At 38.0% G+C, this 1,018,144-nt stretch overlaps 5 protein-coding genes and 1 pseudogene across 16 annotated transcripts in view; 3 read left to right on the top strand and 3 right to left on the bottom strand.

Moving 5' to 3' along the window:
- Positions 1–152,741: 152,741 nt before the first annotated feature.
- On the bottom strand, positions 152,742–173,972 carry PUS7L (pseudouridine synthase 7 like). Of its 4 annotated transcripts, none has more exons than XM_043447108.1 (9): positions 173,834–173,972; positions 169,273–170,198; positions 166,472–166,631; positions 164,671–164,863; positions 161,916–162,014; positions 160,966–161,047; positions 159,172–159,452; positions 154,893–154,946; positions 152,742–153,722 (listed from the first exon to the last, which is right to left on the bottom strand). In XM_043447108.1, the coding sequence occupies exons 2-9, from the start codon at positions 170,183–170,185 to the stop codon at positions 153,396–153,398; spliced, it is 2,109 nt and encodes a 702-aa protein (XP_043303043.1). In that variant the 5' UTR covers positions 170,186–170,198; positions 173,834–173,972; the 3' UTR covers positions 152,742–153,395. The 4 variants fall into 4 exon arrangements, with proteins under 4 accessions (XP_043303043.1, XP_043303042.1, XP_043303044.1 ...); XM_043447107.1 differs by having other exon boundaries at positions 173,732–173,855; XM_043447109.1 differs by lacking the exon at positions 173,834–173,972 and adding an exon at positions 171,413–172,396.
- An 82-nt stretch (positions 173,973–174,054) lies between these two features.
- On the top strand, positions 174,055–199,540 carry IRAK4 (interleukin 1 receptor associated kinase 4). 3 transcript variants are annotated; one of them, XM_043447041.1, is made up of 12 exons: positions 174,055–174,152; positions 179,681–179,850; positions 182,231–182,376; positions 183,035–183,217; positions 183,630–183,790; positions 184,974–185,038; positions 188,601–188,715; positions 189,152–189,261; positions 192,607–192,790; positions 193,909–193,971; positions 198,119–198,277; positions 198,393–199,540. In XM_043447041.1, the coding sequence occupies exons 2-12, from the start codon at positions 179,690–179,692 to the stop codon at positions 198,426–198,428; spliced, it is 1,383 nt and encodes a 460-aa protein (XP_043302976.1). In that variant the 5' UTR covers positions 174,055–174,152; positions 179,681–179,689; the 3' UTR covers positions 198,429–199,540. The 3 variants fall into 3 exon arrangements, with proteins under 3 accessions (XP_043302976.1, XP_043302978.1, XP_043302975.1); XM_043447040.1 differs by having other exon boundaries at positions 174,125–174,268; XM_043447043.1 differs by lacking the exons at positions 179,681–179,850; positions 182,231–182,376 and having other exon boundaries at positions 174,073–174,152.
- Positions 199,541–213,794: 14,254 nt separating this feature from the next.
- Positions 213,795–226,804, bottom strand: TWF1 (twinfilin actin binding protein 1). The gene is made up of 9 exons (XM_043446527.1): positions 226,579–226,804; positions 224,658–224,735; positions 222,462–222,640; positions 220,885–220,980; positions 219,661–219,765; positions 217,886–218,011; positions 217,489–217,639; positions 217,189–217,310; positions 213,795–215,896 (listed from the first exon to the last, which is right to left on the bottom strand). The coding sequence occupies exons 1-9, from the start codon at positions 226,703–226,705 to the stop codon at positions 215,726–215,728; spliced, it is 1,155 nt and encodes a 384-aa protein (XP_043302462.1). The 5' UTR covers positions 226,706–226,804; the 3' UTR covers positions 213,795–215,725.
- A 22,047-nt stretch (positions 226,805–248,851) lies between these two features.
- Positions 248,852–818,029, top strand: TMEM117 (transmembrane protein 117). Of its 4 annotated transcripts, XM_043446530.1 has the most exons (9): positions 248,852–248,996; positions 252,800–252,960; positions 272,144–272,448; positions 364,213–364,345; positions 548,699–548,798; positions 625,785–625,882; positions 708,372–708,531; positions 802,313–802,442; positions 816,275–818,029. In XM_043446530.1, the coding sequence occupies exons 3-9, from the start codon at positions 272,172–272,174 to the stop codon at positions 816,919–816,921; spliced, it is 1,545 nt and encodes a 514-aa protein (XP_043302465.1). In that variant the 5' UTR covers positions 248,852–248,996; positions 252,800–252,960; positions 272,144–272,171; the 3' UTR covers positions 816,922–818,029. The 4 variants fall into 4 exon arrangements, with proteins under 4 accessions (XP_043302465.1, XP_043302464.1, XP_043302466.1 ...); XM_043446529.1 differs by lacking the exons at positions 248,852–248,996; positions 252,800–252,960 and adding an exon at positions 262,610–262,917; XM_043446531.1 differs by lacking the exons at positions 248,852–248,996; positions 252,800–252,960; positions 272,144–272,448 and adding an exon at positions 366,110–366,210 and having other exon boundaries at positions 364,212–364,345.
- Positions 818,030–921,753: 103,724 nt separating this feature from the next.
- Positions 921,754–922,100, top strand: LOC122427747 (annotated as a pseudogene).
- Positions 922,101–951,246: 29,146 nt separating this feature from the next.
- NELL2 (neural EGFL like 2) overlaps positions 951,247–1,018,144 on the bottom strand; it is a 438,955-nt gene continuing 372,057 nt past the window's right edge. For all 4 annotated transcript variants that reach the window (XM_043447184.1, XM_043447185.1, XM_043447186.1 and 1 more), the window contains 5 exons: positions 976,345–976,485; positions 965,197–965,390; positions 963,112–963,288; positions 961,460–961,684; positions 951,247–951,963 (listed from right to left, as the gene is read on the bottom strand). In XM_043447184.1, coding sequence (XP_043303119.1) covers positions 951,913–951,963; positions 961,460–961,684; positions 963,112–963,288; positions 965,197–965,390; positions 976,345–976,485 — 788 coding nt within the window. In that variant the 3' untranslated portion in view covers positions 951,247–951,912. The remainder of the gene's footprint in view (positions 951,964–961,459; positions 961,685–963,111; positions 963,289–965,196; positions 965,391–976,344; positions 976,486–1,018,144) is intronic.

A 1,018,144-nucleotide genomic window follows, 5' to 3' on the forward strand; every position in this document is an offset into this window, starting at 1 on the left:
CCCAGCAATACCACTCTGGGCATATACACTGAGGAAACCAGATCTGAAAGAGACACGTGCGCCCCAATGCTCATCGCAGCACTGTTTATAATAGCCAGGACATGGAAGCAAACCTAGATGCCCATCAGCAGGTGAATGGATAAGGAAGCTGTGGTACATATACACCATGGAATATTACTCAGCCATTAAAAAGAGATGGATGAAACTGGAGCCCTTATACAGAGTGAAGTAAGCCAGAAAGATAAAGAACATTACAGCATACTAACACATATATATGGAATTTAGAAAGATGGTAACGATAACCCTATATGCAAAACAGAAAAAGAGACACAGAAATACAGAACAGACTTTTGAACTCTGTGGGAGAAGGTGAGGGTGGGATGTTCCAAAAGAACAGCATGTAATACTATCTAATGGGTGAAACAGATTCACCAGCCGTCAGGATGGGATGCATGAGACAAGTGCGTCCGGGCCTGGTGCACTGGGAAGACCCAGAGGAATCGGGTGGAGAGGGAGGTGGGAGGAGGGATCGGGATGGGGAATAAGTGTAAATCTATGGCTGATTCATATCAATGTATGACAAAACCCACTGAAATGTTGTGAAGTAATTAGCCTCCAACTAATAAAAAAAATAAAAAAATAAAAAAAAGGATAATGGTAACTCCAAGCTTATAGAACAGTTACTACAAACAAATAAATAAAGAAAAGGAATAAATAACACATTCACAAAGGAAAAAGAAGGCTTGGCAGGCACTGATATCAAGTAATATGAGGGGAAAATACACTTTCTCAAGATGAGTATTCGCCCTGTTTTTTGAAAGTTATAGACTTTGTGTGAAACACTGAAAGTTGAGTATGTGAGCAGGTTCATCAGCAGGAGTTCTCCTAGACCATGTTTTATGAAGACAAGCAGAGGAACCGGGCTATGCAGACAATAAAAAGGAAGCCAGAGCTATAGGAAGCTTTGTGATGAGACAGAAAGAAAGTAACTGGAAAGCTACTGCACCTCTCAACCCCAACAAGTAAGTAGCTGAGCTAGTCCAAAAAATTCAGTTAGCTCAAAGATGGCTTTTCTTTGTAAGGATTGCCCACAATAAATGCAAATATACTCTAAGAAGCAAGCTGGGAAAGAGGATCAAAATTTACCTACCACTGGAAAAAAGAATGTCAGAGAAACCTGATTATGGAGCAGATAGAAATTGTGACCAAATATTTTAGAATTAAGTATAAAACAATGAAGAGTTTTCTTTTGAAATTAGACCTCAAATCTACAGGATTTGAGAAATACAGGAAATCAGGGACAGTATAGAAAGATAAAAGGAAGAAATCAAATATATTCTAGCAAAACTTAGAAAAGAAGTGGGGGGAGAATCACAACTGAAACAAAACTGAAAACAGTTTAAGAGAAAATTGAGGGAAGTGACCATGTTGAAATGGAAATTGTGGCAGGAAAGAAAAGAAGGAAAGAATAATAGATAGATTAGGGAGGAAAAGATAAAAAGATATGTATTAGAAATCAACATGCATGTATTTTGAGTCATCCCTGAAGACAAAAAAAAAAAAAAAGAACAGAAAAAAAGTTGTTAAAGTCATGATTCAAGGGACCTTTTGTTGAAATAGAACACCTGAATCAATGTATCTAGAAAGACACACTGGCTATAAAGAAAATGACAAAAAACGATCAACATCAAGACAATTCCTAATGAAGTTATTGGGCTTTAAAACAAAAAGAAATTTTTTTACCCAATCAGATAAAATAAATATTATTTATGAGAATAAAATAAATAGGTTATATTCACATTCTCCACAGTAACATTCAACATCTCAAGACAGTGGAATGATATCCTTAATATACATACTTGAGGAAAAAAAAGCGAGCCAAGGATTGTATCCACCCAAATTATCCTTTAAGTACAGACAATAGACAAACAATTTTGAATACAGAAGAACTCAGAGAATATTTTTCTGGCATCCAAAATGCAAAGAGAGGATAGGTAAATGATGGCAAAATGAATGAGAGTTTTGAATAATTTTAAGTTGAAGCTAAACTGAAACAAATGTTGAGTAACAGAACAAAATGAAAATTGTATCGAGTAAGATGATTTTGAACTGTGATGTTGGAGAAGACTCTTTGAGAGTCTCTTGGACTGTAAGGAGATCAAACCAGTCAATCCTAAAGGAAATCAACACTGAATATTCATTGGAAGGACTGATGCTGAAGCTGAAGCTCCAGTACTTGGGCCGCCTGATGCGAAGAGCTGACTCACTGGAAAAGACCCTGATGCTGGGAAAAATTGAGGGCAGCAGGAGAAGGGGACGACAGAGAATGCGATGGTTGGTGGCATCACCAACTCAATGGACATGAGTTTGAGCAAGCTCCGGGAGCTAGTGAAAGACAGGGAAGCCTTACATGCTGCAATCCATGGGGTCGCAAACAGTTGGACATAACTAAGCAACTGAACAACAAAGATGAAAAATAAAATACAAATACATCACAACTTTAAATATAAAACCATATTGCATAGAAACAATCACCACATAGTAGAAATTGAATTAAAAGGAGATACAAGAAAGAACAGATTAATTTCAGGAGTTTTTAAAACACATCCATCAGTTCATGACATAGCAGAGGGCAAGAACATAAGTGAGAATAGAGAAGACCTAAATAACATAAGTAATAAAATAGTTGTATCTTGAAATATGACTTTTGTATAAGCAGGTAACATGCATAAATTCCAATAAATAAAAATAGTTCTGACAGCAACAGCATTCTCTGATCACAGTCTAATAAAATAAAAAAATAACAAAAGCAGGAAAATTAAAGGTGCTTTTAGAGAGAGTTTTAAAATAATTCTTAGGTCAAATAGAAAACATGTACTAAAGATTTCTAGAAGATTGTTTTAGAAAATCAGCAATAATAAAAAGCTGAACATAGGGATAAAGTAAAACAAGACTCAAAAGAAATTCATTTTATAATTTTAAAATTTCAGATAAAATTTCATTTTATAAATTTTAAAATTTCCTTTATTAAAAAATAAAGGAAAAATTAATTTAGCAAGTAACTCAAATATTGTTTTAAAATTAAAGGAAAACAGAATGAAGAAATTAATAAAGATGCAAGCAGAATAAAATACTAGAAAACAAACTGTAGGCTCTTAAATTATACTAAAGATAATGTGTCTAAATGACTGCTGGAAGAAAATTGCCACAAAAGGAGAACTCAAAAGTCTCCTTGAGAAGTTAGTCTGTAAACATGTGTAGCTTAAATATGTGTAGTTACATTATCCTAGTGACAAACTTTTTTTGATTTGTTTTGTTTTTTGTCATGGGGGATAAGGGAGAGGTTCCAAGAAAGAGAAAAACAAAAAACAAAAAACTAAACATCTTATTTCTGGTTCATAAATAACAGGGAAAAAATAATAATAATTTTACAACAATATCACTAAGTAATAAAACTAAGAAATGATAGCAAAAGAAGTATGTGGAAAGATACACACTAGTGTCAGTGATGGTATTGTTGGATGGTAGAGCATAATTAATATGTATTCTTAACTTTAGCTGCAAAGGGCATGTATCCCTTAAATAGTAATAATTAAAAGAGGATCCTCTATCTCACAGCAGACCCAAAATCAATTCCAGATTTACTGCATATCTAAATGTGAAAGATAAAGCAGTAGACTTTTAAAGAAAACATGATATATATGTGACCTTGGGATCAGCAAAACTTTCTTTAAAAGGATTCCACATATATGTGTTAATATAGAATATTTGTTTTTCTCTTTCTGACTTACTTCACTTTGTCTGACAGCCTCTAGTTCCATCCACATCTCTACAAATGACCCAATTTTGTTCCCTTTTATGGCTGAATAGTATTCCATTATATACATGTACCACATATTCTTTGTTCCTCTGTTGATGAATATTTAGGTTGCTTCCTTGTCCTGGTTACTATAAATAGTGCTGCAAAGAACCCTGGGGTGTATGTGTTTTTCTGAATCATGGCTTTCCCAGGGTATAAGCCCAGTAATGGGATTGCTGGGTCCTATGGTAGTTCTATTTTTAGTTTTTTAAGGAACCTCCATACTGTCCTCCATAGTGATTGTATCAATTTACATTCCTACTAACAGTGCAGTAGGTATCCCTTTTCTCCACATCCTCTCTAGCATTTATGGTTTGTAAATTTTTTGATGATGGCCATTCTGACTGGGGTGAGGTGATATCACACTGTAATTTTTATTTGCATTTCTCTAATAATTAGTGATATTGAGCATCTTTTCATGTGCCTCTTGACCATCTGTATGTCTTCTCTGGAGAAATGTCTATTTAGATCTTCAACCCATTTTTGGATTGGGTGCTTTGTTTTTTAATATTGAACTGCATGAACTGTTTGTATATTTTGGTGCTTAATCCCTTGTCATTTGTTTCATTTGCAAATACTTTCTCCCATTCTGAGGGTTGTCTTTTCATCTTGTTTATTGTTTCCTTTGCTGTGAAAAATCTTTTAAGTTTAATTAGGTCCCATTTGTTTATTTTTTGTTTTTATTTCCATTACTCTAGGAGATGGGTCAAAAAAATTTTTGTTGTGATTTATGTCAAAGAGTATTCTTCCCATGTGGAATCTAGAAAAATGGCACAGATGAACCTATTTGCAGGCAGGAATAGACACACAGATGTAGAGAACAGACATGTGGACACGACAGAGGTAGTGGGATGAGTTGGAAGATTGGAGTTGACACCAGGCTCCTCTGTCCATGGGATTCTCCAGATAAGAATACTGAAGTGGGTTGCCATTTCCTTCTCCAGGGAATCTTCCCGACCCAGGGATCGAACCCAGGTCTCCTGCATTGCAGGCAGGCGCTTTAACCTCTGAGCCACCAGGGAAGCCCACATATACACTACTATGTGTGAAATAGATAACTAGTGGGAAGCTGTTGTATAGCACAGGGAACTCAGCTTAGTGCTCTGTGATGACCTAAAAGGGTGGGGCTGGGGTGGTGGGTGGGAAGTCCAAGAAGGAGGGGATAGTGGTAGTGTTAGTCACTCAGTCATGTCTGACTCTTTGTGACCCCATGTACTGTAGCCCGCCTCTGTGGGCTACAGAATCTTCTGTCCATGGGATTCTCCAGGCAAGAATACCAGAGTGGATTTGTCATTACCTTCTCCAGGGGATCTTCCCAACCCAGGGATTGAACCCAGGTCTCCTGCATTGCTAGCAGATTCTTTACTATCTGAGCTACAGGGAAGATGCATACTTTGCAGAGTGACATCCAAATCATTTGGAAAGCTAATCTGATTTATATGTCTCATTATCACCAGGCAATTGTTCTGACTTTTGAGGAAAACACACACTGCTTCTAAGAGCCTCCTCTGTTCTTTTCTTTCTTCATCCTCCTAACACAGTCTGTAGATCTTGTCAAGAAAAATTTACAGTAAGCAGGGTCTGTTGCATAAGACTGTATTGATAATAATATTTGTCTTTCAGAAAATACTGTTTCTTTCACTTAGCTTGTTTGAAACTGAGACAGGTCTGAAAAGGTGGTTGAGGTATAAGACAAAGTCATCCTAGGTGTCCATAAGTTTCCCAGATGTTTTTTGAGAATAGGGAAGGGAGTGAAACAAGAAAGGAAGGTGATCATAAAAGAATCACTGAGAGGAAAATGAAGAGTGGGATATATGTGTATATATAGCTGATTCACATCGCTATACAGCAGAAACTAACACAAAATTGTAAGCAACTATACCCCAACTTTTTTTTTTACAAAGGATTCAAAAGTGTCAATCAAAAATGACTGTAGTAAAGATACCATTAGAAAAATAAAGAATGTGGAAGACATGCTTTGCAAATCACGTGTGTGACAAAGGACTTGTTCTAAATATATACAGGTAAAAATTTTGCTTGGAATTACAATAAAATTAAGAATTCCTGTTGGAGACACTATTAAGAGAATGAAAAGTATGGAAGAAATGATTTATAGTACATTTATCTGGCAAAAATTTGTAACCAGAATATATTAGAAAAACTTGATATAAAAAAAGACAACCAAATCTAAAAATAATCAAAATATTTTAAAAATATTTGGTTAAACAGTATATCAAAATAGCCAATAAATGTAGGAAAATGTGCTCAACGTCATTAGTCACCAACAAAATACAGATTAAAAGAGAAAAACACACAATTTTAAAATTACACATTTTATCACATACCCACAGAATGGAAAGATGGAAAGATGAAAAGATGAAAAGTACCAAATGGTGATAATGACTTGATATACTCAGACACTGCTGGGGGTGCAAAGCCCTATGACCATTTTAGAAAGTTCTGAACATATGCATAGTATATAACTCTTGAGTATATTCTCACAAGAAATGCATTAGTGAGTTCAAGAAGAGACATAAAAGACATGTACAAGAATGTTCACAACAGCACTATTTTTGCAATAGCCAAAAATGATAAAATACCACAAAATCAATCAACAGTAAAATAGATCAACAGATTGTGATATATGTGCCTAGTGGAATGCTAGACAGAATGAGGATGTATAATCTACAACTACATGCAATAACACAAATGAATTTCACCAAAAAAATATTATTTAAAGAAAGACTTAGAGCCCCCTACTCCCAAAAAATAGTGCATACAAAATTATTCAATCTATTTGCAATATACAAAAGCAGACAAACTAGTCAATTTTATGAGAAGTGGCTAATTTTCAGGATGGGGAGAATAAAGATTGAAGTAAAGATGCATGAGGTTCTAAGATGATGGTGCCTTTTTATTTCTTGATCTTTGTTCTAGTTGTACAGGTAGTTTGTGAAATTTCATATATCTGCAATCTTGTGTATTTTCATATCATAATGACATGTATCATTTTTCTGTGTATATGTGATGCAATACATTCTATATAGACATTTTTAGAGTAACATGTTACTATAAAGAAACTTCACTATTTTTTTGCTATCTGGAAAAACATTTGAAAGAAGTTCAGGTAATTAAATATTAAAATAATCTTTTAAGATAAATATTTAATTCCAGACACAGTGTAATCCAAAACTAAAGTCATAACTAGAAATCTCACAAGTCAAAATTGTCAGGAAAATCTGATAAAAATAACTTCTGTTGGTTGTATAAACATTATCGGATTATTTGATAGAAGTATTTTGGACACAATGGGTTCATATTGAATACATTAACTGTGTTTCTATAGAGACAAATAATAATAGTCCATGAAAAATGGAATATAATTGGAAGCATCAACTGCTTTAAAAGGATGTAAGTTTTTCAAAACAATTACACAATTGTTTCTGTTTAAATGGCCTTTATAATTGGAATTCTGCAAAGTATTATGAATTGATGTGTCTTGCTCATGAAAGTTGGTCTTTTGGTCGAAAATTATTGAATGCAAGTTCTTGATTGTTTATAGTATAAAGATACATATAAGCAAAATGCTTCCTTCTGGACTTAAGTAATATATTGTTCATTTCATTTTGCTAATGAGACAAAATTCGAGCAATCTATTAGGGATAGAAAACGTCAGGAAAAATTATTTTCACTAAGCTTTATTTAAAATCCTGCAGTAGAGAGCAAAGATATACTACATTTAGAAAAAGTAAAAATAGCTTTCCTCTAAGGCGGTGTTAAATTGGAAATGAGCACTGTGGCATACAACCAGTAGTTTTTCGCCAGGGAAAATAATGGCAGAAGATCAGAAAACACAGGAGCCATTCTTGAAGTTTACCCTGGTAACATGATTGAACGCCAAAGAAGCTGAAATGCCACCCAGATGGAGTGAAAATAAAGCAAGGAACCTTCAGCAAACCAATGAAGGAAAGGATGTTATCTTCCCAAGGGCAGAAGAAGAAAGAGTGCTCTTACCCAGCCCACCTTGAATTACAAAACTCTGGAAGCAAGGGAGGAGCTAATAATACAACTCCGTTCTAGCTGGGGAGGTGCCTGGAAACCCATCAGGCTAACAAGATGATGATCGAGTGTTTAAATATAAGACTCTACCAGTGTGTTTGCAAAAAGCCAAGTACAAGCCTTCACTCAGGAGAAAATGACTCTGAGCAAAAATCCATCTAGGCATTTCATTTCAACATACATTGTCACATTTTTCAAAAATTATAACCATTTATTTTATAAAAATGTGGACTAGTTAGACAGATACTCAAGAACAATGTCACAAAAAAAGAGCAAACATGTCAAATCTCTTTACTTAGCCTTTTGAGGTCTCTGTGTATTTTCTTATCAATAAATTATGAAGACAGGACTGGATAATTTTGGTGACCATTTACAAGCCTAACATTTTATGTCTCTGTAATTTTATGACTTAAAATAAAATATAAAAAACACACAATCACCAGGGAGTGAAAGAGTTTGTGGGCTAAAATAGGTCAATATGGATATTAGATCTTCATTTTAAAGGAAGGGTAGCAAAAATGGACAGTGCATTTGGGGATATAATACAGGAACTTGAAGAAATTCTTTACTCCTTTGTGAAACAAAATATGGTGGGAACCAAAAGCTAAAACCAATATTTCACCACCCAGTGCAGTTCTGTGCAGCTCAGATGAATTACATGTAGTCAACCAAGTTTCACAAACTCATTGAAGTGAAAAGAATGTATTTCACAACCATTTTTGAGATGTTTTATAGAAATAAGATTCCTGCACACTGATTTTTTTAGTTCCATCCTTTTACACTGCACACAAATATAGAAAGAGCTCCTTTAACTATAAGGGTAATAAAAACTGAAACAGACTCAACAGAAATGCAGGATCTCTGTTACTTCATATACTCATCTGTGTAAACTGAGACAGAAAATGTATTTCATGTAAAAGCATGACGTTTTTACAGAAAAGTTAAGAAAAACGTTATGAAGCAAGTATAATTCTATATTATTTTCTGGTTGTTTGCTTTTTCCTAATTTTGTCTGCAAGTGCCGGAAAAATGCTTGGAAAATGTACGTTTCAGAGCCCAGTTATGAGTCATATAAGAAAATCACTTTACCTGTTTTATTGCTACATACATTTTATTAACCCATTGCCCAAGTTACATATTTTACCAGACTTACTCCCAGTTGAGTAGTGAATGTATTGGAAATTCAAATACATGTTATGGCCTCCATTGGGGACCTTAAAATTTCTTTTGTAGTGGCTCCAAGAAAAATTCTTTAAAAATTATTTCAATCTGTTTTAAGAAACAGTAATAGTCCCTATCACATAGTGCAGTAAAAGCAAATATGTTTTGTTTAATATTTTAGGTGAAAATATTCTTATTTTTAGAACTGTGAGCATAACCTATCTATCTATCTACCACATAATCTGCTTGACCAAAATTATCCAATGTATATAATTAAAAGATAAAACCATCTTCTGTCAAGCACAGCTAAATTAAATGAACTCTTAGAAATCACTTTGAACATATATCTTCCTAAGCGATTCTTTATATAGCTTTTTTTCGCTTATGTGACTTTAGATAAATACAAATAGGTGCTATTCTAATTTTCCATTACCTTTGAGGTAATGCTGAGAACACACACAGTTTGTAGTATCCAGAACAGAAATGCTGCTGAAACACAAACCAGATATCATCTCTTACCATCGTATTCTCCCTTCTTCCAGAAGTAAACAAGTTTTCCAACATGCCTGCTGAGCTTGAGCCATATGAAGTTGGAAATTTGGAAAATACCTAAACCCCTATTTCCTTGGATGAATACAAAGTAAGGAATAGTAAGCTAAGTTACATATTTTTGACAGTGGTTTTCCACAATCTGGATCAGAGCTTAAAGCACTGAAATGTTTGTTAATTATTCTTGATAGTGCTTTGTCTCATTTAATGTAAGCCAGAATGAAGATAGGAGGAGCAGGGTGATGAGCTCTGCCTAGCTGTGAAATCACCATGGAAACCACATCTATGACTAATCAGTGAGAACAGGCAGGCATGATTCTGCACTTATTATTACAAAGCCCCACATGTGAACTTATTTGAATTCCCTCTCACTTTGTCTCTCTTTTGAGTTAAAACAATACTCAGGGTTTTATTTTTTCCAGAGTAGTGTCTGAGCGCCATGTAACCAGAGATCCCCAGCAACCTCTTCTCCCAAAATCTGGCCCAACATTTCTCAAAGCATATTGAAAACATCTATCACCTCTCACCCTCTGTCTCTCTTTCCCTCTCCCAGTCTCTTTCTTTCACTCTGCTCTGCCACCATATCTTTTTTTTAAATATAGTAACAAGCATAGAGATATGCCCACCTCGGCATGTTTGGTTCATCACAGTTGGAATTGGAATAAAGAGCTGTTGGGATGGTTCAAACTGCTGTCTTAAACATTACAGCATACTAACACATATATATGGAATTTAGAAAGATGGTTATCATTAGATAACCCTATATGCAAAACAGAAAAAGAGACACAGATGTACAGAACAGACTTTTGGACTCTGTGGGAGAAGGCGAGGGTGGGATGTTTCAAGAGAACAGCATCGAAACATGTATATTATCTATAGTGAAACAGATCACCAGCCCAGGTGGGATGCATGAGACAAGTGCTCGGGCCTGGTGCACTGGGAAGACCCAGAGGAATCGGGTGGAGAGGGAGGTGGGAGGGGGGATCGGGATGGGGAATACATGTAACTCCATGGCTGATTCATGTCAATGTATGACAAAACCCACTACAATATTGTAAAGTAATTAGCCTCCAACTAATAAAAATAAATGGAAAAAAAAAATCAGGACAGAATGTTGAAATATGATTCAAAATTAGATTGCTTAAGAACCCAAGTATTTCCAGAAGGACAGGTGTAGTCAAGGAAGAAGGTCAACTAAAATGAGGAGTGATAAATATCTATTGGATTTCACAGAAAGGAAATCATCGACGACCTTCATGGAGTCACTGATGTAAGACTGGAGTGGGATTAATGTGGAGGAGGGGTGAGGAGGTGCAGACAGTGAGTGCAGAATGAAGTTCAAATAACTTCTTTGCAAAGAGAGAATGGCATCTGAGAGATGTATGCTTGAAAAGGGCTTTGTTTTCTAAACATTTTAAAGGCAGAAGTGTCTTGAGTAAGTTCAAACACTAACAGGGTGGAGCTAGTAGAGAGCAAACAGTTGAAGACAGAGAAGTCAGAGGCGGGAGGGGATAGTATCCTGGGAAGAAGCAAATGGACTGGCCGTGGGCAGAAAGAGACACCCAGCTGGTAAAGGGTAGGTTTTAACCCAAATTAACATCTCAGTGTGGTGGCAGGAAGTTAAGGGAATTCTACATTCAGACCTAGACTTTCACCCTAAGGTAAGTAACCAAGTCACCTTCTGAAAAGGATGGTCAGGAAGCAGATGAGAGGTGTCAGGTAAGTTGAGAAAGTCTGAAAGGTTTTGGTCCTAATGAGGGCACAGAAAGAGAATCTGGGGGAGATATTCAAGGATGGCCAAGAAGCACCAAGAAGCCACCTAAGGCTGGAGAGGAGTCTATGGTGGCATCAAACCCATGTTTAGGCCACTTTCTTCAGCAGGACCTGGTCACCTAGTAGAAAAAAATATTGGGTGGGTGCTAAGTCGCTTCAGTCGTGTCCAACTCTGTGCGACCCTATGGACTATAGCCCACCAGACTGTTCTCCATGGGATTCTCCAGGCAAGAATACTGGAGTGGGGTTGCCATGCCCTCCTCCAGGGAATCTTCCCAGCCCAGGGATCGAACCTGTGTCTGTTACGTCTCCTGAATTGGCAGGTGGGTTCTTAACCACTAGAACCAATTGAGGAAAAGTAAAGTGGCCTTCTAAAATAGTCCTAAGATTATATCGCCTCTTGGAAATTATTTTTACCAGCCTTAAAGACCTATTTAAATACATGCATACACAACCTTTTGGAAGGCACACCAAATTTCTCATATTTCTAGGAATTAATCACTGCAAGTCTATTTGAGGCCAGAGCTATGCCTTTCTGACACTGTGCCCCAGGATCTAACAGGGCCAAGCACATAGCAGACAATAAATGTTGTTAAATATTTATTTAAATCACTGCTATGGGTTTTGCTATGAGATGGGTTTCTTCAATATACTGTGAAAACAAAACACTAGTCACTTGCCTTCAAGACCAAAAGAAATCAGTATAAAGTATCAATGTAAAAAGATCAGTATAAAATATCAGTGTAAAGTGCCTTCCCTGGTAGCTCAGACGGTAAAGAATCTACCTGCAATGTGGGAGACCTGGGTTTGATCCCTGGGTTGGGATGATCCCCTGGAGGAGGGCATGGCAACCCACTCCAGTATACTTGCCTGGAGAATCCCATGGACAGAGAAGCCTGGCAGGCTACAGTCCATGGGGTTGCAAAGAGTCAGACACAACTGAACGACTAAGCATGCACACATATCAGTGTAAAGTAAAAGAAGGGTAGGTTACTTACTGGCAAATTGCATGTGGAAAGACATACATGTACTTTTAGTTATTACTAAAGAACATGATTTAAAAGAGATCCAGGTACATTTGCTAAAAGGAGATCATCATATTTAACTATTGTGTCAGGAGAAAGTAGGAGACAGTAGCCAAATGACAGAGGGCTGACCTCAGGGAATGCAATCAGTACAGATACAAATTTCACATCCTCAGTTGATGATCCATGGACTTAATCATGAAACCAGAAATAACAGTAGTTAGTCATTATTAAAATAACATTCTGGGTTATGTATTATGTGCCATGTTCTGGGCTCAGCACTTTAGATGAACTCTCTAATCTTTACAACAACCATGGGAGACAGGCACAATTAGCACCCTCTTTTTGTACAAAGGGAACTATACTTAGAGAGATAAAATAACTTGCTAATGAGTACAGATTTGGTAAGGGTCAGGGTTCATATTGGTTTAGCTCCTTCTGTCACCGGAGTCTACTCTCTTCCCCATGCTGTCTTCTTGTCTAGTACAACCTTTCATTTGTCTAATGTGGAAACCAAGGCCTGGGGAATAAAGTGAGTTGTCTGTATTCACACACTTTGTTAATCATAGACCCATGAATAGAACTCAGGTCTCTTCATCCCTAGCCCAGCAATCTCTTTTCCATTCTTGAAAGCCATAAACCCTGATACATTAATTCCATATTAATGTAATTTCATTAATTCAAAATACCATAATTTCAAATACCGCCTCATTCCAATTCATTGACTCAATGAACAAAATTCACCCTTAGCTAAGTGACTGGATCCATTTTTTATCTTAACAATTTTGACCAAACTGAAATGGATCTAGTGTAATTCATAACTTAGGAACATATTTTTAACTCAGTTGAGAGAAATTCTGTCATGATAATCTTTGCTATTATTCCATTATTGTAATGTGAGAGCAGCCAGAAACAAAGACCACTATAAGAAGAATGTGGGAGAATATAAAAAATAGAAAAAAGCAACAGTAGGTCCTAGCACTTCATAGCAAATAGGAGGAAAAGTGGAAGCCGTGACAGATTTTGTTTTCTTGGATTCCAAAATCACTGGAGTCTGCTATCACAGTGGCTGTAGCCATGATGCTTGCTTTTTATAAGGGAAGTTATGACAAACAGTGTATTAAAAAGCAGAGACATCACTTTGCTGACAAAGGTCTGTGTAGTCAAAGCTATGACTTATCCTGTAGTCATGTACAGATATGAGAGTTGGATGATAAAGAAGGCTGAGTGCCAAAGGATTGATGCTGTCGAACTGTAGTGCTGGAGAAGACTCTTGAGAGTCCCTTGGACAGCCAGGAGATCAAACCAGTCAATCCTAAAGGAATTCAACCCTGAATATTCTTCAGAAGGACTGATGCTGAACCTCAAATACTTTGGCCACTTGATGCAAAGAGCTGACTCATTGGTAAAGACCCTTATGCTGGGAAAGATTATAGGCAAAAGGAGAAGGGGGTGGCAGAGGATGAGATGGTTAGATAGCATCACTGACTCAATGGACACAAATTTGAGCAAACTGTGGGAGATAGTGAAGGACTGGGAAGCCTGGCATGCTGCAGTCCATGAGGTCACAAAGAGTGGGACACGACTTAGCAACTAAACGACAATAGTAGCTAATATTACTATGGTCAAGCAATAACCTAAGCTCTTTAAATTTATTATTCATTTATTTATTTTTTATTTTATTTATTTATTCATTTTTTACATGACTTTGATATGTAGTTTCAAGCCAATTACTCAGAGAGAAATTAGGAGAAATGGCTGAGAACTCATCTTGAATATATCCATTCTAAATTTAGAATGGTTTTTAGGATGTAGGAAAGAATAACAGGAATGCAGAAATAATAAAAACATTCATAAAAGTAACTCTGAATATGTGTGCCTTGGGTCTTCAGAGTAGAAGAGAATTAAGAATACTCTGATATAAATATATATATATATATATATATATATAAAACCCTAACCCTAACCATATATATATATATATATATATATATATATATATAAAATCTCACAATATTGTCTCACAGAAGATGGGAAAAAATAGCACTCCATTTTTCAGTTCAAGGAAGTGAAGTACTGGGTGTTCCTGTCATGTATCTAAGAAACGGCAGACTCTGAATTTGGACCTTGCCTCTCTGGCTCCAGAGCCCACACTCTGGAGAACATCTCACTCATATTCATATTTAGGCATGTGCTGATTATGCTTGTTCACTCAGTCGTGTCCAACTCTATGTGACCTCATGGACTGTAGCCTGCCAGGCTCCTCTGTCCATGGGATTCTCTAGGCAAGTTTACTGGAGTGTGTTGCCATTTCCTTCTCCAACATAATGTGCTTATTTTCCTATAAACATAATTTAGGCATATATTTAGTTACATAAAAGAGTAGTAAATAAGCCTTCTACAGCATTCTTGAGTCTTCATCTGAGGTCCCAAATCTGAGGTCAATGGATAAAAAGTACTATGCCTCTGATCTAAAGGACTCAACATAACAGGACTTACCATAGCTATTCTGGAAGTCATCACTTCTAAAAATCTATGGAAGATCAGGATAGAGTTTCATTAGAAATTCCCTAGGGGTTTTAGCAAGATGAATTCCTAGCAATGGGAGCAAAGAGCAATCATTAGATAGATGCCACCTGATGGAGGTGGCATCAGTTCAGTTCAGTCTCTCAGTCGTGTCCAACTCTTTGCAACCCCATGGACTGCAGCACTCCAGGCTTCCCTGTCCATCACCAACTCCAGAGCTTACCTAACCTCATGTCCATCAAGTTGGTGATTCCCTCCAACCATGTCATCCTCTGTCATATCCTTCTCTTCCCGCCTTCAATCATTCCCAGCATCAGGGTCTTTTCCAATGAGTCAGTTCTTCACATCAGGTGGCCAAAGTATTGGAGTTTTAGCTTCAGCATCAGTCCTTCCAATGAATATTCAGAACTGATTTCCTTTAGGATTGACTGGTTGGATCTCCTTGCAATCCAAGGGACTCTCAAGAGTCTTCTCCAACACCATAGTTCAAAAGCATCAATTCTTCAGTTCTCACATCCATACATGACTACTGGAAAAACCATAACTTTGAGTAGATGGACCTTTGTTGGCAAAGTAATGTCTCTGCTTTTTAATAAGCTGTCTAGGTTGGTCATAGCTTTTCTGCCAAGGAGCAAGTATCTTTTAATTTCATGGCTGCAGTCACCATCTGCAGTGATTTTGGAGCCCCCAAAAAATACAGTCTATCAGTGTTTCCATGGCTTTCCCATCTATTTGCCATGAAGTGATGGGATCTGATGTCATGATCTTAGTTTTCTGAATGCTGTTTTAAGCCAACTTTTTCACTCTCCTCTTTCACTTTCATCAAGAGGCTCTCTAGTTCTTCTTCGCTTTCTGCCATAAGGCTGGTGTCATCTGCATATCTGAGGTTATTGATATTTCTCCCAACAGTCTTGATTCCAGCTTGTGCTTCCTCCAGCCTGGCATTTCACATGATGTACTCTGCATATAAGTTAAATATGTAGGGTGACAACATACAGCCTCAACCTCCTCCTCCTTTCTCAATTTGGAACCAGTCCATTGTTCCATGTCCAGTTCTAGCCGTTGCTTCTTGACCTGCATACAGATTTCTCAGGAAGCAGGTCAGGTGGTCTAGTATTCCCATCTCTTGAAGAATTTTCCACAGTTTTCTGTGAGCCACACAGTCAAAGGCTTTGGCATAGTCAATAAAGCAGAAGTAGATGTTTTTTCTGGAACTCTCTTGCTTTTTCAATGATTCAACGGATGTTGGCAGTCTGATCTCTTGTTCCTATGCCTTTTCTAAATCCAGCTTGAATATCTGGACATTCATGGTTCACATACTGTAGAACCTGGCTTGGAGAATTTTGAGCATTACTTTGCTAGCATGTGCGATGAGTGTGGTAGTTTGAACATTCTTTGGAGGTGGCATACTCATAAGTAAAGGTAAACGGACATCTCATTCTCCCATTGTATGCCTCTTTCTAAGTGGATAAACCCCTTAATTCATCCTGGTATAATACAAGAGTGAAGTAGAAGAGTCCTTGAGAGAACCTAGTGAATCTCTGGAGTTCAGAGGGCAGAGAGCCTAGGTATGAGATGTACCCCTGGAGCAATGTAGCAGTGGTATCTGGTGCAGTGGCCTTTGGCAGCTAGCTGAGTAGAGAGAAGAGGGTGGAGTAGTAGGAAAGACCAACTTGTGTTTCCAGAGTTTGGTAGAACCTGGATGCAGAGCCCAGCTCTGGTGGACCAAACAAATGTCACTGAAGTAAGCCAGATCCTAGCCTAAGAGAGTTGTCTGGTTAGGGCGTAGGAGTCCAGCAGAGAAAGACTATGTCAGCTCTGCCTCCAGGACAGAGCTTGAAAAGCTGAAAGTTGCCCTGAAAGATAAGCTGGAGAAAGTATCACCCATGACAGGGGATGTTACAATATGGAGATCCTGAGACCATTGGGGGTGGGTCTCAGAGGAGCCACAAAAGAGCCTCCAAGAGAGGAAAAGAAGCATTCAGGCATCTCCTATAGAAGCCCAGGTCTTTTCCCCACTTTTTGATTGGGTTGTTTGTTTTTCTGGCATTGAATTGTATGAGCTGCTTGTATATTTTGGAAGTTAATCCTTCGTCAAGTGTTTCATTTGCTATTATTTTCTCCCATTCTGAGAGTTGTCTTTTCACCTTGCTTATAGTTTCCTTTGCTGTGCAAAAGCTTTTAAGTTTAACCAGGTCCCACTTGTTTACTTTTGTTTTTATTTCCGTTACTCTAGGAGGTGGGTCATAGAAGATCTTGCTTTGATTTATGTCATCGAGTGTTCTGCCTATGTTTTCCTCTAAGAGTTTTATAGTTTCTGGTCTTACATTTAGGTCTTTAACCCATTTTGAGTTTATCTTTATGCATGATGTTAGGAAGTGTTCTAATTCCACTCTCTGGAACATAGCTGTCCAGTTTTCCCAGCACCATTTATGGAAGAGGCTGTCTTTGCCCCATTGTATAATCTTGCCTCCTTTGTCAAAAATAAGGTACCCATAGGTGTATGGGTTTATTTCTGTTCTTTCTATTTTGTTCCATTGGTCTATAATTCTCTTTTTGTGCCAGTCCCATACTGTCTTGATGACTTGTAGTATAATTTGAAGTCAGGAAGACTAATTCCTCCAGCTCCATTCTTCCTTCTCAAGACTGCTTTGACTATTCAGGGTCTTTCGTGTTTCCATAAGAATTGTGTAATTTTTTGTTCTAGTTCTGTGGAAAATGCCATTGGTAATTTGATAGGGGTTGCACTGAATCTGTAGATTGCATTTGGTAATATAGTCATTTTCACAATATTGATTTTTCCTACCCAGGGACATGGAATATCTCTTCATTTTGTCATCTTTGATTTCTTTCATCAGTGTCTTATAACTTTTGTGTACAGTTCTTTTGTTCCTTAGGTAAGTTTATCCCTAGATATTTAATTCTTTTTGTTGCAATGGTGAATAGAATTGATTCCTTAATTTCTCTTTCTGATTTTTCATTGTTAGTATATAGAAATGCAGTTGATTTCTGTGTGTTGATTTTGTATCCTGAAACTTTGCTAAATTCACTGATTGACTCTAGTAATTTTCCAATACTATCTTTAGGGTTTTCTATGTACAGTATCATGTCATCTGCAAACAGTGAGAGCTTTACTTCTTTTCTGATCCGGATTCCTTTTATTTGTCTTCTCTGATTGCTATAACTAGGACTTCCAGAACTATGTTGAATAATAGTGGTGAAAGTGGACACCCTTGTCTTATTCCTGATTCTGAGGGGGAATGTTTTCAGATTTTCACCATTAAAAATAATGTTTGCTGTAGGCTTATCATATATGGCCTTTACTGTGTTGAGGTAGGTTCCTTCTATGCCCATTTTTTGAAGAGTTTTAATCTTAAATGGGTGGTGAATTTTGTCAAAGGGTTTTTCTGCATATATTGAGATTATCATATGGTTTTTATCTTTTAATTTGTTAATATAGTATATCACATTGATTGATTTGTGTATATTGAAGAATCCTTGCATTCCTGGAATAAATCCAACTTGATCATGGTGTATGAGCTTTTTGGTGTGTTGCTGAATTTTGTTTGCTAAAATTTTGTTGAGGATTTTTGCGTCTATGTTCATTGGTGATATTGGCCTGTAGTTTTCTTTTTTTGTATTGTCTTTGTCTGGTTTTGGTATCAGCGTGATGGTGGCCTCGTAGAATGAGTTTGGAAGTGTTCCTTCCTCTGCAATTTTTTTGAGATAGTTTTAGGAGGATATGCATTAGCTCTTCTCTAAATGTTTGATAGAATTCTCCTGTGAAGCCGTCTGGTTCTGGGCTTTTGTTTTTCGGGAGATTTATGATCACAGCTTCAATTTCAGTGCTTATAAGTGGGTTGTTCATAATTTCTATTTCTTCCTGGTTCTGGTTCAGTCTTAGAAGATTCAACTTTCCTAAGAATCTGTCCGTTTCTTCCAGGTTATCTATTTTATTGCCATATAGTTGATAATAATAGTCTCTTATAATCCTTTGCATTTCTGCATTGTCTGTTGTAACCTCTCCTTTTTCATTTCTAATTTTGTTGATTTGTTTCTTCTCTCTTTTTTTCTTGACGAGTCTGGCTAAAGACTTGTAAATTTTGTTTATCTTCTCAAAGAACCAGCTTTTAGTTTTATTAATCTTTACTATTGTTTCTTTCATTTCTTTTTCATTTGTTTCTGCTCAGGTATTTATGATTTCTTTCCTTCTACTAATGTTGGGGGTTTTTGTTCTTCTTTTTCCAGTTTTTTTAAGTGTAAGCTAGATTGTCTGTTTGACCTTTTTCTTGTTTCTTGAGATATGATTGCATTGTCTGGCCTGCGGAGTTTTTGCTGAAAGATCAACTGTTAAGCATATGGGATTTCCCTTGTATGTTACTTGTTGCTTTTCCCTTACTGCTTTTAGTATTCTTCCTTTGTGTTTAGTCTTTGTTAGTTTGATTAGTATGTGTCTTAGTGTGTTTTTCCTTGAGTTTATCCTGTATGGGACTCTTTGTGCCTCTTGGACTTGATTGACTATTTCCTTTTCCATGTTGGGGAAATTTTCAACTGTAATCTCTTAAAAAATTTTCTCATACCCTTCCTTTTTCTCTTCTTCTTCTGGGACCCCTATAATGTGAATGTTGGTGCATTTGGTATTGTCCCAGAGGTCTCTGAGACTATCTTCAGTTATTTTCATTCTTTTTACTTTGTTGTGCTCTTCTGAACTTATTTCCACCATTTTATTTTCCAGCTCACTGATTCGTTCTTCTGCTTCAGATATTCTGATATTGATGCCTTCTAGAGTATTTTTAATTTCAGTAATTGTGTTGTCTGTATGTTTATTCCTTAATTCTTCTATGTCTTTGTTAATTGATCCTTGCATTTTCTCCATTTTGTTTTCAAGGATTTTGATCATCTTTACTGTTCTTATTCTGAATTCTTTTTCAAGTAGTTTGCCTGTTTCCTCTTCATTTATTTGGACTTTTGTGTTTCTAGTTTGTTCCTTCATTTGTGTACTATTTGTCTGCCTTTTGCGACAGCGCACAAGTGTGGGCAGCTGTGATGGCACACAAGTGCAGCCAAGAGGAGCTACCACACGTCCGAGGTAAGGAGCAGCTGAACTTTGCTGGACCAGCCGTGAAGAGATAACCCACATCCAAGGTAAGAGAAAACCAAGTAAGACCGTAGGCACTGGGAGAGGGCATCAGAGGGCAGACAGACTGAAACCACAATCACAAATAGCCAATCTGATCACATGGACCACAGACTCATCTAACTCAATGAAACTAGGCCATGCCATGTGGGGCCACCCAAGATGGACGGGTCATGGTGGAGAGGTCTGACAGAATGTGGTCCACTGGAGAAGGGAATGGAAAGCCACTTCAGTATTCTTGGCTTGAGAACTCCATGAACAGTATGAAACGGCAAAAGGATAGGACACTGAAAGATGAACTCCCCAGTTCGGTAGGTGCCCAGTATGCTACTGAAGATCAGTGGAAAAATAACTCCAGAAAGAATGAAGGGATGGAGCCAAAGCAAAAACAACACCCAGATGTGGATGGGACTGGTGATAGAAGCAAGGTCTGATGCTGTAAAAAGCAATATTGCATAGCAACCTGGAATGTTAGGTCCGTGAATCAAGGCAAATTGGAAGTGGTCAAACAGGAGATGACAAGAGTGAACATTGACATTCTAGAAATCAGCGAACCAAGATGGACTGGAATGGGTGAATTTAATGCAGATGACCATTATATCTACTACTGTGGGCAAGAATCACTTAGAAGAAATGGAGTAGCCATCATAATCAACAAAAGAGTCCGAAATGCAGTACTTCAATGTAATCTCAAAAACAACAGAATGATCTCTGTTTGTTTTCAAGGCAAACCATTCAATATCACAGTAATCCAAGTCTATGCCCCAACCAGTAACGCTGAAGAAGCTGAAGTTGAACAATTCTATGAAGACCTACAACACTTTCCAGCACTAACACCCAAAAAAGATGTCCTTTTCATTATAGGGGACTGGAATGCAAAAGTAGGAAGTCAAGAATCACCTGGAGTAACAGGCAAATTTGGCCTTGGAGCATGGAATGAAGCAGGGCAAAGGTTAATAGAGCTCTGCCAAGAAAACGCACTGGTCATAGCAAATACCCTCTTCCAACAATACAAGAGAAGACTCTACACATGGACATCACCAGATGGTCAACACCGAAATCAGATTGATTACATTCTTTGCGGCCAAAGATGGAGTAGCTCTATACAGTCAGCAAAAACAAGACCGGGTGCTGACTGTTGCTCAGATCAAGAACTCCTATTGCCAAACTCAGTCTGAAATTGAAGAAAGTGGAGAAAACCACTAGACCATTCAGCTATGACCTAAATAAAATCCCTTATGACTATACAGTGGATGTGAGAAATAGATTTAAGGGACTAGATCTGATAGACAGAGTACCTGATGAACTATGGACAAAGGTTCGTGGCATTGTACAGGAGACAGGAATCAAGACCATCCCCAAGAAAAAGAAATGCAAAAAAGCAAAAGGGCTGTCTGAAGAGGCCTTACAAATAGCTGTGAGATGAAGGGAGGCTAAAAGTAAAGGGGAAAAGGAAAGATATTCCCATTTGAATGCAGAGTTCCAAAGAATAGCAAGGAGAGATAAGAAAGCCATCCTCAGCGATCAATGCAAACAAATGGAGGAAAACAATAGAATGGGAAAGACTAGAGATCTCTTCAAGAAAATTAGAGATACCAAGGGAACATTTTATGCAAAGATGGGCTCAATGAAGGACAGAAATGGTAGGGACCTAACAGAAGCAGAAGATATTAAGAAGAGGTAGCAAGAATATACAGAACTGTACAAAAAAGATCTTCACGACCCAGATAATCACGATGGTGTGATCACTCACCTAGAGCCAGACATCCTGGAATGTGAAGTCAAGTGGACCTTAGAAAACATCAATATGAACAAAACTAGTGGAGGTGATAGAATTCCAGTTGAGTTATTTCAAAGCTTGAAAGATGATGCAGTGAAAATGCTGCACTCAATATGTCAGCAAATTTGGAAAACTCAGCAGTGGCCACAGGACTGGAAAAGGTCAGTTTTCATTCCAACCCAAAGAAAGGCAATCCCAAAGAATGCTCAAACTACTGCACAATTTGCACTCATCTCACACACTAGTAAAGTAATGCTCAAAATTCTCCAAGCCAGGCTTCAGCAATATATGAACCGTAAATTTCCAGATGTTCAAGCTGGTTTTAGAAAAGGCAGAGGAACCAGAGATCAAATTGCCAATATCTGCTGGATCATCAAAAAAGCAAGAGAGTTCCAGAAAAACATCTATTTCTGCTTTATTGTCTATGCCAAAGCCTTTGACTGTGTGGATCACAATAAACTGTGGAAAATTCTGAAAGAGATGGGAATACCAGACCACCTGACCTGCCTCTTGAGAAAGCTGTATGCAGGTCAGGAAGCAACAATTAGAACTGGACATGGAACAACAGACTGGTTCCATATAGGAAAAGGAGTACGTCAAGGCTGTATATTGTCACCCTGCTTATTTAACTTATGTGCAGAGTACATCATGAGAAACGCTGGGCTGGAGGAAGCACAAGCTGGAATCAAGATTGCCGGGAGAAATATCAATAACCTCAGATATGCAGATGACACAACCCTTATGGCAGAAAGTGAAGAGGAACTAAAAAGCCTCTTGATGAAAGTGAAAGAGAGTGAAAAATTTGGCTTAAAACTCAACATTCAGAAAACGAAGATCATGGCATCTGGTCCCATTACTTCAGGAGAAACAGATGGGGAAACAGTGTCAGACTTTATTTTTTTGGGCTCCAAAATCACTGCAGATGGTGACTGCAGCCATGAAATTAAAAGATGCTTACCCCTTGGAAGGAAAGTTATGACCAACCTAGACAGCATATTAAAAAGCAGAGATATTACTTTGCCAACAAAGGTCCGTCTAGTCAAGGCTATGGTTTTTCCAGTGGTCATGTATGGATGTGAGAGTTGGACTGTGAAGAAAGCTGAGCACTGAAGAATTGATGCTTTTGAACTGTGGTGTTGGGGAAGACTCTTGAGAGTCCCTTGAACTGCAAGGAGATCCAACCAGTCCATCCTAAAGGAGATCAGTCCTGGGTGTTCACTGAAAGGACTGATGCTGAAGCTGAAACTCCAATACATTGGCCACCTCATGTGTAGAGTTGACTCATTGCAAAAACCCTGATGCTGGGAAAGATTGAGGGCAGGAGGAGAAGGGGACGACAGAGGATGAGATGGTTGGATGGCATCACCGACTCAATGGACATGAGTTTGGGTAAGCTCCAGGAGTTGGTGATGGACAGGGAGGCCTGGCCGTGCTGCAATTCATTGGGTTGCAGAGAGTCAGACGCGACTGAGCGACTGAACTGACTGACTGACTGAGCATTAGTTCCTTGGTTGTCTAGGATCTTGGAGCCAGTGCTCCCACTACAAAGGTCAGGGCCTGATCTCTCTCCAAAGATCAGCCTAGGTCCAATCTACCAAGAGGAATTTCACCTGAAATGAAAGGGCCTTTACTTGAGTTCCAGAAGCCAGTGTACAAGAACATGACAGAGATATTTGATTCAGCGTAAACTTGGTATTCCTGCCACATGGACAGGCCTCGTTGGACTGCAACAGATGACTAGAGGGTTTCCCTGTAGTTTCTTAACTGGTCACCTTATCTTCAGTCTAGCAGTTCTTTATCCAACATTTACATTGCTTTCAAAAATACTTTTCCAAAAGAAATATTACTTCCTTGCTCTGACCCTTTTTTTAATGCTTGCTCCCTCCCAGTTAAGATTGAATTCTTCAGTATTCATGGAAGGGATTCAAAAATCTATTTTCTGTATTCATTTTCCAACATATAAGTATTTTGACGTGTATTTGGACCCACTATGAAGAGGAAAATTTTAATAGATCTCTAAGAATACATTTTGGCCCCACAAAGTTCTGTGGATCTGGACTTCTATTTCGCCAAACTTAGGAATGTCACAACTCTGTCTCTCAAGCTGAAATGCTTCCATAACCCTAATCAAAATCCAACCACTCTTCAAAGTTCAGCTCAAATATCACCTTTTCTTAAATGTTACCTGATTCCCCCAGTTGGAATCAGTTAGTCCCTGGTCTGTATTCTCCTGACCTTTTCTGTATTCTTTTCATTTTGATCTTGTTTCATTCTGTTTCATATTATAGTTAGCCATGTAGAAAGGGTGCAAGACAAAAGCCCCAAATGTACATTCACTCCCAATTTTCAATTTATCAGGAAATAAAAAGATGAATTTATCAGATTCCAGTTACAAGAAGATTCAAAGAGTCTGCTTGAACGAGCAGTGACTGAGACCTTTGAACAAGTCCAGGGTCAAGCGAACCCTAGTTACCTATGAGGAGTGTGGCCTGCAGATGAACCTGAGTGAACAGTGTGGAGGTGGTAAGACTCACTCATGAAGTACCAGCAGACATGCACCAGGGACAAATCCGAAAGATCCATAATAAATGGCACCAGTTCCCAACACCTGGGTTTAGAAACCTCAGGAGAAGAATTTAAGAAATTGAACTTATGAAAGGATTTTTATCTCCAGAGCACTGCAATGATGCTATTTTGGAACCAGTTAAGAGTTTTTTCATATGGTTTCCACGGGGGGAAGTATAGGGGAAGGGATAGTTAGGGAGTTTGGGATTGACATGTACAGACTGCTGTATTTTAAATGGATAACCAATATGGATCTACTGGAGAGGACATCGAACTCTGCTTAATGTTATCTGGTAGCCTGGATGGGAGGGAAGTTTGGGGAAGAATGGATACATGTATATGTATAGCTGAGGTCCTTTGCTGTCCATCTGAAACTATCACAATTGTTACTTGGCTATACTCCAACATAAAATGAAAAGTTTTTAAAAATTATTTCATTGGAGGGAAGAAAGTTATTTCTTATTTCAGCTGAAGGTAAGAGTGATCGGGGACAAAAAGAAAGTACTGAAAAGCATGAGGATATGGGCATGATATCCGAGGGAAGATGACAAACCCTGAATTGTGATTTGGTCTTTCCGTTAAGGTTGCCATGAGAGGCCGAGCAGCAAGTGTGTGGGCTCAGTGTGTGAACAGGCACAGAGGAAAGGGCGTCAACAGACCACACGTGACTGTGATACCATGACAAATCAGTAGCGGCGGCCTGACAAATTAAAGAATTACTTTGGAATTAGAGAAACAACGTCTTATGGCTATAGGGTGTCACCCTAATGTGACAAGACGCTTGAGTAAGTCACTCCACCAGGGAAAGGGATTTGCATTTGAGTTTCACCTACTGCTCACTCCTATATTCCAAGACAGGAGAAACTGAATGTCAAGGATTACAGTTGGAGACACTTAATAAATATCCATTAAATAAATAATAAGGATGTTGTCATGTCTGTGGAAGATCTCATTATCAGTTCTTGCAAAACAGTGTGTCTGGCAATTCTCTTTGTATCCTTAATTTTCTGTAGAGGGCTTCCCCTCTACAGAATGACTCAGATAATGACTCAGACAGTAAAGAATCCACCCGCAATGCAGGAGACCTGGGTATGATCCCTGAGTTGGGGAGATCCCCTGGAGAATGGAACGGCAACCCACTCCAGTATTCTTACCTGGAAAATTTCATGGACAGAGGAGCCTTGCAGATTATAGTCCGCGGGGTCACAAAGAGTCGAACTTGACTGAATGACTAACACTTTTAACCACTGGTGGTCCAGTGATTAAGACTCCACACTTCCACTGCAGGGGAGACAGGTTATATCCCTGGTTGGGGAACAAAGATCCCATATGCCTCATGGTGCAACCAAAAAAATAATTAAATTTGGTATTTTGGGTTTCCCTGGTGGCTCAGATGGTGAAGAATCTGCCTGCAGTGTAGGAGACCTGGGTTCAATCCCTCAGTCTGGAAGATCCCCTGGAGAAGGGAATGGCTATCCACTCCAGTATTCTTGCCTGGAGAGCCCCATGGACAGAGGAGCCTGGTGGGCTATGTTTATGGAATCTCAAAGAGTCAGATATGACTGAGCAACTGACACTTTCACTCTCACTTTCAGCCACCTGTATCTTTACCTGCTGAACATGCCCTTTTCCCCTTCCTCAAGTAAATGCAGTTCTTCTTTGATGGACCTGATCCTCCTTGCTCTAAGTTTTGACATTAGTGAGGCTGCCAGTCGTGGGCACATGAACCAGGCTTGCCATTCAAATGGTTCCATTGTTTTAGCAACAGGGACTGGTAAGAAGAATTGACACAAGACTCAAATTTTGGTGAATCAGCATTTTTCTATAGAAATGTCATATGCAGAAGCAGGGACCCTATCTTTCCCCACAGTAACAAAGCTACCATGTTAACAACATTGGAGCTGCAGCTCCCAGCCATGTTCACGATCATGTGGAGAAAAAGCCAGCATGGAGGAGAAGAGAATGAAGGCCAGCAAAGATAAGCACAGAGATGTGTGTGTGTGTGTGTGTGTGTGTGTGTGTGTGTGTGTGTGTGTGTGTCTAAGAGAGAGAGAGACTGAGACAGTAGAGAAAATTTTTATTAAGAAAATAGCAATTATATTTTCAGTGTACATTTTCTTCATTAAACATTTTCCTGCTGTTTAAACAAAAATTATTTTTTGAAGTCAGAAGAAAACACAAACGTATATAATAAAACACATATTGGGAGGACACATGTGAATGTTTATCATCCTTTAGCTGATCTAGCCTCTCCAGACTTGCCTGTTTTAGACTGTTTATTTCCACTCTGTCACCATGTGTGACAGTAATGAAGATTCTGGCTTCATAGTCCATATGCTAGAAGCTGCATTGTTTTTGGTAACACTCTGGGACCCCACTATAAATATTTAAAGCATGTCAAGCTTGTTATCTACAAAGGAGATTCCGGGTAAGAACTGAGCTCTAAAGCTCTCCTAGAACATTAGCATGGGTTGAGAGAGTCATTATAAATCCATAAAGCTTTGTAAAATTCAGGCTGACTTCTTATTTTAGAAGTTGTCTTTGATTTTTCTCATATATCTTTCTTTGTATATCCTGTTTCTGACTCAATAGCCTTGCTTAATATTTATAAAGGAGATCATCACACTGATTCTTAAAATCAAAGAACTTAAGGAAGAGGAATTTAAAAAAACCAACAACAGGGGATGAAAACTAAGCATAAAATTAAAATGCTAGGGAAAAGTAAATCAAAATTGTCATGAACCACCAACAGACTTGAAATTTGAATTATTTAAAGCGGCACATTTTCTGGATTCCAGCTCTATGCTGCAAGAATTGGAAACAGAAAACAGGGGCATTGTTATATACTTTTCACTGCCAGCCTTCTACTGCCACCACAAAGCACCCCAGTTCCTGTCCTGACTGCCAGTCGGCAAGAACCTTGCATGGAAATTAACAAGCAGAGTCCCTGGTTTTGTTTTTAAGTGATACAGATTCACATTTAGATTTCTTCAGAAAGCCTACTCCATCCAAAATTTTACCAAGCAAATTTGTCTAATAATCTATCAGGGAAGATTTGCTTTAATCATTTGCTTTAACATGGGGCACAATTGCAAATATAAAGACTGGATATAATAAAGCAGTTAATTTCCAAAAGGTGGATACAGATCCTATCATTTCTGTCCAACTTGTGATCTTTAAATTGACATTGCAGCATTTATCCTAAGATCATATAAGTAATAGACCATCTCCAACTTTCTTACAAATTTGCTGCCTCCCAACTCCATATGTTTTTTGATAAGACTTCAGCAAAACACTGCAGTCATTCTTTTTCTTCTTCCCTTCTTTTCAAATAAACTTTAAAAAAAATTTTTTTTTTTTTACCTTCACTTCCATAGGACTATTCATGGGATTTATTTCTTCATGAAAGCAGAGTAGTCTCTGTGTGGTTTGAAGAGCCTTGCCCACAATACTTTTTTTTTTCTCTTCTCAGACTACTTTTTGTTAATTCCTGAAATCTCTGGGAAGCCACAGTAAGGCTGTTGAACAATGCCTGAAAGGAAAAGAGGAAGAGAGAAAGCTGGAGTGGGTTAGTCACTGTCTTAGAAGGGCAGGCTCAAAAAGGGAGTGTCATGGTGATGTCCAGCAAAGGAACACCTGAAAAGATGTAGCAAAGGAGAGGTGAATTTTGTTGCAGACAGGTGAAGTTTTAAGTCAACTTTTTCACTCTCCTCTTTCACTTTCATCAAGAGGCTCTAGTTCTTCTTCGCTTTCTGCCATAAGGGTGGTGTCATCTGCATATCTGAGGTTATTGATATTTCTCCTGGCAATCTTGATACCAGCTTTTTCATCCAGTCCTGCATTTCTCAAGATGTACTCTGCATATAAGTTAAATAAGCAGGGTGACAATATACAGCCTTGATGTACTCCTTTCCAATTTGGAACCAGTCTGTTGTTCCATGTCCAGTTCTAACTTTTGCTTCTTGACCTGCATACAGATTTCTCAGGAGGCAGGTCAGGTGGTCTGGTATTCCCATCTCTTGAAGAATTTTCCATCATTTGTGGTGATCCACACAAAGGCTTTGGCATAGTCAATAAAGCAAAAGTAGATGTTTTTCTGGAACTCTCTTGCTTTTTCAATGATCCAATGGATGTTGGCAATTTGATCTCTGGTTCCTCTGCCTTTTCTAATCCACCTTGAACATCTGGAAGTTCATGGTTCACGTACTGTTGAAGCCTAGTTTGGAGAATTTTGAGCATTACTTTGCTAGAGTGTGAGATGAGTGCAGTTGTGCAGTAGTTTGAGCATTCTCTGGGATTGCCTTTCTTTGGGATTGGAATGAAAACTGACCTTTTCCAGTCCTGTGGCCACTGCTGAGTTTCCCAAATTTGATGCTTTTGAACTGTGGTTTTGGAGAAGACTCTTGAAAGACCCTTGGACTGCAAGGAGATCCAACCAGTCCATCCTAAAGGAAATCAGCCCTGAATATTCACTGGAAGGACTGATGCTGAAGCTGAAACTCCAATACTTTGGCCACCTGATGCGGAGAGCTGACTCATTGGAAAAGACCCTGATGCTGGGAAAGATCGAAGGCTTTAGGAGAAGGGGATAACAGAGGATGAGATGGTTGGATGGCATCACCGACTCAATGGACATGAGTTTGAGTAAACTCTGGGAGTTGGTGATGGACAGGGAGGCCTGGCGTGCTGCAGCCCATGGGGTCACAAAGAGTCGGACACGACTGAGCAACTGAACTGAGCTGAACTGAACTAGGTGATGTAGGGATTCCCGGTAGTTCAACTGGTAAAGAAAGTGAAAGTCGCTCAGTGGTGTCTGACTCTTTGTGACCCCATGGACTATACAGTCCTTGGAATTCTCCAGGCCAGAATACTGGAGTGGGTAGCCTTTCCCTTCTCCAGGGGATCTTCCCAACCCAAGGATCAAACCCAGGTCACCCACATTGCAGGCAGATTCTTTACCAGCTGAGCCACAAGAGAAACCCAAGAGTACTGGAGTGGGTAGCCTTTCCCTTCTCCGGGGGAACTTCTCCACCCAGGAATTGAACAGGGGTCTTTTGCATTGTAGGCAGATTCTTTACCAACTGAGCTATGAGGGAAGCCGAAACTGGTAAAGAATCTGCCTGCAGTGCAGGACACCCCAGTTTGATTCCTAGGCTGGGAAGATCCCCCAGAGAAGAGCTACCTTTTCCGGTATTCTGGCCTGGAGGATTCCACCGACTGTATAGTTCATGGGGTCATAAAGAGTCAGACACAACTGAGCAACTTCCCCTTCACTAGATGATTTAGCCTAGGAGAAAGCATTACTACACAGCTTGGCAGAAAGAGCTTTTGTATAGTGTCCCTTTTTCTGCCCTTATTCCTGGCTGTCCATGTAACGGAGAACTAGCCCGATGGGGGACATAGCCAAGATCCACCCCCTCAAAAGACTAAATGTCCACGTTTCCAGTTTCCAACAGATCAGACGTAAGCTAACTCAGTACTATGCTTGTCCTAAATAATGCATGTCTAATGAAACAAGTTTGGAAGGACTAAAAGTTCCCACTCTATCTCTCAGCTAAAATTGCATACAGATGCTGCTCCGTGCCTGTATTAACTTGTAACTGTGAACAAATTATAAGGTTTTAAGATCACAGAAAAGTTTTTGAAGTTGAAAATAACCACCATTACAGACAAAATAACCTGTCACTTCTTTTAGAGTTCAGGGAAATAAAATGTTGGTAAGAAAATAAAACATTCTGGCTCCATGCCAGAACATAACATTGTACTCTCATGCACTTCTAAAGTGCTTATCTTAAGTGTCAGCAAGTGGTTGTTTGTTGAAATCCATATTCCTTAAGCATATTTAAGATCTTTTTGATTGACAACACTGAGTGTCTGTTATACATAAGATTATATGTTAACTTTGCTCTAAAGAAATAACATCCAAACCTTTATTTCATCTGATTCAAACTTATATTTATTTCAAAACCATCCACAAATCACAGAAAGACAAATATTTAATATATTTCATGAAAGAAATAACTGTATTTCAACTCTGTAATGTCATTATCGTTTCCTAGTTTTGATTATTTGAAGCAAATAATACATACAGTTTAGAATCTGGCTAGGAAAATTTTATATTTCTGCCTGGATACTAAATCTAATAATAAGAATAAGGTTTTAAGACGTGTAAGTTTGTAAAAATGAGGCTTAATTATAATTTTATGCTGTGGTTTTGATGGTTTAATCATAGTGGTTAATCATAATGGTTTAATCATAAAGAATAAATAACCAATATGAAATTTAAAGGGAAGTGGTTTTTACCAACACTCTGGTTAATCAGAAAATGTGCAATGTTAGGTCTCAAAAAGGAGAAAACCCTGTTCTCTCGAGACTTCTCTTCTGCAGCTGTATTATACAGAGGTCTAAAAATCACTGAACTGAATTGCCCCAAGGCTCAATCCAAGCTTTTTGTTTGAAGGGCACACTGAGGGTAAATTTTTGAGCCTAATTATTATGCCACTTCTAATACACTCCTCCAGTGGGATCAGTGGAACAGAGCCATCCACACACAGGTTGAGCATCTCAAACGTCTATCCTTCTGACCCTTTTTAGCTCCTCTTCCTGCAAGCCGAGCTATTCTGGCTTTTATTTTCTTTATTCATCTTTCCTACACTCAAAGAGAAAAAATGAATGTGAAAGGAACTGAGCCACAGTACCAAGTTCTTGGGCATATAATATATAAGCAGGTAGATAGACTCTCTCATACTGAAATTTTTAAACTCTGTGTGTAGTTTGTTTCAAATCAGGGAAATAACTTTTCACTTTCAGTAGCAATATAGGGCCTATATGACATGTCATACATGCCAGGGAATTCAGTGTCTGACAGCACCTTCTGAACAGTAGAATCGATACATCAGACCATTTATCAGACATGTTATAATTTAATTCTGCCTTTATGTTCATAGGTGTAATGTTTTTGGCTAATTTGGTATTAACTGGTCTAAAGGTCAGGAATTCTAGATTCTACCCTGCCTTTAGAACTCTTTGTTACCTTGAGAAATTCATGTAAATGACCTGTTCTAAATCATTTGTTCCCTCATCTGTGAAGTAAGGAAGTTGTATCAAGTTAGTTTCTAACCTGTGGGTCAAAAACTTATTAAGGGCAATGAAGTTACTAAAAAGATTCAGAAAAATCAAATGTACAACTGAATAAACCCTGCTATCACACTAACACATGTATTATTAATGTTTCAAATGTATGCATATACTGTTGCTTTTAGTAGAATATAAATTTATTTAAAAGGCTTACCGAATTCAGAAAAGCATTTTGTTATTTTGCATTTTGTATTAATCATCTGACAGTAAAATTACAACTGAAATTATGTGAGAGGTCCTACTAAAGTATCTGGTGAAATCTGAGATTGTGCCAACTCTGAAATGTTAAAAATCCTTGAAAAAAATTCCATGGAAAATTCTTAGGCTGCTCTTTGGAAGGGCTATAGTAATGTAAAAATAGAGCTATTGGGCACCTCTTTATCCTGTTTTCTGCCTCACTATTAAGGTGACTCTTTCTGTGTATATGGCTGTCGATTCTAACCACAGTGTCTTCAGATTCCAGCTTAAACGAGGAATACCAAAGACTGGAAACATGTCTATTTCTTTTTTTCCAGGAAGATAATCTAGCCTGTAACAACTGCAACATTCTTCTTTGAACACAAAGCTTAGGCTGTGAAATTCCATATTAGAAAATAGTTTTGAGACTTGACATGAGAAAAATGAAATAATTCCTTCAGAATAAAAAAAAGAGATAACATACTTTGTTGGAGAGATAATATACCACAGAAACAGGAAAAACTGTATACTATATTCATTGTAATGCTTTGGACATAATACACGTATTATATAAACATAGTTTTTTTTTTTTCCTTTTGTTTTCTTTCATTAGTCTTATAATATATGTATCTAAAACTGAAAGTGAGCTGAAGTTCTTACTAGGGATACCAACTGATCAGTTGTCAAGATAATCAGAGTAAATCTTTCCTTCTTTAGTTGATTCTTCCATACTCTTTATCTCTGTTGCCTATATACCCTCACAATCCTTTTAATGGAATTTTCTGTTGTTCACATCTTGCAAATATCAGAGCACGGGGATTCCTCTCAGCATCAGTCAGAAAGTTGGTGCTTACCTACTGTCTACACTCTGATTTCCCACAGGTAGAGTTCACTTTGTCCCAGTGAAACCGCAAATTCCTACTCCTGATTGATTCCAGGTCACTTCCTACACAAGTCTGTTCTGCTCTGCCATCAAAATTGTTTTTCTGAAATAGATTTGCTTATATTAACAGCTGCACCCAAGTTTTGAAACCCCATTATCATAAAGAGACATTCTGCCCTACTTAATCTAGCCTACAAAGTTTCACAATCCGGATGTGAACCTCCTTTTTAGCCACATCTTGAACCAGCTAAATCTTACTATTACACTATGATTTTTGTAACTCATTGTATTTACTATTATACTTAGTGGATCTAAATTATTCTCTTTCTAAAGTCTCCCCGATCCTATGTCCCTACCTGTCAAGCTTTTATTCTTCAATATCCAGAGTAAATATCCACTTCTTTGCAGCTTTGTGTTACTCCTTTCCCCTTGGGAGAATGAACTGAACCCTTTGTGCAATAGTAACTGAACATCTATGTGTGATATCATACCAGATACTTTGGGTACCAATGTTTATAATGAGAAAAACTCTTGCCTTCAGTGGGCTTTCAGACTAGTAAGGGATACAGTTCTGAAAGAAAGAAATGCCACTTAGTGCATCAGTTCTATGACAAAAATCTATACTCAGAATGGTTGAACACAAAGAAGAAGGTGATCAGTTCTAGAAGGGGGTAAAGGAGGTAAGGAGGAATAGGTCCAGAAAAACATCATAGAGAAGATAGTTCCTGAGCTGAATCTTGAAAACATCAATGGGCATACAACAGGGGATAAATAATAATCAAGAGGAAAGGGAGAGTCTATACATGCAGTCATTCAGTTGTTCATTCAGCCATTTATTGAGTGACCATGATATGTCAAGCACTATACTAAGGGTTGAAAACATAAAAATAAATTAAAATACATTCTTATCTTGTAAAAGGCAAGCAAGTAAAATAAGCAATCATATGATAATGGATACAGTAGACAGCCTCTAAAATAGCCTCATGGAACAAGGAATCTGACTTCAATTTCATTTTGCTCTTTGATTCCTGACACCTCTCATGTCCTATTCTCCCCCTTTCCCTTCCACCCATATCAGAGCAAGACAGTGAGAAAGCCTTGGGGCTCCATCCACTGGTTCCGGTGGAAAAGTTTAAACTATCCAAACTCCTTTCCCGTGGGAACCCTGACCAAGGCCCCACCTCCTCACTATAATAAAAACTAAAGCCACTGTCTTCTCTCTTCTCTCAAGACATTCCAGACTGGCTTTTATGCCTGCCCTACTTTCTTCAGAAAGACCCCATTATGTAAGAAATAAACATTTTTGTACCATCTTGGTGCATATGTGGTGTCATCAGTCTGGACATGACAACCAATTATGGGTGGGATTTATTTATTGCTGTCACAGGACAATCACAGAACATCTACAATGATCCCGGCCTGGGTGTTCCAGGTCTTGTATAATCCCCTCCATTTGAATGTGGGCTGAGCCTAGTGACTTGTTTCTAACAGGTGTATCCTATCACTTTAAAGAAGTTGTACGCCTCTGTGCTAAGCCGTGTCTGACACTATGACTTTGCGACCCCAAGGACAATATCCCACCAGGCTCTTCTGTCCTTGGGATTTTCCAGGCAAGAATACTGGAGTAGGTTGTTGTTTCCTCCTCCAGGGGATCTTCCCAACCAGGGGACTGAACCCTCATCTCCTGCATTGGCAGATGGATTCTTTACCACTGAGCCACTTGAGAAGTCCCTTTAAAGAAGTTAAAGTAATCCTCTGTGATTAGAATGCAAGACTTGTCTGCCCCTGCTCATCCTCTCCTGCTGTCTTCCTCAGTGTGATGGAGACCAGTTACCATGCTGTGAGTTACCTATGAGGTCCACATAACGGAGAACTGAAGGAGGCCGGTGTCGGAAGCCAATGGAGAACTGAGGCCCTCAGTCCCTCAGCCTATGTGGAACTGAACTGGCCAAGAGCAAGGTCAGTGAGCTTCAAAGTGGATCTTCCCCTAATTGAACCTTCATGTGTGATCACTGCTCTGATCAACACCTCTTACAACCTTGTAAGAGACCCTGGATAAAGAACCCAGCCAAGCCATGACCAGATTCCTGACCCACAGAAATTATGGTCCAGTAAGTCGCCTACATACGAGCCTTCAAGTTGTGAACCTTCAAAGATGGAAGCACGCTTTCCATCAAAGTCAGGTGTGAGTGAAATTGCAGTTTGCCCTCCATCTTCAATTGCTGACAGTCCTTCAGCCCTACCATCTCCTACCTCCTCTCCTTTCTCCAGTCAGTAGCTCTTCTTGCCTTTTCATTTGATGCCAGCTCCTGTGTGCCAGCTTTTGTACCATACTACTGTCCTTTTCAAGGTACTGTGTGGGAGATTAAAAATTTTGTGTGTGTGTATGTTTGTTTTTTATATATTGATGTTATTTGTGTGAAAAGTATTATAAACCTATTACAGTATGGTACTATATAGTCAATTGTGTTTGTTGGGAACTTAGTTGGACTTACAAATAAATTGGACTTAAGAATGCATTCTTGGATCAGAACTCATTCATATGTAAGGGACCTACTATATAATAAATATTCATTGTTTTAAGTCACTAGGTTTGGAGATGATTTACTAAACCTCAATAGGTAACTCATACAAAAGACTATTACAGTGGTGAAAATACATAAAGAAAATATGCTACTTCGGGGCATAAGGGGTAAAGCATGCAGACATGAGAAGCTTGGCAAATGTATGAAATGTGTTGCTTAAAGTAATTCAGCATCACTAGACTAGAGAGTCTGGAGAAGGCAATGGCAGCCCACTCCAGTACTCTTGCCTGGAAAATCCCATGGTCAGAGGAGCCTGGTAGGCTGCAGTCCATGGGGTCGCTAGGAGTCGGACATGACTGAGCGATTTCACTTTCACTTTTCACTTTCATGCATTGGAGAAGGCAATGGCAACCCACTCCAGTGTTCTTGCCTGGAGAATCCCAGGGACGGGGGAGCCTGGTGGGCTGCCGTCTATGGGGTCGCACAGAGTTGGACACGACTGAAGTGACTTAGCAGCAGCAGCAGCAGCAGACTAGAGAGTCAGGGTAGGGTTTGTCTCCAGCTGACCCAGAGAGATGTACTAAACCCCTATAGGAGAGTGCACTGTGAGGTCATGGAAAGTGGAGAGAAAAGAGGCATTGAAGAATTCTAAACAGCAGGACAACACGATCATATTTATGTAACTTGAGCCTGTGCTGTTTTCTTCCTCAGATTCAGATATGTCTGGACAGGTTTTTGAGGGTTAAGTGGTGCAGACCCTCAGCAGTCTGTTTGCATGAGTGATCAAGAAACATCCTGGAAAATAAGTCAATCTATAAGAAGCAAGAGTTCCTAGGACTCTTAAGAGTCAGTGACAAAAGAGCAGTGCTTAAAGCTTAGCAACGCAATGTCTGCAGCTCTGATTATCCTTAATTCCTATCCCTGTAGATTGATGCTTGAGGTTCAAGAAGAAAGAACTGTAGTGACCAGCGAGGAATCTATAAAACTATTTCAGGAACTTCCCTGGTGGTCCAGTGGTTAGGACTCCAGGCTTCTACTGTAGAGGGAATGGGTTCCAACTCGGCCTAGGGGGAAGATCCCACATGCTGTGTGGAGTGGGGGGAGAAAAAAACTACAATTAAAAATAAAATAAATACACTTTAAATTTTTTCAAAAAAATAAACAAAAGGACTCTTTCACAAGATTCCCATGAGAATCTCAGATCCCAAGACAATACCATCAAATCAACAGCAGTGGAGTCAGTAGATTTGGCAGGACGAAAGGTACTGGCTGCTTTGCAAGGACATTGGAGCCTTAAACTTTGGACACCATCATTGGCATCAGTGCCCTGGCGAGGACTCCAGATCTTTCAGCAGAAAACATTATTCTCTTTTTTCTTTAGGAGGTAGAACCAGGGAGAAGGAAAATAATGGATGACCAAAAGACCACATACTTCAGAGTATACACGGAATGCCACCAGTCCCCCACCAGGCTCCCACATTTGGAGAACAATTTGAGAGATCTAGAGGTTTCTCAATGGGGAGGAGTCAGTGAAATATAGAGAGGAATACTATTTTTTATTAATAAACTTTATTCTTCATAACAGTTTAAATTTATAGAAAAATTGAGCATATAGTAGAGAGTTTTCACTGCTTTCCCCTATTATTAACATCTTACATCAATACAGTACATATATTATAATTAATTAACCAATACTGATATATGATTATTAACAAAAGCCCAAGTTTATTCAGATTTCCTTAGTAGCTACTGTATGTCCTTTTTCTGGTCTATGATCTTATCCAGAATACCATCTAGAATTACATTTAGTTGTCACATATCCTTAGGCTCCTCTGAGCTGTGACATTTTGTCAAACTTTCCTTTTTTCAATGACCTTAACAGTTTTGAGGAGGACTAGCCAGGTAGATTATAGGACTCTCCTTTATTGGAATTTTCCTGATATTTTCACATGATTAGACTGAATTTTGGGGAGGAGAAAAACTATTTTGATATTGATGTTGTGCATATATTTATCTCTACCGCTTTGCCTGGGAAATGTAAAATGTTATCATATTTGTATTTCAAAAAATCACTACTATAGAAGCAGCATGGAGTAGGGTCAAGAAACTAAACAGTATGACCAATTTGAAGACTATTGCAATGATTCAGATAAAATACAATAAGGATCTGGGCCAAGGAAACTTTGTAGGAAAAGAGAAGAAGGGAAAGATATGAGATGTGTACAGAATCTTGAAATGGCAGAATTCCTCTAGCCAACTGTATATGAATAGGAGGATCCTGCAAAAGGGACTGAGAAGAAATGGTTCAAAATGGTACAAAGAACCAGAAAGAGCAGAGTGCAAAAGTCAAAGAAAGAAAGTTTCAGGAAAGATGTAGTAAGTCAAATTAAAGAGGACTGATTTGATATTTGAACTTGAAAATTAATAGGGTTTTTGAAGTCAAGGCAGCAGCATGGTTGAAAGGGCTCAAGTGAAATGAAACTGAAAGTGAAAGTCACTCAGTCATGTCTGGCTCTTTGTGACCCCATGGACTATACAGTCCGTGGAATTCTCCAGGCCAGAATACCGGAGTGGTTAGCCTAGCCCTTCTCCAGGGGATCTTCCCAACCCAGAAATGGAACCGGGGTCTCCTGCATTGCAGGAGGATTCTTTACCAACTAAGCTATCAGGGAAGCCCTGAATTGAATATAAGGAAATAAAAAAATAGTGTCAACATTCTAAGTGTTCTGATCCTAAAGGAAAGGAGAATGACCAGAGTAGAAGCTAGAGAGATACATAGAATGGAGGACATTTATTGATAAATGAGACAGGAGCATTTATTTGTAGACTGTATAGGGTAGAAGGAACAAATAAAAAAGATCAAAAATATAGCAAAATGAAAAACTGGTCTTATAGCAGATGAAAAGATGGGGTCGTTCATGATAATAACAACTATACGTACTGAGTATTTACCTAACCATTCCAGGCACTAGGGTAGGGCTTCAAAGCATTTTTTGTATTAACCTTAACAACACTCCTAAGAGGTAAATGTTGTGATTATCCTCATTTTCTGGATGAAAACACTTAAGCAGACAGCAGTGTGAGTCAAGACTTGAACTCAGGCAGATTAACTCCACCCGCTGCTGTCCATGGGGTCACACAAAGTTGGACACGACTGAAGCGCCTTAGCATGCATGCATGCGTTGGAAAAGGAAATGGAAACCCACTCCAGTATTCTTGCCTGGAGAATCCCAGGGACAGAGGAGCCTCTGATGGACTGCCATCCATGGGGTCACACAGAGTCGGACACGACTGAAGAGACTTAGCAGCAGCAGCAGCCTAATCACTCTTATATACTGCATCCCCAAAGCCAAGGTGGTAGTCTGAAACAGCAGAAGAGGTATCTGTACCCTGGGGGAAAGCAGCATATGTGGGTGGCATATGGTGGTTGCATAATAAATATTTGTAGAATGAATGGAAGAATAACAGAGTGCAAATATAAATAACATAGCTATCAGGGCAGGAAGTTGATGGGGGTCACACTTTATAATGTTGATTACATCAGCATTGATTAATCTGTAACACTTCATACATAAACAGTATAGCACTTGTTTCATTATATTACAAATCTGTATTTCACCTCTGTGTCCTCACTTACCTAAATCACACCTCCTCAGCAAGAGAGTGGGTGGGGCTGATCTATCCCTTGAATTCCCTAGGGCAGAACTGGAAAAGGCTTCAGAAGATGTCAGAGGCAAGGAAGAAGCAGAGCACAATGAGAAATTGAAATCCAATGAGTTGAAAATCAGCGGTCTCCAAACAGATGGGAGGAGCAGAAGCAGGTTTGGAATCCAAGAGTGTGTCACTAGGGATTTGGAATCCTGGGAGTCAAGAGCCAGAGCGGAGGCCTGGAAAAATGATTTCAACAGATGTGGGCTTTCTTTCAGTCTTAGTTTCAGCTGTCAGTCACAGTAATGAATGCCCAAATTGGCTAGTTTAATGGGCTATGTCTTTGTTAAGCATAATTATGTCCCTTGCATACAGTGCCTGGCGTAGTGAATGTGGTTTGAGGCTGATAGGATATGTGGAGGGACTGATCAGGAACTAGGAGAACTAGAACTTAATTGATAATTATTGTTGATGCATGTCAGTATTTCTCAATCTCTTCCTATTTCTGGACATACAGAATGATTATCTCTTGAACTTAATCAAAGTTATCTGACTTGCTTTGATCAGTAAAATAGGAGTGGTAGCACTTAAAAAAAAACTGAATGGGATGGAACATTAATCATCTGTAAGTTTAAGCTAGAAATTTTAGCTGGAGCTCCTAGTGAATATTTAAATAAGCATATTTGAATTTGAATTTAATAATTATGCTGTAATGTCACTTGGATTTTCAGTATGTCCCTGGCTTATCCTTGGACACTATTGACATATAATATATAGTCCTATTTAAAATGATAAATGATTACCCTTCAAAGGGAATGATAATAGAACTGTGATTCCTAAGTGTATTAATCATTCTCTCTAATTGCAGGTATTCACAGTATTTCCAAACATTTTTATTGAGAACATATGCAACCCAGATGCCTCTCTCTAGTCTTCAGGTTTCCTCAAGCGTATCAGTTAGCATTTGATCAGGGAAGTGAAAATGCTATAACTGACATAGAATAAGGGATTTTTTTAAACTAGGGATTGGTCCTTAAGAAATTGTGGGAGCTGATGAAGAATTTAATGGAAGATACTTGTGCATCTGATGATGGGTCTGAAGTGCCAGCAGGTCAACAGTGCCCAGAGTCTGGGTGTGAAATGGGAATATATGTGAGGGCAAAATGGGCAAAAGGACAAACTGGAAGCCACAAGTACAAAGTAGATCCCACATCTGTCTCCCAATGTCTGCAAGCTTGAGATGTGGATGACCTGAAGAAAGGGCTCGTCGCCTTCTCCATGGCGCTGCACACCCTCCTGGCCCAGGACGCTAAGAAGCTAAAGGGAGAGTTGGGGCGAGCTGCGGGGCTGCAGGCCAGTGGTGGCCCGACACCAGCACCTTGGGCCCACAGATCAGCAACAATGAACTGACACCCTCCACTGACCAGAGCGTGGTCGCCGCTGCTTCACGAGTGCCTTCCAGTTTCTCCCTGGCCAATCCTAACCTCAAAACATGCTGAGAAGGAGTTCTTGGGAACGTTATTTTATAGAAGCTGAGTTGATACAACAGAGAATCACCACATTAAGCAATGCTAGTGTGTTCTGCAAATCTGTGTCTCCCCTCACACAGGACCTCCCCTGCTCCAGAGCTTTGCAGGTCACCTCCTTTTGCCTCCCAAGTATTCTGCGAGGTTGTTCTCTTAGTATCCTGTTCCCTCTCTCGGGTAGGCACGGCTAAGTCACTACTGAAATTATCGATACCCTAGAGTAATGGAAGTATGTGTGACCCAACACTAGAAGTGGCCGAGGCCACCATGCTTCCTTTTATTTCCACCCAGCAATGAGAAACTAGATGTCAACATCACCCCTGGTTCCTAGATTAACCACCCTGAGTACTAGACGAAGGAAGAAGAGTTCAAATTCCAAACTCCACATGGCTCACACGCAGCTTCTGTTTCTGCCTTGGCCTCCCCCTCCCTCAAAGCTCCCATGGGTACATAAGAGTGAGAACACACACTTCTTCAGGGAGAAACCCCCTCCTGCACTCACCCAGTGTGCTAGGGCCCCGTGGCCCGGAGAAGGGAACAACAGCGGGCACCCCAGCAGGGTTCTCAAAGACAGCGAAATCCGCCTTTAAAAACACTCTGTGTGGGATACCAAAGTGAAGCTAGGTTAGGGTCTTTCCCTGCACAAAGAGGAAGAAATCAGGTCTGTACTTTTCTGCTACAGTCTAGTCTTATGGACCTTGTAACAGCAATGTTTAGGCAAGAAGAAAATTCTCTCTCTCTCTCTCTCTTCCCCCAAGAATTATCAGTATTTTTAGGCATTTGGAAACTTAAAAGCAGATTTGGTGGGAGGGAGGAGAGATTCTGTCTTCAAAGTGGAATGGTCCTGCTGAAAGTGTCAAGTGTTTAGTACTGAATAGAACCCCTGACATCTCAGTGGAAGCATTATCTTTCAAGTTCATGGTTGGGTCACCATTTCTTCCCAGGAACATTAGGGGATATTTGTCTTATACTTGTGTAAGTTAAGCTTGGCTTCTGGTGGTTCCCATAACCTCCACCACCAAATCAAAATCTCTTCCACTGGTGAATTGACAGCTCCACCTCCAGATGGAGAAAATTGTGAACAACGTGTAAAGAATTCTTTCCTAGTTAAAAAAATTAAAAGTTCAGATATTCCATTGCCTTTTCAATGCACCTCCCAAAGGAGGAGATCTCTTAGCCTCGATTTATGGAATACTTTTCTTGAAGGAGAATTATAAGAAATAAATGAGACGTTGTCTCTTAGCAAAACTTTCCATATAATAAGTATTATATTAGTATTATAAGTATTAGTATTACATATTACTCATAATATTCAATTCATATGCACGTATGTATACAAACATATATGTGTATATATGAATACATATCCTTATATATCATTGCTTACATATATCAGGAAGAAATAATTAGTTTACATATTGAGCACATATGTAAAAAGGAAAGAAATTCATCTCTCCAGGGAGTGGGAAGAAGAATGGAAAAGATAAAGAACTATTGAGTGAGGAAAATTTCAGTGAAATAAAACAGACACTCTATAAATTAACTGTAGCAAAATCTCATTTATATTCCAATTTTGGATCTACCAACAGACATCCTTGAATAGTCTATATTATCTCAAATAAACTGAAATAAACATCCCTTGACCTTTATTCCTACTGTAAAAATTACTAAAACTTTTGAGGACAATGAGTTCTACCAGTTTTCCAAGGTTTTTCATAAGAATAGATGGTTGTGTGTTAATTTTTCAACTTATTTTGAGCTATTAAATCATAGCATGTGTTTATTATGCTTAAATGTGCAAAGTTGAAACAATGTTAATTTTTTCTTGGCATTTTATATGCTTCAAATGTATTTATTGTTTTCCTAAATAAGACTATTTCAGTCATATGGAGGAATCTCTGTATTTACCAGGTTTTTCGCATTTAGCAAATTAATACAGATAATAAATCATTTGCTTCATGTCGCTAATGAATTCCTTCATGTACCCATGACTCACTGATCAATTTTTGAGATCATACTGAGTGCCAGGTACTGTTCTAGACCCTGAAGAAACAGAAACAAATCTTAGTTTCTGATTCAAACAGATTTATTGAGTCTGTTACCAGTGTAGACAATTTTTTCAATCACTACACAAGGTAATCAGAGGTAAATGTAAAATACTGTATGGTAAGGAAGTAACAAGTGTTCTGTGGAGAAGAGAGAGAAGTTAGAAAATAATGATACGATAGAGGTGATACTTTAAATGGGTATTAAAAGAGAGGTTTACACAGAAATAGTGGAAGACAGTTTTAAGCAGAGAATAAAACACAGTAAGTGTCAGGGAGAGTGGAAAAATCACGTGAGCTGCTGGGTTATGGCAAACAAGGCCCAGGGGAGAGAATGAGTTGCAGAGTGAAAGCAACCCCGCAGGTACCTTTGGAAAGGCATTCTGAAGAATTTTCACTTGGTCCTGTCAGCACAAGGCCCCTTAAGGACTGACATAGTTCAAATATTCAAAAAGTGAAAATCAAAGAAAATGATATAGAACTGATATTTTCCTTGGTATTTCTTATTGAATTTTAATTTGGACATCATATTATACTAGGTTTCCAATCAGTTTGGAAAAGGTCTGTTAATAAACTATATGACAAAGTTTCAAAATCAAGAAAGTTTAACTGATGTGAGTCTGGGAGAAAGCTCAGAATAGGATGCTACTTCCAGGTGAAAGTTCTCTCTGTACTTACAGTGTGGAAAGTCTTAGTCCTTATACTGTGGAAAGAATTTGACCTGAAATATTCCCTTACCTCCTGGAGTATTCAGGAGACTTTCTTCCAGTTTACCTATCATCAGTGATCGTAAGCTATCTGTAAAAATATATTTATAATGACTCATTGCTATAAAAATGTAAATTAATATTTTAAAAAGTGTAAGAGCAATATTCTTCTTTGGGGGATGGTATCTGCATAGGAAAGATAGAAGAAATAACAGACAGGATTTCAAGGAGACTGACTTATCAGAAGACATGAGAAGTTTTGTGTGTGGACATTTATATTGTGATACACAGTCTTTGAATAAATAACAAATAACTCCAAGCAATGTTTAAATTAATACCAGAAGCTAACACTATCTAAAAAGAAGCAAGAAGCAGAATTTCTAAGAGCTAAAATAAGAATGATCCTTTATTAATTTTAATTTTATAGAAAAAGTCAAATCTATTTCAACTTATAACCATTTACAGCCATTGGCTCTTATTAATTGGCATAGATATGGTGCACATAGTTGTTATTAGACAACAACTAATTGTTATTATTAGACAGTATACTCAAATTTGTATCTTCATTCACCAGTTCTTTGTATATGTATATTCGTACACAGTAGTCTAATTACTGTAATGTATTATAATTAGGATCTCTACTTGAACCAATTGGACAAGTAATTTCTACCATTTCCATCTAAAAAATCACCACCATTCATGATCAAGTTCAATTGCATTTGAAAGTACACTAGACCAGGAATTAAGAAACCATATTTTAGTACCCACTGTACTGTTGATAATCCCAAGTAGATTGCTACAAGCTATTTCATCTTCTTCAAACTCCATTTTTCCAGCTATTAAATAAAACAGTTAGAAGGAAGGTGTAGGTATCTTCCAGACCCCAGATGCAGATCCTGATATATAGTATTCATTCATTCATTTATTAATTTATTTATCCATTCAACTGATATTTACTGGGTATCTTGTCTGTGTCAGTGTTGGAGATATAGCACCTGGGATACAGCAATGTGAAAGACCATCAGAAGTCCTTACTCTCCTGGAATTTACATATTCATGATAGGAGATAAAAAATAAATCAACAAGTAAATGCAGTAATTTCAGATAGTTATAAATGCTGGTAATATGTTTAAGAATATCTGATGAGGAGCAAGGATTTGGTTTAGGTACTGTGTACAAATTGATGTACAATGCGTAATGTACCTTACCCCATACTACTTCATATTTGAATAACAAAGTTTCTTGCAATTAAATTTTTGTACCCAGTGGTATAAATAGCAAAAATAGCTTATCGACATCTTATATATTGTTCTTTGTAGATTAGCTGCCGAATTTAGTTTTATGCTCAGTCGTGTTCAACTCTTTGTGATCCCATGGAGAGTAGCCCACCAGATAGTAGCCCTCTGTACATGGAATTCTCCAGGCAAGAATACTGGAGTGGGTTGCTATTCCCTTTGACCCCTTTTGACACAGGGATCAAAACCGAGTTTCTTGCATTGCAGGCAGATTCTTCACCTGCTGAGCCACCAAAAGTCTCTTTTAAAACATGATTATAATCTGAAGCATTTAGATAGATATTAACATGGAAGTAAAAAGATATTAAAGTGAAAAGGATATGAGAAGAAGGTCATTCAGTTGTTCATCCTTGGGGCACCATGATAGATCAGAAGGTGGTTAATATTTTCCATGTCCAGAAGGGCAGCGCAAAGCTAGAATCAATACAACTGTGAGTATCAGGCTTATTGATATGATTTTGCATGGATTATGCACTCTTATGTTTCCATTTTTCTTTTATTAAATGACAAAAATATCTCCCTTTCTATTTTATACAGGAGACATAAAGACAAATTTATCATTTCCTTTCATTTGAAATGCTGCTTGCTACCATGTGTATATTGAGGTCACAAAAAATATGTTCATCACTGAAGGAATCAGTATGTGCAGTAACAGTCAAGTAGAGCTTTGTTAGGGTGGGTTTTGAAAGCATTCATAATGTCACTACACAGTGATTGTTGTTTTTTTTTTAATTCAAGTCTATGCTTTAAGTCATAAATAATCCTTAGAGTTGTTTTTCTCTTAGCTGATTTGGTGAACACATTCTGTATTTTCCAAACAGGTCATGTATAAACTACTACAAATGGTACTCTGCAAAATGGAACAGAATTGCAAAATAATGGACCAGTAAGTCAAACTATGGATAATGAAAGATACTGATGTATTTGTTCACATAAAAGATTTGGAAAACAATGTTAAATATGCCCCAGAATTCCAGAGAGGAGTGGATGAGGACCTTCCCTTTACACAGACATCACATCCAATGTAAAAAAATTAATAGGTCAAATTGTACCTCCTTTAAAACAAAGATGGATAAGACTCAGAATGCTAATCACATCAATTTCTCAGCAGAACATCTGCTGCCTGAAGATGTTCTGCGCAGTGCAGTAAGACAGGAGGAATAAGCTGGAATTGGCCAGAGAACTATAGCAATGTAACAGCAGGGGGAAAAAAAAACCACTCAGTTTCCAAAAGTGACAGAATACTTTGAGAAAGTACCTCAAAGTAAAGTCAGAGTTGAAGATACTACCCCTACTTATTTAGACCTAAAATTTCTCTTTCACAGTATGAAAATAACATAGAACACATTCAAAGCATTTTAGATTAGACTGATTTACTTGTGCAAAGAGTTTTTAATCTCAAGATACATATTTTTCAATCTGTTTAAAACAGTACATAATGACCCACTGCAGTCCATGGGGTCTCAAAGATTCAGATACGACTGAGCAACTGAACTGAACTGCACAGGGAAGACTATCAATCTTTGAAACAATTATTTGGTAATTATAAGTGCTATGAAAATAAAAGAAAATGTACTGTAAGGTAAAAGCTTCCAGTCATACTAGGTATCCTGAGATATAACAGGAAAACTTATTCCAACGTAAAAAAATATATGTGACACTCAGAATTGTCACACTGGCTAAGTTATTAGAAACGCATCTAAGAGCATTGTTCCGGGTGCCATTGTCCACATAGCCTCATGAGAGGTTTGGTGTAACTGTGTTGTGACATCCCAGCTTTAAAACAAGACATTTGTGAGCAAGTGTTTCTTTTCTTTCAGTCCTTCGCTCTTTGCTCGAGGTACACAAGCCCAGCTGTCACAGCACAAAGCTGTAGACAGGAAAATGGCCTGGATAACGTCAAGTCAACCATGCTGTGACCAAAGATGGGGGAAGAGCTGTCCAGGCACAGAGGCCTTGTGACTTGACTATGATCCTTTTCAGACTGATGCTGAAGCTGAAGCTCCAGTACTTTGGACACCTGATGGAAGAACTGACTCATGAGAAAAGATTCTGATGCTGGGAAAGACTGAAGGCAGGAGAAGAAGCGGACGACAGAGGATGAGATGGTTGGTTGGCATCACTGACTCGATGGACATAAGTTTAGCAAGCTCCAGGAGTTGGTGATGGACAGGGAAGCCTGGTGTGCTGCAATTCATGGGGTCACAAACAGTCAGACACGACTGGGCAACCAACTGAACTGACAATCCTTTTCCCCCTTGGATCAAGAGTCAATTTGTATCTTGTTTTTTAGATTAAGTATGGAGTATGAATTTATTCAGTGGACACACCACTTCTGCTTCCAATCTGAGAGAATGCATTTTGCTCTAGTGGTTCGGTGAGCCTTCAAATTGATGTGAATGGCTATAATTCTGTGCACAGCAGTGATCCTCAGTATATGGCAATAAGAGGCTACAGTGTATTCTTCCCCAAAAGTGGATGTAAAATAAACAAACTGTCCTTCTAATCTTAAAATAACATCCTGTTTCACTGGCATGCAATAGCAGATTAGCAGAGACAATAGCAGAGACCTGACCTCTAACTGCATTAAATCTACAGAGCAAACAGAACACTTAAAATATTTCTAAAATATGAGAGAAATATGTCTTAACTCTCAGGGTATAGACAAATAATGCTTGATGGTTGACATAGTGCAACTTTACTTACTCTTTTTTCTTTTAATTTACTCCCACTGTCTTACCCCTCTTACCCATTATCTTTTTTAAAGTATTCTAAACAAAGTGTTCACAGGGATCTAACAGTGACTCAGCTTATATGCTTCCTTAAAAACAGCATAATTGCTTTTAACTCATAGCAACCCTTATTACTTTTAAATCTGTTGCTGCAGGTCAATGAATGTCTTGTAATTGCTACATGTCCTTGAAATATTTTTTGTTAAGTGTTCAAAGACAGAGCACCAATAAAGAATGAAAGAAGGAAGAATGAAGCCATGTGCTTGGGTGAAGAATGCCAGTTGTGTGGAAGTCCAGAATCAGCTTGCCTGATTGCTGCTTTGACACCTGCTGTAGAGACATCACTAGTCTAAAGAGATAAGAGTCCACATACACATGCCACCAACTTGGGGTAGGAGGCATTCGGCATCCACTCTGTCTAGCCACGAGAGCTTTGACTTTGTTGTTTATGATGCTGCTGCTGAATATACTTATAGGAAGGGAGTCATTTGATACTTACTGAAATATATATTAGTTTTAAAAGAATCGAAGTATGGGGGACCAAACAGTGTATTGAGCTAATTATACAGTATAGCTGCTGCTGCTGCTGCTAAGTCACTTCACTCATGTCCGACTCTGTGCGACCCCAGAGACAGCAGCCCATCAGGCTCCCCCGTCCCTGGGATTCTCCAGGCAAGAACACTGGAGTGGGTTGCCATTTCCTTCTCCAATGCATGAAAGTGAAAAGTGAAAGTGAAGTCGCTCAGTCGTGTCCGACTCTTAGCGACCCCATGGACTGCAGCCTACTGGCTCCTCCATCCATGGGATTTTCCAGGCAAGAGTACCGGAGTGGAGTGCCATTGCCTTCTCCGACAGTATAGCTACTATTTTGTTATTCAACAGGTAAAAATTTGTCACCATAGGTCTTATTGATGGCTAAACCTAGGATAGGCAAAGCTCGAGTGGGGAAGCTGGAAAACATCTGAGGAGCCACAGGAACTGCTGCTGCTGCTGCTAAGTCACTTCAGTTGTGTCCAACTCTGTGCGACCCCATAGACGGCAGCCCACCAGGCTCCCCCATCCTTGGGATTCTCCAGGCAAGAACACTGGAGTGGGTTGCCATTTCCTTCTCCAATGCATGAAAGGAAAAGTGAAAGTGAAGTCCCTCAGTCGTGTCCGACTCTTAGCGACCCCATGGACTGCAGCCCACCAGGCTCCTCCGTCCGTGGGATTTTCCAGGCAAGAGTACTGGAGTGGGGTGCCATTGCCTTCTCCAATAGGAACTGCAGACATGCTTTATTCTCTAATGGCTGCTACTGCCGCAGCAGCAAGCGATTTTCAGGTGGTGCTTATAAAGGTATACAGAACAAAGCGGGCATGTGGCCAAGCAAGTACATCATGGCGCCGATGGGCATTGCTCTAAATGATCTCAGCATAACCATGCAAAGTCATTGTTTACAGACTGTGGGGTGACAGCGAGAGGACATGGGGAGAGAACCTGACCACCACCATCTCAGCTAATTGCTATTCCTCTATATGGTAGAAGTCAAATGTGCATTTTCTGAGGATCTCATTAATGCAGGTGTTCTCCCAATGTCAGCCTTCAGTCCTCATTAATTCTCAACTTCATACTCCCCATGGGGAGTAGCTTCTGTTCTCATTGCTTCAGTTGTATCACTAAACTCACAATCCCCAAATCTTCTATTCAACCCAGTCCTCTCGCTTGGACTTCTAACCCATGTATGAAGCTACCTTCCAAATCTCCCGCATTTGTCCTACTTTTCGTCTCCAAATCCAAATGAGTTCTTCCCCCTGTGCTCCTTTATTCAATGTATTTTGTCCATTGAATGTCATCATCATTCATTCAGTTATCAAGGTCTAGACTGCAGATTCTGACTTCATCGCTGCTCCTTCCCTGATATAATTATTCCCTGATATAATCAATCCTGGTAGTTTTTTCTGTTTCTTTAATATTGCATCTATATGAGATGATGGATGGCACTAAACCTATTGTGATAATCCTTTCATAATATATGTAATCCAAATCAATATATTTATACCTTAAACTTAAACAGTGCTGTATGTCAATTATATCTCAGTAAAATATATAAATATATCAAAAATTTAAAAACACAATACCAGCACAACCTACTTTTCCATTATTATACAGTGATTCCAGAAGCTATCGCTCTATTCATCATGGATGACAACATTTTATCTATACAACACTGAAGTTTCAAGGACACTAAAGTAGGAAATTTATACCTGTGGCTGATTCATGTTGATGTTTGGCAGAAACCAACACACGTCTGTAAAGCAATTATCCTTTGATTAAAAATAAATAAATTAAAATTTTTTAAAAAAGAAAAAAGTTACAAATAAATAGGGCTTCCCTGGCAGCCCAGTGTTTAAAAATCTACCTGCCAGTGCACTGGGTTCAATCCCTGGTCTGGGACAATTACGTGCAGCAGGGCAACTAAGCGTGTGCAATACAGTTACTGAACCCTCACGTTCTAGAGCCTGTGAGCTACAACTTCTGAAGCCTGGGCGCCCCAGAGCCTGTGCTCTGCAACAAGATTAACCACTGCGGTGAGAAGTCCATGCACCGCAACTAGAGAAAGTAGCCCCCACTCCCCTCAACTAGAGAAAGCTCGTGCCCAGTAATGAAGACCCGACATAACCAAAAACAATAAATAAATAAAATTTTTAAAAATTACAAAGAAATAGACAAATAAATAAATAAAAAGAATTCATGTGTTTCATTCTACCTATGCTAAAGCAGTAGAGGAACAAGGAAATCCTAAACCCACTTGTGACCAGAAGACACTGATGCACCAGATAGGGAAATTTCTGGCTATGGTTAAAGCTCATGAGTTTTCTATTCACTTTATTTGGTTATTATTATCTTAGAAAAACCCTAACTCCAATTTCTCTATCCTTATGGACTCAAGAAGAGCTCATTTAATAACCTAATGAAAATTCATTTTAATGCTGAGTTCCTTTGTTAGTCTGGACAAATTTGGTATGGCTCTATCAGCTTATAGAACTTGTCATTTTGGCCATATCCAGGTTAGGAAAAACTCAAACCTGTAACAATTAATGGTATTCAGACTTTTTTTTTTCCCATGAGTTTTGTCTTTCTTGTTTTTTTTTTTCTTTCTTCTTTCATTCCCTCCTATTTTCCTCCCAATTACTTCTAAACTGTTAATATAGTATCTGTTTGTTTAGAACCATTGTGCAATCTACACACTGAGGAGGTATAATATCAGAAGTTCCTTTGTACATTCTTCAAGACTGGTGACCAATATCCTAAGAAAAGATGACTCTAATTTTCCTTGTATCTGATGAAATGAGTTGGGACTAATGAATGTCAAAGGGTAAGGATCAAGGGACAGAATATCCATTTGCCAGAATCATTGTAGGAGTTTTCAAAGGGCAAATCTTTGTGTTGGACCCAACATCCATTCATAAGAAACAGTAGACATCTTTTTTGTTGCTGTTGATGATGATCTAATGGTGGAAATTCCCTGCATACTTGCCAACAGTGAAGAAATGTTGCTTCAAGCAGGATTACTGATGCCATTCCATTATAACACATAAGACTGCCAATGTAAAAACTTAGCTCAAATTTCCTCACCCCCCAAAGAGGAGAGATCATGAATCTTGAGAGCAAGTAAGGAAAGACAGAAAGAGCATTAACTACAAGCTGGGGACTCAGAAAGCTAGTTCTGGGCTCTGCAACTAGCTTCATGTCCCGAACCCTCATTTCTTCAACTGTGAAGTGAGAATATTGGATTAGATGATCCTTAAAGCCCCTTCTGAGGCAGCATGGCAACCCACTCCAGTATTCTTGCCTGGAGAATCCCATGAACAGAGAAGCCTCAGTTCAGTTCAGTCACTCAGTCGTGTCCAACTCTTTGCGACCCCATGAATCGCAGCACATCAGGCCTCCCTGTCCATCACCAACTCCCGGAGTTTACTCAAACTCATGTCCATCGAGTCAGTGATGTCATCCAGCCATCTCTTCCTCTGTCGTAGTGGGCTACAATCCATGCGGTCACAAATAGTTGGACATAACTGAAGTGACTTAACAAACCCCTTACACCTCTAACACCCTTTGTTCCATAATTCATCATGAAAACGATTTCAAAGAAAAAAATAACAGTGGGGTTTAAATAAAATAAATGAATAAAACAATGAGGAATATGAAGGATAGAGTGAAGAGTATGATGAAATAGCTCCAAACTCCTTGACTGAATAAATACAGTCTTTTAAAAAATGAGTAAATGAGATCGATTTAACTGACAGATTCCTGCAATGCTTATATTCTACGAGTGTTCTAAGTAAGGAGGTATTTTCCCACTGCAGATCAGAACCTCCTCTGGTAATGAGGCTGAATTTCAGCAGTGAACTTGAGACTCCACAGAACATAAAGGATGTGTTTTAGGGAGATTACATGGACTCCTAGGAGGACTTGCTAGAGAAGCAAATATTCCCTGTTCTGTTTCACAGAAGCGGCTTGGCACCAAATCCACAGGCCCTAAGCTTACCACTTGCTTTTCCTCATACTCTCTCCATGAATGAAGGGAGCCAAAGAAATAGAAAGTACCAGTGAGAGAGTTCTGTTACTCACCCCAAACTAGAGGCTTATAGCTTGATAGAAAAATGTAGTTTTTAATTTTATAATCTCATTCCTTGAGTCTCAGGGAAACGAAAATTGAATGGGAAGGGTGTTTCTTCTCATTTTTTTCTTTCAGTGTAATCATTTTAGGAAAGTTACTTTGCAATGCCAATTTTAAAACTTTCCCACTTAACTGTTCTTTCATTTCTGCAGTGCCTAAGCAACTCCCAAAGTTCAAAGATCACAGTCCTTTACAAGGCAGCTCAGTATAACGATTATGTTCACACAGAGCAATGAACTGCAGTATTTCACGCTCTTTCAGAGTGGTAACTGTTGGCAGGGCAAAACTATTGGTAATCCTTTCCACAGCTGCAAAATCGCCTCTGTGTATCATATCACTAGATCTAATGGCAATCAAAATGCACACTACCTTAACAAATCAATGTTAAATTGTATTGAGACTCAAAAATTCAAGATGACTGAAATTTTACATCCTAACATCAAAAGATGTTTATTTATTTATAGTGGGTGTTAAATTTGTTTGCAACCTTGCATGAAATATGCATTAAATTTAACTAATTTCATCTGACAGTAGTTTATTTGGCTAGGATGCACAGTACGATGTATGTGCCAGGAAGATTGCTATTTAATAAGTGGAAAAAAAATGGAGCTCATAAATGTTTGTGGAGGACTGGAATGTTCTACACTAAGACTAAATTTCAGTGATGCATTATTTAAAAATTATAACAGCACTTTGGAATTTGAAGTGTCTGATGTACTGTGTAATATAAAACTGTGTACAAATACCCTCTGTTTCGAGACAAATCCATTAGCTTCAGCCTCTCCACTGCCACCCAGAGGAGTTAAAAATCAACAAACAACAGGAAACATTTCTCCTGAGTCAGTTAGGAGGAGAAACCGAGTTTCTTCAGGAGTTTGTTTTTGGAGAACATCAGCCAAAAGATAACAACAACAACAAAACTTTAGGGGAAGATTTCAAGTGACCAAGAGATCATCAACTGGAATTCAGACTTAACAAATGTGCAGGGGCATAGGGTTTCAAGTCACAGCCCGACACAGGTTTTCCTGGTGGAGGGCAGAAAATAGAGCATCTCTAAGCATGACCCATTACTTAAATGCATAAAAGCACTGACTGGAACAGCTGAGTTTTTTCAAAGCTTTTACCCTTCAGTTAGTCTGGATAAAGTAACTTGTTTTAAAGTTAATTGTAGGTTACTTTTAAATACAGTGTGAGGGGTCTCCAATTTATGATTCTCCTTTTCATTTATTGCAAAGATAAAAGTGGAGTGTGTGCGTGTGTGTGCATTTCAGTTGAAAGGCTTTATAAATTTATGTCCTGAGAGTACCGTGATGGTCTTCTTAGCAGAGATATATTTTTGTTTTATTGATACATTTCTGGGTAATTTTCCATTCTTTCTTCATCTTAATATGTTTTATGCATTTTTGGTCTTTTTGACACTCTTCAGTAGATCTTAAATAGGAAAGGTGGGATAAACTGCCCCAACTTTTTTAGTCTAATAAAAGATGCTTTCATAAAAAGGCATTAAAATTCCATTACTATCTCTGTTCCAGGTCAATGGAAGACAGAGACACAAATGTTATGGTTAATTCTTACCTTCCATGAAGCTTGTGACTTAATGTATACAATAAATATTAAATATGTATTTCTTTATATACATGCTATATGTATTTAGTATACTTCCCTAAAATTAATATTTTAACATCAAATTCTAGTTTTGTTTTTTTTTAAGGAGAAACAAGTTTTGCTTTTGTTTGTTATAGAGTTACAGGGAATGTCCACTGATATTGTTTCATTTTATAATTAAGGTATATAAGTGAGGTAAATCTTCATATTTTTAAAGTCTATAGTTTGATTAGTTTTGACATAGTAACTGGCTCCATGGTAAAGAATCTGCCTGCCACTGCTGGAAGTGCCAGAGACGTGTGTTTGATCCCTGGGTCAGGAAGATGCCCTGGAGAAGGAAATGGCAACCCGCTCCAGTATTCTTGCCTGGCAAATCCCATGGAGAAAGGAGCCTGGTGGGCTACAGTCCATAGGATCACAAAGAGTCAGACACAACTGAGTGAGCACACACGCACATATACCTGTGAACACCACGATCAAAAAGAAAAAAATTTCCATCACCTCCAAAAGTTATCATGTGACCCTTGGTAATCCATCCCTCCCTTCACGCAGTCTCCAAGCAATCATTGATCTTTCTGTCCCTATAAATGAGTTTGCATTTTCTAGGGTATTATACAAGTGGAATTATAGACCATGTGCACTCTTTTATCCAGATTTCTTTCACGCAGCATAACCATTTTGTGATTCACTATTTATGTGTATTGATAATATCTTCCCATTTTATAATTTTATTTATTTACTTTTGGTTGTGCTGGATCTTCTTTGCCTTGTGCAGGCTTTCTCTAGGTGCCGTGAGTGGGGGCTACTCTTCCTTGCAGTGCATGGGCTTCTTGTTGCGGTGGCTTCTCTTGTTGCAGAGCATAGGCTCTAGGCACAAATAGTTGTGACACGTGGGCTCAGCAGCTGTGGTCCCCGGGCTCTAGAGCACAAGCAAAGGCTCAGTAGTTGTGGCAGCATGCGGGACAACTTAGTTGCTTTGCAGCATGTGGGATATTCTCGGGCCAGGGATTGAACCCGTGCCCCCTGCATTGGCAGGCAGATTCTTTACCACTGAGCCACCAAGGAAGCCCAAAAATATCTTCCTTTTTACTGATGAATAGTATTCATTGTCTGACTATACAAAAACTTCTGGATTTATTCTTTGGATCGGCGTTTGGCTTGGTTCCAGTTTGGGTCAGTTCTTCAAATCTTAGACATTATTTTGTGTGAGTTCTCATTGTGGTTTTAATTTGTATGTATTTCCCTGATGATTAACAACTTTGAGCATATCATTTTCCATTAAAATGTTTGTCTATTGCTTACTTGAAACAGTTCTCTATATATTCTGGATACAGGTTAATGTTTTCATCTACATTTTCTTATAGAAATTTTATCATTTTAGATTAGATCATTTAGATTGTTTTTAAACTAATGTTTATATATGGTGTATAGTAAGGGTTGATTATTTTTCCCATTCAAATTCTTGTTTTGTTCTGCTTGTGAATGTGTCTATTTTATCATCAATAGCAAACTAACTACAGTAAGTCTAGAAATTTACTAGAGTAGATCCTCTAACTTTCTTCTTTTTTATAGCTTTGTTTATTCTAGATCCTTTGCATTTCCATGAAAGTTCTATGAAAATGTGTTTTTACAAAAAAATTAAAAACTTGAATTTTGATTGGGATTGCATTGATTTTATAAATCAGTTTGTGGATCTTAAGAATATTTGCCATCTGAAGATATTTTCTTGAAGATTTTTTAAAGTATTCATCAATGACATTGGCCTGTCATTTTGGTGGGGGGGGGGGGTTGGCGTGTCTTTGTCTGGGTTTGGTATCAGGATAATAGTGGCCTAATAGAATGAATTTGGGAGTGTTCCAACCTCTGCAATATTTTGGAATTGTTTGAGAAAGATAGGTATTAGTTCTTCTTTATATGTTTGGTAGAATTCCCCTGTGAAGCTCCTCTTAACTTTCTCTGCCTCTATGAATTTGGGTGAAATGTTGCCTATTTCAGTTCTTAAAGGGATGTCTTCCCATGGGAGTGTTCTACAGGCTGTGTGTGCTCAATGGGTGGGAGGCCTGGATTTGATGAGGACACCAGTTATGTCTTTTCTCCAATTTCTGCAGGCAGCTATCACGGTGGGGTGTGGCTGGGGTAGTGGGGCTAGTCCTTGTGCTGGGTGTGAAGCCGGACTTCCTCTCTGCTTATCGGCCATCACCACCCTCCAGGGGTGGAGTCTGAGCCCAGTTGTTGGAGCAGAAGCCCTGAGTGTCAGGCTTGAGCTAGCTTTGTTCCCTTTAAGTTTGGGTTTTCCCTTTCTCCATACCAGGACCTTTGCCCCAGGCGAGGGGAGTGCTGAAGCCAGTGCCCCCCGCCCCCCACAGACAGAGGTCCAGTGTACTTCTTGTGTAGGCGTCTGGAGCTCCATTCATATGCAGCCTCGGGTATAAGCCTCTTTTGTCTCCCATCGCTGCTGGTCACTGCCCCTGCCTCTGCCACCCCCACCCTTTTGTGAAAGTGCCTCGCAGGGCTGGCAGGGACCCGCGTGAAATCTCAGCCTGTGTCAGGAGGTTAGCTGTGGGAGAATGGCTGCCATCAGGGATTTTGGCAGCTTCTGTGGTGCTCCGTAAGCACCAAAAATGGCGGCTGCTCTACCCCAACTCCATCCCGGGGGCCAGGTCGCCTCTGCAGCCCACAGTCAAGTCTTTGCCCTGGTTCTAGCCCCAGATCTAGTGCCACACTGTGGCTTGGAGAGAGTGGGATTCGCTCCGCTGGAGCTAAGGTGTGCAGAGTGGTAGTCACAGGAAGCCCAGCAACTGCTGTGGAAGACCTCTCTCCTAGGAGCAGAGTCCAGTTTTCTCCAGCCTTTCTACTGACCCAGCAGTCCTTCAACCAGACAAGGGGACTTGTTCCTAGACATTGGACCCCAGGATTAGGATGCCCAGACTGTGGTTCAACTCAGCCACTCCCCATAATGGGTGTCTGCTCATGCAGTCTCCATTTTCCTACCAGGGGCCTAGGTCCCTATCTGATTACTTTTCTTCCCTTCAGACACAATTTTGTGAGCATCTTTCTTTCTTTATTTCTTTGTAGTTTTTACTTATTTATTTATGGCTGGCTGTGCTGGGTCTTTGTTGCTGATCCTGGGCTTTGTCTAATTCAGGTGAGCGGGGGATACTCTTCACTGTGGTTCAGGGGCTTCTCTCGTTGAAAGCGCAGAGAAGGGCTTCAGTAGTTGTAGCTCATGGGCTCTAGAGTGCTAGCACAATAGTTGTGATGCACAGGTTTAGTAGTTCTGCAATATGTAGGATCCTCCTGGACCAGGGATGGAACCCATGTCCCCTACATTGCCCAGTGGATTCTTTAACCCTGAGCCAACAGGAAAGCCCAGGTGTATCATTCTTAAAGCCTTGGTTGTGTAAGAGGTCTGCCAGTTTGGGGTTGGTTTGCAGTGAGAATTGTTCCACCTGGAGATACATTTGTGATATGTTTGTGTGGGAAGGTGAACTCTACATCTTATTCTGCCAGCTTAATGTCCACTTTTCCATATTTGTAATCACAGTATTTTCTTTATCGGATGTTTCTTTTGCAAATAGTTTCTCCCAGTCCCAGGCCTGTCATCTAATTATCTTTATATCATTTTATGCAGAGCAGAAGATTTTATTTTCAGTGAGTTCAATTGATCAATTATTTCTTTCATGAATTATGTCTTTGGTATTGTATCATAAAAGATCATCTAGAAATTCTCCTATATTATCTTCTAGAAGTTGTGTAGTTTCGCATTTTGCATTTAGGTCTATGATCCATTTTGAGCTAATTTTCATGAAGTGTGTAATGTTTGTATCTAGATTGACTTTTTGTATGTGGATGTTCAGAAGTTCCAGTACCATTTGTTGAAGGACTATTTTCCTTCCTTTTTTTTTTTACCTTTGCTCCTGTGTCAGATCTCAGTTGACTATATTTAAAGAAGTCTGTTTCTGTGTTCTCTGTTCTCTTCCATAGATCTATTTGCTTATCCTTTTGCCAACACAACACTATCCTGATTACTGTAACTTTATTGTAAGTTTTGAAGTTTCATAGTGGCAGATCTCTAACTTTGATCTGCTTCAAAACTGAGTTGACTATCCTGGATTTTTGCCTCTCCATGCAGACTTTTAGAATCAGTATGTATATATCCACAAAATAACTGGCTGGAATTTTGACTGGGAAAATGTTGAATTTATAGCTCAACTTAGTTAGAACTGACATCTTGACAGTAGTATGTTTTACTATCCATGACCGTGGAATATCCCTCCATTTATTTAAGTTTTTCTTTGATATATTTCATCAGCTTTATAGTCTTCCTCATATAGATCTTATACATATTTTGTTAGGTTTATACCTAAATTATCATTTGGGGGAAAGCTAATGTAAACAGTAATGTGTTTTTAATCCAAAATTACACTTGTTCATCACTGATATATAGAAAACTGGTTGACTTTTGTACATTAACCTTTTATCCACACCTTTGCTATAATCACTTATTCCAGCATTTTTTTTAATGTTCCAGCATGTTTTTAATAATTTCTTTTGGATTTTCTACATAAACAGTCATTTCATCTACAAAGACAGTTTTATTTCTTCCTTCCCATTCTGTATAGCTTTGTTGTCTTTTTTTTGGTAACTTATTGCATTAGCTAGGACTTCCAGTGTGATATTGAAATGCAGTGATGATAGGGAACCCCCTTGCTTTTCTCTTAATCTTAGCAGGAAAGACACATTTCTCCCAGTTAAATGTGATGTTAGCTATAGGGGAATTTTGTAGGTATTCTTTTTAAGGTAGAAGTTTTCCTCTATTCCTATTTTGTTAAAAGTTTGTTTGTTTGTTTGTTTTTACCATAAATGGTTGTCAGATTTTACTGCTTTTTCTGCATCTATTCCACAAAATCCTGTGATTTTTCTTTTTTAGTCAGTTATATGATGAATTTCTTTTCAAATGTTAAACTAAACTTGCATACCTGGGATAAATCCCCCTTGTTTGTGATGTATAATCCTTTTAATATGTTAGATTAATCTGTTAATGTTCTTGAGGGCTTTGAACTACTATTGGGTTACTGTCAATTTCTTTCTTCATGTTTGTGAATATTTACTTTATGTATTTAGGTGTCTTTATGTTGGTTGCATATATGTTGTAGTCTTTGTTTTCAAGTCTATTTTATCTGATATAAGTAACACTACCTTTGCTTTGTTTTTATTTTCATCCGCATAGAATACCCTTTTCTATCCCCTCACTTTCAGTCTGTATCCATTCAGCTATCTTTTGATTGGAGCACTTAGTCCATTAACATTTAATATAGCTATTGGTACATATTCACATGTTTCCACTTTGTTAATTGTTTGTGGGTTGTTGTTATAGTTCTTTTTTTGTTCATTTCTTCTGTTGCTCTCTTCTTGTGATTTGATGACTCTCTTTCTGTTTGGATTCCTTTCTCTTCCTTGTGTGTATATCTGTTACAGATTTTTGGTTTGTGGTTACCATGAAGGGTGTGAGTGTGTGTGTGCGTATGTCTTAAGTTTGAAAGTATTCTAACAACCCTGAATTTTCCTCCCCTTCCATTTACTGTTTTTCACATCATATTTTGCATATTTTCATTTTGTACATCCTTTAACTACTTATTGTGGATAGATATGATTTTATTCCTTTTGTCTTTTAACCTTCCTAGTAACTTTACTACTGGTTGGTCTATGGCTTTTACAATATGTTCACCTTTACCAGTGAGATTTTTCTTTTGCAATTTTAATATTCCTATGTCTGTGATTTCTTCTGTTTATACAAGTCCTTTTAACATTGTTATAAAGCAGGGTTTGTGTTATTGAAGTCAGTTAGCTTTTGCTTGTCTATAAAACTTTTGATCTCTTCTTCAAATCTGAATAACAGTCTTACCAGGTAGAGTATTCTTGGTTGTGAGTTTTTCCCTTTCATTAATTTAAATATATCATGCCACTCCATTGTGACCTACAGAGTTTCTGCTGAAATGTCAGTTGATAGCCTTATGGAGGTTCCCTTGTATGTAATTTGTTGTTTTCCCTCTCTGTATTTAATTTTGTCATTTTAGTTGCAATATATCTTGATGTGATTTTCTTTGGGTTCTTTCTGTTTGGGACTCTCTGTACATCTTGAACCAGGATGTCTATTTTCTTTCCTAGGTTAGGGAATTTTTCAGCTATTATGTCTTAAAATAAGTTCTCTGCCCCCTTTTCTCTATCTTCTCCTTCTGGGACCCATATAATGTAAATGTCAGTACTCTTGATGCTGTCCCTAAGGCCTCTTAAAGTATCTTCAATTTTTAAAATTTTTTTTCTATTCAGATGCAGTGATTTCCACTACTCTGTCTTCCAGTTTGCTGATCTGTTCCTCTGTATCATCTAAATCTATTGCTGATTCCTTCTAGTGTATTTTTATTTCAGCTATTATATCTTCAGCTCTATTTGGTTCCTTATATTTTCTCTTTGTTAAACTTCTCACTTTTTGTGAGTGGTAGTTCAAATCTTGGTTCAGTTCTAAAAAATACATTCTATGCTTGTTTGAGCCTGTCTACAGTAAAAAAAAAAAAAAAAAGAGCCCAAGATATCTGCAAATTTATACACAGAGTTAAAGTATCTCTTCTCTGGCTCTCTCTGCTTTGAGACTATCTCCTCATTCTCCAGTCCCCAGAGCCTCTTTTGCTAGTTTTTCTGATTATAAGGATGGGCTTTCTATTGAAGATTTAGCCACTCATGTATCCACTCCATTATATGCTGCTCTGTGACTGGGATCTACCCTTGCAAAGCATAGGAGAAAAAAAAGTGGGAAATATACCTTGTGTCTTTAGTTTTTAATCCATTCCTCAAAAAATAAACTTTCAGAGTTCTCAGATAGTATTTTTTTCCCTGATATTTTAGTTGTAATTAGTAGAAAATATGGCTATAGTTGGCTTACATAATCATGCTGGACACAGAAATTCCATCCTTATTGTTAAAATCAATGTTTCTCAAATTGTGGATCATGACCACTTGTCGGTCATATACTAACTTTAGTGGATGTTGATTCACATTTTAAAAATTAAGTGTGTTAGCAACTTGTCTAGATTATATCAGATTGCATCACATGTAGTAAAAACTAACTTATCTCATAAAATTTTTCTTGCTTTTTATTCAACAAGAGTTTATTGAACACCGGCTAAGTGTCAAAAACTGTTTTTGATCACAGGGAGTACAGTAGTGAACATAATGCACAGATATGCATTTTTAAAATTTTTTATTTATTAGATTGGGCTGGGTCTTCATTGCTGTGCATTGGCTTTCTCCAGTTGTGGCGAGAGGGGGCTGCTCTCTAATTGTGATGCATGGGTTTCTCTTTGCTGTCGCTTCTCCTGTTGTGGAGCATGGGCTCTAGAGAACATGGACTTTCATAGCTGTGACTCCTGGGCTCAGCAGTTGTGGAGCACAGGCTTAGCTGCTCTGTGGCATGTGGAATCATCCCAGACTAGGGATCAAACCTGTGTCCCCTGCATCTGCAGGTGGATCCTTAACCACTGAACCATCAGGGAAGTCCCAATGCATACTTATTTTTCAATGGATTTGAGGAAAAAATATTTCTTAAAAGTTAGTTCACTCTATAGTAGTTAGACAAATAAAAGAAAAAAGTCCACCTTACCTGTCTAGTCTTGTCTGAAGGAATTCTTTGGGGAAAGTGGAAATTGTACCCTATCACAAGAAACAGAAATCTAAGCTTCCTAGGAGGTGATCTGCAATAATGTGGACCAGATAAGGCCTAAGAGCAATTTTACGATCGCTACAGTATAGGGTTTTGTGGGCTTGGTTTTTTTTAACAGAGCTTACGTAAACAAGCGTCTTTTCCTCCAAAATGTTTACGCTGATTGTTTTACATTGTTTGTTTATGAACATAAAGATAAAAGAGCTTACATTATGTCATAGAATGGAAACCTAGAACCATTGTTGTTAAAAATTCTACTGCCCCAGAATCAGGAATCCCCTATTGACTACATTTAAGTTGCAGGCCCCAACATGGTGCTTGATCTCTCTCTTTCCTCTCTCCCGTATTATCTTCTCTGCTACTCACCATCATCACATTCCTGCTTATTTCTTATACAGAACGGTGTCAATTTTCCTTTCTTTAACTTCTTGTCTTCAACTTCTTGCCTCAGATCTGATAGTATGTCAACCTCAGGACTACCCTCCTTAAGCTAGAAAGGCTATTTTTCCTTTGCATCTGGAGTCTTGTTATATTATTAGGAGTTTTATTTTGGATCTGTACTTGGGAATGGAGCAACAGAAGGCTCTATTGTCCTCATATCCAAATAGTCCCCTTGAGTGAAAGTAAGAGAATGAGAGAATGCCTTTCCCACTTCAAAAGCCTCTGGTAACTTATTGGAGAGTATATATCAATACATAGAGTCATACATGCTTTATCCTATTCAAATTTTGTTTGTTACAAACATGTTTGTTTTTAGTAGAAATGTTCTCTATCTATTTCTGATATGGCATTAATATTGGGGTGGGAGGCATAGCACCCATTTCATACGTACAGCAGAGATCACTAAGGAACAGTTTCCTATATCCCACTTCCTTCATTCTTAATTTTTTTCTCGAAACAGCCCTAAGTCAGCCACTGCCGATCAAACCATATTGAAACAGGAGATAAATTATATAGTCCCTCTCTTCTTTTGTTCTGTTCATTTGTGTCCGACTCTTTGCAACCTCATGGACCACAGCATGCCAGGCTTCCCTGTCCTTTCCTATCTCCCGGAGTTTGCCCAAACTCATAACAACAACAAAAAAAACTTTCCCAGAAAGTTGTGTTTTTGCCAATTTTCACAAATAAATTTGCATTCCTGTAAGGAAATTGGAGAGAGCAATGTCCATTCTAACTTGTTCCAGTTTCTCTAGGCACCATTTTCAACCAAAAGAAAATTAACTGAGCATACATAGCTAAAGAAAATGCACATTTAGACAAACACAGTGATTCTTTTTAAAGAACAAATATTTCTTTCTAGTCTGCTTCTTAAAATAAAAAAGTGCAGATCTGGAAGCAATTTGGTAAATTTACTGCATGTAAATTATAATTAGCTTTAGACAGAAATCATTTGTTTTCCTGAAAAGAGGTAGATAAACTCAAGGACAAGGAGATCAGGTTCAAATCTTAATCCCAGAGTTAAGTGAGGCAGAAAGAGACCCAATGTACAATGTCAACTATAAATATATGCTAGGCTCTTTGAATTACTATGTTACTGTCTACAGTGTTGCATTACTATTTTGCTATAATGAAATCTTACACATTTATGGCTTTGACTACACAGAGACTTTGTGAATATGATTACTTTAGTTCAATATGCTTGCATATAAAATTAGAATGAATTAGAGGTTATATACCATAAGCACCAAGCCTGAAAATGCAATATCAAAGTTGGTTAATTTGAGTGTTAGTGAATTTAAAAAGGACACTGTTCAAGGAGTAAAATAAATGAGTTGAAGCAGATATTTAAATTCTGCTTTACAAAAACGGTGCTGTGGAATGTCTATTCTATCAGACTCTCCCCAGGAGGATCTTCTGTCTCTCACAGCTTTTACCGGGTAAACAATGGACCATATGCTTTTAACTCTTCACACCACAGAAAGCTAGATAGGTGTCAGCAAGTAACACTAAGGTAATCCAACATTAAGTCCACCGAAGTCTATAACATGATTTGGTATGAAAGACTACACAGGAAAAGTAGAGCTAAGTCAATCAGATTTACTGTGTCAAGCTGAAAACAACAGATATGGAAGAAAATGCCAGTTGGTGGTGAGCTGTGAAGCTGGAAGGTTAAGTAGACTCAAGACTAGAATGTGCATTTGGACAATGAAAAATAACCAAAGTTAAATTTTGAGAGGAGGAAAGAGAGGGAAAAGAAGAAGAAAAGCATAGAGAAAAGCAGATAATTGAGCAACACTTAAAATAGAAAAACTAGTTGTGCCCCCTCTGTCCATCAAGGAGTCTGAGATATTGACTTTTCCTGGAGACATCCCTCAAGGATGAGGGTTTGAAAATTGTATCTGTATTAAAACATACCTGAGCTGGGCAGTGGATAAGGTTCAAAGAAGTTGTTGCCACTGGCTACACATCAGCCTGGGAGTTAGGTGCTCTGAGGAGGTGACCACAGCCACCCATGGAACCATCATCCTGCCCAAGATTTCCACTGTTCCCTTTTCTACCGTATTTTCATATATTCATTTCATAAATACAGCACTTTGCTTGGAGAAGGCCCAAAGTACCTCTTTCCTCCTATTCTGGGACCCACTCCCTTGTGTCCCCTTAGACCTAATTGCCTTATCAGATATGCAGCTCTTCACTCTTTTCACTCAGCCTAAATATCAGTATATCACCAAATCTCTCATCTTAGCTCTGCATCAGCACTGCGTCTTCATAAAGCTAAGACTTGTCTTTTCCCTTCCTTTCTCAGTTAAGCATTTTGAAAGCCTAGAGATGGATCTATACTTCACACTTTTCATTAACCCCTCAGCCTACTGTGAGCTGGCTTCTCAAATTGCCAAATATAATCATCTTTTTTAAAACCTGAGAGGAATATTCTTTACCCCAGCAGATTTACTCTCCACTCTTTCCCAATTTGGTTGTTGCTCAGGGAAGCTGACCTGGATGAACCTCCTCCACTGCGCTTCTTTTTTCTTTTGGCAACCCGTTGAGTTTTGTCAGTGAGAGTCCTGTAGGAGACCAGAATATGTGTGGGAGGTCTATGTCAGGGGGTTCTTTTCTACAGCACAATCTCTCCATCTCTCTCTCTCAGACACACACATACATACTTGGTAATTACCCCATTTGATGGAGCCAGTTGTCTCCTGGTGAAACTCTGACTGATTCAAGTCCTAAAAGTCTTTGTCAAAATTGTCTTACAATGGAATTTGGTACTCTTAAACATCTCTTCCTTCTAGATAAGCTCCAATTTTTGAATTCTTAATTTTTGACTGCTCATTCTCAACCCACTTTATCCATTCCTCTCTCTATGCTGCTCTGCTGTGGCTGCTAAGTCGCTTCAGTCGTGTCTGACCCTGTGCGACCCCATAGACGGCAGCCCACCAGGCTCCCCCGTCCCTGGGATTCTCAAGGCAAGAACACTGGAGTGGTTGCCATTTCCTTCTCCAATGCATGAAAGTGAAAAGTGAAAGTGAAGTCGCTCAGTCGTGTCCGACTCTTAGTGACCCCATGGATGGCAGCCAACCAGGCTCCTCCACCCATGGGATTTTCCAGGCAAGAGTGCTGGAGTGGGGTGCCATTGCCTTCTCCAGCTCTCTATGCTACTCTTTTTATATTGGTGTTTCCCAGAGCCCATTATATTTATTTCACATTTTCACTAGGATAACCCAATCCAATCCCCTACCTTTAATACTCACCAAAACACAGTGTTTGGTTTCTAGTAGGCACCCAATACATATTTGCTATGTGAGCGACTGAACATGTACAATGATGACTACCAGATCTTATCTCTACTCCTGATCTCTCCCTTAATCTTCTTAATATGTATTATTAGTCTCTACTAATTGTCACAGTTTGGATACCTTCACAAACATCAAAAACTCAACATGTTCAAAACAGGATTAATTATCTTTACCTACAAATCTTAGTTTTTGTGTCCCCTATCTTATTTAATGCAAACCTATCCACCCAATTGCTCAATTCATAGATATAGGTGTCATCTAAATAACCATCTAATTCCACACTTTGCTCCCTAAATCTAGTCAGTTCTACCATATTAAGTCCTCTCTTCTTCATACTTTGTTCTCCATCTGCTACAATTTTCATCAAGGACTTCATGGTCTCTCATCTGACTAGTGCAATGTTCTCTTATCTGTGTCTCCTTGATTCCTGCTTTATTCCTTTCCAAGTTATCCTGGAAACAGCCTTCAAGGTGATTCTTTTATGTTACTTGTCTACTTAAAGTGATTCAGTGGTTCTCATTTGCATGACCTTCTTGGTCATGGTAGGTTTCCTATCTAATTTTCAAGCTTTTTATCTTTTACTTCCAACATGTACTTTACATTAAACAAGTTGACAATACTCAAAATAACTCTTATTGTTCTTTTGGTTAGAATTTTCTCCTCAATTTTATCTTTTAAGCATCTTCATATCATCTAAAACGTAAAGTGATCTCCTCACTGATGCCTTTCTTTATTCTTCATTCTTTTTACCTCTCTCTTCTTCTTGTCTTAATTAATTCTTTGAAAAGTATTATTATAGCTCTGAATAAATTGTGTTGTCATTACCTATCTATCTGTCTCATCCAAGAGACTGTAAGACCCTTGAAGATATATCTTTACTTAGTTTGATGTATTGAATATAAGGCTTTCTTAAATTAAAAAATGCAAAAAGATAAAGGAAAACAATGAATTGGAAAGACTAGAGATCTTTTCAGAAAAATTGGAGATATCAAGGGAACATTTCTGCAAAGATGACATGATCAAGGACAGAAAAGTCAAGGACCAAACAGAAGCAGAAGAAATTAAGAAGAGGTGGCAATCGCTTCTTGGCCTTTTGGCTTAGATCATGTGAAGAAGAGGTGACAAGAATACACAGAATAACTACATAAGAAAGGTCTTAATGACCAGGATAACCATGATGGTGTGGTCACTCACCTCAAGCCAGATATCCTGGAGTGTGAAGTCAAGCAGGCCTTAAGAAACATTACTAAGAACAAAACTAATAGAGATGTTAGAATTCCAGCTGAGCTCTTTAAAATCCTAAAAGATGATGCTGTTAAAGTGTTATATTCAATAAGTCAGCAAATTTGGAAAATTCAGCAGTGGCCACAAGACTGGAAAAGTCATTTTTTCATTCTAGTTGCAAAGAAGAGTAATGTTAAAAAATGTTTAACCTACTGTATAATTGCATGCTCATCTCACATGCTAGCAAGGTTATGCTCAAAATCCTTCAAGTGAGCTTTCAGCAGTACATGAACTGAGAACTTCAAGATGTACAAGCTGGGTTTCAAAGAGGCAGAAGAACCAGAGATCAAATTGCCAGCATCCATTGGATCATGGAGAAAGTAAAGAAGCTCCAGGAAAACATCTCTTTCTGCTTCATTGACTATGCTAAAGCCTTTGACAGTGTGGATCACAGAAAACTGTGCAAAATTCTTAAACAGATAGTCCACCTTACCTGCCTCCTGAGAAACCTGTATAAAGGTCAAGAAGCAACAGTTAGAATCATACATGGAACAATTGACAGGTTCAAAATTGGTAAAAGGGTATGTCAAGGCTGAATATTGTCACCCTGATTATTTAACATATGCAGAGTATATCCTGGGAAATGCTAGGCCGGAGAAATCACAAGCCAGAATCAAGATTGCTGGGAGAAATATTAACAACCTCAGATATGTAGATGATACCACTCTAATGGCAGAAAGTAAAGGGGAACTAAACAGCTTCTTGATGAGGGTAAAAGAGGAAAATGGAAAAAGCTGGCTTAAATTCAACATTCAAAACACTGAGATCATGACACGTGGTCCCATCATTACATGGCAAATAGAAGGAGAAAAAGTGGAAGCAAAGACAGATTTTATTTTCCTGGGCTAAAAAATCATTGCGAATGGTGACTGAAGCGGTGAAATTAAAAGATGCTTGCTCCTTGGAAGGAAAGTGATGAAAAACTAGACAGCACATTAAAAAGCAAAGACATCACTTTGCTGACAAAGTTTCATATTGTCAAAGCTATGTTTTTCCAGTAGTCACGTACAGAAGTGAGAGTTGGACCACAAAGAAGGCTGAGTGCTGAAGATGCTTTTTAATTGTGGTGCCAGAGAAGACTCTTGAGAGTTCCATGGACAGCAAGGAGATTAAACAAGTCAATCCTAAAGGAAATCAACCCTGATAATTCATTGGAAGGACTGATGCTGAAGCTGAAGCTCCAATAATTTGTCCACCTGATTTTAAGAGCCAGCTCATTGGAAAACAGCTTGTTGCTGGGAAAGATTGACTGCATAGGAGAAAAGGGTGGCAGATGATGAGATGATTAGATAGCATCACCAACTCAATGGACATGAATTTGAGCAAATTCCAGGAGATAGTGGAGGACAGAGGAGCCTCGTGTGCTACAGTCCATGAGATTGTAGAGAGTGGGATATGACTTAGCAACTGAACAACAGCAACAATATGAATGGAATTCAATAATAAAATTCAATGAATTCTTCTTTCAATTTCTGCTATTCTTATCCAAGGTTTTCACAGAAATTGTCTTATGGGTTAAATGGTTTCCCCATCAAAATACCTAATCCCCAGAACTTTAGAATGTGACCTTATTGGGAAACTGAGCCTTTACATAGGTAATCAAGTTAAAATGAGATCATTAGTATGGGTACTAGTCCATAAGACTCAGTTCATTAGCGCAGTCAAGTCCGACTCTTTGCGGCCACATGGACTGCAGCACACCAGGCCTCCCTGTCCATCACCAACACCCAGAGTCTACTCAAACTTATGCCCATTGAGTCCATAATGCCACCCAGTCATCTCATCCTCTGTCGTCCCCTTCTCATCATGCCCTCCATCTTTCCCAGCATCAAGGTCTTTTCAAATGAGTCAGCTCTTCACATCAGGTGGCCAAAGTATTGGAGTTTCAGCTTCAGCATCAGTCCCTCCAGTGAATATTCAGGACTGATTTCCTTTAGGATGGACTGGTTGGATCTCCTTGCAGTCCAAGGGACTCTCAAGAGTCTTCTCCAACACCACAGTTCAAAGGCATCAATTCTTTGGTGCTCAGCTTTCTTCATAGTCCAACTCTCACATCCATACATGACCACTGGAAAAACCACAGCTTTGACTAGATGGACCTTAGTAGGCTTTTTAATATGCTGTCTAGATTGGTCATAACTTTTCTTCAAGGAGTGAGCGTCTTTTAATTTCATGGCTGCAGTCACCATCTGCAGTGATTTTGGAGCCCCAAAAAATAAAGTCTGCCACTGTTTCCACTCTTTCTCCATTTATTTGCCATGCAGTGATAGGATAGGATGCCATGATCTTAGCTTTCTGAATGTTGAGCTTTAAGTCAACTTTTTCACTCTCCTCGTTCACTTTCATCAGGAAGCTCTTTAGTTCTTAGTCACTTTCTGACAAAAGCATTAGCGTAGTAAATAAAGCAAAAGTAGATGTCTTTCTGGAACTCTCTTGCTTTTTTGATGATCCAATGGATGTTGGCAATTTGATCTCTGAGACCTCTGCCTTTGCTAAATCCAACTTGAACTTCACATTTCACATACTGTTGAAGCCTGGCTTGGAGAATTTTGAGCTTTGCTAGTGTGTGAGATGAGTGCAATTGTGCAGTAGTTTGAACATTCTTTGGCATTGCCTTTCTTTGAGATAGGAATGAAAACAGAACTCTTCCAGTTCTGTGGCCACTGCTGAGTTTTCCAGATGTTCTGGCATATTGAGTGCAGCACTTTCACAGCATCATGTTTTAGGATTTGAAATAGCTCAACTGGAATTCCATCACCTTCACTAGCTTTGTTTGTAGTGATGCTTCCTAAGGCCCACTTGACTTCACATTCCAGGGTGTCTGGCTCTAGGTGAGTGATCACACCATTGTGGTTATCTGGGTCATGAAGATCTTTATTGTATAGTTCTTCTGTGTATTCTTGCCACCTCTTCTTAATATCTTCTGCTTCTGTTAGGTCCATACCATTTCTGTCCTTTATTGTGCTCATCTTTGTATGAAATGTTCCCTTGGTACCTGTAATGTTCTTGAAGAAATCTCTAGTCTTTCCCAATCTATTGTTTTCCTCTATTTCTTTGCATTGATTGCTGAAGAAGGCTTTCTTATCTCTCCTTGCTATTCTTTGGAATTCTGCATTCAAATGGGTATATATTTCCTTTTCTCCTTTGCCTTTAGCTTCTATTCTTTTCTCAGCTATTTGTAAAACCTTGTCAGGCAACCATTTTGCCTTTCTTTTTCTTGGGGATGTTCTTGATCACTGCCTCCTGTACAATGTCATGAGCCTCCGTCCATAGTTTTTCAGGCTCTCTGTCTATCAGATCTAATCCCTTGAATCTATTTGTCACTTCCACTGTATAATCACAAGGGATTTGATTTAGGTCATACCTGAATGGTCTAGTGGTTTTCCATACTTTCTTCAATTTAACTCTGAATTTGGCAATAAGGAGTTCATGATCTGAGCCACAGTCAGCTCCTGGTCTTGTTTTTGCTGACTGTGTAGAGTTTCTCCATCTTTGGCTGCAAAGAATATAATCAATCTGATTTTGGTGTTGACCATTTGGTGATGTCCATGTGTAGAGTCTTCTTTTGTGTTGTTGGAAGAGGGTATTTGCTATGACCAGTGCATTCTTTTGTCAAAACTCTGTTCGTGTTTGATCTGCTTCATTTTGTACCCCAAAGCCTAATTTGCCTGTTACTCCAGGTAGCTCTTGACTTCCTACTTTTGCATTCCAGTCCCCTGTAATGAAGAGGACATCTTTTTTGGGTGTTAGTTCTAGCTAGAAGTTCTTGTAGGTCTTCACAGAACCATTCAACTTCAGCTTCTTTCACATTAGTGGTTGGGGCATAGACTTGGATTACCATGATATTGAATGATTTGCCTTGGTATCAAACAGAGATCATTCTGTCGTTTTTGAAACTGCATCCAAGTACTGCATTTTGGACTCTTTTGTTGACTATGGTGGCTACTCCATTTCTTCTAAGGGATTCCTGCCCACAGTAGTAGATATAGTGGTCATCTGAGTTAAATTCACCCATTCCAGTCCATTTTTAGTTCACTGATTCCTAAAATATCAGTGTTCACTCTTGCCATCTCCTGTTTGACCACTTCCAACTTGCCTTGATTCATGGACCTACCATTTAAGGTTCCTATGCTATATTGCTCTTTACAACATTGGACTTTACTTCCATCACCAGTCACATCCATAACTGGGTGTTGTTTTTTTCTTTGGCTCCATCTCTTCATTCTTTCTGGAGTTATTTTTCCACTCTTCTCCAGTGGCATATCGGGCACCTGCTGACTTGGGGAGTTCATCTTCCAGTGTCATACCTTTTTGCCTTTTCATACTTTTTATGGGGTTCTCAAGGCAAGAATACCAATAAGACTAGTGCTGTCATAAAAAGAGAAATTTTGGATACAGATACACAGATGGCCGAAAGATGAAGTGAAGAGAAGATGGCTAACTACAAACAAAGAAGAGAGGCCTGGGCACATCCTTCCTCACTGCCTTCAGAAGGTACCCACCCTGCCAGCACCCAGACTTTGGACACAGTAAATCTGTTGTCTCAGCCACCTAGTCTGTGGTTCTTTGTTATGACAGCCATAGCAAACTAATACACATTGCAATTCAGCAGTTATTTCTATGCAAGTTTGTCTATATGTTTTTAATTTGCCACTTCTATTCAATCTTTAATACCATTGCTGGATGCTGAGCAATTTTCACTGAGCTTGGAGTTGGCAGTGTTTTCATTATTAAATGTTAATGGTATTCAGTTAACTGAATATCTTTTTAACTTAGCGAGTTAAAATGCAACTACTAACGTATTCTTGTTATGTGGTGGTGGTTTGGTCACTAAGTCATGTCCAACTCTTATGACCCAACGGGCTGTAGTTTGCCAGGTTCTTCTGTCCGTGGAAGCATATCTCTTGTTATACTTCTCCTATCAAACTTCCAATGGATCTTGAAAATATTTCATTGCATTTAAATTCATAACTATATTACCTGAAGTTTATTTTGCATTGCTCTGGCTCTACTAGTTTTTTCACCATATAGTACTTTCCTCTTAGATGTTTCCCCTCAAGTTAACCAGTAGATGTATACCATATAACTCCTGTCTCTGAAACCATATTATTGACTCATTTCTCAGATGCTAACTGAGACCTTAAACGTTTCAACAAATTGTCCAAAGTACTGAGGGTGGTAGAAGAATAGGGCAAAACAAGGGGGTAGAGGGAGTGGGAAAGGGATGGATTGGGAGTTTGGGGTCAGTGGATGCAAAATATTATATGTAGGATGTATAGAAAATAAGGTCTTACTGTATAGGACAGAGAACTATGTTCAATATCCTATAATAAACCATAATGGAAAAGAATACATGTACTACTATAAACTAAATTTTAAAAAATAAATAAAATTTAGATAGTAAAACAAAAAAAAGAAGAATAGAGCCATCAAATGAAGCCCTGACTACAAAAAGCATGCAAACTAGTATGAAGGACAAAATAAATAAAATAGATCTTGAAATTATTACACATGTGCCCAAAGACATTTGCTATCTCCAAATACCAGCATATAATTTCATTAGTGACTCCTAGCTAAAATTGATATAATGATACAAGAATTGCAGGGTTGTTTTGACAATTAAATGAAATAAGATATCACAGAGAGCAGTACTGTTGCCCGAAGTCTGCAGATTCTGCGTGTCTGTCTAGACTTTCTTACCTGCTCTATGACTCATGCTCGCACATCAGCCTTGAAGCACTCACAATTCAAAATGATACCTCAGCAAATATGTGTCACAGACTTCTGTTTTCTTAAACTTGCTCAGATGCTAAGAGTTTGCCCTATTCAAATGGCCACCATTTAAGCAACAAAGAGGGATTCAGAGGAAGGAGAAATCAAACCTGATTGCATTAGAAGATCCTGGGTTAAATAAAATAAAATAGCTATTCATACAGGAATTTCATAAGTTTTAATGCATGAATGTGAATTATTAATACTTCAGAAGGGTTAAGTATTATAGAATTTTCCCAATGTATATGATCACTAAAGAGTTGGACATGACTTAGCAACTAAACAACAAACAACAAATATGATCACAAAGACCCTTTTCATGGAAGAAAACATGGTAAACTATTGCTCATAGAACTCCAGCCTGGCAATTTTGGCTTATAAAATAAATCTGAAATTCCTGAGCATAAAAATCTTTTCAATATTGCTCAATTCTGTCTTTTTATTATTGTCTCAGTATCTTATTTTGATTCTCTTCACTCTAGGTTTGTAACCCTCTCTGCATTTCCACAACTTTTTTTTCTACACTGTACAGCTCCTGGGATCTTTGTTCTCTGACTAGGGATCAAACCTGGGCCCATGGCAATGAAAGCATTGAGTCCTAACTACTGGACCACCAAGGGATTCCGTCTATACTTTATGTTCTTATTCATGAAGCTCAGCCTGCCTTTCCTTATCTCTGCACACCCTCAATCTTTGGAGCACATGAGAAAATATTTCTTATCAGTCAAGACATTGGGAAAAAAATCATACTTCTTTTTTTCTCTGAAAACTTCCTACTTCCTGTACACTCAGCAGAATTATTTTTGCTCTTTATGTTTTTGTTGTTCAGTTGCTAAGTCATGCCCAACTCTGCAACCCCACTGACTGCAGCACACCAGGCTCCCCTGTCCTTCACTGTCTCCTGGAGTTTGCTCAATTCATGTCCACTGAGTCAGTGATGCTATCTAACATCTCATGCTCTGCCCCCCTTCTCCTTTTGCCTTCAGTCTTTCCCAGCATCAGGGTCCTTTCCAACAAGCCAGCTCTTTGCAGCAGGTGGCCAAAGTATTAGGGCTTTAGCTTCAGCATCAGTCCTTCCAATGAATATTCAGAGTTGATTTCCTTTAAGATTCACTGGTTTGATCTTGCAGTCCAAGGAGCTCTCAAGAGTCTTCTCCAACACCACAATTCAAAAGCATCAATTTTTCAGTGCTCAACCTTCTTTATGGCCCAACTGTCACATCTGTACATAACTACTGGAAAAACCATAGCTTTGACTATTGAAATTTCCTACATTCCAGCATATTTCATGGGTAGAAAATTATTTGCTTGTGACTATTTTTCCTTATTAGGTTGCTACCTCCTTAGAGACAAGAACTGAATTGAATTCCTCTTTCCATAGCTAGGACTCAGCACAGTTGCTGGCCCATGTAGTATCTCCTCAATCCTTACAAATGAAACAATTAGATAATTGAAGCTAAATAATACAAGTGCATAGAATTCATCAGTCAGGTTTTGACTATCAATAATTACCACCTAGCAAGTGGAAACTAAAAAAAGGGAAAGTTAAGATCTGAGTGGGAATTGTAGAGAAGTTGTAAATGTCTGACTGAAATAGTTGGCCATAGGAAGCAATCTATAAAAAGAAAGATGGAATTAAAGAGATGATGAAATGAGAGAATTAAGGGAAGCCAAAGGATTCAAGAATCAATGGGTACTCAATGCAGGTTCAGTACTGTCAGAAAGTACTTTATCAGAAAGATAAAGCATTTCAAGTCAGAAACGTTATTTTTAGAGCTTAAGATTTAGAAATGAAGATAGAAATGCAACCAAATGCTTGCCTCTTTACAGAATGTGTAAAAGTTTGAAGAAGCTGCAAAAGTTAGGATTGATCAGTGAAAATTACAGTAGCAGCAATTTCCAACATCACTGTAAGTTGCCAACGAAGAATTATTCAAGCAAGAATTATTCAAGCTTTGTGTAGTAAAACAGTAAAACACTGGAGACGGTGAGATGCCAATGTAATATATATAAAATGAAGATAAGTACACTGTGATCTAACTACTTATGAAAGAAAAGAGGTTGTCCTAGAAGTTAATAGATGGTGTTATAGACAATATGAAAGTGAAAGTCGCTCAGTCCAACTATTTACGACTCTCTTGGGCTGTATTGTCCATGGAACTCTCCAGGGCAGAATACTGGAATGGGTAACCTTTCCCTTCTCCAAGGGATCTTCCCACCCCAGAAATTGAAACGGGGTCTCCTGCATTGCAGGTGGATTCTTTACCAGCTGAGCCACCAGAGAAGCCCAAGAATACTGGAGTGGGTAATCTATCCCTTCTCCAATGGATCTTACCAACCCAGGAATCAAACTAGGGTCTCCTGCATCTCAGGCAAACTCTTTACCAGCTGAGCTACCAGGGAAGCCCATCTATATGAAGACAATAATAAAAGAAAATGGTATAAACCTCAAAAAAAGAGAAAGACTGTTTATTGATAGTGGCAAAGAGAATGTTGTTTTCTTCTTCAGGCCTAAAGAATTACATGGAAGAGGAAAATAATTCAGTTCAAGGGTCAAGGGCAAAAGAAGCTTATTAATGAGGCTTCTCTGAGGAAGTGAGAATTGTCAGTGGAAAGAAAACATGCAAATATACATAGCAAAATATTAGCAGGTTTGTGTGCATTGACAATGGCAGATTTACTTAGGTGAAGCTGGAAATATTTTGTTACTGTGTATTAGAATGAAGAACTTGGAAGTGAATTTTTGCCTGTAAATGTACAGTGCAAAATATCAGAAAAAGTATTCAAATACTTAATAGTAAACTTTAATAGTTTTTGTTTATAAGTTACCTTTTGGTGTCTTGTTTTAAAGTCAAAGTAGCTAGATCCCTTAAAATATCTGAGGTTATCCAAAAATCTGTTATAAAAGCATTTATCATAAATTTAGAAGGGACACTGACAAACTGGAAAGTGTTTCTGGTAAATGTGACTAGGTTGAAAGGATCCAGGAATCAATGCTACATGAAAAATGATTTTGAAGTATCAATGCATAATCTAGAAAAGTCTGAAGCAGAGGCATAATATGTCCCTTCATACTCTTAGAGGACCTTTCTTGGAGAGAGAGTAGACATCTGTAGACTCTCAGAAGATAGAAAAAATATTGATCTGTAGTAGTATCATTCCTATAGGCAGATGGAACTTGAAGAGAAAACAAATTAACTAAAATTTTTTAATTTTTTTTAAAAAGAAAAACTAGAAAGTAGCCAATAACAAATTGGCTATCTTGTAGGGTAACTGGCTTCCTGAAGGGAGAATTGTCCAACAAAAAAGCCAAAACATGAGGATTACATTACTATATATTATTACATGGTTCTTGCATTGGAAGACAGTTAGATTAGATGACGGCTGGAGATTCATGACATTGTACAGGAGACAGGAATTAAGACCATCCCCAAGAAAAGGAAATGCAAAAAAGCAAAATGGCTGTCTGAAGAAGCCTTACAAATAGCTTGGAAGAGAAGAGAAGCAAAAATCAAAGGAGAAAAGCAAAGATAGACCCACTTGAATGCAGAGTTTCAAAGAATAGCAAGGAGAGATAAGAAAGCCTTCCTTAGTGATCAATGCAAAGAAATAGAGGAAAAGAATAGAATAGGAAAGACTAGAGATCTCTTCAAGAAAATTAGAGATACCAAAGGAATATTTCATGCCAAGATGGGCTCAATAAAGGAAAGAAATGGTATGGACCTAACAGAAACAGAAGATATTAAGAAGAGGTGGCAAGAATACACAGAAGAACTGTACAAAAAAGATCTTCATGACCCAGATAATCACGTGGTGTGATCACTCACACTCACCTAGAGCCAGACATCCTGGAATGTGAAGTCAAGTAGGCTTTAGGAAGCATCACTACAAACAAAGCTAGTGGAGGTGATGAAATTCCAGTTGAGCTATTTCAAATCCTAAAAGATGATGCTGTGAAAGTGCTGCACTCAATATGCCAGAACATCTGGAAAACTCAGCAGTGGCCACAGGACTGGAAAAGGTCCATTTTCATTCCTATCCCAAAGAAAGGCAATGCCAAAGAATGTTCAAACTATTACACATTTGCACTCATCTCACACACTAGCAAAGCTCAAAATTCTCCAAGCCAGACTTCAGCAATACATGAACCATGAACTTCCAGATGTTCAAGCTGGTCTTAGGAAAGGCAGAGGAATCAGAGATCAAATTGCCAACATCCATTGGATCATAGAAAAAACAAGAGAGTTCCAGAAAAACATCTATTTCTGCTTTATTGACTATGCCAAAGCCTTTGACTGTGTGGATCACAATAAACTGTGGAAAGTTCTGAAGGAGATGGGAATACCAGACCACCTGACCTGCCTCTTGAGAAACCTGTATGCAGGTCAGGAAGCAACAGTTAGAACTGCACATGGAACAACAGACTGGTTCCAAATAGGAAAAGGAGTACGTCAAGGCTGTATATTATCACCCTGCTTATTTAATACATATGCAGAGTACATCATGAGAAACACTGGGCTGGAGGAAGCACAAGCCGGAATCAAGATTGCCGGGAGAAATATCAATAACCTCAGATATGCAGATGATACCATCCTTATGGCAGAAAGTGAAGAACTAAAGAGCCTCTTGATGAAAGTGAAAGAGGAGAGTGAAAAAGTTGGCTTAAAACTCAACATTCAGAAAACTATGATCATGGCATCCGGTCCCATCACTTCATGGCAAATAGATGGGGAAACAGGGGCTGACTTTATTTTTTTAGGCTCCAAATCACTGCAGATGGTGACTGTAGCCATGAAATTAAAAGATGCTCACTCCTTGGAAGAAAAGTTCTGACCAGCCTAGACAGCATATTAAAAAGCAGAGACATTATTTTGTCAACAAAGGTCCATCTAGTCAAGGCTATGGTCTTTCCAGTAGTAACGTATGGATGTGAGAGTTGAACTATAAGGAAAGCTGAGCACCGAAGAATTGGTGCTTTTGAACTGTGGTGTTAGAGAAGACTCTTGAGAGTCCTTTGGACTGCAAGAAGATCCCACTGGTCCATCCTAAAGGATCTCAGTCCTGGGTGTTCATTGGAAGGACTGATGTTGAAGCTGAAACCCCAATACTTTGGCCACCTGATGCTGATTCATTTGAAAATACCCTGATGCTGGGAAAGATGGAGGGCATGATGAGAAGGGGACGACAGTGGATGAGATGGTTGGATGGCATCACCTACTCGATGGACATTGGTTTGGGTAGACTCTGGCAGCTGGTGATGGACAAGGAGGCCTGGCACGCTACAGTTCATAGGGTTGCAAAGAGTCGAACTCAACTGAGTGAATGAACTGAACTGAACAGAACTGAAAGTTCCTTTTAAGCTCAACTTCCCAGTTCAATAGTACTATATGTTTAGAAATCTATTTTACATTTTAAGCAAAATTAAATTAAGTCAAGAACCTTACGGAACCAAGTACATATTTTACAAGCTCCATTTTACTTTAGTGAAATATTTAAGCAGGTTGAAATATAAATAAGTGTTTTTAAAACACACTTGGTTTTTAAAAGAATAGTTTTTCACCCATGACTGTTTAGTAAAAGAAGGAAAAATGTTAGTGACTTATGTTTATTAAATGGATTTGAAGGACAGTAACTCATGATTCACTTAAATGAATTCAAAGAGGTTGACAAATGTTTTTATACTTTCTGTCTAGACTAGAAGCTTAAAAAACACACCTGTGACTCCCCAAGCCTCTGCTAAATTATGTCTGGTAAGACAGTTTTGTAAGAAGAAGAAAAACTCTTCACCCACAATACCCACAAGTATGAATCTATAGATGGGAAGCCGAGAGTCATCATTGCATGTGACTTCAGCAGAGCTTCCCAAAAGCTTTTGGCCTTTGTGCAAATATGCAGAATGAATATTCCAGCAAGAGCTTAGGGAGGGCTGATTGTAGGAAGGAAAAAAAGTGTGAACCATCTGTTAGTTTCCACTCCATAAATTCTCACCACCCTTCTTCATAAATCAATTCCAGGGGCCTTGAGTCTTTCTCTCCCCTGACACTCCCAACGCTTGAGGGTCTCTCTTTCTCCCAGTTTAACATCTGAGAAAGACTGGTGTTCAATCAATAATGCTGAGTGTATTCATTGTGTTTTAAGCTAAAATGCAATAGATTTCTTTTATTTTATCTGATTGGATAACTACTGATTTATTAATCATTGGAAACTATTGGTTCCAAGATTGCCACATGATAGAAATGAGTAAAATAATCCTTTCAGTCATTAAAAATATTGGTAGCAGTTTTTCAGCTTTGGTCTTCAGAGGCTGAACAGTTATATCCAAGAAATTATACTGGTTCTTCCCAGCTACAACTGTAAAAGGGGTCTGAAGTCCACTTACACCACTTACCTTTAAATCACCCATTAGTTCCAGAGGCATCTCTGTGACTTAATAAATGAGGCAGACATGCAAATAACTAATACAATAGAAGACAATACAATAAAATCTATTGGGAGTATTTGAACAAATATCACAAAGAATTAGCATTTGCATTGTACGTTAAAATCAAACAGGGTTTTGGCAGAAAATGTGAAAGGAAAAGGAGGGCAAGAAGGTAAGTGAAGGAAAAGTTGAAAGAAAATTCACAGAACCTTAGAAGTAGAAACATGTTTTAAGAACAAGTCCCAGAATGTAGACTCTTTGTTCTTGGTTTCCTACAAGTTTTTTTGTTTCTCTCTCCCTCAGGAATTGTTCAGCTAGGATGGACACAGCATTGCACAGAATAGGTCTGCAGGATCTAGAAAAGGCTTTTCCTCTGCTATAAATAAGCTTGTCATCCAAAGGGGAGCATGAGACAAGGGTATCAAGTATCATCAATGTTAATATAGATATCTGAGCACTTACCACTGATTCCAAGAGTCATTCAGAGGTAGCAAGCTTCCTCAGTTTGGTTTGCTCATTCTTCTTTTACCATTTATACTCTCCTAGTCCCTGAAATTTTCTCAAATTGATAAGTTCAGAGGGAACAAAAGATATAATCAGATCACAGTATACTGGAGCTTTTTTTGCCTCTCAAGTGAAATGAAGGGGTTGGCATAGAAGGTCATGAACACTCTTTCAGGTTGTAATGCTGTTGGATGCTACAAGTACAAATGTAGTCAGCACTTAATCCATCTCTCTCCTTTCCTCCCTCCTATTCTCTCTTTCTTTCTCCGTCATAGATGTTTATTTTGTACAATAAAAATGACATACATTTTTGACAACAATGATTTTTAAAAACTACTTAATCTTTAGGCTAGTCTGACATTTTTATACAGAGGCATTTTATCCCTAAGTGAATATTCTTATAGTATATTTACATATTTAGCCTACTAATCAATATAAAAATATATGTCATGTATATATGTGTATGTGTATCATGGTACACATATAAATGGGTTGTGAAGAGAGCCTATATAAAAAAGTGAAAGTGAAACTCGCTTAGTCATGTCCGACTCTTCACAACCCCATGGACTATAGAGTCCATGCAATTCTCCAGGCCAGAATACTCGAGTGGGTAGCCTTTCCTTTCTCCAGGGGATCTTCCCAACCCAGGGGTCGAACCCAGGTCTCCAGCATTGCATGTGCATTCTTTACCAGTTGAGCCACTGGGGAAGTCCCTAATACAAAATGGCTAATGTCAAATGTGATCAACATCCCCATTCAACCCAGAAAGAATATGAGAGTTTGCTCTGAGAAAGGAAAGTCTAATAGTTAATCATTTCAGTAGCGTTCCTAAGGCTCATCAGAGCTCTTCTTGCCTCCAGGACTGTGATTTAGAGCAGTAGTTAGATCAAATGTAGGGATTTTATTCTAATGGACACTGATCGTTAGACTGACACTGACCATTAGACTAATACTTTAACATAACACTTCCTCAGTCTTCACAGAAAAATTAAATAAATTTTTAGCACCCTTGAAGAAGTGGCAATCCTGAATCCAGAGTCCACAAGGGCTCCATGAAACTTTCAGAACTGGTTTCAGCAGGGTTGAGATATGTAAGTATAGTATAAACCCAGGCCCAGGCACTCTACTTCCACTTAGAAGTCCAAATACTCACTTCTGGGAGGTTGGACTCCACACTCTCAAAAGAATTCTGATTTGTGCTGCTTCTTAAATGCTGAATGTTTGGAAGGAAGGTGAGAATTGAACTATGCAAAAGTGAATATGCTGATCTAGCCCATTAAGTAGAAACACCCTGGAAGGTTGGGAAAGCACAGGCAATAATCAGTTAAACAGGTCATACAAAATTAATCTCAAATAATTTTTTATTTCATACAAGTAAGGACATTTCTCTCAATCATGTTAAATGTAATCAAGAGTACTGGAGTGGGTTGCATTCCCTTCTCCAGGGGATCTTCCCAAACCAGGGATCGAACCTGGGTCTCCCGCACTACGGGCAAACGCTTTACTGTCTGAGCCACCAGGGAAGCCCTGTTAAATGTAACTAACTCATTAAAACTATTTGGATAATATGGTGAGAATATTTGGATAATATGAGAATTAATAGCAGCAGACTAGACTGTAACAAAATGAACCCTTACAAAAAGGTACAGGATAATCTGTTTATAGGAAATTTCATAATCTGCAAGAAAGATTTATTTAGCAATGTCTGTACCACTGTAGAAAAAATCATATGGAAATCCCCATTCAGCAAATCTCAGTAGTCCAAATACTTGTAGATATATTAAATTTTCTGTCTCTTTCAGAGTTTTAACAAACTTTGCCTTACATTCTAACATCTTGTATGTAGGTTAATAATATATATTCCTGGAGGAGATATTTAATTTTCACTAGAGCACAGCGAAAAATGATTTTCTAATCAAACAAACCACACTATAAACATACCCTTGAAATTAAACTGAGCAAATTTTATAGACTTATCGAATTAGACAAGCCTTTAATTATAACAGAACTATTACTTCTCTGATGGTTAAATTATGAGTTGTCAGCATTTCCTTACATTTAGTAATTAATAACTTGATCAGGAAATTTTACTTTCAGCTAAGGCTTGAAAAGGAAAGGCCATAATTTAATCATAACAGCAGTAACAACAACTTCATCGAAGATGCAACCAAAATTCCTAGAATTTTCCAGGAATTCAGTTTTTATACCTTTTTCAATGTTATCCATTTCAGGCTCATATTGGTTAATTTTAGGTTGTTAGTACTTGATACAGGCTTCTCCAGCACTTCTGTGGCACTAAAGAAGCCAAATTCAACACACTAAATGCAGGAGACTTCAGTCTGATCCCTAGGTCGGGAAGATCTCCTGGAGGGAGGGCATGGCAACCCATTCCAGTATTTTTGTCTGGAGAATCCCATGGACAGAGGAGCCTGATGGGCTATAGTCCACAGGGTCTCCAAGAGTGAGACACGACTGCAACAGCTGAGTATAAGCGCACAGAACATAATTCAAGCTGTGCTCATATGTCATTAATATTAAAAATCAACTTTAATACAACTTCAAAAATAAGATTTTTATGTTTCCATTAACATTCTGTACACAGAAATGGTTAATAGTGACAAAGTAAAAGTAGTAAAACTATATTATACATACAGTGATTATAGAAAATAATAGATTATCAATTTGGTATTTCAAAGTCACAACCAACGTACTGTTTCCATCTGTTGGATCGTTTATTTGATGAAACAATTGGCTTTTGAGCTTTTGTTTTAAAAAAAAAGCATAATCATATGACAAAGTCAACATGATATTTGGAACACATTACTGTAATTTTTAAGGCAAGACTAATTTTAAACTTTAAATTACAAAATTATTTCAAACCATTTGAATTTCTAGGAAATATATTTTTTTAATTGCTTGTGAGTATGTGATAAATTACATATTCTCCCAGAGAACAACTGAAGTATTAGCTACATGTTTTAAACTAGTTTTCATAAGGATCAGATTAAACACTGAATAATAGAGGAAGGACTTCCCTGGTAGCTCAGCCGGTAAAGCATCTGTCTACAATGTGGGAGACCTGGGTTCAATCGCTGGGTTGGGAAGGTCTCCTGGAGAAGGAAATGGCAACCCACTCTAGGATTCTTGCCTGGAAAATCCTATAGACAGAGGAGCCTGGTAGGCTACAGTCCATGGGGTTGCAAAGAGTTAGACACAACTAAGCGACTTCACTTTCACTTTCAATAGAAGAATGATTTTATGTCCAAAGGTAAGGAAAATTATTTTTCAACTTCTCTCCTTTAATACCATAGTGAAAGTGAGTGTCTTAAATATTATTAAGTACTGTCTTACAGAAATATTAGCTGTCTTACAGTCATATTTATTCTGTCCCACAGTTACTTTAAGAGGGTTTTCCAGGCTGCTCAGTGGTAAAAGAATCCACCTCCCAGGGCAGGAGATGTAGGAGATGCCAGTTCAATCCCTGAGTTGGGCAGATCCTCTGTAGGAGGAAGTGGCAACCCACTCCAGCATTCTTGCCTGGAGAATCCTGTGAACAGAGGAGCCTGGCGGGCTATAGTCCATAGGGTTACAAAGTGTCGGACACGACTGAGCGACTGGACACGCACAGATGATAACTCCAAGATGGTGACTTAAATATCTAAATCTTAAAAGTTTGTGGTTAAAATTTAAATATGGTTGCCCTAAATTCTGAAACTATAGTTATTTCAGACAATTGAGTGAATTGCCCCAAATCAGTCATTGAATGGTCCCATGTATATGGAAATGAGATACAGAATTCATGCTCTCTTCCCAAAGTTTGCAAATGTTTCTTGATGACGTAATTCAATTACTTAGCAATTTGGAGGATTAAGATGGTAAAGAGAAAGCCCCAGGAAGATACTTAAAAATATCCCATGCTAAAAAGATTATGTGCTTTAGGCTTGACAAATGTGAAGTGACATCTGCCGACCCTTTTGTAGAAAAAGATAAAGGAACTGGTTCATCAAGGAAAAAAGAGAATTCTTACCAGGAACCAGTGAGAGGAATGACGCATCATCAAAAAGAAGCAGGGCTAAGCAAGTGATACTGCTTTAGGAGATGAAAGGCAATGGTTTTTAATGGTTTTTAATTCATTTTATTAATACGTAGACCACAGATAAAGAATCTTCTAGATCAAAGCCTAGAGACATAATGGAAACTAGTTGAATACAACTAGATCTAAAAACATCTGTCAATGGCTTAATGTGGAAAAATGAAATACTTTGGTTCTACTAGATGATCTTTAAAAACTCTTTCAGCTCTATTGTCATATAATATTATATTATGAAACAAAAACCAAGAAGACATGTATCCTTTCATGCTAATACTTTTTAATGTTGGGAAAAGAAAGTGTGCCTTGCTTAGCCATGAAAAACTGGGCTCTGGCAAATGGCTGTAGTATAAGAACTTTAAATTACACAAGATTTTTGAATGCTGTTCCATTTTCAGGCAAGACTGCCTAAATTTTAACATTCAAATGTGACAATTATCAGAGAAAATGTTCACTACTTTAATATTAATTGGATCATTGATCATCTATTAAAATTTGTCAACTAACTTAAAACTACCAGGCTCATATCTCTGTAATACTTTTTTCTCTGTGTTAAAATTGTTTTACACATATAGCAAAGAATCCTATTAGTGGTTGTTACCCACCACAGAATGAATAGGTAACTTCCTTTAGTGAAGACTCACTTAAGTGTGGGAGCCATGGTCCCCATTATTTTATCCAAAGGATAAGTTACTTGAAAGAGATAGACCTTCCTTATTCTGTGGAGAATCACTTACACCATCTCCCTTAGTTATGTAAATGTTTGCTTAGCCATGGTCCTGTCAGAAATATATGATAAAAGCATTTTTGGCTCTGAGGAGTTTTCTTAAAAGCATGAACGTGTGCTAAGTCACTTCAGTTGTGTTCGACTCTCTGTGACTCTATCGACTGTAGCCCACCAGGCTACTCTGTCCATGGGATTCTCCAGGCAAGAATACTGGAGTGGGTTGCCGTTCCCTCTTCCAGGGAATCTTCCCCACCCAGGGACTGAACCTTTGTCTTTTACGTCTCCTGCATCGACAGGCAGGTTCTTTACCACTATTGCCACCTGGGAAAAACTGCCCCACTCAAGTGTGGGAACAAGTTAGTTATTTGGGGAGATCTGGCCTTCAAGGAGGCCCAGGATACTTGTAGAACCAGAAGACTCCAGAACTATGCTAAGAAGGAACTGGAGCCTTGGAGAGGGAAAGATTGATCCTTTGCACTTCCTTCTTAAAGGAGCTAAAATACTACAGCCTGGGGATAGGCTGGAGAACGTTCTTTATAGCTCAGGAGGAGCAGAGTATGTATGACAAGCTCGGAGCCCTAGGGATGCTAGATGTGTATATGACCTGAGTGATGAGCACTGGGCAGCCTATCTATATACAAACGGGCAGATGCTGATTTTTGCCAGAGGAAGTGTTTTCACTGAGAATTGTCAGCCTTTCTGATTTTTTTCAGAAAACCCAGGAATATTCGTGTGAAAACTCTGTTTCCAAATGAAGCCAATGAATTTATGATTTTATTAAAACATTGTGAAGGGCCATACAAAGCAAGTCTACAGGTGGATTCAACTCTGAGTGGGGGCAGGGTGGAGGGGGTTGGTCTCTAATGAAATCAAGTCAAAACAAGTAAGAACAGAGCCACTGAGAGTGTGGCCTGAAAACAGCCACATTTATGTGGAAAGCTTTAGCTTAAAAAATTGCCTCCCCTGAGATCATTTCCACTTCCAAGGTCAGTCCACATGATCTTAGTCGCTGCTGCTGCTAAGTCACTTCAGTCGTGTCTGACTCTGTGCGACCCCGTAGACGGCAGCTCACTAGGCTCCACCATCCCTGGGATTCTCCAGGCCAGAACACTGGAGTGGGTTGCCATTTCCTTCTCCAGTGCATGAAAGTGAAAAGTGAAAGTGAAGTCGCTCAGTCATGGTGTGACTCTTAGCAACCCCATGGAATGCAGCCTACAAGGTTCCTCTGTCCATGGGATTTTCCAGGCAAGAGTACTGGAGTGGGGTGCCATTTCTTACTCCAGGGGGTCTTCCCAATCCAGGGATTGAACCTGAGTCTCTTGCCTCCATTAGCAGGCAGATTCTTTACCACTAGTGCCACCTGGGAAGCCCCACAGTCAGTTCACATCCAATGACTAATCTACAAAGAATATAAAGATCTAGCCTCCTTGTGCCAACCCCGGATAATCTGAAGGACCACTTCAGTTCCAGAGCCTCCCTTGAGACTATCACTGGGGCCATAACATAGCTCAACTTGTTTCTCTGCTCACTTCTGCTTCTGTCACCTCCTTTTTCCCTAGAAGAATACTCCCTAATACTTATCCCATATACTAATCTCTTTTGAGTTCCTAGGGAACCCATTCTGAGATATAGATAGAAATAAGAATGATTAATTTTTGTGGATTTCATGGGCTCTTTTTTTTTACATTCCTGAGAAAATACTACTTAGGGAAAATTTTATAATACAAGTTAAGATGACAATTTTAGAAATTGGTTTTGGAGTCTGAAGACTATTTGGTTTAGATTTAAATGATTCTAAAAGGAATTTTGGAAGATAAAAACAATTAGATTATTGTTTTCAATAATTCTAGATATAGAATACTGAGTTCGATTCCTGGGACAGGAAGATCTCCTGGAGAAGGGAGATCTCCCCACTCCAGTATTCTTCTCTGGGTAATCCCAGGGACAGAGGAGGCTGGTGGGCTATAGTCTACTGGGTCCCAAAGAATTGGACACAATTTGAGCGACTAAGCATGGACAAAGACATTGGTATAAGAGTATAAGGTTGACTTTTCAAAGGACACATTACAAATTTGAGGTTATGTCATAGAGCAATTTTGTCTAATGTACCAAGGAAAGGAAGAAATTTGCCTAGCCTTTTTATTTCCAATAATCTGTAATTTTACAAATAGACTTAATTGTATAAACTTATAATTGGACACACTTCTTGGATTTATGTTTAATTGGAGTTTTATAGGAGAAACTGATAATTAGGCAACTTAAATATAATTTCCTGAAATACTTTAAGTTTGTTTTTGCATCCTGGCAGTTTGAATGACCTTTGGTCAGATGGTATTTTCCTCAGGAACTTCCCAGAAATACTTTCTTTGAAAGAAATTGAATCTGTCTACTAATTGTGTCATTTAAATTTATTTCTTAATTTGTGGAAACAGTTTTTGAAATTTTATGAAATGATGTTCACTTCCATAGCTCCTAGAAATGCATACTTTTTTTCTAAAATGTTAAGTTCTGTCTGCAATATACATTTAAAAATGCAAAAAAAAAAAAAAATGCCCTTAAAATCATGTCTGCATTATCAGTTTAATGTTGATTTTAATTGTAATGCCTAATCATGCATCCATTCTTCTAATTAAAATAATGATTAAAACATGTTCTGAAAAATATATTTTTGTACTTTGGTTTAGAGCAGTAAAGGTATGACTTTCTTAAAATATGGTGATTGAACTCTTGGACTATTTACATATTTGTAATATTTATGAATAATTAATTCAGATGAGAGTGAATAATAAAATGAACTCCACAGTGGAGTTAAATTTTTATCACAACGTTGGATATACCATCCCATAAAAGAGTGAGACTGCTGGTGTGTCATGGAGAACACATGGATTTCACTACTTAATAGCTTTCTGAATGTGGGCAATTTACTTCAGTTCTAAACCTCAACTTCTTTATACAGAGACTGTAGCTCACAATGTGATGGTGAGATTAATTGGGATAATATTGATATAAGGAAAACGGTTAGCACATAGAAAATACCTGGCCCATAGTCAAGATTTTAAAAATTATAACAATCATTAACATTTGCATCAGAACACCTAGATTCCTGTCTCTATCATTAGCTATGAGTCCTAAATCCTCTAACTTGGATTTTTGTCATGAGGAATATGAGGAATTAATACTACCCGGCCTTCTGTACAAGGTTGTCTTGAGGATTAAATGAGATAGTAGATGTGAAAGGGAAATGTTAATCACAATGATTCTAATTTTTCAGATGAGGAAACTAAAGGCTAATTATTGGAAGCAAACTGTCAAAGGCTACATTGCTAGCAATTATTAGAGCACAGATTTGAAACCAAACCTTCAGTCCCTGAACCCAGGTCTTGGTTCAGTTCATTTTATCACACAGCTGCTTCTCATAAAGTTTTCTTGCACTTTCTTTGCATAGGCCAGATTATTCCCAGTGCCTGGGGTAGGATTAAGCCAAAAAAAGAAGTGAAAGAGCCTCAGCTGCTGGGGTGAAAGGGCACAGGAGTGGAGGGTAGGGACAGCTAATATACTAACCATTCTGTTAATAGTCAGTTCTATTAATAATAGAACTAATAATAGTTCTCCCAGTATCCTGAATTCAATGCTCTGAAGTCAATCTTTGACTTTCCCTTCATCACCCACAGTTGTGTTTCTAAATCCAGCCATTTCTTCTTTTAAAATGATTCTATTATCCATCTTTTTCTCCCCATTTCCACTGCTACCATTTCTACATATTGCTTTATGCCTAGATACAACAAACAGCCAGATAACTTCCTCTGCCAAATTACCCTCAGCAATATTGCTAGACAACTCTTACAAAGACTTCACATTTAAGAATTGTGAAAACTGGGATTATACAGGGACGGGCTGGAGCTGGCACACACCAGCTGGCAAGACCAGACTGTGCACATTTCAATTCTGAATTCAGTGTGAGTAGCTTGAAGCTGGCTATGGTGGGGGTATTTATGCCACAGAAGTCAGTGAATATTATTAATCAGGGCCCATTTCCCCCCAGACAGCCAGTTGTTAAGCATTTAGCAGGCCTGACTACATCTGACATATCCACTCCTTATAGACCCTCTGCAAAGTACTAATAAATACATATACTAAAGAAATTAAGGGCTTCCTTGGTGGCTCAGACAGTAAAGAATCTGCCTGCAATGTGGGAGACCCAGGTTTGATCCCTGGGTCAGGAAGATCCCTTGAAGAAGGAAAAGGCTACCCACTCCAATATTTTTGCCTGGAGAATTCCATGGACGGAGGAGCCTGGCGGGCTACAGTCCAAGGAATCACAAAGAGTCAGACATGACTGAGCAACTAACACACAAATAAATTAAGTAAAATCACTCAGCTCCTCAAAAATATATACATGTTCATTCCTCACAGTCCATAGTCTAACTCTGCTGCCTAACTTTCTAGACCTGTTTGATTTGGTTCTTTCTTACATGGCTAACATTTTTTATTCTTCTGTAAGACCCAAGCCCCCACTGGCATTGGCATAATCTATGATGAGCCCAATCCTTGGTGCCAGTACTCATGCTCTGACTCCCACATAGAAAGATTTCTCTTTCTCCTACTTTTCCAACTTTCTGTTATTCTCAAACCTTTTGATCTCTATAGAGTTTGTCCATTTATTTGGCATGTATTTCCTTTGTATTCTTTCACTCCTGCTAGTTTTATTTCTGGAGCTATACCACAAATGGTTTGCAAGCAGTGTCTATGTGGTTGTTTGTATTTCCAGAATCAGGTAACTTGTAGTCCAACTCAAGCTCAGCTAGCCCAGTGGTTTCCAAACACTTTTCCGTGGTCTGATATTATTGTTCTGGTTCAAAACATTCTTCCAAGATAAATGCTGGGCTTCTCATTTTTGAAGCAGTTGGTGGCCCCATCGCACTCACAGTCCTCATGTGAAGAGAACCAGTGAACCCCCTTCCTGCAGCCCTCACTGGCCAGTCACCCCAGCATGTAACTAAAAGTATGGTGTGGACTGCCTCAGTTTTTCCAGAATATTCCTAATAAAGTAAAATTGATTTTTTTCTAATTTTGGTCAGTGTTCTCATGTGAAATAATATTTTCTAAGTTTAACTATGAAAAAACCACATAATATGGGAAAAAGATTGGAAGAATAAGTTCTACTTCGTTAATACATAATAAAAAATAGATTCCCAAATTGACAGCTGTTCAAAAAATAATTACACATAGGAATGCCTTATATATGTTATTATATTATATATTTACCCATTTTAATAACATTTGCCCTTTGTGTGCCACATATACAATGTGAGTGACACCTCCTGATTCAATTCAGGGCAATATGAGGTTTACAAGAAAGGACTAGTAATTCATCTGCAAATAAGATTCTATTTAGACTGTAAATGGTTGAATGCTTACAGTGTGGTTTGCTAAAATCTCAGAGGATACAAAGATATTGGTTTGACCAAAAAGTTTGTTTGCGTTTTTCCATAATGTCTTACAGAAAAACCCAAATGAACTTTTTGGCTAACCTAATAGATCAGATAATGTTCTTTCCTCACATGTTTTACCATCTAATGAGGGGGACAGGCCAGGAGGCTACACGCTAACTGTAAAGCGAAGAGCTTGCTATAAGTTCAGATTCACCAGGCCATCTTTTTTTTTTTTCTCACTCAAAATAATCAATAAACTCACCATCATTTATGGAGATGGAGCACAATTAGGCAGTTAGGAACACAGATGGAAGAGCTGGAATGTCAGCTCCATTGCTAGAGGGTTTGTGAACTTTGCCAAGTTTTCTCAGCCTCTCAAATACCTACATTTCCTCCTGCAGAAACTGTTGGAAATAATAACAGTATCTACCTCGTAGGGGTGTTTGTTGTTGTTATTCAGTCCTAGGAGTGTTAGGAGGTTCTAAATAAGTTAACATTCGAAAACGTTTAGCACAAGGCCTGACACATGGTAAGTGCTAGATAAATGTTGATTAAGTACCTATTGTGGTGCTTAGAGATTTTTTTTTTTTTTGTCCTGTTTGGTTTATCATTCTTAACATATTTCATCAATTTGAAGAGTTTAGTCAGTTTATGTTGATTTGGGTTCATTTGGGGATAGGACAAAAGAACATAGAGGAGGGAAAAGCATCTATATTTGTGTCATTGCTTTTCTTCACTATCAGTAGAATGAAAATGTAGTTTCTGGTTCTGGAAAAAGTGTAACAGACACTGGAGGCCCGTCACTTCCTAAAAACAACCACGTGCAAACATTTTTTTAATTGAAATGAAAATGAAATCATTTCAGTCATGAAATTAAAAATTCTTAACCAACAGGTGAGGAAATCAAAGTCAAATTTAAAGCTAGGTGAGAAAAGGCTTGAATTATTTTCCAAATTCCATTTGCTTCTACTGGATTAGATGATTTACAACAAAAACTGGAAATTTCAGTGGCTCGTAAACAACACAAAATCAAGGTTTCAGTGTATCTCATAATTATCTTCTGCAGTCCAAACACATTGACAGAATCAGTTCAGTTCAGTTCAGTCACTCAGCTGTGTCCGACTCTTTGCGACCGCATGAATTGCAGCATGCCAGGCCTCCCTATCCATCACAAACTCCCGGAGTTTACTCAAACTCATGTCCATCAAGTAGGTGATGCCATCCAGTCATCTCATCCTCTGTCGTCCCCTTCTCCTCCTGCCCCCAATCCCTCCCACCATCAGGGTCTTTCCCAATGAGTCAACTCTTCGCATGAGGTGGCCAACGTATTGGAGTTTCAGCTTCAGCATCAGTCCTTCCAATGAACACCCAGGACGGATCTCCTTCAGGATGGACTGGTTGGATCTCCTTGCAGTCCAAGGGACTCTCAAGAGTCTTCTCCAACACCACAGCATCAATTCTTCGGTGCTCAGCTTTCTTTATAGTCCAACTCTCACATCCATGCATGACCACTGGAAAAACCATAGCCTTGACTAGACGGACCTTTGTTGGCAAAGTAATGTCTCTGCTTTTTAATATTCTATCTAGGTTGGTCATAACTTTCCTGCCAAGGAGTAAGCGTCTTTTAATTTCATGGCTGCAATCACCATCTGAAGTGATTTTGGAGCCCAAAAAAATAACATCTGACACTGTTTCCCCATCTATTTGCCATGAAGTGATGGGACCAGATTCCATGATATTAGTTTTCTGAATGTTGAGTTTTAAGCCAACTTTTTCACTCTCCTCTTTCACTTTCAAATAGATAGGTACAAATACTTTTAGAAATTGCCCAGAGTCTAATGGGAAAATGTATTGGAACAATAACAAAAAAGACTTTGGTGTTTGCTGCATTGTCCTTATACTAAGAGAGAAAACAAGAACCAAGATACACAATAATTATGTACCCACCTCTGACATATTTAAAGGAACAACTGACCCTTTATATGTTGAGATAGGCACATGCACATTATTCCATAATTATTTATTCAGGCATAACATAATGGTTATTTTGACTTCTTTTTTGTTTACTTTTTTATCCTATTGATTTGAGGCAGACTTTTCCTATAAGAGGAATGCTAATCTTGAGTCGTTGACAACAATCAAGCAGTTATAATCTCTCACTTTCAAGATTAAATCTGCATATTTAACTTCTGCCACAACTCCCTACCTGTTAGAAATGATTCTTTTGAAATGTGATCCAAAAAATAACTTTCATTGATTTCATGTGAAGGTACTAGATAATGCTGTAATAAACTGTCTAAAATAACTTCTCAGAAACTCTGAGCAAAATAGACAGTTTTATTTTTACAAAAGCCATTTTAAAATACAGGAAAAAGAAAAAGTGATTCCATGGAAGTACCTGAGGTATAAAGTGAATCTATCTCTCATGCTTTTGCTTCTTACCTGCTGAGATTTTTTTTTTTAATGAAATAATAGCAATTACATAATTAACCCTAAAGAAAGAAGAAAGGGCTAATAAATACAGGAAAATAAATAAAAATATATTTAAGTGAAATATACCAATAATTAACAATGTAAAAGAACTAAATACTGCAATTATAACTCAAAAATCACTAGAATGAATTAAATAACAACTAATGGTTCCAGAATCATTGTGAATGGTGACTGCAGCCACGAAGTCAAAGATGCTTGCTCCTTGGAAGTAAAACTCTGACAAATCTGACAGTGTATTAGAAAACAGAGACATCACTTTGCAATGAACAACAACATATGCTTACAAGAGAAACATCAAAAAACACATAAACATCCAAAAATATTGTTTTTAAGTAGATAATATTATACACACAAATATAAACTGTAAGAAGCAGTATACTTGCATTGCTATACTTATGTAGCTGAATCAGACAGAATAAACTTTAAGGCAGAACCTTTACTAGAAATAGAGACATTTCATTATGGTCGAAGTGTAAGTCCACCAACAAAAAATGTAAAATTCAAATTTTTTTATGCACATAGTAACATAGCCTCAAAGTATATAAAGCAAAATTTGACAAAAATTAAAAGAACAAACAGACAAATATGTAATCACAAGGATAGATTTTAATACACTTAGCAACTGATGAACAAGGACATACACAGTGAAGTCATAGACAGTTTGAATAAGACATTTATCAAATTGACCTAATTAGCATAACACCTCACCTCAAACTTCAGAATATGCATTATTTTTAAGTGTATATAAAACATTGACCAGAACTGACAATATGCTAAGTAACAAAGCAAATCACAACAAATTTAAAATAATTGAGTTCTATAGGACTAAGCTGGAAATCAATACCAAAAATACCATTTTTAAAACCCCAGATACCTTGCACTTGGGAATACACTTCTAAATAGCCCATGGGTTGAACATGAAATATACAAATTTAAAAAATATTTTGAGCTGAATCATAATGAATGTATGATATTTCAAATCTTGTGTTATGCAAGTAGTTGTGAGTGCTCAGTCGCTCGACTCTGCCACGGTATGGGCTGTAGCCTGCCAGGCTCCTCTGTCCGTGGGATTCTCCAGGCAAGAATATAGGAGTGGGTCGCCATGCCCTCCTCCAACCCAGGGATCAAACCCAGATCTCTTGGGGCTCACGCATTGACAGGCAGGTTCTTGACCACTACCGCCACCTGGGAAGCCCCATTAGGCAAGTAGTGCTGTGCCTCAAGGAAAGTTTGTTGTTAAGTGCTTATATTAGAAAAAAGACTAAAATAGATTATCTAAGTATCTGTCTTAGGAAGTTAGGAAAAGGAATAACAAATTAAACCCAAAGAAAGTAGAAGAAAAGAAATAATAAAAATAAGAGCAGAAATCAATGAAATATAATAAGCAAAACCAAAAGTTTATTTTTTGAAAAGACTAATAAAATTTGTAAATCTCTGAGAAGATTGACCAAGGAAAAAGAGAAAAAGATACAAATTGCCAATAACAGGAATGATTTCTATTTCCTACCAATATTTGAAGACAATAAAAATCATCAAAATATTTATGCCGATTAACTTGAAATTTTAAATGAAATAGAAAATTTCTAGAAAAACACAACTTATCAACACTGACAAAGAAGTAGAAACTTAGAGTCCTATATTTCTAAATATACGTATTTCTACATCATTACATGAATTGAATAATAATAAAAATCCTCTCACAAAGAAAAAGGAGGGAGAAGTGAACTGGTGAACTGGTGAATTTTACTAAACATTCAAGAAATATTAAACTTATCCAAGGGCTTCCCTGGTGGCTCAGTTGGTAAAGAATCTCCCTGCGATACAGGAGACCCAGGTTCAATCTCTGGGTCTGGAAGATCCCTTGGAGAAGGAAATGGCAACCCACTCTACTATTCCTGCCTAGAAAATCCCATGGACAGAGTAACCTGGTGGGCTATATAGTACATGGCATCACAAGAGTCAGATACAACTTGGCAAATAAACCACTACCAACAAAAACTTTATCCAAACTCTTCTCCAAAATAGGAAATAGGAAACACTTCCCAACTAAATGAAATTTGATTAAAAAAAAAAAAAAGAATGATGATAAGATTTAAAAAATAGCTTAGGAAAGTATGCATCTTCAATAAACTTTAGATATAAATACACTTTTATGATTTTTAGAAATTCTTTTTCCTTGTCCTAATTTTGAATTTTAAACAGTTCAAAAAGAAACTGCTTCTTGGTGTAACTCCATTTGTCTTAATGGAATAAAGGAATTTGGGTCTTCTAAGTATTTATTTTTTATTTCAATACTTCAATAAGTATTTATTTTTATTATTTATCTCCTTTCTTTTTACCTTCCCTCCTGAAGGTGGGCTTTTCTCGCCTGTGTACAAAACACTCAGTTACTTTCATCCCTAAAATTCCCCCTCAGCCCTATAAATTCCTGGTTCCCTAGCCTGCCTTTAACCAACTAGATTTGAAAAATGAACCTAATCGTCCATCTCTAATTTTTCATATTCCATTTTGTCTTTCAGCCTCAGCAACCTGATTTCCAACTGCACCATTCCACTCAAATTGCTTTCAGAAAACTCACCAATAAACTCCAAATTGCTGAATGAAATGTAATCTTTCTGTCTTCATTTTTTTCTGGATCTTTCTGCTTCATTAACTCTGCTCACTTCCACAGCTTCTCCAGACTTTTCTCCCTTGACAATAACCGCTTCTGGCTTTCTAATCACTATGTTTCTTTGGCGCCTTCCTCCTCTGACAATATATTTCTAAATAGATGCTTTGTTCCACTTTTTAACATATGCAATACCCTTATTTATCAAAATAATTTGCATATCCACAATTGCTGTGCTAAAGCTTTAAAGAAACATTGTATTTTTTAAATTGGTTGAATATTGCCTACTATTTTTACTGCAAATGTTCTTATTACCAAAAATTTAAATAGTCTGTAAAGCTAATGTATGTTAATATGTTATCACAAATTCTAATTCAGTGAATTTACCTGAAAATGAATTAATTAAAATTGCTGCCAACTCCACCTTCCATTAAGTTGAAACATTCTAAGTAATTTTGATGCATCTTAATGAGTTGTGTTTTGAAAGCAGAAATAGCTACAAATTTAAAGCCTATCTTGCTCATCTTTTAAAAATGCAGGATCACCTTTTTGCCTTCAAGATAAATCACAATTTTCAGATTTTAGAAAATGAGTGACAAGGCTAGTAAGCTATCTGTTACTTTCTCTCAAACCCATGAAGAGAAACTTGCTAATCACTACAGCTTCAACCTCATATACAACATAGAGACTGGGATAGCTTCTTTCTAGAAAAAATTCACAATTGGCCCTTTCTACCCCAATAAGAACAAGACAGTAATCTTCGCCTAATAGCCCAAAGCCTGTCCTTTGTAGTCACTTTGGTCTGAATTAAACAACATATGAATATACAAATCAATAATTGGAGCTTGAGTACCACGAGAGTCCTGAAAGATGGTAGAAAATTAGGGCTTTTCTACAGGAAAGTATTTAAATTAACTTGTCCCTTTGGGTCAAAAAGTTGAGGAGCAGTTTTTGCATTTGTCAAACACTTGTCTTGGATTACAGTGAGCTATTCACCTCATTGTAAACTGTCAGTACATTTTAAAGTCCAAATGTATTCTCAGATTAAGAAGAAAATGTAATATGCTAATTACCACCTGTTACCAAACCAAACTTGGGTTTACTTGCTCAACTTGCAGCAAAGCCAGTTTACTGATCCTAGGTTGTAATGAAGGAAAGTACAACATTTATTGTAAATTCAAACAAGGAGAACAGGCAGCTAATGCTCAGAATACTCAAACTCCTAGATGGCTTTCAGGGAAAGCTTTATAAAGGCAAGGTGAGGAAGTGCATCCCAGGGTACCTGATCAGTCCGTGGACATTCTTCTGATTGGTTGGTAGTGAGGTAACAGGGTGGTATTTTGGGAGTCAGTCCTCGACTCCAGTCAGTCTGGTTTTATGTATTCATTGTCATCATGCAGTTAGCTTATTCCACCTGGTATGATTTAAATATCTGCAAAACAACCCAAGGATTTGGCTCAGGACATTGCCTATAGCCCTTCTTGAGGAGGAACCAAAGGTCCTTGATTTTGTTTTATGGCTGAACTATTACTGTTTTGTCTTTCTTGTCTGCTTTCCCTTGTTTCTTCATTTCCCACTTCTGTGATTAAATTTGCTCTTTGGAGCTTGGAGACAGCCTAGGAGTCTAAAGCCTTTCTGCAAACAAGATACAGAGGACACAAAGGTTTGCCCCCATGAAGGTCCCCCAGGGTCCTGCTCTGGTAAATTCCCTAAAATCATCATTTACAATCAAACTGTAGAAATTTACAAAATAGTAATACACATGTTGAATTAACCCAAATAAATCATTTCAATTACTATTTGTCTTTGTCTATGAATTATAATCCCACAGGGGCTTTCATTGACTCATCCCATAATTTGCAGCCTAGTGGTTAATGATCTAGTCTATAAAATCAGAGAACACCAACCATTAAAATATAGAATACTTGTTTTAAATTATCAAATCTTTCTAAAAATAATTTAAAGATGTTGTCTAATGAAAAAATATATTCTTTAATCTTTAGCTGAATTTATCTCTAATTCTTATATAATCCTATCATTGAGTGAATATAAATCATTAAGGTATGGAAATTTTCTAAGTAGGAAAGAAGTCATGAATGAAAAAGAATTTGTGTGGAAAAGTTATTCTACTTGCAAAGGTAAAGTTAAGCTTTTAAATAAAACTTACTGTTTTAAAGGACCTATTATTAAATTGAAATAGAATCTGTAATTCCTTCATTGCATTTCAATTTAGATAAAATTTATTCACCAAATATGAGGTCTTTTAATTCTCTCTCCCTATGTAAAATACCCAGCAGCCGCTTAAGCCCTTTAAGTCACTGTAAAAAAATGGATCTATGAGTCCAAATTCGATGCATGAAACAGGGCACTCAAAGCCAGTGCACTGGGACAACCCAGAGGGATGGGATGGGGAGGGAGGTGTGGGGGGGTTCGGAATGGGGACACATGTACGCCTGTGGCTGATTCATGTCAATGTATAGCAAAAACTGCCACAATAGTGTAAAGTAATTAGCCTTCAATTAAAATAAATAAATTGGTTTAGAGAAAAGAAAGGGAAAAACAAACAAAAAAGAATGGGTCTGTGAAGGGCAAATACATGCAGTGGCACATAACCAGATCCTAGGAAGGAACTCAGTAATTCCAATTCAGATAAGTCTTAGTAGAATAAAGCATGTTTTAAAAATGCTGTTGCCTTTTGAAAGGTCCACATCTCATAAGATAAAGATAGAATAAAGGATGCCATAACAGTGCATACGATGTCTGCCTAAGGTAGATTTGAGCATTTACAAGAGGCTTTTGGACTATCTGCTTCCCATTAGTGATAGAGCAAAGCCCAAGAGGCGTACCACCTCTGCCTCCCTACCCACTGCAGCTCACCCCTGTCAATCTTCTCTGCAACACATCGCTCTCCTAACTGACATGAACAGGAGGGCTCCACTATGAAACCCTATCTTTTGACAATGGCTTTCTGCAAATCAAGCAGAACCAGGATAAGATGAATGAGGCAGGAAAGAAAATTGAATCAGAGTATCATTTTGCTAACCCTAGCCTTGCCTTCTTTCCAACCCAGGTTTCTTGTCTGGCCCTGAGCACAGAAGAGAAGGGGCTATATGTGTCTAGGGTTTCTTTTCATACCCTTTCAACTCCCACATTCTTCTCTCTCCCCATCTTACTAGTCACCACACCACATCTCCCTTCAAGGCAAATCCCTGTTTCCCATTAAAAAAGACTTTCTCAGGTTTTGACTACTAACAAACTCTGAATTCTTCCAAAATGGCTAAATTGAAGTAATAACTGTAATAAATTAATCCATTCTAATGGAAATGGATAGAAAAGCCTGAAATCGCCTTCCATCCTCCTCAAATAAACACATTTTAGTAATAATTTGGAATAGTAAAAGATACTTTCTGGTCAAATAAAGAAGGAAAAGATCAGGGAATTACATGGAACATGAATATCTTCTCCCCTTTTCTCCTCTTATAATATAACTTACATCTTTTCTGTTAAGGTAGGCATGCTATTGTAGAGAAGCTAAATACCAGAATTTTTTTTCTTTTTTTCATTTATTTTCATTAGTTGGATAGAGAAGCTAAATACTAGATTTTGAAACCCTCTCTGTACTCACAAAGTATATTTCCTAGAACAAGTCCTTATTCTTAAAACTTAAGTTCATCAACTATAAGTGGAGTTTAAAAATTATTTAATCATAGAATTGTGTGGATCAGGTTGGTTTTATGTAAATCTAACAAATCTTATAAAAACTTTTCTTTTGTAATTTAAATAGTCTTATCAGAAACCCCACTGGTGCCATTATCTGTGTCTGACTTATGGGACATAAGGATATTTTTTCTAGTTTTAACCAGTAAGCAATAAGATTCTTCGCTGCCACATTTTAAAATTTATTACAGTTTTCACTCTTTACAACTGAAAACATTTCCCTAATGACTACATGTGATACATGGTTTATAATAAATAACCAGGCAAGAATAACTAAAAGCAAAATCTTGACATGTGGCCAAGCTGTCATCATTGAAACTGGGTTTAGCTTATGTGAAGAGAAATGGTTGAATTTCCAGACAGTCCAAGAGCAGATATACATTGTCCATATGCCAGGCAGGCAGCAAAGAAATTAAAGCTTAGTAATAATATACCTGCAACCTCTGGCATAACTGTGGAAAACATGGACGAAATAGAGCAGATGCACTAATTCCAGGAAAGCTATTAGAAAAGAAGAGGTTAACACTAAATAAAATGTTGGAAAGTCGTAATGTGGAAACATAAAATCATGAATAGTGAGTGATCAAATCTCTCAGCAGTCACAGTAGTGGCCCATGGTTAACACTTGACATGTAGCTACTATGAAAGGCATACAGGCATAAGCTGACCAATACAGCAAGGCTTACTAAGTATAATTACCTATTTTATTTTAAAGTCTCTGGCAATCATTTCTTCTCACAGATTATTAATCTAAATAGTTTCTTAGGCAAGAAAAAAGAAGTACAATGGCTGGTTAGCTCAAGGGAACACAATCCTAAAAAAAACAACTAAGAAACAGATATCTTGTAACCATTTTTGATATTGCTAAAAGAGATAAGGATAATTGTATCCCCTTCAAACATCTTTCTTGTTTGGAACACATTCTTCACATTAATTTAAACATCTGTAATCATGTTAGATGCTGACCTCTGGCTTAAAAAAAAATCTATTATAGAAAAACATGATTCCATTCAAATGTTAAAGTAGATGAAAATTTATTTTTGAAATAGGATCTCCTTCACTATCTCTTATTTCCATGGTAAAATCACTTATCTTGAAAGGTCATGAACTCTTTTTTTAAGAAAAAAGTTCATGAGGATTCATGTCATCATCTGTGACCCATTATCTTTCTGAAAACATACTGACAACTTTGCTTTGACTATGAGAGATCATTTCAACTATTGTGAAAGGATAAAAACTATAAGGCTAGATTAATGAAAATGTGTGTGTAAAAAAGTTTCTTATAGCCCTTTTATAAAAATCAGATTGTGTTTAGATAATATAAATCTTACTTTTATATCTTATATCCAACAACTCCAATGTTAAAAATTATTGATTTTTTTTTTCCTTCTTATTTCTTCAGATGGAACATGCTTTTACCTGAGGCCAAAGGATCTCTTCCATGCTTATTTCTGCTCTTTGAGCTATGAATACTGTCATACTTATTGTGGGAAATGGTTGTGTTCTTCTACTGTGAAATTTTAGGTTAATTACTTGAGTGCATTAAAAAACTAATGATTTACCAAAAATAGTGATTTTCTCCCAATACATAAGAAATACATCTCTTCAAATCTTGAAAATATACAATAAATTTGCAGATGTCTCAGGGAAAGAGAAAAGCTGACCTGGTGGATTATAAAGCAGAACATCTATGAGATTTGGATAGGATGATAGAGTTTTAAAAAATAGAATTAAGAAATAAGAAAATGAATAATGACACCACATCAAGTAAATATGCATTATTCAAAAATTCCTAGGATATTAGAACAGGGCAAATGTGGCCAAATAAAAAGCCAGTGGTCATCAAACACTCTCTTCCAACAACACAAGAGAAGACTCTACACATGGACATCACCAGATGGTCAATACCAAAATCAGATTGATTATATTCTTTGCAGTCAAGGAAGGAGAGGCTCTGTACAGTCAGCAAAAATAAAGCCTGGAGCTGACTGTGTCTCAGATCATGGACTCCTTATTGCCAAATTCAGATTTTAATTGAAGACCATTAAACCATTCGGGTATGACCTAAATCAAATCCCTCACAATTATACAGTGGAAGTGACAAACAGATTCAAGGGATTAGACCTGATAGACAGAGAGCCTGAAGAACTATGGACGGAGGTTCATGACATTGCACAGGAGGCAGTGATCAAGAACATCCCCCCAAAAAAGAAAAGCAAAATGGTTGTCTGATGAGGGCTTACAAATAGCTGAGAAAAGAAGAGAAGCTAAAGGCAAAGGAGAAAAGGAAAGCTATACCCATTTGAATGCAGAGTTCCAAAGAATAGCAAGGAGAGATAAGAAAGCCTTCCTCCGTGTTCAATGCAAAGAAACAGAGAAAAACAATAGAATGGGAAAGACTAGAGATTTCTTCAAGAAAATTAGAGGTACCAAGGGAACATTTCATGCAAAGATGGGCACAATAAAGGACAGAAATGGTATGGACCTAACAGAAGCCGAAGATATTAAGAAGAGGTGGCAAGAATACACAGAAGAAGTATACAAAAAAGATCTTCATGACCCAGATAACCACGATGGTGTGATCACTCACCTAGAGCCAGACACCCTGGAATGCGAAGTCAAGTGGGCCTTAGGAAACATCACTACAAAGAAAGCTAGTGGAGGTGATGGAATTCCAGTAGAGCTATTTCAAATCCTAAAACATGATGCTGTGAAAGTGCTGCACTCAATATGCCAGAAGATCTGGAAAACTCCGCAGTGGGCACAGGACTGGAAAAGATCAGTTTTCATTCCAATCCCAAAAAAACGGCAATGCAAAAGAATGTTTAAACTACTGCACAACTGCATTCATCTCAAATGCTAGCAAAGTAATGCTCAAAATTCTCCACACCAGGCTTCAACAGCATGTGAACAGAAACTTTCAGATGTTCAAGCTAAATTTAGTAAAAGCAGAGGAACCAGAGATCAAATTGCCAACATCCATTGGATCACCAAAAAAGCAAGAGAGTTCCAGAAAAACATCTACTTCTGCTTTATTGACTAAGCCAAAGTCTTTGACTATGTGGATCACAACAAACTATGGAAAATTCTTCAAGAGTTGGGAATACCAGACCACCTGACCTGCCTCCTGAGAAATCTGTATGCAGGTCAAGAAGCAACAGTTAAAACTGGACATGGAACAACAGACTCGTTCCAAATTGGGAAAGGAGTATGTCAAGGCTGTATATTGTCACCCTGCTTATTTAACTTATATGCAGAGTACATCATGCAAAATGCTGGACTGAATGAAGTTCAAGCTGGAATCAAGATTGCTGGGAGAAGTACCAATAACCTCGGATATGCAAATGACACCACCCTTATGACAGAAAGTGAAGAAGATCTAAAGAGCCTCTTGATGAAAGTGAAAAAGGAGAGTGAAAAAGTTGGCTTAAAACTCAACATTCAGAAAACTAAGATCATGGCATCTGGTCCCATTACTTCATGGGAAATAGATGGGGAAATAATGGAAACAGTGAGAGACTTAATTTTGGGGGCTCCAAAATCACTGCAGATGGTGACTGCAGCCATGAAATTAATAGACACTTGCTCCTTGGAAGAAAAACTATGACCAACCTAGGCAGCATATTAAATAGCAGAGACATTACTTTACCAATAAAGGTCTGTCTAGTCAAAGCTATGGTTTTTCCAGTATTCATGTATGGATGTGAGAGTTGGACTATAAAGAAAGCTGAGTGCCAAAGAATTGATGCTTTTGAGCTATGGTGTTGGAGAAGACTCTTGAGAGTCCCTTGGAAATGCAAGGAGATCCAATCAGTCCATCCTAAAAGAAATCAGCCCTGAATATTAATTGAAAGGACTGATGCTGAAGCTGAAACTCCAATACTTAGGCCACCTGATGTGAAGAACCAACTCATTTGAAAAGACCCTGATGCTGGGAAAGATTGAAGGCGGGAGGAGAAGGGTACGACAGAGGATGAGATGTTTGGATGGCATTACGGACGCGATGGACATGAGTTTGAGTAGGCTCCGGGAGCTGGTGCAGGATGGGAAGCCCGGTGTGCTGCAGTCCAATGGGGTTGCAAAGAGTCAGATAGGACTTAGCGATTGAACTGAACTGAACTGAGAATGTAGTAAACCTTTTGTCTTTTTAGGAAGGTCAGATTAAAAATATATCTAAGGCCAAAAAAATATCACAAATTACAATTACACTCTACATTGTTAAAGGAGATTTATCCTGATATGTCCTTACCTTTGTGACACTGATATTAAAAACTGTCAAGACTATGTGGCAGAGGAGATCCAACACAGAAATTTCTAAATGCATTTTAATGGAAGCTGTTATATCATAATTATGATATTAGAGGTAACTTGTTATAGGTTAATAGAGCATTTTTTGGCAGTCAATAGATATACGAGTTTTAAATCTTAAAAATAAAAATCTGATAGATATTACAGTCAAGAAGTATGAAATGTCCAAGATTTTACCCTACCTGAAGCTAATAAATCAGTCTGTCACATTTTCCTGGATGCTTGTGGAAGACAGGAGTCTCTGGAGTAAAAGACGAAGTTCGCTGCTAACAGCAATAGCAGCGGGCTATATATCAGCCTTTTTCCTGTGTCCTTGAGCCCCATCTACGTAGGGTGATGTACAGAGAGCCAGTGATGTCTGCACATGTGGTAGGTTACATTACAGGACTGAAATCCTGAGCTTAGGGAATTCAAATCTATCATAATGGGCAGGAAGCCTGTCTGACCTTCTACCAAAGAATAACATATTTTTACATCGACAACAAAGAAATCTGCCTTTGCTTTAAGGGAGATACTATTTCTATCTCCAAGGCTATTTGCGATACTAGGTGTCAGCAAATTTTTTTTGTAAAGAAAACGGGTAGTAAATATGTTAGGCTTTGCAGACCATCTGGTCTCTGTTGCAATTACTCTACTGTTGTTATTATAGTATGAAAGCAGAAATAGACAATATGTAAGTAAATTGATGTGAGTTATAATAAAACTTTATTTACAACAACAGATGGTGGACCAAATTGATCCATGGGCCACATCTGGTGTAAAAGCATCCTTCAAAATTAAACAAAGTCCAATCATATTAAACAAAGGCCAATCAGTGTCTCTGCTCACAAGTTATACAAAAAAACTGGAAGCCTCCCAATGTTATGAAGCAGTTCTCAGCTCTAGTTTAAGGCTAGATATTTTAACTATAATAATTCCCCTACATACAAACCTTCAGGTTGCAAACTTTAAAAGATGTGGACATGTATACCAGCCCTTGCATGCCATACTGTTGTACGGTACTACTATACTTTTCAAGTAACTGTATCACAAGATTAAAAATGTTTTCTTTATTTTTTGTGATTTTATGTACGTATTATTTGTGTGTAACGTATTATAAACCTATTATGGTACTATTAGCTGATTGTGTTAGTTGGGTACCTAGGCTAACTTGTTGGACTTACGAACAAATTGGATTTACAAATGCATTCACAGAATGGAACTCATTCACAAGTAGGAGATTTACTATATTTAAATATCTTGTGATACACACACACACAAAGATAATGATATATCAGAGAAAATATCACTGAAAATGACTGTATTAGCTGACCAGTCAAACAAATGTATTCAGTAACCATATACTGAGCATCTACTATGTGCCAGATTTTATTCTATGTGCTGAGATGCAAATGTGAACAAATCAATAGAATTTCTATTATAATTGCAGGAAAGAGGTTTTGAACAAGTGAGCAATTTAAGTGTAAACAAGTGCTCTGGAGAAGGCACTTAACGTGTAGAATGACTTAATATAAAATTTATCTCACTATATAGAATTAAGACAAAATAAACAGACTTATGCATATAAAATAAACTGCTACATGACAGAAGAAACAAATGGAGAAAGTGTGGCAGAGTTAATATGCAGCACTTGAAAACTGGCAAACAAAATGGAAAATAAAACTAATTTTACCTCAGTAATATATATGTCTAGATTAATAATCTCAAAAAAATGTAAGATATCTGAGAACATGAAGTATATACGTCAGGTTGTAGGGAAAGCTCTTCTTTCATACATTATTCAGTAGTATATGTCCATACTGAAGGATGTCTGTATGAAGATATTGTATATAGCAGCAAAAATTAGAAATAAGTTAAACATCCATAAATAATAGGATAGATAAAATGTGGTACATATTAAAGGTGAAATGCTGTAATTTAAGAAAATAGTGTTTTAAAATTATATCAATGCAACTTCATCCCAAAAAATTTTTAGTAAAAATAAGCCAAGTTGAAAAAATGATCAGACTAGCTTTTTAACATTTTGGGGATTACACACAAAAATGTCCTACATTTTCTATGGATGTATTTGTATTGAAAGGTAAAAGGTTCTTAAAAGGAAAACAAACTAAACATGGTTGACGTCTAAGGGAATGTAGAAAGAGCTGGAATTGGGAGCAAATATCACATGGGATTTTAACTTTATCAACAACATCCTAAATTTTAACTTAAATGGTCTATATACTCATATGGTCATAGGTTGAACATGCCCCCCAACCAAAGATATGAGATTTTAATCCCAGAACCTATAAATATTCTCTTATATGAAAAGATACTGAAGGTGTGAATTAACTGAAAATTTTGAGATGAAAAGATTATCTTGGATTATCTGGATGAGTTCTAAATGCAATTGTAAGTGTGTTTATAGGAACTTTCCTGACAGTACAGTAGATAAGAATCCACCTGCCAATGCAGGGGACGCAGGTTCAATCCCTGGTCCAGGAAGATTCCACAGCCACAGAACAACGAAGCCTATGAGCCCGCATGCTGCAACTACTGAAGCCCATGTTCCTAGCGCCCATGCTCCTCAACAAAAGAAGCCATCACAGTTAGAAGCCCACACACCACAACTAGAGAGCAGCCCTCACTCTCCACAAGTAGAGAAAGCCTGCGGGCAGCAATGACCCCGCACAACCACAAACAAAATTAATTAATTAATTTTTAAGTGGCTAGACCATTTTATTTAAAAAAAGAAAAGCATGTTTATGACAAAGAGGTAGAAGAGATTTAACACAGACACCCAAAGATGGAGGTAATAAGAAGATAGAACAGAGGTTTGAAGATGCTGACTTTGAAGACTGGAGAGACACAGCCACAAGCCAAGCAATAGCAGCCGCTACCAGAAACTAGAAGAGACAAGGAATGGATTGTCACCAAGAACATCCAAAGGGAACATAGACCTGAAACTATCTTGTGTTTTTGGCCTGGTGGAACATGTTTCAGACATAGGTTCTGGAGAACTAAGATAGAATAAATTTCTGTCATTTTAATTCACCCACTTTCTGCTGATTTGTTACAGGAGCCACGGGAAACTAAAACTAAATACACAAAGGGAAAAGACCAAAAAGAAAAAGAAAAAAATCCCCAAAAGCCAAAATGTTAACGGCTATCAGTTCTGGGTCATAGGTTAAGAGTAATTATTCATTTCTTCCTTCTCTGAATTTTTAAAACTAAAAAAAGATACTGATAAATATCAAGACAAGGAAAATGCAAATCAACTCACTCTACGAAACTGTCAGAGGATTAGAGCATTTAGAAAATTTTACTTTGGAGCCAAATTTTTCAATTAGGGTATTACCTGTAGAAAATCAGTTTAAAGATTACAAAAATGAATTAATGTCACTCAATCTATGGCATAGCCTCTAAATTAATGTAGTTCATTCACAATTTCAAAGCCTCTGGTATACCTCAAAGAAAATCTAGGTTCTCTGGAATATTCTCCAGGTCTCTTGGTTATTTCCAGATACCCTCAAGTTAGCATTCTGCAGGCAACAAGCTCAGTCTAACAGAGAGCCTGAGGTTTGAGCTAAGCTTATACCTCTGTATGCACTACCTATGCTGGAGGCTGCTGTCACTCCTTGGCTCATAGCATCATCACTGCAGTCTTCATAGATATATTTTAAATAATTGGTTACAAAAGGACTCCACAATGTCTCAAGACTCTACCTGAGAAAGTGCCTTTCATAAAAAGGCAAGTTTTTTCTTGCCCATAGCCCCTTTCATCATAGCCATTTTCCTCTTTATAAGGGAAAACATAATTCTTATCCATCCTGAGTCTTATTATAGTATATTGTTTCAGGAAATACACTTAGCATGGATAATCATCTATGGACACAAACTAATTAGTAGAGCTAGCAAAATTTCCATCTCATTAAGAGATACATTACCAATAAAAGTTTATTTTTGTATTTACCATTCATTATCAAAACATATGTACTTTATCAGTTTTGTATTCATAATAATCCTAATGAAAACTTAAACTATTTTTACTTAAAAGTTGTATGGTCACAGGACATAAAAATCTAAATTCCAATATATATACATATTTTTATGGCAAATAAGTATGAGAGGGAAGTGTTAGTTTGGGTCTACAAACCAGGAGCTTGAAGAAACCAGAAGCTTTTATTGTTGTTTAGTCACTCAGTTGTGTCCAACTCTTTATGACACCACAGACTGTAGCCCACCATGTCCATGGAATTTTCCAGGCAAGATTACTGGAGTGGGTTGCCATTTTGTTCCCCAGGGGATCTTTCTGACTGAGGGATCAAACCTGAGTTTCCATGTCTTCTGCATTTCAGGTGGATTCTTTAACACTGAGCTACTCTGGAAGCTCATAAAACTTGGCATTTATTTATAAAAATTAGTTGCATTCACAGAGAAAAATCCAAACTTTATAAGCTTGATGTAAAATGTTACTCGCTTTTCTTATTTGAGAAAAACAGATCAAATCAAAAAGGTCTCATTTTCATAATACCCTCATCAGTTCAGTTCAGTTCAGTTCAGTCGCTCAGTCATGTCCGACTCTTTGCGACACCATGAATCACAGCACACCAGGCCTCCCTGTTCATCACCAACTCCCAGAGTTTACTCAAACTCATGTCCATCAAGTAGGTGATGCCATCCAGCCATCTCATCCTCTGTTATCCCCTTCTCCTCCTGCCCCCAATCCCTCCCAGCATCAGGGTTTTTGCAATGAGTCAACTCTTCACATGAGGTGGCCAAAGTATTGGAGTTTCAGCTTCAGCATCAGTCCCTCCAGTGAATATTCAGGACTGATTTCCTTTAGGATGGACTGGTTGGATCTCCTTGCAGTCCAAGGGACTCTCAAGAGTCTTCTCCAACACCACAGTTCAAAAGCATTAATTTTTCGGCACTCAGCTTTCCTCACAGTCCAACTCTCACATCCATACGTGACCAATACAAACCTTTGTTGGCACATTAATGTCTCTGCTTTTTAATATGCTATCTAGGTTGGTCATAACTTTCCTTCCAAGAGGTAAGCATCTTTTAATTTCATGGCTGCAATCACCATCTGCAGTGATTTTGGAGCCCAAAAATATAAAGTCTGACATTGCTTACACTGTTTCCCCATCTATTTGCCATGAAGTGATGGGACCAGATGCCATGATCTTAGTTTTCTGAATGTTGAGCTTTAAGCCAACTTTTTCACTCTCCTCTTTTACTTTCATCAAAAGGCTTTTTAGTTCCTCTTCACTTTCTGCCATAAGGGTGGTGTCATCTGCATATCTGAGGTTATTGATATTTCTCCCAGCAATCTTGATTCCAGCTTGTGCTTCTTCCAGCCTAGCGTTTCTCATAATACACTCTGCATATAAGTTAAATAAGCAGGGTGACAATATACAACCTTGACGTACTCCTTTTCCTATTTGGAACCAGTCTGTTATACACAACAAATTATTGGACACATCTGTACATATGGGTACACTATACTCTTAGAATATTTTTACAAGTAACTTAAAATCTGATTTGGCAAATCATTCAACTGAAAAGTATAGAAGAGCTATAATTCCATATGATTGTAATTATTCTTCATATATTCTAAATATTTACCACTTCTCTTACCTGCTGGTGATTTAGTCACTAAGTCATGTCTGACTCTTGTGACCCCATGGAATGTAACCTGCCAGGCTCCACTGTCCATGGGATTTCCCAGACAAGAACACTGGAGTGGATTGCCATTTCCTTCCCAACCAGGGGATCTTCCCAACCCAGGAATTGAAACTGGATCTCCTGCATTGCAGGCGGACTCCTGTGCCACAGGCAGACTTTACCAACTGAGCTATAAGGGAAGCCCTTATCTTACATAGGATTTACAAATATTTTCTATCATTCCATAGGTTACCTTTCAATCTGTTGATTGTGTCATTTGATGAACACATGTTTTGAAATATTGATATATTCCCATTTGTCTATTTTTATCAAATAAAATCAGTCACCGGTGATGACAAAGATTTTTTTTTTTAAATTTGGCACTAAAAGCAAAAGCAACAATAGTGAAAAGAAACAAAAGGGACCATTTAAACTAAAAAGCAGAAGATTTTCACAGCAAGGGAAACCATCAAACAATGTAAAATCAACCTGGAGAAATGTTTATGAATCTGTTTTCTGATATGGGCTTACTACCCAAAATATATCAGTACCTCATGCAACTCAATAGCCAAAACACAAAAAGATTAAAAACTGGATGGTGGAGCTGAACAGACACTTTCCCAAAGACACACAAATGGCCAACAGGAATATGAAAATATGCTTTAACAAGGACTAAAAATCCAAATTATTGGGAGAAAAAGAAGAAAGAGGGAGAGAAGGAGAATGAGAAAGGGGCAGGAGGGCTGGATTGGTTGTGCCCAATCCCGAGAAGACACAGGATCGGTTCAGTTCCGCTCAATCGCTCAGTCATGTCTGACTCTCTGTGACCCCATAGACTGCAGCATGCCACGCCTCCCTGTCCATCACCAACTCCTGGAGCTTGCCCAGACGCATGTCCGTTGAGTCATGATGCCATCCAACCATCTCACCCTGTCGTCCCCTTCTCCTCCTGTCTTCAATCTTTTCAAGCATCAGGGTCTTTTCTAAAGAGTAAGTTCTTCGCATCAGGTAGCCAAAGTATTGGAGCTTCAGCTTCAGCATCAGTCCTTCCAATGAATATTCAGGACTGCTTTTTGGAATCTCAGGAGTAGTTTGATCTCCTGGCAGTCCAAGGGACTCTCAAGAGTCTTCTCCAACACCACAGTTCTAAAGTATCAGTTCTTCGGCACTCACCTTCTTTATGGTACAACTCTCACATTCATACATGACTGCTGGAAAAACCATAGCTTTGACCAAATGGACCTTTGTCGGCAAAGCAATGTCTCTACATATTTAATATGCTGTCTAGGTTTGCCATAGCTTTTCTTCTAATGAGTAAGCATCTTTTAATTTCTTGGCTGCACTCACCATTTGCAGTGATTTTTGGATCCCCCAAAAGTAGAGTCTCTCACTGTTTACATTGTTTCCCCATCTATTTGCCATGAAGTGATGGGACCAGATGCCATGATCTTAGTTTTCTGAATGTTGAGTTTTAAACCAACTTTTCCACTCTCTTCTTTCACTTTCATGAAGAGGCGCTTTAGTTCTTCTCCGCTTTCTGTTCTAAGGGTGGTGTCATCTGCCTATCTGAGGTTATTGGTATTTCTCCTGGCAATCCTGATTCCAGCTTGTGCTTCATCCATCCTGGCATTTCGCAAGATGTACTATGCATATAAGTTAAATAAGCAGGGTGACAATATACAGCCTTGATGTATTCCTTTCCCAATTTGGAACCAGTCCTTTGTTCCATGTCCGGTTCTAACTGTTGCTTCTTGACCTGCATACAGATTTCTCAGGAGGCAGGTGAGGTGGTCTGGTATTTCCATCTCTTGAAGAACTTTCCACAGTTTCTTGTGATCCACACAAAGGCTTTAGCATAGTCAATGAAGCAAAAGTAGATGTTTTTGGAATTCACTTGCTTTTTCTATGATTCAACGGATGTTGGCTCTTTGGTCTCTCTCTGGTTCTTCTGCCTTTTCTAAATCTAGCTTGAACATCTGGAAGTTCTTGGTTCACATACTGTTGAAGCCTGTCTTGGAGAATTTTGAGCATTACTTCGCTAGCGTGTGAGATGAGTGCAATGTGTGGTAGTTTGAACATTCTTTGGCATTGCCTTTCTTTGGGATTGGAATGAAAACTGACCTTCTCCAATCCTGTGGCTACTGCTGGTTTTCCAAATTTGCTGGCATATTAATTCAACAACCTTGGCTATATGAAAGCAAAACTGTACATGTACTGGCAAAAGGGCTGAGTTCTCCCAGCATCAAGAGAACTGACCTTAGATTTTTTAGCTATTCATTTCAATTTTCTGTTGCTTAAGCACACAGGTCTCTCTGTTTGCCTTTCTTATTTGATGTATTTGCTATTCTAAAAAAAAAAAATCTCAGAAAAGAAATGTAGATCTAGTTTTAATTTTGCTCTTGCAAAATAGTTCATCCTCCAGACTTTATACTTTGATACTATAGTCAAACTTCTCTGTCTTTAGGAGAACAAACAAACCAAATTTACAGCCTTATGGATGTTTAAGGCTTTAGGAATACTGAGTGTTTCATTAATCCTAAACACTGCATTCAAGTATCCAAACATCTTGAATTATAAAGGGCATTTTAACAGGAAGACAAATAATTACATTAACTTTAGTCTGGGCATTTGATCAAGAAGTTTCCTGTCACATTTAGGCAGGAATTTCTATTTAGATTACTAGTCAGATAGATGCCCTATCATCTTTTTAATCAAGCTAACAACTCTTCAATCAAGGTTTCAATGAAATCAAAACACATATAGGAACACACATTTTATAAATAGGAAAAATGCAGGTCATGACACAGTACAATTAACTGTTTGCTCTTAGGGGAAAGGCTCTCATTGTTTCTTTAATAAAATTTAAAAAGTAAATTAAAAACCACTATAATTCATTTCAGGTATATCTTTCAGGCATACAGCAACACGGTACTAGTCTATAAAGTAATTCACAATCTATGCATATTTGATAAAAAAGCTTCCTAAGTACTCTTGTGTGTTTTTTTAAATGATACCCTCTCATTTTTCTTTAGCTACATGGATTCTCTTTTTTTTCCCAAAGTGCTCCATCTATGAAATTTTATACTCAAAGTCAGATTACGTAAATCATGTATTTCTAGCAGTAACTAGTCAGAATATAGCTAATCTTTTAGCTCTCCCACTGCTAGACCATGGCAATACTGATTAAAAAAATTATATAAAATAAAGGCCTTCCCTTTTTGAAGATTGTCCCTAGCTTCACAGATGCTGAACTGGGAGTTTGAGGCAGAAGTGCTTGCAGGTAAATGGAAGAGTGAAATAATGCTAATTTTGGTGTTTCTCTAAATATATCAACACTCTCGCATCAAGACATAGCCCAGAGTGTGTTTCCCTACCTCTTAACCCTTAACTAATTCTTAGCGCCAAGGATCCTGTGGCCTGGTTTCTATTGAAAAGTTGTTTAAAAATCCAGAGAGATGAAGTGTTTTCTTTTCTGGATAAAATGTTTAAATTTTTATTTAAAAAAATATTATTATTCTCTAATTTAAGTAAACACTCAGGTAATTCTTAATTTTGAAAAGAAATTTAATTATCAAGGACAAAAGCTCCCTCTTTTTGTTGAAAAGCTGAACAAGTTTTCTACTGTTTCTTTTTAAGTGGAGGCCTCTCATAATGTTCCACCCTCAATAAGAAAACTCTGGGGTGGACCCATCAGCTCTGAGGACATCATTATTTTTCAGGATGATTGGTGATTAACAAATGCATTATATCATCAACTTGCATTTATTAAGTGCCCAAATGAACATAATGTTATGCTGCATGCTGTATGAGGCAAGTTAAATACACAGTCTCTACCCTCTAGAAGGAAATTATTTCTATTTATCAGATAGCAGCATGATGTAATCCATGGAGCATTGAATGAGAGCAGATTTTATTCATGAGAGTATCACTAACTGAAATATATCCTTTAGCTACTCCTTAGGCAAAAGAATGAAGAACTAGAAGAATTACTCCTGTTTTTTGTCTAGGTGTTCTAATAATGACTCTAAATCTCTGCTTCATATCACAAAGGGATAACCTAGCTACCTTAAAATAAAATTTAGGAAAATTTCTATTTTATCCAGTAAATTAAGGTGGTTATAGCAGAGATTCCCAAAGAGTAGCAAACTTGTCATTGTCTAAAAATAATTTTAGGGAGTACAAAAAAAAAACATTTTAATAATAATAAATTTATAGTAATACATATTAGAAGTGATTTATGTATTTGTTCCCTAAATCTTTGATATAAAATTTCCTTTTAGATAAATTTATTTAAGTTTAAAAAATGGTTATATTTTTAAAAATATGTTAAATGCCATGGAGATATGACAAGTCATGAAGGCAAAAAGGAAGATGATGAAGTTTGGGATACATTGGGTTAAAGTATGAACTTAGCATGTAAGTAGCAACAGAACAATACCAAAATAGTCTGTCTGGACTTTCACATAAAATTGTCTTGTTCAAAGTTGTGATGTCATTTTTTTTCATAGAAGCATAACAGCTAAAATATCATGCAATACAAACCCATCAAAACTGTTCATCAAATAATTCACAATTAACACACTGAGAAAATAAATACCATTCCAACTACAATATTATAAAAATTATAAAATATTTAGGATAAAAAATAACAAAGGAAAAGCAAGAGGTGTTCTGAAAACCAGAAAACACCATTGAGACATACTAAAGACCTAAAAAAATAGAAAGGTACCCATTGTTCATAGATTGGAAGACTTGATATTGTCAAGATGCAATATGCCCCAAATTGATCTATAGATTCAATGTAATTTTGGGAAATTCCCCAGTTGGCTCTAGGGAATAAGTAGACAAGCTAATTCTACATGAAAATTAGAAATTAGAAAATTTACATGGAAATTTTAGAGACCCGGGATAGTTAAAACAATCTTGGAAAAGAAGAAACAAGTTGGAGAACTCACATTTCTTGACTAAAATTACTACAAATTTACAGTGATCAAGACAATGTGGTGTTGGCATAGCTAGATGTATACCATTGGAATAGAATGCAGAGTCCAGAAATAAACCCTTACATGGACTGATTTTTGGCAAAGGTGCCACGAAAACTCAGTGGCAAAAGAGTAGTCTTTTCAAAAAGTTTTGCTGGGACAAATGCAAATCCACATGTAAAAGAAGGAAGTTAGACCCACCTCATGGTGGTGGTGGTGGTTTAGTCGGTAAGTTGTGTCCGACTCTTGCAACCCCACGGACTGTAGCCTGCCAGGCTCCTCTGTCCATGGGATTCTCCAGGCAAGAATACTAGAGCAGGTTGCCACTTCTGACCCACTTCATATCATATTCAAAAATTAACTCAAAATTCACCAAAGAACCAAATGTAAGCACTAAAACTATAAACCTCTTAGGAGAAAACATAAGCACAAATCATTGTGACCTTGATTTAGGCACTGGCTATTTAGATATGACAGGCTTCCCTGGTAGCTCAGCTGGTTAAGAACCCACCTGCAATGCAGGAGACCCCAGTCCAATTCCTGGGTTGGGAAGACCCACTAGAGAAGTGATAGGCTACCCACTATAGTATTCTTGGGCTTCCCTGGTGGCTCAGCTGGTAAAGAATCTGCCTGCAATGCGAGAGACCTAGTTTTGATCCCTGGGTTGGGAAGATCTCCTGGAGAAGGGAATGGCTACCCACTCCAGTATCCTGGCCTGGAGCATTCCACGGACTCTATAGTCCATGGGGTCGCAAAGAGTCAGACACAACTGTGACTTTTACTTTCACTTTTAGATAAGACACCAAAAGCACAAGCAACAAAAGAAAAACAAAGATATATTAGACTTCACCAAAGTTAAAAACTTTTACACTAAAAAAAAAAAAAAGTTAAAAGACGACCCATAGAATGAAAGAAAATATTTGTAAAGCGTATATCTGATAAGAAATTTGCATCTAGAATATAAAGAATACTTACACTTCAAAAATAAAAAGACAAACCACCCAATAAAAAAAATAATAGCCAAGTAATTTGAATAGACATTTCACTAAAGAAAATATATAAATGACCAACAAGTAGATGGAATACTGGTCAATGTCATTAATCATAAGAGAAATGCAAATTGGAACCACAATGAAATGCCACATCATACTATAGAAAAGCTATCAAATAGAGAGATAATAAGTATTTGCAAAGATGCAGAGAAATCAAACCCTCATACATTGCTAGTGGAAATATGAAATGATGCAGTTACTTTAGAAAAGTTTCACATTTATTCAGAAACTTAAATATCGAGTTACCATATGCTCCAGCAACTCCAATCTTAAGTATACAACCAAGAGAAATGAAATAATATGTCCACATAAAAACTTACAGATGAATGTTATAGAACCTAATAACCAAATAGTATAACTAATCCAAGTGTTCGTCAGCTGATGAAGGAATAAACAAAATGTGGTATATCTATACAATGAAATATTATTCAACCACAAAAAGAGGTGAATTATGAAACTGAAATACACTACATGTTTAAATACGTTGAAACCTTGAAAGCATTATGCTAAGTGAAAGAAGCCAGAGACAAAAATACACATATTGCTTGACTCAATATATCAAATGTTTGAAAAGGCAAATTCATACAGGCAAAAAGTAGACTAGTGATTGCCAAGGGTTGGGATAAGGGACTGATTGGGAGTGATGGCTAATGGGAATATGGTTTGTGTGGGCAAAGATGATGATGATAATATTCTGGAATTTGATAGTGGTAACGGTTCTATAACTTTTTTAATATATGTAACAAAGTATATTTTGTATTTTATATTTTAAAAGAGTGAATTTTATGGTATATGAATTATCAGTTCAATTCAGTTCAGTTGCTTAGTCATGTCTGACTCTTTGTGACCCCACGGACTGCAGCATGCCTCTTTAAACAGTATATATTACTAAACTAGTAGCATTAGTTTCCATTTTTAAAAATATGCATTAGCTTTGTTTCTTGTTTCCCTAGAATGTTGTTCAAAGAATAAAAATAAGCCAGAGTCAAGTACCATGAATATATAACTAGTAATTATTAGTTTCTTACAGCTGCTATAACAAATCACCAGAAACTTTATGGCTTAAGATAGTAAAAATTTATTCTCTCATAGTTCCAGAGCCTAGGATTTCTAAATGAACATTTTAGGGAGACCATATTCCCTCAGGAAGCTCTAGGGGAGAATCCTTTCCCTTTTGCAGTATCTGGTGACTGACTATGCTCCTTGACTTGTGGCCAAATAATTCTAATCTTTGCCTCCAGGGCCACACTGCTTTCTCCTCTTCTGTGTCTAAGATTCTTCCGCCTCTCTCTTACTGGTCACTTGTGATGACATTTAGAGCCTATCAAGATAAAGCAGGATAACCTCCCTATCTCCCTTTTTCCATAGAAGGCAACACTCACAGGTTCCAGGCCTTAGCACATGATATGTTTGGGAGAAATTATTCCATTCATTCTACCTCCAGTACATTGCAGCATTGATAAGTTTTAGTACATGAATCTGACCAAACTCCAGGAGATGGTCAAGCACAGGGAAGCCTGGTGTGCTGCAGTCCATAGGGTCACAAAGAGTCAGACATGACTTAGCTACTGAACAACAACAATAATATAATCTCCCTGCTGTTGTGCTATATGAGAGTATTACTTTAAAAATTCATCCTTTTTGGAATCTAGACTGCAAAAGAAGTAAACCTCTCATTGTTTGCAGATGACGTGATACTATACATAGAAAACCCTAAAGATGCCGCTAGAAAATTACTAGAGCCAATCAATTAACTTAGTAAAGTTGCAGGATATAAAATTAATACATAGAAATTCCTGGCATTCCTGTATACTAACAGTGAAAAATCAGAAAGAGAAATTAGGGAAACAATCCCATTCACCATTGCAACAAAAAGAATAAAATATCTAGGAATAAACCTACTTAAGGAGACAAAAGACCTGTACACAGAAAACTATAAGACACTGCTGAAAGAGATTAAAGATGACACAAACAGATGGAGGGATATATCGTGTTCTTGGATTGGAAGAATTAAATTGTGAAAATGACTATACTACCCAAAGAAACCTACAGATCCAATGCAATCCCTGCCAAATTGCCAGTGGCATTTTTTCACATAACTAGAACAAAAAAATTCACAATTTGTATGGAAAGGCAAACGATCTCAAATAACCAAAGCAATTTTGAGAAAGAAGAATGGAGCTGGAGGAATCAACCTTCCTGGCTTCAGACTATACTTCAAAGCTACAGTCATCAAGACAGTATGGCACTGGTACAAAAACAGAAATATAGATCAGTGGAACAAGATAAAAACCCCAGCGATAAACCCACACATATGGGCACCTTATCTTTGACAGAGGAGGCAAGAACATACAGTGAAGAAAAGACAACCTCTTCAATAGGTGATGCTGGGAAAACTGGACAGCTATGTATAAAAGAATGAAATTAGAACACTTCTTAACACCATACACAAAAATAAACTCAAAGTGGATTAAAGGCCTACATGTAAGGCCAGATACTATAAAACAGAGGAAAAAACAGGCAAAACACACTTTGATAAAAATCACAGCAGTAGCCTCTTTGACCCACCTCCTAGAGTAATGCAAATAAAAACAAAAATAAGCAAGTGGGACATATTTAAACTCAAACGCCTTTTCACAGCAAAGGGAACTATAAACAAGATGAAAAGATAACCCTCAGAATCAGAGAAAATAATTGCAGATGAAGCAACTAATGATTAATTTTCATAATATGTAAGCAGTTCATGCAGCTCAATACCAGAAAAGCAAACAACTCAATCAAAAAGTGGGCAGAAGATCTAAACAGACATTTCTCCAAAGAAGACATAGAGATAGAAAACAAACCCATGAAAAAATGCTCAGCATCACTTGTTATTAGAGAAATGCAAATCAAAACTACAATGAAGTATCACCTCACACTGGTCAGAATGGCCATTATCAAAAAACTACCAATAATAAATGCTGGAGAGCATGTGGAGAAAAGGGCACTCTCTTGCACTGTTGGTGGAAACTGATACAGTCACTATGGAGAACAGTATGGAGAGTCCTTAAAAAATTAGTAATAAAACTATCATATGACACAGTAATCCCACTAGTTGGCATATACCCTGAGAAAACCATAGTTGAAAAAAGACACATGTACCCCAATATTCATTGCAGCACTATTTACAATAGCTAGGACGTGGAAGCAACCTAGATGTCCATCAACAGATGAATGGATAAAGTTGTAGTACATATATACAATGGAATATTACTCAGCCATATAAAGGAATACCTTTGGGTAAGTTCTAGTGAGATGGATGAACCTAGAGCCTGTTAAACAGTGTAAATAAGTCAGAAAGAAAAAACAAATTTCATATATTAATGCATATATATGGAATCTAGAAAATAGTACTGATGAACCTATTTGCAGGGCAGAAATAGAGATAGACACAGAGAACAGACTTTGGACACAGAAGGGGAAGGAGAGGGTGGGACAAATTGAGAGAGTAGCACTGAAACATATACATTCAGTTCAGTTTAGTTGCTCAGTTGTGTCTGACTCTGTGACCCCATGGACGGCAGCATGCCAGGCTTCCCTGTCCAACACCAACTCCCGGAGCTTGCTTAAATTCAAGTCCATCAAGTCGGTGATGCCATCCAACCACCTCATCCTCTGTCTTCCCCTTCTCCTCCCGCCTTCAATCTTTCCCAGCATCAGAGTCTTTTCAAATGAGTCAGTTCTTCACATCAGGTGGCCAAAGTACTGGAGTTTCAGCTTCAACATCAGTCCTTTCAATGAATATTCAGGACTGATTTCTTTTAGGATGGACTGATTGGATCTCCTTGTGGTCCAAGGGACTCTCAAGAGTCTTTGCAACACCACAGTTCAAAAGCATCCATTCTTCAGCACTCAGCTTTCTTCATAGTCCAACTCTCACAACCATACATGACTACTGGAAAAACCATAGCTTTGACTAGACAGACCTTTGTCAGCAAAGTAATGTCTCTGCTTTTTAATATGCTGTCTAGGTTGGTCATAGTTTTTCTTCTAAGGAGCAAGTGTCTTTTAATTTCATGGCTGCAGTCACCATCTGCAGTGATTTTGGAGCCCAAAAAAATAAAATTTCTCACTGTTTCCATTGTTTCCCCATCTATTTGCCATGAAGTGATGGGACCAGATGCCATGATCTTAGTTTTCTGAATATTGAGTTGTAGCCAACTTTCTGACTCTCCTCTTTCCCTTTCATGAAAAGACTCTTTAGTTCTTCTTCACTTTCTGCCATAAGGTTGGTGTCATCTGCATATCTAAGGTTATTGATATTTTTCCCAACAATCTTGATTCCAGCTTGTCCTTCATCCAGGCTGGCATTTCACATGATGTACTCTGCATATAGGTTAAATAAATAGGATGACAATATACATTACCATATGTAAAATAGATAGCTAATGGGAAGTTGCTATATAACACTGGGAGCTCAACCTGGCACTCTGTGACAACCTAGAGGGGTGGGATGAGGTGGGAGGTTGGGAGGAAGGCTCAAGAGGGAGGGGACATATGTATATTTATAACTGATTCACATTGATGTATGGCAGAAGCCAATACAATATTGTAAAGCAATTATCCTCCAATTAAAAAAAATTTTTTTAAATCCTTTTTAACAGCCATAGCAACAAAAGCTGTCTTCGTAAAAGTGGTCCTCTTGGAGCAAGTACACTCATTACCACTCTACTGGTCTCGGTCACTGTATTTTGGGACCATTTCTTGGGAATGTCTTTAGGACCACTTTATAAGTCACCAGGAAAATCAACCTGACTATTGTATAAAATTACACTCAGTATAGCATTATCTGCCTTATCCATACTACTTACCCCTAGATAACTTCCAGCTCTTTAAAAATATTAAATTTCTCTGATATTGTATAGCTCTGTTGATTTTACATATTCATAGCAGAAAAAAAATTTAAGGAAAATTATTTCTCATCCTAGTCAAAAATGAGCTGCTTGGTATATTACATATCCACACATTTTTCTATGCAAGAATATATAAAAATATTATCAGTCACACATAGTCTTCTGTCACAAATAGGACAAACTATTTAAGTGTAAGTTATCATTATTATTGCTAATTGAATTATAACTTACTTTTTAATTTAAATATGAACATGTTTCCATGCTAATATTAATATACTAATATATAAAAATATTAATGCAAATTAATATTAGTGGTTGCTTAATTTCCATTCTTGATTTTACCACAATTTATTTAATCAGTGCCTTGTTAGAAATTTGTGTGGTCCAGATTTTCTTCTACTGTTATCACTATGAGGTAATAAGCCACCTCAATTGTAAATCTTTATGAAATTATGCAGTTATTTCTTTTAAAATACTTGTGGAATCTAAAGAACAATACAAATAAACTTATCTACAAAACAGAAGAAACTTCAGAGATGTAGAAAACAAATTTATGATTACAAAGGGGAAGAGAAGGAGGAATAAAGTAGGAGTTTGGGATTAATAGATACACATTACCATATAGGAAATAGACACATATATAAACAAAGATTTCTTGTATAGCACAAGGAAATATATTTAATATATTTATATTAATATCATTAATATAATATATTAATATTATGATATATTAATATCATAATATCTTATCAGGGCTTCCCTGGTGGCTCAAGAATCTGCTTGCAATGTGGGAGACCTGGGTTAGATCCCTGGGTTGGGAAGATCCCCTGGAGGAGAGCATGGTAATCCACTCCAGTATTCTTGCCTGGAGAATTCCCATGAATAGAGCAGCCTGGCAGGCTACAGTCCAAGGGGTTGTAAAGAGTCGGACTCAACTAGGCAACCAAGGACAGCACAACATTGCAATATTCTATCATGAAAAAGAATCAAATATATATAAAACTAAATTACTTTGTTCTTCACCTGAAAGAATACTTTGTTCTTCCCCTAACTCAATATTATAAATGAACTACAACAACAAAAAAATGTTGTTAAGTATGTAGAAAAGTAATTGCTGAGACAAAGTTTGAAATTTTAATACATCTTCCCAAATGGCCATCTATATTTATCTCTGAAATACTGAGTGCCAAGCATGTCCCTAGCTCTAGAAATAGTGTTCTAAGAATGTATGTGTTGCATATGGTATGATAAAGTCAGTGTAGCCACAAGAAGAAACAAAATGAGGCTTGGAAGGAAGTTTATTATATTCACAGAGAGCGGAGTTACCATATGCCTCTAGAGTCACAGGAGGAAGTACCAGTGTCAGTCAGGACAGGGGTCCCCAACCCCTGAGCCATGGACTGATACCATCTGGGCCACACAGCAGGAGGCAAGTGGTGGGTGAGTGAGCAAAGCTTCATCTGTATTTACAGCTCCTCCCCATTGTTTGTATTATAGACTGAGCTCCGCCCCCTATCAGGCCAGTGGCCACATTAGATTCTTATAGGAGTGCAAACTCTACAGTGAACTACATATGTGAGGAATCTAGGTTGTGAGCTCCTTAAGAGAATCTAATGCCTGATTATCTGATTCTTCATTATGTTGAATTGTGTAATTATTTCATTATGTATCACAATGCAATAATACTAGAAATGAAGTGCACAATAAACATAATGCAGTTGAATCATCCCCAAACAATCCCCACTGACCAGTCTGTGGAAAAACTGTCTTTCACAAACCTTGTCCCTGGTGCCCGAAAGTTTGGGGACCACTGGGTCAGGAAACAAAAAGCACAAAAGGAAGTGCTGGCTAGAGCCTTTATTGGGATTTTCTTGGGACAGGCAAGATGTGTACAAGATTGCCAAGATGACTGTACTCAGATAATTTACCCTCTGTTAGAATGGATACACTCTAGACAAATAAATAAAAGTATGATTAGTGTTTAAGAGAGGAAGTACAGGGTGTTTTGGTTGCCTAGAAAAGGAGGCTCTCACCATCTAGGGTTTCCAGGAATGCCCCACTGAAAGGTGTTTATTTTTTTTTTTTTTGAAAGGTGTTTAAATTAAGACCTTGAATAGTAAGGATTATGCAGGAAGATTGGAAATGATACAGTTGATGAAACAGGGGCAAAGTAGGAAATAATTGGATTTTCATTTTGTAGGAAACAAATGGATTTGAATAAGACTATTGTATATATATCAAATAAAGGTTAATATCTTTAATATGGGTAGAATTCTTACAAATAAATAAGCAAAGCTGACCATATCAGGGGGATCAGGCAATTTACCAAAAAAGAAACTGAAATGTGAAATATTTTAGAAATAATCAGTAAATAAAGATTGCAATTTAAAAAGTGAAAAAAATCTTAAAAATTATTTTGCATGTTGTACTAGAAATGCTTTAAAATAACTAGGATTTATAATTGGAAAGGGGTACTGTGGGTAATTTGCAACCCGCTCCAGTGTTCTTGCCTGGAGAATCTCATGGACAGAGGAGCCTGGCAGGCTACAGACCACAGGGTCACAAGGAGTCAGACATGACTGAGTGACTGAGCACAGATACCCGCACTCACTGTGGGTGATGATGCACCGTGCCTAGAAGCTTGGGCTGGGAGCTATATTGCCTGGGTTCAAAACTCACCTCTCACTTATCACCTGTATGATCTTTGGCAAGTTTAATCTCTCTTAGTTTCAACCTATAAAAATAATTCCAGTACAACCTCATGAGGTTATTGTGAGGTGAGGATTAAATATTAAATAATATGTATCAAGTGATTAAAGCAGCAGCTGGTGCCCAGTAAATTGCTGTTGTTATTTTGTGACCCTGCCCAGTGATTTTATGTGGTACTGAATCCAAATACTGAATCGTCACAGATATCTGGGCTCATTTTCCATCAACTTGTCTAGTCTTACACCATACAATAGCACTTAATTTCATAATGCATATTCATATAATACATGTTAATTGCTGAAGACTTATGTTAATATGTTAAAATATATGCTAATGATAGGATAAATTCTCTGGTTATCATTCTAATTTTGAAGACTTTCCTGGCTATTTTTGCATGATTTTTTTTTCCTAAATGTCCTTTAAAATCTTTTAAAATTTTTCAAATTCCAAAGTAAAATGCTCCAAAAACAAGGCATGGAATGAACTTAATTATAGATGAATGTGGAGAGAGAGTCCTCCTATCTATGTATGTGCTATTTTTCTTTATTTTACTCTTTCATCTTCCCACATGAATACAACCACGATAGTATGATTTTGTACATTTTTTCACATAGTCAAAGAAACAAAGCTCTATGTGCATGCATGTGTGTTTGTGTATATGTATATATACATATATATTTATACACAAACACAATGTATTTATAAATAAAATTCTATAGGAAATTCCAAAACAAGTATTTCTATAATGTAGGAATAAGCATATCACTTCCAAAAATAACTCCATTAAAGGATAAAAGTATTTATTTTAAAGTAAGAATCTATTTATCTAAAAATTAATCCCATTTCTTTATAATTAAACTGTATTTCAATAACCAATATGTATAAAGTGTTAAGAAATTCTGTTTTTGAGTGAAAAGCCCTGCCAGTTAATCTGACAAAATTATCATATATATCCACACACATCAACACACCCAACTTTGTATTTCTTAATCCAGCTATGAGTGCTCACATGTTGTACATGGTTATAGTCATTACATTTCATGGCATTTGAATTTCTATATACTTGAAATATTCTGTTTAATCAATACATACAGAATGAAGGGACACAATTACGATGGTTCTTTACAATGGGAAAATTATCCATTAATCATTCTCCTTCCAAAAAATCAAAGTCAAAAACACCTTACAATCTCTTATTATAGAGAAAACAAAAGGGCAATTTCTAGATTCCAGGACATGGACCAAAACAGGCTCTTTAGCAAGAGTCCTAAGCCTGGGCCAGACTGTGAACTTCTATTCTGCGAAATAACAAATTCAACACTTAGCCCAAAAAGTTCATTAAGTCAAATAGAGGACCAGGTGAGGTATAACACAAATCAGTGGCAAAAACAGCACAAAGTATAATACATACTATAAACAGCCCTGTGGACAAGCAAAGGCAAACTTACCACAAAGCTAAAGACACTTCAGGGCCTTGCCCTTGCACTGGCCACCTCCAAGACCCCAGAAGCTGCCGAATCAATGTGGTCATATGTTCACTTGTTTTATTTATGTTTTTTACACTTTTTATTTATATTTTTAAACTTTTAATTATTTCTTTAATTTTCTTTTTGACTGTGCTAGGTCTTCGTTGCTGCACATTTGGGCTTTTCTACAGCTGTGGTGTGCAGGCTTCTCATTGCGGTGGCTTCTCTCGTTGCAGGGCATGGGCTCTAGAGTGTGTGGGCATCCGTAGTTGTGGCACGTGGGCCCTAGAGCACGTGGCATGGGCTTCGTTGCCCCATGGCATTGGGAAATCTTCCCAAGCCAGAAATCAAACCCATGTCCCCTGCATTGGCAGGCAGATTCTTAACTACTGGACCACCAAGAAAATCCTATTCACTTGTTTTAAACTTATAAAGGTATTTTGCCTTCTGATTCTTAAAGAACCCCCTCCTTCCCATATTGACTATCCATTTTAGGGAATTCCCTGGCGGTCCAGAGATTAAGACGCTTTGTAACAACATGCAAACTCCAGTATTCTTGCCTGGAGAATTCAATGGACAGAGGAGACTGGTGGGCTACAGTCCGTGGGGTCGCAAATGGTCAGACATGACTGAGCAACTAACAGCCTTAATTTAGGGAATTCCCAGGCGGTCCAGTGATTAGGGCTTGGTACTTTTTCACTGAGGAAGGCCTGGGTTCAATTCCTGTTGGGGAACTAAGATCCCACAAGTCTATATATATATATGTATTCTTATATATATTCTTTTTATTTATTTATTTATTTTGGAGACTCTTCTCCCCTAAGTGTAGAGGGCCTTCACTCTCTTGGCTTTGTTAACACCTCATCACTCTTGGACACATGCATCCTGTCCCCTCCAACCCCAGTACCCAAACAAAAGGAGAAGTGAAGGATAAATTACTTTTAACTCATTTAAACTTCTGCTCAAAAAGGAATAGTTTGGAGAGAAGCGAATTTTAGTACACAAAACGTTAGTGACCAACAAATAACACTTGTGTACTACAAAACACATATCGACTTTTTAAATTCCTACCGACGGTAGAGAAAGAGACCAAGAAAGCCCTCTTTGTATTATCGTCCCCTCCTTGTTTTAAGACAAGGATGCTTCCAGAGGCAAAGAAAGGAAAGGAATGGGCAGTAGATGCTTCAAACTGTCCATAAAGTTTTATTTTGGTTACATTTTCATTGCAGGACAGATGAGAAAAATGTTAAGATTAATAAGGAAACATATCATTTAATAAATGACATCTGTTGGAAAATAGCCTTTGAAAATTCAGTCTTTTCAAGTGAAAAAACATTAAAAATCCTCTAAGCTTCCCTCCCCAGAGTAAAATATAAATTGAGCAGAGCATTTCTGGGGGGAAAAGGTGTAGCACATTTTTCATATTTTGCAAATGCAAGTGCAAAAGTAAAAGAAGACTGCGGAAAACAGGGTACTAATAATGAAGTAAGAGGTCACCAAAGTTGAAACATTCTTGAATTAATATTCTCTTTACACGTAGAACATAAGTTACTCGACATTTCTTCCTCATTTCATAATTTATTCATCAAAATATGCAAATATCAAAGAAATGCAAAATCTAACATTGTTACAGTCAGTGTTTGTTGTAAATATTTGTCTGCAACAAATTTACATCTTCCTAATTCTTTGAGTTTTTTCAATTGAGGTATAGTTGATTCACAATTATTAGTTTCAGGTGTACAACACAGTGACTCAACATTTTTATAGATTAAATTCCACTTAAAGTTTTTATAAAGTATTGGCTATATTCCCTGTGCTGTACAATATATACTTGTAGCTTATTTATTTTGTACGTAGTAGTCTTCACTCTTAATCCCTTACCCCTATCTTGCCCCTTCTTGCCTTCTTCTCACCACTGATAATCATTAATTTGCTCTTTATATCTCTGAGTCAGTTTCTTTTTTGTTATATTCACTAGATGGTTTTATTTTTTAGATTCCACATGTAAGTAATGACATACAATATTTTTTTTTCTCTGTCTGATTTATTTCACTAAGCATAAAACCCTCCAGGGTCACCCATACAGGTACAAAGGGCAAATTTTCATTTTTAATGACTGAATAAGTATTTCACTGTACATATATATATACCATGCTTCTGATTCTCTTTGATGCTAGCCCACTAGCCCCTAGCTTCTGTTAAATGGTGTTCATCTGAATTTGCTTCATCTGATCTGCTTCAAGCAACTGTTTGTTCTCTTCATTTTCCCCCATACTCAAAGCAATAATGTAGAAATATAAAATTACTAAAATGTTACTGTACTATGAAGTTTTATTTTAACTTCAGATAACTTTGAGCAGTTCTTTATACTTGACCTAGTTTGGTATACTAACAATTAGAAGTTCTAGCTAATGTTACTCTTTTCACTTATTTTTTGTGTGTTTAATTCCAAGTATATTTCAATTGCAAAATTGACATAATGCATAGTAGGTTATAATATATAGCCTTATTGTGATTTTTATATGAAAATTTTATGACTTATTTGCAATAATCCCTAAATGACTAATCAAAGAAATTAAATATTTCAATTTTTATTGTTTCCAGAGAACCCTTAACCTAAAGTAACTCATACATGGTGGCAGAGATTCCTCCTTGCCTATTTACTCTCCTCTCCTCGTTGTTCAGTTGATAAATCGTGTCCAACTCTTGCAAACTCATGGACTGCAGCATGCCAGGCTTCCCTCTCCTTCACTATCTCTCAGAGTTTGCTCAAACTTACGTACATTGAGTTGATGATGCCATACAACTGTCTCATCCTCTGTCACCACTTTCTCCTCCTGTCCTCAATCTTTCCCCAAATCAGGGTCTTTTCCAATGAGTTGGCTCTCTGCCTTAGGTAGCCAAAGTATTGGAGCTTCAGTTTCAGCATCAATCCTTCCAATGAATATTCAGTGTTTATTTCCTTTATTGGCTAGTTTGATCTCCTTTCTGCGCAAGGGACTCTCCCAAAAGTCTTCTCCAGCACCACAGTTCAAAAGCACAAATGCTTTAGCTCTCAGCCTTCTTTATGGTCCAACTCTCACATCTGTTTATGACTATTGGAAAAGCCATTGCTTTGACTATATGAACCTTTGTCAGCAAAGTGATGTCTCTGCTTTTTAATACACAGTCTAGTTTTGTCATAGCTTTCCTTCCAAGGAGCAAGTGTCTTTTAACTTCATGGCTGCAGTCACTGTCTGCAGTGATTTTGGAGCCCAAGAAAAGAAAATCTGTCACTACTTCCACTTTTCCTGCTTCTACTTGCCATGAAGTGATAGGACTAGATTCCATGATCTTAGTTTTTTGAATGTTGAGTTTTATGCCAGCGTTTTTACTCTCCTCTTTCACCTTCATCAAGAGGCTCTTTAGTTCCTCCTCACTTTCTGCCATTAGAGTGGTATCAACTGCATATCTGAGGTTGTTCATATGGTTCATGTACTGCTGAAGCCTAGCTTGAAGAATTTTGAGCATTACCTTGCTGCCTGTGAACTGAGAGCAATTGTGTGTTAGTTTGAACATTCTTTGGCATTGCCTTCTTTGGGACTGGAATGAAAACTGACCTTTTCCTGTGGCCACTGCTTAGTTTTCCAAATTTGCTTGAATATTGAGTGCAGCACTTTAACAGCATCATCTTTTAGGATTTGAAATAGCTCAGCTGGAATTCCATCATCTCTACTAGCTTTGTTCTTAGTAATGCTTTCTAAGGCCCACTTGGCTTCACACTCCAGGATGTCTGGCTTTATGTGGGTGATCACACCATTGTGGTTATCTGGGTCATTAAGGCTTTTTTTTTTTTTCCAATGATTCTCCTGTGTATTCTTGCCACTTCTTCTTAATTTCTTCTGCTTATTTTGGGTTCTTGCTGTATCGGTCCTTTTTGTGCCATCTTTGCATGAAATTTTCCCTTTGTATGAAAAATCTCCAATTTTCTTGAAGAGACCTCTAGTCTTTCCCATTCTATTGTTTTCCTCTATTTACTCATATTGCTCACTTATGCTTTCTTATCTCTCCTTGCTATTGTCTGGAAATCTGCATTCAGTTGGGTTTATCTTTCCCTTTCTCCCTTGCCTTTTGCTTCTCTTCTTTCTGCACCTATTTGTAAAGCCTCCTCAGACAACTGCTTTGCCTTCTTGCATTTCTTTTTCTTTGGGATGGTTTTGGTCATTGCCTCCTGTTCAGTGTTTTGAACCTCCGTCCATAGTTGTTCAGGCATACTACCTATCATATCTAATCCCTTGAATCTATTCATCACCTCCACTATATAATCATAAGGGATTTAATTTAGGTCATACCTGACTGGCTTAGTGGTTCTCTCTATTTTCTTCAATTTAAACCTGAGTTTTGTAGTTCGGAGCTCATGATCTGAGCCAAAGTCAGCTCCAGGTCTTATCTTTGCAGAATATGTAGAGCTTTTCCATCTTCGTCTGCAACGAGTATAATCAATCTGATTTCAGTACTGACCATCATCTGGTGATGTCCATGTGTAGCGTCATCTCTTGTGTTTTTGGAAGAGGATGTTTGGTATGACCGGCGTGCTCTCTTGGCAAAATTCTGTTACTCTTTTCCCTGCTTCATTTTGTACTCCAAGGCCAAATTTGCCCGTTATTCCAGGTAACCTTTGACTTTCTATTTTTGCATCCCAGTCCCCTATGATGAAAAGACATCTTTTTTGGTGTTAGTTCTAAAACGTCTTGTAGGTCTTCATAGAACTGTTCAGCTTCCACAGCATTAATCACTGGGGCATAGATTTGGATTACTGTGATATTGAATTGTTTGCCTTGGAAACAAACAGAGATCGTTATGTTGTATTTGAGATTGCACCCAAGTACTGCATTTTGGACTCTTTCGTTGACTGTGAGGGCTACTTCACTTCTTCTGAGGAATTCTTGCCACAGTAGTAGATATAATGGTCATCTGAATTAAATTCTCCCATTCCAGTCCATTTTAGTTCACTGATTCCAAAACTGTTGATATTCACTCTTGCCATCTCCTGCTTTCCCAGGTACAATTTACCTTGATTCACGAACCTAACATTTCAGGTTCCTACGCAATATTGTTCTTTACAGCATCAGACTTTACTTTTACCACCAGACACAAGCACAACTGAGCTTCATTTCTCCTTTGGCTCAGCCTCTTCATTCTTTCCGGAGCTATTTCTCCACTATTCCGCAGTAGCATATTGGACATACAGACCTGGAGGCTCATCTTTGGTGTCATATCTTTTTGCCTCTTCATATTGTTCATGGAGTCTTCTCCTTCTCCATAACTAAAGAGCTTTTGACATTTTTGGTTGGACTTATGGATGTCCAGAATATGAACCATATTTCCTGGTCTCAGTTGCTCAATGGGCAAGTGACTGAATTCTAGCTAATAACACGTAAGTTTCTTTAAAAATATTAGGCCATACCTTTTGATCCTCTCTTGGTCCTTTTTTCCCTTTCTGCCTTGAAAACATTTGTATAGCAGCCAATTTGGATAATAAGAAAACCTTGGGAATGGAAATCTGTGTATTACAAAGCAAGATAGAAGGCATCTCGTTCCCAAACACCTTGCAAGATAAATCTCTTCTACAGCATTGCACTGCCCATTTTAGAAATTTACTTGAGAAGTAAATTAATTACTTTCTTATTTAAACCATTGTTATTTGGGTTTTCTGTTACTGGCAACTGCACATTACCATATCCGACATTGGCTATTGCACCAACTAATTTTCTTGGATATTAGTGTTAAGTACTGAGATCTCTCTCTACCATGTATGGGCTATTAAAAATATCAGTGCAAGGTGCTAAGTCATCTTGAGAGGGACAGCATTTCTCCTCACACATAATGTGCAAGTTGTAGAATGACTAACTGGAGTACTTAGCCACAGTTTAGATAGAAATAAAAAAGGTGGAGTTTGCAGAGACAGAACTAGAAATGTGGTCGTAAGAGTCATCAAGACTGTGACTAAAGAAGATCTAAGCAGGCAAAGATCCAGGTCAACAAAATTAGCAAAGGTAGACTGGAGTTGGCAAGTACTAGGACCCTGATCAGAAATCAGTAGATCAGGAATATGTGAGGATTTGAAAACACACTAGAAGAATGACACCTAAGATTAGAGATTCTGGGCCATAGAAGATCAGAGGCTCACGTCAAAGAGCTTAGCACAGTGGGCTTTGTTGTTGTTGTTTAGTTGCTAAATCATGTCCAACTCTTTTGCAACAGCATGGTCTGTGGCCTCCCAGGCTCCTCTGTCCATGAGATTTCCCAGGCAAGAATGCTGGAGGGGGTTGCCATTTCCTTCTCCCTAAAGGGCTTAGGTTTCCATTAGAAGGCTTTAAGCAAACAGTCACGGATAATCAACAGTAAAAATGAGGTCTATTATTGAGCTGAGGAGTCTGTAATTTTAGGGCTCCCCATATGTTTAACACAGGGCTAGAATTTATCTCATAACAAGTGACTGATCTGAAACTTCAGATACCCTTGGCTGGGAAGAAGGTATAAAAGAATTAAAGAATAAAGATATTCTTGATACAGGGATCCAAACTCCAGGTATGTTAGATTTTCTTGAGCTAATTTATGAGCATGATAGGATTTTATGAAATACAAGATCACAATAGTTGTCATGAAAATGTAGCCTCTCAATCATGTCTGACTACTTATGACACCATGCATTGTAGCCTGCCAGGCTCCTCTGTAGCCATGCTCCGGGCAATACTGGAGTGGGTAGCCATTCTCCTCTAGGGCATCATCCCGACCCATGTATCAAAGTCCGGTCTCTTACATTGCAGGAAGATTCTTTATTGTTTGAGCCATCAGGGAATAGGATCCCTTAAAGTCAAGAGATAAGCCAATTTAGTGAAGACCATGGTGTGACACTCTCACTCTGGTAGAATTAAGTATTACTGATTAGTCTTGCATTTTCTCAAGCATAATGCATAAACTATATATATCCTACATGGGAGCATGAAATAAGACAATTTGGTTTCATATATAAGAATGTGAAGTTTGTTTGTTTGTTTGTTTGTTTTCCTTTTTGGCTCTAGGCCTGATAACTAAACACTGAAACTGGAATAATCTAAGAAAGAGGTCGAGGCAACTTGGATCATCACATCCACCATGTTTTCATGCTGCTATGAGAAAAAAAAGCAATCAACACACAGAGATAGGCAATATCCTGATTTTCCTACAGAGATGAAGAGACAGACAGAGATAGAGAGTGACCAGCAGAGAAAGAGAGGCTCAAATCTTTAACAGATACTGAGCCCCACATTTATACCAAAATCAGCTTATTTATTTTGATGCAATCTACCCAAGTCTTCACAGAAATTTCTATCTTACCCAAATTTTACCTACTCCTGAAATTCTATCATATTTAAAACAGAATAAAATCCTAGTTTTTAAACTTTAGATTGATAAAAAATGAAGAGGCAGAGACAGGGTTATTTTTCAATCCGTATAGTTAGAAAGTGAACTCTAATTAACAATATGTGTGTGATTAACAGATAAATTTCAACTCGTTCTGCTACAGTGAGAAGAGAAAAATAGTAAAATTTGAACAAACAGTAGATATAGAGATAATACTATAAGAAAATCAACAGAACAAGATTCCTAAAGAGAAAAAAGAGAAAGAGAGAAGAAATCTAAAGTAAAGGGGTAAAATTACAAATGGGCTTTCAGACAAGCTGTAAGTACTCCAGGCAATGAAGGATGATTGAAGACTGGAATTAAAAACAGATTCAAACAACAAGAAACATATTTTGTACAGAGGGACATATGTAATGGCTCAAGGGGAAGAAAGGAAGTAAGCGATGGAGCAGTGAACATGAAAGAGTGATTCACTCTGCAGTCACAGCAAGGTGATCAAGGGATGAGGTTAGAAAGCACAAAATGACTTTTCAAGTCAAGCAGGAAATTTCAAATTAATTTCAGGGTCCGATTAGACATAGTGAAATGGTAGCTGATACAAAATTAATCCTCTCCTGTTCTTGAAAGTCTTAAAGTAGGAAAAAGGGAAGTTTGTAGGGAAATGAATAGGGAGAAGTTCAAAGATATTAACAGCTATTTATATGTAAATGCCCAAGTAGGAAAAAATTTTTAGCAAGAGACAACTCATCAATCACCTAATTTAATACTATCAGTATGCAAAGTACTGTGGTCCAGATGAATGCCCTAAGGTTCAAGGCTTGGTTCCACCTCTTACATTATCATCTTATGCAACATCCTTGTTTCTTTGAATGAAAGGATCTTTGTCTATAAAATGAGGATAATAATGTATATTTAATAGAATATTATCAAGATTAAATCCAATAAATTGTGCTCAAATGCTATGTAAATAGTACATATTATTGAAAAATAGAAGTGGACATTTACCTTACAGTGGTTTTAAGCAGCAGAAGAAACAACTTAGAGAAGCTGTCTTTTGCTGGCAGGGAAATAGAGTGCAGGGATTCACTCAAAGCAATGTAACTAAAAAGTCTGTAATCCTAAAATACTTAGCTTTACTGCCTCAGTCCCGGATCTCAGGGACTCTGCAATCTAGTTGAGGGGGAAATATGTGGAATGTTAAATAATGAGACAACAGAAAAACAGCTATCACAAAGAAACCCATAATTCATATTAGATGAGTGTTAGAGATACAGAGGTTTATACTGGAACATTCTTAGAAGAACTTCCTGGAAGAGAAAAGACTTGAGCCACGCTTTTAGAATGATTGGAATTGACTGATCAAATGAGGAATAAGACAAGAAGAAAATGGCAAAATAATAAGGCTAGAAATATAAAGCATAGATAGTCAGGTTACTTAGCCAGTCTATGTTAGAGAAAGAGGTAAAAAATTTAAATGTAATAGAAATGTTAAATGTTGCTTACATATTGAAACAGAGGAAAATAGCTGCAAATAATAATTTAACTCCAATATATAGAAATGTTAGATATAGAACATATAGAATAATATAAAATAATTTTCTATTAATTATTAATTAATAATTAGTTAATAATAATTAACAAATAATTAATTCTATAATTATATTAAAATAAATGTCTATGGGAGGAAAAGGGGATGACAGAGGATGAGATGGTTGGATGGCATCACTGACTCAACGGACATGAGTTTGAGTAAGCCTTGGAAGATGGTGAAGGACAGGGAAGCCTGCATGCTGCAGTCCATGGGGTCGTAGAGTCGGACATGACTGAGCGACTGAACCACAAGAAGAGGATATACTAAACAGAAACCAAAAAACAATAAAAAAAAAATGTAAGCCAAAATGAACACAACCATAATCTTGATAAGGCTGTATTTATTTAGACAAAATTTATTGATTTAGGCAAAATAATACTATAACACTAAAAAATAACCTTATTTTAAAATATTACTTCCGGATTTTAATGCTTATTTCAGATTTAAGGTTTAACAAATTACGTCCAGTTTCATAAATGCTTGTTGTCATTGGCCTTAAAAAAAGAGAAGTTAGAAAGAGAAAAATTGAATCTTAGGACTTTTTTTATATATTATTGAAAAAATTGATTAAATCTTACCGCAACATGGTCTTACAAACTATAAAAACTGCATTGAGTCATCAATTCATTTTGAAAGCTCTAAGTTGAAATTCAAAAAGTAGAAACACAAATGTAACATATGTGAGAGAAAAGGAAAATGTGCTTAAGTTACAAGGTGCTTCTAGGGAGCATGGAACTTAGAACAATTCCTGCTATCTTCATCTCTCTTCATCCCTCTTCTTCACCCTTTTGGCTCCTGCTGAAACTGTCACAGGGAATGCTGTTGCGTTAGAAATGTGAGCAACACTGTTTAAGTGGTCCCTGGGCAACTTTGGGGTGAAACATTACCACATTGTTACCAAAACATTTTTTCCACTAAAGCATTTCTTATGAAAATGCAAACAGTCTCTGGCGGGAGTAATACATTCCACTATTAAAACTGTGATGAGCATTTCATTAGCAGCTTGGCTATCTGTTTTTCTAGTAGGACTTGTAGTCCTAGAGGATTTATTTGCAGGAATGGGAAGTGAGGAAGACCTTGGCATGGCTTGTGTATTATTTAGGATTCTTTAGTAACAAGCAACAGAAACCAAACCTGGCTAAATTAAGTCAAAAGAAAATAATGATATGAGTAGCATACATACCCTTAGGGAAAGCTGAACAAGGTCGGAAAAGTGGAACCAGACCACCCCAGAAGGTCTTCCCAATCCCGTGTGACCATAAATGCTCAAACATAAACAAGTTTTTTCTATCTCTCATTACCTCACTCAAGTACTCTGTTCCCTGGACAGCAACTGATTAGTCGTATTAAGACGCTTACCTTACTCTTGACACTACTGGGGAAGGTTAGAGGAAGTGTTTGGCAGGAACAGTCAATGAACTTCTTTGTTTTCTGTAGGAACTAATCAAGCACTTGGGTTTCCATCATGGCAATACTTCACACAACAAAAGGTGGCTAATGTGAAAAGAGCAAATCAGAGTGCTATTAGGAAAGGGTAATAGAGTCTGGCAGCCAAAAAAAAAGAAAGAATCAAATAGTGAGTGGCTACAACAGAAAATTTCTGTGGAGGTTTTTCAAGTGAAGCAACCCTATAAACTAAATGGTCTAGAAAGAAATAACAGCTTCAAATGCATGTTCACTCAATACATAGAAAATAAGCTATTAAAACAACTCAATAATTGCTATTTGAGTATTGGCAAAAATGATTGAATATAGAAAACACTTAGAAAACAAAACCCAGTAAAAATGGAATGCCAAATAAAGATAAAAGCTAACTAAAAAGAAGTTTAATGGATACTCTATACTTTAAAAAAAAATACTACCTGTAAACACAAACTCTGGAACTAGCCTGATTTTATGACTCTGAAGGAGCTACTGTATCTCAAATAAATTGTATAACTTTGTATGCCACAAATTGTTTTGATCCCACAGACAATCCAAAATTCTAGTGGCATATGTAACATTTACAAATTGCCATGTAGACTTAGGGTACCTGCATGGGGTCACTTCTCCTGTATTTTTCAATTAATTCCTTAAGCCCATATCTGCCTCTTCAGTAGTGCAGCATCTCTCTTTGGGATCCTCCTTTCCCCTGAACTCTCCAAAAAACCCTGGCTTTACCCAGTAAAAAAGGGTATCTTCCACTCTGAAGCAGAGAGCCGGTTCTGCTCTTGTTTCTTTATGCTACCTGGTGCTACTGTTGAAATCTAGTGCAATAGACAGACTGTGTTCATATGACGCACACCCCTGTTCAGGTAGCCTCAGGTCAGGAAAAATGTATGAGCTTTTCACCCAGGAAAACCCCACAAAGTTTGCCCCACACTTGATTCCTGAGTCACACAGGGCTGTTTCCATTCTTTATCACATAAAGGACCAGAATCACTCTCCTTTTTCTTTTCCTTAAGATGTTGGGGTATTTTGCTTTTAAATTCTACAAACTCAAAAACTCTTATTATGTCCTATTCCTCCTGACAAGAAGTCTTCTCAAAAATTGTCCTAAGGACAGAAAAAGAGACACAGATGTATAGAACAGACTTCTGGACTCTATGGGAGAAGGTGAGGGTGGGATGATCTGAGAGAACAGCATCAAAATATGTATATTATCAAGTGTGAAACAGATCGCCAGTCCAGGTTGGATGCATGAGACAAGTGCTCGGGGCTGGTGCACTGGGATGACCCAGAGGGATGGGATGGGGAGGGAGGTGGGAGGGGGGATCGGGATGGGGAACACATGTAAATCCATGGCTGATTCATGTCAATGTATGGCAAAAACCACTACAATATTGTAAAGTAATTAGCCTCCAACTAATAAAAATAATTGGGGAAAAAATAATAAAAAAGATTAAAAGAGCATAAAAAAAAAAAAATTGTCCTAAGGAATGATATGCTCAGGTCTCCGGGGCATTTCCACCCCTTCCCCTAGCCCCACCCCACCCACCCCACCCACACACACACACACACACACACACATACACACACACAGTTCTGAAGGAGACTACTTTTAATGTCTGCAAAGCAATTCATCAACCTAAGGGAAACTACCCAGCTGATTATAATCACTTTCAGCTTCTCTATTGAGTCTATGTTTTCTTTGAAATCAGATTTAACCACAATTTCCTTACTTTATATTTGCTAAGAAATCTTCAACTGTGAATACCCATGCTAAGTTAGTTATATGAATTCCCATTAACTGAATTCTCAATGCATGCAGAATAGATCCATGGTCTGTAGGGCCTTATATGATCTGACTCATATCATCCTGAATCTTAACTCATACCATGTAACCCATAGCCCCAGTAACATTAGCGTTTTTTTCCCCTTGAATATGCTAAGCTCATTCATATCCTGCTCAATGCCTTCCATTCCGCCTTTCCTATGAAGGCTTTCTTTTCCATGACTCTTCAAATGTCCTGTCTAACTCCTACCTTCTTAATTTCAGTGTCACTGCCTCAGAGAGTCCTCTCCTGAAGTTCCTCTGTTCACTGATTCCACCACTGGATCATTTCTTATCATTGTAAAGTTATTAAAATTTGCTTTTTTACTTCTCTATTGTTTGCAACCTCCCAACTAGAAGTGTCCTTCTCTGTCTTGTTTATTGCATTTCCAGACCCTAGAAAAGTTCCTGAAATACAGTAGGCATTCAATAAATATTTTTTAAATAAAATGAACTAATTTACATGAAACATAACTTTTTTATAGCTGTTCCTTTATTTGTGAAATGGAGATGACATCTGTGCTTTGAGGACTGAATAAGAAAAGAGCTTATGAGTGCTGGTATAGTACTGCTACAAATACATATTAGAGTTGTGCATAAAATATTAGAAAGGGAATTGAGAATTTCTTAAGCAGTTACCTACCAGGTTGTGGGCTCCTCAAGGGCAGGAATTCTATCTATTCCTGCTATCACTGTATATTTCATGCTTAGCATAGTGTTTGCCAACTAAAGAAATATTTGTTGAATGAAGAGATGACTCAATTAAGTGAGCACAGCTTCTCTCTGTTTCCAGAAAGACTTGCATCCAGAAGGAATAAAGTTAGCTGTAATCCTTCAGAAGGAGTTATGCCAATATTACTGTACTCTGTTCTTCATTTGTTCCTTCATAAGAATCATTGAGGACCTACCATGTGCCGCACACTGTGTGTAAGATATGAAGGATACAATGATACAAGTAAGCCAACCAATCAACCAAAAAATGTTGCTCCTGCCCTCATAGATGCCATTATATGATGAGACATTCATCAAATAATCACAGAAATAAATTTATAGTTTCTTTTTTTTTTTTTTTTTATTAGTTGGAGGCTAATTACTTCACAACATTTCAGTGGGTTTTGTCATACATTGATATGAATCAGCCATAGATTTACACTTATTCCCCATCCCGATCCCCCCTCCCACCTCCCTCTCCACCCGATTCCTCTGGGTCTTCCCAGTGCACCAGGCCCCGAGCACTTGTCTCATGCATCCAACCTGGGCTGGTGATCTGTTTTCACCATAGATAATATACATGCTGTTCTTTTGAAACATCCCACCCTCACCTTCTCCCACAGAGTTCAAAAGTCTGTTCTGTACTTCTGTTTTGCATATAGGGTTATCATTACCATCTTTATAAATTCCATATATATGTGTTAGTATGCTGTAATGTTCTTTATCTTTCTGGCTTACTTCAGTCTGTATAAGGGGCTCCAGTTTCATCCATCTCATTAGAACTGATTCAAATGAATTCTTTTTAACGGCTGAGTAATATTCCATGGTATATATGTACCACAGCTTCCTTATCCATTCATCTGCTGATGGGCATCTAGGTTTCAAATGAGATAAATGCCGGGAGTGGACTTGAGTTACTTTGGAAATATGCATAGCTATTTAAAACAGATGTTACAAAAGTTTCTCAGACAGAATATATATTTTGGATATTAAAGAAGATAACTTTTTGAAGAGAGAGCTGGATCCAAGAATATACAATGTAAATTAAAATTTTTGTCTCATCTACAAAGTTTACTAAATTGACTATAGAATGATTTGCATGTTCAAATATTTGTTTACAAGGAAAATTTCACCTAACTCTCTTCATCCTTGAGTTTGTCAGTTGCCTTTAAAAATTACCTTCATCCAGAATGCCTCCTTGTGCTGTAAAAATGAAAATTTCCTCTTCTTAATGTTTTGAATGCCTAACTTGATATTAAGATTATGACTTCAATTTGATATCAAAATCATGACTTCTTCTTTCTGTTTGCATTTGCCTTTGTTCACAACTTTATATTCAACCATTAAAAATATTTGTTTTAGGTGAGCCTGTTGCATATAGCATAAAAGCACAAAGAGTGATATCTTTCCAAAAAAACTTTTCTGGGATTAAGCCAATATAAATGTACTGATAAATGTTTTGGGCCTCATTTCTACTCCAGATTACTGTTTAATTGAAAGTTTGTGTCCAAAACCAAGATGGAGTTAGACATGCAAGAGATGACCAAGGATACTGTCTCTGAAAGCTAGGGTGAGAGGAAACAGAAATAGACTGGAAAAGCTTTTAGACCATGGTACAGGTCAGAAAATTGAGAAAAGAGGAGAAAGGAGGGACAGCTGGTTAGGAAAGAGCCTCAGGCTAACGCAGCTCCCTGAAAACATTATGACCAGTCCAGAGAGAGTCTTCAGAGAGACTGCCCATTGAGGGGTCTCTGCTATCCATGTCATCCAAGCCACTGGCTGCAGTTGCAGACAGAACATGTCAGCTCCAGTGCGTCAGCACATTCTGAAGATGCTGCAGCTGGAGGTGACAGGCTAATAGCTTGTCACATGGCAGGGTCACTTTTGAAGGGATAGCTGAGTGAAAGAGTTCAGTGACTGCCACAGACATGCTATTTTACTCAAATGTAAAATACTCATACTTAAATGTAATCCACATACTTAAATCTTAAATGTATACAGTCTAATGAGTTTTAACAAATTTATAAATCCCATTTATCCCATCCCAAATAAGATGTAGAAGCTTTCCTTTACACAAAAATATTCTCTCCTGGCCTTAGATCCAACCTCCCTCCCTTCTGCCCCCACCGCACACACATACACACCGAAACACCAACTGTTCTGAGTTTTATTACCACAGTTTATTTTGCATTCTTTGAACTTCATATACATGGAATCACAGCACATGTTCTCTTTGTTCCTGGCTTCCCCCATGCAATACAATACTTTTGATATTCATAAATGCCTTTGCATGTATCCTAAAGTTTTCCTTTTATTGTCTGAATACACCACCATTTCTTTATCCATTTTCCTTGTATAGATGTTTGGGTTGTTCCCAATTGCTGATTATTACAAACAAAGTCACTGTGAACATTTTTGTACAACATTTTGTAAAATTTTGTGGATGTATATTTTCATTAATCTTTGATAAATATTTAGGAACTGGACTGCTGACTCATATGATAGGATATGTTTAAATATATGAAAAATTGCCATATAGGACTCCAAATTATTTGTGCCATTTTTTACACAGTTGGCTGTGTTTCGATTATTATTTCATTAAATGTACACACCAATTTGGGATGATCTGACTTCTCAACAAAATTGAGTCTTCCACTCAATGAATATCATATCTATCTTCATTTTCTTAGTTTTTTTCCTCTCAGAAATATTCTCTTGTTAATGATATAGAGGACATGGAAGCATTTGTTAAACATATTCCTAAATATTTCATGTTTTCATGCTATTGTAAATAGTGTTGTTTCTAAAATACCACTGCTCAATTATTTATCACTATTATATGGAAAAAATTTTGACTTTTGTACATTGAGTTTATGGTTTGTGAACCGGCTAAAATCATTTATTAGTTCCAGTTATTTCTTTTGTTCCTGTAGATTTCTTTGTATTTTCTTGTATGAAATCATATTGCCTTCCAAAGATAAAAATTTAATTTTTCCTTTCCAAACTTTATGCATATCTCTTCCTTGCTTTATCCATCCATTGCTAGGATGTCTAGTAGAACAAAAGTGATGAGTGTAGATATATTACCATTTTTTTCTGATCTTAAGAGAAACTATAATATTTCACCACTAAGTTTATTCTTAATTATGACTCATATTTTCTGGCTTCATTGACTGTTTTATTTTTTAAAATTTCATCACCAGTGTTAAGTATAAAGGATCATCAGTATTTTTTAGATAATTTCCCAAACAGTATAAGTTCCTTCCTAATTTGGCTGTTGGAAAGAAAGGCTGTTTATTCTGAATCTTCCTGGGGCTTGAGTTGTTCTGAGGATAGCCCACAGTTTAATTAGAGTGGGTTTACTTACCCTCAGATATGGAAATAACATGGCTCTCTACTATCTTTAAGAACTCATCTCACCCCAGTACTAAGTCCATCACACTTCCTGGCATACAGAACTCTTTCATAATTCCCTAGAAAAGCATAATTTTTATTTTGTCCCAGATTTCCTTGTCATCACAAACACAAAGGTTTTGGGCATCTTAACCACTAATATTTTGTCATTTCTGTGTGTACGTAAGTCTTTGAATATTTAGGAGAGTTCAATTTCGTTCTCCTTACCTTTTTTATCCCTTATATTCTTCTACTTGTCTACTGGTTTTGATACTTGCTTCAATTGCATCTTCATTTCTCTGGTGGTTTTGTTTTTGTCTTCTGCACCTTTTTTGAAATCTGCTGTCTCGGGTTTCTTCTCATCCTCCATTTATCATGTTTTCTGTTTCCAATGTTCTTTTCTGTCTTCTTCCATTTCTTTTAATTTTTTGGCCACACCACATTGCATGTGGATTCTTAAGTTTCCCAACTAGGAATTGAACCAGCACCCCCTGCACTGTAAGTATGAAGTCTTAACCACTGACAGGGAAGTTCCTTACATCTCTTTTTTGTCTTCTTTCATAGAAGTGATTGCTTTACCAAAAAATAAAAGTATGTGTCACAGTTTTTATCTTCTTTAAGGTCACTCTTTTGCAGGCTGTTAGTAAATTTTGCTTCTCTTTTCTACACGTTTATCTTTTCCCCCCACATATTCATCTTTGTATTGAGACTGACAGTTTTCTTTGTTACTCAGTATTGAATGACTTGAATTTTCCTGGGCCAGTTATTTGCAGGAGGTTCTTGGTTAGGAGGGTAAGGCCAGGATAATCTTCCATGATTTATGACTCAAAGATTCTCTCTTCTGCTTCCTACAAATACTGATACAGCAACATTATTTGAGACGAATTTTTTAGCCTCAAACCAGGTTTGGCAGTATTTTTGCCACCAGCCTACCTACTGAATTTTTCTCTCTAGGGTACACCCCTTATGTTTAGAAAAAGCATTTCTTGCTGTTTTTGAGATCTGCTGTTACTGAACTCTCTTGTCACTTTTCCCCCCCACTTCCTACCGTGCAACTTTTTTCAGGTCTGCTGCTCTTGGCAGTATTTACATGCACTTTAAATTTACTTATCATATTGTTTGCTGATTTTAAAAAATGCTATTTTCCTTATTGCATATTGCTATGATTTCCATTCAGGAGAAGGGTGAAAAAGCCCAGTTACACAACCACATTCATATCACAAGTCACCTGAAGGTGTTTTGGCAGAGACTTAATGACTTATAAGACTTAATGTCTCTTGGATGACATTAAACCCAATTATAAAAACAGTAACTGAGGATTTAACTGTTAAGTTCTCTAATTTGCCATATTAAACACATGTGAAATATTTCCTAATAGCTCCAACTAGGAGAAATTCTATTCCACTGCAATTACTAGAGCAATTAAGCTGATTATCAAATTGCTTTACTTGATTTGTCACCTAGAAAGTGACTGCATGATAAAAGTAAACATTCTAACACTTCAGAAACAGGCAGAGAAAATTCTGAAATAGTCCCCAGCTTTCCTTAGAGCACTGAAACACAGAGAATACTCAGTAGAGTTAGATGAGTGACGAAGGGGTTATAAGTACTAGGATATATTTCACTGTGAAATTAGAGCAGGCATTGAAGTTGAAGGCTGTCTCCTACTGAGTTTTCTTCTGGGAATACTAAGAAACCATCAGTACAAAGGTCACAGAAGTATCTTATGAAGCCAACAACATGACTTTTTGTGGCTATGGAACTGATCAAGTCAGTTGTCAAATGTAGACTGAGAGCATGGGGGCATGAACCAAAGAGAAAGAAAAGTAAAGGAGAAACACAAGGAAATAACTATGAGTAGTCATATTTATAGACATATATTTTCTAATATTTTTTGTTTTTAACATAGCCATTAAAAGGCAGAATCATCATACACTCCTCCACTTTCTCTGGCTCTATATAATATAGTGTTACCAGTCTCTTCTTTCATATGTAGAAAATATTTGTATCACACTAAAGTAGGCTAGAAAGAATTCAAGAGTATGAATTAATGAAAAAAATTATTCTCTTTATATAAATATAAGAAAAATAAAATACACATACTATGGAAGACAGTAAGTATTTAAAATATATAAAGGTTAAAATATTTTCAAAATTTTAATAAAGAATTTGAGCTTGCTTCTCTAATCATGTCTTAATCATGGATTTTGTGTGTGAAATAGCAACATCCACACACTTCCTGGTCAAACTTATGATTAAGAGAATAATAAGTGACAGTGTATAGAAATAGTAAATACTAGATATATATATATATATATATATATATATATATATACATTTTGTGGGAAAACTTTTAATATTTTTAAATCTTTTACAATCATTCAAACTTTCAGTTCAGTCCAGTCACTCAGTCGTGTCCAACTCTTTGCAACCCCATGGACGGCAGCATGACAGGCTTCCCAATCTATCACCAACTCCCGGAGCTTGCTCAAACTCACGTCCATCGAGTCAGTGATGCCATCCAACCATCTCATCCTCTGTCATCCCATTCTCCTCCCGCCTTTAATCTTTCCCTGAATCAGGGTCTTTTTCAATGAGTCAGTTCTTCACATCAGGTGGCCAAAGTATTGGAGTTTCAGCTTCAGCATCAGTCCTTCCAGTGAATATTCAGGGCTGATTTCCTTTAGGATGGACTGCTTGGATCTCCTTGCAGTCCAAGGGACTCTCAAGAGTCTTCTCCAACACCACAGTTCAAAAGCATCAATTCGGTGCTCAGCTTTCTTTATGGTCCAACTCTCACATCCATACATGACTACTGGAAAAACCATAGCTTTGACTAGATGGACATTTGTCAGCAAAGTAATGTCTCTGTTTTTTAATATGCTGTCTAGGTTGGTCATAGCTTTTCTTCCAAGGAGCAAGCGTCTTTTAATTTAATGGCTTCAGTCACCATCTGCAGTGATTTTGGAGCCCCCAAAAATAAAGTCTGACACTGTTTCCACTGTTTCCCCATCTATTTGAAGTGAAGTGATGGGACCAGATGCCATGATCTTAGTTTTCTGAATGTTGAGTTTTAAGCCAACTTTTTCACTCTCTTCTTTCGCTTTCATCAAGAGGCTTTTTAGTTCCTCTTCACTTTCTGCCATAAGGGTGGCATCAACTGCATATCTGAGGTTATTGATATTTATCCTGGCAATCTTGATTCCAGCTTGTGCTTCATCTAGTCCAGCATGATGTACTCTGATATAAGTTAAATAAGCAAGGTGACAATATACAGCCTTGATATACTCCTTTCCCAATTTGGAACCAGTCCATTGTTCCATCATATATTCAAAGTTTAAAATGCTTGAAATCATTTTTGAAGGAATTAACTCTTCCTATTTTTCTTAAAAAATTCAATGTTAAAATTTTTCATGACAATAGAAATGATTCTTGAATCTAATCCAATGTCTCTTATCAATTAATCACACAGCTCTAATCTGAGGAGCACACATCGTTGGAGCAGTCCTCCAGCACCTAGTCTGGATGTTATGACTGTTTTTTATTCTTCTAGTGATCATCATAAACATTATACCACATCTTTCCAATTCATCAAAAATTAAAGTCAATCAATATATTTATCCATTTTTACAGATAAACTTACACTGTTGGTACATTTTAGTTACCTCCCAGGTGATATGTTTTAATTTATCATCTTTTTTAACCTCGAAGATATTATAGACATCAGCATTTTATCAAGTCAATGCTTGGTTTTATTTAACTACATATTTACCACATTTTTTGTTCATCACTTGTTGCTCTACCTTAGGCTTTTCATTTGGGATCTTCTATCTTCTGCTTGAGGATTATTTTTAATTTCTTCTGGTGATAAGCTTTCTGAGTTATTTCAATATATTTCATCACTACTATGGAGTTAGCTATCATACCCTGAGAATAATCTTTACCTGGATGTTTTTAAGATTTCTTTTTATTACTGATATACTACATATTAACTATTATATATCTCAAAGTGGCTTTATTTTTACTATTTGGGATTTATTGGACTTCTTAAATCTGTATTTTACTGTCACATTAGCTCCAGACATTTCTCAGTCACTATCTGTTGAAGTGTTGTCTTTACCTTATTCTTTCTTTTTTTCAGATTCAACTCCTTCAGATTCCAATTAAATGCATTTTGATTTTCTCACTGTAACCTTCATGTCTTATCTCTGCACTTTTTTGTTGTTGTTGTTAACCCCATTGTTCCATTCTGGATTTCTTTAGGCCTATATTTCAGTTTACTTTGTTATTTCATATCCTAAAGATGAGCTATGAAAGTTGCACTCAATATGCCAGCAAATTTGGAAAACTCAGCAGTGGCCACAGGACTGGAAAAGGTCAGTTTTCATTCCAATCCCAAAGAAAGGCAATGAAAAAGAATGTTCAAACTACCACCCATTACACTTATCTCACACGCCAGCAAAGTAATGCTCAAAGTTCTCCAAGCCAGGCTTCAGCAATACATGAACCATGAACTTCCAGATGTTCAAGTTAGATTTAGAAAAGGCAGAGGAACCAGAGATCAAATTGCCATCATCCATTGGATCCTAGAAAAAGCAAGGGAATTCCAGGAAAAAAACTACTTCTGCTTCATTGACTACGCTAAAGCCTTTGACTGTGTGGATCATAACAAACTGTGGAAAATTCTTAGAGATGGAAACACCAGACCACCTTACCTGCCTCCTGAGAAATCTGTATGCGGGTCAAGATGCAACAGTTAGAACCAGACACAGAATAACAGACTGGTTCCAAATTGGGAAAGGAGTACATCAAGGCTATATATTGTCATCCTGTTTATTTAACTTATGTGCAGAGTACATCTTGCAAAATGCTAGGGTGGATGAAGCACAAACTGGAATCAAGATTGCCAGGAGAAAAATCAATAACCTCAGATATGCAGATTATACCACCCTTATGGCAGAAAGTGAAGGGGAACTAAAGAGCCTCTTGATGAAAGTGAAAGAGGAGAGTGAAAAAGTTGGCTTAAAACTCAACATTCAGAAAACAAAGATCATGGCATCTGGTCCCATCACTTCATGGCAAATAGATGGGGAAACAATGGAAACAGTGAGAGACTTTATCTTCTTGGGCTCCAAAATCACTGCAGATGGTGACTGCAGCCATGAAATTAAAAGACGCTTGCTCCTTGGAAGAAAAGGTATGACCAATCTAGACAGCATATTAAAAAGCAGAGCCATTACTTTACCAGCAAAGGTCTGTCTAGTCAAAGCTGTTTTTTCCACTAGTCACATATGGATGTGAGAGCTGGACTATAAAGAAAGCTAAGCGCTGAAGAATTGATGCTTTTGAACTGTGGTGTTGGAGAAGACTCTTGAGAGTCCTTTGGACTGCAAGGAGATCAAATCAGTCAATCCTAAAGGAAATCAGCCCTGAGGATTCATTGGAAGGACTGATGCTAAAGCTGAAACTCCAATACTTTGGCCACCTGATGGGAAGAATTTACTCATTTGAAAAGATTCTTTTGCTAGGAAAGATTGAAGGCGGGAGAAGAGGATAAGAGAGGATGAGATGGTTGGATGGCATCACCAACTTGATGGACATGAGTTTGAGTTTGAGCAGGCTCCAGGATTTGGTGATGGACAGGGAATCCTGGCATGCTGCAGTCCATGGGGTCGCAAAGAGTCAGACATGACTGAATGACTGAACTAACTGAACTGATTTTGCTTTCGATTTTGTGTAGCTATTAAACTCATTTTATTACATTTTTCACTTCTAGAAAGTATATTAGTTCTTTTTCAAATATGCTAGATAGTATTTTAGTTTTCTTGTTTCCTGCCTATTTTCAAGCTTGATTCTTACTTCTTTAAAAGTAGCCAACATGAAGCCCACATCCAGAATTTTGAAGGTCTATTTATACCATCTTTTGCTTCTGCTGACACTCATGCATGATGTATTGCTTCTTCTTCTTTTTTTTTTCTGTGCTGCTTAGTGTCTGAACATAAATGGGAAACCTGGGATAAGTTTCTTCAAGAGAACATTTGTGCTAGCTTCTAGGACATGGAGTCACTATCACTTAAGTTCAAACCAAGTTCATGGCTTAAGAGTCTCTGGATTCTATAAGAAAAAGTATCTGGGCTTCAGCTTTGGCTCCATGTTTTACCCTTCTCAAGTTTCTTAATTGCACTCTATCTCTGTGCCCTCATCTATAAAATAAAAATAACAGTACTTAACCCACAGGTAAGCACTTACTGGTAAGATGTAAAATGTTAAACACATAGTGCTCAATGATTAAAATCCCATTATCATTATGTTCCCCCAGCTTGCTTTAATGTCATAAAGCATTAGAAATATGCATGCAAATTCAGAAATGGGAAGAAATCAATCACTAGTCAATAAGCAAAGTACACTGAGGCACTTAGCACTAGGAACCAGCAGAGCAAAGTACTCATCACCACGGGCTTGAAAACAAGGAGAGCCAGAGTAAATCTTCTTTGAAAACTAGGGTAAGTTACTTAACCTCTTCAAGCCCTAGAATCTTCACTTGTAAAATGAGAATGGTTACATTCCCTGAGAGCTGGTTCTGAGTTGTAAGCAAAATTCTGCAAGGCATTTAATATTTAAATCAAAAGTGGTTATTTTATAGGTAGTGATGACAAAGATGAAGAGATTAAAATTATTTTGGCAATTCACGCAGAAGTGGAAAGTCATTATAAGGAGTTTCAATCCTAATACTCTAAATTTTCTGTGAGGATAAAAGACTATTTTAGAATTTTCCTGAGACACATATACTTACCAAGTAAATTTACCTAGGTGTAAATTTTTAAGCCTGCTTCATATGAGGCATGGATGGGTACCTGAGGTATAAAAATGAATGCCCTTGAAGATTTAGTATAGATGACCAGATATTCACTCAAATAAGTATAACATGGTGTAGGACTGTTGTAACGACACAGATTTCACAGATGAGACATTTATTTAGCCTAAGCAGAGAGGAATGGGGAGGTTGAGAGGCAAAACATGAGAAAACTTGCTATATTTAGCAAGGAACAAACAGAACTTAACCAAAAGGTATGTTTCACAGAACAGGAGGCAGATGACACTTGAAAGATAATCTGAAGCCATACTGTGCAGGTCTACATGTGCTGTCTTTAGGAATATGGATTTTCATTCCATTAATACTGGGAAGCCACAGAAATGTTATATGGTCTCAACACAATGACAGGATCAGATTTCTACTTTTCAGGCGGGGGAGGAGGGTAACTGACATTAGTATACAAAGATAGACCAGTTAGAGTGAAGAATGGGGGCAGTCAGTTAGAAAATTATAACAACAATCAAAACGAGAGACAATATGTACATTAAAAACACAAATCATCAAATGCTTCATATGAAATTAGTTTTCTCTTTCAATGCCTTGGAAGAATGCTCTTAGAATCAGAATAGCTGCTTCTGTTTGTCCATTGGTTTCTAAATGTAAAAAGTGCATTGTTATTATTTACATATCATAAAATCTATTAATTTCTCTTAAGATATTTCATGGAAAAACTAGTTTCCTTTTGAAAATCATATGCAAAAAGCCCAGCACATTTTATCATAGCCTAAGGAAATTATAAAGTTTCTGTTAATAGAAAGAGTCTTAACCTTCCCTTTTCAGAAACAAACACTAGCCTTTTATGATCAGGGGTGGGGGTGGAAACAGTAAATCAGCTAGGATTAAAACCCTATTGTAGTGAAAAATTCAGAATTCTGACTTAAAGAGTCTAAGAAAATGCCAGTAAGGCTTACCAGAAAAGGGTGACTTGGAATCAAAGCAGAAAGAATCGAGTTCCTAACCCTCTCCACTCCCCACTCATCTTGTTGCTCAAACACTCTCAGCTGAGGAGTGACCAGTTCTTTGTTCTCTTCCCCCTAAAAACAACCAAATGGTTCTTGTTTTGACTCCATGATTAAATTTCTCCTTTGTAACAGAAAATATCAGTAATTGAGTTGAGTATTTAGTAAGGACACTGATAAAGGAAAGGCAATTTAATGTTTCTTTTATTTTGCCCTATTTTCCAATGTCTAAATATAAATAATTTCATGGGTATCGTGACTTTTCTCCATAAGTAAAATTTTCCTTTAGTAAGATAGGGTCTGTGTACACAGGCAGAGTAAATTAGCTCCTGCCTCCCAGTTGCTGAGAAAATGAATTGCTTAAGAAGATTAGAGTCATTTTCTTTACTTAAAGGTATTCCTGATAGCCCACACTGAAATTACACAAGATTAACTCCATTAAGAGAGTTATTACACAAGATTAACTCCATTAAGAGAGTTATCTCCATATTTTAAGAGAGGATCTCACAATGCTCAGAAATGCTAATACAAGTATCATTTAAGGATTCAGAAAGTGGTGCTGAGAGGTCAAGAAGCCTATCATTGGTCCTACAGTGAGCCGGAAGTGATATGCAGACACCGTTTGTTTCTCTCTTCGCCATCTAGTGGTGTGCATACTCTTTTTGCAGATGGCATTTCAAATCAAATGATATTGTCAAGGATATCCTTGAAAGGCAGGGATATTACTGATTTGTCTTTCCCCATTGCATCTTACAGAGTGCTGTGAATTTAGGGGCATGTTTTGTGGCCTGTCAAAAATAGGCAAAGGGAGAAGGGCTTAGGAAACTAGATTAAAACAGTACCATGAGACATCAAGCTATCCTTAAGAATCTCTCTGAATCTGAAAGCAAAATCTATAGCACAGGTACTACATTTTAAACTATTTGTATTGGGAATTCCCTGGCAGTCCAGTAGTTGGGATTTCACGATCTCACTGCCGAGGGCCTGGGCTTGATCCCTGACCCAGGAACTAAGATTCCCACAAGCCATATGGCATGGCCAAATAAATAACTAAATAGATAAATTAATTAATAAACTATTTACATTAACCACCATTAGTATTGTGAAAATGTACAATGCATAAATTTCTGTCTCTCTAGTGATATGTTGGTTTGAGCAACCAGATCATTCTGAAAAAATGCAATCATAATCCCTCAATTTCCTCACCTTACACTTGCTGAAATTTCAGTACTCTTTAAGTATTCTTCAATTTCAGAAGTAAATAAAGAACAAATATGACAAGTCCTATTTTTCTTCCTCTCCATATCTCCCCCCGACCTCCTCTCCTATCCCAATATTAATGGAAGAAAGTTTTCCATTGTTATATGCAGCTTCATTTCTTCTTTGTCTCTTAAGGGTAGTTCTCAGGTGGAAAATATTGAAGAACACTGACCCAGATAGTTCTTAAAGATCTAAATTTGAAGGAACTGCTGAATTCCCAGATTTAGAAATATGTAATTCTTTCTACTTATAAAAAATAAATAAATGTAAACGTGTGTTGAATTATAATCACTTTATGCTAAAACAGAGTCAGATCAGATCTCAAGGGAAATTCATTAGCCATTCAATTATAAAACTTTCAACAGAGAGCCCAGTAATGTAATATTAACTAAAATAACACTAGTTATATTTATCAAGAATTTGCTAGGTGCTAGACACTGTTCTTAGTGTTTCATAAGATTTTCTAAAAGAAAATCCCTATCAGTACAATTTTAAGATACGACATGTAATCATTAGTACTTGTGCTTATAATATATTGAATTTGTGTATTTTTCATTATTTTGTTTGATGCTATACTGTCCTGGACTGGGAAATGATTACTAACATTACTTCACATCTGACATCACAACAGAGAAATTCAGTGGGTTACTAAAGTTACCACACTAACACAGTGACAGGCCCTCTCTGAGTTCAGGTACTCTATTTCCCAAATTTCAATCATTCATGTATTGCTGTTTTAATTACTGCTATATCTATACTAGTAGTTGCTTATTACCTTTACATTGATTTCCTCTTTTTAAAATTAAACTTATTTTTCAAAGAAACATCAAAAAAGTGGAAAACCAATATTATTTGCCATAAAAAAATATGTACCTAGAAAAATAAAGTCAATAAAACACAGCAGTATTATGAAATTCTCATTAGATATTATGGCCTAGTGGTACTCCTGGGCCTAGGGCCTGTACTTGCTCTGTTAAAAAGGTAAACCCAGCAAGTGAGATGTAAATGTGAAACAGTCACCTTTCTCCTTGTCTTAAACAGAACGGTTGATGAAAAGGTTGGAAGAGTACTGAGAAAACAAAGCAATTTTCTCACTGTACTTTTTATGAAATGTAATATTGTACCAGGTATCATCTAAAGAAACTTTCAATAGCCTATAATGGTGTTGCCTATCATTCAGATACAAGTCCCCAAATATTCTAGAAAACACCCCAAAATGATTTGGAAGTTCCCTAAATGGTCTCTGGGGTTGCACAGAGTCGGACACGACTGAAGCGACTTAGCAGCAGCAAATGATCTCCTATTACTTTTATTTTGTTCTCAGAATCTCAAAAGTAATTTTCTTTCTCTCAAGACATGCCCCAATATGCCTATTAATCAATATCAAGAAATATTAAGTTGGTAGAAATAGAAATTATTATTAACCAAAAACTTGTTTTCAGAAGGCAAATATTAAGGGGATGAAGGCAGTACTGATCTAGAAGCATAATAAAGTTCAATCAAATACCATCTTGCTTGAACTTGAACAGGTCAGTAAACCACTCAGATATTTTCTCACTTGCTAAAACAGGGAAAACACTACCCACCTACAGGTTGGAAACATGGATTACAACAAGAGGAGTGGAAGTGCCTGTCACAACACTCAGCAAATGTTACTTGGATCAAAGTTGCATATGACTTTATTATAACTTAAAAAAATCTAAGTGTTTTTATCTTAATAAAAGACCTAAATTTGTTTTACCTTAGTAAGCCTGAGTCACTATTGCTGTTTCAAATATTACATTGAAAATTAAAGCAAGTCCGAAGATTCTTCTGAGAGCCTAAAATGCTCCAGAAAAACTGCAAAACCCTATGTGACTACTCTTCATTTGATCCAAAGTCTATTCAAGTCCTTACTGGGAAAAAAAAAAATAGAAATTAACATGGAAAATATTATAATATATTAAATAATTTTCCACTTGAACATTATCTGAATACATTTTATGGTAACTTGAAATAAGTTTAGTGATCTTTTCTTTACACAGGGCCAAAGTGCTTAAATAGATAGCTAAAATTATAGTGCCACCTAGAGGCAAAGAAAATACTGTCAATGATGGCACACTTAATGCTTTCATATTTTCTAATTGCTACCCAATGTTTAAAAGAAAATTGGGATTTAATTATTTAGCAATTCACTTTCAGATTATATTTACAAGATATAATTTATCATATAAAAGTTCAAACATTATTTCTAATTTTTTTTTACTACTTAATACAGCATCATTTCATTTTCAATGAACATTAGGTAATAAAGGTAATTTTGAAAATCCACAGTACAACAATCTGCAATTTTTGTGTCCTGAATTTATTAATTATTAAAATATATAAAGACAAAACAGGAACCTTCTAGTATTAAAAAAATCCCAAACATTCTATGATCTTAACAGAATGACCTTTTCATTTCTTTCTGTTCCCTTCCAAACTTGGATTTGTGGACATTTATTTAACAGCAACTAAGTGCTAGGCACTTTTCTAAGCTGCTTTACATACATTAACTCAGAAAATCGTCACAATAATCCTAAGAGGTATGTTTATTACCATCCCTGTTTTTATAGAAGTTGGAACTGAAACACAGAAACTCATAAGGCCATACTGCTGTAAGTAGCAGAGCCAAGCTTCAAACCAGAGGAGTTTGTCTCCAGTATCCATGTTTTTAATCACTATTCAGAAGTGCCCCCGCTGTGTAAAAGCTGCATTTAGTGTATACACTCCATTTGTGTTTTACATATACTTTTGAGGGGCAATATTTTCTCACATACATAAAACCTTCATTTTTAATACCTACATGTTTTGCAATCAAACTGTTCCACCTCATTTTACTTTAGGTTAGCTAATGCTGGACTTTAAAACTGATTCTTTCTATATATAAAAATGTGACACTAAGCAAACTCACATTGCATATAGTTTTTTTCTTCTTTTGAATTTTATTTCCTTATGTTAATATATCCAAAATGGTTTGACTGACTTAAATATGTAAAAGTACCACATTACTAACATATAATACTTTCTACAGTATTTTAAATTTAAATCATTATGTAATGCTACCAGCAATAAAAGAATGCTCAGATTTTTCCAATCAGTACATTCCATTTCCTCCCCAATTCAACTGATATAAAGTGGTTAAAGAGATTTGTGACATGGAATAGTTAAACTAACAAATATTTAGAATTGAAAAAGACACAGTACCCCAATGTTCATTGCAGCACTATTTACAATAGCTAGGACATGGAATCAACCTAGATGTCCATCGGCAGATGAATGGATAAGGCAGTTGTGGTACATACACACATGGAGTATTACTCAGCTATAAAAAAGAATGCACTGGAGTCAGTTCTAGTGAGGTGGATGAAACTGGATCCTATTATACAGTGAGGTAAGTCAGAAAGAGAAACACAAAGACAGTATATTAACGTACATATATGGAATTTAGAAAGATGGTGATGATGACCCTATATGCGAGACAGGGAAAGAGACACAGATGTAAAGAAAAGACTTTTGGACTCTGTGGGAGAAGGCGAGGGTGGGATGATCTGAGAGAACAGCATTGAAACATGTATATTACCATATGTAAAACAGATGACCAGTGCAAGTTCATTGCATGAAGCAGGGCACCCAAAGCCAGTGCTGTGGGACAATCCAGAGGGATGAAGTGAGGAGGGAGGGGGGAGGGGGTTCAAGATGGGGGGACACATGTACACCTATGGCTGATTCATGTCAATGTGTGGCAAAAACTATCACAATATTGTAAAGTAATTATCCTCCAATTAAAATATATAAATGAATACAGTTAAGACATACTTAAATTTCAGAATGGGTAAAATGTTTTCTTCCTCTAGAAACATTAAAAAGGTGGAGATAATTCTATTAGGTGTTGTTTATGAGGTTGGTGCCATCTTGATTCCTTAAATGAGCCTCAAAAAGAATCAATAACACTCAGTCACTAGTAAGTGTCAGAGCTGGAGTCTGAGCACAGATCTGACTCTAAAAATTTATGTTCTAGATGACAGAACAAAAATTACAAAAAAGTGGGGGGTCAGTATATGTCAAAATAAAGAAACTGTATAAAAATGTATTTCAATGTTCATTAAAGATCATTTATTTCATAAAGGGGATATCATACTAATACTACCCTGGAATCAGTTCAGTTTAGTTCAGTCACTCAGTCGTGTCCAACTCTTTGTGACCCCATGAACCGCAGCACACCAGGCCTCCCTGTCCATCACCAACTCTGAGAGTCCACCCAAACCCATGTCCATTGAGTTGGTGATGCCATCCAACCATCTCATCCTCTGTCGTCCCCTTCTCCTCCTGCCGTCAGTCTTTCCCAGCATCAGGGTCTTTTCAAATGAGTCAGCTCTTCGCATTAGGTGGCCAAAGTACTGGAGTTTCAGCTTCACCATCAGTTCTTCCAATGAACACCCAGGACAGATCTCCTTTAGGATGGACTGGTTGGATCTCCTTGCATATCATATTAATAAATAGAGAGATAACATTTTCCTGAAGTACTATTCTCATCAATACTTTCAAAAATAGAAAAGAATGGCACTAATTAACAAAATGCTTCATCTTTCTCTCCAACCATATGTTTTCATTACAACTTAGTTTAATCTACATTTTAAGCAAGGAGTCTGGGGATATAAACATTACGCCAAAAGCTTTTCTTTAATGTTTCCTTCTATAATGTTATCTTGCAGTATGCTCCTAATAGTCCAGAAAGATTTTAACTTTTATAGCACAGAATAAAGGTCATCGAGACATTAGATAATAGAAAACAACAAAGGCTTTGGAGTCTTAAGTTCAGATTTTGCCACTTACTAGCTATATGTCCTCTTCAATGTGAGTATCAAATTCCTACTTCATTGGGATGGTGTGTAATTAAAGGAGATAACAATGATAAAGCTCCTAGAACATGGTAGACACTCAAGAAGTTTTAGCTCCCTTTTCACTTTCCTTTAAAAAGTGGCACACACATGACTATATCAAGTGTATCAGTTTTAAAAGTCATGCTTCATTATTTCCCTCAGACAAACTGTAGCATAACACGAAGCATCAAGATCAAAAGAGATCAAAAGGGATAAAGTTGCTTCATCAATGTGGGAACCTTCCTTCTTGACATCAATACCATGGTCTTCCATCAGCTGGTATGAGAGATTACAGGGATGTTTCAAAATCTTCCTATAGCACCCTGGAACATTCAGTTTCAGGGTAGGTATTTTAAATTTACATGTCTGTAGTCCATCTCTGCTGAGTACTTCCTGGTACCACTGCCCTAATTTGTTTTTAGGGTACTGAATGTTGTATCCAAGAACTGGAAGAACCACCTATGCAAGGGAAAGGGGAAAAAAAGGTTCATGAAACAGCCTTCAGAAAAATATATGATCATTTCTCTTTTTTTTGGCCACCCTGCACAGCACATGGGATCTTACTTCCTTAACAAAGGATTGAACCCGCACCCCCTGCAGTGGAAGTATGGAGTCTTGAACACTGGACTGCCAGGGAAGTCCATATGCAATCACATTTTAAATTTACTTCTATGACTGGGACTTGACTATGTAAAAACACACTCAGAATACAAACATTACAATCGGTCTAAAACAGGCTACTGAATACTATACTATTTTGATTCTTTTTAATGCTGCCAGGCAAAAAGAAGAGCTAACTGAAATCAAGAAGGACTCTTAGTTAACAAGGTAACCAACTCAAGTCAGATATTATTTGACAAATTGCTGCTAAGGTATAAGAAATGGAACAAGAAGTTGAGGTACATCTAATTACCCAACAGATTTAATCTTTGTGCAGTCACACAATGCTAAAAGCATATTCTTTCTGGAACAAAAAGAATAATCCATACTGCTCCATCACATAAAACTTGACAATTTTACATTTTCCTTGCTTACTTATTAATAAAAACATGAAAGTGCACAAGAAGCTGCAAGATTAATTTCTATTTTTCTCAGCTGCTCATGAGTAAATTTTGTGGAGGTTTCCTCCTTTGCTGATGACTTCTAGATATTTTTCCTTTAACTAGAACCAACATGTAGTCAGGAAAAGGCACAAGATAAAAAACTCAAATATACACAACATGAAAATTTCAAATTCATTATGCTCATTGGAAGAAGCCAGACACAAAAAATCACATATACTTTATGAATCCATTTCTATGGCATTCTTTCAAAGGCAAAACTGTAGGACAGAAAATAGCTGAGTTGGGGCTGGGGCAGGGGTGAGAGAGGACTACAAAGGGGCACAGGAAGTTTGAGGGAGACAGGAAACTTCTTTATCTTGATTCTTGTGGTGGTCATATGATTGTCTACATTTATCAAAACTCATAGAACTATAAACTAAGAAGTGAATTTTACTATATATAAAGTATATCTGAATAAAAAGTGGTAGAAAAAAGGAGACGGGGAGGAGAAATGGTTAGTATACTATCTTTTCAGCACAATGTCTACATTTAAATCTAAATGATACTAATTTTTAAGCAAGTTTACCTGATGTATCGCATATGTGTTAGCTGATTCCTCTTCTTTGGTTACTAGATGAACCTATTTTTAAAAACATGATGAAAATACAGATGATTCTCAAATGTTCCAAATTCCCTCAACTTTTCCTAACTCTGTTATGTATAACACAACTTCTTAACTGAATATACTCATACTCAAATAAGATCTTTTCACAGCTTGTTTCTATAGGAGCAGACTACTTAAAAATGAGAATGATTGCTTTAACCCGATAACTGCAGGGGAAACAGACTGGGGCAGCTTATCACTCTGAAGCAACACCTTCACCTCAGTTACCAATCATCTTTTTCTAAATCGCAAAGTATTTTTTTTTTTATTACATTGAATCAAAAATCTGTTTCCATGAAATCCCTCTCCAACCTCTGTCCCCAACAGGTATCATAATACTCTACGAGAACTAGTGCTTCTCAAAATGTGTTTCATAGACTAGTAATAATTGTCACACGTACACGAGAAAAAAAAAGAAGTGAATGACAAGTTTGAGAAATGTTGCCCTAGGACGCAGAATAAATAATTTTGATTTCTCTGAGACACGAAAGCTCAAAAGTATAAAGGCAGATACCATCGCTCCATGAGGATCAACACAGTCTCATTTTCCTAAAGCATTCACCATATAATGCCTAGATCTTCTCTAAACTTGCTTGCTTTCCCAATTCTCCCTACTCAGATCAATAATATCCCTCCATTTTGGTTTTTCATTTTGGGTTTATTTGTTTGTTTACATGTTAATTACCCATTTTAACTGCTGAATTCAGAAATGGACGTAATACTCTAGATGTGATCTGACCAAAATACATGGGGCTATGATCTCTCTTGCATCATCAATTCCAGCTCTTTGCCTTTCACAAAGTCATAACCATTCCTAAAATACTACAATTTAAGCAATTTGTGAAAACACTGAACAAACATTTTCAAGTACAAAACACTGTAGCTCTCTTTAAAGAGCTCCCTCCATGCTGACATCAACTGATGAATTAACCATTCTTTTGTCATATGGCAGCTCCACAAAGATGAATTCACCTGATTTTCTCATTGTATAATTCACATTTCTCCATCTTACTCACAAAAAAATTATGAGAATCTGCCAAGTCACCTGAAATTAAGCTACATCTGTAGGCCTAGTACTCTTGCCTGGAAAATCCCATGGACGGAGGAGCCTGGTAGGCTGCAGTCCATGGGGTCGCTAAGAGTTGGACAAGACTGAGCGACTTCACTTTCACTTTTCACTTTCATGCATTGGAGAAGGAAATGGCAACCCACTCCAGTGTTCTTGCCTGGAGAATCCCAGGGACGGGAGAGCCTGGTGGGCTGCCGTCTATGGGGTTGCACAGAGTCAGACACGACTGAAGTGACTTAGCAGCAGCAGCAGCAGTAGGCCTAGTAATTCTATCAAAAAGGGACTCAGATTAGTTTCCTATAGTTTCCTACAATTTTTAATGTAGATGCACAACATGAAATATTCTACAAATATTAATTTGTCTTTTCCTTTTCTGTATTTTCCATATTTTATGTCCTGAGCCTCCAATTCTTGCCTTTTCTTTTCTCAGTGCTAATTAATAAAGTATAAATAATCGATTTAAAAAATACAGATACCTTTTACTGCTAATAAAAGGAAACTCTGTAAAATGTGAAAGAGAAAATGTTTTCTCTTCTCCTATATCTCCTGAAGGAAAAGCAGACAAAATCCTGATCACAAAAATATCCTTGCAAATGTTATCTGGAACAAAGTCTTATCAGACACATGCATTATGAGACACATAGATTATTGCTATATCTTGTCAAAGTAAACTTGAACTTATGAAAATCTGAATTAGAAATGGCTGACTTACTAAATAATGTGTTGCCAAGAAATTAAAAGGACATGTTTTCTGAAAAGTATTAAAAATGGAATCAACTGACATAGCTCTTCTTCCATTTATATGAGGTAAAATAAAACCTAAGCTGCTGCTAGATTTCTTTTTATGCAGTTTCAGAATCTGTGTCTCAGTTAAATGACCATTCTTAATGAAGCTCCTAGTGATCACTTTTTTTTTCTCTTAATTTTTCTTAGATTTTATTGTTTGACTGTGCCGGGTCTTACTTACGGCACGCCAAGATCTTCGATCTTGTTGCAGCGAGCAGGATCTTTATTGTGGCATGAGAACTGCTAGTTGCGGTATGTGGAATCTAATTCCCTGACCAGGGATGGAACCCAGGCCCCTGCCTTGGGAGCACAGAGTCTTAGACCCTGGATCACCAGGGAAGTCCCTCACTTTCTTATCTAAATATTCACAAGCCATTCATTTAATAGAATAGTAAAGCAGATCTCTTTGTTCTGGCTCACTCATCACTCAGCCTTGACTCCTTTTCTGATAGTGTATCTGCAATTTCCTGGGAGCTTCCCTCCCAGTTCTTGATTGTGGTTTGGGTGGGATGGTTGCAGGAAGGAGGTCTTGGAACAGAGGCTTTGCCAGTCACACACAGCAGTCCACAGTAACTGGTCTGGGGACATGGAATACAAACTAAGCCATTCTGAGACTCAATTCCATGGCTTTGACTGAAACTGTTAGGAAATAAAGGACTTCTTTTCTGAAGAAGAAACAGAATGGATCCAACAGAGGGGAAAGCAGAGCTGAAAGATGAAGAAAATGAGATGGATGATTTAGGACACTGTTTTAGCCCCTTGATACAGCTGTACCTGAATCAATCATGGACTTTCAGTTATGAGGGCCAAGAAATTCTTGTCTGCTTTCCTTAAGTTAGTCTGAGGTAGGCTTCTATCACTTGAAACAAACAAACAACAACAACAAAAAATCCTAACTTACACATCTAAAACTCTGCCGTTAATTTAGATAAATCATCCTTTATGGTAAATTCAGAGTCTATTTTTTCTCCATTTTTGAGAAATAGGACCATGCCCTATCTCCACATGTTGATACTTTTCTATACCCCATGATTTCTCTAGTAGAGACCAAGCTGGGCTAGGAATCAGATAACTAGGTCTTCTGAATTCTGCTACCTACACCACTTAACCTGTCTACTCTCCAGCCTGGGTCTCAATTTTCATTTCTATGAAATGGGAATTAGAAAAGAAGTGTCTAAAATATTTTTCTCCCCTTAAGTTCAATGATTTTATGATGTTATATACAAAAGCACTACTCAAATCCCTTCATTAATTTTTAAAATATATTTTTGAGATATAATTAAGATAATGATGAATAGTCTCCTCTTTTGGCATTACAATGTTATGAAATGAATTTCTTTATGTGATTTATGGAATTCAATTTCATTATTTAGGTCAAATCCACAGAGATTAAAATACCATAAAAATACTAGTTGGAAATACCAATATCCAAAATATCCAAAATACCATGGAGGAAATGAAAGGATCAATTTTATAAGACAAATTATATTTCATTAATATAAATGTCTCTAAGATACTGTTAAGAGAGAAAAAAACAAATTGTAAAACCACACTTATATAAAAGAAATGACACTTCATATCCTATATAGCATTATTATAGAAATTTTATTCTTTTTCCTTTTCATAGTTTGACTTTCGAGTCTCAAAATTCTGTATGTTTTCTTCATTGTTAACGAACAATAAAAATCCACTTTCTGTGGATATTTATGGGAAAGCATAGAAAATGGTCTAGAAGGAAATATGCCAAAAGAGATTGATTTTCTGACAGTGGCAGAGGAAATCACAATAAAGTGGTGGCAGGAATGACATCTCCATCTGCACTGTTTTGATTTTTAAGGAGCCTGTTCCATGCATTGGGTGGGTGCTCAGTTGCTCAGTCTTATCTGACTCTTTGCAACCCCACCTTCTGTAGCCCACCAGGCTCCTCTGTCCATGCGATTCTCCAGGCAAGAATACTGGAGTGGGCTGCCATTTCTTCCTCCAGGGGATCTTCCCAGCCTGGGGATGGAAACTGTGTCTACTGCATCTCCTGCATTGGCAGACAGATGCTTTTACCAATGAGCCACTTGGGAAGCCTGATTCAAGAACTGCTTGTGTAGTTTTCTAAAGAACGTGTTCTTTTAAGGAAGGCTTACTATCTTTATAACTCTCACTTCATACCACTGACCATTTTTGTACTTCTATTTAATGACATGTTAAGTGTCAGCTGTCAGCAGAGTAGAAGCCGATGAGCAGATACAAGTTTTAAAAAAAAAAGCATGTTTAGTTTTAAATTTTTTCTAAAATAAGAGTTTCTGAAAATAAGTGCTCCTTGTACATAACTACTCTTGATGAAATGATACTTACTTTACTACTTGGTAACTGCTCATTGTCAGTATCTTCATCCAAACAGACCAAGTCACCCTCCACAACTCTTGAGCCATAAGTTGCAAGTCTGTAAGATACTGCCTCATTCCAGATCTTGCTGCTGTATGCATGAACGTAGAATATGCGCATAGAATGGGGGAAGGAGAACCACGCCTGGATGCAGCCCTCCTCTGTCACGCCAAAGCGGTGCAGTGACTCTAGCAGTGCTCTCTCCCGAACTTTGAATTCGGGCATCAGTGAAAGTGTGCCTTTAGCATCCTCTGAAACAAAGAGATCAATCAGTTCCTTTTATTCAAAGGCCAGTTATTAAGAGCTTTACCACACTCTCTAAATGAATTGAGCTATCCTGGGAACCTGAATATGAAGATGAGGCTCAGCACCACCTATAAACCAGAGCTACATTTGAAGAGGTTTTTTGTTTGTTAAAAATCATTACTCTTAGTTCATTCACTTTCCCTGCTTTAAAAAGAGCACATTAGTAACTCCAAATTCAAGATGGAGATGAACTAATTTGCAGTTATTTAGAACATTTTTTTAAAAGCATTATATTAGTCCCTGAGCTGAGATTTTAAAGAGCTATTATGGACATTTTACAGAATTTTTTGAATAAGAAAGGGTTGACATCTGGATCCTTCAAGTATACCATTCAGTCATTCTACTATTCAGCATGCTTTTTAAAATTAGATTACTGGACTCCATGGCAAAGCTGCTTATTCAGGTAGGGCCTTGGAGTAAGCGCTTTAACAAATGCACCGGGTTTCTTGCACACACTGAAGTTTAACAATCAATGCCATAAGGAAATTATTTTCTCAGGACCCACAATAGATGTAATTTTGAACTTTGTTTTAGTATTACTTAGATTATTCATAACAATGTGAAATGCTCATATGGTTTACAGATTTGGGTGTGGCACAAAAATATTTTTCACCTATTAAGTATTATATATATAATATGTACATAATTAAAGATAATGGAGATATTAGAAACTGATGTCCTTTATTTCTATGCAAGTGAAATTTAATATGCACGTATATGTTGATCATATATTTAATGAATCTAAAATTTTATGGTTGCTGTTACTACTTACATACACATAATATTTACTAGGTATTCAGAATAATCCAGGCACTATTTTAAGAGCATTAAATCTATTATTTTATTTAAATATTAACAGTCTTTTAGGTATCATCATTATTAGCTTCAATTTGCAGGTGAAGAAACTAAAGCAATGAGGCTAAATTACTTGCATGAGACTATATGCTGGGAAGTACTAAAGTTGATTATTAAACCCATGTAGACTGACTCTAGAACCACACTCATAACAAATTTTTTTTAGTGCTTCTCATTAAGTATTCTACATATACTGAGCTAAAGTTTTCAAAATTAGCAATCAGGGCTAAATGGAGACTAAATCAAAAACAATGCACAAAGTACCAGATGTAACAAATATACTTTTATTTAGTTTCTTTTTCAGTCTCCTGAGTGCAGGGAATTATACTTCTATCCATGCCAGTTTAGAATTGGGAATTCTGTCTTTTTTGAGGATTTAGGCCAAGAAAAACTCATAAAAACCCCTCACCCAACCCCGAAGCAAGAGTTATACAAAAGTCCCATAAAAATGGAGTACCTAGGGCACATAATAAAAATGCTTAAATATACAATATATTACAGTCTATTTCTTATCACATTTATGTTGTAATGAATGCTATCCTGATGACATAACACTTATATATCTGCCTAGCTATATATGAGGTAAAGAAACTTTTAAAGTACCAGTCTGAAGAAAATATTTCTTTGCTCTATTTACAGGATCATCCAAATCTTCTGGTGTAAAAAACAATTTTACAGCCTTCACCTTTAAAGACCAAACAAGCAAATATGCATTAGATGAAAGTGACAAATTACTTACTTAAAAAAAAAAAAAGGTACATCTTGATAGAATAGGCATTTAACATGATATTTGACATGACAATTCTATCTTTAAGCATTCTTAAGCTAAACAATTTAGAATTAACCTCCAGTGCAAGGCAACCTAATACACAGATTTAAAATCTTATGAACTGGAAAAGTGGACACACACCCATAGATCTTATTCTGTCATTTTTTGCCTCTATTATAGAAGTAAGAACACAGTATTAAGTGATGACATAAAACTCAGGCTTATCCAACACACACAACAAAAAAAGGGGATAGAACAAGCATAGGCAAGTGGCAAGTCACTAATTTCATTTGCGTTCTCAAGTTTCAGAACTCTTTGTCTTTGGTCTTAAAAATAAATTTTTAAAAAAATAAATGTAAATAAAAGTTTTTAAAATTCCCAACTTTAATGTTTTCTTTTAAAACATAAACAGATTAAAAGATGTTCCTTTAAAAAAGATATCTACTAGTTCCTGTATTTTATCACTGTCTCCAGTACTACAACTTATTTCTAAGTATGCATCTTAGAGTAGGAAAGGATCTTAAAACAGGGCATTCAATCTAGCCTCCAATTCATTCTTCTTTTACAGTATTCATTCATTCAAACAAATATTATTCAGCATCTGCTTTGCTAAAAAGTGATATCATGAACATAGTGGCTGCTCAATAAACATGATGTAATGTACAGTACATATATATGGGGGTATACATGCATTTATATGCTGGGTTAAGAAAGCAATGAGCTGGCTCATGTAGTAAGTTCATCTGACAAAACAGTTAAGTTCATATCTTTTCAGAATCCATACCGTTTCACTCTTCAGCAAAGCCAATCCAATTTGGTCTGTGTGAACTTTCCTTCCCATCCCAAATCTCTGTGGTCCATAGTAATTCACAAACCCTTTATTCTATAAACACATAAAAAATCAGTTAACTAAAAATATATTACTATAGACTCAAGTCTGTGTCCTCCCAAAAGTCACATGTTGAAACCCTAACCTCCAGTGTGATGGTATCTGGAGGTGGGGACTTGAAGAGATAATTAGATCATAGGATAGCAGCTTCATGAATAGGATAAGAACTCTTTATAAGAAAAGGTGGCAGAGCTAGCCAACTCTCTTTCTACCACATGTGAATACAATAGGAAGACCAGGCAGGTATCCTGATCTCGGGCTTCTAGCCTCCAAAATTATGCTAAGTATTTTTCTCTTGTTTAAAAATCACCTTGCCTATGGTTCTTTGTTACAGTCTCAAACTAAGATAAATAAATACAATTATTGTGTCAAAATATGTAACCAAGTCTTTGTCTTTATTGTAATAAAAGAACCCTGTAATTGGCAATACACACATGGATACCAAGTGGGCTGAGAAACACTATATGGTTAAAGAATACAAAGGAAAAAAAATAAATGATTGAAAATTAGAAAATAAGTGAAGAAACTTTAAAAATATGTGACTTTTCATTCCCATTACTGAGGCATTTTCTGGCATGTGGGACTCTTGGTGCTAAAATCAGGAAAATTCTGGGAAAACTGGGATGAACTGGTTACCTAGTACTGCATCTGTTCTGATCCCTGAAGCTCCTTCTGATTTCAGGGATTCGGCTGTCTGCAGATGCTTGAAATATGAAGCAGATTTATTTTCAAACCCAGCAAGTCCTGGCTTTTTTGTGTATAATGGTTGGTTTTTTGATTATCTCAGTTTCTGAAAGTCTGGGCCAAGACAATGGCACATCATCACTTCAGTAGGAACAGAAAATTGATATTTACTACTGCAACCATTGAGAACAATGGTCGGTGGTTAAACATGTCCTCACAAAGCAAACAGGCCCATATGGTTTCCTGAAAGACAAAAGAGCTCTCTACACTCACTCTATGGGGGGAATATATTAATATATTCATTCAATGATGATTATCGAGCACCAACTTCAGGACTGTTCAATAAAAGATGCAAATAAAAGATAATCTGTAATCAGCATGCTACACAAGGAATTGCATCTTGACCTCATGCCACTAAGATCAACTGCAGATAGAATAAGTACCCCCTGTATTAAGTCTCACAGTTAAATACTTTTAACTATTTCAAATTTGGAAAAATAACATTAGACAATATCCTAAAAACACCAGAAGAGTTTTAAGTACCCCTGCCAAGTTATTCAGGGTTGATTACAATAAAATGTTTATAGCAATCCGAGTTATAACCCTTTAAAATAAAACTCCAAAGACTTCTTATGTTCAGGACTTCTCAGGTGGCTTCCCCTCATCATGAGAACTAAAGGACAGTTGGCTAAATCTAAGATTATTCCTATGGAGATTTAAAAATGTATATGAATAGGTACCAAATGAAAGATGGGCAATAAATGACATCAGAGTTCAGAAAGCCCCACTCCCTTTTATAAGAGACATCTTTCTAATAGTTTAACAGGGGGAAAAGAAAAAAAAAAAAAAAAGAATCTTAGGTAGGTCTAGAGAAAAGGAAAAAATAACTATATGAGGATTTTAAATATCTTTGGGGAAAATATTTTCCTGACTGTTAGGTACAATAGTGATTAAAATCTGGTTTCTGTTTGTTTTCCTGTTGGAGAGGCATAAAATTGTATGAAAAGGTCTTTGTGGTCAGAAACGTGCAGCAGAGTTTCTCAATGTTAGTTGTGGAGTAGAATCACTTAGGGAGATTTTTTAAAATGCTAATGCCTAAGCTACATCCCCAAATTTTCTTATTCAATTAGTCTGGGAGAAAAAACAGATTGAGAATTTCTCGTCCAGATCAGGAGTTGGCAAGCTATTTAACTGGCCCACAAATCAAATCTGGCCTTGTAACCACTGTTTTTGTATATAAAGTTTTATTGGAAGATGACCATGCTCATTCATTTGTGTATAGTTCATGGATGCTTCCACACAATAGCACTAAAGGAGCTGCAACAGAGATCATTTGTCTACAAAACACGAACATTTCTTTTCTGGCCCTTCACAGAGAAAAGTTTGCTGGCCCACAGTCTATATAATCAGAATGAAGGCTATGGCTATATGTGCACATTTAGATGCCCAGCAAATATGATTTTAAAACTTACAGTAAGTAATTTTTTTACTGTATGAATGATAAAATGTATATGATCTGCCATTGGCATACATTGAAACAAAATTCAAAATTAGATTGAAAAGAAAAAACATTCTGAAAAGTAATATAAAAACTATTTACCAAAGATTTCTGAAAAGAAACGCTGAACAAAGTCTCCCCCCAAATTAATCTCTTTGCCTGTAATACTACTCTAAATGGCAGACGCTTAAAAAAAAAAACAATCTGTCCTTTTAAATAGATAGATTTTACCCTTCCAACTGGGGGAGTCTATACAATATTTTAATTACACTAAAGTTTTCTTTTTTTCAATACAAAGATACATACTAAGAAGAAAAATTAAAAATAAGTAAAATGGACCCAATTATCATTTTTTAAAAATAATTATACATACACATAAAAAGAAAATATACAAAAGAAAAAATTTCCCTTCATATCTCAATGTAAATAAAGATTTTCCTAAAATACTCTACAGTGCAGTTTTCTTACCTTAACATTTTCTATTGCCTCCAAAATTCTCTCTCTCAGGTTTGCAGAATCATTTATTTGATTTTTCAAATTTCTGATGACAATATCAAAGTGATTTCCTTTGAGCTGACCAAGTCTAAGGGAATCCTCTACAGACCGGATGTTAAACACATTCATTCTTTTCTTTTCAACTTCTTTTTCAATATTTTTCAACCTATAAATGATAAATCATGTATCATTTAGATTCAGTTAACTCTTACATTTAAAAAATGGTTTGTGTTTAAACTAATGTTAAAAATTATTAATATGTTCAAATGTTAAAAATGTCAAAAATTGATTTAAAATAAAGTTTAAATGACAGATGGCAGACAACCACTTATACTGGAATACTGAAAACCTGGGGGGATTATTTCAAAAACACATCTTTCATTTACTTCAACAAATGTGCACTAAAAACCCTTTATCATAGAATTATATTAACAGAGTTATTCTAAGAACTGGAACACATATTCCTAATGCTATCACTCTATGTAGCCTTCTGACTTCTCCTTAGTTCAAGTGATAGAACCTCTTAGCTGTTCTTTGCTCTTCTGTCCTTAGACTTTGCTCTTTTCCTCCTCAGTTTTTCTCCAATGTTACCAAAAAACCACAAGCGCCAGAGGACTTTCCTATAATTCTGTTCTGAACACTTCTTTACTCAAATTTTCAGTTCTTCACCAATATTAGATTCCAATTGTCTTATCCTAACTTTTAAGATCCTATAAGAGCCGATGTAAATTTTTCTTTACATCTATATTTTCTGTAGTCCTTAAAGGAACCATCTGCTTTATCAGGCAGACTGTTCAGCTTACAGGCCCTCCAAAATATCTTCAGATTTTCTGCATCTGCTAAAGTCTTACAATTGGTAAAGGGTAATTAAAATTCCATACCAATAAGCCAAATCAAACTACTCTTTCCTCCTAGAAACTAATAAAATATTTTGTCTTTGGTAGTAAAAAACAGTTTTTAACATCTAAATACCTTTCAACATCTAAAGTCATTCCTTCTTAGTACAGTACACTTCTTGACCACAAAGACAAAATCATAAACATTTTTCTGCCCCTCATATAAGAACTTAAAAATATCTACCAGAAAATAGGACTTAAATATCTGATGACTAAAGATTAATATATTTTGAATATGTCAAGTTAGGCAGAATTTTAGTCCAATGATTCAACTTTTTTGAACTTTACCTTAAGGAAAGCATCCACAAGGCACAGATTTAAGTGTAATAAAATTAATCACAGTAGTATTTATAGTGAAAAATTGGGACAAATTTCTATATCCCAAAATAGGGGAAAGTTAAACAAATTAATCCATATAATGAACATGACTTTGAAATATTTCATGACATAAATTTTCATTAAAAATACTATTTTATTTTTATAAGTAAAATACAAATTCCATATACAGTATGATTTTCACATATATAAAAAAGGCCTCTGTAGCATCTGCATATATCATAGTCTCTAAAAAATGTCTGAAACAGACCAAAATGTTTTTGTGGTTATTTCTGTGTAAGAGAAATTTTAGTGACATTTAATATATTTTTATATTTTTCTAAATCTTCTACAATAAACATGTATTACTTTTACAATAATAAAAGTCTATTTAGAAGATAACTATACTATTAATGCAGAATATGCTGATCAATAAGCGAATGATCAATTACTATTGATAGTGAGGTTAATATGCTCCCAGCATTATTCTCAGTTTTTAATCTAGTATTTATTTATTTGATGCAATAAGAAAATAAAATTCTATCCTTTAAACATCTTATTACCTCTCTGGTGTTACTTTTCTAACCACCATCGTTTGATAAGTGATGGCTTTCTTGTCTTTAAGTCCTGCATAACTAAAATCCGAAGGAATCACGCCAAGTTTGATAGCTAAAAAATCAACTGCTTCAAACATTTCTAGATTTTCTTTTCGTAGGGTAAAAGCTGAAACAAACAAAAAATCCTCAATTACAAAAAAAGGCAGCTAAATACATCATTTACATTCTTAGCAAACTGAGAGATCATTATAATGAATCAAATCATTAATTTAGATGAGTATTTTTTAATCAAAATAGAATCAGTAAAATACAAACCTCACAGATTTCAGCTCTCATTTTTAAAATGCTAGTTGGTTCACTAAAGGCTTACAGAAAAAAAAATCCACATTCCCTGATTAGGCATTCATATTGGCCCTAATCCATCCCTCCAGTCTGCACTTGGGTTATCTTATATATCCTATAATTGTAACCCAGAGAACTTGTCACAATCCTTGGATGAACTGCTGTGGACTTGTGTGCATTGAGGTCCTTTGTCTAAAACACACACTCCCTCCATTTATTATTTGCCACATTTCTTTTCATGCTTCAAGATCCAAGGGCCACAGCAATTTTCCCTCAAATTCCTTCCAGGTCCTCAAGGCTGAATGCTCCCAAAGTAGTGATCATGTTTGTTTTATTGACCATTACACCCTCAGGCTAACACATAGTAAGTATTCAAATATTTGTTGAATAGATGAAAACACGCACGTTACAAGGAGTTGATTACTTAAACCTACATGTCTTCACAAGCTGTCATTATCTACATCATGACACTGAACTCCATGTCATAATTTCTCTCTGTAAGTTTATGTACCCCGTAGACTGGGAGTTCCAGGCCAGGAACTCAGCAAATAAAACAGAGCTTGTTGCCTCATGGTAGATCCTTCAAATGTCTATGAGATGAGAAGGTGAGAATGAGATCGCAAAAGTGGAAGGAGGAACAAGCCCAGTAACAATTACCACCAAGCACTACCCCCCACCCCCACCAACTTGTTGGCCTATATAACCTGCCAACATTGACAGTAAGAGAATATCTCAGTCCTCAGTGCACCATATAAGACACTTCAAAGGACTGCCCTCTTCCCTCAGATCATGGAAAGGAAATTCAAAGTATTCTGCAGAATAATCTCTATTTTGTTCAACTCCTGTAACCATCATCAGGAGCTACAAGAGTCTCTCTGAAGAGCACTCTAAGAAAAATGAACGTTTAACATAAGCCTGACTCACGAAGTAGAAGGGTGTGAAATCTATCTCTGAATAAATGAAATAGCTAAACAAAAGCTTATAATATCTGTTCTTTAGAAATCATGTTTAAAACAAAAGAAAAGAAAGATCTATATGTTCTTTATATCTCTCTATGAAGAATCTCTAAAAACATGGAAACAGCAAGTTTCAAAAATATGCAGGGTGTATATTATTTATGAAAAGTTTTAAAAATCTGCAATAATGATTTGATATTTGAACATATTATAAAATGACCACCACAATAAGTCTAGTCAACATTTATCACCACACATAATTACAAATTTTTTTCCTGTGATGACAACTTTTAAGATCTATTTTCTGCAACTTTCAAATATACAATACAATATCATTGACTATAGTCACCATGCTATACAGGCTTCCTGATGGCTCGCTGGTAAAGAATCCAAAGGTTTGATTCCTGGGTCGGGAAGATCCCCTGGGGAAGGAAATGGCAACCCACTCCAGTATTCCTGCCTGGGAAATCCCATGGACAGAGGAGTCTGGCGGGCCATAGCCCATGGGGTCCCAAGGAGTCGGACACGACTTAGCAGGGCACAGCCAGACGGATTGCAGAGTTGGAAACGACTTAGAGACAAAACAATAACAATCATGCTGTCTGTACACTATATTCCAGGACTTATTTATTTTATAACTGGGAGTGTGTACCTTTTGACCACCTTCATCGATAAACATAAATTCATATTTTTAAAAATTCATTTTAAATTGCCAATAAGTTAAACATAATTACAACATAAGCAAAACCTGTTTGAGATCCATAATAATTTACAAGAACTATCCTAGTCCTGGAGCCCAAACTTTGAGTATCAATTAGCAATAATGTGAAAAAAAAAACTAATAGTATTTTAAATATACCAAATCTATGGAAATAGACAGATATCACTAAAATATAAGTTTAGGAAGAGCCTGGCTAGGAATTGCAAACTGTGAAAAACAGACCAAGAAAGTGTATTACATAGAGTAAAAATCAGAAATTGATATCAGGGCTTAGAAATCTCTCAAAGGCTCTTTTGATGATAATAATGAATGCAAAATTTCAAGAATCTCTTCTTTAAAAGATGGACAGTGTCAAACAAAGGAACTCCCTGAAAGTCTGCAGGATTCTTTCCATCGGCTATGAAGTCCGGCTGTTCTAGATTACAAGGTATTTTCTTCACTTCCCCAAGTACAGCAAACATATTTTCCTTCTCTCCAAATACTTAAGGTAAGTTTCAAAATACAAAATCAAGATTCACCCCCGTGAGATTTATTGAACAAAGTAATTCTTTAACTTTATACATTTGTGACTACATTAACTATAAACATGTGTTAATCACACTTCCATCAATAAGGTTAATATTTTACAACTAGTATATTTTGAAAGGCTTATCTTCCACTTAAAAAAGGACCCATATATTGTTTTCAGTATCCCTCTGGACATGTCTATTTAATTCATTTGAAATTATACAGATTTCACGCAATTTTATCTAAGTTTACCTAAGAAAATGGTAGTGATATTAAGTTACCTGTGTATATATCTTTTCTTCCCTGGCATTCATGAAGAGACCTCTTCCAGTGTTTGTGTGCTTTTACCCGAAATCTTACAGTTATCACTACATTTGGATTATCAGCACTGTAATTCAGTTCAGGAAAGGATTTGGTTTCCACTAGATTTCCAAACTTTTTGTTGACAAAATGGTGGACAGCTTTCCTGTGTTCTTTGTTTGTATCAGGTTTAAAGGTAAATTTGGAATTTTCTTTCTTTGCATCCAAATATTTAAAAAAGTCAAATGCTTCCTCTTCAGATACCAAGTGACAAAGTTCTTTATACTCAAGATTTGGTCTTACAACAATTTCACTGTTTTTTCCTACAGTTATTAAAAAAGGAAATTTCTGCCTAATAGCACTATGCAAGGTAGCCCTCTGGTTCTTGTCAAGGATTCTGCCTAATGAGAATTCAGGAGATGGTCCAATTAGCTCAGTTTGAGAGTCCCACTTCTCTTTTATATCACAGGCAAACTGATTCAGTAATTCATTAGTTTTTTCATCTAACAAGGAGCCTAATACATCAACATTTTCTTCTTCACCTTTGGAAGTTCTATCTCTGACAGTATCTTCCTTTTCTGAACAAGGCACAAAATTGTGGTCATCACTGGAGCTCCCAGCCAAAGTACTGACTACTTGATTGCTTGTCTCTTCAAAAGATAAAATCTGAAGATCTAGTTTTGCTTTTTTAGCTAAATTATTTGGCTCAGGTAGTACTTTACTAACATTGTAAACAGGTTTGTCACTGGCTTTATTAACTAACTCTCCCTGTTCATCAATCTCAATAACAATGAAGTCACTTGGTGAGCTTTTTATGGTGCCATGAAAACCAACATGATCAGTTATGAAACACAAAGAACTAAATCTGATTCTGAAATCTGTATCCTCTTCCATTCTTGAACAATGCCTACAAAAGAAACAGAGGTGATCAATTACCAGGAAGAAAAAAAATCTGGATAACAAAAAAAGAAATAGGTTTGCAGGATTTATTTAATTCTGCTTCTCTCTCTCCCTTCCAATTCTGAGTCCCCTTAAATAACATTACTAATTTATTTCTATATATCATGTGTATTTTGACTCTCCTATACCAAGATGGCATGTCTGGTGATTTGCATCTTGACTCTTCGCCCACTCCAGGCTTTATAAATTAAAATTCCAGGATTAAAATGGGTTAGTTTCAAGTTCACTTTTAAAATATCATTGGTAGACCAACAAAGAAGAGACTAGAACATACATTTTTTTTTACAATGATTTGTCTGAACTCCATCCCTGAAACCTAAAATTTCCAGTTAATTTCAGAGAATCTGTGACTAGCTACTTATATAAGGAGGGATAGGGGTAGGGGAAAGGCTGAGGAGAAGACAGGAAAAAAAACAGTCCACACTGACATATAATGAAGTTCTAAAAACAATCTGCAGGATTTCCATGGTTGTCCAGTGGTTAAGACTCCAAGCTTTCAATGCAGCGGGCACAGGCTTGACCCCTGGTCAGGGAACTAAGATCTGCTGGGCATGATTCCGAGGCACATGGCCAAAAAAAATAATTAAATAAAACCGACATGCAATGTGATTAGGCTTCAAGGAAGGCTTATGTTAACCTTGGACCTTAAACCTTCATGAAAGCTCAGATACAAACTTTTTCAGTTGACCCGTAAGAAAATTACAACCATCTCTCTCTGGCATCAGAGAGAAGACACATTTACAGAGCTTCTTGAAATAACCTTCACTCTTCGCACAACCCATGGCTACCACATGGAGTTTCAGGAAAGATAAAATGCCCAAGGAACTGGTACTGCTCCATTCTTTGTGTTCATCACACTCTCCAGGTAATACATCATCTGGACCTGCATCCCATTTCTACAGTGTATTCTATTCATCTGAACCAATTTAGAAAACCACTTCTACTCCATCCTTTCTGTCACGTGGAACTCACAGAAGTTTCTTAATATTCTACTTTCCTAGGAAATAAATAGGATATATTTATTTTTCCTCATCTCTTAATTTCCTACAGTTTCTACACAGACTCCTCAGTTTCTTGCCTGAACTGAAACCTGGCTATTTCCCTTGGGCTGCTTCTTCCATAGTCCTTCTACGTGACAGCTATTTTTCCTTTCATACCCACCTGGGGACCTGGAGGTTGTAAATATTTTCCTTGTTTGCCACTGCTCCTTCCAAACCACTTCTTCCTCCTCTACCTCCTCAAATCCCATTTCCTTTGAAGTTCATGCCATCAGGCTGTACTGTTTTGCTGCCACCCTCTCTCTGGTCCCAGGACAATTCTTCTTCACTCACTAATGACTTTAATACCTAGCTTAAAACCTACTATCCAGCATCACCTCCACGACCATCCACATGGATGATCCATTTAACATCACCGTCCCTCAGTTCCTTAATCTCAACCTCAAACCTTCCACTTTGTCTCAATCTTAGCTTTGATTTTCTCATCACCAGAAGTTGCATTACCTTTAAGCATCTGGCTCTCTGATTACTCCTACTGCCCTTTCAACACCTCTATTTTAATACATCCATTCCAGAAATTCTTATACACTGTGAAGGCCTCTAATCTCTGCTTCTATTAGTAGTCCACCATAGTCAATTTTCCACATGGTAGCCAGAATGATGATTTTAAAAGGTAAATTAAATCATATCACAACCCCATTTAAACCCTTTAATCACATTTATAATAAAATCCAAATTACCTACCCTGGCTTCCAAAGACTTCTAAGATTCTGAACTCTGTTCTCCAAATTTATCCTGTACCCTTTCCCCATTATCCACTATACTCCAGCTACACTGGTCTTCTTCAGTTCCTTTATGCCAACTGTTCCTGTTGATTAAATCAGTCCCTCTTCAATAATATCCTTAAAGAGATCTTCCTTGACCAATAATCAGAAGAAACCAGCAAGTCACTATTTTTCATAAAATCTTATTTAATTTTCTGCATATAATTTCTATTTAATCATTTTACTTCACTACTTACTATATACCTACTCCAACCAGAATGTTTGCTCTATGAAAGCAAGAACCCTGTCTGCCTTATTCACTGATTATCTCACAATTAGAACAGAATCAAGCACATAGTAGGCACACAATCAAAACTGATTATTGAGAATTTAGAAAGATGGTAATGATAACCCTATATGCAAAACAGAAAAAAAGACACAGATGTACAGAACAGACTTTTGGACTCTGTGGGAGAAGGCGAGGGTGGGATGTTTCGAGAGAACAGCATCGAAACATGTATATTATCTAGGGTGAAACAGATCACCAACCCAGGTTGGATGCATGAAACAAGTGCTCGGGCCTGGTGCACTGGGAAGACCCAGAGGGATCGGTGGAGAGGGAGGTGGGAGGGGGATCGGGATGGGGAATACATGTAAATCCATGGCTGATTCATGTCAATGTATGACAAAAACCACTACAATATTGTAAAGTAATTAGCCTCCAACTAATAAAAATAAATGAAAAAAAATAAAAAAATAAAAGGTCAATCAACCAAAAAAAACTGATTATTGAATAAATAAATTGACTAGTACAAAATAAGAGCAGTAAGAGTGAAGAAGAAGAAAGAGGGGATCACTTTTGCCTAGAATAATCAGTAAAGCATAATGCAAGAAGTGGCCACATTTTCAAAACAGTTCAGGAGACAGAAACGAGGCAAAGGCATAAGCAAACTATGCAACGTGTTAAGAAAAAACTGAACAGCCCAGATACAGAGCAGGAGGACAGTTTTCTAGCACAGTTCTGGAAAATATGGCCGGATTAGTGCCGAACTAGGTAAAACACTTAATGCCCTGTCAGGGGCTTAGAATCCATTCAGTGGTTAATCGACGGCCACTGGAGGTGTCTGAGCAGAAAAATAACACAATCCTAAAAGATGTTTTAGTAAGATGACTGATAGTACTGAGCAGGATGAATCTAGTTGAACAGTTAGAGGAGATCGAAAGCAGCAAGACGTGATCAAGAGCTCAGCTGTAGGAAGAAGATATGAAAACATTTTGAGCTAGTGGCATAGGAGAACAATTTGAGAATACAACGATGGGGGAATTACAACCAAGCATCTTAGTAAGAGTGGAACCGTGCTGAAGGGCAGCAAGGAATCCACACAGAGCTGAGTTCCCATGCAACAGATGTGTCGGTAAGCCTGCCGGGCGCACATGGAGAAGGCAGTTTGGCTGACCCAAGGCTTGGGAATTCGGGTTGTGGCTAAGGGCAGATCTAGGAAGATGTTAAAAAAGGACAGTAGCTCCTCCTGCTCCTTCCACCGCCAAAGCTCCACCTAATTCACTCCTACTTCCTACTTCTGCCACCAACCGGCAGGACTGTCTCCTGCAGCACAGACTTGAGGCGCTTTCAAAAGCACCCCCGACACAGCCATTGGCTCCACGGGCGTCTTCTCCTCCCCCATCCCCGCCTAACTCAAGGCGCGATACTAGCTCACATCGCGCTCCTCTTGGGGACAGAGGGTCAGGGTCTCAATGCCAATGCTGTCATCGCCCCCAGCAAAAGCCCGCGTGGCGCCAAGAAGCTCAGCCCGCTCTACCTCAAGTCCGGCTGAAGGGTTTCCTCCGCACCTCGCCGTGCGCATGCCCGGAAGCCATAAACTAGCTAGTCTCCGACAGAGAGTATTTAAAGGGACAGGCTCCCACTTAAAGAAGCGCCTTTCTGGGATTTTTCACGCAGTGGAGCGGCCAGGAGGAGGCACTAAGAGGAAGGGGGCGGAGCGGGGGCGGGGCATGGGCTTGGGGCGGGGCATGGGCAGGAGGGGGAGGGACCTGACGGATTGGGCACGCCCCGGCCCTTCGTAATACCTGGGTCCTGAGGTCGCTGGCTCAGCCCCACGGCGCCTCGCGCCGGGACAGGTAAGGGGTTCCGGACTTGCGGGCCACCTTCTCCGCGAAGTGTCCGAGGTCTGCGCCCTGGCCTCAGGGTTGTGGAGGGACTGCTCGGAAGGAAAATCGACTTCTCTTCGGCCCAAGTGAGAAAAGTTAGAGGGGAAGTAGGTTGCATGGGCAGCGCCTCCTCCAGGATAAAGACTTGGGAGGGTCCCTAGGGATTAAGAAAATTGGTGGGACCCGTGGAGGACCGTGGGGCGAAGAGAGACGTCACTCGGTGGCTCTGTCGGACCTCGCCTCGAGTTTCTCAACTCCCGGGCTATGTGTTCCGAGAACCCCGTTTACGAAATGAAATCTCTTTTCCTGAGAACCAGGAAGTAGGACCAGCAACCAGCAAAGATGCTGTCCGCGTGGAAAGCATTCTGAACCCCCACAAGATTCTAAATAGCTGGTTTCTCAGGCTTCCAGGAAATTAGACAACGGAGCGGCATTGTCAGCACGTTATCTGATGGGGAAAGTGTACCGACAGCCTGGAAACAGAGGGAAAACGGGATGAAAAGCAACCTCAGAAAGCATTTTAGCCATTTAGGATGGGATGCTGGGAAAGATTGAAAGCAAAAGAAGGGGTGGCAGAGGAAGAGATGATTGGATAGCATCACCGACTCAGTGGACATGAATTTGAGCAAATTCCCAGAGATAGTGGAGGATAGAGGAGCCTGGTGGGCTATTTGGGGTCGCAAAGAGTGGGACGGGACTTAGCAACTGAACAAGTGCCTCTAAAACGTCTCTGCCTAAAGAGCTGAGAGCAGAGAATATTCAGATTTGCCTTTTCCCTTTCTGGGGGTAATCCTTGAAGAGACCTGTCAGAAAGTTAAGATTTCTTTTTTCTTTTGTTTGCATGCTAAACGTTCATTTGACGTTTGCTTACCCCTGTCCAAACAAATCCTGAACTTTCAGGCTAAACATGCTCCTTTCACAGTCTTCTCCATCTTATTGTAAAGGTCAGGAAGCTTGTTCAAGCCAAAAACCTTGGTGCCAACTTCTCACCCTTCATAGCAGCATGCAGGATTCTGTGTGACTTCTGAGGTTTCTACCTCAGAAAATATCCATCATCCTAGGAAGTCTGTCTTCTTTGCTACCACTCTGATAGAAGCCACAAGCACCTCCCACCTGGATTATTGATGTACTGACTTAATTGATCTCTTCCTGCTTTTCTGCCCTCATTTTAATATATAGTTTATTCAACAATAATTTAAACAGGGATTAAACAACAATTTTCAGCAGCAGTCCCCAATGTCCTTTTAAGACATGAGTATAGCGCATGTCTGTCCTCTTCTGAAAATCTCCCCTGTCTTCTCATCTCCCTCAGAAGATAAAAATGAAGTAGGACCTTAGGGGACCTGGCCCCATTACCCCTCTCTTCTATTCTGCCTTCCTGCTCCCTATTCTCCAGTCTTACTGTCTCCTTGTGGTTCCTCAGTGATCCCATTCCAGACCCTGACATTCTCTATTCCTTTTGCCCAGAAACTTTTACCACAGATATCCCAGTGGCTAGCTTTCTCATTCCCTTAAACCTTTAATCCCATGGCACCTTATTGAGGCCTACTCTGAGTACTCTATTTACAATTAAAACCCCTTCTCAGTTATTTTTTTTTTTCCTTTTCATTTGGCATCATATAAAGACTTCCCAGTGGCGCTAGTGGTAAAGGACCCACCTGCTAATGCAGGAGACATAAGAGACTTGGGTTCTATCCCTGGGTCGGGAAGATCCCCTGGAGAAGGAAATGGCAATCCACTTCAGTATCCTTGCCTGGAATATCCTATGGACAGAGGAGCCTGGTGGGCTACAGTCCATGGGGTCACAAAAGAGTCAGACAAGACTATAGCGACTTAACAGGGCACAATGTACTGTACAGTAAATGCTTATTACCCATCTTCATCTATTAGAATACAAGTTCCATGAATTCAGTTAATTTTTTTTCTTATTTTCCTAATGCTTTATCTCCAGGGACCTGGATCAATATCCAGCACAAAATAGAGATTCAGTAAATATTCATAAATGAATAATATTTTGGTTTTTAAAAAATATATCCAAAATGTTTCAGATTACTTACCATTAAGTTAGATTGATTTTTGAGGATGATGTTAATATATTATGTTTAATTTATGGCGTATTAGCAAACATCCCAATTTGAGAAGGGCAGCCCTGTATAACTTATTAGGTCTAGAAGGTATCACAGGCTTTTGTTCATAATGATGGTGTTGGGTTGTCCAAAAACGGACAACCACTTTTGAGCTAGGTAAATGGTTATCTACAATACTTTACTGAAGAAAGCATGGGAGTGAATAATGTATTTTGGGAAGATTATAAGCATATTAAGGATACTATGCTTAGTAACATGACTGTCACCATGAAAAGCTTAGCTGTGTTCTCAGACCTCTTATTTCCACTTCCTCTCCTTCAGTTGCCTTTCACTGCTGTTTTGAAATTGAGCTTAAATAAAACGCTGCATGTTTCTTTTTTTTAAATGTGACATAAGAATAACTTCTGCCTTGCAATAATCATCACTACATTTTCTTTGATCACTTATTATTGCTAGGATTAGGCATCTTTTGATTTTTAATCTATACAGAAATTATTAGATGTGACCATCTCTGGATTTCAGATGAAGAAGCCGAAGTCCAGAGAAATTGAGTTATTGACACTAGTCACAGTTGGCTTGTGGAAGAGCTACATTAGAACCCAGAGTCTTCTTGGGAAATGTATTTCTACCATGCACTCATTGCACCACCAAAACTGTTCTTAAGTCACCCAGAGGCCTTTTGGTTTCCAAATTGAGTACACCATCAGTATTTATCTGATCTCTCAGGGACTTTTATACCAATCTATACCCCATTCTAGAAATCTCTGGTATGCTACTCTCCTGGTTTTCTTAACTTCCATGATTTATCAATACTTTTTTTAAAGTTTCTTTTTTTTCCTCTTCATTCCTCACAGTCTTTATATTCCTAATAGGCAGGCCCATATTTCTTGATGCTTCAGCCAACTATTCATACATGAATATGTGAGAATGCTCATACGTGAGGATTCATTACCAAAACTTCTACCCTAATCTCCAGACTGTATATTTAGCTACTTAGTGCCAGCTTCCCCAGATGGTGCTAGAGGTAGATATTTCACATTTAATGTTGACCAGAACTGAACACGGGGCAACACACTCCAGTATTCTTGCCAGAAAAATCCCATGGACAGAGGAGCCTGGCAGGCTATAGTCTGTAGGGTTGCAAACTTCTGAGCGAGCACGCATGCAGAACTGGACACATTATTTCCTTTATCATCTATATAATTACCCAAGCCAAAAAAGTTAGGAATCAGCTTCTTTTCCTCAGTCTCCTATCTTTCTAATGTTGTGATTTTCCTCCAAGATTTTTGAAGCTGTTTCTTCTTCATTCCCTGACTGAATGCTTTTTAAGACTTTCATTTCTAGATTATTGTAAAGTTTTCAAACTGGTCTTTTTCCTTAATATGCACCCCTTCAAGTTTTACCCAGAGGAATCCAGTTAACCGAATAAGATCACTTCCCATCTTTCCTTAAATCATGCAGTGGCTCCCCTATACCTTTTAGTATGAAGTTTAAATCTCCCATTGTAGTATATGAGGGGCATGATGACTTGGCCCTGCCTACCTCTCCAACTTCATATTTTACTACTTAATGACATGTATCCTAGGGTCCAGCCATAGCGAACTCCTGGCCTTAGCTTAACTGGCGCTTTCCCATGCTAATCCTGCTGCCTGGAATTCCCTTTGGGGTTTATCCTCATTCCTTCCAACTACCTACCCACCCAAATCTGTCTTCAGACTTCAGACTCTTTAGACTTCCTTCAATTGATGCTTCTCCTCTGGGCCCCATTAACACTGCTCACACTTCTTGTAACATTTATACGGAGTGTAAATAGTTATATCCCCCATTAGACTGCGAAGCTTGAAAACAAAGGTTTTCTCTTCTCTGTAGCTCCTGTCACTTAGTGCAAAGCCTGATATATATCTTTATTAAGTGTATGAATGAATGAAAGGAAATGACTGGTCTTTCTAGAAAAGAGAATGACATGAACAATGAATTGAATTAGAGAAACAGGGATATATGACATGAATTTGGAGTCAGACATGGGTTTAAGAACTAACTTTCACTTATTACTTTCATGAAATAGAGATGCCAACCCTGCCTTAGTCACTGTGAAGATCAAGTGAAATATATAAGTCACCTAACATGGGCAAGAATTCATTCATTTGTAATACTGAATACCAATTTCTGGGGTATGCTAGTAATTAGTTATATATCAGTGAATAAAATGAACATTACCTCTGAATTCATGGAGCTTATAGTGTAATGGCAGAGACCATTATAAGCAGCTAAACAAATAAATATATGATTACAAACACATTGTGCAGGGATGAAACATAATTAGGTTGAGAGTAGGTGGACCTACCTAGATGTGATCAAAGAAGGCCGCAGAGAAGAGACTGCCAATATAGAGCCTAAGACATAGGAGGACTTCTTTCTTCTTACCCTTTTGTAGCATCTGAATTTCATACCACATGAATCTAGTGTTTACTCCCAAATTAATTATATTGCACTTTTAAAATAAAAATATGTAAGGGAGCAGGAGAGTAATTGATAGGAGAATATTTAAATCTCCTTGTTTTGATTCATTAGAAGGAAAGACCACTGGTCTGCTGAGAATGAGTGAGGTAGAAATCAAATAAATTATGGGGAGAGCTAAAGGTGTGAAATAGTCACTCAGGAGGATGAGCAAAGGCAAGTGAAAGGATAAACAGCAGTGTTGAAAAGGGGTCCCCTAAATTTGTATTCACACCAGTCTGCTCAGTTACTGGGTTCTCCACAGCTACATTCAGCAATGCTGGTATACAAGAAAAATTGTGAGGTTTGTCCCTAGCTACAGCTCTCCAGGATGGAGTAGAAGAATAGGGGACTGAGCAAATAAAGAGTAGTTAGGTGGTAAACCACAGGGTTCACCTTAGTAGGGAATGAATTATAATCAGGCAAGTCTGATGAACTCAAAAATTATGGCAGAGTCAAGGAAGAACATGTTACATAAAAAGGTAGTGAATAGACCATCTTTGAATGCAATACAAATTATTTCAGGACTTTTTTTTTTTTTTACTTCTACCAAAGAATGTTGCATAAATATTTACTAGTAAATAAATACCGAAATATTTTAAATTGAAAAATATTTTTCATAATACATTTGATTCCTGAATATGTTTACATGAATTTTTATGAAAAAGTATACTTTTTGCACCTTTTTGTAAATTTCACTTAGAAAATATCAATGTCAGAAAAAAATAATCCTGTAATTTTTAATTAATATTTAGAAGTGGAGAAAGACTAAAATATCAATGTCTTGACCTTGGAGTTTTCCTTTATTACACTGTAATAAGTTGCCAGCATTTCCTATGTTAGAGCAAAGTGTGATGTATAAGCTTATACATGTCATCACTAAAGCTACTGTAAAGAGAATTTTCCATATTTTAGGAATAAAAGATGAACAAACCCATAACAGCATCAACATATGTGCGCTACCTCAGTCTTGGACTAATTAGAAAGCTGTCCGATTTTATTGATCCTCAAGAAGGATGGAAGAAGTTAGCAGTCGCTATTAAAAAACCATCTGGTGATGATAGATACAATCAGTTTCACATAAGGTAACATAAAAATCTTTCTCTTTTTAAAGTCTTACATCACAATTTAGAATGATTAATAGGTACAAATACTGTCTAATGCTGCAGTTCAGAAAATAAACCTCTCTCTAGGGGAGGTAATGGTAATAAATCCCCCCTCTTTTTTTGTGTGTGTGACTTTTGCTTCACTTTCCAATATATCAGCCAGGTCAATGCTGTGATCTTGCAAGTAAGTTTTTACGGTTAAATTCATGTATGAGTCTCTAATGCACTTAAATGACATATTTGGGAAATTCTTCAAATTGATGATTTAAAGTTGCTTGTACATGTATACATCTGTAAATCGACTTCTTAGTTCTTACCCTGGATTTTTCAACACTATCTTCAGAAAAATTCCATTCTATTTGTCTCTACTTGATTCAGTGTGAGATATAAGTACAAATTTTGTTTTTGTCAGTTATTCCAGCCCAAACTTATGTCAAAATATGTCTCTGGAAGCAAAGGGAAATACATTTATTTGTGACTTTCAGCATTAACCTGAAAAAAATCTGAAACTTTAGTTTTCATTATTAGTCCATCCAGGAAATGTTTTCTCATGTGAAGGATGAGCATCTTAAATTATTTGGAGGAAGCTTAAGTTTAAACCTCAAAAACCATTTTTATAGACAGTTTGTTGATATTAACTATTAAAGACCTTGGGAGAAGGGACTTCCTTGGTGGTCCAGTGGTTAAGAATCTGCCTTCCAAAGCAGGGGACGTGAGTTTGATCCCTGGTCGGGGAGCTAAGGTCACACATAGCAGGCATGGGGTAGTTAAGCACGCGTTCAGCAACTACTAAGCTCATGTGCTCTAGAGCCTGTTCATTGCACCTGGAGAAGCCTGAGCACCGTGATACAGCACAGCCAAAAAACAAACAAAAAAAAACATTGAGAGCATAGTTGAGGGAATGAGGAGAAAAGATTCTTCTTTACAGAATAATGGCAGCAAATACTGAAAGAATGAGAGAACTAAAAAATTACCAGTTTACAAGTACCAGTGAGTAATTGATGATGGAGGGCTCATTAGTGAGTGCTGAAACACCATGGCAAAAGGGTGTTGATGAACAAGATACCCACATGATTTCAAAGTGTATTCCACAGATGATTTATGAATTGCAAAGGGGAAAGGTGCTTTTGCAGAGAAAAAATCTACAGTACACCTCCTTAACCAAGTAATCCGACTGGTGTCATCAGCATTGGTACAGACTGCCGTTTTGTGCCCCCGGATGTGATGCAGTCTAAAGGACACATTGTCATCTATGCAATGTTCTTACCAACAGTTTTTCATCTGAATTTAAAAATGAGAGAGTCATCAGACAAACCTAGACTGTGACAGTTCTACTACACGTCTGGTCTAAGTTCTGTAAAGTGAGCACCCAGACAGAGATGAAGAGGGAGAGGGTGAAGCACAAACACGGTTAAACGTTACCTGGTCGTTCGGTGAATCTAGATGGTTGCTCATGGTATTATCCTTTCAACTTTTCTGTAGGTTTCAAATTTTTTGAAATAAATGAATTTTCAGGAAAAAACAGGGAGAGCTAAGTTGTTTAGGTTTTTAAATATTACTTTCAAAACTATTGATAGTTATTTTCTTTTTTATGTTTTTTTAATTTTTACAGTGTTGTGTTGGTTTCTGCCATACAACACAAATCAGTCATAATTATACATATATCCCCTCCCTCTTGGGCCTCCCTTCCTTTCCCCCATCCCTCCTCTCTAGGTCATCACAGAGTGCCAGACTGGTCTCCCTATGTTATGCAGCAACTTCTCACCAACTGTTTAAAGACATTTTTCATGAAAAACTGATCTGTTTTTCCCTCAGTTGAAATGGAATATAGTTAAGATCCAAGGAATAATTCTCCAAGTGTATGTATTTTCTATTTCTTTAAGCAGCCTGCTTTATTAAAAATCACATGGCTAACAGTGTTAATAAGTCATGTAGGGAACTAGTATAGCTTAGCATGTTGAGAGTTCACCTGTGTATTCAGTGAGATAGCAATTTGAATCTATCTATTATATACAGGTTTATTGGCTGTGTGACTGTGGACTGCTTATCTCTCATGCTTTCTCTTTAGTACATTAGCATGATATTCACAGTGTCTTTGAGAATTATATGAGTTCATGTTTTGCATCCTGTAGCCCACTGTAAGTACTGAGTATCTGTCAACTTATCATCACCTTCAGCATCTTTTCTTCCTTCTGCCCGAATTTCCTGTTCTCTAATTCTTGCTGACTCTCTTTCTGCCCCTTTCTTTTTTTAATCATAGGAAGTGCTGTGGACAAGAGGGGGACTGAGGGGAATAATACCTACTTATGTGTTAACTCTGCTTACATACTCATCTTATTTCTCTGTTACTTGCTTTAAGGAGATTTGAAGCATTACTACAAACTGGAAAAAGCCCCACATGTGAATTACTGTTTGACTGGGGCACCACAAATTGCACAGTTGGCGATCTTGTGGATATTTTGGTCCAAAATGAGTTTTTTGCCCCTGCAAGTCTTTTGCTACCAGGTAAATGGAATACGTCTACAGAATCAGTGGCTAGGATGGAAAGACAAGTGACAGAAATAGGAATGTTTCTTCTCTTACTTTTTTATCAGAGTAGATGAACCTTACCTTTAAGAGTCTTCATTCTTTCAACTCTCCCCAACTCTTTAACAAGCACCCCAGATGCTGCAAACTTGCTGCTGAGAAAATCCTGAAGCTGGTAAGACTTCAGGATTCAGTCTAAATGTGCAGTTAAAGTCAGGTAGTTTTATGCCAATAGGAAGTTTGCTTTTTCCCTTTGATGCTATTTACACCAGTAGTTCTCACCCTTCAGAGGGCATAAGAATCACCTGGAGTTCTTGATAAACATGTAACTTCCCAGGCTTTACTCCAGACCTCATTATCAGAATTCTTGAATTAAGTTCAAGATCAGTATGTTAAAACAGGTACTTCAGTGCTTCTGCTGCAGGTGGCTTATAGGCCACTATTTGGAAACACTGCCTTGCCCATCCTTATCGAAATTTACAAATTCTTACTAGGTAAGTTCTTATGAGTGCTATGAAAGTATGGGGCTAATGGGTAGCAACTAGAATGATGTTAAGTAAATTGAGTTCCTAATTTAACTTTTTCACAAACACTTTTTCTTATGTAACAACAACTTGTATCTTATTTCACTTGTTAGATGCTGTACCCAAAAATGTTAATACACTGCCTTCTAAAGTCACTGTAACAGTTCAGCAGAAACCAAAGCCCCTCTCTGGCAAAGACAGGACATCTGTGATATCTGATGAGAATCTTGAACAAAACTATGTGCTACCTGACTCCTCAAGTCCAGAAAATACAAGTTTAGAATTTAGTGATACACGTAAGTAATATTTACCATGCTTTCTGCTAGTGAGTTTGTCATAAGACCATCACTGCTTTAAAATAAAGCTCTTCTTTTGTCTATATACTCTGGCAATAGCTCTTCTGTGGTCTTGTTTTCCTCCTAATTTATTAGGCAGCGTCTTCATTGTTTTAGTGTTATAGGTGAGTAGATGTAATAGGACATTTACATATGAACAACCACAGAAGCTGTGAAAAAAAAAATATTGACATAGTTTGAAAGGATCATTTTATAAAGAAAATAAGTGACTAGAGTTTAAATATTTGCATAGGTAGTAGAGTTTAAATATTTGCATAGGTATGAGATATCCAAATTGAGAAAATACTGGAATTACGAAAACCAATTTCTTTTTTAATGAAGCACTCTTTTTCTTATTCTATTGACATTACAGGTTTTCACAGTTTTTCATTTTTTGAATTGAAGGATGTCACAAATAACTTTGATGAGCGGCCCATTTCTGTCGGTGGCAACAAAATGGGAGAAGGAGGGTTTGGAGTTGTGTATAAAGGCTACGTGAACAACAGGACTGTAGCAGTGAAGAAGCTTGCAGCAGTAAGTTATATTTTCTGGAAGAGAAAAAATTACAGGAACAGTTGTTTCCTAGTGTGCTGTATGTGAGTGCATGAAAGTTGCTCAGTCTTGTCCGACTATACAGTCCATGGAATTCTCTAGGCCAGGATACTGGAGTAGGTAGCCTTTCCCTTCTCCAGGGGATCTTCCCAACCCAGGGATCGAACCCAGGTCTCCTGCACTGCAGGCAGATTCTTTCCCAGCTGAGCCACAAGGGAAGCCCAAGAATACTAGAGTGGGTAACCTATCCCTTCTCCAGCGGATCTTCCCGACCCAGGAATCAAACAAGGGTTTCCTGCATTGCAGGCAGATTCTTTACCAACTAAGCTATGAGGGAATAATAAATATTAAATTAATCTTTAGGAAACATATTATTTCAGTGTGTATTTTCTCTCAGTAAACATCATTCTAAATTGGCTGTTCTTAACATTTAAAACCTTGTTGAAAGCTACAGACACTCTCTACAAGAATGTAGTTATATTCACGTACATATAATTATACACATAATTTGGAGAGATTCATAAAATAAAGAAGCCAAACTCTACACAATGCTCCATGTATAATCAATATTAAAACACTAAGATTCTAAGAAAATTCTATAAAAATATCTTCCTTACTTACTTTTCTCATTTAAAAATAAAGTTTAGAAAATATTGCAATAAAAATTTTAAAAAATTCTCATCTGCACCCTTTGTTCACATTTCTATTAGAATATCTTATATTTTAAATCTATTATTATTCTAAAATATCAATACAATGCATTTTTTTAATAATAAAGATTCCTTTGTCATATATGTTGCAAATACTTTTACACGTTCTGTTTTTCTTTTTGCCTTCAAAATTGCTTGTGTTTTCTGACACTGAATTTTTTTTCAGAATGTTTATACAGTAAAGTCTCATTATTTCATTTTGTTCCCACAATGACTCACTGAAGTATATATAGTTACGTGAGTTATATGGTTTTCTTCCTTCCACTTAACCAGCCATGAGACCTTGAGCAAATCACTCATATTTCTAGTTCTCAGTTGCTTATAAAATGGGGAAAATGATGACTTACATATTTTAAAAAAGCAGGATCTGCCAGATGATCTCTTGTACCCTTCTAGCTTTAGGAGCCTCTGGGTTATTGTATGGTATTATATTGTATATTATTTTATATTTTTAGATGGTTGACATTAGTACTGAAGAACTGAAACAACAATTTGATCAAGAAATAAAAGTAATGGCAAAGTAAGTTACTTTGGCAATATGGTACCATGGAAGAGAGCAGGACGAGAACGGACCTATTTCTTTCCCAGAGTGTGCCATGAACTGGTGATATTTTCAAATATAGTCTAAAATAGTTTAATAAACTTGACAGAACTTTGACTCTACAATTCTATGGCTACATATACTCACTCATATGTGTGTAGATTAAATAGCAGCCGTTATTCTAAATCATGGCAAAATTATATGGAATTTTCACTATCTGGATAGTTGATAATGGAACTATCATTCCATTATCATGTTTTCTGTTCCCCAAATTTATGAGCGGTAAATGATAGTATATTATATATACACGTGTGTATAAATACATATTTATATATTAATATATACATGGCAAATAGTCCATTTGATATGTTAACACCATAAACCAGGGAAGTGTTATATGCAAGAATATTTAGAAGCCATGGACTCAGTATGTTTGAAAATTGTCAGAAAGAGAAGGAAAAACAAATTGGGAAATTTATCCTAATAATTATAGTGATTGATACTTGAGTATAAGTTGTTCAGTCACCAAATCGTGTCTGACTCTCTGACCCAATGAACTGCAGCACACCAGGCTTCCCTGTCCTTCACTATCTCCCTGAATTTGCTCAAACTCATGTGTATTGTGTCAGTGATGCCATCCAACCATCTCAACCTCTTGCCCTCTTCTCCTCTTGCCCCTAATCTTTCCTAGATCAGGGTCTTTTCCAGTGAGTCAGCTCTTCACATCAGGTGGCCAAATATTGGAGCTTCAGCTTCAGCATCAGTCCTTCCAATGAACATTCAGAGTTCATTTCCTTTAGGATGGACTGGCTTGATCTCCTTGCTTGATCTCCCTCAGGGGACTTTCAAGAGTCTTCTCCAACACCACAGTTTGAAAGCATTGATTCTTCAGCACTCAGCCTTCTTTATAGTTCAATTCTCACCTCCATACATGATTACTGGAAAAACCATAGCTTTGACTATATAGATCTTTGTCGGCAAAGTGATGTCTCTGCTTTTTAATATGCTGTCTAGGTTTGTCATAGATTTCCTTCCAAGAAGCAAGCATCTTTTAATTTCATGGCTGCAGTCACCGTCCACAGTGATTTTGGAGCCCAAGAAAATGAAGTCTGTCACTGTTTCCATTGTTTCCCCATCTATTTGCCATGAAGTGATGGGACCAGATGCCATAATCTTAGTTTTTTTAATATTGAGTTTTAAGCCAGCTTTTTTACTCTCCTCTTTTTCACCTTCTATACAATAGACCAAAAACTGTAATGCATTAACCAAGTGTTATAATCACAATTGTTGTAACCACCCCCAATACACACACTTTTTTTTTCCCACTGAGATACAGAAACATTATATAACTTTATCCAAGGTCACTTGAATATGTAGGTTTCAAATCCAGATCTGTCTGACTCCAGAACTTGCATTTTTGAAATAAATAGGATTTACCAATTTATTTTCATTAGACCTATTGTTATAAATCGCCAACTCTAGTTGCTTAACTTCAAGAAAGAAAGAATAGATTGGAATTAATTTTTTCAGTAAAACTAATGTACACTGAAAAAAATAAAAAGACTGTTCCGGATTTGTTCTTTCTACCCCTACCTCCACTCTCCAGTCCTAAAAGTAACTTGTTCAAGATAGATAATCTGGAAAATACAGGAAAATATTCATCCCTTGAATCTATCACTCAGAGATAACCACTGCTAGTATTTTGATGTGCTTGCTTCATGATGAGTGTGTGGTATTTTTTCTGTGTTGAAACATTTTAAATTATTGCATAACATTCTAGCATATATACAAATTATGTTTTATTTAATCATTACCCTTCCATATGTGTTTCTAATTTTCAGTATTACAAATTAAAACACCTTTAAATCTCTTTGTACATAAATATTTAAGCACAAATCTGCTTTTTTCATCAGGAGACAGTCCTGGAAGAATTACTGGTTCTGAATGCATGAACTTTTTAAAGACTTTCTGAGTATTTGTCTAAATGACTTTGTAGTTGTTATAATAATTTGGTGGTTCAGATGGTAAAGAATCTGCCTGCAATGCAGGAGACCCAGGTTCAGTCCCAGGGTCTGGAAGATCTCCTGGAGAAGGGCATGGCAATCCCCTCCAGTATTCTTGCCTGGAGAATTCTAATGGACAGAGCAACCTGGTGAACTACAGTCCATGGGGTCACAAAGAGTCAGACATGACTGAGTGACTTTCACTTCACATACTTCTACCAGCAGTTTATTGCAATTTCACAACTGCTACCACACTACCATTAAATATTATTGCTGTTTTTAAAATGAATATCAATCTCTAGCCCTTACTAGCAGAATGACCTCAGCAAAGTTTCTTAGTTGTCTGTTTTCTCATCTGTAAAATGGGATAATTATTTTAATAATGAAATGTTTCATTAAGTTATTTTAAGGGTTAAGTAAAACAAAGCAGGTAAATCTAGTACCACATGCCTTGTTAGTATAAACTCAGCAAATGCCATCTACTCATTTTTAAAGTGTGCCAATTTGGTGGAAAACGGAATACTTGCTTTTTTAATTTGCACTTCATAGACTATATTCTGGGCTCTCATATTTGTTACTGTTTAGTCACTAAGTCTTATCTGACTCTTCTGTGACCCTCATAGACTGTAGCCTACCAGGCTCCTTTGTCCATGGGATTCTCCAGGCAAAAATAACTGGAGTGGGTTGATGTTTGCTTCTTCAGGGGATCTTCCTGGCCTAGGGATCGAACCTGCATCTCCTGCTTGGCAGGCTGATTCTTTACCACTGAGCCACCAGGGAAGCCAGAGGGCTCTCATATATATTTGCTCATTTAATTCTCACAGCATGTATGTTACATAATAGGCATTGTTACCCACATTTACCAGGGAAAGTTGCTGAGGCTCAGCGAGGCTGTTAACTTGTGAAAGGTCATATTTCCAGGAGGTGGCAGAGCTGTACTTTAAACTTAGGACTCTGAGCCCAGATTTCTTTGTATTTACTGTCCCATAGATGCCTGCAGTTTTGTTATACTTCACCTTATTTAGTCTTATTACTCTCAAGTATATAAAGAAACTCAAATTAGGTTATAAATAACCAGATACTAGTAAAGATCAAAAATGTATAAATTAGATGTAATTGAAAATCAGATATCTGTAAATCAGTGCTTTGAATGTGTTTGAGAATTCTTGAAAGGGTTGTCGTACACATTTCAACACACTTCTTGAAATCTTGTTTGCACTATCTTTAAAAATTATGTGAAACAAAGGTAAACACCTACCTAGTTCTTAACCAAACTATTATATGTGAATTATTGAGCTTTAATTTTAAAATTATGCTGATTAATATTGACTCAAAGGGAACTGTTTACAGAAAATTATAAACAGTTGTAATAAACATATATAAAGATTTAGAAACATACCTATCACATTGCAATAATGTATAGCATATAATTATTTCTTTCTCTTTTTTCTTTCAAAGCTCTAAATTGAATAACATAACCTTCAGGTAAATATGTGTATATATCATAATAATTTTGGATGGAAAATTATTTGCCACAGGTGTCAACATGAAAACTTAGTAGAACTACTTGGTTTCTCAAGTGATGGAGATGATCTCTGCTTAGTATATGTTTACATGCCCAATGGTTCATTGCTGGACAGACTGTCTTGCTTGGTAAGATGTTTTTTTATTATATTGTTTGGCTTCTTGTTTCTGTGTTGGAATTCTAATATTTTCTCTGTGACAGAATCTTTTAAACTGTATTAGTATCCTACTTTGTGAAAACTATAGAGTTGTCATGTAAACAATTGGAATTCCCTTTCTATCAGATGATAATCTAAAATGTAAAATTATCAGTCAAGGCTAGACTTTGAAGATGCTCTTATATATTTTAATTGTTTGATAAGAAATGCTAATTTCCATTTGATCTTATTTAGCAGCAGCGGCGATTATTGTTTAACAACTTAAAAAGTGGTAGTTCTAAATTCTTAGGAATGTAATAATGTGGTCAGTGGCTGCTTAGAAGAAATGTTCTGTTATATATTTTCTATAGATTTTTTTTTTTATTCTCCACTTTTATTTTTAATTGGTTTGTTTCTTACTTCGTAAGGATGGTACTCCCCCACTCTCTTGGTACATGAGATGCAAGATTGCCCAGGGTGCAGCTAATGGCCTCAGTTATTTACATGAAAACCATCATATTCATAGAGATATTAAAAGGTAAATGCTGCCTTTAAAAAAGCTTTTGGAGAACTGTCTTTAAAGAGTAATTTTCTCTCTTTCTATTCACAATTGACATGAACTTCTTAACCTGGAACATGCCATGAAAGCTTGTCTCACTAAGGAAATCTATAATCTCCCTTATTTCAAACCCAGTGACCTATTTCTAGTACTCATCCTAAGTAACCTGTGTTTTTTTTGTTTGTTTTTCACAGTATGTTATTATGTTCTTCTTGTCAGAATTATTTTCTGGATCATCACTCTTTTTTGAATCACTTTCGTTCTTCATGAGTACATTTCAGTTATCTTCCTTGTTATGTATTTATTTAGTTAACAAATATTAATTGAGCATCCACTATACAACAGGTACTATGGATGATATAGTTAGCAAAAGTAGCATTTGCAGCATCTGTCAGCAATCAGATAATCACAAAATAATAGTAGAACTTTAGTGTATAGTCTATAGGATTAATATAAAAAAGAGTTTCCTGAGAAAATTATACTTAAGCAGAGATCCGAAGAATGAACAGGACATAAGTGAGTACAATTTGAGGACAGCTGTAGAATATGGGGAAAGAGTATTCTAGGAATAAAGGAAACACATTTGTGAGACCAGTGTTCAGAGGGAGCATGATGGGTTACAGGAGGTTAGATAAATGACTGAAGTGCAGAAATTGAAGGAGTGATTGATAGATAAATAGGATAAAATTATAAAATAGGCAGAGAGCTAAGCCCTGTGTAGAACCTAATAGACCAAGATAAGAGCTTTAATTTTATCATAAGTATAATCAAATGCCATTGAATAATTATAAGGAGGAATGTGGCATCATAGTTAAGTTTTGAGAAGATCACTTTGGCTTGAGAATAGAGACTCATTTGTAGGAAAGGGTAGCTTGGATCCTGTCATAGAAGATTTGGTGGTAACAGTTTATATGAAGAAATGTGAACAGATTCTTGCTTATTCTTGGCTGCAGGGTGGGTGGGTGGCATTCAGGGAGAGAGACACGTCAGGAATGACAGCAGGATTTATGGCTTCCAGAACCTCATTCTGGAATCATGGTGGCATGATTCACTTACAGAGAAAGCAATGAAAGAGGACAAGGTTGGGAGTGGAATATGTGAGTTCTCTTTTGTACATGTTGTGTTAGAGGTTCCTTTAAGATACAGAAGTGAGTAGAGATATTAATCAGTGTGGCGTACATGTTGGAGCTGAAAGAAGTCTGAGCTGAAGATATCTATTTGTGTGTGACTTATGTATAGGTGTTAATTGAAGAGCTAGCATATAGTTGTCTTAACTTTAAGAAAGATATAGATTAAGAAAAGATTCCAAGATTTGTCCTGAGGAACTTTAAGACTTAATGGCCAAGTAGAACAAAATGAGTCTAAAAAGTAATCTAAGGAAGTATGCAAGGAAGCTGAAAACCAGGAGAGTGTGGTATCCCTGAGAACAAGGAAAGAGAGTTGCCTGAGAAGAATTAGTCAAAATTTTCAGTTGCTTTTTAGAAGTCAGAATGAAGGCTGAAAAATGACCCATTTAAAAAAATATTTAAATGAGGCATTTGATTAGTGCCATGAAGGTCATTAGTGACTTTCAGGAGATCTGTTTCAATGTCGTAATTGGGTCAGAATTCAGGTGGTAGTGAGGAGAAAGTGAAATGTGAGTATAGACAAGTCTGGTGAGACACTTATTTAGCCCATGAAGGGGGATAGCTGGAAATCAATGTGTCATTCAGCAGACTTTCTTTTTTTTTTAAGATGGCAGAGACCAAAGCATGCTTTTATGCCTGTGGGAAGAGGAACGTGATAGAACAGAAGAGAAAAGTGAGATAGTTTATAGAATAAGGTTCCTGGGAATGTAGAAAGGAGTCCAAGTAGAGGGATCGGGCTTAGGAAAGAGAAGGTACACCCTCTCCCATCCATTACTCGTTGGTGTATTCTAACTGATGTGTATTCTAATTGAATCCTACCTCATTGTCGCTTCTGTTAATCCTGCATGTTCTTGCTGAGGGATATGTTGACTTCAACTGTTACCTCCGTGTGGGTGACTCAGACCTGTATCATTAGCCTCCAGTCCTATATTTTCAGTGTCTCTAGACCAAATCACCCTACTACAATGCTCCATAGCAGTTCCTAAGTCAACATGTTGAAAGTCAAATTCATTTCTCTTCCAACCCAAATTCTTCCCTCTGTGTTTCTTTCCTGATCAAGCGAAGTCAGTATTCATCCTGTCTTCCAAGCTAAAGACTTCCTCATTCCCCATACCATACAAATTACAAGGTTCTATTGAGTGTACCTCAAAATTTGCACCTCCTTTTCTCCCCAGCCTTTATTTACACTTTCACTATCTCTTATTTGCTTTTTTACAAACTTCCCTTGTCATCCTTTAACTGGTCTGTGCCAGTTCTTGTCTATGCTCTAATATACTGCCAGGTTGTGCTTCTAAAAATCAAGTTTGAGAACATCAATTCCCCACTATGAAACATTTAGCTGGCGTCCTGTTGCTCCCAGGATAAAGTTCAAGTTCCCCTCACGTTCTATTGACACCAGTTACTTCAAATTGATCATATGTGTTTTTGTTTTCATCACTGTGTCCATGCTGTTCCATTTGCCTGAAATGCATTTCTTTGCCTCAGTAACCTCAACTTCTAATAATCCTTCAAGACTACACCCACTTTTCACCTTCTCCTTGGAGTTTTCTGCAGTTCTTCTGCACACACAGTTGTTCTCTCAGCATTTTGTACCTAATATCACCATTAGGGATTTTTAAAAATTATTTCTATACCTTTATCACAGACAAGATTCTAAGATTGTCCCCATGCCCAGCACTGAGCTTAAATACTGTAACACGTTGTGGGTCTTCAATAAAGTTTTGTTGGATGAAAGTATGATTGTATGAGCAAATGCATAAAATAAATGAATTAAGATCTTTTAGCCATGTTCTTTCCTCTTCAAAAGATTTCAGAGAGAGTACCCCCTAAGAAATGATACAGTTGAGATACTCTGGTTGGAAGTTTGTTTTTAAATGAACTGAGAAATTTTAGGGGAGGAATTAAGAAGGGTGCTTTAGCATACTTTGAGGGAAGGTACCCCATAATAAATTATTTGTAATAAAAATATCACTAATGTGAAGAGTCTTACTTCACTTTTTTTTTCAAATTTTCCTTAAAGAAACAAAAAGGAAGACAGTTTTATTCTTCTTTAGCGATAATCCTTAATCCAGATTTATTTACATAAATTCAAGCTTTTATGATGTGTATTATAAAATGGTTACTCTGTAAATACATACAGTGATACACCTTCCTAAGGAACTGTTTGATTTGTTTAAAAAGAAAAACTGTTTTTCAGTGCAAATATCTTACTAGATGAAGACTTTACAGCCAAAATATCTGACTTTGGGCTTGCACGGGCTTCTGAGAAGTTTGCACAGACAGTCATGACTAGCAGAATTGTGGGAACAACAGCTTATATGGCACCTGAAGCTTTGCGAGGAGAAATTACACCCAAATCTGACATCTACAGCTTTGGGGTGGTAAGTTTCATATAAATGTATTTATGTATACATGTAATGGGCTTCCCAGGTGGTACTAGTGGTAAAGAACCTGCCTGCCAATGCAGGAGGTATGAGATACGGGTTTGATCCTTGAGTCAGGAAGATTCCCTGGAGGAGGATATGGCAACTCACTCCAATGTTCTTGTCTGGAGAATCCCATGGACAGAGGAGCCTGGTGGGCTACAGTCCATGGGGTCGCAAAGAGTCAGACATGACTGAAGCAACTTAGCATGCATGCACACACACTTGTAATATGCTATATTTTACTATATATATAATTAGTAACAATAATCATTTTGGTTGTACTTGTGAAATTGAAATAGAATATTTTGAATACACCTATGTTGCTTAGCTCTCATATGTAAAGATGTAAATTGCTCACTTTAACCTCTAGTTAAAAGAGAAAGTGATAACTTCTCTGAATTTGTAAGGCTTTTAAATTGATTTATGAAATTACTGTAAGAAATAATTTTTTTGCCACATGAATTAGCATGAAACTTAGTATATAAATTGTGTCCTACAGTATGCATTTTAGTGTCATATTTTAAAGAGGAAATTTTTGAAGGAAAGATGTTGTGGCATTTTCCGATCTATCAGTTTGATAATAACCTTTTATGATGGCATAAGGAGTGGGGTGGGAGTGGTTGAGAATTGGAAAATCCTTTATCTTTTACGCTCATATGTGTTTCCTTTATGGATGTCTACTGTCATAACACTGTGAAGTTAAGGCATAAGTTCCTAGGATATGCCTGAGGTTTAGAAAATAGTATTCTCCTAAAAGCCAGAGAAAGTTATACTTGTGAAGTATCTTCTGCAAGGCAGAAAAAGAGTATGTCCAGAACACATATTTAGGGGGCTGATTGTTTAGTAAGTTGCCAGGATTAAAGAACCGCGTGTGGAGTTGGGTGGGTTCTGAGGTGTCAGGGAAGAAAGGGTGGTAAGAAATGACCACAGCCTGTATTCTTTCCACTGTCATGCCTAAAAGGCATAATGCAGTGTGTGGAAATGGTTCATCAGATTTCATAATCAAGTGCCATGTTCCTTCCAGTTTCTATATGTTGTCTTGAGTCTTACTTTGAGCTTTACTTTCTTCTTAGGTTTTACTAGAAATAATAACCGGACTTCCAGCTGTGGATGAACACCGTGAACCTCAGTTACTGGTAATCGAAAGATTTCACTTTTCTAGTTCTTGTCTCTTTCCTTTATAATCTAAATTTATGTAGATAAATTTGGCATCTGGAAATGTCATTTTCTATTGGCAATCTTTCTGTTGGCAATTACATAGTGGCATATGGAAAAAGCATCAATTATTTCTAATCTCAGCTCTGCCATGAAATATTTGTGAAGCTTGGAAAAGACACTGATATATTCTATGTTCTAGTTTCTTTGTAGCTAAAATCACAATGAAGCTGTATGATTTCTGAGATCTCCTCTAGTGTATTTTTATTTTGTTACTTTCATGGTGATTACTAACACCATTTTCAGCTTAGAGAGGAAAAACAACATTGCTTCCTTTGAAATTTGTGTCAGACTAGAATTGCTAATAAAATTCTTTCTCCATCGCTCTTGTGGAATATTTTTTAATGAAGTTATTATAGAAAATTTTACCTGTGTATTATATAGGGATTCATTGACAATTATATAAATAGACTAACTGAATGCTGTAACTACAGGAAAGTTATGCCATGCCTCGTTTTCCTGTATAATAAATTTTAAAAACTTACAGGGTCTTATAAAATAAAAAACTTACATAAATACTACCACCTATGTTTTTCATAAAATTATTCAAATACCTCAATTCAGTTCAGTCACTCAGTCATGTCCAACTCCTTGCAACCCCATGGACTGCAGCACTCCAGGCTTCCCTGTCCATCACCAATTCCAGGAGCCTACTCAAACTCATGCCCATCACATCGGTGATGCCATCCAACCATCTCATCCTCTGTTGTCCGCTTTTCCTCCTGCCTTCAACCTTTCCCACCATCAGGTTCTTTTCCAATGAGTCAGTTCTTCACATCAGGTGGCCAAAATATTGGAGGTGAAGCTTCAGCATCAGTCCTTCCAATGAACACCCAGGACTGATCTCCTTTAGGATGGACTGGTTGGATCTCCTTGCAGTCCAAGGGACTCTCAAGAGTCTTCTCCAGCACCACAGTTCAGAAGCATCAATTCTTCGGTGCTCAGCTTTCTTTATAGTCCAACTCTCACATCCATACATGACCACTGGAAAAACCATAGCTTTGGCCAGATGGACCTTTGTTGGTAAAGTAATGTCTCTGCTTTTTAATATGCTGTCTAGGTTGGCCATAGCTTTTCTTCCAAGGAGCAAGCATCTTTTAATTTCATGGCTGCAGTCACCATCTGCAGTGGTTTTGATGCTCAAGAAAATAAAGTCCCTCACTGTTTCCATTGTTTCCCCATCTATTTGCCATGAAGTGATGGGACTGGATGCCATGACCTTAGTTTTCTGAATGTTGAGCTTGCAGCCAACTTTTTCACTCTCCTCTTTCACTTTCATCAAGAGGCTCTTTAGTCTTTTGTCACTTTCTGCCAAAAGCTTTAGTGTAGTCAATAAAGCAAAAGTAGATGTCTTTCTGGAACTCTCTTGCTTTTTCAGTGATCCAGCGAATGTTGGCAATTTGATCTCTGGTTCCTCTGCCTTTTCTAAATCCATCTTGAACATCTGGAAGTTCACAGTGCACGTTCTGTTGAAGCCTGGCTTGGAGAATTTTGAGCATTACTTTGCTAGCGTGTGAGATGACTGCAGTTGTGCAGTAGTTTGAACATTCTTTGGCATTGCCTTTCTTTGGGATTGGAATGAAAACTGACCTTTTCCAGTCCTGTGACCACTGGTGAGTTTTCCAGATTTTCTGGCATATTGAGTGCAGCACTTTCACAGCGTCATCTTTCAGTATTTAAAATAGCTCAACTGGAATTCCATCACCTCCACTAACTTTGTTCGTAGTGATACTTCCTAAGGCCCACCTGACTTCGCATTCCAGGATGTCTGGCTCTAGGTGAGTGATCACACCATTGCGGTTATCTGGGTCATGAAGATCTGTTTTGTATAGTTCTGTGTATTCTTGCCACCTCTTCTTAATATCTTCTGCTTCTGTTAGGTCCATACCATTCCTGTCCTTAATTGTGCCCATCTTTGCATGAAATGTTCCCTTGGTATCTCTGATTTTCTTGAAAAGATCTCTGGTCTTCCCCATTCAATTGGTTTCCTCTATTTCTTTGCATTGATTGCTGAGGAAGGCTTTCTTATCTCTCCTTGCTATTCTTTGGAACTCTACATTCAAATAGGTATATCTTTCCTTTTCTCCTTTGCCTTTAGTTTCTCTACTTTTCTCATCTATTTGTAAGGTCTACACTGACTTTATTCTAATTTCTGTGTTCTAATGGGACAAACCACTCTGACAAATTCAGACTTGTGTATACCAGATTATTTCCCTAGAACAAGGATTAGAAAGTCAAAAGGTATAATATATTTTCTCTAAGGCTTCATGCCATATTTTTAAGAAAAACCATTAATGTAATATCTCTATATTATAATATTGCTACAGATGTCCCTTATATAAGTATATATTATAAAGCTTTCCATCGGTTCTTGGATATGTATAATGAATATTGAAAAGTGAAAGTGAAAGTCGCTCTGGCATGTCCACCTCTGCAACCCCATGAAGTATATGGTCCATGAAATTCTCCAGGCCAGAATACTAGAGGAGGCAGCCTTTCCCTTCTCTAGGGGATCGTCCCAACCCAGGGATCGAACCCAGGTCTCCCACATTGCAAGCAGATTCTTTATCAGCTGAGCCACAAGGGAAGCCTAAGAATACAGGAGTGGGTAGCCTATCTCTTCTCCAGTGAATCTTCCCAACCCAGGAATCGAATTGAGGTCTCCTGCATTGCAGGCGGATTCTTTACCAGTTGAATATTACATGGTATCTAATATTTTACAGTAAAGTATATATATAAAGCCTCCAATTATTGTGAGAAGTTAATATTTTCATAATATTTTATACACTGTGAGTACATGCTCAGTCATGTCTAACTCTTTGCAACATCATGGACTGTTAACCCACCAGGCTTCTCTGTAGCACGTAGTGAAATTTTGTCTTTATCAAAGAAATAAATCCTCTGTTCCATTGGTTATTGGAGGTCAGGAAAGAAGCCTGGGCTGGAGTTACAGTTTTTGAGCCATTCATGTAAAGGCATACATAAAGCTTTGGATGTTGATTGTATTATACAGAGAAAGTGTATAGATTAAAAATATAGGAGGGAAAAAGATTACCACCACAAAAATAGGACTTTCAATGACAGGTTTACTCTCTCATAGTTCTGGAAACCAGAAGTTGAAATCAAAGTTTTGTCCAGGCACCATACCCTCTGGATACTCTAGGGGACAGTCTTCCCTTGCCTCTTCCAGCTTCCAGTGGCTGTTGACATTCCTTGACCTGTAGCCACATCCCTCCAGTGTCTGCCCCTGTGATCACATTGTCTTCCCCGCTGCGTGTATGTGTGTGTGTGTGTGTGTGTGTGTGTGTATGTCCGTGTTTCTTTCTTACACAGATGTTTATCATTGGATTTAGGGCCTCCCTGGGTAATCCAGGATGATCTCATCTCAAATTGCTTAACATAATTACATCTGCAAAGACCTTTTTCTCCAAATATAGTTACAGTCACAGGTTCTGGGGATCAGGACTTGGACATTTCTTTTGCGGGACCACCGCTCAATCACTACAGCATTCTCGTTCTCCACCTCTCTCCTTATGCGTTACCTTTTCATCATGGCCTTGCCCCCTTTTTCCTCCTCCCTCTTTGTCTTGATTCAGCAATCTGAGTACCCATAGAGCAGTGTGCTTGTGCAGAGAGGAGGATCTACATTCAGAATTGGAAGTGCGCCATTGGGAGCGCAGCAGAGGAGCAGACCTCACTGGGCCGGAAGGCTGGTAAGGGCTGCCAGTGAGCATGTGAGAGGAATACACAGAAACGCAAAAGTCAGGAGGCAGATGGCTGAACGTTTCTAGGAAGGAGATATGTATAGATGTATTAATATAAGTAAGTAAGTAAGTAGAATTTGTCCTAGATGCCCTCAGTTCTTAATAAGGTTACAACAGCATTCAGTAAATATGAGTAAATGTTATTATAATGTAGATTAAATAATTAAAATGTATTATTTTATAGCATAGTAATATTAATTCATTATACATATAATTTATATTTACTTACAAATACATTTATGAATTTACCTGATTTGTTTCTCTTTTATTTGAAGCTTTTAAAGTTTTAACTTTTGCCTTAAAGCTAGATATTAAAGAAGAAATTGAAGATGAAGAAAAGACAATTGAAGATTATATTGATAAGAAGATGAATGACATCGATTCCGCTTCCATTGAAACTATGTACTCTGTTGCCAGTCAATGTCTGCATGAAAAGAAAAATAAGAGACCAGACATTAAGAAGGTATTAATTTTTACATGTATTTAAAAAGTGAAGGAGGTGGGGTTTGTCATTTTTTCCCACGTGTACATTTCCAATCAATTATTTAATGCATTTGTTTTCTCTTTCTTTATAAAAGGTTCAACAGCTGCTAGAAGAAATGACAGTTTCTTAAAACTTTACTGGAATAGACTCTTGGATTTTTGTATACAGTTATCTAAATCATTTTTTAAACTAAAGTTTTTTTTTTTGTAAGTATTCTTTATCTTTTATAAGGCAGCATGGTGAAATGCAGTGGTTATTAAAGCTTTTGTAGAACTCACATATAGAGGACAAACAGTAGTAGAACCACTTTTGCAACACTTAACCCAACTTTCTTAGAGTCACTCTGAGTTCTTACAGTAATCCCTGAGATAACTCCTCGGAATCTCAGCAAACACGGTTTGAAAACTCAGAATTAGCTAAACAGAGGATAGGACTATAGGGTGAAAAGACCCTGGGCTGAAGGCTGACTCTACTGCTAATTTTCTGTAAAGATTTGGGAAATGTCTTAGCTGCTTTGAACCTTATTTTTTTCACCTATACTGTTGAATTAATATCTACTGTGCCTCTCTGACAGGTAGTCATGATGCGGAGTATGTATAAGCACTTTGTAACTTGTAAAGGGATATAAAATTTAATGTTTATATAAATAATTATAAAATCCTATTATAGTTTTCATTTGTTTATAGGGTCATGTTCACAGTGTGCTATTAGCAATCATTCATCATAAGCCAATTGTGCCCTGATGATACTCCCATGATAATGTGGCCATTATTAGAATATGTTATGTAGCAAATTTGAAAGTGTTTTGAGATGCAGTTAAGGTCCCTCATCTGCTGACTTTTGAGTATCAACAAGAAGATACTGTTTTGGGGGCCTGACCTAATAAGGTTAGCTCTTACAAGAAGTCTGAGCGATCCTCCTGTGGTGTGGATCTTGAGGTAAGCTATCATGTTGTAGGAAGGCCACATTGGCTATAATCTACTGGTAGCCTCTAGGAGATGAGAGCTACCTTCCAGCTATCAGTCAGCAAGAAAAATCTGGAACCTTGGTTGTGTAACACCAAGAAACTCAATTTTCCAAAAACCTGAATTAGCTTAGAAGAGTACTTCAAATTTCAGATATTACCATAGCCCCTGTTGACACCTAAATTTCAGCCTTGTGAGACCCACAGTAGCAAACATGGATTTCTGTGCCTGGACTTGTGACATACAAAATTGTGAGATAATAAATGAGTTGCTATAAGCTACTAAGTCTGTGATATTTTTTTTTTTAAGTCTGTGATTTTTTTTATGCAGCAATAGAAAATGAATATAGATATCCCCATGATTCTCCCATGGGGACATTCCACCATGTTCATAGGTTATGTCCACAATACCAGGTTATCTGCAATTACTCATTCATTCAGTAATCTTGATATCATTAGTTCTTTCATTAACCCTCTCAAAAGAAGAATGGGCAGAGTGAGCTATAGTACAAGATGATTTTCCTCTATATTATTTAGACTTTCCTAAATGCTTTCTTGAGAAACAAAGATAGTACACTTTTCAAATCACCTTTATAAACTAAGCATTTAAGCAAAAAGAAATGTTTGCTAGTGGAAAAGGAAAATAAATAAAATCACTTCATAACAGTCTCACTGGGAACCCACATAATTTGAGGTACAGTATGGCTTATAACTGAAAATTATGCTGTTTGAAAATATAATGAGAATTTAACTATTTCTTGAAATAAAAAGGTAAACGAGGAGCCAGGTTTCAAACCCACTCTCATATTTAAGTCTATGCTGTTAACCCCTCAGCTTTCTCTCTTTCTCCTCACCCTTCCCCCACCTCTCAACTAACTTATCTCATGGTTATTGGGATCCCAATGGTGCAATCAGTTTTCCTCCTAACTATACAGATCCTTTCTCACACTGATTTTTTTCATGATTGCTTTTTTACACAATTGAGTCTATTCTTAACTGAATTAGTTGGTCATCTTTTGCTGGTAACTTTAATTTTTATTCATGTCGTCATACCAAGCTGGCTTGGTATCATTTTGGATAATATCTTCCCTAACATCAAGCTTCTGTGCAGCAGTCGCATTTGGCCTTTGTTTAACCACCTCATGCACTCTTGAGTGGATTTTCCTCTGTATCTTTGACAGTTTATGGATAAACAAAGATGTAAAAGAGACAGGATGTGTCTGAGTTTATTTATCCTGCCTTTGGCAAAGGAGTCTTTGTCTGCACAATGAAAGTGGTTAGAAAGCAAAAATAGGATTTAAAAAAAAAAAAGGATGCCTACAGTATAGATGTAGCAAGCTCTGTGTTGTATGCAGTTGAGATTTCCCACACCATTGGGACCTTAAGGACTGTGAGATAGGTTGTTTGAGAGGTGGGGGAGGCGTGGGAAGGAAAGACAGAAAATGATGCTCTACCCTTCAATTTCACCATAAAGAAATTGTCCATTAAACCTGGGATCTGGGTTGTTCGCTAACCACCTCTCCAAAGCATGAATTTGCTCAGGAAATGGGCTTTCAGAGAGAAGAGAAGGATGTGCATTATTAGCTAAGACCCTGTCTCTCCCCAGGGAAAGAGCCAAAAGGTAGCAGAAATGATGTTCTTAGTTTCATAAGATTGCACAGGGTACCTGATCTGCTCCGTCACACTCAATCTCTTTTAAGTTGGCTTCCTCCACTGTGTTCTCTGAAAGCTCTCGTGTGGCAGGTTACCTTTCCTTTACCCTCTTTATCAGTCAAATAATTTCATAAGCATCTACTTTGTACTCAGCATTTTCTTATATACAGGCCAGTTGCCTGATGTGGCTTGGCTGATGTTTCAGGAAGTTTTCTTTGTTGTTGACACTGTGCTTAATGCTCTCCCTGGATGATCTGCTTCCATATCCAGAACAGTCTTACAAGAAAGAGTCTATTAACTGTGATTTACAAAAGAAAAAGCAGGCAGAGAGAGGAGAAATGACTTGTTAAAAAACACACAACTAATCAAGGGGCAGAGCGGGGATGCTCACCCCACTTCCTCAAATTCTAAAGCCTGTACATTTTATGACTATCAAATAGCAGAAAAGTGAATAGGAACTCCTCCGCCACTGTTCTTCCCATGAACAAAGTGGATTCTGTTGAGGAAAGGTAAACAAAGAAGAAAATTGCTTGGTCAAATAAAAACGAATGTCATTGCTTGGTTAAATAAAGACAAATGATATTACTAATCAGGTGAGCAGGATCTCCAATGCTGCTGGGGGAAAAAAAAGTCAGGAAATCATTTATTTTCAGAAAAACACTAACTACACAAATATAAATTCTTCTGAGTAAAAATGCCAAGAACACTAATGTTGTCTTCATCTTAAATAGGCCTTTTCTAGTTTGGCTGGCATTGAAATATTAGAATTTGATCTTTAGTCCTCCAGAAAAAACAAACGAACAAAAAAAAGCATATGTATAAAATAGCATGTATGTAGTTGTTATGGACTGTGTCCAAACTATATTAAAAAATTTTAAATGAGTAACCCATTTCACTGATTTTGAAATTTTCACGGTATAATTTGGTAGATATTTCTGTTCCATTAAATGGAATTGATATCAGACTTACAGAATTAGATATGGCTTGTCTTTCAGGATACGACTGTATCTTAACTATTTTGAAAGCAGCAGTGTAGTAAATCCAAGATTTCAAAGCAAGATTCCACACTGTTTCGTGGCCGATGGTTATGTGCTGTATGATGGACCCCTGAGTTTGTGTGACTCTTAGCTCTGGGAATGAATGACAGAGAGGTTGCCCTCAACTTGCAGCTGAACAGGACTTGACTAAAGTTCTGAGAAGAACAATGTAATGTATGAGCTCTTTTAACTGTTTCCTCAAGGCAGAATTTAATGGCCTGTAGTGACATCTAGTCGAAGCATTTTATTAACTGCCTTTGGAATATGCTTCCCCCTAATCTTTTATAGAAACAAAAAATCAGACAGATTTTTCAAAGAACTGTTTGGTGGAGACTTTGATGTGAACTTTTCATGTTGCCTCCAACAACTGGTTGTGCAAACCAATAAGTAATGAGAGCAGGGTTGAGAACCAGTGGCCTGCCCCATTACCAGAAAGAAAAATTGCTTTTTTCTCTGTATTTTTGACCCATTGAATTTTGCCAACTAGCCAACTAAATTTTTAATTCTAAATTCCTCTAGGTTCTATGAGGAACAAGCAGATAATAGAAAAAAATAGTCAATGTTTTTCTTTACTTTTCCTGACATATAATTAAGACCAATTTAAGACATTCTGAAGTATTTACTCGACTTCCCTGGTGGCTCAGTTGGTAAAGATCTACCTGCAATGCAGGAAACCTAGGTTCGATCCCTGGGTTGGGAAGATCCCCTGGAGGAGGGAAAGGCTACCCACACCAGGCAGTATCCTTGCCTGGAGAATCCCAGGGACAGAGGACCCTGGCGGACTGTAGTCCATGTCGTCGCAAAAGTCAGACCCAGCTGACTGACTAAGCAAACACAAAGCATTTATTGCTCTGTTCACCTTTTGGTTCTATAGCTATATAAAATGACTATAGGTCCCAGCTATCTATAATTCCTTTTTTCACTTTCAAAATAAGCATCAGTTCAGTTCAGTCACTCAGTCGTGTCTGACTCTTTGCAACCCCACGGACTGCAGCACTCCAGGCTTCCCTGTCCATCACCAATTCCCAGAGCTTATTCAAACTCATGTCCATTGAGTTGGTGATGCCATCCAACCATCTCATCCTCTGTCATTCCCTTCTCCTCCTGCCCTCAATCTTTCCCAGTATCAGGGTCTTTTCCAATGAGTCAACTCTTCACATGAGGTGGCCAAAGTATTGGAGTTTCAGCTTCAACATCAGTCCTTCCAATGAACACCCAGGACTGATCTCTTTTAGGATGGACTGGTTGGATCTTTTTGCAGTCCAAGGGACTCTCAAGAGTCTTCTCCGACACCACAGTTCAGAAGCATCAATCTTCGGCTCTCAGCTTTCTTTATAGTCCAACTCTCACATCCATACATGACTACTGGAAAAACCATAGCCTTGACTAGACGGACCATTGTTGGCAAAGTAATGTCTCTGCTTTTTAATATGCTGTCTAGGTTGGTCATAGCTTTTCGTCCAAGGATCAAGCGTCTTTTCATTTCATGGCTGTAGTCACCATCTGCAATGATTTTGAAGCCCAAGAAAATAAAGTCTCTCACTTTGTTTCCCCATCTATTTGCCATGAAGTGATGGGTCTGATGGCATGATCTTAGTTTTCTGAGTGTTGAGTTTTATGCCAACTTAAATAAGCAACAAAATAAGCATATGTTCTATTTTTTTTCCAACTTTATGGCAGTATAGTTGAAAAAATTGTGTATACTTAAGGTGTTCAACATGATGCTTTGATATACAGCCCTCAGTATCCCCAAGGCATTGGTCCCATGGCCCCATGGATACCAAAATCCATAGATTCTCAAGTCCTTTCTATAAAATGACATAATATTTGCATATAACCTATATACATCCTCCTGTATACTCTAAATTGTCTTTAGATTACTTATAACATCTAGTACAATGTAAACATGATGTAAATAGTTGTAAATACAACGTAAATAGGTAGGTAGTTGCCAGTGTGGCAAATTCAATTTTGCTTTTTTGACACTTCTGGAATTTTTTTTTCCCCAAATATTTTCACTTCATAGATGCAAAACCCATGGATAGAGGGGCCCAACTGTTCATTTTGAAATGAGAACCACAGTCAAGCTAATTAACACATCCACCACCTCACATGGTAACCTTTTTAGTTATTTTTGTGTGGTGAGAATAATTCAGATCTAATATTTTAGCAAATTTCAAGTATATAATGCAGTATTACTAACTTTAGTCACCATGCTGTACTTTAGAGCCCCCAGACTTACTTATTTTATAATCAAAACTTTAACCCTTTGACCAACCTCTCCCCATACTCCTTCTAAAGTTTGTATTATCCCACTACAAGAATGGACACAGATAGGATTGGCTTTTTAATCACTCAAATTCTAGTCTCAAAAATAGTATGGAGGCAACTGTAATGAATCTCCAAAATGAATGCTCAGATTAAATTAGGAAAACATGAAATATTCTCACCTAAAACAAAAATCATTAAATTCAACAAGTATTGATTGTTTTCTGTGGTACAGGCACTTAAAAAAGCAATGTATATATCCAAAGTCCTTGTTCTCAAGAGAAACTTTTTGTTCAGATAATGATAACATACAAGTAAATAAATAAAACAGCATCAGGTAATGAGAACTGTTAAGAAAACATTAACACTATGGGTTGTCATAGACTCCCTTCACAAGGAACATTTAACAACACCCAAACTAAAAAAAAAAAAAAAAAGGAAAGAAAGAAAGGAGGCTACCAGTAACTTTAAAAAAGATAATTAAAAAACCTAAACTGAATCAGTTTTTTTTTTTTTTTTTTTTACGTTACTCTGTTATCAGAGACCTCTGGGTCTCAGTGAGCCAAGAAGACTTTGTTATAAAGTTTCTACTACTAATACTATCCTGGGGAAAGGAATACTGTGTTTCAGATTATGTCAGATGTTTTCCTCTACTGGCTATTTATGCATCAAGGTAATTTGGAGGAGATAGTGGTTAAGGTCATCTAATCTGTATGCCTGTGTGCTCAGTTGTTCAGTTATGTCCGAGTCTTTGCAATCCCGTGGTCTGTAGCCTGCCAGGCTCCTCTGTCTATGGGATTTTCTCGGCAAGAAATACTGAAGTGGATTGTCATTTCCTCCCCCAGGGGACCTTCTTGACCCAGGGATTGAACCCATGTCTCCTGCATCTCCTGCACTGGCAGGAGAATTCTTTACCATTGAGCCACCAGGGAATCCTTCGCTTTGCACGAATGCCATGTTTATCTGGCAGCCTTTGATTTTGATTTTTTGGTCTGGGTTCACCTTTTGGAAGATAATGTACAGTGACAAAGACTGCTGTAATCTACATATGTTTCTACTGTGGAATGACTTTCTTTAAAATTTCGTTTGTTTATTTATTTTGGTTGCACTGGGTCTCTGTTGCTGTGAGCCGCCCTTCTCTAGTTGCGGTGAGCGGGGGCTCCTCTTTGTATTGGTGCACTGGCTTCTCAGTGCAATGGCTTCTCTGATTGCAGAGCACAAGCTGTAAGCACACGGGCTTCAGTAGTTGCAGCATGTGGGTTCAGTAGTTGTGGAACACAGGCTTAGTTGCTCTGTGGCACATAGAATCTTACCGGAACCGGGATCAAACCTGTGTCCCCTGCATTGACAAATGGATTCCTATCTATTGTGCCACCAGGGATGTCCAGAATGTATTTTTATGATTAGGAAAATCACATTCTAGTTTATAATGAAGTGTTTTGAAAATGTAGGTAGTATGAATTAAATCTTCAGAGACTGATCATCTCAGGCTATTCCACAATACTGATATCTAAACTCTAGATTGTGACAGGCCCCTTCTTCTGCTACTGACATTCTAACAGCCAGATAGTGTCTTTACCTCTTTTAAGAATTAGAAAGGAGCTAGCAGTATGGTGGTAATCATTTTGCAAGATGTAAGTGTATCAAATCACCATGTTATACACCTTAAACTTACACAATGTTATGTGCCAACTTTATCTCAGTAAACCAGGAAAATAAAAGAATTAAAAAGTTAAATGGAGACCTCATTCTTAGCCCATCCTCTCCTTTATAAAATGTGTTAATAATGATAGAACTTTTATTGTCAAGAAATCATATCCCATTATATATTTTAGACAAAGACTAACATCCTTTATAACCATAATAGAGTTTGACTATTATAATTTAATATTGACCTTAAAAATATTGACATGCTAACCAATATCTGTTTAAAAATAATATCACTTCCATTGTTGGCATTCATTGGTCACATATTCTTAAATCAATTCGTAAGTTAGTGAAGGGAACATGCCATTACTTACTCTGTTAAGCGTATTAGGAAGCCCTGCCATACCAACATTATTCTTTTGCCAAGAAAGATTAATAATAGCATCAGCCCTTGAATATTCAGGCCTAGAAAATGACAAAGGAGCTTTAAAAATTCTTCTCCTCGTAGAAAAAATAAAGGCCAGCAAAAATTGTCAGAATTGACTTTTTCAGAACTGGAAATTAATGAAAGGCTTGCAGCAGCCCCATGAGCAGTTATTCAAGGAAAACAGCTGAATCTCAATAAAGACAACAAACTTTGTGGCATTTTAATTTACCCTACTCCCATCCCCTGCTTCCTAGCTCAGCAGTAACTTTATAAAAAAAAATAGCCCACATTTTTGGTACCAGAGGGAACAGAACAGAACTGGAGTTCTTCACAGCCTGATTCTGAAAGAACTACAATTGTTTAACGTGTCTGGCGGTTCCCTGGAAGGCTCTCTTCAAAGGTTCATCTCTATTTGATGTGACTAAAGCTAACATATCACTAAAAGCGTTTATGTGGAGTCATTGTCAGTACCATTTATTGGGAAATTTATATATCAATGTAGTATAATTTATTTATTTTTTTGGAATGTAATTGCTTTACAATGTTGTATTAGTTTCTGCTCTACAACATCGTGAATCAGCAATATCATATGCCCTGTCTGTTAAGCCTCTCTTCCGCCTTCCCATTCTGCCCCTCTAGGTCATCACAGAACATCAAAATGAGCTCCCTGGACTATACAGCAGTTACAGGGGAGGAAGGGGGTGGGGGTGAATTGAGGGAGTAGCATTGATTGATATATGTATATAGTTTAGTTGCTAAGTTTAGTTTGCAACTAAGTCGTGTCTGACTCTTGCAACCCCGTGGACTATAGCCTGCCAGGCTCCTTTGTCTAAATCGGGTAGCTGGCAAATGTTTTAATCACAGCTGCCTGAAGTGATGAATAACCACTGGTGCAAACAATAGGCTAAATGCTTGAAAGGAAAAACTGAGGGAGAAGACCTCCATTATGGCTTTGAAAGGTCTTCGACACATTCTTAGGGACGCAGAAAGCCATGCACGTGTGTAAAGGCCACGTGCATGCTCAAAACATCTGTGATGGCCTAAGCTCTAACCTCTGGCTGACCTTCAGGCTCTGGACAAGCAGGAAGTGAAAACTAAAGCAGAGTCTAAACTGCCTGGCTGAGTGTGGATGACGTGTCTCAAGGTGCACACGGAGCCTGTGGCAAAAACTGGGGGATTTATCAGTGTCAGACATTAAGCAGTCTTTATCCATTCATCAGCTGATGACTAAGCTGAGTTGAGATTTCGGTGGCCACATATCATGAAGAATACAAACTTTGCAAAATTAACTCATAAAGTCACTAAATAAACAACAACTCAAACAATTAGCAACAGCAACAAAACCTTGGGGAGTAGGCAATGTCCAGAGTTTCCACATTATATTATATTAAATTCCCAGCTTTCAATAAAAGTATACTAGACATGCAAGGAAACAGCAAAGTATGATTCATATCTGGGGAAAAAAAGGTCACTCAAAACTGTACCTAAGGAAGCCTAGATATTGTGCTTACTAGACAAAGATTTTAAATCAGCTATTTTAAATATGTTCAAGAGCTACAGGAAACTGTGTATAATGAATTAAAGGAGAATGTGAGAACAATGTCCTACCAAATACATAACATCAGTGAAGAGATATAAATTATGAAAAGAAGGCAAAGAGACATCCCAAAGTTGAAAAGTACAATAACTGGAATGACAAATCCATGAAAGGGCCTAACTAGATTTGAGCAGGCAAAAAACAAAGAATCATCAATCTTGAAGAGAAATCAGTTGAGGAACAGAAAGAAAAAGGATGAAGAAAAATGAGCAGATCCTCATAAATCTGTGGGGCAGCTTCAAGGTGACCAAAGTATGTATAGTGAGAGTTCCAGAAGGAGAGGTGTGAAAGTGCTACAAAGAATATTGGAAGAAAGAATGGTTAAAAACTTACTAAACTTGATGAAAAACGTTAGGCCACTCAACCAAGAAAGTAAGAACTGCAAGTAGGATCAACTCAAAGAGATCTTACTCCCAGATGTATCATAATAAAGACAATCGTGAGAGCTGCAAGAAGCAAGATATTTAGCAGATATAAGGGATCCTCAAAAAGATCATTATCTAATTCTTCAGCGGAAAACACAGACATTCAAGGACTGAAAGAAAGAGTGTCAACCAGTAATTCTAACAAAACAATTCTAAAGTCCTGAAGAAAATAAGACATTGATAGATAAATGTTGAGAGAATTTATCAGAAGAAAATCTGCCCTTTGAGAAAAGAAGAAATCCTTCAAGTTGAAATGAGAGAATGCTAGAGACTAACTACAATCCACAGGAAATAAATAGAAATAAAAACACCAGTAAAGGCATTATACACATAAATGTAAGAGGCATCACAAATGTATTGTGTGTGTGACTAAACCAAATGATTATAAATGTCATAAAGCAATAATTATAAATCTGTGTTGGTAGACACACAGTGCATAAAGATGTAATTTATATGACAATAATAGTTCAAAGAAGGGGGCTGGTACAGATCTACACAGGAACAAAGTTTCTGTATATTATTGAAATCAGGTTTATATTACTTGAAACTAGATTTTTGTGTAAGTTAAGATGTTAATTGTAATCCCCAGGATACCACTAAGAGAATAACTTAAAAAATATGCTAAAAGAAATGACAAGGAAATTAAAATATTATCCAGGATATACATAAATATGTGTGTGTATATGTGTATATAGTCCTTCAGTTCCTCCACTAATGCTTTTGTGTTAAATATATATTTATATATAGGATAATATATAGTAATGTTAATATTATGTTGATATATAATAGTCACAATAAATATATATTATCCCTAATATTATATTATGATACATAATAAGTATATGCTTTCCGGGTGGCTCAGTGGTAAACAATCTGACTGTCAGTGCAGGAGACTTGGGTTCGCTCTCTGGTTGGGAAGATCCCCTGGAAAAGGAAATGGCAGCCCACTCCAGTATCCTTGCCTGGAAAATCTCATGGACAGAGAAGCCTGGTGGGTTACAGTCTGTGGGGTCGCAAAGAGTCAGACAGGACTGAGTGACTTCACTTTCACTTGAGCAACTAAACAACAACAACAATCCTCATAACAATCCTATAAATTTGATAATATTATCCACATTTTATAAATGAGGGGATTGAAGTAAAGTAACTTGCCCAATATTACACAGCTAGTAAATTGCAGAGCTGGAATTTTAACTCAGACATCTGACATTGTTCTGTGCACTTTCCTATGCTGTCTGTCATCATATTGATCATAACCATCTTCCCTGTCATTTGTTGAGAGCTAACTGTTGTGCCAACATCCGTTGGATCATTGAAAAAGACAGAGAGTTCCAGAAAAATATCCATTTCTGCTTTATTGACTATGCCAAATCGTTTGACTGTGGGATCACAACAAACTGTGGAAAATTCTTAAAGAAATGGGAATACCAGACCACCTGACCTGCCTCTTGAGAAATCTGTATTCAGGTCAAGAAGCAACAGTTAGAACTGGACATGGAACAACAGACTGGTTCCAAGTAGGAAAAGGAGTATGTCAAGGCTGTATATTGTCACCCTGCTTACTTAACTTATATGCAGAGTACATCATGCTAAATGCTGGGCTGGATGAAGCATAAGCTGGAATCAAGATTGCCGGGAGAAATATCAATAACCTCAGATATGCAGATGACACCACCCTTATGGCAGAGAGTGAAGAAGAGCTAAAGAGCCTCTCTTGATGACAGTGAAAGAGGAGAGTGAAAAAGCTGGCTTAAAACTCAACATTCAGAAACTAAGATCATGGCATCTGGTCCCATCTGCTAAGTCACTTCAGTCGTGTCCGACTCTGTGCGACCCCATCCCTGGGATTCTCCAGGCAAGAACACGAGTGGGTTGCCATTTCCTTCTCCAATACATAGAAGTGAAAAGTGAAAGTGAAGTTGCTCAGTCATGTCCGACCCTTTGTGACCCCATGGACTGCAGCCTACCAGGCTCCTCCGTCCATGGGATTTTCCAGGCAAGAGTGCTGGAGTGGGGTGCCATTGCCTTCTCTGTCTGGTCCCATCACTTCATGGTAAATAGATGGGGAGACAGTGACAGACTTTATTTTTGGGGGCTCCAAAATCACTGTAAATGGTGACTGCAGCCATGATATTAAAGGACGCTTACTCCTTGGAAGGAGAGTTTTGACCAACCTAGACAGCATATTAAAAAGCAGAGACATTACTTTGTCAACAAACATCCGTCTAGTCAAAGCTATGGTTTTTCCAGTAGTCATGTATGGATGTGAGAGTTGGACTATAAAGAAAGCTGAGCACCGAAGATGCTTTTGAACTGTGGTGTTGGAGAAGACTCTTGAGAGTCCCTTGGACTGCAAGGACATCCAACCAGTCAATCCTAAAGGAGATCAGTCCTGAGTATTCATTGGAAGGACTGATGCTGAAGCTGAAACTCCAACATTTTGGCCATCTAATGTGAAGAACTGACTCATTGGAAAAGACCCTGATGCTGGAAAAGATTGAAGGCAGGAGGAGAATGGGATGACAGAGGATGAGATGGTTGGATGGCATTACCGACTCAATGGACATGAGTTTGAGTAAACTCTGGGAGTTGGTGATGGACAGGGAGGCCTGGCATGCTGCACTTCGTGGGGTTGCAAAGAGTTGGATACAACTGAGTGACTGAACTGAACTGAACTATTATGCCAAGCATTATGTCTACAGCAGGATCACATTTAATAGCTCTATAATGTAGGTCTATTTTTTTTTCTTATTGAGAAAATTGATGCCCCCAAGTTTAAGTAATTTCTCACTCATTTTCATTGTGTTAGACAGCAATTCTGCACTCTTCCCTAGACCCACGCCCTTTGCAATATACTTCTGTAATTCTTCCCATCAAGAGGTGAATTTCATGTCTCCAGTCCTCGGATTCAGAATGGCCTTGTAACTTGCTGTGGCCAATAGACTGTGGACAAAGTGATGTATTCCTGGGTCTCCAGAGCCCCTGTGCCCTACTTTTCTCTTCTGTCTCTTGAATCGTTGTCTGCTGCCATGAGAACAAGCCAGGGCTAACAGGCTGCTGCTGAGACCGTACTGAGCAAAGACATCTCAGATGACATCATTCTAGACCAGCCAACCTGCAGCAGACCCCAGCTGTGAGAGAGGTGAGCCAACCAGGAGACTTGTGGAAAATAACTGCTATTTTAAACCACTCCATCTGGGGGTAGTTGTAGCTACCGTTAGTATGGTAGCAATACATAACTGATGCAGTCATGTAGCCAGAATGTGACAGCATCTCCCTCTCTCACACAAATACACACACAAAGACATGACCTGTGTGCTCTGATCCACGCAGCTGGATAATAGGAGACTAAGAAATTAATTTAACCCACCTCCATTCATGAAGCCATGAATGTGGAGGGGGCACAAGGAGACCCCCTGCCCTAGCATCAGATTTGGCCGAGTAAAAAAAAGAAAGAATTGGTCGAGTAGGAGGGAAGAGAAGGGGAGGGGCCTCAGAGAACTTTCCAGCCTCTTCAAACTAAGAGGCATCTCTGTTTCCCCGTCTCAGTTCCTTTCTTAAGAGACCCACCCCTCAGCCTGCCCCCCTTCCTTCCCCTCTCCCTCACCCAGACCTGGCGGATCCTTCAGACCTCTTCCTCTTTCACTTTGCTGGTGCGGGTGCTATTTGTATGTGGAGAGCAGATCTTTGAAGTTCCTGTTCTTTTCCTTCCCAAGTCTCTGGGAATGGAAAGGTGGAAGGGATACCAGTTAACAGATTTTTAAAATATAAATAAAGGTTTTTAAGATACTACAGTCTGACTGAATTCTAGCAAACACAGATGTAATGGATCAGCACTAGCTGTTGAGTAGAAATTGGTCTTTGGTCTTCACAGAGCAGTCCACTCAGGAATGGGTCAATACTGGTTTCCTGGGGTAGAAACCATGGTCTTCTGAAGGCAAGAGGCCGGGTCAGTGCTAGTGACATTTGCCCTGCCCAGAAATACAGCAGTGGAGGCCAGTGCCCCCGTGCTGAACCTATCACTGCTTCAATTGCTCCTTTCCCCACTGTCCAAGGAAAGGCAAAATCTCATTTTATTTATTCAACAAATGAAGTGTCCACTATGTCCTAGACACTGTTCCAGGTGCTGAGGATGTATCAGTGTAAAACCCATCAAACTTGTATTTTAGTGGAGACAAGCAACATAGATACATATTTCTTAAGTGCTTTGAGGAAAAATAAAGCAGGATTAAGGTGTGAGGACAGGAAGTACAGTCAGACTTGGGAGGTCAGGGAAGACCTTTCTAGACAGGTGACACTTGAGCAGAGGCCTGCATTAAATGAGGGAGGAAGGCACATAGATCCTGGGAGAGAGAGGGTGAGGAACAGCCGTTTTCCTGAGGCAGCAGCCACGCGCTTGGTCCTTCGGCGGTCCTGCCAGCAGCTGAGTCGATGCGACTGATCAAGGGATGTGGAGAGAGCCATGGGCCAATTATCACCATTAATCATAACCACTATAGACCAACAGGTAGGAATATTTTGTGGACTGGAGGGAAACATTCAACTTATATCATTTAAGGCAAACTGTATCCTGGTCATGGCTACCCATGAATCATTTGTGGAACTGTGATTCCTGGGCCCACCTACTCTTTATCAAAATCTCTGGAGATGAAGCCCTAGAATCAGTGTTTTGTTTTTTTTAAAAGAAACAAAACCCCTCCAATCTTTCTAATGTATGCTCGTATATGCAAAGAAAACACGTGAAAGGATGTATATACCAAGCTACAGTATAGGAACCTCAGGCATAAATGAGCAGAAATGCCTTTAAGAATTTAACTTTTTAAAACAGTTCTCAAAATTAGCCCTTTTAATGAAATTCTGTCTTGGTAAAACTGCTACCAAAGACATCCAGTTTGTAATATAGCCCTAATAAAAAGGACCAATTTGATCCTTTATTGCAAACCAGAATGCACTCAGTATTTGTTGGATGAATGTCTCATAACAGCTTACTGTCAAGTCTGTTGGTCACCTTACCCTACTGGGTTGCTGCTATCACAGTAGAAACTAATAATGGCATTTATTATTGCTGCAGTAGTGGGAAAGTTCTCATCTATTAAGCACTCTATTGATACAACCTGCTTAGGTTTCAAACTAGTTAAAATCCTTTTTGATTTAGATAGGTTAATTAACAAACAGATGAATGGATTTCTAACCCATCAACAGGTATCGCATTATTTGAGTGAAAGTTGCTCACTCATGTCCGACTCTTTGCAACTCCGTGGACTATACAGTCCATGGAATTCTCCAGGCCAGAATGCTGGAGTGGGTAGCCATTCCCTTCTCCAGGGGCTCTTCCCAACCCAGGGATCAAACCCAGGTCTCCCGCATTGCAGGTGGATTCGTTACCACCCGAGCTACCAGGGAAGCCAATTGCATTATGTAGACTTATCCAAACATTAAAAAAGAAAGGTTATACTAGAAAACCAACTTAGGACGCAATTTAAAGAGAAAAATTTTATTGCAATATAAAACGCACTTATAAAATGTCCACAGAAGGCATTCTTCACTGCTATATAAATTTACTGGGAATACTTTATTCACTTTCTATTGTGATGACATCACCTAAAACATAAACGATGAGTTATACTCTATAACAAATGCATCATTGATTTTCAACAATCATTGGTTTAATAATTAGTTTAAGATTATATAATCACATCTATATTCTGGAATGTCCACTTTCATGTAGTGTAATAGAGTTTAAGAGTGTAATTGCACAGGGATGGTATAGAAAAACATTCACTACTAAATTATTTTATACCATTATGACAGGTTAACATTCTTCCTGACCGAAAATAAGAGCTTCAGCAGCTTGGTCTATAGTCAGCACAGTTCCAGGATTCTCAATGCAGTAGTGTGCATGTGTTTGTGTGTGTGTGCACCCACCGAAAAACTTAACTCTTTTGTGAAAAAGTGCAACATTACCGTCAATTATTTTGCATGTTTAAATATGCAAATATTATTTGTAAACAAACAAAACCCCACACAAATACTCTTAATTCTAGGAAAAAAAAAAATCTGTCAACTCATAATTATTCTAACATGCTTTAGTTGAACACACATTGGATTTCTGAAAGGTGCATATATTACCTTAGATAATAAAGTGTAAAAATGACTTTACTTCATACTATGAAATGTGGATGTCTGATATTTGCTTTATGCAGCATTAAGTTTAGATCAAGAAATTCTAAATCCTGGATCCCCACAATTCACTTAGAAAAGTCCTCAAAATTATGGCTCTTGCAGCAGGTTTATCAGATTACACACAATGAAGTGTTCTAGCTCCCTCTATTTCAAGTATTGAAGAAAATGAGGCTCAAAATCTCTGGAGGTTGTAACTAAAAATGTAAAGCTTTAGAAAACAGTTAAATGTTTTTGAAATAAATATAAATTGAAACAATTTATCTGTGTTAGGCTGATGAGTACTAGGACTTTAAAATAATTTTATTAAATCTGAACATTCACTCAAAAATGATAAACAACACAATTTGCCTATTAGTGTATGGTTTTAGAGAAATCAATCATGATGTTTAAAATGTTTTCAATATTGTTGACATCAGTTTTGTTTCCTTTTGAATATTAACTTGATATTCAATTAAACATAAATATTTTGCCTCACACTACATATAATGAAATGACTTACTTTTGAAATAGAAAAGATTTTATAGCACTAGAATGAGAATTTAACTAAAGTTATTTAAACATGTCTTTCAACATCATCAGAAGTCCTACAGTATAGAAAATATCTAGTACCCTTAAGGTTTCAGAGTGAGCTGATCTTCTGCAATTTTAAAGCCATTTAAAAAACCAGAAAGTCAAATAGAAAAGACTGCTGCAATAAAGCACTGTTTCTAAACATTGCAGATATGACCCCATGGTCTGAGTGAGCACTGCTCTTCAGAGCAAGCAACTTTCCACTTTTCCCTAGGCACATGAAGTTTTCAGCTTAGAAAATAACCTAACCTGGTCCTTAACATATTCATTAAGTGGAATGAATATTTTAAGGTCTTTCTCCCTTTAAAAAAAAAAAAGTATCACCAAACAGTAATAAGACTTGCATCTTACTTTTAGACATTAGCCTTTTCTGGAATTGGCCCAACTGTATAAAATTTTAACAATTATATGAAAAGTGTGGAATAGTCACTCTATGAAAACTGTGATGAAATTAAACATCATTATATTGAACTCTTTTCTAGATTTAACTCAGAAATCATAAGTCTTCTTTAACATTAATATTATAAACATACAGAAGTGAAAAGTGCTAATTTTCAAAAAGTACAATTTTCCCCTCTACTATATATCAACATGGAATGATTTCAGTTCTCCTGTACTAAAAGCTGGACTTTTAAAAAACTAGTGTTATAATAATTTTAATCAGTAGTAGCTTCAGTTTCAGCTGGACCCCTAATTATTCTTCGAATTCCTCTTTTTCCTGAAGGGCCTTTTGGTTTTGCAAAACTTTGTTTATGTGCATGCTGCTTGGGATGTACTTCTTCATAAAGGAAGTCTGCAGTCAACTCATCCCCATTGTCTATCTCGATCTGTAAGAGGTGAAATTAGCAAAGTGTGATGCAGTATGAAAAAACACAACATTCAAAACCTAATACAAACAACGTTTGCAGGTGTGAATGCTCACAGATAAATACATAATACCCATTCCAGCAAGAACGAACCCAGGACCATATGAAAATAGTTCACTTGAATCTTTTTTGGGGGGAGGAGGTGGGCGCTAAATGGAATTGCCTGAATATATAATCCACTATATTTATTTTCTATTTGGTTCTTTCTTCTCCAGTTTAACGTTTAAAAGTAGTATAGTAGGAATCATCACTCAAGCTGTTCTGCTTTAGTACACTATATATTTTCCAGAAACATTACTAATGGCCCCTTCATCACTTGGGTCACTTGAAATCACTCTGTTACACAGTTGGCAAACTGTGGCCTGCAGGACAAATCTAGTTCAAGTTACGAGTGTGTTTTGTATTTCTAAAGGGTTGTAAAAAACAAATAAAATGATAAAACAAAAATATATGACAAAGACCATATGTGGCCTGGAAAAGCCTAAATACTTACTATCTGGTCCTCTGGTAGAAAAACTCAGCCAGCCCCTGCTATAGAAGGTGATTCCTAAGAACTTTAAAAGCTCTTAAAATGCTCAGTACCTAAAACACTGGTAATTTGTAAGGACCTGTGTTTTAAGAGTTGAAGGGCTCAAGAATAAACCATATCTCACCTGCATTTAAGAAAACTTGTAACTTAGTTCCCCAAATTTATGTTATGCCCATTCTCTCCTTTCCCAACAACTGGAAAGATTCTCAACATCCCATGACTTAGTCATAAATGAAGACTGTGGTTTCTTACTAATAAAGTCTTGAGAAGATCAGAAATATGCAGCTTTAGTAGCACTGTCCAACAGAATTTCCTGCAATGTGGACTTATTCTCGAAATTCGGCGCCAAATACAGTGCCACCAGCCACATGTAGCTAAAATGAGCACCTGAAATGGGGCTAGTGTTTCTAAGGAACTGAAATTTAAATTTCATTTAATTTTTATTTATATTTAAATAGCCACATGTACCTTGTGGCTAAACATTAGATCTACAGGGAGGCTGGGATCATAATAGACCATCCCCAAGGACTTAAGAGGATTTCCTAAGGATTCATGATGAGAACAAGAAAAGAAAAAAAAAAACACTTTTCATTTACAAATTACATCATGAATTACATGAAAAACAATAAAAATGTAATAAAAATTGAAGAATTTTAAATAGGTATTAAATATATCAATAAGATAAACTAGGTAAAATAAATTAGATAAATAATTAGGTAATTACCTTTCTGATGACATCCATTTGTAGTTGTCTTTCTACAATCTCTAGCAGAGGGCTCTTGCAGCTAGAATACAGCATTCGTTCTCTTATACTGCATGTGTATCCAGGCATTGAATAAATAAAAACTGTAAATTAAAATAATAATAAACCAATTAGCAGCATATCAATTAAAGCAAATACTAAATCTTGTAAAACTACAACTAAGCCCTCTGGCCAAGAAATAAGAAAAAATATAGTGACGAAATGACAATCAGCAAACAAAAAGCAACATGTTAAAAAAAAAAAAAAAAAAGTGCCATATACCTATAGACTCCAAATAGTCTCCTTCATGGGAATGTTTATACAGAAAGAAATGATAACGTGCTGCATCTTTGGGAATCCTCTTTGGCAAATCTTTTAGTTCTGTATTTATTGTGTTGGCCAAAATTATAATTTCATTTTTTATATCTATTTCCTGTCAACAAAAACAAAATACTTATTAAAATAGATACATAGAAATTTAAAATTTATAATTAAAAAAACAAGGAGATAAGGAGAAAGTCAATAATTTCACTTTTTCCAATGAAGATATTTGCTTTTGTAAGTTTAAAAACAATGAATAAAAAATAAAGATTTAAAATCCATTAAAAACAAACCTTATATTAATATAAGCCAAAGGTACCAAAGAGAGAAGCCACTTCATAATAATCATGTCTCTTACCAATTGCACATAGTTCAGCTGTCTGTTATTCAATTTTTCCAAAGCTTGAAAAGCTTCTCGAGAAATAGGAAATGCTACTCCTTGTAGTGTTTGATGCTTAGTGTCCACACTCACGTCACTCTGTACCTAGTATGACAGATTCAATTTACTGATGAATTTTAGCATTAAGCAGTGTCATATGGCAAAGAAAACCTAAACTCTACAGAGTGAGGCCATTCCACCCTTTTAATAGAATTAATTCTGCCCATTTTAATATAATGAAAAGTAACACTTAAAACACTATGAACTTAAAAGGGCAAACTGTTCACATTTGTTTCAGGTTCTGCTAGCACTGTGTCAACATGCAGAGTGTATGCCACATTTTGATGAAAATGCCAAAAGTCAACATTTGAGTGAGTGTGCAATGTTAGCAGGGCTCTGTTTATATGTTTGGTTTGGCACAACTGCCACGAGCTATACAAGCTCTTTGAAGTATCTTCAGATTATACTTTTAATTATGACATTTTACTTGATAAAACTTATGACCACTGTGATATAAATACAGTATGTGTAAACTTTGTTCTGCTAGACATAAAGTGCAACACAAACGCCATGCAGAGTTGCAAGGAGTACAAACAATATACAAAGACACAACATAGCTCAACAGTTGTACTACTGCAGAAGTTCCAGACTTAAGAGCTTTCATTCCTAAGAACGTGGTGTGCACGTATTGGAAGAAGAGTACTTCAAGAAAGCTTTCAATGCACATATTTAAGACTTTCATACTCAATAAATGACATTTTAGTATAGGGTCTCATTTGTAGTGTTGCAACAAAGTCAAAATTGAAAGTTTACTCAAAAAAAAAACATGAATGGAGATTCTACAGCATAAATGGCATTGGATAATGAAAACATTATAGAACATATGCAAATGCATACCCCAATAAGATCCTCTGGGTTCTGATTGCAAGGAATAAAACAAACTATCAAACTTGTTAAAAAAAAAAATCATGTAAAAATCCATACTCCAATAACTTGAGTTAAAATAATGATGATAGATCCTTGCTATCAGGTCAATATAAATAATATTCATTTTCCATGATTCTTATTAGTCTGTTACTCAGACAAGTGAACAGTAGTTTCTGCTACTTGTTCTCTTCTGTAAAATTCCAGTAGAACTACAGTAGCTATTCTAACTTAAAATTGCTGCAGTAAACACATTAAAATGATAAATTATAATATGGATAAAATTTATTGACTCATATGCCAAACAAGTACTCCTATAACCATCTCCCATATGTATATATATGTGCACACACCCATCCAGGCAGTGCCCATAGACAACTTACAGAGCCTCTAGAAATCCTAAACACACTATAGCATATGTATTTTACTCTCTTTAGTCATTAGTATTCTCTGAAATAACAAAACAAACCTTCCTCAGGTAACCTTATTAGATATTATATCCCTCACACTATGTAAGTAACATATACTTTTCCCATTTATTTAGTATTCAAAGTATAAAATTAAGGAGAGCTGTACTTCTAAAAGGAGGATTACTAATCTAACCCATACGTTATAAAGACAGGAGAAAGCTATTTATGAAACTGACAAGAAATTTAATATTCACTTCCAACTTTTTCTAAAAACACATTGAACACAGTCTTGTCTCTAAACGGAACAGAATGTTAGCTATTCAACTTATTTATTCTCTAGTTACCTCTTCATCTAGTAATTAAAAATTACAATAGTTTTAAGCACTTAAAATCTTGCAAGATTTCAAAATGGTAACATACCTCATTAATTTTAATCTGTCGTAATTCTTCTTCAGCTGCAGTCAGCGGGGCAGGAGAAGACTGTGACAGCAAGTATTTTTTATACCCATGTAATGATACATCTTCCTGTAAGCACAGAAATTGTTACTAGCTGTGAGGCTACTTTAGGAAAAACAAAATTATTAATTTAACAAAAAAATATTTTAATTGACAATAAATGGTAACAAGAATCTTACTACTCTACTTTTAAAAATACTCTATTCTACAGTTTTCAGAAAGTTTTAAGGGGAGTAGCTATGCTTCATTTCCTAAAGCTTTGTAATTACTACTTTTTTGTATGTGTAGTGGTGGAGACACATGATGAACCTGATCATGCTTCAAGTCTACAGGACAATTACTACTAACCTTCTGGGGAAGCCTTCCCCATAATTATTTAATAATCAACATCCTCAGATTATGAATTCTGTACTGTAATGACATATAATTATTTATAGAAAATAATTATAGTTCTTATTTAAAAGAAAAATTACTTCAAATAAATTTACTTCTCATCAACATTTTGTGGTTTGGAAGAAACTAGAATTGAGAAACCAGACCACTGCACAATTAATGTGAATAAGGAAGCATTCCCAGCTAGTCTTGTGCTCTAACCATTAGAATGTATTACTCACTGAATCACAATAAAAGCTCTGAATAACAACAAAAAATTTTTTCAAAAAATATACTGTAATTTTCTTAATTTGGGGGTATATGTAAAAATACATGTATTTACCATACAAATTTTAAAATGAAATAAATTCTTAATCATAACATATATATTAATCAACAATTACCCCAATCATCAATTTACCTCTCAATATTCTAGTTTAAATAATAGTTATTGCTTCCATATTATGAGTATTAATGTCCAAAATACCTAAAAACTACATTTCTTTTAAGTAGTCTCTCATTTTTCTGAGCCTATTACCTTGTCCTTAAAATGAAAAGGCTGAACTAAATGAGGGGTTGAACTAAACGATCTCTAAGAGACAATCTAGCCTTTGAAGACTGAGATGTCAACATATTTTAAAAGGGTATTGTATGATGTCTCAGTTAATGTGTACATCATATGAAACAATGTTTTCTCTTATTCTTATGTTTACAGATTTACCAGTCAGAATTCACATTAATTAACCTATTACCTAGAAGTTCTTTAAGCATTTTAACTGCAGCACACAGACTCCATATAAAATATAAGTTTTGTACCTTTACTGTTCCAAACACTTCATCTTTAATGTGGCCACCTCCAAACTCCTTTTTCAGAGTTGCTCTTGTTGCTGCATACAACATTTTTTGACGAACCTGGTAATTGTGAAAGTTTACTTGTAACTTTACAGGTGAAAACTATCATTACAAAAATAGCATTTAATGAATGTATTGAAACCGTCAAGCACATTAAAAATAAACTGTGACAATGTCCATCAAGTGTAACATGCTAAAACGTGTGTATACAGATAGGCATCATTACTTTGGCATCTAAAACATCAATAGCTACTAAGGTAGATATCAACTTATAAGTCATCTTTCAAAAAGTAGAAAAAGCTAAATTTTACAAAATCCTTCATTTTTTCAAAGTATAAAATGAGTTCAAGAATTAAAAGAAGCTATTTAAAACACTACTTTAAAGTCATTGAGATAAAGTAATCTTGATAGTGACATTTTACTCAAAGCAAGTCTAGGTGAGATATTACTAATTAAAAATCAAATATTCACGGCATAACTATGGCATAAAACATTCTATGAAGGACAAAGATGAAAAGAATTACAAAATATACTATTATTAACGAGTCTGATATTTATAGCATCTATGGGAAACTACTAAAGATAACTGCCAACCAATAGAAATCATTTCATAATTCTGCACTGTCAAATCCAATATTTCTTTCAGACAAGATATACAGAGTTAAATAGGAGGGGATGACTTTTGAGAATGATATCTACAAAACTTTAAAAATTATTGTTTTTCTATAAGAAGAGAGAATTAAGTCTTTAAAATATTGGGCTGTATCCATATATTAATTTTTTTGTTCTATCACTTAAGGGCTTCCCACATAGCTCTCCTGCCTGCAGTGCAGGAGACCTGGGTTCGATCCCTGGGTCGGGAAGATCCCCTGGAGAAGGAAATGGCAAACCACTCCAGTATTCTTGCCTAGAGACAAGAATAGACATAGGAGCCTGGCAGGCTATAGTCAATGGGATTGCAAGAGTTCAAGAGTCGGACATGACTTAGTGACTAAACCACCATCACTCAATTTTCCTAAAAGAAATACTTATCTGTATGTATGCTCATCACCTGAATGGTAGCTATTAAGAATTTCATATAATGTTCAGTTAGTTCTGTAAAAATTATATGTTATTATGCTCAGAGCAAAATAGTAACCTTTATTCTTCAGAGGTCCAGAGAGTCATTTATAATAGCCACAAATTTTTTAATTTAAAATCAATAATAATTCTTCTGATTTCAATCAAGGTCAAGATTTCTGAATCTCAGTAAATTATCCCTGGTTCTACATTACCAACCCAGGGATTTTTTTCCATCGTCATTCCTTTCTATGAGAAAGACTATTGCTTCTTAACTCTTTCTTGGCCTAGGAATATTTCAGAAAAAATTTTTCTAGCTTTTAATGTTGAAGTGAAAGTGAAGTCACTCAGTCGTCTCCGACTCTTTGAGACCCCATGGACTGGGCTCCTCTGTCCGTGGGGTTTTCCAGGCATGAATACTGGAGTGGGTTGCCATTTCCTTCTCCATTTAATGTTAAACAAGTTACCAAAAAATTACTTACATGAGAATGATCAGGAGACCACGCAATGAATATCCATTCATATCCTTGGGCATTCTGAGAATCTAACCTGAATAATACATAGCATGGTTGTTTGTCCTCCAACAGGGGTAAAACAAAGGAATCATAATCCTGATCCCAGGAGTCTGAAGGCTCCCTACACGACCCAATCACAAGTTTCTCTGTGAAGAACAATTTTTAAGACACATAAATGGTTTGAAATACCAAATGGTAGAATAATGAAAAATAGAAGAATAAATTAATATGTAATTAATTATTAATTGCTCTAGTCACATCAATATATGAAAAGGACCTTGGCTGTAACAATACAATATATAGTAGTATATAATACAACAGTAGTATATATGAAAATATAATATAAAGTAGTATTAAAAACATGTAAAAATTATGACCAGCACAGGTAAAAGAATGTTATGAAAAACACAAGAAAGGAACACACAAAAATGATTATAAATAGCTGAGTTGGATAGTTGAAGAAAGGGTAGTTATAGTCTACTTTCCAAATGTTTGTTATAAAGTATCAACAGAATGTATTTAACTAGCATCCTACCACTCAAAGGTGTAATATCTGAAATTAACATTGAATTCCACAGTTAAGAAATACTAAATAAAAACAGGTTTAGCTCCTACTTGTCCACAGTATTACAAATTTAAAAATCTGTCCACAAGAATAAATTGGTACAGTCACCTTGAGACATTATTGGGAGAATCAAGACTGTACTCTGCATTGAGAATCTCTTGCACATATACAAAGGTATTCACTGCAGCACTATAAAATAACAGTGGAAACTGAAAATAGCCCATATGTTCATCAGTAAGAGAATGGACATAAAATATGTGGCAGTCATAAGATAAAATTCTATTCATATTTAAAAAGAATTAATGAGCCTCTATAAAACTAATTATAAAAATAATATTTATAGAAAAAGAAAAAAAATAATAATAATATTTACAGAAAAAGGAATGATGCAGAAAAAGACATCAGTTCATGTGAACTTAAAAACTCAAACACAGCACTATATGTTATTTAGGGATTGCACACACAAAAAAAGTTCCTAATATAGTTTCCTCAGAAGGTTGGAAAGTACAGTTGTTTAAACATCAAATTACAAAGAGTTTGAAGCAAATATGATAAAATGTTAGCAGTTATTAATTTAAGAAGAGATGGAAGTATTTGTCATTTATTCTTCATAATTTCCTTAAAATTTTTTCTCAAAAAAAACCCAGAGAAGTGACAGACAAAATATTGTCATTTTTCTGTTGTAGAGATGTGAGTTATATCAACTTTTCCATTTTACTTACTTAAGTAAGTCAATTAGAAAGTGGCAACACTTAAAAAATTTTAGTTCAATAGTTCTAAAACAGGCTACTTTACAGTATATGTTTATTCTCATTGCCTGTATTAACATATGTAGAACTGCATATTTTTCAAACTATTTTAGTATTTTTAACATATAAGAGAAACTGGAAACCAAATTAGATTTACTTCCAGTTTATGAAAGAACAAGGTATTTTTCCAAAGCAAAATATTTCAAGGTAATTAAGAAATTAGGCCAATGGGATGTTTTATCATATTCATTTGAGATTAAGTAATTACAATTTAATTATTCACATTCAAACCAGCCCAATTAAAAGACTGTCCCACCCAATTAATTTCCCTGCTTACAGCTTTATTTTGAAAGGATCAATTTACAGTTTATTATATTCTCAGAACTTTTTCCCATAACGAGAAAAGGGAATCATTTCTACAGCACACATTACAATCAAGTTGAGAAAACAGGCAGTTTAAAACCCTTTCTTTCTACTCAAACTAACTTTATTGAAAAATAATTCACAAATAACTGTTTATTTTTCAGATAATTGGCTGTTACTGATTTTCATTCCAGAGATGCAAGCACTGACATTAGATACAGAGCAATACAGAAAGTGAGACACAAAAAAGTGAAAGAGGAAGATGTCACACCAAAACCAACATCTTTTTGTTTCTCTGATGGTCAACTACAGAATTCAGAAGGTAAGCAGGGGCCTTCAGGAAATGCCCAAAATATAGAGGATCCAGGTTAACCAAAGGCAAGCTCTGAACCTGCTTCATATTTATTAACAGGCCAAATCACTGACAATGATTTAGCTTTAAAACATAACACCCAATAATTCAAGAACAAAAAATGTTTAACTAACCATTTTCAATAGATATCTTCAGAAGTCTGTATTTTCCATTTCTTGCTCTGGCAAAGATATCTTTAACATCTTCAGTTGCTGTGCAAAAAGATACAGAAAAGTAATATTTATGCATTAATACTTTCTAATGCTACAATAATAATGCCAGTTGAATAAGGAAAACATGAAATACAAAGAAAACATCTTGAGTATGCAATATTTTCTTATTAACAGTTATTTAAATTATAAAACTTAAAAGGTATACCAGACACTGAACACGGCTTTTGTTGTTGCTATTGTTGTTCGGTCGCTAAGTCACGCATGTCTAACTCTTCTGCGATCTCCTGTTCCGTAGCCCGCCAGGCACCTCTGTCCACGAGATTTTCCAAGCACCATACCAGAGTGGGTTGCCATTCCCTTCTCCAGGGGATCTTCCCTTTCCAGGGATCAAACCTGCATCTCCTGCACTGGCAGATCGGTTCTTTACCACTGAGCCACCAGGGAAGCCCCATATACAGCTAAGAGACATAAGTATGTTTTAAAAGTATATTAATTCTAACCTGTTCTAGCTATGTTAGAATTGGGAATGAATATATTAAAGTTTCTCAAACCCAATAATGAACAAATTACAAATCTGAGAAATACCTTATTGACTTTGAAAAATGCTGAAAATCTTCTTTCATTCTCTTCTGGTCCAATTTCAAGTTTATGATAAATAAAAACACCTTCTTCATCAATTCATTTTCTACATTTTCATGTTTAAAGATGACAATAAACGTCAAATGCCCCATCCTAATTGGAGTCAATAAAATTCTTTGAAGTTTATACTTCTGGTCACACTTTTCTGACTCGTATTTCTCAAAAAGCTGGAGTAATCTCACTGAGCAAAGGTATACTTAATAAGCTATCCCTTGTGCTATTAAAACTTCAATTTCGTTCTGACTTTGTTCTTGGGGTGTATATTGACAGCAAGAACCACATTTAATAGTGCTTGCTATTAGACTCAAGCATCAAAGTCAATAATTAGATATCCATGCATCAGAACTAACGCAAATGAAAGAGTGCTTTTAGATTTGAGACTATTTTGCTTTTCTTTGTGTGTGCAGGAGGAGGTATGGGGTGGTGTCAAAGACTCACGAACAAAACACAACTAGATGTTCATCTGGGGAAAAGATTCGTTGTCTATTAACAGGAAGACCTTGCGTTTATACTAGAACTCGTTAAGTGATCGCGAGTAACCCCGGGACATATTATTTGATTCTGATGAGGTGAGAGCTTTCAGACTGCCCATTTGCAAACCAGGAAATAACACAGGTCAATTAAAATTGCACATTCAACTGCGTGAATGGGATAATTACACGATGCCACACAGATCAGACTTTTCAGTTCCCTGAGGAGTACCTAACAACGACCGAGACGCCTCCTACTCAGGATACATACAACGGTGCGGATGTTCCCATTTTGGAAGAAAGCGCGGAAGAGTTTGGGAAGCATTCTTAGTAGAAATGAAAAAGATTCCCGCATCTTTCTTTTTATAGTTCAAATCCTGTAACAACTCTTCTGGACCGTGAAAAAGAAAACTCGCCTGTCACTCGACAATAAAAGGACCCCAGTGGCCTCCACGGCTCCAGGTCTTCCCAACCCGTAAAGTTGGGTTAAGGTCGGCTGCTGCTGCAGGCACGCCCCCTTCACCCCGGCCGCCGCCGGACCCACGTCCTTCGCTCGGCGAATTTCGGGTCGGTCCGCAACGTGGCGGCGGCCGGGCCCCGGCAGGGAGGGAGGCAGGCCGAGAGCGCCCGGGACACGGGAGCGCAGAGAGACTCAGAGGCCCGGCTCGCCCCCGACACCTATTCCCAGTGCTTCGGGCCCGACTCCGGCCCCGCCCGGCCTGCCCGAGGCCTCCGGGGAGCCCCTTCCCCAAAGGCAGCGCCGGCGCCGTTACCTTGGATGCCGGTCTGGTGGGACATGGCGGCGGCCGCGGGCTCCCGGCTCCAGCGCTGAGTGCAGCGAGCGGCCCCGGCCGGCGGCTCCAGGAAGTGGCCGCTCCTCCGCCGGCCCCGGCGCGTCATCGGCCTGCGACCCACCGCCGCCCCGCCCCGCTAGGCCCTCGGCGTCCTCGCGCGCCCCCGGCGCTCCCGCCGCCTCCGGTCACCCGGCCGGTCTCCCAGCTGCGGGACTGCAGGTCCACGCCTTCGGCCCTCAACTCCCGCTACTCCAGCCTTCTGCCGGGGGTCACTGTTTCCGGGGTCTGCCGCCGCTTCTCCGGCTCCACCACCGTGAAGCACCACAGGACTGGCAAGATAGCTTTCCCTTGTGGGGTCTACCCTGCCAGCGCCTTTCTCTGGTTCCTCAAAAGGATGCTCAAAAACGGAAACGAACGTTTTACTGAACACATGTTTTCAGCTTTAAAAAGATGTGCAAGATATCCTTCTTGGTTTACGCTTTTGCTATGTGTACAATTTAATGTAAAGGGTCCCGCTCCTCCCCATTTTTAAAAAAGAATTAATAGGCAGTTTCCCATCAAAATTTGAAAGGCTCTTAAATTAATTTCAGACTTACCCTTTCTTTCTTTAGTTGGGCACATTTAGAGACAAGGTTTTCCTTTCTCTTCATTCCAAAAAGAAACAGCCAGTGAGAGTAAAAAGATGAGCTGACTTGAGTACTCCTCTGTGGTCAGGTCCATCATTCCAAACTAATACTGCTCTGCTTTCTATTGGTCCTTTATTAAGGTGACTATTCAAGATTTATTTGGGAGGATAAAGTTGTAGCATATTATTAAAAACTATTTCCATTCTGTGCTTTTATGAGCATGTGTTTCCATTTCTAAGGATAATTTATTTATTTTTTAAATTCCTGGCTGTACTGGGTCTTTGTTGCTGCCCATGGGCTTTCTCTAGCTGTGGTGAGCAGGGGCGGCGGGGGCTACGCGTAGCTTCGTTGGGGTGCACAGACTTCTCATTGTGTTGGCTTCTCTTGCTGTGAAGCACAGGCTCTAAGGCGCATGAGCTTCAGTAGTTGCAGCATGCAGGCTCTAGGGTGCTCAGGCCCCAGTAGCTGTGGCTCGTGGGCTCTAGATTGTGAGCTCAGTAGTTGTGATGTGCAAGCTATAGTTGCCCACAGCATGTGGAACCTTGCTGGACAGGGATCGAACCCCTTTCACCAGCACTGGCAGACAGATTCTTATCCACTGTACCACCAGGGAAGTCCCTTTAAGGATCATCTTTGTAGTTACTTTTGTACTACTTTTCTAGGACTCCTGAATTGTAATTTTCTAGGTAGCAAGCTAGGTCTTTTATTTTTAGGGCCTTGAACTGACAAGTATAAAAACGTACAATCTGATTATCAACAAATACTTTGACCAGACCAATAATATAAGTACAAGTTAACAAAATCACTATTGAAATGTGACATATTTTTAATTAGCAGGTAGGTAATTGCTTTGCTTAATGGGGTTCACAGCAAGAAAAGATTGCTGTGTTCTGTTCCTTGTTTTTAGGCTCTATTTCTCAAACACATCTTCATATTTTGGAATAAGCAAAATTTAATCTGAGTGTTATAACTTGTTTGGATTTAAGAAATGTAAGGAGGAGTTCCATTCTAACCAAATCCTTCCTGACACTACAGTTCACCCTGATTTACCAGTTTTCATAGCATTGTTGAACACAGAGAGTGCCTCTGCAATTTTCTGACTCATGTTCTGGCGAATAGGGAAAATTGCTTAAGGAGGTTGACATTACTCAAATGTACAGATGAGAAAAATTAATTTTCCCATATTGATCCTTAGAAAAGATCCCTGTATGTTTAACCCTGAAGAGGAGGAAAGTTCAGGTAGGTTGGATAAGACCACCACAGCATCTGCCAGATAATGCTTTCTTTCCTACCAGTACAGTAGTTTGAGTTAAAACTGCAAGGAACTTGTCTGCATTGTTTATTAAACAACAAAGTTCCTCTAGCAAAACAGGAAATCTGAGGAGGGAAGATGTTAAGATGTGAACAGCATGGCCAAAATGATTTTTTGTTTTTAACTGTCCATCAGTGTTCCTGCATGTAGTCAGATAATTTCCTTAGCAAATGGATTCTTGATGCCTTCATTGAATGTTGTTTTATGAAAATGTTTCTGGTCAATATTGACAGTACACTTAAATTTCATAATTTATTATGTCTCATGTTCATTTCAGGTTAGGTTATTGTACTAACTTTAGAGGAATGGTTTATTGAGTATGTAGAGTGCTAATGGTACTTGTAGTTTACCTATTTAAGAGATTAGATTATGATAGAAATCTTGTTTGGTTAATCTCTCTTGCTTGCATCTTTAATGTGATACCAATTACATGACTTCTCATCTTTTTTAAAAAATTGTGATAAAATACACATAAAATTTACCATCTTAACGATTTTTAAATGTTCAATTCAGTCATGTTAAATACAGTCGCCTGTTATGCAACCAATCTCCAAAATTCTTTGCCTGTTGCAAAATTAAAACTTTATATCAACATTAAATAACTTCCCATTCCAACTCAACCTCCAGGCTCTGGCTTACATCATTCTATGTCTGTCTCTATGAATTTGATTGTTCTTACTACCTCATATAATTGGAATCATACAGTAGCTGTCTTTTTGTGATTGGCTTATTTCACTTACCAAACTGTCCTCAAGTTTCATCCATGTGTAGCATATAGAATTCCTTCCTTTTAAAGGCTAGATAATACTTTAGTGTGTGTATATACCATGTTTTGTTTATCCATTCATCCATTATGTCTTCTTGTTAGCAAAATCAATTGTATTATTCTCAGATATTTTTATCAGTTTCCTGTAGTTACTAATTAACAAATTAGCACAAAGTAGATGGCCTTACACAACAGAAATTTATCCTGCCACAGTTTTAAAGGCCAGAAATCCAAAATCATAGTTGCCGTCCCTCTTGAGGCTCTAGGGGAGAATCTTTCCTTACTTCCTCCAGCTTCTGGTGGCTGGTGGCATTTTTGTGGCCCCATCACTCTAATCTCTGCCTCTGTGGTCACATTGATTTCCTCCTCATATGGGGTATCAAATCTTCCCCTGCTTTAGTTTCATAAAGACACCTGCCATTGGATTTAAGACCCACTCAGATACTCTTGCCTGGAAAATCCCATGGACAGAGGAGTCTGGTAGGCTGCAGTCCATGAGGTTGCTAAGAGTTGGACATGACTGAGTGACTTCACTTTCACTTTTCACTTTCATGCGCTGGAGAAGGAAATGGCACCCCACTCCAGTGTTCTTGCCTGGAAAATCCCTTGGATGGAGGAGCCTGGTAGGCTGCAGTCCATGGGGTCGCTAAGAGTTGGTCATGACTGAGCGACTTCACTTTCACTTTTCACTTGCATGCATTGGAGAAGGAAATGGCAACCCACTCCAGTATTCTTGCCTGGAAAATCCCAGGGACAGAGGAGCGTAGTGGGCTGCCGTCTATGGGGTTGCACAGAGTTGGACACGACTGAAGTGACTTAGCAGCAGCAGATAATCCAGGATGATTTCTTCATTTCAATAAACTTAATTGCTGCATCTGCAAAGATCCCTTTTCCAAATAAAGTAACGTTCACAGGTTCCAAAATTAGGATGTGGACATATATTTTGGAGTGTTGTTATTCAGCCATCAGTCCACTATAGATCCCTGAGGCTTCTGATACCCTTGATGATTGCTTCTTCTTGATATACTCCTTTTTCTCTTCTTTGACCCTGCACTTAACTGATCTTAACTTGGCTGGGCCACAGTATCCAGAGTATTATTGTCATACTTTAGTCTGTATGTTACTGTGAGGATGTTTTGGGGATGAGATTAACATTTAAGAAGATAGACTTTGATAAAGCTGATAGTCTTTCGTAATGTGATGGGCCTCATCCAATGAGTTGAAGACCTTATTATAACAAATACTGAACTCTAGAGCAAGAAGAATTTCTGCCAATCTGACTGCCTTTGGACTTGTATGGAAACTTCCCCCTGAATCTCCAGTCTGTGGGATTACCTCATCAGAAATTTTTGTACTCGTCAAGTCTCCACCATTGCCTAAGCCGTTGGCTTAAAATAAATATCTCCTTTCGTGTATACATACATCCTGTTGATTCTGTTTCTCTGGAGAACCCTGATACCCTTTAACTCTTCTGTCTTCTTTACCTCCTTTGTCAATATTTGTGAAAAATGAATTAATTATATCTTTATCAAACTAGCCCTACTCTAGACTTCAGTACTTCTCAGTGTGATATCATCACTTAAAAGCAGGTCCTTCTAACCTGCCACACAGCTGCCTCCAGACCTTGGAGACCTTGCTTATAATAATCACATCACAGGTATCACACACAAAATTAACATAGTTGTTATTTAGTCCCTAAGTCATGTCCGACTCTTGTGACCCTGTGGACTGGAGCCTCCCAGGCTCCTCTGTCCATGGAATTTCTCAGGCAAGCATACTGGAGTGGGTAGTCATTTCCTGCTCCAGGGGATCTTCCTGACCCAGGGACTGAACCCAGGTCTCCTGCATTGTAGGCAGATTCTTTACCAACTGAACCATCAGGGAATCCCTCACTTATACGTCTTTCAACTTGTCACATCCAATTATCTTCCAGTTCTTACAGACTCAGCTGGTTTTGCTCCTGAAAGCAGAACCCATTTTTAGGTTCCCTTTTTGTTTGTTTGGATTCCTTTTTTGTGTCTCGTTGCTCTACTCTTCTTACCTTCCCTTATTTTCTATATTGGCCCTATATGAACAAATCCACGCTCAATTGTCAAGTTCATTTCCTGAAGTGCTTTTCTGACTGGTCAGTCTCCCACATGCTGATTTTCATTGCCTCTCACTGCTTACAGAACATGGTCCAAACTCCTCATCTTGGCACCCAAGGCTCTCTGCAGTGTCTTTCCTAACAGTGTCCTATGGCCCACATTACATGTTGTCTTCTGCTGTTTTACTAATCTGGAAGACAACCCCTCACTCTCTAGCTATACGCCCAGTTTCCGCTGTCTCTACGTTTTAATAATTAAAAGTTAACCCGCCCTTTGGAGTCCTATCAACCTCCATGAAGCCGTTTTTCAATCTCTAATATGTAAGAAGTCTTGTGTCTTCAAATACCTTTAGCATTTCATGTGTCTTTTCTAGCACCTCTCTTACTCTTCCATGTAGTCACAGATGTATGTGAACTGACCCAGTCTTCCTATTAGACCATGTAGTCCAAGGACTTTATCTTGCTGCTTTTTGCATCTCACATGTATCTATTATTCATTCATTCAATTGTCCTTTCATTCACTACATTGTTTCTGAAATTGGGGATGTAATCATGATCACTGTGTTCTGTAAACATTTCTGGAATTTAAAATATCGTGATGATTTTCATTTTACATGTGGAAATGAATGTTGCTAAGTCACTGATCCTCAGTGGAATTGCAAAATGTGAGTGCTGAGCAGTTTCTCAGGGATGTTCTTTTAGGTTATCAAATCATGTGATTCTTTGGTAATTAAAATGATTGTATATCTACTCAGTAAAACAACTGTTTGGAGACAGTTCCACTTAGTTCATGCAATTTAATGAAATTTCTTTTGAGAAATCTGTATTGTAATATTTTTCTTTTAAAAACCTTTATTTTTATGGTAATTATGTTTTCAGCAGTGACTACTCAGACAGAAAAATTGCATACTCTAATGCTACCTCTTTCTTTAGAAACTAACTGATATAAAACAGTGGCACCTTATTGTTGGCCCTGTCAAATTATGTGTTCTTATTATTTATAAATATGAATCCTCTGCTCTAACCATGAATATTTTCCCACTTTTTCTCATCTATTTTGTCTCCAGTTGTTTAACATTTATCAGAACTGTCATGATACTAGTCCCTTAGATTTGTAGAACGGTTTAAAGTTTTAAGGGGCTTCCCTGGTGCCTCAGACAGTAAAGAATCTTCATGCAATGCAGGAGACCCAGGTTCGATCCTGGGGTTGAGAAGGGATCCCTTCACCCCTGGAGAAGGGAATGGCAACCCACTTCAGTATTCCTGTCTTAAGAATTCCATGAACAGAGGAGCCTGGCGGACTACAGTCCGTGGGGTTGCAGAGTCGGACACGACTGAGCAACTAACACTTTGACACTTAAAGTTTTGAAAGAAAACAAATAGCCTTGTTTGAGCACTGAAATAATCCTGTCTGACAGGCTGAATGATGTATTCTCAGGTTTTATTTTTTAACTTTCAGAGATTTGAAAATTGAAGCATAGAGAGAGGAAGTCAGCAGCTTTCAAGATGAGGGCAAATGTTTCTAAGAGACAGAAACCATTTAAGACAATGTATGCAAATAACAAGATTTATTATAAGGATACAGGGCCTGGCTTCATTTCTGCTTCTCTCTTTTTCTCTCTCTTTCCTAACGGGATCTCTCTATGCACTCAATGATAGAGTATGGCCACCTTACCCTTTCCAATTGACAGTCACAGTTCTAGCCACATGCAGAGATTAAATAGTTGTTTCTAAGTTCCAGATTCCTAGGGGAGCATATGATTAAGCCTGCTTGGCTCAGGCATCAAATCATCCTGGGCCAAGTTGGCTAGTTTAGCCAATACACACTGTTCCATGAATGAAATGCAATTACTATAAGAGGGGAGATGCATCTTGGATTTGACAGTCTTAGAATTTCTGCTTTTTAAAATTTGGTGGAGCTGGTGCTTAGAACCTCAGTTAGAAGTCACCAACTCACAGCATCCCAAGGACAGTTAAATAACATAAATGAACAAAACTGACAGACGGAGGCTGCAGGACCCAGATGGGGCACAGGATCCATTGAAAGGGAGCTGCAACTGCTCAGTTTCAACTGACTGATGCTCCATGGGAGTCTGGGCCCAGATAACCAATCTTCTGATTTTCAAGTAAACTCGGAAATTGGGATTTTATATAAAGTTCCTGTTTAAATTTTTTAAATCCCAAATGAGTGAGAAAACAAAAGCAAACCAAAATCCATGACTGCGGCTCATGGCTGACCTATCTGCCGGTAGTTTAGGACTTCTGACCTGGATCTGTCTGGTCAGTTGTCACATAATGACGTATAAGTTCTCACATCCTCCATGAAGTTTTTATGCAATGAAAGAGAAAACAATGTGTGCATCATTAATGTGTATAGTCCACGCATTTGTGTATGCTGGGTATACAAATAAAGCATAAAGCATCATTCATCTACCTTGTCTCTGAATGAGAAACTTGATGAAAGCATATCTTCTTCACTTTGTGAGATAATTTATTATAAGAGCTACACTATTTGCTTTAGGCTTTCCTAAAAAAAAGATGATGCTGTGAAAGTGCTGCACTCAACAGGCCAGCAAATTTGGAAAACACAGCAGTGGTCACAGGACTGGAAAAGGTCAGTTTTCATTCCAGTCCCAAAGAAAGGCAATGCTAAAGAATGCTCAAAGTACCGCACAATTGCACTCACCTCTATGCTAGCAAAGTAATACTCAAAATTCTCCAAGCCAGGATTCAACAGTCTGTGAACTGTGACCTTCCAGATGTTCAAGCTGGTTTTAGAAAAGACAGAGGAACCAGAGGTCAAATTGTCAACATCCATTGGATTATTGAAAAAGCAAGAGACTTCCAGAAAAACATCTACTCTGCTTTATTGACTATGCCAAAGCCTTTGACTGTGTGGATCACCACAAACTGTGGAAAATTCTGAAAGAGATGGGAATACCAGACCACTTGACATGCCTCTTGAGAAACCTGTATGCAGGTCAGGAAGGAACAGTTGGAACTGTACATGGAACAACAGACTGGTTTCAAATCGGGAAAGGAGTATGTCAAGGCTGTATATTGTCACCCTGCTTATTTAACTTACATGCGGAGTACATCATGAGAAATGCCGTGCTGGATGAAGTGCAAGCTGGAATCAAGATTGCCGGGAGAAATATCAATAACCTCAGATTTGCAGATGACACTACCCTTATGGCAGAAAGTGAAGAAGAACTAAAGAGCCTCTTCATGAAAATGAAAGGGAAGAGTGACAAAGTTGGTTTAAAGCTCAACATTCAGAAAACTAAGATCATGGCATCTGGTCCCATCACTTCATGGCAAATAGATGGGGAAGCAATGGAAATAGTGAGAGACTATTTTTTGGGCTCCAAAATCACTGCAGATGGTGATTGTAGCCATGAAATTAGAAGACGCTTACTTCTTGGAAGGGAAGTTATGACCAACCTAGACAGCATGTTAAAAAGCAGAGGCATTACTTTACCAACAAAGGTCTGTTTAGTCAAGGCTATGGTTTTTCCAGTAGTCATGTATGGATGTGAGACTTGGACTATAAGGAAAGCTGAGCACCGAAGAATTGATGCTTTTGAACTGTGGTGTTGGAGAAGACTCTTGAGAGTTCCTTGGACTGCAAGGAGATCCAGCCAGTCCATCCTAAAGGAGATCAGTCCTGGGTGTTCATTGGAAGGACTGATGCTGAAGCTGAAACTCCAATGCTTTGGCCACCTCATGTGAAGAGCTGACTCATTGGAAAAGTTCCTGATTTTGGAAAAGATTGAAGACGGGAGGAGAAGGGGACAACAGAGGATGATATGGTTGCAGGCCTCACCGACTCAATGGACATAAGTTTGAGTAAGCTCCGGGAGTTGGTGATGGACAGGGAGGCCTGGCGTGCTGTAGTCCATGGGGTTGCAAAGAGTTGGACACGACTGAGCAACTGAACTGAACTTCCTAGAGAGCAAACCTTGTTTTAGGAGAAAAAAGCCATGCAGAATCTATATGTCCCTGAACAAAATTTTTAACTTGAACCTCATTTTTCTCTTATGCCAATATCAATGTCTCATGATTGTCATGGATATATGCTTTTATAAAGCTTTTGACATATTAGGTGCTCAACATATGTTAGGCTTCATATCTGCTAGTTGGAATTAAGTTCAACACAGTACTTATTTTTAAAGCATACAGTATGAAACATGCAGTATGTTTCAAAATAATGTGATTAAAAACTGGGCAAGTAAAGTTATAGTGAATTTTCAAACATCAGAAGCACTGACCCAATGTCGGTTTCTTATGAGCGCTGCTCAGTCACTTCAGTCATGTCTGACTCTTTGTAACGCTATGGACTTAGTCTGTCAGGCTTCTCTGTCCATGGCATTCTCCAGGTAAGAATACTGGAGTGGGTTGCCGTGCCCTCCTCCTGGGGATCTTCCCAACACAAGGATTGAACCTGTGTCCCCTGCACTGCAGGTGGTTTCTTTACCCACTGATCCACCGTGTTTTCTTATACAGGTCCATAAAACCACAGTATCCCTAACTGCTTTGTCTTATTTATATTTCCTTAGAGTTATACAGCATCAAATAAGAAAAAGAAAAACTTATAAAAGAAAAATAAGGGTTAGGCATTAAGCAACTTTTTCATGCATGTAATTATAACCCCCTACAATCTGTAATAAATACCTGGCAAGATTGCTAGAACTTTGAACACAATAGAGTATATTACAGAAGATTCTTCCATTTCAGTGGGGCTCTGTGTTTGAATGAGTCACCAAGGAAACAGAATAGTTTGGGTTAAAGATCAGTTCAAGCAAATAATATCTCTTTGTCAGTCTCCCTGAGTGAAATCTAGGCTGAAGTAATCTTACGCACTTTGTAAGGAAAGAAACAGTGAACACTCAGGTCCAAAAGAGCTGTTTATAATGATAAGGATCCATATTGGAATCAAAGTTCAGGAAAGCACAGAGCATCCAGCTTTTTAATGCATTATTTATAGTGGGATTTTCACCCCGGTTTGAAGAAGTGCCTTAGCAACGGGATCTTGAACCTCATTCTCATTATCTCTAATGTCTTTATGTGGGTAGGACGGTTTAAATGGCTAATGGGAGTATTTGCAGACTCCTTTGAAAATAAAGTGCTCTCTCTTTCTTTCCCTGTTTCTCTGTCTTTTCTAGTGATTCTAATTAACCCCTAAAAGCTCGTCTAACATTTAGCTTTCTAACATGAGAAATCCTGTCTAATACTAATTCCAAGATGGGGGACAACCATCTATGTCCTTCTAAGTACTTTAGTAGTCTCAACAAGAAGCAACTTCAACATTTCCATAGTAGAGGAATTTAGGGCTGGAATCTGCAGTCTGGCTGGAAAGCAGTGCAAGGCATTGTGAAGTTGAGCTTACTTAGCAGTCGGTTTTATGCTTGTGTATGTTTATCTGTGTGTGAAATAAATTTGAGAAAACTGTTCATATCAAGTAATTGGGGGAAGGGTGGAGGTGGAGCTGAGCAAGATTAGGGGAGAATTAAGGCCTCTTCACCCACATCCTTAACTACCCTTTGGAGGTGTGTGAAAACCATAGTTTCCTGGTTGGAATCCAAAATGGATTAACCTTTTACTAAGTACAGTTGCATAACAAAGACTTTATACTAAAGCTTCAGTGCATCTTTTTAGTGGTAGACTAAGTCCCATGTGGTGGCTTTATTTAGGGATGTTAGGGCATTAACTAACATTTTATATGTTAATGATGGGAACAGTCATACAATGACTTCCAGGAAAGGGATTGTTCAAAAGTCATTAAAAGAATTATATTGGATCATATGTATTTTTAATGCGTCAATAATATATTTTGGTGAGACTGATGGGTATTAGACAATATTCTTCCTTAAAAGAAAGTTCAAATTTTATTGACATGGCTAGGTACCCAGATAAAATTTGCATTTCCATCTCCCTTGCAGCTTGATGTGACTTTGTGATTAAATTCTGGCCAATGAGATAGAAAAGCTATTGGGTGAGTCTTGACAGGCTTCTTAAACCAAAGCTAAATAGCTGGTGATAACCCTTTTTAATTTCCCACTTCCTCCTGTTTCCTGCTAGAATAAGAATATGATAACTGAAGTTTTAGCTGCTGTATTGGACCTGAGGTAAACTTGATGAGAAAAGCCACAGATTTGGAGAGCTGAAAAGAAAGAGAGGAGCCTGGGTTCCTGTTGACTGCGGCTTTCTCGTATCAGACCTAGAAAGCATACCTTCAGACTTCCTTTACGTGTAAGAATATTTAAGCCACTGTTATTGCCAGTCTTCATTATTAGCAGCCAAATATATTTCATAAGTGAGACAGTTTGCTTCACCAAAACTATTTCGTTTAGTTCTCTGAGACTCAGGATAGCAGGTCTGTAAAGTGAGAGGTGTTGTTATCCAAATTCCTTTGGTTCCTGAATTTTGGATAACAATTAGTGAGAATTTGGAAAGCAAGGGATACAGGTAGTTTTAAACTGATATTATCACTCGTTGGTGTTTTACATGCTCTGTAACCACAAGATGTGTCTGTGTGTTAATCATTCAGTCTTGTCCAACTCTTTGCAACCCCATGAACTGTAGCTCGCCAGGCTCCTCTGTCCATTGGATTCTCCAGCCAAGAATACCAGAGTGGGTAGCCATTCCCTTCTCCAGCCAGGGGAGTCTTCCTGACCCATGGATTGAACCTGGGTCTCCTGCATTGCAGGCAGAATTGAGTGGAATGGGACCAAGGACTCCTCAGAGACATGAGGATTCATCCTTTTTCTTTCTCTTTACTCACTGCCATGCAGCACATTTGAATACAAGTCAGGTGTACCTTGGATTTAATACAGTAAAAGGAAAGTGAAGGGTAGATTGGTATACCAGAGGTATACCAGCTATACTTCCTCTGGTATACCAGAGAAAGAAATGGCAAGTTCTTACTTTTGTGCTTGCTATTCAATTATTAGGTTGACCAAGGTCTCACTGGTTACTAGATCCTTCCATGTACTTCTCATTCCTACCTGCCAGTCCATCACTAGCCCTTTTACTTTTTTGTGGTTTTTTTGACTACGCTGTGCAGCTTGTGGGATCTTAGTTCCCCGATCAGGGATTGAGCCCTTGGCAGTGAGAGCGTGGAGTACTAACCTTTGGACTGCCAGGAGATTCCCTGATGAATCTTATTTAAATTGGTTTACTTTGATCCTAGGGCTGGGCTGGTCTCCCATTAAGAAGAAGCTGACTCTGCCACTTGGTTCCCAGGTCATTCAGCTTCGCTGTAGAACTGTTCTACTTGGAGTCACATGAGTCACTGGCTCAATGTCCATCCCTGAGCCGACACAATAATACTTTTACCAGCCTTCCCGACGATGCTGGGTTTCATTCAGGCTTTCTGAACTGGTTTTCCTTCTCACCTTTCATATCCTGAATTTTTTTTTTCCTGCCTCAGAAATAACATCCCAGCTTATTTCTTCATACTGTAGCCCTTTGCTGTTGCAGCTCATATGAGCCCACAGCAGTCCCATTTCTCCTGTCAGGGTTCATTAGGCTCCCTCTCAGAGAGGCTCATTTCACAGCCCTTATTCACTAGCTGTTGTTTCTTCCTGAACCATTCTTTCACAGGATGACAGGACAGGTCCAGTTAAGTCACAGTTCACTTTCCCTGTCTCTAGACACAGTAACCTCCAACCCACTTTAACTTTGATCCTGTTCATTTTTTAAAGTTGTTTTTCCTCCCTCCTTCTAGCCTTTTACCCCATCTGCCTTCCTTCCCTTACTTCCTCGTACAGCCGTTTTCAGTGCCCTGATGTTTTCATGTCACTATCCTAGCTTGTTAACAGTGAAGAGAAATAGAGATTCCCCAGTGGATCCCCTGGTAGATTCTTATTGTCGTGGCACATCTTAGATGTTTATTATGGTGCTAGAATAAGCGTTGTGCACTGCAAGCCCCATACTTGCTCAGCCTGAAGACTGAAGGGCCTAGACTCTGAAAGAGCCAAGTTTCACGAGTAGCGGGAGCTTATGTGTTAGAGGTGAGGTCCTGGAGTAACATCTACCATGGACAGCAGGCAGGATATGCTGGCAGTCTTTGCTACCAGGGAGGGATGAAGTTATGGGGGAACTGACATCAAGTTGACTCTTCAGTTACCAGGAAAACCAGTGGAGGAGCAGGCCCCTCACCCCCGCCTTTGATAAGCTATCATGGTGGAGACGTTCTGATCTAAAGATAGAAATACCTCTAGCTGGGGCCAAGAGCAAGTATGTTAGCATGTACTAATTAGGCTTTATAGTTAAAGAGGAAAGGTCATCCCTGTGAGTAGGGTGTAGGTGAGGTAAGGTCTGGTCAAGCAGGAATGTACAAAAAGCAAGAAAACAGCCACCGTGGGTAACCTAATTATATGGTGTTCAAGAGGATATAGATCTTTCTGTTCTACGATTCAAGTCCAGAAGAGAAATACATTGAGATAATGGTAATGGGCATGAGAAAAATACAGCTCAAAGTGAGGTAAATTGCATTTTTAGAATTTAAAGTCTGAATGTGCATATGGGAGGCTGTATTTCCCAGAGGGGAAAGCTCTGCTTTTAAGCTCTCATCCATGACTGCCTCACTGTGTGATGGCAGTGAGACGCTGAAGCTGCTCAAGGCATTGAGAAAGTGAGACATCGAAGCAGGTAAGGAAGGGTGATCGCCCTGTAGTAAGCTTTGAGCTACAACAGAGCCCCAAGTTGTTTTGTACTTTCTTATTTTTGCTGGTTTTTTTTTTTTTCCTTTCTGTTCTCACTGCCATCCTCTAACATTGCAGTAATTTTGTGATTCTCCCCTGGTTTCTCTGGAGGGTGTCTCATGCGCGCCTACTGGTGCTGGGCCCTCTGCTCTGGACCGCACCACTCCTTCCTCCTAGCCGGCGAATTTGTCCAGGCTGTCACTTGTTCACAATACTTGCCAGGTAACCGGAAGCCAGTCCGGTAAAGTAATTCACAGCAAGGTACTCGTTCACAGATTCATTAAACATTTACAGAGCGGTCCAGCTCCTGGGCTCAGCGTGAATGACTGACCAGGGCTGTTCAGCTGCATTATCAATGTATCCTGTGGCAAGCTTGGGCTTTGGATCAATCAGTCCTGGGTTTGAATCACATCCTGTCACTTGCTAGATATCATCCTGAAAAAATTTACTTAGCCCTTCTGGAAGTCTCACTTTCCTCATCTGTATAATGGATACAAGACTATGATAACTCCTTGCAGGAGTTTTGGGGTTTTAAGGACAACTATATACAGTGGCTAGCTCAGAGTAGATTTTAAAGAAATAGTGACTTTAATGACATTATTGGTTATCCTTTCCAGATATCATTTATGGGGACCTTTAACACTTTAAGTTTGGATGTAAATTGCCAGTGCCTTAGCAATAATGAGAATTATAAGTCATACATATAACAGGTTGTGAGAGACATTTAGGGAGTCAGAAGTGTTTCCCCACCTCCCACCCACACCAGTTGTCTCAGTTCTGACACTAGAATACCCAAGTATCAGCTGTCTGAGGAACTGAAGTGGAGTGGATTGCTGAAGACAGGAGAGGTGTTATAAGGATACACAGAGGTATGTTTTCTAATGAGGCAGCCTGGCTCTAAAATGCCCGGAAACAGCAACAGCAGATGATGAAGTGAAAAATAGGTCACTTGTTTGGAGTCAAGGTGTCAGGTAGCATGCAAGGTGAAGAGCCCAAAGCCATAAACAGTAACAGGCTGTGAAAATTGCTGCCGCAGCCGTAAACCAAATGGCTGCCTTCCCACATACACCCGATGGGTAGAACTGCTGGTCATGCAGTGTCTTTTTGCCACACTTGCACACATGCAAAACAACACCATCAGCCATCCGCAGCATCATTTTGAACAGAGGACAATGCTAAATCAAGAGACCAGACAGCTGGTTATGCAAAAGGGCAGGAGGGCAGAGCAAAAGAAAGTGGGAGTAAAGCTCTCCATTTATTTGGTTTGCCACCTAAATGTGTGTTGTACTTTTTAACTGTTTATGGCTTCAAGCTATAGTGTGTCAAATTTCAGGGTGCCTAAATGAGACATCTGCTTGTTTGCAGATTCTTAATACATTGAGTAAGCCTTCTACTGTGGTAGGATGCTTCTGTGTTGTGAAAAAAATTTATAAATACTTACTCTGCATGCAGGTTGTAAAGGATTTTAAACTCAAAGCTGGGGGCTGCCACTTCAGATGGCATTTGAGCAGTCATCCGGGATTGTCAGCTTTGGGGGAAGGGAGGAGGTAAACAAAATGCTGTTTGGATGGTGAGGGATAACAGTGGGCTGTGCGTTCTGCCCCATTACATGCACCGTCATCCCACAGTTCTCTCTTCTACAGTATTCACCTCCTGCGCATTACCCATGACAGCCTAAAACTCTGGGGAGATGACTGAGATAGGAGTAGCTGAGGGAACAGCGATTTTGGTGAACCCTGGATTTAGAAGCTAGTTGCAAAGAAAGAAAAGACTTAGCTATCACATGGCTAGTGTCTTGCAAATTCTCCAAATTTCTTAAGCTTCTGAAACTAGCTACATTATGATTCTTACTTTTTAAAAGTGACTTACCTATCATGAACTAAAGAGTTATTTAAAGTAACATATTAATATTGTTGAGCTTGTGCCTCAGCCATGTCTGACTCTTTGCAACCCTTTGGACGGTAGCCCACCAGGCTCCTTTGTCCATGGATTTTTCAGGCAAGAATATTTGGAATAGGTTGCCATTTCCTCCTCCAGGATAATGTTGCTGAAATTACTGAAAATAAATTTTCTGAAACCCAAACTGTGGTATGATGTTAGGATTATTTTCTCTGACGTCTGATATATATTAATATTAATTTTATTGCAAAAAGGGTATAACTGAAATTTCACAAAACCTAAATTCATGAAGAGTTTAAAATAAATTGAAGTTATCTAGAAGCTAGGGACTGTGAAAGGATACAGAAATATCCTAGCTTCCCTAACCCTTTCAGTTGTCAAGGAGCACACTGGATTCTGGAGCATTTGAGCAGATAAAGGGCCTTTGAAAAGTCAATAAGTAAATGAATATAAATATTGGTTCAGATATGCTCTTTAAAAATAAGACTAATTGATTCAATTGAATAAAAATTCATATAACTTTAAGTTGCTGGAAAAAGCAGTTTGTGTAGACAGTGTAACTGTTAACCTACTCTCAGCAAGTAATTTTAATGGATCTCTATCAAAGGCATTGGCTTTACCTGAAAGGATAACAAGCTGATAAGGGAAATATATTCCTGTTAGAGTTATGTTTAAAAAGTAAGTATTGAATAAAAATTCTTCTTGGAAGAAGAATCAAGAGTGGTTTAGGAGATACTCCCTTTGTTGTATGATAGAGAAGAATATGTACATGTGTTTATTTCCTTTTGAAGTCCTGACTTGACAAGGGCAAAAGTTGAGTGTATGGTCTTAAAGGACTGGAATGGGCTTAGGATTTTTCATGAATTTAGACAGCAACTAAGGAAGGCTTCCACTCCTCCTGAAGGCAATGGAAACTATTTTAATAATTTAGAGTCAATGAACAAGGACTACACCATTCTTTTGAGCTTTTTTAAAAGTTATTTTTCAGACTATAAATTATGTTAGTATATGAACACATTTGTCTTGGGGTATTTTGGATGGAACACTCATTAAATTGTTTGATTCTGCTTAGCACCAGTGCAGAATTTATAAAAGCACAGTTTTTCCTAAACTCAGGCTGAATGTTGAATTATTTCTTTATTTCCAATTAGCATAAAATTTACTTATATCAGCGATATTAATGCAAACATAAGAGTTTTATTCTTCAGAGAGGTTAGTTTTGTGATCTAAATTTAGAGCTGCTTCTCAGTTTATCTCATGAGTGATGATGTTATTTAAAAAAACATAGAAGCAAAGAAACTTTATGGCCACTTTGCCTTATCTTCTTAAAGATGTGTACTTAGAGAACAGGTATATGCTTGCATTTAATTATCAGCTCAAAAATACGGGACAAGAAGGTCTTGCTTTTCAAAGATGCCTCTTTAATGAATTTGTAGAATCTGAAGTCCACCTTAAGAGTGCACTTAGGACTTAGATTTTTTCCTTACTTGCATTTTAAAACTTGCAGATAAGGTTATACAAATAGATTCTCACTTCTACCCATTTATGCATGATTAGTTCTAGATATTTGAGTGAATCAAAATTTCTGTGGGGAATAAAAGTACATAAAAGTATGTGCTGACATTTTTAAACATTACATAATGAAAAAAAAAAATGAGCTTTTAAACAAATGTTTTCTAATTTATAAGGAATCTACGCTCCCTCCTCTCCACCTTCAGTTCAGTTCAGTTCAGTTGCTCAGTCGTGTCTGACTCTACGACGCCATGAATCGCAGCACGCCAGGCCTCCCTGTCCATCACCAACTCCCGGAGCTTACTCAAACTCATGCCCATCGAGTCAGTGATGCCATCCAGCCATCTCATCCTCTGTTGTACCCTTCTCCTCCTGCCCCCAATCCCTCCCAGCATCAGGGTCTTTTCCAATGAGTCAACTCTTCGCATGAGGTGGCCAACGTATTGGAGTTTCAGCTTCAGCATCAGTCCTTCCAATGAACACCCAGGACTGATCTCCTTTAGGATTGACTAGTTGGATCTCCTTGCAGTCCAAGGGACTCTGAAGAGTCTTCTCCAACACCATAATTCAAAAGCATCCATTTTTCGGCACTCAGCTTTCCTCATAGTCCAACTCTCACATCCATACATGACCACTGGAAACACCATAGCCTTGACCAGACGGATTTTTGTTGGCAAAGTAATGTCTCTGCTTTTTAATATGCTATCTAGGTTGGTCATAACTTTCCTTCCAAGGAGTAAGCGTTTTTTAATTTCATGGCTGCAATCACCATCTGCAGTGATTTTGGAGCCCCCAAAAATAAAGTCTGACACTGTTTCCACTGTTTCCCCATCTATTTGCCATGAAGTGATGGGACCAGATGCCATGATCTTAGTTTTCTGAATGTTGAGCTTTAAGCCAACTTTTTCACTCTCCTCTTTCACTTTCATCAAGAGGCTTTTTAGTTCCTCTTCACTTTCTGCCATAAGGGTAGTGTCATCTGCATATCTGAGGTTACTGATATTTCTCCTGGCAATCTTGATTCCAGCTTGTGCTTCTTCCAGCCCAGCGTTTCTCATGATGTACTCTGCATATAAGTTAAATAAGCTGGGTGACAATATACAGCCTTGACGTACTCCTTTTCCTATTTGGAACCAGTCTGTTGGTTAGCCTTCTCTTTTTAATTTTTTATCAGTTCTCTTAATCTTAACATTTTAATACCACCTTGGTGGGCTCAGTTCAGATTTTGATTTATTTTTTAATGGAGTGAGAAATAGAAATCAGAGGGATGTATATGTCCATGATATTTTAAAGAACTACATATCTTCATAATATCTCTCCATTCTTGATTTTTTTTCATCACTTTCCCTTTCCTGCCTTGTCATTTGTTCTTTCAACTTGAATTACCTCTCAGTATGAGGTTTCCTTAATTCCCCATAATGAACCACATACATTGAGAACACAAGGGTAACACTAAGCCAAAGACTGAAATGTAGGGGGAGAGGCAGCACTAGGTCACGGCCACTGATTAAGTCACTAAACAAGTTGGGGGAGGAGTCTTTGTTGAACCAGTTTGTTGACCTAATCATTCACTTTCTATGAAGTGGTGTAGACACAGTCTATGCCATGCTTTTACTTGTTTTTTTCTTAACTTTAGTGAAGGAAAAAAAGAATACGGGCCTCTACCTGTCTCTGAGTCTCTATCTACTGCATGCAGGTTTTTCTGATTTTCAATTCTAAAGCTTGATTGGTGGCAGACTCCACTGTAAGACGAACTTCCCTATCTTGTTTCTTGGAACAGTGTTGCATTTCCCCTTATGATATTTCAGAAGGCATGTTTGATCCAACAGCATTGATTTTCTCTATTATCCTAGTTGTGACTAGGTGGTTAAATTGAAATATGCATCATTACAGCACATAACTCTTTAGGCTGATGGGGACTTCTAGAAAGAGTAGTATTGTCATTCTAATCATTTTGTGGTCCTTTTCTATATGGAAGCGATCTAAGCTTATGTTTCCCAGATAAAGGCAGTTGCATAAATATAGTAAGATAAAATTAGAAAAAGAAGAAAAAGCCTATGTTTATCCATTGCATATTTTTCAGATATTCCAGCTCTCTGGTTCTTATGAGCATGTAATTAAAGGAATCAATGTAGAATCAGTGCATTGCTGTAGAAAAATAAGGAACAAGCATTCTTTATTTTGCAGATGTGCAATTTCATGCATCTTGCCCATGTTATTGTCCTCATAATCAAAAATCACTGGGAGGAAGAGCACTGCTCTCCCATAAATATAAGACAAATTAACCTCAAATACACAGAGACAAATAAATGATTTAAATCTTTACAAACCTGTCTATCTATGAGAGGTTTAAAAAAACAAAATGAATAAAATTTGCATTTATTACCACTTGGTATAAATTATTTAGAACTATAGAATCTTACAGATTAAATAAGCTCAATTGTCTGTGTGTCCAATACCCCTATTGTTCACATGAAGAAATCTTGTGTATGTATGTTAGTAAAAGTGCACATAAGTACATGGAATTCCAAACCTGGGTGCCGTGAGGTCCTAAGGAACAGAGATTTATGAATTTATCCATGGTGATATAGATTGGCAGATCTGTATTGGCAGAGCTGACTAAACCCACCTTTCTTGGCTCCCTTCCTTTCTTTTTATTTTTTTTAAAGGGATGTATCTTAAAAAAATTTTTTTTTGTTTATTTTATTTATTTGGCTGCACTGGGTCTTAGTTGCTACATGTGGGATATTTAATTGTGGTTTGTGGGATCTAGTTCTCTGGTAAGGGATTGAACCCAGACCCCCTGCATCACAAGGAAAGTCCCCTGACTCCCCTTTTAATTCTCCTTTGTCATACTTCAAATGTGATTATTTGCAAGACTACTGAATTATTAAATCACTGTGTTTCATTAGTGGGGAAGGACAGGAATTTGGACCTCCTCAAGGAAAATAAATTTTTCTAGTAATTTATTTTGTGTATTTCTTAAATGTCAGCCATGAGGTTATAGAAGAAGACCATGGTGGGTGAACTAGATGTGGGTGTCCCCATGTGGGTGTGGGCTTAGCATGATTCTGTTTGTCTCTTTCATGGGGACAACTACAAAGAAGTAAAAGATGATGAGCCTCATAAAGTTCCATAAACTTTAAGAGAGCTGGGCATTTGTGGATATGGAACTGATACTCAAGAATTCAAGACTTCTCTCTGAGCACACAAGATTCAGCCCACATGCTTATGTGTATCTTGGTTGTTGTTTAGTCACTAAGTTATGTTCAACTCTTTTGAGACCCCATAGACTGTAACCCGCTAGCCTCCTCTATCCATGGGATTTCACAGCCAAGAATACTGGAGTGGGTTGCCATTTTTTCCTCCAGGGAATCTTTGCAAGCCAGGGATTGAACCTGTGTCTCCTCCTTTGGTAGGCGGATTCTTTACCACTGAGCAACCAGGGAAGCCCCATGTGTATCTTTACGAAGGGACAAATGTGAACTGATTTCTATGAGAGGCCAGCTGTGGAAAGACAGCCACATAGCTGTCTGGGTTGTGTGAACCCAGATAATCACCCACACTCACATTAAAACAAGATTTTTCTTTTCTTGCTCTTAAGTCCTACAGAGAAATTCATATGAAGTAATAAAAACTTTGGTTTTGTAGATTCAGGTAAATTCATGATTACTGCTTGTTCAGTAGTGATAATATTGTAACATAAGCCAGTTACATGATAAAACTGACTTTAATAATTTTAAAAATGGCTATAATTAATATTTATAAAATTCTTAAAGGTCTAAAGAGCACTGTAACATTTTTTTATTATGTTTAACAAATATGAAAAAGTTATATGGTATGATATTTTGGAAATAGAATCTTTTTTATAAGTTCCCTGGATTTACCTCTCTTAAATGCAGTAAATCTATTTAGGGACAAGGCATTCATACACAAAGCAACCTATGGGTTCACAGAAAAGAAAACAAATTAATATAAAATAATGTACAAGTAAAATATTATTAAAATATTCTTTATTTGTAAGGATAAAATTCTTTGCATAGTAATCTTGTACTGTCACCTGTTACTACTGTGAGTCCTATGTCTCTAGGCAAAGCTAGCGGTTCATAGACTACTCATTCCTCAGGTTCTATGTTGTAATAGAATGATAATAATACTGGTCTTTTTCTTTGAAAGATGAGCTTATATAATACATCTTATGTAAGATAATGCTATCTTAGTTGTTTCTACAGTACACAGTAAATGCTTGCTAGAAGAATGAATTAAAATATTGTTTGAAGTGGTGATCCATTGAAATTTGACAATCTATTTATGTACAGAGAATTCTATTCAATAGTGGTAATTATAACAATATTAGACCTATTGTACAAATTGAACCCATAAAATATATTAGAGAAACTGAGTGAAAGTCATGGACCCCAAGGGGTTGATGAACTTTTTCACTAAAATTTTGGTGAGATATTCATATAGGAATTTTATTGTAAAAATGTGAGACCTTTCATGAGATCTGTTATCCCTAGAAATGAAACTTATAAAGAAAATAATGGATGTACCAGAATATGCCAGATATTTTATTATTTTGTTTAGTTCACTGTGTTCCATAACTTACACATTATTAGCTAAATATTTTAGATAAGAATATCTGTTTTAGATAGAGTATATAGCAAAAATAAGATTTGAACTCAGGCCTGTCTATCTATTAATAACTCCAAAACCTCTACTAATCTTTTCTTCATTATACCTGTTTACTCAAGGTAGGAGATGAGATGGTCAAAAACACTCTTTTGAGTAAGGCAGAAAACTATCTCAAACAAAATTGTATGAGTAAGTTTTATTTTGAAAAATAAATATTTAAAACAAAATTTATTTTTTGTGTACTGATAACAAAATAGTTGAAACACTTTCCACATCAGCTTAAATGCTAATTTTCAAGTTTTTCCCTGTTATTGCAGATAGAAAACACTTTGTGCCAGCTTAGCAGTTTTAAGTGACAAATTAATTATATTAATGTATATATCCTCCCAGCACTAAAACACTAAAAATTATATGCAGATGTCCAGTATTGCTATTTTCAAAAATAATGGCTAATCCATTAGCTGGTGTTTGTATATTTAAGGGAAACAAGAGATTTGAGGAAGTTCATTATCACAGAGTAGGCCCTGCTTCTCAAATTTCTCTTACCGAATCCAGCCTTCCAGGGACCTAAGGAAGCTTTCTGGTTCCAAACCAGCGCTGCTCCATCCCAAAGAAGAGTGATTTACTGAGGGGAGGGTTCATTCCGGGGAACCCAGATGTCGCTGATTTGCGGTGGCAAGGAGCCTGGCCTTGCTGTAGAAGGCAGTGGTATCAATGTCGGTGTCAGACTTCACCTTGGCCTGAGGTGCGTGCTGCTCCCAGGACAGCTGCCCCACTTCTCTCCATGTGACCTGAGATGTTGGTGACTCCAGCTCCAGGAAGTGGCCTGTGCAGCAGAGGATAAAACCAGAAGGTGAGGCAGGGCCTGTTTTATGTGATTTTCCTCTCTCTGTGCCATGCTCAGGGGGACTGGGGTCAGTGACAAGAGGTACTTGGAATTCGAGGGGACTGGTATGCAGAGGGTGGGGAAAACTGAGAGGATAAAGCCCCTTGATAGAGTTTATTATAGGACTCAAAATGACTTCAGAGGTCAGGGGTCCAGGCAGGTAACTCAAATGACTAGAGAAGGCCATTTTGGAGCAGCTGTTTTGCCATTTAAGAATATAGGTGCAGCAAGGCCAGTTCTTCTGACAAGTTTTCTGACAAGCTAGGCATTCACTTTTTAAAATGTGAAATCTATTTGTTTTTAAATATTTGCAACTAAGTTAGAATTTTTTGTTTTTTTGACCTCGTTATGTGGCATGCAGGATCTTAGTTCCCTGACTAGGGATGAATCTGTGCCCTATGCTGATGGAACCACAGGGTCCTAGTTGCTGGACCCCAAGTTAGAGTTTTAGAGTAGTGTGAGGTCAAACGAAATAATTTAACAGGCCTAATTGTTTACCAATTTGCAAGCTTTGATATAGGGCAACCATTTGGGACTCTGGAGGGAAAGGACCTGCCACATTCCCTCTGATAGAGGGATTTCATTGGTCTGGGATGAGTCCCAAGCATCAGGTTACCCAAATGTGAAGTTGAGGTTGAGCCCTACTCACTTAATAGGTGGCATGAAGTGATGGAATTCCAGGTGCTGCAAGGCTGTATCAACAAGGCTTCCCTGGCTGCCTTTTCTCCTGCATTCTCTTATGCAACTTCATCAACAGAGCTATAACTTCAATAATTCCCTCTATCTATGTTTCTCCAACTTCAATTGTATATAAGAATCACTCAGGAGCTTATTAAAATAGAGATTACTAAACACACTGCAGGAGATTCTGATTCAGTAGGTGGGTTCTGGAATTTGCTCTTAACACTCACATTAGTTTACTGTAACACAGATGGTCTGGAGACCACACTTTAGAAACACTGACTCATAATGGATACTGTTGGCTGGCACATCTGTTATTTCAGTCTGAGTTTCTTGCCTAAGTTATAGGTCTGCATACACAACTGCCTGCTGGAAATCATCATCTTTATCTGGATGTCTCAAACTTATTGTCTGAATCCAAATGTATTATTTTTCTAAAGCTTGCATGCACATTTATTTTTTTATTTCCTAAAATGTGTCATCATCAACATAGTTGCCCAAGCTAGAAATCTGCATTTGTACCTTTGGTGGGTAGGGACTAGCATTCAGGATGCAAGGGTATATGGTGGGCAACGGCATGCCCCCCAATCAGCTGCTTTCCTATCCAGTTCTCTGCCTTGTCTGCTAACTATCCTCCTGTGGCTTTCTAAGTGTAACCTAGCTCTTCTGGGACAAGCCAATAATAATAACAACTTTATTTATTGAGGTTTACTCTGTGCCAAGCACTATTCTAAGTGTTTCATATGTATTAACTCAATCTTTTCTTGAAGCCACTGAATTCTGTCTAGTGTTTGGCAGCTCCATAACGCCATGAGGCTAAATCTGCTCCCCATCTAACCAGTTGCCAACTGGGATCTTCTGCTTCAAAATAGATATTGTCATCTTCTTCCCACAATCATACCACTCACCTAACTACAGATCCCAGGATCTAGGATCCCTGCTAGGGATCCCCCTAGGATCTAGGATCCCAGGGATATTGATGGCTGCCTGAATTGAAATCATTTTTAACTATGGTGTAGTAAATCAGGTTGCCATGTCCTCTAAAACAGTGCAGTGCTAGAGTCGGAAGGGCATTCAGAGATTGTCCAGTGCAATTTCCTTATATTACAGACTTGGAAACTGAGGCTTAGGAGCTTGTAGTGGCTTTCTAAGGGTAAGAAAGATGTAGGAGAGCTGGAGATCAAACCCCAGGTTTCCGTTTCTGTGTCGAACGATAGAATGCAAGTTCCCATCATTCTAGGGGAGTTACATGATACAGGGGAGTTTTGCTGTCTATTATCTGTATCTGCCTACATGTAGAATAGTGCCTGGAACAGTGCAGTGATTGCAAATATATACACCACAGATGTATTGATCTATGCTAGGTTGGCAACACAGAAAACCCCTTTGACATGAAGGACTGTCACTATGTTGCAGGAATATTATGTTTAATGTAGTATGTGGATTACTTAGCACCTCTAGCAAAAATGCAATGTAGGAAATAGACAGAAGGTTGTGGCAGCAAGGACCTACCTTGATTATTCTGCACAAATGTCCCTCAAGAGAAATCTGCCCTGGCCACCCTTTCTAAAATTTCCATATCTTTCTCCATGCTCTGATTCTGCCTGTCTTTCTTTTTTTTTTTCCATTGAAGTGTAGTGGACTTACAATATTGTATTAGTTTCTGATGTACAGCGCTGTGATTCAGTATGTTTATGGATTATACTCCATTAAAAGTTATTGCCAAGATAATGGCTATAATTCCTTGTGCTATGCAGTTATCTTCTTGTTGCTTATCTATTTTATATACAGTAGTTTGTATCTCTCAATCCCATACCCCTAATTTGGCCCTCCCACCACTACCTACTTTTCTTAATAGCATTTCTCACTACCTGAAGTTGTATCATTATGCCTTTTGTGTTTACCACCTATACACGCACTAAAACAAGCTATATGAGAGCATTAGCTTTGTTTTTTTTCACCACCACATCAACAGAAGTATCTGACACAGCAGAATTTCCTGAAAATGATGGTTTTACATTTTGGAATGGAAACTTAAATAACATTCAGCACTTTGGCACTTAGAGGCATAATGCTGCTAAGTCGCTTCAGTCGTGTCCGACTCTATGCGACCCCATAGACGGCAGCCCACCAGGCTCCGCTGTCCCTGGGATTCTCCAGGTAAGAACACTGGAGTGGGTTGCCATTTCCTTCTCCAATGCATGAAAGTGAAAAGTGAAAGTGAAGTCACTCAGTTGTGTCCGACTCTTAGAACCCCATGGACTGCAGCCTACCAGGCTCCTCCATCCATGGGATTTTCCAGACAAGAGTACTGGAGTGGGGTGCCATTGCCTTCTCCGAGAGGCATAATATACCTCTCCAAATAGAAGCAAAAAAGACGCAGGGCTGTACAATGCTGGAGTCGTAATGTGAGAGATTGGATAACATTATTCAGAGGGATATTTACAAAAAATACTTTATCATTAAGTAAATGACTTCTCCCATGTATTTTTACCCTATATTGGAGGAATAACCCAGTACTGCAAGTAAAACCATGACATTTGGACAGGGGATACTTACTTATTTGTGAATACAAACATAATAGGTTGAATTCCTCCAAGATTCAGATTCACTTGGTAACTCAGAAGTGATTATATTTGAAACTAAGGTATTTATAGTTGTAATTAGTTAAGGATCTTGAAATGAAACCATGCTGGATTTGGGGCAGGTCCTAAATTCAATGACTGTATCTGATTTATTTATTTATATTTTTAAAAGTTTTTCATCTTATATTGGAGTATAGCTGATTAACAATGTTGTGATAGTTTCAGGTGAATAACAAAGGGTCTCAGCTATATATATGTATATATATATGTATGTATACATGTATGCATTCTCCCCCAAACCCTCCTGCCATCTGGGCTGCCACATAACATTGAGCAGAGTTTCATGTACTATTCAGTAGGACCCCATTGGTTATCCATATCATGGAAAACATATATACATGTTGATCCCCTATCGCTCCCCCCAGCAACCGTAAGTTCATTTTCCAACCCTGTGAGTCTGTTTCTGTTTTGTAAATAAGTTCATTTTGTATCATTTCTTTTTAGATTTCACTTATAAGGATCCAATGACTGTATCTTTATAAGAGAAAAGAGAGGAAGATTTAGACACAAAGACACAGAAGAGAAGATGCCATGAAGATGGAGGCAGAGATCAGAGTAATAGAGCTGACAAGCTGAGGGACACCGGGAACCACTAGAAGTTTCAGGTAAGAAAACATTCTCTCCTAGAGTCTTTGGAGAGAGAAGACCCTGATGGCACCTTGACTTCAGAGTGCTGGGCCCTAGAACTGTGAGAAAATAAGTATCTGTTGTTTTAAACCACCATTTGTGGTAATTTGTCACAGCAGCCTAAGAAACGAATACAATGAAGACAGGAGATAATTTGCTTACTTGTAGATAGAAGAATGTGGATTGTACCATATAAATTAGTCTACAATATTTTGAAGTTAAGTATCATAATACCTAATTCACTAAGTGAAGAAATCTCTCTGTGAGACTTATCCTTTTTAAAAAAATTAATTAACTTTTATTGAAATATAGTTGATTTACAATATTATGTTAGTTTAATGTGCACAGCATAGATTCAGTATTTTTGCAGATTATACTCCATTGTAGGTTATTACAAGATAATGATCATAATTCCCTGTGCTGTAAAATATGTCCTCGTTGCTTATGTTTTATGTATAGAAGTTTGTATGTTAACCTCATACTTGTAATTTGTCCTTTCTCCTCCCCTCTTCTCTTTGGTAACCACAAGTTTGTCTTCCATGTCTGTGGGTCTGTTTCCATTTTGCATATACATTCATTTGTATTTTTTAATCCACACGTGAGTTATAGCATACAGTCTTTGTCTTTCCCTGTCTGACCTATTTCACTGAGTATAGTATTATCTTAAAGTCTAACCTCATAAGGCTCCAGCATTCTCTTCTACAGTGTACAGGCCCATGTCAGGGATGTGCGCTCTCAGTCGCTCAGTGGTGTCCACCTCTTTGCAACCATATGGACTATAGCCCACCAGACTCCCCTGTCCGTGGGATTTTTCCAGGCAAGAATACTGGAATGGGTTGCCATTTCCTACCCAGAGGATCTTCCCGACCCAGTGATGGAACCTGCATCTCTATCCACATTGCTGCAAATGGCATAATTTCATTCTTTTTATGGCTAAAATTCCATTGTGTACGTATACCATATATTCTTATCCATGTGAATTTTAGGATTATTTATTATAGTTCTGTGAAAGATGTCATGGATATTTTGATAGGGATTACATTAAATTTGTGGATTGCTTAGGGAAATATGGCCATTTCAGCAATATTAATTCTTCCAATCCAATAGCATAGGTTATCTTCCATTTTTTATATCATTTTCGAAATCCTTCATAAGTGTTTTATCATTTTCAGAGTATAGATCTTTCACCTCCTTGGTTTATTCCTAGATATTTTATTCTTTTTGATGTGATTTAAAAAAAATTTTTTTTTTTTTAAATTTTCTCATTCTGATATTACATTATTGGTATAGAGAAATTCAGCCTTCCCAGGTGGCGCTAGTGGTAAAGAAGCCAGTTGCCAATGCAGGAGAGTTCAATCCTTGGGTAAGGAAGATTCCCCTGGAGAAGGAAATGGCAACCCACTCCACTATTTCTGCCTGGGAAATCCTATGGACAGAGGAGCATGGTGGGCCACAGTCCAAATGGTCGCAAAGAGTCAGACATAACTGAAGTGACAGAGCACATACACACATACAGAAATTCAACAGATTACTATAGATTAATCTTGTATCCTGCAACCTTACTGAATTCATTTACTCTAATAGTTTCTGGGTGGAGATTTTAGGGTTCTCTATATGGAATATTATGTCATCCTTAAATAGTGACACTTTTACCTGTCATTGTTTGCACAGACTTATCTTTTTAATGATATCCTAAAACTCGGAGGAGTGGGCCAGGCAGGCCTCTGGGCTGAGCAGCTATGATGGAAGAGAGGACCTAGGCACTGAAAAAAAGGCTTGCAAAGCCCCTCCTTATCTTTCCAAAAGTTGAGACAGTCGAGGGTGGCGGGGATGGCTCCCCTTAACCCTTAAGGGAGGCAGGGAGAACAGTCCTTCTAGTCGATGGGTAGAGTTAAGCTTCTGTTTTTCATTTCATGGCTACATGAACACATGGCTATTGTCTTAAAATACAGAAGTAAATCATTTTCATTTCTTAATTTTAAAAATTCCTGCTGCTAATTATTTCTCTTACCTTTTGTTTTACTCTCCCATATCCTATCTTCCTGCCCTGAAGCTCTTAGCACTAAAATAACTGGAACTGAAAAGTCCGTTTTCAACAAACTGGCTTTCCCTACTTCTTCAAAGACTTTATTCAGTACCGCATACAACCTGTTCCTGTGAATGGGCCATAACGTTCCTGACTCTTCCAGCTTCTTCTCCATATCTCTTCTTCCCACTTTCTCTCCTACTGATCTTTTCTCTCTTTCTCCCCTGCTTCAGTGTGTACTGACTCAAACCCTTATGAGTAATGAGCATTGTTTCTGTGTATTCCCCTTTGCCTGGAATTTCTTCCTTCTCCCTTTTCTGCTTATCTAAATTCTCTTTATCCTTCATTGTTTGCTTCAAACATCTTCTTCCATCTGGTGTGATACAGCAATTCCTAAGGATGGCTTTTTTCTCCATTTCAAATTTCTATAGACCTTATGGTCAGTTAAATGCATTCGGCCTTCATCACATGTCACCTTTCATTAGTATTTATGGTGATTTTAATCCATCTCTTGTCTGCTTATTTACATCCTGAGTTTCCTGAGGAAACAGACATGCTGTGTTTATCTTTGAAACCTCAGCACCTTGCAGTGCTTTAATGGACTAGTTGCTTTGCATAGATTTATAGATTGGGTGGTGTATTTGATACTTTACATGAAATCAAGAGGGTTTTTTTTTTTCTCATTTTTTTCTCTTTCTTTTGTATTTTTTTAAATTATGATAACACATTTACAGGAGACTTGGAAAATACAGAACATAGTCACATATATTCCACTATATGTTACCATTATTTTTAAGTAGATAAATTAAGATTTTTAGTTGGAGTTTCAATATCAAACTCAAAAATTAACAGAATGAATATTTGGAAAAGTAGATAGTAGATCTGAAAAGCACTATGAACCAATTCAACATAGTTAAGATTTATACAATTTTCACACAAGAGTAGGATACAAATTCTGTTCAAGTTCCCACAGACCATAAACCAGGAGACATTGGAACATCTCTAGGGACATAAAACAAGGTGCAAAAATTTCAGGCTCTAAAGGTATTGAAATCAAACAGAAGCTGTTCTCTTATCACTGTGGAATTTTGTTAGAAATCAATATCAAAAGATATTTGAAAATAACCCACATATTTTCAAGTGCAATGTGACAGTTACCAAGAGAGATCTTTGACTTAACTATTGAAAGCCTCAATAAAGTTAGAAGGCTGAAAAAACACAGAGGGTGATTGCAGGGAAGAAAACATTTAAATGAGAAATTAGTATCAAAATGAGAAATTAATATCAAGGATACTTAATAAAAAACATGTATTTGGAAATTAAATATCCACTCTAAAATGATAGGTGTATCTAGAAGCTATAACAAAGAAAATTAGAAAATATTTTAACAGAATAAAAAAGAAAAGAGAATTTATCAGAATTTGTTGCATGCAGCTGAAGCTGCTAATCAAGAGTTTTGAAGTCCCTCAAATCTAGTCTCTCCCCCTTGGGCTGTCTATGAAACCTGTCTAGTGGATCTACTGGAAACAGTCTGAAGAAGAAAAAAAAAGGCCATTTGTTTTATGAGAAATGAAGCAGGAAGAAAGTGAAGGTCAGCTCAAAACTTCCCAAAGGTAAATTTGCCATTTGAAACCAGCAGTCACATTCCTGTGGATGAAGTCATCCCCAACCTCAGTCAAGCGCTGCTTCCTGGAAATGAAGGACTGGTCAGTTCTTAGGGCCTCTGTATATGTAAGAGTGGGTGTGAGGCAGAGGGGAGAGATCAAGAAGCGGCAGTAAAAACAATGAAAGTGAGTGGGCAGTGAAACAACTGACCCTCTCTGTCATCATAGCAGAAATGGCTCTTTGAAGGAATTGCTGCATTTATGCAGATTCTTCAGGATGGGCGTGAGACAGGGCAGATGCTGGTCAGCAAGCAGGTGACAGCTCTAGTCTTCCTATGACTGCTAGTCTACACATTGTTTGCATGACTCTTTTGTTTTAAAACCTGTACAGAAAAATCCCTCTGCCAAGCCCTTTATAGGCTAAAGTGGGGGCTAGGTGAATCAGTCATTTGGTAAAAGAAACTCCATGGAAATATAAGCAGGGCAGGAAGGAGATAAATAATTATGATAATAAGAAGATCATTATGGAGAACTTAATATGAACCAGGCCAAATGTTAAAAGTGTAAGACACATTATTTAATCCCTCTAACAACCTATAAGGCAAGTACTACTAATGTACAGAGGTCCAGGAATTTGCTTATTATCACATTGCCACTATCTGGGCAGAACCAGATCCCACAGCAAAGGCTCTAATGGTCCAAGCAGTAGATATGTGATGATCATCTTTCCCCAAGCAAAATTCAGGACATGCGGACTAACTAAAATATATCAGAGTACACTGGGTACCATGGGGATAGACATTCACAGTTAGGATTGCTGAGAAGAATCCTGGCAATAGAGTCACTGGCCTTTAAATACCAGAAGAAAATTATGGATCAGCTTCAAACTTCTCTTCTTGCCTCTTTGGCAATAAGGAAATTATGCTGTTTATGTTTGGAGTGTGCAATTAATATCATCCTGACTGACCTATTGGAGGTTAAAAATAGTTTTGCTTGAAGTTCATCAAATCATTGATGAAAGGATTTCCAGATACACTTGGTATGGATTACAGATGCTTCCTCCTATAGTTTCCTTTTGGTTTCAAAGGTCCGTTTAGAGAGGATCATTTGGTCTGATAAAAACTTTTCACCAAATTTTGAAATGTATATTGAATTTGTCTTTTTCTTTTTTTTCAAATGGAGTATAGCTCTATTATTAGTCTAATGGGATGAGGTAAACAGTAAAACATCATCTCATGTGGTTACTTCTAATTTCTGCACTCGGTTGGATTTTACAAAGAAATTATATGTAAACAAGACACATTTTAAGCCTGTCTATCGGCAGGGTTGACTCTGCTTGAGGAGGTGGAGTAGGCAGATTGGAGAGTTTTCATTTGAGAATTTCCTACTTCCACTATTTCTATCACTGCCCAGACATTGTCTGAAACTGGGGTCAGTTTGCTGCCTATAAAGAAACGAAATGGAGTAGTTTGGTTAAAATATGGATGGGCTAATGGGAGATACATAGCCCTGCTATCTTGGCTTCTTTCTGGGGCTTGTAGCTATACCATTTTCAAACACTGCTGGCCAACACTAGACAAATGATTAATTTCTATGAGTAAGCAATCATCATCTGTGTACTGGACCAATAGACTCTGACCTGAAAAAAGGTTTTCATAGCACAATAAAGTTTGATGGGAAGGAAGAATGGCCTTTATTGAGCACCCATTATGTAACTGGTATTGTATAGGTGTCTTATACAAACTAAGGCATTTAAAACTCCCAATAGGTCTGTGTGGTAGGTAGCAACTGGGATGGAAAGTGACTAGAGAATAAGGATAACAGTAACCTAATGATGAAGAAAAGAAGCCCTAGGGATTCTTATTGTAATTTTATAGTAGCAATTTGCTCAGGGTGTGGCTAGGGTTGTAGTGGAACCAGATTCAAACCAATAGTCCCTATTCCAGATCTCCTAACTGTAAAAACCCATATCCCTTTTGAGGTACACAGGAGGAAGTATACGATGAGAGGTTGAAATGTGGGCTGATGAGATCCATTGACTGGTTTCTGATCCTGACCCCACCACTCGGACTAGTCATGAGATCCAGTGTGAACTGCGCCATCTCTGTGTGTCTCTTTCCTCAAAGGCAACATGGAAGGGAAACTAACAGCAGCTATCTATCTCACAGGCCTGTTGCAGAGATTTCAACATTTTAATACATGAAATGGGTGTGGTGCACAATAAGCCTTCAATAAATCAAGCTTTTATTGTTGCATGTTAGTGAGAAAGATCAAATGTAGAGGCTATTGCCCTGTCTGGTTGTTAGGGCTGAACTGGAGATCCTGGGTGGCTTACCAAAGCAAAGGACACAAGCCTCTTGATCAGTGGTAAAAAGGGAACATTGTTATTGAAGAAAATTCTGCTCATTTCAATATTTTGCCTTGAAGTGGTTCTGGAGAACTGTATTGTTTAAAGCTTGAGACCTCTCAGTTAAGAACAACTAGTAAGCATTGGTTAATCTTATTCTTAAAATTATTATTAAAGGAAGCCAGACCATATGTTAAGAAGATAGGGATCTAAAGGTAGGGTAACAGCACCATGTAAAAGAGGCCAGACAGTTCAGTTCTGATTAACTGAAGTTCATTCTAGTAGACACCTGTGTAATGCAACCAGTCATAGAGTGGAGCAAGTTCTGTCTCTCAAGTAATCTGAAGAGAAGTTGCTCAATGATTTTCACCCCATTATCCTCTGAAATACAATGTGTTGTACACTCTGTCTTTCAGGGATAGGAAAAGTGCCTTTTGTTTTCATTTGGCTTGTTTTGGGGGGTGGGGTAGTTAGTAAGCCACAGGCCTCAGTATTATGCTGCACAGTTCTTGAAGTTTTAAGGTTTTCCAGTTTTAATTGATTAAAGACTTCTTGCTCTAAATGAAGATGTAAGGAAAATATAACACATGGTGAAGATAAGGAGAAAAGGGAACTCTATTACACCGTGGGTGGGAATGTAAATCAGTGCAGCCACTACAGTAAACAGTTCCTCAAAAAGAAAAAAAAAACCAACCTAAAAGGAAAATTAGCATATGATCCATTAATCCCACTCCTGGGTATATATCTGAAGAAAGCAAAAACATGGATTCAAAAAGTTACATATACCCCAGTGTTCATGTGCATGCTCAGTCACTCAGTCGTGTCCGACTCTCTGTGATCCCATGGACTGCAGCCTGCCAGGCTCCTCTGTCCTTGGGGATTTTCCAGGCAAGAATCCTGGAGTGGGTTGCCATGCCCTCCTCCAGGGGGTCTTCCCAACCCAGGGATCGAACCCAGGTCTCCCACACTGCAGGTAGATCCTTTACGGTCTCAGCCACCAGGGAAACCCAATGTTCATAGCAGCCTTATTTACAATAGCCAAGACATATATGGAAGCAACCCAAGTGTCCATCAATAGATAAAAAGATGTGGTATATATTTACAACAGTAAACTACTCAGCTATAAAAAAAAAAAAAGAATAAATTTCTGCCATTTGCAACGGTGTGGGTGGACCTAGAAGGGTATTACGCTAAGTCAAACAAAAGCAAATATTGTAGGTTGTCACCCCTACATGGAGTGGAATCTAAAAAATAAAGCAAATGGATGAAGGCAACAATGACTCAAAGATATAGAGAAAAAACTAGTGGTTACCAGTGGGGAGAGGGGTGGAGGGAGGGGCAACATTGGGTAGGGAATTAAGAGGTATAAACTAGTATGTATAAAATACATAAGCTACAAATATATATTGTACAGCACTTATATATTGTTTAGCCCTTAGTTTATAACAACTTTAAATAGAGTATAATCTATAAAAATATTGAATCACTCTGCTGCACATCTGAAACTAATATAATATTGTAAATCAACTATAGCTAAAATATAGGACTTTCCTGCTGGTACAGTGGCATATATATGGCATATGGTGTGTGTGTGTTCACTTGTTCAGTTATGTCTGACTCTTTGCAGCCCCATGGACTGTAGCCCACCAGGCTCCTCGGTCCATGGAATTTCCCAGGTAAGAATATTGGAGTGGGTTGCCATTTCCTACTTCAGGAGATTTTCCTGCCCCAGGAATCAAACCCACATTTCTTGTGTCTCCTGCATTGGCAGGAGGATTCTTTACCTCTTTGCCACCTGGGAAGCACCATATACAGCATATGGAGCTCATGTTAATTAGTTACATGGTTTAACAAGTTTTTTTTAAATATAAAAGGATGGTAGACTTGAATGGTTAAACTGTGGAATTAATCTGCTATTTATTGAACCATTACCATAACTCAGTATGTTCAGTATTGAGGATGCAGTGGTAAGATTTAGTCTCTGCCCTCAAAAGCATTTATAGCTTAATGGGGGAGGAAAAGACATAAAAAAGTACAGCAAATGTAAAAAATGTCACAGTAAAATGTACAAAGTGCAAGCATAGGAAACAGCTCTTCCTGGGAAAACATGTGAAAGCTTCACTATGCTGAGTTCAATAAGATGATCACAAACTGACTACAATGGGGATTTATGTGGTCATTCTCAGAAGCAGAACAAATGTCAAACAGTGAGAAGTACGGCAGTAGACGCCCAGTAAACCCTGTGTACACTAGCTACACTGCAGGACTTGGGAATGGCTCTCTCTAGCCCATTTCAAAATCTGCTGACATCTCAGCTCTCCCTCTTGCTGCCCAATCCATTCCTGAATCATGCTGATAGTCCAGGAGAGAGGCTAGTCTCCTCCCAAGTTTGCTACTGGAAGTAGCTATAAATTGTCCCATTTTCCATTTGACTAGACAAACTAGTGACCACTTCCATTAGCATGGAATATCAGTAACCCTGACAGCAGCTTTTAATACATTATAAGCAACCTGTAAACTGAGGCAGCAGTTGTTATTGGGCAGGGAGAGAAACAAAGGCCACATATACATACAGTAGGAGAGATGGTACATCAGGAAGAAAGGAACCGGTCAAATGTGGTCAGAGGGTCTTCCTCCTGCATGCTGCAAGTGAATCATTTAAGCACCACAGAATGTTAGTTTTCTGAGCCTCAGGCTGCAAAAGTATGTGTATACACATATACATATGTGTATATGTATATACTGGAGAAGGACATGGCAACCTACTCCAGTACTCTTGTCTGGAAAATCCCACAGTCGCAGGAGCCTGGTGGGCTGCAGTCCATGGGGTCGCGCAGAGTCAGACATGACTGAGCAACTTCACTTTCACTTTTCACTTTCATGCATTGGAGAAGGAAATGGCAACCCACTCCAGTGTTCTTGCCTGGAGAATCCCAGGGACGGGGGAGCCTGGTGGGCTGCCGTCTATGGGGTCGCACAGAGTCGGACACGACTGAAGCGACTTAGCAGCAGCAGCAGCATATGTATATACACATATACTTCTGTATACAGGTGTGTGTACCATTGCATTTATATGTGTATATATTAATGTATATGTTTGCATGTGTACATTTATCTGTTCATTTCTATGTATGTATGAATGTGTGTGCTTATAAACATGTGTATACATGTGTGAATATATTAGTGTGTGTGTGTAAGCGAGAGAGAGAGAGCAGGAGAGAAACCAGACAAGCTGGAAAGTAAGTTTAAGACTTTTTCACATCCTCTGGTCTCTGTCTCTCCCCATCCCCACTCCTCCACACCAACAGACAAAAGCAGAAAGGATGCCCTGTGACCTGACTGCATTAGAAAGTTTGCAGCTCTTAGCAGGACGTTCCACCTGGGAACCTCATTGGTTCCCCGCAGGATGGTGGGTTTTATAAGAAATCTCCTATTCCCCCGGGAAGGGACTGCTGCTGACAGGCTGGGCTGGAGCGCGGCCGCCCCCGGCCGCCACCCCCACTGCTCTGGGTACCAAAGTCGGCCCCCGCTCGCCGCCGCGCGCTCTGCAGAGGAGGGCCGGGCCGGGCAGCTCGGCCCCGGCGCTCGGCCCGCGGCGCGGGCGCTAGGGGAGGGAGCGGGAGGGGAGGGCGGGGGCAGGGGCGGCGGGAGGCCATGCCTCCAGCTGCCGAGGCTGCCGCACAGCTGGAGCCGGCGCGGTCATCGGCGCGGCGCCGTCGCCCTCGCGCGCCCGCTCTCGCTGCCCGGCCCGCGGCCGGCGGACTTTGCGGAGGGCGCCCGGCGTAGGCGGCGGCGGGTGTGGGCCGAGCCGGTATTTATAGCTCGGTGACAGCAGCCGCGGCAGCGACGCCGCTGGCCCGTCTCGTCGCGCGTCCCAGAGAGGCCGCGGGCGCGGCAGAGGGCTTCGCTCCCCCGGGTCTCCCGAGTGCGGACGCCCAGAGTCCGCGCGGCCCCCTCGGTGAGTACGCGGCCCGGGCGCCCGGCGCGCCTACCCCGCCTCTCGGTCCCGCCGCGGCAAAGCCCTCCCGGCCCGGCCGCCCGCAGCCGCGCCGCCGCCTCGTCCCTGCGCGCGACTGCGGCCCCGGCCGCGGCCCCCGGCCGGCTGCCCTGCGCCGCCTCTCCTTCCTTCCCGGGGCCGGCGCGCCGAGGGGTCGGCGAAGTGGCCGGGAGGGGAGCGCGCACCTGCCCTCCTGAGAAGGGGCGGAGGAGGCTCGGGGGAGGACTGGGGCGGGGGTACCCTCCAACTCCGGGCTCCGGGGGGTGAGGGACGTCACCGGGGTGCACGGCGAACTTTCCTCGCTCCAGTGATTCCTAGGATGCGGACAGAGTGAAAGCCCCAGCATGGTGCATTAATTAAATTAACAGGTTGTAGTTCGGGACTGTTCTCCTTAAAAACAACCCCCCCTCCCCCCAGACCGCACAAAACTTGAGCGCTTTTGAGTGTTTACTGCCTTCATCATGATTAATGAAGCTGTTTATCTATTCCTACTTTTGACAGTGCCAGAGGCCCACAAGTGTGTTTGACCCATGTGGGTCCACTTTGGCTCCCTTATTCATTCTACCCGCTGTGGAACAATAGGCGAGTGTGTGGGTATGAGGGATGCTAGTAAACATCACATGCTTGTTTTAGTATTTATGTGTAGATAGAAGTCTCCTGATTGACCAAGTGTTTTTTTGAGTTAAAGTACATTGAATACATGTGTTTTCCCTCTAGTTATAAATGATACGTTGTTTGAAATCCAGAGAAGGACTTCTAGGAAGATTTCGGGGTTTTGTTTTGTCTTCAGAATAAAGTTCTTCCCGTTTTTTGAATGTAAAGTGTAGTAAGAGTCCCTGTAAGAGCTATTTCTGTTGTGAAACACTGAATTTTTGTCTTGTTTATACTCTCTAACTCCATTCTTCCTTCCCCAATCTTTGTATTTTAAAGGTAATTATGGATTTTGACATTTTGGCTCAGATACTTATTCTCACCCCACTCCACCTTCATCTGAGCCTTGTATTCAGAAACCAGTACTTGTTTATTGTATTTAATTTGCTTCTTCAAATTGTCAGTCAGTTAAAAAGCAATTTTGGATATGAGTAAATTTTATTTTATTCATTAACTCTTACTTTTTTTGGTGTTGTGTCTGGAATATGATATTAATTCTTTATCAACACATGTCTCTGAAGAGACAATCTGAATATTTTAAAAGAATTAATTGTTTATTATTTTTCGACTTAGGACTTGAGAAGGCTGTTTTTGATGGGAAAATTGGCTAATGTCATGTTTAGAGGGAACCCCAGACCTGCTCTGCTTTCAGGTTTTTCTATTTTAAAAACTTGCATTGGTTCAGTGCTTTGTTATCCCAAAGACTGGAGGGTAACAAGGAAAAAAAGTAATTTAAAAATTGGAACAATGTGAAGAGAAAGTGTAGGAAGTGATTTATGGATGTGATCCTCTAAATTAGCTAGGGTACCACAAGTACAGACCTGATATCTGTGCAAAGCCACTTATAGTGGTTTCATTGATTGACTTAAAAGGTTGCTTTTTATTTAAAAGGCTGTGTGGTCTCTTGTATTGGACTGAAAATGAGAAGTTCTAACTTTACTTCTGTTGTTATTGCTGTTTGTATTTTTAAAACCTGTATTAAGCACTGGCATTACATAAAATACTATGTCATTTCCTCATGCTTGCCTTTTCATCTAACAATTCAAATAGTAAACTAAGACCTATTCTTACCTCAGGACTGGTCCAGGCAAATATGTATGTTTGGTTTTCTCACCTTCTGCCATTTCTCTTTTTACAGACTTGGATATCACATTATCAAGAGTCTGCTCTGTCTGGTATAGAATCTTCAGTGCTTTTTTTTTTCCTCACACAAGTCTGGTCTGTTACCCAACTGTCATCCACACATTTACTTTTTCACTTATTCATCCATCAGCAAAGATTTTTTGAGTGCCCCGTAGGTGTAAGTCACCACCTAGTTCCTACCCTTGCTTCCTTCCCATTGGTACTTTTTAGGTTACCCTTTTCAGTGTAGCAAATACACAGTAATTGACTTTGGGGTCATAAAGAGGTGGTTCTGCCTGCTTCCCCCAGTTGGGAGCTGTATGACCTTGGGCAGATGACCTTTTAAAAACTCTGTTTCTTCACTGGTAAATCCAAAGGTTGGGTCTAAGGGCTGACTGAGATAATGCATGAAAAGTACTTGCCAAGAGCCCCAAATATAAAAAGCACTCCAAAATGTTAGTCATTATGTCGCCTATATCTGCTCCAGAGGTATTCATCTCAGGAAATGCATTCCCTATCTCAGGAAATGGCAAATCCATTCTGGGGTTTGTCAGGCCACGTCCACATCCGGTCCATCAGGATATCTTGTCATCTCTTCTTTTTTTAATGTATCCAGAATCTGGTACATTTCCAAGCATCAGGCAGAGTGGTCAGATTGTGTCACTCTTCTGTCCCCCATTTGCACAGAGAGAAGCCCATGTGGTAGGATGGCCTCAAGGCCTGATCAGGATCCTGCCTCCCAGATCTCTAGTCCTTTCATACTCCCCTGCACCCACATGCTGTCCAGTCACTAGTCTCCTGGCTTTTCCTTAAATGCTCTAATCATGTGCAGCACAGGCCTTTCCCTTTGTCTGGATCATTCTTTCCTCAGATGTCTGCTTGCCTGACATCCTTCTTACACGTCTGCAATTGTCACCTGATAGTGAGACCTTTTTAACTTCCCTGACACCCCATGTGAACTTTTCCTTTTCTCCATCAACTTGTAACTTTCTGAAATACTGTCTGTTTTGTTTTTCTCTGTTTAATGTCTTTTTCTCTCAATCTAGATCCTAAAGTTCAAAGCAACAGGGGTGTGGTTTGTTAGTAACCTTCATGTGTAGGCCAGTGCTTGTCACAAATATGCAACAGTGAACATGTGAATAGTGACTAGTGAACAAATGAATGATGAAATTATGGAATTAGTATGGAATTAGCAAGTCTGGACTTCACCACTTTCTATGTATGATTTTGGACAAGTAGCTTGAGCTTTCCGAGCCTCGTTTTCAATATTTGTAAAGTAGGATGATATTCATCCTTTGTGTTGTTATGGTAAAATCCCGAGACACTGAGAATAGCATATAAAAACCACTCAGTAAATGTAATATAGAGTTGATGTTATTTCCATGCTCATGTTTAATGGGAATGACCAGGAGTCACTTGCATTTTAATAGTGGTCCTCAGGTAAGGAAGTGTCTGAAAGTGACCAGGCACTTACAAATGAAATCCCCTTTAGTCTCCACTGCCAACCTGTGAGGAAAGTATTTCGTTAGGATTCTGCTGGTGAAGAAGTGGAATCTCAGAGTGGTTAGGGATTTGCTCAAGGTCACTGAGCTAGTGAGTAGCAGGTAGAAATTTCAGGTAGAAATGGACCATATTTCTCCCATCACCATTTGTTTTGCCTTTCTGATGCTTTTGATCATTTGGGTAAAGTCATTCTAATGATGTGATTTCACCCAATAAAAACACTAAGAGGTAAAATGTGATATAAACATAGGCTATTGTTATTTATCTTTTAAGGAAATAGTATTAAATGATTTAAAGCTCTGTCTGCCCTTTTGATAGACAATTTTTGAAGTGATTATTTCCCAGGGAGTAAATGAAATGATTGTATCAATAAATAGTGTTCTGTCAACTGCAAAGAGCTTTACATACATTAATATAATACTATATAGCTAGGTAACTGAAGAAAGTAACCTTTAACTTTGTCTTATACTAAAACAGCCAAGAAGTATCCCAAATACAGCTGTCTGGAGCACAAAGTGCATACCACAAAAAACAAAGTACAAGGAGTCTTTTTAGCAATTATTTTTCAAGAAATTAGATTCAAAGTGCTGAAATAAAGTTCACACTTTTGGCAGGGTACAGACATGGTTATCTTTAATAAGCCCTTTGACAAGAGCTAAGAAGGATTTCAGGTGAATTTTCAGACAGAAATACCAAGGAGCTTCAAAACATTTGGAGAAATTCTTTTTTTTTATCCTAGCACAGTGCTGCACAGTGCAAATGATGTTCATTTTACCTGGTTAGGTATCACTAGATGCTAAGACCTGCATTAGCAGAGCTGGACTTTGGGGGCACTTGGCTAGTAATGATGTCTTTTGTATAGCATAATTTTTTTAGTTCATCAAGGACTTTGCCACATGAACTCATACTTTTTTTTTTTTTAAATGGATGTGATACACTCCATCTTGCTCATACTTGTCATTATGCATAAAGCATCACCCGAGCCAGGGTTCCTGCTGAGGGAAACATGAAATTTGTACTCTTGAAGTCCTTGAGAGTTTCACTTATTTGGAAAAACCCCAGTAAGTCAAGAAGGCAGGGTGCTTTGGTCCAATCAGGTAAATGATTAAAACAATTATCAGGGCTTTGATGTTCTCCTGGTCCAGTACTTGATTATCTTTAATGTAAACTGTTGGAGCTGCCTCCCAGCGAGTGTTGCCGTTTTCATCATGCCTCTTAACCAGTTTGTCATTTTCCAAGTAGGCGGAGAAATCTTTCAAAATCCTGCTGCAAGCAATTGTACTGCTCTTCTGCTTTGAAGACTTTGATTCTGTAGTCTCTAATCAGTAAAATAAAGAACACTACTTTTGTGTAATCTTCCTTAAAATAGCCCCAGATTATCCTTAACTATCTGAGGGTGCCCCCGAGTGCTGTGTGTGTTCCAGCCACACAGAACTACTGATGGATCTCTCTGTCCCAGACGTCCTTTCCTGTGCCTTTGCTGAGCTCCTCCTCCCAACTTGCATGTAATTACCTACTTTCCACTTTTCCATTCTTAGCTGTTAGTACCAGGTGAAATGGGGCTTCCCTGGTGGCTCAGCTGGTAAAGAATCTGCCTGCAATGCAGGTGACCCAGGTTCAATCCCTGGATTGAGAAGGAAATGACTACCTACTTCAGGATTCTTGCCTGGAGAATTCCAGAGACAGAGGAGCCTAGTGGGTTACAGTTCATGGGATCCAGAGTCGTACACAGCTGAGCAACTGACACTTGCACTTTACTTCACCAGGTAAAATACTGGCTTGTAGTAAAATGCATGACATTTCTGATACCTACACTAAATACCAGTCCCTCTAGAGTGTAAACCATGACTGAAGGCCTATGGATTATCAGGCAGGGTAGAAAGTTTCAGCCTGTCACTGCTGTTAGGTGAAAGCAGCGGCTTCCAAGATTCTGATGGTGGCATCTATCTCATGATTTTATTATTATGAGAGAAAATTGAATAGTGTGAATTAGTCTAGTTCTCAGAGGTGCAGTGTTCTGTATAAGTAGAGTTGGAAAATCCGAATAAATGTCAGTGATGCATTGCAAAAGGACAGTCAGATCAACTCAACTACTTATACTGTTGCTCAAAGGAGAAGGGAAAAAATTAGGGCAATCCTGGTCAGTCACATGATCCCAGTGCTTTCCAATCATGGTATCAAGTCAGTTTGAATAGTAATAGTAGATTCATTTATCTTAGAAGTACTATGAATCTTTAATATCAATTGGCCTTATTATTAGGAACTTTCTAAACAACATGAAAAAGGCAAGATTTTGGAATCTATGTCTTTGTGTGGGGAAGATGTAGTATAGAATGTTGAAGGCATGTGGCTTGAATTTGAATCCTGGCTCTGGCGTAGGTTTGTTCTGTTCTTTGATGCAAGCTACTAAACTCAGTTTAAACATTGCTTCCAATAGAGTATCTCTTCATTAGGTTGCTATGAAATTTGAATGAGATGTTTGTAAAGCCCTTCAGCATGGTGTCTGCGAAATGGTAAGTCTTTAGTAAGTGTTAACCTTGGTAATAATGAGAACAGTGCAGAAACTGGTGCTGAAATGGGATGGTAGCTGTAGGGATGGGGTTGAGGGTGTATCAGTGCTTGTTACTGGCCCATCATTCTTGCAGTCTTTGGATTCAGCTGCTCTTCTCTTTCCTTAGTGGAAGGAATGGCAGGTTGCTCTGCCTTCCTCTCATCTCATTTATACAAGGGGGCTTCTCTTTTGTAGTTCCACTCAGTTTATCCAGTTTATTAATTGCCCACTATGAAGCCAGCACTGTGCTATGCCCTGAAAGTAAACAGCCCTTTCCCTGGGGACTTTGTGATCTAGGGAGGAAGACAAAAACATATAATTTCACTATGATCTGCTAAGAGCTAAAAGCACATTTACTTAAGATAAAAGCTCAATATGGAAGCAGAATTGAATTTTAAAAAATTTAAAAAATGTTTTTAGACTGTGTATACCATGTAGCATAGTCAGTTTGAACAGCCTCAATCCTGGATTAACAGTACAGTCACTGAACGTTTGTACTGATTATCAGAATGCTTTATGGGAAGTACAGAGGGGAAAGCAGTTTTGGTGGTCTGGACAACAGGCTGATATCACTAGGCAAACTTCTGTCAACCTCCTCATGTAGGGAGTCAGGAAGCGGAGATGAGCGCTGTTGTTCAGGTTATGTAAGTTTTGAAATTTGGGGCCCACTAAGATGCATTGATTCCACTGTGGAGTATGAGGCAAGGATATATAAACATGTTTACCATAAAAGAAAAAGACCAGATGATCCCATTCACTCGGCTAGTGTCTAAGTCACTGAGTCTGTTAGGGGAGATGAAGCTGTAAACATGATTGGAGATATTTTTGGAAACGCTTCCAGATTTTTTGGGGTATGTTAGAGAGCTCAAGGGCCAGGGATGGCTTTTGATTCAAGTTCTGGCTCTTCTGCTCATGGATCTGTTAATTAAATAGGCAGCACCTGCTCTGCTCCTGTGTTTTCTTTTATCAGTGTTATTATATGAGTTTATTCGTGGCGGCCCTGGATCTTGGTTGCTGGGCACAGCCTCTCTCTAGTTAAGAGAGAGGTAAGGCGGGCTGCTCTTCATTGCAATGAGCAGGCTTCTAGTTGTGGTGGCTTCTCTTCTTGCAGAGCACAGGTTCTAGGCACACAGGCTTAGTAGTTGTGGCTCCTGGGCTTAGTTGTGCGATCTTCCCAGACCGGGGATGGAAGCCATGTCCCCTGCATTGGCTGGTGGACTCCCAGCCACTGGAGCACCAGGGAAGTCCCTGCTTTGTTTTCTTACCATTCATAAGGGCGTGGTAGTAGCATGCATAGCTTGGCTGCGGGAGTTAGGACCTGTACTAAGGCGGGATTGTTGCTCAGTAGTACAGCTCTCTCTTGAAAGAATATAAATATTGGAGAGGAAGAGCTACCTCCAAATTTTTTTGAATGTTGTAACTCAGTTTGGACATGTGGAAATTACAGAGCCCACAAAGCAAGATTCTGAAGTTAAAAACAACAACAATAAAATAAATATATGTCTGCTTTCCACAAAACACTTATTTAAAAGTGAATCAGAGTTATATGTATTTAGTCGTCTACATCCAGCTGCCTTGCTTGTATGTGGGTGGCGAAGGGAGTTGATGGGGGAACCACACCAGAATTCCTCACTGGTAGGAGAAGTTTCAGAGAAACTAACTTCTTAACTGACGGCCCTGTCCAGTTCTGATGGGCATGTAGCAACTATTTCTGCTTCAGGACTCATTGGCCTTGAGGTGTTTCTGTGTATTCTCTTCTAAAAGTGGTCTTTGGACACTTCCAAAGATTTTGCATGAAATCGAGTTGACAGCTGGCCCCTTCTGGCATTCTTGCGTATTGAATACTGTGAAAATGCATGATGTTTGTCTTTGTTCTTAACCACTTTTATCTGCTTTCTTTGGTGTAAGAACAATGTAGGTCTGTAACTGGGTGATGAACCTCACATTAAAAAAAAAAAAAAAAATTGCCATCCGTTAGTGATTTGAGCTCCAGCCCTTAAGAACAGATATTTCAGAGTATTTATGAAGAAGGAAATTGCTTAAAAAGTTTTATGAATACAAGGCACAATGACTGTTTGTGTTGTTAAATTTTCCTGCCAGTCTTTTTGTGTGTTTCCATAACTTTTCTAAATAATTAAGCCAAGTCTTCATTAGCTTTGATTGTGGTCTTAATTGATATTCATCAGCCCAGAATGTTGGACTGGAACTTGGGAGGCAGCCTTGGAGCCTATTCTCAGATCTTCTGTTGACTTCAAGTTAATTCAGGCTTGTGACTTGATCTTTGTATCTTTAGCTACATGTAAAATGAGAATTTTATTATTATAAATTTAATCGGCTTTATTGCTGGATAAGAAAAGAGTTACAACTTAGTCTGAGCACCAAATGGGCTCACCAAGACTGAACCCCAGAATTAGATAAATTAGTCATCCAGTTCCAGCCCTGGAGGACCCAGAAAGGTTTTTGTTCTTATGGGCAGACTGGCTCCCAGAGAGGAAAGAGAGAGGAGCTGAGCAAGACTTAGGGGTGGGGCCCGGGTATCAGCATTTTAAGAAAGCTTCTGTACTTGAAGTGCACATCTGTGTTAGGGCCTAGCTCTTTAGGCATGTTACATATTTTGCAATGCCTCTGGACCCTTGCATAAACCTAGGTTAAGCATCTGTGCATTCTTCACTGGGAAAAAAATTCTATCGATCCTCCAAACTCCAATTTGAATATGTCCTCCTCTGTGAAATCTTTGCCTGCCTTCTCAGTTCGCACAGAGTTGCCCAAGTTCTCCTGCGTGCAACTATTCTGCCACAGACTTAGCTATTTCATGAAACTTATTCCGTGCTGAAATTATTTGACGAATAAGACTGAACATTTTTACAAAAGTCTGTACATGTGCACACATTTTTCAATGTAAAAAAAAAGATCTGAAAGTATATGGCACAAAATCATTAAGGGATCTTAACTCCAAGGAGAAGGATTTGAGCAGAAGAGGATGTTTATTTTGTGATAGTTTGTGATCAGTTTACCTCTGTGTTTCTTTAATTTTTAAATGATCAGTTTTATGATTAAACCATAAAAATGATAATCTAAAATAGGAAGAGTCATCACCCCAATGTCAGACCACATTCTGCCCTCTCATATCTGTTTCTGTCTCCCTGCTCTTTTACTTCGCTCATATGATCAGAAGTATGATGAGATAACAGGGAAGGGACAGTATTTTCTATTCAGCCTCAGACTTGTCTTGGTACCATAACCAGGAATTGGTCTTTTCCAAAGCCCTCTTTATTGAGTTGTTGTAAATCTGAACAGATAACAGAAAGAGAGGGACTACTTGTTTTTTCGCTCTAACCCTGTGTATCTTTTCTCATGCAGGTAACCTGTGGAAGTGAAGTTGTGAAGGATGGGTAAAGACTTTCGTTATTATTTCCAGCACCCCTGGTCTCGCATGATCGTGGCTTACTTGGTCATCTTCTTTAACTTCTTGATATTTGCGGAGGACCCAGTTTCTCATAGCCAAACAGAAGCCAATGTTATTGTTGTTGGAAACTGTTTTTCATTTGTAACAAATAAATATCCTCGAGGAGTTGGCTGGAGGCTTCTGAAGGTGCTTCTATGGCTACTTGCCATTCTCATAGGACTAATAGCTGGCAAATTTCTATTCCATCAGCGTTTGTTTGGTAAGTACCCATGAAATGTAATGTAGGTAATTATTAAATTCTATTCTCCAAGATAGAGCTTTGTTATTTCCAAATGCCAGTTTAGAATGCATTTCATTTGCCTTCCAGCGTTAATTTGCTATGTGCTATGGTAGCTCTGGCTCTTCAGGTATTCTCTGTTGAATGGTATACTTGTCTATGGCCTGAGGAATATTAGCATGCAGTAAAATTAGTTCTAAACTTAATTAAAAAAAAAAAAGGTGTTACATCTAAAATGAATGTGTGTGAAATCTTACTTAAGAAAGATGTGTAAATAGCTCTTTTCCCAGAAGTAGTACCTAAGTGTGATGTCATAAAGGGTTTGTAAACCATAAACAGAATGATTCCATATCATTAAAGTAGGCTAACCATTGCCCATATATTTACACCTATTGTTCATTCAGGGAATTAGAATGGGAACTCTAACTTGTTACTTCCATTTCTTTCCTTTTTGTTTTTATAATTTTGAATATTGGTTCTAGATGTTTATTTTGAGCCTTCTGGTCAACCAGAGACCAGTACCAAGGAATCTCTTGGTAGTAAGCAACAGAATAAGAGACTAAATTAGTTTATGTTTAAAAATAACTTACTATTTGGATTTTGGGATATTTCACAGAGACCAGGGATAGAATTTGTTTTGATAATTGCAATAAATGGAAACAGGGGCTTGAATTCTATCTGGATGATGAGACAAAGGATGTTCTTTGTCTCAACTTCTCTATCATATTTGATTTATTCTCCTTTCACCCTGAAATTTATTCACCTTTCATCCACTTAGAGTGTCTTGACTCTTGTTCCTGAGTTTAAACTCTTAGGTTTAAACAAAGTTGACTCAGTTTGGGTGTGGTTCCTACCTCTGGCCCAAACTATTTTGGCCAGGAGGTGGGTACTATTTATTCAACAAATTCATCGGTTACTTATTATGCCAGGCACTATTCTAGACTCTGAATCAAAAACGCAGGGTATCTACTCTCATAAACACATCCTACAGGAGGGAGAAAGGTTCTTATCAACTAAATGTATAAAATGCGAAGAGGTGGTAAGTGCTATGGGGGAAAAGAAAGTTTTAAATGCTCCTGGGTCAGTTAGGAAGAGAATTTAGCAATGAAACTTTGAACTTAGCAATTATAAGATCATGGGTAACTTAGTGTGGGTATTTTCAGTCTGGAGGTTTGGTTAGAAACAGATGGCAGTGGTTTAGGAAATAAACAAAAATATATGTACCTACATACACATAATGTTACATATTATATTCTTCTCAATCTCTGCTCCTCAAACTGTAGCCATCTGTCTCTATTACATAAACATAGAAAATGTACATCTTTTATATTTATTATAAAATATGTGGTTTCAAGAAATTTGATGAGGAAATGGGAAGTAGCTAAAACTGGAAAAGGGGCCAAGGGGAGATTTTGTTGTTATTTCAGGTGATGGTGGCTTTATTTGAGAGGTGAGATTAATTGATCTGCATGTCATTGTGGGGGAAGAAGTTAGACTGAAGCACAGGTAAAGATATAGAAGGAAGACAGTATCTCTGAAGGTTTCTTTGGTTTGTGACTTAGGACCCAGGCACAAATAGTGGTCTTAGGACAGTAAGAGAGACTTGGTTCCTCAGAGAGAGTCATGAGTGAGATCAAGGTTGGTACTCTAGTAGGTACATTTGAGGCAGAGGAGTGGAGAGGTGACTGTCCTCCCACCTGGAGATTTCTGTTTCACTGTGAGGAAGGAAGAGCTTAAGATAAAGATGGAGGGATTGATGAACAAGGGGCTTAAGAAAGTGTTTTGTTTTTGTTTTTTTTTAAAGAAATCTTATTTATTTATTTGGCTGCATCAGGTCTTAGTGCATGGGCTTCTCTCTAGTTGTTGCTCATGAGCTTAGTTACCCTGAGGCATGTAGGATTTTGGTTGCCTGACCAGGGATCAAACCCATGTCCCATGCATTGGAAGGTGGATTCTTATCCCAGAAAGTAGTCAACGTTTGAAGGAGTTTCAGTAGGGAATGTGGATGTGAGCTGACTAGGACAAGGGTTACTGATGATTGCCGAGGGCTGTGGTGATTAGTCACTATACATCTGAATGACAGCAGTCTGAATAGTGGAGCAACTTTCTCTGTGAGAGCTCTGTCACCTGGAACAGAATTTGAGTGATTCATCTGTTTGGGGAATGCTCAGGCTTGCTGTATTAGAAACAAACGATGGAAAACAAATGGAGAATTCTAGGGAAAGAGTTATTGATGTGATTGGCAGAGGGTTCTGGGTGGACGTGGAAAGGAGGTGGGGAAGACAATGGTTTGGGAGGAGTGGACAGGGGCCTGAAGATGTGGATGAAACCTAACTGATGAACAGGTACTCCTGTTCAGAGAAGGGGAAGGACTGATGGGTGTGGTAAGATGGCATGTTGTAACAGAAGTAGAGCTGTGCTTTAGTGGTGGTTCCCAACTAGGGTGTGTTCTGAAGATAGTGGGTGCTAAAGTTAAATGGAGAGATGGGTCATTGACACGAAGGATAACTAGGAATTGGATATGCGCTGGGCCATCCACTGAACATTGAGCAGGTGTGGTGTTATGATACTAATCACATGGATATAAGAGGTCAAGAGGAAGGGTAAGCAGGAGATGATCAGTTTTCAAAGATGGATGAAAGGTGCTGGACAGACAGAACAATAGATGTCAGTTATAAGCAATGGCTGCATGTATCTGTAACCCATTCCATAAATTTGCTCAATATGGAAAACTAATGCAAATTCAGACCAGAATATCCAGTTTTGTCTGGATTATCTGCCTATATTATAAAAGATTGAATGAAAATCATAAGGTGAAAAAAAAATTATAGGTGAAGGTAATGGTTTTAATAATACAGGCAGATAATTTGGCTTTGTAATTATTACATTTTGTTAAGTTACTCTATTGCAGTCTTATCTCTTATACTAAAATTACATTTAATTATGGCTTTTTAATTCTCTTACTGATATAATTCACCCCTGAAAAAAAAATCACTCTAGATTTCATGTAGTTTATTGACTACAAATTATTTTAAAATAATGCAAAAGTGTGTCCTTGGTTTTTTTTTTTTTTTGCTTACAGTAGATAAGATTTTATAGAATAGTCAGCTTTCTCACTTCTATTTGGTAAGTTACTTTGTTCTTTTCTCCCCTTATTAAAAGTCTATGAAATTATGTGCGGTATTAGAAAAGGGATAATAATCTTCAGCAACTCTTGGTGATTACTGGATAAGATAACTGGGCTCCTGATTTAATTTTTTAATGAACTCCAGTCTCCTCCTCTCTTTCTCCATGGCAGTTGTTTCTTCCTTCACTCACAAACTCTTATTGGTCATTTGCTCCTGATAGTTCTCTCCTCCTTCAACTCATTCTGGATTTTGCTACTAGAATGAATATATATATGTACATACATATATATTTATTTTACGTGGGTAGATGGCTCCTATCAGCTACAGAAAAAAATCGGAACTTCAAAGCACATCATTGTCTGCTCTTGCCTGACTTGTAACTGGTCTCTTTCCACGTGCCCTGGGTCGGTTTGCTAGTTCTCAGACCTGCTGTCTGCTCTCAGCTCTCTGTCCCTTTGCATGCGTGCTCTCCTCTGCTCATCATGCTTGTCCCCTTCTTGTTAATTTGGCCAATTTCTCTTTTTCCTTCATATCCAAGTTCAAGTATTGTGTTCTCTGTGACACTCTCTCTGACTCCCTCCTATGAGATGAAGCTGTTTTCGCTCCAGCTCCCACCGTGTCCACGGGCACCAAAGCACGTTCAGGAGGGTACGCTGGAACCGAAAGCCAGGCGGCCCTGTGGGAAGAGCCCACATTTTAATGCAGCACACTTGTTGTCCTCAGGGATTTGGAATGTGATGAATGTTTTCATCTTTGTTCCCCTTTGTACATAATTCATTTTTTAAAAGGGCCATATTTAAACCTTTAACAATTTGTAGATGCAAGCTTGTGGTAGGTGGTGGTAATGGTGATGATGGTTGATGTATCTTAAGAGGTATGGGATTATTCAGTATAAGCACAGACACTTTTGTGGGAATGCTTTACAAAATAATCAAAATTATTGTTGACCAAGTAAACAGTTTCTTTTTTTGTAATTCTCTAATGAAATAAAAATAATAAATAGAACGTCTCTACCCCTTTCATTTCACTCATTTGTTGAATTTCCCCTCATTTATTTTATTATGAAAAGTCTCCTCTTAGTATATTTCAGAAGGCCAACACAATATTGCCATTTTAAAGTGTGTGTGAGGAAGAGTGAATGATGGTATGAGCACACAATTTAATCCAGTTCATTGGTTATAAATCTTATTTTTATGAGACATGAAAATTATAAGCAATTTAGTTCATAACATGAAACCCTGTCATGATTTATAGTTTGTAGTTGGATTTGTCCTAAATAAAAATACCGACCCTTGCAAATTGGAAACTGCTTTTTATCAGAGACAGAGATGATTACATGCATTGAAAACTGTCCCCTCTCACCTGTGCTGTATGACTGGAATAAAATGAGAGAGTTGGTTTTCCTCCTTATTAGCACTAAACTTGTAAGATTTCAGACTGGTCACAAATCCCAAATTTCCCAAACGTAGAACATAATTTAAGAGCACATGTGAAATCAGAATTAATACATTTCAATTAAATTTCTTTAGGTTTAACACAATCTTGTTGAGGTATTATATTAGGATTTACAAAAATTGGATTTCATTGGACTATCAGTTTGTACTTTTCCAGTGCCTCTGTTTTCCATTTTTCTGGATGATGCCATTGTTTAAAAAACTAAGCATGAATTTAAATAATGCCTTTTATAGGATTGTACATTTGAGATATCCATGAATAGAGAAACCTTAAATTATTATGCCTGTAAGACTTATTATGCCCCAAACTCGGGGAGATGTGAAGGACAGGGAAGTCTGGTGTGCTGCAGTCCATGGAGTTGCAAAGAGTTGGACACGACTGAGCAACTGAATAACAACAAGAAGACGTATAAAAAGGGGAACTTGATTTTTTAAACTTATCCAAGAAAGTTTTTTATTCCAAAAAAAGGCACTGAAATGATTTACAAAGCATTTATGTTTAGCACATATGTTTTTAGAATAGAAAATCATTCCATAGAATCAAATATGTTTTGATTTCATGAGTTTTGCTACCTTGTAGGTTTTGCGCTTTCTTAGAGGCTAGACACGACTGGAGCGACTTAGCAGCAGCAGCAGAGGCTGGGCAAAAGGGAGTGTGTGACACATTATGTAGCTTTGGATATCAGAAATGATGCAAATTGCATTTCATAGGGGAAGTTTTCTGTGCAGTAAATTCTGGAATTTCTTGCCCTAAATTCTAGCAAGGAGTTTTTTGGTTTTTTTTTTGGTTTTTGTTTTTTGTTAGTTTGTTTTTATAGAAAACACTGGATGATGAGGTGGCAAGTGCAGAAATAGATTTCATATTGTGTTTTAAAACGAACTTTCTTAAAAGTTTAGAGTATAACTTTTAAGCCTAAAAGCAGTTCTATGATATTGTATTCCCTGAAAGGAATTCTATGAAAGGCAAAAGTGATCAGTCTAAGTAATGCCTTCTGGTTGAATAGCTTTATCTAGGGATGGATATTAAAACATCAAGATTGTGACAGACTTATGCCTCAAACAAACCACTCCTACTATTTGTATTCCTTTGTTTCTTTTTGTTTTCTAACATCTGCAGAGAGCCTCTCTATTAGTTGCAATTTTCTTTTTAATTTGGATGAAGGGCAGGCAAAGTGGATGAAGTGAAGGTCCACTAAGAATGAACTGATGGGATAGTGTATAAAAATGACTCTGGGCCTGTTAATATTGTGTAGTTCCTTTTTTTCAAACATACATATACATAATTATTTGTATAAATTATTTATTAATTTTTTATTTCCTAGCCATACCATAAGCCTCACAAGGTCAAGACTTATACTTTGTTACTTATTATTTAATCCTCAGTGCCTAAAACAATGCCTGGAACATAGTATTATTTGATACATTTGAATGAATATATACATTAATTTTTTTGTCTTTTACATGTTATCTTTGCCAGTGTTGCCTTTTTATTGTAAGCTATAGAAGAGTATTCATTTGTTTTATTATAAGATATCAGACATGGTCCCTGCTCTCAGGGAATTTAAAATCTGGTTAAAGATAAGATGCATATGCATGAAAAATTAATTACTCTGATAATACAGGAAATGCATATCAAGTATTAAATGAATAGAACAGATAGTGAGAGCTGTGGGAATTCAAAAAGGGAGGTCATAATGGACCAACAAGGGGAAAGAAAACTGCTGCCAATGTGAGATTTAAGGGAGTCTGAAACATGAGTGAGTTTAAAATGATCAAATATGAAGCCAAGGATTCATTACGGATTTCAGGTCATGAAGTAGATGGTGTAGGCAGAAGAGATGAGAACTTTTTTTTAGAGTGGAGGAAAACTGAGGAGGTCATACTCATTTTGACTGGAGTGAACGGTTTGTGTTAGGAAAGAACAGGAGATGCAGTGGAAAGGTAGGCTGAGTCTAAATTCTTTGTCTTATACAATGGTCTCAGACTTTATCACTGCAATATTTGAATCAAGGAAAGTATCCGAACAAGATGGGAGATGATGACAGGATTAATCTTGAAACAGAATCTACTGGAAATTGGAGAGGCAGAGATTAGGGGAGTAGAAAGAAGTAGGAGAATAATTGATGCTTTTGAACTGTGGTGTTGGAGAAGACTCTTGAAAGTCCCTTGGACTGCAAGGACATCCAACCAGTCCATCCTAAAGGAGATCAGTCCTGAATATTCATTGGAAGGACTGATGCTGAAGCTGAAACTCCAATACTTTGGCCACCTGATGCGAAGAACTGACTCATTGGAAAAGACCCTGATGTTGGGAAAGATGGAAGGCGAGAGAAGGGGACGACAGAGGATGAGATGGTTGGATGGCATCACCGACTCAATGGACATGAATTTGAGTAAACTCTGGGAATTGGTGATGGACAGGGAGGCCTGGCATGCTGCAGTCCGTGGGGTCGCAAAGAGTCGGACACAACTGAGCGACTGAACTGAACTGAAAGGAGTAAGAAAGTATTTTGGGAGCCTCGTGTTTGGGACTTCTCACTCAGGCCAGTTTGGCATAGGGGTGAGATGGTGGGCAACAGAGTGGGAGGTACTGGAACCTTTTGCAGCTTCCATAGCTAATGAGATGTGAGGAGGTGAGAGTAAGGGTGAGGTAATGGGGATCTAGGAAAGTTGGGATGGTTGACTAAGGGAATGATAATCTTATTAGAAAAAGAAAGTCATTAGGAGAATCCAGTTAGAGTTCAGTAAATGATAGGTTCAGGTAATGAGAACAAAGGTGAAAGCTAACTTACCTTGACCCATACTCAGTAAGCACAGATTGGATTCACTTATCTTAATGCAGGCCCACCACTGCTTACCCAAACCTGGAGACCAGATGTGTTTAAGATTTCAGTGTTTGTACTTATGTTAATATTTAGTAGGTTCCCCTACGGGACTGAAGAAATACTCCATCATCAAATACATCAATATATCTGTAGTGAATGTATATGTAGTCACATGAAGTGGTATAAAGGCTATAAACACCCTCAGATCAGCTCAGGTTAGGTTTTGCTGCTAAGTTTGCTATGAAGTGAATTCAATCAAAAGGTTGAAGGCAAAAGGAAAAGGGGGCAGCAGAGGATGAGGTGGTTAATTAGCATCACCAACTCAATGGACATGAATTTGAGCAAACTCTGGGAGATAGTAGAGGACAGAGGAGCCTGGAGTGCTACAGTCTATGAGGTGGCTGAGAGTCGGATGCAACTTAGCAACTGAACAGCAACAAGAATTCAGATTTGGTCAGGTCTTGCCAGTAAATCAGTTGCAAAGATGGAGACTTTTGGTTTTAAGAATTACAAAAATTGGATAATGGATCTGTACTTGACTATAAGCAAAGTTTCATATAAATCTTTGTTTTCCTCAAGATATCTATCTGCATAGAAATCACAATTCTTTTTTCAAAGGTTGTAATGAAAAAAGTAGTGATTTGACTGATAAGAAACAAAAGAAAAATACATGTTGAAGGTTTCTTTTTCTTGTGTTTATATTATGCAAAATATTAAGAGTTTGCTGTCTTCTGTGTACCTAGGTCTGTTTTAGTTTTAAACAGGAAGTTCTAAATAAAGCATTCTCAAAACATCTAGAAATTTGAGGAGACAAATTCTAGGAATTTTTTTCCTTTCATTTTATTTAAACAAAAGTCTGTCATCTATAAAATATCAAGTAACTCAACAATGTTTTGTCACTTAATGGATTTAATAAAGGTAAAAGCTTGTTTATTTTCTGTTGTCTTGGCTTTAAGTCTAATTTGAAATTTTATTCTTTGTATTTGAGTTATACATATGTTTTTATCATTTCAAAATAGAAAATATTCAGACGTTTCAGAAAGTGTGGATAAGATAGTCCTCAGGATACAGGAATGTCAATAAATGAAGGAACAGATTTAATCAGATATCTCATAAGGAAAAATTATTAATTTAATGCAATGATGTGAATATGATCCAGTCTCTTTTGTGCTAATTTGAGATCTCAATAGCTGAATGGTATAAATGACCCTGAAAGTTGATAGTAACTATCCTGATAGTTTATAGGACATTAAAAATATGTGTATTTATTATTACCCAAAGTGATTGTCTGATTGACTTGTTTTTAGTATTGCATTCTCAGATGCTAGGTCCTTCATTTTGGAGGAGAACAAATGCCATACATGTAGCCAAATGCTATTTACATAGAATATCTAAAGTTTTCAACTTTGTCTTCTCAAGATACAAGATCATGTTTGATACTCATGATAGATACTGTTTAAATGTTTATCACCATCTTTGTTCTCAACCAGTGTATACACAATGCCAGAGTCTTCATTTTTCTAGACACTTGAATTATCAGCACACAATTTCCTTTTGCAGAGTAAAATAATTTTAGAGTCAGAGTGACCACAGAGTTCATATTGAAGAAAATGTTACACCATTGTGTGGAGTGGCATTTAATATGGGAGGAAAGAAGCAAGGTTTTTGATATGTGAAGTTAGGAAATGTAAGCTGGGAAAATGATTGACATTTAGCATTAAAATAACCCCCAAGAAACACCGCTCTTCATAGGGGAATTTGATGTTTGAGAGTTATTAAACTTGGCAGCCCTTTCCAAGAAACTTCTATTACTTTAACGTTCTTCTCTGTCTTTGAGCAGGAAAGGAAGGTGAGGCTGGAGACTGCAAGTCTGTGGCCATTTCTTCCCACACCTGCCTCTTAGGTGCCTTCCCGTAGTTTGCAGTTTAGCCAGCTGTGCTTCCATTAGCACCAAAGGGCCATCAGCCGCAGCTTCCAGTGTGTTAGGATCCTCTGGCTGCTCTGCTTCCCATAGGACAGAGGATACAAACACTATAAAAGATACCTCAAGGACTTAACTAAAACCAATTCAGTTTAGGACATGGTAATTAAGCAATTATTAACCAAGTACCTTTCTAGGTACTTTTTTACTGTACTTAGTAGAGATGAGTCATTCAGGGGCCAAGGCACTCTTTCCTTTCCAGAGTCAATAGTGGCCTCCACTTTCTCTTCTCATTTCCTACTTATGGGAGGTAATGGTAGAAATTTCTTATGAAAGCAACTATCAAATGGAATTGATTGCAGCAGAGAGACGCCCCCCACCCCACACACACACATGGTGTTAAGAGAAACTGCTTCCACTGATGAGCGAAATATAACTAGCCAGTTAAACAATACTTAGTAAAATTTGAAGTGAAGAGTGCTTGATCACTTTTCATTTAGAATCACATTGCTGAGGTTTTGTTTTTCAAATAGTAAAATAGCCCTGGGTGGGAGAGGAATGTGATTTGAAAGAGTACTGACAAATAAAAGTTTTCCCTGATTTGTTTCTTTTCTCTTTTATTAATACCTGTACCTTAGAATCATTTCTTGAATGTTTTTATTTTTTTACTGGGTCGAAGTGTTATGCTACTTGGGAGGGTGATGAACTAACAGAGATGTTAACAGTTGACATCCTTGGGAGATCTAGGTTCCAAGGATAGGTGCTGGTGGATGGGAGAATGCTGGAGAGTGTTCTGATGTGGTAGGTGGGTTGCTGTGCAGAATTCTAGGTAGAAGAGGAGAAGAAAACCCATGAGAAAAACTGGAGGAACACAGGGAATCAGGCTGGAACATGAGGTGCACAGCCTTGCCAAAGACAAAGTGTAGTAGCTCTCAGTGGTAGACCTGAAACTGCACGTTTGATTTTGAATCAGTGGTGGTTGAAGTAGTCCTCTTGTTCTCGGTATTTTTTCTCATGGCTGAGACCCAGACTTATTGCTGATGGATAAACAGAAATGTTCAGGGTTGATTAGCTTGGCTCCAAGGTCACAACAATAGCCAGCTGTAAAATTGGAACACAAACTGAAGTCTTCTGGTGCCTGGACAGGCGCCTATTCAGGTTCTCAGATGGTGAACTGACAGCCTCACCTGCCTCAGGACTGGTTTTTGCAGGGCCACTCCCAGATGGTGAACTGACAGCCTCGCCTGCCTCAGGACTGGTTTTTGCAGGGCCACTCCCCATGGCTTCGTTCCAGTTTGCCCGTGTGCAGGGATCTTTCCTGGCACCTCCTTCTGCCTGACCAGCCCTCTTTTTTGGACAAAAAATGTCATTTAGCTGATCCCGCAGAATGTCATGCAGTTTCCAGGGAAGAGCCTGTGGTTGGTGCTGACCTGGAAGATCTGAGCATGATGCTGTCTGCTTATGCAGCCATCAGTAATCTCACAGCTTTGTTGGACTTCACTTCTTCCCCAGATTCCAGAGGAATGTGATCACATGTCAGGATTTCCCTAAGCTTGTCTGTGCTTGTGTGATTATTTGTGTGTTCTTCAGAACATGCCCATTGAAATGGAGAGACTCGCTAAGAGTAAGTGTGTGAGCAGACATGTAAACTTGGGAAAGTGAGTCAGAACTTCCCTTCCACCAGCCCCGGAGTGTTTGCATTGTAAGTTGAATATTTGTTTGTAAATTTTAAACTTCACATTCTCCTGCTGCTGCCACATTCCTGCAGACACTTGACCCAGGTGACCAGGGGCACCAGGGTGAGGAGGCTGGCCTCTGCCACAAGCCCCTCTTCTTGAACTCCCTGGACTGTGACCTGGTGACATTCAGTGAATGCATGCTCAGTTGCTAAATCATGTCTGACTCTTTGCGACCCCGGGACTGTAGCCCACCAGGCTCCTCTGTCCATGAGATTCTCCAGGCAAGAATACTAGAGTGGGGTGCCATTTCCTCCTCTAGGGGATCTTCCTGACCCAGGGATCTAATCTGTATCTCCCTTATTGGCAGGCGGATTCTTTATCACTGAGCCACCTGGGAAGCCCTACTGGCATTCAAACACACCAGTAAAATCCATCACGCGTTTTGTGTACCTGACCCTGACCCCCCTGTAAAGGTACTTGCCCATGGGTCCTTACTCTCCGCTCCCTGCCTGGCTGATTGAGCCTGGTCCCTTGGCCTCCCATGCCCCTGTCCCTGTGTGGCCCCCTTGTGGCATGCAGTGACTGTCCCTCTAGAACATGTGAGTATAATGTTTTCCTGTGTCTCTCCTTGTGTTTCCTCTTGTGACTGCACCTGGCTGACCATCTCATGGGAGAATATAAAATGGTGTTTCTTGCAGCTTCTTGACCTATCCGCTCTTTCTTCCTGTGTGGACTGTACCATTTTCAGCATCATCAGTAATAAACATCATTTGCAAAGGACACTGCTAGATGCCACGAGACATTGTCTTTTAGGAGGTTGCAATGAGCTAAGAGATTAGACACATATATGAAAAGATAGCTGTACTATAATGGCAGTCCCAGCATGTGAAAATTGCCATGTAAGCAAGATGGGCAGTCTATTTTGAGGGGTCTATTCTAAACAGAACAGTCTATTCTAAACAGAAATGGTTAAAAAAGTCTCTGTAATAGAATTCGAAATTCACAGGAACCATAGAATCTTCGTGTGAATGGACTTAGTGAGAGCATCCTTTTTATATTTTCAGCCAGCATTTGAGCATCTCTAATAGTGGCAAACTCACCATCTCTCAGGAAGTGTGTTATCTGACCACATTTGTACAACAGTTCTTGATTCTGAATCTGAGTTTTCCCTTGCACTTCTGGTAGAATTCTGCTGGATGGAGGAGGGCATTCCAAGCTGGAGCAAGCACTACTGGATAGAGGAGGGCATTCCAAGTTGGGAATGGTTTTGATAGAGTGAGAATCTGTAGCAGCAGATGTGAGTTGACTGGAGGCAGGAAAGGGAAGGTGCAAGGCCAGTTGTGGAGAGTATTGAATTTAAAGTTCAGGAACTTAAAATTTACTTTGGAAACATAGCAAGTCATGGAGCATGTCCAGCCCATTTTAATTTTAAATTACACAAGTAGTATAATATTGTAGTGAGGAAAAACCCCAACCCCCAAAATATGTGAAATCAAAGAAGAAAATCAAACATTTTGACGACAAGATGACAAGATCAAGATACTGTTGTAGGAAGATGAAGACAGGATCAGTTGGCCCTGGGGCAGGAGGTATGCTGCAAGGGCTCGGGTACACCTGACCTCAGATAAGCAAGGCTTGGTTTAGAAGCGGCAATGAAGATGGAGTATCAGGGAAGGACGGGAGAGAGGGTGTGAGGGAAGTCCTAGCCCGCTCACTCTTCTTTTCCTTTTAAAATAAAATCTTCATTTTAAGTACTTCTGTTTCCTGAGTCCATGCCCCGTCATTTATTGGACATAAAACATATTGATCTATTTCTAAGATTGAAACTTAAATTATCATTAGATCACCCTACCTTCTTTGCTCAGTTTGCTGAAAGAAATGAATGTATTTTTCTGGTTATTTGTAACATTAGAAGACCTTTAGGAAAAAGTAGATTTATGCTTTTATGTGTGTGTGTGTGTGTGTGTGTGTGTGTGTGTGTGTGTGTGTGTGTGTGTGTGTGTGTGTGTGTATAAAGCTGTGAAGACACTTACAGCATTGAATTTCTGTTTTGAAGCTTAGTGTTTGCCTGCTCTTGTCTTATCTTTTGAATCATGCTCTTTGATTTGTCTCAATTCACTTGAAAAGTATAGCAGCCTCAATTATTTAGGGCTTGATTTTGTTTGTTCAGTAAATGCTTACCGAGCATTGTCTTGGCTCTGGGAATCCAGTATTGAGCAATACAAAGTCCTTGCCCTGGTTGAGTTTACATTCTAGGGGGAAAAATGTACAATAAGCAAGTTATTACATATTGTGTCAGAGGGCAGTAAATTCTGTGGCAACAAATAAAGCAGGAGATCTTTAGGGAGGGGCCTGGGAAGTTGCTGAAATTCCCTCTCTGTAAAGGTGGCATTTGGGCAAAGGCCTGAAACAGATGAATGAGAAACCCAAGAAGCTTTCTGGGGAGGAAACTAAAAAAGAAGAGAGCAGAGCAAGCCCCAAGGCAGTAGGTTATTTTGAGTGTTTGATGAACAGCAAAGAGGCTGAGCATTGTGAGCAGAAAATAGGAGTGGGGTTGACATGTGCTGACAAGATTACAGTCATTTCATTGTAAACAGTCCTTCTCCCTTAAGTAAAAGGGAAATGCTAATAAGCAGATACATCAGTGTAGCTTTAAGAATTTAGTTCCTAATATAGTTATACTGTATTTAAAATTGGTATTTCAATGAAACTCTTGAGCCCTGCTGCTTGTTTACTCTGAAATACTGCACAATCAATGACTTTTATTCTGTCAATTTCTTTACTCTTCTGAACTCCCCATTTTGCTCCTTTATGGGGGTACCCACCCCCCTCCAGTGGGATATAGAAAAGAAGAAAGCTGCTTTTTTAAAAGGATGGGTGAGTTTTTAAGTAATTTTAAAGGCACTCTCCTCTGCCTGGCGTGCTGCAGTCCGTAGGGTTGCAGAGTCGGACGTGTCTTAGCCGCTCAACACCAGCTCTGTGCCTGTTCGTATGCCTCTGCCGGCAGTGTTAACTCTGTGGTAGTGTTTTTAGCAGTACAGGGGGAAAGACATTACTGAAGGCATCAGTTGTGGGGCAGTCCCAGCTGTCTGTCCTAACTCTCATATTTCCCCCATAGAGTAAGAAAAAGCATCTTTTTTTTCTCTTGGGATGAATAGATGTTCAGTCCATATTAGGGGGTGGGGTGTTATCGAGCTGGAGGTTCACAGCCCTTCCCCGGTTTTTTCTGCTTTATAACCCCAGCCATAAGTCTGTTGGTTTAGTCACATGAAAAATGACCCTACTCATTTATTCCTAGGTTGTTTTCCTGCTTCTATTGAGAGCCTAAACAGATCACTGAATTTTGTAAACATAAGCGTTTGTTTAAACCAAGACAGAGAATTTATTTAACAGCCAAATTCTAGATGGTAGATTAAATTGAAAATGAAAGAAGACTATTTTTACTCTTTCTCAGAAAACTACCAGCAGTGGGTGGAGGAAGATTTTCAGACAGAATACTTTGAGCAAATCTAGATTTTCTAGTCTTAGATAACCAAGAAAGATTAATAAAAGAGATGTTACATGTTCCTTCAAAAGATATTCCTAGTGTGCCTGTTATATGGGAGACCCAAATCTAGGCACTGGGGAGACAATGGTAAGTAATAATAGAAACAAGAAATCAAGATTATTATTCTCATATGTCACATACTCTGGTGGGGTATAAACAGTTGTGGTCATTCATGCAGTTGATCAGATGTTTCTGTCTCACCCTTCTCCATTGGGATTGTACTTTGTGGTCTTGTGATTAACTCTGTGATCACGCTTGTTATTAACACTGACTAGTTAGTTGTAAGCAGGCATGGTGTGTAGCACTTCTGATCTAGAGCATTTGATTGCACGTGCAAGACCCTCCAGCTTTGTTTCCTCATTTCTTGAGCAAGCAGCAGTCTTCCAGGTAGCTGCTGCTCAGAGTCCCAGAGTGAAGGCAGTGTGGAATAGAGCTCTTAGCTTTCCCATAGTGGACATGTAGTTTGGGAAAGGAATAAACCTTTGTTGTTTAAAGCCATTGAAATTTTGAAGTTGTTTGTTGTCATTGCATAACCTGACTGATATAGTAATTTAAAAATAAACCCAATTTTACAAAGAGATAATTTCAAATAATGCTAATTATATAAAGAAAACAAGGCAGAGAGCTGATGGAGAATGCTTGGGGTGTGTGTGGGGCCTGCTTTAAATACAGTGGTCAAATTAGCTCCCTTTCACTAGGGTAGATTGGAACTAAGACCTGAATGGTGAGAGGGAGCTAGCCAAGGGAAATCTTGAAGCAGTGCACTTCAAATGAAAGGAACAGCAAATAAAAAATCAAAAACTGAAAAAAATCTCTTTTGGTATGCTTGAGAAACATCAAGGATGTTCAAGGAGGCTGAAGAGGGAGGAGGAAGAAGTAGTTAAGAGCTAATGTTGTAGGACTTGGCAGGTCATAGTAAAGAAATTTTATTTCATTTTAAGACTAAACCAGCATAGGGTTTTGAGCAGAGAAATTGCCTTACCTGACTTAGGTTTTTATAGTGACTATTTGGATTGCTCTGAAAAGGATGGCTTTATGGACGAAAGAATGAAAGCAGGGAGACTAACTTCTAACTGGTAGTTTGGTGACTGCTTGCTGTATTGGTCCTCATGAAAAAATATGATGGTTTGATTCAGGAGAGTAGTATGGAGATAGAGAGAAGTGGATGGGATTAGGATGCATTTTGGAGGTTGATTCTGTATGATTTGATGATAGATTGAATGTGGGTGATACTCATAAGACTTAAAGAGGGATTGTGTGTGTGTGTGTGTGTACATTTTTGAGCAACTGGATAGATTGTGTTGCTACTTAATAAGGTAGGGAGATTGGGGGAATAAAATATTTGGATATGAAAAATCATGTCTCTGTTTTGGACACACTGATTTTGAAATTCCTATCTATAATCATATTTATTCAATACACATTGGATGTGTTTGAGATTCCAGTTAGTAATATGCAGTAGCTTATATCAGACTAACTTCCCTGCAGATAGAAATTCTAATGTTTTATGCTTCCTCCTCCCCCAATACTACTATTTTAAGGTACTGGAGAATTACCAAAAGAAGGCAGAAACAGGAGAGGATTTAATTATGATAAAAGGGAGCCATACTGGTGAGATCCATGTATATATAGCTTTAATGCTGAAGGTATTTCTCAGTCTGTTAAGTAGGGGAAGAGCAATAACTCCAGTAGAAAGACACAGTTCTTTAGATTTGAGGATTCAGAATATGCCATTCAGGGCTGATAGAGCAGTTGCAATGTAATGAGGGAAATCCTGGGAAAGTCATATCCACAGAGTGGCATGCCCTGTATTTTATGTGTAAACTATGCTTGAATGTACTCTGAGCTGTACATTCTAGAGGAATCTTCAAAAATCCCAATAAAAGCACTATAGCTGGTTGAAGAGCTGGATGGAGATTTTACTGACTGTCCATCATTGGACAAAAAGTTTGGAATTTGAGTCCTGCTAAGTTAGAAGAAAAGAAATGAAAAAGAGCAAAATGGCTATCTGAGGAGGGCTTACAAATAGCTGTGAAAAGAAGAGAAGTGAAAAGGAAAGATATTCCCAGTTGAATGCAGAGTTCCAAAGGATAGCAAGGAGAGATAAGACAGCCTTCCTCAGTGATCAATGCAAAGAAATAGAGGAAAACAACAGAATGGGAAGACTAGAGATCTCCTCAAGAAAATTAGAGATACCAAGGGAACATTTCATGCAAAGATAGGTTCAATAAAGGACAGAAATGGTATGGACCTAACAGAAGATATTAAGAAGTGGTAGCAAGAATACACAGAAGAACTGTACAAAAAAGATCTTCATGACTCAGATAATCATGATGGTGTGATCACTCACCTAGAGCCAGACATCTTGGAATATGAAGTCAAATGGGCCTTAGAAACAATCACTACGAACAAAGCTAGTGGAGGTAATGGAATTCCGGTTGAGCTATTTCAAATCCTAAAAGATGATGCTGTGAAAGTGCTCCACTCAGTCTGTCAGCAAATTTGAAAAACTCAGCAGTGGCCACAGGATTGGAAAAGGTCAGTTTTCATTCCAATCCCAAAGAATGCTCAAACTACAGCACAGTTGCACTCATCTCACATGCTAGTAGAGTAATGCTCAAAATTCTCCAAGCCAGGCTTCAGCAATACATGAACCATGAACTTCCATATGTTTAAGCTGGTTTTAGAAAAGGCAGAGGAGCCAGAGATCAAATTGCCAACATCCATTGCATCATTGAAAAAGCAAGAGAGTTCCAGAAAAACATCTATTTCTGCTTTATTGACTATGCCAAAGCCTTTGACTGTGTGGATCACAATAAACTGTGGAAAATTCTGAAAGAGATGGGAATACCAGACCACCTGACCTGCCTCTTGAGAAAGCTGTATGCAGGTCAGGAAGCAACAGTTAGAACTGCACATGGAACAACAGACTGGTTCCAAATAGGAAAAGGAGTATGTCAAGGCTGTATATTGTCAGCCTGCTTATTTAACTTATATGCAGAGTACATCATGAGAAACGCTGGGCTGGAAGAAGCACAAGCTGGAATCAAGATTGCCGGGAGAAATATCAATAACCTCAGATATGCAGATGACACCACCCTTATGACAGAAAGTGAAGAGGAACTAAAAAGCCTCTTGATGAAAGTGAAAGAGGAGAGTGAAAAAGTTGTCTTAAAGGTCAACATTCAGAAAACTAAGATCATGGCATCTGGTCCCATTACTTCATGGGAAATAGATGGGGAAACAGTGGAAACAGTGGCTGACTTTATTTTTTTGGGCTCCAGAATCACTGCAGATGGTGATTGCAGCCATGAAATTAAAAGAGGCTTACTCCTTGGAAGGAAAGTTATGACCAACCTAGATAGCATATTAAAAGACAGAAACATTACTTTGCCAACAAAGTTCTGTCTAGTCAAGGCTGTGGTGTTTCCAGTGGTCATGTATGGATGTGAGAGTTGGACTGTGAAGGAAGCTGAGTGCCAAAGAATTGATGCTTTTGAACTGTGGTGTTGGAGAAGACTCTTGAGAGTCCCTTGGACTGCAAGATCAAACCAGTCCATCCTAAAGGACATCAGTCCTGGGTGTTCATTGGAAGGACTGATGCTGAAGCTGAAACTCCAGTACTTTAGCCACCTCATGTGAGGAGTTGACTCATTGGAAAAGACCCTGATGCTGGGAGGGATTGGGGGCAGGAGGAGGAGGGAACAACAGAGGATGAGATGGCTGGATGGCATCACCGACTCGACTCGATGGACATGAGTTTGAGTAAACTCCGGGAGTTCGTGTTGGACAGGGAGGCCTAGCGTGCTGCGATTCATGGGGTCGAAAAGAGTCGGACACGACTGAGTGGCTGAACTGAACTGAACTGAACTGAAGTTAGACGAATCGGTAAACATCTTGGGCTTTCCACTGAAACTTAGAAGGGCTACCCCTTAGAAGGCTGTATCCTAGAGCTATGCGATTTCTCCAGACCTGAGGAGGAAACCAACACAGACCTCTCCTATCCAGGTATAAAATCAAACCTACAGAAGTTCAAGATAATTAGTCAATAATTTAAGTGAATGGTTGAACAAGAAATCAACACTCTTTAGAGGAAGATAGCATAATGCAGAGTCTCTACAATGTATCATATATAATGTCTAGTATAAAATAAAAATTGATTTTATTTACAAAAACAAAAACAAAAGCCCAGCACAGTTTTACCCATAGTCCAAAGAAAAAGTAGTTAATAGAAACAGATACCTAGATTGCCTAGAACTCAGTTAGCAGACAAGGACTTCAAAGCAGTGTTTATGGATTATTGGTTGGCAGGTAGGATAATACAAAGAAGACCACTAGCAAGTTCATAATCAAACTGCTAAAACCAAAGATAAAATGTTAATCTTGAAAGCAGCTGGTGAATAAAGTCATATTTTATGTAGGGGAATAATGGTATGAATGATAGCTAACTTCTTGTTGTGAACAAGACCAGAAAATATCTTTAAAGTACTGAAATAAAAATTTCAATCCAGAATTCTACATCCAGCCAACATACATTTCCAAAATGAAGGTAAATAAAGACATTTCTCTCTAGCAGACCTTCACTATAAGAAGTGCTTAAGAAGCTTCTTTAACCTGGAAAGCAGTGAGAGCAGACAGACACTGAAGTGTATGGGAGACTGAAGGGCACTAGAAATCACAAATATGGAGATAGATTGGAAGACTGATTTTTTAACTTTTCTTAATTTCTTTAAAATCAGATGTATAAAGGAAAAAATACAATATTATGAAATTTTGTAAAATATATGGCAGTAATAACACAAAGGATGGCAGTAAATGAAACTATACTGTAGTGAGATTCTCATATTTTACATGAGTTGGCACCATGTTAATCTTAGACTACAGTAAGTTAGGAAGTCATGTTGCAATCTTTAGAACAATCACTGAAAAATAATACAAAGAGGATAGGTGAGAAATCTAAATAGGAAGTAAATGAAAATTAAAAATTTTTGATTATGCTAGAAGAAGACAGGAAAGAAGTAGCAAAGTATACAGGTGGGGTAAGGATAAATTAAATAGCAGAGTGGTAGACCTATATCCAATGATATCTATAATTAGATTCTATGCAAAAAGGCTAAACATTCCAATTAAAAGGCAGAGTTTGTCATTACCGAATTTAAAAAGCTTTATCCAAGCATGTGCTCACTGTTGTAAGAGATGTACTTTAAGTATGAAGGCATAGAGCAACTGAGGTTGACAGGATGGAAAATGAATATATCATCTAAACAGTATATGAAAACTGGTGTGAATGTCTTACTATCAGACGGAGTAACCAAGGCATATATTTCAAAATGATGAATGGGTCAATTCATCCAGAAGATACAGCAAATATATATGCACCCATATATAGAGATTCAAAACACCAGAAACAAAAACTAACAGAATTAAAGGGAGGAAAGCAAAACTATAAATATAATTGTATAGATTTATTGTTCTTTTCATAATTTATAGAATTGACAGAATATTTAATAAAAATATAAGCTATTTTAAAACTAATATCAAGCATCAAACAAAAACCATCAGAATATACATTCTTTTCAAGTGGAATGGAATATTCACCAAGGTTTATTCTTCTCTAAGGAAAAGGGAGAATCAAGGATTTTTTATTTATTTAATTTATTTACTACTTGGAATGTTTAACAAGTTCAAGTTAATTTCAGAAGATACTAATACAGAGTATGTTTTCTGATCACAATGGAATTATAATTAGAAATAAACAAAAACACATAGCACTCAATGCAGACAGGAAATCAGAAGAGATTAGAAAATTTAAAAACATGCTTTAAATACCTATGATCAAAGAAGAATTTAGAAGGGAAATTAGCAAATATTTCTAACTGAATGATGATGAAAATATAACATCAAAGTTTATGGGATATAACAAAAGTAATGCTTAGAGGTAAATTTATATTTTAAATGCTTATATTAGAAAAAAAACAAAGATTTTTAATCACTGCATTAAGTTCCCATCTTCAGAGGTTAGGAAAAGAAAAACAAACAAAAAATAACCAGAAAGGAGAAAACAGTGAAGATAAGAGCAGAAAAGAAAGAGAAAAAGGACAAACAATGGACAAAATTAACAAAGCCAAAGGTTGATTATCTTGAAAAAATAAGACTTGAAGTTACACTAAGATTGATCAAGAAGCAAAGATAGAAAACAGTTTACCAATATCAAGAATTAAAGAGGGAATATCACTACAATTTCTAAACATGTTAAAATACAGGGAATATCAATTTATTTATGCCAATAAACTTCCCCCAACCCCCACAAAAGCAATGGATAAATTTCTTAATAGACTTTGTTTAACAAAACTGAAATAAGGATAAATAATCTGAATAACTTTTATATCGATATAATACATTGAATTCATTATCAAAAGTCTATCCACAAAGAAATTTCTTGGGTTAAATGTTCCTATTTCTTGTGGCCTTGAGGACTTAGTGTTATTCTCTACGCAAAAGAGAGATTCAAGGATTTATTCATTCATTTATTTAATACTTGTATAGTAGTTATGTGCCTGGCATTGTTCGAAGCACTTTACAAATGAGAACAAAATGTCAGATGTTTATGGTGGTAAGGACATGGAGAGATGAAGGAGAATTTCAGGAATTCTACAAATTCTACCTCCTACAAATGTGCTGTATAACGTAACAGAACCTGGCTGTTTTCCTCCCCCAAGTGACAGACACTTGTGGGCAAACTGAATCATGCTTTCCAAATGTCTACTCTGATACTGTGATCAGTCGGTCAGTGTCTTATTCTCATTTTCTTTCTGCATGCAGAATAAAACACAATAGGTTAAAGTCTGAAATATGAGGCCCAGTGGTCTTGCTTTCTGTTCCCTGTTCTTGCCTCATCATTTTCTGCCTTTCGAAGTCATGCTGTCTGTTCCCTTACATCTCTACATGTCAAACCTTATCTGTTCATCACAGTTTATTTCAAATGTTGCCTCCTTCCTGATTTGTCTTTGTACAAACCCTTTGCATATTGCACATTGTAGGGATTTAATAAGCATTTCTTGAAGCACATGAATAGATGAGTGAATGAAGGCCGGTGTCTATTATGTTAGATGATTCAAAGAAGCAACCTTCTCATTGCAGCTTCATCCTCATTGGTATCGTGCTTTAAGACTAAAAATTAACTCTGAATAAAATGTCTAGTTTGGCTGCACAACAGTGACTAGTGTTTAATATAGCTGTTTAAGCTGTTACAGAGCAATTTTGCAACACTTGAGAGCAGGTTGACTTGATATTGATTTGATTTGATAATTGATGTATGTCAACAAGAAGTTAATGTTTCATGAAACATTAGTTAGAGGTATTTTTCTAAGCATTTATGAGGGATATATTTTCCCTGTGTTCAGAGTACAGTAATAGGTCTTATTGGATCTTCAACAATTCATTCAGGTGTTGTTCTGATAGAAAAAAGCACCGTATCAGCTTTCTAGGTCCTATCTTAATTCCTTAATTCCTTAGTCAACATATTTGTTTATTATTAAATATGTAATTGGGACTAAATCATAAGTGGTAATTTCTTAAAGACTTGATGTAAATGAGTATAACAGTCTTTGCTATTTCATGGGGTGAGTTGTGACTAAGGCTTTTCAAAGTTCCCTATCTTCAGAACCACTTGCTACGTATACAAACCACAGGCTCATCATTTTCCATTTTTGGCTTACATCCTATAGTAATCAAGGATTGGCTTGAAAACAGTATTGGCACAGACCATCTTTATGAGCACAGATACCATTCTAAAAATAAATGAAAAAATTGTCGTAGAAAACCTGTGACTAAGGCATTGTACCTATTTGGCCAATGGAGAACACAGTGACACAGCAGGTATTAAGAAGGAAGAAAATTCTTTTAGGCATCTAATTTGCTAATTTTTAGTTGAAAATTCCAAATACTTCTCATCTACCGTGTATGAGTGTTTTAATGTTACCAGAGAACTAGCTTACTCAAGAGTGAAAGATTATAAATCATTTTATGACCTACTTGAAGGGGTTGAGCATGATTTGTTGACAATCCCCCAGTTGCAAAGGTACTTTTGAATCTTTCCATCTTTAAATTATGACATTTAAGATAACAATGAGTTTCCCTACTCTACCGTCAAGTGTTACAGTGTGACCTGCTCCATGATGCAAAGAAATGTCATGAAGTAAATTTAGCCATCTTTGAATTCTTAATATCCTTGCAAGCATTCTGCAGTTTCTGTAATATCCACAGATTATAACCTACTTTTCTTCTTGTGGTTCTCTTTTGTCAAAGAGAAAGAAGGAAACAAATGACGATACAATTGAGGTATTTTACTGCATTGGAAAATATATTGAAATAGAAGATCATAAAGTCAGAGTCTAAAATGTAGGGGCAGTAGCTGAAGAGGGTGGAGGAAGACCAGTAGAGAATTCTTCAAAGATGCCATGGGAAACAAACATTTAAGACGTGGGTGATCAGTAGAGATGGATGCTTAAAGAAAGACAGAAGATGTCGCAAATAAAGAGTCGTTAAATGTGCCGATAGTTTAAAATAGAGACAGTGTTTGTTATCAAAACTGCTTCTATTTTATCCTTTTTATGGAATGATAATACTTTATAGATTTAAATTCTTAGAGTGTTATCCTTCAGTTTAAAAATGGAAGAAAATCTTACATTTCTTTTTAAAGAAGCTTCTTAGTATAGTATAAGCTGGCACATTTAGCAAGGGCTGTGTAGCATAGGAATTATTTAGAAAGTTAATTATTTAAGGATCTGCTTTAATCAAAACCTTTTCATATATGAGAGTATATCTATATATTTCTGAAATCTGTTAACTCTAGTGTGTAATATGAAGGAATCAAGCTCATCCAATACGTTCAGATGTTCACAGTTTTGATGAAGCTCTAATTTATCAGTTATTTTTCATATCAAATTTAATAAAAAGTTTGAATCTGCTCTTGTTTTTGCTTGTCATGGATATTAACTAAAATCAAACTTACACTAAAGCAGGAAAACATTTTGGTTAGTTTTATGTCATTAAAAAGAAGCTGCTCATTTTCATTTTAATCTTTTAAAGGTTTTTTCTTGCTTTACTTTTCTACTCATTTTTACAGTATTCTTTTTTTTGTTAGCTTTTATTCCTTACCTTTTCTTGTCACTTCCTGTTTCATTCTGAGAGTTTGTCTCTTCTTGCCTTTTACCAAGATCAGTCCTTGAGTTTCTGCTATTTTGTTTTTGTTTCTTGCATGCTTTTTATTCTGCTTTAAAGTTATCTGCATATACTTGCTTTCGCCTTTATTTCTTTTTATTCTTTCAATAATTTTTCCTTATTTATCATTACAGCCAGTAATGAGTTATCATTGTTTTTGTAGTAGCTTACTTTTACTCTGAACTGAAAATTCCATGCATATCTTCACTCACTGTCCTTTCATCTGTTTTGACTTCTTTTCATTTCTTTATTTTACTCTTGTTTTCCTATCCTGGTTTCTCCCACTTTAGTACTTGTTGGTGTTTTTTCCTTTGGACTAATGGACTAAACTTTCTTAGTTCATAATTCTGTAGGAGGGAATGAAAATACTAAAGATTAGAGAAACTTAGTGAAGACTAAAGAGAACCTTTTGCTTTTCTGTCACAGTAAATAAGAAGGTATTATGGACTTTGTCTCTTCAGGGGTGAGAGGCCAGAAAGACTTATCAGCAGTAGTAAATCCTGGAAGATAGCCTCATCTTGTCTGTTTCTCCAATCTCTATTCCCTCTTCTTGTTTTTAATCTAAGCAAGTTTTTGGATAGTTGATCCTGCACTCTTCGTGTTCTTTTTAATTTGACTTGTTCTTCAGTTTAAGTCCTTTGTTAGTACTTGGCACACAAATAACACACTGGACATATCAGTTAAGTTAATTTGAGCTCCTGTCTAATGTACTGGCTTTGTCACCACCTAAATACACACCTAAACCTCTAATTTCTGGAAGGGTAATGGTGATACCAAATTGGATCTTGTGGGATGGAGTGATGCCAGGATGGCCTAAACTCTCTGGGGATCCAGGAGGGAATTATGTTTTCTCACTAGTAAATAACATTTGATATTTGATAAGTTTTCTTTCCTGGTTTCTCAAGTAATGGAAGATCCCCAAGGGAGCTGGACTGGTTAATACCAACTGTGTTAATTCTTCTCTGTGAAAAACAAGTTACCTTCAATCATTTATTAGAAACAAGTTGCACCAAAGTATTATATAAATGATGTATTTTTAAAAAAAGAAATACAAATAGTTTATTTGTATCATTTGCTAAACCCCAGGACAAGGGGCTGAAAGGAATGATGGGGAAGAATACGTGTATGTGTCTATGTGGAGTGTTTGTGGTGTGGTGTACAAGGTGTACATAGAGTTAGAGTCTAGTGGGGTAAGAGGATAAGCCAGAAGGGCTAATCTAAGGTTTCTAGGAGATCCAGTAGCTGTGTGTCTCCTACTAGACATAGACCTGGGTGCTCAGACCTGTGGACCAGATGTAACTGAGTTTTAACTGGAAATCCACATCTTTTCTTCTGAGATATGTTACTGCTTTATGCTTCAGTAGCTCAGGCAATTCAATTTGGTTTCTGTGTTTCTCATTTCCATTCTAAAAGTCATGCTGGATTGTGTCTAATAGAGTTTCTTTCATAATTCATGTCTCAATCTCTTTATTTTATTTGCTCTTTCCCTTGACTGTGATTTTGGCTGGATTGATCATCTAGCTGCTTAAAATTCAAAGAATCTAATTTGGGACAGGGCCTAGAACAAAAGCATTTTGGGCTGCTTTATACATTGTTGAAAAGAAGAGTGACAAATTATCATACCATTGCTGAGTTTGGGTAACAACGGGCAAGGGAAAAAACTGTGAGGAGGCCATTTTGCCTCGTCTTCATGTCTCATTCTTTTTTCTTTCCCTTATGTATTACTTTTTCAGAATGATGTGCGTCCACAGGCCCAATCCACTGGAGCCTCTGCCTTTAGTCTCATTTGGTAAACTTACTCATGTGGAATAATTTAAACAGCTTAAACTTTTAGTCTGTTCAAATTCAAATACCTTGTTGGGGTAGTTTTGATTGACTTGGTCCCTTTGGGTAAACTCATTATTTCAGATTTCCTGTCCCTCTCCAAAATGTCATCTTGAATTATGATAGAGGAGCATGCCTTTCATGATCTGCATGGTGTCCAGTGGCTCATCCTGTCTCCGTGGCCTTGTCCCTTTCATTCTGGTTCTTGTTTGTCTTGCATGTATGGTAGATTAGCAGCTGATAAAACTCATGGTTTGGTTTCTCTTAGATTATTCAGGTGTGGTTGATTGGGCTCTCTGGGTCTTTGACTGGTTCATCTGCTGGCTCCTACCCAAAGTGTTCCACCTCTTTCTCACCATGGCTGGCCTCAGCCAGGTTTGGTCTGTCCACTCAGTTTCCTTTGGTGGTGTTCTGTCATCTCTAGGGTCATTCAGGAACTTAGGCTGATCTTCAGCATATGGTTCTCAAGGGCACTCCTTTCACTTATATCCAGCTGTCAGATAGAGGACAAGAGGATGGAAAAGGCATGCTGTATTGCGCATATTTGCTCAGTCATGTCCGACTCTTTTTGACCCCATAGACTGTAGCCCGCCGGGCTCCTCTGTCCATGGGGATTCTCCAGGCAAGAATAGTGGAGTGGGTTGCCATGCCCTCCTCCAGGGGATCTTCCCAATCCAGGGACTGAACCCAGGTCTCCTGCATTGCAGGCAGATTCTTTACCAGTTGAGCTACCAAGTAAGCCCCTGGAAAAGGCATAATTCCTCTGCTTGGGAGTGGCACAGATTATTTCTGGTTATATTCTATTGGTGGGAATATTGGAATCTTAACATCTGTCCTGAGTTTGTCCTATAAATTTGATTTTCAACTTGAAGTATGTTTATTAAAAAACAGCTGTACTCTTTGACCTATTGATTGGAAGAATCTATTCACTGATGTCTCAGATGGTAAAGACTGCCTGCAATGTAGGTGACCTGGGGTCAGTCCCTGGGTCAGGAAGATCCCCTGGAGAAAGGAGTGGCTACCGGCTTCAATATTCTTGCCTGGAAAATCCCATGGACAGAGGAACCTGACAGGCTATAGTCCATGGGATCACAAAGAGTTGGACATGACTGAATGGCTAATACTTTCAATGTCACACTTTATACTTCAGAAATAAAACTGGCTTTATGTAAACATATGTTTGAACATTTATGGGACTTGTAGCAACAAATAGCTGAAATCAATGTGAATGACAACAAATAAGAAAAAGTTGAATAAAATGTGGACTATCCATGTTACCTAGTATTATGTAGTCATTAAAATTATATCTGTTGACCCACAGTGATGTCCATGATGCTAAGGGAGAAATACAAATTCCAGAATAATGTATGTGTAATTTTGTGTTTATAAAACCAAAAAAGCACACACACACATATATACATATAATTACTTTGTGCTGTGCTTAGTCGCTTAGTTGTGTCCGACTCTTTATGACCCCATGGACTATAGCCTGCCTGGCTCCTCTGTCCATGGGGATTCTCCAGAAAAGAATACTGGAGTGGGTTGCCGCGCCCTCCGGTTGCCGATTCCTCCTCTAGGAATCACACTTTATATGTATATATTTAAAATTTGTTTGAAAATAGAGTTGTGAAAAGATATACTCAGCTTTTAAAATGTTATCTTTTTGTCACATGTTACAATAGGGAAATTTTACTTTTGTAATAAAAAGTTAAAAATCAGGAAAACATCACAGCTCTGAGAAACCGCTGTAACTTTTATGCAAACTACTTTCTAGACTAGAGAGCTTTCTGAAATTCCCTAGAGGAATTTCAAAGCTTTGAAGAGTGTGCCCTGAAGTCGGGGTGACTTTTATAGTTAACTTAACTGTTATATTATTTTACACAGGAAAACAGCTAAACTGTTGGGATTTATCCAGTTATTGATGTTCTCAGAAAGACTGCTGAAAAAACCTGTTTACATCCTGGCCTGGTTCATGTCAAGCAACCAGTTTTTCAGAAATGGAAATAGTGGATGAAATAGCAGAAGTGTATCAATTTAGGAAGTTTTTAGAACTAATCTATAATTTTTGGTAGATAAGTGGGAGGAACAAATTTTGTAGCAGCTAAAAATATGAGAATCAAATAGGGTGGAAACAATAAGATGTAGCTAAACTTGTGCTTTTGGTAACTCACTAGGTTTATGAGATTTTGATTGAAATTTTATTTTTACATAGGAAAACAGTAAACAGTTAAAAGGGAAATTTTTTTGTATGTTTTAGAAATTTTAAAGCATGGTATTGTAGAAAAATCATTTTCAAATGAGACATTTTAGTAATTTAAAGAGCAAACATAAAGTACCTACTTTATTTAAAAAAATAAAATTGATTATTGCTCATGGATAAGAGTTTGATCATTGAAAACCCCTGAAGATACAGCACAGTGACTTATATATAATAGTGACTTAATATAATAGATGATCAGTTTAGAAATGTGTACCAGTGATACTCGGAAAGTAGCTATAGAAATGGGTCCCTGGAAAGCTGTGCTTATTCTTGATTAGCCAAAACAAAATATATTTGAGCTGAATTATAAGTGATGATCATAAATGCTAGTCATACATACTGACTGACTCATGAATAAGTTTGTCAAACATTATTAGATTAGGGATCCAAACACTAGAAAGTGAAAAGTGAAAGTGAAGTCACTCAGTCGTGTCCGACTCTTTGCGGCCCTGTGGACTGTAGCCTACCAGGCTCCTCTGTCCATGGGATTCTCCAGGCAAGAATACTGGAGTGGGTTGCCATTTCCCTCTCCAACCAAACACTACCACTACATTATTTTAATATGGTTGTGTTTCAGATGCACATATAAATAGATTTATCCAAGGTATATGTTGAAATTATTCCTCTCCTGTAAGAGTTTCAGAATTTAAACTCTAATCAAACCCTGGTCTCCCATATTGCAGGCAGATTCTTTACATTCTGAGCCACTTAGGGAAACTCAAGAATACTGGAGTGGGTAGCCTATCCCTTCTCCAGCGGATCTTCCCAACCCAGGAATCGAACCCAGGTCTCCTGAATTGCAGGTGGATTCTTTACCAGCTGAGCTACCAGGGAAGCCCTCATGTGAGACATAACATAGGTTAAATGAATACGGCGGATTTTTGTCTTATATTTTGTAAAACTTTATAATCAATAAACTTTAAAGCATTTTTATTCAATAATTGTAAGGAATTTATAAAACTTTATGAACAAAAAATTTAAAGTACTCAATGAAATTGGTAAAATGGAAATGAAAATCTTCCATGGTGGTTGTTGGTGACACCATATATATCAGTATATAATTCTATCTATAATCCCATTGCTAGCTCCTCAGATTGGTGTGGTCAGTGAGGGTAACACATCTCTCTGAAGCAACCTTTTACAAGCTGTGCCACTACAGGACCCCAAGCAGGAAATAAGTTAGTTTTGCTATTTGGTGAGGCAAGTGTATCTGCAGTTAACACGCAGAGAGGGGCAGTTCTTACCTATTCCTCATTACAGGTCTGATGTGGGCAATGGCTTTTCCATAGAGAGGCTGGATTCTGAATCATCATCTTTCACCCATTTGCTGTATTTTAAGGAGATCCCCGACTCCTCTCTGCAGATTTCATCAATGTATATTTTATCAGTATGCCCAGGTTAAAACATTCACTTATTCAAGTTTATCTAATTCAGCTAACTGTTAATTTGTTCCTACTGCATTCGGGGTAATCTATCCCCAGGCCTTTCTGTGTTGTCTTGAATAATTGAGAGCCTGCTGGTACACAGAGCCACATTGCTATAGAAGCTGCTGCCGAACCTCCATGGCTCGATTGAGAGTGATTCTGGCTGGCTGGAAAAATTGTACATGAAGGTTGTAACAGACCTTGAGAAAGGAAATCTGTTTTACCAGAACAGAAGAATGATTCATATATAAGGAAAATAAATGAAAGCTTCCTTCAAGTCACTGGAGTGCCTCCCTCTAGTGTCTGTAACATTTTTCAAGTGGCATTTTACTTTTTACATTCCTTATTTCATCAGCTTTCAGTAGGAGACTTTCTAAGTCTTAGTTTTCTCATTTATAAACTGAAGTAATAACTGCCTTCAGTTCTACAGTTTTGTGAGATTAAGTAGTTAGAGGGATGTAAAAGCTCCTATAAATTTGTGTGCCACTCCAAGGCATTATTTTCTCAGTTTTTTTTCTTTTTATTACTTTGATAACTTCCTGAACTATATATTGATACTACTACTTGAATATAACATATAACTAACCATGTTACATGGTTAAAGGATTATTAAAAATTTAATTTCTCACTAACTTGAATTTTTATCTTTTATTTTTTTCTGTGCATAAAGAAAATCAGCCTGCAGTCACTGATTTCCAATTTCAAAATTGTCTTGTAAAATTAAGTAGCTGAGGCTTTGCAGAAGCTTGGGGAGCATAAGGACCTGCATATGAGTGCCCACTCGTTCTGGATGTTCAGATCCTAAAGAAAAAGTTGTATTGCCCAATTTCAGCTAGTTATGTCTTGGAACTGGGCTCAGAGGGCCCCTGAAGACTTGCCTGCAGGCCCAGAGGCAGTTCTTTCCTTCAGGCACTTTTCCATTGAGCCACAATGTGTGACCTCTTGCTGCTGCAGGTTCACAAAGAGATTGTATTTCACTGTGCTCATAAACCCATCTTGTAAAAGAAACAAGGTTGTCTTTTAAACTTGTGCTCCTGTTGACAAGAAAAATAAAACCCAGCCTACTTTCAGGCAGGACTCTAGGTCCTTAAAAGGATTCTTAGCAAAAATGAACAGTTTCAACTTCTCTTATGTCCTAATGAGAAGTCAATCCTTTTCATTTTTGTTGAGAATACTTTTGTATCAACTTCCCATTCTTCATGTAGAAGTGCAGCCTATTATGAAAAAAAAAAAAAGAATCAGGATTGATAAATAGGCCATTTATGCTTTTTTTCTGTCTGGAACTAGAAAGTTCCAACTATCAGGGCTGGTTAAATAGAGAGTTCTACAACCCATAATGAAAAGGTGCATGTTAAATTTGCTTTTTAATCCTTGATCTTTGTTTTTATTATTATTATAGGCATGACATGTAATACCCGTCTTATGTATGTGTAAATTTTCAACTATTTGCTCTGCCGTATCTTCCTAAATATTTTATACCTGGCTATGTCGGTAACAGATATTATTAGATAAGGGTAGGATCTATTTTGGGCTTCCCAGGTGGCCTTAGTGGTAAAGAACCTGTCTGCCAATGCAGGAGACATAAGATATATGGGTTTGATCCCTGGGTCAGGAAGATCCCCTGGGGGAAGGCATGGCAAGCCACTCCAGTATTCTTGCCTGGAGAATCTCACGGACAGCGGAGCCTGGCAGGCCACGGTCCATCAGGCATGGTGTCAGACATGACTTAAACAACTTAGTGTGCACAAGTTAGTCTTCAGTTCAAAGCTTATGGAGATGAGGGAATTTAGATCAATTATTTTTATATCATCTATAAGAAGAAAGCATTTGTGAATTTCTTTGTGTCAGTAGTGAGGGTAAGAAATAATCTATTTGCATTTTTGCTTGTATCTATTATTTGACCCTCAAAAATAGGCTGAATGTTTAAATTTTTAATTGTAAATTGTTTGGTTAGATTCTTTCTCTCTCTTTTTTAGAGCAGAGAAAGGTTTATTGCAGGGCCACACGAGGAGAATTGGTGGCTTATGGCTCATGCCAAAAAAGCTGAACTCTCGGATGATTTTTCAGGGAATAATTCTTTTGGAAAAGATTTGGGGTGAGGGCTGCAGGGTATGTAACATTTTTCTGATTGGTGGTGAGGTAATAGGGCAGTGTTATGGGAATCTTGTGCTCAATCTGTAGTTATAATCACTCACCTGGGTGGGGCATTAGTAGCTGCATGTGACAGTTGAACATGTGAAGTGAGGCTGGTACAAGCTGAGATGTGTTGGTTGTTGTAAAGTGCACACCAAAATGAGCACAGAAAAGATATAAAATATTTCACTAATAATTTTTATGTTGATTGCATGTTGGAATGATATTTCAGATAAATTTAGTAAGATATAGTATTACAATCAATTTCACTCTTAATTTTTTTGATTGTGATTGCTAAAACATTTACAATTGCATATAACATTCTTGAAATGGTGACATTACAGAGATGGATAACAGGTTAGTGGTTGCCAGAGGGTATGTATTCCCTTCAAAGTAAAAGTTATTTAAAATTTCTCAGGGGACTTAAAGTTGTCCTATTCAGCAAATTAATTTTTTGGTTCAGTAAATGTTTGATAAAATCTTTTGTTTGCATCATATTATTTTGATACAGGGGATAATCAATCCTTGCTTTGAGAAATTCACTAAAATGCCACATAGGAAGCCTCTCATTATATGGAATTATATGTTAAGCCATTTGGTGGGGAAAATGACCCACCATGTATGAGAGGCTCAAAGAGAGACAGGATATAAAAAAATAAAATAAAATTACATGTGAGACTCTCATACTTCTATTGCACAGTACTGCTCTAAATAGTTTTGATATAGTTGTATTATGTTTAGCTCCTTCTCTTCACTGAGTTCCCTCATTTTACCCCTGAATTTGAAAGCAATTTAGGGAGATGTTCACTTTCCAAAGGCAGTAATTTTCATTGTTTCACATCAAGAACTGTATTATTTCAAGGGCTTACTCATTTCTTAGAGGTTTCATTTGTAAAAAGTCGACTTTAAATTCGCTTTGGGTCAGAGAGCGTGAGTGTTCTGTGGTTCTGTAGCTGTGTACAGAAAGGAGGCTCTTCTTAGGGACAGGGCACCGTCTTGTGGAATGTACTGAGTATAGCAGCTTATTTCAGCCATCAGTTGTAGATTTTAAGATCCTGGAATAGTCAAGTAATTTATTTCAGACATTTGGAGAAAGAAACTAAGACCAACAATAAAGATGTCCACTTCTCTGTAGCATCTTCATTCATAACTAGGGCTTATTTAAGTTCTGGGACTGACTTTTCTTAGTTATGTGATACTGAAGTTGAGACAGGATAATAGCATTCTGATTTGGTGTGCTTTTTAAAAATATAAAGCTCCCATTCAAGTTCTTGAGCTATTTTTTCCTTTATCAAATTTCCAACTGAGATATTTGTATCTTATTATAAAAAGAGTTCTATATTTTTGCCCTTTTTATTTGCAAAACAAAGAGTGTTTAAATTATTTGATGCAAATAAGTAAGCACTGTTGGATAATGGAGGGAGAAAAGATTCAAACAATTTATATTAAATTCTCTGAAACTGATTTTAGTTATTTGTAGACGTGAATTTTAAAAAGGGAAGCTATTGAAAGAGTCTGGTTCATATATTTATTATTTTTTAATGTTTCTTCTTGATGTATCATGTGTACATATAAAGATTAATTATTCAGTTTATATCTCTTCATCATCCCATTTCATATTCAAAGCCTGTCAAAAGTAACTGCCAGATCACTGAGATATTAATACTGAGAACAGAATAGATTTCTCATGATTCAAAATTATAACCAAGTCTAGCAGAACAATTAGTAGATGAGGTGACATCCAGCCATTCACCTAACCAAAATTCTCCAAAGCTTTTATTGCCTTTTTAAGTTGATGTAAGAGAAACTACATATAAAGAGTGGCTAGGAGGGAATGGGTCATTTTGATTTTCCTTTCATTTGGAGACAATAGCAGCCTGTTTCTAAAATTTGCTTGTTTTATACATATTACATTTTTTGGAACCCAATAACTATATGAAAAACCATTCTGATTATGAAAATCTAACACAGATACCAGGACAACAAAACCAAGGAACTAGCCAACCAAATATGTCATAAGAAGGAAGCATAAGGTTGGCCTTGCCACATTAGAGAATGGAGACGTAAGTTACCCAAATTGACAACAAGGAGCTGAAATAATTGTTCCATTCTTATGAAAATATTATTGCCATTTATTGCTTTATTAATTAAAAAGCCTTCCTAAATTTCAATGTGGGAACAGACTTTAAAATCACTATTTAATATTGCATAGTATTTATTTACTAGATGGATCAGTTCTCAATGGAATAAGAATTTCATTTAAGCTCCCTTTCCCCGAAAAATCAACTTTTAAATTTACAGTATTAGTTTTAATGATGACCATTGTTCAGTTCTGTCTAGCATTTCCAGAAATCTATGCTTGTTTCGTAGCCTCTAGTAAAAGTTTCTGTTGATGAGAGACCTTGACCCATGTCCTTTCAGGAGAAATATATATATATATATATATAAAAATTTTTTTTTTTTTTGGTAAAGAATCCATTTCAGTGGAGTTTTCCAAGCAACTGTTTCCATCATCTCCCATGTTCTTGCTCCTTTCCTACTGTTTTTGTTTTTCTATCCCATCTCCTTTGTGAAAGCGAGGCAGTGAGCCAACAGACACCTCATGGATTAGTAGCAATCTCAGTCACTTGAGCGCAGGGTGGCTGGCTGGCCTCTTTTGGTGTGCACAATTCAGCTCTGTGTGTGTTGGTCCTAGTTAGGGCGGGCTCTGTAAGGACACTGTTTGAGATCAAGGTGCCCCATGCCCAGATAGGCTTGTTGTCAACACGTGAGTGCATCAAAGAGAACAGGATACAGCTCCCCCTCAACGTTCTCTTGCTCTTGATAGAGATGGAAGGGACTCACCTATTTTCAGTGAGGCGTTGAATGGTTGCCCCTGCTGTCGTTCTCTGGCATGACAGGAAGTCAGGACTACTGCTTGAAACAAAGCTAGAATCCAGTTCTCGGGAGATTTCCTAGGAGAAAGTGTTATTTGGTATCTTGTAAATAGCTGTTCTCTAGGGAGAGTAATGATTAGTGCAGGCTAAGAATAAAGAATGTACTTTTCTGCCTGCTACTTTCTGCAATGTACACAAAACTGATTAAAACAGATTGTTGGAGGTTGCTCTTTCATGATGCATGAAAGCACCATGAACATTTGAACAGTTGGAAGGCAACCTTTGGTGACAAATTAGCTTCTACAAGAAACTAAACTAAATCTGCTCTTTAAAAAGGTATGACTGGAGTCTGTTTAGTGTTCAGTCTACTTTGTGACCAGGACTTTGAACCAGTGTAGACATGGGAGCTCAGAACAGGGGCCTCACAGTTCTGATCCCACCAGATCTAATGTGTTGCCTCTCACTGCCAGACCTGGAGGATCAGAAGGAATAGCAGAAATTACACTCATTTGGGATCAGAGGTGAGGGCTGCTGTAGTCTCACGACACTACAATGCCCAGATAAAGGTCAGTCTCCTCAAGGATGACAGGGGCGAGAAGACAGGTTCCATGGACTAAGCCTGGAAGCAAAGGGAATGTGGGACTGAAGAGCAGAGTGAAGAGCAAATTGGGGATTAAGGATTCCTTCTTTTTGCTCTGCAGGCTGTGGTCTCCAAGATGACTCTGTGTGTCTTTGTATTGCTGGTATGCCAGAGGTCTGTATGGGGCAAATCTGTAGAAGAGTAAAGCAAAAGAGATCTTACGGATTAATATAAATATCTATATGCAGGAAAACTAAGTTAAATATTGATTCTACCTCTTAACAGATGGGTAATCTTGAACAATTTACTTACTTTCTCTAAGCATCATCAGTTTTGTATTGCCAAAGGGCATAATACCTACCTCATAGTGTCTTTTTTTTGAAGATTAAATATAGTATGTAAAAACAATCCAAACTGTACCTGCCATATTGTAAATGCTCAGTAAGTGCTAAGTGACTATTATATATCAGATTCTATATAGTATGAATACTACTTTCTCATACCTTAATGATCAGCTGTGTTATCCATGAACTATGCGCATGATTTGTAGTTGCATGCTCTTAATTATTAGGAGTTTGTATCGTCAGCGTAAATGCATGGCTGTTAAGGGAAAGCAACTCTGAGCTCCTGCCCCGTTGCTAATGAGCGGAGAGAAGGGAAGGGGGATTTGTCCAGCTCTTACTATGCACTTTTGTGTACATCCCCTTAGTTTACTTATGCAACAATTTGATGAGATGGGTGCTATTATCTTTTTTGTTTATAGTGAAGAAACTGGGGATCAAAGCGTTTAAGTTGTTCAAGCTCACATGGATTCTTGGTGGAACTGAAGTAGTGGTTTTAAAGTCAGGTGTAAAAAAAAAAATAAAAAAAATAAAAATAAAAAAAATAAAAGTCAGGTGTATGCTTTTGCACTTTCATCATATTTAATTTTTTTAATGAAAGAAATTTAGGAGGTGGATATACTTTAATAACCACTTTGATAAAATTGTTTAAAAAAAAAGTAATACATAGATTCTATTTACATTTCATTCTTAGAACGACAGGTAAATCATTCACCTTCCAGGAAACCATTGGATGAGAGTGGGGAAGGGAGCAATTCCCTGGGTGAGGTAGCTCTTCATCAAAGGACCATTCTTCGAGAGGGTTGAGAGTTGGAGCTGGTGGCTGACAGCATTCCCAGCAGCTTGGAAAACAGACCCTTCAGTTTTGAAGGGGAATCTGGTATGTTTTCCTAGCATCCATGACACTGTGGTGACATGTAACTTAGAAAAAGGAGACAAGTAGCATTTAATATGGGCTTCCCTGGTAGCTCAGGTAAAGAATGCCCCTGCTAATGCAGAAGACGCAAGAGATGTGGTTTTGATCCCTGAGTCAGGAAGATCCCCTAGAGGAGGAAATGACAACCCACTCCAGTATTCTTGCTTGGGAAATGCCATGGACAGAAGGGCCTGGTGACTACAGTCCATGGGGTCACAGAGTCAGACACAACTGAGTGACTGAGTACACACACATGGAATTATTGCCTATGTTCTGTTTTCCTACCAGTTATAAACTGTTTGAAGCTTAATTCCCTTTGTTTCCCTTTCAAATGGTAACAGTTCCCTTTGCAACTTCTATCCTAGGTTGACTGTTTCCACACGTTAGTTTTGCTTTGAAGACCATTGTTGAAAATCTGTTAATAAATCTCAGGCCAAGTAGTGTAAAATAGTGTAAAATTGTTTTCCTCTCCAGGTTAAATGAAGGTCATTTGTATGTCCAGCCATTCTGGATGGATTTAAGATAAAATTAGTGTCTTTTTTTCATCAGGTTTTGGGCCTAGGGATAAGGACTTTAAGGATTATTTTATTATGAATATTATTAAATAAGGCCATGATTCAGTTCAGCCCAATTAGATATTATGCTACATATATTCTAAGAGTATTTTAGATTCATGTTTCTTTTTTTTTCTGAAGAGGAAATCTGGGTAGAAAGAAAGTACTTTTAGTTTCTCTCACTGATTTCTTAATGACCTTCCCGGAGAGTTGATCATGGACCTTACCTCTTCTCTTCCTGGGCCATCCTCCTCTAAACCTAGCAGCCTCTTACTGTACTGAGAGGTATGAGATAATCATATTTGATGTCTCTCCATCCTCCCATATTTCAAGCTTTGTGTGTTTCTCATCTTTCTTGAGTAGAAGAATACATACCTTGTGTTAGGTCTCTTCTAGATGCTCAGAACATGCCAAAGAACAAACACTCTGAAGTCCCTGACCCCACTGAGCTCACAGAGTAACTTACATTTGTACTAAATAAGTCCTTATTTCCATTCTTAATTCCATTTCTTAAATATTTTCTTTGGAAAATACCTATTGCATCTTCAAGCTTTCTACATGTATACTGATATTCACTTTAATATACATAAGTATATATGTATGTATGTGTATATATATATATGTGTATATATATATATATTTATATTACAGTCAGGCTACCCTAAAACCACAATGCTTTCTTAATTTTTCCCTCCATTGTCTGAGTAGTTTGCATCTAGTATCCCATCTTCCTTAGTTCTCCATTCCCAGTAATCTTATAATCTAATACCTTATCTTAAAAGTTTGCAGTTTTTTTTCTGGGAAACTATACTCACATATTAATCTCTTTTAGCTTCCACTGCTGCCACCTTGCCTTTTTCTTGGACCACTGAAGCATATTCTTTCCTAACTGGCCTCTTTGCCAATAGTTACTTCAGTCCTCAAGTCCAGTTTATACGCTGCTGGCAGAATATTCTTCATTGGGAAGTTCCCTGACACCAGCTCCAGTTTTGATGATTCACCAGGACTCAGAGGCCACAGTGTGTATTGCTCAATGGCTGTGATTATGTCAAAAGGATACAAAGCAAAATCCAGGAGAGGAAAAGCTACGTGAGGCACAAACCTGGGAAATCAGGCACAAGCTTCCAGAGTTCTTTCCCAGTGAAGGCATGCAGAACACACATAATTCTTCCAGAAAGGAGTTGTAACAACTATGTGAAGTGTTGCCAATCAGGGAAGCACATTAGAGACTCAGTGCCCTGAGTTTTAATTGAGGGCTGGTCACATAGGCACCCTCTGCCTCTGGCGTATATCCAAATTCCAGACTCCCAAAAGGAAAGCATGCTTTTAGCATAGTCATATTATTTATGCAAACAGTTTATGATGAGACAGCCTTATTAGTTATAGATGATGGGAACTCTTCCAACATCCAAATTCCCATGTGTCAGCCCACGGCCAGCGTTGTCAGCTGGCCTTTCTAAAGATTGGTGCTCAGGACTGCTATTTTAACTCTTTTCTGCACTCCTCCTAAAGAGTAGCTGTGATGTCAGTCATTCACTAAAAGCTTAGTAAATATCTGAAATGCATTACGTACAGTGTTAGGTATTGGAGATGCAGTGGTGAGCAAAATAGATAAAATTCCTATTTTGGGTAACACAGTATCAGGTGGTAATCAAGGTTATGAAATACAATAAAGCAGCTTAATGAGATATAAAGACCAATGAGATAGAGTGGGTGCTGTGTTAGATGGAGTCACAAGGGAAGGCCTGTCTGAAGAAGTGAAATTTTAGTAGAGACTCAAAAGAACATCTAGGCAGAGAGAATAGCCAGTGAAATGCCTAGAATGAAACCGCCACGATTAATGTAGCTGGAGAAGAATGTGAAAGGTGAGAGAATAGAAGGAGTTAAGTTTGAAGATACAGTAACTGGATTATACAGGCTCTTTTCAGAGACCATGGTAAGAAGCTTGAATTTTATTCTAACTGTGATGGAAATTTCTTAAAGCTTTTGGAACAGTGAATAACATAGTCTAACTTATATTTTTAAATGATCGTATTGGTTGCTGTCAAAAACTAGGGCAAGAGTGGAAGGACACTCAGTTCTAAAAGTCTTAGGATGTCTTGGAGGGTTGCACTAGAGAGGGAGCTGTGGAGTGATGAGAAGATATTAGGACACTTTACTTCTTAAGAACTGCAGCCACCCAGTGGCTACAATATGCAGTTCTGATATCTTACTTTGGCCTTCAACACATTTTTTATCTTGAACCAGTCTTACTCCCACTAAAAATTTCTCAAAATTTCCTCTTATATATTCGATATTTATTTCAGCATAAGTCTCTGCCTGTTAATTAAATATGATACATTTCCCCTCACTTTCATGATTGATTTTATACTCAAGTCTTCTTATGAAAAATTACGGTCCCCTTTAACTGTTCTTTTGCATCCACATGTTACTTATTCTTCAAAACTCCTTTTCTATGAATGCTTCCCTATTTTCCACTTTGGAATTGATTTTTCTACTTTATTTATTTATTTATTTCACTACTTTATTGCTACCTAAAAAATCTACCTAAACTTGGTGACTTAAAATACTAGTTTTACTTTGCTCGTGATTTGTAGGCCAGAAATGCAGAAAGGGCTCTGCTACACCATTCATCCGGTGTGCCATCAGCAAGAGTTGCTGGGACTCGAGGACCCATTTCCAAGATGGCTAGTTGACTCCCTCAGTGCTTCTTGGCTCTTTTCCATCTCCACATCCTTCATCCTTCAGCAGGGGCATCCATTTTTAGGTCTGATTCTTATAACCGTGTCTGAGGTGTATGGAGAGAACTTGCCATCCTCACATTACAGATGAGGACCAGTCAAGAGAACTTCTGGCAGATATAGGCCTGTAATTTGTCCTGTTCATTTCCAGGGCAATGATACACCATTTGAGGTTTAATGCCTAGGCCCTCCATAGGATAGTCATAAATCTACCCTTCCGTTTATACCTCTCACTATACTTTTAAGTGGAGTGGCTCAGATGGTAAAGAATCTGCCTGCAATGCAGGAGACCCGAGTTCAATCCCTGGGTTGGAAAGATCCCCTGGAGAAGAGAATGGCAACCCACTCCAGTATTCTTGCCTGGAGAATCCCATGGACAGAGGAGCCTGGTGAGCTACAGTCCATGGGGTCACAAAGACTTGGACATGACTGAGTGACTATGCTTTCACTTTTCACATGTTAGGTACTGGGTATTCTTGTCTTATCAACAGACTGAAAAACTTTCTCATAATTTTGCTGATATTTCCCTCTAGTTTCTTTTTATTTATACTTATATTAAAATACTAATATAGATTGAGATGCTACTTTGTGAGATACAAGGCACTAGAGATATAAAGGTGAGTGGGAAATGTTCGTCACCCTCAAGGGATTCTCACACTAGCATTTAGAGATGGTGTCTCCTAGTTGGGGCCTCATCTCTCTTTCACTTCCTTTTCCCATCTCTTGTTAAAATCCTTACTCATTTTTCAGATGTCAGAAAAAAATGTCACCTGCTCTATGAAGTCATTTTTGTTTCTCTGGTCATCTTGTCATTTTTATATTGTATGTTTTGTATCGTTCACAGTTTGTAATTGTATGGTTGTCTACAATTTCTTTGGGTCTCCTACTCTATTGATATTCAGCAAGAAGCAAAATTTGGATTCAGTTTATAGTATCTAGTATGATATATGCACCCCTACCTGTTGGAACACTGATGACTTTCTAACAGCTACTTCCAGTTTGCCAGAAACAAACATATCTTTTTTGGTCCCTGCCTCCTACACAGAAGAATTCTGCCTCAGCCATGGCCTCTGCTGAAGGCCCTGGTGACTATGATTGTCTCCAGGGCCTGTGATCATTGTCACCTGTGACTTCCCCTTGCTGCAGTTGTTTGGACTAGGAAAAATGCACATGACCCAAGGCTGATGAACTCATTAGCTGAACTGCAGCTTATCAGCCTTTCAGATTTTCTAATGAGTTTGCACTTAGACTGGAAAGTTTCCATTTGTGGTAGATGTTTGCCCTATAATTGAATATGGTTTTGAGTCAAACGACCATATTGGTCTGTGCCCAAAGAGAGAGACAACAATTGGAGACTCTGAGAGTGTGGCTTTGGTTGTAGTTGTTCCACAGTTCAGTTTCCTGTAAGTCTGAACTTCACTTTATAGTTTCTTTCTTTATGAGATTGCCTCTCAGATGACCATTGAGATCTTGATCTCATGGTCTTGATCTCATACATTCACTTGAGTATGTTTTGCAACCCAAAATGCTTTGACCAAAACATTGCCAGATTCAATCTTTTTTTCAATCCACATTTTTCTGTCTCTCACTACATTTTAAAACTCATGGACCACATTCTGAAAAATGTTATGTTTTCCTTGGCTTTTAAAACATTGATTATTTTGACTCCTCCATCACCTGACATCTCCTTCTGTGCTTGCCTTTCTTTTTGTCCTATGAAATACAGGCATTCCCAGTGGCTTTTCTTTTGGGTTTTGTTTTCTTTGCTCCTACTTTTCTCTTGTTCTTGTCTGTTCCCATGGTGTCAGCTGTCATCTCTATGAAGGTGACTATTAAATATACTTCATACACACATGCACACAGCCTTCATAGTCTTGACTTCTAAATTCCACTGTTTGCTTATTGGCATATGAAACGTAATTAGTCAAAACAGAATTCTTAATCCTTCCCTCCAGATGAGTTCAGACAGCTACTGGATAATTTTAAAATTAATCCTATGGATTTGACTCCTCATGACTTTCTTATTTTCTTTTAATAGTGTTATGTTTCTCTTAGTAACATAACAAGAATGTTATTTATACACTTCTAGGTTTTCAGTGTTAATCTAGACTTTCAGAATACATTATGATTAAGAATGATTGACAACAGACCCTACTTGAGTCATAATTAGTAAGAGTAGACCCTACCTGAAGTTCACATTTCTAGACCTGGCCTTTATCTGTCTACTGAGTGGGAGGCTATTTTCATCTGACCTGTAATCCATTGTAGATGTCTGGGATGTAGGAAAATAGTGACCGCAGAGTCACAGCGGTGAGTTGACCTTGTTGACCTGATGCAGTGTCTGCCCGCAGTTCTGTGTGGGTGAGAGCGCCGTGTGATGTTGGTGTTGAATGACTGACTTCACAGCGTCCAGCACACTAGTTCTTTGTGCTCTACCAGACTGCTCCTCTTATACAACACTTCTCTTGAAACTCAACTCCTGAACTGATTTGTTAACCTTTGCAGTAGAACCAGACAGTCTGAGACCTGCAGAAGGTAGGATTGACTTTAAGATGAAAGCGGCTTTACAGGTAGTTGGGAAAGCAACCTATCTGACTAATTCAGGAACTTCCAGATTCTTAGTCCTGCCAAAGAAGACAGCAATCCTCTTCCGCTTGGCATGGAGCAGCTGTCAGTGAATGAGTATCAGTCAAATATATGTGATAACTGAGCATTATATCTGTTATCAAAAAGATCTTGAGAATGAAGCCTCTGCCCCCATACATGAACCTTTCAGACTAATGAGAATTCAATGCAAGGCCTAATTCAGCCACACGAGAGAGTTGATGATGGTGCTGTTTTTTGAAACTCATATTGCTTGAAGTCGGGTACCGAGTATGTTTAATTAAGAAACTGAAAATATTTTCTTTAGCTCCAGTTGAAGCCATCCTAATAGTAATGAACTTTGTAAGGCATGAAGAGAAAGGTGGATTGTGTAGAGCACAGTTTCCTGAATGTCTTTACTGATGGGTCCTCTGTCTAGACCACAGTGGCAATTTCATGATTTGTGCAAGATTCCAAACTGTCTCCTGGACTATCAAGAGACAAACTTATTTTCAGTGTATGTTAGAGAATTTTATTGTGAAACACATTGGTAGTCTATATTTGCATTTTGAAGTAGCAGTATGAAACAGTCTTATTTCCTGATCATTCTGAATAAACAGAAATTTACCACATAGTGAATTTTGCATATTGGACTCATGTGGAAAACTGTTTTGCAATGAATAGAGGCTAATTTAATGAATAGAAGACCTTTGAAATTCATTTTAGGCATATTTTTACCACATTTTAATTCTTTTTTGAAGTGAGAATGTACAAAAATCACTAACTTCCAGAGGCTGTAAAAATAACTATCATTATCAAGCACTTGCCCAGCGCCTAGCACAGTTCAAGGTACTTTACAGTTGTTCTATCTCGAATTAGTAGACTCATTAGCTAAGTAGTGTATTAGAAAGAAAATGAGCTTTGGGGGCCAGCAGAGCTGGATTTACCGCTGTATAGATGTGTAACCGTATACAGCTGTTTTTCTTCTCTCTGGAGAGGTTTGTCATACCGTTCATGTGTGCTTGTTTTATCCTCATATGTATGTTCATATAAAGCTGGTCAAAATCAACAGCACCCAGTAAGTGTTTATGTTAATCCCTGGGGTGAGAGTTGAATGTGAGTTTTTATTTTGAAATTTGGAGCCCACCTACAGTTTTCTCAATCGGTTCTCAAGTTGTCTGATTTCTGCTAATAGCAGTAAAAATCTAAAAAATCTACTGGTGGGATCAGGCAGCTGGAGCTTGCTACATTGTATTACATTTGAATAAGGTATTTAGATACAGTGTTTTTGGTGTATTTGTTTGCTTGCCTGCTTTTTTCTTAAGATCCTTAAGATCTTGGGGGCCTTAGAGTTCTAAGGATAGGAGCAGGTAATATACAGAGGCAGATTAAGAAGTTACAGCACTGAGTGTGACTCTTTTTGGGAAACCATCCCTGTTAACAAATGAAAAAGAGAAGTCAATTAGATTCTTTATTATACTTGAAGATCCTCTCATGCTTTAAAAATATTTTGTATTCTTTATATTTTTCTAGGTTAACAGCAATACTTAGTATAGAACTTTTGATATCTATAGAACCAAATGTACATGCAAGAGAGAGAGAGAGAGGAAAGAAAATTAAATTCATCTACCATTCTACCCTGTTGCTGGGAAAGATTGACGACAAAAGGAGACGAGGGCAGCAGAGGCTGAAGTGGTTAGATAATATCACCAACTCAATGGACATGAATTTGAGCAAACTCCAGGACATAGTGATGGACAGGGAAGCCTGCCACGCTGCAGTCCATGGGGTCGCAGAGTTGGACACACAACTTAGCGGCTGAACAACCCTTCCACCAGTCTTGCCTAACCAGAATACAATTTGGATTCTGATTTTTTTCCATTTTATTTTTATAAGATAACAATTTAAAAAGACTATATGGTTTCCTATCATATAGCTATCCTGTAATTTATTGAGCCAAATTTCATTGATTACGTAGGTCATTTTTTTCTGTTGATATAAATGAGGCGTTTCTGTGCATAAATCTTTGCCTGAATGTCTAACATTTTAAACGAAGACTCTTAGGGAATTATTTGAGTCAAAATAATTGATTTTTTTAAAAATTCTGAAAAAAAATCATACAATAGCTTTTTGAAAAGAATGGAACAAGTTGCATTTCTGCCAGTAGCATAGTAGAATTTTGTTTTTTTTTTCCCCAGGTGCCTTCCTTTTTAACAGTATGTTGGTGAATTTACAGTTGGTTTTGTGTATCTTGAGACAGAGTCTGGCATGGCAGTGCTCAGTCCGTTGGACCAGAGGAAGTTTAAGGAGTCTGAAAGTTGGAACTAGACATGCCCTTGAGTGGAGGAGGTTGAGGTTGGGATGGGATATGGGACCAGGACATAACTACAGACATTGGGAGGATGTACATTCAGGAAGGTGCTCTGTTGTATACAGAGCGCAGACATAATGGTTTTATTAGGACAGAGAACCAGGCACAGAGGGATGTGAGCAAGAGACCCAGTTACCACATCTAAAGGATCAATTGGGACTAGGTTTCAGGAACAAGCCAGAAGTCTAATTGTTAAAACTTTGCCAAAGGATCAGTTATCAGAGTTGGACTAAGAGTAAGTTTGGCTTGATATCTAGTGCCCTACATTGAGCCAGAGTTTCTGTCTCATGAGGATGCTATTGGTCCAAAGCCTAAGATAAGACTGAACATCCAGGAGAGATTAAGTGGCTCCTACTCTCCAGAAAGGAGCTATGGGGTTGGAGTATATTGGAAGCAGGCAGACCACAGTAATATCACTAAAGGTGACTATCAATGTTTTAGAAGACGTTAGAGAGATATATGGTGATGTAGAGGGGCCAGACCTAGATATAGTGCTATTTAACACTTCTCTTAAATTGATAAATTAGAGAACAAGCCATTCACTATTCAAATGACATTAAATAAAAATAGTAGCTTGTAATTTGGGAAATTAGATTTCAATATTATCTTGAAAAACTGGGTAAATGATTAAAACCCAGCAGTAGCTTGGCAAGGACAAATGTCCAACAATACCTATAAATAGAAAAACAAGTGCTACCAATAAATTATTTCTACTCAATTACAGACTAAAGGATTGAAGACCTTTATTTTCTAGTTGACCTTTTCTGGAAAATTCATGAGCTATTAATGGATTTTTAAATTGAGACATTAGTAACTTTAGTCTTAGCAGTTTTAATATCTCCTGAAATGTACTGGATTTTGTAGTGTTCGGTTACATTTAGAACAAGAATAAAATATGTATCAGACCTCTCTTTGGTGCCAATTGGCAGGTACTTTTTAGAATAAGTATTGTATTTTTTTGGCTCCAAGTCAAAAGAAAGTGGATACCATGAAATTATGAAAAGGAAAATCTGGTTTCTCTAGTGCTGGATGGGAAAAGGTCACTAAACAGTACTGATTACTGCTTCTGCTGCTGTTTTAATAAAAACTTCTTAAGAAATTGAGTGTTGAGGACCTGAAGTCAATTGAGTACAAAAGAGAGTTATTGAATATAGAGCAGAGAAAAATACAAATTAGCTGAGGAGACATTGGAATGAGTCATCCCACTTTTTATAAATGGAAATATCAGTGCAGCAGGAAATTTTATTAGGATGATTTTCATGTGTTGCACTAATAGTGTGCTTTCAGTTTCATTTAAAAATTTTATAATACTTGAAAGATATAACCCACTGATGTGGATTTTTAGATAAAGATGAAAAGGTTAGTGGTAAGGGAATGAGCGGACATTAATAGCCTGAGATACAGGCTTTTCGTGAGCCCTAACATTACAGAAAATGGAAAAATATCTGATATAACTGTGCTTTTAAAACCAATTTCTGCCAGGGGGCTCTTTTACTTGCAGGTGATTCAAGCCAAGCAACCCTCTTTCTGGCAGCTCAGCTCAGCCTTGGCCACTTATTTGCCTAGCCATGGGTATCTGGTTGTCTGACCTCTTGAAACAGGAATCCTATCCTTTTTAGTCTTTCTGCCACCAAGAGTGGTTGAATGAGTGTTAACTTCTGCCTCAGTGTCTCCTTTATGTTTTCAAGTACCATTCTTCTGTTGTCTTAAGTTCTCTTCCACAAAAGCTCAGTTCTTTAATCACTATCATATTTAATAATTATGCATTTACAGAGTATTGTGTTTTATCTAAGTGAATGCATGATCGTCTTGCCAAGTAATATAATTTAAGAAAAGAAGCAATTCAGGTTTTCTGAAATCAGTTTACCTGAGCGATTTAGCATCCTCACAGATTAGAAAGGATTATTTGAAATTGTTTTTTCAAAATCATAGACTAAACCAGATTCTTTAAGTTGTTCACTAAAAGAAATTTTATTTCCTTAAAAACAACTTTTTAATTTAAAATCCTTTGTGATATTAGTGTTTTAAATGATATTTTCATCTTTTAAATGGGAATTTCTCAGTATACCCTGGATTGCTGGCAGCTATTTATAATGTGGACAATTGGTTTTTAAAAGATTGGGAAAATGTCCCTTTCATTTGTGAGTGAAACAAGCATTGAAATTAGTGGGAAAAGTCATGGTTAGACAGAGAAGGCATTATCCTGTTTCTAAATCTAGATGGCAGAGGAGAATGTGTTTGAATCAGAGAGATTTGTTGATGATGACTTGATTTTAGAGTTGCCACTGAATCTCTATGGCCTGAAGAAAAATCTTTACTCACCAGGGAAATGATTTTCAGTTCCACCTGCATATATTAACCTACATTTAACTTCAGGCCTAAAGATTGCATGAATGCATTAGATTACCTATAGCATGTATTAAAATAGATTTTGATAGTACTAGTCCTAGAGTCCTCACCATGTCCTTTCATAGGAGAGGTCCTGGCCAACTCTTTTGTACCATTTTGTCATCCCAGGTGGGTGTCTTAGCTTCCATCTCTCTAATCCTTTACCCATCTGAAGATGGAAAAGCAATCATACTGCTAATACTCTCTGTATCCAAGAAAACCAACTTCTCTTTGTCATTATACCAAGCAGGTTAGTCCCTTTATTATTCTAGTTTCTTCATTCCAAAAATAGCATTTGCTTCAGTATTTGCATATCAAAATCTGTTTTTTAAGCCTCTGTCTCTGTGTGTGTGTGTGTCCAGTCTCAAGATTTCTAGCTCCCTAAAATCTGCAGTGAGAGTTTTCAAATGGTGGCTTCAGTTGATAGGCATCAGATGAGTTTCTTAGTACTCACATTAGAGTACTTGTTGTTTTTCTCATCCCCAGTATGTACCCAGTTGAGCTTTTGAGGCATGTGATGGGAGGGTTCGATGCTATAAAGAGCAATATTGCCTAGGAACCTGGAATGTTAGGTCCATGAATCAAGGCAAATTGGAAGTGGTCAAACAGATGACAAGAGAGAACATTGACATTCTAGGAATCAGCGAACTGAGATTGACTGGAATGGGTGAATTTAACTCAGATGACTATTATACTAGTACTGTGGGCAGGAATCCCTTAAAAGAAATGGAGTAGCCATCATAGTCTACAGGAGTCTGAAATGCAGTGCTTGGATGCAGTCTCAAAAATGACAGAATGATCTCTGTTCATTTCCAAGGCAAACCATTCAATATCACAGTAATCCAAGTCTATGCCCTGACCAGTAATGCTGAAGAAGCTGAAGTTGAACAGTTCTATGAAGACCTACAAGACTTTCTAGAACAAACACCCAAAAAAGATGTCCTTTTCATTATAGGGGACTGGAATGCAAAAGTAGGAAGTCAAGAAACACCTGGAGTAACAGGCAAATTTGGCCTTGGAGAACGGAATGAAGCAGGACAAAGGCTAATAGAGTTTTGCCAAGAGAACGCACTAGTCATAGCAAACACCCTCTTCCAACAACACAAGAGAAGATGAGAAGACTCTACACATGGACATCACCAGATGGTTGACACTGAAATCAGATTGATTATATTCTTTGCCGCTAAAGATGGAGAAGCTCTATACAGTCAGCAAAAACAAGACCAGGTGACTGTGGCTGAAATCATGATCTCCTTATTGCCTAATTCAGACTGAAATTGAAGAAAGTGGAGAAAGACACTAGACCATTCAGGTATGACCTAAATCAAATCCCTTAAGACTATACAGTGGAAGTGAGAAATAGATTTAAGGGACTATCTGACAGACAGAGTGCCTGATGAACTATGGACGGAGTTTCGCGACATTGTACAGGAGACAGGAATCAAGACCATCCCCAAGAAAAAGAAATGCAAAAAAGCAAAATATCTGTCTGAGGAGGCCTTACGAATAGCTGTGAAAAGAAGGGAAGTGAAAAGCAAAGGAGAAAAGGAAAGATATACCCATTTGAATGTAGAGTTCCAAAGATTAGCAAGGAGAGATAAGAAAGCCTTCCTCAGTGATCATTGCAAAGAAATGGAGGAAAACAATAGAATGGGAAAGACTAGAGATCTCTTCAAGAAAATTAGAGATACCAAGGGACCATTTCCTGCAAAGATGGGTTCAATAAAGGACAGAAATGGTATGGACCTAACAGAAGCAGAAGATATTAAGAAGAGGTAGCAAGAATACACAGAACTGTACAAAAAAGATCTTCATGATCCAGATAATCACGATGGTGTGATCACTCACCTAGAGCCAGACATCCTGGAATGTGAAGTCAAGTGGGACTTAGAAAGCATCACTATGAACAAAGCTAGTGGAGGTGATGGAATTCCAGTTGAGCTATTTCAAATCCTAAAAGATGATGCTGTGAAAGTGCTGCACTCAATATGCCAGCAAATTTGGAAAACTCAGCAGTGGTCACAGGACTGGAAAAGGTCCGTTTTCTTTCCAATCCCAAAGAAAGGAACTGCCAAAGAATGCTCAAACTACAGCACAATTGCACTCATCTCACATGCTAGTAAAGTGATGCTTAAAATTCTCCAAGCCAGGCTTCAGCAATACATGAACTGTGAAGTTCCATATGTTCAAGCTGGTGTTAGAAAAGGCAAAGGAACCAGAGATCAAATTGCCAATATCCGCTGGATCATTAAAAAAGCAAGAGTTCCAGAAAAACATCTATTTCTGCTTTATTGACTATGCCAAAGCCTTTCACTGTGTGGATTGCAATAAACTGTGGAAAATTCTGAAAGAGATGGGAATACCAGATCACCTGACCTGCCTCTTGAGAAACCTGTATGCAGGTCAGGAAGCAACAGTGAGAACTGCACATGGAACAACAGACTGGTTCCAAATAGGAAAAGGAGTATGTCAAGGCTGTATATTGTCACCCTGCTTATTTAACTTATATGCAGAGTACATCATGAGAAACGCTGGGCTAGATGAAGCACAAGCTGGAATCAAGATTGCTGGGAGAAATATCAATAACCTCAGATATGCAGATGACACTACCCTTATGGTAGAAAGTGAAGAAGAACTAAAGAGCCTCTTGATGAAACTGAAAGAGGAGAGTGAAAAAGTTGGTTTAAAGCTCAACATTCAGAAAACTAAGATCATGGCATCTGATCCCATCACTTCATGGGAAATAGATGGGGAAACAGTGGCTGACTATATTTCTGGGATCCAATAATCACTGCAGATGGTGATTGCAGCCATGAAATTAAAAGATGCTTATTCTTTGGAAGGAAAGTTATGACCAACCTAGACAGCATATTAAAAAGCAGAGACATCACTTCATCAACAAAGGTCCGTCTAGTGAAGGCTATGGTTTTTCCAGTAGTCATGTATGGATGTGAGAAGTGGACTGTAAAGAAAGCTGAGCACTGGAGAATTGATGCTTTTGAACGGTGTTGTTGGAGAAGACTCTTGAGAGTCCCTTGGACTGCAAGGACATCCAACCGGTCCATCCTAAAGGAGATCAGTCCTGGATGTTCATTGGAAGGACTGTTGTTGAAGCTGAAATGCCAATACTTTGGCCACCTGATATGAAGAACTGACTCATTGGAAAAGACCCTGATGCTGGGAAAGATTGAGGGTAGGAGGAGAAGGGGACGACAGAGGATGAGATGGTTGGATGGCATCACTGACTCAATGGACATGGGTTTGGGTGGACTCTGGGAGGTGGTAATGGACAAGGAGGCCTGGCGTGCTGCGGTTCATGGGGTCACAAAGAGTCGGACATGACCGAGCCACTGAACTATCTGATGGGAGTGTAGGAGGCAGTCCTGATGAGTGGGGAGCAGGATCATCTTCCTTCTCTTCCTCACAGACTTCATGGGTCTAGACTTTTCTCCCATTACAGTGCTCTTTTTACATTAACTGTTAAATCAATTCACATATACTTTTAAAACCACTTGTTTTTTATTCAAGTGTGTGTATAACAATAACATCAGAAAAATGCCATGTCTCGACTTTTTCTATGTAGTGTGTGTTAGAAATAACCTGAAATGTTCAAATTAGAGAAGGATGAAGACTAATTTGTCCATTTAATTTAATAAAGTTACTTAGGCTTGGAGCAAAAACTTTCATTTTCCATGAAGATTTCCATGAACTCCTGGGTCTAGTTCTAACAACTTATTCTTTATAGAGAAGGGAGTGAACTCTGCCCCCAGTCTGTTCTTATTGACAGTATCGTTTTTTGTTTTCTGCATGTTTTCTTATGATCCTCTGCTCCCAAATCCCTAAAAGTTTTTCTATTGGTTTTGTTCAGATCAGATTAGTGAATATAGTTAAGAAAATATACTTTCTTAGCATTATCATGCTCATAATATCATTTATTTCTTTATTTTCATGTTATGGTTACAATGATTCTGTTCATTTTTACCAAATATTTTTACTAGCATGTTAAATATTACATTGTATTTTGGAACTACCTTTTCTACCTAAACACTGTTTTCTTTATAACATCTTTTCTTTTTATTTGTATTTTACTTTTACTATTTTATTTCTGTTAATACTTATTCATAGTTGATCTATGCATGCTGTTGTTATTCTGCTGCTAAATCATGTCCAACTCTTTGTGACCCTGTGAACTGCAGCTCGCCAGGCTTCCCTGTCCTTCACTATCTCCTGGATTGCTCAAACTCATGCCCATTGAGTCAGTGATGCTATCCAACCATCTCATTCTCTGTCATCCCCCTCTCCTCCTGTCCAGTTTTTCCCAGCATCAGGCTCTTTTCCAGTGAGTTGGCTCTTTGAGTCAGGTGGCCAAATATTGGAGCTTTATTTTCAGCATCAGTCCTTCCAATGAATATTCAAAGTTAATTTCCTTTAGCATTGACTGAGCCCAAGGGACTCTCAAGAGTCTTCTCCAGCATCACAGTTTGAAAGCATCAGTTCTTTGGCGCTCAGCCTTCTTTATGGTCCAACTCTCACATCTCTACATGACTACTGGAAAAACTGTAGTTCGACTATACAGACATTTGTTGGAAAAGTGATGTCTCTGCTGATCAGTACATGTTAGATGAATTATTAAATAAAGATGGTAGAATGGAAGCTCCATGAAGACTCGGATTTTTGTCTGTATTTTCAGCATTTACAAGAATGCTCAGCACATGGTAGACACTCAATAAATATTTGTTCAATGAATTAAAAATGTGATTTCCCCCTGCCCCCCTTGGTTAATATTATCCTTAAGGTGCTGAGGTTTTGGGGGCTTCCCCAGTGGCTCAGCAGTAAAGAATCCCAATGCAGGAAATGCAAGAGATGCAGGTTCGATTCCTGGGTCTGGAAGATCCCCTGGAGAAAGAAAAGGCAACCCACTTCAGTATGCTTGCCTGGAGAATTCCATGGACAGTGGAGCCTGGCAGTTTACAGTCCATGGGGTTGCAAAGAGTTGGTGAGACTAAGCACATGTGTGTTTTAATGGTGGTTTTCCATGTGATTTTCAGTTAATATGTAGCCTTTCATCTCCTGAATGTCCTAGGAAATTAGTCTCATTTCTTTATATTTTCACTTCAACCAGAAATAAACTTCACAGTTTAAGTGTTTACCAATCATTGTTTTTCACTATGATTTTGAATAACTTATCTTTCCCTACTCCAAGGAAAACTTGGCATCATTGAAATTATTCACAAAAGATGTCCTAGGCTTTGAAACATTCCAAAAGAAAAGTTCAAAAAATGTTTTGAGAAACTGGAAATGTTTTGAGAGATGGAATTCTTTTTAAAAGCTCCAAGTTTGTCGTTCTTAACCTCACTGGGGCCACCAATCCTTTTGAAAATTTGTTATCTATCAAACATCCGACCCTGCCAAATGGACATACCAACATTTAACACACACACAGTGTGTTTGCCTTAATAAGCCTCTGAAAGCTTATTTGTTGCTCAGATGGTAAAGAATCCACCTGCAATGCAGGTGACCTGGATTCGAAAGCTTATTCATGAACTGTCTATGGGTTCTTGGACTCTGGTTAGATAACCTGACTTCAAGGGCATAACTGTAATACCAAACTTCAAATCTTTGAGCTCAGTGTCATTCTGATTCATCTTACACCACAGAAAAGTGCTTTATGCTTAATAAATATTAAGTGAAATGGTATCTAGTGATAAAAAAGTCATAGTTTTATGATCATATTTTAAACTTTTTACTATCAATGTGTTTACAGAAGTTAATAAAATTTGTCTTGGGTATTTGTCCTGTCATGTTGTAGTATAAAGGACCTAATGATGTCCAAGGGGAAGAGAGCTAACAGAAGGACTTTTCTTTATGGAAAGCTGGGACTATCTAAGTGGCATTTGCGTGGGAACTGGACACAGAGGAGCAGAAACAGTTAGAGGTATATTTGACCATGTGCAACTGTTACTTTAAATCTAAGACCCAGTTGTTCTCTTAAGTTTATGAATCTTACCCATTTTTGCCACTGTGTGACAAGTTGCCATGACTGCTCGACTATATTATCTCTAGGAAATCAATGTAGATTGGATTTGTGCAAGGCACAGAGTCATGCAATATACTTTGATATGAGAATAAAGGAAACTCTTGACTTCTGTTTTTCATTAAGCACTTTGTTCACTTCCATCATGGCAAAAAGAAAAATAATTATTTGTTTATAGAAATACAATTGAGAGCAGCAGTATTGCAAGTAAGAATATTAAATATATCTTGTCAGATAAGATAAAAGGTATCATGAAATCTTCTATTTATATGATGCATTTCAATAGACTTAATTTTAATTCTCCCATGTTTTGAGGATGTTAGGTATAAGTACCCAGATTTGAAAGGCAGAAATGCTTTATCCTTTTCATTGTTTCTCTGGTGCATCCTGGGTAGACAGGGGAACACAGGAGAAGTTTTGGGCTACATTCAATTTAGTGCAAACCCAGATCCTGCAACCTGATGTGTAATTGATGTGTGGGAGAGTGGGAGCCAAGAAGGAGGGTAAGGAAAAATAGGTTTGGAGGGCTTGGTGCTAGCAACACTTACCTACAGAGGAAAATTGGAGTTAGTAAACTTGTTCTGACTCTGATTTGGTTTTACTCCTCTTCTTCTCCATAAGTCTTTTATTCCCATTCACCTACCTGCAGGTCTCTTTAAGAATCTCAATGAAAATGAACACACTCCTCATTCTTCCTTGAGACTGTGATCACTTCTTATTCTTCCTTGCTTCAAGTATGATATGGTGATTACGTGAACTAACTCATTCATTTCTCAGATCACCATGGAGCTCCTACTGTGTGTCAAGCACTGTGCTAGGTATTCGGTGGCAAACAGAAGAGACACAGTTCTTGCCATTGGAGCACTAGGCCTCTGCTTAAATGCGTGATAGAGAGACACATGGGGAACAGTGTGTTACCCTTTCGGTCTCAAACTGATAAATCTCCATGTGGAAGGGTGCCGGGATTGATGAAACTGGGCAGTAGTAGTGCTTCATCTTTATTCTTCTTGTGCTCATTCGTGAAATCAACTCAATTTTAAATTGATTGACTGTCTAAAAAAAACTGGGATATATGGGAATGTTGGGATCGAAAGGAGAGGAAGCTGAAAGCTTCAGATAGTAGGGATTTGCTCTTATTTGACTTGTTTATAATGTAACAGTTATGGATCACTTGATAATACCCAGTGATATAAATTCACTCCCCCCCGAAAATATAAACTAAAACCAATTATACATCGGCATATCAGAAAGTATACAGCATCTCCTTGGGGAGTTCCTTCTCCTCCTGAGTTGCCGAAGAGCCCCAGCAGCTTATACTGTAAAACGATGGTCTGATTGACTTTCATCCCCAAAGCAAAGCACTGATACCTGAACAGTGTTATCGCCATTTCTTTCTCTGCTTCCACACCCTGTCAGTATTGAATGACAGTCCCTCTCAGGCCCACAGGTAGCCCTGTTCTGCACCGCCCTCGGGGTGCAGGTCCTCCGCGTTGTCCTAAGAATGAGGTTTGGCCCACCCCTCAGGGACCTTTACTGGAGGAACTCCACACTTAGGTTTCCGCTTCAGTTAATACTCCCGTGACCAACTGTTGCCCCCGGGGGTCCAAGCACTGTGACCGGTGGCTGGAAATGGAGGACAGAATCACTCCTCTTCTATAGACCCTGGACATCTTTGGTTTATCAGCCCACAGCTCTCTCTGCCTCACCGTAATTTCATTTTCTAGAGCTTTATTGCCCTTTTTTGTCCCTGACCAATTAATCTCCCTAACTTCAAATTCCATTAGTTTTTTTATACTAATTGATGTACATTCCGAGCAATGATAACTTTGCATAGCCACCAATTAATCTCCCTAACTTCAAATTCCATTAGTTTTTTTATACTAATTGATGTACATTCCGAGCAATGATAACTTTGCATAGCCAAACACTCTTGCTTGATCACAAAAGGGTTTATTGCCCTTAGTCCTAGGATACTGGCTGTAGCCCTAGAATTGCCTAATTAGAGGATTGCTCAGGTAAGGGGGCATAAAGAATTGTTCACTTTCATTATTAAAAGAAAGAAAAAAGAAGGAAGAAGAGGAAAGAGGGAAGGAGAGAGGAAGAGAGGAAGGAAGGAAGAAAAGGAGGGGAGGAAGGGACAGAGGAAGGGAAAAGGAAAGAGAGAAAAATCCGGTAATGTTTATTGAATATATATTATATTCACATAGAAGGGGAAGTGAGGGTAAGGAAAAAGTTTTTTAAATGGGAGGATGTGATCACAATTCACTGTTGCTACTACAAACATTGTTACTTCCTGCCCTCAGCACTAACAGTTCTATTTGATCTAGAGATAGAACTGCCACGCCCATTATGGTGAATAGTGTCAGGGAAAGGGTGAGGACTGGGTAGGGAAAAGGGGGAGGCCAAATTTATAGCTACTACTAACTCATTCTTCTTTTTCTGGCTATATTTTGGGGCAACCTGATTGTACTGATCTCTTTGGCCATCAGAAGAGGGAAAGCCTGGAGGGAGAAAGGTTCAAGGGGAAATGGAGACGTGAGGGGGGATTCCCTGTCCCAGCTGTTTGCTCTTTACTGCCAAATGTTTTCAGTGACTTTAACGCAAACTATGTTAAACTTTTAATTTTCTTAAAAAAATTGCTTCAATTATTAAGCTAAAGTAAGACTATTGTATAGAATTTAGAAACTGTAGCAAGATTCAGAGAAGAAAATTTCTCTTGTAATCCTTTCATCTAGAGACCACCTGTGTTAATATTTTGACGTTTTCTCTGAATAAGCATGCACTTAGACTGTCTATTCAATATTTATCATAGTCCTACCCATTCCAGGCCATTAAACATCATTTTTACACACACCTTAATGGCTGCATGGTTTTGTCACTTTATTGCACCCTGATATTGGTTGAACATTTAGGATGTTCATGAGATGCCACCTTTTTAAACTAGTTACATCACTCCAATGTGAACATCTTAGCCCATACATTTTTCTACATTGTTAGAAAGGCGAACCCAGTGAAGTGTTTGGCATCACTGCTGCTGGAATATGTAACTGCTGGGTCCTGGTGGGGCTCTCCCTACAGTTCCTGGGACTGAAAAATCAAAGATTATCTGTAGCAATTTTCCCACTCCCTCACAGGACTCATATGTTCCCCAGGGCTGAAGGGGCTAAACCATAAGTCAGGTAGATATACTGGGCAGAGCCTCTCCTTCCTTCTGATTTCTTATTGTCATAAAATAGATGCAGGCTTCTTCTGGCTGATACAATTTCAGTGTTATGCCCAATGCTTCTTGCCTGGAGATTCCCATGGACAGAGGAACATGGTGGGCTACAATCCATGGGTTGCAAAGAGTTGGACATGACTGACGCGACACTTCCCTCTGCAGCTCCTCCTAGTGGCCCATCCTTCTTTGCTGCTATAATTAATCCAAGTTAGGGTTGGCGCTTCCCAGAGCATATTCATATTATCTGAAACCACTTTTAAGACCTGTCTATGCTTAGTTGTAAATGTGGTGAGTTGCATACAGAGATCGAATGTGATTCACTGATGTACAGATAAAATAATAACTCACCTTGAGCACATGCCATGTATCAGGTACTAACAATCCCATGATACAGTTAATATTATTACGCTCATTGGGCATATGAAGACCCAGAGGTGGGGTGGGGTTACATAGCTGGCTGTAGGTCATCCCAGTGGGCAGTAAGTAAATCAGAATTCAAGCCTTTGTGGTCTGTTTCTTGAGCCCTCACCCTTACTCATCAATTCAGTTCAGTCGCTCAGTCGTGTCTGATTCTTTGCAGACTGCAGTCCCCCAGGCCTCCCTGTCCATCACCAACTCCCAGAGTTTGTTCAAACTAATGTCCATTGAGTCGGTGATGCCATCCAACCATCTCATCCTCTGTTGTCCCTTTCTCCTGCCTTCAATCTTTCCCAGCATCAGGGTCTTTTCCAGTGAGTCAGCTCTTTGCATGAGGTGGCCAAAATATTGGAGTTTCAGCTTCAGCATCAGTCCTTCCAGTGAACACCCAGGACTGATCTCCTTTAGGATGGACTGGTTGGATCTCCTTGCAGATCCTCCTCTGCTTTTTAATATGCTGTGTAGGTTGGTCATAACTTTCCTTCCAAGGAGTAAGCGTCTTTTAATTTCATGGCTGCAGTCACCATCTGCAGTGATTTTGGAGCCCCCCCAAAATAAAGTCTCTCACTGTTCCCCCATCTATTTGCCATGAAGCGATGGGACCAGATGCCATGATCTTAGTTTTCTGAATGTTGAGCTTTAAGACAACTTTTTCACTCACCTCTTTCACTGTCATCAAGAGGCTCTTTAGTTCCTCACTTTCTGCCGTAAGGGTGGTGTCATCTGCATATCTGAGGTTATTGATATTTCTTACTTTTCATGATGATAATATTCATCATGTATATAATAAATATATGTGTATAATTTTTAGTTTAATTTACTTTTTTAAAAGTTCATGGGCTAAAATAAAACCAGAACATTTCATAATTCTTACCAGAATTTTTAAGCCAATTATTTTACTTGCTTCTAATATTAGGTTTCTTTTAAGACTTTTGTCAGGCAAAAAAGCAAAAAGTTTCATGAGGACTTTTAAATTCAGAATGTTTCAGCTTGAGTGAGGAGTCTCAGCAATGCCCTTGTCCTATTGTCTGGTTGTATAGACTTAGGTTGTGATTTTAGACCTTGGCTGGTTGAGGTTGATTTAGATTTCTGCTCTGATCTCTATTCCAGTCTCTTGGTCTGTGGCACTGAGTCATCCTCACTGGTTTGATAGATATCTTACTCTTCTCTAGTGGGGAGGGGAATCCTTCAGTTTCCATTTCTGCTCCACCAGAATACTCTTATCAAGGACACAGGCTGTGATAAAACATAACTGCCAAATGTACTCACATTGTTTGACAAAATTATGGCCTCCATGGTGCTGTAGGACTCCTGGCAAATCATAGACCTTACCAGAGACATCATTCTGCCCTTGCCCAAGCATTTCTTTTTTATTTTAATAATAAGTGACTGTGCCCTTTTTGTTTATGCAGGCTCCATCTGGTGTAGTCTGATGGAGGTTGATGGTTATTTTTATGTCATCAGCAATCATATTTTTTGTTCCATTTTTAGAACATCTCTTGCAGGCATTTTGAAAAAAAAAAACCCTCTTTTTTAACTCTTCGCCAAATTCCTGCAAAGGTTAACAGCAAAGTTTTTCAGCGCCAGCCTCACTTAAGAATTAATCACTGCCTAAACAAAAGGTTATTTCACCATGCCAATCCTTTTGTTTGGCTTTGTATAATCGAGTAGTTAATTAGAAGCTGTTTCTGATTCTGTATTTCAAGATAAATGCTTTCTGGACTCTAGACCTGTTCTTGGATTTTTTTTTCCCTCCCTTCTCCCTTTCTCTGTCTCTCTTCCTCTCCTTCCTTCCTTCCCCACCTTTTTCTTTTTTCTTTTTTTAAACTAATTTTGATACTTGCTTGGTGCAGTCCTTCCTTCATGTGGATCTGTTTGCTCTTGATTCTGTGTCAGCCTCCTGTACACATTTTTTTTTTTTTTTCCTTTTGGCTGATCCACATGACTTGAAGAATCTTAGTTCCCAGACCAGGAATTGAAACCGCATCCTCAGCAGTGAAAGCACAGAATCCTAACCACTGGATGGCCAGGAACACTGGGGATTATCCCGTGTTCTGCTGAGCTCACAGATGTCTGCCTTAGCCAACGCTCAAAGCCACTGCATCATTCTCACCCTGCTTCTGGAAATGCTTTCTTCAGTCTCAGATGACTATCTTCACACCAAATTCTCTTTCCTATCTTCATTCTTTTTAATTTCTACAAAATTCGATACTGTTCACCATACTCTCCTTGATATTTCCTTGTTTGATTTCCATAGTGAATGTTATCTACTGTATTACTCTGCTTTTTCTTCTTTTTTGTCTCCATTTTTTTCTTATCTTCCAGTTTCCTATAAGTACTAAGGGAACTGGATAACATAGCTGCTTCTGTGATTCAAAAACTCAAGCTTCTATGATTCGGACACTGGAGAGCATGCTGTGTCCCTGGCCCTTCTTTCCATTCTTTTCTTCTTTCCTCAACGGATGCTCTCTCTTTCAGTAACTCTATTTACTCTGTAGAATTCACTGATTGGCTCTGGCTTGATGAGGTTCAAGTTTATATCTTTAGGTCCAATAGCACACATGTTATTTCTATCTCTTTTAGGAGCTTTCCATTCTGAGATTTTTACTAGAACTCTGGATTTCTCTCTGACAGCTGTCCATCTCTGCATCTTTCTCCTGCTACTGCCATTACCATTTCCCAGGTTCCTGAATTTGAAATGCTGAAGCCATTCTCTGACCTCTGTCTCCTTTATACTCAATAGGCTATCAGTTGCCAAATTTTTTAGATTTTATCCCTTAAATGTTCTGTGCCTCTTCCTACCCCCTCCTTTTTTCTTTCTTTTTGCCATCATGACAATTCAAACCTGTACTCTTTCAATAGCATTTTAAAATCTATTCTTTACAATGTGGATAACTTTGTATGAATGTATCTTCTGAAGCATAACTCAGAGAATGCCTCTTCTCTTTTTGGAAACCCAGTCATTCACTGTGTTTAAAATGAAACTTAGATAAAATAATACTTAGATATTTGAAGTCTCCCACAGCCTGACTCCAGTTACCTTTCTGCTTTCCCTCCTGTAGCCTGCTTCCTTTATCTCATACTGCGTTTAAACTACTGTTTTTGTTAGTCACTGATCTGTACTTGCTTTATATATCGTTTACTCCTGGTGTCATTCATAACTGGGGTCTTTGACTCCCGTTATAATAAACCTGCCCACTTTTCCATCTTTTATTATGCTTTAGTTGGTTCTCTTAAAATAATGTCTCTATCCTCATTGGAGCTGTATAGAATTTTATGGGTTTTTTGTGCTTTTCTTACTTAGCTCTGCATTATTCCCATTTGCTGATCTGTCAGTCTCTCTTTACTCAACTACCTATCAATAGCCTAGAAGCTTCAACAATGTAGCACATTTTTTTCTTTCTGATCATTTCCCCACAGCACATGCATACTTCAACAGAGAAGGTAGTTAATAAATACTTGGTGGATGCATAGATGAATGAATTATATTTTGCTCATTTTCCAATGCTTGGTTTTCTTTATATACAGTTTCTTATGTTGAAAAATTATTGTTTTAAAAAAGAAAGAGATTTGTAATCTGATAGAACTAGCTTTAGATTACAGATATCTGATTTCTACTTGCATGATCTGGGACAATTTATGTAATTTTTCTGAGCCTTTACTTTCTCATCTGTTATTGGGGAAGAATCATACGTGGTGCTCACTATGACATTTGAGTGAGATACTATGTGAAAGACCTTGGCAAAGAGAAGAATCAGTAAAAGTTTTACTTTCCCCACTCTCTTCAATTCTTTCTTCTTTTTTTTCTCTATTATCATATTATCATGTTACTGCTTGTCTCATCTCCCCAACTAAATGTCAGGTACCTTGAGGGAAGGAACAGTTTTTATATTCATATCAGCAGTTAAGACTAGGCTCTATGTAGAGAGTTGCTCAATAAATATTCATTGGATAAATGAGGTTTACCTCTTTACTCAGCTGACATTCTTTCCATTCGATGGCTTTTTTATATCGGCTGTTTCTCCATCTTTTCCCCTGTTTGGCCTCTTTGTTATTCACACTTCTCCCAAATTGCACACTCATGCTTTTAAGGTAAGCTTTCTTCCTGAACTCCTCTGTTGTTTTATTGTTCAGTTGCTAAGTTGTATCCGACTCTTTGTGACCCCATGGACTGCAGCTTGCCAGGCCTTCTGTCCCTCACCATTACCCGGAGTTCGCCCAAGTTCATGTCCATTGAATCAGTGATGTTATCTAACCATCTCATCCTCTGCTGTCCTCTTCTCCTTTAGCCTTCAGTCTTTCCCAGCATCAGGGTCTTTTCCAATGAGTTGGCTGTTTGCATCAGGTGGCCAAAGTGTTGGAGCTTCAGCTTTAGCATCATTCCTTCCAATGAGTGTTCAGAGTTAATTTCCCTTAGGATTGACTGGTTTGATCTCCTGTCCAAGGGACTCTCAATAGTCTCTACTGTACCTAGTCCTAAATCTTTCTTTCTCCAAAGTGCCTACACTAGAACACCTCTTGTGAGCAGGACCAGAGAAAAGCACAATATGGAGTCTTTTTGTTGGATTTAACACTGAATCAAATATATCTCACAAACGTTGGTTTCTCTCAACATTTAACTAGTTATTCCTTTTCTCTGGTGTTAGAAAGCAGTAAGCTTGCAATGGATTCTGTCAATAGGAAGGACTGTATATTTAGAGAATGGCGCATTAACTTCATTGTCTGTAGAGGTTCATTATGAACCTAATTCTTTCGAATTTTTTGTTTGAACTTAAGGACTTTCTTGATGATTTCCTGATGGTGATGGAAAATAGAGAATGCTACAGAAATTAACATACAGGCAAATCTAGCCTTATTTGTGCCTCTGGTTTAATTATACTTAATCATTTAAGTGTCTGTGGGATTTTTTTAAGTAAAGGCATTACAATAAAGTGATGAATTTGGTGGATTTATGTTAGCATGACATCATCTTAATATTATGTTTCAGTTGGTCTAGAAATCAGCTTTGCTTTGAAGTTTTCTTGGTTAAACCATGTTGATTATTAACCTAACCTTTGCTTAAATTCTCTGAATCTCATTATTGTAACTCAAACAACTGAGGTAGTTTACATTAGTATAAAAGTTGGAATTCATGAAAGTATTGGTTGGTGTCTGAATGGTTTTATTTTGTCATTTTGTAGGGTATTTAGTTATTCTAATCACTGATGTTTTTAAATTCTTTAGAAGATCCAGGAAGAAACACCCCTCATCTCTGCCCAAGTTCCAAATCAATTAAGAAGTAAGACATAAATATTATGGTGATCAAGATATTATTTCTATTCTGGAATAATGTAAACTGGAGAGTATGTGTAGCTTGAATCTGCAGGCAAGGGGACTTCTCAACACTTAACTCTAGAGTTAAGCAGGCTTCCCAGTCCAGGCAGTACTGCACTGATATGTCTCCCCTGGAGGAGCAGAGCAGAATTTGTTGTGCTCTCCAGAAGAAACCAGATCTCTAGAGAAAAGGCAGTAAACAAGATATGCCAATTTTCTTCTTCCAAAATGATCAGTCAGATAAGTCACTTCTGCCCTGTAAGTGGAGACAGGTTAGAAGTGATGTAGCCAGTGGAGCATTCTCTACCTGGAAGGAAACAACCTGGGGTAGGGAATAGACATTCCCTCAACAGTGTTAATCATCTTGTGATAAGTTGGTGGTTAGGAAAAATGGTATGGACAATGAAAATATATTTGTCTTGGAATATTTAATAAAAGGAATAGCCAAGAGTTCATGTATTACTTTGCATTTAACAACTACCTAAAAATATTTTTTTTCATGTATTTGATGTGCAAATTAGGGTGGCATCTGGTCACACATTTGCAATTACACAAATGATTCCCAATATGCTCCTGTAATAGGTATCACTGTTTTATCTAAGTCTTAATGATAAACCACAGTAGCATCTAGCCTGTTACAATATCAGTATTCATCATCACCAACACGTCGTAAGTTATTACTTCTCCTAGACAGTGAGAAATAACTATTTTCAAGTCTGTACAAGAGACTAACTCAAAAGAGCCATTTGGAAAGATTTTCCTACCAGTATCTCTGAAACTGTTGGTTTACATACTTGATTAAAAACAAAATTTCCTGTCATAATTTCAAGTTGATATGCCACAAAAATAGTCAGTTTCATTTTGTATAGTCATGGAACTGCTTTGAGGACAAACAGTTCTTTGAATTGAAAGTATCAAGAAATATACCAATATTCTAACCACAGATTTTCATGCCTTCACATACAGAAAAAAAGTGTCAGTAATATTCCACAATGATTAAGTCATAGAAATAGTTGTGATGTTCAGGATGGGAAATAAATTTGCATATAGAATTTTGCATATACATTAATATTTAATATACAAATATTAAATAATCTCTATCAAACCTTATAATAAAGCTACATAAATAACTCTTTAATAAAATACCTATAACACAACCTTGAAGTCCATAACACTATGTATGCATCCACATATTATATAAGAACTAAATTAAAAAGTGGATTCTGTGGAAGTAGGAATTCAAACAAGAATGGAACAGTGGATTCTAATGGGTTGTATATGTTTAGCTCTTTTCTGTAAAATGCATTTTGTTGGCTATCCAGAGTGTGATGTGGTTCCTTATTTGTTTTCCTTGTTTATTCTTTTTATATCAGAGATAAATTGTAAACATTACCAAATTAAAACTTGAAAGCAATATTGCTTGCATGCTCAAAGATAAAAAAGTACCCCTAACAGCTAAATTATAATGTATTATTATTCATTCAGTTTGCATGGACACTGAATGAATAGGTCCTTTAAAATAACTAATCCTCTAAAATAATAACAATGAATAGATCCTCTAAAATATAGACACACATAGATCCTTTAAAATAACTCCTATCTTTTTTATTTTATTCATAATATATGAATCAGAACACTAAAAGGTTATAAAATATGGTAAGAAAATGACACATCATGTGAATTATAGTAGCGATCAAAAGAAAATATCATTAGTGACATTTTCTACACAAAGGTTGCCCTTTAAAATTACTCAATTATTTCAAGACTTTCATGCTGTGAAGATTCTTTCCACAAAGTTTCTTTTGCTCTGTCATCATAATGTCACTTTATTAAGGTAAAGTAAGCATTATTTTCTATTTTGTGATATTAGATCTTTCATCATAAAATCATATATCTTATTAGATTTTGTTATTTCCATGCTTCAGATTCTCCAGTGGCTCCTATTAGCTGTCAGAATAATTACACAGCTTAGAGTTTTCATTGCTAGGTAACAAACTATCCCAAAATGCAGAGGCTTAAATCAATAATAAATATTTTTGATGTCACAGTTTCTCTGGGTTAGGAATTTGGGAGGAGTTTGACTGGTTACACCTTGGGATCTCTCAGGAGGTTGTGTGACTGTTTCAGCCAGGGCTACAGGCATGTGAAGGCTGCCTTGAAAGTTCTCTTTCAGGATGACTCTCTCAAGTGGATGGTGAGTTGGTGCAAGCTGTTGGCTGGAGCCCTCAGCTCCTTACCACTTGACTGTCCCTAAGACATGACAGCTGATTCCCCTAGAGTGAGCAATTCAAGAGAGAGACCAAGGTGGAAACTGCAGTGTCTTTCAAACCTGGTCTTGGAAGTCACTTATTGTCACTTCAACAATTTATCACCTGTCAAACAAGCCAGTCACAGTTCAGTGTGGGAAGATTCTACACAAGGGATAACTGGCAAGAGCGGAGACTCGGGAGGAGCCATCTTGGAGTTTGCTGTCACAATTTGCAAATGTTTACTTTGGTTAAAAGTATTAAATTGGATTAGAGGGTCACATTTATACACTCTGGGAAACAGTGAAGGACAGGGAAGCTTGGCATGCTGCAGTCCATGGGGTCGCAAAGAGTCGGACACAGTTGAGTGACTGAACAATAACAGAGGGTCATATTTATATGCATAAAACAATTTCACTGACTCTTTGAAACCTCTAATATCTAAGCTTCTTTTTGTATACTTTTTATTTTGTATTTACAAAATACAATTACTTTTTATTAGCAATGTGATTAATAGTGCTCTGGTAGTTTCAGGTGAAGAGTGAAGGGACTCAGCCGTGGGTATTCGTGTGTCCATTGTAGCCTCCTTCTAAATCTCAAACATTGATTTCTCGCAGTCCCCGGGGCGTATCATAGAGGCTGATGAATCTACCTTCTGTCTTAGTGCCTTCCATGGTTGTCCACTGCCTGGAGGTGGGGTGGGCTTGGGGCTGGCAGAGGCTGGTGCTTCCGTTGCTATGGCTTCATGTTTGAGATCCATGCCTATCCTCTGGTTTCCTAGTGCTCCCAACATTATAATCTCTCAAACTGCTAAAATAAGGATGAACTCCATGAAATCCTTCCTCTTTCAGATTTGTACCAATTTCCACCCAAGAATGGAAAAAATGTTTCTATTTGCATCTCTGAATTGCATATTATTTTATTCTTAAGTACCTGAAGAGCGTGATGCTTCTGTGTCTCACGGGGCTTATACTTGGATTCATGGGCTGAGCTTCATGGTAGTGTGTACCATGATGCTTTAGAAGCAGTGTTGTCTTGCCTATTTCTTTTTATACTCAGCTGGAATATTTCAAGAATATAAAGTTCTTTATTAGAATTTTTTCCTTTAAATTCATCAGACCTCTCTGAATCCCAGCTTTAGTCTCAAACTAGTCACCTGCCGCAATCTGCACAACATGGTATGTGTTAAACAAATCTATCCCCAGTACTTTTAGGAGCTGCATAGATAATATTTTTGGAAAAAATACTGAAATTAGAAGATTGCTAACCTATGTGCTATGCTGTGCTAAATTGATTCAGTCATGTCCGACTCTTTGCAACCCTACAGAGGCTTTAGCCTGTCGGTCTCTTCTGTCCATGGGGATTCTCCAGACAGAAATACTGTAGTAGTTTGCTGTGCCCGCCTCCAGGGGATCTTCCTGATGGAGGGATCGAACTCTCATGTCTTACATCTCCTGCATTGGCAGATGGGTTCTTCAGGACTAGCACCACCTGGGAAGCCCTTGTTGATCTTTGTGGTCATTAAATATACGTTGAGAAAAATGAGATTTGGTTTTGTATGTCTTGGAATTATTCATTGGAAACATGAATAATCTTTGGTACCATAGTGAAATATTTCAATTTAAAATGGGCAGCGTGAAATTCTTACCTAAACTCAGGAAGAAGCACCTGGCATATCCCTCCCAAATATGGATAATTGATTTTTCCTACATTTTATGTAAAGTGCTATGTAACTATAGATTGAGCCCTCTTTTCCCCTCTTCTAACTGGATGTTTGTACCAAGCTTGTAGCCTATAGGATTTCAGGAACTGCAATGCTTAAGTTCTTCTGAGAAATTTTTTTCATAAGCTATGGAATATGTCTGAGAAAAAACAACAACATCTGAATTTCCAGTTTAAATTAACATTAGCCATCTTAGTCAATATTTACTCTTTTAAATAATCATTTTAATGAACTATAGAGTCCTAGAGGAAAGAGTTTTTGAAAGATTGAAATTAATTGTTACTTGAATGTTTAAAAGAGGTCCTTATCAAACTGTGTGGATATGATATTCTCTTTATAGAAAGATATTTGAACTACTGAAGAATTTTTTTTCATGGTTTTAGAATAATTCAAGTTTTATGCTTCCTTAATCAGTTTTGGCACATTAAATATTTTTCAAAAAATGTGTTCATTTTGTATCCCATTTTTTTGGTGTTTGTGACTATGTGCCTTTTTCATTTCTAGTACTTTTTTCAGCCATTTCCCTTTTTCATTCATTAATCTGTTAAGAGAGATGTCTGTTTTATAAAATGTCAACATTTTTGGCTTTGTGGTTTCTTTGTATTTTATTTTTACCTCCAATTTAATTATTATTTGTTCTTGTCTTTGATATCACCTTCCAGGTATATTCTCTTTTCTTTAAGTTGAATATTTAGTTTATAGAGGTTCAGGCCTCAGTTCAGTTCAGTTCAGTTGCTCAGTCATGTCCGACTCTTTGCGGCCCCATGAACCGCAGCACGCCAGGCCTCCCTGTCCATCACCACCTCCCGGAGTTCACCCAAACTCATGTCCATCGAGTCGGTGATGCCATCTAGCCATCTCATCCTCTGTCGTTCCCTTCTCCTCCTGCCTTCAGTCTTTCCCAGCATCAGGGTCTTTTCAAATGAGTCAGTTCTTCATATCAGGTGGCCAAAGTATTGGAGTTTCAGCTTCAATATCAGTCCTTCTAATGAACACCCAGGACTGATTTCCTTTAGGATGGACCTCTTTGTGGTCCAAGGGACTCTCAAGAGTCTTCTCCAACACCACAGTTCAAAAGGATCAATTCTTTGGCGCTCAGCTTTCTTTATAGCCCAACTCTCAGATCCATACATGACCACTGGAAAAACCATAGCCTTGACTAGACGGACCTTTGTTGGCAAAGTAATGTCTCTGCTTTTTAATATGCTCTCTATGTGGGTTCAGGCTGCCTTTTGTAATGTAAGCAATTGGTGACTAAATTTCCCATTTTGTAATGCTTTTTTTGGTATTCTACATATTTGATATGGAATTTTTTGGAAAGAAATCCTAGTGTAATTTAAATATTTGAAAACTGCCTTTTGGTACAATTGTTTATCTGTGTTTTTCTGGGAAAATGTTTTAATACCAGGGCTGCTGACTGGTTTTCTCTTGTGGAGATTTTTTTTTAATCTCCTAATTTGTGTAAAAGTTGTACCGCATTTTAGTTTACTGGATAAGCTTAAAACAGTATTGTAGAAAGCTTATTCAAAGCTATCCTATGCCTTCAAATATTATAGAAAATGGAAAATGTACAAGTAAATTCTGTTGAAAAAAAATTGTTCAACTCTAAATATTTCTCCACTTTGGTTAGAATTTTTGTTTTATGAGTGAATTATTTTGAAATATGTTTTAAAATTTTCTGAACTGTGAGATATAAAAATCATTAACTTTTTTTATAGATTCCTAATTAATTATATTGTGTTTGGAACTGTGGTCTGTGTGATATCTAATCTTTGAATTTTGCTAAGATTTCTTTTGTAACATAATACATGATCAACTTGTAAAGTTTCAATTCATGTTAGAAGAGTATGCATTCTCTAATTGCTATATGCAGAGTTCAATATGTCTATTAATTCAAGTTTTAATTTTATTATTCAAATATTCTGTTTGTTTGTTAAAGTTTGTTGTCTACATGACCTATCAATAAATATCAGAGGGATGTTCAGATCTCATACTGTGTAGTAGTTTTCTTAATTTCTCTGTCTAGTTCTATCAGATTTTGTTTTATATATTTTGAATTTATCTTACATGATGTACTATGCTGGCTTGAAGATTATTGTATTTACCTGGAGAATTTAATGTTTGTCACTATGTAATATCCTCTTTAGTCCTAATATTATTTTTTCACTTAAAATCTATTTGTCTAGAATTCATACTCATTCTAGCTTTCTTTTGGTTAGTTTTGTCTGATATACAATTTTATACCTATTGCTTTCAACCTTACTATATTCTCATGTCTCTCTTGCAAGCATTCATCTTTGATTTCATTTTTCTGTCAGTTTTCTGTCTTCTAACACTTATTATACTATATATGATCAATATGTTACTTTTATATTGTGATCTGATTCTCCCACTTTTTTGTGTTTTTTCTATTATGTAACTTTTCCTTCTTTTTGTCCTTTTTTGGGAAGGGAGGATAAACAAATTTTGTCCATTTTTCTGTTTCTTTCTCTTTTCTATCCCTCCTCTACTCCTCCTTTGGTTTATAAATTATACTTTCAGTACCTACCCTTTTAGTGTCTATCCTTGAAATATCACTATTTCAAGTAAAATTTAAAAACCTAGCAACTGTACAGCTAATCAATATTTTAAACACCTCCAAAATGAAAAATTATTAGAATGTTTTAACTAAAGTCAACAGTTTCTTGTATGGGATTGTTGTTGAGTATTCTGTTCTTTTTTTAATTCCATGAAGTAGACATTAATATTTTTATTATACAAACATTGTTTAGATTTGATATGTGTTGATCAGTTTCTTTTCTCACCATTCTTTCTTGTCTCAGCTATTTCTTTCTATGGAGTCATTCCCAGAGTCAGGTTCATTTTCCTTGAAGTACAACCTTTACAAATTTTTTGAAGGTCTGTAGAAGATAAATGCTCTCAATTTTTATTTTTCCTTCAGTTTTTAAATCCTCGTGACAGTTGTCTTTTAATTACAATTTTAGTGCATTTGCCCTCATGTAATTACCAATACATGCATGTTTAAATCTATCATTTTGCTACAAACTAGCTTTTTGTCTAATATTTTCTAAGTTCTTTTTTTCTTCCTCTTTGTTTTCCTTTAGATAAATAAAACAATTTTTGTATTTTATTTCTTCTCATTCTATTTCTTTGTTTATTATACATATTTTATTCTTTTAGTGATCACCCTGCAGTGTAAATACATAATTGACTTATCAGAGTCTATCTTTGACTAATATTGCCAACACTTTACAACACTTTATAGCTTTTAACTCCATTTATCCCCTCTGCCTTTAGACATATTTTTGTCATAAGTTCCACATATGTGTTAAACCTAAGTGGTTGTATAATTATTGTTTTATTTAATTAATTAGTTTATTTATTTTGGCCGCACCGCATGGCATGTGCGATCTTAGTTCCCTGACTAGGGATCGAACCTATGCCTCCTGAAGTGGAAGCATGGATTCTAAACCAATGAACCTTCAAGGAAGTCCCTTGTTGTTTTATTTTAAAACAATATTATCAAGGTATAATTAGAATACAATAAAGTACATATGTGTAAGTGTACAATTTGGTAAGTTTTGACATATGTATACATCTGTGAAACTGTCACCACAGTCAAGATAAATGTTTCTTCATGAGCTTTTGTAATTACTTTTTCTGATCCCTTCAAACTCAAGCAACTATTCTGCCTAGTTTGCATTTTCTAGAAACTTATATAAATGGGATTATACAGTGTGTACATATGTGCCTGCTGTTTAATTGATATATTGGTTTTTAATTTTAGTCATTAATTTTTAGTTTTTGACTCTCTAGTTGATTTCAAAAATAGATGCCAGTTCTTTGATAAAAATCATAATCTTTTAATCTATTCTCTTGAGCATATTAATTACAGTTATTTTGATTTCTATGTGCATCATTAACCACTTTATATTATCTGTCTTTTCCTATTGGGTTTTAAGTAATTTTCCTCATCTTATTTTCCTGTGTATCTATTTTCTTTAAAAATTTAACGTCAAAGGTAATATGTGAAGAATTATATAGATTCAGGAAGATATAATCCTACTAGGGAAGATTTAATTTTCTTCTTGAATGCAGATAGAAAATGAGTTTTAGACCTTGGACTGGTTTGTTTCTGGTTTGTCGTCTTGTGTTATAGTCCTTTACGTACCACATATGATATCCTGGACTGCATTCAGAGTTCCTGGTGTATTCTGATTTGGTGTATCCTGAATTCCAGCTTTTGTTTCATCAGCATTATGAGACTACTAGAACCTATATTTAGGGATTTTCTTGTATCAGTTATTCTTCACTTGGTCTTACCTCTGTCGACTTAAAAAAATGTACAACGTGAAAGTTGAGAGCTAAGTTTTCTTTGGGGCAAAATGAGGACTGCAGTCTGGGAGGCAGCACCTCAGATAGTGCTGGGAAACCGTCCCAATGAGGTATGGGGAGAGGACAGTAGATATGTGATTTTGGTGAAGGCGGAACACGTGCAATCTAGCATTTATTTTTCCTGAAGTTTTCTACTAGTCTTGTGAAATTTTGCTGGTCATGAGGAACAGTTGTCACCATGAAGGATTTTAGAGCTTCTGTGGATGCGGAGATATAAGTATTGGGCTCATAAAATCAACTCCTGAAAATACCTAACTATCTGAAGGCCTGTCTTGCCAGTTTTTCTCTGAGCACAGAATGCCTCATCTCTGTTCTCAACCCTAAAGTCCTTTCAAGGTTTGTGAAAATCCGAAGCTGCAGCAGCACGTGATTTAATCCTTGCAGAGGTAGATGGCAAGTGCCCACGGCAAGTACCAGTTTGTAGCTGATACGTCTCATCTACATAGTTTAGGTGTCAGCAAATACTCTACAGGAAATTGTGCTGGAATTTGGGGCTTACTTTCTGAGTTTTTCTTTTTCTGGTGGTTGGTCCCTTGTGTTCTAGTAGTATTGGTAGCCAGAAATTCAATTTCTGTCTTACCCAGTGATTGCCCCAGATTATAAGCCACAGTGTTCCATATGGTCCCGGGAAAACCAGAAAATCTCACAAGAGGAAAAGACAGCAATAAGAGAGGAGCACAGAGAAATGACTTCAGAGATTTGCAGATCTCTTTTAAGTCTTCAGTTGAGTCATAATGAGCACGTACCTGTGAGGAAACCACTCAGGGTAGGGAAGGAACCATTCAAAAGGATCAGGGGTAAAATCCTTGGCTCTCACACAGGGCCAAGAATAGTTTGTGTCCCCACAAGCCCAAGAGGCAGAGCCTTGGAATTTATGGTTCATCAGGTAGAGTGGAGGGGTGATAGTGGGACAAAGTTAGCCCTAGATTAAAGGCTTCTTTGATTCTACCTAACAAAGCCGAAAAACTAGGCTCAATAGGATCAAATGATTTCCAGGTAACTTAAATACATCTCAGAACAAAACCCGAAAGTACTTAATGAGAATACAAATATATCTAGCAGTTAATAAGATGAAAATTCATAATGTCTGGATTTCAGTAAAAAAAATTATCAGGCATGCAAAGATGCAAGAATATATGACCCATGATGAGAAGAAAAATTAATAGAACAAAGCCAGAATTGATACTGTCAGCATAATTAGTTAACAAAGGTATTAAAAATTATTAGTGTAATTCATATGTTTAAGAATGTAGAGGATGCTAGCATGTGTTGAGACAGCCAATTTAAAATACTTTATGTTTGGTGATTCCAAAATCTGAAGTCCTTGTGTGGTCTAAATATTCTGTTTGCTGTTTCTGTCAACTCATGCATGGTAACATTTCTTTTTGTATTTGGTAACTATTAACTCTGAACTCACATTTTAATAACATGATCTATGGGAATTCTGAGGATTTAAATTAGGCTTGTTTTCCTGTAGAATACATTTGGGTTTGCCAAGTTTGGAGTCCAGGAGACACTATTCTTTTAGGACAACTGTAGACTCTTTGGAGGATCCTGATTTACTGTAGAGCTGCAAGTTCTATTCCTAATATGTAGTATCTCCACGCTTAACTTCATTTTCTTAGCTCTCTTATGGGCCATGGCCCTAAAGGAACACCAGATTTTAAATGTGCTCACTAGTACCTTTAAATTTTAGCTTACTATACTTCTTCCTTCCTGGTCCCTTTGCAATACATGAAAATGTACGTTTGTTGTGTTTTCACAATTATATTTATATTACATTACATTTATAGTACATAGCCAGACACATAGTAGGTGCTCAACAAATGTGTAAAAAATATTTTTATTGTGAAAAAATATTACCAAGAAAATGAAGAATTTTCCATATGAACTACTAACATGAACATCAAAATCTGTTTTTGTCTTTGAGTATGCCTTGTAATTTTTTTCTTAATAGCTGGACATGATGTACCAGGTATACATAGGCCTTTGGTAATATGGCAGTAAGATGTGGAGGGAAGGAGGCATTTTATAGTTCTGTAATTAGGTCTCACTTTTCAGTGAGCCTATGCCCCTGGACTGAACCTCCATGTGCTTCTTAGTTATCCCACGGGTCCCTAAGGTGGGAGAGGATAGCTTGAGAGGCCTGGAGTTGGGCACTTCCTTTCCTCCAGATCAGTTAGATTCTGATTGAAGCAGCTTCTCCTGAGGGCAGTCCTTGTGAAGAAGAATAGAGTGTTCTGGAGCATTTTAAAAATGAGCCTCCCTCCCACCCCTGCCATGGCTAGGTGTCTGGAGTTTTTAACTTTCAGTCACGCACACACGGAGTATTCTTGCCTGGAAAATCCCATGGACAGAGGAGCCTGGTGGGCTATGGTACCTAGTGTCACAAAGAATCAGATACAGCTGAAGTGACTTAGCATAGCACTTGTACCCACTGAGCCTGCAGCACTAATTACAGTTCAGGTTTTCCTATGCCAGCCCTGCCTGGTTTCCAAGGCAGTTTTTTTGTGGGTTTTTTTTTTTTTTATAAGTTTTTGCTGTAATCAGCTGTGACTCTTTGTACTCACCTGTCTGCCTCTATAATGGTTTGACCTCGCCTGCGTTACAGGTCTTAGAAAAGTTATTGAGTTTTCAGTCTGTTCAGCTTTTTGCATAAGTGGCTACTTCCAAGCTTCTTATATCTGGAATTGATAACCTGTTAATAAATTTTTAACACCATTATTTAATTAATCTGTAAGTGGAATGGGTAGAAAAATAGTAAGTTTGCAAATACAAGGAGCCAGTCTCAACGAGTTAGAGGTCTTGTGAATGAAAGAGGAAATCTTTGAATGAAAACCAATTTCAGAATAGAAGGCAGAAGTCATGTATCAGTTCAGTTCAGTCCCTCAGTCATGTCTGACTCTTTGAGCCCCATGGACTGCAGTACGCCACACTTCTCTGTCCATCACCAACTCCCAGAGCATACTCAAGCTCATGTCCATTGAATTGGTGATGCCGTCCAACCATCTCATCCTCTGTCATCCCTTCTCCTCCTGCCTTCAATCTTTCCCAGCATCAGGGTCTTTTCAAATGAGTCAGTTCTTTGCATCAGGTGGCCAAAGTATTGGAGGTAAAGCTTTGGCATCAGTCCTTCCAATGAATATTCAGGACTGATTTCCTTTAGGGTGGACTGGTTGGATCGCCTTGCAGTCTAAGGGCCTCTCAAGAGTCTTCTCCAACAACACAGGTCAAAATATTCAGTTCTTTGATGCTCAGTTTTCTTTTTTTTTTTTTTTAATTTATTTTATTTTTTTTATTATTATTATTATTTTTTTCCAGTGGGTTTTGTTATACATTGATATGAATCAGCCATGGACTTTACATGTTTCCCAATCCCGATCCCCCCTCCCACCTCCCTCTCCACCCGATTCCTCTGGGTCTTCCCAGTGCACCAGGCCCGAGCACTTGTCTCATGCATCCCACCTGGGCTGGTGATCTGTTTCACCATAGATAGTATACATGCTGTTCTTTTGAAATATCCCACCCTCACATTCTCCCACAGAGTTCAAAAGTCTGTTCTGTATTTCTGTGTCTCTTTTTCTGTTTTGCATATAGGGTTATCGTTACCATCTTTCTAAACTCCATATATATGTGTTAGTATGCTGTAATGTTCTTTATCTTTCTGGCTTACTTCACTCTGTATAAGGGGCTCCAGTTTCATCCATCTCATTAGGACTGATTCAAATGAATTCTTTTTAATGGCTGAGTAATATTCCATGGTGTATATGTACCACAGCTTCCTTATCCATTCATCTGCTGATGGGCATCTAGGTTGCTTCCATGTCCTGGCTATTATAAACAGTGCTGCGATGAACATTGGGGTGCACGTGTCTCTTTCAGATCTGGTTTCCTCAGTGTGTATGCCCAGAAGTGGGATTGCTGGGTCATATGGCAGTTCTATTTCCAGTTTTTTAAGAAATCTCCACACTGTTCTCCATAGCGGCTGTACTAGTTTGCATTCCCACCAACAGTGTAAGAGGGTTCCCTTTTCTCCACACCCTCTCCAGCATTTATTGCTTGTAGACTTTTGGATAGCAGCCATCCTGACTGGCGTGTAATGGTACCTCATTGTGGTTTTGATTTGCATTTCTCTGATAATGAGTGATGTTGAGCATCTTTTCATGTGTTTGTTAGCCATCTGTATGTCTTCTTTGGAGAAATGTCTGTTTAGTTCTTTGGCCCATTTTTTGATTGGGTCATTTATTTTTCTGGAATTGAGCTGCAGGAGTTGCTTGTATATTTTTGAGATTAATCCTTTGTCTGTTTCTTCATTTGCTATTATTTTCTCCCAATCTGAGGGCTGTCTTTTCACCTTACTTATAGTTTCCTTTGTAGTGCAAAAGCTTTTAAGTTTCATTAGGTCCCATTTGTTTATTTTGCTTTTATTTCCAATATTCTGGGAGGTGGGTCATAGAAGATCTTGCTGTGATTTATGTCGGAGAGTGTTTTGCCTATGTTCTCCTCTAGGAGTTTTATAGTTTCTGGTCTTACATTTAGATCTTTAATCCATTTTGAGTTTATTTTTGTGTATGGTGTTAGAAAGTGTTCTAGTTTCATTCTTTTACAAGTGGTTGACCAGTTTTCCCAGCACCACTTGTTAAAGAGGTTGTCTTTTTTCCATTGTATATCCTTGCCTCCTTTGTCAAAGATAAGGTGTCCATAGGTTCGTGGATTTATCTCTGGGCTTTCTATTCTGTTCCATTGATCTATATTTCTGTCTTTGTGCCAGTACCATACTGTCTTGATGACTGTGGCTTTGTAGTAGAGTCTGAAGTCAGGCAGGTTGATTCCTCCAGTTCCATTCTTCTTTCTCAAGATTACTTTGGCTATTCGAGGTTTTTTGTATTTCCATACAAATTGTGAAATTCTTTGGTCTAGTTCTGTGAAAAATACCGTTGGTAGCTTGATAGGGATTGCATTGAATCTATAGATTGCTTTGGGTAGAATAGCCATTTTGACAATATTGATTCTTCCAATCCATGAACACGGTATGTTTCTCCATCTGTTTGTGTCCTCTTTGATTTCTTTCATCAGTGTTTTATAGTTTTCTATGTATAGGTCTTTTGTTTCTTTAGGTAGATATACTCCTAAGTATTTTATTCTTTTTGTTGCAATGGTGAATGGTATTGTTTCCTTAATTTCTCTTTCTGTTTTTTCATTGTTAGTATATAGGAATGCAAGGGATTTCTGTGTGTTAATTTTATATCCTGCAACTTTACTATATTCATTGATTAGCTCTAGTAATTTTCTGATAGAGTCTTTAGGGTTTTCTATGTAGAGGATCATGTCATTTGCAAACAATGAGAGTTTCCCTTCTTCTTTTCCTATCTGGATTCCTTTCATTTCTTTTTCTGCTCTATTGCTGGTTGGGCCAGAACTTCCAACCACTATGTTTTGAATATAGTGGTGGAGTGGGCACCCTTGTCTTGTTCCTGATTTCAGGGTTAAATGCCTTCAATCTTTTCACCATTGAGGTGATGCTCTGCTGTGGGTTTGTCAATATATAGCTTTTATTATGTGAGGTATGTTCCTTCTATTCCTGCTTTTTGAGAGTTTTTAATCATACATGGAGTGTTGAATTTTGTCAAAGCTTTCGTCTGCATCTATTGATAATCTATGGTTTTTATCTTCAATTTGTTAATGTGGTGTATTACATTGATTGATTTGCGGATATTAAAGAATCCTTGCATTCCTGGGATAAAGCCCACTTGGTCATGGTGTATGATTTTTTTAATATGTTGTTGGATTCTGTTTGCTAGAATTTTGTTAAGGAATTTTGCATCTATATTCATCAGTGATATTGGCCTGTAGTTTTCTTTTTTTGTGGCATCTTTGTCTGGTTTTGGAATTAGGGTGATGGTGGCCTCATAGAATGAGTTTGGAAGCTTACCTTCCTCTGCAATTTTCTGGAAGAGTTTGAGTAAGATAGGTGTTAGCTCTTCTCTAAATTTTTGGTAGAATTCAGCTGTGAAGCCATCTGGTCCTGGGCTTTTGTTTGCTGGAAGATTTTGATTACAGTTTCGATTTCCTTGCTTGTGATGGGTCTGTTAAGATCTTCTATTTCTTCCTGAAAGTTATACTTTCTAAGAATTTGTCCATTTCATCCAAGTTGTCCATTTTATTGGCATAGAGCTGCTGGTAGTAGTCTCTTATGATCCTTTGTATTTCAGTGTTGTCTGTTGTGATCTCTCCATTTTCATTTCTAATTTTGTTAATTTGGTTCTTCTCTCTTTGTTTCTTAATGAGTCTTGCTAACGGTTTGTCAATTTTGTTTATTTTTTCAAAAAACCAGCTTTTAGCTTTGTTGATTTTTGCTATGGTCTCTTTAGTTTCTTTTGCATTTATTTCTGCCCTAATTTTTAAGTTTTCTTTCCTTCTGCTAACCCTGGGGTTCTTCATTTCTTCCTTCTCTAATTGCTTTAGGTGTAGAGTTAGGTTATTTATTTGGTTTTTTTCTTGTTTCTTGATGTAAGCCTGTAATGCTATGAACCTTCCCCTTAGCACTGCTTTTACAGTGTCCCATAGGTTTTGGGTTGTTGTGTTTTCATTTTCATTCATTTCTATACATATTTTGATTTCTTTTTTGTTATTTTCGTATGATTTGTTGGTTTATTCACGCAGCGCTCGCTTATTTAGCCTCCATATGTTTGAAGTTTTAACAATTTTTTTCCTGTAATTGAGATCTAATCTTACTGCACTGTGGTCAGAAAAGATGACTGGAATGATTTCAATTTTTTTGAATTTTCCAAGGCCAGATTTATGGCCCAGGATGTGATCTATTCTGGAGAATGTTCCGTGTGCACTTGAGAAAAAGGTGAAGTTGATTGTTTTGGGGTGAAATGTCCTATAGATATCAATTAGGTCTAGCTGGTCCATTGTGTCATTTAAGGTTTGTGTTTCCTTGTTAATTTTCTGTTTAGTTGATCTATCCATAGTTGTGAGTGGGGTATTAAAGTCTCCCACTATTATTGTTTACTATTAATATTCCTTTTCATACTCATTAGCATTTGCCTTACATATTGTGGTGCTCCTATGTTGGGTGCGTATATATTTATAATTGTTATATCTTCTTCTTGGATTGATCTTTGATCATTATCATTATGTAGTGTCCTTCTTTGTCTCTTTTCACATCCTTTATTTGAAAGTCTATTTTATCTGATATGAGTATTGCGACTCCTGCTTTCTTTTGGTCTCCGTTTGCATGAAATATTTTTTTCCAGCCCTTCACTTTTAGTCTGTATGTGTCTCTTGTTTTGAGGTGGGTCTCTTGTAGACAGCATATATAGGGGTCTTGTTTTTGTATCCATTCAGCCAATCTTTGTCTTTTGGTTGGGGCATTCAACCCATTTACATTTAGGGTAATTATTGATAGGTGTGGTCCCGTTGCCATTTACTTTGTTGTTTTGGGTTCACGTTTATACAACCTTTCTGCATTTCCTGTCTAGAGAAGATCCTTTAGCATTTATTGAAGAGCTGGTTTGGTGGTGCTGAATTCTCTTAGCTTTTGCTTATCTGTAAAGCTTTTGAATTCTCCTTCATATCTGAATGAGATCCTTGCTGGATACAGTAATCTAGGTTGTAGGTTATTCTCTTTCATTACTTTCAGGACATCCTGCCATTCCCTTCTGGCCTGGAGGGTTTCTATTGATGGATCAGCTGTTATCCTTATGGGAATCCCTTTGTGTGTTATTTGTTGTTTTTCCCTTGCTTTTAATATTTGTTCTTTGTGTTTGATCTTTGTTAATTTGATTAATATGTGTCTTGGGGTGTTTTGCCTTGGGTTTATCCTGTTTGGGACTCTCTGGGTTTCTTGGACTTGGGTGGCTATTTCCTTCCCCATTTTAGGGAAGTTTTCAGCTATTATCTCCTCGAGTATTTTCTCATGGCCTTTCTTTTTGTCTTCTTCTTCTGGAACTCCTATGATTCGAATGTTGGGGCGTTTCACAGTGTCCCAGAGGTCCCTGAGGTTGTCCTCATTTCTTTTGATCCTTTTTTCTTTTTTCCTCTCTGCTTCATTTATTTCCACCATTTTATCTTCTACCTCACTTATCCTATCTTCTGCCTCCGTTATTCTACTCTTGGTTCCCTCCAAAGTGTTTTTGATCTCATTCATTGCATTATTCATTTTTAATTGACTCTTTTTTATTTCTTCTAGGTCTTTATTAAACAGTTCTTGAATCTTTTCAGTCTTTGTTTCCAGGCTATTTATCTGTAACTCCATTTTGTTTTCAAGATTTTGGATCATTTTTATTATCATTATTCTAAATTCTTTTTCAGGTAGATTCCCTATCTCCTCCTCTTTTGTTTGACTTGGTGGGCATTTTTCATGTTCCTTTACCTGTTGGGTATTTCTTTGCCTTTTCATCTTGTTTAGATTGCTGTATCTGGAGTGGGCTTTCTGTATTCTGGAGGTCTGTGGTTCCTTTTTGTTGTGGAGGATTAACCCAGTGGGTGGGGTTAGACGATTGGCTTGTCAAGATTTCCTGGTTAGGGAAGCTTGCGTCAGTGTTCTGGTGCGTGGAATTTGATTTCTTCTCTTTGGAGAGCAATGGAGTGCCCAGTGATGAGTTTTGAGATGGGTCTATGTGTTAGGTGTGACCTTGGGCAGCCTGTATGTTGATGTTCAGGGCTATGTTCCTGCGTTGCTGGAGAATTTGCGTGGTATGTCTTGCTCTAAAACTTATTGGCTCTTGGGTGGTGGTTGGTTTCAGTGTAGGTATGAAGGCTTTTGGACAGTCACTTATTACTTAAAGTTCCATGTAGTCAGGAGTTTTCTGGTGTTCTCAGGTTTTGGGCTTAAGTCTCCTGCCTCTGGATTTCAGTTTTATTCTTCCTGTAGTCTCGGGACTTCTCCAACTATACAGCCCTCCTTTCGAAGACAATGGGCTGCTTTTCTGGGCGCCTGATGACCTCAGCCAGCGATCAGAAGCTGTTCTGCGAAGTTTGCTCTGCGTTCAGTTATTCTTTTGATGAATTTGTAGGAGAGAAAGTGGTCTCCCCGTCCTACTCCTCCGCCTTCTTGGCTCCTCCCCTCAGTTTTCTTTATAGTCCAGTTCTCACATCTATACATGACCACTGGAAAAACCATAGCTTTGACTAGACGGACCTTTGCTGGCAAAGTAATGCCTCTGCTTTTTAATATGCTGTCTAGGTTGGTCATAACTTTTCTTCCAAAAAGCAAGTGTCTTTTAATTTCATGGCTGCAGTCACCATCTGCAGTGATTTTGGAGCTCCCCAAAATAAAGTCTCTCACTGTTTCAATTGTTTCCCCATCTATTTTCCATGAAGTGATGGGACCAGACGCCATGATCTTAGTTTTCTGAATGTTGAGTTTTAAGCCAACTTCTTCACTCTCCTCTTTCACTTTCATCAAGAGGCTCTTTAGTTCCTCTTCTCTTTCTGCCATAAGTGTGGTGTCATCTGCATATCTGAGGTTATTGATATTTCTCCCAGTGATCTTGATTCCAGCTTGTGCTTCCTCCAGCCCAGCATTTCTCATGACGTACTCTCCATATAAGTTAAATAAGCAGGGTGACAATATGTAGCCTTGACATACTCCTTTCCTGATTTGGAACCAGTCTGTTGTTCCATGTCCAGTTCTAACTGTTGCTTCCTGACCTGCATACAGGTTTCTCAAGAGGCAGGTCAGGTGATCTGGTATTCCCATCTCTTTCAGAATTTTCCACAGTTTGTTGTGATGAAGTCATGTATGCTGCTGCTGCTGCTGCTGCTGCTGCTAAGTCGCTTCAGTCGTGTCCGACTCTGTGCGACCCCATAGACGGCAGCCCCCCAGGCTCCCCCGTCCCTGGGATTCTTCAGGCAAGAACACTGGAGTGGGTTGCCATTTCCTCTAATGCATGAAAGTGAAAAGTGAAAGTGAAGTCACTCAGTCGTGCCTGACTCTTAGCAACCCCATGGACTACAGCCTACCAGGCTCCTCCATCCATGGGATTTTCCAGGCAAGTATACATGGATACAAATAATAGGAAACTTGGGGTACATGGTAGAATTTTGGCTCTTGGCTTTATTTTGGCTTCCCAACCTTCCCAATATGTATGGTTGTGGGAGGGCCAGTCCCTCCTGTCCCATCACCACCTATGATCAGGGAGCCAATGTCTGAGCCTCATATTGATCAGGATTGCTTGGAAAAATGGATCAGCCTTCAAGGGATTAGTCTTTTGACAGTTTAACTTTTCTTTTTCAGTTGGATCAATATTATGCCCAACACTAAATTAAAACCTAGTTTAAAAGTATAAATGTTATTTTTATCAAAGCTGGTGTCCATATAATAATGATGATGCAAAATCTTTAATAATCGTGATGATATTGTCATTCCAAAAGGAAATGAATATTCATTGGAGGGACTGAAGCAAAAGCTTAAGCGCCAATGCTTTGGCCACCTGATGTGACGAGCTGACTCATTGGAAAAGACTGATGTTGGGAAAGATTGAAGGACAGAGGAGAAGGAGTTAGCAGAGGAAGAGATGGTTAGGTAGCATCACTGATTCAATGCACGTGAATTTGAGCAAACTCTGGGAGATGGTGGAGGACATGGTCTGATTCTCCTTTCTTTCTAGAACCTTTTGAAATGTACATTATAATGCATGTTACAATACATACATTATACTTATAATGCATATTATGATTTTTAGTTTCATATGCAATTATGTTTCAACTCACCATATTTGATTTTCTGTCAAACTCAATGAATCACAAATATTTTCTGTGTAAACACCTACTTCTAATAAGGAATGATAGCCATCTGTTCAATGTTTTTAAATTCTTAGTACACTGAAGTAAGAAGATTTGATCTAAATATTAATGAAATGGTGTCCTCAGGGTAGAAAAGTTTCATCATTTTATACTTATTATATAAAATTATGTTTGCCTAACTAGAATAGCCTTCATCCTTAATGATATTCTGGTGTGTTTTGTTATATAATTTTCTTTGTCGGGGTCCTATCCATGGACTAAGTCTCTAATTGTTGTTATTTTTATTCTGTTAGCATTTTAAAATTAATATCATTTTCTTATAAACTATACATTTATACAAACCAGTCATGAATTCTTCATATACTTATTTTAGTCTTATTAGAAGTGAAGTTCAATTAATTTTAAGTCTCTGATCCAATTTCATTTTACACTTTATCCTCTTCTAGACCTAGGAAATAGAACATATTAATTGTCAAGTATGCTAATATTTAAAATGTTAAATATTAATGTTAAAGAATCTTATCAGTGTGTTACTTTGGGTTCATTTTATATTTTAGAGAGGCATGCAATGATAGATAAAATATAAGAAGTAATACTTTGTCTCTTAACGAGTAAGACTAATTTCTTTTTGTAACCTAAAGACTTTTGAGTTAGCAGACTTTGAACTAATCTCTCATTTAACAAAACAGTCCTCAAGATAAAAGTCATGTAACCCAACCTTTTACACTGTGCTTGACTATCATTGCATGCATTGTCTTCACTGGAGGAAAATTATCACCTCCTGTGAGAATCAATCCTGTAAGCTCTTCTGGCTATTACTCCAATATATGAAATATTTGACAATGAAGGAGATTTCCTAGAGGAGATCATGTCTGACCTTAATTTTAAGGTCCACAGGAAATATAGGTGTTATTCAAGTGATGGAGGAAGAAGAATACCCCAAGCAGAGTGTTCAGCATGAACGTAGGAAACTGATGTCTGTTTAGTGTTGATGGAACTAGAGGGAAAGCTGGTGAGAGAGATGAGCCTGGGTCAGGTCAAGCAATGCCTTCTATACCATGGTAAGGAACTTGCATTTTATTCTTTAGGTGAGGAGTGGTCACTGAAAGATTTAAAGTGAAGGGGTAGTATGACCATAGTTATGTTTTAGTTAGCTCTATTGTGGGTGGATTGAGATGGGAAAGGAGGCTGGAGTAAGGAAGACCAGTCAGATTTTTGCCACAGTCCCGCTGCAACAAATTATGGGAGAAGAGGATGCATGGAAGTTTATAAAATAATAAGACTGTCGATGGAAATGGAAGGTGTGCAGGAATCAACAATCGAGAATGAATCTAACCTTGTCATTTTGAAAATGATAAGATGATGAAGTCAGAAGTAGGGGTGGATTTAGGGCTGGGAAAGATCAGATTGGAGTCATAGGTAAACGGTGTGCTGGGACAAGAGGTGGAAATTTTGAATTCTTTTATTTTTTAATTAACTTACTTATTTATTTTTTGTCCGTGCTGGGTCTTTGTTGCCGTGCTCAGACTTCCTCTAGTTGCAGCAGGCGGGGGCTACTCTTCTGTGGTGCGCAAGCTTTTCAGTCGCAGTGGCTCCTCTCCTTGCAGAGCACAGGCTGGAGATGAGTGAGCTTCAGTGGTGGTGGTGAATAGGCTCAATATTTGTGCATGGGGGCTCAGTAGTTGTGATGCTTGGGTTTAGTTGCCCCGTGGCATGTGAAATCTTTCCAGACTGGGGATTGAAACCGTGTCCCCTGCATTGGCAGGCAGATTCTTAGCCACTGGCCCACCACGGCATCCTGGATTCTTTCTTGTATACTGAGTTTGAATCGACAGTAGGACATCCAGGAATACAGCGGGTAGGTTGTTCTTCCAGTCTGAAGCTCAGGAGGAAAAGTCTATGCTGGAGATACTGGATATTAAACCCACAGAGTGAATGAGACTCTATAGGGATATGACAAAGAGAAAGACGGAGGACAGACCGTGGGGAACATTGGTGTTTATGTGACAAGTGGAAGAGATGCCCCACAAATGGATGAGAATAAGCAAGAAAGTAGAAAAAGCGCAAGGAATATTTGGTGCCAGGGAAACCAGAGAAGTAGAGTATCAAGAAGGACAGAGTGGGTAACTGCTGTGTCAGATGCAGCCTGTAAATTGAAGGCCAGTTTATTTCTACTGTATTTGGCAAAGGTGAGGACCATTACCATTTGCCAGAACAATTTCAATAGTGCTTGCATTGTATGTAAGATCTCATGATGGGGACTGATGAAGATTACTCTCTTGAAGTCTGGATGAGAAGGGAAATTGTATGGATGGTAGTTCAAGGACATGAGGTCAAGAAAGCACTGTTTTTAGGATGGACTTAAGAAGCTTAAGAGGCAGAGGGAAGAAAACCCATAGAGACAGAGATCGGACAGAAGAAGGAGAGAAAAGATGGTTGGTGAAACAAGAAACCCTCCCCAAAAGAGGGGAGGCTGTGGTTTTAAAAGCACATGTGATGTTTTTGCAGGAAGAGCACAGAGAAAAACAAAAGAAGACAGTAGGAATAGCAGAGAAAGTAGATAAATGGATGGATGGATGTGAGTGGGAAGAAAGTTGAAGGAAGTCATATTAAGTGGTAGCAAAATTTGCTTGAGGTTGAGACTAAGACCACATTCTGAGAGTGAAAGTGGCTTAGTAGGAGCTTTGAGGTGTAATTTAAAATGGATGTATTGATGTGCAGTGCTGTGGTAACAGCAGAAGTTGGGGGTCTTGATTATGTAGTAGTGCATCAACCCACTGGTGTAGCTTTTCCCACAGAAGTTTACTGAAATTGGAGAAAGCAAATTGTAGCTCTGAGTCAGAGTTGGGGTTTTGTTGGGCAAATATAAAATAAATCTAGGGTGCACACGAAACAAGGGTACTGGGGAGAAGAAAGTATGATAAGGAAACAGGAGTTTAGTGCTGAATAGGAGGGAACAGATCTCAGAACATGGTTAATTGGGATCTCAGGACATGGTTAATTGATGGGGAGAAAATGGGGAGGAGGTGAAGCTTAACCTACAGGGCTCCACAGGGCTCAAAAGGTGGGTGTAGTTTAGACACCAGATTTACAATGACGGGGGTTTTTAGTTGTATAGTGGAATATTGTTTGCTCATTTGTTTGTGTGTCCCTTCCTTTTTTAATCTATTGGACAAATATTTATTATTTGAAACGTGCCGTGTGTCAGCACCATGGAGACACCAGTGGTGAGGAAGACAAGCATGGTCCTCACTGTTTGCAGCTTATACACAGGTGTGGTGCACGCACCGCAGGCGGTAAGCTTCACAGTCTTGAGCATTAGGTTTTCTGAGGTTGAATTATCTGAGAGATGACTACAGCATCACCAACAAGATGCGTTTCCCTGCATATTGTAGAATGTTTTGGAGGACTTGAGGGCAGATCTTAATTTTCCTTCCAGAATCTGCCCATCAGTATTTCATCCAATAAAAATATTTTACTGTGTGTTCTGCTGAATACTGGGGACATAAAGAAAGATAAGAAATAAAGATTCCACAACTTGGACCATTATAAACCCCATTCCTTCTTTCTTACCTTCTCAGAGCCTTTGATTTACTGATCATCTTGTATCTGGTAAGACAACACTAGCTGCAGTAATAAAATCCTACAAAATATAGAATGACTATATCTCACTTGAATGTCTCACTCATATAAAGCCCAAAACATGGCAGATACTTCTGTCTGAAGCAGTGATTCAGGGACCCACGGACTTTTCCTCGTAGGGCTCCACCTTTTTCAACTTGTTTGCAATACTTGCCTTGCATTTGTGGATCAGTGTAATGCTAGGGAACTAATTTTGTCTGGCTCTGGGAGTGAAGCATGTGACATAGGCTTAGCTAATCATTGCTTTTCATAATTCTGGCTATGGTTATTGGTTCAGGATCCAAACAAGCCCAGGTAGAGTTAATCATATGATTTTCTTGAGAAATGCTCCCACAAATCATTTCTCCCTAGACAAAAATGAAGACACATTCCTCAGGATTGCTACAGTCATTTTAAAATTACAAAAATTATGTGCAAATGTGTTGAAGGAGCTGGTTAAGATGGGACCCCACCCTGAAGAATGAGCTGGGAAACAGAGATAAATCAAGCCTTGGTCCGTATTGTTTGAGTGGGGGATCAAGCCTTTCTTGAAGTCATATTATTGTTTAGTTAAACTAAATCTACATTATTTTCTAAACATTTATAGTAAGGAGAAAATTATTTTTTGTTCAGGGAACAAATATCTTTTTTTTTTTTTTTTTTCAGAAAATGTGAGAAGCCATAAAGATCAACTTATTATAATTTAAGCTGATACTAGTTTTCTGTTTTATTTATTTAAATTTTACAATGGTATCTATTTAACGTATTTTTTCTCTTTTTTTTCCATTTATTTTTATTAGTTGGAGGCTAATTACTTTACAATATTGTGTAACACCATTTTTGGAGTACATCAGAAGCCCAAGTATTCCATAGTGATAAAAAGCAAGGGTTTGGAACCATTGTTTTTGTTATTGGCAACATAGAATATTCTTACCGGTGTGTAGGTTGCCTGCTGTGCTGACTTTGATTGAGTTTTGACTGCAGCAAATTAAATATATTCCTTTAAATAACTGCAAATTATGTATATCAGTATGTACATAATTATATACATATTATGTACACAATGTATATTATGTATATGTATACTTTATGTATACATTATATGTATGTATACATTATATGTATATTATATGTATACATTATATGTATGTATACATTAAGTAGTTGCACATATAAATTATGCGTGTAATTGACACATTGTATATAGGAGATTTTGGAGCAGAAGACTTAATGAATAGTAGTGTTAGCTTCAGTTTGGCATCTTCTTGAGGAAAGTGCCTCCTTTCATATTTCCTGGTCAGGATAGTATGTGTAATGCCACATTTTCTCCTCTAAATTAAATATCTTGCTCAGACTTCCTACTTACTGAGGTGAACAGAGAGTACAAAACTGGTAATTTTTAGAGCATCCTTCTTATCTCTAAAATTTAAAGCAGTCCCAAGGCTTATTGAGTCCTGGAAATAAACCCTTGAGTCTGCATTCACCTGTCCTTCCCCTCTCCTATTGCTGCTTTGGTGATGGTCTTTGGCACAATGATGCCATCTAAAAGCGTGTAGGTTTGCAACCTCAGGAACTTGCTGGTGAAATCTGAAACTGGCCCTGTACAAGGAGGGAAGGAACAGACCAAAGCATGAAGCAGACTGCTCCAGATTGGTAGGCTTAGCAAGCAAAGGAACTTATGTGTGAGGCTTATCTCGAGTGGTCGCAAGACAGTAGATCTCTGCATCCACACACCAGAATCAGAGGTTTATACAGAGGTCTTCAATGGGTTCAGTCATATAGTCCATCCTGATGGTCTCAAAAAGACGTTTCTCTCTTAAGACTGTGTTCTTGGAAATGGTTTCCATTAGGGGAACAGTGTGGGCTTCCCCAGTGGCTCAACAGTAAAGAGTCTGTCTGCAGTGCAGGAGCCGAAGAAGATGCAGGTTCAATCCCTGGACTGCGAAGACCCTTTGGAGGAAGAAATGGCAACACACTCGGTATTCCTGCCTGGAAACTCCCATGGACAGAGGAGCCTGATGGGTTACAGTCTGTGGGGTCGCAGAGTTGGACACGACTGAAGCGACTTAGCCTACAAGCACAGGGAGACTGTGGGCAGCGTATACCCCAAGTCCAGGAACGGGGGCGAGGAAACTCTCACTGCCGGGTTCTGTTCCTGGGGCAGCCAGCAGTCGTGTCCTCTTGATGACCTCCACCAACAGACTGCTGGAGTCCTCCCCCGGCTGCTGTGTTCCTAATGAAAGTGGGTGGCTGCTCTACTGGTTGCTCTTCCCTCGAGGCCAGCTCGGTCTCTTTACTTGAATTCCAAGGCCATGACCCTTGATGCTTTGACCTTTACCAGCATCCATGGACTCAAACCCATGTGAGGTTCTGCCACCTTGGAGACCAGAATCTTTGTATCCTCTCTGAATCTAGAAGCCCTCTACTCAACCTTGCTTCAACAACTTCCCAGGAGTACCCCCATCTCTTAACTGGAAGCACTAATGCTTCTCCTTCTCCTCTTAGTTTAGCTTAGTCCTTCTCCTCTGAGGTTGTTTAGTTTATTTCTTTGTTCAAGGTCTCCTGCTGAAAACTGCTTCTAAAGAAAAGGGACCCAGAACTTAGCATACAAGTCTGGCTGTGAGGTAAAGAGCAAATGTTCCTTTCTGTTCTTTTGCTGATGAGAACACAGCAGTAAAAAACCCAAGAAACAAAGTAGTTTCTCCCTAATTCTCTTACACCTATCTACTTCCATCTTCCACAATACATGTGAGCTCATCATATGTTTTAAAATTAGCTTTTAGGTCATTATCCTTGTTAGAATCTTATGATTCTTAGTGGTTCTAAACCTACTGTATCTCCAGGAAAGATTCTGAGATTCTAGGCTATTTCGGTACTTTAAAACAACATTTGTGACAATTAATCACTGTACCCTCCAACCCTCTCTTTTAACGCATAGACTTGTGTACCTCTTTAATGCTGCCGATCATTTTAAGATTTGTTTTCCAATTACCTTGACCATATCAGAGGTGATGGCCCATACAGTCCAAGACACATTTTATTAGTAACATAAACATACAGTAAGATTTACAAATATACATATGATTAAAAGTCATTTATCACCTTGTCAGTGATGTATCCCTCTTAGTGATGTCTTATTTCAGTTGACTGTTTTCACTCGGGTATCTCCTGAATCTCCTCTAAAGAAGAGTGTTAAAAAATTCTGAATTCTTTTACCTATATGAAAGGTGGCATATAACTTACTGTCCAAACCGCTACGCTTCAGAAAGGAAGGGGGCACTCTTAATAATTATGCCAGGACAAGAGTCACAAGCCACTGCTGTCCCAGGGAAACCAGATGTGTGGTCACACCACAGGGTGGAGATAGGTCACTTTCATGTGACGTCCTTAGGTAACTCTCTGAGGTTCCTGGTTTGATTAAATTGATGGGGAGTCAACTGATGACAGTCCGTGTATACATATTTCTAGCATTAGGATGGTCACTCAATGAGTTAACCTTGAAATAGGTTATGGGAAATTTTTTTTTAAAATATGATTTGACTCAACATTTGGGTCACTCTGGTTCTGCCCTTAATATATTGAAGCTCTTTTATTGTGTGTTTCAAGTGAATTGCAAGTCATATTAGCCTGCCATTTTGTTATAATGGCTGTAATGACTGAAATTAGTGCCAGGCAATGAGTTCAGCAATGACAGCATAAATGATCCTGTCACATCTCTCGTTTTACTAACTCTTTATTATTTCAGTCGCCATGTACAGTTAACCCACTGTATTTTATTTGCAAAGCACTCTTGAGTCTTTGACTTTTAAAGTATATCCATTAGTGACATTTTTGACATATGCATATGTTAAGAAAGAAATTCACATTTTAATTTCAAAGAACTCTAATTTCTGGTCTTAGCAGTTCTTCAACATGTCAGCTGCTGAATTAAATAAATAGATCAAGGCTGAAAGACTTGCAGCAAAGAGAACACTGAGTCCATCAGTCTAAAATAAGATCACATTTTCATTAATTGCTCAAATGATGGCTGACTTTGAACATCTTCCTGACCTGCTCACTGCTGTACCTCTAGCCCCTTGATCCGCAGCTGGCATGTAAGAAACACACATTCAATATTTGTTCAAAGAATGAATGATATTCTTTGCAGTTTGCTTTAAGATATTAGTGGCATGGATTTTTCACTCTCAAGCACTCTCTGTTTAATATCTATTTATAATATTCCTGACAAGGTGTTGTGTGGAGACTTGCAATTCCCTGGATTTCTATAATTATTGATTCAATTATCACAAGTTGTGTAAGGCTGTAATTTGCAGCATCAGTATTCTTTGCTTCAGTAGAACATTTTCCACATTCTTCTCTCAGTTATAATCCACTTTGCCTCTGACTTTCAGATTTGTCCTTTGCTTCTCTTGTACAGGCCAAGAAACCAGATGAGGTAACCAAATCTCCCATATTTGCTCCATTTAAAGTTTTAGCTGGGGTAATGTTTCTGTTGGCCTGGTTTCCAAATGAAATCTAAAGTGCTCTTTTAGTAAAAGAAAGGGGTGAGGGAAAATTGGTTAAATCTTAAAAGATGATTTCTTCCTATGCTCAGAAACCTATGTGAGAGCTACTGTCTGTCCCTAGAGAGATATTTTCCAGATGGAAATATATATATATTTTCCCATAGCTTTGACATATCATCAAAAAGAAATATTTTCTCTCATGAAAAATTTTACTATAAGATTTCAGACCTACCCTATTTTAATTGTAGTTCCTATATGTGCATCATCTCTTTTCTCATTATTTGGATAAACTTTCTCTTAGGAGAAACCAGGATGGCCTATGTTTATTTTTTCTTAATCTTGTTTGTTTTTTTAAATCTTCCTCACCTTTCAGGATACTAGTGCTCTCAGTTCTCTTTATCATAAATCATAATATTTATCTGGCCTATTTGTGATACCAGTAATTTTTACTTTAGTATTCATCTTAATACATTTTCCTCCTTGAAGTATTTGCATTTTAACATTTTCTCTTTTTTTATTGAAGTGTGGTTCATGTAGAGTATTATATGTTATAGGTATAAAATGTAGTGTTTCACAGTGTTTAAAGGTTATGCTCCACTTATAGATGTTATAAAATATTGGGCATATTCCTTGTGTTGTACAGTATATCCTGTAGCTTATTTTATACATAATAGTTTGTACCTCTTAATCCCTGTATTGCCCCTCCCCTTTCCTTCTCCTCACTGGTAACTACTAGTTCGTTCCCTCTATCTGTGGGTCTGCTTTTTTCATTGTTATTATGTTTACTAGATTGTTTTATTTTTTAGGCTCTACATATAACTGATATCATACAGTATTTATCTTTTGGTCTGACTTTTATTTAGCGTAATACCCTCCAAGTTCATCCATGTTATTGCAAATAGCAAAATTTCATTCTCCATTATGGCCTTATTCCTTATGTATGTGTGTGTGTGTGTGTATTCATATGTTGATGGACACTTACGTTGTTTCCATATCTTAACAATTGCAAATAATGTTACTGTGAACATTGGGATTCATGTATGTTTTTGAGGTAGTGTTTTTTGGCTCATTTGGTTATATACCCCGGAGTGGAGTTGCTGAGTCAAATGGTAGCGCTATGTTTAGTTTTTTGAGAAACCTCCATACTGTTTTCCATAGTGGCTGTGCCAGTGTACATTCCCATCTGTAGTGTAAAGGGGTTCCCTTTTCTCCACATCCCTGCCAACATTTGTTATTTGTGTTCTTTTTAATAATAGCCATTGTGATAGATGTGAGATGATAGCGCATTTTAGTTTTGACTTGCATTTCCCTGATGATAAGTGATACTGAGCATTTTTTCATGTGTCTGTTGGCTATCAGCATGTCTTCTTTGGAAAAATATCTATTCAGGTCTTCTGCCTGTTTTTCAATCAGGTTATTTATTTATTTATTTGATGTCCACTTGTTTGACCTATTTATATATTTTGGATATTAACTCATTGTCAGTCATATCATTTGCAAATGTTTTCTCCCAAGTTGTCATTTTGTTTTGTTGATGGTTACCTTTGGCTCAGTCAGTTAAGATTCCACCTGTGTTGCAGGAGATCTGGATTCGATCCCTGGGTCTGGAAGATCCCCTGAAGAAGGAAACAGCAACCCATTCCAGTATTCTTGCCTGGGGAATCCCAGGGACAGAGGAGCCTAACAGGCTATGGGGTCACAAGAGTTGGACACGACATAGTGACTGCACCACTTCCACCTTTTCTCTGTGCAAAAGCTTTTAACTTTAATTAGGTCCCGTTTTTTATTTTTGCTTTTATTTCCTTCAGTTTAAGAGACAGATCCAAAATTGCTACAATTTTAGTGAGACAGTATTCTGCTTGTGCTTTCCTTTAGGAGTTTTGTGGTTTCCAGCTCTACATATTGATCTTTAATCCATTTTGAGTTTATTTTTGTGTATGGTGTTAGGGAGTGTTCTGATTTCATTCTTTTATGTGTCGCTGTCCAGTTTTCCAAGCACTGCTTATTGAAGAGACTGTCTTTTTTCCGTTGTGTGTTCTGGCCTCCTTTGCCATAGATTAATGACCATTCTCTCCATTTTTAGTAATTATCTTTGTAAACAGATATTAGGCATGATTAGAAATCATGTTTTGCTGGGAACCACACTGACTCCATAACACATGTGCATGCTGCCAGACCCCACACACTTGTGCACCAGCCTGTATGTGGAATGGATATTTTAGCTACGAGTAAGGCTAGTAAGCCTTCTGACTCTTATGATAGAGACTTCATTTTTACTGTTCACATTTTCATGTGCTTTAATATAAGTGAAATTTACCTATCATTTGACCAGTACTGGGAATGGGCCTGTGGGAGCAAAAGGGAATTAAGAATTTATGCAACATGTTTACCATTTGCCTTACTTAAGTAGTTTCAGTAAATGAACCAAAAACATATTTCTGAAATAAAAAATATAAGGTAAGTGTTCTAATTAATCTTATTTTCATGCCAGCATAATGAGCGCTCTCTGTACACTAGATTTTCATGCTAGTATTTGCTCTAGAATGATGAGGTGGAGATTGTCTTGGACTTCATCATCTATTTACAAAAGAGCAATAAGGACCTTAGGTAGTAGTTTCTCTGTAAGACAAGTGCTAGGGTCTAAGACTTCAGAATATTAGTGAGATAAAAGAAATTAACTAAAACAAAGCAATGCTGTATGTATTTTGAGTTGCAAGGTACACTGATGTCCAATAATAATTATATTGCAGGTCAGTTGCTCCGGTTAAAAATGTTTCGTGAGGATCATGGGTCATGGATGACAATGTTCTTCAGCACAATTCTCTTTCTCTTCATCTTTTCTCACGTATACAACACGATTCTTCTGATGGATGGGACAATGGGGTAGGTTACCTTTCCCCTTCTCCTGTGGTGAGTGTTATATTTGAAACTCGTAAGAAGTCAGTAACTTTTTAGTTTGTGGTAGCCTGAATCTTCATTATGAATTTTCTATCTTAAAATATATTTAAGAATTTTTCTTATGTAAGACATGTAGAGTCTTTTCTCCAAGAAGCTTATAACATTTTATAATACTTACATTGTGTTCCTTATTCTTTAGGTCTTCTCTTGGGGTGGTTTGAGAGCAGGCAGTAACCTTACTATAGAGACAGAATATGAGAATCAGGAAATCTTGACTTGTTTATAGTCACACAATCAGTAGAACTGTGCTGAAATGAAGGTCTCCACGTTTACAGTTTCACTGCTCTACAATGCATGGCTAAAAAAAGTTTTTTTTTTATACTGGTGGCATGTTTTTTTTTTTTTTCAACTCTCTGGCAGTTCCAACAGAGAGACCTTTGTTATAAATGGGCCATTTTAAAAGTGGGCCACCGTGTATTAAGTCCAGGGTTGTAATCTATACTTATCAAATCACTAATCAAATCACCATGGCATGAAGATGTGCTAACAAGTAGATTGTAGATTTTTTTAAACTTCTCCAGTTATTGGTTTGCTCTTTTTAAGTTTTAAGGGCACAATACAAGGAGAATGGCTTAATTTACAGTGTTAAGAATTCGATTAGTGACAATAAGTAACCACCTTAGATATTTGTTGTGCACTGAAACAGTTCCTAAGGAAAGTTTTGATCTATTCTCCCCAATAGATTGGAAAGCCAGCTAATACCCTTTTCTTCTAAATGTAGTAAAAACACGTCTGTCGACCAGCTCTATGGTGCAATTGTTTTGATGTTATGTATAGATTTTAGCCACCACTGTTCAATGCTGAGAGGGATGGCTCAATTAAAACTTTATTAGTTTTTCCCCGCACCATTAAAGGAGATGAATAGTCAAGGAAAAGCAGGTATTTCACAAGATTTATACTTTAGTCCGTACTCACAAGCGGTAAATTCAAGAATGTGATTGTTTAATAGATCAAACATTCAGGCTTTAGGAAGCTATTAAAACCCATCATCTGTTAGTTATTTCTTGGGCTTCAAATGATGCCATTCATACTGGGTCTATTTTTAAATAGTGGAATTGCAGATTCTAACCCATGGCTAGTCAGAATAAGCCTCAGCCTTAGAACAGTACCTGTGTAATGAAACGGGTAATGGTGTTCTTGGAATTACCTAACCCAGTTGAAAGTCTCTGAATGGATGCATGTATATGTATGGCTGAGTCCCTTCACTGTTCTGAAACTATCACAGTGCTGTTAGTTAATTGGCTATACCCCACTACAAAATAAGTTTTTAAAGAAAAGTCTCAGGAGAATTGTACATTCTTACCCCTGGGACCAGAAGTGGAGGGGATCTATGTAAAACTTACTTTTTCTAAGCTGTTGCTGGAAATAAAATTTTAAATACTGTTTGTATATAAAATATATCCTTTGCTTAGAAGTTGACTTTTCATTTGATTCTGCTCTCTTTTTTAAAATGGAACTAAATGAGGTCTGTGATAAACAGAAGTGCTTATTCTGAAGAAAGAAGCAGATTTAAAAGTAATAAATGCAGCAATGCAGATTCCCTGGCACATTGTAAAGCACTCACAGATAATAATAAAGCTAATTTTAGTGAGAATTAGCAAGAATCGACCACTCAGTAACAGACCTGAATTGTTTCAGACCTCACAGGACCCCTCTAAAATAGGTATTTTTATTATCTCCATTTTACAGATCAAGAAACTGAGGACCAGAGAGGTTTCATCACTCAAGCAATAATAGAGAAGGTGTTGAGCCATTAACTAGTGAATTCTAGTAATACAGCCTGCCCGAAGGTTAGCACACATTTGAGGGATGGTTGATCCTGTTGTTCCAACACGATATGGAAACTTTCTTTGTATTTTTGTCATTCAAACTGAATTTGAAAATTGAAAGAAGTAGTAGGTATGTGCAGGAAGAGAATAGTTTAGAATTTTTATGTGTATCTTAAGTAAAATGGAAGGTGATTGTCTTTTATTCTCAGACTAAATATAGTATTTCATATTCTTCTGTAATTCTTGAACTCTTCACCAATAGGCTGCATCTTTGTTGAAGAGGATCTTTTCTTGAGAGGACATTTTTAATGGTACCACTGAAAAAGAAATCCAACCAAAGGAAAAATGGTTTAGTTCTGCAGATTAAAGAATTAAATCTCCATTTATACAAGATGTATTATTAATTATTTTGACATATGTCATTTGAACTAGTGAGCACTTTAATGTAGGACTGCAAACCTTGAGGAAAATCAGTTCTCAGAGCAGGTGGATACCACTGTGCCTTTGAGGTAGATGTTCCATGTTATCGGAGGCATTGCTTCTCCTGTTTAAGGCAGGGAGTGATGGAGCCAGAGGGTACAGAAAGGATAGCAGGCTCACAGATATCATGATTGACAGATTTTCTATCAGAGGATTGGTAGTGGTAAAGAGGAATTCAGGATTCTTTACCCTGTATCTGATTTGCATTGAAGATTCTTATGTGTACTGGTCTGTAGATCTTTCTAGGAATATTGGTCTAGAACTGTTCCAAAGAGGACTTCAAGGATTTTCTATGATGGCTAAGCTTTTGTTGATGTAGTTTAGATCTCCTTTCTAGAACAGAATCTGTTAGGCCTACAAAGAGTGAATTTAGGATTTAAGACAGGAAAAAAAGATGTTGCCCTAGAATGATTTGCTTTTTTCCTCCACCCCGCACCCCAATTTTAGAATTGATTGTAAATCTAGGCTGAACCAGAGTCCCTTGATCCCTTATTACCAGGAACAAAATCCCTAGATTTATCTGATCAGAACCTCAATAGTTTTAGCCACAGCTTACTTGATAGTCAAGTTGCCTGCTCCTAGAGTTCTCTTTGCAATGAATTTCTTGAGGTATGTACTCACTCATGGCTTCAGCTGCCTGTGGGGAGCTAAGCTGAGAGGCAATGAGATGAAGGGGGTAAGAGGAGAATTAGAGATGGGCTTAAGGGACCCAGGTTCAGACAACCCCTGTTCCTCTCATCTTTGATTCTGCTTCCACCACTCCATGTCTCCTGCCACCGAAGTGCTGCTATCGTAACCTCTTTTTTCTTTAAGTCACCAAGATGAAACTAAATTTATCTTCCATTAATGTGTGAGGTTGCAGGTGAGGGTTCTGCTGCAGAGAAGGCTCTCAGCCTGGGCAGAGTTTTACATCTAGACATTTTATAAGCAACTTCCTTTTGACAGGGTGGCCGACTAGCTAACCTGAAGCCTCTCCTCCTAAAAGACATTTAGAGACGCTTAAAAATTCAGAACAGCCTTAGACCTTTCCCCCTCTCGTTTCATATTATTTGTTTATTTTTCTCTTTTATATGTGATTAACACTGACTGATTGAAATATAGTTGGCGGGTAATATTATGTCAGTTTCAGATGCACTGCCTAAGTGATTTGGCATTTGCGTACATTATGAAATGATCACCATGATAAGTCTCGTAACATCTGTCCCCATACAGAGTTATTACAGTATTATTGACCATGTTCCTTATGCTTTATATTACATACTTGTGGCTTATTTATTTTATAGCTGGGAGCTTGTACCTCTTAGTCTCCTTCATCTATTTCACCCCATCACCTCCCTCCCTTCTGACAAACACCTGTTGTTTCTCTGTATCTGTGACTGTCTTCATTTTATTTTCTTGTGCCTTTGTTTTGTTTTTCAGATTGCACATAAAAGTGAGATCATACAGTGTTTGTCTTTCTCTGACTTATTTCCATTAGTGCAATACTCTCTAGATCCATCCATTCTGTTGTAGTGGCAAAGTTCCATTTATTTTATTAAGATTAACATTCCATTGTATATGTAATACCACATCTTCTTTATCCATTCATATATGGATGGATATTTAGGTTCTTTCCATATATTGGCTATTATAAATAATGTTGGGCAGTGAACATAGGGGTGCATATATCTTTTCAAATTAGTGTTTTTATTTTTGGGATATAGATACCCAGAAGTAAAAATACTAGATCATATGGTAGTTCTATTTTTATTTTTTTTGAGGACTCTCCATACTGTTTTCCATTGTGGCACCAATGTACATTCCCACCAAAATATACAAGGGTTCCCTTTTCTTCACTTCCTCATCAACACTTGTTATTTATCGTCTTTTTGATGATAGCCATTCTGACAGTTGTGAGATGATATCTCACTGTGGTTTTTATTTGTGTTTCTCTGATGGTTAGTGATGATGAGCATCTTTTCAAGTGCCTATTGGTCATCTGTGTGTCTTTGGAGACCAAATGTGTATTCTGGTCCTTTGCCCATTGTTAAATCTTATTTTTTAATGTTGAGTTATGTGAGTTCTTTGTATATTTTGAATATTGACCCTTTATCAAATATATTGTTTGCACATATCTTCTCCTATTCAGTAGGTGGCCTTTTCATTTTATTGATAGTTTCCTTCCCTGTACAAAAGTTTTATAGTTTGATGTAGTCCCATTTGTTTATTTTCACTTTTGTTTCCCTTGCATGAGGAGACAGATCCAAAAAAAATATTGCTAAGACTTATAGAAAAGAACATACTGCCTATGTTTTCTCCTGGGAGTTTTATGGTCTCAGGTCTTACACTTAAGTCTTTAATCCATTTTGAGTTTTTGTGTATGGTTTGGGAAAGTAGTCCAGTTTTATTTTTTTGCTTGTAGCTGTCCAGGGTTCCCCACATCCTGATAGACTCCTTATAAATGCATAGTTGTGCTTACCCAAAGATCAAGAAAAACCCTGAGGCCAATAATGAAGAAGGATCTGAACACCAAGACAGTGAGTCTGTGAAGTGACACTGAGGCAGTGACTTAAGGACCTGAGTTTTAACTTTCACGTTGGGATTAGAAACAAGGAACTTGGGTCCTATAAGTGAGAAGCTGAACTGGAAGCCTCCACATTAGATGGTCCTGCAAGCTGCCTCTGAGAAAAAGGTGGGCTGGGAACACATGGCCGCTGGCATAGGGAGCATCTTGGAAGTTTGATTTAGAGCCTTGGGTGGAACACAGAAAATCTGCCAAGAACTCATAGCCACAGGGGTGACTTATGGTTTTCACATACATTTTCTTTTGGATTTAGAACACCCGCCAAATCTCCCTGGCTGCTCTTTTCTCCCAATTTGAAGTTTCTGCTTCTCTCTGGAGTACCTCCCCACCCCCAAATAACTTCCAGAATGCTTCTGTTGGCTTATACAGAGCAATTTAGTTCCCTCTCTCTTCTCAAATTGTGTCCACTTTGATTTACTGGGGCTTTTCGTTTCATAACCAAAATCATACTGCTACACGTTCCAATCAAGAGAACCAGTACTCTAAGATGAATGCTGTCGTTCTCAGAAATGAAGGGGCTGCGGACATGGCATTTTGCCGTGCTTTAAAAATAGCAGTTATCCTTTCTCCTTTCATTGAACTGTGTATTTAATTAACTTTCTCTTGGGAGAGAAACACGAAGATGCTCAAAGATAAATGGGGGCAAAGCAATCAACCAAGTTAAAATTAAGGTTATGTAGTAATCACATTCCATAGTATGCTGCCTTGTTTACATATAAGACTGAAGCCTCACGGCAGTGAGGCATAGATGGGAGAGAAACAGGAAACCCTTTTCTCCTATAGTTATAGGACTTGATTAAAAATGATTCCAAATGAATCTCTCTCCAGTTTTTAAAATTATGTGTGTTCATTAGGTGTGTCAAAGCCAATCTATTAGAAATTCTCTGTGGGCAGAAATGAAGGGCTCTGCTCTGGGTCCAGACTGAGGGTCTCACTAGTAGAAACCGAGTGAGTCATGTAGGGCTGGGAAGGGTTTTCGGTGTTTGGACACTTCAAACCCCTTTAATATTGTCTTTCTGAAGAGCTTCTTATGCATGGAATTTTTTTAGAATTGGAAGTATTAAGCCCTAATTTAGGGAATGCTTACCTGGTCTTTTCAGACCCCTCAAAGGCTAACACACGTGGTGTTATTCATTTGCTCAGTCCTACTCTTTGTGACCCCTTGGACTGCAGCACGCCAGGCTTCCCTGTCCTTCACTATCTCCCAGAGTTTGCTCAGACTCATGTCCATTGAGCAGGTGATGCCATCCAACCATCTCATCATCTGTCGCCCCTTTCTCCTCTTGCCCTCAATCTTTTCCAGCATCAGGGTCTTTTCAAATGAGTCAGTTCTGTGCATCAGATGGCCGAAGTATTGGAGCTTCAGCTTCAGCATCAGTGCTTCCAATGAATATTCAGGACTGATTTCCCTTAGGATTGATTAGTTTGATGTCCTTGCAGTCCAAGGGAATCTTAAGAGTCTTCTCCAGCAACACAGTTTAAAAGCATCAATTCTTTGGCGCTCAGCCTTCTTTATGATCCATCTCTCACATCTGTACATGACTACTGGAAAAACTGTAGCTTTGACTATATGAACCTTTGTCTATAAAGTGATGTCTCTGCTTTTAATACGCTGTCTAGGTTTGCCATAGCTTTTCTTCCACATGTGTAATGTGTGAAAAATAAACTGGTGAGAAAGCAAAGCATTTGCACCAAGATTGAGGCTTATATTTTTTTGGGCTTCAAAATATCACTGCAGATGATGACTGCAGCCATGAAATTGAAAGACGCTTGCTCCTTGGAGGAAAAGCTATGACCAACCTAGACAGAATATTAAAAAGCAGAGGCATTACTTTGCCAGCAAAGGTCAGTCTAGTCAAAGCTATGGTTTTTCCAGTAGTCATGTATGGTTGTGAGAGTTGGACTATAAAGAAAGCTGAGCACCAAAGAATTGATGCTTTTGAATTGTAGTGTTGGAGAAGACTCTTGAGAGTCCCTTAGACTGCAAGGAGATCCAACCAGTCCATCCTAAAGGAAATAAGTCCTGAACATTCATTGGAATGATCATTCATTGATGACCCAATGAATATTCATTGATGTTGAAGCTGAAACTCGAATACTTTGGCCACTTGATGCGAAGAACTGACTCATTTGAAAAACCCTGATGCTGGGAAAGAATGAAGGCGGGAGGAGAAGGGGACGACAGAGAATGAGATGTTGGATGGCATCACTGACTCTATGGACATGAGTTTGAGTAAGCTCTGGGAATTGGTGATGGACCGGGAGGCCTGGCATGCTGCAGTACATGGTGTTGCCAAGAGTCGGACACAACTGAGTGACTGAACTGAGCTGAACTAAGGCTTATATATAAAAAGATTCCGAAAAGGACCACTTGATGGCAGCAAAGGGCACGTTTTCATCGCTCACTGCCAGTTTTCAGTGTATCACAGGCAGGTTTACTCCTTTGAAAAGAAGTCTCCTCCCTCTTCTGAATTTTTGAAACTTGGTGTTGAAATATTTGCCCTCTCAGTGGTTAATGGCCATTTTAAGAAATCCACATAGTGAGCTCTTTGATAAGTACCTGTTTTGTGATGTGTTTGGCCCCTTTTATGTTCTAAAGCAGGTTTAAATATAGTGTATATAAACATCTCTATGCACACATACACTTCTATGTTTATGAACTTATTCCAGTGTTACAAGGATAAATATTGTGTTTAGCACTGAAGAAATGAGACACTTGATTCACTGATAAAAAATTCCTCCATGAACTAGAATAATTGTCTGAAGAGTACATAGTCTTTAGGGCAGGATATGAAGAAGCTGATGTTTTCTAGTGTTAATCACAAAGAAATGTTTTATTTTTCCTGATAGCCTTTTCCAGGGGAGTTTTACAAATATTAATTAATATGTTAATATGTGTGAGTACTGCAATGACAGAATTTGATAAATAAGACACAGTAATTCAGGCAATTTTGAAAATGGAGGTAAGAACTAGGTGGTGGGTGTGATGACAGTGGAAGAGACTCTCTCTCTTCTGTTTTCTTTCTTTACATTTCAATAAGAAATTGTCTGGAGCATTCACTGAATGAGCACGGTGAGCATTGTCCATGAGGGTTTGTGGTAAGGACAGTTGGTTGAGGGGAGTCGACAGGAGGGAATATTTGAAATGGACACTGTTTTAAAATCTAAGATGCATGGCTTGTATGTATAGAGTGGGCAGCAGAAGCAAGCAAGGATGAATCAGAGAAACAAGTGAGAGACTGGCCTAGACTTGTCTGTAGGTTGCATGAAGTCATTCAAGATCTAATAATGCTTTGTAAAGTCCACATGTGCAGCTGCCCAAGGCCTTTGCCTGTCACCCTCTTATCCTTTTTTTTTTTTTAAACAATGACCATACTCTGGTTCATCAGGGTGTGCATACATTGCATCAGAAAAGACTCAGCTTCTGTTGCCAGGGATGTAGGTTGCAGCCCAATATAAAAAACCGGGGTGAAATTTTTTACTCCAGGCAGTACTTTTTTCTTTACTAAATTCACTATTTTTAAAACCTTCACTAAAGCTTTAGTTTCCTTGATCAGACTTCTTTCTAGTCACCAGTAGTCTAGAAGTAGGAGCCCTGTTACATGTTTTTATTGTTAAGAACTGTGGTTTTCATTTGCTTTTCAAATACAAAGTTGGGAGACCTTCTGGTAGCTGCATGCTATGGAAGGAGTATTTTTGTGAGTTTGTTTATCTGTTTTGAAAGATGATTAATTTATTTTGATAAAATGACAAGAAAAAATTTAAATAGTCTTTAATAATGTTAAACAATACAGTTTTCCTATAACCTAAACTGACAAAACTATTAAGTGCAAAGCTGTCCATTTCAACTGTAGTAAATGAAAAAGGGCCCTGAGACTCCTTTCAGTGGTATGTAATAAAACATTGAATTTAGGGATGGGTAAAGGATGGAGGCCTGGTGTAAGGTTCAGGAGCTGGGGCGGGGAGAAAGCCTAGCTGTACGAGGCTTTTAAGGAAGCCTGGAAGTGCTTGAATCAATAGCTGAAAAGCCTGATTGGCTGCTAATATAAGGCTGAATGCAAATTCTGCTGGAGTGGTGCTTTAGATAATTTGTTGGCTTCACTCTTAATTAGGCTAAACATTGACTTGCTTGTACATTTAATTCACAATAATAGCACAATTAATTACTAAGGCTGGGAGGGAGGCACAGAGCTGGTTGCCTGGAATGGACTGGTGAGAAGAAAAGCTGCAAATGAAGACTGAGTCTGGTCAAGGGGGCTGACCTAGGGAGGGAGGCTGGTGAGAGAGACAGAAAGGGAGAAAGGGAGGGAGATTGAGAGAGAGAGACAGACAGACTTATTTAGCTAGAGGCAGTGTAGTAACAAGACTCAAGTGGCTGCTTTTAATACCATTGGTTGCACATTACTTAGTTTTGATAGTATTAATATAAAGGTAAAATAGTGCAGTGTGTCTAAATTGTCACAGGTTTACCTCTAGTGTTGGTTAAATTGATAAAATTTTAAAACATTAATGAAAACCACACTCAATTTTGCATCCTTATTTAGCTCAGTTCAGTCACTCAGTCGTGTCCGACTCTTTGAGACCCCATGGAAACATGCCAGGCTTCTTTGTCCATCACCAACTCCCAGAGCTTATTCAAACTCATGTCCATCGAGTCGATGATGCCATCTAGCCATCTCATCCTCTGTCGTCCCATTCTCCTCCTTCCTTCAATCTTTCCCAGCATAAGGGACTTTTCTAGTGAGTCAGTTCTTTGCATCAGGTGACCAAAGTTATGGAGGTGAAGCTTCAACATCAGTCCTTCCAATGAATATTCAGGACTGATTTCCTTTAGGATTGACTGGTTTGATCTCCTTATTATTCTGTTGCATCCTTATTACTCTATGGGAATGCGTTATCATCTGTCTAGAATTGACACTGATTTGACACACAGGTGTTCTGTGATCATTGTTCATAGTTGCTTATTTCAACTCTCTTGTTAGTTTATCAGCTTGTTATTCTTGTTGTTTTTGTTGTTCAGTCATTCAGTCGTGTCTGACTCTTCGTGACCTCATGGACTGTAGCACGCCAGGCCTCCTCGCCCCTCACCATCTCCTGGATTTTGCCCCAGTTCATGTCCATTGCATCAGTGATGCCATTCAGCCATCTCATCCTCAGCTTGTTACTGGGGAAGAATTCTGACCCAGGAATCAGATATCTGGATTGTACCCCATCTTAGCTACTTACTGGCAAAAGTAACTCAAAAAAGTTAGTTTCCTTTTTTTTTCTTTTTCTTTTTTTTTAATAAATAGGTTGTTGTGAGAGGGTTTTTATTATATTACTGTTATCACCTTCCTCATTATTATTATTAATCTGGGGGAAACGCATGCTTCTAAATTGGAGTAACAAGCTAAATTAAACATAAGGTTGCCAGAAATCTTGGTTTCCGTTAGTTTTGCTTGGTATGGAAGGCAATGTGGTGTAGTAGAAAGAGCATGGACTTCTGTCCTGACGCCCTTTAACTGTGTCACCTTAGGTAAACCTTACTTACTGAGCCTGAGTTCCTCAACATAAAATGGGGATATGTGTACCTAGCTTTGTGTTGCTGTGACAATCGGAGATAACAAAACAATTGATGTGGTGCCTGCTATCTGATGAGCTCCTGATAAATGCAAGCTGCTGTTAGAATAATTGAAAACGTAACACTTTAGTTTCTCAAATCTTTAGCTCTCATTAAATATCAGTTGTTTTAATAACAGCAAGTACTTTGGTTAATATAATGAAGTGATATACTTTATGGCAATGATCTTATTACATTATCATCAATTATAATAATTACTATCAATTTCATAAAAAATACCCAAATCAATGTTTGGCACCTGTAGATTTTCAATAAATATTAGTTTCCTATATCATAAAACATCATACATAATCATAAACTTACTTGATTTAGAAGTGAAATCAATGCATGTAATGCATAGCACCTGGCTCAAATGCTTTTGGAACACATCTTTATGAATGCAATAAGCTATTCTTTTCTTTGTTTCTCATCAGTGATGCTCAAAGATCAGTCCTGATTTAAGCAACATATTAAATGAATGTTCTTACCCAATTAAAAAGATACTGTATTGCATCATTTATAATAAAAGATCAATAAAATAAAAAAATTTGAAGAAAGTAAAGGGGTATTAGATTTTAACTTATATTTTGTAGCCTATTGTTTTAATTATCTCTCCTTAAAAATGCATATTTTAAAAAATTAGGAGGATAGTTCCTAGGTATGTTGAGAAGTGTAAAATATTAAACATCATGTGCAGTTAATAGGAAAAAATATACATTGCATATAAAATGATTGTATTCATCTAGCAAAAAAAATAATAGATTTGTTTGATTCATCTCTTCATATACTATTTTTAATGTATATTATGTTATTGTAATATATTTGAAAATATACATTATTTATAATAGATATTATTCAATATACTTATATACATATGTATATATAAATGTTAATTATTAATCAAATCTGTTTATTAGTTAAGCCATTTACTTTTATTAGAAAATTTGATGTGCAAACTTTTAAAGTTAAGCACCTAAAATAATTCACTGATGATAAAGTTATGAGTAACTACCCAGGGAAGAGAAATTGTAGCAGTATGTATGTAATGAACCTTACAACTATCCAGGGAGAAGAAATTGCAGCAGTATGTATAAAATGAGCCTTCCAAAGTCATCTTAATTGAATATGTGGATGTACATAAAACTGAGGAATAATTAAGATTTTGTAGGTGTTAAGTGAGCAACAGATGTGATATTTATGTGGGGATTATGTCAAGTTAATGCACATACAAGGTTCAGAAGAAAGGAGAAAGCTAAGTCAGCATCTTAATTTAAGTGTCTGGAGAAGATGGTGTTGATTATCATTTCACTACACTACCTACAGGTGAGTCAGCTTAGGGTAAATTTATGAAAATTCAATAACCTAAACTAGTGAAGAAGCTAAATTTGCTCACCCATTTGGTGAATTGCTTCCAGGAAATTTGCTTATTACTTAGACCCTCAAGCTGTGGGACAGTTCTTAATTAAAATTCACAATAGCCATTTTTCTTTATGTTTCTTAGGAACAGGGTCTTACACAAAACCAGACTATTGACATTGTTAATTTTCCTGAACTTGGCCTCATTGATTTAAAAATACACTTTTTGAGTACTTCCTTATAGTCCATGAGGTAGTAAAGAGTTCGACACGACTAAGCAACTATCACTCACTCATTCACTTTGAGTAACCAATCACCAGTTACAGAGATTGATCTCCCTGGGATCAAAGAAGTTTCTAGAGCTGGTTCAGGAAGCAGGTTATAGGCACATTTAATCATGGCCAGACAATGGGTGATGATGTATTACAAAGATAAGTTAAGAATCTTGGACTAGGAGAGCCAAGTCAAGGTCAGTAACAAGAGATTACCTGTCGTGGTTGTAGACTAAATGTGTAGATTGCTTAAGAATCAGCAACAATTTTTTTAAAAAATCTTCAACAAGATAGAGCTGACATCAGGAGTTTTGGGGAATCCAATGATCACTGTGGGCCCTCATCCCCAGAGTCTCAAATTTTGTGTATAATATGAGAAAGTTTATGGACTTCATTTTGAAAACCATTGAAGTATGTGTCTCAGAATTAGGAGACTAGATAGGAAACTCCAAGGAAAAGATCTTAAAGCTAAGATGTATCAGTCAGGGTAGATTAGTGTCTGTATTAGTAACAAATAAATTCTACTTAGTTACAAATATATTGCATTTATCCTTCCTATATGAAGTGCCTTTAATAGACTTCTCCACCTTCTAATGCAGCATCTTTCTTCCTGTGAAGGGAATAGATATAAAATGATTAAAAAGTCATTATCTTGTAATTTGACATAAAAGGCATAGATGAATTTCTCATCAAAATCTAATACTCATTTGTATATGGTGATAATATTAGATGGTCAGTCAGGTTGTTAATGATTGATTGGAAGAGAAATCTATTTGATAGCAGGAAGGAATGGTACCAAGGTTCATTAGACTGTTGGTAGCATGCTCTTGGTTCAGTTCTTCTTACAACTAGTATACATACCAATTTGGTGAATACATCCATTCTGAATGATACTTCTCTTGCTATGTCTGTTCTAAACACTTTGAATATCATCCCTGGTTAATAGAAATAAATGAGGTAAGTTAGTAAATTCAGGAGAAAAGACACAGGTCAGTGAGATCTTAGGAAGATATTGATAAAATATATAATAGATCAGAGGTATCATGGATTTTTTTTACATTTTAGGTGTACAAAATTGAGATGAGTCAAAAACACAGCTTTAATTCGATTAGTTGGTAGAGAGGAGCCAACTGAGGCTGAACTTAAGCACTCCTGGTTTCCCTGGCAACAGGGCCCCCTTCCCAAGCAAGTAATATTTTAGTGTGAGTGAAGTAATAACTGGAAGTAGAAAAATATGTGTTCACGTCAACGCCTACTTCTGGGAAGGTTAGGGGAGGAGTTTGCTGAAGGCAAAGGATGAAGTCATGAGAGCGGAAGAATTTAAATTAAAAAATAAAAAAAAAGAATTAAATTAATCTTGAGCTTGAAAGCTTCTGGACATAGGACTGCACATAGCAATGCTTCTTCCCTGACTTTGGTTGAAGCCAGGGTAGATAGTAAATCACATGGTTGCATATGTAATATATTATCTCTTCCAACATAGCCCAGAGAAAGTACTGGGCTGAGAAATGGTGACCTGTGTAAATTGGCTTGGATTGGAGCCATCTGCTGTATGGATTTCTCTGCCTGCTTTTATATGTACTTACCCAGGAAGTTCTCATTTGCCCAGATGGATCAAGAGGCAGTCAAAACAGATTTGCCCATGTATTTCTGTGAATTTGGTTTACTTTGTTTTTAATGTTTCCATAAAGTGCTATTTTTCTTGCCAAATGTATCTTTTCAAATTCTGCTCAATGGTCTGAACCTTTTCTACTTTTGTTAAATACCAGTTGGAGTTTGTAGCACTGCTTGGAGAACTGAGAGCCTGGGAAGAGTCCACAATGGGAACCTCACTGAATTCTATTTTTCCTTCTCTCTTCCAGAGGAAAGTCTTGACCTTGATGTGTACATTGAGTATTCCTGGTTGGAACTTATTTTCAGCCAAGTTCTTGGGCTTCCCTTGTGGCTCAACTGGTAAAGAATCCATTGCAATGTGGGAGACCTGGATTTGACCCCTGGGTTGGGAAGATCCCCTGGAGAAGGGAAAGGCTGTCCACTTCAGCATTCTGGCCTGGAGAATTCCATGGACTCTATAGTCCTTGGGGTCACAAAGACTTGGACACTACTGAGTGACTTTCACTCTCTGTTATAATAAGGACCATGAGATTATTTGAAGATTAAATATATCATTGCTGTTTTCCAGGAATAAACGGATATCAGGTTAAAATGTAGTAAGAATGAGTTCATAGGCAAAAAATGAAGTGATAGGGATCCATATTCACAGTGAAGCCTCAGAAAGGGCCTTAGTGATTGGCAAAAAAAAGGCCATGGTTAAGGGTTGATAGACAAATTTGATTCCATTTTCTGCACCCATGGCTGTAGTTTAAGGAAGTTAAAATCAGTTCCATTTTGCTTCGGGCAGTATTATGAAGCCCCATTTTTTTTCTTTTTTGTTTTAAAGATTTTTTTATGTGAACCATTTTTAAAGTTTTTATTAAATTTGTTACAATATTGCTTCTGTTTTTTGTCTTGTTTTTTTGGCCACAAGGCATGTGGGATCTTAGCTCCCCAATCAGTTATTGAACCTTCACCCCCTGCACTGGAAGGTGAAGCTTTAACCACTCGCTGGACTGCCAGGGAACTTCCGAAGCCCCATTTTCTCCTCCCAGATCCCAATAATAGTAAATAAGTGTCCATGTCGTATAAGAATATGATTGTAGCTATGTGTGCAATCAGCAGTGTCTGACATGGTCCCAGTGACCCTCCTCCTCGTATTCAAGCCCTTGTGTTCTTCTCTCCTTAAGTGTAGGTTGAATCCAGCGGCTCACTTCTAATGAATTGAGTATGTAAAAATGATGGGTTGTTAATTCCAAGATTAGACTTCTGTATTCCCTCCCCTACCCTTCCTGCCCCTCCCCCATCTCCTCTTTTCCATCCAGTCCTTACTCTGGGGAACAAACTGCCCCATTGAGAGTTGTCTTATGGAGAAGCCCATCCGGCAAGGAGCTCTGCCAAGAGCAGGCAGCAAGGACCTGAGGCCTGCCCATAACTACATGAGTCAGCTTGCAAAACAGATCCTCCCCATATCAAGCCTGGAGAAGATTATAGGCTCAGCTAATATGGTGATTATTACCTGGGAGAGACCCTCAGCCAGAAGACCCAGGTAAACTGTGCTCAGATCCCTGAGCCACTGAAACTGGGAGATAACAATTATTTGCTATTTTTAAATTGCCACATTTTGGAATAATTTGCTTTCCTCAGTAGATAATAAATACACTGTTTAAAACAGAGGGTTATATGTGATGAAAACATTCAGAAAGAATGCTATATACACCCATGAATGCATGCTCAGTCGTTCAGTCATGTCCAACTCTTTGAGATCCCATGGAGTGTAGCCTACCAGGTTCCTCTGTCCATGGAATTTACCAGTCAAGAGTACTGGAATGGGTTGCTATTTCCTTCTCTGGGGGATCTTCCCAGCCCAGGAATCAAACCCACATCTCTTGCACCTCCTGTATTGGCAGGTGGATTTTTTAACCACACACACATCCAGAAGGGCCACAAAATCACTGTGAATGTATGGTAGCTATGAGTTTTTTTCTATGCTTTCCTCCATTTTACCTTTCTCTGCACTAATTTTATTTTCAGCTATGTTTTTCTGACTATCTTCTTCCAAGGTGATGGTAGGGAGATTTTAGAACTGTCCCAAAGAGATTAGCAAATAATTAATGGATAATATCAGGCACAGTATGAACTGTGTGAAAAGGTAAAAAGATAGGACACTGAAAGATGAACTCCCCAGGTCAGTAGGTGCCCAACATGCTACTGGAGATCAGTGGAGAAATAACTCCAGAAAGAATGAAGAGACAGAACCAAAGCAAAAACAACACCCAGTTGTGGATGTGACTTGTGATGGAAGTAAAGTCCGATGCTATAAAGAACAATATTGCATAGGCACCTGGAATCTTAGGTCCATGAATCAAGGCAAATTGGAAGTGGTCAAACAGGAGATGGCAAGAGTAAGCATCAACGTTTTAGGAATCAGTGAACTAAAATGGACTGGAATGGGTGAATTTAACTCAGATGACCATTGTATCTACTACTATGGACAGGAACCCCTTAGAAGAAATGGAGTAGCCATCACTGTCAACAAAGAGAGTCTGAAATGCAGTACTTGGGTGCAATCTCAAAAAATGACAGAATGATCTCTGTTCATTTCCAAGGCCAACCATTCAATACTACAGTAATCCAAGTCTATTCCCTGACCAGTAATGCTGAAGAAGCTGAAGTTGAACAGTTCTATGAAGACCTACAGGGCCTTCTAAAACTAACACCCAAAAAAGATGTCCTTTTCATTATAGGGGACTGGAATTCACAAATAGGAAGTCAAGAGATACCTGGAGTAACAGGCAAGTTTGGCCTTGGAGTACAGAATGAAGCAGGTCAAAGGCTAACAGTTTTGCCAAGAGAATGCACTGGTTGTAGCAAACACCCTCTTCCAACAACACAAGAGAAGACTCTAAACATGGACATCACCAGATGGTCAGGACCGAAATCAGATTAATTATATTCTTTGCAGCCAAAGATGGAGAAGCTCTATACAGTCAGCAAAAATAAGACCAGGAGTTGACTGTGGCTCAGATCATGAACACCTTATTGCCAAATTCAGACTTAAATTGAAGAAAGTAAGTAAAACCACTAGACCATTCAGGTATGACCTAAATCAAATATACGGTGGAAGTGAGAAATAGATTTAAGGGATTAGTTCTTTTTTTTTTTTTTTTTTTTTAAGGGATTAGTTCTTATAGACAGAGTGCCTGAAGAACTATGGATGGAGGTTTGTGACATTGTACAGGAGGCAGTGATCAAGACTATCCCCAAGAAAAAGAAATGCAAAAGTGCAAAATGGTTGTCTGAGGAGGCCTCACAAATAGCCAAGAAAAGAAGCTAAAGGCAAAGGAGAAAAGGAAAGATATACCTATTTGAATGCAAAGTTCCAAAGAATAGCAAGGAGAGATAAGAAAGCTTTCCTCAGTGATCAAAGAAAAGAAATGGAAAAAATAGAATGGGAGAGACTAGAGATCTCTTCAAGAAAATTAGAGATTCCAAGGGAACATTTCATGTAAAGACAGGCACAATTAAGGACAGGAATGGTATGGACCTAACAGAAGAAGGAGATATTAAGAAGAGGTGGCAAGAATACAGAGAACTATACAAAAGAAGATCTTCATGACCCAGTTAACCACAATAGTGTGATCACTCACCTAAAGCCAGACATCCTGAATGCGAAGTCAAGTGGGTCTTAGGAAGCATCACTGCGAACACAGCTAGTAGAGGTGATAGAATTTCAGGTTAGCTATTTCAGATCCTAAAAGATGATGCTGTAAAAGTGCTGCACTCAATATGCCAGAAAATCTGGAAAACTCAGCAGTGGCCACAGGACTGGAAGAGGTCAGTTTTATTCCAATCCAAAGAAAGGCAATGCCAAAGGATGCTTAAACTACTGCACAATTGCACTCATCTCACACGCTAGCAAAGTAATGCTCAAGATTCTCCAAGCCAGGCTTCAGCAGTACATGAATTGTGAACTTCCAGATGTTCAAGGTTGTTTTAGAAAAGGCAGAGGAACAAGAGATCAAATTGCCAACATCCATTGGATATTGAAAAAGTGAGAGAGTTCCAGAAAAATATCTACTTCTGCTTTATTGACTACGCCAAAGCCTTTGACTCTGTGGATCACAACAAAGTATGGAAAATTCTTCAAGAGATGGGAATACCAGACCACCTGACCTCCTTCTGAGAAATCTGTATGCAGGTCAAGAAGCAACAGTGAGAACTGGACATGGAACAACAGACTGGTTCCAAAGCAGGAAAGGAGTCCGTCAAGGCTTATTGTCACCCTGCTTATTTAATTTATATGCAGAGTACATCAGGCAAAATGCCAGGCTGGATGAAGCACAAGCTGGAATCAAGATTGCTGGGAGAAATACCATTAACTTCAGATATGCAGATGACACCACTCTTATGGCAGAAAGCGAAGAACTAAAGAGCCTCTTGATGAAAGTGAAAGAGGAAAATTAAGAAGTTGTCTTAAAAGTCAACATTCAGAAAACTAAGATCATGACATCTGGTCCCATCACTTCATGGCAAGTAGATGGGGAAACAATTGAAACAGTGAGAGAATTTGTTTTTGGGGGCTGCAAAATCACTGCAGATGGTGACTGCAGCCATGAAATTAAAAGATGCTTGCTTCTTGGAAGAAAAGCTATGACCAACCGAGAAAGCATATTAAAAAGCAGAGACATTACCTTGCCAACAAACATTCATCTAGTCAAAGCTGTGGTTTTTCCTGTAGTCATGTACGGACATGAGATTTGGACCAGAAAAGAAGCTGAGCACCGAAGAATTGATGCTTTTGACCTGTGATGTTGGAGAAGACTTTGAGAGTCCCTTGAACTGTAAAGAGATCCAACCAGTGCACCCTAAAGGAAATCAGTTCTGAATATTCATTGGAAGGACTGATGCTGAAGCTTCACCTCCAATACTTTGGCCACCTGTGCAAAGAACGACTCATTGGAAAAGACCCTGATGCTGGGAAAATTTGAAGGCAGGAGGAGAAGGGGGCGACAGAGGATGAGATGGTTGGTTGGCATCACCGTCTTGATGGCAATAAGTTTGAGTAAGCTCCGGGAGCTGGTGATGGACAGGGAGGCTTAGTATGTAGCAGTCCATGGGTTCGCAGAGAGCCATAAATAACTGAGTGACTGAGCTGAACTGATCAGGTACAGAGACTGTATAGTGTATCATATGTTGGATTTTAGAGGCACTATTCATCTTCTTATGGAAGTCAGAGATAATTTTTCTATGAATTGTCATAGAGAAGACCCTCAGTGATCTTCTTAGTAATTTTCTTACAGTAACTAGAATAATGAATTTTAGTGAGCTGATTCTTTCCCAGTGTCTCAGTATGGTCTTTATTTGCAGTCTTAAGGACTAACCTCATTGTAGGTGTGGCATCCAAGTGGAAGTCATTAGTTTCCAAGGAGAGCTTATTACCTATTGGGCTTTTTCAACAATATCAAGCATCATGGCAAAAGTTTTTGCCAAATTTTTTTTCTGCAAATGGATGGTTTCTTTTAGACATAAAGTTCTACTTGTGACCAAGGAAAAAGCAATTGTCAGGTAATATCTTAAAGTTTTACAGTTATGTAATTCCATGATTTGTTGTTAGACAACCTATTTTTTAAGTGTTTGTTTCTAAAAAGGTGTATATTTGGCTTGAAAACCTGATGAAGGAAGGTTAATTCAAGGCAACTTCTCATTCTGTTCTGACTATAGGGGTAGCTAAAACTCTGCAGGACTTTTCTATTTCTTTCTTTAGAGCAGTGTAAATTCTCTGAGTCATCAGATTTCAGGTGCCATATACCACTTTAATTTAGGAGTAATTGCATAATGCTCTTTAAGTTAGGCATGAGAAAGTACCTGTATTTAAAACTATTTCCAGACTTGGCAGTTTTTACGGCAGCCTGCACTTGAGCAAATAAGTCTTAACTAAAATCACCTAACACTTACTCGTGAGCATTGTGTGACGCACTGATATATATGTATATCCTTTTAGCAGGAAATGAGTTTGAATTTTACTTCAGGAAGTAAGAATTATATTATAAGCAGAAATATAAAAAGATATGATAAAATACTTTCAGCTAGTAATGTCATAGCATCCCTAATCAGAGAAAGCACAACAGAGCCATGGGAATATCCTTTTACTTTGCAGAATGAAGCAGAAAATTCATGTAATGGTTTCAGGTAAAGATGGGAGCAGATACTCTTTGTGATAGATGTCTGTTAGTGGGCTGCAATTTATTATCATGCCTTTAAAAATTAATTTAAAGTTATACCCTGCCCTCATATAAAACCCCCATGAGGCTTCTGGCACTCACTTTGGAATTCTTCCAACCTGTCATCTAGCAACTTGCTGATTATTCTCTCTTACTCATGTGAAAGGCTTTAGCACCCATCTCATCGGCTTGCTGTCTGCTGTAAATCTTGCCATTGTTCTGGGTGTGTCTAAAATCTACACTATCACCTATCACCTCCTGTCAAACCATCTAATGGATACTTCTTAGTCTTCATTTTACTTGACCTCTTCCTCCAGCACTTGGCACTTAGGATCATTTCTGCTTTTTTGAGATGCTATATATTCTTGGTTCCTATGTCCATATACTCCCCTCTTCTTTTTATGCTCTCCTCTCAAGTACTGCTTTTTAGTTTTCTTTCGGCTCTCATCAGCCTTCTTGTATGAGACCCATCCTCTTGGCTTGATTGACAGTTCTAGAATATATATCCCTTATTTTTCTTGTGGGATGCATATCATTTTAACTGCCATAAGTATCCACTCAAGCATCTCAACAGTATTTACCCTTGATAAATCACAAGCTGAACTCAACTCAAATCTCACACTGCAGCCCTGCTTTGTTCCATACAGTGAACGGCACTAGTATCTAACCAGTTACTGAGTCCAGACACTTAGGTACTGTTCATTCTTTCTTGTTTTTGCTTATTTTATACATGCGACAAGTCACAAAGGTTCTTTGATTATACCTGCTAAATACTTCTCAAATGGATCTACTTAGGTCTGTCCTTACTGCTACACTCTTATGGTTTCTTCCTTGGATTCTGCAACAACTACCCCTTCCAATTCATTCTCCACAGCATGGTGATTCCTCTTAAAATGCAGACATTCCTGCTTACAGTTCTTCAGTTTTCATTGTCTTCATAATAAAGTCCAACTTCTTCCATGGCTTAAAGGCTCAAAACAATATGGTCCCAGCTTACCTTGTCATTATGCTCTTCTGTTACTTTTGCCCAAAGACTAAGTTCTATCCAAAGCAAACTTTTAGTTCTATTAATAGAACATTATCTTTTTCACCTCTGGCTAACTCTATCTATTCAGGTCTCTGCTTAGATATCACTTCCTCTTAGAAAATCTTCCTAACACTTAAAGGTCAGGTAAAATGGTCCTTCTTTATATTTGCATAACTCTGGGCATCATCCACATCATAACATATTTACCACACTGTTTTAATTGCCTTTTTACTTGTATATATTTCCCATCAAATTACGAGTTTTATGAGGCTGGTAGTTTTTTTTAATCTTTTTTTTAGTTGAAAATGCACTTTATTGACATTTGTGTACATTATGAAATGATCATCATTATAAGTCTAGTAATCAACTGTCCCCATACAATGTTATTACAGTATTATTGATCATATTGCTTATGCTATAAATTGCATCCTCATTACTTTTAAAATTTTATAACTAGGTGTTTGTACCTCTTAATCCCCTATACCTATTTGCATCCTCCCTTCTCCTTTGGGAGCCAACTGTTTGATTCTGTTTTAATTTTTTGTTTTCTTGATTTGGTTTTCAGATTACACATGTAAGTGAGGTCATGTGACATTTGTCTTTCTCTGTTTAACTTACTTCACTTATCATAGTTCCCTCTAGATCCATTCATACTATGACAAATGGAAATATTTTATCTTTTAATGGCTGAATATGGTTTCATTGTGTATATAGATATCACATCTTCTTTATTCTTTTATGTGTGGACACTTAGGTTGCTTCCCAGAAGTGAAATTGCTGGATCATATGGAAGTTCTATTTTTCAATTTTTGAGGAAACCTCCACACTGTTTTCCATACCAGCTGTAATTTACATTCCCACCAACAGGGAGCAGTTTTTCTCTATGTTTTCACCAAGACGTTATTTGTTACCTTTTGCGTAATAGCCATTCTGACAGATGTGAGGTGGTATCTCATTATGATTTTGATTTGAATTTCCCAAATGATTGCTGATTACTAAGTGAGCATCTTTTCATGTGACTATTGGCCATCTGTTTGTCTTCTTTGGGAAAAAAGTATATTCAGGTCCTATGCCCAATTTTTAATCAGTTTTTTTTTTTTTAAATGTTGAGTTGTATGAGTTCTTTGAGTGTTTTGGACTTAATTCCTTATTGACCATATCATTTGGGAAATACCACCTCCCATTCAGTACGTTGTCTTTTGGTCTTGCTAATAGTTTCCCTCACTGTGCAAAAGATTTTTAGTTCAATGTAATCCCATTTGCTTATTTTTGCTTTTGCTTCCCTTGCCTGAGGAGACAGATCACCAAAAATATTACTAAGATTGATGTCAAAGAGTTTACTGCCTAGCTTTTCTTCTGGGAGTGTTATGGTTTGAGGTCTTACATTAAAGTGTTTAATCTGTTTTGTGTTTATTTTTCTGTATGGTATGAGAAAGTAGTCTGGTTTGATTTTTTTGCACAAAGCTATTCACTTTTACCAGCATGTATATTTAAGAGGCTATCTTTTTCCTGTTGTACATTCCTGTCTCCTTTGTTGTAAATTAATTGACTGTGTAGTTTTGCTTTATTTCTAGGTTCTCTATTCTGTTCTATTGATCTGTTTTTGTACCAGTACCAGAGAGTACAGGTGATATCAGGAGCATGGTACCTCTGATTTTTCTTTCTTTAGTTTACTTTGGCAATTCAGGGTCTTTTGTGGCTCTATTTCCATACAAATTTTAGAATACTTTGTTCTAGTTCTGTGAAAAATGCCTCTGGTATTTTGATAGCGATTGCATTGAATCTGTAACTTGCCTTGGGTAGTATTATCCTTTTATCAATATTAATTCTTCCAACCCATGGGTACAGTACATCTTATCATTTGTATGTATTATGTTCAATATTTTTCATCAGTGTCTTATAATTTTCAGAGTACAGGTCTTTAACCTACTTTTTGTAATAGTTGTTCCTAGATATTTTCCTTTTTGCTACAATTGTAAATGCGTCTGTTTTCTTATTTTTGTCTTTCTGATAGTTTATTATTAGTGTATAGAGATGCAACTTATTTTTGTATATTAATTTTGCATTCTGCAAATTTACTGAATTAATTGATTAGTTCTAATAGTTTTTGGTGATGTCTAGGATTTTCTATGTATAGTATCATGTCATCTATGAACAGTGACAGTTTTACTTCTTCCTTTTTAATTTGGATTTCTTTTATTTCTTTTTCTTGTCTGATTATTGTGGCTAGGACTTTTTATACTGTGTTACATAAAAATGGCAAGAGTGGGCACCTTTGTCTTGTTCCTGATGTTAGAGTAGATGCTTTTAGATGGCTTTGTCATATAGAGCCTTTATCACATTATGTTCTATATCCACTGTATTGAGTGTTTTTACCATAAATGGACATTGAATTTTGTAACAAGCTCTTTTTCTGCATCTGCTGAGATGACTGTATGATATTTATTCTTTATTTGTAAATTTGATGTATCGTATTGGTTGATTTGTGGGTATGGAACCATCATTGCATCCCTGGGAAAGGTCAAACTTGATTATGGTATATGATCCATTTAATGTATTGTTGGATTTGATTTGCTAATATTTTGTTGAAGATTTTTGTATCTATGTTCATGAATGGTACTGGCTTGTAAGAGTGTGTGTATGTGTATATGTGTATCTTTGTTTTGTTTTACTATTGGCCTGGTGCTTTGAAGGTGACTTCAGTAGCATTCTTTCCTCTTTAATTTTTTTGAATTGTTTGGGAAAGATATTAACTCTTCTTTAAATGTTTTTTAGGATTCTTCTCTGTAAAAGAAGTCCTGAACTATTTGGATGTTTTTTAATTACTGATTCAATTTCATTACTGGTAAATGGTCTCTTCATATTTTCTGTTTTTCTTTTCCTTCTGATTCAGTCTTGGAAGATTGTCCATTTCTAGAAACTGCTCATTTTTTCTAGATTGTCTATTTTATTGGCATATATAGCTGTTTGTATTAATTTCATATGATCCTTTGTATTTTGGGGTTGGTTTTCATGTCTCCTATGTCATTTCTGATTTTATTTCTTTGAATTCTCTCTCTCTTTTTCTGTTGGTAAGTTTGGCTGAAGGTTTATCAGTTTTGTCTCTTCAAAGAACACAGCTCTTAGTTTCATTGAATGTTCTATTTTTAAAAATTCTCTATTTTATTTCCTCTTTGATCTTTATTATTTCTTTCCTTCTATTAGCTTTGGGTTTTGTTTTTCTTCTTTTTCTAGTTCCTTTAGATGTAAGTTTAGTTTGTTTATTCAAGATTTTTCTTGTTTCAGAGGTAGGCTTATAATGCTAAAACTGTCCTTAGAACTTCCTTTACTGTGTCCCATAGATTTTAGAATGTTGTGTTTTCATTTTCATTTGTTGCCTGCTATTTCTTGATTTTCTTTCAATTTCTTAAGTGATCCATTGGTTGTTTGGTAGCATGCTGTTTAAATTACATGTATTTGGAGATTTTTTTTCTAGTTTTTACATGCAGTTGATTTCTAGCTTTATACCATAGTGGTTAGAAAAGCTACTTGATAAGATTTTAATCTTTTTAACTTATCAAGTCTTTTAAGAAAATTAGCATGCTATCTATCCTGGGGAATGTTCTATGTATTAAAAAGGATGTGTGATCTGTTGTTGTAGAGTGGAATGTTCTGTAAATAGACTTATTAATTCAGTCCAGTCTAATGTATCATTAAAGCCAATGTTCTGCCTATTTTCTTTGCTGCGATATTGACAGCACCTAGTGAGATGTCGACTGAAGTGACTTAGCAGCAGCAGCAGCAGTGAGATGTCTGCCTCTTGAGAAACCTGTATGCAGGTCAGGAAGCAACAGTTAGAACTGGACATGGAACAACAGACTGGTTCCAAATAGGAAAAGGAGTATGTCAAGGCTGTATATTGTCACTCTGCTTATTTAACTTATATGCAGAGTGCATTATGAGAAATGCTGGGCTGGAAGAAGCACAAGCTGGAATCAAGATTGCCAGGAGAAATATCAGTAACCTCAGATATGCAGATGACACCACCCTTATGGCAGAAAGGGAAGAGGAACTAAAAAACCTCTTGATGAAAGTGAAAGAGGAGAGCGAAGAAGTTGGCTTAAAGCTCAACATTCAGAAAACTAAGATCATGGCATCTGGTCCCATCACTTCATGGGAAATAGATGGGGAAACAGTGGAAACAGTGTCAGACTTTATTTTTTTGGCTCCAAAATCACAGCAGATGGTGACTGCAGCCATGAAACTAAAAGATTGCTTACTCCTTGGAAGGAAAGTTATGACCAACCTAGACAGCATATTAAAAAGCAGAGACATTACTTTGCCAACAAAGGTCTGTCTAGTCAAGGCTATGGTTTTTCCAGTGATCATGTATGGATGTGAGAGTTGGACTGTGAAGAAAGCTGAGTGCCAAATAATTGATGCTTTTGAACTGTGGTGTTGGAGAAGACTCTTGAGAGTCCCTTGGACTGCAAGGAGATCCAGCCAGTCCATCCTAAAGGAGATGAGTCCTGGTTGTTCATTGGAAGGACTGATGCTGAAGCTGAAACTCCAATACTTTGGCCACCTGATGTGAAGTGTTGACTCATTGGAAAAGACCCTGATGCTGGGAGGGATTGGGGGCAGGAGGAGAAGGGGACGACAGAGGATGAGATGGCTGGATGGCATCACTGACTCAATGGACATGAGTTTGAGTAAACTCCAGGAGTTGGTGATGGACAGGGAGGCCTGGCGTGCTGCGGTTCATGGGTCACAAAGAGTCGGACACAACTGAGCGACTGAACTGAACTGAACTGAGTGAGATGTCTACCTGGCACATAATAAGTACTCAGTGAGCATTTGTTGATTGAATGGATTACTGAATTTTCTTTCTAAAAGATTTATTATTAAACAGGCTATAAAGGTGACAGAATCACAGACAGCTCCCCAGGTGGCACAGTGATAAAGAATCTGCCTGCACTGCAGGAGATATGCATTTGATCCGTGGGTCAGGAAGATCCCCTGGAGTAAGAAATGGAACCCACTCCAGTAGGAACCCACTCCAGTATTCTTGCCTGGAGAATTCCATGGACCGAGGAGCCCAGCAGGCTATAGTCCATAGGGTCACAAAGAGTCAGAGATGACGGAAGCAGGCACAAAGGTGACATTTTAAATGATACTACAGTGAATGGAAAACATAATTCTCAATTGCCTCAATTGCTACCAGAGAATGAGTGTCTAACATACAGGAAATCTTATGAAAAGTCAGTGGCATAATACTATGGCATTAATTTACTCATCAAAAAGTAATATGCTGATCACATGTTAATGAGATAATGTGTTTTGAATGATTTTTTTCTAGGAGTGATGTGTCTATAGAACTACTGTGTTTACTACTGGCATTTTACTTATTTAGTTCTTTAGATTTAGTAAACCTTTCAAAACTTTTCAACTTGTCATATTTTGTCAGCTTTCCTCCATGACTGGGAGTTTATAGATAGGATGAAAATATGAAGCTGCTTTTCAGCCAAAAGTTTTTATTCCAGGTTAAGTGATGGATGCACACTTTTTCGCTTTACAACATTGATTTTTTTTTTAAAATTTCACATCTTTATACCTTGATATCTGTCTGAAGGTGCCAGATGTAAACATGGCTATGTGAAACCAATTTTTAATTTTGATTCCTGTGTGATTTTAGCTTGCTTGATCATGGATGGTGTTAATGTGTGCAGGGCAAAATTTGAAACCTTGTGTGAGTCAGATAATTACAGTTAGTACTCCTCACTGAAGCAGTTCAAAAGATTTGTTTGTGGCCATTTTGATCACCATGAGCACAAATAGGGCATGTACTCTGATATATTTTCTGTGGTGATTCTAGATTTCTGACCATTTCCTTGGGCTCTCTTGTATTTTTTTTTTCTTTCATGGAGAAATATAATTTTTGTTATAGATAAACATGTTTGGGAAGTGTTACGTTTTTCTTCATCTATTTCTTGCTCTTTTTAGAAAGTGAAAGCGTACATAGAGGAACCGAGCAGATAAGACTTTGGAGCTGGAATAATGGACAGTGGTTGCAGGTTTAGGGGATATGGAGACAAAGTGACTGTAACTGGGCAAATGTAAGTTTTTCAATAAGATGGTGGAGCTTTGAGTTTTGGCTCTGTTTATTAGTTGTCAGAACTTATGCAAATTTTTTAAGTTTTTAAGCCTCAATGTACATATCTGTAGACTACCTTTTAGACTTGTTTTGAGAAGCATAAGAGATGATGATGGATTTGAAAGTGTTCACGTAATGGAAAGTGAGGTAACCCTTTAAATGATGATATTTTGTTGTTGGCAATTTGTTTTTCACTACGTTTTGTTGTTGTTTAGTCACTAAGTCGTTTCCGACCCTGTGACCCCATGGACTGCAGCACACCAGACTTCCCTGTCCTTCACTATCTCCTGGGGTTTGCTCAAACTCGTGTCCGTTGAGTTGATGATGCCATCCAACCATCTCATCCTCTGTTGCTCCCTTCTCCTCTTGCTCTCAATCTTTCCCAGCATTAGGATCTTTTCCAACAAGTCAGCTCTTCGCCTCAGGTGGCCAACATATTGGAGCTTCAACTTCAGCATCAGTCCTGTCAATGAATATTCAGGGTTTATTTCCTTTGGGATCAACTCTTTTGATCTCCTTTCAGTCCATGGGATTCTCAAGAGTCTTCTCCAGCTCCACATTTTGAAATCATTTCTCCACATTATAAAATAGTTAATACTTTGGAGTGCATCAAGAGTGAAAATCTGAAACAAGACCAGCAGCCCTTTGCAATGGCATGTACTTTGGGACTGCCGTATGCTTACTGCTGCAGAGCTTTTCATTCAAGCCCACTCAGGCAACCTTGGGTCCTTGGTTTGGGATTAGTTTCTGAGATGGCATTATTCTTATTGAGATACTTCTTTGGATGCCTGGCATTTAAAGGATACTGCAGGTGAATTTCATGAACTATTCCTAAATCAAGATTATGTTCCATTTTTATATGCCATAATTTAATGAATTCTAATTTTAAAATAGTGATATTTGCTTGAGTACTGAGGCACCTGTGAAGCCAAAAAAAGATAGTTTTGCATAATTTTGTCAGTTTAGGTATATTAAACAAGAATTCTTATGGATGATAGAAGAATTCTGTGTGACCTAGTCTTTTCCACAGAACCATTCTAGTTGTCAGGCAAGAGAAATAACGGTTTAATTAAACAGAATAAAGTAACTTTTTCTATACCCTTCAGTCATTTGAGTTGAAGCCACAATTGGAAGAATTTCCTGCCTTTGTTATACTCTAGAAAGATCCGTCTGTGTCATCCTGTCTGACATCACCTGAGACAGAACTGTGGCATTTCACCATCTTTTGTCATTAATCTCAGTGTCTAGAGAAGACCTGATTGAACATTTCTGGCTGAGTCCCAGTATTAAAGAATTTAAGTAAGCTTCAGAATTTTAAAATTTGATTTTATTTAGAAACCTTTTTATTCTATAGGAGAATATTGATGTTATTGTTTGTTTATTGTTTTTGTTTTAACATAAATTTATTTATTCTAATTGGAGGTGAATTACTTTACAATATTGTAGTGGTTTTGCCATACATTGACATGAATCCGCCACAGGTGTACATGTGTTCCCCATCCTGAACCCCCCTCCCACCTCCCTCCCCATCCCATCCCTCTGGGTCATCCCAGTGCACAAGCCCCAAGCACCCTGTCTCATGCATCAAATCTGAACTGGCGATTTGTTTCACATATGATAATATACATGTTTCAAGGCCATTCTCCCAAATCATCCCACCTTCACCCTCTCCCATAGAGTCCAAAAGACTTCTATACATCTGTGTCTCTTTTGCTGTCTCGCATACAGGGTTATCGTTACCATCTTTCTAAACTCCATATATATGCGTTAGTATACCATATTGGTGTTTTTCTTTCTGGCTTACTTCACTCTGTATAATAGGCTCCAGTTTCATCCACCTCATTAGGACTGGTTCAAATGTATTCTTTTTAATGGCTGAGTAATATTCCATTGTATATATGTACCACAGCTTTCTTATTCATTCATCTGCTGATGGACATCTAGGTTGCTTCCATGTCCTGGCTATTATAAACAGTGCTGCGATGAACATTGGGGTGCACGTGTCTCTTTCAGATCTGGTTTCCTCGGTATGTATGCCCAGAAGTGGGATTGCTGGGTCATATGGCAGTTCTATTTCCAGTTTTTTAAGGAATCTCCACACTGTTCTCCATAGTGGCTGTACTAGTTTGCATTCCCACCAACAGTGTAAGAGGGTTCCCTTTTCTCCACACCTCTCCAGCATTTATTGCTTAGACTTTTGGATAGCAGCCATCCTGACTGGCATGCCATGGTACTTCATTGTTGTTTTGATTTGCATTTCTCTGATAATGAGTGATGTTGAGCATCTTTTCATGTGTTTGTTAGCCATATGTATGTCTTCTTTGGAGAAATGTCTGTTTAGTTCTTTGGCCCATTTTTTGATTGGGTTGTTTATTTTTCTGGAATTGAGCTGCAGGAGTTGCTTGTATATTTTTGAGATTAATTCTTTGTCAGTTGCTTCATTTGCTATTATTTTCTCCCATTCTGAAGGCTGTCTTTTCACCTTGCTTATGATTTCCTTTGTTGTCCTATTGTTTGTTTAAAATGAAAGAATATGAAGCTGGAATTATTCTTTGGAAAGTAAACTTTATGATGGACTTACTGTATTTCTGAGTTCTTGATTCTTTAACATATTTTTAAGAGTGCTTAAATACACATTAGACTGACTGATACCTGATAGTAGAAGAATGCTTTTTTCTGTTTTCTTGAAAGAACTAAATTTCTGTTCTTAATTCTCTTTGTCTTCTTCATTGAGTAACTAAGATAAGCAAATTTTTTATCTCTCCCTCTGTCTTACCTTACCTTGTTCCAGATGAACATTTTTGTTGTCTTTTATCCCAGTTATCATGTATTTAATACAGCCGCCTCAACTTTATTACAACATAGAAATAGATATTTCTTTTACTAGAAAACCTAAAAGTAAACAATTATGTATTTTTGTATCTTTATATTCTTCCTCCCCAGCTTTACTTAGATATAACTGACAGAAGTTGTATTATATTTAATGTGTACAATGTGATGATTTGATATACATAAACACTCTGAAGTGATTACTAAAATCAAGTCAATTAGCATATCCATCATCTTAGCTAGTTACCTCTTATTTGTGGTCAGAATCTTTAAGATCGACTCTTTTAGCAAATTTCAAATGTATTATATAGTCTTATTAATTTTGGAGAAGGAGATGGCAACCCACTCCAGTACTCTTGCCTGGAAAGTCCAATGGACAGAGGAGCCCTGTAGACTACAGTCCATTAGTCACTATGATACATACTAGATCTCTAGAATTTCTTCATCTTGCATAACTGAAACTTTATGCTTTTTGACCAATGTCTCCCATTCCTCATCCTCTACCCACTGTCTCCAAACCCCTGGTAATCACCATCTTACTCTCTGCTTCTATGAGTTCAACTATTTAGATCCACATATTGGTGAGATTGGGCTTCCCTTGTTACTCTGGTAGAGAATCTGCCTGCAATGCAGGAGACCTGAGTTCAATCCCTGGGTCGGGAAGATCCCCTGGAGAAGGGAATGGCAACCCACTCCAGTTTTTTTGCCTGGAGAATTCCATGGACAGAGCAGCCTAATGGGCTATGGTCCATGGGGTCACAAGGAGTCAGACAAGACAGCAACTAACACATAGGTGAGGTTATGTAGTACTTGTTTTTCTGTTAGTGGCTTATTTCACTTAGCCTGTTGTCCTCAAAGTTCATCCCATTGTTGCATATGACAGAATTTCTATCTTTTTAAAGACTGAACAATGTTCCACTGTATGTGTGTATGTATATACATATATACACACACATATTTATATGTCCTTTACTCATTCATCATTCTATGGACACAATTTGGTTGTTTCCGTATCTTGGTTACCGTGAATAACACTGAAATGAACATGGGTATTTCTTTAAGATAATGATTTTCTTACCTTTAGGTACATACTCAGTGATGGAATTACTGGATCATTAATGGTAGTTCTATTTTTAATTTTTTGAGGAGCCTCTATACTGTTTTCTGTAATGGCTGCACCAATTTACATTCCTAACAACAGTTTACGAGGGTTCCTTTTCTTCCATATCCTCAACAACACTTGTTTTCTTGTGTCTTTTTGATGACAGCCATTCTAAGAGGTGTGAGGTGATATCTCATTGTGATTTTGATTTGCCCTTCCCTGATGATTAGTAATGTTGAATGTTTAAAAATATATATTTGTTGAAGACTTGTATGTCTTCTTTTGAGATTTTTATCCTTAGTAATATTGATATGTCTGTTAATATTATGTCATGCTAATGAATAATGAATTTAATGCATAATGCATAATAAATGTATCTTCCTAACCTTAAGATCTCTAGACTGTATTCATCATGCATAACTGAAATTTTGTGTCCTTTGACCAATATCCCTCATTTCTCATCCTATAATAATAATAATAGACTCCCATAATAAATTTAGGGGTAGTCTAAGGCCCAGGAAGGTTAGAGAGGTCACGAAAATTTATGGTAACCCAAAAAATAAAAATGCCATCCAGCATTTGCCCTCAAATACTTAATAGCAGAGGAATTGTTGCTGCCTCATGAGTGTCCCGCTTTGAGCTCCTGCTTTTCTACCTTGTAGCTCATCTCGAGCTTGTGACCTAGTTCTTCAGTTCAGTTGCTCAGTTGTGTCCGACTCTTTGCAGTCGCACGAACCGCAGCACGCCAGGCCTCCCTGTCCATCAGCAACTCCCAGAGTCTTCAAACTCACGTCCACTGAGTCAGTGATGCCATCCAACCATCTCATCCTCTGTCGTCCCCTTCTCCCACCTTCAATCTTTCCCAGCATCAGTGTCTTTCAAATTGGTCAGTTCTTTGCATCAGGTGGTCAAAGTATTGGAGTTTCAGCTTCAGAATCGGTCCTTCCAATGAATATTCAGGAATGATTTCCTTTAGGATGGACTCGTTGGATCTCCTTGCAGTCCAAGGGACTTTCAAGAGTCTTCTCCAACACCACAGTTCAAAAGCATCAATTCTTTGTGCTCAGCTTTCTTTATAGTTGAACTCTCACATCCATACATGACAACTGGAAAAACCAGAGCCTTGACTAGACAGACCTTTGTTGGCAAAGTAATGGCTGCTTTTTAATATGCTGTCTAGGTTGGTCATAGTTCTTCTTCTAAGGAGCAGGCATGTTTTAATTTCATGGCTGCGGTCACCATCTGCAGTGATTTTGGAGCCCCCCCAAAATAAAGTCTGCCACTTTTTCACTGTTACCCCATCTGTTTGCCATGAAGTGATGGGACCAGATATCATGATTTTAGTTTTCTGAATGTTGAGCTTTAAGCCAACTTCTTCACTCCCCTCTTTCACTTTCATCAAGAGGCTCTTTATTTCTTCTTCACTTTCTGCCATAAGAGTGGTGTCATCTACATATCTGAGGTTATTGATATTTCTTCCAGCAATTGATTCCAGCTTGTGCTTCATCCAGCCCAGCGTTTCTCTTATACTCTGCATATAAGTTAAATAAGCATAGTGACAATATATAGCTTTGACGTACTCCTTTCCTGATTTGGAACCAGTCTGTTGTTCCATGTCCAGTTCTAACTGTTGCGTCCTGACCTGCATACAGATTTCTCAAGAGGCAGGTCAGGTGGTCTGGTATTCAGTCTTTTTAAGAATTTTCCACCGTTTGTTGTGATCCACAGAGTCAAAGGCTTTGGCATAGTCAGTGAAACAGAAGTAGATGTTTTTCTGGAACTCTCTTGGTTTTTCAATGATCCAGGATATGTTGGCAATTTAATCTCTGATTCCTCTGCCTAGACCTTAGCCTGGTTTTTATCCTTAAGTTGTCACTATAAAATCTCTAAGTAGGCTATGTCTTTGGTTCCATTGTTTCTCTTACCAGTCTCAAAATCCTATTTTTATTTTCTATGACATCAAATGATAGGATCAGGAAGACTGGTTGTATTTTCTAAGAAGAAAAAAAATTAGTTGTATGTGTCCTTGACTAGGCATATTTGTAGTAGCTTTGAGGTCAAGCTCTGCTTCAAATCCTGCTTCTGATGCTTTTCTATCTCTCTTGTCTTTGGCTATAAAAATTATAGATAATGCTTATTAAGACTTTACTATTTTCCAAGTGCTGTGTTACATGATTTCTATGTATCATTTTATTTAATGCTCATGAAAATCTTAGAATAAGAGTTGGCTCACAAAGGTTAAGTACCTAATATTGTATTGGACACAGTCAGAATTCAAATGCAGGTTTTCTGACTCCAGAGAACCTGCAGTTTTAACCACTTTGAGTTTTCCCAGCTATAAAATAAAAATAATAATACCTGCTTTATAGGATTCATTTGGTGATTATTAATATAACATATGAATATTTTTTTCATTTATTTTTATTAGTTGGAGGCTAATTACTTTACAATATTGTAGTGGTTTTTGTCATACATTGACATGAATCAGCCATGGATTTATATGTATTCCCCATCCCGATGCCCCCTCCCACCTCCCTCTTCACCCAATGATAGTCTGCTATAATGCTTTCTGTTACAGAAAAGTACACTGCATTCTCAACTAAACAAAGATGATTATTGCCAGAAACCCAGTGCCTTTATGATAGCAATTCATTATCTTATACTTAAAAAAGTACATAGAGTGTTTTGGTTTTAGGATTACAGGGAGAAGCACATGTTAAAAAGACCAGTAGCAAGATTCCCCTTAGCAATTCTAGTGGTGTGCTACGGGGCTCTGGGTCTTCCCCTGGCCTGTCAGCATATCAGCAGTGTGGATGATGGTAACGAGGCTGAGAAACTGAACCAAATTAAGAATCCTTGGGCTTCCCATATGGTGCAAGTGGTAAAGAATCCTCTGCCAATGCAGGAGACACAGATTCGCTGGGTTGGGACAATCCCCTGGAGAAAGAAATGGCAACCCACTCCAGTATTTTTTGCCTGGAAAAGTCCCTGGACAGAGGAGCCTGGCAGACTACCATCCATGGGGTGGCAGACTCAGACACAACTGAGCATGCACATACTGTGTACCCACAGACTCGAGTAATGGGTTGAAAGTAACAAGAGGAAAATTAGAGACAACTTTAGATCCTACACTTGGATTCTACCAGAAAAATACAGGCTGTACTTTTAAATTTTAAATTTATTTATTTTTTTAAATTGAAGGATAGTTGCTTCACAGAATTGTGTTGGTTTCTGCCAAACATCACCATGTATCAGCTATAGGTATACATACATCCCCTCCCTTTTGAACCTCCCTCCCACCTCCTCCCCATCCACCCCTCTAGGCTGTTCAGAGCCCTGGTTTGAGTTCCCTGAGTCATATAGCAGATTCCCATTGGCTGTGTATTTGACACATGGTAGTGTCAGTGTCCATGTTTCTCTCTCCATCCATCCCACCCTCTCCTTCCTCCCTCCATCCACTGTGTCCGTAAGTCTGTTCTCTAGATCTGTGTCTCCATTGATGCCTGCAAATAATTTCAACAGTACCGGGCTGTGCTTTTAATGAAAGCTTGTTTAGTAAAGCTCTTAAGGTTTCAGCTGACTGGAGGCTGAATGGGAATCACTAGTGTGAAATGACTATTAGGAGAGCTCATGCCATAATACGTAGAGCTGTTTCCCAAAATAATGAAAAGAATCATACTCAAGCAGGAGCAGGCCGCGTCTCATACATTTTGGTCAGGTCTCATTTCATATACTAAAAAGTTAATCAGCCATCTGCTTGTACTTGGAGACCAGACCAAACTAATAAAGAATTTTCTGACTGTTTGATTCGAGGAACTGTTAAATCTGGATTTTAGTCCCGGGAATGTTATCTCTGTCTTCAAATACTTGAAGAGCTGTCATGTACAGTTGGGAGTAGTCTTAATCTTTGAAGTGCCAGAGGGACACAAAAGAGAAAAGATGAATGAATCACAGTTATAGAGAATCAGATTGGGTTTAATATAAGACAGAGCTTTTAAACTATTAAAGCCATTTGAAACTAAAGGGACTGTTTTACTTGGTAGAACAATGAGTTAGTTCCCTGTCAGGGTTCAAACAGCTATTAGTAAACCACTTGTCAGGGAGAATCCTGAGAAGATTTTTTCTTTGGGTGACTGGTTAAACCTGATGACCTCTAAGGTCTTTTCTAAGTCCAGAATCCTTTATTGTTAAGAAAAAAAAGGAGACATTAATGTTTGCAACAGAGCAAGACATTGCCTCATAAAATGACATCTAAATGAGGAGGAATATGAGTTCTACTATGGAAATTACCTTTTCAGGAGAATTAGCTTTTAATTTTTAAAATTTGTACAATTTTAAAATTTATTTTATATGTAGTTTTACTTGTACTAGTTCACTTCAGTTCCGTCCAGTCGCTCAGTCGTGTCCAATTCTTTGTGACCCCAGGGACTGCAGCACGCCAGGCCTCCCTGTTCATCACCAACTCCCAGAGTTTACTTAAACTCATGTCCATTGAGTCTGTGATGCCATCCAACCATCTTCTCCTCTGTCTTCCCCTTTTCCTCCCACCTTCAATCTTTCCCAGCATCACAGTCTTTTCAAATGAGTCAGCTGTTCACATCAGGTGGCCAAAGTATTGGAGTTTCAGCTTCAACATCAGTCCTCCCAATGAATATTCAGGATGATCTCCTTTAGGATGGTCTGGTTGGATCTCCTGGCAGTCCAAGGGACTCTCAAAAGCCTTCTCCAACACCACAGTTCAAAAACTTCAATTCTTCAGTGCTCAGCTTTCTTTATATAAACGGTACTTTTGAAAAATCTACAAGTAGGAATATGAATTTATTATTTTAGGACAAAACTACAAATGTCAGGAAAATTGGGTCAGCTTAAATAGTTTTCCTAAAGAATACAATATTGAATTCAAATTGTCAGAAGGATCCAGGGTGAGTGTGCACCTGAACAAAGGGGAGTAGGTGCACAACTGTTTACTTACATCGGTTCTAATGCCTCCATCTCCACAAAAGGGAGAGGTTGCTAGACAGACTCAGAAGCCCGTGAACAGTTCATGAACCCCATGAACAGTGTGAAAAGGCAGACTCAGTAGACCCATTGACTTGACAGGTGCCCTCTTTACTAGGCATAGAAAAAGACAGGTCTTACCAAGAAATGCACACTCTTGTTTTCTGGCCATTTCCCTTCTAATTTAATACACTTAAAAGATGGTACCTTGGATCAAGTTATAGTTAAATCCAGTAGGCTTGTAGTTAGTTATTTTAAGATACTTTTATTTTTGCTTGAACCCTCTATGTATGCTTTATTGCCCAGATTTCTCATGAAGTACATTATTATGACCCATTCTTTAAATTTTTTATTTTATAATTAATTAAAAATTACAGCATAATTGATTTACAATGTTGTATTAGTTTCTGGTATATAACAATGTGATTCAGTTACATATGTGTGTGTGTGTGTATATATATATATATAAACTTTTTCAGATTCTTTTCCATTATAACTTATTATAAGCTATTGTGTATGGTTCCCTGTGCTATACAGTAGGACCTTGTTTATCTATTTTATATATAGTAGTTTGTATCTGTTAATCTGAAACTCCTAATTTATCCCTCCCCTCACCCCTTCCCCCTTTGTTTTCTGTGTCCCACCCTAAATTTGTTTTCTGTGTCTTTGCATCTATTTCTGTTTTGTAAATAAGTTCATTTGTATAGTTTTTTTTGGACTCCACATATAAGTGTGACCCATATTTTTAAATTGCCTATTTTGATCAGGTTTCTATAAAGTATTCATGAAGCCCAGAGTGAAGTCTCTTTTTAAATTAATGGTGAATTTACAGACTTCGAGACTGAGCTTATGGTTGCTGGGAGGCCGAAGGATGGGAGGAAAGGCTAGTTAGGGAGTTTGGGGTGGGCATGTGCACACTGTGTTTAAAATCGGTAACCAGAAACAAGGACCTGCGGTACGGCACGTGGAGCCGGCTCCATGTCGTGTGGTAGCTTGGATGGGAGGGTGGTTTGGGAAGGAATGGATACACATCTACATATGACTGAATCCCTTCGCTCTTCACCCAAAGCTATCACAACATTGTTAACTGGCTATACCCCAATACAAAATAAAAAGTTAAAAAAATTAATAGTGAACTTATTATGACTTAATTTTTTACATCAGTAAAATTTTTCCCTACATATACTTGACAAGTTTTTGAAATGCCTTTGTAATGTGTTTTCACTTTGCTCATACTAGGGAAGGGTCTCTATTTTCTTTTAAAAATTACTTTGTCTGCCAAGTTTCTTCAGGAAAAATCACACCACAAATTCCTCAGCTGTAGTCTCTCCTGGAAGTAACCTGGAAATAAAATAATCTTTCTTTTACTTCTGTTGTGATATCACCAGTCAGAAAATAGAGAGCATTTACATATTATTAATATATATTTTGTTTAGGAGCTCAGCCATCAAAAACTTGAGCTGCATAAATTCTTGGAAAAAAAATAACATTCTTTGACCCCATTTCCCCTGGTTAAGGATTTCTTAATGTGTATCTTTTCAAGCAAGTTCTTATTTTTAAAATCTTACTATAAAAATGAGAACGATGAAGCTGAGAAAGCTGCAGAATAAACCACTCTAAAATTGAGTGGCTTAAAGCCAACTTATTTAATAGTTGCTTAAATGAAATAGCCATTTTATTTGTTTCTGTATCTATGGGTCAGCAATTCAAGGTGGATATTCCTTTGCCCATCTCATTCAGCTGTAGTCTGACATGCTTTAGGATGACCTTACTCATACATTTGCTCATTTCTGCTGTCTGCTGGACCACAAGTCTGCAGCCGACTTGTACGGGCTTGTTCACGTGGTGGCAGCATTTCAAAAGTTGCAAGAGAGAGTTCCCAGTAGCAGGAAGAGAAGTCTGATGAAAAAGCAATTTTTAAGCCTCTGTTTGTGTCACATTTGCTTAAATCTCATTGGCCAAAAGAAGGCATATGTTGGTAAGGAAGTGGATGATGCAGAGTCATGGATGCAAGGAGATGTGATTAATTAAGTTGTTTCTATAGCCAGATATCATATTTGTGTGTACATTTGTTTTAATTTTTGATGCATTTTAATTTTTTATTTTTGTCAATGTAATATGAGTGTAGACTCAAAGTAAAAGTGTGGTGTGGACAGGAGGGAATAAAATATTAATACATTGAGAGTTCATGGTCCTAAGAACTTCACATACTTTATCTCATTTAATTTTGTGAGTTGGAGTGAAAAACTAAAATTAAGAAATACAAGATTAAAAGCCTTGTGTAAGGTCACAGTTAACAAGTCTATGGTCTCAAAAAGCATTTTTTAAAAAAAGAATAGAAAATATTAGTTATGATACATATTACGGATAGGCACTCTTTTATAAACTATATTTATTCTTATGTGTTGGTTCACAATGCATAATAACATTCTTGTAATGGATAGGTTTTTAAAAAGCTTTCAAGCCACTCTATTAGCCCATATGGCCTCCCTTGAGTGTATGAAACCAGAATGCTCATAACTAGGGGGATTTAAAAATATACTACTATTTCCCATTCCTGCTTTATCTGAAAGGTGTACCTTGACTACTATATTACATTGACATAGTGTTTTAATCAGGTGACGAGTGCCTGACCTTTTCCACTGCAGTTAATCTCTTTTTATCAGCATCTACCAACATTTCTTTGAGACTTAAACAAAATCATGACCTTAGGAAAGATTTGATGTTCCAGAGTGGAAGAGATTAGAACATAAATTTTCCTTATTGATAAACCCTTTTAGAAACCAATAAAGAGCAAAAGAGGCATTGAAATAGTTTGGATGCAATACTGTGGTTTGAACTGAAACATTTGTTACTCAGATTGGGTGTCTGAAAGAGGTGCGGGGAGAGCCTCCTATCACAATCTATTACTGTTTCTTTGTTAATCTCATTTTTCTTCAATCGTACAAAATGAAATGTTCATTTTAAAATCAGCACACATACCAAAATGTCTTCTTTTATTTGCAAAATGGAACCTTTCTGTTAAACATGGGAAGAGAAAGAGATTTTTAAGGAAATTAAGAGCATTTCTATTAGAAGTTTCTTGAACTGAAATAAGTTTCTGCTCGATGAGTTTATTTGAAGCTTCTCCCTTTGAGATTATTTTTTTCATACTTACCCAACATGAGTAAAAATTGCAAATTAATAATATGGAAATCATTTGATAGAAAACAATAGAAAGAAAATGTTCATAAATTCTTACAAATCTCTGCATGCAAAGAATTTAAACAGTAACTTGAAATTCTCAAGAGTGCTTTAGAGATTGATTAGAGATTTTTTAGAGCCATCATCGTCTGTGCCCTCCAAGTAAAGTGTGGGCTGAAAAGTTATTTTAAAGTCATATTATTGCAAGGAAAACAGCAGGATTCTTCCAGAGCCCAAATGCTAGTAAAATTGCAATGAAACATTGAAAATTACAAGGTCAAATCTTTATATTTATATGAAAGCAATATTCAGACAAAAAAGGTGATATTTTTCTAAAATGTGGCGTATTCCAAAGAGATGTGCTGTGTGTGCGCTAAGTTGCTTCAGTTCTATCTGACTCTTTGTGACCCTGTGGACCATAGCTGTCCACGCTCCTCTGTCCATTGGGTTCTCTGGGCAAGAATACTGGAGTAGGTTGACATGCCCTGCTCCAGGGGATCTTCCTGACCCAGGGATCGAACCCATGTTTCTTATGTCTCTTGCATTGGCAGGCAGGTTCTTTACCCCTGGCACCTCCTGGGAAGCTGCACGTTTTGACAATTACCCCCAATTTAAGAAATACTAATGAAGAACATAATTTTAAAGACATGACATTTTTTCATTTTAAAAATGCTTGTGAAATGTAATTGTGGGATGATTATTTCTTATTGAGTTTATTTTCAGATACTGCTTTGTATTTGGAGTATTGTTTTGGAAGGAAAGAGTCAGCAACGACAATCAGCTTGTAATTAGTGCCAGGTATGTCAAAATGTTTTTAGCAAACAAATGATAGAAACTGAAAATGAAGGTGATTAAAAGAAGGTAATTTCCCAAACAGAGCAAGATTAACTGAGTATAGAACCCCAGCAGGATTCCTGTTTTGGCTCCTTGGGCCACACTTTTGACTGCTGATAAAATAGGCTCATCCGTGCTGGACCCTGGAGAAGGAAATGGCAACCCACTCCAGTATTCTTGCCTGGAGAATCCCATAGACAGAGGAGCTGGTGGGCTGCAGTGCCTGGGGTCGCAAAAGAGTCGGACACGACTGAAGCGGCTAAACAGACTACAATCTATGCGGGAAGAGGGCTCTGCAGGGGGCCCAGTGGTAAAAAATCTGCCTGCCACTGCATGAGACACAGGAGTTGCGGATTCCTGCTGAGCAACGAAGATCTCCTGGAGGAGGAAATAGCAACCTGCTCCAATATTCTTGTGGAAAATCCCATGGACAGAGGAGCCTGGTAGGCTACAGCCATAACATAGGGTTGCAAAAGAGTCAGACACAACTGAGCGACTTGAGCACATGCTAGGAGAAGAAACCATTAGAAGAGATCTGGTGTGGCCACTCCAAATTGAAGGTTCTATAATTTGTTGGTTTAGGCTTCCCTGGTGGCTGAGCTGGTAAAGATGTGCCTGTGGTGGGGGAGACCTGGGTGCAATCCCTGGGTTGGGAAGATCCCCTGGAGACGGGGATGGCTACCCACTCCAGTATTCTGGCCTGGAGAATTCCATGGACTGTATAGTCCATAGGGTCGCAAAGAGCTGGAAATGACTAAGTGACTTTCACTTTCATAATTTGTTAGTTTAATAATATTTTGTTATACAGTGTTATAAATCCATTACATTTGAATTGCAACTCACTCTCCCACTTATCTTCAGTTGTCATTTTGGGGTAACAGATTTCATCAGATAAGAGTTTAAGAGCCTTTGAATGAATACTTATATGTTTAGGTTCTTTTTCTACTTTGTGAAATTGTGGTTTTGTTATAAGTACCTTTACTGTTTGCAAAGTTATACCAAACAGTAAACAACCCAATACACACCCCCCCTTGACTGTCCATCATTTAAGCATAAATGATTCAGTTTTCTGTTAACCCATTTAACATTTTTTTATCTGATGTATAGTGGATGTATTTATTATGCTAGTTTCAGGTGTACAACATAGTGATTTGACATTTGAATATCCTATGATAAGATCCCCACAATAAATGAGTCACCACCTACACATCTATTATTAAAGTATTGTTAACTATATTCCTTATGCCCTTTATTACATCCCCGTGGCTTATTTATTTTATAACTGGAAGCGTGTACCTCTTAATCCCCTTCACCTATTTCACCCAATCCCCAAACTCCCTCTGCTCTGATGACTGCCAGTTAGTTCACCCTATTTATGAGTTTGTTTTGTTTTTTCATTTGTTTTATTTTTTAGCTTGCACATAAAAGTGAAATCATATGGTAATTTGTCCTTCTTTGTGTGACTTATTTCACTTAGCATAATACCCTCTATATCCATCCATATAACCATAAATGCAAATGGTAAGATTTCTTTTTAATGCCTAAGTAATATTCCATTGTGTGTATGTATATACATATACATGCACATCACATTTTCTTTATCCATTCTTCTATTAATGAACATTTAGGTTGTTTCTATATCTTGGCTGTTGTCAATAATGCTGCAGTAAACAGTGATGAATTTATCTTTTCAAATTACTGTCTTTGTTTTCTTGGAAAACATGGAATTGCTGGATCCTATGGCAACTCTATTTTTAATATTTTGAGGAAACTCTATGATTTTTCATTGTGGTTATACCAATTTACATTCCCAATAACAGTGCATGAGGTTTCCCTTTTCTCCACATCCTTGCCAGCTATTGTTATTTGTTGTCTTTTTGATGATGGCCATTCTGATAGGTGTAAGGTGATATATCATTATTATTTTGATTTGCATTTCCCTGATAATTAGTGACATTAAGCATTTTTTTTCACATGTCTGGTGACCATCTGTATGTTTTTTTATTGAAGAAATGTCTACTCAGGTCCTCTGCCCATTTTTAAATCAGATTATCTCTTTGATATGGGGTTTTGTGAGTTCTTTGTATTAATATATTTTAGATATTAAGCTCTCAACATATACATCTTGCAGATATCTTCTCCCATTAAGTAGGTGGCCTTTTCATTTTTTAATGGTTTCCTTCCATATGCAAAAGGTTTTTAATTTGATATAGTCCTATTTATTTTTGCGTTTGTTTCCCTTGCCTGAGAAGACAGATCACCCAAAGCAATTACTGAGATTGATATCAAAGAATTTACTGCCTGTGGTTTCTTCTAGGAGTTATATGGCTTTAGGTCTTACCTTTAAGTCTTTAATCCATTTTTAAAATGTATTTGCTTGTTGTTATTTTTATCTTAAGCTGTGTTGGATCTTTGTTGCTGTGCATGGGCTTTCTCTAGTTGCAGTGAGCAGCAGCTGCTGTTTGTTGCAGGGTGTGGGCTTCTCATTGCAGTGACTTCTCTTGTCGTGGAGCACAGCCTCTAGCCCCGTGGGCTGCAGAAGCTGCAGCCCAGGGACTCAGTCGTTGCAGAGTGCGGACTGTGGTGCGTGGGCTCCATAGGTGTGTCGCAGGGCCTTAGTTACTCTGTGGCATGTGAAATCCTTCTGGGCCAGAGATCAAGCCTGTGTCCCATCAACCGGCTAGCAGATTCTTATCCACTGTGCCATCAGGGAAGTCTGTTTTTAATCCAGTTTGAGTTTACTTTTGTATATGGTGTAAGAAAGAGATCCAGTTTAATTCTTCTGCATGGCTTTACAGTTTTCCCAGCAGCATTTACTGAAGAGGCTGCCTTTCTCCCCACTGTATATTCTCACCTTCTTTGCTGTAGGTTTAGTGACCATATGAACGTGGATTTACTTGTGGGTTCTTTATTCTGTTGCATTGGTCTTTGTGACTGGTTTTGTGCCAGTACCATATTGTTTTCACTACTAAAGCTTTGCACTATAGTTTGAAATCAGAGAGTGTGATCCTTCCAGATTTGTTCTTCTTTTTCAAGATTGCCTTTTCTATTCAGGGTTTTTTGTTTTTCCATACACATTTTTGAATTATTCATTCTAGTTCTGTGACAGTTGCCGTTGATATTTTGATAGGACTGCATTGAATCTGCCTTGGTTAGCTGGCCATTTTAACAATGTTAATTCTTCCAAACCATGAGCATGGAATATATTTCCATTTATTTGTGTTGTCTTCATTTTCTGTCATCATTATCTGATAGTTTTCAGAGTACAGGTCTTTCACCTTGTGGATTACTTATATTCCTAGATATTTTATTCTTTTGATGCAATTGTAAATTGTTTTGATAATTTCTGTTTCTGATAGATTGTTATTAGTATGTGGAAATGCAATGTATTTCTGCACATTTTATATCCTGCAACTTTGCTGAATTCATTAATGAGTCTAGTAGTCTTTTGGAGGCATCTTTAGATTTTCTATATATAATATCATGTCATCTACAAGTAGTGACTGTTTTACTCCTTCCTTTCCAATTTTGATACTTTTTCTTGTCTGATTGTTATGGATAGGGCTTTCAATACTACATTGAATAAAAGTGGCAAGAGAGGGCATCCTTGTCTTGTTTCTTATGTTAGAGGAAACACTTTCAGCTTTTCACTGTTGAGTGTTATTTTAACCTTAAGTTTGTGTAAATGACCTTTATTATGTTGAGCTATGCTCCCTCTATACCCATTTGTAGAGAGTTTTTAGTATAAATAGATGTTTAATTTTTTTTCAAAAGGTATTTCTGCATCTGCTTGAAAGATGCTTCTTATTCTTCATTTTGTTAGTATGGTGTACCACATTGATTGATTGGCAGATATTGAACCATCCTTGCACCTGGGATAAATCCCACTTGATCATGATATATGATCCTTTTAATGTATTGTTGAATTTGGCTTGCTAATATTAATGCTTTGTTGAAGATTTTTGCATCTCTGTTATTCATTAATATTGGCCTGTAAGTTTCTTTCTTTCTTTTTATTTTTTCTTCTTTTTTTTGGTGATGTCTTTGATTTTGTTATCAGACTGACGCTGAACTTTTAGGATGAGTTTGAAAGCATTTCTTATTCATGAGTTTTTTCTAATCTGAGAAGGATGACTTTAACTCTTATTTAAACGCTTCATAGACAGCATCTGTGAATCTGTGTGGTTCTGGGTTTCTTGAGAGTTTTTGAATATGGATTCAACTTATTAGTAATTAGTCTGTTCACATTTTCTATTTCTTCCTGATTCAGTCTTAGAAGATTGTATGCTTTTCAGAATTTATCCATTTCTTCTAGTTTGTCCATTTTGTTGGCATATAATTGTTCATAGTAATCTCTTATGATCCTTTGTATTTCTGTGGTGTCAGTTGTAACTTATCTTTCATTTCTGATTTTATTTTGGGGGCCTTTTTTAATGAGTCTGGCTAAAAGTTTGTCAATTTGGTTTATATTCAAAGAACCAGCTCTTAGTTTCATTGATCATTTCTACTGATTTTTAGTCTTCATGTATTTCTGTTCTGATCATTACTTTTTTCTTCTTTCTACTAACTTTGACTTTTGTTTGTTCTTCTTTTCCTAGCTCTGTTTGATGTAAGCTTAGATTGTTTATTTGAGATTTTTCTTGTGTCCTGAGGTAGGTCTTTATGTCTGTAAACATCCCTCTTAGAACTGCCTTTGCTGTATCCATAGATTTTGGAATTGTGTTTTTATTTTCATTTGCCCCCTGGTATTTTTTTTAACTTTCTCTTTTATTTCTTCAGTGATCCATAGTTTGTTTAGTATTATATTGTTTATATTCCACATTTCTGTATTTTTTTACCATTTTTTCTTGTAGTTGATTTCAAGTTTCATAGTATAGTGGTTGGAAAGCTGCTTGATATAATTTCAGTCTTCTTAAGTTCTTAAATCTTCCTAAGGCAGGAGGAGAAGGGAGCAACCAAGGGGTGAGATGGTTGGATGGCATCACTGAATCAATGGACACGAGTTTGAGCAAACTCAGAGAGAAAGTGAAGGACAGGGAAGCCTGGCATACTGCAGTTCATGGGGTCACAATTAGTCAGACAATGACAGTGATTGAACAATGACACCAAATAATATTCATCCTGGGGAATGTTCCATGTGCCCTTGAAAAGAATGTTTATTCTGCTTTGGGTTGTAATGTTCTGTATATATCTAATAAGTTGATCTATGTGTCATTTAAGCTTAATGTTTTATTTTTGATTTTCTGTCTGAATGATCTGTCCATTCATTTAGGTAGGTATTAAAGTCCCCTACTACTATTTTGTTTTTATCAAGTTTTCCACTATGTCAGTAAATATTTGCATTACATGGTTAGGTGCTTGTTTCTCTTTTTCTTCTCCCAACTGGCTTCATTAAGTCTGGGTTTGCATTCTCTGGTGTATAGGGGCCTTTCAAATAGTTTCTGAATTTCTCACAAAAGTAATTTTTCTGAAAATTGTTGCTGAATTAGTGTGTTTGGTGGTGGTTGGTGGTAGGATGAACCAGCTTACAGTTTTTAATTAGTTTCTTGGGAGTCTTGTGTGCCCAGGTCAGTTTAAAGAATAATAATCCAATGGACAGAAGTTGAATCTCATTTTAATTTGTTTTACTTCACGTACTAATGAGTTAGAACTTTTAATATACTTAGTGACAGGTGTCACTAGTGGTAAAGAACCTGTCTGCTAATGCAGGAGATGTAACAGACAGGGATTCAGTCCCTGGGTGGGGAAGATCCTCTGGAGAAGGAAATGGCAACCCACTCCAGTATTCTTGCCTGGAGAACTCCATGGACAGAGGAGCCTGGCAGGCTACACTCCGTCAGGTCGCAGATTCAGATGTGACTGAAGTGACTTAGTGTAGCATAACATTGGCTACATGTATTTCTTCTTTTGTAAAGTTAGGGTGAGTATACCTATTATCTTTTGAAAGTAAAGTGAGTTCATTTATCAGCCTACATTCTCTGATGATTCAGGGTTAGCCATTTCTGAGTACTGTCATATCTGCAAGTTACGTCTTTCTTGGCCTCCTCCAGAAAGTTGAAAATTAAAATTCATTTCTATATTTGGCAGGAAAATACACGGGTGTTTGAAAATGAGGTGGAACCTTGGTTTCAACTGTCTTTAATACCTGCAGTTAATCATAGAAAACCACCAATTTCAATCTCTCAGGATACTGTACCATATTCTAATTTTGTAACAACTAAAATAGTATACTCCTTTTCCATTAAAACTCCTTTAGAATCTTAGTCTTAGGAAAGGTATTAGGTGCTTTGGAAAACATGATCTCTTGAAACATAATGGAAAAAGTTTCAGTTAAATATCATCTTATAAATGAATAAAATAAGATACTCTGTGGTAATAGATCTCCACAAAAAGGGCACGTAAGACTCACTTGTTGGTTAAAAAATATAGAAGATGCCTGACAGTATTTGCAAAAGTGAGATACAGGTTTATATGCTTGTGTTATTTAACCCTTGGTTTAGAATTACTCTTCACAAGAGATAAAAGAGTGTGAGTTACAAGGTTCAGCATATATAAATTCCATATATGTCACATATTTTTCAATTTTTAATGACTGAAAATTGTCAGTGTCATAATTTATGATTATACTACAGTAATATATTAGTGTTTTATTTGTTGTTGTTGTTTTTAGGAAAGCTATTGCTAAATCGCTATAGATTTGACTGAAAGCCTTAAGGTTTGATGAAGTATGATACATTATAATGCCTTTAGAAATTCTATAAAGCACTACACTAAATATTTAACAATAGCTTCCAGTGGAATTACATGGGACATAGGTTGGGAGGTCAATTAGAAGTTGCTCAGAATCATAACTGGCATTTTTTCAAAGCTGTTGTATGTATTTTAGTGTTTGTTAAGTGTGATACATAAGTGAAAAATCATTCCTTTTTTTACTTATAAGCAACTTTTTTTTCCATTGAATTTATAAGTTGGGCATGGGAAATAGATGTCACCTCAGAACCAATGTCACTTGATAGTTAGTAACTATGTGAGGATGATGTTTTCAAGAGGATTCAAATACCCTCTCTAAGCAAAGATGTTCAGTGGAAAGTATCATTTTCCAACAGTGTGGGGTGTTTACTGACCCTTCTGCAGGTGCTAATAAGATAGCAAATGTTACAACCAATTTTTCATTATTTGGTCCTTATAAAATATTTTGAAAATAGATTTACAGATGGCAAATTTACTGCTGCCAGCTTTATTTTCATATTTCTGGGATGGGTTTTCAGAATTTGTTATTCTTGGGCATATGATTATTTTATTCATTGCTTTCCAGTCACCGCTCTGATTCAGACCTTACTGGAATTGGAATTGGGCCGGTGGCACTTTTACAGTTATGCTTTCCTAATAACTCATTTGTACTTGAAATTTAGTTTGGGTTCACAAGTGTAAGGTCTAGAATCTCTCTACTGCTATATTTTCTTTAACTGTAATTTTATTCAATATTCTACAGTTTATTCTACCCATGGTTGGTTTGTCTATCCTTTTTCAAAGCCTGGTTGATTATCTGTGAATGTAGCTTAACATTTGGGTATTGGAGATTTCAGCTCTCACTTAGAAGATTCCAGTCAGATTGATGACCTCCTTTAATTTAAATATATGTATTTTCTGGACAGTTGTCTTCTCTGTTAGGGGATTCTGCACTTAGCTGCTTAAGTCTTCTAAAATGTCAAACTCTTTTTTAGCAAATGCCAGCTCCATAGAATGTGTTCCTCTATTTCTCAAGTAGTAGTGGCAATAATAATAACAATTATTGTAATCATTTTGATTTCCACCTAAGATTTTATTCTTAAAAGTCAACATGGAATGATTTACCTACATTTATGAGCTTAGATATTAAAATCTCTTTTATCTTCACCATCAGTAGCATTTCCTGACTCCCAAAGAAAGAGATTTTTATTTCTGTATTATATCTGAATACTTGAAGGCAATATGTTTGAATGAGATAATGGCTATATTATATACTTGCTCTCAGATAGCATTTTAGGCTGTATCTCCAAAATGAGAAACATGCCCTTCGGTAAGATTTAACCTAGTATATAAATCAAGGCCAGTATATTCCTAATGTAGAAGCTGATCTGTCTTAGGAAATGTTTATTGTAAGAAAAATGATTAAAAAAACGCAACAACACAAAACAGCCTGTTAAAGGCAATTCTTGGAATGAAGGGTGTTAGAGCAATGGATCATCACCCACTCAGTCTACAACTCTAGCTTTCCTGGCAGTCGTTAACTCTCTGCCCACTTTAAATACAACACATGACATGGGTAGACAAATGTAGGTATTGAGGGTCAAGCAAATATGAGGTCTTTTCTTTTACAGTTTCAGAAATTGGATTTGTAAACTATTTATCATCCAAAAATGACTTCAAGGTAACTCCTTATTTCCTTTTAAAATACTATCATGAGATATTTCACTTTCTTCTGGAGTTTTAGAAGATGAAATTTAGATGAGTGCTTTTAATTTAAAAGGTGAGAACATTTAGAAAATGATCTTGTATTTAAATGTTTTTATACCTCACACTGTAAAAGTTTTGTATAATGCTGTATATTATATTAATTCATTTGTATGCATCTTTTAGTTCATTTAAATTAGTTAGACTTTAATCTGCTGGATCTTTGATTCAAAAATCTCAAAGTATCTTGCCTGTCTGTATGAGCTTATTATTTTTTCAGTATGTCCTGGTGAGGTAGTGGTTAAGCATTAGTCCTTATTTTACAAATTAAGTACAAATGAAGCTGAGAGAGGCTTAAGCGACTTGCTTAAAATCCCAGAGCAAGTTAATAGCAGAAAAGCAATAAAGGCATAGTTCCCTGACTTGAGAAATTTCCCATCTTTCCTCAAAATATATTCCTAATTCCACTCTAAAATGCTACATTGTCTATGAAAATTAGCATATTATTACATGCCCAGTGCTTTAGGAAATTAAAATGTACCTAAGAGGAATTTAATATTGATAAAATATCTTTTTCTCTGTTACACTTTGATAGGATTTCCAAAGAAATATGTGTGATGTAAGTATCCTTATGTATACTGGTATAGTAAGATATTTTCTTTCATCCAGTCATATGAGGAGCACTGACAAGAGGCATCAGAAACAGTAACCAGAGGAGAAAATGGTGACTCTAAGTGTGTTTGAGATTAATGGTAATTTTTCTTACTAATGGAGAGTCTTAAAAGCTCAGTTATTTTTCTGTTAACTAGCAGGTGTTTGTCCTTCAAACTCACTGAATCATACAGTCATTGAAATGTTAGTACTATTGGGGGCTTTAGAATTTTCTGGAAGCTTACATAGAAAGCAGGATTTTGTTCTAAAACATGCTTGACAAGTCATCACACAGGCTCTGCTTGAGCACTGTGGGAGATGAAAACTTACCTCTTTTTAAAAAACATTGTTCCACTAGTGAATAATTGTAATACCCAATGCACAAATATTTATTGGGTGCCGTATATATATATATGTATATATTAACCTGTATACAGATTTATTTTATATATGTTACATAATGAAAGAAATAGAAGATAATGTCTGATTTTGAGGACATTGGCCAAGTTAGTTTCTGAACCTCATTTTCCTTATCTGAACCTCAAATTCCTCATGATGAAAAATTGTTCTGAAGACAAAATGAGTCAAACATAAAACATATGGGAGAGCGCCTGCTACGTATAGTAAGTGCTCAATAAATTTCAATTCTTATTGTTTTTTGAAGAGAAACCAGAGTATCTAGATTGTGTATTAGAAAGCAGAGACATCATTTTGCCAACAAAAATCCATATTGTCAAAGCTGTGGTTTCTCCAGTAGTCATGTATGGATGTGAGAGTTGGACCACATGTTGACGTATGGCAGAAACCATCACAATATTGTAAAGTAATTATCCACAAATTAAAATAAGTTAATATTTAAAAAAGTAAGGCTGAGTACTGAAGAATTAATACTTTCAAACTGTGGTACTAGAGAAGACTCTTGAGAGTCACTTGGATAGCAAGGAGATCAAATAGTCCTAAAGGAAATCAGATGGTAATTGCAGCCATGAAATTAAAAGACGCTTACTCCTTGGAAGGAAAGTTATGACCAACCTAGATAGCATTTTAAAAAAGCAGAGACATTACTTTGTCAACAAAGGTCCATCCAGTCAAGGCTATGGTTTTTTCAGTAGTCATGTATGGATGTGAGAGTTGGTCTATAAAGAAAGCTGAGCACAGAAGAAGTGATGCTTTTGAGCTGTGGTGTTGAAGAAAACTCTTTTTTTTGAAGAAGAAGAAGACTCTTGAGAGTCCCTTAGACTGCAAGGAGATCCAACCAGTCCATCCTAAAGGAGCTAAATCCTGGGTGTTCATTGGAAGGACTGATGTTGAAGCTGAGACTCCAATACTTTGGCCACCTGACGTGAAGAGCTGACCCATTTGAAAAGACACTGATGCTGGGAAAGATTGAGGGCAGGAGGAGAAGGGGACGACAGAGGATGAGATGGTTTGATGGCATCACCGACTTGGTGGACGTGGGTTTGGGTGGACTCTGGGAGTTGGTGATGGACAGGGAGGCCTGGCGTGCTGCGGTTCATGGGGTCGCAAAGAGTTGGACACGACTGAGCTACTGAACTGAACTGAAAGGAAATCAGTCCTGAGTATTCGTTGGAAAGACTGATGCTGAAGCTGAAGCTCCAGTACTTTGGCCACCTGATGTGAAGAGCTGACTCATTGGAACAGACCCTGATGCTGGGAAAGACTGAGGGGAGAATGAGAAGGGGAAGACAGAGGATGAGAAGGTTGGAGAGAGCTTCACCAACTCAATGGACGTGAGTCTGAGCAACCTCTGGGAAACAGTGAAGGACAGGGAAGCCTGGCATGCTATAGTCCATGGAGTCACAAAGAGTCTGACATGACTTACGGATGGTATGACAATTGTTTTCTATGTATAAGATGACAGAAAGAGAGAGAGAAAGTTATTTATTTGTTCTCCACCCCATTGCCTTAAGTCAGCCCCTCATCACTTCTCACTGGAACTACTGAAGTAGCCTCCACACTCTCTCTCTGTTTCTAGCCTCTACCTTTGCAGTCCATTTTCCCACACAGAAACAAAAGAGAAATTAAAATGCAAACTGAGCATGTTAATCACCATCTTAATAGTCACTGCTCTGCATATACTTCAGTATGAACTGGTTTATATGACTTGATCTGGTTTATATGTCCTTGATCCAGCCCCTAACTGCTTCTTCAGATTTATCTATACTACATCTGTCCTCTAACATATTCCACATTCTGAAATTTAGACGATATGTCTGCTCTCCATGCCCTCCCAGGTCTGCAGGTCTGCAGGTCTCCAGGTCTGGCCTTGGCCTTCATTCTACCCCTTGTCTGAGCTGCAGTATTGTTCCCATCACCTGACCTGTTTACTTCCTTCCCTAAGGCGTTGTTCCTACTCTCCTGTCAAGGTTCCATTTATTCACCTCCACCAACAAGTAATTTGATCTGTAAAGTGCTCTCAGAGACTTTTATTCCTACATTCCTACCTACTTACCACATGGGGCTACAGTACCCTTTTTGTCACTTCCTGCCTCTAAACTCAAGAGCCTGGAGATCAGGGACCATGTTTTATTTACTTGTCTTTCTCTAGGGTCCTTTTCTTGGCACATGGTAGATACTCAGCAAGTGTATGTTGAATGAACAATAGACAACAGAGTGAAACTGTTGCTTCAAAAAGAGTGTGATAAAAGTTACTGAAAGGGAAGACTGTGCCCTGACTTGTAGGCAGAGAAAGGAGCACAGAGATGAAAGTACTTGAGCTGGAAGATTTTTCTTTCTGGAGTGAAAGGCATTCAAATAAAACTCCAGGGCATCAGTTAGTCAAACTGTAGTCCTTGTGCCAGAATGTAATCTCTACTGAACTACTTCCTACCTACTTCCTGTCAGACATTATACATCTATACAGTGGATATTATAATGATATCTATTACTATCAATATTATATACCACAGCTCAATTACATATATTTTAACTCTTTTGAGAGCTAGGTTAAGGAGATGTAAGTTGTCTTCCTAAGCCTGATGGTTGGGAACTCATATGAGTTTTGTATATCATTGAGTTTTGTTACTTTTGAGGACCAGAGATTGGAAAGCAAGCAAACAGGCCTACACATAAGCAACAACTAGTAAAGTCCAGGATTTTGGAGATCAGCAATAGGTACATGGTCCTGCCATCTCATATACGTCTTTCTTTTTTCTCTAGTAGTACATTTCAGTGCTCCTTTTCCTGTTCAATGAATTGAAAGGCTTCTATTTTCCTTTGTCAGCAGGAATATGTGTGTTCAAAGGAAATCACATTTTGTATTTACTTATCTGACATATGATTATTAGAAGGTGGCCTTTGTTAGGACTGGGAGAGAAGAAGAGAAGGAGAGGGGTTGGGACGGGGCTTGAAGGAGGAAAATGGAGTTTTGATTCGTGCCTGGTGTGTCCCAGTCCATATGTATATTGCAGGTTTTAGCTCATTTATTTCATATAGCAGTCCTGTTGTATATTAGGAGCAGCATCTTTGTTATAAGTGAGAAAATAGAGGCTTCAGAAATTAAGGAATTTGCCGAAGGTCGCACGGCTTGCAAAATTGGCCTTTAACCTCATGTTTGACTCTGAAGCCTCTAAGGCTTTTGTTTAACCCCCATGAGATAACCATTTTTGAAAATTGGTGTCTTCTAAGGGTTTTTTTTAGATGCCCTAGTGTTTTTAAAGCTGACAGTACCATTACCAGATAGACTGAAGCTATTTTCCCACACTCTTTAAAGAGCTGGAATAGCCTTCAAAGAGGAAAGCAGCCCCAGTAGTTAGTTGTCTTCTCATTAGCTAGTCTAGCTGGCACTCTGGACTATAGAATACTGAGTGATCCTAAGTCCCAGGCTGTTAACTCAAAAATCACCGAAGCATTAATGGTAACAGTACACAGCCAGATGACATTAGCAACCTGTGGGGTTTTCATGGGTCATCTCTGAAAACTTCATCTTGTAGGTCTCTCTTTAAATAAGTACATGTTCTCCAGATAATTTCACAAATCCTATAGAAGGCACAAGAGAGTTAATAAAACTTCTGTCTCAGGCTCTAGGGTTGTTACTAGGGTGATAAACTAACTGGGTATGAATGTGTCTTAGATACAGCAGAATTTAATCTGAAACATGTATGGAATAGATGATATTAAAACAGCAATAATAATAACAGAAATCTTTTATTGTTTGCCCTCTGTGTAAGTAATAATAAATCCTGTTTAAGAAAAAATGTAGTACAGTAAAACATTTTTATGAAAATGAAAATTATGATTCTGTTATCTATGAAAAACACTGTTAATATTTTAGTGCATTTTTTTACAGTGATTTTAGTATATATTGTCTTCTAAAATCTAGATTGTGCTATATATGCAATTTTATAACCATTTTTACTTAAATTTAATGTATCCCATTTCACTGAAACGTATCATTAAAATTTTAAAAACATTATTTTATAATTATTATTTTTATATTTAAGGGGTTTGAAAATATAAATCTATGGGGTTTCCCTGGTGGTCCAGTGAATAAGACTCTGTGCTCTCAATGCAGGGGGCCCTAGTTCGATCCTTGTTCTGGGAATTAGGTCCTACATGCCACAACTTTAAAAAAAAATTTCCACATGGTGCAACACAGTTTGAAGATCCTACATGTGGCCCCTAAGACCTGGTGCAGGCAAATATATATATATATATATATATATATATGTATATTTATGTATATATATAAACATATAAATTTAGTGGGTATCTGTGAGATTTTCCTCCTAGCATCATCTTGTCTCCTATTCCTAGTCCCCCACTGGTGTAGGAGAAACCACATTCTTATTTAACTATATCCCATTGGCTTATTTGGTTCGACTGGGGGTATGTACTGGCTAAACTCAGCTAATTGGAGTGCTTCCCCAGGAAATTTTTAAACTTGGAATTGCTCTGGTAGCTGAAACCCTGGCAGCTCTCATTGGCTTTGTTGGGTCCTGTGTACATTGGGTGTGCACAGTCGCTTAGCTGTGTCTGACTCTTTCTGACCCCATGAACTATAGCCCACCAGGTTCCTCTGTCCATGGGATTCTCCAGGCAATAACACTGGAGTGAGCTGCCATTTCCTACTCCAGGGGATCTTCCGGACCCATGGATCAAACCCTGCATTGGCAGGAAGATTCTTTACCACTGCACCATTGTTGGTCTTAGTAAGAAAAAATTAAATTGACAATGCAGAGAGCAGATACAAGAGTCAGAAAAAAGGACCCCACCAGTATCTCTAGTTTCACTTGTTCTTGAAACTCATCTTTATTTCTGACTTCTCATGACCCATATGTTCTAACTTTATATTGATACCCTGAGCTCATTTAAGCTGGGTTTCTCTTGCTTTCTACAAAATATTTTGACAAGCACATTAACCTTGGAGGTTAGTTATAGATGAGAAAACTGAGTCTGAGAGAGCTTAGGTAAGCTGGAAAATGGTAGAATTGTGATGGCACTCAAATATATTTGACTCCAAGGTTTGCACACTCAACAATTAACATTCATATTCCTGGAGCAGAGATTTTTCTGGAACTTCTTATTTCCATGTGTTTCTCTCCCACAAAAATAGCAGCAAGAACAGGAGAAATGATACATAGGCACCTGTTAATTTTAGTTTAGTTTTAATTTTTTATTTTTTTTCTTTTCTGGTACAGGGACAGAGAACTGAATATGAAACAGTGAAGAAAAAGTGCCTTTGTGTTTGTGTTTCCCACCTACTCTGTTAATGTGGGCTTCCCAGGTGACTTTAGTGGTGAAGAACCTGCTTGACAATGCAGGGGACATAAGAGACATGGGTTCTATCCCTGGGTTCTGCAATATTCTTGCCTGGAGAATCCCATGGACAGAGAAGCCTGGTGGACCATGATCTATAGGGTCACAAGGAGTCAGACATGACTGAATGATTTAGCATAGCACCGCACAGCACTGTCAATGTATGCCCTGTCAGGAATGACCAGATTACTTCTCACCCAGCTGGGACTAGTTGTCAACTGCTTTATTAAAGATACTTGGTTTCTTGTTTCTTCCTTTGCCCTCCCCATTTTCCCATAACTCTGAAGTTTTAAAGATAAGATCATCTACGTGGACCCTGTGATGTTTCATCATCATCATCACTACATCATCACCGGTGTTAATATTTGCTGAGTGATTGTCATAGGCCTGGAGTCATTTAGGCACTTGATGTTATTTTCTCATTTAATTTTTACTAATGAGACTTTTTAGGTATTTCTACCATTACTCTTCTAATTGATGCTGTTGCTATTGTTTTCTCCATTTTACATATGAGGAATCTCTTAATAGATACCTTTTTGAAGGTCGCATACATAATTGATGGAGCCCAGATCTGAATTTGACTCAGTCTTCTCTGGAAGTCCATGCTCATACTCGCTCTAATACTACTGCTTACAACCTGACTCATTTGAAAAGACCCTGATGCTGGGAAAGATGGAGGGCAGGAGGAGAAGGGGATGACAAGGATGAGATGGTTGGATGGCATCACTGAAACAATGGACATGGGTTTGGATGGACTCTTGGAGTTGGTGATGGACAGGGAGGCCTGGCGTGCTGCGGTCATGGGGTCACAGAGTTGGGCATGACTGAGCGACTGAACTAAACTGAATTGAACTGACAGCGTATTCAGTGGTAGGCATGGTTCCCTCAACTTGCCCTGGGAAAGAGCGGGTGATAAGGAGGCTGTATCCTCTTTAGTAAGGGCTTCCCTGGTGGTGGTTAAGAATCCACCTGCAATATGGAAAGATGAGTTTGATCCTTAGGTTGAGAAGATCTCCTGGAGAAGGCCATGGCTACCCACTCCAGTATTCTTGCCTGGGAAATCCCATGGACAGAGGAGCCTGGCGGGCTACAGTTCATGGGGCCACAAAGAGTTGTTTAGACTTAGCGACTAAACAACAACATTCTTTTTAGTAGTGGGACTCACTGCTGGGCCAAAGGGGTCAGTGTTTAAAAGGGTTGTGGAATCCAGTAGTCAAGATAAGATTGAAGATAAAAATCCATCTCAACTGGTACAATATTCAGATCACTTTCAAGGAGCATAGTGGTTCTGCTCTAAATATAGGGTGTAAATTACTGCTTGAGAATTACAGAGACAAGGTTATCCAGACATTGGAAGAGAGAAAGGCAAGGACTGGAAAGGTGGTCAGAGCTCCAGCCAAGAGTATAGCTGTCACTGCAAATCTCTGGGCTTCCCAGTTGGTGCAGTGGTAAAGAATCCACTTGCCAGTTCAGGAGACTCAGGAGATGCTTGTTTGATCCCTGGGTCAGGAAGATCCTCTGGGGTAAGAAATAGCAATCCATTCCAGTATTCTTGCATGGGAAATCCCATGGACAGAGAAGTCTGGCGGGCTACAGTCCATGGGGTCGCAAAGAGTCAGATATGACCACTCATGCACACAGATCTCTAGATTCAGTCAAAGAATTGAAATGCATTAGGAAACAAAGTGTGGTTGTGGAAACTGACTGATCCCAAGCAGGGTTGAATGGGAAAGTTGGAGAAGTGAGTCTGTGGGAGCTGTGGTGTCACTGCAGATGTGTTAGCGTGTAGGTATGCTGTATTAGCCAGGGTTCTTCAAAGAAGCAGAACCAATAGGAAATACATATATATACGTATGAGAAAACATAAAAACTAGGTATGATATATGTGATAAAACATATATATATATATATGTAAAAATGAGATTCCTTTTAAGGAATTGGCTCATGTGATTATGAGGCTAGGAGGTTTTATGGTCTACTCTCTATAAGCTGGGAAGCCTTCTGTGTAAATTCCAGTCCTGACCCAAAGGCCTGAGAACCAGCAGGGCTGATGGCGCACGTCTCAGCCCAAGAGTAGGAGCCTGATGCCCCGGCTGAAGCGGTCAGGCTGGGAGAAGAGATTCTCCCTTCCTCTGCTGTTTTTGTTCTATTCAGACCTTCAACAGATTGGATGGTGTCCATCCACGTAGGGGAGGGCCATCTGCTTGACTGAGGCCAGCAGTTCTGATGCTAGTCTCATCAGGAAACAGCCTCATAGACACATTCAGAAATAAGGTTTAAACTGAGCACCCCATGACATAGTCAAGTTGGTACATAAAATTATGCCAGACAACAGCCACTAGAAAGACTAATTTTAGAGTATATCAGCCAATGGGCAAGACCAACGATTTGGAGATTAGCCAACACTTGCTTGCTGCTTGCTGACTGACCTTTAGCAAATTATTTCACCTCTCTAAGCTTGAATTCCCTTATCTGCAAACTGAGGATAAAAGTATCTATCATATACAGTAGCTAGGATGCCTGATCAACTTATAATTTACATGTAATAGAAGGCTATTTTCAAATATTAAAATGAAAATTCTTTGGTTTAAAGAAGTGAGAGTAGGAGGAGAAATATGTTAGTCAGGGTTCTCCATAGGAACAGAACCAGTGGGAGATGGAGTGAATGCACACACATGTACACGCACATACCACACATACATGCCACACACACACACACCACACACACACCACAGACATACCACACACACACCACACACACATATACCCCACATACACATACCGCAAATATACCACATACACACACCACAAACCCATATACACACCACAAACATACACACACACACACACACTCATGCATATACACTACACACACACCACAAACATACCACACACACCACACACACATATACCCCACATACACATACCACAAATATACCACATACACACACCACAAACCCATATACACACCACAAACATACCACACACACCACACACACACATGTGCACACACACATCACACACATATATCACACACACACCACACACATATATCACACACACCACACACACACCCCTGTATGCTACACACCACCACACATACTCAACCAAGGATTTTCTCATGTGACTGTGAGTTTGAAATCTGTAGAGTAGGCCGGCAGGCTGGAAAGTCTTAGGCAAGAGCCGATGCTGCTGTCAAGAAATAGAATTTATTCTTCTTCAGCAAAACGTCTATGTTGCATTCAAGGCCTTGGAGAAGAATGCATTAGATGAAGCCCCCATACAATATTGAGACTAAGGCAACTGATTTTAGATGCTGACTATGTCTACATCTACAAAACACCCTCATAGCAACACCTAGAATAGTGTGTGAGTAACTGGGTTATTCAGATTGACTCAGAGAACTAACCATCACTGGAAGTGAGACAGTAAGACATCTGTGGATGATGGCCACTGAGAATGCCCAGGAGGCTTTGAAGGGGCGTAGCACAGGAAGAAATGTCTCCTCAAACACACTCGAGGACCTTGAAGAAGGGGAGCCCTATGTATTACTCATTGTGTACAGCCTGGGAGGTGGGAATCCATGCTCATTAGCCTCTTCATTCCTAGAACATAGTGGTCGCAGAACAGAAATTGTTGCAGGTAGATGGGTCAAGGCAAGTGAATGGACAAACAACCTTATAGAATTCAAGTGGGAACTCCGATGCAGAGAATAACAAATTCCTTTCTGCCCTTGCCTCTGACAGTGATGTGGACATGTTCCCTCCACAGGTCAGGTGAGATGGGGAGGATGAGAAGATAAGAAAGATGAGCAGAAGACCTTAGACCTGGGCCATTGAGGAACTGCATTTATCAGGACTAATATGAAGTTTCTGCTTCCAGGCAGAATATGAGTTAGAGGTGGGAATTTCTATCGCAGCAAACATAAAGTGATATTTTTGCACACATGGGACTATAGACTAAAGCATTGTAAGCACAGTACTTGGCATAGTGCCTGTCATATAATGAGCACTCAATCAAGCAACACTAACCGTAGGAGTAATAGTATAGTGGTGAGCGGTGGTAATAGAGAAGTGGACTGTTGGAGACGGTGATGGTACTAGTGATGTTGGTGCATGGATTACCAGTCTCAGGGTGGGCTCAGAGACTAGATGGACCGGGGGCGGGTGGTGGTGTTGAACAATGGCAGTGACGTTACAGCTTATCTTGGTCTCGGATATGTCAGGGTTCTATGTGGAATTTTTCAGAACACTCATCTACCCTTACCCTCTACCTGCAGCCTCATACAATGTCCTAGTGAACCTCTGATAGTGACGGACATGTGTCCTTTCTTTCAGGTGTGTAGGTGTCTGCTGGAAGTCTGAGAGCTACACAGATTTCCCCTTATTTATTTACCTTATTAAAGGTTGAGGCAACTGTCCCTAAGGGCTCAGGGTAAAATTAATTGCTGGGACTGAACCCAGGCCCTCTGCTACCCAGTAGTATTTCTACCATACCCCCTCACTTCTCCTCAGGAGAAACACACAGCCACTTATGGCATGTAAAGGGCACATCTGTATGTGTATTGTAGGAAATCAAAATAATGAAAAAATATGTAGAAATATACCGTTGGAAGAATACGAGGTTCAGTTTCTAAAGCTCAGCTCCATGAAACTTAAGCATAAAATATGAACTTTTCATAAATGATGTCTACATTTGGTGAACAGTATCCTTCAGGAAGTCTTGAATATTTAGAAAGGGAAACTTCATAGGAAATTCTGTTTTTAGTGTGGTGGTGATGATAAGCTGCATTCCAGGGAATCAGATTAATGACTAGCAAAGTAGTCATGGTGAAACGGACTCTAACATTACTGTTTAGGTTTCACAGAAGATGATATTTTGATGTCCTGGGGAAATATATGTTGGGTTTAGTGATCCTTGTTTCTCAGACTTTTAGGAAATTGGTAGAAGTGACTTTCAGCAATAATCTCCAGGTTTTCTTGAAACAAGAACCTGAGAAAAAATAGTCAGGACCACTGTTCTCCAGTAATTGAGAGCAATCCCCTGTGTAGATTCACTTTACACAGCACACAGCAAAGAGCTGGATAAGACAAAGGGTGATGATGAGTCAGGCACCGAGTGGACACAGAAACCATCTATTAGTGCTTGGGTCTCTTCTCTGACATCCCTACTAAGCCTTCTTCATGTCTTTGCTCAAATGTCACTTAACCACTGAGGCCTGTTTTGGCCTTATTTAAATTCTATCCTGACAACTCCTGTGCTCCCGAACACAAATATCCTGCTTGATTTTTTTGTTTAGCATGCTTTATCATCTAACTTACTGAGAATTCCTTCATTTAATGCATGTTATGGGTTAGATTGTGTCTTCTTCATAAAAGATGTGGTGGAGTCTTAATCTGCAGAAGAATTAAGACCTCAGAAGGTAACCACTTGGAGAGAGGGTCTTTACAGAGGTAATTGAGTTCAATGAGCTCAGTGGGCAGACAAAATCCAGTGTAACTGGTACCCGTGTCACAAAAAGGGAAGAAAGAGACACAGAGATAGACACGCCTGGAAGGACGGTGATTGAGAGACACAGGGAAGAGACAGCTGTCTGCAAACCCAGGAGAGAGGCCGGAAACTGACGCCTGCCTCACGGTTCTCGGAAGGAACCACCCTGCTGACAGCTAGGTTTCAGACCTCCAACCTCTAATTGTGGACAATCCATTTCTGTTCTATAATCCATCCAGTTTGTGGTACTTTGTGATGGCAGCCCTGGGAAACTAATATAATATGTTTACTATTTAAGGTGTGTTTTATTCCACTGGAATTATAAACTCTAGGAAAGAGATTTTTCACTCTTTTGTTCACTGATAGATCCCAAGCATCTATAGAGAACAGTTCTTGGAACATAGTAGATGCTCAATCAGTGTTTAAAAATATGAATGAATGGGTAACTAGGCTTAAGCACGAGTAGTCTTAAGGAGCTTGCTACCTGTATCATCAGGTGGATATTACCCTCTTCTTTACAAAGGTGAGGAAACGGATGCCTAAGATCAGGCTGCTCAGAATCATCACAAAACTTAATACAGGTTTTCTGAATTCCGCTTCCAATTAAGGTCAGTATTTGATCTACTATCACAGTGGCTCTCAGCTGTAGTTTGCATCAGAATCACCTGCAAGGTGTGTGAAGACCTAGATATTCAGATTGAGGCAGTGTGGGGGGTGGGGCCTGAGAATTTCTAACGCGTTCCCAGACGATGTTGGTGCTGCTGGTTCTGGAGGAGCACTCTGGAAACCAAAGTACTATGTAACAGCCAACTTCGTAACCTAATGACTTGGTAAGTATAAGTAGCTCAATGCATAATCAAAAGCTATGATACATTACCCATTACCATGGGTTGTGTATCTTCTGAAACTTGATTAATCACCTAGATGTTGCAAGGAAAACAAACACTTGTATTTCCATTCTTGGTTATTACCGTTTTTTCTTTCTTTAATGTTGTTCTTTCATGTTGGCTCTCTTCTTTTTTCCCTCATTTTCTTTGTTCTCTTTACTGTGATCTTTCTTTCAAAACCCAATTTGTTGTATTGTATCCTGTGAAATACAGTGATAAGTATGTGAAAATAATATAATTTAATTAAGCTTAAGATAAATTATCTTTCATTTAGCCTGAGGACAGCACAAAGCCTGCTATAATTTCTATTATTAACTTCACTTCGGAGGTTTTATTTGTTGAGGGGTATCTGAAAAACCATGGAGACTCAGTTCAGAAAAAAGCAAATTGGGCGACTGCAATAATAATGTTTAAATCAGAGATCTGAGATTTTAGACACAGGTGATGAAGTTATCATGGAAAACATTTTTCCCCTTTGGCTGTTATTACTCTGTAACTAGCTTTAACATTTGTATGGGAATAGTGCATCATCCGAAGAAAGGAAACTGGACTTCAAAAAAACAGAAAATAGAAAATTCAAACCAGAAAAAAAATCTGTCTTAAATTGCTTGTTGTGTCCATACTGATGTTCTTAATTAAATAGAACAAAACTGAGGGAGACCTAGATTAATTCCTCCAATAACATATTTTTGTGTCATGATCAAGTGAACAGTGATCAAATTTTGAGTGTATAATAAATTCAAATGATATTTACTAGTATTTCTCAGATATGAAATTCTTAAGATTGTATGGTTCTGAGATTTCTAAATACATATAGCCGTTTGAGATATGGGAAAGGATTTGCTCAGAGAACTTTTTCATTTTTTTTGGTGTGTGTTGAAATGGCAATTAAAACCACTAGAGGGCACTGTGGATAAACACTTGTACCAAAGAGATCTATTCAGGAGATTCAACTTGTCTGAATTTGGTAGTACAGGAAGTCTTCAATTACCCACATGTACTGTTCCAAGATTCTGTTTTTAAATTACTACTTTGGAACTCAGAATGCATTTTTCTCATAGAATCAATAAAAAGAGTAGTGATATGTTCCTAAGTTAACCCCTAATAGTCCATTGAATACACATTGTAACTAAGATTTATTGGCTGTACAAAAGTAAAAATAACAAAACAACAGAAAAGCCCCAGTAAAATTATGCAACTCATTTATACGTCATGGGGTTAAGAAAAACTGAATGTAGAGGTTTTTGAGGGGCGAGGGGTCAATTTAATTACAGAAGCCCGCTGGCTTAGAAATATTACAAAGCTGCAATTTCGGCTCCTTCCGAAATGATGGAACAGAAATCGTCAGCAGTGAGCTGCTAATCTGCGGGTGTCCCCACTAGCTAGACAGCTAGCACTGGCCCCCTCTTCCCTTCTGTTGTGGCTGAGGGTGGGGTTGACTGTGTTCTGCTTCACTGGGAGCCAGATTAGCTACTTTGCTTTCTGATGACCACTACTTATGGGCCCTCTGCATCCCCACCTGGTATTCTTCAGGAGCATTTCTTCCTTTTTTTTTCCCTCTATGTTAAGAGGCAGCCATCTGTCCAGCCAGCTGTATGCGTGCAGCTATTTCCTCTTGGCCTCAAGCTAGCGAGGGTGATTTCTTTTAGCACCTGTCCTGGATCTAGTTTCAGGAATTCATTCAGCTCACTTCCCAGGAGGGCGTGGGGCCACCCCTTGGCCGCAGCAGTCTCCCGTCTGTCCCTCTGTCCCCTGCACTGGGAATGGTTCCCTCTGCCGCTTTTGTCCCCTAACTTAATGACTATTTCTGTAATATCCAGTTTTCTTTTCTCTAGGGCTTTCACTCCATTAGTCTACATTTTCAATCAGTAAATATTCTAATCTAGATGGGAAATAGCACCATTCATCCCTCTCCTCAGAGTTGAAAATCAGTTTTCTTTATTCTCTTCAGAGCTCATGGGGATGAAGATGGAGGAAAAGGGTGAGCAAAATGTCTGAAGATGTGTGGGTGAAAGGCTCTTCCTCTCTGGATGGTAAACACCATAACCGCCCTCAAAATTTAGGTTGTGTCAGTATCACCTGGGAGTGCTCATCAAAAATGCAAGTTCCCAGAGGTGTGGAGGGAGAGCCAGGAAGCATCCTCAATGATTCTGTGTGATTCTGAGGAGGGTGGTATTCAGGCCACACGCTGATAAATTATGCAGCAGGCCCTCCATCCTCAAGCCTCTTTCAGGCGAATGTGTTGTGATTTTAGAGTGCAATCTTTTGTTTATGGGTTTTTGTTTTAGGGCAGCACATGTGTCACTATCACCAAGGAGACAGGAAAGGTATTTAGCTGGTTTGTTTGGTGAGGTTATGAAAAAATAATGTTTAGTGAAGATGGGCATCGATCTGATCTGCCCATTTAGGAGTATGCGTGTAGCATTTCCACTACACTTTCTACAAAAGGGGAAAGCATTATTCATGAAACCTTCTCCATGTATGTTCTTTTTAGATGATAAATAATTGAAAGTAAAGGTTGGCATCAGTATGCCATCTCAGGCTTTTCTTTTCCTTCTTTTTTTTAAGGGTAATGAGGAGACAGATGGTGTTTTTTTCTATAAAAGCCAAATAAAAAGAAAAGAAAAAAAAAAACACCCCTCCCAAATCTCACAGTTGTGGAAGCAAGTCTTACAGTTTCCAAAAGCAGATCTCAGATCCTGCTGGCCCCACCTTAGCCCCCAAGGACAGTGAATTTCATGAACGGTAGATTTACATATTCTGAATATATGTTACTGAATTGACTAAACAGAGGGGGTTTTGGTTGAAACCAGGTCTTTCTAAGTACACAGAAAATAAACATCTAAGAAGTGAGAACCAGCTGTGTCCTGGTGAATAGTAGTGGCTACATTTCAAATATGCTGAAGTTTAAATGAGTAATAGAAATTACACTACCCCCCATACACATATCAAAATACTGTTTCATTTTAGTGCTTATAGCCTTTCACAACATCAAAAGTAACATTATTACTTAAATGGAAGAAAGAAATCCATTTTGTTTTGACGAGACAGATGATGGCAAAAAAATTCCAACTCTGCTGCATCATTTTTAAATAGATCATTGAAATGACAGCACTTTGATTTTTTCAGTGTTCTTTTTAACATTTGACAAGTCTAAGCGCTTCTATCTACATAAGTCACATACTAATTAGCAATTAACCACTGTTATTTAATTAGACTATCTAGTTGGTGGATCACGCATTAATCACTCCCAATTTGTTGTATGCTGGCTGTTTGTGGTGACTGAGACCGTTCTGCTGGGCTTCATTTCATGCTGTGAGAGGCAGCTGTGCCCAGACACAACCTCTTTCTGCCTTTGTCTTGAATTTACAGAAGCAACATCAAAATGTGTGGAATTGTGCTAACCCTAGCTAGTCAAGTAGACTTCCAGAAATGGTTACAAAAGACAAAAAGGAGAATCTGCTGATTGAATAAAGGAAGAACCGTTTCACTGAAGAGATTCATTATGTTTTCTTCGTTCCTAAGCATTGGATTTTCTCTCAGATCATTTGAAAATGACATGTATGCTTTAAGGAAAGGTCAAAATTGTATCTTACACCTACTGAATTTGTGGAACTATCTGTACAATAAAAACTCAAATTTTCAACACTTTTCTAAAGCTTTTGGTGAATAGGGTATATTGGATGAAATGTATTTGAAAGAATTTTAATTAGAAATGGCCAGAGTAATTTAGAGACACTTATTTTAAGAAAAATGTTATGATTAGACTAACTCTTTGTATTTTTATTCTATTGGTTGTTATATAAATGGGGACTTCTGCTATTATGAATTCTTTCAACAGCATATAATATGTCTTGAAAAATAGCTCCTAGGGCCTTATCAATTATTTTATCCAGAAAATACTCTTGATAATTAACTCTCCCCTCTTGTAGCTGCACTTAACCAGGAATAGACTTCATCTAAGTCGGTGGTTCCCAGCTCTGGGCAAAGGTCAAGGAAGAAGATGATTTATGTATCCTAATTACCCGTGGAGGTTTTTGCTTGTTTAATTGTGTTTCTGTGTGAAAGACTGTTGTTTCTGGTGGGGCTTTATCATGAAAGGCAGCCATTTTTTCCCCCAGATGGTGGGACAAGCTCATTTGGTGTGACGAGACTCGTTGTTCCCCCAGAATGTGAAACATGCCAAAACCTAAGGCAACCATCATTTCAGGCAAATCTGACAGCAGTCTGACTTCCCTGAGTGACTGCTTACTGGCAGTTCTCAGCTGGAAGATCCATTACATTTCCCAAGCATGCGCACCTGCAGCAGCCCTGAGAGGGAGGCAGCATAGAAACCACAGCTTTGAGAAGGTGTTGACTCATTCATGTTTGCACGGTTAAAAAGCCCTGGAATCAGGACCAGGACCCAGTTTTTTCCTACTGGTCTGGAAGTCTCTTCACTGTATATTTCTCTACCTTCTCCTCATCTTCCTTTTCTTCCTCTTTTATCTTCTTTCGGATAAAGGCATTTAAACAAAAAAATTCAAGTTTAGTGTGGCCATTATTTTAAGTTGTATGTAATGATTTGGTTCATAAACATAATTTTGTGTTAACTTTTATTTCTTTAAAATGGCAGGTTCATCAATCAGCTTAAATATGTATAGATTATCAACTAGTTAAGTGTTACCTTTTATGCTGCATGCATTCCTAATTATTGAAAAGTGGAATTATATCTCTGGAAGTATTTTAATAAAGGTTCTGTAATCATGAATAATGAACCCCCCTAGCTGCTTTGACTTTTCTCTTTCCATGTATAACCCTCAACTTCAGAAAAAAAAGCTTCTTTGAAACAGAATGAAGCTCTCTTCTGTAAGCAGGAGTGCTGTCACATAGTGATAGAAGTTGATTGGTGATAATACTCAGCAAATAGAAATCCTTCCTCCTCTACCACTCGGTAGCACAGGAAATATTTTAGTTGCTAATAAAATTTCCTTATAAATTTGCAGTTATTAGCTATACTAATTAAACATAAATTTAGAATTAAGAACAAACTGGGATTAAAGAATTCCAGGTCTTTTGGGCAAATCCAGTGATCAGATCTATGATATATTTGGTAAGAGAAACAGCTTACCTCTTTTTAAAAAAGATTTAATGCAATTTTTAAAGGTTGCTTTCCATTTGCAGTTATTACAAAACATTGATTATAGTATCCACATTGTATGTACATCCTTGAGCCTGTTTTACACGCAGTAGTTTGTATCTATAACTCTCATACCTCTATATTGCCCTTCCCCTCCATTGGTAACCACTAATTTATTCTCTGTGGGTCCGCAGCTTAACTCTTTCAGTGAACATGCAAGCTTCTGTGTTAGCAGTATTCAGGTATCATGATCAATGAATCAGTTACTTCATGTTTTTAATTTACATGGAGCCCAATCTGACAAGAATCCATGTTCTTGAAAGAACACATGGTGTTCTGCTTCATACTACTTTTTGTACAGTCTTCCTCTGATCAAAGACCAGCTGTGAGATTTATAAAGTGGTAGCATGGCATAGTAGAACTCAATAACTCATTTTGAATTCAAGATTCCTGACTTCTAGTCTATAATTGCTTACCATCTAGTGTTGTGATTTTGGGACATCATTAACTCCCATCTGTAAATGGAAGGAATTGGCCTAACATTAACATTTATGCCTTTTAATCCTAAAGTTTTATGTGAATATTTAAGCAAATATGCTTCAAACTCTGGGCAAACTCCCAGGCTATGAATGCTGATTGAAATCTGGGACTAGGGAGTTTCCATTTAAACTCTAATGATTTTACAAACATTCTTGAGTTCTCAATAGTCAGGGTATTTTATGGATATTTTTAAGGAGTTGGCAGTTTGCTAAAATTAGCTAGCAGCTAGAACTCAGCCTACAATCTCTGCTGTGTTTAGGAGAATGCTGAAAACAGAACAGAGGCTATGATACACAGAAATGGCAAAACCCAAAATTGTTCTTCAGTTTACTCATCCGTTTGTTAAACCAAAAATGTATGCCATGATTTCTAGTGATACTGAGGTTGGTGATAGAAACTACAAAGCTTGAAAAACCTAGACCTTTCTTTTTTTCTACTCAGAGTCTGAAATCAGAGCAAAACTTATCAGCACGTTTGTTAAAAATATAAACAGGAGGAGAGCTCATGTATTTAATTTTTATTCTTTTCCACTGCACGAAGTAAATGACATTTAGTCTTTCAAGCGGAGATTTGTATATTATTATGTAAATGACCCAAAGATGGCATCTGTGTACGTATTAGCCTAACAAGGCCTCTATGTTCACATCATAGCAGGCTGAGATAGTTAGCTGGCATCAAACTCAAATTCGCATACGTTGGGTTGCTTTCCTCCATGTCCTGTGTGTTCCTCCTTGGGTTTATCCTGCCTGGGACTCTGCATTTCCTGGACTTGGGTGACTGTTTAATTTCCCACATTAAGGAAGTTTTCAGCTGTCATCTCTTCAAATATTTTCTTAGGTACTTTCTTTCTTTGTCCTTCTGGGATGGATACCTATAATGCAAATGTTGGTGCATTTAATATCCCAGACGTCTCTTAGACTGTCTTCATTTCTTTTTATTCTTTTTTCTTTATTCTGATATGGGGCAGTGGTTTTCACCATTCTGCCTTCTGGCTCACTTATTTATTCTTCTGCCTCAGTTTTTCTGCTATTGATTCCTTCTAGTGTATTTTTCATTTCAATTATTGTATTGTTAATCTCTGTTTTTTCTTTAGTTCTTCTAGGACTTTGTTAAATAGTTTTTGCATCTTCTTAATCCTTGTCTCCATTTTTTTTTTCTCTGATATCTTGGATCAGCTTTATTATTATTATTTTGAATTCTTTTTCTGGTAGTTTGGCTATTTCTAATTCACTTAGTTGTTCTGGGGTTTCATCTTGGTCTTTCCTATGAGACATATTCCTCTGCGGTTTCATTGTGCCTAACTTTCGGTGATTGTGGTTTCAGTTTCAAAGGCTGCAGGATTATAGTTCTTCTTGCTTCTGCTGTCTACCCTCTGGTGGATGAGGCTGTCTAAGAGTACTCTTGCCTGGAAAATCCCATGGATGGAGGAGCCTGGTAGACTGTGGTCCATGGGGTCGCTAAGAGTCGGACATGACTGAGTGACTTCACTTTCACTTTTCACTTTCATGCATTGGAGAAGGAAATGGCAACCCACTCCAGTGTTCTTGCCTGGAGAATCCCAGGGACAGGGGAGCCTGGTGGGCTGACGTCTATGAGGTTGCACAGAGTCGGACACGACTGAAGTGACTTAGCAGTAGCAGTAAGAGGCTTGTGCAGGGTTCCTGACGGGAGGGATTCCACTGTTGGGTGGAGCTGTGTCTTATCTCTCTGATGGACAGGACCATCATCAGGAAGACTTTAAGCAGCTGTCTGCTGGTGGGTGGGGCTCCCTGTTAGTTGTTTGACCTGATTCATCTCAGCACTGGAGCTACAGATTTTGAGGTGGGGCTAATGGCAGCCTCTAGGAGTGCTCATGCCAGCGAATATGCCCCAGAATTGCTGCTGCCACTGTCTTTGTCCCTGCAATTAACCACAGTCACCCTCTGCCTCCACATGAGACCATCAATACTATAAGATAGGCCTGGCCAAGTCTCTTACAAGGTCATTGCTTTTACCCCCCTGGATTTTGGTGTGTGCCCTCCAGGAGTGGAATCTCTGTTGAGGAATGTGAGCATATTATAGAAGCAAAATGTTTCAGAGTAGATGATACTCAGTTCTAAAAAGCCATTAGGACTTTGGGAATAATTTAGCATTTCTGTAAAAGACAACTCTGAAAGTAAATAGTATGAAATATTAAAAAATATAATATTCAAAAATAAAAATCCCTCTAATGATCAAAATAATTCTCATATGTCCATTTTTTATGGTTCATGTACACATAGTCTTCACATATATTATACTCATACCACGAAAATATTACCCAAGTACAGAGATGAATTTATAAAAACCAAGGAGGCTTCTTGTTTTAATTTAATTTCTAGACAATGAATTGCATCAATGAGTTCTAGTATCTAGTAAAAACTACAAAAGAAGAAACAGATTAATTATAAGATTACAGTTCACTGGCTCAAACGTGATGCTGACTTTCGTGCTTTAATTCATGTTGGTTTGACAAACTCGATCCTCTTAACAGAAACAACAGACTGTGCTTGAACACCAACAGTAAGGTGACTTAGTCTTTCAAAAGCTGTCCTCATGAGGACAGGAAGCCCTTTCCAGAAGATTAGCATGGTAAAGTGGGATCAGAATGCACAATGAACTATTGACGTTTACTGTTTGTGAACCAATGCACAATACTGCTAAGCACAGCTATCAGGAGATGTGTGCAGTTGGTCTAGCGCATGGCATTAAAGGGGTTACAACAAAGACAGAGCAACTAAAATAAAGAAGTTAATTTGTACATCTACTTAGACTATATGCTGAGCCACAGAAATGCCAGTGATGGAAAATGAAGTCAAATAAAATAGGGTGACCTGGAAAATGTATACAATAAAAATATTATTGCTTGGTAGGCAGATGTGAAGGAGAACACTCCTCAACCTTGCAGTGTTGATTTCTGTGATGAATGATTTAGAGAGCATGGATTGACCATATGCCCTGATAAAAGCAAATTATTAAGAAAAAAGCAAGGAGATTATTTAATGTCTATTATATGACACACATAATCTTCTGGGGAAGAAAGCAGGATACAGCTGAACAAATGCAAGGAGGGAAAGGAGGGAGAGAAGGATAGAAGGAGAGAGGGAGGAAGAAAGCGAAGGGGGGAAAACAAATAACAAATGCAAAGAAGTCAAGATATTACGGTGATTGAGAGACAAATTTACCCAAACATTTCTTACTAGACTTTTTTAACATATGGAAAATTAACCATTAGTCAGTGTAGGTATAAAATATATACATACACATATATGTATATTTTTGGATATATATATATATTTATATGTATGTGTGTGTATTATATGTATATGTATATATAGCTTCCCTGGTGGCTCAGTTGGTAAAGAAACTACCTGCAATGCAGGAGACATGGGTTCGATCCCTGGGTCAGAAAGTTCCCCTAGAGAAGAAAATGACACCCCACTCCAGTATTCTTGCCTGGGAAATTCCATGAATAGAGGAGCCTGGTGGGCTACAGTTCACGGGGATGGAGACATGACTTAGCAACTAAACCACCACTCTCTCTCTCGCTCTCTGTGTGTGTATGTATATATATATATATATATATATATATAGACAGATTAGTTAAATTTCTGTTATAGCTAAAAGATGACTAGGTTGCTCCACCGCTTATATAATAGGACTCTTATATAGTAACAAAAAGAGTTAATGACCTTAGATAAATAAGTTGATTTTGCTAGGCTCTACTTTCCTCTTATAGAGAATGGGGATTGTAACTCTTAAATGGTTGTAAGGAGTAGATGAAAAAAATGCCTGTAAAATTTGACGTACATTAAAGATTTAATTTTTCATCAACATTAGCACACAATGAGGGAGATGGCAGGTGAGCAGATACAATTTAGGAGCATTTGATCATCATAAGCAAGGAATATACAACTGTGTAGATTCATGCAATGCTGGTTTTCATTTAGGAAGGAACTAGAAAAGTTGAGATTTGTTTAAGTTTTCATAAATATTCATCCTCGTTAGGCTTCTCCTTCTGAGAAGAAGGAAACCTAACATAAAAATAGCCAGAATTGAGACTTTAACTCATGTGTAAATTTAGGAAAACAAACTATGTGGGTAAATGAAAGATTTGGAGAAATGAGTAAATGTTAAAATTGAATTCACTTATTTAAAGGTAGAAAACAAAGATGAAGAGAGAAATTCCTCTTTTTTTTCATTTCTCTATTGATATGTGTTAAAAAGGACTTTTCATGAGTTTAGGAACATTTAGTAATGAAGTACTGGGACAGTTTGTGAATTCAGATGTTGTATTTTAGGAAAAAAGATGATGCTGGCAGCCTCAATGATGCTGGAACATCTCATTTTTTTATTCTACAAAATTTGTATTAAAGAATCTTCTTTCTTTGCAAAAGGAACATTTCTAGAAGATTTCTGAAGTTTAAAAATGGTAACAGATGGTGTTTCAAATCTTCTGTCAATTGTGTATGTGATATAATTCCAAATTTAGATTCATTACACAGCTGCAATTCTGACTGAAATATTATAAAATTCAGGTTCAGTCAGAGGGATATCCACTCCCACATGGACCACTTATATATATGTTTGGAGGAAATTTCAGATTGCTCGGGTCACCTGTCCTTCTCTTCAAGGATGATTCCTAGAGTGGTTACTCTTTAGTTGCCAACACAAATCAGTGTGAGACCAAAACCCTTGTCCACCCTTTGCATGATAAAGCATATTGACTAGTGTGAGGCTGTAGGTGACCCTGTTAGTCTATGACTTATCACTTCTTGGCTTGTGATTTTTCTGACTCTTTCACTTGAATGAGAAGCACTGGCTTTTTCCTTACTCTGGCTGTTTTCTAGTTGTCTATGATGGTATTCCTTTGTTTGAAGCTTGCCCATATGTCCAAAATAATACCATAGGCTATTCTGATTTTATACTTCTGCTGCTTTGGTTCCCTGCTGCTGCATTTTTCTTTCTGTCTTTCCTTATAGATTTAGACTGTAATCAAAAACCTGAGACCACTTCATGACCTTAGCACATGCTGTCCTATATACCTTGGGTGCTTTTCCTGAGGTTTCCATGTGTCTCTACTTATATGTCCCATTCTCAGAAAGACATTCCCTGTCCTTTATATCATTAGTTCCCACTGATGGTTCCCACTGGTTCCCACTTCCCACTTGCTTCTGTTATTTTTTATTTAAGTATTGTGTTTTTTGGTAGCACTTATCACAGTTTATAATTGTTATTGCTGTTGTTTAGTGGCTCTTTGTGACCCCATGGACTGTAGCACGCCAGGCTCCTCTGTCCTTCACTATCTCCCAGACTTTGCTCACATTCATGCCCATTCAGTCAGTGATGCCATCCAACCAACTCATCCTCTGCTGCTCCCTTCTCCTCCTCCCCTCAATCTTTCCCAGCATCAGGGTCTTTACAGTGAGTCAGCCCTTCGTATCAGGTGGCCAAAGTATTGGAGCTTTAGCTTTAGCACCAGTCCTTTCAATGAATATTCAAGGTTGATTTCCTTTAGCATTGACTGGTTTGATCTCCTTGTTGTCAAAGGGACACTCAAGAGTCTTCTCCAATACCACAGTTCAAAAGCATCAATTCTTTGTCTCTCAGCCTTCTTTATGGTCCAACTCTCACACCCATACATGACTACTGGAGAAACTATAGTTTTGACATAATTTATAATCATTTATTACATATGTTACTTAAAAAATCTTTCTTTCTTCTCTACAGTATTAACGTGGGTACCATGTCTACCTGGAACATTTTTATATTCTCAGACCCTTGAATAAGATATCCAGTTATTTTCTTTTCCATTTATTTGACATGCTTTAAAGCTTGTAAAGAAATTATAAAATAGTAGAACTCCCAGATATCTAGATTCACTATTAATATGTTTGCTGTATTTGCTCTATCATTTTATCTTCATATAACCCATTTTTATTATATATAGACCTCCAAATACTTTGACTTACTTTCTAAAAATGTCTCTTTTAAACACTTTTTTGTTGTTTATAAACATAAGACAATTGTAAAAATCGGGTCACTTAACACTGATATGATATTAATGGTTACTCCACAGTTCACATCCAAATTTTGACATCAGTTCCATTAACATCTATCATGGCAATTGTTCTATGAGTCCAGGATACAAGTCTTGATCATGCATTGCATTTAGATACCACATCTTTCTATTCTCCTTTCATATCAAGTCCTTAGCTTTTTAAAAGCTTGGCACTTCAAGAAAGGATAGTTCAGTAGTGTTGTTGAGTATCTGTAAATTTGGTTTATCTGATGGTTCCTCATGATTAGATTCATTTTTGTCAAGAATGTTACCTGGGAGGTGTTTCTGGCTCACTGCATCATATGGTGAGGCACATAATGTCAAACTCTATGTTTTACTCAAATTTCTTTTTTTTCTGAAAACAGTTAAGTTCTAGTCTCTTAGCAAATTTCAACTATACCACCAATGTTATCAACTATAATCACCAAAATTATATATTAGATCCTCAGATCTTATTCATCTTATAGTTGAACATTTGCACCCTTTTACCAACCTATTTCCCTCACTCTCTGGCCCTTGGCAACCACTTTTCTACTTTTTGTTTGTATGCGTTTGACTTTTCTTTCTTTTTTAAGATAATAAATATTGCCATGCAGTAATTTTTATCACTCTGGCTTGTGACATGCATGTATGCATGCTAAGTCACTTTAGTCATGTCTGACTCTTCACAACCCCATCAACTGTAGCCCGCCAGGCTCCTCTGTCCATGGGATTCTCCAGGCAAGAATACTAGAGTGAGTTGCCATGCCCTTCTTCAAGGGATCTTCCCGCCCCAGGGATTGAACCTGTGTCTCCTGTCACTCCTTCATTGTAGGCGGATTCTTTATCTCTGAGCCACCAGGGAAGCACCTTGGCTTATTTACACTTCCATCAAATTTCTTAACAGTGAATGGTGGCGAGTTACATTCTAGAACTCCGGACATACTGTTTGTCAGTATGCCTTACAAGTGGTATTCATGAAATTGTTCAAAACTAGAGATGATTGATGTGTGAATCCAGGCCTCTGGGCCCTCTGTCAAGTCTAAGTTAGATGTTACACACTATTAGCTTTTCTTTTTGTATTTGAAGTGTACCCTTGTTATTTACTGTCACTAAGCTGTATGATGAGGTATGCTGCTGTGAAGTCACTCAGTCCTTCCTGTCCAACTGTTTGTGACCCCATGGACTGTAACCTGCCAGACTCCTCCTTCCATCGGATTCTCCAGGCAAGGATACTGGAGTGGGTTGCCATTGCCTTCTCCAATGATGAGGTATAGGTTATTGTTATTTTAAAAAACACACATTTCCATGCATGTGTCTACGTCTAGAACATAGGCATGAGGTAGATTAATCAATGAACCAGTGAATCAGTGTTCAAGGTTAGATTTATGCCATGGTATTATGCCAGTTCTGAAAATCGATCCTCTGATTGTCTCCATAATATGTCCTTGGTAGAACCATACCATGTCATGTCATTAGGGCATTTCCTGATTTTCCTCACACATTTTTCAGTAACAGGTGAAATAGCTGAGTTCTTAAAACTATGGAGTGCTTTGCTCAAGGTCACATACTGATGTGATTGGGATTTGAACATTTCTTTAACAATGACTTCCATATTTGGGGGTAATTCTCTTAATCTCTTCAACAGAAAGGATTTTCTAAATGTAGAAGCATATTTTGACATCAGTTTCTAGGTTTCTTCTTTCTCCTTCAAGGATGACTGAATAGAATCTAATAAAAATGCTTTTAATGTAGCTCTTCTTGATTGGAGCTGGGTAATGGACTAGATGGGGTTCTGCCAAATAGATGTACTCAACTTGCCTTCAGCTTAAGGATGCTGGTGATTTTCTCAGGATGGAGTCAAAGACCATTAATAGAACTTGATGTTTTCTTCCGTTCAGTGGAGAAAGATGTACTGATTTTGCTTTTTATTCTCATCTACCTTGTCAACAGCAAAAATCATTTGTGTCATCATTGTATTATTCATTCTTTCTCTGATGCTGTTAATCTTAGAGCACTGTGTGCATTTTAAAATCCCTCAACCAAAGAAAGATAAGAAAAATAAGGAGATGGAAAATGCATTCTTTCTTAGGAAAGGGGTTATACAGCTATTTCCTGCTTTTCTGAAGTTTGCTTTACACCACTTCACTTTAATGAAAGACCGACATCAGTACTTGTTTTCACTAACCGAAAGAAATCTTGCTTTTGTGAGGAAGGTGAAAGTGAAAATAGGGTTTAGGGTTTGTTCTGTTGTGCTGAGTCATTATGGAGACAGCACACCCCACATCATCATGAGAGCCGCTGCCGGACTCCTTCCCTGGGAACCATGGGCAGCATCTCAGCATCAAGCTGCCATAGCTTTGAAATGTGTTTCTGGGCATTGGTGCTTTTTTTTTTTTTTGATTGTTTTGTCCATCCATTAGCAAAATATGTCCTAAGGTAACTCCTTCACTTTGCATTTTTTCAGCTTTTGAAAGGTTTCATAGGAACTCTACTTTTAGTTAGTGGGAGAAACCTGCACTTCCACTTATTACATTATGATAGATTTTATATCAGAGAAATCCTCCTGTTACAAATGTCTAGAAATGCTGGATAAGATACAGCCAACAACATTACTAATGTAATTAGTAGCTGTGGCCATAAGAAAGTAAAAGAAATTCACAGGGACCGAACATTGAGAGTGATGAAAACAGGGGCTCTGGCCTTGCTTTTAGTGGTCTCGTGGGTAAATCAGTAACATTTGGCTTTGCATAGTATAGTATTGGTATTAGATTTGAATACTGATAGATATTAATAATAAAATAATGATTTAATCAACATAAATAGTAGTTGTTAAATTAGTCCAAATAAGTTAAAATATATTTGTGACTTTTAGTGCTATTAAGTTTATGATGACTGCTCCTAAAGTCATGCAGATGCAGAATTTTAAGTTTTTGGTAGCTATGGTAGATTATAGTCTTGGATTGAAGAACATTGCTAAGAAAGAAGGCTCACATCACATTTTAGTGATTGAAAACCTACCAGAGCTGTTGACTCCACAAATCACACTCAAGTAAAATATTAAAAAATAAAAATGAATGATTATTTTATATTTTGGAAAACCTAAAAAAATAAAGAGAATTCCAGATAAAAAATCTACTTCTGCTTCATAATCATTTGCTTTTCCTCATATATTATCACATATACATCCTTTTTGATGAATATATTATTTATTTTTGCATTTATGGAACTTAATATGAAAAATGTATGTCTTAAGACTTGCTTTATTTCACTTAACTATTTGTCTGAGATGTATCTATATTGTTATTCATGACTAAGTTCTATTCATTTTCACTGCTGTATTACATTGAGAAAAATACCCCACATAATTTGTCCTTTCTGCTCTTAGTAGAAATTTTGGTTGCTTGTAGTCCTTTTGCCATTTCAAACATGGTTGATAAGAACATTTTTGTACGTGTCTGTTTGTGTACATGTATACAGCTAGAAAATATGTTGCTGTTGTTCAGTTGCAAAGTCGTGTCTGACTCTATGCGACTCCCATCAACTGTAGCACACCAGGCTTCTCTGTCTTCTGCTATCTCCTGGAATTTGCCCAAATTCATGTCCATTGAGTTGGTGATGCTATCTAACCATCTCATCCTCTGCCACCCTCTTCCTCTTTTGCTTTCAATCTTTCCCAGCATCAGGGACTTTCCCAAAGAGCCAGCTCTTCACATCAGGTGGCTAAATTTTTGGAGCTGCAGCATCCATCCCTCCAATGAATATTCAGGGTTGGTTTCCTTTAGGATTGATTGGTTTCACCTCCTTGCAGTCCAAGGGGTTCTCAACAGTCTTCTCTAGCACCACAATTCAAAAATATCCATTCTTCTGTGCCCAGTCTTCTTTATGAACCAACTCTCAACATCTGTACTTGACTACTGGAAAAACCATAGCTTTGACTCTACGGACCTTTGTAAGCAAAGTGATGTATCTGCCTTTTAATATGCTGTTTAGGTTTATCATAACTTTTCTTTCAAGGAGGAAACGTCTTTTAATTCCATGGCCACAGTCACCATCTGCAGTGATTTTGGAGCCCAAGAAAATAAAACCTGTCACTGTTTCCACTTTTTCCCCTTCTATTTGCCAAAAAGTAATGGGAATGGGTGCCGTGATCTTAGTTTTTTGAGTGTTGAATTTCAAACCAGCTTTTTCACTCTCCTCTCATCACGAGGCTCTTAAGTAGGAATCAAATTGTAGGTTGTAGGTTATGTGTATTTCCACTTTGTCAGATACCACCAAATTATTCTCTAAATTGCCTGTTCCAATTTACACGTCTATCAGCTGTGGATCAACTTTTATTTCTTCACCTTCTCATCAAACTTTTAAACTTTTTCCCATCTCGTAGATATAATATGATACCTCCTTGGGGTTTTAATTTTCATTCCCTTGACTATAGATGGAATTGAGTGTCTTTTTATGCTTAGTGATGTTTCATATTCTTCCGTGGAAAATATATTTGTTGCCCCTACTCCACATTTTTGCCATTGAATTCATTATCTTATTAAATTTTTTATGAGTTCTTCAAGTGCTTTGGAGGTTAATCTTTTTTTTCTAGGTATATGTGTCATTAATAATTTCTTTAAATTTATAGTCTTAGATATTTTATTATGAGACATTTCAAACATAGCGAAACTAGAGATTAGTGCCCTGAGCATGGGTACCATTGCTTTGCTACAATAGTATCAATTTTCTCTTGGTGTATGCTGTCTAGTTTGATCATAAGTTTTCTTCCAAGCAGTAAGCATCTTTTAATTTCATGGCTGCAATCACCATCTTCAGTGATTTTGGAGCCCAAAAATATAAAGTCTGCCAGTTTCCACTGTTTCCCCGTCTATTTGCCATGAAGTGATGGGACCGGATGCCATGATCTTTGTTTTCTGAATGTTGAGCTTTAAGTCAACTTTTTCACTCTCCTCTTTCACTTTCATCAAGAGGTTCTTTAGTTCTTCTTTACTTTCTGCTGTAAGGGTGGCATCATCTGCATATCTGAGGTTATTGATATTTCTCCCAGAAGTTTTGATTCTAGCTTGTGCTTCCTCCAGCCCAGTGTTTCTCATGATGTACTCTGCATATAAATTAAATAAACACGGTGACAATATACAGCCTTGACATACTCCTTTTCCTCTTTGGAACCAGTCTGTTGTTCCACGTCCAGTTCTAACTGTTGCTTCCTGACCTGTATACAGATTTCTCAGGAGGCAGGTCAGGTGGTCTGGTATTCCCATCTCTTTTTTTTTTTTTTTTTGCTTTATTTATTTATTTTTTTTCCCCAGTGGGTTTTGTCATACATTGATATGAATCAGCCATGGATTTACATGTATTCCCAATCCCGATCCCCCCTCCCACCTCCCTCTCCACCCGATTCCTCTGGGTCTTCCCAGTGCACCAGGCCGGAGCACTTGTCTCATGCATCCCACCTGGGCTGGTGATCTGTTTCACCATAGATAGTATACATGCTGTTCTTTTGAAATATCCCACCCTCACCTTCTCCCACAGAGTTCAAAAGTCTGTTCTGTATTTCTGTGTCTCTTTTTCTGTTTTGCATATAGGGTTATCGTTATCACCTTTCTAAATTCCATATATATGTGTTAGTATGCTGTAATGTTCTTTATCTTTCTGGCTTACTTCCCTCTGTATAATGTTGTGATCCACACAGTCAAAGGCTTTGGTGTAGTCAATAAAGCAGAAATAGATGTTTTTCTGGAACTCTCTTGGTTTTTCAATAATCCAGCGCATGTTGGCAATTTGATATCTGGTTCCTCTGCCTTTTCTAAAACCAGCTTGATTATCTGGAAGTTCCTGGTTTACGTACTGTTGAAGCCTGACTTGGAGAATTTTGAGCATTACTTTACTAGCATGTGAGATGCGTGCAGTTGTGTGGTATCCATTGTTGGCTATCATTTTAAACATAGCGTGTTACATGCCCATCCCAAACCCCCTCACTACCCCTTCCTTCCATCCTTCACCCAGGCAGCCATAAGCTCCTTCTTAAAGTCAGTGAGTCTGTTTCTGTGTTGAAAGTTCATTTGTGTCATTTCTTTTTAGATTCTCTTGTAGCTTGTTTTTCACATTTTTGGTTGTTCTGTTGATACATAAAAGGTTTTAATTTAATGTAGTTGAGTTTATTAGCTATTTTTCTCCATAGATTAATGTGTTTATAGTTCTTGTTTAAGAAATCCTTTGTAGCTGAGATCATGAAGACATTCTCCTATCTTTTAAATATTTTAAAGCTTTCTTTTTTCACATTTAAGTTCTTACTCAATTTGAATTAAATGTTTATGTATGGTATGAGATATAGGCCTGATTTTCTTTGTTCATTCATTTTCTTTTTAAAGAATGACTGTTTGTCTAGTAATACTAGGTCCCTTATACCCTTCCCATCCATTCTTTAATGCTATTGCTAGTATATATCAATCCTCCAAATTTGTGAAGATGTATTTCCAGGTTCTTTATTCTAACGTGGTCATGTTATCTTAATTACTATAACTTTATAATAAATTAGCATTAGTAAAGCAAAAGCTCTCAACCTTGCTCTCCTTCAAGAATCTTGACTATTCTTGGAGCTTTGCTCTGTCTTGTAAATTTTAGAGTTAGGTTATTAAGTTCTACCAAAAACTTTTGAGTTGTTTATTGGCATCACAATCCATGTATAGAAAGATTGGTGGTGAAATTATATATTTCAAATTTGGAGGTTGAAAACATGAATGTGTTATATTATTCCATTTGTTTAGGTTTTTTTTTTCCTCTCTTTATTCTTTTCTTTAATTTTTTCCTTCACAATGAGGTTTCAGTTCAGTTCAGTCGCTCAGTTGTGTCCGACTCTTTGCGACCCCATGAATCGCAGCACGCCAGGCCTCCCTGGCCATCACCAACTCCTGGAGTTTATTCAGTGAGGTTTAGCCTACTTAAAATTGTAATCCTCTTTTACTTGCATAGTGTTTAACCCCATATTACAAATTGTTAGAAGTGAGAGAAGACTTTTATCTGTTTGGTTATTTCCTAAAGATACACAGTAGGTACTCAATAAATTAATTAATTTTTATAATATCCACCATAAATAGCATTTATATCTTTTGATAGATTCATTCCTTGGTTCAGTGATTTCCTGGTAAATGTTTCACAGTTGGTTTTCTGAGCTTAGGGGAGAAGAGGAATGGTTTTTAGAGATTGCTGATATTTATGGTATAAATTATCCTACCATGGCCAATTTCAGGCTATGGGGTTGGGTACAAAGTTCCTTCAGTTTTTAAGTAAAAATAAAAGACCCATTTTTCACTTTCACCCAGAACTTTATTGAACATTGTATTCACCATTTTCTCCCCCAACTTCTGCCATTTTTCAGGCAATTTCATAATTGTATGTCTTCAAAACTTTTTCACTCTCTGAGCAAAGAATGTGCCTGGGAGCTTTTTACAGTCTTCCAGAGAATTGAATATTTTTCCATTAAGAAAGTTTTGTAAAGACTGAAATAAATGGAAATCCAAAGGTAAAATGTCTGGTGAACAGGTGAATGAATGAGAATTTCCCAGCCTAGTTGGAACAGTTTTTGCCCGATCATGTAAGAAACATGTGGTCTTGTGTTATCCTGGTGGAAGATTATGTGTTTTCTGTTGACTAATTCTGGACACTTTTCATCAAGTGTTGTTTTCAGTTGTTCTAATTGGGAGCAGTATTTGTTGGAATTAATCGTTTGTTTTTCTGGAAGGAGCTCGTAATAGAGGACTCCTTTCCAATCCTGTTGGGCTTCCCAGGTGGTGCAGTGATAAAGAATCTGTCTGCAATGCAGGAGACCAAGGTTCACCCAATTGGTAGAGAAGATCCTTTGGAGAAGGGAATGGTTACCCATTCCAGTATTCTTGGCTAGAGAATTCCATGGACAGAGAAGCCTGTCGGGGCTACAGTCCATGGGGTTGCAGAGTCGGATATGACTGAGTGACTAACACTACTACCCTTCCAACCCTACCATATATACTCCATCACCTTCTTTGGATGAAGACCAGACTTTGCTGTGGTTGAAGTGAAGTGTTAGTCGGTCAGTCATGTCTGACTCTTTGCCACTCTATGGACTGTAGCCTGCCACAAGCTCTTCTCTCATGGAATTTTCAGGGCAAGAATAGTGGAGTGGGTAGTCATTCCCTTCTCTAGGGGACCTTCACAACTCTGGGTCTCCTAAATTGCAGGCAGATTCTTTACCATCTGAGCCATGCATGGTTGATGGTGGTTTATTTCACTTCTCCTCTCCCCACAATCTCTTCCATTACACATTATTGTATAATATCCACTTGACATCACCCAACACAGTTTGTTTTTAAAACAAAATATTTTTATGTTTTTTTTTCTATCCTTTTTTTTTTAATTTTATTTTTTTTAATTAGTTGGAGGCTAATTACTTCACAACATTTCAGTGGGTTTTGTCATACATTGACATGAATCAGCCATAGATCCACATGTATTCCCCATCCCGATCGAGAATTGCATGCAGAAATATGGTCAAGAAGGTTTTTTTGCTTAACTTACATAGAACTCTAACATCAAAGCAATGAACATAACCAAGCTGGTGCAAATGAGTTTTGAAACTTGATTTGGGCATTTTGAATATGTCAGCTATCTCCTGCATGGTGTAATGTTGATTGTTCTGAATTAATGTCTCAGTTTGTTAGCTATCAACTTCAACTGGTCTGCCTGACTGTGGAGCATCATCTAGTTAGAAATCTCCAGGACAAAACTTTGCAAACTACTTCTGACATGTTTAATCAGTCATAGCACCTTCTCCATACACTGAACAAATGCGTTTTTGCATTTCAGTTGCATTTTAACCTTTCTTGAAATAATAAAGCATAATATGCCAAAATGTTGCTTCTTTCCTTCCATCTTCAATGTTAAAATGGCTACACAAAGATTCACCAATTTTGAGAATTTCTTTAATGCATACTGATATGACAGCTGTCACAATACAATCTAACAAATTTATTTCAGTGAGATTAAAGGCAACTAAGCTCTGCTAGAGCCAGGTATGGAAAAACCTGAATGAACTTTTTGTCCGGCCCAATATTAATGTGAATGTAGAACTGGAAAGAGATATGAAGTAACACACTATTGTGTAGTATTCCACCAAACAGAAATAGTAGATGTAAATAAACTCAAAGTCACAAATAGTTGCAAAATGTAATAATGCAGCTAGGTATTTAATGGTATGCTTATATATTTTAACAATGGCTTTAACAGTTGACTTGCACAATTCTTGAAAATTTAGCAATGAATTTTTGCAAGCTGTACATAGTGACTGCAGAATACCACTGTCTAGATTCTTTATGTTTCATGTGATTGTTCTAGATATCTTTTCTCACTTTGTAAAATTAAGTTTTCTAATACTTTTTTGTTGGTGTATGGGAATGCAATTAAGTTTTATGTAATGTCCTTATATTTGGCAAACTGATTATAGTCTATTCTTAACTGGAATCATTTATATGTACATTCTTCTAGGCTTCTTTGTTGACAATCTTATCATCTATAAATAATGACAGCTTTATTTCTTCATTTCCAGTCCTTATACATTTTATACCTCATTGCTCTATTATTGCATTGATGTGAACCTCCAGTACATTTTTGTGGTAATGGGAAGTCTTTTTCTTCTGATTTTCAATGAGTGCTATAAGATTTTCTTTCTTTTTGATATCTTCTTAGACAAAAGCTTTGTATTATTCATAGTTATATGAGAATTTGTTTCCTTTTTTCATTAGTCATATTAAATTTTATATGATTATTCTGTATCTATTGAGATGACCATTATATCAATACTATATAACAAAAAATGTTTAACTTGCTAGTAGTATTTTGTCACATACCTAGTAACACAGTATCACAATACAGGGAACAATGATTGACAGAAGTAAAAGGAGACATGGAAAAATAAGTACACAGAAAAAATAAATGTATGTGAACATAATTACATACTTGATCTACTGGAAGAAAATAGAGCACTCCATTGAATAATATAAAAATACAGAATATTCTCAAGTCTCATGGAATGTTTACAAAATTAGTCACTTGATAGGTCAGCTATAAAACAAGTCTCAGAAAACTTCACAGAATCTATATCATGCAAGCAATTTTCTTTGACCACACTAAGCTTCTTAACTACCTTTGAGTAACATCTTATTTATATACCATTTCACTCATTCTCGTTTTAGCCACATGTAACTTGACTTTTAGTTTATTCATTTTTTTTTTTTGCATTTATCATTGTAGTTTTTAAGTCCTAAAGTTTTATTAGATTTTTCAGGAAATCTGCCAAAGTTTGTTTACTTATATTTAATGATCTCTTAAAATCTTGGCAAAAAAATTCTTTATATTAGATTACATGCTGAATATAATTTCAACATTTTTTGTATGATTTTACTGTTGTTTTCTTCTATTTCTATATTCTGGTTGCTTATTTCCTCATGTTAGTATAATATAGACTCTTGAACTTAGAGTAGATGAAAGTTTTTGAGTTTTGCATTTAAACTGCTTTACTGCAGAGAGAAGGTGAGTTTGCTTCATGCATTAACTATAGCCTCTAGCAACCTTGTATTACTTGATATTAATATCTTGGCTTGAGATTTTTTTTTTCATTTATTTTTATTAGTTGGAGGCTAATTACTTTACAATATTGTAGTGGTTTCTGCCATGCATTGACATGAATCAGCCATGGATTTACATGTGTTCCCCATCCTGGTCCACATAAATATTGTGAATTCAGTCTCCAAATCCCTTACCTCTGTCTGTATTCAAGACAATTTTTCTTCCTCTCATTTCCCTCTGCAGGGTGTATTTTATTTTCTAACTCATTATTTTGTAGAGAGTACTGTTGTTGTTGCTTAGTCGCTCAGTCATGCCTGACTGTTTGTGACCCCATGGACTGCAGCACGCCAGGCTTCCCTGTCCTTCATCATCTCCCAGAGTTTGCTCAAATTCATGTCCATTTAGTCGGTGATGCCATCCAGCCATCTCATTCTCTGTCATCCCCTTCTCCTCCTGCCTTCAATCTTTCTTAGCGTTAGGGTCTTTTCCAACAAGTCAGCTCTTCGCATCAGGTCACCTAAGTATTGGAACTTCCGCTTCCGCATCAGTCCTTGCAATGATTATTCAAAATTGATCTCCTTTAGGATTGATTGGTTTGATCTCCTTGCTGTCCAAGGGACTCTCAAGAGTCTTCAGTCTTTCCCAGCATCAAGATGTTTTCTGATGAGTAGGCTCTTCACATCAGGTGGCCAAAATATTGGAGCGTCAGCTTCAGCATCAGTCCTTGCAATGAATTTTCAGGGTCGACTTCTTTTAGGATTGACTGATTTGATCCCCTTGCTGTCCAAAGGACTCTCAAGAGAGTATTACTTTTTCAAAATTTTTGCTTTGTTCAGGAGTCTCTGGTTTTACTGGCTAATTTTCATACTCCATTGGCTTTGTCTACAATTCCTTACATGATTATACACTGTAAAACCCAAAGTGCTAGGCTTTCAGGGAAAAATTCTAAATTGATCAAAGTGTACCATTACTGGGTATGGTTGACGTATTTTGTTTAGAATATTCGCATTTTTGTCCATAGGTGAAACTGACTTCTGATTTTCCTTTTGCATCAATTTCTTTTTTTTTGGATCAATTTCTTATCAGAATTTAATATCAGTGTTACACTGACCTAAAATAAGTTGAGAAAAGTTCCCTTTTTACCTATTCTCTGGAAGAGTTTGTATAATGATTTTTTTTTTCTCTTAATGTTAGTGGTATTCCTCTTTCTCTTTTCTATTCTGCTTTCTCTCTTGTATACATTAAAGGCTATACATATTCCTATACAATTATACAATAGCTGTAGAAGAATCTGACACATTTCGGTGTATATTGTCACTTGCAAATCTTTTTTTTTTTTTCCTGCTGTTATGGATTAAAACTGTTTTCATAGCATAACATACAGGGCAAAAATAGAGGTCACAGTTAAATGAACAATAAGTGTTTCAAAGCATCTTCTATTCCTGGCAAGGTAGTGTGCTCCATTGGTTAAGAAAATTTTTAACATGGTAAAATAAAGTCATACCAGTTGGCCAAAACCGTGTAAAGTGTATTTGTCCACACTAGCTGTTAATGGCTGTGAGCATGTTAACATTCAAAGCATAGGAAATAAAAATACACACCATTTGGGGTGTTTTTTTCTGGAAAAAATAACACTTCCAAAATAAATAGTGTTATAACCAATCAGAATTTCATAGGAATGATGTTTAATGATGTACTGATGTTTGCCTTTATATTCTTTACAGCTCTTGGCACAGTACTGATATTTGAATGAACAGTATTAGAAAATGTATATTAAACAGTGGATAATTCCATCCTAATTTTAATGGTAGTTGGAGAATCCCTGTGTTAGGCCCTATCCGTGTCTTTATTTCTTTGCTTGTGAGAAGTTATGTGTGAGTGCTAATAGACAAGTGTATATGTATTCATGCATAAAATATGGCCTTAAAATTACTTTACAAAATTATTCATCTAAAGTTTCACATTGCTTGTAAAAATAATGTTTACCCACAACACACATTCAGGTATAATTTGAAGAATTAAATAATAAATAAATGATTACAGTTTTGCAGAGTATTATTATGGGATTCAGACTAGAAAGAGTGTAAACACCTGACATTTTTATATTTTTAAGAATTAATCAAAACATTGTGTTCAAAAATTATATATTATAAAACACAATTAAAACTATGGGAAACATAAAGGAAACTGAAACAAAATTTATTTTAAATATAGTTATACCATTTAAGAAATGTTAGAGTGTAATCATTTGTACCCTCATATAAATGAAAGGCAAAAAATTTAACTTTTGATTTTTGTTACCTTGTAAATAAAAAACATTCCAGAGCAAATGATGATCAATGCTCAGTGAATAATAAAACTTGATTAGGCAAGTTTTACAAAAAAGTTAACTGGCGTCAATATTTGATCAGCCAGAGGGATAGAGGGACGGGTAAGTCAAAGCAATCATCAATTCACAGTTCTACTGCAGAATGAAGGCAGGTAAGGTGTGGAGTTGGAGTGAAGAATTGTGGAGGCCCTGAAAAGCTAGGAACCCAGCAGGGGCAGAGCTGCTGGGTAGGTGGGGAAAACAGACCGCAGCCTGTGTTTGCTGGATGGGGCTTTCCAAAGGGCAGCTAAAGCAGTGAGAACTTAGAGCAGGCCAGTCTACCTTGCTGACGTTAGGTACTGAGAAGTTGATACGTAGATAAACCTCTGTCCTGATTGTCTCCACCAGCTCTTTGTCCCCATCTCTCTGAATTTGTTTTTGCCTCTCCTTTAAAAATCTTTTTAAAATCTAATATTGATGGCACAAGCCTGTTTTGAGGCACTGTGCTTGCTAGGTACATTATCTCAAGGAACTTTCAGTCTGGTAAGAGAACCCTTCAGAGATCTGCTGCTTAATAATATAGTTCTAAAGAGTAATTTCTTAAACCATTTTTATCTGTCACCTTTTGTTTCACAAAGGATGTCTTATATTCCCTTGAGTTAAGAATTTACATCAGTAAAGAGTGAAGATTTAATCTTGCTGACAGCCCCAGGACATTCAAGGGCGATATCACCCATGTTCTGGGAAGTTTAGGAGTGAGAGTGATGGCATGTATTAAAGACATTCAGATTGCTACTTCTTCTCAATGAAAATTTATTATTTCATTATTCCTGAGCTTTTATTTATTACAATCCTTGGGATTTGAGATAATTGAAGACAACAATAATAATCCCTTTATGTGTTATATACTGTGGAGTTGAAGGATTCCCAACTGTATCGCAGACTTCATATAAAGTCCAGGGTGGGGAGATCCGAAATGGTGAAAGAAATGCACACACACACACACACACACACACGGATGCCCTTGATGTCCTGAGGGGAACTTGCAGTTTTAAAATATGATAAACCCTGTGGAATGTTAGAGGTGTTGCAAACCCTCCCCCCCCCCTCCACCCAGCTAACAGGAGCTATAGCACTTTGATGCTAGAGGGAGGATAATAACAATGATGATGGTAATAACAGATAATATCCACATTTGTTCTAATGAACAACAGTAGCAAAAGCTACGCTATATATATATATATACACAGACACACACACACACACACACACACACACACACACATGCAAGGAATGTCAAACCTCTTTTCATTTCTCAGGAATAAATGAATAATAAAGTACACTGGAAGCCTGGAGGTATAATAATTAAAAATTATTGTAAAACTGGACCCTGGGAGAACTAATGTTGTAAGAGGAAATTTGAGCATTATGTATTCTTTCGCTACATATTTCCCTTCTTGTCAAGTGGAAAATCAGGTAACCACTTAGAAGCATCTATGATAGTTGGATTTTCTATAATCAAGTTACTTGACAATAGAAATCATATCATCTTGATCAAGAAGCTGAAATCCATAAAATGGTAACTAATGACTGGGTGAATGGGAGCCGTGGTGAGACAGAGTTGGGGATAATGTGGGGGCATTAGTCCCTGAATGGCCATGTCCCACATGTTCCCCACTTATTATTCAAGTTAATAGAGAAGCAACTAACCTGAATATGTAGTAGGAACTTTAAAATAAATCATATGGACTTAATCATTATCTGCTTCATCAATATGGTTTTAAAAATTGACATTCAGTTGGCAACCTAATGTGATACATTAATGAATGGCACCATCACTGCTGTCAAAATAATCTGGATTCAGATACCAGCTCTACCCCAAGTCAATATGGAATACTGGTAAATTATTTCATTTTCCCAAGTTTCAGTTTCCTTATCAAATATAAAGATGAAAATAATAGTACCTATAGTTCATAGAGTTATTGTGTAGATAAAATGTGGGTGGCACATAATAAAGCAGTACATATTAGCAATGCTGGTAAAGTTATAGGAAGACATTTATATCACTGAGTGATTCATTTCCTTCAATATGTTCGAGGCATTTGGGGGGCAAGGTTCTATGGGATTTGTTCACCCTTTCCAATCCCTTGTGATGAAACTGAGCGCATATCATATGACTTTTCTGGCATCTTTTAAAAAATAAATTCATTTGGCTACTTCTAGCCCTCCTTGAAGCAGGCTCATTGGGTCAGGGGCAATAATCAGACCTCCCACTGTGCTTAGTGGAAAGCCTCTCTCCTTCTGACTCGGGTTGCTTCAGGCTGACTGTGGGAAATAGGCAGTGGTTGGCCTTTTTGCTTCATCACCTAGCACTCTGATTTCTTTTCCCGATTTTCTCAGCTGCCTCCGGCTCCTCCAGCAAAGGAAGGGCAGAGAGGTAGGAAAGTCATACTTGACTCTAACTGTCATGGCAAGCTCTGTTGGCACACTCTGGGCAGTCATAAATGCTCTGTGGTTCCTTGAAGACCCTGATGCTGCCTTGTTGGGAATTTCTCCCTTGTAGTTCCCTTGATGTGGATTTCTCTTTCTATCAATTCTGGTTCCACCCTCATTTCCCAGGCACTTCTGGTCTCTCCATTCTGTCCCAAGGACTTTCTTGGCTAGAATCTAAGACACCTCTTGTTGGCCCTCTGAAGCATGTCCTTTATCTGACCCAGGGCAAAGAGCTACAAAGCCTTTAGCTTAGCTCATTCTGCAGCTGGGGTCTGTCCTCAGTGCAAGGAGCACTCTCAGCGAGGCTGTTGAGTTAGGTAGCCAGAGTCTCTTCCTTGTTAGATTTCTTAGGTGTAGACTGTCTGTGTCATCTTAATTCTGGAAAACAGGTATGAATCTCTCAGATTCTGCTTTCCCAGGGCTTAACATTCAAGAACATCACTCCCTGATCTCAAGCAATACAAAGAAAGAGCTCTTGTAATTTGCAGCCTCTCATCTCAGTCTCTCCTGCCTTAGATGTGGGTATCCAGTTCTGGATTGTTGAGAGGTTTTTGATCACCTCTTTTGTAAGGTTTCTTTACTGGTCTCTAACACTAACTGGGCATCCTGTAATTTAATTCAATTCAATTACTAACTATCCTAGTTAGCACAGGCCCTACAATTCAAGGGTCTGAGTTCCACATGACTGTTCTCATTTCAAATGCTAGCTGCAAGTCCTCCATTCCAATGCTGTCTGCACTTCTGTCCAATTTGGTTACAAATTCAGGAATTTCAATACTCCCCCTTCAGGTTTGAAAATCCATTAGAATGACCCAGAACTCAGGAAGGTGCTATACTTACAGAGACTATTTTATTAGAAAGGATACAAATGAGCAGTCAGGTTAACTTGATACTTAGAGTAGCAAGTTCTAGAAAGCTCCTGAGCACAGAGCTTCCAGGCCCTCTCCAGGCACATACCTACAGAACACATCAGTATGTTCACCAAGATCTCCAGTCCTCAGTGTTGAGAGCTATCATCTAGATTTTAGTTCATTGATGTGATTAATTCATTGGCAATGTTATTGAACTGTTTCTAGTCCCCTTCCCCTCCCTGGAGGTTGTGGGGTATGGTTGAAAGTTCTAACCCTCTAATCCTGCAGTTGGTTTCTCTGGCAACCAGGCTTTCCATCCAGAAGCTACCTGGCCATACCCCTTCTCCCCCACCACCGTGGGTCACTTTGCTAGCGTAAACTTCATATGGCCCAGAGTGGCTTGTATGAGAAACAAGAGGCTTAGGAAACCCAAAGATTTCTGAAACTTTGTGTCTAGAGCCTGGGACAAAGATCAATTTTTTTTTTTTAATTACACCATCACCTTGAAATTTGGGAGTGACTGGTGCCTATTGTGTAAAGCCCCAACCAGAAGTGAGACACGAAGAATCCCATTTTACGTTCTGTTAATAGTGAAAGTGCAACAGAACTATGCTGATGTAAATGTTCGTTCATAGAGCAGTGTGACCTTTACATTTGGGTGAGACCACTTTCAATGTTTTTGGAATTTTGTAATCATAAGTGAAAGAAATGATTCAGAACAAAGCACTTGCTGAAAAATGACGTCCTTGATAACTAGTGACATGTTTTTAATGTTTGCTGTGAACACCATGAAGGTTCTACGTTTGGTGAACCAATTTGAATAGAGATTCCCTGGGCACCAAAGCATATATTGAGAAGAATATTTTATTATTTTGAAAGGTTTGTATTTAGAAAGAATCTATGTGCCTGTAAATCTTAATCAAGGATTAGAAAGGAATAATTTATCTGGTAATTTGTAAATTTTCAAACATGTCTGAGGGAACTAGACTGCTTTGACTTTGAAGAACGCCTTGGGGTCATATTGAGACTTCTCAAAAGGCTGCCCTTTTCTATAATCTGAAAATTGATTTTCTTGCAAATCTCCCTGAATGTATGAACAATCAGTTTTGAAATTCAACTGAACTGCATCAAAGGGTTGGTTATAATAATTGTGAAAGCTGCATAGAGAGGTTATCTTAAGAACCAGATGTCATCTTTCAAAAAAGATGTCATAATATAATTTAGAAACTGGATTCTTTGCAAGAAATGTTTAAAGATCAGAAGTACCTGTTATCACTTGGAGCACAAAGTTCTGTTAGCTTTTAGGCTTATGAGTTAGACTGTGTGATGAATGATATTTTAGATAACAAAAAGATTGTTGAGGTAGACCTGTCCTATTCTGTATGCCCCTAAATACCAGCATAGTCTGTAGACCAGCCGCACCATGAGCTAGCCTGTGTGAACCCTGCTTAGATATTTAGCAGATAGCCACATGTAAAACTGATGGTGATCGTCAATCAAATCCATTTCATCTGCCTTCACTCATTAGTGTTGTTTTAATTGTTGCTACAAAAGACTTGCATGTCCTCAAATTGGCATGTCACCTACCTAAGAAGGTGTTTACCTGAATTGTTTTCAAGCAACTTGGAGTCAGCTGTGTCTAGTTTGAACTGAGCTGGTAAAGACTGGATAGGATCTTTGACTCTCCAGATGGGTACAAGTGAGTGTCTGCTCGGTGACCTTTTGAAGTCAGGGGGCCAGAAACTCCACCCTCAGATCTTGCTAGTAAGCACCTCCTTTTTTGAACACGTAGAGACCTGTCACTTAGCTACACCCCCACAGAATGACAATTATTTTACCCGTTTCCAGTCACTTTTCCCCACACTCCCCACATTCCCCACACTTTAAACCTATTACTTTATTCTTTATCCCATAAATACCCCGAGCACCTAGCTTTTAGGGAGGCAGATCTGAGCCATGTTCTCCTATCTCCTGGCTTGACTGTCTTGTGAATAAACTCTCTTTGCTGCAAACCTTGGCATCTCAGCCATTTGACCTGCTGCATATCAGGAGAATCAAGCCTGGTACTTGGTAATGTATTTATTACTCTATTTATAATAGGTAGACAATGGTATGGTTTAAATTCATGCAGTTAACCTAGAAAACAACTTAGATGAAGGCAAGTATAAATCTATGATACAGACTAATTTACTAAGTTAGCAGGATGCTTATTTTGTTAAGTAAAGACTGAAAATTCAAATTAGACACATGATTAAAAAATAGAAATTTTTAAAATCTCTACTGATTATTTACATCTATGACATCTTTTTTTTCATGAAAATAAATGCACACTTTGGGAAAGAATAAACATTTAGCTGTTGAGAACAGTTTTTCTACAAATAACAGAAATTCACTGTAGAAAAATTTTAAATATGAATAGTCAGATCAGTTTTAGGAAAAAAGTCTAGTGAAAAGAGTGTGGATGTTGGAACAGAACCCTTGAGTTCAAATTGTGGTGTGTCCACTTACTAACTGTGTGATGCCAGGGGGATTTGCTAACCTCTCTGTGTTTGATGTTCCTCATTTGTAAGGTGGTAACAATAACAATGTTCTTATAGGGTAGGTATGAATATTAAATTAGTTGATATCTGTAAAGTGTTTAGAACAGTGTCTGAAATAAATTGTGTGTGTGTGGGCTATGTTGCTTCAGTCGTGTCCAACTCTTTGTGACCCTATGGACTGTAGTCCGCCAGGTTCCTCTGTTCATGGGATTCTCCAGGCAAGAATACTGGAGTGGGTTGCAGTCCCCTCCTCCAGGGGATCTTTCTGACACAGAGATCAAAACCATGTCTCTATGTCTCCTGCATTGGCAGACGGATTCTTTACTACTAGAACCACCTAGATATTGAGTGCTTATATACATGTATTTTAAATAAGTTATATATTAATACACATGCTCTTTGAGCAAAAATTTTGTCCTACTGTATATCTTGATCCTGTTTTTTTCATGTATGTTACCATTGCAAAAATTTTGTCCTACTGTATATCTTGATCCTGTTTTTTTCATGTATGTTACCATTTTCACATTTCAATTATTTTATGCAGTTCAATTATTAAACAACAATTTATCACACATTTAATCCAAAAAGTATATTACCTATTATTATACTTTTAGCTTTGTTGACTGAAAGAAAACACACAGTATAAAAGCTGTGAGTCAAGTCTGTTGAGTGTCTTAGTGAGGACTATAGCCCAGGAGACAGGCTCTCAGAGAGCGCTGAGAAACTGGTCAGAAGTGAGGGGTGAGGTCAGTCTGCATGGGATTTTGGTGAAGGGGGTCTGTGCAACCGCGCACACGTGCCAGTGGAAGATTGCTGCTGGTCATGAGTAATAGACATCTTAGTTAATGATTTTAGTGCTTTTCTAACTATGGTTTAAATGGGAAGGTGCAAGAATCAGGTTCCTAAACATTTCCTCCTGAAAACCATCTGAAGACCTGTGCTGCCAGTTTTCCCAGAGCACAGAATGCCTTATTCTCGATCACTACCCTGAAGCTGCTTCCAGCGTGTGTTGAAGGTCAGCAGCTACAGTAGCTGATGACTGACTTTGTTTGAACCACATGACAAGTGACATTCTTTTGTTGGCAGCTTGCTTCCAGCTTTTTATTTTTTAAAACAAAATCATAATCTATATTAGTGGCAGTCATGATTTACAGGTGGCATGGTTGGTAAAGAATCTCTCTGTCAATTCAGGAGATGCCAGAGACGCGGGTTCCATCCCTGGGTTGGTAAGATCCTTTGGGAGAGGAAATGGTAACCCACTGCAATATACTTGCCTGGAAATTCCATGGACGGAGGAGCCTGGCTGGCTATAGTCCATGGGTTTGAGATAATTGGACACGACTGAGCACCCATGCACTAATTTTAGGATAAGTTGTAAGAAGTGGAATTATAGATGCATACATTAAAACACATATGTGAGCGTTTTAAAATACATTAAAAAATTGTTTTTTAAATGTCCCACTAATTTTCTTCCCAGAATCAGAGAATGAGGTTATTGCTACCCCCTAAAGGGTAGGGTAGAACTTCAGTTCTCAAACTACCTGTTTATGTCATGTTGGGAAAGATGTTTCCAACACAAACTTTATCATTTGTCAAACTAACGTTTTAGCTTAAATTTTGACCTCTTTTCCTTCTAGAGATTAAATTTTTAAAGTTTTAATTACACTTACTTGAACAGAGAATTGGAAAAAAATTTGGAATTTTAAGCAGTTGTGGGTGTTAGAATACAGCTTTTAAAAAGTGTATGTGTGGCAACTTTAGTAGATAGCATGGACTTGAGCTTGATTGTCTCTTTTGTATTTTAACATAAATTTATACTTAAAAGACAGCTGTAGAAAAGTGCATGACACAGAAGGAAAAATGAACAATAGGTTGTCCATTCAACCTGATAACAACAACTAACACTTGAGCCAGGCACTAACTGATGTGTATGTATGAATAAGTATAACTATAAATATACATAGCACATGTATTTTACATAATCTCAAGTCTTCATAGCTTTCTGGGACAAGCTGTATTATTATCCCAGTTTTGAAGACCAAGAAACTGAGCTACAGAGAGGTTTTGTAACTTGCTCACGTTTCCATAGTTATAAGTGATGGAGTCTCACAATTTAAACCAGGGATTCTGGTTCAGACTCTATGCTCAACACATATTACCTTTCCAAATCCCTTAAACCAGGAATCAAAGACAAGAAGGAAGACACAAATTTGAAGTTTGGGGAAAATTGCCTTCAGAAAGTGGAGCTATAAATGGAGCCTATGTTGTGATTTCAAGGATTGAGAAATAGCAGCCTTGTTTAGGTGACCTAAGGCTCAATGAGTCAAGTATGGAATAAAGCTTGGACTTCTCTTGTGGCTAAGCTGGTAAAGAATCTACCTGCAGTGTGGGAGACCTGGGTTCGATCCCTGGGGTGGGAAGATCTCCTGGAGTGGGAAAAGTCTACCCACTCCAGGATTCTGGCCTGGGGAATTCCATGGACTATATAGTCCTTGGGGTCACAAAGAGTCAGACACGACTGAGCAGCTTTCACTTTCCCTTCACTTTCATGGAGTGAGGCTTGGGTTGCTCTTAAGGTTGGCATGAGCTGTTACACAGAACAGACACGAGCAGGTGCCTTGTGTAGGGTGGAGGAATGGATGCCTCAGCTTGATCAAAGCCAAGTCTCGGGACTGTGAGTTATCTCAGACTCTCCAAGGGAAAGCCAGAGAGAGCCGGTACCTAGGAATATAGAAGGAAAGGGCTTTAAATAACGATTCTTCCATTTATACAGCTTAAAAATTCGTATATTTAATCTGTTGCACTGCAATGTTGTGAAGTAATTAGCCTCTAATTAGCAACTAATAAAAATTTAAAAAAAATACACTTTAGGTAAATAAATTACTTTCATAAAAAAAAATTTGTATATTACTTTGAAGTGTTAAATGTGGTTGCTGTATTATGTGACCCCCTGACTCCATTAGAAATGTAAGCTACATGTCTAAATTACCAAGTTGGTAAGGGTGTTTTCTGAATGAATCACTTAGTCAACAAAAAGTTTCTTGGTCACCTACTGTGTACCAGTTACAGTCCTGCTTCAGTTCTGGAGATTCATGCCTAAATAAAACAAATACAAACCTTGCTTTTAAGGAACTTCTAGTGGGAGGCAAATAATATGCAAATACACAAGATAATGACAGATCAGACAGGGAATGAGTCGTTTCAGGAGTTAACAAGGGTCTCATCGAAACAATGCTATGTGAACTCCCCGGACACAAACTGCTTGTGTGCAACACTCATATCTTGAAAGAGAGTAAAAGATGTTCTCCTCTAAATCAGCATATGGTGTCAGATAATGTCACAGAGGTTCTGAGAGAAAATTTGCCATAAAAAGTCAGTGCTAGGACTTCCCTAGTGGTCCAGTGGTTAAGACTTCACCTTCCCGTGCAGGGATGCGGGTTCAGTCCCTGGTTGGAGAGACGAGATCCCACATGCCTCATGACCAGGAAACTAAAATATAAAACAGAAATAGCAATGTAACAAATTCAGCAAAGACTTTAAAAATGGTCCACATCTGTGCTACAACTTTTTTATCCATTCATCTGTCAGTGGACATCTAGGTTGCTTGATGCCCTTGCTATTGTAAATAGTGCTGCAGTGAACACTGGGGTATGTGTGTCTCATTCAGTTACGGTTTTCTCAGGGAGTTTTCCCAGTAGTGGCAGTGTGGGTCATCTGGTAGTTCTATTCCTAGCTTTTTAAGGAATCTCCATACAGTTGCCCATAGTGGCTGGATCAATTTACATTTCCACCAACAATGCAAGAGGGTTCCTTTTCTCGACACCCTTTCCAGCATTTATTGTTTGTAGATTTTTTTTGTTGATGGTCATTCTGATCTGTGTAAGATGATACCTCAATGTAGTTTTGATTTGCCTGTCTCTGATAACGAATGACGTTGAGCATCTTTTCATGTGTTTATTAGCCATCTGTATGATGTATGGCAGAAACCAACACAATATGTAAAGCGATTATCCTCCATTCAAAATAAATTTTAAAAAAGTGATCCACATAAAAAAATCTTTAAAAAAAGTCTGTTAAAAAAAGTCAATACTATTAAAAAAGGTAAAATATACATGGCCAACTAATAGATTAGAAAACTGAATATTTGTCAAAAAAAATAAGACAATTGCAATGTAAATTATTGAGGGCAACTTGAAGAACACTCTTCAGAGTGTTTAGAGATCTAGACTCTGGGCCAAACTCTGCCATTGATGAGCTGTGTGACTGCAAGGTAATCCGTGAACTTCTCTATTTCTTGGTTTGTTTATCTAGAAATAAAATTATAAAATATATATCAAGATAAAACTGAATAACAAAGCTTGCATGAAGCTGATTTGTTTTACATTAAATGGTGTCTGTGTTTTAAGCAGTAGTGGCTGAATCTGGTCTATCTAATGCCTTTATAGGCTTCAATTCATAATGTCAGGATTTCACCAGTTTTTCCAATTTTGTTTAACCAGGTTGTTCTATGTAAAAATAAATCATTGCTGAAACATTTATTTTATTCCAGTTGTGTTGATAATAAGCCATTTGAGAGCAGCTGTGTTTCATTGTTTATTTTGATTCAATATTTAATTTGGAGAAAACCAACAATACAAAGATGTAGGAAATAGAGGTGCTCTTTTCTAGAACAGTCATCGTACTTGTTGTTGACATTATTTACTGGACAATTTTAACTCACTCAAAATAATATATTCACTAAGAATCTCAGCAGCCTCTAGTCAAAAATGAAAGCTCACTTATACAACAAGAGATAGTCAAATCAGTATGACAAAATCTGAAACCTATATTTTCTCACTGAACATGATCTTCTATAATCACAACAGAAAGCTATTTCACCAGGTATTACCCAGGAAGGCACTGGTAGGTAATATTATCTGAATCAGTTTTTCTATGCTGTGAATACCAATGTAATCACTTTCTTGGGTTTTTGTATTTTTCTCCACTATCCGTTTAAAGATGAACCAAGCACTGGTTCTTATTTTCAGGGTACTTCTCCCTTTACATTGTTTCAAGCAGTTGGCAAATTCATATACTAAAGGAGTAAAAGTTGTCATGGTGATTTAAAAAAAAAATCCACATAGCTACATTCATTCTAAAAAGTGTTCCTTCTTTGGCAGGGGATTGGTTTCTGTGATGTACATACAGTTATTGCAGTAAACTGCAGTTGTGGATGTGAAGCTGTGTAGATTCATATGCATTCAGCTTTTAGATCTTTCCTTCAGCTTTTCTTGGTTCACTGTATTGCCAATGTATTTTGTACATTCTCCTTTGTCAGTTTTGCAGATCAGAGAAATCTTTGTATGAACTAAAGAAGGAAATAATGTATTTCAGTTTATTCAGAGCATCTACAGTATAGAAAGAAATTAGAATAACAGATACATTTATAAGGAAATGGCTTATTGATACCCACCTTCTTATCACTTTATCAAAATCTCTTTAAGATAAAGATAAAACATACAAATAGCTATGGAAGAGTTATATATCACATTTTTTGCCAGAGTCCCCATTATTCTGAGGAGAGAAGCTCATCGTTTACGACAATTCTGTCAATCTTTGTGCTAGCAAATGTATTTCAGTAGTTCAGAAATACGTGATAACCTTGCTCTTTCCTTTTGGGGAGGTCCTTACTTAAAAAAAAGAGTTTAAATGAGTCATGGCATCGTTTTGTAAGTCATTTGCAAAAGTTTGCACCATTTTGTCTCTTGTCACATTGAAGAAATAAGGCATATTTTTCGTGTTGTCAGCAAATCACTCTGTGACAGGCAAGTACCTACATAGTGTATACAGCAACCTTCTCTAATGGATTGCATGCCCCACATAAGAACTTGCAGTGTGCTCATTAAAATTACAGCAACAGAAAAAGCAGAATAAATTGCCACCAAGTATTTGACTATGACATTTATGTGTATTTCTTCCTGACGTGCCTATGGGCATGTCACTGTAAATTGTCCATGAGGATCGTAGTGACAGCTTTATGGACTAAAGTTGCAGACCCATCCTCTCACTCCGCTAAATGGTGACAGTCTAAATAAGAAGAACATAGTGAGAATAGCTTATATGTTGCTATACAATTCTGTTATGGCACATTTTAGCAAGGGTTATCCCAAGTAACTTGGGGATCTGAGACATGAGAAAGTAAGCATCATCAAATGATTTCCAATTATGACAAATATGAAGGCTCCTAGCCCTGGAACAATTACACGTGCAACAATGGTATCTACTTTTTAGGATTGTTGAGAGGATTAGTGAAAACTCCTAGCCCAGTGACTAAGATATAAGAGAGACTTCATAAATATTTCATTTTTCCTTCTTTTCTGGCATTGTCCCTCTCTTCCTTTAACAAACTATGTAAGGGAACTCATATGAGGTGCAAAAGCGTGGTATCAACAACATCCAGTGCAGTCATTCAGGGGGAAAGTTGGAGCAACTGAAGAAGAATCAAGGGAGAGGCAGTCTAGTATTTGAAGGGGCTGGGTATGTAAGTTAAAGTTGGGCGAAATACAGAGATTATTCTGACAAGAGGCCCTGCAAGAGCAAAAACTGCATGGCAGGGCTTCACTTGATGTTTCTGACAGTCAGTGGAGGAAGAGCTGAGATTGGAGGCTAAAGGCAGAGGACTTCAGCCTGATATACCCAGAAAACTGTGGACTTCATCTTCTCGCCATTGGGGAAGTAGTTGAATAATTTTACTTGCTAGAACAGTGGTGACATTTATAGAGAAACATTTGTCTGAAGAGGAGCTGTTTTCAAAGGTAGGAGGATTATTCACTTTTAGACATAGGAGATTTTAAGAGAAGAAGGAGGCACAGTAGAAAGTGTAGGGCTGTATATATCAAAGCCATTTAGTTAGTTTTTAGAGACATACACAGCGATAGAGAGACACACATACATAAAGAAACACGGAGAGAGGTACAGAAAGGGAGGGAGGGATGGTCAGAGGGAGAGAAAGACACAGAGGCTGACAGGCAGAAGAGGAGGAGGAGGACAGGACAAAGAGGGGAAAATACAAGGGCTTAGCTAACTTTGGCATATGCTCACATTTAGCAGATGGGAAGAGGCAACAAGAGAGTGAAAGAATGGTCACTGAGGGAAAAGGAGAAAGAAAAGCAGAAAATTGTCTACTGTGCTGGGAGGGATGACTTTCTTTTTACTAGGTCCAGTCACTGTATGGGTGACTTTAACTCACTTTATTTTTATAACAACCCAATGAAACACTATCACCAAATTCCAGAACAGAAAAAGAAGCCTTTATAATAAGGAGGTTGTTAAATAAGGCCATCCATGCGCTTTTTAAGTGGCAAAGTTGGATTTGCACCAGGGATTATCTGACTACGAGCTCTGCTTTTGTGATCACATCCCCAAGGCGAGAGTTCAAAGAGGAAGGTTTTTAGTGGTTCTGAGAAGATACCCAAAAGAAGAAAATTAGAGAAACCCATTGGCTTTGTTTGTTAAGAGACCTTTGATGAAGGTCAAGAAAATAGTTTCAATTGAGAACTGAAAAGATTCATTGCATGGGAAATAAGGAGGAGTTCATGGTTAAAAATCAGAGCCTGAGGTCCTCTATTCTCTGGGGAAAGTGGGCAGTGCAGGAGAGAAATCTGATAGTAGGTCTTTGGTGTCTGGAGTCAGAGGAAGGTTTTGGGTAGTGACATGAGAGCATGTTATCATCTTAGCAGCTCGTATAAGACCATCTTTGTAAGATAGGAAGAACTTCTCTGAGAAGATGATTGAGAGAAAGCTGCTGGAGCTTGGCTGGGCTATGTTTTATATTGGAGTGAAAAAAAAAAAAGTACTCTGCAAGATAAATTAGGGAGAAAGAGGAAAGGCTTAGTCTCAGCTCTTTCTAGTTGGTGGATTTCCTGGCAAGATATAACCCTTGGCCAGGGTCAAGAAAAGAGACTGAGAAAAAAGTGTGTTTAATGGAGATTTTTTTTTTTTAGTGAAAAATCTATGCTTCATATGACATGACACCTCCTGGTATCCTTACACATGTCAGTAAAACTACAAAATTCAAAATATACTTGCTGCTATTAGTTGTTTTTTTTTTCATTTATTTTTATTAGTTGGAAGCTAATTACTTTACAATATTGTAGTGGTTTTTGTCATACATTGACATGAATCAGCCATAGATTTACATGTATTCCCCACCCCAATCCCTCCTTCTACCTCCCTCTCTACCCGATCCCTCTGGGTCTTCCCAGTGCACCAGGCCCGAGCACTTGTCTCATGCATCCAGCCTGTTTTTGTTTTCTTGTAAGATTTACATCACTGTTTGTAAAGTACTGAAGTAGTCATTTCATAAGGAGGAGGGCCCATATTTCATGAGCATTTCATTTGTTGTGGTTGTTTCATATTGCTTTAAGATTAGATTAGCCGAACTAATAAACTTCTGGGGTAGCAGAAGGAAGTGGTAGAGAGGAGAGATCAAAGATGTAGTGTGAGGTTAGATGGACTCAAACAGGTGTGAGGAAGCACAGTTGAATGTTGGACTTTGAGGAAGGCAAAAGTATTGGCCCATATGAGTAAACAAGTGAATAAAATGACTGCTAAGGGACATAGAAAGATAGTTTCCAATGCTATTGCATTAGTTTTTATAAATTTTTCTAGCAATGTTGCCTTTTGAAGTACAAATGGATAAAGTCTAGGGGTATATTTAGGTAAGGACTATATGTTTCCTTCAAGTGTATCAGGAAGGTATATGACCATTTTATTAAAAAATAAATTTCCACTAAATGTAAGTGTCTTAGGGCACCTAATAATTTAAGTGTCTATGTAGGTGTCCATATCATTTATGAAATATCTCCATTTTTTGCTTCTGAGACTCCACCCTTGGTGGAATAATCCAAATGTCATCCACCCTCTGTATTGACTACTTCACAATTTTGCTCTTATGGGCTGTATTACATATGTTTCTTGTCATTTTCTCTACCCATTGACCTTAGAAGGTGAACTTTCATGTTCAAAGTTCCACTGAAGGGATGGACCTGGGAGGCATGGTTTTAACCAGATAGAATCTTCTCTGGACTTCACCTGATTGGAATACGCGAGTCCCCTGACAATGCGACAGCTAAGCTGTACTTACTTGGTGACTTATGATCCATGGCCTAGCAAGAAAAGATGAGCTGGGCTGATATGTTTCTCTCTCTAGAGAGTATTATTTGATAAATGCTGTGACAAAAAGCTTCAAAAGGTTACTGAAATTCAGGAAAGATGTCCTGAAATTTACTTGTGGCCATAAGGGTGGGGTAATCATGAATTTAGGTCCAGTTTCTAAAAGGGCTTTAAGATGTGACCCTAAAATATGATTTTAATACTTTGTTTTTAAAAAGCATTAACTCTCCAGCTCATGGATCAAAGGGTGCAGTGCATCTTGCTCTCTGAGCTCTGATGTCCTCTCCCTTGAACAGTTGCAACATTTACCTGAAACTGAAACAGTATGGCCTCACTTCCAACAGAAATGACTGTTCTCAGAACTAGCAAAGAGACTCAGACTGCAAGTACTGTCTCCAAGAATCTTTGATCATTTTATTCACTAAAATATGAGGACTGTATATTAGTATTTCTTCAGTATAGATGTATTTCTATTTTGAAGCAAGAGGAGATTTTTAAGAGTATGAAAGAATGCTAAAGATCCATTAAATCCCTCATTGACAGTTTGTTGTCTTGGCATAACCTTGAATATTTTATTAGCAAGGCCAGTTTGCTTTCAAAATGCAGTCTTACTGCTCAGAGTAATCTCTCATAGACTAGCCGGTTTAAAAAAATAGTTGTTATGCAGTTAAAGAGGACAAAAAATTGTCACTTCTGGTTTTATTTCTTCACTCTGTATATTGTTCTTACTTCATTTCAGTTTTGGGAAATATAATAAGGCCAATTAAAATTCTGTGCAATTTTCTGATGTTGTAAAGGTTGCATGACTCCAAGGGAAGAAAGTGGCTAAAGGTGGTTGCTAGGAGCAACCACAGAAGAGGCTGTAAATTAATAGGCTTGCTCCTTTCAAATATGGCATTAGTCAGAAGGAAGGAGGGAAATTTAAAATAATTTCTTAAAGGAAAAACTGTGTGGTAGGGAGATTAGTAATATATTTGTATGCCAAGATGAATTTATGGGCCTCTTGGGAGCCTCTTCGAAGGGATTGTTGGGCGACATTTCTGAAGAGAGACCTATGACTTACTTGCTGGATCAGAAAAGAAAATCACAGAGCTTGAGGTGATTCTCTAAAAAGAGAGATGATGAGGAACTTCTGGAATGAAGCCAAAATTAGATATTGGGTTTTTCCTAACAGCCATGGAGACAAGGTCAATCAGTTGGCATTATTTCTGTTTTGCTTTGGAAAAGGTTTAAAGAGTTTCTGCTTAAATTTGATGCTGATTTTAAGTTAATTTAAACACTAACTGTTTGCATAACATGTATGTTTTTCACTGGAGAAGTGTTTGGAAGCTCATGCTAATTTTTCATTTCAGTAAAGTTTAGGACTTGTGATTTAAGTCAAAAACAATCCATGATTCTGCTACTAACGTGCTAAAGTCACTTAATTGCAAGAGTATTTTGTCAAATGGCCCTTTGAAGAAGCTGTGTGCATGTTCTGCAAGTCTATTGGTGAAGATTTCTATGAAATGTGTTGTAATTCATAGGTATAATGACTCAGGTGATGAATCCATTTTTAAAACAGTGTTTTCTCTCCTGAATGGTATGATTTCCAATGTGATATAACAAACTACTCATTCTCTCTTCAGTTTTAAGCAGTAGTAGGCTTATGCTTAGTTGAGTGCACAACTACAGAATCCCTGTTATCTTAGTTTTAGTAATATAACCTGATAAAGATTAAAATTAAAAATAACAGTAAACTATAAACTCCATGGGTCTTCCCTGGTAACTCAGCTGGTAAAGAATCCGCCTGCAATGCAGGAGACCCTGGTTCTATTCCTGGGTCAGGAAGATCCCCTGGAGAAGGGATAGCTACCCACTCCAGTATTCTTGGGCTTCCCTGGTGGCTCAGATGGTAAAGAATCCGCCTGCAATGTGGGAGACCTGGGTTCAATCCTTGGGTTGGGAAGATCCCCTGGGGGAGGGTATGACAACCCACTCCAGTATTCTTGCCTGGAGAGTCCCTGTAGACAGAGGAGCCTGGCGGGCTGCGGTCCATGGGATTGCAAAGAGTCGGACATCTCTGAGTGACTAAGCATAGCACATAAACTCCTTGAAGCAGAGACTTTGGTTATTTTCACCATTATCCTCAGTGCCCAGAATAGTTCCTGGATGTTTTTTGAGTCCAATGCATGTTTATTTACTTTTTAAAATATAATTGACCTACAACACTTATGTTAGTTCCTGGTGTACAACATCATGATTCCATATTTCTATACATTACAAAGTGATCAACATGATAAGTGTAGTTACCATCTGTCACCATACAAAATTATTACAGTATTACTGACTATGTTCCTCATGTTGTACATTTCATCCCTGTAATTCATTTGTTTCATAACTAGAATTTTGTACCTCTTGATCTTTCTCACTTATTTCACTCAAGTCCTAATCCTCCTCTATTCTGGCAACCACCTGTTTGTTCTCTGTATCTAGAAGTCTGTTTCCTTCCTGTTGGTTCACTTGTTTTGTGTTTTAGAATCCACATATAAGTGAAATCATAAGGCACTTGTGTTTTTCTGTCTAACTTATTTCACTTAACATGATACCCTCTAGGTCCATTCATGTTGTCCCAAATGGCAATATTGCATTCTTTTAGTGGAGAAGTATATAGACTATGTCTTCTTTGACCATTCATCTACAGCTGGATATTTAGATTGCTTCCATATCTTGACTATTGTAAATAATGTTGCAGTGAACATAGGGATGTGTAAATCTTTTCAAATCAGTGTTTGTGTCTCAAAAAAATGTCCAGAAGTGCAACTAATTTTAATGAAACTCTGTACTGTTTTTCATAGTGGCTATACCAGCTGACAGTCCCAGATGCAGTGCACAAGTGTTCCGTCTCTCCTTACCCTTACCGACACTTATTATTTGTTGTCTTTTGATAATAGCTATTCTTATGGGAGGCCTGGCGTGCTGCGATTCATGGGGTCACAAAGAGTCGGACACGACTGAGCGACTGAACTGAACTGAACTGATTCTTATGGGTGTGAAGTGGTATCTCATTGTGATTTTGATTATATTCACCTGATGATTAGTGATTTAAGCATGTTTTCATGTATCTGCAGGGCGTCTGTGTGTCTCTGAGAAAAAGGACCTATTTAGGTCCTTTTTTAATCTGGTAGTTTTTTTTTTTTTTTTCAAGTTGAGTTTTATGAGTTCTCTGTATATTTTAAATATTAACTCCTTATCATATAGATTGTTTACAAATATCTTTTTTTGTTTAGCAGGCTGCCTTTTCATTTTGTTGGTGGTTTCATTCATTATGTACAAGCTTTTTAATGTAGTCCCGTTTGTTTATTTTCAGTTTTGTTTCTCTTGCCTGAGCAGACAGATCCACAAATATATTGCTAAGACTAGTATCAAAGTGTACTGCCTGTGTTTTCTTATAGGAGTTATATGATCTCAGGATTTACATTTAGGTCTTTAATCCATTTTGTGTTTATTTTTGTATATGTTGTGAGAAAGTGGTCCAGTTTTGTTCTTTCACATGTTAAGCTGCCCAGTTTTCCCAACACCATTTATTGAAGAGATTGTCTTATTCTCATTGTATATTCTTGGCTCTTGGTCAGTTGACCGTATAACTGTAGGTTTACTTCTGAAATTTCTATTCTGTTTCATTGGTCTACCTGGCTGTTTTTGTGCCTGTACTATACTTTTCTTGATTATTTTAACTTTGTAGTATACTCTGAAGTTAGGGTTCAGGATACCTCCCACTTTGTTTTTCTTCCTAAATGTTTTCATTATTTGGGGTCTTTTGTGTTGCTGTACCCATTTTAGAATCATTTGTTGAATTTGGTTTCTTAATATTTTGTTGAGGATTTTTGCATCTATGTTCATCAGTGTTATTGATCTATGATTTTTCTTTTTACTGGTATATTTGCCTGATTTTGTTGTCAGGATGAAGCTGGTCACATAAAGTGAATATGGAAGCATTCCTTCCTCTTCAGTATTTTTGGAATAGTTTGAAAAGTATTGGTGTTAACTCTTCCTTAAATGTTTAGTAAAATTCACATATGAAGTTGTCTCATTCTGGACTTCTGTTTTTGGAAAGATTTTGATTATTGATTCACTTTCATTACTGGTAATTTGTTTGTTGTTTTCCTTCCTATTTCTTCATGCTTCAGTCTTAGAAATTGTACATTTCTAGGACTTCATCAGTTTCTCTAGGGTTGTCCATTTTATTGACATATAATTTTTCATAGTAGCCTCTGGTGATCCTTTGTATTTCTGTGGTGTCAGTTGTAACTTCTCTTTCATTTCTAATTTTATTTACTTCTGGCTAAAGGTTTATCAAATTTGTTTATCTTTTCAAAGAAGCAGATCTTTGTTTTGTTGCTAGTTCATTTTTAAAGTGTCTATTTCATTATTCCCACTCAATCTTTATTACTTATTTCCTTCTCCTAACTTTCAGTCAGTTTTGTAATGTTTGGCATCATCATTTACGTCTTTTTGTCTTGTGTATCCCTTAACTACTTATTGTGGATATAGATGATTTTACTAGATTTGTCTTTTAACATTCTTTCTAGCTTTGTATGTGGTTGATCTACTACCTTCCTGTATGTTTGTCTTTACCAGTGAGATGTTTCCTTCCACAATTTTCATATTTCTAGTGGTTTTCTTTTCTGATTAGAGAATTTACTTGTAAAGCTGATTTAGTAGTGCTAAACTTGTTTAACTTTTCCTTCTCTGTAAAACTCTTTATCTCTCCTCCAAATCTGAATGATAGCCTTACCTGGTATAGTGTTCTTGATTGTAGATTTTTTTTTTCCCTTTCATCATTTAAACTGTATCATGCCACTTCCTTCTAGCCTGCAGAATTTCTGCTGAAAAGTCAACTGGTGGTCTTATGGGAATTCCTTTATGGATAACTAACTACTTTTCTCTTAGTTCTTTCAAGTTTCTCTTTTTGTCTTTAATATTTGCCACTTTAATCATAATGAGTCTTGGTGTGAATCTCTGTGTTTCCTGCATGTGGATATCTGTCTCCTTTCTCAAGTTAGAGAAGTTTTTAGAGAACTTCAAAAATTCTTCTCTCTTTTCTCTCTTTTTTTTCTCCTTCTGGGATCCCTATAATGCAGATATTTTTATGCTTGATGTTGTGCTGAAAATCCCTTAAAATTTCCTCATTTTAAAGAACTTTGTTTTGTTGTTCAACTTGGGTGTCTTCCACTACTCTATTCTCCAAATTGCTGATTTGTTCCTCCATATTTTTTTGGTTATTGTATTCTTCAGCTCTGTTTGGTTCTTCTTTACATTTTTTCTCTGTTGAACTTCTCACCATATTCATCCATTTTCTCCCAAGTTTGTCGAGCATTTTGTTTTCATTACTTTGAAGTCTTTAACAGATAGCTTATTTTCATTTAACTTTGTTCTGTTGGGATTTTAGCTTGTTTCTTTGTTTGAAGTATATTCTTCTGTCACCTCATTTTGTCAAAATTCTGTTTTTAATTCTATATTTTATGTAGATTGGTTACGTTTTCTGATCTCATAGAAGTTGCCTCATGTAGCGGACAGCCTCTGGGGCTCAGGAGCACATTCAGTCTGGTCATCAGAGCTTTAGGGGTCCCCCTATGTGGATTGTGTGGGCTTTCTGCTGTGATGGGGCTGACGACTGTGGGCACACTGGTTAGTGAGCCTGGGCTCCTGCGGGGTTGGCTGTCAGACCCTATCTCACATGGTAGTTCCTGTCCCTCTGGTGGGCAAGGCTTGGTCCCAGTACATCTGGCTGCAAAACCTGGAAGCCTCAGGGCTGGAAGTCAGCCAGCTGCTGAGCAGATCTGAATCCTAGTTTGATGGTGACATGGGCCAGGATGTCCTGGGACTGGTGCTGGCCTGGTGGTGGGTGGACCAGGTCCTACAGCAGCTACCAGCAGTTCCGAGTGGGCTCAGAGATGTTGCCAGCTTGCTAATGAGCAGAGCTGAGTCCCTGCAAGACTGGCTGCTCAGCCCTGGGGAGTCCCAAGACTGGTGCCAGCTGGCTAGTGGGTGGGTAAGCCCCTGCACTGATAGACTAGAGGGAAGACTCCTAAATGTCACTTCCAGCATCAGTGTTCTTATGGTAGAAGGAGTTCCCCAAAATGGCTGTTGCCAGGTCTATGTCCCCGTGAGGAGTCCCAGTTTCCTCCTACATCTCCCTGAGGCTCTCTAAGATCAGCCGGTGGGTCTAACCCAAGTTCTATATGAATTACTGCATATGCACTGGGTCTCAGAGTGTGTGAGATTTCCTATGCACTCTTTAATGACAGAGCCTCTGTTTCCTATAGCCCCCCGGCTCTCCTCTACAAAAGTTCCTACTGTCTTTCAAAGCCAGGTGTCTTTCCTATTTAACATCACCAGGCTGGTGAGCCCAGTATGGGCTCCTGGAACCTTGAGGAGAACCTCTGCAATTGTGCTTATCCTCCTGTTCATGTGTTGCCTGCTATACTGGGTCTTGATTATATTGGGGTGCAGGTCTTGATTATACCAGATCTTTGTCCCTCCTACCATCTTATTGTGCTTCTTTTTTTGAATCTTTGGTTGTAGAAAATCTTTTCTAATATTCAAGTCATTCTCATCAATAGTTCTGTAAATATTGTTAATTTTGGTGTGCTTGTGAGAGGAGGTTAACTTAGGGTCTTATTACTATACTATCTTGGCCACCCAGTAATTATTTCTTGAAAAAAAAAAAGGATAGATAGTTCATAGAGAAATGTATATATAAGATTATATTTTTATTTTATTAAAGTTAAAACTTCAAAAAATTTACACATCTTATTTTGTAAAAATCTATGTAAATCATTCAGGGTAGGGGACTTCATAAAACCTTTTGAACTGAAATTTTCCTTAAAACCAAGAAAGAGTTTATATGGTAGGCAGTAGAAATGAGATAAAGAAGAAATCCCACTCTTGCATAGATAAACAATTATAGCTGAAATTCAGTAAAGTTGTTACTGAGTCCAAGTTCATAGTGCTCACCTTCTGATAGGTTAGTAAAGTGAGAAACAAGTTGTTAGGGCAAAGAATAGTGACTTCATGTGGAAAGCCGGCACACTGGGAAGATGGTGGACTAATGTCCCAAAGAACCATCTTACCTAGTTAGAATTCAGGCTTCTTTTATACTAAAAGGGGAGGCAGGTAGTTGGTTGTTACAAACTTCTTGGTGTCAGAATCCTTTGTTCTTGCATCTGTCTAGGCTCATATGGTCATGATGTTCCTGTAAACCTCTGAGATGACAAATACTATTCTCTGTTCTGCAACTCTTCATTGTTCAGTTGCTCAGTCTTGTCCGGCTCTTTGCAGCCCCATGGATTGCAGCACATCAGGCTTCCCTGTCCTTCACCATCTCCCTGCGCTTGCTCAAACTCATGTCCGTTACTCAATGGGTGGTGATCCATTACTCAGTGATGCCATCCAACCATCGCGTCCTGTCGTCCCCTTCTCCTCCCACCTTCAATCTTTCCCAGCATCAGGGTCTTTTCTAATGAGTCAGCTCTTTGCATCAGGTGGCCAAAATACTGAAGCTTCTTCAGCATCAGCCTTCCAATGAATATTCAGGATTGGTTTCCTTTAGGATTGACTGGTTTGATTTCCTTATAGTTTAAGGAACTCTCAAGAGTCTTCTCCAACACCTCCGTTCAAAAGCATCAGTTCTTGGGCATTTAGCCTTCTTTATGATCCATCTCTCACATCCGTACATGACTACTGCAACTCTTTATATAAATGGAAAAGTGTTACTCCTTTAAAGGTCAGAGCCTTGAGAGGGACTATCCTTTATACTTTCAGACTGTAAGCAATATTCCTAACTTGTAGCAATAGCAATAGTATACAAAGGTTAAAATCAAAGAAATGGACCCAAAACAGAGTCAGATATATTCATCCCTATTACAAGGTGGGGCAGCAATTTACATTGTTACCCTTGTTACATGGGCCCTCTATCCATGTTAATGAGGCTATAAAGAAAACATCACATGCAAATGAAGTAAACAGTAAATAAGTTTTGAGATCCAGTTAGTATCTTTGAGAATGATGGGGGCAGAGTCTGGCAAGGGTTTGGGGGACAAGTAAGTGAGATTATGGGAATGGGCCTTAACTTTAGAAGCAAAAGATGGTGTTCTAAGCATTCTCTGGAACTGTTGATCTTCCTACTCACTTGGTGAATCAGCATAAACAAGCTAACTATTTTGAGTTACTTGTGTCACCCGTTCTGATTTGAAGCCATTGCTTAATTGAAGGCAACCCCAGGCCTTGAAGAATATGGACTGTAAATATTTAGTGCAAACAGTTTTGTAAATTGACATGAGTATCTAACATGTAAATTGTCATGACAGCCAGTTGTCACAGTTGTTTTTCTTGATTCTTACCAGGGAGTTTGAGCCCACCCAAAGGATTTAAAATAAGTAAAATGGGGAATCACCATTTAAATTTCTACTCCTTATGACTTTTAATAATGCTTATTTATGTAATGGTTTACTATGTATGTGGCTTGTTTTCTAAAGTACATCAATTTTTTTTGGATGTCATTATGGCATAAATAATATTTTTTTTAAATGTTAATCTTTTTCATTTCAGAAAAGAATAAACCCTCAAGTATTAAATCAACTTTTTGAGTGAAACCTGTAGTTTTTGGGAAATATATGAATTTGTATTAATTTTAAACATTACATGGTTAAGTAAAACAAGGCTAGGCAGTGGAATTTTTTGCAATTTGGGTAGCAGAAAGGCCTTACTTAAAGGTAATAACATTTTAACAGAGACCTGGCAGAAGAAAGGGAATGAGCCTGGCAGATATTAATGGGAGGAACGTTCAGGCTGAGAAAACAGTAAAAAAAAAAAAAAAAAGTCTTGAGGTAATAAAAATGTACTGCTGTGTTGAGTCAATACCAAAGAGTAGAACAACTCAGAGGAAGATGGCCAGCAATGAGATCCATGAGTTCAAAGGGCAGGGTGGGTAGGGCTTTTTTGGGCTTTGGGTGACATCCCTTTAGGCCTTTGGTGATAGATTATGGCTTCCCTGATAGCTCAGTTGGTAAAGAATCCACCTGTGATGCAGGAGACCCAGGTTCGATTCCTGGATTGGGAAGATACACTGGAGAAGGGATAGGCTACCCACTCTAGTATTCCTGGGTTTCCCTCATGGCTCAGCTGGTAAAGAATCCACCTGTAATGTAGGAGACCTGGGTTCAATCCCTGGGTTGGGAAGATCCCCTGGAGAAGGCAAAGGCTACCCACTCCAGTATTCTGGCCTGGAGAATTCCATGGACGATATAGTCATGGGGATCACAAAGAGTCTGACACTACTGAGCGACTCTCACTTTCACTATGGACAAGAATCGAGTAGGAGATGGTAACCCATTCCAGTATTCTTGTCTAGAAAATGCCATGGACAGAGGAGCCTGGCAGGCTACAGTCCATGGGGTCCAAAGAGTCAGACATGACCAAGCGGCTGAGCACACACACATGGACAACAAAAGATGTCACTGACTCTCACTCGTTATTTCTGGCACCAAAGTTTATTTTTTTTTCCATTTATTTTTATTAGTTGGAGGCTAATTACTTTACAATATTGGATGCATGAGGCACCTAAGTTTAGAATTGTTGTGAGAAGCCTGGCTTCTCTTCCCTGGCTGATGCATTGCTATATGCATCCAGCCTCTTCCAGTGAGACACTGCTGAAGTGCACCTGCTCTCGCTGAAGGGTTGTAGACTGTAATCACTCTGTAGCTTTTTTTCCCCTTGGTTACACAAGATCTGAGCTCCTTGGGGCAATGCAGAAAGTTAAGGAGTATGGAAAAATATTATTCTATAGACAGAAGAGGCAGAGTCAGTCTCCTGGTCTGTGACACAGTGGAAGAGTTGCTGAAAATTCATGGATAGAATGTTTTTTTGGAAGAAACGTTTAACATGCACCAGGAGAACTTTTTGTAAAGGCAGTATCGTTTTATTAATTTTGTGAATTACATGATTATTTTATAAAGATAACAATTGCCCTTTGTCTTTGACTAAGTCTGTGGTTTTCTCTTGCTATAAGATGTGCTTGATGCTGGGTTTCTGAGTGGTTCTGAGAAGCAGAGCAGCCGCTCTCTGTGTCAGAAAAACATTTTTCCTCCTGTCTCAGAGTGGACGTAGTTGGCAGGGGCTCATGTAGCTCTTCAGCCTTAGATCCATCTTCTGTCCAGGTGTGCATTCACCCTTCCCTTTCACAAGGCTGATGCTTTATCTGAGAGACCTTGGGACTGAAATAATTAATGACCCAAGGCTCCAACTTGGCTAAAAAAGAACAGCAAGGCCCTCATATTAGATATAAGGAATAAAAATGTAAAAAACTATAAGGAATGGAAATTTTAACTTATTTATAATATTGAGAAAGCAAACTGCATTTAATCCTTTCAACAATGTGTGAGATATTACTATGTTTTACTACTATTTGTGTTTTACAGGTAAAGAAACTAAACCATACAGATGATTAAATTGCTTAAAGTTACAACCAGTAAGCAACCAACAACTGAGTTTTGGATGCAAGCATATTTTACTCATTTAAATACTAACAGTTTTCTGTGTCGTAAACACTCTGGCAGAAACAAACAAACAAAATGACTAGAGAAAAATTAGAAAAGGTGGTAAAATTCAAGGAAGTCTCAGGGACCAAATTCAGAAATAGGTAATCCTATAATTTTCCTATAAATGAGATTTGTCGTGGCCTGTTTTAAGGTCAGTGTGGTTGGGTCACAAATATCGATGTGCTTAAAAATCATTTGGGGAGTTTGTTTTAAGATGCAGATTTCTGGACTGTAACCTAGAGACTCTGGTTAAGTGGGGGTGAGGCAGAGTCTGGAAATCCCCACTTGGTATGTATCCAGATAATGTTGATGCAGATTCTCTGCAAAAACATTCTGAGAAATATTGCTCAAAGTGGAAATTCACTAGTCAGAACAGCACCAAGAAATCAGGAGGCTTCCAGCCTTACATCCAGGAATTGAGAGAAAACAGACCGATGCACTGCTCACAGATGAAGATAAACAGGTTTTCTCCAATAGAGACTTTTCCCATTTATTCCAATCTGACTTTGAGAATAAGAGAAGGCATAAAAGAAGTAAAGTAACTCCCTTTTTAGGTAAGATTACAGAAATTTAAAACAAATGCAGAAGAGGAAAATGTACAACACATTTATTATTCCCTCCCTTATTTTCATTCTGTAATTTTTTATTTCACTCACACAGCCCGACACACTAGAAGAGATTCTCAGAGGAAGTTAAAAATACTGCTCTTGTCACTAACAGACTTCACATCCCTGTTGCTTCTTTTTTTTTCTGAATCCTTAGTAGAGAAGTGTATCTTTTGTCTCTTGCCTTTTTTCTGACAAAAATTAGGTTCCTGGGCTCTGCATTACTTTTGTGATAGATTCTTGTCTCTCTGGCTAAATTCACTAGATCTGCATTGAAGCCAATAGTTTAGGTCCCTGGGATGTCTCTCAGGCCTGTCACTGGGCTCAGGTTGAGCAAGGGCTTTGTTTTAAATAGGGAGCTCAACCTGGCAACACAAAGAATAAAAGAGAACAAAAGTCCCAAGGCTGTAGTCTTGAACATAAGTTTTTTCTGTCATTCAACAAATGTCTATTAAGTGTTTATTGTCTGTCGGATATGTGCTGGGTGTTAAGCTGAGAAATAATTTACGGTTAAAAGAACTGATTTAGAAAACCTCATTGTCTTTGGTTTCCTGTTGAAAAACCTTTAAAATTTGTTCATCTATTCTGTATTATAAGCTTATCTAAACATATGATTAAATTACCTTTGAGCATTTATGATGCCTGTTATCTGGAAAATTCTATTTTCTGTGCCTGGAGAACTCTATGTATTTTGGGGTCATGTAAAGAAGAACAGTACTAAGACCATAGACTTAAAGAGTCAAACCAACTCTGGGTCATATCTTGCTTTTGATTCCTGTTAGCAGGGTGAACCCAGCTGAGTTATTTCTTCCCTCTGAGCCTCATTTTTGAAAAATAATCTGTAAAACTTTAGAGGCTTTCTGAAGAGTAAATAAAGAATATAAAGGATTTGGCACATATTTAGTAGTTAATACATTTCAGTTACTATTATTATTGGGGCTTCCCTTGTGGCTCAGATGGTAAAGAATCTGCCTACAATGCAGGAGACCCAGGTTCGATCCCTGGGTTAAGAAGATCCCTTGGAGAAGGGAATGGCTACCCACTCCAGTATTCTTGCCTGGAGAATCCCATGGACAGAGGAGCCCGGTGGGCTACAGTCCATGGGGTTGCAAAGAGTCAGACACGACTGAGCGACTCACATTAACACTATTATTATTGAGATTTTCCTAAAATCCATGAGGAGCCTATGGTATAGACAGGGACACACATACGTCTTTAAGGGTGAAAAGCAAGGCTCTGCAATGAGCACCATGGGTCAGGGCGGCACCATCTGCTGTGGAGATGGTGGCTAGGAGAGGTGTTGGGAGCAGCCTCCTAGAGCCAGGCCCCGCCATGTGGTGTGGACACAGCATGATGCCACCCGCTGGCTCTGTATTCAAATCGATCTTTAGTGTGCAGTTCTTTATTTTGAGCTACACAAATCGAGAAATATTAAAAAAGCAAATAATAGAAGAAAAAGAACAATTATTTTTGTAAGGGAAAGTTAAAAGATGTGTGATTATTTTAATCTAGGAACATGGGTTCTTAATAGAGTTTCTGGTACATGGACTATTTTGGAAAGGGAAGAAAAAATACAAGACAAGAAGAAATCTAATGATAGAACTTTTATTTTTCATTTTTATTGCCTTCTCATGCCTCATGAAGGGATTACAGGAAGCAGGTGCCAATTAAGTATGACGATGAATGAATGTTGATGAATGAATGAATGAATGAATGATGAATGAATGTTATTTCCCTCTTTTCTGACTGGTTTTTGCATCCAAAGCCATTAAACAAGAAAAATTTTTGTTAAAAACAGCTTATCTGGAATGAGAGGACTGGTAACTTTTGAAGTTATACCAGTTGCATTATAGCCAGGGTGATCAAAACATCTGTCATTCAGAAGGGGATACTTTTGAGAATAAAAAGGGATTCTTTATTAATATCTAAGCTGAGATGCATGTCAACTGGGCTTATCCTGGGTAAATTGAATATGTAGGCAGCATAATGATAGTTTTTACTTATTGAATATCTGTCATTAGTTGTTTCCTAATTAATATCAGAAATAAATTCATAGGTCCTACAAAACTAAGCTTAAAAAAACTGTCATGCAAACGCTATGAGAAAAGTTAAATGTTTAACATGAAGGAAAGAAATGAAGATAAATAGTTATTGAATGATTATTTATTAGGCGTCATCTCACTCAATCATAGATATAATGCCCAGAGAGATAGGTAAATTCCTCAAGGTTTCATTGCTAGTAAGTAATAGATATAAATGAGGTTTTAATTTCAGATATCTCTGACTTGGGATTTTATCAAAAACTACATCAACAGTTTTTGTCTTAAAGCATAAAGATGTTTAATAGCTGCATTTAAGTAAAAATTGTGATTCTTAAAATAATTCACAGTGTCTCAGAAACAGCAATATAATTTCAGAGGAAGAGGTAAATTGAATCTTTCTATGAAGGTTAGCGTCTCTCTTCCTGGAATCCTTCAGAACATGGGAGCGCCCCTAATTTTGAGGTAATTTAAAACAAAAATAGAGAAAGGGATGCAAGCTACTTTCCATGTACACTAATGCATTATTTTTTCCTCGTCCATTTCTTCTGTACTCCAAATGTCCATGCAGTTTTCCCAGAAACGGAGTATTTTTAATTTACCCTTGCTTGTGCTTTTCCCTTGGTGCTAAGCGCTGAGTTCTTAAACTGGCTCACTGGTGAACTTGTCTCTATGTAAGAAAGTAGACCAAGGTTACTTTGTGATTCCCATCTTGAACCTGAGCTGTGCTGTCACATCTGAAGGATAATGGTGATATTACAAGAGGACTAGAGATCCCGGTGACCTTGAATCTGGGCACATAATGCTGGCTATAGTCAGACCTCTGTTTTCAAATCTCTGTGTTCAGGCATGCAGTAGCTGTGTGGGTTTGTGTAAGTTCCTTCACTTCTCTGTGCAGGGCTGGCTTCAAGGATGCGTAGTCTGCAGTTACCCAGCGCCTGGTCCTCAGGAGGACTCCTTTGTTCTTGTTCAGTTGCTACGTCATGTCCGACTCTCTGTGACCCCATGGACTGCAGCATGCCAAGCTCCTCTGTCCTCCACTATCTCCTGGTTGCTCAAATTCATGTCCATTGAGTTGGTGATGCTGTCTAACCATCCCATTCTCTGCCACCCCCTTCTCCTTTTACCTTCAGTCATTCCCAGCATCAGGGTTTTTTTTGTTTGTTTGTTTTGTTTTTTTTACAGTGAATCAGTTCTTCTCATCAAATGGCCAAGGTATTGGAGCTTCAGCTTCAACATCAGTTCTTCCAATGAATATTCAGGGTTGACTTCCTTTAGAATTGACCGGTTTGATCTCCTTGCAGTCCAAGGAACTCTCAAGAGTCTTCTGTCGTACCACAATTTAAAAGCATCAATTCTTTGGTGCTCAGCCTTCTTTAAAGAGGACTCTGTCCTTGGTTTAATTCTTTGCTGTCTCTATCTTTAAATTTGTAGTATTTTTCAAACACAGAGCTTTTGCGTTTTCATTTGGCACCAGGTCTCACAAATTATGTAGCAGATCTTGTTTCTAATCCTTATTTTATTATTTTGTAAATTTATAAAATTCTTTTTAATAATTTATAAAACAGGGATAGTTTTCTTCATCTTAGGGTGCATGGGCTCCTCCTAGGAAAGGGCACGCCAATGGGAAGGTAGAGTCAGGCAGTGAGCTTAGTCCAAACTCTTTAATTTATTAAGGAGGAAGGTTGAACTTGGTCATCACATGATGTTCACTGCTCTCAGTGTCTTTTGGTTTAGCCAGCTGTGGGCATGCGCCATGGGTGGGGGCAAATAAAAGTGCTTTTTTAAATGAGAGTATCTAGAAAACAGTAGAAGCATAAGGCAAAGATGCATGGAACCATGGTCAGGTAGTATGGCATGATAATTAGGGAGAGTGTTTTTCTTTATGTCAGCAAAATTGGGCTGTGGTCCCACCATGTTCGTGCTGGCATCATGGCATCAGGGTCATAGCTTAGGGGACTGGCATTGGCCAAGTGCCAGGGGCAGTGCTGACAGTGGTGATAAAGTTTCCTTTGAGGTTTTAAAGGGCCTCAAAGAGCAAGCAGAAGATACACTCACAGCCACTACCACCATGAAAATGAACTGACATTATCCTGGGAGGAAGTGGAGGAGAATAGCAGATGTCAGGTGCTTCCTTAGGCACTGTATGAAAAAACACAGGTGAGAAATATTCTGTACATGCTAAGAAATAATTGGAATGGATTTTGTAAGGCACTAGAGGTACTTTAAAAGCTAATGAGGAAGTGGCATCAGAGAAAGGTGGGTTGTTGAGAAAATTAAGACCCTATTCTGAGTTATTGTGGTCTGTGACATATAGGTTACCTTGACAAATGAGCCTCCTTTATTTTGTTAATTAATGTTGGGAATAATTGTATTTCAATTATATATTTAAGGCAATGTAAGTGAAAGTGTTAGACATTCAGTTATGTCTGACTCTTTGCAATTCCATGGACTGTAGCCCTCCAGGCTTCTCTGTCCATGAAAGTCTCCAGGCAAGCATCCTGGAGTGGGTAGCCATTCTCTTCTCCAGGGAATCTTTCCAACCCAGGGATCAAACCCAGGTCACCTGCATTGCAGACAGATTCTTTACTGTCTGAGCCACTAGGGAAGTCCAATAAGGCCATGTAACATTCTAGCAAATCATAATCTGAACACCAAAAGCAAGGGAAAATAAACCTCAGTAGAAATGTTACTAATGCATCCCTTCTTTATAAAAAATGATAATGGATTGTTACTGTGGTGTTTAGGAAGGTTTTTATTTCTTGCTAACACCTCACAGCTCATGAAGTTGAAGGCCATTTAGTGCAAGTGGTGGCTCAGATGGTAAAGAATCTGCCTGCAATGCAGGAGACCCTGGTTTGAATGTTCTGGATCAGGAAAATCCCCTGCAGAAGGAAATGGCAACCCACCCTAGTATTCTTGCCTGGAGAATTTCATGGACAGAGGAACCTGGAGGGCTTAAGTCCATGGAGTCAGAGTCACACACGACTTGGTGACTAATATGCAAGTGAATTGACTAATATGCAAGTATGCAAGTGAAGAAATTCTGTTCATAATCCTACATTTATACTGTGGAATTAAATATGGATAGCAAATCGGCACATATTCCCAGTTAGCCAATACTGCTATATAGTTGAGTAAGCAGTGTCCACAAAAATATCTTAATTTCTGGTAATGCATAGATGAAAATAATTGGCTTCTTAATAGATGAACTTTGTGGTTGAGAGCAATGAGGATGAAGAGCTGATCATGGAAGACAGTACTTTCAGAGATTATTTCTATAGTTCATTAATGTGTCAACATTCGAATTATAGGGGTCCCAGAAGAAGAAGAAAGAGGGAAAGGGCCTGAGAAAATATTTGAAGAGATCATAGTCGAAAACTTCCCCGACTTGGGAAAGAAAATACTCAGGAAGTGCAGAGAGTCACATACAGGATATACCCAAGGAGGAATAAATGCACCAAGACACATATTAATCAAACTAACAAAAATTATTTAATAATTACAAGGAAAGAGCTGACCGTGGATTCACTTGCCCAATGGAAGAGAGAAAAACAACAGAAACAAAAGCCACCACCCATTTCTAGGAAGGAAAGTAAAGACAGGACTTAAAATATTCATTTGATACTTGGTACAGTGTATTTAAAAAAATGTAACACTGAGAAGCAGATTTCTCAGCCTGCAGTGCCTGCCATGGAGAAGAAATATGCCATTTAGCAAGTACCTCACCCAGGTGTTTTTGCTCCTACCAGCTGGCAACTACAGAATATAACACCATCTTATACTCACCAGGAGACATTACAACAAGTTCCTGGGGAGTTAACAAATAGAAAATATCCAGGCATGCTCAGCAGGAATGAAGCTTTAATATTCTTAACCTGCTGAAGGCAGTGGAAAGTGTTCATTAGAACAGTTGCTTAAATAAGTCACATTTATATCACCCTCTAACCTATTTCTTTACTGAACTATTCTGAAGCTGGCATTTCCACAGGTATAACAACTTGCTGCAAACAGGTCAAGAACTCTGCTCTGAATTTTCATAAAATTTGGAGAGTTTTGTTTGCATTTAATGTTTGAACCATTTTGGTTGATACCCTATGTGAGAGTATTTGCCAGAAGACTTTTTGGGGGGCTTACTTTGGAATGGTCTGAGCTAAATTTATCACTTAGAAACATTAAACAATAGCTTGAACTATATACTTTCTAGTCCCCAAAGTGACCAGATACAGTGTCATGCTTTAGTCCTGAGCTTTGTTAATTCACTGCATCTTTATGTTGATTTGAAGAGAATGACTCCTGGAGGATTTTGTTCTCATTTTGAAATATCATCTGCTAAATTGCCAAACTATGCTATAAACATTTTTTTTTTAAAATGAAGATTACCTTCTAAGAACAATTTAGAAACATTAAGATAATTTCACTTGTATTTGTGACCTTGAAAAAGTTGCAAAATGTTACTGCTTCGTGATTTTGGCAGAGTATTTCAAACCAAACTAATGATTCCAGCAGCACTATTTTATTATTCAGTTTGCTAACAATTCCAGGTTCCTGCTACATATCTTAAATTTTCTTATTCATAAAAAGTATTTCCTTCTCATAGATGTAGCTTTAGAAATTTTCTGATACTGAAATATGTTGTTAAAATACACAAACTCAAAATTTGAGGGACAAAGCTAGTAATTCAAAAGAAATGTAAAATCAAGAGACAAAATTCAGAAGGGAAAATTGTAGGAATTAAATCACTGTAACTTCTGTGTTGATAAAAACTCAGAAAAAAGAAATGTTGTAATTACTTGAAATGTTTAACTTTAATAAAGGGAACACCATTTGTTTAAAAGACATTTTCATACTGTTAGTCCCCTTATTTTCCTTCAAGGAATGTTTTGCCAGAGCATTCCTTTGGAGCAGAGAGATGCGCCAACTATCCATAAATATTTAAGATCTCACAGAATTATCTGATTTCTTGTAGCAGTTAATAAAACTGTATCAAATAATTTAAAGTAGATAAGCTGGCTGAGAATAGATGCCATGCAGCACATATGAAAGAACTATTTAACATTCTAGGAAAGTGGCTCTCCTCAGCTGGATATTCCATTTTGACACTGTTTATCACACACAGCTGGTTCATCCAGGGTGGGTCATTTGTGATGTACTCAGTGAAAACTCAAGAATGTATGCATGATTGGATGAACCACAGGGAAGGCACTTTGACTCAACTTACAATATATTTGCTTTTACATGTTTCATTTCTAGTGTTTAAAGATATATCAAGATATTTTGGATAAGGCAGATCTGATGAACTCAACATCAGATTTTATAAGACCAAAGGGAGACATTGCAATATTCATCATCCTCAGAGAGGTACTTTTAAAAATGAATTCAAATTAAATGCAACAAAGGAGTTTTTCTTGGAAGAATATTGAGGTTTGGTAATTCTATCCAAAGTACCATTTTAGAACTTTTAAAGCCATGTAGGAAAGACAATTTTTTTTTTCAATGTCATCCAAATGCTGATAATTTTTGGAAAGAGGCTTTTCTTAAAGAATAACTTTATATCTAAGCCAGGTTCAGTAAACTATGGCTCATGGATCAAATTCCGCCTAGTGTGGTATGACCCATGAGCTAAGAATGGTTTTCACATTTATTTTAAAGTTAACATTTATTGAATAGGTATTCCATACCAGGTGCTACATGTCTTAGCTCATTTAATCTTCCCTATCCTTTAATGAGTTTAGCATTAATTATCATAGTCCACACTTGTCAATGCGGAAACTGAAACGGAGAGAGCCAGAGTCGCCCAGCTAATAAGGGTCAGAGCCAGGAGACGGCAGTTTGACTCCAGAATCTGTGCTTTCAACCTTCATGCTACAACACCTCTGAAACACAAACTCCCTGATCTGTGCCCTTTTACCACTTGCTTTGTCCTTATTCCTCCGTAGTTCACTCCAGACGTCTTTGGCTCTAGACAAACTCTTTTCCATTCCTAATGTATCTTCTAATCCATGCAGGCTGTGGATTTTCACTGAAATTTGCCTTCTTCACTGAAATACTCTTAACCCATCTCTGTCTTTCCAAGTCCTGCCTGCCCTTTAAGAACTGTCACTAGTAATAAGCAACTGGAAAATGCTCTTTTTATTAACACCAAAATGTTTAGCAACCAACTAAACAGAGGAGATATTTACAGAATCATAGGAGAAAATTTGAATAATTTGACTGGTATTCATGTATTTAAATGGTTGGAAAAAGAGAAAAATAATATTTCGTGACATGTAGAGATTATGAGAATGCAATTTCAGTGCCCATAAATAGTGTTACTGCACTATAGCTATGCTCATTCATTTCTGTATTGTCCATTATATATTTTTTGTTGTGTACAGTTGCTTTTATGCTGAAATAGTGGAGTGGGGCTTCCCAGGTGGCCTAGTCATAAAGAACCCACCTGACAATGGAGGAAGGAGATGGAAGAGACGTGAGTTCGATCCCTGGGGTGGGAAGATCCTCTGGAGGAGGGCATGGCAACCCACTCCAGTGTTCTTGCCTGGAGAATCCCATGGACAGAGGAGCCTGATGGGCTGCGGTCCATGGGGCTGCACAGAGTCAGACACGACTGAAGTGACTTAGCACCCACTCATGCGCAGTTGTTGCCACAGGGACAATCTGTACAAAGCCTAAAATATTTACTATTTGGCTCTTTACAGAAAAATTTGCCAACTCCTGTTCTAAATTAGTTTCTGATTTTGATCTACAATGGTATACTGAAAAAGTACATAGTTTTTAATAAATGTGACTTTATGGCATAATTATTTTGTCATAATTATTTATGAGCTAACATTGTGAATGAATAATCATAACATGTTTGATTGCACTAGCATTTGCATGACATGTAGTAGGTTCCCAGTAAATACATAGTTTTGAAGACATGTTTAATTTAGTCATATTTGTCATCTCCCTGAAGCCATTAATTGCCATAAATTTGAAAACAATACATTTGTGAAATCACAAACCATATTTGTGTCTGATTTAACTCAGCTAAATGTAATCCTAATTAGATGCATGGTGTTCTAGCGTTTCTTGTTTCCAATTCATTTTTTATGGTTCCTCTGTGCCATGCAGTATTAAAAATATATGCAAATCTCTGTGACTGTTCTCACTGAGAGACAGAATTTTCTGTGATCTGTACTCGTCTATTTATACATAAAGAAATTGATTTGTAAAGAATCAATAATTAGATGGCCTTGGAATATAAATCTTAGCTTTCTGCTGTAGAATGGCTTGCTTCTGGTTGACACTTCTCTAGGTTCTGAGTCTGAGCCTTCCACAATTATTGATTATAATTATTTTTAAAGTTACTGACTCTCTTGTGACTTCTTTCAAGGCTGGAGTAAGTCCAAAATGCAAAACTTCTGAGGGAGTTAGTAAACAAATAAATCTCTAATCCTATCAAGCAGGTGCTTTACTGGAAGTTGTGCTTATTAGAAACAGTGTCTCACAATTCCATTAATAAAGTCACATCAGCATAACGCAATAAGTCACATGTACAACAGTGAGGTTTTGGAACCAGAGCCAGCGAGTGAGAGGGAGTGAGTTGTATAAATCTTAATCTGAGAAACTATTAAAACCTTTTAGAACAGACAGGGATATGAGAAAAAGTTTCCTAGGTAAAGACTGACTTCTCTTTATGAAATAGTAAGCTGTATATTTGAAATATAAGATTGTTTGGACAAAAATGACTATTTGCTTATATGTAAAATAAGTAGAATAATTCTCTTAGAATGACATTGAACCATATTAATCTTTATTTCCACTGATACAAAATAAAAAGCTGTATTCATACTATTTATTATGTCTCTGATAGTGTAGAAAATTTGAGTAAGAGTTAGAAATGAGCTCAGCAGTTAACATTTTTAAGTCTCAGTATAAAATCAGTTTTTTCACTAGGAAAATTTGAAATATAATTGGTACTTCTGATCACTTAACATGATCTCTAAGTATGTATGAAGGAAATATTTTCTATAGGTTCTATAGCTACTGTTTTCCATAGGTTTTCTTTTTTCACATTAATCTGTCACTGACTCAATGGACATGAGTTTGAGCAAGCTCTGGGAGATGGTGAAGGGCAAGGAAGCCTGGCGTGCTTCCTGGCATGCAGTACATGGGGTCACAAAGAGTCGGACAATACTGAGTGACTGAACAACAATGAAATGATAATTATGTAACATGGTGTTACATGTAAATCTTTAAAGAGTTTTAAATATACCAATTTACAAATACAAAATAATGCATGTAACATGCAGGTATGTAATATGGCACAATGATATAAGGAACACCGCTGCCCACATCAAGAATCAGAACACTAGTATCCTGGATTCCTTCAGACATTATTTTGAATTTTGTGTTTGTTGTTCCCATGCTTTTATTTTAAAATAGTTTTACGGGGAACCCCTTGGCAATCCATTGGTTAGGACTCAGCACTGTTACTTCTGAGGGCTTGGGTTCTATCTCTGGCTGGGGAACTAAGATCCCACAAGCCATGGCTCAACCAACAAAAAAACCAGTTTCATGTATCATAACTACCCCCCCGACTATTGTCAATATTGCTTATCTTTGAACTTTTTTTATAATTTATTTTTTCTATCCCTGATACTGTATCTGGCACGCTTTCATTCATTTTCTCTGCAGTAAAATATTCCACTGTGTGAATATGCCACAAGCTGTTTATTCATTATCCTATCTTTGGACATTTGGGCAAGTTTGTTTTCTGCCTTATTTTTCACTGTGCTGCTATTAATATTAGTGTAAGTGTCTTCTGACATTTGCAAAATTTCTTTGTGGCATATAATGAAGAGTAGTTTAAGCATGGAAGATCATAGTTTATCCAAATAATGACTTTACTATATAGTGCCAAATTATTTTTACCATATGGCACATTGTTTTAAAAATGCATATACAGATCTATTACCAGGAACATTTGATTTGATCTGCATCCTCACTAGCACTTGGTATTGTCAGAATTCTTAATTTGTGCCGATCTATTGTGTGTAAAATGATATCATTATAGTCTTGATTTTCCTTTCCCTAATTACTAATAAGAATGAATATCTTTATATTTTTATTACTTTTTCATATTTCTTCTTTTATGTGTCTTATCATGCCTTTTGTCCATTTTCCCCCCACTCTATTGGGTTATTTGTCTTTTTCTTATTGATTTTTATTAAAATCCAATTTAAAATTATGATCTCCACCAAAAGAATGCTCATTTCTGATTAAATATTATGTTGAAAGGTAGATACCAGACTAAACCATATATATATAATATTATATAGATATTAACCTATATATATATATGTATATATATACATATATATATTATCTGGAAATATGTTTATGTTTTTCAAACCCAGAGCTAAAAGTGAACTTTCATCCTAAAGCCTCTTAATTCTAATATGTCTATTATTGGGACAAGTTGAGTACTAAACTTGGCTTGACACTTTTATTTTATGCTAATTAGTTATCATTTATATTATACCTGGTACTTTGAAAAGTCTTCCAATATTCATTGAATTAAAAAGTTCATCATGATAATTATTTAGGTCATTGCTATCATATCTGTAGGTCATTTTTATTTTTAAAGCCCTTCCTGGTAGTATGTCCTTATGCCATTGTCAGTTATAACATTGTATCAATATAAAAGCTACTTAAACATCATTGTTAATTATTGTATCTATTTAAAATGCAACTTTAAAGCCAAATTGTGCTTTAAAGTGATATTTCAAATGTAAGAGGAGAATCTATTCGTTGAAGTATGAGCTTTCATTCTTTTCTTCATCCTTATCGGAAAAGGTCACTATCTGGAGATAATTATTCACTTCATCTTTCCTACCAAATGTGATGACTTGAATTCCCAAATGTCTTTTCTTTTTAGAGCTCCTCACTGTTCCTCAGGGCCCCCATGCTAAGTCTAATTTACTCCTTAACTTCGTATGTTTACAGTAGCATAACAATGACTGTGTTGAATTACATGCTGAATATATTCTCCATGCTGTTGCTTTCTGTATCAAAGAGAACTCTACTTTGCTGGTATCATCAGACATTTAAACCAGTGTTCCCCAGGTAGGATGAGAGTTCATCTTAAATCCAGTTTCTGAGAAGTAAGGATAAGCTGGAACCAAGATTGCCAGGAGCAATAACAACAACCTCAGATCTGCAGATGATATCACTCTAATGGCAGAAAGTGAAGAGGAACTCAAGAGCGTCTTGATGAGAGTGAAAAAGGAAAGTGAAAAAGCTGGCTTAAAACTCAACATTTAAAAAACTAAGATCATGGCATCTGGTACCATCACTTCATAGCAAATAGAAGGGGAAAAAGTGGAAGAAGTGACAGATTTTATTTTCTTGGACTCCAAAATCACTGTGGACTATTACTGCAGCCATGAAATTAAAAGATTCATGCTCCTTGGAAGGAAAGCTATGACAAACCTAAACAGCATATTAAAAAACAGAGACGTCACTTTGCCGACAAAAGTCCCTATGGTCAAAGCTATGGTTTTTCCAGTAGTCATGTATAGAAGTGAGAGTTGGACCATAAAGAAGGCTGAGCGCCAAAGATTTGGTGCCTTTGAATTGTGGTGCTGGAGAAGACTCTTGAGAGTCCCTTGGGCAGCAAGGAGATCAAACCAGTCAATCCTAAAGGAAATCAACCCTGAATATTCACTGGAATGACTGATGCTGAAGCTGAAGCTCCAATACTTTGGCCACATGATGTGAAGAACCAACCGATTGAAAGAGGCCCTGATGCTGAGAAAGATTGAAGGCAAAAGGAGAAGAGGGCAGCAGGGGATGAGATGGTTAGATAGCATCACCGACTCAATGGACATGAGTTTGAGCAAACTCCAGGAGATGGTGAAGAATAGGGAAGCTTGGCATGCTGCAGTCCATGGGGTTGGAAAAAGTCGGACACGATTTAAAAACTCAACAACAAAGGAAACCTTATATGAGATAACTTCTCTGAGACTTTTGCTTCTGTTACTATCTAATATTAGCAGAACTTCTGAAAATTGCATTCAGTAGTTGCTGTCTGTGGGATGAATACATGCCGTGTGTAAGGTACCAGGAAAGATATATGGAATACAAAGAATGATAAGGGGCCCCCTGGACAATACTTTAGAAACTGCTTGTATAAAATGTGAAGTGGTAATAAATATTTGTAAATTATTAAACCACAAATTATTATGAAGTTTGCAATGCAGTTTAACAAATATTTTGCATTTGACTTCCCCACCAATAATACTGTGAGATGTCATTGTGCAGGTAGGAAAAAAAAATTACATTCAGGAAAATTAAGTGATTGGCTCAAGGGAGCTCAGAGTAAAATTAAATTCAGTTCTTGCAATTGCAGAGCCTATGCGTTTTTCATTATAACATATTTCCTTTCATACTTGTGTAACCTGAAAATTCTCCATGAAACTAGGTTAGTTGAGTTCAATCAGGTTCCAGCACACTCTCTAGAGCATCATTCGGTTGGAAGCAGATCTGAATTCTCCATGTAACTTTAGAGATATCCTGTGATATCTGATTTAGCTATTGCTGGGTGACACTTGAGAGGTAGAGTTTGTTCATGGGTAACCCACAGATTTGGAGGTCTTTCTTATTTGGATCCTGGGATTGCATCCATCATGAGTTTTACCTCTGAATGTACATTTACATGTACATTTCAGAGAGGCCTGATAGGCATAAATAGTAATTGGCCACTGCTCAAGAGTCAGTGGATACTTCAACAGACTTGTTAAACTTCCCCTAGGCTGACCTGTAGCCCCGGCACAAGACTCAAATGGCTGATGGCCAGAAGCAAAAGTATCAAATACCATTTCTCTGGGAGCTGGCCCTGGTGTATTTATCTCTTTGGAGGACTGCACTTTCTATGCTGTCTTTAAGCTTTAACCTTTGGGCAAATCAAAATAACACCATACACCCTGTAAATCCAAAAGGATGGGGTCAAAGACCATTCTTTATCTCTATTGCTGCTCGGGGCTTTGATTCTTCAAGTAATAAACATGAAGAAAATATGGATCACAGGTGTAAGGAACACAAGTATGTTCTGGGTAAGAAACTATACATAACAATGTTAAATTTTCTTTGAAATGAATGGAAAGGAAGGATAGGTTTATAGAAATGGTGTAAAAAGCTGATGGTTTTCCTTTCTTTGCAGTAAATTTATCTAGTTATATGAAAAATAATGACTGCTTTACTGAGATAAAAAAATAGTAATATATTCTTGACTATGTCTTTCATTTGATTTACTTATCTGCTTAAACAAAGCAAAACACATGATAATAGCTATCATAATAAAGCTCCTTTCTACTGACTGTGAAGAGAGAGTCCTCATTTCTCCACTTGGCATTTAGGTGCTTTGTTATTCTTGTACCCAGTTCAAAACCACCATTTCCACATGGTCAGCACTTCTTCAAACAATCACCCTACCACCAGAGGGATCTCTCTATTACTTCAACCCACAGATGCCCACCTCTGTACTTTGGTCTGCTTGGTTGTCTCAGCTCAGAGTATTCCTCCCTCATTCCTTCCTTCCTTCACTGGCTTCTGCTCATACTTTGAACCCTTCTTTACTTGGCCAGCGCAAAGCAATCTAGAAGAGTAGGGGTTGACAGACTTGTTCAGTAAATATGGTAGGTTTGGTGGGCCATAAGGCCTCTGTTGTAAATACTCAATTCTGCTATTGTAGCACAAAAGCAGTTTTAGATAGTATTTTTAAAAGTGAGCATGGCTATGTTCCAATAAAATCACATACAAATAATTTATAATAATTATTTATATAAAGGAGCCATAGTTTGCAAACTCTTGTCCTAAACATCTATTGTGATTTGCAGTCGTTTGTCATGCACTTTCTTTTTTTCTTACTGTTTCATGTGTTTATCCAATACTTATCCAGCTAGACCATAAGCTCTATGAAGACAGTCTTTGTTTTCCATACATCTTTCCTGGTACCTTAAATATGGCATATATTCAGATATTTGTGATTTATTTAAACATCCATAGACCATAAGCTCTATGAAGACATTCTTTGTTTTCCATACATCTTTCCTGGTACCTTAAATATGGCATATATTCAGATATTTGTGATTTATTTAAACATCCTTTTAAATTGAGTAAAATGCCTGATTCCGTCTTTACTTGCATTCTGTTGCCTTTTTGTGTGTGTGTGTGTACTGTTGGCTCAGAAGGAAAGAATTCACCTGCAAAGCAGGAGACACAGGTTCAATCCCTGGGTCAGGAAGATCCCCTGGCAGAGGAAAGAGCAACCCACTCCAGTATTCTTGCCCGGAAAATCCCATGGACTCAGGAGCCTGGTGGGCTGCAGTCTGTGGGGTCACGAGTCGGACACAACTTAGAGACTGAACTACCACCATCACCACCACTGATGTTTGATACTGCATTTATGTGTTGGTTCTTTGCTGTGTGCAGACACCAACCCATGCTGAGATGTAGTGTATCACCTCTCTATGGTACAACATGTATTACAGATCAGGATAAATGCTTCGACATGTATTCTAAGAAAAGATTTTATGACTTATTTGCTGACAGAATGGTTATGATGAGACCTTTCGCCTAGCCTGCCAACACAGCCCTAATTTCTTAGGAGAACAGAGTATCACAGGTTGGCCTCCTGATAGAAAGCCTGCTGAGTTTCACCATTTAATAAAATAGAGTACACAGTGCAATTTGTACAATGTCAAACTTCAGAGAACAATTTATAACAATAATGTTTCTATTTACAGCATGCCACTAAGGAAGGGACAATAAAATGTCAAGTTTGACAATGCCCACTGATGGATGTTAAGGTCAGAAAGGAAAAGATTTCTGTTCTCAGCATCGCAGAGTCAGTTGGCACAAAAGAGGGCAGAATACAATCAACTTTGTATTCTTTTCAAAATTCAAGGCTTTGGGAAGGACAGCAGTCAAGATGTTATTTACCCAAGAGAAGCTTGAGTAGAAAAACCAGAAACAATTGAACATTGCATAGCACACAGTTTTTCTCCTCTCTGCTAACCTATAAAAAGTTCTGATAAATGTAGTCCAGTCATCAGTTTTTATCCATGCTATGCTGTAACCATCTATTTGGATATGTTAGCTGATCCTTGCAAATGCTACACCCAAATTTTCTGGCAACAAAGATGGGGCCTGAGAAGATTAATTATAAGCCATGAGATTTGTAGAACTGATGAGGGGGCAAATACAACCGCCCCAAGTGACAGGGAATACTGAGCTTAGATGACTCATCTTGGAATATGAATTAGCATGATTCACTAGTAGCAAAGAATGGTTGGGGTGATCACAGTGAAGTGTCTGGTATATGTCAGCTACCTCTCTTTATAATAAAACGGCCCAAAGCTAAGTATAGTAGTAAGTCCTTCTCATACCACAGTGTGTGGGATTAAGCGCTCAACTTTGTGTAGGCTGTTATTGCGTTCTGGATTCTTCGCATACTGATAAAATTGTAGGATTTCTGAAAGTTTATTTCTCAATCACATCTCTTATCAAAATGTTGCTGTTTCAACCTACGGTACAGCTCAGGGAACTCTAATCAGTGCTGAGCGGTGACCTAAATGGGAAGGATATCCAAAAAAGAGGGGATATATGTATGCATAGAGCTGATTCACTTTGCTGTATAGTAGAAATTAACACGACATCGGAGAGCAACTATACTCCAATGAAAATTAATTTTTAAAAGGGTGTTGCTGTCTCAGAGTGACCCAGTGGGCAGTGGAGCTCGGCACTGTGGCCCAAGTACCAGGCAGGGCATGGAACCTGGACCTGGAGGTTTTCCTGAGTGACTGGTGATGAAACCAGCTCACCCAGGAGGTGGAGGAGGATGTACTGTAATGCTGCCTTCTGTAGATGACATGACTTTATCAGCACCTAGGGAACACCCAGAGGCATTGCAATTGCATCACCTTTTACCCCACACTTAAGAGTGTGGTAATGCCAAAGGAATAGCCACTGTGGAAACCAACTCTTAGGAACAAGAAGTACTGAAATCATTCAAAAGTAGGCAGACCACATAGAGAACCAGACAACTCAAGCTGTGTGGAAGAGCTTCAGCACTATCCACATAGAGATTGAGAGACTGTGTTTTAGTTACTCATTTTTTTTTTTTCCTTTTCATAGCTGCTGAGCTTGAATGCTGTGCCAGGGGACAGACGTGAACAGAATCAGACAGATATTACCTCTGGGTGCTTCCCAGGTGGCTCAGTGGTAAAGAACCCACCTGCCAGTGGAGGGGGCTCAGGCTCGATCCCTGGGTCAGGGAGATCCCCCGGACAAAAAAATGGCAACCCACTCCAGTATTCTTGCCTGGAAATTTCCATGGACAAAGGGGTCTGGAGGGCTACTGCCCAAGGGGTCACAAAAGGGTCGGACATGACTGAGCAACTGAACCAACAAAACCGTATGCACATGGAGCATATATTACAACCAAGTAGCTTTGTGATTATATCTTCAGGTGCTGCTAAAGACGAGCAAGGGTACTTTGAAGGTCTGTGATAAGGGGAATTGACCTGACCTAGTGTGAAGAAGGGTTGGGGACAGGGAAGTTCCACTGAAGCAATGACATTTACAAGTTGTAATCTGAAAGACGATTAGAAGTTAGACTGTAATGGGGGTAAGAAGAGAGGACAAGTGTTCCAGAGAGACGGAGAGCCGATCAAAGTTCAAGGTGAACATGATCAAGTTCTGGATCTACAAAAATACTGGTATGGCTTCGAGCTGGATTAGGCTAAATTGCTTTTTTCTGAAGAAAGAATAACAACAGATTTTCTCATATTTTTCAAATTAAATTAATGATTCCCAATGTCCTAAAGTATCAAGTCAGAAAATTCTTTTCTTTATCATTTTAGTATTCTAATTGTTACCACTTTCATCAATCCCATTTTTATCATAAATCCTGTAATTGTATAGTTTTTATTAAGTTTATCAAGTGTTTTTACATATAACATTCAATTCTCACAATTAATATGAGTTATAGAGACCAGGATACTTTTCTTTTCTTTTTTTTCTTTCTTTCTTTATTTATTTTTTCAGTGGGTTTTGTCATACATTGACATGAATCAGCCATAGATTTACACGTATTCCCCATCCCGATCCCCCCTCCCACCTCCCTCTCCACCCGATTCCTCCGGGTCTTCCCAGTGCACCAGGCCCAAGCACTTGTCTCATGCATCCCACCTGGGCTGGTGATCTGTTTCACCATAGATAATATACATGCTGTTCTTTCGAAACATCCCACCCTCACCTTCTCCCACAGAGTTCAAAAGTCTGTTCTGTACTTCTGTGTCTCTTTTTCTGTTTTGCATATAGGGTTGTCGTTACCATCTTTCTAAATTCCATATATATGAGTTAGTATGCTGTAATGTTCTTTATCTTTCTGGCTTACTTCACTCTGTACAATGGGCTCCAGTTTCATCCATCTCATTAGAACTGGTTCAAATGAATTCTTTTTAACGGCTGAGTAATATTCCATGGTGTATATGTACCACAGCTTCCTTATCCATTCATCTGCTGATGGGCATCTAGGTTGCCTCCATGTCCTGGCTATTATAAACAGTGCTGCGATGAACATTGGGGTGCACGTGTCTCTTTCAGATCTGGTTTCCTCGGTGTGTATGCCCAGAAGTGGGATTGCTGGGTCATATGGCAGTTCTATTTCCAGTTGTTTAAGAAATCTCCACACTGTTTTCCATAGCGGCTGTACTAGTTTGCATTCCCACCAACAGTGTAAGAGGGTTCCCTTTTCTCCACACCCTCTCCAGCATTTATTGTCATTTTTAAAAAAAATTTATTTATTTTAATTGGAGACTAATTACTTTACAATATTGTAGTGGTTTTTGCCAAACATTGACATGAATCACCCATGGGTGCACATGTGTTCCCCATCCTGAACCCCCCTCCAACCTCCCACCCCATCCCATCCCTCAGGGTCATCCCAGTGCACCGGCCCTGAGCACCCTGTCTCATGCATCAAACTGGACCGGCGATCTGCCTCACATATGATAATATGCATGTTTCAATGTTACCCTCTCAAATCATCCACCCTTGCCTTCTCCCAAAGAGTCCAAAAGACTTCTTTTCATCTGTGTCTCTTTTGCTGTTTCGCATATAGGGTCATTGTTACCATCTTTCTAAATTTCATATATATGTGTTAGTATACTGTATTGGTGCTTCTCTTTCTGACTTACTTCACTCTGTATAATAGGCTCCAGTTTCATCCACCTCATTCAGTTCAGTTCAGTCATTCAGTCATGTCTGACACTTTGCGAGCCCATGAACTGCAGCACGCCAGGCCTTCCTGTCCATCACCAACTCCTGGAGTTTACCCAAACCCATGTCCATTGAGTTGGTGATGCCATCCAACCATCTCATCCTCTGTCATCCCCTTCTCCTCCTGCCCTCAATATTTCCCAGCATCAGGGTCTTTTCAAATGAGTCAGCTCTTTGCATCAGGTGGCCAAGGTATTGGAGTTTCAGCTTCAGCATCAGTCCTTCCAAAGAACACCCAGGACTGATCACCTTTAGGATGGACTGGTTGGATCTCTTTGCAGTCCAAGGGACTCTCAAGAGTCTTCTCCAACACCACAGTTCAAAAGCATCAATTGTTCTGCACTCAGCTTTCTTTATAGTCCAACTCTCACATCCATACATGACCACTGGAAAAACCATAGCCTTGACTAGACGAACCTTTGTTGACAAAGTTATGTCTCTGCTTTTTAATATGCTGTCTAGGTTGGTCATAACTTTCCTTCCAAGGAGTAAGCATCTTTTAATTTCATGGCTGCAATCACCATCTGCAGTAATTTTGGAGTCCAAAAAAATAGTCAGCCACTATTCCACTGTTTCCCCATCTATTTGCCATGAAGTGACGGGACCAGATGCCATGATCTTAGTTTTCTGAATGTTGAGCTTTAAGCCAACTTTTTCACTCTCCTCTTTCACTTTCATCAAGAGGCTCTTTAGTTCTTCGCTTTCTGCCATAAGGTGGTGTCGTCTGCATATCCAAGGTTATTGATATTTCTCCCAGCAATCTTGATTCCAGCTTGTGCTTCCTCCAGCCCAGCGTTTCTCATGATGTACTCTGCATATAAGTTAAATAAGCAGGGTGACAATATACAGCCTTGACGTACTCCTTTTTTCCTATTTGGAACCAGTCTGTTGTTCCATGTCCAGTTCTAACTGTTGCTTCTTGACCTGCATACAGGTTTCTCAAGAGGTGGGTCAGGTGGTCTGGTATTCCCATCTCTTTCAGAATTTTCCACAGTTTATTGTAATCTACACAATAGAAGCCTTTGGCGTAGTCAATAAAGCAGAAATAGATGTTTTTCTGGAATTCTCTTGCTTTTTCGATGATCCAGTGGATATTGGCAATTTGATCTCTGGTTCCTCTGCCTTTTCTAAAACCAGCTTGAACATCTGGAAGTTCTCAGTTCACGTATTGCTGAAGCCTGGCTTGGAGAATTATAAGCATCACTTTACTAGCATGTGAGATGAGTGCAGTTGTGTGGTAGTTTGAGCATTCTTTTTTTGGGATTGGAATGAAACTGATTCAAATGCATTCTTTTTAATGGCTGAGTAATATTCCATTGTGTATATGTGCCACAGCTTTCTTATCCATTCGTCTGCCGATGGACATCTAGGTTGCTTCCATGTCCTGGCTATTGTAAACAGTGCTGTGATGAACATTGGGGTACATGAGTCTCTTTCAGTTCTGAGACCAGGATACTTTTCTAGGGAAATAGAGGTTGTCAGCACAGACCTCACAGTTTCGTTTTAGGTCAATTCTGATATTTACAGTGAAAGTCAGACAGATATGTACAAAAATCAATTCTGATTTTTCAGCTCAACTATAGGAGGTTCCTGATTTTTTCTGGGGAGTTATAAATCAACCCCCTCATCATTTTTTTCATTGAATATGATCTTTTAAACATGTCACTTCTTTGATGATTAGTGATATTGAACATTTGTTTTCATTTACTATTGACTATTTTTGTGTCTTCTTCAGAGAAACATCTGTTCATATCTTTTGCCTCTTTTTTTCCTCCAGCTTTATTGAGATATAGTTGATATTTAATATTAGGTAAGTTGAAGGTATACAACATACTGATGTGATACACTTTATATGTTAACAAATGATTAGGTGTTTGCCCTTTTTAAATTAGGTTTTATTCTGTTTTACTGTAAGAGTTGCTTATGTGTTTTGGATATTAACTTCTCATCAGATATATGGTTTCTGAATTTTTTAAAAATTTATTTACTTTTAATTGAAGGATAATTGCTTTACAGTATTGTGTTGGTTTCTGCCATACATCAACATGGATCAGCCATAGTTATACATATGTCCCCTCCTCTTGAACCCCCTTCCCACCTCCTACCCCACCCCACCCCTCTTGGTTGTCTCAGAGCCCTGGTATAAGTATCCTGAGTCCTACGGCAAATTCCCACAGCCTTGGTTTGTGAATTTCTTCCCCCTTCCTTGGGTGCCTTTTCACTCTGTTGATTGTTTCCTTTATTGTGCAGAAGCTTTTTCGTTTGATGTGGTCTCACTTGTCTATTTTTGCTTTTGTTGCCTGTGCTTTTGGTGTCATATCCAAGATACTATTGCCAAGATCTATGTCATGAAGATGTTTCCCTCTGTTTTCTTCTAGGATTTTTACAGTTTCAGGTGTTAAGTTTCAGTTTTAATCTCTTTTGAGTTGATTTTTGTATAAAATGGGTATTTTTCTTTCTTTCTTTTTTTTTTGCATGTAGAAATCCAGTTTTACCTGCACCACCTGTTGAAAAGCCTATCCTTTCCCCATTGTGACCTTGTTGAAGATCAGTTGACCATATAAGTGTAGATTTATTTCTGGGCTCTCTATTCTCTATATATTTCATTTATTTTCATTTCTCTAGATGTTTCATTTGATCTCTATATCTGTTTTTTTATGACAATTGTATTCTGTAAGACCATAGAGAAATGTCACCCCATAGTGAGATGTCACCTCGTCACAGTGAGGACAACCATTATCAAAAAACAAGAAAAAGCAAGTGTTGGTGAGGATGTGAAGAAAATGGAAAACTGTGCACTGCTTGTGGAATGTAAAATGCTGGAGCCACTATGAAAACAGTTATGGAGGCTTCTCAAAAAAATTAAAACTACATCTTATCATATGTTTCAGCAGTTCTACTTCTGGATATATATCCAAAAGAATCAAAATCAGGATCTGGAAGAGATTTGCCTTCTCATTCATTGTAGCATTTTTCATAGTAGCTAAAATGTAAACCTAAGATTGATGTCCATCGGTAGATGCATGGGTAAAGAAAATGTGAGATACACAGATACATGCACCTCCCACCTCCCCCTTCCCCCGCACACTGGGCTTTCTGGTGGCTCAGTGGTAAAAGAATCTGCCTGCCAAGTAGGAGATAGAGATTCAGTCCCTGCGTTGGGAAAATTCCCTGGAGAAGGAAATGGCAACCCACTCTAGTATTCTTGCCTGGGACATCCCATGGAGGGAGGAGGCTGGCAGACTTCAGTCCATGGAGTCTCAGAGAGTTTGACATTGACATGTACACACACATGTGTGCGCGCACGCGCACACACACACACACACACACACAGAGGAGTTCTATTTAGCCTTAAAAAATGAAATCCTATCATATGCAGCAATATGGATGGATCTTGAAGGAATTATGCCATGTGAAGTAAGCTAGTCACAGAAGGAAAAAATACTATATGAGTCCAACTATATGAGATACATAAAGTAGTCAAAGCATAAAGTAAGATGGTGATTATAGAAACTAGGGGCAGGTAGAGAGGGAATGGTAGTTGGTTTTCAATGAGTGTAAAGTTTTAGTTATGCAAGATGAAGATATTTTAGAGATCTGTACAGCATCGTGCTTATAGTTAAGAATACTGTATTATACAGTGAACAATTTGTTAAGAGGGTAGATCTCATACTATGTGGGTTTTTTTTTTTACTCAAATGTTTGAAAAAAGAAATATAATTAACTCATTACTTTATATTGGATGCTGTGTGTGTGTGTATGTGTGTGTGTTAGTCACTCAGTAGTGTGGAACTCTTTGCAACCCCACGGACTGTAGCCCACCCGTCTCCTCTATCCATGGCATTCTCTAGGCAAGAATACTGGACTGGGTAGCCATTTCCTTCTCCAGGGAATCTTCCTGACCCAGGGTTGTACCCAGGTTTCCGGCATTACAGGTGGATTGTTTACCATCTGCACCACCAGGGAAGCTGATATTGGATGCCACTAACAGACAAAACCATCTGAGGGACAGAGATGTGGAATACATGTGAGAAAATGAATTCTTGGAAGAGGGCTTATAGACTGGATGACCACTTAAGATTCCTTTAGCTATGGGTTTCTATGATATAAGAACACTTCTGTTTGAAGAAGTGTGAAGTGGTTTGCATGTCATTAAGAATGCTGTCTCTAGTATAGGGATAATTTAGTAATGCTAATTTACTAATTAATATACTAGTGGTGGTATTTCAAGTGCTGTGGATTCAAATAAAATAAGGAGACTGAAAAGCAAAGTGCAAAAGGATCTGCTTTAGCTCTGTGGCATTTATGATGTATTATGGCCCTTGTTTGATACATGACTGTAATAAAGCGTTGCCATTCAATTAGAGTAAGTTAAGTTTAAAATTAATATTGTGCCTATGTTTGATTCCATTTAAAGGGCTGGAAAAAGGGAAGAGGATTTTGCACCATTCACTATGCATTAGCTTCAATGACAGACTATAAATCATAGTAAGTCATGGGCCTCTGCCCAGTTGTGATCGCTGTGTGGTACATGTCAATGTCAAACTTTAAAAATGTGCACCTCAGTTAGAACGGCATGCATTTAGTAATTGGACAGAAGTAAGTGGAATGAATAGGAGGTTAAAATCTGGCCCTTTGGAAATGTTTTGACACTTCACCCAGGAGCCTGCATTTATTAATAGTAATGGTTTCTAAATTTTTATTTTGGCCAGCTTGCTGATTATATAGAAAGCCCTAGAAGAGTGATGAAGGAAATACATTAGTAAGAAGTATTAAAAATTATCTTTGACATCTCCAGCATAAGGAGCAAGATCAGATGGTTGATGAAAGAGCTTAATTCAATCAATAGGAACATCCATTTTAGATTTTTTCTTTCTTGTTCGATATTTAATTCTTCCTATTCGTGTTATGAAGATACATCAAGAATTCCATTATTACTAAGAAAATTCATCCTGTGGGCATACATTTTGAGCTTTGAATTTTGAACTTTCTCAAAATTCACTTATTAGCAATTAATGAACAGAAGAAATTAGAGGAATAAAGCACACACCTGTGTAAGTTTATGTATATAGTATATACTCAATTGAAGAGAAAAGCTTTGAGAAGGAATTAAAATTTCAAAATTCCTACTGTGTCAGAGATTCTGTTAGACAGTAACTAATTGGTAAACAACCAACAAGTATTATTTGCTTGAGAATATATGACATTGTTTAATATTCATTTACCCTCACATTTTTATATTAGTTGTATGATATCATCAAGATTGGTTAATTAATTAGTTACATTATTGCCATGCCGATCAGCTTTTTTTTTTTGGTGGATGATGATGAGACAAAAAATACATTATTCAGGCATTGAAGTCAGGCAATGGATTCACTACATCAGTACAGCTTGTTCTTTCTGTGTCTGCAATGTGGTAAGCGGCATAAAGGAACAGCATTTGCCTATTATATACATACCTATCCCACCAAAACAAACATTACACAGCCACATACCAGCCTTTTAATGAGAGTCTGAGCCTGAAACATCAACATATTGATTTGCTTTATTCAGTTTAATATTTTTTTCTGGCATTTTGTATATGGAATCTTCAAGTCAGACAATGCCTTGGCAACAACGTTGAGAAAAAATAAGCAAACTCATCCAGTGATGAGGATTGGGAAGTCATCTTGCATAAAATTTGCATTGAAGATGGTTTTGAATGAGGGGATGAATGACTGACAGATAGAAATTTGATGGGATAACATGGCAATAAGTAGGAACATGAGATGAGAGATAGAAATTATTTATTAGAAATAGAGTGGAATGGAGGTTGGATAGTGAGTATATGTCAGTACAGGAGTAGAAATGAGAATTTAAAATGGGCTCTTAGATTCAAAGGAAAGTTGAAGAAAAGCAGCACTGGGGATGAAGAGGAAAGAAAGAAGAAAAGACTCAGTCCCACAGTTCCTGCTTACTTCCAGTGTACGTGTTAATTCCCATGACTCAAAGATGGCTTCTAGATCTTCACTAGTGGCCAAACTGGAATTATGTAAACCAGAAATAATCTGGAATGGGTCAGAGTGAGTGCTTATGATGCTTGGGGACAGTTCAGATATGCATCCATAATGAATTTTGAAATAAAGAATATAAGCTATCCCTCCTAAGAGTTCATATTTAATAGATCAGAGCAGATATGGGTAAAGTCATATTTAGAATAAAATCTCCCTGGGTCAGCAAGTTCTACAATAACCTGATTGGATATTAATGTATTTGAAAATAGAATGTTTATTGGCTAGACTTTCAAACATAGAAAAAGGTGAGTTGAGTTCCTTCAGCCCACAAATCTAGATTGAATGCCTACCAGACACCAGACACAAGACATAGTGATGGACAAGAAGACAATGGCCTTACCCCCACATAGGACTTATAGTCATTGAAGTCACTGTTGGAATGATGTGGCTGAGGCTTGTCCAGGAGAGAGGATGTCAGTGATAACCCTTTTTCATTGCCCAGAGCACCTCTCCTTTAAAGACAGAAGCAGCAGGTACTTTTGTTTTTTATTACTAAAGAACTGAATTATCTAACTGATGTTGCTTGAGTTCATGTTAACCATACAGGTTTCTGGTAATAATTTTGTTTCCCAGATATGTCTGCTGATAGGGAAAGAATACACTAGTTGAACAAATATGAGGACTTTGGTCCTTGTGATATTTGTGTTTCCCTTTTGAGATGTGGACATTAGCATTATCTGTATTATTAACATATTATAATATATAACAACCCCTTTGGGATGGAGCCCTTCTTAGACTGCTGCCAAAATCAGGTTGTTGAGTCCTGGAGGCTGGGGGCCAGACCGTATACTATCGTCAGTCTCTCGGTCTCTTGAGAAATAGCCGGATTGGCTACTTGGTGACATCCGATATTTCTGGTTAGCTATTCTTGTTCGCTCTTAACATTTCTGGAAGGAATGGATCTTGTTCAGTTTCTTCAAATAATACAGAGCATGGGTTTGAGAAATGTTACTTTTAAATTAGCCGTGGAATAGGTAAGCTCGTCTTTTCTTGCTTCCTCTTAGTGGTTCCTGGTGTCATTCCTTGATCTCACATTATCCCAGGCATTTCCTGCCTCAGGTGTGGCTGGCAAAGGGCCAGCCCGTCATCTTATGTGTGTTTCTGCTGCTCAGGGATCAGAGTGGTCTCTTGATTTGTTAATTTGCTTTACTTTGTTTCAGGTCCATCTGCCTAGAAATCTGCTGTTATTTGGTTATAGGCAAAGCCAGCTTCAGGCTATATATTTTAAAAAAGACAGAAAAGAAAACCTGAAATTACCTGCCCTTTTTTAAGGAGATTGTAAGTAGAGCAGCCACTAATTATCCTTTAACAAAATGTCTTGTTCTGGTATCAGCATTTTTCTTTCCTTCTTACTTTTTAGAACTTTCCAGCACAAAATACTTAAATAGGTTTGTGCCTGATGACTATATCTGTTTTTACCATTGTCCTCTGCAGATCTCAGTGGTATTTTGCTTTTATTAACCTAAGTATTATGATAGTTCACAGTGGACTTGGTTGAAAAGATTACTATTAGCACTGTACTTTTTTCATCCAAATTTGAAATGGGAACATGAATACTTTTCTTTTATGGTATACGTACTGGGGTATTTGTTTAATTATTTGTCATTACTTAGGTTTGTGAAAAACAGTGACATAACAGGATGTTTAAAAATTTAAAAATCATTTGATTTTGATTTTTTTTCCCCAAACTAGTAGTAAACTTTCTTTCCATGAAATATGGTGAACCTGATAAACAGAGAAAGACTCTAGCTGAAGCCTGGAAGGACAGATGAGTTTGGTGGAATCCTGGCTTAGAACTCCATACAACACAGTTTTGAAATCTAGAGGTCAGAATTTCAGTGTCAGATGTTATTGGTGGAGACAAAGAATATTACTTTGCCATATGTATATGGAACAGAACTTTGAAAAAGTCCACCAGGAAAAACTGGTATTGATAGAAAGGCTAAAATGAACCTAAAAGCCGTTGCAAATTGGGAGCAAAGGAAGAATGTGCCATGAGATGAGGGCCGTGAGATGAGATGACACTGCATTAAGGGGAATGCAAGTTACAGATAGTAGGAGAACATTGGAATGCAGACTGTAGAAGCTTTCAGGAACTGTTTAATACTGTATTAAAATTTGAAAGATTCTTTTTGAGCGCAGCAGTCAGGCATCGCAGGACTCCAAAAATAGCGACAGAGTTCAGCTCAATACATTTATCCTCTATAATGAGCCAGACACAGTGCTAGGTACTTTGATATTATATGGTGTACTGAAAATAATGTTGAAGCTAAAAACTAAAAACATGGGTTATTTCATACATCATAAACATGCCAGATGGGAATCACTAGCATTCTATTACCTGCTAGTATATGGAGTAATGATATATAGTGACCAGTAGTGTTAGAACTGAGATTTATTCTTTGTATTTGTAGCACGGGTCATTTTTTTCTGCATGGGCAGTGCTAGTTAGAGTTTGGAATATACAAAAATATCTATACATGCCAAGACAAATAAATTCCATTTAAATATCTAATCATCTCAGATTTATTGCACATATTAATGCTTAGATACAGCATACCGTAGGAGTGTTTAGTGCCAATTCACTCTATTTTTAGCTAAGGCTCACTCATTGCCAAGTTCTGATGTGTTTTCATCCATAAAAATGTAATGCTTGATGATACTTTGCTCATGTTTTGCTTCTTCTCTTCGACCTGTAACTTTTCCCAGAGCAAAACTCCTCTGACCCTTCAGTTTCCTTCAGATTTCCTCACCATCACTGTGAGACTCCCAGATTGGATAGTTTTTCTCTCTTTTTCCTTCTGACTCAGCCCACTGCAGTTTGTTTGGGCTCCCACTGCTCAGAACAGGCAGCCCCTGGGGTCACCACAGCAACGTGCCAAGCTCAGGCCCTGGAGCTTCTTGGCGGCCCCGGGGCCACTCTTCCCGTTCTCCTCCAGCTTCTTTGACTGCTTGCTCTCAGTCTCTTTCACGGGTTCTCCTCCCTCTGTTCATTAATGGCCCTTGCATGTGGATTCACATCTTCCATTTCTATAGCATTTGCCTTGATTTGGGACTCATCACCTCTCACCTAGTGTGTTTCAGGAAACACTGAAAGCCCTAATTATGGGGCACAAACCTCTCCCACCAACTCCAGATCAGACTATTTAACGGTGGCCAGAATAGTCACCCCTTAAGACAAGCCTAATTCTCCACTCTATCAAAACATACATTGCCCAATGAAGAAAACGAAAGTCTTCACCAAGGCACACATAAGCCCTCTTGGGAGGAGGATAGGCACTCTGTCTATCAGATCTAATCCCTTGAATCTATTTCTCACTTCCACTGTATAATCATAAGGGATTTGATTTAGGTCATACCTGAATGGTCTAGTGGTTTTCCCTACTTTCTTCAATTTAAGTCTGAATTTTACAATAAGGAGTTCACGATCTGAGCCACAGTCAGCTCCCAGTCTTGTTTTTGCTGACTGTATAGAGCTTCTTCATCCTCGGCTGCAAAAGGTCTGTCTAGTTAAAGCTGTGGTTTTTCCAGTCGTCATGTATGGATGTGAGAGTTGGACTATAAAGAAAGCTGAATGCCAAAGAATTGATGCTTTTGAACTGTGGTGTGGGAGAAGACACTTGAGAGTCCCTTGGATTGCAAGGAGATCAAACCAGTCAATCATGATACTGGAAAGATTGAAAGCAGGAGGAGAAGGGGACGACAGAGGATGAGATGGTTGGATGGCATCACCCACTCAATGGACATGAGTTTGAGCAGGCTTCGGGAGTTGGTGATGGACAGGGAAGCCTGGCGTGCTGCAGTCCATGGGGTTGCAAAGAGTCGGACAGGACTGAGTGACTTTATTGAACTGAACTGAAGGCACACGAGCCTCCTGAGTCAGGCTTCCCTTCTCCATCCCTGCCTCACGTCCCTTCTCTCTCCTCTCTGACGGAGACTGACACCTCTGAACTCCTGCTCCTGCCCATGTATCTGTCCACTTACCAGTCTGAGTCTCCAGTAGCTTTAATCTCATTATGCCCTTTTCCCCATCAATGACAGTAACGGTAACTGCAAAGTCTGTATTAAGAGGAGATTGTGATGGCCAAAGGAAATGTGGCCTGTGTAACTGGTGAATTTCCTCCAAGCATGGTACAATGATCTGTACCTGTTCATTGTGGCTCCTGTTTTTAGATCACTCTGAGGTGGGCTTGAAGGGATTGGCAGAGGATGCTCAGGAAACCAATAAGGATAATTAAAAGCTTAGAAAATTAGAACCATGGAAAATAGGTAAAAGAATAATTATTCAGCCAAGAGAAAAAAAAGCCTAAGGGGAGATATAAGAGTGAAAAATTATTTCCTAGAGAATAAACACAGACCATTCTCCATTAATATTGAGAAGAAAACACAGCAAAGCATGTAGGATTTATATTTGCCATAGGAAATTTGTATTTCCCAGATAAGGGATTGGCTATGTAGAATTGTTTATTCCTGAAACTCCCCAAATTTGTTTATCTATAGATCTAAAAAGATATATTTACTTCCATCTAACCAGTTTAGGCATGAAGTGGCCTGCATGCAGAGAAGTAACTTAGGGATCTTGTATAGTCCCTTTTCTCTCAGTAATCTGTCTCTTTTTGCCCCTATTCATCTCTCTGAATGTCTCTCTCTGGCTTCCTGTCTCTCTATTTCCATTTCTTGTCTGTTTTTCTATCTCTTTGTTCTCTCCTCGTTTTCTCTCTACCTGCCAATATCTCTGTCCCATCCTCCAGCCCCAATATGCAGTATAAGCAAATGTTTTTCAGAAATGGTCCTACTATTCTACTCTTCTTATCTCAAATTCATTGTGGTTTTTGGTTGGCATTAAAATATTTGGGGTTAGAGGAAAATTTCTATGTCTGTAATGAGTTGAGGGCTAAAGAATCTGCCTGCCAAGCAGGTGATGAGGGTCTGATTCTTGGGTCAGGAAGATCCCCTGAAGAAGGAAATGGCAACTCACTCCAGTATTCTTGCCTGGAGAATCCTATGGACAGAGGAGCCTGGCGGGCTACAGGCCACAGGGTGGCAAAGAGTCAGACACGACTTAGCAACTAAACAATAGCAGCGATGAGTTGAGGACAGAAAAGTTTTATGACCACTTTCTTTGAAACTTTCTGTTGCCACTTTGGATAAAAGTTTTATGATTACTTTTTCTGAGATCTTCTTTTTCCTGCCATATAGTTACTTCTTTTAGCAAACTTCATATCTTTTCCTTTTGAGAAGCTTTTTTTCTACAAATTTTGAACAGAGCATTTGACCAGAGAAGTTCCTGTATTGCCTGATATTGGAAGTCCAAGGGAAGGGGTATTAATCATGAAACTGATCTGAGAAACACAGAGCCCTGCTCACCTTTGACCAAGAGTTTTGCAGGTCCCGTCTCTAACCTCTGGGATCTCATAGATTGTAGCTATTACAGTGTCTTTCTTATGTGTGGGTGTCCCTTCTTTCTTTTATTGATGCTTGTGGTGTTCTTTGTCTTTCAATAATGTCACCTCATATTTATTCCCTATGATTTTTTTCTATTTTCTTTCCTTTTTTAGTTTTCAGCCTTTGGGACAGATTTCCCCTTAGCTTTTTATGAGATTGACTTTTCATGGATTGACTTCACTAGAATCCTATCACTTGGCAGGCCAATGGATCCCACCACCTACTTCTAGAATCCACATAGCAATGAGGTGACAGATGTTAATGCTCATGTTATTTGTGAGAGTCATACGTCTGAATTGATACAGCCATTTTTCTTTTGTCGTGAGCCAAGACAGTATTTCATCCTTGACTTTTTAAAAAATCTGGTGTTTACCAGATTTTAGAAGTTAAAAGGTAATTTAATTTTGTTCCTTTTTTTTCAAACTAATTCATGTCATAGTTGAAGAGAACAATCTAGTGTCCAACATCACAGGTACACTGTGACCCAGCAAACCCCAGAAGTTGAGCTTTGTAATATAAACTATAGGAAGAAGAGTGAAATTGGCACTGCTCTTAAAGTGTAGAAGAGAAGAAATTAAGACAAAAGAAAGGATTGGTGGTCACTGTATGCCAGATGTGGAGTTGCCAGTGTATGAATAACCACTCGGGACTGCTATTTCAACAGGTGCTACCAAATGATAGCTGCCCTGGAATGGTTATTGGGAACTGAGTGTGAATAATGCTGCTATAAGGTAGAATTCTTAGTTAGTAATATTACCTATAACTGCAAAATTAAGTCACTTAAATTATAGCTTTGGGTTCCCGCCCTCCATTTATCTCTTCCTTTACTTTTAAAATTATTTTGAGCACACACAATCAGTTTAATCAAAATTATATTATTTAAATGTTTTCAATTAAGTAGTGTTTAGGTTGCATTTTTCATGTGTGTGCCACAAACATTTATTGAGCCAGTATCATTTGCTAGGTGTTACTAAAATATCTTATTTATTTATTCATTTAAACCCCACAAAGGCCCTATGATTTATATTATCTTAATTTTAAGTGTATGAAAGCAGACACAATTTTTTAAGAGGGTGAATAACTTGCTTTAGGTCAGACATGACTATTATTGACAGAGACTAAGATTTTTGGGAACTGGACTCCAGTTTTCTTTCTGTTATACCTTCAGTTCAGTTCAGTTGCTCAGTCATGTCTGACTCTGTGACCCCATGGACTGCAGCACACCAGGCCTCCCGGTCCATCACCAACTCCCAGAGTTTACTCAAACTCATGTCCATTGAGTCGGTGATGCCATCCAACTATCTCATCCTCTGTCGTCCCCTTCTCTTCCCGCCTTCAGTCTTTCCTAGCATCAGGGTCTTTTCAAATGAGTCAATTCTTTGCATCAGGTGGCCAAAGTATTGGAGTTTCAGCCTCAGCATCAGTCCTTCCAATGAAATATTCAGGATTGATTTCCTTTAGAATGGTCTGGTTGGATCTCCTTGCAGTCCAAGGGACTCTCAAGAGTCTTCTCCAATACCACAGTTTAAAAGCATCAATTTTTTGGCACTCAACTTTCTTCATAGTCCAACTCTCACATTCGTACATGACTACTGGAAAAACCATAGCTTTGACTAGATGGACCTTGCTTGGCAAAGTAATGTCTCTGCTTTTTAATATCCTGTCTAGTTTTATCATAACTTTTCTTCCAAGGAGCAAGCATCTTTTAATTTCATAGCTGCAGTCACCATCTGCAGTATTTTGGAGCCCCCCAAAATAAAGTCTGTCACTATTTACCCATCTGTTTGCCATGGAGTGATGGGACTGGATGCCATGGTCTTAGCTTTCTGGATGTTGAGTTTTAAGACAATTTTTTCACTCTTTCACTTTCATCAAGAGGCTCTTTAATTCTTCTTCACTTTCTGCTCTAAGTGGGTTTGCTGTCCCAATTGGTCTTTTGTACTGAATGGCAATTATATAATGTTATAATATTGAGTAACAATTATAGAATATATATCTGGAAAATACAATGGAAATAAGGAAAATTTCTTCTCTTATTTATATAATCCAAATTAATACTTGATATCAAATTAATAATTGACAGAGTGATACTCAGTATTTTGCTTGAGGAATAAAAGATGAGTTCCAGTTATAGATAGAATATTTCCTTTATCAGATTTCGAGACTGTTTAGTCCCATTCATAGAAAGGTAGACTTTCTTTTGTAAAACAGAGCTTATACAGTATTTTACTTATTACGCTATATCCCTTTTCTCTCTTTTAGGCTATTTTACTACTAGCATTGCACTGATAACTTAAGGTATCTTCCTTAGATGGCAGTCAGAATGAATGATTATGTGTCTGCCTATCAATAAAGTATAATAAATTTATGATGGTATAATAAAACACTAACAACAGCAGACACACCACATTTAATAAATATGTTTTAGGAGTCAGATAAGAAGCAAACTTTCCCCTGTTCCTCAGGGGTAGTAAGTTGTAGGGTGAGAATTTAAATCTGGGTTTGCATGCCTCCAGAGCTCAGAGTATTAACAGCTACCAAAAAAATAAGGAAAAAAGTAACTTTAGGAAATACAATTTTTTTTTAATTTAATTTAAAAAATACTAGAAATCCAAGAACTCTTTGGACATCTGCTCAATCCACATAGTTTCTTTGAAAAAGCATTAATATTAAAATTAAAATGAACTTTTATAGAACAGCCTTATTTTCTTTGTGAACAGATGGCCAGAATTATATCTATGAAACACTTTTTTTTTCATATTCTAGAGACATGATATGCAGTGGTTGTAGCATAGAGCTTATAAGAGTTCTCATTTCCTACACTGAACCAATTTAATAACATGACAAAATATCATTAGTGTCTGGCTTGACTTCTAGGGGCCAAATAGGCCTTTTAGTATTTGTTTATTTGAGTCTATAACTTTATTTTTCATTCTGACACTTCATAGTAAAATAAGTAAGATCTTCTGAACAGTTTAAAGTGGACAAAAATCTTCATTCACAGATGTGTTTGTTGAACTGTGATCAATGCATTCACCAGAGAGAATTTAAAAGGAATAGTTGATCCTTTATTTCTCTTTATTTGTCCCACTAATCACTTTTGCCAAAGGGGACATATTATTTAGTTGTTTCTGTTTTAAAGAAGGGCTTCCCTGGTGGCTCAGAGGGTAAAGCATCTGCCTGCAGTGCAGGAGACCCAGGTTCGATCCCTGGGTCAGGAAGATCCCCTGGAGAAGGAAATGGCAACCCACTCCAGTATTCTTGCCTGGAGAATCCCATGTAGAGAGGAATCTGGCAGGCTACAGTCCATGGGGGTCGCAAAGAGTCGGACAAAATGGCAACTTCCTCTTCCATATTTCCTTCTTCTTCCTCTGCATAATGGCAGTCAGGAATGAAGCAGTTGCTAATGCTTGCAGATGAGCCGCTATGCAAATTGCACTGCTTTGTGGCAAGATAAAACTCATAGAGGGCTCATCTCTGCATCTAGGACTGTTTTTTTTTTAGCAATGTATTGGATGAACACAATAACTCAGAGGATTCAAGAGTACAACTTGAAGAGGACAACTCTTATATTCAAGAGGACAACTCTTGAATAGTTGAGCATATGCCTAAATCAGGTCTTAGATCTGCTTGACCAAAGAAACTGTTCTCACATCCACTTCTGGTTCACTCTGTAGCCTCTGAAAGTAATTTACTCTATGCTTTGTTTCCCCTCTAGTCAGTAAGGCTAATCATACTTAAGACACACCTCCTTCACAGCAGTCTTCTGAGATTAATAAAAGAGTGTCTACTGAGCATCATGTATGCTGAAAAGTCACTGCCTGAGTAGTACTAGTAGATGGTGTAAAGGGTAGAGGTGGGAACACATTACATTCTTCTAAGTATTATGTAATAAAGCAAACACTATTATTTGCTATTAAATGCTGCTTCTCCCAGATTCCTACATGGAGACTTGTAGCCACGCTAGTTTGGTTTTTATAAAAGAAAGAATCTGAAACAAGCCATGCATAAAATACCTCTCTAGCCTTCAACTCACTGTAGGATTTTCTTTTTAAAACTTTATTCTGAATAAATCTTCAGAAAAATAAAATGAATCACATCTTCTCTTACCTTGCAGAGCCGGGTGCATGAGCTGTTTTGGGGTTCATGAATAATGTAGCACATGTGTCACCCACTCCTCCTTTTGCACACATTGCAGACATTGCTGATCCCATAAAGTCCACCCCTACCTGAGTAAAGAAGACCCTTAGACTTCTGCATAACGCAGTGCTGTGATCAGTCTGTCAGACTTGGGGGTGAATCAAAACCTTTATCATTCCTCATCATATTATTGGAATTTTTTAAACTAAAGTCATGCAACTTTTTTTTGGTGTCAGATGAACTAAATCTCAGATGTACATGTCCCCCTTCCAGTTTTATTCTGTGACATTGGGTTGTTTCTATAATTTTTAGGTCTGGGTGTACTTCTAATACAATATTCTTTATATTCTTCACATTCTTTCTGATTGATTGCCTCATTCATCTACTCACTGATTAAGTAACATTTGTTGACCCACTGCCACATCTGAGTTAGTGCCTCTGCAGTAAAGCAACTTAGAGAAAAAAAAGTCATGTACAAAAATAGCCATGATACAGGATTTTGTGAATTCTGATTCACTTCTCTCCATTAGAAACGCGATTGTGTGTCTCTCCTTAAGCCTATGAGGCCTAATTATCAGTGTGCCTTTCTGTCCATGTATAGCCAGGCTTTTGGAATTAAAGTGAATGCCTGTACTCATGGTCTCCTTTTAATTCCTTCCTAAGTGTGATCAGACTCACTGTATTCTAATATTTGCCTCTACTCAACCAATCGCATATTTCTGTTGAGGTCAACAAATGATCTGAATGTTAAATATAAGTTATATTTCAACTCTTAATTTCTCACCTCACTTAAGTATTTCATACTGTCAATTATTTTCTTTTTAAAATTTCTTATTTTGTTCCATTTTCTTGAATTTCTTGTTCTATTTCATTGTACTTAGTCACTCAGTCATGTCCGACTCTTTGTGACCCCATTGACTGTAGCCTGCCAGGCTCCTCTGTCCATGGGGATTCTCCAGGCAAGAATCCTGAAGTGGGTTGCCTCCAAGGGATCTTCTCAACCCAGGGATCAAACCCAGGTCTTCCACATTGCAGGTGGGTTCTCTACCATCTGAGCCACTAGGGACGCCCAGGAATAGTGGAGTGGGTAGCCTCTCCCTTCTCCAGGGGAACTTCCTGACCCAGGAATTGAACTAGGGTCCTCTGCATTGCAGACAGATTCTTTACCAACTGACCCAGGAAACGCTATATTTCATTAGTATATGCCAAAGTTTTTCTGTCTCTGGACAGATTCTATCTCTGGGTCAGTCATCTCTTTAGGCAGCATGGATTATTTTCCACTTCCAATTGTTTTGAGGTTGATATTCTTGGGATTCTCACCTCAGTTCCTCTTTCTTTTCTTTATGGAATTTTACCCACTTTTATAACTGTGAAGAACAAGCTGTACCTCTAAGCTAAGTGCTCTTACATCCTTCTGTGCCTTCCAGTACAGACTTATATATTCAGCTACCTATTGTGCATGTCTCCAGTGTTCCACAGGCAGATAAATCTCAGCTTTTCCAATACTGAGTGTATCTCCTTTTTCACATGTGCTTCTCTTCCTGTATTTTCTAATTTGATGAATGGCATCACTGCCTGCTCAGTTGCTGAAACAGAAATACAAAAGTTTCTCTTAAGTCCATCCTTTCTCTTAGCATCCTCAACCTGCAAATGAGGAAATTGTCGGTTCTTGTTCCTTGTTAGCTTTGACTGTGTCTCTACCTCCTCCTCTCTGCTGCTGGTTCCTTAATCAGGCCTGTCTTTCAACTAACTCATTTTAGCAGTCTCCTGACTAGTCAAATTGCACCTCATTGTGGCCTTATCAATCAAGTCTCCATGTTGCTGTCAGCTTAGTATCAATAGAATACAAATTGACATCTGATATACAAGCCCAGGATCAGTGAAAGCCCCCTTTACATTCAGGATTAAATGCAAACAATTCTTTCTTCAGGATCTAGTTGCTACCTGCATTTCCATCTTCATCTGTCATCACTCTGATCCTCTCTATGAATTAGCCCTTGGTTTGGGCTTCAGTTTCCTAGCACTTTGAGCTCCTTGAATGCATCATGACCTTTCTTACCTAGTTATTCTTGCACCTGAAATTCCCCCTGTTCCTCTTGGCTTCCTTAAATTGACTCATACATTGAATTTAAATTCTGATACCATTTCTGCATTAAAGCCTTCCTTGAGTTATAGCTTATTTTTTAAAAATTATAGCACTTTCTGCATAGCATTGTAATTGTCCTCTCTAATCTTTAGCTGTCTATCTCAGTGCCTTTTACTATTCATAACACATGAGTTGAATCAATGGCACCATAATTGGTTCTGTCCCCAGTATCTATCCACTCTGTCCCAGGGCTTCTGGATGTACCCTTGACAGAGTTCCTCTGCCTGGGTTTGCTGGTGCATTGGCTAGTGGTAAACAATATGCAATATCTGATCCTCAAGTCACTAGGAGTTTGAGACAAAACCAGGCTGTTTTGCTTTTGATTAGTGAGGGAGAGAAAGATAAAAGGACTATGAAATAACTTCCCACTTAATTTAGAGCATCATTTTAATGTCATCTATATTGGGCATGCAAATCTTTTATCTTTGTGGTCAGTCATTACTATTCACTTTACCATGAAAAATATCAGAATGATACTGTTTGACTTGTTCAAGTACTTCCTGCTTCTTCAAGTCAAGAGATCTTATCAGTAAAATGTCTTACTGTATCTTTGCATTATACATTTATTGGGGCGTATTGATTCTCAGTTGTCTTCTTTGAAATCATTGTATAATTTATTTTTATAAGTTATTATCCATCTAGTTATCTATCATCTCTCTAATCTTCTGCCACATTTTATCCTTACCCACATCTTAATATTTTTATTTAGAAAATATGTAGAAAATATATTGGAAGGAAATTGTAATAGTTGTGAATAATGAAATGTCAGAGCATATCTTCCCTCCAATCTTTAATGCTTTTTGTTTTAATAGTGAACCTTTTTTTACCTTTATGATTAAAAAAACAGAAAGAAAATCAACAAAATAGAGGGAACATATATATATATGAAAAATAATAACATTTTATATTCAGACCAGTCTCTTTCTCAGAGAATAATGACCCAAATTCCTTTTTAAGACTTACTTAACCAACAACAGTTTATTAAGTGCCTTAACCAAGGGGGAAAGTGCTGTGATTTAGAAGACAGAAAACCCAACTCTGCTTTAGAAGCTAGAAGAGGACAAGGAAGAGAAACTGATACTGGAGCTTTATTTCAAGAGATAGGCAAGAGTTGACTGCTGAAAAGATAAAGGAAGCTGTTTCAGGCATAGGGAACAGCCTTGTGTAAAATCTCACAGAACTAGAAAAGCAAGGAGGAGTCAGTTTGGCTGGAGATTACTATGCATATGAGCCAGAGAAGACTAAAAAGATTGTTTGCCAGGTAATTTTGTTCATCCATAGATTTTGGTAGGTATTGATGAAAGGAAAATACTTTTTCTCTTTTTGGAACTTAATTTTTTTATTTGAAGGATAATTTCTTTACAGAATTTTGTTGTTTTCTGTCATACATCAAAATCAGCTATAGGTACACCCATCTCCATTCCCATCCCACCCTTCTAGATTGTCACAGAGCCCCTGTTTGAGTTCCATGAGTAATACAGCAAATTCCCATTGGCTGTCTATTTTACATATGGTATTGTAAATTTCCATATTACTCTCTCCATACATCTCAATGTCTCCCTTGTCCCCTCCCCCCATGTCCATAAGTCTGCTCTCTATGTCTGTTTCTCCATTGCTGCCCTGAAAATAAAGTCATCAGTACCATCTTTCTAGATTCCATATGTATGTATCAGTGTACAATATTTATATTTCTCTTTCTGACTTACTTCACTCTGTATAACAGGCTCTAGGTTCGTCCACCTCATTAGAGCTGACTCAAAAGCATCCCTTTTTATGGATGAGTAGTATTTCATTGTATGTATGTACCACAGCTTCTTTATCCATTGATCTGTTCATGGATATATAGGTTGCTTCCATGTTCTAGCTTGTAAATAGTGCTGTAATGAGTTTTGGGGTACATGTGTTCTATTTCAGTTTTGGTTGCCTCAGGGTATATGGTAGTTTTATTCCTAGTTTTTTAAGGAATCTCCGTACTGTCTTCCATAGTGGCTGTATCAGTTTACATTCCCACTAGCAGTGAAAAAGGGTTCACTTTTCTCCACACTCTCTCCAGCATTTACTGTTTGTAGACTTTTTGATGATGGCCAGCCATTCTGACTGGAGTGAGGTGGTAGTCATTGTAGTTTCGATTTGCATTTCTCTAATAATGAGCAGTGTTGAGCATCTTTTCATGTGTTTGTTAGCCATCTGTATGTCTTCTTTGGAGAAATGTCTGTTAAGGTCTTTTTCCCACTTTTTGATTGGGTTGTTTGTTTTTCTGGTATTGAGTTCTATGAGCTGCTTGTGTATTTTGGAAATTAATTCTTTGTCAGTTGTTTCCTTTGCTATTATTTTCTCCCATTTTGAGGGTTGTCTTTTCACTGTGTTTGTAGTTTCCTTTGCTGTGAAAAAGTTTTTAAGTTTAATCAGGTCCCACTTGTTCATTTTTGTTTTATTTCCATTACTCTAGGAGGTGGGTCATAGGAGATCTTGCTTTGATTTATGTCATTGAGTGTTCTGCCTGTTTTTCTCTGTTTCTGCTCTTACATTTAGGTCTTTATTTTATTTTTGAGTTTATCTTTGTGTATGGCATTAGGAAGTGTTCTAATTTCATTCTTTTGCACATAACTGCCCAGTTTCCCCAGCACCACTTATTGAAGAGGGTGTCTTTGCCCCATTGTATATTTTTGTCTCCTGTGTCAAAAAACCCACAGGTGCATGGGTTTATCTCTGGACTTTCTATCTTGTTCCATTGATCTATATTTATATCTTTGTGCCAGTACCATATTGTCTTAATGACTGTAGTTTTGTAATATAGTCTGAAGTCAGGAAGGTTGATTTCTCCAGCTCCATTCTTCTCTCTCAAGACTGCTTTGGCTATTTGGAGCCTTTTATATTTCCATATGAATTGTGAATTTTTTTGTTCTAGTTCTATGAAAAATGCCAATGATAATTTGATAGGGATTGCACTGAATCTGTAGATTGCATTGGGTAATATAGTCATTTTCACAATATTGATTCTTCCTACTCAGGAACATGGAATATCTCTCCATCTGCTTATGTCATCTTTAATTTCTTTCATCAGTGTCTTATAGTTTTCTGTATACAGTTCTTTTGTCTCCTTGAGGATTCCCTGGTGGCTCAGACAGTAAAGCATCTGCCTGCAATGTGGGAGACCTGGGTTTGATCCCTGGGTCGGGAAGATCCTCTGGAGAAGGAAATGGCAATCCACTCCAGTACCTTTGCCTGGAAAATCCCATGGACGGAGGAGCCTGGTATGCTACAGTCCATGGGGTCGCAAAGAGTTGGACACTTTAGGTAGGTTTATTCCTAAATATTTTATTCTTTTCATTACAAAGGTGAATGGGATTGATTCCTTAATTTCTCTTTCTTATTTTTCACTATTAGTATATAGGTATTTCTGTGTATTGACCTTATATCCTGTGACTTTGCTGAATTCACTGATTAGCTCTTAGTAATTTTCTGATAGTATCTTTAGGGTTTTCTATGTATACTATCATGAGATGGTTGGATGGTATCACCGACTCAATGGACATGAATTTCAGCGAGATCTGAGTGTTGGTGATGGATGGGGAAGCCTGGTGTGCTGCAGTCCAGGGAGTTGCAAAGAGTCAGACACAACTGAGTGACTGAACTGAACTGATCATGTCATTGGCAAACAGTGAGAGTTTTACTTCTTTGCCAATCTGGATACCTTTTATTTCTTTTTTTTTTCCTCTCTAATTGCTATAATTAGGACCTTTAAAAATATGTTGAGTAATAGTGGTGAGAGTAGACATCCTTGTCTTGATCCTGATCTTAGATTGAATGCTTTTAGTTTTATACCATTGAGGATAATGTTTGCTGTGGGCTTATCATACCTGGCCTTTACTATGTTGTGGTAGGTTCCTTCTATGCCCATTTTTTGAAGTGTTTTCATCATGAATGGTGCTGAATTTTGTCAAAGGCTTTTTCTGCTTCAATTGAGATGATCATATGGTTTTTATCTTTGAAATTTTTAATCTGTTATATCACATTGATTGATTTGTGGATACTGAAGAATCCTTGCATCCCTGGAATAAACCCTACTTGATCATGGTGTATGAGCTTTTTAATGTGCTGTTGAATTCCGTTTGCTAGAATTTTGTTGAGGATTTTTGCATCTATGTTCATCAATGATATTGGCTTGTAATTTTCTTTTTTGTGTGTTGTCTTTGTCTGGTTTTGGTGTCAGGGTGATTGTGGTCTTTTAGAAGGAGTTTGGAAGTGTTTCTTCTGCAATTTTCTGGAAGCATTTCAGAAAAATAGGCATTAGCTCTTCTCTAAATGTTTAATAGAATTCTCCTCTGAAGCTCTCTGGGGTTTTGTTTTTCGCGAGGCTTTTGATCACAGTTTCAATTTCAGTGTTTGTAATTGGGTTGTTCATAATTTCTATTTCTTCCAGGTTCAGTCTTGGGAGGCTGAACTTTTCTAAGAATCTGTCCATTTCCTCTAGGTTGTCCATTTTATTAGCATTTAGTTGCTCATAATATTATCTTATGATCTTTTGTATTTCTGTGTTGTCTGTTATACCTCTCCTTTTTTTATTTCTAATTTTGTTGATTTGATTTTTCTCCCTTTTTTTCTTGATAAGTCTGGCTAAAAGAGAAGGGAGGGAAAAGCAAAAAGGAGCGGGTAGAAAAAAAGGTGACAAAAAAGAGAGAAAGAGAGTAAAGGAAAAATAGAAAAGCAAAGATAAATAGACATATGTGAAAAAGATTTATATATATTCAGCAACAGCTACTGATAGTAAGGAACTATAAGAAAGGCAGTTGAAAAAAAAAAGAAAGGCAGTTGAATATATCAAAACACAATCATAAAAATCAGCAAAAAAAAAGGGTGAAAAAGAAAAAAGAAATCTTTTTGAAATCTTTTTTTTAAAAAAATGAATTTTTTTAAAACAAGAAAAAACAAAGAGGAAAACTCCATAGCATCGCAAAAGGCTAATGTGAAGGTAGAAATATATAGGGGGAATAAGCAGTGTGATTTATAAGAAAAAAAATGTTCTCAAGGTCTTAGTTCTTCTTGGTTGTGGAGTCTGCCCCTGTGGATGGGGTTGGGTTAGTGTTCGGTGATGTTTTCCTGGTTGGGGGAGCTGGTGCCTGTGTTCTGGCTGATGGAGCTGGATCTCGTCTCTCTGAAGGGCAGCGCAGTGTCCAGGGTAGATTTTGGATTGTTTGTGGGTTCAGTGTGCCTGTGGGCAGTCCTTCTGGCTTTGGCAGCATTAGGCACTTCTATTTCCACAGCCGCTTCAAAGTGGCCCTCTCAGCATGTCTTCACTGCTGCCAGCCTGCTCCTTATCCCTGGCATCATTGCCAGTGCTTCTGTTCCCTGATCCTGCCCTTTGCTGCTGGCCGAAGCTTGCTAGGTAGGGACCTGTGTGGATCTTTTCTTGTCTCCCTGACCGTGCCCTCTGCATCGTGGAGACTTGTGTGGGCTTCCCTCGGCCCCCTGAGCCCTCCCACTGCGTCGCGAGGCTAATGCGCACTTGGCTCAGGCTCACGGGCCTGCCCTCTGCACCTCACAACCTGTGTGCACTGCAGAGGTTGGTATGCCACCCCTCTCTCGGCATGCCGGCCTGCCCTCTGTGCTGCGAGGGTTGCGTGTGCTGGAGAAGTTTATATGCCTCCCCACTCTTGGCACCGCAGGCTGCAGGGCTTCTATGGGCTTCTCCCCATTCCCCGAGCCTACCATCTGGTTGGGTCCACAGTCTGTGAGCTGTTCATGGGCTGAAAAGTGCGACTTTTCTCTGTTTTCTGCCCTCTAAGTCCCTGCTTTGCTTGGTTTTCCAAGACTCCACAGTTTTCCCCCTTGGGCCCACCTGCAAGGGAGCTTCCCAGTGCATAGGAACTCCTCCTGTTTCAGGACTCCCTTCTTCCCTCGTGGCACAAGGTCCCAGCCAGGATTTCTCCATCTTTTTCCCTTTTTATGTCTCCATCCTCTTTCCTACCTCATTTCAGGGGGCTTAACCCGCCCCCCTGGAGGCATGGGGTCTTCTGCTGTCACCTAGAGGTTGCTTTGTAGTAGTTGTTCCATATCTTGATGAGTGTTTGATGTATTTGTGGGGAGGCTGGTGATCTCCCTGTCTTACTCCTTGGCCATCTTCTTCTGTCTTCTACTTTTTCTTTCTTAGTTAGCCCTAAGTAAGTATATCATATGCAGTATATCATTTTATGCAATATATCATTTTGTTAAAATTAACATGCATTGAATTTTTTTCTTCAGCCTTTATTTTCCAGGTATTAGTACTATTTTTTAAATTAATTTTTATTGGAGTAAGTATTTTGGCCTGGAAAAATCTCCTGGACAGAACAGCCTGGCGGTCTGCAGTCCATGCGGTTGCAAAGATTCAGATATGACTTAGCGACCGAGCATGCATCCGTAGTTGCTTTAAGTATAAAATGGATAACTAATCAGAACCTTTCCACTTCTTTAAACTTATCATAGTTTATTTGTATAACCCCCTTTGGATGAATCTCGTTATATTTTTGTTTTATCACAAGTAGTTTCATATTTGTCTGTAGTTTTAAAGCACAATTCTTGCATTTTATTTTTCCCATTTTCAGGCATCATTGGGGAATATAAAGTAGCCATTAACAGAGTGATTCTCACATTTCTAAAGAACCTAAAATAATATTAAACTGCTCATCTTGACTCATAATTCATGTTTGTTCCATAGTTAATCTTATGGGAAAACTTACTCCAAAGTGAATAAGAGCAGTTAGGGCAGGGCTATATTAATTTCTTTTACTCTACTTTGAATGTAGTGGTACCAGGCACATCCCCTTATGATCACAGCTCATTTCAACCAGAAGGTTTCTAATTTAATAAATTCTGGTTTTGTTAATCATCAAAGGTATAAAATCATGTCATCATATGCTGTGTGCTTTTAAATCAGTGATTCTGAAGCAGATTGTTCTTTGATATTTCCATCATTTTTTCATGAACTGGCATCAGGAACTTTGGCAGCTAAAAGAATTCAAGCACTCTGAGCAGAGTTTAGATGTCTCCTGATAGTGGGATAGTCACAGTTATTCTGAATGAGATTGACTATTATTCTGAATGAGATTGGTGAGCACTCAATCTAATAAATAAATGAGGGCCTTATTTGAAGTCAGGAGGTTGTAAATGTTTCCTTTTCTTAAGCTCCAGCTTTGATCATTTTTCATCTGTCCAAGTGTACTTAAATGTGTCATTTGGTGCTTATAACTCTTAGGGAGCTTACGATTTTTAGAATATAGCTTGCTTTACAGGGGTCCTTTGTAGTGACCCCCAAGAACCTTTGTAGATCAATGTGGTCTTGATGCTTGCCCAAAATTGCCTTCCAGACCACCAGGAGTAGTGTAAAGAGGCCTTAGCTACAGTGGTGGTTTCCAAGTCTGGCTGAGTGTTAGCATGTCCAGGAAATTTTAAAAAATGCTGATGTCTGCAGCCTACACCAGCTTAAGTCAGACTCTGTTGGAAAGGAGTCCAGACAATGATGTTTCTTAAAAGCTCCTGGGGGGAGTCTAGGTGTGACAGACTGAGGATGAGTTGAGCATGGTCAAAACTAAAGAGTGGAATGGGCATGCTCACCTATTAGCCATGGTGAAGGACCTGGGAACCAACGTCAGTCTGGGCAGAGAGGAAGAGGCAGGCATAAAGTCAATATATTGATGACTGGAGGGCTTGAAGAGGGAACATTCAAAGCAGATGGTAGGAGAAGGGGGCCGTGCATTACCTGGTTCCCTTGAAGCTGTGTTCGCAGATCAGGTAAAACTGTATTGCAAAGAGACAAGTTTGGGGAAAAAGGACAATTAGTTAAAAAGATAACAAATACTTGAAATTTGTAGAAATAGTAGTTTTTCTCTCTGCTGTCTTCTGTTCTCAATTTTGAGGGCAGCTGATTTGCATGTGGATTGTTAGACTAACTAAAGCCACTGACAACTTTGTCAATGCAATGTTAAGTAAAAGGTCCATGTGCTTGGTTTTCCTTACAAGTGTGCACTTAATGCATTGCCTATTAAAATCAGGTAAGGTTCACCAGGCTCCGACACTGATTTTCTATTTGGAGATCTCCCTGGGGCCTGTTCTTCTGCTCATCTGAAGTGCTCCTAGCATGCCCTCACTCTAGCTACAGGAGCTAGATGAAAAGCTAACCGTATGTGTAACCAGAGGGTCTACTTTTCATCTCAGGCGTTGCTCCCAGCTTCCCTTGTGCCTGCCTACGGACATGGTCTGGTTTTGTACTTTGGTGACCATGTTTCTATTAAATCTCCTCCCTGGAGCTGCTGATTTGATTTTTTTCAATTGACTGAGCAACTTTAAATACACCTTAGTTATCTGTTAATCCTTGATTTAGAAACCCAGTTCAGACTCTTGACTGCTCAGCTCACTTCCTGGATTCTGGTTGTTAGGACACATACATGGCAACCAGTACTAAGAGGCTGAGAGGTGTGTCCCATGTCCTCTTCTGCCCTGTAACCAACCAGTTCGCAAGGACTCTATAATGATGTCTAGAAGCATATTTTTTAGCATGAATAATACTCAAATGGAACTCATTATAGATTAAGGTACAAGTCTGGGTTCTTGGAAATTGAATTAAAATGTCAGAACTACTGTACTATTTCAGTATTTATTCAATATTTTTGAATGATAAAATATTAAGGTTTAGCTAAATCAGTATGGACTTCTCAGAGTATTGATGAGAAGTATCATCTATATTTCATGAGATTCTATTTATATTTTTGTGTGTATGTGTGCTAGGGAGAGTAGAGGCAATGCTACAAGGATTCTGTGTTAAATTCTAAATTTACAATTATAGAGATTTTAAAATGTTGTATCAGATGTTGATGGAAGTTATATTTTGATCGGGATGGGGAATACATGTAAGTCCATGGCTGATTCATGTCAATGTATGACAAAACCCACTACAATATTGTAAAGTAATTAGCCTCCAACTAATAAAAATAAATGAAAAAAAATAAAAATAAAAAAATAAAAAGCAGAGACATTACTTTGCCAACTAAGGAAAAAAAAAAAAAAAGTCCATCTATAAAAATTGGGAATATGACTTCTGTGCTGGTTTGTTTTATGTGTCAACTCAGGTAAGCTCTAGTACCCAGCTTTTGAATTCATACAAATCTAGGTATTGCCAAGAAGGTCTTTTGCAGATGTGGTAAACAGCTGCAATCAGTTGACTTGCAGTAAAGGAGCATACTTTCCAGAATGTGGTACTCCCCATGAAATCAATTGAAAGGCCTTAAGAGCAAAAACATCTGGAAGTTCACAGTTCACGTATTGCTGAAACCTGGCTTGGAGAATTTTGAGCATTACTTTAGTAGCGTGTGAGATGAGTGCAATTCTGCAGTAGTTTGAGCTTTCTTGGGCATTGCCTTTCATTGGGATTGGAAGGAAAACTGACCTTTTCCAGTCCTGTGGCCACTGCTGAGTTTTCCAGATTTGCTGACATACTGAGTGTAGCACTTTCACAGCATCATCTTTTAGGATTTGAAATAGTTCAACTGGAATTCCATCACCTCCACTAGCTTTGTTCATAGTGATGCTTCCTAAGGCCCACTTGACTTCACATTCCAGGATGTCTTGCTCTAGGTGAGTGATCACACCATCATGATTATTTGGGTAGTGTGAATCTTTTTTGTACAGTTCTTCTATGTATCCTTGCCATCCCTTCTTAATATCTTCTGCTTCTGTTAGGTCCATACCATTTCTGTCCTTTATTGAGCCCATCTTTGCAGGAAATGTTCCCTTGGTATCTCTAATTTTCTTGAAGAGATCTCTAGTCTTTCCCATTCTATTGTTTTCCTCTATTTCTTTGCACTGATCACTGAAGAAGGCTTTCTTATCTCTCCTTGCTATTCTTTGGAACTCTGCATTATCTTTCTTTTGCTTCTTTGCTTTTCACTTCTCTTCTTTTCACAGCTATTTGTGAGGCCTCCTCAGACAGCCATTTTGCTTTTTTTAATTTCTTTTTCTTGGGGATGGTCTTGATCCCTGTCTCCTGTACAGTGTCATGAATCTCCATCCATAGTTCATCAGCCACTCTATCAGATCTAGTCCCTTAAATCTATTTCTCACTTCCACTGTATAATCATAAGGGATTTGATTTAGGTCATACCTGAATGGTCTAGTGGTTTTCCCCACTTTCTTCAATTTAAGTCTGAATTTGGCAATAAGGAGTTCATGATCTGAGCCACAGTCAGCTCCTGGTCTTGTTTTTGCTGACTGTATAGAGCTTCTCCATCTTTGGCTGCAAAGAATATAATCAAGCTGATTTTGTTGTTGGCCATCTGGTAATGTCCATGTGTAGAGTCTTCTCTTGTGTTGTTGGAAGAGGGTGTTTGCTATGACTAGTGCGTACTCTTGGCAAAACTCTATTAGCCTTTGCCCTGCTTCATTCTGTGCTCCAAGGCCAAATTTGCCTGTTACTCTAGGTGTTTGTTGACTTCCTACTTTTGCATTCCAGTCCCCTATAATGAAAAGGACATCTTTTTTGAGTGTTAGTTCTAAAAGGTCTTGTAGGTCTTCATAGAACCGTTCAACTTCAGCTTCTTCAGTGTTCCTGGTCTGGGCATAGACTTGGATTACCATGATATTGAATGGTTGGCCTTGGAAATGAACAGAGATCATTCTGTCGTTTCGGAGATTGCTTCCAGGTATTGCGTTTCAGACTCTTTTGTTGGCTATGATGGCTACTCCATTTCTTCTAAGGGGTTCCTGTCCATAGTAGTAGATACAATGGTCATCTGAGTTAAATTCACCCATTCCAGTCCATTTTAGTTCACTGATTCCTAAAATGTAAGTGTTCACTCTTGCCATCTCCTGTTTGACCACTTCCAAGTTGCCTTGATTCATGGACCTAACATTCCAGGTTCTACGCAATATTGCTCTTTATAGCATCGACCTTGCTTCTATCACCAGTCACATCCACAACTGGGTATTGTTATTGCTTGGCTGCCTCCCTTCTTTCTTTCTGGAGTTATTTCTCCACTGATCTCCAGTAGCATATTGGGTACCTACCGACCTGGGGAGTTCATCTTTCAGTGTCCTATCTTTTTGCCTTTTCATGCTGTTCATGGGGTTCTCAAGGCAAGACTACTGAAGTGGTTTGCCATTCCCTTCTCCAGCAGACCACATTCTGTCAGGCCTCTCCGGCATGACCCATCCGTCCTAGGTGGCCCCACACAGCACTGCTTAGTTTCATTGAGTTACACAAGACTGTGGTCCTGTGATCAGACTGGCTAGTTTTCTGTGATTGTGGTTTCAGTCTGTCTGCCCTCTGATGCCCTCTCTTAGCGCCTATCGTCTTACTGGGGTTTCTCTTACCTTGGACGGGGGTATCTCTTCACAGCTGCTCCAGCAAAGCGCAGCCACCGCTCCTTAACTTGGGTGTGGGGTGTCTTCTCACAGCCGCCGCTCCTGACCTTGGATGTGTGGCATATCCTCTCGGCCGCCGCTCCTGACCTTGGGTGTCAAGCTCACAATTTTTAATTAAAATGAAAAAAACCAGGAGCTTCTAATTTGCATCCGCTGAATCATCGAAGAAGCAAGAGAGTTCCAGAAAAACATCTATTTCTGCTTTATTGACTGTGCCAAAGCCTCTGACTGTATGGATCACAATAAACTCTGGAAAATTCTGAAAGAGATGGGAATACCAGACCACCTGATCTGCCTCTTGAGAAACCTGTATGCAGGTCAGGAAACAACAGTCAGAACTGGACATGAAACAACAGACTGGTTCCAAATAGGAAAAGGAGTACGTCAAGGTTGTATATTGTCACCCTGCTTATTTAACTTATATGTAGAGTACATCATGAGAAACGCTGGGCTGGAGGAAGCACAAGTGGGAATCAAGATTGCTGGGAATAATATCAATAACCTCAGATATGCAGATGACACCACCCTTATGGCAGAAAGTGAAGAAGAACTAAAGAGCCTCTTGATGAAAGTGAAAGAGGAGAGTGAAAAAGTTGTCTTAAAGCTCAACATTCAGAAAACTAAGATCATGGCATCTGGTCCCATCACTTCATGGCAAATAGATGGGGAAACAGTGGAATAGTGGCTGATTATTTTTTTTGGACTCCAAAATTACTGCAGATTGTGATTGCAGCCATGAAATTAAAAGACGCTTACTCCTTGGAAGGAAAGTTATGACCAACCTAGACAGCATATTAAAAAGCAGAGACATTACTTTTTCAACAAAGGTCTGTCTAGTCAAGGCTATGGTTTTCCCAGTAGTCATGTATGGATGTGAGAGTTGGATTATAAAGAAAGCTGAGTGCCAAAGAATTGATGCTTTTGAACTGTGGTGTTGGAGAAGACTCTTGAGAGTCCCTTGGACTGCAAGGAGATCCAACCAGTCCATCCTAAAGGAGATCATTTCGGGTGTTCATTGGAAGGACTGATGCTGAAGCTGAAACTCCAATACTTTGGCCACCTGATGCAGAGAGCTGATTCATTTGAAAAGACCCTGATGCTGGGAAAGATTGAGGTCAGGAGGAGAAGGGGACGACAGAGGATGAGATGGTTGGATGGCATCACCGACTCAATAGAAATGAGTTTGGGTAAACTCCAGGAGTTGGTGATGGACCGGGAGGCCTGGTGTGCTGCAGTTCATAGGGTTGCAAAGAGTCGGACATGGCTGAGTGACTGATCTGTCTGAACTGACTGAAGAGCAAAAACGGGTTTCCCAAAGAAACAAGAAATTCTTCCTGATGATTGCAGCATCAATTCCTTCCCAAGAAGTTCCAGCCTACTGGCCTGCCCTGCAGACCTAGGATTTCCAGTTCCCACAATTGCACAGGCCAGTACCTTGAAAGAAATCTTTTTGTTTCTGTATATTTTTATGTGCTTGTGTATGTATGCATGTCTGTCTTTCTAAGTCTTTTTATCTGCTGTCTGTCTATCTATCTGTTTTATCTATCTATCATCTCCTACTGGTCTATTTCTCTGGAGAACCGTTACTGATAACAGTTTCCCAAATGGAAAGCATTTTAAAGACATGAAGTAGATAACATCCAGGTAAATGCTAGGATACGGAAGTTGGAGATTATCATTCTGATGCTCCCGTTTCAGTAAAGTATTTTAAGAAGCAGATGGTGAAGGCTGTGCAACGCCTTCCGTGATACAGCCCTGGCTTCCTGGCCTCCCTTCCTGTCTCACTGTGCGTCCAGCAGCAGCCCTGAGTGGCCCTTGCTGCTCCCTTTAACACGCTTGCTGCTTTCAATTCTCTCTGTCTTTGTACATCTGCTTCCTTCTACTTCAAACGCATCTTCCCTCCTCTGTCCCTCTTCTGTGAAGCCTGCTCTTCCCTGACCCCTCTCTTTCACACCAGCAGAATTGGGAGCCTCTCGTCTCTGCCTCTCCCCTGGTGTACAGCATTGTCCACATAGGACTCTGTTGACTTATTTGCATGTTTTTTTTTTTTTTCATTTGCTGAATGGTAATGACCATGTCTTGTTCATGTTTGTATTCCCAGCACCTCACACAGTTCCAGGCATATGGGAGGTGTTCAGTCAGTATTGCCCGAAGAACGAATAAGTAGCTGACCCTCTCTTTCAAGTTAAATTGCAGCCTGGAAGGCATTTTTAGTGGCTATTTTTTAGGGTTGGATATGCTCCTTTTATCTGAAGTGGCTGAAGAGAAGTCTCTAGGCAGACAGACCTTTAATTCCTACCCAAAGCCTATGCTTTTAGTGTTTGTAGAGGGTGATATATACACCAAGCAGATTTAAGCTGATTGGGCAGAAATCTCTGGCATTGTATATTGGTGGCATGAATGCTTCACAAACTCAGAGTACAACTTTGGTCTTGATTTATTTTAACTTTTCACATTTATGACTTGAGACTCTTTCTGCATTCATTAGCAAGGAGTCCAGTCTCCCTTTTAAAATTTAACCTACCCAGTTCAGTTCAGTCACTCAGTCATGCCTGACTCTTTTTGACCCCAGGGACTGCAGCATGCCAGGCCTCCTTGTCCATCACTAATTCCTGGAGCTTGCTTAAACTCAAGTCCATCGAGTTGGTGATTCCATGCAACCATCTCATCCTCTGTCGTCCCCTTCTCCTCCTGCCTTCAGTGTTTCCCAGCCTCAGGGTCTTTTCCAATGAGTCAGTTCTTTGCATCAGGTGGCCAAAGTATTGGAGCTTCAGCTTCGGCATCAGTCCTTCCAATGAATATTCAGGATTGATTTCCTTTAGGATTGACTGGTCTAATCTCCTTGCAGTCCAGGGGACTCTCAAGAGTCTTCTCCAACACCACAGTTCCAAAGGATCAATTCTTTGGTGCTCAGCTTTCTTTCCGTACCCAGTTGACCTTAAATTTTGTGCCTTACCTGATCCAATATGCGGTCCCTGGAGTCTTTTTCAAATATGAGCCATCAAGGAAGCTATTGATTATTCTTCGACTGTTCTTGGGTCTAGCTGCCATGTAGTATGACATTTGAAGCTTGCACCCACATCATTACACACACTCCTGTCCACTATATCTTGGAGTCCACCCTGGCCCAGACCCCACCTGGGCCATGAGCACATGCCCCTTCAGAATGTTTAGAAGTTTAGAAGAGCTCCCATCAGTCACACTTTGCTGGCAGGTTTGGTTTGGGGAGGCCTCAGGATTCCGTCCTACCCCTGGGCAACAGTCACATCCTTCACAAGCCTGTGTCCCTCTCCTCTTGAGGAGTAGATGGACCCATTTCCTCCCCAGTGAGCAACTCTGCATGTCAGGGACCTTGGAGAATTTTTGCAAGAGTCTCAGAGGTTTAATATGCTCTTTCCTATTCCCTTCCCCAGTAAGTTTCTTATCCTAGTACGTGGAACTTCTGGGAAATTACCAGCATGATTCTTCCTGGAACCGAGAGAACACGTACTTTGAGGTGACTTTCTGCTTCATCCCTTGAAATCAGTGGAGCAGATCTCCATGTTTATGAGTCTTTCAAATGGCACTTGATTTAATCTCTACCTTATCAGGCATTATGGATGGCAAAATGGTAGTCCTTGCATTTGATAAGGCTATATCACCACTTTTCCATTAAGAGATACCAAGAAACATGGTTAGTTAAAAAGCAGAAAGCTGTTTAAAATGCAGTGTCTTGTGGAAGAAACTCTAAACAGTCTAAATTCCAAATGTGAATTGTCCACAGGCTCTGAAACAGGGAGTAAATTACCTTGTGAGTACTCCATGTCCTTTCCCACATCATTAATTTTCAGCTTCATCTTTTATGATTCCTTTATATTGTGCTTGCTCTAGCCAAGATAGTTCACTACTTGCACTGCTCCAATACATGCAGACTTGCTCATATTTCAGGAATTTTCTCTTGTTCTTCCTCTTCCCTTTGTGGGACCTTCCAATTCAACCTAAAACTAATTTTTCTTTTGCTAGCCCAGTGTTTCATCTATGACAGTAATAGCAACCATTTCTTAATCTTTTCTATAATAGCAAGTACTTTCTTTTTGGTAAGATTTTTTTAAATATAGAAATAACATACCTACATGAAAGCATATAGAACACACATATATGTAACTTAATTATTGCTTGCATGCATGCTAAGTTGCTTTAGTCATGTCTGACTGTGTGATCCTATGGACTGTAGGTCGCCAGGCCCCTCTGTCCATGGGATTCTCCAGGCAAGAGTCCTGGAGTGGGTTGCCATACCCTCCTCCAGGGGATCTTCCCCACCCATGTATCGAATCCAAGTTTCCTGTATCTCCTGCATTGCAGGCAGATTCTTTACCACTGAGTCACCTAGAACCCCAACTTTTATGAATTATCAAATATTTTTAAGTGACGCCCATGTTATCCATGTTATTACCATTTGTATTAAACAACAACAAAAAAAAAATTGCCAGCACCTCAGAAACCCTCTGACTGCCTTTCCTAATAATAAACCTCTGTTTCTCCAAAATAACCCATATTTCACTTGTATGCTCTTTGCTTTTTTGCTTTTCTTTGTAGTTTTACCACTTAGAATACTTCCCTAATCACTGTAGTTTCATTTTTCCTGTGTTTTGAGCTTTATATACTCATAATCATACAACATGTTCTCTTTTATTTTTGTCTGGCTACTTTTATGTAAGTTTCTGAGCTCCTTCCAGGCTTTCTATAGTAGTAGTTTGTTCATTTTCGTTGTTGAGTAGTCTCCATTGTATGACTGTGCTGTAATATATTTATCCATTCTTCTGCTGATAGACATTCATGCTGTTTCCAGTTTCAGGCTATTGTAAATAATGATACTATAAACATTACTGCTCATTTCTCTCGGTGCCCATGTACACATCTGGGCCTGGAATTTTCCTGTGGAAAACTTTCTAATTATAAATTCAATTTTGTGAATAGATCTATTTTTTAAAACTCTTTTTTTGTTCCTATGTACATTTTGGGTATTTGTTTAAGTGTTTTTCTACTGTGTTGATTTCATCTAAATTTCATAAAATGCGCTCCTATTATTTGTTTAATATCTACAGGATCTGTAGCAATGCCCCTTTTTCATTTGTGACATGTTTACTTTTCAGAAATCTTTATCTGTACCTTCTCTCTTTATATTTGACCCGTCTTGCTAGAGAGTTACCAATTTTATGTCTTTTCACAGGACCAACTTCGCTCATCTTATCTATTGTATATTTCCATTTTTTCTTCCATTTAAATTCTAATTTTAGAATTTTTAAAATTATTTTTATCTTTTGGGGGTTTGTTTTACTACTTTAATTTCTTGAGAAATATTTTTAATTCATTAACTTTTAGCATTTTTCTTTTTTAATATATTTATTTAAAATTGAAAGTTTAAGCATGGCTTTAGGTGTATCTCATGATATTTTGTATTACTTTCCAGTTCAAGATATTTTCTCTGTCCCACTGAGATTTTGATTTTGACTTATATATTACTTGGATTTGTATTTCTTAGTTTCCAAAGATTTGGGGATTGTCAAATTATCTTTTTATTGTTGATTTTATGGTCTAGTTACATTATGGTCAAAGAATATCCTCTGTGTGATTCAGTCACTTAAGAATTTTGAGATTTGCTTTGTAGTCTTGTTTATTTTCTTTTCATTTTCTTTTTGAAAATGTTTGCCTGTTTATTTCCAATATGTTTAATATTCTTTGTTGCATTAAAAGAATGTATATTTTGGACTTATGTATATGTGTGTGTGTGTGTGTGTGTGTGTGTGTGTTTGTGTGTGTGAATGTGTCTGTTTTTTCTTGCCATTATATTAATTTACTTTAATTCCTAAATTTTGATGGCACATTGTATCTTCCTGATGGGTTTAATTTTTTGTCATTAGTAAGGCTCCCTCTTAATTTACAATAATGTTTTTGCCTTAATTGATGTTACTATAGCTATACCAGATTTCTTTTTGTTATTGTTTGCATGTTGCTTTTTAAACATTTTTTACTATTTTTCTTTGAACACTTATGTAGTCTTAGTTTTAGTTGTACTTTTTGTTTGTTTGTTTGGTTGAGTTCTTTTTGGCATCCGAGACCTTAGTTCCCTACGTGTGTGCACGCGTGCCAAGTCGCTTCTGTTGTGTCTGACTTTTTGCGTCCCCACTGACTGTAACCCACCAGGCTCTTCTGTCCATGAGATTCTCCAGGCAAGGACACTGGAGTGGATTGCCATGCCCTCTTTCAGGGGATCTTACAGACCCAGGGGTTGAACCCACGTTTCTTGTGGCTCCTGCATTGCAGTCAGATTCTTTACTGCTGAGTCACAGAGGAAGCCCCTAGTTCCCGACCAGGGATCACATCTGTGCCCCCTGCATTCAGTGTGGAGTCTTAACCACTGGGCCACTAGGGAAGTCCTGTTGTATTTTTCATGTGCTGTGCTTAGGTGCTCAGTCATGTCCAACTCTTTGCAACCCCATGGACTGTAGTTCACCAGGCTCCTCTGTCCATGAGATTCTTCAGACAAGAATACTGGATTAGGTTGCCATTCATAGACAGCATATAATTGAATTTTTACTTTGCATATCAGGAAGGTATTTTTATTCTATCTGTACACTTTTTCTCTGCTTTTTGTATTGTCTATTTCCTCGAAGTTCCTCATTTTTATTTAGTTTTGAGCTTTTTTGTTGTTAAAAATTTACCTCAATACATGGTAATGCGTGAAGTGTGTTCATTCTCAGTAGTGGGCAATAAAAGATGATTGGAAAGTCTCTGTGCATAGACAGGTTTGTGACCAGTAAGACTCGAGTAGAAGGGGATGGTGGTCTATGGGAATTGGCTTATCTCATTGGGTGATCTTCAGCTGTTAATGACTTTTGGGGGAAGGGCAGAACTGGTCAATTTTTTTGAGATGAAACTTTGTCTTTAACCCATATAAATAGTATTTTAGGTAATGAGACTCACTGTTTAATATTAAAAAATATAAATTTTTGGCTTCTATTTTCATTAACATGTCTAACTCTGCTTGAATTTCTCCAGATATTGCTAGCAAATGTCCTTCTTAGCTAGGTGAGACACAAGTAATTTTCTGCGTTTATTGGCTGGAAGAAAGTAAATAAACTACTTATCATGCAGGATTTCCAATCCTATTTTAAGTTCCATCCTTTCCCTCTCTCACATCCAGAAATACTGAACCTCCTCCAGTCCCTGAGTATTGTGGAGGTTCAGAAACAGAATTAGGTTCTTCCTTAATATCCCCAAAGAATTTCATACTACAGGGCAAGTTGAAACCATCATCATCTCTCAATCTGCTTTATAAAAACTTTATTAATATTTCTCATTTCCTGTTATCTCTTCTCCCACTTTGCAAGTTTATTCTTCTCTTCCTATACTGTCATATTGTTTGAGTTTGGTGAGGAGAAGCACATCTTCTCACTCCACCAAGTTCACATGCAATCCTGCCTCTGAAGTACTGTTATGTATGGCACCAAAGAGCCTCCTGGAAGATAACACTGAATAAGCAGTAAAAACAAGGATATCTTGCTTAAGGACAATGGGCAAGTGTTGAAAGGGAAGGAATTATGTGAATAAATCATAACATATTTTATTCCTATCCCCATGGATTTACATGTGATCCCTAAGGTGAGAGAAGATAATTGCAAACCATCGATACAATAATTTCTCTGATGATTAGTGACGGTGAGCATTTTTTCATGTACCTATTAGGCATTTGTATGTCTTGTTTGGAAAAATGTCTATTTTAGTCTTCTGCCTATTTTTAATTGGTTGTTTGCTTTTTTGATATGGAGTTGGATGAGCTATTTATATATTTTGGATATTAGCCTCTTATTAGATTTATCATTTGCAAATATTTTATCCCATTTAATAGGTTATCTTTTCGCTTTATCAGTGGTTTACTTTGCTATGCAAAAATTTAAGTTTAATTAGGTTTCATTTGTTTATTTTGCTTTTGTTTCTTTTGCTTTAGGAAATGAACTTAAAAAAATATTGCTGCAATATTATGTCAAAAAATGTGCTACCTGAATTCTCTACTAGGAATTTAATGGCTTCTGCTCTGATATTTAGGTCTTTAATCCATTTTGAGTCCATTTTGTTTATGGTGTGAGAAAAATCTTCTAATTTCATTATTCTACTTATTAAACAGACTGGCTTTTCTTCATTGTATATTCCCGCTTCCTTTGTCATAGATTAACTAATCATAAGCATGCATGGGTACTGTGAGTGCTGAGTTGCTCAGTGGTGTCTGACTCTGCAACACCATGGACTGTAGCCTGCCAGGCTTCTCTGTCTACGGGATTCTCCAGGCATGAATACTGGAGTGGGTTGCCATTTCTTTCTCCCGGGGATCTTCCTGACCCAGGGATCAGACCAGCATCTCCTATATCTCCTGCATTGGCAGGCAGGTTCTTTACCACTAGTGTCACCTAGGAAGCCCATCAATCATGTGTTGGGTTTATTTTTAGGCTCCTTTTATGTTGTTGGTCTGTCAATCTGTGTCAGTTTTTGTGCCAGTAATCTGTTGTTTTGATTACTGTCATTCTTGTTGTTTAGTCACTAAGTTCTGTCCAACTCTTTTATGATTCCCTGGCCTGTAGCCCACCAGGCTTCTCTGGCAAGGGGATTTCCCAGGCAAGTATACTGGAGTGGGCTGCCATTTCCCTTTCCAGGGATCTTCCTGACCCAGGGATAGAACCTGTGTCTCCTGTATTGGTAGGAGGATTCTTTACCACTGAGCCACCAGGGATAGCTTTGAAGTATTGTCTGAAGTTAGGGAACATGATATATCCACCTTTGTTCTTTCTTTCTTAATATAGTTTTGGCAATTTGGGGTCTTTTGTGGTTCCACATAAATTTTAGCATCACTTGTTTTTGTTTTGTGAAAAATGTCATGGGTATTTTTATAGGGATTGCATTAAATCTGTAGATTGCTCTGGATAGTATGGGCATTTTAACAATATTAATTCTTCCAACCCAAGAGCATGAGATAGCTCTCTGTTTCTTTTTATCATTTTTTTATTCTCTTCATCAAAACTTTTATAATTTTCAGAGTATAGGTCTTTCACCTCATTTATTCCTGGGTATATTATTCACTTTGATGTGATATTAAATGGGATTGTTTTCTTGCTTTCTATTTCTGATAGTTCCTTATTAGTGTATAGAAAAGCAACAGATTTCTGTATACCAATCTTGTATCCCACAACTTTTCTGAATTCCTTTATTAGATCTAATAGTCTTTTTAGTGGAGTTTTTCAGGTCTTCTTGGAGAAGGAAATGGCAACCCACTCAATATTATTATGGAAAATCCCATGGATGGAGGAGCCTGGTAGGCTACAGTCCATGGTGTTGCAAAGAGTCGGACATGACTGAGTGACTTCACTTTCACTTTTCACTTTCAGGTCTTCTATATTTGTAGCATCATGTCATCTTCAAATAGTGACAGTTTTACTTCTTCCCTTCCAATTTGGATACCTTTTATTTCTTTTTCTTGTCTTATTGCTGTGGCCAAAAAATTCAATACTGTGTTAAATAGAAGTGGTGAGAGTAGACATCTTTGTCTTTTTCCTGATTTTAGAGGGTAGGTTTTCAGGTTTTCACCATTGAGTATGATGTTAGCTGTGGATTTGTCTTAAATGGATTTTGTTATGTTGAGATATGTTCCCTCTACCTAAACTTTGAGGAGGATTTTTATCACGAATGAATGTTGAATTTTGCCAAATGGTTTTTCTACATCTAGGTATATGGTCATATAATTTTTATCCTTCCTTCTGTTAATATGATGCATGTATGCTCAGTTGCTTCAGTCATGTCTGACTCTTTGCAACCCCATGGACTGTAGTTCACCAGGCTCCTCTGTCCACGGGACTCTTCAGGCAAGAATACTGGAGTGGGTTGCCATGCCCTCCTCCAGGAGATCTTCCCAACCCAGGGATTGAACCCATGTCTCCTGCATCTCCTGCATTGCAGGCAGATTCTTTATCACCAAGCCACCAGGGAAGAAGTCCTGTTACTGTGGTATATCACAGTATTTGATTTGTGTTTATCGGACCACTCCTGCATCTCTGGAATAAGTTACACTTGATCATGGTGTATGAACCTTCTTACATATTATTTAATTTGATTGCCAATATTTTATTAAGGATTTTTATCTATACTCATCAGAGTTATTGGCTGGTAATTTTCTTATCTTTATTTTTTATTTCTTGGTAGTGCCTTTGTCTGATTTTGGTATTAGGCCTCCTAGAATGAATTTGGGAACATTCCATGCTTTTCTATTTTGGGGAATAGTTTGGGAAGAATTGATACTAGCTCTTTATATGTTTGGCAGAATTCTCCAGAAACTAGAATTTTGGTGGTGAGCATGCTTCAGTGTATACAGAAATTGAAATATAATGTACTCATGAAACTTATATAATGTTATAAGCCAGTGTTAATTAAAATAATAAATACTAAGCATTTTCCCATATTCTCTGTGGGTATTTGAAGCTTTAGGGTATCAGCAGCACTGTTGATATTAGGATGTGTTGGGATAGAAGTAAGGTAATAATGTGGGTACATTGATGACTGATCTCAGAATTGGGTAAGGTGGCAAAAGGCACAATGACAGAATTACAGTGTACCTTTGGGTCTTGACACATACACTGACAACATAAATAGTTGTGGTAACAGCTTTAGTGGACATCAGTAAAAGAGAGGATACCTTTGGTACCATCTTTGACATCTGTATCACCTGGAAAAAAGTTGCTAAGGGTACTAGTTCTAAAAGCACAGATGAAACTCTATGAAAACTCCTTGAATTATTTGGGAGAAAATTGGATGGACTTGAAATGTTCACAAGTGGGTGAAAGTGTGGCCTTATTTCCTTTTCTTGTTACCGTAGGCTGGGGTGGTATAGCCTGTGAAGCAAACATTGTAAAAATCAGAAAATGAAATTCTTTATTGTTAAATCAAAAGAAGTTATATAATTAGTGAAATTGCAGAGCAAATTTATAGGGCAATAAGATTGCTCTCACTTCTAATTTGAAGCACATTTGATAATAATTGGGCATCCATAATTAGGCTGAAGAGATGCCCCATGAGTGAGCCTGACTCTTAGACTGAGGGTCCAGGCCCAGAGATGTTTGAGGGCAAAAGTGTGTGCTAGTTGACACATCAGTAGGGTTTAACATCTGGAAAATATTTAAGAGTCCTGTATTTGCTACCCTCAGTCATCTATACTGTTGGCAAACTCAATTCCAGACTCCTCTCACAAGCGTCTGTGAAACTTTCTCAGCTCTGTATTCTTTACTATGATGTCTACTTAAGCCTATCTTTTTGTTACCTTCTCCTGACACTTTGTAGGAGACTTGTGAAAATCTTTAATCTGTCAGAGATGCAGCCTCTGCTCTAAGCTACACTTTCTCTGTCTTTGTTTAGTCTTTTGTCAACATGTTTTATTTTAAAATCAAGCTCCCTTTACATTAGCAGTCTAAGAGATGTAACCTCTTATCTACTTTTTATCTGTTAAATGCAGATACTCTCTGTCACTCAGTTGACACCCTCTCATTGTGTGTCCTGCATCTCAATGAGACACATTCAACATACTGGTTTTAACTAAAATATGTATATACATTATTTTTAACTGGGGAGAGGAATCTTATTTTAAACTTTAGCACATTTAGAAAATGTGTGTATGTAAATAGTACATTGACATTTAAACAAAGCTCTCCTCATTGTCTGGAACAGCATCATAAAGAGTGGGCATAATACATTTGTCCTTGTTCTTTTTAGGAGGAGTCTGAAAACTAACCTAAGTCTATCAGCCAAACTGATGATCCTTTACCTGCAGCACATTTAGTGGCATTCCTTTCTAAAAGGAAAAAAAAAAAAAAGTATTGTTAAAACTGAACAAAATATTCAAAACTGCATTTTTAAGCTCTAAATTTTTTATTTGGAGAATAGTTAAGGGCTTCCAGGTGGAGCAATGGTGAAAAATTGGCCTGCCAGTGCAGGAGATGCAGGAATCATGAGTTTGATCCCTGGATCAAGAAGATCCCCTGGAGCGGGAAATGGCAACCCACTCCAGTATTCTAGCTTGGGGAACGCCATGAACAGTATGGAAAGGCAAAAAATATGACGGCAGTATATGAGCCGACCAGGTCAGAAGGTGTCTAATATGCTACTGGGGAATAGTGGAGGGCAGTTACTAACAGTTCCAGAAAGAATGAAGCTGCTGGGTCAAGCAGAAATGGTCTACAAGTGTATGGTGGTGAAAGTAAAGTCTGATGATATAAAGAACAGTATTGCATAGGAGCCTGGAATGTTAGGTACGTGAATCAAGGTAAGTTGGACATGGTTAAGCAGGAGATGGCAAGACTGAACATCAGCATTTTAGGAATCAGTGAAATAAAATGGATAGGAAGGGGTGACTTTAATTCAGATGACCATTATATCTACTACTGTGGACAAGAATCCCTTAAAAGAGATGGAGTAGCCCTCTTCTACAAAGCTACGCTAGAAAGAGTAGAAAGCTGAGTGCTGAAGAATTAATACTTTTCAACTGTGGAGTTGGAGAAGACTCTTGAGAGTCCCTTGGACTTAAAGGAGATTAAAATGCAAGGAGTCAATCATAAAGGAAATCAGTCCTGAATATTCATTTGAAGGACTGATGCTGAAGCCGAAACTTCAATACTTTGGCCACCTGATGCAAAGAATTGACTCATTGGAAAAGACCCTGATGCTGGTAAGGTTGAAGGCAGGAGGAAAAGATAATGAAATGACAGAGAATGAGATGCTTGGATGGCATCACTGACTTAATGGACATGAGTTTGAGCAAGCTCCAGGAGTTGGTGATAGACAGGGAAGCCTGGCGGACTGCAGTCCATGGGTTGCAAAGAGTCAGACACGACTAAGTAACTGAACTGAACTGAGCCCTTATAGTCAACAGAAGAGTCTAAAATGCAGTATTTGGGTACAGTTTAATAAACAACAGAATGATCTTGGTTCATTTCCAAGGCAAACCATTCAACATCCTAGTAATACAAGTCTATGCCCCAACCATTGAAGCCAAAGAATCTGAAGTTGATTGGTTCTACAAAACCTTCTAGAACCAACACCAGAAAAAAAAGATGTCATTTTTCATCATAGTGGATTGGGATGCAAACGTGGGAAATCAAGATATGCAGAATAACAACGGAGGTGACGAATAGATTGAAGTTTGGCCTTGGATTACAACATGAAGCAGGGTAAAGGCTAACAGAGTTTTGTTAAGAGACTAGGCTGGTCATAGAAAACATCCTCTTCCAACAACACAAGAGATGACTCTACACATGGACATTACCAGATAGTCAATACCAAAATCAGATTGATTATATTCTTTGCAGCTGAAGATGGAGAAGCTCTATACAGTCAGCAAAAACAAGACTGGAAGCTGTGACTCATATCATGAGCTCCTTACTGCAAAACTCAGGTTTCAGTTGAAAATAGGGAAAACCACTAGGCCATTCAGGTATGACCTAAATCAAATCCCTTATGATCATACAGTTGAGGTTGTTAGTTGCTCAGTTGTGTCCGACTCTTTGCGACCCCATGAACTATAGCCCACCAGGCTCCTCTGTCTGTGGAATTCTCTGGGGAAGAATACTGGAGTGGGTTCCCATTTCCTTCTCCAGGGGATCCTCCCAACTCAGAGATTGAGCCTGGGTCTCCTGCGTTGCAGGCAGATTATACAGTGGAGGTGAATAATATATTCAAGTGGTTAGATCTTACAGACAGAATTCCTAAAGAACTATGATTGAAGGGTCATAACATTGTACAGGACGCAGTGACCAAAACCATCCCCAAGAATAAGAAATCCAAGAAGGCAAAGTAGTTGCCAGAGGAGGCTTTACAAATAGCTAAGGAAAGAAGAGAATCAAAAGGTAAGGGAGAAAAAGAAACATATCCTAACTCAATTCGGAGTTCCATAGAATAGCAGAGAGAGATAACATGACCTTCTTAAATGAACAATGCAAAGAAATAGAGAAAATAGTCAAAGCTATGGTTTTTCTAGTAGTCACATATGGCTATGAGAGTTGGAGGCGAGGTGCCATAGAACTGATGCTTTTGAACTGTAGTGCCAGAGAAGACTCTTGAGAGCCTCTTAGACTTCAAGGAGATCAAATCAGTCAATCCTAAAGAAAATCAATCCTGAATATTCATTGGCAGGACTGATGCTAAAGGTGAAACTCTAATACTTTGGCCACCTGATCCAAAGGGTTGACTCACTGGAAGAGCCCCTGATGCTGGGAAAGATTGAAGGCAAAAGTAGAAGGGAGCAGCAGAGGATGAATTGATTGGATAGCATCGCCAACTTAATCAACATGAATTTGAGCAAACTCTGGGAGGACAGAGGAGCCTGGCATGCTGCAGTCCATGGAGTCACAAGGAGCAACTGAACAACAAGAACAACTCTCAGAGGATAGAATGTCATCACCAGTAATCACTGGGCTTTTCTTCGTTCAGCCTCCTGGAAAGAGATTTCCTCTTTCTCTCTTTGAGTCTTGATTCTAAATTACCAGGAAAGGGAAAAATAGGATATCAGCAAATTTGGTTGTGACAGTATGTGGGTGCCTGCTAGGTCGCTTCAGTCATGTCTGACTCTGTGTGACCCTATGCACTGCGGCCTGCCAGGCTTCTCTTCCATGGGATTCGCCAGGCAAGGATACTGGAGTGAATTGCCATGGCTTACTCTTATTAGAGTGTATCTATGTTCAAAGCCTGCCCCTGTGACTCTGTGGACTGCGGAAATGTGATAATGGGTTGAAGAAATTATTAGACAAGAGGTGCTGGATGATAATCCAGGAAGTGATACCTAACTATGGGATGCTATTTCTTTCCTCATGGAAACTTTTGAGTTTACAAATACTGGGTCCATGATTCAGAAAATAGGGAGACTATAGGGATTTACTTAGTGAGTAATGAACTATGTCAATTTACTTAGTGAATATGAGCTATGCTTTGGAGAAGGAAATGGCAACGCACTCCAGTATTCTTGCCTGGGAAATCCCATGGACTGAGGATCCTGGTAGGCTACAGTCCATGGGGTTGCAAAGAGTTGGACACGACTGAGCGACTTCACTTCACTTCATGAGCTATGCTTATGTAATATAAATTCACGTGCTACAAGAAGGGCTTCTCTGGTGTCTCAGATGTCAAAGAATCTGACTGCAGTGCAGGAGATCTAGGTTCAATCCCTGGGTTAGGAAGATCCCCTGAGAAGGGAATGGCTACCCATTCCAGTATTCTTGCCTAGAGAATTCCATGGACTGAGAAGCCAGGTGGGCTATAGACCATGGGGTCACAAAGAGTTGGACATGACTGAATGACTAAGCGCACACACAGCACATCATAACTGTTTCATAATAGATATGCAAATAAAGGATAGATCTCTGACCTACTAGCTCCCTTTTCCAAAATAATATAGTGGTCCAGAAAAGAAAAAAAATGGGGAGGTCAGACAAGATGGCAGAGAAGTAGGAAGTAGAACTTGCCTCTGTTCACAGAAACGATCAAAATATATCTACAAGTGGAATGAATCACACAGAACAGCTACTAAGCACCGACAGAAGACGTCAGATGCACAAGAAGATAAGAAAATTCTCACATAACTGGGTAGGACAAAAGAAAAAGAAGGAATCAGAGTGGGGCCTGTGCCCTGGGGGAAGCTTTATATCCCTTATTTCATGTAATCCTCAGGAAATCCTTGTGAGGGAAAGATATACTTATTCTCATTCTACAGATAAAGGAATGGATTATTATCAAGCTAATCATTTATCCCAGGTCACAGAGTGGGATATTGCCACTCCAAATACTCCAATATTGCCAAACCAATACTTTCTGGTTCTAGGACTCCTGTGCTTCTAGTACACCATTTTAATTCCCCAGAATTTACCATAGTGGCAGTGAAGAATCTATAATAAGGTGAGGATGATCACAGGGAAACAAGAGGCTATTGTGTAATTCAGATTAGAGATGGTTATGAACAGAGTTAAGATATTGGTAGCAGTGATGACAGAAAAACAACATAGTTTGAGGACCTATTAGAAGTAACCTTATGAAAGGTTACATTAGATTAACCAAACGTTGAGGGTAAAAGAGAGGGAGGAATTGATGTTATACTAAGGTTTCTGTATCTACTACAAATGTATTTCACTGAGTAGGCTTAAGCAAGACAAGGAATGAAAGGAAGAGTTGATGTAATATGAGTGTGCCAGCAGTCAGGGTGGGTTTGTCCAATAAAAACGCCATCTGCAGTCTTATATATCTTCTGTGTAAAAATTAGAGATAATGAATAGCTAAAGTTGGGGAATTTGAGTTGGAGCTTTACTTGTAAACGTTTTTAGGTCCAGATGCAGTTTTAGTCACTCTAGACTCTTCCCTGGTGGCTTAGTTGGTAAAGAATCCACCTGCGATACAGGAGACCTGGGTTCGATCCCTGGATTGGGAAGATCCCCTGGAGGAGGGCATGGCAACCCACTCCAGTATTCTTGCCTGGAGAACCCCGTGGAAAGAGGAGCCCAGTGGGCTGCAGTCCATGGGGTCACAAAGAGTCGGACACGTGGCTGAGCGACTAAGCACAGAACTCAGTCTCCTTCTGACAGTTGTCTGCAACTGTTGTCACCTTCCAGTGAATTTTGCTCCATAGCTTCACACCCTAGGTCTTTCCTGGAAAGTTCATACACATGTATTGATCTCCTTCTAAGTTTTTCAATAGTCAAGAAGTAGAAATTTTGAGAAGAAATACTAAAATGTGGTTATTTGGATAATAGTTGAACAAGTGGCTGGATTAAAGACTTTTAATTATTTCATTACAAACAAAAAATCTAAGAAAGGCTAATATCATAATATGTTTAATTTCTGGCATTTTATGTGGACAGATTTTCACCTTAAGCCTTAAGAACACTTAGAGTTTTTGGTTGAGGTCCATTGTGTTTAATACAGGTCTGTACTCATGTTAAGTCAACTCCTTATCCATGATTTACTTGTCTGTGAAGCCCCCAATCTGGTTTATGTTGCCCAAACATGGCTGAGAGAAACAGCTGTGACATTGTGAATCCAGCTGGCCACAGATGGATCTTCAGTGAAGCATGAATCCATTTTGGGTTGGTGATCTGTGTTTACTGCCTCTTGTTAAACTTCCAGAGATTCAGCTCCTAAATCACCTGGCATTGACTGAATCCACTTATGTATAAGTAATAGACTGAAGTAAGCTGGAGCCTTTGTTGCTTGTGCTCAAGACTCTCACCTGTAGGGCCAATTCTTTACATTGTCATTTTATTGACTAGTTAGTCCATGTTAGAGTCTGTTTAGTTTATGGCCATTTAGCACATAAGTTTCATTAGGTGTAATAAGCTTAGTAGCTCATGTTTTGAGGTTACGATGATTATGAGCCTTTCCAAGATTTTGTTGACATTTCCACATTTATGTTATGGATTTGACAGTTAAACTTGAAATCTCAAGGAGGGGGGAATGAAGTTGTAGCCTGAGAAGAAATTCTTTTAGAATTTTTAGAGAAAATATCAATGATAAATGTTTACCTGCAAGGCTGATAGGAGTGCAGGCTTTTTTAGATCTATACACGGATAACCAGTTAAAGCACAAAGCAAAACAAAGATGTATGAATAGTTGAAATAATTAGCTAAAACTGAACAAAACTGAAACTGTATCAGTGGCTTCTAGCAAATAAAATTTAATTTTGAATCAGTATCCAAAAACTCTTGAGTGTATAAGCTCCATAACTTCACTTTTTCAGAGTCCAATGTGATAGTCAAACTGGCCAGAATTGCTAATATAAATATATGCACATTGTGTCCTTTACAACCTGAGTAGGAAATACTATTAAATGTTAATAGATATGCAAATCTGTGAACTCATGGTTGAAAGTTTTTATGGCAGGTCTGCCTGTTTATAATTCTTCTTTACATTTGTCCAGAGCAGCAAAATTTAGAATAACTGCTAAATTTTTTGATACAATATATTCTTTTTTTTTTTTAATTTATTTTTTTTTGGTCATACATTGATATGAATCAGCCATAGATTTACACATATTCCCCATCCCTATCCCCCCTCCCACCTCCCTCTCCACCCAATTCCTCTGGGTCTTCCCAGTGCATCAGGCCCGAGCACTTGTCTCATGCATCCCACCTGGGCTGGTGATCTGTTTCACCATAAATAGTATACATGCTGTTCTTTTGAAATATCCCACCCTCACATTCTCCCACAGAGTTCAAAAGTCTGTTCTGTATTTCTGTGTCTCTTTTTCCATTTTGCATATTGGGTTATCGTTACCATCTTTCTAAATTCCATATATATGTGTTAGTATGCTGTAATGTTCTTTATCTTTCTGGCTTACTTCACTCTGTATAAGGGGTTCCAGTTTCATCCATCTCATTAGGACTGATTCAAATGAATTATTTTTAACGGCTGAGTAATATTCCATGGTGTATATGTACCACAGCTTCCTTATCCATTCATCTGCTGATGCGCATCTAGGTTGCTTCCATGTCCTGGCTATTATAAACAGTGCTGCGATGAACATTGGGGTGCACGTGTCTCTTTCAGATCTGGTTTCCTCAGTGTGTATGCCCAGGAGTAGGATTGCTGGGTCATATGGCAGTTCTATTTCCAGTTTTTTAAGAAATCTCCACACTGTTCTCCATAGCGGCTGTACTAGTTTGCATTCCCACCAACAGGTAAGAGGGTTCCCTTTTCTCCACACCCTCTCCAGCATTTATTGCTTGTAGACTCCGACATAAATCACAGCAAGATCCTCTATGACCCACCTCCCAGAATATTGGAAATAAAAGCAAAACTAAACAAATGGGACCTAATGAAACTTAAAAGCTTTTGCACTACAAAGGAAACTATAAGTAAGGTGAAAAGACAGCCCTCAGATTGGGAGAAAATAATAGCAAATGAAGAAACAGACAAAGGATTAATCTCAAAAATATACAAGCAACTCCTGCAGCTCAATTCCAGAAAAATAAATGACCCAATCAAAAAATGGGCCAAAGAACTAAACAGACATTTCTCCAAAGAAGACATACAGATGGCTAACAAACACATGAAAAGATGCTCAACATCACTCATTATTAGAGAAATGCAAATCAAAACCACAATGAGGTACCATTACTCGCCAGTCAGGATGGCTGCTATCCAAAAGTCTACAATATATTCTTCTTTAAAAAAAGCTTCTCTTGTGTCTCAGTGGTAAAGAAGCTGCCTGCAATGCAGGAGACACAGGAGATGCAGGTTCAATCCCTGGGCCAGGAAGATCCCCTTGAGGAGGAAATGGCAATTCACTCCAGTAATCTTGCCTGGAAAATCCCATGGACAGAAGAGACTGGAGATTTTTAAAATTTTGTATCAGGCATTAGCTGATTTATAGTATTGTTAGTTTCAGGAGTACAACAAAGTGATTCAGTTTTACATACATCACTTCCTTTTCAAATTATTTTTCCATTTAGGTTATTACAGATTTTTGAGCAGAATTCCCTGTGCTGTACAGTAGGTCCTTGTTGTTTATCTGGTTTAGATATTGTAGTGTGTATATGTCAATTCTAAATTCCCAATTTATCCCTCCCTCTCTGCCTCTTATCCTTGGTAACCATAAATTTGTTTTTACATGTGTGGCTCTACTTCTGTTTTGTAAATAAGTTCATTTGTATCAGTTTTTCTTTTAGATTCTGTATATAAGCCATATCCTATGATATTTGTCTTTCTCTGTCTGACTTTACTTAATGTAATAACCTCCAGGTCCATCCATGTTGTTGCAAATGACATTATTTCTTTCTCTTTAATGACTGAGTAGTATTCCACTGTATAATATGTACCACATCATTTTTATCCATTCATTTGTCAATGGACATTTAGGTTGCTTCCATATCTTGGATATTGTCAACAGCACTGCAATGAATATTGGGGTGCATATATCCTTTCAAACCATGTTTTCTCCAGATATATGCCTCGGAGTGGGATTACTGCATGGTAACTATATTTTTAGACTTTTAAGGAAACTCCATATTGTTCTCCATAGTGGCTGTACCAATTTACACTCCCACCAAAGTGTAGGAGGATTTTTTCCCATACTCTGTTTATCATTTATTGTTCGTGGACTTTTTGATGATGGCCATTCTGACTGATGTGAGATGATATCTCTAGGTAGTTTCGAGTTTTATTTCTCCAATATGATTAGCGATGATGAGCATCTTTTCTTACGCCTGTTTGTCATCTGTGTGTCTTCTTTGGAGAAATGTCTAGGATAACTAATAAATTTTAAATATCACTCTTCACTTTTAAATAATTAATTTATCCTTAATTAAATTCTGTGTGCTATCTCCTCTGCTTTATCATGGCGTCCAGTACTTACCACGTGCCCACAGCCACAGAGGAGGGACATTCTCCTGTTTTATGCTGTTGTATCTTTCTACATGAATATAGGATAGTTATTCTGCCATCAAGGAGATACAAATGTAGTTGGAGAAGTGAAGTAAACACAGAAAACAATTTGAAAACATGTAATAGTTCTTCATGTCAATCTTATTTTATTGCTATTTCTAGGGTTTAGTATATATAAGTTTACTTGTGTAATATATCAATAAATATGAATAACTTGGGTCACTTTGTTAATTCATAAATTAAGCAGATGTTTACTGATTACTTACCACTTGTAGGCAGTGCTCTAGGCTCTGGGGTATCAACAGTGAAAAGAATAGATAAAAATGACTTACAGTCCTCCTGGAACTTATGGTCTAGTTTTAGCTATTGTTTACTCTCTTGGTTTTCAGGATCTTGATAGGATCTTGTTTCTTGACATTCTAGTAACTTTTGATTCAATGATGGATTTTATAAATAAAAATAGATGATATTTTATTCTTCCTGAAAAGGTTCAGTTTTTCCTCTGTTAATTGCAAAGAATAGAAGCTGATCACCTTAATTCAGTCATGAAATGGACTGGATAAGGGTTGATTTACAGTTTCAACAAGGACCCATACATCACGGGTTTTCTTTAGTCTTTCATACCCTTGTATATCCTGGGCCATTCTCTCAGAATGTTCTGAACTATAATAGTTTCCTCAGCATGAAGTAGCCAGACCTCTGCTATACTTTACAGAGACTTTCTCCCCTCCAAGTCCTAACCAGGCCCAACCCTGCTTAGCTTCTGAGATCAGACAAGATGGGGTGTGTTCAGGAAGGTATGGCCACAGACTATAGAGACTTTCTGCTTAGTCTCTCAGCATTCCTCGTGCACAAGTTCACAAGTTCATAATTTGGCAAAAGTCTTGAAGACTGGCTGTGTATCTTACTCTCTTCTCAGCATCCCCTTTCTCACAAGAATCTTGGCTCCTTAAATTTCAAACATTGCTTCTTTAACCTACTGAGACTGTTCTCTGCCCAGGCAAAATCCAGGTTCTTGTCTTGCCTTGAATGTCGAATCAGCTAATGTCCGCAGAGAAAATACAGTTAACTTTTCTATAATGCTCGCCAATCTGGTATCTTGGTTTTTCTTCTCTTCAGTGCTTCATCAGCTCTTAGATGACTTAAAGCAGATTTGGGGAGTTATTTTTATATTTTGTTTAGTTTTTTTAGGGTTTATTTTTTTTGTTGGATCATTGGTCTGTTGCATGCTTGCTATCTCATCCTTGTTTTCAGAAACTGAAATAGAAGAATTATGCCTTCTCTTACATACATCTGTACAATCACAAAGAATGTAGCCAGGAATTTCTATCCTAGCCCAATGTATTCTGGAATTAATTGGCAGAGTGAACAGGTAGAAATATAACATTGAACAAAATCTTCAAAGCAAGTGTCGTTGAAAAAGCTGGACAATTAACAGAGCTAATATTCTTTAGTACCCTGAGACCAAGAGCTGCTTAGATGGGTGAACTCAGTATAAGTGGGAATGTAGAAGTGCTGATGGTAGCTCTAGGGAGTTGTAGCTTCTGGATGCTTCTCTGGGCTTCTTGTTATGAATTATCCCCACAGAAAGTAATCCTTGATTGTCATTGTCTTATTAAAATACTGGGGAACAGAGATGTTCTTTGTGCTTTTTGTATCTCCACTGACAGTTGTAGGAAGAAGGTATAGCACAGTAGTTAAGTACATGGATTTGGGGATCAATCAAATGTATATTCAAATCTTGTCCATTTATTGGATGCTCAAACTTGAGAAGGTTGCAAAAACTCTCTAAAGCCTTCCATATCTTTGAAATGGGAATAACAATACATTTCATTGTTCTGATATGAAAGTTGATGGGGACTGTGTTTTTAAAATGCTAATAACAATCTCTGGCACATTGCTAGCATGAGGTTTTTGGTAGCTAAAGTTTTTCTTTTTTTTGGCTACTATGGAAACGCATGGAATAAGACCCAGAATTTTGAGATGAGACCTTAAGATATTTACATAGCCCCTCCAAAGTAAGTAGATGAAGCACATGGGAAAAGAGTTGTTTTAAGAATTCGTGTTTGTTTTTTGTTGTTAAATATCTGTGTATTTGAATATCAGATTAAAAAAACTATCTTAAATAACTCCAGAAAAAATAACTGAATTGGAAGCAGCTTTACTCTCAATGACTTCAAAAATGTGCTTCTTCATAGTTTCAATAGATAACTAATGAATATTTATCTACTGCATATTGTTTTAAAGTTAATCTAAGGAGAATTATGTTCAATGGGTACTCTAAGTTGTATAGGTATTATCATGTTTAAAAAAAGGAGCAAAATTTAAAGTAAAAGAAAACTGAGTAAAAAAAAAATACTTAGAATTAAAAAATATGTACAGAGAAATTTGGCTTCTAGGTACCATTCATTAGTTAGGTGGTATTGATTGGCAGGGTAAGTGATATTTTTGAATCCCAGTTTTCTTAGTGAAATTACAAATGGGAAAATGATATTTATGATTTTCTTGACTATCAAATGAGAAAATGAAGATGCTTAATAAGCAATAAGCATGATCTTATTACCTGTTTTTAATAGTCGGGTGTACCTTTGAACCTTTCTTTGAGCTGTGAGGAATATAAACTTATTTTTAATAGCAAGCAAACAATAACTAGTTATGCCAAAAGAGTGACGAAGTGGAATCTGGCCATTGCTATTAAATAATAATTTAAGTCACATGTATTTGAGTAAAATTTTACATCACTTCCCTACGTGGAAATTTTTTCTCAAATCTTGACTTTCTTCTGAACATTATTCAGATATGACAATATACTTAAAACTTACTCCCAGCATCTTTTCAATAGTTCTTACTTTGAGAAGACAGAACTGGAGGAAAGTAAGCTCTTCTCTTCGTTTCTAGTTACTCTAATTCAGGAATTGTTTCTGCTCCCCTCATACTTGAGTGAGCATGGAATGATGCCTTTGCTGAGTATTTCTGTTTGATTTTCAAAAGCTGTTGTCAGTCCTACAGCTCAAAAATGAAAGGCACATGGTAATTGGTGTAGCCACAGTCAGTTTTCAAATCTAATTGGAACTGACCCAGACACCCTCAGAGCTCCTCTTAGCCTTTCAGATTTATAAGCACATCTGGTGAGACAAAAGCAAGAAAGTTTGTTAAAAGGGGGAAAATTCCCTTTTGAGTGTTGCTGAACCAGAAAGCTTTGACTGTATGGTTCTCTGAGTCTGGACAATGTCTTGTGTGTTTGTTTCCACAGAGCATATATCATTACAGACTATATGGGCATCCGAAATGAAAGTTTCATGAAATTAGCTGCAGTAGGGACCTGGATGGGGGACTTTGTCACAGCTTGGATGGTAAGAAATTTCAACTTCACCCACTTCAAATGTCAGATGGAAGACATGCTCATAATTTTATACACACTATTTTTCTTTTTAAACCAATAGCCTCATGAATTATTTTATTTCACGTTATATTTCAAATAACATTCCAAAGTGAAAAAAGAAGGATCTTGTTTTCCTGGTTAGTATTGTTGCAGTTGTGCAAAGCCCTCAAACATGAGAAAGTCTCATTTATTTCACCAAATTTAAACAGTCATTTCAGTAACAGGCTTGTTAGATAATCCAAGTCCAGTTATCCCTAGTTTTCCAAGCAGTAAGTCACTGGAACCAGCCCCTTTTGAACATAGCAGTGCTGTTTATTCTGTTACATCATTCCTCTGTCCTCCCAAGGGTTAAAGATACAGTTTTATTTTCTCAACTAATGTGAATTGGATTTTATGCAATACACACTATTTTTCATGGTTTAGGACAGAAGTTACCTCGCTTGCAAGGGGAACAAATTCATGAGAAAGACAAATCTAGAGATTATATACAATATCCGTTTACCTCAGGAAAAAACATCAATACAACTATAGTACTAATGATGACTGTCTACTGAGATATATTTATATATAATGTATGTATATATGTGTGTATATGTATATGGATAGACATGTATGTATGTGTGTGGGACATACACATTCATCAAATTAATGGAAAACTCTTCTGGGAGATTTTAAATAATTTTATAAGGATTGTTTGCTTGATTTGACATGTACACTTTTAAAGTAAGAAATACTGTTCAGGCTGTCTGATAAGACATATGAATATCTTTAAGGACTTTAAAAATGATTTTCTGCATTTCTTTTCTTCACTGAACCTACTAACTTAATGGTAACTAAGGCGTTCTGAGAGTTATCTGTTTTAGTCTCTTTTGTGCCTTATCAATCTTTATGTCTGCAGCAATTAGACAAACCATGTTTCATGCTGGGCTCATCTGCCAGGAGAGTAATTTCTGTATTTAACCACTGAGTTAATTAAAGACACTATGTAGCTTAAAGGCTCTGGGTCCTATAAGTTTATAAGAGTCTCAGAATGCAAAGAGCATTGTTGTTATTGTTTAGTCTCTAAGTCTTATCTGACTCTTTGTGAGTCCATGGACTATAGCCCACCAGGCTCCTCTGTCCATGGTATTCTCCAGGCAAGAATACTGGAATGGGTTGCCATTTCCTTCTCCCGATATTTTCCTGATCCAGGGATTGAACCTGTGTCTCCTGCTTGACAGACAGACTCTTTACCATCGAGCCACCTGGGCTTATAAAAATGGAACACTTTAGCATTCACTGACACCTTTCATAATTGTATTTAACCCTAATTAGCTTTATTCAAATTCATTCACTTAAAAATGAGAGGACCTACCAAAAGAAAGATCATGCCCAAGTTAAACACAGCTTGTCAGGGACATGCCCTATAGATGTGTTCCTGATACTGCAGGGAGATTGTCACAACTGTTACTGCCATTTCTGTTAATAGCTTTGCTTCTTACCTGAAATAGGTGTTTTCAGGGTACAGGAAGCAGTTATTTCTTAATAGCAACTACTGTCATCATTTTGCAAGTGACCATAAAAGAGTTTGCCTAGACTGTTTTTTAACTTCCTCCCTCCTCTATTTAATTTTAGAATGTTATCAGAACCCATTACCAGATGCTCTCCATTTTATTAACTTTAAAATTGAAATTTGAAAACATTATTTGTTTGTAATCACTAGAAATAGGAATGAGAATAAGCTAGACATTAACACCAGGCAGCCTCATCTGTTTCCACTGGGAAAAACTATTTAAAATGAAAGATCAACTTTAAACTCATAATTTCCTTAAAATCTGAGGTGATGCCTTTTGGAAATTTTTGCATTAATTGCGGATTATGATTTTGATTCATTTTAAGATGGCTACTTAATAAAATGCAAAAGAGAACTGGATCAGTTCAGAAATTTGGATTCTCTAATCTTGCCACCTATGGTTTGACCTTCCACAAATAATATACAATCCTTTGAGCCTTAGTTTGCACATGTCTTGAAAAGGATTAATAGTTCCTATTGGTGCTTCTGGTTTTTTTGTGAAGATTATGTGTGGTTCTGGGACCAGACTTAAAATGCTGATGTGTAAGGGAGATATAAATGCTTTATTGTTATTGTTCATGTTTTTGAACCCCCATCCTCTTGGCTGGTCCCAGTCCCTTGAAGTAATGCAAAGGAAGGTCATCGATCCAAACCTTAGGCTTCAGAGACTTTCTATTCCTCCTGTGAAGCTCCAGGAGCATAAGAATCCCACCTTATCTCAGACCTGGGGTCCAGGCATTTGAAATTTTCTACCTATGGCCCATGCTAGAGCAGATGAAAACAACAATATGGTACATTTCCTTTTCACTTCTGCCTGACACTGCCCCTTACCAAAGGCAGGGGAGAAGCCACAGACTAACGAGACATAAGATCTGTTTGAAGTTTGCAGGCTCAAGTCAGCCATTCGACACATAAACCATTTTCTTTTCCATGATGACACCGTTATTTATTTGTGACCCAATTCCACCCAACTTCTCAGACATTCCCACAAAATAGTGTTTCCTAGGCCATATAGGAGTTTCCCAGTAGTACAGTGGTAAAGAATCTACCAGCAATGCAGGAGATGTAGGTTCCATCTCTGGGTCAGGAAGATCCCCTGGAGAAGGAAATGGCTACCTGCTCCAGTATTCTTGCCGGGAAAATTCCATGGGCAAAGGAATCTGGCAGTCTGCAATCCATGGGGTCACAAAGAGTCGGACACAACTGAGCGACTGAGCACACACACACATACATAGGCTATATATAGCTCTGCCCGTATTTACTGGTTATGTTATTTTTATAATTAAACTATTTTTCTTTGGAATTGTAAGGTCGGGTGCAATGTCCGGGCAGCGCTGAGAGGCAAATTCAGGGTACGACTTTGACCAAAGACCTTTAACCCTTCCTGATTGGATTTCTACCAGGCAATCTTCTGCCCTACTCTTGTAGTTTAAGGGAATACCAATAATTCCACAGTTCAATCTGTAGTCTTTCTTTCCATCATCCGGATTATCTTCAGAGTTTCTCTTAAATTTACTACTTTAATTTCTTCTATTTCTACTAGCTAACCTTATAACGTTTTACCTTTTCCTATACTGTAGATTAAGACTAGATTGAGAGTCAAGAAAACTGTGTTACAGGTTTAAGCCAGCAAACCTTCTGAGGTCTCTCCTCTCTTCCTTTCTGTAAAGCAAGGAAGAATCAAAATCCCTTTCTGCTTATGTTATCTGAAAAACTGACCTTTCCCCATTAGTCACAGGGACAGAGATGGGAAAAAAAAAAAGTTTTCTCCTGATTTGAAAGTTCAGTCACACAGAGAGGATTCCCAGAGCACATCATTTCTATTCCCATTTCTATTCACTGACTAGGCAGTACGTTTCCATATAAATATTTATATGTCTACATATGTGTGCATTGATAACATTTAAAAAAATAATAGTTTTCCTCATGAGAGGAGCCTAGGGAAGCTTTGACCTTCATTTGTTCAAAGAATTCTCATCATGAAATGAATACCAATGATGAAGGTGACTTGTGGAAAAGCAAGTGGTTATTTACGTTTCCGATAAAAGTATGCCTTTCAATATACTTGAAAAATAGAGAATTTTTCTCCGGTGGAAATAATTCAAAAGTTTTCCTTGGTTTTAAAAGGCACATCAGAACTAATGTAATCCACAGGTGAGGCCAATATGAACCAATCCGGCAAAAATCCTTGGCCTCACACTACTGAGTGTCAGGCTCTGCTCAGTTCAATTCCCTGGCGGTCCTGGGTATTCCGGGCTCTGTGGTGTGCCTTGGGCAGAGGACAATGTGTCAGGGCTAAAGTTACTATTTTGTTTTAATTAGGATAAAAGAAATATAAAAAATGACCAGTTATTTAATTCAGCATTGAGCCGGCCCTTAATGTTAATAGTTGCAGAGACACAAAAGCAAAGCCACAGGTGTCGTCTGTGACACCATGGCCATCTATCCCCATATTTGCCCACACTCTGTGCCATTTAGCAAGGCGTTGAGGAGGGTCAGACAGTCCCACAGCACATGGCTTCAGCTTGACCACCTCCCCCTTTGAAAGACAGGTCACAGCTCTGCTGAGGTATAAAGTGACAGGAGATAAGACACGGTGATGGCACCTGCTTCTGTCCCTCACCAGAAGAAAAATTACTTCCTGTCTATCCATACCTAAATCATCATCCTTTCCCTCAGCCCCTGATACCTCCTGCTCTGGTGACTTTCTTTTACAACTGTAGTTGGTACATCACTCATGATAGTCACAGGGACATCACATTCTCGGTTTGAAGTTCATGGCTGTGGGGAGGTGCTTGCGTGGGTGCTAAGTCGCTTCAGTCATGTTCGACTCTTTGTGACCATGTGGCTCCTCTGTCTATGGGATTTCTCAGGCAAGAATACTGGAGCGGATTGCCATTTCTTTCTCGAGGGGATCTTCCTGACCCAGGGATCGAACCCAAGTCTCTTCATCTCCCACACTGGCAGATAGGATTTTCCCACTAGTAGAGAGGTGAAGAAGGATAAAAATAAAGTGAAGACAGTTGTGATGGTAAACACTAATGTCATGAGAAAGCACCCTACATCATAAAACCACATACTGTGTATACGGGCATTCAAAAAGGTGTTCAAGAAATATTTATTGTGGGAATAAATAGATATATTCTAAGAACACATAGCAGTAACTTCTTTATCTTCTTTTTTTGTTCAGTTTTGTCACTTTGTGTTATAAAATGGGCATTTTAAAGTATTGTAAAGGTGGAGGGGAGAGAGCTGTACTGTTTGGGGCACTTTCATATACCAGCTCCCTTCCCGCCTTCCGACAATAAGGCTGTGCACTTCCTCCTGCTGAGCCTGTTTCCATAACCAGGAGGACATGAGCTAGGAAACACCCTTGAATGGAAGTAATCAATTGTTTTTAAAATTTTTATTAGAGCATAGTTGATTTACAAGGTTGTGGTAGCTGTAGGTATACATACAGCAAAGTGCGTGTTACACATATATCACTCATTTTTTAACTTCTATTTCCATATAGGCCGTTACCTATTTTATATATAGTAGTCTGTATATGTAAACCCCGATCTCCCAATTTCCACCCCCACCCCCGCCCCTTACCCCCTTGGTTTATTTTCTACATCTGTAGCTCTATTTCTGTTTTATAGATAAGTTCATTATATCTCTTTCTTTAGATTCCACATATAAGTGATGTCATCAAATTTGTCTTTCTGTGACTCACTTCACTCAGTATGACATACATACATATATATATATACATATATATATATATGTTCTTTTTAAGATTCTTCTCCATTATAAGTTATTACACGATATTGGTTGCAGTTCTTTGTGCTATGCAGTAGGTACTTGTTGGCTATCTCTTTCATAGATCATGTGCTTAGTTGTGTCTGACTCTTTTGCAGCCCTATGAGGGTCCTCTATCTGTGAAATTTTCCAGGCAAGAATCCTGGAGTGGGTTGCCATTTCCTCCTCTAGCGGATCTTACCAACCCAGGGATTGAACCAGCATCACTTGCATTTCGTGCATTAGCAGATGGGTTCTTTCCCACTGTTACCACCTGGGAAGCCTCCAGTAGGAGTATGCTAATCCCAAACTCTTCGTGTATCCCTCACCCTTTGCCCCTTTGGTGACTGTAAGTTTGTTCTCCATGCCTTTGAGTCTCTCTGTTTTGTAAATAAGTTCAAGTGTATCATTCTTCTGAATGGTGATGTAACCTTTTATACAATACACAGTCTTTGCCAGTATAAAGATTGAACTTCTCAGATCCCACCAGAAGGTTTCTTGAGTGGTCATTGTTGCTTTCAGGGGCATAGTTCTGCTCCTGGGGGCAATGGAAGAAAACTAGGTTGAGAAATATCCCTTCAATCACTTAAGCAGAGAGCTTTTACTGTACTATACAAGACAGAAAATTGGTTAAACTTCATTGGACAGAGGCAGGAATAATTAAAGAGTGCTATATACTTGAAAATAATTTATACTTTGGGGTTAGTATTTATTTAAAAATCTAGAGCAGAATAGAGATGAGAAATATCATTGCAGCATTCAATGGTAAAGTATTCTTTCTAGCTTAAACATAGAAAATATGAAATAAATTTTGTGATTATGAACACATACCTGAAACTTGGTGAGTTTTTCTATTGTCCCATGTTTATTGCTTGCTTACTAGGGAAAGGGTGTGAATATATATACTATTTTCATTTCACCAAATTAGTCATAGTTTATTTAGTTCAAATTTTTCTGTTATATACACATCATTTTGAGGACTAAGTTTGTCAGTGAATACTAAACTGGAATATAGCTAACATCACATCTAGCTTGTTATTCTTTTTGAAATTGCGTTTATTAATTTGTATTATGATCAATGCCAGTTTTCTAGTTATTTCTTTACACTGATATTTCAAAATGACAGAATAAAGAGTATAATTGAATTGATTTAATATCTAAAATTAAGTAGCAATAATAGCTTTACTGAACTTCAAAATAAGAGAATTTAAACTGTGAAACACTGAATAGAAGGACCACAGTCAGCAAACTCATAGAACAAGTATATATGAAGACTGAAGGGAAAAATCAGAAACCTGTGTGCAGATTTAGAAGCAGCAGAACTGGACATGGAAAAACGGACTGGTTCAAGATTGGGAAAGGAGTACGTCAAGGCTGTATATTGTCACCTTGGTTATTTAACTTATATGCAAAATGCTGGGCTGGATGAATCACAAGCTGGAATCAAGATCGTGGAGAGAAATATCAACAACCTCAGATATGCAAATGATACCACTCTAATGATAAAAAGTGAAGAGGAACCAAAGAGCCTCTTGATGAGGGTTAAAGAATGAAGAAACTGGCTTAAAACTCAGCATTCAAAAAACTAAGATCATGGCATCCAGTCCCATCACTTCACAGCAAATAGATGGGGAAAAATGGAAACAGTGGCAGATTTTATTTTCTTGGGCTCCAAAATCACTGGATGGTGACTACAGCCATGAAATACTTGCTCCTTGGGAGAAAAGCTATGACAAACCTAGGCAGTGTATTAAAAAGTAGAGACATCACTTTTTGACAAAGATCTGCACAGTCAAAGCTATGGTTTTTCCAGTAGACATGTACAAATATGAGAGTTGGACCATAAAGAAGGCTGAGTACCAAAGAATTGATGCTTTGAATTGCAGTGCTGGAGAAGACTCTTGAGAGTCCCTTGGACAGCAAGGAGATCAAACCAGTCAATCCTAAAGGGAATCAGCCCTGAATATTCATTGGAAGGACTGATGCTGAAACTGACGCTCTAGTATTTTGGCCACCTCATGGGAAGAACTGACTCACTAGAAAAGACCCTGATGCTGTGGAAGATTGAGAGCAGGAGAAGAAGGGTGTGACAGAGGACAGGATGGTTGAATGGCATCACTGACTCAGTGGAGACTTACAGCAGAGACAATGGATATCCTGGAGATAGTGAAGGGCAGTGAAGCCTGGTGTGCTGCAGTTCATGGGGTTGCAGAAAATCAGATATGGCTTAGTGATTGAACAACTGTTGGAGCTGGACCCAAGAGCCCAGCATCACTCTGAGATTTTTTTCTTTTGCTCTCTCTGCCTGTTCATTGAGGCTATTTCATGACTGTAATCTACTCCATGCTTGGTAAATATACATTGCTTTTCATTATTTTATACAGTGAAATTGGAAACTGGATCAGTCATTTAAATAAGTAATATGCTATCTTTCTATGAAGATTCTCTCTTAAGTGAGATACCACAGTACATGGTATGCCAGTGGATTTGGAAGCACATTGAGGAAATGCTCTTCAGGGAAATCTGTAAGGAGATGAGAGAAGCAAGGGAGAGCTGGGGAAGGAGGTGAGCAAAGATGTGGTCATAGTCCCGGGTAGTCCATCCTTGGCTCAAACCACTGGGCAGGTTCCTGGGAATTGGAGTCTACCACTAGGTGAAGGGGACGTGGGTGGGACACACCATTGACTCTAACACAAAAAACCCAAGAACATTATACTGAATGGCACCCGTAACTGTCAAAAAACATCATCAGCTCACTTGATTATTTGACTGAAATGAAAAACCTAAGGGAGGAAATATTTTTTACATTTCCGTTTTATTCATTAGACAATTTAGAGGGAACCAAATATGGTCATTTTGACTTTGCATGTATAAATATTTTAATGTATCTATAAATATTTTAGCATTGTGTTTCATGTTCCTTCAAAATAATAAGTTCTTACTAAAAAATTAATAAGACTGGAGAGTCTAACCTCCTATTTTCTGATAGCATCACAAATGGTGATCAAGAGTCTTTCACTTTTTAGGGTTCTTGGATTTTTAAAGTACTAACAGAATATGATGTTAAAAAAAAAAAGGATTTCTGAGTAAAATAGATTGTAGTATAGAATATAGATATTTAAGAATAGAGGCACAAAGTCCATCCCTGCTGTAACTCTCCTAAGCTCAATATCTATCAGAAATTCCATAGTATGTTTTTTTTTTCCATTTATTTTTATTGGTTGGAGGCTAATTACTTTACAGTATTGCAGTGGTTTTTGCCATACATTGACATGAATTTACATGTGTTCCCCATCCTGATCCCCCCTCCCACCTCCCTCCCCACCCCATCCCTCTGGGTCTTCCCAGTGCACCAGCCCTGAGCACTTGTCTCATGCATCCAACCTGGGCTGGTGATCTGTTTCACCCTTGATAATATACATGTTTTGATGCTGTTCTCTCAAAACATCCCACCCTCGCCTTCTCCCACAGAGTCCAAAAGTTTACACTATGTATGTAATTTATATTTATTTATTAAAAATTTATGGAATATATTATTCTAAGCATATGAAAGGTACCAGGAAAGTGCATTGGATTGATGTGAAAGACACTATGTACATCTCTTATAGAGAGACACTCCCACTAGAGGCAGGAGATGCTCACATTCATCTTTTCCATCCGTAGCTTAGTTTTAGCATCTTTTCATTATATTATATTTCTATTACTTGGTTTGTACTTCCTCAAGGCAGGTGTCCTTTTTGTCTGCACATTTGTTGTGATTTTTCTAACTCAATATTCCACACCTTTTAGAGCACCATTTATCAATCATTTGCCTGAGGTTTAAATAAAAGCTAGGAGACATTGATATTTTTCCTCTGAAAGTCCATTATATAGTGAAATGAATGCTGGTTATTAATATTAGCACAGAACCCTCAAAATAGAAGCTATGTGCTTCTTTATGTAGTAATTTTGAAAGTAGTTGGATTATTCCTCTTTTACATTTTTTTTTAGTTTAGTGCCTTTCCTGTGGGTCAAGCACTATTTTGTGTATGTGTGTGTAAAATTTCAGTTAGTTCTCAATGCTTTCAATTACTATACTATACTGTCAAGTGTAATACTTTTCTTGAGGGTATTTAATCATAAACATTAACAAAACATGAAATATAGCTTTTGTTGATTTGAGACTTTTTTCCGCCAGTGTGTCAATAAAATTTGTTTAATTTTGTCATTAGTTGGGAGAGGGGAGTGTGTATCTTTTAGGTACTAAGTGATAAGTACATCACATCTCAGCCAAGCTAATACTTTTAAACTTTAAAAAACACAGACATTTTTCCTGTTCCCTTTTAATAAATATAGATGCTTGAAAGCATCTTATTTCTGAGACTGGAAGAAAATAGAATAATAGTTTTATGTGATATTTTTAAGATAGATAATTCAGTTCCTGATTTTTTAAGTCCCAAGTGTTTTGTTTACATAAAATTGTTATCCTATAGCAGTTGTTTGCCCCAAGGATTTTTTGAGCCATAAAGATTTTTTATATTCACAGTATATGTTGCATTTATAGTTAAATGTTCTATAAACATCAAAATGAAATTTATAGCAATGAAGTGCTAGTACTTATGTTTCATTGCTGTTGTTTATAAAAGCTCGTACATCATATTTCAAGAGACTGAAGTAGTTGAGTGAGCAGAGGGAATATTTTGATAATGAATGATTAAGTAAAACCATGTTTGCCATATATTCTTCTCTGTTCTTATATATCTGAAATCTGACTGGGAAATAAAGAACTTCCTTTTGCTCTTTATCCCAGACCTGAGCTTGACTCCAGTATCCTTCACTAGACTACCAGTTGATCAAAGAAATACCTTATGTAGCTTCCTGAACATGCTACTGCGCAAGGAAAGGACTCAACTGTGTATACAATACTAATGGAACTTATCGGTTAAGTATAATATAAAATAAATGACCTTTGACATTTATGAAGATATTAAATGGAACAGAAGATTAAGTTCACATCAGTTGTTCCATTAATGCTAAATACCAGGGATCACAGAAGGAAAGTCAGGACACCACCCATACCAACATAAAAATTCCAAATTATTCTTGACTACTTTGCTGAGAATATATTTTATAACTATTACCTAAATGAGTCAGGTGGTTGAGATGAAATAGGAAACCTGGAGAGTAGCCTTCCATTTTCATTGAAAAGAATAGCACCTCTCATAAAGGTTTTAAAATACATCATGAAAAAGATGCTGTGAACCTGTAACTATTGAAGAAAAATGAAAGCCAATAATTTTCAAGATCTGAGTACTTTTTCCCTTGACTTGTCATATAATTATCCTAATTTCTATTTGACATTTTCAGTTTCAACTAGAGGTGACAAAATCAATGGAAGATTTTTGACAAATCCAAGTGCAGATTCAAAAAACCATAATGCATCTTATTTTGCTTCAATAAAGATTAGCAGAATGAATCAACTTTCTGTCTAACCATATGCTAGATATCTAAGTTGATTTATTCATTAAATGAGTATTTATATAGTGACTTAGTACTTTACTGTGACTGCATGTTCAGTTGCTTTAGTCGTGTTTGACTCTTTGCGACCCCATGGACTATAGGCCACCAGGCTCCTCTGGTCATGGAATTCTCCAGGCAAGAATGCTGGAGAGGCTTGCTATGCCCTCCTCCAGGGGATCTTCCTGACCCAGGACTGGAACCCACATCTCCTGTATCTTCTGCATTGCAGGTGGATTATTAACCCCCTGAGCCTCCTAGGGAGCGCATACTTTACAACCTTATTATATAATGCTTTTGAGTGTTAAAAGGGGACAAAGGATAATTAAAATTATAAAATTGTTGAAATATTCTTTTTACCAACAAACTGGATTTACTCTTTTGGTAGAGATATAAAATGTCTTGTCAAAGACCATTTAAAAAATATTTTTTCTAAAATACAAAAATAACATATATTCATGTGTAGTAAAGCAAATATATAGTTTACAAATCTTTTATTTTGATTATATAAACACTTAAAATACAAGCAGAATTATTATTCTTTGTACCTATTCACATGTTTTACTTTCTTAATCTTGAAAGTCTCTATACTCTCTGTCCTATGGACAGAGTCTGGCGGGCCACAGTCCACAGGATCGCAAAGACATGGATGCAACTAAAGTGACTTAGCACACATGTGCATAGATCATATTTTTGAGAAAATATGTTCTCTAGTGTCAAAAGCCCTGTGAAACTAAGAATGTATTCTACTAAACAGAGGATTGTACAATTTTATTTTTAGCACTATTTTAGCCTGAACATTTCCACAGATACCATATTTTTGCTACATTCCTACTATCTTTTTATTTTTACAAATATTTTTACATGATAAAACTCATGAACTAAGTTGTCTCTAAGTGTAATTTTAAAATAGTTTACCAAATTTTAATGCTGCAAAGTAACCTAAAACACTTCATTCCTTATTCATTAATCTCACCTATTAAATACATATTAATAGTAAGCAACTACAGGTGTTTCCCTGGTGGCTCAGTGGTAAGGAATCCACCTGCCAACGTAGGAGATGTGGATTCGATCCCTGATCTAGAAAGATCCCTTGGAGAAGAAAAGGACAACCCAACTCAGTATTCTTGCCTGGAAAATCGCCATGGACAGAGGAACCTGTGGGTTAGAGTCCATGGGGTCGCAAAGGGTCAGAAATGACTTAGCAATTGAACAACAAAATCACCTACAGAGTAATAACAAGTGAGTGATGAAGTAAACAGAATATATTAAATATTATAAAATGGAGTTCTAATATCATTGCATTTAGTGTTAACCTCCTCTTATTAAAGGAATCTCCTCAGTGCCTTGCCCCAGCCAGCCCTTCACAAGACTTGCTGAGTTGGTATGTATTCAGGCTGTGTAGGAATTGTTGTCCTACACCATCTTTTAGTCTATTCAGATCTTCCCCACCTTCTTTCAGTATCCTGAGTCATTAGTTTGTGGTGAAGTTTCAGTAAGTGACAGTGGCTTTCTGTGTTAAACTTGCATAAACAATAAATACTGGAGTTTCAACTTCAGATGCTCTGAGGGCCAGGCCACTCGAGTACAGTGTGAAATATCTGGTATGAGATAAAAGGGTATGCAGTAGCAGGGTGGAGGAGAAGCTATGTTGAACCAGAGAGCATATTTCCACAAAGAGACAAAAGAATTCAGTTTAGTGCAAAAATACCAGGAATGAGGAGACTGTAGCTTCAGCACAAATTCTACCCACTTGCCACCTGCTCCTTGCTTTCTTGAAACTGCAGACTGACACATGACATGAACACAGAGAGACGGGTATGAGAAGTGAACTCTGGACAGGTGCCATTTTGGAACATCTCAATCACACCTCCTAAAGTGATCCATTCTCTAAGGGCTGGTTCCCCCTGTTTGGTGATGGACCACTGACATGTAGGGGACTCAGGACATACCTATGCTCTGATCACAGCTGATGAGAACAACCCAAGTCCTTGTACCACTTAGCGCTCATCTCACCCAAACAGTGAAGGCTCAAGTAGGCAAAAACAGTTTCCCAGTAACACTTTCTCAAGTGTTAATGAAACGCTTGTTATTGAGGTCAGGCTCGCCATTACCAGCATGGGTGCCAAGAGACCTAGCAGTCTTGCTGGATTTGTTGACTGACTGACTAGCTTTGACTCATCGCAGGGAAACTGTGTGCAGATGGGTACCTAATGAAAATGCATTGTGCAGATCTTAAGTGAATGTAAATATCATTAAGGTGTCAATATCTATAAAGCTCTGAGGCAGTTTCTAAATACCTACAATGAACCATGCTTACTGCTTAATTGGTAGCCCCAATCAGTTTTTTTATCTGCATTTCACAAGGCAGTGTTTCCCAAATTTGTCTTTACTTTGGAGTCTCCTGGAGTGCTTCAAAGACCACTATGTCTGTGTCGACACAAAGGGGGCTTAAATTGTCTGGATTGTAATCTGGTGTGGGATTCCTCCAGCTCTAATGTGCAGGCAAATTTGGGACCATTTCTCTTAGGTGATCCCAGTAAGTTTGATGTGGGACTATTTTGACATATTCTTTGGGGTCATAAGATATTAAGGCTGAAGGGAATCAAAGTAAGGAATCTTGTGTTGCTGCTGGGAGACTGTCCAGGACAGGGATGAAGCAGGGAGTGAAGGCAGAATGGGTGAGAAGAGGGCTGGTCTCACTGAGCTGCAGCACCCTAGAGGCACACACATTGCCGCAAGGTTATGGAAGTGCTCAGTACATTTCCCCTCACCTCCACTGGTGTATGTCTAGAACTTGATTTAGGCTTCTTACAGAGCAACTTTGACTTCCTTCTGATACACACAGCAGACTGTCCTGAATGTACACCAGCTTTGCTAAAAAGCTAACCAGTAGCATCTGCCTTGGCTTTGGAACAAATTATTCAAGAAGTCTGCCTCTCCAGAGAGGACAGGCATCCCGCACCTCCTCCCAGTTCACAAGATGGAGAAGGATCGTCATGTCATCGTTTTGCCTCTTCTTATAGAGTATCTTCTACATAAAGTTCCTTTTAGCCCACACTCCCACCAGCAAATGACCCACTCCCCCAATTCTCTTTGTGCTTTAATTTGATTATTTACTTCTCATTAAATGTTACTAAGTATTGTTGCATTAAGTATTGTTGCCATTTGCTCAGAGGGTGGGTTACTTTTAATAATTATTGCTTAGAGAATATGACTGTGAACTGCTGTGAGATAAAGATGAAACACGTGGAATTATGACTGTTCATATTGTGTTACTTAATTTAAAAATTATAGTGTTTCATAAATGAGAACATCTTAAAATATAGTCTACAATTTGCATTTTCTGAATGAAGACTTTTTTTTATTTTACTAATTTTAACATCTTTTTATTTTTACTATACTGTACTGTCATTCCCACAACTAAGCTAAACTGAACTAACATCAAGATTGTATATTCATATTTTACACTTTTTTTTTAAAATGAGGTCAGCCTTAAGTAGCTCACTCTAAATTATAAATATGCATGATGCTAATGTTATATCATTTGCTAGAATCTCCTTTGCTTATAGGAATTAAGATATGAATTGCATGAAATATGTTTAATGATGAAAGCTCCCACTGAAAGGCTTATATCCTTTAACAAATACTTGTCTGTCAGCTAAACTTTCCAAATGATGATAGGGCTATCTTGGGTAAATAAGAGTTCATATTTACTGAAATAAGTGATTAAAAAGTAGCATTGAAGAATGCTGAATCTTGATGCAAAGTAGATAATTTAAAACTTTAACTGCCATCAAACTTAATCTTATAATTTTTCTCTCTTATTTCCAATAGTATTGGAATTCCTCTATCAAGATTAGAGGCAAAAATACACTCATTTTAAAAGATTTCTTGCCATATATTTTTAGTCCTGTTTATTTTAGTAGGGTCCAGGTTGCAGATTTTATGAAAATACTAATTTTATAGTCTCTAAAATGGATTATATGTTAAAAAAAATTATGAAGGGAGGAAGTTTGGGCTAAATATGCCACTCAGGAAGCAAACTTGAGAAGCAGATGCATAAAGATGACATTTTCCTAGTCAATGACAATTATCAAGAGCCTCTCATCTGATTTTCCTGCCACATTATGTTTCCACAACAGTTCATTGACTTGTCTATAAAAGTAAAGCTTGGAGTCAATTAAGGTGTGACAACAAAGGAATTCAATAGAAAACCCAGGGGAATCAAAAGATAAGGTAAGTGTAGATTTTAATTCGGAAGATTTGAGACAACAGCTGCGCAAGAACAACAGCTTTTGATGCGAAGTGGATCTTGACAGAAGCTCAGATCCCTGATATTTCAGTCCTGTTCATTTGTCAACATAAAGGCGAGAGAGAGTCTTATGGGATTAAGCAAACTCCATGGCTAAAAATATGGTTTGACATTTCTTGAATGCACTTGACAAGACTCCACATAAAATTATATCAGCATTCTTTCCAGCTAAGAGAAGATTTTTAAGGGAGGCCAACTTTTTAAATTCAAATTCAAGTTTCATCTTTGGTTGCCATGACATCTTAAGAAATTTAATCCTATATTGTTCAGTATTAAATGTTGCATATAGGGTGTTTGCGTATAGGTGGAAAATAAACTTTAAAAATGTTATTGTAAAAATTAAATTGCATTTGGACACTTTTAAAAGAATGAGCAAAGCCTGGAAAAGTCAATTACAGAGATTCTACACGATAGGAAAAGTGATTATTGACCGTATTGTCAATAGCTGCCTGTGACTACCCTGCTCTCTGGTTTCCTTGCTGCGGTACATCTGGCTGACAGATTGTGGCTAATGCGCAAGCAGAGAAGAAAGGTGGTGAGGAGGAGCTGGGGTTGTAGGATAGAGGATGCCAGCAGCCTGAGAAACGGGGCGATGCCTATGTGATGGCCAGCACTGGGGAGGGGAGAGGATCTGTGGTGAAATTCTGTCGTGATTGGGGTGATTGGAAGTCAGGGGTGAATGAAAAATATTTAATGGAAAGCAGGTACCTGTCGAGCCTCAAAATGCTAAGAGCTTCTCTTCATATATATTTACCGTCTTACGTTCCTGCCTTAAAATCTCTGCCTTCTTCAATTGTCCATCCCTTCAGAAAATATTATTTGTCAGCTCGTTAGACTTGAAGTCTTATTCTCTTTTCCTGCAGGAACAACATACTGCAGTGTCCAATCACATTATTTACTTTTAAAAAACCTTTTTTTTCTCTCTCTCTCTTTATTATTTTAAGAAACAAAAGCAAAGTCAGATGGTTTAGTTTTCTAAAATGAATGCAAAGGTGTGAATAGTTAATCAGGCTGAAACAATTGCAGAGCTGTGCTTTTGAAAGCTTACCAAATGTTAGCCCCACTTTCAATGTTAGCATTTTTTCCCCCCTGAACAGTGGGTCCATAATTTTTAATGAAGGCTTTACCCATTCATCCTTGAAATTCATAAGTATAATGTGCAGCCAGATAATCACACGATTTGGTATCAAACTGTGAGTCATGTAATTTCTGCATGCCTATGAATTAGCCCTTGATACCCTCAAATTTCAGTGTATTTCCTGTTTTCCCTAAACATACCATTGAAAGTAAAAATGCTGCCAAAATTATTATTAAATTACTTATAGATCTGTTGCAGTCATCAAAAGAATGAACTTAATTGGGATGGTTCTTGAGATACTAAAAGTGACTTGAGAAAAGAATCCAAGCTACCAGATTGCCTGGTGAGAAACAGAGTGCTGCTGTGGAGATGACAGAGAAGGTACAGAAACAAATGTGGGCGATTTAGAATAATGTGCGTCTCCACCCGGGTTCCTAGTTTCAAATCAGAGAGCGGAGGAAAGCACAAAAACCCTGGCCAATGGAAGACTGCGAGAGAAGCGGCAGATTGTAAATTAGCAGGACCCTGCCACTAACCTGAAAAACAACATGACATTTCCTGAAGGTGTTCCAAGGACAAAAATAAAGGCTGAGCGTGTGTAAATATCCAGGCTACTCCCTGGAATAAGGCTCATGCACTTGCAAACAGCATTAACTCTTTTAAATCACCGAATCAGTTATCATCTTGGTGAGCATCTAAGTTATTTTGGTCACGTACTTCTCTCTCTCTCTCTCTCACAATACATATATATATATATGTATTTCACTATATATATATAGTGAAAAGTAAAATATTAGTTGTTCAGTCATGTCTGACTCTTTGCGACCCCATGGACTGTAGCCCACCAGGGTCCTCTGTCCATGGGATTTTCCTGGCAAGAATACTGGAGTGGGTAGCCATTCCCTTTTTCAGAGGCTCTCCTGCATTACAGGCAGATTCTTTACTGTCTGAGCCTCCAGAAAAGCCTCCAAATGAGTGATAAATATATTGGGCTTCATCCCCCGTTCCTGGGTAATTTTGAATTAATCCCGAGCTGGAGCATGGGAAACTGTTATTTGCAAATACTACAGTTACCATTTAGAAATATGTATACGACCTAAGTTTTCTTTTGAGAAAAACTACCCACCTATATTAAAAAAAAAAACTGCCTTGACAAAAACAGTCCTTGTTTGACTAATCATTTTGTTTCTTTAAGTGATGAACGTATGCAACGTTGGACCCTTGATGAGTCAGCGTTTCTCTGTGGATACATATCTATGTTTACGCGCTGTTAGAACAGAAGTCATTGTATATAGGAATGTTGCTTTGAAGCAATATTTGCAAAACATGCAAACTTCTATATCTGTATTTGGAAAAAAAAACAGGTTTTTTGTTGCTAATATATACATACTATATCTATATCTATATATATATATATATAGATATATAGGCTTCCCAGGTGGCTCCATGGTAAAGAATCCACCTGGCAATGCAGAAGACGCAGGAGATGCAGATTCAGTTCCTGAGTTGGGAAGAGCCCATGGAGGAAGTCATGGCAACCTACTCCAGTATTCTTTCCTGGAGAATCCCATGGACGGAGGAGCCCGGTGGGCTGTAATCTGTGGGCCCACAAAAAGAATCGGACACAACTTAGTGAATAAATAACAACAATGTGTGTGTGTGTGTGTATACGTAATTCATTTTAGAGGAAAGATAATATATAAAAATCCAAGTTTCTTCGTTTTTCCTTACTTTAAAAATTTTTCATTTTGGAAAATAAATTATAAAAGGAAATGATTGGTTAAAGTGCAAAATAATCCATCAATGAGTATTATTTTAATGAAAACTGTTACTTATATTTAAAAATTTTGAGTTGTACGTAATTTTCTATGAATACAACCACTGACTAATATTGGATTTTATTATACTGTTTATGAAGCTCTTCTGTCAGCTCTCTGATTCTAATTGGTGATTCCAAAGAAATTATTGTAGTTGCCATAGTAACAACAATCACATGTAAAACTTATTGTGCTCATGTGCCGGAGCCCCTTCTAAATGGTTTCAGTGAAAGTCTCTCAGTCATGTCCGACTCTTTGCAACCCCTTGGACAATACTATTCATGGATGTCTCCAGGCCAGAATACTGGAGTGGGTAGCCTTTCCCTTCTCCAGGGGATCTTCCCAACCCAAGGATCGAACCCAAGTCTCCTGCATTGCAGGCAGATTCTTTACCAGCTGAGCCACCAAGGAAGCCCAAGAATATTGGAGTGGGTAGCTTATCCCTTCTCTAGTGGACCTTCCTGACTGAGCAATGGAACTCCGGTCTCCCGCATTGCAGGTGGATTCTTTACCAGCTGAGCTACCAGGGAGGCCCAAAAAATCTTGTTTGAGAGTGAGCATTACATATCCCCTTTCATCAACCTGATCATCTCCCCATTGTTAGTAAATTAAGGTAACTTAAAGTGAAAGTCGCTCAGTCGTGTCCGCATCTTTGCAACTCCATTGACTATACAGTCCATGAAATGTTCCAGATCAGAATATTGGAGTATGCAGCTGTTTCCTTCTCCAGAGCATCTTCCCAACCCGGGGTTCAACTAGGTCTTCCATACTGCAGGGGGATTCTTTACCAGCTGAGCCAACAGGGAGGCCCATGAATATTGAGTGGGTAGTATCCCTTCTCCAGCAGATCTTCCTGACCCAGGAATCAAACTGAGATCTCCTGCATTGCAGATGGATTCTTTACCAGCTGAGCTAACAGGGAAGCCCAGAATGTTTTAAATCTACTGATGTATTTAAACCCAGTGCTAATATATAGATGTATCATTGCTCCCATTTTACAGTTGAAGAAATGGAGGCATTGTATGCCAGAGAGTGATCACAACCAAGAAGTTTCATAAGCCTTGGGCAATGGGATAATTATGGTTATTGAGTTAACGTCTCATTTACTTGACACCAAAAATAGAGTTTTCTCCCACTTAATATTTAATGCAAATAAAAGTTAATTCCTGGAGGTTTGTGATTGTAATTGTGCTTTGATGAAAATGTTTCTGAATGTCTCTGTCTTAATAAAAAATGATAGAGATAAGTTAACACTTTTTATTCATAGTGAAAATATAGTTGAGTTTGCCTAGGGCTGGGTTTGGATCTCAATCCTATTGCTTAGGTGTTACACGATATGAGCCTCAGTTTCTATATTAGTAAAATGAACTGATACCTACATCCTTGTAAAACAATTAGCGTGGAACTTGGGCCATCATAAATGCTAGCTGTTATTATTTTTATTGCCTTAAAAACTTCATTTCCTTAAAAGGAAAGTGAGTGTAATGTCTACTTTGTAGGGGTTTTGTGAATTAAATCACCTAAAGCAATTAGAGAAGGAAGAAATGAAGAACCCCAGGGTTAGCAGAAGGAAAGACATCTTAAAAATTAGGGCAGAAACAAATGCAAAAGAAACTAAAGAGACCATAGCAAAAATCAACAAAGCTAAAAGCTGGTTTTTTGAAAAAATAAACAAAATTGACAAACCATTAGCAAGACTCATTAAGAAACAAAGAGAGAAGAACCAAATTAACAAAATTAGAAATGAAAATGGAGAGATCACAACAGACAACACTGAAATACAAAGGATCATAAGAGACTACTACCAGCAGCTCTATGCCAATAAAATGGACAACTTGGATGAAATGGACAAATTCTTAGAAAAGTATAACTTTCCAAAACTGAACCAGGAAGAAATAGAAGATCTTAACAGACCCATCACAAGCAAGGAAATTGAAACTGTAATCAGAAATCTTTCAGCAAACAAAAGCCCAGGACCAGATGGCTTCACAGCTGAATTCTACCAAAAATTTAGAGAAGAGCTAACACCTATCTTACTCAAACTCTTCCAGAAAATTGCAGAGGAAGGTAAACTTCCAAACTCATTCTATGAGGCCACCATCACCCTAATTCCAAAACCAGACAAAGATGCCACAAAAAAAGAAAACTACAGGCCAATATCACTGATGAACATAGATGCAAAAATCCTTAACAAAATTCTAGCAAACAGAATCCAACAACATATTAAAAAAATCATACACCATGACCAAGAGGGCTTTATCCCAGGAAGGCAAGGATTCTTTATTATCCGCAAATCAATCAATGTAATACACCACATTAACAAATTGAAAGACAAAAACCATATGATTATCTCAATAGATGCAGAGAAAGCCTTTGACACAATTCAACACTCATTTATGATTAAAACTTTCCAGAAATCAGGAATAGAAGGAACATACCTCAATATAATAAAAGCTATATATGACAAACCCACAGCAAGCATCACCCTCAATGGTGAAAAATTGAAAGCATTTCCCCTGAAATCAGGAACAAGACAAGGGTGCCCACTCTCACCACTACTATTCAACATAGTGTTGGAAGTTTTGGCCACAGCAATCAGAGCAGAAAAAGAAGTAAAAGGAATCCAGATAGGAAAAGAAGAAGTGAATTAAATCAATAGAATTGTATATGCTATCATTTCTAAGAGCTTCATTTCTAAATGCGTATGTGTGTGGTATACTCTAGTACAGTGCTTCACAGTTAAAATTCAATAAGCATATAGATTAAATGGGTTAATGCAGACAAAGCACTTAGAAAAATGCCTAGCACATATGGCACATAGGAAGTACTTACTGCCTATTAGTTATTGTTATTGCTATGGTATCATTTAGTTTCCATCCTTTAGTTTGTGCTCCTGTTATATTTATTCCCTATTCTCTGTTGATCTATGTTTGCTGCTGCTACTGCTGCTAAGTCGCTTCAGTCGTGTCCGACTCTGTGCGACCCCATAAATGGCAGCCCACCAGGCTCCCCCGTCCCTGGGATTCTCCAGGCAAGAACACTGGAGTGGGTTGCCGTTTCCTCCTCCAGTGCATGAAAGTGAAAAGTGAAAGTGAAGTTGCTCTGTCGTGTCTGACTCCTAGCAATCCCATGGACTGCAGCCCACCAGGCTCCTCCGGCCATGGGATTTTCCAGGCAACAGTACTGGAGTGGGGTGCCATTGCCTTCTTTGTGATCTATGGTTAGGATAGATTAATTCATTCACAAAATTTTGTTATTTGTTTTCGTTTGCTAAGTCATGTCCTACTCCTTGTGACCCCATGGACTATATCACGCCAAGTTTCCCTAACCTTCACTATCTCCTGGAGTTTGCTTAAATTCATGTCCATTGGATTGGTGATGCTATCTAACCATCTCATCCTCCACTGCCCACTTCTCCTTTTCATTCAGTCTTTCCCAGCATCAGGGTCTTTTCCAATGAATCAGCTCTTCACATCGGGTGGCCAAAGTATTGGAGCTTCAGCACCAGTCCTTCTAATGAATATTCAGGGTTGATTTCCTTTAGGATTGACTGTTTTGATCTCTTTGCAGTCCAAGAAACACTCAAGAGTCTTCTCTAGCACCACAATTCAAAGGCATCAATTCTTCAGGCCTCAGCCTTCTCTGTGGTCCAGCTCTCACATCTGTACATGACTACTGGAAAAACCATAGCTTTGACTATAGGGATCTTTGTTGGCAAAGTGATGTCTCTGCTATTTAACATGCTGTCTAAGTTTGTCATAGCTTTCCTTCCAAGCAGCAAGCATCTTTTAATTTCATGGCTGCAGTCACTATCCACAGTGATTTTGGAGCTCAAGAAAATAAAATCTGTCACTTCTTTCACTTTTCCCCCTTCTATTAGCCATGAAGTGATGGGACAATATGCCATGATCTTAGTTTTTTGAATGTTGAGTTTAAAACCAGTTTCTTTCACTCTCCTCTTTCACTCTCATCAAGAGACTCTTTAGTTCCTCTTCAGTTTCTGTCCTTAGAATGGTGTCATCTGCATATCTGAGCTGTTGATATTTTTCCTGTAAATCTTGATTTCAGCTTGTGATTCATCCAGCCTGGCATTTTGCATGATGTACTCTACATAGAAGTTTAAAAAGCAGGTGACAATATACAGCCTTGTCATACCCTTTCCCAATTTTGAACCAGTCAGTTGTTCTGTATCCAGTTCTAACTGTTGTTTCTTGACTGGCACATAGGTTTCTTAGGAGGCAAGTACGGTGGTCTGATAGTCCCATCTCTTTAGGAATTTCCACAGTTTGTTGTGATTCACACTTGTTCCAGTTGATGTGTTAGATCCTTATCACCAAGATCTATAATTCAAGAAGGTGAGAATTAAGTGGTGAGGAAGGTATTGAGATCTGCTGTTGGTTTGAGGTGTCTATGGGACATCCAGGTACAGAAGTGAGTCAGCAGTTGAATACAGAAATTAAATTGGGCTCTAAACAGCTCTTTGGGAGTCATCAGAATTTGCCTATTCTTTGAAACATGAAAGAGAATTTAAAGAATAAGAAAAGGAGTATGCTGTATTTGAGCTCCAGAAAAATAGACTTTGTTTTCCACTTGTTATTTGTTGTATTAAGATGGAGTGAATAAATTCATAGATGATGTTATGATAGTCCTCAGACTGAATAAATGCTGATCACTCAGAGACTTGAGGACCTGTTCCATTTAAAACATCTCTGATGTCATCTTGCCTCTGTTTCATAAATGGAGACTAATGTCATCTAGTTGTGCAGTCATCACCATGGGTATTATAGACTTGCCTTTCTCAAAATTGAGCATTGAATCATAGCTTAAAAACAAACAGCCTTTTCCAAGTTATTTTTGTACCCTAGGGAAATCTTCACTGATGCTATCTGTATATTTTGACTGGTCAGCAGCACTAGATAAATACATGTAGTTAATTTCTGCTTTGCCATTTTATGGATTAAAGACACTTCCTGACCAGCCTCAGCCCTCTTTTCTGGCTCACTTACTTTCTTACAGAGGACCAGTTGAAGAAATAAGCTAGAAAACTTTCGAGATGGCTTGCTACAAAGTTTACATGTTGCTCTTCGGGAAAAAAGAAAGCAATTTAGCAAATTCATAAGGTTTGCATTTAAACAGAAGTCTAGATACCAGCACATTTAAGAAATGAGATTAAAAATCTTCAATAGCATGGGCATCATTTTTGAATTGCTCACCAAGGCTTTTCAAACATCCTTAATACCTATGTCTACAAGATGATTCTATGACATAACAATTAGGGATATGGAGAGCTTAAAAAATGCTCTAAGATCATTTTTTTTTTTTTAGAAAGAACTCTACATTTATCTAGTAATAGAATAGAATTTCTGTCTTTATTGGAGTCTGCATTTCTGAAATGATCTTTCATGGAAATTTCAAGAAGGTAATAGAATCAGTCTGTAAATAAGCTCTTATCTTTGCGTGCTTTGCTTTAGAAGCAATAGGTAAATGTGTGACACCTTTGAGAGTACAGTGATAAAGATTTTTGATAGTCATCAGTTTTGTGAGCATTTGTAGCACTGAGCATGAAAAGAGAAAACCTGTCTTTATTTTACTTAAACTAGAATGATGATTAGAAAAACTATTTCATGACTCCACCCAGAAGGAAATGATGAGCATCATTAAGCTATATTAATTTCAAACATTGTTGGATTGCCATTGATTAGCTAGTATTCAGAAATGGGAGCTCTAAAATGTAACATTCTATGTAGCATCGTGATTACTTTTATGTTTTAAGACAAATCTTCTAATGGTATTTAGCATCATTGAAGCCACTCATCATAATTCACCAAGTCACCTGGATTTGTTTCTGAAGCACTTTCTTATTTTCACTTAGCGTTGAGCCCTAGATTGGAACAACCTCTTGTTTTTCTCCCTTCTCAAATGAGAAGAATCCCAAGTTAATTGAATTGACTCCGAAGACTCCTGGGAGCATGAGCAGGAGCTAGGGTGGGTTTGGGCATAATGTCTCCTCCGTAGTCATTGGAATCCACAATGGAATGAGAGAGACTAGAGAGATCTCAGGACCAAGGGGTCAAAATGTAAAACCAAAGCCACAGAATCATACCATTCTGAGCAAAGGGGCAAAAGCCCTAGTCAAAGACAATAGGATGGAAATGTAGAATAATAGTTTTGACATGGAAAGAGTAACCTAAGAAAATTCCTTAATAAAGAGATTTCTGAATTAAGAGACTGGCAATTTTAGCTGTGATTGAGTGGGCAGTTAGAGCAGCAGATATGAATACAGTGACCCTGTCTGTATTCTGAGACTTGCTTAAGCTAAGCAATTCTGGATGTTACATTAAACCACCTTCATGGTTAGTAGCACTAAGAACTTCAGTTGAGCTTTTTTTTAAGTGAATCTATAAAAATGAATATTTAGGAGAGGTATATCAGTAAATTTTGTGGAAGAAGTGAAGCTTCACATTATCTTTGGACCAGAGTCAACTTGAATCTCCTTACTAAGAATAGTCTACTGGGGAAAACTAGCCTAAACATTGAAAATGCTTGCATTTGGGCAAGTTGTCTGTATGGGGTGAATTTCACAAGACCCGTTGGTTTCTAGATGGACAAATCAAATTATCTGAAGTAAACATGTTATACTATTTACGTGGTCATGCTGCTATAAGCCTTGCAGTTAAAAAATTATTAGCCCTCTAGTCAGACTATGTTCACACAGATTTAAGCATTCTGCAAAATCTTCCTTATTGAGTTGTTAAGAACAGAATTCTCCAGGTTGTCTGTCTTTGAAATTAGCCTTCTTAGCCAAATTTATAAGGCTTCTTATCAACCATAGAAATAGCTTAAAATATACCCACAGTCTGTCAAAACTTAAAGCTATAATATTTTATTCCATAGTAGTATTGTAGCTAGCCCACTGTAGTTGACTCATAAATGCTTGTTGAGGGAACACTCTTCTTGTAAAAATTGCCACATCTCTTGTAAGATTTTTACACCTTTCTTCTACTTGAGTTTCCCAGAAATTTGGGATCTGTACAATAGGATAGTTCCTAGAGGATTTTTTTTGAATGGATTTTTATCTAAATTCATGTGCAGTAAAATGTACTTTGCTATATACTAGACATGAATTTGTTGTACACCATAGGAAATATCTCCACAGATGATTCTGCTGTCAAATCCTCCAGCATAACAATACTGAATGCACTGTAGTCCTGCTGGATTATAAAAGTTATTAAATTTTCCTCCCCTTAGAGACTAATACACTTTTTTGATGTCTGGGTACACTCTTCTTGCCCCTATTATATTTGATGTTTACAGTGTAGAAAATTATAGACTCTGAAATCAGATAGTTGGAGTTCTTGCTGCAACTCTGCCACTTCCAGTCTGTGGGACACTGAGTAAGTTACATAGCCTTGTTGAATCTAGTTTCTTTCCCAGTGGGGTAAAGAAAGTGATGTATACAGATACACGTATCTGATGTTGCATTACATAATACAGTTCATAGTATGCATAATACAGGTGTGTAGTTCAGAGCCCTACACGGTTGGAGCTAGAAGATAAAGTATTTATCTCCTCTTGAAAATTCTAAACTGTTCTTTTATTTCCTAAGTTCCTATACTGTTAAGCCAGATTAAAAAAATCTCAGATCTGCAGCATCAATGGACCACCCTGTTTGCTGTCACAATTAACCACCTAAAACATTTATTTGTCCAAGAAATATGTGGGTGTTACTGAAACAACGGAAAATAAAAAAGAGGAAAAAATTCACTCATATTCCTACTACCTGAGAAAACCATGGTTAATATTTTTTTAAAATTTTATGCCATTTTACATTATTACAATTACATTTCAGTGTTAATCACTTAGCACACTAACAATGAACATTTACTCAATGTTACCAAAATCTTTTCAATGACTGCAACATAACTCTGTGTGGTCATAATCTAGTTTGTTTACATTCTTTCTAGTGTTGTGTATTCTAAATAATGATGCATGTTTTGCGTGAAGCTTTTTCAATTTTTTCGTGTTATTTTCTTAATTGAGATTCCCCAATTAGAACTTTTGAACCCCCTACATATGCACTTAACTTTTCTATTGTGGTAATATATACATAACATAAAATTTACCATTTTTTTTTTTAGTGACATACCGTCAGATTGCCAAGGCAGGGGCAAAGAGTCATAAAATCTAGTGTTGGCAGAGATATGTAGAAACGATAATTTTCATACATTATCAGGGATATGTCCATTTTTATAAACTTTTAAGAAAGCAACTGAGGCACATATCAAAATAATAAGTGCACTATTTTTTGATTAGCAATTTCAATCCTAGAAATCTAGCCTTCAAAGATACTTGCACATTGCAAAAAAGTATATATGCTAAGAATTTCACTGCTATGTTGAGTATTTTAAGGGCCAAAAATTGAAAATAACCCAAGTGTATATCAGTAGAAGAAGAGTTAAATTATGATATGTTCAGATTTTATAATATAATACAACCATTAAAAAGAATAAATTAGGGATACATATGCCTTCATGGAAACTCTTCCATGATGGAGAATGTTAAAGCATATGAGCTAAAATATTAAAAGTTAACATTTTTTAGTTATACACTTCAGTGGCATTAATTCACATTTTTGTGGAACCATCACTACCCATTAATCTCCACCACTTTTTTATCTTTCCAGACTGAAACTCTATATCCATTAAATAATATCTTCTGTTCTTTCCTTCACCCAGCCCCTGGCAAAAACTGTTCTATTGCTGTCTTTGTGAATTTGACTACTCTAGGTTCCTCTTATAAGTAGGATCATATAATATTTGTCTTTCGTGACTAGTTTATTTTACCTAGCACAATGTCCTCAAGGTTCATACATGTTGTAAGCATCCACTGGAGTTTCTGTCCTTTTTAAGGCTGAATAATATGTCACTGCACGTATATACTCTCTTTTGTATGTCTGTCCTCCCATTGATGGATATATGGGTTATTTCCACCTTTTGGCTAATCTGTGGCTGTGAATGTTGGTGTACAATACCTCTTCAAATCCCTTCTTTCAGATATTTCTCCAGAAGTGGAATGTCTGTATCATATCATAATTCTTCTGTGTTTCATTTTCAACGAACCACCTTGCTGTTTTCTAAAGCAGGAATATGTTATTTTGCATTCCCACCAGCAATGCAGAAGGGTTCCATTATCGCCAACAGCTGTTATTTTCTGTTTTCTTCTTATTATTATTTTTACTTTTTTAGTAATAGTTATCCTATTGGATGTGAAGTATTTCACTGTGGTTTTAATTTACATTTCCCTAATGATTAGTGATGTTGAGAATCTTTTCCTGTGCTTATTGGCTATCTGATATCTTCTTTGGAGAAATGTCTGCTTATGTCCTTTAACCATGTTTAATCAGATCGTTTTCTGTTATTGGGGTTTGCCTGGTGGCTCAGATGGTAAAGAATCTGCCTTGCAATGCAGGAGTCATGGGATTGATCCCTGGGTCAGGAAGATCCTCTGGAGAAGAATACTCCAGTATTCTTGCCTGAACCCCATGGACAAAGGAGCCTGATGGGCTATAGTCCATGGGGTCACAAAGAGTCAGACAGGACTGAGTGACTCACATTCACTTCCCTGTTATTAAGTTGTAGAAGTTCTTGATATGTTTTGGATATTAAACCATTGTAGATATATGTTGTGCAAATATTTTCTCCCATTCCATGAGTTTCTTTTTCACTGTTGATAGTGTCCTTTTAATACACAAACATTTTTAATTATGATGAAGTACAATTTATCAGTTTTTTGTTTTGTTGTCTGTGCTTCACGTGTCATAACCAAGAAATCATTGTCAAACCCAATGTCATGAAGCTTTTCTCCTATTTTTTCCCCTAAAATTTCAATGTTTTAGTTCCTATATGTTTAGGCTTTCTATTTACTTTGAGTTAATATTTGTATGTGATACAAGGAAAGGGTCTGACTTCACTCTTCTGCATATGATGTTCAGTTTTATCAACACTGTTTGTTGAAAAGACTGTCCTTTCGCTTTTAATGGTCTTGGCACTTTTTTCAAAAATTATTTGACCATATATGTGAGGTTTTATTTCTGAACTCTCTAGTCTATTCCATTGGTCTCTGTCTGTCTGTGTGACATTATTGTATTATTTTAATTGCTATAGTTTTGTAGTAGTTTTTGAATCAGGAAATATAAGACTTTAGCTCCATTTCTCTTTTTAAAATGAAGTTTTAACTGAATTTTTATATAGACACATGCACATTCATTTCAGGCCAACAAGGTCTAAAAGAACCAAGCATGATTCTTTCTACCTTCTGGAGGGAAAACCAGTAAAATTTTTATCCTGATGGATCGATGCACTCTTTTCCCTGTGAGTTATTTTTTTTTGTTTGTTTTAAACTAATTTTTTAAAAAAATAATTTTAGGCTGACAAAAGAGTTTCAAAAATAATGCAGAGAGTACCTTTCTATCCTCCAATATACTTCCCCTAATGTTAATGTCTTATGTAACCATAATTCATTTATATGAAAGAGAAAATTGACACTAGTACAACATTATTAACTAAACACAGATCTTATTTGAATTTAATCAGTTTTTCTGCCAGTGCCTCTTTCTGTTCTATTTCATCCAGAATCCCACATTTTCTCTTTGTAATTGACAAAAAATAAAAAAAAACTTTGAGGATATAACTTTGTTGTTGTTGTTCTACAGCACTAAGTCATGTCTGACTCTTTGCAACACACCAGGCTTCCCTGTCCTTCACTATCTCTCGGAATTTGTTCAAACTCATGTTATTGAGTCGGTGATGCCATCCAACCATCTCATCCTCTATCACCCTCTTCTCCTCCTGCCCTCAATCTTTCCCAGCATTGGGGTCTTTTTTCCAATGAGTCTGCTCTTTGCATCAGGTGGCCAAAGTACTGGAGCTTCAGCTTCAGCATCAGTCCTTCCAATGAGTGTTCAGTGTTTGTTTCCTTTAGGACTGACTGGTTTGATCTCCTTGCCATCCAAGGGACTCTCGAGAATCTTCTCCAGCACCACAATTCTAAAGCAACAATTCTTAAACCTTCTTTATGGTTGAACTTTCACATCCATACATGACTACTGGAGAAATCACAGTTTTGACTATATGGACCTTTGTCAGCAAAGTGATATCTTTGCTTTTTAATCCACTATTGAGGTTTGTCATAGCTTTCCTTCCAAGGAGCAAGCATCTTTGAATTTCATGGCTCCAAATATAACTTTAAGGCAGCACAAATATTTCTATTTCTCTTCAAACTTTTGCCAAGTATTTCTAGCATCCATTAGTGGATTTTGCCTGAAACAATTATTACTGTGGTATTTGCGTAGTGGTAATTTTATATTTCCCTCATTTCCTTTTACATTCATTGATTGGACTTCTTTCGAAAGGAAGAACTATCCCTTCTTCCCCCATTTATTTATTTAGATCACATTTTTTAAGCCTCTTAAAAAGAGGTACAGTTAGCTAACTTGATTCCTAAGAGATTTCACCCAAATTATGCTTATTAGCAGTAGTATTTAATATGTAATAAAGCTGTTTTGCTCCTTCAGTGGGCTCACATGTCTCAGGACTCCCCCAATTCTAACATTCTCTGTTTTAAAATCTGAGCACTATGATAGAGAATATCAGGGGATGGTAGCTTAGAGGTATTGGTCAGAGATAGTGAAATATTTGCTCAGACCAGAAGTTTGAGGAAGAATCAGGCAGAGAGAAAATGGGGGGAAGAGTATTCCAAACAGAGGAAACAGTGTGCGCAAAGACCTGAAGCTGCTAAGTCACTGGTGGATTCAGTGAACTCAAGGAAGGCCAGTGTGGTTGGAGCATAGTGGGCAAGGCAGAGGTGCTTAGGAGATGAAGTTGGGTGGTAAGCAGTGGCCACATCAGGCAGTCTTGAAGACTGTTTGAAAGGATGACTTTTGCACTAGGAACAGTGGGAAACCATTGAGGGACAGTTTTCAGAGGTTGTTTCAGCATTGTGAATTCTGTTGCTAACTGTATTTATTTCCTAGGGCTGCAATAACAAAGAATTACAAAATAGAGGGTTTAAAAATAATTATTCTTCCACAATTTTGGAGGCTAGAAAACTGAAATCAAGGTGTTAGCAGCACCATGTTCCCTTTGAAGACCTTAGGGTAGGATCTTGCCTTTTGCTAGCTTCTAGGGGCTCTAGGCATTCTTTGGCTTGTGGCCTAATACTTTCTCATTTCTGCTTCCACCTTCACATGACTGACTTCTCCCCTTGTATCTTTATATCTTTATATAGTAGCCCTTCTCCATCACCCTGTGTCTCTTTCTTCTTCCTATAAGGATGTCAGTCATAATGCGTTAAGGGCTAACCAACCCTATTCCAGTGGAACATCTTAACTAACTACGTCTATGAAGATCCTATTTTCAAGTAAGGTGACATTCTAATTAAGATACTAGGGGGAAGGATTTCAACATTTCTTTTAGGGAGACATCATTCAACACGTAATACTGCCAGTATTTCTTTTTCACTTTTGCATACCCACCTATATGGTAAATTTTTGTAATTTTCAAAATCTCTTTTGATCTTATATTATTAATGTAATAACTTCATGTATTTTGCTCAGGATACAAATTCAAAGTATTTTTGCAATGAAATTTTATAGTTGGGAGCCATTTACCCTGATGTTTAGTTTGATTGCCTTCTTTTGAGTAACAATGTGCATTTTTCCATACATTTGTGAGATATATGTAACTTCATGAATTGTCTGTTTTGACACTTATCCTTTGATCACTTAGAACACAAGAATTTTTCCTGTTATTATCTATAAGTACTTAATATGGAAATTATATTAATTTTCATCTGTTGTATTTTCTGCACAAAACATGCATATTTGGTTTTAGTACTTTAAATATTTTTTTTTATAAAATGTTTTGTTTGGGTTTTGTTATATGTTTCAGTGTTTTTCTTTGACATTTCTTTTCAAAATGCATAGACAAGAGCGTAGAAGATCCTCCTTTATCAAGAGGTCAGATTGAATAAGCTCCCCGTATTTTCCTCTAGTTTTCTATGGGTGAATTTTCTTTAAATTTAAATATCTTTAATGTTTATTTTTCCTAATTACTAAGATGATGCAATCCATATCTACTTATAAATGTAAAATAAGTGGTTAGTGTTTAAGAAAATTTAGAAAAGTTTGAAGGAAAAACATTTTTCCATACCTTTATGACTTGCTGGTAACTGCTTTTAACTTTTGACTTGTTTATTTTCAGGCTTTTTTCCATGCCTGTATTTTTAACCATATTGAATAAATCTCGGTGTAAAATTTGCAGAGTCTCAGTTTTCTTAAAATTATGATCACAGCATGCTATTGAACATACTTTGTAAATATTTTCCAATCAGTTGGTTCATTGGCTCAGTCATGTCTGACTCTCTGTGACCCCATGGGCTTTAGCACACCAGGCCTCCCTGTCCATCACCAACTCCCGGAGCTTGCTCAAACTCATGTTCATCGAGTCGGTGATGCCATCCAACACCTCATCCTCTGTCATCCCCTTCTCCTCCTGCCTTCAGTCTTTCCCAGCATCAGGGTCTTTCCCAATGAGTCAGTTCTTCCCATCAGGTAACCAAGGTATTGGAGTTTCAGCTTCAGTATCAGCCCTATCAATGAATATTTAGGACTGATTTCCTTTAGGATTGACTGGTTTGATCTCCTTGCAGTCCAAGGAACTCTCAAGAGTCTTCTCCAACACCGCAGTTCAAAAGCATCAATTCTTCGGTGCTCAGCTTTCTTTATAGTCCAACTCTCACATCCATACGTGACTACTGGAAAAACCATAGATTTGACTAGATGGACCTTTGTCGGCAAAGTAATGTCTCTGCTTTTTAATATGCTGTCTAGGTTTGTCATAGCTTTTATTCCAAGGAGCAAGCATCTTTTAATTTCATGGCTGCAGTCATCAGCATCTGCAGGGATTTTGGGGCCACTCCCCCTGAAAAGTGTCTCATTGTTTCCATTGTTTCCCCATCTATTTGCCATGAAGTGATGGGGTCGAATGCCATGATCGTCATTTTTTGAATGCTGAGTTTTAAGCTAAATTTATCACTCTTCTCTTTGACTTTCATCAAGAGGTTCTTTAGTTCTTTTTCACTTTCTGCCATAATGGTGGTGTCATCTGCGTTTCTGAGGTTATTGATATTTCTCCCGGCAATCTTGATTCCAGCTTGTGCTTCATCCAGCCCGGCATTTTGCATGATGTACTCTGCATATAAGTTAAATAAGCAGAGTGACAATATACAGCCTTGATACATTCCTTTCCCATTTTGGAACCAGTCCATTATTCCATGTCTGGTTCTAATTGTTGCTTCTTGACCTGCATACAGGTATTTCAAGAGGCAGGCATGGTGGTCTGGTATTCATATCTCTCGAAGAATTTTCCACAATTTGTTGTGATGCACACAGTCAAAGGCTTTGGCATAGTCAATAAAGCAGAAGTAGATGTTCTTCTGGAACTCTCTTGCTCTTTCGATGATCCAGCAGATGTTGGCAATTTGATATCTGGTTCCTCTGCCTTTTCTAAATCCAGTTTGAACATCTGGAAGTTCATGGTTCACATGTTGTTGAAGCCTGGCTTGGAGAATTTTGAGCATTACTTTGCTAGTGTGTGAGATGAGTGCAGTTGTGTGGTAGTTTGAACATTCTTTGACATTGGACTTTCTTTGGGATTGGAATGAAAATGAACATTTCCTGTCCTGTGGCCACTGCTGAGTTTTCCAAATTTGCTGGCATATTGAGTGCATCACTTTCATAGCATCATCTTTTAGAGTTTGAAACAGTTCAACTGGAATTCCATCACCTCTACTAGCTTTTTCATAGTGATGCTTCCTAAGGCCCACTTGACTCCACATTCCAGGATATCTGGCTCTAGGTGAGTGATTACAGCATCATGGTTATCTGGGTCACAAAGATCTTTTTTTGCGTAGTTCTGTGTATTCTTGCCACCTCTTCTTAATATCTTCTGCTTCTGTTAGGTCCATACCATTTCTGTCCTTTATTGTGCCCATCTTTTCATGAAATGTTCTCTTGGTATCTCTAATTTTCTTGGAGATCTCTAGTCTTTCCCATTCTAATGCTTTCCTCTATTTCTTTGCACTGATCACTGAGGAAGGCTTTCTTATCTCTCCTTGCTATTCTTTGGAACTCTGCATTCAGATGGATATATCTTTCCTTTTCTCCTTTGCCTTTTACTTCTCTTCTTTCCTCAGCTGTTTCTAAGGCCTCCTCAGACAACCATTTTGCCTTTTTGCATTTCTTTTTCTTGGGCATGGTCTTGATCACTGCCTCCTGTATAATGTCACAAACCTCCATTCACAGTTCCTCAGGTACTCTATCAGATCTAATCTCCTGGTCTATTTGTCACTTCCACTGTACAATAGTAAGGGATTTGATTTAGATCATACCTGAATGGTATAGTGGTTTTCCCTACTTTCTTCAATTTAAGTCTGAATTTGGCAATAAGGAGTTCATGATCTGAGCCACATTCAGCTCCTGGTCTTGTTTGTGCTGACTGTAGAGAGCTTATCCATCTTTGGCTGCAAAGAATAAAATCAAACTGAAATTGCTATTGACCATCTGGTAATGTCCATGTGTAGAGTCTTCTCTTGCGTTGTTGGAAGAGGGTGTTTGCTATGACCAGTGCATTCTCTTGGCAAAACTCTGTTAGCCTTTGCCCTGCTTCATTTTGCACTCCAAGGCCAAATTTTCCTGTTACTCCAGGTATCTCTTGGCTTCCTACTTTTGCATTCCAGTCCTGTATGATGAAAAGGCCACCTTTTTTGGGTGTTAGTTCTAGAAGGTCTTGTAGGTCTTCATAGAACTGTTCATCTTCAGCTTCTTCAGTATTGCTGATGGGGGCATAGACTTGGATTACTGTGATATTGAATGGTTTGCCTTGGAGATGAACAGTGATCATTCTGTTGTTTTTGAGATTGCACCCAAGTACTGCATTTTGGACTCTTTTGTTGACTGTGAGGGCTACTCTATTTCTTCTAAGTGATTCTTTCCCACAGCAGTAGATATAATGGTCATCTGAAATAAATTCTCCCAAAGCCCTCCCATTCCTTAAAGATTGCCAAATATACTGTTGTACAGATACTTTACTAAAGGAGTCAGAGAACTCTGGCCCGTCGGCCAAATCCACCCTACTGTTCATTTTTGTAAAGAAAGTTTTATTGGAATGTAGCCACACTCATTTGTTTCCATATTGTGTGTGACTCTTTGTGGTACCTTTGCAGAGTTGAGAAGTTATGACAAGTTACAAACACCAAAAATCTTAAGTGATTACTATCCCTTTCACAGAAAATGTTTCTAAACTCCGCTCTAATATACTTTACTATTCTTTGAGTTTTGCAACCTAAATTGTTTACTTCTTTTGACTTAATATATAACATAGCAGTGAAATTTTGCCTATTACATTTTTATTTATCTTTAGTTTTTTTAGGTCGGAACATGAATAACTTTAATATAGTCATTTGTTTATTCTTTCCTTTATTCAACAAAGATATATTGAATGTATTGTTTTATAACTAATGGTATATTAGTTTCTGGGGATACACTTACAAATAAGATATACATGATCTGTTCTTTAATAGAGTTTACAATTTAACAGAAACATATATATCAAAATGTGTTGAGCATTTAGACAAACATTTTGATAAGCATTATACAGAACTTATTTAATGAGATTATCATACATCAGAAAATCCTGGCTTAAACTGAGGAGATCAGGACACTTTTTTTTTTTTCTTAATGGTGGCATGTGAAGAATGAAAATCAGTCTTTGGGTGGAAGAGTGGCATTGGCAGCAAGAATATGGAACCTCAGGGAGAAGCAACAAAATGAAAAAATCCAAAGAGAGATTCAGAGAAGTATAAGGACCTTGAAGTCTCAGGATTCTGCCTGAAGTACAGGAGTAAAAAGGAGAAAGAGCTGCAGAGATTGAAGGACCAACTCTCAAAGACTTTTTTTTAAGGCTATGGTAATTGTCTTGAATTTGTAAGTGTATAAGAAACTATTTAAGCAGATTTGCTCACAACTTTAGCAGGAAAATGGAGACTGTTTTGGAGAAAATGAAGTGTCAGTGCAGAAATATAGGGAGTTCAGGCCAGAGAAGATGGTGATTATGGTAGAGACAGAAAGATGGGAGTGTTATTTGAGAGGTAGGTTGGAGGCTGTGTTGAGAAAATGCTGTGATAACTGGTGGTGGGCTCTGAAAAGGGGGAAGAGCCAAGGATGACCCTGGTTTCTGGCTTATAAATCTGGGAAGATCTTCATGTCATTCAGTGAGACAGAGAGCACTGGAGAAGGAGGAATTTATTGGGAATGAGGATGGGGATTATGATGCTGAGTTTGAGAGGGCTGAAAGATCCTGAAGCCTCATTACTTGGCAAGAGTACATTGTTGGAGATACATATTTCGACATCTGTGGCCAACAGATGATTATAGATGTCATGGAGGTTGGTGGGCGTACAGTGTAAAGTAAGGTGAACATGATAGCTTAGGAAAAAGGCCCAAGGAACATCAGGATTTGGGGCTAGTTCAAGAAGATATAGTTATGAAAGATAGATTAATAAAAGCTCCAACACAAATGAGAGTAAATCAGGAGAATAGTATCATAAATCAAAGGACAGAGAACTTTAAAAGGAAGAAGTGACCAACAGTGAGAAATGTTGCTGAGAATCACGCAAGCAAAATACTGGAAGATGGATTACTGGTTCGATTGAAAAGGATGGTCTTTAGGGATACGTATGAAGTTAGTTCCATTGAGTTATGATATAGAAATGACTTGGAGATAATTGGGCTAAGTGGGAGGTGAAGATAAGGAACAGTATGTGTATGCTTAGTTGATCAGTTGTGTCCGACTCTTTGCAACCCCATGGACTGTAGCCCGGCAGGCTTCTCTGTCCATGGGGATTCTCCAGGCAAGAACACTGGAGTAGGTTGCCATGCCCTCCTGCAGGGGATTTTCCCTGGGATCAAACCCAGGTGGATTGCAAGTGGATTCCTTACTGCCTGAGCCACCTGGGAAACCCAAGGAACAGTAAGTGGAAATGATTTATTAAGATGTTTGTGAAAAAAGAGAGGTAACATGGAAGCTCAAGAATGAGGTGGAACTAAGGAAAGTTTTTTGTCTGTTTGATTTTTAAGAAAGAAGAAATTTTATCTTATATGTGTTCCAAAATTTCTTCTTGAGCATTTTACTAATGTGTGCTTCCACCACTGGCGTGTGAAAGTGCTTGCCTCACTTGGGGCTAACTACAGTAGTAGAATTTAAGCTCTGCTAGAGCATGGACTTTTTAAAAAGATCTTTTTGTTCTTAGCTGTACATGTAACACCTAGAATGTAATGTTTGGTGCATGGTAGGTGTTCAATAAATTCATCTGTGGAATGACTGAATGAGTGAACCGCACATTGTTGTGAAACTGAGATATGTAATTCGTATCTCATTTGTGCTTAAGTGTGGAAGTCTTTGTTAGCTAGTAATCCCGTGCATAGACATCCCTATTCAACTTTGAACTCCTCAGTGGATCTATGGTTTGTTAATCTATGGATCCCCATCATCTTGTATGTAGTTTATCACCTGTTGTTGTTCACTTGCTAAGTCATGTCTGACTCTTTGCGATCCCATGGACTGTAGCATGCCTACAGTGTCCATCCTCCACTATCTCCCAGGATTTGCTTTCATTCATGTTCATTGAGTCAGTGATACTATCTAACCATCTAAAAGTTTATCACCCAATAGGCCTTAAACATGTTAGTTCAAGTTCAGAATGACTAAATTTCTGCCTTACGTTTGTTGGGTGGGAGGTGTGCAGAAGAGAGTTCAATGAACAACCTAGATTCCAAGGGACACTGAACAGAGGGCTTGTTTTCAACATTTTAACCTTGGTTTACTAAACTAAAAGGAAGTGTTTTTTCCTTTAAAAGTAATTCTGTTGGAAGACTAAAACTGAGTGGTCTTTACTTTGCCAAAAAAGGTCCATCAAGTCAAAGCTATGGTTTTTCCAGTGATCATGTACGGATGTGAGAGTTGGACTATAAAGAAAGCTAAGAGCTGAAGAATTGATGCTTTTGAACTGTGGTGTTGGAAAAGACTCTTGAGAGTCCCTTGGACTGCAAGATCAAACCAGTCCATTCTAAAGGAAATCAGTCCTGACTGTTCATTGGAAGCACCGATGCTGAAGCTGAAACCAATACTTTGGCTACCTGATGCAAAGAACTGACTGATTGGAAAAGATCCTGATGCTGGGAAAGATTGAAGGCAGGAGGAGAGGCATGACAGAGGATGAGATGGTTGGATGGTATCAGCAACTCAATGGACATGAGTTTGAGCATGCTTCGGGAGTTGGTGATGGACAGGGAAGCCTGGTGTGCTGCAGTCCATGGGGTCACAAAGAGTCGGACATGACTGAGCAACTGAACTGAGCTGACACTTGACTCCATAGTCATTTCACTTTCTGCCTTGTTCCACTACTGAAATTCTAGTTGGTGATGGAAAGAATGTTATATGGTGATCTCAACATAATTAAAATGCTGCCCTCAAAGAATTTTATAAAACAACATAAGAAGAGAGTGACCAAGTTAAGAAGGGAAAAAATAGCTACTGTGAACTCTGGTACAGTGTAATGGAGGACCAGCCCAGAAAGCAAAGGGATCTAGTTAAGTGTAACTTGTAAAATACCTAAGGCTTATCATATAACTCATGTTGACAAACTTGTATCCCAGCTGCATTTCTCAGACTTAAAAGATTGAATTATAAACCATTAAAGAGATGCAAGTAGCATTTTCAGTAAGAAAGCCCATTCCTCACTGGTTTCTTGTAGAGGCATTGTTTATAATGCAGTACAGACCATCTTAGGAAGGAGACAGTGCTTTAGAACACAAAGATACCCAACTCTTTGGGGGCAAAATGGTCAGTTACCTAAATCTGCAAACCTTGCTGGATGAACAGAAATATACTGGGCAAAATATTGAACATCTGTCTTCCTTTTCTTCTTTACACCAAAGATTTACTGTTATAGATCATTTCAGGCTTAATACCAAATGAATAATCGCTTGGCAGTCCCATCACCTAAATCTTAAAGCAATCTACCCTTTCCACATGTATAATCACAAACCTTGAGTGTAACAGAAATGTTTATATATTTATAACTTATTTGTGTTCTACATTTGCCTGTGGCTGTGATTCTGCAGGTAACGTGAAATGGACTGTTGCAAATTTAATTAATGGTTGCAAGCTGGGTATACTCAGTCAGAAACCCCTCACACTTCTTTTTCTTAGATCTTTGCATCCCCTGATTCACTGTGCCTCAGGAAAGTTATTAATAGTTCAGTATTCACACCTTATAAAGTGAAGACTGATTGAGCTATGAGTTGATTAAAATTTACACTTATCCATTTAGTTGTGGTTTCTCAGTTTTTGTTTTTGGTTTTTTGTTTGTTTGTTTCTCAGTTTTGAAAGAGAATGTCATGATGATGTTGTTTATTTTGATTATCACTGGATTGTTGCCTACAACTTTGCCAGTGAATTGTCTAGGATAGGCTTGGATGCCTCCAGTGATGGAGTTCTCATCACCTCATGGGGAAACCCTTTCTAGATCTTGATAAGTCTGACTATTTGAAAACTTTTCCTTTTAGTGACCTGAAATCACTTCTCTTAAGCTTATATTTTTGGATTATTGCTCCAACTGTTGCGGACATACCAAAACTTCCTATTATATATTTAAAGGTACATGACATAATTCACCTAAACATTTTCTTCTCAGGGCAAACAGCTACAGCTCAAGTCATTTCTCAATTGACTTGACTTCAAGATGGCTTGATACCCCAGTCAGTATTTTGTCAATATCTGTCTTGAAATGTGGATTTTGCACTATAAATCATTGCTCCAGCTATGGCCCAGCCAACCCAGGAAATAACTATACTATCATCTTTCATGTTTTAGATACACTAGTAATTTAGGCCAAGATTACATTTGTTTTTAATAATCACATCAATTTATTCATTCATATTGAATGTACTGAAAATTATACTTTGTTACATAGGCTACTGTTAAGCCATGCCTCTCCCATTCTAGTTTGTTTATTGCCTATGATGATAGAAATTATATTTAACCTTATTTAATTCTAACTTGTAAAATCTAGGACATTTCTGCATTTTAAAAAAATATATGCTTTGATCATTTTTTGTAATCTAGTCTGCTTATTCTGCCAGTGCCCTGCCACCCGCTGGTTTGAATCATAGAACTGTACGTCATCCAATTCCTTGACTGATAAATTAAACTTCAGCATTCCCCCTAGGTGGGTGTCATTTCATTAATCAAACTCTTTGGATAAGGTCATTCAACCAATTTCAAGCCTGTAAATACACATTGTTATGAGTATGTGTAGAAATGTGAGAAATCCTAAATAAGATTCTCAAACTTCCCATATAAAAGATGTAATATTTTAATTATCTTTGATAAATTATGCAGTTCTTCTATCTTATTTTTTTTTTACCCTTAAAAGAGAATGACATAGCTACATCTCAAAATCTGAGAAACACTTTAAATGGAACAGAGTATGTAAATTGCTTGGCAAAATGCCTGGCACATAGTAAGTAGTCAGTTAAGACTGGGTAGCTTCATCATTGTGTTATTTAGGGGAACATGTGCAGCAATACCAAACAACCCCAAGATTTTAGTACCATATAACAGTCAATATGGGCCATGCTGGCTGGCAGGTCACTTTCTTCCATGTTATGATTCAGGGACTTGGACTCTTTCCATTTGGGAAAAGATACCATTCCTTGAAAATCTCATTGTCTTCTTTATCTAGGTAGAATATAAAATGGAGGTGGAGAAAGCATACCCACTCATAACTTCTATCACCTAGAAGTGAAATAAATCACTTCAACTCACATTCCATTGGGAACTAATCAGATGCTTCACCCAGCTGCAGGAAGGGCTCAGGAAACGTGGCCTCTAGGTGAGTGACCACTTCCTGGTATTAACTTAGCCCTGGGTAATACGCACAAGCACACATTTTTGGTGAACAGGTTCCCAGCACTGCCTCAATTGCCACCTTATTATCATCAGTATTCCCTCATTAAATCACATGCATCTCATGTCCCTCTATCTTGTCTAGTAAGATCTGTCAGCAAAAATGACAGAAAGAACTGCCTGACATTTCACCATGTCCTCTCTATATACTAAAAGGTTTTGAGGCATGATAACATTATTACAAACCCAGAAAAGAGCCTGATAGATAATTCAGGCACACACACCCTGACATGCCTAGACATGCAGCTGTTTGAAGGTATCTCATAGCCTGGTTGCACTGTTGGCAAAGGCTTGATGAATTGGCCAGTGGGCACCTCAATCTTACACATAGAAAGAATTTCTTTTGATGTCTAATTAAACAAAAAAAATCCTCTTCCTCCAAATGTTTAAGTTAAATAACTTTATACATCTATTAGTTGCCTACCCTATCTTATTATATATGCTTACTTTTTTCATATTTAGGGTATTAAAAGACTCCTGTGGACATCGTTATAACCATTTGTAATCAATTATTGTATGTTTTTTCCTATGTAGGATTGTATGATTTAGTATACTCAGAAATATACAAATGAAAAAACAAAGCATTGCCAATAATCCTCAGGTAGAGACAGTAACAGTTTAAATTCTGGTGTATTTATAATATTTTTCTCATTCATATGAGAGAACTATTATTAATGACCATGTTACGTTATTTGGTAAGTATAAATATGCAGTCGTTCATCCAAGCATTCCCTGTTATTAGGTGCATGTCCACATGGTTGTTGTTGCATGTGCCATAGTATTGCAGTCTGCTTCCTGAAACAGGTAGAGGGCCTCTGCCCTGTGATATCATGGCTTTGGGGTCATTTATTTGTTGCCCACTTCTGTGTAACATGGTGCACAGGAGAAAAGAAGCTGATTGCTGTTTGAGATTAATCAGTGTATGGGCTCTTGTTCATTCTCAGACCTACCCTAATATATACAGACAAGCTTCTATATTCTTACAGTGTTATTATTAGTGTCTTTCCTCACTTGCCACCTATCAACCATTCTAGCAGATGGCAGAAATTTAAAAACAGGTCACCAGAAGGTTCTGCAGCAATATAAGCCAGATAATGATATGTATCCAATAAGAACTTCAAAGGGCATTTATGCAGGAAGAATAAGAATGATCAGCAGATGATTGGCCTAGAGTCTCTGCCAAGACCTCCACTTTGTGAAAAGGGCCTTTGGGAGTTGTGATAATGAGGTGTGGTTAGGATTTTGACGTCTGCTCTTACAATTATCATGGGAAGTCCTAGTCCTTCCAATACCAACACTGACAGCTGAGTCAAGCAGTCACTGTTGACTTGCCTTCCCACTGAACCTTATGCCTCAATGAGAGTAATCAGAACATTTCCTCCTTCAGAGATGTAGGGTTGGCAAACAAAGAAAAGTTAAATGAGAGCAGTGTTCTTCGCTTTAGGACTTGTTTCTTTAATTGATAGCCAACTTAGCAAATTCTCTCTGAGGTGTTAAATGCTCATGAAAAGATACAGAGAGAGAGACATGCGTGTGTAAATTGCTTACCTTCAAACCTCCCCATATGCTGTGTCACACTTCACAAATTTTTCTATGTAACAGGATAGGTGAAATGAGAATGATTCACTATCATAATAGCCTATTTTTATGAGAAACATATAAATCTAGTAATTTTCAAAACTCTGTGCAGTTTAACATAATTTTGAGTAGCCACCTTGTATATTGAGGAAGACTAATTTTACTGTCCCTAATAGAAGGACTACCTTAGCATCCTTCATTTTATAAAAACTCTGTGGTAGAAAACCAAAAGGAAGAAAGTTAAAAATATAAATAAAAAAGTAAAAAATAAATAAATAAATAATAATTACACTAGAAAAGCAAAAGTAATTTCATCTCCAGTCTCCCAAATCATTACTACTCCGTGCCCAGTGCTTCAGAAACACGTTAAATTTCAGTTCATGAGAGTAAGAATCAGTAGTGGTTCTCTGGTGGAATGAAGGAATTACCATTTCTTTAAGCATGCCTGACATTCGCTTCAGGAGTGATTTGAAGTGAGAGAACCTGGGAGTATATAGAAAGTAATCTTATATTAAACCAGCAGTAATTTTATATTTAAGCATCCTCATTTAATTCTGAAGGCAGTCAAGTTTTCTAGTACATATTAGTTTCTTGCACAGATGGACTCTCACTGGGGAGGCTTCTTAAAACTCTTTAATGTATATGTGCTTTTTAATTGTATCCAGACTTCTATATTTGCATATTTATATTCCCCATATCAAGCTAATCTAGATGGACAGAAGTAAATAGGAAAAAAATATAAAGGTCATTAGAATCTTTAATATTTTCTCTGGTTCCTTTAATCTATATGTTTGTTAAAGCAAAATTCTCATCTTTTTCTATTTTTCAAAAATACATTATTTTGTGTTATATGCTAAAAAAGGAATTTTGGCTATATATAGTTTCTCATATTATGCCCTTTAGAGCTAATGTTGTTAGCCTAATATTTATATTATCATTTAATCATTTATCAAATATTTCAAAATCAATGAAAGGCAAGGGCCATATATTTATAATGTTTGGTCCTCAGTAATGTTTTTTTTTTACTTTATATTTTATATTAGAGTATAGCCACTGGAGAAGGGAATGATAAACCACTTCAGTACTCTTGCCTTGAGAACCCTATGAAAAGTATGAAAAGGCAAAAAGATATGACACTGAAAGATGACCTCCTCAGGTCAGTAGATGCCCAGTATGCTACTGGAGATCAGTGGAGAAATAACTCTAGAAAGAATGAAGAGATGGAGCCAAAGTGAAAACAACACCCAATTGTGGATGTGACTGGTGATGGAAGTAAATTCTGATGCTGTAAAGAACAATATTGCATAGGAACCTGGACTTTTCAGTCCATGAATCAAGATAACTTGGAAGTGGTCAAATAGGAGATGGTAAGAGTGAACATTGACATTTTAGGAATCAGGGAACTAAAGTGGACTGAAATGGGCAAATTTAATTCAGATGACCTTTATATATGCTACTATGGGGAAGAATCCCTTAGAAGAAGTGGAGTAAATGGAGTAGCCCTCATAGTCAACAGAAGAGTCCAAAATGCAGTATTTGGGTGTAGTCTCAAAAAAGACAGAATGATCTCTGTTCGTTTCCAAGGCAAACCATTCAATATCACAGTAATCCAAGTCTATGCCCCAACCAGTAATGTGAAAAAAGCTGAAGCTGAATGGTTCTGTGATGACCTATAGGACCTTCTGGAACTAACACCAAAAAAAAAAAAATGTCCTTTTCATCATGGGAGACTGGAATGCAAAAGTAGGAAGTCAAGAGATACCTGGAGTAACAGGCAAATTTGGCTGTGGAGTACAAAATGAAGCAGGGCAAAGGCTAACAGAGATCTGCCAAGAGAACACACTGGTCATAGCAAATATCCTCTTCCAACAACACAAGTGATGACCCTACACATGGACTTCACCGGATTTCAGATTGATTATATTCTTTGCAGCCGAAGATGGAGATGCTCTATACAGTCAGCAAAAACAAGACCGGGAGCTGAATGTGGATCAAATCATGAACTCCTTATTGCCAAATTCAGACTTAAATTGAAGAAAGTATGAAAAACCACTAGAACATTCAGGTATGACCTAAATCAAATCCCTTATGATTATACAGTGGAAGTGACAACAAGATTCAAAGGAGTAGATCTGATAGAATGCCTGAAGAACTATGAACGGAAGTTAGTGACATTACACAGGAGGCAGTGATCAAAAGCATCCCCAAGAAAAAGAAATGCAAAAAAGCAAAATGGTTGTCTGAGGAGACCTTACAAATAGCTGTGAAAAGAGAAGTGAAAAGCAAAGGAGAAAAGGAAAGATATACCCATCTGAATGCAGAGTTCCAAAGGATAGCAAGGAGAGATAGGAAAGCCTTCCTTGGTAATCAGTGCAAAGAAATAGAGGAAAACAATAGAAAGGAAAAAAGCTAGAGATCACTTCAAGAACATTAGAGATACCAAGGGAACATTTCATGCAAGGATGGGCTCAATAAAGGACAGAAATGGTATGGACCTAACAGAAGCAGAAGGTATTAAGAAGGGATGGCAAGAATACACAGAAGAACTGTACAAAAAAGATCATCATGACCCGGATAACCACAATGGTGCGATCACTCACCTAGAGCCAGACAACCTGGAATGTGAAGTCAAGTGGGCCTTAGGAAGCATCACTACGAACAAAGCTAGTAGAGGTGATGGAATTCCAGCTGAGCTGTTTCAAATCCTAAAAGATGATGCTGTGAAAGTGCTGCACTCAGTATGTCAGCAAATTTGGAAAACTCCACAGTGGCCACAGGACTGGAAAAGGTCAGTTTTCATCCCAATCCTAAAGAAAGACAATGCCAAAGAATGTTCAAACTACCGCACAATTGCACTCATCTCACACGCTCACAAAATAATGCTCAATATTCTCTAAACTAGGCTTAAACAATACAACAAAACATCTGAGAACTTCCAGATGTTCAATCTGGATTTAGGAAAGGCAGAGGAATCAGAGTTGACATATGCAACATCTGTCGGATCACCGAAAAAGCAAGAGTTCTAGAAAAACATCTACTTCTGCTTTATTGACTACACCAATTGTTGTGTGGATCACAACAAACTGTGGAAAAGTCTTAAAGAGATGGGAATACCAGACCACCTCACCTGCCTCCTGAGAAGTCTGTATGCAGGTCAAGAAGCAACAGTTAGAACTGGACATGGAACAATGGACTGATTCCAAATTGGGAAATGAGTATGACAAGGCTGTATATTGTCACCCTGCTTAACTTATATGCAGACTTATATACATCATGTGAAATGCTGGGCTGGATGAAGCACAAGCTGGAATCAAAAGTGCTGGGAGAAATATCAATAACCTCAGATATGCATATGATACCACCCTTATGGAAGAAAGCGAAGAAGAACTAAAAAGCCTCTTGATGAAAGTGAAAGAGGAGAGTGAAAAAGCTGTCTTAAAACTCAACATTCCAAAAACGAAGATCATGGCATCCAGTCCCATCAATTCATGGCAAATAGATGGGAAACAATGGAAACAGTGAGAGACTATTTTCTTGGTCTCCAAAATCACTGCAGATGGTGACTGCAGCCATGAAATTAAAAGACACTTGCTCCTTGGAAGAAAAGTTATAGTAACCTAGACAGCATGTTAAAAAGCAGAGACATTACTTTGCTGACCAAAGTCCATCTAGTCAAAGCTATGATTTGTCCAGTAGTCACATATGGATGTGAGAGTTGGACTATAAAAAAACGAGCACTGAAGAATTGATGCTTTTGAACTGTGGTGTTGGAGAAGACTCTTGAGAGTCCCTTAGGCTGCAAAAAGATCAAACCAGTCAATCCTAAATGAAATCAGTCCTGAATATTCACTGGAAGGACTGATGATGAAGCTGAAGTTCCAGTACTTTGGCTACCTGATGTGAAGAGCTGACTCATTGGAATAGACCTTGATGCTGGGAAAGATTGAACACATGAGAAAAGGGGACAGCAGAGGACAAGACAGTTGGATGGCATCACCAACTCGATGGCCTTGAGTTTGAGCAATCCCCAGGAGCTTGTGATTGACAGGGAAGCCTGGTGAACTGCCATCACTGGGGTCGCTAAGAGTCGGACACGACTGAACAATTAAACTGAACAGAACTGAACTGAATATCCAGTTAACAGTATTGTGATAGTTTCAGGTGGAGAGCAAAGGGGCTCAGGCATACATATTCATTTATCCATATTCCTCCAAATCCCACTCACATCCATGCTGCCCCATGACATTAAGCAGAGTTCCCTGTGCTATATAGTAGGTCTTTGTTAGTTATCCACTTTAAATACAGTAGTGTGTACCTGTCCATCCTGAACTCCCTAACTATCCCTTCCTCCCACCCTTCTCCTCTGGTAACCATGAGATCATTCTTGGCCAAAAAGCACGTGAAATGATGTTGAACATCACTAATTATTAGAGAAATGCAAGTCAGAACTACAGTTGAAATATCACCTTACACCAGTCAGAATGGCTATCATCAAAAAAAAAAAAAAATCCACAACAATGAATGCTGGAGAGGGTGTGGTGAAAAAGAACCCTCCTACACTGTGGTGAAAATGTAAATTGGCACAGCCACTGTGGAAAACAGTATGGAGGTTCCTTAAACCACTAAAAATAGAGCTATCATATGACACCACAACCTTACTCTTGGGCATATATCTGGAGAAACACATGGTCTGAAAGGATGCATGCACCCTAATGTTCATTGCAGCTCTGTTTACAATAGCCAAGATCTGGAAACAATCTAGATGTCCATCAACAGAGGAATGAATATGGAAAATGTGGTACAGATATACAATGGACTATTACTCACCCATTGGAAAGAAAGAGATAATGCCATTTGCAGTAATATGTGTGGACCTAGAAATTGTCATACTGTGTGAAGTAAGTCAGGCAGAGGAAGAGAAATATCATATGATAACACTTATATGTGGGATCTGAAAATAAATGATACAAATGAACTTATTTACAAAGCAGAAACAGACCCAGAAATGTTTTTCAAAATAATACTATGTGCCAAGGAAAGTGTGAGGGGGTTCAGGTTGAATACACTGGGATCTGTAACCTAGAGGCACTCATAGTCTAATGGGGGACATGGGCATATTGTATTTGTGCTGGATCTTGGGTCATAAATAGAATTAAACCAAATAAAAAAGTAGGCAGCTTCTCAGGCAAAGCACTATGTCCCAGTGTTTGAAAATCAGTTATCTGCTGCCCTTAGAAACCACAGTGGACCATTAGTATATGGTTTTTGAGAAGGCTGCTTCATGTAAGGGTATAAATATGAATGTATTGAACACAGAGATGCTTTGTGAGATCCTCACTGACTCATTCTGGAGCTCTAACCAATGATTTACTTAGCATTGATCTGTCTGTCCATGAGGTCTAAGGAAGAATCAATATGCTAACTTTCTATTTCAAGAGGCAGCCGATAACATTAAATCCTTTTTTTAGGTGGATCTGAGAATTGCTTAAGAAATGAAGTAAAAAAAATCTAACCTAGTGTTTGGGGAAAGAACTTGTACACAATACCTCTTCCAGGACAAGTTTGAAAGGTGTATTGTACAGTAAAATAATTATGAGACACCTCATGAGTCAGGAAGGCTTACACTCAGGCCTTGAAGATCACGTTAAATTGCTGGGGCAATGTGAACTACTTACATCTCCATATGTAATTTTATTTCTTCCTATTTGGGCTCCTCTTTTAGGCCCGTGGTTCTGTTTTCTCTTGCAGTAACTTTAGTTATCTTCCATTTGAGCATCTAATAAACGACTTTGACTTTGCTTTTCTGCTGACTGTTTGCTGCTAATCCTGATTCAGTTTAACTTCTTGTTTTTCTGATACTGGTTTTCCATCTTACTGCATCTTAATGCTTAACTCATTCAAGGGCCCCTTAACTCAGTAAAGAGAATCTGAGAGTTATGGGTGTTATCATGGTTTCTAGAGCAATTCAGCCCTACTTGTGGCGTTTCTAACTAAGGAGACCAGCAGACCTTACTGATGAGCCTCCTTGCTCCTGTTGCTCTGTGTTAAGCATCGTGCACCTTCTGTCCATTTTGCTCAAATGCCACCGTCTCAATGAAGCCTGTCCTTTTCCCCCAAGTACAGTTGCAATCATCCCCATCTTGGGCTGCTACTTGCCCCTGGCCCACCCATCTGTCTTACATGCTTCTGTTTTTCTTTTTTCCATGTCGCTTGTCAGTTTATAATATGTAACTTTTTCATGTTTATTGTTTAAATGTTTCTCTCACTAGGAAAATTCCTAGGACAGAGGAACCTCAGGGCTACAGTCCATGGGGTCACAAAAGAGTCAAACAGGACTTAGCAACTAAACACCAACAGAATGTTAATACCATAATTTTTGTTTGTTTCATTGATGTAGCCCAAGAATCTAGAACAGTGTATTAACACATTGATAATTCTTAATTCATGTTTATTGAATAAATGAGTGAGCGATTCCCATGTCCAATTCATTGCCATAATTAGGAATGGATTTATTTTACATTCTCAGTACTTATTTCAAATAGCTACTTGCTGGAATCTTCCTTTCAGTCAAGTGCTGCTACAGAAAATGGTTTTCCTCTGTATTGAATGAAAAGATTTGCTATCACTGTGAAAAATACGTAAAGGTTTGTGAGAATGGTTTTGATAAGCTAGAGATGCTAAAAGAATGTTAGATTTTCTTCTATAGAACAGTATACTCTTGGACATAAAGGTATTTACCTTAGGCTCATGTTATCATGAGTATGAATTTTGTTAAGTTGTTTGTAACATACAAAGGGATATGACAACATGCTATACCTGAAATAAAAATTAAAATATCATCTTGTTACTCCTCAGAACAACAAAAGAAATCTCAATAATCTGCAATGCTTAAATATCTCGTTTGTAAAAGGGAAAGGGAAAAAGGTCCAGAAACCTTAGATAGGCAAAGAAAAGCAGTAATATGCTGCTATTCTTCAACACAAGGAAAGAACTTAGAAATACTATCAAAATTAACTTCTCTGTATCACTATAAGATGATATAGAAGTGACTTTAGAAAAATTAGTTTTTATGAATAAAAATCCAGAGTTTAAATAATTTCTTCTGAAAGAAAAAAGTGACATACTAGATAAGATGGCTGAAAATGTGTGAAATTCTGGGGTTACCTGTTCTAAAATGAAAAGCAACCTAGCATGACTTTTTTTTTTTCAGTTATTTTTATTGGTTGGAGGCTAATTACTTCATAATATTGCAGTGGGTTTTGTCATACATTGACATGAATCAGCCATGGAGTTACATGTATTCCCCATCCCGATCCCCCCTCCCACCTCCCTCTCCACCCGATTCCTCCGGGTCTTCCCAGTGCACCAGGCCCGAGCACTTGCCTCATGCATCCCACCTGGGCTGGTGATCTGTTTCACTATAGATAATATACATAGCATGACTTTTTGACAGAGCTTCATAGAATTATGCCAAGAGCTGATTAAATTGCTCAATTAAAGGAACAGAGAAGACAGACAGGACCAGCTGTAGACCAAGCATTAGTCCACATCAGCTGTGTACACAGTGTCAGCTATAGAAGTGTCCAGCTAGGGAAAGTAATAATAGATAATAGATAAGATGGCCACTCAAAATACAGAATTTAATGAAATGAACAACCCACTTTCATGATGTTCTAATACTTCTAAAATCTAGTGTCCAAAATGCTTAAGTTTTGATTTTCAATTTTGGATTTGGGGAGTGGTTAACTTAATGTGAAGCATTCTTTTTTGTTGATTTTCTTAAGTTATTAAACAAGTATGCTCAGTCATGACCTCATGGACTATAATCTGTCAGGCTTCTCTGTCCATGGAATTTTCCAGGCAAGAATACTGGAGTGGGTTGCCATTCCATACTCCAGGAGATCTTTCCAATCCAGGGATCTAACTGTTTCTCTTATATCTCCTGCATTGGCAGGCAAATTCTTTACAACTAGCACCACCTGGGAAGCCCTAATTAAGTCAGATAGAAAGACATCACTTTGGTGGCAAAGGTTTGTATAGTCAAAGCAATGGTTTTTGCAATAGTCACGTATGAATGTGAGAACTGGACCATAAAGAAGCTGAGTGCTGAAGAATTGTTGCTTTCAAATTGTGGTCCTGGAGAAGACTCTTGAGAGTCCTTTAGACAGCAGTGAGCACAAGCCAGTCAATCCTAGTGAAATCAGCCTTGAATATTGATTGGAAGGGATGATGTTGATGCTCCAATACTTTGGCCACCTGATGTGAAGAGCCAACTCATTGGAAAAGACCCTGATGCTAGGACACATTGAGGGCAGGAGGAGAAGGTGGAGACAGAGGATGAGATGGTTGGATGGCATCACCAACTCAATCAATGGATGTGAGTTTGAGCAAACTCCAGGAGATAGTGAAGGACAGGGAAGCCTGGGGTGCAGGGAAGTGCTGCAGTCCACGAGGTTGCAGAGTCAGACACAATTTCGTGACTGAACAACAAAAGAGCAAAAATATTGTCTTCAAAAATATTTGAAATCACGGCTCTCATAACACGGGTGTATAGAAAATCATTTGTAGACTTTGGAAAAGATACTCAGTCCTGGATTCTACTTCAGACAAATAGAATCTGAGTGCCCTGGGGTGAGACTCAGCAAGCCTGTGACAGGAACACTACTTAGGTGATTCTGACGCCTGTTGTTGGCTTCTGCCAGGAGGAGAGCCCATTTGTCTACATAAATCTGTGGAGAAATGAAAGGAATAAATTGAGTAAGAAATGGATGAGGAATACTTGTTTCAGTTACACACTCCTGAGGTTTATAACTCTTTATCCACAATTCCAAAATCTCAAAAGCTTTGAAAGCTAAAAAAGAAAAAAAGATTTTATAACTCACTTCATGGCAAAACCTACATTGCCTTCATTTTTTGGTAAAACCACATCTGAACTGACATGAGACTCTTTGTGCCCTTTATTTACACCAACAGTTGTGAAGACTCATGTGTTTTGTTACAGAAACACAATATGTTTTATTGTGGAAGTGATACCTGATAGATTGTATGTCTACCACATTTCCCTGCTAGAATCTGAAGAATTCTAAATTCTACAATATATCTGGCCCCAATAAATTTTAGATAAGCGATGATAGACTTGCAAGGGCCTCAGCTCACATTTTGTTCTGTCCTGCAGCGAATCAATTTGAGTATATTTCTATTTCCTGGTTCTAATCTCCTTGAGGACAGGGACTTATGCTTATTTTGTTCAATAATGACCTTATGTATTGGATCACTTAATAGTATCTTTTCCTCCAAGCCTGTATTAGTCAAGACTCACCAGAGAAACAAAACTAATAGGAGATGTATATATACACAATGAAGATATATGTCTGTGTGTGTATATGTATGTATATGTATGTGTATGTATATAGTATGTATATATATGTATGTATATATATATAGTAGATATATATACAGGTGATATATATATATACATATACATACACACAGGTGATATATCTCTGCATATAGGATATATATACACACACATACACACACATAAGATATATATATGTATATGTGTATATATATATATATATGTATATATATATATAAGATCATGGCATCTGGTCCCATCACTTCATGGCAAATAGATGGGGAAACAATGAGTGAGAGACTTTTTTGGGGGCTCCAAAATCACTACAGATGGTGACTGCAGTCATGAAATTAAAAGATGCTTGCTCCTTGGAAGAAAAGCTGTGACCAACCTAGACAGCATATTAAAAAGCAGAGACATTACTTTGCCAACAAAGGTCCATCTAGTCAAAGCTATGGTTTTTCTAGTCATGTGTGAATGTAAGAGTTGGACTATAAAGAAAGCTGAGAGCTGAAGAATTGATGCTTTTGAACTGTGGTGTTGGAGGACTCTTGAGAGTCCCTTGGATTGCAAGGTGATCAAACCAGTCAATCCTAAATGAAATCAGTCCTGAATATTCATGGGAAGGACTGATGTGAAGCTGAAGTTCCAATAATTTGGCTACCTGATGGGAAGAACTGACTCATTGGGAAAGACCCTGATGCTGGGAAAGAATGAAGGCAGGAGGAGAAGGGGACAACAGAGGATGAGGTGTTTGGATGCCATCACTGACTGGATGGACATGAGTTTGAACAAGCTCCAGGAGTTGGTGATGGACAGGGAAGCCTGGTGTGCTGCAGTCCATGGGGTTGCAGAGTCGGATATGACTGGGCGACTGAACTGAACTTAACTGATAGGATATATACTGGAGTGGGTTGCCATTTCCTTCTCCAGGGGATCTTCCCAACCCAGGGATCAAACCCGGGTCTCTCACATTGGAGGCAGAGGCTTTAACCTCTGAGCCACCAGGGAAGAATATATATATATATATACACACACACACATATATATGTATATATATATATCTAGGATATATACATAGGATATAGGTGATATATATATATGCACATAGATATATATACACACACACATAGGATATAGATATAGGATATATGTTTAGGATATAGGATATATATATATGCATGTAGGAGATATATATATATATATATATATGTGAGAATATTTATTATAGGAATTGGTTCCTGATATTTTGGAGGCCAAAAAATCCCATGATCTGCCATCTGCAAGCTGAAGAGCCAGGAAAGCCGGTGGTATAATTCAGTCTGAGTCTGAATGCCAGGGAGTCAGAGAGTCTGAAAGCCAGGGGTTCACTGATGTAAGTTGAAAAGCCTGAGAATAGGGGGCCATGGTAAAAGTCCCAGTCCAAGTCCTGAAGGTTCAAGAACCAGGAGCACCAATGTCCAAAAACAGGGGAAGATAAATGTCCCAACAGGAGTTAAAAAAAAAAAATCACCTTTCTTCCACCTCATGGTCTATTCAAGGTTTCCATGGACTGGATGGTGCCCATCAATGGAAGGTTTATCTTCTTTACTCAGCCACTAAATACTAATCTAATGATCACTAAATACTAATACATGATCAAATACTAATACATGATCAAATACTAATCTCTTTTGGAAGCACACTCACAGACACACTCATAAATAATGTTTCATCAGGTATCTGTATTCCTTAGCCCAGTCAAGTTAGCACGTAAAATCACTCACCTCAAGGCTCACAACAATCTTGTGAGGGACACAGGGCTTATTATTCTCATTATTAGGATGAACAACTTGAAAAGTCAGTGAACTATCATAGCGCTTAGTGGAAGCCACAGAGTTAATGATCAGTGAGCATTTAGTAAACTGAACATTGCTTTAGATTGAGTTGAAAAAGCAGCTGAATTGTTTTCCCGTATGTAAAGAAGTGCATCAGTGTGTGGTTGTCAAAATTTTAAAAAGGAAAAATTTAATAAATACTTGTAAAATATATAAACATTTTCCAAGTCTTGTGATGAAAAATAAATGAGTCAGTGGATACACATATTATTTTATTTATGATCAGAGTCAGCTGTCACATAAAGAGGGATGTATAAGGGTGAGTTTGACACTAAATTGTGGCTCTAAAATGTTTCTTCCTAATTTTCAGATTTAATACATTAATCACCCCTCTTTTATACAATTTCCTCAAATCATGTTTTCAATTTTAGTGGACTAGACCAGTAAAAGTGTTAGTCACTCACTTGTGTCCAACTCTATGTGACCATCGACTATAGCCCGCCAGATTCCTCTGTCCATGGAATTCTCAAGGCAAGGAGTGTGTTGCCATTCCCTTCTCCAGGGATCTTCCCGACCCGGGGATTGAACCAGGGTCTACTGCATGGTAGGCGGATTCTTTACCATCTGAGCCACCAGGGAATGGGTTAAAAGGGAACAGGATTATCATGTGTTGACATCACTCTTTCTCCAGCAGCAGAGTCTTCAATAGCAGAATCAGGGGCCACATATAGCATTCAAGATCCTTCGCAGTGAAGCTTGGGCCTGAGTTTCCTGCTCCGACTCTTTGTCTCTCAAGGATATGGTAGATGTTAGGTATTTTCAGTCTTTTCTAAAGGAGATTATCATTTTCCAAATGTTAAGTGTCAGGGAAGGGAGCAGATTAAGAATAAAATGGCTTACTTTGACTGTAATACTAAATTGTTCTGTGCATGTCATGAATCTTCTCTGTGTCTGCTTCCCCATTTGTTAAATGAAGAGTGTCAAACTATTGAATGACTATGGACACATGTAAGCTGATGTTAATAAGAGTGCTCTGCAAATTATTGTATATTTAATGTAGGTGAAGTATTGATTGAATGCATTGACTAAATAAAGTATGCTTCTACAAAAAGTTCTAAAAATAGATGGTAAATTGTGTGTTGAAGTAAAACATCATTAATATTAATGAAGTAGACACAGGGCACACTGGCTAACAGCTTGGACTTTAGAATCGGACATGCTGACATTTAGTCTCCATCTCAGCTCGGCCACAGTGTGACTCTGGACCAGTTATCAAGCACCTTCTGCTCCCCATACTGGGAATATAGTAATGCCAAGATCATGGAGAAAATGCATCTTAATTGACTGTCAGAAAGCATATATTAAACTCCCAAAGATATAAAGTGAAAACTTGATTAGCATTTTCTCTGCTTCATATCAATTAAGATAGAAATAAGGTATGTGTGGGAAGGGGAGGCATTTCTCCAGTGTCTCCAGCTTTGTACTTATAGACTTGAAAACAAAACAGAGAACCTATGAGTTTATTTGTCTTTGCACCTTTGAAAATTATTAAATATCTTTATTCATTCTAGAATTAATTATTTCTAGATGTTAGTCAGGCCTTTCTAGGATTAAAGATGAAAACTTGGAATCTTTTTTTTTTTTTCATTTATTTTTATTAGTTGGAGGCTAATTACTTTACAATATTGTAGTGGGTTTTGTCATACATTGACATGAATCAGCCATGGAGTTACATGTCTTCCCCATCCCGATCCCCCCTCCCACCTCCCTCTCTACCCCAATGTTCATCGCAGCACTGTTTATAATAGCCAGGACATGGAAGCAACCTAGATGCCCATCAGCAGACGAATGGATAAGGAAAACTTGGAATCTTTTAAAATGTCATGTTCTATGTGAGGGTGATAGAAAAGGTATGGAAAAATTAAATTGTTACTAGAAATATGGTGAGGCAGCTGAATAAACTAGGGAAAAGGCTAATATAGTTTTGCCAAGAGAATGCACTGGTCATAGTAAACACCCTCCTCCAACAACGCAAGAGAAGACTCTACACATGGACATCACCGGATGGCCAACACCAAAATCAGACTGATTATATTCTTTGCAGCCAAAGGTGGAGAAGCTCTATACAGTCAGCAAAAACAAGACCGGGAGCTGAATGTGGTTCAGACCATGAACTCCTTACTGCAGAATTCATACTTAAATTGAAGAAAGCAGGGAAAGCCACTAGACCATTCAGGTATGACCTAAATCAAATCCCTTACGATTATACAGTGGAAGTGACAAATAGATCTAAGGGACTAGATCTGATAGACAGAGTGCCTGATGAACTGTGGATGGAAGTTTGTGACATTGTACAGGAGACAGGAATCAAGACCATCCCCAAGAAAAAAAAATGCAAAAAAGGAAAATGGCTATCTGAGGAGGCCTTACAAACAGCTGAGAAAGGAAGAGAAGTGAAAGGCAAAGGAGAAAAGAAAGATATACCCATCTGAATGCAGAGTTCCAAATAAGACAGCTTATTAAATTTGCATCTCTAACATCTCCTGCATTATAGGTGGATTCTTTACCTCTGAGTCACTAGGAAGACCCAAACTCTACCATGCAGTCAAAAATTACAAAAGACACAAAAAAACAAGTAACAGCAATAAATACAACTAGCAGAAACAGACTCATACAAAGTTTAGTTTTTAGACTTTTCCATATAGAATATAAAAAGATATTTTCCAATAATACATTCAAATAAATAAAGAAGAAATTGAAAGTATAACTAAGGAATGAAAGACTGGATAATTTGAAAATGACCCAAACAGAAATTTTAGGAATAAAAATATATAATGATTGAAATGAAAATTTTAGTTGTTGAATTAAAGAGCCTATTAAGCAAAGATAGATAATTATAATTATTAAAGTATAAAATACATCTGAAATATATTTTCCATAATGATGTACAGAGAAATAGAAAACATTTAAAAGAAGGTAAAAGATATGAAGTAACAAGTTTTTATGTGCCTCTAATCAAAATTCCAGAATGTGAAATAGGATGGATGAAGTAATATTTGAAGGAAAAAAAAGGTTTCAATTTTCCCTAATTGTTGAAATTATGAATTTTCAGCTTCCAAAATCACAACAAATTCAAAATTTTCATCCCTAGACAAGTGAGAGTGAAAATATATATTATCAAAGGAAAAAATATCCTTAGAAGTAACAAGAGAACAAAAACAAGTTATCTGAAATGACAGATGGATGATTTCTAACCAGCAACAAAGGAGTCCAGGAGAATATCTTCCATGTGCTAAAAGAAAATTAGAACAGCATGCATTGTAAAAGTTGTTTTGTAATGAAAGAGCCAATAGAAACTTTCTGAAAAAGTAAAGCAAACTTTATCTTTACAAAATCCTACTAAATAAACTTCTCAAGGCAACATATAATTAAGATGCAAGAAAAAATGATTTTTAAAAAAGCAAACAGATGCTAGAAGGGATAATGGACCAAAAAATGTTTAATATGCTTTTAAATATAAGCAAAAATGACTGTGAAAAAGTACCAAAATGACTTATTTGTTAAAAATAGGCAGGTGATAATCAAAGCCAAATAAAACTAAGATTCTGAACAAATTAGCATCTAAGTGGGAAGGGGTGATCAGAGTTCAGTCACTGTAAGTTCATTGAATTGTTTGGGAGTAGAGTGGTGATATTGATTAACTATATTTTACTTTTTTTCTAACCTTATTTTTAAATTTATTTTTTAATTGGAGGATAATTGCTTTACAATGTTGCTGCTTTCAGCTGTACAACCGTGTGAATCGGCTGTAAGTGTACATACGTCCCCTCCCTCTTGATCTTCTCTTCCCCCACCCCATCCCGCCTTTAAGTCATCACAGAACAGAGTGTGGAGCTGAATTCCCTCTCCTACACAGCTGCTTTCCTCTACCTGTTTATTTTACACATGAGAGTATATATATGTCAGTGCAACTCTCAATTCATCCCACCCTTTCCTTCTTCCACTGTGTCCACAACTACATTTTCTACATTTGTGTCTCTATCTCTGCCCTGCAAGTAGGTTCATCAGTACCGTTCTTCTAGATTCCATATACATGCGTTAATATACAGTATTTGGCTTTCTTTTTCACTTACTTCACTCTGTATATCAGGCTCTAGGTTCATCCACTTCAATACAACTGACTCAAATTCATTTTTTTTTTTTTTTGTGACTGAGTATTTTTGTATACAGGGTAAGCTTTCTAGGGCAAATTCCTAGTAAACAGAAATAAATACTATAGCATCCTAATCAATGGAGAAGAAAGAAATGAAATACAAATAAAAACTCAATCAATCTGAAAGATGCTTTCAAATTATGGTGCTAGAAAAGACTCCTGAGAATCTCTTGGACTGCAAGGAGATCAAACATGTCAAGCCTAGAAATCAATCCTGAGTATTCATTGGAAGGACTGATTCTGAAACTGAAGTTCCGATACTTTGGCCACTTGATTTGAAGAGTTGACTCATTGGAAAAGACCCTGATGGTGGGAAAGATTGAAGGCAGAAGGAGAAGGGGGCAGCAGAGGACGAGATGGTTACATAATATCACCGACTGAATGGACATGAATTTGTGTAAACTCCAGGAGATGGTAGAGGACAGAAGAGCCTGGTGTGCTACAGTCCACAGGGTCAGAAAGAGTTGGACATGACTTAGTGACTGAACAACAATAACAATCTGAAAAAAGGCAAAAATGAAGGAAAAAAAGAAAAGTTGAAGCAATAGAGGATCAAAAATGAAGTGGTAGATATAAATTATATTAGTAAGGACAATTAGTTTTTAAAGGGCAACACTGACAGATTAGGTTAAAGCAATTTTAAGCTATGTGCTGTGTATTAGTTTTCTGTTTCCACACACGTTATCACAAACTTAGCAGCTTAACAGAAAATCACATTGCAGATTTCTAAAGGTAGACATCTACATGAGCTCTACTGAGCTCTCTGTTTCAGATCTCACAAGTCTGAAATCAAAGTATTGACCATCCTAAGCTCTTACCTGGAGGAGGTGGGGAAGAATCCACTTCCCAGCTCACTGAGTTTGTTGACAGAATTCTTTGGATCCAACAGGCAAGGATCACTGGGGATCGTTCTTAGAATTCTACCTTGCTGTTGTTCAGTCGCTCAGTCATGTCCAACTTTTGTGAACCCATGGACAACAACACACCAGGCTTCCCTATCCTTCATCTCTCAGAGCTTGCTCAACTCATGTCCATTGAGGCGGTGATGCCACCCAACCATCTTGTCCTCTGTCATCCTCTTGTCTTCCTGCCTTCAACCTTGCTCAGCATCATGGTCTTTTCTAATGAGTCAGTTCTTTGCATCAGGTGGCCCAAGTATTAGAGCTTCAGCTTCAGCATCAGTCTTTCCCATTAATATTCAGGACTGATTTCCTTTAGGACTGACTGGTTTGATCTCCTTGAAGTCCAAGGGACTCAGTTCAGAAGCACAATTCAGTTCAAAAGCATCAATTCTTTGGTGTCAGGCTTCTTTATGGTCCAACTCTTACACCTATACATGACTACTGGAAAAACCATAGCTTTGATTAGACGGACCTTTGTTGGCAAAGCAGTGTCTTTGCTTTTTAATATGCTGTCTGGGTTGGTCAAATCTTTTCTTCCAGGGGGCAGGCATATTTTAATCATGGCTGCATTGATTTTGGAGCCCAAGGAAATAAAGTCTGTCACTGTTTCCCCATCTATTTACCATGAAGTGATGAGACCAGATGCCATGATCTTTGTTTTTAGAATGTTGAGTTTTAAGCCAGCTTTTTCACTCTCCTCTTTCACTTTCATCAAGAGGCTCTTTAGTTCTTCTTCACTTTCTCCCATAAGGATGGTGTCATCTGCATATCTGAGGTTATTGATATTTCTCCCAGAAATCTTGATTCCAGCTTGTGCTTCATCCAGCCTAGCATTTCACATGATATATTCTGCATATAAATTAAATTAGGATGGTGGCAATATATAGCCTTCACATACTCTTTTCCCAATTTGGAACCAGTCTGTTGTTCCATGTCTGGTTCTAACTGTTCCTTACTGACCTGCATACAGGTTTCTCAGCAGGCAGGTGAGGTGGCTTGGTATTCCTATTTCTTTAAGAATTCTGTCTTCCACATGCTGTTTTCGAGACTCATGCCTCAAATATAAAGAAAGAGAAATTTTGAAAGTAAAGGAATGGAAAATACGTACTAGGGAAACACTATCCAAAATAAAATTGATATAATTGTGTCAATATCAAGCTAAATGGACGTTTGGGAGGGAAAATAAGGCATTTTTAGGGTTGAGAAGAGTTACCACGTTGTGATGAATAAAATGAATTCACCAGGAATGTGTAACAATTTTAAACTAATATGTACCCTATAACATACCTTTTATAAAGGATAAAAATTGACAGAATTTAGCAACTGATACATCTGCCATCATAATATCAAAACATATATTTAAAAAAGAGATACTGAAAATGAGTAAGTATTCAGTATTAATAACTTAGGGTGATTAAAAACAGGAGAATCAGTTTTAAAAGATAAGGAAGAAATATATGAGCAGAGATTCATATAATAAAGACTAAGGTACTATAAGAGAAATTAAAGTAACCAAGAAAATTTTGAAAGCCTAATAAAATTAAAAAGTTTTTATGAGATTAATCAAAATTAAAAGAAAAAAGGTACAAATAAGCCATATGAAAATGAAAGATAAATGAGCAATAGAGATACAGTAAATATTGAAATATAACTGTATGCTTTATTCTAGATAAATATCAGCAAAATGAATTTAAAAAGCCAGATACAAGAAAAGTACACTATATTATTCTGTTTATAAATGTACAATATAGATAACTAAACAATATTTTATTATATTTATGGTTACAACCAGATGATGTAAAAGCACAAAGAAAAACAGGAAAATGGGAATTATAAATGACAAAGTTTAGAACTGTGGTCACCCTAAGGTAATTTGACTAGGAATGAGTACCTAGAGGGCTTAAAAGTCTTTGTTTTTATTCTGTTTTTTCCAAGGTAAATAGTGGGAACATGCTGTACTGTTTATTTGTATTCTTAATGCCGTAATCTACATAATATGCTCTTTGATATAAATACAATTTTTAATAATTTTAATTAAAGCATCTTAAATATGTAGCTGCATGTGACATATTAACAACAGAAAACAGCTGGGTTAAAGGATACTTCCTGGGTTTAATTTTAAAATACTCCCTAAAACCAATATTTTACTTGTATTAGAAATGAAAATACTTAGTTTTACTTTTATGAGTGCTGAAATAATCCTATTGCAAAGATGCATGTTTAGGTCACTGCTATTGAATTCTGAGCTTGCTGTTACATCACCCAAACATTCAGTCCATCTGTCTTCAGGCAACAATGGAGCATAGAAATAATGCTTGCTTAAACTTATAAGGTGTGTTACTCAGTGGCTGCCTTACTTGATAATCTCTCAAATTTATGGAAAATATGGACAACCGATGAAGATGGTTATGTCAGATGGTTGATATAAGTTCATTTTCTTGGACTTACTATTTACTAACAATAGGAATGTTAAGTCAACTGAACTTTTCAACCTACTGGTCTGGAGATTTGTCACCTATCAGAGTTGACTGAAATATTTTAATAAATTTTGTGCAAGCAATATGGCAGGCTATATAATGGTGCTGGCTTTGGGAGACTGAGCCAGCTGCTTTGGTTCTCTCATTAGAACTAGCTTGTCATAGACATATCATTCGGAAACTAGAGTGCTGAGGTCCTTAAAATGACTTTTATTTTCCCTTAGAGGAGATATTTGCTCTTTCTATGATATAAGGGCTGTTGATGAATAATGATTCTTACAATCACATTTCTGAAAGCACCTTTTCTTTGTCTTTCTATCAGCCTTCCACTCATATGTACAATTATAAAGCTATCATAACATGGCCTATTTTGTATAATTAATTTCTCTAGTAACAATAATACCTATTTTTAAAAAATAAGGAAAGTCTGGAAACTGAAAGCTACTTATTCTTTCAAGTCACAAAACAAAAATAAATGCTTCACCATATAATATTGAGCTACTGTCATTTAATAATTTAGCCACTCTTAAAGAATAGCATATCAGAAGATAGTGTAAATATTTTTCTGTTGGCTTCTTGCTTAGAAAAACCAGTAGTAATTTTCATTCTTCCCATTTTTTTTCTAAATTATAATTCAGTGTTGTAGACAGCAAATTGTACTGGGGCACATCATATTTATTTTGCATCTGTTAACACACTGTTGGGAACTCTGCAGACCTTGCCTGGGAAGGTACTTTTAGATTGTCTCTATTTCTGTATTCAGGTTATTCAGGTATCTTTTTCTAAATGCTTCTATATTCTGAGACATGCCTAATTTCCTTACTTAATAATAAAACAGCCCATGACTCATTGTAAATCAGTAGGGATCCAGCAATAAGGTGCAATACATCACAAGAGCAGTGCAGCTATCATTGGAGATAATAAGCAGGTGCATTAATATTCATGCTCTATGAAATCCTGGTTGTGCTTCTAAAAAGCTGTAGAATACATTCCAAGTTTAATGTTCACCAATAGATGTTTGCCAGTGATTTTCAGATAACTCTTGTAGCAATTCATTCAAGGCATCACTAGGTAATTTAGAAAACTTTCATCCTTGGTTTCCATTTACTTAATTGTATACTCAGCTCATGTACCTCGGTGAACATGCATAATCCTTCCTGGTTGGACTTTGGCTCTTTCTTTTTCTCAACTGGAAGTGCTGTTGTATAAGGCAGATTGTATGTGAGTATCTGTGTATGCGTTATGGTGTGTGGGGTGGGGGTCAGATGGCAGTGAAAGGGAGAAAACTACATGCATTATCCTATACGGTACGGTATTTCCCTAGTGTCAAAGAAACACATTTAGACTTTGTTTCCGTATGAAGTGACCTATGAGTGAGGATAAGAAAATAATACTTTGCTATATGGGGTGCAGAGATACCAATAAAACAGGAATACCACATAAAAATACACAGGCTGGGCACTGTCCATGTCCAGAGGCCACCACACACCACCCCCCGGAGTTACACAATGTAGCAACACCGCAAATAAGGCACATGAAAGTGTACTCCTGTGCACCCTTTAAAGCAGATGACTAGTACATGTCCTCATTTAATTTATCTATAAATAAATTTATAATAAACCAAATATGCACATGGATAATTTTTGGTAGCATGCATCTTAGACTGAATATCCTTCTTGTTTGCAATTGTTTTTTATTTCTTTATTTTTCCAGGCATTGATAAAGATCTTTTCCACCTCTTTTGGAATCTTGACTATATATCTTCTGTGTCTTCCTAGCTTCCCAAGCACTGAAGGGACAGGGTTGGGAAGAAAAGGAATATTCTACCATCCAAAGAAGAGTGGATGGTGAGGCTTAAAAGTAGTCAGCAGTCAAACATCAAGCAAAAAAAGAAAAAAAAAAAGAGTCAGACCCCTTACCCCAATTCTGATGATGGTGGGAGAAATCTGGGGATATATGGCTGCAGTATGAACATGGATTTCCCATCAATCTTCTTAGAAACATAGAAGTAAGATGAACATTTTCAAGAAATACTGGAGCCTTGCTCACCATCTTTTCCTCCTGTCCAGTTTAAGTGCTGACATTTCCTGCTTTGTGACCAATGACTTTTTACTCACTGCCATGCTCATGTTACTAATAATGATAAGCAGTCTTTCTTCTTGGCCTGGGTATGTGAAGATTCACTCATTTTGATGTTGGCTTTAACTATTGGTAAATCAGTGTGTCTTGAACCATAATTCTGTGGGCAACTAAAGCCCTCAAAAATAGTTCCTTCAATATTACAAATTTAAAGAACTTTGTAACTTCTCATCCTGTCCCTGAATGAACCACTGTAGGGAATTTCAAAGCACATGCCAAAATGTGGATCTGCTTGGTATTGAATATTTGGCATTAGTTGACTATTCCTGCTTAGTAAGTACCAAATACTGGCTTCTCATAATTCCATCGAAAGAATTTTGTACAATTAGTATGTACAAATTAATATGTGTGGTATACCTCAATCTAAATAAAAGTAGCATCAGTAAAGTCAGGGAAAGAATATTGCAGCTCTGGTGGATAATTATTACATTACTGATCATCTCAATTTACTTTCTTACTTGGACAAGGAAGTAAGACATGAACAGACAAAAAAGACAAATCTTGGTCATAATAACAATTATACAAGGACATTTATTCAAGTGTTTAAGAAATAGTTGTAGAAATCCGCGAAGATGCTCATGCCACATGCCGACAGCATATGTGCTGCTCAGTCACTGCAGTTGTGTCCAGCTCTTTGCGCCCCGTGAACTGTGGCCCGCCAGGCTTCTCTGTCCTTGGGATCCTCTAGGCAAGAATACTGGAGTGGTTGCCCTGCTCTCTCCTAGGGCATCATCCCAGCCCAGGGATCAAACCTGCGTCTCCTGCATCCCCCGCTTGCAGGAGGATTCTTTACCCAGTGAGCCACTTTGGAAGTCCCTGCTGATGGCATATTTTGCTATAATTTTCATGACATGAGAAAACTCCTGGAAAATGATTAGCATTATTATCTTTAAGAGATGAAAATTATTAATGCTCTTATAGAATGCTTATCATTCCAACTAAACACTTTTTCAAATTTCACTTATCTGATAGATATAGGTAGCCAGATAGCCTAATTAAAATTTTGTTGCATATATACTATATTGAATATAAAGCAAAGCTTTTCTTCAAAATACTCTCTAAGAAAATCTTAACCTGCTTTATGTTCAAATAACTATAAAATCACATATTGTGTTTAATTATTTTATTTTGAATAAAGTTGTATTTGGGGAAGGCATTAATCCAAAACAATGTTAAATAAAAGTGAGCTTTGAATGTTATTTAGGTCATCTGACAGATGCTATTAAAAAAGGAGACAAGTATATCACAGATGTAGTAATTATTTTTGATGGTCTCAAAATTGCCAAAAATACATATCATTGTAAGGAAGCCTCTTAATAATCACTTTATTTTATTTTATTTTATTTTTATGGGATAAAAATTTTTTTCCATTTATTTTTATTGGTTGGAGGCAAATTACTTTATTATATTGTAGTGGTTTTTGCCATACATTGAAATGAATCAGCCATGGATTTACATGTATTCCCCATCCTGATCCCCCCTCCCACCTCCCTCCCCACCCCATCCCTCTGGGTCTTAATAGTAATATAGAAGTTTTATTTTAAAATAGAAGATGTAGGCAGTGAACTCAAAATGTAGAGTATAAGTATCAAAGAGTCTAACTTTATCTTAAAGAGGAGTAAATCAGATGCTTCATCTGTGATGGAGGGTTGCCAAATGTAGTGACAGTCAGCCATGTTTCAAGACAGTGCTAAGTGGAGATATGATGGCTCCTGATCTCAGGCTCAGATGGCAAAGGACAATTCTCCAAGGTAGGTGGTACTCCCTGAAAGGCCTGGGATAATGGTGATAGCTTACTTTGGTGTTGCTGGATTTGTGGTCTTCAAAGGAGATTTAAGAGTGGGACCAAAGACAGGTCTCAGTCACTCAGAGCTTTGTGCAGCAACTAATAAAAATAAATGGAAAAAAAAAAACAACTTTTATTTAAAGTGACAGGAGAGAAAACTTTTGACATAGACGCCAGAAGGAGGTAGAGTCCCCACCCTCATTAGTTTAAGCAGCTCCCCCCTTTTTTTTTTAACTTTTTTTTTTTAACTTGTGGCCTCGCTGGCCTGCATGAGCCTTATATACTTCTCAGCTGGCTGCTGAGAATAGATAAAAAGAATATCTCAAGGTTTGTAAAAATTCCATCAGATCCTTTCCCAGGGCATACATCGGATAATTTTGACACAAGATTAGCCAGGGAGAATGGGTTCTGGGTGATATATTGTTGCTGTGTAATCAGGGGGACAAGTCTTGAGAAACAGGTTCCCAGGCAACATTTGTTACAATTAAAACCATTAGCCTCAGATTGGGAGAAAATAATAGCAAATGAAGAAACAGACAAAGGATTAATCTCAAAAATATACAAGCAACTCCTGCAGCTCAATTCCAGAAAAATAAATGACCCAATCAAAAAATGGGCCAAAGAACTAAACAGACATTTCTCCAAAGAAGACATACAGATGGCTAACAAACACATGAAAAGATGCTCAACATCACTCATTATTAGAGAAATGCAAATCAAAACCACAATGAGGTACCATTACACGCCAGTCAGGATGGCTGCTATCCAAAAGTCTACAAGCAATAAATGCTGGAGAGGGTGTGGAGAAAAGGGAACCCTCTTACACTGTTGGTGGGAATGCAAACTAGTACAGCCGCTATGGAGAACAGTGTGGAGATTTCTTAAAAAACTGGGAATAGAACTGCCATATGACCCAGCAATCCCACTTCTGGGCATACACACTGAGGAAACCAGATCTGAAAGAGACACGTGCACCCCAATGTTCATCGCAGCACTGTTTATAATAGCCAGGACATGGAAGCAACCTAGATGCCCATCAGCAGATGAATGGATAAGGAAGCTGTGGTACATATACACCATGGAATATTACTCAGCCGTTAAAAAGAATTCATTTGAATCAGTCCTAATGAGATGGATGAAACTGGAGCCCCTTATACAGAGTGAAGTAAGCCAGAAAGATAAAGAACATTACAGCATACTAACACATATATATGGAATTTAGAAAGATGGTAACGATAACCCTATATGCAAAACGGAAAAAGAGACACAGAAATACAGAACAGACTTTTGAACTCTGTGGGAGAATGTGAGGGTGGGATATTTCAAAAGAACAGCATGTATACTATCTATGGTGAAACAGATCACCAGCCCAGGTGGGATGCATGAGACAAGTGCTCGAACCTGGTGCACTGGGAAGACCCAGAGGAATCGGGTGGAGAGGGAGGTGGGAGGGGGGATCGGGATGGGGAATACGTGTAAATCTATGGCTGATTCATATCAATGTATGACAAAAATAATAAATAAATAAATAAAAATTAAAAACCAAAAAAATAAAAAACCATTAGCATAGAGCCTAAGAAAAGCATTTCCATGAGGAAAGCATTGTGTGTAGTCATTAGTTCTGGACCTAAAGAAAGGCGAGTTCTTGGGCAAGATACATTGTGCACAAGGCTTAAGGAAAGCATGAGTGAGAATGTTCACTTCCTCCTTAAAGGCCTTGGACCTCCTGCCTAAGCTTTAACTCTCTCCATGGGGATGGGTGTTTTGACTGGGAGAGGGCTCTGCCACCCTTCAACATGAGCCTCTTGCAGAATGCTAGTCCAGGAGCAAATCACATCATTCAGATGGCAATCCATTCCAAAGGAGCCAGTAAGAGAATTTTGTTATTAAGAATAAAAAGGAAGAAAATAACAAGAAAGTCCAATAATAGTTGAAGGATCCACCACCAGAAAAATGATACCACAAACCAGAGGAAAATTTTGATAAAAAAAAATCTCAGTGAACTAATAAAATTAGAGAAATCATTTTCTTTATTAAATAAGGTTTCAAAGCAAGCATTTAGAGGAAAAAAAGAGAATTTAGAGAGGGTGGTGTAAGACAATAGAAGATGAAATAAGAGATGATAGGCTCAAGGAAGGACATGCAGAGGAGAAAAAGTAGAATGAAAGTCAAATTGGAATCTCCAGAAACATTCATCAACACACCCAAAATCATAGTACAGGATATGACTGAGGGAGTAAAATTGAAAAGAGGTGTAGACATTGAAGACAGAAAAAGTAAAAGTAAGCACCAAAGACTTAATAGAATAAAGACAGACTTGAATCTTTAGACTTTTAAAAGGCAAGTTGTGTCTAGAAAAGAGACAGACCACAAAAACTTAGCAAAATTATTACACTTTAAAAAAAAAGAATAAATACTATAGGCTTCCAAGCAATAAAAAAAATCCAGTTAACTTGCAAAAAAAAAAAAATGGGGAAAAAAATTCAGGCTCCAGTTTTCTGATGTTTCTCCTTGCTATCACTCAATAGTGTTAGGGTCACGAAGAATCAGACATGACTGAGCGGCTGAACTGAGGGCTATATGGCAGAAATCAACACAATTTTGTAAGCAATTATCCTCCAGTGAAAAATAAATATAAATTAGGACTTCCATTGTGGCAGTAGATAAGAATCCACCTGTCAGTGCAGGGGACATGGGTTTGATTGCTGGTCCGGGAAGATTCTGTATGCCGCAGAGCAACCAAGCCCATTCACCACAGCTACTCAGCCCATGTTCTAGAAGCCACGAGCCACAACTACTGAGCCCATGTATCACAGCTGCTGAAACCTGCCCACCCTGGAACCTGTGCTCCGCAACAAGAGAAGCCACTGCAATGACAAGCCCAAGCACCTCAACGAAGAGTAGGCCCTCTCACTACAAGTAGAGAAAGCCTGCTCAGAGCAATGAAGACCCAGCACAGCCTAATAAGATAAAATTTAACACATATGAATGTTAAAAATAAGAAAACAATGCCCTCGGTTCTAAGGAAAACAATTGTGACTCAGTAACTTCATATTCCATCTAATTTCTGTGTGTGTTAGTAGCTCAGTCATGTGCAACTCTTTGTGACCCCACGGACTGTAGCCTGCTAGACTTTGTCTAAGATCACGACATGTGGTTCCCACACTTCATGGCAAATAGATGGGGAAACAATGGAAACAGTGACAGACTTTATTTCCTTGGGCTCCAGAATCACTGTGGATGGTGACTGCAGCCATGAAATTAAAAGACACTTGCTCCTTGGAAGAAAAGGTTTGACCAACCTAGACAGGATATTAAAAAGCAGAGGCATTACTTTGCCGACAAATGTCTGTTGTCAAAGCTACGGGTTTTCCAGTCGTCATGTATGGATGTGAGAGTTGGACCATAAAGGAAGGTGAGTGCCAAAGAATTGATGCTTTTTAACTGTGGTGCTGGAGAAGACTCTTGAGGGTCCCTTGGACTGCAAGGAGATCAAACCAGTCCATCCTAAAGGAAATCAGTCCTGAATATTCATTGGAAGGACTGATGCTGAAGCTGAAACTCCAATACTTTGGCCACCTGATACAAAGAACTCATTCACTGAAAAAGACCCTGTTGCTGGGAAAGATTGAAGGCAGGAGAAGAAGGGGATGACAGAGGATGAGATGGTTGGGTGGCATCACTGACTTGATGGACATGAGTTTGAGCAAGCTACAGGGGTTGGTGATGGACAGGGAAGCCTGGTTTGCTGCAGTGCATGGGGTCGCAAAGAGTTGGACATGACTGAGCAACTGAACTGAATTGAAGTGTAGAGAAAGAATTTGGTTGTAGGCTGCATTGTTCTCATGAACCTCCCCAAAGAATGTATTGTAGAAAAAAGTTCAGGCATTAGACATAATGGAAAAACTCTAGCTATAGTGCTGGAAAAGATGGTTGAGGAAATTTGTTTGCAGGACTAAGGTAAAAAAACTACATGGCTTCTGATTAGAGACCAGAATGTACATGTATTCCCAAACCATAACAACATAGAAATGATATATGATGTAAGAAAGTACAATATTCTGATGTTCTCATCTGTTTTAGATGAGGTGAAAAGGTATCATTTAAAGATGGTAAATAAAATAGGGATTTAAGATATTTTTTTTTTTTTTAAATGGAGAGATCACAACAGACAACACTGAAATACAAAGGATCATAAGAGACTACTACCAGCAGCTCTATGCCACTAAAATGGACAACTTGGATGAAATCGACAAATTCTTAGAAAAGTATAACTTTCCAAAACTGAACCAGGAAGAAATAGAAGATCTTAACAGACCCATCACAAGCAAGGAAATCGAAACTGTCATCAAAAATCTTCCAGCAAACAAAAGCCCAGGAACAGATGGCTTCACAGCTGAATTCTACCAAAAATTTAGAGAGGAGCTAACACCTATCTTACTCAAACTCTTCCAGAAAATTGCAGATGATGGTAAGCTTCCAAACTCATTCTATGAGGCCACCATCACCCTAATTCCAAAACCAGACAAAGATGCCACAAAAAAAGAAAACTACAGGCCAATATCACTGATGAACATAGATGCAAAAATCCTTAACAAAATTCTAGCAAACAGAATCCAACAACATATTAAAAAAATCATACACCATGACCAAGTGGGCTTTATCCCAGGAATGCAAGGATTCTTTAATATCCGCAAATCAATCAATGTAATACACCACATTAACAAATTGAAAGATAAAAACCATATGATTATCTCAATAGATGCAGAGAAAGCCTTTGACAAAATTCAACACTCATTTATGATTAAAACTCTCCAAAAAGCAGGAATAGAAGGAACATACCTCAACATAATAAAAGCTATATATGACAAACCCACAGCAAGCATCACCCTCAATGGTGAAAAATTGAAGGCATTTCCCCTGAAATCAGGAACAAGACAAGGGTGCCCACTCTCACCACTACTATTCAACATAGTGTTGGAAGTTTTGGCCACAGCAATCAGAGCAGAAAAAGAAGTAAAAGGAATCCAGATAGGAAAAGAAGAAGTGAAACTCTCACTGTTTGCAGATAACATGATCCTCTACATAGAAAACCCTAAAGACTCTACCAGAAAATTACTAGAGCTAATCAATGAATATAGTAAAGTTGCAGGATATAAAATTAACACACAGAAATCCCTTGCATTCCTATATACTAACAATGAAAAAACAGAAAGAGAAATTAAGGAAACAATACCATTCACCATTGCAACAAAAAGAATAAAATACTTAGGAGTATATCTACCTAAAGAAACAAAGGACCTATACATAGAAAACTATAAAACACTGATGAAAGAAATCAAAGAGGACACAAACAGATGGAGAAACATACCGTGTTCATGGATTGGAAGAATCAATATTGTCAAAATGGCTATTCTACCCAAAGCAGTCTATAGATTCAATGCAATCCCTATCAAGCTACCAACGGTATTTTTCACAGAACTAGACCAAAGAATTTCACAATTTGTATGGAAATACAAAAAACCTCGAATAGCCAAAATAATCTTGAGAAAGAAGAATGGAACTGGAGGAATCAACCTGCCTGACTTCAGACTCTACTACAAAGCCACAGTCATCAAGACAGTATGGTACTGGCACAAAGACAGAAATATAGATCAATGGAACAGAATAGAAAGCCCAGAGATAAATCCACGAACCTATGGACACCTTATCTTTGACAAAGGATTTAAGATATTTTGCAAATCAAAAAGTTAATAGGAAAAATAAAATAATAAGTACTATAAAGGGATGGAGGGGGAGACAGCAGAGGGAGAATAATCAGAAAAATAATTTTATCAACATTGTAGTCGGGAGTAAATAACATTGAAAGAAATAACAAAATACATCTATTAAAGGAAGTTTAATTAGAAAGATAATCAGAAAAAATAGAAACCTTTTTATATTTCAGTAGTGTGTGTGTTTTTGCTTAGTAACTCGGTCATGTCCAATGCTTTGCGACCCCAATGGCTGTAGCCCACCAAACTCCTCTTTCCTTGGAATTTTCCACATAGGAATACTGGCGTGAGTAACCATTTCCTACTCCAGGGGATTTTCTCAACCTAGGGATCAAACCTAAATCTCTTGCATCTCCTGCATTGGCAGGCATTTCTTTACCACTGTGCCGCCTGGGTAGCCCATATTTCAGTGAAACTGAAAAGTGAAATTGAAGTCACTCAGTTGTGTCCAACTGTTTGTGACCCCATGGACTGTAACCTACCAGGCTTCTCTGTCCATGGGATTTTCCAGCCAAGAGTACTGGAGTGGGTTGCCATTTCCTTCTTCACATATTTTAGTAGAACACTCATAAGATATAGGAGAGAAAAATAAAGGAAGAAATTATTTAAATAGCTTTGCATGTTCTGTTGTGTAATATTCAAGGTATATGGTTAAGTAGAGAAAAGTTTCAAATGAAAATGCCAAATTGTATGTGTATATTTGTTCATTAATACCTTTAATGTATATGCTTAATAGAATAGCACTATATCCCTTAAATAATACTTCACTGCATAATAGCTATATCAAGAGAGGCACCATGTAACTACAGTTATTGTTATTATGTTTTGATATTGTATCCCTAATAAATCAGTATTTTTAGGAATATCACATGCTAAACATAAAACTGTATGTAGTACCTACATACAGTTTGGAGAAGGAAATGGCAACCCACTCCAGTGTTTTGCCTGGAAAATCCCATGGACGGAGGAGTCTGGTGGGCTACAGTCCATAGTATTGCAAGAGTCAGACGTGACTTAATGACTAAACCACCACCACCACCTACTTTTGAGTACCTGCTTGTATAATTGGGCTAAGAAAATGAGACTGGAAAAGTTGGGGAATGTTAAAATGCAAATGAATCCTCAGTTATATTACACAAATCTTCCAGGAAACTGTCTTAGATTGTTGCAGCCTTTTGTTGCTGACCTCCATTGCCTTACTTTTTAACAGCAATTTTAAACTATAGCATATTTTTAACATTCTAGGATATTTTTGTCATTTTCTAACACTTCGATATATGATAGTCTTGTCTTTATGGAAATGATGATTTGATTGTCAATCTCTTTGACTCCAAATCCAGTTATTCAACACAGTCACAGGAAGCAGAATGATTGGGTAGAAGTTCCAGATATCAATCACAAAGCATCAGTTATTATTATAACACCTGTTAATATGTATTATGTGCCCTTAGATGAAGAACAGTGGCTCAGATGGTAAAGAATCTGCCTACAATGCAGGAGATCTGAGGTCGACCCCTGGGTCGGAGAGATCCCCTGGAGAAGGAAATGGCCACCCACTTCGGTCTTCTTGTCTGGAAAATCCTATGCACAGAGGAGCCTGGCAGGTTATAGTCCATGGACTGTGCAGCTAACAGAGAGATGATGAAGAAGAAACTGAGACACAGAGAGTTTGATTATTTTGCCCCGAATCGAAAGCTAGTTAGAGATAAAACATGGATGAGAAGTAGGGCAGGCTAACTGCTGAACAAAATATTAATAGTACATTAGTGTAACCCTGCTCAGTAATTTTTCTTTCTCTGTGGACAAAAGGTGGGAAATAATGACATAAAATTGAACAATTGTTAAGAAAAGTACATCTAAGAGTTTTTAATCCATTACGTTCACTAGCAAACGTAAGGTATTACTGACATTATTGTTATTTTCCTGCTGCACTGTTATGTCCACATCACATACAACACACAGGAGCTAAGTTTTCACTTAGATTCCTGTAGAGATTACTTTCTTTCATATTCAGTGGATCAGATGGTAAAGAACCTGTCTGCAATTCAGGAGACCTGGGTTCAATCCCTGGGTTGGGAAGATCCCGTGAAGAAGGGAATAGCTACCCACTCCGGTATTTTTGCCTGGAGAATTCCATGGACAGAGGAACCTGGTGGGTTATAGTCTATGGGGTTGTAAAGAGTTGGACACGATCGAGCAACTAACACTTAACACTGATTTTAAAACTCAATATTCATCTACCTCTCTATAAAAGTAGAAATACAATACAGAAATTCATGAAACCAGAAGTTTTTTCTTTGAAAAGATCAATAAATATAACAAACTTTTAGCCACACAGACTAAGATAAGATAGCAGATTCAAATTACTAAAATCTGAATGAAAGTGGAGACGTTACTATTGATTCTACAGAAATAAAAAGGATTATAAGAGGTTATTATGAACAACAATACACCAAAAAATGGAATAATCTAGATGAAATGGAGAAATTCCTAGAAATGCAAAACCTACCAAAACTGCATTATGAAGAAATAGATCTATAACTAGTAAGAAAACTGAATCAGTAATCTAAAATATCCTAACAAATAAAAGCCCACTGGACGTAATGGTTTCACTGGTGAAATCTACCAAACATTTAAAGAACTTAAAAAAAAAGCAACTCAATATTCATGTTTCTGGTCAGATTGCACAATGAAAATGAAACTTTTAAGTCGCTCAGTCATGTCTGACTCTTTGCGACCCTTGCACAGTAGCCTGCCAGGCTCCTCTGTCCATGGGATTCTAAAGGCAAGCATACTAGAGTGGGTTGTCATTTATCAAACCTTAAAATAAGCTTGTATTCTACTGAGTAAGACTACCTTCAAGGCATATTGCAATAAGGAACATAATGAAGTTCTAAGTTTTGTGCCAAGACCTAGTAAAGAGGAAAGGGTAAGGGAACAATTGTGAAACTCAAAGAGTTAAACAAATATCTCTCAGCTTAGAAAGTCCCACAATTTCAAATTCTAATAATCTTCCTTAGATAGAAGCATCAGCAAGTTTTGCATTGTATTTATGTTACACAGCAACCTTTTTTTGCATCGTCCTCAGCGCCCCCTTTCCTGCATCTTTTCCCACAAAGACTGTCCTTGACCAACACAAGAAATGAATTTGATTTCTCTAATACAGAAGGTAATTGGATTTTTCTTTATTGAATGCATCCCTTTAATGACTGTCTCTGCTCCTGCCAATTTAGCTGCAAGTGACCTGACATTGATCTGATGATATGACTTAAAATAAAGAGTTGGAGCTGGAGGTGAAAAAGACCAGCTGTCTGGCATCAGAAAAATGTTCTTTGCCTCATCTTGCCATTTTCCTGAAAAAAGCCTTTATCCTTGGATGTCATTTTTACAAAACATGCTGCTGTTATAATTGGTGTATATCAGCAGATTGCCTCCTTCTAGAAAATATAATAAGTATTTCCCAGAAAGTGCCCTGGAGAAAACATTGAAAATTGAATAAAATCCACCCAGTAATCATTCTGTACCTTGAAAATATTTATTACCATGCAGCCGCTTTCTGAAACAGGATAAATATTGCTGAACAGAATTAATTAAATCTGTTACAAAACTGGTGAAACATGAAATATTTATTTAAGTATTTATTTACTTAACCTTGAGGTTTTGTAAAAAATAAAATTTGACAAGAGAATTGTTATTCAAGATGGTTGTGAAGGAATAGTGGATGAAGTCATTATATTTGGAAGAATAGCAATTCTTTCCTCAAGGGGAGTTAAGATATAAAACTTTTTATGCCCAAGAATATATGGAATTTAAATGTCTCTGCTTTTGTCTTTACTCATTTTCTAGTAAGCATGTAACTCACTTGATTCATGGTTCCCTTTTATTCTATCATCTTCCCTTTGTTCATTCTGTTAAATATCATGAATCTTTTTTGATTGTAGATACAATCTATAGGCAGTAGTCTGAGTGAGAAAATAAAATCTTGTAACTGTAAAGTGTCATGAAGAAAATAAATAACAAAGTCATTAATAAATAAGTCTCCTTTAAAAGTAGATGAAACAAGTGTTTTTCCTTTTGAATTCACAATATTACTTGCATTCACAATTACCAAAGTCATTAACAATTTTTTTTTAATTTTTATTTATTTATTTATTTATTTTTGTCATACATTGATATGAATCAGCCATAGATTTACACGTATTCCCCATCCCGATCCCCCCTCCCACCTCCCTCTCCACCCGATTCCTCTGGGTCTTCCCAGTGCACCAGGTTCGAGCACTTGTCTCATGCATCCCACCTGGGCTGGTGATCTGTTTCACCATAGATAGTATACATGCTGTTCTTTTGAAATATCCCACCCTCACATTCTCCCACAGAGTTCAAAAGTCTGTTCTGTATTTCTGTGTCTCTTTTTCTGTTTTGCATATAGGGTTATCGTTACCATCTTTCTAAATTCCATATATATGTGTTAGTATGCTGTAATGTTCTTTATCTTTCTGGCTTACTTCACTCTGTATAAGGGGCTCCAGTTTCATCCATCTCATTAGGACTGATTCAAATGAATTCTTTTTAACGGCTGAGTAATATTCCATGGTGTATATGTACCACAGCTTCAACTGAAAGTTAAGACTACTTATGCTTGAATCTTCAGATTCAGTAATAAAACCACATCACACAAAGTTGGTATAAGCCCTGAGTTAGACAAAGGTATAATAAATTCAGTGTTACTCAGTGACAGTCCATGAACTTGCTTTGGCTCTCATCAACCAAGAGAAGCTTGGGAGTTCTATCCAAGAAGTGATATTGAAAATAGACTATAAAGAAGAAATGAGTGACTATTTCCTGGACACTGGGCTCCTCACTGTCTGTTCTGATTACATCTTAATCACTAGCATGCCGGTGAGTGTTTCTAGAGACCATTTCTTAGATATATAGTACGTCAAGATGGGCTTGCTTGATCACTGGTGTGCCTTCCACAGAAATTCCAGTAGTGTTGAAGGGGTCACTGACCCAGAAGACATCCTCTCTCCACCCAGTCAAAATCCTCCATCATAAATGATTAAATCTCACCCATTCCATTACAGTCAAATCACTGTTGGAAGTCACACTTAAATGTAATGTTAACACTTTAAAGAGCAAGAAAAAGTATATTTTAATGGATGGTGAAAATGCTTCCTTACTCAATTCAGTATATCTCATCCTATATATTTTCTTAATTTTGAATTTGTTTTGTGTGAATTTGAACTCTATCAATTAAATATATAATTAATGAAATGCTGTTCTCTTAAAAGGAAGGTATATTTTGTGGAAAAAGGAACATGTGTGTGTACATACACAAATACATTTTCTTTTATTAGAAAAAGTAGATTCCCCATCTCTATAAGCTATTTAAAAATACTTTTGTAGTAGGTTATTTGCTTATGATTATATTTAATACTGGCTAGAACTATTAATAGGAGATGTGGCCAGTGAGCAGTTTACTTTGTTAATGCATTTTTGTGCTTTTTAAAATTGAAGTATAGTTGATTTGCAGTATTATATTAGTTTCAGGTGTACAACATAGTTCAGTATTTTATAAATTATACTTGACTTAAAGTTACTATAAAATATTGACTATATTCCCTGTGTTGTACAATATATCCTTTTAGCTTATTTATTTTATATATGGGAGTTTGTACCTCTTAACCTCTTACCCCTATCTTGCTGTTAATGCATTTGTGAAAACAAGCATGCATTTGTATCAATTGATTTCCTTGTATCTTCTTTGAGCAAATATTTTGACCTTTATGTAAAAGATTCTTAGACATTAAAAGGGAAGCAAAGACAAATCTTCCCCTTCAAGAATTTTAAAATGTAGAGAAGAGAGGGGAATGGTACATAAATGAGTAAAATAGAAGGTGGAAAGGGATAACGTGATGTAAGAAGGAGGACTGAAGAACCACAGCTGGAAGGAACAGGGAAAACATCACAGTGGTGATGTGACTTTACCCACGATGTCAGGATCTGTGCGTGTGAGAAAAAGAGGCAGAACGTTTTTGAGAAAATGCTGGATAATTAGAATACATGTGCTATAAAAAGGGTTCAAGTCATGGGACTTCCCTGGTGGTCCATTTTTTAAGAATCCACTTCCCAAAGCAGGAGACATGGGTTTGGTCCTTGATCTGGTAACTAAGATCCCACATGCCTCGGGGCAACCAGCGCATGTGCCACAATTAGAGAAGAGCGTGCATGCCACAAGATCACACGTGCTGCTACTGAGACCTGAGGCAGCGAAATAGATAAATAAATATATTTTTTTAAAGGGTTTGTATCATTGAAAGGGAAAAGGGAGAAAAAAGACGCCACTATTTTGACTAGTAGTATAGGACAGTAGTACACATCTGGAAATATTTTAATATGACATTTAATTTAAATATTGTGTTTTTGTTTCTATGTAGAAGTTAACAGTATCTTAAGATGCTTCCTTATATAAGATCATCTGGATGGATGTTTTTTGATATGTTGAATGACCTTAAATATGCTCATTCATTATGTAAAGTCAAAGGAACTGTGAAAACTTTTAACTGAAGGAAATATACCCTTGTAATTTTTGTCTCTGCATGTGTTCTAATGTTAAAATACATATTTTGTTCTTAGCAAAATGTGGATTATATATATATATATAATTTATGTATATGTATATATATAATTTATGTATATGTTGTGTGTGTGTATATATATATATATATATATATTAAAGCTGAATGGAAGATTTATGAAAGTGCCTAAAAAGTTTCTTTCATTGTTGCAGGTCACGGATATGATGCTTCAGGACAAACCCTATCCTGATTGGGGAAAATCTGCAAGAGCTTTCTGGAAGAAAGGAAATGTTAGGATCATTTTATTCTGGTAAGAGACTGTTTTATTTATTGACTGTGTCTTGCCTCATTCACAAAGGACTTGAGTTGGATTTAGTTTTCTTTACATATATAGAATTCTATCTAGAGAGGCATTTCTGGTTGACACTATACTCCATCATTAAAATGATGAAAACCATTATTCTAACTAATCACTTTGTGCCTACACATTGTTACATATACCCATTTACAAGAGATACCTTTATTAATACAGTTAAGCAACTAAGATTTTATCAGGGGTAAGTAGGTTTTTGACTCAGTAAAAATAAGCTAGAATATTCAATGAAGTCTGATATAAAATTCAGTAAATGCTGAATTTCCAGCATATTTGACAGGATGTAATTTTGCTTTGAAGAAATCGTAGAGGGAGGGAAATTCTCTACAGCTCACATCTGGCTCATTGGCACTTTATGTAATTTCCTTTAGTTGTCCAGCCCAATTATTGCAATGAGAAAACAATCCGTGTCTTATGGAACTTTGGTTTTTTGCAGAGTCAGTGTTATTTATGTATATTTGAACAAGCTTAGACAGAAATGGTAGGAGTACAGAAACAGCAAGAAGGGCATTCCCCAGGCTGTGTGACACCGCCCAAGCGCGGGGATTCAGCCTGATGTGTGAGAAGTTACCTACTCTGACACGCGGAAGCCTTGTAATTGATGATAATTTGAACTTCATAAATTGCATAAAGTGCATGCTGTTTACCTGCATCTCAAAAAGAAAAAATAAAATCTCTTTATTCTTGGATTTAATTCAGAGGGTTTATTTATTTTTTTTCATGTACAGACTACAAAAATCATGGTCACTAAGTACTTGGAGGAAAGTATACACTCTAAGCGATCTTTATGCTTTAGCAATGTTACTAAATGCTGCTGTAGATATATAGTATTTTGAATTCAATTATTAGCAAGTAAACAAATATAGATTTTTTAATAATATAAAAATGAATATGATTTTGTAGATGTTTATTCACAACTTGTCTCTATGAGTCAAGTGTGGCCTATTTTTATGATGCATTTAACTTTATATCTTTTCCTATTTGTAAGCTCCCCATGTTGTTTGACCCAATAATATATAATATAATAATTATAGCATGTATTTACTGAAGGTATGTTTTGCTCCAGTCTCTGTGCTGAGTATTTATTCATTTCATCCTGACAATCCTATAAGTAAGTGTTATTACTATAAGTATAGGTCTCTGACTTTAAGGCTCCAGTTCTTAATCTTTACACTAGACTATCTCTAGAAAAATCAAGGATACATTGGTGTGCAAATTCCAAATGATTATCCTTAATCATTATTTAGGTAATGGTGCTAAATAAGAGTATGAAATTCTGGAAGATCATTCTACCCTATAGAATTCTGTACAGGGATTTTAAGAATCATGATTTAAAAGGAGATAAACTCAAATATTGAAAGTGTTTATGGGCTATGTCTCTTTTAAAATATCCATTTACTGTGGGGGATTTCCCTGGCAGTCCAGTGGTCAAGACTTCATGCTCCCATTGTGGGGCACATGGGTTCAATCCCTGGTCAAGGAACTAAGATCCCACATGCCCCTTGGAGTGGCCAAAAATAAATAGCTAAGATAGATATTTATTTTTTAAAAATCTATTTACTGTGTTTACAGATATTTTGTATTATTAAATGTATCTTCAAAGGCAGCCCATTGATTATTTGCAGGCTGTGGTTGCAGAGTCAGACACAACTAAGCAACTAACACACACTTTGTTTATTAGATAATATATTTGAGAGATGATTTTTCGTTGTTATGTTTCAGAGCATGGAGAGCATAAAACAACTGGAGGAAAATTTAAATAGCACTTTGAACATGTTTTTTCCTATTTTATCCGTTATATACAGTCAGATTATCTTGACAACAGTATTCATGGTTTTTAAAAAGGAAAATCTGACGTCAAAAGGTGAATAAGGAAATTATGTGGGAAGCAAAGAAATATCCTTTTGTTTCTACTTTTCAGATAAAAGGAATTTAGCAAGTATAAAGAACATTTGTTTTTTTAGCTCTAGGAGATAAAAATACAGAAATCATTGGCAAGGTTTTAAATGAAATAAAAGATAGTATTTACATACTCTGTGTCACCCATTCAAAAAGAAGTGGTTTTTTTTTTTTTTTTTTTTTTGGTTTTTCCCTAGTTAAGGAGAGATGAATTTATGTAAAGAAAAGAAGAAATCTGTAGTAAAGAAATTTTGCAAAGGAAAGCCGTTATAAGTTGCAATGTGATTATGTGCCAGAGTTTAAACATTACAACATGCAATTATATTGTGGTAAATTTATCTTTTACCTCTATGTAGCTGCTTTAACTCACATTTCTGAGTCTGTCAGAAAGTATCCATTTGCAACTATGTGGCTAAGTTCTTCCTTGATTCTTAGTGATAGATGTTTCTACATCTGAGGAAATGGTTCTTCTTTCTTTCAGTAAATGTGCAAAGGTATATTTCATGGGCCTTTAAGCCTTGCAGGAGACTCAACTGTGGTAGGTTTGAAAATACTAAATGCAAACGGACAGACTATAGAACTACCCTTCCAAAGCCCCATTCCCAGGCCTTTTGTTAACTACAAAGAATAAAAATTTAAAATCTAAATCTTAAATTAATGCCATAATGTGTATGTGATCAGTTGTGTCTGATCTTTGCAACCTCATGGACTATAGCCTTCCAGGCTCCTCTGTCCGTGGAATTCTCCAGGCAAGAATACTGGGGTGGATAACATTCCCTGATCCAGGGAATCTTCCTGATCCAGAAGTCGAACCCGGGTCTCCTGCATTGCAGGATAATTCTTTACGTCTCAGCCATCAGGGAAGCCCCAAGTTAATGCCACATACTGTTCTATTTTCCAGAGGGGTGCCCAAAGCCTATTTTCACTCACCTGTATCTGAAGTAAATGTGTATATAAACATGGACATAAAATAACAAGTAGTATAGTGTTTATGTTAGCTTCTATCTCCCTGCTTTATTTACACTCTGGAGACACAATTTATATGCTTTTGAGGGAAAACAGGTTGCAAAGATATTTCCCAAAGTCTTATATTAAAAAATAAGGGAAGACAGTCTTCTGTAATTAGTAGGAGAATCAGTGGAAGAAGAAACTAGGAGAGCTGGTGGGTCATTCGGGCTTCACAGATACTTCAGTTCCTTGCCCTGGAGACACATTAAGAGGATTGCACTTTTCTGAGCCCTCTGATCACATGACTTGTTTTGACCAATTAAAATGTGAGTGGAAGAGACATGCGTTACCTCTAAGTAGAAGCATTTAATTGCCAATGAGAAGCATTGCAAATGGCTCCTTTCCTGGTAGCCACTGTTGGAGTTTGTGTCTAGCTGGAGCCCTTGTCATTCAGGCTCCATCAATGACCAGAATAGAGCCAGCATGCGTAACACATGTAGTGTGAGTAAGGAATAGGTCTTTGCAAATGTTAAGCCACTGAGATTTGGGGATGTTTGATGGGGCAACAAAAACCAGCCTGTCCTGATGTATGCTAAAAAGTGGAGTGCTGTCACAGCAGAAAGTGAACATTTTTGTCTTAAGGGCTGGACAGAAAATGGCAAGGAAACCAATGATGGAGGCTAGAAAGCTGGCAGTGAGGATGTTATAGTGCCAAAGCATTTGGTAAAAACAGTGGCCTGTGGTTAGTTAGATGCTTAGACTTGGAAAGCATAGTGTGTGGCTGTGTGTGTCTGGGTACAACTGACCTCTTCCATTCTACTATGTTGCATAGAAGAGATTGCATTTCATTTTTTCTGTATTTAATGATTCAGTTCAGTTCAGTAGCTCAGTCATGTCTGACTCCTTGTTACCCCATGAATCGCAGCATGCCAGGCCTCCCTGTCTATCACCAACTCCTGGAGTCTACTCAAACCCATGTCCATCAAGTCGGTGATGCCATCCAGCCATCTCATCCTCTGTCATCCCCTTCTCCTCCTGCCCCCAGTCCCTCCCAGCATCAGGGTCTTTTCCAATGAGAGAGCAGAATATGGATTGCTATAGTCTGAATGTTTGCATCCCTCCAAAATTCCTATGTCCAACTCTTGATGCCCTGTGTGATGGTGGGACCTTTGCGAGGTGCTTAGGTGGTGATGGTGGTGCCTGTAGAAATGGGACTAGTGCATTTTTAAAAAAGACCATATAGCCCATTCTACCATGTGAGGATGCATTGAGAAGGCACCAGCTATAATTAGGAAGGAGGGCCTCACCAAACTCGACCGTGCTGACCTTCATCTTGCACTTCCAGCCTCCAGAATTGTGAGAAATAAATGTCTGGTGTATATGTGTCACCCAGTGTGTGATACTTTGCCATTACAGCCCAAATGGACTAAGATATGAGTCCATGAGTCTAAGTCCCATGAAACAGATTTAGGTCCAAGTATGAAAGAATGCCCTAATAACATGAGCCTCTGAGTGCTGAATGAGCCTGCCTGATGTACTGCTAAATTCCCCATCAGTGAAAGTATTCCTGCTAAGACTACATAATCCTGCTAAGACTACATAATCCTTCAGGGATGCTATACAGGATTTTCACAGTGAATGAGAAAAAAGGTAAATCACTTAAATTTTTCATCAAACTTCAAGATTCTCTGACTCTACATTTTTAACTAGAAAAGTACTGCATATTGATTTTTAATAGAGAGGATACTAATTATAATTTAATATGTTCTGTATAATTCCATCATCATTATAGCAAAATTTTTGCAGTAGACAATAATTCATGAAAAGTTCCAGGGGCAACTAGAGTATGCACAGTTTTTTGCCTCACTTCCCAAGTAATAAATTAGCCCATATCTTTTCTCTGGATGGATTTTGTCTTATTGCCTTCAGCCTTCCTTCCACCTCAACATGTCTCTTTATGCAGTTGTATATCTTTAATTAATATCTGCCTCTGTGAGGAAAAGTAGAACATTTTTAGCCCAGGTCATGTAACTGTACCTATTGAATCAGTCACCTTCACTTTATACACTACACTAAGTTAACAGGCTCCATTTAAATCTTCACAGTGGATGGATCCAAGGATATGCTTCACCTGATTTTCTTGCTAAATGTTGAGTTTCCTACTGCTGGATAAATAGATGATTGATGTTGCATTACTGTTTTGTCAGACTGATGTGTTATATCACTTGGTGATTTTCATGTAAAAAATAAATTTTATATTTATGCCTTAGGGATTTAACTCTCAATCATATATTTATGCCTGGGCATTAATACCCATGCCCTTTGAGACATAATTTTGCTGAATTAAGAAAAAGTCTTATTCTCATTAACTTGTTTAAGTAAATGCTTAAGCACTGGTTACAATATGGTTAGAAGTGGCTAGCAGCACAACTGGAGCAGGTTGCCTGACTTTCAGTCCTGGCTTTATTGCTCACCATTTTGTGTCAGTTGTTACTAGTTTGCTTTACCTGGTATTATGGTATGTTATGGAAACAATGACAGCTTTTATCTTCTTGGGCTCCAAAATTGCTGCGGATGCTGACTGCAGCCATGAAATGAAAAGACGCTTGCTCCTTGGAAGAAAAGTTATGACACACCTATGCATGCTCAGTTGCTCAGTCATGTCTGACTATAGTCCACAGGCTCCTCTGTCCATGGAATTTTCCAGGCAAGAATACTGGAGTGGGTTGCCATTTATTTCTCCAAAGAAAAACCTAGACAGCATATTAAAAAGCAGAGACATCATGTCTGACAAAGGTCCCTATAGTCAAAGCTATGGTTTTTCCAATAGTCATGTATAGATGTGAGGGTTGGACCATAAAGAAGGCTGAGTGCCAAAGAACTGATGCTTTCAAGCTGTGAGCTGGAGAAGACTCTTGAGAGTCCCTTGGAAAGCAATGAGATGAAACCATCCTATCCTGAAAAAAATCAACCCTGAATATTCACTGGAAGGACTGATGCTAAAACTGAAGCTACAATACTTTGGTCACCTAATGCAAACTGGTGACTCATTGGAAAAGACCTTGATGCTGGGAAGGATTGAGGGCAGGAGGAGAAGGGGGCAACAGAGGATAAGATAGCTAGGTGGCATCACTGACTCAACGGACATGAGTTTGAGCAAACTCAGGGAGATAGTGAAGGACAGGGAGGCCTGCTGAGCTGCAGTCCATGGGCTTGCAAAGAGTTGGACACAAATGAGCGACTGAACAACAGCAGATGTTACAACTGGTGTTATGAGCACCAGGTGCTCTCTGTGATGCTGAGAATACAACTTTGAAAGAGAAAATAAGAACTCTGACAGCATATTGTTCTGTCCTGTGAGAAATATGGTGGTAGGAGGAAATACCTACCAAGGTGTAAGTGCTGTGATGTAGTTTGAGGTGAGCTATAGGGATGGTTTATCTAGGGGTGAGATGTCATCCAGGATAAGGAGTAGCCAGAAACATGATGATTCGTTAGGTATGTGGATTGAGGTGAGGCAGAGGGAATTCAGGGTGTTGTTGAGTGGTTAGGCTTGAGCCACTGAAAAGGTACTTATGGTACTCACTGAGACGGGAGATCCTGGTGGAGGACGAAGTCTTAAGTAGAGGTGTAGTGAATCTAGACTTGAGCATGTTGAACTTGATGTACCAAATGAGATACCTAGTATGCAGTTCTCTATATGGATATGAAGTTAAGGAGTGATGTCTGAGACAAAAATACAACTAATGTTTATATTTTGATTTACATTTTTATACTTTTGTAGATGTCATTATCTACATATATACAGTGTTTGAGTGGATGTAGAATAAAAAGAGGGCTTCCCGGGTGATGCTAGAGGTAAAGAAGTGGCTGCTAAATTAGGACTCGTAAGAGAGTGGGTTCGATTCCTGGGTCAGGAAGATAACCTGGAGGAGGGCATAGCAGCCCACTCCAGTATTCTTACCTGGAGAATCCCATGGTTAGAGGAGCCTGGCAGGCTATGGTCCATAGGGTTGCAAAGAGTAGGGCATAACTGAAGTGACTTTGTGCTGTGCATGCGTGCGTGCGCACACACACACACACAGAGTGAAAAGATCTGCTAGAATAAACCTGCAGAGCTCTTTTATTTAGGAACAGGCAGAAGAGACATCTGCAGAGAAGACAGAGAAAGAGGGGACAAAAAGAATGAAAATTCCAAAAAGGTGTGTCATGGATGCCAAGAAAAGAGAGACTGTCAAGAGACAGTAATGTCAACAGTGAAATGTTGGTGATATATCAAATAATATCAAAATGCAAAGTGTCAGTGGGACTTCACTCTAAAATTACCATCAGTGATGAGCTTGACAAGAATGGTTTTCTGGAATGTTGCTGATAGATTCCAGACTTGTACCTCTCTTGTAGCAAGGGTCAACCCATGTTTACAAGAGGAGGAAAGAGGAACAGTGAGGAGATTCAGAGGATAAGAGAGAAAACTAGAGGAACGTTTATATTTAAAAGTTAATATTTCCAAGGAAAATTTAAATGTAGTTTACTGGTTTGGTTATTAATGTATTTGTTTCATCCAGAGCATATTCATTTTTCCCCCAAGAGATAGAGCTCATTTCAAATTATTTGCTGCCCAGGTATTGAATGGAAAGCTCTTAAATTCTGTGGTGAGAATTTACTGTTTGTTATTCTCATGTTTTAGTAGGAAGATAGAGAATAAATAGTTAATCGAGTTTTAAATTAAAAAATCTTTAGAAGTTTAAAGAAATGTATTAAAATCAAATGGTGACTCAGTTCTCTCCATATTTCTGCTCAGATCACATTACCTGAGAGCATAACAGCATCTTACCGTGTCCCTAGGACTGTGTTCCTGGTACACAGTAAGCATTGAATATACCCTTGTCGTGTTGACTATTTTGGTGAGGACTGTCAAATCTACGATACTCTGTGACATTACTGAAAATTTCTTCAGACAGAAGACTTCATTGAAAATGATGAGGATAATTAAAAGCATTTTGACTTTTTGATTAACTGATGTGTTTATAAGAAGACTGATAGTGCGTAGGAGTTTTTTTTCTGAAAAATGTTTAGAAATGTTTTGAATTTTCAGTTTTTAAAAAATCATCTTGGTTACAAATTATGTGCTTTATCTACACTAAAAAGTCAATTAAAATAGCATGGGATATGTTTCTATAGTGACTTAACATTAGCCACACACTGACCCTGAAATTTTTAACTTTAGGATCTTTCCCTCATCTCTTAAAGGTGAGTTAAGTTTAAGGAAAAGGAATTCAATAAACTGGTGTTATCTTACTTACTAGTACTTCCCTCTTATGGGGCTTCCCAGGTGGCCCTAGGGGTAAAGAACCTGCCTGCCAATGCAGGACAAGTAAGAGATGTGGGTTCTATCACTGAGTTGGGAAGATCCCCTGGAGGAGGGCATGGAAACCCACTCTAGTATTCTTGCCTGGAGAATCGCATGGATGGAGGAGCCTGGCAGGCTACAGTCCATAGGGTCACAAAGAGTCAGACATGACTGAGCAACTTAGCACACATGAACCTCCCTGTTATAGGTCTTTATTTTAATTGCTAAGCCTGGAATAGCAACCCTGAGTGAGCCCAGGAACAATCCTTTGACTTATAAATCTTTGAAAGAAAATGCCCTTTAATAATGGGTTGGAAATACTGCGTAGTTTTTCTGTGTAACAGTTATTGGTAGAACAGAATTATTCCTCTGCAGTTTTAAATTTACTGGTCAAATGGAGTACTCCCTGGACTGGGAGGCCTAAGTCATACTTATTACATTTCTAAAGTATAGGTCATGTTTTCTAAGGTCCCTGAGTTCACATATAATAGTATAAATGCACAAAATTAAAATAGAAACAATAGATTCTAGAAGAAAAAAAGGAGCATTTAGCCAAGTGTAGTGACTCGATTCATCTCAGCAGTGTAGGAACCCTTGCCCGTCTTTTCCTTCCTTCTCATGAATGTGCCCCATCCCACTTTCTCTAATAGAATAAAAATGCAAGTCTTTCTTATTAACAAAGCTCCAAGTATTTCTATGACTCTACCTATTAGAAAGCCCAAATATTATCTTCACTCTTGCTATTTCCCTAATAACTGTTAGTGGAATATTTTGAGGTGTTTATCTTCATCCTGTGTATATATTTATATACAAAGTGCCACAGTACAAATGTCTTAAGCTGTCTTTGCTAGCATAATAGTCCTCCCTTAAAAAAAAAGTGTTTGTTTTTGTGGGCTTTGGTCAAAACCTGCCTGTTAGAATTAAAGTTTCCTATTCAGGAGATAATTAGCATGTCAGAAGAGCTGTCAATCTTTATTTAAATCACTTGCATCATAACTGTCCATCAGCTTTTTGCAGGCTGAACACCACCAAAGTCCCAATGTCACCAAGAACAGCTGGTTATTAGCGTCCATGATTCATTTTGGTTCACCTTCAGTGCTGAGATGGGCGAGCCACTGTTGGAAACTCACAATTGATTGGTTTGCAAACCAGGATTGCTGCTAAATAATACTTCAACTTTCTCCGCAAGGCAGATCTTTTACTGTTACCAACTGGAAACGAATCATTGTTTATTTCATGAGCCACTGATCAGAACTAAGGCAGTTAAAGAATACAGGGCAAGGTTTATCCAAGACAAGCTGAGGCCTGTGACAGTCCCCACCCATGTTCGGTTTCTTTCTTTCTGAATTCCCCCCAGAGGTTCTGGCTCCTCAATGCCAGCTCTTGTTTTCAGAATATCCTATTCCTACATTTTCCCCTGCTGGGCAGATCTCCCTGTACCTTCTCTCTTTAGAAGAAGGGATGGATGCATTAACCATGTTAAAGACTGAACTGCCTTGATGTTTGCTGTTGCACCTGGGAAGCTTTCTGATGAACTAGTGATAGCATATATAGGCAAGTGTTGGATCAGATGAGACTAAGTTTGTTCTCACGTGTGTATTTTTAGCCTAAAGTGAAATTGAAAGTTGCTCAGTCATGTCTGACTCTTTGCGATCCCGTGGATTTCTCCAGGTCATGGAATTCTCCAGGCCAGAATACTGGAGTGGGTAGCCTTTCCCTTCTCCAGGGAATCTTCCCAACCCAGGGATCAAACCCAGGTCTTCTGCATTGCTAGCAGAATCTTTACCAGCTGAACCACAAGGGAAGCCAAGAATACTGGAGTGGTGGAGTGGGTAACCTATCCCTTCTCCAGCGGATATTCCCGACCCAGGAGTAGAACCAGGGTCTCCTGCATTGCAGGCGGATTCATTACCAACTGAACTATCAGGGAAGTCCTTTATTTACCCTAAAGGTTAAATAAAATCTGATTACAATGGCTGGGCATATGAGTGACCCACATTTCAGAAACCAAACAAGAACCAGTGTCTCCATGTGTAAGCTGGACAAAGCTTTGCTATGGGGTGATCAGCAAAACATGCAAGCTTGTTTCATTCATTTATTCATTAGACGGTAAAGAGTCTGCCTGCAATGCCCAAACCTGGGTTGGGAAGATACCCTGGAGAAAGGAATAGCAACCTACTCCAATATTTTTGCCTGGAGAATTCCATGGACAAAGGAGCCTGGTGGGCTACAGTCCATGGAGTCACAAAGAGTCGGGCACAACTGAGTGAATAACACACTATTGACTGTATTAGGCGTTCTACTGGGAAACATACATAGTTCTTGTCTCACATGATTTGCAGTCTTTCTTACCAAGTAGATTATTGATTGGGTAGAAATAAATAAGCAAATAAAAATGATAAATAATGATAAGTTCTAAGAAGAAAACAAATACCAGGTATTGTAACCTTTTCCAACTCTCTCCCTCTTCAGCTCACATTTCTTGAAAGGATTGTCCACGTTTACTCTATACCTTGGGCTTCCCTGGTGGCTCAGTGGTAAAGAATCTGCCTGCAATGCAGGAGATTTGGTTCCCACCCCTGGGTCAGGAAGAACCCCTGGAGGAGGAAACGGCAGCCCACTCCAGTATTCTTGCCTGGGAAATCCCATGGATAGAGGAGTCTGGTGGACTATAGCCCATAGGGTCAAAAAGAGTCAGACATGACTGAAGTGACTCAGCACGCATACATTCTCTACCTTGCCATTTGCCAATTACACTGTCATCTCTGCGCTTCTTCTACTCCATGGTGCTTTCTTGTCATCAGTTCTCCTGAATTTCAGCTTTTGTCAGATTTCTACTGCACAAACCAGCACCGTTTTGGAGGTTAACCAAGCACTTGTGACTTTGGCAGGACATCCTTTATTTTAAGGTGATCAATTATGGAAGGACATAGTTGAGAAGTAATATCTTGACTTTTTAAACATTCTTTGATTCAGATAAGGAAGGGGAACTTTTGCATATGGGTACTAGACATTATGTTATTTTCTTAAATATAAAATGTCATTTTAAAAAACTTTATACCAGGATTGTTGTTGTTGTTCAGCTGCTAAGTTGTGTCCATCTCTTTGTGATTCCAAGTACTGCAACATGCCAGGCTTCCCTGTCCTTCATTATCTTTCAGAGTGTGATCAAACTCATGTCCATTGAGTCAGTGATGTCATCCAACCATTCCATCTTCTGTTGCCCCCTCTCCTCCCACCCTCAATCTTTCCCAGAATCAGGATCTTTTCCAATGAGTGGGCTCTTCACCTGAGGTGGCCAAAGTGATCTTCAGCATCCAGTGAATATTCAGGGTTGACTCCCTTTAGGATTAACTAGTTTGATCTCCTTGCTGTCCAGGGGACTCTCAAGAGTCTTATCCAACACCACAGTCTGAAAGCATCAAAGCATCTTTGGGCCTCAGCCTTCTTTATAGTCCAGCTCTTACCTCTGTACATGACTGTTGGAAAAACCGTATCTTTGACTATGCTTTTCATTGTTACTTAGAATAAGAATGAAACTCTAGAAAAGCACTTTCTCTTCATTTTTAAAATTAGTACATATGTGTTGCATGGTCCCTCACTTTGTACAGGGTCTTGTATTTTAGTATTTACAAACTTCTGAGTTTTAGAAATGGATTGAGGAGCTTTCATTTTCAGAGGATGTGTGTGGTTGGGGAGGAAAGATTTGGGATGCCTGAATGACACATCAAAATTTGGAACAAAATATACTTCAAGAGGTAAATAAGAATGTTAAGAGAGCTTAGAGGTAGGAGACAGATGTTACATGGGCATGTATTATAAACTGAATGCCTGTGTCTCTCCATAACTCATACGTTGAAACCTAATCGCCAGTGTGATGGCATTTGGAGGGAGATCTTTGAGAGGGGTTTAGGTCATGAGAGTGGAGGCCTCATGAATGGGGTTAGTGCTCTTAATAAAGAGGCCCCAGATTGCTCCCTCACCTCTTCCACTAAGTAAGGACAATGCAAGAAGCTGACTGGCATTGAGCCAGGAAGCAAGCTCTTCCCAGACTCTGAATCTGTGGGCGTCTTGATCTTGGACTCTCCAGACTCCAGAGCTGTGAGAAATACATTTCTGCTGTTTATAAGCCAGTCTATGGTATTTTGTGATAGCAAACCCACTAAGACAGCATGTCCAACATAAACAATACTTTAAATATTTTGCTGATTTGAATTACAAATCTTATGTTTTTATTTTGAAATATTTATAGCCTACAAAATTGTGAGAATAGTAAAAAGAATTCCTGCATACCTTTCATCCATGTTCCTCAGCTGACAAATTTTAAAATCATTTGCTCTATCATTCTTTCTCACTTGCTATATAATTAGGTAAGGATAATGTATTGATATTAACTTCCTGATTTGGACAATTAGACAATAGTCATGTTAGAGAATGTCCTTCTTTCAGGAAAGGACAAGTACTCTATGTATTTCCTAAAACTATTTTCTTTTAAGAAAGAGTAATATTTTATTTCCTAAAACAAGGATATTTTCTCACATAGTTCAGGTGTCAAAATCAGAAAATTAACATTGATACAATATTTTATTTATAGGCCTTATTCCATATTCACCAATAGTCTCAATAATGTCCTTTGTATGAAGAGAGAGAGGGGGAGATAAAAAAATAAAAATTAAAAGATTGTTTTGTTTTCATCTGGTTTAGTACTCATTACAGAAATATGCAATATATTTATTTGTCAAACCTCTTTAGAATTCTTTAGATGCATGTTCTTTTATGGATGCTGAAATAAAATATTTTTATTAATCTTTGAAGATTGAATAGAACTTTTTCAAGATTGATGAGCTTTAGATAGCACATTACATTATGAATATTTTCTTATAATATGTACATTTAGAAATTGAATGTATTCTTAGTATAACACATTTTCAGCTTGGTTCAGTGAACTTTTGAGAAGTAAATGCTGCTATCTGCCAATCTTCTTTAAACCTGTCCATATATTTGTTTTATGTAGTTCAGAATCAGCAGTACTTTAAGCAAGCATTCAATAAGCTGCTAAAATAGATTCCATGTTGGGCTCAAATTGTGGAAGAGAGAGAAAACTTGTATTGGATTTCAGCTCCCAAGATCTATGCAGTTGATTTGGACAAATCAAAATGCTAATACAGTGATTGCAGGTCACATGAGATGGTTCATCAACAGAAATGATCTCATGCTGAGCATGAGTTCCATTTGGAAATAGAACATTACAAAAGAGGAGTAAGGTTGTCACGGAAATAGTCCCAGAGGAAATTGAATCTACTCAGGCTCTTGAAGAAAGCAGAAGTCAAGAAGAAGCACAGAGAACCAGAACCTTCAGATCATGGAAGATTCAGCAAGAAGAAAAAAAGAGTACTCGTGACAAAATTGGAATAGTTAGCATTCTCACGTCCAAATGGGTATCTGGCAAAAAGAAACTTTTTGTATATGAATAATCTTGTCATAGGGCCAGGGTTTCAGAGCAGGAACTGTCCATAGTCCTTAGAGGCACTGGGGTGAGCTACGCATAGTGACTGAGCCCATGAGTTACACACACACATGAATTTACCTGAAAGGGTAAGGTTGTCTCTCAGGAACTGCCAGAGGCCTGTTGACCATGACTAGGCTCCAAACTCAGAGTCAGGCAAGCAACAGTGTTGGCCTGATGCTGAGTCCCTGGGGGGTTGAGTTGAAGATAATTAGAGGCCTCTAATCTCTAACAAGAGACAGGGATTTACAATTTAGGCTTTTATTCCCACTTATGTTAAGAAAGTTGGCATTTTTTTGTGGTTTTCTTACAATGTTCCTCCAACTGTGAGTTCAAGGAAGGGATCATGTTTTGTTTTGCTCAGTATTCCCAGGGCCTACTGGCTATTTAATAAACATTTGTTCAGTATCTGATGCCAGAATAAATGAGTACAATCTTCTTTGGTAAACAAAACTAGGGCCTTCTTATATTTTTTTTAGCAGAGAATTGCCCTGGAATGAGGACATCCTGGTGTAGGGGGGCTCATCTGTACAAGTAGCCCCAGTTTCGTCCCTTGGGATCTTGCCCTTCCCTTGGGGTTCTCTCATTTATATTCTTGCCACCATCACCACAACCTTGGCCAAGCATAAGAAACACATTTTTCATTTCTCTTTGTCATGGTTAATGAGTCCAAAATGTTCCAGAAGACCAGTACAAAACATTAAAACAAAAGGTATTTTCAGAATGTGAAGATGTCATAAACACAGTCTGGTATCCTACATACAGGTCTGTGATCCTCTACCATCTCCTCCATTCAGTTCAGTTCAGTCGCTCAGTCATGTCTGACTCTTTGAGATCCCATGGACTGCAGCACGCCAGCCCTCCCTGTCCATCACCAACTTCCGGAGTTTCCCCAAATTCGTGTCCACTGAGTTGGTGATGCCATCCAACCATCTCATCCTTTGTCATCCCCTTCTCCTCCCTCCTTTAATCTTTCCCAGCATCAGGGACTTTTCCAGTGAGTCAGTTCTTTGCATCAGATGGCCAAAGTATTGGAGTTTCAGCTTCAACATCAGTCCTTCCAGTGAATATTCAGGACCGATTTCCTTTAGGATGGACTGGTTGGATCTCCTTGCTGTCCAAGGGACTCTCAAGAGTCTTCTCCAACACCACAGTTCAAAAGCATCAATTCTTCAGCACTCAGCTTTCTTTATAGTCCAACTCTCACATCCATACATGACTATTGAAAAAAAACATAGCTTTGACTAGATGAACCTATGTTGGCAAACTAATGCCTCTGCTTTTAAATATGCTGTCTAGGTTGATCATAGCTTTTCTTCCAAGAAGCAAAAGTCTTTTACTTTCATGGCTGCAGTCACCATCTGCAGTTATTTTGGAGCCCCCCAAAATGAAGTCTCTCACTGTTTCCATTGTTTCCCATCTATTTGCTATGAATTGATGGGACCAGATGCCATGATCTTATTAGTTTTCTGAATGTTGAGTTTTAAGCCAACTTTTTCACTCTCCTCTTTCACTTTCATCAAGAGGCTCTTCAGTTCTTTTTCACTTTCTGCCATAAGTGTGGTGTCATTTGCATACCTCAGGTTATTGATATTTCTCCCAGCAATCTTGATTCCAGCTTGTGCTTCATCCAGTCCAGCATTTCTGATGATGTACTCTGCGTATAAGTTAAATAAGCAGGGTGACAATATACAGCCTTCACGTACTCCTTTTCCTATTTGGAACCAATCTGTTGTTCCATGTCTAGTTCTAACTGTTGCTTCTTGACCTGCATACAGATTTCTCAAGAGCCAGGTCAGGTGGTCTGGTATTCCCATCTCTTGAAGAATTCTCCACAGTTTGTGGTGATCCACACAGTCAAAGTCTTTGGCATAGTCAATAAAGCAGAAGTAAATGTTTATCTGGAACTCTCTTGCTTTATCAATCCAACAGTTGTTGGCAATTTGATCTCTGGTTCCTTTGCCTTTCCTAAATCCAGCTTGAACATCTTAAAGTTCATGGTTCATGTACTGTTGAAGCCTGGCTTGGAGTTTTGAGCATTACTTTGCTAGCCTGTGCAATTGTCAGACATTTGTACAATTCAGAGACCTTTTACCTTTTCTATTTGATATTCTGCCTGATTCTTTGTGGTTCAGGCCACCATATTTCTAACTGGAGTCTTCTGAATGAGTCTGGCACAGGGTTACAATTACTTTTCCAGTTATGAGTCTGAGTTATTGTCAGACTGTGGTGATTGATCCAGGATTGGTCTTGACCTCTAAGTAGCTATTATCCTACCCAGAGTATTATATATGAACCATGACAGTGGTGATTTTGTCGCCAAGCCATGTCCAACTCTTGTGACTGCATGGACTGTAGCCTGCCAGGCTCTGTTATACTTGGGATTTCCCAGTCAAGAATACTGGAGTGGGGTTGCCATTTCCTCCTCCAGGAGATCTTCCTGACCCAAAGATTGAATCTGGGTCTCCTGTATTGCAGGCAGATTCTTTACCACTGAGCCACCAGGGAAGCCCATATATAAACCATACAGGAGCCCATACCTCCCTAGGAAAATTAGCTCCAGCCACAGGGTCGCAAAGAGTCAGACATAACTGAGTGACTTTCACTTTTTCAAGTCCTTTTTATATACTTTCAACCATATAAACTTTTCTGTTATTACCTCACTATTGAAATATCCTTAGAAATCTATTCCAAAATTATTATCCTGTATTGAGTGTTTCCTATGTGGCCAGGATTGGGTGTTCACTGTCATCGTCTCATTTAATCCACACCACCACTCTGAAAGGTAATTATCATCATTATCTGAACTATAAAGAAAATCTCTGTCTTACAAAGGTAGTGTAGCTAGGGTTCAAGTGCAGGCTGGCTGATTTCAGAACTTGCACAAAATCACACTGAGCATCCTCACTTAATCCAAAATTTTAAGACGTTTAGCACAGTTAATAATTATTAGTCACATTTTCACAAATAAATTGTTGTAACCTTTTCTTTCTTCTTGCAAATGAATTTGGGTTGATAAATAAAGAGACAAGTCCAAGAATCCTTTGAATTTATCTACTTTTGTTCTAATACCCTCATATTATTGACAAAGAAATCAAAATAAAAATCAGTTCAGTGACCTGTCAAGGTAACAAAATTATTATCTCTATGCCAATGAACACTCAGGACTATTGGTTCCTTGTTTAATATACTTTTGTTTCCTATTTCACATTGCTTCTCTATATTATTTTTTAATTGATATAATTTAGACTAAAAGAACTTGCTGATGATTGATTGGATATGTTAAGGTAACAGGTCATATAAGCCAATAGTAATAATCAGAACATTCTGTGTAGTTTAAATTAGTGTAATTGTATATCATTTGTTCTCAATTATAGGAATTAAGCAAGAAGAAGATGTACAATATGTAGTTTAATATGCCAATAAAGCATGATGTATTAACAGAACCTTCACTGAAGTGTTTATATGAAAAGGCAATTGCTGTTTTTCTTATTTTATCTTCAGGAATTTCAAGGACTTCATTTCTTTAAAACATATTTGCAAGGTTGAAAATAAAGATTACAGTTGATGTTCTAAAAGCTGGCACTAACAACTATAGTAAAAATGCAGCATTTTACTAGGGGACACTAGAAGTGTGAAGATATTAAATATTACAGCTAGTCAAAGGACCTTCTCCTTGGAAAATAGTGAATTTAATATTTCTGCAGAAAATATGCCAGAGAGAGAGAATAATTCAGCACTGATTGCAGGAATAAACTAGATGATATCCAAAGTTCTTGAGATTCTAAAACTCTGTCATTCTATGTAGATGATTTCCTTATCTAAGCTTATCTATGTGTATGGACAGACATGAAGAGTTCAGGATATTGATTAAAGCAACTCCAAGTAATATTGTAAGGAAATGTTCATTTTATCATGCCTATTTTATGGAAAACTATCCAGCCATTAAAAGCTGTGCTTTGGCAGGATATTTAATGACATGAAAGGTGGAGATGAATAAAAAAGATGCTGATCTAAGTAAATGTGGGAAACTGTTTTGATTGGGAACTGAAAAACCAAGAAAAAAGGAGCTAGAGATAAATAACTACTTATTTGGTAAAATTATTTCTCATGGGGATATGGGTTAGTAATTCTGAGCCTGCTTCACATGCATACTGGGGTTGATCAATGAATAAATGAATGGTGCATGGTTTTCAGCGGATTTCTAACTGTGGAATTGGAAAGTTAGGAATAAGCAAGGTGGGTGGGTGAGATTACAGTGAGCAATGTAGTACTAGATTAGAGTCAGAAATGTCAGTATAAATTCATGTTTAGCTTAATATAAAGACAGATGTATACTTACAGAAATAATTTTAGGTACATTTGTATATATGGGTTGGAATATATACATATATTTCCTGTTCTGTACACTGAGAGGGCTTAAGCAGAATGACACTCTGGTAGCAAAAAGTACATCGAGGGACCAAGTCTTGGTTTTTAATGTTGCTCTTCAATGAAAGAAATCAGGTTACTTTGGAGAAATGGTCGACCCTAGATCTGGGTCAGATAATATGTAAAGTGATCCTAGAGTATCTTGAAGTATACCAGAATTTAAAGTTAAACTGAAAGTGAAGTCACTCAGTGGTGTCCGACTCTTTGAGACCCCATGGATTGTAGCCTACCAGGCTCCTCCGTCCATGGAATTTTCCAGGCAAGAATACTGGAGTGGGTTGCCATTTCCTTCTCCAGGGGCTCTTCCTGACCCAGGGATCGAACCCACGTCTCCCGCAATGCAGGCAGACACTTTTACCATCTGAGCCACCTGGGAAGCCCTGGGAACCAGAAGTTAAGGAAGTAAAAACAAAATAAGAGGCATGTCAAAGGGACTCATGAGTCAATTTGAAAGAGCTTCTAATGACCAAAGTTAGAATAATTTGATCAGCAAAATAAATGAAATAGTACTGAGTTATGATTCAAAGTATCAAATAAGTATTCATGAGTCCATACCAATATTGAATAGACATAAATGATTGAATGGGTTTCCCCAATGACTCAGTGGGTGAAGAATCCACCTGCAGTCCAGGAGAAACTGGAATCATGAGTTCGATCCCTGAGTTGGGAAGATCCCTTGGAGGTGAGCATGGCAACCCACTCCGGTATCCCTGCCTGAAAAATCCCATGGAGAGAGGAGCCTGGCAGGCTACAGTTCGTAGGGTCACAAAGAGTCAGACACAACTGAGCAACTAAGCCAGCAAGCAAGTGATTGAATAAATAACTGAAGAAGAAGATAGAAGTCTCCCATGTAGAAGAATTCTAAATAATTTATGGAGAAACTCCTTCCTTCAAGATAGTGAAGCTCAACTGCTCACTCATTGAATGCAGGCCAAAGTTTTTGTCTTGCTTCCAAAGGATAAAGTAAGAAATGGGTGAAAAAAGTCACCTGCCAGTAGAAAACTCTGGCAAACATAGCCCCAGTTCTGTGTTCAAGCTTAACGTCATCAGTGATGAGCCATGTTGGTAGCATATAGATTGACCCCATACATCTCTAAAATGCTGTCCTGTTAAAAACATTTTATATTTACTTGGGCTTAGTTTTTAAACACTGTATCATCATAAGATCAGAAAGAAGAAAAGACCATTTATCTCCTTTTCTAATATTTTGAGGGGCCTTCTACAAAATTGTTAAGTAAACTCAGTTGTTTATGGGAGAAGATGCCTCTTCTGGATGACCTCCTGGCTGTAGCAGCCACAGGCTTCATATGGCCAGTGTTCTAGCCTTACAGTAAGATTCTAATTATGGACTTTCTGTTTTATTTACTGATCTCATTCCCATCTCAATGTAGAGCTATCTCGAACATATATATGTTATAGGTAGGTAAAGAAGTTAGAATATATTGTGATCTCTATCATGCCTTCCTTATAAGTCTGCTTCCAGTTACTAGGATTTATAGGTTTTGGAGATCATAAAAATTTTTTTAATTACTAAGTAATGATACTTCTGAGGCTTTGAATCTAAATGGTCACTTTTAGAGGACTCACTCTTACTTAAAAGTCTGTCTGTTTGGGGTTAATGTTTAATTTTTTCAGATCTCCTTTCCCCTCTAGACTTTCTTGCTTCACTTGATGATAGAGGAGAGGAAACGCTCTGTATCTGCTGATCTCCACAGTAGAGTTGCTGATTTAGCTTTATCTGTGGACAGAGATGACTGACATACGATTAATTCTGTCTGACCTTTTAAGTCTTTTTCTACTTAGGGATTCCATGTGCTCTTTCCCACTCAAGTCTCAACAGCCCCTTTGTCTTGATTGCAGGCCTGTGCTGTCCTCTCCAGGAGGTATTTGGAGCAGGTTTAATCTCTTGTACATAGTCCTACCCCTCTATGGTGTCCGAAAGCTGTAACAGCATTCTTTTGTAAGAAAGACCTGCCACTTTCCTTGGACTACAGCCAGGGAAACCCTGATGTGCTTGAGTACTTTCTTTTTTATGTGGTCATTTCTACACATCACTGCTTCCTCCTTAAAGTGGACCCTGGTTGTATAGGGGGGTAGGATACTTGCTGTCTGGTCTTTTCATCGGTCTTCTATCTTTCTTTTACTTCTAATACTCACGGCTGGAAAAGCCAGTTTCTCCTATTTCCATTCATATTGTATCCATCCTGTATTATCTCTACTCCTCTGTTCAAGACAACCAGGGCTCTTTATAGAGGAGCCCTGAGATAATAGAAACCAGGAATTGCCAAGGATGCCGAGGATTAAAGTATATTGGCTTAATCAGTCAATGTTAGTCGCTCAGTCGTGTCTGACTCTTTGCAGCCCCATGGACTGTAGCCCTCTAGGCTCCTCTGTCCATGGAATTCTCCAGGCAAGAATACTGGAATGGGCTGCCATTCCCTTCCCCAGGGAATCTTCCCTGACCCAGGGATCGAACCCATATCTCCCACATTGCAGGCAGATTCTTTTACTGTCTGAGACTCCAGGGAAACCTCCATAGTTTCAGAATATAATCCTCACTGCATCTCTGCCCTGGCCTTGCGTGCATGCCCTATGCTACACTTCCTAGGAATTTAAATCTTTTCAGAATACTTTATTCTGTAAATCATGTGTGGTGGTTGTGGATCCAAGAAGGTGCCGAAACTATGAACTTTGGGGAAAAGTCATGAACTGCAAATTTGAAAATTCTCCTTGAACTTTCATTTAGTCCCCAGTCCCTGGGCCACTCCTAGGAATTTCTTTATACTAAATTCTCCTTATTCCAGCATTATAATGCCAGCATTCCTGTAGATGACTTCTTGGGCCCTTCAGCTGTGTTAAAGAACTCTCAGTCTCCACCCCAGACCTTCTCTCCTCATGGGGGGGGGTCTACCTGGACCATCATTTGGAACTTGGTCCTTCAGTTTTTATGCATTTTTAAAAAACACGTTGAATTTCAGTGTCTTTCTTACCACCAAAATGAATATTTACCTATGTTTTATACATGGTTCCAAACAAAGGCTATTAAAATATTCTGTTTTTCTCCAACTTGGCACTTACTTTGCTGCTAAGAATATGCCACTCTTAAAATTTTTTTAATTAGAAGATAATCACTTTACAATATTGTGATGCTTTTTGCCATACATCACCATGAATCGGCACTCGGTATCCAAAGTGCTCCCTTCCTCACAAACCATGAGTTTCCCACAACTTTAACTAGCTCAGAAAGAAATACTGAGAAGCTTCTCGGTATGATTGCCTCCCTCACCCTGCCAGTTGGTTGGGCCTTTTCAGAAGATGAGGACTTCCTGGGATGTGATCCATCACCCTGGCTGTCAGCACACCTCCCTTGCATCTTACTAAATTTGTACTGTTTACAAAGCTTAGTGTTCATCTGTTTTTGATAAATATTCTTCTCCCCATGACCTACCCCTTTTGCTTTTCTTCTTGTGCAAGGAAAATACCTGCAACTTCATTCTGAAATCTATTACCTGCCTTTGCCTTAACTCCCTTATACATTACGTACACAAGTACAACACCCCTGCATGTGCACACACATGCACACACACTTAGGTGCCCACACATTCTTTGCACACACAGATGCACCTAAACCCACACATATGTATACTCACAGGCAGACACATATGAACATATATTGAATTGATCATAGTCCTTGGTCTATGACAGTTTTATTATTGATTCATGCAATATCATCTTTATTCTACACAACTAGATAAAGTCAGTCTTAGCCTTTATGGATTTCAATCATTGTCAGTCTGCCTGTGCTCTGCTGTGCTTAGTCGCTCAGTCATGTCCGACTCTTTGCAACACCATGGACTGTAGCCTGCCAGGCTCCTCTATCCACGGGGATTCTCCAGACAAGAATACTGGAGCGGGTTGCCACGCCCTCCTCCCAGGGGATCTTCCCAACCCAGGAATTGAACCCAGGTCTCCCGCATTGCAGACAGTCAATCTACCTGAGAACCCAGAAAGTACAATACTTTACATCGGACTCTTTTTCCATCTGCCTCAAATCTACATACTCTTTGACCACCTTTCTCTACGCTGCTTCATCTGTGCCACGTCAAGAACAACGGGCAGCCAAGAATCAGTAATTATTTTTAGAAATATTTGTTTTTTTAATAAAGTCTTAAGCTAAAAGGAAATTTCCTTTGGCAAAATTTCAAGTATTAGAAGGCATGTGAAGTAGGATTTGGAAGTCACTGGCAGCTTCATTTTTGCTTCTGAAACCCTACTGTGTAAGTGTGATCCCCCAGTCCCTTTGTGAAGCTGGCCTTTCTGCTGAATATTCTTTTAGTAACCAAACCATGCCAGAGGCTATGTGATTCCCTAAGATAAATCAATGAGTGCAGCTGTCATTGTCGGAGAAGTGGAGAATTTAAAAAACATCCCCATAGCTTTGTTCTCCACAGGCTCACTGCATTTCAGTCTTTCTCAGCTCTCCCAGGTCATGTCTCCCCAACATGGTCTTCCAGAGAAGCTTAGGGCAGAGCAGCCACCCGGACCACCAGGCTTCCATCTTCCCTGCATCCATAAGGGATGGGAATGCTGAGCTCAATGCCCCAGGATGTGCATGTTTCATTCACATCTGCAGCTCTGAAGAAGCAGAATCACTGCATGCTGTACGCTCTCAGCACAGCATTGCCATGTGTCTTGGTGTGGAGTGCTAAATATGCGGGAGGGAAGGGAACAGGAACTGTATGTTGAAAGAAAAATACTTTGCTCAAATGAGAAAGAGCACACCACTTTTAGGTTTCCCCTCACACTTCTGAAATGCTGGCTGAGATTCTCTTGTATTGTGAAGCAACTTAGTACTTAATGAAATGAAATTTGAGTATCAGAGAAAGGAAGTGACAGGCCAAAACACTGCCATGAAACCGCATTAAAATGTACTTGGCGTACATTTGAATTACCCCAGTTGCATTGCAAAAATAGTGCAGCAATAGAGTTACTGGAATTAAAAGAACAGAACGTTGCCAAGGTTGAAACTATCAACAGCAATTTAGTGTCTGTTTTTTTTAATCCTCATGAATAAATGAGTTTATATTTTCTTTTGTACAAGGTATGTATGTGTCTGTGTGTGTGTTTGTGTGTGTATATAAATCCTATACTCTTCAGCTGGATTCTAGTTTCACACAAATGTTACATGAAGACAGTTTATTATTTGTTACCCTTAAAGCAATTTTAGTATATAAATATCCTCATCAGTGATTTTACCATGGTGTAATTTTTTATGCAAAATATTGTGGTGCCAACTGAAGGTCTCTGAGGTTAATGAATTGCTCACTTAGCATCATTGCTTATAGTAAATCTGTCCTTGCTGTAGAAGACTCCAGTTAAGTGATCCCTGATTATTTATCTACACTGCAGCAATAGTCTTTAACAAAATTGTGTCCACAGTGGATTGAATTTACTGGACTGGATTGGGAGAAGGAGAAAGGATACTAATATCTCCGAGACAGTACTGCAGTTGCTGTTTTAAATATATTATCACACTTAACTTTTGTGAAACCCAATGAGCTAGATGTTATTATCCTTGTTATACACAGGAAGAAACTCAGGCTTCTAACTAATGTCATAAAAACAGTTTTAAAAACACATACTCATGTTTGTTTCACCTTATCATGGTGCTTTGAGAGTTCCCTGAATGGCAAAGAGATCAAATCAGTCAATGCTAAAGGAAATCAATCCTGAATATTCATTGGAAGGACTGATGTGGAAGCTGAAGCTGAATACTTTGGCACCTGATAAAAAGAATTGATTCATTGGAAAAGACCCTGGTGCTGGGAAAGATTGAGGGCAGGAGGAGAAGGAGATGACAGAAGATGAGATAGCTGGATGGCATCATTGACTCAATGGATATGAGTCTGAGCAAACTCCTGGAGATAGTGAAGGACAGGGAAGTCTGGTGTCCTGCAGTCCATGAGGGTCACAAAGAGTCGGACACAACTAAGTGACTGAACAACAACAATCATGGTACATATACATTCGATGTCTATACAGTGCTCTACATGTTTAAACAAAGAAATAGAAGAATATGATGTAGCCCCCTTCAAGAAGTCCTTTTGTCCTTTGGGGGAGCCTCCACATTTTCCCAGAGTCACGTGGAATCACTGCCAGTGTTGGCTCAGAACTTGCCCTTATACACTTACTGTAGTTTGTTAGGATACCGTGGTCATCTCCTCCATGTTGGTGGGCATTGGGCTAAGATATGGGCTCTGTTTCTGGATAAGAACAGGATGGAGGGCAGAGATAAAGATTACTGGAAATGCCCTTCAGTTCAGTTCAGTTCAGTCGCTCAGTCGTGTCTTGACTCTTTGTGACCCCATGATTCGCAGCTCGCCAGGCCTCCCTGTCCATCACCAACTCCTGGAGTTTACTCAAACTCATGCCCATTGAGTCGGTGATGCCATCCAGCCATCTCATCCTCTGTCGTCCCCTTCTCCTCCTGCCCCCAATCCCTCCCAGCATCAGGGTCTTTTCCAATGAATCAAATCTTCACATGAGGTGGCCAAAGTACTGGAGTTGTAGCATAAATAGAATGAATTATTTCTTTCTGAACAAGTTATAAAGGCAACCAACAGACCCTCTGGCTTTAGTATGATCAGTTCAGTTCAGAGCTCAGTCATGTCTGATTAATACTTTAGTATCTGATACTAATACTTTAGTATCATAGATTTTCTTCTGCCCTGAAGTGCAGAGAGTTTGCCTCACTTAAACTCCAGTGAAATCAGTATATATACTGAACTCAAAACATAGATATATAATATAGATAATACATGTAGATAATAGATAATATATATATATATCATATACATGTTTATGGACTGAATATATCTCTCCAAATTCATATTAGAAGTACTAACCCCCAATACCTCAAAATTTGACTATAAGTAATTAATAGTATTTAAGTTTAAATAGTTATCAAGTTTAAATTAAGTCATTAGGATGGACCATATTCCAATATGACTTATGTCCCTATTAGAAGAGGAAATTAAGTCATAGATACATATAGGGTAGATCATGTGAAGACACAGGGAGAAGATAAAGGACAGAGGCCTCAGAAGAAGCCATCCAATAACTTCAGGGCTCCAGACTTGAGAGAAAATAAATTTCTGGTTTTCATGCCAGCTGGTCTGTAGTACTTTGGTATGGCAGCCCTAGCACATGCATAATATACATATAATAAAAAATTAGCCCAACTGATCCCAATCCCCAATGAATTTTATTAATAATAATAAAGAGTTAAATAATACAAAAATAATCTAATGTCATAGATTTTTGCAAAGGCAGTTTCTAAGGTCTAGATGCCGTTGGCTCATTCCATGTCATGTCTAATCTCCCACATGTTCACCATTTGCATTACAGAGGCACAGCTATGGTTGATTTGCAGAAACATGACCCTGGGGCACTTTATTATTTGCAGCCATGGAAGAAAAGATTCAATCATATTTAGTCTATTATACTTACGAAAGCAAGAAATGGATTATTAGATTTTTCAAATATTCACAAGTTGGAACAAAATGGCTTTGCAAGTTAGCTAGAAATTCAGGTTACTCAGACAGCTTTTTCTGCCTAATCATGTGTTCAGTTCAGTTCAGTTCAGTTGCTCAGTCGTGTCCGACTCCTTGCAACCCCATGGACTGCAGCACGCCAGGCCTCCCTGTCCATCACCAACTCCCAGAGTTTACCCAAACTCATGTCCATTGAGTTGGTGGTGCCATCCAACCATCTCATCCTCTGCTGTCCCCTTCGCCTCCTGCCCTCAATCTTTCCCAGCATCAGGGTCTTTTCAAATGAGTCAACTCTTTGCATGAGATGGCCAAAGTATTGGAGTTTCAGCTTCATTATCAGTCCTTCCAGTGAACACCCAGGACTGATCTCCTTTAAGATGGACTGGTTGGATCTCCTTGCAGTCCAAGGGACTTGCAAAAGTCTTCTCCAATACCACTGTTCAAAAAGCATCAATTCTTCGGTGCTCAGCTTTCTTTATAGTCCAACTCTCACATCCATACATGACTACTGGAAAAACCATGTGTTAAGGAAGAGCAAACTTTCCTGAAAACAAACCTTTTACTTCCACCTATATTTGAACAGTAAATCTAACATACATACTTTGTGTCTCTGGTGTGCTTTGCAACCTGTAAAGGACCTTTCAAGGATTGTCTCCTCTTCGGCAAGACCTTCCAGGGCTCTGTTTGATCTCATGTCACCCAGCTTTCCCTCTGTTACAGCTTTCTTTGCACCATCATGTGGTCTGTTTACTTACATGTTGATCTCCAAAGCAGCAACTGAGCCTGTTCACATTTCTGTTCCCAAGACCCAGCAAGGTTCTGACATATGGCAGGTGTCCAGTAAATAATTGTGAAGCTTTGTGAAGCTTCTTATGCCTTTTCAGAAACACTGATTTTACAGCTGAAGAACCTGACTTTCGGAAAGTTTTATTGACTAGTCAGGTTAAGGAGAGACAAAAACCAGAAACTGGAATGGGCAAGGTAATGATATGGGAGTCCTAGTGGGCAGTCAGAGCCTGAATCAGTTTAGGTGTTAAGATTTTGTTCTAAGGGAGATGGAAAGTCACTAGACACTTTTAAACAGATGCACAATATGATTTCATTTATATTTGTAAAGATTTCCCTAGCTGCTAAAGGAAAGAAAGAGACCAATTAAAAGGACATTACAGGCATCCTTAAGAGAGACAGTGGTGGCTTCTCAGGGAGCAGCTGAGGTGAAAAGATATAGCTTGATGCAAGATGTATTTTGGAAGGAAAACTGTTAAAGATTTGCAGACATATCAGACATGGGGAGGTCATTTATTAATTTGGTAAATATTTATTACCTGTTATATGTCAGTAACTGTTTTAGAAACTGAACCGATACGAGAAAAATCAGATAAGGTACCTGGTAAACCTGCAGTAAGGTGAAGTTATACGGGTAAAACCGAACAAGCAAGCAAATAACTAAAAAACCCATAATGGTTTTTGCCATAACGAAGACAAAACAGGGTGATGACCCAAAGAGGCCACTTTGCACTGTATCATTAGGGAAATTCCCATGGGTCCTTAATTAGAGAACTTAGTGACAAGAAGGAGCCAGCCATATGAAGATCAGGAGAAAGCATTCCATGCATAGGAAATGGGTCATGCCAAAGCCCTGAGATAGGAACAAGCATGCCCTGTTCTAAAAATAGAAAAAACCCAGTGAGGCTTGCAGGGAGAGAAAAGGTTGTGGAGAGTCCTTCAAAGTTACATAACCCCAACAGGCAGTAGTGGACAAGATGTGGTTTGGAGTCTGAGGGTCAGAAGGCCACTGTGAAGTTTCAGTCAATATTTAAAAATAGTCATTCTAGTTACTCTGTAGACAATGAATTGTAGGAAGGTAATATGAAAAACAGTGACCTGGGCAAGACCTGATATTGGCTTGCACCAAAGAAGGTGGTGATAGAGATAGAGAGATGTTCATAGATTCAGAATACATCTTGGAGGAAAAACAGACATGAGGAGGCACAGAGAGAGATGATCCAAGACGACTTGTAACTTGTATCCTCGAGCACCTGGGCAGATAATGATACCATTTAGAGATGGGAAATTGGCAGAGAAGCAATTTGGAGAGGAGAATCAAGATTTCTCTTTAGATAGGTGTCTTTCAAACATTGAAGTTATTATGTCAAATAAGCTGAGGATCAGAGAAAGAAAAAGAAATGTTACTTCCAGAGTTTTTGGAAGTGAGCAATACAGTATTAAACGTCAAGTTGAGATGCCCATTGAACATCATGTTGGAGATATTAGTGAGACATCCTAGCTTATATAGACCATTCTACCTTAAACAAATCAATACCAAATAAAAGAAAAAACCCAAACTCTGTATTTATGAGTGATTGGAGCAGCACCACCCTGACTTCTCATAGGTTGAGACAAGGTCATCGCTCCTAGTACATAGTAGTGAGAGAGGGACATGGACTTACTGAGCTCAGATGAATGTACTGTGCTAGAGGAAAGGCATATCACACAGTTCATGCACATTGCATAGGGATTCTAGAGTGGCTCACTTCCAGATTACTCCATCTCCCATTTTTCACTTTTTAGACACCATCTTTTGACTCCTCCTAGTCCCTGGGAGCCTTTCCCACACTTCTGCCTCCTGCCTTGTAAAGTTGGTAGAGACCATAGATATGCTTCTATATCCAGCAACTGCACTGTTTAGAAGATTTTCTTTGGGAACTACAATTAGTGTTTCAACACCTAACAAATGTTCACTACACTGAAAAAAGTGTATTGTAATTATATGTGTGAGCATTGGGGGAAATGTTGCTCTTTATTTCAGTGCTTTTAATATGGAGCCACATTCAACACACAATAATTTCATAAATTAGTGGAAATGTTTACTTCTAAGGTTAACATAAACCAGACTAATTTTACATTTTAAAAATCCTCATTTGTTTAATTTTGTGAGCTCTTAACTCTGCAGCTTCATGTGTGTGCCAGTGATATGCTTTTCCATACATCATCTAAAAGCACCCTATAATTGTCATTCTAGATTTAGATTTGGTGTCAAGGCACTCTTCTGACCTGAGCAAGGTGTTTTTATGCTGCCTAATTGAATCACCACATCAATTCTGGAGAGTAGTAATGTACAAGTTTCATAAATGAGGGCATTCCTGATGGCTGATGTGGTAAAGAATTTGCCTGCAATGTGGGACAGCTGGTTCAACCTGTGGGTCAGGAAGATCCCCTGGGGTAGGAAATGGCAACCCACTCCAGTGTTCTTGCCTGTGGAATCCCATGGACAGAGGAGCCTGGCAGGCTACAGGCCATGGGATCGCAAAGAGTCAAACACAACTAAGCAAATAACACTTTCAACACTTGTACATGAGTAAACAAGAGTGGTCTGGTCCGTGAATTGTTTGATATCATATAGTGAGTAAGTAGAGGAGCTGACACTCATTCCTGCTTTTGAATAACGATCAGGTTAAATTGGTTTCAAGTTAATTATGCCATCTTGTCCTATTATAATTAGTCTTTCAGTTTGCTGTTTGTCCAGTTTACTGAATCACATGGTATGGTTTTCTAGAAATATTTACTTTCACTCACTATTAATTTTCATATTCCCAAAATACAAAGTATAAAGCAAATGATGGCTCCAGTTTCTCTCCACCTGGGTTTTACCTGAGATTCAGATTTATGAAAGAATCATTAGAGCAGAACCTCTATTGTTTCACTTTTATATTCTCAGTGCCTGGAACAGTAGACGTCCAATAAATATGCACCAAATGTGTGATTAACGCTGTTGCTTACTGAATATCTCAATTTTAATATCCCAGAGTCTCCCAAAGGGAACTTTCTATTCTATTCTGCTCTTTTCTCCTCTCTTCCAGCCCACCTCCTGTCTTTCTGTCTCTCTCATTCTCTCTCTTTCTGTATCAGAATGGCACTATCATCAATTTACTTTTATTTTTCTACTCATCACCACTATATCCAATAATTCATCAAGTCCCCAAAATTCTTCCTTTTTGTAGCTGTGGAATCTGCCCAGTATTTGCTATCCTTTCTGCTATTTCCCTAGTTCAGATCGTCACCCTTTTTCTTCTGAAATACTACCTAACTCGCCTTCCTGCCAATATCTTTGCTCACTCTTAATCCATTCCTCACTCAAAAGCCAGAATAAAATGTCTATTTTGTTTAAAGCCTTTCAGTGGCTTCCATTTAATATGGCACTTATGATAACTTCCAAAAATTTTAATAAGATTTCAAACTGAATCCAATAATATACTGAAATGATCATCCACCATGATCAAGAGGGATTTATCCAAAGGATGTAAGATTTCCTCAGTATCCATAAATCAATCAATGTGATACACCATAGTAACAAACTGAAGAATAAAAACCATATGATCATCTCAGTAGATGCAGAAAAAGCTTTTGACAAAATTCAACACCCGTTTATAATAAAAGCTCTCCACAAAGTGGGAATAAAGGGAATTTAACATAATAAAGGCGGTGTATGACAAACCACAGTTAACAAACACCATTCTCAACAGTGAAAACCTGAAAGCACATTCCCTCTAAGATAAGGAACAAGGCAAGAAAGTCCATTTTCACCACAGTTATTCAACATAGTTTTGGAGTGGCAATCAGGGGAGAAAAAGAAATAAAAGGAATACAAATCAAAAAAGAAAAGTAAAACTGTCACTGTTTGCAGATGACGTGATGCTATTCATAGAGAATCCTAAAGACAACACCAAAAAACTATTTGAACTAATAAATGAATTCTGTAAAGTTGCAGAATACAAAGTCAATTTATAGAAATCTGTTGCATTTTGATACACTGATAGCAAAATATCAGAGAAATCAAGGAAACAATTCCCTTTACATGGGTACCCCATAGCATCCAAAAGAATAAGATACCTTGGAATAAACCTACCTAAGGAGACAAAAGACCTTTACACTGAAAACTGTAAGAAGAAACTGGAGATGACACAAACAGATGGAAAGATACACCATATTTTTGTATTGGAATAATTAATATTATAAATATGAATAAAAAAATAAAAATAAATAAAAATAAAAATAAATAAATATGAATATACTACCATGGTAATCTATAGATTCCATGCAATCCTTATCAAATCACCAATGGCATTTTTCACAGAACTAAGACAAAAACTTTCACAATTTGTATGGAAACACAAAAGACCCCAAGTAGCCAAAGCAGTGGTAATAAAAATGGAGCTGGAGGTTTCTTGACTTCAGACTATACCAGGATTTCAAAGTCAATTTTATGAAACTTATGTTTGACTCTAGCTTCATCCCTTGTCACTTCCCACCTGCAACTCTCTTGACACTGTTCCCTCTAGCCATAATGAATGTCTTTGATTTCCATATGACTTGATACTATCACTTGCCTTTGTATCTTTATACATTTTATCCCCTCTGCCTGGAGCACTTAAAACCTTTTTTTCTTTAAAATTATGAAATAAAACACACCCAGAGAAAAAGACTTAAACATAATATATTATATAGTGAGTAATTATAAAGTGATCACCTGTGTATCCTCTACTAAGTCAAGAAAAAAAAAATAATAATATCAATGTCCCAGAGGCCCACCAATGATTGTTTCATGTTAAAGCCTCCTTATCTTCTTCCCTCCACAGCCAAGTTAACCACTATTTGAATTTTATTCCCTTGCTTAAAAAAATAATAGTTTACCAATCACACATGAATTTCTAAATAATCTGATTTAGTTCTTTCCCTTTTTAAGATTTATGTAATCATGCTCTATATTTTCCTTCTTTCACTCATAATCATGTTTGTAAGACTTAAACATGCCTTGGTGAGTGTCTTGACTTAAATTCATGTGTCAGTTCTCTGCTTCCCACCAAAACTGAGATTTGTGGCTTAGATGGTAGAGAATCTGCCTGCAATGCAGGAGACCTCGGTTCAGTCCCTGGATTCCCTGGAGAAGGGAACGGCTACCCACTCCCGTATTCTTGCCTGGATAATTCCATGGATAGAGGAGCCTGGCAGGCTACAGTCCATGGGATCGCAAAGAGTCAAATGACTGAGCGACTTTAACTTTTCACTAAAACTGTAGATCAATCTGTGAAGAATTCACATTGTGACCATTTTGAATTCCATTTCTTGAACATGGATACATTTTCCTTTACTTGGGTCTTTTAAAAATGTTTCTCAGTAAATAACACAATTTTGATATATTACAAGGCACTTCATATTTTTGGATACTACTGTAAATTATGGTCTTTTTGATAGTTTCATTTGATTTTTTTTGCTGTACATGGAATAAAACTAGATTTTATATATTGATTTTGTGTCCACTTTGTATCCATCAAGCTTAATAAATTCTCTTGGTAAATTTTAATGATTTGTATGCAAGTTATCTGGGTTTTCATGAACAACAATAGTTTTTATGTTTACTTTTTTCAGTCCTTACACCTTTTATATCTTTTTTGTGCCTTTCTTTGATGACTAAAGCCACCAGTGCAGCACTTGAGTAGAAGTTAGAAGAGTTGTTCTTGATTTCAATAACAACTTTATTAAGTATGATAATTGCAGTAGGCTTATTTGTACTTTGCCTTTATTAGATTAATAAATTTTTTTCTATTCTTAGTTTACTTAGAACTATATTATGTATGGATGTTGAATTTCATAAAATGATTTTCTGCACTTCTGAAGATAATCATTTGATTATATATTTTTTAGTTAATGTGATCCATTACACTGATTGATTTTCTTATGTTCTTTCCCTTTGAACCTCAAGTACACAGAATTAGATTAATCATAATTCTTGAGTCAGGACACTAACATCTCTGGCTCTTTCATGCTCACCTTAGGTATTTACATAATTATTTTAATTGACTATTTGTAATAATATATTAAGTTTGTGTAGCACTGCCATGAAAAGCAACACTGTTTCACTCACAAAAATTGACATTTACTTACAAGACCTGCTTCCATATCCCCCCTTGTCCACCCAAGCAAAAAATAATTGTGAAATCTTTTATTTTCTTTTTAAAACATTTTATATCTTTTTTATTTGTATAAAAAAGATATCATGGTGACACTTTTTCACATAATATTTTGTTGCTTAAGTTTACCCATATATTGCATGTATATATAATTATCTTTTTGGACTACTGAATGCAATATATTGTGTGAATATAGCATAATTTGTTTATTCTCACTTGGAAGAACATTTGAGGGTGCTCCAAGTTATTTTACATTATTCACAGTGCTTTTATGAACATTCTTGTACATTGATTAATTTTCTAATATTAAACCAATCTGCATAATCTTGTATATATACAACTTATAACAAAATTAATTACATATATATACATGTGTATGTATATATTGCAATATATCCTTGTAGCTTTTTTATATCTAATAGTTTTTAGTTCTTAATCCTTTACCCCTGTGTCATCCTATACTCTTCTCTCTCCCTGTTGATAACCACTAATTTTTTCTTTGTATCTGAGTCTGCTTCTTTTAAAAAAAAATATTCATTAGTTTGTTGTATTTATTTAGATTCCACATAAAAGTGATATCATACACTATTTGTTGTTCTCTGTCTGACTTATTTCGCTTAGATAATGCCCTCCAAACTCATCCATGTTGCTGCAAAATTTCATTCTTTCTAATTGCTGAATAGTATTCACTTGTACAGTTTTACCACATGTTCTTTATCCATTCTTCTGTTGACGGATACTTAGGTTGCTTCCATATCTTGGCAACTGTAAGCAATGTTGCTATGAGCATTGATTGAGGCGCATGGATCTTTTCGAATTATTGTTTTTGTTATTTTGGAAATATACCCAGGAGTGGGATTGCTGGATCATATGGTAGTTCTATTTTTAGTTTTTGGAACTTTCATACTGTTATCCATAGTAGTTTCATTAATTTATATCCCCATCAACAGTGTATAAGAGTTCCCTTTTCTCCATATCCTTGCCAACATTTATTTCCTGTTTTTTTGATGATGGCCACTCTGATAGGTGTGAGATGATACATCACTGAATTCAATTGTTAATACTTCTTTAGGATTTCTGCATCTAGGTTTACACATATTATAGACCTCTATTTTTATTTTCTTATACTGCCCTTGTGTATATATTCTGGTTATGCTAACATTGTAGAATAAGTTGGGGGTCACATGCTCTCTTTCTATTCTCAGAAAGCATTTATATAAAATTAGAATTTTGTTCTTTTTAAATGATTTCATTTTAATTAAATAATAATTAATTTTAGTAAAATTTTACTTCTTGAATATTTGACAGAACTCAGTGAAGGCATTTAAGTCTAGAGACTTTCCTGTGAGAATGTTTTCTTTGCGTTAGTTGCTCAATCACATCCGACTCTTTGCGACCCTATGGACTGAAGCCTTCCAGGTTTCTCTGCCCATGGAATTCTCCAGGCGAAAATACTGGGGTGGGTTGCCATTTCCTTCTCCAATATTTTCTTTGTAAATATTCATTTTCTTTTATTGTTATAGGCTGATCTATAGTCACATTTTAAGTTTTGTCTTAAGTTTGTTATGATAAATTACGCCTATCTCAGCATTTATCCAGTTTGCCCTATGTTTTCAAATTTTGTCAGAAACTTGTTCTTAATATTCTGCAAGATTTGTAGCTATGATTCTTTTTCATTCCTGATATTACTTATGTGATTCTATTTTTTCTGTTATCATTCTTTACAGTTTCTGAATAGTAGTATCTTTTCAAAGAACTAGCCTTGTCTTTGTTAATCCTCTGTTTTTTACTACTGTATAGTTGTTATGCAGTATTATGTTTCAGGAGTACAACATAGTGATTTCACAATCAAATACATTAGGAGAGTGTCACCATGAAAAGTCTAGTAACTATCTGTCACCATACCAAATTATCATAACACATTGACTATATTTCCTACTCTGTATATTGTATCCTCCTGACTTATTATAACTGGAAGTTAGTATCTCTTAACCCTCTTCACCCTTTTCACATTCCTCTCTTGTAACCGTCAGTTCATCTGTTTCCATTTTGTCTTTGTTTTGGTTTGGTTTGTTTTTAAGGTTCCACATAGGAGTGAGGTCATACAATGTTTGTCTTTCTCTGTGTGACTAATTTCACTAAACATAGTACCCTCTAGCACCATCCATGTTGTCACACATAACAAAATTTCACTATTTTTTTATGATTGGGTAATATTCCTATATATATATGTGTGTACCACATCTTCTTTAATCATTCATCTATGGAAGGGCATTTAGGTTGCTTCTATATCTTGGCTGCAGTGAACAGAGAGGAGCATATGTCTTTTCAAATTAGCGTTTTTGTGTTTTTTAAATACTCAGAATTACTGAACTGTATGGTATTTTTATTTTTCATTTCTGAGGCATCTCTATACTGTTTTCCACAATGGCTGCACCAATTTACATTCCCACCAACAGCATACAAGGTTTCTGTTTTCTCCATATCCTCACCAGTATTTGCTATCTTTTTGATGATAGTCATTCTGACAGATACGAGGTGGTAGCTCATTGTGGTTTGCATTTGCGTTTTCCTGATGAATGATGATGTTGAACATTTTTTCATGTACCTATCACCTATTTGTATGTCTTCTTTGAAAAAATGTCAATTCATGACCCTTGCCCATTTGTAAACCAGTTGTTTTCTTTTTTAATTGAGTTGTATGATTTCCTTATGTAATTTGAACACTAACTCTTTACCAGATAGATCATTGGCAAATATCTTCTCCCATTCCGTGGGTTACCTTTTTCTCCTAGTTTTCTTCACTGTTCAAAGGCTTTCTGGTCTGGTGTAGTTTCATCAGTATACTTTTGCTTTGTTTCCCTTGCCTGAGGAGACAGATCCAAAAACATATTGCTAAGACCGAGGTCAAATAGAACATCATCTATGTTTTCTTCCAGGAGTTTTATGGCTTCAGGTCTTCCGTTCAGTCTTTAACCCCTTCTAAGCTTATGTTCATGAGTGGTGTGAGAGAGTAGGCTCGTTCATTCCTTTGGATGTGGTAGTTTGGTTTTCCCAATGCCACTTTTAGAAGAGACTCCTTTCTGGGTATGTTCTTTCCTCTTTTTGGTTGTAAATTAATTGCCCTTGTATGGTCAGTTTATTCCTGGGCTCTCAATTCTGTTCCATTGGTCTATCTGGCCGTTTTTCTCACACCATACTATTTTGATTACTATAGCCTGAGGTGGGTATAGTAGGCTTCCCGGTGACTCTGTGGTAGAGAATCTGCACGCCATGCAGGAGACACAGGTTTGATTGCTGGGTGGGGAATATCCCCTGGAGAAGGAAATGGCAATCCGCTCTGGTATTCTTTTTTTTTTTTTCATTTATTTTTATTAGTTGGAGGCTAATTATTTCACAATATTGTAGTGATTTTTGCCATACATTGACATGATTCAGTCTTGCCTGGAGAATCCCATAGACAGAGGAGGTCTGTGGGCTGCAGTCCTTGGGGTTGCAAAGAGCTGGACACAGCTGAGCACTCATAGCTTGAGGTAAAGTAATTTGAAGGCAGGAAGAATGATACTTCCAGCTTCGTTCTTTTCTCTCAGTGTTTCTTTGCTATTCCAGGTCTATTGTAGTTCTGTACAAATTTTAGGATCTTTTGTTTTATTTCTGTAAAAAGATTCATTGGGATTTTGATAGGGATTGCATTGAATCTGCAGATTGCTGTTGGTAGTATGGACATTTTAACAATGCTAATTCTAAGAGCTCTTTCCATTTGTACCTTCTTCAATTGCTTTCAACAATGTCTTACCGTTTTCACAGTACAGGTCTTTCACTTCTTTGATTAAGTTTATTTCTATGTATTTTATTCTTTTGATGCAATTATAAATAAGATAGTTTTCTTAATTTTTCTTTCTGATCATTACTTGTGTTTAAAATACTGCATATATTTCTATATTAATTTTTTATCCTGAAACTTTACTGAATTTATTTATGAACACTAATAGTTTTTTGGTAGAGTCTACAGGGTTTTCTATATATAAGCATCATGTAACCTACAAACAGTGACACTTTTACTTCTTTTCCAATTCAAATGGCTTTTATTTCTTTTTCTTACTTGATTGCTGTGCTTAGGACTTTCAATACTATGTTGAATAAAAATGGCAAGAATGTGCATCCATGTTTTGATCTTAATCTTAGCTGAAATGCTTTTAGTATACACCTTTAAATGTATTGTTGAATTCAGTTTGCTAATCTTTTGTGGAGGATTTTTACATCTATGTTCACCAGGGACGTTGGCCTATAACTTTATTAATTTTGCAGTGTCTTTTTCTGGTTTTGGTATCAGGGTAGTAATGACCTCAGAGAATAAATTTCCTCTGCTTTATTTTTTTTTATAGTTTGAGAAGCATAAATATTAATTTTATTTTGAATATTTAATTGAATTCACCCGTGAAACCCTTTGTTCCTAGGCTTTTGTTTGTTGGGAGTTTCTTGATAACTGATTTGATTTCATTACTAATGAAATTGTTGGTCTGTTAAAATTTCTATTTCTTCCAGATTCAGTCTTGAAAAATGTATGTCTCTAGGAATTCATTAATTTCTCCTACATTGTCCAGTTTGTTAGCTGCTAGTTTTTCATAGTAATTGCTTATGATATTTCATATACGTGTGGTGTCAGTTGTAATTTCTCATCTTTCCTTCTGTTTTTATTTATCTGGGCCCTCTTTTTTTTTTCTTTTTTCCTTGAAGAGTCTGTCTAAAAGTTATCAATTATGTTTATCTCTTTGATGAACCAATTCTTAATCCTGTCCCTCTCCTCTATTATCTTTTTGTCTCTGTTTCATTTATTTCTGCTCTGATATTTATGATTTTTTATTCTACTGTCTTTGAATGTTATTTGTGCTTATTTTTCTAGTTCCTAGGGTTGAATTATTTATTTGAGATTTTTTTTTCATTTCCTGAGGTGGATTGGAGTTGGTTTTGCTGCATTCCATGATTTTGAACATTATGTTTCTATTTTTATTTGTCTATAGGTGTCTTTTGACTTCCTCTTTGGTTTTCTACAGAGACACACATTGGTTATTTATTTTCATGTTGTTCAGACTTCATGCATTTGTGTTTTTGGCAGTTTTTTCTTATAGTTGATTTCTAGTTTCATAGCCTTGTGGTTGGGAAAAATGCTTGATGTAATTTCAGTGTTCTTGAATTAATTGCAACTTATTTTCTGCCCTAATATATCATCTATCCTTTAGAAAGCTCCATATACAATTGAAAAGAATGTGTATATTACTGGTTTAGGTGGAATGTCCTATAGATAGATAGATAGATAGATAGGTTATCTATTAAGTTCACTTGACCTAATATGTCTAATATGTCATTTAATGCCACATTTTCTTGTTGATTTTCTGTTTGGTCTATTTATTGTTAGTTCAGTTCAGCTCAATTGCTCAGTTGTGTCTGACTCTTTGTGACCCCATGGACTGCAGCATGCCAGGCCTCCCTGTCCATCACCAACTCCCAGAGTTGGATCAAACTCATGTCCATTGAGTCGGTGATGCCATCCAACCATCTCATCCTCTGTCGTCCCCTTCTTCAGCTGCCTTCAATCTTAGCATCAGGGTCTTTTCCAGTGAGTCAGTTTTGTGCATCAGCTGGCCCAAGTATTAGAGCTTCAGCTTCAGCATCAGTCCTTCCGATGAATACTCAGGACTGATTTCCTTTAAGTTTGACTGGTTGGATCTCTTGCAGTCCAAGGGACTCTCAAGAGTATTCTCCAACACCACAGTTCAAAAGCATCAATTCTTTGGTACTCAGCTTCCTTTATGGTCCAACTCTCACATCCATACATGACTACTGGAAAAACCATAGCTTTGACTAGATGGACCTTTGTCGGCAAAGTAATGTCTTTGGTTTTTAATATGCTAAGTTGGTCATAACTTTTCTTCCAAGGAGCAAGCGTCTTTTAATCTCATGGCTGCAGTCACCATCTGTAGTGATTTTGGAGTCCAAGAAAATAAAATGTCTCACTGTTCCATTGTTTCCCCATCTATTCGCCATGAAGTGATGGGACAGGATGCCATGGTCTTAGTTTTCTGAATGCTGAGTTTTAAGCCAGCTTTTTCACTCTCTTTCACTTTCGTCAAGAGGCTCTTCAGTTCCTCTTTTCTTTCTGCCATAAGGGTCGTGTCATCTATATATCTGAGGTTATTGATGTTTTTCCCAGCAATCTTGATTCCAGCTTGTATATTAGTTAGGATCATGTAAACTCAGATTTACAGAAACGTAAGATTAACAGTGGCTTGAAAGACTCCAGAAGTGAGCAATCCAGGGTCAGTACAATGATGCGTGATTTGCAGATTTTCAACCTTTTCACATTTTGCTTCACTGCTCTTTAGCATTGTAACTCATAAGCCAAGGTAGATACTGGAAATCCAGTTTGAATCTTCACATTTCAGTCTGTGGGTAGGGGAAGGGACTAAGTAAGCGCACACATCTCTCTCTCTTCTTTTAATGGCACCTCCCCAAAATTGCACATATGACTAATATTTACATCCAAACTGCCTAACTCTAATTACATGCCCACTCTTGGTTTGCCTGCCAAGTACATATGGAATAATCACATGTTTATCCCTTTGGAAAAGGAGGGAACAGACTGCAACAACTTGTGACCTTTTCATCCTCTCCAGTCTCATCTCCCAGTCACTCAGTTCTCCTGGAATCTATTGCTAACTACATTTTGTATCATTTTAGAAATGATGTGTGTGAGTACATTTATATTTTATACATATATACATGTATATATTTAATTGCTTTGTTTATTGTATACTAGTGTTATGAGAATATGTTATAGACATTTGTTCATCACATGCTTTTTGTTTAATAATATATTTTTAATATATTTCCACATAGCATAGATGAACCATAATTTACTTAAACCACTCCCCTTTTCATACACATTTATATGTTTTCAAATGTTTGTAGTGAATATTTTCTTAACATATATTATTTCATATTTGTATGAAATAGTATATGTCACTAGAAATGTAATTATTGTGCTAAATGGCATATACACTTTTAATTTTAATAGGTTTAATGAATTTATTTTCTTGGAAGTTGTGCCAAATTGTACTACCACTGGTAATTTATGAGATTATTTGATAGTTTGTATTTTATTAGACATTTTTACCAACACAGCATCTTATTGGAATTTTTAATCCATGCCTTTGTCAGGTTAAAAATGGTGATTCCTTTTAGTTTTGATTTTTATTCCTCTTAATTTGATGGTATTGATAATTTCCTTTTTATTTGGTAATGGTGGGCTTTTGTGGGTTTTGTGGTGGGTATTTTGCCTTGCAGAAGTATTTTATTTTTATGTAGTTTAACTTATCAGTCTTCTATTTATCACTTCTAGGATTTGTATTACAATTAGAGAGTCTCTCCTGCTCTGAGATTATGAAAAAAGGTTTTCTTCCTTCTTCTGGTAGTTTTATGATTTCAGTTCTTTGTGCTTAAGCCTTTGATCAATCAGGAATTTCTCTTGTTTTAGACAATAAGTTAAGAGATCTACCATTATTTTTTAGGCTGAAAATCTTGTAGTCCTACCACTATCTGTTGACCAAGCCTTCTTTCTCTCACAGATATGACCTACTTCAATACTTATAGTCTAATCTCTGAATTCTTAAATTTTCTTTAGTGATGCACATTTTTCTCCCTTCTATCAGTACTAAATTGATCAGGTTGTCCATTTTATTTACATACAGTTGCTTATAGTAGTCTTTTATGGTCCTATATATTTCTGTGGTGTCAATTATAACTTCTCTTTTTTCATTTCTCCCTTTCTTGATTTGGGCCCTCTCCTGTTTTTCCTTGATGAGTCTGGCTAAAAGTTTATCAATTTTGCTTATCTTTTCAAAGAACTGGATTTTAGTTTCATTGATATTTTTCATTGTTTAGTCTATATTTAATTTATTTATACTCTGAAAAAATAAGCTGTATTAGTTAGTAGAACTTTGTACTTTAATATCTATAGGAGTAGTCCACATTTGTTTTTCATTTTCTGAATTTTCTTGATTGTTCTATCTATTTTAGATAAAATTAAAACAGGTATTTTATTTTAGAGTGAGCTTATGATACTTAAAAATCCTATCCACATCTTTATTAAGAAAGATTATTCTCTTTTTACCAGTGACTCTCTCCCTTCCTTGCTTTTCTTGTTTTGCATATAGTACAGAAATCCCTTTTTTGATATCTTTAACATTCCCCTGAAGTCATCTAGTCACATTTTTTCAATCAATAGTAGATAACTGTAGAAATTAAAAGTCCTTAATATTCTTGTGTCGATCTTTGATTTTTAATTCATCTTGTGTCTTTTTGTTCATTGTCTTTTCAATACTGGCATTATCAGATATAGGTCATATTAGAAGTAATGTCTTCATAGAATATGCAGAAATAGCCTCTAGGTTACTTTCTTGTATAATTTAAAGCCGGGATCAATTAATTAGAAGGCCATGACTGAGAAACCCTGGAGAGGACTCTATTTGTCATTACTATCTAAGAGTTTACATATTACATTGTCAGGTTAAAAATCAAATTAAATACTAAATATGAATGAATTCAAACCATTTATTCTTTAAATTTAATTATTTAAGGGAAAAATTGGGGGAAAACTAAGAAAGTACTACTGAGAACTCTGGATGTAAGAGCGCTAAAATGAGCACTTTCGGTAGACATGATTATTAAGCGAAAATGGTAGTAGGAACAGGAAAATGGGACTTTCTATAATCTCAATTTAGCTTACATTCTTAGATGGGAATGACCTTGTAAAAGAAATGTCTTACATGTACACTGTACATAGCATTTCTATAACTCCATTTGTGCTGGGTCAAAACAATCAACGCATCATTTTGTAGAAAGTGCTTTCACTCATTCTATGTGAGTCTAGAGGTTTAAGAATTTTAATTTGACCACAGTCTGTAGGATAGCAAAGAGGTGAATAAATATGAAAATTATAAGATCAGTTTCTCAAGTTGAACCACATAAAGTTAAAATTCATTAGTTTTATTTTATCTTAATAACATATATATGAAGGTATAAATTTTGCCCAGGGGGGTAATGTACACTTCACCATTTTTAAGTCTGTTTATCAAAGAATGTTACGAAACATTTAGCTTTCTTCCTTGAGTAGAACTAAATCATATTGATAACATAGTCTGTGCTTCAGCTTTCTGTTTCTGAATTCAAGAAATTTATGTTTTCCTTCTATAAATATATTTACCACATGAAGGAGAGCTAGAAACTGGCAGAATAAGATATTAATATAGCCATAGTGTTTATTCCATCTTTAAAGAAGACAGCGTGCTTTTGCATTGAAAAATCTATTACAGCTTTTTTTTCAGCCTCTGTAACTTTGTTTGCTGCACGTTGTGTTTTAAAAAGTCAATTCAGACAAGATGTTTAGTGTCACCATTTCAACATGCCATTTTCTCCTGCTACAAGGAATTTAAATGACAGTCATATATTTTGAGCAATTTCTGAAAACACACTTTTTCTTTTAAACTATATACAAACTCAATTAGCGTGCAGGTCAGTAAGTGGGAAGGCATTTATAGACTCAAATCATTTTGGGTTAAGGAGTAGACACCCTGAAAGCTTACTAATTAATGGAATGGAAATAATGCTTGGAACCTCTCCAAACAGTAACAGTCTCAATGGAGCAATTAAATATGTATGAAGAATGTTTGCTGAGAAGTTCAAAGACATCAACTGGGGGTTTATATTTTTGTTTTAATTTATTCAGCACCTTCCAGTGAGCTGATGCCTGATGGTCTAAAGACGTTTCTGGGCCCCTGTGTATACTGTATCCTGCACGGAGCTTTGACTGACAATCAGTCAGAAACAATGTTTATTTTAATTATTTAAAGAAGTGCAAGAGAGGAGGGAAAATAGGAGTTTGGGATTAGCATTCAGGTACCTAGAACTGCCTCATGAATAAATTGGGCACTATTAAGAGTATGCCAGACAATCTTCAGCCCATTTAATTGAAAGTATTGGCATTAGCAAAACTCCCATTTCTGCTCACAGCAGTGGCATTTAGGCCTTCAAATTATAGCTCACTTATGTTATTGCTGTAATCTGTATCTTCAGATCATTACTCTTCCCTCTCACAAAGGGAAGTCTGTGTGGTAGTGACTAGCTGCACTTTATGTCCTTAGTGAGAATGCAGCTATTGTAATATTACTGATTAAATCAACTATAAAAGAGATTTTTGCAAAAAAAAAAAAAAAGGCAACAGAATGAGAAGGCAATATTTTCTTCTGTGCTCTAGTCTTTTTTTAATTGCAAGAAACAGAAATATATTTAATAGAGAAAGGTTGCTTTGTTTGGTTTCCTGGGGATTTCTGTTCAAATGTATGTGGGGCTATACTCATAAGCTCTCACTGAGCATTGTTGCTCATTATTCTAGGCTGCAGGAATTGAAATTATCAAACAACTGCAATCCATATAATGGGCAAAATATCCAAAGAAGGTCAAGGTTTTGAGGGGGTTCTCAGTGGCATGATCGCTCTGCTGGATGCCCCTACCGTTTCCCCTTTACATATAATCTCATCCTGGGAAAATGGCTTTACAGGGACCAGAGCCACGCTCCAGAGTGAGTGACAACTCTGAGGAGGAGCCATGAAGCCCAGGCATTCGTCATTGAAATAGATTTACAACATTTATTTAAGGAAAAAGCTGAAGCATCACCATAACTTAACTGGATATAAAATAAAAACAGACCTTCCAAAATGAAAACCTGAAATCCCAGGGAGGCATTTAAACAGTGGTTACTGACAGTTCTGTCATGGCCAATTTATAAGCTGTGAAAGTGCCCTGCTTTCAAAGCTTCTTTTAGAACCCTGGCATTTGGGGCCTATCAGCCATCATTTGGATGCTTTTCTTATACTGAGGAAATCCTAAAGGTGCTTATAAGATAATAGATTCAGCTCCCCTGAGACCTGGCACTTAATGGTCTGTGATGGCAACATGAGACCAAGCATAGTCTGACCATTGTCGCAGATCACCGAGGAAATGGTTCATAGCTCTGTCACGTATAATATAAAACTGCAATTAAATTATCGAATAATTATAACTATTGAATAATCTTATTAGTTGACACTGAATTTACCAACACTCCTAACTAATCTTTTAGTTAGTGACTCTGTACTCTAGATGGTTAAAGAAAATGGTGTTAAAGATATTCACCTGTAGGTAAGTCAAGCATGCATTTCTGAGGTCACAGACAAGTAAATGACAAAGGAAAGCATCTAGCACTAGCTTCTTAAAATGCTGACTGGACCAGATCACTCTCAGAAACCTTTACTCTCAAAATACTAATATGCCACCCAGAGATCATCCCCACCCCAGGCTCACCACCCCCTGCCTTCAGCTTCATTACCAACAGCAACCAAAAAACGCAGCTTCATAGCATAGTGTTCAAGGCTTTATCAGGCTCACCTCCATTTACTGTTTGCATCTTTGAACATCTGTAAACCAGCTTACCTGCCACCTGCTCACAGGAACAAGAGCTTTCCATGCTCTCCTGGGAAGTGGGGGATGTGGATCATGTTCCACTCTCCCTAGAGGGCCTTCCTCCCTTTTCCAGTTAGTCACCTTCATACATATCCAAAATTCATCTTAAGTGCCATTTTTTATGGAGTCCTGCTCCATCTCTGTTATTTAGGATTTCTTTTCATTTTCACATCTCTTGATTTGTCTTTACATTATAGTACTGTTTCCTAGTCTTTGAGTTGGGTGTTGATGGGGGCTTGATTTACACTGAGATGAAATACCTTTCTCAGTTGAAAGACTTAGAACACTTTGTTTAACCTTCTGAGCCTCACTTTTTCCACAGGGTTGTAGAAAGCATCTAAGGGTGTTTGACACTGGGTAGGCATTAAAGACTTTTAAGGAACTGTCAGACTCACCTACCCCTGTCCAAAAAAATATATCTGTTGTTCTTCAGCAAAATGAGAGCAATAAAGGTTATTGACTAGGATTTTATGGTTGTTGCTGTTGATAGTTGTTACTTAGCAAAAAGAAGACAATAATTAAGAAAGAGGAGAAAGAGAGGGAGAAGAAGGTGAAGCAGAAAGATAAGAATGCAGTCCTCTATTGAGCCTCTAATTAAAAATAAAAAAAAAAATCAGTGCTTGTAACATAAATGTCAAGAGCCAACGCATATTTTAAATGTTTTTTATTATGGCAAAATATAAAATATAATGTAAAACACACTGTTTTAATCACATTTAACTGTACAGTTCAGTGACACTAAATACATTCACATTGTTGTGCAACTCTCACCGTGACCTATCTCCCAAAGTTTTTACTTTCCTAAACTGAAGTTCTCCTGCCAGTAAACACTAACTCCCCATTCCTCCTTCCTACCCATCCCCTGGCTTCTGGCATCTACCAGTATACCTTCTGACTGCATTTGACTATTCTAGCTACCTGGTATAAGAGGAATCAAATAGTATTTATCTGCACCTAATGCATTTTTGAACTATGGTGTTAAATGGTATGTCTAATATTACATTTATATCTTTAAAAAATTACCCATCAAAATACAGGAAAGAAATAAATGACTGAGAATTTTTTAAACTTATTTTTAATTGAGAAAATTATGGCATGTCATGTTGTATAAGTCTGAAGTATGCAATGTGTTAATGTGATACGTTTGTTTATTGCAATATGGTTACTTTTTCACATTGGTAATGAAACATTAATGAATAGGGTGAGTATCTGTGCATTAGAGAGGTCATATTTGACCTGATATATTATCTTTTTTCAATTATACAGTTAAAACATTCTCATATTAGCCCTAGAATCAAAAAGCAGATGCAAATATTAGCATACACATTGCTGAAATTTTCACCATATTTGGAAAGGATGTTCAGGGTGATCAACTTAAAATGTGGGCTCCTATGGTTTATGCACAATTCATTCTGCCCTAAGGAGGCACCTTAAGGCAAGAAGCAGCCATCTTCTCAACACACTGAAGCTAGAAAACTAGAGCATAACCATGTTAAGGGATGGAAAAAGTCTGGAAATAGGGAATGAACCAGCTGCTGTTAAACACTATGCCAAGAAGCCTGCAATTATTTTTCCTGTAAATAATTAGACAGTGGGTGGTGAAGGTGGGAAGGCAGTAGACTTACATAAGCCTCCCCACATTCTAAGCCACAAGAGCAGAATTGCTGAATTTCAAGTGTTGGTTGTGAGGAGCTCCTTTTCCTAAAGACAAATCTATGTAGTGGGCTCAAGGAGACTAGAAACTGCGATTGTTTGCATGACTCCATTAATTCAGCAGGAAGTTCGTATTCTCTAGGCACTTTATATGTTGACTCCATATCATTCTCATGGTGTCTGTGTGAGGCTGACATTGTTACCCACACGTAGGCCATTTGAGCAGACAGATTAGGTAATTTATTAAGGCCACACACTGGTAAATGTAAGAGCCACAATATCCACTGTGATTTCAGAATGCATAAAAGCCGTTATGCTATACTGACACCTTCTACATGAACCCTTACAAATACACAGACACAATCAAAGAGAAGCATTACAAAAACATGAATAAAGGTCTCGTCAGTAGAGAATCCTGGAAAATGATCTTGGGGAAAAATTGTCTGGTCCTCCTTTCTTTCCTTTTACTCCATTTGACCAAAAAGAAAAAAGAGAGAGAGGCAACAATTCAAGTAAGGTAATAGTAAAGTGAAGTCACTCAATCGTGTTCGACTCCTTGTGACCCCATGGACGGTAGCCTACCAGGCTCCTCCGTCCATAGGATTTTCCAGGCAAGAGTACTGGAGTGGGTTGCCATTTCTTTCTCCAGAGGATCTTCCTGACCCAGGGATCGAACCTGGCTCTTCTGCGTTGCAGGCAGACATTTTACCATCTGAGCTACCAGGGAATCCCAAGGTAATAGTAACCATTATGAAACAAAAAATTAAAAGACAAAGATTAGAATGGCTTATGAATAGTTAAGTAAACTCAACAAATTTCTAATCATCAAAAGAAATAAATCACAAGTCAAAAGACTGACATATTGACTATATATCTGTGTATATTTGCTTATATATACATTTTCAATAGAAAATAGTTTTAAAACATTTTAAATGATTGAAGGAAATGATTAATATTCTTACTAAAGAATCAATCAATTTGAAAAACACTGTGAAAATGAAGTTTATAGAAAATACATAAAAATAACAACATGTAAAATTAACAACTTGATTATTGAACACAGATATTCTAATGAAAACTGCAGGATACCATCTTCACCCATCAAATTGGCCTAGATATTTTTTAAGTTTCTACTGTATAAGATAAAAATAGACACTCATACACTGCTGGTGACGAGTGTAATTTGAATCAACTTTCTAAGAAACAACTTTTAAAATACAGAAAGTACCCTTAAATAGTCATAACTTTTTTTTCCCTTTATTTATTTATTTATTTTTTCAGTGGGTTTTGTCATACATTGATATGAATCAGCCATGGATTTACATGTATTCCCCATCCCGATCCCCCCTCCCACCTCCCTCTCCACCCGATTCCTCTGGGTCTTCCCAGTGCACCAGGCCCCGAGCACTTGTCTCATGCATCCCACCTGGGCTGGTGATCTGTTTCACCATAGATAGTATACATGCTGTTCTTTTGAAACATCCCACCCTCACCTTCTCCCACAGAGTTCAAAAGTCTGTTCTGTATTTCTGTGTCTCTTTTTCTGTTTTGCATATAGGGTTATCGTTACGATCTTTCTAAATTCCATATATATGTGTTAGTATGCTGTAATGTTCTTTATCTTTCTGGCTTACTTCACTCTGTATAAGGGGCTCCAGTTTCATCCATCTCATTAGGACTGGTTCAAATGAATTCTTTTTGACGGCTGAGTAATATTCCATGGTGTATATGTACCACAGCTTCCTTATCCATTCATCTGCTGATGGGCATCTAGGTTGCTTCCATGTCCTGGCTATTATAAACAGTGCTGCGATGAACATTGGGGTGCACGTGTCTCTTTCAGATCTGGTTTCCTCAGTGTGTATGCCCAGACTCTTGAAGCTCAATTCCAAAAAAATAAATGACCCAATCAAAAAATGGGCCAAAGAACTAAACAGACATTTCTCCAAAGAAGACATACAGATGGCTAACAAACACATGAAAAGATGCTCAACATCACTCATTATCAGAGAAATGCAAATCAAAACCACAATGAGGTACCATTACACGCCAGTCAGGATGCTGGAGAGGATGTGGAGAAAAGGGAATCCTCTTACACTGTTGGTGGGAATGCAAACTAGTACAGCCGCTATGGAAAACAGTGTGGAGATTTCTTAAAAAAAGAACTGCCATATGACCCAGTAATCATAACTTTTGATTCAGTAATTATTCTGCTTGTAAAAGTATAAGTTAAGAAAATACTAGATATTGACTAGGGTGTATAATACTGACATATTAGAAACAAATAGCAAGTCTAAATAAGCTAAATAATTTTCTGTCATGGAATATTATTTAACATTAACTGTTTAGCTAAAATAATATTTTTGAAGAACATTAACATTTTCTGATAAAAATACCCACAATGTAACAAGTTTAGTGTAAAATCAGGATACAAACTTGGAAATGGCTTAATCATAGTTTTGTAGCACACACATGTGGGCACATGCATTTGCACATACACAGGTATGCGCATATAGCTACAAAAAAATACTGAAATGAAATACAATCAAAGAATTACAAAACACTAGCATGAAATCATCCATCAAATTATTATTGGAGTAATTTTATTTTCTATTATATGCTTTTCTATAACTATGAGCATTAAAACATAATTTTAAAATGGAAAATATATTTTGGAAAACCATCCTTTCATATTTCAAAATGAGGACACATCACTGGATAGTGATGATCACTGCAGCATTGTTATTAAATGAAGTGTGCTATTGATCACCTGACTTAAGGAGCCAATCCAGATAATACCTTAGATCCCCAAGGGCATTTGATATTACATTATTCATTTCAGTCATTTATAACTCCAATTACATTGCTGGAAACACTACTTAGGGGCATCATTTGTGGTCAGCAGTTTTGAAAAAACTTTGTTTTCAAATTTATACATCACTTTGCTGCAAAAGGTCCATATAGTCAATGCTATGGTTCTCCAGTAGTCATGTGTGGATATGAGAGTTGGACCATAAAGAAGGCTGAGCACCAAATTGACACTTTTGAACTGTGGTGCTGGAGAAGACTCTTGGGAGTCCCTTGGACAGCAAGGAAATCAAACCAGTCAATCCTAAAGGAAATTAACCCTGAATATTCATTGAAAGGACTGATGCTAAAGCTTAAGCTCCAATACTTTGGCCACCTGATGTGAAGAGCTGACTCACTGGAAAAGACCCTGATGCTGGGGAAAATTGAGGGCAAGGGGAGAAGGGGGGCTACAGAGGGTGAGATGGTTGGATGGCATCACCAACTCAGTGGACACAAGTTTGAGCAAACTCAGGACAGGAAAGCTTGGCGTGTTACGAGTTCATGGGGTCACAAAGAATCTGACATAACTAAACAACTGAACAACAACAATATACCCACATACTATGTATACACCTATATGGACATATAAAGATAAGATACAATTTATCTTATATATAAAATTTAATATATATTTGTATGTTTGTATATAATAAACAACATATATGTTTTGAAGAAATAGCATACCTTTTCTGGTTTTTTATTGCATTTCTGCACTTTTAAAAATTGCAGCCACATGCAGCCATATTTAAAGCTCTGTTGGTCAGTTATATAGAATCTCATTATTATACTTAAAAGAAGTTAGTATTGAATGTGGACCCAAAATGTCATGTTTTAACCTTTTAAATATGAAAAAGGAAAGAAATATGCAATCACATATTTCAATAAAGCTAAATTTCGTTTTCAGCTTCATCTTATTATTTATGATTTGATCAGAATCACAAGATGAAATTACTCTTATAAATAATACATGGGTATTTCATGTGGATTTTGATGTAGATTTATTCAATGTAGAGTCTTAGTGCCTTATATTACCATGCATTCTTGCATTTTATACCAAAAGTTATGGCCAGTAGTAATATAATGCATTAGAATTTAGTATGATGTCACAAACCCCAAAAAGAATTTACAGATACAATTAAAAAGTAGAAAATAACATAGGCTTTTATTTTACTTGATTTCTGCTTCTGAAAATAGCATTATTTGGATTAATAAAATACCAATGCCTTTAAAGCATTTTCATTATCTTTAAAAATGCACAATTTTTTTCTACAAGTTATTGAGTTTTACCAGTCCCATCATGTGATGATAATTTGTTTGGTATTAAGTCTTTTTCAAAAGAGTTTATAACTTGGACATTATTTGGATAAACAGCCCTGTTTTATGCATAGCTTTTCCCTATTTCCAAGTCTGTGGCTGGCTCCTGTTGCCCCTGACAAATGGCCCCTATCCATCCTAGTTAACCCTTCCTCACATAAAAGAAAAGGCTTCCCAGATGGTGCTAGTGGGAAAGAACATGCCTGCCATTGCAGGAGGCACGAGAGACTCAGGTTAGATCCCTGGGTCGGGAAGATCCCCTGGAGGAGGGCACACTCCAGTCCCCTCAAAGAGCCCATGTCGCTGGAAGAGAGGGGAAGGGAATGTTGGACACCCATGAGACTCTCCTCTTTCTCAAACACCACTCCAGTCTGGACACCACTCGACTCTCAGTACATTGGTTCTACTCAGTGAAACAGAACACATCATTCAGGAGAGACTTTTTGTTTTGCATGTTCTTCTCAGAACAAAGAGTTATAATATGCAATAAGGGGGAAATCCATGAGAAAATGTGGTATTTCTGTTTTCAATAAAGTATATATTGTGCACATATGTTGAGACAAAATTCTTTTTACTATAACAGTTCTTAACTTTCTTAACTCATTGCTGTTCAGTCATAACTGTTAATTTTCATACTTTTCTTTAGTATAATTTGTATCCCATAATCTTTAAAATAAGCAGATTCAGAAAACCTAGAGGTTATTAATGCTTCTTGTTGTTCAGTTACCCAGTCATGTCTGACTCTTCATGACCCCATGGACTGCAGCACACCAGGCCTTCCTGTTCCTCACCATCTCCTTGAGTTTGCCCAAGTTCATGTCCATTCCATGTTTATTACCTTTAAATAAAGAGAAAACATAATTTGAAATGGAGAGGCATTGGTCAAAGGGTACCATGTTTCAGTTATGCAATATAAATATGTTCTGGAACTCTAATGTACAGCATGGTGACTATAGTTAATTTATTATTTTGAAATTTACTGAAACTCGGTCTTAAATTTTTTCATCACACACAAAGAAAGCAACTATATGAGGTCAAGGATTTGTTAAGTAGCTCAATTGTGGTAATCATTTCATAATACATGTGTTTATCAAAACATTACATTGCACACCATAAATATATACAATTTTTGTCAATGTGTTGCTTAGTCACTAAGTCGTATCTGACTCTTTTCTGACCCCATGGACTGTAACTCCCCAGGTTCCTCTGTCTGTGGGGTTTCCCAGGCAAGAATACTGGAGTGGGCTGCCACTTTTTTCTCCAAAGGATTTTCCCCACCCAGGGATTGAACATCTGTCTCCTGCTTTGGCAAGTGGATTCTTTACTTCTGAGTCACCAGGGGAGCCCTTTTGTCAATTGTTGGAAGAGGGTGTTTGCTATGACCACTACGTTCTCTTGCGAAAACTCTATTAGCCTTTGTCCTGCTTCATTCTGTACTCCAAGGCCAAATTTGCCTGTTACTCCAGGTGTTTCTTGACGTCCTACTTTTGCTTTCTAGTTCCCTATAATGAAAAGGACATCTTTTTTGGGTGTTAGTTCTAGACAGTCTTCTAGGTCTTCATAGAACCCTTCAACTTCAGCTTCTTCAGCGTTACTGGTTGGGGCATAGACTTGGATTGCCATGATATTGAATGGTTTGCCTTGGAAACGAACAGAGATCATTCTGTTGTTTTTGAGATTGCATCCAAGTACTGCATTTTGGACTCTTTTGTTGACCATGATGGCTACTCCATTTCTTCTAAGGGATTCCTGCCCATAGTAGTAGATACAATGGTCATCGGAGTTAAATTCATCCATTCCAGTCTATCTTAGTTCACTGATTCCTAGAATATCGACGTTCACTCTTGCCATCTCCTGTTTGACCACTTCCAATTTGCCTTGATTCATGGACCTAACATTCCAGGTTCCTATGCAATATTGCTCTTTCCAGCATTGAACCTTGCTTCTGTCACCAGTCCCATCTGCAACTGGGTGGTGTTTTTGCTTTGGCTCCATCCCTTCATTCTTTCTGAAGTTATTTCTCCACTGATCTCCATAGCATATTGGGCACCTACTGACCTGGGGAGTTCATGTTTCATTGTCCTATCTTTTTGCCTTTTCATACTGTTCATGGGGTTCTCAAGGCAAGAATACTGAAGTGAAACTTCAGAATACTGATGGAAACTTAATTACCTTTTTACTAAGAATTTCTTGATTTAGCTTAGCTTTGATATCAACTCAGTAGGTACTGAAGCATTAGGTAGACATTTGTGAACAAAATAAATCTGTGGCATCATGTTTGATGTTAGACAGTAGTACAAACCTTTCCAAAGCTTAAAAGAAACTCCATATTCATTCCATTCAGTTTTTAAAAATACGTGTTTATATTTTTCCTTTGACATTAGCTCTTGTTACCTTAGGCAATTACAGTCTAATTGTCTACTGTCTAAAACCAAATAATTTGAACAGACATGGCTTCATTGAATAATGGTTATTCTACTTCTTTGAATAGTTTGAAAGACGTGTGGCTCATATGGCTGATTATGAAGTTTCTTTCACTTATGAAAAAAAATTTTCTTTCCTGATGACATATGGTGTGTATTCTAGGAAAATATTTTTAACATTAAGGCATCACTGGGAAAAAAAAAAAAGATTAGAGTGTTTTGACATTTCTTTTATTTAAACTCTTAGAGGAGAAAAATCAACCTTGTTAGATGAAAGAATCAATATTTATTCCAACCCTTTTGAAGAAACATTAAAGGTGGGTTCAAAACATTTGTAATTACGTTTTACCTTGGAAAGCTTTTCACAATCCAATAGTCAATGTTTCTTTTAAGGCATCTCAATGGAGAAGATAGATTTCCTCGAGAATCGCATATAAAAGAATTAACAAACACAAAGCAGTGGCTGTGCTCAGAAGCTGCTGGAATGTTGAAATGAGTATTGATCAGTTAAGTCTCTCATCCGAGTGTTTCATTAGTCTGCATTTTCCAGCATGGGGCCATCAGGAAGAAATGGCTCCTGAGTTTGTGAAATATGGCAGTCCGAACAGAGATGCGCAGTAAGTGTAAAGTATACCATGGATATAAACGATTTAGTCAGGAAAAAAATGTGAAATATCAACCCCCTAAGTTTGTCTTGTAATGATAACGTTTAGATACATTGGAACTAAATGTATTATTAAAATAAATGTCACCAGACTTCTCTGGTGGCACAGTGTATGAGAATCTGCCTGCCAATGCAGGGGATACAGGTTTGATCCCTGGTCCTGGAAGATTCCAAATGCTGCGGAGCAACTAAGCCTGTGCTTAGTCGATCCTGTCTTCCAGGACCTATGAGCCACGGCTACTGAGGCCGCAGCAGTAACTACTGAAGTGTAGCACTAGAGCCCATGCTCCGCAAGGAGGCGTGCACACCACGAGGAAGAGGAGTGCTGCAACTAGAGAAAGCCTATGCAAAGTAGCAAAGACCCTGGGCAGCCAAACATAAACAAATAAATAAAATTTAAAAACCAAAAAAAGCTAAAAGAGTCACCTTTTCACTTTTTTATATTTGTTTTTTAATTGAAAGATAGTTGCTTTACAATATTGTGTTGGTTGCTGCCATATATGAACATGAATCAGCCATAGATATCCATCTGTCCCTCCTTCGTGAACTTCCCTCCCACCTCCCACCCCATCCCCGCCACCCCAGGTGGTCACAGAGCACTGGGTTTGAGCTCCCTGCGTCATCCAGCAAATTTCACTGGCTGGCTAATTTTGCATATGATCATGTGTCTGTTTCAATGCTGCTCTCTCTGTTTGCCCCACTCTCTCCTTCCCCCACTGTGTCCACGAGTCTCTTCACTGTGTCTATGTCTCTATTGCTGCCGTGCAAATAGGCTCATCAGTACTATCTTTCTAGATCCATGTATATACATTTATATACAATGTTTTTGTCTTTCTGACTTACTTCACTCTGTGTAATAGGCTCTAGGTTCATCCACCTCTTTAGGACTAACTCAAATGTGTTCCCTTTTATGGCTAAGTAATATTCCATTGTATATATGTACCACATCTTCTTTATCCATTCATCTGTTAATTGGCATCTAGGTTGCTTCCATGTCCTACCTATTGTATTATAAATAGTGCTGTGATGTACATTGGGGTATATGTGTCTTTTTAAATTATGGTTTCTTCAAGGTACTTTTCACTTTTTTTAATGTGGCTATTAGAAAATTAAATTTTATGTATGTGGCTCACAGTTGTGAGTTGTATTATATTTCTGCCTTTGTGTACAGAACATTTGAGTGAAAACATGCTTCACTATTCATGTCCAAGTTATTTTCTTACTAAATTACATATGAGGAGGAACTGCTTTCTTAATAGCCTGAGCTGGGTCCTTCTATGAGGAGTCAAGCCTTATACTCATTGTTCTAGTTATACAATATGGCAGCCTACAATATGAATCCCTACAATGTCCTGGGTGAGTTACATAAATTAACACATTTACTTTTCTCAACACACAATGATATAGTTATTAGCTAATCCTAGGTTTAAATGAGGAAACTGAATCTGCGATGGCTTAAAAACTTGCGTGATATTATAGAGTGACTAAGTGTTTGAGTCAGGATTCAAAACTAAATTAGAGTCCTTATAGCCCATTTTTTTTGTGTCTGTGTGTGAACTGGTTTTCTTTCTTCTATCTCAAGGCTTTCCAGGAAATCTAAGATATTGACTTGTATCAAGGTGTGATGCCAAAGAAGTGTATTAATCTTTGGGGGTGGTGATCATGATTAGGATGATTATGGGCAACAGTTATACCAGATTTCTCCAACCTTAACTGCTCTACAAGTTGTATGTAGTTAAATATGTAACTTCAGGAACAATAAATATGTAACTTCAGGAACTGAGATGGGCACTTCGATATTTCTGTGCACATGTATCATTATAATGTTTAAATAATAACAGTGCTCATATTAAAAATTAACATTAGCATCTTGGAACTAAAATTATTTTTTAGAGAGAAAAATGCATTGGAAACTAAATATATACTATAAAAACTCATCAAACTGTTTATACCCTTGTCCATATCTAGTGTTACTAATATTTGATGAATAATGAAAATTTTTTCTTTATGAAAACATTTTAAAAACTAACATGAAAATTAGGAGAAGGAGGCAACAGAGAATGAGATGGTTGGATTGCATCACCGACTTGATAAACATGAGTCTGACCAAACTCCAGAAGATAGTGAAGGATAGGGAGGCCTGGTGTGCTGCAGTCCATGGGGTTGGAAAGAAACAGACACAAAGTTAGCAACTAAACAACAACAACATGAAAATGATTACAAAGGTACATGACATTTGAGAACATTTAGAATATTGTGTTGACTCTTGCATCAGGTAGGTTATTCTGATTTGCTTTACTGGTCAGCATTGTCTGTGGGACATCTTCCCGTATCAGCTTACCTGGCCAAGGGAGGGACTGGTGGCCGGCTTCCCTGGTGGTGCTTGTGGTAAAGAACCCGCCTGCCAGTGCAGGCAGATGCGAGAGACACAGATTTGATCCCTGGGTCAGGAAGATCCCCTGGAGGAGGACATGGCAATGCACTCCAGCATTCTTGCCTGGAGAATCCCATGGAGAGAGGAGTCTGGTGGGCTACAGCCCATGGGGTCGCAAAGAGTCGGATGTGACTGGAGCGACTTAGCACACACATGGGGACTAGTGGTACCTGATGTGTTTTTCCAAGGCACGTAGTGCTGTCCAGAAGACTGGCCTTGGCCACCAAAATAATCCCACAGTTATCTATGGCTAGAGAAAGGTAAGAAAACACATTCTTAAGCAATTTGTAGTCATTGCTGTGTTTACAATGAGAACTCTTATGAAATGGTGCCTTATAAATTCACTTGTGATTTTCTGACTTCTCTTCTGGCTGGGAGAGGTCTAAACTTTTCCTCAGATCCTGCCTTGATCACCAGGTACACAGATATAAAAACTCCTTTAATATTATATGAGAACCCGTGTGACATCAAAAGAAATTGTACCTAAAACATGCTATAATTGTTACTTATCAAAAAGAGGTCCTTAGTAAGAAAAAAAAATTCCATTTTGTAGGCACTAATACTGTCTATTTTCAAACCATTGGTCATATTATCTATTATTATCTCCTACAATAAATACAAAAAAAAAACTGTACATTATTTCTTATGTGGTGTTTGGGGAAAATACTATTCAGAGTGAATTCATTTTTAAGCTGGCTATATCGATGACGATTATTTATGACAACATGTACTTCAGTTCAGTTCAGTTCAGTCTCTCAGTAGTGTCTGCCTCTTTGCAACCCCATGGACTGCAGAAAACCAAACTTCCCTGTCCATCACCAACTCCCAGAGCTCACTCAAACTCATGTCCATTGAGTCAGTGATGCCATCCAACCATCTCATCCTCTGTTGTCCCCTTCTTCTTCCACCTTCAATCTTTCCCAGCATCAGGGTGTTTTCAAATGAGTCAGTTCTTCACATCAGGTGGCCAAAGTATTCGAGTTTCAGCTTCAGCATCAGTCCTCCAGTGAATATTCAGGACTGCTTTCCTTTAGAATGGATGATTGGACCTTGCTGTCCAAGGAACTCTCAGGCATCTTCTCCAACACTACAGTTCAAAAAACATAAATTCTTCAGCGCTTAGCTTTCTTTATAGTCCAAATCTCACATCCATACATGACTACTGGAAAAACCATAGCTTTTACTATACAGACCATTGTCAGCAAAATAATGTCTCTGTTTTTTAATATGCTGTCTGGGTTGGTCATAACTTTTCTTCCAAGGAGCAAGTGTCTTTTAATTTCACGGCTACAATCACCATCTGCAGTGATTTTGGAGCCCCCAAAATAAAGTCTTTCACTGTTTCCATTGTTTCCCCATCAATTTGCCATGAAGTGATGGGACCAGATGCCATGATCTTAGTTTTCTGAATGTTGAGCTTTAAGCCAGCTTTTTCACTTTCCTCTTTCACTTTCATGAAGAGGCTCTTTAGTTCTTCTTCACTTTCTGCCATAAGTGTGGTGTCATCTGCATATCTGAGGTTATTGAGATTTCTCCTGGAAATCTTGATTCCAGCTTGTGCTTCATCCAGTCCAGCATTTCTGATGATGTATCCTGCATATAAGTTAAATAAGCAGGGTGACAATATACAGCCTTGATGTACTCCTTTTCCTATTTGGAACCAGTCTGTTGCTCCATATCTAGTTCTAACTGTTGCTTCTTGACCTGCATACAGTTTTCTCAGGAGGCAGGTCAGTTGGTCTGGTATTCCCATCTCTTGAAGAATTTTCCACAGTTTATTGTGATCCACACAGTCAGAGGCTTTGGCATAGTCAATAAAGCAGAAATAGATGTTTTTCTGGAACTCTCTTGCTTTTTTGATGATCCAAAAGATGTTAGCAATTGGATCTCTGGTTCCTCTGCTTTTTCTAAAACCAACTTGAACATCTGGAAGTTGATGGTACATGTACTGTTGAAGCCTGGCTTGGAGAATTTTGAACATTACTTTGCTATCGTGTGAGATGAATGCACTTGTGCGGTAGTTTGAACGTTCTTTGGGATTGCCTTTCTTTGGGATTGGAATGAAAACTGACCTTTTCTAGTCCTTGGTCACTGCTGAGTTTTTCAAATTTGCTGGCATATTGAGTGCAGCACTTTCACAGAATCATCTTTCAGGATTTGAAATAGCTCAACTGGAATTCCATCACCTCTAACTAGGTTTGTTCATAGTGATGCTTCCTAAGGCCCTCTTGACTTCACATTCCAGGCGGTGTGGTTTTAGGTGAATGATCACACCATCATGGTTATCTGTATCATGAAGATCTTTTTTGTATAGTTCTTCTGTGTATTCTTGCCACCTCTTCTTAATATCTTCTGCTTCTGTTAGGTACTTCAGGCTACACAAATTTACAAGGAAAAAAAAAGGACAATATCACTTCATGGATAGAGTTTAGTTTAGTTTTTTTTAAACTATCTTCCCATGCTTCCTGACTTCCCACTACTTTTACAGTGAGAAACCATAGGCTAATTATAGCCCCATCTGCTGGAAGAGAAGCAGATGGGCATAAATCTTGAGGTTAAGCATCTTAATCAGACTCCACAAGTAAAAAGAAAAGATTTTAACAAGTTGCTTTAAATATATTCTGGTTTGTTTTTATGAGTTGCAGATTAGAATTTATATAGCATATACTTCAATATACTAGTATCTCTGTTAATTGGATGAATTGGGTTCTTCACAGTTTGTCGTGGAGTTTTCATTTAGTAGTTATATACATGATTACAAAATTATACTGTTTACTGTCCTTAAAACATAAATTTTAAAAATATAAAAGTACAAAAACTTACAAGTAGAACACATTGATATTATTTAATAAAGTTGATCCACAGCCTTTACTATATATTTCCCTTTACTAGTGAGATTTTTTTCTTCCCTATAGATATTGATTTCTTACTGAAGACCCTTTAGCATTTCTTTTAAGGTGAGTTTAATAGAGGTGAACTCTTTTAACATTTCATTTGTCTGAAAAATTCTTTATCTCTCCTTTGGTTCTAAGTAACTTGCTGAGTAGAGTATCCTAGGTTGCAGGCCTTCCCTTTCAGCAATTTAGTTTATGTATTGTTTTTATTTTTTTCTTGTTGTTGGGTCGCTAAAGTCATCTCTGACTCTTTGTGACCCCATGGACTGTAGCCCACCAGGCTCCTCCGTCCATGAGATTCTCCAGGCAAGAGTACTGGAGTGGGTTGCCATTTCCTCCTCCACCCTTTCAGCAATTTAATATAACATACACCTCCTAGGGGTGCAGGTCCCAACCTGATTGTTTCTCATGCCTCTCTGCCTGATTCTGTGTGTTTTTTGTTTTAACAAGAGGTTTTTTTTGTGTTGTTTTTTTTTTAGCAAGAGTTTTGTTTTTGTTGTTGTTGTTGTTTTTAGCAAGAGTTTTTTAGCAAATCAGTTTTCAGTGAGAACTGCTTCACATGTAGATGTATTTTTGATGTGTTCTTGGCGGCAGGTGGACTCCATGTCCTTTTAATCCACCATCATGTTTTCCACCCACCATCCCCCAGGGAAATCAGGGTAGATATTATCTTTTTCTCACAGATGAAGACACTGGGGCTAGAAGAGGGTAAATAATTTGCTTATTATCACATAATTGGTAAGTAGTAGAGTTGTGATTAAATATGCTGCTGCTGCTGCCAAGTCACTTCAGTCGTGTCCAACTCTGTGCGACCCTATGGACTGCAGCCTACCAGGCTTCTCCGTCCATGGGATTCTCCAGGCAAGAGGACTGGAGTGGGGTGCCATTGCCTTCTCTGGTGATTAAATATAGGTCTGCCTAATTTAGAAACTAATTTTGCATACCAACACCATTGATCAAAATATCAAAATATAATATGGAAAGTGCTTAAAATCTGAAGTTTTTGGTTCCTATAGAATCAAAATTCTGGAGTTTTGGTATCTTAGCTAGAAAGTCTTTTGATATCATTGAAGATTTGGCCTGTTTGGTACCACATTTACTTAAGGCGTATATTTGAAAAACTTAATGCTGCAAATGTTTGTATTATTGTTATGCAAAAAAGTCATATAAAAAAGTAAAGCTTAAGGAAGCAGTCCAATTTAATCATAGGACATAGACAGAAGATACTGTGGTGTTCAATAACTCCTGCTGTTGATATTAAGGCATTTAACTGGTAAAAAAAAAAAAACCACTGTAATTTTCCCAGTTGAGTAGTAAATTGAAAAGTAGGACTGTTTTAAAAACCTTAACATGTGCCAGCCTTTTGAATGGAATTTGGAACAAAGCCTTATAGTAAAGCTCAATTAAAAGCAAGCCCCTCTGAATGAAGTTCTGGAATAAGATTTTTTTTTTTAACTTTGCACCCCGTGAAATTCACCTTATTGTAATTCTTTATTGATTTTAGTATAAATTACAAGATAATGACTTTTATTCAAAGTTGGAAAATTACCTTGTTTAATGAACTGGAATGTAAACAGCCAATGTTTTGCTATTAAAAGAAAATCCATAAGGGCTTTATGTAAAAGAGAAACCCTTAAGGATTAATATAAGTGTGAGCCAACTTCTTCAGGCCTTTCCCCAAACATTTTTTATACTACAGACAAGTTCTGTCTTAAAAGTAAAAAAAAGTATTATACTGACTAGTCAATATTCTAAAATTTGAATGTATCACAAATTTTTCAGTTTATCACACATGCATATATTATGTAATGTGTATGTATATGTGTTCCAATTTCTATAAATTTGAAAATAAACTTTATTTTTTGTAACAGGAAATTGTAATACTAAAGAAGTAAAAACTCAGTTTTCCTTTGGAAGTAGATGGTAGGGATTGAACCCAGGTCTCCCCCATTGCAGGCAAGATTCTTTACCAGCTGAGCCCCAAGGGATGCTCAAGAATACTGATGTGGGTAGCCTATCCCTTCTCAAGCGGATCTTCCCAACCCAGGAATTGAACCAGGGTCTCCTACATTGCAGGTGGATTCTTTACCAACTGAGCTATCAGGGAAGCCCAAAGAGAAAGTGTTAGTCACTCAGTTATGTCCGACTCTTTGCGACCACATGGACCATAGCCCGCCAGGCTCCTCTATCCTTGGAATTCTCCAGAGAAAAAGACTGGAGTGGGTTCCCATTCCCTTCTCCAGAGGAACTTCCCAACCCAGGGATTGAACCTGGTCACCCGCATTGGAGGCAAATGCTTTACCATCTGAGCCACTAGGAAAGCCCTTTGTTCACTCAATGAAACTGAAAGAATATAGAGAATTCTGTTCATTCCTGTTGCTTCCACAAATGTATATGCTTGAGGAAGATGAAGGAGGTAGCTTGTCTGAGGTACAAAGGTAATAGTAATGGATACTTTATAGCTCCCAGAGTAAAGTTTAATGTGGTTTGTGTTCCATTTTGTACAATTTTATAGCAATTAATATGATATACCACTATTTCCATGAAATGAGATTCATTTTTAATATTGCTCTCTTACTAAATGAAGCAGTTAACTGCAAGAATGGATGCTGGGAAAAATCTCTTGACCAGAATTTGTGTTAATCCCTGCTCTGTTTTTTAAGTAGTATTTTTTATTGAAATTGTACTTTGTAGAAAGCTATGATATGTGCTCTTTCACCGAGAGGTAGTGGCATTTATAAGTTAACACTTTAATTTAAATAGGTTGGTGTTTGAAATAGATAAAATACTTTCAATTTGGGAAGTTAATGATATGGTAAAATAAATTTAGAATTGCTTTTATGTATATCATAAAGTTTTTTTAGAAATGTAATATTTCTCTGTATGTTTGTTTAATATGATTTCTTATGCAGTTTAGAAAAGCATGAGATCAGTTCTGCATTTATTATTTTAAGCATTTCTTGAATGACATGGCACCTTTAAGGCAAGATATTGCCATCTAGATAAGATGGCTAACCCTGGAGATAATTGGCCATTTCATTGAGCTGCCATCACTGGCGCAATAGCTTTTTTGGACTTATTTGTCATTGTGCCTCTCGTAAGGAAAAAATAATGGAAAAACATGTTACTGTACATGAAAAGCATAAATGGAAAATGCACATATCCCTTCACTGGCTAAAACAAAATAGAGTAATCAGGCCATATTCTTGTAGTTCATAATTTATTTCATTGAAGGTGCATTTTATATCCTGGAGGATCACATTAACATTTTCAAAGTAATTGAATTGTTTAATGTTTTACAGCATTTCAATTTTATAATTAGAATCCATGTTTTAGGCTCTAAAATGTTACTTACTCAATTTCATGGCTTTCTAAGGAATTTTCAGTATATCTACAAACAAGCTAACACTGACTATGTATATGAGTTATACATAGTTAATATGATAGTTAATATGATATGATATGATGGTTAGTTACTATGATAGAGATATCAGTTTAATGGGTGATTGAAAGTGAAAATATTAATTTCTCAGTCATGTCCAGCCCTTTGCAGCCCCGTGGATCATAGCCTGCCAAGCTCCTCTGTCCATGAAATTCTCCAGACAAGAATACTGGAGTGGGTTGCCATTCCCTTCTCCAAGGGATCTTCCCTGACCCAGGGATTAAACCCCAGTCTTCCACATTGAAGACAGATTCTTTACCATCTGAGCAACCAGAGAATTATGAGGTGGCATATTTTTCTTTCTGAATATATTATTTTTCGTCTGTTTCCTATTCATTGTTTCTGTTTCTTTTGTCTACCTGAAAGGTCTACCACCAGCTGGAAATTCAGAATTCGATGTGGTCTCCCACCACCTTGATTTTGTAACTATTAATTAAGTTTCACCCTTTGGCATTTGTTTTCTTCACAAATCACAAATGTGAACATTGAGCCATTTGCTTCAGAATGACCCACTAGCAGTGTTATTTCCCTGAAAATCTGTTATCTTAACTCTGAGGCTCTGGGAACATGGGGCAGTGTTTCTGAGAGGAAGGGGTGTGTGTGTGTGTGTGTGTGTGTGTGTTGGTGGGGCCGGAGTCAGAAGCCCACTCAGAGATCCCTCAGATGAGAATTACACTGATGAGGAGATATAAGGGAAGTCATAGAAGAGAAGAGAATTCTCACCTCATTGTTGCAGAGGAAGTGAATGACGGCATGAACAACCTTTATTATTTAGTGTATATGTGTGTGGGCATTACTCAGAGAACAACAGAAATTTGACAAAACAGGTGATTTTCTAGCTAACATAAAACCAACAAAAGAACACATAAAGATGTGCTTTGACTACATATTGTCAATTTTATTTACATATTTGTAATACCGAATTTCACCATGTGTATGGATATCCACTGAAGGAACCTAAATAAATAATAGTAATAATAGTAACTAGCATATATTAAAACTAGCAATATTTTTAGCATTGTAAAAACATTACCTTGTTAAATCCTCACAACAACCTTATGAGTTATGTACAGATAATATAAGTCGTTCCCAAAGTGACAGAGTTGGAATTAGAAGCCAGGCAGTATAATTGCAGAAAATGTGAGATGGGGATAGTGGATGATGAACACACAGATGAAAAACAAACAACAGAAAAAATATCAGCTTTGCAAAGATGTCTTCTTGAGAAGTAAAATAAAATGACATGAAAAAGAATACTTGGGTGACTATTTTTGATTGGGAGTTCAGGGAACACTTATCTGAGGTTTAAGCTGAATACTGTATGATAAGAAACCAGAAAAGCAGAGATGAGAACAGGGATTCAAAGGCCGCAAAGCAGGAAGGAACTTGGTGTGTCTAGGAACACGGAATAGACCAGAGTGAAAATGGTACCAGATGATATTGGAGATAGGAAAAGGTAAGATCATGTAAATAGAAGGTACGGCTTTGGATTTCCTTCCAAGTATAATGAGACACCATCGGAGAAGTGAGTAATACAGCTTGGATTATGTTAAACAGGCCATTTTGGTGCTCCGTGCAACGTATCATAGAGAGTCAAGAACTACAAGCAGTAACTAAGTGTGTTCATGTAGTCCAAGTGAAAGAGGACAGTTCTTTAGAGTGTGGGTAATGGACACGGAGACAAGTGGGCACATTCAGGATATGATTTTGTCTTTTTTCAACCTTTATTATTATTTCATTACTGAAGTGAAATTGACATGAAAATTTAATAATTTTAAAGTATACAACCAGTAACATTTGGTATATTCAAAATGTACAATTATCACCTCTATTCAGTTCCAAAACATTTGCATCACCCCAAAAGAAAATCCTGTACTCATTAAGCAATTGCTCCTCATTTTTTCCTCCCTTAGATACTCACCAATCTGTGTTCTGTCTCTATTTATTTACCTATTCTGGATATTTCATACAAATGGAACCATATATGTAGCCTTTTATGAATGATATCTTTCACATAATATTTAGGTTTGTTTATGATGTATCATTTATTGATAACTTGTTACATTTTATTGCCAAAGAACATTCCATGTATGGACAAAACACGTTTTGTGGGGATGTCTTTGGCAGTCTAGTGGTTAAGACCTTGCCTCCCAATGCATGGAGCACAGGTTTGATCCCTGGTCAGGGAGCTAAGAACCCAAGATCCCACATGCCTCACGGCCAGAAAACCAAAACCTAAGACAGAAGCAGTATTGTAACAAACACAATGAAGATGTCAAACACACACACAGACACACACACATACACATTAGTCAACAGTTGTCTGCCTTTCTCAACAATTTACTTCATCTGTGCTTTGGTTTTAGTGTTCTTCATTTTCTAGTTTCTTAACGTGCAAAGTTAACTTACTTATTGGAGATCTTTTTAAACATAGGCATTTACAGCTCTTTTTCTGTAAATAGTCCATCTGATAAGATTTTATTTGCTGTGTTTTTGGTTCATGCATTTTGAAATATTTTGCATTTTCCCCTGCAGTTTTTCCTTTGATCCATTAGCTGTTTAGGAGTGTGTTGTTTTATTTCTACATATTTTGAATTTTGAGTTCTATGTGATTTGTATATATTCTTTTGCATCTTGCTGTTTTTACTCAGCGTTGCATCTCTGAGTTTCCTCTGTGTTGGTGCTCCGTGCTTCACGCTGTTACTCAATCATGTCCTACTCTTTGTGACCCCACGGACTGTAGCCCTTCAGGATCCTCTGTCCATAGAATTCTCCAGGCAAGAATATTGAAGTGGGTTGCCATTTCCTACTCCAAGGCACCTTCCTGATCCAGGGACCAAACCTGCATCTCTTGAGTCTCCTGCATTGGCAGGTGGATTCTTTACTACTGAGCCACCTGGGAAGCCTGTGTTGTTGGTGTGTGTTACTTATTTTCATCACTGCAAATATATATTTGCATTAATACAAGGTAGTTTACATATCCATAGAATTAGTGCTGCCTCTAATTATCTTTTTGTTAGTCATTATGATCAATTATGCTAGAAATATTCTAGTGTCATTGCAAGAACTGTGGCTTGTATACTATGGGCATTTTCAATTTTATTACATAGCAGTAAACGGTTTTCCAAAGTGGTGTAACAGTTTAAACAACATAATTGAGTTCACACTGCTCCATATCCTCAGATAACTTGGTATTGTCAGACTCACATTTTTGTCAAACTTGTAGGTATGTGGAAATATTTCTTTGCGGTTTAAATTTTAATTTCCTTGAACTTTAATTAGTAAGACCACAATTTCATATTAAGATTGACCCACAGTTTTCCTTTTGTTTCTATCTTTGTCAGACATTAAATGAATTGGGAAACTTTCTCCTGTGTTATATAATAATATTAACTTTACGGAAGTCTGATGCCTAAGACATGATTTCTTCTGCTCTCTTGTCTGGCATTTAAACTAGAATGGTTTTGTGGTTTGTGATGTGATGTTTTATTGCCCTATAACTGATACATGCATTATGATAAAAGACAAAAATTGAAGTGGCACCAAAAGACTTAAAATAAAAAGCACACCATTACCACCTCTAGCCCCACTCCTCACAGTGGCCAATTAAAACTCTCCCTGTGTTTAATTCTTCTGTTTTTTCTAATCCTAAACAATTGTATTGAAAGTGAATGGTTAATCTCTCAGTCCTGTCAGACTCTTTGCAACCGCACGACCTGTAGCCCGCCAGGCTTCTCTGTCCATGGGATTCTCCAATCAAGAACACTGGAGTGGGTTGCCATTTCCTCCTCTAGGGAATCTTCGGGACCCAGAGATCAAACCCTGGTCTCCTGCACTGCAGGCAGATTCTTTACCATCTGACCCATTTTTTAATTGTATCAACTTTAAACAATAATAACAACAAACTATCAAGACATAGCAAATTTACTCTCCTATACTTTCCTGGTGGCTCAGATGGTAAAAGCACCTGCCTACAATGTGGGAGACCCAGGTTCCATCCCTGGGTCGGGAAGATCCCCTGGAGAAGGAAATGGCACCCCACTCCAGTACTCTTGCCTGGAAAATCCCATGGACGGAGGAGCCTGGGAGGCTGCAGTCCATGGGGTCGCTAAGAGTCGGACACGACTGAGCGACTTCACTTTCACTTTTTCACTACCTTCTAATGCCCCTCCAGCGCACTCTGCAGTGTTTTGTATTTATTTTCTTAGTATTGGTTCTTCTATTTCTCTCCTTTAAATAATGGCCCCATGTTTCTCTGTACCTTTTTGCCCTTCCACACTCTTCAAACTTCTATCAGCTACATTATTTTTTTTATACTGTTGAGGTTAATTACACACTTGTCATTGGAACTGTAATTGCCTTCCATGTTTCTTCTATTGATTCAGACCAACATTTGTAAACCCACTAATGATTTTTAAATTATATGTTGTATTTTAAATTTGATTCCCTGAAGAATCAAATAAAATGACTGATCGTGCAATTAAGGCAATGACATTAAATCTGACATTCAGTGAAGACCGTGTAACCAGTACCAATGTCAGACGGATTCTCTTTTGTACTCGAATAGCTGCCCAAAACCATGGATAGGAGGAGAAGAGAATAAAGAGAATTCTATCAGGCTTATTCCCACTGTACCTCTCTTCCTGTTTTTCATGCCTGCTGTCTCCTTGCTTTGAGTTCCCCGGAATGTTACTGAAACGAAGGCCTACTAAGCCTCTGTCGGTGCCTCTGCTCCGGCTGCCTTCATTCTGAACCACACATATCCAAATCCAATTATCTTCTTCTGAAAAGTTATTAAAAATCTTTCTCCCTCATATTCTCCTTGCTATTACGGATTTTCTTCCTTTTGTAGATCATCACTAAAACATCAATGGGATTTGAAGTGGTTAACAAAAGAACACAATTTATCATCTTGATGTAAAAGATGTTTATCTTTGGATATCCAAGAAACTACCTAAAATCTTTAATAGGTTTCTTCATTTTCAGCTAGCTGGGGTTTAATATTTGCTAAAAGTCCATAACTACACCACTACAAAAAAGGCTATTGGTAGAAAAGGTAAAAATTAAATGTATGACTTTTGATCCTAAAATAGCTTTCCAAACCTATCTTTTCAAATAGCCTTAATCTATGCTTGTTTTTACATTTTAAAGGCAATAATCAAATCATTCTTTAGTCTTATTTCTCTAAATTATTCAACAGGTATTCAAGGATAAAGCTACTATATATATATATATATATATATATATATATATATGTATATACACACACACACACACACATATTTTTTCAAGTTCTTTTCCATTATGGTTTATTTATTAGATTAGCCAGCAAACTTAGTTGCTTCAGTCATGTCTGACTATTGGTAACCCTGTGGACTGTAGCCCATCAGGCTCCTCTGTCCGTGGGATTTTTCAGGCAAGAATACTGGAGTGGGTTGCCATTTCCTCCTCCAGGGGATCTTCTTGACCCAGGGATCAAAGCTTAGTCTCCCTCATTGAAAGCAGGTTCTTTACCATTGAGCCACCAGGGAAGCCCTATTTATAAGATATAGAATGTCATTCCTTGTACTATATAGCAGGACCTTGTTTATCTAATTTATACATATATATATATATATGTATATATATATATTAGTTTGTATCTGCTAATCTCAAACTCCTAATGTATCCCTCCCCACTCCCTTTCCCCTTTGGAAACCATAAATTTGTTTTCTCTATCTGTGAGTCTGTTTCTGTTTTGTAAATAAATTCATTTGTATCAAATTGTAGATTCCATGTATAAATGATATCATATGGTAGTTGTCTTTTTCTAATTTACTTCACTTAGTATGATAATCTCTAGGTCCATCCATGTTGCTGCAGTGGCATTATTTCCTTCTTTTCTGTGGCTGAGTTTTTTGTCTCTATGTATTGTACTGTGCAGAGACATTACTTTGCCAACAAAGGTCCATCTAGTCAAGGCTGTGATTTTTCCAGTAGTCATGTATGAATGTGAGAGTTGGACTATAAAGAAAGCTGAGCCCCAAAGAATTGATGCTTTTGAAAACTGTGGTGTCTCTGGGACTGCAAGGAGATCCAGCCAGTCCATCCTAAAGGAGATCAGTCCTGGGTGTTGATTGCAAGGACTGATGTTGAAGCTGAAACTCCAATACTTTGGCCACCTGATGCAAAGAGCTGACTCATTTGAAAAGATCCTGATGCTGGGAAAGATTGAAGGTGGGAAGAGAAGGGGATGACAGAAGATGAGATGGCTGGATGGCATCACCGACTCGATGGACATGAGTTTGAGTATGCTCCGGGAGTTGGTGATGGACAGGGAGGCCTGGTGTGCTGCAGTTCACGGGGTCTCAAAGAGTCAGACACAACTGAGCGACTGAACTGAACTGATTGTACTGTATTTGAGCTTCAGCTCTATGGCAGCATTCCCTAATCCCACTTCCTCTGTACATCTCACCTCTTCTCAAAGTGGCCCATCTGGGGTCTGGAAGCGGGAAGAATGTAGGAAGAAAGAGTCCCCACTAGCTAGTACCAACATTTTAGCCTCCTATATCCCACAATGAACAGTTTGAACTATTATCGCAAACATAAGAAAAATAGAGGTTTGACATTTCTTTTGAAGGTTCCCATCCATTGTACTATAATAGTGCTTATTGGGCTCATGCAGTCCCAACATCTTGTCATCAAACACACAGTTAAATTCATGTGACATTGTCAGTGTTGAATGATCTATGCATGAGAAAAGAATATAACATCTAGTAGTGGAAATGAAGGAAAAGGGATGACCTTCTAAAATCTCTGAACTGGAAAGGAAGGCAGAATGGCACTAGAGCCTTTCTTTCTTAGATGAGGAATGGATGGTATTAGAGAGCTAAGTACCTAAACTGTAGCTTTAAGGAATGAGGACAGTAGACTGAGTAAAATGTACAAGTTTGAACTGGATGAGTCCGGTTCATCCAAAGCTTGGGCCTGGTGCACTGGGAAGACCCAGAGGAATCGGGTGGAGAGGGAGGTGGGAGGAGGGATCGGGATGGGGAATACGTGTAAATCTATGGCTGATTCATGTCAATGTATGACAAAACCCACTGAAATGTTGTGAAGTGATTAGCCTCCAACTAATAAAAAAAAAAAAAAAGTTCTCCCTTTGAAAACTACCTACCAGAGGCTCTTGCATCTCAGATCCTTTAAATGTTCTTGAAATTATCATAATATGATGATAAGTTTTGAAAATCACCTAACTTCATTAGGTCAGTGGATGATACTTTCCAAGTCTCCGTTGGGCCAAATCAGACATTTCTGTGCCTGTACAGGCCTGACTCCAGAGTGCATGGCCCTTTTATCTCATAATGCCACCAAACAAGGCACAGAAAATTATTGCCAATGAGAAACATGGGTTTGTGTATTAAACACATCAGCTCTAATTTAAAAAAAAAACATTTAAGTCTTATAATTCAAAAGAAACTTTCCTTAGCTATTTGAAAATGAGATAATATATAGTGTAGCTTTATCCTTGAATACCTGTTGAATAATCTGGAGAAATAAGACTAAAGAATGGTTGGATTATTGCCTTTAAAATGTAAAACAAAATATTTAAAATTTTCATTTATTGCACATATATCCCTCACGGCATTGTAAATAGAGAAGCCAGGATAGCAAAGTGGCTGAGAGCTTGGCATTGAAGTCAGAGATGGACCTGTGTGCTTGCTCAGTTGCTTCAGTCCTGTCCACTCTTTGGAGACCCTATGGACTGTAGCTCGCCAGGCTCCTCTGTCCATGGGATTTTCCAGTCAAGAATGCTGGAGTGTGTGGCCATGCCCTCCTCCAGGCGATCTTCCCGACCCAGGAATCAAACCTGCATCTCTTACATCTCCTGCATTGGCAGGCAGGTTCTTTACCACTAGCACCAATTGGGAAGCCCCTAAGTCAGAGATACCCTGATTTAAATCTAAGCTCCCTATTTGATTTAAATCTAAGCTTTGTGATCTTGGGCAGGTTACTTAATTTCTGAAAGTCTAGTGTTTCTTATGCAAATGAGGTGATTAATAGTACTTACCTCATAGAATTGGTTATATGAGAATTGAATGCAATAGTATACTATCTACTACATTATAACTGCTATCATTATCATTTACTTCTTCTTCATCATCATCATAAACATTGTCGCCATTTCAGAGATAAGAAATTAAGCCTTACTCTTCTGAGTACTCATAAATAAGTACTCTAAGCTATGACCGTTTTTTCTTTTTCCTTTGACAAGGTTTCTTTTTAATATGTATGAAGAGCTTGTCTCATGGAGTAGATCCTGACTAATAACCTTTTAGAGCAAAGATAGTTAAATTTAACTAAGAGAAATTGCTTTTAGGTATTAGATGGCATTTTAACATGCTTGAATGCACTTTGAAAGCATCTTTCTTTCTTGTTACATTTTAAGAAAAGACATTGAAAGAACCTTCCCTCTACAATTATTTGTGCATTTGAAGACAAGTAGCTGAGCCAAGTTTTCTTCTAAGGCTAATTTTGTTTTTTTTTTTTTAATTTATGTGAGCATTTTCCTGTGAATAGATGTTCCATGGCAGCCTGAATTTATTTTCCAGATTGGATAGGTAATGATTTTGACTGATCTTAACTATGTCAGCTATCAAGAGCTAAGCATTTCTATTCTATATCTGGCCTGGAAATATTTCCAGTAAGCAATTATTTTAGGATTCCAAGAATGCTAAATTTCTAGAGCTGTATTAGTTTTCTATTGCTTCATAACGCATCACCACAAACTTAGTGTCTAAAAAAACAACATTTTTTTCTTCTTCTAGTCTGTAGGTCAGGTCTGGTATTATGTGGCTGGATTCTCGGCTCAGGCTTTAGACAGGTTGTCAGCTGGCTTCTCATCTGGAGACAGGGTCTCCAAGCTCATTTCTGCTGTGGGCAACTTTCACTTCCTTGTGATTATAGGACTAGCATCCCCATTTTTCTGCTGCCTGCCAGGGTGCTTCCTGCTCCTAGACAAGAATGACCCCCTCCATTTCCACAACAGAGAAGCCTCCCTCTCACACTGCGGAGCTCTCCATTTCCCGTCACTGCCTCTAGTCTCTGCTCTGAAAGAGCTCATGTGGTTGGGTTTGGCCCACCCAGATAATCTCCCGTTTGGTTACCCCAAGGCCAAGTAATCAGTGATTGTCATTAAATATGCAAAAATCCCTTCTGATATGTAAAGTAATATAATCACAAGAATGATATCTCACAATATTCATAGGTTCTGCCCAGACTCAAAGTGAGGAGATTGTACAAGGATAAGGATCATTGAAGGTCCTCTTAGATTTTGCCTGCTCCCAGCACCCAGCGAAATATCAGAGGGAATATAGGTTTCTGTGGCTCTCTAAAGAAAGACAGCTCATAATCTGTTCTCACACCAACTTTCTTTCCATCTTCCCTATTTCAGTAAGTATCATCCGGGTTTAGCATGAGTTCTATTAATTTTCCTTTCCAACATATATACATATATATTTTATCCTCTGTATCATTATAACCATGCCATTCATGCTTTACTGCACTTGTCTATGTTCTATTCTCTTTCAGTCTGTGCTTCAATTTCCCTCTAGGACTGAAGCTATTCGGCAAAATGATGATTTTGCTTGAGATATTTGAGTAAATGCCAATAAAATTGTCAATTACTGGTTAATTGCAACCAAATATCTTAAGTTGATTTTCCAGATAATTTCCTCAATTGTCTCTTCCTCTTTGCTAGTAGAGATCCTGGGAGGAGAACACAAATTAGGCCCATGTCTGAGTTTACATCCAGTTTTGCAATTTTCAAAGGAGTCTATATGTTAAAGAAAAAAAAATGTCCTCAACAGTGGTCCATCTTCAGTCTTTATCCTGTAAAACCTCTACCTAGTATTTGGTGTTTTGAACACATATTCATTCTTGAAATTATCTTTCTGGCTTCTATAATGTTTCTTTGGCTGCCCTGGGTCTTCATCGTAGCCGTCTGGTTCTTCGTTGCAACTCTCCTGCTTTTCTGATTGGGCTTAGCTACCCTCTGTCTTGTGGGATCTGAACCTATGTCCTCTGCACTGGAAGGTGGGTTTTTAACCACTGGACCACCAGGGAAATCCCCTGAAGTATTGTTTTATTTTGGATTTTTTCGTATATCATGTCATATGTCAGTGGCCTTCTCATCCTCCAGCCTTCTCTGGATATACCATAAAAAGAGATGATCCTCAAGATTCTGTCATTGACTGTCTTTTTTTTTTCTTTTTCCTTTTTTTATCTGAAAAATCTTATTACGCTTCATGTCTTTAACAATTATGGATTCTTACATTGGCTCAATGATAAAGAATCCACCTGCAATGCAGATGTGTCAGGAGCCATGGATCCAATCCCTGGGTGGAGAAAATTCCCTGAAGAAGGAAATGGCAACCCACTCCAGTATTCTTGCCTGGAAGCTCTCACTGTACAGAGGAGCCTGACAGTATATGGAGTCACAAAAGAGTCGGACATGACTCAGCAACTAAACACACATTTTAATAATTACTTGTATTTGAATTAACCAAAATCCAGGGCCTGATCTTTCCTTGGCCCAAATTCCTATTTCCAACTGACTATTGATCATTCCTATATGGATGTCCTACCAGTCCCTTAAACTCAACAAGGTGTTTAAAACAGGATACAAAATATTTCATTCCTGCTTTCTTTCATATTTCTCACTGCAGTGAATGACTTCACAATCTTTTTAGTCACACAGTCTAGAAACTTTGGGAGTATCTGTCACTCTTCCTAAATGTTTCACTACTGCCCACTGCTACTATTTCTATATTTTCTTTCAAATTTGCCTTTTATATGCAATATCCATTCCACTATTGCAATCTACTCATTTTTAGCTCTAATTTCATTAAATGTCCTAGCTACTTTTCATACCTGAATAAAAATAAATCAAATATTCCTGAAAACTTCCATAGCAGCATGGTTTTTGCTTAACTTTGTATTTGTTTGTATATGTTGCCTTCTTTTAGCTGGTGATAAGTTCCTTAAAGGCAGAGATCATTCCTATGTCCCTTCACTTTATGCCTGTGCCTTACATGCTCAAATATTTCTTGAATTTTCTGCGTCCATGCATGTGTTACAATATGACTTTCTCATTCAAAAAGCAACACTATTTGTCATTCTTGTACATTACCTGAAATAGCATTATTTTCTCAGGGAGCTATTTAAGTTCTTGATAAAATTGCACTTTTACATAGCTTCAGAATTTTCCACTGAGTTGACCAGACAAGATGGATGACCTACTTTTCAAATGCCAGCAATCTGCTGTTAATTAAATCAAATTTATAAGTTGGTTCTCTGATCACTAGTGCTGACATGCTCTTTCCCTCTTTTTTAGTGAAGTAGTTTTCTTTTCTTTCTAGTTTGTCCTGAATTATTTATAAACAAATCAAAGATTCTTCACAGGTTCCCAAGAGAAAATAAATATATATCTGCAGTAATAAAGCTTTAGATGTTTTTAAAATCTTTTCCATTAGAATTCAAGAATGGAGCATGTCTCTTATGAATCCTAATATTAATTTTTTGATCTTCCATTGTGACATGACATAATTTCTTTTACATATTTTTGTAAGACTGTTGGGAATTTTCTATTCCTGTGGTCTATTTTGTCATCTTCTTTCATAGAAGTATTTTATGTTTGTAATATCTGCTTTCCTAGCTATTATATTATGTGCCCAATGTCTTTGAAAAGATTCTTTCTTCCAGGGGTACTTAAGTTCTGAAAGCATTCTTCCCAGTGGACAGTCTCCTAATAATACATCTTCTTCAAGAGATATTTGAAAAGATACTGAAAATATACCTTTGGCCTTGGCTTGACTTATGTAAACATCTTGGCTTCAACAAAGTCACATAATTTTACCTGAACCTCCATTTTTAACCCAGTATATAAATTCATCCTAGTTTTTAAATCAAATAAAGCATACTTGGGTTCTGCTTACCCCATAAGATCCTAGTTTCTCTTCTTTTTTAAAAAGTAAATTTAACAGGAAAACATGCAACATGGTATATTTAACTTAAAACTTCTGCTTGGCATTTTTAAAAGTCAAAAATATGTTTGGAATATCATAGCTCTTATTTTATTTTCATTAAACAAACAAACAGGGGTATAGTTCTTGTTGGCATTATCTGTAGTTAATAGGCATTTATGTATAGCTTTATCTTTATTACCACTTTCATTACTGATTTGCGGTAACATTTTATACCTGAGGTAACAATTAGTTGAGTATGTTTCACATGCTTTCTTCTGTTGGATTGGTGAATTATTTAGTATGTACATGATAATTCACTAGGAAGAAAAATTGAGTTGGTGAGTTTGCTAAGAGACAGAGAATTAGCATGCCCATTAGGTCCATGGAACCTAATTTTGCATTGCACAGGCCTCTTCCTTTGCTCTGTAAATACTGGAGGAAGTACCATCAGTTGCAGAAGTATCTGAGCTTGGGGGAGGGTGGGGAATAAGTACTATTTACTCCACTCAGTTCAGGTCAGTTCAGTCGCTCAGCCGTGTCCAACTCTTTGCAACCCCATGAACCACAGCACACCAGGCCTCCCTGTCCATCACCAACTCCCGGAGTCCACCCCAGCTCATGTCCATTGAGTCAGTGATGCCATTCAACCATCTAATCCTCTGTCTTCCCCTTCTCCTCCTGCCCTCAATCTTTCCCAGCATCAGGGTTTTTTCCAATGAGTCAGCTCTTCGCATCAGGTGGCCAAAATATTGGAGTTTCAGCTTCAACATCAGTCCTTCCAATGAACACCCAGGACTGATTTCCTTTAGGATGGACTGGTTGGATCTCCTTGCAGTCCAGGGGACTCTCAAGAGTCTTCTCCAACACCACAGTTCAAAAACATCAGTTCTTCAGCCCTCAGCTTTCTTTATAGTCCAACTCTCACATCCATACATGACTACTGGAAAAACCATATATCCTTGACCAAATGGACCTTTTTTGACAAAGTAATGTCTCTGCTTTTTAATATGCTGTCTAGGTTGGTCATAACTTTCCTTCCAAGAAGCAAGCGTCATTTAATTTCATGGCTGCAGTCACCATCTGCAGTGATTTTGGAGCCCCCAAAAATAAAGTCAGCCACTGTTTCCACTATTGCCCCATCTATTTGCCATGAAGTGATGGGACCAGATGCCATGATCTTAGTTTTCTGAATGCTGAACTTTACTAGACTAAATCAATTGATTTATTCTTACTTTTTAAAAAAATATCAGTAATATGCCAGTCATTGATAATTAATAATGGATGACACAGCCCAAATCCAAAGAACTTTGCAGCGTACTAAGTAATTTTTTCCTAAAACATGTGTTTTGTTCCACATCTAGAATTATGAAACACAAAGAAACTAAATTGATTTCTTCTGACCAAAATTAACTATGCTCTGTATCAATAAGCTACTTTTAAGTACCTCTGAATAAACTGACATCACTCAGACACAGCTAGAGAAATTCAGGCCACTAAAAGGAATGTGGCCATTTCATTTGCCACCTCTTATGTCAAAATTGCCAACGGCCAGGACTCCACATTAAGTTGCAATGGTTGGACACTGCAGAACTCCAAGGGGCATTGTTTATGTAGATTAGCATGCCAGGACCCCATCCACATAAATTACAATCTGCATGGCCAGATGACCCAACCCAGAGGTGCCTTTTTCAACCACCTCTTTCATGCCCTATCAGAAACAAGAGTTGCTAAGTAGCTTCTTCGTTTCAACTTGTTCACTGCTTTTTGAGCTCCTGCTGTATTCAGGGCATTTTTCTTCATGGAATAATAGAGAGATATAAAGATAAATAACACATAAACGTATAGTTTAATGGATAACATTAAAGTCTAATGATTTACTTTACCATCTCCAAATCCCAATAGAGCCACAAACAGGGTAAGTTTAATAACTGCATCTTGTTTCACAGGATCCTATCTTAACACATGTGTTCAGGTTGGCCAAGAACTGACTGTAGCATTTCCTTAAACAAAGCCACATGAGAAGCTGTGCCCTTTCCTTAGGTCACTAAGCAAGCATCACCTTTGTGTTCCCTTGGGGTGCTTCTTGCTCCTAAGAGTGGGAAACAGGAAGGACACTAAAACCATTTCTTTACAGACTTCTCAGGAGCAATCTTGACTTCATTAGCTAGGTGATGGTGCTGAGTAAACCCATGAATTTCAGGATGAACTGGCTTGAGAACCCAAGTGGTGATTCTTTTACTAAGAGTTGCAATGGTAACATTGATCATTAAAACAAGCAAAAGGGAAAGTGTCAGGATTCTCTCATGGCCATCTCTCAAGTCACAACTTCTGTGTGCTGGTAGTTGGTGTTCCAAATGGAGCTGGATGTTTAAACTGGCTTGCAGTTTTACAATGGAAAGTGAAGAAGAGTATTCTTCTGTTTATGCCTGCTTGTTTTATTTTCCCCTCTAAACAACATGGTGAGAAATAATGATTCTAAATCATTTTAAATTCTATTGGCATGGCACATTTCATTTTATGTGTTTAGTACTTTAACATATGAAATCTTAATTGTAAGATTAAATTTGCTGTCTTGATCCATGCATTCATTCTTTTTTATAGTGATAACATTAAAACTTTCATTTTTAATAAGATTCACAGATTTTTATTTTCTTATGAGAAATTATAAAATACTATCTGACTTGTTTTGATTGAGCTCCAATGTTTTAACACAAGTACTATAGAAAAATTAAAGTGATTTTTACTTCTTTTAGCCACTATAGTAATTGTGCAACATAATCAGAAAAAAATATCATAATCATGACTGGAATAAAAGATTATAAACATTTTAGAACATGAGTAATGGCTAATCTATTAAAACATATGAAAACATATTTATTATGTTGAATCACATGAAATTGCTATTTTTAGTAGGATAAAACATGATCAAATTTTGATGATTTTGTTTTACTCAACATATAATATACGAGTTAGGAGATTCTCTACATCCCTGCTGCCTGGTTTAGTCAAAATGAAATTGTGTGATGATTAACACTGAGTTAGCCCTCTGTGGATAATCCAAGCTCAATGCCAATTCTTCTCTCTCTTGATTTAATCTCTGATTTCAGGCTATTTAACTGTGTAATAAGTCTATCTTACAGTGGCTATGAATGGAAGAGGGAAAGAAATGTTAACTAATTTAGTTACTTAAAATAGAAGTTCAGTAGTTTTTTAAAAATCAAGAAATTAGAGTGAAAGAATGGTTAAGGCTATGAATTAAACCACTATTGGGGAATTATCTTGATTCATTTACATGCACTACTCCATTTCCAATCAACATACGTAACAGATATTTGAGTAGATTATAAAGTATGTTTCCAGATGAGATCCAGATGATATTAAATTTCTTAGCATATCTACAGATTTTCAGCCAAAGAGAGAAAGTAGTTTACTACAGGGCAAGTCCTGGCTCAGAGTCAGTTCTCATGGTAGTTCTGTCCCTGGCAGTCCGTGTGACATGAACAAGTTCCCTAACCTCTCTGGAAGCATTTAATTTTCTCATTTAACTGACAACTCGTAGTACACATATAAATTCACAGTTCCATAGCAACCCTGTGGTTCCCAGGAGCCCACCCCAAAGATTGGGAAGCAGTGAATTAGAAAAGCTCTTTTAACCCTTCTTGGTCTCACATTCTAATTCCTATTAATTTAAGAGGAGTTAACAGCAATTGAGGAAAAGCAAACACACTGGAAATTTGAAAACACGGAAGTAAGACTAACCACTTGAGCTGATAATTATGTATGAGTTCTTTCTGTTTGACTGGTGGCCAGAAACCAGAGACAGTGGAATTGATGAGCCAGAATGTCCTGCTGCTGCTGGCTGCAGCTTGAAAGGAAATAATCCAGATAATTGTTTAATTGGATGCTATTTAAAAAGAGAAGTTGGAACTCCCAAGAATCATGATCCAGAGTAAACATCTTTTCAACCATATTGGTTAAATAAAAACCAAAGGATGCTGCATTGATGGCTAGCATCCATGAGGTTCCATTTTCACTTCCATTTTCACTATCCCTTTTTAACCATTTCCTGTCAGTTCTTGTTAGAGGTTCTGCCAGTTTTACTTTTCAATGTTTAGTATTCCTGGGTGATATCCTTCCAACATTATACTTACATTAATAATAAAAATGGAAAATGAGTTAGATCTTATGTACAGATCTAGTAACAAGAGGGTAAAATCAAGTGCGTCAAATGAGAGGCAGTATGTACAACAGTTATGACACAGACTTTCATGAGTCAGCCTGGGTTTGAGTCATCTTATATCTTTTATTTTATGTAGTTGGTAAAATCCATAGCACATGTTCAGTTAACTGAGTTTTCTCTGACTCAGTTTCTGCACTTGCAATTTGGAGTTAGCCAATATTGGATAGTAGTAAGCATTATACACACACACACATAGGAATTATACTAGTTAATTTGTGTAAAGCTCGTATACCAGTTCCTGACACGTTGCAGGTGGCATGACTGTAATTTTTTGTTGTTGTTTAGTTGCTAAGTTGTGTCCGACTCTTTTGTGACCCCATGGACTGTAACACACCAGGCTCCTCTGTCTATTGGATTTCCCAGGCAAGAATACTGGAGTGGGTTACCATTACCTTCTCCTGAGGATCTTTCCAACCCAGGGATCGAACCCACATCTCCTGCACTGCAGGCAGATTCTTCACCTGGGAAGCCCATGACTGTAATAGTAATTTGTTATTGTTACTGTTTCCTTCATAGAAGTTTCACATAAAAGTGACTGTTTTTGTATAACCTAATAGAGTCATGGCTCTTTGAAACTGGTGCTTTAACTGAATTATCATAGCATGGTAAAATCTATCAATTTTATGAGGTGGCTCAGAAAAACAAACCACAAGCAATAGTTTTACTTCCACAAACTGTCTATATCTTATCTATATCTAGATAAGGCATTGAATGTAATTTTGGAGGTGGAATAACCAATTAATGTATTTTGATCCTCTTTTCCTTTTCTTTATTCCATCCTCTTGCCTTTATTTTTAGAGCTCCTTCTCTGAGCTGTATGCATTCATATTTAATGATTGCCATTTTTATTCTTTTTGTAGTATTAAATATTAAATATCAGGCAGAATACTTCCTTTAATTTCTCTTTGGAGTAATAAAATATTATCAGTAACTTTCTCTTGAGATCTGCAGCAATACTCTTTGTCAAAACAGAAGTAATTAATAAAACCAGGAAAGCATCTATGAAAAGCTCTTAGAAAGAGTATTATTATTTACTGGGTAAATAAAATATATCAAATAAACTAAACATCTAAGACATGAATTGGTATAGATTTGGTCTCAGGAAGCTCTGGGACATTCTGCTCTCAGGAAGTTCTGTAGAGCTCTGAAGCTCTACAACAGACATTATGATAAATTCTAATTACCAAAGAGTTTTAATGATTAATTTTAATGACTTTATTCACAGTGATATTATTAGCATAAGTAAGAATGACTCCTTTGAACGGACTGTGGTTGACAAGGAAAAGGGCTATAAGGGGAGGGATGAATGGGGAGTTCAGAATTAGCGATGCAACAATTTTATATAGAGTGGATAAACAACAAGGTCCTACTATATAGCACAGGGAACTGTATTCAGTACCCTGTGATAAACCATAATGGAAAATATGAAAAAGAATATATATGTATATGTGTGTGTGTGTGTGTGTGTGACTACATCACTTGGCTGTACAACTGAAATTGACACAACATTGTAAATCAACAATTCTTCAATAAAATAAATTTTAAAAACAAAATAACTCCTTTGTGAATTTTGTAATAGGTGAGACTTGTGATTACTCATCAAACACTTATTTCAAAATCTCTGATTTTGTCACATAAAAATATGCCTCTGCATTAATATTTAATTTACAGTATCAGTTTACATCCTTAGACCAATGAAGTAACAGTAAATATGAATTCCTATGTAATCAACTGTCTTCACAAAAATAAGATTTCAGGTGTCTCTTGGGGAAAGTGCAGCAATGACATTAAAAATACTAACATGAGACAAGTGCTCGGGGCTGGTGCACTGGGAAGACCCAGAGGGATGGGATGGGGAGGCAGGTGGGAGGGGGGTTCAGGATGGGGAACACATGTAAATCCATGGCTGATTCATGTCGATGTATGGCAAAAACCACTACAATACTGTAAAGTAATTAGCGTCCAACTAATAAAAATAAATGGAAAAAAAAATACTAACCTATCAATCGTAGGCTCAGACCAATAGGATGGATGCTGGCCTTAGAGCTGCAGTAACCCTGTTTCACCAAGACTTCACCCTCTTGTCCTGGATAACAGGAGGGTGGGGGAGCCTTGTGAAATAGGCAGAAAAGGAGGAGCTTGAGAGAATTGGGATCCCAACCATTTACCAACCTGTATCAGACAGGGAAGCCTGGTATGCTGCAGTCTGTGGGATCGCAAAGAGCTGGAGAAGACTGGGTGACTGAACAACGGTCATACAGTGTATACTAAGAAGCATATATATTCATAGCATCCTTGTGAAGCACACATATGAAAAGCCAAGAGTGATGAGGAAATACCTTTATTACCAAAAAAGAGCTTCAAAAAATAGTCAATATCTATCTGTTCTTCATGAAAGTTGTTATATTCCTATTGACAAAAGAAATTGTAATTCAATTCAAATTTGCTTAAAGTTTTTCAAACTCAAGAAGACAAAAACAAATTGACTTAAAATTTGTTTAAAATTCCATTGTTCTTATGTTTGACTATATGATATTTGCAATTTCTTTCTGTTGTAGTTTAATAATTATTTAGGATTTATCTCATGCTCATTTAATCCATTTGGATTTCAGGAAACGCTCAAAGATGTTCTAAACAGTAGCATAGATAATTTTTAATTTATACTTTGGAGATAACAAGTCAAGTTCTTTAGAATCTGCAATTTTAATAAATTTTAAGAAATTTTTATTTTCTAAAATTTAAAAAAATGTATCTTTTCTATTCATAGGGTAAAAATCTAAAAACGAGTTCATTATACTCATTTTCTCAAAATATAACCTGTTCCAAATAGAAAGTTGTAAAAAGGAAACTCCAAATTTCAGTTTAGAAATTTGTATTTTGTCCAATTGTTAAGAGAATTCTAGGATGGTTCATATTATTCCATTTCTTTTCTCTATTTTATTTATTCCTTTACGTTAAAATTATTTTCAGAATATTTTTTCTTTTTCATTTTTCTTCTTATAATTCAAAACAATATCTTTGTACAAAGTTCACTCTGAAAGCAGAGGCTCTATTACATTGGCAGATTGCATTTTCACTGCCCACATTTCAGATTCACTTTGAATATCAATATTATAGACCAATTTAAGTATTTTCTTTAAAACTTTATTTGATAATTGTTACAGTTTCAACAAATGTTCTTTGAACTCCATCTGCATATAATTATGTAAGATTTTATGGAGCTACAAAAATATGTGAAAGAAAAATCTCAGGCCCCTAATATCTTATGGGCTTCCCTAGTAGCTCAGATGGTAAAGAATCCACCTGCAATGTGGGAGGCCTGGGTTCGATCCCTCGGTTGGAAAGATCCCCTGGAGAAGGGAATGGCTACCCACTCCAATATTCTTGCTTGGAGAATTCCATGGACAGAAGAACCTGGTGGGCTACAGTCCATGCATTCACAAAGTCGGATATAACTGAGCAACTAACACACACAGTATCTTATAACTAGGGATGGGGGAATCAGACATTGTGTGACCTGGATAAGTCACTAGGCCCCAAGTGATCTGTGATATGAGTCCCATTAGAAGAGGCTATGCATTCAGCATGTAGAAGTGGTTCCTCTACAGAGCTCGTCAGGCTTTGGGGATGATGAAGGAGACCCATCTATCTATATCCTCTCTTTTGTAGGATGATCATGGAATTCAAGGACTTTATTACCCATCTGCTTTATGTATGTCTGCCACCTTCAGTAAAACAATGTATATATATAATGAGAGTTACAACCAATGCTCTCTTTGGAATATATAGTGCACTAAGTTGGGCTTCCCTGGTAGCTCAGACGGTAAAATGTCTGCCTACGATGCGGGAGACCCGGGTTCGATCCCTGGGTCGGGAAAATCCCCTGGAGAAGGAAATGGCAACCTACTCCAGTATTCCTGCCCGGAAAGTCCCATGGACTGAGGAGCCTGGGGGGGCCCCAGTCCATGGGGTCGCAAAGAGTCAGACACGACTGAGCGAATTCAGCTCAGCTCTGCTCAGCAAGTAAGGTTATTTATAATATTTTGTTGTAATTATTTGTATTATAATCAGTGCCTTATTTTTCTTTAGGAAAAACCTTGAAAGAGATACTATCATACCTTTTTCTAATTGCTTTTGAAAGAAAGCTCAAGTTGATTCTTTTTTCATCTTCGTTTTGGGGCCTATGCCTTAGGATAAGTACTTGGCAAAGGGTAGATGTTTAATACAGCAGATCATGTGCACTCCCCACTGTTTATATTATTACTCTAATGTTCTTTACTGTCGTGTTCCTTGCAGGACAGTTCTTTTTACTCTGACGTCTGTGGTTGTACTTGTCATTACAACTGACTGGATCAGCTGGGACAAACTGAATCGGGGATTTTTGCCCAGTGATGAAGTTTCCAGAGCCTTTCTGGCTTCTTTCATCTTGGTCTTTGACCTCCTTATTGTAATGCAGGTGAGTGTCTTTGTATTTTCTTCCTCTCCTGAAGCCACCCCAGGTGTTGTTCTCTGTATTATAAACATTATTCAGTGAAAGGCTCCATAAAGCTAGAGAAATGCATAGTTTACAGTTGCTATTAATGGAACCTTCTCTGATCATATTTTCAGCACTTTTACTGGGAGTATAAGCCAAATGGGCTTTTATGAGAGGGGCACCAAAAAGTCATTGTATGACCATTGCAAGGTGGCCCTGGAAACCACACAGAATGGTTTTGTTTTTTTGCCAAAGCTTCAGGGGAAAAAAAAAAATCACTGTCATTTAGTAAATGGAAAGCTGCAGAGATGAGGATGATATAAAACCAACGAAGCCAGAATAAGCAACTGCCAAAGCAACTCAGGGTTTTAGAGCAGTTGAAATGGAATAATATTGCTTTTTCTGGTTATGGAAATTATCACTGTCTTTCAGTATTCACCGGAGATCATCCCATTTTTGTGTAAACAATATTTCTGCCCTGCTTAGCAACAGATTGTTTGTACAGTGGTTTTGTGCTAACCAGTGCTACTCATGTAATCTTCTGGTGTGAGTGCTTTGGGGTCTTAGGGATGTTCCTTTGAGTCAAGCAGAAAGAGACAGTAACTATTACTTGGCACTTTGTCTTGTTCATTAAATGTCCATCCACTTGCTAGACATTTTCTCACTGCTTTCATAAGGCATTTTTGTGTTTTCCTCTCCAGAGGCATCGTAAGTCACCAGAACAAAGGCTCCATTGCTGAAGGGGAAATAAACTTCATTATGTTCAGAATTTATGTGAGATTTCACAGGATACTAGACTGGTTTTTCTCATTTCTAGAGGCAAAGAGATGCCTTTATAAAAGATATTCTTTAGTGTTTTGAAAGAGAATAACAATCTGTTTTGCTTTGTGGTTATTGTTGTTGTTTTTGAGCGGGGTTAGGTTTTTCTTTCTTTGTTTTGGTATATAACATCGCCCAGGCATGAGACTCAAGATGGTTCTTAGGATATATTAAAATTTTGTGCTGTGCTTAGTCACTCTGACTCTTTGCAACCCCATGGTCTGTACCCCACCAGCCTCCTACGTCTGTGGTGATATTCTGGGCAAGAATACTGGAGTGGGTTGCCATGCCCTCCTCCAGGCGATCTTCCCAACCCAAGGATGGAACCTAGGTCTCTTGCATTTTGCAGGAGTATTATTTACTGTCTGGGCCACCAGGAAATAGTATTATTTTAATGGATGAAAACTTAAAATACATTATTGTTTTTAAAAAATTGAATTATTGTCTCATCTAAAAATTAACATATATCTTTTTATTTCCTGTGTGATGGTTTAGCACAGTGAAAAAAGCCCTAGGGAAGCCCTGGCAAGGTCCCTGTCTCTCACTTGCTGTGGGACCTCCTCTGGATATTTATAATATTGAGTTTATAGCACTTACACAATAGTGTGTCATGCGTTAGTTGTTTAAAGACTATTTTTATTTTCTTTCATCTAACACTCCTCTTAATGAATATACTATCATTTGTGAAATATCTACTTTGCCCAAGTGGCCTACTGGTACCTCTTGAACCCATCTTGTTGTCAGAAGTATCCATAGCCAAGTAGACCATTATCTTTTCATTTGTATATGTTATAAGCATAAATGTCTTGATTTTCTACTACCATCCACCACCTTTCACCCTCTTTTGTAGTTTTAATTATTCTCCCAATAGGTTCACTAAAATCAGGGATTGAAGTGGGAAAATGTAATGTTACAATTTACAGATGTTATGGGTCACTCGAAGAGTATTTAATAAGAGAGAGATGGAAGGAAAGATAATCAGGATTTATGCATGCAGAGTCAGCAGGATTTGGAAGGGAAAGGCATTCTAGATGCAGGAAATGGCATGCAAGTGTGGAGTCAGTAAATCTGAAGTGTTCAGAGTGGCCAGAACACCTTGACTGAAGATGGAGAATTTCTGGGGAGGAATGTATCAGTTTGGACTGTTTGAGCTACAAGTAACAATAACCCTGTCAAGCCAACTTCATCAAAGGGGAAAGGGGGAAATGTGTGGCTGCATGATGAGGCTGTCCTGCAGAATTAAAGAGGAGGTATGCAGCAGCATTTTAGTGGCACATGAAAGCAGAGACTAAAGTGTAACAGGAAGCCCAGACCAAGCTCTGATTCTCCAGCTCTCATCTTTTTTCCTTCACTTCTACTTTCTTACTCTCTTTTGCTGTAAAGCAGCTTTTTCAGCTTCCCAGTTCACATGGAAGAAGATGGCCACAGTCAGCACCTGAGAGAGAGACCGCTCTCTGGCTGTTGGGTCTAACTCTGGATTCCAGGGAAGGAGTAGCAGGGACTGGATTGTCCTGCATCCACCTGTGTCCTGTTGGGAGTGAAGCAGTCCTAAAGAGAATGGGGGAGAAGTTGGGCCTCAAAAACCAGATTAATAAATATCTAACACAAGGAGGAGTCGAAGATGAGGCCCCCCAGAGGAGGTCTGATTAAGTTCTTTGCCCTCTGCCTCAACCCTTAGTAAGCCAGCCAGGCATACTGATTCATCACTTGCTGTGTCTCTTGTGGGGCTTCCCAGGTGGCTCAGTGGGTAAAGAATCTGCCTGCAGTGCAAGAGACACAGGAGCTGAGGGTTCGATCCCTGGGTCAGGAAGATCCCCTGGAGAAGGGCATGGCAACCCACTCCAGTGTCCTTGCCTGGAGAATCCCATGGACAGAGGAGCCTGGCGGGCTACAGTCCACAGACTCGCAAAGAGTTGAACATGACAGAAGCGGCTGAGCACGCATGCCTCTTGTAGCCTTATCTTTCCTTCTCATCCTCTGCCACCATTCCAGTCCTGACTCCTCTGTACTGTTGTAAACTAATCTCCAGTTGAGCCTTCTGCCTCCAGATGTCTCTTTGGCCCGTATGCCCTATACAACTCACCCTCCTAAGCTTCCAGTCTGAAACATCATGGTGTATATGTCAGTTTTCAACCAAAAATATTGACAGTGACTCCCATTGTCGAAGAGTGAAGTCCGGACTCCAGGCGCTCTCTCAGTGCCCTGTGTGGTCTGACCTTACCTATGTCTTCTCTCACATCTCTGATCTGGCTCTGCCCCAGCCCCGAGGACTGCTGCCTGCCCCCGGCAGCTTTATTCCAGGATGTCTGTGATCCTCTGTTTCTTTCCCAGATCACGTCTCTCTCTCCTGCTCTGCCTGTTTAGACTTGACCATTGAATACCATTCCAATGCCCCCTCATTAAAACCATGGGATGACTTCCTCCTTGCAACTCCTGAAGCACATTTTACCCAACCTGCAAATCAGCATTTCACCTTTTCCTGCTTGGTAGAGCATACGCCGTTGCTTATAACTATCTATCCCTGGAGCCTCTCTAGCACAGAGCCTTACATGTGCAGCGACAGACTCAGAGTAATAACTGTTTGATGAAGATAAAGTAGTGGCATTTTGGCACCGAGTTTCATGCAAACTTGGTCCCCCTCTGGGAGCATCATGTTGAAGTTCAAGGAACTAGTACATGTGGTGAGAGAGTGGATTTAAGGAATCAGAGCCTCAGAAGGCATATATATTCAAGCTTTTAAAAATATCTAACACAAACGTCCTAACAAGTCCATAACCAACTAAGCTCTGATCTAATCCACTTCATATCCACATATTTCTAACAAAAGAGAAATAGAAAAGTAGTAAAATTGCTGGAAATGGAGAAGTAGTTTTACTAAAAGGTTTTGCCTCATTAGAATTATTTAAGTGATTTAAAAGTAATCGATTCTAGGCTTTTATAATGGTAGGAAAATTCAACTTATACGATTGAAAGATATTTTAATGTTTGGTTAAAAAAAAGAAACCATTAGAATCTTATAGTATGGCTATAAAGATTTTAACAGAATTAGTAGGCCCATTCTGAATATTTTCAGAGAAAGTACAATTATTTATTTTTATGACTTTTAAATACATTTTTGTGAATACTATTTGTTGTATCACATTTTTCTGAGTTTTAGTAAATTCACTAGAACTAAGGCATAAACAGATGCCAATAAACTATACCATGACTCATATAAATCACACGTTACTGTAGAACACAAGAAGTAAATTGTAAAGAACCCTCCCTCTGAGGAAATCTTGTCTCAAATTTGTTTCTGTCATTTAACTTTTATATACTCCTTGAATTCCTTCCTTAAGTATTTAATCTGCAGTTATATTCCACCTGGGATTCCCTGATAGCTCAGGTGGTAAAAAAAAAATCCACCTGCAATGCAGAAGACCTGGGTCCAATCCCTGGGTTGGGAAGATCCCCTGGTAGAGGGCGTGACAACCCATTCCAGTATTCTTGCCTGGAAAATCCCCATGGACAAAGGAGCCTGACAGGCTACAGTCCATGGTGTCACAAAGAATTGGACACAACTAAGTGACTAAGCACGTATATCCCACCTACTCATCTTTTCTGCTAGATTGAAGAAAAGATATACCTAAGACATATAAGAATTAAAAACATATGTTGTCCGGTAAGCAAGGGATTCCCAGGTGGTGCTAGTGGTAACAAACCCATTTGCCAATGCAAGAGATATAAGAGATGTTGGTTTGATCCCTGTGTGGAGAAGATCCCCTGGAGGAGGGCATGGCAACCCACTCCAGTGTTCTTGCCTGGAGATCCCATGGACAGAGGAGCATGCTGGGCTATGGTCCATAGAGTTTCAAAGAGTCAGACACAACTGAAATAACTTAGCACACACACACACAGTAAGCAAAGAACGAAATGTGTCTTAGGGGTTCACCAAAAAAGAAAAATAAACAAAAGAGAGATAGCAGTGTAGACAGAACAGTAGGGAGAAGCTTCAGAGAAGAGATTAAATTAAGACAGGCATCTTGAATTTTAGAAGTTAGAACAAGGAACAGGAAAAATTTTCCAACTAGGAGTAGTATCGTAGTCATCAATGTGAGAACTCAGTTTTGTTCCATTAAGATAAGAAAACAAACAAACAAAAAAAGATAAGAAAACATTTAAAAATTCATGTCTAGTGTTCATCTTACCAGGTGCTGGAGACAGAGGATGGGGGAAAGGAGATCAAAGATCAGTAACACAGTGCATAGGAGTCTGTAGCTGCAGAGAGGAATTCACAATTTAATGGAATAGATTTGAGTAGAAAAATAGAGATATTTGAAAAAGACTGTATTTCGATGAATTATTCAGGTTGAAAGTAAAAATTCCTGCCTCGACACTTTTAAATTCAACGAACCCACCCTCCCAAGATCTAGTTGCTGATATGAAGGCTTTAGGAAAAGGAAATTCCTCTTCATAAGCTAGAGAACATTCTCGGGTTTTTACTAGACAAGAAGAGAGAGTGAGTGAAAGAAGGGAGAGAAAGGAAGAGAAGGAGGAGGAGAGGTGAGAGGCTAGAAAGATAGATATAGGCAGGAGTGAGTGGAGGGGCCAGTAAAATTTTCCAGTGTGTGTGAGTGTGTGGAGGTGGGCAGGATTAGGCAGTGGTGATGACCACAGAGGCCAATGATGCTGTCAGTTCAGTTCTGTCACTCAGTTCTGTCCAATTCTTGGCAACCCCTTGGACGGCAGCACACCAGGCTTTCCTGTCCATCACCAACTCCCAGAGTTTGCTCAAACTCATGTCCATCAAGTCAGTGATGGCATCCAGCCATCTCATCCTCTGTCGACCCCTTCTCCTCCTGCCTTCAATCTTTCCCAGCATCAGGGTCTTTTCAGATGAGTCAGTTCTTCTCATCAAGTGGCCAAAGTATTGGAGTTTCAGCTTCAGCATCAGTCCTTCCAATGAATATTCAGGACTGATTTCCTTTAGGATGGACTGGTTGGATCTCTTACAGTCCAAGGGACTCTCAAGAGTCTTCTCCAGCACCACAGTTCAAAAGCATCAATTCTCCAGCGTTCAGCTTTCTTTATAGTCCAACTCTCACATCCATACATGACTACCGGAAAAACCATAGCTTTGACTAGATGGACCTTTGATGGCAGAGTAATGTCTCTGCTTTTTAATATGTTGTCCCAGTGGGTCATAACTTTTCTTCCAAAGAGCAAGTGCCTTTTAATTTCATGGCTGCAGTCACCATCTGCAGTGACTTTGGAGCCCCAAAATATAAAGTTTGCCACTGTTTCCACTGTCTCCCCATCTATTTGCTACAAAATGATGGGACCAGATGCCGTGATCTTAGTTTTCTGAGTGTTGAATTTAAGCCAACTTTTTCACTCTCCTCTTTCACTTCCATCAAGAGGCTCTTTAGTTCTTCTTTGCTTTCTGCGATAAGGGTGGTATCATCTGCATATCTGAGGTTATTGATATTTCTCCCAACAATCTTGATTCCAACTTGTGCTTCATCCAGCCCAGCGTTTCTCATGTACTCTGCATATAAGTTAAATGAATAGGGTGACAGTATACAGCCTTGACGTACTCATTTTCCTATTTGGAACCAGTCTGTTGTTCCATGTCCGGTTCTAACTGTTGCTTCCTGACCTGCATACAAGTATCTCAAGAGGCAGATCAGGTGGTCTGGTATTCCCATCTGTTTCAGAATTTTCCAGTTTGTGGTGATCCACATAGTCAAAGTCTTAGGCATAGTTGATAAAGCAGAAATAGATGTTTTTCTGGAACTCTCTTGCTTTTTTGATGATCCAACAGATGTTGACAATTTGATCTCTGGTTCCTCTGCCTTTTCTAAAACCACCTTGAACATCTGGAAGTTCACAGTTCACATATTGTTGAAGCCTGGCTTGGAGAATATTTAGTCATTACTTTGCTAGTGTGTGAGGTGATATATCTGTTGTTAAATTTTTATTTATTCTTAGTTTATCATAAATGCTTTGCACAACTGAACTCTGATGGATTGGTGTGGGAAGATTAAAAAATGTTGAGCTTCACAGCTGGATTGGTATAGCCTAGCATCAAGATAGCATCTGTTGAATAAAGAACCCAGGAGGTGGAGGAAGTCATGAGTTAAATTGCTGGAATTTACAGGTAAATGCGGGGAGGTTTTGAACACATATGTGTTTCCTTGAACTTTTCTTCTCTTTAACAGCGTGTCCTCTAGAAATCTTCTCACTTCACCTTGTGTGATTCTTAGATATATATATATGTGTGTGTGTATATATATATGTATGTATATATATATATAAAATATGCATATAGATAGATAATATGGATTAAATATTCATTGTATATGTAATAGCTTTATGTATTTCAGGGTGATGGGAGAAATCTTTTAAAAGAGAGACTTTTAGAGGGAAAAAAGAAAGATTCAAGGATTATATTTTGGTGAATATGTGTGAAAACACTGTTGATGCATCTTTTCAATGCTTCTCTTTCTTGTAATTTATCTATGCACCTGCCTATTACTTTCATACTTACATACCTACTTTCCTCCTATAACATGTGAGCTCAACGAGAGGAAATGTATTTTTTCATTTTCACAGCTAATTCATGTTCAGTACATTGCAGCTTTACCATAAATACTTTGCTGAATGAAAGAGTAAATAAAGGGATGAACATAACATTATTTCCAGAAAGTCGAAGAATATGAGATTTTTCAAGAAGTAAAATGTTTACGAACAGCAGGAGAATGAACCATCAATACTATCAGATTAGGTCATTTCCACTGAAGTATGATCCTACAGTAATTAAATATCCAAATAAAAATCTGAATAAAATGCTCAGTTAAATATTAAAAAGGACTCTTTGGTCTAGTTGGAAAGCACTTAAAGAGAAGTAATGTTTCCTGGAAAGTAATTATTAATGCACTGAAAAAATAATTATAAAGATTACACTCAACAATCATTTCACTGAATTACATTTACAAATCTAAATTGTATTTCTTTTCTGTCCCATGAATAATTGACTATTTAAAAAAATAGGCATTGTATCTCTTGATAGACTTTATTTAAAAACTCTGTTCACCTGACTTTAGTAGGGCACTTGTTTTGAGAGTGGAATCAGTTCCTTTAGAACATGGGGCAGAGCAACAAGCATGAAGCTATTTTAATTAAATAGCCATAGTGTTTTGACAAGTTGGCATATATTTTTAGGACGAGTTATTTCAACTGTTTTGTTTACAGCTTACTTAGAAAGGGTTGTTTAAATGTCTGTCCTCCAGTTTTAGCATCTTCTTCAGCTTTGGGAATACTTTATATAACTTTCTTCAAAGTATTTAAAACTCCTCTTCACATTTGTTTTATATCTTTATTTTCCTTATGCAATGTCTACACTCCCATTTGAAGACACAGTAAGGGTAATTTCTGTGATAGGTCGACATGATGACATGAAATAAAGGTTTATCCTTTAAATAATACCTAGATTAACTATGAATGCTGGTTCTCTTCATTATATGTGTCTAGGAGATCTAATCACAGCTTTATTGTCCCCATTTTGTGCTTCTGACATCATTGTTGGTCCAAGTGGATAATAGAGACATTCAAGTTGTAGCCCCATTTAAATGCTTCAGACCCCGAAGTATTTTGTTTAAAAAGAAAAGTTAGAGGATCATCTCAGAGGGGAACCTCAATGTGTTAATTAGTATTCCCAGAAACTGGTCTCCAAATAGCAGACAGACTTACCATAAGTCATGTCCATGCAGCATGACAGAGGCCAACCAAGCAGGCAGGAGGTGCCAGAGAACAGATTTTGGCAGAAGGTGATAGGTAAACTGGAAGCATTGGGGTTATCAGGCCAAATAAAATTTAGGATTCAATTACAGGTATATGACAAACACACTCACTCGAAAACAAAACTAATAGTCTGGTTAGCATATGAAATAGATCACAGTTTTGAAACAAGCAGGAAGATCTATGAGGGATTATCGTGAGCAGTAAAGATCACGCAAGTCTTTTTGGATAATCTGGGGGAGAATGTAACTTGAAGGAATTATAAGATTTGTTTAAGCAAGTGGAAAATAGAGACATTCAAGTTGTAGCCCCCTTTAAATGCTTCAGACCCCGAGGTATTTTGTTTTTTAAAAAAGAGCTAGAATATGATTTTTAAAAACTAGGAAGATATAAATTCTATGCTATTGCACTTGAGCAGTAATTTTTTCAAAGCCACACTGAGGCAGCAAAACAGAACTCCGTTAAATTAATATTTTTCCAGTGGATGCATTGTTTCCAGGTGCTGTGGAATGATCAGTGCTTGATCATCACTCCTAAAGAGTGTTCCAGCCTTGGACCCTACCCTATCTTTGTGCGTATGTATCATGGTTCTCCCTGGACCTCATGTATTGTGTTGCCACTTGTCATTGCATCAATTATACATGATAAAACAAAGTGTAATATTGAAGACTAACACAGTCAGTCATTTCATCAGACCCTCAGCTTCACTGGGGCAAGTTTCAAACTGGAAGTATTATACTACAGGTCAGAGTTTTATAGGTTTGTTGGAGGAGGTGATGAAGAGGATGTGACCCCACCAGTTGACCCACAGGTGGGATCTAGCACTTGAAAGGCTCCTATCTGCTCCTCTGTGTTTGTATATCTCCTGTTCACATCATTCCCATAGTGCAAGCCATTTTCAAAGGAGCAGTCTTGAGAGAGCAAAGTGTAGTTGAGACCATGTGATAGGTAGTTTCTGAGTCAAAGGTCCATTAACTCTGGAGTTGGACATGCAAGATGAGCCTTGAGGAATACTGGGTAGAAACTAATATAAAAGGCTAGCATTCACTGAGCACTTACTATATTCTGGGCAAAGACCTGGATGCTTAGGCACACAATATCTTATTTAATCTTCTCAACCCCTCCTACAGGATTGATAGTGTTATTTGTTGTCTATAATTTAACAAATGAGAAAAGTGGGAACTGCCCAAGGTACACAGAGTCTGACTTCAGCAGAACTGGGATTTAAAAAAACACAACTGTTATGATTCCAAAGCCTATAGTTTTTTCAGATCTTGTAGTATTGTGCATATCAAATTAATTAATATACACAAATATACTCAAGTAATGGTCAAAGCAAAGCCCTTGACATATAGCAGGAAGCTTCATGAATGAAGGGAACACTCCTGCAACAGGCTAGAGACAGGATTCTAAAGTGTGATCTTGGTTAAGTCACTTCTCATCTGCAGTGTGACAATGTTTTCCTGACCCATGTTATTTTTAGGATAGTCTTAAAAAGGTACTTGAAGTGTGATGTTTTTACATATTGAAATTATATAATCTGGTTAGAGGAAAATGATTTGGTTAAGAAGTATTTCAGAGTTATTTTGTGAATTACAATTATCATTTAGGCTTCTTTTGATCTCCAGCATTTATTGTTTATAGACTTTTTGATGATGGCCATTCTGACCGGTATGAGGTGATATCTCAATGTAGTTTTCATTTGCATTTCTCTAATAATAAGTAATGTTGAGACTCTTTTCATGTGTTTGTTAATCATCTGTATGTCTTCTTTGGAGAAATGTCTGTTTAGGTCTTTTCCCCACATTTTGATTGGGTTGTTTGTTTTTCTGGTATTGACTTGTATGAGCCGCTTATATGTTTTGGAAATTAATCCTTTGTCAGTTGTTTCATTTGCTATTATTTTATCCCAATTTGAGGGTTGTCTTTTCACCTCATTTATAGTTTCCTTTGCAGTGCAAAAGCTTTTAAGTTTAATTAGATCCCACTTGTTTATTTTTGTTTTTATTTCCATTACTCTGGGAGGTGGATCATAGAGGATCTTGCTGGGATTTATATCATAAGAGTGTTCTGCCTGTGTTTTCCTCTATTTTATAGTTTCTAGTCTTGCATTTAGGTCTTTAATCCATTTTGAATTTATCTTTGCCACACTAGTATTCTTTCCAGGAAAATCCCATGCACAGAAGAGCCTGAAAAGCTATAGTCCATAGGGTTGCAAAGGGTTGGACATGACTGAACTACTGAGCACACATACACACAGAAAACTATAGTAATGTGATGATGTATAAAGAGGCTGAAGTCTCAGTGTATTGCCTCCATAATCTGCTAATAGAGATGTACACTAAGGGGATGATTGAAACCCTTACCTGTTTGGAAGAATCACCAAAACTTACAAAAGTGTGAATTCTCTGACTTTAGGGAGATTGGCAGAAGTTTCTCATTTAGAAGTATACAGTGGGGCCGAGGGATCACTAGGCATTACAGATGATTCTTGTGACTCCAGTCACCTGGGAACCACTTTAAAATGCAGATTTTCAGGTCTTCTTGTAGCTAGAGGATTTGGCCTGTGAATATGAGTTTTTATTTGCTCAAATGGATTTCTCTGAAACTGATTGTTCTAAGGTAATGCCCTAGTTATAAGTGAATGTCTGTAGTTACTACTATTCAGATGGCTATACATAAAATTACATAAAGGAACCCCAAGAAAATTCACATTGCCAGATGGTACTCAGAATTTATCACATTTGATGAAGTTTGGGGAATTATTCTGAATTTTGCATTTCCCCTATAAAAATACATCATTCTTGTGGTGCATATTGTGAAAAACTGAACAGTTAACATCAAATATGTATGTGTTGCATTTTTCTCTAATTTTTTATGAAAATATATTTCTTAAATATCCCTTTGCTAAAAAATATATTTCTGAGATACTTACCATTTATTTGTTTAATACTTGTTTGATAGCTGAGTACATTTAATTGGCAAGTTGAGAAGAACAGAATAGCATGAAACCAAAGAAGTATACATTTCTCAGTTTTATAACACATTTCTACATAAAAGTGTGCCTGGAGAAAGCAATGAAAATTGGTTGTTTATAATTATTTTCATTCCTTCTAAAGTGACTAGGTGCCAAGGAATATCTTCTGTTTTAATGAATAGAATGATAATATGGATGCAAAATTAGGAAACTTGGGGACATAGAGGGGCTTCCTGCATATGCAGTAGGATAGTAGTAGGAGCCAGAAGCTTAGAAGGAGTTGCGGGGAAAGAAAGAAAGAAGACATAGAGATGGCAGCTGCTACAGGTAACAGAACTTAGGAGAGAGAGAGGATTTTCTGGAAAGTTTGGTTCTATCATACGCAGTGTTATATCCAGCTTCTCAATGAAATTTTGAAATATATATAATATTCTCTAATCCTTTTGGCATTATTTTCCCCCAGTCCCATCCTCCTATTTTCAGTTCAAGATGGGCTTCTGGGCAAGATTCAGGGAAAGGACAAGGTCATGGAGGCCAAGGTATATTCTGATTATACACATATGAAAATTAGTGGGTCCTTACATGTAATGAGTAAGTGCAGAAATAAGATCTGATGGGGACATTCACTTTATCTTATGACTGCCTCTTAATTATTGAATATTTAAAATTCTTTCCTGTTTGATTTCCATGGGACTACCTATTAGCACAAAGACAAATTATATGTTTCTTTCCTCTCATGGCGTTGATATATCAGTATACCCTGAGGTTCTTCCCTAGCCTCTTTATCTTTTTTCCCAGATATTTTTCCAAGATAGTTTCCTCTCCATCATGGCATGAAGTCCTCCATTTAAGGTGGTCTTTCTCTAATCTTTCTCAAATCTAGATGCCTCTGCTGAATGTCAGATTTGGATATCTAACTGCCCACTACGTATATACTCCTAGATGTTCCATGAACTTCTCTGGGTTATCATATTTAAAACAAACCAATCATGAATCCCTCAGACTACTGTCAACTTAGTCACTCAAGTGAAAAAAACCAAAACTCGGAAATATAAAACATGTTTCTCTCACCTACCTTCCAGCCAACAGTCAAGCTTAAGCCTTGTCTTTGCTAAACATCTCTTGAATTTGTTTCTCCTGTACACCCTTATATAAACCTCCGCTTCAGTTTATGTGCTCAGTCACTTCAGTCATGTCCAACCCTCTGCGACCCTATGGACTGTATCCTGCCAGGCTCCTCAGTCCACAGAGATTCTCCAGGCAAGAATACTAGAGTGGGTCGCTGTGCCCTCCTCCAGGGGATCTTCCCAACCAAGGGATCGAACCTGCGACCCTTATGTCTTCTACACTGGTAGGCAGGTTTTTTACCACTAGTACCACCCAGGAAGCTCCTGCTTCAGTTGGGTTACCATCAACTTTCACTTATATGACTACAATACCGTTTCTCTTTTTTTAGGCTTACTCCATTTCTCCAAAATAATCTTTTTCACATAAAAATTTGATCCTCAGAATTCTTCGAATTTTTCACGCACTATTGGGCTTTTTATCATCTAATCCATGCCATGCTGCTGGCTTCTCCTTGGCCTTCACCTTCCCTTCCCTCCCATCCCCCACCATTTACAGCTTCAGTTCAGTTCAGTTCAGTCGCTCAGTCATGTCCAACTCTTTGCAACCCCATGAACCGCAGCATGCCAGGCCTCCCTGTCCATCACCAACTCTCGGAGTCCACCCAAACCCATGTCCATTGAGTCGGTGATGCCCTCCCACCATCTCATCCTCTGTCGTCTCCTTCTCCTCCTGCCCTCAATCTTTCCCAACATCAGGGTCTTTTCAAATGAGTCAGCTCTTCGCATCAGGTGGCCGCCAAAGTATTGGAGTTTCAGGTTTAACATCAGTCCTTCCAATGAACACCCAGGACTGATCTCCTTTAGGATGGACTGGCTGGATCTCCCTGCAGTCCAAGGGACTCTCAAGAGTCTTCTCCAACACCACAGTTCAAAACCATCAATTCTTTGGTGCTCAGCTTTCTTTATAGTCCAACTCACATCCATACATGACCACTGGAAAAACCATAGCCTTGACTAGACGGACTTTTGTTGGCAAAGTAATGTCTCTGCTTTTTAATATGCTGTTCCTTTAATTCTTAAATACCTACTGGTTACCAAAGCCATGATGTCTTTGTTCATGGTGCAGGCCTTTGTGTGTCCTCAGTGTGCATGTTTGGTTGCCCTTAGCCATCTTTAAATCCTCAGCTTAAATGCAGTCTTCTCTGTGAAGCCTCATCTGCCTCTCTCAGATAAACCTAAGTGATTCTTTTCTTATATGTCCATGGCAATTTTTATAAATTTCAATTAGAGTTACTCCCCTATTGCATTGTGTTTATTCATTTGTATGTATATAACTCTCTCACTACTTCAAAAGTTGTGAGAATTACATGGCAGAGTTAAGTCAAATATAGAGAATATTCAAGAGGTGTTGGTTAAACTCAGACCAGCACCTAGATCAGTACATGACAAGTCACTGGGACTCATTAATTATGTTTTAAATGAGAAGTTTTACAATATTTACAAATGGAAGCGATTTTATTATCTTTTTAGGCTTTGGGGCCGGTGTACTTTTATGAGCTTCTTATAAGTTTTCTACATCAGAATTGTGTTTCTATTGATCAAAAATCAAAATGTTTGTTTTTACAGGGCTTCTTTAAGGTCCTGTTGACATTATACAACTTACACGTTAAATGTGGCATGGGTTGTAGAAATATTTATCATCTGACATTTTGCAGGGCACAATCATTGTAGACCCAGAGTAGAGTCTTTGTTCTAACCTTACTGTGTTTTTCCCGGAGCCCATTTTTCTCTCAGGTAAACTCTTCTAGCTGAAACTGGTGTCCTCCATGACCACCATTAATGTACCACTTATAGACAGCTGGAAAAGAGGCTGAAAGAGTGGGAAAATGTGGTGCTATGGTTGTTCCTCCCTGTATTATGAAATAGGTTAGAAAAATTGTGATTTAAAAGTCATCAGAGAGAGATTAGGAGCATGACAAACCTTTTTTATTTTTTATAATTCGTGGAAGAAGGTAAAGAGGTAAGAATATTATGACAGCCTTGACTTAGCAGAGGGGCTTTCTTGAGAACGGAGTGATAGATAAACAACAACTTGCTTTCTCATTAGGAAAAAAATGTCTGTTATTGTGGGTGGGAAGACTACACAAAATGAATTAATGCTTAAAACTTTAAAAGCTCTTAATCCTAAATATAGTCATAAAGAATCCATGATAATTTATTAATTTATAAAAATAACAATCATCTGTTTTCAACCCTTTACCACATAATGTTAATAATGACATCAGTCTGCTTGGTATTTAACATAGAATCACTCAAAGGTTCAAACTTAGTAACAAACATACCTTTAAATATATGTTTACTATATTTTACAATAAAATTATGCTATATTTATTTATAATAAAATTATATTATAATTGAAAAGTTATGGTTGATTTTAATGAGGAGAGGGGAAAATTGTAGATTTTAACAAAGTGGGAGAACTTGAAAAAGGAATTCTAATAAAATGAGATGTTCTAACTGGAAAAATATATAGCTGTGTGAGATACAGTATAATGAAATATAAAAAGATAATAATTTCATTAGAATACAATTACTTGACATTTATGAGACAAACCTTGTCATTTTGAGAAGACTCTAAACTTAGCATCTTCAGCATGGTCCAGGTGTTAATTCTGTCTGCATTTGTATGATTAGCAGCTCAGAAACCTTTTCTGTTTGACTGCTAGAATTCTGTTGTTAATACAATGTGTATTTTCTGAGATGGTCCCCCCAAAATAAATACCTAATGAATAATGAAACTTCTCTAAAATTATTGACTCCCAGAGATCTAGAGTGTTGAAGCACTCCCACCTTTTGTGTTCAAATTCATTCGGACCCGTTATCTCAACACTAAAATGGCTTTCTGATCCCCTCATGCCTCAATAAGAATAAGTCTGATGTGTTTTTGAATGTTTTAGAAAATTATTCCCTTATCTGAACAATTGTAACTTGCTTTTGAGTCAGAAAGAGTAGATCATCAGCCCCCGAACTTGATGGAGGAGGACCAGTGTAAATATTTTCTTTCTTTTGAGATCTGTTTTAAAGCTGTGCTTTAAAGGGAACTTGCAAATCTAATTAATATACAACTGTAGTCCCATGATGCACAGTAACCTGCAGGGACATTTTAAAGTCAATCTGCCAGAAAGATTATGATCATTTATACACCCCCAACAGTGACTGAAGATACCCGGTGTGGTAGGCAGAATAATGCACCCCAGCGCACACACACACACACAAAGATATCCACATCTTAATCCTTGGAACCTCCAAGTATGTTAAGGTATAGAGCAAAGAGAAATTAAGTTTGCGCTGGAATTAAGGTTTCTAATCAGCTGACCTTAAATTAGGGAGATTTTCCTAGCATACCCAGGAGGGCCCAATGTCATTACAAAGGTCTTTAAAAGAGGAAGGCAGAACCAGAAGGATAGCGGCTTGAAAAAGAGTTGGCCCGATATTGCTGGCTTTGCACATAAAGGAAGGGAGCCAGTAAGCCAAGGAATGCAGGCAGATTCTAGGATCAGAAAGCAAGGAGGTGGATTTTTCCTAGAGCTTCCAGAACAAAGACAGGCCTGCCAATACCTTCATTTTAGCTCCATGAGAACCATTTTGAAATTTTGACTTCCAGAACTATAAGATAATAAATTTGTATTGTTTTAAGGCATGAAGTTTGTAGTAGTTTTTTTGTAAGTAGTGCTAGAAAACTAACATCTTTTTCCAATCTTTGCTAATATGGGATATTATTGCTTTTCATATCTTTTTGCTAGTCCATAGGTCAAAAATACCTTATTGTGTTTCAGTTTTTTAAATTATTCGTTAGATTGAGCTTATTTCCTTCTGCTAGATATTTGATCAATACTAAAATTGTTTTATGAACATCACGCACATGAGCTGATACTATTAATTACTGAGGTTCTAGGTTTTTTTTTTTTTACAGATTTGTTTGATCATTGTTTCATTTTTGCTATTGTTGTCTAACACGTTAAGAAAAGCATTTGCTAAGTTTTTAATCAGGAATTTGTGTGTGTGTGCGCTAAATTGCTTTAGTCATGCCCGACTCTTTGCGACCCTATAGACTGTCACCCGCCAGACTCCTCTGTCCATGGGATTCTCCAGGCAAGAATACTACAGTGGGTTCCTATGCTCTCCTCCAGGGGATCTTCTCAACCCAGGGATCGAACTCAAGCCTCTTATGTCTCCTGCATTAGAAGGCAGGTTCTTTACCACTGTGCCACCTGCGAAGCCCAGGAATTTATGGTGAATGTTTTATAAAATAAAGCAGCTTTTCAACATCATAGAGGTGCTGTTTCTTAGTATGTTTGTTAGTTTGCACTCTTAGTGTAGTAAACTATGAGAATAGATTTCTTACTTTGACCCATCCTTACACCACTAGAGTTATTGCTCTTTGTGATACTGCATTATTTATAATATACTGCTGCAGTCAATTTTGCAAGTATATTTCTAAGTGAGATGTGTGTATCCTTTCCTTCCTGCTAATTTTTATCTTGGATATGTTAGTCCTATAAATAAATTAAAAGTCTCTGACTTTTGTTGTGCTCTGGAATCATAAAGGAGCTGTTTGTATTACACTCTATTGTTCCATGCCTTATTACGCCTCTTTCTGTACACGATTTTTGCATAAGAACAATAATCTCTATGTTTAGAGAGTAAAAAAAAATACTCATATTATCAAACTACAATTTTGAGGTAGAACCTCTCTACCCCCATCTTTTAAAATTAGAGGGTTTTTTGTTTGTTTGTTTTTGTTTTTTTTCCCCACATCTTTAAGCCATTCCTGTCATTATGGGAGGAAAAGGAGGTGAGACATGAGAAGCACTTCTCCCTGGAGAAGTGTTGTTGGCAGCATAGCTTCTGGTTGCCTGTAATTTCATTAGATTTATTTTCCTATGATGTTTTATTGTTATTACTATGACTGTCATTATCATGTGTTCATAGTTGCTCAGTCTTGTCCAATTCTTTGCAACCCCATGGCCTGATGCACCAAACAACAAAGGACCCCAGGCAAGGAAGCCCTCTAAGCGCCTGCATGGGCAGAGCTAAGGAGAAACACTGGCCAAACAGGCCTTCTGATTGCCAGCTATAAGAGGCTCTAAAAAAGACTCCGATAGGGCTATAACTCCTACAGTGGAAGCAGTCCCTACCCCTGCACACTGCCTCCATCAGGGTCCCCCCAGGCCAAGCAGCTGCACCAGCTTCACACTCAACTCTCTCTGGGGCAGAGCTGCCACAGGCAAAAAAAGCCTGACATCTATGCGTGCAGGGTCGCTTCGGTCCTGTCCGACTCTTTGCGACCCTGTAGACTGTGGCCTGCCAGGCTTCTCTGTCAGGGAGGGCGGTTCTCCAGGCAAGAATACTGGAGCGTATTGGCCAATACTGGTCGCCAGAAGGGAATCCTTCTAGAGCACTGTATTTCCTGCTGCCCTAGCCAACAGCTCCACCCCTGCGACCCAAGCAGCTGCACCACCTCCACACCTGGCCTCACAGAGGCAAACCCAAGTCCTCCAGGGCAGCCTCAGGAGCAAACCCCAGTAGATGACCCACATGCAGAGATGGAAATAAAACCACAATTGGAATCCAGGGGCAGTGTGACTAAGGAAGAAGGCCCAGAACCTTCCCACCAGCTGTACAAGCTGTAGATTAAATTCACAGGATCAACTATTCAACTAGGCAGACTCTGTGTCTGTGGAATATATAAAAGGTCATTGAGAGCTCCCTCAAAAGATGCACTAGTTCTGATGGCTGTGGACATTGGAGGCAAGAACGAGAAGGACCAGATTAGAATCTCAGCTGCCCCCACAGCAGGTCCAGAGACCAGCAGTGTTGGAGGGCATCTTAGGGAGGTGAGGTGGACTGTGACTCCCAGCGAGGGAAAGGACTCTGAGAGCAGTGACTCAAGAAAAACATTTATTATTCTTATGTTTTGACTTGTTCTGTAGATTCTTTTGGATTTTTTTTTTCTTTTTTTCCCTCAAGCCTCCCCCACCCCCGCCCTGCTGTTGTTGGCGTTGCCGATTTTATTGGCACTATGAAATCTAATTAAACTTTTGAGCTTTTTTTTTTTCCCCCTTTTTTTCCTCAGTCACATTTTTTATTGTTTTTATAAACCTCTGCCTCTATGTTGGGCTTTTGCAGATCTGGGGAGTTTTCCTTTTTTTCCCTGTTTTTCTTTCTTCTTCTGTTTTTCTTTTCTTTTCTCTTTTTATAATTTTAACTTTTAATTTTTTAAAATCTATTATATTTTCTCTAGATTTATTCCTTTGTTTGCTTTTCCTACTGTTCTTTTCCCCTTGAGGTTAATCTTTAATGTATATAAATCTTCATCTACCTCTATTTAACTTTGCATATCTATTATTTTTGTTTTCTTTCTTTTCTGTCCTCTCAACATATTTGTTAGTTTTGTTTTCATTGCTTTACTCCCTACTTGGCACCTTGCTTTAGTTTTGTTTTCCAGTTTGTGCTTTAGTTACTTTTGTTCTTAACTGGTAAATATAATTTTTTATTACCTTTGCTGGATCAATCTACTATATTTTTGTTAGACTGTTTGACTTTGCTCATGAGTGTATATGTGTATGTGTATATCCCATTATTTTAATTCTCATTTGCCTGATTTTTTGACTTCCATTTGTCTGGGGTTCATCTTTGGTTTCTCATTTTTGGATATTTGTTTTAATTTCACTTAATGCCATAACAAACCACTTGTGGAGTCTTCTTTACCGACCAGAGATCAAGTCCTGAGCCTTTTGAGTGGGAGCACTGCCTCCAAGACCCTAGACTACCAGAGAACTAACCATACGGAGTATCAGATAGTGAGAACTCACACAAAGGAGCCACCAGAATACAAGACCCAGCATCACCCAACCGGCAGTAGCACCCTGTGCAGGACACCTTTACCTAAATAACAAACAAAACAAAAATACAAACAGTAGACAAGATTACTACTTCACTCAGACTTTCCCATCAGAGGAAAAACAACCAAACAAAAACTCCGCATAAATCTCACCCCTACGGGAAGCTTACACAAACCACTGGACCAACCTTAGGAGGGCAGAAATCAAAAGGAAGAAAGAATTCAACCTTGAAGACTGGGAAAAGGAGACCTCAAACACAATTTGTTTAAAAAAATAATGAAAAGGAAGAGAAATACTACAGAAATGAAGGAACAAATAGAAACACAAAAGTTCAAACAAATGAAGAGAAAATAGGCAAACTAAGTGAAAAATAATTCAGAATAATGATAGTAAAGATGATCAAAAACCTTGAAAACAAAATGGAGAAAATGCAAGAATTAATTAACAAAGACCTAGAAGAATTAAAGAATAAACATGCAAAGACAAACAACACAATTATTGAAATTAAAAATACTCTAAAAGGAATCAATAGCAGAATATCTAAGGCATAAGACTGAATTAGTGAGCTGGAAGATAAAAAAACTTCTGAAGAGCAGAATAAATTAAAAAGAATGAAAAGAACTGAGGATAGTCTCAAGAGACCTCTGGACCAATATCAAAAACACCAACATTCAAATTATAGGGGTCCCAGAAGAAGAAGAGAAAAAGAAAGGGTATGAGAAAAATTTTGAAGAGATTATAGTTGAAAATTTCCCCAACATGGAAGGGGACATAGTCAATCAAGTCCAAGAGACACAAAGAGTCCCATAAGGATAAACCCAAGGAGAAACACGCCAAGAAACATACTAATCAAACTAACAAAGACTAAACACAAAGAAAGAATATGAAAAGCAGGAAGGGAGAAGCAACAAGTAACATACAAGGGACACCCCACACACTTAACAGCTGACCTTTCAGCAGAACCTCTGCAGGCCAGAAGGGAATGGCAGGATGTATTTAAAGTACTGAAATGGAAAAATCTACAACCAAGGTTACTGTACCTGGCAGGGATCTCATTCAAAATTGATGGAGAAATAAAAAGCTTTTCAGACAAGCAGAAGTTAAGAGAATTCAGTACCACCAAACCAGCCTTACAACAAATGTTAAAGGGACTTATATAGTCAAGAAATACAAGAGAAGAAATTAGATCTACAAAATCAACCCCAAACAATTAAGTTTTCTTAATTTTTGCCATTTTTGGCAACAGGAACATATATATCAATACTTACTTTAAATGTAAATGGATTAAATGCTCCAATCAAAAGACACAGACTGGCTGAATGGATATAAAAACAAGATCCATATATATGCTGTCTACAAGAAACCCACTTCAGACCTAAAGACACATATAGTCTGAAAGTGAGAAGATGGAAAAATATATCCCATGCAAATGGGAAGCAAAAGAAAGCTGGAGTAGCAATCCTCATATCAGACAAAATAGACCTTAAAGTAAAGAAGATTATAAGAGATAAGGAAGGACACTGCATAACAATTAAGGAGTCAATCCAAGAGGAAGACATAACAATTATAAATATCTATGTCAGAAACAACTGAGCGACTTCACTTTCACTTTTCACTTTCATGCATTGAAGAAGGAAATGGTAACCCATTCCAGTATTCTTGCCTGGAGAATCCCAGGGAAGGGGGAGCCTGGTGGGCTGCCATCTATGGGGTCGCACAGAGTCGGACTCGACTGAAGCGATTTAGCAGCAGCAGCAGCAGCATGCACCCAACATAGGAGCATCTCAATACATAAGACAAACACTAATAGACATAAAAGGAGAAATATACAGTAACACAATAATAGTAGAGGACTCTAACATGGCACTCACACTAATGGACAGATCATCAAAACAGACAATTAATAAGGAAACACAGTTTTAAATGATACATTAGATGAGATGGATCTCATTGATATCTTTAGGACATTCCATCCAAATGCAGAAGAATACACCTTCTTCTCAAGTGCACATGGAACATTCTCCAGGACAGCCCACATCTTGTGTCACAAATCAAACCTCAGTAAATTTAAGAAAATTGAAATTGTATCAAGCATCCTCTCTGACCACAACACTATGAGACCAGATATCCATTAAAAGAAAAAAGCTGTAAGAAAAACAAACATATAGAGATTAAACAACACGCTTCTAAATAACCAACAGGTTACTGAAGAAATCAAAAGGGAAATAAAAAATTTCTAGAAACAAATGACAATGAAAACACAAGTCAAAACCTATGGGATGCAGCAAAAGCAGTTTTAAGAGGGAAGTTTATAGCAATACAATCCTTAAATCATTAAATAGACAACCTAACTTTATATCTAAAACAACTGGAAAAAGAAGAAAAAACCCCCAAAATTAGTAGAAGGAAAGAAATCATAAAGATCTGAGCAGAAATAAGTGAAAAAGAAATAAAATAAACAATAGTAAAGATTAATAAAGCTAAAAGCTGGTTCTTTGAGAAGACGAAGTTGACAAACCTTTAGCCAGACTCATTAAGAAAAAAAGAAGAATCAAATCAACAAAATTAGAAATGAAAAATGAGAGGTTACAACAGACAGTGCAGAAATACAAAGGATTATAAGAGACTATTATGATCAACTCTGTGGCAATAAAATGGATAACCTGGAAGGAATGGACAAATCCTTAGAAAAGCCCAATCTTCCAAGACTGAACCAGGAAGAAATAGAAATTATGAACAACCTAATTACAAACACTTAAATTGAAGCTGTGACTTAAAAAATCTCCCAAAAAACAAAATCCCAGGACCAGATGGCTTCACAGGAGAATTCTATCAAACATTTAGAGAAGAGCCAATGTCTATCTTTCTAAAACTCTCAAAAAATTGCAGAGGAAGGAACACTTTCAAATTCATTCTACAAGGCCACCATCACCCTGATACCAAAACCAGTCAAAGACAACAACAAAAAAAGAAAACTACAGACAAATGTCACTGATGAACATAGATGCAAAAGTCCTCAACAAAATTTTAGCAAACAGAATTCAGCAGCACATCAAAAAGCTCATATGCCATGATCAAGTTGGGTTTGTTCCAGGAATGCAGGGATATGCAAATCAAACAATGCAATACACTATATTAACAAACTGAAAGATAAAAACTATATGATAATTTCAATAGATACAGAAAAATTCTTTGACAAAATTCAGCACCTATTTATGATTAAAACTCCAAAAAATGGGCATAGAAGGAACCTACCTCAACATAGTAAAGATCATATATAATAAGCATACAGCAAACATTATTCTCAATGGTGAAAAACTGAAAGCATTCCCCCTGAGATCAGGAACAAGACAAGGGTGTCCACTATCACCACTATTATTCAAAATAGTTCTGGAAGTCCCAGTTACAGCAATCAGAGAAGATAAAGAAATAAAAGGAATACCAATTGGAAAAGAAGTAAAGCTCTCACTGTTTGCAGATGACATGATATTGTACATAGAAAACCCTAAAGATAGTATCAGAAGATTATCAGAGCTAATCAGTGAATTGAAAAGTTGCAGAATAAAAAATCAGTGCACAGAAATCACTTGCATTTCTATATACTAAAAATGAAAAATCAGAAAGAGAAATTAAGGAATCAATCCCATTCACAATTGCAACAAAAAGAGTTAAATACCTAGAAATAAATTTACCTAAGGTTGCAAAAGAACTGTACACAGAAAATTATAAGACATTGATGAAAGAAATCAAAGATGACATAAGCAAATGGAGAGATAGTCCATGTTCCTGGGTAGGATGAATCAATATTGTGAAAATGACTATACTACCAAATGCAATCTACAGATTCAATGCAATCCCTATCAAATTACCAATGACACTTTTCACAAAATTAGAGCAAAAAATTTCACAATTCATAAGGAAACACAAAAGACCCCAAATAGTCAAAGCAGTATTGAGAAAGAAGAATGGAGCTGAAGAAATCAACCTTCCTGACTTCAGATTATACTACAAAGCTACAACCATCAAGACAGTATGGTACTGGCACAAAAACAGAAATATATACAAATGGAACAAGATAGAAAACCCAGAAATAAACCCATGCACCTATGGGCAACTTATTTTTGACAAAAGAGGCGAGAATATACAATGGGGGCAAAGACAGCCTCTTCATTAAATGGTGCTGGGAAAACTGGACAGCTACATGTAAAAGAATGAAATTAGAACACTTCCTAACACCATATACAAAGATAAAGTCAAAATGGATTTAAGACCTAAATGTAAGACCAAAAACTATAAAACTCTTAGAGGAAAACATAGGCACAACACTCGACATAAATCAAAGCAAGATCCTCTATGACCCACCTCCTAGAGTAATGGAAATAAAAGCAAAAGTAAACAAGTGGGACCTGGCTAAACTTAAAAGCTTTTGCACAGCCAAGGAAACTATAAGCAAGGTGAAAAGACAACCCTCAGAATGGGAGAAAATAATAGCAACTGAAACAACTGACAAAGGATTAATTTCCAAAATATGCAAACAGCTCATACAGATCAATGCCAGAAAAACAAATAACCCAATCAAAATGTGGGGAAAAGACCTAAACAGACATTTCTCCAAAGACATACAGAAGGCTAACAAACACATGAAAAGATGCTCAACATCACTTATTCTTAGAGAAATGCAAATCAAAACCACAATGAGATATCACCTCACACCAGTCAAAATGGCCATCATCAAAAAGTCTACAAACAATAAATGCTGGAGAGGGTGTTGATAAAAGGGAACACTCTCTCACTGTTGGTGGGAATGTAAATTGATACAGCAACTATGGAAGATGGTATGGAGATTCCTTAAAAAACTAAGAATAAAACCACATATAACCCAGCAATCCCACACCTATGTGTATACCCTGAGGAATCAAAAATTGAAAAAGACACATGTAACCCACTGTTCATTGTAGCACTATTTCCAATAGCTAGAACATGGAAGCAACCTAGATGTCCACCAACAGATGAATGGATAAAGAAGTTGTGGTATATATACACAGTGGAATGTTACTCAGCCATAAAAAAGGAATGCATTTGAGTCCATTCTGATGAGGTGGATGGACCTAGAACCTATTATACAGAGTGAAGTGAGTCAGAAAGAGAAAGATAAACATTGTATTCTAACACACATATACGGAATCTAGAAAAATGGTACTGAAGAATTTATTTACAGGGCAGCAATAGAGAAACAGACATGCAGAATAGACTTATGAACATGGGGAAAGGAGAGGAGAGGGTGAAATGTATGGAAAGAGTAAGATGGAAACTTACATTACCATATGTAAACTAGATAGCCAACGGGAATTTGCTGTGTGGCTCAGGAAACTCAAACAGGGGCTCTGTATCCACCTAGTGGGGTGGGATGGGGAGGGAGAGGGGAGGGAGGTTCAAAAGGGAGTGGATATATGTATACCTATGGCTGATTCATGTTAAGGTTTGACAGAAAACCACAAAATTCTGTAAAGCAATTATCCTTCAATAAAAAAATAAATTTTAAAAAATGTATTGACTTTATTCCATTGAAATGCAATTGATTTACAGTATTGGGTTAGTGGAAAGAAGGCTTTCAACTTTTCATTTTTCAGTATTATGCTGACTGTGGGTTTGTCATTAAGGGCTTTTATGTTGAGATATGTTCCCACTATACCCACTGGGGAGAGTTTTTATCATGAATCACTGTTGAATTTTTTTTTCAAATGCTTGCTTTTTCTGCATCTATTGAGATGATGTGGTGTTTGTCTTTTCTTTTGTTAATGTGCTGTATCAAGTTGGTTGATCTGGATATGTTGAATCACTTTTGCAACTCTGGGATGAATCCCACTTGATCATGGTATATGATCCTTTTAATGTATTGTTGAATTCAGTTTGCTAATATTTTGTTGAAGATTTTGGCATCTATATTCACCAAATATATTGGCCTGCAATTTTCTTTTTTGCAGTGGGTTTGTTTGGTTTTGATATCAGGGTGATGGTGGATTCATAGGATTATTTGGGGAGTATTCTCTCCTCTTCAGTCTTTTCGGGTAGGTTGAGAAAGATAGATATATGTTCTTCTTTGTATATTTGGTACAATTTCCCAGTGAAACCATCTGGTTCTGGAGGAGTTTTTCTTTACTATAGATTCTACTTCACTTCTAGCTATTAATATCTTCAAATTATCTGTTTCTTCTTGACTCAGTCTTGGCAGAGAGTTTGTTTCTAGAAACTTGACCTTTTCTTTTACATTGTCCAATTTGTTGGCATTTGGTGTTCATAGTATTCTCTTACAATTTTTTTTATATTTCTGTGGCTATTGTTGTTGCTCAGTCACTAAGTCAAGTCTGACTTTTTGCAACCCCATTGATTGCAGTGTACCAATCTCATCTATCCCTCACTGTCACCTGGAGTTTGCTCAGATTCATGTCCATAAATCAGTGATGCTATCTAACCTTTGACACCCCCTTTTCCTTTTGCTTTCAATATTTACTAGCATCAGGGTCTTTGCACCAGGTGGCCAAAGTCTTGAAGCTTCAGCTTCAACATCAATCCTTCCAATGAATATTTGGGGTTAATTGCCTTTGGGATTTACTGGTTTGATCTTCTTGCTGTCCAAAGGACTCTTAAGAGTATTCTCAAGCACCACAATTCAAAAGCATCAGTTCTTCAGTACTCGGCCTTCTTTATGTTCAACTCTCACATCGCTACATGGCTACTGAAAAAACCTTAGCTTTGACTATATAGACCTTTGTTGGCCAAATTTCTGCTTTTTAATGTGCTGTTGAGGTTTGTAATAGCTTTCCTTCCAAGAAGCAAGCACCTCTTAATTTCATGGCTACAGTCACAATCTTCAGTGATTCTGGAGCCCAAGAAAAGTAAATCTATCACTGTTTCCATTTTTCTTCCTTCTATTTCCATGAAGCAATGAGAATGGATGTCATGATCTTAGGGTTTTTAATGTTGAGTTTTAAGCCAGCTTTTTCATGCTCTTCTTTCACTCTCGTCAAGAGATTCTTTAGTTCCTCTTTACTTTATGTCATTAGAGTGGTATCATCTGCATATCTGAGGTTGTTGATATTTCTCCTGGCAATCTTGATTCCAGTCTGTGATTCATCCAGCCCAACATTTTACATTATGCACTCTGCATGTAAGTTAAATAAACAGAATGACAATATATAGCTTATTGTATTTCTTTCCCAATTTTAAATCAGTCCATTGTTCCATGTCTGGTTTTAACTGTTGCATCTTGACCTGCATACAGGCTCTCAGGAGACAGGTAAAATGTTCTGGTATTCCCATCTCTTTAAGGATTTTCCTTAGTTTATTGTGATCCATAAAGTCAAAGGCTTTAGCATAGTCAATAAAGCAGAAGTAGATTTTTTTTTTTTTTTTTGGAATTGCCTTGCTTTTCTATGATCCAAAGAATGTTGCAATTTGATCTCTGGTTCCTCTTCCTTTTCTAAACACAACTTGGCTATCTGGACATTCTTGGTTCATGTACTGCTGAAGCCTAGCTTGAAGGATTTTGAGCATAACCTGCTGGCATGTAAAATGAGTGCAACTGCATGGTAGTTTGAACATTCTTTGGCATTGCCCTTCTCTGGGATTGGGATGAAAACTGACCTTTTCCAATCCTGTGGCCACTGCTGAGTTTTCCAAATTTGCTTACATATTGCATGCAGCCCTTTAACAGCATCATCTTTTAGGGTTTTAAATAGCTCAGCTGGAGTTCCATCACCTCCGCTAGCTTTGCTTGTCATAATGCTTCCTACAAGGAAGTCAAGACCCACCTGACTTCACACTCCAAGATGTCTGGTTCTAGTCTGTGACCACACCATTATGGTTATCCTGATCATTAACTTTCTTATATAGATCTGTGTATTCTTGTCACTTCTTAATCTCTTCTACTTCTGTTATATCGTTAATGTTTCTGTCCTTGATCATACCCATGCTTGCATGAAATGTTCCCTTGATATCTCCAATTTTCTTAAAGAGATCTCTAGTCTTTCCCATTCTATTATTTTCCTCTATTTCTTTGCATTGTTCATTTAAGAAGGCCTTCTAATCTCTCCTTGCTATTCTCTGGAACTCTGCATTCAGTTGAGTATATCTTTCCCTTTCTCCCTTGCCTTTCACTTCTCTTCTTTCCTCAGCTATTTGTAAAGCCTTCTCAGCAGTCGTTTTACCTTCTTGCATTTCCTTTTCTTGGAGATGCTCTAGGTGACTGCCTCCTATACAGTGTTATCAACCTCCATCCATAGTTTTCAGGCACTCTGTCTACCAGATCAAATCTCTTTTATCTAGTCATCACCTCCACTCTATACTCATGAGGGATTTGATATGGGTCATACCTGAATGGCCTAGTGGTTTTCCCTACTTTCTTCAACTTAAGCCTGAATTTTGCAATAACGAGCTCATGATTTGAGCCACAGTCAGTTCCAGGTCATGTTTATGCTGACTGTATAGATCTTCTCCGTCTTCGGCTCCTAAGAATGTAATCAACTTGATTTCAGTATTAACCACCCGGTGATGTCCATGTATATAGTCGTCTCTTGTCCTATTGGAAGAGGTTGTTTGTTGTGACCAGTATGTTCTCTTAACAAAACTCAGTGTTTTCCCTGCTTTATTTTGTACTCCAAGGCCCAACTTGCCTGTTATTCCAGATATCTCTTGACTTCCTACTTTTGCATTCCTATCCCTTATGATGTATAGGATATCTTTTTGGTATTAGTTCTGGAAGACCTTGTAGGTCTTCACAGAATTAGTCAACTTTATCTTCTTTGGTATCAGTGACTGGAACATAGACTTGAATGACTATGATTTGCCTTGGAAATGAACTGAAATCATTCTGTTGTTTTTGAAATTGCATCCCATTACTGCATTTTGGATTCTTTTGTTGACAATGAGGGCTACTCCATTTCTTCTAAGGCATTCTTGCCCACAGTAGTAGATATAATTGTCATCTGAATGAAATTGCCCCATCCCTGTCCATTTTAGTTCATTGACTCCTAAAATGTCGATGTTCATTCTTGGCATCTCATACTTGACCATGTCCAATTTACCTTGATTCATGGACCTAACATTCCAGGTTCCTATGCAATATTATTCTTACAGTAGCGGACTTCACTTTCACCACCAGACATATCCACAACTGTGCAGCATTTCCTCCTTGGCCCAGCTGCTTCATTCTTTCTGAAATTATTAGTAATTGCCCTCTGCTCTTCCTCAGTAGTATATTGGACACCTTCCAACCTGGGAGGTTCATTTTCTGGTGTCATTTTCTTTTTTCTTTTTTTTTTTTTAGCTTTTCATACTGTTTATGGGGTTCTTATGGCAAGAATACTGGAGCAGTTTGTAATTCCTTCTTCCAGTTGACCATGTTTTGTCAGAATTCTTCACTATGACCTGTCCATCTTGGGTGGCTCTGCATGACATGGTTCATAGCTTCATTGAATTATACAAGTCCCTGTGCCATAAGGCTGTGAGAAAGGAAGAGGATTTCTGTAATATTTATTATTTCCCCTCTTTCATTTCTTACTTTGTTTATTTTGGGTCCTATCTGTATTTATTCTTGGTTAGCCTGGCTAGACATTTGTCAATTTTACTTTTCTTTTCAAAATATCAGCTCATGGTTTTGTTGATCTTTTCTATTGTTTTGTGTTCTCTATTTATCACTTCTCTGATCTTTATTAAATCCATCCTTTGCTGATCTGGGGCTCTGTTTGTTCCTCTTTTTCTAATTATTCTTGGTGGCAGATTAGGTTGTTTTTTGAAAATTTTCTTCTTTTTAAAGGAAATCCTTTTGTTGCCACAAACTTCCCTCTTCAAACTGCTTTTGCTGGATGCCACAGATTTCATATCATTGTGTTTTCATGGTCATTTGTCTCAAGGTATTTTCTGATTTCCTCTTTGGTTTCATCATTGAAGCATTGATTTTTAGTAGAATGTTGTGTTATCTCTATGTAATCATTTTTTTTCTTCTTTTTCTTTCTGCAGTTGATGTCATTTCACATCATTGTGATCAGCAAAGACACTTGAAATAATTTCTATCTGCCTAAATTTGATTTCCATTTGCATGAAATACCTTTTCCCATACCCTCACTTTCAATCTATATGTGTCTTTCTCTCCAAAGTGAGTCTCTTGTAAGCAGCATATTACAGGTTCTTTTTTTTTTTTTTTAATCCAATCTGCCACTCTATGTCTTTTGATTGGATCATTTTGTTCATGGGCATTTAAAGTAAATTTTAATAAGCATGTATTTCCTGTGATGTTAAACATTGTTTTCCAGGTGATTTTGTGGTTGTTCTTTCTTTTTTTGCTTTTTTTTTTCTTTTTGTGATTTGATGGTTTGTATTATGCTAAAGTTCCTTTTAGGGTTTTGTGAATCCATTGTATCTTTATGATTTGTGGTTACCCTGATTTTCGAATTTAACCCATAACTATATCTACTTGCTTTAGGCTGATAGTCATATAAGTTGAAACACCCTCTAAAAGATCTGTATTTTTACTCCTTACTTCCATATTTTATGATTTTTGATGTCCTATTTTACATCTTCATGTTTATCCTTTTGATGTTAATTATGCTTATAATTGCTTTAAAATTCTTGATTGTCTTTCAATCCTTGCCTTGAAATTAAGTGATCTTCAGTCCTTTTATATATTTTCCTTTCATATTGTCTAATGTGGGATCTTTCCTATAGATTCTTGCCTATTTTCTATTCAAGAAGACCTTTTAATATTTCTTTTAGAGTAGGTTTAGCATTGCTGTATTCATTTAGTTTTTGTTTGTCTGAAAAACTTCTAGTTTCTCTTTGCAATCTAAATGATATTATTGCTGGATAGAGTATCTTAGGTGGCAGAATTTTCCCCTGCAGGACTTTAAGTATATCCTGCTACTTCCTTCTGGCCTGCAAAGTTTCTGTAAGCACATAGCCTCGTGGGAGCTCCCTTGTAACTGACTTTTTGTTTTCTCTTCCTACCTTTAGAATCTTTTCTCTCTTTTGTTTATTTTTTAATTTTCTATTTTATTTTGGAGTGTGGTTAATTTACAATGTTGTGTTAGTTCCAGGTGTATAGCAAAGTGATTCAGTTACACACATACACATATCTGTTCTTTTTCAGATTCTTTTTCCATATAGGTTGTCACAAAGCATTCAGGAGAGCGCCCTGTGCTATGTAGTAGGTATAGTAGGTCCTTGTTATAGAGTCCTCTTAATCTCTTACTTTTGCCATTTAATTATGATATGTTTTGGCGTGGGTCTGCTTGAGTTCATCTTATTTGGGACACTACATGCTTTCTGTAGGGCTTCCCAGGTGGCTCAGTGGGTAAAGAATCCACCTGCAATGCAGGAGATGCTGTTCAATCCCTGGGTCAGGAAGATCCCCTGGAGAAGGGCCTGGGAACTCACTCCAGTATTCTTGCCTGGAGAATCCCATGGACAGAGGAGCCTGGTGACCTACAGTCCAAAGGGTCTCAAAGAATCAAACACAAATGAAATGACTGAGCATGTCCACACATGCTTTCAGTACCTGTATATCAATTTCCTTCTTTGGGTTTGGTAAGTTTTCAGCCATAATTTCCTCAGATACATTTTTGATCCCCTTTTGTCTTTCTTCTCCTCCTGGAGCCCCTATCACACATAGGATGGCACACTTTGTATTGTCCTATAGATCTCATATGTTACTTTTTTTTTTTTTTGTCTTTCTGTCTGCTGCTGATTGGGTGGTTTCCATTATTCCATGTTCCCGATGACTTATTCATTCTTTTGCATTATTTAGTCTGCTATTCGTTGCTTTAAGCTCACTTTTTATCTTGGCAATTGAGTTGTCTAATTTTGATTGGTTTCTCTTTATAGTCTCTAGTTCCTTGTTACAGTGATCAGCATTTATGTTAAGAATCTTCCTTAAAAAAAAAAAAAAACTTCCTTGATTCCTTTAGCATTTTTCTTACCCCCTTTTTAAACTTGGCATCTGTTAGACTGATGAGACCTATTTTACTCTTTGTTCTCTCAGGGAATTTCTCTTGTTCTTTTGATTGGGAGTAGTTTCTCTGCTTTTTCCATTTTACTTAAGGTTCTATGTCTCTATGAATTTAGGAGAAACAATTATCTAATGTGGTCTTGAAGGGCTGTTTTTATGTGGGAGCATCCCTCCATAGGGGCTTCTCAGGTGGTGCTAGTGGTAAAGAACCTGACTGCCAGTGCAGGAGATATAAGAGGGGCAGGTTCAATCCCTGAGTCAGGAAGATCCCCTGGAGGAGGGTACAGCAACCCACTCCAGTATTCTTGCCTGGAGAATCCCATGGACAGAGGAGCCTGATGAGCTAGGATCTCAAAGAGTTGGACACAACTGAAGCAACTTAGCATACACACACACACCCCTGCATAGACTGTGTGAGTCCAATATTTTTGATGTGAGGGTTGTTTTTGGTGTGGATGCCTGCTGTATCTTTCCTCAGAGTATGCTGGCTGTTATCCCCTTGATAGGGGCTGTGATTGATTGGTGTTATGGTGACTAGAGCCTGAACAGGATGTTGGTCAAGGTCTCCTCTTCATTCTGTGGCTGCCATAGGTCTGTTGGGGTTAGGGTTGGCTCCCCAGTTGGAACAGAAGCCCCCAGATCTGGCTCCAAGCTGCAGTGTGGGGTCAGTGGAACTGGAGTACCCCTGTAGGGAAAGGAATGGCTGAGTACACCTCTACAGGGTCTGTCTCTAGGATGTGAAATTCTGTGATGCTGCCCACCACTTGGTGTGTACACCAACAAAATCTGCTCCTGCTGGACCTGCCCTTGGATCCGTTCCCCCTAGCAGAGATGACGATCGGCTCAGATGTCAGCCCTGTTCCATCCTGTGTGCGTCACAAAGCTTGCTGCCACTGGAGCCAGGCCTGGTGATCTCGCGGACAAAGGGGTTCACGGCAGACCCATGCCCTGTCCTGTGCCCAGTGATATGGGGGCTCCTACCGTGGCCCTGCATCCCACTCTGCACACATTAACAATGACGGCCCAGGACCACACTCTAGGCCCTTCTGGCTGTCTCTGTGCAGCTAGACTGAGTCTTCTCCCAGGGACTATCCACTAAAGCCTGAGTTTCAGCGCCTAGCACCTGTGCATATCAGCAGTCCCGCCCATCTTTTGTTTCCAGTTTGGAAGTACAGTGACTGGCAGCCATCAGTGCCCGCCGATCCCTCGGGCAAGCCAGCACTTGCACACCTGTGTGAGCAGATTCCGTCCCCACCAGGTCTCTATCTGTCCTTGGAGGCCTCTCACCTAACAGTGGGGGTTCCCTGAGCAAGGGAACATTTCCTGTTTCACAGATCTCTTCCACAGGCACAGGTCATATCATAATTAATGTCTTATAATTTTATCAGTGATGGTATTAACAGATTCCCTATTGTTAAACGTTTGCTTCCATTTTATTACTATTTGTGGTGCTTCAATGAACATGACACAGTGATTATTTCCTTGAGATAAGTTCTCAGAAGTTGAATTGCTAGGTAAAAAGTGTTGCATGTTATAATGACTTCTAATATGCTCAGCTAAATTCCCCTCTAGAAGTTATTTTCTTTATAATCCCATAATGAGCACCAGAATGTGACCACTCACCTCAACAGCAAAGAATATTGGATTTATATTAATAGTTTCCAATTTGATTGGCAAAAAGGAGTATTTTATTTTTATATACATTGCTTTAATTACATATGTCCATGATCATTAATTCAACTCTTAAAACTTGGATTTCTTTTTGACTTTCAGCAAGATAATACAGAACTGTAGATTCTCCAACCACCTCAAGGGGCCTTAGGTAGCATAGTCAACTATAAACAAAAACATCCTTCTGCATCCCTCTGCAGTGAAACATGAATATCCACAATGAGTACAACATACAGAGACCATCAATACCCTCTCTTCTTGACAGGTTTTACCACCAAATGAGCTCAAGTCAGATTAAATTTTACTGCTGTATCAATGCTGGAAAAAATCTTTATTTTCAGAGCTTTTCTACTTCCATATTGAATATAAGGGATGGTAGACATGTAATCAGGATGGTCATTTTTTCCTTCTCAATTGGCTATTTATATTTATTCTTTTTATAATTTGGTTGTTCCCTTTTTTAAAGATACTTACTATTTTCTTCATTGGCTGCAATTGCTATCTGCACATTGAAGATATTACCTCTTTTCTTGTTATATGTATCATAAATATTTGTCCTGAGCTTTATTATTAAGATTATTTGCAGGTGTTGTCAAGCTTGAGTCTGCTCAAGACTCACCTGGTATATCTGCATGTGGTGAGAAGTGGCTGTGTGTGTGTATGCATGTGTGTGTGTGTGTGTCTGTGTGTGCACATACATGTCTGATGAAAGTTCCTGAGCACTGCTCATAGAAAATACAATATAAAAGGTAAGGATAAGATTCTGGAGTCTGAATCTTAGAAGGCCCAAATATGATTCTGATGCAGGTAACCAGAGACTCACATTTTTGTTTGTGACTGAGTTTGTTCAGTTTGCAGCTATTTTCACTTTAGGTCTGGTGAAATCTATCAATCTTTTCCTTTGTGGGTTCTGCCTTTCATCCTAAACTGTGGGCACTGTGTTTCAAGAGACATTGACAAACTAGAGAGCTTGCCCAAAGGTCAACAACCAGGATATTGAAAGAAGCAGAATGACAGAGGAATGATGGAGGGAATGGGATGTTTGGCTTAAAGCATAGACTTTAGGAAGGAACATACTGGTTATCTTCCACTGACAAGTGGAACAAAGCATGTAGCCATTCCCTGTTGTACCAGAAGGCTGTACAAAGAACAGCGTGTCGAAATTCAGAGCATCAGATCCATCTCCCACCTTGAATTTCCTTTTACACAGCGTCTCTCATCATGTCACTTCTCTGGAATCTCTTATAGCGCTGGTTGTCTTCAGGAGAACCCTCAGTGTCCTATGAGAGCCCTCCCAACCCCAGCCTCATTTGGCAGCCTCACACTCACTCCTGTGAGCCCTTTCCACAGTCATCAATGTGCTGCCCAAATAAGGGCTTGAATTTTCTCAAAAATCTACACAGATTTGTGAGTCTTTCCTCCTTCTCAAACCTGAGTTTCACAAGTTATCTGATCTATTAACAGATAGATCTTCCCTTCCCTCTGCCCTGAGCCAGATGGCCCAGAATCCTTGGGATTTCATTTCTTACATGACCTTTTTCTGAAGTTTCACCACTATGACCCTCTCAGAAAAAAGTCATTGAAACACTCAAAGATGTGTTTATCTGCTCTTGCATATATTAATATGTAGTTAATATTTATTAGGTATAGGCTAGGAACTGGGGCTACAAAGATGAATAAAATATATATCATTTATTCTAAGATTCTCAGCATCTCTGAAAATAAGAATTAATGAAAATTAAATGGAAAAGTTCAGTGAATATTTAAAAATTGGAGAAAGGATCACAACTACATAATTCACATTTCCACAGTTACTGAAATTCGAGTGAATTTATAATGCATTCAGATATAAAACTATGTTTAAGAGGATAAGTATAAAAGAAAATAATTAAATTTGCCTGACTTATATAGAAGAGTAGCAGCATTGTATTCTGAATCAAATGCATAATTTTTGCCAAGTTGATTAAGTGGAAGATGTTTATGCTTCCGTTGGAAATTTGATTGGTGTTATACAGCATGTTAATTGAAAGACATGCTCATTTTTACTTGCTTAGGAATCCTTATAATGTTCAATAAAGCGACTGCATGTTTTTGCATAACAAAAGAGAATGTGCATAGTTAATCACTGAATGTCTTGGGATAATGAGCATGGTACATATTTTAGCATCTGTTATATTTATATTTCATTGTGGCCATTAATGGATAATTTTCCTTTCCGCTGTATAGAAGAAAATTTTTTCTATTGTTGCACAGCAGTTTGAAGTAGGAGTTGTAGTTTTTCTAGAAGCAAATTACTCAAGCGTATTATTATATTTGGAGTCAATCCTTTCAGATATCAGTGTGCTGTGCAGCTGAAGTTCCGAGTCAGTAAGAAACCCACAGTTGGGGGTCAGAAGCTCTCTCAATATTTTAATTCCATATCTCCACACTTTCAGAGTTGACTAGAGAGCTGTCATGAAATGCCCATTAAGGAAAGTGTATTCCTCAATATTATACACATGAGTTAATTAGCCAGACCCAAGACTGAACTTCTGGGAAAAGTTCTGTGAACTTCTGTGAGAAAAAAAAAAATGTGGTTTTCTCTGTAAAACAGTGAGCCAGCTAAAAATTTCTAAATAGTAGACTTGTCATCCTAATGCAGCTTGACATTATCTCTAGTTGATCAAAAACCCAAGCTTTTTCTCAAGGTGATTAAGAACTCTTTTATACTTTGACTATGAACATCTTGAAAGTTGATACTAATTGTATTAGCTAAGGCTGATTTCCTTTGCAAGTTCCAGAGCAGTGCAGGATGCACTAGAAGGCGGAAGCCATCATACTTATCTTAGAATCACCACCATTTGGCCAATGTGATGCAGTAAGAGTTCCCATAAATATGTATTGAGTTGAATTAACTTCATTTGCCATGGATTATGGAAACTACCAAGAATTTCAGCAAAACTAACACTGTCAGTTCTACGTAGAGTTTGAAGCTTTAAGGAACAGTACATTTTATTCAGCCAGTAAGTAAATGTAGCTATGAGAAAACTATTAGCTCTTGCAGTTCATTCATTCAGCTACTTACAGAAAACTATTATCTCAGACTAGACATTCTAATACTAGCCAGGCAAATTCTAGCCAGGCAAAACAAATGTCATAATCAGTGTTATAATCCCTAACTAAAAGATACCTTTGCTTGAGGTATGGAACATTTTTCCCTAATGTGCATCTTGAATTTTTGCTACCATTTCAGCTCATTTGTTTTCAGTGAATTCTAGAATCTTCCTTTTACAGAAAGATCTTCTCATTACCAGGAGTTCAGAGACCATTAAAAAGCCCAGTGTTATGAGGTAAAGGAAAAGTCAGAAATAGTTGTTAAAAGAAAGATTATAAACAAAGTCTGTTGCATCCATGATGCCTTTCCTCAATGACTCTTGAAATCAGAGTGAGTTGCTTAAGGAATTTGGGGAAATGATATGATGTCAGAAGTAAGAAAATATATCTTAATATACATAGACACAATTGCATTTCCAAAACTCTAGCTTCTGCAGATATGTCACAGAGGCCACTGAGGGGAACACCAGGACCTTAAAACTGGTGGTAAATGGAAGTGGGACTATCCCCCTCAATCAGAACACCTTCCATTTTGTTGCAGATTCCTATACAGTATCTCTCAGAGTTTCTGTTCAAAATATTTGAACACCACACCTCTAGAACAGTAGACAAACGTAATTTTAAATTATTTATGGAGAAGTGTAAAGCTGCAAACATACAGAATAGAGGCTTAGTAACAACCGGCATGAAAACAACTTATTGCTGAATATGAACCATCACCTTGCTATGGCTGCCCATAAACAAAAAAACCAAAAAACTTAATAGGAACTAGGGCTAACAGAAATATCAGTTCAAATTTGACATGAGAAATTCAGTTCTAGTCTGAACTGCTCAGCTGACTTATCCAGAATTGTGTTCAGAAAAATTCCTGTAAAACTGGAACATTTTCAGAAAACTTATCCAGGATAGTGAAGATAAATACAAAACCTGGAAGAGAAAGTTTTAAACCAAATTAATTTTCTTAAAATACTGAGACACTAATATAAGACAGAGATTTTTGTCTTAAAGACAAAGTCCTTATCCTTATTAAGAGATGGAATTGAAGTTTTTAAAATTCAGACTATGAGAAAAAGAGAAGAGAAGTCCATGATGGGTATGAGTCATAGCTTGGTTTTTTTGGTAATTTTTTTATTGTGGTAAAATAATGATGACATAAAATTGACCAATTTAACCATTTAAGTGTACAGTTCTGTGGCTTTAACTATATTCACATTATTGTGCAATTGGCAAAGACTCTCTCTGTGACCAGGTTCCCCATGACTTAGCAGTAAAGAATCCACCTGCAATTCAGGAGTCACAGGAGATGCAGATTCCATCCCTGGGGCTGGGAAGATCCCTGGAGGAGGGAATGGCAACCCACTCCAGTATTCTTGTCTGGAGAATTCCACGGATAGAGGAGCCTGGTGGGCTACAGTACATAAGGTCACAAAGAGTCGGACACAACTGAAGTGACTTAGCATACACACAGCACCCACTCTCCTTGACCAGAGTCTAATCAGGCTTCTCTAAGAGCTCTCCTCTGCTAGACTTCCTGCCTTGGCCTTATCCTCAAGCCGGCCTAGCCCTTTGTAGCAAAAATCCTACTGTGTCATCTTAGAGTGACTGCTTGATCTTTATCTAATCACCCCTGGCTGCCTTCTTCAAGAATACTGTTAAGTTGGCTTAGTAAGAATTCCATATCCTTGATGTATTCTCTTAGTAATTTTCCATCCACTGACACCACCTCCCACCCTCTTACCCAACCACTCCGCTCCTTAGATATGAATCCCCATTGGTCTCTACTGTATTTAGAGTTGAGCCCAATATCTCTCCCCTATTACGGTGGTCTTGGCACCTACTGCAATAGTTTTGAATAAAGGTGCCCTTTTAATAGCATCAGAATATTTTTTTTGCTAACACAATCATCACCATGATCCATCTCCATAATTTTTTCGTGTGAAAGACTGAAATGCTATATTCATTAAACAGTAACTCCTCATTCTCTCCTCACCTCAGTTCCTGGCAACCACTATGCTGCATTCTGTCTGTATGAACTTGACTACACTACATATTTCATAAAAGTAACATCATATGATATTGTTTTGTGACTGGTTATTTCACCTAATACAATATCTTCAAGGTTCATCCATCTTGTACCACATGTCAGAATTCCCTTCCTTTTTAAGACTGAATAATATTCCATTGAGAAGAATCAACTCATTGGAAAATAACCCGATGCTGGGAAAGATTGAGGGCAGGAGGAGAAGCAGGTGACAGAAGTTGAGACAATTGGATGTCATCACCCACACAGTGGACTGAGGTTAAGCAAACTCTAGGAGATAGTGAAGGTCAGGGAAGCCTGGTGTGCTGCAGTCCATGGGGTCACAAAGAGTTGGGCAGAGTTAGCTATTGAACTACAACAGTATTGCATTGTTTGGATATGCCACATTTGTTCATCCATTCATCCATCATAGAAACTTGAATTACTTCTACATTTTGGTTACTGTGAATAGTGCTGTTGTGAACATGGGTGTACAAATTATCTACATGAGTCCTTTAAGTTATCTTATATATATAACACAAGTGGAATTGCCATATCATATAGTAATTCTAATTTAATTTTTTGAGGAACTACCATATAAATTTCCATGGTGACTGTACCAGTTTCAGTTCTGACCAATAATGCCCACGGGTTCCAGTTTCCCACATCTTCTCCAACACTTGCTATTTTCTGGGTTTTTTTGATAATACTCCTTGTAATGGGCATAAAGTAGTTTTCATTTGCATTCCCTAATGATGACCCATTCTTGTTTTTCTTTAAAGTTATGAACATTTTTGTATCAGTTAAAAGAAAAGCTTTATTTCCGAGTTATTTGGAGTTCTACCTCCTAATAACCCTAGGATCCCTCTAACCTCCTAAGTTCCTATACTGTAAGACACCTCTGTCCAATAGAAATACAATGTGAATGATCTATATAATTTTAAGTTTTGTAGTAGCCATATTTTTAAAAGAAACATATAAATTAATTTTAATAATATATTTGAATACAATATATCTAGAAAACTATCATTTTAGCTTGTAATCCATATAAAACTTAAGGAGTTTTATATTCCTTTTTCATGCTAAGTCATTAGTGTGTAGTTTCTACTAATTTGCTGTTGCTGTTCGGTTGCTCAGTCATGTTCAACTCTTTGCTACCCCATGGGCTGCAGCATGCCAATCTTCCTTATCCTTCACCATCTCCTGGAGCTTGCTCAAACTCATGTCCATTGAGTCAGTGATGCCATCCACCATCTCTTCTTCTGTCATCCCCTGCTCCTCCTGCCTTCAATCTTTCCCAGCATCAGTGTCTTTTCTAATGAGTCAGCCCTCTGCATCAAGCAGTCAAAGTATTGGAGCTTCAGCTTCAGCATCAGTCCTTCCAATGAATAGTCAGGACTGATTTCCTTTAGGATTGACTGGTTGGATCTCCTTGCAGTCCAAGGGACTCTCAAGAGCCTTCTGCAACACCACAGTTCAAAAGCATCAACTCTTTGGTGCTCAGCCTTCTTTCTTAGTTCTACTAATAGCACATTTCAATTCTTACTGTCCCCATTTCAAATACTCAATAGCCCCATGAGTATTTGTGGCTATTAGCCCCCAATAGCTAGTGGCTACATATTGCACAGGTCTAAGCTCTTGATTCTAATTAAATACTCACTAAAGTTATGAAAAATTTGAAGACAAGAACAACCAATTATCAATACATGGAAACGGTGGGAGACTTTATTTTGGGGGGCTCCCAAACTCACTGCAGATGGAGACTGCAGTCATGAATTTAAAAGATGCTTGCCCCTTGGAAGAAAAGCTATGACCAACCTAGACAGCATATTAAAAAGCAGAGACATTACTTTGCCAACCAAGGTCCATCTAGTCAAAGTTATGGTTTTTCCAGTAGTCATGTATGAATGTAAGAGTTGGACTATAAAGAAAGCTGAGCTCCAAAGAATTGGTGCTTTTGAACTGTGGTGTTGGAGAAGATTCTTGAAAGTCCATTGGACTGCAAGGAGATCCAAGCAGCCCATCCTAAAGGAAATCAGTCCTGAATATTCATTGGAAGGACTGATGTTGAAGCTAAAAATCCACTACTTGGGCCACTTGTGAAGAAACTGACTCATTGGAAAAGACCCTGATGCTGGGAAAGAATGAGGGCAGGGAGAGAAGGGGACAACAGAGGTTGAGATGGTTGGATGGCATCACGGACTCAATGAACATGAGTTTGAGTAAACTCCAGGAATTGGTGATGGACAGGGAGGCCTGGCGTGCTGCAGTCCATGGGGTCACAAAGAGTCAGACACGACTGAATGACTGAACTGAGCTGAACTAATACACAGAAATCCCGTATACATGGGCAGCTTGTGGGTAGATGAGGACATACTGCCACCTCGCCACAATCCACATGTTGACCACACATATTCCTGCCTGCTGCCAGTCACAGATCGAAGGAAACCTCTTTCTGGACAATAGCAGCCAGAGGGTCTCCATTTTGTTATGATACTGTAAGGTGACAGTACTATTTTATACTATTTTACATTTCTTTAAAACTCACAGTATCTCAACTAAGCTAAATTGTAAAATGTGGTTCAGCTAGTATGAACCACAAATACTTTGATTGCCCAGGAACCAGTATATAAACAAAGTTTGAAATCATACCATTTGTGAATTGGTCAGTTTCTCTATAGAGGTGACTTCTTCAGCATTTGATTTGTAGATCAAATAAAGGCTAAAGGCTACTTTTGCCCCTATTGGCATGCTTTTTAAATTTTCTTTTTCCTTTGGACAAATTTTAAAGTTTTTGCTGAATTTGCTACATTATTGCTTCTGTTTTACGTTTTGGTTTTTTGGCCATGAGGCATGTGGAATCTTAGCTCCACAACCAGGAATTAAACTGGCACCCCCTGTATTAGAAGGCGAAGTCTTAACCACTGGACTGCCAAGAAGTCCTGGCATGCTTATTTTAAGTTTTCCCCTTCTTTTTTCTTTTTTTCCAGTAAACAGTGAGTCACAGAAGTGGTACCATTCAAATTTCTTGATTGTCTAGGTGTCTTTTTAATTCTGCAGAAGCAAAGGCACTATACTTTAAATATAACACCATGGGTACCAAATCAGAAACTGTCACATGACATATTAGATCCTGCGAGATCCTTGTCAACTTTAATAATAGCAATATTTCATAAGCCAAGAGTCCCCTCTGGGGCCAGCCTAACACTAATAGCTGTTAAGTTCTAGCCCATTTCAGTGTTCCTCAGGGTTTCATATGTGTTTCTTCTATGTTCAGCCTGCATGCCAAACAGTTAAAGAGCTTTTAAACAATTAAGAAGGAACCTCTTGTCAATTTAAGCTTAACTGTTGACAGTTTGGATTACAGGGTAATTGCTCATGAATTAATGATGCAGTGAGGTTCATTGAAATTGAACAGACAGTATTGACTACCTTTCTATGCCTCCTATAAAAGTCAACATTTTTTTACTACTCACAGTGTCGGATACCCTTTCTTGTACACTGGATTTCTCCCTCCCATCCAGAGGGAAGCTGTCTGGGGACTAGATCCCAGCCTGCTGCCACTCTTCTGTCCCTCAGGGCATCCAGCTCCACCACAATGCTCAGTGACACTTACCCATGGGCTGAAAAGGAAATTTTTCATCCTTATCACCTTGGGCACATGGGTTTTACCTATGCTTCCAAAAATAGATTTAGCTCATTAAAGTCATATTAGTTCAATAATTAAATGAATGCCTACCAAGTATCAACTCTGTGCTGGAGGGATCACACTTACTAACTTATCACATAAATCAGGCACTGATGTTCTTCTGTTACATGTATGTAAACTGAGGCCCAGTGAAGGCACACCCTGCATGGGTCACTTACCAGCCCTGGTGCAATGGATACGCATGGAACATCTCTGGCCTCTGGCTTCCCTGATTTAAGTGATGGGATCAGCAACACTGCTACCAAGTGTTGCTGTAAGAAATAAATTATGTAATATTTTATTTTAATCCCTTTTCTTCTTTTCTTCAGTTTGCAGAAATGGAATAGGTTTTTGCAGAGCATTTCACTTCTTAATAGAAGGTGAAAAAAATATCTCCTCATTTAGACTAAAGAGCCAGTCTTTCACTGTGTTATACCAGATTGTTCTGTATCAAAGAACTGGGCCAAATGAAAATAAAACTAAATGTGCTTATTTAAGGCTATCTTTAAATATTTTTTAATAATATGACCACTGATGAAATTGTTCTGTAGAAACCTATTGTACTCTAAGTTAAAATTTAGATCCCAGCATAATTAATATATAGGATCTCAGGCACTAATATAATCCTATGAAATTTCTTTTAGGCAGAATCAATTTATAGCTAAAGGCTTATAAAAATGATATTAAACTACATATACATAAATGTATGTACTTGGACTTCCCTCATAGCTCAGTTGGTAAAGAATCTACCTGCATTACAGGAGACCTGGGTTTGATCCCTGCATTGGGAAGATCTCCTGGAAGAGGAAATGGCAACCTACTCAGTAGTCTTATCTGGAGAATCCCATGGACAGAGGAGCCTGGCAGGCTACAGTTCATGGGGCTGCAAGAGTCAAACACAACTTAGTGAATACCCCACAGTTCAGTTCAGTCACTCAATCGTGTCTGACTCTTCGTGACCCCATGAACTGCAGCACACCAGGCCTCCCTGTCCATCACCAACTACCGGAGTCCACCCAAACCCATGTCCATTGAGTCAGTGATGCCATCCAACCATCTCATCCTCTGTCGTCCCTTTCTCCTTCTGCCCTCAATCTTTCCCAGCATCAGGGTCTTTTCAAATGAGTCAGCTCTTCGTGTCAGGTGGCCAAGGTATTGGAGTTTCAGCTTCAATATCAGTCCTTCCAATGAACACCCAGGACTGATCTCCTTTAGGATGGACTGGTTGGATCTCCTTGCAGTCCAAGGGACTCTCAAGAGTCTTATTCAACACCACAGTTCAAAAACATCAATTCTGCTGTGCTCAGCTTTCTTTATATTCCAACTCTCACATCCATACATCACCACTGGAAAAGCCATAGCCTTGACTAGACAGACCTTGGTTGGCAAAGTAATGTCTCTGCTTTTTTACATGCTGTCTACGTTGGTCATAACTTTCCTTCCAAGGAGTAAGCATCTTTTAATTTCATGGCTGCAGTGACCATCTGCAGTGATCTTGGTGCCCAGAAAAATAAAGTCAGCCACTGTTTCCACTGTTTCCCCATTTATTTTCCATGAAGTGATGGGACTGGATGCCATGATCTTAGTTTTCTGAATGTTGAGCTTTAAGCCACTTTTTCACTCTCCTCTTTCACTTTCATCAAGAGGCTCTTTAGTTCTTCTTCCCTTTCTGCCATAAGGGTGGTGTCATCTGCATATCTGAGGTAATTGATATTTCTCCTGGCAATCTTGATTCCACTTGTGCTTCTTCCAGCCCAGTGTTTCTCATGATGTACTCTGCATATAAGTTAAATAAGCAGGGTGACAATATACAGATTTGATGTACTCATTTTCCTATTTGGAAGCAGTCTGTTGTTCCATGTCCAGTTCTCACTGTTGCTTCCCGACCTGCATAAAGATTTCTCAAGAGACAGGTCAGGTGGTCTGGTATTCCCATCTCTTTCAGAATATTCAACAGTTTATTGTGATTCACACAGTCAAAGGCTTTGGCATAGTCAATAAAGCAGAAATAGATGTTTTTCTGGAACTCTCTTGCTTTTTCGATCATCCAGCAGATATTGGCAATTTGATCTCTGGTTCCTCTGCCTTTTCTAAAACCAGCTTGAACATCTGGAAGTCCATGGTTCATGTATTGCTGAAGCCTGGCATGGAGAATTTTAAGCATCACTTTACTAGCATGTGAGATGAGTGCAATTGTGCGGTAGTTTGAGCATTCTTTGGCACTGCCTTTCCTTCTTTGGGATTGGAATAAAAACTGACCTTTTCCAGTCCTGTGGCCACTGCTGAGTTTTCCAAATTTGCTAGCATATTGAGTGCAGCACTTTCACATCATCATCTTTCAGGATTTGAAATAGCTCAACTGGAATTCCATCACCTCCACTAGCTTTGTTCGTAGGGATGCTTCCTAAGGCCCACTTGACTTCACATTCCAGGATGTCTGGCTCTAGGTGAGTGATCGTACCATCATTATTATCTGGGTCATGAAGATCTTTTTGTATAGTTCTGTGTATTCTTGCCACCTCTTCTTAATATCTTCTGCTTCTGTTAGGTCCCTACCATTTCTGTCCTTTATTGAGCCCATCTTTGCATGAAATGTTGCCTTGGTATCTCTCATTTTCTTGAAGAGATTTCTAGTCTAGTTTCCCATTCTACTCTTTTCCTCTATTTCTTTGCATTGATCATTGAGGAAGGCTTTCTTAGCTCTCCTTGCTATTCTTTGGAACTCTGCATTCAAATGGGAATATCATTCCTTTTCTCCTTTGCTTTTCACTTCCCTTCTTTTCACAGCTATTTGTAAGGCCTCCTTAGACAGATATTTTGCTTTTTTGCATTTCTTTTCCATGGGGATGGTCTTGATTCCTGTCTCCTGTCCAATGTCACGAACCTCCATCCATAGTTCATCAGGCACTCTGTCTATCAGATCTACTCCCTTAAATCTATTTCTCACTTCCACTGTATAGTCATAAGGGATTTGATTTAGGTCATACCTAAATGGTCTAGTGCTTTTCTCCACTTTCTTCAATTTCAGTCTGAATTTTGCATTAATGAGTTCATGATCTGAGCCACAGTCAGCTCCCAGCCTTGTTTTTGCTGACTGTATAGAGCTTCTCCATCTTTGGTTACAAAGAATATAATCTATCTGATTTTGGTGTTGACCATCTGGTGATGTCCATGTGTAGAGTCTTCTCTTGTGTTGTTGGAAGAGGGTGTTTGCTATGACCAGTGCGTTCTCTTGGCAAAACTCTATTAGAATTTGCCCTGCTTCATTCTGTACTCCAAGGCGAAATTTGCCTGTTACTCCAGGTGTTTCTTGACTTCCTACTTTTGCATTCCAGTTCTCTATAACGAAAAGGACATTTTTGGGGTGTTAGTTCTAAAAGGTCTTGTAGGTCTTCATAGAACCGTTCAACTTCAGCCGCTTCAGTGTTATTGGTCGGGGCATAGACTTGGATTACCCTGATATTGAATGGTTTGCCTTGGAAATGAACAGAGATCATTCTGTTGTTTTTGAGATTGCATCTAAGTACTGCATTTCAGACTCTTTTGTTGACCATGATGGCTACTCCATTTCTTCTAAGGAATTCCTGCCCACAGTAGTAGATATAATGGTCATCTGAGTTAAATTCACCCATTCCAGTCCATCTTAGTTCACTGATTCCTAGAATGTTGACGTTCACTCTTGCCATCTCCTACTTGACTATTTCCAATTTGCCTTGATTCATGGACCTAACATTCCAGGTTCCTATGCAATATTGCTCTTCACAGCATCGAATCTTGCTTCTATCACCAGTCCCATCCACAACTGGGTGTTGTTTTTGCTTTGGCTGCATCCGTTCCTTCTTTCTGGAGTTTTCTTCACTGATCACCAGTATCATATTGGCCACCTAACGACCTGGGGAGTTCATCTTTCAGTGTCCTATCTTTTTGCCTTTTCATGCTGTTTGTGGGGTTCTCGAGGCATGAATACTGAAGTAGTTTGCCATTCCCTTCTCCAGTGGACCACATTCTGTCAGACCTCTCCACCATGACCCCTCCATCTTGGGTGGCCAGACACGGCATGACTTAGTTTCGTTGAGTTAGACAAGGCTTTGATCCATGTGATCAGACTGGCTAGTCGTCTGTGATTGTGGTTTCCGTCTGTCTGCCCTCTGATGCCCTCTCTCAGTGCCTACCTTCTTACACCGTGGACGTGGGGTAGGTCCTCTCGGCCGTGCTTCTGTGCCATCCGTCACAGCCGCCCTGCTTCTGCGTAGTTCTGTGGTGACTACACCACCACTATACATCAATGTAGAATTATTTCACTATGGAAATATTGATATTCCATTTATATTGAATATGATTTATTTCTAGCCAGGCATTTGAGTGTGTATATACATAGTTTCAACTAATATCAGAGGATTTTAAATATCTGTAACTTTAAATTATCTTAAAAATAATTTTGTGTAAAGGTATACCTTTTCAGTTGGAACTGATACTAGCAAATTTAAAATAGGTCTTTGTGTATTGACAGTTTTTTTTATCATGTTATATATATTTTTACTATAATTGATAAGTGTGATAGATTACTAAAGAGTGTTGCTTAATATTTTCAAACCAAGAAACAATTGTGTTATCAAAAACAGCTCAGGCAACTTGCACATCTCTCACCTCTCTGAGACTGTGTTGTTCATACTGGAAGTGTCTTTGATCAACCACTCCCAAGTGTCTTGCTTCAGACCGCAGGGTATCAATATCACTTGCTTGACAAGTACCTATTAAATGCCAACAATATGCCAGGTCTGGGGCATTAAATGTGATAGATAAAAATGGCATTGCCCTTTTGGAGCCTGGAATCTAGTGGCAGAACTAGATATTAATCAATGAAGTATAGAAATATATACAAAAGAACAAACTATGGTGATTTTTCTTATGGAAAAGTACAAGAAGATATGAGAATATTGAAAGGGGGGACCTGGTATGGTCTGTGGAGCTTGATTACAGATTACCTCTCTGACCAATCAGCTAGGTGAAGAAGGTGCTATAGGGAAAGACATCAGACTTTGCATGGATATAAGCTTGATTTTCAAATATGTCTTCCTTGTCCTGAGGTAGGTTGCTGAAATTATCTGAAATCTCAATTTTCTCATTTATAAAAGGACTCTCTTGTATTTACCTCAACACAGTTCTTGAAGACTGTAAACTAGATTTGTTAGTGCCTGGCATACAATGAGCACTTAGTAAATAATAGTGTCCTTTCTCTCCATTGCTCCTTTAATGACAAACTTTTTCTTAACACCTAAAAAAATTTCATTCTTCTTCTTAAATATTCTTACAAATTCTATCCAAGTCAAAGACAGGTAATTACAATATAGAATTTTACCTGCAGTGGAAATTCTGGTGTTCAATTTACCACATTTTATTTCAAGTCAAGTGTTTGACCAGGAGTGTAATTAAGGGAATGGATTCATTGACTTCAGGAAAATAGCATTATACATATCATTAGCTTGCCTGAGTAAAGTCATGTGTCTTAATGGAAAACCCACCAAACTAAGAGCTAGGAGAATGTGATTGCAAGTGAGATGTTGAAAAGTCAGGGTGCAGCTCTGGGCCTCAGGCCAATTCCAAATCCCTTTTAGCTCAATCATCATAGGAAGCTGAAAAATTAAATTAGGGCCTGTTTCACATGATTGACACTTATTCTTTCTGGGATTCTTAGCTTAAGGGTCACCTCCTCTGAGAAACCTGCTCTGACTGCCTAAGGTTTGGTCTATTGTCAGTTCCCTGCTGCTGCTGCTAAGTCGCTTCAGTCGTGTCCAACTCCGTGTGACCCCATAGACGGCAGCCCAGGAGGCTCCCCCATCCCTGGGATTCTCCAGGCAAGAACACTGGAGTGGGTTACCATTTCCTTCTCCAATGCAGGAAAGTGAAAAGTGAGAGTGAAGTCGCTTGGTCATGTCCGACTCTTAGTGACCCCATGGACTGCAGCCTACCAGGCTCCTCCATCCATGGGATTTTCCAGGCAAGAGTACTGGAGTGGGGTGCCATCGCCTTCTCCATGTCAGTCCCCTCAGCTCCCTTAAAAGAAAAGGCCACTGTTTACTGCATGTGTGTGCATAGGACTAAACCTTCCCACACTATGTTCTCTGTGAGTGGGCGAATAGTGCCCACCTCACATCTGAGCTTGACACAGTGCCCGACATTTAATAGGCACCATGCTGCCGAGAGAGTATTTGGTATGTCACCTAAGACAGAAAAAGATCACCAATTATATGCCTAGCACCATAAAAATGTTGTGAAAAACCACATCGACTGAACTTTCACCTTAAGGAAGTTATAGTTAAGTGAAGAGAGCAAGACTAAAACACAAACAAAAATCAGACACTATAAGAAGGGCATCGTAGAATGAGGTATGTGCCGTAAGTTCTTCATGGAGTCCAAGAATGGTCATGGGGAAGACGGAGCTTTGAAGACTGAAATAGAGTTGACTGAGGGGAAAAAGAAATAGCAGAACGCATGGGAAGATAATGAGTATGTCCAGCAGGATGCATGGGGGTTAGTGGTGGGGACTGAAGCCTGAAGTCAAGTTATGAAGGGTCTTGAAAATCAAGAGGAGCCATCTACAATTTTTAGAAATTTCATACATATGATTTCATATAATCCCATAATAATCCCTTCTTAAAAATCCTCTACTAATATTCCCCCCTCTTACTCTCCCCTCAGGGAACCACTAGTTTGTTCTCTGCATCTGTGAAGTCTGCTTCTTGTTTGTTTTCTTCACTATTTTTTAGGTTCCATATATCATAAAGTGGATATCAAGTGATATTATAAAATGATTTACTTTACTTGTCATGAAAGTGAAAGAAAAGTGAAAGTGTTAGTTGCTCAGTCATGTCTGACTCTGTGACCCCATGGACTGTAACCCACCAGGCTCCTCTGTGCCCTCCAAGTCCATATATGTTGCTGCAAATGTCAAAATATCATTCTTTTTACGGATAAGTAGTATTCCATTGTGTGTGTGTGTGTGTATGGATATATACTACATCTTAGTGCATTTTTCTGTTGATGGACACTTAAAGTGCTTAAATACTTTGGCAATTGTAAATAACACTGCTATGAACACTGAGGTACATGTAACTTTTCAAAGTAGTGTTTCTGGAGTTCTCTGGGTATAAATCCAGGAGTGGAATTGCTAGGTCATATGGAAATTCTATTTTTACTTTTTGGAGAAACCTCCATAAAGTTTTCCGCAGTGTCTGAACCAATTTACATTTTCACCAGCATAATAGGAGGGTTCCCTCTTCTCCATATCCTTGCCAAAGTTCGTTATTTGTATTCTTTTTGATGATAGCCATTCTGACAGGTGTGAGGTAACATCTCATTGTGGTTTTGATTAGCATTTCCCTGCTGATTAGTGATGTTGAACATCTTTTCAAGTGCCTAGAATTTAAAGAATCTTTCATTCAAGAAAAAGAAAGTTCACAAAAACCATAATAAAGGCAAGTTAGGGGAAGGTTTAGAAGGAAGGTGATCACAATAAATAATGAGTCAGTTGAGTGGCCTTATCTTGTATCTGGGAGAAACTTTTGACAGAAAATTAAATAGGTGAGCATTACCTCACTCAGCCATGTCTGACTCTGTGACTCCATGGACCATGGCCCCACCAAGCTCCTTTGTCCATGGAATTCTCCAAGAAAAAGTCCTGGTGGGTAGCCATTCCCTTCTGCAGTGGATCTTCCTTACCCAAGGATTGAACCCGGGTCTCCTGCACTGCAGGCAGATTCTTTACCGTCTGAGCCACGAGGGAAGCCCCTTTGAGTGCAGTATGGGAACAAAAGAAAGTTGTTATTGTTCAATCACTCGGTCATATCCAACTCTTTGAGACCCCATGGACTGCAGCATGCCAGGCTAGCCTGTCCTTCACCATCTCCTGGAGTTTGCTCAAACTCTTATACATAGAGTCAGTGACGCCATCCACCCATCTCATCCTCTGTCATCCCCTTCTCCTCCTGCCTTCAATCTTTCCCAGCATCAGGGTCTTTTCCAGTGAGTCAGCTCTTCGCATCAGGCGGCCAAAATATTGGAGCTTCAGCTTTAGCATCAGTCCTTCCAATGAATATTCAGGACTGATTTCCTTTAGGTTTGACTGGTTTGATCTTGCATTCCAAGGGACTCTCAAGAGTCTTCTCCAACACCACAGTTCAAAAGCATGAACTTTTCAGTGCCCAGCCTTCTTTATGGTCCAACTCTCAAATCCATACATGACTACTGGAAAAACCATAGCTTTGACTATATGAACCTTTGTCAGCAAAGTAATGTGTCTGCTTTTTAATATGCTGTCCAGGTTTGCCATAGCTTTTCTTCCAAAGAACAAGCATCTTCTAATTTCATGGCTGCAGTCACCATATGCAGTGATTTTTGAGCCTAAAAAACTAAAGTCTGTTTCTGCTTCCTTTGTTTCCCCCCCTACTTGCCATGAAGTGCTGGGACCAGATGCCATGATTGGTTTTTTGAATGTTGAGTTTTAGCCAGCTTTTTCACTCTCCTCTTTCACCTTCATCAAAAGACTCTTTAGTACCTGTTCACTTTCTGCCATAAGGGCAGTGTCATCTGTATATCTGAGGTTATTGATATTTCTCCCAGCAATGTTGATTCCAGCTTGTGCTTCATCCAGCCTGGCATTTCACAGAATGTACTCTGCATATAAGTTAAATATGCAAGGTGACAGTATACAGGCTTGACATACTCCTTTCCCAATTTTGAACCAGTCCAATGTTCCATGTCTGATTCTAGCTGTTGCTTCTTGACCTCCTTACAGGTTTCTCAGGAGACAGCAAAAGTGGTCTGAGATTCCCATCTCTTTAAAAATTTCCCACCGTTTGTTGTGATCCACACAGTTAAAGGCTTTAGGGCAGTCAATGAAGCAGAAGTAGATGTTTTTCTAGGATTCTCTTGCTTTTTCTATGATCTAGAGGATGTTGACAATTTGATCTCTGGTTCCTCTGCCTTTTCTAAATCCAGCTTGTACGTCTGGGAGATCTTGGTTCACATACTAGCTTGGAGGATTTTGAGCATTACCTTGCCAGCATGTGAAATGAGTACAATTGTGCGGTAGTTTGAACATTCTTTGGCATTGCCCTTCTTTGGGATTGGAATGAAAACTGACCTTTTCCAGTCCTGTGGCCACTGCTGAGTTTTCCAAATTTGCTGGCATATTGAGTGCAGCACTTTTACGGCATCGTCTTTTAGGATTTGAAGTAGCTCAACTGGAATTCCATCACCTCCACTAGCTTTGTTCGTAGTGATGCTTTCTAAGGCCCACTTCACTTCACATTCCAGGATGTCTGGCACTATGTGAGTGATCACACCATTGTGGTTATCCAGGTCATGAAGATTTTTTTGTATAGTTCTTTGTATTCTTGCCACCTCTTCTTAATATCTTCTGTGTCTGTTGGGTCTGTATTGTTTCTGTCCTCTATTATGTTTTTTGCATGAAATGTTCCCTTGGTATTTCTAATTTTCTTGAAGAGATTTCTAGTCTAGTTTGCTCTAATCCCTAAAAGAAAGTAGGGATTAGAAATATAAAGAGTTAAGGGATAGAGGGAAACAAACAAACAAAAAAACCCACTCAATTGATTGAGAATTTATACCAGCTTTGGCTCAGACTTTTTTTTTCTTGCTTACTTTACATCAGTTGTGTTTAAATATTTTAATAAAGAAAAAAACCTAGAGGCCCATACACTTGACGGGTTTGATAATGTGGGCCTCTGGTGGCATTGTACATGAAACTAACATACTCATAATAAAGTTTCTAGAAACTTAGGGTAGATTCTTAGGATAGTACACACATGCTAAGTCAACTCAGTAGTGTCCAACTCTTTGTAACCCTGTGGACTGTAGCCTGCCATACTCCTCTGTCCATGAGGATTCTCCAGAATACTAGAGCGGGTCGCCTTACTCTCCTCCAGGGGATCTTCCAAACCCAGAATTGAACCCGTGTCTCTGAAGTCTCCTGCATTGGCGGGTGGGTTCTTCACCACTAGTGCCTCCTGGGAAGCCCTCTTAGGATAGAACTAAATCTAAAAGAAGTAAGACAATGTAACAAAGTCATTTTAGAATAATACTTTATATTTAAATCACATTCTTATTATCTAACTCATGCCCATTTCTTTTACCTCATTGATCATCATAGCAGTTCAGGCAGGTAGAGTAGCATTTGCAGAAGAACAGATACTCGGAGTGAGTTAATGCAGAGTCAGGATTAAAAGGAAGAATTTCTGAATTTCACATCTGTATCATTAAAGTTAAAACTAAAATTTATTAAATGGTAGCAGTGTTATGCGTGCATGCTCAGTCACTAAGTCATGTCCCACTCTTTTGTCACCTCACAAGGAACCCGCCAGGTTCCTCTACCCATGGAATTTTCCAGACATGAATACTGGAGTGGGCTGCCATTTCCCCTTCCAGAGGACTTTCCCAACCCAGGGATTGAACCTGCATCTCTTGCATCTCCTGCATTGGCAGGCAGATTCTTTACCACTGCATCACCTGGGTATATGTTTTCTATAAATAGAGTGAATTTAAGACATGGCAATCAACATGTTTAACTTAATTTCTTGAATTCTGTTAGCTGTTTCATAATTTTTAGCCAGAGAACAATGCTAAATACTTTAGGGTAGTCCATGTAGTATATGTGCTGAAGAGGACTGGTCCTGGGCTCAGATTTGCTGGGATAAACCCTGATTCCCATTTACTAATTTGTTATCTTATGCAAGTTTCTTAACCTCTGTAAGTCCTATTGTCTTTGTCTATAAAAAATGGATAATAATAATAATAAATTTTATGATTCTTTTAAAATAGGAGAGGAGTAAATAAATGAATTGATGGTAAGGAATAAAAAGTTCTCATGCAAGCAAAACCACTGTTGTACATATATTTTGTACATAGGTACAGACATACATGTATTTCCTATTTGCCATGAACTACTAATTTGTATTTTAGGACATGTATAACCCATTTCATTTTCTAACCATTCACCATAGAAATGACACAGTTAGTTTTTCAGGAAAATGGAATGTAAGCTTCTATGACATTTTACTGATTTTTAGTGATCTGTATTGATTAATGAAGCTTTATTGGAAACCAGAAGCAAATAATTCCTAGATTCCTGGTTTTAGGTTTTAAAGCACTCCATTAGGCATTGGAAAAGTGCCTGAAAGTTACATTTTAAAGGTTTTTCTTTTTAAACCAAAGCCTTTTCATTTTCCCAATAAGGTCTCTATGTAAAACATGATATCACTCGTGAGTAAGTACATGTTGGTAAGTACATGAGTAAGAGTACTTTATGACTGTACTTTATAAATGCTTAGATTTAGATATTTCTTCCTTGCCCTTCCTCCCCTCTCTCGCTGCACTCCACAGTTGTTACGAAATTATTTATTCAAAACAGTGTGAGTAAACTTCAACAAGACCCACTGTTGGCTAGAGCAGTTTTTGCATGCCCAGAAATTGAAGCTGCTGACAGGAGTAGTGCTATGAATTTAAACACGTGAGAAGCAAGATTGAGCTTTTAAATTATTATTTGAAACTCAATCCCTTCAGTAACTTCTACTCCTTTCTGCTATGTATAATATTCCTTTGTGGTTGTGGAAACTTGTAGAAAACACCTTGTGGAATCCAGTAAAATAAGAATGTGACAGAGCTTCTGGGAGGGGCTAAAGAGGTACAAGGAGGTGGAGGGGGGGATCCCAGTTCTGGTCAATCATAGCCTCCATCCTTCAGAGCCACCCTCTGCTATAGACTGGAAACCTGACTCCCTGTTTCGAAAGGACCAAATCACACCTTTGTCTGAAAAGGAAAATAATGTATCTTCTGACGGAGATGAGGACAACCAGCCTTGCAAGAGACCCTTAGGAGTCAGAGTCACAGCATGTATATGCCATTCTAAAACCCACATTTTCGCATCTAACTGCATCTCAAAAGCCAGTGGATACACATAATACTTTATTCCTATATTCTCTTCATCATTAAAATGATTATTAAGTTGTTAGTACATCTTATAATTGAGTTTATGCATTTACTTTATGTGTAGATATATTATTATATTTATTAGATATATGCTTCATATAGGCACATAGACATTCAAAATATTTTGGCATTGAGAAGTACAAAGTAGTTTGGACAAAATTGTATAAATTAAGTGTTGACAAATATATGTGCAGTCTAACAATATTTCATTCCTTTGCAACTGACAGAACAGAAAAGGGAGCAATGAATGATTAAGAACCACTGATCTATGATGGGGAAATGCTGACAATATTTAAAGTAGATAAATTTTTTATTTTAAGGGATGCTATAGGTGTTACATTAAAACTGAGGTTTGTAGAAATTTGTTTTTAAAATATTTTTATGAGAAGTATTTTTTAAAATTTATTGAAACAATTATTTTATGAAATGGGTCTTGACCTCCTAGGAAATTGTGAATTATTTGAGAAATTTAACACAACATCTTGATCTAAATTAAGGTGAAGAAATGTTGGATAAGTGTGAGCATAGTTTAGTGGGTTCAGAACTGATTGAAGATTGGACTTAATATTTTAATTAAAAAAATCAATGTCAGTCTTTAACGTGATTTCTAAAGGTTTGCAGCAGGCTTTTATTTTTAATCCTCTCCTATTTAACTTCTTTCTAAGTAAATTGCATTCTGGTCAAATTTACAGGTGAAACTAACTTGAAACGTATAGATAATATATTGGATTATAAAACTCTAGGCCGTATCTAATAAGATGCAACTTAACAGAAGTAAAAGGTGGCTTCTACTCTTTAAAGACACACACATGTGTGTGCACACATGTGCACACAGAGACACACATGGAAAAGATGGTGGAAAACAGGTTTTAAAGTAACATGTATCAATATAGAACATTTTTTTAAAACAGTGGATGAATAGTGGATATTTATTTACCATAAATTGGCTTTCAAAGCAGGAAGCTAAAGGAACTAAGGTGGAAAAAATAGACCATAAAATTATAAATGAGAAGAGCAAATAACCATGAATATAGAGCAAATTAAAGGAATAATTTCAAAAGCATTACGCAAATACATTTGTATATGTGCACATAGGCACACACGTTTTCAAAAGCCAGCAACATACTTAATGACTAAATATTAGAATTCTAAATGCATTTCCTTTCAATTTAGGAACAAGATAAAGGTATTCTATCATTAGAATTGGTTGGCAGATAACAGAGCCATTCTAACTAATAGTATTTAGATACGGTCACATGTCAGAAGTGATTATGAAATGATTTGAAGACTGTGGAGTAAGATCTAGGCTTAGCTTGCAAGTCCGTCACCCAGAATTCCAGTCTAGAACTGGCCTGCCAGGAGAGCTGCTGCCACCATTGGGATTACGAAGTAGGGGAAATCCAGCAATCCCAGCAGCTGGCTCCATGACCACACCATCTCAGACATGACCTATGGCAGCAAAACAAGTGCTCTGCCCACTACCTCTCCATACCTACAAAAGAAGGCATTAGACACAGGGTCTCTGTATGATTGAGGAAACCTCAGGACGTCTATGACGGTGCTCCTGGTTTATAGTATCAACAGACCAGAAGCATGGCACAGTTTGCCTCACTCCCACTCTCCAAATCTCATGAGGAGACATTTTCTTCTTCTCAGTGTAAGCTAGATTATAGGTCAGATCTAAGCTTGAAGTGACCCTAGAACTAAGATAGAGGCTTAGTCTCCTAGCCTCTAACAATCAATAAGTCATTTTAAAAAGAAAATGAAATGGCCATGATTGGAACGATCTAGAACATCTGCCATACTATGATTCCATTGCTCAGAAAATAGTAGCCAATGAAATTAACCAAGAGAAAGAAATCAGAAGTATAAAGAAGGAAGCAGAATTATCATGTTTTTAGTTAGTAGGGTCATATGCTCAGAAAACCAAAAGAATCAGCACAAACAATACTAGAAACAGTGTTAGAAATATATTTGGTTTTAAAATTAGTATATAGAAATCACATAGCTTTTCTATAATCAGTAACCATTTAGACAATACAATAAAAGAAGTTATCCCATTTACAAGTGCAACCACCACAACAAAAGATATACCAGCTCCCATAAAGTTAATAAAAATGTTTATGTGAAGAAGGTCTTGAAAATTCCTGCTAGAAATATATATAACTATATATAATAAATATTAAAATTCTGGTGATATTGAACCTTGCTATTCAAAGCAGAACATGATTTTATATTGCTTTTTCTTATATATATTTATAAATTATATTTGGTATAAACATAATTATTAATATATTTATATAATTAATAGTAAATATAATATGCAATTCCTATATAATTAATAATTATATATAACTGTTTCTATAATATTTATATAATTATATAGTAATAATTATATAAATATGTTTATATATTATATATAGTAAACATAGAATATAATGTATATAATTTATATAAATATAAAGATATATTTATAAATATATATAAGAAAAAAACACATTCTGTTTTAAATAGCAAGGTTCAATATCACCAGTATTTTAATATTTTTTAATCATGTGTAAAATATATAAATATATAACACATGTTTTACAGTATATATATATTTTTTTTTTCCCCAAATCAACAGGACTTTTTTGGACCTGACAATTCTGCATTTAAAATGAAAAATACATGTGCAAAATTAGCTGTGAATATCTGAGACAGATATTAAAATACATCATGAAACCATAGCTAAAATAGTTTCTGCATTAAGAAGTAATAGAAACTCACTGGATTAAGATAGAGATTTAGAACACATCTAAAAGATATATAGAAATAACCTAATGTATAATGAAGTTGATATTTCACATCAGTGGGGAAAAAATAAATTATTCAATAACTGCTGAGGTAACAGGCTAGGTGCTTGCAAAAAACATAATAGAATTGGCTCTCAACCTAAATATTTAATACCAGAATCACTTCTAGGTGAAATAAATATATTAAGGAGAAAAATGAGTATAAGACATAGTTGATAAATGTAAATGGGTAATAAACATTAAAGGAGATTCAACTTCACTCATAACTTAGAAAAAAAACAATTAAAAAAAAAAGATGATTCATTTTTTGCCTATCAGATATAAAGTCCATAGGACCTCATTTATGAACACTGTAATCTGGCTGTAATTTCTACTTTTCTGGAAAGGCTAGCCAGTATCACCACAACTCTATTTTAGCACATTTGCCTACTCACTTTTTAGCCAATTTCCAGCTATGCAAGGCCTTTCCTGTTAAAATATATGAGGCTTGAGGAAGAAACAGCTCAACCCTCTCATCTCTAGCCATTTAACTACTTAGCTGTGCATGTAAAGAATTTGTTTTCTTAAGAGATACCATGTAGTTGCCTTTGGTGGGGGCGGGGGGGGGGGTTGCGGGGGAGATGTGGGCTAGAGACTTTGAAGGAGGGGAGGGATTGTTTTTAAATTAGAGGCATTTATATGCCTACAGGCTCTACCCTGGTGGCTCATAGGTAGAGAATCCACCTACCAATGCAGGAGATGCAGGTTCAATCCTACATCTGGGAAGATCCCCTGGAGAAGGAAATGGCAACCCACTCCAGTGTTTTTGCTGGGATAATCCCATGGACAGAGGAGCCTACTGGGCTACAGTCCATGGAGTTGCAAAAGTCAGACACAACTTAGCAACTAAACAGCCATCACCACATATGTCTATAGGCATGTTTGAATTTTTGACCATATGCACGTTTTCGTGTTTTAAAAGCGGCATAACATCTAGAACAGGCTTGGTGTTTGTCACACTCTTTCCTGAGGGGATGAACTGGGTTGGCATTGGGTTCAGATATAGGCACTACTTTCTAAGATTGGTCTGTGAGCTAGCCAGAACATGTTAGAAAAAGTAACCACGTCACAAAAAAATTTGCAGTCTTGCCAGAACAGGCATCAGGATATGTTATATAGTTAGTTGAATGAGGAACTGGGGTAGAAATTACGGCAGTGCTCATGAAAGAGAGTCTGGAAAAGGAACGAAAATGTGTTGGCTGTGGGCTCAAGGGATAGGATGGCGTTGGGGAGGATATTAAAGGAAATTGGACTGATGGAACAAAAAAATGCTAAGCAGCAAGGCTCTCTGAGGAGGCTGCTGTGGTCAGTAGTGAATTCTCTCATTCAGAAAGCTCTTCAGGACTCAGCCTCCTGTCAGTCAGGTAAGGGGAGCCAAGGGATAGAGATCAAGCTTGGGATTCTACAGGTTCACAGACATAGAAAACAGACTTGTGTTTGCCAAGGAGGTTGGGAGGTGCAGAATGGGGGGATTGGGAGTTTGGGATAAGCAGATACAGACTGTTATACACAGATTGGATGAACAGCAAGATCCTACTCCATAGCCCAGGGAACCAATTCAATATCCTGTGATAAACCTTAATGAAAAAGAATATGAAAAAGAATGTATATATGTATCTGTACATGTATATATATATATGCATATATATATATAGATATAGATATCTCTGAATCACTATGCTGTACAGAAGAAATTAACACCACATTGTAAATCATGACTATACTTCAATAAAATAATTGTAAAAACTCAAGATTCTTAGAGGTTATCCTAATCCTTCTGGTATTCACTGTTGGTAAGAGCCCTTAGATATTTTAAAAGATAAAAAAGTTCTATATAAGAAAACAAGCTTAAAATAGGTCGTAAAGCTAGCAGTCAGCCAGCTAGTCTCCCAAGAACTCTTCTGGGGAACCAGCTCTTTAAAGCAGAACCACAGCAGATTGCTAGTCATGTCTAAAGGCCACAGGACCACTTTTATCAACTTTTCCATTTGGCTTTGCTATTTTTTCTAAAGGTTAGCCAGCTTTACCACATCTTAACATCTTGGAAAATCCAGGGAACACTCCCTTCTTTTCAGCTTGCTCCCAGCTGATGGATTTGAGACAGCTGCTTGTAGGCAGCAAGAGGAGGTATGACCTTGGAGCAAAGGTGGTAAAGCAACTTTGGTCTCACCTTCCCTTTCTCAGACCACCAAGTCCTGAAAGTGAATGTTTAATACCCTTGGGAAGATTTCTGGCCTCTGTTCCAAACAATTACTGAACTAATCTAAATTACACAAACACAGACCATTTATCAAGGTCAGCCTGCAACGATTTGCATATCTAGGCAAAATATTCCCAGTACAAAGGGTGAGCAGGGGATAAATAAAGCAGAAGTAAGGTGCTGGTTCAGTTCAGTCGCTCAGTCCTGTCCAGCTCTTTGTGACCCCATGGAGTGCAGCGTGCCAGGCTTCCCTGTCCATCACCAGCTCCTGGAGCCTGCTCAAACTCATGTCCGTCAAGTTGGTGATGCCATCTAACCATCTCATCTTCTGTCGTCCCCTTCTCCTCCTGCTGATTAGTCAAAGAAACAAAAAAAAAAAGGTGCTGCCTAGTCAAAAAAAAAAAAAAAAATCATTACATACTTAACAATGGAAGAGTTAGCTGGTTACCTGAATGATATTTTATTAGTATGAGGCAAAAACGTGCTTTTCTTCTTTTATAATAACCTAAGAAACAGAAACCTTTGCAATTTAGATGGAGACACTAAGACTTTGAAGGATGTTAACATTGTTGACAAATAAGGGAGAAGTGAAGAAAAAAGAGACAGCCAGCTTGAGGGAAGTGGTAAAAGAGACAATATTTACAACCCAGAAATCAACTCCAACTCTCCTTTTCAGGCCTTATTTCCTACAATGATAAGCAGATTCTCTAAAACTTAGTGGTTGTCTATTAATAGCCCCTAATTAGAACTGTGATTCTCCTCCAGTTCTACACATTCACCTAAAAATATTGTTGGTGGTGGTGAATTTCAGGTTCTTCCTTCATCTCAAAATAGTTGGGAGATGAAGCAGAGAGGTAAAGTGAAAATTTATTTAACCAAGGATACACTCTTAGAGGGAAAGCGGGCAGGCAGATGAGGAGCTGCCACATTGAGTTTCTTTGGCAAGCTAGTTATGAGGGGCATACAATGAAGGGGAGGAATACTCACTGGTGAAGGAGGAGTTTAGGGGTCGGCTTCCCTGATTTTCATCCCAGCTCCATTTTCCTGAGGGGAGGAGGGATTTCTGCCCCCATTAGCGTAAATCAGAAATATTCTGGGCTTCCCTGGTGGCTCAGATGGTAACGAATCAGTCTGCAGTGTGGGAGACCTAGGTTCGATCCCTGGGTTGGGTAGACCCCTAGAGAAGGGAATGGCCACCCACTCCAGTATTCTAGCCTGGAAAATTCCACAGATAGAGGAGCCTGGTGGGCAGCAGTCCATGGGATCCCAGACCGTGGGATCACAAAGAGTGGGATCACGAAGACTTGGACACAGCTGAGTGACTAACACACACGGAACTGTCATGGTGTTGGTGCATTATGAGTAAGGTAAGGAGAGCACTGTGAGCAAAAGCTTACTTTTGGACTCGAGAGACTCCCACCTTCCCCCACCTTTCTTTGCTACTCAAACCTCATCACCCAATTTCCCGTCATTTCCTGCTTTCCTTTGTCTGCCGATGGGCCCCCAGTGTGTGATTTCCTGCCACCTGGCCCCTGCCCCCATTTCTCTGCTGGTATGTAACTATCTGCCGGCTGTAACAAATTCACATCAAAAGTTAATATCAAATAAGTCCATCCCCCCAAAAAAGTGTTGCATTATATGTTTCACTTATGTGGATACCTAGAGTAGTCAAATTCATAAGGGCAGAAAGTAGAATGGTGGTTGCCAAGGGCTCAGGGGGCGGGACATAAAATAGAGAGTTATTATTTTGTTAAACACAAGAGTTTCAGTTTGGGCAGATAAAGTTCTGGAGATGGATGCGAATGAGGCTATGCACCAGTGTAAATGTGCTTAACTCTACTGAACTTAAAAATGTTTTAGATGGTCAATTTTATGTTATTTTACCACAATTTAAAAGAAACAAAAAAAGTTAAAATCAGTAAATGATAATCAGTAAAAGACCCTTATAGTGACTGGCTTTAAATGTTCACGGTTTCACATGTGCTGTTTCACGATCTCTCTGAAATAGTATTTTTGGTGGGAAGAGCTTGGCACTAAGCTGATCATCCTTGAGTGTGTTTGGTAGGCCGTGAGTCAGGACCATGTCCATGGCCTTGACAGGGAGTTTGAAAGCCTGATAGAATCACACGGGGAGGGCAACCTGGATTGGCAGGTTGCCTGGCTTGGTCAATGCTGAGCTCAAGGGCAATGAGGGGAAAATACTAAAGCAGGTCTTAGTTTAGAAGTAGGAAAAGGCAGGCTTGCTTTCAAAACCACATCGACAATGTCACAGAACTATAGGTAACTAATTAATGACAACTGAGAAGCAAGAGTTATGATGAAAAGCACATGTCTGCTGCTCTACGTATTTTTAGTAACAGAGGCAATGAGTGGTTTTCACGTCCTCAGAGGAAAGCCAGCTGGGAGCATGATTTTCACCACGTTGACTGAACAGGCCTCCGGAGCCAGCATCATGACTGCAGTCTGTACAGTCACACGGGTCCTGTACTCAGAGGATCTGCACTTGGTTTAAGGCTCTGCTTCGAGGGTCTCGAAATTTCTCATACGTTTTGAACAAGGGATATTTCACTTTGTGCTGAGGTCCACAAATTATGTAACTGGTCCTTCTAGAACATCAAACTTCTACCTAGGTTAAAATATCACCAGTAATGCAAAGAGGTAGATGCACAAGCCTAATTTGGGCAGATAAAGGCATATCACCAAAAGGACTGATATTGGTACAGAGTCTGGTGGGGTCAAATAAGGATCACAGACAGTAAACTGTGTAGTATTGTGTATGTCTGTGACTCTAAGCATGCTTATGGGGTCACTGCTAGGGACAGAGCCCTCATTACACAGTCAGGCAGTTGCACATTTCTTTTCTTTTATCTTCTACTCATGCCGTCAGTACTTCATGAAGGAGATCCTGGATGCAAAAAGGCCATGGTTCTGTCTCCTGCTCCCCTAGCTGTTAGGAGTCCAAGTATGCTCTGCTCACCTCACAATAGGCCAGTGAATCTGAGAGATGAGGTGTCGAGGCAAGGAACAGGGACTTGACTTGGAGAGCTGGCTGACCCAGAAGATGGCAAACTAATGGCTCAAAATAATCATCTTACCTGGGTCTGGATGCTGTGTTCTTTTATGGATCAGAGATAAGGGGAAGTGAGGAAACAAAAAAGCCATTAACCTTGCAAATACCTCCCAGAATAGCAAGCCTCAGGCAGGGGGGGTGTCAGTTGCTTCCTTCCTGCCATCTAAAGGAGACAGGGTTCTGAACAAAGGCACTTTAAGGGGCAGGATTCTCTGAGGCAAGCCATTGTGTATGATTATAATAACAAGAGTAACCAAAAGCAAGTTAAAGAGCCAATTTCAATATGGAGTCAGAATTGATCTCTCCCTGCAACACAGGGACTGTGAGTTGCTGGATCCCCCTTACCTCCCACCAGGATGCCTTTTATTTACTTTGTTCTTGCCTCTCTCGATATTATCTTTCACGTTAGCCCCCAGCAGAGTAGCCTGCCCAGATTGGCTGCATTAAACCAGTCACTGGTGGTGGGGCTGGGGGTGGGGGTCAGACCAAAGATTTCAACTAACTGGAAACTGGGAAGGGAAATGGGATTTCCAAGCTGCAAGCTGGGACTTCAGGGCTGGGTGAAGGGCAGAAGGAAGAGAGGCGGCACCTTGGGTGCCTGGTGCGGTGGGAAGGAAGATGGAGCCATGTCAAGGGCTGTCACCTGAGGAGGACGGCTGTGTAGGTGGTGTTCACTAAGCTTTGTCGTCTGGAGGGAATTGTGTTAGCTCTGAATTTCAGCTCATTTCACCGGCTCCCCTTTCTTCAATGTGTGTTCTCCTCAGTTTCCTTTTTTATGTAGAATGGTGGAAAGAGCAGCACCTTGATTTCTGTCTGACCTCAACTCATTTTCCAGAATTGCCACAGAGCAGATGGAGCATTTTGAGTATGTTATGTTACCTCTCAGATCTGTTTACATCTTCTTAATTTTATAAAACAGATGAAACACACTTTCATAATATTACTGTGACAATTAAATAACGTATGTCAAATGTAGAGCACAAAACGTATCCTAAATGACTTGTATCTATTGTTATTATCTGCATGATAATTGTCATACAGATAGTGAAGGACTGAACACAGACCAGACAGACTAGTACAAAAGTCTTTAAGGATTAAGGTGAACAGAGAGCTAATTGTGATCCATTTACATAGTCAACATATCATGATTATTACTTTATTTTCTGATTGTTAATGTTATTTTTCAATAAAGATGTAATTAATTTTACATTTTAAAATTGAAAGTATACTGAATAGTGAGCCTGGTACTGTTAATTGTCTCTTTTTTTTATGGTTCTGCAAATAAAATGACAATTAGGGACAATATAGCTTCTTATCTTCTACCAGATAATTTATCTCACTTGTAGAAAAACAGGATATTTTAAAGGTAAAAGGGACCTCACAGATCATCTACTAACTAAGGTTTCATCTTTTAACAAATGAAGAAATTTAGATCTGTGAAACTGTGTCCTTTATAGCATTGAATTACTTTCTTCTAAAATTCTATCCATTCCATAAAAATAAAATCATTTTGTTTGTTTAATTCGATTACCTTTAAATAAGTTAACTTACATCATTTCAATCTAGGTCTTAGCTGGAAAGCAAGACTTCTATTATTTGTTCCCACTGCTCTCCTTTTAGTATGCTCTAGAAAAGATTATTTTGGACAAATGTTTGGCAGTGTATTTAATTCATAAATGACATGTTGATTTAGTAATGGTGGATGCCACTTGCAGTATTCCATGTGGGTGGATCTAAATTATCTTAACTGCACAACTTTTAGTTCCTACATAATGATGCCTGTACTGTGTCCTTCACTCTTTAAATGGATTAATAGGGTTTTGGTCATCCTCTGCATTCAAAAGGCAGAGTGTGTTTGTCCATAATCTCTTCTTCAAAATACACAGGCAATGTGCAGCACACCAGATGCATGACAGAGCCTCTTCCCCTCCTCTCTCTTCCGCTTTTTCCTTTTCTCAGCAGTCAAAGGACTCATAAGTCTGTTTGTCTCTTAGACTCTTGCACACACTGCATGATAGTTGAAGTTGGAGCAGCAGGACATGCTTTGTTCTGTTTTCCAGGCTGTGTCACTTCTGCATATGTTGCTGCATTGCTCTTCATTGTGTCAAATGCAGCTTGACCAATTTACTCCAGAACAGTCAGCAGAGTGATTTCAGAGTTGAGTGCCTACTCTAGCTGACAGTTTATGTGAATTTTAACTGAGTTTTCCAACACAGGGGGAAAGATGCAATAGGCCAAATGTAAGTAAAATCTTCAGTTCACTGAAGTGGTTGTCCCTTTGCAAATAGTTGTATTAAGTAAGCATATCATTGAAAATAATGTCCCTCCAAGGGATGCCCTGTGAGAAGAGATCATTTTAGAAGCCAATGAATTAATTTTAATTGCTTTTTCTCTGATAAGGACATTGATTTGCCATTTCTTTAGACAACTGAATATAATTTGTTAATTTTATCCATCAAGATTTTTATTCAGTCTGTCTTTACATATACACACAGACACAGACACACACACACAAACATAGTATGTGTATGTGTAATCTTGTAATTAAATCACTCTTACCTATCCTGTAATATTTTATTCCATGGTGAATAGTTTTCTAAATTAAAAGTTTGAAATTTTCCCTGTAGGCAACAGATTCTGGAAGGATTTCAAAGCCATGGATGTTAAACCTCAGATGTAGAAATAAATTTGAACTCCAAAAAACTCACAAATGTGATAGAATCATAAAAATCTCTGATGTGGACCCAAGAATACTCTTGGGCTCAAAGGCACTTAAGTTTTAAGTATTCACAGAGGAAAAAGGTATTAGTGTCTCTGAATGATTCCTATCTTGCAGCATATCCTCACAGTTTTGGTAGCATGCTTAAATATGTATTTAGTTGCAAAAGAAACTCTCCACATAAATCCCAAACCCTCCACACATGAGCACAGGAGAGTTCTGAAGAGACAGTCATCAAGGTAATTAATTAATTTTCTTATATCTGGCTCTGTTCCCAAAATAATTTAGGGTCGTAGCATTCTTCAAGTAAAATGTCACTTCCCTCTTAGGGAACTTTGTGTTTTGCTTAATAATAGAGATGATTTTTTCTTACAAGAGTTACCAATCATTGAACCAAAGTGACAGGACAACATTTTTTAAAACTCAAAGAAATAGTAAAAAAAAAATAATAAATAAGTACAAAAACAGTAGCTGTCCCTATCATTAGAATTTTTCCGTAAAATGTTTCTATAGTCAGCTCTAAGAGCAACGATTTCAAATCAGCTGCATATTAGAATTTCCTGAGCTGTTAAAAAAAATACCTATATTTGAATCTCACTGTAGAGTGATTGAGGTGCTAGTGGTAAAGAACCCATCTGCCAATGCAGGGGATATAAGAGACACAGCTTCGATCCCTGAGTCGGGAAGATCCCCGAAAGGAGGAAGTGGCAACCCATTCCAGTATTCTTGCCAGGAACCTAGGATCACATAGGGATCACATAGGGATCAGTCCATGGGGTCACATAGACTTGTACACAACTGAAGTAACTTAGCACACAAGCAGACAGAGTCACTGAAGTGACTCTCTAAGAGTAGTATCCAGTGAGTCAAGCCTGAGCATCATGGCCTCAGAGGGATATGTTTATGATTTAGTGAGAGGGTTAATCACAAACAGGGACCAACGGAGTAATAGAAAATACTTGACTCAGCTTCCAGTTAGAATCTTATATGGGCATTGTGTTTGAAAAACAAAAAGAGAGGGACCTTTGGGAGTTGTGTTTGGGAGGCTATAAGAAGTGTTTTTATGGAGATTTTCTTAAAAGAACAACAATATTTAACACTAAGGACATCTCAGAAATTACAAAAGCATAGTTTAAGATAGAACACAGGATAAAAAGTTCATAGTGCCTAGTAGGTGATGGTATTATTAATTACCATGTATATAAGTATATGCATTATATCTAACTTTATATTTATTGAATGTATATCTCAATTATTTTCCTAAATTTTCTTTGGACTGTTAATGCTAGACCTAGTTATATGAAAAAGAACAAAGGAGAAAGCATTTTATTTCAACTGTAGTTCTTGTTTTTAGATTAAGAAAAGGAGACTTTTGTTATCTTTGGGGTAATTTGTGCTGATGACAGCAAGGATCAAACTAAAAAAAAAAGAACCCAAAACACAGAAGGAAGCTTGAAGTAAAGCATTAGGATTATTACAATAGACTAGACCTCTTTTCCCGTCAAGCATTCATGTTTCTCTACAAGGATCACTTTGTCATCCTTAAAGGGTGCTGTGTTTGCTAAGGAGCTGATTCCTTTACATCCTAGCTTGTATCTCTAGGTTTAAAGTCTTGTGACAGTGATTTAATAAAAATTTGGGGGTGAAAGCCTTTCTTAATCACAGTGAGTACTGAAACTATATTATTATTATTAGTCAAGTATACATTGATAACAGAGATTCACTGGTATAAGAATTCAAGCAAACTGTATTTTTGCCCCTCTTAAAATACCATAGACTGATATCAATGATACATCTCCTTACCACTTTCAAAGGCTTAGATCATAAAGTGTGATGGACTATCTTCAAACTTTTGCAAATCTGTATTTAATTTTTTTCCATGAAAGTTAGTAGATGATAGATCAATTTAACTCATTCTTCAGGCCCTCTGTTACACAAATTTTCTATTGTTTGTTTAAACAAACAATAAGTAAATTTATTTATTATAAAACATGCTAAAAAAAAGTCACCCATTCAGTAAAATATGAATAAGGTAGTTATTTTAACTACTATGAAAACTGGAATCAGGTTGTCAGGGTGTTTTAGCAGAATTCATAATGGAGAAAATTAAGCTCGTTTAGAATATGTTGGTTTAAGCAGTACAAGTTGTTTCTTTCCAAGTGCTTGTAATATCCCTCCATTATTAACTACAGCCTGGCAATTGACATTCCTGTCAGATCAGAGTGCTGGGTGCTGTTCTATGTCTCCTTATGTGAGAATACATTCTAGAATCTACTTTTTCGGTTCCCAGAGAAGTGCTGAGCACTCTTGGAAGTAGCATCCTTCTCCCCCTGAGGACTTAATCTGTCATTTTTTCCCTAACTTAGTAAAATGCAGCTGCCTTATGGAATAGATTCAGTCACTCACTCATTCTTTCAATTGATTTTTTATCCTCTTACTCTGTACTCAAAACTATATCAGGCATTAAGAACATATAAGATGAATAAGACATAGTTCTTGCCTTCAAGTTATTACAATGTAGCAGAGGAGAAAGACCAAATCAGCCAACTTGACATAGGCAGGGTGCTCCTAGTAAGCAGGGTGCTCCTAATAGACAGTGTGCTTCAAGACCATAATGGTCTTGGCTTCAAATGTCAATTTAAGGAAATGAAAGACAGGTAAGATAAAGTAGCCAATCAATGGGTTATGTTTCCGACTGACCCAGTTTTTATCCAAAGTGTATGCCCATATCATTGATACTTTCTTAAAAACTCTCAGTATTATTTTCTCTTTCTTCTAAAAATAGTTCATTTCTGGGAATAACCTATCTTCTTTAGGAAAGACTTGCCTGCCGTACTTTTTAAAATCATTCAAGGCATACAAATAAATTCGGATTCTGATACAGAAATCTGATATGAGTCACACAGGGAAAAAATAATTATCTTTTACTTGTGGATTTTTAATAAAAATTAAAAATTAAAATCAGGCTATTGCTTTTGTCAAAATTCAAGTGAGTTTATAGCAATTAGAACATAGTTTGGAATATTTTCTGACAGTTCATCCCAAGTGATTTCTAAAATCAGAACTGCTTTTAGAATGACATCCCTATTCTCTACACAGCACTGAAATTGGTAGATATATCACCATGGCATAAAAAAAACAAAAAAAACACTGAAATTGCATTTCCCAAGCAATCACCCTCAGTAAAGCCTTTTCTGCATTGGGGTCATTTAGGAGACTAGTGAACAGATTTATCTTCTTTTCATTTTTATTTACTTTACTTGCCTTTTCCCCTTTTGTTTCTTAAGACAGATATATATATGCTTGATAACTAAAAGCTGAAAAAAGAACATTTTCTTGAAAAGAAAGCTAAGTGTTTTTAATTTGGGGAATAATTTTTAGTAGTATTAAGCTATAAAGAGGAAGAGTCATAGGAAGAAATTTTATGTCATCTCAGTTCTTTTGAAAATTCTATGCAGAACCATAATCACTGGGAAAAGCATGAAATTAGAATTAATCTGACCAGCACACTTATATAACTTTTTATTAGTATTAAAGATAATAAAATCAGCAGACCCAAAGTAAATGGACATACAGTGCTGTTTTTTATTATTATTTCCAAAGGCCGAGGAAACTAAAATTTCATGCATGATATTGTAAAACTTAAATGATGCACAATAGTTTGAAACATGAGTTTTTTCCTTATATAACTTGGCCTTTTCAGCTCTATATATTTGTTTAGAAATCTGTATCTTTTGGATTATATTGCTTTACAATGATCAAGTTTGTGTTTGAACTTAGTAATGAGATAGTGTTTTGAATTTGTCAAAATGAATGTCTAAAACAAAAAGAGGTTTAGTTGTGTTTTATCTGAAACTTCCTTTCCACTGGCTATTTGGAAATTACATAAACTCTACCTAGTTATTCTGTTTGAGACATGTGGTATTACCCATGATCACCCAATCTGTGTTTCCCTTGAATCAGCTATGATCAGATATGTGTGGAGAGCCCTGAGGGACTGGCTTATGAGGAGTTCATTTGTATGATGGACTGGGGAGAACTGGGGGGAATATCCATCCTATGGGAGGAATAGAGGAACTTGATAGACTAGGCTATATATAGCACCACAAGAATGGAGTGCATAGAACAGAAAGAATGCCTGAAGCAGGAGGCTGGATCAGCCTGAGAAGAAGCAGAACTGAAAACACTTTAAACAGTTATTAGCGGGAGGCAAAGCCAGCAGTTCTAGAAATTCTAGGCTATTGAGAATCCTCAGTGTCTTTCCAGTATTTTCCTAGCAAGTTCATGAACATTATCTTCTGTGGTCGATGTCTGTTGTAAGTCAGGGGAAAAAAAAAAAAAGAAATGGAAAAGGCAGATGCCACTTGGTAAGAGAGAGAACCAAGTTCATGTGCAATTGTGAGACTCATTGGTCAACTTCCCAGTAATAGTGTATGTGTGGTAGAGGGTGGGGGATAATGAGGAAATTTTTTAAACATAAAAGGTCTTGAAATGCCTCAATATCCTTTTCTTCTGGAGATGCCTTGGGGAAGACAGATGAGTAAGAAAAGAATGATAGTGACAAGATTACATGTAAAACAGATAAAGGAAAAGAACCACATTCATCAAACAACAACAAAATTAAACCCAAATGTAAATTATAAAGGAGAAAAGTGTAGTTAAATTAAGCTCCTTTCATTCATTCCTCATTTATAGTATTGTCTTTTGAATGAGTTCATGGAGTCAGCAGAATTAGCAGGAGAAGAGGTATCATCTCAGTGCCTCACTTGGTATTCAACTGAGTTCCTCTAAACAATTTTATTTTGTTTATTTTATTTGGAATATTTTTTTCTAATTTCTTTTCAACTTTGACCTCTTCCCCAAGCTGTAGACTGATAGACCACTTGACTTCTGGACACTGCCACTCAGTATCCCATAGGAGTCTCATACTTGACATCAGAGCTTGTTTTATGACCTTGCCATTGTCCCCCAAATTGCTCTACCTCCTATATTTTGTGGTTGTTGTTAATGATGTCACCATCTATTCAGATTCGATTTTGTTTCTTCCATACCTTTGGTTCTTATATCCAATATATTGACATCAATACCAACATTAATTTTTCAAATCTCTCTCCCAACTTCCTATCATTGGCATCATCATGCCTTGCATAGACTTTTACAGTAACTTTTTAGTATAAGACTCTCCCCACTCTAATCATTAATCTTCCTACATTATTGCTACAGTCATCTTCTTAAGGACAGATTTGATCTCGTCATTCATCAGCTCCAGAATCTCTGTTGGCCCCACTGCATGTTACATAAAGTCCAATCTTGGAAATGTTGGAAATAAAGCCCTTAGCTGGTCCCCCAGCCCCATCCCTACCACTCAGTTTTCACCCACACTGAACTTCTCACCCTTCCCTGCACAAGCCTGGACCATTCACACCTATTTCTATGCTCTTTGACAATTGCTTTAGTTGACAGAATGTTAACCATCTTAGTCATCTTTTCAACAGAGGATAAAGATCACCTTCTCTGGGAAGCCTTTTTAAATGCTCTCAGGCAGGATACTCTGTCCTTTGGCATTTTACTTTCTACCTGCAACATGCTGCTGCTGCTGCTAAGTCACTTCAGTTGTGTCCGACTCTGTGCGACCCCACAGATGGCAGCCCACCAGGCTCCCCCGTCCCTGGGATTCTCCAGGCAAGAACACTGGAGTGAGGGTTGCCATTTCCTTCTCCAGTGCATGAAAGTGAAAAGTGAAAGTGAAGTCATTCAGTCGTGTCCGACTCTTAGCGACCCCATAGACTGCAGCCTACCAGGCTCCTCCATCCATGGGATTTTCCAGGCAAGAGTGCTGGAATGGGTTGCCATTGCCTTCTCCATAGCACTGCCGTATTTGATTATTTTTCTATCCTGTCGTCTGTGTCCCATTAGACTGTGAGATCCTGTAGAGAGAAGTATCAAACCTGTGTGTTCCCAGAGCCTCACAGGGAGCCTACACATTACCTGCAAAGTGTTGGCTAAACAAATGAATGAAGAAGCAAAGCGTAGTGAAATGACTTAAGTCAGAGGAAGGACACTTACAGCGGTTTCAGAAAGCAGAACAATGGAGGGCAGGATCTAGTTAAATGCAGAGTAGAACATGCTAAGTGTCAGAGTTTTTTTTTAGAAAGTAAAAGTGTCCATTTTCTACAAATGCTCAGAAAGTGATTGACCACTCATGAGCAGCTGGCTAAGGGATTTGTACATGAGATAAGGGGTGGCTATACTAAATGACCTCTAATTCAATTCAGAAGTTGTGTTATTCTTCCTTAGTAACAATGCCTCAGATCATCTGATGATTTCTAGTAATCAGTAACAGCTGAATTATAACCCTGGTTCTGGGAGCTTATTTCTCATAAATAATTGAGGATGCACTCAGTTGGAACTCAGCAGAGCCAGGGAGAACAGTATATTAAGCAAACCCAAATGGCACACTATATTTTCAGAAGATTGTACATAAAAACCAAAATATCATGGTTTTAACATTGCAGGAGTGGGGTTTGCCTTTAGCGCGCTCAGAGCAGGGAGCCACTTCCTCCCTCTCCTGCCTCGTAGGGATTGGCATTAAGGGACATTGTCTGGCCTGCATTTGGCTTGAGTCCAACCCTGTCTGCTTGTGGTAAATTGTAGCTCTAATATCTCTGTGGGTTTTATAAAACATAAATAATTATAATGCATTGTTTTTATATAGCCTCTTTCTCTATGGAGTCTAAAGTGCTGCACGGATGTGTTATCTCATTAAATCTCACGGCACACTGGGGACATTGGGAGAATGCAGGTGATATTATATCCCCTTTGAACCCAGAGCTGAAAAAGAATTGCTTCAACGAAAAGTAAATAAAAGCATGATTGAATAAAAGCAAGATTTATAAGACAATATAAGGTTAGAGTTTAAAGAAAGAAATTGACTATTAGAATTAAAGAGAGATTTTTTAAAAAAAGGAATTGCTCTGAAAAATGTGTGTCTAGAGTGTGCCTATAAATATTTCAGCTATGAAATTAAAATAAAATGTGAACACTTTAGAAATTTGAAAAACAAGGGCTTTTTAAACCATCTGTAATTCTACCACAATAACAGAACAAATTTGGTATATTATCTCCATATTGCTAGTTTTTAATTTGGATTTTTATTTACTGTATATAGGCAAGATTATACTTATAGTGTACATTCAATTTTATAAATTATGTATTTTTAACTTAGCAATATGTCATAAAGTTTGCATAATTATAATTCTGAGACGCTTATACAATTTTCCATGGAGTGATATGCCATAATTACTTTTATTCTTCTGTCTAAGTTTGTTTCTATTTTTTCATTAGATTGGGTAATAATAAATTGAAACTATGCCCAAGGTTTTTTTATTTTAAGTTATTTCCTTAGTAGAAAGATTTCCACATGCAAAATTATCAGATTAATATGGATGTATAAGTATGTTATAACAAGTCTATATAAACATACTCCAAAATTATCATGTAAGTCAGAAAAAGAAATAGTAAGAAAATAAATCTGTCTAAAGACTTACCATGTTTATAGGTTGGCAGAGCAGCCACTTTAAAAGCGAAAAATCAATTTTTTGTCAACGTTCAAACAAGTGGTTTGATTTTATTTTCCGTCATGTCTTTATTTAATTTAATTACTTTGATAGTGTGAAACCAGATAGAAAAGAGAAAGTTGACTCAGAGAAAACACAAATTTGTACCAGATGGAGGAAAATAGATTTACTTGGATAGAACAGATAATTTCTCTGCCCTTTTAATTTACATGGCCAAATGTTCTCTGAAAATAATTAGGTGTGTATGTGAATACCAATATCTAATGTCCCATTTCAGGGAGGTAAATAAGATTGTGGTTTTCTTATTAATTATAGAGGCATTGGGGGAAATGATATGCACATAACTGTTTTCAGTGGTGAGTTTTTATATGGTTATCTGATTTATGCCATTGTCATTTACCGAAGTAATTATCTTGACTCAAGGATAAACAATATTGGCTTTGGTTAACGTAAACATTAAAAAGTTTTGAAATGTGATGTAAATACTGGCCAAGGAAACTGCCGGGCTGATGTTACTCTAAATAACCATCAATCTAAATGATAACTTGAGTATGAAATCAATACTAGCTTAAATATGGTTAAGGCATATAGCATTAACCATGGACTTGGGAATCCTGAGGTTTTAATCACTTTTCTCAGTATTCTTATGGATCTTAACTCATATGCCCATGTTTAACTGTTTTATAGTTGAAAGCAATGTTGCAAATTGACTTAGGTTTATGTAGGACACCAAAAACATTTCTACTAGCTCACAGAAATTTTGCAAAGCATTCGCATTTTTATAGCTTTAGCAATAGTGTTCAAATAATATGCATTGAACATTGTGGCAGCTCTATAGGTTGCATTTTTTATTTTACTACGTATTCTAGTAAGAGGATCTATCTTGGGGAAAACAGAACTTACATCAAAATGTTATAAGAAAAGAGGATTGGTGAATTGACCAAGATGGCAGAGTAGAAAGACCCTGAGCTCACCTCCTGCCCTGGACACCCCAAAATTACAACTGTTTAAAGAGCAATTATCTATGAGAGTGACCTGGAGAGAAGGAGATAAGAACTTCTACAGCTAAAGATAGAAAGAAGGAACCACAGTGAGATAGGAGGCATGGAGACACAATATAGTCAAGACCCACCCCCCCACACACCAGTTAGGTAACACATAAATGAGCATTATTACAATTGCAGAGGTTCTCCCCAAGAACTGAAGGGTCCAAGATCCACATCAGGTTCCCAATCCTATGGGTCCTACACTGGGAAGGCTGAACCCCTAGAACATTTGGCTCTAAAGACCAGTGGGGCTTACTTTCAGGAGAGCCAGGGGGCTATGAAAAATACAGACTGTATTCTTAAAGGGCTCACAGAAAATCTCAATGCTCTATGACCCCAGGTAGACACAGTGATTTGAAAGCAAGCTGAGTAATACACACTCATTGATCTTGGAAAGCCTTTTGGATAGGGAGGAAGCAATTCAAACGCCCTGGGACTTAGAAACTCACAGGAGCCATTTTGGGGAGCTCACCCTACTACAAAGACATGGGTGCCATTAAGCACAATTTTGGAATCTGCCTTCTAGCTTACTAGCTCCAGGAGCTGGCTCTGCCTACCAATACCAGTCCTAGGACACTGCAGGTCTATCAGCTAGCTGGGCAGGGACATAGCCCCACCCACCAGCAAGCCAGCTGTCTTAAGACTCCCCAAGCCCCCAGTTGTCATAGGACCAGGTCTTACCCACCAGAGAGCCCAGACCCAGCCCTATCCACTTGCCAGCCAACAGTCACTCCAGAAGCCTCAGGATCCTGCAATCAGAGACCCTGGAACACAGCTCTGCCCACCAGTCAGCTGGCACTAACCATAGAACTCCCTGGGTCCTAAAACTACTTACCAGCAGGCTTAAGTCAGCTCTGAAACCTCTGGGCCCTGTATCCAGAGACCGTAGGACCCAGATCTGCCCACCTGTGGGCCAGTATTAGCCCCAGGACTAGTGAAGCTCTACAGCCAGCCATGTCAACACATAGCCCATCCTCCAGCAGGCTGGTGCTACCAGGGATGCTGGTGCTACCAGGGCCTCAGCCCTACCACCTAGCAGGTTAACACCAATTCTGGAACACCCTGGAGCTCTTAGCAAGTCGTGTCAAGATCTGGCTTCACCAGCAGATCATCACCAGCTCTGTCATGTTGGACCCCTCCCCTTTCCCCACCTACCCCCCATCCAATAGCAGGCAGACACCAACCATGCAACCCTTCCCCCACCATGGTCTCAGGACCTCACAACTAGCAGCCATTCTAGGACCCACCTCCACCCATGAGTGGGTCAGCACTTGCCTTAGGACCCCCAGCACTCCATAACCAGTTGCCTCTGGGCCAGCCTCAGGACCAGGATGCCCTTGACAGTGCAGCCAGATGCACCAGAACCTATTCCTGCCCACCAGCAGCTGGCAGCCTCCACACAGGCAAGGTCAGATAGGCAACAGATCAGTGGCCAGCTTTTCTACCACACTGCCCACAGTAGTCAGCCCACCACAGCAGAAAGACCCATATAACCCACATAGGAGGACCCCTAAAACATATAGCTCTGATGACCAGAGAGGAGTGCCCTGCTGGGTCCCATAGGACATTTCCTACATAAGGTCATTCCTTCATATCAGGAGATAAAACTAACAGCAAATACAAAGAAATAAAAGCAGTGAATTAAGTAAAATGAGGTGACAGAGAAAAGTATGTTCCAAATGAAGGAGTAAGATAAAACCCCAGAAGAAGAATTAAACAAAATGGAGATGAGCAAAATACTTGAAAGACAGTTTAAGGTTATGATCATAAAGGTGCTCAAAGAATTCAAAGAAGAATGGATGAACAGAGTAAGAAGTTAGAAGTTTTTAACAGAGTTAGAAAGATGTGAAAAAGAACCAAACAGAGCTGAAGAATAATTTAACTAAAAGAAAAAAAGATAGAAGAAATCAATAGTAGATTAAATGATACAGAGGAACAGATCAGTGAACAGAAGGAGTAGTGGAAATTACTCAAGCAGAATAACCAAAAAAGAGAGAGAGAGAGTAGATATCAACTACAAGAAAAGAATTGCAAAAATACACATATGGAGGCTAAACAATATGCTCTAAACAACCAATGGGTCACTGAAGAAATCAAAGAGGAAATTTTTAAATGCCTGGAAACAAATGACATGAAAACAAAATAATCCAAAATCTCTGGGTTACATCAAAATCAGTTCTAAGAGGGAAGATTATAGTAATACAAACCTGCCTCAGGAAACAAGAAAAATCTCAAATAACTTAACCTAACACCTAATGAACTAGAAAAAAAAAACAAATACAACCCAAAGTTAGTAGATGGAATGGAAATCATAAAGATCAAAGGAGAAATGAATGAAATGGCTACTAAAAAGCAATACATATGATTAATGAAACTAAAAGATGGTTCTTTGAAAAGATATACAAAAATGTCTTTAGCCAGACTCATCAAGAAAGAAAGAGAAAGTGCCTGAAATCAGTAATGTCAGGAATGAAAGGGAAGTTACAACTGAAACCACAGAAATACAAAGGATAGCAAGAGATTATTATAAAGAATTATACACCAATAAAATGAACAACCTGGAAGAATTGGACAAATACCTAGAAATGTACACTCTCCCAAGACTAGAAAAAGGAAGAAGTCGAAAGTATGAACAGACTAATTGCCAATAATGAAATTGAATCATTCGTTTTAAAAAAAAAAAAAAACCGTCCCAACAAACACAAGTCCAGGATCAGACCTTTACAGGTTAATTCCAGCAAACATTTAGAGAAGAGTCAACCTCTGTCCTTTTCAAACTACTCCAGAAAATTGTAGTGGAAGGAGTTCGTCCAAACTCATTCTACAAAACCAGCATCACCCTAATAGTAAAACCAGACAAAGATATCACACACAAAAAAGAAAACTATGGGCCAGTAACACTGATGGACATAGAGGCAAAAATGAACAACAAAATATTAGCAAACCAAATCTAACAATTAAGAGGTTCATACACTGTGATCAAGTGGGATCACAGAGATGCAAGGATTTTTCAATATCAACAAATCAACCAATGTGATACACTAGATTAACAAATTAAAGAGTAAAAATCATATGATCATCTCAATAGATGCAGAAAAACATCTGAAAATTTTCAACATTCATTTATGATAAAACCTCTCACAAAGTGAGTATAAAGGGAACATACCTTAACATAATAAAATCCATATATGACTAGCTTACAGCTAACATCATAGTCAATGGTAAAAAGCTAAAAGCAGTTTTTCAAGAGGAAGAACAGGCTAAAAATGCCCATTATTGCCAGTTTTTATCTAACATAGTATTGGAAGTCCTAGCCATAAGAATGAGACAAGAAAAATATAAGTAATCAAAATTGGAAAAGAAGTAAAAGTGTCACTCTTTGCAGATAACATACTATATAAATAGAGAATCCTAAAGACACCAGTAAAAAACTACTAGAACTCACCAATGAATTTAATAAAATTGCAGGATATAAAATTAATATACAGAAATATGTGGTGTTTCTATACACTAAATTATCAGAAAGAAAAAAATCTAGAAAGCCCCATTCACAATTGCATCAAAAATAATAAAATACTTGGGAATAAAACTAACTAAGGAAGTAAAAGACCTATACTTGGAAAACTGTAAGATAACTGATGAAAGGTATTGAAGGTAACACAAACAGATGGAAAGATACACTGTACTTCTAGATTTGGAAGTTGTTAAATTACCATAATACCCGACAATCTTCTGATCCAATGCAATCCCTATAAAATACCAAGGAATTTTTCACAGAACCAGAACAAATAATTTTAAGACCTTGAATAGACAAAATAGTCTTGAGAAAGAAGAAGAGGCTGAAAGAAGAGCAATTTCAAACTATAGTGCAAGTTGATTTCAAACTATAGGACAAAACTATGGTAATGAAGACAGTATAGTACTGGCAGGAAAACAGACATACAGATCAGGGAAGTAGAACAGACAACCCAGAAATTAATTCACACTTATATAGGCATTAGTCTTTGGCAAAGTAAACAAGAATATACAAAGGCAAAAAGACTCTTCAGCAAATAGTCTTGGGAAAACTGGACAGTTACATGCAAGACTTACACTGGACTACTTTCTCATACCATATTCAAAGTAAATTTAAAACCAATTAAAGACTTAAATGTAAGGCATGAAACTATAAATCTTCTAGAAGACATACAAAGTATGCTCTTTGACTTCAGTCTAAGCAATATTTTTTTGTATATTTCTCCTCAAGCAAGGGAAACAGCAGCAAAAATAAACAAACAGGACTGTAACAAACTAAAAATCTTCTTCACAGAGAAGGAAACTATCAATGAAATGAAAGGGCCACCTACAGAATGAGAAAAGATATCTGCAAACAATATATTAAACAAGGGGTTCTATTTCCATCATTATTTGATTCATGCCCAACTTGTTCACAAGCACCGATACATTATAGTGTCCATAGGCTTTTTTCCACCATTGTATCCCAAGGACCAAGCAGAATACCCTCATAGAGAATTGAGCACTTGCTTTGCACAATATTCTCTTCTCTTTGTGTGGTTGGATCAATCCCATCCTCAGTTCTCAGATCAGGTCTCACTTCTTCCAGGATGCCTCCTGCATGGCCTCTTTGTTATTCTCTTTCTCAGTCTTCACTTTATTTCCTTCACAGCACTTACTAATTTTACCTCATTTCACCTAGTTGACTCTAGTTCTTTCATCATTTGCTCTCTCTGTATGTGCTATCATGCTCAGTCATGTCTGACTCTTTGCAACCCATGGGCCCACCAGGCTCCTCTGTCCTTGGGATTTTCAAGCCAAGAATACTGGAGTGGGTTGCCATTTCCTACTCGAGGAGATCTTCCCTTTACCCAGGGATAGAACCCACATCTTGCCACTGTGCCACCTGGGAAGCCCTCTTGACTTAAGTTATTATACTTGAGAGTGGCATCTCTGTTGGTCTGTTTTGTTCCCTGTTGCATCCATAACATACATCACATTACCTGATACCTTTCACTTGAGGGGTTTAATCTACCTAGAGATCTTCTCTAGCCCTACTTACAGTAACTTCTCCTAGCCAATCATCCTAGCTTATTTTCTCTTTGGCACTAATCATTTTCTGAAGTTATTCTGTTTGTGTGTTTATGCTACATTCAAACTGTAAACCTCATGAAGGTAGAGCCTAGAACTAGATCAACTTGGAAATACTACTGTATGGCCAATGTGGAAAAGAGAGGCTGACACAGCAAACTGCCATGTGTACAAACATTTAGCCAATAAAAGATGATGTCATGAAAGGAAAAGACAAGCTACGTTAAAAAAAAAAAAGCAGTAGTTAAACCAACACAGTAATAGGTCATTTAGAAGCAATATATGCTAAATTCCTACTCATCCTTCTAAATGGGGTTTAAAAAACAGCAGATATAAGACTGAGATGACCGGGGCTTGGCTCCTACTTTTCCACTTATATATTACAGTAAGTAAGTCAAATACCTTTTCTGAACCTGTTTCCATAACTGCAAAATGGGAAAAGGAAAACTCACCTTGTATCATTATTTTAAAGATTAAAAAAAAATAAGGAAATGTATGTAAATAACTATGCTGGTGCAGAGCCTGTTTCATTAGCTCATTGAATAGTGGCTGTTTGTCATAACAGTTCATGTCTCAGTGCCTGGCTGGAGGGATGGCAAGCAAAATGTTCAATAATATTAGTAAAAGGAAATTCATTTCCTTACATTTAAATAACTTTAGAGGGCATATCTTTATTTTGGATCATAGAATGCGTAACCTATAGATCATGCTATATAATTGTCAGTGAGGGCATACTAAATCATAACCATTGACTTGAAAAAGAAAAATAGAAAAAATGTTAATTATGATCATGTATATTCTTTCTCATTGCATGTAATTGAGCCTCAGGAAGTACAATTGAAATCTTTCACTGATTCTGAGTTAATTAGTATCTCCTGTAGTTGCTTACATTATAACCCCCAAGCATTCTTTGTCTGTATTTTTCCAAAAAAGAAATATGAAGAAGTCTGCATTTCTGGCTAATGCAATCATGTATCTATATTTAAAGGCAAATGATACCTGATTCTTTGAAGTTCTTAGTATGGGTATTTAGTTGTTAAAGAGTGGATTTATTATTTAAAAGAGAAATACAATTTTTAAAAACCTAGTATCTCTGAAATGAGAGTGGGAGTGGGGATCTGTCAGCAAGCTATAACTTTGTAAAACAAGTTGGAACCTTTATAAAACTAATTTCTGAAGATAGTCTATTACCTGGACAGTTTCATAATGATGTGGATTGGCCAACTTCTCCTCTAGTGAGAAGTAATAAATCAAGTGCACCTGGATTTATATAGGAAAAATAACATGTTAATTGATTTATCTATATGTGTTACAGATATCCATAAAGCAAAGCCTTTGGCAACTGCAAATGTAATAATTTCAAATTTGCCTATGACTCACCAAGTACAATTCAATGCTTGAAGGCAAAATTTTATGTTTTATGTTTAGTTTTTATGATTGCTTTCATGTAGCTTTTCTGTGCATTAAAAGTCAATTTTCAGAACCATAAGCTTACCAATTTTACAAATAAAAATTTTATGAGATATTGTCCTGAGGTAGTATAAAATTATTTTCTGATCATTTTTACCATCTTCCCAAAGTTCATTGTTACTTTGTTTCCACAGGGTATTGTTTGTAATATTTCTAAATATGACACATTTCATTAGAAATCTAATATATTGCACAGAGCTATTATATGGGGCTTCAATCCCATAACATTAGTGATGTACTTTTCAATGTTGCTTGCACTGATAATTCTGTTTAAAATCAAATATCAAGACAGGCTTTAAATGGATTATTAATAACATTATATTTATAAAAATTGTGTCATTTTCTACCTATCATAATTATTAGCAAAAAGAATTAATCCTTGGAGAGGTTCCCAGAAACACAGTAACTTCAATAACATATAGAACAAGGAAGACTTGAGATAAAATAAAATAGATTTTTTAGAGAGTTATGCAGAATATATATATTTTTGTATTGTTGTTCAGTTTCTAAATCATGTCTGACTCTTTGCAACCCCATGGACTGTAGCAGGCCAGGCTTCCCTGTCCTTCACTGTCTCCTGGAGTTTGCATAAACTCTGGTCCATTGAGTCAGTGATGCCCTCCAACCATCTCATCCTCTGTTGCCCCCTTCTCCTCCTGCCCTCAATCTTTCCCAGCATCAGGGTCTTTTCCAATGAGTCGGCTCTTTGCATCAGGTAATCAAAGGATTGGAGTTTCAGCTTTAGTATCAGTCCTTCCAATGAATATTCAGGGTTGATTTCCTTTAGGATTGACTGATTTGATCTCCTTGCTGTCCAAGGGACTCTCAAGAGTCTTCTCCAACACCACGATTTGAAAGGATCAGTTCTTTGACACTCAGTCTTCTTTATACACATTACATAAAGTCATAATATATATATAACCATATTTATATATAAACACAAGAAAGAAAGCTATAAAGATAATATGTGTTATGTGTGTTATATTGTTCTTATAGTTATCTTTCTCATGTTTTTGTGCTACCTTGAGTTACCTACATAACACAAAATTTTATCACTTCATGATATGTCAAGCCATAATGCATTAGTAGCACAAATCTCACTGCTATACAACTTCCAAAGAAACATAAAAGTTGTGTCTTTTTAGGAAGTTGCAAAGTTTAATAGCCAACACTGAAGTGAAAGTGATAGTTTCTCATCATCATCCGACTTTTGTGACCCCGTGGACTGTAGCCTGCCAAGTTCCTCTGTTCATGGAATTCTCCAGGCAAGAATACTGGAGTGGGTAACAATTCCCTTCTCCAGAGGATCTTCCCAACCCAGGGATTGAACCTGGGTCTCCCACATTGTAGGCAGATTCTTTACCATCTGAGCCACTAGGGAAAAGTCAACACTAGTGGGCAAAAAATCGCCCCCAAATCCTGTTTTCTAGTACAATGATACAGGAGTCTGCCATCAGAGTATGATGAAAATATCCTCAGGTGAGAAAACTGAAGTGCAAAGAAGTTGGGAAGAGAGTATTCATTACTGGAAGTATTCTAAGTTTAGAGCCAAATCTATGAATTGGCAGTAAAAATTCTAAGATGGCCATAAACCATCTAGGGGCTTCCCAGGTGGCTCAGGGGGTAAAGAACCTGCTTGCAATGCAGGAGACACCAGAGATATGGGTTCAATTCCTGGGTTGGGAAGATCCCCCTAGAGGAGGGCACGGCAACGCACTCCAGTATTCTTGCCTAAAGAATCCCATGGACAGAGGAGCCTGGCGGGCTACAGTCCATAGGTGGCAAAGAGTCAGACACAGCTGAAGCGACTGAGAACAGCCCAGCACAAACCATCCAGAGTTAAATGTGCACCTCAGCCTGCGTATTTGCAGCTTTGTGAACACAGACCCACTGCCATTCTTGGACTTTGCAATGGAAATGAGACAGGATTCCCTCCTCATGTGCTGCAGGTACCAAGATAATTCTAAGAAAATATTATTTCAAGATGAGCTACAACATACCACTAATGGGAAAGTTTTAATTACAGATGTAAGTTCCAAGGGAAATACACACTGACATGACAATTGGCTTTTAGGTGGGAAGATAGTTGCAATGTTAGAGCATAATGAAAAAAGTAATGAACAAGCTTGATACGATATAAAAAAAAAAATCTCTGGAGTCAGACTGACCTGGGAACCAACCCTTTTAATACTGATTGTGCAGCACTGGGCAAGCTACTTGACTGTTCTCTGATCCTCAGTTTTATTCCCTTATAAAATGAGAAAAATTTTCCTTGCCACATGTATTTGCATGTGGTTTATTGTGGATCAAGTGCTTGATACAGAGCAAGTTTATGATAAATGTTGGTTTGCTTTTCTGAATATAGTATGAAAATACAATCTTCTTAACAGGATTTTTTTTCCTGTTAAATAGAATTCTTAATAAGGGGGATGCAGTGAAACACAGTGATACTGATTTAACTTCATCTAATCTTTTCTCTACCAGTTGTCTGTTGGACTATAATATGAGAGGAGTCTTGTGACATCACTGACCCTCATTGTCTATATCTGCAGAAGGAAGAGCATAGTTTCTTTATTTATTAATGCCATTTGATATTCTTTGAGAATAAATGCATTGCATATAGTTGGTATTCAATAAGTGTTCAATTCATTGAATTGTATGATACAATTCAATTAATAGATACAATTCTATGTGGAAGTAGCATAAGTTACTAGGAATTTCTTGTATAGACTTCACATTCAGTCTAAAAGTGCTGAGTGGATTCTATAAACCAAGCCCACTATAGTCACCTCGGGCTTTTCTGAATGGAACATGTCAATATAAAGACAGGCAACTGCTGACATGCATGCAAGGCTTCTTTACCCCAGCTTGGAAACTTGTTTTTCAAAAGGACCCTGAGGGTGGTAGAATCACTCTCCTAGGTTTCCAACAAGTAAAACAATGTATTTTTGGTTTTTCTTGGCCAATGACCTCTGAACTAAAAATAGGTTCAGAAAAGTTAGATTCACTGAGGTATAATTCTCCAACAACAAAATGTATTTTGTTCTTTCCATCCCTCCAACCTGCCTCTATATATCTTGTTTTTCTAGCCTTTACTCTCTTACTTGAGGGTTGATAATTTTTCTCTAGAGCTCAGAGGATGAACACTCTTGACCTAAAACTCATTGAAGAAAGGCCTGGGATTTCTGGTAGTTCAAATCCATTGCTCTAAAGGTTTTACTTTCTGTTCATGTTATTGCCAGGCAGTCCATGGGGTCAGAGGCAGACACTCTGTGACTGTCTTCTTTGAGAAAGATGAAAACAGAAGGAAATCACATTAGTAGAGCAGCAAGGTTCCAGCCTATTGTTTCTAAAACTCCACTGCATTCTAGATACAGTAAACTTAGCCTAGTGTTGTTTTGTTTTGTTTCAGAAAAGCAGCCCTCTTGACTTCACAAAGAGTGATGGTCAGAATATTTAACTACTGATACAGTGGAGGTATTGATCAACCAGAGGAGACAGCAGCTGTTAACAACCAGTGCATCCATGCTGGTGCACACATTAGCCCTTGCAGAGCTGTTGAAAATATAAAAAGGAAATTTCAGGTCTCACTCAGAGTCCCCTACTCGGTCCACATTGACTTTATTTTATACTAACACTAATTTATTTGAAATTAAAAGACTTGTAGTCTCTCTCCGGCCTCTCTCCTGCCTCTTTACTCTGTTCCTACTAAGAGCAAAGCTCCTCGTAAGAGATCTATAATTACTGTCTCTACTTCTCACTTCCCATTTTCTCTTGAACCAGGCAGTCAGGCTTTTGTCTCCAGTTCTAGCTTCCTCTGGAGCTTGGAGATCTTATCAAGATCAACAGTCCCGACATTGCTGCATCCTATGGTGAACTTTCAGTCTCTTCACTCAAACTTTCAGCTGCATTCAGGGAAGTTGACTACTTCTTTCAACACTTTTTTCACCTGGCTTCTAGGATGAACTTTCTCTTGTTCTTCTTATAACATATGGCATTCTTGTTCTGTTTTCCTTACTGGCTTCTCCTCTTCCAAATTCTAAATGTCAGTCTGCCTCAGTGTTCAGTTCCTGGTTATCTTCTTTTGGCTTTCTATACTCCCTTTCCAGGTGATTTTACCCAGCTCTGTGGTTTTATATCATTGTGACTCCCACACCTACATCTCCCATCTTTGTTATTATTATTATTATTTTTTTTTTTTTTGGCCATGCCACATGGCCTGTGGGATCTTAGTTCACTAACCAGGGATAGGACTCGGGCCTCTGCATTGGAAGCTCAGTGTCTTAACCACTGGACTGCCAGGGAAGTCACTACATCTCCAGTCGTGGTTCCTCCCCTAAGTTTCCCAACTGCCTACATAATACCTCTACTCAATGTTTAATAGCATATTCTAAATAGATCTCTAGATTTCTTATCCACCTCCCTATCTTCCACAAGTTGACTGGTTCCCCTAATTCTACCTTCTCAGTAAATGACACTGTCATTTACCAGTTGCTGGAGCAAATGGTAAATTCAGAAGCTCAGTTGGTGCTAAGTCAAAATACACCTTGATCTGAACACCTGATCACCATTGTTGAACCACCATCACCTCACACCTAAATTACGACAGTCATCTTGTGTGCTGTGCTTAGCTGCTCAGTCACGTCCGACTCTTTGCGACCCCATGGACTAACGTCTGCCAAACTCCTCTGTCCTTGGGGATTCTCCAAGCAAGAATGCTGGAGTGGGTAGCCTTTCCCTTCTCCAGGGGATCTTCCCAACCCAGGGATCGAACCCAGGTCTCCCGCATTGCAACTGGCCTTTATTCCTCCTGTGGCCAACCTACCACTTTCCACATCATTCACCTTCCTATGCGCCCCTTACATTCTTGCTGTTTCTTGAACATTTCCGGTTCATTTCCTCCTCAGGGCCTTTGCATTAGCTCCTTCTTCTAGCTGATATCCTCCTCCAGAGATGTGCAGAGCCGGTTCTTTCATATGAGTCAGCACTCCATACAAAGATCACCCTCAAAGAAGCTTTCTTTTGACTAACTAAACTAGTACCCACCCCTATCTCACCGTGCTCCATCCCTTTAACCTGCTTTATTTTCTTTAAAGCACTTATCTCTATTTGACATCATACTGTATTTCTATTTGCTGATTGGTCTCTCTTCTTTTAGAATATATGCTCCATGAGACATTGTTGACAAAAATTATGAAAAAGGAACCTATTCCAAGAAACACTAGAGCCCTTTACCTTAATCATACATCTGATATTTAGATCAACCTTATATCCTCTCTATTGTTTGTGAATATTTTTATATTGAATTACATTTATCCACTGATCTCCACTATTATTATTTTTTCACAGAGAAAAATGACTTCAATATTAAATTAAAATTTTACCAAGGGCAGTATCTACTCTTTTGACAGTATGCAATTAATTTTCCTATATAGCTTATAGAAGAAATTAGTCATCCAGACAATTGTATGTGACCATTCCTGGCAGCATGCATAGAGCCAGAACAGATAACTGGAGCACTGACATTTTATACCAAATGTGCAAATACAATAAAGCACAAAATAAGCAAGGGCTGTTACTATTGAACTGCAGCCAGTGTCTGAAAAATAACATGAAAATGTGATGCTCAAAAACTTTCTTCCACCAGACTTCACATTTTCCTCTTTAGGAAAGGAGTTATTAGGTGCTCTCAATTTTAAAAATATCAACTTATTATATAGCTAGTATTCATTCATCTTAAGGGCAAAGTAAGTCAAGTTGTTGTTTGATGATGGATGGAAGATTTTATCCAAAAGGATCTTTCATTGAGTTATGACACCATGTTTGTTTAGTCTTTGCATTAGCTTCAGTTTTCAGCAACTTGTCCTAGTCAATGGTTTGCCGGCTCCCTACCCCCTCACCCCCACACACACGTAGGAGTCTATAAAACGTCAAGCACTCTTTCGGTGCATATTGGTGAACTGTACTGCCCTGGTGAGGGATATTGATTTCCCATTATTCCTAGAGGCCACATGATGCATTCTGTTAGCTGAAAACACTTATAAGAATGACTTTTATTTTGTCCTTTACCACATCTGTCTGCCAGGGCAGGACATCTGTAAATGAGGCCTCATGCTTTTCATCAGACATTCTTCCACCTTGGTGCTTAAAGGAATGATGCCTTCAAGCTGTCTAGATATAATAAAACTTATCTTAGAAAACCCACCGCTGTGGTGCCAGAACCTCATGGTAGTCTCTTAAAAATAACAAACTACACTCACTTCTCAAATCTACTTTGGGCTTGACTTATTTGCTTTCTCTATGGGCACTAAACTGTTACTTAAATCTCATTGATGTACGTTGGCTTCAAAATGAGCCAGGGAAATTCCTATTGGCCTTTGCAAGTGAGAAGGATTACTGATGAAGAAAATACATTAAACCACACTATAAAATATGCCTTTAGGATGAATTAGATTATTTAAACAACAATTCTGAGAGTTTATCTGTATCTTGGAATGTGTAAAAATCTTGAGTCAACTTCTTTCAACATTTTAAGTAAGGATTTACAGTTTGACTTGGATTTGTCTTAGTGATGAATGAGATCTGCTATCTCTTCTACTCATTGAAAAAAGCCTACTTCAATCAAAAAGACAAGATTTCTCCCCAAAACTTTTAAATCTTTTAAGTACCATAACTGACTCCCGAGAGAGAACTCCAAAAGAGTATGGAATTCATTTGCCCAGAGGGGGAAAAAATGATGAATATTAGGAGAAAATGAGAGTATAACTTATAAGAATAGTTGTTAAAAGATAGCTGATTCATGTCAATGTATGGCAAAAACCACTACAATATTGTGAAGTAATTAGCCTCCAACTAATAAAAATATATTAAAAAAAAGAAGAAGAAGAAAAAAAAAAAGAATTAACCTGCTGATCTTTCTCTTTTGTACATCCTTCATGTTTATTGCTAGGCACCTCTGATATTCATTATTGCCTTGATCACCTTCCTAGTGTCACCCATTGTGGGAAGCGAGCCTCCATTTTTTAATCACATGTTGGTTTACATTCTCTTTTCTTGTTCTCTGACTTGGTTGAACGTGTCTCATGAGGTTCTTTACACTTATATGGGAATTAAAAGGGTGTCTTGGATCATCGCAACGAGCATTTTTACTAATTCCCCAAATAGTAACTGCCTCATTTCACAGTATTTAAATTTGACCACTTTCTTCCTCCCATTATATACTGTCTCCTTTCTTCTGTGATCTTTGGCAAATGACTTAATCTTTGGGTTAAAGGAATGATCTTTCAAGCTGTCTAGATGTAATAAAACTTATCTTAAAAAACCCACTGCTATCATGCCAGAGCCTGATGGTAAAGTTTCTTAAAAGTAATTACTGTCTGTGTAATTGTAATACACCTTGTTTATAGGGGAAAAAAACATTTTTTTCATTATAATGAATCTCAGTTTGATGTGTAATATTATTTACAAAACCACATATGTATTGCCCTGTTTACCTAAATTCCATTTACATGAAACCCAAAAGTAATTGCATATCTTTAACTTTCAAAGAGCTCCATTCATGAACTCATCAAGTATTTGAGTTCTTAGTATATAGTACAGGTATGGGGAAATGTAACAGTGAACAAAACAGGAGAAAATTCCTTATGTTCCTTGGAGCTTACATTCCAATGGGAGAGGCAGGTAATAAACAAACAAATAAGCAACATCTACTGTACGTCCGGGTTTCCAAGGATTTATTCAGCTAAGTGATACCATAGCAGTTTTGCCAATTAGGAGAAGCGTACTGGTGCTGAAAGAAATCAGGCACTTGAGATTCTTAATAAGAAGCAAAAACATCTTCCAAAGCATGAGTACAATTCTTCAGGCCACCACTGTTCACTGTCATCTCAAATCTTGTTGCTAGGACACGGTAAGCATAGAAAAACCAAGGACACTTTACAAGCTGGGGACATTTTGGGTACAATAATGTTCTGATATTCACGGACCTATATTCAGTTCTGAAATAGGAAGAATGGAGAGTAACAAAGGGAAACAAGCAAATCTGTAAAGTTGAATTTTGAAATCATTTAAATCCTTATCATCTAAATGCCTATAAAGAGGAGATATGCAAATTATTACACTGAAGAATGTTATTTTTAATCAGTATTTAGGAATCTGTTGTCAATTCTATTCTAAATTGTTATCTATGCTTTTGGCAATCTGTTATCTAAATTGTGTCTTAAATTTCTCAAAAACCAAGTGGCCAGTCTTTAGCTCCTAAAATATGATTTTTGTTCTGATACCATGGTTTCATTTTTGCAAGGTAAAGTATTCACTGTTATTATATTTTTATCCTCTAATGCTTCTCTAAATAGAAGTGGGGGCCCCTTCATTTGATTTGGGAAATTGAATGCTAGTTGGGGAATTCAAAACCGTGTTGGTTTCAAGCTTGAGTTCCTCTGCACAGTACCAAGTGCTTTTCCTGGACCCCAGGGCATGTACCTCAATGAGAAAATGTGAGGAAATGATGAATCCAGGATATCTTGAGACTATATATTGAACAGTGTCCTGAAAGTCTATCCAGATGTGATCCATGAATAATAGAGCCACACTTGGATGGAATCACATTTGGACACATCAGTCCCAAATTACTTGTCCAAATGCAATTTGGACATCAGTGTTCAAATGTGATTTTTATAGCTATAAGCAAAAGCAAACCCTTGTATGTAAGAAATCTGAGTAGATATATACCATGACATGTCTCATTTATTTTTATATGGGAAATATACCCAACTGAATAAAACTTAGCTGTTTCTCATACATGAAGCGAGATACAAAGTTGGAAGTCTGTTCATCACCATAAGCTGATCATAACCAGAGTAGGGTGAGTGACACAAGGTACTTAAATCATTCTCACATCACTGAGCCACAAATGGGACAGACGGCTGCAGGCGTTGTTGGATTTGATAGGAGACCATAGTAAGGAAGCTTTGAATTACTGAATACTGATAGCATTCCTTAAAGAACAGAGTAAATGAACATTTTATAATATAAAACCACAGGACCAACCTGTCTCTACCCCAGTCTTGGTAGCGGAATACATCTTGCTTCGTCATTCTCTTAATTCAGTGTTTCCATCTGATGTTCAAAATATAATTTTTAAAATGTATGCAGAAGGAAAGAACACCACGGCTCTCATAACATGTACATACAATCTGTGTGTGAAACTGCTATACATCCATAGTTTTGATGCCAAGAGAATCTCAGTACCTGCTAGTAATCTCCTGTTGGTCAAATCTCCCTACTCAACAGTCTGATTGGAAATCAGTGGCCTCTGGGACAGTTGATTAATGGAGAAAAAGTTACAGTTGATCTTCTTGGTCAAATTAGGATTGAATAAAATATGAGAAACTTCTGGGGTTGGGGTGGGGAAATCATTTAAAGCCACTCATAGAACTGACTTTTGGTGAGAGATGAACATGCAATAACTGTTTATCAGTGATTCTCAATAAGAACAGGTACAGTGTACATGCCTGCTCAATTGCTCAGTCATGTCTGACTCTTTGCGACCCCATGGACTGTAGCCCACCAGCTCCTCTGTCCATGAGATGATCCTGGCAAGAATACTGGAGCGGGTTGCCATTTTCTCCTCCAGGGGATCTTCCCAACCCAGGGATTGAACCCATGTCTCCTGTGTCTCCTGCATTAGCTGGTGGATTCTTTACCACTCTACCACCTGGGAAGCCCCCAGAACAGGTATAGCAGGTATAGATAATTCTAGTAATGAGTCTAAAACAGTTAAGGGTCATCAGTTTTCATAGTTAGAGGCAACATAGCCCAGCAGAAAATATGTATTCTTTTGCCTGTGCTCTGCCATATGACAGCTACCTCATTTTCTCAGAATTTAACCTCTCTGAGGCAAATTTTTCTTTTCTGTACAATGAGTTAATAATTGCAAGATTTGGGGGTTATTTTGTATGTAAATATAAACATGTAGCTTAGGATGATGCTAGAACATTGCCAGTGCTTGAATGTTTATGATCCAAGTGTCCCTGGGTTTCTTTGGCCTTTAGTTTCACGTGTTGCTAGGTGAACAGCTCCTGCTCCGAGGTAGTGTGCCTCCCCCATCACAGGGAAAGTCCACCACAGTCACTCCTGGAGGTCACTACAGTGTGAGACACACATTGCACAAGAAACTAGCTTGCTCCTGTTCTTCTGTCCTCCACTGAGGTCACTCACGTGTCCCTTTGAGAGAAATGACCTTCCCTGTGGTCCTGCTCCTGGGGCCCTGTGGGAGGACTCTGCTGTGACCAAAGTCCCATCAGAGACTCAGGAGGCCAGCACTGTGCAGTGGATGAGGGCAGAAGATAACCTGCGTCCTTTTCCACTTGGACCCTGAAGCAGCTTTGTGTGTGATTCTCCTGAAAACAGCCCTATCTGCTGCCTCTGCTTTACTCTCAGGGACACTCTGACCTTGAATGATGCTGGGAAATCAGCCATGCTTGTTGACTATTTCTCTGTCTCTTCCCTCTGTCTCCAGCAATGTGCTACTTGCTGTCCAGCCATTATATCACCTTCCCAAGAAGCCTGTAGGATTTGGAGATGAAGGTGGGGATTGAGAATATCATTCTTCTTCCTCTTTTATCTCCTATTAAAAAAAAAAAAATACCTGAGGTATCACTACCCTCCGATGCCTCCATTAAGATGAGCCCAAAATGTGTTGGAAGTGGTAGCAATGCTTATTATACCATTCCATTCTAAGTCAAGGTCAAAATTTACACTGATTCAACAATGGGTCTGCAGAAATATACAGAGTAGGAACTAAACAAGGGGCTTCCCTGGTGAATCAGATGTTTAAGAATCTGCCTGCAATGCAGGAGACCCAGGTTTGGTCCCTAAATCAGGAAGATGCTCTGAAGAAGGGAATGGCAAACCACTCCAGAATTCTTGCCTGGAGAATCCTATGGAGAGAGGAGCCTGGTGGGCTACAGTCCATGGGGTTGCAACGAGTCAGGACACGACTGAGGAACTAAACTACAAAAACGAGAGTAGCAGGGAGAGGGTGGAGGCAGGGAGTTAAAAGACTCAGGAAAACAGTGTTTAAAACCCAAATCTGGTGATTTTGTTTATTTATTGTTTGGCTGTACTGGGCCTTCCTTGCTGCAGGGGCTTCTCTCTAGTTGTGGCGATCAGGGACTACTCTGTAGTTGGGGTGTGTGGGCTTCTCATTGCAGTGACTTCTCTTGTTGTGGAGCAGGACTGTGGGTATACAGGCTTCGGAAGTTGTGGCTCCTGGTCACTAAAGCACAGGCTCAATTGCTGTGGCGCACAGGCTTAGTTGCTCTGAGGCATGTGGGATCTTCCCAGACCAGGGATCGAACCCATGTCTCCTGCATTGGCAAGCAGATGCTTTACCACTTAGCTACCAGGGAAGCCCCTGGACACTATAAAGGGGGAATCTGAGAGACTTTATGTATCATCTCTTTTATTAGTTCTTTGTTTTTAATTTCTTAGATGGTGTAAGATACCACTCTCACATTTTCCCCCAAACTCTCTGCCTTCATCTCTTTAAAAAAGAAAAGAAAAGAATGCCATCTTCTAGAAGAAGAGGAAGACTTTCTCCTGTCCTCTAGTCTACTTTTGCTGAATGCCTCTTTCTATCTCCAAGTACAGTTGGGATATAATTAAGAAACTATTTGGAGGTGGGGGTGAGGATTTGATCCCAGTCTACAGAAATCTCTAGAGATTACTTTCAAACTAAAATCAATTTCATACCCAGGGAGAAAGCTTTCATTTCATGAGATGAAAAGCTAAACAAAAACAGTCCAAGAACGTCTTTTCAAAAGAAAGTACACTTGCCCAATTACTACCAAGAAGTATTCACTCCCCCCCTTTTTATTTTAATTGAAGTGTAGTTGATTTACAATGTTGTGTCAGTTTCACATATATAACAAAGTGATTCAGTGATTCTTTTCAGATTTTTTCCATTAACAAGGAATTAAATATAGTTCCCTGTGCTATACACACAGTAGGTCCTTATTGTGTGACTATTTTATATAGATAGTAGTGTGTATCTGTTAATCCTACATTCTTCCTTAAACCAAGAAGTAAGAAAGGGAATTGCCGTATTGGTAATGTTTTATATTTCTTATCCTGGACTAGTGAAAGATTATCTGGTTATCATTGCCAAGCATAATTTTTTATGGCAGATGTCAGTTATATTATAGCAAAGGACTAGATTCAATTTTAATTCTTTGCAAATGTCTTCTGAGTAACACAGAGCAAGATGATATCAATGAAATAAAAAGTGCACTTTAATAAAATGCAGTAGTTCACAAGTATTATTTCAGTCCATTTTCTACTGATATTTTAGATCAAAATATTCCAAATTCATCCAGCATCAGTGCTTTGGGTTTTCTGGATTTCCAAAATTACATGTCTGTTTGCTGCTGATATCTGAAAAACCAGGAGTGGCAAGACCAACAAGATACTGGCATACACACCAATAGTAAAGGATGATATTGCATCATTTTATTTTATACTTATATATTTATTTCTTATAACTGGCTTAAAGTTATCCATAGATCAAGAATTAATGAACATTGAAAACGTTCCTGATTACCACCACTTACATATTCTTCTTTCCTTTAACGTTTGTTCTCCCTTAATCAGAATTTGCTGCAAAGAGGGAGGTGGAATGGCTATGGAAACTCCTGAAGTATTCATGCACGTTATTATCAGCACACCTCTATTAGCTTCATATAGAGAAATCACAGAAAAATTTAACTTTTTATGTCAAAATAGTGGATTAAAATTTTAAAGTAATATTTTGTTATTTTTTCATCTCCAAGTTCTTTAGAAAATATTCACTAAATATAGAACTGTTTGTTAATTTAGTGATAATTTTATTACTGGAAATAAAAACATGGATTCAGCTTAAAGGTTTCTTCGTTATTTAGTGTATTTCTTCTTCACATGCTAGTTATGGACTTTAATTTGGTGCTTCTATCCAAAAACCAAGAGCAGATGAGTCACCTAAAAATATCCTCATTTGCATCTTTTTTCCTTTCTTGTGAGAAGGAGGGTCATCCCACATGATTTTGCCTTGACAACAAGGAAATAACTAATGACAGTTTTGGAATTAATTCACTGTGCATCTCTCAGGCTAGCATGTCAGGCCCTCCATCATTTGGTTCAAATTGATGCTCAGTTGCGAGAGAACAGGACAGAACATTTTGGCATTTTTCCATTCCATATAGTTGCTAGCACAGATGATTAATAAAACTCCCTTGATGTGAATTGAAGAACTTGGTTAAATGAATTAGATCCTCTTTGTCTTCTTACAGAAAATATGCTGGTATAAATTTCTTATTTTTAAAAAATAGTGGAACAAAAAATAACTAAATTACCCCATATTTATAAAATATGGATCACTTCCTTCCTATAAAAATTTAAGATCAGATCTCCATAATGAAAGAAAGAAACATATATTAATACACATCAATTCTGCATTGGTTTCTTATTATCACATTAAAGAGAAAATCTGAGGATATAAGTTATGACTTAATTTTGATTTTGATTGCATACTGCTACCTAATGTACATAAAACAACCATCACAGAACAAAACAGATACACCCAACAGCTGGCTGCATTTAAATGATTTTAAAATAAGTGCTTATAAAAAGTCAATTTTTGGTGTTTTGCTGCTTAGGAACAAAACAAATCACAGATATGTTGTCATGTTGGTTTTCTCTGACAGGACTGGGAATTTCCACATTTCATGGGAGACGTTGATGTAAATCTTCCTGGTTTGCATACTCCTCATATGCAGTTCAAGATTCCTTTCTTCCAGAAGATCTTCAAGGAGGAATATCATATCCACATAACAGGTAAAATTTCGAACATGATTTGATTGTCTCCTAGTTAGAGTCATGCTGGTTGATTTAAAAATGAGAATGGTAACAGTTTAGAAGCATCTGGCAATATAGTTGAGTTTTACTCACTTAGCAGTGCAAGGTGGTTCCAGATCAGTGTGGGGCTCTGGACCATCATTCTGGACTTAAGTTCCTGGTGCTTTAACGATTTCAGCTTCAGCATCCAGTGGGCAAATGGGAATAAAGAGAATGGGGAAAATGACTGAGAGAGTTTGTCTGTTTCTTAACCACCTGGCCTGGAAACAGAACATGTCACCTCCACTTACATTCCATGAGGATAACCTAGTGAGATAGCCCCACCCAGAGTCAAGGAGAGCAGAGAGACATGACCTGCCATTGAGCAGCCCCGTGGCATCAGGTCTTGTATTCCAGCCTGGGAATATCACTAGCTGTCTCTGCCACACTCCATAGGCCACTCTGCCTGGATTTTGATCATTAGATGGGTTTCTTTTTTTCACAACATACAGCTCAGTATATTTTTTCAACATGAATACTCTTTGTCCTTTCTTCTTCATTTGCTGCTGAGATCAAAACAATGGTATCCTACAGCTCCAGTCAGACCACGTGCCTTTAGGGAGTTCAGGCCACTTATTTGATTGAGCGAAACTTACTGCTGTGGCAAGGCTCATGTTTGCCTCAAGTCATTCTCTTGTGGATCCTTAGATTATTCCATTTTCAAATGTGTCCTGCTCTTGAAATGGCTTGAATATGATTTATTATAATATCTTTCATGATGTCTCAGTCATTCTCATCTAAAAAACAAGGCTTCTTGGAGTTATGTTTTTAATTCTTTTTTTTTTTTTTTTTTAGCAAGAATCAGTAAGCTACATAATCAAATAAAGAATGGCATTAGTTCTCAAGCTGTTCAAATGCAGGTAGTGAATGAGTGTGTTTTAAGGACAATGGCCTAGGATCCTACACCTGCTATAATAAAAACTGCCAAAGAAATCTGTGCTTACACGACCGTCTGTGCTGCCGAATAAAAATAGCCTGAGCGCAGAGAACGTGAACATCTGAGTGCTGCAAAAAACCTTTGCTTCCCAACTTGAAGGCTGTTTTTTGCTTTGAGCATGAGGCGACCTTCCTAAATTGGAGAATGAGCTCATGAATAGGGAAGATATAGCAGGTTTCTTTTCCTATTCAAAATGAATGAGGCCCATCTATTAAATTTGCTGGGTAAATCAATCAATTTGAGTTCAGGTCACATAGTGTGGTTTCAGAGTCCCCACTTAATCTCTGCAGCACGCTGCCCTCTCAGACTTCTGAAACAGCCATCACACACATGGTATCATCATATCCCTTTGGGTGGGCTTTTGCCAGAACCATCTGTTCTTACTATCAGCTCTTGTCTCAGACCATCATGGCACTAATATTGTCTCTGACTATCAGAAGTCTTTTCAAAAATATCCTGTTTGAGTGCAGAACATCAAGTTTAAAAAAAGGAGAGGAGAGGTGGGGAGGGAGGCTCAGAGAGTCCATTGGCCAGAAAGGAAAATAAAACTGTTAAAAATATTTAATTCGGGGCTCTCATGCATAGCTTTGTCATATATGCTGTCATTTATAGACAGGGGTAGGGGCAAGTTTTGTGGTGCCCAAAGCTTACATAATTCGGAATGTTCTACTTAAGAATGCATATGTGTGTGCACCAGTCACTTCAGCCATGTCTGACTCTTTGTGACCCTATAGACTGTAGCTCACCAGGCTCCTCTGTCCATGGGATTCTCCAGGCTGGAATACTGGGGTGGGTTGCCATGCCCTCCTCCAGGGGATCTTCCCGACCCAGGGAAACTGAAGAAAATCAGAACGTCCCCCCTTTTGTTTGATCTCTGTTGTTCTCTTTGTTCTGTGAATCGAAAGAGGTTGCTGAAGCCATTCTGGAGTACCACCCATCTCCCCTGAAAGGCCTTTGACTTTACTTGATATTGTAAAATAGTTGTTTCCGGGCGAACCCAGGTAAAATCTCTAAAACATAGTGCACTGTGTTGTATTTTAATATGCTCAATAGTTAGTAGCCCATCAACGTCCAAGAGAACCACAAATGCTAGCTTGATAGCTTCCTCCAAGTCCTGCTTCTTTTTGTAGGGAGACCTTAATGCTTTCCTGGTCAGTAAATAAAGAATCACCCCTGGGATCATTAAGCATGAAACACTCTCTATCTGTCAATAGTTCTGAAACTTTAGTTTGTATGGGAATCACCTGGAGAGCTTGCGTTTGTAAACGATCCATCAGCCACACACCCAGAGTCGGATACCCCAGGTATGAGGTGGAGCCCGGAATCCACCATTCTCTGGAGCACCACCAGTGATGCCTATGCAGGTAGCCAGAGGACCATACTTTGAAAAATACAGCTACTGAGAAACATTTCCTGTAATCAGAATTCCTCTCATTTTTTCCTCAGCATTTATGTACTTTTTATAAGCCTTATCAAATAAAACCCAAGGGGCAGAATACACATTTCAATAGAAATGGGGTAGGGACATCCCTGGTGGTCCAGTGGTTAAGAATCTGCCTTGCAATGCAGAGGATCTGTGTTTGATCCCTGGTGGGAGAACTAGGATCCCACATGCCACAGAGTGCAACTCAGCCCATGTACCACAACTACGGAGCCTATGAGCTCCAGAGCCCCTGTACCACAACTAGAGACTCTGCGGGGCAATGAAAGATCCTGCCGGACACAACGAAGATCCTGCATGCCCCAACTAAGCCCTGATGCAGCCAAATAAATAAATAAAAATTTTAAATGGGGTAGTCAGCAAGAAAGGCGTATCTGAGAGGAGTTAGAAAGTTCAGAGCTGGGGCCAAAACAGAGGAGGTCCCAAAGCAGAGCATGACTGGAGAAAGGTCTAGAAGAAGCTGGAGACAGGGCTAGAAAAAGGTCCTACAGACTGCCAGACAGCTCTGTCTAATGCTTTCTCTGTGTTTGTTCTGCACCAGAAGAGCCTAGACAAGAATGGCTGGGATTCTTCCAGGGTCAAGGATGGCTTGATGGTCTCAATTATCATTTCTCTATGATCTAGAAGAGACGTTCAGTGCATGCTGAGGCAATGGAATGTAAAGATTTGGTGTGTAGATTCCAGCCCTGCTGCTAACTGGTGGCAGGGCCCTTGTCAAGCTCTTTAACCTCTTAGAGGTTCAGTATTTTCATCTGTTAAATGGGGACAGTGATGGTACTTATCCCATAGGATTGCAGTGAGGATGAAATTAATAAATATGTACAAGGCACTTAAAACATTGCCTGCCATGAAACAAGCACTCAGTAAGTTCTCACTGCTTTTACCTAAAGCTTTTCCTTTTATCCATTCAGAATCTGCTTTCCCTATAATTCAAAAATACTAGGTAGCCTGAGAGATTATTATCTGATTATTTATCTCTGATTATTTATCCACTATTCTGAGTTCTTTGCTGTTATGTAAATAGCAGTTATGTTCTGAGTCCTCGAGAAAGACAAAGCTAGGAATTAAAAAAAAAAAAAAACTCTCTCCCAATGAAATGCTCTATATGTGAGGGTTATCTGACACTGATGAGTTCCCATTGACATTTTAAAAGCCTTTAGGATTTGAGTATTTTTTAATCCTGATTCCTAGCTAGTTTTATTTATGCATGTCAGAAATAACTTGAATTGTTGCATCTGTTTAGCTCATCTGGATCCCCCCGACAGATGGTTTGCTGCAGTATGTATGAGCTTTCATTTTATAAGCTAAGCTACAGCTTATAAAAATAAATCATCTCTTTTCCAAGGGTGTGTTAAAATATTTTTTTCTGGGAATTTTGACTTCAGTAATAAAGGGGATAAATGGTTAGTGATTTGGTCACACTGGTGCCTTTAGCTCAAGTCCACTGTTCATTCTCCTAAAAGTAAATGCTAAATACAACCGTATACTTATCTCTTTCGCCCTCTTCCCTTTTCCCTATAAGGTAAGTGCAAAGATGGATTCAAAATGTGATGTACTAAGTCTCTGGAGGCCAGAGAGGAATGGCCTCTCAATTCAGACTCAGAAGCTCCCCAAGTCCTATTAATGCCAATCCCGGTGGAAGCTCTGCCATCTGTCATCCCAGTCAGACAAAAGAAGTGTCCCACTGGTGGCCATCATCTGAGTAAATTAGGAGAGGGTTGGGGGAAAGGCCAGAAGGAAGGCCTGTGCATCTGTGAGGAGAGAATTCACACTACTGGCACGACGATGCCCATGGGAACCTTTCGGCAAAAACGGGAACTGGAGCAGTAAACAAGCCTCCCTAGGTCTGTGTTCTATTTCAGTTTCCTGAGCAGTGTGAGGGCACAGGTGCTTCACAATGGCGAGAATGTAGAAAATAATGCATAAAAATAATGTCCTTCATCTTATTTCCATAGGTGCATGATTTCTGGCAAATGAGTTCCCAAGGATTGTTTTTTAAGGAGCTCTCCTGTGTCAATCAGATCGTGGAAAGTGCTGGCGAGGGCAGGCCAGTGGTCTGTCCAGCAGAATATTCTGTCTGGCAAAATTAGCAAGGGACTTGTTATAGGGAAATGCAATGCATCTTCTTCACCCTGACAGTCCCCAATGATCATGAATTTATCCAAAGCATACAAGGATCTCTTGCTAGTCTCTTAGTTATGAATTTTTCTGAACCTTTCCTGCAGCAATTTCCATTTCCAACACATTTGTGAAGCTCTAGCATTAACTGTTTACTTCTACTTAAAGCAGCAATTCCTTTTATTTGTCCCAAACTCATCTTCTTCAAGGCCATGGTTGCTCTGCCCATAGCCTGTCAGCTCTTGCTGCCCCTAAGCTGGTCTGTCCTGTCCAGACTGAGGTGTCCTGGGTTCATTTATGCATAGATCAGGGTTTTTGTAGTAAAACTCACATGCTTTTCAGGTATTTCTCTTTATAGCCAGAAGACAGACTTGAAATATATAACTAATCATATTCTTTGAGACATAGTTTGTTTTTCCCAATTTTCCAGACTTTATCTGATTTTAGCAGTATCTTAGAATTCACCAGATCATTGTGACAATGGCATTTGATTTGAAAGACTAGAACTTCACTCCTTGAAATTTTTCTGGACATAGTATTTCAGACTTTACTTATTGATTAATGGGCACTTTCTGACTTAACATGTGTCTAAAACTAAACTAGGATCGAGGGAATACAGAAATGAGCATAGCACAGTCCCCAGTCTCAAGAAAGTCAGAGTGTGATGGTAATCGAATTCAGTACAACTTCACATCCTTTTCTTTTGCTTTTCATCATCACAAGTTTCTACCTCTATTCATCATGTTGAATTATGTCCTAAAGGAGTAGTCTCCTACTTAAGAAAGTAACAATGACGTGAGAGGCATTTTGAGAAGCTGTATTCATTTGCTTTTAAGTCTTGAGATAATTTACTAACTCAGTTCTTATTAGTTCACAAACTTTTTAGTAAGTATCTTCAATTTGCTCAACCATCTCCTCATGACCCAAGCGTTTAATGTGGTTTCTGGATATTCTTAAATTACCTGGTTGCAAGGGGGGTGGGGGGAGATGGGGCCAGTGCTTAAAGAGCCACAAACTCAGAGTGCCATGTTTACACTGATCAGGTCTGGAATGAGAGGATATTGAACATGGCCAGGAAACCTATTACAGCAAACTGTTATATATTTAGTTATACAAACCTCATCTTCTTCAAGGTCAAGGTTTCCTGTGATCACATAATGGATGCTGGTGACTTTGTGGAGCATGGCCCCTGGGCATAGAGTCCGCCCAAATGGTAGCACCACTTGCTATAGAGGTGCTAACAACACAGCTCAACCTCAATGCCAACTGGCAACCCTACTGAGTAAAAGATTGTTTTTTTAATATTATAATTGCATATTTGAGTCATGAAAGGTTCATTATAGGTGGAAATGTCAGCACATATAATAGTTTTCCTTAGTTGAAAAAAAAACAACACTTTTCCCCAAACTCTTGTCATGTCCTATGCTAAAGTGAGGCTGATATTTAATGAAGAATTCTTTTAAAATTAACTAGCCCAGCTCCCACAAAGTAAAATGATAAAATTACCATGATAATATCATTTTTGCCCATCAGTAAGATTCATTACAAGCATACAACACAGGAAAGAAGCAATCCCATAACACCACGCAGGGATTTCTCATTAAAGGAGACAGTGAGGTATTTCGAGAAGGAGATTAATAGAAATAATGTATGGATTCTTACCCTTCCTCCTTGCTGATTTACATTATGCTATGTAGTTGAAACAACAGGGGGAAATGCAAAAACTCTCATACAATTAATGCCAAAATACCAAACCTCTTGTTATGGTTAGTTGACTGTGCATTCACAACAACACACATGAAAAAATGGCAATAGAAGCACTGTTAGTCTTTTTTTTTCTGTGTCTTACACCTTTTCATGTGAGTCATTTCAGAGACTCAAATTTATTCTTTATGGTAAACAGCACTTCTGAGAATATACAGTCTTTTTTTTTTTTAGGAATTCTTTCTCCATCTGAAAAATGTGTATTGCATCTTTTTTGCTCTAATGATGAGATTTCCTGCTCCATCATAAAACATTAAGGTTTAGGTAGTGTTTATTTCATAGACTCATCAAGGAGACGTTTAGGACTAGGAAGAAATCTTGAGGGTTATATAACTCAACTCCTTCACTTCACAGACAAGTACACTAAGTTGAGTTGTCCCACTTGATTTTGCTTTCTAGTTTGTGGCATCTCATAAAAGTAATTTTTTAAAGAGGAAAGAACATTACGAAGGCAACAAAACACTGTTTAGTGCTGGGAGCCGTTATGGGAGGTCCCGCCCGTGACGAGGTCATGAAGAAAATACCGGGCAGGCAAGGCCGTCCGGGACCCCATCCAGGACGAGGTCACGAGGAAAGAACCTGACAGGCAAGGTCGTCCAGGATATAAGGGACCCTCCAGGTTGGCCTTGGCCTCTACCCCACCCTGTATCCTCCCCCCTTTATCTGCTGTTGTTCTTGTTTGCCCTGCTGCGGATTCTTGTGTTGCCTGCCGAGAGCTCTCCTGCTCCTCTTTCACTGAATAAAGACCAACTTAAAAGCTAATTAATAAATCTCCTGGACGCTGGTACCCTATGAAGGGGCCAGGGATGAAGGAAATGCTTCCATTCAAACATTTTGCTGGCATTCTGGCTTGTTTGATAAATGTGTGATCTCATTGCACAAAATGCTCTTGATTGTTCTAAACATCCTAAGCACAGTACGCTAACAAAAGAAACTATTAAGCATAGGCCCCTTCGTGGGGTGAGAAAAGCTCCACAAATATGATAGCCACAAATGTGCCTAATAGAAAATACTTTAGATAGAGATTAGCTGGCGACTTCTTGCAGGTAGTTAACTTTTAGACTAAGAGCCTGTTTTGTGCTATATCTGCCGTTTTTGCAGTCCTTCGCATTTCTGTTCTGTAAAAATGTAATCCTATCTAGTTCCCATAGAGATGACGCTATTAGAAAGAAAATAGATTAATTATAAGAAAAACAGGGTCGGCTACTGAAGTTGCTTAAGTCACACCAGGTGCAAGCCATAAAATGTTAGCAGGCCTTAAAGCCAAATGATAAGAAAGACTCTTGTGAACGAAAAATTATGTGGGTGACATCCAGTTTCTGTTGAAGGTCAAGTTGCTGTGATGTTTTGAGATGACCTGTGTGTAAGCAATATGCACTTCCCCCAAAGATGATGTTAAGGGTATAAAGGGGCCGTGCAAAAATAAACTTCGGACTCAGCCCCGAGCTTTGTCTCACTCTCTCTCTCATTCGCTGACGCCGTTCATCCTGAGAGTTCCCCTGGATCCTGCTGGGGCTGGACCCCGGCAGTGTAGGAAAATGGAAAAAAGGACTGTAGAGAAAGATGGACATCCTTCCTCTATCCCGATGGGTAAGTGGAGCAGGAGTTATGTCAGGTGGGCAGGATGCAAAAAGTAAGAAGAGCCATTTCTTCTCTATTTTCAGCAGTTTCATTTTCAACTGAGCAACTACAACAGTGGGGGAAGGGCGAGGCTACATTCACAGAAGCAGAAAAGGAAATAAATCAATTGGAATCCTGCCTCATCTAATTCTCTCCCCTCTACACTTCCCCACCCCAACGTGGTCTCTCGGCTGTGGAAATGGAGTCGGGGTATGGGGAGAATGTATACCCTGCTATTTAGCTTCACATTTTGTGTGCGTTTCTCTGGACTAATACTACTGCAAGCTGTAGACAAATTATCAATTGCTCGGGATTTTTAACATGTTAAATATGCGGATTCACAATGCATATTTACATTTAGATACACACTGGGGCCTCCGGTAATTAGTTTGTGAAAGTAAAACTGTTAGTCGCTCAATCCTGTCTGACTGTAGCCCGCCAGGCTCCTCTGTCCATTGAATTCTTCAGGCAAGAATACTGTAGTGGGTTGCCAATTCCTCCTCCAGGGGATCTTCCCCCACATGGATTGAACCCAGGCCTTCCACATTGGAGTAGATTCTTTACCATCTGAGCCAGCAGGGAAGCCCAATTGGTCCAGTGATATCTACCTATTAATGTCACTGCTCAGTAATTCATTCTGTTTAATCTAAACTGAAACACTGAGGGTATATCTTTGTTAGAAACCATTAACATTCTCTTCTCTCTACTTAGATCGTATATTAAGTGGATTGAAGAAGCAGAAAGAAGATATTGTAGAAATAATAGTACCCTGCATTTTGGGCAAACAATATATTTCAGAGAACTCTCAAATACCACTTATTGTGCTTGCATGCATGCTAAGTTTCTTCAGCCGTGTCCGACTCTGTGCGACCCAATGGACTGTAGCCTACCAGGCTCCTCTGTCCATGGGCTTCTCCAAGCAAAAATACTGGAGTGGGTTTCCATGACCTCCTCCAGAGGATCTTCCCAACCCAGGGTTTGAACTGGCATCTCTTACATCTTTTGAATTGGCAGGCAGGTTTGTTACCATTAGCATCACCTCACAGGTCCACAACTTTTCATTATATTCTGTGAAATGAAAACATCTCCTGCCATATTGATAAACAAGAAATGTCACAATCATCACCGATATCTGGCCTCCAAGTGTGAATGAGGACTGCCAAAGCTGAGATCCAGCAGATGCTGCCACCCCCACAGTGATTGCTCAGGGGCTGGGGGAGATGCAAGAAGGAAGGTGAACAAGGAAGTAGGATTGGCTCCAGATAGCTGAAGTGCATATGAAAGGAATGAATTCAGTGAGCCCAGAGACTTGCATCTTCCCATACACACAATGCTAAATTCCTTAACTTGATACCTGATCTTTGATGTTCAAACTGCCTGCTCCCTTTATTGCAAACTTATATATAGCCTGACTTCCCCCCCCCTGCCTCCTAAGAGCATTTTTCTCAGAGCTACTTCCCAGATTTAGAGTCTTAAACCGTCCCTCCAAATGAAGCAGCTCTCTACTTTCAGGTTGTGACTATATTTTTTAGTCAACAATCATAATAATCCTTTGAGGTGGTTTGAGGGGTGTCTGAATAACCTGTATGCAGGTCAGGAAGTAAATGTTAAAACCAGACATGGAGCAAGAGATGGGTTCAAAATTGGGACAGGAGTATGTCAAAGCTGTATATTGTCACCCTATTTATTTAACTTCTATGCAGAGTACATCATATGAAATACTGGGCTAGATGAAGCACAGTTTGTAATCAAGACTGCCAGGAGAAGTATCAATAACCTCAGATATGCAGATGACACAACCTTAATGGCAGAAAGTGAAGAGGAACTAAAGAGCCTCTTGATGAAGGTGAAAGAAGAGAGTGAAAAGCTGGCTTAAACCTCAGCATTCAAAAAACTAAGATCATGGTATCCAGTCCCATCACTTCATGGCAAGTGATGGGGAAACAATGAGAGATTTTATTTTCTTGGGCTCCAAAATCACTGCAGATGATGACTGCAGCCATGAAATTAAGACACTTGCTCCTTGGAAGAAAAGCTATGACCAACCTAGATAGCATATTAGAAAGCAGAGACATCACTTTGCCAACAAAGGTCCAGATAGTTGAAGCTATGGTTTTTCTAGTGGTCATGTATGGATGTGAGAGTTGGACCATGAAGAAGGCTGAGCACCGAAGAATTGATGCTTTTGAACTATGGTACTGGAGAAGACTCTTGAGAGTCCCTTGGACAGTAAGGAGATCAAACCAATCAGTCCTAAAGGAAACCAACCCTGAATATTCACTGGAAAGACTGATGTTGAAGCTGAAGCTCCAATACTTTGGCCGCCTCATGTGAAGAGTTGATTCATTGGAAAATACCCTGATGCTGGAAAAGATTGAGGGCAGGAGGAGAAGGGGATGACAGAGGATGAGATGGTTGGGTGGCATCACTGACTCAATGGACATGAATTTGAGGAAACATGGGGAGATAGTGAAGGACAGGAAAGCCTGGCATGCCACAGCACATGGGGTCACAAAGAGTCAGACATGACCGAGTAACTGAACAACACTGGTGTTATTCTCCATTTCACAGCACAAAAAATTGAATGTACATAGTTAACATATAGAAGGGTTTGGGGGAAGAGGACAGAATCATAGAACTGGAAGGCATCTATTTCTGTTAACTCAATTTGAAACTAAAATTGTTGAGATCTGGAGAGGTTAAACACGTTACCCACATTTTACTGAATATTTGATCCCCATCTGCTGGTGTCCAGGCTGCAGTTTTTGTCCCTATGATTCCCCTGTCACAAATCAGTAAACATGTGTTAGAGCAGAGTAATGGTATCCATGTCAGGCAACACATTCTTAACTGGTGTCTCCTTCCTCATGTCTTAATATATAGACACCAGGTCACTTGAGAAGTGACATAACATGATTTTTTAATGTGAATGTTTAGTGGTCAAGCTGATCCAGCACCATTCAACTTGGGTAGAGAAAATAATTTGAAAGTATGAAAAAAAACTCTATCTGCAGGGTTCCTTCAGTTTGATCAATGTACATTCACGACCACTTTTATTCCCTGATTTTATTTTATTTTTTCCTTTTACTGTTATTCACTGAGCATCTTCTAGCCACCAGAAAAGCACCCTTCTCTAAGCTCCATGAGCATTCCTCTTTTTCCTTTCTGATTCTGTGGTGCTGCTTATGTTCAATTTCTGACATCATTACCCTAGAAACAGAAACTCCGTATGGGAGACTTCTCTATTTATGAGTTGATAAATGTGATCTAAACAGGGTTTTTCCAACGGGCCTTTGTGAGCTCAGATGGTAAAGAATCTACCTGCAATGTAGGAAACCCGGGTTTCCTCACTTGGTCAGGAAGATCTCCCAAGAAGGGAATGGTTACCTCCTCCAGTATTCTTGCCAGGAGAATTCCATGGACAGAGGAGACTGTTGAGCTACAATCCAAAGGGTTGGGAAGAGTCAGACATGACTGAGAAATTAGCACTTTCACTTTTTTCACTTTGTGAGTCAGGAAGTTGATGGCCAGTCATTCAGGTTGAAGGACCTCTTCCCCTCCCCATAGCCCCATAACCCATGTAGTTCCCAAAAGGAGAAGAAGTATGGATCTCCTACAACAGAGAAGGACCCAAAACCCCTCTTCCAACTGCTTCAATCACAAAAGCTACAAACTTAGTGCCTCTGTGGTACTGGATGAGAATCCCTGAACTTTTCATATCACCTATCTCTCATTTTGCTGTGCATTCTTTTCCTATGATATTCTCCATTCTTTCCCTTCTCTCTGTCCCCTCTCTTCCACATTAGCTGATCTTTTTCTGTACATTCTATCTGCAGCATAATAAAAACATATACTAAAAGAAACAACATTTTCCAAACTGTTCCCTGTCCTCCTTTTCTTTCTCGACCACATGAATTGCTACTTCCTTCAAAATCCTTTCTACAGAAGTTAGCACTCAATTTTTATTCCATTTTCTCAACATCTTCAGCTTTATGGTTTGTATCACTCCTTTGGCACCTCTTAGATGTGGCCTCTTATTATTATTACTTATCTGTTGATGTCTCTGTTGTGTTTTCTCCCATAAGATAAGTTCCTTCCTTGAAGGCAGTGACATATGTCCTCAGGATCTACTAAGGTATCCTCCACAGAGTCTATTATGAATACAATAAATATCTGGCAATGATGCTCGCCTTTGTATTTGGTGGAATTTCTCTGGCTTGAGCTTTCTTGATTTATTTTATGGTTGATTCTGTTTTCATTTTGAAGATACAAGAGGGCAGGAGTGGCTTGAGCTTAACAGTACAAGGTGTTATAAGCATCTTTCATATCTGGAAATGTTTCCAGTGTCTCCACTTAATTTATAGTTTGGGTGTGCCAAATTAATCATTCAGGCAAGAATTTTCATTACAAATATTATAAACCCTGTGTGGTTGAATGATTTAAGGACATTTCCCTTCCTGTGGTTTAAATAAATTCTCTTCATAGAGAAGTTGTACCTTTCCATGCAAATGAGGACATTATCATGACTTAGGCAAAGCTTTGATGATAATAATAGTGACAATTACTGAGTTCCTATTATATAGCAAATATTGTGCTTAGTATCTAATAATCTCACGAAATGTTAACCACTTTAATAAGTACTGTTATTTTCTGCTTGTAAAGAAATTGGAGTTTGGAGAATTTAAGCAACTAACCCAAGTTAATGTAGCTAGTAGGTTTTGGAATCTAGACATATTTGCACCTAGTAGGAGCTTGAAAATGTGTAATGATGATGATAAAATATTTTCCTAACCTCCTTTCCTTACCCAAGGTCATATTTAAGCTATGTGTTCTATTGAAGTATGTATTACAAAATACGTGTTTACCAGTTTTAGTAAGACGTTTTCCCAAGAGCCTAGCTCTCATGTGAGGCAGTAACTTAATAATGTTCAATATCATTATTTTTAAATACAAAATAATTTTGACATAATATATATAATAATTATAACTAAAGCTTTTAGAATCTGTAAATATATAACATTATTTGCGATAGCAAAACTATGAGGTGTTACTAAGCTAACACTTCATACTGTAAAATTTGGAACAAATAATAATAAAAATTGTAATGGAATATAGTATCCCTTCAAAGTTTTTCCACATTATCTCCATTTAAAGATGCAAAGATTTCACTAGATAATATGTCTCTAAATAATATCTTATTTATATAGGACTTTTAAATCCTACAAAGAAGTCATAGTGGTTATAGTCTCTCCAAATCATATCATCTAAAGCTTTGGTTATATTTATATGTCTGATGAATGGATTCTGTTCAATGAGAATTTGATGCAATTATTTTTAAAGTCTTGAAATGAATGCTCAAGGATTATTGATCTGAACCACATCGACTAATAGTTTAATCAACAGGTCACCAACAAACAGCAATGTGAATTCAATTGATGCACTGTTGTGCTTACACTGCAAAATGATTTATTTCTTTCCCAGACATAATTATAAAACCATAGGAGATATTCAATCATATGTTGGACTTTTCTAAAAATTTTATTAGAACTTGTTTTTAAACCTTAATTGAAATGTTCTAGAGAATAACCTACATGAAACCCAATTAGAGTATAGTGGTGGTGCCTTAAAAGCCAGGAGACTTTGTTTAGTTAGTGTAAATACCATAAATTACTGGCTCTGGAATCAAGAGTTACATTTTCACATGCTTAACATCCATTTAGGAAATTCCCTTTGCCAACTGACTTAATGGCAGCATAGCACTCTCAAAAAATTAACAGGTCTAAAACATTAACAGTTTATGCTATAATACCATTATCTCCATTTTATAGGAGAAAACCCTATTGCAGTTTTACCAGTCTTTGACTAATACACAGTATTTCTTTTTTAATGCAGGTAAATGGTTTAACTATGGAATTATCTTTCTCGTCTTGATTTTGGATCTTAATATGTGGAAGAATCAGATATTTTATAAGCCTCATGAATATGGACAGTATATTGGTCCAGGACAGAAGATATATACAGTCAAAGACTCAGAGAGTCTAAAGGATTTGAACAGAACCAAGCTATCCTGGGAATGGCGGTCCAACCACACCAACCCTCGGACTAATAAAACCTATGTTGAGGGGGACATGTTCCTCCACAGCAGGTTCATAGGGGCAAGCCTCGACGTCAAGTGTCTGGCTTTTGTTCCAAGTTTAATAGCTTTTGTGTGGTTTGGATTCTTCATTTGGTTCTTTGGACGGTTTTTGAAAAATGAGCAAGGCATGGAGAATCAAGACAAAACTTACACTCGCATGAGAAGAAAATCCCCCTCTGAGCACAGCAAGGACATGGGAATCACAAGGGAAAACACCCAGGCCTCAGTGGAAGACCCGCTGAACGACCCCGCCTTGGTGTGCATCAGATCTGACTTCAACGAGATCGTCTACAAGTCTTCCCAGCTCACATCAGAGAACTTGAGCTCACACTTGAATGAATCAACCAGCACCACTGAGGGTGACGGGGATCCAACGACTTCCAAAAGTACACCGACGAACTAGATCCACTTTTGGGGAAAGCACAAAGAGCAACCTGGAGTGTAACTTTCAGAAGTTAGTCTTTCCTTTCGTAAATGTGAGGTTTACATAGCGTTAGGTAAAGAAACACAAATGATGCCACAACGGTGCTCAACATGCTTTTTCTAGGACTCATTGTTTTTTTCTATTTGTATTATTATGATACCTGTGCCTACAGTATATCTAACAGTCCTCTAGAGATTGCTTTTCACAGTTGCACAAGCTATTTACTGACTTTACAGCCTACTAGATTAGCTGGTTACCCGCGTATCCAATGTTCAACCATAGTGGTGCCTTGAGACATTAAACTTTTTAACTGTACCAGAAATGAAGCGTGGAACAGTTCTCTAACCTACGTCACATGGGGTTTTTTTTTGTATACAATTATTTTGATCTCCACTTGGTGTCTGAGCAGGAAACAGATATAGCCAAGATGTGGTTCAGAAAGTATGTCTCGCTTTCTTATTCAGCAGTGGAGTTGGTGACTTTGACAGCTGGACTGCAGAGAAGCATAGTGATTACCTTTGAATTTTTATTGGCTTCCTGCCAAATATAAATACAGATGCAGAATTCAGTAATAGGAGAATGATAATTCAGCATGGGTCACTACTTGTGAAATGTGACTTTCTCCAACCAGTAATTGCAATTAGATGATAATATGTAATTATGTTTTCCTAATTACAGATAAATTGCTACCTGATTAAAAATCCTGCCCTTCACCTTTGGGACCAAAGGTTGAGAGGCACAGTTAGGTAAACTCTGAAGTTTATTGGCATTTACACAAAGCCCTAGAAAACCAAGGAACTGAAGTTTTAATCATGTGAGGGTTGTGCAGCCTACCAGCTACAATATTTGTACATCTTTCTGTAAATATGGCTCCGGACAGTGAAAATTGAAAAATATATGCCAGCCCTGAGCAAGGGAACACCTCTAAAAAATCATGCCATGGAACTTTGTGAGGTAGAAAAGAAGATGCGCATGAAAAAGTCTGTTTATTGGCTTGTTTTGTGTGTGTGTGTGTTTGTGTTGTTTTCCTTTTTTTTTTTAAGAACTAAACATCGCACATTAATAAATCAGAATTATAAATCAGTAATTATGTGGTCTAGTTGTTTGTTTATAATAGAAGGATCAATGGTATCTTAGTTTAACAACAGCCCTTTTAAAAAAAAAAAAAAAAACAACTCAAAGCCAGGCAAGCTACGAAATGGAACAATCCCAACTTGCTTTTAATTTTGTTGCATAAATTGTGGTTACATGTTTCTTGAGGGGGTTGAGGAGGATTCACTTTTGAGGCAAAATTATTTTCTTGTCACATACCAACATAGTTCTATTTTGTCTTTATGATTTTTTAAACCTCTTTTGTTTTGATCTATCTGCTTTTAAGCTTGCTTCATGTTGAAATTAACATGCATAATAGAACTATGCATTTATCTGTCACTTGAGAGTCAGCTTTAATAAACATCTTTCTACCATTGTTTGCTCAGCAATTGGAACCATGCCCCTGCTGTTTCTTTTACCTTTAATAGCATGCATGGGGTACTTAGGAACATAAATATCTCTGACACTAAAATTGCAGAGATCAAGCTCACTATGGTAACCCATTGACCCTTCTGTGCAAAGGAACTTATCACATTATCCCTGATATGTAGGAACATTGGCCATTACCAAATCTCCATAGCATGGAGCATTCAACTTTTGGCTCTGGGACAAGTAGATAATGCCACTTAAGACTATATTTTTATTTTTTCTGAAAGTCATTGTCTTGTAGAATGAGGTAGAAATTGATTTAGAAAGCAGGTGTTATTATCTGTATGTAGTCCTTATTAAAATATTATTTGAGGATATTTACATGGCTCTTAAGGAAGAAGTACTTCATGAAGGAATCTTGTCAGCAGAGATAAGATAAAACACAAACCAATCCATCAACCTTAGAGCACTATGCTTAGGTGATTTAGGGGGTTGACTGGAGAAACTGGATATCAGCTGATATGAAAATTTGTCTTTAAAGTTTCCATGAATTTTAGTATCAAATGGAATAATTTCCAAGGATGACATGTTAAAATAGTCAAACAAGATTCAAGCCTTCAAAGGCTTCCAGTATTCAGTTGTATAGACCACTCTTGACCTTTTCATCTGCTCATGGGTCTCCCTCCTTTTGCTACTTCTTTTGTTGTATTGTACATTCCATTTGCACCTACTCCAACTAAAGATTAGGAAATGAAATAAAATCAAAGTCAAAATCACACCCATCCATGCTTAGTCTCAGATCTGGACTTGTATGTCACTGGGTTATGACTCCACAGAGCTTTATGGATACCAAAACTTTTGGACTATCAAGAACACTTTAAAAATAAAATGGAGAGTTAAAAGAAGAGGATTAAAAATTACTAACCACAATTCTAAAGAAAGCATAACAAATGTGATGATTTAATTGCTGTGATGCTTAAGGACTATAAACAATTATATTTCTACTGTTCAGTAATTATAGTATTTTCTTCTGTGCAGTGTAGAAATTGTACTAATTTGACATGATTTTAGTATCCTATATCACAGAGTACTTCATTAGCAGTTTAAACTGAAAATTAAATAAACACTTGGATTTATTCCTTATAATATATTCCTAGACATAAATCTTATCATCACATGCCCATTTAAATTATATAACCACAGTCAGTTATCTCATCTCCCCGTGGTGGCTCCTTATTGTGTTCACTTATCTTCTTGCACATCTAAGATCATCAGTGAATCCTGAATATTAAGAATTATTTCTTCTTCATGTATTCTAAGAGTCCTCAGACACAAAATCCCCTGTCACCTTTATAGCATCAGACTTCACAAGTAGTGTCCAGTAGCACTACCAGCTAACAAGACAACAGAAAGTTGTTCAACACAGACACTCATATCTGAAAGTAAGAGTTGGTAGCACTGTCATATCTCATGACTGGGCTCTATGAGCAATTCTGTTATACTCTTTGGCTGTCTTCTGAGTCCCATGCATTCATGCTAAGTCATGTCTGACTCTTTGCAACCCTATTGACTATAGCCCATCAGGCTCCTCTGTCCAGGCAAGAACACTGGAGTGGGTTTCCATGCCCTCCTCCAGGGGATCCTGCCAACCCAAGGACTGAACCCACATCTCCTGTGGTATCCTGCTTTGCAAGCGAGTTGTTTACTGTTGAGCACCTGGGGAAAATAGTTTGTGATGCCAACTGTATTACCTGACAGCCAAAATCTCAGCACCCTGCCATTTCTTACCACTTACTTGTCCTCACTGCAAACTGACACTTCACTCTTGGGTTACCGTTGTTGTTCAGTCACTAAGTTGTTTCCGACTCTCTGCTACCCCATGGACTGTAGCCTGCCAGTCTCCTCTGTCCATGGGATTTCCCAGTCAAGAATACTGGTGTGGGTAGCTATTTCCTTCTCCAGGGGAAGCATCCCGACCCAGAGATCAAACCCACGTCTCCTGCACTGGCAGGCAGATTCTTTACCTCTGAGCCACCAGGGAAGTCCTCATTCTCGGATGCTACTGCTGCTGCTGAGTCCCTTCAGTCGTGTCTGACTCTGTGCAACCCCATAGACAGCAGCCCACCAGGCTCCCCCGTCCCTGGGATTCTCCAGGCAAGAACACTGGAGTGGGTTGCCATTTCCTTCTCCAATGCATGAAAGTGAAAAGTGAAAGTGAAGTCACTAAGTCACTCAGTCATGTCCGACTGCTCGCAACCCCATGGACTGCAGCCTACCAGGCTCCTCTGTCCATGGGATTTTCCAGGCAAGAGTACTGGAGTGGGGTGCCATTGCCTTCTCCCATTCTTGGGTATGCAACCCCAATCTGGTATTGTGCTTTTATTGACTTTTCTCTCTCAGATGGAGCTGTGACTTCCTAATCTATCTGGCCTGATTTCCCCCAGCTTTGTTCCACAGAACCAAACTCTATAATCTATTAACCACTTCTGCCCTTAGGAAGGAGAGAGCAATTGAATTAGTTTTGCAACAGATAAACTGGCACTTTTCTTCTTTATCCCTATTTTTATTTTTAAACATGTTTGTGTACATGCGGTTATGATTAACAAGAACAAACATAGATAAGAGACCCAAGGTCAGGCCTGTTTGGCTTGCTACCTTTCAGGCTGGACCAGGCTGTACTGTAATTGAACAATTAGAGAAGTTGAGATGTAGCATTTGTGGCTTACAAGTCGCTCTTGTTGAAGATAATTGGAAAATGACATGGATATTTATAACTGAAAGAGAAGGTTAGGCAGATGGTAGAGCATGGATGGAAACGCAGCAAGGAAGTCTTGGAAACGAAAAATGGCAGTTTTAGTGCAAAAGGGCCTTGAAACTTCAGGGAATGGAGGGAGGCTCTTGTCAAAGGAACTTCAACATGAAGTTATCATGAGGGCAGTACTGCTGCCTGTTAGGCAGGAGACTCAGAAAGATGTTGAATACAACTGAGCGGGTGACGCAAAAGGTTGGATGGTTTCCTAAGCATCCTTACACTCAAATGATGCCACATCTGCCCCACGGAGTGTGGTGAGACCCAAAAGTGGGGGTATGGGACCTTGGAAACAAACTACAGACACAGGTGTTGGTGGAGGGGGCAACACGAGAAGAGAAGGACAAAATCAACACGTAGCAGTTGAAAGGCTGCAGCTTCCTTGATGAGAGAAAAGACATGAGGGCGAAGTCTGTAGTGTATTATTAGCATATAAAAGCTGGCATCTTGTGAACAAAAATATCTTGCAGATCCTTTGGGATAGACATTCTGAAAATTTTTAGTGAGAAGTAGTGAGAAACACTAAAAAAAAGTTAGGTAGTATTATTACTATTTTAACACATGTAAAATACCACTGATTTTGAGTGTTAAGTATCAGTTACTTTACTTCAGAGACTATGAAGCACATCTAATATATTTCATAGGCTTATTTCTAAGCTCTGTCCTCTAACATAATTTTTCATACGGTTTCAAGTTTTTTAACACCACATAGTTTTACTACTAGGTTTTTTAAGGGCTTAACCTGCATGATTGAGAAAGACCACTATAATTTACAATTCAGAACTACAGTAATAAAACAAATTTATAGATGTTCCTCATCTTAAATATTTTGTTCTATCTAGAGCTTTGTTCATTCTTCATATCAATATTATACCATTTTGATTATTTTCTATGTGCAAACAAATTATCCCATTTAATCTTCCCATTAACCATTAAGAGTAAGTATGGACTCCATAGACTGTAGCCCTCCAGGCTCCTCTGTCCATGGGATTCTCCAAGCAAGAATACTGTAGTGGGTTACCGTCTCCTGACCCAGGGATTGAACCTGCATCTCATGCATTGGCAGGCGGATTCTTTACCACTGAAACACCTGGGAAGCCCTAATTTAATCTCATAGATGATGAAATAGGTTCAGAGAGGTTTATTAACTGGCCCAAGATAATAAAGCTAGCAAATACAGAGTTAAGATTTGAACCCAAATTTGCCTGAATCCAATGCCCCATGATTTTCCGTTACAATCCTTCATAAAGATCCATCTAAACTAGAGTATCTTTCAAACAGGATCTTTGGTGAGGATGACCTGAGAAGCAGTTGTAACACCATAAGATGCATGCTTTCTAGCAATTCTTATCTCTCAAGAACCTAAATTAAATAATTTCAAAACAGCTGTCTGGAAGCAATTTGCAAGTTAAATCATATAATTGAAACAGGTAAGTTTGAATTAAACAGCATTCATTGCCAGGTGTTCTGATTTAAGCTACATTTATAGAACCACAACACAGATTTGTCCTAATACAATCTCCAACATTGGAACTGGTTTCTTGCATGATTTCACTTTCCTGGTGGGAAAGAAAAGAATGGACCTCTGCACATTTTAAATGAACCCTCAGGCAGATGCCAGAGTAATAATACGTAGTTATGTTAGTTAAACTATATAAAATGCTTAGTGATTGGCCAGTTTTAAAAAGCATAATTTGAACATGGACTCTGGAAACAACCATATTTTGAAGTAATCATCCATAATTTATCATTTAAAGTCTTTACCAAGGTGAGCAAGCTGTATTGTAATAAATAACCACTGATCTTGAAAATATGACCCTTGAACACTATGAACTTTAGTTTCTCATCCATAAAATGGGAATAGCTCACAGAGATTTTGAAAAGAATAAGCTTAGACTGCATGTGAACACATCCTGTGAACAGCAACAAGCCGTGCAGGTGGGAGGTAATGTCCCAGGCCTGAGGTTCATTCCCTCCAGGGCTTATCTTTCAAGGGAGCTCGGGGGCTCCGCCTTCACCAGCAGCTCCAGACAGCATTGAACATGGTTAGCCTGTTTGTTCCCAGTTTTCTGTCTCTCTGTAGTGGTTTTGAACTCTGCAAACTGCAATGTAATCACTTTTCACTTTTAACAGAAGTTCAGATTCCTTAGTTTGGAACAAGTGGCTAAATTGTCTGAAATCAATGACCATAATCCCTTGGAGCTGCTGAGCCAAACTTATTCCTCAAGGTTTCCTCTGCTCTAGAGTTCTTCAATTATTTCCTTCCTTTTATGATTGCTTTACTAGCTTCTCCTATCGAGACTTTCTCATCGTGCCAGTAATCCACCACCTTTCATAAATCCTGAAGTGAAAGGGCTGTGTCCTCACATTTAAACAAGAGCCAACACACACACCTGAGCCCCTGCCCTTCGGCATCTTCCAACTGTATTAGGATGCAGCCGAGGTAGCCATTTCTGAATCGGGGTGTTGCTCCAGCCTTGCCTATCAGAAAAAGCCCAATTGCATATCCCATGGCATTAAGGCGATGCTTCAGCCAAGCCGTGATGCTTCAAAGAATGATATTTAAAAACAGGATTGTGGTTTTCCATTCGGCTTAGAGACATTTGCCTTGAATACATTATTTTATCTGGATAGTACAGTTGACCTCAATCTAACCAACATGAGAAAAGATTTGTACTTAAAAATCACCCTTGAATGAAACAAAATGTGTTAAGATGGGAGAAGGAGCAATGGCCAAATCGAGAACGACAACTCTAACAATTACTATTCAGATTTGACAATGATGAAATTACTATAAAACTATCTTTGAACAAATTATAATGTTCCTGAATTTTATGAGCAATATTTAGAGTTTCAAATATGCCAGAAAGCCGGCAGATTCTGCCATTTACATATCGAAATGGTCTCCAGTGGGAATAGACTGCATTTCCTTTGTGTCTCATAGGTCTTCTCTCCTACTGTCTGTCATTGTCATTGACTGCCACACAGAGATCTCATTGTCTCTCCCCAGGATGGCTGCAGTGTTCTTCCCAGTGCTCGCCTTTATCCAGTGTAACCCATTTTCCACACATTAATGAAACAATCTTTCTAAATCTGGTCATATCACTTTACCTTTTCAGTGACCACTTATTGCTCAGTAGTAGTTTTTAATATTATTGTGCACAACTGCAAATTCCCCATGCCTACACATAATAGGATTTCATTTCTTGTTCGTGTTGCAACTGAATCAGGTGTCCACTGGGTGGCCTTCCATTCAGCCATTTGGGCATCCAGACATATTCGAACAATGGTTCCTTGACTCTAGAGTTTTCTGTGTCTTTAAAATGATGTCTGGTGGGAAAAGAGAAAAGGTGCGGAAAATCTCATAGTAAGTTTTAAGAACAGACCTAGAAGTGCCCCACCTCACTTTCAGCATGAAGCCACATCTTCTGCCTGCATCTCCTGCATTGGCAGACGAATTCTTTACCACTTGAGTCACCTGGAAGCCCATGCCATTGGCCTAAATTCTGTTTCAGAGTCTGCCTAACTACAAGGGATTCTAGGAAACACCTTTAGCTCCCTGCTTACAAAGGACAGGGGAAGTTTGTGTAATTTCTAGTTAAGAAGCATTTACAAAATGTAAACCCAGTCATGTCTCACATCTAGGAGTTCAAACTCAGTGGCTTTAGGATAGAACTGCCACTGAGCTGAGTTTTAAAAGCTCCAAAAGGGATTGTCTCACAAACATCAATTCAGGGATCATTGCTAAAGTGCAGAATTCTCTCTGGCACTAAAGACTGTCTCTGACTTTAGTGATCAGGGTTCTGATCATCCATCCATGTTTAACTACTTACTACTCCCCTAGTGAGCCTCCATATCACTCAACCCTGCTATTGCCAGTGTCTCCTGTTTGAAATACCCTTTTCCACCATGACCCCTAGGATTAACTCAAGTGTCATCTCTTTAAGGCTTTCTTCACCTTCCAAACTGAAAATGACTCCCCATACATGGCCAACTTTCATCTATCAAAGCGTCTTTAACATTCTCTTCCTTTATAGGTTTGCATGTCTGAATCTCCTATTCAATTATAAAGTCCTTGATCTTGCATATAGCAATGACTTGAGGAAAAATTTGGCTGAATGACTATATAGTGAAGCAGTGTACTTGTACTTGGAGCTGTCTCATTTGAGTAGCATAATATTCTCAAATTCTCTGACCCCCTTGATGATAAATGTTGTAGGGGAATGAACTCAGCCAAACAATTTCTTTAAGTTAGGTGGGAAACAGAATACATTTTTTCATTTGAACTGGGGAGTGAGAGGTATACTCTCTGCAGAAACAGAACTAATAGAACATATAGAAGATGTACAGCTATGTGCATATAGATATGAAGATTTATTATGAGGAATTACCTCAAAAGATAGTGGAGGCAAAGAAGGCCCACAGCTGCTCTCTGCAAGCTGAAGACCCAGGAAAGTGGTGATATAATTCAGAGCTCTAAGGCCTGAGAACCAGTGGAACAGATGCCACAAATCTCAGTACGAGGGCAGGAGAAGATGAGATGAGATGTTCAATCTCAATCAGCAAAGTAGGAAAAGAAAAGTGGACTGCTCCTTCCTCTGACTTTCCATTCTCTTCAAGCCCTAAGTGGATTGCATGGTAGCAAACTCTGGGCAACCATGGCCCTGGGTTTCCCTGTTGGCTCAGTGGTAAAGAATCCACCTGCCAATTCAGGAGACACAGGTTTGACCCCTGGGGTGGAAAGATCCCTGAGAGAGGGAAATGGCAACCCTGAGAGAGGGAAATGGCAACTCCAGGGTCTTGTCTGGGAAATCCCAGAGGAGCCTGGTGGGCTTCAGAGGAGCCTGGTGGGCTACTGTCCATGGAGTTGTAAAGAGATTAAACTTAGTGACTAAACAATAGCGACAATGCATGGCCCCTCAAGTTGACACATAAAATTAACCATAATCTCATTGAAATGGAGTGTCACAATTGAGCCAGAAAATTACAAACTCTTCCTTGGGTAAAGAAGGCTCAAGATAGGTGTTGAGAAGCAAACCAGGACAAAGCATGAGAGGCAATTAAAACAAAGAGCAGCCAACCAGAGTGGCAACTGGAAGTCCATGTTCCAGTCCATGAGACAGAGGTTCTATATCCTCACCTGAATAGTCAGTTGCTTCTGCTACAGACTAGCATGGGTGAGTTTACTGTGATTGATTGCATAGGGTCACATGATGACTGACCATGTCTTCTGAGATGCTGGTTTTAGAAGAAAGGAAATACACCTATCTCATCCTACGTAGCATTGTGAGCAGTTCACAGCTCTGTGCAGACCCAAAGCACTCGGGGTCCACGGGAAGGATACCACAGAGCGAAGAGAGATGATGAAACAGATTTGCAAGATTTTACATGTTGTTCTCTGGAAGCCAAAATTAGAAAACAAACATGAAGCAGGAGCTCTAGGACTCAAAGGAACAGTGATTATAGCGGTACTCTTATAACTTGTGTCTCAGAATTCCTTAGAAGACATTCACATATTGAAAACATCAATTATTCTTCCCATTTGAGATATGTAGTTCTCATAATCAATTGCTTTGAGTCAATGTTTAGAATTATTCATGAAAGAGTTATATTTTAGTGGCATTTGATGAGAACCAGCAGCGGCATCCATTAATTTGATTAGTTTTGTAGGGGCTAGAAGAAAGAACTGGCACACAGCCCTAACTGAATCAACTGTGCGGGGTCTAAGTGTAAGTATCTCAGCCAGCCTCACCAGCCTGAGATCCAGCGGAATGACAACTGTGTGGGGAGAAAATCATCAGGGAGGAGATGTCTCATGTCTTCTCATTCTGCTGCCTCGGCATTTTATCATCAGTCACCTGTTAGTGAAAACAGTGACAGATTTTATTTTCTTGGGCTTCAAAATCACTGTGGATGGTGACTGCAGCCATGAAATTAAAAGATGCTTGTACCTGGAAAGAAAAGCTATGGCAAACCTAGACAGAGTATTGAAAAACAGATATGTCACGGACAGAGGTCCACACAGTCAAAGCTATGGTTTTTCCAGTAATCATGTATGATTTTGAGAGTTGGACCATAAAGAAGGCAGAGCACTGGAGAAGTGATGCTTTCAAACTGTGGTGCTGGAGAAGACTCTTGAGAGTCCCTTGGACAGCAAGGAGACCAAACTAGTCAATCCTAAAGGAAATCAACCCTGAATATTCATTGGAAGGATTGATGTTGAAGCTGAAGCTCCAATACTTTGACCACCTGATGTGAAAAGCCAACTCATTGGAAAAGACCCTGTTGCTGGGAAAGATTAAGGGCAGGAGGAGAAAGGGGCGACAGAGGATGAGATGGTTGGATGGCATCACTGACTCAATGGACATGAGTTTGGGTAAACTCCGGGAGTTGGTGATGGACAGGGAGGCCTGGTGTGCTGCAGCCCATGGGTCACAAAGAGTCGGACATAACTTAGCAACTGAAAAACAACCTCATAATTCCAGGCTGTGAATGTATGCTGTATCATGCTCCAACCCACCACCACCCCACTTCCTGTTGTCTTTTCTAAAGGACAGAGTAGAGAAGTCTTTTTCTGAAACCCAAGGGCTCAAGTATGTGTCAGAGTCCAAACCTGAAAAGCAAGGTAATGAATTGACATTGAGGAAATTGAGAGTCAGAACTGAGGGTTTCATTTCCCTTTGCAGTTCATCCATTTGAAAGGGCCAAGGAATGATCATTCAAGAAGGCAGAAAATGCTTTGTATCCAAGGGATCTAAGGTGAGGAGTGGCAGTGGAATCTGCTAAAGTTGGCAAAGCACTGTCATGGTTCCAGAGCAATCTGTCGGGCCTGAAGCAGGAAGCTCTCCTGGGGGAGGCCCAAGCAGGGTTACAGGGATGGCTCAGGGCTTGGAGATTGGCCAGTTTGTGTTTGCTGGGGCACTTGGCCTCTATGCAGTCGTGTGGGATTTAAGGAAGGTTACCAGTAGAGCTGGCCAGCAGGTGACAGACCAGGCTGTGTTCTGTCCCTGCCAACTGGACACACCAAATATGAAGGTAAAAATTTCTTAATGCCCACCCTACCCCAAACAGGAGCTGGCTTATGAGAACACATCACACTGCTGAGGATGGCTCTCCTGGGATGTTGATAAATTTGGATAGGGGTCACTCAACTGAACAAGACTGAATCCACAGATGTGTCTGGGTTAGTTGTTTAGTTGCTAAATTTTGTCAGACTCTTTGCGACCCCATGGACTTCAACACGCTAGGCTTCCCTGTCCACTATCTCCCATGGTTTGCTCAAACTCATGTCCATTGAGTTGGTGATGCCATCCAACAATCTCACCCTCTGTTGTCCTCTTCTCCTCCTGCCTTCAATCATTCCCAGCATCAGGGTCTTTTCAAATGAGTCAGTTCTTTGCATCAGGTGGCCAACGTATTGGAGTTTCAGCTTCAGCATCAGTCCTTCCAATGAGTATTCAGGACTGATTTCCTTTAATGGCTCATTGTATAATGGGCCATTATTTTATACAGAGTGAAGTAAGCCAGAAAGATAAACACCAATACAGTATACTAACACATATATATGGAATTAAAAAAGATGGTAATGGTAACTCTATATGCAAAACAGAAAAAGAGACACAGATGTACAGGACGGACTTTTGGACTCTGTGGGAGAAGGCGAGGGTGGGATGTTCTGAGAGAATAGCATTGAAACAAGTATACTATCAAGGGTGAAACAGATCACCAGCCCAGGTTGGATGCATGAGACAAGTGCTCAGGACTGGTGCACTGGGAAGACCCAGAGGGATGGGATGGGGAGGGAGGCGGGAGGGGGGATCGGGATGGGGAACACATGTAAATCCATGGCTGATTCATGTCAATGTATGGCAAAAACCACTACAATATTGTAAAGTAATTAGCCTCCAACTAATAAAAATAAATGAAAAAAAAAAAAGATTGACTGGATGGATCTCCTTGCAGCCCAAGGGACTCTCAAGAGTCTTCTCCAACACCACTGTTCAAAAGCGTCAATTCTTCGGTGCTCAGCTTTCTTTATAGTCCAACTCTCACATCCATACATGACAACTGGGAAAACCAAAGCTTTGATTAGACAGACCTTTGTTGGCAAAGTAATGTCTCTGCCTTTTAATATGTTGTCTAGGTTGGTCATAACTTTTCTCCCCAGGACCAAGTGCCTTTTAATTTCATGGCTGCAGTCACCATCTGCAGTGATTTTGGAGTCCCCCAAAATAATCTTCTCCAGCAGCACAGTTGAGAGCATTGTCTGGGTTTACATACACAGATAACATGCAAGTGGAAAGGTTATCATGTATCTTAGTTCTAGCTCTGGTCCACTCCTTAAAAACAAAGCAAAACAACAAAGAACCTTGTTTCTGCAAATAGTTGTCCCCAAACACCAACAATACCAATAACATCCTCTTAATGATTTGTGGTGAACTTGGAGATGAGCTGCCCACATCAGCAGACATCTCCAACTGTCAGTTCCCCAGGCCAGTCTCCGCTGCAGAGACACTTTGCCTAGGGACTCAGCCTTCCTGTAGCAAATCAAGTGCATTATTTTCTAAGTTAACCAAAAAGGAGTATCACAGCCTGGATGGGAGGGGCGTTTGGGGGAGAATGGATACATGTATGACTATGGCTGAGTCCCTTTGCTGTCCACTGGAAACTGTCACAACATTCTTAATCAGCTATACTCCAGTACAAAATTTAAAACAATTAAAAAGGAGTATCAGATTGCACTCACATGAATCAAACTGAAGTGCTTATTTACGGTGTATCGAAGGAGAACTCTCTTACTCTTCATCAAAACATGGTCCAAAGAAATCTGGATCATTTAGACATCTTACAAAACTTCACACTGACTCATTTTACCAATGCTATTCTATTTGCAGGGCCGAATGAGCAAAAGATGGCTAACATACAGAAGGTCTTGGTAAGAGATATGTGTCCTATAGGATATGGGCCCTTAGAAAATACAAGTACCTGATACATTTGTAACATTTTCAGGGTCCAGTGGTTGAGAACATACTGTGACATCCCCTTCAAAATTAGTGGATCTACCACCAAAAAGAAAAGAAGAATCACAATGCCTAATATGATTTCAAATATAGTAACATAGCCCCAGTCCATATAGCAGGCAACATGAAAAGCTTCCAGATTTAAGTGGATTTAAGCTTTGATTAAGAAAGGACTGCAGCAATTTTTTAGGTGAGGAACAAAAAACTCTGCCACCGCTTGGACCATAAGATCAACAGGCCCTATAGTGCCGGAGGCATCAGTGATGTGAAAAGAGGCTGAGTGGCATTTGTGCCATGTCCCACTGAGAAAATCACAGCAGTTTTCCTGGGTTTCTGGAGCAAGGCCATGCCATCTGCAGCAGAGTATAAAATATGTGTAAAACAACTCTTGACATGGGACTAGGCCCTCGTAGAGATGGAACACCACTTAACCATATAGCTCAATTGCTTATAAGCCAACTATAGGTTGGGTACACCCAGGAAGTGTTCACTGTAAGATAAGAGTGATACCTCTGGCTTCAGGCACAGGCAGGACCAGAGAGCACGTATAAGGATGAAAGAGGGTAAGCCAGACCCCATCCCACCACCATGGCATCTGCTGTGAACTGAAGGTTTGTATCTTCCCCAAATTCATATGTGGAAGCTTAATCCCCAGTGTGATGGCACTAGAAGGTGGGGACTTGGGAGGCAACCAGGTCTGGATGAGGTTTTGGGAGTAGAGACCCCATGATGGGATATGTACTCTTACAAGGAGATAAAGATCCCAGAATGAAATCTCTCTGCCACGTGAGGATGTTGCAAGATGACAGCTGTCTCCAAACCTGGAGGCTGGCCCTCACCAGACACCAAGCTTGTTGGTAACTTGATCTTGAATTTCTCAACCTCTAGAAATGTAAGAAATAAATGTCTGTTGTTTAAGGCACTCCATCTATGAAATTTTGTTATAGCAGCCTGAACTAAAACAGTATCTGCTTCTATTATGATAGTATCCTTTCCTCATCTGTTTTTCAGATATGTGACAGATACCAAATGACCAACTAAAAGGGAAAAAAAAAAAAACTCAGGCTTGGTTTATGGATGGCTTGGCTTGGAATATGACGGTCAGCTGAACACCAAATCTAATATGGCTCATTAAGGGATGGCCTTGCGAAACATTGGAAAGAGAAATTCTTTCCAATGGGCAGTGCTGTGGTTGGTTTACCTGGTCATATATTTTGTGTACAAAGAAAAAGTAACCCATATTTGGAATGTATATAGACTTATAGGTTGTGGCAAGTGGCCTGGCAAGCCAGTTAAGGGTTGTGGAGGCATATGTACAGACATAGGAGTGATGAAGTGTTAAGGTCTTTGTACCAAATGCTAATAATGCTCACAGAAAGTATTCACCCTGAAAGAGAAATTAAACAACCAAATAGAAAAAAAAACTCAGCAGTTGATGTCAGCCTCTATCATTGGACATCCCAGGTTAAGAAAAAAAAAAGATATATATATACACATATGTGTGAGTGTGTATGTGTGTGTGTGTGTGTGTGCATATATATGACATATGCTGCTTTCAAATCTTCTGTTTGTGTATTTGGGAAATTGCTGAGGCTGAGTCATCATGGGGCAAAAAATTGACAAGGAATAAACTAGAACAAGTAAGCTGGATTGGCAGCTTCCACAGGAAGAAACCTGAACTGCCCACTGAAAACACATGTTATGAAAGATGTTTTGTCCATCATAATCCAGAGATGTTTTTCAGCAAAATCAGTTAGTTTGTGCTCCTTAAGACAGCAAAAACAATCTGTCAGCCTGACCCTTCTCCACCATTTTCCTGTGAGCCTTGGGGCTGTCCAGAAGCTTTGGGGAGACCTACCTACATGACAGTTGATTAGAATACTTCAGCAAGATGCTGCTATGAATAGGAATTCTTAAATAAAGCAGTGAGCTCCTTCCTCATTCTGCCTGGGTGCTCAAAGACTTTCTAAGGATATTGGGATGCTTTTTCAGAGAGTCTATTAATTAGGGAATGTTGGGTCAGATGTCTTCTTCCATCCAAAGAACATGTTTATTCCAGCATTGTGAGGTCAAAAAGCAAAATATAGAAGATTAGCAAAGAAACAGACAGATACATAGATGCAGCCTTATTTTTACTGCACTATTAATAATATTCCCTTTATTGAACAGATGCAGAAATATGTGATAATCCACAAAAAGTGAAAGTCGCTCAGTCGTGTTCAACTCTCTGGGACCCAATGGACTGTAGCCCGCCAGGCTCCTCTGTCCATGGAATTCTCCAGGCCAGAATACTGGAGTGGGTTGCTATTTTCTTCTCCAGGGGATCTTTCTGACCCAGGTATTGGGAACCCAGGTCTCCTGCATTGCAGGCAGATTCCCTACCATCTGAGCCACCAAGGAAGCCAGGTGAGAATTCATTTATTCTAGTACCACAAAAGTTGATGCGTTAGGGTATGGATATTCATGAATACGAGATGATTAGGCAAGTTGTCTTCATCATTACCTCCTCAGTGTGGGAATCAGAAGAAAAGACGAGCAATGCTTCCTTAGGAGCCAATTATCTCCATAGACAGATGAGGAAGCTCCCACCCAGGGCATGCTTTCTAAGGCTTTCATCTCTAAGTAGTGCGTTACAGAGCTTTTATTTTTTATTTTGTTTTGCAAAACAAACTTATACACCAAAATAGCAGTCACTACACTAAAACCAAGCAGACCAGCCTAAGTATTCTGTCCTCCCCTAAATCTATAAACACAACACTTGCCAATCATGTGTGCACACACACATGTACATACACACACAAAGTGAAACAATATAGCACAAAGTGATGATTTAGATTTTCAGATTATACAATGTTTCATTGGCAAGAGAGTAACAAATTGAACTTAATCATAATTTTTTATGAGCTACTCTATGAAACCTGTCTGGTTGATTGGATTATTGACCCATCATAGCAAAAAACCATATCTTACAAAGCTGTCTATCTTAAAGAGCATCTTCAATAAATACATATTGATTGGATAAATAAATAAAGGAATTAATGAATGAATAAGTGGATAGATGAATGGAAGGATTAATGAATGCAATGTAAGTGGTATGAGAGCTTTGCATAATATATGATAAAATCACATATTATGATTTTCATTTTCCTAACTAAAATCTTGCTTGCCCAAATTATCCAGAATCCAGTAACACCTCTCTAAAGTGTTCTCACTTCAATTGTTAACCTAGGTCACTCAGTCCTGTCTGCATTTGAGAGAAATGCCAAGTCCATTTTCATTATTGATTCCTCGTTGCCATACGGAGTTGCTGTTGGAAATTGGTCCCTTTTAGTCACAGGGGTTGATTCACACTGCTAAGATGACACCCTTAGGAATTTACAGCCTTTAAAAAGAATAGGCTCAAGAGGAATCCCCCGCTCCTGTCTTTGAGTTCCCAAAGTAGAGCTCTTTAGTTTATTTATCCTCGGTGTAGGGCCATTTTTTATACAAAGCACAATGCAGTGGACAGGATGCTGGATTCTAAGAGTTCATCGGCCTTGGTGTCATGATGGACTGAAAGCAGTCCTGCCTCCAAAGCATTTTTAAACTTGGTATTGAACCTAGACTCTCCCTTTCCATGAGACTCACGCCCCTTTAGGGCCTACGTTGTTCCTTTTTGCCAGATAACTAACTAAAAGCATGGGATAATATTGAATCCCAAAGAGGTGATGTAGATCTTTCTCCCTCCCAGAAGGTTTCTGGGCCCCATATTTTGACTCTCCTCTACATATCAAGGGGAATTGAGAGGGAATTCCCTTGTCCATGACCAAATGGCCTGCTCCTTCTTCCTCAAGGGAAATCAACCTTTACATAACTGAGAAGAACTACTCATCAGACTCTTATCTAAACACAAGAAAGCCACCATAGCAAAGGACCACAGCTGCTGCAAAAATTTCAAGTTCAGTCTCACCCAATACCGCACAGCCATGCACACAGTGACATGTATTGAATCCTTTACTGTGAACCAGGCTCTTTTTAAAGCATGTCATACTCATTAGCTCATTTGATCCCCAGGTAATCTCTGTGATAGACATAAGCATTGTCTCCTTTTTACAGATTAAGAAACTGAGGCTGAGGGCAGTTCAGAAATGTGGTGGGCGATGTTGCAGAACTAGTAAGGAGTATGGCCAGATTCAAGTTTAAAGGCATGTAAATTATCTATAGATACACAGTTATCACAGGTGAGCAAAGCTTGCTACCACAACATCTCTTTGGCTTGCGGATTATTTTGAGATGAAAACACTCTAGGTTCAAAAGACTTGGAGAAGAAATCTTGAGTTTATCCAGTTAACTGCCTAAAAGAATTCAGGTAGAGGGTCTGTTGCCAGAATAAAGCTATCACAAGTAGCTGTTGTTCAGTTGCTAAGTCATGTCCGACTCTTTGCAACCCCATGAACCGCAAAACACCATGCTTCCCTCTCCTTCAATATTTCCCGGAGTTTGCTCAAATTCACATCCATCAAGTTAGTGATGCCATCCAACCATCTCATCCTCTGTTGTCCCCTTCGTTCCCTGCCTTCAGTCTTTCCCAGCATGAGGGTCTTTTCCAGTGAGTCAGTTCTTCGCATTAGGTGGCCAAAGTACTGGAGCTTCAGCTTCAGCATCAACCCTTCCAATGAATATTCAGAGTTGACTTCCTTTAGGATCCACTGGTTTGATCTCCTTGCTGTCCATGGGACTCTCAAGAGTCTTCTCCAGTATCACAATTTCAAAGCATCAATTCTTTGGCACTCAGCCTTCTTTATGGTCCAACTCTCTCACCTGGATGTGACTACTGGAAAAATCATAGCTTTGACTATAAAGACTTTTTTCAGCAAAGTGATGTCTTTTTTTTAATACACTGTCTAGGTTTGTCATAGCTTTTCTTCCAAGAAGCAAGCATCTTTTAATTTCATGGCTGCAGAATATCACCAGAAATGTTTGCAAAGAATATGGACTGGCTGTGGTGGAGGAAACTCCAGGCAGGGCCTACAGATCAGAGTCCACTCTGTGTCCTGTTGTCTCTGCCTGCCACAGCAAACATTTGCTTTTCCATCTCCCTGTGAATTGTCTTCTTCCACTTGGAGGTCTCAAACAACTACTCTTAACATCCTCTTTTGTCTTTTGCTGAAGATGGTATTTAAGGTGAGGGCTTTGGCCATCTTGGGCAAGTTTCTTAGTTTTCCTGGATCTCTACCATGTATACATGTCATTAAACTTCTGCTCGATTTTCTCCTGTTAACCTGTCTCATGTCAATTGAATTCTATGGTCAGCCAAAGAACCTAGAAAAATAGGTAACTTCTTCCTCCCTGACAGTATGTGTAGCCTGCTCTGTGTGTACACTGACTTCACATCAGTAGTGCGATGGGAAGACAGCAGGAGGCCTGGGAGGGAGAAATCAGAGATCCTAACAGAGTTCGACTCATTCTTTTTGCCTATGCCATTGTGTTCCAGTGGTCATGTATGGATGTGAGAGTTGGACTGTGAAGAAAGCTGAGTGCCGAAAAACTGATTCTTTTGAACTGTGGTGTTGGTGAAGACTCTTGAGAGTCCCTTGGACTGCAAGGCGATCCAACCAGTCCATCCTGAAGGAGATCAGTCCTGGGTGTTCATTGGAAGGACTGATGCTGAAGCAGAAACTCCAGTATTTTGGCAACCTGCTGTGAAGAGTTGACTCATTGGAAAAGACCCTGATGCTGGGAGGGATTGGGAGCGGGAGGAGAAGGGGATGACAGAGGATGAGATGAATGGATGGCATCACCGACTCAATGGGCATGAGTCTGAGTAAACTCATTTTGATGGACAGGGAGGCCTGGTGTGCTGCAGTTCATGGGGTCGCAAAGAGTCGGACAGGACTGAGCGACTGAACTGAACTGAACTGAATTGTGTTCCTTTACCATGGCCTTACAAACAGAATTTATTTTTCGTGCTTTCCCTGCAACATATAGAACTTAAAGTGGGGGAAGTCTCAGTACCATTGAATCAAATTTGATTACAGACATATTGTATGTTTCATTTTCTGCAACACTCAGAGAGAATTAACACACTTAAAATTCCTACATGTGGAAATGTGTCATTTCTTTGGCCAGTTTTGCTCTGATAGGATTTTTCTTTTTCACTTCTTTGGAAAACCAATTTACTCAAATGCAGATCCCAGTAGGGGAAAAAAATGGAAAACCGCTAGTGAAAACCGCTTTTAGCTTTTGCTATACGCTTCTACTGGCAGAGGATTTTACATGATACCAAGGAAAAGCAAAGAATAAGTAAATTTGAAAAGGGATTGTTTCCAACGATCAAAATCCTCCTATTATGCATAGCTATATATTTTTGTAAAATGTCAGGATTTACATAAGCAAATTATTTTTCCTTAAAACCATCCCTCTTCTTGTATTACAGATCTTGCTGTTATGTAAAAATTAGTTTAAAATTCTTCAACACACGGTGATACAAAATGTGCATATTTGTTTAAAATATATTCTAGGCAGTAAGTGGTCCTGATAGGAAATCTCATTTCTAGGGGAGTCAGCTAGCAAGCTAACATTAGATCAGAAAGGTTGCACTTCAAAATGCTTTCAACAGTGTTCCAGTTACATTGATCTGAGCTGATCTTACTACACAGTATGATGAATGCCAGAAATCATCTCTTATTGGTGAAATTAGTAATATTTTAATAATATTTAAGTGGTGAATATATTTTAATGATACTTCTCATTTTTGGATGAATGCAGAATAAAAACCTCACACATCTGGTGAAAGGCACTCAGAGAAGGCACTCAAAATTTAATCCCTACAGGACCATTGAGATCCAGACACCAAACCAGAGAATCCTTGTTTCCTGATGGTTACCAGAAAAGTGACCACATTCTGCCTCTAAAATATTGTTCAGTCTGCCTCAGGTGAATCTTTCATGCAAGTTGTTTTAAGTCACTTAAGAGAACAGAGAGATGGGATGTTGATAAGATTACAAGACAGATTGCATGCACTCTTTCATGCCTGTTTAGAAAATATCTAATAAATGTTGACGTGGGAGGCAGAATTTTATCTAAGATCTGTTTTCATTATGATATGCTGCCCTTAATGCATAATACATAATCTTCATTATCTCAAATTTTTAGAGACTACATTTATCTATAGAAGCATCTAGAGGGATGCCTCATTCAATTAACTTAAGTCTGTTTGCATTTGTTTATTGTTAACCATTCATCTACTTACAGAAGCCAGAAACCTCAGCATCAACTTTGATATTATTCAATTTTTTAAAAAATCTATTGAAACTGGCAGCAAATCTAAACCTTTCTAAATATAGCTCAGATACCTTCTTCTCTACCTCCACTACTACCCACCCAGATTAACTTTTTATTATCTATCACTTAGATTATTGCCACAACCTCCCACCTGTTTTTCATCATGATCTTGGTTTTCACATTTCTGCCATAATATTTCACAGTGTCATCCACTATTTAGAAACCTTCAATAACACCCCCAATCCTTCTTTTCCTTTTCTCAGAATAAAACAGAATTCCTTACATTAGAATTCAAGGGCTGTCACCAGTTTACTGTCTGGTTTCATCTCATTCTCCAGTTCTCCCACAGTTGCACACGCCTGTCGGTCATTGCCAAGATCCTTGCTATTGCTCCTGGGGTTCCCTCTGCATAGAACACACACTTTTTCTTCTTTAACTTTCAAAGCTTAAATGTAAATGTCACCCCTTCCACTAATCTTCCTGATCCCCTTACTCAGAAATAGTCTTTCCCGCTTCTGTTACCACATGTATCTAAGTTTAATAAGCACCATAATTCATATTTTATTCTGCCTCCTCTACTAAATTTGAGTGTTTGAAGGCATGAATCACATCTTCATTTGATGTTCTTTATAGCACAGTGGTAGTATATATCCACCTGATACCTCTGAATTGCCTGCTATGCATTCAGGGCTTCTCTGATAACCTGCAATGCAGGAGACCCTGGTTCGATTCCTGGGTGGGGAAGATTCCTTGGAGAAGGGGATCCACCAGAGAAAGGATAGGCTACCCACTCCAGTATTCTTGGGCTTCCCTTGTGACTCAACTGGTAAAGAATCTGCCTGCAATATGGGAGACCTGGATTCAATCCCTGGGTTGGGAAGATCCATTCAAACTCAGTTTTAAACTTAGTGGTTTCTTAAATGTTTAATGTAAAAGCAGTGGCATTAACAATTTTTTTAATTAATAAACTTATTTTAATTGGATGATAATTACTTTACAATACCGTGATGGTTTTTGCCATACAAAAACATGAACTGGCCACAGGTACACATGTGTCCCCCCAACCCTGAACCACCCTCCCTCTTCCTCTCCCTACCCCATCTCTCCAGGTTGCCTCAGAGCATAGACTCTGGGTGCCCTGCCTCATGCATCGACCTTGCACTGGTCGTCTCTATTACATATGGTAATGTACCTGTTTCAGTGCTATCCTCTCAAATCAGCCCATCCTTGCCTTCTCCCTCTGAGTTCAAAGTCTGTTCTTTATGTCTGTGTCTCCTTTGCTGCCCTACATGTAGGATGATGAGTGCCACCTTTCTAAATTCCATATATATGTGTTAATATACAGCATTTGTCTTTCTGGCTTACTTCACTCTGTATAATGGGCTTCAGGCTTATCCACCTCATTAGAACTGACTCAAATGTGCTAAGTGAATGTAGGAACCATGGTGGTGGTGGTAGGTGAGGAATAAGAAGGAGTTGTAGTTCCAGATTCCTCACCTCAAACCCCAAGGTCCTGACCTTGGATCTAGAGCAAGCACTTTAAAACACACAGCCCAGATTAATTCTGAAGCAGATGGTTCCAGGATCACATACTGGTATATGAGTGGGTATATGGAAGGGCATGAACAAGGAAATGTTAAAGTGAGTCCAAGAGAAGAACTCACTGGCCCTGAGAAAGGAAACCTGGAGAGCTAGTGGGCAGAATGTCATTCTCTTTGGGTTCTGTGTCTCCATAGTTCAGCAATCAACCCAAATGGATGTTGTAGGGTTTCACTAAAGAACGAAGTGATCTATTACCAATCCTTTCTTTTGAATTACTCTTAAAGGCCACCTGCAGGAATATACCAGTGTTGATTATTTCCTTATTTTGAACAGAACATGCCAGAAAGTAACAGACTTTGGTATTTAAGTTGGCAAGTTGGTAGGTGGTTGGTAGAAGGAAAATCTAATAAAATCCCATCACTTCAGGCTGAAATGGTTTTTAACCAATCAGTGGTTGTTCTTCTGCAATCATTAATTCAAGTGCGTAAGCCCAATTGTAGTATAATAAGCAAGTGAAACAAATAAGCAGTTGATCATTTAAATGGATTAATTTCTTGCCCCAGCTACAACATGTAAAGAACTTGAAGGCTCCCATCTTTACACCATGAAAAAACTGAACTAACTGAAAATCAACAACTTTTCTGAGATATGTCAGAGAAATTGAGGCCACAGGGGCATATTGTCACCTTGAGAGTGGGAAAGACAGGTGAATACAGAGGATCCCAGCCAAACACAGAGAATCATAGGGGACATCTGCTTATCTGGATTAGGAGTTACTGGAGCCAAAAACTGGTAGGAACACTTAAATGATGACTCTGGTACATTGCTAGAGTTTGAGTGTAGACTAGCTTTACAGTGAGAACTCTTGAGGGTCCAGTCTTTAGGGCCCTCCACTCTTTCCTGGGTTCACCTTGTAGAATCCCCAAGTTCTCAAGATGAACAGCTAAGAAAAAATTCCCCTATTTCTTGCAGGGAGAGTGGGAAAGAAATCATTTTGAGAAAAATCCATTCTTTATAATAAAAATCTAATCTCTAAGAAAAACAGCTTTATCAGATCCTTATCCACCTGAGGGAAGAGTAATTATCCAACTCCAGGTCCTTCTAGCCCTTCTGTCTCACCTACAGAGAGAAAAAAGTAACTTTAGAACATTTGTAAAAGTCGTAGGTCAGGAACACAGACCCACTAAAAGGTTGAGATTCAACCATAGAATTGTAGAATGTTTCTGGTGCCCCAAACCTCAGGATTGTATCAGTAGGGCTTCAGTATCATTATAATGGATTACAGCTAAAAGATCTGCAAGATACAAATTCTATTTAAGAAGCAGTTCTTTGGGAAACCCAAGACAAGAGAAGAAATATAAACAAGGACATTAAAGGAAACTGAAAAACTGAAGCCTCTGCCACCCACAGCTACAATAAGCACTAAACATGACCCAAGTCCCAGTTAGATCAGCATAAAACTTCACACTAGTTGCTATATACCTCAATTCCCTTTATCTTATGCACATTCAGCTTTCAACAAAATATTACAATGCATGTTAAGAGACAAGAATAAAATACAGTCTAAGGAGAAAAAAATAACTATAATAACCATACTCAGAGATGGCATAGATTTTAGAATTATCAGTTAAGGAATATAAATACTATGATTAATATATCAAGGTCTCTAATGAAGTGCACAACATAGAACAGATGGGTACTATAAACAAAGACAAAACTCTACAAGGATAAACAGGAAATGCTAAAAATTAAAAACTGTAGATAAAATGAAGAATGCCTTGATGTGCTCATCAATAAACTAAACACAGCCAAGGAAAGAATAAATAAACTTGCAGATATGTCATTAGAAACTTTCTAAGTAAAATGCAAAAATAATAATAAAAATTTAAAAAGCTGAACATCCAGAACTGTGGGACAATTGCAAAAGATTTATGTACTTTTATACTTATGTAATTGGAATACAAGAACGGGAAAATAAAGCAGAAAAAATGTTAAAACTTAGAATATTTGGGAATTTTCCAAAATCAATGATTGTGGGAAAATAAACAAGATGGCGCCAGCAGGGCTCCCTCACCCCATGGGCTCTTGCTCTTGCCCCATGTTTTGTAAATAATGATTATGTAGCAGCTGAGATCACACATAGCACTATCTACACACGTCACGAGGTATTCACCTGGCCATGGGCTGCTTTGGGCAGTATGCCTGTGTGAGCTTCACCGTAAAAGCCCTGGCTCTTGCTGCCCTGGGCTACACTGGAGCCATATCATGTTTTATGTTATATGAGGTTATGTTCCGGCTGTGTTTGGCTGCATTATGGTTATGTTTCGGCTGCTGCCACAGCTCTTGTTTCAGCCGGGAGAGAGACTGTGTTGAGGCTGCCATGCCAGCCAGGGGAGAAAAAACACGTCTGCAGTTCCTATTGTTCCCTGAGTCTCCTTGCAGCCTCTTTGCTGGTTCCTTGCCTATCCTGGGTTCAGCGAACAGTGCACACGGTGTGAGCAGCAAGACAATGGGTGTCACAAACAGGATCAGCAGTAGAAGTGGCACAGTCAGTGGGATGAGAAGCAATACAGTGATAGACGCCAAACCACAGGTAAAGGAAGCTGAGAACAACAAGTACGATTAATAACAAATAATCAATATATAGACATATCAAACTCAGAAAAATCAAAGAAAAAGAGAAAACTGCAAAAGAAGACAGAAAAAATATGCCTAAAGCCAAAAGGAAGGAGGATAAAAGTTACTTGGACTCTTGTCAGAAAACCATGCAGGCAATAAGAGAGTGAAATATTTAAAGAGTTGAAAAAAAAATCAGCTTAGAATTATATACTGAGTTAAGTTATCATTTGTGAGAGTTGGACTGTGAAGAAAGCTGAGTGTCAAAAAATTGATGCTTTTGGACTGTGGTGTTGGAGAAGACTCTTGAGAGTCCCTTGGACTGCAAGGAGATCCAACCAGTCCATCCTAAAGGAGATCAGTCCTGGGTGTTCATTGGAAGGACTGATATCGAAGCTGAAACTCCAGTACTTTGGCCACCTCATGCGAAGAGTTGATTCATTGGAAAAGACCCTGATGCTGGGAAAGATTGAGGGCAGGAGGAGAAGGGGACAATAGAATATGAGATGGTTGGATGGCGTCACCGACTCATTGGACATGGGTTTGAGTAAACTCTGGGAGTTGGTGATGGACAGGGAGGCCTGGCGTGCTGCAATTCATGGGGTCGCAAAGAGTCAGACATGACTGAGTGACTGAACTGAACTGAACTGAACTGATCATTCAAAAAAGGAAATATAGAGTCTTTTTAAAACAAAAACTGAAGGAATTAATTTCTGGTAGACCTGTTCTATGAATGTTAGAAGTTCTTCAGAGAGCAGAAAAATTATATAGGTGAGAATTTTAATCTATATAAAGAAACAGAGTTAGAGAAAGAATAAAAAAGATAAAATATTTTACTTTTCTTCTTAAACAATGACATATAACTCTTTGTCAACAATACAATCATACTAACCAATATTTGGGGTGACTATGGCTTATGGATGAGTGAAATGCATGGTTTTACGGGATGCGAGGGTGGTGGTAATACTTGGCTATAAGGTAACCACACAGCATATAAAGCAATACAGCAATATATGAAAGTAGACTTAGATTAGTTGGCAGATACATTGCAGACCTGACAGCAAGCACTAAAAAGAACCTTAAAAGAAGTATAATTCGTATGCTAAGAGAGGAGAGAAAATAGAATTATATTAAATGTTCATTTCAAACCAGCCAGAGAAGGCAGAAAAAGAGGGTAAGTTCTTTTTTAAAAGAAAAAAAGGAAATAATAGAAAGGACCAGTGCAACAAACAGAGAACCGTAACAAACATGGTAGATAATACATCAACTGTAACACCGTATTAATTGGCTCAGGCTTCCATAACAACATACCCTAGACGCGGAGGCTTAAACAGTAGAAGTTAATTTCACAGTTCTGGAAGTTAGACATTCAAGATGGAGGTTCTGCCTGACTCAGCTTCTCTTGAAGATTCTTGTCAATATTTGCAGACACTTTCATGCTATGTGTCCATATGGTCTTCCCTCAGGGCATGCTGAGATGAGAGACACAGAGAGAGAGAGAGCATGAGGAAAGGAGGGAGAGGGAGAGATGGTGGGCTCTCTGGGGTCTCTTCTTGTCAGCGCACTAATCCTGTTAGATCAGGGTCCCACCCTTATTACTTCCTTTAACCTTAATTACTCCCTGTGAGGAGAAGGAAATGGCAGCCCACTCCAGTGTTCTTACCTGGAGAATGCCATGGACAGAGGAGCCTGGCAGGCTACAGTCCATGGGGTCGCAAAGAGTCAATCCGCATCATCAAATACGATCAACCTGAGGTTTATGTTCAAAATGTTTGTCTTATTTATTTAAAAAAATTACCTAAGTAGAAAAATATAAGTATATAATACATGTTGCAGTATAGTTGTCTTGTTTATCAGATCGTAATGGAATTTCTGAAAGATATTAATTTATAGCATATTACAGACAGGTGTGTCACAGATAGAGTTATATAAGGGATGCTTTAGCTGAGTCTTCCCACTTTCACTCTCTGACTGCATATAATAATTATAGTGGTGTTGCAGGAAGGAGAACCCCTTCCACGGCCTGAGAATGGACTCATCTAACACTCGGAAATGAATTATCCAAGGAGACACATACGCTGACAAAGAAAGAGACTTTGTTGGGAAGGGGCACCCAGTGGAGAAAGGAGGGTAAAGGGACCCAGGAGACCTGCTTGGCCATGTGGCTCATAGTCTCTGGTTTTATGGTAATGGGGTTAGTTTCTGGGTTGTCTCTGCCAATTATTCTGACTCAGGGTTCTTCTTTTTTTTTTTTCATTTATTTTTATTCATTGGAGGCTAATTACTTTACAATATTGTAGTGGTTTTTGCCATACATTGACATGAATCAGCCATGGATTTACATGTGTTCCCCATCCCGATCCCCATCCCACCTCCCTCCCCATCCCATCCCTCTGGGTCCTTCCTAGTGACACATGCATCACTCCGCCAAGGTGGATTCCAGAAAGAAGGATGCTTACTGAACACTTAACTATGTTCTGTCATGGGACTATTAAAATCTCAGTAGCTATGGAGTAGACAGTATGATAATCTTTAGTTTATTGTTGTTTAGTCACTAAGTCATGTCTGACTCTGAGACCCCATGGACTGTAGCCTGCCAGCCTCCTCTCTGTCCATGGGAATCTCCAGGCAAGAGTGGTTGCTATTCCCTTCTCCAGGGGGTCTTCCCGACCCAGGGATTGAACCCGAGTATCTTGCATTGCAGGCAGATTCTTTACCACTGCACCACCAAGGAAGCCCTAATCTTCCTTTTACAGGTGCGGAAATTAAGGCAGGGAAGGATGACATGATGGCCCAAAGTGTCCCAGTTGGCAAGGGTGAACCTGGCATCTGAACCTTGCTGGTCTGTGTGTAAAACTCCGCAGTCCATAGCCTCTGCCTCTATGCAGGTCCATGAAGTCCTCTTGGAAAAAAAAAATGTTAAAATTAAGGTTTCTCACGAGTGTGAGATGCCAAACCCCACGCTCGCAGGCCCTAGCACAGCCGCTGGAGAGGCCCCAGCCTGTGCGACCGCCTCAAGGAGAAGAAAGGTCACACAGCGCTGGCAGCCAGATCTGTCCCCAGAGGAAAAGCCATTGGGATGTGCTTTCAGGGACCACACAAAGAGTTCATAACTGTGACCCGGGGCTGCCCTGTGACCTGAGACCCGGAACTATTTCTCTCTACCGTGAGGCCCCAGGAGAGCTGCAAGTTCAGTTCAAGACCTCGTGTGACAGAGAGATGAGGACACGCAGTCATCCCGAGAGACACAATCAATAAGGACTGTCTGGAAAGAGTTATTGTTCCTCAGGAGTACCTGACCTCCTGATGAGCCAAACTAATTTCCTTCCCTCATGGAGAGAATTAGACTTCACTATTTCCAGAGAGTTCCAAGTAGGATTACTCTTCTTGTCTGCCCTCTCCTTCAACTGCCACTTAGAAATGCTTCTTCCCAGTGATCACATTGTTTAATTAAGAAGCTTCATTAAGCTCTGAGACAAGGCTGGGCCTTCCAGGAGGAGAGCATTTAGTGTTTATTTAGAGTAATTTGATTTTCTGTTTTAGAAATGAAAGAAAAATCTCTATGCTTAACTGTTTAACTCACCTAGTAAAACCACCTCCCTTGTCTCCATTGCTAATAGAACTTTAATTTTTACTTTAGTGGCAAAGGGCACAGGCACTATATTGCTTTTTTTTTTTTTTTTTTGGACTTATGTGATATTGGGGAAGTTACTTATTTGTGATTTGCTTCCTTCATCTACAATAACTAGAATAATAAGATTGCTGGGAGAACTATCAATAACCTCACTTAAGCAGATGACACCACCCTTGTGGCAGAAAGCAAAGAGGAACTAAAGAGACTCTTAATGAAGGTAAAAGACGAAAGTGAAAAAGCTGGCTTAAAACTCAGTATTCAAAAAACTAAGATCATGGTATCTGGTCCCATCACTTCATAGCAAATAGATGGGGAAACAATGGGAAAAGTGAGAGACTTTATTTGCTTAGGCTCAAAAATTGCTGCAGATGGTGACTGCTGCCATGAAATTAAAAGACACTTGCTCCTTGGAAGAAAAGCTATGACTAACCCAGACAGCATATTAAAAAGCAGACATCAATTTGCTGACAAAGGTCTGTATAGTCAAAGCATGGTTTTTCATGTGTGGATGTGAGAGTTGGACCATAAAGAAGGCTGAGCACCAACGAATTGATGCTTTTGAATTGTGGTGTTGGAGAAGACTCTTGAGAATCCCTTGGACTGCAAGGAGATCAAACCAGCCAATCCTAAAGGAAATAAATCCTGAATATTCTTTGGAAGGACTGATGCTGAAGCTGAAACTCCAAAACTTTGGCCACCTGATGTGAAGAGTCAACTCACTGGAAAAACCCTGATGCTGGGAAAGATTGAAGGCAGGAGGAGAAAAGGATGACAGAAGACCAGATGATTGGATGGCATCACCCATTTAATGGACATGAGTTTGAGCAAGCTCTGGGAGATGGGGAAGGATAGGGAAGCCTGGCGTGCTGCAGTCCATGGGCCACAAAGAGTCATACAAAACTGAGTGTCAGAACAACAACCACCTCACAGGGTTATTTGAGATTTATAAGTTAATACAAGCAATTAGTGCAGCCATTCTGATTATTATCCATGAGGAATGGAAGTCAAGAAATCCACACAGGGTTGATTATGCTAACAATTTTGTAGTTTATCTGTATACTGCTCCAGTTCAGTAAAGTTCAGTCGCTCAGTCATGTCCAACTCTTTGCAACCCCATGGACTGCAGCACACCAGGCCTCCCTGTTCATCACCAACTCCCGGAGTTTACTCAAACTCATGTTCATTGAGTCGGTGATGCCATCCAACTGTCTCATCCTCTGTTGTCCCCTTCTCCTCCCGCCTTCAATTTTTCCCAGCATCAGGGTCTTTTCAAATGAGTTAGCTCTTCGTATCAGGTGACCAAAGTATGGACTTTCAGTTTCAGCGTCAGTCCTTCCATGAATATTCAGGACTGATCTGCTTGAGGATGGATTGGTTGGATCTCCTTGCAGTCCAAGGGACTCTCAAGAGTCTTCTCCAACACCACAGTGCAAAAGCGTCAATTCTTCTGTGCTCAGCTTTCTTTATGGTCCAACTCTCACATCCATACATGACAACTGGAAAAACCATAGCTTTGACTAGACGGACCTTTGTTGGCAAAGTAATGTCTCTGCTTTTTAATATGCTGTCTAGGTTGTTCATAACTTTTCTTCCAAGGAGCAAGCATCTTTTAGTTTCACTCAGGCTAGCTCATTTCATCCCTCCTTTTCATCTATATGCTTTGTATTGATGATGGCTAATTCTACATTTCTAAAACCTTGCTCCTGAAATTTGGATTTAGATAGATAAAATGTACCTGCCAAATGTATATACTTGAACATCAGAAGCATTGAATTAATATGTTTAGTGTGTCTAAGACTTTCCCACCATCATCACCAACTCAATAGACATGAGTTTGAGCAAACTCATGGGAGATACTGAAGGACAAGGAAGCCTGGGGTGCTGCAGTTCATGTAGTCGCAAAGAGTCAGACACAACCTAGCAACTGAGAAAAAACAAAGGCTCCCACAGGTCTTCCTATTTTATTGATAATCTATTTTAACCCCTTACATTAAAATTTTACTATATAAACAATGTGAAGTAGTTTTAAGTTTTAAACAGTTTTACAAGTTAATTTCATTCTATGCCCTAAGGGGATTTATTAGTATTAGAAGTATCTCATCAGAAATCAAGCTTCAATCATTGTTACTAAACATTTGAATTACCATTATCAAAATCTAAGACCCTCAATTAATTAATTAGTCTAAAGTATATTAGAACTTTAAAAAAATAACTATTAAAATATGAATGTGTTCAAGAAAAATGACTGGCTAGGAATGTTCTACAGTCTTCACCTGCAATAACAGGGAATAAGAACCCAGCAAGAGCAATGGACAGGGAGTCCTGGCATGCTGCAGTCCATGGGGTCACAAAGAGTCAGACACAACTGAGCGACTGAACTGAACTGAAGAGCCTCTGGCTAACACGTCAACAAGGGGCATCTCCCCCTCCACACAGAACTCTGTAACCTAACCAGGCTAGAAAGCTGTCTGCCCCTTTTCTCAGAAAGCTCTGGAATCATTTATCCTACGCCTTTTCTGCAAGGTGCTGGTCAGGTGGCCAATGCAGAGTGTGGCGCTGTTTTTGTGTTGTTGTTCAGTTGCCAAGTCATGTCCAACTCTTCACGACCCCGTGGACTGCAGCACTCCAGACTTCTCTGTCCCTCACCATCTCCCAGAGTTTGCCCAAGTTCATGTCCATTGAACCGGTGATACCACCCAAACATCTCATCCTCTGTCACCCTCTTCTCCTTCTGCCTTCAATCTTTTCCAACATCAGGGTCTTTTTCAGTGAGTCAGCTGTTCATGTCAGCAGTCCTTGTGCCTTTTGGCTAGTCATGTTTGAGTTTTTAGTAGAATTTGGCCTAAGACCGGCTTTCACAGTGGCACATCATCCAGTAGCAAATTTGTGGCTAAGAGAAAGCATAGACACCCATCTACCGCTGCTCCGCCAGAGGATACCATATTTACCAAATAAGCTGTTGTCTTCTGCCCTGCCAAACTGGCTTTAAAACAGTTTGCATCCATTTCCTATTTGATGACTGGTCTTACAGTTCACCCAGATGTTCAAGTAATGAAAGAAGAAGTTATCCTAGATGATTTTCTTTCTCTGACTTCAGTTACTCCATCACTCCACATACCTAGTCTCTACATCCAGTATGTCGCTTCAACTATATCCTTACCACGCGTGCCATAATTCAGAAGCTCCCTCTTTTTCCTGGAACTCTGAAAACTCTTAACTTTCCCTCTCTTTTATCTTGCCATACCTTCTAACACATTCCACATGGCAGCCACTCCAATGTACTCACAAGTCTAACCTTATTCCTTATTCCACTGCCTTACACCACCAGCTTTCCTGGTTCTCCAGCTTACAGACAGCATATTTTAGGACTTCTTGGCCTCCGTTATCACCTGAGCCAATCCTGGTAATAAATATATATTGCAATATATTGCAACAACTTTGTTACATGGTCTTCTGTCTCCTAGACTGAGGGTTTTAGGGTTTGGTTTGGGGAGTTTTTTGTAGGTAGGGACAGCATCATCCTTGTCTATCAAGCCTTAAACACAGTCTCGACCATGCTCTACTTGCTCTTTGAAGTGTTATTTTCATCTACCAACCCCCTCTGCCTCCTCTCTAAATCACATCTTTCCTTTTCAAAGAGCATTCAGAGAAGAAAAAAGTGAAGATATTTATCATCCTGAACATTTTCTGACCTCAAACTGACACCACTTTAACCAAAAACAACTAGACATTTGTCACTTTTTCTAGCTGCCTTGATGATGCTGGGGTGAAAGAGGCACAGCTCCTTAGACCTTGCCCTGGACAGCTGGCAGGAGGAAATTGCTTACCAAGGCACAACAATTCAAGCTTATGCTAAAATCTTCAGCTAATGTCGTTCAGGAAGAAAAGGTTTCTGATGAATTTCTGCCACCCAATTCATGCATAGAGAAATAAAGAACAGTAGCCAGTGTAATTAGCAAGCAGACCTTCCAGCAGCAGAATTTACACCTGGACATAAACATGTTCACTCTGGTTGGGATGAGCATTTGCTAAGGTAAATGCTCTTTGCAAAACTGTAAAGCTAATGATCTTGCACTGACAGCATAACCTTGAGCTTACTGCAAAATAGAATGCCAAGTGTAAACACTTAATGGAAGCAAACAAGCAATGATAATGGTCCCTCTTGTGAGCTCCAGATTAGTGACACTTTGAGTGTTTTTGAGGTCAGTGGAAACACTTTCCAACTTGCTGGTAGTTTTTTTTATGCAGTTTTATGTATTTTATGATCTGACTTGATATGGATGAGAAGCACTCATCAGTCAGTGCAACATGCAATAATTGCTTCTCTTCCTCTGATTTCTTATACCCAGAAGTGGAAATGATCAGCCCTGAACTGCAGTAGGGGCTAGTTATTATTTTGAAATATCAATGAAGTCTATAGGTAAAATCATTGACACTTATTCTTCTGGATTAGGGACATTTGTGGAATTTATCACGTGTCAAGGTAGGGAACAGGAACCATGTGAAGAAAGTTGAACACACAAGAAACTTCCTCTCATTCAAAATTCCAGTAGCCAATCCTCACTGTTAAATAGATGAATGGCATAGTGAAAGAAACACAGGATATAGAATGAAAGGACTTGGGGATGAATTCTATCATCCAACCTCAAATAAGTTCAATCATTCTCAACTCCCAGTTGCCTTATCTCAAGAAAAGGTGGATAGTAATTTAGGGATTATAGGGTTGTTATTAGAATAAAACAAAATAATAATATATGTGAAACTGATTTGTATAGTACCCGGAATAAAGAGTTCAATAAATGTTACTGGACAAATGTGAATAATGAACATTCATCCATGCTTTAAATTAAATGATATCCATATTATAATACTTTTCTTTCTTTCTTTTTGCCTCCCCAACATCTTATTAGGTGATTATCACATACATTTTTATGTGATAAAGAGCCCGGTTAATTATTATAGGAGCCAAAATAGGAGATACACTCTCTACTTACTTCCAGAAAACCAGTAACAGGCACATCACCCTATTATATATTTTGCTTATTTATCAAATTTATCATTATTTTCTACACTTTCTTCAATACCATAAGCTTCATAAGAAAGAGCACTTTTATGTATTTTGTTTGTGAGGAGATCCTCAGCACCTAGAATGTAGCTTGACACACTCAAAAAACTCAATGGATTAGATATTTCTGCCCATAATATTCATGTGTGCATGCTAAGTTGCTTCAGTAATGTCCAACTCTTTGTAACCCCATGGACTGTAGCCCACCAGGTGCCTCTGTCCATGGGATTCTCCAGGCAAGAAAACCGGAGTGGGTTGCCATTTCCTATGCCAGGGATCTTCCTAACCCAGGGATCAAACACACATCTCTTATGTCTCCTGCATTGGAAGGCAGGTTCTTTGCCAAAAGTGCCAGCTGGGAATCCCCATATTATTGATTTATTAACAAATAATGCAGAAATTAAGGTACAGTTAAAATTCACACCAGTTGGTGAACCATAGATGTCAAGGTGTTCGGAGGAGGCACTCACCAGAGATGATGTCCACAAAAACCACTGCGCAAGCAGAGGAAGCATCATGCTAGAATCGTCAGTTTCCAGAGCCGTCTAGGTTCCTGCCTGTTTACAAAGCCTGCTTTAGTAGATTCCCTTAAATCTTGTGAGCTACTCAATATCCTTTCTGTTATTTATTTTACTATTATTTTCTAAATGATTATTATCTTTTTTGGCCATACTGCACAGCATGCAGCATGGGGAAGTTTTATTTCCCTGACCAGCAATTGATCCCACATCCACCACCAGGGAAGTATCAATATCCTTTCTACAAATCCATTTTTTCATAAAGCAGATCTGATTCCTATTGCTTCCAGCTATGTGACTGATACTGAATTTATGCTTCTTTGGTGCCTATAGAGGAGCGATTGCTAAGATCACAGTTAGTAGGAACATTAGGACAGAAGCAATCCCATTTTGGTAGTGTCACATATGACTTGAGCTGACCACCCATATGTTTAATCATTAGCTGAACAACTGGGGTGACTATTAGCTACATTAGAGCCATGCTCTGCCAGTTTTAATAATTTTAAATTCAACAATCATATAACCATCACTGAATACCTGCAAAAATTGCCTAGAATTAGAAATAATTCTTGACTATAAAATGGTGACATTAACATAAGCAAAGATTTTTTTTAGACCATAAATAGTACTTACATAAAAGATATTTAAATTTTTGCTCTTTAAAATATGATTTTAAGAAAATAAAAAGGCAAGCAACAACAGGAAAAATATTTGCAATTTCTAATAAATTATTTATATCCAGAATATATAAGTACTTATGAAAATAAATTGATGTTAGTATAAATAATATATAAAACACTCTTACAACTCAACAATAAGAAGACAAGTCAGTTTTTAAAATAAGTAAAAGCTTAAATAGATATTTTATAAAAGAAGATATAAGAATGCCAATAAGCACGTGAAAAGATGCTCAACATCTTTAGTCATAAGGGAAACACAAAATAAACTCTCATACATTGCTGGTGGGAGTATAAATCATATAACCACTTTCAAAGACATGTAATTAATCTTTATATAGATAAACAATGCTTATAAAATCCACCTCTTTGACCCTGAGGTATTTACACAAAATAAATAAAATCTTATGTGCACAAAAGGCACCCACACAAAGGCTCACTGGGCCTGCAGTCAAAACAGCCCAAACTGGAAATGACTAAATGGTCCATCAATGAGTGAATGGATAAAGAAATGATGGTATATCTATATAATTGAACACTACTCAGCAATGAAAAAGAAGAAACTACTGATACACAAAACAACATGGGTAAATTTCAAATAGTATACTGGGTAAAATCAATAAAATTCTAATGAGTTTGTATTATATGATTTATTCTAGCCCTATAATTGGCAAAGTAAGCTCTAATGATACAAATTTGATTAGTCATTACTTGATATAGGAATCAGTGGGGCAAGGGGGACTGACTGCCAAAGGGATGACAGACGTCCCTGCGGTAATGGAAATGGTCTATATCTTGATCGAGTTGGTGGTTGGATGGGGTACACATATGTCAACTCCTCAAACTACACAGTTACAACATGTGTATTTTATTATACATAAATTTTTATCTCAATAAAATTGATAAAAAAGATAATTGATAATTTGAATACACAAAGCATGAGGCAGGATGTGGTAGGTGCTACCATAACAATACAAAGTTAAATATGAAAGGAGAAAAGAAAAATTATTTTCACCTGGAGAAGTTAGGCAAGGCCTAATGGAAGACAGAGCGTTTGAGTGAAGGTTTTGGGTCTGGATGGCATTTCAATAGAAGACAATGGGGGAGACACATGGATAGAGTATGCATAGGAGATGGCAAAGAATCAGGTGTAGCTGAGATGCCCATTGTCTTTATTCATTAACTCAGCAAATATTTTATTGATGGCCTGCTAGAACCAGAGACTCCCATGGAAGATGATATAAAGTTCCTGCTTTCATAGATCTTACATTCTAACATGGAGACATATATAAAAAACAAATAAATTTATAATATACCAGCTGTGCAAAATATATCTGGGAAAAGGAGAAAGAGAATATAGGGGTGTGGATTTGGTAGCTCTGTTAGATGAGGTAGTCAGCAAGGATCTCTCTGAGAGGGTGACTTTTGAGCAGAATCATGAGTAAAGGACACTGCAAATATCTGGAAACGGGCTTCCCAGGCAGCACTAGTGGTAAAGAACCTGTCTGCCAATGCAGGCGATATAAGAGATGCGGGTTTGATTCCTGGATCAAGAAGATCCCCTGGAGGAGGAAATGGCAACGCACTCCAGTATTCTTGCCTGGAAAGTTCCATGAACAGAGGAGCCTGGCAGGCTACAGTCCACGGGGTTGCAAAGAGTCAGACACAACGGAAGCGACTTAGCACAGCAGGTATCTGGAGGAAGTGCATTTCAGACCGAAGGAACAGTTCATGCAAAGACCTTGAAGATGAAGCCTGACAGATGCACTCAGAGAACAGCAATGAGCAAGGAAGGATGTAGTGATTCCAGGGCAGGACCCATGGGGAGCATGGCAAAAAGTGATGGGGAGTGTGGGAGAGGGACAGAACTCAGAGGGCCTTTCTTCTCATTGATGTGCAATATGAACAACCTGAAGATCTCATTAAATCTCTACATTTGGATTCAGTTGGTGTGGGGATAGGACCTGAGATTTTGCACTTCCAACAAGCTCATAGGTGAGGCAATGATTGTTGGTCCACAGATCACTTTTAAATAGAAAATAGAGTAGCATTATCTGCCATTTGCCTCTAGGGGGTCAAAAGCAGAGTCAGGAAGAAAGGAGTCTACTGAAATACTTTTGGGGGATAATGGTGATTTGGACTAAAATAGCTATGGAAGAGTGACAAGAAGTGGTTGAATTCATGATGTAGTTTTCAAATAAAGCTGAAAAGACTTTTACTGACAAATTGTTTTATGTGCTGTAAGAGAGAGGTCAAAGATGACTCCAAGGATTTGGTCCTAGCAAATGAAGTATTATATGAATCTGTAGTTCAGGGGAAAGACAGACATGAATTTAGAAGCAGTGAGGACAGAGATGATACTTCTTGCCACGAGATGAGAGGAGATCATCAAGTGAAGACAGAGAGATATTCTAACACTGAGCCTGGGCATCCTCTGAAATTTAGAAGTCAGGAGATAGGTAGAACCAGTAAAGGAGATTAAGTGTAAATGGCCAGTGAGGTATGAGAATTGAGAGGATAATGTCCCAGAAGCCGAATCATGACAATTTTTCAAGAAAAGAGTGATCTCGACTTTCCTGGTGGTCTAGTGGTTAAGAACCTGCCTTGTGATACAGGGGACACCAGTTTGATCCTGGGGCCAGGAAGATCCCACATGCTGCTAAGCAACTGAGCCCATGCTCTAAAGTCCTTGAGCTGCAACCACTGAAGCCCACGCACCTTGAGCCTGTGTCCCACAATAGGCGAAGCCACCACAATGAGTAGCCCATACACCACAATGAGGAATAGCACCTGCTCATGGCAACTAGAGAAAGCCTGCATAGCAACGAAGACCCACCATAGTCAAAAATATAAAAATCAATCAGTCAATCTTTTTTTTTTTTTAAAGAGTGATTCATGTGTTGAATCTGCCAATTAGTTCAGTAAGACGGAGACAGAGAATGGTCATTGGGTTTAGCAAGGTAGGGGCCACAGTTGATAAGAGCTATTTTATTGGAATGGTGAATTATAAAACCTGATTAAGGTGGGTTTTAGAAAGAATGAGAAAGGAGGAAGTGAAAACATTGAGTTTCTATGGTTCTATGGTGATCCCTTGGTAAAAGGGAGAACAGCAAAATGAGACATAGGTGGGAGAGAAAAAACACCATGAGAAGAACTGTTATGAAGGAAATTATTACTTTATGCTACATGTTGCTAGGCATGACTCAGTAGAGAGAGAAAGATAAGGGATAATAAGGGAAAATTGCTAGATATTCTCAGAGATGAGAGACTGAAGTAGTTAGAGCACAGATGGAGAGTAACTCAGAGCCATGGAAACAGGTGGGAGGGCAGAGCATAAGTGTTTAGATCTAGTGAGTAGGGAGCTACAATGTGACCTTGTAGATCTCCATGGAGTGGAAGGTCTTACTGGTTCAGATTTTGGGGTTTTTTTCCCCCTCAATGAAAGACAAAACGTCATTAGGTAAGAGGGGATGAAAGGTGCTAGAATTCAGAAGGGAGAGGATAAGTTGTGACATACTTGTCTGAGAGGATGAAAGAAATGCTAGGGAAACACTGTCAGATTGGCAGACAACACAATGGTTAGTTTTGAACTGAAGAATAAAAAGTCAACATAGTTACTTGTTTTCCAACCATGACATAAACTGTGAGTATAGACCTCCAATAGGCAGAGAGTTGGCATTAACAAACTTCAGTCAAACCAATATGTTGCAGGAGGAAAAAGGCACAAAAGATAACAGTACACAAAAAGAAAAAATAGAGAGATGGAATATGGGATGTAGGCATATAAGGAAAGAGAGTACATAAAAAGATGAGAAATACTGTGAAGGTGACCATTTGGTTATATGCCTCTATGAACAGAGTCACAGAATTTTGAAATGTAGATACCAGAGACAGTAAACCAGTTAATAGATTATAATCGCTTCCCTGGTGGCTCAGACAGGAAAGAATCTGCCTGCAATGTGGGAGACCTGGGTTTGATCCCTGGGTTGGGAAAATCCCCTGGAGGAGGGCATGACAGCCCACTCTAGTATTCTTGCCTGGAGAATCCCCATGGACGGAAGAGCCTGGTGGTCTACAGTCCTTGGGATTGCAAAGAGTCAGATATGACTGAGCAACTAAGCCCAGCACAGATTATAATCAGAGAGGAGTGTTGAAATCCATATTACCAAGGTTTTGCAGGCTTCCCAGGTGGTGCTAGCGGTAAAGAACCCTCTTGCCAATACAACAGATGTAAGAGAGTCAGGTTCCATTCCTGGGTGGAGAAGATCCCCTGGAGGGCATGGCAGTCCACTCCAGAATTCTTGCCTGGATAATTCCATGGACAGAGGATCCTGGTGGGCTATGGTCCATAAGATCACAAAGAGTTGAACATGACTGAAGTGTCTTAGTGGGCACACACATGTGCAGGGAAGGTTGTGTAGTTATCAGCAGTAACATGTCCTAGGATTTTCCATGAGAGGGATGTGGCACAAGCACAGATAAAGATGAGAATATTGCAGAAGACATTAAGGAGCCTAGGGCCCACAACATTGGAAAGGTCGTCTATAGGACACTTAAATCACCAAGATTTAGGACTAGATGGGAGAAATTCCCCCCAGTTTGGTTGAGAATTTCAACAGTTGGTCATATATTTATGGCAAAGCTACCTTTGCGCTAACAGGGGGCCAAATACTAAAATAGTCATGAAATGGTGATGGGGTATAGAGGACTACAGAAAAGAAAAAAAAAACATTGCAGGATATCACCTGGGATTTCTACAGATGTACAGAAGAAGGAGAAATGGTCTAGAAATAACAGTGAAGAGTAAGAAGGACACAGCATTTCTCTTGTCTGAAAGGGCTTCAAGGGAAGTGATGATTTAAGAGGAAACTTAAATTCAGTCAGAGCATGAAGGCCAAGAGAACATTCAAAGAAAAGGATGATGTGGAAGGGATTGTTAATTTGCTGAGGATTGGCCAGAAATGTGAAGCAGGTTAATGCAAGATGGAAATGAAATTGTGAGCAAAGACCAATCATGGAGAACTGAAAATAAGAGAGAGTTGCAAAAAACTATCAGGGAATACTAGGAAAAATTTAGATACAATTATAGAAAACTATCCTGATGAATAATCCTCCTGCAATGCAGGAGACCCTGGTTCGATTCCTTGGGCTTCCCTGGTGGCTCAGTCTGTAAAGAATCCATCTGCAGTGTGGGAGACCTGGGTTCGAACCCTGGATTGGGAAGATCCCCTGGAGGAGAGCATGGCAACCCACTCCAGTATTTTTGCCTGGAGAATCCCCATGGACAGAGGACTGGTGGGCTATAGTCTATAGGGTTTCAAAGAGTTGGATGGGACTAAGCAACTAAGCCCAGCACAGCATCCTGGTAAAATACAAATTTTCAAAATTAATCCCTTAAAAGAGTAAAGTAAATGATCAATTGCTCTGGAAGATTTTGGGGAATCATTAAAAAGGTACCATTAAAAATTTACCAGAGACAAGAGGTTATTCAAACTGGAGTTCTTTCTTAAAGAAAGCAATATTTTTCCTAAGCTATTATAAGATTTAGAGGAAAAAATAGAAAGCTCTCTAATTTCCTTTACTAAAACTGATTTTTTTTAAGTCCAAAAAGTTTAAGCAAATATTAAGACTACATTTTAAAATATTATGACTGCATTTTAAAATCATATTTTATTTGCATTTCCAATAAGGGTTTTAAAAATATATGTTTGTAAAACTATTATAAAACTCAGGTTTCACTGCTCACTCTTCAAAAACAAATACTCTAGAGGCAAGTATAGGAAAGGAAAAGGTTGCTTTTCTTTTTTTGAACTTGTGTCCTGGAACCAACTCTGAAGACTCCACTCAGCCGTGAAAGATTTTAAAGGGAAAAAAGGAAAATGATCTCAGTTAATTCTTGAGGTAGGAGGTCAGATTCTTTACCATCTCCCAGGGCGTGCAGGCTTGTTAACTCCATGTGATCTTTTTTAGATACTATCTGTTCACACTATCTGCTCACAAGATTACTGAAGGGGAAGTTGGGGAAGTGATCTAGTCATCCATTAATTACGTATTTTTTATTTCTGCTTCTTTAATGTAAGAAAAGAATCAACAGGTTAAGTGAGTCATCGTGTGATCAAAAGATTTGAAAGGTGTGCTTTGTTCAGAGGTTAGTTAAGCACAGGGTCACCTGGTATAAAGGTTAGTTAAAATATAGCTTTGCCAAAATGACAAGACAAAGGAACTTCTGCAAAGAGCTGCTTAGATTGTCGTACATGATGCATTGTTGTCTTCATAAATAGTACTTTAACATTTTGCAATATCTTTGCCCTTTAGAGTTTTTAGCCTTAAATTCTCTTACCTGATACTGATATTGCCACTGTAACTTTATTAGAATCCTTTCATTTTCCATATGATATTACTTTGTTTTAAGGGTATTTTCTATAAGTAACAATGCCTAAGTGTATTTTTTTAACCAAAGTGATCATTCCTGTCTGTATTTTTTATTTTATTAACCAATGAATCAATCTGGCTGTGTCAGGTCTTAGTTGAATCACGCAGATATTTTATTGTGGTGCACAAATTCTCCAGTGATAGGACACAGGCCGAGTAGTTGTGTGGACAGGCTTAGTGCTCAGCAGCATGTGGGATCTTAGTTCCCCAACCAGGGACTGGACTCATGTCCCCTGCATTGCAAGGCACATTCTTAGCCACTGGACCACCAGGGAAGTCCCCATTCCTGTTTCTAACAGAATTTATCAGGCTAGCCCCATCGAGTGCTATCAGTAACAGTGTGGTCTTCTTTTAAGTGCAGCTGACGTGAGTGACTGCTACCGTGTTTTGGTTTCCTATTGCTGCTTTAACAAATTGCCACAAACTTGGTGACTTAAAACAGCACAAGATTATTACCTAACTGTTCTGTTGGTTAGAAGTCTAACATAGATTTCAAAGGGTTAAAATCAACGTATCAGCAGGACTGTGTTCCTTTCTTAAGACTGGTGGCTCAGACGGCAAAGCGTCTGCCTATAATGCGGGAGACCTGGGTTCAATCCCTGGGTCGGGAAGATCTCCTGGAGAAGGAAATGGAAACCTACTCCAGTATTCTTGCCTGGAAAATCCCATGGACGGTGGAGCCTGGGAGATTACAGTCCATGGGGTCACAAAGAGTCGGACACGACTGGGCGACTTGACTTCACTTCTAATGAAGGATACTTACTTTTTCCAGTTTCTGGAAGACCCGAATTCCTTGACTTATGGACCTTTACTCCTTCTTGAAAGTCAGTGCTGTGGCATATTTTTGACCATTCGTCTGTAGTAAAAACTTCCCCTGTCCATATCTTGGAAAGTTTCTATGGAAATGACTCATATGCTCAGACTGACAATCTAGAATCATTTTCCTATCTCAAGGTTCATCACTTAATCACATTTGCAACGTCCCCTTTGCCATGTAACATAGCACATTCATGGGGATAAGAACATGGACATCTTTGGGAGGCTATTATTCTCCTCATCACACATCGTTGAGGTGCTCTGGGTCACCCAACCTCTTAAGGACTGTCCCGATCGCAGAGTGTTCCTTCTTTTTAATTATTATTATCTAGTATTCCTTTTGTGTGTCTCCAAACACTCTATTGTTAACTATTTAGATTTAACTATGTAAGTGCAGAACTAGTTGCTCAAAACTAATGCCTTTCCTTTTATACATCTCCTATCATGAAGTTTCTGTTTGGATCCATTTATGTCTATTCTTGAGTGATTTTTCTCTGATAGGGTGGTAGCATGCCATATTCTTAGAATTTGTGTATCGTCAACTTTTTCATCCTAACTAGTGGAGAATTGGAGAAGGAAATGGCAATCCACTCCAGTATTCTTGCCTGGAGTATCCCAGGGACAGAGGAGCTTGGTGGGCTGCCATCTATGGGGTCACACAGAGTCGGACACGACTGAAGTGACTTAGCAGCAGCAGCAGCAGCAGTGGAGAATATCACGCTCAGAGATTCCTAGGTTGGAGTCATCTCTTCTTATCAGTCCTAAGGTTTTTTCCACTGTTTCTAGCTTTTATTGCTGCTACTGAGAAGTCTGATACAAAATTGGTTTTCCTTTTGAAGAGTTTTCATTGTTATTGGAAACTTATATGTTTTCCTCTTCTTTTTAGAGTTCAAAAATGTTACCAGGATATCCCTAGGTACATGTGATGTGATTTTTTTTTTTTCAATCCCTTCCTGGATCTCAGCAAGGCCTTCTAATCTATTGATTCAAGTCATTCTTCAGCTTGGGTGAAATTTCTTCTCACTCCTCTTCCTTCTCTTCTTCTTTAAATTATAGCCTTTCTTTTCTATATACTCATTTACCTTCTTCTGGAATTCCCATTAAATCTATGCTCTGTTTATTAAATCTGTCTTCCAAGTCTTTTACATACTCCCTGATGGTTTGCATACCTTTGTGTTTTTCCCCTGTATTTTGAAAAACTAAGTTCTCTCAAGCATTTTGGTTCTCAATAATTTCAATTCTTTTTTAATATTCATTTATTAAACATTCAAGTTGAAAATCAGTCCTTTGAGAGGCTATAATTGAATGTCTTTAAGGACACTGAATTTTCCTTTAGAGAAGTTAATATATTTTGTTGCCATACATAGATATATTTACAATAGGGTCTTTAAAAAACTTCCAGCTACTTCTTGAGCAGCAGTATTCCCTTGTGTGCTAGTGAGAGGACAGCAGTTTCTGTTGCTGTGGGCTAATCTGGAAAGTTGTCAGTCCCCTCTTGGGGTCAAAGAAGGACCGTGGCCTCTGTTCTTCCTCAAGCTATGAAGCCTCCTAGTTTCCAATTTCAGGAGCGGAGAGGGCTCAGCCCACTGTGAAACTCCCCTGGCTTAGAAGGTGAGGCTAATAGCACATCCTTAGAAGAACAATCAAGAAAAGTGGTATTACTGTTGTTTTGTTAATTTTTTTTGAAAATCTGTGAGTCTCTATGGACCAAGATCATCCCAGGATCAAGAACCTCTTTTCTTTCTCTAAAATGTGAATAATATTTCTGAAAGAAAATTATACATGTAAAAATGCAAAAAATAAAGTTAGATGCCCTGTGAAAAATATATGCACTTGATAGATGAATTATGTTCCCCTATGTTCCTCTTCCTCCTAGGTCAAGTTTAAAAAAGATTTATCTTCTAGTTTAAGGCAAGCAAATATATGCACTTTCATATATATGAATTTATTTTATTTCCACAAAAAGACTCATGAACAAGCAGTATTCTTTAGAGATAAAAATGTTAATCAGAGTTTCTATGAAGGTTTTACAAAATTCAGATTCAGACCTTTGATTCCAAGGCCAGTGTGTTTTCCACTATTCCACAGAATTGCCCTTACAATGTAATACCATGCCCTCTAGCTTCAAAGAACATCATTTTAAGGGCTGTCCATTCTGAAATCATTTATTAATATATGTCTTTTGCAAGTCATATCAGCTATTATTTAGTGACATGCAATAAATTTATGCTTGACTTTAGTTTATGAAAAAAATTCTGTTGACTAGTTTAAATATTTTTTTCTGTCAGAATGTCAGTGCTACATAATTCTCCCATCTCCTTTTTTTTTCTCTAATGCCAGAAAATTTAATTCAGTGAAATTAAGGTCTAATTATGGCAATCAAATCATCTTGAGTAGCTAATAACACTGGATCCCTTTACTTCCTAAATTTAAGGAATCTTCTCTTACATTTTTTTCTTGAAAGCATCATCAAATAATTTTGAATAAATAATTTTTAAAATCCACAATAAATAAAAATGAGTTGTAACTTTCTGCAATTTTGACAGATATTTTAAGTGGCTCTGGGTCCAAAACTTACAGAACAGCCAGATTAGCTATATAACTTGGGGGGCAATTTGGGTCATAGATGAGGAGTAAGACAAACAGATAACTAAGCTGCTCTCCTTAAGAAATTAAGGAAAATTTGCTAGGGTTGGAGAAAAGTGATTTGGGGAAGAGAGACAAGGGAGAGGAGACTGAATCAGAGGGAAAAATGTATAATAAACACTGGAAGTGTAGAGCTCAGATAGAAGAGATGAACAGTGAAAATCCCTCAGGAGGTCTCATACACACATTTAGTCCAATCACCCTTGATGCAGAGTTCAGAGACTGACATGAGTATACACTCATCAACCAGCATCCTTTAACTCTCCTTCTGCTCCTGTCCCTAGACTTATTAATATATCCCTTGGCTCTTCATTACTGAAGTCACATCAATACTGCCACCAGCCACCAGCCACAGCATCCCTCTGGAACATGGAAACTCCTGTCTCCTTGGCATTGTGATCTGTTACTTCTATCTTCTCCTTGCAAATACAGGCTGTTCTAACTTCCTATCTGTTTGGTGCTGGTCTCAGCCTATCAATAACCAATGATGCGACTGGATCATCCTTAGGTTCTTATTTTAATTGCCACAAAATTTACCAATGTATCAGGAGCTCTAGAGCTGGGAGAGACCTTTAGAGTTGCCCAAGGTTGGAACAAGGACTTGAACCCTGCACAAAGGGGTGATATCTTTGGGGGATCACTTCAGTTCAGTCACTCAGTCAAGTCCAACTCTTTGCAACCCCAACGGACTGCAGTATGCCATGCTTTCCTGTTCATCACCAACTCCCAGAGCTTACACAAACTCATGTCCATTGAGTCGGTGATGCCATCCAACCATCTCATCCTCTGCCGTTCCCTTCTCCTCCCACCTTCAATCTTTCCCAGCATCAGGGTCTTTTCAAGTGAATCAGTTCTTCACATCAGGTGGCCAAAGTTTTGGAGTTTCAGCTTCAACATCAGTCCTTTCAATGAATATTCAGGGCTGATTTCCTTTAGGATAAACTGGTTTGATTTCCTTGCAGTCCAAGGGCTCTCAAGAGTCTTCCCCAACACCACAGTTCAAAAGCATCAATTCTTTGGTGCTCAGCTTTCTTTATAGTCCAGCTCTCACATCCATACACAACTACTGGAAAAACCATAGCTTTGACTAGATGGACTTTGGTTGGCAAAGTAATGTCTCTGTTTTTAACATGCTGTCTAGGTTGGTCATAGCTTTTCTCCCAAGGAGCAAGCATCTTTAAATTTGATGGCTGTAGTCACCATCTGCAGTGATTTTGGAGTCCAAGAAAATAAAGTCTCTCACTATTTCCGTTGTTTCCCCATCTACTTGCCATGAAGTGATGGGACCGGATTCCATGATCTTAGTTTTCTGAATGTTGAGTTTTAAGCCAACTTTTTCACTTTTATCAAGAGGCTCTTTAGTTCTTCCGTTTCTGCCATAAGGGTGGTGTCACCTGCATATCTGAGGTTATTGATATCTCTCCCTACAATCTTGATTTCAGTTTGTGCTTCATCCAGCCCGGCATTTTGCATGATGTACTTTGCATATAAGTTAAATAATCAGGGTGACAATACACAGCCTTAATTTACTCCTTTCCTGATTTGGAACCAGTCTGTTGTTCCATGTCCCATTCTAACTGTTGCTTCTTGCTTTCTCAGGAAGCAGGTAAGGTGGTCTGGCATTCCCATCTCTTTAAGAATTTTCCACAGTTTGTTGTGATCCGTGCAGTCAAAAGCTTTGGCATAGTCAATAAAGCAGAATTAGATGTTTTTCTGGAACTCTCTTACTTTTTCCAAGATCCAACGGATGTTGGCAATTTGATCTCTGGTTTCTCTGCCTTTTCTAAAACCAGTTTGTACATCTGGAAGTTCATGGTTCACATACAGTTGAAGCCTGGCTTGGAGAATTTTGAGCATTACTTTGCTAGTGTGTGAGATGAATGTCGTTGTGCGGTAGTTTGAGCATTATTTGGCATTGCCCTTTCTTTAGGATTGGAATGAAAGCTGACCTTTTCCAGTCCTGTTGCCCTGCTAAGTTTTCCAAATTTACAATGCCAAAGAATGTTCAAACTACCGCACAATTTCACTCATCTTTGGGGGATGAAGGAGGAGAAAGTGATAGAAGAATGAGTTACCGATCAATTCAATACAGAACATCCACAATCTTTTTGCTCTTTTGTCTTTGACTTGCTTTTTTCAACGGCAATTTCCATGTCATTTCCCCCAAATTTTAGTGGCAAAAAATAAAATATGCCATCCTAGGTAAATGCCAAGCTGATTTCCTTCCACAGTGCCACAAATAAGAAAGTACTCAAAAGGGATAGCAAAGTCAGAAAAGATCATTAGTCAATGAAGATGACCTCCATATTGTAGGAGCATCATTCATTCTAATAGTCACAATCAAATGGTACATCTGCGTTAACCCATAGCAGAGGTTTTGAACTTATCACCTCCTCTTTCTCACATTAGACCTTTGGAGACCTAAACAAATAACATAACAAATTGGAACTCAGTATAGAAAGTCGCTCTCAAAGAGCAGTATTGCATTCTCTGTTAAGATTTGCTCATTACTCCTAATTTAGAAATCTACACTTCATCTTCAAAGTCTGCACAGGCACAGACTACACCACAGAAATGGGGATTACTGAAACAATATTTCCCTCCACAGCACATCGAGCACAGATTCACAGTAAAAGGCAGTCTTATTCAAATGATTTCTGGTAATGGCACTTTAAATTGCATGAATGCTTTTAAATCTGGGATAAGCTATGTAACTTTGAGCAAATCACTTTCCCCCTTGTCTCAGTTTATCTATCTTAAAAGACACTGGGGGAAAGGGAGAAGCAGAAAGTTAATACCTGTTCTGTGCAACAACCAGGTTTGTTCTGAGGATGAACTGTGTTAAAGCAAACAAACAAACATAAAACCAAAATCTTATGTACATGATTTGCTCAATGGTACTATAGTATGACAGAGGGATTCTTAAACTGAGTGTGCATCGGAATTACTTGTAGTACTTACTTCAAATGAGATTTATAGGCTGTATTGCAACAGATTCTGATTCAGTAATTCTGGGATAGAGCCCAGAAATCACCATTTGTAAAAACTACTCAGACAATTCAGATACAAGTAGTTCAGACCCAGATGTGCAGAAATATTCAGAGCAGCATAATTGTGGCACCCATGTTGCCTTCCCCACTCTTGGTTATTGGCACATGGCCGTGGAAAATGGTGCTCAATGGTCCCGAGCCTCAGTTTCATCACATGAACATCTGGAATTAAATGGATCTTACTTGAAAGAACTGCACTAAGAAATGAAATGGATATTCTTTTTGAGATGCAAACTATCCTGTAAATGATTGTTAGTAGAAATTTATGTCATTACACCGGGAAAAAGGGAGTTTACCAGGAATAGGTGGATACATGGTTAAAGTGATACAGCTCAGGAAATGTCGGTGAGAAAAAGGCAGAAAAAGAACATAGGTGACATTCTTCTTGGAAAGGTAAGAGTAAGGAGTGACACAATGAACTAAAGTCTGGTTCTCCTCAAATCTGATTACTTCCAACAGTATTCATTTTAATAACATCCCAGGACTATTCCTATTTCTGTATAGGAGTCATGACTTAACAGAGATGCATCTTTCATGATAAGCAGTATAAAAAGTGCAGCTTTTGCTCCATTGTAAGTTTCCACTAGTATATTCTGCCTTAAGTTTAAGAGTAGTATAGCCATATACTCACCAGGATGAATCAATTATGATCAAGTGCAAAAAATGGCTTCCAGCTCTGATTAAATCAACCCTCCATTATTCCTATCTCTGAAGTGAAGTGAAGTGAAAGTCGTTCAGTCATGTCCAACTCTTTGTGACCCCATGGACTATCTAGTCCATGGAATTCTATAGGTCAGAATACTGGAGTGGGTAGCCTTTCCCTTCTCCAGGGGATCTTCCCAACCCAGGGATCAAATCCAGGTCTCCCACATTGCAGGAGGATTCTTCACCAGCTGAGCCACAAGGGAAGTCCATCCCTATCTCTAACAATCAGCAAGATTAAGTAAGTTAAAATTCATAATACATTTGGCAGTTATTTAAAATAAAAAGCACAATCACTCTAACCTTGTACCTTTTGCCATGTGGAGACTGTTCAGATTTCTCTTTGTTAAATCACTACCACCCAGCTTTGTAGGTGATGAATAGCTTTCTTCCAATTACTTAGGTAGCCTTAACATTTACTGAGCACATTCAAGGATAGAAAGCTCTATGGAATTGAACTTGGAAGGAAAGGGTGGTTATAGATATACTCATAGCACCCTCAGTAAGGCCTTATAGAATCACAAGATGAGTCTTTTCCTGGACCTGTTCATCTCACTGAGGTTATAAATGGGCTGTTGATTTTTCTCCCTCCACACAGCCTGTTGAGGAAAACTAGGAGAGGTACCTGCTCAGTAAGAATCAGGCTAAGGTTAATATGCTATAAATATGAGATGCTGGAAAAGTTTTGACAACATGTAGCACTAATTAGTGAGCACCACTCAGAACACAAAGCAAGTTTCCATTATATGAAACATTTAAAAGTCTGTGTCCCAAATCTTATCTCAGGTTACTCTGCCATTAAGGGCAGTGCTGGACTAGCACACCAACTATTAATAGTACTTCCTTCTCGGCAAATAATGACGCCTTGAAAACATTCTTTCAGAAAATCACTGAAGAAATTTGGATCATTTTTTAGGGGCACGGACGTATAACTCATTAGAAGAAAACAATATCATGATGCAGAGAAAAAATGAATTGTATATAAAGCCACTGTTGGTTCTAAAATTGTCATATAAAAAATTCAGTCATTTTCTTTCTCTATACCAACATCAGGAAACCAAGTCTTGTGTGTGAAGTGAATGTTAGTCACTCAATCGTGTCCTACTCTTTGTGACCCCATAGACTGTAGCCCACTGGGCTGCTCTGTCCATGGGACTCTACAGGCAAGAATATTGGAGTGGGTTGCCATTTCCTTTCCCAGGGGATCTTCCCAAACCAAGGATTGAACCCGCATCTTCTGTGCCTTCTGAATTGGCAGGCAGATTCTTTACTGTCTGAGCTACTAGAGAAGAACTTGTGCTTATTGAGGAGTAATTAACACTGTGAAAGGACCCAATGCTTGGTAACTTGCACATGGTAGGAAATCAATCAGTAGTTCTGCACTCTAGAAATAAATTATTTTTTGCCTTTGATTTGTCAAATTGCCATATTTATAGTAATAGATCTGTTGAGACCTTGCACAAACAGCTAAATGTTATTAATTGGAATTAATTTAATAGGTCATAGTCAGTTGAATGGATCAAACAACTTCTAAAGGATGATGACGACCAGTGTTCAAACTCCAGGAGAGAAATCTCAAAGCAAACTCAGTTTCTCTCATGACCAAGTCATTGGATTGCTCTGAAAAAGTCCTTATTGTTATAAATTGGAAATTGTGTTTTATGTGAGCCTACATGGTATATAAAAGTGTTTTTACAGATAATTTCTACAAACATTTACAATTTTTTTTCAAGAACCATTAGTCTGCAAATAAGTGTATTTAACTCATTAATTGCCCAAACTTCTTTAGCCTTCTTAATCATGAATGAGACATTAGAGTGAGGTGAGCTCTGGTTTCAGATTGCTGTGCTTAATCCTGGTTCTGCCCACTTACTAGTTGTAACACTTTATAATGTTCATTTCAGCTAACTATGCCTCAGTTTCACCATCTGTAAAGTGGGCCTAATGAGAACACAGTTGAAAGGATTAGTTATTTGCACTAGTTCATTAACCTAATTAATAACGTGGACTTCCCAGGTGGTGTTAGTGGTAAAGAACCCACCTGCCGATGCAGGAGACATGAGAGATGTGGGTTTGATCCCTCAATCAGGAAGATCCCCTGGAGAAGGGAATGGCAACTCACTCCAGCATTCTTGCCTAGAGAATCCCATGGACAGAGGAGCCTGGCAGGCTACAGTCCATAGGGTCACAGAGTCGGACATGACTGAAGCTGCTTAGCAAAATCGCATTCATGCTCAAAGTCTCTAAAAAGGAGAACAAAGTAAGCATTTATAAACGTTAGTTATTATGGTTATTCATGGTGATGGTGGTTTAGTTGCTAAGTTGGGTCTGAGTCTTGTGATCCCATGCACTGTAGCCCACTAGGCTCCTTTGCCCTTGGAATTCTCCAGGAAAGAATATACTGGAGTGGGTAGCCCATTTCTTCTCCAGTGGATCTTCCAGACCCAAGGATCAAACTCAAATCTCCTGTTGTAGTTGGTCTTCTGCATTGCAGGTGGGTGTTTTACCACTAAGATAGTTATTCATGATTTATTTTAATACAGAAGTAACTTGGTCCTCACACGAGCATATATATAATTGAAATAAATTGAGTGAAGGCAAGTCAAAATGTATATATGAATCCATGATCCGTAACTTGATTTTGATCAGTTCCACCTTTTGGTTTTCATTTTACTAGACTCTAAGTCTCAGAGACTTATTTTGGAAAAAAAAAGCTTATTTTTAAGATACCTTTATTATATTTCAGAATGATCAACCCATAGCTATATAGGGATTTTTGTGGGATCATTTGGGTTAACTGTTTGCCAATTTTCTGAGCTTATGAAGAGTGGCTTTTGCTCTTCTGGGTCATAAGTTCCCAATTCCCTTCAGAGTTAATGGTGCATCCAAGTGCTCAGTAGTCACCTTGATTCCCTCTCTTCCTCGTATTCCACCTCTAATCCATTAACATTGATACTTTTGTATTTCTGCTTCATCTATTAATACTTCCATATCTCTCCAGAGCTACCATCTTCCTCCCAAACTGATAATATCTCTTTCTCCTTTATCTCCAGTCATATTTACCTTCTATATTCTTTAGATATTCAGGGCTTCTGTATTTGCTGTTCCTGTGTCTGGAATAATTTCTATTTGAACATCTCACAGGGCTGTCACTTTCTCAGCTATGCTATGGGCTGAATTGCATCTCTCTAAAATTCATATGTTGAAGCCCTAGTTCCCAGTGTGATGGATTTGGACACCAGGCCTTTGAAAGACAATTAGATTTAAATAAGATCATGAGAGTGATGTCCTCATGATTGGTTTAGTGCCTTTATTAAAAAAAGCCACCAGAGAATTTGCCCTCTCTCTTTTCCCACCACATGTTGCTATTGTTTGCTGTTTCCGTTGTTAAGTCGTGTCTGACTTTTTGTGACCTCATGGACTGTAGCCTGCCAGGCCAGGCTCCTCTATCTATAGGATTTCCCAGGGAAGAATACTGGAGTGTGTTGCCATTTCCTCCTCTGGGGATTTTCCTGACCCACAGATTGAACTTGTGTTTCCTGCATTGGCAGGCAGATTCTTACCACTGAGCTGCCTGGGAAGCCCCTCCCCACCATGTGAGGCCATAGCCAAAAAGCAGCCATCTGCAAGTCAGGAGGAGAGCTCTCAAGTGAAACTGAGCATGCTAGCACTCTGATCTCAGATTTCCTGCCTCCAGAATCATGAAGAAATAAATTCCTCTTAACTCATCCAGTCCACGGTATTTTCTTATGACAGCTCAAGATGACTAAAACAATTTCCTATACAGCATATATCACAATCCAGATTTATCATGTTTATTTGTTCAGTAGATCAACCCTGAATATTCATTGGAGGGACTGATGCTGAAGCTGAAGCTCCAATAATTTGGCCACCTGATGTGAAGAGCTGACTCATTGGAAAAGACCCTGATACTGGGAAAGATTGAGGGCAGGAGGAGAAGGGGGTGACAGAGAATGAGATGGTTGGATGGCATCACCGACTCAATAGACCTGAATTTGAGCAAACTTTGGGAGACAGTGAAGGACAGAGAAGCCTAGAGTGCTACAGTCCTACAGTAACAAAGAGTTGGACACGACTTAACAACTGAAAAACATAAAGGCCAGAGCTTTGTCATCTTATTCACTGCTCTACCCAGCAGCTAGAATATTGATGGGCATGCACATAGTAGATACAAAAGAACAGTTTTTGAATAAATGAGCAAAGATGTGCAGATGAGACACTTTTCCAGATGTGACATCTTTCCTTCAGGGAACATTACTTGTGGGGTGAAATACCAAAGTTTCAGTGAAAATTTAGTTTATAGCCTAATGAGTTACAGATGGTACCCCATTCCATTTCTAGGCAAAGAGAAACACACCTCAGACAACTAGTTGCATACTAAAACTGTCCTAAAGTATAGAATCTACACGTGAGTCTCAATACTCTGTGGCTAGGATATTATTCTTAGAGCAGGGAAGCCCAATTTGGCAGTGTAAGTCTTTTCATTTCCCTCTGGAATCCAGGCTTGACTAAATACTTCTGGAAGACTAATGAGAATAGGCATAAAATCAGTTTACTTGCTTTGGGAACTGAGAGTAAAGTCCTTGGGGAAAAATGTTAACCCAAGGGAATAGAAGACTGAGGTTCATAGTTTAGACGAAGGAAAAGCTAATGACAAAAGGGAAGAGCCACTTGGGGGTTGGACGTAAAGTTTCTAACCCCCTCCTAAGGACAAAGGAAAGGAGAATAGGTTAAAAATCCAAAGGCACCTTGAAGAGCTATTTCATTAATATACGGTGGAATGTCTGTATCTTACTGATAGCTGTTTCTTAGTGAAATATGGTAGAGACAGTGGGAGCAAAAGACAGCCCTTCTCTGTGGCCTGTGATGAGTGTGGTTTGTAGGACCATGAAGGGTGGATTTCCCATTTGTAATTCTTGCTGGAGGACAGTGCAAACCCAGCAGTTCCACTGACCAGAAGGGCAAACATCCGAAGTGGAGATACCATTGTCTTGGTGAATTTACTCATCTTTGGCCTCAATGGCAGCAATCATTTCGTCAGTGCAGGGCAAGACATGGCAGCAGAGAAACAGTCCCCAAAGACTCTTGGATCATTGCAGGTTTAATTAAGGGGGTCTGTTAAGAATGGAGAATTGATTCTATTGTTGGAATTCTAATTTCTAGCTCCAGGCTATTGTAGTAGATATTGCATTTCTGGCACATAACATCAATCTTCACTGGGACTTTGGTCCTAAGTCTTGGCAATACATGGCTGCTTAATAAATCAACTCTGATATTCTATCTTACATGGTGACTACCCTAAAATTATTCATATAGTGCTTTAGAATGTACAAAGTCAATCCACCCAGCAACTCAGTAATAGGGGTAAATTTTGGGGTTTAGGGAAAGAATTCAGTAAGCTCAAAGGAAAGAGCCATGAACTTCATTTTAATTCCTACTTCTTCTTAATCAGACTGAGAAATTCAGTGCTTAAAGGCAAAATTTCTCATGGTGCTCAGAAAATGGGAATGATCTCACTCTCAGTTGTCTCCCCTACTGTCCTAGAGTACCATTCAAGACCTCAAGAGAAGACGAGAATTCAGTGAGATACACTAGCATCAATGGGATGCTGTCCTCCACCCCCACCCCCTGCAATGCCCCCGTTTCATTCAGGCCTGGCCCCTGAGCAACCTTCAACAGGTCATTCTGAAGAACAAGCAGAAGCAAGCTGCAAATAGGCACAGAGGTCTTCTATCAAAAAGAAACTTTATTCGGGCTCAGGCTGTCTTATCTTGACTTTGTAAAAGTGATATAAATATAAAATGTTAAACCAACCTGACCTTCATGTTAACATGTTACAGAGAGTATTATACAAAATATTGTTTTCATTCTGACACTAAAAAAATTTTTTAATGCACATGTTTTCACTAATTGAAAGGAGGGAGTGAAAAATTATTATATATGTAATTTTGCCCAAAGAGGAGAAGTATAGCATCTAAGTCCATGGTTTTCTCCAATTTTATTAGGATCTTTCATTGTACAGATGAGAAAATTAAAGATAAAAGAGATTTTATATTCAATAAGTGACAAAACCAGGCCTCTAAATCCAGAATTATCTTCCTCATCTTAGGAGGGAGTTGATTTGGAACTCCAAGCTAGCTCACAATTATGTAGTTTTCCCTCAGACTCTTTTCCCCAAAGGAATATGACTAATAGGTATTGAGTTGCTCTCTTCTCAAATCGTCATTAATTTTTTTTTTTAACCTAAGCATCAGAGCGCCAACTGGCTTTTCAGTTATACTTGTCCATCAATGTGTTCTTATTTCTACTGCAAGGGTTTCATCTTTAGTCCAATCTATGTCTAGTGCTGACATTCTGACAAGTCTAGAATACTTGGGCATGGCACTGATGGAAGTCTCTTCACAGGGTCTGAGAAGCCTCCTGGAAACGTTTTCATAAAAAGGGAAAAAGGAAGCAGGCATGACACACCTCAATAAAGCCTTTGTCATTGAAAGAGAACGAGCATCTTGAGTACATAGTGGTTGTCACTCAAATACATCTCCAGCCCGGATGCATGTCTAGAGAGAGAGAAAATGATAACTAAAAACTGAAGGAGCAGTTTTACATAAAAATTCTGGAAGTGCTGGTGTACAGGCAACGCTGCTTGGGGACCCCTCTGACAAATTCTAACACAAGGGAAGAGGCGTTCCAGCCCCTGCGCTTTTATCTACTGTGGACCAGAGTGCACTGGCAATGATGCCTGGGGGAGCAATGGAAGAGTTTACTAGAAGATTATTGTGCCCAGAGGGATCTTTGGAACCTAATGGAGAAATAGCAGAGTCCCAAGGGGGCTTAATTGTCTGTGAGAACACTTACAGCAGTGCTTTGGGTTTCTTAGAACTACTTGAGGGTGAATATTGCAGGAGTTGAATCTACAAGTGGGTAAAAGAGCCAATGAAATTCATTTATAATAATTATATTTTTAAGTGATTATAAACAAGAAAGTGTGTTGTGTGCTCAGTTGCCCCAATCGTGTCTGACTTTTTGTGACCCCATGGACTGTAGCCCACCAGGATCTTCTGCCCATGAGGTTCTCCAGGCCAAAATAATGGAGTGGCTTGCCATGTCCTTCTCCAGGGAATCTTCCCAACCCAGAGATGGAGCTTGTGTCTCCTGCATTGACAGGAGAGTTTTTTACCACTAGCGCCACCTGGGGAAAACTTTCCCTACTTTAACTTCCATCTTCTGAGTATTTAGATGAAGGTGGAATGAGGGAAGGATAAAAATCAGGGTAGAGATCAGAAATGAGGCACTCTGTACTCTAGAAAAACTGGCAGAACAGGTCTTCAGATAGATATTTTCAGAGGAAATTTTTTTATGAACCTGGTTTCTTGCATCTTCCCATACTGAGCAAAACACTAAAGCTATTAACTAAGATTCCTGTTCCTCATGACTAGCAGCAACCTTCTCCTGAGGTGTGAGCTTGGTTGCATGTATCCTTTTTGCCAAAATCATATATATATTGACCATCCCCCTTACCTCTTCTGAAGTTTTTCAGAGCTATGTGAAAGGTTGTCTCCCAGGGAATCAGTTCAGTTTAGTTCAGTCACTCAGTCGTGTCCAACTCTTTGAGACTCCATGAGCTGCGGCACGCCAGGCCTCCCTGTCCTTCACCAACTCCTGGAGTTTACTCAAACTCATGTCCATCGAGTCAGTCATGCCATCCAACCATCTTATCCTCTGTTGTCCCCTTCTCTTCCTGCCCTCAATCTTTCCCAGCATCAGGGTCTTTTCCAATGAGTCAGCTCTTTGCATCAGTTGGCCAAAGTATTGGAGTTTCAGCTTCAACATCAGTCTTTCCAATGAACACCCAGGACTGATCTCCTTTAGGATGGATTGGTTGGATCTCTTTGTAGTCCAAGGGACTCTCAAGAGTCTTCTGCAACACCACAGTTCAAAAGCATCAATTCTGCTGTGCTCAGCTTTCTTTATAGTCCAACTCTCACATCCATACATGACTACTGGAAAAACCGTAACCTTGACTAGACAGACCTTTGTTGACAAAGTGATGTCTCTGCTTTTTAATATGCTGTCTATGTTGGTCATAACTTTCCTTCCAAGGAATAAGCATCTTTTAATTTCATGGCTGCAATCACCATCTGCAGTGCTTTTGGAACCCCAAAAGATAAAGTCAGCCACTGTTTCCACTGTTTCCCCATCTTTTTGCCTTGAAGTGATGGGACTGGATGCCATGATCTTAGTTATCTGAATGTTGAGTTTTAAGCCAACTTTTTCACTCCCCTCTTTCACTTTCATCAAGAGGCCCTTTAGTTCTTCACTTTCTGTAATAAGGGTGGTATCATCTGCATATCTGAGGTTATTGATATTTCTCCTAGCAAACTTGATTCCAGTTTGTGCTTCCTCCAGCCCAGCGTTTCTCATGATGTACTCTGCATATAAGTTAAATAAGCAGGGTGACAATATATACATACTCCTTTTCCTATTTGGAACCAGTCTGTTGTTCCATGTCCAGTTCTAACTGTTGCTTCCTGACCTGCATATAGGTTTCTTAAGAGACAGGTCAGGTGGTCTGGTACTCCCATCTCTTCCAGAATTTTCCAGAGTTTATTGTGATCCACACAGTCAAAGTCTTAGGCATAGTTGATAAAGCAGAAATAGATGTTTTTCTGGAACTCTCTTGCTTTTTTGATGATCCAGCGGATGTTGGCAATTTGATCTCTGGTTCCTCTGCATTTTCTAAAACCAGCTTGAACATCTGAAAGTTTACGGTTCACATATTGCTGAAGCCTGGCTTGGAGTATTTTGCGCATTACTTTACTAGCATGTGAGATGAGTGCACTTGTGCGGTAGTTTGAGCATTCTTTAGCACTGTCTTTCTTTGGGATTGGAATGAAAACTGACATTTTCCAGTCCTGTGGCCACTGCTGAGTTTTCCAAATTTGCTGACATATTGAGTGCAGCACTTTCACAGCATCATCTTTCAGGATTTGAAATAGCTCAACTGGAATTCCATCATCTCCACTAGCTTTGTTTGTAGTGATGCTTTCTAAGGCCCACTTGATTTTGCATTCCAGGTTATCTAGCTCTAGGTGAGTGATTACACCATCGTGATTATCTGGGTCATGAAGATCTTTTTGGTACAGTTCTTCTGTGTATTCTTGCCACCTCTTCTTAATACCGTCTGCTTCTGTTTGGTCCCTACCATTTCTGTCCTTTATTGAGCCCATCTTTGCATGAAATGTTCCTTTGGTATCTCTAATTTTCTTGAAGAGATTTCTAGGCGTTCCCATTCTATTGCTTTCCTCTATTTCTTTGCACTGATCGCTGAGGAAGGCTTTCTTATCTCTCCTTGCTTTTCTTTGGAACTCTGCATTCAGATGGGAATATCTTTCCTTTTCTCCTTTGCTTTTCACTTTTCTTTTCACAGCTATTTGTAAGGCCTCCTCCGACAGCCATTTTGCTTTTTTGCATTTCTTTTTTTTGGGGGGATGGTCTTGATTCTTGTCTCTTGTACAATGTCATGAACCTCCATCCGTATTTCATCACGTACTCTGTCTATCAGATCTAGTCCCTTAAATCTATTTCTCACCTCCACTGTTTCTCGCAGGAGTGTGGCAGCTGCAATGGCGCAGGACCGACCGTGACTGGCTGAGAGGAGCTACCCTGCGTCCAAGGTCAGGGGCAGTGGCGGAGAGGAGCTACCACACCTCCAAGGTAAGGAGCAGCAGCTGTGCTTTGCTGGATCAGCCATGAAGAGATACCCCACGTGCAAGGTAAGAGAAACCCAAGTAAGACGGTAGGCACCGAGAGAGGGCGTAAGAGGGCAGACAGACTGACACAACACCCCAGTCTATAGTAGTCAATTGTGGGTTGTTTTGTTCAACAACCTTTAAGGAGATAACATATCTCCAAGCCACTGTGGGTTCAAAACATCAGGACCTTCCCAGATAAAATCTGAAACTGGTCCTCATACCTGGCATGCAAAGAGAATCCCAAGAAAGAGACAGACCATTCCAGATTTGGAGTTGGCAGGTTTGATAAGCAAGGTAGCTTACATATGAGATTGGTCCTGGGCAGCCAAGAGATGAATAGATTTCCACCCAGGTAGCTGCCAGAATTTTAAAGGTTTAGATAGAGGCCTTGTTGGGATTCAGTCACATACATCATCAAGATAGTTTCAACAACATGTTACTCTCTAAAGTCTGCATCCTTGAAAATAGTTCCCACTGTGGGAACAGTGGGCAGAACATATCCTCTAACACCAGGAGATGAGGTGAGGAGCCCCTGATTGTCCAGCCAGGTCCAGCTCTTCAGTCAACTGGTGGTCATGTCCTCTTGATGACCTCCTTCTACAGCCACAATCTTCTAAGGTTTTTAAAAAGAATGTACTTTGGCCATCTGATATGAAGAGCTGACTCGTTAGAAAAAAAAACCCTGATGCTGGAAAAGACTGAAGGCAAGAGGAGAAGAGGACAATAGAGGACAAGATGACTGGATGACATCACTGACTCAGTGGACATGAGTTTGAGCAATCTCCAGGAGATGGTGAAGGACAGAAAGCTTGGCAAGCTGCAGTCCATGGGGTCGCAAAGAGTCAGACACGACTGAGCAACTGAACAACAGTGGTAATATATGCAGTTGTCTATATCCACTGCATGTCCATGCAGTTTCAGGGTTCTGTGACACCTGCCAGTTCCTGAGCCCATTTCTTCTACTAGGGTTTTAGCCAATTGTAGAAATGAGAATTAAATGTAAGTATAATAATAAAGCAATAGGTAGGAACCTAATTCAAAACAGTCCATCTGATTCTAATCTCAGTTCAGTTCAGTTGCTCAGTCATGTCCGACTGTCTCAGCCACTGGAGAAGCTCTCCTCTAATCTATTACCAAGTAAATCAGCTAACATATTCCCCCTACCTAATGGGAAATGATGGAATCTTAGAGTATTCTTGGCATATTTATGTGTTATGTTAATGTGTAGTGAAGTGAAAGTTGCTCAGTTGTGTCCAACTCTTTGCGACCTCATGGACTATACAGTCCATGGAATTCTCCAGGTCAGAATACTGGAGTGGGTAGTCTTTCCCTTTTCCAGGGGATCTTCCCAACCCAGGGATTGAGTCTCTTGCATTGCAGGCAGATTCTTTGCCATCTGAGCCACAGGGAAGCCCAAAATTCAACATTCAAAAAAATGAAGATCATGGCATCCACTCCCATCACTTTATGGCAAATAGATGAGGAAACAATGAGAGACTTTCTTTTTGGGGGCTCCAAAATCACTGCCGATTGCGACTGCAGCCATGAAATTAAAAGACGCTTGCCCTTTGGAGGAAAAGCTATGACTACCCTAGACAGCATATTAAAAAGCAGAGACATTACTTTGCTGACAAAGGTCTGTCTAGCCAAAGCTATGGCTTTTCTAGTAGTTATGTATGGATGTGAGAGTTGGACTATAAACAATGCTGAGCACTGAAGAATTGATGCTTTAATTGTGGTATTCAAGAAGACTCTTAAGAGTCTCTTGGACAACAAGGAGATCAAACCAGTCAATCGTGAAGGAAATCAGTCCTGGGTGTTCATTGGAAGGACTGATGCTGAAGCTAAAGCTCCAATACTTTGGCCACCTGATGCAAAGGACTGACTCATTGGAAAAGACCCTGATGCTGGGAAAGGTGGGACGAGAAGGGGACAACAGAGGATGAGATGGTTGGATAGCATCACCAACTTGATGGACATGAGTTTGAACAAGCTCTGGAAGTTGGTGAAGGACAGGGAAGCCTGGCATGCTGCAGTCCATAGGATCGCAAAGAGTCGAACATGACTGAGCAACTGAACTGAACTGATGTTAATGTGTGTGTTTTATATATATATGTATATATATATATATGTATATATGCAAAGTTATATATATTTTCATTAGTATATACATGCATATGTATTTTAATGTATTTTTAAAATCGTATCTCCATTTTCTCTATCAGCTCTTTCAACAGTGACCATATTTGACTCTTCAGAACTCTTTCCATGGAATGTTATTATCAGGTTTGGGGGGTTTTGTTTTTAATGGATATACCATTTTGGTCCTAGGTTAACGGAGCTCATGCTGTCCCACTGATTATTTTTTAAATTCACAAATCTATCAAGTTAGGACATTTTAACATTGTCAGAAAGAGGAAGAGGAATAGAGATCATGTGCTTGTTTTTTAAAAAATAGCTTAGATTTAAAAACTAGCTTAGATTTAAATTTAAAAAATAGCTGTAGATTTTAGAAATTGCTTTTTAAAATGAAAAAATGCTTAGGTCTGGGCATTTATACAAGTACAAATGTGAAATTATAATGGGCAAGGTGAAATGGTTCAACATGGATGCATTAACAAAATCACAAGTCAAAATTACCTTTAGATTGTGTGATCCTTTTGTCTACTTTCAGGGAAGAAGCATTAGATAAGGACCCACATCTTATCTTAAAGGAAACATAAAAAACTTTGACCTATGGGTTGAAAATCTACATTAGAACAAAGATGTTCTATTCAAACCATTTAAAATATTCTGAGTTTTTCTGATTGGGTTTCAGAGTATTCTCTGTTTGAGACTGTAATTGGTGGAGTCTTTAGGTTCATCTAACAGGGAGAGATGCTGGTATTCTCTTAGCCTCTGAAGATAGAGAAAAGAACAATGAGCTGAAAGGGAAAGAATATTTGCAGGCCAGACTCTGCCACCTGCTCAGGTAGCATAATCATGAAACATCTAATAGACATTTTACTCTGTAATTTTATGGCAAGTAAAGTTGGTGAATATTGGTGAGCATGTTGTAATAGTAGAAATTCAATTACTTAGTAACAGTTGACCTTGAGTTGGATACTTTGCTTTTCTGAGACTTAGTTTCTCATCAGTAAAGTGGAAAAAAAAAAAAAAGCTATCTCTAAGTATCATTAAATTGTGAGGATTAAAGGAGAAAATGTTCATGCAAGTTCTCCTTTACACTCATGAAAGTTCAAGAGTATAAAATATCTTTGATGAAAGGTACACTCAACAATCAGTGTATCCCCACACACAAACAGAAAGGCTCAGAACATTCCAACAAAGTAGCAGTGAGGAAGGAAAAGATGGAGGGATGGATAGTAGCAAGAAAGAGAAGACAGGAAAGAAGAAAGCTCAGAAACAGTGACCGATACATCACTAGTATATTGGATAGGGTATTTTACACATTGGAAGAAAAAGAATCCTGGAGAAACACCCCATCATGGATGGCAGAGAGCAGGCAAGACATGGCAGCCATCTGCTATCAGGGGAAGAGGGAGGTTATCCGTTGTGAGGGAAACTGATGGCTGGTTGTCTCAGTGGTTACCAGCAAAGCCAGTAGAGGAGCACGTACCTTACTACCTCTTTGTAAAACTGTCACAGTGAAGATATTCTGATCTGAACATTAGAACAGTCGCTAAATGTGCAGAGGGCAGGAAGGCAAGGAGGAAGTTCAGTCATGTGAGTAGGGTGTAAGTGAGGCAGGGGCTGGTTGAGCAGGGGATGTACAGAGAGCAAGAGAACAACCATCTTGGGTGGCCTGATCATAGCAGAAGGAAGGAGGGAAGGTAAGACCAAAAAAAAAAGGAGGGAAGGGAAGGAACAAATCAGCCGGTCTAGCTGATGACGCATGCACGCATGCTCACGCATGTTCAGGCACTGTCATGTCCGACTCTTTGTGACCCTAGGGAATGTAGCCCACCAGGCTCCTCTGTCCATGGGATTCTCCAGGCATACTGGAGTGGGTTGCCATTCCCTTCTCCACAGGATCTTCTTGACCCAGGAATCGAACCTGGGTCTCCTGCATTGCCAGCAAATTATTTACCAACTGAGCTATGAGGGAAGCCCAAAATAAGAACATTCTATTAATTCACTTGCCATGACTTTAGAATTTTTTAAAAATAAGCATAGATCTAGTTTGTTCTCTGTAGATGTATCTTTCTAAGAAAATGAATAATAAATATAAATGAGGTTACAGGTGAAAAAGAGTTTATGCCTCTTCAGAATAAACTTTTCAGGATGTCCTCAGGCTCTTCAGCAGTGTAAATAATTGACACCTAATTATAAATCATTTTGATCTGTTCAAAAGTAGGTCCCAAAGGGCTGCTGCTAAGCAATGTTGTTTTTTTTTTTGACTGCTTCCAATTATTGTATTAATTAAAATTTAATTGGACAACCAAGCTCACTTCAATTACTTAATTAATTAATCAGCTACTTAATATAACAGCAAACCAACAGCAAAACAGTACAATTTTACAATTAAAACAGACAATATCAGATTAGCTTCCTCGGGACTACAGTGGTGTTAAGGCAGTTGCGTTTACTTTCATATTTTAGCCCTTTAATTCTCAAATCTTTCACATTTGTAATCCTCCCACTTATTTGCTGCTGCTGCTTAGTCTTTCAGTCTTGTCCGACTCTTTGCAACCCCATGGACTATAGACCGCCAGGCCTCTCTGTCCATGGGATTTTTCAGGCAAAAATCCTGGAGTGGGCTGCCATTTCCTTCTCCAGGGCATCTTCCTGACCCAGAGATAGAACTCATGTCTCCCGCATTGCAGGCAGATTCTTTATCCGCTGAGCCAACAGGGCAGATTGCCTCTGTCAAATCACAACATTTATGTTTGTCTTCAGTTTCCTGGTGGTTTAGAGTGTATAGCACCTGCCCACAATGCGGGAGACCCGGGTTCAATTCCTGGGTCAGGAAGATCCCCTGGAGAAGGAAATGGCAACCTACTGCAGTACCCTTGCCTGGAAAATCTCATGAACGGAGAAGCCTGGTAGGCTACAGTCCATGGGGTCGCAAAGAGTTGGACACGACTGAGGGACTTCACTCACTCACTCAGTTTCCACATCCAAGCTCAAGGCATGTTTGTTCAATCAGCTTATTCATAAATGTTTGAACTTCACCAAGATATGTCATTTGGTTGAATTATTTACAATAGAGAGAAAGGCAAGAGACATTGTGACTTTCAGGCCTTATCCCTGATTTTAAGACACAAGAAGAACTAACATGAGGAGCCTGATTAATTTCCACAGCACTTTGCTAGTCTGTTTAACTTTCTAATTCTCTTTCAAACAGTAAAAGTGCTTGGCCTAACAGTTACTTTCTTTCCAGGAATCCCTTAAAAAAATCTAAGGTGTAAACAAAATTAGTGAGTTTGAACAATTTCAGTTCTTTCTGACTTTTCATGAAAGCTTCTAATCTATTAAAATGTCAGGAACAGTTCTGTGTCTCATCCAGATCTCATTACAGATGCATCCATCTGAGCATCAGTCTCACTGTGATGTTTTGCTTTGGTCAGAGTGAGAGTGTTAGCAAGTCCAAGCCAAGTCTGCTCGCCAAATGACAGACCAATAATTGGGGGTCAAGGTGTTGAGGAAGAAATAGTGACTTTATTCTGAAAGTCAAGCATCCGAGAAGATGGTGGACTAGAGTCCTAGAATACCATCTTTTCAGGGTCTGGATGCCAGTTTTTATAGAACAGAGAAGTGAAGGAGGAGAGGAAATAAAGTAAAAAGGCAGTAAGTTCTGCAAAATATCCCCTGGTTTGACCAGCCTGGGGGAATGGGTGTGTTAATTTCTTCGTTCCTGCAGCCATTCACAAGTGGGCAGGGTCAGGGTATTTCCCTGTGAGCTGAACAAAGGCACTTTAGTTTAACATTCAGGCAGGCCATTATGTATACTTATAGCTATAGAGAATATCTTTTTAGTGATTATAGTGATTTAGTGATTATATCAAAAACAACAAAAAGCAAAGTTAAAGAAACAGATAAAACATAGAGTCAGATTTTGTTCTTTCCTGTTACAAGAGGAGAAATGAAGTAGGAGAAAGGGATTCTCATCCAGGGAATAGTCCTTCAATACAAAGGGAAAACACTGGAGTGGAAGCTAGGGCTTGGGATGACCTTGCAGACCAAGTTCCTTGCCCATCCCAACCCAAACAGCACAGCAGCAAACTCTCCTCCCCTTATGCCAACTCTATCTCATTTCCTTCTCCTGTGTGGTGTCCCAAGGAGGAAAGAACAGAAAAACAAAAACAAACCAAGGAGGGCCTTCGAATGCAGGAACACACAAAAAATAGATCCTTATCGTCCTTCCCTCTCCTGTTATAACTATTAATAGATTTCAGGTCCTCCTGAGCAGTATAACCTGTCTCCCTTCCTATCCCATAGGGAGAAGGTATTGGCCTTAATCTTGAATGGGGTATTGGCCCCATCCAATCAGCAAATGACCCACAAAGACCTCTATCCCACTCCTTGTACCCTGGGTATAAAAAAGGACTAAGGACCGCTGTTCAATATCGGTTCTCCCTTGAGCTTGGCCGGCTGTTCTAACAGCATCTCCCATTCTAATAAACTTCAATCTCCTTTCATTTTGCCTCATGTCTGGAAATTCTTTTCCAACCTGCGCATGCACCAAGACACCCCCGTCATTGCTCTCAGCAAATGGTCTTCTCTCGTTGCCATGAAGTGCTAATTTTGGGACCCACTCCAAATGTGTTTCCGCAGTAGAACAAATAAAACATTCTTGAATAAGTGTCAGAAAGTTTTGGAATATTCTTAGAGTAATTGTACATAAAGTGGTTGCTGAGAGGACAGGAACTATAGCTTTCTTTTTCAATTTTTCTTCCCATTTCCAGCATCCTTTATCATACCTGACACAATTTGGAGTTCTAATAAATGCTGGATGAATTAATGGATAAATAATCTTAAAGTCACCACAGAAAGAAGCTTTGTTCACAGAGTCTGGCCATCACTCTTCCATTTCTTTTTGCCTGTTCACATATCCTACTGTTTCAATAAGTGCAGTCAATGTGGAAACTATGTAAATTACCATAATGTTAATTCTAACTCACATTTTATCATAACCAAGATGAAAATAGATTCATAGGGAATTAAGACTGACTTGCATAGAAATTTAAATCTATTCTGAAGCTAAATCTATTCAATTTAATTCTGAAGTTCAGGAGGCACTTGGCTGAACTCTGAAATCTGATATTTTATTAACATTTCCTGGTAGCTTTCAAAATGTTACCCAGCAGTCAGGCAAGAATCCAAGATTTCTACTATGGCTAATTGAAAATCTGCCAAAGCCAGTGGTCACTCTTTGAAAGTTGTAAAATGCATTATCAGTTCAACATTGTGGTTTTCAAAATTTAGCAACCAGTAATTAGAGACTAGGTAACTTGGATCAGCTCTGAGGATTGTCACTGAGAACAGCTAGGAAAGATGGACACAAGATTTAAAAAAAAAAAAAAAAGAGCTGCCTAAATGTTCAGAGAAATAACAGAGTGAGGAATATCAGGCCAACACTGGCAAGAGAAAGAGACCCCTAATGGCTGGTTCTGCCCTGGGAACATTTGCTGATCCTGGTGAGGCGGCTGAAGACTAAACAAAATTTTCACTGCCTTAAATGTTCACAGAGCTATTACAAAACTAGACAGCATGTTAAATAGTAGAGACATCACTTTGCCAACAAGGGTTTGTATAGTCAAATCTATGGTTTTTCCAGTAGTCATGTGTGAATATGAGAGTTGGACCATAAAGAAGGCTGAATACCGAGGAACAGATGCTTTTGAACTATGGTGTTGGAGAAGACTCTTGAAAGTCCCTCTGTTATAGCCACGCTTTCCGGGAAACAGACTCACTCAGAAGGACAATGCAGATAGTGGAGTGCAGTTTATTACGCCGGCGGGCCCAAGGCAGAGTCTCCTCTTAGCCAAGGACCCCGTACAGCATTTGTGAAAATCTTTTATACCCCATGCGTACGTGTCCAGACCCACCACCTACCCCATGTGTACGTGTCTAAACCCACCACCTACCCCATGTGTACGTGTCCAAACAGTCAATAGTCAATAAGCCCGCAGTTACATTCCAACCAGTTAATAATCGATAAGCCTGTGATTACATCCTGATAGATACGAAAAAAAGTTTATGACCTGTCCGGAGACAGGGGTGATTACGGTATGCTTCCTCTTAGGCAATGAGTAGCCTGGATGTGATCTTCAAGATTCCCCTTCTGGAGGGGGTCTTATCCTTCCATTGTCGTCCCCACAGGCACTAAGCAGAGAGTTCAGAGTCCACTGGAGAGGCAGTCGAGCACAGCCAGCACGGACAGGCCTGAGATGGAGTCCAGGCCCTATGAATTCCTTCTTCACCTCGGACAGCAAAGAGATAAAACCTGTCAATCCTAAAGGAAATCAACCCTGAATATTCATTTAAAGGATTGATGCAAAAGCTGAAGCTCCAATACTTTGGCCACCTGATGCAAAGAGCTGACTCATTGGAAAAGACCCTAATGCTGGGAAGGAGGGGGAGGGTGTAACAGAGAATGAGATGGTTAGATGGCATCACTGACTCAATGGACATCAGTTTGAGCAAACTCTGGGAGATAATGAAGGACAGGGAAGCCTGGTCCTGCAGTCCATGGAGTTGGATGTGACTTTGTGACTGAACAAAACCAATCAGAAGAAAGCCACACACCCTACAGCCCTTATCCCAAATTTTGCCTATAAAAACTCCTCCTCCCAAAAGCACCAGGGAGTTCAGGGTTTTGAACACAGCATGAACTACCTGTTCTTACTTGGGGCTTCAAGAAACCTTTCTCTCCTCTAAAGTCCAATGTTTCAGTTTATTTGGATTCCTGCAAGTCAGGAACATGATGTTTTATTTGGTAACAAAAACATCTATATCACTCAGAAAATCTAATTCTGAAATTGCAGTAAAATGATCCCTGAATATTAATGCCTCCAGGTACCTGTAGAGCAAATAAAAATTTTCCTGAAGGAACACATTGTTTCATACCTTGAATTATTTTACAAGTAGTTTTTCAAATCAAAGTCACACAGGGAGTCAAAGATATACAAAACAGTGAGGAGATAAGACAATGTGACTGAGATCAGCAGAACAGAATAGACAGGGGAACATTCTGAGACTCCAGAGAACGTGTAGGAATGATCAGATACCTTGGATTTCAAAATCACTAAAGGTAATTTAGTAATAAAATTAATCTAATTTCAACAAAGAGTTGTGCAATAATCTTCTAGATAAATTTAGTAACATAAATACCAATAGTGCCTAGCTCCTACTTTCAGAGAATTTACAGCTTAGTCATAGCAAATATGTACAGGCAGACTTGAAGATACTGCAGGTTACATTACAGACCACTGCAACAAAGCAAATATCTAAATAAAGCCAGCCACATGAACTTTTGGTCTGCCTGTGCATACAAAAGATCCCCTGGAGGAGGGTATAGCAACCCACTCCAGTATTCTTGCCTGGAGAATCCTATGGACAGAGGAGTCTGGTGGGCTACAGTATATAAGGTCAGAAAGAGTCAGAAGCGACTAGCATGCATGTGTTCATGCGTGTAGCCTGTGAAGTGTGCAATATAATTATGCCTTTAAAATTCCATCCTTTAATTTTAAAATATTTTATTGTTAAAAATGGCTAATTAGCATCTGAAGATGCAAGATTTTCACAGACCTACAATTTTTGAAAAGTTCAATATCTGTGAAGCAGGCAATAGACAAAGCACAATAAAACAAGGTATATTTTTCTTTTTATTTATTAAGTATTTTTATGGAAGGACTGCCAGGCCCTAAAAATAAAATAGCACAAAAGAAAAGATGCAGGCAGTTTCCATCCTCATTAACCATCCATACACGTGTGGGAGAGCGCATTTATCAAAGAATGTTGATAATAAGAGCAAAACCAGCCCATGCCTCTCTGAAAGAGAGACAGATACTGCTATGTGGGTAAATGTTAGAAGCAGGAGAATTGACTGAGGTGAGGGAAGAGGAGGCTTAGTGAGAAAGTAATGACTGGGCTGTGGAAGAACAGTAGAATTTTACTGTTATCTTCTCCAATGACAACTTGAGTACACATCTCTGTTGACTGAAAACCTTTAGCAACTCTGCATCCACGGTAAGATAAGCTCTATGTAACAGGCTTATCCAATGGATTGAATAAGATGATACATCCAATTTGCAGTACAGATGGAAAAAAACGTCCACCCAGTCCGAGTTAAAATTTGAATTAAGGGGTCCTATAGCAGGAAAGGGATGGAGGAGCATGGTCTGTCTTTTATTTTTCTCGGATCCCTCCTCTCTTTCTCTTGCTTCTAGCTCTAGGCTATGGGCTGGTGAAAAGAGACAGAAAAACAAGAGGTCAGAGTCATTTAATCACATAAGGAAGCCTGTCTTTCTTCACCAGCCGTGCCCTCCAGGAGCAGCATCCAGATGCTGGCTTTCTTGTGAAGCATTTTTGTGGGCTCCTCAGAGAGATCTCCACAGTGTACATTTCTCACAGTGGGTGAAACATTCTCTTGGGAACCTGTTTTGGACTCTTCCATGTCCCTCACCCACCTGCTTGACAGCACTTGCCCAGCAACTCAACACACGGTGTCTTATCCCTGAGGCATCCTCACCCTTCCTTGGGTGAACATCTGTGAGGCACATTTGACCACCCTGAAGCTGGGTGAGAAACCAGCCCTCATGTTCCCCTTGCTCCCGGCCTTGTTGCCTGAATGTGGAGCGCTGCCCATCTTCTCATCTCCAGGGTTCTCTGGTCAGGAAATATCAATATATGCAGCCTGTAGGTCTATGTATGTTTCCCAAGAATTCTTTCCCCTCCGCTGGAAAAAGCCTAGGAGTTTCTGTAGTTGAACAAGCATCAGCATAGGGGTAAAATGCTGGCTTCTTGAGGTTTTTGCTTTTTTTTTTTTTTTACTTTTATTTTTAATTAGAAGATTAACTACTTCACAATATTATGATGTTTTCTGCCATACACCAACATGAATCGGTCACAGATGTACATATGTCCCCCCCCGTTGAACCTCCCTCCCAGCTTTCTCCCATTCTCGCCCCTCTAGGTTATCACAGAGCACTGGTTTGGTTCCCTGTGTCATGCAGCAAATTCCCACTGGCTCTCTCCTTTCCATAGGGCAATATAAATGTTTCAATGCTATTCTTTCAAATCACCCCAACTTCTTTCTTCCCGACTGTGTCCAAAAGTCTGTTCTCTATGTCTGCATCTCCTTGGCTTCTTTATGCTGGCACTCTCAGCCTCTCCGAATGTCTCTTGATCATTTATCCTGTCTCTCTCCACCTGTCTTGCTTTTTTCCTGTATGGGAAGAGGAAGAGAGGAAAGGAATGCAGCGCACCTTTCCTCTAAGCACATGATTCCCTGCCATTTCAGTCCTCTCTTCAATAAACTGGACTCTTATACAATCTGAAAGGAGTGGGGTGGGGAGAAACGGTGCTTTGGATTCATCTTAATAAGATCTCACAAGGTCTCTATTGCTCCTCTTAACAACTGCCCTCAATTTTGAGGCTTTAGACAAGATTGTAGAGAACAAGAATTATAGTCAACATTCTGATTTCCTAATTATGACTCAGAAGAAGTCAGTCTGATTCTCTGATGACCTCTCACACCTTTCCTCAGACTTCTACACTACCAACACCCTTGACTTCTTGCCACGTCCCAAACATGGCTTGTTCTTCCATGCCTGCCCCAAACTACTGCCATCTCTGCTTGAAATCTCTGTTGTTTCCCATCTGGTCAGCCAAATTTCTATTGATCTTTCCAGAGAAAAGTAGGGGTCTCTTCTGTAAAAACAGTCTCTTTTGTTGTCCCATTGCTTCCCTATATGTATCTATCATGGCAATATTAAATTAAAGAGTAAATATTGAAATCAACCAAATTTTACCAAGGGATTAAAATCTCTGTCCTTCTGGAGTTGAGACTCTCATTCCCATTAGTCTAGGAGCTCCAAGAGAGCAGAAGGCATATCTTAGTTAATGCATGTTCCCCGAGACAAGCAAAAAACCCTTAAGATTGAATGGTAAGTGAATGAGTTCGTGAAATAGGTGTTGTCAAAGGAAGAATACAGACATAAAGAAAATATAATGGGAACACAGAAGGGAGAGGAAATCTCACTGAAAGAATCAGGAAAGCATTTTGGAGAAAGTGATATTTGTTCTAGGCTTTGAAGGAAGGTACTATGGGTTGAACTGTATCCCCTAAAAATACACATGCTGAAGTCCTAACTCCCAGTGCTCCGGAATGTGCCCTTATTTGGATCTGAGTCATCACAGATGTCATTAGTTAAGACGAGGTCATACCGGAGTAGGAGGGATGTGTGCTGCGCTGTGCTTAGTCGCTCAGTCCTGTCCGACTCTTTGTGACCCCGTGGACTGTAGCCCACCAGGCTCCTCTGCCCATGGGGATTCTCCAGGTAAGAATACTGGAGTGGGTTGCCATGCCCTTCTACAAGGGATCTTCCCAACCCAGGGATCGAGCCCAAGTCTCCAGCGTTGCAGGAGAATTCTTTACCATCTGAGCCACCAGGAAGGATGGATGGGTCCCACCTAATGTATATAACTGTGTGTGTGCTTAGTCACTCAGTCCTGTCTGACTCTTTGCAACCTGATGAACTGTAGCCCATCAGGCTTCTCTGTCCATGGGGATTCTCCAGGTAAGCAAATGGAGCACATTGCCATTACTTCCCCTGGGGGATCTTCTTGACCCAGGTATCAAACCCCAGTCTATGTCTTCTGCATTGGCAGGTGGACTCTTTTACCATTGAGCCACCAAGGAAGCCCCAATATATATGACTGATGTCCTTATAAAAAGAGGAAATTTGGACACCGACATGCATCAGGGAAACACCAGAGAAGATAAAGGCAGAGATCAGAGAGGTATAGCAGAGGCCAAGGAATACCAAAGGCTGACAATAAACCACCAGAAACTAAGAAAGAGGAGTCTCGAACAGATCCTTCCTCAAAGCCTTCAGAAGAAGCCAATCCTGTGGACACATTATTTCAAACATACAGCCCCCATAACTTTGAGAAAGCAAATTTCTGTTGTTTCAGCCACCAAGTCTGCAATACTTGGTCATAGCAGCCTTAACAAAGTAATGCAGAAAGAGAATTTAATCAGGTAAATAAAGAAATGCACACTACCCCTGGAACAACACTTAGAGGGAAAAGAATGCTGGGTGTATCCTCAGGAGTGGAGCTGATATTGCATGAGCCAGGAGGCAAATATACCGTGAAAGTTAAGATTGTATCAGGAGATGGGAGCCCAACTGCTGAAGGGCTGGAATGTCATGTTGAAAAGTTGTGGGACTTGAAGGCTTGAGTGGGAGGTGTTGGTGGGATTTTTGTTCTGTTCTTACTTTTGTTTTGTTGGGTTTTTTATTTTATTTTGTTTGTTTTAAGTAATAGGGACATTTCACACATTGTTAAGTTAAAGAGAACTTTATCAACCACAATTCAATCACTCATTTAATCAATAAGCACCTGTTGAATGACTGTCACATTGCTCTAGGCACTGAGAATACAACAGAAGGAGATAGATAAAAAACATACAGAACAAAGAGTTTTCTGAGGAACCTCCACACTGTCTTCCACAATGGCTGTGCCAACTTATCTTTGAGAGGAAAACAAGCACCATATGATATCACTTACAAGTGGAATCAAAAATATAACACAAATGAACCTCTCTATGAAACAGAACACAATCACAGAGAACTGACCAGTGGTTGCCAGGAGATGAGGGTTGAGGGAAGGGTGGACGTTGGTGTCAGCAAATGTAAGCTTTTATGTATAGAATGGATAAACAGCAAGATCCTCTTGTATAGCACAGAGAAGCATATTCAATATCCTATGATAAACCATAATGGGAAAGGATATATTAAAAAAAAATGTCTATATATGTACAACTGAATCACTTTGCTACACAGCAGTAATTAACACAACATTGTAAATCAACTGTACTTCAATTTTAAAAAATGTCAGTTTGAGATAGCAGTTGTGTGTAATAAGTTAGGGAAGATAGATAAATATATGTCAAATAATATTATCAATTGAAGAGAATAAACCAATTTGGAGAGATAGAGTTTGATAGTGAGGGAGGGGCCGGGGGAAGGGAATGACTGAGGTCGGTGCACAGGGAAGATGTCTCTGAGAAGTGGCACTTGAGATCTGCAGGAAGTGGGAGCAAGCTGGGCAGCATTTGGAAGGTCAGCAGCCCTGCCCTTGGCGCAGGGGTGGGAGTGGTTGGCCTGTGCCTTATGGTGTCTGGGAAAACAAGAAAGCCGGCGTAGCTGCCACACAGTGAGCAGAGAAGAGAGTTTTACTTTTTTTTTTTTTCCATTTATTTTTATTAGTTGGAGGCTAATTACTTTACAATATTGTAGGGGTTTTTGGCATACACTGACATGAATCAGTTTTAAGAGATGCAAGTCAGAAATCTTGGGAAGAAGTGAGCAATAACAGGGTATAATGATAAGAAATAACTAGAGCTTGCTAACACTTGGTTTTTGCTCTTGGAATTGCACATGAAAAGGTGTGGCCATTCCCTAAAGAAATTCTTAATCTTCGTCGCTTTTTATGCCTCACTTGCAATAGGTATTTCAATGACTTTTAAGATATACTATCTTTTTTTAAAAAAAGAAGAAAACGTGCTCAAAATCATTAGAAAAATGCAAATTTTAGGCCCAGTGAGATGTCATAACACACCTTAAATATGTAAAATCTTTATTTGAAAAAAAAAAAAATGAGAACAAAGGCAGGAAGCACAAGTCAATGCCAATTTGTAGAGGATCTTAACTGTCACATGGAGAAATTTGAACTTTATCCTTTAAGAAAATGTTTGAGATTTTTTAGAAGGGTAATGACTTGATTTTAAAAAACAAAATTTTATGCACAAAATGGTTAATTTAATACAAATATGATATAATACAAAAATTTAATTAAAATCAAGATTTTTTTTTTTACTAGGATCATTCCTTCTTTTACTAGGGTGGAAGTTTTAGAGTCATTAAAAATATTGAAAGCAGGATAAATAAGCAAATCGAATTGCCCAACTGACATGTTTAAAAGTTGGACCAAATTTATCTTGCAGAAATTCCAGGAGTGTGTACTATAGTTTGGATAATTCTACAAGACTTTCCCCTCAGTAACATTTTTACTTTGTATGCAACAAAGATTGGTGACAATTAGCTCCAGTATTAACACATAATCAAAGACAATAATTTTAGAAATGAAAAAGTATGGCCATTCCAAACTGATGACTGAATTCAGTCAACACTGTTCAATTCCTGCCCTGGAATGGCTGCCACCCTTCATGCTACTGCATGCAGAGACACTGAGGGTTTGATGACACATTCTGCTCTTCCAAGTGAACAAAAGCATTTTCAACATCGCTGGATGTATGGTTAGCACATCAAAATGTAACTGTTGGATTTTCACTCCAAAAGAATGCTGAATTATTAAAAAAAGCACTCAAGTTAATTCTTTTTTCCCTGCAACACATCTTTTCTCATAGCTTTTAATGCATAGGAAGCCTGGAAACTTTGCCAAATGTTATGTATACGAAATGTTCTCAACATCTTAAGAGTCAAGTCAGCAATAGAGGTGATTGGATATTTACATAATTAGAAAACATGGTCAGAATTTAAATAAATCATTATAGGCACTGTCTCCACTGAAAGCCCTAAAGCTCCCACTCAGCTTCTAATTAATGCAAAGGGAAGAATGTCACCAAATTACACACCAAACTCCAACTGTAATCAGTACTCAGAAATGTGGAAGAAAGTGAAGCTGCTCAGCCGTGTCCTGCTCTTTGTGACCCCATAGACTGTAGCCTGCCAGGCTCCTCCATCCATGGGAAATTAGTACTCAGACTTCAGTCAATAACCTGGCCAATTCCAAATTAGAGAGAAACTATACTTTGCTGGTATCCATACCTATTATTTGATTAACATTTACAAATAAGAATGAGTTCATACAGTTCTCTGGTGCAGCATGGAATGTTTTATTTTTCTCTCTTTGGAGGCAGAAAAATTTGTAAGAGGCACTTTAATATTTTTTCTTTCATGATTGCCCCCAAATCTTGGCTAAAGCAGGGAAAATTAAACTTGGTCTTATGCTCTAGTTGAAAGGACAATAATCCATTTCCAACTTCCCGGAGGTCTGAAATCTAGCCACGGTGGGAAGACTGACAAATTTTATCTAAATTGCCATTTTTCAAAAGCTTGCTGCAAATGTGGTAGGGGAAAGCTGTCCCCTCCCAGTTCTCACCCGTATATAAATAGAACATACTCTCATTAGGATTTCATTTTAGATTCATTGGAAAAGACTTGAGTTTCACTTTTGAAGTTTCTATCTAACCAGGTATAAAGAATATCCACAGGGAATTAGAAAATATTTTTGTAAAAAAGAAAATGAAACTAAATACTGCTTCAGTCTAGGTGTCATTAACGTCGGCTTTTCTTTTTCTTTTCATGTCTTCTCTTGACTAGGGAAAGCAAATGATTTAAAACTCTTTATGACCATCATTCTCTCTTCTATGTATTAGAAGGCAGAATTCATCTGTTTGAATTAGAAAGATGGCACCACTGGAGAGGATCTTAGAGTTTATCTAGTTTAACCCCTTCACTTTAAGAACCATTACCCAAGGAGCTAAGCAACTTGCCTTTGGTGACATAGTAAAAAGAATTGCCCTGACAATAATACAATTCTGAGATCCTGATTTGAAATTTTCTGTTCAAAGTGAAATACTTAAGCTCTTAGGGACTGAACTGGGGCTTTCCTGGTGGCTCAAGTGGTAAAGAATCTGCCCTGGGTCAGGAAAGAATTTCCCCTGGAGAAGAAAATGGCAACCCACTCCAATATTCTTGTCTGGAGAATTCCATGGACAGAGGAGCCTGGTGGGCTACAGTCCATGGGGGTCACAAACAGCCAGACATGACTAAGCAACTAACACTTTCACTTTAGGAACTGAACTACATGTCAAAACTCCCACAGCCTCATGGTCTCAATGAAGTAGGATAACAATGCCTCCAAGAGATCAAGTCTGAAATATTTAAGCATGTAAGTATTTCATAGAAGTTTAGCTATTATTGTCAAGAAATAGTTTCTGGATGCTCACACATATTAGCACTTATGTGTCTCTATACTTATGATACAAAGATTTTTCAAAGCTCAGTGCTAGGAGAAGAACAATTCCTTAGCTACAAAGCCACATGGAAATTTAAGAACACAGAAAATATAGTGTAACAACACAGCCTCATCATCCTCACTGACATTAAAACCAGAGTATCTGCCATCTCAGACATCGTTTGCTGGCCTATTTTAAGGATACTTGAAATTCTGGCTCAGACTGTGTTGCCGGGAGCTTCCCTGGGGACCGAGGCAACCCAAAGCAGCCAACCATGTGTACACTCCTTAAGGACTCTGTGTGGAATTCCTTTCAAGGCTTTGGTCTGAGCCTGAGCTGAAGGCAAGGCACAAGCTGATTCGTGCAAACACACAGCACCACACTCTGGGCTTACCCAGTGGCTCAAGCAGTAAAGAATCTACCTGTCAATGCAGCAGACTCAGGACATGTGGATTTGATCTCTGGGTCAGGAAGAGCCCTTGAAGGAAGAAATGACAATTCACTTCAGTATTTTTGCCTGGAAAACCTCATGAACAGAGGAGCCTGGTGGGCTATAGGGTCTCAAAGAGTTGGACACAACTCAGCAAACATGCATGATGACAGCACTATACTCTCTTCTTCTCTGTGAGTGCTTAATCGCTCAGTCGTGTCCAACTCTTTGAGACCCTATGGACTGTAACCCTCCAGGCTCCTCTGTCCATGGGGATTCTCCAGGCAAGAATACTGGAGTGGAATGCCATGCCCTTCTCCAGGGGATCTTCCCAACCCAAGAATCGAACCTGTGTCTCTTATGTCTCCTGCCTTGGTAGGCGGGTTCTTTAACACTAGTGCCACCTGGGAAGCCTTCTATTCTTCTATTTTTGCCTAATTATATCAGATGTGGGATCCATAGCTGAAGGAGGAGGAGGAAAGAAGGAAGGGAGACTATTTCTAGATCTGGACACCCTTCCTTTCCACTCTTCGGATTCTGGGTCTTCATAGCACACATCATGACAGTTATTAAGCAATCACTGATTTAAAGTCCAGAACTTGGACATGAAAATGCAGACCAGCTACTCGTTTAACTAACAATCATATGCATTTCACTTCATTAAGTCCATTAAATGTGTTTCCTGCTTATTTTCCTACTGTTCATCTGGGATGCAAAGAACTGACTCATTTGAAAAGACCCTGATGCTGTGAAAGACTGAAAGCAGGAGGAGAAGGGGACAACAGAGGATGAGACGGTTGGATGGCATCACCAACTCAATGGGCATAAGTTTGGGTAAACTCCGGGAATTGGTGATGGACAGGGAGGCCTGGCGTGCTGCAGTCCATGGGGTCCCAAAGAGTCGGACACGACTGAGCGACTGAACGGAACTGAACTGATTAAAGTCTATGGCTGTGCAAGGCTATGAGTTCCATAAGAATAAGAACTATGTCTGACGTTTGGTTTATTGCTTTTCCTCAGTGTTGAGCATAGTCCCTGACATATAGCAGTTCTCCAGGAATTGCTGTTGAGTGACCCGATGCATGCATGAATTCTCTCTGCTGATAACACATGGAGTGGCCTCAGGTCCTCTCCATACAAACATGGAATGAAAGGGTAAAGTGGGTCGGAGGAGGAAAGTGAATGAATATTTATTGAGTATCCCTTTTGCTCTATGCATTTTCCTGTATTACTTCAGGAAAATCTTACCTTGTAAAGGGTGGACAAGAAAATGCAAACCAGCTACTTGTTTAACTAACAGTCATATGCATTTCACTTCATTAAGTGCACTAAATGTGTTTCCTGCTTGCTTTTCCTACAGTTCATTTGGGAGTGCTCAAATTTGGAGTCATTTTAGTGAAGCACTAATTAACCAATTAGCAACTGTCAACTTTCTTTCTCTCTCTTTCTCTCTTTCTTTTTTTTAAAGCTCTCCAGGATTCATGGATTCTTTTCTATGTCAAGTTTCTGTCTAGGAATTGGTTTATGTATGTGTACATCCTAGCTCTCTAAATTCAAGTGGAAAATTCTTTCTATTTCCTCCTGTTCCTTGAAATAGCAATCCCAACTGTGTCCCAAAGTCCTTTGTTCTCTTATAGATGATAGTATGGGGCTTCCCAGATGGCATTAGTGGTAAAGAACCCACTGGCCAATGCAGGAGATGCAGGAGATGCTGGTTCGATCCCTGGGTCAGGAAGATCCCCTGGAAGAGGGCATGACAATCCACTCCAGTAATTCCATGGAAAGAGGAGCCTGGTGGGCTACAGTTCATAGGATTGCAAAGAGTAGGACACAACTGAAGTGACTTAGCACATACATAGCACAGATGATAGTATTTACTCCCCATCCCACCAGGAGAAAAAAAAAAAAGAAAGGTATAGGTAGACTGTATAAGAAAATAGAGAGAGAGGCAGAAACAGTTTCTAGTTTCTGTTCTGTTCTGTCCTATGATAATTTATATTGATGATAATAATAAAATTTAGCCCAAAGATGGTTGAGCTGCAATTAAAATGGCAGAAGTGGGACTTCCCTGGTGGTCCACTGGTTAAGACTCTGAGCTTCCACTGCAGGGGGCCAGGTTCCATCACTGATCAGGGAAGTAAGATACCACATGCCACTTGGCACAGCCAAAATAAAATGTTAGCAGTCCTTTCTTGGGAGCTCAGAGCAGAGCACTCATTGAGGAAGTATCTCATTACCCAGCTCATCTAGACAGACGTGGGTTCTGGGGACTCTGCCACGTATTAGGTCTGCAACACTAAAGAAGTTACTTAACCTCATTACACTTGATGCCTCATTTGTAAAATAAGGATAATAATAGTGGCGATTAAATTAGATAATGCATACAAATTGCTTTTCACAGTGCCTGGTATGAAGCTAAGTGCCAAATAAAAAGTAGCTTTTATAAGTATGTACTCAAAAAACATTTATTGGGCATTGTTATATAGGAGGCATAAAATTCAAAGTTGGGGGTGTAAACACTTATTTTTCTTCTAGACTTTAAGGCCATTTAGGCATAGAATTATTTTGAGAAAGAAGTACTCTAATTATTACACTGATGTCTCATATGTGTATGTTCCATAGCAAGGGCCTCTAATCCCACTTGGCCAGGATTCATAGACACATAGACACATCAGATTGTTATCATTTATCCAGTCAATTTAGGAGTGTATAAATTTAATGGATTCATCAAGATAGTGTGAAATTAAGCCAGAATAATTATCTAAATGAACTGGGAAATTGTTGACAATCCAAAGTGGATTTTTTGGATACCAAGCATTTGAATATCCCTCTGAGTATGGGGAAGGCCCCTCTGTGCGTTAAGTGCAGGATCTCCTGACTGGGGAAGAGCAAGGAGCCAGACACTACCTCTTCTCACCCTCCAGCAACAAACATGTGACTTGGACTTTGAATCTTGAGAGAACTGGGCAAAAAGGCAGGGATAATTGATACCATATTTCTAGAAGGAAGGTTGTAAGTCTAAAGGGTCCAGTAGTGGTGGTGGCTGCATAAAATCTTTAACTGGACTGACCTATGGGACCACCAGTTTGTGTTTCTTGATGCCAAGTCTTCTTGATTCTCGTGTATTGTTCAAGCCTGATTTTCCATTTTTTTCCAAGGATTCTGTGAGCTCCCCAAATCCTTCCTATAACTTTTTTGTTTGTTTAAGTTAGCTAAAGTTGATTTCTGTTGCTTGCAACCAAAAGTCTAACGGAAATACTCTTCTTTTCTTTGACGAATAGTTCATGGTGCTCTGCTCTGATCTGAAGCTAGGGAAAATCACCTTTTCTCCTGTCTTGGGAGTATCTACATATGCCTGGAGGGGAGTCACTTGAAGGGTTGCAGAAGATGCTTCTGATGAATGCAGGAGAAAAGAAAAAAAAAGATAGACTGGGGATATAAGGTATTTTTTAAGAAAGCCAATAGTGATTTCTTTCAGGGCTTGAGTCCAAAGCAGTAATTGTATTTTCATGTCAGCTCTGATGACTTTGGGGCATAAACATGAATCTGCTTAAAAATACATACTCACACACCAGGAAAAGCCTCCAGGAAAAATTCTAGTTACTTAATACATTTAAATTTTAAAGTACAAACGAGTAGTTAAAGATGAAAATATAATTACATCAACTGATAGCCAGTCACAGCTGTTAGTAGACCTGCAGATACCACATTTAATTTTTATAGCCTTCATCTTTGCTGTGTCTATTCTACCCTATATAATGGAGACATACCAGAATATGAGTTTCATTTCCTCGAGGCACAGATTAGACCCTTTTAAGAGTGATAGGGTGGCCAATTGTCAGCCTGCTATTTGTCTGGCCGTCCATCTTCAGGAATTTTCCTTAAGTACCTCTGAGAGAGAACATATCTTAAGCCCTATGAGCTACCCCATCTAATCTTAACAAGGTAGTATGTTGTGTGGGGGAGCAGAGCTATGAGCAGAACCTCACTCCAGTCAGCCCCATTGCTTCTCAAGGCCTCAGTTACTGCCCCAACTTCTGCCAGATGAAGAGCTTTGCTCACTTATCTGGAAAGTCTCCTGCAACTTTAGTTTTGCTAGAGATCACGTGCTACTTTAGCAGCTGAAATTAAGAATAGGGCTCAGAATTGGAGCAAGGAAACAGAGAAAGGAAGAAAAAGAGGGACCCTGACAAGGAGGAAAATAGCTTTAGCATTGCACACGGCACGGCAGACAGACACAGGAAGTGCTAACGAAGAGAAGAGGTCCAAAGACATTGAGAAAGTCTTCCATTCCAGTTCTCATCAGCTTCCCATCCTCACTCTGAGAACTCTCTGAGCTGCATTGGTGGGATCATGGATGGTGCTGTAACTACACTACTTCAGTCCTCCCTTCCCCTAAGCTGGCTCCGCAGAAACCAACAGCTTGTCTGAGCCCAGCTTGAGCACCTGAGATGCAGTGGAAGGAAGGACAGGCAAACCAAGGGGGTCAGCACCCAGGCTCTACCACTGAAAATCTAATAGAATTTGAGCAAATCATTTAAACTCTCTGAAGCCCTTGTTTCCTCATCTGTAGTAAGAGGATAATTACACTGCCCTGTAAAGTTGCAAAGATTAACAATATATTTTTTAAGTTGCCCAGTGTTGTAAAATGAGCAATCAGTAACCAAAATTATTGTAATGATTGCTATAACTATAATAGTTATCACTGTCATATCTGTCCTGCACAACCATGGCAGTCCTTGGAATGGGAAGTCTCTGAAACTGATTTGTGGATGTGAACCTAGGTGACACAGAGAGATTACACAGAAAGGACTCTCAACTAATCCAATCTGGGTATTAATTGGAATAGAGACAGTTCCAGAGAGGAATGACTAGGCTCCAAATTGTCCCCAAGGAGTGCATCCTGAAAACGTAGCATGAAACCAATAGCTCAGCTCCAAAGACAGATGTGTACCATTCTGTCGTGAAGCACGGCTTATCTCTCCTAATGCAGTCATTGTGGAAATGAATATTCTGTGAAGATGCTCTGTGGGAGGATCAAATGAGGTAGTATATGAGAGGCACTTGAGATTCTAGAAACAGGGTTACCTGAATACAGCCTCCTTCCTCTTCTGAGCGACTCTGAGCTGTTTAGTTCCGTATTCAAGCAGCTGCCGTAAGTTACCGGCAAGTAGGAATTAAGGCAGTCTTGAGTTCTGTTGTGGTCCTGGGAGAAAAAACCCAAGGGGCTTCCTCTCCCGTGGTCTGGGTAAGCAATTGCTTAATGGCATGGAGCCAAAGAGTTAGTACTTCAGCCGATGAATACAGATTAAGATCTGTGTATGGATCGATAGGGTAAGGTCAGTGCCAATCCTACCTTACTGAAAAAGAACAATAGAACTTCCAAATAAGCAGGGAGCAAAAGATGGAATGAATAGCAAACAAAATAAAACAGCATTAGTTTTTAAAACGGAAAAAATCAAATTGTGAGAAAAAAGAACCAATAAATTAAAAGGAAGAAATAAAATCAGGTATATCAATTAATATCCTACATGCCAGTGAAAGGTTTGAGGACAGAAATTGTTAGACTTCATGTATTTTATATGTTATATTACTCACTGTTTATAAGTAACATGCATGTGTGTGTGGTGTGTGGGTTTCCCTGGTGGCTCAGGCTTTAAAGAATCTGCCTGCAATGCAGGAGATTCAGGTTCGATTCCTGAGTCTGGAAGATCCCCAGGAGAAGAGAATGGCAACCCACTCCAATACTCTTGCCTGGAGAATCCCATGGTCAGAAGAGCCTGGTGGACTCCATGGGGCCACAAAGAGTCGGACACAGCTTGACACTTAACACTTTGACTTTTCGTTGTTTTTGAGTAACGTGTATGTGTGTGTGCACGCACGATTAGTTGCTTCAGTTGGGTCTGACTCTTTAAGACCCCGTGGCCTGTAGCCTGCCATGGGGTTTTGTCTGTCCCATGTCTCCTCTGTCCATGGGATTTTCAGGCAAGCACATTGGAGTGGGTTGCCATGCCTTCCTACAAGGGATCTTCCTGACCCAAGTATTGAACCCATGTCTCTTAAGTCTCCTGCAAGAGCAGGCGGGTGCTTTTTCACTAGTACTACTTGGGAAGCCCTACAAGTAACCTACATAAAATAAAATAATAATGCAATTATTTTATTAAAAAGGGACACAGATGCATAAAGAAATGTCAGTCAGTTGCAAACAAAATGAGCAGCAATATTAATGTCACTCAAAACGGAATTTAGGGTTGAAGGTGCTATGCAGATTAAAGAAAATAATTATTTCACGGAGTTTCAATAGGGAAGGACTAAGGGAATGGACAAGATGCAATATTTAAATAGATGATAGACAAGGATTTTCCAAAATTGATGAAAGATACTGAGCCACTCATTCAAGAACCCCCGTCAGAGTAAATAGGAAACTACATAAAAGTCTATCACAATAAAACAGTTTAAAAACAAAGACAAGAGAACAGCATTTAGATAGCCAGGGCCGTACTTTGACTGCTTTAACATGATAGAGAGATGACAGAAGCCAGAAGACTATGAAGTGATATTTTTTCATATAAATAGAGTAACACACACACAACACAAATGTGAAGGGAGGGAAACAGATTAAAAGTTCTAAACTTGTAATATTACAGCCAGCTAGGGAAATGGGGAAAAGTAATCATTTTTATTATATTGTAATAAGTCAAGTTTTCTCGCTGGTTATACAAGGAAAAAGCAAGTGTATGCTGTTTACTAGATATATGCTTTAGACATAAGATTGACGACAAAAGGTAGGAAAACAATCTATAATAGAGACACTTAAACCAGTGATGGGGTCACCATCAGATGATGTTAAGACGGTTTAAAAAAAAAAAGGAGCATTATTAGAGATGAAGAGAGACAGTCCATAAAAAGAAAATAATAATTCACAAGAATATATGAATCTAATAACATGGTGAGAACAGCCACTGACCCTCCTGATGGAGAACTTGGCTTCACCCCACTAACTAAGACCAGCTGATGGAACCAGGGTTAAGTATGGGGTATGGAATCTTACTGCTAGAGGTATTGCCCTCTCTACCCCTAGTATGAGTTACTCTGACATCTGGGGGTTGACTAAAGATTATTATTGTGTTTATAGTGACTATTTCTTAATAGAGAGAAACTTGGGATGGAGGCTAAAAAACCCTGGGTGCTGACTTACACCATGTAGAGAAATTTTCGATTGGTGATGGATATAGCCCACTGTTAAGGAGATGACACAAAAATCTCTTCTTTGCCTTCAAGCAGCTTACAGTCTGGGGAAGACCAGCTTGCAATACCAGACATAGCATGATAAAAAATGGTAGATGTAAAAGCATGCAAGACATACAATGCTAAGTGTCACAAACAGAGTTAGAAATAAAGGCCAAGCTGAAGTATGAAAAATTGAATTAAAAGTCACTAATACATGTAACTCCATGGCTGATTCATGTCAATATATGGCAAAACCCACTGCAATGTTGTGAAGTAATTAGCCTCCAACTAATAAAAATAAATGAAAAAAAAAAAAACAAAAAACAAATGCAGAGTGATATAAAGCCAGGTTTTTATTTCACATCAGGTGTCAGGATTGCACAAGTTTAAAGTGCAATAATACCATATCTCCATGGGGGCTATTAGTCAGCACATCACACATACTTGAGTCTTGCATTTAAAAATGACTTGAAATCTATTTCTTAAACTATGATTTAACAAAAAGAAATATGTGGAAGATTAAACTGTAAAAACTTGAAGTTCCTGTGAGACCCTTACTTCATGCAGTTTTCTATGGAAACCACCTTGTTTAGAGGAAGAGTCAATGCATACCTTCTCCCCTGAGCTTTCAGTAAGACTGCATCTCTTTGGAAGGGATGCAAACACAGGGCTCCCACTACTTTCAAAGGACTGACATATGGAGTCAACTCAATAGGACAAAAAGAAAACAGTTGAGACAACCTGCAGCTTCCCAAATAGCATCCTGCAAGCCCCTCCATGTGAAAATTGCAGGGCAGAAATCCAAAGAAAGTATAGATCATTCAGAAAACAACTAGTAGAATAATCATTCTATTTAATTACCACAGTGCCTGATGTAAAATAGGACCAAATGATCCCAGCATTCTCCTTTCCCATCTACTGAATATAAACACAGCTCATGGCTCTCAGTTGAAGATTGTAGCCTTACATTCCCTGCAGAGGTGGCAGGCCAATTGAAATTCTTGCATAGCAAAAATTATACTCAGAATAAGACCAGGAACTTCCAGATGTTCAAGTTGGATTTAGAAAAGGCGGAGGGACCAGAGTGCAATTGTGAGATGGTTTGAACATTCTTTGCACTCATCTCAAACACTAGCAAAGTAACGCTCAAAATTCTCCAAGCCAGACTTCAACAATATGTGAAGTGTGAACTTCCAGATGTTCAAACTGGATTTAGAAAAGTCAGAGGAACCAGATATCAAACTGCCAACATCCACTAGATCAACAAAAAAGCAAGGACTTCCAGAAAAACCTCTCCTTTTGCTTTATTGACTATGCCAAAGCCTTTGACTATGTTGATCACAACTGTGGAAAATTCTTCAAGAGGTGGGAATACCAGACCACCTTACTTGCCTCCTAAGAAATCTGTATGCAGGTCAAGAAGCAACAGTTAGAACTGGACATGGGACAACGGACTGATTCCAAATTGGGAAAGGATTATATCAAGGCTGTATATTGTTACCCTGCTTATTTAACTTATATTCAGATGACATCATGCAAAATGCCAGGCTAGATAAAGCACAAGTTGGAATCAAGATTACCAGAAGAAATATCAATAACCTCAGATATTCAGATGACACCATCCTTATGGCATAAAGTGAAGAAGAACTAAAGAGCCTCTTGATGAAAGTGAAAGAGGAGAGTGAAAAAGTTGGCTTAAAACTCAACATTCAGAAAACTAAGATCATGACATCCAGTCCCATCATTTCATGGCAAATAGATGGGGAAACAATGGAAATAGTGACAGACTTTATTTTTTTGGTCTCCAAAATCACTGCAGATGGTGATTGCAGCCATGAAATTAAAAGCCGCTTGCTCCTGGAACAAAAGTTATGACCAACCTAGCAGCATATTAAAAAGCAGAGACATTACTTTGCCAACAGAAGTCCGTCTAGTCAAAACTACAGTTTTTCCAGTAGTCATGTATGAATGTGAGAGCTGGACTATAAAGAAAGCTGAGCACTGAAGAATTGATGCTTTTGAACTGTGATGTTGGAGAAGACTCTTGAGAGTCCCTTGGACTGCAAGGAGATCCAACGAGTCCATCCTAAAGGAACTCAGTCCTGAATATTCATTGGAAGTATTCATGCTGAAGCTGAAACTCCAATACTTTGGCCACCTAATGCAAAGAACTGACAACTGACTCACTGGGAAAGACCAGAAGGAGATGACAGAGGATGAGATGGTGGATGGCATCACCGACTTGATAGGCATTAGTTTGAGCAAGCTCTGGGAGTTGGTGGTTGACAGGGAAGCTCCATGTTCTGCAGTCCATGGGGTCACAAAGAGTCAGACAAGACTGAGCGACTGAACTGAACTGAGAATACTGGAGTGGGTTGCCATGCCCTCCCCCAGGGAATCTTCCCAATCCAGGGATCAAACTGGGGTCTCCTGTGTTGGAGGCAAATTCTTTACCATCTGAGCCACCAGAAAATCCCATTACCCTGGTTACCCTGTGAAAAATAGACAAAAATTGGATAAGAGCTGAGGTTGGGAGGCCAAAGATATAGGTTATTGCAATACTTGAGGCAAGAGGCAGTGGTAGCTTAAACAAGGGTTGTAAGTGTTGTGGTCACTCCATTGGATGTACCTCTGTCCAAAACTGATTTCAGATTCAACCATGATTATCAGCCCACCCCTTCACCCCACCAACACACATTAAGAGTGGGCATGGAAAAGTTTATGACTTATATAACAAGGTTTGTGGAGAGAACTGAGTAGGCATCCCGAGATGGTCCAAACATGGCTTAGAGTAGGAAAAGGACATTGCTTTAGGCTAGTCAGAGGGAGACTGAACTGAGGGTTCCCACATGTGGTTTGCCTCTTCCCTGGTGCCAAAGGAGGGAGAACCACCTGGGGAAGAAGGGCAAGAGGGAAGGGTAAGTAGTCAAACATCCAAAAATTGAGTCCAATTCTTTATTATTGATACCTAATGGGAGAGGCAGTAAGAGGAGATCAGATTCTGGAACTCCTTTTAAGACTGAGGTATAATATTTATACTTGGAATGGAACCTGGGATGTTCCATTCCAAGGAAAAGAGAGAAGTTAAGGAGTTATTTGTCTCTCACTATATCTTAGCAAATAACAAAATTGTTTTTTTTTTTTTTAATTGGCAAGAAATTTAGTTTATTTTGTTCATGGGGCATCCCCCCCCCCCAACCCTACTTCTATATTGAAGGATGTCGTTTACTTTCATTTACTCCTCTCCAACTCCCCCAACCATTTTCTCTGTAAAGTAAGACAGTGCTCTGCAAACAGGAATGTTTAAAACATACTTATGTCCTGGATTAAAAGAATCAATTTTGTGAAATGACTATGTTACTTTAAACAATTCAATGCAAGTTCTATCAAATTTACCAAGGGCATTTTTCACAGAATTAGAACAAAAAGTTTTGCTATTTGTTTGGAAACACAAAAAAACCCTGAAGAGCTAAAGATATCTTGAGAAAGAAAAATGGAGCTGGAAGAATCATGCTCCCTGGGGTCACACTAGACTACAAAGTTACAATTATTAACTCAGTAAGGTGCTGGTGCAAAAAACAGAAATATAGATCAGTGGAATATGGTAGAAAGCCCAGAGATAAACCCACACAACCATGGTCACTTATAACCTATGACAAAGGAGGCAAGCATATACAATAGAGAAAAGGCACCCTCTTCTATACGTGGTGCTGGGAAAACCAGACAGCTACAGGTAAAAGAATGAAATTAGAATACTCCCTAATACCATACACAAAAATAAACTCAAAATGGATTGAAGATCCAAATGTAAGGCTAGATACTATAAAACTTAGAGGAAAACACAGGCAGAACACTCTTTGACAGAAATCACAGCAAGATCTATTTTGACCCACCTCCTGAAGTAATGAAATTGAAAACAAAATAAGCAAAGGAGACCTAGAGAAACTTAGGAGCTTTTGCACAGCAAAGGTAATTATAAACTAAATGAAAGACAACCCTCACAATGAGAGAAACTGACAAGGGATTAATCTCCAAAATATACAAACGGCTCATGCAGCTCAATAGCAAAACAACAACAACCCAATCAAAAAATGGGTGGAAGACCTAAATAGACATTTCTCCAAAGAAGACATACAGATGGCCAATAAACACATGAAAAGATGCTCAACATTCTTAATTATTAGAGAAGTGCCAATCAAAACTGCAATCACCTCACACCAGTCAGAATGGCCATCATCAAAAAACCTACAAACAATAAAATCTGGAGAGGATGTAAAGAAGACAGAATCCTCTTACCCTATCAGTGGGAATGTAAATTGATACAGCCGCTATGGAGAACAGTATGGAGGTTCCTCAAAACACTAAAAATAGAACTACCGTATGACCCAGCAATCCAACTATTGGGCATATACCTTGAGAATACCATAATTCAAAAAGACATATATACTCCTAGTGTTCATCACAGCACTATTTACAATAGCCAAACCTGAAAAAAAACTTAAATGTCCATCGTGGAATAATGGATAAAGATGTGGTGCAGTTCAGTTCAGTTGAGTCTCTCAGGTGTGTCCCACTCCTTGTAGCCCCATGGACTGCAGCACACCAGACTTCCCTGTCCATCACCAACACCCGAGCCTACTCAAACTCATGTCCATCATGTCAGTGATGCCATCCAACCATCTCATCCTCCGTCATCCCCTTCTCCTCCTGCCTTCAATCTTTCCCAGCATCAAGGTCTTTTCCAATGAGTCGGTTCTTTGCATCAGTTAGCCAAAGTACTGGAGTTTCAGCTTCAGCATGAGTACTTCCAATGAATAGTCAGGACTGATTTCCTTTAGGATTGACTGGTTGGATCTCCTTGCCATCCAAGGGACTCTCAAGGGTCTTCTCCAACACCACAGTTCAAAAACATCAGTTCTTCGGTGCTCAGCTTTCTTTATAGTCCAGCTCTCGCATCCATACATGATTACTAAAAAAACTAGTTTTGATTAGATGGACCTTTGTTAGTAAAGTAATGCCTCTGCTTTTTAATAAGCTGTCTAGGTTGGTCATAGCTTTTCTTCCAAGGAGAAAGTGTCTTTTAACTTCATGGCTGCAGTCACCATCTGCAGTGATTTTGGAGACCAAAAAAATAAAGTCTGTCTCTATTTCCATTGTTTCCCCATCTATTTGCCATGAAGTGATGGGACCAGATGCCATGATCTTAGTTTTCTGAATGTTGAGTTTTAAGCCAACTTTTTCACTCTCCTCTTTCACTTTCATCAAGAGGCTCTTTAATTCTTTTTCACTTTCTGCCATAAGGGTGGTGTCATCTGTGTATCTGAGGTTATTGATATTTCTCCCAGCAATCTTGATTCCAACTTGTGCTTTATCCAGTCCAGCATTTTGCAAGATGTGCTCTGCATATAAGGTAAATAAGCAGGGTGACAATACACAACCTTGATGTACTCCTTTCCCAATTTGGAACCAGTCTGTTGTCCCATGTCCAGTTCTAACTGTTGCTTCTTGACCTGCATACAGATTTCTCAGGAGGCAGGTCAGGTGGTTTGGCATTCCCCTCTCTTTAAGAATTTTCCACTGTTTATTGTGATCAACACAGTCAAAGGCTTTGGCCTAGTCAATAAAGCAAAAGGAGATGTATTTCTCAATGATCCAGCAGGGCAATTTGATCTCTGGTTTGTCTGCCTTTTCTAAATTCAGCTTGAACATCTGGAAGTTCACCACTCATGTACTATTGAAGCCTGGCTTGGAGAATTTTGAACGTTACCTTACTAGCATGAGAGATGGGTACAATTGTGTGGTAGTTTAAGCATTCTTTGGCGTTGCCTTTCTTTGGGATTGGAATGAAAACTGACTTTTTCCAGTCCTGTGGCCACTGCTGAGTTTTCCAGATTTGCTGGCATATATTGAGTCCAGCACTTTTACAGCATCATCTTTCAGGATTTGAAATAGCTCAGCTGGAATTCCATCACCTCCACTAGCTTTGTTCGTAGTGATGCTTCCTAAGGCCCACTTGACTTTAGACTCTAGGATGTCTGGCTCTAGGTGAGTGATCACACCATTGTGGTTATCTGAGTCATGAAGATCTTTTTTGTTATTTTTTTTTGGTGTATTCTTGCCACCTTTTCTTAATATCTTCTGCTGCTGTCAGGTCCATAACATTTCCGTCCTTTATTGAGCCTATCTTTGCAGGAAATGTTCCCTTGGCATCTCTAATGTTCTTGAAGAGATCTCTAGTCTTTTGCATTCTATTGTTTTCCTCTATTTCTTTACATTGATTGCTGAGGAAGGCTTTCTTATCTCTCCTCGCTATTCTTTGGGAGTCTGCATTCAAATGGGTATATCTTTCCTTTTCTCCTTTAGCTTCTCTTCTTTTCACAGCTATTTATAAGGCCTCCTCTGACAATCATTCTGCCTTTTTACATTTCTTTTCCTTGGGGATACTCTTGATCACTGCCTCCTGTACAATGTCATGAACCTCTCTCCATAGTTCTTCAGGCAATCTGTCTATCAGATCTAATCCCTTGAATTTATTTGTCACTTGCACTGTATAATCATAAGGGATTTGGTTTGGGTCATACCTGAATGGTCTAGTGTTTTTCCCTACTTTCTTCAATTTAAGCCTGAATTTTGCAATAAGGAGTTCATGATCTGAGCCACAGTCAGCTCCCAGTCTTGTTTTGCTGATAGAAACCATAAAAAGGAATGAAATAGTTGCAGAAATGTAGATGGATCTAGAGACTGTCATACAGAGTGAAGTAAGCCAGAAAATGAAAAACGAATATCATATTATAGTGCTAATACGTAGAATCTAGAAAATCAATACAGATGAACTTATTTGCAAAGCAGAAATAAAGACACAGATGCAGAGAATGGATGAATGGATACCAGGGTGGGAGGGGGTCAGATAAACTGGGAGATTGGGATTGACATTTACACACTGCTTGTTATAAAGCAGGTAAAAACATGAGAACCTCCTGTTTCACATAGGGAACTCTACTCAGTGCCCTTTGGTGACCTAAATGGGGAGGAAATCCAAAAAAGAGGGGCATGTAGAGCTGATTCACTTTGCTGTAAGTGGAAACTAACATAACTTTGTAAAGAAACTATACTCAAATAAAAATTAATTTTAAATGCTTATGGATTGAAAACACTGTAATATAGTATTAGGGTATTATGTTGACTTAAGATTAGATGCTACTTTGTTTATCACTCAAGTCAAACACTGATGTTAAACAAAATTTTCTTAGATAACCTAAATTAGAACATTGAGATTTCGTATCACTTTTTATCACAGATCTATTTAAATTTCTGGGATATAAAGAATTTTTTACTTACAACTTTTGCTTCAAAAGATACCTGTTATTATTTCATAACTAATTAAAGAAACAGCTGTGTTACAATAAAAGTGTCTTAAAATTCTGTGTTATATTCCCATTGTCATAAACTAAGGAAGTATGTGGTCCCATGTACATCAGTTCTCTTTTCTGAATCTCGTAAGGAAAGCAAAGAAACAGGATTCAAAAATTCCCAGGATTCTTCAGTGATGTCATGTAAGTGTTGACAGCAAGTTTAAAAGTTTCAAAAACACTTAAACAGTTGTATGCATCCTCACAATTACTTGTAACAAAACTCTTTACCTTTGTCTTGCCAAATACAAGTGAAATGATTTTATGGTTTGAGAAACTGAGAGGAAATATTTAGCTCCCAAGTGAGGAATGTTTGTAAGAATTATTTTTAAATAAACTTTTTAATGAAATGAAAATATATGTAAATACATGAAAAAACATATTTAATGAAAATATATGTCTATTGTTGAAAATAAGAAAACCACTAAACAGTACAGAGAATATTTAATAAAAATTTGCAAACTGACTGCATTCTTCATTCCTGATCTCTAGAGATTTAGAAAGAATAAGGTCAGTAGAATCATTGTTATTAAAATTTAACTTTCAAATACTTTGCATACCTATAGTCCAGTGTTTTATTGATAGGTTACTCATTTGAAATAAAAAAGACTATAAAAAACTTAAATGTAAGTTATATAAAGTCACTGTGACCCTGGATTATTAATATTAAGTTTAAAAATATTGATTAACACTGTCAAAATTATGACTATACATTAATTATCCCTTGTCCAAAGAAAAGAAATTTTTGTACATAATTTAAAATAAAACAATAGAAAGATGGCCAAAGTCATATAAACCTTTAAATCAACTCTTTTTTTTTTTTGACAGCCAAAGAACCACTTTCAAAATTGATGTAATCTGATTTAGAAAACAGCTCTATCTCAGATATTACAGTCCAGTCCTGCTGCAATTTAAATGTCACCAGTGGCTATTTGCTATATCCAATGCTCTGTTCCATGAGAAGAATCTCAACCTTCATTTTAAAAAAACTTTTTTATTTTGTATTGGAGTATAACTGATTAACAATGTGATAGTTTCAGGTGGACCGCAGAAGGATTCAGCCATACGTGTACAAATATCAGCTCTCCCCCAAACTCCCTTCCATCCAAGCTTCTACATAACACTGAGCAGAATTCCTGTGCTATACAGTAGGTCACTGTTGGTTATTCTTTTTAAATATAGCAGTGTATACCTGTCCATCCCAAACTCCCTGGCTATCCCTTCCCCAAATCCTTCCTTCTGGCAACCGTAAATTCATTCTCTGATTCTTTACTTCTGATTTTAAACCTTAATTTTCGCAAAACATGCCATATTTGGTAATTATTTTGATAATTCAGTTCCCAATTCAATTGCTTTTTAGTTGATTTTGTGGCTCTGTCCATGGTACCACAGACAGCTTTTTGATGGGAAAGGCAGTGGCCACTCATGATTATATGCTTAGAACCTTGCATAAAGCTTGATACCTGTAAGGATTCCAACAAATGTTTGCTATTCAGACAGTGATTGGTAAGTTCAAATAGTGGTTGGAAACCAAATCACAAAAAAGTAAGTCTAGTCCTTTGTTCTGATGTGTGCTAAGCAGTTCAGAAAGACTGTAGTGCATTGTGCATACTTACTCAATCGTGTCCGACTCTTTACCACTCTTCAGAATGTAGCCTGCTGGGTTCCTCAGTTCTTGGGTTTTTCCAGGCAAGAATACTGTAGTGGGTTGCTATGCCCTTCTCCAGGGGATCTTCCCAACCAGGGGTCAAACCCACTTCCCTTGTGTCTCCCACATAATGTGTGAATTCTTTATCCACCAAGCCATCAGGGAAGCCAAACCTTAGAAAGACTAATTGAGTTGTATAAGAGCAACTTTAATATTCACCAGAATAGAAGATTTGTTGCCAAAGTAAGAAGATGGGGAAATTTATCAGCATATCTGAGGACAGATGCATTCTGTTTCACAGAAATAAGAATGAATCAAAGAGAGCTGGGAGCCAACTTAGGTGAAAATATATCAGGCCTTTATGAAGGCTAGAAAGGAGCTTTTTCTTAGGGAAATGTATAGTTTATATGTGGTTTATATTTTCTTTGTGTTTAATTTTATCTACCTTACAATCAGGTCATTTTTTAAATACCAATACAGCTCAGCTGTGCTGAAGGTTGTTGTTGTTTTATTGTTGTTTTTTCTCATTGGACCATGGTTTAAAGAGTAAATATGGCAATGATAATGGAAGTGAGGGAATCTTAACAGAAAGATTCGAATCATTTGGCAAGACAAAATATCGCTTGGGTATTCTTGTCTCAGAGCTCCCCTCTATTCAAACCTTGAGAAATTCATGCTTGATGATAAAGGTCAGAAAATGGGACTGATATAAATAAATAAAATAAAATTTTCTGCAGCAGAGTTTATATCAACTTGTATAACCTACTTCTTATCTTAGCTCTTATATTTCAGTGTCCACCACCAATCCTCAGCCATATAAAAGTTTCTTGGGATAATCTTGATCTTAGTCAAAAGGGACTTATGCACTAGTCCAGTGTTCTGGGCTTTAATTTTAAGTTACCTTATAGTAACTTGACACTAAATCTGCATGCTGATTTTGATCATTTAAATTTTGTTCTTGTTACTAAGACCAGCTTTTACTTCAATACCCACTTCACTTACTTAATTGTAAGGGGCTTAGAAAATTAAAACCATGCAAAGCTAGGCTGTGTTCCAACAGAAAGTACCAGAGTCATTTCTAGGACATAACTTGAGGGACTGTCTGTGACCAATACTAACTCAGAGCAACTTTGAAACACAACATAGGATCATAGAGTGGCCAGCCCAGTGGGCAAGGCAAAGAGGTGAAAATCATAGTATTCAGAGATTTAGGTTGGTAAATAAAATTTCAGGCTGCTTATATCCAATGCTTGTTTCTACACCCTGAATGTTCCTTTTCTTTTTTAAGTCCTAGTATACCATCCAAATGGCTGTGAAAACAAGAGAGGCAAAAAGCAAAGGAGAAAAGGAAAGATATACCCATTTGAATGCAGAGTTCCAAAGAATAGCCAGGAGAGATAAGAAAGCCTTCCTCAGTGATCAATGCAAAGAAATAAAGGAAAACAACAGAATGGGAAAGACTAGAGATCTCTTCAAGAACATTAGAGATATCAAGGGAACATTTCATGCAAAAATGGGCTCAACAAAGGACAGAAATGGTATGGACCTAACAGAAGCAGAAGATATTAAGAAGAGGTGGCAAGAATGCACAGAAGAACTGTACAAAAAAGGTCTTCATGACCCAAATAATCACCATGGTGTGATCACTCACCTAGAGCCAGACATCCTGGAATGTGAAGTCAAGTGGGCCTTAGGAAGCATCACTATGAACAAAGCTAGTGGAGATGATGGAATTCCAGTTGAGCTGTTTCAAATCCTGAAAGATGACGCTGTGAAAGTGCTGCACTCAATATGCCAGCAAATCTGGAAAACTCAGCAGTGGCCACAGGACTGGAAAAGGTCAGTTTTCATCCCAATCCCTAAGAAAGGCAATGCCAAAGAATGCTCAAACTACCGCACAGCTGCACTCATCTCACATGCTAGTAAAGTAATGCTCAAAATTCTCCAAGCCAGGCTTCAGCAATACGTGAACCGAGAACTTCCAGATGTTCACGCTGGTTTTAAAAAAGGCAGAGGAACCAGAGATCAAATTGCCAACATCCGCTGGATCATCAAAAAAGCAAGAGAGTTCCAGAAAAACATCTATTTCTGCTTTATTGACTACGCCAAAGCCTTCGACTGTGTGGATCACAATAAACTGTGGAAAATTCTGAAAGAGATAGGAATACCAGACCACCTGACCTGCCTCTTGAGAAACCTGTATGCAGGTCAGGAAGCAACAGTTAGAACTGGACATGGAACAACAGACTGGTTCCAAATAGGAAAAGGAATACGTCATGGCTGTATATTGTCACCCTGCTTATTTAACTTATATGCAGAGTACATCATGAGAAATGCTGGGCTGGAAGAAGCACAAGCTGGAATCAAGATTGCCGGGAGAAATACAATAACCTCAGATATGCAGATGACACCACCCTTATGGCAGAAAGTGAAGAGGAACTAAAAAGCCTCTTGATGAAAGTGAAAGAGGAGAGTGAAAAAGTTGGCTTAAAGCTCAACATTCAGAAAACTAAGATCATGGCATCTGGTCCCATCACTTCATGGCAAATAGATGGGGAACAGTGGAAACAGTGTCAGACTTTATTTTTGGGGGCTCCAAAATCACTGCAGATGGTGACTGCAGCCATGAAATTAAAAGATGCTTACTCCTTGGAAGGAAAGTTATGACCAACCTAGATAGCATTATTTAAAAGCAGAGACATTACTTGCCAACAAAGGTCTGTCTAGTCAAAGCTATGGTTTTCCCAGTGGTCATGTATGGATGTGAGAGTTGGACTGTGAAGAAAGCTGAGCACCGAAAAATTGATGCTTTTGAACTGTGGTGTTGGAGAAGACTCTTGAGAGTCCCTTGGACTGCAAGGAGATCCAACCAGTCCATCCTAAAGGAGATCAGTCCTGGGTGTTCATTGGAAGGACTGAGCTGAAGCTCTCCAATACTTTGGCCACCTCATGCGAAGAGTTGACTCATTGGAAAAGACCCTGATGCTTGGAGGGATTGGGGGCAGGAGGAGAAGGGGATGACGGAGGATGAGATGGCTGGATGGCATCACCGACTCGATGGGCATGAGTTTGAGTAAATTCCGGGAGTTTGTGATGGACAGGGAGGCCTGGCGTGCTGCGATTCATGCGGCTGAAAAGAGTCAGACACGACTGAGTGACTGAACTGAACTGAACTCATACCATCCAAGCCTTGAAGAATGACAAGCCTCTGGAATTTTTACCTTGATAAAAAATAGTAACACCTTTTGGTGCTATACTAATTCATTGGGCTTCCCTGGTAGCCCAGCTGGTAAAGAATCCAAATCAGGAGACCCTGGTTTGATTCCTGGGTCCAGAAGATTCCCTGGAGGGGGATAGGCTTCCCATTCCAGTATCCTAGTGCTTCTCTGGTGGCTGGAGACTCCCCAGGGACAGAGGTGCCTGGTGGGCTACAGTCCACGGGGTGGTAAAGAGTTGGACGTGAGTGACTACACGCAGCATAGCATACCAATTCATTGTTCAACAAATCTTCACTGATGGTTCATTAGTTCATAAAATGGTTTATGTAATTATAATTGACTGTCAGGCACTGTTCTAGGTGTGATGATTGTAACATTAAAAGAAAAACAGTCAAAATTATCTGCCCTTAAGAAGTTTATACTTGGATGGCCTTCCCATATCTATCAAATTTTCAGTTCTTCTAGTAAGGGTCTATGGTTTCTGCCTAATGGTGTTCTCTCACCTGGAAGCAATGGTAAAAAGGTTTACTATGATCCTTGATCCTCTGATGTGTGTGCTGGGAAGGGAGGTGGTGTAGGGAAGCAGCAGTCTAGCATACTTGCTGCCCAAATGTCAACCCAGGATCTCAAGGTCATCTTGATGCTATGAATGAATCATCTCAGAAACACATCCCTATACAGTGAGAAAAGAATGTTTCTAAGCGATAGAAACAATTGTACTGCTCTAGAACCAACTGCTGTATGGTGCTAACATTGGTGTCCTATTCTTTATTAATCACAGTTGAGTTTAAGAAACAAAAACAGGGTATTTTAAGCAGGAAATGAAGTGCGGCAGAGAATTAGATGCCTACAAAATAATTAGATATTATATGAACAGATACTTTCCTCTTTGGGCCTCCAGTAGCATTCTAGAACTGTAAGTCAACGCTGGAACTGTGCCAGAGAAAAGGGACCCACTATTACCTCAGAAACTCCCACTGTTCAACACACAGAAAACTGGGCCACAGAAAATGAAATATTACCTGAGAAAACTCATGACCATAACTTTGCTTGAGAGCAGAAATAGCCGAAAAAGGGTAGAGAGATGGCTTCCACTTTGCTTTCACCCTCCAAATTTTCAGCAAGTTCATTTTAAATAGTGGAATAGTTTGCAGCCAGAACTCTAGCTATAAGTCTAAGAAGGCAAAATGCAGGCTGAGTGAAGCCAATTCATGTTATGCAACATCCACTTTAACCTCCAAGGGGAATTTGTGAAAGTACAGACTCTTAGACTTTCACTTGATCTAATGAATCTGTTTCTGGGTACCAAAACAGACATACTGAAAAACACTTACCCAACAGATTCTCATACCTAGGAACATTGGGGGGAAAATTAATTAGAATGATCAGGATGAGATCTAGGATACATAGTCATATTAAACACATCTAGAAAATAGTTTTAAAATATGTGATGTTAAAAGAGATGCTGAGCTTTGCTTATATGATTTAATTTTATTGGTCTGACTCTATTCTGAATCAGAAAGTGAGATACTCATCACCTTAGGTAATTGCTTACTTCACAATGCCAAATGGAAAAAAGAATTCTTTCCTTAGTGTTTTGCTTTCCCTAGTTCTCCATGCAATTGGACCAAATATTGACAATTTGGTGGCTGTATTCTATTACAGAAGTTTGCCCGATGCTCTCTCTGGGGGTATTTCAAAGTAATGTCCTATTCAGACCTCAAAATGTATTCTTTTCTAGTTTGCAGGCAAGGAAAAGTTTAGCATCATTCCAAGGGATGAGGAATTCCTCATTTAGAAGAGCAAAAAAGCATGTTCTTTCTTCATCTGAGTGAAGATTTCCATTGAACAAATGATACATTTGGCTTCTGATGATCAATTGATTTAAATGCATTGGATTACTCAGTTCAAAAATAAGTGGGAATTTATAATTCACAGAGAAATATCAAATCAACCTTGCATATAACCTTCCTCACAGTGCCTTGAACAATGTCAGCTGAATTAATGAAAGATGAATTCCCTGTACTGATTTAACACTTTGCTAAGATAATGCATCTGTAGCTTTTTCCCAAAGTGACTTAGTATTTCCTGGAAATTCTCATGGTTTCTGAGGTTTCCTTAAATGTGAATTTCAATCATATTTAAAAGGTTGTTTTAGTCATGGTAAGTAGCACTGGTTGTTGCAACAAACAGCCCACAAACCTTGGTGGCTTACCACAGTGAAGGTTAATTTCTTATTCAGTGGTCCAACTGCGTGTTGAGTGATCAGTTCACCATCTAGCGATTAGTATTCTAGTCTCCTGGTATCTGATAGCTCAACCTCTTCCATATCAAAGTAAAAAACATTTTCTTTGAAAGGCCAGAGAGTAAATATTTTAGGCCTTGCCAGTCCAGAGGAAAAATCAAAGATATTATATAGGTATTTACTGAGCAAGAGAGAAAATAAATTTCAGCAATTATTGTTCTGATAAAATTCAAAATATAACTAAGTATAGTTCTTTGTAATACAAGCCTCCCAATGAGAAAAATTGGATTATTTTGTTGAGGGATACAATTTTGCTTAATTGAGGCTTAAAATTACTTTCCCTATAATCAAAATAGTTGCAAACATGCTCCAGTTAATGCTACTCTGTATTAAGATATTTTTTCATATTTCATCTTTTCACATGACAAGTTCTGCCAATACCAATATCAGTCCATGAGTATATGATTTTAATTGGCCATATTCATATCTTGAAAGATAGATTTAGTATTCTATTAGATTCTTCTCTTGTCTTTTAACTTGTCATTACATTGCAAACTAATCACTTCTGATGAAGATTAGAAGGAAGCACCTCAACTGATCAACTGTACAGATTTTGAAATGAAGAAGATTTGTACTTGCATTGCGATATCAAAAATATTGCTGCTACAGGAGTCTGAGCTAGAAAAGTATATCACTGAAATTTATGTGGGAATGGAGATTTGTTTTTTTGTTTTAAATTTACAGCACAGAAAGTGTATAAAGCAGCTTGACTAAGGTGTTATGGAAATGACTTCACAGTGTATGTGTTTCATACATAAGTGGCATTTTGCCTTCAAATTCTAGGTTGAATTCAGTAAACATTATCAATTCTGCGGAAAAAGTGGATTTCCAAAGTAATTTAATTTTTGACAATAGTGGCTGAGCACCGCTTTTCTTATTCAGGAAAATTTCAATTTTGAATCTGTTTAATTTGGCAGTAAAATATTAACACTACTAAACCCCCAAACTACCATGTAGTAGGGAAATGTAAGAAATCCAGTTTCTATTTCTGACAAAAATTTATGGAAGTGATGATGGATAAATCCATGAGAGCAAATAGGATATATTGTTGATACTTCTGTTTCAACAACACATAATAGATTCAAATATTTTCTGCAAAGACTTTGCTCATAAATAAGACAATTAACAACCATAGGCTTTAAATACTTTTTCACTATCTTTGTTAATTTGTCCACAGAACCTTTGTCTGATCCACACATATTTTTACCATCATCAGTTGTAACACATCTTAGAAGATTCCACTTCATGTTGTACTGAATTAATATTTTCTCAACTTCTCTGGAAAGATACTCACATGTATTTCTACTCAGATGATTCAGTATCTTAAAACTCTACATCCAATGAGCAACTGATAGTACAGGTAGTACTTACTTATCAAGAATCAAGAACAAACCACTCAAAATCATCTATGTTGTTATTAATGTTTTTGTCAACTCTTGATGTTATTTCAGTAGGGTAAGGGAGTTAGAGAAGGCAAGGCTCGGAAAAACAACGAGACCAGCACTTTACAGGAACAGATCACCTTTAATGAGGCGGGAAGGGGCAGTAGTCAGATTGGTGAGCAGCTGCACTAACCCAAGAAAAGAGTAAGTATATATAGGCATATGTGTGGAAATCTACTATCTTAAGGGCGTCTGTTCTTCTCGAAGGTTGTTTGGGTTAGTTACCTCTTAAAACAGCTGGGGCAAAGAATTCTGGAGATAGGCCAGAGGCTGGGACTTGCTGGGAGTTGGATGTAATCAACCTTAATGTCCATTGTTTTTTCTTTGGGTGAGAGAGTTCTTTTGTTTTGTATAGAATGGTGGGGAGGACCCAGAGGGGAGTTTTAACGCCAGGCTATTTTGAGCCATGTAACTTTCCTTCAGTTTCCATCATCCTTAACTTTTTGAGCAACTGTTCTCATCAAAAGGGTAATAGCTTTGAATTATTTTTTTCTGGAAGTATTTTTTTCAGCCACAATCAAACACAATTTAATTAACTCAACATAAGGAAACAGCTTTCTTGCTTGGCTAACAGATGAGCCATTGGAAAATTTATTTAGGTTGCAACCTAATTATTTTTTCTTTACTTTTGTGAAGAAACTCTACTGTGTTAAGGTATTTTGTTTTAAACTTTCTAAATTTTCTGGACAGTATTTTCCTGTCAGTTGGGAATATTTCAGTGTGTGCTCTGTCTGGTAATATCAAGACATACAATATCAGCTTCCTGTTGCTGCTGTAACACCACAAACTTAGTGACTTAACACAATTTATTATTTTACAGTTCTGGAGATTGAAAGTTCAAAGTGAGTCTAACTGGCTAAGAGCAAAGTCTATGTTCCTTCCAGAGGTTCTATGGGACAATCCAGTTCTCTGCCTTTCACAGCTTCTGTATGCATGCGTGCTAAATTGCTTCAGTCATGTCCAAACTTTGCAACCCCATAGACTGTAGCTCACCAGGCTTCTCTGTTTGAGGCAAGAATACTGGAGTAGATTGCCATTCCCTTCTCCAGGGGATCTTCCTGATCCAGGGATTGAACCTGCATAGCAGGATTGCATAAAACCCTGGAACCTGCAATCCAGGGTCTCCTGCATTGCAGGCAGACCTTCACAGCCTCTAGAGGATTCCTTGGCTCGTGGGTTGTGGCCTCAGCCAGCAAATACATTACTCCAACATTTACTTTCATCATTCCATTTCCTCCTCTGACTGACTGTCTTGCCTCCCCTTTAGTAAGGACCATTGTGATTACCTTAGAACCACTAGGATAATAATGGTCTCAGTGTCTTTTTGGAATAATGAGATTCTGGACCAGACAGCCAGAACTACTGCAGGTCTTCCATTAAGGGATTTTAAAGTGTGCATTTTTAACACTACAGGGAAATAATTTAAGATATTTTTTGTGTTCTTAGTATGAGAGGCTATTTTACATCACAAAATTGGCATAAATTGTTTTGTCAAAGGGGAAGTGTTTCTAATGGTGTTTCAGTGTTTGTATTGATACAAAGTAAGTTATTACTTTGTACTAGGTGGTTTGGCCACTGAGAGAATACTGTATTGCAAAGGAAGTAATCTTATTTCTTAAGACAATAAACTTGTATTTTAACAAGTTCTCCACTTCTGTTCACTGATTTCTAAATGACTTCATGTTTCAGGCTGGGAATTGAGAAGCTGTTTGAAGTAGGATAGGTAAACCTCAGCATATAATGCACTCAGCTCAGCTGCAGCATTTAAATTATACATTTAAAATCCCTTTTTACAGACACCAAAGCAAAAAATATATCTTTCTGGGTTGTAAACCTGCATATAGTAATAGAGTGATATTGTAGAGTTAATGTTAAATAAAACCAAAAAGTGGGATGTGCAGAAAATAAGATTTGGTTAATTTGTGGACTCATTTCTATCTTTGCCTTTAGATTTTTTTTAAAAAAAATATTTTTTATTGAAGGATAATTGTTTTACAAAATTTTATCATTTTCTGTCAAACCTCAACATGAATCAGCCATAGGTATACATATATCCCTCCCTTTTGAAACTCCCTCCCTTCTCCCTCCCCGCCCCACCCCTCTAGTTTGACACAGAGCCCCTGTTTGAGTTTCCTGAGCCAGACAGCATATTCCCTTTGGCTACTATTTTACATATGGTAATGTAAGTTTCCGTGTTCCTCTTTCCATACATCTCACCCTCTCCTCCCCTCTCCTCATGTTCATAAGTCTATTCTCTATGTCTGTTTCTCCATTGCTGCCCTGTAAATAAATTCTTCAGTACCATTTTTCTAGATTCTGTATATATGTATTGGAATACAATATTTATCTTTCTTTTTCTGACTTACTTCTCTCTGTATAATAGATTCTAGGTTCATCCACCTCATTAGAACTGACTCAAATGCATTCCTTTTTATGGCTGAGTAATATTCCATTGTGTATATGTACTGTACCTACTTTATCCATTCATTCATCTGTCAATGGACCTCTAGGTTGCTTCCATGTTCTAGCTATCATAAATAGTGCTGCGATGAACAATGGGATACATGTGTCTTTTTCAATTTTGGTTTCCTCAGGGTATATGCCTAGGATGGGATTGCTGGGTCATATGATGGTTTTATTCCTAGTTTTTAAAGGAATCTCCATACCATCTTCCATAGTGGCTGTATCAGTTTACATTCCCACCAACAGTGCAAGAGTGTTTCCTTTTCTCCACACTCTTTCCAGCATTGAAATTGTTTGTAGACTTTTTGATGATGGCCATTCTGACCAGTGTGAGGTGATAATCTCATTGTAGTTTTGATTTGCATTTCTCTAATAGTGAGCGATGTGAGCATCTTTCCATGTGTTTGTTAACCATCTGTATGTCTTCTTTGGAGAAATGTCTGTTTAGTTCTTTTTCCCACTTTTTGGTTGAGTTTGTTTTTCTGGCATTGAGTTGTATGAGCTGTTTGTATATTTTGGAAATTAATCCTTTGTCAGTTGTTTCATTTGCTATTATTTTCTCCCATTCTAAGAATTGTCTTTTCACTTTGTTTATAGTTTCCTTTGCTGTGCAAAAGCTTTTAAGTTTAATCAGGTCCCACTTGTTTACTTTTGTTTTCATTCCCGTTACTCTAGGAGGTGGGTCACAGAGGACCTTGCTTTGATTTATGTCATCAAGTGTTCTACCTATGTTTTCCTCTAAGTGTTTCATAGTTCCTGGTCTGCCATTTAGGTCTTTAATCCATTTTGTGTTTATCTTTGTGTATGGTGTTAGGAAGTGTTCTAATTTCATTCTTTTACACGTAGCTGTCCAGTTTTCCATTTATTGAAAGGCTGTCCAGCACCATTTATTGAAAAGGCTGTCTTTGCCCCATTGTATTTTCTTGCCCCGTTTGTCAAAAATAAGGTACCCATAGGTGCATGGGTTTATTTCTGAGTTCCCTTATTTACAAAGAATCTTGTTTTTCTGACAGGATTTACTCACACTGTTGTGCCCTTGATTTGATGTACAAAATGCTGTTAATCTAAACATTTATAAATAAAGTCTTGAATAGAGATTAAATTTTAACTTACCTATTGCAAGACACTTAAATTAGTTGCATCTGCAAAGTCCTTTTTTTCCCTTAATATTTTTACTTTGTGTATGCAAAGTTCCTTTTGACATGTAAATAACAAATTCACACGTTCCAGGGATTAGGGTATGGATATCCAGGGGTTGACTTCCCTGACAGCTCAGTTGGTAAAGAATTTGCCTGCAAAGCAGGAGACCCTGGTTTGATTCCTGGGTCAGGAAGATCCACTGGAGAAGGGATAGGCTACCCACTCCAGTATTCTTGGGCTTCCCTTATGGTTCAGCTGATAAAGAATCTGCCTGCAATGTGGGAGACTTGGGTTAGATCCTTGGATTGGGAAGATCCCCTGGAGAAGGGAAATGTTACCCACTCCAGTATTCTGGCCTGGAGAATTCCATGGGCTCTATAGTCCATGGGGTCACAAAGAGTTGGACATGACTGAACGACTTTCACTTCACATCTGGGGCTTGGGGGGTGGGGCTTACTTTGCCTACCCAACTAAAAGGTCATTGGGAAAATACACAATGCTTTGGCACCTAATTTAATAACGAAATAACCCATACTCCACTATGCCTTAAATATGCACCATATGAAGTCCATCAGTTTTGACTGATGAATATGCACTGTTCGTAAAAAAAAAAAAAAGTTACAGTACAGTGATATAGATCGCTGTCAAAACGGTGTTGTTATAACTGCATCATTGCGATGTAGAATGCACTGAGACAGCCAACAGGTTTGAACTGAGGGTACCACACACGGCCTCTGCTACAGATTCAACTCTGCTATAATATAAAAGCGGGCATTAAACAAGACAGAAATGAATGTGAATGTGTTCACTAAAACTTTGTTTATGAACATCGCCATGTGTATGCTCAGTGTTGTCTGACTCTTTGTGACCCCATGGACTCTAGCCTGCCAGGCTTCTCTGTGAGTGGATTTTTACAGGCAAGAATATTGGAGTAGGTTGCCATTCTCTTCTCCAGGGGATGTTCCCAACCCAGGAACTGAATGCATGTCTCTTGTGCCCCCTGCATTGGCAGGCGGATTCTTTTACCACTGCACCACCTGCACACTGGAATTTAAATTTCATATAATTTTGAACATTGTGGAATACTATTACTCTTATTTTCAAAAATAATTTTAAAATGTAAAGCCATTTCAGCTCATTTGTTGTTGTTCACTCACTAAGTTGTGTCTGGCTCTTTGCGACCACATGAACTGCAGCACACCAGGTTTCCCTGTCCTTCACTATTTCACTGACTTTGCTCAAACTCATGTCCATTGAGTCAGTGGTGCTATCCAACCATGTTATCCTTTGTTGCCTCCTTCTCCTCCTGCCTTCAATCTTTCCTAGCATCAGGGTCTTTTCCAATGAGCTGGCTCTTCTCATCAGATGACCAAAGTATTGGATTTCTGTCTCAGCATCAGTCCTTCCAATAAATATTTAGTGTTGATTTCCTTTAGGATTGACTGGTTTTATATCCTTGTTGTCCAAGGGATTTTCAAGAGTCTTCTCCTGCACCAAAGTTCGAAAGCATCATTTTTTCAGCACTCAGCCTTTTTTATTGACCAATTCTCACATCCATACATGACTACTGGAAAAACCATAGTTTTGACTAGACAGACTTTTGTCAGCAAAGTGATGTCTCTGCTTTTTAATATGCAGTCTAGGTTTGTCATAGCTTTTCTTCCAAGGTGCAAGCATCTTTTAATTTTGTGGCTGTAGTCACCATCCACAGTGATTTTGGAGCCCAACAAAATAAAATATGTCACTGTTTCCACTTTTTCCCCATCTATTTGCTATGAAGTGATGGGACTGGATGCTATGATCTTTGTTTTTTGAATGTTGAGTTTTAACCCAATTTTTCACTCTCCTCTTTTACCTTCGTCAAGAGGCTCTTTCGTTTCTCTTTGCTTTCTGCCATTAAAGTTGTATCAGCTACATATCTGAGGTTGTTGATATTTCTCACAGCAATCCTAATTCCAGCTTGTGCTTCATGGAACCCAGCATGTCACATGATGTGCTCTGCATATAAGTTAAATAAGCAGGGTGACAACATACAGCCTTGATGTACTCCTTTCCAATTTTGAGCCAGTCTGTTGTTCCATGTCTGATTCTACATGTTGCTTCTTGACCTGCATACAAATTTCTCAGGAAGCAGGTAAGGTGGTCTGATAGTCCCATCTCTTTAAGAATTTTCCACAGTTTGTTGTGATCCACACAGTCAAAGGCTTTAGCGTAATCAATGAAGCAGATTATTATTATTATTTTTGGGAGGAATTCCCTTCATGGTTGAACAAAAAAAAGCAGTCAGGACCACAGAGGGCGTGGTTCCAATATGGCAGCAGTGATGGGTGTGGACACCCCAAGTGGCACCATGGACAACATAGGCAAGAAGGGCTTTGAAGTGAAACAAGTGGAATGCAATAGCTTTGGGGGCCTGGAATATTGTGGTTGATGACCATGCCATCTGCAGGAACCACATTATGATCATTCCATAAAATGTTGAGCTAACCAGGTATCTGCAACTTCTGAAGAGTACACTGTTGCATCAGGAATCTGTGACCATGATTTCATTTCCACTGCTTCTCCTGCTATCTCAAACATGGTAGGTGTGTCCACTGGATGACAGAGTGGGAATTCCAAAAGTATGGGCACTAGAAAAGAATTCTTGCAAGTTCTTTTGTTTCATTATTCATTTAATGATTCACCCTGTGCATGCTAAGTCACTTCAGTCATGTCTAACTCTTTGAGACTCTACTGACCATAGCCCATGAGGCTTTTCTGTCCGTTGAATTTGCCAGGAAAGAATACTGGAGTAGGTGGCCATGCCCTCCTCCAGGGGAACTTCCCAACTCAGGGATGGAATCTAAGTCTCCTAAGTCTCCTGCATTGGTAGGTGGGTTCTTTACTACTAACACTACCTGGACTGTCCCTTAATTATAAAACAGATAGAATTCTGTTTTTTGTGCTTTGTCTATTCAGTCTGCTCTTCCTGTAGCCATGTTATATTCTGTGTCAAATGAAATCCAGTTTGTGTCTCTTATATTTGCTATATCTTGTATTTGGAAAAGTGAACATAAATAGAGAGTCCCCTGTTCCTAGGTTGAAAAGCCAACCTTTGAAAGAGAGATTTTTTTTCATTAGAGCCAGAGCAGAATTGTCCTGTGAGCACATTGCTTGTCACAAGGAAGCCAGGTTACTGATGGCAGTCTTGGCAAGTCCCGTCTCTGTTCCAAGGGTTCCTCCTATATAAAGTGGCTTCTAAGGGCTAAATGACATCAGGTGGACCCAGAAAGAGGCTTTGTAAACTGTAAAGTCACTGTAAGATGTAAACATTTGTATGACATGTTGCTTTCTCTTCTTAGTTTGAAAAAGTAAATTTGGAAAAAAAATTAATATGTAATCTTGGCTAGCTAAGAGCAATTTATGAACTTAGGTTGAAAATTTATATCATTTAAATTGAGTTAATGGGAGAATACAAGTTTCCTTCCCCACTGCCACCCTTTGCAATTTCTTTAAAATGTCTTGCCCATAGCAGGAATCACCCTTTCTGAAACTGATTCAATGACTATATAGTCATTAACTGAGAAAGTACAGTTTATTGCACTAGCTCTCAAAGTATTGGGGCTTCCTGCTTAGCTCAGTTGGTAAAGAATCTTCCTGCAATGCTGGAGACCTGGGTTCGATCCCTGGGTCAGGAAGATCCTCTGGAGAAGGAAATGGCAACCCACTCCAGTATTTTTGCCTGGAGAATCCCATGGACATAGGAACCTGGCAGGCTACAGTCCATAGGGTCACAAGAGTCAGACATGACTTAGCACTATCTTTCTTTCTTTCTCAAAGTATGGTTTGAGGACTCTTTGGGTACTGAAACACTTTCAGAAGGTTTGTGAAATTTCTTTTCCAACTGCCTGGCTGTATGAGGTTCACTTTTCCCTATATTTCAACCAAAACATGTTCAAATGAAGCTGACAAGAGACCCCGTCTGTCTTCTATTAAATCAGATATAAAAGGCAAAAATGCTACTGATCTAATGATTTGTTTTTTCCTTTTAAAAAGTTACTTTTAATAAAAATATGTTAAAAAATAGATGGCAATATTTGGCCTGTGGGCTGTTGTTTTCTACCTTTATTCTAGGCCTTTGGAGGCCTCCATTGCAGGATGCTATGTGGACTATGCCTAGAGTTAGACTACTACCTCACTTCTGCTCACATTCCATTAGCTAGAACTTAATTATCTGATCATACCCAACTGAAAGGGACACTGGGAAATGTAGTTTTTCTATGTGTCCAAGAAAAGGGAATGTGCATGTTGCTGAACATTAGTATTTTCACCTTTGCCTGCTTTTCCTGGTAACCAAATTTTCATCCTCTCCCAGTTTCCCACATATAGATAATGTATGTGGGATCTAGATAATGTACGTCCTCTACAATTTGTCAGGGACAGTTTGTCATAGACTTGTGACTATGCTACTTAGTGTCCATCCCTAGTGTCCACCAAAAAGAATAGTTACATTTGGAAAGGTAAAACAAGGAGACACAGCCATTACTCATCAGGGGTGGTCCAGCTGGGCAAGTGTTGTGAAGGCTCCTAACCTAGAGAGCCGGGGAAGATCTTTGATTCTTCTTGAGTCAGCTATCTGGAAGGAATTCTTCTGTGCATTGTTCTCTGTGCCCCCCTGACTCCATCCTGTGGAATTTTCTTCCTTATTTCTTCTCCGCATTGGCATATCTGAAGTGGGCTGTGCCTTCCTTGGGGCTGCAGAGTTTTGTCAGCCCACTGTCTGTTGTTGTTCAGTCACCCAGTCGTGTCTGACTCTTTGTGATCCCATGGACTACAGCACGGTAGGCCTCCCTGTCCCCCACCACCTCCCAAAGTTTGCTCATGTTCATGTCCATCGTGTTGGTGATGCCATCCAGACATCTCATTCTCTGACACCCTCTTCTCCTCCTGCCCTCAATCTTTCCCAGCTTCAGGGACTTTTCCAATGAGTCAGCTGTTTGCATTAGATGACCAAAATACTGGAGCTTCAGCTCAAGCATCAGTCCTTCCAATGAGTATTCAGAATTGATTTCCCTTAAGATTGACTGGTTTGATCTTACTGTCCAAGGGATTCTCAGGAGTTTCTCCAGCACCACAGTCTGAAGGCATAATTCTTTGTGCTCCACCTTCTTTATGGTTCAGCTCTCACAAATGTACGTGACCACTGGGAAGACCATAGCCTTGACTACATGGAAATTTGTCGGCAGAGTAAAGTCTCTGCTTTTCAACACACTATCTAGGTTTGTCATCACTTTCCTGCCAAGAAACAATCATCTTCTAATTTCATGGCTTCAGTCACCATCCGCAGGAATTTTAGAGCCCAAGAAGAGGAAATCTGTCACTAGTTCCATCTTTTCCCTTTCTATTTGCCATGAAGTAAAGGGGCTTGTGGAAAAGGAAATGGCAACCCACTCCAGTGTTCTTGCCTGGAGACTCCCAGGGACAGAGGAGGTGGGCTTCTGTCTATAGGGTTGCACATAGTCAGACACGACTGAAGCGACTTAGCAGCAGCAGCAAAGAGGCTGGATGTCACGATCTTAGTTTTTTTTTTAATATATATATTTAGCTTTAAGCTGGCTTTTTTACTCTTCTCCTACACATTCATCAAGAGGCTCTTTAATTCCTCTTTGCTTTCTGCCATTAGAGTGGTATCATCTGCATATCTGAGGTTGTTGATTCCAGCTTGTAGCTCAACCAGCCCATCATTTCTCATGATGTACTCATCATATAGGTTAAACAGGGTGACAGCAGACAGCCCTGTCATATTCCTTTCTCAATCTTGAACCAATCAGTTGTTCCACACTGGGTTCTAACTGTTGCTTCTTGACCCGTATATAGGTTTCTCAGGAGACAGGTAAGATGTTCTGGTATTCCCATCTCTTTAAGAGCTTTCCAAAGTTTGTTATGATCCACACAGTCAAAGGCTGAAACAGGGGTAGATGTTTTTCTGGAATTCCCTAGATTTCTCTATGATCCAATGAACATTGGCAATTTGATCTCTAGTTTTGGTCTCTTCCTTTTCTAAACCCAGCTTGGACATCTGGAAATTCTTGGTTCGCATAATGTTGAAGACTAGCATGCAAGATTTTAAGCAAGACTTTACTAGCATGGGAGATGAGTACAATTGTCCGATGGTTGGCACGTTCTTTAGCACTACCCTTCTTGGGAATCAGGATGAGGATTGACCTTTTCCAGTCCTGTGGCCATTTCTGGGTCTTCCAGATTTGCTGACATACTGAATGGTATTTGCATCATCTTTTAGGGTTTTAAACAGTTCTGCTGGAATTCCATCACATCAACTAGCTTTATTAACAGCAGCGCTTCCTAAGGCCCACTTGACTTCACTCTCCAGAATGTCTGGCTGTGAGTGACTGATCACACAATCATAGTAACCTGATTCATTAAGATCTTTTTGTACAGTTCTTCCATGTATTCTTTCCATCTCTTCTTGATCTCTTCAGCATCTACTAGATCTCTACTGCTTCTGTCTTTTTTTGTGCCCATCTTTGGGTGTAATGTTCCTTTGATATTTCCAATTTTCCTGAAGAGACCTCTAGTCTTTCCTTTTCTGTTGTTTTCTTCTAGTTTTATATACTCTTCATTGAAGAAGGCCTTCTTGTCTCTCCATGTTGTTTTTTGGAGCTCTGTGTTTAGTTGGATATATCTTTCCCTTTCTTCCTTGCTTTTCCCTTCTTTTCTCTCTTCAGCTATTTGTAAAACCTCCCCAGATAACCTCTTCGCCTTCTTGCTTTTCTTTTTCTTTGGGATGGTTTTATTTGCTGTCTCCTGCACAATATTATGGACCTCCCTCCATAGTTCTTCAGGCACACTATTAACAAGATCTAATCCTTTGAATCTATTCGCTACCTCCACTGCATATTCATAGGGGATTTTATTTAATTTGTACATTGCTTCCCTTGTGGCTTAGCTGGTAAAGAATCTGCCTGCGATGAGGGAGACCTCAGTTCAATCCCTGGATTGAGAAGATCCTTTGGAGAAGGGAAAGGCTACTCACTCCAGTATTCTGGCCTGGAGAATTCCATGAACTGTATAGTCCATAGGGTCGCAAATAGTCGGACAAAACTGAGTGACTTTCACTTTGCTGGCCTAGTGGTTTTCCCTGCTTTCTTTAGCCTGAATTTTTATATGAGAAGCTGATGATCTGAGCCACAGTCAGCTCCAGGTCTTGTTTTTGCTAACTGTACACAGCTTCTCCATCTTTGGCTACAAAGAATGTAATCAATTTGATTTCAGTATTGACCATTTGGTGATGGCCATGTGTAAAGTTGTTCCTTGTGTTGTGGAAAAAGTTTATTTGCTATGACTAATGCATTCTCTTGGCAGAATTCAGTTAGAGTTTATCCTGTGGGAGATTCTTCCTTATCTCTTCTCCTTATTTGCACATCTGAAATGGGCTGTTCCTTCCTTGGGGCCACAGAGTTTAGTCAGCCCACTGTCTATCAGATGATTGTTTTATGTTGTTTAATTACAAGCTCCCTTTGACCACCCATGTGGTTTCATGTGCCATGCAATTTCCTGATGACCAAAGTTTCAGGTCTATTTGCTGGCAATCAGTACCATGTGCCTGCTACCATACCCAAAGACGCTTTCTAGATATTGATCTCTAATCAGCTTGATTTTATTGTTTGATCCCTCAAATTGTCTTTTCTTAATTTAATGGTGGCTAAAAATCATTATTAATATGTGTGGTCTCTGGTACAAGACTTAAGTCACTTTGATCAGCAGAAGTTTGGTTACTCAAAACCTTTCTCAATCACATCACTTACTCTTTGGGCTCTAGAAACAAAGATATTCCCAACCCTTTGATGGCCCACATTTTTAGACTTTTTCTATTGCCTCTCATTTCCATTTATAATGTGGGCAGTTTTTTCCTGAGCTCATTTCTTTCTTGTAATAACCTGCCAAATGTGGACAACACTAGTTTGTATCTACTAACATTGTTTTCTAACCTCTTTCCCTAGAGTTACAATTCAGTAAGCACAAGGTCTGCCTACCAAATTATTTTTGGTAACAGATTTTTGCAAATGTCTTTTCCATAACACAGTACTTTCCTTATTTTCAAAGTGCTGACCACTTTCCTTCCATTTCCACTGGAAAATTTAAGTATTAGGCTAAGTGCAGTAGCAAACAGCATTAAAATCTCAATAGCTTAACAATTCAATATTTTTCTCATTCATATCAAAAGACAATTTGGTGTTCGATTTGAGCAGATTTCTATGCAGTCATTCAGACTCTAGTCCCTGGGAGGGGATTTGAAAACTATGAAAAGTTTTAAGCTTTTCTGAGAAGCTCCTACAAGGAATGAAATAGGAATTTAGATACAAGAGAGGCACTTGTGCATCTCAGGAAAAAGTAAACCAAAACTTAGACCTAGATAAAGAGCAAGACTCACTAGATGCCACATCCCAGAGAATTGGGCTAAAGGTCTTCAAGTATCTCAATTCTCCTAGGATTGATCAAGAAACTATAATCAGCAGGGAGGCGTACACAGGCCTCAGCTGTAGGATCTAGAAGGCAACAGAGAAAGGACTCAAAGAGATGTTACACCTCACCCAAAGAATATCCTAGTGAGAGGGTAACAGGCAGGAAGGCCAGAGGTCCCCAAGTGGCAGGAGGAAATAAACTGCGAGGGGCAGATGTTTTTTGTTTTTTTTGTTTTTTTTTTTTTTGCTTCTCTACACAAAATTAAAAGAGGCTTCTTTTAATTCTGTGTTGAGGACATCTGGTTCTGCCTTGAGCTAACCAATGTGTTTTTCTTATGTTAATGAAACTATGTATTTGCTTTGGAATTTGCCTTTCTTTAAAATGGTTCCCCCAAGACTAACTTTTTTTTTTCTTTTCTCAAACCGTGGGCTGATAATGGCTCAACAAACCAGCATCCCTGTCAATTGCTTTATGCCTTGGGGATGACAGACCTTGTGTTTCCTATCTCAAAAGTGCATATTGTGGGAGAGGGGCCTGGTCAAACTCCCTCAGCCTTGAGGTGTCTCTCTTATCTGACCAACAGCTTTCTAAACGACATAAAACGCCTTGCTAAAACTAGCAAGGGGGCACTCTTTCTGTCCCCTTCTGATGTCTATGTCAGAAGCTTTCCCTATCTCTATTGTACTTTAATAAAACTTTGCTACACACAAAAGCTCCAAGGAGTCAAGCCTCATCTCCGACCCTGGATCAAAATCCTCTCCTCCAGAGGTCACAAATTCTGGTGTAACACACAGCTCGCAGCAGCAACCTTTCACTAGCATGACATGTATGTTGACCAGGACCTGGGCAGAGCTCTTGCTTTCAAAGTGGGAGTTCTCACCCTTTTCTTGTACTGTTCATCATTTGCATTGTAACCATGGGAGCTGGTTTAAACTTAGGAGTAATTTTCAATTTCTTTTGGAAATTATTGGTAGGAAATGACAACCCACTCCAGTATTTCTTGCCTGGAAAATTCTACAGACAGAGGAGTCTGATGTACTACAGCCCATGGGGTCGCAAAAAGTCAGACATGACTGAGCACACACACACACATCAGTTCTTTTAATCAGGATTAATTGTGTATTCAGTCCTATGGTGAACCTTCTTTGGTTTTATTTCTTTTCTGAGTTAAAAAGTCACTAATCTCAGGGACTAAATTATATAAATATAACCTAAAAATAAAAGAATGTATTGACAACCTTATACATTAGCCACTGCTGATATGACAATATTGTTAGAATACATTCCCACTTTTTAGGAAGTGAGCTTCACCAAGATTCAGTTAGTAAATGACAGGGCAGGGATGTGAACTCAGGTCTAACTCATTCTTGACTTTTAACAACTTTCAGAATATTTAAGGGAATTTGGAGTAACTAGTCTTGGGTGCTGTTTAGTAACACCAATATGCAGGTATCTCTGAGGACATAGACTAAATAAGAGGTACCTGTAAAGGCTGGCACTTCCTTGAGTTGGGGTAATGGCTTAGGACCCTGTACTGATCTAGCTAGCTGGTTAGTGGGACAGTTCAGAGAGAAGAGGGTAGGACTGGCCTGCAGTTGGCAACATTTTCTTAGGGTTTGTGTGCAGAATTTATATCCTTCGTTTGCTCCAAATGAAGGGAAATTCTGATGCTATTTCTAGGGATCTCAAGAAATCTAAACCTATCCCTCTTACAATTTCGGTAGTTAAAAATCAGGTTGTTCTGTAATGTTTCCCAAACTTTTCTGAAATGATGACCCGAAGCCTTTCTCTGCAGGGCTTTGGATGAATTAAAAGCCCTCACGGGACAGCCCTATGGTACAGCTGCCTCATCTCCAGAGGATCCAGGATGAGACAGGGCTTCTCAGAGCCCTACTGAGCTAGATTTTGCAGCTGCCTGCAGGCTCTGAAGGAAGAATTTCGTGTTTGAAATAATAATGTATGTCATGGGCTCAGGAAGAGAACTGTAGAAAGTATGACATGTATTTGCTAACGGGGAAAGATTGACTCTCATTTGAGGGATCTGAATAAATGAATATCTCTTGGGAAGAAAATTCAACAGAATAATTGGCAGCAAACTAGTGGCTTTAGGCTGCAGTTAGAGGCTTTTTGTAAAGGATTTAGAAGTGAGATTCTTCTACCAGTCTCTTTGGCACCTGAGAATAATAATAAGTGTTAGAAAAAATACAGTTATTGCATACATACATTATGTCTAGTACTGTGCTAGATACTTATAAATAATCATTACATCCTCACAAAAGCCTTATGATGAAGGCAATACTGTTTATTCCGTTTTGTAGGTGAACATCGTGAGGCTGTAAGGCCTACAGTAGACATCTGAGTCTGCTTCCCTGGGTTCCAAAGTGGTAACTCCGCTTAGCCCAGAGATTAGGAAAAATAAACTCACTTATCTCTACATGTCAAACTGGGAATGAAAATTGTAGGTGTTAGGTATGCTTGGCTCTGTCCCCCATGATTGGTGAATCTTGAGAATCAGTCTCTGGAGCCCTGAGGTCTTAACATGCGTGACAGTAAGGTATTTATAAATCTTTGGAAAGGTAGAAGCCTTTCTATGGATGTAGATGCTCAGCTTTAATTGATTTGAATGAACAGATTAGAGAGTTTGAGGCTAAGGGAACAGGGAGGCAAGTTCTGCTTCAGTGAGCTATGTGTGTGTTCAGCAAATGTGGTCTCCTTCACTTTGATTTTTACAAGAATACTTTTGGAATTTTTTTTTTAAATTTATTGGAATGTAGTTGCTTTACAAATTGTGTTAGTTTATGCTGTATAACAAAATGAATCAGTTATGCAAATACGTGAAAGTGAAAGTCGCTCAGTCATGATCGACTTCTTGGACCCAATGGACTACACAGTCCATGGAATTCTCCAGGCCAGAATACTGGAGTGGGTAGCCTTTCCCTTCTCCAGGGGATCTTCCCAACCCAGGGATACAACCCAGGTCTCCCGCATTGCAGGCAGATTCTTTATCAGCTGAGCCACCAGGGAAGCCCAAGAATACTGGAGTGGGTAGCCTATCCCTTCTCCAGCAGATCTTCCCAACCCAGGAATCTAACCGGGTCTTCTGCATTGCAGGCAGATTCTTTTCCAACTGAGCTTTCAGGGAAGCCCATACAAATACATAAATACCCTTTTTTTGGATTTCCTTCCCATTTCTGTCACTGCAGATCCCTGAGTAGAGCTTCCTGTGCTACACAGTGGGTTCTCATTAGTTCCTGTTTTATAGGTAGTAGTGGGTATGCGCAGATCCAAATTTCCCAATTCATCCCCCCGCCTTTTCCTCTTGGTATTCATACATTTGTTCTCCATGTCTGAGTCTCTATTTCTGATTTGCAAGTAAGATCATCTATACCATTTTTCTAGATTCCACATATATGTGTTACCATATATTTGTTTTTCTCTTCCTAACTACTTCACTCTATATGACAGTCTCTAGGTTTATCCAAGTCTCTGTAGATTGCACAACTTTGTTCCTTTTTATGGCTGAGAAAACGTCCATTTTATATATGTACCATATCTTCTTTATCCATTATTCTGTTGGACATTTAGGTTGGTTCCATGTCTTGACTATTGCAAATAGTGCTGCAAAGAACATTGGGGTACATGTATAATTTTGAATTATGGTTTTCTCTGGATATATGCCCAAGAGTAGGATCTCTGGGTCATATGGTAGTTCTATTTATAGTTGTTTAAGGAACCTCCATGCTGTTCTCCTTAGTGGCTATATCAGTTTATGTCCCCACCAACAGTGTAAGAGGGTTTTGTTTTCTCCACACCCTCTGCAGCACTTTCACAATATTTATTTTTCCAAGTCAAGAAGATGGTGTATTTCTCCATCTGTTTGTGTCATCTTTGATTTCTTTCATCAGTGTTTTCTGAGTATAGGTATTTTGTCCCTTTAGGTAGGTTTACTTCTAGGTATTTTATTCCTTTTGTTGTGATGGTTAATGGAATGGCTTCCTTAATTTCTTGGAAATTTCTAATTTTTCATTATTAGTTTATAGGAGTACAAGAGATTTCTGTGTATTGATTTTTTAACCTGTAATTTTCCCAAATTCATTGATAAATTCTAGTAGCTCTCTGGTGGCTTCTGTAGGATTTTCTATGTATAGTATCAAGTAATCTACAAACAGTGACAATTTTACTTCTTTTCCAATTTGGATTCCTTTTATTTATTTTTCTTCTCTGGTTGCTGTGGCTAGGACTTCTAAAACTATATCCAATAATAGTGGGGGGAGTTGACATCTTGTCTTCTTCCTGATCTCAGATAAAATGCTTTAGCTTTTTCCTCATTGAGAATAACGTTTGCTGTGGGTTTTTTGTATATGGTCTTTATTATGTTGAGGTAGTTTCCCTCCATGCCCACTTTCTGGAGAGTTTTAATCGTAAACGGGTGTTGAACTTTATCAAAAGCGTTTTTTGCATGTATTGAGATACACATAGGTTTTTTTTTTGTTTGTTTGTTTTTATTTTTTATTAGTTGGAGGCTAATTACTTCACATGTATATTATCTATGGTGAAACAGATCACCAGTACACATAGGTTTTTAATGTGCTTTGCTTCTGTGGCAGTCCGGTGTCTTCCACAAGCTTTCTGAGTTACAGATTCCCTCATTCCTGTCCCTTCAGGCTGTTTCCCTCAAGTAGCAGTCATCTTCCCCGGCTTACTCTCCAACCCCCACAGTCCCATTCCCAGTTCCTATGCACATTGGTGGGCACATATTTAAATATTTCCCTTTGGGGTTTTGGCTTCAAACCCACTTTTATTCAACTCTCTGGACTCCATGTGAGTTAGAACTTCTTTTCTTTCCCCTTAGTCTAAGATCTGAGTTAAAAGCCAGCTATAGACAGAATCTGGTCCAAGAAGGAGATAAGAGCCTCCTGAATTCACCTCCTCCCATGGGACCACTAAATTTATTGCATAATAGCAGACTCATAGATCAATGGAACAAAATAGAGAGCTTACAAAGAAACCGATGGATATATGTTCAATTGATATGACAAGGGAGCTAAGAAAGTACCATGGGGAAATGATAGTCTCTAATAAATGATTTGGGGAAACCTGACAGCCACATGCAAAAGAATAAAACTGGACATCTATCTTATTGATGTTGTTTAGTTCCTAAGTTGGGTCTGACTCTTTTGCAACCCATGGAGCCTGCCAGGCTCCTCTGTCTATGGGATTTCCCAGGCAAGCATACTGGTGTGTGTAGCTATTTCCTTCTCCACCCTTATCTTATACATAAAAACCAACTCAAAATGGACTAAAGGCTTATATTTAAAACCTAAAATTGTAAAACTCCCAGAAAACACAAAGGGCTAAGTTACTTGACCTTGGTCTTGGCAATGATTTCTTGGGGCTTGAAACCAACAGCAAAAGCAGTAAAAGGAAAAATAAACAAGTTAGGCCACCTCAAACTAAAAAGCTTCTTTACTGCAAAGAAAACTACCAACATAATGAAAAGGCAACTTTTTCATTATGAGAAAAGAAGAAATGAGAAGAAATATATGCACATCATATATATAATAAGGGGTTCATATTGAAAATAAATATAAAGAACTCACACAACTCAATAGCAAAAACCAGAAACATTTGATTAAGAAATGGGCAGATGATTTTATGAATATTTTCCCAAAGAAGATATATTGATGTCCAACAGATACATGAAAATGTGCCCAATATCACTAATGATCAGGGAATTGCAAATCAATATTATAATGAGATTTGACAGCAAGGGTATCAAACCAGTCAATCCTAAAGGAAATCAACCCTGAATATTCATTGGAAGGACTGATGCAAAAGCTGAAGCTCCAATACTTTGGCCACCTGATGTGAAGAGCTCACTCATTGGAAAAGTCCCTTTTGCTGGGAAAGATTGAGGGCAGGAGGAGAAGGGGGTGACAAAGGATGAGATGGTTGGATGGCATCACTGACTCAATGGACATGAGTTTGGGCAAACTCCAGGAGAGAGTGAAAAGCAGGGAAGCCTGGCATGCTGCAGTCCGTGGGATAGCAAAGAGTCAGATACAACTGAGTGACTGAGCCACAAATGACCTCACACCCATTAGAATGGCTATCATCAGAAAGACAAATTTTGGCAAGAATGTGGAGAAAAGGGAACCCTTGAGTATTGTTGGGAATGTAAATTGGTACCATCTCCATGGAAAAGAATATAACATTTCCTCAAAGATTTAAAATAACCTTGTGATCCAGCAATCTCACTTCTGAGTGAAATTTCAAAGGAAATGGAAACAGGATCTCAGATATCTTCATTACCCTGTTCACTGCAGCATTATCCACAGAAGCCAAGATATAGAAACAAACTTTATGTTTCTCAATGGATGACTGGATAGAATACATATATGCCTATGTATATATACATATATGTGTATGACTATTATTCAGGCATGAAAAAGAAGGCAGTCCTGCAGTTTGCAACAACAAAGATGGACCTTATGAGCAGTATGCTATGTGAAACAAGCCAAACAAAGACATACACTGCATGAAGTTTAAAATAAAATATCAAACTCATAAAAGCAGAGAGTATAAAAAAAATTACCAGTGGTTAAGGAATGGGAGATATAGGGAGAAATTGGTAAAGGAATATAAATGTTCAGCTATAAGATGAATAAAATCTGAGTATATAAATACATCATGGTGACTATAGTTGAAAACAACGTGTCATGTAATTGAATTTGCTAATAAAGTAGAACTTAAATATTCTTTTTCTCTTTCTTCTTCCTCTCCTTTTTCTCCTCCCCTTCTCCTCCTTCTTCCACCTCTTTCTCCTTCTTCTTTTCCTTCTCTTCTCTTTCTTTATGTGTCTGTATATGTATGTGCGTGTGTGTATGTGTATGTGTATGCGCGCACACACACACACACACACACATATATATAATGAATGTAATGTGCTACATTACAAGGCAAAGGCAAGATGGCCGAGTAGAAGGACATGCGCTCATTTTCTCCTGTGAGAACTCCAAAATTACAAGTCGCTGCTGAACAACCATGGACAGGAGAATGTTGGACCCCACTAAAAAAAGACACCTCATGTTCAAGGGCAAAGGAGAAGTCCCAGAAAGGTGGTAGGAGGGGCAAAATCACATTTAGAATCAAACCCCATACCCACCAGATTTGCTTGGGGGGCTCAAGCAAAATCTTGTGCACGCCAGGATCCAGAGACTCCACAGAGACTGAGCCAGACCTGTACTTGAGTCTCCTGTGGAGGTACAAGCCAGCAAGGTACAAGACAGTGGCCTGTCACAAGGGAAAGGGGCTCTGGGGGCAGTTACCTGGGTACACAGCCTGTGGAATAAGCCCTCTTGGAGGAGGTCGCCATTAACCCCACCACAGAGCCAGTGAGCAGATGATCCACAAACTGCAGAACAATTTTTACCAAAGAAAGTCTTCACTGTTAAGAAAGTTCTAGGACCCACAACAGATTTTCCAACCGGGGGATCTGGCAAAGGGACTGAGAAACCCCAGAGAGTTTGACTTTGGAGGGCATGGGGATTTGATTACAGAACTTACACAAGACTCGGGAAACAGACTATGGGAGGGCACAAACAAAATCTTGTCTGCACCAGGACCCGGGAGAAAGGAGCAGTGAACCCACAGAGGCTGACCCAGACTTACCTGTGAGTGTCTAGGAGTCTCCAGTAGAGGTGTGGGTCTGCACTGGCCTGCTGGAGGGACGGGGGCACTGGGTGTGGAAGTGTGTGCACAGGACCTGTTGAAGTAGGTCACCATTATCTTCATTTCCTCCTCCATAGGTGTCTGGCCTCAAGTCAAACACCAGGGAGCGAACACAGCTCCACTCATGAACAGAAAATTGGATTAAAAATTTACTGATATGGCCCCAATCATCAGAACAAGACCCAGTTTCCACCACAGTCATTCTCTCCCATCAGGAAGCATCCATAAACCTCTTATCCTCATCCTTCAGAGGGCAGACAGAATGAAAACCACAATCACAGAAAACTAATCAAACTGATCACATGGATGACAGCCTTGTCTAAATCAGTGAAACTATAAGCCATGCTGTATAGGGCCACTCAGGATGGAAGGGTCAAGATGGAGAGTTCTGACAAAACGTGGTTGGCTGGAAAAGGGAATGGCAAACCACTTCAGTATTCCTGCCTTGAGAACCTCATGAACAGTATGAAAAGCAAAAAGATAGGACACTGAAAGATGAACTCCCCAGGTCGGTAGGTGCCCAATATGCTACTGGAGAAGAGTGGAGGAATAACTCCAGAAAGAATGAAGAGAGGGAGGCAAAGCAAAACCAATGTCCAGTTGTGGATGTGACTGGTGATGGAAGTAAAGTCTGAAGCTATAAAGAGCACCATTGCATAGGAACCTGGAATGTTAGGTCCATGAACCAAGGCAAATTAGAAATGGTCAAACAGGAGATGGCAAAAGTGAACATCAACATTTTAGGAATCAGTGAACTAAAATGAACTGGAATGTGTGAGTTTAATTCAGATAACCATTATATCTATGACTGTGAGCAAGAACCCCTTAGAAGAAATGGAGTAGTCCTCATAGTCAACAAAAGAGTCCAAAATGTAGCACTTGGGTGCAATCTCAAAAATGACAGAATGATCTCTGTTCATTTCCAAGGCAAATCATTCATAATCACAGTAATGCCAGTCTATGCTCCAACCAGTAATGCTGAAGAATCTGAAGTTGAACAGTTCTATGAAGACCTACAAGACCTCCTAGAATTAATACCCAAAAAAGATGTTCTTTTCATCATAGGTGATTGGAATGCAAAAGTAGGAAGTCAAGAGAGAACCTGGAGTAACAGGAAAATTTGGCCTTGGAGTACAGAATGAAGCAGGGCAAAGGCTAATAGAGTTTTGCCAAGAGAATGCACTGGTTATAGCAAATACCCTCTTCCAACAACACAAAAGAAGACTCTACACATGGATATCACCAGATGGTCAATACCAAAGTAAGATTCATTATAGTCTCTGTAACCAAAGATGGAGAAGTTCTATATAGTCAGCAGCAAGAACAAGACCAGGAGCTGACTGTGGCTCAGATCATGAACTCCTTATTGCAAAATTCAACTTAAATTGAAGAAAGTAGGGAAAAACACTAGACCATTCAGGGATGACCTAAATCAAATCTCTTACAATTATACAGTGGAAGTGACAGATTCCAGGGATTAGATCTGATAGACACAGTGATTGGAGAACTATGGATGGAGGTTTGTGACATTGTACAGGGGGCAGTGATCAAGACCATCCCCAAGAAAAAGAAATGCAAAAAGGTAAAATGGTTTCCTGAGGAGGCCTTACAAATAGCTGAGAAAATAAGAGAAACTAAAGGCAAAGGAGAAAAGGGAAGATATACCAATTTGAATGCAGTGTTCCAAAGAATAGCCAGGAGAGATAAGAAAGCCTTCCTCAGTGATCAATGCAAAGAAATAGAGGAAAACAATAGAATGGGAAAGAATAGAGATCTCTTCAAGAAAATTTGAGAGAATAAGGGAACATTTCCTGCAAAGATGGGCACAATAAAGGAGAGAAATAATATAGACTTAACAGAAGCTGAAGATATTAAAAAGAGGTGGCAAAAATACACAAAAGAACCACAAAAAAGATCTTCCTGACCCAGATAATCATGATGGTGTGATCACTCACCTAGAGCCAGACATCCTGGAATGTGAAGTCAAGTGGACCTTAGGAAGCATCACTACAAACAAAGCTAGTGGAGGTGATGGAATTCCAGTTGAGCTATTTCAAATCCTAAAAGATGATGCTGTGAAAGTGTTGCACTCAACATGCCAGCAAATTTGTAAAACTCAAAAGGGGCCACAGGACTGGAAAAGGTCAGTTTTCATTCTAATCCCAAAGAAGGACAATGCCAAAGAATGTTCAAATTACCTCACAATTGTACTCATCTCACACACAAGCAAAGTAATGCTCAAAATTCTTCAAGCAAGGCTTCAACAGTACATGAATCATGAACTTCCAGATGTTCAAGCTGGATTTAGAAAAGGCAAAGGAACCAGAGATCAAAGTGCCAACATCCATAGTATCATCAAAAAAGCAAGAGAGTTCCAGAAAAACAATCTACTTCTGCTTTATTGACCACACTAAAGCCTTTGACTGTGTGGATCACAACAAACTGAAAAATTCTTAAAGAGATGGGAATACCAGACCACCTGACCTGCCTCCTGAGAAATCTGCAGGTCCAGAAGCAACAGTTAGAACCAGACATGGAACAACAGACTGGTTCCAAATCAGGAAAGGAGTACATCAAAGCTGCATTTTGTCACCCTGCTTATTTAACTTATATGCAGAATACATCATGCAAAATGCTGGGCTGGATGAAGCACAAGCTGGCATCAAGATTGCCGGGAGAAATATCAGTAACCTCAGATACTCAAATGATACCACCCTTATGGCAGAAAGGGAAGAAATAAAGAGCTTCTTGATGAAAGTGGAAGAGGAGAGTGAAAAAGTTGGCTTAAAACTCAACATTCAAAAAACTAAGATCATGGCATCCAACCTCATCACTTCTCGACAAATAGATGGTGGAACAACGGAAACAGTGACAGATTTTATTTTGGGGGGCTCCAAAATCACTGCAGATGGTGGCTGCAGCCATGATATTAAAAGACAGTTGCTCCTTGGAAGAAAAGCTAGGATCAATCCAGACAGCATATTAAAAAGCAGAGACATTACTTTATCAAAAAAGGCCTGTCTAATCAAAGTTATGGTTTTTCCATAGTAATATATGGATGGGAGAGTTGTACTATAATGAAAGCTGAGTGCTGAAGAATTGATGTTTTTGAACTGTGGTGTTGGAGAAGACTCTTGAGAGTCCCTTGGACTGCAAGGAGATCAAACCCGTCAATCTTAAAGGCAATCAGCCCTGAATATTCATTGGAAGGACTGATGCTGAAGCTGAAACTCCAATATTTTGGCCACCTGACAGGAAAAGACCCTGATGCTGGGAAAGATTGAACCCAGGAGGAGACGGGGATGGCAGAGGATGAGATGGTTGGATGGCATCACCGACTCGATGGACGTGAGCTTGAGTATGCTCCAGGAGTTAGTGCTGGACAGGGAAGCCTGGAGTGCTGCAGCCCATGGGGTTACAAAGAGTCTGACATGACTGAGTGACTGCAATGTGTTAATTAACAAGAGGTAGAAATCGTTTCACAATGTAAACATATGGCAATTCATTGTGATACACATTTTAAACATATTAAATTTTTTGGGTCAATTATACCTCAATAAATCTGGGAAAAATCTAGAGCATAAAATTATTGATAGAGATTCTATTCTATGCTAACCTCTGCACTGTTTGAAAGCTTAAGATGAGTGGGACATGAATCCTCTTTTCAAGTATATTCAGTAGGAGTAACTAATTCATTTAAATAAAAGTAATCTGGAGTAGGAGGGGAATTACTCTTGCTGAAAACTGAAGAAAGAATAAGATTTAACATCTAATATTTTCCAGACAAATATAATTTCTTAAGGAGAAGAAGAAGTAAAAGCCATTCTCTGTTTTGGAAATAAAGCACATAAAATTAATGATGATGATGATAAAGTCACCTAATAAACTTTCCACACTCTTCATTGCTTCCATACTCATATCTATCCCTATGATGCTCACCTTTGCATTAGAACAAGCAGAATTTTAAAAAATTCTGTAAGGTTTATGGCAATCAGATAAGAAAAAGAAATGAAAGAAATCTAGATTCGAAAAGAAATAAAATCGTCAGTTTGCAGATAATATGATACTATACATAGAAAATCCTAAAGATGTCACCAGAAAACTACTAGAGCTAATCAATGAATTCAGTAAAGTCACAGGATACAAAGTTAATACATAACAATCTTTTGCATTCCTATGCACTAATAATAAAAAATCAGAAAGAGAAATTAAGGAAGCAATTTCATTTACCATCACAAAAAAAGAATAGAACATCTAGGAATATACCTACCCAAAGGGACAAAAAGCCTTTACTAAAAAAAAACTATGTGACACTGATGAAAGAAATCAAAGATTGACACAAACAGATGGAGAAATAAGTATTAATATTTTGAAAATGATTATACTAGTCAAAGCACTCTATAGATTCAAAGCAATACCTATCAAATTACCAGTGACATTTTTCACAGAATTAGAACTTAAAATTTTATAGTTTATATGGAAACATGAAAGACCTCGAATAGCCAAAGCAGTCTTGAGAAAGAAAAATGGAGCTGGAAGAATCAATCTCTCTGACTTCAGACTATACTCTAAAGCTACATTAATCCAGACAGTATGGTGCTAGCATAAAAACTGAAATATAGATCGAAGGAACAAGACAGAAAGTCCAGAAATAAACCCATACACTTACAGGCCCTTTATCCCTGACAAATGAGGCAAGAATATAAAAAGGGGGAAAGCAGCCTGTTCAATAAATGGTTCTGGGAAAACTGGACAACTACATGTAAAAGAATGAAATTAGAAAACAGGAATTCCTAACACCATACATGAAAATAAACCCTGAATGGATTAAAGACCTAAATGTAAGACCAGACACAATAAAACTCTCAGAGGAAAACACAGGCAGGACACTCTTTGACATAATTTGCAGCAAGATTCTCTTTGACCCCCTCTCCTAGAGTGATGAAAGAAAAACAAAAATAAACAAATTGGACCTAATTAAACTTAAAAGCTTTTGCACAGCAAAGGAAAACATAAATGAGATGAAAAGACAATCCTCAGAAGGGGAGAAATTATCTGCAAACGAAGCAACTCACGAAGGATTAATCTCCAAAATATACTAGCAGCTTATTCAGCTCAGTATCAAAAAGGCAAAGAACCCAATAAAAAAATGGGTGGAAGATGCAAATAGACATTTCTCCAAAGACATACAGATGGCTGACAAATACATAAAAGGATGCTCAACATCACTCATTCTTGCTGCTGCTGCTGCTAAGTCACTTCAGTCGTGTCCGAATCTGTGCGACCCCATAGACAGCAGCCCACCAGGCTCCTCTGTCCCTGGGATTCTCCAGGCAAGAATACTGGAGTGGGTTGCCATTTCCTTCTCCCACTCATTCTTAGAGAAATGCAAATCAAACCTACAATGACGTATCACTTCACACTGGTCAGAATAGCCATCGTCAAAAAAGCTACAAACTGTAAGTGCTGGAGAGGATGTGGAAAAAAGGGAACTGTCTACTACTACTGGTGGGAATGTAAATTGATACAGCCACTACAGAGAACAGTATGGAGATTCCTTAAAAAGCTAAGAATATCACTATCATATGAGCCAGCAATCACACTACTGGGCATATCATCTGAGAGTATCATAATTCAACAAGACACATGTACCCCAGTGTTCATTGCAGCACTGTTTATAATAGCCAGGGCATGAAAGCAGCCTAAAAGCCCATTGACAGATGAATGAATAAAGAAGATGTGGAATATATATATTATATACACAATGGAATATTGCTGTCATAAAAAGGAATGGAACTGGATCATTTGTAGTAATGTAGATGAACCTAAAGTCTGTCATACAGAGTGAAGTTAAGTTGGAAAGAGGAAAATGATATAAAATATCATATATTAATGCATATATATGGAATCTAGCAAAACGGTACCAAGGAACTATTTGCAGGACAAGAATAGAGATGCAGACATAGAGAGTGGACTTGTGGATACGGGGGAAGGAGAGGGTGGGACAAACGGAGAGACTATCACAGACTTATACACACTGGGAGTGAAAGTGAAGTCGCTCAGTCGTGTCCGACTATTTGAGACCCCATGGACTGTGGCCTACCAGGCGCTTCCGTCCGTGGGATTCTCCAGGCAAGAATACTGGAGTGGGTTGCCATTTCCTTCTCCAGGGGATCTTCCCAACCCAGGGATCGAACCCGGGTCTCCCACATTATAAGCAGACGCTTTACCGTCTGGGCCACCATGTGTAAAATAGACAGCTAGTGAGAAGCTGCTGTGTCGAGCAGGGTGCTCAACTCGGTGCTCTGTGATGACCCAGAGGTGAGGTTGGGAGGGAGGCTTAAAAAAGAGGGGAGATATATAGATACACATATATATGCATATATATACACATATAGCTGATTCACTCTGCTGTACGGCAGACGCTAATACGACATTGTAAAGCAATTATACTCTAATATAAAAAAATAAAAGAAGAAAGAAAGAAATTCTTTAAGAGGTGAAACAGAACACTGTCTTCTCTCAGAACAGTGACAAAGTGGTAGTTATCAACTATAATAGGAGGAAGAGTAACTTTTAATAAAAGTAATTAAAAAAAACGTAAAGTAACAGGTAAGCAAAACAGTTCACTTTTGATAAAAGTCAAACTGTAAGCAGCTTTCCATGAAGGAAAATAAAGGCAGATAAAATTCTGTAAAGATTGACGTGTGACACATATAGAATAATGAAAACTAACATTCAAAAAACATGAGCCAAATGTGTTAGTTCAAACTCTTGTGTTTCTTGTCAGTTGTCACCTAACAAAGTGTTTTTCACTGGTGTCCTGCTCAATGAGAGTGAGAATTACACCAAAGTGATAAGATTCTGTTTGTATCGGTTTTGCTTCATAGTTAAAATATTTCAAATTACTAAAATAAAATCAGCCTATTTTATTCATAACAGACAAAGTTAGCTTCCTTTGGAATATATTTGAGAGATGATAAAATGACACACAAGGATCTGTACTGAGAAATGTATTTAGTAGGAGACGAAAAGCCCAAATTACTAGAAAAATTCTAGTGGATTTGAATTTGAAGTAGAAAATACATGTGATTGTATTCTTTATGGAATAGTGAAATACTACCAAACAGAATACGATTTTATACATTGCATATGCTGTAAGAAAGACAGTTTTGTAAACACACATGGGAGAATATAATTTGAATATGAATGTTCTCTTTTTAACATAATAACTTTTTATGAATTTAAAATGTATCAGAAGAGTTCAGTTGGTGAGTTGGGAGAGAAAATTTTTTCTTCTCTGTAGAATAGAGATGTTCAGTAAAAGAGCCCTAATTTATAGTCTCAGGTCCAAAACCAAGTGTGTCTTTGGCTGGAGCGATTCCTCCTGGAATATGTTGTTTGGTTCTGGGCATGACACGTACTCGGGTATATGAACAAAGGAGGACATCTAGACGAAAACAACTGAGATTTCTTTTCCTCAAGACAGATTAAAGGAATTAGAGGATTTAATAGTGGAAGAAAAGGGTTTAAGGGGACTGTTTAAAGAGGAGTTAATATGGCCCAGTGAGTAGAATTAAGACCAACATGACATAAATTAAGAAATTTAATAGTTCTTGGATAGTTTCTGGAGGTGGAGAGTTCCACATTTATGGAATGTGCATAGGGAGCTATTTGGAGATATAATAATATGAATTTTGAAGAAATATAAGAGATTATAAAAGTAACCATCAGTGATACATATTGAAATTCTTTATACTAAAAATGAAAATAAGTAAACTATAAAAAGTAACAACATTTTGAGAAAAACATTGGTAAAAATCTGTTCAAGGATTTCCAACAATTACACATGATATCTTTTTATAGTTTATCTTATGTGTAAATAATAAAAGCAGGCTCCCCAGGTGGCTCGGTGGTAAAGAATCTGCCTACCAAACAGGAGACATGAGTTTGATCCCTGGGTCAGGAAGACCCCTGGGAGGAGGAAATGGCAACCCACTCCAGTATTCTCGCCTCGGAAATCCCATGGACAGAGGAGCCTGTTGGGTTATAGTCCACGGGGTTGCGAGGAGTTGTACACGACTTAGTGATTATACCACCACTACCACCAATTGACTAGACTTGGGTCTTCCCTGGTAGCTCAGCTGGTAAGGTATTTGCCTGAAGTGCAGGAGACTCCAGTCTGATTCCTGGGTCAAGAAGATCCACTGGAGAAGGGATGGGCTACCAATTCCATTATTCTGGGGCTTTCCTGGTGGCTCAGCTGGTAAAGAATCCACTGGCAATGCTGGAGACCTGGGTTGGATCCCTGAGTTGGGAAGATCCCTTGGAGATGAGAAAGGCTACCCACTGCAGTATTCTGGTCTGGCGAATTCCATAGAGTCAGACACGACTGAGTCACTTTCACTTTCACCATCCATTGATCAAAGCATCAGAGATATATGAACAAAGGACATTAAGTAGAAAATTACAATGCCTGCATAAGTTTAACCTCACCTATTAAAAAAATTAAAATTAAAGCAGCAATGTACCATTTTACACCTATAAAAAACCATAATAGAAGACTAAAATTAAACTAATATTCAGTGGTGGCATATAACATTCAATGGTGGCATATAAGTTGTTTTGAAAGTAATGGCATAAAACACCAGTGGCACTGTTTCCTTGGCACAGCCTTTGGACAAACAATAAACCAAACTGAACCAAGATAGGGATAGAGGATTAAGAGTTGTAAACTACTGTGTATAAAATAAATAAGCTATAATGACATATTGTGCAACACAGGAATATAGCCAATTTTATAATTGCTATAAATGAAGCAAATTCTTTGAAAATTATGGATCACTCTGTTGTACACCTAAAACTTATATAATGTTGTACATCAAATGCACCTCATTTAAAAAAAGCTAAACCATGCCATTAGAATAGTTTATAACTTGCTTCATTAAATCTATTGTTAATAATACAGTCTACAGACTAACATAGTTTTAAAATATATACATTGCAGCAGTATCTGTAATAGTGAAAAAGTTCAAAGGAAATAAACTATATTTCTAACAAATCAATGAAATATTTAACAGTCATTGAAATCCTGTAAACATACAATAATATAAGTTGTTTACAATAAAATGCTATGCAAGAAGTGGAATTAAAAATACTATGACTGCATATGCAAATATTTGACAAAGAACAAAGAAAAATAAAAGAAGTACCAAAGGTGGTAAGGTCATGTAACTATTTTTCTTTCATTATTTGTCTTCAGGCTCAGTGGGAAAGAATCTGCCTGCAATGAAAGAGATTCAGGTTTTATCCCTGGGTTGGAAAGATCCCCTGGAGGAGCAAATGGCAACCCATTCCAGTATTCTTGCTGAGAAACCCCATGCACAGAGGAGCCTAGCGGGCTATAGTCCCTGAGGTTGCAAAAGAGTGGAACAGGACTCAGCAACTAAACCAAACAACAAAGGAATAATATTGTATTTATTTACATACATAATTAATAATAGAGACCTTGTAGGTGTTACCGTGTATATTCATTTAAAGCCTTGTTTTTCCACAAATCTTGAGGCTTCCATATGTACATGTGAGAAACCAACTGGCTTAGTTTTGGGTATAGATATATAAATAAAAACACATTTAATCAATTTATAAATTCATTTACCTGAAGAGATTCCCTGGTTGCTCAGATGGTAGAGAATCTGCCTGCAATGCAGGAGACCCAGGTTCAATCCCGGGGTTGGAAAGATCCCCTGGGAATGGCAACTCACTCGACTTATTCTTGCCTGGAGAATTCCATGGACAGAGGAGCCTGGCGGGCTACCGTCCATGGATCACAAAGGGTCGGACACGACAGAGTGACTAAACACACACACAGCAATAGATAGCGCTATTCTGAAATATTGGAATATATATGGAATAAAGCAATAAACAGACATTACCAACACAGGTATGCACCCTGGGTACCTGACACCCCTCTTCAACCTCTAAAAGACAACCATTATCCTAATTTGATGTTTGTCATTTCCATGCATTTTAAAATATTTATATTTGCATAGATATAATACATTTTACACATTCAAAATTATTGTGTGAATACTGTTATGCTTTCCTTTTTTATTTGCATCTTGTTTTTTCTGAACATGTGTCTGAGATTCATCCATGTTTCTAAATGTAGTTCTTATTCATTTTCATCCTTTAGAGTATTCCAAAATATAAATGTATCACATTTTATTTACAACTGATTTCACTGATTGACATTTGAGTGATTTCTAGAGCTTTCTTGCAAATATGCTATTATGAATATTTTTTCCATGTCTTCTTATATACTTCTTTGACAATTCCTATAGAACAATGCTGTCCATTAGAAATTTTTATGGTGATAGAAATATCTTTGTGCTGTCTATAAAGTAGCCACTAACCACTGGTCACAGAGTGGATACTGAGTCCTTCAAATTTGCTCATGCAACTGAGGAATTGAATTTTAATTTAATTTTAATTAATAGCCAAAAATGACCAATGTCTACTATATAGGACAGTGCAGCTCTAGATCATAAACTTAGGAGTACATGCTGGGTCATGACAAGTGCACACCCTCAACTTCAGGTATCACAAAACTGCCCCCAAAGTGGTGTGGAGATATATATAATGTATAATACATACTACTGGTGTGCAAGGCTTCAGGTTGTTTCACATTCTCACCAACAACTGGTGTTATTATTTTTAATTTTGATGATTTTTTAAAATATTTTGTCATTGTGGTTTTAAAATAAACTCATCTGATGACTAGGGAGCCCAAGCAAATGTTCACAACATTTATTAGCCATTTTAGGGTTTCCTGTGTTGTGAAACACCTATGTGTGTCTTCTGCCCATTTTTCTATTGGATGTTTTGTACTCTTCTCCTTTTTAGGAGTTTTTAAATACATACATTCCAGTTGCCAGTCCTTTGTGATCATATATAAAGCCAATATCTTTCCCAGCCTATGGCCTGTCTTTTCATCTACTTCATATAGTAGAATTTAACTATGATTTTATGATATATGCCTTTTGAGTTTATTTTAAACCATCCCAAGGTCAAAAAGCATTCTCCTAAAATCTCTTCATAAATTTGTTTTGCTTCTTATATTGAGGTCCTTAATCTATGTGGGATTGATTTATGTGAAATAAGGCCATAATTTTATGTTTTTGCTTTTCCATAGGCAATTTCCACATGCTCAATTCTTCAGCATAACCTGTTACATATGAAACATCCATTTGTGTATGGGATGCTTTCTGAAGTCTTGGTGCTGTTATATATTGACCTGTCTTCCATTTATTCCCATAACAATGACTCAATTTCTATAGCTTTATACTCTTGATGTATGGTAGGATACCAAGATAGATGATATATGAAATATAGATAAATGATATACGTTCTTCCCTGCCCTTAGATATAATTCTTCAAAATATTCCTGGCCATTTGCTTTTCCATAATAGTTTAGAATTTTTTTTTTCTTACTAGAACTACTGGGGAGAATTGACACTTTTTTGACACGTAGTCTTCCTACCCATTTTTTTTCAATTAAGTAGATCTCTAATGTTAAATGTTTCTTTCTTCTCACCCTCAACGCTACCTTCCTAGCCTATTATTATCATCTTGTTGGAAATTCTGCAGCATAAATGTACCTCCTACACCCATGCTCAGCACACCCCCTCACCCTGTCCACTTACCTTGTCTTATTCTCCACAAATGGCCTAGGTTAATTCTTTAATTGTCGTTAGACTGTGTCACAGCTATGCTCAAAACTCTCTAACAGCTTCCAAATCACAAAGAATAAAAATGCTAATCGCTAACGATGGCCTAGGAAGACCTATGTGATTTCGTCACCAGCCACTTCCCTGACCACATCCTCTGTAAGTCTCAGCTTGCCCACTCCACTCACACGGCATATAAGGATGCGCCCATCTCAGACCTGTTCACACACTCCCTTGGCCTGTCATTCTCTCCCTGCGATGCGCAGATGCCTCACTGCCTCACTTCATTCCAGTGTTTGCTCTGATGTCACTTTATCTTAGAGAAGACTTCATCCCCACCCTATCTAAACTATCGCCTGTCCGTATCACTGCTCCACTCAGCTTAATTCTTCATAGCACCTATCTTCTCCTGGCATAGCATCCATTTATTTAATTCTCTGCCCCCCATAAGGATGTAAACTCCATGAGGAAGGCAACATGCAGATGTTTCCACTCTGTACACACTCTACACATTGTGGCATTTATACTGTTGCAGTGAAATTGGTTCATTATGCAAACTCTTCAGGCAGTGCCTAGGTATATTCTAGGATTTCAAAAAGATTTGTTCACTGTGGTTTTTTATTTTTCCACAAGACCATGAATTTCTTTTGATAAACTTATTCCTGAATTCCTTATATATTTTGAAGAAAATTATGTTTTCTGGTTTTCTGCTTTCCCTATTTATATTTCTGCTTTCCTGTTTTTTTGTGAAAGAGAAAGAAAGTTAGTCAAAAATAAACTTGTTACCATTTCTATTTCTACATCTAGTCACACTCTGAGTCCAGAGTGTTTTATTAAAGCACCTAGCACTGGAGATAAAAGGAGAGCATGTTTTAAATGTAATATTTTGGGGGTGACAGTAATATATTGTGCCATTTGTCATTCAAAATAAAGAAGGACTTAAGAATCTGCCATGCAAACAATCTCTTGAACCATGATTTAATCCCAGCACAAAGATAAAAGGCTTGGAGGAGTTGCCACAGCCTCTTGGCAAATACAAGATATATAGGAAACTGAAACTCAAATTATCTTATTCCAAACTCTTCCAATGGTGCTATTCTTTGCCAATATATTTCACCACATATCCAGAACCATTGTAGCTCAAAGCTCTCCTGTTTTTCTACCTGTTATGTCTGTTAAGTAAGGGCAATTATTCTGCAAAGAGGTGACAATTCCTTTATGGAAGATATTGAATTCTAGGGCAGAAAACGGTCCATCAATATTGAAAGGTCAGTAAGAACACAATGAGACAACTTGACGCAACAGAGTGACTACACAGTGGGAGTGTTCAGTGAATGAAGTGTATACAGAGCATAACATTCACTTATTGCCTTCAGGGATCTTTTCGGCATGAATCTCTCTGAGATCAATCTACCACTGTGCCACTAACACTTTACATTTGAAAAACAAGAAAAACAAAAAGTCTTGCTCTAATAAAGGTTGATCTTATCAGTGCTCAGTGCTAGGTTAACAGAACTGGGACCATGCAAGTGTCTGTGGGACCTGTTGATCTCCAGAGGAATTCTTAACTAGTCAGAAACATGGAGCTTTTGGGGTAATCCTTAGTGACTTGAAGCTTATTTTTTATTCCGCACATGTAATCTCAGTTTTGTTCAACTGAATAACTTCTGCTACTCCAATATACAGAGAATCGATTGCTGTTTTAGAGCTTTGATATACCATCCATTTTTTTAAGGCCAATTACAAGGTGTCTCAACTTTGTCTTAACCAAGCTACTGGGAGATGAAAGGAGTTAGATGATACTGCTTGGATCATATTGAACAATAATATGTGATTCTCCTTACCACTATATAAGGCAAAGGAAACAGCAATATGGTAGTCTTTTGAAAAGGATGACAAATGACATGTATTACCATTCATGAATGACCAAAGAATCATATTCAAATATTCTTGTGTTTTTTTTCTTTCAGAAAAGGGAAAATAAAGGAAATGTAGTAAAGACTTTTTCCACCAAAGGCTGCTCTTAAAAGAACCAAGCACCCCCAAATTAAATTCATGCTTCTTAGTTCTCACTTCCCCACAACACTGGCATAATTCAACCATGGCATTTTGCCAATTATCTCCAGAGTAAGAAATAGGGCATTTAACAACCTCTTTTTCAAAGAACAAAGTCCTTAAGAAGCAATTGATTACTGCTCGCCTGGGTAAACAGCAATTCTCCTGAGTATCTATTATTTATGGGATAAACCTTGAAGTAAAAAATTCAATCTGAACACATTTATTGCTTTAATAGTCCTTGGAAGAACATAATCTTATTTTCTCCCTCTTTTCTTCTCAATGTTATGAGTTCCCTTTCTTTCAGAAGTCTATAGAAACCAGGCTCTGAAAACCACCAATACACTCAGAGCCCTACACTTATGACAGAGTGGGAGTGTGCAATTCCACCTTGTTTCTTCTTCTAGAAGGCATAAAACATCTAACTGATGAGTATATCCAAGTATATGGATGTAAACTGTGAGTGTGGATACAAGTACACACACATGCAAATGCACACATTTCATACGTTTCTCAGAAAAGCAAGTTATCAATAAAAAATATTTTTATGGAGATTTATATGAAATCCCAAATCTATATAAGGAAAAAATACGTGGAAAAACTTTCAAATTAATATCTTTTTGGAGACTAAATTGCTAGTTTCCACAGTAAATAATACCTGCTCAAAATAAACTTTATGCTCTGCTGAAATTTTTAGTCAAGTATAAACAGGCTGCAGAAAAAAAACATTTATAAGTCCAGGGAATACTGAGAGATACTTGAATTGACACATTCAGTAAATACTACATATGCCAAAGTATTAAGACATTTATAAATTATCCTTTAGCTCGGCTCATATGAGGTTATTTTCATAGCAATGGGGGAAAGGCAGTTAAATGCCACTTTACCTTTTCCATAGCTTGTGGGAGTTACATCTTGTCCACTTCCATTCTTTCCTTTAAAGAAGTCTCTATGCAACTAAAATTTAATAAGATTTGTATTTCTTTGAATAGGGCAATATTGTATTTACCATCACTATTGAGCATCTGTAAGTTTACTTTTTCCTCCTGAGATTCTGGTGCATCAAAAATTTTAACATGTAATATCATAATCCCTCCTAACATTGGGATTCTTTAAATTTTTATATCAAACTGTGAAGGACGAATTTTTGAAGAGATTCCCAACCCTCACATATTCCTTTCCTTATGGACATCAGTTAGAGTCCTGGCAGGAAACAGATGGCACGCTCAAGCTGGCTAATTAAAGAGAGTTTAACAGAGGGACCATTTCTAAAGAGGCAAAAGGAAACAGGGGAAGCAAGAAACTGAGCAGGTACCCACAAAGACAAAGCAGCCAGAGTTGTTATCATCCCTTAAGCCAGGAGAAGCAAACAGAAGTTGGGAGAGAGTAGCTGAACAGGGAGGGCCAGCTGTCAGGAGACGTCACCTTCACTGACACAGCTAATCTGGCAGTGACCTGACCCGAGAGGAGCCAGCAGGGTAATAGTCAAACTTTCTCTTTCTGAAATCCTGCTGGTGGTCGCCACTAGTCAGACTGAATCAAAATTCAGAGGACGACAGAACCTATTAATATGATGTACATAAGTCAGTCCCCAGGATATGAGGTAGGGTAAAAGGCAACCTAGCGAATCCACAGAGGCAGAACAAAGGTCTCCTTCACACCCCCCATTTAGGCATGTAATATAGCAAAAATCACCTTTCAGTTTGGGAGTTGGGAGTGTTTCATCAGCAGAACTAGAAAACAATTTGTATGTGGAAGAATGTTTGGGGAAAAGGAACACATTAAGCAAACACTGGGACATGTTATAAGGTAAGAGAAATATTTATTTAATTTTACACAAGAACGAGCTTATACTGAACAAATTCAACCAAATATTAAGTGCAGTAAAACAAGGAAATAGGGATGAGTTCTCTTGTTAGAAAATATTAAGTAACCATGCCTGTGCATTATTTTTATCATGACAATAATGTTTCAGATTTCTTCTCAGAGTGTATATTGTACATATAACATGTTACAGCTTCTTTGCTTTGCTTCTGAAAATAGAACTCATTCACTGCCTTACATTTAATTTTTTGCAGTGAAGAACTGAACTGATTCATGAAGATTCTGATCTAGAAGAGTATTTTCTGCACCGGTGAAGCCAGAGGCTTCCAAAGCTCCCATAAGCTCAGGCTTTATGTCCAGGGGTCACGATGTCATGGTATGTATTTCACACCCATTCTCCTACATGTTTGACGTCAGACACCGTTGAGGTGGAATTCTGGTCCAGTTTTGCCCCAAGCCTTTTCCTTTTGTGATTTTCTCAAGCTCCATGAATTTCATAATTGAAAGTTCACTCAGCTAATAACAATGCTGCACTTAGCTGCCCACAAATCATCCACTTTTAAGTTTTACCTTTTTTTTTTTTTTTTTGTCTTTTTAATGAAAGAACATTCTTTAAACAGAAATTTCCAGTGAGACAGTTAACCTCACAGTTCCTGAAGGCACTGTGGATCCACTGAGCAACAGATGTGGCCATTCTAGAGAAAAGACAGGGGAAAAAGGCACAGTATGAATTTTTTAGCCATTTAGTCAGTACTCACTGATTGTTACACATAACATAACTGAATGGTTTATTTGTTATTTATATGCGCCTAAAAGTTCAATGTCCTAATCACTTTTCATGTCTCGCTTAAAAACCAACTATGGCCAGTAATTTGTGGTAAATCATAGGCCAGCTTTACTTACTCCATGGCACTCTCTCAGACCACATTTGTTCTTGTATTTGCCCATTCACAAAATAAGCACCGAGTAACCTGAGCCCTAGACATGCTGATGAATACAGCAGACGTGCTTGCTACTCTCACAGGACAGGGCCTAGAGTTTTATCCATTAACAATCAACTGTACAATCAAAAATTCTAAAAAGTGCTAGAAAAGAAACAAACCGCTGCTGCTGCTGCTAAGTCGCTTCAGTCGGGTCCGACTGTGCGACCCTATAGACGGCAGCCCACCAGGCTCCCCCGTCCCTGGGATTCTCCAGGCAAAAACACTGTGATGTTATGAGATTAATAAAAAGCCTGGCTACTTAGATTAGGTGGCCAGAGTAGAATTCTATATAGAAGTGATGTTTAAACCAAGACCTCAAGATAGTTCTGTGAAAAGTTATACCAAGAGCACAGGGAACAGAATGAGTAAAGGCTTTAAAGTGAAAAGAGTTCTGTTTAGTTAAGAAGCCTAAAAAGGTTCTGTCTTGGCAAGAATTCTAAGCTGGTGAAGAAAACTGTAGCAATCAGGTGAGGAAAACAGGGAAGAGCCAAATAAGCATAGTTGGTTTTTATAACAAAGTACTAAAATAGTATAAAAAATAGTATGAAGAAGGCTGAACACCGAAGAGTTGATGCTTCTGAATTGTGGTGCTGGAGAAGGTTCTTGAGTGTCCCCAGGATTGCAAGGAGATTAAACCAGTCAATCCTAAAGGAAATCAACTTTCAATATTCTTTGGAAGGAATGATGCTGAAGCTGTAAAACTTTGGCCACCTGATGCAAAGAGCCTACTTATTGGAAAGACTGATGGCAACAGGAGAAGGTGGTGGCAGTGGAAGAGATGGTTAGATAGCATCAGCAAACTCTGGGAGATACTAGAGGATGGAGGAGCCTGGTGTGCTACAGTCCATGAGGTTGCAGAGTTGGACATGACGTAGCAACTGAACGACGACAGCCAAAATAGTATAATGTATTACAGAAAAGAAAAAAAATTATATCTTATTCTTTTGAAATTTTGCACTCTTACTTTCTTCCACTGGCTCACTAATAATAACGATAATGTTAGTATTGTTACCACAATCACAAGATGATAATATCCTTCTACTTTTTGAGTGCATACTCTGTGTCAGAAACTTCACCAGACACTTTAAGTACATTATCTAATTTCAACCTCGGAGCATTCCCAGTAGGATCACTATTAATAGTGATGATTTTTAGGTTCAGAAACTGAAGATCAGAAAGCTTAAATATCATGTCCAAAATCTCACAGCTAATATAAGGGTACAACTGGGATTAAAATACAGGCTAGTCTGACTCTAAAACTCATCTTCTGTTTGATATATTCTGTCAGATAATTGACTTTACATGATTGAAAATGTATCAGACCTTAATATGATAAAACCAAAAGGTTCAGATAAAACTTAAGAAAGGACTTTGATACTTTAGCCTTTGTTGAAGCTTACCAAATGAGAGAAAAGACAGTCTATATCCAAGAAGAATATTATCAATTTAACTTAATCCTCTTTCTTTTAAAATTGTTATTAAGCAGAATTCTTACTCTGATGGCAAAATAGTGTGACAGACAACCATTTCTTAGCTCTCTAGCAGTGTTTTAAAGCTTTGTTGTTATGCTCAGAGGCTGAGGACTTCTGACCATAACCTGGTCACATGATCTTTCCCAATTCACTGACCCAATGAAGGGAGAGGTGTACCAGTTCCCAAGAATGTCAATTCCTCAGATTGTATGGGTTTTAAGCAGAAAGAGTTAGGGAAATTTCTGGAGTATAAGTAGATTTTAGGAAGAGAAGATGTATTTCCCCAAATCTTCGAGTAGTGTTTTTCTTATTCCCTATCAGTATGTTCTGTTATAGGAACATGAATGCTACAGATCATGCCATTGATAGCTCCTCAATTAAGGAAACCTAGTTGATATAAGGAAAGAGTAATAAAATATTCCACTGGGGTTCCAATTTCAGTAATGGCGTAGTTACTTACACAAGACTATCTCTCATATGGATAACTATAAAGTTTGGACAAAATATAAAAATTATTTAAACCAATGAATTAGTGACTAAAAGCAAGCAGACACTGGAGGAATTTCAATCTCTGAAAGGAGGAAAATGTATTGTGTGAGATTCATTTCTACCTGGCATTTTTCCTTAGGGCACTGTCTAGTCTGTGAAACTTAGGATAACTACAACTCAAGCAGAAAGCCACAATCTGATAGGCTTCAGATGTTGGAGGGCAACATTTAGGGCTGCCAAGGTGCCTGGAAATTCAGAAGGAGATATCTCAGAAAGGAGGGAATGAATCAGCATGTAAACTCCCCTCAAATCAGTGGCTGGTCTTTGAATTGCAGAGGAGACTCTAAAAAGACAATCAGAGAGTCACAGCTTGAAGTTGGAAAGCTCTGAGCAGATATTTCAGATGCTGCTCCCTGTGGGTAGTAGTGCTTAAAATCTGTGTCCTACCAAGTTAGAAGGGACTGATAAAAAATTTCAGGCTTTCATGTTTAGGAACAAAACAGTTTCAAGATTAAGAGATTCACCCTAGAACTAAGGGCACATCTGGAATAGATCTAACTAACATAAAGTCCAGCCTTCTCAACTGCAAGTTTATTGGCTGTAATTTGAAATCTGCTAGAACAACAATAGTCTTCAGGGGAAGCTAGCAGAATGGAGGACCTATACTACATATTGTCCACAATATCCAATAAACCATAACCATTATTAGCTTTGTGAAAAAAACAGAACAAAGTGACTCATCAAGGGAAAAAGTAGTGAAAGAGAAATGACTCATAGTTAATCAGTTGGTGTAAATGTAGATAAAGACTGTAGCCACCAGGCTCCATGGAATTCTCCAGGCAAGAATACTGGAGTGAGTAGCCATTCCCTTCTCCAGGGGATCTTCCCGAACCAGGGATGGAACCTGGGTCTCCTGCATTACAAACGGATTCTTTACCGTCTGAGCCACCAGGGAAACCCAGATAAAGACTAGAAAGTATCTATTACAAATGTGTACAAAGATGTTAAGAAAAAAAAAAAAAGGTTATAATGAATGAAAAGGTTGTAAATTGCAGCAGAGTAATGAAACTAAAAATAAAATTAAATAAAAATTCTGGAACTGAAAAGTACAGTATTTGAAATGAAAAATTCATTGGACGGGCTTAACAGAAGATTAGAGATGGCACAAATAGTCTGTAAATTTGAAAAATAATATAGAAATTATCCAGTCTTTAAAACAAAGAGAAAAGGATTGAAATAAAAATAGAATCTCAGTGACCTTCAGGGTAATATTAAACCATATAACACATGTGTGATTGGAGTCCCGGGAGAATAAGAGGAAGAAAGTGTGGCAGACAAAATATCTAAAGAAACAATGGCCGAATTTCTCTCAAATTTGGTGAAAAAAAAAATCAACTTAGATATTCAAAAAGCCCAGCAAATTCCAAAGAGAACAAAGACAAAAAAAAAATCACACTTAAGTGTATCATAGTCAAAATTATAAAAACCAAAGGTTTTTGGTTATATGATTATTTTAGTTGTTGCATAGGCCAACAACAAAAAATAACAATATAAAGAGTTATAGTTAAGAATCTAAAAGAAAAATTAAAATTGAATAATAGAAAAACTTATATAAAACTAATATAAAAATAAACAGAAGGAAAGCAAGTGGATACTTTCCCTGGATACGTAAGAATATTAAAAAAACAACACACAGAACAAGCAGAAAACAAATCGCAAAATGGTGGCCCCTAAATACACAAATATCAAAAACAATATCAAATATAAATTGGCTAAACATTTCAGTTAAAAGACAGAAACTGTCACACTGGATTAAAAAGTAAGAAATATTTATATATTATCTACAAATATGCATTCTAAATATAAAACTATAGACTGGTTGAAAGTTTGATGAATCAAAACAATATAGTGTGTGGTTAAATAAGTACCAGACAAAACTGACTTCTTATCTAGAAATCTTGTTAGAAATAAAGAGGGACATTACATAATGATAAACTGGTCAAATCACCATTAGGCATAAAATAATACATACTGTGTGATACACATATGAATTTTTAAATAGGCAAAATACATTTGTTGTAATGAAATAAAATTGAGGTTTCCTATAGGGATAGGTATTGCCTAGAAGGGGGCAAAAAGGTACTTTCTAGACTGTTGAATATATTCTATATTTTGATTCATCAAACTTAAAACATTTGCACAAAATAGCTATTATTTCACTTTAACAAACATTACCTTGATAAAACCTAGAATAAAAGGTGATCCACTGAAACTTAGGTTGCTAGGAATAGTAACCATCCACTGCCATAACATTAAAAATCTAATTATTTTTACACAATAACAGTAATTTTCCTTAACACCCTGTTATTTCTGGCTATATTTTATTGGTAAAGAAGTCCTCATCAGTCTTTGCATACTAAACTCTATAAAATCAAGATTAGAAGACAAGTTGACTTCCAGCTTTCAGTAAAATGTTTTATAGAATATACACAAAGCATAAAAAATTTTATTAGCATATATATTTAATATAAGTTTTATAAAACAGTTATTAATACATTAATGTTTATAAATTATATAACAGAATAAATACATGTGTAATTATAATACATGTACACATACATGCTATAAACTGTTATTGTTGTTCAATTGCTAAGTCATGTCTGACTCTTTGTGACCCCATGCACTGCAGCACACCAGGCTTCCCTGTCTATAAATAATCTACATAAAAATGAATATAATTGGAGAAGGCAATGGCAACCCACTCCAGTGTTCTTGCCTGGAGAATCCCAGGGATGGCAGAGCCTGGCGGGTTGCCGTCTATGGGGTCGCACAGAGTCGGACACAACTGAAGCGACTTAGCAGCAGCAGCAGCAGCATAGATTTCATTTCATATTTCTCTATTTTCAGCCTTCTCGTAATCAAAGTGCATACATAATCACAGAGTATTTTCATCTTAATTTTCATCATAAGCTTTGCTGGTACTTGAATGACTGAATGATGCAATCATATACATAATGCACAGTTGTAGTGTTATATGTTACATTTTGCTGCTGTTGTTCAGGCACTCGATCCTGTCCCACTCCGCGACCCCATGCTGTAGCACTGCATACCTCGCCGTCCTCCACTGCCTCCCGGAGTTTATGTTATATCATATGCTGTGTCCTTGGCTGTTCGGTTGTGTTTGACTCTTCACGACTCCACGGACTGTAGCCCACCAGGCTTCTCTGTCCTTGCGAGTTCTCCAGGCAAGAATACTGGACTAGGTTGCCATGCCCTCATCATAATTTATTTAACCATTTTTCCATTGTTGGGTATTTTGGTTTCTTTTTGATTCTGCATGCCAATTAATGTTGAGGTGAATATTATGATACACATAGTTTGTTCCATATTTTAGATTATTTCTTTTGGTTGGATTCTGTGACTCAGGATTAATAAAATTTTCTGGATATTTCTGTGGAGATGGGGATGGGACTAGGAGGTATACGTCTGGCTCTTGATTGTATTTTTCAATGTCACTAACACTGCAAAAGAACTACAATTCCACTACATCACTGTTAACATTGGAAATTATTGTGAATTTTTTTTTACTGTAGTATGTGGAAATAATAAATCATTATGTTAGTTTATATTTGTTTCAATTATTTAAAAGCTGAATGCTCTCCTCTTTTTTAACAGTTGTATTTTTTAGTGAATTGTTTATTCATCCTCCATTATTTATGGGAAAATAAGTATTTTTAATTTTCATGTTTTTAATCTAATTAAAGACATATCTGCTGAACATGTTTTTTCCAGTCTCTAGTTGCAATTTTATACTTTGCTAATTTTGTCTATCTATAGAAGCTCTAAATTTTTTGAGGTATATTTTATCACTTTTAAGTTAGAAAAGGCATCTTTCTTCTAGAATTTTGATAATTATTTGATTTCTTATCTTTGTTTTGATTTATTTTTAATATCTAACACTTTTCCCACCTGGAATTATTTTGATACATAGCATAATAGTATATATAACTTACATCCCTAAAAATTGCTATCCAGTCATTCCAGTATTTATAGAATAATCCTTTCTTCTCTTTTGATCTACAAAGCTCTACTGACTATATTGCTCCTTGGTAGCCCAGATGGTAAAGAATCTGCCTGCAATGCAGGAAATCTGGGTTCTGATCCTTGGGTCAGGAAGATCCCCTGGAGAATGGAATGGCAACCCAATCCAGTATTCTTGCCTGGAGAATTACATGGACAGACAAGCTTGGCCGGCTACAGTCCATGGGGTCGCAAAGAGTTGGATACTACTGAGTGACTAACACTTTCACTTTTTATTTGCCTCCTGGTGGCTCAGACGGTAAAGAATTTGCCCACAATGTAGGGGTCCTGTGTTCGACCCCTGGGCTGGGAAGATCCCTTGGAGAAGGAAATGGCAACCCATTCCAGTATTTTTGCCTGACCCTCTAACATCTCCTCCTTCCTTATCAACTGGGTACATCCCTCTTTATTGCCTGGAGCGCAAAGCATGATTACCTGAAAGTTCTCTAGAGTGGTGTAGCCTCTATCAGATTTGGGAAAGATAGTATTAGTAATTCATTTCTGATGCGAGTTCAACTTCCGAATGAAGGAAACTTCTTTTTTTTAAATCTAAGCAATTTAAATTTAAAGGCATCTTTAAAAAGGAAAGGGAAGCTCTTAACCCTATTTCTTCCAGCTAACTCTTAATTCCTCAGGAAGTAAAATTGGTTCACTTGTTGGAAAGCCTCTAAGCACAGTTCATTCTTCCTTCAGAGCATCCTTCACAGTGAGTAATGTTGTCTCTATCTGTTTCATGACTTAATGTTTCTGTTGTCCACTACCAACAATAATAATAGCCAACATTTATTGAGCACTTACTTTGAATGTGTATGAAACGTGTAGGAAACTTTTTGTGGGGATCTTTTCACTTAATTCTTAAAGCAACGTTCTCAAGTAGGTAATATCATTATTCTTATGTAAGTAATATTATTCCAAGTTTTAGGTGAGAAAAACGGAGTCACAGAGAGATTTATAAACGTCTCTTGAGGTGACATTGCTAGTGTGGTGGACCAGGCTCTGAATCCAGGTAGCCTGATTTCAGATGCCCCATTCTTCACCTCTAGACCAGTGCTTTCCTATAGAATATTCTGCCATGATAGAGTTGTTCTCTGCAAGCTCTGTCTACTATGATAGCCACGAGCACATGTGAGCACTTGAAATGTAGCTCGTGTGACTAAGGAACTGGATTTTTAATTTAATTTCAATGAATTTAAATAGCCACATATGGCTTCTAACTTCAGTACCAGATATCAGAGCTCTAGACGATAACCTGCTGGGAAAAAATTTCCAGGAACAATTTTTGCTATTTTTGGTTATCGTTCTACCCTGGCACAATACCCCACTCAACTTGTATTTATGGACTACACCAATAAGTCAGATGTGGTAGGATGGAGAGATAGTAAAGGCAAATAGTGCTCTAACAGTATCGAATTGTGAAGAATGCTTACCTCCAATGCAATCTCTCAAGCCTATTTGGCATAAATCTTATTTTTAAAATAGCAAAAAATAAATATAATAAAATGACCATTAGGGACACATTTGGTAGCATTGAGCATACTCTTATAACTCAACTTAATAAGAAGGGAGAAAGGAAATGGCATCAAATAGTAACTTCTGAGAAATGGCAGTTATCTGACAAGAAATGAATTTAATGCCAAATACACTTTCTGGAAACATTTCTACTAGGAGTCAAAAAATCCTAGTTGTTTGTAAGGCAGTGAATGACAAGCTCATTCACACTCTTTACCCCCAGAAAATACTGTAATGTTTGCTGCCTATTACTGATTGCATTTTTCTTGTTCGAAGTATCTGTCTGAGCTATATCTGGTGTGTTTTACATTGCATCACTCAGTATATATTTTTGTTGTCACTGGTCAGAACAATAATCTAATAGTAGGTTAAGAGTGTAAAGAGACTCAAATATCTTTGGCAATTAAATGTCAGAAAGTATTTCCCTATTAATCATTAATGCTGAAGTTTCTAGATAATGCACCACTAAATGCATTCAAATGTATTCATATTAAATGTATATTAAAGTGGCACTGCATATACATTGCTAGTAACTTTTTGAAGTAAAAGTAACTTTCAAATGTGCTAATGCACTTTTAGAAGACTGCATTAAATGTTCCTCCCAAAAAGCTGTGCTTGATTGACAAATTGCATTGATTGAAAGAGCTAGAAATTTCGGTGTGAAATAGATAATAATAGCATCTCAAACTTAAAGCATTTCATATTTCTTTGTCCTGTTACATCAAGTCATTCTAGTAAGAAATTTGTACTATGTGAATCAGAATTAAATTGCTCTACTGAAAAAAATTTTTAAATGCAAATGTTCATTTAAAGAACCAGAGCAGTTAGAGATATCTGGCTGTGCTATGCTGGGAAAAATCTGACATCTTTGCTTTCTTGTTGTTGTTAAGCTTTCCAGATTATTAATTTTAGTGTTGATTCTAAAACTTTGACTCTGAAGTACAGTGACCACTGAATCAAATATTTGTAGGAACAATAATCAAAGTAAAAAGCTTTCAACTTTGTCACCATTTTTGAATTCTATATACCTTGTCTACATTATCAGTATTTTTGTTCTCAGTGAAGTAAAAGACATAATGCTTTATTTTCCTATGAGAATAAAAAGAAAAATCTTTATAATGATTTTTCTCCAGCTGTAGGAATAAAATATGGTAAACAAGTAGTCTTAAATTTTTCAGCTCAATGTAACTGACCACAACAAACCAAGAAATATGCCCATTTTTGCCATATTGATTTTCACTTTGGAAAACACAGTATGTTTACCTTGTTGATATATCTTATATCATAAAAAGACTAGATAAAAATCAATAAAATAATATTGTCCTCTATCATGAAAGAAACATGAATCTTGGTGTTGTATTATTTTTTTTAAAAGATGTGTACAGTTAGGCGCTTTAGGGCAATTTACATAAGTTCTTTCTGTTCCAGTGATATAAATAACCATCATTCTGGTTTCAGACCAAGCACCTCCTTCTCCTTGAACATGCTTTAGAGGATGCACAGGACAGTCAGCTTTGGCACTAATTAAGCTGAGTGGTCCTCCTCCCAGCTCTGAGCAGTAACTAGGAAGGAAGGTGCTTCTCACTGGCCACATTAATAGCTATGATTCCTGGGCACAGCTGGCCAAGTGCTCCCTACTTGAATATAGTGGGTTTTACCTTGCATTGGCAGAGAGTACACTCAGTGCCATGTTTGATCCAAGAGGACCCAGTGAAGCGGACCACATTCATCTCGTCCAGGCAAGTTTTGGTGATGTCATTGCGGATGGTGTCGGCCTGGCAAGGGTCGGTGACACAGCGCGGGCAGCACTCGTTCTCGGGGAGGACACTGAATTCACACTCCACCTCTGGGCAAGGCAGTGGCCAACAGTCAACTTCCCCTTGCTATAAGGAAAGCAGATGGACAAGGGTAGTGGGAGAGAGAGGGAGGGAATGTAGTGTCTACTGAATACTCAGTTACTCAATTTCTTTGATGGACATTTATACTTAGACCTTCACAGCCATGAATGTAGGGAATCCACACATGAGATCTATACTGTAGATGGATTATGAAACAGCCCTTATGGGTTAAATAAGAATAGCAATACAGGAAAGCAAAAACCAATTCTCTTAAAACAAGCAAATGGGCATGTCCTCTCTTTCCCATGACAAAGAACTGTTTACTACAGAAGAGATTTTTACTTAGCTTTTTTGCCTATGAGATGCCTTTTTCTTCCTTTCAATCTTTTACCCTACTTTCTCATTTATTCCCTTCTGCAAAAAGAAAGTTTTGTCCACTGACAAGAAAGTAAATTGAAATATGAAGGAAATTTGACAGTTTTTCTTTGTTCATTTATATATTTCTCAGTGTATGGACTTTGGAAAAAAAAAACAAAACTAGGAGCTGATTTCAGTCATTTTTATTCCACATGGGAAAATTGTGTGAATTGGATCTTTTAAAATTTAGTTCCCACCTGTTTCCTATTTTCTTCATAATTCTGAATCTCATGGACTTGGGAGATGAAAGCAGCCTTCAGGCACAAAACTGACCTTGCTCTTTCAATTGATTTTTGGTTGAAAGTATAAAAAGAAAGCAACAAAAAAGCATTGCCTTAAAAATATCCTCACACAAATAGAAAGGAAACTAGTCCTAACTTTAAGACTAGTATCTGTGAAACTTTCTTCTATAAAGACATGTAGATGAATTTTCATTTATACCATAGAAAGAAGCAAAAAATTCGGCCACATGAAAAATGACTGGGGTCTTCTTACCAAGTCTTTATTTTCTTTTTAACCTATTGTTTCTAGCAGAAGTTTCATACATACATACATTCAACTCTAACATTCTAATATTTACCGCAAATGTGTAAAACAGGGTTCCCGCCAGAATAGCATTGACAGTAACAATTTTTAGAAAGAAAAAAGGTTTTGTTTTTGTTTTTTTTTAAGTCAGAGCACAATTGACAGAAACGGATTAACAAAAGGTTTACTTGGAAAAAAGGATTTTTTTGAATGCCATTGTTCTGTTCATAACTGTCTTTAAGTAAACCTAGGCTGAGTGGATTGGGAAAGTGAGGACAGCCTTTTCTTCTTTGGCGCTCTGGAGATTGTCCTGAAAGACTGACATGGCATGGTATACTGCATCTACCCCTGGATACGCCTTCTCAGGTCCTGGATGCAGAACCCTCACCTCGTCATCATAACTAGGTTCACCTTCTGTAACTTCCGACGCTGTGGCCAGCTCCTGAATATTGGTGGAGGGGCAGGGAAGGTTGCTTTCCTGTTCTGAGTCTGGGCTGAACGTTGCCTGAGCTTCAGGAAGCCAGACTTACCAGGCAGCGGCACTGCTGGCACCTCTGAACCCAGGTGTCGCCGCTGCTGTACACGGCTGCCCCGTCCTGCCGGAGGCACTGGCTGCTCAGCCTCGGGTCGCACTCAGGGCAGCAGGCGAGGTCAGCCGTGGGGTTCTCACAGTCACACACCATCCGCCGGCACAGGACGAAGCCACTCTGCGACAAGGAGGAAAAGTCGGTCCCGAGAGCCTCCGTTTCTCAGTAGACTGATATCACACGTGCGTGGGTGGGTCTGCATGTGTGGGTGCCTGTGTATATAAACACCTGTGTACACATTACACACACGCGCTGTGCTGTGCTAAGTCACTGCATTCACGAGCGACTCCTTGTGAGCCTGTGGACCACAGCCCGCCAGGCTCTCTGTCCATGAGGATTCTCCAGGCAAGAATACTGCAGTGGGTTACCATTTCCTCCTCCAGGGGAATATATATAGATATATTCATAATATATCTATATTCATAATTATATCTCCCTCTATATATATACATATATATTACATACTATATCTAAAATTGGGCTTCCCAGGTGGCGCTAGTGGTAAAGAATCCGCCTGTCAATGCAGGAGATGCAAGAGACATGGGTTCCATCGCTGGGCCAGGAAGATCCCCTGGAGGAGGATATGGTGACCCACTCCAGTAGTCTTGCCTGGGAAATCCCATGGACAGAAGAGCCTGGTGGGTTACTGTTCATGGGGCCACAGAGGGTCAGACACAACTGAGCGACTGAGCATCAGCACCCTATCTGTAATTTCAGATGTTGATTTGGAAGTTTCAGATAACTCACACTATTTTCTCAAAACAACTGATTTTCTTTAAAATTCCTATTTGTAGCTAACACCTAAAAATTACTCAAGCTGGAGAACTTCCGATTTTCTTTCCGCACATTACTGCTTAAATGACTTGATTGGAAAGAATTTTTTCAGAAATAACCAGTATAGAATGATAACCACTGCACGGCTCTTATGTGCAAGTAAATTTGTGTATGTATGTATAAATTTTTATGTACTTGTAATTTGAATACTAACTATAGTTTGCTCTGTGTAAGGGATTGTATGCTTATATTTGGTAGGTAGTCATCAAGTTTTACATATTATTAAGTTTATAGATATGTGAACCTTATAATTTGTACAAGCTGATATCAATTTCTTTAATAATAGTTGAGTCCTTGGTATTATTATTTAACTATAATTTAAATTTCTATTATCAACTGGGTACACAGAACACCTCTCTAAAACTGAAATATAACCCAAATAGGGGTTTTTTCACTTGCAGGCCATAGCATGTTCATCTGGCTTCATTTATGCATTCATTCAAATATGATATTGTGACTATAAAAACATTAGCCTAGTTAGAATCAAAATTTTATCATTGAATAGATGAACACGTTGTGGTATTTCTGTACAAGGGAACACTATTCAGTAATAAAAAGGGATGGGTTAATTATACAGGTAATGAATATGACTGAGTGTCAAACATAATGCTGAGACAAATGTCAGACACAAAAGAATATGTATAGTTTTCATCTCATATACTTGGGGGATTATTTCCAGGTTGCAGGTGGATACCAAAATCCATGGATGCTCAAGTCCCTTATAAACGGCATAGTATTTGCATATAACCTATACATAATCTCTGATATACTTTAAATTATTTCTAGATTACTTATAATATCTAATATAATATAAAACTTATGTAAAAAGTTGCTGGGGTCAGGAAAATGAAAGTTTTGCTTTTCAGAACTTTCTGGAATGTTTTTTCTCAAGTATTTTTGATCCACAGTTGGCTGAATACATGAAGGCCAACTGTGTTATATGATTCCACTTATATGAGGCTGTAGAAAATACAAATCTTATCTATAAAAACAGGAAACAGTGTTTACTTGTTTCTGGGGCTATGGGATTAAGAAAGGGCAGAGGCTAGTCAATTTGGGTAGATGAAAATGTTATGTTATATTAATTGTGCAGAGGTTAATCAGATGTATGGATTTGTTTATCAAGCTGTACACTTGAAATACATGCAAATTACATCTTGATAAAAATGGTTACAATGTTTTGTTTGTACCAACCTGACATGAACACACGGAACACCGGTCATTTTCCAGCACCCAAATCTGACCATTGTGCTTAATTTTTCCATCGTGGATGCAATCCCCTGTGCAGTTCTTCCCGTGAGGACATCGGCAATCATATCCACCATCCAAGTTAAAGCAAATGGTGTCATTGGCACAGCTGTGCCTCCCAGTCCCACACTCGTCAATATCTACAGCCAAGAAAAAGCAGCAGGCAATGTGCTTGGAATATGCTCTGTTTCAAATAACTGTGATCAGGCAAGTTGTCTCCTGACATAAAGCATTCTACTCTAAATTAATTTTCATCTTACTGGCATGTATTTCCTACTAAAGCTGAGTAAAGCAATGTTAATGATCTTGGGATTTCACAGGGAAATATTATCATACTTGATTTCAAACACCAAATAACCTTGGCTAGATTTTCAACTTTTACATCTCTGTAAATATCATTAGGCTTTATGAAACACTTATTTTTTTAAACGTTAAGGATAGGACTCAATGTATCAAACAGTTCGGCAGTGGAAATTCTAAAAGTGCCTATTTTTTTTAATTGGCAAAATCATCCTCAATGTTAAAAAGGGGCTTCCAGAAAACCCCTTCTTCATGGGGGATGAAATGTTACGGAAGCCCTGAGGCATTTTCATCCCGTTTCAAGCCCTGTTCTCAGAGCTGTTGTCACTGCCAGGTAAGCTCTTTCCAGCATTCTGCTCAGCTGTTCTTCCCTGAATGGTCCAGGCGTTTGCACACTGCCCTTACACCCTGCCCTTCAACCACGGAAAGGCAAGTGATCACAAGCAATCAGCATCTCTTACAAAGAATTCCCCACTTCTCAGCTTTCCCATTTCTTATCATCATTTCATCTCCTGCCTGACTCAATTGGCACCTGCCCATTCTTCACCTGACTTCACCTACTCCATGGCAATCATAGCCTAAAGCATTTTCATACAGATGAAAAGCAAACATATGTTGACCCACAGATCAGGTCCAAGCGAGGAGATGTGATTCATTTTATTTATCCCCATCATTTAAAGGTCATAAGCCAAAATCATTCCAGGGATATTGTATGAGTGGCAGTAAGGAGTTATTTCCTATTTCATCTGAGTAAAGGTCAAGAAAAAAGAATTAATTCACAGCAAGAAAAGTGGGATAGAGAGAAGATGGAATGTATAGCTTTTAACCAGCAGAATGTACACTGATTTTCCTTCAAAATTATAGGATTTAGTAACTATCTGCCTTAAATGGTTTGATTTTAACATTGTAGAGGAAATGAATGAGTCAAGATTATATTTTTGCCACATTTCAATTTCTAAATATTTAAGTTCTGTCATATATGCATTTCTGACAATAAATTACATGATTATTTCTATGTAGTTTGATTTTTATTAGTTCTCCTATCAACAAAACCAATGAATTTAGATAATAGCTGAAAAGGTTTCTATTATAGCTATAGTAAACTTTATTATAGGTTGATTTGTCAAGGATAATACTGTATGAAAAAGACCATGATAAAAAATAACAGCATGAGAATACATGAAAATCTTAAAAAATACATTTATATAATTGTATTAATACATATACCTATATATCAGATATATATGTGTACATCAGATCCAAAAAAAAATTTCTCTTGGTGAGGAAATGAACTTTATATAGCAGGTCTATATTTGCTCTATTTGGAATAAAAAAGTATCCTCAGAGTTGATATTTGTCTCCATTAAATATTCTTCCTAATTAGCAATTATAGGAAGCAAAAACAACCCCACAAACCATAGTTGTTTGGTCTCTCTGACCACAATCTCTACAAATACCTCTTAATATACTTTTAATATCCATTACATGTATATATGTTTTATGTATTTCACTCTTTAAATATCCACTAATATAAGGACATTATTCTATTAATGGAAATGGCTGGACTTGAACAATCATTTCACTTTGCCTGACATTTAAAATAAAATTTCTACTAACAGATTTGTTTGTTTGGTTAAAAGAAAAAAAAAAAAAAAAAAAAAAAAAAAAAAAAAGCAGAGAAAGTCCTTGGATTTGATGAAGAAGACAAAGAAGAGAAGATTTTCAGGTACAAGGAGAATAGGTACTCAAAGTATATTAACAATAAAGAAATAGAATAAAACATTGCTTACAACAATGGTTGGCATGTACTTGTCATACCTGGAGAAATATTAATATTTAAGCAGAAACATCATAATGGACTAACTCTTACCTTTTGCTATCCTATGGGATTTGAATTAATTTGAACTTACCTTTCTTGCTTGTTATCTATACTGGGTTTCTCAATGCAGAAGCTATTCTCAACTGAATGGTAGAATAGAATTTTGGAGTTTATTTTTATATACAGTTTTATTGTAAGATTTCTACATTACATATACACAAAGAGTATATATTCTGCTTTGAAAATTATACTATAGTATATAGAAATTCCAACTTTAAAAATACTGATTATTTCTTTAGTGAGCGATTAGAGAAATAATGTTGCAAAAGCCAGTGGTCAAGTCTCAGTTCCTGTCTTCAGCTGACAGCAGTTTCTGACACAGGTCCTTCCCTCTTCCTGACAAATTTCATTTACTTGCTTCCTATCACACTAGTATACTGAAGCTGAAGCTCTAATACTTTGACCACCTGATGGAAAGACCCAACTCATTGGAAAAGACCCTGATGCTAGGAACCATTGAAGGCAGGAGGAGAAGGGGGCGACACAGGATGAGATGGTTAGATAGCATCACCGACTCAATGCACATGAATTTGAGCAAACTCCAGGAGATAGAGAAGGACAGGGAAGCCAGCATGCCTCAGTCCATGGGGTCACAAAGAGTCAGACATGACTGAGCGACTGAACAACATCACACTGGTAGCTCTTTCTGACTCTCTTCTGCCCACATACACATTCTCCAGGTGTGGCAAAAACATTTTGGAAAAAGACTTAGGCAAGCAAAAAGAAGGTAAAGAGTGGTCTAGTCAGAGGGAAGAGTGTGTTTGAGCCCCAAAGGTCAGAGCCATTAAGTGTATTAGAGAATCAGAAGTGTTGGTATGACTTAAATGCCCAGGGAGAGCAGAAGTGGGAGACATGCTGAAGGGTTCTCAGGGCTCATTGAAAGGTCATGTTATAAGAAATTTGAACCTTATAATGAAGGCAATCAAATGTCCTTTTAGGGAACTGCAAAAAAAAACTATTCACATATCCATTTTAGAAAGATTCCATTGGCTTCATTTTGGAAAAGGGACTTAAGGTATGGATTAGAACTTTCAATTAGAAGACCAATTAGTAGACTGTTCAGTATTCTAGGAAAGAGATGGTCATATAATAAAAGTAAACACCAAATTCTAAGTACATTTATATAGTGACTCATTTTATCCTCACAACAACCGTGAGAAGTACAATTATAATCTCCATTGTATAGATCAGGGAATTGAGGGATAGACATGTTGCATAATTTTCTCAAGATCACATAGGTAGTAAGGTATAGGTAGAGCACAGAGGGGAACCCAGTCGGCTCCAAGTCTGTGTTCTTAGGCATAATGCTGTACTGAATCGTAGCAGTGGGGATGCATACATAGAAACAACAAAGACAAAGCCATTTAGTGATTTGCTGGCTTCAGAGACTAAGGAGAGAGAGGGGTCATGAATGATTAGATTTCTGGCTTAGAAGATTTGGTAGATGCTATTTACATAATGAAGAGCAAGATTTTGATAGGGAGTGGCAGTGTTGCAGAGAAGAACCAATTCTGACTCCATGTTGGAACAATTTCCTTGACTTGCTTTACCTTGCTGGTATCATAATCATACAATAATGGCCTATCTAAGGAGGTTCCGCCCATGCCTGACTGTTAAACTAAAGTGCCTTTGTTCAGCTCACAGACAATCGGACCCTGTCCACCAGTGAAAAGAAGAGATTAACACATCCCTTCCCTGATTCCCTGGAGAAGGAAATGGCAACCCACTCCAAGATTTTAGCCTGGAAAATTCTATGGACAGATTAGCCTGGTGAACTATAGCCCACAGGGTCACAGAGAGTCAGACACAACTGACTGACTAACAATTTCACTTTCTTTCCCTGATGCTTGCCATTCCCAGAGATGTTCTGTAAGACCGGTGGCTTTTTTTTTTTTTTTTTTACTTTACTTATTCATTGCCTTTTCCTCTGTTCACATACTGTTGAAGCCTAGCTTGAAGGATTTTGAGCATTACGTTGTTGGTAGGCTAAATGAGTGCAATTGTGCGGTAGTGTGAACATTCTTTGGCATTGCCTTTCTTTGGGATTGGAATGAAAATGGACCTTTTCCAGTCCTGTGGCCACTGCTGAGTTTTCCAAATTTGCTGGCATCTTGAGTGCAGCACTTTCACAGCATCATCTTTCAGGATTTGAAATAGCCCAACTGGAATTCCATCACCTCCACTAGCTTTGTTTGTAGTGATGCTTTCTAAAACCCACTTGACTTCACACTCCAGGATGTCTGGCTCTAGGTGAGTGATCACACCATCGTGGTTTTCTGGGTCATGAAGATCTTTTTTGTATAGTTCTGTGTATTCTTGCCACCTCTTCTTAATATCTTCTGCTTCTTAATACTGTTTCTGTCCTTTATTGTACCCATGTTTCCATGAAATGTTCCCTTTATGTCTCATTTTCTTGAAGATATCTCTTATCTTTCCCATTCTATTGTTTCCTCAATTTCTTTGCATTGATAACTGAGGAAGGCTTTCTTATCTCTCCTTGCTATTTTTTGGAACTCTGCATTCAATGGGTATAGCTTTCCTTTTCTCCTTTGCCTTTCACTTCTCTTCTTTTTTTCAGCTATTTGTAAGGCCTCCTCAGACAATCATTTTGCCTTTTTGAATTTTTTTTTCCTTAGGGATGGTTTAGATCACCACCTCTTATACCATGTTATAAAACTCTGTCCATAGCTCTTCAGGTACTCTGTCTATCATATCTAATCCCTTGAATCTATCTGTCACTTTCACTGTATAATTGTAAGGGATTTGACTTAGGTCATACTTGAATGGGCTAGTGGTTTTCCCTACTTTCTTCAATTTAAGCCTGAATTTGGCAATAAGGAGTTCATGATCTGAGTCACAGTCAGTTCCCAGTCTTATTTTTGTTGACCATATAGAGCTTCTCCATCTTGGCTGCAAAGAATATAATCAACATGATTTTGGTATTGACCGTCTGGTGATGTCCACGTGTAGAATCTTCTCTTGTGTTGTTGGAATAGGGTGTTTGCTATGACCAGTGCGTTCTCTTGGCAAAACTCTGTTAACCTTTTACCTGCTTTGTTTTGTACTCCAAGGCCAAATTTGCCTGTTATTCTAGGTGTCTCTTGACTTCCTAGTTTTGCATTCCAGTCTCTTATAATGAAAAGGACATCTTTTTTGGGTGTTAGTTCTAAAAAGTCTTATAGGTCTTCATAGAACCATTCAACATCAGCTTCTTCAGCATTACGGCTCAGGACATAGACCTGGATTACTGTGATAATGAATGGTTTGCCTTGGAAACAAACAAAGATCATTTTGTCGTTTTTGAGATTGCATCCAAGTACTGAATTCTGGACTCTTGTTGACTATGATGGCTACTCCATTTCTTCTAAGGGATTCTTGCCCATAGTAGTAGATATAATGGTCATCTGAATTAAACTCACCCACTCCCATCCATTTTAGTTCAGTCATTCCTAAAATGTTGATGTTCACTATTGCCATCTCCTGTCTGACCACTTCCAATTTACCTTGATTCATGGACCTAACATTCCAGGTTCCTATGCATTATTGCTCTTTACAACATTGGACTTGACTTCCATCACCAGTCACATTCATAACTGGGTGTTGCTTTTGCCTTGGCTCCATCTCTTCATTCTTTCTGGAGTTATTTCTCCACTGATCTCCTGTGGAGTTCATCTTTCAGTGTCCTATCTTTTTGCCTTTTCATGCTGTTCATGGAGTTTTCAAGGCAAGAATTCTGAAGTGGTTTGCCATTCCCTTCGCCAGTGGACCATATTTTGTCAGAACTCTCCACCATGACTCGACCATCTTGGGTGGCCCTACATGGCATGGCTCATAGTTTCATTGAATTAGACAAGGCTGTGGTCCATGTGATCAACTTGATTAGTTTTCTGTGATTATGGTTTTCATTCTGTCTTCCCTCTGATGGATAAGGATGGGCTTATGGAAGCTTCCTGATGGTAGAGACTGACTGAGGGGGAAACTGGTTCTGATGGGTGTGGCCGTGCTCAGTAAATCTTCAGTCGGTTTTCTGTTGATGGGTGGGGCTGTGTTCCTTCCCTGTTGTCTGACCTGAAGTCAAACTATGGTGGAGGAAATGAAGACAATGGTGACCTCCATCGTAGGGTTCCAGGCAGGCAATGCCACACTCAGTGCCCCTGACCTTGCAGCAGGCCACTGTTGACCCATGTCTCCACTGGAGACTCCTGGACACTCATGGGCAAGTCTGGGTCAGTCTCTTGTGGGGTCACTGCTCCTTTCTCCTGGGTCCTGGTGCAAACAAGGTGACTGTATAGAGCTTCTCTATCTTTGGCTGCAAATAATATAATCAATCTGATTTCAGTATTGACCATCTGGGGATGTCCATGTGTAGAGTCGTCTCTTGTGTTGTTGAAATAGAGTGTTTGCTGTGACCAGTGTGTTCTCTTGGCCTTTCCCTCTCTATTCTGCCTTTTGACTTCGGTTCCTCATTGCTTTTTTTTCTTGCTTCCATAAAAGAACATGGATTCCCTCCCTGACAACATGGTTATTTTGAGACATTAGCCTGCCATCCTCTTGGTCAGTTGACTTTCCGAATAAAGTCATATTCCTTGCCTCAACACCTTGTCACTTGGACTTATTGACCTGTTTTGCGGCAAGCGGAGCAAGCTTGGACTTGGTAACAGAAGTGGGTGGCAGGAATAAGCAAAGACACAAGTTAGTTTAAGACATGCTGAAATATACTTTCTTGTGAGCTTCCAGGAAGAGCTGATTAGTAAGTAGTTGGAGATACAGGTCTGGAGTTCAGAAAATAGGACTGGGCCAAAATATGGATTTGGTGGAGATACATTTTAATCTTTCCCTTTCTCAAAAATAGACCTTCAGAAATCAAGCTCAAACTTCTGAGAAAGGCATTTAAAACTACTTCCTCTGCCTGCACTTTCTGTCCCTATCTTAAGGTGCACAATATCACATCATACTTAAGTCCTGAAACAACACTAGATAGCTAGATACTCAATCCTTTCTTAACCCCAACAGAAAATAATTTCTTTGTTACCTATGGTTCTGAATTTATTCTTCCCGTATATACTCATCATTTGCAACTTTGTAGCTTTTCTCCTCTGTTGAGAAACTCTCCACATTCTATCTTATATGACAGTTGTTACTGTTTATATTTTATCTCTACTATACACTGAGAGTAGTGACCATACCTCCTTCATATCTGTTTACAGCAGATGCCTGTAAAGTACCTCAAGCTACCTATACATATATTCAGTAACTACTTCATGAGTTGAAATAGATTCATTTCATTTTCATAGTTTCCCTTGATTTAAGGTAAGAGTTTATAGTATTTGTTTTGAACATAGTACTCAAAGATACTACCATGTAAACATTTTTTTTTTTTAGTCATACAAGTTCAAAAACACCTCACCAAACATAAAGATAATCTAGAAATAAAAGCTTTAAATAAAAGGAAATGTGGGCATGAAATGCAATATTCCTACACAGAAAAAAATACTTGGCCTTGTTCTCAGAGAGAGACAAATTTTCAGGCACATTAGAGATGATGATGTGGATAAGGAAATTGGTACCCTTGCACATTTCCTGGGGATTAAATGTCTATACCTCCGAGGTAAATGGATGAGCAAAATAATTTACAGTTTGTTTGCATGCAGTTTATCAACATGTATGTTGCAGATTACACAGTCTAAAAAGTAATGCAACAGCACAAAGTTATTTATTCATATCTTCAAATATGACTATTATACTTAATAATCGTAAACCTACTGCTGTGGATTTGTCCATGTTGAAATGCTTCTTGTTTTTTCCCCCAGCACAGAAACATGGAACTTGATCAGATATAACCATAGTCTTAAAATGGCATCCTTCTACATGCTAATATTACAATTCTACAGATCATTGAAATTGCAGTAAATAGATAGTTGTTAAAAAGAAGCATTTTAGTTCTCTTTTATATGACAAAGGTTAGTACTTTTAAAAGAATTCTTCAGAGCACACTGTCCTTGAAAGAGTAGTAGATTTTTATGATAATCATCATAAATTCTATTGCAAGATAGTTGTAGAATTATCTTTACAGAATTGTGGGTTTTTTTTTTTTATAAGAATAAGATTTCCCACTCTTTATGTATTTATGGAATTTCCTCAAAAAGCCTTTTCTGTGAAGGCATTTCACAGAATCCATTACTTCCCTATATTCATCTGTATCATGCGTTATTTTAATGATTAGTTTTCCTTGTTACTTTTGGACACTTAATGAATGCGCTCATTATGTTCTGTCACTTTTGCCAGACTAGTATGTATTTACTGTATGGAAAGAAGCAGAAGTGTTCATCGCTCAGTTGTGTCCAACTCTTTGCAACCCTATGGATTGCAGCCCACCAGGCTCCTCTCTCCATGGGATTTCACATGCAAGAATACTGGAATGGGTAGCCATTCCCTCCTCCAGGGAATCTTCCCGACCCAGGGATCAAACCCAGGTCTCCTGCATTACAAGTAGATTCTTTACTATCTGAGCCACCAGCGAGGGGGTGTATATTATATATATGATTTACTGTATATCATACCACATGTCTGGTGGAAAAGTGAAGTACTTCTCTCTTCTCAGTTAAATAAGAAGCAGAGTAATTAACAGAGAAAGAAGAGAAAGTGGTATCTGAGATGTGAGGAGAGTGGAGAAGTTATGATGTGTTTGCATCAGAGAGTTGCAGTGGAAATTAATGGACAATGCTGATGGTTCTTACAGTAGGTAGTTTAACAAGATGGCCAGCAACAATTCTCACCATTTACTATTTATGCTCTTTGGTAATCCTCTCTCCTTGGGCTTACTGAGTGGCTTCTAACAGATAGACTATGGGAGAAGTGGTGAAATGCCACTTCTGAAATTTAGATGTGGAAGACTGTTGCTGCCGTCTTGGGCACCTGCTGTCTCTTGGAATGCTTTTTCTAGGAGAAGCCAGAAGCTTTTTCTGGAGTGGCTCCTGGGTTAAGGAAACAAGGCCTGACAGTAGCACTGTTAGTGACCTTAGAAATAGATTCCCTTTCCCTCCACTCCTGTCCCAGACAAGACTTAGAGATGAGACCATGTCTCTGGGCAGCAACTTGATGTTAGTAACTTCACTAGAAACCTGAACCAAAGGCATCCAGCTAAGCTGTTCATAGATTCCTTATCCAGAAGCTGTGAGATAATTTACTATTTTCAGTGGCTACACTTTGGGAGTTACTTTTTACGCATCAGGAGATAACTAATACAGCCCTCTTGAGACATGTGGTCATAAATTTAAAAGATACTGAAAGCAGTTACAAATGTAAAGTAAGATAGCAGAGGTATGTATTTTTTTTAGTCACATTCTGATGCACAGAAAGGGAAAGCAAGCAAAATTAAACCCAGGTTACTCCTAGAGCAGAAGAAGAAAAGATAGGAAAAAGGAGGGGATGAAATAAAGACACATTTTTAGCTTTGCTCTCTATATTTCTGTATGATTGAATTATTTATAATCAGTTTATGTTTATTCTTTATGTGTATAATTTAAAATAAAAGACAATGCTAAAAAAGCAGCATTGAAGACTTCTTCCTGATAATATACTGTAGAAACAGGCAATATAGTTTATCAGGGAAGGGCAAAATCACAGGGTTTGATCTGCTTCTTGAACAGCATTTATAGAGCACAAGGTAAAGCCTTCAGATCACAGCTAAGTGGTTATTTGCAAATGCTAGGTTTTAGCCCCTGGTAAGGCAGCAGCATTCCCATTCCATACAAAAATCCAGATGAACACTCTGCTCAAGGTCCAGAGCTCTGCAGCTGTCGGCAAATCACACAGGGAACCTTGGCATTTATCACCCAAGTCTGCTTCACTTTTCTCTGTGTGAAAACCTCTAGAGGCCCAAGGACAAAAGGCATCTCATCATTTAAGCGTCAAGTACTGTTAAGTTAGATTCTCCAAGGCTTTCATCGACTGTGTCATTGTAGCCTCATCATTCTCTCAGGCTGTTACTCGATGAAGGTATAAGCACTGATGGAGAAAATAAAGACTTCTTGAGGTCTGTTTTGTTTTCAAATTCCATGCCAAACCCTTTTGGTGTGGGTAGTTTCCTTGGCAATTATTCACCGTGCTTTGCTTACTCTGCCCGCCTTCTAAAATGTATGCCCCTTAATAGTGGATATAAAGGAGCAGAACTGTCAATTCACTGAAAACAAGACAAAATTAATAGTAAATAATTGAATATAATCTGATTGAATTTCCGTCCCTATTAGACTGATGTCTTTTAAGCACGGACCATATCTTCTGATGCAACATTCACTAAACATCTGACTTTGCCAGGCAAAAGATACATGAGGAATAGCCCAGAGAAGCATGTATCATGATTTTCTTGGCCATGTCATCGTTGTATTTTCTCTAACCTCATTTTCCCTCTATCCTGCTTTCACTTGTTTTTCTACCTCTTTTTGGGTCAAATTTTTACATGCGGCCATTAAAAAATTTATCTGATAGTATAGATTTATTTATTCTAAAAACATCCTTTAACAAATTATCCACAAAAATTGGTTTGCTGTTACAAGTATTAATTATTCACAAATCAATTAATTATTATAATTAGGAAGCAAAAGTTAGATTTTAACATGTTTCCAATCACTTGTAAAAATACACAGCAAAAATCACCAATACCTCAAATACGAGATCAGTGTCAACTAATTACATCTTACTGAACATGACAGAGGATGAGATGGCTGGATGGCATCACCGACTCGATGGACATGAGTTTGAGTAAACTCTGGGAGTTGGTGATGGACAGGGAGGCCTGGTGTGCTGCGATTCATGGGGTCGCAAAGAGTCAGACACGACTGAGCAACTGAACTCAACTGAACTGAACAAGTCTCAATCTGAAGACCTTAAACTCTAGGCCTTTTCCTTGTACTGACCTTCACACGACTCTCCACTTGGTGAAAACATCCCATTGTCATGGTAGCCGTCTCTGCACTCACAGTGGTACCACCCAGGCAGGTTGATGCAGTTAGCACGGCTGTCACACTGGACAAAGCCATCAGAGCACTCATCAATGTCTGGGAGAGAAAACACAGATGAGATGTTATACAACTGTTGCCTCACTCTCCAAGAAACTAAAATATTCTGTTAGATGGGGACTAAAATATTCAGTGCCAGCAAATCCTTAAAACTGAGAAAATATAAAATAAAGGAAGTCTACTTGGTTGTTGACAACTATACAGAAAGAATGTAGTGGTATTAGTGATAGGAGAAATATCTAGACAGTTTCCCTGTTGCAAAAGTCATCCAATTGCAGAAAATGGAAAAACAAAAGCATCTATGGTAATCATTAGTGTTGCTGGCCAAATATTTCCCGCTCTTCTACCGGACACCAGCTAAGATTGCCATGTGACTTCCTGAAGCCAACTAGGCAGTGATATGTGTCACTTCTAGACAGAATCTTAAAAATGCAGTGTGTGGATTCCCCATCACTTCCCCATCACGATGACCAGTGATTTCCAGAAGCTCTGAAGTTCAACCTGAGTCCTGAGTGAAGATGATATGGGACATAGTCCTCCTCTACTTGTGGTGGACATACAGTAAAAACAAGAAATAAACCTTTTTGCTTTAAGTCACTGAGATTTTGGAGTCTTTTAATACTATCAACATAATCTCCAGTGTATGGCAATAGCATTCATGCATCAATATGCTTCTGATTTTTGAAAATAGTATCTCTTTTATGTCACCTTTTAATTGGTTCATATATATCATTAACTCATTCAATCCTCAAAAAAGATCTTGATATGTAGACAGTATATTGAACATATGGGAAAAAAAATGAAGTAAAAGGAGATTATGGGATATAACCAAGGTCACCTAAAAGTTCATGGTAGCCTAACTTCCAGCTGTGTGTTCCTTCGTACAAGTAGACACAGGTTCAAATTGGCAAAATACCTAAACAAACAGAGTATGCATCCTGAGTCTAATATATTGCTTCCAGTAGCTTTTTACTCATCACAAATGTTACAAGGTCATTATTCTCCTTGTTCAGGTTGTTGATAAATGGGAACATCTGATGTTCATCCAAATCTCTTTACTCATTCATAGAAGAAAAAGTAATGCCTAGAGTTGCCTGGCAGAGTGTCCCCTTCTTCTTATATACCGTCTGGGTTTCTGGATGTGTGGGATTGCCTCAGTTCAGTCGCTCAGTCATTTCCGACTCTTTGCAACACCATGGACTGCAGCACACCAGGCTTTCCTGTCCATCGCCAACTCCCGGAGCTTACTCAAACTCATGTCCATTGAGTCAGTGATGCCATCAAACATCTCATCCTTTGTTATCCACTTCTCTTCCTGCCGTCAATCTTTCCCAGCATCAGGGTCTTTTCCAATGAGTCAGTTCTTCACATCAGCTGGCCAAAATATTGGGAGTTTCAGCTTCAGCACCAGTTCTTCAAATGAATATTCAGGACTGATTTCCTTTAGGATTGACTGGTTGGATCTCCTTGCCATCCAAAGAACTCTCAAGAGTCTTCTCCACAGTTCAAAAGCATGAATTTTTCAGTGCTCAGCTTTTTTTAGGGTCCAACTCTAACATCCATACATGACTACTGGAAAAACCATAGCTTTGACTAGACAGACCTTTGTCGGCAAAGTCATGTCTCTGCTTTTTAATATGCTGTCTAGGTTGGTCATAGCTTTTTTCCCAAGGAGGAACCATCTTTTAATTTCATGACTGCAGTCACCATCTGCAGTGATTTTGGAGCCCCCCAAAATAAAGTCTTTCACTGTTTCCATTGTTCCCCCATCTATTTGCCATGAAGTGATGGGGCTGGATGCCATAATCTTAGTCTTCTGAATGTTGAGCTTTAAGCCAACTTTTTCACTCTCCTCTTTCACTTTCATCAAGAGGCTCTTTAGTTCTTCTTCACTTTCTGCCATAAGGGTAATCTCATCTGAATATCTGAGGTTATTGACATTTCTCCCAGCAATCTTGATTCCAGCTTGTGCTTCATCCAGCCTGGCATTTTGCATGATCCCCTGGAGAAGGAAATGGCAACCCACTCCAGTATTCTTGCCTGGAGAATCCCACGGATGGAGGAGCCTGGTGGGCTATATATAGTCCACGGGGTCGCAAAGAGTTGGACATGACTGAGTGACTTCACTTTCACTTTACTTTCACTCTGCATATAAGTTAAATAAGCAGGGTGACAATATACAGCCTTGATGTACTCCTTTCCTGATTTGGAACCAGTCTGTTTTTCAATATCCAGTTCTAATTGTTGCTTCTTGACCTGCACACAGATTTCTCAGGAGGCAGGTCGGGTGGTCTGGTATTCCCATCTCTTGAAGAATTTTCCAGTTTTTTGTGATCTACACAGTCAAAGGCTTTGGTGTAATCAATAAAGCAGAAGTAGATGTTTTTCTGGAACTCTCTTGCTTTTTCGATGATCCAATGGATGTTGGCAATTTGATCTCTGGTTCCTCTGTCTTTTCTAAATTCAGCTTGAACATCTGGAAGTTCACGGTTCATGTACTGTTGAAGCCTGGCTTGAGGGATTTTGAGCATTACTTTGCTAGTGTGTGAGATGAGTGGAATTGTGTGGTAGTTTGCGTATTCTTTGGTATTGCCTTTCTTTGGGATTTGAATGAAAACGGACCTTTTCCAGTCCTGTGGCCACTGCTGAGTTTTCCAAATTTGCTGGCATCTTGAGTGCAGCACTTTCACAGCATCATCTTTCAGGATTTGAAATAGCTCAACTGGAATTCCATCACCTCCACTAGCTTTGTAGTGATGCTTCCTAAGGCCCACTTGACTTCACATTCCAGGATGTCTGGCTCTAGGTGAGTGATCACGCCATCGCGGGGTTGCCCCAGACCTTGCTAAATGATCTGCTGTCATATCCATCTTGACAGCCTTGCCATGCCTACAGATACCACTTGCCAAGGTAGAACAGGCTTTTCTTAATGTTTCCCACACCTGCGTCATATTCCCTGCTGCAGTGACCATCAGGAAAATGCCCTTCCTTCCTTGTTGAAGGGAAGACCAAGTACTTTTTAGAATTCTTTTCCTCCAGACAGTCCACTTTAATTCAGTTAGATGAGACTAAGAAGCCAGTAAATACTGTTGAGCTGGAGTGGAGGATCCACTGCTTCTCAGTCTCATTTAATTCCAAATTCTGGAAGTATATATTTCTTTCACTTTCTTTTAAAATTTCCTTTTTTTCTTTGTTCAATTTTGAAAGAGACAAACTTTGAATAAAAGAATAAATTTTTTTAAAAGGAAAAAAAAATGTCATCACTCAGTTATTTCTTGATAAACCCAGAGATCCTTACTTAAAGAAGGTACAAACCATTCTCTTAGATCAGGTAATAAGTGAAAAAATAAATATTTCATATTATTGCAAAATTTTTAAATTATTTCAAAGTCGTGACTAAATGACATGTCACTATGGTTCCTCTTCTGAAGAGTCAGTTCCTGCTGTCAGTAATTCCTATTGTCAAAATAATTGTTAGTGGCTAAATCAGCTAGCCATTAACTTCCTGACATATAGCTGATACGGACTGCTTTGATTTACTAAGACTTTACAGGTTTCCTGAAACAGCCTATTTGTATTTCAGGGGCCTCCCTAACTGATGAACCTCTGATTTATAAATTGGACTAAAATGCTATGCTCATTTCAGCTTTATATGGCCTTTTCCTCTAACCCAAATGATGCAGAAAATTGGTTATGTCATTTCTTAAGTGCATGGACAAAAGAAAACAGGTTGGAATTTAAGCTTTGGAAGTGAGTTTATTGGAAGAAGGCCATGAGGGGGATGTTTAGAGTACCTTATTTTAGAAGAATCTGTTCATTAGCATTGGTGATTTGGAAGTAACTATTAATAGAACAGAGCCTTTTCTACTGAAGCAACTTTCACATTTCATGTGCACTTTTATTTAGCCCTTTTATCTTTCTGCAACACAAGGGTTATCTCAGGTCACATGGCACAGATATATATTTAAACTTTTACTCCTCATTCATTTTCTCTTGTCAGTCATTCTAATCACCAGGACCACTGTTATGCTGCTTCATCCCCACTTCTCTTTGTTTACATTACAGCAGCCTTCCTTGATCTATAACCATTAAATTTTAATAGAAATGCTATGCAGTATATTGGTGGATATCCCCTGAAGACTGGGGATTGAAACATATGCTGGCCATAATGCATTTTCCTATACAATTTGAGTATTATTATTTGACTGTTACTATTAAGTTGTATTTTAAAAGATACATAAACAAATATATGTCACTCATTAATTTACCATTCAATACTTATTGAATACCTGTTATATGCCAAGTACTAAGTGTTAGGGAAACAAGGATACACAATGCAAAAGTAATTCCTGCCCTCACTGGGTTTAGTATATATCTAAATTGTGTTTTAAGAAAATAAATTTATGAAAGTCTGAATTTACAACCCTATAGGACAGTGTTTCCTAACATGTGACACATCTGCCACCACTGGTATGGTATTTAGGTGATAATAGGTCAATATTTTATTTCAGGTTTCTGCATTATTTCTATTTATAGTAAGCTATGGTTTTTCCAGTAGTCATGTATGGATGTGAGAGCTGGACCATAAAGAAAGCTGAGTGCTGAAGAATTCATGCTTTTGAACTGGAGTGTTGGAGAAGACTCTTGAGAGTCCCCTGGACAGCAAGGAGATCCATCCAGTCAATCCTAAAGGAAATCAGTCTTGAATATTCATTGGAAGGACTGATGCTGAAGCTGAAGCTCCAATACTTTGGTTACCTGATGCGAAGAACTAACTCATTTGAAAAGATCCTGATGCTGGGAAAGATTGAAGGTGGGAGGAGAAGGGGACAACAGAGGATGAGATGGTTGGATGGCATCACTGACTCAATGGACATGAGTTTGAGTAAACTCTGGGAGTTGGTGATGGACAGGGAGGCTTGGCGTGCTGCAGTCCACGGGGTCGTAAAGAGTTGGACACGACTGAGCGACTGAACTGATAGCAAGTGATACTAATAGTACAGTAGTGAAATTGTATTTAAATTTTAAAAGTGAGAGGGATTAGAGAAACAACATTAAGTATATATTGGTATAGACAATATATGTATATGACAAAACTTATTAAGATGGCATATAAATAACTGGAGTTTTGATATAGCATGGAACATGCTATATTCACATTTCAGAACGAATTACTGAGCAATTCCTCAGGTACTGAAATGTCTTAATTCATTTAAAATATGACTCAATTTATCAAATACAGTATAAATATCCATATGTCATGGCTCAAATTATATACTTGTTACCATTTAGGACAGCAAAGTAAAGCTGGTCAGATAATGTGCATTGCTTTATTTTACACTTTCATGTTCTTGCTATTTTTGATTTGTTTATGAAAACTTTTCTACTTTGGTGAAAGTCAGTAGAAAATGAAAGTGTGCTTGAATTGCCAAAGTATGCACTTCCCAAAGGAGGCATGTTTGTTTGGGTCATGGTTCTAATTAAAGTGAAAGATAAAGCAAGCAGCATTGTAAGCTATCTGATGGTATGTATGCTGTTAGTTACTCTGTAAACCTTAATAAGAATTGAAATCTGATCTGCCACTTAAGAATTAAGTAGATTTTTATCTATACACAAATTTAAATATTACTGTGAGTTAGAACACCTAAATGCACACACTGTGTGCATTAACAGAAAATAGCAAAAAAAATCAAATAATTTATTTCTTTGGTACTTCTTTAGGTCAGTTAAAAACGAAACTTCATATTATCAAGTTAGAAATACAAAGAACAGCAGACCTAGGGGAGAAAAAGTTATTATAAGAACCACCAAGTTTGAACAAATTACTTTCCAACTGAATAAGAGTATTCAAAAAGATGAGTACAGAATGTATAAGTTCATATGATTGATTCTTGATTATAAGGGCCTTAATTTTATACTCTGCAGGTACACTATATAAAAAACTAAAAATAAGTTTTATAAAAAACTATGATTTCATTACATATTCTGTCTTAGGAAGGAACTAGTTTGTAGTTCCTTGGGAACACTTAGAACTTTTTCAGCAACTCCTTTTAGGACAGTCAGCTAGTGATGATATTAAGATGCTGTCCCAGAGTGCAGAGAATCTAAAATCCAAAAACTGCTTAGCTATCTAATAGCTGTCACAAATAGCAGTTATACTCCAGGGATCAAAATCAACTTGGAAAATAAAAGTGGAAGCACTGTGGGGATAGATTTTCTAGAAAGTACATATGTTTTAAGGACTTCCCGAGTGGCTCAGACGGTAAAGCGTCTGTCCACAATGCGGGAGACCTGGGTTTGGTCCCTGGGTCGGGAAGATCCTCTGGGGAAGGAAATGGAAACCCACTACATAATCATTAAAAATAAACTGAGACAGAAAACAAGCAAGGAAACTGTATGAATAAAAAAAAAGCTCACAGATGTTAGTATCTTGCTTTTTTCATCTTCCTCAGGTATGGTGACATAAGAGTGGGTGCCTCCTATGTTCTGAAGCCAGACACTGGCTTCAGCCAGACACTGGCTTCAGAGGTAGCCGGATGAAAACAGCATTTAGAAGGTCACTTCAGAAAGTGACAAATCATTTCTTTGTAAAATTAAATGTAGTTATAAAATGAGACACTTGAATGATAAACAAAGCCTTCTTACGCATGATAACAGTTATTTCTACTATAACAGCATATCTCAGAACAATATAAAGTGCAGATATCTAGAACCATCTATATCTAAAACAAACCCTAATCATTAGTTTAAGTTGCTACCCTATACAAAAGAAAAAATATATATATTTTTAAATCAAAAATCTATTTTTAATGGTAAAGTCAAATAATGAGAGTACTGTGTTTCCAAGTGTTTATTATTAATAAAAACCTGACATAATTTCTCATTAAAAATAGTGCTTGGACTATTATTTATGTCAGTATCCTAGGCACTGGTAGTTAAATTATATTGATAAACAGTAGGCAATTATACATCCTCAAAACAATTAATCAACTCTTGATTACCCACATGTGGAGATTATCTGCAACAGTTATTTTTTTTTAAATCACAAGGTCATTTCCTTCTGTCTTTTGTTGAGTTTTTGGGGAGTCTGCTTTCAACATTCAGATGTGAGTGCTCAAGGAAAGCAAACTCATTTGAGTATTGCATTGTTTTTTACAACTATGTCAGATTTGAATATATTAATAAAATGTCGTCCAAAATTTCATAAGAAGGCTAATTTTCTCATGTGAACTTTTTAAAAGTAAAGTGATGATATATGTAAATAAACTTTGAAAATCCTAAAATTCTTTTCACAAGTTGGATGATAACATTGGAGATTTAGTGAAAATTACTTTAATTACTTTACAGTTCATAATTAGGGAGCCAATGACTGCTGTTAAGCATAATATCATTTCTTCATCATGTCATTTAGGCGTCACAACAGCTATGTGAACTATTCCTATCCCAGTGTCATAGACAAAGAAGCAGCGAAAGCAAATGCATTGCCCAAGGTCAAACCACAGCCCAGAACCCTCTCAAGTCCAGGGCTCTCTCTCTCGCCATAGGCTGCCCCTGAAGACCAACACTTGGCCAACCAGAAACAGCCTGTACTCTGAGATGTCTCATAATATATCCTAATGTGAGTGCATTTGAGCTCTTTGGTGGCTAACTGTGTAACTGAGTACTTTACTAAGCCTCTCTGAGTTTTCTGTTTTAGAGAAGTAATACTCTCTACCTCTTAATAGTTTGCTGTTGACTACTGCTATTTAAGTAATCTTCTAATAACTTTTCCTCACAGGAGAAACAGTGCCTAGCTCATAATAGGTATCCCTCCCTATCTTTTTGCTCACTTTTCCAAAGTATCTTGACTCTTTGGGTTTTCTGTTTATCAGTTTGTGAATTTTTCACCAAAAAACCCAAAACAAAACAAAAAAATACGGTGAGGGGAAGTCTGAATTGGTTCTATTGATTGATTTGGGGAGAACAGATTCTTTACATTATTGAATCTTTTAATCCATATACATGATGTATTTCCTCTTTCTTTAATGATTTTTATAGCTTTTATGGTCTTCATAGGTTTTTAAAAGGATATCTTCTATATATTTTGCCTGGGCTTATTCCTAAATGTTCTTTTTTTTTTAAGGTATTCATTTTATTAAGACTAACATTATTTCCCCCCCACTTTATTAAGGTGTAACTCACAAACAAAATGATAATATATTTAAAGTGTACAAATATGATGATTTAATATAAGTATAAAGCATGAAAGGATTCTCTCATTGAGTTAATTAGCATATCCATCATCTCACAGATTTACTTTTTATTTTTGGTAAGAACATTGACACTCTACTCTTTTAGAAAATTTTTATTATACAATACAGTGTTATTAACTATAGTCATCACGGTACACATATTATTTCCTCACACCTAAAACCATCTATATTGAGGTAACATTTATATACAAAAAATGATCAACAATTTCATGAGTTTTGATATGTAACCACTACACAATCAAGGGATAATAAATTGTTTTCATGCCCAAAATTTCCTTAATATTACAATAGTTTAAAAAAAATAATGTCTGTAAATACGGGCAGTGACTGCGTCTGTGTGTTTTGTTTTTTTTCTCTAACATCTAGCAAAGTACTGGACACATAGTTAGAGGTTCATAAGCATTTACTAAGTGAATGAATGATCTATTTGTAAATCAAGTAACTAAGTGGCAAGCTCAGCATGTCACCTTTTGAGTCCTGCGAGATCAGGGGGAACTACAGCAGGGGTAGTAGCTTAAAAGCATTCACTAAGATGCAATAACAAGATAAGATGACAGTTTCTCATCCTACTTCAAATATTTATGTCAAAAACTTGATTATAGGATTAAATGGAGTAGAACTGGTGTAAAAAATATGTTCACTACATGTATAAGATACAGTATAAATGTAATGGTGTATTTAATATATATAACATATATTACTAATTTTTTAACAAAAAGGGTACATCACAACTTCTAATTAAAGATGAAAGATTAAAAACACTGTTAAATCTCTCCTTCCTCCTAATCTTATAAACATTATGTTAAAGGAACAAAGAAACATATAAATAAAGACAAAAAGTAAAACACATCAATAAAAGAAGCAAATTCAAGAAATTTCTGAGTTAATTAAAGGTCTACTGATGAATAATCAACCCAACCACCTCCTCCCAGCTTAGGAGGACAGCTGAAAGAAAGCAATTACCCCCACAGCCAGAATGGATTGTTCTTCTGTAAAGAAAATAAATATAATGTGTGGGGGAAACTAAGTAGCTAATGTAGGAATTGTCCTTTGTAACAAAGTCACCTGCATTTTAGAGTCTGGAGTTCAAAGTATAAAAAGTGGCATCTTTTTAACTCAGTTATTAAGTCTGTTGGTCAACAAATTTAATCTTCATATTGAAGGTCAAACAATACTGTTTTATTTTAAAATTCACTCTTAAACATTATTGTGAAATCAAGGAGAAACAAATACTTGAGAAAAGACTATAACATTTAACAAAATAACCAAGATATACCATCATAAAAACTGACCCTGAAGGAAATAGAGATAATAAACAGAACACAACTTAAAATATTTCTAGTTAATGCTTTCTGATAGATTTGGAAGAATATTTCATTCATAAGGGATACAGTGTTATAGAAAAGGAATAGTCAAAGAATAAGAAGGAGATTTAGTTCCTCAGAAAATTTCCAATCTTTCCTTGGAAGATTTAATTTTTTGGAAATTAAAAAATATGACTGTGGCTTTGTAGTAGAGTCTGAAGTCAGGCAGGTTGATTCCTCCAGTTCCATTCTTCTTTCTCAAGATTATTTTGGCTATTCGAGGTTTTTTGTATTTCCATACAAATTGTGAAATTCTTTGGTCTAGTTCTGTGAAAAATACCGTTGGTAGCTTGATAGGGATTGCATTGAATCTATAGACTGCTTTGGGTAGAATAGCCATTTTGACAATATTGATTCTTCCAATCCATGAACACGGTATGTTTCTCCATCTGTTTGTGTCCTCTTTGATTTCTTTCATCAGTGTTTTATAGTTTTCTATGTATAGGTCCTTTGTTTCTTTAGGTAGATATACTCCTAAGTATTTTATTCTTTTTGTTGCAATGGTGAATGGTATTGTTTCCTTAATTTCTCTTTCTGTTTTTTCATTGTTAGTATATAGGAATGCAAGGGATTTCTGTGTGTTAATTTTATATCCTGCAACTTTACTATATTCATTGATTAGCTCTAGTAATTTTCTGGTAGAGTCTTTAGGGTTTTCTATATAGAGGATCATGTCATCTGCAAACAGTGAGAGTTTTACTTCTTCTTTTCCTATCTGGATTCCTTTTACTTCTTTTTCTGCTCTGATTGCTGTGGCCAGAACTTCCAACACTATGTTGAATAGTAGTGGTGAGAGTGGGCACCCTTGTCTTGTTCCTGATTTCAGGGGAAATGCCTTCAATTTTTCACCATTGAGGGTGATGCTTGCTGTGGGTTTGTCATATATAGCTTTTATTATGTTGAGGTATGAGGTATGGTACTGGCACAAAGACAGAAATATAGATCAATGGAACAGAATAGAAAGCCCAGAGATAAATCCACGAACCTATGGACACCTTATCTTTGACAAAGGAGGCAAGGATATACAATGGAAAAAAGACAACCTCTTTAACAAGTGGTGCTGGGAAAACTGGTCAACCACTTGTAAAAGAATGAAACTAGAACACTTTCTAACACCATACACAAAAATAAACTCAAAATGGATTAAAGATCTAAATGTAAGACCAGAAACTATAAAACTCCTAGAGGAGAACATAGGCAAAACACTCTCCGACATAAATCACAGCAAGATCCTCTATGACCCACCTCCCAGAATATTGGAAATAAAAGCAAAACTAAACAAATGGGACCTAATGAAACTTAAAAGCTTTTGCACTACAAAGGAAACTATAAGTAAGGTGAAAAGACAGCCCTCAGATTGGGAGAAAATAATAGCAAATGAAGAAACAGACAAAGGATTAATCTCAAAAATATACAAGCAACTCCTGAAGCTCAATTCCAGAAAAATAAATGACCCAATCAAAAAATGGACCAAAGAACTAAACAGACATTTCTCCAAAGAAGACATACAGATGGCTAACAAACACATGAAAAGATGCTCAACATCACTCATTATTAGAGAAATGCAAATCAAAACCACAATGAGGTACCATTACACGCCAGTCAGGATGGCTGCTATCCAAAAGTCTACAAGCAATAAATGCTGGAGAGGGTGTGGAGAAAAGGGAACCCTCTTACACTGTTGGTGGGAATGCAAACTAAGTACAGCCACTATGGAGAACAGTGTGGAGATTCTTAAAAAACTGGAAATAGAACTGCCATATGACCCAGCAATCCCACTTCTGGGCATACACACTGAGGAAACCAGATCTGAAGAGACACGTGCACCCCAATGTTCATCGCAGCACTGTTTATAATAGCCAGGACATGGAAGCAACCTAGATGCCCATCAGCAGATGAATGGATAAGGAAGCTGTGGTACATATACACCATGGAATATTACTCAGCCATTAAAAAGAATTCATTTGAACCAGTCCTAATGAGATGGATGAAACTGGAGCCCCTTATACAGAGTGAAGTAAGCCAGAAAGATAAAGAACATTACAGCATACTAACACATATATATGGAATTTAGAAAGATGGTAACGATAACCCTATATGCAAAACAGAAAAAGAGACACAGAAATACAGAACAGACTTTTGAACTCTGTGGGAGAATGTGAGGGTGGGATATTTCAAAAGAACAGCATGTATACTATCTATGGTGAAACAGATCACCAGCCCAGGTGGGATGCATGAGACAAGTGCTCGGGCCTGGTGCACTGGGAAGACCCAGAGGAATCGGGTGGAGAGGGAGGTGGGACGGGGGATCGGGATTGGGAATACATGTAAATCCATGGCTGATTCATATCAATGTATGACAAAACCCACTGGAAAAAAAAAATAATAAAAAAAAAAAAAAGAAAAGAGTTGGAAAAAAAAAATATGATAGCTGAAATTTTTTAAAAAAATGCAATATAAGACTTGAGAGATCAGCTACTTGAATCCAGACACTCTAGTTGCAGAGGTCAAACCTTGACCCCGTATACAACACCACCTCAAATGAATTAAACAGACTCACATTTAAATACACATTGTGAAATTTCACAATAAGTACAAAATATAAATCTTAATATCTTCCAGAAGGGAGATAACCCTTATGTACAACCTTCAGATTACACATAAAGGGATAAGTCTAGCATCACACTTCTCACTGTAGTAAGACAGTAAAGCAATGATTTTGACCTTAGAATTCTATGCTTGGCAAAACTTATTAACTACCTATAAAAGCAAGATAAATATACTGTAAGACATAATTTCTTAGAAAGTTTTTGTGCCATGCACTATTTTTTAAAAGATGTTACTGATGATATAATGCAATAAAATAAAGGACTAAATCCAGGCAGAGAAAGACCAATCAGTAGTTCACACCCTCTCCTAAAACCTCTCACTTTGCAAGGATATAGCCCTGTCTTAGTTCTTTTACCTCATTGCCTCTATATCTGGTCTTCTTTGCAGCTCTTATCTTCTAAATCTCCAAAAGTTTCAGTTCCTTAGAGATCTATTCTCAGGTATTTTATTTTCCATCTACTAACTTCTTAATGATTTCATCTAATACTAGTGCTTTAAATACTCAAACACCATCAATACACTGAAAACTACATGTAGTGGGTTGAATACTGTTACCAAAAACTTCATGTCCACTCAGAGCTCAGAATATAACTCTATTTGGAAATAGGAAATTAAAAAAAAAAAACTATCTTTAGTAGATAAAACAAGAAATGAAGGCGAAAACATATACTGGTGAAGGCTAAAAAGGTAACTTAAAGGGAATATAGATGGGCAGTGGTACAAGGGAGGTAAATCAACATCTATCATACAAGAAGTCTACTAATAATGTATAAAATGGACCAATTAAACAAAGCATCATATAAACATATTAGAAGAATAGGAAAGCAGTCCCCTCTAGCACTTTGTCTCAACTAAACTTTCACAAGAGAATTAAGTTCTAATGCCCTAAGGCATCCTGAGTAAATTATAAATGAACTTCTCCCCCATGTGGCAGGTATGGTACTAGTTATGTGCCATCCTTGGGAGATCTGAGAAATTAGTCTCTGTGGCCATTTTTTTGGTTTGTAGCTCAGGTGAGGAACTACTCTTAGAAAAACTGATAGAAGGTAAACAGGAAGTGAGTCAGGGAGCTACTGCTTTTCAAGTTGTATGTTTGATTTTTTAACCAGGTATCTATTTTCTTTCATGTACATAAAAATACTTTTAAAGAACATTCAGAAATCCTCATCTTTAAAATGTCGAGTATAATAGGATAGCAATTTTGCTAGTAGTGATATCTAGACGAAAAGAAAAATGAACCTGAAGCTCTGGAGAAAGATATGAGGACCGGAAGCATGTGGATAATATAATCATAACTGATACTTAGCTCTCTCTGATGCGTTAGCAGCAAGTTGAACAAAGTGTTTAGTAAAATGGAATTTTGGAAACTCCTAGAAATTTAAAAATCTTTGCCAGTTCTCCCTTTTACAGAGTAGCTTAACTTAATGTGTAGGATATGAGACTTAGAATACTTTTACTTATTCATTCACTTGACAAATACAGACCAAAAGTCTGTCATAGAAAACATGTTAGTCATTATGGCAGTATACTCAAGAGCTCACAGCCTAATAAAAAAGACATAGCATTAGCACAAGTGTCTCTGATACAAGATAGATATGAGTCCTGTAGGAAGAATACAGATGGAGAAATATGTGAATTCAGGAAAGAGACACTGAAACTCTGATCATTAAAATCTAAGCCACTGGAGTAAAAACACGGCTGAACAAAAACTTCCAGATTTATTCCTATAAATACTAGCAAATTACTTAAAACTTTTATTCATTTATTATATTGTAATCAAGTTCAGTTCAGTTCAGTCACTCAGTCATTACAGTCGTGTCCGACTCTTTGCGACCCCACGGACTGCAGCATGTCAGGCTTCCCTGTCCATCACCAACTCCTGGAGCTTGCTCAAACTTATGTCCATTGAGTTGGTGATGTCATCCAACCATCTCATCCTCTGTCATCTCCTCCTCCTCCTGCCTTCAATCTTTCCCAGCCTCAGGGTCTTTTCTAAAGAGTCAGTTCTTCACATCAGGTGGCCAAAATATTGGAGCTTCAGCTTCAGCATCAGTCCTTCTAATGAATATTTGGGACTGATTTCCTTTAGGATGGACTGGTTGGATCTCCTTTCTGTCCAAGGGACTCTCAAAAGTCTTCTCCAGCACCACAGTTCAAAGGCATCAAGTCTTCAGCACTCAGCTTTCTTTATGGTCCAACTCTCACATCCATACATGACTACTGGTAAAACCATAGCTTTGACTAGACAGACCTTGGTCGGCAAAGTAATGTCTCTGCTTTTTAATATGCTGTCTAGGTTGGGTATAGCTTTTCTTCCAAGGAGCAAGTGTCTTTTAATTTCATGGCTGCAGTCACCATCTGCAGTGATTTTGTTACTTTTAAAATAGACATGCTTTTTTCATACATTAGATGATATTATAGTTAGGCTCCCAAGATAATATGAACTGCTGGCTCTATAATAATGAGTAGATTGCTTTAAAACAGAGTAAAACTAGAAAGCTCTTAACTCCTATGCTTCCCTGATCCACTTTCTAACAGCAAGGATTAGACTGCCTACTTGATTTTGAGATTATTTCCAGAAGGAGAAAAAGGAAGCTGATTTCTCAAACTATCCAGTAAGAATAAGATAGCTGGAGTGCTTTTGCGTAGTAATCTACCACAAGCTTTCTAATTATTAACATAGCACTACAAAAGGCTTTATTCATTTTGATGAACTCACCAGTTATTCAGAAAAAAGGTTTTGAATGGCATGCCAAGAAAGGTAAGATGACAGTCAAAATAGCTACTCTGTATTTATTAGAGAACTGACAAATTTATATCAGGAGAAATACTGCTTTGAGTGAAATGAACTCACTGATGCCATAAATAAAGAAATGGAATACTACAATTTGCACATATGTGAATGAGAAGTCATCAGATAGAGCTTTCAGTGGATCCTAAACAAGAAATGTACTGATGAATGGTTTCTATTGGCTTTGAGCAAGTGTCAGATCTCTGATAGACTATCTACTTTTAGATCATTTTATTATAACAACTGCTTCCATCTCTATTAAAACACCCATTAGCTTGATATAGGATTCTCAGTCAGTAATGACACATCACAGCTCTCCCACACTGATAACTGAAGGGAAAAAAATACCAGAAAGGAAGTAATTGAGCAAACCAATAACTTCTTCCAATTACAATTAAATGAAAAAGCCTATGGGTTTCTTAAACATAGGTTGACTCTTTTATGGTGCTCCCAAACCACAGAGGCTAAGGGCCACTTCTTGGTCCTGTGAATACGTTGTCACTTAATCAAACTTCTTCCAGACTAATTATATTTTTTGTTCACTTTAACAAACCATTTCTTCATGATAGTTAGATTAGTTGTATAATTAGATTCGATTCCCTAAGGCAACACCAAATGATAGATCAAAGGGTTTCCAATCTTGAGTGTTTGATTTAGCCTAATTCTGTATTTGAGTAATACATTTTAAAAAGAAAAAAAGAGTCCTTTAGACCACATTTTTATGATTATCTGAAATAAATAAGGGACTGGCGGTTCTAGAGGTAAAGAATCTGCCTGCCAATGCAGGAGATGCAAGAGATGCAGGTTTGATCCCTGGGTTGTGAAAATCCCCTGGAGGAGGAAAGGGCAACCCACTCCATTATTCTTGCCTGAAAAATTCCATGGACAGAGGAGCCTGGTGAGCTACAGTCCACAGGGTCACAAAGAGTTGAACAAGACCGAGAGACTGAGCATAGGAGAGGGAAAGATAACTGACAGCTGCCTGGCTATTAAGTGTCAGGCATTTTATTTGGCAACAAAATACCATTACACTACCATTTCCATCATACCATCATACCACTGTTCACATACACACACACCTAAACTTATAAAAAAACATTCATATAGTAACTAGAGAAATGATATGTAGGGACCCAAAGGAAAAACAATTCTTATACAAGTGGAGTTACCATAGCGACTTGTTTTCTATGGAAGCGCATGTGTTTCTCAGGAATTCATCCTGCTGCTTAGAGGTGATTCAATGTTGTAAAGCAGTCTAGTAAGATCTGCCCGTCTAGTAGTTTCAGTGCATCAGTCAACAACAGAAGCAACGGGAAGTCTAGTTTTATCTACACTGGCTTGGTATTAAACTGCTGGAGCAAAGATAATGAATGATTAAAAGCACAATGATGAGGGAGTAATTAAATAAATTATGGCACATGCATAAAATGGAATGCTATACAGCTTATTAAAATGATGTTTCTGAAAATCATTAATGATATGAAAAATATGATTAATGTCATGTAAAAAAGCAGGATTAAAATTATGAAGAAAATATTATTCCAGTATATAAATGTGTATTTCATTTTGAATAAGATAGCAGTTACCTCCAATTGGTGACATTACAGATTATTTTTATTTTGTGTATTTCTTCATTTTATAAATCTTATAAAATTAAATATATATCACTTTTATAATTTAAAAACATTGTTCTTATATAATATGATATCTTATATAATACTATGCAGCAACTATAATTCAATATAAATTTAAAAAATTAAATATACTTTACTTTTATAATTTAAAAAGATTTACAAAAAGGATATAGAGTTTATAAATAAAACCAGGATGGATTGGAAGAGAATTTATGTACCCTCATAAATTAATGTCTTAAGAAGATGGTGAAGGCCATCTATTCTCATCTCCTGTGGCCCCCCTTCCATAGATCACTTGCTCCAAGACTCACACCGGCCCTCCACTTCCCTGCACATGAACTGGACTCTTCCGTCTCCAAGCTTTTGCCTACAAGATTTCCTTTTCCTGGAGTACATATCTCTTCCTTGGACTCATCTGAATCACATTTGCAAGGCTGTTCTCAGGTCTTCTGTATTAGGGATACCATTCCAAATTCCCTGCATTCTAGTTCTCCTGCTGAGAACTAGAACTTGTTGAGTTTACCATAGTCAGCTGAGAGTCAGTCTTTTTGCACTCCAGATTTGTAGAAATATAATTGGTATTAATATTGTATAAGTCTAAAGCATACATGATATTGATTTGGTACACTTATATGTTGCAGAATGATCCCACCATAGCTCAGCTAACATTGCCATCATGTCATGTAATTACCATTTCTATTTTTGTGATGAGAACACACATAAGATTTAGCAACTTTCAAATGTATAACACAGTATTATTAACTGTAATCACAATGCTATGCAGTAGATTCCCAGAACATATTCACCTTCTAGCTGGAAATTTGTACTCTTTGACCAACGTCTCCCCATTTCTCCCAACCCTTAGCCCCTGATAACCACCAATCCACTCTCTGCTTCTGTGCATTTGGCTTTTTTAGATTCTACATGTAAGTGAAATCAAACAGTACTGTCTTTTTATATCTGACATTTCACTTAGCATGATGCCCTCAGGGTCCATCCATGTTTTACAAATGGCAGGATTTTCCTTCTTTCTTATGACTGAATAATGTTCTATTGTATATATATATATCACATATTCTTTAAAATTGATCCAATGATGGACACTCGGTTGTTTCTAAATGACAGTCCTCAGAGGGCCTGAATTTTGCGTCATCCATTTTTGAATCCCGCTGTTTCTAGAATATGTTTGGTGTACAGGGAGCCTCAGGAAATAACTGTTAAACTCTGATGAATTCATACTTAACAAACAGGACTGAGTCATGAGCAGGAGGCATCTGGATTGATATATGAGTGTTTGAAAGCATTTGAAAGACCATTAATGAAATGGATTTATTTAAGCAATTATATAATTTATTTATTTTAATTGGAGGCTAGTTACTTTACAATATTGTAGTGGTTTTTGCCATACATTGACATGAATCAGCCATGGGTATACATGTGTTCCCCATCCTGAACCCCCTCCCACCTCCCTCCCCATGCCATCCCTCAGGGTCATCCCAGTGCACCAGCCCTGAGCACCCTGTCTCATATATCAATTATATCTTTTTAAAAGGAAATGATTCTGGAGTGAATTTAAGAACATAACTTAAGCGCTGGTCTTTCAAACTTTAACTCACAATGAGTAAACCAAAAACAAGAAGGACTTTTGGAGTTTAAAAACAAAGAAAAAAATATCAGGGAGCCTGACTTAAAAGATTAAGTGATCCAATTTTTTTACATGGCTTAAAGAATATGATATATACTGAAAGCTGCCATTTTATTTTCAATTAACCAACACTTTCTTTAAGAATTACACTAACAATAACCGCTCTGAAATTTAAATTTGGGACTTTAAAGCTAAAGCATAAATATTAAATTTGCATACATTTTAACTGAAACTATTTCAAAGATAATGAATAAAAACAGCTGCAATGCAAACTATAAAATTAAGCAGTCTAGACTTCTCATTTCCTACAGCAGATCATTAAAAAACAGGGAAAACTTCTGTTAAATCACCTTTATTTATGCTCTGGTGGCATGCTCGCTCTAAACCATAAAGATAGCCTCTGTAATTCTTTCCACTCTAATATCTCCTCTGCCTAGAGAACAAAAGAAATTCACTTAACTACAAAAGTGAAATTTATAAGACGAGCAGGGAAAATTAATTGATGAATTCTATCTCACTGGCTATAAATTTTTCTACTCACATATTTAATCTCTTATTATCTTGAAGCAAATAGAATCATACTATCTACTATTAAAAGAAATTCCTGGGAAGAATAAAAATAGTTACAGTAGGCTTATTGTGGCAGATTGCTAACAGATCTCAGAAACCAATTTCTTCTTCCTTGGCACACAGCTAGACTACCTGAGTTTTAGCCAATGGAGTATGAGCAGCCAAAGCTTTTAGGAAATAAATGTGTTGACCTCTGCACTCTTTCTTCTCCTGCTGGCTGGATACAGTTAACAAGGTCTCCAGAAACAGGAAAGGAGGGATGGGTGAGGAGGCAAAAGAGAGAAGGAGTTTGATTCCCTTAACTTCCTACCAATAAAAAACACAGGGAGTCTAGCCTGGCACTCTGTGATGACCCAGAGAGGTGGGATGGAAGCAGGGAGGGGGGGAGTGAGGCTCAAGAGGGAGGGGATATAGATATAATCATGACTGATTCACATTGTTTACGGCAGAAACCAATACAACATTGCAAAGCAATTATACTCCAATTAAAAAAAAGAAACACTTTGAACAGTTACTTGAGAAATAAACTTCTATGATGATAAAGTCAATCTATTTGTCATGGCTAAGAGTCCCCTAATTCAATACTGTACCCTATATAAACTATCTGAAATCTATCTTTCTAGTTCATAGGCAAGGGAAATCTAAGCAATGTCAGTCATGCCACCTTGAACACAGATATTTTCCCTAGAAGCATATGTAATATACATGTCATGTATAATCATGTTTATATTAGTTAATTTATTCATTCATGCAGTAGATTTGACAGAGAACCTATTTAGCAGAACTTGTGGACACAGGAGTAAAAAGAATATGGGCGCTGATTTTGAGAAGCTCTTCGGTATGGTAAGAAAGATAGCTCTGTGCATAACCTGATGTACTAATACATGTGCTTCCCGTTTACTCCCTTTTTTCTCTTATCTGTGAATGGCTTTCTCTCCTAAGGGTCCTTTCTCCTTCCTCTAGAACCCATTCCCAGCTCACACAGGACACTGGGCTACCTACTCTGTAAACAGCAGCAAAGGCTGGAAAATTCAAAGATGGAAAGATTAGTTGAGGGTATTTGGAAAAATAGGAAAGGATTTATTTTTTCAATTTTTTTTTTTTTAGGAAAGGATTTAATGAGACGATGATGCTAGGTCTGGGGAAGGATCCAGAAACCATCCGAGGGTAGCCTAGACAGCACCTGGTGCCCAGCTTGGAGTGGAGAACCTCACAGTGACTGTTAAAATCACCAGTAAGTTTTGGTTATTCACAAGACAAACACCTTCCTGTAACATTGCCTACCAGAATCCCGTCAAAGTAAGATAAGCTGTCCTGGACACACAACCTGGAAGGGCCCTGGGAAACACAGGTCACATGTGTAAGCATCTCTGGGTGTACCCTGAAGAGACTGATCCCAAAAAGTGTCTGGCCTGATTGCTAATAATGCTGGGTTCACAATGCACAGCCTTGGGATATTACTGCTAATACAGTATCTGTGGTGACATCTGGAATGTAGTTATGCAATTAAAAAGCACTACCCTGAGATCACTTAGATTATCCAGGTACTTTTCTCACTGCATGCAATTTGATAGCAGTTTTAGATACAAGTATCTAAACAAAAAATTTTCCAAAAGATTAATGCTATGAAAGGATTAACTGATATTTTTGATCTGGCTTCCAGGTCTTTTATTTCTTCAACATTATGAAGTAGATGAATTATACCACATGTAACTTTTCATTTTTAAAGATGATTCTGAAATTAAAGTCCTATAATTATATTCTCCAGGGTTTCTAAAAAGTCTCTACGTATTTTCTTCTAAATAATAACTTTTTTTTCTGTCTGACTGACCCATACTCTCTCTCCACTCAGAGTGACTGTGTTTCTGGAGTTTCACAGAAAGTTTCAATTACAGGGTCTCTTCCAATGAAGCTAATTATTCTAAAAATTACATGTGATTATTGCCTTTCCCTAGTTAAAAAAGGCTTCTACCAATAGCAATTATTATTACTACCACTCTCCTTATATTATACAAAATTCTCCAACAAGCAGGACATTTACAAAATGATTTTTTGCATATGATGTTAAGACTATATGAAAACATGAAAAAAGAACAAAAATGAGCCATCTACAGTGTACTTACATTCTGAGGAAAACATTCCCAAATCCCTGAATTAATAATAGCGCTCTTTTCTCCATGTTTTAAAGTTATTGCTGTGACTTTCAAATTTATTTTGTCATAGGCCAAGGATCCCAAATATGTCATACAACATGACCTATTACTTGAGATTCTCATTGCTGAGGCTTTATTTGGTCAGCTTCTATTATCTACTCTATTTATCTCCCTATTTCAGTGGGGCCATGGAGAGATGGTTAAAAGTGAACATTTCCTATAAATGCATCTCTTCACCTTTATCTCTGAGGTTGATTCATGATCTAACAGGTACTAACATAATAGGACAGACTTCAGATATCATATACTACATATAAGAAACTACATATAGTGGTGGTTGCTAAGGCATATTACTATATTATTATAGATAATTTTCAGGAAGGACTCCAAACTTAAGCTATAAAATAATGTAACATTCTGATGACAGAAATTTTAGAAGAATTGCACTTTTGAAAATTCTGAATGGCTGCCATATTGTTTACAGGTGGTGGACCCACAAATTGAGCCATAGTATGTTAAAATATCATTCCTCACATGTCCCTCTCAACAACCTGGGTGCTCTGGGTGCTCAACCAATAATAAATATCAATAAATCAAATATAAATAAAAAATGATATAGTACAGAGTGTATAATTCCATTTCCATAAAATTCTAGGAAATGCAAAGTAACATACACTGATGGAAAGTAAATCAATAGTTCCCTGGGGAAGGGGAAGGCATTACAAAGGCCCCATTTCTTCGTTTTTTTATTTGGCTGCACCAGGTCTTAGTGGCAGCATGTGGGATCTTTAGTTGCAGCATATGGGATCTAGTTCCCCGACCAGGGATCAAACCTGGGCCCCCTGAACTGGGAGTACGGAGTCTTAACCACTGTACAGGCAGGGAAGTCCCCCAAACGGCCCATTTTTTAACAAAGGAAAATTGTGGGGGGAGTGATGGATATGTTAACAATTTTGATTGGGGTGAGGGTTTCATGAAGTGTATGCTATATACCAAAACATCAAATTTATACTTTTAATATGTGGGGCTTATTGTCTGTCAATTTTAACTCAATAAACTATTACATTATGTGATAAAAAGTAATATGTGTTCTTAACTTGATGCATATATCTGATAACAATAGTTAGAAATTGGTTTTTAATCATTTACTGCTGTATAACTATCAATGACTAAATAATCTTCAAGTCCTCAAGTGATCAAGCTGTACTTAGAGAAGGAGCCAAAAATAGCAATAAAATTTGGAACATCAATTACAGAACCTGGAGAGTTAGTATAAAGGGAGGCTGAGAGTTTGGGAACTCAAGGACAGGAGTAATTAACAGGAATACAGTATTGCAGCTCGAATTAAGAAACACATTTTACAAAGGCTCGGGTTCAGGGACACAGGCTGGGAAGCCTCCTTTTAGCAAAACAGGAAAGCGGGTGACAGAAGGAGGACTACTGCCCTGAATGCTCACTGAACTCAGCAGGTCAGTCTGCCTGGCGGTTCTTTCCAGACAGCGCTGAAAGCAAAGATAACCACATGGGGTCGAGGGCAGCCCAGTCAGCACTGGGTCCCACTGGTCTGGGTTCCTGGGAAGGGTTGGTGGGCAGCAGACTGCTCACCCTGTTTGGAAATCAATGAATCCAGTTGTGGGAAACAGAATCTTGAAAGGGCTAGAAGGTCAGGACCAGTTTGAGATGGAATCGTTTTTACCCACGAGTACTTATAGCACTTCCTGGTTCATCATATGTCTCCTAACATAACTGACTTGCTTTATAGCTTTTTTGAATGTGTGTCTTATCACCAACTCTCTGTTTGAGCTCATATTCCTACAGTGGAGAGCACTGCCTATGACTCTTTGATCCCTCATGTTGCTGACAATAAAATTGATCGAAGGAATAAAATAATGTTAGGAGGCTTTCCTAAAGCTTATTAGCACTGTTTCCCAGCCAACACCATCGTCTACTTCAAAGACACTCTGCTACAAACAGAATCAGCCGCCTACTTCACCTAATAAAGGATGGACATCAGAATCTGAGAGTTAAATTACAATGACCTCTTAACCAATGATAAATCTCAGATTCGTTTTATTAATGGTTGCAGAAGCCACTATGACAGGAGGCCATGAAATCTGAGCTCAGTTCTCCAATTCAGAGAGCTCCTGGGGCTTGCCTTGCCATGTGATTGAACTCGACTGAGGTTTTGAGTTTTGAGCAATCCATCTAAGCAGGAGACAAATCCAACAGCAGATCTGCCTGGGGTTGGGGGGCATACCATAATATTTATCTTTCATAGACACTTTCCCACCTTGATCAGTGGGGGAGAGACTGAAGAGAGGATGACTGGGTGCTAGGCACTGGGAGTCTGGTGAGGTTAAGCCGTAAAGGCTTATGTGCTGCCGGGACACGCACTCACACTCACACACGCATGCTGCTTCAGGTCCACTCTGTTGAACACCGCAGGTAGAATGCACTTGTCCACATAACTGAAAAGTTACCAAAATAAGCTCTTGAGCTTCTCTGGTCTCTCTGATTCATGGAGGGGGAAGGGCACAGTTTCTTTAATTTGATAATTATAATCCAGTTCCATTGCAGCTGGCATGACACAAGGGGAAATACAGTTTCTTTCAGAGCTTTTCTGTCCAATTCAATCAGACAAATATTATGAGTCTAAGTTCCTAACACCATGTTGGGCACTGTGGAAGCAGCAACAAATGAGCAAGTCGTCCCCATTCCAGGAAAGTAAGTGCCTCCCAGATAGGGTGGTCTGAGAGTGTAACCAGCACAGAAGGATGGGCAGAGCTTGCCCTTGGAGGTGATGGGAGTGTGTGAGATCAAGGACCATGAAAAACAGGCAGCGATGAACAAACACTGAACTTGGCAGGTGATGAACTACCAGTCATCAGCCCAAAGGGGTAGGAACAGGAGGAGAGGTCAGGCGCCAGATCATCGAAATTGAAGAGGAAGTGGGACTCAACCTGGAGGAATTCTTCTACCTAAAGAAATAGACACTGGCTCTTTTATAGAAACCTGGGGCCTCCTTAAGGATATGAGGGAATTTGTTAAGAGCAATAACGGAGCCAGATCCAGCTCAGCAGCAGCTATATTACAGGTACAAACACGTTAACAAATCACTAGATGTGAATGACAAGGGCTATGCTAGTGGAAAGTGCTCTGCCAGAAAGGCTAGGCAAAGTCAGTGACTTTCAGACTGACTGGAAAAACAAGCTGATGAAGGAATTCCAGAGAGACACAGGAGCAGGACAAAGATCAGAGAAGGGTGAGTGACTCAGCAGGGCAGGGGCATATTCATGTGAGGGAAGCTGCAAGACACCAGGTAGAACATACAGGTTGGGACCAAATGCTGAAGGGACCTGTTTGTTGGAGCTACAATTTTAGATACTATCCTGAAAGCAATGTGGAGACAAGTCAGCTTTTGAGTACATTGTGTTCACTCATGAAGCTCTATCAGCAGGCTAGTGGTGACAAAAAGCAGAAAATGAGTTCCCATAAACCCTTACCCATTCTCCTAGGAAATGCCTTGGTCCGGCTTTGAACACGAGCTCCCACTCATTCTTCTGCTTTGGGGAGCTTATCCCTCGACTGTTTGCTTTGCCTTGTCCTATTTGTATTCAATATTGTTTACCAAACCCTGACCTAATTTTTGCCCCAAGGGGCCACTGCTCCCACGAACTGCCAAAATATTGTGTCAAAATGCAAACAGAAAGTACCAATATTTTTTGTATGATCCTAGGCTCTGAAACAGCATGCACACACACAGGCTCTGAAATATTACTAACCAAAGGTAGAGACAGGGTAGTCACGTGGCCAGATCTGTTTAGAGGTAGATGAGATGGGGAGGATGGTAAGAAGAAAGCAAAATTAGAGGAAGGAAGACCAGTAGAGATGATAAATAGAGGTAATGATGGTAGTAGCAGAGAGGATCAATGCAGAGATACTGAAGAGGTAGAATCCACAGGACTTGATAGAAAGAGGGAGAGAAAAATGGAAGAATACTTTGCTGTTGACTTTTAGGTGCTTGTGAGAGATCTAGGCAAAGATGTCTTAACGATCACTGAAACCACATATCCAGGATTCAAGAGAGCTTGGAAACAAAGCACAGATTTGGTATTGTTTGCTATATACTGTTTTAAATGAAGCCATAACAGTGAATGAGAAAAGGCTTTGCTAAAGGAGAGTATTCAAAATAGGAAGACTGAGGAAGAGGAATCAGAGGCAGAAGAACAGCCTTAAACAGTAAGAGGTGGAAAGGATTTCCAGAAAGAGAATTTTCAACAGTGTCAAATGGGTTAAATAAAGTGAAAATGGAAGAGAGGCCACTGGATGCAGCAATTCAGATGGGAGGGGGGATACAAATAGAAATCAGTTGAAAAGTAAATAGAAGGTCAATAAAATAAAGACAGTGAGTACAGATTTTATTTCAAAACAGTTTAACCATGAAAGAAAGGAATAAGGTATGTCAGTATTTTGAAAGGAAAGGAAAAGTAAGGATTCAAGGAATATTTTGAGATAATGAAACCTGAGTGTATTTATAGACTGGGGAAATGAGACCAGCAAAAAAGGGAAGACTGATGATACAAAACACAGAATGGATAATTGGGCTTTAATCCCATTTCACTATTTCTGCATGCATGAAAAATAATTCATAAAACAAATTATTTTATTCTTCTCTGATATTCAAGATAGAAGGTAAAAAATGGATCATTAGAAAGGAGATAGAAGCTCTCGGTAGAATTTTTTTCCTCTTTTCCTGCCTTTGTCACCAGTAAAATCCTGAGTCCTGAATTTGCAGTAGAAAACACCACTTCAAAAGTGTTGTATGATTTAAACATGCATACTAATACTAATACTTATTAACCCTAGTAAGTCATCATTCATCCTTAATTTTGGGAAATGGTGTCCCTGCTTAACTGAAGAGTGAGTCAAATTAAGATCATCCTATATACCATTCAATAATATATTAATATTTCCAAATAATTATAAGATAAGAAAACCTGTTATCTATTAAAATTATGCTGAACATAATTCAATTTTTCTTTACTGGTTTAGAAGGAACTGATAGTGCCCCAGGGCCATCATTATAAATATTAATTATCATGGAATATAGAGAACTGTCAGTTCTTTTGATACTTTCTAGTAAAAATGGCCTTTTCTATTTTCAGACTTGCTAAATACATTGACAGATAGGTTGGAAGCAATAAAAGGTTAATGTCACAGATATTACAAAAGGTACAGAACTGCCAGTTTGCTTCTGGTTCCTAAGATGCTATAATTATTTCCTGATGAAAACTTGCTACCATGGTTTTCAGCAATCTTACTTTAATAAATTTCCTACAGGTCAAAAATACAGCCTATACTGCTGAATATTCCTAGGACAACTTTTTGGGGAAAAGTGCATAAACGAGATGGTAACACATTTCCGTGGTTCAATGAACTACTTGGTGATATCACATGATGGAACATCTCTGTTTTCATATTCATCCAGCTGGACCATCTCAGTAATGAAAGGATATGATGCTTGACTTACTAATCCCAAATAAAATCATCTCTAAAGCTGTCAGTATGTTAAGAAATATGTTAGCAGGTGAATGTTATTAATATATAGGAGTGAGGTGTGCCTGCAGAAAAAAGTACCAGAAAGCAAAATATATATTTCTGGCAAAAGGACAGCAAATCAAACTATAGTCAGGAAATCCTTTATTGAGAAAAAAAAACAGATATAATTTCCATTATCAGAGGAAAAGTTAAATGATCTAAATATTTTAACAGTCTTTGGGTTAGGGTCAGCTCCCCGTATTTAGATAATGTTCTCAGTGAGGTGCAGGAAGCACTCTGTTGGGTTGGGGCTCTACAGCGTGCCATGAACTGGGCTAGACCTTGAGTGCATACACACAGCCTGTGCCCTACGAGATTCACACTCTAGTAAACACACAAAAACATAAACATATATATGAAATGCATACATAAACATACATATGAAATGCACACACAAACATACATATGAAATGCACACATAAACATACATATGAAATGCATACATAAACATACATGTGAATGCACACATAAACATTATATGAAATGTATACATAAACATATATATGAAATGCCTACATAAACATACATATGAAATGCATACATAGACATACATATGAAATGCATACATAGACATATATATGAAATGCATACATAGACATACATATGAAATGCACACATAAACATACATATGAAACACATACATAAACCTACATATGAAATGCATACACAAACATACATATGACATGCATACATGAACATATATATGAAATGCATACACAAACATACATATGACATGCATACATGAACATATATATGAAATGCATACATAAACATATATATGAAATGTATACAGGCAGGAATGGGAAGTGGGAGAAGCTGACACTGAAGTGGTGAGAATAGAATTCTGATGCCTTCATATTCCGAGGGAGTCTGGAATCTCGGAGTCACTGGAAGCAGGGGAGTGACTGGTCTGATTTGTATTTTAGAACAATGAATTCCATCAGTTTGGACAATGGATTTTGACAGAAGAACCACGGAAACAAGGAGGGCATTTAGGAGACTCAGGTGAAAGATGACTACAGTGATGGCAGTGGGGATGGAGGTTGGGGAAGAGTTCTTAGACTCGGAAGCTATTTACAAGGTAAAATTACATGACTTTGTGACTAACTTGATGTAGTGAGTGATTATAGGGAGGCTATTTCCCAAGTATTTTAATTCACGGAATTACTTATTTCTAAACATAGATGCATATTTTAGAGATTTACAACAGCCTTTGCCCTTAAGAAAATTAAAAATTCAAATGGAAAACCTTAGAAGTCAACAAATAATTAGCATTCATAGATACCACTAAATAAAGAGAAGATAATGTTAGGAAGAAGAAATGGCATGGACAGTAGGTTAATATTATCAAGAATGGATGAAATAAATTAAGAAAATAAAACAACACATAAATCACAGAGTTCACATACTCTTTCTGGCATGTAGCCTAGTAGAGACTTCATGTACATACAAAAGTCCCATGAATAACAATAGGAATATAATAACATGCCATATATCCACAGATAGGGAGGTTGTCCTGTAGCTGGAATCAGAGTCTAAGTTCAAATCTTAGAGCTGAAACCATTTAAAATCTTCTGCTATAAGGCAATAAACTTTGTTGATCCAAATTCATCATCTGTTAAAACAGGAAAATTATACCTAATTTTTAGAATTTTTATAAAGGCTTTTTGAAAAGTGTTAAGTTATATTTACTACACTATATACATTTTGACTAATACGAAGTTTCACGCTTTCTATGAAACATAAAACTCTGTTTTAAAGAATCATGATAAAAAACGCTTAAATTACTTTTAGTTTTAAAAAATTAACTCAACCTTCATTTCTCAATTTCATATACTCTTGAGGCTTTGCAATATCTTTCTACTTGGTTTTCAGATCCATCAGCCAATGAGATATAATGTTAATGGAACTGTTTTGTGAAAAAAAATATGAGGTAACAGAAAGGGAATGCAAATACTTAACCTATTTGAAGGCAGATTCTGATTTTTATTTTTCAGGATATAAAAAAAAAAAAAGAATCAGAGTTGAATGACCTCCACATTATATAGTCAATTGTATATTATCATATGTGAAACAGATCACCAGTCCAGGTTGGATGCATGAGACAAGTGCTTAGGGCTGGTGCACTGGGATGACCCAGAGGGATGGGATGGGGAGGGGAGCGGGAGAGGGGTTCAGGATGGGGAACACATGTACACCCATGGCTGATTCATATCAATGTATGGCAAAAATCACTACAATATTGTAAAGTAATTAGCCTCCAATTAAAATAAATAAATGAAAAAAAATTAAATTCATATAAAAAAAAGAAAAGAATTTTCCTAAATAACTCTAGGGTAACAAAAAAGTGAAAAGGAGCGGAAACAGTACCGGAAGAAAGACCAAAATAAGGGAGCAAGGAAATGATGACTTTAGTTAGTACTTGAACATAATCTAGAACTATAAAAGAAAAAAAAAAGCATGCATTTTAGTTATGTGACATTATTCATATTGCATTTACCCTTAGATTTCCTTTTTCTTAATTTTCATACCATTACCTTAGGTACAGGAATATCTTTCCTGGGCCTACCTAAGCTGCCCATTTATTCTGATCTAGGCCCATCTTAATAGTGTATAAAACATCTGGTGCCTGTTCCAGATCTTTTAAAAAAAAAATGTAAAAATGTACTTTTTAAGAGAAAAAAGAGTTATTTGGAGCCTGCTCTGTGCTCAGTCCTATAGTATTAGAAATGCAACCATGAAATATGGAGACATGGTCCTTATGAAGCTTATCAGTTTAACAGAGAGAAGGATGATCCAATAGTTACTTACAATGCTGAGTATTATGCACTATGGTGTAGGAATCATAGAATATGTCAAAACACTTAAAAATAGTGCCCAGTTTGAACGCTGGGGCTCAGAAAGCTTCTCAGAGGAAGACATATTTAAGTTGAAAAAAAAATACATGGGAGTTAGAAGTCAGATGGTACAAGACAGAAACATATTAAGGCCGAGAGGCTAGACCAAAACCCGGCTTCCGTGAGCACCGCTTGACTGCCGTCTGTTTGTGCGCACGGGCACACGTATGTGTCTTGGGGGTGGAACGAGGGAAACAAGCAAGACACAAGGCTAAAGAAGCAATCAGAGATCAGACTGTGAAAGTGCTGAAAGGTCACATCAAAGAGTTTGATCTTCAGTGTAACATTACTCAGAAGCCATTGATGAGTTTTAGGCCTAGATCCAACATCGTCAATAATGCTTTGGAAAGAGCATTCTGACAGCAGTGTGGAAAATAGACTGGAGGGGCAGCAGAGGGAAGACAGGCACAGATGCCAGTCAGGCCCAGACACTAATTAGCCATTGTCACAGTATTCTAGGGGAGGATCTGATTCAGTGAAGTCGCCATAGGAATGGACTGGGGGTGGGGAGAGAGTCAAGCAATACATCATCCAGAAGTGAAATCATATCAGGGCCCTTCAGGTGGATAATGATGGGCTAAATGTAGGATGAATTAGAACACAAAGCATATAGTCAAAGCTACATATATATATATATATTTGGTAGTCACGTACAGATGTGAGAGTTGGACTATAAAGAAGGTTGAGTGCCAAAGAATTGATGCTTTCAAATTGTGTTGTTGGAGGACTCTTGAGAGTCCCTTGGATGACAAGGAGATAAAATCAGCCAATCCTAAAGGAAATCAACTCTGAATATTCTTTGGAAGGACTGATGCTGAAGCTGAAGCTCCAATACTTTGGCCACCTGATGCAAAGAGCTGACTCATTGGAAAAAACTCTGAGGCTAGGAAAGATTGAAGGCAGGAAGAAAAGGGGATGACAGAGGATGACATGGTTGGAAGGCATCATTGACTCAAGGACACGGGTTTGAGCAAACTCCAGGGGATAGTGATGGACAGGGAAGCCTGGTGTGTTTCAGTTCATGGGGTCACAAAGAGCTGGACATGAGTTAGCAGCTAAACAACAAAAGAACATGGAGCATGGAAGAAAAGGACAAAGGCCATAGAAATAAGAAGGATACTTAAATATGCCTACTACATGCCCAGCACTATGCTCTGCTTATGATATCAGTTATCTAAATTTTCACAATTATCTTGTAAGGTATTTGTTACTTTCCTTTACAGTTGAAGATTTTCCTACGGCCTCCAGTCATTTGATAAGTAAAGTTGGCCAAGCTGGCAACATCTAGTTGATAATTTTTAAATTTGAAAGAGACATCCAAGAACACACCAAATGCACATAAATAAATATATAAAATCACATGAATAAAAAGTATGCATTTGAATGCTAAATAATTACAGTAGTAAAATGGAAAACTATTTATATTGGTGTAGTTGGCCCGAATGGCAAGATTGGAGTCATTAAAAGTTATATGGATGAAAGGAAGTTTGAAAAGGAAAGTGATTTAATTTGATATATGATTGTAAACTAAGTGGTTTGGTGGCAGGAAATGGAGCTCCGTATTGTAGGGGAGCACACAGACGCTTCAAAAAAGTGAAAGGCTCAAACCTATCAAATTATCACAGTTTCATGAGACTATATAATCTTATAATTAGGAACCAATCTTAAATAATTTAAATCTAAGTTGTGACTTACTTTATAACAAAAAATATGGTTTGGTTTTTATGTAATTGTGCTATTTCCATATTTTCAATGCTTCAGTTGTATTCAGACTGAATTTTGATTTGAGATTTATATCATGGAAATGACACATAATAGTGAGAGCATGGAAGCATAAAAGCCTTTGGAATTCATTCATCTAGAATAAGATATTATATTCTATACTTTTATAGCTTATCATATCATCACTGTAATACCTAAAAGAGAATCACCTAGAAAGGAAATATAAATTGATTCTTAAAAGCTAGAACCTGAGGGATGAGTACATATAATAGTAATATTACTAGAAATTAATGTAATTGTTTCTGACATATAAACCCTGATAGAATTCTCTTTTACAAAATCAGATTGCCACATGCTCATTTATGATTTGGAACTATAGTACATTCGTGTTGTGTGTGTGTGTACGTGAAGCACACTGTAACACAGCTAGTCTGTTAATTAGAAAGCAATATCTGCAATATTCCTACCATGATGAACTACTTTCTTTAGCTAGCTAATCACTGCTACATACACTGAAAATAATCTTAATTTGAATTTATAAATGGCTCTGTTTTAGACCTGGCTAAAGATTTTTAATGTTATGTTTAGATTTCAATTTTATACAATTTGAACATTATATATCTAAAGGATTTTATGACTTAGGACCCAGAAATAATATGAAGCTACTGAAATATTAAGATATTAAAACTTTGATTTACGAAAATTTTTAGAAGATATCCATTGTATTCAGAGAAGCCTTTGATTATTACTCTATTAGGTTGCACTGTCTAACTCAAAAACATTTTTCTTCTTAAAAAGAACAAGGACTAAGAAATTAGTTACAATTTCCAGCCAGGGATTTAAAGACTGATTGCAAGGCACTACAACAGATTTGAGTTAACACAGCAGATAAGTTCTTCTCTATAAATTTCCTACTGACAAGTTTCATGATAGAACAAGCCTCATCGAAAAGCAGGTAACATTTTTTTTTCAATCTGAGCAAAAGCATGATTGCATTTTTAAAAAGAACCTTGTCTATGGAAAACCAATTTAGTTCTATTAATGAAAAGGAAGCACAATGTGATGAAGAATGTAACACGGAATTATAGTTCATTAATTCTTCAAGTATGTAATTTTCCAGGCTTCTGATCCCCCATTGATTTCTGCACACCCCCACAGGTGCCAGTAAATGTGAGCAAAAGGAAATTTAATCGTGTTGCTATATCATGTGTGGTGATGGTGATGCTCACAATTAGGGAGAAACATTGTGAAAGGGATTTTCCAGTGACTGCTTTGCTATGTAGCCCTGTTAACTTCTCTAAATTGTCAAAAATTGATCAATCACAGGTTCACAGACAATGGAGATGGTGACAATCTCCTATTATGTGGCCAATACTATCAAAGGAGATGACACTTGTAACAATCGAAGCTGATAATTCAGAACACTTAATTAGGCATGATGAATTAGTTGTATGCTTCAATTTTTTTTTAAAACTTGCATGAAATGTATCATTGGGATCATTGCCATCAAGTACGTCAATGCCCATTAAAATTTAAACTAAAAATATTATTCTAAATGGTAGAACACAATTACAGTCTTGAGTGTTGACCCCAAAAGTTACACCCTGATTTTCTATCTTTTATGAGGATTGTCTCTTTAAAATGATAATACTCTACTTAATGCCAAATGTCCTTGGGACTTAAATTGCTTCATTTTCCCACATCTCAAAATTGTTGCCTGTAGCCCATGAAAATGGTGTCAATTAGTGAATGCCAGTACATGCTATCTGAAGAATTGAACAGAAATGCATTTTGTCCAAACCAAATTTAGCAAAATGTGTGGTACTGCCTTCTTGCCTTGTAAAGACAGCTAATATTTCAAGCTAGCTGTGGAGGCTGCACTGACAGTCCCATTGGGGTTCTTCCACAAGGAATCAAGGTCACAACAACCCTATTGTGCTTTATTAATAGGTTCGCAGCACAGCACATACTTTATATATTAAGAGAAAAAAGCCAGGTGGAATCTCACAAAGAGTATTCTGAAAATAGCTGTGTGCACAAAAGCCATTTTAGCAGCAAGAGGAAAATCCACCATGAAGGTCAGCCTTTAAATAGCCCTTACAAGCATTTCCCCTTTTGAGATGGTAGAGTAGTAAATGGGGCAATCTTTAGAAGAGTTTCAGCTATTCATTCTACCCTCTTTATATATCTTCATGCATAGCAGTGCCTCTTTGGCTTAGCCCAGAGTCTATAAGAAGACACACTTGGAAGACACAATTCAGGCAGAAGCCAACAATTAGTTTGCACTGATACACTGATATACTCTCTCTGATCTCAGATCAGTTATGGCTGAGTTTGAAGGTTAAATGGTTAAATTTGAGAATGCTTATTAAGAACACAATCAGGTAATTACTTTTTCACAGACCGATTATCCACTTCCTACACTCTAAAGTAGGGGAGGAATTTTATCTTGTTCATCAGAGCATCTCCAGTCTTCAGAAGAGTTCCAGCTACATGGTAAGCATTCAATAAGTATTTATCAGATATATTAATAAGTTAATTTTCCACATTTGATAAAAATCTTTATTAAGATACCAAAATGAATTTTGAAGCATTTCAGCACAATACATGGAATATGAGAAGTTCTTACTCTCAACTTTATAATTATTGGGGGGGGGCATGACTATAAGATAAATAAACTGCATAAAACATTGATTACATAATGCCATTTCTCTTGACTCAAGTCTAAAACAGCTTCTAAGCTTTTAATGGTATTTTAGTAGGAACTTACGGCTTAGTCACAACCATAAAAATTTTACAGTCAGTACGTAGATTATAGCCACACACATGAAAAATAAACAAAACAAGAAAATGAGGAAGAAACAAAAGTATTATGGACTTTTTAACATTACCTGTAAAATAACACATAGCTCAAAATAGAAATAACTCTGGGTGGGTAATGATGGTCATTTCGTATTTTCTTCCTCTTTTTAAAGAAATTCTATTATTCGAAGCCCATCATTACAGATTTTATTCATATCTAATACTTCTAAGGTCAAATAACTCAAACACTTGTTGATTTTGATAATAATAATTTTGATTTTCTTAAGAAATATGATAAACACAAAACTCAGCCAATTAGGAAATTTTTTAGCAATCTACAAAGCTTTAATATTTCACCAGTTTTAAGATGTTTTTTGGACAACTACATTTCAGTGTTTGGTTTTGAGTCTGTTTATATACAGGTAGATGAAAGAACTAGAGGAATATAAGGGCGATGGGAGATTTACAGTTTAGATGATAGAATGGACAACAGCACAAATTTTAGCAACAACCATAATAAAAATCACCACCAGTAGCTGAGCAAAGGGGCACAATGCAATGGCTTCCCTAAAGAAACCTAAGTTTCTGCAGCCAACTATAGGCTTTGTGACTTGACCAAATTACTATTCCCATCCCATTTCCAAGAAGCCATGTGGGAGAATAGACCAGATTCAGAAACTCCCAATCATACTCTTAGATCTGGCGAGAAGAAAACCAAGTGGCTACTCTTTCTGCTACCGAGTGGGTGAATGGCAGCAGGGAAAAACAGGCGAAATACAGGTACTGTACAGGATAGGACTGATTCTCAGAGGAAGGCACCAAAGTGATGCATAGAATCAAGGGCTGACATGAAGCGTGACGGGTGACCTGTAGAAATGGGACAGTTCTCTGATTTTATGGATTGAACTCTTACAACAAACATTGATGAAATACTTGAAGTGAAGGCAAAGCTCAGATATCCCTCCCTCAGCTGAGCTTTCCTCTTAGCCCATCAGGTCCCCTAAGCCAGAGGAAATTGTGGTTAGAATTCAAAATACCCATCCTTAAACCACAATGGAGAGGGACACAGCAAACAATTCTCAGATGGAGAGGAAAGAAGTCAGATAGAAAATCTGGACCAAAGTGTCCGAGTGTGAGTAAAACATGAAGAAAGGGAATTGAATAGATGCACAAAAACTATGGAAAACACTCAAAACCATACAGCACAGAAAGAATATATTCAGCCTAGGAAAAAGCATGACCTCAATACAGAAGGAAACTTCCCACAGCACTCAATAAGAATATATTAATTAAACAAAAGCTTTAAAAATGAGAAAGTAGAAAAACAAAATAGAGTAAAAAACAAAAAAGAAAAATTACAACCCTAAAGGAAATAAAATTGAAGACCAAAACAACATATCTACTGAAGTAATGCATATCTTAGAAACAGCAAATGATACATGGCTTAAAACACAGTTTCCAACTTAAAAGAAAGCTTGTCATAATCACAGAATATATAGTTGGAAGGAAAAAGAAGACTTAAGTAATTAGGATGAAGGTAATAGATATGGAAGACTGGCAACCATAATTCAGCTAAGGGTAATTGGGGTCTCTGAAATAGAGACTCTAATACATGCAAGAGGAAACCTGTTTAAACATATTTAATATAGTTCTTCACAATAAAGAAAGATTTTAATTACACACAGGAATACCACACCATTTTCTAGGAAATACGATACAGAATGCTCATAGAGACACACACTGCAGTCAAAGCTTTTCTTGGCCACCATCTTCCAGTCTTGGCTCAATATTAACTAAGGGAGTCCTCCCCCGAAACATGCAATCCGAGAGCCTCCCCAGTCCTTTTCTTTTATATAACCAGAGTTCTGTTTATTTGCTTCATCACATTTTCACCTTCTGAAAAACTGGTACAAATTATGATTACCAAAAAACCTAAATTTCAGAAATTTTTGAAAATGTAGAGAAAAAAAATGGAGGCAGGGGTAATCAAGGACTTTGTCTGTATTTTTTTTTTTTTTTTTTTATTAGTTGGAGGCTAATTACTTCACAACATTTCAGTGGGTTTTGTCATACATTGATATGAATCAGCCATAGATTTACACTTATTCCCCATCCCGATCCCCCCTCTCACCTCCCTCTCCACCCGATTCCTCTGGGTCTTCCCAGTGCACTAGGCCCGAGCACTTGTCTCATGCATCCCACCTGGGCTGGTGATCTGTTTCACCATAGATAGTATACATGCTGTTCTTTTGAAACATCCCACCCTCACCTTCTCCCACAGAGTTCAAAAGTCTGTTCTGTATTTCTGTGTCTCTTTTTCTGTTTTGCATATAGGGTTATCGTTACCATCTTTCTAAATTCCATATATATGTGTTAGTATGCTGTAATGTTCTTTATCTTCTGGCTTACTTCACTCTGTATTATGGGCCTCCAGTTTCATCCATCTCATTAGGACTGATTCAATGAATTCTTTTTAACGGCCGCTATGGAAAACAGTGTGGGGATTTCTTAAAAAACTGGAAATAGAACTGCCATATGACCCAGCAATCCCACTTCTGGGCATACACACTGAGGAAACCAGATCTGAAAGAGACACGTGCACCCCAATGTTCATCGCAGCACTGTTTATAATAGCCAGGACATGGAAGCAACCTAGATGCCCATCAGCAGATGAATGGATAAGGAAGCTGTGGTACATATACACCATGGAATATTACTCAGCTGTCTGTATTGTTTTACACTGAAAAATACATTTTAAATATCTACAGCAAACACATTTTTATAATCTTCCTCTTTTTTAAACTTAGAGGAAACTTTTAAAACATAATATATCTTGATGTAATAAAAACCAGTTAATATCTTTCGTGCCACATGAAATGGAATTTGACAAGATAAAGCAAAAAAGTTACTTCATCTTATTCTGTGTCAGTACAACTTTTAATAAATGTTACAGATTTGATGGTTAGCATTTTTGTAAATGTTCATGAAAATTCCATTTGAATCAAGAGATGCTAGTATCTCAGAGATTTTGTACTGATGTTTCTTCTGTCAAGAATATTCTTGCCCCATATATTCACACAGGTGGCTCCCTCATCTCCTTTAAGTATTTGAGATGATGTCACCGACTCATCTTGAAGTGAAGCCTTCCTTGGATGTCTAAAATTTCAGTCTTCCAATGTACCTATCGGGCTTACCAGGTGGCTCAATGGTGAAAGAATTCACCTGCCAATGCAGGAGACATGAGTCTCCTGGGTTGGGAAGATCCCTTGGAGGAGGAAATGGCAACCCCTCCCGCTATTCTTGCCTGCATAATCCCATTGACAGAGGAGGCTGGCTCCATGGAGTCGCAAAAGAATCCGACACAACTGAGTGACTGAGTATGCACGCAATGCATCTATACTGGACACTCCTCTCAATCTGCTTTAATTTTCTCATTAAGAAATATATGTATGGGACCCAAACTATGTTATAGTACAAATACAGCATGAGTTATAAGACATGTCCTGTTTGCTATATAATCTCATCTAACATACTACATGTTTTATTAACATACCTTGTTCATAGTTTGTGTACCCTTCCTACAACATAAGCTCCACAAGGGCAGGAATTGTCACCTATTTTTTTCACTATTGTATCCTTAGTGTTGATACAGTGCCTTGTACATAGTAGTCACGAAAGCAAATAATAAACAAATGACTCAGGAAAATAAATAGAAATTAGTGAGCACAACTGAGTTTCATTTTATTAGCTACCATTCTAAATAGCTTTTTCCCTTACTTAAAACTGACAGGTAATAAATAGGGATATATGAATAACTGAAGTTTGAGGATTCACTTTCAATCAGGTATTTACATCCCAGTAATTCTATAAACTCCTAGCAACTTTGGGTCTTAGAGTCTTGGAAGTAACTGGACTTCTTGATTTGCTGTATCTTTGCTACAAAGCTCTGACATCTGCCTGTACGTGGCATCAGAGAGATGCAAAGTACAAGAGTAATTTACAAGGAAATGTGCTGAGATAGAGTCTTGGTCTGTGGTGTCTCCACAATCTTGTCTAACATTTTAGCAATACTGAATTTTGCCTGCTTAATGCCCTGGGACTGGAGAGGAAGTGGAAATGTGAATTTACTTACAGGGCACCACAATTATCCAGGCAAGTCATCAATGATGCACATAAGGCACTCAGGATAGTGCCTGCTACACAGTTAGAGCTCAATACTCTGTCATTTCCCCACTATCATCACATCTCTCTCAAGGAGCTAACTGTTCTTCCCATTCCCACTTTTACCTCCTTCCAATTTCTTCTCTGGGTAATTAAAAATCTGACCACACTCAAAACATTGAAGAGTTTTTCTTTCCTTGGAGGATAAGGACCAAAATATTAAAGACCCACAGCCCCCAGAGTTTGGCCCCTACCTTCCACAAAAGCTTCATCTCACACCAGGCTCTTCCTTGCCTCTGTGTTCTGGGCACGTTGACCTTTCCATCCCTCAAACACATGCCTCATTGCCCCCATCACAGGCGCTCTGCACATGCTTCTTTCCCTGCGTGGAACACTCTTCTCCCCACTTCACTGACTGAACTTCTACCCTTTCTGTGGATCTCAGTTCAGACCCCGCACCTCAGTGAAGCATTTCTTGTATCCCCGAATAGGTCAAATCCTCCCGCTTCCTCCAGACACGATGTGGAGGTGGTCTGTGGAGCTGCGTAGTGCGGCGGCAGGTACCGTCGGCAGGACTAGGCTGGGTCAGACCTCTGAATTATCAGAGGGGCTGTCTAGTTAGATCTCTGTACTCCCTAAACCATGCGCTCCTTGAGGGAGGTGGTGAGCCTTTTCCATCATTAAATTCCACGGCCTGTCCTAACAGCAAGAGGAGTTGATTCATCGCATCCTCACCGTCACTCTACCCATCGCTATCATCATCATTTCTGGTAGATGCTTTTCTTCTGGTTACCCCAAAAGCCTGCCTTTTGAACTAGTACACCTTTGATCATGGCATTTCATAACAGTAACCCCATTTCCCTTGACCCTTAATATATAACCCAAACAAACCTAATGTGCTATTTTTGAATTCTGCCCAGATCTCACCAATTGGAGGGAATTTCTATATTTTGAATCTTTTGATTTCTCTATGTGCTATAGTAATTTTGTATTTGTAATTCCCTCTATTGAATTTTAAAGTCCTCTAAGACAAGAGCTGGGTTGCACTTATCTTGAATACCCTGCAGTACCAAACATTTTCTCTTTTTCTTTTTTTTTTTTTTTTGGAGTTTTTTTTTTTTTTTAAATTTTTTATTAGTTGGAGGCTAATTACTTCACAACATTTCAGTGGGTTTTGTCATACATTGATATGAATCAGCCATAGATTTACACGTATTTCCCCATCCCGATCCCCCCTCCCACCTCCCTCTCCACCCGATTCCTCTGGGTCTTCCCAGTGCACCAGGCCCGAGCACTTGTCTCATGCATCCCACCTGGGCTGGTGATCTGTTTCACCATAGATAGTATACATGCTGTTCTTTTGAAACATCCCACCCTCACCTTCTCCCACAGAGTTCAATAGTCTGTTCTGTATTTCTGTGTCTCTTTTTCTGTTTTGCATATAGGGTTATCGTTACCATCTTTCTAAATTCCATATATATGTGTTAGTATGCTGTAATGTTCTTTATCTTTCTGGCTTACTTCACTCTGTATAATGGGCTCCAGTTCATCCATCTCATTAGGACTGGTTCAAATGAATTCTTTTTGACGGCTGAGTAATATTCCATGGTGTATATGTACCACAGCTTCCTTATCCATTCATCTGCTGATGGGCATCTAGGTTGCTTCCATGTCCTGGCTATTATAAACAGTGCTGCGATGAACATTGGGGTGCACGTGTCTCTTTCAGATCTGGTTTCCTCAGTGTGTATGCCCAGAAGTGGGATTGCTGGGTCATATGGCAGTTCTATTTCCAGTTTTTTAAGAAATCTCCACACTGTTTTCCATAGTGGCTGTACTAGTTTGCATTCCCACCAACAGTGTAAGAAGGTTCCCTTTTCTCCACACCCTCTCCAGCATTTATTGCTTGTAGACTTTTGGATAGCAGCCATCCTGACTGGCGTGTAAATGGTACCTCATTGTGGTTTTGATTTGCATTTCTCTGATAATGAGTGATGTTGAGCATCTTTTCATGTGTTTGTTAGCCATCTGTATGTCTTCTTTGGAGAAATGTTCTGTTAGTTCTTTGGCCCATTTTTTGATTGGGTCATTTATTTTTCTGGATTGAGCTTCAGGAGTTGCTTGTATATTTTTGAGATTTAATCCTTTTTGTCTGTTTCTTCATTTGCTATTATTTCTCCCATCTGACTGGCTGTCTTTCACCACTTATAGTTTCCTTTGTAGTGCAAAAAGCTTTTAAGTTTCATTAGGTCCCATTTGTTTAGTTTTGCTTTTATTCCAATATTCTGGGAGTGGGTATAGGAGGAGCCTGCTGTGATTCATGTTCGGAGAGTTGTTTTTGCCTATGTTCCCTCTAGGTATGTTTTATAGTTTTCTGGTCTTACATTTAGGATCTATTAATCCAATTTTGAGTTTTTATTTTTGTGTATGGTGTTAGAAAGTGTTCTGTTTTCATTCGTTTTACAAGTGGTTGACCGTTTTTCCCAGCACCACTTGTTAAAGAGGTTGTCTTTTTTTTTTTTTTTTTCCTTGCCTCCTTTGTCAAAGATAAGGTGTCCATAGGTTCGTGGATTTATCTCTGGGCTTTCTATTCTGTTCCATTGATCTATATTTCTGTCTTTGTGCCAGTACCATACTGTCTTGATGACTGTGGCTTTGTAGTAGAGTCTGAAGTCAGGCAGGTTGATTCCTCCAGTTCCATTCTTCTTTCTCAAGATTACTTTGGCTATTCGAGGTTTTTTGTATTTCCATACAAATTGTGAAATTCTTTGGTCTAGTTCTGTGAAAAATACCGTTGGTAACTTGATAGGGATTGCATTGAATCTATAGATTGCTTTGGGTAGAATAGCCATTTTGACAATATTGATTCTTCCAATCCATGAGCATGGTATGTTTCTCCATCTGTTTGTGTCCTCTTTGATTTCTTTCATCAGTTTTTTATAGTTTTCTATGTATAGGTCTTTTGTTTCTTTAGGTAGATATACTCCTAAGTATTTTATTCTTTTTGTTGCAATGGTGAATGGTATTGTTTCCTTAATTTATCTTCTGTTTTTTAATGTTAGTATTAGGAATGCAAGGGATTTTCTGTGTTTAATTTATATCCTGCAACTTTAACTATATTCATTGATTAGCTCTAGTAATTTTCTGGTAGAGTCTTTAGGGTTTTCTATGTAGAGGATCATGTCATCTGCAAACAGTGAGAGTTTCACTTCTTCTTTTCCTATCTGGATTCCTTTTACTTCTTTTTCTGCTCTGATTGCTGTGGCCAAAACTTCCAACACTATGTTAAATAGTAGTGGTGAGAGTGGGCACCCTTGTCTTGTTCCTGATTTCAGGGGAAATGCCTTCAATTTTTCACCATTGAGGGTGATGCTTGCTGTGGGTTTGTCATATATAGCTTTTATTATGTTGAGGTATGTTCCTTCTATTCCTGCTTTTTGGAGAGTTTTAATCATAAATGAGTGTTGAATTTTGTCAAAGGCTTCTCTGCATCTATTGA

Source organism: Cervus canadensis, chromosome 25 (genome assembly GCF_019320065.1).
Source record: "Cervus canadensis isolate Bull #8, Minnesota chromosome 25, ASM1932006v1, whole genome shotgun sequence".
Classification (NCBI taxonomy): domain Eukaryota; kingdom Metazoa; phylum Chordata; class Mammalia; order Artiodactyla; family Cervidae; genus Cervus; species Cervus canadensis.

Bases quoted from the DNA above. Each gene is read 5' to 3' on its own strand.
- PUS7L (XM_043447107.1), bottom strand. The intron at 166,632-169,272 runs GTAACTTAATAT...TGTTTGTTTCAG, and splicing joins AAGAAAAGATATATACACAG to CTTTTACCCTACGAAAAGAA. The intron at 162,015-164,670 runs GTAAGAAAACTG...ATGTGTTTATAG, and splicing joins AGGCAATAGAAAATGTTAAG to AATAAAGGGTTTGTGAATTA.
- IRAK4 (XM_043447041.1), top strand. From the start codon at position 179,690: ATGAACAAACCCATAACAGCATCAACATATGTGCGCTACCTCAGTCTT. The intron at 183,791-184,973 runs GTAAGTTATATT...TTATATTTTTAG, and splicing joins CAGTGAAGAAGCTTGCAGCA to ATGGTTGACATTAGTACTGA. The intron at 192,791-193,908 runs GTAAGTTTCATA...CTTTCTTCTTAG, and splicing joins ACATCTACAGCTTTGGGGTG to GTTTTACTAGAAATAATAAC.
- TWF1 (XM_043446527.1), bottom strand. From the start codon at position 226,705: ATGACGCGCCGGGGCCGGCGGAGGAGCGGCCACTTCCTGGAGCCGCCG. The intron at 222,641-224,657 runs GTTAGTTAAACA...TGTTCTTCACAG, and splicing joins GAAGATATCTATTGAAAATG to AGAAACTTGTGATTGGGTCG. The intron at 218,012-219,660 runs GTATGTTACCAT...CTGTCATACTAG, and splicing joins GACAGATTAAAATTAATGAG to GTACAGAGTGACGTGAGTGT.
- TMEM117 (XM_043446530.1), top strand. From the start codon at position 272,172: ATGGGTAAAGACTTTCGTTATTATTTCCAGCACCCCTGGTCTCGCATG. The intron at 625,883-708,371 runs GTAAGAGACTGT...TGTTCCTTGCAG, and splicing joins GTTAGGATCATTTTATTCTG to GACAGTTCTTTTTACTCTGA. The intron at 802,443-816,274 runs GTAAAATTTCGA...TTTTTAATGCAG, and splicing joins ATATCATATCCACATAACAG to GTAAATGGTTTAACTATGGA.